The sequence below is a fragment of the Podarcis raffonei genome, chromosome 5, assembly GCF_027172205.1.
Source record: "Podarcis raffonei isolate rPodRaf1 chromosome 5, rPodRaf1.pri, whole genome shotgun sequence".
NCBI classification, from domain to species: domain Eukaryota; kingdom Metazoa; phylum Chordata; class Lepidosauria; order Squamata; family Lacertidae; genus Podarcis; species Podarcis raffonei.
In genome coordinates this window covers 50,730,870-51,561,535 of record NC_070606.1, presented here as the reverse complement: position 1 = coordinate 51,561,535, position 830,666 = coordinate 50,730,870, and the positions used below count along the sequence as shown (strand labels likewise).

At 40.3% G+C, this 830,666-nt stretch overlaps 2 protein-coding genes and 4 long non-coding RNA genes across 10 annotated transcripts; 2 read left to right on the top strand and 4 right to left on the bottom strand.

Moving 5' to 3' along the window:
* The first annotated feature begins 39,987 nt into the window (after window positions 1-39,987).
* Window positions 39,988-538,113, top strand: ATRNL1 (attractin like 1). 4 transcript variants are annotated; one of them, XM_053389093.1, is made up of 30 exons: window positions 39,991-41,713; window positions 103,072-103,155; window positions 105,435-105,548; window positions 106,353-106,481; window positions 108,993-109,201; window positions 118,696-118,870; window positions 119,543-119,630; window positions 126,177-126,432; window positions 139,315-139,498; window positions 140,112-140,266; window positions 150,643-150,727; window positions 152,352-152,560; window positions 157,565-157,683; window positions 165,385-165,517; window positions 166,564-166,745; window positions 170,714-170,927; window positions 173,555-173,743; window positions 187,653-187,871; window positions 191,585-191,722; window positions 204,265-204,358; window positions 229,648-229,700; window positions 251,379-251,473; window positions 253,918-253,996; window positions 256,804-256,961; window positions 293,693-293,754; window positions 308,548-308,626; window positions 402,916-403,023; window positions 470,314-470,428; window positions 531,619-531,669; window positions 535,190-538,113. In XM_053389093.1, the coding sequence occupies exons 1-30, from the start codon at window positions 41,409-41,411 to the stop codon at window positions 535,312-535,314; spliced, it is 4,206 nt and encodes a 1,401-aa protein (XP_053245068.1). In that variant the 5' UTR covers window positions 39,991-41,408; the 3' UTR covers window positions 535,315-538,113. The 4 variants fall into 4 exon arrangements, with proteins under 4 accessions (XP_053245071.1, XP_053245070.1, XP_053245068.1 ...); XM_053389095.1 differs by lacking the exon at window positions 103,072-103,155 and having other exon boundaries at window positions 39,990-41,713; XM_053389094.1 differs by lacking the exon at window positions 531,619-531,669 and having other exon boundaries at window positions 39,993-41,713.
* On the bottom strand, window positions 86,410-91,482 carry LOC128414212 (uncharacterized). Its single transcript, XR_008330611.1, has 3 exons — window positions 91,266-91,482; window positions 86,772-86,852; window positions 86,410-86,513 (listed from the first exon to the last, which is right to left on the bottom strand). It is a non-coding gene; the product is annotated as an uncharacterized LOC128414212 (long non-coding RNA).
* Window positions 511,536-549,884, bottom strand: LOC128414210 (uncharacterized). 2 transcript variants are annotated; one of them, XR_008330610.1, is made up of 5 exons: window positions 549,570-549,884; window positions 521,870-522,108; window positions 518,660-518,720; window positions 516,954-517,041; window positions 511,536-511,656 (listed from the first exon to the last, which is right to left on the bottom strand). It is a non-coding gene; the product is annotated as an uncharacterized LOC128414210 (long non-coding RNA). The 2 variants fall into 2 exon arrangements; XR_008330609.1 differs by lacking the exons at window positions 511,536-511,656; window positions 516,954-517,041 and having other exon boundaries at window positions 518,612-518,720; window positions 549,570-549,849.
* A 41,039-nt stretch (window positions 549,885-590,923) lies between these two features.
* Window positions 590,924-606,875, bottom strand: LOC128414213 (uncharacterized). The gene is made up of 3 exons (XR_008330612.1): window positions 606,799-606,875; window positions 599,804-599,962; window positions 590,924-591,016 (listed from the first exon to the last, which is right to left on the bottom strand). It is a non-coding gene; the product is annotated as an uncharacterized LOC128414213 (long non-coding RNA).
* Window positions 606,876-607,125: 250 nt separating this feature from the next.
* LOC128414214 (uncharacterized) lies at window positions 607,126-632,140 on the top strand. Its single transcript, XR_008330613.1, has 3 exons — window positions 607,126-607,230; window positions 609,391-609,472; window positions 630,823-632,140. It is a non-coding gene; the product is annotated as an uncharacterized LOC128414214 (long non-coding RNA).
* On the bottom strand, window positions 631,359-822,241 carry GFRA1 (GDNF family receptor alpha 1). The gene is made up of 9 exons (XM_053389100.1): window positions 821,164-822,241; window positions 819,642-819,944; window positions 817,974-818,057; window positions 703,151-703,490; window positions 677,969-678,078; window positions 665,612-665,746; window positions 662,209-662,387; window positions 635,064-635,117; window positions 631,359-632,674 (listed from the first exon to the last, which is right to left on the bottom strand). The coding sequence occupies exons 1-9, from the start codon at window positions 821,201-821,203 to the stop codon at window positions 632,504-632,506; spliced, it is 1,416 nt and encodes a 471-aa protein (XP_053245075.1). The 5' UTR covers window positions 821,204-822,241; the 3' UTR covers window positions 631,359-632,503.
* Window positions 822,242-830,666: the final 8,425 nt, after the last annotated feature.

Here is an 830,666-nt window from a genome sequence, read left to right as displayed (position 1 = left end):
CCGGCAGAAGCCCACAACTCCAGCTTTTATGCCAATGTCATGCTTACCAGGGACAAGCAGGGCTATGCTTCCTTGACTAACTGAAGAAAAACATGGCCTTAAATAAAGTTTGAGTTGTGCTGTAGGGTTGAGGAATGCTGTCATTGTCTTACTGTCATGGTAAATCCAGCACAATGTCATTAGTTTGAGTGGAGTTACTTACGTGACTGAACATACCTTTACTGCTCAGGGGTGTTCAGAATGTTTTGTTCTTTCCATTTTTATCCCACCCTTATTGCAAAGAGTTCATAGTTTCTTCCCCCTTTTATCCTCACAACAACTCTGGGAAGTAGGTTAGACTAAGGAAAGTGTAGCCAATGACATGCTTTCTGGATGTCATGTTACTACAACTCCCATCATCCCTGACCGTGGAATAGGTTGGCTGAGACACAGCTGGAATCTTCAGAACTGAGCATTTCTTAAGAGAACATTGTGTTTCACATTTGTATCGTAGCAAGTGAACCTGTGGAAGAAAAGTGGCATTCCTGCTGCAGTGTACATCAGATGTGCTTAACCTGTGGCCCTCCAGTCATCGTTGGACTACAAGTTCCTTCATCCCTGAGCACTGGCTATGCTATACAGGGCTGTTGGTAGTCCAATGACCTCTCGGGGGCCACAGGTTCTCCATCCTTGCTATATTTGGTAAATCAGACTCGACTGTCGGGGTGATAGCTCAGCAGCATGTTGCATTCTTTGCATGCATAAGGTTGTTCCACGACATCTCTTGTTAAAAGATTTCAAACAGCAGTGGCAGAAGAGACCTCTGCTAGAGGCCATGAAAAGCTGCCGCTGCCAATAGCAGCAGATGACAATTTGCTTTGTGAACCAATGACCTGACTATGCTCTCTATTCACTTGTAGTTAAGACTACAGTAAAAACTTCACATTTTGGAGGAGTGGAATGCTGTGGCTGGTTTGAGCTAGCATGGTATTTGCTGAGTAAGCACCACTTGGCATGCTGCATGCATGATGAGTGCTTTCTTGAACTTTGCCTGACATCCAAGCATCCTTATTTTGCACTTTATCATGGGGATATTAATAAAGGAGATGTTAGTAAAGTTTCTTGTTTTATAATTCATAGATGCCTTGAATGTGCCTGCATTTTAACTTATTAGGAGCCCTGCTGGATCAGACCAAAGGTTCTCATTCAGCATCCTGTCTCCTACAGTAGCCAATCTGATAACTTTTGGGAAGCCCGCAAACATGGCATGATGGTGTTAGACTATGTCTGTTGCCCACCATCCAACTGGTATTCAAAGACAAATTGCATCTGCATCTGCATGGTCTATGTAGCTATTAATGGCTAATAGCTGTTGATTGACCCAGTTGTTGATGGTTTCTCTTACGAGGTGGGGGTGCACGTAGCTTAGAAAAGCACCTGTTTTGCATAGAGAAATCCTATGTTCAATCCCCTGGCATCTTTTGAGTCATGCTATAGGAAATGGGGCCTTGTGCATGGACTTCTCTTGTGACCTTTCCTGGGTATGGTGCTGTGATCATTAAGCCAGCCCTGTTTTGCAGCTGTGTTAGCCCAACAACTTTTAAAAATTGAGTTGCTTAGAAGGTTACATTATAGTAGGAAAGTTCTAGCATCCATTGCTTAGAGACATGGAAAGTGGCTGCCCATCTAGTCCAGCATCTTGTTCTCAAAGTGGCCAACCACATGCCTGTGGGAAGAACACAATCAGGAGCTGAGCACAGCAGCATTCATCCTCCTTGCATTCCCAGCAACTGGTATTCAGAGGCATGCTTAAGAGGGGAGAGAGGGTGGGTTGGTGGTAGATATTGGCAAATACTTACAGAGCGTTGAGTTATCCTGACAGGTAGGAAATATTGTACTTCCGTACTCGGGGTGTAAAAAAAAAACAACTCCAGGGAAAAGAAGCTGTTAAGCAAGTGAGCTGAGATCACTGGCCTGGAATTACGTTTTGGCTATAAATACAATCCAGATAATTGTGAAATAGTCAATGGTGCCTGTGACGTTTTTATAGCCATGTTTCAGGGGTTTATCCGAAGGTGAGCTTGTGCTTGGTAAAAACTGCAAAGAGAAAGCAAAAATCCAAGATGTTTTGCAGTTATGAAATATGAGTGTGATTGGGAAGAATTGTGGAAGGAACCTCTTGTGATTTTCAAAGCTCTTGGTGAGGGGACTGTTTTCCTACTTTCATTATCACTTCATCTTTTTCCACTTAGGGGCATGGGATAGCAGAGAACTGTAAATGTTAAATAAATAGAATTGGGTATTATAAGCATACAGATGACACCCTGCTCCAAAACTTCTAATGTCTGCTCCCAATGACTTCATGTAGATGTTAAATAGCATTGCAGACAATATAGTGACTTGTGGCATCTTGTAGCTCAAGAGCCATGAGACTTAGAAGCAATTGTGCAACGCTATATTCAGAAATAGTTCCTGGAGATTAGATCAGAACTACTGCAGAAGACAGTCCCTGATACCCATCTCCTGTAGATGGTCCAGGAGAATTCCATGGTCAGTGGTGGCAAAAACCAGTGTGGGATCTAGTAAGAGCAACAGTAATAAATACTAATAATAATTTATTATTTATATACCGCCCATCTGCTGGGTTGCCCCAGCCGCTCTGGGCAGCTTTCAACAAATTAAAACACAATAAAACATCAAACATTAAAAACTTTCCTATACAGGGATGCCTTCAGATGTCTTCTAAAAGTCAGGTGTTTATTTCCTTGGCATCTGATGGGAGGGTGTTCCCCAGAGCGGGCGCCACTACTAAGAAGGTTCTCTGCCTGGTTCCCTGAAACCTCACTTCTCACAATGAGAGAACCTCCAGAAGGCCCCTGGAGCTGGATCTCGGTGTACAGGCTGAAAAATGGGTTCAGTGTTGCACCCTTCCTTAGCTCCAGAAGACACACAATGATTATAATAGAGAGAGTGTGTGCTTTCTGAAAGAAGAAAAAAAGACAAACAAAGAAATGTCAATTTGCAGTAAAAATTGGACCATAGTGTAGAGCTATGGTCAAATGGATTGAAGCTGTAGATGGATGCTGAATCCAAAGGAAAATGAGTAAAACCTGTTCCTAAGCCTAATTGATGGCACTTGGTTTCTCCTGATCAGCAAGGTTTGCAATGGGACCATCCATAAATCTTGTCACAAATTCAAATGCTTTTTAAATCACCTATGCCAGCTTCACAATTTGACCCTTTTTGACCAATGCCTAATTCTTCCTTGGTCACAACCCTCCCCATTTCTTGATCCACAGCATATTTTATGGACACAGTGCCACTCTCTCTCATGAAAAAATTCCCTGGGAAAAGGTTGCATAAGCTCTTTCAGTGGTTGATTTCAATTTTGAAGTACCACTCTGGTTAAATAATAAAATTTCTGTAGGCTGCCATAGTACAAAACATCCCAGCTATCCTACAACGCAGGCAGAGCCTCAACCCGTCTTCCTTATCTTCCTTCCCACCATTGCCTTGCTATGGCAGGATTCTGCCCTGTGGCTGTCAATCTGTTTGGGATTAACATTTCTGTTGTACAGAACCATAAATGATGCATTCTGAAAGGCTCACTCTTCCTGTGTTGTAGCAGAAATGGATCTCTCTCCCTCTCTTTCTGCCTTTTTAGGCCACTCTAGAGAGAGTGCAGTGTTTCTCAGCACTTTGTTTGAGTTAGAGATGTCAGCATCTGTTGCCAAGGAAATTGAATTCTAAAATTACACTAGTAACCACGGTTATCTTGCACTATATCACATTTTTCATGAAATGCTCCAGCAGTATAGAACTATAGGACAGCATAATTTGAAGTACATGGATGTGTGTGTGTGTGTGTGTGTGTGTGTGTGTGTGTGTTATTCTAACATGCAACTCTCTTCCTCCCATCATGTGAAATGTTACTGGCTAGGAAAAGCTGTATTATTTGTTAATTAAATAAACTTAGAATCATATTTTTTTAAAAAAAAGAGTTGGACCTTTGAGGTGAGTGAGTAGCCGCCAGCTGCTCATGTGAAAAATAGCAGCTGCACCACTTAAAAATGACCATGTTAAGCAGTATATACAGTATATTGTTGAAAAATAATAATAATAAAGAACACTGCAATATGGGACCAAATCTGCACTACGTAGCTATGGGTTCATACAGGGGCAACAGGTCATTTTATTTCTCCCCATTTCCAGGATCCCTACATTATATAAGCAAAACCTTCCCACTCATACACACCCCTACCTGTTACAACAGCCAACATTTTACTAGCCATGTGAAACAATTCATGAATTCAGTCAATAGTTGTTGTCTCACCTTCTCTTTCATACATTTATTGAATGTGTGGAGGATTTCCTCCCTTTGCCCTCTCATTGACCAGAAGCTGAGAATGGGGCTCCATGTGCGATCAGAAGCCCTGGTGTAAGTGGTCTTCTCGATTGTTGGGGTAGGCCATACAGGTCAGTCTTTTGGAGAGTGACAAATGAAGTGTGGGGGGAATTTTTTATTACGTGGGTATAGGGCGCTATACAAATTTAATTAATTAATAATAATAATAAGGTGTCCATTCCCACCTTGATAAAAGTGCTGTGGATGCCAGCACAAAATGGCTGCCTTGAGCAGCAAAAAAAAGAGGTGACTGTACTCAGTACTAGTGAGCACTATTGCTCCCCAAAAGCACCGTTACAGTTGCATTTTCACAGTGCCTTTTGGATCATAGAATCATAGAAATGTAGAGTTGGAAAAAGGGTCCTGGATCATGTAATATGCAGTTGTCCCATACAGGGATTGAACCTGCAGCCTTGTTGTTATCAGCACTACATTCTAACCAATTGAGCTGTCTAGTCTGATGAATGTAGGGATGTTGGGGCCAGGCACAGGCCAGGGGGTGCACTTCTGTGTGTGTGTTCAGAAATGGATGTAACAAAAAGTAAAAACTCTTTGGCTTCTAAAGTGATTCTGTGTGCTTTACAATGTAGGCTACTTGGGTTGGAAAGTACGTAGTCAGCCAAGTGCAGATATTGCTTACCTGCTTGTCTCTTTTGGTCATGTACAATACATGGCTGTTTGCTTTTGGTTGACGAGAGAATCGATTCAGATCCATGCCATGCACCGTATGGCATAAACAGGCAACTTTCTAGGTGAGCCATGTCAGGCAAGAATTCAAAGATTATGGATTTCAAAATGCACTTGGCTCCACTCATTGATTAGTTGAAGCTTGGGTCAGGTTATTTGCAGTTCTGTACAGCAAGCACACAAAAGAGTGCTGTGATGTATTGTGTGCATGTGGTAGGAGCCTTAAGATGAGCTGTTGCTTGAACATCTGCTGCTTAATCCTGAAAAGGGAAAAGGAGACTGCCAATGTATTGGTGTGTGCATGGGGGAGGGATATGTATTATAAAGTATATTGTTCAGATAGGATTTAGGATAATGAATGCTAGCCTGTATGTGTGGTTTTCCCCCCTCTGTGCTAAACGTTTCGTTTTCTTCTGATGAGCAGAGTCGGCAAAGCTGCTTAGGCCTCTGCCAACAGCTAATTGGGTAAGTGTGGACATTCAGGGTAAATCTGAAACTGCAGCTCTATTTGTTGTCTCATTAAGGCTTTTATTGTTTGTGTTCCTGGAGCCAGGGATTCTCCAGCTGGGACCAAAACATTGATAAATTGCCATTGCATACGCTAGCAGAGCTAACTTTTGAGTTTTGAAATGTACCAGATTGCATTTGGCATCTTTTAATTGCTGCTTGAAAAATTTATATAATGTTGCAGTTTTAAAAGGATACCAGCTTTCCTCTTAGCCCCATTAACGCAGCATCTTTCTTCCATGAGATGAAGGCTTTCAAAAGGTGTTCTTCCTTTGGGTTATAAATGCAGGAGCTGTAATGGTCTGCTGAATCTTTGTAGATGACCCACTTCTCTTTATATTTTTCCAAGCTACGTATAGGGCTGCAAATGGGTAACATGGCCACCTTAAACAGTAACAACAGTAACTGGGCATACAGAAATTGTATATTTAATGTCTGTCAAACACTGGTGTGGTACTGGATCTTCCTTCTTCCCAGTCAATGCAAACTCACTTGCCACCAACTGCCTTCACATTAGAGTCCAGCAGCAACCAGGCTACAGTGCCACCGGCTGAAGAGATGGACCAGGTTCCTAGTGCTGAGTCTGTAGCTGATAATCAAGGAACATAAGGAAGTGGCCTTATACTCTTGGTCCATCTAGCTCAATATTGTTTGCATTGATGGACAGTGACTCTGCAGGGTTTCAGACGGGGGTCTGATTATGGAGATTGAAATTAGGACCTTCTGCTTGTAAAGCAAATGCTTTCCCACTGAGTTATGACTCCTTCCTGGTAGGCAGGAGCCTATTGAAATGAATGCTATAGCATCAGGGTCTGTAGAACATTCCCCTGGGCCCAAGAAACTGAGTTCACTCTGCAGGAAGAACACCAGGCAGGATGCTAAAGAAAGGAAGGGGAGAACCATCTTCAGGCCAGAGGTGTTTTCTAACAAAAGGGGTAGAGCATTTGAGAGCTAGGCTGGGGGCAGAGGCTCAGTATGTATTAACTTAGCTGCAGCCCACTAAAGGTTCTTCTTGGTGCTGCAGCAGCCTTACCTGTGGCCTCCTTCTAAAAGCAGGACACCAACTACCTTATGTTTGCTTCCAGTTACTTTCTCTGAGCTTTGTGCCATGTTATCTTTGCCCGTCTCTCTCTCTCTTCGTTTGTGGCAGATCTTAAAGCCCAGGCAAGACAGGAGAGGCCCTCCTTCAGATGACTGGGTCTTGAGTCATTCAGCCCTTCATACATAAGCACTAAAGCCTTGAACTGACCCCAGTAGCTTATAAACAGTGCAAGCTCTTCACTTATATGAAGTGCTTATTGTTCCATCTGCTTTTCAAAAAAAGTCTCACTGACAGAGATCAAAATGAAGGAGTGGGGACCCTCAGGCCTAGGGACCAAGTGCCTTTCTCCAGAGCTCTCCATGCAACGCTCTCATGAACCCTGCTCTGTGCTCTCCCTTAGCCTTTTTTCCTCACTGGAATGTGTTCTGGAACTGTAATCCTGTATCTTGCTTGCCTGGATGTATGGTAGAGGTGTGTATATGTGTGCATGGTTTTTGCATGGTTGGAATGCAGGTTATTGTTCAAAGCTACCCATCGCACCCAGAGTCTCACTTGCTTTTGCCTCTTGCCTCACCCATCGCTGGCAAGCAGCCCTCAGAACATTCCCCGCAAGGGAATCACCAGGGTCATACACACCCTCACTTCAGGGCAACCAAAGCAGTTTAGCTCCAACTAAACTATGCCACACTTATATATGTTCCAAGACTGAGTATCCTTGGGTGAAAAATGTTCCCTATCCCAGCCTTAATGTATCCCCCCTTTCTCCTTTCATTTCCCTCACTAAAAAAATGCTTTAAACAGATTTTTAATATCGTACATAAAGCACCTTAAGCAATATGTGACAGGGACAGACAACAGGCTTGATTTTATTGCCCCCCCCACCAGTGGGCACAGAGCTTAGATATTCAAAATGATGAGTTGGACTCATAAACTTATACGAGAGGTGAACAAGATATGGAACCTGGAAATAGTCCCTGCAGAGTTCTCCTTATCTGCTAGCTCGTTTTTTTAGAATGGTGAACCCACTGCCATTATGTTTGTAGTATATGCAGCACAATGAGAGTTGAAATGTACTCCTTTCATAAAACTAAAAAATAATAATTAAAGCTCAAGCGCCTTGGGGGATTCTAACCAGAGCCTGTAGGCTAACATGTAGATGTCCCAAAGGTGGGAGGTGGGAATGTAAGGACGGCTGGTGATGTGGCCCACCCCTTCATTAAAGGAACTTGAAGGAGAAATTTCAAAGGTCAAATTGCTGCAGATGTATTCATGACTTTCTAGCCCTGGAGAAATGAATATGATAATGGCTTCTTTTTTCAGGAAGAATGAAGAGTTCCAATGGTGTCCGTTGCCACATTTATCTCTACAAAATATTTAACTTTCGTACAATTACACTGAAAGCTTGCACAAGGAAAGGACTGAAATTAACATCAAAATGTTTAGGCGTCTCACCCTCCCCCCCTTATCCCTTTTTAAGTGATTTGAAAAAATTGTCTCCCTTGTGCCCAGATTTGTTTGCATTGTGACAATCACACCACTTTTCCAAGCAGTGAGAAGTTCCAGGGGGTGTAGCATTGACCCAGGTTTGATTTCCTTTGGAAGGAAACCACAGGAGGCATATTGGAATTCTGTAATATTTGTGTTCCTTTGCAAATATGCAGGTAGTCGTATTTCTCAAACCAGGGGAAGGGAACCTGTGGCTCCCCAGTTACTGCTGGACTTAAACTCCCATCAGCCTCAACCAGCATGGCCAGTGGCCAGGAATCATGGAAGTTGTAGTTCTTCAGCATCTGGAGGGCCACAGGACTCCTATAACTGGGGTGGGGAACCTCCAGATGCTTCCTCTGTCCCCAACCGTGGGCCATACTGGATGGGGATGGTGGCAACTGGAGCCTAATAAACATTTCCCAATATTTGGCTTAAACACTGCAACAGACAGCCAAAGTCTACTGCTCCCACATCAGATCTCTGGGGAGGGAGGCAGCACCCTAAGATAGTGTACAGAGACCAAACTCTGCAATCTGCTGAGCAATCTTATTTTTATCATTCTCACTGTTCAGTTACTTCCTGAATTGAGGGCAGGGAGGGAGGCGAGAGATATTCCCCGATTAAGGTATTTCTCAGTGACTGAGAAGACCAATCATTAAGAGCCCTCAACCAATCTACCTAACAAAAATGAGTTATTTGGAAATTATGCAGGAGCTGGAGGCTGCCTTAATAGTTCTGTTAGCCATCTCCTCTCCAGATTTCAGATCTACAGCATGAGACATACCACCACTTGTTAAATCAGGGCTGGGGAACCTGTGGTGATCCATATGTCGTTGGACTACCACTCCCATCATCCCTGATCATTGGCCATGCTGGCAGGGACTCACTGATGGGAGCTGGAGTCCAACAACATCTGGAGGGCCACAGGTTACTCCGTCCTGTGTTATACGTTGAGGCTTGGAGCTATTTTACATACTAGCTTTTTAGCTGGAAGGGATCGGTGCTACTCAAAAATCCAGCGTTGGTTGCAGGTCAGGCCAGAATGGTGTTAACATCTGAGTTTCCATGATATTGGCATTTGTCCCCAGGTCAAACCTTCCTAGGTGATCTTTACTCTGGACTATGGGTTAAGCAATATAGTCAGCTGCTCTGTCTCTTCACTAGGCATCAGGCTCCTGTCATAGGTCCGTAGGTCCAATTTTTGTAAAAGCCACTAAGAGCCCTGATGACAATCTAAATCTCATTTTCTTTCTTACCAGTATTTAAGGATAGTGCCTGTTAAGTTGTCCTTTGAGCTATCAGAAGACAAGTGTATGGAACAAAGAGATGAGAACCATATGCAACCTCTCATTCAGATGTGCAGCTTATTGAGTGTGTCCTTGCAATTGTGCATGAATAATAATGTCCAATATAAATTGGCACTGAAACATAAGAAGCAGTCCTACTATAACTTCACTTTTTGAGTGACTGGATTACTCTGGAGTGATGTTCCTTTGAGCTAAGACATTTTCAGAAGGCCAAATATATATTCTAATTTCTAAGCTATGCATTAGCTCATATACATCTGATTTCCACACCCAGCAGCTAAAGAAACATAAAACAAACAAAAAATGCTAGGGACAACCAGTAGAACTCACTTTCTGCATTTAATTGGATGGATTTGTTTTATTGTTTGCAGGACAGCTGCACACTGAAGAATGGCACAATTTCCCTTTTGAAGCATTCTCAGGATCAGTACATTAGCAAAAGTGACTTATAAAAAATGGGATTTGGTCTGCACAACCGAGACACCTGACTAGTCACCCTCTCCAAATTCAAACACACCCCTATCTGGCATGTTTCTGGCGCACGTGTGATTCTCTCATTGTTTTGCACATTTTCCTGGCATCAATGTTGATATTTGGGTCAGAAAAAGGATATTCCCTTTTGAGATTTATTTAGTTTAACAGGTGCAAACTCCTGAGTTGGACATGCTTCATTTGCTTCAAGGCTGTAAACAGGCTCAGCATAATTCACTGGGATCTGCAGGAAAATCTTAAATGGCACGTGCACGCTCAATAGTGGTAAGACCAAGCGTTCCCCCCCCCCATTGTAAAATGTAGCCATAATGTGCCATCTGTTTGTTCCTTCCTTAGTCAGCAGAAACGCTCCATATGATAGAAGAAAGAAATGGTATCCTGAACAAAGTTTCAATTAGCTGCTGTTGTTGGGGTTTTATTTGCAGGGGGGAGGCATTAATTGTTATGTGTGTAAGAGGCGTAAACATTTCGACTGCAACAACAACCCATGGGTCGTTGGGCACAACAACATGCCCAGGTGCACATATGACCCTACAGTGCAGGAATCTCCGTCTGCTTGGTGGTCTGTAGGGCCAGATAAAGGAAGCAGGGCTAGATCTACTTCTTGCCTACCTTCAGCAGGTAATGGTTGCTGCTGAGCATGCAAACCATCTGTTTGGACTGTGCTTTTTAGAGTTGGCACCCCATATATCCACTCACTTATCCATATCATTGGGTGGGGCAAGGAGACACCCACTCAGGCAGCTGATGTTGTGAGTTCCATTAAAGAGCAGCACAATGCTAAGACTTCAATCCATTGTTTATAAAATGTTTTGTACTGATTATCCCTTGCCCCACCTGACGGCAACAATAGATGCTGAATTTTCTCCCCATGCACCAGTCATTTGTGCACATGGAACACATACACGCCATCCCAATCTCTGCCGAGTGGCTGAATGAGATTCCAGGGGCTTACTCAGGGTTGTGTTTCTGTTGGCACAGCGGAGACTAGTTTCTTTGAGAAATATGGTTTATTAACAAGACTTGGAAGTCTGCAATGGAGAGAGTGCAGAACATTATACCGAAGAGTGTCTGTCATTGCCCCTCTGATAACTTCAACAAGCTTGGGGCCAAAGCAGCAGTCAGTCATGTCTCCCAGCTCATGGAGGACTGCTTTTGTTCTCCTTCCTCACCCAAAAAAAACATACCTCCTGCAAAATGACACTTTTTCCTGTCACCTCAAACCACTCCCCATCACCTTGGCAATCCCAGTTTTGCACAGACCTGAGAACCTTCTTTGATGTGTAAATGCCTAGCTATTGTTTCATATTAATGGCTTGCATTCAACCAGCCTGGCCAGGCCGATTTGCATAAACCAGTCCAGGAATTCCTTGTCTGGCCCAGTTTAGCTTGCATGTTCGCTTCCTATCCCAAATATTACCTAGATTTTGAAAGTCATTAATTTATTGGGTTTCGAAGGGGAGGGGTCTCCTCCCACCCCAAACTTATAACAATGCTAAGGTGGTCCATGGACAGATCATACAAGCTAAACAGTGGTCTGCCTTTAAACACAATCACAGCTATAATTCCACTGTTTTCCAGAATTACTTGTGATCCATTTCTTTTTGTCAGGGGGGCAGGATTAAACACCTGCATTGTGAGATGCCTATTATATGCAAAAGAGATGATTTGCACAGCTGATGTTGGTCATATTGACAAAGTGCATATGTGAGCTGGGAGATGGTGGTAGCTTGCATTAAGAGCATGAATGATGATGCTGTTGCTGTGAGAATCCTGGGGCATGACTCTGAAGCAGGAAAATGTTGATGGGGTTTAATATAGACATTTGTTGTTGTTTCCTGGGGCTGGATAGGTGTTTTGATTTGGTATTACTGCAGAAGTAGCGCCTTGAAAAGATGAGAATTTAATATACCTCTGACACCAACATCTAAAAGCTATGCTCATGTAAATGGTGCAACAGCAGGAAGGTTAAATAAGGTTAATGCACTATTTGATTATTCTAGTTTGCAATTTGTCTTTTTTTTTATTCTGAGAAATCCACTTTTTTAACAGAATGTGAAAATTCTGGCTTCAACCTGTCAAAGCCATGCAAATGAAATATCAATATCGTGTCTACGGAAAACATTTTAAACCCATGACATGGTGATCTGCATTGACACAGAAGAGAAAAAGCCCACTTCCCCTCCCACTATAGATAGAGAATTAAAAATTGGACTTCCTAAAACAGTATTGATTTCCTTTAAGTGAATAAAGAGGAAATTCCCATCACAAAAAGGCTTCTGACAAAAACCCATCAATAATGGAGGAAGATTAGAAGACAGTGAGATAAAATAGAATTACATGTGCTTCTTTCTCAGATGTTTTCTTTGAACAATCTCTTTAAAAACATCTAGAAGGAAATGGGATCAGTAGAGAAAATGTCCTTTGTTGTCTTGCATTTCATTGTAGCTTCTTCTGCCATGGAACCAGAAAGATGTTGGAATGATTTTCTGGAAGGGGGCCAAATGGGATTTTAAAAACAAGGACCCATGAAAGTGGGGCTTAAAGGTCGTACTGAAGAAAGAAAACAGAATCTGTAATATGTAGCATTAAATATACAATTATTTCCCCAGAAATATGGAAAATGTGAGTGGTAGATGCAGGGTGTCAAAACATTTGGGGACATATGCCAGGGAACAGAGGTTGATTTATTGCAGCACAACTGCTTCCCCTGCAACAGGGCGCAGGGGTCAAGGGGGCGCCTTCCCACATCCTTCCCAAAGCCTAGCTCATGCTTGCCCAGCTTGGGATTGTGCCTTGTCTGCCTCCTTCCAGTAACTCCTACAGCCAAGGTGGTGCCAAATGTAGTGTGCTTGCACGCATATCTCTCACTATGCTGTGATTGATTGGGACTGTTAGCTCAGATAAGGTGGGATGTCACCTTATCTGGGCATCACCTTTCCCCCAATAAGTGGATAGTACAATGACAGCGGGTGGCGCTGTGGTCTAAACTGAGCCTAGGGCTTGCCAATCAGAAGGTTGGCAGTTTGAATCCCTGCAACGGGGTGAGCTCCCGTTGCTCAGTCCCTGCTCCTGCCAACCTAGCAGTTCGAAAGCACGTCAAAGTGCAAGTAGATAAATAGGTACCACTCTGGCAGGAAGGTAAGCGGCATCTCAGTGTGCAGCTCTGGTTTTGCCTGAAGCGGCTTAGTCATGCTGGCCACATGACCTGGAAAAACTGTCTGTGGACAAACGTTGGCTCCCTCGGCCAGTAAAGAGAGATGAGCACCGCAACCCCAGAGTCGTTCGCTACTGGACTTAACTGTCAGGGGTCCTTTACAATGACAGCTGACAACACCAGCAGCCCCCTTGGTGAAACATAGGGTGTGCAACATAGCTTGCAGGTGGAATAAAATTTGCCTCCCTCACCATTGTCCTTAACGCCTCATATAGTTTCACACCTCCTGTAGAGTGCTTTTCTTCTCACTGCAGTAATGAGGAGAAAAACTGGGCTTTTTGCTGAAGAGCAGAGATAGCTATTCCCCCCCACCCCTGTCATCTGGGAATGCAGCCCTCAGGCCAAAGAGGTTAGCTACCCTTGTCTTAGTGGAAGATGCTGTGCAAGTGGGAGTAAATCTACCCCCACTTGCTAGTGCCTGTTCTAGTGAAATACAAACGCTATGGTAGCCATTACTTAACAGAGGAACCCAGAACCCAGAATAGAAGCAGCATATCTCTTCAGGAGGATTTTAGGTAGATGCTGTGTAAGTATTAAAACTGGAGTCAGTCCACATTGTGCACGTGCCCATTATGTCCTAAAATAACCAGTTTGACCCAGTTCCCTTTCTAGGTCATGCAGCGGCTAATTTTTCTTCCACTATCCATGGTACATTTTATTGTATTTGCTTCTTCATAATCATGTGTCCTTCTGCTGCTTGTGCAGTTGCACAATGCAGACGCTGTATTCTGTAACAATGCAGCTTTCTTACCCTTCAGAGGACAAAGAGCCCATTATTCAGTGCTGTAGTAGGAAGAAGCGGAATTCTGTGGGGATGACTAAAAAACAGGAGTGGGAAGCAAAGTCAACTGAAGGAAAGCAACACAGGCATCCCTATCCTTCCTGCTATTTGCACATGACGGACAAATGACATTAATAATAGTACTGTGCTGGGTGTATATTGTCCTAATAGCTGCAGCCAGGATCTGAAGTAGTTCTGCATGCCCAGTGAATCTTTCATAATGTTTCTTGAATTAATTGTGAATGTCAGGTGTAGAAATCCATGGGATTTTCACAATTACTTTGTAATAGAGAGGGGGGAATTGAAATCCTATCTGCCCCCGGGACTCTGCCCAGTGGCCTTCCCCCCTGGCCATACTTCTCACTGGTCCTGAATTGTGTCCCCCCTCCAATGATTTTACCTGTCTGAGACATGCCCTTGAACTGTGTTGAAAAATGTCTTGTTTGCCTGTATGGAAGATGGAGAGTTGTGGATGTCTGGCTGCTACCCCCACTTTTGCCACCCCCACCATTGGTAAGTACTCCCTGCCCCTGAGAAGATTGCCCTAAGGGAATGCAGCATCTGGGCTGAAAAGATTTTCCCTCCCTACCCCAGAAGTTGAAGCTGAAATAGGTCTTCAGATCTCTGCCTGTGCGTAAAAGGTGCTTTGCACTCTGCTTCCCAAAGAAACAGGTACAAAACATTTAAGTGCAGGAAGGTCTGGGAAAAGTATACTGCAATGAAGTCTGCCATGTAAACTGTCCTGCTTCTACTGGCCTTGCCTTCTTCTGCGTTAGTCATGGAGACACTGGTCTAATGGTTTAGACTGGAGTCATAGGAGAAAATAGACTGCACCGTTTGTTTTGTCCAGTTCCCAGAAAAATTGGTGTGTGCATTTACCCCTGAGATGGAAGAAAAGGAAGAGCAAACAAATGATTAAAATCTATCCACTAGACATATATCTGAATATCTCAGCAAGCTGTCAACTACTGTTGTGGCAGCCTTTTGTCTCTAGAAAGAGGGATTGAAAGAAGGCCAGTGCGCTAACATGGCACCAATGACTGCTTTGATTGCAATTATCACTAACAAGGTTATACATGCAGATGAATAAATTGAGAGCAAGAAATTACTTAATAATAACCCTGCAGACACTCTATGCATCATGATGCTTAGACATTTGCTGGCATACACATTTTTCTTCTTAGACTTTGCATTACAATAACACAGCTGAACCTATATGCTCTGCAGTGCATTCTCATTATCTTGACATCCTCTCTTCGTGATGTGTAGAACTCCATGTTAGCTCTATAGAAAGAGATTTTCCTCACTGCTGTCTAAATGTTTTTTTGTTTCTGTATGCGGTGCCTATAACCCAAACCGTTTGGCTAAATGAAATTTCCACTCTGCAAATAACAAAAGAAGCACCAAGATTTCTAAAAACTCAGCACTCCTACTTCCACCAAGTTAGGCTCTTCATAGGCGCTACTAAATAAATATAAAGGACAATGGAGCATTTGCAGGGCTGTACTTACCCAAAAATGAATTGTGAGTCCACAAAATGGAATGACTTGCTAATATCCCCCCAGATTCCATTCATATTTGAAAATTTGATGGCAAGTGCATTTTCACTCTAGTTTTAATTTACAGTGGTTTGCAATTCTGAGTCACCACCATTCACATTTTATTATAAAGTCAGAGCAGAGTTCAGGGGGGTTGTCGAAATACTGCATTGCTTCTGACAGTAACACATGCAGAGAGATACAATGAAAGTGAGAAGGTTGTAATTCATAATTAAGAAGTAAACTCTCAGTTGGATTTATTCATCTCCCAAAGTTTATTGTGTTATCTATGGGTCATTACTGGCAATGAAGGGCAGAGATGGAAATAACAGTTGGATTTAAAGGATGAATTACATATACATGTGTGTGTTTGCTATGAAAATCAAAAGTATTACAGGTGAGGGCTGTTGGGAATGTGCAAAATCCAGATACAGTGGTACCTCGGGTTAAGAACTTAATTCGTTCTGGAGGTCTGTTCTTAACCTTAACCTGTTCTTAACCTGAAGCACCACTTTAGCTAATGGGGCCTCTCGTTGCTGCCGTGCCGCTGCCATACAATTTCTGTTCTCATCCTGAAGCAAAGTTCTTAACCCAAGGTACTATTTCTGGGTTAGCGGAGTCTGTAACCTGAAGCATATGTAACCTGAAGTGTATGTAACCCGAGGTACCACTGTACATTTTCCCTGTCCTTTTTATGAGCAAGACAGGCGGCCCAATCTAGCAAATGAGGTCTGCAAATGGAAATTCAGCTCCAGTTGTTGTTGTTGTTGTTGTTGTTGTTGTTGTTGTTTTGTAGGGCCTTGATTTGTGCCCTGTTCTGGCTAGTGACATTCTATAACCTGTGATTGTTTCTTGTGTTGGATTTGATCAGATTCAGTCAAATGCTGTGTGCTGTGCCTTCTTGCCTAGCTGGTTATTCATCCTGGCTTTTGACAACTTTCCATGTCAGAGTGGTGACCAGGAAGGAGAAAGTGCCTGTTGACATTGAAAGAGGGTGGTGGTGGTGTTTTTAAAAAAATCTCTTGGCTCTTTAGATTTTAAAAAATTATAGGCCAGTATCAAACCTCCCTTTTCTGGAGAAGCAAGGCAGCTTCAGGCTGTACTGGATTAAGTGGATTTTCTTGTTTCTTTTCATTCTGGAGGCACTGTTCCACTTGGGAACAGTGCATTCTTGGTGTGGCTTCTATTTCATGGAACTTTCAACAAAAATACGCCAGATGCACACAGACGAGCACTAAAACATTTTTTATTCCGCCTGAGCTTTAACACCATTGTGTTGCTGGTGGGTTGTTTTTTTAATTGTACTTATTTTATGCTCTCTGTTGTTGATATATTTTCAGTTGGCAGTATTCTTTAATTACAGTTTGGATCGAACACTGCTTTACAAAGTACAAAGTTGAAAAGTGGCCTATAAAGTGGGATAATCGGTTGCCATAATCTGTGATTGCATCCATGCCTTTAGAATTTCAATTTAGTTGAATGGGATAGCATGTGATCACACAAAGGGAAGTGACTCTGACACCACTGTAACTGAACGTTTGCCTTCTCACTATCACTTAAACTGATCAAATCCATCTTTAGGTTACATACATCTTCAACTAAGCCCCAGAAATTATTTTCAAAGCCAGGGTTCAGCCCTGGATTCTTGAGATACATACTTTCATTCTCAGCCCATGCCCATCCATCTGACATCTACTGTACTACTGCAGAGAGATTCTCAGCCTTTATGGTGGTAGAACCACACAGATCTACAATCTAGATTCCATGGATGGCAACGTCTTAACCATTGCAGGATTTAGAGTTAGACAGGAAAGGGTTAAGAGGCCGTAAGTGCTCTTTGGGACTGCCTTCATGTCTCTTTGGTTGTTAACTGCAGTAGACACTGATGGCGCTGCAGTAATAATCACCAGATTTCTCCAGTGAGTTTCAAAATCTTCTTGGTCAAGAGCCCAGAATCTAGTCTGCATCTGAAAAAAGACTGCAGCTCAGTGTCTGGCACTATAACGAATGCTATCCTAAAGCATAACAATTGAGCATCCTTGGAGCAGCAGCCTTACCTATTTTCAACCATTTTGGTCCCGTTTTTTACCACTGGATCCATTTTAAGGAACAAGCCCGAAAAAGGAATCTATGGAATCACTTCCAAACAAAAATAAGAAAATGATGAAATAAATATTTAGAAAATACTGGATAAAGTAATATTTTCCACAAGTCTTCATAAATTTTCAGCAACAGGAAAAAGAAGGGGGTGGGACACCCAGTATATGGATGCTGAAGAGAAGGACCATAACTTAGAAGTAAAGCACATGTTTTGTTTGCAAAAGATACCATATTCCAACTCTGGCAACTCCAGTTATCAGGTGATGTGAAAGACCTCTCTCTGAGACCTCAAGGAAGAGAGAGGTGCTGTCAATCAGAGTAGGAAATGCTGTGTCAGATGGACAAGCAGTCTGACCTGATTTGTTCCTGTAAATGCTGTTTAGCAAAGGAAATAAAGCAGGGGGAGGGGGATTGTTTTCTACTTCCCTTTTTATGAGTGGTGGAAGGTTATGTGATCAGTTTCCTCAGGGCCAGACCTGCCATAAGGCATAATAAGCAGGCCATCTCGACTGGCAGATAGTAAAGGACTGGAGAGAGGTGGTTGGATCCTGGAGGAAAGAAGTGTTTGTACCACACAGCCTGCCCTGATCATACTAATACTAGGACACACTAGTCTGTTGGTCTCAGTTGCTATCAAGGAACCTGTGTTTTGAAGTAGGTTGAATCAAGATTTAGCTGCCTGACCAGTTGGCTTCTACATGTGGAATTTACAGCAGGATGAGGCTGCCTCTGCCTTGCTTTTCACCTCAAGGAGCAAAAAGTCTTGGGTTGGCCATCCCCGAGTTTCCTGCTGACAGATTGATTGCTGGCGACCCTTTCTCAACATAAAGTTTCTAGGTCAGGTCTCAGGCATTTTGTCTGAACAACAGTCCATTTGGTTCTGTGTTAGTGGATGGAGCCTTGCTCTTCACTCTTTGCCCTTCATCTGTCTGAAGCTAACCCAGTGCTGTCCTACATTCCCTTATTCACATGTTCATAACCTAGTCAGCTTTGTCAATTCTAGGAACACAAACATACTTATGCTTGCTATTGGAGGATTAAAGAGCCCTGGGCTTAGAGGGGTGGCCTATGAAAAACTAAAACAGAACGTGGGTTGAGCATGGATTCAAAAGAGGAAACTGAGAGGAATTCTCCAGAGTTCTGTGTCTGAAAGGCTTGATTATTCACAGATGCAAGTTTGCAAAATAGGCTTTGATTGTTTGCATACTGCCTCATGGCTAATGCCAACCCTACCATAACTGTCTGGGACAAAACATGTCTAATAGGGAAATGCAGAAAATGTGAGAGCACCTTGTTTTTGAATGTGTTTAACCATCCAGGTGATACCTGGTCATGGTTACCATGTGTTGCCAAATGTATACAGCACTGAATTAATATGATGTGGAGCAAATTTACGGCTTAAGTTTAAGAGCACAACCCAGCAACCCAGGAGCAGCATTTCCATTGGGAATCCAGCCATTTAGGATCAGACCTATCGGTAGGAAAAGTGTGGCTTGATTTTGATATTTTATCTGATATAATATTTGTATACTGATTTTTCAACAGATGTTGAGCTCAAAGTGACTCACAATAATCACAACAGCATTAAAACAAACATACATTGCAATATTATAATATTAAATTCAATAGCATATAAATGAGGCAAAAAACCAACAAAATTATCAAAACAATTAATAGAATTCAATAAAGCAATCATAACTCATGGTATTGCCAAGATACTTCCTAATCACAATGAACCTTATTCCAGAACAACAACAACAACATGGATTAGCTGTGCCTTGTTGGTTATCAAACACATTGTTTTGCAACACTGCAATGGATAGAAGTCTCATTCACTGTATGTGAACTGCTGCCTTAAACAGGGGATGCTGGGAACAGGTAGTGGTGGTGAGGCACTAGAGTTTCAAATCAGTGGATGTAACAATGAAATGTGATGCTACACACAGTGTATTGTTATGGGCTTGGGCTCTAGGGATTCCTTCCCAACTCATTGGTATCCATATCATAATGGATAAGAACCCCACTTTTACACCTTTGCTCACTTCTTTCCCACAGCCCTCCTAAATGGCACCTATGACATTTTGCAAGATGAGATCCCATGACATTGATGGAGATCTATAGTACTATATATTCTAGCCTATATATGCTATTCAGTGCCACAGTCAGCCTATTTATAGACCCTGCTCTTTAGGTGGTTTTCCTTCCTGGCATAGAAAGTGTCATATGCGTTTTTAATGATGAAACGTTGAGCTCTATGTTGAGTGCTTGTTAAAATTACATTGCCACTTGCACTCGATGATTGCCACTGTGATTCAAAGCCTGCTTGATAGCTTTCCTTCAGTCAGCTAATGCATTCAGAGACCTATAACTAATTCCGGGAGTGATGAAAACATGTCATCTTTCTGACATGTGTTCGTAACGAAGAGGCTTTTACTTGTCTCCTACAAGTACAATAGACAGTCTGCAATATTTCCACCTCAGCTGTAAGATTCCTGGCCTAGACTGTGAAGCATTTTCTGTATCCTACAGAAAGCTAATGAACACAGGAAAACACGCTTGGCCCCACAGAAGCAAACTGACTCATGTGGACAAAAGGTCAGAGGCCTCCATATTGTGATTTAATCTAAAAATAAAAATAAATGAATAGTTTTTGGAATAAAGGGGGGGGACCCCACACAGTGTAGTTATGTAATTGTATACATAATGGTGATTTCACCATTTAGGAACATGATTCTGATACACTAAAGTTAAGAGGGTTGCCACTGACATTAAGGGATGTGATTTTCACCCAATAGTTATTGAAAATGGCACTTGTTTCCAAGAAATATTCTTTAGAATCTTTTCAGATACTTTAGGATGAAGATCCTAAGACTATGTGTAATATGCTTTATGTTAAAGACAATTCATTTCACTAAAGCTGCAAAAATCATTTTGCTGAAAACGTTAATGTGCATAATCTGTTCATAGAGCAATTAATTTTCAGAGTTAAATGTAAGGCACTTCTTTGAGAAGCTAAATGTAAGCCCACATCCAGTCAAAGCGAGCGTGGGGGGGCAGAATTGCAGGAGCAGCTAAAGTAAAATAAAAGCTTTTCATTGAGCAGTGTAACAATTAAGCTGCATTGTTATACAACATTCATTGTTTTCTATAATGAGTGCTGTTCCATGGCTTTATATGTCTGGTGGAGAAAATTCAAGGTGATTTCCACCTATACAGTGAAGCAGGCATTGCCTGGAGCTTTTCTTTGAAAGTGGGACCCAGGCTGTCACAGGTGGAAAGTGTTGCAGATGATAATCTGTCTCTAGTGCCTCTAGAAGGAGCACATATCCAATTATTTTAAGGAAGTGCTGGCTGTACAGTAAACACTTCTCTTTTAATAGTGACAGACCTGCTGGAAAAAAGGGGATCATCAACCTTCCTGTCTAAAGGGGGCCTGGCCAAGCCTACTGAGAAATGGAAATCACCCGGGTACGAGTGAAGTTTGCGTCCTACATTCAGGCGACAGCAAGAGAAAACTATGCTTTTCTTCTTCTTTTCCTTTAATGGATCAGCTCTTAAATAGCAGTGCTACTTCACCTTCACTGGGCCTTTTAACTGTTAAAACATACACATATATTAACTAATTCTTATATTTAGTGGAAAAGGAAGGCTTGGTGCTGCTGATATGGTCGTCAAGCAACCCACAAGTATAAAACCACTATTATTTTTCAATGCATTCACACTGCCTTTCCAAACAAGCATTGCTGAGGACATCTTATAACAACAACCCAGGCTGCAAACAATATGAACAAGCCTTTGCCTACCTTGGTTCCCCAGGTGTTTCCAGACTACAACTGCCATCAGGGATGATGGGAGATGTAATCCAACAACACCTAAAAGGCCAGAATTGGGAAAGACTGGGACGAATATAACCCAAGTAAAATGAGGCTGGTTCTTACCTCCAAATAGATTGTTAGGCCTGCCAGAACTGACAATGCTGGACTGCTGGTCATCGATTTGGCAGCACAACATTGTAGGACTGTACCCGTGTTACATGTATCAATGCATGTTTTGGGGAAAGTGAGATCACCTCTATTTGCCCCTTTCCGATACCTGTGTAAATTCAGCATAGTTAAGAAAGAGCTACGTGAAAACAAAACTTTATCTTTGTTAGTTATGGTCACACAACAACAAAAGCTGAGTAGCAGATCATTTGTACAGAGTCTTCCCTAGTAGGCTTGTTCTCAACATATTCTGAAAGCCAAGGGATGAGACCAGGGGTATGATCTTGCCCACCACTTCATACACATTGACTATATTCATATTTAATGATAGTATAATCCTGTGAATGCCTGATGCACAGAGTTATCCCCCCCCAAAGCCTGGACCATGCTTTTATAACCTAATAATTGGTTGTACATTATTTGCAGCCTTCTCAGCTGATGAAATGGATTTGTCAGCTTTAGTAATGTATCTGTCTGCTCAAAGAAATTGTTAATTTGGGGGGGCGGTTTGTGTATTCTTAGAAACCTGCACAGCTCACCTAAATGCAGAAATGTAGGTGAATTTTGCCTGTTTTGCCATAATGGCAAGTGTTTTGAATTAATTTAATACTGCAAAATGTTAGAAGGTCAGCAGTCAAGGCATCTTCTCCTTCTCTGTTCTCTTGTAAATTGCAGTGGCATGTTTTATAAATAGCAGACTATTAATTATCTGTAACAATGAATTATAAATAAGTATATAATTATATAATTATAAACAATATTGAATTATAAATAACTAGTAACTAATTATAAATATAAAATACAAATTAATTAGCTGTTGCTAAGTTTTCTATTAAGCCAACCATCAAAATGTGAAATGATGTATTATGGCTATGCTCCTAGCCATGCTGGCTGTGCTCTGCCTCCATGTTTCTGCATATCAGTTGCTGGAAGCCATCAAAAGGGAGAGGGCTCTTGTGTTCAGGTTCTGCTTGCGGGTGTCCCACAGGCATCTGGGTGGCCACTGTGAGAACAGGATGCTGAACTCAAAGGGCCATCCAGTAGCTTTTCTTATGTTCTTATGTATCTTATACAACAGATGAAACAATGGGAGGCCCATTGGTGAGTTCTCTGTGAATTTTGGAAACAAAGATCCTGAATTTCTAGTGATGTGTTTGATACTGTGTAGACAAGATCCGTTCACCATTAAAACCATTTCTCACTATATGTTCCAACTCACTGAGGGAGGCTGGCACACTTCACTTCCCCTCCCTCTCTCTGGGCTAGGGATGCTTAAGGAATTTGATATTTCTTTTATTAGCATAGCTGCATTGTGGGAGCACATCCTATGATATGCAAGCAATACCATGATGTAAAAAACAAACAAACACCACCCACTGGAGCCCTCAAATAACAGCAAAATTACCTTCTCTGCAAAGGAGCTACAAAGCTCAGGAGCCAAAAACTTCATTTCCCCCAAAGGAGCTCCTTGTTTCCTTGTCCAGATACAATCCTATTGACATGAGAAAGTTATTTCTAGCTATTTCTTAATGGAGAGTCTTCATCTAGGATGTTACCTTTCTCCGTTCTGCATGTGTGGTTTCACTGTGTAGATGCACGTATAAGGCATGCCTGCACCTGTGGGCAGGTGTGAGAGACAGGGGCAGCCTGGGTGACACCTGCTTTCCCTTTGGCATGGGCCCTTGAAGTGTTGGCCATCTTTGAACCAAAAAAGTTAACCATTCTTGGTCTACTATCTAATGGAAAAGCCTGTCTCTTGCCTGTAGTTTCAAAATGCCTTGACCTTTTAAACCCTTGATAAAAGAAGTGTTAGGGAGAAACAAAAATAGAACAAGAGAATATGAAACGAGTGTTACAAAAGCCTGAAGAGACAATGAACTAGCTAAATCTTTTGCTTCATAGATGGCATGACAGTATGACATGTGCTTTCCTATTAGGAGTTGGATGGAGACCAAGCAGGACAGATGTTTAACTAAGACTGAGGAATGAACCCTTTTTTTCATACCTCTCAGGTCCTTTTATGTGGAATCGCTGTCATTGATGCCCCTGGGAAAACATGAGTAGCGGCAGTAGTCAAGATTATAGCGTACGTGGAAACTATTTAAATTAAGAATCATGGAGAAATATAAACCAGTTGTACATTTACATAAATCTCCTTGCATCCTTGATTTTGCATATTAAATCTGTGCCGCAGCTTGAAGACATTTTGAAAGGTTCATGGAGCCACCACACATCTTCCCATTACCATGGCTACATATCTGATGAGATCCGGATGAATAAATTAGCTCATCAAAGGTCAGTTGTGTAACGGCATACATAGATACTTAATATGAGACTACGTTCACCTAGGGAAAATGGGACTGTTGTTTAGTCTCTTATAATGAGTAACATTTATTATGATTCAAGCCATCTTAGCGCCTGCAGCCATTACAGGAACAAAACAAAACATTGACTGGAGAGATAATTTTTTTTTTGTTCTAACTGTAGTAAGATCTTCCCTTGGAACGATGGAAATAAAAGTCATTATCTGCCTATGAACTTCTAAGCCAGAATTTAATTAAGTCACTATGTCATATTTAATGTTTGTTCCTTGTATTTTATTTGTTCCTTGTATTTTTATTTTTGTCCTTCTTTGAAGAAGCTAGTAGAGTGCATGGTTCTTCCTCCACCCATCCTATTCTCACAAAAATCCTGAAGGAGAGATTAGGGTTGAGAGAGAATGATTAGTCCAATCAGCTTTATGGCTGAGTGGGGATTTGAACCTGTGTATTCCCTGGTCTGACAATATCAAACACACAGACGTACATATATGTATGTGTGTGTTCTCTCTCTCACACACATGCACACATACACTTCTCTTTTCCTTATAAATCTTCTTGGTTTTCCAAGTGTAGGATTAATCTAAACTAGTGGTGGATAATTTGTGGACCTCTAGCACTTAGGTCCTGCTTGTGAGCCTCCCATAGGCCATTGGCTAGACACTATGAGAACAGGAAGCTCTCCTTAGTTGTTGTTCTTTTGGTCTGGTTTGACTTCAACTCCCAGCTGCCCTGGGCAACAGCCCCTGTCAGGGATGATTGAAATTGTACTCCAGCAACATCCGGATGACAACATATTTCACCACCCCTTTTCCATATTGATGTCCTGCCAGTATACTGTTACAGATTTGGAGTAACAGAGTTTCAGGGTGCAAGAGTTACTGCTAGAATAATGAATGTTAGAAATTGGTGAAAGGGTAGAATGTTAAAAAAATAGTAAAATGGTAGAATTTAGATAACATTTGGGATATTGAATGGAAAATACAGACTGCAGAAGTTCTCCTGAATTGTGCCAAACAAAGATTCCTGGGTTTAGCCTACACAAACTATCCTGCCTGGGCTAGGATTTTTATGTTTTATATTAAAGATTTTCTTGGGTAAAAATAGAATATACAGTGTTCCCATTTTCAAGTTATAGAATCATTCAAACAAATCAATCATAGTCCAAGTGAGACATGACTGTTATAGGCAATAGGGGGTTGAGGTAAAAGGAGTGGAAAGAGAGAGGGGTGGAAAGTGGGAGATAGTAAAATGTAATTCTTTTACATAGTATATGAGCAAAGCTTTCGTGTCAGCATCATGTAAACCGGTGGTATATTTTTGCTGGTGGTGCAAGAGTCCAGAGGGCCCAGGGAATCTTGCTACCGCTCAGCAGAGATTGGAGGTGGCATGCAGCCTCAAAGCAATACCTTACATCAGGCTTCTCCAACCTGGTGTTCTCCGGATATTCTGGGCTACAGATTCCCCCACCCTGGCTAGCATGGCAAATGATCTGGGCTGATGAGAGTTGTGGTACAAGCCATTTGGACAGTACCAGGTTGTGGACAGCTGCCTTACATTGAGTGAAAATGATGCCATGTATTATAATAATGTTTGAGAGTTGAGTGGGAAGTTGGCAATAGCTTAAGCACACATACCACCCTGACTATACCTTGAGATACATGTCAGAGAGCCTGCTTGAACGCCCCGCAGGAAAGACAATTAGGCTGACAAACACTTATAACAGGGTTTTCTCAGTGGTGGTGCTGGAATTCTGGAACTCAGTACCTTCTCAAATAAGGCAGACTCCATCCTTTATGTCCCTTAAATGAGCCTTTAGTGCCCATTTCTCTTTGTGGGTTTTAATTGCTAATATAAATTGTGGCTGCTGTGCTTGGATCTGGTTAGTTTTGTTGTCTATCCATGTGCTGGTTTTTAAGCATCATTATGAAATTGGTATTTCAATGGGTTTTTATATTGCATCGTAGTTAAATAAATAATGTTTGGAGGAACACAACTTCCCTTGCCCTGCTCTCACATGATCGATAGACGGTACCTCTGTCCCATCAATACTGAGATGAAGATTGTTGGCCAAAGCTACGAATGCAGTCTCAGTACACTAAATGCCAAAGTCAAGTTTAGAAAGCTGATAGTATCCACGCGCCTCTGAAGCTGGATATTGGCTGCTCACTAAATGAAACGTTGAAAGCGGTATGTCTGGCTGAGGAATCTGTATCCAGGTTTGTTTCTTTGAACAAAGTCCAAACAACTGTATCTTTTGGGCCATCTGGCCTCCTGCCTTCCTTAACGATGCATTAATAACCTCAGCCAGCAAAAGGCTCGGATTTTCTCAGCTGCCTTTCACTAGCCAGGATGGGCATAGGTCCAGCTCACAAGTGGTTGCCCGCCAAGCACAGCCTCTCCATCAACAAGTGAGATAGATTAAAGCCAGAGTGTTAAAATGGGAGAAGACCAGAACACCTGATAGATCAAACCGTGCCTCTTCTTCTAATGTAGGAAGCTGTAACTTTGTCCCAAAACTACAGAAAAGTCATCACAGTAGGCAGAAGAAAGCCTCATATCTGGACAAAGAAAATCCTGATTTGTTCTGCAGTGAAGAATGTGGTTCTTAGCTACCACCATGCATGCTTATTAAAAAGCTGAGCTGGATCAAAATCTAGACTCTGTTCTAGTGAATCAATTGCTGTTCCATCAGTCACAAGCAGAACTTCCACCTCAAGGCAGAGTGAACAGCCCACAAGTTGTTAGCATATCAACCCTCTTTTCACATTCCTGCATGTATAGGAGGGGACTGGGCAATATATCCTGTCCCCTGGCTTTGATGTGTTCATAGGCCTTTTTGTACTGTGCCTTTTGCCCAGTCCTTGACCTTGTGTATAAATCTATGATTGTATGTGTGTAGCCACATTCCAGACAGGCAAATGAGCAGGCATATCACAGGGGGCTGCTGCTTGCTGCTGTTACAATTTCATTCCCTGCTACACATATCGGGTAATGGGGAAATGGCTGCAGCGTCCATCAAGGCCAGTGGGAACTTTCCCAGAGAGCTCAGGAATTAGAATGGTGGCCCAGTCTTAGTAGACCAACAGGCAGAGTTCTTCTGTCTTGAGAAGGTAATGTAATGGTGTGGGTTGTTTTGGTTTTTACACCCCCAATTACTGAAGCATGTATTTCTAGGTCAGTGCAAAGCCCATTACTTTCAATTTGAAATTAATGAGGGTGAAGTAAGGTTAACAGTAGCTGAATGGCTTAGTCAAAGTGTTGGCAATGGAAGTTCAGGGTGGTAGTTTTATTTTGCAAGCAGTTCAGATAATGCTTGGCCACAATGGTATCATTGAAATGCATAAGGATGGGTAGTTCTGACAGCACTGTGTAAAGTGATGCTGCTCTCTGTGTTGGCGGATATGCTGTTGAATTAGTGAACTCAGAAATTGCTTGGGGATCTGACAGTATATCTATAGTACATTTGTGTACTGATGTACCTGTGAATCAGGGATGCTGCCACTTGCTGATATGTGAATGTGTGGGAAACTATACAAGTGAGAGATTTTAAATGATACACCTAAAACTTAACCCTTCCTTGTTGTATCACACTCAGAACCACCCGAATGACACCATAATCCGAATGATGGGGCACAATGTTTTCATTTCAAAGTTCTTATTGTTTTATTGCAATAATACAACCTTCATTAACCTGATGCCATTAAGATGATTTAGACTAAAGCTCTTATCATCCACAGTCACAAATCATGCTGGCTGGGGCTGATGGGAATTTCATTCCCAAACATTTGGAGAGCACCATTCGGGCAAAGGATTATTGAGGTGTTTCAAACCAGTTTTATAAATCCCACGTTGTGAACTTTGAGATCTGCGTGAAATACTCATTAATGGCTGTAAACAATATTAAAAATTGATTGCTAGGATATTTGTGCTGGGTATTGGGGAAAGTACGGTTGTGTGACTGTTGGGGAGAGTTCTTTCTGGGTCAGGGTTTAGACTCGAACTGGCAGGTCCATGTGTGTGCGTAAGGATGAACACACGCTTTTTAAACGTTGGGTTTGCCATGCCAGCTGCAGTGTTTGTTTTCAGCCCAATACATCTGTATAGATCAACATACCAGTGTGAGTATTAAGACAAAAATACTGCATGGGCATACTTCTCACTTTTTGCAAGGTAAACACCTTGTACACAAGTGTCAGCCTGTATGTAAAAAATCAACTGTATCAGGAGAGCATTGTAAGCCTTCAAGGCAATTCTTACATTCTCAAATAAAATGAAAAGAGGACACCCACTTCCCCATTCCTTTCTGTTATTCAAGGCATTTACTGCTTCAGAACTGTATGATATGGTATTGGTATTGGTATTAGTATTATTAGTATTAGTAGGCGAGTCTGCAAGAAGCCTGCTGGCTTTATCAAACAAACAAAAAAGACGATTACTGGAAAAGTGAGTCTTTTATTTCAGTCTGAATTGGATACTGCATGAAGGCTTTAAAATACCTCCCCCTCCACTTGTTTTCCTTTCAAATGAATAATTCTTCTAAGGAAGCAAATTTACCTTTAAAGAAAAGAAAGGCCTCTTGCACTTGTTTGGCACAATGCTGAGATTCTATTCAGAAAGTAGACCAGGAATAAAACAGCAGAGGGGATATTGCCAGTCAAGAAATTAGCTAAATTAGAATAGTTCTATGAATATTCTTATGAAATGTCTGATCACATAGACTTTGCCAGTATTTGTTGGCACCCGACAATTGCACAATGAATTGACTGAATCAGAGACACAGAACAAAATGATTTGTACCACATGCCTTTAAGCAATCTATGCACAGAAGCAATCTGGTCATACTGAACAAGAACTTCTAATGCATTTTTAAGTTGTTGCAACGTTTTGAAAGAGTACAGATTTTTTACATTTCACATATTTGGAGATATATTAATACTCATCTATTTGGTGTGATAATTCTTATGTTCTGTGTTCAAAACATCCTAGGCATTGTCCACAAAGAGGAAAACAGTCACAACCAAAAAGAAGGTCAAACAAGGACATGTCTTTGATATATGCATGCTGACTTATATATACAAATGCACATTTTGAAATAATTATAATAATCTTAATAGAAATACAATACATTTCAGCATACTATGACCAAGTGGCTTAAGTGTCTGTTTAGTTGGCTGGCCAGGTGCTATTGATGGATAATTTTCCTTCTTATGGGTCTTTATTTTTATGTTAAATTTGAACGAGACAGTCCTTCAGATAGAATACTATCCTGTCTGAGGCTCCCCTATGGTAATCCATAGTTTATCACCATGGCCAAATGAAGCCAATTTCTCTTATTAAAGACTTGGGTTTGATGTTAGAAAACAATGATCAACTGGGTATTTTTCTTTTGTATGCTCTCCAGAAACTTTGCAATAAATTTCACTTGCAGTCACTGTGTAAAAATAATAGCTACAAGAAAGGAGATTCCAACTAAACATCGAGAAGAACTTTCTGACAGTAAGAACTGTTCAACAGTGGAACAGAGTCCCTTGGAAGGTGGTGGACTCTCTTTTCTTAGATGTTTTTAAGCAGAGGTTGGATGGCCATCTGTAATTGATGTTTTAGTTGAAATTCCTGCATTGCAGTGGGTTGGACTAGATAACCCTTCGGGGTCCCTTCCATGTGGATTTTTGTTTACCTTTGGCAGATTCCATTTAGGATTTACTGGAAATCTGATAGGAAGAAAAATTATATATGTGATAAAATTAATCAAAAAATGATAATACTCATTAACTTTGTAAAATGCCATAAAGTTATTCAATCTGCCCAAGACCCACCAGAGTCATTACTGTGTATTTATTCCATAAGTATTTTCACTTAGTAGCTTTAGAACATCTCCCAATAATATACATATCACTCAGGGATATACACATGCAATTCTAAATTGACACTCTAATTACTGCAGCTAACATCCCAACACCCTTGAGGTATGTATACATTTCACTTCAACTCTGGGATCTACAAAGTAGAGTATTCCATGTTATCAAATATATGTGTCAGGGAACTGCCATCTGAGGAGCAGGAGGTGAAAGGGCTCACAGAGGGTGAGAGAGACCATTCAGCTGAGGAGGGAACCAGCAGGGGGAGAAGTGGAGTTCCAAGGGAAAGTGAGTCGGAGGGAGGGCTCAGAGACACTTCAAGCGAGAACAGTGGGGAGGTTTCAGGACCTCCCATAGGGACACCTACTCCTCGCCGGAAACTGTCACGCCGAGAGTCCAGAAGACGCGTTTCCGTTAAGGAGCTTTTATGCTGGAAGAAGTTCCGTAAACGCCCACTGTCCGATTCTACGAGCGACTGATGGAGCCATGCTTAAGGAGCTCCGTCACAGACAGAGGTTTGTGGACTTAGCCAAACTCTGAGGGACTAGGATTTTACGCACAAGCAGCTCACCATCCCATCACAATATGCCTCATATTTAGTGATTTATTTCTCATCTAATTTTCCTAGACATCACTTACCAGAAGCCCTCTTAATGGATAGGAGAGGTTGCCTATCCATTATGCTCTTCAAGAAGCTGAGACAGCACATTCTTTCAAATCCAGGATTTGTTTGGCTCCCATCCAATGCTCAATCAAGTCTTAATGTATTTTAAATACCCATCTTTAGCTTGGTAGATAAGAGTTCCTAAAACTCACAAATACATGCAAGTACACACATAATAGCGATAGGCAGAAGATTACCACATTTACATCTTTTTGCTAGGAAAATGACTACAGGTAGACAACCTGTCTCTAAACTCATAGTTGATATTCGGTGATCATGAAGATCTGTCTCTGAATCCCTGTTCAGCAATAAAGTTACTGGGTGATCTTGGGCCAGTCAATCTCTTAGCTTAATCTACCTCACATGGCTGTTGTGAGGATTATCCAAGCCCTATATATGTCATTCTGCAATGCAGGGAAGAAGAGCATGATACAAATCTGATTAATGCAATCAGCTAGCTATAAATACTCAGGTAAATACCACCCATCCATTTTAAACATTACAACTTTACATGTTGTACATCCTTATGCTGGCATATTAGAATCGACGTTTTCAAAGTCGAACTAATACATACCTGCAGTCAGTTTGGCAGAAAAGAAAGAATAATATTCATTACAGATGGCCATCCAACCTCTGCTTAAAAACATCCAAGAAATAATAATAATAATAATAATAATAATAATAATAATAATAATAATAATAATTTTTTATTTATACCCCGCCCTCCCCAGCCAAGACTGGGCTCACCACCTTCCAAGGGACTCTGTTCCACTATTGAACTGTCAGAAAGTTCTTCCTGATGTTTAATTGGAATCTCCTTTCTTGTAACTTGAAGCCATTGATCTGGGGACTGCAGCTGGTGCAAAAAGCAGCAGCCAAAGTGCTAACTGGCATGTCTGCATGGGACCATATAACATCAGTGTTGAAAGATCTGCGGTGGCTGCCAGGTCCAAACTGAGGTGTTAGTTTTGACATATAAAGCCCTCAATAGCATAGAACTCTGAAAGAGTACTTCTCCTCATATTGCCCTACCTGGATTTGGAGGTCATTTGGGATGCCCTTCTCCAACAGGAGCTGAGATCAAGTGATTTGGGACCCATCAGAGGACCTTCTCTACAATGGCATTCTCCCCAGCTGGCGCCTCCGATCTGTTTTCCAGTGTCAGCGAGCTGAAGTCGGACCCCTTTTCCTCCACTTTTTTTTATTTTACAGGCTTTCTGAATCTTTGGGAATGGATATGATAGATGGAGGTGTTGTTGATATGTTTCACTTGCATTTTATTGGTTTTTAAAATATTGTTTTGATTTGCCTTGGGGATCCCTTGTGATGAGGGTTGAAATATAAACATAAATAGAACATAATACTTTAGAGTTCTATGTGAAAGCAAACACATTGCAATTTTGTGTGGGGAAATTGATGAGGGAACTTTATAAATGTCCCTTTTCCTCTCAAGTCAAAACCCTGCACTTGGAAACATTCCAATTTCTGAGGCAAACCTTCAAGCATGTCAGAGTTTTCTGTGAATATGTGGTGAAATTAATGTCATGGCATTTCTCTGCTGAGACAGGATATTTCTCGATTTTAACCTACCTTTCTAGGTGGCTAGACACAGTACTGCCAATCTTGCTTCAGACCCATTTTATCACCTTTGCTTTACTGCTTACATCACATAATAAGAATATAATAACAACAGTAGCAAGAGTTGAATTTCATGTTGCTGTTCTTCAGACCCACAAGCAAGAAAGCCCACCCATGACATGGATCGCATGGAAATCTTATATTCATTTTTCTGGATAACTTTGGTGACAGTCCATTCTTTACTGCTACCAGCCTAATTATTTGGCTGCTTCCAGCTGTTGTGCAGCAGCTTACACCACAACAGGCATTCCCAAACAGTGATCCATGGACCACCAGTGGTCTGCAAGCTTCATTTAGGGGGTCTGCAGCATCCCCACATTAAATATTCATATTGGTTTGTAATTGTATTTTTATTGCTTTTGTTAGTTCTATATTGTATTAAAATCTGAAATTCAGTGAACTGCAAATTGCAATACAATAAAGTAAAACATAAGAAATATAAGAAGCAATAAAAATACAATTAAAAATCACCCAGCACCCAGCACAGTGCACTACAATTGCTACAACAGGCAGAAAGATCATTAAGTGGTCCATCGAAACTATTGAGAACTGCTGCTCTACAACCTTCTGAGCAAGACGAGGGAAGACCTGGACAACTTTACCTAGCTTGCCTCCAAAAGCAACAGGATGCCCTACCCCAGTAGCAGTGATCCTGCCCACTGATGGAGGATTTGGGGGAGAAACCTAAACTGCCACCCCCAGCCATTCACACCGCCCTGGGGGGGGGGGAGTTAGGATTGCTATGCAACAGCTTAATCCTAGTCACATCTACTCAAAAGTGAGGTTCCATTGAGTTCAATGTGTTTTACTCCCAAGTCACAACACAATCCTAACCATATTGAAGTCCTGTTGAATTCTGTTGTGCTTTCCCCCAGGTAATAAGGGTTGGGATAGCAGCCTATTTGTCTATATGTTTGCAGCCTAAATTGGGTCTATCCGTACCTTTTTTCATCTTCAAATAAGGAATGCATGTGCTCTTCTTGAGTGAATATTTTATACCTTTGTGCTTCTGAAAGCTGATCTGCAGCTATATCGTCTTATACTGGAAGCACAGCCTTGAAAGGGTTTTTATAATTTTGTTTTCTAATACCCCCCCCAAATACATATCAATGTTATCTAATTTGAAAAACGTCTCTCTCCTCAGTCCTGGATCCCTAAAAACATTTCTCTCTGAATAAAGCCATTCATGCTTAGTTTGGCTTCTGTAGAGAATTCTATTAGCGATGTAAAACATTTTGAGAAAGGCAAATGGTTGTTGTGTTGATATCTTGAGAAAGAAAGCATTCAGGATGTGAAATACCACATTCAAGGAGAAGGGGGATCACTTAAGAGTTCGACAAGTGAAGATAACAGACTGACAGATTTGCCTTCATTCAGACATGGCATACAACTTCAGCTGACAGTAAAGTTCATCATTAAATTAGCATACTTGAACCACATTGGCATTTACAAATCCCACACAACCTAGGATTCTGACATCCCTAATGATTTTATGTGACACAGAATAGTAAAAAGTTTCATGTTGCTTCATTTGCATTCATCAGTGTGCACTGCATGGATTTCAGTCTTGCTGTGCACATATTGTTGCACACCACCCCAATCTTCACGTGATGTGAGATTCCAGGGTTTCCAGGCACTTTACTCAGAGTTCATGTTTCCTTGTGGGAATGAGGCACATAAAGACTGTGGTGTCTTTATGATAAATGGTTTGTTTACACATATGGTTTATTTACACATACAACCTGGGCCTATGACAGAGGGGTTCACGGCGCCCGCAAAAGAGCCTTAAGGTAAAGGTAAAGGGACCCCTGACCATTAGGTCCAGTCGTGACTGACTCTTTATTGGCCGAAGGAGCCGGCGTACAGCTTCCAGGTCATGTGGCCAGAATGACTAAGCAGTTTCTGGCGAACCAGAGCAGCGCACGGAAATGCCGTTTACCTTCCCGCTGGAGCGGTACCTATTTATCTACTTGCACTTTGACGTGCTTTCAAACTGCTAGGTTGGCAGGAGCAGGGACCGAGCAACGGGAGCTCACCCCGTCGCGGGAATTCGAACCGCCGACCTACTTCCCACATAGTTGCAGCACTGAAGTCAAGCAGAAATCAAACACTGCTCTCTCTTTAGTGTGCTGCTTTCCTTCCTAGGTTGGATCCCTCACTCCTTTCAACTCTAAACTCTGGCTTTTGTCTTTCTCACTGTGAGTTGAGGGAGGGGCCCCACCTATTTGCCATCTCCCACAGGGCCCCTTTCTTTGTTTTCCTTCAGACTCACCAGGAGGCTAGTCTGACTGTTTCAAAAATTAGAAACCTTGGTTAGATTTTAACGCTTGCTGGGTCCAGGGATTAGAAGGGTGTGACATACAGTTTAACACCCCAACTCATAACAATATGCATGAAAAATGAAATTTAATAAGGATAATTAGAATTTCAATAAAATAGACTAGTTCATAGAATCATAGAATCATAGAGTTGGAAGAGACCACAAGGGCCATCGAGTCCAACCCCCTGCCAAGCAGGAAACACCATCAGAGCACTCCTGACATATGGTTGTCAAGCCTCTGCTTAAAGACCTCCAAAGGAGGAGACTCCACCACACTCCTTGGCAGCAAATTCCACTGTCGAACAGCTCTTACTGTCAGGAAGTTCTTCCTAATGTTTAGGTGGAATCTTCTTTCTTGTAGTTTGGATCCATTGCTCCGTGTCCGCTTCTCTGGAGCAGCAGAAAATAACCTTTCTCCCTCCTCTATGTGACATCCTTTTATATATTTGAACATGGCTATCATATCACCCCTTAGCCTCCTCTTCTCCAAGCTAAACATGCCCAGCTCCCTTAGCCGTTCCTCATAAGGCATCGTTTCCAGGCCTTTGACCATTTTGGTTGCCCTCCTCTGGACACGTTCCAGTTTGTCAGTGTCCTTCTTGAACTGTGGCGCCCAGAACTGGACACAGTACTCCAGGTGAGGTCTAACCAGAGCAGAATACAGTGGCACTATTACTTCCCTTGATCTAGATGCTATACTCCTATTGATGCAGCCCAGAATTGCATTGGCTTTTTTAGCTGCCGTGTCACACTGTTGGCTCATGTCAAGTTTGTGGTCAACCAAGACTCCTAGATCCTTTTCACATGTAGTGCTCTCAAGCCAGGTGTCACCCATCTTGTATTTGTGCCTCTCATTTTTTTTGCCCAAGTGCAATACTTTACATTTCTCCCTGTTAAAATTCATCTTGTTTGTTTTGGCCCAGTTCTCTAATCTGTCAAGGTCGTTTTGAAGTGTGATCCTGTCCTCTGGGGTGTTAGCCACCCCTCCCAGTTTGGTGTCATCTGCAAATTTGATCAGGATGCCCTTGAGTCCATCATCCAAGTCGTTGATAAAGATGTTGAATAAGACCGGGCCCAAGACAGAACCCTGTGGCACCCCACTAGTCACTCTTCTCCAGGATGAAGAGGAACCATTGATGAGCACCCTTTGGGTTCGGTCAGTCAGCCAGTTACAAATCCACTGAGTGGTAGCATAGTCAAGACCGCATTTTACCAGCTTCTTTACAAGAATGTCATGGGGCACCTTGTCAAATGTTATTTCAATATAATTACAATTACAGCTCTTTTCATTTATTGCATGGTGGTTATACAATATATATGCAAAGATGCAAATTGAATAAATAGCAGAAGTTACTGTTCCTTCATTTGCATTAGCATTCCATGATTGTACAACAACAAATCCTCTGTTTATATAGAAGTTCATTCGGCTTTCATTGAAACTCCTTATCATGATTAAAAACCTACTTAAACTGGTACATTTGCTCATATAAAAGCAGGAGATCTGAAAGAAAAATATATGGAAGATAAAATAAAAATTTAGAAGGATTTATGTTCTTGTTCTCCTACTGCTTATGCTTCTACTGCATTTGATCTCTCTCTAAATAGGTGTCACTACAAATCCTCTTCCCCAGTTTGATGCTAGGGTGAAATTCCCACAGACTAAGGCCACATCTAAGTTATACATTTAAAGCACTACCAAAAATTATGTGGCTTCCTGCAAAGAATCTTGGGAACAATAGTTTAAGTGTTCTGAGAGTTGTTAGGATACCCCTAGTCCCCTCACAGAGCTACAATTCCTAGAGTTACCTGAAAAGAAGTACCTGTATTGTACTAGAGCAGAAATTAAGCTGGCTGATTGCTTGGGTTAGTTGCCACCAATTCTTTTGAGCTAGGAGGCACATTTTGAATTTTTAAAAATTGGCTGCTATATGTGCGTGACATAACACAAAATGGTTGTTGTGCCAGAGCAAATTTATATAGTATTTTTGGACTTCCCTAACTTAAACAGCTTTGGGTATCTGTTGTGATGGAAATTAAAAACAAAAAATATCTAGGTAATGACCTGGGCTCAGTGCTAGCTGAAGATGTGGAAATGGTAACTTATTTCTTAATAGCAGCCCAACTGACTATCACTCAGAACTGGAAAAAGGTAATGCTGCTCTCCATAAATGACTCGTGTCTTAAAATTTGGGTAAGAGTGGAGTGGAGATGCTCAGCTGTCCTGACTAAACTAGCTTCCTGCCAGGAGTTAAATGTACAGGCAGCCAGGTCACTATCAGGCTCCTCCTCAGAGGCAGCCAGCAGAAAGCCTCAAAGCAGGGCATTGTGGAGGGGCTTGGGCTAAGCCAGTTGAGAGCCACTGGATCCCAAGCTGGTTTCACTGCTGTTGTGTGCTGACAAGAGACCTAAGCCATGTCTGAAAACTACATTAGCTTCAGGCTGCTGCAGCGTCTTACTGGCCCCCCATCTTCTACTTGTGAGCAGCTGTGAATGCCGTGGTTGCCCCACTGGTCCATAAAGTCCCATCAATGGGGTGGATGACACCCTAATATGAGAATTAGAGAAGGGAAACAGCAAAACAATGTATTTATTGAGAGCCTTTTTCATTCAATACTGAAGCAAAAATGCACAGGACGGCGTATAAACTGTTTCAGAATAGATTTAAAATACCATTTTCTTCCTTCACTTTTCCTTGCTTGGATATTTTGGTTCTTTCATTACTATTTCTTAGTTCTATACATAGTTTTGCATTGCTACATTAATGTAAAAATTATTAACAATTATTATGATAGCTGTTACTGTTGGACTGAATAAACAAAGAACCATGTATGCCATCTTGAGCTCTTTGGAAGAAAGGTGGGATACAAATGTAATAATAAAACTTTATTGACCCTGAAGTTTATTAAAAGGGGTGGATACATTTGCTTGATTTTTATATGTATATAAGGATTCTGAAAAGTAAGATGGTGTGATCCTTTGTCCTCACCCACTTATTTAGCACTTCTGAATCCTCTGTTTTTCTCATTTCACTGGCTCCCCCTCCCCGTCCTATAATTTGGTCCTTCATCAAAGAACCTGATGCACAGACACATTGATTGCTACAGCATTGCAGCACTGGCCCTTTGCAATGTTAAATAGAGCTCTCCACTGATAGAGGACTTATCTTTCCAAATTACCTTTACTTTGATTGGTAGTTTTAAAAGTTTGGCTGCCTTTTTCTAACTAGAAAAAAGAAGAAAAAGATGGATTTTAACCCTCTCCATAAAATAGATTTTTAAGAAGTGGTTTGAAACTTGCTTGTAGGCGTGAGCACAGATTGCTTAATGTGGTATGAAATGAAAAGCTCATTTGTTGAGCTCATTTGTAGTTCAATATATAATCTTAAATTAACAGAGTCACTGGTTTCACATCACTTTTTAACAGCAGATAGTTATTCAGTGGACTCAATCAGGTTTTATTTAGAACAATTAACAAACAGCACAGCAGTACAGGACTGAATAATTTTCCTCAGCCCCCAAAGCATAAGTCAAATGATAACAGTATTTTTCAAAGGTGTAAAATTATTACTAGGTCGACTGAATCTCCATGGCTATGTGCTGCAACATTTTTAGGTAAACTGTATGAAAATGGAATATTTACAGTGCAACCCAAAACATATCTTCGGAGAAGTCCCACTGAGTTAATGGAACTTACTCCCATGTAAGTGGAGATTCCACTGCAGCCTGAGGCACAATTACGTGGAAGTTAAGTCTCACTGGTGTTTAGGATTGCACTGTCAATCTATTAGACCCAAGGTTTAAAGCTCAATCTTGCATTAGTTAACCAAGAAGTAAGTCTGCATGCATTAACTTGGGTTGACTCTAGTAAATGTGTTTAGGATTGCAATCTTGCAGTGCAGTCTTATGCATGTCAACTCAAAAGTAAATCTGAGATCAATGAGATCTACCCCCAGGTAAGGGTGCATAGCATACAGGACAATTTTCTTTCTTTCAAGGGCTGCATTCTCTCAGAGAGAATTCTGCTGAGGGCCAGAAGTTGCTGGTGGAGCCAGAAACAAGTGTTCTCAATTAACTAATCTAGAATACAGTTCTGCTTCATTTTCACCATGGCTACCACAGATTAACATTTCCAGTCCTACGCAAGTCCACTCAGAGGTAAGTCTAACTGGGTTTGATGGGCAAGGGCTTGCCTCTTTCTGAGGTAATTTTTGAGGTAACATACTTCTGCATACCTTGAGGTTTCCCCAGTTTGCCAAAACTTCTTGTTTGTTGGTTGCCCCATTTTGACTCGAAATGAATTGGCATTCTGCAGCCATTTAACAACGATTCCTGATTAATAGCATGAGAAAGACACATACCCCCTCCCATCCATCTGAACCATTTCCCCCCTCAAACCAACAATCTGAATGCAGGCTATTCTGGTGCAAGTGGCTGATTACTCCTGACCAGAAATTCCACTCTTAAAATTGATATTTGCCCTTCTCACATCAAGACAGTTCACTCTTGGAAAGAGAAGCAGAGTTTGCAGTCTCCATTCATTTACATGCTACCTCTGCATTTTCTGAGCACACTTGTAAAAGGTCTTCTCCTTACTCAGTGTAGGGTGGGCAGGCACCCTAGCATGTGTACAGCGCTAAGAAGGTGCATTCTTGGGGTTTTTTTTAATCCAAGAGGACAGTTGTCAGTTATTTCATGAAAGATGATCACAGCCCAGGGAAACGCAAGCCAGTATTAATTTATAAACTTTTTACTCTTTAGCAATTTAAAATCACCTATAATGAATTCATTATCTGATTCAGGTCCCATTCTCAGGTAAGCATACACAAGATTTAATATGGATTACATTTGACCAGGAAATCCGTGCAAAATCTGCCTGCTGATATGCAGATTGTTGAAATGTCAAAAGAAGTCAGTAGAAAATAACACATTTTAGAACAGTATTTAAAAAGTGCTCAGTCAACAAATATCAAAATGCTTGACCTGTATATATAAATGCTTACATCCTTTGTTTAGAGTAAATGTTTGTAACTTCTGAGAGTGTAGTTTTAAAAGTGTGTGTAGCTCTTGAAAGTACTCTGGTGGTTTTCTTCAGAAAAAGAATGACAAGAGATCCTAGAACTGTCCTTTCGTGGAGTGGCTACTGTGCCTTCACGTAGCATCTTCACAGCAGGTAGACATTCAAAAGTTGAAGCCTACCCTGACATAAAGATATAGCAATGACGTGTGCAAACTCCACCCATTGAATGCAGCTGTTGAAGGCTCCCATTGGGAGCAGAACCGGGGGGGGGGGAGTAAATGCAAAGTACACTCAAGTCAACCAGGCTAATAATAATAATAATCATTCTTGTGCTGCTGTTTCTCATCCTGTTTTTGTTTTGATTTTATTACCCTGAGTCACTGCGCTGGCAAAATATTTCTGAGAAAGCTCCCAGCCTTGCCTTTCCCCACCCCCACCCCCTTTGTGTGCCTGCGTATGAGAAGTTCAGGAACTTGTTTTCTCCCTTGTTGGAAAAGATGACACGCTCTTCCGATCTTCCATGTGGAAAAGCGGCGGCGGCGGCGGCTCCCGCCCCCCTCCCGACCAAGTAGCGGTTTCTCTCTCTCTCTCTCTCTCTCTCTCTCTCTCTCTCTCTCTCGTGTCACGCTCCAAAGTGATGCAATGGAGCAATGCGCTGCGCCTTTAAGGGGGCTTCGCAGCTGCACATGCTCAGCTCTTCTTTGTGTGGTAGTTTCTCGGCACGACTCCCCTGCAAAGCTGTAGGGGAGGCTGAAGCAGCAGCGGCAGCAGGAGGGGAAACAGATACACACGGCGTTGCAATCCTTTCTGCTGCCTCCAAAAAGGCGGCGGGGTGACGCTCCTGCCCTTCCTGAGGCTTCCTTCTGGGGCGGCTGGGACAGGAACTTTCGGAGAGGGCGGGGGGGGGAGAGGGAGGGAACCTGCCGCCAGCAGAAGCCTCTGCGCCTCCTCTTTCCCTTCACTTCCAGCTGGGAGCGGGGCTCGGAGCCCCCCAAACCCTTTCTCGGCGCAGTTGCTTCAGCAACGAGTGGCCTGAGGCGGCGGGGACGGAGCCGCGGGGAATTCCTGCTTTCTCCCGCGCTGGCTGAGGAGGGGCCTGGCAGTCCAGAGAGAGAGGGACGGCTCTGCACAGACCCGGCGGAGCGGGAAGAGGGGGGGAAGGAAGAGGAGGGATTCAGCCCCAGCGAGCCGCCCGCCTCGGAAAAAAGCAGATTACCAATTAGCCTTTTAAAAATGGCTGCTTCCAAACTGTCAGCTGGGACAGGAGGAGAGGGCTTTTAACTAAGCAAGCGCGCGCCCCTCGCCCCATCTCGGCGGGGACGGACGGGCGGGCGAGGAACTCGGGGCCCACTTGGGGCGGGAGGCTCTGAGGGGATCCTGAGGGCGCTTCTCTCAGCCGCCCGCCCGTGGGAGGAAGAAGCATCCCTTCCACCGCCGTCCTTGCCCGGCTGTTGCTGCTTAAAGAGGGCGAGCTACAAAGGAGACTGAGAAAGGGGGTGCGGAGAGAGGGAGATATATATATATATTGGGGGGCGGCCGGCGGTGGAGGAGCAGCTGCAGCGTTACCCTGGGTGGGTTGAACGGGGGCATGTCGTGAGGGGAAGCGACAAGGTCAGGAAGGAGTCCATGGAAGACGGAGGCAATGAGCCCTGAGGACGACGAGGAAGAAGAGGCGGGAAGGCTGCTGCTGCTGCTGCTGCTGGTGGCGTCGTTTCACCTGAGGGATAAACGGGAGGTGTTGTGAGGAGCCTGTGGACAGACGGAGGGGGAAGCAGGGCTTGGCGGTCTCCCTTATTTCGCACTATAGACCGAATTAACCAGTTCTCTTCAGGACACATTTTCCCCATCGGTCTCTGGTTTTGTGCTGCTTCTTTTTTGAGGAGGGGGCGCGCAGTCTCTGCTCCTCCTCATCTCTGCGTTCAACTCGCTCTCTCCCTGACCTGGGTGATGTTCCTGGAGCGGCGGGGCTTGTTTTCCTCCTCGTCAGACCTGCACAAGGAACTGGGTTAATCTCGCTTCCCGGCCCGCCCGCCCCCCTCCGCGCACCGGGTCCCGGCTCTTGCGGATGTGCTCTGTGGCAAAGATGCTGGATCCTTTGGGGAAAGTCCTGCGCAGGATAGGAGGCCCTCCTGTGATCTCTGGTGCCTGGAGACCTTTTTCTTGCTCCTCCTGCTGCTTCGCCACCCTTCTGGATATGCACAATTGGCTGCTTTTCTATGGATTACTGTACCTGGTGCTGTATGCCCAAGTCTCCCAGTCCAAGCCTTGCGAGAGGACCTCCTGCTTCTCGGGCCGATGTCTGAATTCTACCTGCATCTGTGACCAAGGCTGGGTAGGAGACCAGTGCCAGCACTGCCAAGGCAGGTTCAAGTAAGTGTCACCATCTTCTGATCATACTCTTTCCCCCCACCCCCTTTTTCCTTTTCCTGCTATGTTTTATACCCAAAGTGTCTTTGCAGAAGTACAGAAACTAAAGCCGTCTTCCAAGAATCCCTAGATCATAGTGTGCTTGCTTTTAATGAGAAGACAAGGAGGAATCTGATAGGGACTTTCCCTTTGATATGATCATGAGAGCGATAATTTTATCTCCCTGAAAAAAGAGAGAAAAAGTTAATTCTTAAGGTCTTTCCTTCAAAGCAAATGTTTTTATTCCATTTAATGTTCCCCTCCCCCAATACTGTTCATCCAAGTTCTCTCACAAAGGTGTAATATATTAATCTACACCTAACCCTGTTTAAATGCGTTTCACTCATTATCAAACTAGCCAGCTTTCTCTGAAGGTTATAGTAATCCCCAGTAATTTAAGAAACCTCATCTGTTAAAGCTGAATGAGTGAGTCATAGACAGCAAAAGAGGATTGAAAATAGTGGTTTGGATGTGTGGTGCACACTAAGGACTGTGTGCTGTGGATATAAGTTGTAGTAGCTTGCTCATTTATATGAAACACGCTTAAAAAGAGGAACCTGTGCAGTTTTGTGGCTAGAGTTATGGAGTAAAGGTTAGTAATGCAAGGATTTCATCCCACTTCTGCTACTGATCTGAGCAGTTACCTTGTGCAGGTTCATTTGCTTCTGCATGCTTTCTTTTTGTGCAGTGTGTAAAAGTGGGAATCAATATTTACCTTTGTGCATTTAATTGAGATTTATAATCCAAGATAATTTTAACAGCTAGGTGTTAAAATAAGGCAACATGTGTGTATTTACACACACAATTTCTGGGCAGTTGGGAAAACCAGACATTAAAACAGCTCATCTGATAAGAGAGCTGGCTAGAATCCATATTTTACAGGAGTACAGTTTTTTGCTCATGCTCATTTTTATTGATGTACGTGGTGAGCTACTTGCTTGCTTGAGAAAGAAACATTCTGCAGAAAATGGGGGGGCATCAACTTTAATGGAGTATTTATAAGAGTGAAAGTGGTTACTTAAGCAAGTTCATATTTTGATGACCAAGTTCTTGTTTGTCTTGTAACAATCCACAAAATAAGTTTTTCTTACTATGTAGTTCCACTCAGAAAGTCTGCATTTAGGGATTAGAATGTGATTCCTTCAAAACAGTTAATTTTATCTGAGTGTCAACTGCATTCTATTTTATACCTTAGTCTAAGTCTCTCATAATTTAAGACAAGTAAAATTTCCAGATTATAATGTCTCCCTTAGCTAATGTCTACAAAAATCAGTACCTCCAGTAATGATACTATAATAGGGGGATTTTCTTGGTTGTTTAGTATTAGAGGATTTATTCTTTGTCATGCACAATATTTGCATGAGGAAAGTGAAACTAACAGAGGGAACATTACCTAGAGCTTGCTTGTAGAATATTGTAATGCTTTTTCCAAGTTAGTGTTGGGAATATTTAGCTGAATGTTCAAGGTATAATTCTCCATTAGCAGAAGAGTGTTTTAATGAGGAAAACTTGAGGACTTCTGGTAAAGTATAAAAATAAACTTACAAGTTTTTGTTTTATCTCTGTGTTGAATGACTTTGAACGTGTTATTGATGTCATCATTGTTCTATAAATGAAAAATAGGTTTGGGATTCTGTAAATGCTGTAAAGTTAATCTGAAAAAGAAGGGTTATAATGCACCTTTACTGTAGTATTGAAGTATTTTTTTGATATAAGATACATCTGTTTCTGTATCTGAAGCATAGCAGAACAAACCACATACCTGATAAAGTATCTCACAAGACTTGAAGTTCAATTTATTTAAAATATTTATCAATTGACTTTCCTCTAAAGGGGCTCAGGGCAATGTACAACAAACATATAAGCATAACTGCATAAACAGTAAAACCATAATCTTAAAAATAGATATTTACAACGCCTTAAAGCACTGTTATAAATGTAGTTGCTGAGGATTAAATACTCCATGGTTATTCTACAAAAATAAAAATGTTTCAGTTGATGTCTGCAGAGTGAGAGTGACAATTCCAGAGTTAGAGTTCCACCACAGAGAAGGCCCTTCAATGCAAATTGTCTCCTCAAAATCTGATTGGGACTGTGTAGGGGCGGGGGGGGGGATCTACTATGAAACTAATGAATCTTAAGCTTCAGGGCCCCTAATCCCAGGCGGACCCCAGAAGCAACTTTAGTCTGCATTGCTTAAAAATGTTGTGTCTGTTAGACCCAGTTTAAATCACATGACTGATTGATTTTTAAAAATGTATATATTTCAACAATTCCAGGTTTGTGAGTCAGTAGCTCAGTAGTTTGTAAAAGTGTGTGATCTGTCATGGAACAACCCCAGTGAAGAAGATAACAGACTTCGTTGCTGGTTGTGAAGAGGCCTCCATGACAGTTCAAGCTTCAGGCTCCCAAAAATGTAGGTCCACTACTGAGACTGTGGATAGAGCTCTCCCTTGCCAGTCTTAAACTTAGTTGACTGGTAATGGAGAAGGCACTCTTACATACTGTATATTTGGGTCCTGATCCATTGAGGGCTGTATAAACCAGGTGCAGTAGCACACAAGAATCCCAAACAGATATATTATAAACTATATAAGGCACAGTTCTTACACTCTAAACCATGGGTAGGCAAACTAAGGCCCGTGAGCCAGATCAGGCCCAATTGCGTTCTGGATCTGTCCCGCGGACAGTCCGGGAATTGCCACGTGGATTGCCAGCGCATGCGTTCTTTCCCTCTCCCTCCCTCACATGGTGGCGGCGGCGCCTCCTCCCTCCCTCCCGGCTTCTCCCTGCCCTGCCTAGAGGAGGAAGGGGGCAGGGCTTTGTTGTGGCCAGCTGCAGCAGCGCTTGAGCAGCCGCCATTTTAAGCAGCCCCTCTCCGGAGCCCTTTTGTGCACTGCTCATCGTCCCGCCGTCACCAGCCCCGGCCGCTTACAAGACAAGTAAGCAGCCACCAGGGCTCATGGTGCTTTTGCATCATTTCCCTCCGCCTCCAAATATAGTCTGGCTCCCACAAGGTCTGAGGGACAGTGGACTGGCCCTCTGCTGAAAAAGTTTGCTTACCCCTGCCCTAAACTCAGCTCCCATTGCCGGGGTTGGTTAATTTAAAATATGACAGAGAAAAAGCCAAATTTGAAACATGGTTTAATTTTTGTACTTCAGGTATTTCCCAGATTGGATCATATGGCTTGATATAAGTTGTTATAAATTAAGGCTTTTGCTTTTAATATATTAGCATTGCATTCAGTTTTCTTTCTAAAACATCCTTTGTGTGTGTTTAAAAGGCTTAATTGTATAATTTATATAAAAGAGCCCTAACTTAAATACATTGTTTTGAAGTGTTAATGTGTTAATTTTCAATGATGTTAAAAATATATAAATTTAATTTGTAAAGGTTTGTGTTTCTTGTATGATCTGTAAAAGAATTCAGTAAAATAAGACTCTTGTTCTTTCTTGATTCCTATCTTATATGACGTGAACCAAGAGGATATGCAGCAAGCTTAACTCATTGTGTAATGAGTGATTGGCATTAGCAAATGCTGCTGGTATTGACACCAGGGCAGTATCAGTTTAGGCAATTTGGGTGTTAATCTCATGTGAGATTTCCTCTCCATTCCTGAAAAACAATAACTTAGCAGGCAGACATCAGAAATGATTGATCAATCTTGGTAAGCATGTGTCAAAGTTAATTGACTGATTCCATGGTAACATAGCATTTCCTCTATAGGGAATTCGTTAAGATTGTAAGATTATTCTTTAAATGCTGTTCAGGGATGGATAAAGGATGAGGAAGAAACAACTAGGGGTCAACTTGATTTTTTACCATAAAAATAAGCATATCTCTATTAAACTATTAGGCTTCCAGCCTCTTGTTTTTTCACAGCCAAAGGTCAAATGAAATTAACCTTTCCAAAACAGAATTAGCATTAGCATAGCACACAAATTGCAGGGAGAGAACCCTCCATTGGGCAGTACCTTTATTGGCACAAACCAAGATGTCACAAAAGTATTACGTACAAGTTTTTGAATTCCCAAGAACTCTTTCTTAGGCAAAATGTGACGTAAAAAAGGAGTTTGTGGCATTTTGACTGGTTACAATAAAGATATTGCCCATCCGTGGATTATGAAGTTTACTCTTATGGACTAACACAGCTACGTGTGTGTGTGTGTGTGTGTGTGTGTGTGTGTGTGTGTGTTTGCATGATAAAAGAAAGGCTTTAAAGGGATTTTGAAGAACATAGACATAGCAAACATACTATATATACTATATGCAGGTGTCTTTACTGCGTCTGGTGAACTATCAAGATTTTCTGATATTAACTAAATAATATTGTTTTTCCCTACTTTTGCTGCTGTTGCTTAGATCAGTGGTTCTCAGTTTGTGAAGCAAGGAAAAGCAGAACAATATAAGCTGTGTTTAGGGTGGGTGGAATCTCTTCCACGATCTCTCCATGTGAAACTTGCTTAGAAATGGAAAGCAAAAGGTTCCCTTTCCCAACGGTTTAGTATAAGCTATTTTCTATCTGGCATGTTGAAATCTGGTGTCAGGCAGCAGCAATTTTTAGTTCATGTTTTCTCTAACATGCCTCAGGACCTCATTCTGCCTGCTATTATCAGCTTGCCCTGAGGCCACTGCAGTTCCAAGTTCTAGGAAATATACAAGAATAATGGGAGACAAGTTAAAATTACAAATTCTTGAAGAATACGCATTATAGCAACATAAAAACCAATGCAATAAAATGGTAACAGCCTACTTACCGGTATTAAAAGCATCAAGTGAAAAGGTGATAGAAACATGGATGCACATAGGTATAATGGAAACTAAAGCAAGCTGTTAGACTCAGTGAGTACCCCTGGCCACTGTCGCCCCATGATACCAGAGTCAATACAGGCCTGTAAATAAGTGCCTTGCCATTAATCAAGCACAATTTTTATCACCCAAGTTGGATAACTGTGAAGGATGCAACACCTGCTTAGAGTTAAAAAGCATGCCTGCGCCCATGGGCGTAGCCAAGATTTTTGTTGGGGGAGGGGCAGGCTTTTGTAGGGGGAGGGAGAACCTTACTGAAGTATTTTTATTGATTTATGGGGGCAGCTGCCCCCTGCCTCCATTTGGCTATGCCCATGTCTGTGCCTTACACCTTGGCACCAAACCCTAAGGTGCCCCACTTACCTTTCATGGTGTGAGAGCCACACAGAATTCCATTAGCTGCTCCACTGGAACTGGCCACTCCTGCAAGAACCCTTTGAGGATCTGAAAAACACTGAACTCCATACCTGTTCTGCAATAGTTTGTTCAAGTGGCAACTTTTATGACCCTGTCTGCCTCAGTCTTCCAAGATTTCATAGCCCTACTGGCATAAACTCCAGTTCCTTCCAGGCCATTAGGGTACACTCCTGAAAATGTGTCATCTGGTTCTGTGACAACACCATTGGCAGTGCCATGCTGAGTTCTGAAACATGGTGAGCAAGAAAAGATCAAACTGAAAAGGAGACAACAGAGCACAAAGCTCCCAACCATGGACATGACTCTAGAGTGCTTAGATGTAAGAGACTTATTGATGGTTTGTGGCCTGGTTGTCACATCAAAAGTGGGCAACTGGGTTAACCAAATCAGGAGGCCACTGCCAAATTGCCACTACAAAAGGGAAAACTTCAAAAAGTTAAACCCCTGCTTGAGCCTTTATCAACCCAGTTCTAGGACAATATAGCAGAACACCATTTGTCCTGGGAAATAACCTCAAAGCCAGCTGACCCAACTGCAACTGAGTTCCTTTTCCAGCAACAAATCTTGTTTCCAAAAGGAAATACTATTGTGCTCATACCTTTTTATTTTATTTTATCAGACAGCCAATTCCAGCCTCATGTCCCTGGAACCGTGGATTATCTTGTGAGGTTAACTGAGGTCCTCCATTGCATCACAAAATCTATGCAAGAGGGCTTGACCAAGAGCTATCACTTGACAGGCAGAGTTAAGGTAGCCACTGATTTCTGCAGGTTCTTAAGCATTAACTGATGTATCCTTCCCACAGAAATGGCCCCAAGCCTAAGCTTTGCCAGCAGGAAGACAGGTGGCAGTACTGGTGAAGGGAATCCAATTCAATACCTAGTAAGGTAATCACCAAGCAGGGACCTCTGTCTTTTCTTCTGCCATTGGCACTCCCAATTGAGCAGGCAGATAGCAAACTCCTGTATCAAAAGCCAGCACGAGCTTTATTACTTTTCCATTCCTATTTCCCTCTTCTTCCAGTTTTGAGCTGCCAGCAAATGTGTTATAATACTGTTTAGCAATATTAAACTGAGTGCACACTGTCAAGCTTACCTAAGAACAGAAGACTCTGTTGGTACTTTATCCCAGTAATTTGATTTATTCTGTTTACTACATTTCCCCAGTATTGCCAGTATCCCTGAGTTTCACCAGATACATCTGAAATCAGCTTGATTTCAAATGTACATCTCCAGCAATCCAGCCATAGGAAGTTGAAAACCTATATAGTTATCTATCCTTGACTTTTATTTGATTACATGGTGATTTCCTCTATAATTTATGGGGTCATATTAGAACATTGAAAATTATTGGCCTTTAAAAACCTTTTAAAGAAGTTGAAACTAGAAACTGGCATATGCCTCAGTGAAACCATGTAGAAATATTCTTTTAGCTATGTCCAAATATTTGTAGAAGAAGCTTTACTGATGGTTTTAAGGAAGATACTACTATCTTCCAGATCTTAGTGTGCTTTTACTTTAAAATGACTGCCCTTCCCCCTGAAGCTAATACAGTAGTCAACTGATCTGTCATGCTTATATGAAGATTCTTGTCATGTGTTATAATGGCTATAACGCTCAAGTGAGCTTAACATTGATAAAATATTAATGCCCAGGTACAGTTCTAGTCACATGTGATTATGCATGACTAGTTGCACAATGATGGGAATGCACATTCAGATGTGCATCTCAATGCACATGTGATTGAAAGTAATGCAGCATGCATGGGCAACCATCAGCTGCATGTGTATAGGCATCTTGATTTACACCTTCACTTCCAGCTTCAACAAGTAAGCAGAAGCCCATTTCCACATGTGGCTATTAGGATTGAATTCAGCTGAATTGGATGTATAATATGAAACAGAGGTGGTGATTAGTATTTTCAAATATTTATTAGCATTTGACAGAGCCATGCTTGCAGTTCTGAGTAAGATCCATTATCTCCTGAATTGACAAATTGGCTCTCAAATTTGAATTTCATGGCAAGGTCCTGAGCCACACCACCTTTCTTAGATAATGAAACACATGGACATCAATATTTTGGGTTAATGGGATAAATAAGGCCACAACTTTATTGGTTACAGATGTGAGTGGTATTGGCTTAGGCCAGGGATGTTCAACAGGTCGATCGGGATCGACTGGTCGATCCCTGGGAGGTTGCAGTCGATCGCTGTTGATCGCGGATTCATTTTCCTTTGCTTTTGCCTAAGAGCACCTGGCCCGGCCCCCTCTCTCCTGCCTGGATTTTCTCCTGATCTCTGTAACGGAAGACAGAGTTTTTGCTGTGTGGCAAAATGCTCCCACATCACTACTTTTTTTTTTTTGGCAACTAACCCCCTCCCCCTTAAAAGTACCCCCACAAAATGGACATAAAACGGGGTAGTTCCCACCCCTAAAAAAGCTCAACAACTTTGACCTGAATCCCCCAAAAGGGAGTAGATCACTGCCAGATTTTAATTCTGAAAGTAAATCTCAGTTCCTCTGGAGTTGGCCACCCCTGGCTTAGGCATCGGAAGTGAACCAACTATATCTGACTCCTGCCCGTCATGCAGGTAGTCTCACAAGGGTCAACCACCAGTAGGGGGAGCCCTGTTGATGTACATCAACTGTGAGCTCCCCCAGGGTCCCCAATGAGGTCATGGCATGGCCCTAGCCCATATCCTGGCTTTGGACAGGATCCACACCCCAGGATCCCTTTAACGGAAGGCTACAACCTCCCCTCCCATAAAACAGGTTTACCAATGCCTAACCGCCAAACCTTACAAAGTTGTGACGATTGCTACAAGGCAGGCGAAAACCACATGACTGGTGCCAGTTTGCCAAGTGGGAAAATTCCTACCTGGCCCCCTCAACAGGAGACCAACCATAGTCCATAGCAAGGCCAAGATGGCGAGCACATGAAAATAGAGCGGGAGGGTGGGAGATCCAATGCAGGAGGAGAAAGGAGACAGAGCCCTGGCTGCAGGAGGTTTAAATCAGGTAAGCCACGCCCCGTCACCCGATTGGTTGGCTGTGGGGCGTGACGAGGCCGGGGCTCTCAGTGATGTGGGAGGCATCGCCACGCCCCCCTGCTGTACACCGGGAGAGCTCGTGGCCAGCCTGCAACTCCGCCGCCCTGGGAAGTGGAGTGGTTTTGCTAAAGTAATTCTCTCAAATAGTTTGAGGACTATTAGAAACTTTCTATAGTGTGTGTGTGTGTGTGTGTGTGTGTCTGTCTGTCTGTCTGTCATGTCTCTTTACAATATGTGTCTGTGATAGAAACTCCCCACGTCTCTCTGGGTGTGATTCCATCCAAAGTTTAGTGGGGACTAGTTGAAACTTTAGTTTTACCCAAATAGCAAGTTCTAACTGCCATGTTGAGTTGTTGATCTGCTGTTTACAAATAAATACATCTATTGAAGTTTCCCTAACTCCTGTTGCTTCCTAGTATTCACGCAGACATATTGCAAGTTGCACCTTCATGGATCACTGCCTTGCCGTGGCGAAGGGGCTTGAATAACTCAGAGAAGCTATGAACTATGCCGAGCAGGGAACCCAAGATGAACAGGTCATAGTGGAGAGTTTTGACCAAACGTGATCCACCTGGAGGAGGAACCGGCAAGCCACTCCAGTATCCCTGCCAAGAAAACTCCATGGACAAAGACAACAGGCATATAAAAGTTATGATGCTGGAAGATGAGCCCCTCAGGTCGGAAGGTGTCCAACGTGCTACTGGGGAAGAGCGGAGGACAAGTACAAGTAGATCCAGAGCTGATAAAGCGGCTGGGCCAAAGCCGAAAGGACGCTCAGTTGCGGATATGCATGGAAGCGAAAGGAAAGTCCAATGCTGTAAAGAAAAATATTGCATAGGAACCTGGAATGTAAGAACCATGAACCTGGATAAGTTGGATGTGGTCAAAAATGAGATGGCAAGAATAAATATTGACATCCTGGGCATCAGTGAACTAAAATGGACGGGAATGGGCGAATTCAGTTTGGATGACTATCATATCTGCTACTGTGGGCAAGAAACCCGTAAAAGAAATGGAGTGGCCCTCCATTCCACTCAACAAAAGAGTAGCGAAAGCTGTACTGGGATGCAATCTCAAAAATGGTAGAATGATCTCGATACGAATCCAAGGCAGACCTTTTAACATCACAGTAATCCAAGTTTATGCACCAACTACTGGTGCTGAAGAAACTGAAATTGACCAATTCTATGAAGACTTACAACACCTCATAGAAGTGACACCAAAGAAGGATGTTCTTCTCATTATAGGGGATTGGAATGCTAAAGTAGGGAATCAAGAGATAAAAGGAACAACTTGCAAGTTTGGCCTTGGAGATCAAAACGAATCAGGGCAAAGGCTAATAGAGTTCTGTCAAGAGAACAAGCTGGTCATCACAAACACGCTTTTCCAACAGCACAAGTGACGACCCTACACATGGACATCACCAGATGGGCAACATCGAAATCAGATTGATTATATTCTCTGCAGCCAAAGATGGAGACGCTCTATACAGTCAGCAAAAACAAGACCTGGAGCTGACTGTGGCTCAGATCATCAGCTTCTTATAGCAAAATTCAAGCTTAAACTGAAGAAAGTAGGAAAAACCACTGGGCCGGTAAGATACAATCTAAACCAAATCCCTTATGAATACACAGTGGAAGTGAGGAACAGGTTTAAGGATTTAGATTTGCTGGACAGAGTGCCTGAAGAACTATGGGTGGAGGCTCGCAACATTATACAGGAGGCAGCAACTAAAACCATCCCAATGAAAAAGAAATGCAAGAAAGCAAAGTGGCTGTCCAACGAGGCCTTACAAATAGCGGGGGAGAGAAGGCAAGCAAAATGCGAGGGAGATAGTGAAAGATACAGGAAATTGAATGCAGATTTCCAAAGAATAGCAAGGAGAGACAAGAAGGCCTTCTTAAACGAGCAATGCAAAGAAATAGAGGAAAACAACAGAATGGGAAGAACCAGAGATCTGTTCAAGAAAATTGGAGATATGAAAGGAACATTTCGTACAAAGATTACCATAATAAAGGACAAAAGTGGTAAGGACCTAACAGAAGCAGAAGACATCAAGAAGAGGTGGCAAGAATACACAGAGGAATTATACCAGAAAGATATGGATGTCTCGTACACCCCAGGTAGTGTGGTTGCTGACCTTGAGCCAGACATCCTGGAGAGTGAAGTCAAATGGGCCTTAGAAAGCACTGCAAATAACAAGGCCAGTGGAAGTGATGGTATTCCAGCTGAACTATTTAAAATTGTAAAAGATGATGCTGTTAAGGTGCTACACTCAATATGCCAGCAAGTTTGGACAACTCAGCAGTGGCCAGAGGATTGGAGAAGATCAGTCTACATCCCAATCCCAAAGAAGGGCAGTGCCAAAGAATGTTCCAACTACCGCACAATTGCACTCATTTCACATGCTAGCAAGGTTATGCTTAAAATTCTACAAGGAAGGCTCAAGCAGTATGTGGACCAAGAACTCTCAGAAGTGCAAGCTGGATTTAGAAGAGGCAGAGGAACCAGAGACCAAATTGCAAACATGCGTTGGATTATGGAGAAAGCTAGAGAGTTCCAGAAAGACATCTACTTCTGCTTCATTGACTATGCAAAAGCCTTCAACTGTGTCAACCACAGCAAACTATGGCAAGTTCTTAAAGAAATGGGAGTGCCTGATCACCTCATCTGTCTCCTGAGAAATCTCTATGTGGGACAAGAAGCTACAGTTAGAACTGGATATGGAACAACTGATTGGTTCAAAATTGGGAAAGGAGTACGACAAGGCTGTATATTGTCTCCCTGCTTATTTAACTTATATGCAGAATTCATCATGCGAAAGGCTGGGCTGGATGACTCCGAAGCCGGAATTAAGATTGCCGGAAGAAATATCAACAACCTCAGATATGCAGATGACACAACCTTGATGGCAGAAAGTGAGGAGGAATTAAAGAACCTTTTATTGAGGGTGAAAGAGGAGAGCGCAAAATATGGTCTGAAGCTCAACATCAAAAAAACGAAGATCATGGCCACTGGTCCCATCACCTCCTGGCAAATAGAAGGGGAAGAAATGGAGGCAGTAAGAGATTTTACTTTCTTGGGCTCCATGATCACTGCAGATGGTGACAGCAGTCACGAAATTAAAAGACGCCTGCTTCTTGGGAGAAAAGCAATGACAAACCTAGACAGCATCTTAAAAAGTAGAGACATCAGCTTGCCAACAAAGGTTCGTATAGTAAAAGCTATGGTTTTCCCAGTAGTGATGTATGGAAGTGAGAGCTGGACCATAAAGAAGGCTGATCGCTGAAGAATTGATGCTTTTGAATTATGGTGCTGGAGGAGACTCTTGAGAGTCCCATGGACTGCAAGAACATCAAACGTATCCATTCTTAAGGAAATCAGCCCTGAGTGCTCACTGGAAGGACAGATCGTGAAGCTGGGGCTCCAATACTTTGGCCACCTCATGAGAAGAGAAGACTCCCTGGAAAAGACCCTGATGTTGGGAAAGATGGAGGGCACAAGGAGAAGGGGACGGCAGAGGATGGTTGGATGGTGTTCTTGAAGCTACCAGCATGAATTTGATCAAGCTGCGGGAGGCAGTGGAGGACAGAAGTGCCTGGCGTGCTCTGGTCCATGGGGTCACGAAGAGTCGGACACGACTAAACGACTAAACAACAACATTGCAAGTTGTCCTCACATAGTGATTACCCTTCCCAACCCACTGGAAGCTACAGTTTCCATTTTCTCTTTTTGCTGTCCTCAGGTGCTGCTATGTAGTTTCTTGGTCCTTAATACGATGCACAATGAAGATTCATTCATTCACTTATTCATTTCTTGTAAAAAATCAATCTCAAAGCAATTTTGGAAAAGGTAAAACAATAAAATCAATATTAAAGCAAATTAAAATTACCTCAATTTTCTAAGCATCTGGGTAGGCTTGTCTAAACAAAAATGTTCTTAGCAGGTGCCAAAAAGAGAACAGTGAAGGTGTCTGCTTGATATCAATAGGCAGGGAGTTCCAAACTGTAGGTGCTACTACACTAAACAATTGGGCCCTTAAAATGCAGAATGGGTATTGTGTGGGAGCTGTAGGAGTGCCAATTCTGCTGGATCGAAGTGGTTGAGTGCGCACATGTGGGGTAAGGCGATCTCTTAGATCTCTGAGCACGGGTTTCTTATGCTGACCAGGCTCACTCCTGGTTAGACCACAGTTGCTCATACATGTATGGTACAAGTATTTTAGTTGACCAATCCAATGCCTTCTATCTACAGTGTGCTCTGGTTGCAAGTGGTTTTAATAGAAATGCATACTATGTTAAATATCTGCAAAGGAAATAGCCCACCTTGCAGATGAGACTAACTGCACTTTATACTGCTATCTGGTGAGTGTTTTTTTCTTCTGGAAAGTGTGGAAAATTAATATTTCTGCACTCTCCTCCAAATCCCTGCCTGCCTGCAGAAAGGACTGCAGAGATATGTATATTTTAATGGTTTAATAAGATTGGTACTGCTTATGAAGGATGATAGTATTTACTATTTGCTAAGTTGTTCAATAATATTATCTCAGTGTGCAGTATTTATTTAGCTTTCAGTTTAACTTGCTAATAGCCTGTTAAATTTCTAAATGCAGATTTATTTGGGAGTTATACAATAAATTCTAATTTTACAAGTAAAATATAGAATACTGAGGAGACTAGGGAGAATGTTAAAACCTGCATCGCTTGTGAATGACTTGTTTAAATTTTGACCTAATTCTGAGGGAGCATGCACTGGCCTACTTCTTCTCTTACTGAAAACACCAGTAAAGAATATATCTAGTGTACTTCTGCAATATGCTGATTCTTTGTGACATGATAAACAAACCTAAAAGCAATTTAGGAAACATTAACATTTTAAAAGTTATACTATTTTTAAAATAAATTCTCCATGGGTCAGGAACATATAGACTTCATAACAGAAAACACAAATTATAAACCCAGTATCATGATATGGTCTTCAAACTGGATTTGGATTATATATTGATATATTGCCCAGTCTTAATAGGATGCTCCTGCATTTATAAATTTATAAACAATGGAAGCATTTTAGACCATTGCTTTCCTGAAGCTTTTAGTTTGTTTTAGCAGTGTAGCCCATGGCCTTATTGCTGTTTATCAATTCATCAATTGTTTATTAAATCTATATCAATCTGTGGCAATGCAATGGATTATTAAATTAGAATACCAGTGAGAGTCAGGCCACAGCAGTTGTAGTTCACAATGTATTAATAAAGCCTATAAACAATTATAATACACCATCAACACATTGGACAAAAGATTCCTGCATTGCAGGGCATTGGGCTAGATGACCCTCATGGTCCCTTCCAACTCTACAATTCTATGGCAAGTAGTTGGGGGGGGGGCAGAATTAAATTCAGTACTCATTTCAGGATGAACTTAACTAATTCACACTTTCTGAAACAATTTGAGAGCCAAAACTCAGTTATACTTTGAAATACATACCCAAATTTTGCAGTTTTCTAACCAATATGTGTGTGTGTGTGTGTGTGTGTGTGTGTGTGAGGAATGTGCATAAAAATGAATGTATTCATTTAAATAACATACAAAAAATCATTACCTTAGAGGAAATGGCTTGTAGAAATGTGTTCATTAGTCAGAATTGCATAGAAACATATGCTTATTAGAAGTTAGCACTGAAATGCTGACAAATTTTAAGGATTTTTTTTCCCATGGCAAATTGCTACAGAAGTGTGGAGAACTGAATTTTAGAATGGAAAAATAAGAAATTGGCACACCTGAAATTGAAAGACTCACTCATTCCTAATGGCAGGAAACAGGACCTGGATTACTTAGTTCAATGGAATATTGAAAGAGACAGAACCAAAAAACCTTAGTTTGCATAAAAAGAAAAGACACCGCTTGGCATTCACCCAGCATATTGGAAGTATACGAAGAACCTCCACCAGTTGCGGTGGGGACACACACACACACCTGTTTTTTTGGATCTGTGTGTATGGGTAGAGTGAATGATTTACTGAGCACTCAAATTCTAAGCATTTGTCTCATCCTTTGCAGAATGTATATGTTCCAGAAAGGCAGAATATGAAGGATCATTTGAGGCTCACAGATTGAACTGTATCCTGAACTGAACATTATGGTGTCATTAGCCCAAACATCACTTTTCTTGTTGAGACTTATGCCCTCAGCAGAGATAAGAAAATACATACTGGATGCTTGCCTGGAGCTTCTGGAGCTCCTTTGTGTCTTATTTACACTCAACTAAAACTGCATACAGCATTCCTAGCCTATGATGCCAAACTGAAATAGTTGAGGGGAGGAAAATAGGTCAGTTAACATTCCTCAAGTAACATTTCCAGTCATGCTTTGTTTCTAGCCATGTTTCTTCCAATGGAGAAATCAGGTGATATTTCATTCATGGTAGTATAATTTCTTTTTTTGTCCTAAATACCAATGACGGATGAAAAATCAATGACTTGAAGGCATGCAATATTAAGCAGTAATTGGCTTGCAGGAGCCCTTTATTTCATTCTGGGTATGTGGTGGATCTGTGATGATGGAGAGGCAAACTGAGTGGTTCAAGGTGTGGGACTGGATGGGATATTCCCTTCTGGCCCTTCCCAACTTTGTGGTTCTCGTTTTCACTTATTTTGTGTCTCCTCCTGTGTGGCTTGTATGACTATAAGCATATTGCTTCAAGTGCAGGATTTACAGAGGGCAGAAACAAAGTTTACAGACACATTACACATTTAGCATATTATTTTCCTTATATAACCGATCTTTAGACCCTAGCCTAGCCTATTTTTCTACAATGATAAGCCCACTGAGGATGGAACTTTGCTGTCTGAAGCTAGTCCACCTCTCCCTTAAGATCTTGAGGGGTGTACGGTTCAATTTTCATGGATGATTCATCAGGAACTAATACACAGCTGTGTAGTGATGTGGTGAGATGTAATATATAAGAGCACAATTTAATGCTGGTCAATGAAGCACTTCTTCCTACAAGCTAGGAGCATTGGGACTACATCTCAATTTTACTTCCTCCTGTTCCAGGAGTTTCAAGGTCTAAATGGAGGACAGCTGTACAAGTTTGTTGTTGTTTGATTTTTATGGCTGCCCATAAATAAATAAAAGGATTAAGCTCTTGGACAGCCTTATGCTGAACCTGCTTTTACTGGTTGGTTTGTATCTCTGGAGTTTTATATAAAACAAAGAAGACATACATATATAACAAGGAGCTGCAACAAAATGTTGCAGTCCGGAGTGCTGCTCCTGAGCATTCTTACTTTCTGCTTGCTGCTTCTGACTGACAGCTTCTGCAAAACACTACTAAACCTTAGGTTATAGGCTACAGACACAGCCAAAGGGTGCATAACTAAAAAAAAAGTATTGAAAATTTTATTTGATGTCATTTTATCCTGAAACACAGTCTGGAGAACAGTTTGAATGACAATGTTTTTTATTTGGGATAAGTTGTCTGTTTTTAGCAACTTATCAAATATTATCAATATTATCAAATTGGTCAAAGCCAATTTGGCAATATTGGCTGCTTTCATTAAAAAGTAAAGACTTGTTTATTATTATAGTACTTTCCTTGTTAAAGTGGGGTGTCCCCCAAAATAGGGGGCATCTTATATACAGAAAAATACGGTATATATTTGTCTCAGCATGTGGAGAATGCATTTAATGATGCTGTTTCAGTTAATATGTGTCAATACTAAAAAGTAACTTTTATAATTTCCCCACCCTGATTCTTAAAACACACACACAAACCAATTCCTTAAGGGTAACATTACTATCTGCTTCTAAGGCTGCTTCTAAGTATTCTTATGGACAATTGTATACAGTTCTTACGATGTATGTTCATAATTTAACTGCAATTATAGTATGGATAGAAGGCAGCGAGAATGTTTTTGTTTGTCAGGCTGTTTGCTGCAGCTTTTGTGTCCATTGAAAACATGATACACACACACACACGCACACACACTCTTCAAGTCGCTGGGATATAATACTTGAAAATATTTGTGTGCTGCAGTGGAAGCCTCCAAAGTGATTACAGAGTTAGTTAGTTGCCAAAGGGAGTGGTCGTGACATGTGTTTAGATCTGGAAAACAGCTTTCACATGAACAAATGTCAGAATTGGTTGCTGATTATGGACCCTCACTCTGAATTAGCCATTTGGGAAGCAAACATCTGTCTTGGACAAATTTTGTTGCAAAGGTATAGTTTGTGAGGTAAGAAACAGCAGTTGTGAAATATATTTTGTGTGTGTGTGTGTGTGTGTGTGTGTGTGTGTGTGTTAGAAGTGATTAGCAAATAATATTGTGTTTCATGTTTCATTCTTCTGGATGGTTCTCTCTCCATAGGGACATTCAAAGTAGTATACACATCTGATTCAGAAGAAATTCCTTTATTTTATTTTTCTTTGGTAGGTAGTTTTGCAAGGTAGTCTGAAACAGCAAATATTTGGGCATGGTGGTGGGATGTAGCTTTCTAGATTAATAATAATAATAAAAATAAATAATAATAATAATAATAATAATAACAACAACAACAATAATAATAATTTATTATTTATACCCCGCCCATCTGGCTGGGCTTCCCCAGCCACTCTGGGCGGCTTCCAAAAAAATATTAAAATACTGTAATACATCAAACAAATCTCCTGGGCCAGACGGTCTACCAATAGAATTATTCAAGACCTATATAGATTGGTGGGCAGAACCCTTAGCTCAATTGTTTACTCTCATAGATAAATATGGGATCATACCTGAGATATGGTTAAGATCAATAATTATCCCAATCTTTAAAAATGGCGACCCAAAAGAACCAAGGAATTATAGACCGATAAGCCTATTATCAGTGATAGGGAAAATCTACGCTAAGCACCTTTTATCTAAACTCCTTACCTGGATGAAAAATCTAAATTTACCAGGGAAAGAACAAATAGGTTTCTCCAAAGGTTGCTCTACATTAGACCACTGCCTTATACTTATGCACTTGGTTGAAAAATACAGATCTCAAAGGCAATCTAAGATATATGCTGCTTTTGTAGATTTTCGTGGTGCATTTGATTCAATTGACCGCCCAAAGCTGTGGAGGAAACTCACAGAATTAAAAATTGATCAGCGCTTATTGATCCTAATAAAAAATTTATACTCTTCCAATATCTGTCAAGTCAAACTTAACACCAAAGGTCACCTCTCACCAGACATCCCAAACTCGAAAGGGGTAAAACAAGGGTGTATTCTTGCCCCCTTCCTATTTAATTTATTTTTATCAGACTTGCCAGATCACCTTCAAAAAATAGAATCACATGCCCCTAAACTTAATCAGAAACCAGTTTCTCTGTTATTATACGCAGACGATGCTGTTCTACTATCATTAACGAGCTTGGGTCTGAAACGTCTTATATCTTCTCTGATCCTTTACTGCGAATGTAACAAGCTCTCTATAAATTATGAGAAGACAAAAATTTTGGTCTTCTCGAATGGTTGGAAATTAGAGAAATGGAAAATAAGAGGGCAGGAAATCCAACAAGTGAAAATCTATAGGTATCTGGGAATCTTATTCCAGAGCAATTTAGGGTGGGCAAATCATCGCACAAATGCCATAAAACAGGCAAAGTGCACCTCATCAGCTGTTGCCCGTTTTTATTATCAGAAAGGCAATCAATTTATTCCTGCGGCCAATCAGATATTCCAAACAAAAGTGCAATCCCAGATATTCTATGGAATCCCGCTATGGGTCCAAGCATATAATAGTGATCTAAAAAAGATTCACTCCAGCTTTCTGAGACGTATTCTTGGACTCCCAACTGTGATCAAATATGAAACAATGTGTGCAGAAATAGGCATACACACAATGGAATATTGGGCCTGGTCCACCTCAATAAAGTACTGGTTACGCTGCCATTTTCGCTGCCCTCCATCAAGTCTGCTCGCTGATTTGCTCAAAGACTCCTACAAATCAAGATGGTATCAGTACCTCGAAAAAAAGATTGAATCTTTAGGCATCGAGCTGGAGCCCCTGTACAATTCTAATGAGCAATACATTTTCCATAATATCCTAACTAGACTAAAGGATGTCGAGAGGCAAAATATTATGGCAGCTGTAAACAAAATTTGTTCGCCCATATTCTATGATTTAAATATCTTAGATAGCAGAGCCAATTACGTCACCAAATTAATAATTCCAGCCCAACGTAGGGCCTTTATGCTGGCCCGTTTGAATGTTTTTCCCTCAGCATTTGTCAGGGGAAGATATCAAAACATCCCCAGAAACAAGAGATTCTGCAGATGTTTTATGAATGTCCCGGACACGGTAGAGCACATTCTCTTTCAGTGCCCATTGTACAGTACGCTCCGTCAACGCGTGCTGTCCCCTCTTTTGGGTGGTCTGGAGCCCCAACAAGGTGAATGTGTGGGATTCTGCCTATCCGACGTTGACCAAAGGGTAACGGCGGGGGTAGCCGAGTTTTTGGTAGTAGCCCTCCAAGGAGCGGGTTAGCAAGGAAAACCACTGATTTTATATGTATATATATATATATGTATGTAGCCAACTGCTGCCTTTCTGTATATATCTCAAGGCTTTTATACGTTACTTTCTCTTTTATCGTTTTATTTGTATAATGCCTAATAAAGGTTTGAATAAGTAAGTAAGTAAGTAATACATCAAACATCAAAAGCTTCCCTAAACAGGGCTGCCTACAGATGGTAGTTGTTCTCTTTGACATCTGGTGGGAGGGCGAGAAGGCCCTCTGCCTGGTTCCCTGTGACTTGGCTTCTCGCAGTGTGGGAACCACCAGAAGGCCCTCAGTGCTGGACCTCAGTGTCCGGGTAGAACGATGGGGGTGGAGACCAATGCACGCTGCCACCAGATTTTATTCATAGTATTGTTTCAAGTCTGCAGTTGCCTACTATCTACTTTGTTATCTTGCTCACATAGATGAAATGTGGAAAAATTGTTGAAATAAAGACAGGAGATGTACTGCAGAGAGACGCCCATGCTCCTCCTATGTGGTTTTTAAAAAGAAGACTGTTAGATGTAGTTAGGCGCTGCTGTAGGAGAATAGTAGTGTATGGCTAAGGAGAAGGATGCCTATCCAATTGGCTAGTCCTAAGAATGACAATTCAGACTGAGAACTGATCCTGTTGAAATATCAGGTTGTTGCTATTTATACATTATACAATCAAAGCACATTGCTTCCAGAAAGAATCCTGGGAACTGTACTCCCAAGCTGCAATTATTATATTCCCAGCACACTTTACAATTAAAATTAAATAATCCATTAAGTACAGTTTCCAGGATTCTTCACATAAAGTAATGTGCTTTAAATGTATTGTGTGTACATAGCCATTGTCTCCCTTCTTGGTTTAAAAAATACCGTATTTTTCGCTATATAAGACTCACTTTTTCCCTCCTAAAAAGTAAGGGGAAATGTGTGTGCATCTTACGGTGCGAATGCAGGCTGCGCGGCTAAGCCAGAAGCCAGAACAGCGAGAAGGATCGCTGCGTAGCACTCCCTCCTGCTGTTCTAGCTTCTGGCTTCGCCGTGCGAAGCCTCTTCAGGGCACGGGGAGCCTTCATCCCACTGCCCTGAGGAGGCTTCGTGCGGCTATCCCTGGCTTTTGCGTGAGGTGGGGGAAGGGACAGGGACTGCCCTCTGTTCCTGCCCCCACCTCCTGGAAAAGCCCGCAAGAGCCGCACTCCCTTTAAAGAGCTGCGTGGAGCGTGTTTGCGGCTCTTGGGGGCTTTTCCCCGAGGAAGGAGAAGCCTGCAAGCACACACGCTCCCCGCAGCTCGTAAAAGGGGGCGCTGAGCAGAGCCTGGGATGCATACAGGCTCTGCTCAGCGCTCCCTTTAAAGAATCCCCCCCCCCTTGCATTCGCCCTCTAAAAACTAGGTGCGTCTTATGGTCAGATGTCTTATGGTATGGAGTGAAAAATACGGTAGATAGATGATGGCAGGAATCACTGTCCTAGGAACAGAAATATTGAAGGCTAGAATCTCAAGGGAGGTGGGGGAACTTCTCTGATCTCTGGGCTGTATGAACAAACTGTATGTACTGGCGTGTCAAGTCCCACCACAGCATGTGTGGGAAACCTCTAAGAGTTCATGTGCTTCTGCTTATCCCGATTCCATATTTGTCTGCCTATTTCCCCTTGATTCTTCTTTGAAAGGGAGTGATAGCTGTCATAACTTACCTACATGAATGCTCCTAATGTTGCTGTTTAGACAGTTCTTAACCTTAATTCAAATATACATTTAATTCCAGTATTTCTTCATAATTTATATTTTTTGTGATAGGTTTATATTCACTGTACTAGACAGCTTCTGTAAAAACCGAATAAATCTGCTGTGATAGGCAGTAGGGTAACATGTCAAATAAAAACAAACTCTTGGAACTGGCTGGATATATGTAGTAAAATAGAAATTGCTACAGGAAAACCATCACTTGTGTATGAGAAAGGTAGCTGTCAGACACTGAGAATGTTCTGCTTTGTATCACTTTAAGGTCTCCATCTTTGAGGAGGCTTTATGTGTACCTATATGATTGTGTGTTTTATCCAATAAGCTGATGGTATAGAGGCATCTGACCAAGGGACAGGGCTGAGGCTGGTCAACAGACTCTTGGGCTGTTATTGTTGGGTTGTTGTTGTTGTTAATATTATTATTATATCTTTATTTTTAGTTACTGTGGTTTACATGGAAATTGTTCAGTTTGGTTGTGTACTATATATGTGTGTGTGTGTGTGTGTGTGTGTGTGTGTGTGTGTGTGTGTGTCTACTTATGCTATATTTGTAGCATAAGCATTATAATCATATCATATCCCATGTATAATATCCCACATGAGACTCTTCATCTCAAGATCATGGGTTAAGCCCCATATTGGGCAAAAGATTCCTGCATTGCAGGGCGTTGGACCAGATGGGAGAGTATCATGGGAGAGTTCCAAACCAGCCTGCTCTGCTAGATTCCTGTTTGCAGTGAGGTTTTTTTTAAGTGCCAGCAAGAGCAAAAAGGCACAGTACACTGTACCTCCTTTAAAATGGCACAGTGCATTGTACCTCCTTATCCAGGTAGCCCAAAGTCTGCTGGCAGGAAATAGAAATGTAACCAGGAAAAGGTAATACAGTGACTAGCCACAGAGAAGAGAGCAAATACAGGAGCCAATAAGGCTTGAGCACAGGCTTTATCAGAGTCCAGTATAATAAATTTGTAATAGTGCCCCTCTCCCCTCCCCATGAAGGTCCCTGTGTGTGTGTTTTTTTAAAAAAGATGAATTTACCTTAGGTACATTAGATCCTCTTTTCAGCTTCCTGTCTTCCTGACTTGCATTTACAGCATAACCAGAGGCATGATAAAATGACATGTATTAACATAAGTGACAAGCGTTTCCAGCTGGTTGAAAAGGTCTCTACCTTAGGTGTGTGTTTTGTATCGTTTTTAAACATATTTGAAATTCCCTTTTCTACTGTTTGAGCTACTATACGACTTAGACTGTGTGTGTGTCCCAAAATAAGTTGTATGCTGGAGGACCATGATAGAAGTAGCATTATGAATGTCTCACAGGGAATAAGAAATACTTGTGTACAGTTCATGCAGATGCTAATGTTAAGAAAACAAGCAGATGTTTACCAGTTTCTAAACCTCTTACTAGGGCAAATCTTTGCAGCATTGCTTATCCCAATTAGCAGACCATGTCCAAAAGATCTAGCTAAGGGTTTTTCCGTAACAAAACATATCTCAAATATGATTTATTTGGAATGCTGCAAGCTAGCACCTTTTACAGTAGCTTGAACATTGTAAGCACAAGGTTTTTGTTATTAAGAAAAACATTTTCCATAATAGTCATCTTGTAATCTGTTTTCATTTTTGTGCAGCTTTTATTGCATTATAATGGTTGCAATCCGCTTTGATTTTTTTAAATGAATTGCAGTATACAGATATTTTTATAAATAAATGAAGCTTTCCTGAAAGGCTCTCTTCTGTGTGCTGTTGATATAAGCATATGTTCACATGCAAAATTGTAATATGTATTCAAGAGTTTATTTGAAAATAGATTTTTTATTGCCTTTGCCCCAGGTGTTCTTAATTTCCAACTGATATTTTTGCAACATATGAAGAATGCGGGTCAAATAGAAAAGAGAGATTAATCTGTGTTCTCGAAAGCCATTAGAGCAGGGGTCAGCAAACTTTTTCAGCAGGGGACCACTTCACTGTCCCTCAGACCTTGTGGGGGGCCGGACTATATTTTTTGGGGGGAAATGAACGAATTTCTATGCCCCACAAATAACCCAGAGATGCATTTTAAATAAAAGCACACATTCTACTCATGTAAAAACACCAGGCATGCAGGCCTCACAAATAATCCAGAGATGCATTTTAAATGAAAGGACACATTCTACTCATGTAAAAACATGCTGATTCCTGGACCGCCCGCAGGCCGGATTTAGAAGGCAATTGGGCCGGATCCAGCCCCTGGGCCTTAGTTTGCCTACCCATGCATTAGTGCTCTGTGGCTATCCCTCCCTTCCTCCCTCCCTCCCTCCCTTCCTTCCATTTGATGTTATGGCAGGATAATCTGATGTGCCTTATGACATGTACCGTTCCCTTTATGTCCCTAAGTGGGTTATTGAGATTGGAATCCATCTAAAACTAGAATTGAAATGCCATGCAAAGTGAGTATAATTTTGCTTGAGCTAGCCATACCACATGAATGGATTTGCCCTGCAGCTGGGAGCCACCTCTCAGTGAAGTTTAATGTAGTCACCATTCACCAGTTGACACATCTGTTTCATTTTTTTTAAAAAAAATATTTATTGAGATTTTACAAAAACATAAGTTTACAAAATAGAAAAAAGTCATATAGAAAGAAAAAGATAAAAAAAGAGAACATACAAAAATACATAAAAAAGAAAAAAGAGGAATGAAAATACAAAATACAAAAAACAAATAGATAAAAAACAGTTAAGAACAAATCCGTTTTTTGTAACTTTAAACTCATTAGCTTGTTTCCTTGGCCTCCTCACACCTCCCCTTTTTGTATTCCCATTTAAATAATCAAATCAGCAAATCCTTACCCTCTTTCGTTTATCTTGACTCTATATCTTAACATATTATAACTCTATATTTCCATCCATTATCAATTCATTTTTGCATATTCTTATTAACTTTGTTGCTAATGCCACTTATTTTCAATCCAACATCATTTTAACATTCATTAATTTTACAGTGTTTCTGCAGATAGTCTTTAAATTTCTTCCAGTCTTCTTCCACCAACTCTTCTCCCAGGTCTCGGATTCTGCCAGTCATTTCCGCCAATTCCATATAGTCCATCACCTTCATCTGCCACTCTTCCAGGGTGGGTAAATCTTGTGTCTTCCAATACTTTGCAATAAGTATTCTTGCTGCTGTTGTTGCATACATAAAGAAAGTTCTATCCTTCTTTGGCACCAATTGGCCGACTATGCCCAGGAGAAAGGCCTCTGGTTTCTTCAGAAAGATATATTTAAATACCTTTTTCATTTCATTATAAATTATCTCCCAGAAAGCCTTAATCTTTGGGCACGTCCACCAAAGGTGAAAGAATGTACCTTCATTTTCTTTACATTTCCAACATTTGTTATTGGGCAAATGATATATTTTTGCAAGCTTGACTGGTGTCATTTACCACCTGTATATCATTTTCATAATATTCTCTCTCAAGGCATTACATGCTGTAAATTTCATACCGGTGGTCCACAACTGTTCCCAGTCCGCAAACATAATGTTATGACCAATATCTTGTGCCCATTTAATCATAGCAAATTTAACCGTTTCATCCTGCGTATTCCATTTCAACAGCAAGTTATACATTCTTGAAAGTATCTTAGTTTTGGGATCTAACAATTCTGTTTCCAATTTTGATTTTTCCACCTGGAAGCCAATTTTTTTGTCCAAATTATAGGCCTCTCTTATTTGATAATAATGAAGCCAGTCTCGCACTTTATCTTTTAATTTATCAAAACTCTGCAATTTCAATTTGTCTCCTTCTTGTTCCAATATTTCCCAATATTTTGGCCATTTGGCCTCCATATTGAGCTTTTTCTGAGCCTTCGCTTCCATTGGTGACAGCCACCTTGGGGTTTTATTTTCCAGTAAATCTTTGTATCTTATCCAGACATTGAACAATGCTTTCCTGACAATATGGTTTTTAAATGCTTTATGTGCTTTAACCTTGTCGTACCACAAATATGCATGCCATCCAAAAACGTTGTTAAAACCTTCTAGGTCCAAAATGTCTGTGTTCTCAAGAAGCAGCCAGTCCTTCAACCAGCAGAATGCTGCTGATTCATAGTAAAGTTTAAGGTCTGGCAGGGCAAATCCACCTCTTTCCCTTGCGTCAGTTAATATTTTAAATTTTATTCTAGGCTTCTTGCCCTGCCAGACAAATCTGGAAATGTCTCTCTGCCACTTCTTGAAACAGTCTATCTTGTCCAAAATTTGCAATGATTGAAACAGAAATAACATTTTTGGCAATACATTCATCTTTATAGCTGCAATTCGACCCAACAAGGAAAGCTTCAAATTTGACCATATTTCCAAATCTTTTTTCACTTCTATCCAACATTTCTCATAGTTATCTTTAAATAAATTTAAATTCTTAGCAGTCATATTAACCCCCAAATATTTTCTTTCTTAACTAATGTTAAACCTGTCTCCTTCTGAAACCTCTCTTTCTCAATTGGTGTAAAATTTTTCTCAAGCACTTTAGTTTTTGACTTGTTCAGCTTAAATCCTGCCACATGACCAAATTCTTGAATCAATTCTAATACTCTTTTCGTACTAGATTCTGGCTCCTGTAACGTCAAAACTAGGTCATCTGCAAAGGCTTTCAATTTATATTGTTTGGCTCCGACCTGAATACCTTTAATCAGACGGTCCCTTCTAATCATATTCAGCAAAACCTCCAGAACCGAAATAAAAAGCAATGGGGAAATTGGGCGGCCTTGTCGTGTCCCTTTCTCTATCTTAAATTCCTCTGTCATCACATTATTGACTATTAACTTAGCCTTTTGTTCTGAGTAAATTGCACTTAAACCATTTTCAAACCCTTGGGCCACCCCCATTCCCTGAAGATTTTTCTTCATAAAATTCCAAGAAATGTTATCAAAAGCTTTTTCCGCATCTATAAAAATTAAAACTGCTTTGGTATTGATGTTCACTTGCAGCTTCTCCAAAATGTTAATTATATTCCTCGTATTGTCAGACAGATGTCTACCTGGGAGAAAGCCGGCTTGATCTTTATGTATCTCTTCAACTAATACCTTTTTTAATCTATTAGCCAAGATATCAGCAAAAATTTTGTAATCCACATTAAGCAGGGATATGGGGCTGACACATCTGTTTCATCCCATAGACACTTTATTTTAGAAAGCTTCCTTAAAATATCCGAGATCTTGGAAATAAAGAATTGCTGTTTCGGCTTTTTTATGATGCTACAATAGGGTTTTTTTCCCCTGACAGAGCTTTGTTGCTTGAATATATAATGAAGTTATGAACCTAGGTTTCGCATGTGTCGGTTGCTATGAAACCAATCATTATTTTACAAGTAGAACACTGATTCTCACAAATCTAGCTCCTCTTCCTATTACATTCTGAAGTAGCAAAAATTAAATAGCTTTTCTGGTTAGCTAATACCCAAAATGAAAAGAACAATAGAAAAAAAAAGAATTCTGTTCACTTTCAGCTTTTAACAGTTGATCTGTTGTTCAATCAATATATAATCTCTCTCATTCTATACAGATCAGATAATTTATTGATCAGATAATTTATTGGTTTTAGCATTTTCATGTTACCTATTTTCCATTTTTCGCCGCTCATGTAGAAAAAATGCTGGTTAGGCCCCACACTGTGTTTTAGGTTGGACTGTGGGCTTTGCAGCCTAGGGTTTGGAATCCTTTTGATATTTGCTCTTTTGTGTATACACATATTACATACGTATGGTGATAACATTGCCTTAGCATGTAACAGCCTATTTGGGTAGTTGTCACTATTGCTGGAATGATGTGTGGCTTAGTGATGAAGGTGCATGTTGTTGACCAGATATGCTTCCAAGTCTTTGTTCAGTGGTCTGAAATATTCAAATTATGGGGAGAAAGGTAGGGAGTCATTTGTGAATCTTGCCCTATGACTTCTGCCTTTAATCGATTCATGCCCCACTCCTGGTACCTTCTGTAAAAAACAAACAAACAAACAAACAAACAAACAAAAACTGCTAAGGGGGCCATCACAAAAAGTAAGGGGCCTGGGGCTCCTCTGGTCTCCATCTTGTAATTTGAGCTCCAGTTGTTCGCTTCCAACTTTTTTTTATTGACAAAATGGTACTTTCTGTTGCAATCTGCAATAATTTGACAAATTACTTTGTGCCCATTCTAACTAAAGTGAGTTCATGGCTAATGCCAGTGTTATCTATTTCTGGTTTCTAACATGTCACCTAGAAATTGTATGGGTCTGCTTCCATTTCTATAAAGAAAGAGTAAGAAAATATATTCGTTTTTGCATTGAATCATGTGATGTTTTGCTACCCCATTATGAGACTTAGCAGTAGAAGTTACAAATAGCGATTTAACATTGAATCTGAATGAAATAAGTCTAAACGTTGCTCTCCTATTTGTATGGTAATTTATAACTGTAATTTACATAGATCTATAATTTTGTGGTATCTCAATGAAAGCGTTTGATTCTGCAAGATTCTTGACTTCCTACTTAAGCAAAATAAATCAAAACCTGACTTTTATGGAGCAAGTACCTCCTGCTAAAATAGCAAGATTAAATTTGCAGTTAGTTCAAATGAATAGTTTTTGACTTTCAGGGTGAACTATATTATTCAGATCTAAGAACTCAGTAAAACAAAAACAGCCCCTACGCCTTCATTCAGTTCCTAGGCTGTGATCTATGTTGGATTGGATCAACACACACAAATATGGCTTAAAAGGTAAAGGTACCCCTGCCCGTACGGGCCAGTCGTGTCCGACTCTGGGGTTGCGCGCCCATCTCGCTTAAGAGGCCGGGGGCCAGCGCTGTCCCGAGACACGTCCGGGTCATGTGGCCAGCGTGACAAGCTGCATCTGGCGAGCCAGCGCAGCACACAGAAACGCCGTTTACCTTCCCGCTAGTAAGCAGTCCCTATTTATCTACTTGCACCCGGGGGTGCTTTCGAACTGCTAGGTTGGCAGGCGCTGGGACCGAGCAACAGGAGCGCACCCCGCCGCGGGGATTCGAACCGCCGACCTGATGATTGGCAAGTCCTAGGCGCTGAGGTTTTACCCACAGCGCCACCCGCGTCCCTAGATACGGCTTAAGGAGGGGCTATTCTGTAAATTGCCCTGATTATTCTGTAAACCACCCTGAGACCTGTGGGTATAGGGTGGTACAGTGGTGCCTCGCAAGACGAAATTAATCCGTTCCGCGAGTCTCTTCATCCTGTGGTTTTTTCGTCTTGCGAAGCACGGCTATTAGCGGCTTAGCGGCTATTAACGGCTTAGCGGCTATTAACGGCTTAGCAGCTTAGCGGCTTTAAGAAAAAGGAAACAAACTTGCAAGAACTCGCAAGACGTTTCGTCTTGCGAAGCAAGCCCATAGGGAAATTCGTCTTGCGGAACGACTCAAAAAACGGAAAACTCTTTCGTCTTGCGCGTTTTTCGTCTTGCGAGGTACCACTGTATATAAATTCTAATTCAAATTCAAATTCTAATAATAATAATGCTTAATAATAAAAAATTAAAAATACTGACTTTTTCAGTTTTGACAGCTCTGGCCACCTAGATAAGTAGTGTTTTCAAAGGTTATTGCACCACTTAACTTATTTGGTGAGTGTATGCATGTGCAGGGCTAATTTATTTTAAACTGTCAGTTGAATTTGCATCAATGAGTATATCATTAAAAATATAAGTTTGGATACAGAGTTCTGTGAATGTAATTTTTCTAAAGCAGTGGGGCTTTCTTAGCACCCCTTCCAGACTGTAGTTCCCTGTAAATCCTCTCAAGAATGCCAAGGGACCCTCCAGAATGGCGTGGCATGTGTCAGATGGAGCTGCATTCAAGGATGGGAATTGGTGAGAATTAGGCATCCTAACACATAGTATTCTTGTGAATCATGCACTATCAAATACTTCTGGGCAGCAGTCGTAAGCTTTGCAGTATTGTGGTCCCCTGGAGACTGGAACTACTGTACAACATTTGCCTGGTCATGTAAGATATATTATTTGGCTATGCAGTAACCAACTTGTTGGGTATATCTGCAGGGGTGTGGCTGCCTGTGCTGGTGCTAGCAGTGTGTGTGTGTGTGTGTGTGTGTGTGTGTGAGAGAGAGAGAGAGAGAGAGAGAGAGAGAGAGAAACTGAAGCATTGTTATGGTTTACAGAAATACTTCATAAATGTAAAAATTTAAAATTATCTCTCTCACACATATCCCTCCCTTAGTTCCTCCTATCCTTCTCCTAACAGCATTCCATATCTCCACCTCAACCTTTTGTCTATGAACTACCAAAAAAAGAATCTGGAGGCCATTAGTTTGTTGCATTCCAATCTCTGATATTTCCAAAGTATTTGAAAATTAAGTCCAGATACTTTCTCAGGTCTCTTTTGTATTTTTGTTAAAGAAATAGATTATTCTTATACAGACTGTACTGACATTTATATGAACAAGGAGCAACTTGCAGGCTTATGTTTTATCTTACATCTTGTTGATAAGCTACCAGTGCTACTCAAGAAGTAAACACCATATATTCTTTACATAGGAACCAAATTATTGACAAGCCCAATATTGGCTGTAGAAAAGAGAAATCATAAATTGTGACTAATTTATCGTATATCATTCAAGACACCACACCTCAATGGAGAATAATGTTACATTACCCACACAAGGTATTAAAATGGCAATGGGAGCCATGCCAATTAAGCCATGCTTTGATTCAGTTTTCCCACATTCTTTATTTTCTTACATTTCTATCCCCTCTTCCTTCCATCGTGAAAGCCAAGGCAGCGTACACGGTGGTCACCCATCCTGGCACTGACCAGGCCCAGATCAGTTTAGCTTCAGCAGAGTGGTAGTTTAGCATATATTCATTCAGACTAGCATATATTGTACAAAGGTTGGCACTTCAAGATGTATTCCATAATGTGGCCTAGGTCTTATGCTTCTAACATCTGGATTTTAACTGATAAATGTCTACTGGTATTTACAATTGAACTTTATAATTGTGGGGATTTTATGCTTGTTACCACATTGGGAGAAAGATCATTTGCACTTACTGTGGATAGGGTGTTCATGCCATTTCTTCAGCAAAAGTGTTCTGTAGTATAGTTGTTTAGGGTATTAAGTCAGCTGGGAGCCCTAGAGTAGTTCCCCAAAAGCGACTCCATGCCCCCAAGAAAGGCATGAAATTAGGCCACAAAATAAGTATTGTGGTATCTTAGAAATGAATTAAATTTATTATGGAATAAGCTTTTGTGGATTACAAAGAAATACTCAGAACATGTGCAGCTCCACAAACAAGCTCAGCAGAAAACAAGTTAAAGTACAAGCAGTGGGAATTTTAATGCTGCTGCTGTATGATGTTTGATGATTTTATGGCTTGTATTTGCTGGTTGGTTTTGTATTTTGAATTCTATAGTTTTGTTTTATGGTTTACCATGAAATAATATATAATATCCTTGTGAGCACCAGCAGGAAGCCTAATTTATTTCATGAATAATGTTTAACTCCAAGTAAAACATACCAAAAGCAGCGCACTTTAGAGGCAGCAGTCTTGCAGAGTGAATGAAATAATGTGGACACAGACAAAAGATGCACACACTTAGCAGTATTTAAGCAAACGTATCCTACTGTACATACAGTGCATGGACCAGCGTCTTCCACACACTTTCCTCTGCCTTCAGTGGCAGCTCTATGCTAGCAGCAGCAAGTTGCTCCTTTTTTTGCTACTGCTCTGGGAGGTCCACTTTCACGTGCCAGGTGGAGGTAGCCAGCTGGTTACCAGCATGGCAGTGAAGTCCACAATGACAGGCAGCTACAACAGTACACAAGACTGAGGCAGCAGTGAGAGCGAAAGCATAGCATTGGTGTGCTATGCTTTTTGAGCATGGCTGCTGCCTGCAGCCACTTCCTCCTGTATTTGCTTCTGCCCACTCTGCAACATCTTTCTGACTGTGTGGTGTGCATGTGTGTGTGTGCCCCATGTCTGCTGCCTTGTCCTTAATGATTATGAGAAGCAGCTGTAGGGTGTTTATGTGTGTGTGCTCTGACCTCATTGTTGTCATTGATGATGTTCTCAGTGCTGGTTCCCAACCAACCTAGTCATGTGTTGCTTCTGCCAGCAGGACAAAAGGGCCCTTTGCAGGTATGGCCCTGGTTCAGTTCCTCCAGTTGAGCCATTATAATTTGGCAATGAGCTGTAGTGGTTTTGCACTGTGCAAGGTGGAATAAAGAGAGGTGAAAACCATGGTTACAAAGATGTTTCTTTTAAAGAAAAATCTGCAAGCAAAGCGATGTCTAACACTTTTATCTAGGAGGTGATGTACATATTCATTATATCATTGAACAGGTAGCTTGAAGTGATGCTTCAGCATGTGTATCACAATGTAACCGTACCATATCTACTGCAGCAGCTTGTCCTAATAGCCCATCAACATTCAGGAACAAACCTCATTACAACTGAAAATGTGCCTAGTGTTCTGTTGCATTATGATTGTATTAGTATAGTATTCTTAAGAAGTCTGTAGTTTTTGAGAGATGCCACAGAACCAGTAATCTTTTTAAATCTTTGACATTTTCCTTTTGTAATAAATTTCAAGTTAAGGAGCATCCTGATAGTACTGAGTTGAGTAATTTCTGATGCACATTTTAAAATTGATTTTTAAAAGTCAATTATTGGAAGTACTGTGAGTTCACTATGAGGTAGCAGTTGCATTTCCTAGAGTTCATATTATTGCTTTTTTTGTTTTTATGTTATTGTTTCTTAGTGTTTTAACATCTTGCAAACTGCCCTGGGATCAATTGAGTAGGTTATGCTGTATATAAATTCCTAAAACAAAAAGTTTGCTTACATCTAGAAGCCATTGGCATTCACCTCAGATTCCTCTGTAAATAGTTGCTTCATACCATTCTCTAGAACACTGAAGCAGAATTAACAACAAGCCTTTATAATCTGTGATCCCATTCTGCAAGAGATGCTGAAGCAGCCGTGCCACACTTCTTTATTTTAAAATTATAGCTCAAAGTTATATATTGTTATATTATGCAGATGGAAAGTATTAACCTTCACGATCTTTGAGAGAATTTGAGTTTTTAATTCTTCCACAGAAATCACTGTTTGCTTCTAGAAAGTTTACAAGTGGCATCAGCAGCAAAATGCTGCTGTTATCATCATTCTCTAAGATGAGTGCTCCTATTCTGGTCTCCATTCAGCCTGCAACAGCAGCCTGGGGGAGTTCAGACCTTGGGAGAAGGGGAGTTAAGGAGGAGGGAAGAGAAAGGAACGTCTCCTCGCTCCCTAGCCTTCCCATGCTGTACCATATAGTGCTAGAAGATTCGGGTTTATGGCTGCTTGTGAGCTCTATACTGTATAATTTTATTGCTACCCAGGGGGGACTGGTGGATCTGAAGAGTGAGAAAGGGAAAAGGTCTCTTTTCTTATTGTGTCTTATATTTCTCTTAAAGTGCAGGGAGAAGAGGTTTGTGTGTGTTTTTAAAAAAAACACTCGATGCATATTGCCCAACCTATTTTGTTTCCAGTTTCAAAATGCTTCCTATTTCTACTGTTAGGGGATTTCCGAGCCCACTTGAAGAGTGACTGACGGTTATGGGGAAGAGGCAAATTCTCATCAAAAAGTACTTCGCTAGACTAGATTCTAGCACGTTTGGCATTAATTGCTTTGCATTGTCTTAAAGATGGTGTGGTCCTTTATATTATAATGGTTCTATGAAAGCCTTTCTCAACATGGCTCTGTCCAGATGTTGTTGCAACTTCCATCAGCCCCAGGCAACCTAGCCAATGGTAAAAGGAGTTACAGTCCAACAATATTAAGATAACACCAGGTTGAGGAAGGCTGAGATAGGCAAACTCTGGCCTCCAGATGTTTTGGGACTACAACTCCCATAATCCCTAGCTAACAGGACCAGTGGTCAGGGATGAGAGTTGTAGTCCGAAAACATCTGGAGGGCCAAGTTTGCCTATGCCTGCCTTAGACTCACTGAACCTGGTGAGTGTATTTTGAGTCAGACAGCATAGCTCTCAGTTGTCTTTTATAATAAGCCCAATATTTTATTTTTTCATTTGATGATTCTCAATTTTTGTTACCTTCTGTTGTTAGTTAGATCAGCACCATTCAAAGCATTATCTGTGATGAAGCAGAACAGTGATGTTTGATACAAAGTATCCTAAACATCAGCAAAACACATAAATTCTGCTAACACTGGGTTGTATTCAACTATAATTTACTTCAATAGCCATTACTAACTTTGGTCCATGAGTTTCAGTGGGTCTACTCTGAGTAAAAATTAGTTAACTACAACCCATTGTTCCTGAAACAATGTAGTTGCTGGAAGAGAGTTTGCTTTAACAACCATGGCAGTCAAGATTTTGTGGTTTGTTTGGTCATCTTAAATATCTCACTAAAGAACTTCACGTTTGAAATCTCAGGGGCCCATGGCTAGTTTGGAACATTTTGATCTAATTAGGAAGTATGCCATCTGTTTACTAGAGGAAAGGGCACAGCCCAGTTTTTCAAAGTCAAAATATTTCTTGGGAAATATTAAATTTTTTACTCTCTGCTTTTGTTTGACATAATCAGTCACATCTTGGTTGCCTTCTAGTGATGTTCTTGGTATCTTCCTTGTCTTATGTAACCTCAGCCTATTCTAGTAAGTTGCAAGAGAGGTTTCCTTGGCCACATATCAGTGTATCCTGAAGGAGACATGAAGAGTTGTGCATCTTATTTTCTATTGCTTTGGCATGCTATTCCTCATACCTTTACAGAAAGAATGTCCCTCGCCCAACAACTATGCGTGCAGAAGCACCTGTCTTTCCATTACAATTTAAGATTTTCCTGATGCTGTCTCCGGTCATTCCTATGAATGACAGAATGACTTAGAATTTCCCTAGGGCTTTTTTTGTGTTGCAATTTTATTACAAACAGAAGGAAGTTAGTTTGGGACAAATGGGTGAGAAGGAGGACAATCAAAGTAATAATTGTAAACAGGAGAACAGTAAGAATACATGATAGCATTTTGACTGCTGAAAATTTTCATTTCTAAACTACATCAAAACTAATTTTTGCCCTTTGAGCAAAAGGGTTGGAACAAAATGTTTTCAGCTTTGTGTAACAGACATGAATGAATCTGTTTTAACTGTGCTGCATGTTACCTTGGTCAGACAGCATAATCAAAGGTCTGTATTACCTTTTGTAATACACTGAGTCATATCCAGCACTGCAGTTCCACTGGTGCAAGGGACTTCCATGTGTGCAATAAAGATTCCTCTTCCTTTCCTGTTCCCAACACACATGACTGAAAGAGCTACTTTAAATAGGCCCCAAGTGTTGTATGTGCCCCATGGGACTTGTTCAAACACCAGACTTCATGCCATATCACAAATTGCTTTTAAACTTCCTATTTCAAAAGATGTTTGCCATGCAGTGCAGGCTGGGGAGGCTATTTTGAGCAACCTATGCCCAAATTTATTTAAGTATGCAAAATATTTGTATGATTCTTTGGATCCTAGTATGACACTCCAGAAAAAAACCTGAGTTGTGCCTAGCGTTTATCCTAAGATCTTAATGGACTCCATATGAAGAACATTATAACTTTATCTCCCAAACACTTACCCTGATAGGATCTTTGCTGAATGCAAATACTATTGCTCTTTTGGGGGCTTTGAAGATAACCATCATTTATGTATGGAGATGATTGTTATAGCAAAATGAACACTTAACACTCAGGTTTTTAGTGCTGTTGTCTTTGTAAATTACAGCCTTAATATTCATGCATTGCATATGGCCAGAGTTATACTTGAAGTAGACCCATTGAAATTGATGGACAAGTTAGTCATGAATAACTTAAGCCCACTGATTTTAGTGACTATGAGTATGACTTAGTTGGATACATCCCTGAATCATTGCTAGGCCCATGTAGTGGCAAGGAACAATGATGCTCTTCATTGTGCTTATGAAGGTGTTCCTGAATATATTGCTTTAAATACAGAGAATACCATCTTTTACACTCATGCTTTAAGAAGAACAAAATGTTAGTTCCAGTGCAAGAAAAAATTATGTTAATAAATGTGTCACAAAGTAGCGTATGGATTACTCAACAGCCATGAATAATATTATAACCTGATATGATACTGCAACTGTAATGACTTTCATAAAAACCTTGTGAATAAATTACTTGCAATTGCTGTTTGGCATATCATTAAGGTTATTCAGTACTGTAGAATTTTGTACTTCAGGGCAGTAGCAGAAATCCTTTCATTCTCAGCCTCTGTATTTAATAAATGTTTCCAGGAGTTGCCACTTCTGTACTAAACTCTAGCATCATAGAAACAAAACATACCTTGCTGTGTGTGTAACAGAATATTTTAGCAGCTGTGGTATATTAGTACATTCACCATTTTTAAATCTTTGAATGTTAATGGTTCATTTACAGCACAATATAAACTTAATGTCATAGCTAAGTGCCATGCAGCCTTCAACCAAAATGTCTATAGAAAAAAATGTTGTAAAATGTAGTCATTTTAATACTTCACTTAGTAATCTGTATAATTATGTGAATTTGCAACTAGACTATTCTTGTAGGCTAAAGCAAATTCTTACCAATGCAGTTCAAAAATAAAGCACAAAGAATTTCTTTTCCAGACAAAATAAGTGGATGCAGGTAGTATTGGTGGATGTTTCTGGATAGCTTTTAGTATACAGTCAGTTACTGTGGTTCATATTATGACGTTTGATGGTTTCTGGTTCTGGCATTTCTTAAAAACCTGTTGTACACTGACTTCTGCAGGAGAGTGTATATTTACTCTTTTTGAACTGTGCACCCAATAACAATAAAATATAAGAATGCAATAGAGTAAAGTGCACACACAGAATATGCTAAAAGAGCAGGTAAAAATTGCCAAACTAAAACTACAAGCCAACAGCAGGTCTAAACCTTGTCTAACGAACAAAGTGTTTTCCTCTTGGACAAAGGCTATAAGAAAAACAACTTGATGTTCCTCCCTAGGAAAGGAGTTCTCACGCTTGCGCAGAGCTACTGGGAAAGCTCTCTACCACATCCTTGTCAAATACACTTTCGATATTAGTGAGATGCAGAAACAATCCCTTCCCCCAATGGATCCAAGCCATTTAGGGCCTTTAAGGGCATAATCAGTACTTCAAACTGGGTATGAAAACTACTGGTAACTGGAAGCCAGTGCAATCACCATAATTGTGAGGTCACATGGTCTAATCTTGTTGGACTACTATTGAAAAGGTGTAATTTCCAAACACTTTTTGAAACCTGTCTCAGAGAAAGTATTTTTTCCTGCTTATTTTGCCAGGGTAGAGGTACAGCTTAGAAGAAATGTACATTGTGGAGAAATGAGGGAGCAGGAAGTTGCACTTACCTTTCTAATGGTATGAGGTTGTCAAGAGGTGTGGGTCTTTATTTTTGTTCTGCTACATATTCAAAAGCCCCCCCAGAAATATGGGACTCTTGACATACAGGTCTTCTTGCCTGCAGCACTATATAGAATGCACATTGATGTTGTGAGGTCCTACAGGCATTCTAGGAAACGCTGCAGGCAGGAGAGCCTGTGTATGAAGAGCCCTGTACTTTTGTGAGTGGTGGCCATTTTGAAGATGCTGTAGAATAAAACTAAGACCCCGTCCATAGAAATTTTTGTTGAAGTTCTTTTCCTTTTCAGTGGCCATTTCACCCCACCTGCTGAAAAACAGACAGCAAATTATTTGACACAGTGCTAGTATTAAGCTTCAATTTGTTTGCTCTCATCTAGTCAATTACCGATGCCAAGCATCAGTTCAGATACATGTGGTCTGTTCCTGCATGGTATTCTGTAATGGCAGCTGGCATACCCTGAGATAATACAATAATGATCAAGCCAAAAACCATCCCTATGTACTTCACTTCAAAAGAAGATATATATTTTCATCTCTATTCTGGCTCTATCTTCATGTGCTTGATCAACCCATTCTGTATATGTGATTGAACATCCCTTTCAAAAAAATCCAACTAAATTCTGCTCACTGTTCAGTAGGGGTGCCACCTTGAATAAAATATTGATCACATAATGCAGTGCACACATATCATTTGAATCGGAATGCCCATCAACTTTAAGGGGCACCAGCCCCTCAAATATTTTCTTGTGGGGGCGGAAGCCTCCACAGCTCCTAGGAATTGCCTCCTATGCTGATCAGAGTAGGCCCACTGGTATATATAACTATAATAATCTTTTGGAGCACTCTGAGAACCCTTTTCTCCTGCTGTAGTTCAGCCTCCTCACCCCTCCTGCTTCAGTTCAGGTGGGACGTGGGTGGCGCTGTGACCTAAACCGCCGAGCCTCTTGGGCTTGCCGATTAGAAGGTCGGTGGTTTGAATCCGTGCGACAGGGTGAGCTCCCACTGCTCTGTCCCAGCTTTTGCTAACCTAGCAGTTTGAAGGCACACCAGTACAAGTAGATAAATAGGTACTTCCGGAGGAAAGGTAAACAGTGTTTCTGTGTGCTCTGGCTTCCATCATGGTGTTCTGTTGCACCAGAAGCAGTTTAGTCATGCTAGCCACATGGCTCGGAAAGCTGTCTGTGGACAATATCCACAGTGTGGAATTCTTATATCAATCTTGTAGTGTTCCACATGAATATGCTTTTACAAGGAATTATCCTGGAATCCTTGTCTTATTTTCTGCATGTGCCATTCTTCCAAATTTTTTGTCTGATACCTGCATACAAGGAACACTAGAATTCTTAAAATTATCTTCACATGGAACACTACAAGATTGAAATAAGAATTCCAAACCGTGGATATTACCAATATAAGAACTGAATAGATTGTATTTCCTGATCAATCTGCTGGACTTCAATTTCTCAGATTATGTTTAGTTTATATGATGGTTTATAGAAGTTGGTTTATAGAACAGTATATTTTGACATGATATGTTGAATCACATTTAAAAAGAATTTATTTAGTTACATATAGCCTGTTATGTTGTTTGTGATGTTATCAGTTTTGTATTTACGTGACAAAGGGTTTTTTTTTTTTTTTTTTTTATAAATTTTTTTATTGCTTTTTTCCAGAATCTAAATCCATCATCAATAACACAACAAAAGCGGTTTTACAGAAAGAAAAAGAAATTAAACAAGAAAAAATTCATTTTTCGAAGTCTTTTTTTTTTTTTTCATCATCCACTGGACTTCCCCATCTCCTCCATCCCTGCATTCTTTATAATAAATATAAACAGCAAATTAATACCTTGTTTCCTGTGTTTTTGTATTTTCATCTAATTATTCACTCTGAAATTAAAACTTTTCTCAATCATTAACTTTGTTTCTATCAACTCCGAATTTCAATACTGAAGCATATTTACCTCAAACCTTAGCAAATTTTTAACATTCATATATCTTATAATGTTTTTGTAAATAGTCCTTAAATTTTTTCCAATCCTCTTCCGCAGCCTCTTCTCCCAGGTCTCGGATTCTGCCAGTCATTTCGGCTAGTTGCATATAGTCCATCAGTTGTGTGTGCCATTCTTCCAGTGTGGGTAGCTCCTGTGCCTTCCAGTATTTAGCTATGAGAATTCTTGCTGCAGTCGTTGCATATAGAAAGAAGGTTCTGTCTTTCTTAGGTATCCTCTGGCCCACAATGCCCAAGAGGAAGGCCTCTGGTTTCTTCTGAAAGGTATACTTAAATACCTTTTTCAACTCGTTATAAATCATTTCCCAGAAGGCCTTCACCCTCGGGCATGTCCACCAGAGGTGGTAAAAAGTTCCTTCAGCCTCCTTACATTTCCAACATTTATTATCAGACAAATGGTATATCTTTGCAAGTTTGACTGGGGTCATGTACCACCTGTACATCATTTTCATAATATTTTCCTTTAAGGCACTACATGCCGTAAATTTCATACCGGTGGTCCATAACCTTTCCCAGTCCTCAAACATAATGTTGTATCCAATATCTTGTGCCCATTTTATCATGGCTGATTTGACTGTCTCATCTTGAGTATTCCATTTAAGCAGCAAGTTGTACATTCTTGAAAGCACTTTCGTCTTAGGTTCAAGTAATTCTAGTTCTAATTTTGATTTTTCCACCTGGAAACCAATTTTTTTATCTTTTTTAAAGATCTCTAAAATTTGGGCATAGTGAAACCAGTCTCGCACCTTCCCTTTCAATTTTTCAAAGCTCTGCAACCTCCAAGTGTCACCCACTCTTTCTATTATTTCACAGTATTTTGCCCAGCCACCCCCCATATTAAGTATTTTTGTGGCTTTAGCCTCCATCGGTGATAACCACCTCGGAGTCTTGTTTTCAAATAAGTCCTTGTATTTAGTCCAGACAGAAAACAGAGATTTCCTTACAATATGGTTTTTAAACAACTTATGAGACTTTACCTTGTCGTACCACAAATATGCATGCCACCCAAAAGCATTGTTGAACCCTTCCAGATCTAGGACATCAGTGTTTTCTAGCAAAAACCAATCTTTCAGCCAGCAGAGGGATGCAGCTTCATAATACAACCTTAAGTCCGGCAGGGCAAAACCCCCTCTTTCCTTTGCATCTGTTAATATTTTAAATTTTATTCGGGGCTTTTTGCCCTGCCAGACAAACTTCATAATGTCCCTCTGCCACTTTCCAAAACATTCCACTCTGTCCACGATCTGTAGGGTCTGGAACAGAAACAGCATTTTTGGCAATACATTCATCTTTACTGCTACAATTCTTCCCAACAAGGAAAGGGTTTGGTAGTGTTTTGAATGTGGACAAACACCAGCTCCCTCAGCCTGGAAAGCGAGATGAGCGTCACAACCCCATAGACACCTTTGACTGGACTTAACTGCTCAGGGGTCCTTTACCTTGCCTTTTACCTTTCAGTTCAGGTCACAGAAAGAGAATTTCATGTCTTCTCCTCCTAGCAGCCTCATACCGTATTGTTCAGGAGGCCCCCACCCAAAAAATACTTCTCCAGGGAGGCTTTCTGATTATCACAGGTAGTAGTGGAGAGAAGAGGAAAACATTCTAAAGTTATTTTAATTTAGGATCCAAGTCTGTGTAATTGGAAAAATGAAAGTAGTTTTCCTTTGTCTTAAAAATTATTGGGAAAATGCACAAACTTTTAAAATATTTTAAAGGAATGAGTAATTCTTTCACACACTGGAATGTGTATTAGTCTTGTGAAATTGTTTGGCAGCATATATAAAGTATTGGCAGTATGTATAAAGTATGATTGTTTTTTTTTTGGCACAGCACATATTTAAATGTATTTATTGTCACAAAATTTGGTGATGGATTTTTATATAAGGTTGCATTTTATGGTGGATGGGTATGTTGGGGGGCTGATAGTGAGGATGACTGAAAATAGAATCTGCACAGTCCATACAGCCAATTTATTCTATGCTGGGATCAATGTATAGGGTAGTTGGCATCTCAAAGACCCCATCTGTGAACATTTAGGGGCATTTGCTGGCTGCCCTTGGAGACTGTGCTGGACTACATGAACATTTTCTCTGCTCTACCAAAATTATTTCCCTGTTTTTCTTGATTACATTCATCCGATGACTAACACACAACTATAGTTTTAATTTTGAAGTGGTAAATGACTATAGAATCATAGATTTGTAGAGTTGGAAGGGAACCTGAGGGTCATATAGTCCAGCCTCCTGCAATACAGGAATCTCATCTAGATCATATATGGCCACCCAACCTCTGCTTAAAAACTTCCAAGGAAAGTCCACCACCTCTCATGGGAGTCTGTTCCACTGTTGAACAGCACTTACTGTCAGAATGTTCTTGCTGATATTTAGTTGGAATCTTCTTTCCTGTAACTTGATCAATTGGTTTGGGTCCTAATCTCAAGCGCAGAAGAAAGAAAGCTTGCTACATCCTCCATGTGATATTTGATATTTGAATATGGCTGTCATATATCCTCTCGGTCTCCTTACCCAATTCCTTCAACAACCGGAGTTGTCATGATTAGGAATCTACCACCTCGTATTTAAATAAGGGAGTCTGCCGTCAGCACATCGCTGCATTAATTCTGCTTCCAAATCTTTGCTTGTAATTGGTTTTGCTTTTTATAATCTGCTGTCTTGCACTGAAAAGTAGCAAAATCACTTATTGTTGACACTTTCAAAGAGGATAAAGGCTTTACAACTGTTCCACAGCCTGGCTTCAAAGGTTCATTTCTAGGTTAATAAAATTAAAGTTGCCATCTCAGCTATAGTTTTCTCTGCTTAGCTGCATTTGATAACATCCCATTTCTCAATGCTAGGAATAGGTGCACACAGTCAAGGTAAGCACAAAGCACAGTAAGAATCCTGTGTGTGATACATGCGCCAAGTACTTTCACCAATCTTAACCGTTGCTAAAGGTCCAGGCTTGTGTGTTTCTAGTTCCTTAAACCTGGGAGCTAAGTGATATTGCCCCATGCCATGCATTTTATCATGAGCTGCATTTCAGGGGGTTAGACTAGATCAGTGTTTCCCAGCCAAAGGGCACAGGGCCCGTCGGCAGCATTGGCCCAGCTCTGCGCGGCATGGGGGAAATCCACCCTGGCGCCTAGCCGAGCGGGGTCGCCTGGTGCTGCTGACTAGCATCTAGTAAATAACTAAGTGTCTACTGAGAAGAAAGCCACACTGAGTTCAGTAGGCCTTACTTCCAGGTAAGGGTGTGTAGGGCTATAGTGTTTTATCTAGGGGCAGCCAGGGGTCCACCGGATGACAAAATCTTTCTGCACCAGGTCAGTGAGGATCACTTGCTTTTAAAAATTCACCCATATATACAGAACTCCCTGTGCGCCTTTTGGATTGCATCTGTATGTTTCCCCCTCTGTGTCAAATAACTTGGGTCAAATAAGTGTTGTTTACTTTTTATAATACAATGGTACCTCAGGTTAAGAACTTAATTCGTTCTGGAGGTCCGTTCTTAACCGGAAACTGTTCTTAACCTGAAGCACCATTTTAGCTAATGGGGCCTCCCGCTGCCACTGCGCCGCCAGAGCACGATTTCTGTTCTCATCCTGAAGCAAAGTTCTTAACCTGAGGTACTATTTCTGGGTTAGAGGAGTCTGTAACCTGAAGCATTTGTAACCTGAAGTGTCTGTAACCCGAGGTACCACTGTACATGAAAGATGGATCTCCTTCGAGAGGTTCTGGACTCTTCTTCCTTGGAGGTTTCTAATTAGAGGTTGGATGGCCATCTGTCATAGATGTTTTAGCTGAGTTTCCTATGTTGTAGGCGGTTGCGCTAGAAAGATGACCCTTGGGGTCCCTTCCAGCTCCATGATTATATGCTTTTCTGCTTCAACAATATTTCATTATGTTCCTATCATTTTGTGTAATTATATTTTGTATAGATTATAAAAATTATAAATAAAACATATTCAATTTGTAAACAAAACATTTAAATAGCTATCTTTCTACTGGTGGGGGGGGGTTAAGGGTATAGCCAGGATTTTTGCTGGGGGGTAGGTCTTTGTTAGGGGGGACAGAACCTCAGATTTGTATTGATTTGTATTTGATCTTTACTTATTAGGGTGGGCAGTTGCCCCCCTGCGCCCCCGGCTATGCCCATGAGGGGGCCACAGGAAGGAAACAAGGTCAGAAGGGGGCCATGGTTGGAAAAAAGGTGGGAAATTGGACTTGATGACCCCTGAGAACCCTTCCAACTCGACTGTTCTATGATTCTATGAAATCTTGTATGCTTCTGGTGATGTGCTCTGATTGGCTGCAGGGCTCTTATAAATCATCTTCTCTGATGTGGTGGGAAAGAAGAGGTGAACATGATGGTAAGGGGGTCCTTTTGGATTCTCTCTTGGCTTCAATGGGAATACATTAACTGGAGCCAGTTTCCTCTTGTAGCATTATTGGTGGGAGGATGGAGTGACTATGCCCTGGGCACCCACAAAAGTTCTGCTTTGTGTGCCTGGCCTCTAGCACCCTCTGCCCAGCACTGCCTTACCTCTGGTGCTCTGGTGACAACTGGGCTGGGGTCTGCGCCTCCACTGCAGGGCCTGTGTTCAGGCCTGCTGTGGTTGTGGACATGTGTCTAGGGTGGTTCCGCAGCTGCAGTGGGCCCCAAAAGACGCCCCATGGCGGAGGCGAGGTGCTGGCCCAGTCTCCAGAATGTGTGTTCACCCCGCATTGATGTGGCGTCATGATGTTGCGGTGCAACACGCGTGCACTGGGCGCCAGCAGTCTGGGGGCCAAGTTGGTGCCACTGGGTGGTGGAATTATTTTATATAATTATTCAGTGCTATTTTTCTAGAAAAAGTGGTGCTGGAACTCACTATGAACACCTCTTGTTCTCTTACAATGGCAATAGCACCCACCTGAGACATGCTGGAACTCTGGTAAGTTCTAGCTGAAAAAGAGCCCTGTATTTATTGCTGCTCATTGTGCACTGCCTTGGGATTTTTATTATTTTTTAGCTGATTGGTGACATTTAAAAATGTCAATATAAAATATTGTAGATGTGGTGCAGAGGCTGAAAAAAATAACTGTTTGCATCAGCAAAGATAGAAAAAATACAAACCAGAGACTTTGTCTCACCACTAATTCAGGGAATCATAGAACAGCTTCTTTGTATAATGTTCCCATTTAATTTAAAATACAGTGATTATCTGGATGGGATTAGATTGATATTTATTGAATCTGCAATTTTTTTAGTGACCTACGAAAATCATTTGATTGTACTGTGATCTAACTCATATGAGGTTGGAAGTGATTTGAAAAGGATAATGTTAATGAATAACAAATATTTTTCAGTGACTGATTTGAGACAAATTGATCATACGGAGCAGAAGCCAATAATGAGACAAGTGTGAGAAAATGCATTCAAAAATAAGTACCAGGATCAATAAACATACTCAGTGTGCAATTATAAAAAAATAGTATGAATTAGTATGAGTCAATCTGTGCTGCAAAAAAGTAACCTTTTCTCGAAGTAGGTCCAGGAGAATCAAAGCTGGTTCTGAACTTTATGTAGTGGTACCTCGGGTTACAGATGCTTCAGGTTACAGACTCCGCTAACCCAGAAATAGTACCTCAGGTTAAGAACTTTGCTTCAGGATGAGAACAGAAATCGTGCGGCGGCGCATTGGCAGCGGGAGTCCCCATTAGCTAAAGTGGGACCTCAGGTTAAGAACGGACCTCCAGAATGAATTAAGTTCTTAACCCTAGGTACCACTGTAATGGAAAGCAGAGGACTAATAGTGTTCACTGCTGTATAAGAAAATGAGCTTGGAAGTTAGTCTCAGTCTGTTTCTGAAATGGTACAAAGATTATATTCCTTCACTGCCTTGCAAGTAAACTAGGTTTTGCAGTAGGTCAGTTCATATTGCTTGTCCTACATAAGTGAGATGAAAGGTTCTTGTTGACGAGACATGACTGTGTTTGAAAACATCCTTGTTAGTGTAATGTAGCAGGTCTGGCTGAAAGGGGGAAAGAACATATAAAATTATGCAGCACAGAGGTCACTGAGGACACATGAAAGAGAGAAAGTTAAGATTTGAAATTCTCCTTAGTAGTAGATTAAAAACATTTATATAGCAAACTTTTTGAAAACTAAAAAAAATAAATCATACAATAAACGTGTCTGATTATTCCAAGAGTTTTGAATTTTTGAGGGTTGCTTCTGTGCACCAGATGTTTAACGTCCAGCATCAGTTTGTCCCAAGAGTAAAGGAAAACTGCTTCTTGCATTGATGGGAAGTCCTTGGTCTTTAATAGACCTTTACTGGTTTTCACAGGATTGAATAAATTATTTCAAGGAATTGGTCTGTGACTGATGCAGCTGCATTTATCTTTCTACAAAAAATTGATAAATTAAGCTCTTACATGCTAGAAAAAGGTAAAATAATAAATATGCAATGGAATCTCACACCTGTTTCCTTGGAAGTAAGTCCCATTGAGTTAATTGGAGCTCATGTCTAAGTAAACATCCATAGACTTATGCTCTTTTTTTACAGTGTGGTTTCCGGAATATGTATATGGTCCACAAATGCTTTCATGCTCTTTTTAACGCCATAACAGTTTTTATTTCATTTTCCCATTTGACTGCCACTTTATATTTCCTTTGCAACTTAGAAGATCAGCCAAACGCTTACTTCTATTTAATGTTCAGTCTCTTATGTTTGCCTTGGGCCTCCCATTCTGAATTCTCTGCAGAAATTAAATTTTTCACATGGAAAAGCATGTACCAATTTCTCCACTGGCCATCTGTGTTCCTATTAGTGGCTGGGGAAGAAAGAAATATATGATTATTTCAAATGAGTGGAGCACTGAAGTATATAACTGTAAAATTTGAACAAGCTAGAAACAAGAATTCAAATACAGAGATCCACAGGCCAAACTTTGACATACAGTTACCAGAATGGATGATGGCCATATTTAAAAAAATAAAACGAATTTAATGAAAACCTTTACTCAGAGTAACTTTTCATTGCTAGTTGTGACAACAGTGTTTAATTATATATGCAGTATTCATTTTATCACCTGTAATTTGTAGTGTACAGCTTCTTCTCCTGTTGCAACTCATGGTGCTTCCACAAATTATCTTGCAGTCTTAGGATGTCTCTGCATTTATAAAAAAAAAAGCCTTGTGAAAGCACTTTAGACCATTGTTGTCCATAAATTTGAGCTTGCTGCTCTAGCTATAGGGTTTGTTTTAGAAGTGTAACCCATGGTCTTATTGTTGTTTATCAGTTTATCAATTGTTTACTAAATCTATATCAGTATGTGGCAAGGCAATAGATTGTTAAACTGGAGTTACCAGTGAAAAGTCAGGCAACAACAGCTAGAGTACAGGATGTATTAAGAAAGCCTATAGACAATTATAGTACACTAACACATTGGGCAAAAAACCCCCTGCATTGCAGGGAGTTGAACTAGTTGACCCTCATGGTCCCTTCCAACGCTACATTTCTGTGAGTCTATGACTATAAGTTACTGGATGAATTTGCCAAGATGTACTATTGCCAGTGTCTAAAGATCTAACTACATGAGACTCTTAGAAGATCTGTATCTGAGACATGTGCCTATTGAGGAGGCTGAATAGCAACCCCTTATTTTAAGGGATTTCCATGTTTACTAGTTGTAGGAACGGTATCTTGTCTCGATAGTGGACTGAATGAGAGCAAACAAACTGAAACTCAATCCAGATAAGACTGAGAAACTGTTAGTGGGTGGTTTCTTTGACCAGATGACTGGGTTGCCTGTTCTAGATGGGGTTACATTTCCTCTGAAGGAGCAGGTTCATAGCTTGGGGGTACTCCTGGATCCTTTGCTGCCACGGCTCAAGTGGCCTCAGTGGCACAGAGTGCATTCCATCAGCTTCAGCTGGTGGCCTAGCTGTGCCCTTATCTGGACAAGGATAGCCCAACTAGCCTATGCTCTGGTAACTTCAAGGTTAGATTACTGCAATGCATTATACGTAGGGCTGCCTCTGAAGACTGTTCGGAAACTTCATATAGTACAGAATTCAGCAGCCAGGTTGCTCACCGGGGCAAGACAGTTTGAGCATACAATGGTGCCTCGCAAGACGAAATTAATTCGTTCTGCGAGTTTTTTCGTCTAGCGAATTTTTCGTCTTGCGAAGCACGAAATCCCATAGGAATGCATTGAAATTCAATTAATGCGTTCCTATGGTCAAAAAAAGTGCAAAGAAAGCCAAATTTGGTACAACAAGAGTTTATTAACTGCTTTTTAAAGTCACACATACTGTAAAGAGCAGTTCAAAAATTGAAGGAAAAATAAATTAAGTTTCAAAACATGACAGAAAAACATTTAAAAATCAACAAAGTGTACCATACATTTTCTAAGACTCTGGGGGACCGCTCGAAGAAGATTACTCTTCCACTCTTTGCTTCTTGCTGAAGAACCTGTCCATGGTCTGCTGCTTCATCCGCCTTTTCAGCACCTCCCTGAAAGGCGACATGACCCTCATATCATAAGTGTCCCCAAGGTCATGTGCCAGGTCCTTGTCAGGGTGGTGCCGCTGTGCAAAAGCCTGCACATCCTTCCACTTCTGGCAAATGTCCCTCAGTTCTTTGGAGGACAGCCGTTCCTCAGTTGCTTCCTCCTCTTCCAGCGAGGCCTGCTCCTGCGCAGCCTCTGCCTGTGGTTCGAGCAGCTCCTGGGTGGTCAGCTCGTGGTCGTGCTCCTCCACCAGCTCGCTGACATCCTCCTCTGTGACCTCCAGTCCCATGGTCCTCCCCAAGGCAACAATGTCATGCACCACTGTTGACTCTGGTGCATCAGAGTCACTTGGTGCCACACAGTCCGGCCACAGGCTGCGCCACGCGCAATTCAAATTTCTCTGGCTGATCCCGTTCCAGGCCGTGGTGATCATCTTCAAGCAGGTGACGATGTCGAAGTGGTCCTTCCAGAATTCCCGCAGGGTGATGGTGGTGCAGTCAGTCACCTCGAAGCATCGCCTGAAAAGCTCCTTGGTGTAGAGTTTTTTGAAATTGGCGATGACCTGCTGATCCATCAGCTGGAGCAGTGGCGTGGTGTTAGGCGGCTGGAACATGATGCTGATGAAGCTGAACTCCTCCAACAAGTCCTCCTCAAGGCCTTTAGGATGAGCAGGAGCATTGTCCATCAGAAGCAAAGCCTTCAGCGGCAGGTCGTTGTCCAGCAGGTACTGTTTGACAGCAGGGCCAAAAGCAAGATTGACCCAGTCCACAAACAGCACACGTGTGACCCAAGCCTTGCTGTTGGATTGCCACATGACACTCAGCTGCTCCTTGTCGACCTTGTGTTTCTTGAAGGCCCGTGGGTTCTCCGAGTGGTACACCAGCAGGGGCTTGATCTTCAGGTCGCCGCTTGCATTGGCACAGAAGAGCAGGGTCAGACGGTCCTTCATGGGCTTGTGGCCAGGCAACTTGGCTTCCTCCTGTGTGATGAAAGTCCTTTTGGGCATCCTCTTCCAAAACAGCCCGGTCTCGTCGCAGTTGAAGACCTGCTGTGGAACGTAGCCCTCCGTCTTCACAACCTCCAGGAACTCCGCTGCAAAGTCTTCAGCCGCAGGAACATCAGAACTGGCAGCCTCTCCATGCCTGACTACGCTGTGGATTCCAGATCTTGTCTTGAACCGGTCAAACCAACCTCTGCTTGCCTTGAAGACTTCTGGCTCGGCTGAGGTTCCTGGCTGTTCCCGGACGAGGTCTGCGTGCAAGGTCTTCTCGCAAATGACGGCCTCAGTCACTGTGTCCCCTGCACGCTGCTTCTCTTCTAACCAGATGAGCAGCAACTTCTCGACCTCCTCCAGAACAGCTGGGCGGTTCTTCATGATCCTGGTGACTCCCTTGGCTGCATCCGTCGCAAGGATCTTCTCCCTCATCTTCAGGATGGTCCCAATGGTCGATGGATTCCTGCCGTACTCCCTGGCGAGGTCTGTCACACGCATTCCACCGTCGTGCTTCCGGATGATCTCCTTCTTCATTTCCAGCGTCACCTTCTCCTTCTTCCTCTCGCCGGCCTCTGCAGCAGCAGTCTTCTTGGGTCCCATGGCAGCACCCAGCCACCCACCACACAGAAAATCAAACACAGAACCAAGTCCTAGAATTCCAAACACCCCAACCCAAAATCCAAAACCCCCCCAAAAAGTTTTAAAAGTCTAACTTACGAAATGGCTGCAAATCACCAAAGTCTTCAAAATCCTCAAATGGCTGCAAAAGAAGTTTTGGAAAAGCTTTAAAAATCACCAAAGTCTTCAAAAACCTCAACTGTTCCCCCAGCCACCCACCCACCACACAGAAATTGCAAACCCCTCCCCAACTGTTGCAAACCCCTCCCCAACTGTTCCCCCAGCCCCTCCCCAACTGTTGCAAACCCCTCCCCAACTGTTCCCCCAGCCACCCACCACACAGGAATTCAAATCCAGAAATTTTTTTTAAAAAACAACATGGCCCAATGGTCACAGAAAATCATAAAAATGCAGAAAAAACCCACACAAGCTCCCAGATTCCTGCAAACCTCTCCCCAACTGTTCCCCCAGCCACCCACCACACAGAAATTCAAACCCAGAAAAATTAAAAACAACAACAACATGGCCCAATGGTCACAGAAAATCATAAAAATGCAGAAAAAACCCACACAAGCTCCCAGATTCTTGCAAACCTCTCCCCAACTGTTCCCCCAGCCACCCACCACACAGAAATTCAAACCCAGAATTTTTTTTTTAAAAAACCACATGGCCCAATGGTCACAGAAAATCATAAAAATGCAGAAAAAAACCACACAAGCTCCCAGATTCTTGCAAACCTCTCCCCAACACCAAGTCCTTCAATTCCAAACACCCCAACCCAAAATCCAAAAAACCCCAAACAAGTTTTAAAAGTTTAACTTACCAAATGGATGCAAAAGAAGTTTTGGAAAAGCTTCAAAAAGTCCTCAAAAACCTCAAAAAAGGCTACCACACCGTGTGCCTTTTTGTGTTGCTCCTCGAAGTTCAAGTCGCAACTGCACCTCTTCAAGCAATGCACGCTGGGTATTAACGGTTTTACAAAAAAGGAAACAAACTTGCAAGACGTTTTCATCTTGCGAAGCAAGTCCTTAGGGAAATTCGTCTAGCGAAGCACATCGAAAACGAAAAACGCTTTTGTCTAGCGAGTTTTTCGTCTTACGAGGCATTCGTCTTGCGGGGCACCACTGTATTACACTTATCTAGGCCCAACTGCACTGGCTACCAATTAGTTTCCAGGCCCAATTCAAAGTGCTGGTTTAGACTAGGGTTACCAGACATCCCTGGTTCCTGGGGACAGTCCCTGGATTCACAGGGACAGTCCCCAGATTCACCAATCTGTCCCTGGACAAAATCTGCCCCCGGAATGTCCCCAGATTTTAATCAATGTCCCCGGATTTATGCCTGGGGACTTCCGGCAAGGCAACAGCCAGCCAATCTGCTGGCGGGGGGGGGGTGGCTATTTAAACCGAGGCGCGAGCCAGAGAGCTTCCTTCTGGCTCACTTCCTCGATCAATGCTCACCCTGAACTCACACAGAGCCGCCTGCAGCAGAAGAGCCCAAGTTGGGGTGAGTGAGGCACTGAGGTGGGGAAGAAGAGGAGAAGCATAGAAAAGAGCGGTGCCGCGTTGTGAGAGAGAGATGGAGCACGGTGGTGGCTTCTCACAGGGACAAAGAGGCGCAAAAGCAAAGGCTGAGGGAGAAACGGGGGGAGGAAGGCAGGCGGGTAGGCGGGCAGGCTCCTTTCTCTCCCTTCTCTCTCTCCAACGGCCACTGCAGAGATGGTGAGTTTAATGGGGGGGAGCAAGGAAGGCGCTGCGATGCCCCTTGTCCCTGGCAGTGCCACGCTGCCATCCTGCCAGGAGTGGGGCGCGGGGGTGGAGGTTGAAACGTTCTCAGGAGACGGAGCCTCCCTCCTCACCTCCTCCGGCACCAGCAGCCTCTCGTGTGACTCTCGTGCGAGTCTGCTGTTTGTCCACCTCTGGTAGCAAGACACCACCACCTCCAGTTAAATCTCCATAAAGACTACACTCGCCCTCCAGCGGTCTCCCGGTTATGGGAAGCCAGTACCTTGTGTGTGTGTTTTAATGCGTGTTTTCCCAAGACCAGTGAGCGCCTTTACTCAATCTCTCCCTCCCCCCAACCTCTCTTTTTTTTGGTGTTTGTGTGTTTGTAGATGGGCTTTTCCGCCTACCTTGTGTTGAGGTGCGCACCCGACAACTTTGGGGTCCCCCCTTAAAAACAGGTCAAGAACTCTGGGCAACCCTTTCCTAAAATAATAAAGCATGAAATTTAAAATAAAAATAAAAAGTGTCCCCGGATTCCTTGAAAAAAATCTGGTAACCATAGTTTAGACCTATAAAGCCTTAAATGGCTCAGGACTGCAATGCTTCAAGGACCACATCTTTCCATATGAACCTACCCAGACCATGAGATCATCTTCTGAGGCCCTTTTTTGTTTGCCCCCTCCATGAGAGGTCTGGAGGGTGGCAACATGAAAATGGACCTTTTCTGCAGTGGCTCCCCGTTTGTGGAATGCTCTTTCGAGGGAGGTTCACTTGGTGCATTCATTATACATCTTTAGGCACCAGGCAAAGGCATTCCTCTTTAACCAGGCCTTTGGCTGATTAACATCTAATGCCCTTTTGAAATGTGTTTGAGGGGAGGTTATTGGGTTGCTTTTGTTTTTATTTTGATTGTGTATTTCATGTTTTTATATTGTGATTTTATCTTGTGAACTGCCCTGAGACCTGTAGGTATAGGGTGTTATATAAATTTAATAAATAATAAATAATAATAACAGGATTGACCATGATGAATAAATCAGGCTGAAGAAAATGGCAGACTGATCATCTCTTGTTCATATTTGTTTTTAAAATTAAGAAGGCTGAACAAGACACAAGTTACTTGTTAATGCAAAGGCCTGTAATGTGATGGTTCATTTAGATAAGGGAAAATAGCTTCCAGTGGGAGCAATTAGAGAAGGGGGCACAAGACTTCACCTCTGCTCAATATTTACAGCATTACCTCCACAGGGTTTAAAATGCAAATTTAAAATGGGCTGTTAGATGATAGTTGTGTGCATTGCAACCTATAGTTTGGCCACAGAAAAATGCATTTTATGTTTGTTCCTACTTGCTTGTTGACCAGATATCCAGTAATTTTAATGTTTTATGTTCCTCTTTTCTCTTCTCTCCCACTTGCAAGGTAAAACATGGGGAAAGGGAAATACAGTTTCCTTTTATCTTATGAAATCCATAAATAGGAGTGGTTCAGACACTTTCTATACTAAGTCAAAGGCTATGGTGAAGTGCAATTAAAGCTGACAGCACACATGAATAATTTAAGTTAAAACACTAGGATGTATAAATTATAACATCTCTAATAACTACAACCTTGGCTCGAACTAAAGAAATTGTCCAGAAATTTTAAGTTACAGAAACAGGGTCAAGTGAAGAGATGAGAGGAGCCCTCAAAGGAAGGAGATTATTCCCAGAGAACGGGATGGCAGCGGGGGAGAATTTACAGTTAAGTCAGTAGACCATGAGACTCTTAACCTCACTTGTGGGTTTGAGCCCCATGTTGGGCAAAATAATCTCAGGGTATGCTGGACAAAAGATTCCTGCATTGCAGGGAGATGGACCAGATGACCCTTGTTGTTCCTTTCAAGTCTACATTTCTTTGATCTATGACCTGCTTGAGGATCTGATCATTTTTAAATAGTCAGCTTGGTATTAAAACATGGGGGAAATAGTGCCAAACTTTGTGGCATCACTCTTTCCCCACCTCTGTGATGGTAGTGGGGCTACTTCAGAATCTAGGCCAGATCGTGGAGTAGTGGGGGCTCATGAAGCAGTTGGTATTCAGACAATACTGCGTTTTGAGGATTCTTTTTCTCTGGAAGTTTCTAAACAGAAGTTGGATGGACATGTGCCATGGATTCTTTAACTGTGATTCTTATATTGTTGAAGGTTGGACTGTATGACCCTTTGTGTCCCTTTGAACACTACAATTCTGTGTTTTGTTCTATGATTATTACAAGTACAATGGGAGTAAAAAAAAATTGCTTGTAAAATTTTTGCGTTGCAAAAAAAATCTTTTCTGTCTTCTTAGCTCTTTTGATTGAGCCAAATTTCTAATCAAGCTGGGGTGGGGGCCTTCTTCCACTGATGGACTCTGTTGGTGATATGCTTAATGTTGTTTGCTAAAATAGAAGTAGAAAAAAGTTCCATACTCTTATTCTGCTAAAGAGCAAGACTTAAGGTGAAATACTAAATTATGAGTTCACAAACATGAAAGTATTTCTATATCCCATAAGGTAAAATGTACACTACAGACAAATATTAGGAATGCACTCCTATATTTACTTATAGGCCAAATGCCAATTAAAAGCAAGTGCTCCATAGATGAATTGGCCAAACCCTGTTTGTCGTCTTCAGTTGCCAAACATTTGTAATCCATAGGCTTCATAGCTGGACTAGCTATAAAACTTGTACAAATGCAATATATTTAAATCCCCTTTACAGACTTCCAAGAAAGGATGATAACTATTTTCAAAATAAATAAATAAATAAAGCAAATAAATAATACATGATATTGTGTTTAAAGATTGAGCCTTGGCATTTCTTAACAAATTCTGATACTGAGACTTGGTGTGACCAGGCTCAAACGAAGCCCTGGTGTGCAGATGTCTACCTCCATAGTTGGCATGAGGATGACTTTTAAACTTTCAGCAGTATGCTTTCCTTTCCCCAAAGCATCTTTAAAGTAGTATGCAGCTAATGACTTGCCCTGATATAATGTTTGCTAAAAGGGTGAGAATGCCAAGTAAACTGCTTCTGCTTCTTCTGTCAGAGGTTGCAGCTTAAATTATTTTTAGCAGGATGCAATTATTTTTGCTAAGCAGACCAGTGCCCCAGAAAGCACATTGCATGATAATCATCTATCTTGAGGCTCAGGATGTAGGTAGAAATCCTTTGTCCTCTTGGGGGTAATTGTTGATTAGAAGCTTGTCATAAATATATGTATGAGAAAGTGAGAAGTTAGAAGACACATGCAGCATTAGAAAGCTTTAGCTGGCTACCTCAGAAGGCTTAAGTTAAAACTCTGAACTAGGTTTTAGGTAACAATGACTTTAAAGACTGATGCACTATATAGTGGTACCTCGGTTTAAGTACTTAATTTGTTCCGGAGGTCCGTTCTTAACCTGAAACTGTTCTTAACCGGAAGCACCACTTTAACTAATGGGGCCTCTTGCTGCTGCCATGCCACCGGAGCACAATTTCTGTTCTCATCCTGAAGCAAAGTTCTTAACCTGAAGCACTATTTCTGGGTTAGTGGAGTCTGTAACCTGAACCTATGTAACCTGAAGCGTATGTAACCCGAGGTACCACTGTATTAAAGTGGTTCTACCTAACCATAAATTGCCAGTGTGTTTCCCTTCTCTTTATTCTGTTTACAGATTATGATAGGCTAGCTCTGTTTGTTCAACATATTCATGAATACGGGAGGAAGAAGCCCCGTTTGCCATGTTTATTTGAAATTGTTAACCAAGCCTATGTGTATGCAAGCACCCTGCATGGACAGGCTCTGTTTATATGTGATCAGGTACTTCTGCCGAATGAGGGTCCTGAACACACAGAAGCAGGCTATCTGTGTAGGCTTCATATGGAGTTTCAAATGAACATGTGGCTGTTTAATAGACAGAGTCAGCATATGAGATGAATAAGGCTTACATGGTGCTTAGTACAGTACTGTACAGTGTACAGATAAAGTGCCCAGATAAAGACTTTCTTTTGAGCATCTGTATTTGTGGCATAAGTCCTATTTTTATTGTGTCTTTTCCTACTGGGATTGTTGATTAGCCTGAATATAATATAAGTTTGCCTTGCTTCAGAGCACCAGCTGGATGTGTAAGAATGCTGCCTCTCTTTCCAAGTAGTATGGGTGACATAAAATATGCAAGATTTTCTCTGTGCAGGCTTATTTTCAGTTATGAAATCAGGAAAATGTTTGTATTTGCCTTTGAACCTCATGTCAGCCAAATCTTTTCTGCTTGCTTTTAGCTAGAAAAGTGCAGTTACTTGAAAGAGCAGTAACAATGATTACTTGATCAATGTAGGAAGATGCATTTTCCAAATTCCTAGAAAGACAACCAGCTTATGTTAGCTTTTGCTGTTTCTTCTCAATTCCCATCTTCCAGAAAGAGAATCAATATGGCTTCATAATGGGGATGCAGTTATTACTTTATTTAGAAGATGGATATTTCCCTTTTTTCATAGGGATTGAAAGTAGCTTCTGAGTTTTTAAAAATGTAATTATTAAATAAAAGGTAAAGGTAAAGGTACCCCTGCCCGTACGGGCCAGTCTTGACAGACTCTGGGGTTGTGCGCCCATCTCACTCAAGAGGCCGGGGGCCAGCGCTGTCCGGAGACACTTCCGGGTCACGTGGCCAGCGTGACAAGCTGCATCTGGCAAGCCAGCGCAGCACACGGAAACGCCGTTTACCTTCCCGCCAGTAAGCGGTCCCTATTTATCTACTTGCACCCGGGGGTGCTTTCGAACTGCTAGGTTGGCAGGCGCTGGGACCGAGCAGCGGGAGCGCACCCCGCCACGGGGATTCGAACCGCCGACCTTTCGATCGGCAAGCCCTAGGCGCTGAGGCTTTTACCCACAGCGCCACCCGCGTCCCTAATTATTAAATAGAATCACACTATTATTAATAAAACCGCTACTTTGATAATACAATAAGTGCCTTGTTATGCTTCATATATTTTGAGCTAGATTGCCATTTCTCAAGTTTTATCAAATCATCAAATCTTTCTGCACTATTAGATTTCTGTTCTTCCATCCATCCATCCATCCATCCATCCATCCATCCATCCTTCCTTCCTTCCTTCCTTCCCCAGGCTAGAGACCTGTTAGGGCATTTCTTCCAGTTCTTGTTCTCACTGTACTGTACGCTGCTTCTATACCCCGCCCCCCAGGAAAGCTGCTTCCTCCACTTTTAGTACCTTCATCCCCAGAATCACAGCGTCCCCTTGGCATCTCCTTGATACAGGGAAAGATCACGATAATCAGAGGTAACTGAATCTGCAGCAGTCAGGGATTCTGCTCATCTCTGTTCATGCATCCTTCACAATACAATATGACATCACCTCACTCTAATTTCACTCTGTTCAGATAGATAGACTTTCATTATGAAAATAAATAGCTGAAAATGAAAATTATGTGCTTTTGCGTTTGCTGTTAGTACAAGTCAGTCAGGCCTTGAACTTCATGATACGCTCACTGAGCCTGATTAGGCCTATTTAGGTGAGAGTGTGTGTCACAGCAACTGCTGCTTCAGAAAGAAAGGTTGACCTCATAGCAAGTACTCTGCAGCTTTTATGTGCCCAGCATCACCTATTCTTTTGAGGTTCAGATCTTGAGATTCAAGCAGGTAGAGAAGAATTTGGGAATTAAAAGGATGATACCTTGCAGATCATTGGGTGAATGCCAGTATATAAAGGGACAATATGTTTCAGTGTACTCATGGTGCGTGGCATGCACCAGCATTTTAGTGACAGAACACACACCTTGAGTGATTTAGAAGACTATTGCGGCCTCTGCATCATCAGCACTTTGGGAGCTTTTTACATATGGCAAAGGTAAAGGTAAAGGGACCCCTGACAGTTAAGTCTAGTCGCGAACGACTCTGGGGTTGCGGCGCTCATCTTGCTTTACAGGCCAAGAGAGCTGGCGTTTGTCCGCTCCGCAGACAGTTTTTCCGGGTCATGAGGCCAATATGGCTAAGCCACTTCTGGTGAAACGGAACACTGACACCAGAGCAGCGCACGGAAATGCCATTTACCTTCCGGACGGAGCGGTACCTATTAATCTACTTTTGCTGTGCTTTCGAACTGCTAGGTTGGCAGGAGCTGGGACCGAGCAACGGGAGCTCACCCCATCGCGGGGATTCAAACCACTGACCTTTTGATTGGCAAGCCCAAGGCTCAGTAGTTTAGACCACAGTGCCACCCACGTCCCATACATATGCCAAAGGATGGTTCAAATGTTACTTCCTCCACATGTATGTCACCACCCATATGGCCTTTCCCACAACCTATATAGGATCATTCTTTTACCAAATTTAAAGGATTTTTTTGTGGTGTTGGTTTTCTTTGCAAACTTGCTCGTGTACTGGTATGTCCTCAATTTCCATAGACTTTATGCAAGGTTATAATTCTATTTAATTGAGAGTGATGGCTGAGATAGCTGCTTATCTAATTCCCCCTAATTGTAATGTTTCTATAGCTGTCTAATAGAGTTTTTTATGACCATTGTTTCCTTGGTTCCAAGAATATTTGAAACATGCTTATCAATTTAAGTTGTCTTAGGAGAGAATCCTATCAGATACCTTCATATTTGTCATTTATAGGACATTGTTCGCTTACAACACATACAAAGCTGGGAGTACTGTAGTTTGAGCTGAGTTTCTACTGGCTTGTTTGAGATACAGCAGAATACTATTAGATTTTCATTGATTTCTGCTGGAGATAAATTATTTAAGGAATGGAGAAGTGTGCTTGGATACTGTCAGCACTTCATTTAGTCCATATATCAGGTGCTGAAACTTGACCTATTTTGTTATATGAACCTTCACTTGTGCAGTGCTGGGCTTTTTTGGTAATGTTTATAGTGGTTATATTCTGAGAACACTGGAATTTTTGTCCTTTCCATGTTTTTGAAAGCTCATGTTGTAGTGCACCTGCTACCTTGCTACTGCTTCAAGGAGATGTTTCTATTGCAAGTAATTTGTATATGAATCTAATAATACACATTATGCTTTTTGAAATTAATTGTTTTATATGTATGTTTGTCTATCTATACCTATATATATTTATACCTATATCTAACCTCAGCTAAAACCATATAGCTGAGTTCATACAGTTCATACAGTCAAATTCTCCTATACAGTGGTACCTCGAGCTACAAACCCCTCAGGTTGCCCCAGGATGAGAATGGAAATTGTGTGCCGGTGGCACAGCAGCAGCAAGAGGCCCCATTAGTGAAAGCATGCCTCTAGTTAAGAACAGTTCCAGGTTAAAAACGGACCTCCGGAACGAATTAAGTTCGTAACTAGAGGTACCACTGTATTTGAGTACCCCTGTGGTGGATGGGGAGTATTAATGTGAATCAGGCTTGGAAACCGCTGGTAGCCATTCCATTATAATCAAGTGTGCACAGGTTTTGTCTAGAGATATTGGTTATGCAATCAGTTGTAGTTGTCAGCACCCTATCAATATTTCTCGAGGAAAAGGGGGAAACATGCACTGTTGGGTGCTGCTGCTAGAAAGTGCTATGCACCTTGAGACAGTGATGCTGAAGCGATCCTTGCCTGACCTTTCCTGAAGCATTGAGTGCCACTGCCTGCAAGCGCTGTGAGTTTGTTCAGGCAGCTGTGTCCTATATTCACCCCTCCTTAGGAGCAGAAAATGCCTAGATGCCAGGAATAGGCTTGCTAGTTTGGCCTTCTTCGCTCAAGGTTCATTGGTCACCTTGGTCATACAGCTGTGCATTTCCCCTTTGGTGGTGGCTAGAGCATTTGCTGAAGCATATTGTGACTACAGTGTTTTCAGGTGCCATATTCACTGAAAAACCTACAGCCCAGTTTGTATTCCACGAAGGCACATGTGTGACCAAGGAGGAGCCTGGAATGCTTGTATGCAGAAGATACTTACTGTGTGAATTGGTTCTAAGTTTCATTGATTATATAAACTTGCAGCCATGTTTCTATTTTATGTAAGGAAATGCACATTCTGTATATTAACATAATACAGGAATGGGTTAAATGTTTTTGTCAATCTCTTACAGGCCTTCCATTATAATAATGGTCTTGTAACTAGAATATTTGATTTACACATGATGATAGAATTATTGTTGCATAAAATTTAAAGTAACCTTGTACATAATGGCGAGATAAAAAAAATTTAGAAAAAGTATTTGGTTATTTCAAATATCTAGCCTTTTTATCACATCCAATAGGGTATGTGTAATTTTATCAATGGTAATTATTTGCAGCTTGTACAGGGATGGCTTTGAAGATTGGCATGCATATTCCAGAAAGAACTAAGCCAAGCGCTTGAAACCAGTGAGGCAGAGTAGCAAGTGAAGAAAAACATGATTGTGTTGTGTTCTCTCTCTCTTTCTCTCTCTCTCTCTCTCTCTCTCTCTCTCTCTCTCGGGCAATAGCTATTGATTACAACTTTCTATTGCATTTGTCCCAACAGAGAACTAGCACTGCTATATTAATAACTGTTCCCACCATCTGTAAAATTGTACTGTCCAGACGTTTAAATATAAAAAACCACAGTGGTGTTTTATTTAAGAGAAGTAAAAAGAAAATATGTTTTAATTTATAGGGTTGCTATAGTTGTTGAGCGATTTTCGATTGACTTGCTTAAGATCCACATTCCGCCTTTGAAATACCAGTAATGTCTGGGAAAGTCCAGACGTATGGCAGCCCTAATTAACCTTACCTATTAAATCAGGGATGGGGAACCTGTGTCCCTCCAGATATTGTTAAGTTCCAACTCCTAACATCCTTTGCCATGGTCCAAACTGAATGAATGCCACAACTTTAGTAGTGTCCAGTGGAGTTACAACTTCTAACTCTTTAAAGCAGGTTAACCCTGCCAAGCTGCCCAGTTTGACAACCAAGGCCATTTCCCCCAGCTGGTGGGTGGTAGGACAGTGTTAAATCCTGCATTGGTTGTATAGCCAAGGCAACAGGTTTTAACACACACACACACACACACACACACACCCGGCATCAGCCAATAAGCAGGGGTTAAACTCTGCTCAGTTTGGCAGAATTCTATGCAGATGCCTGCTAAAACAAATATTGTTCCTTGTAGCAGGGAATTCTGATGCAAACTCATTCCTTTTGCATGATGAGGTTTGCATTGAAATCTTGATTAAGTGATGTGCTTTCAAACAAATGAAGGGCTTGCTAAAAAGAAAGATCCTGCCCACCTGTCCCGTCCAATGATCTAGCTGGCTTTTAATATATTCCTGTCTGTTTAACCATGGACACTGTAATGAATTTCTATAGTATTCCATATTTTCCAGAACCATTTTTATATTTTGCTTGCTGAGCTGCTTTGGTGTGTTGGTACCCACAATGAGCCCTCAGAGGCAGGTTGGAAATTCATTACAAGTTTTCTTAAAGGAGTAATTCTGTTTTGATACTTTGCAATAGTCTTCTGTTTAAGTGACTTTTTTTATTTCATTAGTCGTTCACCGGCAGTATTAAACTTCTGTCAAAAATAATTGCTTATCTGTCTTTATTCATCCTTTGCGACTGCAGCTGTCTCAATGCAGTACTGATTTGACAGTCAACTTATCTTTTTTCTTTGCACCAGCTTCATGAGAACAGTATCTTTCTATTGCCTATATGTAATTGTTTAATTTACCTTGGCTGGTAAAGTATCCTCAGGCAAATAAAAAGCAAAATATTACTCTATGGAAATATTTATGATTGACCAACCAGACCATCCCCCCCCCCCAGCTTGTAAAGTAAATATTTTGAAGAATTTTTCTTCTCACACAAAAACAAATATTTACCATTTGCAGGCCTTGGTCAGTATAGTATAGTATAAAAAAGTAATACTGTGCACTTCTCAAAGTATTCTATGCTAATGCTATACATGGTGAGTCTCTTCTAAGGGTGCTGCCTTGTTGATTTCACCCATAGGAGCAATTCCTTTTATATGGGGGAGGGGATGGGGAAATGAGACAGCATGTAGACAATATATGAGTTTATTTACTATAACTAAGGTTTCAAATAGGGTCACAAATGATACACTGGCGGTGTATTTTAATTTATGCATTGGTAATTATTTTGGATTGATTACTTCCACATGCTCTATTGCTCTTGAAAATGATATAGAAGCTTCATATGCCTCAAAATACTGCTACCTGTCTCAGGAGAGGAAATGGAACTTCAGCATTCTTTAATGCTTTACAATGGTATCTTGTCATATTTCAGATATTATGCAAAGTGTTGATTTTGATTTATAAATTGTTTGGGTCCAATGCATATTTGGGCTTACTGTCACTTCAGCTCCTCCACTTAATCAAAAATGTTTTTTTTTAAATTGTACCAGCTGCCACCAGACTAAATCTTGAATCTTAACACCATCATTCTTTACAGCTTTATTGTTCCTCTGCTACCATTTATTTCACACCTTTATTCGTTTTACACATAGCATATCAAGTATTGGCATGGAACAAAGAGAGGAAGGATTCATACTTAAAAGTTCAAGACAAATAACGTATTAAATATGATTTATAATATAATGTGTTTACTTATAGGTTGACCCCTTCACTCTTCATCAGTTGTCAGCCACTGCTGCCACCACATCTGTCTTCCTTCCATCTCTTCTTATCCATGCTCATCTTCTTCATAGTGTTCCTAATGCAATTCCAAATGCTCTTTGGCCATATAATTATGGACCAATTTGTTTGAAAGGGATGTGCACTAAATGACCACTGGTTGTATTTATATGCCACACTAAACATGGTTTTAACATGGCTTGCACAAGCAGGAATAAGTGGCACGCTTCCCTATCTCTTTCTCCTTGCATGTGACTGAGACAAGGGTTTGGAAGTCTCTGTGTTTGGTTACTCATGGTTTTTGTTGTTGCATGGACCAACAGTTATAATTTAACTGTGGTTAGTTTAAACCGAGCTGTCGTCAAACTTTGGTTTCTAATGGCTTGTTTAACTAATCATTGATAATATTAATTCTGAGTCTAAACCATAATTCTGAGTCTGGACAACATGGCAAGTAGGGGTTAACCAAAAGCAGAAGTGAGAGATTTTGAATGTCTCCCAGCCATATAGGAGGGTTTCTGTAACAGAGCCTAAGGCACACTGTGGTTGTTCCTGTTCATGCACATCACACTAAACCATATTTTAGCAGGACACATGATAATGGCCATTGAAGATAGGTCAATACTAAGACCACCCACCTTAGTTTATTCCACAATACACACTTTTTTTTAGGGGATTCGATGCATAATAGACCTGTTCAGATATTTTTCACCTTTTATTTTAATATTATTTTATTATATTTTTATTATTGCACTACAAGTCACTTTAGGGCAAGCAGATGAGAAATATTAACAAGAAGAATGTAGGAAATATTTTTATGTCAATTAAGTTTGTGTTTTTGAAACACATTTTTACTCAAGTTAAATATATATTTATATATAGGTATGTTCTTAAGGAGAGGAAAATACATGGGCTTATAAGGCTAATTATTCCTGGTTTATTCTTTTGTAGGTTAACTGAACCTTCTGGATATTTAACAGATGGACCAATAAATTATAAATACAAAACTAAATGTACATGGTTAATTGAAGGATAGTAAGTATATATTTTATATTAATATCTTCTGGCAAACCAAGTCTGGGGATTTGGTGGCCCTCCAAATGTTGTTGGACTCCCATAAGTACCAGCCTGCATAAGGGATGATGGGAATTGTAATTGAACAACATCTGGAGGACTGGTTCTCCAACACTGTAATAAACTAGGCTTTTAACTTCAGAGCATAGTTTTATGCAAAGAGTATTGTTCTGTGTAACATTTCCCCTTGATAAACAATTACTAATGTTTGCTCTAAAGTTTCACTATCTCCTGGTGAATTTCCAAATCAGGACACTTCCTATTCCAGCTTAATTTTGAAAACGGGAATAGGGAAGCTTTGCATTGAACGTTGAATCAGAAATGCATCATGGACCAGGAGGACTTAACACTAATGTTTGTTGCATGCCTGGGTCCAGCTTGAAGTATGGATGCCATGCCCGCCTCAGGCTTACCTTTCAGCAGAGGCTGGGTAGTCACCTGTCATGTTAAATTTCTTTCAGTTCCCCACAGTTTCTGAAATAGATGCTGTGTTGGGTGTTTTGGGCAATTTTAACATAGTGGACAGTTTCCTAGACCAGGCTGCCGCCACCATGCAATCCTGCAGTTAGAGAACAGGCGGTTGAGAGAGCAAAACAGGTGTCAGTACCAGTGTGCCAGGCCAAGGATGCCAGGTACTGGTGCCAGCTCCATGCATATCCTTAATCTGAAAATGGCTTTTATTGATTTAGCTGCTTCCAAACCACAGTTAATGGATGTGTTACACATGAAATTTACCATGCACTGAAATTAATATACTTAAAGATGAAAATTGCAATAACTGATTACTCATTTCTAATACTTTTGATTTCTGTTTTGCACGTGCATTTCTCTAGCTTGTTCCAGCAATCCTAGACCTGGTTCAGTATGCCATGGTTTTATGGGAACAAGCTTTTTGCCCCTACACTTCCTCTTCATTCTCTCCCCATACATTCTCTGCTTGAAATTTGAACCTGGTTACCTGAGAGTAAGCCCTACTGATATCTCTGAGACTTACATTTGAATCGTCATGTATACAATTTTATTATTAGTTTCTTAAATAATAGTTTCCCATAATGTCTGAACTGGGAAGCTATGGTTTTAGGTTTCTCCCTCAGCTATGGATTCATATCCACATTTGGAGGGGGTCTTTGAACCACAGCTAACCAGTTCATGGAAAACTGTGGTTTAAAAAACTAAAATAACTTTTCTGAAGCTAGGTGCAGAAAGTTGAGAAAAAGAGAAATGGGAAGACGGACATGCTGAGTTGCCCCCAACATGGGGCTGGGCTGGGCTGTTGCACATGCATGATGTCACATACATGCTGCTCCCCAACCTGGCCAGGCCAACTTGGCCGGACAGTTTCCCACCTCCTCCATCACCAGCCACCTTTTTTTTCATTCGCTGCCGCAAGGTCAAGGCCACCTCGGCAAGGTCGCCTCCTCCTCCTCCTTGAGGCCCGTCAAGATTGCCAGGCACCTTCCCCCAGGCAATTGTGAAAGGGACGTGCTAGTACAAAGACACTTTGCACTGGTGCATCCCTGGTGGAGATCACCAGAACGGTTTCCTGGTAGGCGCCCTGGAAATCCTGAAAGGGACAGGCCAGCGCGAAGACATTTCACACTGGTATGTCCCTGGCGGAGATTGACAGAGCACTTTCCTGGGAGGCACCCTGGCTTGTCAAAGGGATGCGCCAGTGCAAAGACGCTTTGCCCTGGCACATTCTTTTGAGTAGTGCTGTGGAATTGGGCGGTGGGCGGGCTCCTCCTTGATTATATGGGGGCTGGTCCCCTGGCCCCCCCAATGGTGCCCCTGTGGGAGGACGACATACAGCTGCATAGCTTGTACTCAGGTTGATAAACTCTGATTTACTTAAGATAGTGAACTAACAGCATTTTCTTATATACTTACAAGTAAGATAGGTGTTTACTGTTAATCAGTATGTAAATATAATAATTTGAGGTTTATTGATTTTTTTAATGTATTTTGTATTTTTATGTTCTGAATCACCCTAAGATTTATGGATGACGGACAGTATACAAATTTAATTAAAATAAAATAAATTAATAGTAACGCTACATACAAAACTGTTGCTTTCATGCATAATTATAAGTAAGAAGGCTTACAGTTGCATTTGAAAATAATACTTGCATTTTTCATACTACTTTATTGCATCCTTATATTTATTTACATTGTATTATAAGCTACGCTATTTCTGAACAGACTATTGCTAACGTTCTTGCTGTTTTTTTCTTTTCTTCTAGTCCTAATTCAGTTTTAAGACTAAGATTTAATCATTTTGCCACAGAATGTAGTTGGGACCATATGTATGTTTACGATGGAGATTCAATATATGCACCTTTAATAGCAGTATTTAGGTAAGTACTTTAGCTTAATAGCTTCTATTACAATTTTATGAAAATCTTTGTGTGAATGGAAATTTAGCATTACAGTTTAAATTTGCTGTAGGACAGGTGGGTGTGGCTTGACCAAAATGGCCTTGCCGGCCAAATGAGGAACACCGCTGGGCCCAGTTAGGCCCGGGGGCTAGTGGTTCTCCACCATGGATTGGCATGTTCAGTTTTTAATCAGTCCTTGAGTGAACCCATGTTCTTAAAAGTTTACCACACTTGACTTTTTTATGCATTCCATCCTGCACAGTTCTTCCAACCCTAAATATAATTATGAACATGGTTATTTTTATTGGTTTCAAGTCAGCTCAGTACATTTTGAAACAAACAGATTGAAACTAAAAGTTCCTTCACTGTTTTTCTATTCTTTCAACATGAACTTGGTTCCAAGCATTTCACACTTAATGTAGGAAAAAGTAAATATTGCTTTCGACATACTTTAATTTATCATGCAATCTTTTCACACCAATAGCTATTTTCATACAAACTAGTATTTTTTGAAATGTTTTGAAGAATTTTCCTAATATAGTATTTCAATTGCAGTGCATAGAAATCTGAGACAGGCTCTTTTAATTAAGAAAAAAGACACAGTCCCATTAAGAATGCATGAATTTCTGTATTTTTTACACTCTGTTTCAATCAGGGCAATGGAATGAAATTCTGGAATGTTTCCAAATTGTACTGAACACCCACTGAATTATTCACATTCTTATTTTTTTTATTTGCAATGTTACTCGTTACATTAACCTTCTCATGTTTAATCTTTTGCAGTGGTCTTATAGTTCCTGAAGTACGTGGAAATGAAACTGTACCTGAAGTTGTTACTACTTCAGGATATGCATTGCTACACTTTTTTAGTGATGCTGCTTATAATCTAACAGGATTTAATATTTTTTACTCGTAAGTATCATTTTGTTGTTTATTAATCAGCAGAGATATATTTCTCTTAGTAGATAAGTTTTGGGGCTTACGATATTTGAAGACGTCTTACGCAAATTGGGAGTTTGGCAAAGAATGGGTTAGAATTCATACAAATTCATATAAAGATGCTCATGAGAAGAAATGCAATCAGAAAGGTTCTTTCATGAACAACAATTAGTATAAATATTGTGTTCTTCCATGACTGAGTTGTTGATTTATGAGGCTGTGTGGTAATTTATTGTGGAACAAATTAAATCAGGTAGAACAAAAGGATTTTAATATGATATGAACAAATCAGGTCAAGACATTGTATATTAGTAATGTTTTTAGACCTTGAGTAGATAAGACAGCTTGGCTGGAATGGCTTTTGGAGTGGGTCCCTTGGCCTAGGGTTGTGAAGGTATGCTACACCCAGCACAGTGCTAGGAGGTTAATGTGAGTGCCCTCTTTACATCTGTCTGCAAGGAAAATACACTGCCAGGTGTAGCATCTTATCCGTGCCAGTCTCCCTAAGCATCCCATAGGAACACTGGTTAGAACTACTACACTGACCTTAGATGATGCTATTTACCAAGGGGGTTAATCAGGCATAGGCAAACTCGGCCCTCCAGATGTTTTGAGACTACAATTCCCATCATCCCTGACCACTGGTCCTATTAGCTAGGGGTGATGCGAGTTGTAGTCCCAAAACAGCTGGAGGGCCGAGTTTGCCTATGCCTGGGGTAAATTCTGCTATTCTATAGTATAGTGTGTGGGTAAATTCTTGGTAAACCAGTTATCTGCACCATCCTGTCAAGTTCTTAGGATAATTTTATCCATCTGTGGTAAAAATATTAAGTGCTTGGTAGTATCCTGCAATCAGCAAGTGTTACCACCTGGTAAAAATACATCAGTGAGGTCAGGCTCTAAGAAGTGGAGTTTTAGGACCCAGGGGAGTTGGCTGTCATCCCAAGTGGTCCAGAGACAAAAACATGATCCCAAACAGCCAGAAATTGGATTTCAGAGAAGGCAAACAAAGTTCTGAAGTGTCAGAAGCAACGTAGGGCTGCATCTGAAGATGGTTTGGAAATTTCAGCTGATGCAAAATTTGATGCCAGGTTGCTCACCAGGGTAAGACAGTTTGAGGGTATTATGCCTACTACATTGAATTTGGCCCAGAAAATAATTGGCAGCCAAAGTGCTGGTTTTAACCTATAAAGCCTTAAACGGCTCAGGATCAAAATACCTTAAGGACCGCCTCTCTCCATATGAACCTACCTGGACCCTGCAATCATCATCTGAGGCCCTTCTATATATGGCGCCTCCATGAGAGGTCTGGAGGGTAGCAAAACGAGGACAGGCCCTTTCTGCAGCAGCTTCCCATTTGTGGAATGCTCTGCCCAGGGAAGTTCATCAGGCGCCTTGACGCACCAGGCAAAAACATTTCTCTTTAACCAGGCCTTTGGCTGATTAACATCCTATACCCTTCTAAATGTGTTGCTGGAGGGATGGAGGGAGCAGAGTTATTGTTTTGTTCATGTATTTTGTGTTTTTATCTTGTGAACCACCCTGAGATCTATACATGAAGGGCAGTGTACCAATTCAGTAAATAAAATAAATAAGAAGCAGGTAGATAATTAAAGACAAACAGAAGTAAAACCTAGCTAAACTCCTGCATCCTAGAGAAAGGTTGGAGGGACTGAGGAGCAAGCTCTGGTCTTTACAGGGTATGTTGTACTGGGATTGGCCTTTGAGGTCTATTAATATAGGCTCAGGCTTGATAGTGTCCTTGAAGTCTATATGCATCCCTGGTCTTGGAATAGATTTGTTCTTTTTACCAAACTGAGGAGTAAGATTACTCATATTAGTAAGATATTAATACTTTGGCTCTTTGCACATAACATATACATTATTTTATTCCTTTCATTCCTTGATCAATAAATATAATCATAATATTTTGAGGGACAGTGTAAGGCTAGCATTAAAATGTTATGACATTAAGAACTCATTGAATATTATAAATTTCCTGCATGGAAACTATCAAAAGAAAAATACTGCAAATAATTGTTTCACTTGCAGTGAAGCTGAAATCCATGTCATGTTCGTTTTCAGCTGAAAGAAAAGTGTATTTTGCGTCCATTGTTTTCTTGGCTTGACACTTGCTTATTCCGATTTGCCCCTCTAGGTCTAACTTTATAACAGTATAATAAGATACTAGACTGGAAATATAAAAACATAACCTCTTGAATGACCTCTTGATATTTTGCTTATCATAGTATAATTTGTTTCTAATTCTGATTTTGCCGTTTGAATGGCTCATCAGATAGCTCCATTTGACTTCCGTGAGATAACACTGATGTAAGAAGTTTGAAGGTTACAGCTAGAAACCATTTTCTTATCTCTTTCATGAAATGATTTCCTCCCCAATTATATTAAAGTATAAATAAAGGCCTGAAAATCAGCGTGTCATTTCTCCATTTCCTTCCTTTCTTCTGATCTTCTTTATTACAGAATAAATTCATGTCCTAATAATTGCTCAGGGCATGGAAAGTGTACAACTAGTAGCTCCATTCCAAGCCAGGTGTATTGTGAATGTGACAAATACTGGAAGGGAGAATCCTGTGATATTCCTTACTGTAAAGCTAATTGTGGAAGTCCGGATCATGGCTACTGTGATTTGACTGGAGAGAAACTCTGTGTGTGCAATGACAGCTGGCAAGGTGAGTTGGAAAAATCTTTCCTGAAAGCTGCTGCCCTACTTGAAATGTCCAGAGCATCTATTATTTATTTCTTTTTCAAATTATTGCTACCTGCACTTAGGCGAGAACTCAGAATGACATCTTATTCATCCTCTGTCATTCAAATAAAGCAAGAGCCTCTGGATTAAGGACTTGTCCCTTAGCCTCAAGATGGATCAGGTTAAACATTTAAATAGATTTCCTACAGCTTGTTGCTTGAACTTACTTTAACCTGGGACATCTCCTATTTTATATGCAACTATTTTAATGGCACCTTTGGAATATATTTATATTTTATATATTTTCTGTTTTTTCTTCAAACTAATAAACACACCAGTGGCTTTTAACATGCACTCTCTCCCCACATAATTAGGGTCATTTACTCATTGAGCATGTTTATGCAAATTCCCTACCATAGAGTATCACTTAATTGACAGGTGTCCTTCAGCCATATTTTATTTACATGGATAATGCCTTAGCCATTCTCTCTTGGACTCTTTTATACTGTTTGAAGCCTGAGTTTATGTGTAACTATGAACAGTCAGGAAATGTCATGGTAAGCAGAAGCTCCCAGGCTGTGGAGCAGTAGCTGCATTTGACAGGTGAACCTACTTAACTCCAGTGTTAGGAGCTAATATTTTGATGTTGAAATGATATGAAGGTAGTGGTTGGGAAACCATTTCTTAAGATACTCTCACTTGATCTTGAAGGTTGAGTGTTAGTTGTTACAATCACAGATATTTCCTTTCTGTGTGCGGTGCTCAAGAGAGTGGCAGCTATCTAGGTGTGCTTGGATGAAATAGATTATCTAGACTGAATTCATTCTGGGTTTAGGTTGGTGTTTGGAAACCTTGATGTATAACTTTGGATGTTCTCAAGCATGATACCTTGTTAGGCCTGCCTTGCAGGTCTGGGTTGGAAGCCATGGTGATACAGTGGTTCCACTTGTTACCTGTAAGGATGGTTTCAAAAAGTAGTGTTGGGGGATTTCTGCTTCAGCCAGTAGACTTTGAGTTTTTGAGTTCCTGCAGTTCCATCTTATCCTTCAGGTTCTTTAACATCAATATGAAGTTGCTGGGTGATGTCATTGGGGCATTTGGAGATGGGTGTCGTTAGTCTCCTTGTCAGCTGTATAAGGTGAAGCTGTGAAAGTGCTGAACTGCTATCTGGGCTTGGTAATAAACCTTTTAGTACAGGGTATAAAGAGGATATTGGTACTATACTGTGTTTTTCTGAGCAATTGTGACATCTGGTGGATACTTTGGAATGAGCATCTAGTATAGTAAACAGAATTATGAAAGAAAATAAAATTAGTATTCAGGCACCTTCTAAAAAGTTTGTTTAAAAGCAAAAAAATATTTCTGATATGGTCGCTCAGTATTCACTATAATATTGTCCATTCAAGGTTTTTGTATAGGTATTTAGTAATCCCTAGCTTACTATATCTAACATGCATTAGAATAGCAATACTAAAGATGGGATATACAGAAAGAATAGAAAGAAATGTAGCTTTTTGCTTTTCAGCCATCCTCATGTCTTCCCCTATCTGTACTCAAAAAACAGCAAAAAGCTTGCTGATAAGAAATCCAAATACTTGCACCCAAGTATTTGTAGTGCTTTCCCTACTAATGTCTATGAATTCCATAGGAGCAACTCAGACATAAAATTATATCCACTTCATATAGTAGATTGACCATAATTAATACCACATATTGTCAATCTTTCTTTCTTTCTTTCTTTCTTTCTTTCTTTCTTTCTTTCTTTCTTTCACCCTTGGGTACATTTGGTATTCTGGGAGTATGCAATGGGACAATACTATCTATACCCCCCCTCTCTCAGATTTCTCCCCCTTCCTTCCAGCTGCTCCCATGTCAATTTTTATGTACATTTCAGATCTGAACTGCTGATCTGAACCTTGAAAAGCACACGGAGCTGAAAAAGGATGTGAGCAAGAGTGGTGTTTTTCCGATTCCTCCCTTCAGATCTATATATTTTCCAAGGGGAAGAAAAGTAACCATCCTCAAGACAAAGGGAGTAGTGGATGGTGGGGGTGGGAAGTGGAGCTCAGAGGCTTTGCAGATACCAGAGTGACATTATAAAAGCTTGCTGGACTAGGCCATTCTAGTCTAGAAGCCTTTTCTTCCTGTGGTCAACTGGATGCCTATGGGAAGTCTGAGCAGGAATGTCCTTAAGGGCACCACTACACCCATAGTAACCATAATGTCAACTTTGGAGCTAGGCAATTTACAAAGACTACAAGCTACAAGCTATTAGGTGTGTCATCTGTAGTTCCCTTCTTTTGTACTGAGTTTTGTGATGGGTGTACAGACTCCATCTGCTATTCTCTAGGCTCTAGGTTCAAGAACTGCTGTAGGGTCAAGTGCTAATGTTTCATTGGAATATTCAAATTTTATTGGATTGGGATTGTATAGGAAATGATGTTGTGATTGACTAGAAATCTGCATGTATTAAGAATTCTGCTTTTGTAGGCCCTGTGTTATCATAAAATAAAATAGTGGTCAGAAACCTCTGGCCTCAGAGACCAAAGTAGGCCATTTTCACCAAAGCACAACTACCTGCCTTACAGCTGATATCATACATAATTTCAGTTTTAGGGCTGGTAAACACAGGGGTCCTTAAAGTACTCTTCTGATTTTTCCTTGGTAAGCAGGGCTTGCTCACAGCACTAACTGCCTCCATTAAATCAGTCCATTTTCAGGCGTAGTTGGGATTCCGACTGCCTCTGCAATTGGACACTTTTCTTTTGCAAACAGTTTTGCTATGCAGCAGAGGGGGAAATGTCCATTTGCAGGTGTAGTTTGAATTCAAATCTCACCTACAAATAGCAAAAGCCAGGTTTGCTATCTGTATTTCTCAACTAATTTGTGTTGACAGTGTGCTGCTTTGAAGTAACCCATGGAGCCATTCTTTCTGGTTCTTGGAAGGAAAAATATTTCCCATCCCTGGCATGAAATCGTGACACAGCTGACGGGATCTCCTTTTACATTCTTCTCACCATTCTTTAGTTGGCCTGTGAAGATAAGGAGCTGTCCAAAGTACTGGAACGTGAAAATTACTTTTAACACAGACACATCAGAAGGACAAGCGGTATATAATTTATCACAACAGTTTACAGAAAACAAAACAAAACAATGGAATCAATAAATTATTAAACAAAACCAGAACAGCAGAACCGTCCCCCCCCACAAAGTCAAGACACTAAAAATTGTCAAAGATGATAGGTTCAGCTTAGCATATGGGTCAGGTTCATTATGGCTGTTTTGCCCTACTGCAGTGTTATTCTCAAGAGCATCACTCTCCCCCCCCCATTGACATGACTGGATTAGAGCATGTAGTGAACATGCTCTCTCATAATTTTGCCACTGGAACTAAATAGATCAGTGGCTATTTTGGTAGTTGACAAGGTTTACAATAAAAATAAAGTATGTTTTTGATATAATTTGGTATAATAAAGTTAATTTACAAACTTCATATTAGCAAAATACTACTGTGGTTTCAGTTTGTGTTTGAAAATCTATTACAAGATATATGCATTGCTTATATAGTCTCTGGTGTAAAGCAATTCTGTAGTATAAATCTCAAATATATTTTTGCCAGTATCATGATCCACAATGTTGACATCCTCCTCCTCCTCCTCCTCCTCCTCCTCCTCCTCCTCCTCCTCCTCCTCCTCACTACCCACCTTTCTTTCAAGGAGCCAAGATGGTATACATGATTCTCATCCTCATTTTAGCCTCACAACAACCCTGTTAAGTTGTATGTTAGGCTAAGAGATGGTGACTGGCCAAATGTCACACAGTGAGTTTCATGGCTGTGTGGGGATTTGTGGGGCTGTGTGGGGATTTAAACCCTGGTATGACATGTCCTAGTCTGACGCTCGATAACACAGTGGTTCCCAACTGGGGATCCGTGGACCCGAGGAGTCCACATAATGCACCAGGAGGTCCGTGGCACCATTCACATAATCATAAGAGATGTTAAAATTTTCAAAATTGGAGGGTCCATGGCGTGGCTTTTGAAAAACAGGGGGTTTACAGTACTTAGTTAATTGGGAACCACTGCTGTAACACACTACATCAGTACTGACTCCTCTGGTTTTTTCCCTTGCTATGGAAGAAAAAACTGCAAAAACTATAGCAGTTTATTGATACACCGTTTGTTGAAACTATGCTACAAAAGTATATATAAAAGTATGTTAATAGTGAGCTTAGATTTTATGTGGATAGCTTTCTGTTTCTGCAGAGGCATAGCTGAGATATCAAATGAAAGATTTCTCAAACACATAGTCTTTCCTCCCAAAGAAGTGTAGAACTAGGGGTCAAATGGCTAAATCCGTTTCTGGAAAACTTCATAAGACACCACATTTCTAGCATCTACAGGAAAGTGTGAAGTAACAAAAAGCCAGCTTGTAAAAGTCAGATTGCCTACAGCTCCCACTGTAGTCTTTACCTGTAGGTGAATTTCAAAGAAAGCAGATCTGTTGTTTGTTTCACCTTCAGCTATAAGTGGACATGGTGACATATTCAGTTCAAAGTGCTCACATTCTGAAGGTAAGTGACATTTAGTGGGAGAATGGAAGGAAATCATCTTTTCTCTTTTCCCTTTCATCCTTTAGTTCTTATTTGCCCTATTGTTCTATCTAAACTATATTTGTTGTCCTGTATTTGAACAAGAGTTATGCTTGCAACATTCAAAATTGCTTCATCAAGAACAGAAGTTATACATGTGCTAGGAAAACATCAGGTAAAATAATCCTGAAATAAATTTTAGCAGCCTCTTTTAGGCTTTTTTGTTGATGTAGGTTTTTGATGTAGGTTTTTGAATGGCTTCTAGGCATTTCCCATGAGGTGTCCAACTAATGTAACAATTCACTTAATACAAAAGCCTGCTCATTTCTGTAGTTTGGACCACCAGCTACACATGTAGAGAAACCAAGGATCCAAGCAAATTATTTAGGTGCACCCAGGGACTTTCTTGGGCACATAGAACTAGCTATATGATTGTTTTGATCCCAGCTAGGCATTTTCCAGCATGAGAACAATCAGCAGCATGGCAGAGCCTTTAAGGAGTTTATCCTTCTAACACATGACACACAGCAGAAATCTCTGGTGTTTTATCCTAATGATGCCAGCCACCAAGAAATACCTCTTGCTTAATCACCCTCCGGGACATAGAGGGCATGCCCTAAAACTCAAGAGAGAGCAGCAAGCACATGTAGATTAAAACTATTGCAGGTAAAGGTGCAATCAGCTGCATCACACAGATGTACAGGCTCCAGGAAATGAAAAGTCAAGCTGTTCATAAATGCCTGACACATATGTTAGTTAATAATACTGTTACTCTTGTATAGCCAATGGGTTTTCTGGCAGTACCAAATATATTGTTCTTTAAAATACAACACATAAATGATTTTTAAAAATGGACAACAATTGCTAAAGAGTTAGTTGATTATCTGGGGCCAAACTATACATTGGTGTCAGTAAAAAACATGGTGGAGCCAGCCAGATGCACAGTTTGCATCTGGGCAGTCTGTACAACTTAACTCTGCTCATTTTGCCTTTATGCTGTCCACTATGTGAGGCTGCAGACACTACAGGGGTTAGTGATATTGCAGCAGTGTAACAGTGGTGAATAGATTCCTAGTGCACCATGAACAACTCTTTTACAGAAAATACCTCTCATTCTAACCAATTACAATATCTATTTCCATTTAAGTTTTGGGATGCACACACTTTGTTGTTGTTGTTTAGTCGTTCAGTCGTGTCCAACTCTTCGTGACCCCATGGATCAGAGCATGCCAGGCACTCCTGTCTTCCACTGCCTCCCACAGTTTGGTCAAACTCATGCTGGTAGCTTCGAGAACACTGCCAACCATCTCGTCCTCTGTCGTCCCCTTCTCCTTGAGCCCTCAATCTTTCCCAACATCAGGGTCTTTTCCAGGGAGCAGTTTAAAGTGGATTCAGTGCACCCCATGGGTTCATGGGCTTTCCTTTTTTTGTGTCATCTCCATTCAAGTAATAATAATAATATTATAATAATATATTATTTATACCCCGACCATCTGGGTGGCTCCCAACAGAATAAAACAACAAACATTAAAAACTTCCCTAAACAGAGCTGCCTATTTCCTTGACATCTGATGGGAGGGCGTTCCACAGGGCAGGCGCCACCACCGAGAAGGCCCTCTGGCAGCCTACACTTTCCCCCCTTTAAATTTGTTTTTCTTGATTGGTGGAGTGTGGATGCATTAAATCACACTGTGTTTTGTTTTGTTACATATAGGCCAATGTTTTCATGGGTGCTATCTTTCACCACAACTCTCAGTTCTGCTTGCTCAATGCCTGAGCACAGCCTAGCTATTCTGTTTTCTTCCGCTCAAATGAAATAACATAGTGTCCAGTGCCCCTGGTTGTTGCTGGATGCAATTTCTCACCATTGTTAATTTTTTTAAAACAACTGTGCAGACCTGCTCTTGTCGAAAATTGCTGCATTAAAATAAAAATAGAACTAGCCCTCACAGCTAATAGTAGGCAGGAAAGGAAAAGGGGCAAGAAAAAGAAAAAACACTTTCTATAATCCCACCTGCAGTTGCTCTTCCCCACCGTGCCTTGGCCATGTATGGTTATTCTCCAACCAACACAATGACTTTTTACGTTGGGCGGGGGAAGAGTCAGGAGATCTGTTGTTCCTCTATCTACCTCACCATTCTTTGTCCTCGGCAAGGCATTTCTTGATGAGCTGCTGGCTCTCTACCTGGTGTGGTCAGGCATGGTGTATGTATGTTTCTGTGTGTAAATTTCATGTATTTCAGTTTTTGTTTTTATTTTTAAATCAGCCCTTTTGTCTACTATGAAACATAATCGAAAATTTAACTGTGGTGATAGTTCATAATTGTGCTATTCCATGGGCCTTAAAAAAAAAGTTTGCGTGCATAGGTAAACAAATCCTGTTTGCATACCCACAACAGACTTCAGGTTTCCTGAACTTCCAGAGGTCATGGAAATAGTAATAGTAATTGAGGGATGGGACTACATCACACAGTGTAAATGCATCTCATTAAGCACTGCCTGCTTGGATCTGTGAATGGGAAATACTGAGATAGATTTTAATTGAAAGAGCTCATGTGTGAATAAAAGTGAACAAAAACACACATGGAAAAACTGGATCTATGTAACCCATGCACATATTAACACCCTGTTGTGTACACAACCTTTTACTCTACTTCATATATTTTAATTCACACATATTTCAGTGAATTTTCCCCAAACAAAACATGATTTCGCTTTTTTCAGATAAATGGTAAAGTTCAATATTTTTCACAATTACTCTAAATGTTGTATGCCATGTCAAAGTATCAGACACTGGCACTATGTGTGTCTTGAATATTTTTCTGACTTGCTTATTAAAAATTTGTTACACAAAAAAGTAAAAACGTGTTTATTTAAAATTGGTATGTTTCAGTGCTTTGTATATATTTTACCACTTGGTGTCACTGTTTTTCCAAAAATACCCCTTCCATAAGTTAAAACTAATACACATTTGGTTTTAAACATATTTTAAAAAAGTAAGGGGACAACTTGCAATTTTAAAAACCAGGATATAATTTGTAAACAAAAGAATGTAATCGGTCTGTTAAGAATAATTGCTTACATGTTGATTCATGTAACTGTTGGTTGTGTGTATAGCTCAAGAACTTCTTTAAATAAATAAAATGCTTGTTGTTGCTGAAATATGACAGCTATAACTCATAGTAGTCTTAAATCTGATTGAAGAACTTAGATTGTGTTTAGGGTTCTGATGAGATGAAGATTTGATCTATTCACTATCCTTTATTAAAGTAGAAATATAGGTATGATCTAAGATTATGAACTGAATTGATTTCATACCTATGTCAAAGGCAGATCCATTAACTTGTAATGGTCTTAGGATAGTGTTTGGGTGGCAGAACCATTTTAATAGTGTGATGTCAGATTTCATCTATAAATATTATTATTATTATTATCTATTATTGTTAACCTAAATGAGGAGCAAATGTATTTGAAGTAATTTCAAATGTGTCGCCACAAGTTATACCGAAGTTTCTGTTCAATTCTTAGCAAGCTAATGAATTTTAGTTTATAGCCAAATCTTTTAAAGTTTGTTCAGATTTTCTTTTAGAACAAAGACTAATATGCCCAAAGACATTGAAAAAGAAGTATTTTGCTGGGGGGGAAACCCCCCTAAATAAATGGGACTGTTTCATTTTTGCTTGGCATCACACCTAACCTTTTTTTAAAGAAAGCATATAAACTTAACACTACTATATTCCTAAAAGTCTGGTCTTATGTAAACCTTTGTTTAAAAATCATACGGCTTTCTGCAATGACTGTCCACTTATCTTTATCTCTTTACATTATTTATCTCTCTTCCCTTTCTACCCAACTACTAAAACTATTTTACAATATTTTACTTTTGTATGGATGGTTCTTCAGTGAATCTAGAGTAGTTTCTACAATGAACATAGAATCATAGAATCATAGAGTTGGAAGAGACCACAAGGGCCATCGAGTCCAACCCCCTTCCAAGCAGGAAACACCATCAGAGCACTCCTGACATATGGTTGTCAAGCCTCTGCTTAAAGACCTCCAAAAAAGGAGACTCCACCACACTCCTTGGCAGCAAATTCCACTGTCGAACAGCTCTTACTGTCAGGAAGTTCTTCCTGATGTTTAGGTGGAATCTTCTTTCTTGTAGTTTGGATCCATTGCTCCGTGTCTGCTTCTCTGGAGCAGCAGAAAACAACCTTTCTCCCTCCTCTATGTGACATCCTTTTATATATTTGAACATGGCTATCATACCACCCCTTAACCTCCTCTTCTCCAGGCTAAACATGCCCAGCTCCCTTAGCCGTTCCTCATAAGACATTGTTTCAGGCCTTTGACCATTTTGGTTGCCCTCCTCTGGACACGTTCCAGTTTGTCAGTGTCCTTCTTGAACTGTGGTGCGCAGAACTGGACACAGTACTCCAGGTGAGGTCTGACCAGAGCAGAATACAGTGGCACTATTACTTCCCTTGATCTAGATGCTATACTCCTATTGATGCAGCCCAGAATTGCATTGGCTTTTTTAGCTGCCGCGTCACACTGTTGGCTCATGTCAAGTTTGTGGTCAACCAAGACTCCTAGATCCTTTTCACATGTACTGCTCTCAAGCCAGGTGTCGCCCATCTTGTATTTGTGCCTCTCATTTTTTTTGCCCAAGTGCAATACTTTACATTTCTCCCTGTTAAAATTCATCTTGTTTGTTTTGACCCAGTTTTCTAATCTGTCAAGGTCGTTTTGAAGTGTTTTGAACATTGGTTTTTTCAGCGTAGTTTTTCCATCTAACCTTCACATAATTTTAACACTTTTGCCTAGGAGGCTGTACAGCTCAGGTGTAACTATTTCTCCCCATTATTATTTTTTTTAAATACACAGGTCCTGATTGTTCTTTGAATGTTCCTTCAACGGAGTCATACTGGATTCTACCTAATGTGAAGCCATTTAGTCCATCTGTAAGCCGGGCTTCGCATAAAGCAGTTCTACATGGAAAGTTTATGTGGGTGATTGGGGGATATGCATTTAACTACAGCACATTCCAAATGATATTAAAGTAAGTAATTTCCTTGGCCTTTCATTACTGTTTTGTGTGAATTTATTGTTACTTAATAAATAGCATTTACCCTATACACCACCCACACCAGCGTAAATCATCCTAAACTTTAGGGTTGTCTTGTCCGAAGGATTCTAAATTTTGTAGCATTACTCCTGGACATTTTGCTGCTCAGGAAAATGAGGGAGTATGTTCTAGCATACATATTATGGTTTTCACACTGATAACTTTCAAATAGACTAGGAATCGAGATGAAGACATTGTCTGTTGAAAAGAAAACTGCTGTGAGAACATTTTCGCTACTTGTATTATCTGTTTTATACAAAGGGAATTAAGTTCCATTAACCCCAGCCTCTGGTTATTGTCCTCTTGAATTATAGTTCATTATATCACCTTAGTAATATTCTTAGAGTTAAATGAAGTGAAATATAGCCGATCAAGTGGCTCATAGAATTCAAAATACCATCTTACGATTAGAATACATCTGTATTTTTAATATTTTAAAATTAGTTTTCAACTATAACCCCAATAATAGCCCAACTATAACAATTAATTCCCAAATTATATAGTTATGATGACTAAACTGAAAATAATAATTTTGTTTCCAAAATTTATATACTTAGAATTCCCTTGGTTGACACATTTATTTATATTTATTTTTACCCTTTTTAGTTATAATTTGGAAAGCAGCATCTGGAATGTAGTACCGGTATCGAAAGGACCTCTTCAGAGATATGGACACACTATTGCTTTATATCAGGTTTGGCTCATCTAGGGTAATATTTAACTTTATAAATTTCTGAGCTTTTGAACACCTGTATTGAAGTTATTTCATAACCATGCTTTAAACTCCATTCTTTACGGACAATTAATCTTTTTGGTCTATGTGGTCTTGTCAGTTCATTCTTTGAATGTCCTATTCATTTTGGTAGTTTCCTACACACTTCAGAATTCTGAGTAAAGAATTATTTTATCCTATTTTGCAGTAAATCACCATATTGTAAAAACCAGACGAAACCAAACCTTAGGTTATGAATTAAGCTTTTATGTCCCAAACTGTTGCTGCCTGCCTTCAACTTGTGAGCTGAGCCCAAACCCAGTCTGCTGACCTTTAATTGAGAACATAAAACATAATTTCAGATAGCTGCAATTGTACTGTTTCCAGCACATCAGTTGGGGTAAGGGGATCATTCCCAACAGTGACTAGCCATGCATGGAAATACAGAACAATTTGGTTTTGAAGCTCCACTTGGACTATGACTTCAAAGTTGTATGTTTTGCATTTGTGATTTACACTGGTTGAGCCGAAGAGCTAGTTTCTAACATTTCTGCTTTCTTCTTGGCTGTGTAGTAGTTAAGGTTGTAAAGTGGGCATCTATTTGGTAGGTACAGATCTGAACTTGATCCTGTTTTTGAATATCAAACAAAAGCTTCCAGAAAATAGGAAGAATGATCACAAGGCTGTGGAAGGATAAATTAGATGATTATTTATAAAGCACTTTTCAAATTATTGTTCCATCCTGCAGATATTTAATTTCATTGCTGTAGTTTAGGTTGTAATGTTATGCAGGAATAACTGATCATCTTAAGTGACAGTTCGTTTAAAAACGTTTTAGACTGTGATCCTAAAACTACTGTCACAGCAAAAACAACATTTATTTCAATAAAACTTGCCTGTATGGTGCTTTGAGACTCAGGGTATTAATTTCATTCCTTTGCTATTCATCAGTACAAGGTCTACTGAGCACAGTGGAAGGAAGAGAAAATTATCTAATTGATAAGTTTGTCTCCCTGTATTAATTTGGTGTCTCTGTGCAGTTTCCACACAATGATTCTGAGAGTCGCTGACATTCTGCGAAACTCATCTCCCCATCCCCACCCCCACTCCCTGTCTTTTATTTTGTTTAAGGAAAGCAAGAGATGCAGAGGTAGGAATATTTATTAGATGGCTCCTGGTTTAATATCATTTTTGGAGTTTTAGGCCAGTCACTTCTCCCTCTCTCTCTCTCTCTCTCTCTCTCTCTCTCTCTCTCTCTGTGTGTGTGTGTATTCTGAAGTGCTCGTAATCCAGACATGATATTCATGTGGCAGTTGTGTCTATAATAAAAGGAAACTATTTAAATCTATACCTGATTATTGTGTCTATAACTGAAGTGGAAATGTTCTGCTCTGAGTTCTGCCCTTCACTCAAAGCAGGCAGCATACTTAAAAGCCAGGCTCCTGATGGAAACGTAGGTGAGAAAAGAAGTGGTTAATGAAACGGTGCCAGGATGGTCATGGAAAACTTTACAGGACAGAATAAGTTGAATGGGCTTGGCTTCAGTGAGAGGCAGGAGTAGACTCAGGCCTGCTTAGAGTCAGAATTGCTAAACAATGTGACAAGAGTAATAGGAAGGCTGAGAAACAGGGTAGCTGAGAAAACAGCAGGTGATGCAGGCACCATGAATTAAAAGAAGAGAGTGGCAAAGCAGAATATGGGCCTGTGGCCAGTAGAGGCTATATACATGGATTATAGGAAGGAAGTGGTCAGGCAAGGAATGGTGAAATACTGTAGGCAGTAAGTCAGGGAGCTCATAGGTTTGTACAGTCTTCATCACTGGAATCGCCTACATCTTTGATTTGCAGTGAAAGGCAAATTCTTCAAGGCATGCCTTTTTACTGTAATCCAGCATTTCGGCAAGGGAAACATAGCTGGTTAAATTATCATTTCTATCCATCTATTAGGAAGAGACAGATTTTTGATGGATCTGGCCCTGGAAATACATTCAGGGTTGGTAGACATGAATGACTGTGTGGAGATAGAAAAGTTTAATTTCAGACACTGACAGGAAGAGCCTAGGCTGAGTCACTTCATGCAGGTCTCTTCCTTGCTCTTTCAGATCCGTAGCTCATAAATGTGACATTGTTGTTCTGTAGTACAGTACCATTCTACAGTTTGCAGCTTTGGGAGGAAATGTAAAAGAGCAATTGATAATCACTTATTACCTCTCTTGGTAATTAAAGGAACAATTAAGTCATGCTGAGATTTGGTTATATGAATAGCAGTAATTAAAAGTTAATAACAATTGCTGCAATGGCCCAAGGTGATGTGGTTAATTCATCACTGCCCATCAATAATGGGCAAGTTCACCTCGAAATTGGCTTGTCTTTTTTGAGTTTGCACAATGGGTTCTTGTAGCACTCAGAAACATGGAGTGTTTCCAAGCCTTTTTCTAGAGGTCGTAAGGATGAGAACTGTGAGGAAGTGAAGACTTGGATTTAGCCAATGTCACCTCCAATTAAAAAAAAACTGTAATTCAGTTACATTAAATGGAATTGAATTTTATAAGACAGTGACTCAAGCAAATTCAAAAGTGACCATTTGTATTACACAATGAAAATCAGGAGAGTCCTGTTTCTCAACTTTGTACCAATTCATCTGATTGGGCTTGGTTAACTTTCAATTTAATTAGATACCTATGTCTGTGCTATGGAAAGTTTGGGACATTTTTGATTAAACACTGAACAAAATTAGGCCAACTTCAAGCATTTAAAAGGCACTGCATTTTTTCTGGAGACTTACAAATAAAAATGGTTTTGGACTGATAAGTAGCTCACCTACATGCACAGTAACTCTCCCCTCCAATGGACTGTGTGAAAATCCCCTTCCCCCATGTTCATCCCCTCCCCAATCACCATTAACACAATCTCTGTTAACCATTAACACAAACTTACTCTCTGGCTTTCTTATCCATCCTCTCAGTCTTTTTCCTTTCTACTTTCTCTTCCTGCTTGAGTGTATGTTCCCTGCACGAACTGTTTGTGGCAAAGCTTCACTGCCACAAGCACCATACAAGATTGGATCTCCTCCCCACAGTGCTTTTCTAGGCAAACTTTGATAGTTTTGCATTTACACACCAGCTGCAAACTTCTAGGGAAGAGGTGGGGTGGGAAATCTCCAGTTACAGGTTAGATACAGCCCACAGGGCCTCCTCATCCAAGCACACTGGCCTTTATCCAGGTCCTTTCCCATCTCACCCACTGCTCAGTCTCTCCTGCCCACCTGCTGATTGACAAGAATCAAAGAGCAATGAAGATAGGAGAATGAATCAAGTCTTTCAGAGACAGTACAGCTGTATACATTTTGTTTCAAGCATAGTCATTAGCTTGCCATGTAGAAAGGCTTCTCAGTATATTGAGCAACTTCTCCCACCCCCACCCCCCACAATCAGATAATAATGTAACACTCACTCATCTTTCCTTAGTAAGCAGCTGGAGGAGGAGTGATATGCAGAGGCCAGATGAAGATCTGTGAGTGGAGGGATGTCCTATCTGCCATCCTTAGGACCCTCCAGGAAACTTGCCAAACCAAACTTGCTTTAGTCTAGAACTGGGGTGTGTAGCATAGCTAACTGTCGAATGAGACATAGTTTGCAGCAGCCTAAGGAAACTCCATCCACCTTGCTGCCTGCTCATATAAACAAGCCTACAGTGAGAGACTAGGATGCTGTCAGGAGTTTCTAGGAACCTGGTAGTGAGATATTGTGGGGGAATTATGAGTTTGTTTGGGCTCTGGGTGAACTGGGAGGCTGAGAGGGGGAGCTGTGTCAGAATAAGTAGGAATTGATCTTGGTCTATATTTGTTAGCAATTTGTATCAATGTAATATTCTTTTTTAAATTTTTATTGAATTTATATACAGCCATATACCCACAGGTCTCATATATGTAACAATGTACATTTTTAATAATTTGTTGTTTAAGTTACTTATTATTGTTTTAGTTTTCTGTACACCCCCTAGAGATACTTTCATGTTTTAAGCAGTACAGTGGTACCTCGGGTTAAGTACTTAATTTGTTCTGGAGGTCTGTTCTTAACCTGAAGCACCACTTTAGCTAATGGGGCCTCCAGCTGCCGCCACGCCACTGGAGCATGAGTTCTCCTCTCATCCTGAAACAAAGTTCTTAACCGGAGGTACCATTTCTGCGTTAGCAGAGTCTGTAACCTGAAGCGTCTGTAACCTGAAGCGTATGTAGCCCGAGGTACCACTGTATGTTGTTGTTTAGTCGTTTAGTTGTGTCCGACTCTTCATGACCCCATGGACAAGAGCACGCTAGGCACTTCTGTCTTCCACTGCCTCCCACAGTTTTGTCAAACTCATGCTGGTAGCTCCGAGAACACTGTCCAACCATCTCGTCCTCTGTCGTTCCCTTCTCCTTGTGCCCTCAATCTTTCCCAGCATCAGGGTCTTTTCCAGGGAGTCTTCTCTTCTCATGAGGTGGCCAAAGTATTGGAGCCTCACCTTTAAGCAGTATAGAATGGTCTAAATAAACAAACAAACAGTATTGTCAAAGATGTAGGGCAAGTTGGGTTTTGATTAGGTGGCACTTGGGTCCCTTCCAACTCTACAGTTCTATGAAGTTAAGTTAAAAGAGCAAGGTGTCCTCACATTCCTTTATATATTTTTTCAAACTTCTACTCATAAATAGTTTCACTGAGTTCAGTGGAGCGTACTCCCAGGTAAGCAGGCATAGGATTGTAGCAGAGCTATATTCCTTTGTTTTGAAGACTGCTTTTCTACCTAAACTGTTATATCATAAGTGTACATTATTACATTATTATACCATTAGATAGTAAATACTTTTAATTTGGAAGAAGTGAGTTCAGTGTGACATATTCCCAAGTAAATGGCTATACGATTGCAACTTAAATGTGTGTTATATTGGAATGCAGTATAAATGAATTCTACATGTTTTTCTCTTAATGAGGAGATACGTAATCAAGTTCCCCTAGCAGCTGATGCAGGCAACACTGGTTGGGGACAATCTGCTTCTCAGATTCACCTACTGCTGCAAGCAAAACTCATTCCAACATTCAGTTGCTATTAACTAGGAGATGTCCTGAATGGGGTAACTGTGCCCCTGAAGGACCAGGTGCGCAGCCTGGGAGTCATTTTGGACTCACAGCTGTCCATGGAGGCACAGGTCAAATCTGTGTCCAGGGCAGCTGTTTACCAGCTCCATCTGGTACGTAGGCTGAGACCCTATCTGCCTGCGGACTGTCTCGCCAGAGTGGTGCATGCTCTGGTTATCTCCCGCTTGGATTACTGCAATGCGCTCTACGTGGGGCTACCTTTGAAGGTGACTCGGAAACTACAACTAATCCAGAATGCAGCAGCTAGACTGGTGACTGGGGGCGGCCGCCGAGACCATATAACACCGGTCTTGAAAGACCTACATTGGCTCCCAGTACGTTTCCGAGCACAATTCAAAGTGTTGGTGCTGACCTTTAAAGCCCTAAACGGCCTCGGTCCAGTATACCTGAAGGAGCGTCTCCACCCCCATCATTCTGCCCGGACGCTGAGGTCCAGCGCCAAGGGCCTTCTGGCGGTTCCCTCATTGCGAGAAGCAAAGCTACAGGGAACCAGGCAGAGGGCCTTCTCGGTAGTGGCGCCCGCCCTGTGGAACGCCCTTCCAGCTGATGTCAAAGAGATAAACAACTACCTGACATTCAGAAGACATCTTAAGGCAGCCCTGTTCAGGGAAGTTTTTAACGTGTGATATTTTACTGTATTTTTGGTTTTTATGGAAGCCGCCCAGAGTGGCTGGGGAGGCCCAGCCAGATGGGCGGGGTATAAATAATAAATTATTATTATTATTATTATTATTATTATTACTTAACCACAAGATTAATCTCAGCTTTGAAGCATTTTAACTTAGATATATTTCGAGGGAATTGTTTAGGAACAATATTTCATAAAGGACGGAAGCATATGGGAATAGGGAATAGATTGTGGCATGGGTATTGTGAACTGTTCCCAACAAACAACAAAATGTATGGGAAAAGACAATAGTTCAAAGGGCAAGAAGGTAACAGAGGAATGCCAATGTGGATAGAGATGAAGGCCTACCTCATGGTGGGGTTTGCAGCTGAAGCTTTATTCTGAGGCATCATGTTATTTTAGGGGGGCTGTTTTCTCACTGTGTATCTGTTGATGTACTGAGAGAGAATAGGGAGGGATAAGATGAGTGCAGTTTATTCTAAACTTGGAATAATAATAAAATGAATAATGAAACTAGAAACCAGTAGATACCCAGGGGTTCTGAAGGGTAAACACTGGACTATGTCCATTGTGTGTAAGAGCTGATTTACATGTATTATAAATTAAATTATTACATGTATTATAAATCAAGTGTAATTTAGAAGCCAGTGTCATTTCCATAGCATAACATTATCACAATTTTAGTGTTTTGCTGGTTTTTGCTTTGTACTTTTTGACATTTGTATTAATTTCATTTTGTTTTCTCTCCCCCCCCCCTTCCAAACAGGATGACATTTACATGTATGGAGGCAAAATTGAAACAAATACTGGTAATGTCACTGATGAATTATGGATTTTCAACATACCCAGTCAAACGTGGAGTACCAGAATTCCAGCAGTACTTGTTCATGGCCAGCAATATGCAGTCGAGGGTCATTCTGCACACATAGTGGAGCTGGATAGCAGGGATGTTGTCATGGTCGTGATTTTTGGTTACTCTGTCATATATGGTTACACAAGCAGCGTGCAAGAGTACTATATCAGTAAGTTTTTTTCCTTTTCAGTGTGTTCATATTAATAGATCCAAGGCATTCTGATGCAAATAGGGGACAACAGAGAGAGAGATTTTAAAATTACACGAATCCTTATTGAAATATGCATGAGCTGACCCTTTATCAGAAGTATGTTTTATCTGATGTGCTGATAGAGATACAAATCTTTTTTAAAAAAAACTGTGAAGAGGATGTAATTTTTTATTTGAAGTGAGGAAGATTCTCATACAGACGTTTTGTGGATCACCAAGAAATGGGGAAAGATAGTGAAAGCTGGAAAAAGTTAAATTTCTTGGGAAATGTCCAAAGAAGGAGCATTAGAAGGAAATAGCCCCGCTTGAACACTACCCTCCATTGTATCTGGCCAATGGGATCTAGTTTCTAATATTAGCTCACCTATCTTAAAAGTTCATTCCATTAAAGCAACCATTAATAGCCCCAAATTTACACCTTCTCTCTAAGTCATGTGCCCAGCACATCTGACATTTACTTCTCCTGAAGCAAAACCTGCTCTCAAACATTAAAAGACCTTAAAATTGGATTTTGGCAGCTGACTAAAGGGTCAGGTGCTGTTATTGACGTTTCCAGATCCATTGCAGAAAACATCAGGTTTGATAAGAGGGTAAGACTTGGTTCCTGCCTCACTTGTCTTCTGAAAACAATTTAGTTCAGTATTTACCATGTTTGATTTTAATGCTCTTGCATATTAGACTTTGGGGTTATTATCTGCACTACTTTAAAGAAATAAAAATTTATCTGTAATTTTTAACTGCAGTTTTACTAAAGTCCAGCAGGATGCACTCCTGCACCACCCTTTTCACTATTGAGTACCGTATAAAGAAAAATAATGTTCAACAGCTGAAAGTATCCTTTTGCACATTTTTTCTCCTACTTTGAATGTGTTAAAGGGCATTGTTTTGTAGTTGCAACATGAAAAAATAGCAATTAATTAATGATGTCACATTCACTAAACAGTAACTAGGATGTGAAGAAGTATACTTTTTAACGTTCAGATACATTAATCTTTTTTTTAAAAAAAACACTATGCTCTTTAATGATCTTTAATTGCTGGTTGCTACTATACTAGTTGGTTGCTACTTTATACTAGTGAGCCATAAGTGGTTCATTAAACTAAGTCAGGACTGTAGTAATATTTAAAAGTAACTATATAGTATTTCTAACATTCATAAACATTGTAGCATCTCAGGCATTTGACTATGGGTAGGGAGAAGGAATTGGCCTCAGAAACAGGCAATCACAAACTTTTTAGTCCATTAAGTATACAAGATTACTGTGAAGTATCAAATTCTCAATTGTAATTTGATTTATGTGATGTTTCAAAGTAATATTGGCTCAATTTAGCAATCAATTAATTTGCCCAATCCTACTTTAAAGCTGCCTAAACTGGGTCCATCATGACATAGTGGCCCAGATCACACAATCAAATTCTGGCTTAATAAACCAGGACATTTACCGCATTTTTCGCTCCATAAGACACACTTTTTCCCTCCTAAAAAGTAAGGGGAAATGTGTGTGCGTCTTATGGAGCGAATGCAGGCGGGAGGCTCTGCTCAGCGCTCAATTTAAAGAGCTGCGCGGAGCGTGTGTGCGGCTCTTCCTGGCTTTTCCCCGAGGAGGGAGAAGGGACTGACAGGCTGCTCTTCTCCCTCCTGGGGAAAAGCCAGCAAGAGCCGCACACACGCTCTGCATGGCTCTTTAAAGGGAGGGCTGAGCAGAGCCTGTATGCAACCCAGATGCGAATGCAGGCGGGAGGCTCTGCTGCTCTTGCTGGCTTTTCCCCGAGGAGGGAGAAGGGACTGGCGGGCTGCTCTCTGTCCCTCCCCCCACCTCCCAGAAAAGCCAGCAAGAGCCGCTGCCAGGCTCTGCTCAGTGCTCCCTTGTAAGGGCTCCCTTTCGTCCCTCATCGCGCTTTGCTAGGAAGCCAGCAGAAGAAGAGGCGCTGCACAGCTATCGCTCTTGCTCTTCTGGCTTCAGCGAGAGCTACGCAGCTTGCTCTGCTGGCTTCTCATTGAAGCGGGAGGAGGGATGGAAGGGTTTAAAGGAAGAAAAGCGAGAGCCGCTTACATGCTCTGCGCAGAATATTTTTTTTCTTGCTTTCCTCCTCTAAAAACTAGGTGTGTCTTATGGTCAGGTGCGTCTTATGGAGCGAAAAATACTGTGTTTTATTTATTTAATGAATGTGTACCCTGCCTTTTAAGGATAACTTATAAGGTGCTTGAAAAACAAATTTATAACAATATATAAAACAAAAAAGTTAAAACCACAACCATAATATGGTAACTAAATAAAAACTGCCAGCAAAAAGTATTAAAACAACACAGCCCATCCCATAAAATAACAAAATAGAATAATGCAATAACAGCAGTTCGATTAACATGATGGGAAGGCATCAGTAAATAGTAGGCTTTTAATGTCCAGTTAAAAGCTTGCAGGAGGTTGTCAGATCCCAACTGCCAAAAAAGCCCTCTCTCCCTTGTGCCCGCCAGCTAGCTAATAGCTTTCACCAGCAAGTAGGTCCTCAGAAGCAGATATTACAGCGCATGTGCATGCAACCCCTTAGCTGCTGCTTTGCTTCTGTGAAGTGGTATGATAAACTAGAAATGTGCAGTTTACTATAGCTTCCCATTTTATGTGACCTGGGTACCATGGTTAATGATTTCCAAACAATCCAGAGTTCAGAAATTGATTTCAAAATCTTGACTTGTGTGGAAGCCACAAACTGTAGTTTCTGGTACACATATAAGAGGAAGCCGTGGTAAGCCGTGGCTTCCGGCCTGTTTTTCTGCTCATGTAAAAGGTTAAAAATAAAGTGGCAGCAAATATTTTCTATAGGTATATGCAACTTTTGCATATCCTGGCTTATTCAGCTAGGATTTGATTGTGTGGATGCAGCCATTGCAGCAGTGAATTACAATATTTAGTTATTCATTTTGTGAAGAAGGGCTTTATTTTCTCTGTCGTGAATCTATTTTACCATTAATGTCATTGGGTGACTTTCTGCTACAGAGTTATAGGGGGGGAGGGAGAATAACTTTATGTCTACCTAAGCTAGGACTGGGGAGTCCAAAGAGACAGAGTAGATGGAAGGGTTCAGAAGTGATATAGATATAGAAATCACACACACACTCATATTCATATTCATATTCTCAGAGTAGACCCATTGAAATTACTGAACATGACTAAGTTAGGTCTATTAATTTCAATAGTTCTACTCTGATTAAGTTAGTTGAATACTACTCAAATAGTATATGGATTTATACTAGCCTCCTAGCTCTGCTGCACTGGCTTTGTTTAAAATGGAGCTGGAACATAGCTGTAGAGTTTCTCATGCTGTTAACATCAAATATTGTTTTCATGAGCATAGAGCTAACATTAGCTTCTTTTAATCTCTACTGAAATTCTGCACCTGAAGAAAGACTTGACAACTAATACTGGAGCCATCAATTCCCTACGGTCTCTACAAGCCAGACAGGAGTTGAGCTCTTATACAAAGTCAGAAACAAAAATATACTTTGTATAGTTTACTATGTAGACATTGTAATACACATGATGAAGCAAAATGAGAAACATGTCATAATAACTTCTTATTGTGACACTGCATTGCTCATTAATAGTCAGCATTGTGGAAATTTATATTTCTGAGTACTAAGTACTTGGAGGAATTCCAGACTCGAATGTATGTAAGATATATGGTTAGCTAGATTACAGAGAGGGCTTCTGCTTCACTTAGAAACTAAAATGAAAATTTCACTGTTCATTGAATATTTTATTGCTGGGGAAGGTGTTTAGGACTTGTTTCCATTTTATGACTTCCTTTAAAATGTTAAAAATATATTAGTAGAGGATTAGTAAAACAGATTCTACTCCAGAGCAGATTTTAATAAACTTTAGTTCATGGCTTTAAGCTTTGTGTGGTGGCAAAATGCATTTTGTACTGTTAGCTATTGTTATGATTCAGGATTAATCTCAAAATTCTGTGTTTCTATATAATGATAATAGATTGTCTACATCAAATATTAATGAGAAATTTATAATGGAGGGCACATTTTGCTGTTACAAGCATTGTAGCCAGGAATTATTTTATTACAAATGCCACTGGGTATTTATGTAAGCATGGATTCATTTTATAAAGCTTTAGTTTGTAGGATCTGGTCTATACTATGTAGTTCATTTTCTGAAGTTGATAATCCTCCTGTTTCATTTCACCTCCAAACCTTATTTCCACTAAAGCTGAATACATTTTGTAGTAAACTTTTGTGAATTCCCAGGCAGCATTTATCTACAGGGCTGCAGCTGTAGGATCATTTTTAAACTATAAAATTCCAGATGGTGACTCTTAACTCAATACAACCTGCTTTTTTTGGAACTTGGCAACACAGAAAACAGATCAGGAAAATCTGAATTCTGATAGATATAGTTACTGTAAAAGCACAGTTTGGTCCTGTTTAGAAAAATAAATCCTTGAAAGGAAATATGTTCATTTTTATCTCTGTTCCTACTTTATTTGTGTTACGTTCCTATGTCCAGTAAATTGAATCTGGGGCACAGCTGACAGGGACAATCCTGCCCCTTATCCCTTGGTATTACTGGATGTACCTCTTTACTTCTTCTGTAGGAGTGAATGGTTGCTCAGTGGTAGAGCAAGTTCAGTCCCTGGCATCTTCAGGCAGACCTGGGAAAGCCTTTCAGCCTGAAATGCTTAAGAACTGCTACCAGTTAGTGTAGACTATAGTGAGCTAGGTGAACCATTGGTCTGACTCTGAATAAGGTAGTTTCCTGTGTTCCTATGGCAAAGATAGACGCAGCGCACACATGTGGTGAGGTCAAAACCCATACTTCCCCACAGATAGAAATCCTACAGAGGCAGAATGCAAAGGTTCACTGAACATGTCTGCTGAGGTCCATAGGAAGTGGGTTAAAAAAAAAAAGTTCTGATACTTATAGTTTGATAAAAGTGCCATTGATGCCATGATGCCAGCACAAAGTGGCTCCCAAAGGCAGCAAGAAAAAGTGGGTGCCACTCTGTGCCAATGAGTATCATCACAAAGCAGTTAATGTGCCTAACAACCAGCTACTGTGCATATTCGCAGACTCCTGGAGAACATGCACATAATTGTTCCATTAAGAGGGAATTGTGCACATTTCCTGGTCCATATACATACTATATCTTGTTCACTTGAGAGAGTTCTTACATGAACTGTTACCTGAGACATTTTACACTTCTTAAACTATACCTCCATTTGTTGATAATTGCTAGACTTGATTCTGTGTGTAGCTACTATCTACTCATACCTCACATATGAGAAAATGGATTCCAGTAGTGAGGATTGCACAATGGTTCTTCACAGCTTAAAAAACATACTGGTGATCCTTCATTTTGAAATTGCCTATCCAAAAAGAGGGTTTTATAATAGAATTTTCACCTTGACTTGTTCTTTCCACTACTGTGTAAAATACATTGGGGGAGAGTGTTTGGAAGGAGAATGTTGCCAAAATGAACTTCAAAGTCTAATTATCATTACATTTCCCTTAGATATTTTCCCCTAGAGCATTTTGGCAAAATCTCAGTGGGAGGGCAGAAGCAGCATACATTACTCTCCTGCAAGAGGTGGGTGGTGAGGAGTATCTGCTTAGAGCCAAAAATGCTCTTAGGTTTTTTTGGATAGTTTTTTTAAAAGACGCTTCAATTGGCTCTGAATGCAGACGCCAGTCTGCTACAAATTCAAACAAGTCAGTCCAGTAGAGGCTTTATTCAGAATTTTTCCAAGATACAAAAGCACTGTCTTGCTTTAGCTAAAGCAAAGCAATAATATTATATTCTCCTTGAGACTCACATTGAGATTCTTAGAGAGTTTATGAGGTATTGCTAACCTAAAGCAAAATAAATTTCCCTGTGGACTAGCCCAGAAAAGCTTTATGGTTCAAGTTAGTAAAACCATCCACACAATTCCCCTCCTGAGATTTATAGATTCCCCACCAAAGCCATAATTCTCATAACAGAATGAAAGGGCAAAAGGAAGCTCCTTTGCTCTAGTATCAGACCCAGAGGTGATGATAACACCTCAAAAGCATAAACACAATTCTAGACTTCCAAGTAGCAGAAACTCCTGCTGAAACGTTTATCAACCTCTTCTCAATTTTTAATTTCTGTTTCAAATATAATAGCTTTTTAGCTTTTACCTGGTGAGGGCAGATGCAACTTGGAGGAAATTGAGATGCTTCCAATAGCTGTTTGTTAGTCTAAGTATATCAATAGAGAAGGGGATCCACACAATAAGAAAGAAATAAGTGTTTATATAGTCACCAATATCATTTATATATACTCTGAGACAATGTTTAAAGCACACATATAGTTGTATATGATACTCCTTTATGATGGGGATGGTGAATCGAAACCCACATTATCCCTAACCACTGACCATGCTGGATAGAGCAGATGAGTGGCATCTGAAGGGTCACAAGTTCCCTATCCCTGCTTATTGATCTACTCGGGATGCCTTAGTCTCAGTTCTTTCCCTTTATAAAGGGCATTCTCAGATCAGGGGCTTCTCTGTGGTTGTGTTGCAACTTTGGGAACACTTCACTAGGGAGACCTGTCAGGCCACATGGTTGCTAATATTTAGGTACAAAGCTGAAACCTTACTCTGATGATTCTCTTTTTAAATTATATTTTTAAATAAGGACTTGGGAAGGGGGAGAAACTGACAGGAAGGAAAAATAAACAGGTGACTGAATCCAGATTGATCAGTACTAATGCTTTCATTGGTGTTTGTCTACTGATCATGCCTGTTTAGTTGCTTCTGTTCTTATGGTGGCTTTTGGGAGTTCTTCTTGGCTATCCATAGGTTATATGTGCATATGACATTGGTATTACTTGGCTTTGACCTAAACTGGTCTACTTTCTAAGCAGGCTAAACTTTCTATCAAGAGCTTTGATGTTGCTGAACTATACTTCTGAAACATTTGCTCATTTTCTTGTCACACTAGACTAAGACTCAAAATGAGCCAAACGATGGTTATGAGTTAGTTTTAATAAATGTAAACATTTAACCACAGTTGAGACTAGTTTTAGTCTCATGGAAATGGCAGGGGAAATGCTGGATATGTAATGCCTGATGTTGTTTGACAGAGATGATTAGGAATGGGGCAGCACATGACCTTTTCTTTTGCACTTGACAAACCCAATTATCTTAACAATAATGCTTTAGTTAAGCACTTCCCAACAAAGTACTTCAGCTTTGTATAACTTTTGGAAAACTGTCCAAACCTTTAAATGTGCAGTATAATTTCTTTTAAAATATTTTAAGAAATGAAGTACATACTGAAAGGCACCATATCATGGTATAGATAAAATTCAAGTGGATATTCCCCCCCCCCGATATAAGAAACATAAACCATTACATCATTAGATTTCTTCTCCAAAGAACATTATAGTCATGCAATATAGTGTTCTTAAATAAAGAATATGAGAGCTTCTAATGGAATAGATATATAGTTTTGCCCACCTACTTTGACCATAAACTTAAATCTGGAAAAGAGTGAGTAACAAGGAAAAGCTCTTATTTCTATCAGTGTCCAAATTACATCCCTCTTCAGGGTTAGTAAAGGGCCCCATACATTTGAAGATACATACATACATAGATAGTTTTCTTCTCTTAAGCATACATATTCAGTTTATTTCATTATCTCTTATCTTTATGTAGCCATTCCTTCAGAAAGGGTGCAACATTGTACCTCCTACTTCTAGCAAACAAAATCCTCGTTGCAGTCAGTAAATTCTAAACCAGGTATCTCCAACCTTTGGCCCTCCAGATGTTTTGGACTACAATTCCCATCATCCCTGACCGCTGGTCCTGTTAGCTAGGGGTCATGGGAGTCGTAGGCCAAAACATCTGGAGGGCTGCAGGTTGGGGATGCCTGTTCTAAACCATTTCTTTAGGTCTAGAATCTACCTGCTTTCCTTTAAAACCAATCAATAGGATGTACGTAGAGAAATGTGGTGATATTGTTAGGATTCTTGCCCCATGCTTGCAGTCATGGGATTGTTTTATCACATGATGGTGTATGTTTTCATTCCATATAGTGCGAAGTGACGGAGACAGGATGTTTAGATTACTGTGTTCCATGATGTAGGACTATTATCCTTTGTTCTTTCTCTTTGCTGTCTGATGAGAAAGGAGGAGCTGAGTCAGAATGCTCCGAGTGTATTATATGTAAATAAAGTAGTTTAGCCAAAATGCTGTGCTGCTGAGTCTGTCACGCGAACTGCCAACACTCTGCAGGATCCTAAAGTGTGCTGATGCCTCTTGGTATCAGTTGCTGTGATGTCTGGGCTAGAGAAAGCTTTTGAAGCTCCCGAACGAACGACCAGGAGGGAGAGAACATGCCAGTCGGGCATGTGTCTCTATTGGGTTCCTACTCGCGTATAGGACGTTCCTGACAGTTATTAGCACTGCAAATAAAATTTTTCTCCTAGAGTTATTATAGGGCAGTTCCACCAAATATGCTTAAAATTAGATTTAGTTGGCAAGTACTGTAACTTACCTTTCTGTGATTCAGATGTTAGGATACTGCATTAAGGAAACTAATGCCAATTTTGTTGCTTCAGGAATCTATAATAAATACTTCATCTGAACATCACAGAGTGGTTCACAACATAAAAATACAAAACAACAACACAAAATACATAATTGGGAGCTTTTTTAAAAAAGTCAGATGATAATATTATCCTAAGCCACATAACAATTATATGGAGTTTGACAGCTGGTCAATGTAGATGGACACTTCATGCCCTTACTTCTGCAAAAATACTGATATTGATTCACAGGAATAAGTGGATAGAAGATATGACAACTCTTGCAACATATGAATAGATTGCTTTTAGACGCAAATTGTGCATGATATTTGGAATACATTTATAGAAACTATTGTGACTTCTTAATAATTATATATTAATTGGAATAGTAACACTACTTATATACATATCTTATATTGTATTACAGTTTTAACCACCTTTTTGTTTTTGTTCGTCCACTGAAATTTTTCCATAAAATAAAGTTTCCAAACCATCTTCAGAAGCAGCCACATATATAATTACATTGCAGTAATTACCAAAGCATAGACAACAGAAGTAAAGCTTTCCTGGTCCAGATAGGGATGTAGCTGGGTCACCAGTTGAAGCTCATGGAAGGTACTCCACACCAGCGATGCCACCTGAGCCAAAAGTGACATCAAGGGATCGAGAAGTACCTCTAAGCTGCGTACCTGCTCCTTCAGAGGAAGTGTAACCACATCAAGAGGAGGCAACCTCCCATCCATCCAGTCTAGGGAACTGCCCACTAACAATGCCTCAGTCTTACCGGGAATGAGCCTCAGTTTATTGGCTCTCATCCAGTCCATTACTGAGGCAAGATCATAGTCTGGCTCATCCACTGCCAAACCTGTAGATGTAAAGGAGGAGTAGAGCTGCATGTCATCAGCATATTGCTGACAACGTACTCCAAAACTCTGGATGACGCTACTTAGTGGTTTCATTATGTTAAACAGCACAGGGGATAAAATTGAGCCCTGAGAAACCCCACATTGAAGGCTACACAATTTAAAACATTTTAAAAATACTGGTCTGTTTCTATGTATCTCATTGTGTGTATTCCGGGTTTAGACAGGAGACCGAGTTAGAGCTATGCTGAGCTGGTTCTTGGGCTGGTTAGGTGTTCTGGCTTGTTTATCTGTGGAGACATCAGTGACTAATGTGATCAAGTAAAATACTAGGTGATGTCTCAAAATGAAAATTACTGAGAGAGATAAGCTATCTCACTGTGGTATAAATAGCAGGGATATGAGTTTTGTCTAAAAGAAGAGGAAAGCACTTAGGATATGAGGCGATGTCAAGTCCGTAGTTAAGAAATCTGAAGTGTGTAGACTAGATTCTTGTGCATTCTTATCCGAGCTGTATTTAACAGTTATAAGTACCTTTTTGAAAGAGAAAACAAGCATGTTCATAGAATAACAATCGGGAATTATTTCTAGGCCTCTTCCTAAGAAGTAGTTAATGTAAGTGTTTCTAATACCACTTATGTCTCTTTAGACCAGTGATGGCCAAACTTGGCCCTCCAGCTATTTTGGGACTACAACTCCCATCATTCCTAGCTAACAGGACCAGTGGTCAGGGATGATGGGAACTATAATCCTAAAACAGCTGGAGGGACAAGTTTGGCCATCACTGCTTTAGACTATGAACCTGACAGCAGGAACTGTCTAGTTTTTGTGTACTGCTAGCCTTTTTTTGACTAGAGGTTTAGCTATAAATTCAATTAATTAATTACATGAGGCTGCTTTATAGATGGTGAAGGAGACAAATTTGGAAGTTGTTGAGACAGTCACTGCCTCTCAAGCTATCCACCTGTTTCTAGTAGACTGAGAATCTACAGACTTTGAAGCCTTGCAGCATAAAATGTAAATAATCTTTGAATACTTCTTTTAAGTCATTCTGTAAAGTTGCTAAATCAGCTTTCAGATTTTAATGAAAATACTCTTTACATCTTACAATTTTGCTGAGTAAATTAATATTCAAGGTGCTACTTCACAGTATGACAGACAACACAACAACACATTTCCAGGCTAGCTTTTAGCTATGATTTCCAGTGCCAGAGTTCACATAGCTCAACAATATTGATGGGAATGGCAACAAACACAGAGACTTCTTAAGAAGTTTCTTTTATAGCTCTTTTCTCTATGTAGTTCATTTTACCCATAATCTTTTCTCCTGCTGCTATACTTAAGAAGAATTCACTAGCAAAAAGGCACATAAACCTTATAAAACTAGCTATATTACATGTTGCTGAAGTGAAAGAATGCAAAATGGAAAACAGTACAATGCTTCATATGCATATAGGCTTATTCATCTTGGTCATATGAAAATATTTGTCTCTACTTTAGAGATCCAAACTAGGCAAACTCCGTTTGGCTTGATTCAGACTCAGCTTGGTAATTATGAGCTTTTTTGGCATGTGTTCAGAAAACAAATGCTCTCTTTCCTGAGTGTTATCTTCCAACTTGCATTGTTGCTGTATGCGTACTCATGATACTGTGTTCCCACTGGTGTATTGATAAAAATTGAAGTGCAGGAGCTCATGATGACAGCCGCAATAGCCATCTCCCAAGGAAAATCCTTATCCATGTTGCAAGGAGAGTCCAAATATGTAGGCAGCTGTATTGATCTATTATTACACCCACCCACCCACCATCACGCTCACTTTATTAGGATCTCATGACTGTAACTGTATTGATAGTTACCTTGGAATAAGTAGTGTTTACTTCTGACAGCATCACTGCAGCTTATAAAACTCCCTATTAAAAGATTATCAGCCCGCTGATATGCACATTTTAGCTTTTGATTAGAAACGCAAACAATATGCAAAGATATGCTAATGCTAGTGTGAAGAAGGAACCCTATCAAAGAAAAGGAAAACATAACCAGCCTCGTTGCACCTGGAAGGTAGCACACCTCCCAGGACAATCTGTTACCTCTGTATACTATTGCCTCTGCCCCCTCAGTAGAGAGCCACCTGCTGCCAACACACTTCTCTTCCTCTTCTGGGGAGTGGCAGGAATTGTTCTGTACACTGTACCTTCAACAGCCACCTCAGTGTATTCTGAGATCTGCAACTGCTGTCCTTGTTCCTCTTGCCCAGAATCGGTGTCCGAGGTGAGGGCATATAATCAATTTTGCAGCTCTCGCGACACAGTATTAGTTGGATTGTGAAATGTGTTGAATTGCTCTTTTTATATTACTGTATAGGTTTTGTATGTTTTTGCTAGATGACTTCGAGCTTTCTTTTGGAGGAAAATGTGGGGATGCAAATATTAACACTGAAATGGAACCATTGTTTTCTTTAAATGCAACTCTTGTTCCCGTAAAGCTGGGAAGGCCAAGGAAATAATGGGGCCACCAAAAACACTGCTTCTGGAAATCAGTACAAAATTGTGAATATACTTACATTTGCTTTAAAATAGTGCAGAGAATGACGAATTCTTTACTTTTATATAACAGGACAATTTGGTCAATGTTTAAGTTAATATAATATATCATATAGAAAAAGAATCTAAGATACAATGGTACCTCGGGTTAAGAACTTAATTCGTTCCGGAGGTCTGTTCTTAACCTGAAACTGTTCTTAACCTGAAGCACCACATTAGCTAATGGGGCCTCCTGCTGCCACTGCGCCACCAGAGCACGATTTCTGTTCATATCCTGAAGCAAAGTTCTTAACCTGAGGTACTATTTCTGGGTTAGTGGAGTCTGTAACCTGAAGCGTATGTAACCTGAGGTACCACTGTATATCACTGTAAGTACTCACCTGTACAAAGCCCATATAAGCCAATGCATGTTTACAAAGGACAATTACAAAGGACAATTCAATTCTACAATTTTGTGATTCCTCTTCTGTTATTGCAGCCTAACGGAGAATCCTCTGCATTCTAGCTATTTATTCTAAACAGTACTAATGCCAAGGACCTAATAAGTTTTGTCCATCTTTCATATGTAGAGAACTCTCTTCTTACACATAGTAACTGGTGAAGACAGTACCTGGTAAAGGTAGATGTTGAGGAGGGCACATGCTGCTTTAATTGCTAAATAAATTTGATAGTTAATATGAATTAATGTTTTAAATGCATTAAGATGAATATATATCTGAAGTACTTGGATAAAGTAATGTAGACAGGGTTTGGCATCAAGTTTCATAATTATTCTAAATTAATTACTTGATGAAAGAACTCTATGGTGTGAGAGTAACATTGTATTTGATTTCTTTCCCTTTTTCTTTTGCTATATTTTTTTTTCTTTCCAAGGGTCAAATTCTTGGCTTGTTCCTGAAACAAAAGGTGCAATTGTACAAGGTGGATATGGCCATACCAGTGTCTATGATGAGACAACAAAGTCAGTTTATGTTCATGGTGGATACAAAGCTTTGCCTGGTAATAAATATGGATTGGTTGACGATCTTTACAGATACGAAGTAAACAGCAGGACGTGGTATGATTCTTTTTTTCAAGTTGAAAATGAATGTAACATTATTTGATTTTTCATGTTAGGAAATAGCAAAGGATAATTCCTGCTATAACCAAATTGAGAAAGGGACACCATGCCCCTCAGGGCTCTTACATGGCTTTTGGGCAAGGTGTTGATTCCTCTGCTCATACGTTGCTCACCCAGTGCTTTTTATTCTTCAGGAGGTACTCAAGGGTACGCAGTACCACTACCTCTTTATTGTTATTGTTTAAAATTGTGGCACTTATTGTAAGAATTTCCCTTACTGGCACCTATTTTTCTAGAAAAAAAAGCCCTGTGCTCACCCCCTAGGAATTGAGAGCTTCTCAGTCTCCCAACGTAGAAAACAGCTTTTTCAGAGCATCAGAGGTTAATCCTCTGTTCACTCTTATCTCCAGAGTGAATTTGCTAGCCAAGATTTATGCCTGGCTATCATTAATAACCACATAATTATCTCTGTTGGCAGCCTGCCAACAAAAGAGGTTCAGTCTGCCATGTTCCTTCTCTGGAAATGGACTAAATGAAACCATTGTAATTTTTTTCTTAAATCCATATATACATCCTTACATATATGTTCTCTCCTCCACCCGCACAATAGGACAATTCTGAAAGAGAGTGGTTTTGCAAGATATCTCCATTCAGCTGTCTTGATCAGTGGAGCTATGTTAATTTTTGGTGGAAACACCCATAATGATACTTCATTAAGTAATGGTGCAAAGTGCTTTTCTGCTGATTTCCTCGCCTATGACATAGGTAAGTATTATATGTAAGAGTCAGTGTTTGAAATGTAAGAATTCTAGGCTTAATGTGTAAAGCATTGTTAATATTATTTTACATTATCTCATTTTTAAAATGTGTTATGCTATGTTAAAATTAGTTTTAAGACATTTTTGCTACAATAGGACAGGCCACATTTTTATCACAACAGCATTGAGATAGATACAAATATGGAATGTTTGTGGAAGCAAAACCAATTTGTTGTTGCTTCAGGCTTATAACAACAGGAATTCAAGTCTCTCCTTTATTCAGTTATATAAATAGGATGCAACTGTTTACAACTGTTTAGTAATGTCTGCTCTTTGAACTATTGCTATTGTGCTGTTAAAGTGGAAATAACACCATCCACAAAAACCTGTGGATAACACCAAAAATTCAATACATTATAAAGTCCACACCTTCTCCAAATTCTGTTATTTCCACTTTGGGTTCCAGTCCTGGCAGGTCTTTTCCTTAAATATATCCCTTCTTTACCACTTACCAGTTCCATAAATAAAGGTATTTCTGTCAGCATTGACCAGTGGGTGTGTCTTTCTTGCATGCTGCATCATTCTAATGTGTCTGAAGTTGATTAGGCAAAGAGTTTTCTGTGTAATTGGTTCTCCCATAAATAGTTCCTGAAGTCTGAATGAAATACTCGTTAACTACTGTTATACCCAGATGTAACTGACCTGCATGTTAGAATGCATGTCCCAGGTATGGTCTGACTTATAACTCATACCACCTTGCTGAAGCTAAGCAGGTCTAGTTCTGGTGACTGCCTAGAAACCACATGAATGCCACTTGAGGTTCTATGACAGAAGACATGTGGAATATAAATGTATGAAAATAAATAAATAAAAATTTAATATCACAATGATGTTGAAAATATACAGTTTAATTATATGAAAGCATTAGAGTTTTCTCAGTAATATAGTAATTCTCAGTAATATAGTACTTTACATGCTATGTAGTTTTTTCTTGGACACAAAGAAAGATGTCATAATATGTGGTAATCTTAAAGACAAATAGCTAAAAGTAGATTTTTGAGGGGCCCCCCCGATTGAGGTGGATTTCAGGAATATGGGAATGTAACCACATGGATGAGATTAGTAACAAATGGGAGGAAAGGGAGGTTTCTGAAACGATATAGGCTATAGAAAATACCAGCTGAGAAGTTGAAAGGAATAGGAACAATATAGCAAATGTGTGCTCCAATCTAAAGAGATCCATCTATATAAGCAAGCTTCTGTGTTTCTGTTAACAGCTGGATCAGGGGCAACAGGTGCAAATTGGATATGCACCTCAAAATTCATGCTGGAATGAGCATCTGAGTGTGAATGCCATCTTATCAGATATGCATTGCTTTCAGTGAGATATACATTGCTATCAATATTCTGGGAAAAATTATTGTGCCTGAACACATTAAGTGCTGCTAGACCTATATCAGATCACTAGTCTCCACAAGCAGTTCTGGTTGTCTCCAGAATGCATGTTGTAGAGTGGAAAGGGTGGATAGAGTCAAAGGGTCAAAGAAGTGGATAGAGAGAAATTCCCCCCCCCCTAATAATACTGGAAGTTGGGGTCTTCCAATAACGTGAATGCTGGAAGATTCACAGTAGACTAAATAATGTAATTCATCACACAGAGCACATAGTTAAAGTGTAGAATTTACTCCCACAAGATGTAGTGATGGCTACCAACTTGGATGGCTTTAAATTTATGATGCTAGTAGCCACAATATTTATATGCTACCTCCACTATTGGGAGAGCACTGTTAGCCTCAGGTTCTGTTTGCGAGCTTCCCATAGGCATCTGGACTAGACGGACCTATGGCCTAATCCTGCAGTGCTCTTTGTATGTTCTTACAAAGAGCACTGCAGGATCTGGAAAACCTCCACGTTTGGCATTCTCACAATCCTATTGAATTTTCTTAGTAAAAGTTATTGTTTATATTGGGGAGTAGGAAAATGTGCCTACTGTTAGTGACCCAGTCTTTTCTAATAGTTCTTTGATATTTGAAATCAGCATATACCCAGATGTTTTTGAAAACACATAAAGTGGGTCCTGATATGAAGTTTCAGATTATATTATTAAACTTATTAGTACTTTTTTGCCACAGGCAACTCACAGTGACTTACAAAAATATATAGAATAGCTTTATTACATTTGGCACAGCCTCGTTAGCAGGACTTTATTAGACTGAGCTGAAGAAATATGACAGGAAGAAAGCCTTTCCTTAAATTGCTGTTTGCTTAAAAGTTTCCTGCTATGTACTTCAGTGTTGGTTTGTAGACTTGGTTTCTTTCTTTCTTTCTTTCTTTCTTTCTTTCTTTCTTTCTTTTTTTGTTGATTTACAAAAGTGTGTGCAATGTCTCTCTCTCGTATTCCCCCCCCCATGTAACATTTTTACAAATCCATTTCATTTGTTGAGACATTAGGAAGAAAAGGGGGAAAGAGGTGGAGGGGGGGAAGATGGGTGTTTCTATTTTACTTACTATATGTAGAGTTTGGTGTCAGCGTTGCTTGTGCAGGTTCTTTGCTGTTCACTTGTGTTCCTTTGGTGGTGAGAGAGGCTGGGGTTGGCCTAGGGCTTGGTTTCTGAAGTGAAAAGAACAGCAATGTAGACCAGTTCCCCTCAGCCAATTTTGCTTAAGCACACATCTTTACTCATGACATCCTATTTTGTTTCTTTCAACTGCCTGCATTATCGATATTTCAAATATGTTTGAATTTGATTACAACTTTAATACAGAGAGTTCTGTATTAATTTATTATGGGAAGAAGTATTGAATTGTTTAAAGGCTGTGTTTCTTCTTTATATCACTGAATTAAAATGTGTAGGCCCCATGAGTCACTTCAATTGATTACCTCTAATGGTTATATTTTCTTGTCACATAATATAGAAATGGAAATCAACTATGTGTGTACTGGGACAGTCATGAATGTAATGCTAGACACTTTGCATAATTTATCTTTATTTTTTTTACATAAAAATTAACAATCTGCTTTATTTTGAAGACTGTAATGTTACATTATTTCTGCTCCTAGATAATTAAAGCACTTAACATATATTATATATAATTTTTACCAGTCTCATTTTCCATGCATTATTAATCTGATAGAATACAAATGGAACAGATATAATTTCTTTTTTATTTTAAAATTCATGTAAAGATTAATTAGATGCAAGTTTAATCTTCCACGCCATTCCCTTGGCCAGATTAAAAACATGCTCCTATGTTTGTGAGTGAAAATTCTCACTTCTAAAAATAGCAATATGTGTACATCAGAGATAAGCAGTTTCACCCAAGTCCATTATGGGTTTGATTAAAAACAACCGTATTAATTCAGATGATACCCAAATTGCATTTTTAAAGCTGATAATTGCCCTGTAGTCCCTTTCCTTTGCCCAGGGCCTCACAGGTTAGTATAGATTTTAAACATAGGAAGTTGCCTTTATAGTAAGCCCGGCCATTGGTCCACTTAGCTTAGCATTGTCTACACTGACTGGCAGCAGCACTCTGGGAAAGAAGCCTTTCCCAGGCCTGCCTGGAGAAGCCAGAGGTTGTACCTGGGACAGTCAACTGAGTCTTCTGGGGGTGGGAAGTCACTCTAGAATCCTAAATGGAGTCTAGACCAACCTAGTGTAGAATTCAGCACCAGTACATGAATATAAGACTCAACAGTGGTTGGAAACTATTGATCACATACTTCTCTGCTTAAATGTTAGTTTCTACTTCAAATTCATGACAATTGTAGTTTAAATACACTAATTTAATGTAGCTACTGCTTTATTCTTCAGAGATACTCACTGTTACAGAGGGGCTGCTTGGCACCATCCTGCCCCTGCCTGGTCTGGATGTTTTTTGACCACATCAGTGTAATTTTTTGCCTGTTTGCCTGTTTGCTTTGTGTGCTTGAAGGTTAGAGTGAGGTGTTTGCTGATTGCTGAGGATTGTTATCTGATTACTATGTGCAGCTAATATGTGTGTGGGCCAAAACCTTTACTGAACTATAAAGCAGACCTAGCTGTGTACAGTGAGGTCAATGCCAAAGAGGCAATGCCAAAGGGATTTTCTTCTTTGGATCCTCACTTCAGGGATTCACAGGAGCATCCCCACAGGGATTCAAGGCCAGGTCCTGTAGGACAAGCAGGGCTGTTATCCCTGACCCAGCGTGAGAGGCTACATTGCCAGAGGCAGCAGGTGTCTGATTCTGGTGCAGTTTCCTTGAGCAGGAGGCAGGCAGACAAGTTTAGTTAATCTAATTACAGTCTTCTGCCTGGTACTGTAGGATGTGCTTGTTATTATTAGTCCTTAGCTTATCCTCTTTGGCCCTAACACCTGTCCTGTACAAAGTGTTATTGGATGGTGGTGCTAAGATGTGTCTGGGTCTGTATGTGTCAGAGAGTTACAGTGATACCTCAGTTTCAGTGGTTGTGGGCAGGGAGAGATATAGTTTGGGTGGAGGGCTGATTACCATTTTGGGTGGAGGCCTAGATGTTTTGTCTTTGTTCTCCTTCTCAGCCCCTACACTCATTCAGCAGTTCATGGTATCCTTCCATTGATTCAGGTGGTGCTATTACTTAATGCCAGGTTGGCCCGGATCAAGACTATGCTCATCCATGATTTGATTGTGGATGAAATGGCTGACTTGGACTTGGATGGATGAGCTGGGTGGCCCTGATCTAACTCAGCTGTGCCACCTGGGTACTTGGTATAGTGTGAGATCAGACTGAAAGGTTGAGAGGGTGGCTTCCCTGATTGAGCTGGTTGAAACAGTTTTCAGTGTGGTGTTGGATGACTCAAGGGTGATAATCCACACATAGACTTTTATTGGGCTAGCTTGAGACTTAATGGCTTCAGTGGCAACCATGAGGCTTCCTCAAAGAGTCTTCTCTCCAACATATCAAGCAGGGCATGCCCTTGATGTAGTCTTTCCCCCAAATAATAAGAAAGATGGACTGAAGGTATAGCATGCATTGCTCTCCCTTGTTATGACTGGACCATTGTTTGGTGAAGTTTGGGTTGCGAAAGTTGAATGCTTCCTTGGGAGCAAGCTGCATGAAGACTAGACAAATGGTGCAAGTCTCACTACAAAATCTATCAATCATAGGTCAGTGCTCATAATCCTGCCTACCTGGCAGTGTGGGCAACAAAGAGGGCTTACTCCGCAGCCTGCATTGCATCCTTGCAATGACAGGGAAAGGACCCCTGGAACCTTTGAAGGACATGCTGTGACTGACTGGCCTCACATTTTGATGACAAAGTTGCTCAACATCAGAGTGACCTTGACTCAGCCTGGGGCCCACACACCGAAGGAACTGTCCTTTTCATGTGTTCACAGTATATGACTTAAGGAAATCTGTGACACAGAACATGGCCTTTACCACATTTGGTTGCATTTGTGAAATGACCTGCGCAATGAGGTTCAGAGCTATTCTGCTTCTATGACTTTCTCCTCTAGTAAGCCTTTGGCTGGTGAGTAAACAGTGTTGCTTCTATGGATGATTTTTTTGGTTTTTTTTGCAATGCTTATTTTCTGAAAGTTGCTTTGACATTTGGAGAGATATGGTAAGAATGTTTTAAAATAAACCCAAGCTGCCAACATGTTGCTTTATGACTCTAAATACTAGAAACTTACCGTACATACTCGAGTATAAGCAGACTTTTTCAGCACATTTTTTATGCTGAAAAAGCCCCCCATGGCTTATACTTGAGTGAGGCGGGTGGAAGCGGCGGAGGGACGAGTGGCCCAAAAGGGAGCCCTTTCTTGCTGCTGGTCCCGCCACCGCCGCCCGCCTCTCGCAAAGGCAGGCATCTACTGGGATATACCGTATTTTTCGCTCTATAGGACGCATTTTTCCCCTCCAAAAATGAAGGCGAAATGTGTGTGCGTCCTATGGAGCGAATGCAGGCTCCTTGGCTTCGCCGCGACGTGCCTGACCTGGAAGCCGGAGGAGGAACAGAAGGGTCTCCTTCTGTCCCTTCTCCAGCTTCGCTGAAGGGCGCTGCGCCTTCTCCCTCTCTGCGCAGCGCCTCTCTTGTGAAGGAGAGGCGTTGCGCAGAGAGAGAGAAGGCGCAGCGCCCCTTGAGCAACGCGCCTGTCTTGCCTTCTGCCTTAGCCCTGCGCAGCCTCTTCGGGCAGGGGGAGCCTTCATCCCGCTGCCCTGAAGAGGCTTGGCACGGTTATCCCAGAAGCCAGAACAGCCACACGGTATCCCAGAAGCCAGATCCCTCTTTCTGTTCTGGCCTCTGGGATTCAGAATAATTTTTTCTTGTTTTCCTCCTCCCAAAACTAGGTGTGCCCTATGGTCTGGTGCACCCTATGGAGCGAAAAATACGGTAGTCTACCTGAAAACCCTTATGTATGCCACCCTGAGTTCCATCATGAGAGTGTAATGGAGAAATATTTTGGAGGGGGTCCAGGTTTCTGAGAAAAGCTTTTAGAATTTCATATTTTGCTTTATTAAGTACCGTATATACTCGAGTATAAGCCAACCCAAGTATAAGCCGAGGCTCCTAATTTTAGCACAAAAAACTGGGAAAACTTATTGACTCGAGTATAAGCCGGTTCACCACACCACAAACCTGGTGGTGGTGGCAGTAGAGGAAGAACAAGCAGCCCGAAAGGGCTGCTTCTGTGCTGCTCGTTCTTCCGCAACTGCCACCGACAGTGGCAAAGGAGGAGGCAGGAGCAGCCCGAAAGGGCTCCTTTTGGGCCGCTCGTTCCTCTGCCGCAGCCTCTGCCGCTCGCAAGAGCAGGCATAGGAGCCACAGTTGGGAGAGGCACAGCGCAGCGCAGTGCCTCTCCCAACCGCAGCTACTGTGCCTGCCCTTCTAAATTCTAAAAGCTTTTCTCAGAAACCTGGACCCCCTCCAAAATATTTCTCTATTACACTCTCATGATGGAACTCAGGGTGGCATACGTAAGGGTTTCCAGGTAGACTATATCCCGGTAGATGCCAAAGAATTTGATGCTAGTTCATAAGAGCATGATAAAGTGGCAAGGTGTTGGGGTTTTTGTGTATGTATAAACCATGGGTTTATAAACTTACATTAGGTTTACTGAAATGAATCTAATATAGTTTTTCCTATATGGAAGGAAGTTTCTGTACTGAAACTGGTGTTTTGTGAATTACTCTATTTTTGTTTGCGTTTAACTGTTTCCTTTCTTGGTATTAAAATAGATTTTTCACAGCTGAAATAGAGGTGCTCCATATCTTTTTAAAGCAACAATTAATATCAATATTGCCACAAACCCTTACTCATGTTGATAAGAAAAAATGGAGTGGGGGACGACCTACCTTTGTACAAAAAGATTGTAATTGAGTGAATTGTTGACCTGTTTTCTCCCAAAATGTAAAGTAGCAGTTGCAATTAATTACATTTTATGTATTTGTGAGTACTTAGAAGTCATAAATTTAGCTCTGGTGCAATCTGCAGCAGCAAATTGGCTTTAGTGCTCCAGCATTAGAAAAGCAACATCATACCCATATAGGACACTAATTGCTTCATTTAGTTGAGAAAACCAAGCTTCTTTGTTTTTTAAGGGTGTTTTGGGGGAGAATCTTTTGTTATATGTAGGCTGTAGTGTAGACTGTTATACCTGTAGTTAAAATTTATTGTATGCTATTTCAAACAGGCCTGGCTTTGTGTTTTGCTGAGAAAGGGCCCTTTTTTATGACACGAATAAAGACAGGGATTTATTTGACATGAAGTAAACTGGAAAAGAAGTTTCCTATACTTGTGCCAAACTTCAACGATATTTTATTTGTTGTCTTGCCATCCAGAGTCCTGAAGCACTAAGCCAAACAAACAGATATTTTAAGTCCACAATGACTGATGTTACCTCGTAGTCTCCGGCACAGACAAGCTGGAAGTAATTTTTTATTTTCAGTGAAACTCAATTATCTGAATGTAATGTGTGCACCTCCTATAATTCCATTCTAGTGCAATGCTTTATAAAATACCATTTATAATTAGTTGAATTTCTGAGGTCACTTTGATCAGAGAAGGTGTACACATACTAATAAATTTACCTTGGAAACATATGTATTTGGAATATATGTCTAAAGTGAACAGACTTGTATACATTTTACACTGTCTAAACGTTCACATGGTTTGCCTTAGGCAAGGACTGGTTGAAACCGGTTGCACAGAAGACAAATAATATTGTAGCCTGTGTTAAGTGTATATCTGCTTTGAAATGAATGCACTTGATGTGAGTGAATATGTGCTTCATAGAAAAGCTATACTTGGGATTTTTAAAGCTAAGCAAAACTATTTTTCTAGCATAGAGCTCTGTTCAATGTTCAGCAGTTATTGAGAAGGCTAGGGAAGATAAGAAGAAAGGCTATTTATATCATGTTTCTTTTTCTTTCTATACTCTATTGAAAAGACCTGCCAGTTTGACAAATAACACGAGCAAGCAAGGAATTATTATATCTGGAGGCTGCAAGGTTTCCTTATCTTAAACTTGGCTTTTAATAATTATATTTGTGTGTTTTTTTTGGTCAATGCTAAATCCCACCTTTTTACCCCCTAAGAAAAAGAATGCAAAGAAAGCCCTTGAGCTAGCCTGCCGCCTGATCAAATGAAAATGTATTGTGTGTGTGGCTTTTATTTGCAGGCTTCCCCCCCTCCCCGGTCACTATACACATAGATCTTCTTATGTGCTCCAGTAAGCTGTCTGAAACATCCACTGAAATATAGGAACTGGAAGACACTTGAATTTATAGCATAATTGAAGGATCTTGCTGGGAAGCTGTTGTGATAAAATATGTCTGCCTTGTATAGTTCTCATGAAAAAATGTTCCTGAAATAGAATTCATAATTGTTCATCACTTTTATTTTCCTATAAATAATATAACTATCTAAGGCTCATGCAATCTAAATAGTATAAGTGCATCTAGGGGTTTCATGCATTGGAATATGGGAAATACACAACCCATTCTTAATACCACCCAGGCCTTGTCCTGCACCCATTCATTGTTGCGCTATTATTGGTGGTGACATTCTTTTAATGCTCAGACATTCCTGATGCTACTTATTACTGCCTGTCCCACTAATAGGAAGATAGTGACATTATGAACCACAGTAATCTTGGCAGGTTCATGGTCTACTGAGGAGTCTAGGTGAAGGTTTTTAATTGACACATTCTAGTTTTTTATTTGCACAGGTGTTGAGCCATAAGGCAGACCGATAACTTGCTTTCTGCGAGCAAGAAAGGGTCTGAAAGGGTGTGTGTTGATGTTGAAGGATAGCATAGCTTCTGGTCAGAGGCCATAACTGCCTGATTTAATATGGAATCATTGAATGAAAGGACTAGCAAGGGCATGAGACCACGAAAGTGAGAATCTTGGACAAAAATGGAGATAATGTAGATTGGTTGCAGAGTTATGTTGTAGTGTAAATATTGATCTGGTTTGCTTAGGATAAGTGTTCTCAGGAAGTGAGAATTGAACCAATGCATCTGAGATAGCACAACAGCAACCAGACTATGGTTTAGGATGGGGAACTTGTGGTCCTTCATATGTTGTTGGTACTCCAGCTCCTCTCAGCCCCAGACAACCTGACCAATGATTAAGTATGATGGTCCTCCAGTTTTGGTTTAGGACCTCTGGTAGTATACTTCTGAGATTTTAATGCTATTTCATGTTAAGGATTTAAAAAACAAAACCACATTTAATGAGGATTTTATCACATTGCAAAATACGCTGCTGTTATAGTGGTGTGTGAACTAAAAAAAACCCTTCAAAATGAAAGGCTCCTTCATCTTAGCAGCACATCAGTATGGTTATTTGATTATCAGTATTTAATAAGGCATCACTTTGTGTCTATTTGAAAAATCGATGGCATCTTCAAACATGCCACTATACTCAGATCCCTTAGAGCAAGTCCAATCCTTTCACAACAAGGAATATGACACACAACAGCGGATGATTGAACAGTGCTATTCCTTCACACTTCCAGTTTGGTTTTATTTATGAATTTATTTAGAACAGGAATGAGCACCTTCTTCAGCTGGATCCTCCCCAACCAAGTAGCTGGGGGCTGGACAGCCCTGGCCATTATGTCACTGCTGAATCCCCACATCTTGGCTGGGTATCCTTTCAGTACTAAAAGTGAGAAAATGTTGGAGGCCTTTCTGGTTACACAGAAGCTTCTATGGGAAGCTTCCTTTAACCTATCATACATGTATGTGCCTTATGTCCTTATTTTGGGGAGGGTGCATATGAAATACTTGGGACAAGTGAAAGTAAATGCTAGTGGTTGTTGATTTCAAAATGTCAGTTATTTCTAATACTGAGCTATATCTTCTTGAACCTTAGTAAGAGGAAATCATATTATCTTACCTTGTCTTACTAGCTTGTGATGAATGGAAAATTCTTCCAAAACCTAATCTTCATCGTGATGTGAACAGATTTGGTCACTCTGCAGTTGTCAGCAATGGGTAAATACACTTTTCTAAAAATGAGTCAAAAGAAAATAAACATATTCTAACACATTATCTTAAATATACATTTTTAATGAACAACTGATGTTCTTTGTTATCTTATTAATGATGAGCTTACGAAAGCCAGAGTTGTGTACTCTACTTGAACTGGGAAGACCTGAAATAAAATCCTTATTTAGCTATGAAGTTTGCTGGGTATTTTCAGCCATTTACTTTTATTTTGGCCTAATATGGCCTTGCAACACCACTGTGAAGACAAAAGGTTCATGGGAACCTCTGTTTCATCGAACTGCCTCCCTTGGTTTGAGGGGGGGGGGACTGCCAATTTTGTTCACCTGTTTGAGAAGATAGAGAAAAGAGAGCTGAAATTGTTTGGATAGGATCTACAAATCTTATGCTATGTTATTTATTTCATTTAAGTAGTTACGGACAGTCTTTCTATGTAAAGCTCTCTCATTGTGATTTACATGATACAAATTTCCAAAATATAACAGTAATACAAAATATAAATAAAAAATAATTTCAAAAATAACTAATAATATAATGATTAAATTTGGAGTTTGATATTTCTTGGTATACCTTGGAACAAAAGTATGTTCAATTATAATTAGCTTCCTGACCTTGTTATTACACCGGGGTGGGATTAAAGCAGTGATAATGTACCGATATATAGTTAGCATACACAAGAATATTGGAAGCTGTTTGAAATCGATACCATTGATATACTGTATTCATCAGTGCTTGAGGGGCAGGAGAGGTGAGAGGAAGTGGAAGAGTTTCATTTCAAAGTATGCCAGAGTACAATTTGTTCTATGCGTCATTTAGCACCTTTATAAGAACTGTATAATCTATTGGATAACAAGCATGGATTGGTATACATACAATAAAATAATTGTAGTTGTTTATCACTACCATGATCCTGCTGGCCAATTTTTAGACAGTTCTACCCTACAGTTCCACATGATACAGATCTTACTGTTCAAGAGTGCTATCAAAGCTCTGGAAGAGTTTATTGGGTGCTACAGGGGACTCTTGGGGGAGGAGGGAAAGAAAAAGATTGGTTGTGCAGGCTGCCTACCACTCCCACAAGTGGATACAGCCTGCTATAAATGATGTCAAAACTCCTAATAAATGTGAACATACTTTCAAAAGAGTTTTCAGATATTCTTTGTAACTTGATGCACGGCAGAGGCAGACAGGCACTCAAACAGACAGTTTCAACTTTCTTCAAGACTCAGAGAGCTGCTTTTGAAAGTGCCTGCCTCACCTGGATCAAATGATTTTTTTTGAAATTTTTGTGTAAGCCTATTCCGTATAGCATTCTGGGAATACATTCATTGAAAAAGTGTGAGATTGTTCTAGGTTCACCAGAGAATGTGAGCTACAGAGTGTCAGGCTAGGCTTCTCTGCCCCCTGCATCACCCTATATATTTTATTTTATTTCTTTTTGATGCTAACCAAAACAGTGGGATCTTCCGAAAGGAGGTTAGCTACACACTTCTTAGGACTAGTAAGTGTGAATACTCTCTCACATAAAATGGAGATGGCAAATGAGGCAAGAGTCGTGGCCTTGGATGATTCATGTCCTAAAATCACAATATTACTTTCTATTACTTTATAGGTCCATGTATATATTTGGAGGTTTTTCAAGCGTTCTGTTAAATGACATCCTTGTGTACAAACCTCCCAACTGTGAAGCATTCAGAGATGAAGAGCTTTGTAAAACTGCTGGGCCAGGGTTAAGATGCTTATGGAACAAAAACCGCTGTGTGTCGTGGGAATCTGGTCATGCTAACAACATTCTTAGGGCAAAGTGTCCCAGAAAAACAGGTAAGTGAATTGTCCCTTGGTAATTATTATTTTAATCATAGCAATGATAGCAGTGCTATGATATCATAGCACTTTCTACAAGTTTAACGAAATGCAAGTATAGACGGATTGGGACTGCATGTGCTGGTGCTGCTCTGTAAATATATTCCGATTGTGAATTTAGAAACAGTTTGATAGTGTTATATAAATATTCTTAGTATATTATTAGCCTATGTGTTGCTTTATGTTTATCAGATTGTTCTGTTTTGCAACACAGGGGATTTTTGTTGTTGCATAACTCTGTAAATATATTCATCAGGAGGTGTCAAAGTTCCTACATGTGTACATGTGTACCACTGTATAGGTAAGATCCATGATTGCGCAGGCAGAATCTATACATGTAGCATTGGTATGCATGGGCTCTCTTGCATTTCTGATGAATGCACGTATGGGACGGGGCCAGCAGCCATAATCCCACTTCCCCTTTTCTATGCAGGTTCTGTATAAATTTGAAAGGTATTCCTAGAAATGTTTATTAGCATCTATAAAGGTGTTTAGTCCCAGATAAAAAAAGAATCAATGTAGATATATTATTTTAATAATATATTTATTTATACCCTGCCTTTTTCTCTGACAGGGATTCAGGGCATCTTACAGATAAAAATAAGCACAGCTAAATATATAATTCCTTTCGTAAACTGAATATGATTTACCTCTGCTGAGTGCCATATAAAGATATACATACATACATACATACATACATACATCCTTTTATTTGTATGCCACCTTTATATTGTTAAAACCATGCTCAAGGAGACTTACAACATGAAAGAAATTGCATAATTACAAATATAAAAAGTGTTAAGTTGTGGGTGAGCATATCAGACGACACAGCGATTCTTCAAACAGCTCTTGTTTATTCACAGAACAGAACTGAACTGAAGGGTTCAGCCAGCCTGCTTATATAGAGCTCCACTACAACGCAACTGTAACCATTTTCTGTAACCATCCAATCACTGAACGTCACTTTCAATCCCCTATTTGCATATGTGGACCTGAGTGAAAACTATCTACAGTATGCCCCTGCTGGCCCAGGGTGAGAACTTCAGTACATAACAAAAAGAAATAGTCAAACAATAAATAAAACACATCAAAAAATACACAACCAAATTGAATAATGTCCATATTAAATTAGTACAGTGGTATCTCAGTTTAAGAACAGCCCTGTTTACGAACTATTCGGTTTACAAACTCCATAAAACTGGAAGTAGTGTCCCGGTTTGTGAACTTTACCTCGCTCTAAGAATGAAAGTAGAACAGTGGAAGGGCACTGGCGGCGGGAGGCCTCATTAGGGAAAGCACACCTCGGTTTAAGAACGGTTTCGGTTTAAAAACGGACTTCTGGAACAGATTAAGTTCGTAATCCGAGGTACTACTGTACTTGAAGTTTGTATTTTATTTTATTTTTAGATATATTTATTGAAATTTTCAAAAAATAAAAAAGAAAGACAAAAAAGAGAAAAGAGAGGAAAAAAGAAGAAAAAGGAACAATTAAAAAAGTTTACATTGCTTACTTTCCATAACCAATTTCCTTGACTTCCCCACACCTGCCCTTCTTGTATTCCAGTTCCAATTTTTAGCTCAGCAAATTCTTGTCCCCACACTTTACCTTATTTTCTCTAATTCATTTTAATTAACCAATTTTAACTTATAAACCTCAATCTTTATATATCAATACTTATTCTTAAAAAACTTTTCCTAAATTCGCCCCGTCAATTTAATTAACCCATTTTAACTTAAAAACCTCAATCTTTATACGTCAACACTTATTCTTAACAATCTTTTTCTAAGGTCGGCCCCAATTCCCTTCCCCGAAATCCCCATTTTTATGTTAGTGGCAAAACCAACTTAATTAAAACAAAATATATTTATACACCCTTTGGATTCCCAAAGCCCCACCACCCCCTTTCCCGGATTCGAACCCCAACCAAAGTCCATCAGTCCATCTGCAGTCAGCCTGGCGACCTCACATCTGAGGCGCTCAACTCTCTCTCAGTTTCTCTCTGCCGGTTTTTTTGATAGTCCTTTATTTTAAATTCCGAATCTCGAAGAAGCTCTGTTCCAATAAGGTCCATATTTCTTCCAGCCAGACCTCCATATTTAACAATGGAGCCAAGATCTTGTTTCTTACTTCTCATAAGTCCAAATGTCCCAAAGGCTCCAATTTCCACATTAGCCAAGTTTGTATTCCATATGTCTTCAGATCTCCATATAAGGAGATCTCTCCAATTTCCATTCTTCAATTCAAACCAAATTTTCATCATCCTGTTCTTATTTTCCTTTGTATCCATCTTAACAGGCCTCTGGCTCTCCTTAATCATCTGCGACATCATAGCTCCTCCTTCTTTTTCCTTCAGATCATCATGTTCCTCTTTAATCACATTCTCAGATGTCTCAAATTTCTTTTCTTGTTTGGCTGTAAGGATTTTTAGATCAACAACAACGCTTCCCTGTTCATCTGCAGGAACTTGAATCATATCCCTTCCAGGCTCAGCAACTTTATTTACTGTTCCCTTCAGTATTGTGACGTTTATAGTCAAAACATCCGTCTGTTCCTGCAGTTTTCCCAGGAGAGAGAAGGTCTTGTAGTTTGTAGATTACCATCAATTTCCTTCAGTATTATTTTAGTAGTTCATTAGGAAATATACCAGTATTGAAAGAAAAAATAACAACCTCACAGTCTTTTATCCATAAATATGCAAGCGAAGGCCTGTGCGCAGGACTTCCTGGCCCATTCTGCCACTGTATAGCTCCTGTAGCCTTGCCCCACCAACTGTTCTTGAGGGAGCTGCTCTAGGAGAGAGGGGGTAGTGGAGATGCAGCAGGAAGGAGTAATTAGTAAAAGTTGGGGAGAGGGGGGTTTAGAATCAATAAGGATTAATTCTACTGTAGCGCATTAATATTACAAAGATACAGTTCATTTCTTTTAAAAAAACAGTTAGAAAAGGTAAAAAATATATATATTGCAAGGGAAACAGCTCAAAGCATGTAAAACCGGAAAATATTTGAGAAGTGGTATGAATTGGGGATGGTATATTGTAAGGGCTTTTTCAGGGCACAAGAAGATACTTCTTGAATAAGGACAAAACAGTTCTTTAGTTATTGAGAACCTCATAAATAAAAGGTAAAGAGATGAGACGTGAATACTGGACTGAAAGGTGAGGTAAAATGAAAGGTCTTTGAAAAGTGTAAGAGTAAGGATGAGATGCTTCAAAAGCATAAAGAAAGGCCATCATGGGCTTTGTGATAAGGACAAGAGTTAGAAATGAATGTGTCAAGGATCAGAATGTAATAAAGGATTTCAAATATAGGAGAGAGTGTGATGACATGATTGAAGCAGGAGGCTGCAGTTGAATTTTGACGTAAATTTGCTTCAGGCAGGTGGCTTTTTTCCTGAAGTAACCTCTTGATATTATTTCATGGTCTGCCTCTCATGGTTTTCCTTGGTGAAATGATTAAAATGATTGCTTCTCTTTGAGCTTGTATGACGCTTGTGATAAATTAAACTTTTCTATGAATACTTTAAGACAGATTTCATTTTATTTTGAATCAAGCAGGCCTCTTTTTGAACACTGATTTAAATCCTACACGTTGATCTCTCAATAGGTCCTTTTCTAACAGAACCTCTTTTTATTAGCCTTTTGTATGGTTAAGCCCATTCCTGTAGTGTAGCTGAAAACCAGTGAGACACGGTTATTTCTGATCCACAAGTTTACTTAATAGCATTTCACCTGCCAAGGTACTGGTAGAAAACGACCTTCTGAGAGCACACTAAACTGCAGTTCAGCATTCAAGTTGCATTCCCAGTATTCGCAGCATTCCCAGCCCTCACCCACCTTACATTTGGAGTCACTTAAATTGTAGCTACTCCATTTCTTCCAAGACTTCTGTGTTTATCTAGGACTATTTCCTGAAGAAAACCCACCCTCCAAATATATTGTTTCTCAGCAAACTTTTATCTCTTTACCTCTCCCTTTCTCCCTATTTTAGCATTATACATCATCATCATCATCATCAGTAGTAGTAGTAGTAATTTTTTTTTTTTATGTTGTGAACCACCCTGAGACCTGTGAGTATAGGGCAGTATACAAATTTAATAAATCATAATAGATAAATAAAATGTATGTCAATGGCAGCTATAACTGAAGCCCAGCATAGGTGTTACAAATTAAATGGCTATAGTCTGCATGCCAGTTATATGCTTCATGATGTCCACCTGAAACGTGATATATATTGTAAATAAATAAACATTTAGCTTTGCCTGGGAAGATCTGGGTTCAAATCCCCTTTTGGCCATGAAGCACAGTTGGTGTCCTTGGCCCAGCTGTGATTTCACAGCTTAACATTTTCATAGAGTTGCTGTGAGTGTAAAATGAGGCAAAGGGGCACAAAGTTCACAACTCTGAGCTTTTTTTCATATTTGGATATATGTCTTTGGCTCACCATAGGGTTACAAAATAAGTAGAAGATGTGGCCAACCACTATCTCAGGGGGTAGCTCGGTTCTGGTGATACACAAGTCAGCCACAGAAAGCATCCATTTTGGTTAGTTTCTCAGTCCAGGTAAATGCTTGTTTTGAATTGTGCAATAAAGTAAAATTAAATAGCCATCCCCATTTTGCTAAATAAATGAAGAAGACAGCACAAAAAATAGTTTCTAGCACATTTGTATACAGTATTTGGGCACATCTCATGCTTTGGATTTTGTTTCAAGAAGGATTTTTTTTTTATTGGCAGAAATCCTTCAAGAAAAGTGTTGCTGACAGATAATAGGGTATAAATAACATATAGTTAACATGTTTAGCTTCATGTTAAGAAACTTTATTCTCAGACTGAAGGTCATACTTACAATGAATAAATGCTGGATATTGTTTCCAGCAGCTGTTAAAAAATGCGTGAATTAAAAAGTGCAACATCCTTTGTCTCTCATCTTGATGCTTCACCATGTCTTTCGTTTGTATTATAGCCGCGGCAGATGACAGATGTTACAGATATGCAGACTGTGCCAGCTGTACTGCCAATACAAATGGCTGTCAATGGTGTGATGACAAGAAGTGCATTTCTGCAAACAGTAACTGCAGTGTGGTGAGTATTTATATGTGGCAGTTTCATTAATGACACTGCTTTGTAACCATTTATTTGCTCTTTTGGTGCCTTCAAAATGTAAATGTCACATTATAATCAGATGCTTGAAATACATACGAAATAAACTTCATCATAAATTAATTGCGAAGTCGTATAATATAATTGGAAAGAGAAATAATGAAAGTAATAGAACCACCTGCTTTACAGATTGGTTTGGCCAATCAAGCACATAGTTTAAGCCTTAGCTGACAATCCACATCATCTAGAGTTCTCTGAAATATTCTTACATGGCCATTTGGGAATTGTGGGGTTATCATCTAGGAAAAAGTACACCTGAGCTACCTCTTATTCATCATCATCTTCATCTTAAAAGCCTTGTCTAAACTACTGGATTTCCAGACATAGCAAAGTTTATGAATATTAAGTAGTTGTTCAATCTTTCTCAAAAGAAGAATATAATAAAAATCCTTAACTATTGTAGCTAATCTTAAAACTTTGTTCACTATGGATATATCCAAAAAGTTAAACAAATATGGCCTAAAGTGCAAGTGCACTTCCAGCATGACTGCTCTTGGATGCCTCCTTAATGAAAGATAGAGGGTTGTGATGCAAGACAGGGCATTCTTGGTGGTGGTCTCCTATTTATTGAACTGGTGGTTATATTTATACATCAATTGAAAATATTTTTGTTTTTCCAGGCTTTTGGTTCATAATTGGTTTTCTGTTAATAATTGGTGTGTGTGTGGTCCCTTTAGGTTTTACACTGATGTTCTGTTGTACTTTCATGTAATGTAATGATTTTATGGCTTTTTTAAATTTTAGACGGTAGTTTAATGATTTCTTATATGAAGCTGTGCTGTGCTCTGGATTGGAGGAAGTCCAGGGTATAAAGAGATCAGAATAAATAAATAACATTTACAGGATGAGTTTAAGATAGAGCCACTGAAGATATACATATTATATTAAGTTTATGTATCTTGAACTAAAATATTGTTCTTAAATAAGAACTAATATCAGTTTTTAAAGTGTGCCAATCTTCACTGTTCTTGCTGTTAAAATAGCTCTCTGGGATAGTTCAGTGTTGTCCACCCTGAGCTGGGATTAAAACAGATACATGGCCTCCAGTTTAATGCTATACTTGCTTACTCAGCTGTAATTCCCATTGAGTTCAATGGGAGCTTAACTCCCAGTAAATGTGTTTAGGATTTAAGCACAGATCACCTAGTGAATTTAGGGACATTGTCCTGTGTTTTTGTTTTTGGTCTGCTACCTTGAATGCATGTGGCAATATATGGTAAATGAGAATATTAATTTAATCATTTAATTTGTGAGATACAGCAATAGTGACACATTTAGGGATTTGCAATTCTCCACGTTTATAAACGGATATATATATATATATATATATATATATATATATATTCTCCCCACAGTTAACTTTAACATAACAATGTGAATACATTAATGTTTCCTCTTATTACTATTAAGTTGTGTTTTTAAAAAATGTTTTTCTGGCTTCACATGTTTTCTATAGTATATAAAACTGTTAGTAAGAAAATGAAGGGGGAAACATCTACCACTACTTTACTTTTTTAAGTTTTAAAAAAAGATTCCACCTTTGCACCTGCCCCTAACCACCCTGATACATGTTCCCTTGAGAAGAAACATGAAGATTATTATCAAAAGTGATTGACTTTACTTATGTGTTATCGGTGGCATACAGTAGTGCTTTTGACAGCAGAGTAAAATTACTTGCGATAAGGCAAACCCTCTGAAGCACATCAAAATGCTGTGGGTATTTTTCATGAGTTGATAAAAACATTTATAGCAATGATAAATATTTCTCTTTTAAAAGCAAACAAATATTAGAAAAAACTGCATGTAATGATTTTTGAAAAGAAAGTTCCAAATCTCTGGTTATGTGATATTTCATACATGGTGCTTAGAAATGCAAAGGTAAAAAAATCTAGATAGGAAATGAAAAAAAGAGAAGGACTAAAGCAAGAATATTACATTACAAGTATATATCATTTAAGGCCTGTTAGGCAAGGACAGCTGGATAATGAACAGAAATTATACTTTAGACTTTCCCCACATCATATATTATCTTTATTGAGAAAGCAATGAAGCTGAAATTCCAAATAGGTCAGGAATGCTAAACCGCAGAAAACATAGTTGAAATGTAAAGTGTGTTAAAGCTCATCTTGCTTAATCATTTGCTGTTGCCTGCAGCCCACTGTTTTACCTTCAAAAAACAGACCTGGTCCATTTTATACCCTATGGCAGTAGGTACACAGTGCCAGTGTAGCTCTCTGTGTGCACACGATGGGGGGTATATGTGTTCCCAATCTGGGTGTGTGATGGGATTCCTTTCCGCTTGTAGCTGTGTTCAATATACAGAAATGTGGTATAAAACTAGATTACCTCCCAAGCTTGTGAATAATGTGAATGATTTCTTGGCTATTGTAACGTCAGATAATTTGCTAGGGGTTTTTTTGGGTAACGTTAAACCATATCTTTGTATCCAAAAAGGGAAATTCTGGTTGCTTCTGGGATATACAAAGCTCATATATCTTCAGTATAATTCTTGACATTGTGATTGAAATTGTTGCTATTTAGCAAATAGTTTCTAGCAGGCCAGAGCAATCTAAACTATTTGGATTTATTCAGATATAAAAAGGCAACATTATATTAATATACTAGGCACATATTGCTAAATCTATACTAAATTTTAAGATACAGACATTTAATACATCTCCTGCAACTTACTCCCTACACCCAGTTTTTAACTGCAAATTTTGAGTGCAATGTTTCAGGAACTTTAGCTGAGTAGGCTTATTATACATGTTCACTCTATGGAAAACCCTTTCTAGGCAAAGACTGTAACATTGTAACTTGGTATGAATGAGAGGCCAAATACAAATCAGTTCATATAAATTGGGCAAACTAATGGCGTGGTTTGATTTTCCCTGCATTGAACAATGACACTTCCTTTTGTGTTCACATGAACATAGGCAAGCTTATAGGGATGACTCAGAAATATTTACCTGAGTGCCACATAATTTCTTAATGAAAAAAGGACCTTTAGTTGAGATGCTATTCCTTTCTTCACCTGTAATATGAGAAGTCTGGCTCCATGAGTGAAATTCAGCGTTGTGTTCTTCGAATGATTCTGTCTGTGCAAGCATTTCAGCTTGCCAGATGTAATGATTTCCCCTATCCTCACCCGCATTCTGTTTAAGTTATCCCAGCCCCCAAGCCAATTTTTTTTTGGGGGGGGCATGTGGGGTAGGAGAGAAGGGGGGAAAGTGCTATTGCATTAGCAGAAGTCATTGTGCAGGGCTTCCACTGATGTGACTAGTTAGGTGAATCCCATTCCATGACTCCCAGCACACCCTTCTACCTTAACACAAAAGTACATACTTTGGGTGTCGTACTCTACGCTTGCTTAATTCTTCTCCGAACTAAACTTTATTCACATACTTGTTTAGATAATCATTTCTTAGCTTTGAAAGCTGAGACACAAATAAGCCTTGTGTCCATCCAAACAACCCCTTCTCTCAGCCCACTGTGATTAAACCCACAAGTCTTCAATTAAACATATATTCCTGTTTCTATTTCATTCAGATTGGGAAACTATGATTACCTGGGTTAGAACAAGCCAGTACCTTAAACAGTGGTTTTGAAGTTGGTCTAAGGTTCTTCCAAACTTTTTGGCTAAAGGGTAGGTTATAAATGCCTTTAAATAAATATAAACATCAACATTAATAATTATGTCACTCTGAAAAGGAAGGAAGCAACGGGCTGTGTGTGCGTGTGTGGGGACAACGACAATATATCTTATGATCAGCCAAACAAAAAGTCTATAGCTGTATAAAAGATAACTCTTGTTTTGAGATCTAGCAAATCAGGACTCAAGGATGGAATGGAAAAACAAATATGAGGGGAAAGTCTTTCTAGACCTTCTGTAGATAAATGTTGCTGTTTAGATATCTTAGAATCATTGTGCAACTTTTAATAAGAAAACACAAGCATTCACAAAAACTTAGGCAGAAAATGAACTGTCATTTGTAGTGTTGATAAGGAACAAGGGAGTATTTAAAATAGCCAGAAACTGGCATAAACAAACCAAACCTTGAACTATTTCAATAAGTTGGGCAACTGTAGATGCTTCTTCAGATCTTAAGGGGATAAACTAATGAACATACTGAGCTGCTAGCAATTATTTTTGATAAGTCATGTAAAACATTGAAGGCATCAGATTTTTTTGTGGGAGGAGGTGGAACAAACAGTTTCAGTTTTATCAGGATGAAAATATAAGAGCAACTACTGTCATGTGAGTCTAACTGGGTTTTGAAGTGACATTGGGTCCAGGCAGCAGCTTTCTTTACGACTGATTTGAACTGTGGTGCTAACCCCCAATTATTCAGGTGTGGAGAGAAAGTCCTGGGAATAGATGCCAAAAAGTATAGTGCAGAACTTTCCAAACTGTGTGTCGCGACACGTTAGTGTGTCAGCTGCAGTTTGTAGGTTTGTTGCACAAATGCTCCCCACACACCTCTCAGGGCTGGAAAGGGGTTAGTTTAACCTCTGGTTTGCTAGGAAAATTGAAACAAAATTTTTTTTTTCTTCCAGTAGCAACAATTTTTTTTGTTTTGACTATGGCAGACCAACACGGCTACCTTTCTGTAATAGGAAAATTGAATTACTGTGTTGCAAAATGATGCATGTCTAAAAAGTGTGTCACCAACATGAAAAGTTTGGAAAGCTCTGGTGTAGTGGGTCTGTATCATAGATGCTTATGTAGATTCTGCTTTGTGCACATGCAAATTTACCATTCATGAAACAACATCCCACTCAGGAAGATAGTGGGACTTCCTGGAATATCTCTTCCCACTGTGTAAGAAAATATGACAGTTGGAAATTAGTCTGTTTATTCATACCCTTCTATTTATGTATTTTTACACTTACACCTATAATAAAACTTGTGTAACAGATGTTAGCTCCAACTAAGACCTTAGTGTTAACAAGAACCACCTATTGGATTTGCATTTACACTAGGTTACTGAGATTTGTCCAGAAATGAATGTGTAAATTGGATTTAAAGGAAATAAAGCTTGGCAGCAGGTGACTACGGAGAATACAGACAGTAGTTATTAGTAGTTCTTTTTAAAGTCAAACATTGTTAAATAGCCTTTGGTTATCTATAGTCAGAAAACCATACTGTGAAACCAGTAAGAATACTTCCCCCCCCCCAAGCTTTTCTTTTTTACCCTCAATGCTACTTACTACCATATGGGTTCATTTTCGAAAGCAGCCTGAACTTTTCAGGATTTTGATATTGCGATAATGACATGTTAACAAGGAATATTAGGTGAGGACAGTGTTAAGTGAGCAGATGGTGCTTACTTGCAATTTAAAATTCATTGTAATGTACCTCACAGGCAGCATTGTCAATAATGTATAATGGCTGAGCCAAACTAAATGCAAATAGGTATAAAAAGGTCTTCTGAAATTAATCTGTGCATTTTTTACAGGCTTACCTTCTGTCGCTTTGCATATTTTACTCTAGCTAATTGGTTATGCACCTAGCTCTGTAGAGTTCTTATAACAGAACATGGTTGTGTTTCTGTGTTTATATCTAAACACCTTGTAATACCTTTCTTCAATACCTTAAAAATAATTTGTGTTTCATGGTGTATTCCACATGGTTCAATATGATCTTGTCTACAACTGGTATTTTTAAAAATGAATGTAGTATTTAAAAAGGACAGCGTTCCTAATTCTCAATATTAGTACCAACACTGTACTACTGCTATACAGGCAATTGCTTTGTCCATTAAATAATTTTATTTAATAATCTATGTGCTTTTAATTGGCCAAAGAAAAAGATGGCACAGGTCACTTAATTCAAAATATTGCAACGTCAAGATTTCCTACACTTCATTTCTTCCTCCACAAACACTTATCTGTTCTCCCCCACAGAAGGAAACATCACTGTTTCCGTTGTACATATGTTACGGCAGCTGGGTTTTTTCCTTCAAAAACCCCTATCATGTTCCCCCCTTAATCTGTTTTTCTCTGTACACAGCATGCTTCATTCCTTTCAGCTTTTCCCCAGATGTCATACATTCTAAACTTTCCTCATTTTTTGTTGCTTTCTTCTTAAGGCTAACTCTCACTTTACATTTTATGTTCTAGCATGGATGCCTGAGCACAGAATAAACTAAGCTCTAATTAAGTGTGAAGGGAGCACCCAGGTAAAATTTGATGTGTGTCCATTACATTACTTGGAACTGGAGGCCTATGCTTTCTTTTGTTCTTCTATTCCATAACTTTATTTTTCATTTTCTGAAAATACATGTAGCAACAATCCCCATATGCCTCCATTGTTGTTGTTGTTGTCATCATCCATCTGTCTCAGGAAAAATGGAGGAATGTGCCTTTCAGGGTGAAGTCAAATAGTTGGAAGGTTACAATGCCTGCTGTGGCAGTAGAGACCGATATGGGAGAGGTATGTTTTGTTGCAGCTGGGTAGATGAAGTTGTCTGGTTGTGCAGATGCACTATGCCATTTCTTTTCTCTGCATCCTTCCCAATGGTCATTCCTCCTCTGGTCACCGCTATGGATGCAGCCCAGCTTAAGATGGTCAGTAGCTGACCAGTGAGACACGATGATCTCTCCCACTGCCGAAGGCAACCTGTAGCACTTGGACCTTACATCAATCAGACTAATCTTCTAACTTGTAACTACGGCCACCTACATCTGGGCCTGCCCAGATGGCAAGCCCCACCCCCACCCTTGCTGAGGTGGTCCAAAGGAAAGGAAAGCAATACATTTGGCACCAGCTGGGCTGCAGGAGTTCCTGGAAGGAGAGATACACGACATCATCAGACCGCCTTAGTGACTCCACTCCACTTTTGTATAGGGTTTACGTCTTCTGAAAATGCACATGTAGATCTTGACATTTTTTATACAGAAATTGAAAGAAAATAGCAGTTGTGTTATGTGCTAAAGCAGGACCAATATCATTATCTTTATCTCCACAAGCTGCATGAGCCAACGTTGGGGCTGTCCACCTGTCAGTCACCTGATGTCATAATGACATCAGGTGACAATGCCTCTGAAGTGTTTCCAAGCAGTTTAAGTAGAAATCAGATCATTAATCCACAGAAGTGGATGGTTCATAGTTATGCTGGTTTGATGGTAATACTTTAGACCACCAAATGAATTGTGACTATGTACGTCCTTCAACTCAGGCATTCCCAAAGCTAATTGAGCACTCTGTCCACATGACCCTAACCGTCGGGAAAAAAACAAGTTCACTAGCCCAAGAAACAGGTATCTAACATTTATTTATGAAGTAATTATTAGTCTGTGCTGTTTCTAAACAACTGAATGACAGTTGCCAGATTCTTAAAAGCAGTCTTTTAAAAGCTTGTTTTCATTAATATTAGACTTTATTGTTTAATTATTTTTCAGGATTATTTTTAAATGATGAATTTTAAAATTTAGAAAATGGTTGCAATGTATTATTTACCTTCTTTTCTTTAAAAAAAAATGGGTAAGTGCCATGACTTTAACTCTATTAACATTTACCTTCCTATTACTCGTATATTTAGGTCAGTCAGTTCCTTCAGAATTTTTAAGCTTTCTCCATTCTGAGAATTGACATGGTATGTATGTGTGCTTATATTCTAGTCTGTGAAAAACTACACCAAATGTCATGTAAGAAATGAACAGATCTGTAATAAGCTGACAAGCTGTAAAAGTTGTTCACTAAACCTCAACTGCCAGTGGGACCAACGACAGCAAGAATGCCAAGCGTTACCAGGTAAAGGGGAAATAATGTGTTTGAAAATAATTTTTAAAGCATTATTGGGTAAAAGGGGAAGAAATTTCAGATCCATGTTAGGAATGCAGACTTTTCAAAATTCAACACAGAGAACTATAGCCTTGACTACTGGGTGTAATCCATCCAAAATGACAAGGAATAGGCACAAGTTTAGCTGTGTTCTTCTAGATAATATGTTATTTCTGTATAGTTTTCTATGGTATCCACATGCCACCTTCATGTTGATGCAAAGCGTAGTATTGCAAATAATCTTGCACAAATCACAAACCTTATTTTCCTGAGATTTGGCAGTAACCCATTGTATATCACACTGTGCTCCTATTATTGTACTTTTACCTCACCAATTGAAAATGCTAGTTCTGTTGGCTATTCTAATGTAAAGCATTTGTTGCCATGACCTCCTGTTTTACTCTGGAGGAAGTGTATAGGGGAGGAGGTGCTTTTTGTTGAATCTTCCTCCCGCAGATCCCTGTGCTCAAGAAAGTTTTTTGGGGGGATCACCTGGGGGAGCGTGAGGAGTGATGCAGGAAGGGAGAATGGTAAAAAATCCCCTACCTTCCTCCTTGAGCAGGGAGCCTCTGCTGGATCTTGGTTGCTTCTGTGAACAGAAGGAGCCCTTCCATCCATGGAAGTCATACCCTGGTTCTAGCTCAGTGGTTCCCAACCTTTTTTTTGGTCATGCCCCACCAAGCATCTCTAAAATCCTGATTCCCCCCCCCCCCTGTGACATATTATTATTATTGTTATTATTATTATTATTCAAAAAGTGAACTCCTGTTCACATGGAGGAAGCCTAAAAGGCCATTAACTGTTAATAACTCATTCTCGAATTGCCCCCCTTAAAAATCAAATTGCCCCCCCTGTGGGGCTTGTGCCCCACGTTGGGAACCACGGTTCTAGCTGAATATGTAGGTGATGTGCCTTTTAGGTGAACTGTGTTCTGAAAAGATAATTCTGAAGCCTAGTTCTAAATGTGATGTTTTTTTCTTTCACAACTACTTTAAGCTTGTGTAACTCTTTACTAGCTCATCTGTGTGGAGAAGGATGGAATCATGTTGGAGATGCCTGCCTTCGTATAAACTCTAGTCGTGAAAACTATGACAACGCAAGACTTTACTGCTATGGCTTACATGGCATCCTTGCTTCATTAACAACCTCAAAAGAAGTTGAGTTCGTTTTGGATGAAATACAGAAATATACCCTCCAGGTAAGCCGAGTGTCTAATTCATAAGTTCATATATGCAAATGTTTTTGTAAATTTATTTATTTTTTACAATCAAGCGGCTATAAATGAAATGAATGAACGAATGAATGAATAAATAAATAAAAGTAGGTTAATGATTGGTTTTGTTAATTAAATTGATGAAATCCATATACTGTATTTTTCCGTGTATAACACGCCCCCAAGTCCACCCTATGCACTATCCATGTATAAGACGGCCCCAGTTTTTTTTTACATAATTTTAAAGTAAAAAAAACCTCGTCTTATACACGGAAAAAGACAGTACATTTTAAAAGCATTTGCTGTAGTGCACACGGTGGTAATTCTGCCTACAGGATCTCTTGGGATAGTAATTATTTCTAAATGTATAACTCTTCATATAAATGTGCATATCCAAATTTTATGCAAATAATTTGCTTTCGTTTTGAGTTTTTTGTGTTACACATTCCCTCTTTATTGGCAATGCACAAGTGCCCACTCTAAGGAAATGCCTGTTGATGGGACCAGTTAACAAGCTGGAACAAAGAAAACACAAGATCAAAGGGCTAACCTGCACACAGGTTTGCAAAGCAGTTCAGAAGTGAGGACCATAGAATAACCAATGCTTTAGGAAGACACCAGAGCTCAGATCGTGTTGCTTGAGCATGGCTTAGCTAGAATTGGAAACAAGCACCTTTCCTTTTCTCAGAAGGATCCAGTGTTTTAACACATGGGGGAGGTTCACACAGATCTGGCAGCTCCTAGCACTCTCCTTCTGATCCATTGTATCTTCTTCTGAAAGCAAGCAGAGTAGTTCCCGAAGTTCAACACCTAAGAATGCAGTGGCAAGATTTGTGGACAGTTTTGTTTTGACCTGCCTTAATGTAGGTTTGCACACACATATGCTCACACACATATATACAGACACACATCTCTAGATGAAATGGTAAAAGAAGCCTCATGAATCTGAGAATACCGCTGATGACAGCCTGTCGTTTTGACAAGTTTGGTAACTGGAGAAATGGTTGTTTTCATTTTCTGAAATTTCTCAAGGTGACACCGTACCAAACATACCTTTATTCAAATGAATTATGTGTTGAGACACCTAAGCTATATAAATTTGAGATAAGTCACTTGCAGTATACACTACAGGTAGACAAATCCATGCACTTTAAGGAGGTATTTTGGGTCAAATGATTATTTACTTATCAAAAACTTCTAATGAAATGTTACAGTGATTTATGCTTTATCTCGCTTCTGTTCCCCCCCCCAAAAAAGTAATTTCTCTTTCATTCCTATCTCTCTATCCGTCCCATTCCATTTATTGTGTGTAAGTCATTTTGAATGTGCTATCAGTTGCCAGAGAAGCTTGCTGAGATTTCCCTTGATTTCCCTTCATATGCCTGCTCTTTCAGGCTCGAATCATAATGATTTAGGACATACGATTTCATTTCAGATGACTTCTTTGTTACAGATAGTTTAGTAAGGTTCACAAATGTAGGCAGAACAGCTGAGAAATGTCTGCTAATCTGAAATATTTGTGCTTGTTTGAGTCTTAAAACCTTTTCATATTTAAAGCAATGATTTTTGTAAAATAAAAGTTTTTTTGATTAATATAAACTATTTGAAAATAAGAATATAAATGTATGTCTGACTGAATGATGTTTTTATTTAGGAAAGAATAAATGCTTGGATTATTATTATTTATAAAATTTATGTAACTGCACTGTGTCTTCTGCATACCCCTAATGTCATTCACTCAAGCAGCCTCTCATCCATAGAGTTGGAAACCACCTCTCAGCAAAGTAGTAATGTCAGATCTACAGGGCTGCATTAACCTTATATCACGTGTCCTTGTGTGTTTATTTCACATAGCGGGGGTCGGGCCCTCGATCCACAAAGTAGTAATGTCAGATCTACAGGGCTGACACCACTTACTTCATTTCCTCCCTCTTCTGCATGTGATAACCTTGGAGGTTACCATACTCAGGTTATCATGCTCATACTCCAGACTACCCCTCATTTTCTCCATCCTTCCAAAGTTGTGATCTAGGGACGCAGGTGGTGCTGTGGGTTAAACCACAGAGCCTAGGTTCGCTGCTCTGATTCGCCAGAAGCGGCTTAGTCATGCTGGCCACATGACCCGGAAGCTGTACACCAGCTCCCTCGGCCAATAAAGCAAGATGAGCGCCGCAACCTGAGTCGGCCACGACGGGACCTAATGGTCAGGGGTCCCTTTACCTTAAGGATGAATTTTGTATGTGTATTTAAAGGAGAGGCACTCCCTAGATTCAAAACAACAATAAAGACCGAGAAACTGATCCATGCCAGGATTTGACTGAAGACTGTTAGGGGCAGAGTAGGTTGAAGCAACATCAGTGCATTACAGCTGCTTATCCATTGAGTGCTAGTGTTTGTATGGCAAATACCAGTTGAGGGACTGGCCTTGCCTTTGTGAGTTCTGCATGTCTACCTGTAGAGAAGCAAGGTAATTATCTCATCTTCAGAATGAGTTTCAGCTAAATAGATAGTATATACAACAAAATGTTGGGACGCGGGTAGCACTGTGGGTTAAACCACAGAGCCTAGGACTTGCCAATCAGAAGGTCAGCGGTTCAAATCCCCACGACGGGGTGAGCTCCCGTTGCTTGGTCCCTGCTCCTGCCAACCTAGCAGTTCGAAAGCACGTCAAAGTGCAAGTAGATAAAAAGGTACCGCTCTGTCGGGAAAGTAAATGGTGTTTCTGTGCGCTGCTCTGGTTCGCCAGAAGCGGCTTAGTCATGCTGGCCACATGACCCGGAAGCTGTACACCGGCTCCCTCAGCCAATAAAGCGAGATGAGCACCGCAACCCTAGAGTCTGTCACGACTGGACCTAATGGTCAGGGGTCCCTTTACCTTTACAACAAAGTGTTGAATTAAAAGCCAATATAAAAGTTATATATGAAAAGCCTTGTGGAATGAAAATACTTTCAGGGGCTGCCTAAACAAGAAGTGGAGAACCTTTCAGCCCTCCTGATGTTGCTGAACTACAACTTATGTGAGTGCTATCAGGCATGGCCAGTGGCCAGGAATGATAATGAGTTCTAGTTCCGCAACATCTGGAGGGCGAAGGGTTTCCTACACCTAGTTCAGCCTAAAGACAAGGATCATGACTGAACAGTTCACAAGGCTCAACCTAGCTCCTCTCGTACACATTCTGAATATATGGTTATGTGATTCATGTCACCCTACATTCTTTACTAGAGAGTGTATACTGGAAGATAGGATTTTATCAAGAGACACTTATTTACAGTGGATCGTGTTGCATTGCAATATCTGTTCAGCTTCTTTAATCTTATTCTTATCCTCCAATTATGCCCCTTCAAAGAAGGATACAGCAGAGCAGATAATTTAGCCAACACAACACCAATGAACAAATGGTTCAACATCCAGGGCCTGGTGGCCTGTGCTCTCCTTTCTCTTCGGAACATTCTTACCAATGTGGAGGCAGTACTTGTTCCCCATGTTCTTGTGTGTACAATCTGGACCACTAATGTCCTGGTGTTCTGTGTAGCCATATTTGTTTTAGCAACTAGAAGTCATGGGACTGTGAGGTTTAGGCATTGGCCTTCCATCTTGCCTAGTGGAACCTTCCTTGCTTATCTAAGTGGAATGCTTTGTCCTTGTACTCGTTCTATGTAATCTTACAAATGGAAGGCACATATACTGTATATCTGAGACTTTGTGAAAGTGGAATGAAGAGTTTAATCTTGGGTTTAGAGCAGAGTTCACTTTAAGAGAATAGAAGCTTTATACACTGCAGCATTTTTTAGGAAGACCTAATACACAGGATAAAATATGTTCCACATATGCACAAATGTTGAAGAAACCACCACGAATGTATTTGAAACAATACAAAAGAATTGATGAGAGGGCTGAGGAGAGAAAGCAATGCTACTGATTCATGTGATATTCCCCTTTTCATCCTTCACAGAAAATATCACCCTGGGTTGGGCTACGGAAGATCAACATCTCCTATTGGGGATGGGATGATATGTCTCCCTTTACGAACACAACATTGCAGTGGCTTCCTGGAGAACCAAATGACTCTGGATTCTGTGCCTATCTTGAAAGGGCAGAGGTTGCTGGTCTGAAAGCAAATCCATGTACGGCTATGGCCGATGGCCTTGTATGTGAGAAACCTGTTGGTAAGAGAGCTTACCATATTGCAAATATTCTTTTTCGAACAATTTGCTCCAGCATGTTTTCTTTAGTACAGTATGTGCATAATGAATGTTGGAAGAAAGGTTGGTTCAGAGAGAACAGTCTCTTCCTAGTCTGAGATAGTCTTTGAATCCATAGCTTCTTCCTCTGAGAATGGGGAGTCTCTCAATCCAGAGAAACGTTTCATATAGATTTGAAAGCACTTTTCCATTTTTCAGTTTGCATAGCACATTCTAATTCCCTAATCCATACTTTCTGAGTTTCTGAACATGTGCTTTTCAAAGTTCCAATAAGCATTTAAAAACAGCAGTCATGAGTTTAGTTTTAGTGCACGCTAAAATGTATGCTTTATGGAATAAATTAATGTCTGGAAAATTTAATCCTCCTTCCAATACTGGCAGCTGAGTTTTATTAAGTGAGAAGTAAGGAGGAGGATTATCCCAAATAATTTCCAAAATACCTACTAATCTTTTGAAAATAGTTGGGGAATACATAAAATATGTCTTGTAACACATATATTATCCATAGCAGAATATTCATTTTAAGTTTATTAACCTTACCACAAATAAGTTTAAGTGAATTATGTTTCATCTTTTAACCAAAAAATAAATAAATAAATTTTTTTAAAAATGCAGTGGAAAGTCTTATAGTGAGATACCTTGGCAGTGTAAGTTGTTAGTTAACTCTAAAAATGTTTTTAATGGATAGATATGGCAGAAATAGGGCAGTTTTCCATATCACTTCACTTACACTACCTGCAAACATTGAACGTTCTTTCTCTTGAGGGATAAAATTCATCTCTTGAACACTTTTAGAACAGCTAATTTTACTGCAGCTGTTACACCAGCTCCATGAGTATATGAACAGAGTTTCATATAACTAGGGTTGCTATATTTAGATTTCTTTTGCAATATTGAAAAGTGGCTTTTGGATAAATCTATTGTAAAGATTTTTTTTGAAGCTTGGTAGAAAGGACTGAGCCTCTCTACTGTCATTAGATGGAGGTATGATGCTGTAGAATAGAGAAGATCAAACAGAAATAGATCAACTCTTCTGTTTTGGGAATGAGGAGCCACAGTTGTTTGGCATAAATATATCCTATAAAGGGAAACATCATAGGAACATGTTCTCTATACACTAGATTTGAATGTGATTGACATGTAAAACCATGATGGTAAACAGCCATATGTATTTTATGCTATCAAACCCTAAATTCAGCATGGTTACAGGTGATTGTGTGAGTCCATTAGGAATAGTTTGTTGTTAAATTAGTACTATAAAAAAATTGAAGTTTAAAGCAACACAATTGGATGATTTACATAATTTTCTTTCCTATGCTCTCACATATAAAGAAGGAGCTTGTCATGGAAACTACTAAATATCATAAATAAAACATGAATTCTACAAATTGTTTGCTTACTTATGCACACATTTGTACTATCGAAAATGATGAAGCTATCAAAGTTACTGCATTTTTTGTTTCATGATATTGATTCTCTGGATATAACTGTCTGCATTTTGGAACAATAGATGCATAGATGGTGTGATCTTGGTTTTTTTCCTATAAAAAGACAGGAACTACAATTTAAGTGTGGATGTTAGATGCTTTTTGAAGCATAGAACTCTTTGCAGTTGCCAATTTTTCTTCTATTGCAAATTTTATGCTCTTTTGAGAATCTTTGCTGCCTTTCTTAGTTTTATTATAAAGCAATTGCTAATAAACTCAAATTTCAAAACAGTGGAACAATTTGCAAGATCCTTTCTCTTTTTATTTTGGAATGTTGCCTTCCAGAAAACTGGAATAATGTTTGTCATGTATAAAACATTAGGTAATTCATCAGGTGGTTAAGGATATAGACTGCTGTGCATTAATAATAAAAGGTATGCTTCTGTGGGCAGTATGTAATTGGGAATTACTCTGTTCTCATACTTCAGTTGTTTGACAGCAAAGCATATATATATATATAGTACATTTCTACCTCTCTGTTTTATATAACTAGTTGATTCAGTTTCCTGAGCAATGCATGATTCCAAGCGAGACAGAATGCATCCTGTGCTGAAAAATATTCTCTTTTATGTTTAAAAAAATGTTTCTCTTGTTTTTGAATTTTTAGCGACTGCAAATATATACAGCAGGGGGCAGATGTTCACTTGACAAATCATACTTTTAGACAAAATGCACACTGTTTAAGGGAGAATGTATCACCAGTGAAGTAAATAGCTATTGCTTATGCACTATTTAACAAATGCAGTAGAACCAAAAGGTAATGCCTCACTGTACCTATTCAAGTATACACAGTCAAGGTTTACAATATGTGTATGGCTTACTATGTCACATATACTAATAACTGAAGAAAAGGATAATGGCTTGTATATTATATTTTTCCTTGAAAAAAATGCAGCCCAGATTGTAGAAGGAACAGTGTGAATTATTATAAATGCAGCCAAAAAACCCTAAACAAAACACAAAGAGCAAGACCCTACATGTAGCAAAGTGAAAGCATTCCTGACTAAAGCAAAGGAAAAATATTTGTGTAGTATCATATATACTCATATAACATGAGTTTGGGAAAAATACTGAAATTCTACTTTCACTTTCTTTCTCCTTCAGTTAGTCCAAATCAAAATGCAAGGCCCTGCAAAAAGCCGTGTTCCTTAAGGACGACGTGTTCAAACTGCACAAGCAGTGGCATGGAGTGCATGTGGTGTAGCAGCACAAAGCGATGTGTTGATTCAAATGCCTACATAATCTCCTTTCCATATGGGCAGTGTCTAGAGTGGCAGACTACCACCTGTTCTCGTAAGTACTTTTGTGAAATGAAGATTGCTAATTATGGTAATGAGTTGAAGTACAAAACTTATATAACAAGCGGGACCTGCTAGAAAACGTTGCATTGTGGATTGCTCCTGTTCCAGGTTCTAGTTAAGTCTTTTCATTCTCTTTACCAATGTTCATGTTGCGCCCCGCCCCCTGCCCCCAGGTTAGCAAGCATTCTGTTCCAACTAAGCATGTTCAATCCGCATGGAACTGTGTGCGCACTCTAAAGTTGCAAACTTTGGAATTCTTCCATGTCTGCTGATACCTCCCTCTTGTTTGTGGGTGATGCCCTTTTGCCCATAAAACAATGGAGTTTGTAGTTTCCTTTGGCTACTTACTGAGAAGAAGTGTTTGGATCTCATATCCCGCTTTGTCATTACCTGAAGGAGTCTCAAAGCGGCTAACATTCTCCTTTCCCTTCCTCCCCCACAACAAACACTCTGTGAGGTGAGTGGGGCTGAGAGACTTCAGAGAAGTGTGACTGGCCCAAGGTCACCCAGCAGCTGCATGTGGAGGAGCAGGGAATCGAACCCGGTTCACCAGATTACGAGTCCACCGCTCTTAACCACTACACCACACTGGCTCTGAGTCTGTAACTATGCTGAAATTTGAACTGATCATTCTTTTAGCCATACTCCTAGGTGAAAACTTATAAGTTTGTATGTGGGAGCTCCAAAATTCATTTCCCACATTTCTGTTTAGTAGGGTAACAGGCTTAGAATGACCTCTGCTTGAGATCTTGGGGAACCACTAGCAGTCAGGATGGCGATACTGTCTAGGTCAACCTTTCTCAACCTTGGGTCCCTAGATGTTGTTGGACTACAACTCCCATCATTCCTAGCCAGCATGGCCAGTTGTCAGGGATTATGGGAGCTGTTGTTCAAGAACATCTGAGGACCTAAGGTTGAGAAAGTCTGGTCTAGGCAGACCAATGGTCAATAGGAACTTTATTTTCTAACCATTAGCCACTCTGGAATGTTTCATCAATCATTTTTAGTGTTCTAGTAAAGCAAATGCATAGTTGTACTCTGTCTATGCTCTAGTAATCTTGTCCTTCTTTTTTCTCCATCGCAACTACCTGTAAATCAGGGATAGCTTTCGTAGCAAAGCAAAGTTAGACCACTCCTGGGGCCAATCACGTCAATCTGACATTCTTCAGTAAATGTGTTGGCGATTCTGTGGCCTGAACTGTGTTCTGAGACTACGGTATAAGCTATGGTATAAGCTAGGGAACTACTGTGGACTGTATAAGTTCTCAGGCGTCATACCTCACATCAGCTGAGGAAGGAAACAGAGCTGCAAAACATTGGCCTTTGGCAATGGGCAGACTGTACAGAGCTCATGGATTGGATAGGCTTAATATAATTACAAAGAAACTGGAGTTTTGTCCTTGCCTGGTCAATCCTTAACTAATGATACATCTAGTTTCTGAGTGGGAGAAGTGGGTTGGTTTTGCTTGACCTAAATGGAAATACAGAGGCATCTGCTTGTAACATGAATAATGTCATATGGCCTAGATGCCATTGGACCTATCCTACGTGGTTCACAAGGTACCTTTTGCTTCCTTTACCAACCCAATTTTCAGCTTCAACCATTAAAGTTAGGAGTCCTAAGCTAGAGAAGAGCCCCTTCTCTCTTGGTCTGTATTCTGGTATGCTTGGTCACGTGCCTGACTTGTACCTTACACAAGTTCACTCTTATCGAGCTGAGTAAGGAAGATCCCACCGCAGCTTCTACGTTTGTCAAAACTCTGCAGAGCTACCTGACAAACTTATATCTTTGTAGAAATCAAGTTGCACATGGCATATAAGCCTTGTTTTTGTGTCTTGGAGTTTTCTGGGATGTGTGTATGCTGTGTTAAGCTCTATATTTAAAAGACCTTTCTGTGTATTTAGTTGAAGGCCATCCAGCTTTCTTGCATGCAAGAAGAACAGCAAAAAACTATGTTTAATTTAGTTGTCATTTGAGGCAGGTCTATAAAATTTTATATTAAATAAACCTAATGGGATTTCTTGCATGTCAGTTCAATATCATATGTAAGAAGCTCTCTCTGAAATTGTATTTTCTATCCAGCCAATACAAAAAATTAAATTTCCATAAGACATTTTATCAGAACCTAGCTATTTAAAGTTTGAGAGCAAAGAAAACAAAAACAAAACTGTAAAATGCATTTTTCCTATGACTTGCATCTGAAACAAACATTTCGTAAATGAATTTTTTAAAGTCTTGCTCATTTGCACAGAAAATGTCTGTCTATCTAGTAAGAGTGGGGAGAACTTTGTGTCATTTTTCATAGCAGTATATTTGATTAAAGACTGCAGTAGGTATTTGATAACACCATAAATGTCAGTGTGTAAGAGCAAATTTTCCACATAAACTGTGTGAATGAGACTATTTATATATTTTCATAGCTGTGAATACATTTTCATATTCATTTTCACAGCTAAGAAGGAAAATAAAACATTTACTTATTGAAGGCAATTAAGTCACAATAAAAATGTGAAGCTTTGAGAACATCTATTCCTGGGGAATATACTTATGGCTGCCTTATAAATGCAGGAAAGGGTTCCTCAGTATTATGAAACATGCAAGGGTGGAGACTAATAAAGCAGGAAATCCCCGTTGGTATACTACTGCAAGAAAATCACCACAAGTCTTCCATATGAATTGACTCAGATCCAGCAATCATCATCTGAGGCCCTTCTTCATGTGCCTCTTCCATGAGCGGTCTGGAGGGTGGCAACACAAGAACAAGTGTTTCTGCTGTTTGTGGAACTCTCTCCCAAGGGAGGCTTGCCGGGGGCCTTCATTACATTTCTTTAGGCACCACGTGAAAATGTTTTTTCTTCAACCAGGCGTTTGGCCGATAAACATTCTATGGCGTGTGTGTGTGTGTGTGTGTGTGTATGTAGGGGTTATTGGTTTGTTTCTGCTTCATTATGTGTTTTGTTTTCTCATTTTGCATTTTTCAGTTGTGAACTACCCTGGGATCTTCAGATGAAGGGTGGTATACAAATAAAATAATGATAATACTACTAATTGCATCACTAAAGTCCTTAACCATTTTTGTTTTGGAACTCAAATACTGGCGGTGGGCTCTTTCAAAGCTAGATATGTGGCTATAACCATAGCTAAAAATTATGCTATTGTTAATGGTATCTTGGGGCACAGTGTGTAATATATTGATTACATATTATGCCAGTTAGGATACATTATATAAATAGTATTATGAAGTCCCTATGATGGAGGAGGTGCAATGAGAGGCACACTTTTTCCACATGTGGTGGCATTGTCCCTTATTAGCCGCCTTAAGTTATTATATTATCTAACATTGCCAAAAAAAGTTGTATAGCCTTGCCTGGCCTTAACTGTTTTATAAAACACAGAGAATTAAAAAAAACACAACTAATTGTGTTTTAATTAGCACTTGCAGAACAGGAACATGCTAAAAACTGGAAGTGAGCTTCAGGTGTTTTCATATCAACTGGGCTTAATAGAATATGGAATATAGCCCTGGCAGAAAATCACGAATCAAAACATGCTACACAAAGGTTTAATCAAGCAGGATTTATTAGTGGAAACTAATGTTTGTTGCATCTGCCACAGGGTGCAGCAGTCCATTCATTCTGACTGCTTCACAGGTAAAATTTTAGTGATATTCCTTTCAGTTAAACAGTTTTATTAGACCACACAGCAGACTACCTGACACGTGCATGATACACTTTGCCATGCATGGTGTTTTTTGTTTTTACTTTTGGAATACTTGCTGTAGTTCAGTTGTTTCCTTTTGCTTTTGTTTTAAGAAGAAAATAAAATAGATTAATATAAAAGCACAACCAAAACAAAATGCATCATGGGAGACGGTTAATTTCATTGTTTCCAGTATTGTTATTCCACAAATTTATAAGCACATACGTACTAGGGAAGGGCCATAGCTGGTGGAGTACCTGCTTTGCATGTAGAAGCTCCCAGGTTCAATATCCGACACCTACAGGTAGGACTCAGAGAGGTTTCAACCTGAAATCCTGGAGAGCCACTGCTGGTCAGTTTTGTCAATACTGAGCTAGATGGACCAATGGTCTGAGTTAGTATAATGTAGCTTCTTAACAAATATTGCATCACATATAACTGTTTATTCTTAACTGTAGTTTACTGGAACAAACTGTCTCCAAGTCATGGTTTATTTCAGTAAACTATAGTGAAGATTCTTGTACTTGTCCTCCGCTCTTCCTCAGTAGCATGTTGGACGCCTTCTGACCTGAGGGGCTCATCTTCCAGCGTCATAACTTTTATATGCCTGTTGTCTTTGTCCATGGAGTTTTCTTGGCAGGGATACTGGAGTGGCTTGCCGGTTCCTCCTCCAGGTGGATCACGTTTGGTCAAAACTCTCCACTATGACCTGTTCATTTTGGGTGCCCTGCTCGGCATAGTTCATAGCTTCTCTGAGTTATTCAAGCCCCTTCGCCATGGCAAGTCAGTGATCCATGAAGGGGAGAAGAATGTTCACAAGTAGATCCAGAACTGATGAAGCGGCTGGGCCAAAGCCGAAAGGACGCTCAGTTGCGGATATGCCTGGAAGCGAAAGGAAAGTCCAATGCTGTAAAGAAAAATATTGCATAGGAACCTGGAATGTAAGAACCATGAACCTGGGTAAGTTGGACGTGGTCAAAAATGAGATGGCAAGAATAAATATTGACATCCTGGGCATCAGTGAACTAAAATGGACGGGAATGGGCGAATTCAGTTCGGATGACCATCATATCTACTACTGTGGACAAGAAACCCACAAAAGAAATGGAGTGGCCCTCATAGTCAACAAAAGAGTGGCGAAAGCTGTACTGGGATACAATCTCAAAAATGATAGAATGATCTCGACACGAATCCAAGGCAGACCTTTTAACATCACAGTAATCCAAGTTTATGCACCAACTACTGGTGCTGAAGAAACTGAAATTGACCAATTCTATGAAGACTTACAACACCTTATAGAAGTGACACCAAAGAAGGTCTCATTATAGGGGATTGGGATGCTAAAGTAGGGAATCAAGAGATAAAAGGAACAACTGGCAAGTTTGGCCTTGGAGATCAAAACGAAGCAGAGCAAAGGCTAATAGAGTTCTGTCAAGAGAACAAGCTGGTCATCACAAACACGCTTTTCCAACAACACAAGAGACGACTCTACACATGGACATCACCAGATGGGCAGCATCGAAATCAGATTTGATTATATTCTCTGCAGCCAAAGATGGAGAAGGTCTAAACTGGAGCTGACTATGGCTCAGATCATCAGCTTCTTATAGCAAAATTCAAGCTTAAACTGAAGAAAGTAGGAAAAACCACTGGGCCGGTAAGATGCAATCTAAATCAAATCCCTTATGAATACACGGTGGAAGTGAGGAACAGGTTTAAGGATTTAGATTTGCTGGACAGAGTGCCTGAAGAACTATGGGTGGAGGCTCGCAACATTATACAGGAGGCAGCAACTAAAACCATCCCAATGAAAAGGAAATGCAAGAAAGCAAAGTAGCTATGTAACGAGGCCTTACAAATAGCGGAAGAGAGAAGGCAAGCAAAATGCGAGGGAGATAGTGAAAGATACAGGAAATTGAATGCAGATTTCCAAAAAATAGCAAGGAGAGACAAGAAGGCCTTCTTAAACGAGCAATGCAAAGAAATAGAGGAAAACAACAGAATGGGAAGAACCAGAGATCTGTTCAAGAAAATTGGAGATATGAAAGGAACATTTCGTACAAAGATTACCATAATAAAGGACAAAAGTGGTAAGGACCTAACAGAAGCAGAAGACATCAAGAAGAGGTGGCAAGAATACATAGAGGAATTATACCAGAAGGATATGGATGGCTCATACACCCCAGGTAGTGTGGTTGCTGACCTTGAGCCAGACATCCTAGAGAGTGAAGTCAAATGGGACTTAGAAAGCACTGCAAATAACAAGGCCAGTGGAAGTGATGGTATTCCAGCCGAACTATTTAAAAATTTAAAAGATGATGCTGTTAAGATGCTACACTCAATATGCCAGCAAGTTTGGAAAACGCAGCAGTGGCCAGAGGATTGGAGAAGATCAGTCTACATCCCAATCCCAAAGAAGGGCAGTGCCACAGAATGCTCCAACTACCGCACAATTGCACTCATTTCACACACTAGCAAGGTTATGCTTAAAATTCTACAAGGAAGGCTCAAGCAGTATGTGGATCGAGAACTCCCAGAAGTGCAAGCTGGATTTCGAAGAGTCAGAGGAACCAGAGACCAAATTGCAAACATGCGCTGGATTATGGAGAAAGCTAGAGAGTTCCAGAAAGACATCTACTTCTGCTTCATTGACTATGCAAAAGCCTTTGACTGTGTCAACCACAGCAAACTATGGCAAGTTCTTAAAGAAATGGGAGTGCCTGATCACCTCATCTGTCTCCTGAGAAATTTCTATGTGGGACAAGAAGCTACAGTTAGAACTGGATATGGAACAACTGATTGGTTCAAAATTTGGAAAGGAGTACGGCAAGGCTGTATATTGTCTCCCTGCTTATTTAACTTATATGCAGAATTCATCATGCGAAAGGCTAGGCTGGATGAATCCCTAGCCGGAATTAAGATTGCCAGAAGAAATATCAACAACCTCAGATACACAGATGACACAACCTTGATGGCAGAAAGTGAGGAGGAATTAAAGAACCTTTTATTGAGGGCGAAAGAGGAGAGTGCAAAATATGGTCTGAAGCTCAACATCAAAAAAACGAAGATCATGGCCACTGGTCCCATCACCTCCTGGCAAATAGAAGGGGAAGAAATGGAGGCAGTGAGAGATTTTACTTTCTTGGGCTCCATGATCACTGCAGATGGTGACAGCAGCCATGAAATTAAAAGACGCCTGCTTCTTGGGAGAAAAGCAATGACAAACCTAGACAGCATCTTAAAAAGTAGAGACATCACCTTGCCAACAAAGGTCCGTATAGTAAAAGCTATGGTTTTCCCAGTAGTGATGTATGGAAGTGAGAGCTGGACCATAAAGAAGGATGATCGCCGAAGAATTGATGCTTTTGAATTATGGTGCTGGAGGAGACTCTTGAGAGTCCCATGGACTGCAAGAAGATCAAACGCATCCATTCTTAAGAAAATCAGCCCTGAGTTCTCACTGGAAGGACAGATTGTGAAGCTGAGGCTCCAATACTTTGGCCACCTCATGAGAAGAAAAGACTCCCTGGAAAAGACCCTGATGTTGGGAAAGATGGAGGGAACAAGGAGAAGGGGACGACAGAGGATGAGATGGTTGGATAGTGTTCTCGAAGCTACCAGCATGAGTTTGACCAAACTGTGGGAGGCAGTGGAAGACAGAAGTGCCTGGCATGCTCTGGTCCATGGGGTCACGAAGAGTCGGACATGACTAAACGACTAAACAGCAACATAGTGAAGATTAATTTAGGTTTGGGGTATAACCCTAAACTTTGGTTTAGAACTGAAGAAAGAAGCGAGGCTTTCAATCTCCACACAGCTGTGCCAGAGGAAGGTGTGTGTGGAGGGAATATAGGAGCCTGAGGTTCATGCATGTAATGGTAAGCCAAAGTTGAGCAACTTAACACATACCTTTTCTTTGTGCTTTGTATTATTATTGTTTATTGTCACAGGACAGTTCACAGCATCAAAATACATAATGAGAACACAAAATACATAATAAAAGTAAGAACAAAAACAAATCAATAACCTCCCTTCGAAAGGACATTGAATGATAATCAGCCAAAGGCCTGGTTAAAGAGAAATGTTTTCGCTTGGTGCCTATGTAGTTTATATTATATCTGCTTATTATTTCATCCTATTTCTACAGTATCACATGAATGCTGTGGGAAAGCATTGACATACAAAGTATGAAAGGCTTGTGTTTGCTCCTTTTGTTCTGTATAGAAGTGCAATAGTAGCATGGCACCATTTACTATAGTGGTGATTAAGTAGTATGTTCATCAAGCTAAAGTCACCCTCTGCTGTTCTTTGGATTGGGAGAAGAGAGAAGAGGATTTTAAAGAGCCAGCTTTCAATCCCATTTCTCCTTTATATTTTTCACATGCAGATCCCTGCCCTCAATTGCTCATTCTTCAAATCCCAAAGGGACTGTGTATCTGTCGCATTCTGCATTTTGATCTCATGTTTACAAAAGTGGGGTAGTTATAGGCTTTTCCCCACAAATGTATAATTTTGTCTAAGAACAAAAAAAAAAAGGTTTGCCACAGACTAGACTCACTAGTTTATTATGCAAGGACTTCAATACAAGAATTTTCTACTTCATCAGATATATTAGCATTCCAAAGAGCACTGTGGTATTATGGGGAAAACAGTGGATGACTGCCAAGAAATATGTAGTTAGCTCCTTAGGTTTTCCTTCTAAAGGAGTGAATGCTGCTACAGCATCAGTAATTTTTGTTAATGCTTTCCTTTAATAGCAGGACAGGATGTTACCATTCTACTGTTTATTGTTTCTGCACTATGGTTTAGCATCCCTGCTGTTCTGGAGGGCATTGTGTTCTCTTAATGTCAATAATGGTAATATAAATCCAGGGTCAACAAGAGTGATGTGTTTTAATAGAAATATTTTCTATTAAAAATGTGCTATAATAAGAACGAAGAAACTTTCTTAAATCTGTATCTGCAAATGGCTCGTATGCTAGTACTATTATTATGAAATCATTTCTGATCTGAAAAATAACAGACTGATAGAAGGCAGTCCAGAGAGAACCTTTAATCATAAATGTAAGAAACTTAAGTAGAAGCAGAGGTTTATATAAATGCCACCATTTTGGCCCACATGTAGAATAGTTGGTTTGTTTATATACATTGTATTGCACTTTCCATAAAACCATTGTGCCCATAGTGCATCAAAAACTATGTTACAACAGTCTAAATACAAGAATAGCATGTATTATATGTAATACAAATTGTATTAACCATAATATCAGTTATACTAGCCATGTTACCTAATATAAAATTACATATGTTATTCATAGTATAAAATATGCATTGAAAACCCATTTACATAATCTAAAAATGGTAATATATAAAATACTGAGTTCATTAAGAATTCATAAGATCGTTAAAGGAGCTCCGCTGGATGAGACAGAAGACCTATCTAGTCTTGAAACTCTTCTTGTAAAATGCCCATGGGAAGCAGGGCATGATGGCTATAGCCCAGATTTATTTCAAACAGGTCAATTTTATGAAAAGTATAAAACAGGGTGTTATCTAGTTGGGGCATTCCGCTTGCACAGTGGATGTCCATTTGCACAAATGGGACTGCCATCTTCCCTTTCTTCCTTTTTCAGACCCCCCACATCCTCTTATCTGCTCTGAAGGGTGTATGATCCTCTAAAGTTCCAAGACGGTGAGGTTTATGATGGTGTTAGAGATAAAATACATAATGCTATCATATTTCTGAACAGGTTATGCTTTGGCATAAACTGCACCAGCCAGAACAAAAAATTTTTTTCCTTCCAGTAGCACCTTAAAGACCAACTAAGTTAGTTCTTGGTATGACCAACACGGCTACCTTTCTGTAACTGCACCAGCCAGGATTATTAACGTTAACAGTCTGCTTTAAGTTCCAAAAGGTTCTTCGTGACCAAGGTCTTCCAGTTGCTCTTCTCCTTTACATTGCCATTAGTAGAAGATTCTTTAACTTGCTTTTGTTTTAATTCTATGTATCCCCCTTCATCAAAGTTATAACTAAAGTCTGATATGTGGAAGCTCATATGGCTTTTTAATAAATTGGAAATTAATGTTCCACAGGTGATTGTTTTGTAGGCAAATTCTGTCTGAGCCTGCTTTCTTACTAGTATTGATTTAGAGCAGGCATGTCCAAAGTCCGGCCTGGGGGCCAGATCCGGCCCCCTGGTTGATTTAATCCGGACCCCCAAGCAATTCTGAGAAATGAATCTGTTGCCGCCCCCGAGCGCCTGCTGCTCGGCTTGTTCTGCCCAGGAGCCAATGCATCACTGGAGAGCTGCAGCTCACCAGCATCGACCCTTGGAACCTCCCACCAGCTGGCTCGCACATGTGCCCTGTTCTATTTTCTGGCCGCTGGCCGGCTCGTGTAGGCGCCCTGCGTGCGGCTCTCTATCGTGGCCGCTGGGTGCCCGGTTGTGGGAGTCATAAAGCCATAGCAGAGGCTTGTAATATTGCACGGTGCCCCCTGACCTCGTGACCAGCACTCCAAGCTTTACAATGTATTGGAATGTATTGACCTTAAATGGAGTTGTGTTTCCTCTGGGCAGTGATGACCCTATGTGGTGATGTGTGTAATAAAAGCCTTGACCGGATGAGGTAACGGGAGACATTGGCAAACGGCCATGCGGCTGGAGAGAACAAAGGAGAATAAATCGGAGGAGGGCAGAGAAAGGAGCTGCTCTTATCCATCATGAAAATATAGCTGGCTTTCTGTGTCATTTTTCTATGCTGTGCACCATTTAATGACGGCTGGACTCCGTCACCCGGTGTGCAGCTCGCTCTCCCGTGCGGCTCGCTCTCCCACCCTCCTGCCTGCGGGTTTCTTGCCTGCTTATTTAACCCTCAGTGAGCAACAACTTTCAGGGGGACATTCCCCCCAAAAAAGGAATAAGTTTGTCAACGATGACTTCAATCCTTAAGAAAGCTCAACAAATTTGGGGTAAAATCCTAAAAAAAGCTCAACATGTTCACTTCATCAAATCTGGCCCATTGAAAAGTTTGGACACCACTGACTTAGAACATTAACGGTGATCGTCAGAGAACCTAAATGTTCTTGGCAAGTGTGAAGCACAATACTGAAGTTCATACATGTGTCAACTAACGGAACCCATGCTAGACATGGAAGGATAGGCTTCCATTGATTAAAATGATTTACATTAATAAAGAAGAAAATCATCATGTTGCAACAGACAAATATGTGTAACTTAATGGGTATATTTCTCCTAGTTCAGTTAAAGTTGAAGTGTGGGGAGTGTCCACAGACACACATGTATCCTGCTGAGTATCTTCTAGTGGTCAGTGGGATATTTTTGCTCAAATCTATGTGACCCTTCAAATGACACTAAAAGCATAGGTCAGGTTCCTTCTCTTTCTTCCTTCTTTGCATCTTTTAGAATTGGCACTGAAAATAAACATCCTAATCAGCCTTTAGTGTGGTGCACATTACCCACAACATAGAAGCTTTAATTGCACTTTGATTCTTTTTTTTGGGGGGGGGGTGTTGTTTCACTGTATTGTCAGCTGCTATTAATTCATGCTCCATGTTTGATTTTTTACATGCCAATTTGTTCTGAGAACATTTCCCCTCTTTAGGATGTAATTTATTTCCTTCCCATTGATAGAATGCTTTTTGGCAAAAATTGTATACTGGTTTTTTCCCCTGATGAGTGTACCAAAAGTGATTGGGTCCTAATGTGGTACGATGGCTAGTGCCAACAGCCTTGGCCGGTCCCCACGGGTCCTAAAATATGTTTCTGAATCCTTTGCAGCATACTGGTGCTCTGTGGCAGACGCCGAGGGGCTCTGAAACATGCACATTGATCTAGAAAGTGTCCCCTGCGCACAAAAACAGCTACTATTCAAACTTACTCAATTTTTTTGTTTTTAAAAAATCAGTTTAAGTTTAACATCTTGTTGGTGACTAGTGGAGTGCTCGCTCCCTGCCTGTTTGGAATGCTATCCTCAAGGAAGCCTTCTTGGACTTTCTTCTCCATTTCATTTAGGCACTAGGCAAAACATATTTCTGTTTTATTTTGTTTAAAAAAATGTGTTTGTGTTGTACTTTTTATATCTTATTACTTTATTAGCTGCCCTGGGCACATGAATTTATGCTGAAGGTATGGGACGTAAATTACTGTATGTTATCAACTAAGTATCAGGTCTGCTGCCCATTGTGCAGGTCAGAGAAGCCTTGCAAAGCCAAATAGCCCATATACACTGACTAAACTGTTGCCCTAGCCCCTGGTTATGTCATGGCACACCATTTTAGGTGATTCCCTGCTTATCAAGAGCATCCTCTGTTTCCAGATATGGCTCATTAGATTTGTGTGTGGTCTGTTATTGCTGGCTTTCTGTTTGTCAGGAATTCTAGCTGGAGACAATAAAGCTTGCCTGAGCCTTTTCCTATGTATAGTAGGGAGAAAGGAGTTGTCATCTGTAAGTTTATAACAGAAGATTGTCTGTGGTTATTTAAATGATAAATGCATGACTTAAAATGTTGGGCATAGTTTGAAACAATATATGAAACAAAGATACTCACATATGTGTGAAGCTTCCCACAATGAAAAGGATTGTGAACACATTACAGTGATACCTTAGTTTTTGAAAGTAATCTGTTCCAGAAGTCCGTTCCGGAAGACTGTTCAACTTCTGAAACATTCCAAAACTGAGGCACAAAGGGTGGTTTGCAAATTCAATAGAGAAAATTGAAAAAAAACTCAGTGGAAGCCATTTGACGTCCGAGGCACGTTCAAAAACGGAAGCATTTACTTCCGGGTTTTTGGTGTTCGAGAACCAAAACATTCGACTTCCAAGATGGTCGGAAACCGAGGTACCACTGTACCTTTAACCCATAAAGACCAATAGCAAAAAGATTTTACTGAACAATATGTGCAATCCAGGATATTCTCTCAAAATTCATCTCTTGAAGACTGTAATTCTATGAACACAGCAAGACTGAACTTGGAGTAAACTTGTTTATGATTCTGCTGTACAAGCTTTAAAATGATGTCACTCCTTTACAGAACAAGCCTATGCAAGTTTGCTCAGAATTAAATCCTGTTGAGTTTAGAGTTGCAGCCTGAAATGGTGAAGTGTGTTTGAAAAACAAGGGACTTGACAGATTACCAACCTTATTTTTATTACTTGAACTCTGGAAAGTAGAAACTTTTGAGCACACAGTTGTTTCTGATATTGTTTTGTAAAATGAGAGCTCAAGATTCTAACAAGATCCCAAAGGGCACACATAAGTGCTTTGAGAGAGAGGACTTGGTCTAGTAAAAAGACATTGTGTTATCTCTGATATATCTCACGATTTGGAACTAAATTGGGAATCACTCTCAAACTACTAGGGAAAATATATAATCAGCCAAACAAATTCTTTAGAAGAAACAAAACTCTTCGAAACTCTTAAGGGGAAGGGATGAACCACAACAGCTACTGATTTGAGTAGCTTTTGGCTCTGCTTGTGGGGCAGGAAATATGTTGGCTGGAGAAAGGAGTGTGGGAGCCCAGGTTCCTGAAGATTCTTGGACACCCTGTCATACTCTGGTATGTTCCCAAACAACTCCATTTTGGGTCATGTAGGACAGTCATGGTAATGGAGAGCTGCACCACTGTCCAAGGAGGACCTTTGGTAGAAGACTTCCTCTCTACAGGCTATAGAAAGTCAAGTTCACACTATCTTGTGTCTTCCAAATCACCCCCATGGGTTGTAGGATTGTATCCTTAGGAACCACTATATATTTCCATGTTTTTAATACTATTGAATTTGGATGTGCTGGTTTTTATTGCTTATAAAACTGTTGATCTGCACTTGAAGTTTAGGTAAATTTAGATGTGGCGTTAGTTTGTTAAATGCCTTAATTATATATGTGCAGAAAGGTGGGGGTATATACCTCTTAAACAGGACATTGCATACCTTGTTGTGGACATCTGTTTCAGAGGGATGAAACAACTTTTGCTTATGATATTATATCTTCAGTATTTTATCACCTTTATAGCAATAGTAATGTATGCTTTTCTTCAGAATAATTGGCATGAAAGCAGTATAAAAGGCTGGCAGAAAAGTTGAATTACTTTCAGCCGTTTTCAGAACATTAACTGTACTAGAGACCTCTCACAGATACTCTGCTTTTAAAGACTGTTGATTATAACCTGTGTATTATAGCTCAAAACTGCTCTGGATTGAGAACGTGTGGACAATGTTTGGAACACCCAGGATGTGGATGGTGCAACGATCCCAGCAACACAGGCAAAGGCCATTGTGTGGAAGGGTCTTCAAGGGGGCCAATGAAGTTGAATGGGATACATTCTACTGAGATGGTTCTTGACAACAATCTTTGTCCCAAAGAGAAAAATTATGATTGGTCTTTTATCCAGTGCCCAGGTAGGATCTCCTACTTATTATTGTTACCTAGATGCAATTAAATTAAAGAACTGTTGTGCTGGGTAGGAGATATATATGCACACTCCTTCTGCCAGTTTCTGAATATTAAAATAAATGGAAGCAGAGGAAAGAAGCAAGTAGGTGGGAGAAGTAAAGTCAAGGGCAGAAGGGAAAAGTAGTTGAACTCTAGAGCAGATTTATGTGGAATCTTTGAACTTATTCAGCTATTCTAATTTGGTTCTAATCCATGATTAATAGATCACAGATACCTCAGCTAGATACAAAGGCAGTTTTTCATTACAGAATAAATAGAGGTTCTGGAACTTCACATCTTGATGCATTTACAGTCAACACCACTCCTGACTCAAGTGATTAAGCATCATGGGTTTGCAATTTCTTCTCATTTCACCAGTAAGTTTTAAAAACCAAATTTCAGTGCAGTTAAAATCCTGAAGAGATTTGCTGTTCTGCAGCAAGGAAGAAATGAGGACTCAATATAGGCTTTTATCCCTATCTTTAATTGTATTTTTTTTTATTTTTAGAATTTTATAAATCTAACTCCTTATTCAAGCATCCAGTGAGATATGCAGAACACAAAAACTCACAATAAAAATAAATCAAAACCACTATACTTTTATAATCAATTTTCAAAGGCTTATATGAACAAGTTGGGTTTAAGAATTTCCCTTGAACACAGTTACAGGTCACAACTGTCTGAATCTCAAGCTGCATGTTTGCCCTTCTCTGCATGCACTCTTACTAAGTTATCAAAGCAGAAAGACTATATTAATAACTGTTGGGACAATTAGGGCAGAGCTAAGATGGGGAGGCACTTTTCATGAACATTTTTGTCTTTTGTGAAAAATGTCCCCAGTGTTAGGCAACTTTAAGGGAACCATCTGCAAACCATAGTGCTCATAGAGTAACAGCCATGCTCTTCCCTGACACCCATTCAGAACACAGTGGCAATGCAATGTTTCTTGCTATTATGTTGACATCACAAGACAATTCAATTATCCAGCCCTAATAGACTCAATGGTGTTGCATGGTCATCGTATAATCTTGGCTATTGGGCATGATATAGGCAGCAAGTAGGGTTTTTTAAAAAAAGAATAGGAAGAAAGACACTAAAGCACCAATGCCAAGTGGAGCAGCAAAGAGACACAAAGGCATGCTTTTGTGGTTGGTGTCTAGGGAGGATCTTGGGCATCCTGGTGAAGACTCTCTTTTTCTTTTTTCTCTTTAGCCCAGGTACACTCTCATGAACATTCAGCACAGTCCTAGTAATACTATTCCAAATAATGAATTGATTGCTGATCAGTTGGTTTAATTTAGCACTGTGACATTTGTAACAGACCAGATAAATATCAAAGCTAATAAGTGACGTTAACTATTCCTAAATTTGAGACCATCATCAGGTTTATTAAATTACACAGCAATCTTTAGTTAATCAGTGTTACAAGAAATAATTCAATAACAGAGAAACAATGGATGGCGAATCAAAACAATTTAGCAGTGCTCCGTGAAGAAAAGAATGTAACATCTGCTCATAAAAAACGAATGAGACTAATCCCTTATTAACCTCTGATTATTGTACAAGCACTGAAGCATAATCTGTTTAATAGGTGAAACATGCAGTGTAGTGAAAAAGGCACTTAAGGCATTGGATTGTGGGAAGAAAACTTTTTCTGTTCACTCATTTAACACATAGCTGCTGTCTAGTGTGGCCAATGTAAAAACAGCAGGGAGAAACTGTTTTCATCACAGTTGTGCAGATGAGTACATTAGTACTTCAGTATATGGTTTCTGTAACTGAATGGAAAAATTAAGTATATAATATTCAAGTTTATCATTGAAGGTTCTAGGATCAGAGCCGTGCTTTCTCTCCTAGCATGACACTCTTGGATTAAGCAGTATGATGTTGGACACTTGATTAATGGTGCAGTAGAGAATGCTTTACAGTATATGGTAAAATGGAATAAAGATCCTAGACATGATAAAGGGGTTAAACTAAGACTAAAACTGAAGCAGTGGTCACTTGGGGTAGCAGTAGCACTGAAAACTATACAGCGGAGTGTGTTAATAACATTATAAATAGCCAAGCCTACACTCTATCCTTGCTTTCTGACATCAGACTGGACCAACTCCTGGAGTCTTGTGCTTCATTCTTCAGAGGGGTGCAGGAAAAACTACTTTCTTCTTTTATTCATTAACTGGTAATTTTATTCAATAAATGAACTGCAAGCAATGACATCACTTGCTTTATGACATCATTTTCTTTATAGTCCTCTGTTAGCTAGTTTCAAATTGTTAATTTCACTAAAACCTTCCATTACTTCTAAAGTACTAAGCACAATATTCTGTTATCATTTTTGTAAGGAATTATTATTATTTTGTTTAATTTGTATACTGTCCTTGATCTGTAGATCTCAGAGCAGTTTGCAACATAAAATTTCAATATTAAAAACAAAAAATGCAAAATAAAAGCAAGAACAAAAATCAATAATCCCCCCCAACACATTTAAAAGGGCATTGGCCAAAGGCCTTGTTGAAGAGGAATGTTTTCAGCTGGTGACTAAAGGTGTATAATGCAGGTGCCAGCCAAGCATCCCTGGGGAGAGCATTCCACAAATGGGAAGCCACTGCAGAAAAGGCCCGTTCTCATGTTGCTACCTTCCAGATCTCTGGTGGAGGAGGCACATGAAGAAGGGCCTCAGAGGATGATCTCAGGGTCTGGGTAAGTTCAAATGGAGAGAGACAGTCCTTAAGGTATTGCGGTCCTGAGCCATTTAAAGCTTTATAGGTCAAAACCAGCACTTTGTAATGGCCCCATAAACCAATTGGCAGCCAGTGCAGTCGGGCTCAAACCGTCTTGCCCTGGTGAGCAACTTGGCCAATGAATTCTGCACTAGTTGAAGTTTCTGAACTGTCTTCAGAGGCATCCCTATGTATAACACATTGCAATGATCTAATCTAGAGGTTACCAGAGCATAGTAGTTTTCTGTGCCTGTCCAGATAGCCATGTAGCTGGGCCACCGGCTAAAGCAGATGGAAGGTACTCCACACTACTGAGACCACCTGAGCCTCAAGTGACAGCAAGGGATCCAGAAGTACCCCCAATCTGTGTACCCACTTTTTCGGAGGAAGTGTAACTCTGTCAAGAGCAAGCAACTTCCCATCCATCCAGGGAGCCATCCACTAACAGTGCCTCAGTCTTATCTAGATTGAGCTTCAGTTTGTTGGCTCTCATCTAGTCCATTACCTAGCAAGACAATGGCCCAGCACATCCACTGCCTCACCTGTAGATGTAAAGGAGTAGATCTGTCCGTCATCAGCATATTGCCAACAACATACTGCAAACTGCTGGATAACAGCACTTAGCAGTTTCATGTAGATGCTAAACAATATGGGATATAAAATCAAACCCTGAGAAACTCAATATTGAAGGCTGCATGGGGCTGAAGAACACTCCCCAAGCAACACCGTCTGGAAACTTCATCCAAGTAGGACCGGAACTACCACAGAGCAGTGCCACCCACCCCTAACTCGGACAGCCGCTCCAGAAGGATACTATAGTTGATGGTAGCGAAAGCCACTGAGAGGTCAAGGAGAATTAACAGAGACACATTTATTCCCTCTCCTGATAGAATTAGTATTTTGCTCTTCTTTTTCATTCTCTGCTAAAAACTAGTTCTGTCTTTTTTTAATTGTAGCTTGCCAGTGCAATGGACATAGCACCTGTGTTAATGGTAATGTTTGTGATCAGTGCAAAAACCTAACTACAGGAAAACAGTGCGAAACGTGTATGCCAGGATATTATGGAGATCCAACAAACGGTGGGCAGTGTACAGGTAAGTACCTTTAAAACTGTTTCATAATTGAATATCAGGAAAAATATTTCATAGTTTGATGGATTACTTTTTAAAAAAAATACTAATCATTAAATTTGACATTTAGGGAGTAATCCATAAATGTGTTACTTTAGCTGCTATACTAATGAATTCCATTTATACCAGATTATAAAATATCTCCACTTTCGTACTGAATTTTCCATTTTGCTGCACTGCAGAAGTTAGTACAAAGTGAAAACAAACTCTGCTAATTGGCTAGGACATTTGATGGGACAGAGGTTCTACTTCTGATCAGCTGTCATGTTCTCTCACAAAGAACTTTTGGATTGTTGTTGTGTAAGCTTTTTTTGAATTGCAAAGATGTCCCCAGTTCCCTCCCCTCTCTGAGCTACAGTTTGCTGAACTATTTGGGATGGAGCTATTGCACTATTGTGTCGACAGGTTGGCTGAGTGAGTTAGCATGAAAATATGGAGAACATTTCTTAGGCATATTTAGATTTGATGATAAATAGAATCACAAGCTCCAGAGGCAGTGGGCACATGTTTAGCACAGTGTGGATGAGCCTCTATAAGCCAGAGGAAAGTGCTCAACTCCCATGCTACTTGCTCCCCTTCTCTTCTTTTGTGGCTGAGAGCAGGACTTCTGTTAATTTTACTTTCAGTTGCAAAGAATCTTAGCTTAATGTTATGCCTGAACCAGGAATCCTAGCGGCTAGGACCTAGCAGCTAGGTTAGTTTCTAAACAAACTAACTTCAAGTCATGGGTTATGAAACTGGCTTGTTTAATGGTCAACTCTGAATTACGGTGTAAAGATATACACAAGCTTCAGGTATATTCCAGGTACCGTTCTGATGTCCTTTTCAGTGGGATGAGCCAATTACTAGATCTTATCAAGGGGTGTTCCTTCTTCACTTGCTCAGTTTCAGATTACAGTGAAACATTCTTGTGTAACCTTGAAAACGAATGGAGTCTTCTCATCTGACCATTGTAAGAGGATGTGCGGAATCGCACCCACTTCTGCATTTATAATGGAAAGTTCAAAATACTCATGCAAGGATAGATTTTGAATCCATTGAAAAGGCACAGAATTTTAACTGACATATTTCGTGTGTGACAGTTAAGTCGATCTGTTAATTTACAGGACCCTTTAATCACTGAAGGTGTTAATTTGTTAATGGGCTTTCCTGGCCTTTTGGCAATTTAAAATGTAACACTGGTTATGTGGACGTGCACATTTGATAAGCTAAAGCTAAATACATTGTGAGAATATTCAAGTGAAAGATTTATGGCTACCCTTATTGACAGTTGCACATTTTCTTGGTGTTTTATGAAGCTTTAAATAATTCTTAATAGTTTTCTTATTTCCTGAAGTTGACAAAATGTTCTTTTGCTCTCACTAGTTGCTGAATGGCAAAGTGATATATTAAAGCAGCTTTTATTCTTCAGGGAAGCATTAGCTATCTAACTAAATAAGCATACTGTCACCTTTAGTGAATGATTAATGTAAAAATGACTAAAATCAATTTATGAGCCCTATGAAATTATAAATTTTACTACTACTTTCTGGAGTTCTAGCTACATGCTGAGAGTTCCCAGGACACATGAATTCTGAGCTGGCTACTTAATATAGTTAGAAATTACGGTTGGAAATAGAAATGATAGTTACATTATTAAAAAAATTACATAGCTTTGGACACTTGCATATTTTATATTTCTAGAATAAATACAATATTATTTCAGGGATTTATTAATCTTTCACAAAGCAGTTTAAAATATTTTAAAATCCAAATTCATAAAACCATTTAAAACACATAGGCCAGAGTACAAAATTAAAATGGGAAAAGAATAATTTATTAATATTGCCCACCAATTTTCTCATAACAGCTTAATCTATCACCTGTACAGTAATTTCAGGGTTTCAATATAATGTCTGCATATAGGTTTGAATATTGGTATCCCTCTCATAGTAAGTAAATGAATCAATATGAGTTTAAAAATAATGTGTAGGTTGAAATAAAGCCTGCTTTCATGGTGCCACACCCACTCTACTTGTTCATTGGTAAACAACATTTCTGTGTGCTCTGGCTTCATGGTGTCCCGTTGTGCAAGAAGCGGTTTAGTCATGTTGGCCACATGACCCGGAAAGCTGTCTGTGGACAAATGCCGGCTCCCTCGGCCTGAAGTAAGATGAGTGCCACATCCTATAGTTGCCTTTGACTGGACCAGGGGTACTTTACCTTTTTACCTTACCTTACTTGCTCATTGTACCCAGTTTTAATGTCTAAAAAGAGACTCAGTATGTTTGGATATTATGCAGAAGTTTATTTATGGCAAGACTGAGAAGAAAAATAGTTGCTGTTATAATAAGACTATTCCTTGCCTTTAACCCACCTTCCAAATAAAAGTTTTCAACACTCAGGTAACACATTCCAAAGACATTTTATTTATTCTTCTCTCATATTTCCCCATTTTCAAGGAAGTTCCTGCTCTTATTTTGGTTAAGATGTATGTGAATGTACACTATTTTTGAGCTAAATGTGTGAATTTTCATGCACAGGGAGATGAAAGAGTAGCATGACAATGCATAGCTAGTAAAGCATAGTAAGAGATGTGGGATGGAAAGAAAAGCAACATGTGGGAGAGTTTGATTGGTTTACTTAACATTATTCTCTTAACGTCTTCTTTAGGGAATACTGTATTTTGTACACCCATCTAAATGAAATAATTTCAAAATGAGAGAATCTCAAGAATGAAAGGTTTCTGTTTTCACCAATATTTTATTCACCATCAGTTTCTTTTTCTTTAATTCTGGTGTTCCCACTTGCAGTGATGTAGGACCAAAACAAATTAAACCCTTTTGTTTCTTAATTACAATTCTGACTAGCAACTTGTAACTAAAGCGTCTTGCTAACAACTTTGATTTTTAAGAGAATTGTAGCATCTAATGTGGATGCATGCCTTGTTAACAATTTCTGAAAATAAGTTTATTTGAGGTTCTCTGTAACAAAGACTTCCTTCCGTGGGAAAAATAAGACTTGTTAACACTTATATTGCACTATCTGAAACAGTTCTGGCTCAACTTCCTTTAAGTGGTGTGCATTTTGTGCTAACTCAGCAACTTATCCCAAGAACACGGTGAACTCAGAGGCCCTGTAATTGATGACTACTTATTACTTCGATTGGTACAGAAGAGATCCAGCAGCTTGATTTATGTATCATCCTTTTATCTTTTTCATGCTCATTTGATAGTTTCCAAAGGATTAATGGTAATCTTATAACAGGTTGCATTTGATGTTAGTGATCAAGCCTTCCTACAAACTACTGGGTATTCTTGGTTGTGGCAATGAAATATTATGTTTGCTTGGAATTTTCTGTTTATCTTTATCTATTTTTCTCTCTGGTACAAAATTTCTTGGCATAGCAGACTTTTTTTTAGAGTTGGTTTCTTGACTTGTTCTTTTTCAGTCAGAGGCATGCTTCCATGAGTGGAAGTCTTTTTTGCATGCAGGGATTTTGCTGACAGCACAAAATTATTGCATGACCAAAGAGAAATGAAATTCAGAGATATACACAGTCTCTTGCCAAGGTCATGCACAGTGGTTTCCACTAGTGGTTAATTAATGGAACAGCAACACTGCAGAATTTATTTCACTCATGTATCTCTAGATCCAACTAGACTTTATGTTCCTTATTATTTATATTTACATTGTAAATTTTTGTTATTGATTGTTTAGTATTTTGTATCCTGCTTTTCAAGTAAATATTTCACTCCTGCAAACTCCCTCTAACCAATTTCCCCCAATTCTCTCCCACTTCAGCCCTCTGTCCCATATTCAAGGTAGCTGTTACTCAAGGGAAGGGTTTCTGGAGGGTGGGGTGGATATAGCTGACTACAGTAGGGGACTGAGTGGGAATTCTATTTGCATGAGCACTCAGCTAACTTAGGTTTGCGGGAATTATAATGATTATAATGATGCAATTTCACCTTCCGATTACATGGCTTTAAAATGCTCCCACAAATAATTCTGATGGGGATGCCAAAGGTATGGCATTTAGCAAGGATCCTACCATTCCTTTGAGAATGCACAGAAAAATTATATATTACACTATGAAAACTTGATCAAGCATACTTGTCAGACACTACTTAAGCTACATCACCCAGCTGCCTACATTGCAGATCTATAATGGATATGACTCAATCTGCATCTTGTGCCCTTGTGGCTAATGTAGTAGCTAGACACACACAATGACTTAGACACTGGTATGCAGACTCCCCATCTCATGCCAACCTCTCCATTGCTCTTTACTAGTAAGCTCTTCAGGAGGAAGTTCCTTAAGGACATTCTGGCTGAATCCATAGGTAAGCACAATGTCATTGACACGCAAGAGAGAGGACAAGAAGCAAAATAGATGTTATTCACCTTATTTCTACAACCAATCCTTTACAATAGTAGGAAGTTTTATTTTTATTTTTAAATGATGGTTCAGAGTGCAGCAATACCCCCCCCCCCATATTCTCCCATCTCAGAGCCCTGCTTTAGCTAATGCTCTAGGGATGTTTGGAGGAATCAGTATTCTAAGAAAACTCGAAGGAAAGGGTATCTATGTGCTGGTAGCTTTATTGGTAACTTAGAAATAGATATAAAAATGTGATCTCTTATTAGACTAACCAGTGGTCTTAAAGAGGCTGCTAGCTTTTGAATTAAAATAACTCTTCACTAGGCACAATAAATATTCAGAACACTTGCTCACAGAGGGAGAAGGAATGCATGAGTATTTGAGCAAAGGAGTTTCTGCCAAATATATGCTCTGTACTGCCAGTTCTCATTGGGTTTAGCAGTGTGCAAGATCAAACTCCTTTTCATAGAATGCTGTGAAGGAGACTCATTAAATTGTATTGACTAGGGGTTTTCATAAGCCAAGACTGTGTCCCATATTAATTGTGCATTAAATGTCCTGGAACAATGTTTTCTCACCCCTCAGCCTCAAATTCCATTTTTCTATGTGTACAACACATTTTTCATACTGAATAATATAGATTGAACAAAGAATGTGATTTCAGAAAGAACTAAGCTTCTTCCAAAAGTTTAATTTGATTTTCTCAGTGTTAATATTCACCATATGGTACTGGGAGAGTACAGTAATTTTTGACGCATGAAGCATAAGCCATGAAAATTGTGAACTTATAGTGTCAAGAGTTCATTAATTTTCAGATGGTATGATCAGTCATGCATAGCAGTATATCTCTTCATTGAATGACATTTAGTTCAGTTTACCCTAAGAAAGATTTATCTTTTGATATGCTTTTAGATTAATTTTCAATATTACATTCCCTGTTTGTTTAAGATAATAATCTTCTCTATTTCTCTGTTTTAATACCGTTTTCTAATCTTGAAAGCTGACAAATGCACATGCAACATTAGCATGGCCCTAGGGCTGTCTGCGAGAGTATGCACAAATAACAATAAACTTCCTGGGGGCCAATAAACTTCCTAGGCATCATAATACTCAGTATTTTCCATTTGTAAAAAAACTGGAAGTATTCTTGAACTCCCTCGTGAGTGTTTTATTAGAGGTGTAACACCTCAAAAATTGTACTAATTCTAGCATAAACGCTTCTAACTTTTTTCATAAATGTTACAGAAACGTTTGCCTGCGCAAAACCCTATAAATCCATCTCCAATTTCACTTCAGTCAAAATTAAACATCAACAGAGTAATGTGCAAGATCTTGTGAGTAATGTAAGCGATATCTGCATTTTTAACACTTTCATTAGAATTCCTATAGATGTTTAATTTCAGCTGGGATTGTTCAAATTCCACTAGAATCTCACTTTACAGAGTTTGATGATTTAGTCTGTCATTTTCTTAATGACAGTGGGTGATTATCAGGATTGCAATATACTTTACGTATAAAGTGCTATTTGTTGACTTTGAAGGTAAATGGCTGCACTTTATTACAAGACTATCTACAATGTGCAATAGCTTGTTATACCTTTAATCTTTCCAGACATCCTTTTATCATGTTTCAGTAGTGCCCATGAACATTAGAATGTTCCAGTCTGCATTAGTTTGGTTCAGTATTGCCCTGAATGTTAATAAATCAGTGTAATATGCTGAGTTAATATAAATAGCATACATTTTATTAATGTTTCTTGAGAGAGACACATTGAAACTATGCATTTAAAAATTATTCATGTACACCCTTTTTTGTGTAATAATCCAAGGTGAACAAATAACCTGTGTAGTGAACTCATTTTGAAACGGAAATTCCTTTTCAGCAGTACTTGAAATAATGGCGAAAGCAACCACTGCATTTTAAATTAAATTGCTTAAAATGTGTACTTCATGAAAATGTTTGTGGTTATTCTGTTGTCAGCATAAGTAACTACATTTTTTTATGCTGAGCCAGCAAGCAAGAAACAATCACACCACAGCCTTATTATTAAATAAGTATTATATGGGTGGTAATTTTACTGCATGGATTTTCTTTAGTAAATTATATTGTCTTCAAAGAACCTTTATTTTCTTCTTACAATCTCCATATTGCATACAACAGTATGCACATATTTATTTTCCCTAAACAGCATTAAAATTTCTTGCTGCCTCAAAGACGTTTCTGTACTGTTTTCATGAATGAATGAATGAATGAATGAATGTGCTGGTACCTAAGTTGCTGCTTTTAAAGGATTATTTTGTGCAGTGACCAATATTTGTCTGAATTTTTTTATTGTTGTGATGAAAATTTGTGTGTATACACAAATGTTACTTTTACAGTGGGCTAGTAATAACATATTAAGCAGATGCATGTTCAGAAGGAGGAATAGAGTGGTCAAATGTGATGCAGAGCCAGTTCAGATATAACTGTCTCTTAATAACACATAGTTGATTGAACATATATATAAATTATTTCAGTGTTTCATAGATTTCATAAAGGTTTTCAAGTACAACATCTTCTTCCAATCCTCTGATTTACTTTCAAGAGCAATTTTGATGGAAACCTTTCATCTAACACGACACTCTGTTTTGAGCCTTACATGGAATATTATAATTTTGAAATGGTCATCTTGGTATGCTTTATGAAATTGGTAATGGCAGACCTAAGATCCACCTGCCATATCGGTCACATCAGTTATTGATTATCGTAATCTTAAGGCTGGGTGGTCTTTCTTCCCAAATTCTTGGCCAAATGTTATGTGACTCGGCAAAGTCCAGGTTAGAAGATGAGTACTGAAGCTTTGTGGTGCCTGACTGACGGCTATAATCCATGATAGTGCCCCCAAAACTTAATTGTATGTAAGTAGGTAGTCCATTTTGCCCAGCTTTCAGTGCAGGAATAGAAGACAATAATCACTACCCTTACAATGAAAATCATTCAGTATGTTTACTAGTTCAGTGTAATTGCAAATAGCTATTCTACAATTTGAGGTTCTCTAACTGTCTGACTGTCTTTTAATCATTTACTATAAAATCAAGCATTTAAGCTTTAGGTTGTGGTAAATTAAACAGTACACATTGCTTATATTAAAAGCTTGTAATTTCTTCTGCATTTGTCAAGGGCAGACAAGTGGAAAAAAAAGAAACACATACTTGCAAACATAATGAAGTGTAGTGTATGTTTCTTACTAAAAGTGCTATAAAAACATGCCATTGCTGCTCCTGCATTTTTACGTTAACAGGAATATTTATATTGATGGCGTCTGAAGAGGATTTTACACTATTTAGTGTTAGACTTACCCTGTAAATATGTGTCATTTTATTAGCAATTTAAACTATTCTGGAATCTGTTTGTTTATATAACTGGAAGCAATATAGCTGCCAGCTGCAGCTGTAACAAATATTTATTTTGCAATGTAGAGGGCGGCATTTAACTACCGTGTCCCATCAGTGCAAGGATTTCCATTTGCGCAATGGGACTTTCACCCCTCTCCTTGAAAAAGACCATAGCCCATTGGTAGAACATCTGCTTTGTATGCAGAAGATCCCAGATTCAATCCTTGGCATCTCCAGGTAGGACTAGGATGGTACCCCATTTGAAACCCTAGAGAGTTGTTGCCAGTCAGTATAGTCAATACTGAACTTCTAAGTTGTGACAAGTCATAGTTAGCAGCTTCATCCTAATGCAGCTAGGTATAAATTGTGTCAACCAGGATCACAGCTAGGTGCTGTTTCAGTTGCAAATTATGGGACAAAACGGCAAATTACGGTTTTGTCACAAATTGAAAACCAACTGTTTCTTATCTCTTGGAGGAGGAGGAGGGACCCTGCAAGCCTCAGGCTTGCTACAACTCATTTGTGATCATTGGAATTAAGCCTGTATCTCTTCTTTCACTTCAGTCATTATTTCCTCAGTTTTCACAAGCCCTGCAAATGTCCCTTTTCCTCCTCCCTCACCATCTGCCTCTCCCTCCTTAGTGCCAGCTTGTGTGCTGCAGCTGAAGAAACATTTTGTTCATTGGCCTTTTTAGATTCATTTAGCTGGAAGTACAAATCATTAGATAAATTAACGACCATCAGGAGAGGAGGGTAGGGGTTGGTTCTGGAGACCTGAGTGGAGGGCAGAGAGATAAGTGAGCAGAGTCCAGGAGTGCAAATTTTCTGCCTCCTGCTGCCATTCCTAATTTTGTGTCATGATAGAGCTGATTCTGAGGCACTATACCTGTAAATACCAGTCACAATGGAATGACAGGACTAGAGGGCTATTGCCATCATGTCTTGTATGTGGGCTACTAGAAGGCATTTGGTTGTCTACTGCGAGAAACAGGATACTTGTCTAGATAGACCTTTGGTCTGATCCAGGAGGCATCATTATATTTCTAAGTTATCTGATTAAAGGTTTTTTTTATAGCTTAAAGGTGCCCTGAATAAAGAGACAACAGTCATTTGGTTTTTACACAAATTAACTTCCTGGACCTTGTAAGAATTTTGTATGCCCATGGCTAGTACATTTAAGTAGCAAATATTGTGTGCACAGTTGTGATGGAAGCAGAGTTTGATGGTGCAATATAGGCAAAATTTCACCAGTGTCAGGGACTCGGCAGAGGAGGAATGGTGGAGACCACCTCCCCAGCCTGACAATTCCAGAGAAGTAGTTTGGAATTACAACAGGGGTTTGAGGGAGGTCACAGCTCAGAGGAAGATGAGGGGAATAGTAGGGAAATAATGGGAGAGGAGGAGGAAGAGACAGAGTTGGAGCTGCTGGCTGACACGTTATCACTAGATAGCATTCCAGACCCACCATCTCCAAGAACCAGGTGAGCTTTAAAAGTAGGAGAGCAAAGAGCTCGAAGACAGACGGCCCTAAGCAGCAACCGTAGAAGGGGTGGTGCTGTTGATGAATGAGGAAGTGGGAGATAAGGGGGTGGAGATTTACTCGGAGAGCCAGTGTGGTGTAGTGGTTAAGAGCGGTAGACTCGTAATCTGGGGAACCGGGTTCGCGTCTCCGCTCCTCCACCTGCAGCTGCTGGGTGACCTTGGGCCAGTCACACTTCTCTGAAGTCTCTCAGCCCCACTCACCTCACAGAGTGTTTGTTGTGGGGGAGGAAGGGAAAGGAGAATGTTAGCCGCTTTGAGACTCCTTAAAGGGAGTGAAAGGCGGGATATCAAATCCAAACTCTTCTTCTTCTTCTTCTCGGGACAACACCATCATTCGAAGAGGCTGCATTCCCAAGCCTCTCTCTGCCAATATTGAATAAAAAGCAGATGGTAGGGACTTTTCCTTGTCTTATCCATTCCTGGCAACTTGCCAGCCGTGGGGGATGGTTCCTCTGCTGCCTGACAACCAGAGAGATATAGCTCTCAGTATGCTGAGCTAGAGCTTCACTCTGATTGGCTGTAGGTACAGGTAGCCAGAAGTGGGTGGAGACAGCACTTTGAGAGGGAAAGGAAAAAATCAGTTCCTGGAATTCAGCTCAATAAACAGCATAACCTCTGAGCTGTGTAAAATCTGCCCTGAGGGAAAATTTTAGCCAGAGAAGGCAGTCTTTGAGCTGGGGGTTAGCTTAAAGGACAGTGGTTATTGTCTTTAAAGAGTAATACAGACATGCAACAACTGGGAAGCTGAATTTTGGGAGAGGAGAAGTGGAGTTGTGAGGGAACACTCTACTTAAATCCCATTTCAGAAGGAAGGGAAAATATCTTCAGGGAGAGAATAATCCCAAACCAGTTAGAAAGGGAGTGTGTGCTTGTCCCCTGGTGTGGTATACTACGTGAATCTAATAGAGGAGCCTCAAGGTTGGGAATCTCAAGAAAAATAGGCAGGTTAGTACTAGTGTGGCCTGGCAGAAAGTACTGGCCTGTTTCAGAACCCGCAAGTTGTTGAAACCTAAACTGTGACACCTGTGATAAGTTTAAATGACTGAAGTAAATCTAAGCTGTACACTTACCATTTTACCATCTTACTGAAAAGCCTGTGACTTCTACTAAATTCATAGAAAAATAGAATCATAGAATGGTAGAGTTGGAGGGGACCACAAGGGTAATCTAGTCCAACCCCCTACAATGCAGGAACCTTTCACCCAACATGGGGTTCGTACCTATGGCCCTCATGCTCTACCGACTGAGCTATCCAGCCTCAATATATATTGTATATATCATTTACTGATTCTTTAAAGACTTTCAACTCCTGACAGACCACTTTTTACAATTCTTGTTGTGAAATAAATCTTTTTCAAAGTGCCAGTTTTTTAAAAAGGGGGTTGGCTGTACAGTGGTATCTTGGGTTACATACGCTTCAGGTTACAGACTCTTCTAACCCAGAAATAGTACCTCGGGTTAAGAACTTTACCTCAGGATGAGAACAGAAATCGTGCAGCAGCAGCGCGGCAGCAGCAGCAGCAGGAGGCCCCATTAGCTAAAGTGGGACCTCAGGTTAAGAACAGTTTCAGGTTAAGAACGGACCTCCAGAACAAATTAAGTTCTTAACCCGAGGTACCAGTGTATTAAATAAAGGCTCACTGCATCTGTTCTGGGGCTGAGTTATGTAGCCAAGTGACAATATTTCTGGGAAGGTGGGACAATATTTTAAGCCAATCCTAAGAACTACACATCCTACCACAAGCATGTGTAGTTCTTAGGCTTGGTTTCCCAGTATTGACCTCAAATCAGGGGGAAAGGTGCAGGGTCTGCCTCAGCAGTCATAACTGTACGAGGAGTAATATGATATACTACTCTGGAAGGGTATGCATGGCTAATGAAAAAAAAAGTTCTATTTGGTCAGTCTTGCTTAGTATGTGTTTCTGCTCTATCTAATATAGAAATTCGGTGCATGCTTTGAAAGATGGCCTCATCATCATTCATCAAAAATCTCTTTTAGTTTATGATTGATATTTGAACTCAATATACAGATATGAGGAAGCATACCTTATTAGAGAGAAGCTCATGCTGCTGATGGATTTTCAGATCATGCATAATGCACTAGTATCTAGTAATAATACTAATATTGCATTACAAGGAGATGGTTCTTTTCATCTGATATATTCTCTGTCATTACCTGTTCTTGTCAAACCTTGCACACTTCCATACAAGCAGGCTCTGCCAGTGATTTAGCAACATATTCAACATTGACATAGGTCACAAATATCATTGCCGTGAGTTCCTTAATAAATTTGCATGGTGGAAAGTACCTCATAATTGGTGTTACACAGTTAATTGAAGTCAAAATTTAGATAAGTTCTGAAACCATAATTGCTCACAGTGATAAAAACTAGTCCTCAACATCAATTGAGGACATTTCCTTCCTCCTCATTGGCATATGTGCCACACCAATCCTTTGGTTAGTGCTTTGACTCCATTGGTTCTTCGTGATTTGGCTTTGTTTCTAGTGATATATATTTGGAATGATGCAAGTGTTGAAAAGAAATTATTTGTTTGGGAACCTTTGATATGTATTGTTTTCTTCAAATTCCACATGTGTTCTAGGATATTATTTGGTGGCTTACTTTTTATGAAATTACCAAATCGCACAGATTCTCTCTCCACTATGTACACATACAAAAAGAAAGAATGGAGCTGTATTCTGGAGCATCTTAAGAGGGAAATGTATGAGTACTATCTATCTACAGTACACCTGTTTTCATTGGCTCCCTCTTTCAATTTGGTGATTGTTAACAAGATTTATAATGTTATATGTTTGGGGAGAATGCTAGAGGGTTACTCAGAGTGCCACACTGTGGGGATATTTCCATATCTGGGGCTCAGATACAATCCACAATAGCCGATATCAATTTTTGTTTTTTTAAATGCCTATAATTCTGTGTACAGTTCATTCCATTGGTCAATAAGCACCGACAACAAGAAAATATTAAAACAGCATGACACAAAGCACAGTGCAAGATGACAAATACAGCAGTTCCAAATCTCTGTGAATTCCTTGCTAAGTTTCCGCTACTGAATTTATTCTAATTTTATCAAATGTATTACTAGTCAGAAAATTAGTCTTACCATTACCTCTAGCTAATAAATAATTGTCAAAGTATGTTAATCTGTATACAAAGCTACACTGGAATGAGAGACTTTAGCAGTTTCCTCTTTGTTTTTTATAGCTTGCACATGCAGTGGACATGCAAATATTTGTCACATGCAAACAGGAAAATGTTTCTGCACAACTAAAGGGATCAAAGGAGATCAATGTCAACTGTGAGTACAAGTAATCAAGCTCTCAGTCATTTAAATGTATAGTTAAACTCCACTTGTCAGCAATTTTTGGGTGGGATGTTGATCCATAAACAGATTTCATTATTTTTTCCAGCCCTTCCGATAACTGTTTTTCTTTTAGAGAAATAATGTTCCCTTTTTAAAAAGAACATTGCAAATAGTAATGAGCTATTTCAAGTATTAGATATATGTAAAATAATCCACTAGGAAAAGTTGGCTGTAGACTGCATTTTATTTGTATTTGGAATCCAAATCAATCGTTCCATTGTATAAATTATTCTCTATAAAACATTTAGATATTTTATTTTGGGAACAGGTTGGTAATTCTTCAGACCCCCCCCCCCCATAATAAGATGCTGAAATGAGTTTGCTGGTCTTTTGCCAGTAAATGAAATCAGTAAATGAAATCATTGTTACCAGGTGCATATATCTGAAGTGCTTTAATTCTTAATGCCATACTGTAAAAGCTCAAATAAATCCAATAATGCACAACACTTTGCACTGAATCTCATAATTTTGTTACTTCATTAAGCAAGAGAGATGTAACTAATGGTCTTTGAAACTTCCGTATTACATTGGGACTTCTTCAAAGACTTATTTAAATACATAATTCCTGTGTTCCTTATCAATAGAAAAAAGTTCTATCTGCTATTTATTAACAATTTAGGAGAAGCTAACTGTTGCTACAATTGGGATTTGTAATTGGGAACCCTATGGTTTTCTCAGCCCCTTTTCTTCATCAATGTTGTTTTGCAGCCTATACATGCTTAAGACTGCTTGCAACAGCTAGGACATGATGTGTGTGGGGAAATGTGCACAGAGCAACCCAGCTGAACTCCCCTGTTGCTCGTTGTCTGGTGGTGGTGATGTCTCATAATGCAATGGCTTCATTAGAATATTAAATGTTTTGGGGGTATCTAGAAATGTTACCTCTTTGTCATGACCGGAATGCATATGTAGCCAGTCTACATGAGGATAGTTGTAACCCTGGCTTGCTGTGTTAATTACTCAGTTTGTGGTGGTGGTACAAAATGCAGGGTTCACAGCACAAAATGAGCACCAAACTTTGGCATCATTTTGGAGGGGATCAAAAATTTTGGGGTTACACATTAATGCAGCTGGCTAATAGAACACTTCCAGTACTAAATTACTCTTGGGTCAAGGTGTTCCTTAGATGTACAGCAGCATCAAGAGACGAAGTAGTTTTATGAATCCTAACATTTTAGTAAGGTCATCAGGATTGATGCAAAACACATCTCCTGTAGGCTTTTGTGCCAGGAATGTTACAAGGGAAGTGCCAAATATCTAATGTGGACATATCAGTAAGAAGCTGCTTGGCAGAGGACAGCTGGTTGCAGGTCAAACCCAATAGAGAGGGGAGTTTGGCTCACCTTGTAATGGGCTTAGCCCTTCTGAACTTGAGTGCTAAAGTCCCAACAGTCCTGTTCTGCAGCTACAGCCATCGTGTCCAAGTTGGAAGAGCTCAGCCTACTTAATTTGTCGCATACAGCTGTTAGAAGCAAACTTTTCATCTGTGCAAGACACACTTGTATAAAATGAATCAGGAGAACTGCATTATTGTTCTCTGTTCAGAAAAATTGACTTAGTTGTAGTCTCTGGCTGCTATTAAAAAAACCATTTTTTAAAATTAGAATTTTAATTAACACTACTTAGGAAATACGGTGGTAAGGTTTAGTGTTTGTTACAGAGCTTGATCCTTTCTTTGTGCTGTTCCTCTCTTCCTCTCTCTTCCCCCCATACTGCCCCAATATCCATCTGTTCTATCACAGTCAAGAATGCTGCTCACACAAGCAAGTGCACATATGATTGCAACCTTAATTTGTTTAAAGCAGGGTAATCAGTAGATTAAACTATGTATGTAATGTGTTGATAATTCAAATGAGAATATTAATGTGTGTGTGTGTGTGTGTGTGTTTTTCTAAAGGCACATCACATACAAAATGATGTTCAAAATTATGAAGGCACTAACAGTCATTTTCAATATTAGTTAGTGTTATATTTGTTATGTTGTGCACTACTGCTGTTTGGACCATGAACTATATACAATACATACTCAAATACTGGTAAACTGTAGCTAAGAATATAAATTGTTTCCCAGTTGTTGGGCAGGACATTGTGCAATCTCAGCAGCAAGCCTATAAATCTGTGATTACTAAAGTAAGGATTTCCATGAAAATTTCAAACTTTAGCTGTTCACTGTGTAAGTTAGATTTATATTCCTGTCAAGAATTGTATTGATTACAAAGTCATAGCTGCAGGGCAGAACATTGCTCCTCCCACCCCTCCCTTTATAACTGTTCACAGTGTGCAGTGAATACTGTGCCCTATGAAGAGAGACTTTTTAAAAATCAGAGAGGCTGTATAAAACAAATTATTTTAAACTGGAAGAGGCTGCAGAGGGAGGGAGGGAGAAAAATATGCTTATCCCTTTTAAGGCATGAATGCATTCCTTTCAGAAGTGACTGGTTTTTCATTTCTAGTTTAAAAAAAAGAAATAAAATTAAGAGTTAAGAGTAATAATGTTAAATAATGTTTTTAATTACTGTACTGTGATTTGTCATATAAGGGCTTTCTAAATTAACAAGGCATATTGCTTAATCCTATTGGATTTCTGAGCTCAACTGCTAGTGCACAGTATCCTTTGACACCAATGACACAATTGCCTGAACATGACAAACGCCCTATGAATGATGCTGAACACTGCTTCTGCCTTGTGACACTCCAACTGTGTCTTATGCTAACCGTAGCTAAGAAGCCGTGCTGTGGTTTGAGCTCTGAGATATACAACAAGCAAACCTTGATTTATAGGTCTCGTCTACTTTTGTTTCCCATCTGCTCAGCATTCATGAGTTCATGCCTATCCCCACAGCACTCAGTGTGTGGGCTGTCAATGATCTGTCGAACTGTGGTTTCAGATCCTGGTTCTCATTGTCGGAAACAATTATCTTCTTTGGACAGGCTCAGGTTTAGACATTAAAACAAATCATGTTTAAGCAAAACGCAGCCTCCATGTGGGAGTTAAAACATTTCTGAACATTTTAACATGATTTGGGTTGATCATGTGAAGTCCCTAGCCCTATTCAAGCATGCTGCTCACTGGGGACCTAGAAGGAGCAGCAAAGGAGCTGCCAGCACAGCTCTTCTGCATTTGCTGCCTGAAGTTATCACCTCACTTGACCTAATAGTAGGGTAAGTGTTATTCTGCAAAAAAGGCAAGAGAGAGAGAAATGGGAAAGTGATTTGAAATAAAAGCAAGTGGCATATAGAGGGATTGAAGAATGGTAAAAGCAGGCCAAGTAGAGCAAGTGAGGTGTAGGACCATGCTAAATGTTTTACTGTGGATATTTGGTGCAAAAAGTAGCACATCTGAGGGCACAAAATGTCCCCAGAAGCTTACATCATTTTTATTTAAGGTGGTTCTCCGTGTCTTTCTCTGCTCCTATGCCCCATTTGTAATTGTCGTTTGCTATAGAGCATCTGTCAGCCAGGATTGTTACAGTTTCATTGTGGCTTACTATATAGTAAGGTATCCCCAGTTGCTTTAAGAAAGGGGAAATGTTCCTGTGCACACACACTGCAGAAAGCACAAACATTTTTGCAAATAAATTGCTGGAAATGGTTTGGTTTGGGAGTGTTTGCAAACCATGCTCAGTCAGAGTGGTCCCATGTTCTGGCTGAGTCCCAATGGATGTGCAAGAGATGGCAGGATCAGTGGGAAAGAGGGGGATTTGGATGAGTTAGAAAGTAAGTAGGAAACTGGGAAGATATGAAGTGCATTTTATGCAGAAGGAAGAGATTGGATATTTATTTATTTATCTTTATCTATATTCCACATTTCTCAACAGAGTACTCAGAGCTTAAGGTGACAGAAAGTGCTAATTTCTTATGTTGATTCTACATTGTCCTGTGACTTCCTTATCAAATTGTTTTTTATGCATTCTCATGGTACATCTTCACAGTTATATGGATCAGCACAAATCTCAAAAGTACAAGAAGTGGCAAAAAGAGGTTAGACTGTACTGTATAGTATTTCCTGAGTCATCCTTTGCATGGACTGCACACTCCCCCAGTCTGACCCCATGAATCCTATAGCTTGGCCTGCCATATAGTTATTGCAAGCTCTGTGATTTATTTAAGCTTCTGGGTGTCTATAATACATTGCTTCATCACATCAAAATGTTCATCCTATCCCAGGCTTCCTCAACCTTGGCCCTCCAGATGTTTTTGGCCTACAACTCCCATAATGCCTAGCTAGCAGGACCAGTGGTCAGGGATGATTGGAATTATAGTCTCAGAACATCTGAAGGGCCAAGTTTGAGGAAGCCTGCCCTATCCAAATGCAATACTGACAATACTGTCAGACACAAAACAATGTGAGCTGCTATTTGAGGGTTAGTGCTTTATTAAAGACTCAGAGTTAATGGACAAAACCATTTCCTGTTCTCAAATTACTTAACAATTTACTTCTTGTTCTTCTCCTATTGCTTGATTGTAGAGATGGGCTAAGATAAAACCGAAACTGACAAATGATGCCTTAAAAAATGTGGTCTATATGCACAGCTAGGAAATTTTTTACTCCAGTTAGATGAGGAAAAGAGAGAGCAATGCATGATCTAGAGACGTGCAGCCACACCTCTTTGAATTTACTGCTTTCTACTGTCATTCAGGCAAAAGTAAAGAGGATATGGCGCTTTCCTAGTCAGTGGAACACGCAACAGAAAAACAGTAACAGTTATGTCCAGAAGTTTCTGGGACTACAGATCTAATCATCCCTGATGATTGGCCTTGCTGGTGGGTGCTGATAGATGTTGGCATCAAGCAACATCTGGAGGGCAACATGTGGACTACCCTCGCTGTTCGCTGCTTAAATGGGCCGTAATTCTTTTGAGTGCTATGCATGAAGTGCTAGGGCAGCATGGTGTTTGTGTCTTTCCACAAGAGAGTTGTCAGATTATTGTTTAGGTCAGTCATTAAGGGATGATTCATATGTCCATGTACTTTACTTGACTTTCAGCTCTTGTTCATTCTGAATGTATTAACAGTTTCCATTACAATGTTTTCAGTTATTGTAGTGCTACGGCTTGTAAGCTCATACTGGGAGTCATTGCTGGGGAAGAGCCACAGTATTTTCCTGCTCCAACTTTCAATAAGCTTTGAATAAGAACATAAGATTAGCAAAGTTTCATTAAAATCACAACCATAAAAATTAGGAAACAGTTAAACACTTAATTGAATATGCTTCAGTATGAATAATGTAGTTCTTAACTTTGGAATTCTTCTCCCCACTGTCTCCCTCCCCCATTTTCAGACTGAACGTCAGCTGAGGGTTTATGTTTTGTTTGTACTGGTCTATGCATTAAATACATTGTAGGATGCTCAATATAACTACAACAAAAAAGAAGAAAACAATATGCACTTATTTATTTCAGAATTTATAAACTGTTCTACATTAAAACAATACCAAAGTAGTGTGCAAAAATAGAACATAAAATGCAATACAAATAAGAAAACAATGCTAAAATCATGAAACCAACAAGAATGAAAAACTACAAAATAAAATGAACTAATCCATGAATTAGAAAAAAGGAAGTTTTCAACTAATATCAAAAACAACAGTATTGGGACTTCCATGCAAATTGTATTATAAAATCCATAAACAATCAGAAATACTTTAAAACACAGACTATTTTGTATAAGTGCTGACATGGCTTAGCCATGGAAAACTGTAGGTTTCTTTTTCTATGCTGAATGTGGATGATGTAGATCGATAGGATCAGAGGTAAATGAAGCCTGTTATAAAGTTTTCACTGCTTGTGTGCTCCAGTGCATAGTGGTATGTAATTTATTTATTATTTTTTTGATTCCCAATGAAATAATGGCTCAACAACAAATTTCCTAATAGTTGTTTCTCTTTAAATAAAGACAGAAAACATACTCTCTTATTTTTTTAAAAAGAGTCTGCCATTTGGCTTGGTTTTGTTGTTTTTATCTGTTCCTGTGTAAAAATGTGATTCAGTGAATTGTAGACTGTATTTAAAACTTTTCTGACATTATAGTTACTCTGTTATTTCATAGTTAATCAATATGTTGTATAAATTGGTTTTCAGTAAAGCCATTTGTTGAGCTGGCAGATTGTTCTAAATTAAGGGGGGGGAGTCTTCTTAGAAAACTATTTTTCTAACAATTGGAAGTAGTTAGAAAAAATGAAATATTACTGAAAACATAATTTGATTGAATTGATCTATAGTGGTGATATGAAAAGTTAGACCTCTGCCAAGGGCCTATATAAACTGCAAATATACCTCCTGGGTTAATAGTCCCAGAAGGAAATTATAAAATTCTAGAGCAAAGCTTCCACTTGTTTGGGTATGAATAGGCAATGTACGGGGGGATGTGGATAGCGCTGTGGTCTAAACTACTGAGCCTAGGGCTTGCCGATTGGAAGGTTGGCAGTTCGAATTCCCACGACGGGGTGAGCTCCCGTTGCTCGATCCCAGCTCCTGCCAACCTAGCAGTTTGAAAGCACGTCAAAGTGCAAGTAGATAAATAGGTACCGCTCCGGCGGGAAGGTAAACAGCGTTTCTGTGCGCTGCTCTGGTTTCACCAGAAGCGGCTTAGTCATGCCGGCCACATCACTCAGAAAAACTGTCTGCGGACAAAGTCGGCTCCCTCGGCCAGTAAAGCGAGATGAGTGCTGCAACCCCAGAGTCGTTCGCAGCTGGACTTAACTGTCAGGGGTCTTTTACATTTACCTTTAGGCAATGTAAAGGGTCTGATGCAAATCTGTACCTGAAACTGTGGAGAGAGACAGTATTAGGCAAGATGGGCCCAGTGGTCTAACTTGGTATAAGGCAGGAATAGGAGGTCAAGAGTACAGGGCCTTGAACCCATATATGTGAATAAGGAAGTCTGGAGTGGTGCCCTGGGCAGATGCCCTAGACTCTGAGCTTTCTTTCTTTCTTTCTTTCTTTCTTTCTTTCTTTCTTTCTTTGGAACATAACTAAGTTTGATCCATTAATTTCTGTGGGTTTACTCTGAGTAAAGTTTAGTTGAATACCATCCTTTTTATTTTAAAATGCAGCTATACTAAGTCAGATATTAAAAAAATACAAACTAGAGGAATGTCTTTTATGTTGCTCTCTAATTCTTGGGAAGCAGGTAAATTGTCTTGCTTGTGATTTTAAACTTGCTTGGAAAACTGTGATTTTAATAATTGCTTGTATGTTCTGGCACATGCACACACACAAACAGAAGGACAGCTGGGAAGGGGTGAGGAAGCATTCCTTCTCTCAAGTCTGTTCTATCATTTTTCCTAGGCACCCCCAGCCAAGGGGTTAATTCTGTATTGACAAACACACAAACTCCCAGGATGGCCAAGATACATATGTACACACACTTCTAGCCTCTAGGCAGCTGTCCTCAGGTCTGTGCCCTGAGGAGCAGTTGCCTCCTAACCAACTTATGTACCATCATTTGACAGGGTGTGCGTGTGCAGCCTGAGGCTTCTCCTACATGGAAGCCATCACCCCTCCTGGTTCTAGGATTCAGTGGGGTAGGGAAGGGAAGGGAAGGGAAGGGAAGGGAAGGAAAGGAAAGGGAAGGGAAGGGAAGGGAAGGGAAGGGAAGGGAAGGGAAGGGATTCAACTGGTGTGTCCCTCACCTGTACAGCCTTTTCCTCTTGACACTTCCTGCACACTCATCTCTGACTCAGGTGGCTGTGACCATTACACACACACCCCGCCGCTTCTGCCTTATGGGTGGCACCAAACCATATAAATCATTGGCCTTCTCTTCTAGGTCAATCCCCTGGCCTCTTGCCTCTGTTAGACACTGGTCAGAGTCCTTCCAGTCCCTGACATTCGTATTCGGAAAGTGGAACAAAAGGAGCTAATAAAGAAACACTAAGTTGGATTGGTATTGGTGAAAGGATGTGTTTATTAGTAAGCTCTTGGAGTAGCAAAGAAATGCTTTCTTTTTATGGCCTCTAATGGATGCAGTGTGCATCAACCTACTGCTATTTTCATTACCCTTTCCCCCTCTCTTTTAGGCAGTAGTGTGAAGTGTGAATAAAGAATGTTTTAGCTATAGTGTTCATCTTTCTGCTTGAAGACAGAGAGTAGCCTTTCATGTTACGTTTCCATCTTGTTGCCTGCTATCATTAATACCACTTGCTCTGGTGCTCTTCAAATGTATAAGAAAGCCATTACATAACGGGCCTGTAGTAATTAGGCAGTGATAAGAAACTGGTTTCACTTTTTGACAAATACAAAATGGGCAAAAGCAAACCTTTCTTTGTTACGTTTTTCTGATTTCCTTTAGTTTTGCACTTGTGTGCTGATATTTATTTGAGAAATTCTTAATTGGTACTAAAATCCATTCATTCTGGCATAGATACTATTTGTTTTGACCTTACTGCCTTTTTTAATTGCCTACAAAGATGCCAGTTGCAGCCTACTCCTTCCATATATATCAAAATGATTAGGCTGACATTAATAAACTTAGCATAGTGTAAATTGGACTTCCACTATTCAGATGAGAGAAAAAGAAAAGACAGAACTTTAACCCCAGGATCATTAAGCAAGGTTATAGAGATATGAGAATAGAACTCAACTCTACACAATAAAAAATAATGGTATAAAATGACTTCATTTTAAGTACTATGCTCTGATGGTTGTTATTCTCAAGGTTTGATATAAAAATATATAAAATACCATTGGAATGAAACTCTTCTCAGTTACAAGCCTCCATGTTCAGGCATTGTCCCAGACACCATTTCCTTTGCATATAGGTGGGAGGAGGAACTGTCACTTGCAAGCACAAAAACTTGGATTTCAACTGGGTTTTCTCACTGAAAAGAGAAAATATATCCTGTGACTGAGAGGTACAAGAACTCTGGGTGCATGAATCTGATTGATTTTCTTTTTTGCCAACACAAGCATCTAACCACAATCAAAAACTTTCTTCTGTCTGGCATTGTCCTACCTGTAACCTTATCAACATTCATATGCATCTTTTAACATTAAGTTGTTCCACTTCTATACTGCATGTGGGATACTCAGGTATGGAATGGACTCCAGACGTGTTGCCCTGATTGGCAATTCTTGTGGGAAATATTTATTGTCCTATCACCAGTTGCTTAGCATTCAACTTTTTGTGTTGCAGTAGCCTCTTAGCCTGAAACAAATTACCTTGGAGGGCAGGTGTTCAACCCCTGCAAACCTCAGAGCTACCCCAAGTGTGCCGATAACTCCCTTATGTGTAAGGGTTGTGTGGTTTTGGCTACATGTTTAAGAGCAAGCAAAGACTTGAATTAGAAAGAGGGAATTATCATTAGGAACATTCTGTGACTGGTCTACTTGTGTGAGCAGCATTTCATCAGTGTTACCAACTCAGACAAGATCATGACACCATTTACATGTGGGGAAAACAGCTACAAATGCTTGTAGCTGTTCATTGAGAGGGTGGACTCAGGCAATGATAGCACATATGCTTTGTCTTCATGCTGTTCTATGTTCAATCCTTGTTATGTCTAGATGGGGCAGGGAAAGATTGCTGTATAAAATCATGGATACCCACTTCCAGTTATTGAAGACAATACTGAGCTAGCTAGAGTTGGTAGTATGACTCAAGTATAAGGTAGCTTCCTATTAATACCATGCGAGTAGGATGTTTTCCACAAGTTTAATATTAGTATTAATAATAATAATAATAATAATAATATGTCAATGTCAAAAGCAATTCTATAGAAATAAACAGATTAATTGGTGTTAGTTCCTCTGTTTCTAGGAAGCAGTGTCTGAGACTACATTCAATAAAATACACAGTATAAAGTATGGTGTATTTGGGTCTTCCCCCTGAGAACTCAGGGAATGTGATAGAAACTCTCCCAAGCTATTCAGCTCTCAGAATGGGAAAACATAAACAGCAGTATCCTGTTTGGTGTGGGTGTGCAGGAGATGAGGTTGATTGTACTGCTGCCAGTATGTTTTTGCTTTATTGTTGAAATGGTGTTCTTGGCTACACTCATTGCCCACATTATCTTGGGTGTTAGCTGTTTGTTTTTATGCAGAGGTAGATTTTGTGGTGATTGTATCTTCCTTATTGAAGGTTGAATGATTTATGCGAGTGTCTGAAAAAGGAAAGGTTGTGGGGTGTGTGTATTTTTATTTTTTAAAAAAATCTGTATATGTCTAAAATGTCTAACTATAACTTTATTTAACTAGATAACCTAGAAAATACCTGGAAACTGAAAGTTTGGATACTTTAATGGTCAGGTTCTGGTTTTATTTATATTTCCATGCTTATGTAGTTTGAAAATTGATCCATAAGGCAATCTGAATGCTTAATAAAACTAATTTTCTTGTCAGAATTATGTAGATGATACCCTAGGGGACCTAATGACCTTGTTGATATAGCCCATGACTAATGCTTCTCCAAGACTTAAGTCTAATCACAATCATAACAGTCTGAGTGAAATCTTTATCCACAGGGATCCAATCATTTGAACTTCGCCATTGCCCTCCTATAGCACATGGTAATTAGTCCTTCAAATAAGAAATTGGTTTAATCACAGTAGAACTTTCCTCTTTAATATATATTATTTCATATGTTTTAAAAGGGGGAAATAGCTAATAGCGCTATTATGGTTAGGAGATTTACTTGTCCCCTACAAGGTGAAAGCAGCTGCCCAGCACCACAAGTCAGACTGGGGTTGGAATGTTCAGGAACGAGTAGTTAGCCCTTTCCCCAGCTTCCTGATCTGGATTACCTGCCCTTATAGCTATTCGTTCTGCTTTATACCTACAATTTTTTCCTTGGGGAAAATAACAGATTGGGCAGCAATTAAGGAATCAGGGAAACAATTTGAGCAGCTTGTGGTTACGCTGACCTTTGTGGGTGGGGGAAACACAGGAAATCTTATCACAAGTTTCCTGATGTCACATATAGGTTGGCCCTTAGATTTGCATTTTTAGAGAAAGTAGCACTAAATATTGGAACAAATTCTGACTTTTTTTGGCCAAGATTTTCCCCAGTACATATGTTGAAAGTATTTCCATGCACACAATGGGGACTATTTTCTTAGAAACCATCATGTCTTCAAGGAGACACTTTGGAAAGATCTCAGGGGTATGTGAACCTACTGATGAAAGACCCTATTAACAGAATGCTGCCTTCAGAGCTTTAGCTCTTACACCTGTGTCATACGAACAACAATGAAAGGACTATTTTCTGCTTAGAAAACTATCTGTAGTCCCTGTGTAGATGATCCCTTCAACCTTTCCAATGTGTGTTCAGTGAAACTAATTGATTGCCAGTATTTATAGAATGGAAATAGGTGTTAAAACTTTTGCATAAATCAGATTAAGTTCATTTTATATATGCATGGTGTGTGTGCCACTGATGTAAATGAACACCCCCCCAAGTTTCTAATTGCAAGTTAGCCATCTTGTAATAATCAGAAGCATCCCATTTGTGCATTGTTATCCTCATAAATACTTCAATGGGTTGGGATGTAGAATGAGCTTTTGCACATGCTCAGAACATGATTTTAATTTAATTATTGTCCAAGTCAAGGACACTAATCATTGCTAGTACAGAGCTGATCATACATGCTCCTAAAAACTTATTTTTAAGATTCCAGGGATCTATAGGCAAGCATAAGAAAGCTTCTAACCCTTTCAACATGAGAGTTCTGCAATCCCTAGAGCTTATCTGGAACCAACCACAGGGAAGACTCTTGATTCATCTTAGTTAAATTATTTAATTTACACAGCCTTTGTGGAACAACGTGTTTCACCTCACCACCATAATCTAAAAAAGTCAAGGAATTAGGGATTTGTAATGGGCAGGAAAAGAGAGCAGGAAAAGATGTTCTGCCTAAGATTCAGCATAGTCAAATGGCTAAGCTTCATCTTGCTTGGTCAGACAACACGAGATAATGCACATTTCCAGGGCCCAGCAATTTCACTGGCTTTGCTCACTAGAGATTTTAAAGCCCACCCTGTGATGGCTACCAAATCTGTGATAATTATGCAGGGATTTTGGCAAAAGCAGATGGCGTTTTGAGGGATAATTGAAACCAGTAAGGCAGTATTATAAGATGTAGGAGCTAGGATTTCATAAAAGTTCAGGCAGGGGAGCTGACAGCCTATTCAAATTCTTATGAACTGCAGGGAAAGAATTAGAGCTCCAAGGGGCCACCACTTGCTACCTTGTACTGAACAGGAAGGTCAACTTCCCACTCCCTGGGATAGGATGCAATAGCAGACAATCATGGGAACTGAGATCTTAGAGCATTCAAGTGGAGCTCTTAAAGAGCTTAATTCCCTTTATTTGGGCAAGCAGTAATATCTAATGGCAACCATTTGAGCCTGGAGAGAACTCTTGGGGGGGAAATATGCGTACCACCCACGCTGAGGTCTCTGAATAACACTGTAATTTAAAGAGCTAGTTTCAAGCTGACCAGAGGAAAGTTTTCCCATCACCAATTTTGATGCATTTTAAAATGCCTTTTTCAAAGAGTCTCTGCAGTACAAATGTTAAAAATGGATGATGTGTAGATCAAACACAAAATATTCCATTATGCCTTCAGTTTATGATTTTGTCTGTTCTGTCACTTCAAGCAGGGGTTGGGCTTACTGTGAGAATGCAAATTAGAGTAAAATTCAACCAAGGACTCTGTTTTCATCCTCTTTTCTTATCCTGGTATCTTCAGGTAGAACTGAGCGGGACCCTCACTTGAAACTCTGGGGAGTCACTATCAGTCAGTGCAGACAATACTGAAGTAGATGGACTAATGGTACCTAGGTTCCTATGTACATTCTTTGGTGTAGCCATTAGATTAGTCCCCGTCCCCCCAACTCCCGTTGTCTTCCCCTGCTGTCTTTTCTTTTTTGGGGGGGGGAGTGAGAAAAAAAGTTGGAGAAGGGAACTGTGCATAAAGCTTTTTTTTTTTTGTAGCATAGTTTTGTATTTATATTCTTCTTTAAACTGTTTAACATGGAGAACTGTGCATATTTTGGCATGCTATCTAGCAGAGCCTGTTAGCCCATGAGGCAGACTGAGGCAACCGCCTCAAGTGGCAGAAGCCTACAAGTTAGTGCCGCTTGTAGGTGTCCCACCCAACCTGCCGCCTCTGCAGTTGTGGAGAAGTGGCATCAGCAGTGGTGGCAGTTTCCTGTGAGATTTCTGGTTTCCGCTGCGTAACCTAGATAAAGGAGGCTTCGTGGGGCTGGCAGAATTGTGACACCTTCACATTTTGCCTCAGGCAGCAAAATGGAACATACTGCCCCTGGAAACAAGTAATATTAAATTGTAAGCATGAAGAACATGTCCTTACATTAAAAATTAACTTGTGTTCAAAGCTGCTACATCCTTTAGCAGAATGAAGGAAAATGATTTTGCCCCTGAATGATATTGAGAATATATACATGAACACATTAATCTGACAGCTCTTAAAACAAAAGCTACTTGCTATGTAAACCAGACCAAAGAAGAGTTTGTTGTGTGGTTGTAGAATATTCTGCAAACATTAAATAATGATAGAGTGGATTCTCTGGAATGTTTTCATGCAGAACTTGCCAAGAGAGGTTTTCCTTTCCCAGAAGCAATTTCCCCTTCAGCTATTTCACTACTGATTTTATACAAAATATTTGTTTTCCTATATAGTAGTCCTCATCCATCACTGGAGACAGTGCTTGAGGTGGCATTAACTCAGAGTGCACTTTGTTACATTCCAAATATTATTATTATTATTATTATTGCATATCTTTGTTTTGAAGGTAGTTTTTGAAGCTAAAATCCTGAACCGGGAAGCTTTTAGATGCAAGAAGGCTTTTATGGGGGTGAAGTGGGGGTAGGGGGTTCCACTACAGTTCTTTTCACTGCCCATTTATCTGCTCCTGAAAGTTGGGGGGGGGGGCTTCCACAGCAGGATTGAGTGGGACGTGAAGGGCTGCATTTGCAAAGAAAAGTGCTTGTGAATAAAGCAAGTCCTTTTTAAAAGGCCAGTGCAATGCAACTGAGCTGAAAACAAGTAAAGCTGTTTTACAGCATTGCTGTACTTGTGTGACTTCAGAGCTAACAGTTTTATACTTTTTTTATTTAAAAAGGGGGAAAGAAAAAGTAAATGTCTAAATACAACTACTAAAAATAGATGTTAATATGTTTGGCTTAGGAAGAGCTTGTATTATTATGACATGGCACTAGTTTTGATTTTGGCATGCAGAACTAATTTAATTCAAATAAAGATAAAAGTCTTTAATTGTCCTTAGAGCCTGTTATTTATGATGTGTTTAGAAGTTTCAGGTGTTTCAACAATCATACAGTGAAGGCAAAAAGAAAGGGACTAGGTAGACTGATTGAGGCAGACACAAGCTCAGTTCAGAGTTGTGTGTAGAAGCTTGAGATGTTAACTGGACTGGAGGTGGTTGAGAGGCAGAGGAAAAGCAAATGTTTTGAGCCCTCAGTTGTTTCTATTGCAGACAGAAAAGAGTTCTTCACTGTGAAATCTACGCCATGGATACATGGTTCTTCTGGATGTCCTCTGTGCCGAAAAAGGTGTAGTTCTTCTCTCAGAGGCTGCCAGTCAAAGTGATTCTGGTCCTCTCTACAGTGGCAATGTCAATGTTAAGCGTTTTCAGCTCATGGCCAGTGATGGCCATCTTCTACACATGTAATGCCTAGGAGACCTGGCAGGCTGTAAGTCTATACCCTTCTTTAATAAAGCACTAGAATTGATCACTCTGGTGTTTGAGGCATCATTCTTCTGTATACCTGCACCTAACCACTCCCACAAGCCCTCTGTTGGGCCTACGGTTCAGAAAAGTTGTTGACCTGCCACAGGTTAGTGGACAAGCCAGGACACATGGTCCTGATGTTCCAGCTTGATAGGTGAAAGAAGATTGGTTTATTTTCTGTTTTGCTGGTGCAGTAGTTCAGTCCTCTTGTCAAGTGATACTCTGAGCTCCAAGCACCCACTGAAGCAGGTGGACAGTGGTGGGTCAACACTTTATTGACTGGCGGCTGCCAAGCTTAAGGCGGATTGTGCCCAGTACGTTTCTGGGCACAATTCAAAGTGTTGGTGCTGACCTTTAAAGCCCTAAACGGCCTCGGCCCAGTATACCTGAAGGAGCGTCTCCAACCCCATCGTTCTGCCTGGACACTGAGGTCCAGCGCCGAGGGACTTCTGGTGGTTTCCTCACTGCGAGAAGTGAAGTTGCAGGAAACCAGGCAGAGGGCCTTCTTAGTAGTCGCGCCTACCCTGTGGAACGCCATCCCATCAGATGTCACAGAAATAAACAACTATCAGACTTTTAAAAGACATCTGAAGGCAGCCCTGTTTAAGGAAGATTTTAATACTGGATGAATCATTGTATTTTAATATTCTGTTGGAAGCCACCCAGAGTGGCTGGGGAAACCCAGCCAGATGGGCGGGGTATAAATAAATTACTGTTATTATTATTAACCTCACCAGTGAGACACAATGATTTCTCCCACCAACAAAGACAACCCATAGCACTTGTACCGTATTCCATTCAAGTTGAGCTTATAACTCATAACTGCTGCCTCCTGCATTGATTTTGCTATGTTTGCAGCACCAAAGTGACCTCACCAGGGCAGTATGTATGGCGGTCCTGGGCCACCCAGACGACACCACCACACCCCCACACCCCCCGGCTTGGCCTTATTGATGTGGTCCAAAGGAAAAGAAAGAAATACATTTGGCACCAGCTTGACTGCAGGAGTTGCCAGAAGGAGGCAATACAAGACACTATCCACCTGCCTTAAGGACTCCACTCTGGATTTGTGTGTGGTTTACTGCCCAATGCAACAAAGTCTGCAAAATGTTTCTGTATTACTAGGGCCTTTTCCTTAGACAAACTTTGCCCACAATGACAAGCCTGTGAGTGAGTTGCCCCACACCAGATGCTTGCAGCTGTATGATCCATTGGAAATATTGTCTTTGTTGATGGATAAGATTTAGCTCGGTGTTGCCATTGATTGTCTGGGATCAAACAGTTGTGATGCTGGAGAACCACAATTGCCTTCTTTCTAGTTTATAACAATTGCAATAGGCTCCACTCTTTATTAGAACATTGGCAGTGTGGGAGATGGGTACCGTATTTTTCGTCCCATAGGACGCTCCGTCCCATAGGACGCACCTAGTTTTTTGGGGGGGAAATAAAGGAAAATTTTCCCCCTTTATTTCCCCCCCAAAAGCAGGTCGGGGAAACCGAACCAGGTCGAGGAACAGCGGGATGGCGGCGCTGCGCCTCCCTGCTGTCCCCCAAGCTTGTGGGGCTGGCCGATGTCTGCCCGGCACGAGGGGCGCTCTGCTTCAGGGCGCCCCGCCCGCCGGGCGGCAGGCTGCTATCCGCAGCGTGGGGAGCCCTGCGGGGAACTCCTGCAGGGCTCCCCATGCTGCAGATGTCTGTCCGGCACGCGGGGCGCTCTGCTTCAGGGCGCCCCGCCCGCCGGGCGGCAGGCTGCTATCCGCAGCGTGGGGAGCCCTGCAGGGAACTCCTTCAGGGCGCCCCGCCAGCCAGGCAGCAGGCTGCTATCCGCAGCGTGGGGAGCCCTGCGGGGACCTCCTGCAGGGCTGCCTAGGCTGCGGATGTGTTCCCGAAGCGCCGGGCGCTCTGCTTTCAGGGCGCCCGACGCTCCGGGAAGCAGGCTGCTATCCGCAGCCTAGACATCCCTGCGGGACCTCCCGCAGGGCTGCCTAGGCTGCAGATGTCTTCCTGAAGCCTGGAGAGCGAGAGGGGTCGGTGTGCACCGACCCCTCTCGCTCTCCAAGCTTCAGCGAAAGCCTGCATTCGCCCCATAGGACGCACCCAGATTTCCCCTTCATTTTTGGAGGGGAAAAAGTGCGTCCTATAGGGCGAAAAATACGGTAATTAAGCGCTTCCTCCTCACACCATTTCCCCAATCTATCACTTGCCAAAAAAGTAGAATGCTGCCCTTTATAGTATGTGTAGATATATTCCACTTTCAAGGAGGAACAGATCAAACTCCACTTCTCCCAATCAAAATTGGACCTTCCCTGTGCTTCTCCACCCAAAAAGTTGGGAGATCCAAGCAATGTCCTGCGGCATCACATCTTCTTTATTCTTCCGTCTAGTTTAAAGTAAATATAATATGACATAGAGGATTATAACAACAATAACAGAGGATGAAAACAATGGATGACAAGATTCGTACCTATTGAGAGGTGTACCCGCTAACCTGGGGACCTAGTTAGTTTATTCCTGCATAACCCATACGTAAATAAATGTAAAAAGAATATAGTATTACAATAAAATCTAAAAGTAGCAGATTTTTTAAAAAGCATCATAAAAACAGAATTAATTTTTCACATTTAAAATGCTTAGGAAAATGAAATGATCTTTGGCCTGCATTGAAATGCTATTAAGGTAGGCACCAAGGGGAGTCTTCCTAGCCACTCCACAAATGAGGTTCTACTCATGGGCACCAATGCTGAGAAGGCCCTCTCCCCACAATATCCACTGCAACTTGTGCATCTTCTGAGCTTAGAGGAATTCTGGGGAATCCTTGTTAAATATAAGCCATGTTCATATTTCTTGCTAATGAGGTAAGCCAGTGAGACAACACAAAATGGAGCCTACTGTTTTCTGTAGGCTACTGCTTACTTTATGTATCAATATCTGAAAGATTGATTTTTAGCACTTGCAAATTAGCTTCCCCAGCAGCCAGTTTAGGAATCTTTATATTGCAGCACTTAGATACTCTAATTTTCATTTGCTGTGATGAGGAAATTTCAACATCAAGGAGAAACATTATATAATAGTGATGCCAAAGTGCCTCATCATGAGCCATAGCTATTACGAAGTAGGCAGAGAGGAAGATGCACAGAATCAAATGAAAGACCATCTTGAACAATAATATGCTAAAAGATACTAGCTCTAGAGCAATACTTGAAAGTTTCCTGGTGATTTGTTTTTGAAATGCTTATTTAAAATGCATTGTCACAATTTACATAAATTGGGATAATAGTTGGATGTCATTTTAAACGTATTTATTATGTTTACTTCTTTGAAACCTCTTATAAATATTTCATTCCAAATCTGTGTTTTGTGTCTTGCTTGCTGTTTGGTTTAGTGTGTCTGGAAAAAGATACTCTGACTCATTTTGTATTACATTTTTAATCATATCATTTAGAAACTTGGTTGAAAACATTTTCTTCATAATGATTTGTCCAGTGATTGATCCTTCATCCTCTAGAAATACATTAACATACAATAATTCTTATTTTAACAATCTCTGTGTGTATCTGTGGGGCAAAATTAGCAAATATTTGTTGGACTTGTAGTATCTTGTATGAACTACTACAACAGAGGGATGTGAAAATCCATGACTTTTGTAATACTGAATTATTTACTAGAGAACATGGATTGTTCAGCCAGAAATACAGATTTTGCTACTGGACAGCTGTATACTTTAACATAATGGTTGAATTTGATTTTTGACATTGATTCGTATCTTTTATTCACTTCCTTGGGGTAAGAAACAGAAGGGGAAGGTAAAGGAAAGAAGGAAGCAGTGAGGATAGACATAGACTTGGAGAAAAGCTAATGATTGTGCTAAGTGAAGTGTTGAATTCTATACTCTCTTATCTAGAGATCACCTTTTCTTACATGTCTACATGTGTGGAAAACCAAGGAAAGTTTTGCTGTTGATTTATGCAAGGGATGGGAAACCTGTGGTCCTCTGGATGATTTCTATTTCCTGTCAGCCCTAACCAGCTTGGCCACTGATCATGCATGATGAGAGTTGTGGTCCAGTAACATCTGTAGGACAGCATGTTCCTCACATCTGATGCATTCATTCATAGAATCAAAGAATTGTAGAGTTGGAAGGGACCCAAAGGATAATCTAGTGAGCCTCTGCCATGCAGAAATGTCAGCTAAAGCAGCCATGACAGATGGCCATCCAACCTCTGGTTAAAAACCTCCAATGAAGGAGAGTACAAACCTCCTGAGGGAAACCATTCCACCGTTGAACAGTTCTTACTGTCAGAAAGTTCTTCCTGATGTTTAATCGGAATCTGCTTTCTTGTAACTTGAAGCCATTGGTTCAGGTCCTACCCTCCAGAGCAAGAGAAAACAAGTTTGTTCCCTCTTCCATGTGACAGCCCTTCAGATATTTGAAGAGGATTATCATATCACCTCTCAGTCTCCTCTTTTCCTGGCTAAACATACTCAGCCCCTTCAACCGTTCCTCATAAGGCTTGGTTTCCAGACCCTTGTTCATCTTGGTTGCCCTCCTCTGTGCATGTTCTAGCTTGTCAACATCTTTCTTAAATTGTGGTGCCCAGAATTGGACACAGGATTCCAGGTGTGTTATGAGCAAGGCAGAAAAGAATGGCACTATTACTTTCCTTGATCTGGACACTGTACTTCTGTTGATGCAGCCTATAATAGCATTAGCTTTTTTTGCTGTGTGCGTCACACTGTTGACTCACGTTAAGCTTGTGGTCCACCAAGACCCCTAGATTCTTTTCACATGTACAGCAGTAAGCCAGTGGTACCCCATCTTATACTGGTGCAGCTGGTTCTTCCTGTCTTAAGTGCAGAACCTTACACTTGCCCCTATTGAAATTTATTTTGTTGGTTTGGGCTCTGCTCTCCAATCTGTTACGGTCATTTTGAATCCGGATTCTGTCTGCAGCATTAGCTACCCCTCCCAGTTTAGTGTCATCTACAAATTTGATGAACATCCCCTCAATTCCTTCATCCAAATAATTTGCAAAGATGTTGAACAACAATGGGTCCAGGACAGAACCCTGTGCCACCCCACTTGTCCCATTTTTTCCAGGATGACAAGGAACCATTAATGAGTATTCTTTGGGTTCGGTCAGTTAATCAACTACAAAGCCCCGTAACAGTTACCTCATTCAGCTCACATTTTACCAGTGGTAAATTCCTCACAAGATATTCCTTGCAAGAATAGTATGGGGGGACTTTTGTCAAAAGCCTTACTGAAATCAAGAGACACCATGTCCACAGCATTCCCCTGATCCACCAAGCTTGTAACTCCATCAAAAAAAGAAATGAGAATCATCTCTCATAACTTGTTATTGAGAAACCTATGGTATGTCTTAGTAATCACAGCATCCTTTTCTAAGTGCTCAGAGACCGACTGCTGAATTATCTGTTTAAGGATCTTTCCTTGGTATCATATCAAGCTCACTTTTTTCACCTTTTGGAAGATGGGGACAACATTTGTCCACCTCCAGTTTGCAGGGACCTCACCTGTTCTCCAAGAAATCTCAAAGATTATAGACAAAGGCTCTGAGATTACATCTGCATACTGTTGATTAAAATTATGTGTGATGCTGTTGTCTGCTGCATATACCACATGGAAAGAATTATTAGCCCTTCCTTCTTCCTTTATTAGAAATTCCCAGCTAAAACTGTTAAACTTTATACCTTACACTTTTTAAGTACTGTATGCTTAAGGGAATTGAAAGGCCAAGGGGCACCTTGATTATTTAGAGTAGATGATATTAGTGTGACAAAGTAGCTTGGAATCTATCCAGGTTTCACATTAGGGCACATTTCTTTTTATATAGATTTATGAACTATTATAGATAAGAGAATAGATACTGCAGGATCACAAATAAGTTAGCATAATATTAAAATTCCTGCAACTTGTGCCTGAGAAATACAGATGCTGTGCTTGATTCTTTGGCTGTTGCATTCAGCTGGAGTTTATGGCAGTTGGTTTGAATAACCCCTGAATTGATCATATACTGCTCAACCATCCCGATTTAAGCAGGACACCCCGGAATTACAGAAGCCATTCTTGGCTTATGGTTGTACCCAGGAATCTCCTGGTTTTTGGTCCTATGCTCTGGTGCGAGTCAGCTGGCTGTCGTGAGAGCTCGGGACCAAAAAAACAAGCATCCTGATTTGGATCTCCTGTATGTTGGGAGCATATGGAATCATGGGGTTCTCAATAATCACTTAAGGGACAAAGCAATACCTTTTTCTCAGGAACTCATAAAATATTCAATACTATATATATACTGGATGTTTAAATAAGACTTTCAAGCATAACTTTTAAACTGACATTGTCCCTCTGAAAGCCAGCTTATTTTCATGGTTACATGTTACATTTCTGGAGACTGTTATCAATTTGTTTTTAAAATTGGTAAGTTATGATGTTAACCTTTTTGGGTTCATTCTGTAAAGGTGGGGTGTGAATGTTTAAAATAATAAAAATAATCTCTGCAACATAGATATAAAGATTTCCATTCTAAATTCTAAATTCTGTTGACACCCGTCAACAGAAGACATATATTCTGCCTATTTGTCAAATGACAACATTGTTATTTGACAAATCCCATCAATTTACACTGTTTAAATTCACAGTATCTCACTACTTGTTTTACCTTAGTTACTACAAGTAAATAATGTTACAATGCTAAATGCAAGTGAATAGTTAAAAGCCTCAGTCCTTTAACCAACCAAATGGAAAATATGTTGAAAATAAAACAGGGTGTTGGTATAGTGACCACCTTGTATGCATGAAACATGCATCAATTTGTTTTCTTCTGGCCTATATATTGACCTCCCAAGAAGGACTCAGAGAGATATTAAGGAATAACTATTAATAGCCAGTCAACAGAAGGGTAATGAGTTTGACAGACTGGGTATTATTGGAACAAACTAGAGATTTTGTTAATATTTTAAAAATGCTGTTGCATTTGTCCTTGGAAATGTACTTTTTGGTATCATGCCAAAGCAGTAGTAGTATTTCATTAGTGCCATTTAGGACAAATGATCACTGATCTATATGTTTAATTTTCTACCTATAACTAGTCACATTCAAGTTGTGAGCTCAAGGAAACTGGCAGCCCCCATAATGCCTTAAAGTACTAACTGGACAGGGAAGTGGTGATGGAGAGGAAGTGCTGCAGGTCAACAGCATAGTGTGGGAAATTGGTCTTTAAATTTCCTATCCACATGCTTATCCGCAGCCCTGAACCTGTACACTGTAAGTTAGTGGCCAAGGTCTAGGAGGTGAGTAAAGCTGCATAGCCAGTCCCCAACCTCAACAATACAGCAAGTCTGGCAGAGTTTAATTATTTCGCTCTGGAGCCAATTTCCTACCCATTTGAACAGAAGGGGCCTTCAGCAGAAAGGGGGCCTTCCTATCTTCGGAGGTATTTGATTAGTTTTAATTCTGCTACTGCTACAAATTTATGTTGAATTGGCTCCAGAAATGTGACTTTGGAAGAAATTCTGGCAGTGGTAGAGTTCTATGAAGTGTTGTTCAAGAGCTAGCTACACACACACACACACACACACACACACACCTTTCTTCTGTCACCTGCACAACCTGAAAATCTGCTCTTGGAGGCTGGTGGACCCTCTAGAACAGCATAGCATGTGGCAAGAGCTTTGCAGCAGAAAGGGGGAATTGCTGAAAATTGGGAACCCTCTTTGCACAAATGGAAATGACTTCTGTTCATGCAACTACACCTTTAGATCCAAGGTTTTGTCTTGTATTTGCAGCTTTTTATTGATGGTATTTTGACAAGAGTATTTTACTGTATTTTATATGCATTTTGTTAGCCTCTTTGAGGACTTTTACAGATTTCCTAAATAAACAAGACAACGTGTAAAAGAGCAGAAATAAATAGATCAATTAATTGCTTTTGAAAACTCAAAAAACCAGGACCAACTTGACATTTAAAGGATAATGATGATGATACCAGGTGAATATGCCTAGCATATGTACACAGTGAAAGAGTTGTATTCCTGCTCACTTGGGAATGAATGAATGGATGAATGTGATATTGAGAATATATTCTGTGCGCTATATTGTTACTAGCTACAAATTTTCAAAACCAATTCTTGTCTATCATGGAAGTTCCACAATATAAGCAAGGAAAAGTAGAGAGACTACTAGTTTGTGCTTGTATTCATCTTTTAACAGAGGTGAGGGAGGGTTATCTCTGCCAAAAAAAAAAAAAAAGGTTTGAGAGATGGTGGTAGATTCTACTATCAAAATATCTATGAAAACAAATATCTGTCATTCATTTTTGCAAACAAAATGTGAGGAATACATCATGTATTATTTGCAGTTGCTAAAGTATTGTAGCTGAAGATAGCAAAATAAAAAATTGGTGCAACTGAAGTTTATTGTTGCAGTGAAAAGTGAGCTATTACCAGCAAATTGATTTTGCTGTATAAAATATGTATACTCTAATCATAAGTGATGGCATTACGAAGTAAAGAAATGTAAAGGAGGATGTATAATGGCTTTAAAGTTCTTAGTCTAGTATAGCCCCACTAATGGGCTCATTTAGGGGTTTCTTGATTCTATAGAAGTCTTCACTTACTATTATGCTGCCTTTTCAAACCTTGAAGATAAACAAATGAGCTGTTTGAGACATATAGAAGACAAAATAGTTAAACATATAACAAAAACCCTGAATAAAGATTCAGGTTGTATTTTAAAAATGTCGCTGATTATATATTTTGTGCTATTACATAAAATCATTCTGTGCTAATCTTTCACAATTTTTTAGAATAAAATGAGTGTACTATGTATTTGATTGGGATGTACAGTATTAAGATGAACAACACAGAGGTACATAATGAAAATGGAGATAAATTTACCTTCCCACCTCTATGCATTTCCATATTCTTTGAGACCTAAGTGTGGGATGCTTCTAAAGCTTTGGGATAAGCCAAGGCACCCATACCTGCATCGGCCATGAGGTTGTGCATATGCAAGGCAAGCATGTTTTTGCTTAGCTCTTTCCTGCCGAAAGACACAAACAGATGGGCTTCAGCTTCAGTGGTAACTAAAGGCTCGTCGACACTTTTTCAGTTGCTTTCCATATTCTTACTCTCTGTTTTATGCTGTCAATTCCTGATCCACAAGAGGACCTTTCCTCTCATTCCATGACTGCTAAGCTGACTCAGGAGTCTTTAGTGAGGTGCCTTTTTAAAAGTCCATGTATGCTATGTCAGCTGGATCACCTGTATCTATATGCTTCAAAGAACTCTAATAGGATAGTGAGACAGGACTGGCTCTTGCAAAATCCACAATGGCTCTGCTTCAGCATGGCTTGTTCTTCAGTATGCTTAGTTATTTTATCTTCAACAATACTTTCCATCAGTTTTCCGAGGACAGATGCTAAGATGAAATGTTTTCTTCATTTTTACCTCCTCTTGTCAAAAGACAGTATTTGAGTACTGAAGGTGAATTAAACTGGAAAGTCAGCTTTGTATTAGGAAATACAGTAGTACCTCGGGTTAAGAACTTAATTCGTTCTGGAGGTCTGTTCTTAACTTGAAACTGTTCTTAACCTGAAGCACCACTTTAGCTAATGGGGCCTCCTGCTGCTGCTGCGCCGCTGCTGCACAATTTCTGTTCTCATCCTGAAGCAAAGTTCTTAACCCGAAGTAATATTTCTGGGTTAGCGGAGTCTGTAACCTGAAGTGTATGTAACCTTTAGCGTATGTAACCCGAGGTACCACTGTACAAGATATTAGATTCTTTCTTACATGAGAGGGATCTTTTAGCCTCTGGTTTTGTTATATACTGCCTGGATGACTATTGTAGTTCTTTATTGTATTTGCTTATATAGCTTTTAAATAATCATTATTAGATGAATGTTATGAGAACCAGTGTGCTGCAATAGTTAGTGGCAGGAGTCCTCATGTTCAAATCCCCATACAGTAACTGGGTGGGGAGTGGTTGCAGCATGGCACAGGGAGCAACATTAGCAGCACCAAAGTGACCTCCCCAAAGCACAAGCCTGGGCAGTGTGTATAGAGGTCCTGGAGCTGCCCAGATGACAAAATAAGACCTCCTCTTAGCCTTATTGATATGGTCCAAAGGAAAGCACAGCACTACTTTTGGCATCACCTTGTCTGTAGGAGTTGCTGGAAGGAGGCAGACAAGGCGCCATCCAATCATCTTAAGGATTCCACTCTAGATTTGTATAGGGTTTACTCTTTAGCCTTTTCTTCTTCTGAAGGTATCTCTCAAGAGTTTTTCTTCTGCTAGATGGACTACCTTGTCAGGTTGATGAGCCCCATCTGCCGCTATAGATGGAATAAATAATAACAAAAACACACTTTATTTTCTGGGGGAAATTAAATAAATTCTTATGTATGTTTAATTGCCAAAATATTGCATACATACAAAAAAGTTTAATTAGCTATGTTATTTGATAATGCTCAGATTATTTCTTTTCTCTTCTGCAGTTGTGACTCTGAAAACAGATACCTTGGTAATCCACTCAGGGGAACATGCTACTGTAAGTATTAGTATAATTCATTGCCCTTTGATGTTGCACATTAAATAATATGCATGTTAACTCCTGACTGAGGTCCATTAGTTATCATTTCATTTGTGATGTGTATTTCATCTAGTAATATATTAGTCAACGGCACCGTGGAGTAATGGATCTGGAAATTAAGTAGACCTGGGTTTAATTCTGTCTTGGGTATAGCTGAGGCTTGGACAAGTGAGTTTCCCTCAGCCTAATCATACTGCAAGATGATTTTGAGGGATAATCTCATGTACGCTATTCTGAATTCCTAGGGAAGGGCAAGAGACACTTGTGAAAAGCAGAATCTTTATCTTAGGGCTTTTCCATTCTTACTCTTACTCCATTCTTTCCAGGTACTATCTGTGTTTTAAAGCTCCGTGTCTGAACACTTGTGTGGGGGGGGGGCGCTCTGGAGCTTTCCCCATGAAAACACACTCCTTAAAGTTCAAATGGCAATCTGTAGAAAACCCAAATTGATGATTGCTCTGATTGAGCACTAAAGAATAGGTTTTCACAGGGAAAGCTCTGGGGCAAAAACAAAACAAAAAACCACACACACTCAAATGTGGAGCTTTTAAGTGTGGACCTATGCCTGGAAAGAGCAAGGCAAAAGGTAAGTATGGATAACTATGGATTTGTTATTGTGATTGCCCTGTGTGTGAAATTAGTATAATTCTCAATGTAAATAGAATAAAAGTGGGAAATAATAACTGGCTCACATCTACCAATGAGGCTAATGCTGACCTGGAGTTTATAAAGGTAGTAAGAGATAACTTTAAATTTCTAGATGTTCTGTATCTTGCTTTATTAAATGACAATAGTGCCAGATGTATGTAGCTTTTGTTAATTTTATTTAAGCTTGTTAGATAAAATTCAAAACTTGCACAAAGTTTTAAAAAGAAAACCAAGGCATCAGCCAGCTATTGTGTAAAGTATGCAAATTAAGCAGCGTTAAATAGTTTAGAGAATGTCAATAAGGTCTAAACAGTGATAGCCACAGAATCTGTTTTCTTTCTGTAGATATTCTGGTTTTCTGCAGATTTATTTTGCCCTCTAAAAATAAATGTAGACAAATTTAAGTGATGAACAAGATGTGACACCAACAGAACTGTGGGTTCTGGACACCTACAAGGACGGTCTTATTCATTATTGTTTTCTAGTAGCTCTGTTTCATAAATCTTCTTTGCCTGAGAAAAATTGTGCCATATCCAGATAGCCTTTCACCTCTAAATAACCAGAGCTATTTGTCTTCTATCAGGTTTTTAAATAATGTAAAGATTTGGTAGTGTTGCACTGATACCGTATGCCAGTTGTTAACCTTAACCCAATAGTGTGAATAAATTCCGAATTCTTGCATTAGTTTATATGCCCTCTTGATGCTTCATTAACCAGATCCTTTGTTCTCTTGGTGTTAGTACTCTGGCAGCAAGAAAAGGCATGTTGAGTTTCACTGGGGGGCGGGGGATACCTTAATGGTGGAACCCTTAGGATGGACCTCATTGATTTAATGGGGGCTCTTCGCTCTGTTTTAAAGTGCCTAAGGATGACAGGCTAATTGGTTTGTTTGTTTCTATATCAAGAGTGACTTTTCAATTCACAGTTAATGGTCCAGAATTTTCACTTAATGGTCCAGAATTTCTGCAGTGGAGCATTTAAAAAAGAGGAACCATGAATTTATATATAATTAAAATGAAGTTTATCAAGTGCATATGGTCATATATGTGCGTGCACACAATTTTTATTACATGAGGAAACATATTCTATCCAATTGTTCCATGTTGCTCCCTAATGCTAGACTTTGTGGGAAGCTGTTCACATTTGTAGAGATGCAGTCCCCGTCCTATAGAAATAAAAGGACATGCTCCCTTTGATCTTAATGGATTAGTATAGAAGTCATTAATGTGTCTTTGCTGTACATTCAGTGAGCACAGACACCCACAGTTTAGGCGGCAATTGCTGGAGAAAGAGCAAGTACCTAGAGCAGGGGTTGAGCACGCTGACCAACTGAAGCCACCGAGGAGTCTAGTTTGTCAACCATCAGTTGCCCGGAGTGAGGAAATGCATGATACCTTTCTATATAATATGCCGTGATTCAGAAATGACTCTCTAGAAACAGCTGATTTCTAGGACCAGGGGGATTTTAGTCTCTGGTGTTATTAACTCATCTTGAATTGCCTTCAACTCTTTTACTGATCAGTGGCTCTGATGGGTGGTGCAGGGAATTGAAAATTGGTGCCTAATCCATGTAGATACTGGTGTAAGTTCCATGGTGCATGGCAATCAATAAAAGTTACTTAGCATCAAGAAGAGTATGCTATTAACATCCACTTTAATGCAAAGTGAACATGATGTTAGCCTGCTCATTGAAATTATAGTAGCATCATGCTGGCAGTAAGACCCACACCCACACCCATGTGACTCATGTTGCAATTTAACACAAAATGGGAAATAGTAACATGTATTATAAACTCTCTGAAACCAAATGAAACCCTAAAAGCATTTGTATGAGTGTTTGAGTTAAGGAAGAAGGTTTTACCCCCTGTCTGCACCTATTTAAATTTAATCAAGCATTCCATACATTTCTAAAACTTCTTGTGAGATATTCTAGAGAAAAAAAGGAAATATTTCTTTGCAGCCACAAGTAATGGTGATGAATGCAAATGCAGACAGCTTTAAAATGTGATTAGTAAAATTCCAAAATTTAATCACCTTTCACTTTCACATTGATTTTAAAAAGTTGAAAGAAACAGAGCTTTGGTGAAAGGTTTTAAAACCGCAGTTTTATAATGAATTTCATGGAGGTCAATTGCATTTCATTGGATGGTCTCTGCCTATTCACGTTCACGTGGATTGCTTCTTTGTACAGCCAAATGTTCTGTACTTTCTGGAAAAGCAATCAGAACAAGTCGAACCAATGATCCATCCTTGCCAGCATCACTGACTAGCCATGACTGGATCCAGATATTTGCAAAAATTTATAACTGCACAAAGCAATAATAGCATGCTGTTGGAGACACTGTGTCCCCCTCCATCTGTTTCCTTCAGCTGAACTGTCCAGACATTGAAACAACCCTTTCTCAAAAAAGTCACTCAATGTTTCCTTTAAATTATATTTTGCTATGTCACAAAGATTTATGCTGATCACATGCTACAGTTCTGTCTTAAACTCATGAAAACAGAATTTTGATTTACTGATGAGTAACTGTTGGTCCTTGAAAAAACAAAAACATCCTCATCCCTTAAACAATCTTCTAAATTAAATTACAAATACCAATCAGCTGTTTAGGCGTGAATACTCAAGTGAAATCTTAGGTACATCCTGCTTGAATGCATAAAGCAGTTTTAGAAAGCAATGGAAATTTGTGGTATACATCATGTTGAGCAATTTTGCTTAACTTTTGCCAAATATCTCAGTAGCTTCTAGGACAACAGTTTCATGATCTTCCATATGTGTGAACATGCAGAAGCTTTTTTTGGAGGAACTTCTTCAAAATGTGGGTTATAAATTTTATAGAAAATAAAGCAGATCAATGATAAAATAAAGTAGGAGTTTATTTTGTGGTGTTTTGCACAGGTACCAGATTATTCAGGTTACAAATCCTCATGGGAATGGATGCAGTTTGAGGTGCTTATATAATTTAAAGGAAGAACGGATAGGAATGCATTTATTGAGAGTTGATTCTCAACTGTGCTAACAACTTCACATAATACTCATGGTTTGTGGAATATTTTTTGTTTGTTTGGATTTGGTAAATACTGATACCATAGCAAAGCTATACAACTCTGGAGGAGTTTTCTATTGTACTGATCTCCCAAGATCTTGAGTGTCTTTTTTTCTAAGTAAAGAGACTGGATTGCTCCTAATGACACATGAAAGGGAGAGAGAGAAATCTATACATGCACAAATGTGTAGATAGAATAGGTGGATAAGTAATTATTATGTGAAAACGTAAGATACTGCAGACATTAGAAGCAATAAATTATTCAGCATTGAAGAAAACTGTAAGTAATTGTTGTTGTTGTTTAGTCGTGTCCGACTCTTTGTGACCCCATGGACCAGAGCATGCCAGGCACTCCTGTCTTCCACTGCCTCCCGCAGTTTGGTCAAATTCATACTAGTAGCTTCGATAACACTGTCCAACCATCTCATCTTCTGTCGTCCCCTTCTCCTTGTGCCCTCAATCTTTCCTAACATCAGGGTCTTTTAGATAGAATCATAGAATCATAGAGTTGGAAGAGACCACAAGGGCCATCGAGTCCAACCCCCTGCCAAGCAGGAAACATCATCAGAGCACTCCTGACATATGGTTGTCAAGCCTCTGCTTAAAGACCTCCAAAAAAGGAGACTCCACCACACTCCTTGGCAGCAAATTCCACTGTCGAACAGCTCTTACTGTCAGGAAGTTCTTCCTAATGTTTAGGTGGAATCTTCTTTCTTGTAGTTTGGATCCATTGCTCCGTGTCCGCTTCTCTGGAGCAGCAGAAAACAACCTTTCTCCCTCCTCTATGTGACATCCTTTTATATATTTGAACATGGCTATCATATCACCCCTTAACCTCCTCTTCTCCAGGCTAAACATGCCCAGCTCCCTTAGCCGTTCCTCATAAGGCATCGTTTCCAGGCCTTTGACCATTTTGGTTGCCCTCCTCTGGACATGTTCCAGTTTGTCAGTGTCCTTCTTGAACTGTGGTGCACAGAACTGGACACAGTACTCCAGGTGAGGTCTGACCAGAGCAGAATACAGTGGCACTATTACTTCCCTTGATCTAGATGCTATACTCCTATTGATGCAGCCCAGAATTGCATTGGCTTTTTTAGCTGCCGCGTCACACTGTTGGCTCATGTCAAGTTTGTGGTCAACCAAGACTCCTAGATCCTTTTCCAGGGAGTCTTCTCTTCTCATGAGGTGGCCAAAGTATTGGAGCCTCAGCTTCAGGATCTGTCCTTCCAGGGAGCACTCAGGGCTGATTTCCTTAAGAATGGATAGGTTTGATTTTCTTGCAGTCGAAGGGGCTCTCAAGAGTCTCCTCCAGCACCATAATTAGCCTGACGTGTATAAGTAGCAGGTATTGATGTAATCAATGCTTTCCTTCTGGGAGTAATCAAGGGTATGCAGTACCAGCACATTTCCCCCCCACATGTTAAAAATGTGGCACTTACTGTGATGGTAATCATCACTAATATATTACTGCAACAAAATGTTACAGTGTGAAGTACTTCTATTCAGAATTCCAGCTAATCAGCCAGAAGATTTTGTTTTATTGCCTCCAGTTTTCTGGGTTTTCCTCCCACCTCAGACACTTATATGACTACTGAGCACAATTACTCCTCATTAGGCTATTTTTTGGATCCTCCTCTAGAGTGGTTTTCATAAAGTCTTTACTTCTGCAAACCTTGGGATTCCCTCAAACCTACTGATCCCACACTCATGTGCATGGATGGTGCTGTTTTGGTTGCATAAGAACTGAAACTTCCAGAAAGAATCTGCGATTAGTATATAGAATTATGGAATCTTTTACCAAATGATGTCATTGTCATGCCATGATTTCACAATTAAGAAAGGAAAATGACAAGCTATGAAAACTGAAGCTACTGTTTAAAAATCAGTTTTGGAAGATGTTTGAAGGATAAACTTGTGTAGCTCTCATAATAGTCCAACTACCCCACCAAGTGTGTCGCATTTCATGATACCAAGAATACTATTAAGAATATTATGATTTCTCATTCCTCAACTGGGCACCTGAAATGTAAAGCAGTGGTCGGCATATAAAAAGCAGTCGAGCAGTTGGTTTCAATGCATCTTGCTTGCTTAAATCATTCATATCATGACTGATAGTGTTTAACTGAAAAATTAATTGACCCTTTTTATCACAGTAAGTAGACATTTGTTGTGCGCTGGTTTTTATATACTCTAGTCTACTGAAATTAATTGTTTGCCAATATTAAAAACAAAATACAAAAATAAGTGATGTGATAATGATTTGGAATACAACATGTTTTTTCACCATTGATGTTTGAATTAAACTAATGTGAGTTATCTTGGGAGAAAAGCAATGACAAACCTAGACAGCATCCTAAAAAGCAGAGACATCACCTTGCCAACAAAGGCCCGTATAGTTAAAGCTATGGTTTTCCCAGTAGTGATATATGGAAGTGAGAGCTGGACCATAAAGAAGGCTGATTGCCGAAGAATTGATGCTTTTGAATTATGGTGTTGGAGGAGACTCTTGAGAGTCCCTTCGACTGCAAGAAGATCAAACCTATCCATTCTTAAGGAAATCAGCCCTGAGTGCTCCCTGGAAAGACAGATCCTGAAGCTGAGGCTCCAATACTTTGGCCACCTCATGAGAAGAGAAGACTCCCTGGAAAAGACCCTGATGTTGGGAAAGATTGAGGGCACAAGGAGAAGGGGACGACAGAAGATGAGATGGTTGGACAGTGATATCGAAGCTACTAGCATGAGTTTGACCAAACTGCGGGAGGCAGTGGAAGACAGGAGTGCCTGGCGTGCTCTGGTCCATGGGGTCACAAAGAGTCGGACACGACTAAACAACAACAACAACAACAATGGAAGTTAGGATTGTATTCTAGGCACTCATTGGACTAAACAACTCTATATAAAGCAAGGTCGAAATACTGGTAAATGTGTAGTAAGAAAATACAGATGGTACAAATTGCTGGATGTTTTGGTTTACTCTTTGATCTCTATATGTGCACACTAAATATCTGGTATTTGTATACATAAAATGTTTTATACATTCATATTACATATCCCAAGCCATTTTGATTTAGGCCAACATTATATTTAGTGACTAGTGAACAAATTGATTTGGCACATATGTGTGAATTCTGACTGGATGCAAATGATAGTTTTATGAGCCAAGACAGGCTGCAAATGCAGTATTTTGTCACAGTGTATTTATTCTTCTTTTGTTTTAGTAACTGCCAAAATTATAGATGTTGATGGATCCTAGATCATAAAAGAAGCATCCAAATTTTTGGATTAGTACTTCATATATCAGCATCTGCAATGCATGCGGTTTCAGAATCTGTGCTCCTGGGTATAAGTGAATAAGTTGTAGAAACAGATGGTTTTTAACTGATAGGCAAAATTGGTTGGCTCTGGTGCCACCATTGTGGTTTTAACAAATCATATTTAAGCTAAATGGTGAGAGCACAACATCATTAATAATTATATTTTTCAGAAAAAAAGATGTTTGAGTTAACAATTGTTTAGTGAGCCAAGTAAAAACTGGACCACTAGTGTTTGGGAAACAGAAAAGATGGGCTAATATTTTGTGAACTTGACTCGTGTAGAGGCTGAACACCTTTCTCTATAACTATGGAACATATAACCAAATTAAGAGATGGCAATTTCCAAGCAGTGTCGATAACATTCTCTTCAGATATATTTCTTGCCTTCCCTGAATGTGAGAGCTGTTGAGCTACAAAGAACGATGCTTTGTCACAGGAACTGACATTTTAGGTTTGAAGATATAGTCCTAGTCCAAACGTCGACCTGCGTTCAGTTCAGATTATGACCCCTTTATATATACCATTAAACCCCCTCCTATTCTTTCATATATTTTTATAGGCCTTGAACAAATTTAAATATTTCTCAGGAATAGCTGTTATCAGACAGTATCTTAGTTTCACTGATAATGGCCTTGTAACTCCACAAGGGCAAAGAGGTGGCAGGACCTTAGATGGCTTTGATGTGACCACTTGTTCCTAACAAAGCCTATAGCCCAGATAACCCTCAATATCCTGATGTGGTCTGGACTGACGAACTGCCCCTGACTCTGCCCATCTGGGATGGATAAAAATGTTTATAAAAGGCTTGTCTTGATGCCTGAAATCTTGCACTCAGTAACTGCTCAGCTTGACTAGCTGGGTGTGTTGTTTGTGCCAGGTTGGAGGTGAAGATTGGAAGGGCCTTGCAGAAGAGGGTAGTGGCTTCACAGGCGATTCTGGTCCAGGAGGTACCACCGAACGTGAACTGGATTGGAGGAAGAGCTCCATTCAGGGGCTCTGCATCTCTAGACCCTGTGGTGGTGTCAGAACTGTTCCTGGAGTCAGTGCCACCAAACCCTAGAGTTTTGGAGCTCCTCCCCTTTTGTATCTGTGCTTGAAACTATTGACAGTAATTCCAAATCTGGTCAAGTTGGAAAATTGCCAATACTGTGAGTGACAAAACTCCTCCTGATATTTCTGAGTGTGTGCATGACTCATTCTTGTGGGGAGAAGGCCTTGAACTGTATGTGTTTTGTGGTGTGGCCTCATGACTGCTTTTCATTCTCTTGTTATTGCTTTGTTTTACCACTTTTGGAGGACCTACTGGTATTTGGTATCCTTAAAATTAATCACTCCTGTTCACTAAGAAATTGTTTTATTCTGTTTCCCCACAATGTCAAGTGTTTACTTCTTCATCTTGGGAGCAATGGCTAAGAGGAATCTTGTCACAGAGTCATCTTCATGTAACAGCTCTCCAAAATAGTACAGTGGACGCTCGGGTTGCGAATGTGATCCATGCGGGCTGCACGTTCGCAACCCGCAGCGGCGCGTCTGCGCACACGTGGGTTGCGATTTGGTGCGTCTGTGCATGCGCAAAGCATGATTTAGTACTTCTGCACATGCGCGACTGCCAAAACCCAGAAGTAACCCGTTCCGGTACTTCCAGGTTTCGGCGGTCCGCAACCCGAAAAAGTGCAACCTGAAGCGTCTATAACCCGAGGTATGACTGTACTGGGTTTTCTTTTCTTTTTGTTTTTGGGCAAGTGATTCTGTGTTCAATGATATGCCACCACCCTAGAAATCTAGTGGCTGTAGAAGGCTGGTTATGTCTTGGAGCTATTTCCTAGTCACCAGATGAACAACAAGGTATCACATAGTGACTGCAGTGACTGCCTATATGAAAGGGCAGTGGAGGAGAGTGATTGGGATTAACAAATGAGAACTCTGATTCAAGTGTGGAAATATTCATGGGCACCCCCAAACCAAGCTGTGGAGAACAACACTCCTAATTATGTTACTAGATTATTTGTATGTATATATCTATATAGTAATTAAATTCGTTTTCCTCCACTGTGAAAGGTATTAAAATGAGTAAACCTTGTTGTACAAAGATACTTTTTATACTTAAGAGAATGCATTCTGCTCCTTTCAAATATACATTTACACACATATAATTTCTAAGTAATCACGTGTATTTAATGCCACATTTTTGAATGTAAAAAAGTATTTAATTTTTTACTTTAAACATTAGTTAGTAAAGAACAGTAGAAAGTGTTATCCAGCACTAGGTGGCAGCCTTACTATACTTAAATAGCTTGTTATATTCACAATGTTTTGTGGACATTAGTTTATATTCTAAAATAATATTAGTATGCATTAGCAGAAATTGATTATAATCAATGAAGTTGAAATTTCCAATCAAGATCTAAAAAAAATGGCAGGTTTCAGAGGCAAAAAAAACCCTACCACAAATAATTTGGGTGAAGTGTAAGATACGGCCTAGCAATTTGATTTTCTGCTACTGGCTTTTTATTGCTAGTTTTCTTTTGGGACACCATTTGTTTAAACTAAATACCTACTGTAATTGTAAAGCTGTCATGCTTGACTTGGAGTAATGAGCTTCAGCAATTATATCTGACACTAATTGACTTTGCAGATTGAGGCTATTTTTATTACTGTTAAATGTAGTAGTGATGATCACCACAAACTGTCATTGTACTTTCAATATTTGGTAATCTAGGAATAAAAGCTGTCTAAAAATCTCCATAGTATTTAAGGATGGCTAGTGGAACAAATTGCATCTTGAATTAGAGTAGCAATATAATATGTAGGAAATAATAGATTTAGCAGATGGTTTATCCACAATATGTGATATAACATAATGATGGTGTTAGACAAAAATAACCATAGCCTTATTTAGAAATTTTTGTTCTGCAGTTTTTTCTAGTTTGCAGTTTTTTACTTTGGGGTGTCCTTAGGCTGTCATCTTGCCAGGAATGATGTGTATAGTATCAGTTTCTCACTGGAGATTCTGATACATAGTCCCATTCCCTGCTGGGAAAAGATACTTCTCTGGGGCTCTGCTGCAGCTTTTGGGCCTTGAGGCAAGGGAGATCATAACAGAGACAGGTATTTTGTGAATATTCGGTTTGAACTCTCACAAAGGCTTTACGAGAAGCACTTTGATCTGACCCCAAAGAATGCTTCTTAAATTCTTCAGCAAAAACCAAACCCATTTATCATTTCTACACCCCTATTGTACAATTTTAACAACAACAACTACTACTACTACTACTACTGATCTATTTCCCTCCAAGGTACCCTTCAGAATTTATATTAATATATTTTCAAGATCTTCCCAGTGTAATTTCCCGCATTCTGAATATCAATTTGTCCTTCCATTCCCCACCACAAACCAAAGCAATTTCCCCATAAATATTCATTTCTACCATATTTCTTTCAAACCCAGTTTTCATGCTCTGTTCATGTTGCTTTGTTTCACACTTTTGCATACATGAATATAATTCAAGACCTATTACTATTTAAGGAATTTCAAATAGTAGAACTAAATTAGGGTTGTTGTTGTTAAATTTATTACCTGTCCTTCATCCTAAGGTCCCAGGTGGCTGACAACATTAAAACACAATATTTAAAACATCTTACAATTACAGAAATAAGGAAGATCCTAAGAATATACATCTGTGTCAAAAGCCAGGGCAAAGAGGTGTACCTTCAGCAATCACGGGAAGCTACAAATCATTTTCTACTGAGGCTATTCCTTATGGCTCTGTTGTTGTTGTTGATGTCGTCATTATTAATTTGTTTTATATACTGCCCTTCATCTGCAGATAGATCCCAGAGTGGTGTATATTAAAAACATAAAATTCAAAATTACTTTAGTCTGTTGTGAACAGAGGACAGGTGTATTGTAATAAATTAATTGCTGGAAGCTTGTCCAGCAATATTTTTTGTCCAACTCCCCCATTGTAAAATAAAACATGGTATTTTTTTAATGCAAAGAACTGTGGGGAAGAAGAAAAAATATGCTTTGTTAAGATGAAATATTTATGTGGGGCAATAGCAATTAGAGGGCCCTTCAGTAGGAAAGCCATATGAAAAATGTAATAGTTGAAAGGACAAGTGCACCAAAGATATGGCAATGAACTTCGGCAATGCTCTGTGATGTACCGCATCTACATTGTACAAATACTCATAACAGGTAAAAAAGGTTAAAAACAGGTATCAAGTTCTGTCCAGCATCAAGCCCAGCATGGAAGTCAGTGGGTAGAGTAGCTTTTATTTTACCCCAGATATTTTCCTGTAGCAGATATCCGTTGTAAAAAGTATTTGACCCTGATTTTGTGAACATTGTGTATGGTTCTAGGTACAGATTGGGAATCTTGCTGGTGTGCTATCCTTAGCTGATCCGGCAAGCATTATATCGGATATCGTCCTGGTTTGAACATAACAATAAGCCATGGTTGTTTTTGACTATGACTTGTTAAATAAGCCAAGATTTGGCTCACTGACGTTGAAACAAACTGTATCTCTTTGCATTGCCCAAGAAGTGACAAGGCATCACTGAATCAACAGTTCTCTTACTATTAGCTAGCTGCAGTAATGGGGCAAGAAACACAAATGATCTCCTCCTTGAAGATTTTCACCTGCATAAAACAACCCTAAAGCATATCTCCCCTCCTAGACTGTTTCAATCCTTTCCCACTGTGGCTGTTCTTTCAATAAAGACATTTTTTTCAGTGTTAAAACTTGAGCAAGCAAAGAACAGGTGTTAGCATTAACTTAGGTTATAAAAGGAAGTTGATAAATTGTTGCAGAAGCAAAGATTAATGGGAAGTGAGGGAGTAGTGGCAACTACTGGAGTATTTGGGGTTAAACTGTGTAATTGCATCTGTTGAACTGTTGGTATAACTTGCTAAGGGCAAACATGCTTTTAAAATACAAGCCTTTTGTATAAGGATAAAAGAATCCCTCTTACCCATACAAGGAACTGAGTTTGAGAGAGTGAGTTTGTCAGTGAGTAGGTGGGTGGGAAATGTGGATTGTTGCCAGGCAGAATAGCAGAAAGGGAGAGGACTGCAAAAACATAAGTGAAATCCTCTTAGTCATACCAGTGGTTTCATTTTCAGGCAACTCTAAAGCTAGAATTAAACCAGGAAGCAGGTCACCCTAATACAGTGGTACCTCAGGTTACAGATGCTTCAGGTTACAGACGCTTCAGGTTACAGACTCTGCTAACCCAGAAATAGTACCTTGGGGTAAGAACTTTGCTTCAGGATGAGAACAGAAATCATGCAGCGGCAGCGCAGCGGCATTAGGAGGCCCCGTTAGCTAAAGTGGTACCTCAGGTTAAGAACAGTTTCAGGTTAAGAACAGACCTCCAGAACAATACAAGTTCTTAACCTGAGTTAACCGCTGTAGTATAATTTTACCCTTTACACACTACTCTCACAGCCAAAGCTTGGAGAAGAAGACTTCACATGAAGAACAACTCAGTACATTTACTTTCTCCTGGTATGCCCCACAGAGGAACTCTCCTGGTATGCCCGACAGAGGAACTTACGGTCTTCAAATAAAAACATCTTGAAGGTCCCAGGCCACAGAGAGGTTAGGCTGGCCTCAACTAGAGCCAGGGCTTTTTCGGCTGTGGCTCCAACCTGGTGGAACGCTCTGTCACAAGAGACAAGGCCCTGCAGGACTTGACATCTTTCCGCAGGGCCTGCAAGACAGAGCTGTTCCACCAGGCCTTTGGTCAGGGCGCAGCCTGACTCCCTCCCTCGGCAATCTTTACAAAACTTTAGTTTATGGTTGCCATCAATTTTGATTTTAATTAATTTTTATAATGTTTTTATAATGTTGCACTATTTTAGTGTTGTTAGCCGCCCTGAGCCCGGCTTCGGCTGGGGAGGGCGGGATATAAATAAAATTTATTATTATTATTTATTATTACTTTAATATGCCTCCCCCAAAATTTTGGTGATTGGGGTGGTTTTGGAATATAATTCAGCGTGATTAAAAGCTAAACCTTTCAGTCAAAACACAAGGTCCTCCCACCTCTCCTTCCTCTTCTGTCTCAAGCTCTGGGCATATCCACAGTTGAATTGGTTTGTTTCACAGGAAAGAAAGGAGGGATGTGTCATGAATTTTATGTTTCTTTAAAAAAAAAAAAACACCCAAGACTACAAACAACTTGGAAGCTAAGGGGGATCCCTGATTTACCTTGAGACTTGATCCAGTTCAGGAATGTGAGATCATGATCTTCATCACCCCAATTTATCTTGTTATTCAGAGAGTATATGACCCTCTCTTGGTATTGTTATGTCCATTTACCAGTTGAAGTTTAGGTTTGCTGGCTCTCAATTTATTTTAATAGGGTATCATTGGAGATGACACTATGGCTTCTTAGAGTTTAGATTATAGTGTTAAACAGAATTCATGTGAATGAATTCCTCTGATGAACATCTATATGAAACGGCTGGTTAACACCATAGCTTTTGGAGTGAGTTACTATCAGTATTCTGATAACCAGCTTTCTATTTCAGTGTCTGCTGTAAATTAGTGTCTGAAAGTGGGGGTCAGATAGATGAGATCATTGGACTGAAGATGATCCCAACTAAATCAGAGGTGAAGCATTTGGAACCTACTCATATCATAGGGTGTGGAATGTTTGTGTGTGATGAATGGGGATTATTTCTCCAATGGAACAGGTGTGGACTCTGGGACTGCAGCTTCTTAGTCCTATATAGCGTAGACAGTGGGCAGGGATGATGGGAGTTGGAGTCCAGTAACATCTGCATACAAAATCAAGCAGTCTAACTACGAGAATCCCATATACCATGGATGACATTAAAATAGTTTATATCAGTTGTTCAAAACAACTTCACTTTTAGCCCACCCTGTTATAGACCTAAGCACTTAAGAAAAATAAGTTATGCCAATTTGAAACAGCTTTGGCAGCGGTATTATAATAAACAATTCTGGCATGTTTTGTCTGCAGATACATTCTGTATGGTTGCAAACAGCACTATCATGAAAGTCACACTTCTGGAAACATAAATGGATCTGACTAGTTTGTATTCAAATAACTTAGCAAAAATAAAAGACAACATCTGAACAGTGTACAGCTTGCAAAAGAAATAGATATATACAAAATAGTTTGATAATGACATGCATTGTTTAAAACTAGAAAGTCTCCTAAAAAGAATTTTAAAAATGGATGAAACACATGTTACTGTGTTGTTCTTATTAAACAAGTGAGCAAAAATAGCACAAATATATTTTGTAATACTGGACCTTTAGAAGCTTTCTTTTGGATGATGAATGCAATCTATACAATTCAAAATTGTATAGATTCAAAATTACCACTCCTGTCTTCTGTGACCTTGGGGCTGATGGAGGTTGGCATCCAGGAGCATGTGAGAGGGCTGCAGATTCCCTATCCCTGCTCTGAGTCTTAATTCTGTATGTTACTGTTCATAAATATTTTTAATGACAATGCAATTTGTTAAGGAAAGGGAAGCTCTTCACAAAACAGTTATTAAATGTGTGGATGTGTTGACCTTCTCTCCATATCGTGCATCAAGACTTTATGTGCCATTTAAACAACCTGCACCCTTATGCTGAAATTGCTTGTTCAGCGTGGTACTCGGTTCTTTGCAAAGTTGAGTACTGCTAACCACACTTTTGAAAAATGGTCACTTTCGATTTAAGCAACTGCTGTAGTGGCTCACTAAGCAGATGGAGGCTGGAGGCAGTGGTGTCCTCCCACTGGTGATCTGCTGCTTCTTGGAACAGGGATGGGGTGAGGTGGCAGCAATATCAGAGGAGCTCTGGCTTGGTAATAGTGAGTGAGTGGCACCTGGAGAGCTGCTGCCAACAGAGAGTTCCGCTGCCTTGCCCTTGCTTTGCCTTGTCCCTCCCCATCTCAGTTAAATGCAGTGCTGCTGACACCAGCAAAATGCCATTGCCCCCCCCCCAAACCAACCACTGATAGTATGCAGACTAATCATGCTTTATGGAAGCTGAGTCTCCTTAGCGCTGACAGGTAGTTCAGTAAAAAGTACAGTGCAGTTCCTACCTCTGACTGCCTTTAGTTCTAGACAGACAGCTTAGAAATAGGTCTTCTCAGCAAATACTGTATTTTTCGCATCATAGGACGCACCGGACAATAGGACGCACCTTGTTTTAGAGGAGGGAGAACAAGGGAAAAAAATTCTTCCGCTCTCTGCCCAGCGCCCCTTCAGTGAAGCGGCAGGAGGCGCTGCGCAGAGAGTGGGAGAATTTTCCCCCTCTTGTTTTCCCACTCTAAAACAAGGTGCCGTTTAAGGTGCGTTCAGGCGGCTACCTTGGAAGGTTCCTTTCGACCTACTCTTTGGGGCTGGCGGGGGGAAGCCCACCACCAGCCCCAAAGAGCAGGTCAGGGAGCAGCGGAAAGGCGCAGCGGAGAGGCTGCTGCCATAGTCACGCGTCACTTCTCCAGCTGGGAGAGGGTCGCGGGGCTATGGCTTCCTTAGCCCCGCACGCGCTCTCCCGGCTGGAGAGGTGACGCACGGCTATAGAGGCTCCTGCCATAGCCGTGCGTCACCTCTCCAGCCAGGAGAGAATAAGCCGGGCTTCTTTAGCCCCATGCGCGCTCTCCCGGCTGGAGAGGTGGCGCGCGGCTATGGAGGCTCCTGCCATAGCCGCGCGTTACCTCTCCAGCCGGGAGAGGGTCGCGGGGCTATGGTGTCTTCGCTCCATAGGACGCACACACATTTCCCCTTCATTTTTGAAGGGGGAAAAGTGCGTCCTATAGAGCGAAAAATACGGTAGTCTCCCTGCAGAAATTCAGCATAGATCAGTGCCTGCCTGCCAGCCAGCCACCCCACCCCAACTGCGTTACAAATACAGGGCTACTTATACTCTAATTTGTGCTGAGTCACTGGCAGCTCCTTCTGACTGATACCTCATATGAGCTCATCTAGGCACAGACAATAACCCTTAATTAGTCATGATCAGTGCTTGCGATACTCACTGGTTCACAGTACTGGCATCTCCCTGCCCAGAGATGCTCATCTGCATGGGGAGCCGCTGCATGAAAAAAGTCCCACCAGAGTCTGGCCACCACCTACTGGGACTGGCTGAAGCACACGAGTCCTGCTCCCCGAGGAGCATGAGAGTGGGAAGCGCAGTTTGTGACGAGCTTACCTCACCGTGCACTGTGCTCTGCTGCTGGCCCATGGCAGCCTGGTCACCACACTGGCAGCGCTCGTGATGGTTGGGGTAGAGCGGGCATAGAAGCAGCCAATGAGTACTGGCAACTTTTTTTTCTAGAAAAAAGGAACTGGCCATGACCTGCTTTTTCTTTGCAAGCAAGCATAAACTACCGTAATTTTCGCTCCATAACACGCAGTTTTTTCCTCCTAGAAAGTAAGGGGAAATGTTTGTGCGTGTTATGGAGCGAATGCCTACGGATGGCGGGGGAATCTGCTGGAGTCGTGAGCAGTCCGTGACTTCCTTTGAAACAGCAAAGCGGCTGTAAGCGGCTCCTGTCAGTGTGAGGCATCGTTCTCCTTCTCTTGCTTCCCGTTCACTCCCCCAGCGCCCCTGCGACTTCCAGTGCCCCTGCGACTTTAGGGCGACTTTAGCATGGATCCACATGGATCCTCAGGATTTTTGCATTGGGCTATCCCAAACTCACCGTCAGATCACATGTCTGTGGCCACAGCATGAACCACAAATATCATACATCCACTGTTTCGTTTAGAATATTTTTTTCTTGTTTTCCTCCTCTAAAAACTATGTGCGTGTTATGGTGTGGTGCGTGTTATAGAATGAAAAATACGGTAACATACTCCCCAGGACTTGGAGATACTAGCTCTGGTGCAAATGGACAGCTCAGGCTCAGCCCAGCTCACCCAAAGGAGTTCCCATTTGCTTGCCCATTCTAAAGAAACATCTTACTTGCCATGCTGAAGTCATTCCTTTCTCTCTTCTTTATAATAGTTGCCCAGGAGACATGTCACTTGTGGGATCAGTACCATAGCATGCGTAGTCATGCCTTGCACTTGCTGTGTCACTGATCCTTGCCTCGCTTCCGTACTATACAGATTTGAGCGTTAAAGTTCTTGGCAGAGAATATAGTCTGAGTCCTTCATCCAGATTGAGAGGCAGGACATTGAAGAGGTTAAAAAAATATGCACTGGTTGAATGCCTCCCACATCAAGTATACTGCTCCAATCAGGCTATTGTAGTTGATTAGAAGAGCCATATATACCAAATTCCACTTGTTGAATGGAAAAAGTGACTTTTGTGTGTTGGCAGTAGTTGGATTAATAGTTTACTGCATTAACATTGCCTCTCTGGAGGTTTAGGTTTTCCCTCAGTATGTTGTTTTCCTGAGCATTCATGGGCTACAGCCAAACATTTTAAGAGGCCAAATGTTAAGGCATATCTTATATGGATTTGACTAGAACAATGTCCGTATTCCCTACAGGATACAAAAACAAAATACTCGTTAACCTGGACTAGAGTCATTTACGCTCACTAGAAAGTGAATTGCTCCTTAATTGAGCAGCTTTACTGAAATTAAATGGTTGCTTACACGTTTTTCTTAGACTTTTATTTCCTTACTTAAATAGTGGTTTTTCTTTAGTTCTTGAGATATAGTTTTACAGTGCTCATTGCAGACATGTGGAGCTGATTCGGACAACTCTTGCTTATCCAGATGAATGCTCCAGTTTTGAAGTACTTCTGTGCATGTGTTAACTTTTCTTCAGAGAAATAACCACTAACGTCTCTTCTATTTGTAGCAAAATGTTCAAATTATTTATATGCACTGCTTGCTTGAGAATGGTCCTGACCTTTTGTAGACCTTAATGAGTCCATAGTGGGTGTAAAAAAATTCTGCTCTGACTTAGTGCAGTATTTATACTGAGTTTGAAGTCATGTAATTGACTATACAAGATGTGATAGAAAAGAAAATATGCATACACACACATGCTTTGCAAATGGTGTCGTAGACTGGCTGGAGGCAGAGGAGTGGTGGGAGGCACTAGCTGGGGAACTCCTAAGGGAAGAAGGCTCAGAGTCAGGGGATTGATGGTGGGATGACAATGAGTGATCAGAGGAAGATAAGGGGCACACACACATAAACATAATAATTCAGAAAAAAATATTTTTTTCAAAATTGATACCCGGTAAATTAGCAATTATTTAAAATATCACTAGAAATTAAAATATTAATACAATAAAAGTCAATGTATACTTCAACTTCTGCTCCTCATTAAACTTTGTCTCATACTTAAGAATGAAATCTGTGTTGAATGTGAGACATTTAACAGCTAGCTCTAAGAAAATCCATTATAATTATTATTATTATTATAATTAACACTGTGGGGTTTTGTTTTTTGTTTTTTTATTACTACTATTGAAAAACATACTGTGAATTACACATGTATAAGAACAAAAAGATTTGAAATCTGGATAATTTGACTCAAGTACTACATTAAGTATATATTTCAAGCTGCAGAACAATATAATACTTACAGATCTGTAGCCAAAAGAGAAGTGTCTTATCTACAATTTTTTCACCATGCACATTGGCACATTGGCATTATGAATTTTTTTGCGTTTACATATTATTACATTGTATAAACCATATGCTGTTCAAATATGGGAGGACCTCTGAAATGTTTGCATTTCAAGCACTTGAATACCCCAAGATCCGCCTGTCAATAAAACCATTGGTACTTCCCCTCCATTTCTTCCCTTCCCTCCCTGAGTCAAGATGTCATTCCACCACTAATGTGCTGTTCTATTCACAAGAACCCCTTTTATATTAATTGGGGTAAAGTGCTGATATATGTTATCTGTTGCCATGGTTGTGCTTTCTTTTTTATTCCCTTTATGTAATTAGGTTGACCACTTGGGGAACAAATAAATTAAGTCACAAAGCATGCTAGAAAATTAGCTGTATGTTGTTCTTTGCTGGAATTCTGTTGTCTTGACCACAGGTAATGTGGCTCAGGGCTCATCCACAATTTCACTTGTGCATACAGTGGTACCTTGGGTTACATATGCTTCAGGTTACATACGATTCAGGTTACAGACTCCACTAACCCAGAAATAGTACCTTGGGTTAAGAACTTTGCTTCAGGATGAGAACAGAAATTGCGTGGCGGCAACGGGAAGCCACATTAGCTAAAGTGGTACCTCAGGTTAAGAACAGTTTCAGGTTAAGAACGGACCTCCAGAACGAATTAAGTACGTAACCAGAGGTACCACTGTACTAACAAAGACTGAGTGGTTCCTGATAACAAATCCTATATTAGTTGCCCTGTGTTGTGGCCCTTTTACCTACTCCAGTGATGCACCCTTGATACTGTTGCTTAAGCTGTTTTAACATGGATGCCACTGAGATGATAGGAACATAATGTCTGGCTGCTTTAAAGTCATCAGCCTTTCCGCTCTCCTAATGCTAAACATCTCACTTTAATTTGGTCACAATCAATACAGACTTCTTTCCTAATTAAAGTAATTTGTTTTTGTGAATCCGTCTTATGTAAACTCAAACAGGCTCTTGAATAGTCTGTGTTTTGAATGCAAAGGTTATGGATATATAATCTGTACCTTTGATTAAATGTTTGTGATAGAATTAAAAGTCTTTGTGCAGGCATGTTTGCTAACAGAAGAATTTTGGTAATAAACCGAACCTTCTGTTAACATACCAAGGTAAACATGTGTTGTTACATGGATCTTGCTTATTTTGCATTAAAAAAATAGCAATGTGATATGCTGCTTGTTCAGGTTCAACATTTTACCACATCTTAATTTTTTAAAACATCACAGACACCTGTAATATGGAATATCATTGAAACATAACCTCTTGGGGAAGCTATCCCATACTGAAACTTAGGAGCAAAAATGATAAAACTGCAGATAACCTCATAAATGTTGTGGCTGGGTATGGAAATCTAAAATTTCACTCCCAGCTGAGCTGCTCTCTTTTCCTTTGGTATTTATGTTAAATTAATGTAGCACTCCTGTGGCTGACATTAGTAATTGGATATAGCTGAAGGAAATCTAACAGAGAAAATGGCACCCATTCTTCTTAAATTAAGGCATCAATTTTGCTAATACTGGTGACACATGCTCTGACTGATGCTGGTGGAAGAAGTTAGGATTGCTACTAAATTTCCTATGTCGGTGGATCTCCAAATTTCACCATTGGAGTAAAGGTATTTTGATGACATAATGGCGTAGCAATGACATTAATGACATAATGTTAAGTCAGTGTTAAGTGGAATTGGGGCATGACAGGAGTGCAGTTTAGTCAGAAGAATATGCTCACTGAGGGCTCAATTCCATGCTCAAGATCAGCATAACATTAGTTATGGGGGGGTGAAGAGTGGTGTATGTTTAAAGCACCAATAGAAATGTGATTTGTGGGTGTTCTCTGTCAAATCATTGACATTCAGATGTACTTTAACCTTTCTGTTAAGGGTTTCTACATGTATGCCTCCTGACTAGTGAGCTGTGGAATTGTGGTTGGGGAGACACTATGTGCTCTTGCATTTTATGTGGGATAGGTTCTGTGTTATCATCTTGATATTTCTGCTGTTGCTGTGGGTCGGTATTTCCTATGCATGGGTAATGGGGGAATGACTGATTTCTTCTCGCAGTTACAATAGTTTACTCTAAAGAACATTTTGTCAACATGGGATGATAGCTACTCAAGTGGTTTGTGGCAAGTCTTTTTCTCCTGATAATTGTCACTGTCCTAGAAGTTCAAGAACATGTTTTGTGGATAATGACATCAAAGACAAATTAGGACTCCTGCCAGGACTGTTATCCAAGAATGATAACAGTTGAAATGCAAAACTATATTAGAAAAGATATGACCATGATTAGAATTCATGGATCTTTGTGCTGTGTGTCTCATATATATTGCATAGTACAGCTTTACAGGAATATTTAAATTTTTCAAATAGAATTCATGGTAAAAATCTGGCAATATTTTACTCTGACCCATAGTACTGTGGCATTCCACTTGCTTCTTTCCATGCTGTGGCTTGAGATAGAAGGACTGAGCAGACCAATGCAATACCACAGAAAGGTGAAAAGATTTGTAGGTCAATTCCATGATATTCCAATCATACAGTATTAATTGAGCAGTGCTTCTCAAATTTTGTGGTTTCTTGAACCACTTAAAAATTGCAGGGGGACAGGTCTCAGTGGACCACTTAACAACACCCCCCCAGCACTCTCATCAATATAAAAAAAACCTCCAGCAACATTACAAATACCACTGGAAAGAACCCTTTTAACTGATAAACTTTTAGGGAAAAATTAGCAGACTGGTTCAGTGCCACATTATGAAAATCATGGGCTGTAGTCCAGGAACTTGTTGGTCTGTTGGAACATCTGTCTCTGGTCAAAATGGATTATTTCCATTATAAAAGCACAAACAAATCAAGTGAAGAACCATGTACAATATTCATGACTAAATAAACAAACAAATTGTCCAGTAGCACCTTAGAAACCAACTCAGTTTGTTCTGGTTATAAGCTTTCGTGTGCATTCACACTTCTTCAGATATATCTGAATATAAGACAATCTCATCTGCTAATTTCTAAATGTTTTGTCCACAGACAGCTTACTGATTGACTATCAGTTTACCTTCAGCTTATTACAAGAAGATGATCGCCATCACACTGCCATAAACTTCATTGCAAATCCTGAACAGGTGAGCTAATATGAGTAACTGCCTCTAATATGATTATTTAGTGATCATAGACTAGGTATCCATTATATCTGGTGGTTTTCTAAATCTGTTTGTAGGAACTAAAAGGTAGTAAGAAGGGATGATATAAACAACTTTCAGTTCAGGGAAAACAAGTGGTTTCTTCAGGTTTTGAATAATAACTGAACTCAGATTTTGAAGTAAAATATATATCCTCATCCATTAGGACTCAAATCAATTTCCATTCCACACATATGTAAATTAAGTTGTCTCACTCCTGCAGATGCCCAAATGTTTCTTAATGCTCTCATACTGGTTGCTGGCTAGCTTCAGTCTTTCTGCAGTGGAGCATATCACAGTGCCTCCTCACTTGTATGCGGATGAATAGCTGCTTATCACTGCAATTAATCCCTTGTTAAGGCTGCAGTCCTTGCCCCACCTATTTGGGAGTAAGCCCTATTGAATTCAGTAGGACTAATGTCTTAGTAGACTGGTTAGGATAGTACTGTAAGGTGTGAAACATATTTATTTTTTTCTTGGACAAGGCAGTGGATAGGGCAGGTGTTTATAGAAGTTAAATAAAGTGTGTGTGTGTGTGTGTGTTTGTGTTTTCATTCCATATTTAAAGTGTTGCTGTTTTAAAAGCCAGGATACCCATATATACTTCTCAAGACCTGAAGTTCATTTTCAGAGTTCCTTCTCCAGGTATCTCTACCAGTGAAGTGAGGTGGTAGCCATTAGGGAGAGGGCTTCTCACTGATGGAAATGCTAACCTGGTGCTTACACTGTAGACTTTTTGGGAGCTGGTGTAGACTATATGTCCCAGATTTTTCAGTTTTAGAAACAAGTTTTTTGCTTTTTAGACCTTGGAAACTACTGTTTTTACTATTGTTGGTTTTATCCTGCTTATATTATGATACTCATTTTTATGTTCAAGCTGTATTCTTATTTTGACTATTTTCTGTGTACTGCAGATAAATGTTTGTTAATGGGCAGTATAAAAATATTGTTAATAACTACATGATAAATTAAAAAACCTTTAACTATGCAATGACACTAACTCTATGCAGAGTTAATGTAAAATTATTCCTTATGCTTTAGCAGATCTGAGAAGTGCAATAATTCTGCTCTGAAAACACTCATCAGCAACACATTAACTTGAAACATATCTTGTGTGGCTGTGAGATGGGAACGCTGCAGTTCGTAGCATTTTTCCTAATAATATCACATACTTTACAAATATAGTAGCAATTTAGATGCCTTTTTGTAGAGCTATTGACATTGATGGCTGAGCTTTTATTTCTCAGGAGCATGCAATTTGAAGAGGTGCTCCACACCTTAATTCTGAATTAACCAAATTACTGTGCAATCCTATGCATATCTGCTTAGAAGTAAGCTCATTGACTTCAGTTGGACTTACTCCCAGGTAAGTGTGTATAGGATTGCAACCTTCTACGGTGTGAATCTGAAATCTTGCTTGAGAAAACAACTAATTTGGACTTTACTATAGCTAAAAAATATAGGAAAACATTTGGGTCTATGTTAATTTCATTGAATCTTATAAATAAAATTTCAAGTTGGATTTTATATTATCATGTGAAATGGATAGATTGTTAGTCTTATATTCTCTTGGATATATTCCTTTTCAGTTAAACATTCCTGAGTTTATTAGCTAATATCCTGATGTAATCAGCCATTTCCTACAACCCTACAGCTTCACTAGCAAGGGCAGGGAAGGTACTACTACTCCTTTCTTCTGTTATTGATGATAAGCAGCCTACTTTCTCTAGAACAGGCTTCCTCAAACTCGGCCCGCCATATGTTTTTGGCCTACAACTCCCTTGATCCCTAGCTAGCAGGACCAGTGGTCAGGGATGCTGGGAATTGTAGTCTCAAAACATCTGGAAGGCCGAGTTTGAGGAAGCCTGCTCTAGAAGAACAGCTTTTTTGGTGGCTGTGGGGAATTGTCCATTAGCAAATCAATGGGAAGCCCCTTGAAATCAGTAGTGATTGCACTCCAGAAACTACCGTATTTACTCAAATCTAATGCTCTATTTTTTTGGCCAAATTATGTTATGAATATTAAGATGCGCATTAGATTTGATAGAACATTTACATTCACCGGCAAATACATTTTTTTGGTTTCAAGGTTCCAAAAATTGAGGTGTGCATTAGATTTGATGGTGCATTAGACTCTAGTAAATACGGTAACATGCACAAAGAGCTTCGGTTATTAGCTATGGCAGTTTTGCAAGTTCATGGAGGCCTTCACTGTCATCAGCTGTAGAGGACGAAGGCCTTGTAGCATGTGAAAAACTACGTCAGTGGAGCATGCCTGGTGTTTAAGATCAGGGCATATGTTTGAACACCTGTAGTTGAAATAAGGTCATTGCTTGTTTAAGCAATAGTCTTATGTAATTTTCATATTTTCTTTTTAATTTTTTTAGTCAAACAAAAATTTGGACATATCAATTAATGCATCAAACAACTTCAACCTGAATATCACTTGGTCAATTGGCTCTACAGGTAAGAAAGCCCATAATGTATTTCTACTTCCATATTCCCTCAAGTACTTATCATCTAACTATATTTACATGATTGCCTTTTTGTTTCTTATTAGTAAAGCTTAATAAAATGTATTCTTTTTCCATTCTCATTATGCCATTATTAATGATATTACTTAAAACTCAGATAATTTGCAATCTGAATAAAGGTTCATTAACATGTTAACTTTCTTCCCTATTCAATTAAAATTACTTGGGTAGCAAAACCTTGTATGCTCTTTAAATTTTTAGAATGGCAGTGTTATGAACGCAGTGATTTTAATTAAGATAAATTACTTTCTTAACTACTGCAGAGACTGAGATTTTAATTTCTTTGTTTCAGTGTTCAAGCCTGGAATTTAATTATTAACCTTAACGTTGATATCAAACAATAAAATCCTTCTGTGTGTGCTGATAAAAGAACCTGCTTATCTTTTTTTTCAAACTTTTGAACCCAATTTCTCCATTGGCTTTAATAAAAAGCTTTGTTTAGAAAGTTTCTTTGAATTGGTTCTGTTGACTTTCTGAAAATATATCCAAGGAGAGCACCATTGATTGCATTTTTAATTAATTATGCAGAATGGTTAAGAACAGGAGGCGCTTCACACTTTATGTGACAGATCTGTTTCTCCAGGTGTCAATTATGGTTTTACCTGTGGAACACTGCAACATTTGAAAGGGAGATGCGCATTTGTGAACATATGGTGTACACACACTGATGAATTGCAGCCAGGTGTAGCTCCACATTGTGTATCCACTGTATATCTATCTCTGTATTTTGCAGACCTGCACTCCCTGTTCTTCTGAGATCTGTGCTAGCATTGCAGATTGTGTGTCATACCTAGGTGCACTACCACAAACTGCTGAATAGGAAGAACTTGATGTTAATAGTTCAAGGGGCTAATAGGGAGGCAAGGGATGGTGCCATGGGCAGTCAAACTGTACCGTTCCCTAAAGAAATTTTTATGATTTTCAGTAAAATGAGACAAAGTTTCATTACTGCATAAAACTAGCACTAAGAGACCTGTCATTGCATCCTTGTCCTTCAGTTAGTCCGTGTGTGTGTGTGTGTGTGTGTGTGTGTTTGTGTGTTTGTGTGTCTGTGTTTAAACATGTAAAAAATACAGTGACACAAATCCTCTTCAGGTATTCATCCTGCAAATGCAAGGGTGAAAATTTGCAGAAGGCTGGGGCACAGCTGTAGGTCCGACCTCTGTTACTAGTTATACCCCCTCAAGCCTGACTTTTGCATGTTTAGCATGAAGGTCCGAGAGCAGCTTTCAAGCACATTTACCTTATGTACTTAAGAAGCCTCCTCATAATCAGGCATTGTTCCTAACTGTAAGGAGGCTTGCAAATATGCTTACAAGACCCTTTCAGACCTTTGCACTAAATGAGGGCAGTTTTGGGGTTGCACTGCACATAGAGACATTGGGAGTTGTGCTGCAGCACATATTCACATCCCTCTACACACTGTTAAGTAAACTGATGGATGATTTACTATGCAAACATTTACTGGTGAAGCAGAATATGGGACTCCCACTCCAGATTTTAAAAGTGTACATTGTTGAATCTTAGTTCTGTTTAGTGTGGAACTAGATGCATGGTAAAAATGGAATTTTCATTCTCATGATTACTTCCAGCAATGAAAGTGAGTGTGGGTGGTCACTTGAAGGGAGAAGCAGCATGGGAATGGGAGCTTAATACATTCATTCACCCATTTCCCACTGAAATCCTTTGTTCCAGCTTCTTTCTCCCCAGTACTTTCCCCTCCACGAGTCTGGAGAATACTTACAGAAGCAAAATGACAAATGCCCCCCCCCCCCGCTGTTCTTCCTGCAGCCTCCACCCCACACTGTACTCTGCATATCAGAGGCAGTCTCTTGTTTGCTATCAAATGTGTGTTTCCCAATTAATAATACTTTCTTTGAGGTGCAGTTTCTTTTACTTTTACTTCATTGTTGCTTGAAATCCCCTACTTTGCGGGGGGGTAATCTTTTGTTTCTTTTTGCCAGCTCAGCAATTTACAGATCAAACAGAATTGCTGAAGATTCTCATGTCTTACAAATGGAATAAGTTGAATATGAGATGTCCTAAGAATAGTTGAGATACTAAAGTAATATTTCACAATCAAGACAAATACATTTTTTACACACTTGAATAACTTATTCAATTTTAGTGTAACTTGAGGAAACTGTATTAGCTGTGTGGTGAAATGGGATAAAGTTGATATAACGTTCAAATCCATTATATGTTTCATTAATCATTCATAATATCTGAACAACTATTCATAATCTTTGCTATTATATAAAGGATATATGTATAAATGTTTGTTTTATATTCCTCATGCCATTTTTGAAAATGTATAGAAGTCACTTATAGAGATGTTATACTTTAGAGATCTTTCCCCATAATATTCCATCATAATTTTAAAGATGAATCCAGTGTGCTGTCTTGATCATATGAACTGTGTGCTTGATTCAAGCAGCAAAGTATGCAGAAAGGAACTCTGTCCAGCACAATTCAGTGTTCTTTTCTCCTGAATATTCATCCAAGGCTGAATGTGCATTTTCTGAAACTGTTTCTCCTTCCTTGGACTGGGTGGAATTAAGCAGCTTTGAGGAATTTAAATTTGTTTCCGTCTACAGTTTTGTTATAGTAATGGATATCTAGATACCTGTTAGTTTTATTGTTGTGCCCCACCATGTGTGTCCTTGAGATGGAATGGACTACAAGCTAATTATTTTTTTTAATGGGCTTGCTTTTCATTATTTTTATGTACTCTCATAGCTGGAACGATATCAGGAGAAGAGATTCCTGTAGTTTCAAGGGCTAATATAAAGGAATACAGAGATAGTTTTTCCTGTGAAAAATTCAACTTTCGGAGCAACCCAAACATTACTTTCTATGTATATGTCAGCAACTTTTCATGGCCAATCAAAATACAGGTTAGTATAAATAACAACTATGATACTTCTGTTATATTAAATTAACATTTTCCTCTGATCTGACCTCCAGAAATGCAAAACTGTCTGTATTGTCTATGGAGGAAGGCCCTGTCATTGTGAATGCCTTGTGGTGTTTCCTTTAGTGTTAAATCTGTGTGGTTCATATTTTTTTAATGCATGGTTTATTTTTTTGATCATTTTAAAAAACAAGTAGTTCTCTGAAAACCTTGTGAATTAATGAGACCTGATTGCTGAAAGAAAAAAGTTTATACTTCTACAGAATGGAAACTTAGACCCAACTGCTTAGTCATATTGTTCCTAGCTGCTGCTGTGATACAAAACTCCTTACCTTTCACCTACCTATATATACATGTTGGGATATATACAAAGATTATGAAAATATATTATTTAGTACATGGACCCAAGTACTCCATAACAATAAAACAAAGTTGGAAGTATTTGCTTTAAGATGAACACAATGTTTAAATTTAGCTTCAGTGTCTCTTCTCTAATACTTCTTTTGCCATCTGACAGTATAAACATATACATGCCTACGCAGAGGTAAGTGTGATGGGGCTTACTTCTACGTAAGGTGGTATACGATTGAAGCCCAAAAGTTCAATCCTTAAAATATGTATTTAAGTCAATATTGCTTTGTTCTTGGGCTCAGGGATACTTAGAAATGTACAACAGACTCCACGAGACTGATGTGTCTGGCATTTATGACTGGATCCAAAATTAAAATTCTTAATTTTATTTTTTAAAAAAACACTGTTCCCATTATGTGTGCACAGGTAATTAGTATGTGGAGACCATGGGCAAAGACACCAGGTATTAACCCTGTTTCAGATATAATGCAAAACCATAGCTTGTTAACAAGCCATGACCATAAACCACAGTTTAATTTTGACTTGTTTGACCTCCCCAACCTGGTGCCCTTGATATGTTTTGGACTACAGCTCCCATAATCTCTGAGCATTTGATGTGCTACCTGGGGCACCAGCCTAGGAAAGGGTGTCTTAAACTAATTACATATTCCTGCAGGTTTGAGCACAACAATAGTTTAAATTCGGAAGTGGATGTTTCCAGCATCCTTCCCATCAATGCTAAGGGGAAATGGCCAACCCAAAGGCTTGCTTCTGCATGTTCACATAAAGCATATTTCAGTGTTACATCCAATGTAGGTCATTTGAAGCATAGCTTTGCAAACTCTTGGGACATTTGGACCTCCAGTGTACATGGGGCATTCAAAAAGTATGCAAAACTAATGAAAGGTATGGTATTTTATTACTACAAATCATTAACACCACACTGTCTCCTATGCTCTAACCTCCAAAATCCAAATGAAGTCAGCTGTACTTTTAATTCTTTCTGATCTGCTTATCAGAATATCTTATCTGCATGGTATAAATATTGTCCCATTTAGAAAGGTAGCATTTTATCCAGGTAATTAAACCTTTCACTCCCATTTCTGTTTTGACCTAATAATCTTGCTACTTTCTCCTTCCTCGTAACTACTGTTGAAAATATTTGTTTAACTTTATCTCCATGAGATCTCTGCTCTCATTCTTGAGTATCCATGGATATGTGAACATTATGAACATGAAAAACAGTACTGGAATAAAATACCCTTATACTGGCCTTTGCTTTTTTTATACTTTTAACACCTTCAGTCATATGGGATATGTCTGCAGTGGGGCATTCCAGTGGGAAAAATAAGCTATTCACAAGGAATAAGGTAATGAGCTGGTTTATAAATATTGCTACTAGGTTAGGCTATTTTTGAATCATCTTTGTATCACCTGTCTTCATATAGCATTAGCTTGCTATGGACTGAAAGACAGCGACAGAGAGTGATTGCTATGTTAATTCAAAACAAACAATCCAAAGGCTAAGAACTTGATTGCAGGAAATATATGTGTGCAAGGATGGTAAAAGATCACTAAAGAGTAACTGATTTTTGTTAGGTCATCTACTCAAACAGTGAATCATTTAATCAGTTAGCAGCTGGAATTTGTGTTCATTAAATGGCAGAATCATGGATGGAAGGTATTTCTTGCTTATATATTATATATATTTAGAATATGTTCTATATAATTACATGTATCTAGGTGAGTGAATAGATGCAGAAAACATACTGCCTTCCTCAAAAGCTCTTTACATGAATACCGAGGTTAAAATTTGACATTGGTATAAACTTTAAAAATACAAATGTACTAAAATGGGAGAGAAAAGTTAAATATGTTTTCTCCCCCACAGTTTCAAAGGCAATGTACTTCAGATGTGTAACAATATACAACACTGCAATAAAATTCAACATGTATTGGTCTTAATTCTTTCTGCACTGTTGAACACACAACATAAAAATGATTGTTTCGAACATTAGTGGTTCAGAGCTATTTCAGAATGCTTTCTTCAGCAAAAAGAACTTTCCAATGAAGTTTTTTCTTCTTCAGTTCAGTAGTGTCCTCTCTTGCTTACCCTGAGGTTTCAATATAATATTTTACAATGTGTAACATCTGCAGAAATCATGCAGAAATTATGTCATAATGATATGTGACTTTTTTGTTGAAAATAGTACAATAGGACAACATTATTTTTCTCCTCCTTTAAACAGTATGATTAAGTAACAGGTTTAAAATACAAAGCCCAGATAGCAATGGATTTTCATTTAGAACTTTTACAGTGAAAGGTTTTTCATCTGCTGTCTTCAAAGTAGACCATGCAAACCACACATCTAAGAAGTAAAATTGGGAGTTTTAACATGGTGCCAAAATGAAGGCAAGATTGCTGCCAGGTGGCTCTCAGTGGGGAGAAAATTCTATAAGTGAGGTGCCAGTACAGAAAAAGCCCTTTCCTCTGTAACCATATGTAACATTCAAATATGGGGTGCCCCTGAAAAGACCATTGCTTGGATAGGACAGTATTGAGAGAGGTGTTTCTTCAGTTATCAATTTTCCAAGTTGTTAAGGACTTCATAGCACCTTCAGTTCAGAACAGAACATTGTTATATGACTCTAACTCAGTGCACCATATAACAGTCTAACAGCCATGTTTCATACCAGTTGCAGTTTCCAAGGCATGTTTAAGGGCACCTCCACACAAAGCATGTGGTCACTATCACTATCCAGGAATTGATGTAGGATATGAAACAAGCAAAGTTGATATGCCCCATTTATTTAACAAGAGGTCTTCACTGATCTGGTTTGGGTGTTACCATTTATAACTTGCCGGGAGAGAGGGAGGCACAACAATGGTATGTGAGGCCAAAACCTGCTACCAGGCTTGGCACATATAGAAAAGTGTGTGTGTAGAATAAGTATTGTTTAAATTGGGCCTTCATGATTTGTGCTCTGGGTATGAATGTGTGCTGCATTTGGAATCGGTAACTGTTCTTTCGTGATGTTTTGAGACCTCTGTCAATGTGGCTTTGCTCAGTTGCTTGATTCATCAATATCTATTTGCACAGCTGTGAATGAAAGTGTATTTATTGGCTAACTACTTATGATATACCTAAAACTGGATTATGAATGTTAATCTGAGGAGCTGAAGGAAGGGGCTTAGTATATGGAAGGGTCTAACCTTGTGGTGGAAGGCTGATGCTGATGACTTTGGAATACTTGCTTTGGGTGAGACCCAATGCCCACCCACCTGCTTTTGCTAAGCTTTTATTTCCAAAACCTATAGCAGACAGTTTAACTTATAAACCTTTTTGCAACTTGTATTTTCTGCAATAATCCCCTCTCTGAATGGAAACTTGAACTTGATCACCTGTGGTCTGCGCCAGGCCTGTGACTCTGTGATAAACTGTCTTACAGATTTATTGGCTTGATTTCTGCAAATATATATTTTAAATGGTTAACAACAAATATACTTAGAACACTGATTTCACTGTCCATTAAGGCAGATTTTCGGTAGATTTGGAAACCCCTAACCAAAAAGCTTCTGAAGAACTGAACTTTTTTCATTCATTCATGTAACACAAGCAGATATTAGGTCAATTGCTGAAGAAGAACATGAGCCATTTCATATGCTAAGGCTTAAGGCTGTTTCTTATTTTCACATAGAAGGAATACATGCATACACACATACATGCTCAAGAGGCTGCAAATAGAGCCATTCACAGCAATGTAAGTAATGTAATAACAGTGATTTACTGTTCAAGGTTCAATTTTCTAAACACCTTAATGGCTTCCAGGGTGACTGTTAGTAATATGGCTGTATGCGAATATTATAAATCTTGAAATATTGATTGGGCATTGACAACATTGTGGCATGCCACATTAATTTTTTTAAAAACTATTCTGAATATATCATTTTAGTAAAGGTAAAATCTGTTGTGAAATAAGGGTATAAAATGAATTCTAATAAAAACAGGACATAAAGCCCTCATAATGGTTCTTTGGGCTTGATACTTCACATAAGACTTGAACATTCCTTTGATGTATGGGACAACCTTGAAGCCAATAGTTGTTGACTCTGTTCAGAAGTCTTCAAATCCTGTCATTTTAAATAAACTCAAATGGATTTAGGATACATTTACATTATTTTATGGAATATTATTTTTAGATAGCTTTGTAAAGTACCAAAATTAAGTACCAAAATTTATATTCTTTAAGCATCAAATTGAGAACTTTGGGGTTTTTTAAAATTTAAATTCTGGATATTTCACTGCATTTAACTTTGCTTTCATTTTAGCTTTGGATAGTTCTAAACAGAAAAAGTTTAAAGTAAAATTTAACTTAAAATATTTTCAAGATATTATTCACCATTACATAGTACAAAATGTTGCTTTAACATAAATTGTAACTAATGTTAGTTGGAAAACAGGAAATAAGTGCAGCTGGATATAAAGAGAAAATTCTGGTGGTAGTTGTTTGGAAATAGAGCAATTTGGTTGGGAAACTGTGAGGTCTTAAAAGGTTTGATACATCTGAATAAATTTGCTTGGGGGACGTTATAGTTTTCTTTCACAGTCCAAGAGTTTAACTAGGTGGCATTCAACACTGCTTCTTGCTGCATCATTCTCTATCTCTTGGGTGACTGTACAAAAATTAACATATTTAAAACAACAGTTTGTCAGGGAGTGGGAATACTGTTCATAGTTCAGTTGATGTTTTAAAAATAAAACACCTAATTGAGAAATAATTAGTCTCCAATCACACACTGTTTTAATTTGTATATCATTTGAATGCCTGAGATAAGATCTTTACAAAGTAATGTACTGATTGCTTTGGGTTCTCCCTCACCCAGACCAAGACATGATCCACTGCTGATTTCTAGAACATAATGGATATATATATGTACATACTCTATTTCATATGAAAGATATAGCTGTGATATTTCACAAGCGTATACTGAGATTTGCTTCTGCAATGTTTATTTCATTTATGCGATTAAGTAAAATGTAGCTATCACATTTAATGTTTATTAGCAAATCTAATCAATTATAGATTTTACTTTCATTCCAAAACAAAGGATGTGGCTGGTAACTCAGGCCATAGGGGTGTGCTGTGAGATCTTGGCTGTACCTTAAAGCATTAATAATTCATACTCATGATGTACTGGGCCATGGAAAACTAGGAAGGTCATGGTTGATAATTTTTGCTCATAATTCTTTTTGCAAATATATATATATGGTTTGGGCTGTCCAGTGAGCACCCCTTCTCAGCCCTTGGCCTTGTCAAGTACTTCAGGAGATGGTCACTCTAGCTATGAGAAGAGGACACCAGGGATCTGCTTCAAGGCAGTGTCCGTGCATTAAAATCCTCCTGGCTGTTTTAAAATAATACTTACATTGGTTAAGAGAATAAGACAGGATATTAAGCATTTCCTCGAGGAAATGTTTGTTTTCATACCACAGTCCTAAATATTTATAAGCATTCATTTCAAAGTGATGAAGAGGAAGGAATAAGGATAGAGTATATTCCTCTAGGATATTACTGGAGGATCCACAATAGCAAAATTGTCCATATCGATGACATATAAGAAATGGGAGTATTTGTTATAGTGTACTAATGATTTGAATGAAATTTTGGGTTTGTTCTCCCAGTGGTTCCTCTAAAGTTTCTATTGATGTTAATGTGACATTATTATTTTTGACTTCTTATTCAAAACACAGCAGTCATACTGCAAAGCTAGTGATGTTCAATAACACCCTAAGAATGGTTAGCTGCGGTTCTTGAGTGAAAATAGTCATGAATAGCTCTAGATGGTTGTTTCTCCGCCTGACCTTATACAAGCCATATATTAGGAAGTATTCAAGTGGTTAATCTCTTGTGCATCAATGGAAATAGATTTCCCCCCCTCAGCTCTTACTTTTCCCATAGCTATTACAAAAGGGGGAAATGCTGCTTAATGCATACTGTGCCTGTAATAACCTCCCTAAGCTGATTAAGCACTTTTTGTAAAATGATTACACTGATTTTTCTAACCTAATAGAGTTATTTTAAATTCATGTATATTCACTATAAAAAACCCTGCATTTGTTTAGAAAATACTTCTTAAAAATTGTGTTTGTCTGTGCCAGTGAGGTGGTATGGGGGGGAAATCAATTGCAGTGGTATTACTTGCAAAGCAATCAATTTGCTTCTATTGTAAGTGGAAGGCGTATCCTGAAGGGTTGAAAGAGAGATCCATGATTACTGCTCTTTTCTTTCTTTAAGTGAATGAGCCACATTTTCTTCTTCTGATTATTGTTCAGGGTATATATAAAGTTTACAAGAACAGTATTTAAATGTTTGTATAAATTTGGCTTATCCCCTGTTTTGAACTGCTCCTCTGACAAGTCTCTCAGTAAACAGTTCAGCTGCCAGCTTAGTATTTTCACCAGGGGTGCAGACATAAACCCATTAACCAGGGAGTCTGCTCTGTTGAGCCCAATGTGGCTTACTTTGAGTAGAAATGTGTAGGATTGCAGTATAAGTGTATGATGCCATGGGAAGACTCGCTGCTTTCATTGTCAGCTTTAATGTTCAGAAATTTTGCAGAGAATAAGTTGAAAAGACATTGTTTCCTGTTGTGCCACTGTTTCTAAGAACTGATAGCAACGTTTTATTTTCAAAACTAAGCTCACTTGGGTTTCACAGGTAGACCTTAAGTGCATATATTTTATTATAAGGAAGTAGTGCCTTTTCTATCTACTGTTTCTTGGGTTGCACCAACAATTCTGTTCAAGTAAATTCAAATTGTAGTGCAACTTCATACATAAGCTATGTAGTGCATGTGGAAGGAAAGATTTCATTGATTTTTTTCCCCAGAGGAGATGATGGGAGAAAATTTACAAGTGGGGAGTTACTGCGTCACACAGTGCCTCCTCCCTTTTATAAAGTTGTTTGGTTAATGCTGCAAGCAACAGTAGCCTTGCTATCAGCAGAACATAATGTTTTCCACAATGCCTCATTATAATACTTTATTCACTATAATTCACTTGTTAGTGGGCCACCCATCTTTCGACAAACAATTATTAATCAATCAATTAATTTAAGTTCTATGTCACACTTCATCCAAAGATCACAGGGTGGTTTGTAATATAAAAACACAAAAATACATACCATAATAATGAACACAAACAGTAACTCCCTCCCACACATTTTTTAAAGCCATAGATTTTTTAATAAGCCAAAGGCTCATAGAGGAAGAACATGGAGAAGAGGAATGTTTTTGCCTGGTGCCTAAAGATATGTAATGAAAGTGCCAGGTGAGCCTCCCTGGGAAGAGCATTTCACAAGTGGGGAGCCACCACAGAAAAGGTACACTTGTGTTTCCACGTTCAGGACATCTTATGGAGGGGGCACACAAAGAAGAGTATCAGATGATGATCATAGAGTCCAGGTCAATTCATATGGGGAGGGTGATCCTTGAGGTATTGCAGCCCTGAGCCGTTGAAGGCTCTGTAGGTTAAAACCAGCACTTTGAATTGGACCTGGAAACTAATTGCCAGTTTCTGAACCGTCTTCAGAAGCAGCCCCACATATAACGTTTTGCAGTAATCTAACCTAGAGGTTACCAGAAAATAGATGTTAGAAGTTAGGTTATCCCTGTCCAGATAGGGGTGCAGCTGTGACACCAGCCAAGGCAGATAAAAGGCATTCTGTAGTGTCAGTGACTGACTGGACGCTGAGGAGTGGTGACTAGATACGGATGAATGGGCACCGGGAGAAGGGGGTTGGCATCTGACTTGGAAGAAAGGATCAGTGATCTGGGAGAGCCTGTAACAGCCAGGAGACAAGAGTCAGAGGCAGGAAAAGCTGCAGGAATGGCAAGTGAAGAACAGGTGGATGGCTCGGTGAGGGCATGGTGCTGATAACGCCAAGGCTGCAGGTTCGATCCCCGTATGGGACAGCTGCATATTTGGGTTGGACTAGATGATCCTCAGGGTCCCTTCCAACTCCATGATTCTATGAAACTAGGTGCAGGAGGAGGGAGAGATAGGTCAGGCTGGTGTAGAGTCAAGAGCTTACACACCACCACCTCCTGCCCCCACCTCTCCTGCTTCACTGTCTCCCAGAAGCAGCAGAGGATTGAAGCAGGAGGAGCAGAAACAGGTTACACACAAGCATAGTCTCCACCTGCTTGTGCGCAGCTCAGGTGGGCGAGATACATAAGCTGAGGTCGGGAGTGGGCCCTCTCTGTTACTGCAATTGGTCTTAATTTTTTAAGGAGAGGTATGTTGGAGAACTAAAGTGATAACCCTGAAAATTTCAGGTAATTGTCTATATATAATATTGTCTGTTGAGCAGCTTTATAGATATGAGAATGCCTAGATTATGAATGCTTACTATGTAACATAAAACAGATGCTCAAACCCAGAGAAAGTTAGTTTTACTGAAGTCTCATTGAAAAGTATCCTGTTTATTTCAGTGGAACATATGAGCAACTAATTTTCTAAGTAAAGGCCACAATATTTGGAAAAATCTGTAAATGAAAGTATAAAATATAGCTATATATCCTTGCTCTTATATATATTTTTAAATGCATAGCCACTTTGGTTTTTTTTATGCTAGTCTAGAAAGCTCTTGGTCCAGAAAGCTCTTGAACTATAGAATGTTGCTGAAAGAGTTTGTGAGAGGATGTTTTATAACACTGTCTAACCTTTTGCAAAACTTTTTGTTGATTTAACCTTGTAGACTTTTAAAGCTTTGTAAAGATTGCTATATAGGGGACAGAAGAAGAGATCTAAATTAAATGCTAATGAATTTTCTTTTGCAAAACGTATTAACTTTTCTAGTTAACATTGATTACAAGACAAGGGAAGAAATCAGGCAATTAGAAACTAGTGCAGTATAAAAAGGTTGTAAGCAATGCTTCACAAATGTTAATTCCATTGAGTCTTCAAGTGACTTTCATTTAACTTTGCTATATATTTCCAAAGGGTAAGAGTCACATTATATGGATGGTACCATATAGTACTAAATTAGACTGGGCGTAATCCAGTCCACTAAGAGTCCTCCAACCATGTGTGGTTTGCAGGACATAGTAGAGAGCATTTGCACTTAGCTACAAACCCACATTACTTGAGAGAATTGTGGAGGGGAACAACTATATGGAAATGGGAAACAGGCTTCCCATTCCCCATAATGATATGATTTGGGGCATGCATGCATGCACAGACCATGCACAGGAAAGAGAAAGCAGAGGTTTATTAAACCTTATGGTGATCCTTCTATATACAACTGCTGTATCAACTGGTGGGTCAGGGCCTGCTAGTGGGTCGCAGCAAGAGCACTGCCACCATGCAAATATATAGTAAAATATTAAGAAATGGGTCCCCAAATACATGTTTGGGTTAAAAGAGGGCCCTGGGTGTGAAAAGTTTGAAGATACTTGGACTAGACTGAGTCCAATCAAGTCTGAAGTTCAGATGTCATCCATGAAATAGATGAAATCATAAATTTCTGAAGTTATGAAAGAGGTCTTAACAGCTCTGGGGCCCATTCTTTGAAAGAGACACAGATATGTGTTCCTCCATGATATTATCTCTCAAGGATAAATCGCAGAATCTTAGTCCTTGTTTGCACAAATAGAAGGGTATGTCCCTGGACTGGAAGCAGGAGGGGAAAACCATAATAATCAGGGATAATGAGAGGCTGTGCTGCTGACAAGTTAAAAGGCTCAGAACACATGTTGGCAAATTGATTGGACCTTTGATCACCAGAGTGCATAGAAGAACTGACACTAGAGACCACAATCAGAGAACAGTGTTTAAAGGGCATTTGTCACTCCTGTGTTATACTCCTGTATAATACATATGTTGCTAAATACAAATCAGTCAGTAAGAAACTAAGGAGTTTAAAAATAGTAACTAAGGTTGCAATACTGTTCACCAGGAATAGCAAAGGATGGTGCTTGACTATGGCTATATTAATGTGCACATGGGTAACACAGATAGAATTTTTCATGTGCAATTTTGTGTGCTTTTTCTTCATCCACACACAAGCACTTTCAACTGTCATGTTTCCATCTACACTAGTGGGCAGTGCTTGATGGGATGTATTCACACTGTGTGTTGTCCCCTCCCCTCAGTTAGTACTTCCCCACCCTTCCTGGCTTTCAGAAACTGAGGGCCATTGTGGGAACGAGTGTATACATCTGTTTACCAGATGCTTTTTTTTTTTAAGATAACAATTTTTCCGATGTAGCTCAAACAGTACATACACAAAACAGTGGGTTAAATAAAATAAAAAAATAAAATAAAAATGTGTGACAACTTAGGTTTGGAAACCTGAGGTCCATTGTGGGCATGCACTCTTGTATGAGATACATGCAAAATTTCATGAGATACAAGTTTTCTGACATACCAGGCTTCCACAAAACAGCTTTAAAATATCATGTGTGTGTTGCACCAAACCAACCAGCAAGAAGAACCTCACCAGTGGAAGTAGGGAGTGTGGTGATTGATGGCACCTAGCAAAACGTCAGCCCACATGTAAACTCACCTGACACCCATTACAATGTGCTTCAGTACATCCACAGTTAAGTAACATATAATTTTATGTTGGATGTATTTCCTTACTACATTATTAGCAAAGCAGAAAAATCCAACTAAAATGTGGGAGTGTGGGCTGCCACTTGGATGAGGACAGTGTTATGTATACAGTGTGAAAAACAAGCACAGATGAAATTCATTGAATCCACCTTAAACTGATGAGTGTACACAGCCAGCAACTACTGTCAGTCCTAGCATAGCTAATGGTCTCAGTGGGACGACCTTAGAAGCAGGCATTTATAGAACTGCACTATTTAAAAAACTACTCCAATTTTTACTGTTTTAAGTTGGTATTGATCCTAGGGAAATGATGCTAGAGCACTTCTCATTCAGGTTGGTAAGCAAGTGTTGAGGAAGCCAATGAGCTAAATTACCCCAAAAGGTAGAACAGAGAAATGAGTAACAGACGAGGAAAAAGGAAGAGAACTACAAGCAAACACAATTTGTTCAGGAAGAAAGAGCAGGGATAGATTTGAATAGGGATAAAAAGCAAAGTCTGAAACATCGCTAAATAAGTGGCAGGAAGTGTCTACAAGGTAGTTTGAATCAACAGTAAAGCTGGCAAGCTGCATTTCATATGTGATTCAAAGGGAGTGAACACAGAGTTTACTAGTGCATCGGTCCTTTATTATTTTATTCTATTCTTGATGTGCCTGACACAGGGAATTTAGACGACAGGTGCCAATAGAATTGGAGCTGGAACAGAGCTGTTTAAAAACATGAGGGGCACCCACAAAGTGTGGGGAACCCCAAAGTTTGCACAAGCACAAATATTTTGTTCTAAAACTGGGGGAACTATCCCAAAGAGGAATGAGCATGATTAGCAGTAGTGGAATTGTCAGGTTAGAGAATTTATTTTTTAAGACTGACTGGCCTTTTTCTGGCTTTATTTCAAACCCCCATTAATCAGTTAAATCTAAATGTGATCTGAAACGATCCGTCTATTGCTGCTGCAATTGTTATGATTATCATCACCATCTAATAACAATGGCATGTGCTGAGTGTCAACAGGATTGGAGTCAAAACAGGGCCATTGAGAATTAGGAGGGAGGTATCTGCATGCTTGGATTAATCTCCAGCTATATAAAATTACAAAATGTTTTAAAAGCTCAGAATCCCTTCCAAAAACATTCTAAAGGGAACTGAATATGTTAAGTATCAGTTGGAAAATAAAAGGAGAGGAGGGAGCAAAATAATTTGCCTGTTTGAGCCCCCTTTACACTTTAATTTATAGTTTAATGAAGGAGGCATAGTTGAAACCCTGAACAGGAGCTTTCATTATGGGTGCAGCGCTAGGTAAGTGCATTATCTTAAAGCCCTGTGTGTCCTTATGTTGTGCACCAAAAGTTCTTGACTTTCCCTCTCTACTCCAGTGCAAAAAGAAGTTCTGTATGCTAAGTGAATGGGCAAGTTAATGTGAGTGGGGGATTTTGTATGCATTCCCCATTTCCTTAAGGGCTTATGTACCTCTCCTATTGTGTATGTTGATTGCCTGTAAAATGTTCCAGTGGTTAAATCAATTTTGAGTCTCACTTTCTCATTCTGATTTAATCATAATGATATAAAATTGCACAGATATTGTGTAAATTGAATATTTAACGGACATCTTTCTAATTTGAACTGAAAACAAACATAATTAGATTGAACGACCTTCTAATTTCATTATGTACATATTAATACTGTTGTAGCAAGCTATTGAACAGCACACAGGGGCTTAATGCAATTTATTATCACACTGAAGTGAGCTAAAGCTTCAAAATCAGTATATCATGAAGTAAATCAAATAGCTCTTGCTTGTTTCCCCTCCTATTATATCATGCAGAGAAGAACGTGAATTTCTGGAATAATTTGGTTAAGTTTCTAATAAGGCTCCACTTGTACTATATCCTCTGCATCATTATGAAAGATAGATTTTTCTTAATCAGCTGTCAAGTTTTGCAGTTGGTAACATATCTATTGGCTGCAGTTTTCAAAGGGATTTGGATATTCTCTGTCCATTAACTTTAATAGGAACAGTGCTTCAAATTTCCTTAGGTGACATTGGAAATCTCAGCCCTATTTAATATGATCATAATGTGTTCAGAGTGAACAGAGGTTTTTGTTTTGAAATGATGGAAGTCTGTCTGCATAGCCAAGAGAGTAGTAAATCAATTTTTTTTAAAAAAGAAATAATAATTGTGGCCATATTACACAGAACATAGGACCTCTGGCAGCTCCTAGCTCTTCCAAAAAGGGAGGCTGACTAATGAAAGTGATTGAATGACCATCTGCAGATGAAGGGAAAGTTTAAAGTCTTGTGGCTGATTTGCCACATACATATAATGTAAAAGGGATGTGAAAGAGTTGTGTTAGTATGGAGAAATTGTTACGATTTGTAAAATGGCATGCTCCGGTGCTGGCAACCTGTCGGGCTCTTAAATCAAGTATCAAAAGATATCAATCTTCTACTTGGAAACAGAATCATATGCATTCATTCACCTCCCAACATACAATTTGGTAGTAAGCAGTTCCACAAATATATCTATATCAAGATAGATAGATGGATAGATTGCATTTAGACTTTCTCATGCTTCCAGTAGGCTCATTGAAATTAATGGGACTTAAGTTAGTCATAGCTACCAAGTATGGCTAAGTCTGGAATACACACACATGCTAGGTAAAAGCCTCAAGTTGCCTTCTGCCTTGATAGCTGTAAATGAACCAAACTTATAAATATAAGGGGCCTATGTGATGCACTATGCAACTATAATACCACAAGGACCACCGCTCCCCATATGAACTGATCCAGACCCTGCGATCAGGGTCCTTCCATGAGAAGTCTGGAGGGTGGCAATACAAGAATGGACCTTTACTGCAGTAGCTTCCCCAGAGAGGCTCTCCTGGTGCCTTCACTACATATCTTTAGGTGTCAGGTAACAAACATTCCACTTCACCCAGGCATTTGGCTTCTTAAACAATCTATGGTCTTTTAAATGTGTTGGGGGAGGGTATTTTGTATTTTGTGTTTTTATACTGTAAACCACCTTGTGATCTTTATATGAAGGAGGTATATAAATTAAAAAATAATGAGAATAAATAACTGCATGAAATTGTGCATTAGGCCATGACCTCAAGCACATTCAGTTAATGTACACAACCAGAATGCCCCCCCCCCCCCATGTGAGACATTGATTTGCTATCTGGAATTTTAGCACTGAAACATTAGAAATTCACACAACAATTGTATTAAATAATACCTTGCAGTTGTCTTCCACTGATTTGAATTCCAGAATAACTGGCTAACTATTAATTTTGTTTTGTATTAATTATCCTTTGTCCTAAATGCTTGTTTTCTTGGCCTGCTGAAGACAATGGGTTTCTCGTAATTTCTCTCTGGCTCTACCTCTTACTATTTTATATGAACGCTAGGAAAAGAAACAGTGTTCTTTTTAATTAAAACATGCTTTATATAAATGCTAAAATGAAATATACATTTGTTTAAAAGAGAGATGCTTTTAATGCTTGAGCCCAATATATTATTAAGTATTCAATCATATTGACAATCAAAAGCATGTCAAAGTCATGCTCATGAAATGTGTGGGCATAAATGGCAACAATTTAAATCGTACATAATTCATACGTTACTATTTCATAGTGGACCTCAAAAGTGCATATAATTATGATATTTTGTGAGTTCTTATTGGAATGTGGTATAGTACTTTTGTGACCTTTTAGCAAGATTCACTATACATTATATATTAGCTAGAGCATTCTCATTTTTATTTTTATTTTTAGCTTTTTAGAATTGCTGGACTGACCTTGCTTCCATTTTTATCAGATTGTAGGCTGTTTTGGAGGGTTAACTGCAAAACTTTCCCTGCTACTAGAGATAATATTTTATTAACCCCTGACCACAGATAAGTGGGGCAAATCAACTTTTTCCATCCATCTCTTTTATGTCTCTCCAACAAAGGTTTCAAGAACCTGGGATAGTGTTTGGTAAATACAGTTATTAATCTGATAAACTTTACCTTTATATAGTTTCCTGTCAATAAAATAAAATCACAACTCAAATACCAGAGGGCAAAATTAATTGCTATTGCAAGCAAGTGCAGTTATCTTAAATGGAATGTACTTGGCCACATTTATGGTGGATGAAACACTTGTGTTTCAAATGGTTTCCTTCCACATATGCTTCATTTTCCCTTTTCTAATGTTCTCATCTTATCCTTTGGCAAAAAATCTTCTAAACCTATGTGCATCTTTGCATAAATCCTATTTATAGTGCCTAGGTGCCCATTACCAAGGTCTGTGCTCCATGTTTGCTTGGTACAGAGACAAGGAATTATTGTTGAACCATGGATTAATGAATAGGAACCAAATTCTGTTGCCTTTCCCTTATATTTGTTAACGTATTTTGGATGCACGCTGAAAAGGTTCCTCATTCTAGAGAGAAAAATTGTTTTGTAGTTATGTCTGTTCTGCAGCTCTTTCCCTCCCCCCCCTTTTAAAACAAATATGTAATTATTGTAAAGTGCAACAAATACAGCACAAGCAAATGTCTTATTACCCCAAAGCAGAACATTTTGCCAGAAAGTGAGCAAAATATCTAAATAAATTGAATCCCTTAAGCAAGAAACATTTATAGTTATATTTAGAAACAATGTAAAATTTGAGAAAAATAGCAAATTATAAAACTCTGTGTTTATAGGTATTATACGTTCTTTGAGTTACCTAAAGGTAGCATTTCCCATAATGTAATCTAAGGCTTTCTGAGGCAATTGTTCACATTTAATGAATACTGTAAAATAAATAAAAAATCCTTTTAAAATCACTCATGGAAAGCTTTAACATTCACTGTGCATCAGCATCGTGCATATAGACATTACTTCCATAATTTTCTGTATGGAAAACACAGTGGCATATGTTAAAATTCATAGCTTAGTATTTAGTTTTAATTTCAACAGTATTGGAATGAAAGCAGTGGGTAGCCTGCTAGCATAAAAATATTTCAGTGTTTGTTTACTAATACTGTTCTTGACTCCAGAATGTCTTGTTACTCCCAATCTCCTGGGAGAAATTGCTTTAAGTGCACTTCTATACCACCTACAGAAAACATTAAGTAGGGAAACACTGTTCTTTGTTTCACCTATGAAAGAATTAATTTTAAAATATATATTGTATCATTTTTTATATGATCTGAATGTTTCTACTGTACCGGATGGAAATCAAATATATGTTTAAAAATCTGTTTTAGAAGCAATGCTGTTCAACTTATTTCTAAATCATCTAAAGTCATGTACAGTAAAGCAGACAGGGCTTGCTGAAGACAGCAAATTTGTCAGAATGAGTAAAGCCAGAACAAACTGTGAAGAGCCCCCAAAGGGCCTGTCCATACTGAGTGTCAGGGCAACAGTCTTACCATGCTTGCTAAGGTCACACTTCTCTGAACGCATTTTCAAACCACTTCTCCATGTCCAGGGCACAAACTTTTCTATAATATGAGTTATTCTTTCTTTTTATTTTTTATTTTTGGTGTGTGGAGGGCAGGGAAGGGGGTAGATTTAGCCCAAATGTGCTAGGGTAGGGGTGGATGACCTGCAATCCTCCAGATGTTGTTGGACTCCTAACAGCCATTAACCTAAATCAGCATTACTAATGAATAGGGATTATGGGAATTGTAGTCCAGCAACATCTGAAAAGCTACAGATTCCCCATGCCTGTGCTGGGGAAGCACTCACCATTGTAACCCCACCTCTGCCCCCACCCCAGGTAAGTCCAGGTATACCCTCCCAAGGAGCTGCTGTTTAACGGGGGGAGCGGCGGAGAAGTTGTGTATTTTACAGCGAGAGTTACGGTACTTCTAAGGGACAGTAAGGCTTTGATTAGATGAAAACTGCAGGAAGGTTGGGCATTTACAATCTCAGGGGGTCCCACTGGAGCTTAATAGTGGATGGAACTGCTCTCTTGTCCATGCCACTAGAGAATTTCAGTAGTCAATTCACAACTTAACTCTCACAACACTGGTTTACCCAAGCTTAGGAATCCTTGCCTGCCTCTTTCCTTTGCTGTGGTAGTTGTTAGGCATACAAATAAATTAGAATTTGGGAGGGGTGGTTGGAGTGGTGACTGATGCCACAGAGGAAGTGGAAAGCAGTGTTCCTTACCAGTGCAGTTCCCACTGCAATCTTCTCCAATCTGGTGCACTCCAGATGTTTTAGATGACAAAACCCACCATCCCTAACCATTAGCCATGCTGGTTGAGTCCAAGGGGAGTTGTAGTCCAAAACACCTGGAAGGCACCAAGTTGGGAAAGGCTGTTCTAAGTAAACATAGCCTTGAACTTCAGCGTGCCTGAATAGGTAATGCAGCTTATCTTAAACTTGGATCTTGCTGTGTTTGAGTTCAGCTTGTGGAAGTTTTAATGCTGGGTTTTCAGGCCAGGGCTGTTGACTGATTGGTTGTTCAAAGAAGTGATAAAAATTGCTTCCTGAGAGAATGGAAGCAGCCTTCTTGTCAAGCGCTCATACACTTAATTGGTATAGGTGTCTTAACTCCCTGCCTCAGCTCTGGCTCCTTGTGCATGCTCTGCAACATTTGTCAGATGAAATTAAATACAAATGTTTTACGTTAGGTGCAAGGATCATTCATCATAGAAGCTAATTTTGAAGCTTCTGGAGTTACTATATTCCTGCTTAAGAATTTTTGAAGCTCTTGTATTTCTTTACATCCTATGAATGCATATTTGTACTGTTAGATACATAATTTAATAGATGTTTCTAAGTTCAGCGTATCTTTGTTAGCTTCCTGTGAGAGTTCTGCCTTAGCCAGACATATATATTCTAATATTAGGTACTTCCATCACTACCACTCCACTCACTTGGATCCCTTTGCGCAGAGAACTCAATTTCTGGGCAGGACAAATAAGGTCCCAACCAGCCATTCTTGGAGTTATTGGTGTAAAAGGATTGAGGAGAGTTGTGCGGTTTATAGGATGGAAGTTTTTGAGATTTTTAGTTGTTACTGAGTATGAAGCTACTAGTTCAGCCAATCTATTTCCTCCACAGGCCCTTCTTTTAGCCAGTGTGATTGTAGTAAGGTGTGGCTATAACAGGGTTCTAGCTAAGCTTTAAGGTCAGGGAGCTTTGCCAAGCATAGTCAGATAAGGTCAAATACAATGGTACCACGGTTTTCTAACGTAATCCATTTCAGAAGACTGTTTGGCTTCTGAAACATTCAAAAACTGAGGTACAAAGGGCGGTCTGCAATTTCAGTTGAGAAAATTGAAAAAAAACTCAGCGGAAGCTGGTCGACTTCCGAGGCGTGTTCAAAAATGGAAGCATTTCCTTCTGGGTTTTCAGCATTTGAAAACCAAAATGTTCAGCTTCTGAGATGCTCAAACACTGAGGTACCACTGTATTGCACTTCTCCTTTGCAACCAAAGCTCAGGAGCTTCTTTGAACTGTGCTTGATACTAGTAGCTTAGAAACTACATATAGCCCAGGAGACTTTTAAAAACAGCCTTTGGAAGCTTTTTTTGTAGCTCTGTCAGCAGAGCCCAAAATGCCCAAAAGAAGACTCACGAGGCAGCATTGGAATAATATTTTATTTATTAAAATATGACAAGATGGTATGAGCTGCAAACCAACATTGACCCCATTAAGCAAATTAAAAGAAGTGGGGATTGAACGTATTCTGGTAGGGACACATCCACTCAGAACTCTGGGTATGTGATGCAGCCACAAGCTGTGGCTCCCCTGCTAAGAATGGGGAGGAAATAACTGCCACCTTGCTAGGAAAACCTTGAGTATGAAGTCAGCACGCTCACCTAGGCCCCACTGTTGAGTGTTCACCTAAAATGTGGATGCTGGCCACCCCTTCCAAGTCCCCCTAGGCAATCAGCACTGGCAGATCCCTGAAGGGTATGCTTTACCCAACTATGTTTCAGTTTCCCAACTGTTTCCTCACACACTTCCTTCTTGCCATACTCAAGGCCTACCAAGGGCTTCCAAACCACACCACTCCCAGAGTGCCAATGAAATTAGTCCTAGCAGTGTTAAGTAGGCAAAAAGCAGGGAGACCCTAAGTCCAATCAAGGAATCTCTCCCTCAAAAATTCCTGCTCAGCCCTTTCAACAGACAACTGGCCAAGCCCAACATATTTCAGATGTCAAAGAAATAAACAACTATCGGACTTTTAGAAGACATCTGAAGGCAGCCTTGTTTAGGGAAGCTTTTAATATTTGGTGAATCATTGTATTTTTATATTCTGCTGGAAGCCACCTAGAGTGGCTGGGGAAACCCAGCCAGGTCGGTGGGGTATAAATATTAAGTTGTTGTTGTTGTTATATGGGAGGGAAGACACTTCAAATTTTCAAAGAAGAACAATTGGGGGACGAGCAGGCTTATAAAACCAAGCTCCTCCCTATCTGCTGGAGGGCCTCACATGACTACCCTCCTCCCCTCTCTTCGGGAGCAACTAACTCCTCCTCCATCATTTTATTAAGAGGGAAGGTGAAGGCCAATATGCCCCCTCCTTAGATATGGGAAGCAGTGTGCAAGACATGAAATACAGATCAGATCTATAGATTAGCCTTCCCCAGCCTGATGCCATCTAGGAATTGAACTGCAGCGTGATTTTCCTACTGGTGTTCATATACCCTTTGTTGTAATATGAAACACTAGTACGTATTGTGGCATGTCAAAAGAAAGCACATTAACTCTGAGTAGTTGAAGCACTATTAACTTCAACAATTGAAAGACCACGCCGAGGTGCAGTACTTTGCATTCTTCAGCAGCAGAACTCATCAACATTTATACATCACAGTTTAAATTGAATTAAGTTTAATTTAATCTAAATTACATGGTTCTAAGTAAATTGGATTTGGTAATTCACTGTTAAGTTGATTGGCAACTGATGTCATAATTTAAATTTACTTTATATATGTGAATCATACTCAGAATCATTCACTTTACAAATTCAATTTCTGGGCTTAGAAAAGGAGAGATGTGTTTAGTAAGATGATCAGGCTTAAAGCTAATCATCCCCCCCCCCCAGATAAGCTCTAAAAATTAATAAGTGTCAATGTGTGTATTACTTGGCAGGTCTTGAATTGGTAAGACATTAATTAAAAATATTAATTAAAAATATTGAGTAAGAGTGACTGGGCAAGCAGCTGATGGCCTGGTTCAGTCATAATACTCAACCATGGTTCATTAAACTAGTTTATTAAAATATAGCTTAGCAGTCTGTGTGAACATATGAAGCTTGCTCAGCCACTCAACTGTGGTTTGCTTACTGTCCTTAAACCATGATTTGAAGCTATGGTTAGTTGTTTGCTTATGAACCTTGATTTGTTTTTAATTGTGACTGATGTTGTATGTGAACCCAGCATGCTTCCTTCACCATGGTTTGTTTGATCAGACCAGACCCAGTTAAACAAGCCATGACTTTTAACCCCCTCCCCTATATGGATTAGCATGATGTGTGAACCACACCAATGTGTCAGCAGAAGTTAATTCAGATGACAGCAGCACTTTTCTGTGAGAATTATTTGTGAATCTTTTCATGCAAGGTGTTGTTTTATGGTTTTATGTTTTATAAGTTCACCTGTAAAATATAGTCCATATCACTAGGAACTTATTTTTAGGGCTAAGGTATAGAACTTTTCCTATTACGTCAAATGTCACTACATAAAAAACCCAGTGTCTTGGTCCTTTAAATAGCTTTGCCCCAATCCCGATAGAGGCTGTATGCATATACCAATAAACTTTGTGGGCATTTTTCTCACTGTGAGAATCAAATGCACCATTAGGACTACATACATCTAGCCCTTAAACAATGCTTCACTTCCACTGTTTGGCTATTCAGAAGGGAGAGAGGGGAAGTGAATTCACTCCCCTCCCTCTTCCCAAACAATACCTAATCATTTTACCAGATGTTTGAGTGTAAGTAAGGATGTGCAATAAAGGGGACGCGGGTGGCGCTGTGGGTAAAACCTCAGCGCCTAGGACTTGCCGATCGCATGGTTGGCGGTTCGAATCCCCGCGGCGGGGTGCGCTCCTGTCGTTCGGTCCCAGCGCCTGACAACCTAGCAGTTCGAAAGCACCCCCGGGTGCAAGTAGATAAATAGGGACCGCTTACCAGCGGGAAGGTAAACGGCGTTCCATGTGCTGCGCTGGCTCGCCAGATGCAGCTTGTCACGCTGGCCACGTGACCCGGAAGTGTCTGCGGACAGCGCTGGGTCCCGGCCTATAGAGTGAGATGAGCGCACAACCCTAGAGTCTGTCAAGACTGGCCCATACGGGCAGGGGTACCTTTACCTTTACCTTTAAGGATGTGCAATATAAGGGTCCAAAGCACATTATTTTGGTGTCAACTCTTTCTTTATCCATAATACAGTATGTTACAACTAGAATTACGGTAATTCTTTTGTTTTTAGTACATACCTTGTTTTGGAAAGAAAGTATTGCTAAATACTAATGGATACTAATGTATTTCATATAACTAGTACATGCATCAACATACAGTGGTACCTCAGTTTAAGAACAGCCCTGTTTACAAAGGATTCGGTTTACAAACTCCACAAAACCAGAAGTAATGTCCTGGTTGGTCTAAGAACGGAATCCAAATGGTGGAAGAGCACCGGCAGTGGGAGGCCTCATTAGGGAACAGTTTCGGTTTAAAAACAGACTTCCGTAACGGATTAAGTTCATAAACCGAGGTACCACGGTATTCTAATCTTACTAGATATGCAAGATCTTCTCTAAGTCCACTATATAATATTGTAATCAAATGATTGACCTGCAAATGTACCTGAGTTCTGATGTCTTTGATTCATGTTGGGGTGTAAAAAATGCTCAAAGTAAAAAATGCTCAAAGTCTTTTCAGGGTTGTCTAACCATGTATAGGGGAGGAGTGATGCAAGAATATGAAATACACTGTAGGGGGGAAAACACTGAAGCCTTTCTCTGGGTCTTTTAGGTCATAAAAAGAAAGGGCATCTAAGGTTTTTTTTAATTGAATATATATGAATATGATTCATAGCCAACGTTCCATTTTCTTTTTTGACATTTGCGTATTTGCTCCCCTGCCCCCCCAAAACACAAAATGAGAAATGAGAAAAATGATCAATAATTATTGAATGTAAGCAGAAGTGAAAATAAATAGTTTTTCCTTTAGAAGATTCTGATGCTTTGGGAAATGTAAACAAATGTGCAGAAATAATTGGTGTGTTGATGTGTAGCACTGTGATATGTAAATAGTTTGCTTTTCATAGGATGCATTTTCCATTAAGGCTGTAGGTAGAAATAATTGATTTTCAAGGAAGTGCATGGCTTGTAGAGAAGTGTTTTGGTTTGTGGGATTTTAATATGGCAAGGAAGGAAAGTTACTACTGTTTATATATCATAGGGTTCTGGAAGGTTCAAATTACATAGGTCTCACAGGGAGAATACTTGTAATGAACAAGATGCTTTGGCAAAATGTAGGTCTTTCTTCTGAGAGTACAGACACTAAGAACTGAAAAGCTAATGCTAATGGTTTTCAACGGACTGTACAACCAGTAAATAATATAAGGCAACCCCCCACCCCATTTATATGTGTTCAGTATGTGCATGGCCACACATACACACATCACTCCAAACCAGAAAGTGACCCAAAAATGTCAAAAAATATCACAAAATGGTGAGGGTGGAGCAGCGTGTCTGCAGTCTTTTTCAATGGTGTTTCAAATACATGTGATTTCACTGATGCTCACGTTGCCTCAGAACATAACCCCCATGTAAATGGGAGGTTGCTTGTATTTAAAATGTAGAATTGTAGCCAACAAATTTGTCCTGTTACCACAAGGATTTCTATCTTTGCAATGGGACTTCCTCTTCCTCTACTCTTCTTACATGCCCCCTTGAACTACTCCAGAAGGTTGAGGGTGCCCACAAAACAGATTTGAGTGTTTGTTTGAAAGGGTGCACAGGAAGAAGAGAGGAAAAGGAAGCCGCATTGTACAGGCAGAAGACCTTGTGCTAATGGGATGACTTCACTGCATACAACTGTTAAACTTTTGAATTGAAAGAAAAATGCATTTTATTACGTTTATGGGAAAATGCAAAAATTGAAAACACCCTGTTCCTATATTTTCTGATTATGTATGTCACAAATTGGGCGTGAATGCATGGGTAGTCATTTGGCTTTGTGCTATAATGAAACATCATGATCCATGCTGCATCCTTCCTTACAGCTGTGAAGCAGACCTCATAGCTCTTGGAATGGAAGTCATGACCCCTCCCATTTTATGTTTCACTGTTTCACCCCATATTCCTATAGTACAGGCAGTTGACCCTAAATAAACCACAGGTATACTTGGGAGCAAGTGTCTGCAGTCACAGATCAATAAAGCGTGTTTCCCCATTCCTGACTGAGAGGTTTTGCAACTTGAAAGCCTGCAGTTCTTGGACACTGGAAGTACATCCTTTTCCCTCAACAAGATCCCATCATTCAGGCCATGGATTTTGCTGTGAAAATAGCAAATGGTTACCTTAATTAAAACAGCAGCTTGCAAACAGAATAAATCCATGTGTGGGGAAAAAATCATATCATGAAGGGACTATTAAGCATGAATATAAATCCCCCTTAGTTACAAAGAGAGAACTCCATATCTTGTAGAAGTACTGAAAATACACTTCTGGAATTTCAATGGGACTGTTATGAATATGTGTGAAGCGCGATGAAGTGCTATATTACAATTCCTTGAATTGCTGTGGTGATGTTCTGGCATCTTTCAATCAGAGGTTATGTTAAGAAGAGCATCTCAGGTTACCAGACTCTCAAGTTAATGTTTTTGACATTTCCCCTAAGGGGCTACATAAAATATTCCCACCTCTTTATGAATTAAGGAACATAAGAAAATGCCAGGGTTCTCAAATAAAAGGCAGTAACATTCAGGCATACATGTAAATAAATTTAAAGTACGGTACTTGTTCTAGCGTTCACCCTTATTTAAGTACAGTGTTTGTTTACCATGGGATTATAAGACTAGCAGAGGGAGCAGTTTGCCATGCTTTGCAAGAAAAGATGCAGGCAAGTAAACTAGAATTAAATTGTGAATGACTTTTCTTGAGTATGATAAGCTGAGGAGAATGCTCTCAACTATCCACACAGCGATCCTTTAAAGGAAGGACTGGTTTGGAGTACACAGCCAGATCATTATCCTGCTATCAGGCTGTTTTTTTCCATAAGCCTATTTCAAAGTAGTGAGAGAAAGGAGTAAAAGAAGATAGCATTTTAGGAACAGTCAGCAACCATTGCTGTTCACCATCTCCTAGGCTTTTCCTCTAGGATGCTAGCAACCCATGTAACCATCCCAAACTTTTGAGTGACCTATCGTTTCCCATCTCATAAGGAAATGCTGCTGTGGACGTTGCTTTTTTTACTATTCCTCACTTCATCCAGAGGAATAGAAGGTTACCTTTGTTCTCCTGAGTCTTCTCTCATGTTCTCTAGCTGTATGCCACACTTCTACTGTAAAATAAGACCCAATCTCTCACATAGATTAAGACTTGCTTTACAAAATTCCAGGTGACATGATAATATAACCTGCTTCCCCACACTCATTGTTTATCAAATGTATGGTGCTGTTGATGACAGCTGGATGCAGTGGTCTGTGCAAGATCCTGTATGACAGGTATAGATAGATAGATAATACTTTATTCGGCTATAAGCCCACAAGGTAAAACCAATCAATAAATAAAATAGCGTTTTACATTCTAAAATATCAACTAAAATATTTCAACGCATAATCTCCTTCACATTACATACAATCTCTAGATGTACCATATTGTGGCCTTGAATATAAAGATGGTGGATAGAGTTTACTAGATTTTTAATAGTCATGCAGCATTCCATGAAGTCTTTTATATGAAAGAACTGAATTCAGGAATCTGGCAACCTGCAATGTTCTATAAGAGTCAACGTGCTGGAGTAGATAGGCTAGATGTAATTCAGGTGGTTTAGCAACAGTTTCCAAAATGATTGAACTCAGAATCCTTGATCGGGGTACAATATATAAAGGACAATTAAACAAGATATGATAAAGGGATTCTATTGATTTGTTGTCACATTCGCATAAAACAGAGGTTTTACTGTTAGAAAATCTATTGCTCAGCACATTTGAGGGGAACACATTAAATCTGGCTCTAACAAAAGCGAATCTATGCGACGCAACCGATAAGGTAGACAGATATCGAGGTATCTGGGACATAAATGTAATGCCCTGATTTATCGGGGAACATGTACCTCCACCTGTAGTAAGATTTTGTTGCAAATCAACCTCCAATCTTTGTTTGATGACCTTTTTTGCTGTAATTAGATCTAAATTTAGTATATCGGAAGGAGAGATTCCATAAGACAACAGTTTGGAATGGATTTTTGTTGCCCATGGGCTGGTAAATTCATCCCTCCAAAGGCACTGAATAAGATGGTAATTGGGCAATTTATGCCAAAGGGACAGCCAGTAATTAAAGGCATGTCTCCACATCAGGATCTCTAAGGAGGGGGTCTTAAGTTCTAAGCGAATAGCCGAGTTGCTTACACAGGAGGGTAGTTTCAAAAGGCGTCTGAGAAAAAGATTTTGCAATGTCACCAGAGGCATGAGGTTTACAAAAGCGCCCCATAAAGGGACCGCATAGGCCATAGTTGCAACCACTTTTGCACTATAAACTTTTAAGGCAGAAGGAACATGCATAGCCCCCTCTGTAAAGAAAAAGCGTAATAGAGCGTAGATAAGGGCTTTGCCCTTATTTTGTAAGTATGTGATATGCGCTTTCCATCCCATATTATGCTGGAAGTAAATTCCTAGATATTGAAATTTGTAGACTTGTTCAATTGGCTTCCCCTCGAGTTCCCACCTATACAATTTACGACTCCTGGAAAAAATTAGAACTTTAGATTTGGAATGATTAATAGTAAGTAAATTTGTTTCATATGACAGGTATGAGGAAGCTATGGCCCTCCAGATGTTGTTGAACTCTTAACTCCTGCCCTGTTGTAACAGAAATTAGTATTGTTATTGGAAAACAGGTCACTTTGGATCCGAAATTACGTCTTTTATTCATTTTTGATGGTGCTAATGTCAATATTATTTGTCAGGAATTTTATATCTTCTGGTCGCCGCTCATTTGGTGATTTCTCAAGAATTGAAGGATGCAGCTTGTTACTCTTTGGACTTAGGGTTTTCAAAAGTTGTGTTTATTGCTGTCTCTGAATAACTGACCCATGAGATACATGTCGCCAGGGGCAGCATGGACCCCTCAGACATTGGATCTGTTTGGGGGCTGTTTGTGATTTATATGACCAAGCAATTTCATGGTTGTCACATTGCTACTAAATATTATTTTATCTGGTGAGGTTTATGAATAATTGATAAATTTTGTTTAAATATGAAACTTGTATCCCACTATAGAATATATTTTATGTTATTCATTTTTTAACTTTAAAAAAGCATGTACTTTTATTCTCCTTGCCTTTATGACTATTTTTATGGTGTATTTTACTTTGTTGTTTCATTTGCAAATATTATTTTTAATAATAATAAAAAGCTTCCCTTTCATGGCACCTTAAATTAACTGCCTGGCACAGTTGCCTCACTCTTCTTAATAGTAAGGCCAGCACTGAGCTGTACTAATGGAAACTTGTCTGTCCAGCATGAAGGTTTCCTTATCAAAATAGTTTCACTGGATTTACAAGATGAGTATGGTGGTCATAATGTTTATATAAAATAGACTTTTGGTTCTCATTTGATTGAAATATCCTGACTATGCCAACGAGAGAGACTGCGAGCATCTCTGTTTTTGATGGTATTATCAATGGCTGATCAAGACAAAGGCAGGTGCTACAAGAATGAGCCTGTATGATCTGCTGAGGGAAACTTGGTTTGGATGTTCAACAAAGTACAGATGAAATTGGTGCCACGCAAAGATCACAAAATGGGATTTCTACAGAGTAGCACTAGAAACATAAATGTTATGAAAGGCAGATACCTTTGGGATATGATAGGCCACAGACTTCCATGTAATCTATTACTCCCGCTGATAAAAACCTTTTGATTTGTGGGTTAAACCTTGAGGCTCTGCAAGTAACCTCATAAATATGCTAATCTGGTGAAATCAAGTAAAGCACAAGCACTATTGCAAAAACACAGTTTTTATTATTCCATAGCTTTCATAGTTTTATAGCACTAGCTTCATTCATAAAAATAACATTTGAAAGATTGCTGTCTTTATATTTTGGAAACTGCTTTACCCTTTTCTTGGCATCTCACCAATGTCATGCAGATTTTCCAAATGCATTAAGCCTGCAACTTACGAATATTTAACTTGTGTGCATTCAGTCTTATGTGCATAGCATTTTTTAAAAATAAAATAAAACAGGCAGGGTTCTGGGATGAAAGACACTGGCAATCCCATCTCCCATTTAATCCAATAGGTTTTGACTTTACACAATTTTGACTTTAGATGTGATCTGTGGAATGTAACCTCCGTAATTTGCAGGCTTAGTGTAGAATTATGAATGATTTCAATATTCAGGTAAAAAGCTCATTTTAACTTTCTACATTTCCCAACCAACCTTTTCCAAACTGCAAGAACGCTTTGACAATTTGATTATTAAAAGAGAGAGTTATATGTGTATTAAAAACCCCACATGTGATTGTTACCACTTTTATTAGGTCACTGCAGCAAACCATTTGTTTAATAAGCGTGCTGCTCTAGGATAGCCAGAAATTATATATACATGTGCACACAAACACACATATTTTTATATAGTGCCTGCAAGGGTAAACATTTTGAACTTTGTATGGGTCTTCCAGCACTGTATGTTATGGAATATTTTTAAACAAATATAAAACTCATCAGTTACTTTAAACTTTAAATGCAGTAGTAGGCTATAATAATGGAGGACTGTGTCTGTGGGTTCTGTTTTATAACTAAATTGTTTCTATGAAGAATAATGATTTCAGTTTGTAAGCATTCAGACACCAGTCTGGGATTGCAATCAGGCCCTGGTGTGCTAATATTCCTGTCAGCTTCAGAGCACCAGGGCCTAAGCACTTCTGGCATCATGAAAGAGAGGCCTTGGAGGGGGGGACCCACTTTGCACCTTACTTTTGGTCCTACTGAGAAATCTGATGTGGTATGTAGAGTGTCCTACTAAGATGGGGAAAACCAGGGTTCAAACCCTTTCATAATAGTTATGCTCACTAGGGGACCACTCAGTTGGTCACTAGAGCCCTTTTCAAATTAACTGTCTCCTCTTGTGCAGCAAACACATTGAAGGGGACTCTACCTTTAAAGGTAAAGGACCCCTGTATAGTTAAGTGCAGTCAAAGGCAACACTCATCTCACTGAGGCTGAGGGAGCCAGCGTTTGTCCGCAGACAGCTTTCCTGGTCATGTGGCCAGCATGACTTAGAATCATAGAATCATAGAGTTGGAATAGACCACAAGGGCCATCGAGTCCAACCCCCTGCCAAGCAGGAAACACCATCAGAGCACTCCTGACATATGGTTGTCAAGCCTCTGCTTAAAGACCTCCAAAGAAGGAGACTCCACCACATTCCTTGGCAGCAAATTCCACTGTCGAACAGCTCTTACTGTCAGGAAGTTCTTCCTAATGTTTAGGTGGAATCTTCTTTCTTGTAGTTTGGACCCATTGGTCCGTGTCCGCTTCTCTGGAGCAGCAGAAAACAACCTTTCTCCCTCCTCTATATGACATCCTTTTATATATTTGAACATGGCTATCATATCACCCCTTAACCTCCTCTTCTCCAGGCTAAACATGCCCAGCTCCCTTAGCCGTTCCTCATAAGGCATCGTTTCCAGGCCTTTGACCATTTTGGTTGCCCTCCTCTGGACACGTTCCAGTTTGTCAGTATCCTTCTTGAACTGTGGTGCCCAGAACTGGACACAGTACTCCAGGTGAGGTCTGACCAGAGCAGAATACAGTGGCACTATTACTTCCCTTGATCTAGATGCTATACTCCTATTGATGCAGCCCAGAATTGCATTGGCTTTTTTAGCTGCCGCGTCACACTGTTGGCTCATGTCAAGTTTGTGGTCAACCAAGACTCCTAGATCCTTTTCACATGTACTGCTCTCAAGCCAGGTGTCACCCATCTTGTATTTGTGCCTCTCATTTTTTTTGCCCAAGTGCAATACTTTACATTTCTCCCTGTTAAAGTTCATTTTGTTTGTTTTGGCCCAGTTCTCTAATCTGTCAAGGTCGTTTTGAAGTGTGATCCTGTCCTCTGGGGTGTTAGCCACCCCTCCCAGTTTGGTGTCATCTGCAAATTTGATCAGGATGCCCTTGAGTCCATCATCCAAGTCGTTGATAAAGATGTTGAATAAGACCGGGCCCAAGACAGAACCCTGTGGCACCCCACTAGTCACTCTTCTCCAGGATGAAGAGGAACCATTGATGAGCACCCTTTGGGTTCGGTCAGTCAGCCAGTTACAAATCCACTGAGTGGTAGCATAGTCAAGACCGCATTTTACCAGCTTCTTTACAAGAATATCACGGGGCACCTTGTCAAATGCCTTGCTGAAATCAAGGTAGGCTACATCCACTGCGTTCCCTTCATCTACCAGGCTTGTAATTCTGTCAAAAAACGAGATCAGGTTAGTCTGACATGACTTATTTTTCAGAAATCCATGCTGACTATTGGTGATCACAGCATTCCTTTCTAGGTGCTCACAGACTGTTTGCTTAATGATCTGCTCCAGAATCTTCCCTGGTATTGATGTCAGACTGACTGGGCGATAATTATTTGGGTCCTCTCTTTTCCCCTTTTTGAAAATAGGGACAACATTTGCCCTCCTCCAGTCTGCCGGGACTTCGCCTGTTCTCTAGGAATTCTCAAAGATGACTGCCAGTGGTTCTGAGATCACATCTGCCAGTTCTTTTAATACTCTTGGATGCAGTTCATCTGGCCCTGGAGACTTGAATACATCTAAACTAGCCAAGTATTCTTGTACTATCTCCTTAGTTATTCTGGGCTGTGTTTCCTCTGCTGAATCATTTGCTCCAAATTCTTCAGGTCGGGCATTGTTTTCTTTATCGGAGAAGACTGACGCAAAGAAGGCATTGAGGAGTTCAGCCCTTTCTGTGTCCCCTGTTTGCATTTCACCATCTTCTCTTCTGAGTGACCCCACTGTTTCTTTGTTCTTCCATTTGCTACGGACATACCCATAAAAGCCTTTTTTGTTGCTTTTAACCTCTCTAGCAAGCCTGAGTTCATTCTGTGCTTTAGCTTTTCTGACTTTGTGTCTACATGTGCTGGCTATTTGTTTGAATTCCTCTTTGGTGGTTTCCCCCCTTTTCCATTTTTTGTACACATCCTTTTTTAATCTTAACTCAGTTAAAAGTTCTTTAGATAGCCACCCTGGCTTCTTTAGGCACCTTCTATGTTTCCGTCTCATTGGTATTGCCTGAAGTTGTGCTTTTACTATCTCCCTCTTAACAAACTCCCAGCCATCATGAACTCCCTTTCCTTTTAGTATTACTGTCCATGGGATCTTACTTAAACTGCTTCTGGCACATGGAACACCATAACAAGTGCCAGAGGACACGAAAACATTGTTTACCTTCCTGTCACAGCAGTACCTATTTATCTGCATGCACTGGTATGCTTTCAAACTGCTAGGTTGGCAAAAGTTGGGACAGAGCAATGGGAACTCACTCCTTCACGCAGATTCGAACTGCCGATCCTCTGATCGGCAAGGTCGATATACCTTTACCTCTACCTTTAATCCCACATTGACTGTCATCCATGAGTTCCCCAATATCTATCTGATGGATGTGATATGTGAAAACAGAACCTGCCATAGGTTCTTCACCCAGATGGGAATCTTTGAATGTTCAGCATTTGTGATAATGTAGAGAGCATTTGTCTTTTTTTCAGACGTTGCTCCAAACATGTTGAGGTGGGTCAGTAGATGCTGTTTCACTTCCCCTCCTACACATTCTCCATACCTGTGGAAGGCATTTGCCAAAAAAGGGTTTATTTCAACCTCAAAAAATGGGACACAAGGGCAGTAGCACAGCTTAAAACAGTACTTTTTTATGACTGGCTTATGGAGCACCATAAGGTATTTTGTGTGGTCCCCCATCCACCCTGTTGCACCTGGTGGGAACTCTGCTCTACTCTGTTGAGAACAGATACCACAGAGATCACCCTCCCATTTACCACGTGTCTCAGATTTAATACAGAGCTGGTGGATGTGTCTATACATGTACACATATTTCAGCTGGAAATCAAGCACTGAGGAAGAAGAAGCTCCACAACCTGCAACATGGCAAGGCATTTTTAATACTAGCCCATATTAGTGTCATGTGTTCTAAAATGAGTTATTATTTGGATATTTCACATATAGTGCATTTTATTTTAGGTAAAACAAGGCAGGAAATTGTAATTTGTTCTTTTCCTGTTCCTCCAAATGAAAATGCCACATAACATTTTTTTCATTTGCCTCTTGTATCTAATTGTTGTCTCTTGTACTTCTAAAGTTGAAAGTTTGTCTTAGTCAGAAGGGGTGTTACTTGTTTTCCTTGGGAAAATATAGCAGACAATTGACACTAAAATGCGTTAATCTTAAGACTTTGTCAATACCAACTCCTTCTACGACAGAACATGCATTTTGGCTCTGTGGGAGTGCATAATAATTTTATCCAGGAAGAAATTCAATTACAATTTTTGATGATACTGTAAGAAGTAATAATTTTATAGAGTTTAAGTATCCATATCAGTACTCTCCAGGCAGTTTACTTTGCATTGTGCCCGACCGTATCATATTAAATATGTCATCAGGGCTCAGTGATTAGTAACCCCTCTGCTAAAGTTTTACTGTCTTTTTTTGTTTTTCCTATTTATAATTTCTTAATTTATTAACAATGAAAAATGAAAGAATGTAATTAATGAATGTGAAAAGATTTTTTTTTTGCTGTCATAACTGATGCTGGCAGAAACATGTATTTTAGTGTGGAGCAAATAAAATAAAAACCTAGTCATCGAGAAGTATTGGAAGGTTTAGAGCAAGCTTCCTCAACCTCGGCCCTCCAGATGTTTTTGGCCTAAAACTCCCATGATCCCTAGCTAGCAGGGCCAGTGGACAGGGATGCTGGGTCTCAAAACATCTGAAGGGCCGAGGTTGAGGAAGCCTGGTTTAGACTTTTTGTGGATTGGAGTCATTTATTGTAAATCTGAAGTTTCAAATCTGGTTTATCATGCTTAACTTTCCTAAACTTGATTTGTGATCATGCCTGTGAGCATGTCCTTCACATGTATTATGGCTTGAACTACCATAGTATAGGACTATGAGACTGTGGGCAGGAAGCTGAAGGGTTTTGGGGCACAAGTGGGTTTCTTCATCACTCCTTCCTGCTGAAGGTTGTGGACCAGGAAGATAGAGGTGAATACTGGAAGTAAATCACTGGCCGCACAGGTGTTGTTTTCATGAAAGTTTGGCTTCATAGAATCATAGAATTGTAGAGTTGAAAGGGACCACGAGGGTCATTTAGTCCACCCCCTGGAATGCAGGCACCCTTTTGCTCAATGTGGGGCTTGAACCCACAACCTTGAGATTGTCTCATGCCTTACTGACAAGGTCTCCACTTCCTTGAGGAAGGACTTCTGGTAAGAGATGGTGTGGCAGACAGCAGAGCCAGACCAGTGTCCAGTGATGCAGTCCCTCAGAAATTCCACCAGAGTGCTGGAGCCTCTCTCTGATTAAGCTACCAAGACAGCTAGCCAGAGCAGGGGGCAGGGGAGAGAATAAAATGAGCAGTTTCTGAGGGAGTTTCTTAAATTAGGGATAGAGAAAGAAAGAGCTGGAGTTTGACAGGGACAGAGATAGGACTTGATTTGAAATGTGAGGTAGGGATTAGGATAGGATTTGACTGAGGGAGAAATGGTTCTGATTTGAGATGTTCCACACCGAGGAGACTATCTATAGCACTATATGTAAAGGAAATTTATACTTGTGAAGAGGTCCATGGCCTGGGGCATGGAAGGCTGATTCAGAGTACATGAGTAAAAATTGTAGGGGAGGGAAACAGCAGTGACCTTACTGTGTGTTTCTGCTATACACTTCCAAGCCAGACTGAAAATTTGGGTGATGCCTTCCTAGAGGAGATTACAAAACATTAAAAAAGAGGGATTTGGTATTGACCGAGGCTCTGAGATTACATCCACAAGCTTCTTCAGTAATCTATACATCATTTATTCAGTAATAGTGTATTTGGTTGCCTTTTGATATGATGAAAATTCACATACACCTGCTTATGAAATAACTGAGGTTAAAATATTTTCATATGACTACCGTGGTATAATCAACTGGACTGTGATTATTGATTGCAGTAGTTTTCCTTGATAATATATTTGTGTATGTGTGTAATGAACAATTCAAATAATAATAATAATAATAAATAATAAATTTTATTTATATCCCGCCCTCCCCAGCCAAAGCCGGGCTCACGGCGGCTAACAACAATAAAACAATACAAAAGTACAACACAAACAACACTCTAAAATCATTCATTATAAAATTAATTAAATTCAAGCCACTGGCCACCATTGGGCCAGAGCTCCGCGAAGATTGCCGAGGGAGGGAGTCAGGCTGTGCCCTGGCCAAAGGCCTGGCGGAACAGCTCTGTCTTGCAGGCCCTGCGGAAAGATGTCAAGTCCCGCAGGGCCCTAGTCTCTTCTGACTTCTCTGTGGCCTGGGACCTTCAAGATGTTTTTATTTGAAGACCGTAAGTTTCTCTGTGGGGCATACCAGGAGAGGTGGTCCCGTAGGTACGAGGGTCCTAGGCCGTATAGGGCTTTAAAGGTTAAAACCAGCACCTTAAACCTGATCCATAATGCTGAATGCTGATACCATAAGTGAAAATTATTATCATCATGCAGAATGTAAAACCTCCTTCAACAAATGGCTTTTTAATAATATAACTATGATAGAACTCTGTTGGAAATTGTTTATATTTTATCTGTATTTTATCTTCCCATTTAAAACTAGTACTCTGAAGAAACCCTACAGACTGCAATATATGTCTTACATCATTGGTTTATGTAGCCCCAAATGGTCTCTCCTGTCTAATGACAGATCTCGAAAGCCTTAGGCAGAGGTCTTTTCTTGTTCTGCTGCCTGATATTGGCTTTTAACTGGGGAAAATTATTTCTGCAATTCACGTGCTTTTCTTTGGCTGTTTTCATGAAGCTGTAAGCCAGAACTTTCCAAACTGCGTGTCATGACTTGTTAGTGTGTCAGCTGCAGTGTGTAGGTGTGTTGCGGGAATGTTCCCCACACTCCTCCCAGGGCTTGAAAGGAGTTGGCTTAATCTCTAGTTTGCTAGTAAAACTAAATTACTGTGTCGTGAAATGATGCATGTCTAAAAAGTGTGTCACCGATATTAAAAGTTTGGAAAGCTCTGCTGTAAGCCATAAACCATAGCTTACCACGCACAAGCAAATCACTCACTTTTCATTCACGGCAAGAGGAAGAGAAGGAAGAGAAGGAGCCACCACTGGAGCTGAGCCGCACTCAGCTCCGTGCTTTGCCTCCATGTTTTTTGGGCATGGAGCTGGCGCCCTTGGTCCCAGGTAAGCCCCTGGGCTTAATGATTTCACCCATGATAAATTAGTCTCTGCCCGACACTGTGTTGCAACATCTAACATCCTGTGATACTATTATCTGTGGAAAGCGAAATTATGAAGAATTAAATGTATTCCGTACAATAATTTCCAGAGGTTTTTTCTATAGGGCACATGAGTTGGGAAACAGGAGAAAAGACTTAAAGCCCCATCCACTCACTTTCCCTCTCCCTCCCGTCCCCATCCATTCTTCTTTTCTGTTGTGTCATTCAGACTGCAAAACTGAGAACAGGTATTATTTTATTGTTACTCTGTGTAAAAAATAAACTGGGAGCCTTTTTTTGGCTGAAGAGTGGGAAATAATGCTTCAGTTAAATAAATAATCAAGCCACTTCCATTAGGAAAAGTTGAGGTGCAGAAGCCGATGCAGTATTTAATAATCCCCCCAAAATTGCTGTGCACAAAATGTGATGCTAAGAAGGTACGCAAGGAAATATGGTGGCAATGCAGGAAAAGGAACAGATTAGGATTAGAATATTTGGTTGTGGTGCAACAAGGAAGTAAATTATTCCATGACTATCACCTTTAAGTGGAAATATGCTCATGTAAGCAACTTGTGCAGTACTTTTTTGCAAAGTAATTGAAAACAGAATTACTGAAAGTTCTGCATATATACTACAAAACACTGAACCAGGTTGACTCTAGGGATATCATTAGCTGGTGCAGTTTTATTTTTGTTTTTTAAATGTTAAATATGTATTGAAAGTAGTTGTTTTTTTAAAAAACCCAACAACTAAGGATGTGTTGCAAAGAGAAGACTATTTTGAACCTTCCAAGAGACCTACATTCAACCATGGTTTGGAAATCTGTAATTGCCAACTGTCTGTTAAATCCAGTCTCCAGCAAGAAGAGTAGAGCACTATTTTTTGAAAATGGCTCTGTGCATGCAGATGAACCTGGGAGCAGAACTTGCCTGTATTGCCATTTGCATGCATGCCTATTGTTCCTCATCTAGCAAGAAAGCTATATGTAGAAGTCTCTTTTCATGTGTTGGATTGAAATATCTTACAAGCTTCTTGTATCCCATTTTTATTAAATGTAGTGATCAAAGACAAATGTTAGGTTCAAGATTTCAGTGTTCAATGATGTAAGCTGGGACGGGAGGAGATGGCCAGGGTAATGGGGTGTGTGATATCACAGAAGAAAAAAATGTGCCCTTTCACAAAATCAGAGGTTTTGAGGAAGTGGGGGCTTCATGCGGTGCTGGCTGGAAGAGACTACACTGAGAAACTGGGGAACATGAGTGGCTGCTGCTTGGTAACCAAGCTTGCTGAAGTTATGAGATGAGCAACAAGAAACACTCTTGGAATGTAATGTTCTGAACTTCCTGCATCAAAACCCAGGTTGTAAATATGTGTAAAATAAACCATATTTCTTAAAGACACTAGTCTCCAGTGTGTCTCATTCCAAAGGAACAAAAACCCTGGTTAAGTGCCAAGACCCCTGGCATTTTGCTATTGCTTGGCAGAATTAGGGTGGCGTGTAACAATATATTTGTTTTTTCTGAATTATTTTATTTGCTTTGTACTAATTTAACAATCTTAATTAACCAGCATAAAATACGTTTTGTGTTTTGTCACCAATATTCCCTCTTTCCCTGACATAAATATAAGCCCCTACCCCTGAATTATTTACCCAAATATCCCTCCAAATTCAGGCAAAAACAAAAGACTAGCTGTCATATTATTCCTAAGTTCTTATGTTCTTACCCAAGTCAAATACTGTATATTGAATTGGGCTTAGGTTCGTATATAATACATTCATGTTTCCAGTCTATCCAGCTCTTAATCTGGAGTTAAGATATTAGGCAGGACAAGGTTGTTTGTTTGATAAAATGTATGCACCACTTGATTGTAAAAAAAAACCCCTCTCAAAATGGTTAGACTTGATGGATTGGTAACATAATTTGCTTACATAATGTAGGCCTTAGAAAATGATGTATATGATCAATAACAGGTTGACTTCAGCCATTCTGTTTTCATTTAACCAACTAGACAGAACACCTCTGTCTAAAGCAGCCTCAGTAAAAAATGACCATGTTTCCCCCCCACTTTCTTTCTCTTTTCAGATCGCATTTTCACAACACAATACCATCATGGACCTGGTACAGTTTTTTGTTACCTTCTTCAGGTAAATTTTCCACTCTCAACAATTGATATATGCGAAGTTATGTGATGTTCAAACTTGGATATTTTACCCCTTTTGTATAATTCTTAAAAACATCATAGAGCACACAATCTGTATTATGCAGGTACTGAAGTACCACAGCTCCCCCCCTTTTTTTGGTGATTTGACTTGTGAATAGTCACACTCGCATTCTGACGGCTGTCTTCCCATATTTAAGGTTAAGTATTTTTTCTAACATGTGAAAATGGAATCATAACAAGTATATATTACATGGCTCACTTCTTGATTATCTCAGAGTTTTCTTTGCTTGTGCTCTTATTTGGGTTTGATTGCAAGCTTTTTTCCCCTGAATGGTGAGCCTCCTTTCAGGAAAGGAGCTTAAACTAGGGGTGAACAAAAACAGCCACTTCCAATCTCCCACCCTATTTGCAGATAGTAAATTTTGGCTGTTTCCAGTTTCATTTTGGGGAGCCAAACCACTTGAGGGAGGGAGCTTACAGTTGTGGCTGAGAGCTGCTTGGTTTGTCTTTCTCTTCTTCTCTTAATAGCTCTTAATAGCTTAATAGCTCACTTTGCTGGCAGCTTTTGCAGCAGAGTACCAAGAGGACTTGAACGGCTGTTACTCCCATTCTTCCTCTGCCCCCTCTGCAATTGTAACCTTCTTCCATTCCCCCAAATCATTTCTCCCTTTTTTCTGTTTTGATGAACCAGTGAGTAGTTACAAACCATTATTATGATTGGTGCTAACATATTTTAACCATGATGAAGTCATGTGGGGGGAATTAGTATGAGAGAGCAGGTAAGCACCTAGTGCAGCAGCTTACTCTAGACCTCTTAACCATAGATTGTGATCTGCACCAGTCCAATGAGCCCTTTTAATCTGCTTTGGTTCTGTTGTGTGTGTGTGTGTGTGTGTGTGTGTGTGTGTGTGTGTGTACACACACACACACACATACATATATATGTGTGTGTGTGTGTGTGTGTGTGTGTGTGTGTGTAAATCTTATTTCACAGTTCATTTTGGGAACAAAGAAGGGATTTCAGATAATGGATAATAATCAACTAAGACACACTTAAATTACTTGTCTATTGATTTAAATGTGTCCATTCTGAGTATGAGCAATATTGGATGTCACCATTTAGCTTCAAAGACTGTATGACAAGTATAAACCCTTGGCTATTAAGTTTTCACTAATAACTTTTTATTTTGCATGTCATGTATTTTCAAATAGAGTGAAAATACTACAATAACTCCAAAATGCATTTCAACTTGGTTTAAATGTTCATTTATGTTTTAGATTTTACATTACAAACAATTACACATGCCACTTGTCCAGAGTAAGTGGAATTTATAGCCTCAGTTGTGCAAATGTCCTTGACATTTTATTCCACACGGAAAGCCCTTTCATTAAACACTCCATCCCCCTTTGACTCACTGCTCTCCTATCCCAATCAATGAAATGGTGGAGCAAAAAAAGGGGTTCTGTAATTCTTTTTAGCTTGATTCTTGGCAATGGCTTAACAGATTTACATTGTACCATTTGTGAGTCTCTGGGACAGATATTTATTATTAATGCATCTCTGAGTCTGGTGGAAATAAGTGTTTTGACAGTTAATAAGTTGGCTTAATGTTAATAAGTTGGCTTAATGTAACTAATAAAGCTGTTTCCTTAAAACAAAACAGAAACACTTGTATATATTAGCTTTCTCATACATTTTTTTGAGAGTGGGGGCTTGATACTCAGAGCCTGAAATCCTGTTGTTTGCCATCCATTTTCTCATAGCAGTCTTACTTGGGAATGAGCAATTAACATTTCTTTGCTTGGAATGCCAAGATAGCTTGCCTCCCTCAGGTATCCCCTGGAGCTCCTTTAGAGGTGCATTTTCTCTGCAGCTGTGTAGGAATGGTTCCCTACCACCATCTTTTGTATACTGTGTTCTTTTATGACTTGCTACAGGGATCTTATATTGTTCTTCCTTACAGCTTTGAGGAAATAATGTTTAAATAAGTTATAGAATTTGAAGCTGCTTCTTCCTTTTGCTTAGGATAGGCCCAAGGCTGCCCAGTGTGAATTATGAGATTGTGCCCACCCCGCTTTATTCCATGTACAGAATCGAACTAGACTAGCAGTTGAATGTTACTTCAACTCTGCTAATACACTGCTTAGGGGACATGGGGCAGGCCATGGTGTGCGCACACAGCTCTGTCTTTCAACACCTCTCCTGCTCCTCACATCCCAGCAACTGTTGCCTGAGGCAGCCACCTCACTCTGCCTAATGGTTGGGCCAGCCCTGTACAGACTCTTCACTGTAGTTATTTGTTGCTTTTAATGTAATGCACCTATCTCCCATACTGATCTTCTTGGACCTGGGTGGCATTAGCACTGTCTAGGGATCCAAGACAGGAACTTTACTTTCTTTATAGAAATGCTTTGAATTATATTGGTCCAAGTGCTTGCTTGCCTTGTGTGCTGCCTGTAGCCTTATATTGGCTTCACTACTGTTCCCTTTCCCCATGGAGATAGAAACATCTAGGGGTCCTGGTCTGAGCCAGATGCTTTAAAACACTGGCTGAATTTGCCACATGGCTGAATTTACCACTTTTTTCCTTCCTGTGTTATTACTTTTGTCATTTTATTTTATTTCATGGTGTGTGCATTTTCTAATTAGCTAAATAATTAATTGTAGATTTCTAATTAATTAATTGCAGATAGATTACAAAATTAATTGTAGAATGATAAATACTTAATCCTAGATTGCCTACCTGATTAACCTGGGTTTGCTAATAGATTAACTCTCCTTGCTGCGCAACAATCAGTTGACCCCAGCCTTTATTTCTTATCTCCACAATCAGATGCAGCATTTAAATGACCTTTCCTTGCCTCCACCAATGTCAGTGGTTAGCCCCTAAGAAACTACAACCACAGGCTATAGTCCAGATCAGAGTAGAGGCAGTGGCAAGATATTTTAATGGCTACTTTCCCCCTGCCAATTCTCCAACTGCCAAATTAGACTCCATTAGTAGACACAGGGGACAACATCTGGTAGCCATTGGAGTGTGGCAGTCTAAAACACACAACACCTAGTTGTCATTTTGAGTGTATTGTTTACTTCTAGTGGCCATTTCTAAAAGAGAGGATTAATTAAATAAATTGAATTTTATTCAAAAAAATTAAAATGAAACAAAATAAATAAATTAGAAGAAATGAAATAATATTGGTACAGAACCCATAATCATAACATTTAATCACAGCAGAGAGTTCAGCCCCTGACACAAACTTTGCCATGGTGATTGCAGCTGCCCAGAGAACTACTGTTAACCCTTAAGGAAGCTTTGCAGGTGGACACCTCCAAGGCATAGCTGTCAACTTTTCCCTTTTCTTGCGAGGAATCCTATTCGGAATAAGGGAATTTCCCTTTAAAAAAGGGAAAAGTTGACAGCTATGCTCCAAGGAGATTCAAGCTTTGATTTCATCTGTAGTTCCAGCCCTGCAGTCTGCACCTCCTCAACAGCCACAGCTGCAATAGAACCATCCATCTGCTGAAGCGCAAATGGTTTCTAGGGCAGAGACCAGAAGGTGCATCAACCTAACAATAGTACAAATCTTATAGGCAATACCTCTTCTGGGGCAACAGACCACACCCAGACTATGAGTGATAACGAGGATGAGTGGAGCAAAGAGTCTGATGCAGAGGATTGCTCATTGCGCTGGCCATTCCAACAGCAGCACGACATGACATTGCCGTGCAAGGTCATGTCAGTGCTAGAATAAATCACCCAGCAGACATTTCTGTGCTACCTACCTCAAGGAGTGCTTTGGTGGTATGAGAAGTACACATGAAGTGAGAATCCATATCAGCCCACCCCATCTTTAGGAAAAGGTTCAAGGCCAAATGGCTATAAAATTGCAAAGCTGTGACATGCACGAACAATTACTACATCCTGAACCAAGCGATAATGGACAAGCTAAAGATGGCCCCATTGTGGCTCTTCTGCCTAAGACAATGAATCTCAAAGACTTGGATGTGCAACAGAGTGTAAGCTGGGTGTGGAGTTGAGAAGGTTACATTAAACAACAGGCTTGTTCCTTAAAACATCATGTCCTGCATCAACCTTTGCCCTCTTAACTCTCCTATGGCTAGATGACTTCTAGACGACCCTCAGCAGGATCCTGACAGACTACTAAAGTGTAACTCAAGACATGCTTTAAATGTATGTTGGAGATCATGAGCATGGCTTTTGGGCAAAGCCACACCCCAGCCCCTCTGAGTCAGAAATGACGCATATGACATAAATTATTGAATTCAAATGCTGTTTTTGAAGAAACAAACACAGTGATCACCAGCACCAACCAGATAAACAAATACATTAAAGCTTTTAATGTGTTGAGGAACAGTTACTCATGATTGCATGCAGTTTGTTTTTTAACAGTTCAGACTTTCAGTAACGAAAGTATTATTTCTGTAAAACTACAAGAATGGTTTGACAGCAGGCCATCAGAACATATTTCCGTACTGTGGCTTTTTCCTGGAAATATGAAATAATAACCTTTTACCATGTGTAGTGTAGCTTTCACCACTGACAAGTTACAACCAGTTTCCATATCCTGGATTAAGAATAACATCTGGCACTAATCCTTTGAATAATGATCCACATGATTGTCCACTTTAAAGCACCAGACATGGCAGCAAGGAGCAATCTCTCTCTCTCTCTCTCTCTCTCTCTCTCTCTCTCTCACACACACACACACACACACACAGCCTTTGGTGCAGATAGAGGGATGGTGCTAAGAGAGAAGGAGGTTACTTCAGACATGCACACAGAAAGTGGACATGCTGCAGACAGGAAAAATAGAGAAGTTACATAGAAAGGAGAAGAGTAAGATAGTTGACAAAGGGCCATAGGACCATAAAGACCTGCTGAGTTTCTGCCTGTTGCCATTACTGCCCAACCTATTATTATTAAAGCCATGGTTTTCCCAGTAGTGATGTATGGAAGTGAGAGCTGGACCATAAAGAAGGCTGATCGCCGAAGAATTGATGCTTTTGAATTATGGTGCTGGAGGAGACTCTTGAGAGTCCCATGGACTGCAAGAAGATCAAGCATATCCATTCTTAAGGAAATCAGCCCTGAGTGCTCACTGGAAGGACAGATCGTGAAGCTGAGGCTCCAATACTTTGGTCACCTCATGAGAAGAGAAGACTCCCTGGAAAAGACCCTGATGTTGGGAAAGATTGAGGGCACAAGAAGAAGGGGACGACAGAGGACGAGATGGTTGGACAGTGTTCTCGAAGCTACAAACATGAATCTGACCAAACTGCGGGAGGCAGTGGAAGACAGGAGTGCCTGGCGTGCTCTGGTCCATGGGGTCACGAAGAGTCGGACACGACTAAACAACTAAACAACAACATTATTATTTTCCTCCTTAGGTAGTAGCAGGTTAGGTGTTTGACTGGTGATGGGAGGAGCTTGAATTCCAACTCCTCTGTAGTTACTGGAAATCAGATGGCTTGGATCACAGGCAGAGAAGCTGTGAACAGGCAGGCCTGCAAGTGGCAGATTTGAGCCATGAGTATCATGGGAACAGGGCTTGTACATTCACTATAAAATAGACAATGGGGGAAGTTTGAAGAATACCTTTATTTTGAAGTGCTTTTATTATAAAATCAATTTGTTCATGTCATCCAATAAAAATACATTACACAGTGTGAAAATGTTGATTTTATAATAAAAGGGTTTGCATAAAATGGCAATACGAGCTGGTTAATATGTATGAATTGTAGCATAGAGAGGAAAAGCAGTAAAGCTCAAAATGTGTCAGGGCATTTTCTGGAATGAGAAGGCTACAGGATCTTGGAATTTCTTCGTCTTTTTTCATGAGCTAGTATGTAGCTTTTGAGTTTCTTGATTGAATTTAGGATCAGCCTTCTAATGTTCATGTCCATATAGAGGTCTAGTTTATAATGGCATGACTGCATAGCTTTCTGATTACATTTTATATTCATAAATCAATTTAAGTGAAAACAACCTACAATCAGACTCTAAAGGACAGTTTGGAAAGAACAACAGGTAATAAAATGCAGAAAGAACTCTAAGGCTGCAGTCCACATACTGTCTACTCATTTGCATTCATAATGTAGCCTCATAGATCTCGGTGGAAATACAGTGGAAATTTGCTGCGTAAAGTAGGCTGTGAGCTGTGACCAAATAGTCTGATTTAATTGGTAGCTGATATAAAATATGATAGCTGATACAGAATAACACTGGACAGTTGTGCCTACCATTGCATCCTGTTCCTGGAAGCAGAGATATCTAGAGGTGATACCCTTAAATACTCACCAGAGCCAAGGTAGTGAAAACAGCTGTGGAATGGTTGAAACCTGGGAGCTCAATTCTGTGGACTCCATTAGCAGGGTATGGGGCATAGGCTTGGGCACTAGCATAGCCAGGTGTCAAAATAGAAGATGAACAGCTTTCCCTCCCTTTTAAGCTTCTTGTAGGTTATTCAAGCGTAAATTATTGCATATACTTCTTCTGATACAGAAATTAATATCCATGTGTATTGTGGAAGACATACTAAATGTATCATGTGAAGGACAGGGGTGCATTTCTGTTTAACACCTTGTCCTTTGGGGAAGGAACACATTGCATACACTAGCTTCCTGAAGCATTTATGTGGAATAAAATAGACATTCATGCATCCAGTCACACATTATGTTTTAAATCAAATTCATTTCTTTGAAGAAATATAAAATATTTTATCTTTCAGCATAGGTGCAGAATGTAAAATATGAAAGTCTTTTCCAGGAGTAACAGAAACAGAATCACACTTAACGGGTCAGAAGTTTTATTTATCCTGTAAAGATCTATTTCCGTTTTTAAAAAATTAAACCACCCTGACTATAAATCTTTTTTATTTCTTCTTTGAAATAGATGAAAGGAGGTACTGCAGAGTTACTAGAGTTCAAATCTAGAACTTTATTAGGCCATATACTATAAGATGTTTACAGAGTATTTGCTTTCATTTGACAGCATGTTGTTAAATTGTGAGAGCTTTGTCACTGCATGTTAAGCACATGCTGTCAATTAAGCTTTTTCTGGCATATGAAGCATCCTTTATCTCACATGGGATTAAGTACCAAAATCTATTCAGATTATGCATGATTTTCATGTGTTTGACATGATAGAGAATTTGGTAACATAAATATGTCAAATCCAGTTGAATTTCTAAAGAGTAAAATCCATTGATTAGTCCTTCCAGTCATCTTTCTCTATGGTGCAACTACTCACCAAGAAGGTCATGGCTACCAGTTATTCTCTGTAGGGGGAATGTGCCTTAGGTAGTCTCATGGGTCATCCAAGTACCAAAATGGCTCCAGGTTTGAATATATGGAGCACAATCCGTGCCCACAAACTAAGGACCAGTGGCCTTTCTATGGTAGAATGGTAGATTTGTCCACCTTGCCATGTTTTGGGTGACATTTAGTTGGGTTGAAACAAGTTGGTTTATAGGATGAAGTTACCTGTAATAACTGTTTTTGAACGATATTACTAATCTTGTCAACTGTGGACATCCGTCCATTGTCAGCTCTTACTGTGTTATGGTGGAATGAATACAAACAAGTATAATTGCTAGGCACAATTTATAGGGAGTAAAGTGGCTAAGTGAGTGGCACTGTTCACAGAAGTATAAGCAATAGATATAAATAGACTTATATCTTCTATGCAAAACAGCACTGTTCTCTGTATGGTGTGTTTGAAATGAATTTGGGTTCTGCTACTTAATTTGAGAATTCCACTTCAGAAGCAAAACCACACATTATCATTTAAATGGCTTTTGATTGCACTTGCATTTTAATAGTTTATTTTATTTTATATAACCCATGTTTGAACTTTGCTTACATTTCTGGCTAAAAAGTGGTGTTTTAATTCCAGTAAAGAGGAAGGAGTTGCAAGTGAGCTAATTCTTTATAGATAGCCCACCTGACTATGGTTATATTAGCATAGTAATAATATGCTGAGATAGTAGCAGTTTCGTGAAGATACTAAATAGCATAGAGCACTGAGCTGCCTTACAAACCAGTCCCCCTGTATCCCCTTCTGAAATCAGTCCTCCAGGAAGAACTGGAGCCACATAACATTGTGCTGTTATGGCCCCAAACAGCCAAATTGTCAAGCATGCCATATTAATTTTTTTCAGTTAGTTCTTGATTTCTTGCTTTGGCATGAAGGTTTATAGATAGATATCCACTGACATCTCTTGAGCTCTGCTTAGATGAACAACTTCAGATGCCATGTCACTGTACCTTCTTTTCTTCACACTGTTGAATCGTACAAGTTGTGAAGAGGTGATTGCTCAGCTTCAACTGACATCCTGTTCTGTGATACTCATGCCTTGCAAATCATATTTTCAAAATAAGTGAAAGAATGCGGCATAGTTCATAGGAAATCAACCACTAATATAATTCTTGATGAGCAAAATATCAATCACACCTTATTATTCTAGTTGGCTCCACAAAGTGCAGGTATCCTGTTCACATGTATATCTGATTTGCTTCCCCAATTAAATATGTTGCTGAAGTCTGTAATTACTTGATTTGAATATGAATCTGTCTGCCTACAATGCTCACATATATTATGAGTTGAGTGCCATTTCCTCAAGGAGATAATCTCCAACCTGGAATAGTAAATGAAATTCTGCACATGTATAATTAACATTAAAACTGAACAAACTGCTTGGTAGGTGCATGAAAAAAACTTAAAATATTAACCTCTTAATCTAAAGGAAGCACTTTGTATACTGTTTTGAAGTATATGTGACCATAGAAACTAGTTAAGCAGTGTTTTGTTTGGCGAGTATCTTCTTTATTTAGGTTGATCAATTATTTTGATTATTTCTTATAAACTTTGAAAAAGTGGGCTGTTGTCTTTAATTCATCTCTTTCTAAGTAACTTTCCATCATGGCTTGTGCTGTAAAATGGGTGCCAGGGAGATGAAATCAAACTACTATTCCTGAGAGGCAAAATAATAATGCCTCTCAACATGCATGTGCAAACATCATAAGCTAGAGAGAACTCTCAGCAAACATTAATTTTTCACCCCAAGAGTCATCTGAAATTTTCATATATAAAAAGCCAATTCTAAATTGAAGAACGGAGAATTTGCCTTTCACTATTCCCAATGCCATTGTCTGTTGGAAAATTCAGGACAGACTATAAGAAGTAGTTCTTCACACAATGCATAAACTTTGGAATTTGCTACTGTAAGATATAGTTAATGTTTGTCAGTTTACCTTTTTCATTCTATCACAGAAAAAAACCTCTGCAGGTTGATTTGTTGATTTGCAACAGAGTTTACATATTTTCTAGTTGAAAATATTGACAGGCCTGTTTCCTGTTCTTGTGCTGTGCAAGATGCATACTGTTGAAATCTCTGTAGAATTTATTCACAAGATTGAATGAGATTTTAAAAAATGATTCAATTCCTCGATCAGAATTAAATTAAATGTTGTTTTCTTTAAGCAGAAAAGCAAATTTGAGAAATTCCAACATGCATCGAGGAAGAGCAACATATCCATGATGTCAGATTCCTCCATTTCAATCTTGCTGAGCTGTACCTTTATGTTATTTTTGGCAAATCATGGTCTCAACTACACTTTCATATATATGATTAAATGACAAGCAGTGATTTTTGTGTGTGACACCGCTGCCAATATGTTGGCTTTGCCATATTTAAAAGGCTGTATTGTTTGGAAACTGAACAACCACAATGACGTAATCTTGGTAGACCTAGGTCTGAGTTGAATCTACACATATGGCCAGATTTATTTGGATGTCAAAAGAGACAGTCTCAGAAATTGCAAGGCCTCCTCCTGCTGACTTCAAGGAAGGGAGATGGTGTAGTCTCCATGATTAACACAGTAACAAAGTCACAGTAACTATATATGTGCTACACATCACCATTCTGTTTGTCCTTGTCCTGAGCCACCTGGTGGCAAGTCCCCCTGGAGTGCACAATCCCACAGTAGATACTAGTGCACAGTCCAGCAGGGCAAAGTCCATGGTCCAATCAAGCCTGGTTCCTGTCTCTGCAGCTGATCCAGGGGTCAGGGCACCTGGAGGTCAGTCCCACACATGCATAGTCTCAAAGAGCTCCCTAGAACATCCAAGCCATGGTCCAACCAACCTGGGAAGTTGAGCAGACATTAGTTCTGCTTCCACTTTATACTTTGCATGCTGACTGCAACATCTGGGCTAGCTGAAGCATGCAACCCACACCTCTTCTGAGCCTACTCCACCTGATAAATCACACACCACCTTCCATAGCTAGCAATACCCCCACCCCCCGGTCAGCTAGTGAGCTGGGCTGTGGGCTCCTGCCTGCCTCAGCCTCTGCCTCCTAGAACATCCCTCCAGCTCCTCTCTATCCCTCAGAGCCCACCATGGGTCCTGCTGTTCTGTTTCCTGTGCACTAGCCCCCATCCCCTTGCCATCCTCCATCACCTCGTGAGTACTTCCTATACCAGCCTCTCCTTCCCAGTCCCAGTCCCAGCTACACCCTTCACCAGGATCATCTTCCTTCTCTTTCTTCTCCCTGTTGCCCTGCCAATTCATGACAGTCCTACTCATTCAGTTGTGAAATGTGATATCATGCTCAGGTAATCTATACTGTGGTTGCAGATTCTATTAGATCTTGTTGCTGATAATTCTGATTTGAGTTGGTCCTATAATTTAATTAAGCTGCATGGTCCACACAGCATTTCATTTTTATGAAGTAGGTGTTTCTGTACCTTAACAGCTCTGCTATGTTGAAAGGAGAGGTATTGACCAGCTGTTTGTATGCTCGTTCAACATTAAGACTTGAATGAGATGTTGAGTTTTGGAAAGCAGGTGCATGGAATCTGATCCACCAATAAGAGGAGGAGACCTTTTAAGCAGCTGAAAATTGTTTAAGAATTAGTTCATTCCCTTGGCTATTGTAGCAGAAGCATCTTTTCTCAGCCAGCAGTGAGATAACGATGTTACGTTCCTGGGATTTTGACTTCCAGTACTTTACACATCAGTCATGATATAATCTGCTTCCAAACTACTACCAGTAGCTGTGATTCACTCACCCTGCTTCTGTCATCAGCCAGTCCCTCCAAGATTCTTCACATTCCCAGCTCCGGAAAATTCAAGCATAAAATAAATGAGAATCAATTAAGATTGTTTGTGAGGTGAAATATCCTTTCTTATCCTTTCACATAGAATCCCTTTGCATGCATGCAAGTTACAAACAGTTTAGGAAGTTCAGATTGCAGCTGCTGCTGTTGTTTTCACAGCAAGGATAAGCTAGTTTATGATAATTATTTAATCATGTTAAAGCGCTTTTCATATATTAAGTATTTTTATAATACTGATCCAGGTTAGCATTCACAACAAAGTCAAAATGAGGCTGAACGAGTAACAAATCCAAGATCATCTAACAACTTTATTATCTCTAATACATTTTATAGCAATGCTTGTATACAGATATATTGAAAAAGTAGTATCTCTATCACTCAGTTTTACTGAAGTTTATACTAGCACCAAGCCTTCAACATAATGTCTTCTAAGTTGCAGTTGTTTTGATATTTCTATATAAATCAAATAGAATGGAATGTATAAAAAATTTCTTTGAAAATAAAGTTATACATTGATCAAACTAATACAAAAAGCCTTGGAAGCATGTGAAATATTTTATGCATGGAAAGATATGGAGCCATTTATGAATAAAAATATTTTCCAAATAAAAAGGCTTATAGGTTAATGTTAGGATTTGATTTTCTGCTAGTATTTTCTCTAACCTTTCTTGAATTTGTAATGTTCATTACTCAAGTATATTTATACAAATAATTGTTGTGAAGTGTGTCTGTGTCTGTACAGGCACATAAATATTTTAAATTGGCATAATTAAACATGAATACTAATTCAGTTACAATGGGCAAATGATCTATAACAGCTGGAATTCATTACAGCCTTGAGTAACAATACTGTATGTTGTCTGCTGAGGAAATATAGTGATAATGAATAGAGTTCTACCATATATCTTGTTTTTTTACCCCTCATTAGCATACCAGAGCAGAATATGCTGTCATGATAGTTATGAAATGCTTTGAAAGCACATATAGTAAACTAAAAAGGGAAACCAATGATTGAACACTTTTGCTTTTGATCAGGAAATGGCAGCACCAAATTTTTAACTAATGTGCTTATTATTAAGTATTCTGATGGTTTGCTGCAGTTTTGTGCATTGAATGATACATGTGCTATTCTGAATGTATTCTAATGAGAAACATAAAATATAATCAATGCGAGTTTCAGCATTTGTTTCAATGGATGATAGGTTGAAACTATCTTCATCACTTCTATTGCTTGCAAATAAAGCATCCTATCACTTCTTTATTTTATTTGTTTAAGGCATTTGTATACTGCTTAATGTCCAAGATTTCTAAGCTGTGTACATAAAATAATTTTAAAATACAGATAATATGAACAGTTAAAATTTATCATAAAACAGAAGATGGCTTCAAAATTTTTGCTGAAATAGGAAAGTCTTCATCTAGTGCTGGAACTTCAGCAGGGAGAGAGTCTGTCAATCTCAGAAGGTGCAAGGGAAACACAATAGTCTATGGCATTAATATTAAGATGGTGAATGATAGGCATGTGCATTTGGGAATCCCTCTGTGAAACCATCACCCACGTGGTTGCCAAAACACACTCTCCCCAAATGATCCTTAGGTCGAGTCGAGCCAAGCACTGTCCAGTGTGCATAGCTGAATCCTTCCAGGCTAGAAGTATGTAAGACATAGATTATAGAAAAAGAAAGTATTTATTGTAAGTGTGGTTTTAACAATAAAGCACAGCATGCAGATACAGATAAAAGGTTCATTCAAATAAGTTGTACTCTGAGTTTGCCTGTTGAAATTAATGGATCATGGACATATTTATTACTTTTATTTATTAAATTTCTATTCTGCCCTTCATCCAAGGATCACAGGGTGGTTAGCAATATAAAAATGCAAAAATGCATAACATAGTAACAAACAAAAGCATTCATTAACTCAAAACAGTTGTTAATTCAATGGGTCTACTCTGAGTAAAGCCTAGTGGACTACCACCTATAGGCTGGCTTTATAATGAATGATTTTAACAACAATAAGAAAAGTTTTTTTTCTCAGTCCCATCAAACACCCTATAGTTAAGTAATAAATTCCTGTGGTGTGTTGGTACCTCTATGCATGACCAGAAGTCACATACAATAGTATTAGGGAAACTGCTTTAATTGCAAGTTGGTGTGCAATTCCAAAATGTGAGCCATGGGATTTATATTTTCTAGCAGAGTTTTGCCATCCATATTTTAAGGAAATTACATTACTTGTGAATGTAATTCAGAGCCCCTCCAAGTGTCCCTATTTTCCAGGGACGGTCCCAGATTTACAGATGCTGTCCCAGTTTCTGATTTGATCCCAGAATGTCCCACTTTTCATTAGGACATTCCTGTTTTCATCAGAGAATGCTTATTATCACAAACTGGAGTCCACAAGGGAATACATCAGAGGAAAGACACTAAGTACCATGAACATAAACCTTTCTCCAATTGCTCCCATTTCCCAGGATATAAATTACAGATAACTGAAAAAAGGGGGAAACTCCCCAATAATTTTGAGGCATCTCAACTTGTACACTTTCTTTCCTCCTATCAGTAATTGCAGTTCTATGAAAACTGGTTTTGCTGAAGTGCTGTTCTCTACAGAAGTGTAACAGAACAATTTTATTTTAAATGCTGTTCACAGCATTTCACACAGTGCACTGAAAAAACTAGTATTGCTTGATTTACCAACCCAAGCAATCTAAGAAATTAATATCTTGACCATCTAAAACCCCTGAATACTGTGAAACTACAGGAACTCAAAAGCATGAAAGCATTGGGAGCCTAAGAACAAAACCCACTTTTTATATTAATGCAAACTTAATTTCACTATTGATATTTATCTACTGTACTTTTAAAAGTATTTTGGTGTTGGGGAATCCAATAATCAACCCCAAGTGAGACAGTAATAGGCTAAAAGTCTATGGCATATGAACATCTGACTCTTTTCTCTCTGTGAGAACTTTGTGATTCTCTGTAACAGCAGTTTTCTAAGAATCAGGCTTGAATTGCTGCTGGTGGGAAAGGTCCCTCCCCTTGAATTACCCCATTGCAGTTTCCCTTTATTTAGCTTTCTCTGAAAAACTGGTTTTGTTTTATTTACGTTGCAAACTGCCTTAGGATTTTTAGTTATAAAGGGTGGTGGCATATGAAATGCCATAAATAAATACAAAATGTCCTTGAATATTTCCCCAAAAGTTTCAGTGGGAATAAAAATTAGTTGTCAGGAGTGCATGGTAAGAAGGCACTTTCCCTCAACTTTGGTTTCAGTACAAAATGATTGTGATTTATTAGTGTTGTAAACTTCCTTGGTCATTTGTAGTGATGGAAAGCAATGCAGAAAATCTGCCAGTAAATAAATGCAAGTTTTTGCTGTGCTGTTGACCAAATATTTAACCAAATTACAGCTTCTGGATATGCATATTGGATAAGTGGCATTTGTTATCAGACACCAAGAGAACTAGGGGTTGGTGGACTATGTTTTTGTTTCGTTGCTAGTTCGCCTTTGTTAGAATATGCTCTCCAGTCTTATTGCCTTCATGCCATCAAATGTCAATGCTTTTCAGAAAGGGTTGTGCAAAAACACTCTAGTCTCTCATTCATTTTTCATGTTTTACTTTTGCAGCTGTTTCTTGTCGTTGTTGTTGGTCGCTGCCGTGGTCTGGAAAATCAAACAAACCTGCTGGGCTTCTCGACGAAGAGAGGTATCAGTAACACTGGAATTACTATGATGGTTTTTTGTCTCAGAGCTGCAGGTGAACATGCAACCTGCTTGTCACACTTGGGAAATTAAGCGAAATCTTTTCACACATAACATTTTTTTCTTGCCATATTCAGGCAGTACAGGATAATCTACTTTCTTTGCTTGGATAAACGTGGTTAGTTTACTACAAGTTTGACCTGTGAAAAAACTGTGCTGCTACTTTTTTACATCCCCTTTGTAAACAATAAATCAAAAATATCTGTTAAGGGTTAGCTGCAATTTTTCAAAGTTGGCCAAGGTCAAATTAGTTCGATATTTGCTCTGTTTTCATATATTTGGTGTACTCTGTCCACAACTGCTCTTTCTACATGTGCACCTGGATATTTTGCCCCTTTTTCTTGGCTTGTTTGGAGGGCAGGTAGGAGCGCCTAACTTTAAAAAGCAAACATAGCTTTTTTTGCCCCACCTCTCCCTCTTCCTGGTTTTGTATACATGAAGTGATGCTCAGTTCTGTTATGGTGCCTGCTGTATTAAACTTGAAAACAAGAATCTGAAGTACATTTAGATGACACTCTTGATTCTTTCTTTGCACTTACAGCCATAGCTTCAGTTCAAGCTGCTGCTGCAAAAGAGGACACTTTGTGGTCACAGCTTGATTAAAATAAAAAATAAAAAAATCATCATTTGCATCCACAGCTTAAATTGGGTCGGATCTTTTAAGACTCAATGAGCAATTGCATGACGGTATAATAGTATTGAATAAATTAGATGGTGATTTAAAACTGTTGCTCTGAGAAACTTCAAAATCACTGTGATAAGAATAAATGTTTTACCGGCTAAGCTGATCTTAGAAATACGTCACCCCTGTAGCCATCAAAGCTTCCATGTCAAACTTTCAGACATAATGACTTGGACACAAAGAAATACTTGTGCAGGTGTATCCATTTATTAGTAAAAGATATCGGGTTGGAATTGTGAGCACAACTCTGCTCATGAAATTATGCTTTCTTGACTCATCTCACCCACTGCAGCCACTTTGGCCTTGCAAAAGCCATTCCTGAGTCCCTCTCCAGAATAGCTTGATATATTTTGTAACCTTCCTGAATAGCTCATTATTGACTGTAGAATGATAATGATGTCATCTGACCATTATCTTAATTACTTTAATTACGTCAATTTATAACATTATTTTAATTGGGAGGTGGGAAAATGAATACTATTCCAGAGTCATAGGAAAAATATTTAATTGCAAAGAAATTGATTTAACTATGATGTAGCTGTTGAGACTTCCATTGTACTGTTGTTTGTTACACTTTCCACAAAACATAGCACACATGCACTCTGAAAAGATTAGGTATGAAACATGTTTTGAAAACTCTTTCATGTACACATTCCTTTTGTGCTTAAATGCAGAGCAGAATGATACAGACTTGCATGTGTCAACCTTTTGCGTAAAAAGGGCATCCTTTTATATCTACAAACTGAAGATTGTAGCCTATATGTTCTACACATGAGGAACACATGAAAGAGTGTAGAGCTGGACTGTGTCTTTTGCTCCTCCCTTGACATCACATTGCCTTCTTTCAACATCTATCCATTGCACACAGTTGTATGCAGAGAAAGTCCAACATGGGAGCTCCTACTCATGAGTAGAGGCTCTTCATAATCAAGTGCTCCTGCTCTGGACTTTCTTTGCATGTAACTGCATACAACATAAGTCACATAATACTATACTATGTGTGGGGAGAATGGTTTGAAATGCAAAAGCTAATTAAAACTAATTTAATCTTAAATTAAGGCACAGCAAAAAATACCAGAGCGAATACTCTGATTATTTGAACAAACCATTATTTTTATCCATGCTTATACACAAATCACTTATGAAGCATGACTTAATATATTTGGTTAGAATTAATATGACAGAGAACTAAAACACAACCTCTGTCAATTATTCCAATTTAAACAGTTTTTCTGCCAATAGAGAAATTGGATATATTTTTTTAAGTACCTGTAAACATTGTTAATATCATGTTGTGTTGCTATTTATGGTTAAATACATGTCAGAGATTTGAATAATGATTGTGTCCAAGTGTTTACTAATCCTGAATGGTTGGATTCAGTTCCTATTCTATTCAAAGGGACCCAAGTTTCACTGATTTTAAAATGGACTTAAGTTCAGCAAATTTACTTCATGTTTTTCTATGCATGTGTTCATGGAAGTTAGTTCCATTATGTTCAGAGGCACTTACTTCTTTGTAGGCCAAGTCCAGTGAAGCTGTAGGTGGGGGAGCATGCAACAGATAACAACATATAGCCAGGTGTTGGATTGAAATTAGGCCACAAATTTATTGATTACAGCAGAATAGATTTGGCGTAGGTGTTGGTCATATATCCATTAATCAACCAGCCCACTTACTGATACATTGTTCACTAAAAGATGGGGGTTGGCTGATGCTGGGGTTCCTCATGGCACAAACCATTTCTGGTAGGCCCATTCAGCCACTGGTAAGGGATGCTCTGGCCCTTCAGCCCCCAAGCTGGGCTTCTGGACAGAGAATGCTACCCTCCAGGGTCACTTAAGGGAATTCCCATACATATGGGATGGGTAGAGTGCCTCTTCCTCCTAAGGATCCAGCCAGTGTCTCTCCCCTCTTCATAAGTTGTGATGATTGTTATGAGGTAGGTGGAAACTCCCCATAATTAAAGCCAGCCCTAAAATGAGCAACAGTCCATAGCAGTGTCATTGGTCAACAGGCTCATTTCTGTAGAGGAGTCAGAGGTTTACAATAGAGGGTGAGTGGGAGGGAAAGTCTGCCAATACTGAGGTAGGGTGAGCATGCAAGACCCACCTTTAATGCCCAAGGAGTGGACCAGAGGGCAGTCTATTTTCTTCATTTGAAGGATGGGCTGTGCCTGTCTCAGGCACTGTGTGCAGATGTAAGGTCTCATGAGCCAAACTAGAAGCTATATTAAGCTTATCATTGGTGCCTGTCAATAGCAGGATGTTCACAGTTGGATATGTTTGAAAGCCTTCTCACAATCAGGGGCCCTCATTTGCATTTCATGTTAAGGCACAACGCCCCAAAAGCACTGTAATTGCTGCTGCATCCTGCTTCTGGTTGCTATATGCTCCAAGCCCATTTCCTTCATGTCTTTCTACAGTGCTGGGTAGGCTCTTAGGCTGAATGATGTAGAAGGCATTGTAAATCACTTGAGGAGGGAATGGAGCAAAACTGGTGAGAGCTGTGGCCTTGAAAGAGTCTTGAGGGCTGTATAGTGAGCCTAAAGTTCCTCACCCTGTTCACATAATTAAATATTTTTCGCAAGTAAATGTTATTTCCATTTTTATGAACAAAATATTTTGTATGTGGGAAGTGTCTGTGGAATTAATACTAGCATTGTTCCTGGTGTTCTGCTCTCCAGAACATAGCATTGTTCCTGGTGTTCTGCTCTCCAGAGGTACCATTGGGAGTTGGTCACCAAAATTATGTCTGCCTTCAAAGGTGAATAATCTCTAGTTTATGAATTATTTTTGTTAAGGGTCTGCATTAACTAATCCCCCTCATCAGTACTTGAAACAGAACTGCTTTGAAATGCAATGGCCCTGTGCTTCCTCATTAATGACAATTTTACATTCTGTTGGCATTGGGCATTTATACATCCATTGCAAAAGTTGAGGCAAGTAATTAGCCAGAGGTTCAGCAGCTTTTTAGTGAAGAGACTTTTAAGTGGTGTTATTATAAGTGAATGCTTTCTTCTTTATAGGTCTCTTATGCAAAAGTGCAGGCTTTGATGTTATTGACGTTGAATATTATAGTTGGAGTTCTTTTTTTAGTCATGTGGTTATTAGTAAGAAGCAAATACAGGTCAAAATGGAGATTCAGGTTTCACATTCAGTAGCTTTTTACATTTCCACTGACAGGAGCTGGGATCGAAACAACTGCTGACTCTTCTCTATTCCCAGGATGGCTTTGGGCTTGTGGATCCATAGGAACTGATTTTTACACCGAGACCTTTTTATGAGGTGGCTTAGTGAGCATTTACTTATCAAAGACAGGCAGAGGGGAAAGCAAACACTGGGTTCACCCAAGTCCTATCTAGACTAACTCTTTGGATCTTCTTTGCCCTTTTAAATAACCACTTTTTTTTTGTTTAAATAACCACTCTTCTTTGTATACAAAAACCACTCTTTTGTATTTTAATTCTTTGAGCAGCACAAAGTTGTTTCCAAATAATTTAAAATCATTATTTGATTTCAAATTGTGAGTAATTTTATTAGGTCTAATTAAATAATCATAGCTAACATAGTGAACATACATTGGTAGGAAGTAGCATCACAACAGCAAGCTATGCCCCTCCCCAGCCTATATGCAATCAGCCAGAGATGTCCCTGAGACCCCAAGTCCTGGCCTGGCTACCCTGCCAATTGACTCTAGGGACTCACTTAGCACTGAGCTGCCCCTACTGTATAATGATTCTTGCCTGGCAAGCTGTGCTGTGATCCAGCAAGAGATGCGAACTGAGCCCACTGATCTCATGAAATGCTGATGCAAGCCATCTGTGAAATAATCACATTTGAGTGTATAGAAAATGACTTATAAGTCTGGTAAATATTACAAACATAGGGTTTGCCAACACCATGTTTAACTGTGTGCTTGCAGCTGCCCCATTTAATTTGTGTAGTACACAAGACAATCCAATCTCAATGCTTTTCACATGTAAATTTGGGTTCACCTGATACAGGGATAATCCTGTAAATTAGAGGAAATTTCCAAACCACTCAAATTGGTCTTCACATACAATTTGTTTCAGTTTTTTTCAGTAGGTGGATCAGTTGTCATTTTTTACTACTTTCCTTTCCATTCGCCCTACTTCCTCACTGCTTTCATTTCATTTTCAGCTGTACTTATACAGTGGTACCTCGGGATAAGAACGTAATTTGTTTTGGAGGTCCGTTCTTAACCTGAAACTGTTCTTAACCTGAGGTACCACTTTAGCTAATGAGGCATCCTGCTGCCGCTGCACCACCGCTGCACGATTTCTGTACTCATCCTGAAGCAAAGTTCTTAATCCAAGGTACTATTTCTGGATTAGCGGAGTCTGTAACCTGAAGCGTCTGTAACCCGAGGTACCACTGTAATGATTTCTGGTGTGCTCCTGAACAGAGGAATACATTTTTCTTTTGATTCTCTCAGATTTGCACAAAACCAGAAAACTGTACAACCAAACTACATAAAAAAAATCTACACCAGATATATTGGACAGCAATCTGAAATTGTGTGCTGAGGATTTACAGTTGCTTTAATTTCTTTTGCAGTGGGATAGTAGGGGCATGTCAGGAGCTTAGCTTTTTATATACATTTTTCTTTTGATCACTCAGATTTGCCTGTGTGCTTTTGCACAATACTTGGGCAGGGATTTTTTTAAAAGGGGGGAAAGGGGGGACACTTTGAATGGGGGGGACTGTATTAACAGCTAAATGATGCTCAAATGTTGATGAGCCCACAGCATCCTATAGAATGTTATTTATCTTTGTCATGAACTAAAATCTTCACTGTAGACCATAATTTATTATAATGTCATTATTCTGAGCAGCTACTTATTTGCTTAACATGGATGCCAAGATAAATTAACCATACTTTTTTCCTATTTATAATTAATAATTTACATATAACCTTTGGCTTTTCTTTTATCTTCAAGTATTGATATAAGACATATAAAATCAGCCTGTGTGTGGAAAGAATGCTTTGAAATGCAAAATCTAATTAAAATGGATGCAGTGTTATTTTAGGACTGTTGAACGATACTATAGGGAATATCATGAATATTTGAACAGACCATTATTTTTTTATCTGTGCTATTCAATTTATGCACCAGTCAATTGTGAAAAATGAGCTGGTTCTTTTGGTTTGAGTATAGTGAACAAGAGAGGTAAATCAGCTGAAACACAAGTAATCAACACAATGAAACCATTTCTATACTTTTATTTGGGGATGTATACTTAGAATAAATTGTTAATTTGATCTGACATTACATGGGAAGTCATATAGATGCTTCATTTGCAATTGCTGGTGATGAATTCCATCCTATACATGAGATAGAGCTGGCAGGCTCTACTCCCTTTCCCAGTGGGTTATGGCTAGCACAAGTTTTCTTCCTACTATGGTCAAAGAGGCCTTCAAAGCTTGATTGGTGGCAGCTGTAGATAGCAAGGCTGATGGATTCCCACAGCACCTAGAGGAGAGAAGGGAACTGCTGCTTCCTCTCATAAGTGGAGAATAACTAAGGAAGTACAAGGAGGGCACTGCTCTAGCTCTCTGTAGGATGTATGCAAGTTGCTGCCAGCAGACTTAACTCAGTACCATGACTTACAGCTGCAGCAGTTCTGTGAGGACACAGGTAAGGAATGAAAGAGTTGAGATTGGGTGGGTACAGCCAGCTAGTGAAGAAATGCAAAGCAGAAGCTCATAAAGGAACTATATTTGAATATACTAAACTGTCAGGGGTGCGCAGGAAGTAGATAGAAGTCCCATAAATCCCAGCCACAGAACTCATTCCCAGAAGGCTGGTGAATCTCTCTCAAAAGAGTAAGGACACTTCCAGATGTTCCTGGTTTTCAAGTGGGATTCATTCACATACCAGTAAATTCAGGTTGTACTATTAAAGCTGATTTTGATCTCTTGTGTGACAAACCCACTTCCCTAAAAGATCAGGCTTCTTGTGATAAGGAAAGTTACGGGGAAACAAATTAGAATGAACCAGGCCATCTAAAAGTGCTCTAAGAGTGACAGCTACCAATAAGTTCTGCAAGACTCTTCCAGGATCTGCAGGCTCCTTCCTACCAAGGAGCCCTCAAGATCAGCCTTCCCTAGAATTTCTCCTGGCCCTAAGCCTAGCCCGAGTACTGTTAGGAGACCCTACAATGCTGTAACTTGGACTTGGACTCAAGGAAAGTTTTGAGTGTTTCCCTGGGGACATGACACCCTCACAATCCCTTCTCTATCTCTATTCCTAACCCCTAGAAGAGTGTACTCAGAATATAAATGAATATCCATTTTAGAAGGGAATGGGATCCTTCTAAAAGATCACTTTACACTTTCTTGGAGTGATGAATCCCTGTTTCTAGGAGCGGAGTATCTGTCCGGCTGGGGTCAGGGCACCATGTCCCTGAAGGTCTCATCTACATAGCTTCTCCAGTTCAGCTGTGTGAGCCAAAAAAGAACAGACTTGTAGAAAGCACAGGCCAACGAAGTCTGCCCTACAGGCTGATACTTTTACATGTGACACTCTGATTGATGCACTGCATAGTTTTCAAACCCTTCTGGCTTTCCAGCTTCATAATTGGCTCAGTCTTTAAGACAGCAACAATAGGGAGAAAGATGCTTGCTGTGGCCTTGATTGTGCCCTTGATGGAGGAACAGCTTTTCAGGCAGGAGAATTCATGGGGATTTGATTTTCACAAGGAGGTAGCTACTAAGGAGGGCCTATGTTCTCTGGGAAGCTACAATTGTGAGTAATACAAACCGTGTTATGGTTTGGGTTCAATGCTTAATTCCAAACAGTTCCAAATTGGAACTGCTCAGCCACATTCCTAGTTCAGATCTTTGGAAACCCTGAATTCTCCTGAAGAGTTTGTTTTAACACATTGTATTTATTTATTTATTTAAAGAAATATTTATTGAAGTTTTACAAAAACATAAATACAAGAATACATAATAAAAGAAAAAAGAAAAATAAAGATACAACATACAAAAGCAAAGAAAAAATAAGAAAAATTAAAAACAATTCCATTTTTCATAACTTAAAACTCATTTGCTTGTTTCTTTGACCTCCTCACACCTCCCCTTCTTGTATTCCCATTTAAATAATCAAATCAGCAAATCCTTACCCTCTTTCATTTATCTTAACTCTATATCTTAACATTTTATAACTCTATATTTTCATCCATTATCAATTCATTTTTGCATATTCTTATTAACTTTGTTGCTAGTACCACTTATTTCCAATCCAACATCATTTTAACATTCACTAATTTTACAATGTTTCTGCAGATAATCTTTAAATTTCTTCCAATCTTCTTCCACCAACTCTTCTCCCAGGTCTCGGATTCTGCCAGTCATTTCCGCCAATTCCATAAAGTCCATCACTTTCATCTGCCACTCTTCCAGGGTGGGTAGATCTTGTGTCTTCCAATACTTTGCAATAAGTATTCTTGCTGCTGTTGTTGCATACATAAAGAACGTTCTATCCTTCTTTGGCACCAATTGGCCGACTATGCCCAGGAGAAAGGCCTCTGGCTTCTTCAGAAAGGTATATTTAAATACCTTTTTCATTTCATTATAGATCATCTCCCAGAAAGCCTTAATCTTTGGGCACGTCCACCAAAGGTGAAAGAATGTACCTTCATTCTCTTTACATTTCCAACATTTATTATCGGGCAGATGATATATTTTTGCAAGCTTGACTGGTGTCATGTACCACCTATATATCATTTTCATAATATTCTCTCTCAAGGCATTACATGCCGTAAATTTCATACCGGTGGTCCACAGCTGTTCCCAGTCAGCAAACATAATGTTATGACCAATGTCTTGTGCCCATTTAATCATAGCAGATTTAACCGTTTCATCCTGCGTATTCCATTTTAACAGCAAGTTATACATTCTTGAAAGTATCTTAGTTTTGGGATCTAACAGTTCTGTTTCCAATTTTGATTTTTCCACCTGGAAGCCAATTTTTTTATCCAAGTTATAGGCCTCTCTTGTTTGATAATAATGCAGCCAATCTCGCACTTTATCTTTTAATTTCTCAAAACTGCAATTTCAATTTGTCTCCATCTTGTTCCAATATTTCCCAATATTTCGGCCATTTGGCCTCCATATTGAGCTTTTTCTGAGCCTTGGCTTCCATTGGTGACAACCACCTTGGGGTTTTATTTTCCAATAAGTCTTTGTATCTTATCCAGACATGAAACAATGCTTTCCTGACAATATGGTTGTTTTAACACATTGTAAACCAGACAGTAAGTTGAAGCTAGAGAAGGGAATCTTGAGGACAGTGCTCATGGAATCTCAGTTCCATATTCTGTTACCTTGTTGTCTTAAACACATCCAACTTCAGTCTGTTTCTCTCACTCACATTGTGCCATTTATGAGAAAATGGTATGGGGCATTTGTTGATGCATTTCTTAGCGTCTTCTGCTTGAACCCTGTTGGTGCTTGGGAAGGCAACAATTCAGGTTGCTGAATTAACCCTTGCATGGCTTGGGATACCAGTACCTGAAGGAACACCTCTTTCTTTCAGATTCTTAAACAATTTTTACATTTTTATTAGTATTCTTTAACATTATTTATGGAGTTTCTTTGGTCTGTCCTTGAGGAGGCAATTTTTTTGTTCGTTTGTTAAGGCTGGTTATGCCATGTTAATTTGAAAGGTTGTATTTGTTTATATTGAATATCTTTAATTATTTTATTGTAAGTTACCTAGAGGCTTTGGCATAGGTGGCTCATGAATTTAATAAATAACTTAACTTGCTGGAACAGAGGTATTCAATAGTTTATCAACAAAACAATGAACCACTTGCTCATAAATCATATTATATATTGTGTTTATTTATTAAACAAGTTAATTGCCAATACAATTTGCATGGTTGGAAGCTGCATTCTCCCAATATCTTCAGCCAGCTGGCAAAGGGTAGCAAAGCAGTTTTCTCCACATGCAAGGGGGTGGGGGAGTGTGACATTATGATATTTTAGATTGCAGTTCCCATACATGCTTTTACTCTTTTGATACCACTGGTCACTGCCCAAGGTTTTCCATTTAGTCTCATTTCCATTTGTTCTTTTGATACCACTGGTCACTTCCCAAGGTTTTCCATTTAGTCTCATTTCCATTTGCTCTGCTGAACATATTTAATATGCTCCATTATTGCAATTGCAGTTTTCTTTTCTAAGATAGATGTTTGTTAAATCTCAGCTGAAGGTGCCTTTGATGTTGAATGGCTGGCATTTATGATAACAATAAAATAACTTGTATAAATGCGGGTACACATAATCATGGCTGGCAGCAATTTATTGTTATATGTAGTGTGTGTCCTGCATATTTAATACAAGTTTCTGAGAAGATAATATGATTGTAGTTATGTGGGACTAATGGTAAGATAAGGAAATTGGTTGTTTTTCATACAACTTAGAGATTTGCAGTAATACTCAATTGCAAGCTAGGGAAAATCACAATTTAAATGAGAAAAATGCTTCAGGATTTCTTTGGCAAGGTTAATGCTTAGTTCTTCTGTGAAAGAAGGCTGTAAATATGCTGTTAGGAGTGTCACTGACTTTGTCTTTCTATTTCCTATAAAGATTTAATATTAAATAGTACATAGTAAGCTCTTTGGAATACACAAAGTACCCCAGAAAGAGCACTTCTCCTCCCTTAACACCCCACACTGTAAAGAGTGCTCACAAACATTTGTCATCATTTCACATTTATTATAATAAGCATATTTTTTGCAAGCAATTTCCCCCATATGTATTTTTGTACCTTATCTTCACACACTCATTATAAGCATTCTTGTACACATTTATATGGCTGTAGAACAGCATTGCAGAATTCAGAGAAGTGTAAATTTCAAAGGTTAGCTGTGTTTCGGGGTGCCTGTTCTTTCTGGAAGAGAGCATTAGAAGAGGACCAAAATTATGAATCTTAAATCATCAGAGAGTTGGGGACTTGTCTGTCCCCTGCAAGGGAAGGCAGGCTCCAGTGGATTGAGAGGACAAGACCAATAGTGGATCCAATGGTCAAGAAGGTGGTTTCTGCATATGCTGAGATGAGGGGCAGGGGAAGGTAGCCCATCTAGGAGAAAGAAAACTCTGATCTGAAACCTCCACTGCCTTGCGGTTACACTCATTCATGAGAAAGGCCTTGCGAGTAAACCCTATGAATAATTTATCTGTTGCCTTGCAAGACATTTTTTGGGCAGCCCAGGACCTCAATATTACACTGCCGAGGCTTATGCCCCAGAATAAAAGCAAATAAAATCGAGAAGAGCAATTAAAAGCGACAGGTAAAAGCTAAAAATCTAATGCAGCAACAATACTGTAATCGAAACAGAAAGCCTGAAAAAAAGAAACTAGTCTTAAAAATAGCTGGTGATTGTTACTGAAAGGGTCCTGTCCCATGTTACTGCCAACTGCAACTCTCATGGTAGACACAATGCAAAGCTCCTCTGATGACAACAGTAGGGAGCCTTAAGAGTGCTTTGCCTGTCCTCACTCAACAGCATGATGTTGCAATTGTGTTTTATCACACGTAAACCAAATTCCTAGAAATCAGGCTTGAAAAAACATAGGCTTATCAGAATGCAATGGACTAACAGCATCATATATGTGAGAGTGAACAAAGCATGGTGATTCCACAGAAAGTGGTTAGTGAGAAATCTGACATATTGATAGACTCATGATTTCATTTTACAATTTATACCTAGAAATCCATAACTGAAGGACAGATAGTACCATGAAACATTATCATTTGTCTGCACACTCACACTTTTTTTTAAATTCTCTGTGACAATTTAGTTTGCTGCAGTAGTATTCTGAACTAAGGGACAGCAAAAAAAAAAAAAAAAAGCATAGCTAATCAGATCTTGGGTTTGTTATTTATGTACAGCATTAATTTTACAATTTCTACAAGCCATGCTTTTATTAATGTTTTTAATTTAAGAAGCTGTTTCTGTCATTATTGGTATAGTTGCCATAATGGTGAAGCAGCGCAGAAATAGAAAAGGCATTCTGTAATATATGACTTAAATAAAGAAAACAAATGTAATGGATTAATAAGAATTTCAAGCAAAGCCAGCAAGCTGAAGTATTCTTCCTTCAAGCTGAGACATTTTGTGGGGAGTAAGAAATAAACTAGCTAACTCAGCCTTAGGACTAAATACAAATTATTATTATTATTGAATTTATATACCACCCTGTACCCGGAGGTTTCAGGGCGGTTCACAGAGTAAAATCAAACTACAAAGTACATAGTCAAAATAAAAACAGCAAGCCAATAACACCCCCCCACACACACACACATTTTAAAAGGGCATAGGATGTAAACCAGATCAACCAAAGGCCTGGTTAAAAAGGAACACTTTTTCCTGGTGCCTAAAGGTGTATAATGAAGGCGCCAGGCAAACTTCCCTGGGGAGAGCATTCCACAGATGGGGAGCCACTGCAGAAAAGGCCCGTTCTCATGTTGCCATCCTCCGGAAATCTCAAGGAGGAGGCACACGAAGAAGGGCCTCAGATGATGTAAACTGATCATTTTTTTCAACCGTTTCTTATACCTAAAATATAAACACTTTGGGTATTAAAAATACTGTATTATTTCCAGACATAGTCATGCTTAAAGTAGACCCATTGGAATGAATCGGATTTAAGTTAGTCACTAATGAAAGTTCTATTAATTTCAATGGATCCATTCTAAGCATGTTTGAGTCTGGATGCAGTGCATTAGATTTTACTACTTCCAGATTTTCCTAGGTGGAATAAAGGACTAAATAACAGATGAGAAACAACAGAAAAATTGTCCCTTGATGATGTGAAGTAAGTCATCATATGTATCAAATCAGCAAGTGCTGGACTTTGACCTCAAAAATCTAAGCTGTGAAGATTACTACTATATTCATTGAGCCATCCTTTGGGGGGAAAACCTCACAGTATTGTTGTGAATGTGAATCAGATATTACTTTCACAACCAAAAGGGGGAATTTGTTGTTTTATTAAAGGGTATAGCCAGTGACTTTATATAAAACAAGCCTGTTTTGAAAGTGGAAGATTGGAGTCAGGTCAGACTAAATGGTGAACAAGGTGAGCAAATGTTATCCCTTCTCCCCAGCCCAGCACCCACATTTTCCCTTTCAACCCCCATATTTATCAATTCCAACCTTACAGACTTTGTTACAGTGACTTGAGCTAAGTAAAACAATAATGAGTGTTTAGTTAAGCCTCTCTTAAAGACATGTTTGGTCCTTTTGCTCTTAACATAATTGACAAATGTTTTGTTGAGGATCCAGAGAACAAAGGCCCCTGATTATTTTTGAGTGTACGCAATTAAAAGGGAAACACGAAAAAGAAATTATTACCTCATTTGGTTCTTAATTTGGTGTTTAATTTTTAAAATAGGTATCCTCCTACAAGTCTTAGAATTACAGTAACAGAACTTTTGAGTTAATTTTGTACCTGGTTTTCCAGAGCTGGACATTTTTAAGGCCTTTCTCAGAAATGATACTTCATGATCAAGAGTAGCCACCAAAGATCTACATTCAAACTTTTGTTATGATAATAAAGATAAGAGGGTAACTACTGGATTCTTTCTCTGTACTTGTGTATTCCTCATCCTACCCACAAGAGCTACCTATCAGAAAATAAGAGTTTGGCAAGATCAGACCAATGGTCCACCTGGTCCAGCAGCCAGCAGCTCCCCAGCAGCCAGTGTTCAGGGGGATAGTACCTTTGAACCTGAAATTTATTTATTTATCTTTCCTAGACAGTAGCCACTGACTGACCTACAGACCTCAAAGTGTCCCTATTTTCCAAGGATGTCCCTGATTTAGAGAAGCTATACCGATTTCGGATTTGATCCTGGAATTTCCCACTTTTCCTTAGGATGTCCCTATTTTCATTGGAGGGTATGGACCTATCCTGGTCAGATTTGTTCAATTCCCTCTTTAAAGTCATCATCACATCTTGTGGCAGGGAATTTTATAAATGAATTATGTGTTGAGTGAAAAAAACCACTTCCTTTTGGTTTGGCTATCCTGAACCCATATCCAGGCAATTTTATTGAACAGCCAGAAGTTTGAGAATTATGGAGGAGCAAAGTTTTCTCTTCAGATTTTCCATACAATGCTCAACTTATAAACCTTTATCACACCTCTCCTCAATCATCTTTTTTCTTTAGCATCTGACAGGGAAAAGCTGTTCAAACTGCTTGACCATTTGAGGCCTTTTCTGTACCTTTTCCAGCTTTATTGCATTATTTTTGATGTGGGCTGAACAAATGTGGATGGTACATGTCAAAGTAGACATGACAGCATATCTTGCATGCAAACAGAAAAGTTAAAAGCAGCTGGCGAGAGGTTGGGGGACTTAGATTGGCTATGACTACACGGGGAGTGGGGTGGTCTTTTTTATGCACAGCTATTCCAATTAAAATTGACTCCCAGGTGCTATTTGCCCTTATCTGGTCATGCTGCTCATGTGGAACATATTGCAGTTTGTCTAAATTCTTTCCTCTGAAACATTGACTCTTTCAAAAGGTTTGAGAGGAAAACGTTGATCCTACCCCTACCCTAGCTTCCTGGTCTCAATTCAAATTATTCTCTCAATGGCCACTATTTTAAAATGCTTAAAATGTTAACAAAATGTGAGATCTTTTGTATTTGATTGCCTATATCATGTTTAATTGAATACAGTAATTCAAGGGACAAGACTTTTGATAACTCACAGAGTTCTTGTTTCAAGCTCTGTTGAATTCTACATTTGCATTGCTTTCTGCTGCTACTTCTTGTAGATTCTTTCTTTCTTTCTTTCTTTTATTCTGGCAAACACAGTGGTGAGGGAAATAAGGCTAGAAATGGATTGTGGTGGAAGAGAAGCTGGAGAAATAAGATGGAATTGTGAGCATTTATTATGCAGTCCTGTAGCATATTCTTAGATCTCCCGTATGTACCGGTAGTTTCCTAAATACAGTGTAAAACATGGTAATGCAATCATTTTAAAAACTATAATACTATTGCTTACAATATAAACTCAAAATCACAAGCAATATCTGCAAGACCCATTGCATAGTTAATACCATAGGTCTGTTGTCATTTTTTTATTGTAATGAATTGAAGCAGCATACTGCTCATATCAAATTCTGTTCTGCAGAGCATAGAGTTTTTTGTTAAGTTTTTAAAAAGCATGCAAAACTGCCTTTTTTAAAAAGGCAAAGAATTCCCAGTACTCTTCCTTAATTTAGTGCCATATTATTTCTGATTGACAGTATGCAGTATGATGCAAATATTCTAAAATACCGATATGTTGTCTAGTGAACCCTAGAGACCTTTTGTATCTTAACTCATTACACAGCAATTTGAAAGAGGACAAATTAAAAGTTACCTATGTTGTAGGGATTTCGCAGTGAATTAGGGTGATTTTTATAAACTGTAGGATTTATGTGCATTTGACATTTATGTATATACTAGTTTGAAACATTTTGTGACACAAAACACTGTACCTTCAGTTGTTAATGACATTTCCCTTTTCATTTGATGACAAGAAACACAGGATTAGCCCGTGCCGAAAAGCAATTTGGGGCTTATGTCATTTTAAACTTGAAATCTACTTGGTAGATAGTATAATTTTTTGTTTATTTGTAGAGTAGAGAACTTCTCAAGAGAAAACACTGGAACATATCTGATGATAGGCCCTCCAGGTTGGTCTATCAGAGTATAGATGCATCTGAAGATTCTTTGGAGAGTTTTGTTAGTGGCAGCTTGTCAGACCACATTATGCCAGTGCTTAAATGCCAATGCACACATAATGCCAAGGCTTCTGGGAATGATACAAGGTACTGCATTTGACCTATAAAGCACTAAATTACTTTAAACTTGCATACCTAGGGGAACTCCATATCTCATCACAATACCTGTGATGGACCAAGTGCAGCCAAGTAGTTCTTTCATCTATGCAACATTCACATGATATAGAGAGGTGCTCTCAGTGGTTTCCCAAAATTAATAAGCTTAATTTTATTTAAAAGCTTGCTAAGTCACCATGAGGAATTTTTAGTCTGTGGAGTGACCTCATTCCCTCCATAAACCTGGGCAAAGAAATGTGTTTTTAATTGAAATGAAAAGGTAAACAGTGTTGGCACTAGACACGTACTGTAGAGGAAAAGGAGACCACCATGGAAGAGGCCCTTCCCCTCAGAAAAAAATAGTTTCTCATCCAAACTCTATTGAAAACTCCTGTAACGTCTGAAAGGAAGAGGTTACTCAGACTCTCTAACTGGACCAACACCAATCTCTCCATTATATTGACACAAAAGCCCTTAACTCAGGAAGAAAGCACTGCAATAAAACAATGTGTTGTATGCCATTTTGGGGGAATGACACTAGAAATATTATCTAAATGTTTATTTGTACTTCAGCCTTGCCATTTTCTGTTATATAGAATTGTTAATGCCTCCAACAAGAGGTCAATGGAAAAAGAAGTCTTATAAGTAGATTCTCATAAAGTTTTTAAAGTTTATGAGAGATTTGTGCAAAAGGAACAATCTTACCCAGCAGATGAATTATAAAGAGCTCTAAGGGTATGCTTTTCTCTTCAACTTCCCCTTTTATTTTTGATGATGATAAAGTGAGGGGGGGGGAATCCATTTTATGCCCTTGCTACAAAGTTAACAAAGCATTATATCGCCACCTGGCCATCTGTTCGGCTAAAATGGCTGTTATTATCTGGGAAGGATGTTGCTTTGACTCTTTTTAGACTTGATATGCATGTTTATTCCATTATACAAAAACACCTTGCTTGGCGCTAGTTGAGCTGGAATTTCTGCTCAAGCGTGTTTTTACCTCACTAAATGTGCTTTTGTTCAATTCCTCACAAACAGTGGAAAAATAGAGAGCTTGAGCATGGAAGCAACTATTTGCAATGCAAATTTTTGCATGGTTAAGAGCCTTTGCCCATTAAACCTACCCCCACCCCATGCCAATACTGTATGAGCCAAGTTTTAAGTGGTTTTATTTTTCCATTAACCAGATTGTAGGAACTGGCAGTGAAGATCTCTTACGGATATTAACACTCCTTCTTTTCACCACATTGGCAAAGTGTTGTCTGATTGTTTGGCTAGCATTGAATCTTTCATGGTTGTTGCATGTAATCCCATAAACTTCATCACTATATAACCTTGATTTCATAAGAGCATAAACACTGTTCTCATTTAAATGTTTTAATTAATGCTGCAATAAAAATAAAGTGTTTTGTTTGTTTGTTGTGAACTTCAAGTGGATGTTTATGAGACAGACAGACTTAACATGGCATATTGTCACAGTATTTTTGAGCAGTAAAAAAAGTATTGCATGCCAAAATAAAACTGCCTCAAAAGATGAACCAAAATGAGTTCACAGTGTAAATTCCAATGACTTAAGATACTGGTGCAATTCTAGCATGCTTCTTTCTTTCTTTCTTTCTTTCTTCTATTTGACACATGCATACAAATCAAATTTGTCATAGAATCATCACGAGGATCATCTAGTCCAACCCCCTGTAATGCAGGGATCTCAACTAAAGCCTCCATGACAGATGGCCATCCAATCTCTGCTTTAAAAACTCCAATGGACAGTTCACCACCACCTTTCGAGGGAGTCTGTTCCATTGTTAATAATAATAATAATAATAATAATAATAATAATAATAATAATAAATTTATTTATTTCTACCCCACCCATCTGACTGGGTTTCACCAGCCACTATGGGCGGCTTTCAAGAGAACATTAAAAAGATAATAAAACTTCAAACATTAAAAACTTCCCTAAACAGGGCTGCCTTCAGATGTCTTCTAAAAGTCAGATAGTTGTTTATTTCTTTGACATCTGATGGGACGGCATTCCACAGGGTGGGTGCCACTACCAAGAAGGCCCTCTGCCTGGTCCCCTAACCTCACTTCTCACAGTGAGGGAACCGGCAGAAGGCCCTTGGCACTAGACCTCAGTGTCGGGGCTGAATGATGGCAATGGAGATGCTCCTTCAGGTATACTGGGCCGAGGTCGTATAGGGCAGCACCAACACTTTGAATGGTCAAACAGCTCTTACCATCAGAAAGCTATTCCTGATGTTTAGTCGGAATCTCCATTGTTCTAACTTGAAGCCATTGGTTCAGGTCCTACTCTCTGGAGCAGAAAAGAACAAGCTTGCTCCATCTTCAGTGTGACAGCCCTTTAGATATGTGAAGATGGCTATCATATTTCCTCTCGGTCACCTCTTATTCAGTGTAAACATACCCATATCCCTCAACTGTTCCTCATAAAGCTTGGTTTCCAGACCCTTGTATCATCTTGATTGCCAGTGCAAAAAACTGAGATATGAAAGCTAGGAGCTAAATGACACCTTAAACCTAGGATATGGGCACAACAGCGGAATGTCTAGGCATACTTTTTTATAACAAGAATACAAAGGTGAAAATGAAATAACTGCAGCTAAATATTATGTTCATTTTTCACATGGTCTAGTCCTTCCCCTGTCCACCCCCCTAATATTCTTAAGAGGGTCACTTCTCCAGTCTTCAGAGAATAGCTGGAAGTGGGGAGGCAGAAAGAGGTCGTCCTTTCCTTCCACTCTGCAGTTCTAATCTAAAATATTAGATGCAGTACTGCGCCCAGAACTCAGAAACTGTTTGCGCTAATGAAATTCCCTATCACAAAGTGCGCATAGAACAAAGGGAGTGTCAACAGAAAACTGTTGGTTACCCCCTTCTACACATGTTCCATCTTCTCTTCTTAAATTGGGGTGCCCAAAACTGGGTACAATGTCCTCCATCTTATATTTGTGCAACTGGTTCTTCCTGCCTGAGTGTAGAACCTTACATTTGTCCCTATTGAAATTCATTTTGTTAGTTTGGACCCAGTTCTCCCCCAATTACTTATATTTCACCCACATGAAGTGGTGTGTGTGTGTGTGTGTGTGTGTGTGTGTGTTTAATTAATTAATCTTCCAGAGTTCTAAAGATTCTAAAGTTATTAGTAATACAGTATTGCTGTTTTTAATACAGAAGCAAAATTGAGTCTTGTATAAGTAGGTGGACCTAATATAGATGACCAGCTTATCATATTGCATACTATCTCAGTGCATATTAACTATTTTGTGAGCACAAAACAGTATTTCAATAAACAAAGAAACAGGAAATGTTGACAAAAGGCTGTACTAACATATCGAAATATAGGTAGAAATAATTTCATTCAACAGAAAACATACAAGCCAGTATCTGGAGGCTGGGAACCATGTAGTGCTTCAAAACTAGTGACACATCTGTATTGCACTGCTTTATTATATGTATAAGAAATGAACAAACTTCCCCACATTTCCTACGTGATAAACTGCGTGCCAATATTCATACATTATCTGAAATCAGTCAGTATTTTGACAATTAAAACGAAAATGTGCACTGCTACAGCCGATGTAGCTAGTTGTTATAAAGTGGATTGTAATTTTTACAGAATAATGAAAATAGTACTTTTGTTTAAATGCTTCCATTTAAAATCTCTGTTCTCTGCCTTCTGGAGGGGGCACATCCTTGTGCTAGGGGTAAGGAAGGGGACAGGTTTTGAGCAATTCAGAGATGGTTGGGTCAAGTAGGCAGATGTAGTTGATACCTCTGGTTGACACCCGGGTAATAAATAGGGTTCTGATTGTACAGTCTAAAATCTTCAGCTTCACAGGACATCTAAGGGAGGGGCATAATTGATTGCAAGCAAATTTGAAAATTATCCCCATTCAGCAACAACTATTTACTGCACAGTACAGGATAAAATTCTGCAGCAGAAACACTTGATTTAATGATTCAGTGAAAGGGGTGTATGGGCTGCAGTTTTGCTCTGAGATTTTTTTATTATTATTTTTTGTAATTGACCAGATATGACAAGAAACGAGGTGTTGGGGATATTAAGGACAAGGGAGCAATTAAGATATCCTCTTCATATGATGCTAGATCCTGGTTTCATCCAAGTTTTCGGAAGTATTTTTAAATTGTATTTGCTTTTGAGTAACTCTGCCAATCTCCTTTCGTCTGCTGGCTCTTATCCAGCTCCCTCTGCTTTGCTAATTATTATTCCTCTGTTATATGCCTAGGGCTGATCTTGCAGACACTTGTGTCTTAATGCTTTTCGTTAAACCGTTAGAGGTGGTTGGGGTGGGTATGTCATCCAAGTACAAAATTTTGGCAAAGATTAAATGTATGCAAGTACATGCTGTTCAGCAGTAGAACAGCGATATCACATTTGTCCTCTTTCAAATTAAGGCCAGTTCATACCTGCATGTTTATCGGTCACTGACTATGTATGTATACATATTTGATGATATCCACATAATGGACTTCAGTCCATTTGTTTCCATGGGTCTGTTTTGAGTATAACTTTGTTAGCTATCACCCATTATAATGAACTTCTATAGGTTGTGATGGGTGGCTGATGGCACAAGTCCACTTCCCATCCATATATGTTCAGTGTACCAGAATGTACTTCTCAAGAGGGTTCAGGTGGTGACCAATATAGTGATGTCCATACATGTGTGAACCAGTCCTATGCATAATGTAAACCACAAGCTCATGCTCATATATTTTAGGCAACATTAGTATTCACATTCTACAGATGAATGACTGTAAAATTACAGAAACTGACAACAACCTGGAATGCTAGTAACTGAAAATCAGCAAGATGAATGGAGGTTTCACTGGACTGAAGTTGAATCAACTGCAAGCCAGAGAAAATTATAATTCATTTTGGTTATTGCAGAGTAGTTTCCACCTTGGAACACTGGTGCTTAAACCAAGTAGCTTACTAAGCTCCTCTGGTTTCCAATAAAATGGGGCGGGGGGCTTGTTTATTTTTAAAATACCTGCAATATTATATTTTGTAACTGCAAGGGATAGACTCCTATTCTATCAACAAGACTGCCATCCATTTTAATATGCGTTATAACTTATTTGTGGTAATTTGGGCTTATGCTACTAGATGCTTCTCCAGAGAATATATCAGATAATTGTACTTACAAGGGGGTTGGATAGGGATGTGTGAGTAGAAGGCTGCTTATTTGAAAATTGAATCCAGTCTCCTCAAGCAATCCACCAGAACCTCAGCAAACACAGTGGCACTGTTACGTTTACATAAGTCGGTAAAAGCAAACTTCCTCTCTTCACTGGCCAGTATAAATCATTGGGATGTGAATTAGCAGATTCAAGGGGCAGCCTGCTCAAGGTAGATTGCCCCCCCAATTCTGCTTATATAAATTGAGTTTATGCCATCAGTATTCTAAATGTGGTTGCACCATAAAAAGGTAAAGGGACCCCTGACCATTAGGTCCAATCGTGACCGACTCTGGGATTGCGGCACTCATCTCACTTTATTGGCCGAAGGAGTTGGTGTACAGCTTCCGGGTCATGTGGCCAGCATGACTAAGCCTCTTCTGGAGAACCAGAGCAGTGCATGGAAATGCCGTTTACCTTCCCGCCGGAGTGGTACCTATTTATCTACTTGCACTTTGATGTGCTTTTGAACTGCTAGGTTGAAAGGAGCAGGGTCAGAGCAATGGGAGCTCACCCCGTCGCGGGGATTCGAACCGCCAACCTTCCGATTGGCAAGTCTAGGCTCTGTGGTTTAACCCACAGCACCACCTGTGTCCCTTGGTTGCACCATAGATTTGTATAATGGCATTCTATTGGCAGTTTTATTTTCAATTCCTTTCTTAATGATCCCTAGCATGGGAATTTGGCTTTTTCACAGCTGCTGCTCATTAGGTCAACATTTTTAAAGCATTTATGAATATAGGACCAATTGATCTTGAGTTTCTTGAAAGTTGCGCTTGGGAAAATGTACCAGAAATAGTACAGTGAACAAGATGATCAAAGCCTTCATGGCTACAATAGGCAAGGTGTTAATGAGCTACTCAGCAATCATCCACAAACTACATTTGGAAATCTCATTTATATTAAAAGAGAAGTGGCAGGAAATCATGGGGGTGGGTCTGCTGAAGATACGGACATTCCAGTAGCATTAAACTAAGCAAGTTCCCTGAACTTTCTGGTACCTGTGACATTAAATTGAACATAAAGGCACAAGGGAGGTTAGGTCACCTATACATTTCCGAGAGGAATTCTGTAAGTGGTTTTGGAGGAATTGGGTACCCAAACATTCTTGTAGTTTGGGTGAGGCTAACAGTCCCCCTCCCCAAGGATAGCTAAAGGCAATAGTAATTAACTTTGCATAAATTTTTGATTTATGATGTTCTCTCCTCATGTGAGAAATGAATGGTTTAGAGGTGTCATTCAGTGTTTTCATTTCAGGTTTGAAAATATTTGAGGCCAGCACTGATGGGCTGGTGGAATTGTTTTCAGTGGTGTTACTTGAGGCACATAGGCTTTTAACAGAAATCCAAATTTAGTATTTGTCTTCAATAAGTTTTCTGTTTTAATGAATAGTCATGTAATAATTCTAGCTGCTTAGCAGTGATTACAAATGTGACCTAGATTAATATACTTATGCTCCTCAGTGGCTATTTTAAGCTTTCCTGAATTCTTCAAATGATGTTTGCTTACTCAGCTTCTTCTCCCTCTCCTTCTTTTTTACAGTTTCCTCCCTTGAATCTCTTGGGCCAAAGCATTTACAAAAGCACAGCAGCTGAGCTGCTATAGCTAACATATACAATCCACAGATGGTTGTATTTTAAGCTCTTTTGACATGCCCTGCTTTTGAAAAAGTGTGTTTATTTAACATGTGTAATTTGTACGGAAGCCTCTTGTAACAGATTCATTTGAAATGATCCCTGATGAAAGACAGGGCCTTGAACCACCAATAAGAAAGGTCAGGGAAACGTGGTCAATAACAGCACAATCATGCTGAGACTCGAGGCAGTCTGCCCTCTGTGTTGCCATTGTTCATCAGCCGGTGGTATGAGATGGATGGAATTCTAGATGACACAGTGGGTGTATTAGCACTCGGTCAGGAAGCTTTAGCCCAGAAACTTATTTCAATAATGCAAAATGCACAACGCAGAATGTGGCGAGTCGAAAGAAATGAGTTCAGTTTCACCATTGTTAAATTGGAGAGCTATTGGCTGTGGCAGCTCTTAGAAAACCAATCTGAATGGTAAAGAGTCTGATTGTTAAATGATTACAATCGTTTATTGCCATAGGCCATAAAAATTAAAAGGGTCTAAGTGCTGCTTTCTGACAGAGATGTACAGACTAATTTTACATAAATGCATATCCTAACAAGATTAGCTGGCTTATTCAGGCATGTGAATTGCACTTTTGTTCTTCCTGTTGAACAAGCTTGTATCCTCAGAATCATTGTATGATTATCATGATCTCAATCTGGTTCTCATGGATACAGTTTGTTCTCTTTCTGGGTCACTTCAAAAAAAGAAAGAAAGAAACCTCTTAACTTTGTCCATTGGTTATGTTTTTGGTTTTCTGGTGTTATATACTTCCTATCTAGGTTTTTCCTTGTTTGGTCCTACCCCCTCACCATATATGTGTAAGCTACTAAAGTCAAGTTCAAAGTCATTTTATGTAGCATTTTATTTTTCAGCTAATACCACCGTCACAACAGTTACTTTTCATTTCACAAAAAATGGATGTTTTGATATTACAACATTTCAATGATACCTTTTTACACTACATTCCTACTTGACCGCTATATGCTGCATACCAAACAATTTTTGTAATCTTTAGAAGAATTTCTGTTCAGAATTTTCAACAAATAATTCTTTATCAATCTTGAAATTAAAGATCAAGGCTCCTATAATAGCTACTCTATTGACAGTGAACACCAGAAAATGACTAGATTGTTCAATAGGTACAATAATAAATCCTTCTGACAGTTTCTTTTGTTCTGAGATAATAGTATTTTTGTTTGTTTGGATAAACAAATGTGACAAAGGAATTATAAGAACTAAGGCCTTTGTCATACTAGATGGTGGCAAATACTTTAATAGATGTTGCACCAAGAGAAGCTTTGGAAGGATTAGCAGAGTCTTCAGAAATGTTCATAAATCTAGGCAGTGGCTATGATCCAAATGAATGTGTGAATGTAAAGCTCTCTTTGGCTATGGCACACACTGCCCATTGATTATCTCTGTTTATATAGCCTGCAGCAGAGACACCCTGTTTGTGGTTTAAGTGCCATTTCTTAGTTGCAGTTACTGTCCCTGATCCAACTGTGCATGCAGATAGCCCTGTCAGAAAATATGCAGTCTTCATAATAACCATCATCATTATCATTACTTTTTACAAGGGTTACTCAAAACAACTTGCAACAACAAATAAATAATACATATATTAAAACCCATATAAAACAAAACAGAAGAACAGATTTTTATTCTTAAAAGGCAGGATTAAAAGGCACACACTTATAATTAAAAGTGAAAGGTCCGGCAAAAGAGAAATCTTTTTGCCTAGTGCCTAAAGCTATGCAATGATGTCACCAGACGAGCATCCCTGTGGAGAGCATTCTACAAGCAAGGAGTCAGCACAGAAAAGGCCCATTTTCATGTTGCCACTTTCCAGAACTCCCATGCAGAAGGACCTCAGATGATAATTGCAGGGTCTAGGTTGGTTCATTTGGGGAGATACAATCCTTAAGGTAATGGGTTTCTGGGCCTGGAAACTAATTGGTAAGCAAATTGGGCCATGATAGGTCTTATGTGCTCAGACCGTTTTGCCCTGGTGAGGTGCCTGGCCACTGAATTCAGAATGAGTTTCCAGGTATTGGCTTCAGAGGCATCCCCATGTATAATGCATTGCAATAATTTTATCCCAAGACAAATGCTAACCAATCTAACCTAGAGGTTACCAGAGCATAGACAGAATAAATTAGGCTATCCCTGTCCAGATTATTGGGGGGGGGGGAGCTGGGTCACAAGCCAAAGCTGATGATAGGTACTTTGCACCACTGAGCCAATTGAGCCTCAAGTGACAGTGATCAATCCAGAAGATCCCTGAGCTACATACCTGCTCCTTCAGAGGGAGTATAACCACATCAAAAACAAGCCACCCCCCACCCATCTGGTCTAGGGAACCACCTACTATTGTCTCAGTCTTGTCTGGATTGAGCATCAGATTATCAGTCCTCATCCAGTCCATTACTAAGGCAAGACATTGGTCCTGCACATCCACTGCCATACCTGCATTAAAAGGAGAAGTAGAGCTGACAATGTACTCCAAGACTGGGAATCCTGTTAAAACAGGGTCATCAGTTGAGTACAGCAGTCTACTAGTGTTCAAGGGTGCCCTAGTGAACAGAAACCCCATTTAGACTGCACAACACAGGGAAGGGCTGGGAGGTCAAGGAAGGTCAAGGGCTGGGAGGAACATGATGCTCAAGAAGATATATGGGGCAGGACTTAGATCCACACTTTTGAGGGTTCATCTGAACAAGTCTGGTGGCTGTGCTAATATGCCCAGCATATGGCTGTTCACTAATTTGAATCCCAGCATTCCCATCTCACATTCAGTAGAAGACAATGGCTCTGAAGTAAAAAGATAATGAATGTCACAAAAGTGGAGGAAATGTTTTCCAAAACTTCCAAGAACTTTATTGAAAAGCTGTCCAAAACACGTTATTTCACTTGAAGAGTAACACCATATCACACACACAATAGCTTAATTATAATGTAGAGTTACTTAATCTTACCTGATTACACCTGGTTGTATTTTTCAGAAATGCTATATATTATAGATGAAACTCACCATCTCCAATATTTAAATCATTTGTCATCATGTCTCCTTACATTATTCCTTCTTTGTATTAAGTTCAGGGTCCCCCCCCAACCTTGTTACTCAGATGAGCAATAATAATAAGGGTGAGATGAAAGCAAAGATGGCTAACCTGAATGTCCTCTGATCTTTTCGCTCATGGGTGAGAGCAAAGTAGTTTGAAAATAGGCAGAGAGAGAATTGTGCAACATAAGGGAAAAAAGTCAAATGGGGAACTAAAAATACAAATATTGTTTATAGTCAAATGCATAGCTGACACTATTTATTGTGGCACATTCTGTTTTTACTGTGTTTTTGGCATCATACTGCTTGTCCCCAATGGCTGTCAGACACAAAGCCCTAGGGATTGAATGAGACATCAGGTTGCTGAGTCTAGAAGTCAGAAGCAACCAAGGGACATTATCTGCTGCATTCCTGTTTCCCTTTTGAGATTCGGATGTCATAAAACTCCTAAGTGCACACACATTTTCTCCAGGCTTCACACCGTACCATCATGTAAGGACAGTGGATGGGTTTTTATGAAAAACAGTGATTTTAGTTGTGCTACTTTTGTAGTGTCAAAGTACAAAGTCTTTTCTACAGCATGATGCTTAGCCGGAAGATTTTGTTCAGTCTCAATAATGTCATGACACAATAAGTAACTACAAAAATGACAAAGGAGTTGTGGAAAGAAGTGGAAAAGCCCAGGGTGTTCATAAATTATAATTATGATGTTATTACCAACAGAGTTCGAAGGTTTATTTTTAAAATGTTCTTGTCTGTTATTTATGTTATAAAGTGTCCTACATAATGTGAAGCCATTAAATTGTCTGGGTGATGGGGACTCATTTTAATATACTGTAGCATTTCATCCAGAAGCTGGACAAAGGCATTGTTCAGGGCTGGAAATGGGAAAAGAAAACATGCCAGCATTTTAGGTAAATTAGTATTGTGTTTATCAGATTTTATTTTCCCCCAGGTAGCAGGGATTTGGGAATACAAGACCATCCTTTTAATTATTGTTGTTGTTGTTGTTGTTGTTGTTGTTGTTGTTGTTGTTATTTATTTCTGGAATTTATGTTGGATCTATTTATACCCCGCCCATCTGGCTGAATTTCCCCAGTTAATAATAATAATAATAATAATAATAATAATAATAATAATAGGATCCAACATAAATTCCAGAAATTACTTAAGTGGTTTCCTTTTTCTGAGTACTACAGTATCTGGAAATTTATTTATTTATATCATACCCTTCTTACACTGAGCTCCAAGAGGCATCTATAAATCATCTACTACTGCCACCATTTAAAACTCATAACAACTCTGTGAGGTAGGTTAGGCAGAGAGATTTCTGACTGTGTAGGGATTTGGTTCTCAGTATTTCAAATGTAGCGCCCGACAGCTACTTTGTCTGTTAGGCAGTAGTCAAATGTTAATACCGCAACAGTATATAAGGCAGAGGTAACCACGATAGTTGCCCTCCAGATGCTGTTGGACTCCATCAGCCCCAGCCATCATGACCAAAGTTGGGAGTTGTTGTCCAACAATATCCTGGAGTCAGCACATGGGCTACCCCTTACATAAACAAATGAGAGTCTGACTATGAAACAATAGTCTATTCCAAGCTGTCATCCTGGACCCAGGTGGGATTAGCTCATGTAGTTCACCAACTCCCACCCCACCCAAGACACCTTGCAAGCTCTCTGCATGCAAAAGAGACTCTTCTAAACATGTGGAGAACACCTTTCCCTCCCCCATCACACCAGGAATGATCTCATTAGTATATTCTGTTTTTCCTTGTCTCTTTCTACATTGCTGCATTGAAGATATTTATGAAACTCCTCCATGTACAAAAAAAGTTTCTTGATTGTGAGGTGCAGTTTCCCAAGCATTATGATGATATAACTTTTATATATTTTATTGGGGTTTCTCCTGGGGCACTTCTAAGTACTGTGTCTCTTTAAGGATGACACTTTGTACTCAGTTATTGAAATGATAGGGAAAGCAGATATTCAATGATCATCATATATAAAAAGTACTACTTGCATAGAGTTGGAGTTGTATCAGATTGAATAATTCAGATAAATAATTTTGGTTCCTTTGCACCAAGTTTGAGAAAAAAATTTCAGCCCAAGGGCTGAATTGCCTTGGTGTAAATAGATTTTTGCTAAATAGATTTTTTTTCTGTTGCGGACACTGGGGCCTCAATCTGCATTTGGATCCTAGCATTGGAGGAGAGGTAGAGGAACTATCCCCCAATACTGTAGTGTCCAGTGCCTGCATTTTGCTGCCCTCCCCATTCCTCATGCAGCCAACATGGAGCTCAAAGGAGGAGGAATAGGGTAAAACAGAAGATTCCCCCGGTTCCAGATGGGAACTTTCTGAGGACAGATAGATGGCTCCCCATCCCTGATTTACTCTTCTCCTTTGAGTAGTAATATGACTAATGGCTTAGGACAACAATCTTTTTTTCTTCTTTGTTTGAGGCTATTATGCCCTGCTATGCCTTATTAAGCTTTTGGTGTCTATTTTGTTCTCGTGCTATTGCAAGGACAGGCTCATTGAAAAATGAGACAATGACTTATCATGACTTCTAGCTTTGTGACTTTGGAATGTATATTTATTTCTTTGTGCTGTAAAGCAACCTAGTGATGCATTTAAGATTTTTCCAAATATGTCAGGTTCTTGAAAGAACAAAGTTATCTTTTTCCTTTCTGCAAAATGAGTCATGAAATTCCAATGCTAAGCAGGAACTTTCCAGACAACCATCAAAACATGATTCAGTGCCCCCCCCCCAATGTATTGTTTATGATTTACCTAGTTAATGCACTTATTCATTTTTAGAAATACTAATCAAACAATCTAGTGGTAATCTTCTAATTGATATAATGTGCGTTGAACATAGATAAGAAAGCTCATTGGTTTGCTTAGAGCTGTCTGAATAAACGAAGAATTGCCTTGGAAACTAAACACAGAAATTGAAAGCTCAGTAAAGACTTTAGTGAAAGTAGCACAATAGGCCGTTTCATTTTAGGAGGTGAAACTGGGCCTTCTTAATTTAGATCCTGGGTCATAATCTAGAGAAACATGGGGTCTAAATCTCATAAAAATGAATAGAATTTAGATTATGGGTTCTGCTCAGAAGGGTGATATACAAGTAATTTGATGACTGAATAATGTTTAGCTGCACACTAATGCCCCACCAATTTTCAGTGCAACTATTTGATGCCTTTTATTGGAAACCTGCTTGGATCTGACCAAAATGGATAGAATCCCTAATGTTATCTGCTCTGGCACCAGTGGCAGATCTTGGGGTCTCAAATTTCAGTGGTGCCCTATGCAATGCCAAAATGTAGCACCCCTCCACCTCTTGTGCTCCATTCTGAATCATAGTTGTGACGTTCCCTCTGATACCCCGAGGTGCCATGTCCAGTGCGACCAAACCGGTTGCGCTTGCTTAAACCCACTTCTGATGACACACATTCTTATACTTTCTACACAGAAAAGTAGTGGTTTCCTTGCAATTGATACAAATGTTTACAGCATCACAAAGGAACAATACAAATCCATAGCCCTTTAGTTGCAGGAATACAAAAATAAGTGGTAGTGCAAGTTAGATGTTTCTAGTAGCGCAGCTGCACACATTTTTTCTTTGATAAAAGCACACCTGGCTACTATTTCCAGCACTCTATAAGTGTCCCTGTTGAACTTAAATTACCCTCTTTGTAGATTGGAGAGAGTGACACTTGTCTGCCCTGGACGAGTTCTTGATTCACAACAAGACCCGTGAAGTGTATAGAATTAATAAGCTTATTCAGTGAAAGAAAAACTGACTGGGCTATCATAATAACATTCTTCAGCCCAATCCCCAGGGGCACAGTTGTTGCTGCTGCACTTCATTGATATTGGTCCTTGAGTTTTGTTTCTGTCATGTGAAAAGCTCAGAAAATATCAAAGCATGTACTTAAAGCCCTATTCACCAAATCTATACATTCTGTAGCCTGTGTCTGCTTCAATTCACTTACCGCTCAGTTCAGGTCAATGATTGTAAAACATTTCTCCAATAATAAATATATGTATTCAGATCTGGTTATTATTATTTGCTTATTAACCTCAATGTGTATAATGTTGCTTTAATAGTTTTTATAGTGGCTTTTTATTAGAAGCTTCTGATGACCAGTTGAAACTCCCTCCCCCGTTTAAGCTTAGAAAGCAGCTTCTCTTGTCATCCTACCAACCTTATTGACTAAACTACTAATCACTCATTCTTTACTTCTCCCAATGCTCTGTTCAAAATCAGCAAAGATAGAACGCAAAGTACAAGCAACATATTCCTGAATAGCAGGGATGCTGACAGAATTTTCTAGGCCCAGTAAAATAAAGGTAAAGGACCCCTGGACGGTTAAGTCCAGTCATAGGCAACTATGGGGTTGTGGTGCTCATCTCACTTTCAGGCCGAGGGACCCACCCTCTCCAATGGACTCTATTGCTGTACCAGAAAAACATCATGTCAAGCAGACACATGCGTGTCAGATTCCACCACCACCTCCACCAGGCCTTGAGATGGTAGACAAAGTGATCCAATCTGCAGAGGGGCTCTCCTTTTTGCAATCCCCCAAGAAAAACAATCACCTTGAATGTCAGCCTCACAGGGGGGCGGGGATTGCTCACTATAGAAATCTAAACACCCAAGGCCTCACGTCTCCCCCAGAGGCGTCACTAAGCATCAATTGGCTAGTGATTTGAGCAGCTTGCCCAGGAAATTCTCTTTTTCTTATCCTTACACCTGGTTTATCTCTTTGTTCTTCTCTTTCCAACCCCTGTCAGCGTGGTAGTGTCTCTCATTAGTCTTTCTATAAGTATTGTGATTTGCTGTTGGAAATCGTGGTGAAACACACACACACTATTTTACAGTGTTCCCGGCAGTAGTAGACTGATGCTGTGCCAGTTTAAGATGTTTTTTAAGGGAAAAAATGCAGATCAAGTGTGTGAAACAGAATCTGCATATTAGAATCAAATGGGTAAGTAGGCGCTGCCATTTCCATTAAATTAATTGCATAGCTGCCAAAACTAGTAATAGGAGGCGGTGACTTTAATTAGCATGTCTCAGAAAATTTACCCATATCCTGAATCTTTTGTCAAAAGTGTTCATTAACTAATTCTCTTATCCCTTTTTCATTTCCATGGCACAGTTCTAAAATGTTCTAAAAGAGCATTTAGTTCTTTTAAATAATAATGTTCAGATTTTTTATGGACATTTAGTGAGGGAAAATGTGATATGTGAGAATCTCTTGGAGAGCTGTTGTGATGTTCCAAGCTTCAGTCCTCACATGCAATTACTATGCAAATATTATTGCTACAGCAAATGGCCTTTGTCGTGATTTTTTTTTTAATAGAACAAGGCTACTAGATATAGGAGGGCAACACTATATAGAAACACATAGGTTTCTATGGCAGTGTTACACACAGAACCTTCAGATAAATTGTCCAAGTTCTGAAGAGCAGCAAATACCTGTTTCTTTTGATGTGACATTATGAAGAACTGAGATGTTTAACTGGTTGTTTTAAATATATGCCATTTTCCTACTACACTTTTCTCAGCAACATGTGGGGCATGGGCAAAACATCCTCTCCAAGTAAATGTGAGAATTGTGATAGTGTCTAGCTTTTCCTTTCCAGCTGTCAGAAGAAAAGTGTCACAATGTGTGGAGATGTACAGTATACCTGTCAGAATCTGTTACAGTTCACTGATGCACGGTGATGTGTGAGGGACACGCAGACTTCTTATACAACTAACAGTATAAATGCAGTAATGATACTCCACAATTGCTTCTTGTTCAAGGTCAGCATAAAAGACTTGGTCTGTGGTACTTACCAGTTCACTGGCTAATTGACATTCCCAAACTTTGATTTAAACTTCTAAAATAGGGGTAATGAGGGATGTATGCTGTGATTTACCATAACACCATGTCTTTGGTGTTTACTTGAAACAAATAAGCTCCGATCTAAACTGGTAAGACCAATGCATGCTTTAGTTTTTTAGCAACTGAAATTTAAAACAAGGTGGGAGACGGCTTGAATGCAGTTGGAGTGCCTAGTGGCATTGAAGGCAGTAAAGAAGGCATACTTTGCTGCCTCCATTGCACCCTCATTATGTTGTCCAGCAGAGCTTTTACGGATCCTTTTATAGGCTGACCCAAAGGAGGTGGTAGAACCAATGGTAGCTCGCTTTGACTTGTTTGCAAAGCATTTTGAGGATAAAATTGCTTGCATCCACCAAGACCTTGACTCTGCTGTTATAGCAGATGAATTCCATGGGGTGTCCAGAGCACAGTCTAGTCCTGTTGTGTTGGATGAGTTTCAGTTGGTAATGCTCAAAGATGTGGACAAGGTGCTTGAATCAGTCAGGGTGACCACTTGCGATCTGGACCCTTGTCCCTATTGGCTGATAAAATCCAGCAGGGAGGGAACAGCTGGCTGGGCCAGGGAGGTGATCAGTGCTGCTTTACGAGAGGGGATGGTCCCTGCCTGTTTGAAGGAGGCAGTGGTAAAACAACTCCTTAAGAAACCTCCTCTGGATTTGGAAAACCTAACTAACTACTAGCCAGTTGCTCATCTCCCTTTGCTGAGCAAGCTTTTGGAGTGAGTGCTTTTGAAATAAACTGATTTTCTGGATCTGTTTCAATTTAGGCCTGGGGGTTTTTTTGGGGGGGTTATTGGGTTGTTGTTATAATGTACTTTGTGGTTTTATATTTTGATTTTATTCTGTGTACTGTCCTGAGACCACTGGGTATTGGGTGAATGAATGAATGAATATTCAGACATCATACATCTGGAGGAACCAAAGGGTCAACTAGTATAGCACCTTGCTTTGAAACCAGTGGCAGAGAAGAGAGTATTATTATTATTATTAAATTTATATACTGCTAATGGTTGGATAGTGTTCTCGAAGCTACCAGCATGCGTTTGACCAAACTGCGGGAGGCAGTGGAAGACAGGAGTGCCTGGCGTGCTCTGGTCCATGGGGTCACAAAGAGTCAGACACAACTAAACGACTAAACAACAACAATATGCCAAAATGGCTTCTACATGACCTGAAACTATAAAAGCAGTGCATAATTAAAACACACAATAGCAAACCCACTTGAAATCACCTGGTTCAGTCCAGACTGCAGTGTGGTGGAAAAGTCTGAGAGCAGCTGCCCTTCATGAAGGTCCTAACACAGCAAACTGCTTAGGATACCTCAGGTCTAGCCGCACATTGCAAGCAAACAAACAAATTATGTAGCAGGGAGAGTTGGAAATTATTTATGACAAATTTCTTCTTCCATTGCAATAACAAACTTAGAGGCCAAAGGAAATGTGCTGGAAGCTGAAGGTACAAACTGGTACCTTTCTGTCTTGAATTTGGATCTGGCAGGTGTACTTTGGCACTGTAACTCATTCCTGGCTATATTGTTTTGTTTTGTTTTGTTTTTGTTCCGTAAGGTTTCTTATTCCAATAGCTATAACTGGGTCTGTTTTAGTGAATGACATTAGCGATAGCTACATTTTAGTTGTCAAACATCCACCTCACACTTCTCACCTCCATTGACCCACATAACAATTGGGTGAATGTTCTTCAATGCTTAGAGTTTGTCAAATGGCACATACCACGAGCAAATTTCTGGAGAGCGAATGATATCTTAGCGCCCAGGGATATTGTTTGTTTTTAGGGCAATACCAGTAAGAGCTGAAATGCAGGTACTGGCATATAATGCTTCTGGGTGTTCATTATAGCTTGTTCTTTTGAAACTGCTAACACGCCGAAATCGTTGTGGACATGTTGAAATTGGACTTTGCAATGAAATTCACATGTCATGAAAATGTCATAAGATATATAACAAAGCTTACGGATATTGTGTCAGTCTGTATACTGGTTTCCTCAGAAATACACAAATAAAATGCTCCTTAAAAGTCCAACTTCAGTAGTTTTCTATAGGTTACCATATTAGCCCAAATATAAGCAGCGCCTTTAAAATTGGAGGGGAGAAAAGAAAAAATACCCAAATATAAGCAGCTCCCTTCCTCGCTGCTCCTGGCTGCATACTGGGGTGGGATGGGGTGGCGGCGGCGCTGCGTTGCTGGCAGCCTTTCCCCTTCCTCGTTCTCTGCCTTCCCGGCCATGGGGGAGAGGATGGGGAACTATGCGCAGGACGGGCACCGCTTCACCACACTCCTGGCGCTGTTTGCCTCACGCTCCTGGCTGCATACCGGTACCTTAAGATTGCAAATATAAGCCACACTTTAACTTTTCACAGTCGGAATTTGGGGGGAAAGTGTTGCTTATATTTGGGCCAATACGGTATATCCGGCACTCCACTCACACAGTAGAACTTCCCCTTCCTCTCCAAGTATCTCCCAAATCTGCTACAGACACTCCTCCAATCCTCTGGAACAGGTTTTGAGAGTACACAGGGGACTGCAGGGGAGGAGGGAGAAGTTCTGTTATACAGATGAAATCTGTTGCAGCACTGGATAGAACCCTATGTATTTTGACAGACTGGATGGGGAGCTCACATGATTGAATGTTACCCTATATGGAAAACCAAACATTGGGAAGAAGGATTGTAGTCTTTCCTGTCTAAAGACTAGTTCTCCATGTACAAGAGTCTCTCTCTCTCTCTCTCTCTCTCTCTCTCTCTCTCTCTCTCTCTCTCTCTGTGTGTGTGTGTGTGTGTCTGAGAGAGAGAGAGAGAGAGAGAGAGAGAGAGAGAGAGATTATTATATCATTTGAGCTCCCATCTGAATGGTAAAGTTCAGAAACAGGTGTATCATCCCTGTCTTGTATTGTGCTGTACTGTACATTGTTATGTTGTCCTTGAGCTTTGCAGATAAAGAAATGTCATGATCCACATGTTTTACTAGCTCTCTACTATTTCTTGAAGCTGGCATTAATTTCTCCAAACTGAAGTTGACTTTGAGAAATTTTCCCCTTTCCCCCATTGAGTAAGTAAAACTATATCATAGATTTTTCTTAATAATCTAGAAATAACTTGCAACTTCAACTACTCAGGAACAATTTATTTTTCATGCTGCCGTTTAATGAAAGGAGCTTTTGCTTTAATGACTTTTGACACAATTGTAGCCATTAATTCACTTTAGTCTCCCTTATTACATCCTTTGAAAACTACTCAGATTTTAGATGTAGAAAATTTGTATAATCTGCAGATAATGAAGAAGTTATATAAAAATTAGTGACAGGTTGTATACATTTACTGTACCAGTGGCTGTTAGGATATGAGTCTAACTATTTCAGTTTCGCTGGTGGTCTGCCATAAAAGCCTGCCATGCAGTGAAAATTAAAGGGAGATATGTGTCACTAAAATATACTTCCTATTTTTAGCATTAGTAGCACCTTTAAGTACTTTCAGATTGCAGCTCAAATTGTAATAGATCTCTTAAAGATAATCAACACTTGCTAATCCTTTAAAGCATTATTGTTTCATAGACATCAATTAAAATGACCTTCCTTAAAGCTGCCCTCCCTGCTGAAAAGATTAATAGTCAGGAGATCTAAATGTTACTGTCAGATAAAGCTTGAAGCCAGTACATATACTGACACTGCAGTCTCTAGGGAAAGTTTAAGAAGAGACTGAACTCCCAAGTCAAAATTTTGCTAGTCATGGCCCTCTTGGTCAGAGAACAAAGACTGTAAAACTATAATGTTATTGAACAAAAGTTTATTATTACTGTACATTTAGATAGCCCCAATATGTCATAGGCGATTCATGATTATTACTGAAGCAATGCATTAATGTTGGCAGTCACTTTAAGAAATGATTTGTATATAATAGTTTCATTTACTATTACTTAAAGGTCTGTACTGCACTGTCAAAGCTATGTATTCTATTTGAAAACACTGGAATTATCCTGGAGACTTTTGGGGGTCACCAACCTTTTGTGCAAAACCTTTATGTGCCAGTTGTGACCAGACCCAGGTATCAAGAGGTGAGATACAAGTGATGGGTTGAACTACAGTCACGTTTTATTAATAACATCTTTGGGGAAATGAGAAGTGCGGGAAGGTAGCCTTAATTTCAACAAGGCATAGCCTCAAAGCCTGGGCCCCAACTCATGGTGTGTAAAGAGGCTTTCCTGCCCCACCCACTTCCAGGACCCTACAACCCATACAAGCTGGCCTCCGTAAATGCCCTTCATCTTCAAAGGTACCCAGAGTGCTCACCTATTACTTTATCGAACATTAACCTTTCCTGCACCTTCCTGCCAAACCATGTGACCAACTTCATCATGCATGCAATCAAACTAACCTATATTATTGCAACCATTCCCATATTCCTGCCACACCCCAGCATCCAGACAGAGTAGCCAAAAATACTTGCCCAGGCCAGCTAATTTGCAGGTAGGCATAAAAATCCTATTCAGCCCCAAACAACTGTAATTCCTGTACTGTAACAGAAAATAGACTGGGTGGGCACAAAAAGCAAGACAAAGAGGGGTATGGAGGACAACCAAGGTCTATAAAGGTAATAGGGTGCCCTCAGGATGCTCCCAGATGCAGTCATGGGCACCAGCTCATAGGGACTGAGATGTCTTTGCCCCCCCCAAGAAACATTTGGGGGGAGGGGCAGTTGATGGGCATTGCCCCTGTGAGAAAGCCCCAGGAACACGGTTGCTACCTGGCACTGGCTCTCGCTATTCAGGTCCCCTCCCTCTGTGACCCATCAACTTTGTTGAGGCTTGGGAGCGGAGACTGGGAGTGAGCCAAGGAGGGAAGGGAGCTGTGTGCGCCAGCTGGCTCTCACTTGTAGTCACAGCTCTTGTAATGGTCTGTGAATGTGCGCCATTTCTTCTCTCCAAGCCCTTAATAAGCTTTTCTCTTCCACAAATACTTTAACACGGTATGTGACTGCTGGTTACACACACACACACACACACAGGGTTTTATTGTGTGGCGTCACATGTGTGACAGCAGCCCCCTCAGTCTTCAGCGCAAGTTGGTGCTTCTGGGTGCAGTGTTGTAAGGCTGGAGGGAGGGAAATATTGCTACTAAAGGATCCCATCCATCTTCTTTCCTAGCAGTTATTGCACAATCCTTAGTGCTCTTGGTATTTGCATCATAATAAATTTGATCAAACTTGAAAGTATGTTTTGAGGTTATAGTGAATACTGAAGGTGACATTCAAGTTAACAAATGCTATCATTAAGGGGAAAAGAGAGGTGGAAAGGACTGTTTGGCTCATCTGAGTCAACTTTCTGCAACAGCAGCTGGATTTTCTGAAATTAAATAATATGTGATAGAAACTCATCTATTTTCTTTTAAATAAATCCAGAGAAGGAGCTTCTATTACTACTTATTTTGGTACTGTTTTTATACTTGACTGTTTTTCCTAGCATCAAATGATTTAATTCTATTTCTTGGCTAGTTTTCATAACCATACCTAACGTATTTGTTTATCATTCCCTCTAATAGCATACTCAGGTGGGTGACTGCCTATTAGTTTGGAAGTGAAATATCTCTACACAAAAATGAAGTAGTGATTCCGGCATGCTTGGGGTATACCTTGGGTATGCAGAAGTTATTACATTTGTAAATATATACTAAAAACTTATAAAGTCTCAAAATGGCCTGAAGGAGAAATTCAGGACTTACAGAAAGTTGATGGCAGTTGAGATTTAAGAAATCTAATAGCTCAGGGTCACAATAAATGGTAAAGATGGGAGCTCTTGTGATAGTTATTACCAGGAAAGGCATGATTTTTTATGAAAACAGTGTGAGCCTAAAGTATAGATATGCACTAAGTAATTTATTTTATTCTATGTGGGCAAAATACATAACATTAAAAATGTATGTAGACAAAAACAAAAGATAAGGTATACTCTAGTTGTAGCCATCTTTGGGATTAAAGATGTTTCATCCTAGTCAGTTGTAAAACTGACTTTACTTCGTGCTTGACAAAACCTGCTGTTTGTTTACAACAGAAACTCCAGTGACATTTTAAGACAAAACTCATGCCCAACAATCATGTTAGCCTGCATTCAGAGAGAGGGACAAAACCTCCAGTTAGAATCTTCACTAAAGAACAGTAATTTCCTCCCACTGTAAATGCCTGTGGAAGTGGCTTCAATTTTCCTTTCTGATATCTTCATAAATCCTGAAACCATTCACAGTAACAGCACAAACAACTACTCTGTCATGCTTGTAAGTTCTTTTTAGCCCTGAGCTATAATGGAGCTGGAATTTAAATATAAATAAATAAGTGTCATAACCTTGCATATTTATTTACTGCAGCGCTTAATGGAACCTACTACTCTGGTAGTTTCACTTCATCAGATATATTCAGAAAGGCAGCTACAAACCACAGGACTGTTTTACTATTGTATTGTACCGGATGCAACAAAACAATGAAAGAGGTTTAATAAAGTGGAACTGATTGGGTTGGACATTTGTATACCTCTGTGGGTATTGTTTAATTGTCCATGAGATTGAGTTGTTAAAAAAGCAGACTGATATGAACTGAGCAACATAAAAAGCAAAGTACTAAGAGACTGCAAAAAAGAGAGAAAAGAATGGTTTCCAGTGTTTGGCTCTTAATTACCATGTGCTTGGAAGCTTCCATTTCATTTATATTTTGCAGAAAGCCCAGTAAGTCTTGTTTACCAACACCAGCATTTCAGGGTTCTCCCTGTTACATTTAATTCATAGTCAGTTTCAAAAGAATAACATGTATAAATTGTGCAATATCTAAATAAAACACTCAATTAGTCAGGGTGTATTTGGCCAGTCAGGATTTTTAAATTATCTGTGTGCCCTGCAAACAAGTTTGTTCATACAAAAAATGTATATATCTTGCTTTTCTGCCTTGACCAGGGAGGTGCCCAAACAATTTACACAAAAGAACAAAGCAACAACAAATTAAACAAAAGCAGACAATCAAATAAATAAATAAATAAATAAATATGTGACCAATATTGTCTCAGTAGAGCCATTGCCTATCATGACTTGGAGACTATTTTACCTTGTTGGAGTAGCACTGGCCATGTCTGTGACCACACACTCCTCTTGTCCCCTCATAATCTCACCTTAATGGAACACTTAGATTATGATGTTGAAGAGAAGAGATATACAATACTATATCCAGTATGTGATTAAAGAAAGGTTCTTCTCATTAAATGCTATTCAAGAGGTAACAATCATCTCACAACGTGCAGGACTAGAAGACTAGATCCCTTTGGTGGTGGTTAAGCAACTTATGTAAAGCCTGGAATAGATTTCTACTGGTGTGTAGATTTAACACAGCTCTGGGGGTTAAGTCAGTATAGCATGGTTAGAGCCTTTTATCAATGGATACTTTGTGTTTCATTTTGTAACTGCCTGCTAATAATAAGCTGCGAGTCTGAAAATCTTTGTGGCTGTGAATGTGCAGCAAATCTTGAAAGCTGGCTTCCTTCATTTAATCTTTAGCGATTCTCAGGCACAATTTGCATGTCTTATTTTCATACAGTTAAGTCTTCATGCACTCCCCACACACCACCCTGGAACCATCATGAATTTGTCTAATTAGATTTCTCTTGGCTTTCTCATCCAGGAATGCTGCATCCAATTCTTCCAGCAATAAGGTCACTGTGGAATTGGTGTATATTGCTTAGCGAAGATACTCAAAATCACTGGCTTGCGTTGCTAGAAATTCATTGTGTTTTCATTATGAACTAGCAATGTGACTAGGAGACTGAGCTATGACTCTGAGAGTTCCCAGGTCAAATCTTGCTTCTGCCATAAATTCATGAAGTAGGCTAGCCACACTCTCTCAGCCTCAGCCCCTCCCACCCACCAACTCACTCCTTCAGCCTCAGCTTCAGACACTGTATCTCCCTCAATCTCTCTCACCCTGATCTGCACTGTGGGTGATTATAATAATAATAATACCTGACATCAGGTATGGGGCAGATGAACACATGGTTGTAAAGGAGCAATCAGGATCATCAAAGTGCATTCCTGATTTTTCTTTGGAAGCAGGGCTTTCATTGCCACATTTTAAATTTGGTGCCAGAGTGCATCTGATTCATACCAATCCAGCAGAACTTGAAATCATTATTTATCGGATGATCTGTGGTGTCTTCAAGCCCCACTGAGCTTCTTTGCTGGAGCTGTTTGAATCCAATCAGAAGTTTATGGAAAATCTTCTGGTGTAACCTTTGACTAGAACAATGATGAAACCAGTGAATACCTTAAAGGCTAATGTATTATTGTACATTAAGTTTGACAGGAAGCAGGTCTGTTCATAAGATTCATATAATAATCAGCCTTGGATAGATAAACACACAAGGAACACTCTAGAGGAAGGGAATGTTTTAGAAGAAGATAATTCTTCTGCCCCAACAGCAACAAAACACATCTCTCCTGTATCAGTCTCTACAGCAGGCACTGTAACTCTCCAAAAGTTTGACTTCACCCCCAAAGGCGCACTCCTCCATAGTCTCCCGAGATAGACAGATGCCGACAAATATAAGATAATCAAGAAGTAGTATAAATAATATCATACATGAAAAAACAGACTAAAGTCAACAAAATTCTATCACTTGGAGCTAATAAGCCCATGATGTAGATAAAATTATCCCATCAAACCAACTGGTAATTGACTTGTATAGTGTTTGTTTGTTTATTCTATTACATCATTTAATATCTCATACATTCAGCACATGTGCAGTCTGGAGTAGAGCACAGTTACAATAGGAACAATACACTCAAACGTAAGAATTGCCTAAAACAACATAAGACATAACAAAACAGAAGCAGCACACAACCAGGTCCAGATAAAACCATATATACCTCCCTCCTTAAAACCGGGAATTTTTTTTAAAAATGGCTTTCACCTTGCACGAAAAATTCAGCATGCTCAGCACCAGGTGAGTTTCCCTGGGGAAAGTATTTCAGAGTTGTGGCACCATGACTGAAAAGGCCCTGTCAGAGGATGCTGCCCACATTGCTTCAGCGAGTGGAGGGAACCAAAAAAGGGCCTCTCTGAGTGATCTTAAAATCACATAGCTACGGTTTGTAAACAATTAAAAAAAATATTCATAATGTCTGATCCAATGTTCAGACTGAGAGCTACAAGTCAGTTCTCTCCAGTTCAGCAGACCCATGTTCTATCTGTCCTCTTAACTCTCTTGCCATAGAACTCTCTGTGATATGGCCTACTGACATGGCTTTTTTTCTGAAATTTCTCTGCCTTTGTCTCTTATGATCTGTTCAGCCTGATGAACCTTTACCTTAGCCTTTTTACTTGCAGCCTTTTCAGCTTTAATCTTTCTTGACTGATTCACAAGTGAGTGAATGCCTTGCATTGCAACTCCTGTACAACCAGGCTGTTGAGTCAGTTGAATTTGGTTTGTCAGTAGATAACAATTATCATCACTGAGACAGTAAACAAAAGAGAAATTTAGCAGGATGCTTGAAATGACATGAACAATCTATGGTATTTCCTTTCTGTTTTAAGTGAGATGGAGCAGACCTCTATGAACAAATACATAGTTACTATATACAGTGGTACCTTGTTTTGAGTCCGGGATCTGTTCCAGAGCCCAGGACACTCGACAAAACGCCACTCTGCACGCGGAGTGGTTTGCGCTTCTGTGCATGAGTGAAGCGTGATTTAGTGCTTCTGCGCATGGGCGAGCGGCAAACCCGGAGGTAACCTATTCCGGTACTTCAGGGTTTGCCACGGATGTTTGCTGAAATGGACAGTCGGCGGGGTGGACGTTCACGGAGGTATTTCTGTATTATAGCCCATGCAGATTGTGCAAACTGTTTCTTACAAGCACACACTCAGCAGCCACATTTTATGCATCTGTTGCGAGACTGTACCACTTCAGGCTGTAAGATGTTTGAATGCTTCATTCAGTTAAAAAAGAAGCACTAACGTCAAGAAGAAGACTAGGCTATATCCTTCTCCTTGACATTATCATTTTACAAGGGCAATAAGTTACTGAACATGATAAAATATTAAGCTATACTATCTTTCACCTGCAGTCTTGAAGTGTTGTAGCCCAGTGTTCTTCAGCCTGTGGTCCCCATTTTTGAACATGCTCCCTTGTGGAGTGTTCCTTCAGCCTCCTTTCCTCCACCTTCTCCTTGGGAGTCCTCTGGGCAGCCACTGGTCTTTGAGCTGTCCCCACCCCACCCCAGGTGCGTCCTCCCACTGCCTCACAGGGCCTGGGAAGTTCCCTCTGGCCAGTCCCAGAGGCACCATTTATTTGCCTGGGGAGCTTGTAGCCTGGGCTGCTGCAACAAACAGCTGTGCAAGCCTTTGGGAGACAGAGACATAAGAGGGCATCAGAGGAGGGAGAGAAGGAAAGAGAGACAGAGGCCAGTGTTGCTCGCAGCACCCCTGACCATCATTCAAGGCACCCCAGGGTGTCATGGCACACTGTTGAAAACTACTGTCTTAGACCATGTGCAGAAAAGCTTTTCCCTCACTAATTAGTAACCACCTCACAGCTAGTCCCTATAGACTTCTAATGGACAGAGAGAGCATGACACCTTAGCAGGCTTAAGCCCAGGGCTCAATCACCTTGCATATTCTTATTTTTACATTCCTCCCCCCCCCAAAAAAAATCTTTAGAATGGAAGTAATTATAAGAATGCCCCCTTCTCACCAATTAACAAAACTGTACCACTTGGTGCACTTACTAAAACACACACACACACACACACACACACACACACCCTGGGACTTGGTCTTACTTCTTGGTAGAGAATGCAGGAAGGAAAATGAATTGCCGGATTTTTCGCTCTATAACACGCACCAGACCATAACACGCACGTAGTTTTTAGAGGAGGAAAACAAGAAAAAAAATATTCTAAATGAAATAGTGGATATATGATTTTTGTGGTTCATGCTGTGGCCACAGACATGTGATCTGACACTGAGTTTGGAGTAGCCCAATGCAAAAATCCTGAGGATCCATGTGGATCCATGCTTTGTAACCACAGAGGAGGGAAGGAAGGGGAACCATGGATCCTCTGCTCACGACTGCAGCAGATCCCCCCCGCCACCCGCAGGCATTCACTCCATAACACGCACAGACATTTCCCCTTACTTTCTAGGAGGAAAAAAGTGAGTGTTATGGTGCAAAAAATACGGTAGTTAATATGAGAAGAGAGTCTCCTTCTTTCTTTCATATGCTCAGTTCTGCATCTTTCCTACTAAGGGGAGTGAGAAATGGTATCAAGTCAGGGGGATCATATTTATCCTGCAGGTCTCTTTTGCTGATCCCTAAATTAGTACATATTTTAAAAGTGTGAAATTCCTGAGAGAAAATTGCCATTAGTTTTTGAGGCAACAGATACCAAAGCCAATTTCATTAAATATAGTACACTTCCTCCCTCAACTCACCCCCTCTTTATGCAAACGCTTTCGTGAACAGTAACCGTATGATATAATTTAAATTGTGATTAGCTTCATCTCATTTGAACTGCAGTAGGAGCTCACGGTCATATTGTTGCAGGGGGAGGGCAGGCAATAACTGACACAGAAATGCTGTATAAAATATTTATATCATTTTTAGTCCTTCACTGAATTGTGAATTGAGGCTGGCATAAAAAATAATTATCTTGTGACGAGGTAAAGCATGAGAATAAAAGGCATGCCCCCAGGGTCTCTGTCAAATAAATTTAAAAGACTACAAGTCCCTACATAACTGTGTTGATTAGATTTTTGATGCTAAACTGTTTTGTGGCAAATATGTAAGACATACATTTAAAGTAATAATGGAAGTTTGACATCTGACATTTCATGGGTTATGTTGTCTGTCACATAAAGGATGGCAACAATCCTGGTGAATTATGAACCGAATACCTGGCAGCTAGCAGATATCAAGAACGAACAACTGCTAAGTAAAATATACAAGATAATATTCCTTTCATAAGCTAAATATATACACATGCACATAGATATAATTTCAATGAAACATTAAAACAATATAAAATCAATCAGTATAACAACAACTTTCTACAAACCTCAGTGGCCTAATACATAAAAACCTCCGATCATCAAAAGGCCTGGCGAAAGGGACAGGTTTTTAGCTGGCACTGGAAAACAACCAGTGTCAGTGACAGCTGGATTTCTGCTACTGGGGCATCAGCTGGGCTCTTTCAGGAAGTGCCAAAAACTCAGCATTGTTGCTACCATCAAGTGGTGGATAATGAGCTCTGCTGGATAAATAACTAGCCAATACTGACAGTCAACCAGATGAAAATGGGGGAGATAGAATTGATAGGTTGAAGGTGTCTGGACAAATGATGAGGCATCTCATGACATGGATAAGCTGCATATTTACCTGAGAGAGACCCATGGTCCATGCATGAATCACTGTGATTTAATATTAAACTGTGTATGTTTCTACTCTTTTTCCTGAACCTTATACCACTTATATAGTAGATTCGTGGTTTTCCACTGTGCTACTGCTCCGTGCAGGGCCCATTCCATACAAGGCTATATGGTTGGAATCTCTGAAGAAAAGGGGGACTTATCATAGCTGGGGGCCTGCACTCTCTGGCCCTGTGATGTTTAGGAAGGTGAATATTTGCATCTGCCTTATATATGCTCAGACCATTGGTCCATCCAGCTTCCACCCTTCCCCTTGAAAACATCACTTTACAACACACCTTTGTGCCATGAAGGAAGGGAAACTGTGTTTGATGTCACCACAAGAGCCGTGGCGCATCACCACACACATATACATCATACACTCTAACCCCTAAGTACGCCTCTGCATCCAAGTGTGAAATCTCTTATATCTCTCTTATATCTAAATATCCTGGAACCTGAAACTTGGTCCTTTTGCATATCCCATAAGAGTATCAGAAAAGCACAGCCAACAAGGTTTCTTTCTCCAAGTATGTTGCTTTGTGGAGCCAGAGGCTAAAGTTTTGTTCCTGCTATTCAACCAAATTTATCTGACACTGTTTTGATATCTTGGATAGTAAGAAGTTCTGAAATCACTTTCCTGTTTTGGACATAATGGGCAGCTATGATTTAAAATGCCAGGTGTGCCAGGTAAAGGAAAAAGAAGAGAGAGAAGATGGGCACAAGTCCTGCTCCAATTAATCAGACTAGAATTGTTCATTCAACCAGTGAACCTGGTGAACCCTCTTCTCAAGCCATCCCATGATCTAAATATTGGAAGAGGCATTTTCCTCATGCCATGTTAGCAAGGTTATACATTAATTTGTTTATTATGCAGAAGTCAATGCATATGTTTTTAACACTACATATTTCTTTCTTTAATTCTTGCTTGCTTGCTGCTTTTCTTTTCCTTCTTTAAATTTTGCAATTTTTATATCTAGTTGAAGTTTTCCATTTTGTATCTGCTTGGCCTTTCATTTTTTGAAGAAGAAAAGGAGAGGTTTCAAGTGTCAATTTAATTTGTATCCTAGTAGGTATTGATTAACATTTCAAGGCTGATTTGGATGTTTCTGTTGCTACAAAAGCCTTTCCTATGTGACATTTCATGGAACAGGTAGCATTTAAATCTTTTCTATTGCGTATTTCACCAGTCACGTGCAAAATAGGCACTCAGCATCAGAATACAGCAGGCTGTTCTACAGAAACATTTCTTTGTAGATAATTGATATATCCCTTTTCATCATGGTATGATTTTGAAGTCTAAGGACAAAACAGCACAATGCAGCATGTCTAACTTGTACTCCAGCCAAGATGGCTTAAGTTCATTTGAAACATCAGCTGTCTGAGTAATTAGGATGCTTACAGCTAACAGGGTTCTGGACTAAACAGTTTTGTATTTGGACCGTATATGATTTAGGCATCTGTCCTTGAATTAAATTCCTTAGTTGTACAATATGTTCTGTCTTGTGTTTGGCATATTTTGTTTCCAGTCCACTTAGAAATAAAAATCAGTGCCATGCTATAATATTTTTTACCTTTGACTCAAAAATTAGATTTTTTTTTATTATATTTTTGCACCAGGGTTGAAACTGTATACAGATATTTTCTGTTCAAGAAGATTTTACAGTTTGCCATTAACTCATTTTGTTTCTGAATCCCATGAAGCATTAAGAATCTCTTGTGTCTGTTGATTTTTTTTGTCCACACATCCTTAATAATAATATTGGAAACAGCACCCTTTTAATTACAGTCAATGATCCTAAGAGTTGTTATATAATGATGGAAGATTTTAAATTGATCTCTTCTATTATTAAAAGTACAAGGGCATTTCTTTCTTTGCTTTTTTCTGTCATAATCACATTGCAGTGAGCAACTTCTGTTTCCTTTCCTTGATATTGTTTGCCAAATTCAGCATGAGAATATTCCATGATGATGTCAGTGTTCAGTCTTGCCCAGCCCTTCCCCTTGTCACACACAGGGCAGCGGAAGCAGAGGAGAAAGTGCAACAGGTAGGAACTTCTGGGCCTCATGGGAAAGATGCCTGGCTAGTTGCATCATGGAAGACTACCCAGGAGGAGAGGAAAGCATGTACAAACATCTGCCTAGATCTGAGAGCCAAGAAGGGACAGAGTCTCTTGCTCCTATATAATATCTCAGTCTGAGCCAAACAAATGCTGTAGCAGCATCTGCCTTATGGCTCCTATGGCCAGCCACCAATGTACCTGCAAACCTTTCCAGAACTGAGGAAACAATGGAGGAATCTAAGGAAATATCAATAATGTAGCACAATAATATCAGGTTATTGATATTGTCCAGGGGGGTTGTGTCTGGCAAAATGGATCCTGACATCCCGCCCCACTGGTGCCAGCTGCTGCCAGTGCTGCTTCTCTGCTTGTGGTGGAGCAGGCAGGTCACCCATAACAGTGCCACATCTTGGGCGGGCCAACCCTGATATTGGCAAATTCAACTCACTTGTGTAAAGCGTTTATAGCAGCACTTGCTCTTCGCTGGCTAACTTTGCTGAGTTTAGGGTTACATTTTCAGGAAAATTGTCAGAAGTCTGCTTCCTCCTCTCTCAATAAATCAAATACATGTCTAATTTTTAAAAAAATCGACCTAGTTCCACCTGAACTTCCTCAGTCTTCTTCCCCTTCTTATATTCTTCCCACTTTCTCCCACTTTCCCCCAGAAGATGGAGGAAGGTGCTGAGATAAGAGGTTGATGTTTGAGGTTGGTTACTGGTCCCCCTCCACAGTTTTTTCCCCTTGCGCCCTTCCTATTTCTCCTAGAAGGTGGGAGCTGGGCCAGGAAGGATAGCCACCATTAGAGCTAGACTGTTCTTTCTAATTGCTATTTGGGTGGCTCTTTTTTCTTCCTAAGCTTCCATGGTCTGCATCTGAGGCAGTTCTACCTGGGAGAGAGTCACTGAGTCCCCACCCAGCCATAGCACAATGAAGTTTCAGTGTGGGCTTCTGCTTTTTAAGTCCGTTGTCTTCCATGACATGTGGAGAGAGAAAGCAGCCCATATTCCTCACCAGCTGCAATTGAGGCAAAGAATTGTAGCAACTCTCTCCCAGCCAAACTCTGCCTGTATTTAAATTAAAGACAAAGGCGTTAACATTTCTGTTTATACAGTCGCATCGGTCCTGGTAGGTAGCATGTTCCTAGCCCATAGACCACACTTTGGCAGCCACAGGCACATGAAGTGATTTACCAAGAATGTGGTGCGCACCAATAGATAAATTTGGAATTGAGTAGACTTATTTTCTCCTGCAAATTGATTACTTCCTCTAATCTCTGCCTGTCTTAATACCATCTGTGCATGATAACCTTTGATCAGTAGGGCACTATCAAAGGAATGGTGGAGTGGGTGTCATTAAAAGACATTACACTATGGCAGTTCTATTGAAATAAATGAAACTATAATAATGTCATTGAAGCATGCTCCTTTAAAAAAAAGTAAGAGGGGAGGCATGAAGAAAAATATTTTGATAAAACCTCAACCTTCTTTTCTTCTGTATTATTTAATGTATTAAGCCGTATCAAATAAATCCATATTTCTGATATGCAGTATATCATAATTATCATGCACTTTTATTATCTTTGCCAATTTATGCTTGCTCTTCTCTGACTGACTTCAGCTAGACAGATTTTCCATTTCATGCTACACAAAAAAGCAATTCATTAGTGCTTCTAATGACACTTGAATTTGATCAACCATATTAAGTAGTGACCTATTTACAGTATGGTTCAGAAGATTTGCGATACCTATGTTTGGGCTGAGATGGACTTGTGCCATTCTGAAATCTACACTCAGTTTTATGGCAGCTAAAATTAAACTGGAACAATGAGTTTAATTGGGCACTGGTTAGTAAGCAAATAATATGCAGAAAATCCATATACTTAGGAGTCTATTAAGCCTAATGGAGCCACTTTCCACATACTCAGGAATCGTTAGCCATAACATATTTTAAATCTAGCTTTCATCCAGTGCTTTAGTAACTCATATTCACCTCATATTCAGATTAGAGTGAATATCTAATATAAAATGCTTATGCTAGCACTTTGCTAAAATGAATTTCTTTTGCTATTGCAAAAATAATAGTAATAGATGCTAGTTGTGTTTGTGTATGTGTGTTTATTTGTTTTAACTTGTATGTTATCTAGAGTCTTTTGTGCAGGCTAATCATGAATTCAATAAATAGTAACAAAATTTTCCAGCAGCATCTTTAAGAGAGGTCTTCTGTACAGGGTTTTCATAAAGATTGTTGCAATATTGTAGATTAAATGCTTTTGAGCATGTAGAGCATGGGAGGCTAACCTGTTGCCCTCCAGATGTTGCTGCACTGCAACTCCCACTTTCCCTGAACGTTGGCCATGCTGGCTGGGGCTGACTGCAGTTGGTGTCTAACAACATATGGAGGGCCACAGATTAGAGGAAAGTTTCCTTCACCCTCTTATGTCAGGGTTACCTCTGATTGTTACAAAGACAAAACTCTTCTTCATCCATTTTTTGAGAGCTTTAGTACTAGATTGCCTTCAACCACAAAAAGAAATAACAACAACAGCCATAATTACAAAGCCAAACCTGGCAGGAAGCATGCAGTATTTAGTGGGACTGTTCATGCATATCACCTGTCACGTGTAGGTGGATTTTGAAAGTTGTTAGTAACTGGTGTAAATGCAAAAATCTCTGTGCTCCCAGGTTCTAAGTTTGCAATTATAACTGCAATCCTGTGCATATTTGCTTTGGAGCAAGTCCCATTGAACTCAGGGAGATGTACTTTGAAGAAGACACGTTTAGGATTCTTCATGTAATACCTGTAAAAACCTTGCTGGGTTGAGACACAGCTGCATCAGCCCAAATTCTCCAAAGCTTCTGAATTTCCTTCTGCCTTCAACACAACAATCTCCTTTATCCCTAATTGGAAGATCTCTACAGATAGAGGGGAATCTGTATACAGAGCGGCTGGCTTTCAGATTCCCCAAGGAAGCTTTTTGACCCATGTGTCTGGTTTTCCAGATGGTGTCTGGGATGTTCAGGAGTTTGATCATGGTCTGGATATTGAATAAACGATGTTTTCTTGGCTTCATTCCAAAAGAAGTTTGCCCAGGTCATTTGAAATCCCACAGCCTAGGGATAAGGAGAAGGTGACAGTCACTTAATGAAGACCCATGGCTCATTGTCTGCATGGTATTAAATATTATAACAAGATACAGTAATTAAAGTTTGTTAATTAGCCCTTGGATGGAAGTTCCACCTTGAAATATTATATTCTTAGTGCTGTAAAAGGAATTGTGTGTGTGTGTGTGTGTAATAAAACATACAGTTTACACAAAATAAAAACATGAGGAAGATAATTAGTTATGGGGTAATTCTTATGATCTTCTTCCCTAGCCCACTTTATTTTCTAATGGAAGATTGTCCTTCTTTATAAAAACACAATAGTGTGAATATGAAAAGGATAGAAAATTTGTCAGAAGAGGAGAATTGAAGGCTCCTCCAGTTTGTGAAATACGTACCTTTCTAGAACAGAAAGTGGCCAAGAACCACTGATGATGTATTAATATAAGATATATTTTATTTTAGGTAATTTAAAATGCAACATGTAGGAAATACTTCTATGGATCCTAGAATATACTTTGCACAACAATTTTTGTTGTGGGGTTGGGAAATATCCATTGAAAGTTATATAACAGGCATAGGTATTAAGAGTACTTCATCTCTTCCACCCACCCCTGCATGCTTGTTTCATCTTAGTCATTGACCAGAACAGTAACAAACTTTACTTCAGTTCTCCGCTTAGTTAAGCATTCCTCAACCTAAATTCAACAGCACAAGCATAAGCACGTCTTAGCAGAAGTAAGTCCCATTGAGTTAAATGGGATTTAATCCTAGATTAGTAGGTGTACAATTACAACCTAAGGCCTTTTCCAGAGATGGGCTATGCACAGCCAGAGCATTTGGACTGGAGAATGTTGTAGTCAGCTGAAGTTTTGTGCTGCAGTAGTTCCTCTTACCAAGCAGACACAGCAGTGCTCATTTTTAAGTTGATTGTCTCATTGATTGTTGGGGCAGTTGTATTGTCAAAAATAACAAACATGACTCTGCATACATGTGTGTCTTTTGACTGTGCACTAAGTACCTAGGAAATGTAATCTTTGAAACACAATTCTGCAGTGCAGAAGCTGTGTGGTTGCTTTCCATGCTATTACCCCAACAAAAGTAAAGTAGTGGCACTAGTTTGGGAAGGAGCCATCCCTCTTGCCCCTCTAGTGGTACTCTACAAACATTAGCAAGACAGTGTAAGACTGGATCATGTCACACAGTAGCTCCTATACTACAATATAAGTTTTAATTGAACCTATGTTAGACTGACTAACGTATAAAATTTGTGGTGTAAAGTGTAAACAAGGGGTATAAAAGTATCTGCAGTGGTTTCAACATACAATCCTTAGACATGTCTACCTGTGCATATCTGTATTTCTGGGAGCTTACGGGGACATGCCCACATGTACTTAAGTGTAACATAAGTGGATGTTAGCCAGATATCCCATCTAATAGTTTAGTCTGCTCCATTTTTCTTCATACCTCATGTTACGTTAAGGCTGTAAAACTGATTATCCAAATTTCTCTGTTGGCTTTACATTTACAGCATTCCTTGGTGACACTGACATTAAAATCTGCACTAATTAAACAAAGTGCCAGTGGATTTGTTTGCCTTTAAAGTGGGAGGCACTTGTTAATGAGTCAGGTATTTCAAATTACATGTCTGTTTCTCGTTCTTTAAGATATTGAATAATTGAAGACTAGTGGTATTGATCTCAAGCCCCCAAAGCCTAAGGGAAGCAGGACTGCATCCAGTGGTTATTCCTCTGCCTGCTACTCTTAATAATCTACATGGCACCTTTAATCTAACAAATACATTATTTATAGCTTCCTCCCCCTCCCCTTAACAACCCTTCAAAGGAGGCCATGAGCATTCCCATTTTCCAGATACTGAATTGGAGTTGATGGCTGCTGACTTGCTCGAGGTACACAATGAGTCTGCCCTCATTGTTTCCTACCCCATTTCATTCACAAACTCAAGATGAGTAATCTGTGACAACTGAATTCCTAATCCATTGTTCCGGGCTCTAGTCCAGGGCCTTTAAAATCTAGTGAGGCTTTCCTGAACTTCAAACTGCCTAGTGACAGTAGAATCACATCAATTCTGTTTTACCTCAACTGGAATGGTAAGAATGTCAGGAATTGTTATGGTATTGATTCAGCTCAGCAATCTACATCTAAAAAGGTAAAGGTACCCCTGCCCATACGGGCCAGTCTTGCCAGACTCTAGGGTTGTGCGCTCATCTCACTCTATAGGCCGGGAGCCAGCGCTGTCCGCAGACACTTCCGGGTCACACAGCCAGCGTGACAAGCTGCATCTGGCGAGCCAGCGCAGCACATGGAACGCCGTTTACCTTCCCGCTGGAAAGCGGTCCCTATTTATCTACTTGCACCCGGGGGTGCTTTCGAACTGCTAGGTTGGCAGGCGCTGGGACCAAACGACGGGAGCGCACCCCACCGCGGGGATTCGAACCGCCGACCATGCGATCGGCAAGTCCTAGGCGCTGAGGTTTTACCCACAGCGCCACCCGCGTCCCGAGAATCTACATCTAGTGGTGGCTTAAAAAAAGTCAGTATAGGTTTTCTAAAGGCTGAGGACCTGAAAAGTACAGGAGTCAATCAGTGCTGGCTTCCTGGAATCTAGAAAAACATGCATCTTAAAAGCTGAGTAGACTCAGACCTGGGAAATGACCCCCTTTTCCTAAGGACAGTTGGATGAGGCCTCCACCTACAGGACAAAGGATGTTTTACTTGCATAATCTTGGAATAGTAAGGGGACATTCAGATGTGGCCATTATTGTACTAGCTATTCTGGTTATAGTGCTATCACATCTGTCCCAGTTTCTAATGTTCCTTTTACAATGCTTTACCTGTTGCATTGTGGAACTGTGGCGTTTTGATTGATATGCCACCATGTTGCACTAAATTTCATTCACACTAGTGGATGTGGTGTGACACAACAACAGAAATCATCAGACATGTCACCACACCACACCCTTTACGATTGTGAGCACTTCTGTTTCCCCATGAAAATTGTGGGAAACAACTGTATGCTGGGATACCACCCCAAAATTGATCCCTTTATTTTCTGGGTTTTCCAGGTTAGCAGGGCTGAAATCGGATTTTTTTCTGGAAGCAATGAACACAGAAATTAGCACTGAACCTCCACTAAATGCTTCTAAGTTTCTAGAAGTGGCTTTTATGTTGTGTGAAAGATCACATGAAACACCAAAAAAATCAAGTTAAGGAAACACTGAGAAAAAAGGAATAAAGCGCTGTGAATGCAACTTGAATGAGTGTGAAAACCAAAGGATCACATGCTTCTGCATCTTGTGTGGAGAGGGGAGGTTAAGAAATAGTATCATTAATAATGAGACACCTTTTAAAAGGAAAAGTTAATATTTTACTTCAGTAAGGAGTACAGTGAAATCAGCATGAAATGTTAGAAGTCCTTTGTAAATAGAAGCTTGTAAGGTCAACAGCTATCATGTACTTGTTGTCTCTACTACCTGAGACAACAGTACAGTGCAGCTGGTTCTGACATATAATTTATTTGTTGTCTATTTCACGGCTGTTGTTATACCAAAATAAAACAATTTGATCATTGGTTTGTGTCAATAACATGCAGTAGTAGGTTCAGAGTGTGAAATTATTTATTCATGCTTAGTTAAATTTAACTGCAACATGAAATAAGTGATTACCTGTTTTGGAGATAATTTCATAATCAGGCCTTTGAAGGTCGTTTGAAATACTGTGCTAATTAATGTTTTATTTCCAGCCTTCCTTAATTATTCTTGCCAGATGGTGCTTTATTTATGTTATTGCTTAGAGTTTCCAGCCGAGGCTGTTTGATTGTTGAAGAAAAATACATGATGGCACCATAAGATAACTGTAATTGAATTGTTAGGTATGTTAGAACATTTGAGCCTTCTGTCCCTGCTTTAGCCACATCTGGGAAATAAGTTTGTTAACAAAGTGCTTTGGCACCTCATCCAACATTTGCAGTGATACACAGAAACATGCAGGAGAAATTCACAGTAAGAAAGCAGATAACCTAGATGCTTATCATGTCTTCAAGAAAGAAAAATCTGAGAAGCGTAATACGTAAAACCTTTAAAAAAAGAAAAGAAAAAAGAAAACTATTACATATATATTTTTAGTACTTAATCATAATGTGGAAACAGATTTAACTGAACTTCACATTCTGTGTGTAAATGTTACTCCCTGCTACCAAAAGACGCCATGACGCCTAAAACTTAATTGAAACTAAATGTCTGAAAATGTTATTGAGGGTTTCCTCTCCCCCCCCATTTCTTTACCAAATTAACTATAACAACAATCACCAATCAGATCATGATTTTCAGAAACATATTAGTAATAGCTACCCTAGACAAATAAAGGTATATCACTTGTCAGGCTCACTAAGAAAAAATACCCATAAGTCATAGTCCATTGGTTGTTACTCCACGATCAGAGTTTACACAAGTACACAAAATTTTAAAACCATAATTCTTACTGGATGAGGTTGGTGTGTGCCTGTCCTAAGAAATGGTCAGCATGCTCAGTGTTGTTAGTATACACAAATAGTGGTGGGGTGGGGGATCTGAATCCAGATTACCCCTGCCTGCCTTTATCCTTTTATTTACCGAAGGATGCTTTGCACCAAAGTGTGGCAAATCGCAACAGAGAAGGAATTTCTTTATAGTGGGACAGTAAAAAAACAACAAAATAAACTCCACAACACTTCTTTATATGATTTAATTTGCCCCATTTAGCATAAAAATTATATTCTTTGTCACTCTTAGAAATTACACAATTGGATAATGAAAGCAGAAGGTCGGACACAGGCTAACCAGGTATACTTAATAATGGGTTCATACAGCACTGCACAACAACTCTGTACATAAATATGTTCAGAAAGATTACTGAATGTTTCTAGTTTGGGGGAGGGCCTGCCATCCTACATGTTTGTTCTACCCAATTACCGTATTTTTCGCTCTATAAGACGCACCAGACCACAAGACGCACCTAGTTTTTGGAGGAGGAAAACAAGAAAAAAAATATTCTGAATCTCAGAAGCCAGAACAAGAGGGATCGCTGCGCAGCGAAAGCAGCGATCCCTCTTGCTGTTCTGGCTTCTGGGATAGCTGCACAGCCTGCATTCACTCCATAAGGCGCGCACACACATTTCCCCTTACTTTTTAGGAGGGAAAAAGTGAGTCTTATAGAGCAAAAAATACAGTATGTCATCTGAAAGGGTTAATAGTTTACGGCTATCATATCTTTTCTCTCCTCTCATTTCCTCTTTACCAGGCTAAACATGCCATTCCACATAAAGCTTGGCTTCCAGACCCTTGATCATCCCAGTTGCCCTCCTCTCCAAATGTTCCAGTTTGTCAATACCCTTAAATTGTGAAGCACAGAACTAGACCCAGCACTCAATCAGGCAGAATATTACGGGACACTGTACTTCTGTAGATGCAGCCTAGAATAGCATCAGCTTTTTTTTGCTCATGTTAAGCTTGTGGTCTACTAAGGCCCCTAGATATTTTTTCACAGGACTTGCTGGCATCTGTTAATAACATGCCTCCAGTGTTTTAGCAAATTCAACAGTCTTACTTATTGAGCCATTAAGTAAATGAACATCATTGTCCAATAGTATATATTGCTCTAATATCATACCCATTTCTCCAATGAAAATAGAGACTTCCTAAGGAAAAGTAGGACATTCCAGGATCAAATCAGAAACCAGGACGGCTTCTCTAAATCAGGGACATCCCTGGAAAATAGGGACACTTGGAGAGTCTATAATAGCAACCTTTGCTACGTTCTGAAAATGTTTTCCCTTGGTAGTTGTACAGTTTTTGGAAAACCAGCTTTACAGCATAGACTTTCCCATGACCATCACAGATCTGATAGTGGAATCCTAAGATGTTGGCAACATGCAATTTCTCTTCAGCAATTTTGTTTTTGTTTTGTTTTTAAATTGTGAAACTCTAGCTGATGTACTCTCTTACTAAATCTGGTTTGATTGTCAAATTTAAATTTGTTTTACTTAGATGAGTTTGGTTTCCATCAAGAAATGTGTGTGTGTGTGTGTGTGAAAAAAGAAGGATGCTAAAAAATATTCCCTCTAAAGCAAACTGTCAGAAGAGATTCTATCCAGGTTTGTTTACTTTACAGTGCAGAAAATGTCCTCCAGGGATGACACTTCTTTCCACACAGTGTGCAGTGCACAATTGCAACAAGGATTTGTGTATGTTTTGCCACTTGAACTTGCCATTAATAGGAGATATTCCCCACAAATGTGCATGATGCCATAAAATGGTGCATATATCACATTTCATGGTGTCTCTTGTGCGATAATCTTTATAGTTAGAGCCAAGTGAGAACTTTTCACTTAATACTTGATCTTATTAATTCAATCTGTTGTGATTCAGTGTGTGTGTGTCTTTATATCACTCTGTATTAAAATACAATCAAGAGCCATTATCTAAATTTCTTTTGGCAAAATGGGCACACAATAGAAGTGGGGTCCTATACAATTGGTTCTTCACACCAGCTGCTAGATTTCTCCATTCATATTTAAATCCTTATGGTGAAAGAACAATTCAGGCAATAGGCCATGTTGATCCTAAATTTCCATCTTGTTTGCATCATTGAGCCACTGACTTGAATGCTATATGGGGAATGAGAGCAGCTAGGGGCACTGAACAAAAAGAGATAGGCTTCAAATTTGATGCCTTTTCACTTGTTATGCCTCTCGCTGCATGATCCCATTCCCCTTTCCTTATTGTGTTAAATTTTTTAAAGCACATTGCTAGGAGCAGGGGCTGCATACTTTTGAAGGATCCCTGCTTCCCCTCACCCTACTTCATTGTGAGCATGCTTTTCTGATGCAAAGAGAGAATAACATGGCAACCAATTATTCTCTTTTGTTCAATCTCTCATCTATGTCTGTTGTTGACTCATAGAATCCCTCTTGTTCCTTTTCACCCCTCCCTCACTGCCATGCCCATCACAGCCTCATTCCTTTTGCAGTATCTGTCAAGAGAATCTCCATCTGGCATTTGCTCCCTTTCAATGTATTGCAGAGAGCAGATGACCAGCTGCAAACAGGAGAAAGGCAATAAGGAAAATTAACTGACCTCTGACTTGAATATCCTATAAGAGTGGCAGATTGGTCTGGAGACAGGCTCTTGCCACAGCATGGCATCCAAGTGTGAAATGCCAGTGTGGAAGTGCTAATTTATCAGGCTGATTAAGTTAGGCATAAGCGTGCCCTCCAAGCTGATATATTGGTAAAGTCACTGTGGTAATGAGTCGCTGTGTACAAACATGGATATTACCCTTGCTAAGGTGACATTAATATATGTCAGAGTAATTTAGTTTCCTTCCGTGATTCAACTAGAAAGCCAGTCTAACATTTTATAGTAATTCTAGAAATTTTGGTCATAGAAGTCAGGGAATCTCCAAACAAAAGGTTAAGTGTTGTCGCTTTTAAAATCATACTCTTCAAATCCTGTAACTTATTTTGACATTATACGTCTCTTCCATGGCTTACAAAATCAGTGTTGGTAGGTTGTTAATGCTCACATTGGAAGATATATTACTCACATTCTGCATCTTACTGGCCAACCAGTAGCATCCACTGGGATTTTAAATGCTGTCAAGTTGTCTTTCTTTCTTTCTTTCTTTCTTTCTTTCCTTCCTTCCTTCCTTCCTTCTTTCCTTCTTTCCTTCTTTCATGCACATGTGCGTGCGTGCGCACACACACACAAATTATATTTATCCTAATTTTAGGGTGTGTGTTTTTTCTGTGCTGGGTCTCATTATGCATTTTCAAAGGGTCAGATCATTCATCATCTTCAATTACAGAGATATAATCCACTGCATTCAATGTGGACTAAAAACCAGATGCCTGGAAAATTCCTACACTGACCAATAATATTAGGTCCCACAACGCTTCTGTTTTTAATACAACAGTAACCTGTTTGTTTCCTATTGAATTATTTGCAGACAATACATAGCCAATCAAACTTAAGTTGGACAGGTGGTTTGCAGAATGGGATACAATCAGGGAGACACAAAGCAATATAAACACACCAAGCATTGTTTATTTAAAAGCCCATAACATTTCAGCATTTTTTTAAAAGCAACAACTCAATTTTATTAAAGGGCCATCACTGTTCTCGCCTGCTGTGCTGAACCAGGAAGCTATTCAGTTTGTTTTTTTGTGCTATAGATCAGTCCTACGCCTTAGATTGATCCAGTGCTATACTGCAGTTGCATTAAATTTTAAATATTACTTTTATGTAACATTTTAAGACATGCATTCATGCATGAACTGAATGCAGAAGTTCAGCATGCCACAGCTTTCTTACTGAATGAAAAGAATTAAAGAGTTCCTTTCCATGGTTCATGGACAGACTGATTTCTCACTCTGTGCATTGGATTTTATAATCCCAGATTTCCTCTTCCTTTCTCCTGCATAAAGTAGCTAGGCTTGATTGCCCCTGGCTTGACAAGTTCCATATGCTTTGAGTGTAAAGAGATTTAAACTTTTCCTCTCTGGTCTTCACATCCTGTCAGCAAGCAGAGAAAATAGGGAGGTTTTACATATGGCTCTTCTGGTGTGAGTCTGTTCCCTGGTGTCTAAAGTTCCTTCAAGATCTAAATCTTGAAATATGAGCTACTCTTTCTATTATAATACACAAACTCCACTTCATTTAGATGGAGTTTGGAACAGGACAGATCCTATTAAATGTTTTAGATAGAATGATTTGATTGCCATTTCAATTGTTTCTGAAAGTGCAGTGAAAACATCTTTTACATGCAACATCTTGAGAAGTGTATAACTTATCAAAATGCAAACAAAGTTTTAGAATGCATAAAATACTACGGACAATATTACATGGGAATGTAGGAACCCATCAATTATCAAGTCAGAATGATTCACCTAACTCACTTTCATCTACATTGACTCCTGGTGGCTTTCTAGGGTTTCAGACAGGAGTCTTACAATCCTGCCTGTAGATATTCAAATTCAAACTGGGCCCCTCAGCATATGAAGAATGTGCTCTGCCACTGAGCTGTAGTCCTTCTTGCCAAATCTAACAGAGTTTGGGGTTAACTGGAGATGAATGCCATGCTTCCTGTTTATTTTTTGAAAAAGGTATACCCCACTTTTCAATTTCAAATGCCCTAAGAAGGAAGGCTTACAAGATAAAAAACAAAACAAATACTACTAATAAAAGAACAATAAACCAAACTATAGGAAATTTTAAAAGAGCAGCCAAACAATTTTCTAATACATCATCAAATTCTCAAGAGAATAAAAAAGTACTCAGCTGTTATCCAAGGGAGAGAAGAGATGGTGCAAGCTAGACATATCCAGTAATGGTATTGCATAACCACCACAGAAAAAGCCCTAACCCAGGTCTCCGCGGTCCTGTCTCTGAAGGTAGGAACACCTTTGATGGGTCTCCACTGAATATCTCATTATATGAGTAGGTTCACAAAGTCCTTCAGTTACCCTGACTGCCCACATCTGCAGCTTTTTAAAATGTGAGTTATGTGAGTGAATTAGTTAGCACTTTGAATTGCACATGGAAACAGACTGGTGAAGATTTTACAACATTGGATAATATAGTCTAATGGCAAATTTACTCTACCACCCCGCGCAAGACATAGCTGTGGTGGAGGGGGAAAAGGAAGCTGTTTGTGTTGTGACTTCCTGTCTCCTGCCTCCCACCAGCCCGCTCTAGCAACATGCTTCAAGGATTTGTTGGCAAACTCAGTTGGCAACAGTGGAGGAGGAGGGCGTTGGGAAAGGCTGGGAACTTGGTGCTGGAGCACATGCTCTGTATGCTGAAAGTCCCAGCTTCAGTCCTTTGCATCTCCACTTAGGGTTTGGAAAGACTCCTGTCTGGAACCCTGGAGAGTGACTGCCAATCAGTGTAGGCAATGCTGAGCTAGATGGCCCAGTGGTCTGACTCTGTATAAAGCAGCTTCTTGTGTTCCTAACAAACAACTGTAAAAGAGCAACAGAGGCAGGGGACTGGACAGTAAGTTAATTAAGGAAAGGGCAAAGAGTTGGGTATGTTTAGACCAGAGGTAAGATGATTAAGAGGCTTTCATGATAGCCATCATCATCGTGCTTCATATATGGTGTAGCAAATTTGTTTTCTGTTGCTCCATAGTATAGGACCCAAACTGGTGGGTTTAAATTACAAGAAAAGAAGATTGCCTTATTATGGAAAGAAATTTATTAGGAGATATCCAAACTATTAAAAATCATTCAAATTTCTCTTCAGTTAACCCTACTGAATATGCAGACAGGTACTATGAAGACATGGGTGCTGGTAGCAGCCAGGATTTCTGTAGCACAAGAAATGGAAATTGTTGTTTGTTTGTTTTTTAAAAAAATGGCTTTATCCTTATAATATCAAAAATCTCTGGAGGTCAGTTATTGCAGAAGAAAAATAAGACATAAGTTACGGGTTTCTAAGGGACAGGAAGATTATGGTCATTTCTGCTCAGTATGGTGGGCTTCTATTTCATACACTGTAGTTTAGTTTCAGATTTACAGGTATCTCTCCCCAATGCTATCTAGAGGAACATGGATGTTATGCTCTTTTTAAATAGAGTGCTATTTAATTTGTTTAGGTTTTGTATGCCCTGCCTTTCATTGGATATATTATGAATTTTTCCTATTGTTCATTTGTCTTCATGTTTCTGCAATAATTTGAAAACTAATAAAAATAAATTTTGAAAAAGAAGATTTAGACTGAACATTAGGAAGAAAATGATGGTTTGAACAGTTCTGGAATGGATCAGCTTGGAAGGCAGCGGAAGGTACCTTTAAAGCAGAGGTTGGATTACCACCAACCATTGATGCTGTAGATTTCTTGCATCAGTAATGGGCTGGATTAGATCATTTTTGTGGTTGCTTCCCACTCTATGATGTAAAAATGCACTGCTCTCCCCACTCATAAACACACTGCTCTTTGCCCTTGGTGTGGCTCAATTTAAGCCCCATAAACAGCCTGAAGGAACTTTCAGTAGCAACAGATTTTTAAATTATCAATTGACCAAAGGAGTCTGGAAGGCTACAAAGCAACAAATAAAGGCAGGATGGAAGATTTTTGATCTTCAAGAGATACAGATAAATATATTAGCATATATAAAATAGCTGTAGCCCAAAATCATTTATCTCTTGCTGTAGCAAACCTGATTACAGGCTTCTTGGTAGTTACGCAAACAGCAAGAATAACTCAAAATCCAAGTTACTTTATTAAACAAAGCAATTCCTAGCATTCAGATCAGTACATTTTAAAACATACCTGCTGGGAAAGAAAAATAATGTTCTGGTGCTTTGGCTTAATGAATTGACTTTACAAAAAAACCAACAACCACCCACTTTGGGCTCTTTTGTATGCCAATCACATTTTGTTCTTTGAAAGGGTTCATAAATAGGTGAATTACAGAAGGTACACAAGAGAAATGTTGATTATCTGCAGTAACAACAAGCAGAGTAGGTATGCATTCTTTCACCTCTATTTCTTTACTAAACAAACTTTTCCAATTGACATTTGTAATCAACCAGTATCTGAAAATGCTTTTGCTTTTTAGAGGACATATTGGATATAACAAGATGTCAGAAGCTGATCTTTAATACATAGCCCATGAAATAAAATGCAGGCATTGAAGAAGGTGCTTTTTTTTTTTCAGAAGAAAGCACTTATTATGGAAATAATAGGTTTAGGATTTTTAAAACATCCAGGTACTTCCAGCAAATGAATTGGGAAAGTCACAGTAAAGCTAAATAAAAGGGATGAGAAGATTCATACCTTCCATTATTTTCTCATTTATTCTTAAATCTTTAGTTTTGTGCCAGTTGTTTTCATGGTATGAAAAAGTCATTTGGGTATGTTTTGCATGTCACACATTTTATCTTTTTTAAAAAATATTTACTTTCTTCTGAAGCATTCCAGCATGGAAAAATGAACACACACACACACAATTTACTCTTATTTTCTTCAAGAGTACACCAGTTAAAAATTAAAAATTAAGCTACCGCTTCTAGTGAAGAAAATAAATGTGCTTCCTGTATTTGTATTTTATTTTGCAGTGGCATTCCTGTGGAGTGTAAAGTATGTGGAGGGGGGAGAGATTGTGGCATTTCTAAAATAAGGATTTTAAAACTTCTTTTTCCTTTTTTATTTCTGCATGACCCCTTAACTTAGTTTAATAGAATGTCTTCCTTCCTCCCAGAGTCCATTCATCATTATGTACAGCACAAATTGTAGAAGTATGGTTTTGGAAATACAATTTTGGAAGAACTACAGAATTCAACATTATCAGTACTGGTCTGGTAAAAGGTTCTGATAATTTCACAACCTAAACTCAAGGAAGAAATTAATCAAGGAGGACTTTTGCAAGCATCTTTATTAACTAGTTGCTCCACTGTAAGTGCATTATCCCCAGTGTCCCCAGCCACGTGTTATTTTTGCTGCATTTGCAGCACCAAAGTGACCTCTCCATGGCGCAAGCCTGGGCAGTGTATAGGGAACTTCTGGACTACCCAGACGATAATACCTCCCTCTTGGGCTCGCTGATGTGGTCCAAAGGAAAGTGAAACAATACATTTGGCTTGTTGAGCATCCCCTCAATACCTTCATCCAAGTCATTTATAAAGATGTTAAGCAACAACAGGCCCAGGACAGACCCCTGGTGCACCCCACTTGACAAGGAACATTTAGTGAAAACTGTTTGGGTTCTGTCAGTCAACCAACTACAAATCCACCTCACAGTTACCTCGTCCAGTCCACATATTACCAGATTCTCATCAGGCCCTGGATATTTGAATTCATTTAAAGTAGCTAGGTTTTCCTATCTTGGGCTGTAGCTCCCTCCTTGCATTGTTTCTTCTGTTATCCCCAGGTTAGGCACTGCTTTCATTCTGGATGAACACAGAGGCAAAGTAGGTGTTGAGCAGTTCCACCTTCTCTGACACCCAATAGCATTTCTCTATCTTCTCCATGCAAGGGATCCACTGGTTGCTTGTTCTTCCTCTTGCTTCAGACATAGCCAAAGAAACATTCTTATTATTTTTAACTTTCCTTGTAAGTCTGAGTTCCCAAACTCACATACCCCAGTCCCTCAAAGTGGCCAGCCGTTCCTCCCTTCACATTACAACTCACTGTCACCCCCCACCAGATCTCTGGGGGGCATTTTGGTAGTGGGTGATGACAGTGCCACTTTTGAATGGGAGCCCAGCTTGACCCCCATCTTCAGTGATTACTTGTCATCTTAATTTACCCAAAATGCAATGTATATTGATATATTACAGATCTATGAAATATAGGTGGGGTCTGTGAGTGGCAGCACAGCTGGATTGGATTGGTTGAGGTTCCTTCTCAGTAGCTGTGGCCCTCAACCTGTGCCCAATCTGACCAATTGCTGACACAGTGTCTGGGAAAGAATTGTACAGTGGTACCTCGGGTTACAGATGCTTCAGGTTACAGACGTTTCAGGTTACAGACTCCGCTAACCCAGAAATAGTACCTCGGGTTAAGAACTTTGCTTCAGGGTGAGAACAGAAATCGTGCAGTGGCAGCAGAAGGCCCCATTTGCTAAAGTGGTACCTCATGTTAAGAACAGTTTCAGGTTAAGAACGGACCTCCAGAACTAATTAAGTTCTTAACCCAAGGTACCACTGTATTGGGGAAGGGGCCACCTAATTCCATGGCCTACATCTGATCTCTTACAAGATCAGAAGCATTACTGCCAAACCATCTAACAGGTAGGTGTTATTGAATACATGATAAGAACTGATATGGTACTGGGGGCAAGAGAATACCCCTAAAAACTGAACCTTACCATCCTACGTCTTCTTATGTTGCAAGACACTTTTCCCTAAAGGGGTTGGACGCATGCTCCACACATCATTTGATCATACGTTTCTTTCTTTTATCATCAAAGTCAGACAACTTCCTGCTGCTGAATTTGATTCTTAACAGAAAAAACAATAAAATCAAACTCCATGCGGAATTATTTCTTTTATTTGAGTGCTTATCTCAGTTTAAGAATGATGAATGGAATAGTCTCTTGGAACTCACAAAAGCTGTAGCCTTTACTTCATAATCAATTTTTATGAAAATATGATATCTTTATTTCTTAATCCATAGTGGGTGATATTTATTAGTCAGCAGGATATATATCAAGGCATGATGATTTAATTTGGGAATGTGAAGGATAGGGTTGCTAACATAATAGCTCTAAGTAACCTTTACTCTGATACAGCTACTAAAAATAGTATTTTAGTTCTAATAAACTCATTTGTATTCCTTGGAGTAACATGTATTTGCGTTTAAGTACAGATTAATTGATGAATGGAGAACTCTTTTTGTTCACAGTTATTTCTTGTTGTGTGTGTGTGTGTGTGTGTGTGTGTGTGGTATATAGGGATAAGTGGATTCTACTACGCACACGCCCCTCCATTATTATTATCATTACACGGTCTTCCTCTAACCCGCTTTCTGCTTCACCTTTTTGTTTCACTTGGAAACCTATAGAGTTGAATTCAGAATGAGAGGTACATATGCTGTTTGCCACTTTGTTATCAATTGGAACATGTGTAACTGTGTATGTAACAGGAAGGGCCGTAGCACAGTGGTAGAGTACGTTTAGAAGACATCTGAAGGCAGCCCTGTTTAGGGAAGTTTTTAATGACTGATGTTTTAATGTATTTTTAATCTTTTGTTGGAAGCCGCCCAGAGTGGCTGGGGAAACCCAGCCAGGTGGGCAGGGAGGAAACTATTATTATTATTATTATTATTATTATTATTATTATTATTTGCAGAAGGTCCCATATTCATTCCCCAACATCTCGCAGGTAGGGCTGGGAGAGAATCCTGTCTGAAACCCTTGAGAGCCACTGCCAATCAGTGTAGACAATAATGAGCTAAAGGGACGAATGGTTTGATTCCGTATAAGGCAGTTTCCTATGCTCAACAAAGACTGGAAATCAGAAATGGAAGAATGAGTGATTTGATTATGAGATCAGTATGTTACCAAACAAGATCCGGTAATTTTGAGCTCTAGAATCTAGGGAGAAATGAGTATGGAGAGAATTTTGTAAGCATCCTTACTATCCATATCTTCTTAAAGAATAGATGGACCACCATTTTTTTCAAGGCAGTGGGCATTGCACACCCCTCAATGAAGTCTTCACAACCCCCTCAATGCACTCAGTCTGTCCTTTCAGACCTGCTTTTATAAGCCAAGATGAGGAAGTCTCATGAGAAGACTGCAGTAAGTGAAAATGGTCCCAGCCCAAGTGACTAAACTGTGTCTGATATATTTACTCAAGATTTGCATCAACTGTGGTGTTAGCAGTGGGCATTTTTTTATTAGGGGGTACTCAAAGGTACGCAGTGTGTGTGTGTGTGTGTGTGTGAGAGAGAGAGAGAGAGAGAGAGAGAGAGAGAGAGAGAGAGAGAGAGAGAGACGCTTACAGTAACAACCTCATGGTGAGGCACCTATTTTTCTAGGGGGGAAAAAGCACCGAGTGTTAGGGTCAGTGCAGATACTCTGCTCCACTCTACTTAGGGATGGGGGAGAAATTTGATTCAGGTCACATTTACAGGTGGATCTACGTAATTCTGGAGCAATACATAAATTGAAACAGAACATTTCTTTGTAATTATTTGAATTTTGCAACGCTGTTCTCCAATCACCTAATGTTTTCAAAGATGTATATACTAGTACAAAGTGAATATATAAAGGCTTATATTTCTTGAAAACAACAGAGAAAAAAAATATTATAATAGGGGAATTTGCTTTAATATGTATATTAGGCAAATTTGTATACAAAAAATGGTATAAGGACAAATTTGCACTGAAATTTGTGATGCATTTTCATGAGGACTTTTTAAAGCTGCAAACTAAATTTAATATTGGGGGGAAATGAGAAATACAGAGAAACTGAAATTGACATATTCTCACATCCCTATGTCACACCATATTGTATGCTACCTGAACCTGGGACCTTCTACATGCCAAACATGTGCCTTACTTCTGATTTATGTTCTTGCTAAAAGGTACAGAAAAACGTGCACAAAATGACCAAGTGGGTGAATTACATCTATAAGGAGAGGCTAAAGCATTTTGTGTTTTTTAGCTTAGAAATAAAGAGATTAAGGAGTAAGTGGAGAAGGACGTAATGGAAATTTATAAAATGATGTATGGCATGGAGAACTTGGAAAGATAACTTTCTCTCAAATATAGTACCAGGAGTCAGGGCTAGCCATTGTTAGCCCACATCCATATACAGAGAAACTGAATTTCTGAATGCCAGTTGCTGGGGGATAAACAAGGGGGTGGTTTGTGGAGTCTGCCTAGTCACTGAGTTAGATGGATTCTTGGTATTTTTATAATCTTTAGAATTAGGAAAGAAAAAAATGTTTTCGGTTGCTGGGAACTATTTGTGAAATTGCTCTCCCCTTTGTCTTTCTGAGGAGTTTGTTTCCAAAGATGGCTGCATGTACAGTATCCCCCCCCAAAAAAAACCCCACCTAATTTGAGGAGCTCTTTCCCTGGCAGCCATGATTCAAATGTGCTTTGTGCATTTTTGAGTCATTGCAAATAATCAGAGGAGTTAATATTTAGATCACTTGCAGTGCTCCAATTCACACTCTTTTGCCTGAAGTCTCACATAGGAACAAACCATCTTTCTTGTTGGAGATATTAGAAATTTCTCCTTTCACCTAAGAGAGCATGCAAACATATTGAAATCTGATTGCCTGCATCACCGTGTAATTTATATCAGCAGAATTCTGTGTTAGTAGTAGCCCTTTGTGCTTTTAATTATTTTTTTTCTTGTCTTCTATTATAAACTAGCTTTTGCTGGATAACATAAACAATGAAGCTCAGAAGTTAATGAGTCTGGAGGAACATCTGTTAAAAGGACCTTGATTACCATATATTTGCAGGGAAATGAGAACATAAGGAAAGACAGAAGCTGATGAAGGGCCTGTTTGGCTTAAGCAAATAAATCATGCAATCCAGGCCCCAAGATGAGTTTTTCAATTGGAGACTAATAAGCACTGCTCTTTCCCCCCCAGTGGTTAACACCAAATGCTAATTTGATGCCATCTCCAATTGTTTTGTCATGTTTTCCTGCCAATGTAAATCATTAGTGCTGGCAGAATGTACCTTCTCCTTCATTCTTCTAAAGGAAACAACTTCATATGTATTTTTTTAATGCTTTGCTTCATTTACACAGAGGATGGTCAATGGGATACCCTCCAGATATTGTCACACTTCAGCTCCCATCCTGCCTTATGGGAGCCATCGTCCAACATTTAGAGGGCACCACACTAGGAACCTAATTTAAGTATAAGATGTTCCGAAAAGTTTACGTGGTTTCACAAATGGATAAATTTTGCCAAAAAATGCATGCTCTTTTCATTTAGTGAGCTGTATTTAGTGCAGAAAAGGCACTTTACTATGTCTGCATCCTGATTAGGCACTTTACTATGTCTGCATCCCAAATATTCTATACTATTGTACTGTTCATTTTTTTGCCATAACCTAGGCAGGGTGGCGCTGGGGACGCGGGTGGCGCTGTGGGTAAAACCTCAGCGCCTAGGACTTGCCGATCGCATGGTCGGCGGTTCAAATCCCTGCAGCGGGGTGAGCTCCTGTCGTTCGGTCCCAGCTCCTGCCCACCTAGCAGTTCAAAAGCACCCTTAAGTGCAAGTAGATAAATAGGTACCGCTTTATAGCGGGAAGGTAAACGGCGTTTCCGTGTGCTGCTCTGGTGCCGGTTCTCCAGAGCAGCTTCATCACGCTGGCCATGTGACCCGGAAGTGTCTGCGGACAGCGCTGGCTCCCGGCCTCTAGAGTGAGATGAGCGCACAACCCTAGAGTCTGTCAAGACTGGCCCATACGGGCAGGGGTACCTTTACCTTTTAGGCAGGGTTAGCTAGTGGCCCATCACATGTTGATAGATTAAAGATCCATTGATCATTGGAGTTGATGGCTGCTGGAATCCAACAACATTTGGAGGGTCACAGGTTCCAATTCCCTGTGTTAAAGTGAAGGAAATGGGTAGAGTGGGGGTGGGGAACCTCAAGGCTGAGGACCAAATGCAGCCCTCCAAGTTTCTCAGTCTGGCCCTTGGGAGTCCCCAGGACTTGCCCCTCTCTCCAGCCTCCTTGAGGATTTTTGCCTGATTAGAATTTGCCCTTGAACGTTGATAATGCCAGGATGAGCCATGCATAGATGCTGTGTGCAACTATGTGCACATACAGAAACCTCTTATTTTTTGTATACCTTCTCTTACAATGCAACAGTCACATGTTTATGCCCTGTCTAGTTGTCTCTTGCCCCACTCATTACCAGTATGTGGCACCTGGAAGGTTGCCTATGTGGTGCTTTTTTTCTTAAAAAGATGTTTAGGGGTACTCTCATTTTTCTACTCACATTGAAATACTGCTCCTCACTGAGACCCAACTTAGATTCACAAAATGTTTAGGGCATGCGTACCCCTGCGTCCCCCCAGAAGAAAAGCACTGCCTATAAGGAAATGCAGCCCTCATGTCAAAAAAGGTTCCCCACACCTTTTAACAAGATGTAACTTTCTGTATCAGCAATGACGAACTACTGTTAAATACCTTGTAGTATTACTTCTCAATGCTTTCAGTCTGTGTTTGTGAATGTCATATAATATAATTCAAGCACACTCATGTTTTTGTCCCCTTCCCCAAAGCACATTCCATTGCAATAAACATAATTGATCTGTGACCAATATTGGTTCCTAAAGTTTTAACCTTAACAAATGCCTCTCTTATGTTGTCAACATTTCTGGATGATAAAATAGTGTTGAAATGTCATGACATAGAGCTTCATGACTTTAGCAGAGTATGTTCCCAGGAAATCAGGAAATTATTGATATGCCGGTGTATTCTAAATGTCTTTAATATGGAGATGCAATTTACAGAAAACAGATAATAATGTAATGGTGAATAAATGTTTCTAAAGGTCATGGTATGATTTCCGATATTGACTTGTTGATGTCACCTAAGAAGTTCCGTGGTTCCATTGCTAATGAGAAGAAATAATGATTATAATTACTAAATTTTAATGAAATCCTTTAATTGATTGTTTCATTGCGTCTGTGCCAAAACCAGCACTGCCTACATGAGGTGTGTTGAATTAATGATTTTAATTGTCTTTAAAAATTACCTTTACAGTGGTACCTCAGGTTACAGATGCTTCAGGTTACAGACTCTGCTAACCCAGAAATAGTAGCTCAGGTTAAGAACTTTGCTTCAGGATGGCAACAGAAATCGTGCGGTGCCGACGCGGTGGCAGTGGGAGGCCCTATTAGCTAAGGTGGTACCTCAGGTTAAGAACAGTTTCAGGTTAAGAACAGACCTCCAGAACGAATTAAGTTCTTAACTTGAGGTACCACTGTATTGAGTGCAGGACAAGGGGAGTGCAACTGCTCTTTCTTCTCGAACTTTTTTGTGACTTTTGATACCATTGATCATGTCATCCTCCAAGATTGGCTCCATGGGAGCACTGTGTTACAATGATTCTGATCCCACCTAAGTGGCAGAGTCCAGAGAAATGTGTTGGTATTACTTTTCTGACCTCTGACAATTGTGCTGTGGGGTGCCACAGGGCTGTTTTCTGTGCTCAATGCTGTTTAACATCTGCATGAAACTGTTCAGAGTGGTCTTGGGGGATTTGGAGCAATGTGCCATCAATATGCTGATGACACTGCTCTATTTCTTCATAACATCTGAATGAGGTGAGGTGGTGCAGGTTCAGGACCAGTGCCTGGATGCAGTAGTAGACTGGATGAGGGCAAACAAGCTTAGCTTGGATCCTGGCAAGACAGAGGCTGTATGGGTGAGTGGTTCTCATGTCTGATATATTTTTCAATTTTTTGCTCTGGATGAGTTGCACTTCCTATGAAGGAACAGGTATGCAGCCTTGTGGTTCTCCTGGATTCACCTTTGTCACTGGAGGTCTAAGCAGCCTCATTGGCTAGGGGCACCTTACACAGACTTCAGTAAGGCAACTATTCTTGTACCAGACAGCTTGGCCATAGTGGTAACCAAGACTAGACTACTGCAATGGACTCTACATGTGCATGGTTCGGAAACGACAGTTAATGAAAAATGTGGCAGCTTGATGAGTGAGAGTCTGTAAGCATAGCACATTAAGGGATCACCTTACCCCACATATGCCAGTTCAGTCACTTCAGTCTTCAGAACTTGCACTTCTACAAGTGCCATGCAATGTCCCAGAGGGGAGAGGACAGGTGGTGGCTGCTGCTGCTGTTTATCTCAGTTTTGTCACCCACTGAAGCAGAAGCAGCAGTAAGTAGCAAAAAAGAGCATCCTCACGGTCACTTAATGACAGTCCCTGGTCCTTACTGTCACTGTTCTGCTGAGTTGGTGGGCAGCAGCAGCAGCAGCAGCAGCAAGGAATAGCAGTTGTCATCTTCTTGTCTGCCTGTCTTCTCTCTTTGGGTGCCAATAGGGATTGGGCTTGCTGAGTCCAGTCCCAGGATCTGCTGCTCTTTTCACTGGCAGCTGTTCCCCCTGAAGGCAGTCAGTAACATGGCTACTGGTATCTCCTTGCCTTTACACACCACTTTCTAACTTTCTAACCCATCTGCCCAGACAGGTGGATGAGCAGTTGTCAAGATCATGGCAAGGAGGCTCTAGGTTCACAGCCATCTCTTCCATGTGTTTCTGTTACAACACATTGTGTATTTCTATTACAACCAGTGGTTTTTTCTGGGGGGATGCATACCCCTAAACATTTTGTGAATCTAAGTTTGGCCTCATTGAGAGACAGTATTTCAATATGTGTAGGAAAATGAGAGTACCCCTAAACATTTTTTAAGGAAAAAAGCACTGATTACAACACTTCTAATACAACATATTCTCACATCGGTGTTTCTCAAACTTGGATCTCCAGCGGTTATTGGACTACAACTCCCATTATCCCTAGCTAACAGGAGTAGTGGTCAAGGATGATGGGTGTTGAAGTCCAACAAGTTGAGAAATACTGCATTGAATGGTTCCTCCCCTTACTGTTGTTTTCTAGCTTAGCCATAACCTACATCCAGATCCTTCCTCAGTTCCCATAAAAGCACTGCTTAACAAATATTAGGACAATAGGAATCTCTCTGGAAATTATCAGTGTATCAATCCTCTAAAATACTGAATGAAGCTGCATCCATTTTGTTTGAGGGAGCTCCTAGTAAGAATGGTTTTGAGGCATGTGTGTCATGGTATTAACTATTACTGTGACCATATAATTTTTGGTGGGGGAGGAAACAGTTTCTTCTTTGTACTTTGGTTTTCTTTTTTTTTATCTTTTTACAATCCTCAGAAGATGATTTCCACTTTTGTGGGAGTCATAGCCCTGTTAATAATGTGGGTTATTATGGAAAGGTAGATTCATCCAATGGGATTTCTTCCTATTAAGGATCTCATGGGATAAGAGAATACAGAATTATCAACAAGGAACATAGAAATAATCAAGCAATGGAATAGTCACTTTCTGACAAAATTGAGCCAGTTCCATCTGTGTTGTGCTGACTTGCCTCAGGTGCCACGAACCTAAAAAAATAGAGTAAAATTTTAACAAGCTTCTATTGGAGTCAAAAATCGAAGTGTTTTAATGTTTCAAATATTTTCCCCAATAAGTTCCATTGTACTATCAAAACTAGATTATAAACATGTTGCATGACTTTGTTTATGATGTGTCAATATAGATATATCTGGCAGGTTTTTTTTGTAATGCATTGCCATTATACTTGTGTCTGTTACTGGGAAACCCCAGGGAAAATACATTCTGCTTGATTGGTATATATTTTGTAGGAAGCAGCCATATGTTTCATGTCATTAACTGTAGAATTGCATCTCTTGATGACTCAATGCTTCAAACTTGGCCCCAGTTTCTCTTTCCTCTGTCACCTTTGGTTTTACCTTGAATGAGCTGATGTGATTGTATCCAGCCTTTCAGTTTATCCAGCCTTTCTGTTTAGAGAGAGGATGTTTAACAACTCTTCCTCAATATTTTTTTACTAAACCTCACACTTTTAGCTTCATCTAAGTAAGCACAGGACAAGTTTTTGTTTTCTCTGTATGAATAAATGCATATGTTTGTGTTAGGGAAGTATGGTAACTATAAAATCCAAGCCATCATGTCAATACTGTCAATGACAAAAGCACATTTCTTAACAGCAGGTGACAAATTATATCAATTACACTCTTTGCTTTCATTTCCCCTACAACAAAAGGGTATCTTTACCTTTCTTTGACTGGTTAAATACTAAAATTTGGCTTATGTAGGCTGTAAGGGATATGGTACCAGTATGTTTAGTTTCCATTGCTAGGTGCTGCAGGTGTCATCATTTCCAGTTGCTTGAATTGTCTGCTTGTAACATTAAAAGATGAGCATTGATAAATGGTTGAGAGCACTTTGCATTCAATGGAGGCTTTTGTGAATTTTCAGATATATTTTAATGCATCTCCTTGAACATTCATATAGTTATTGTAGCTTTCATCAAACAAAGAGAAGGTGAATTGTGAGTGTAAGTGATGTGAGTAACAGAGTAAATATAGTGTTTGCATATATTTATTTTCATTAAAATTAAGATATCTATCAATCATTGCGTTTAATTTATGGAAAGGCTTCAAGATGTTTCTTTGGCCTATGACCTAGAATTGCTGGCAAAATTGTGCCAAATTCAAAATATTAGGGGCCAGATTCCTGATTCTGTGGGAAAGACCCATAAATTGATGGGATCACACCATGTTCCATGCTTCCATTCTGCAGTACAGTGGTGCCTCGCAAGACGAAAAGAATCCGTTCTGCGAGTCTCTTCGTCTAGCGGTTTTTTCGTCTTGCGAAGCAAGCCCATTGACGGATTAGCGCTATTAGCGGCTTTTAGCGGCTTATCGGTTTAGCGGATAAGCGGCTTAGCGGTTTAGAAAAAGGGGGGAAAGGGGGGGAAACCGCAGGAACTCGCAAGACATTTTCGTCATACGCGAAGCAAGCTCATAGGAGATTTGTTTTGCGAAGCACCTCCAAAACGGAAAACTCTTTCGTCTAGCGAGTTTTCCGTCTTGCGAGGCATTCGTCTTGCGGGGCACCACTGTATGTGTACAGTGTCATACAGATGTGCACATATGCATGTACAAGGTTCCCAAGACTGCAAGATTCACAGAAAAAGAGTTCTATGGGAATTTCTTAAACCTGGGTAAGTGAGGTACAGAATGACAAATGAAGCTCAGCGCCAGTAAATAAGTGCTAGTCATGTATATTGGGGCAAAATATCCTGCATTTATGCATACACTAAAGTCATAGTGCCTAATCAGAAAAAAATACACTGGGGTTATGGTAAAAAGCTCAGTTGAAATCTTAGCTCAGAATATGGTGACAAAGAAAAAGGCAAATTATACATCAGTGTTGTTTGGTACCTGTCAAAAAGGATATTGTAAAACTAGAAAAAGATATAGAGATGGGCAGCCAAAACTTTCAAGGGGATGTAGCATCTTCCCTTTGAAGAAAGAAAGCAGTGTTTGAGACATTTTAATTTGGGGAAAAAGAGAATCAAGAAAGGTTTATAAAATTGTGTATCATCTGTGGAAATTTATATATATATTCCTTTATTCTCACATTTCTAGAAGTCAGGCTCTTCTGGTGAAACTGGTTAATAGTAATTCAGCACAGGTCCTCAACATAATACATCTTCACAAAAAATGCATGTTTCATGAGATTCACTTCTAGGAAACGTGTGATACAATGGCCACTGGCTTAGATGGTCTCAGAAGGGGATTAGATTAATAGACACAAAGGCCAAGGGGATAGGTCTGTCAACAGCACTTGCTTTTAAAAGGGACTAAACTATTTCAGAGAGAATAGAACAAGAACTGACTATTATTTACAATGGTTAAATGGAACCTGAGGTTCAAAGGCAGTATACCCCCCCTTCTCTCCCCTTCCCACTTTCTCCCCACCTCTCTTCTCCCCCAATCTTATACTGTATACAACATTGAAGTCTCACATCGAATATAACTGATCTATAAAAAGAACTTTATGATCTGAAAATAGAGGCAATGTATGTACTTCTGTAGCCCAAGAAAATATTTAATATTTTTTTTAAAAAAGAACAAATATCAGCAGATTGTTCCTTTCAATCATGGATGCAGGGCTTCACAGAGACATCAATATGGCCAGTGTTAGAAATGGTGCTATATGGACTTTTGGGGCTTATCCAGGAGGGTTCATCTTGTCTTTTTAGGCAGGATAAAACAGAACTGTCAGTCTGTGGGCCTAATCTGGCCCCTGTAGCCTCTTTGTTCAGAAGTCCTGCCCCACATCTTCCTGCTTTGCCAACCCACCCCCCCGTGGTGATCGACATGGGTCTGCATTGCCCTGTGTAATTTGCACAGCTCTATATGTGGTACTGCACCTTCAAGCATCTCAAGCCCTCAGGAGAAGCTTCAGAGGCACTTGAAAGTTACCTATGGGGAATGTGGCCCTCCAGTTGAAAAAGGTTTCCCATTCCAGTATATGGGATAAGTGTGTGCACTTCTGTCTGCACCCAAGTTCCAGTTTTGAAATACATGCTCATCATTTTTCAGGCCACCTCCATCCCCTTAATTATACACTCTAGTACAGGAAATGTAAGCCACTCCCAAGATGATAAGAGATGGCAGAATATACATGTCTTTGACAAGCACCTAGAGTGGAAGTTGGAGTCAGAGCAGGAGCTGAGCCAGAGAGTTCTGAGGCTCTATTTGCTGGACAATGAGCTCAGTAGGGAGGTGCTAACTGAGAAAGGGTCCAAAAGAGACCGAGAGACTTATATTGACACTGCCAACTCTTCCTATTTTGGGTTGTCTTCTGAATCATTGGTCACAGCTGAGTCTTCTCCCTCCTCCTCCTCCTCATTGGACCCTTGCTCCCAAGGAGACCCCGGGGCAATAGAGTCTTCTGACAGTCAAAAAAGCATTTCTATGCCAACTTCCTATGCCCGCTGGTCTGCTGCTGCCTTTGTTCTTGAGGCCTAGATGGTGATGGGGAGGGGTGGAATCTGGGATCAGACTATGGTTTGATGGGTTATCAGGGGCTCAGGTGAGATATCCATGAGCTGAGACAATTTAGGTTACATTGAGAGTTTTGTGGATTCTTCCAGGTCCTGAGTTGTACTTTAAAAATGCCTTAGCCCACATGGTAGTCATTAGAAGTAGCAAAAGGTGCATTTTTAAAAAAAGATTTAAACAGAAGCAAATATGTGCAAGCAATGCCCTGGCCTTGTTTTCGGCCCTTGCCCTCCTCCCTTTCCCCTTGAATATAAATATTATTTTTTCAGGGGAACCCTGGACTGCATGAATATTTACTACATTGTGCTGCAGGAGAAGCTGTCTAATATTATAAAATCATATCTGTAACCTCACAAGTTGTGTTAAGATACAGGGGAGTGATTTTTTTCCTTTTTAAAAAAGTTTTTTAAATCATTATCTTTAATTACATCTGTTGCTGGACCTTAATTATTGAAATAATTCAAATAAGTAAATGAAGCTTTATGTAATTTATGCTGTATCCTTCACAGATAAGCTTTGAGAGATATTCAGGACTTTTTCTCCCTGCTTGCTTCCCTGTTTGCAGAAACAATGGTTCTTTTCTGACATAAGGAGAAATTTGCATGAAAAATATTATATCAGAATGATAAAGCTACATAGATTCTACAAGGTAGATCAATGAGCATGCTTACTTGCTGCTACTTCCACAGTACCCACTCCTCTGTACCATTCATTCAGATTTTGGAACACAGTGGAGTGCAAGTTATGCACGTCATGCTCTGGAATTATACAATCACTTATCCTGAGATAACACTTTAATTCCAGTCTTGGATATACTTACCTCATTGAGAGGCAAATTTGAAGCTACAGAGGAATGAAAAAAGTGATGAACTGAACTTATTTTTTAATCTAAGGTCTTTTTGCAATAAATTATCTCCCATCCAACTTAACATGCACACGGTAAAGTTCCTGGTTTTCAATTAGCAACTAATCTATCAACACTGGCAGCAATGAATGTGTGAAGAAATAATTTGGAACTTGAGAATATAGCAGTCCAGCATTCTGGTACTCTGACCTGTGCTGGCTCGGATCATGAAGGTTGCATATGATTTACCGGTAGTTCTTAGTGGTTGATAGACCTATCCATCATGCATTTGTCTTGCCCTTATAGCAGTTATTCGATTCCTTCTACTGGGTACCAGTCTTTATGTGACACAAAAGCCATAATGTGCCACAGAAATAGATGGAGGGGGCAACACTGGTGGCATTAGGAAGGGTCCATAGCCCAGTGGTAGAGGCAGTGATATGAAAGTCTTCTGCCTAAGATTCTGTTGGTATGATACCAGTTGGATGGAAAAGTAGACTGATTCAGTATAAAACACCTTTCCGTGTTCCCAGTGTTTCACATGACATACAATGGGGTATTGGGGGTTATATATGCACTGTCTGGCAGGTCTGTTACCTGCAGCAGCAGAACCATATATCTGGATATGAGTGGCAGATGCAGCTGGTGGGGGGAAAAAAGAGAATCATAGAATTATAGAGTTGGAAGATACCACAAGGATCATCTAGGCCAATGCAGGAATCTTTTGCCAAACATGGGGCTTGAAGCCGCAAGCCTGACATCAAGAGTCTCATGCTCTACTGTCTGAGCTATAGAGGTTTTTATTCAACTGATTTCTATGCCACTTTTTAAAATATGAATACCTTTTCAAGGTGACATGCAAGGAATGTAAACATTTTTTGAGGGGGAAATAAAATTGAAGGATCAGTCAAAACTATATCACTCCGGGCCACCAACAGCATCCAAAAAGTTAGCACAGCAATTGAAAACAACAGACAATTGTTGTCTTGCACACAAGACAAAACATTTGTTTTGCACACAAGCCTGTTGCAGCTACTTTAGTTCAAGTTTTTCCATGTGCCATTACAACTAAGCATGTCTATAGGAGTAGAAAAAAACAACACAACAAAATACTCTTCCTTCAATCTGCTTTGGCCTGTTGGGACACAAGGTCTGGAAACATGGCAGAGCAAAGGGAAAGTATGTACAGAGATTCCCTATTATTTCCCCATCTTTTGTAACCATGTATTGTACCCTGATAAATAAAGCTCTGCTGTGTGCAAATGTATGTATACGTCTTCCAGAATGTTTAGAATATATTATTCAGTTTTGTACTCTCAAGTCCTGGGAGGAACAATTATGACAGAATATTATATTTTAACCTGGCACTGGGTAGGGGAACTATACAATGTTGCAATGGAGGGCGGGTACCATAACTTAGAACTGGTTCTTTTTGCTGGGATAAACTCCCCTCATATGTCAGTTTCTTAAAAGTTACTTTGAGATGTAACTGGTGTTCCTTTAAACCAAGGAACATATCAGAAATTGTTGTTGTTCACAACATAAGGATGATTGCATGTTATTTTTTTTACAAATCACATAAATATGCTTCGTAACAGCAACTATTACAGTTGTGCTGACTAAATCACAAGAACTGAAATGGGAATGACTCAAAATTATAATAAATTGTGTGGCTTGAAGAACACGGTTTATGGAATAATTAGCTTCTTTTTCCCCTTGGTTTTATTGCATTGTTTTAATACCACGTACCAACCATGTGGCTGATTGTATGCTGATGCACGTGTGAGTCTTTGCACAAATTCCAAGCAGCTGTGTCTGCAGCTTTCATATTTCCAGCAATATGAATTTCCCCACAGGAGCATTTGCCCAAACAGCATTTCAGAATATTTGTGGTGATACATTTTGAATTTATAATCATAAATTCAGAAATGCGGTAACCCAGGAATGAGTTTTTGTAATCTGTACAGATAATACTTGAAGAATTGAGCATGGCCAAGCATCTGGATGACCAAAGGTTACCCACTGCTGTCTTAAAGACGAATAATATAGTCATTACAGCATCACCCTCATGGACTGGAATCTACATAATTAGCCATATTATTCTGAGTTACAGGTATAGTTCAGGTCAGGACACTGTGTGATCAGAGAGAAATAAAATATATAGAGTTCAGATGGTGGTAGTTAAATTATTAGTTAGGCCAGTCCTTTCTGTATTTAATTTCCTTCTGGCTGCATTGTTTACACCAGACCCATGTGTTTATATATACACACAACCTTATGTATCAGAGGAAGTGGAATCTAGTCTTAAGAGACTTTATGCCATAATAAGTTAAAAAAATAATAATCATTAATCTGCCCATAGGAGCTAACCTCTAGGGGCCATGGGGGCTTCAACCTCACAATAAAATATTTGAGGGGGCTGAGCTTCACCAAGTAGATGGGCATTGCCATTCAAATGTTGTGCATGCACTGCATCATGTGATCAATTAGGTGGGGTGGGGTGGGGCTTACCTGCCTCCCCAATATTTTGTCCAAGTTGGCACCCCTGAATATGTCACAATGCACTTCATTGGTTTACCTGCAACAGACTAGCATAACCACCTCTCAGTAGGAATAAACCTGCATTCTTGACTTTGGAGTGAAAATTTAAATTCTAAACATTTCTATAAGAAGTTACTGATATAGAATGAAATTATGTACTAAGGTGTTTCTAAAAGAGGTAATCTACCATGATCAGTTTTCTTTAACAAGGTTTTGTAGTGACATGGATCAGTCCCTGAAAGTCTAAAGGTCAACTTTCTGTTCTGACACTTCAGAGGGCAATGACTTGCCATGGGACAAATCCAATCACTTCTCACGTAAGGGATAACAGAGTTGGGCCAACTTCTCCTTCTGCTATTATACTACACTCACATGGGCTTGCCGATCAGAAGGTCGGCGGTTTGAATCCCCACGACGGGCATTTGAAATTTGAAAGTACATCAAAGTGCAAGTAGATAAATCGGTACCACTCTGGTGGGAAGGTAAACAGTGTTTCCATGCGCTGCTCTGGTTCGCCAGAAGCGGCTTAGTCATGCTGGCCACATGACCTGGAAGCTCCCTCAGTCAATAAAGCGAGATGAATGCTGCAACCCCAGAGTCGTCCACGACTGGACCTAATGGTCAGGTGTCCTTTTACCTTTACCTTAGGACAATCCAAGCCCTTTGTCCGGTATCTTTCTAGCTGATATATGTTTGGTGCCTCTTCTTCCAACTAATTTACAGCCCAGTTCCAAATTAGCTGTTACCAAGAACAATTTACTCAAAAGAAGTTTGAATATAAATATGCTAAATGTTGGAGCGTACGTTTCATCAAATAGCATTGTGCTCACTGTATTTTATCAGAATATTGGCATACTCAGCTATTGGAGAAGTGCCTGGTTTCTAGCAAGCTCTTTTCCCCCTGGATTGTATCTATTGACCTTGATTCCACAGCATGATTTTTTTCAATACTCTCATTTTCTTCATTCAGGTCTCTCCTTAATTAATGCTGCCTGAATATTTTCCTTGAGCTGGAATCTCTCTCCCCACCCCCTCTCTTTCTTCTCTCTCTCTCTCTCTCTCTCTCTCTCTCCCTCACCCCATAACAACGCACTACTGCCATTTCATCTACCTAAGCTGTAAATTGCTTGAGTGGCGTATTCTGCATGATAAGATTGAGCCCTTGTGGGTAAGAGTGACAGAGACTATTGCTGTTACTCACACTGAGCCCTACATGTGTGCCATGTTCAATATGTGCTCATCCCTTAATATGAGACATTGAAGCTACTTGAAACCTCAGAGGTAGGAAGCAATCATTAACCAAACAATTGGGCATCACAGATTTATCCTTGGGTCTCCCACTGTTTTCATAAATGCAATTTTCCTGGAAGAAATCTATTTGAGCATATAGCTCCTCTGTATCCTGGATCATATATCACTATTTTCCTTCTCCACTTCCTTACAGAACACTGTCTTTTTTCTTGATAAATACATGTTAATTAATAAAATAGTTACCAGCTGTGAAAGTGTTTTACAGAGTCATATAAAATCAACACATAGCAGATTCTGTGCCATTACAAGGAAACAAATTCTTTTCTCCCTCTGAGTCTAAAGAGGCAGCAATTTTCTACATGGTAGAAGAATGAGAACTATAATTCATCTCCTGGACATTCGAGATATGTTTCCTGGATTACTGGGAATCGTGGGAACTCTTTGTTTAATCTAATTGTGTTTCGCTGTGGTGTAAACCACAGAGCCTAGGGCTTGCCGATCAGAAGGTCGACTGTTTGAATCCCCGCGACAGGGTGAGCGCCCGTTGCTCGGTCCCTGCTCCTGCCAACCTAGCAGTTCGAAAGCATGTCAAAGTATAAGTAGATAAATAGGTACTGCTCCGGCGGGAAGGTAAACGGTGTTTCCATGCACTGCTCTGGTTCACCAGAAGCGGCTTAGTCATGCTGGCCACATGACCCGGAAGCTGTACGCTGGCTCCCTTGGCCAATAAAGCGAGATGAGCACTGCAACCCCAGAATCGTCCACGACTGGACCGAACGGTCAGGGGTCCCTTTACCCTTTACCTTTAACGTTATCCAAGGTAGTTCATAAAGTTGCACAGAAAAAAACCAACTATTTAGCAACAAGAAAAAAGGTCGCTGACACTCCTAGGCAAACCATGGAGCCAGTCATTTAACGTTCTTGACTTGATGGAAATAATTTTGAAATTATGTAATCAAAAACATGTAACATCCCATGCCAGCCTTGGTTTAGTTTGGTTTGGTTTAGTTTTTGCTTTTGTCTCATGAAGTGCTATTTTGTTGCACTGACAAAAGTCAATAAAAATACTAACAAACAAACAAACAAACCAACATAAGTGCTTTGTCAATCAATAGATCTTCTAACTTTCTTTGGCCCCATCTTTGTATACATTTAAAGCAGTATCATACCACTTTAAGCAGTTTTCCTGGGAGCTGAAGTTCGTTTAGGGTGCTGAGAGTTGTTAGGAGATCCCCATTCCCCTCACAGAGCTACAGTTCCAGAGTGGTTTAACAGTGAATCCCTCTTCCCAGTTAATTCTGGGAATTGTAGCTCTGTAAGAGGAATAGAGTTCTCCTAACAGCTCTTGGCACCCTTAATACATCACAGTTTCTAGGATTCTTTGGGCAAAACCCATGATGGTTTTAAGTGGTACAGTATTGCTTTAAATGTATAGTGCAGATGGGGCCTTAGTTTTAAATACAAGGTAGTATGGTGAAAGCCTCTAAATCCACCAAGCATAACAAAGAAATTTTAGGGTGTTTTTTTAAGCACCCCATTTGTACAAAGACTCAGTATTAATTTGGTTTTTGCTGTGTTTCAGTTACAGGACTTTGTGTAGAGGTTGTTGAAATAACCTTTCACAAGGGAGTGGATTTTGCCAATTTAGACAATTGAATAATGATGAAATCTGCACATGGTTCAATATGTGATGTACCCTTTCACAATGATTTAAACAGTTGCTGTTGCAGTGTATTGAAATGCTCACAGTGAATACCAAATTATAAAAGTCAATTGAGTTACACTGATAGCATTTCATTATATATTGATAAGTAAACATAAGAGATGGTTTCTAGCAGAATAGATCACTTGTGGCATACAACTGCTGTGCCTGATAAGGGCTTCACTTTAAGGTCTTCAGCTGCAACAACAGGTTCCCTGTCTGATATAAGCTACATATAAAACATGACTTGTAGGAGGACAGAAACTACAGGATTGATAAAAAGATGTTTATCGTTCCAGTACCTTAAATGAGGATAGAAGCTATCTGATGAAGCTGGACTTAAGGAACTAATTATGGCTGGAGATTTTGATCCAAAAGGAAGCTGCTCTTGAAAAGGACCATCACTCTTGCTAAGTAAAGCCAAAGAGCTTCCCTTTGACTCTGTCATTGCTACTATTTTGTACTTGGCTGTCCTTTCTGTTGTAAATTAGAATAGATGAAAGCCGTCGAGCTGAGTCTATGATGGAGGCTAATTTGATGTGATATAATTGATGAACTCTAAATTGTTCCACTTTCCCCTCTTAAAACAGTCTGACTGAAGCTCAAAAAGCCAGTTTGATTTACACTGCCGCAATGATAGTGGCCATCCAAGAGAAGACAGGCATTTGTATTTTTTTTAAAAAGTGTTTTATCATCTGTGGCCTGTGTTTGCAGATTAAATACTGTGGCAGCCAGAAGAATAGCTCTTTGTTTCCAACTCATTAAACTCAATTGAGGCAATATTTGAACAAGCAAGGGCAATTTTTAAACCTTAGCCACTGAAGTGATAGAGGGTTCCTTTCCATACCCAGCCCTACTTCCCTGGATTGAATTTCATACTGCAGGACACCTTTGGAAGCACATGGCATGATTATGGTGGTGGGAATAGGATTGTGCCTGGTGATCCTGTCCCTGAGCTCTATGACATAGCTTATACGTGCCATGTAATTTTTTTGTGGAGTATGGTTCACATGGTCAGAGGCTATGCACCATTGAGGGTGGACCTTGCACACATTATCCTGATCCCCCCCCCAGCATGCATTCATCCTGTACAGACTGGTCTGCTGTGTGCAGGGCATGGGCAGCTCCTAAGAGGGTCTGCTGGTGAGTATGACACCAGACTTGGACTGTTAAAAAGCATTTCTGTATATGATGTTAGTAGTTCAGATTAGTCTGCTGCATTCTGAAATTATACAAACAAATATTTAAATATTTTCCTGTGTATATTATTGAACCTGGGTATAATACTAGAACATGCAGTGCAGCCAATATGTTTAGGCTGGATAATTTAGAGTTGTGTTCCCTTCCCCCTGCCTCACTTTTTCGCTACATATATGAGAATTTTGCAGTGTAAGTGTTTTTTACGGCCCTTCTATCCCATACAGAAAATAGCTTCACTAGCTAATAGCAAAATAATCAAATTTTGCTGAATAGATTTTTTTTCCTTTAATGCCCTTGATTAAGAAGAAAAGATAAGTGCAGGAGTCAGGTGGGGCTACTGGAAGATTTAAGTACCTCTTGAGAAACCTGTAACATGATTATCATAAGGCTACATAAATGCTCAACATGAACTCCTAGTCTGCTAAAGTGAAAAAGATAACCAGATTAGGTCTCATTTAGCACTACACTTAAGTGAGAAGAAGCCAGAACACTATGGCACTATACTGAATCCCGAGCTTTATATTGATCCCTGTTTCTTTCTTTAGGAGATGAATTCTTAAGGTGAAATAATATCACAAGTAGGAGTTGATATGTTATTTTTGTTCTAAATATCTGCCATTTCTTTCTGAATAACCTTTCACATTTAAAAGCTAACCATGTCCCTCAGGACAGCCACGATCAGTCTCGTCATATACAGCTGCTTTGGGAGTGGGAGACCCTGGATCAGGGCAGCACCATTTCTCCATCAGAAATTTCTTTCTCCTCCCACCTGCTGTCCAAAGCTTCTGCTAACCTTGTAGGTTTAAAATGCACACACAATATAGGTCAGGCATAGGCAAACTCGGCCCTCCAGCTGTTTTGAGACTACAATTCCCATCATCCCTGACCACTGGTCCTGTTAGCTAGGGATGATGGGAGGTGTAGTCCGAAAACAGCTGGAGGGCCGAGTTTGCCTATGCCTGATATAGGTACTACCCCGTTCATCCAACAGGACTAGCAGCAGTGTGTGGTGTGGTGGTCTAGATTATAGATGAGAAAATACTGCAAAGAAACGTTAATCCACTTTCTCTGCTCTGCTTCTGCGATCCACTTCAGGGCCCTTGCAGCTGTTTTTAAGGTACTGAGTTTTGTTTGGGGTTTAATACCAGGAAATCCAATTCAGACATTCTGAATAGGGCTTAACCAACCTATTGGAAGGGATAGCATTCTAGCCCTGCCCCTGCCCCCCATTGCCCACAACATATTGAAGAATGACTCTCTGCAACAAGGGAGCCATCTCCACTCGTTGTGACTCCCATGAATTTTAGAACCGTGGAAAATAAGGACTCCAAAATAAAGCCTTCATGAAGGCTTCCTTGCTGCAGAGAGCTGCCATTCAACATGCAGAAGGCAATGGGGAAAGGGAAGTGGGGGCAGGGCTAGTGCTTGTTCCTGTTTTCCCCTCCCCATGCATTGTGTTCAGAACACGCGAAGAGGGCTTCTGTCATATGTAGATTGCTTTCATTTTCAGGATCAATCTGAAAATATTTGGCAAACTTTTAAGGAGGTTTCTAATGTCCTCTGACTAATGTGCTCTTGGTTTCCTTGTTGGCAGCTATGGCATATGTGCGTTTCTGATGGAGCCTGGTCCTGACTGAAGCATGAGTGTTACATGGAATGTTGATATGCATGTGGTGTCCGTTAATACAAAACTGGCCTGCCTATTTTAGATATGGCAATATATGCCAGATGGTGGCCTCCATGATAATACTGAATTCCAAGATGCAGACCCTCCAAGTGTCCCTATTTTTCAGGGATGTCCCTGATTTAGAGAAGCTGTCCCGGTTTCTGATTTGATCCCGGAATGTCCCACTTTTCCTTAGGGAGTCTCTATTTTCATTGGAGAAATGTTTGAGGGTATGGACCCCCTGAGCCCTCTGAAAGCAATCCTTTATAGGGCAGTTTTTTAAATGTTTAATGTTTTATTATGTTTTTATATATGTTGGAAGCTGCCCAGAGTGGCTGGGGTAACCCAGTAAGATGTGTGGGGTATAAATAGTAAAATTATCATTATGGAATGGGACGTTCTATTTTCATCAGAAAAAGGTTGGAGGGTATGTAAGATGGTAGTGCTCATGCTTTCCTCCCTCTGTTTTGAGAGTACATGATGTAGGCTAAGAGAGAGACAAAAGAAGACTAGATGTATGATATCTGATGCAGAATTTCAAATTTGTACATTCAGATACTGTAATCTCTAGTTTTACTTTATAATTCTGGATCACTCATGTATGTGTCTTCAGCATACTTTTGCTTTGCATTATAATCACATAGAACACACTTCTGTATTTGGGGAAAGAAACTATATAGCTATAGTTTCCACCATGAATGGAATTATGGCTTTTTGCAATGGAGGGAGAATCACAATTTTATTCTGGAGCCTTCTGTTAGCACTAAGCAAGTGGCGGATTCACATTTTGTTCTTTGAGCAACAACATACAGTACGCTAAATGTTCCTTGGAACCAGCTACAAATTGACCTTTTCAGTGATCATCCTTTTTCTCTTTTTGATTTGTTCTGGGGAAATTACAAGCACCTGGTATTTGGCTTCCAAAAAGAATACACGTCGAATTGACCTTTTGGTACCATTTGGAGTGGGTTGGGGTGGAAATACAAAAGGGGGTGAAGGACAAGTTTACTCTTTATTTTAAGTGTATCTTAGCTGCTGCCTGTTGGATTATGCCTTGTTTAAATAATCCTTTATATCTTTTTGTCTAAAGTCAGGACACAAAGTACATGAAGCTCTTCACATGTCTCCCCTGTGGCAAACAGTAGCAGACTCCTCAGATAATGCTTGCTTCACTCCACCTCCTTCCTCAGATATTTTTTAAAGGCATAGAGAAATGGTCATTCTGTAGTCGGTATAGTCTCATATAAACTTTGAACAACTATATGGTACTTTTCCAAGTAAACTGGTAAAAGAATTACCTTGCTTTAAAACTTTCACCAGAGATAAATCATTTTTGTGTATGTGCTGGGATTTTTTTCAAGTCATTCTTCTGGAAGCTTCACCTTCAGACTTCATTTGGCTATAGTGGTAATGAGAATAAACTGCAGCAAGCCCTCAGCTAATATACTTCCTCATCCATTGGTGCAGACGTGAGGAGGAGTTCAGGAACTTTCACTTCAGTTTGGATTAACTGCAGCTTTCTGTGTCGTCCAAACCCAAACAAACCATTTTCACTCTTGAACTAGTTGAAATAAGCCAACTTTGGAAATAGCTCCAACTTCCCATTCCGAATACCTTCTTCTTTGATATTCCTTTCTCAAGGAGGCAACATTATTTTGGGGTGGAGGGAATAAAAACTTGATTTAAGTGTCCTGTGGGACAAAGTAGAATGACATTTACCTAAGGTTTGGGCGTAACCTCCATTTGAATTCATTAATGAGTCATGGAGTTTCATTAACTAAAATAAAATTGAATTATGACATTAAAAACTTTGGAAATTATAGTTATTTAATGGAAATAATATTTCCAAAATTCCATGTTGAACAAAATAAATAATAGGATGGTTTTGACTATAACCCTTACTAAGTTGCTCAGAGGTCCACAAAATTGCAACTTAGTCTCTTCAGATACTACTAAATATTTCACAGCAGCCCATAATGTTGTCATCTCTGTATAATACCAGTTGATGTTCAACCAAGGCAAGTTATCAGGCTGAATTATAAATGGTACCCCACTAGAGCTTAAGATAAGAAGCTCTTCAAGTTGCCTTTTTCAGTGATAAGAGGTTGGAACCTATTTCAAAGATGTTTGTGAAACTGTTATTTTGTGTTTTTTAGTCATAAAATGGAGACCAATTGTTTAAGATAACCTCTTTCTACCTGTAAAATAGGAAATAAAACTGGTGTGTAATTGAATAAGGTGTTCATAATTTCAGAAATGGTTTTTTGAAAGTGTTCTAAAAATCACATATCATAATTTCTGAACTATTAAGAACTTAACAGTACTTTTCTGATGCTGTCATAAATGGCTTACAGCAGACAATATTTAATTATACAATTTCAGAGATGTGCTATAACTGTAGTTATGTGTGTTAATTACTATCCAGCAGAGACAGGGTGTAGTTTCTTGAAAACAATGAAAATCTGTAATTAAGTATTCTTACCACTACACTGGGATTTACTGGGATTTACTGTGAAGGTTTGGTGTGAGTGTTAGTCATTAGTTGTTATAAAGGCAAATAACAGCCCATCATTATTTACCCAGATCAGAGCTCATCTGTATTTTTAAGGTAGTATTTAAGACTACGTTAAGTTTCTGGGTATATGAACTGAACTATATAATTGTTCCACTTGTGGTTGGATGATTTCCCCCATGCATGGATTTAGGCAATCCTGTGCTGTGACAAATTAGTTGTATGAATAATTTTTCAGAAGCACAGTCAGGGTTGATCTAATACATTTTGCTACCTAAGCAACTTGTATCACACAGTCTGAAAGAACTGACCAAAGATCCCAGCTTAACAGATCATCATAGTTGGTTGAGGCAGAACTCTCAGCTGGGATAGCCATGTACTTTGTGTTACAGTCTCCTGTCGGAAGGGCTGTCTGATCTAAGTTCTATTTAAAGATAAAGAACCAGAGGAAGGGAGAGTAGTGGCCTTGAAATTGTCAACAGTTAGCACCTAGGTCACCTGGTGAGAGTCTTACCCACTGTAGTAAGATGTATTGTATATTATCATTTCTTGTTGTGTGTGTACACATAAAAAGGAGTGCATTTCTGTACTTTCCCTTTCTTTTAAAGAAAAGATTCAGGACTGGCATAGGAGAATGAAGCTAAGAGACGGGAAGGAAATGCAACTGTTTTCAGCTGTTTTTATGGTGGTATTCCACATTCTGATAAGATGTGTGAGACATCTGTGCATTTCTGGATGGTCATCTTTCACTCTCTTTTCACATTTATTTCGGGGTTCCTAGAGATGGTTTTGTGACAAGTGGTACTGTTTCTATCATGAAAAAGTGGGACAGATTGTGAAAGTGTTTCCTCCTGACTTTTCTTAAGTAATAAACTACACCCCATCACACAATAGCCCCATATTTGCTAGGAGTACCTGCTCTCGCTGCATTTCAGTTGAATCTGTGAGTTTTAATTTTGGGCTGATTTTGTGTCTGCAATATTTTGTCTCTCCTGCTTGTTCTCCCACTCATTCTATGGTTCATTGATTTATAGACACATATATAAGGTGCCATGAGAAAATGTTTGAACTTGGTTTTTCACTTTCAACTTTGCCCTTTCCTAAATTCCTGAATTATTATTTTGTTTATTACTTTACTGTAAGCCCATTCATTAAAACACCCTGTGCAACTGGAGTTTTCTTTTGAAATACCTTATCCCACAAACCGTTACATTCAATTAGTAAGCATTTCCTCTCATACAAAGCTTATTACAAAACACTGAAGTCTCTTTTACTCTTTCTATGCTCTAAATCCCCCTCCTTTCTCCCCAGGCACAATTCTGAATAACAGACAAAAAGAACCAAGTACTTTTCTTCTGAGTGTGTGGTCAGTGGAGAGTTTGCTGGTGGTTGAATCTTTCTTTTTTATCGAGTTTCAGTTTTGTACACCTGCTATAAGTAGTGCATTGTGTCAGTGCACAAAGTTATTAAATGTAATGGAGAATCCAAGGTACAAAAGAACTGTGTAAATGAGAGACTTAATGTGATAGAATTTTCTGAACAGCTGATCAGAATTTCAGTGTGTGCAATACTTCTTCTTAAGTAAGACTTAATGCATGTCATCCATTGCAATTTATAATAATGAGCCCTTTTGAAACCTTGTTAGAATTTAAAAGTGGCCACACAGAAGTAGCTAAAATACCTTAAGCTTGCACACACACAAAACCACTTGAGAGAGAGACCAATCATTGTTTCTACTATATTTCACATGTAATCCAAACAGTAATAGTCATATACTAATTTGAAAATTATGATAGTTGATATTCTCTTATTTAAGTTTTTATGCATTTTATTATATAGCTGTATTATTAACTGCTGTGATGTTTTTATGATATAGCAGTATATAAATATGTTTATAAATAATAAGCAATGATAATAATAAGTAAGTAACTGTAAGCTAACAGATTTTAGCTTAGCGGTTATTTGCTATACACATTGAATATCATGGTATCTTTCTTCTGTAATGTTCAAAAATCTGGAGTGATCATTCACATTCTTAAATTACCTAGTTTCCAACTTGCCACATATTTTACTGCTTCATATTTAAGGAAAATCAGCTCCTGTGCTTCCTCATATAATTAACTTGAAGCTGAAGTGGGTTTGGAATAAAAACAGAATGAAAAACATTGGAAAAGACGTAGCCATCTACATTGAGAGATTCAAGATCTCTATACATTTAGAATAAGGAGACATTTCCAATAACTATCACCATCATTGTTAAGAGTTCTATTGTACAGAAATTAAAACTGTCTCCTTGAGACATGTAACTAGTATGCAAACACTTTTGACAAGTTTCCAAGCAAGGGTTCAGAAACTATTTATTATTTATTTAAGATAATACTATTCAACCTTTCTATCTTAAAAGAAGATTCCCAAAACAGGTTTCAGGTTAAAACAAAACACATAAATTGAAATTTTTAAAATCAAATGTGTTAAAAAGAAAGCAAATTTATAGAACAACAGAATAAACAGTCTGCAACTAGACTGAAATACCGGTAAACAGTAGCAGTACACAACAGAGCAGTAAGCTTCAAGAAAAGCAGCAAGAACAACTATTGTTATTCAATGAAACCATGAACAAAGATATGTGCTTCTATTTGGCACCTAAAATGTAGGGCCTGGTCAACATCTCTGAGGAGGTAATTCTATAACTAGGCAACACCCCCCCCCCTGATTTCAATCAAACTAACCCCTGAAGGCAGAAGTACCCAGTGAAGAGTATCTGCAGAGGAACTTTATGACTGAGCTGGTTCAAGGAATAGGTAGTTCTTCAAATTCCCAAATCCCAAGCCATAAATAGATGTAATGTTCAGAAAGGAGCACTTTGAATTATGGCCGGAATCACACAGAAAGCCAGTGAATATCTTTTTATAGGAGCCCAAATTTTTCCACACAGCTAGTGCCAGTCAATAATCTAGATGCCGTGTTTTTCACAAATTTAAATTTTTAAGTAGTCATCATCAAAAGCAGCTCCTCAAAGAGGAGAGCAAGAGCAATTCCTGAAAGATATGATGCTACAGCTACTGGTCCTGGAAGCTGCCTTGTTATACGTCAAACCATTGGTCCATCTATCTCAGTACTGTCTACACTCTACACTGACTGGTAATGCCTCTCCAGGAGGAATTTCATCTTTCAGACATGAGTCTTCCCCAGCTCTAGCTGGAGATGCATGGGACTGGACCTGTTACTTTTCTCATGAAAAGCAAGTTCCCCAGTAAACTACAGCACTTTTACTTTCCCTATCCTTCACCTGACCAAGGTTGTCCAAGACGTTCTCTGTTCTAAGTAAAAAAACTGCAGAAATGAATCTAGATAATCAAAGTCATCTGAGAGTGCTCAGAGCTTACCCCACTCCATGGGGGCAAACATACTCAGGTAAGGCTAAAGAAAGAAGTAAAATAAGTTTCAATCATCTAATAATAATATTTTATTGAATAATTGCTTTGAATTCTGGGGTGACAGGCCACGGTCTTCAAATTACTAAAATCACTAGGAATACTTGGGCAGGGTATAAGTATGCAAGAATTACATAATCAGATGTAGCTGTATAATTGTGCACCCATCTCTAAATGTGGGTTATTTGAGCTAATAATTCAGAGAAGGCAGAGTCTGACTGTTTTGCAGGAAATCATGCCATTTAATTTGAATAATTGTGAGTGCGTCTGCCCTTTATCATATTTGGGAATAAATGTAAAACATCTCCAGTAAAACTTTATTTTGAGTGATCTCTGATTTCAGTGACATTTTGAATGAGCTCATGCAACTGCTTTGAGTGCCTCTGGCAATGCAGTGGGTCATTGTTGTATGACAAGAACTTACCTTATTATGGTAAATTCATAACTTGCTTTCTTATTCTTCACTTCTCTGAAAGTAAATGTGGGCCACTGAGGATAATAAATAAAAATTGAACTATGTACCTGATTCACTAACCTTGAAAACAATAATGTTGTGCTTTCTACCTAACCTAAGTTAAAAATAAAATAAAATTCTTGGTACAGGGCCTAAGAATTTCCTGGAAATGGGTGGGCTTAAAAAAAAAAAATCTTGGCAGTATCCTTCTTGATCATTTATACTCTTAATCCAAACAAACATTCAGAAGAGTCCTGGAACTCATCTCCTAGCATACTTAAGTTGTGTGTGTGTGAAATTAGTGAAGCTGAACATTCAAAACCAATGAGCTATATATGATAGGGCTATGAAGCACAGAAAAAAAATACCTTAGGATTTTTTTAGCTGGTCTAGAGCTAAGTAACAAAATTCTAGGGGCCAAACTTGAACCATCAACGCTTTCCATCCAGATTATCTAGCTACCATTTGCTGGCTACTTGTTCTAGAGGAAATGCACTTTAAAGCTTCTTTAGGTGTAAAATATTGCATACAATTGATCCTGTGCAATTATTGCTCTCACAGGGCTCCTGCAACCTGTCCAAAGTAACATCAGTTTAAAGTCTCAGGCCAGGGCTGGCCCAATATATCATGTCACCTGTGGAAAAAGACACAATGCTTCTGTCCTTCCTCATTCCGTGTATAGGACTGGCCACTGCATCTTGTTTCTACACTGAGGATGGATAACATCATTCAGTGCATTTGAAGGAAGTGGGCTAGTTTAGGGAGTACGTGAGATACCAGTGGTGCACACATTTCTAATATCCAACAGAAGGTAATGGCCAGGGTGGTCTCAGAAGGAATGGCTGGGGGTGAGGGCCGCTGCTCCCAGCACCTACCATCTGATGCAATTGTCTCACTGCTTAATGGTAGTGTCAGCCTCTTCTTGGGTTAACAAAGGCTGTCTAATCTAATTTGCTTTTAGAGTTTACAGTGGAGTCTCTGTTGCTTTTGTAGAATTGTGACCCGCATATATCTAGCTCTTGTAACCAGATGGCAGTTACGTTTGAGTGGCACATCTAGCATTCTTTATTGGTTTAAACCAGGGGTCAGCAAACTTTTTCAGCAGGGGGCTGGTCCACTGTCCCTCAGACCTTGCGGGGGGCAGACTATATAACCCATAGATGCATTTTAAATAGAAGCACACATTTTACTCATGTAAAAACACCAGGCAGGCCCCACAAATAATCCAGAGATGCATTTTAAATAAAAGGACACATTCTAATGTAAAAACACACTGATTCCTGGGCCATCCATGGGCTGGATTTAGCAGATGATTGAGCCGGATCCAGCCCCCAGGCCTTAGTTTGCCTACCCATGTTTTAAACAGAGAACAAAGGGAAGGGTATGGTTGTCTCAGGGCTAGCCCAACAAAATGAAGCGTGTTTCTCCCCATGTCAGGGGAGAAGGGGTGACTGAAGATTTACTACAGGAACAAGGAGGGAATAAATATGTTGGGAACAGTAGGGTGTGTGAATCAAATGAACCTTACCCGATGGTTGAAGTGGGAATCACCCATGGGGAAGAAAGGGGCCTGCTCTGAATCATGGCAGGCAGGTGCATAACCACACAGTGCTCTTGAGCATCTTGCCCAGAAATGAGATATTCACAATTGAATTGTAGTTCTCAGGGATCTCAGGATCCAGGAAGAGCCTCTTAAGCAGGGGGTGCACCCTCACCTTCTTCAGGGCAGCCAGAACAACTCTCTCCTGCAGTGAACCCACTCAATCAATCCTGTCTGGTCAGATTTTATCAGCCATGATGGGCAAGGATCAAGAAGACACTTGGCTGCCCAGATACCCTCAAGCATCTTGTCCAAATCATCAGGCCCAAACAATTGAAACTGATCCCATGCAATCTGAGCAGCTGGTTGCTCTGGGCAGTTCTGATTTTTTTCCCTAACAAAGGTGTTGAGGTCAGTACAAAAGCTTTACAATCCCGGCAAAATCCTTTGAGGAACTTCTATAGAGTCAATGCTATATTAGGGCTCTGGAAGGATTGTGAGGGAATTCAAAGGGCAGGTGCCAGCCACAGCTACCTGAATTTCAGCAGGGAAGGGAGGGCCAGGCCCGGGTGGGAGTAGCTGGTATTTGGGGTCAGCAGCAGGGTAGGCAGTGGACCCTTTGGAGATGTCATGCAATCAACAACTTCCCAACAGTGCCTTCCTTAATGCCAAGTCTCCTACTTCCTCTTATATTCAAAGCATGTGTTTTTGGATACATGCTGAAAAGAACAGTCAAATAATATATTCTCCACCAGCATACTCCTGTTTTATTATTATTTTTTGTATTGTATTGTTATTTTCATGTAGTAGCATTTTCTCTGAAGGGGCAGGCAGAGTTTTGCTACCCTGCTTTCAGCCCTTAAATTACTCCTAAGAAGCTACCAGAGTATTGAACAGAGTATAGTGCATATGCTTCTCACAGAGCATCTAAGTGTCTAATGTGCCCAATTTCTGATTTACTTTTGGATAAAAGCATTGTTTTGCCAATGCAACTAGCAAATGGTATTCTACCTCTGCATATCTTGTATGTGTGGGCAAAGCCTGTGAATAAACATTGCACTAGCCGACGTGATCTATGATTATAGAAATCGGGTTTTGTTTTGAGTATCATTCCCCTTATATCATGATTGCATGTTTTTTTATATTTTCATTTTGGAGCCATGTTCTTTTATTCACCAAGGAAACCCCACATTTGAAATACAAATGTGAAAGTAAGATGATTGAAAAACGTTACCAGATGTACTTGCTGCATTGTCGTAGCCCTTAAATCAAAAGCCTTAAGTAATAAGGTGTCATGAGGAATTTGCTTGCATACCCTTTATTATCTCAAAGGGAATTTTATGTAGAGAATGTTAGAGTACTAGCTGAATTTACATTGAAGGGGCCTTCTGAAGCATTGATGAAAAATTCTAAGGAACTTACTGTGAAAACAATATTAAAAGAAATTGTATTACATGATTTTGTGTTAAGAGCCGAGTTGTAAGTAGCTATTGTGTTGGAGCAGGGAACCAGGAATGAGAAGTCAAGGCAAGAGTCAGAGCTGGGAAGGGCTACTGATGCCCAGAAACAGCCTAACCAGCAAATCTTTATAGCTCTTCTTGTTGAGGAGAGCCAGTGAACAGTCATTCCAGTGCTCGGAACCTGTTGCTGTCCATGCAGCTATATAAGCTTATGCCTCAGTGGCTCAATACACTGGAACCCAGAGGTTCCTGGTTCTAGTCCTGACAGCTCTTGACTTCTGTTCCTTCTAAGTACCATGAGATTTTTTTTCATGTAAAGAAGCAAGCAAGCAAGCAAGCAAGCAATGAAACTTACTTGATAATTAATTTGATTTAAATATTTAATGTTGCTTTTATTCATTTCATACATCCAGGGAAGAAAGATTTGTATTATTTAGTGCTGCTCACCATTTTTATTTGTTCAGGTTTAATTAGTATTATTGTTAGAGACTGAGGGGGGAAATATAAATTAGCTTATGAGAATGTGACTGTCGCTCACTGAACATTAGCATGACGTCAGTGGGCTTTCTATGCAACCTGAGCATAATGTAGGTCTTCAGGTTCCTCAGTTACATTGGCACCAGGTCTCTAATGCTCAGACATTATTCTTCATGTTTAAGTAATAAGGAAGGGACTGCATATAAACTGCAGACACTGTCACTAATAACTCCATCTGGTTTCAGTACAAGTGCATGGGGAATCTAAAGGCTGACAATGTTTGTTCTTGGCACAGGTTCATTGAGTTTGTCTCTTGATCAGACTTCAGATGAAAATTTCTTGCCACCATTTCTTCATGTTCCTTAAAGAAATCCTCTGTGTGTGTAACAAAGAGGGGGGGCTGGACTGGGCTTGACAGTTACTTGGAGTACTAAGGGAAAGCATAATTTATGTACCCTTGTTCCAACCTTTGTGAAAATATACAAATAGTCATCACAAGGTACATGTGTGGTATAGGGGTTCACTCTGAAACATTAACAAGTAGTAATTTTGAAGTCAGCTGACTTTATTGTACCAGCATTCAAGATTTGCAGTACAGGCAGACGCTGATAATACAGTTTTAGCAAAAGATAGCTGTAAGGGTGAAAGAAAGTGGCATCCTTTATCAAGGCTGACGATGAACTGAATTCAAGCAACCATTCACAATACTCACTAAAACCTGGTTTGGATTGCCATGGAAATTCCTTAGATTTGCAAAGTAAAGGAATTAGTGGGAATGGTATTGTTTGCACCATAATCCAGTTAGACCCTGGAAAAGCTGTGGTATGTTGCATGTCCAGTCATGTGACCATGTAAGAACATTCTTCCCTGGGCCTCTGGGACCTTTTCGCATGTCTGGAGACCACGAAACTCCACTTAAGATAACCCTGGTATATATTGTTCGGAAATGTCAGTTGTCATTACTGGATAAATGTTAAGTGAATTCAGCTACTGAGCATCATATTTTGAAGTTATTTCATTGAAACCTCTTTTTCCTTCCATCAGCAACTTATGCGGGAGCGGCAGCAGATGGCCAGCCGTCCCTTTGCTTCTGTGGACGTAGCACTTGAAGTAGGAGCTGAGCAAACAGACTTTCTACGAGGGCCATTAGAGGTAAGAACTGTGGTGCGGATGGGGGACCATTTCAATTTGCATACTGATAATGCTAGTCTCATCTGCATCTGCTTCTGAAACCAAGACGAGTGTGATTACCCGGAGCTGACAAGTCGTAGCTACATATGTTGTGCCGTTTTTGAGGCTCATCGTTTCAGTAGCATGACATGAGCAGTAACAAAAGCCACTGGAGAATCTATTAGCTGAGGTTGGAGTGACAATCTGCTCACCTGGCAGCCCTTTCTTGGTGGATAAGAGCTGAAAGAGTTTAAGATGCACATATTAAACAAGCCTCAAATGTAGTCCTCTGAGTACATAGTGCCCCCTAGTTAATGGTTCACATCTATCTTAATTAACTGAGATTGCTCTTTAAAATGAGTTTTGTGTTACATTTCATTATTCTACTTTTATTTGAGAGGCTTGGAGAGTACTGTCTACAGAGTATGTTGTCGTTTGTGACTAATGGCTACATTACAGCATTTTTATTGTAAAGGCAGTACTTCTGAAAGGGAAATTATAATATGCTAAGCAGTGGGATGCTGTATTGGAATAGTGTAATAATGCATGAAATAGATTCTGGAAGAGTCACCTAAAAATAAAAAAGAACTACAAATAGAGGATGATAATGACTAATCTAATTAGGACTCTCTTTTTATTCAGTCATATTCATATATTTCTATACCTTTATTTACAGTATTTTGTTTATGAACTGTATCTTTTCTAGAAGAAAAACAGCTCTAGAATTCTCCCAAATTATCAATTAGCTTTCACTATTTCCAGTTTTTCTTAAATCTAAGTTTTGTCTTGATTGTCTCAGTACCCTCTTTCCAGGGGGGGAAAACGGAACCCACTCCCAGATAATTATAAAAACCTCAGGGTACCATCCCATGCCCAGATAAATGGCCATAGAGCTCAATAAGCTATAAAGGAGTGGCGATAAATTTGTTCATATCCCTTTTCTTTTTCATTAAAAATAGCTTAGTTCAGTCTCTATTTTTAAACAAATAAATGTCACAAAGTGATGCAGGCATGGGTTGTGGAGGTGTTTGTTATCAGGACTGCAGTTCATGGGAAGAGGAGGTTTATCCTTCCCTCCCTTGAAGTCCTCAATATTGGTCTCTGCACAATTACAATGCTTAATAATAATAATAATCCTCATAGCTGTTTGGGGATTTGTTTTTCTTTGGGGAGGGGATCTCAGCTGGAGAAGGAAGCAATATATATATCCCCTTCCACGTGCTGTGTTGCCAATAACAGTTGCATGTTGTGATTGCAATTAAGAAAAAACAGAGATTTAACTGCATACTATGCATTGAATGTAGGGACGCGGGTGGCTCTGTGGTCTAAACCACTGAGCCTAGGGCTTGCTGATCAGAAGGTCAGCAGTTTGAATCCCCGGTACAGGGTGAGCTCCCATTGTGTGGTCCCAGCTCCTGCCCACCTAGCAGTTCAAAAGCATGTCAAAGTGCAAGTAGATAAATAGGTACCGCTCCAGCAGGAAGATAAATTGCAATTCTGTGCGCTGCTCTGGTTCACCAGAAGTGGCTTGGTCATGTTGGTGACATGACCTGGAAGCTGTACGCCGGCTCCCTCAGCCAATAAAGCGAGATGAACACCGCAACCCCAGAGTCGTCCATGACTGGACCTAAGGTCAGGTGTCCCTTTAACTTTTATGCATTGAATGTACCATTTAACCCTGCATTGAATGTACCATTTGACCCTAATATAGGATTATTATTACCTATTACAACTGTACAATTGCAACTGATGTGTTAGCAATGGAGTGGGGTTGCAAATGTTTTTTTGTTTCAGTACTGAAGAACTGTGAAGTCCAACATAGAGTGATACCTCTGTAAAGAAACTTAGATTTCCTGCAACCAGTTATTTCCAACAGCATATTCATTGCAATATAACAGGATTTCATAGAAATGCCTTTATAAGTACTTAGCTGAGATGCTGCTACTGTATACCAGGCTCATTGTAATCCCAAAGACTAGCTCTTGCTGAGTTTTCAGTCCTTCTAATAAACAGAAACTGATGACAATATTTATTGCTGCCATAATTTGAGTACTTTCAAAGCAGAGTGCATTAAAACAATCAGTCTTGCTAAATAAGCTGTGCTAGATTGTGACCAGGGAATGCAGCTGTCAACATCAACACCCCCATCTTCAGCTGTCTGGTGAATTTCCCTTTTGGAGAGAAACAAAGGGAGGCTCCGAGCTATTCAGGATGATGACTCAACAGCTGCATACAAAACTAAAGTTTATGTAATTAATCTAGAAAGCAATATTGTTATGCTCTATTTGGGTGGGAAGAGACAGCGTGGGTGGTGGGAGCACAGGCTTGTGGATTGTTTACTTACAGCTTATATAATTAAACTTTAGAAGTAAACATCAAAAGTTAATTGCTGCCATTTTCTATGACATGTTTTATTTAGAAACAACTGTGGAAGCTGAAATATTTTAATTATATTTTTGAGTTCTTATTAGGATTTCTTTCTCCTTTATTTCTACTATAACTGTACTCTGATGTTAGTACTCACTCCTTGGATATATTCAGCCTAGCCTTATTAACATATACACAGTCTGGATACTGTTCAGTTTTTCCCCACTAGAGGATTGCAAACTGCAGCAAAAGGGTGCATTGCCCTGAATATTAAAGTAATATGGTGCAATGTATTGATTGGTGTGTGGTATCTACTGCATAGAGTTCAATACAAAGGATGAGCCTTGTCTTATAAAATTAAATTACAGGTCTGTTTTGAACTTACAAAAGGAAAGTACAGTGGTACCTTGGGTTAAGTACTTAATTCATTCCGGAGGTCCATTCTTAACCTGAAACTGTTCTTAACCTGAAGCACCACTTTAGCTAATGGGGCCTCCCGCTGCCGCCACGCCGCCAGAGCACAATTTCTGTTCTCATCCTGAAGCAAAGTTCTTAACCTGAGGTACTATTTCTGGGTTAGCAGAGTTTGTAACCTGAAGCGTATGTAACCTGAAGTGTATGTAACCCGAGGTACCACTGTAATAAAAATTACATTTAATAGTCACAGTTCTCCTTAGCCCTATAGTTGCATTCTAGTTATTTTACTGAAGAGGGTACGATGAAGGTAGGCTATTTCCATGCTATCCCATTTTTAAATTTACTACAGTTACAGTGTGATTTATTGGAAACTATCTAACTCCATCCCTTTAATGAGATTTGCAAGGAAGAGGAGGTCATAGCATTATCCTAATTGTGTTTGTTTTAACAACCACTGCAATCTTGCATGTGTTTTGTATTTGTTAGGTGGCATCAGTTGACATAGCATTCCGAATGTTGACTATATTTTGAATCAACATGGAACTTTCATATGATTATCTTTCCCAAGAGACTGTAGAAGTATTTGCATGTAGGACTTGCATTGTTGAAATAAAACCTCCCACTTACAACATTAGTACAGTTGCAAGTTAAGTTCACTTCAACCTCTTTCTCCAACCTTATTTTGTCAAATTTGATTCAAGGATAATTTGGATCAGGTATAAAGTCGTGCCACTTTTTTGACATTGTAATAACTCTGTCGCTTCCAGTAATGTTATATTGACTGTGGGTTGTTTAGACAAAACAAAATGTCAGAGTAGCCATTACCCACAGTATTACACAGGTCTTCTACTTGGTTTGTTAGTGAAAATGTTGCACATTAATATTGCTTCTGACATATATAATGTTGTGAGTTTCCACACTGATGGATGTTTTATTTTCATTTAATGCTGATTGTCAGGTACTGTTCCTTTATTTCTGGTGTGATGATATACATTCAGTGTTCACTTTTTGGATATTACCTTAGAGTAGGAAGCCGGCATAATTTACACTGCCTGACATTAAACCAGCATAAAGTACTCAAGACACAAACCGTGTTCAGGAGCAAGGCCACTGCCAACTGATTCTGCCCAAGTCTGGCAGTGAGAAAAGAAGCCTTTAAATAGAGTTAAACTTGCACCACTCTTTTTGCCAGTTTAAGTTCTTGTTGGTTTACATGGACTCATGACTGAGCTGAAGGATTGTGAGGATTTTGTATAAGATTTAGCAGAGTGAGGATTTAGCATTTTCAACATGACTTATGCTGGCCTCAGCTGAACCAGCTTCAGGTGGAATGAGGGACTTCCACTGGCATATCTCTGGCTGAGCCATGGTTGGGGAGGCAACCAGATGACTAGCTGATTGACTGAATGATTGATTTTAGAACAGTATATTTTACCATGACCACCAACTAAAAGAAGAAATGCATCATTGAAAAAGAGGCCAAATATTTGCTTAACGTTTGTACTGTTCCTGCTAATACACATGTATAGGTGCATATTTATCAACAATCAGCCACCATGTATAAGATGGAGTTGAGGAACAGATGCTTGCTGGGTCCAGGACGGGACAGTGGCATCATCAAACTGTCAGGGGCAGCAGATGCAGGTCTGCAACTGCCACCATCCTGGTCCCAGCAAGTGACAGCACTGCCACAGTCACATGATTCTTTATATCTAAACTAGAATTGGTCCAGACAGCCCTTCTAATACAGGATGGTTTCACTGGACAGTGCTTCAAACAGAGTAGCATCTTCTGTAAAGCAGGACACATGATCACTGGCCTCTCCTGCCTCTCGTTTCATTTGCTAATTATGAGGTCAAAGCTCAGTCAGTTGAGTATGAGACTCTTAGTCATGGGTTTGAGCCCTACATTGGGCTAAAGATTCCTGCATTGCAGGGTGTTGGACTTGATGACACTTGTGGTCCCTTCCAACTCTACAATTCTATATGGTTTTTTTTCCAGGGAAGCCTTGCATATATGTAGTTGTGATCGGTTTAGAAATCTGTGGGCTTAAATAGCCTTCAGAAACTCAGACCTCAGATAGCCAGTGGCAGCGCTTCATGCTCCAGCACCGGGGGGCGGAGAACAGGCGGGGCGGGGCTGGCATGCATCCCAGAGCAGGGTGCGCCACCCACAGGGGCGGGGTGCACGTCCTGGGGCGGGGTGTGCCGCCTGTGGGGGCGTGGTGCCCAGCGCGGGCGGGGGGCAGCCGCGATGGCACCACACCGGGATCACGCTGCTGGGGGCGGTGCACTCCCCCTGCACTCCTCTTCCTCCGCCAGTGCAGACAGCTTGGGGGTTAAAATGGCAGTGTGCCCCTCAATTCGAGGATATGTCTCCAACTGGTGCTGGTACTATTATATTTGCCTGCTTTTGTTGTGCTATAGAAGTATTTATATTTTTCCCACTTTCAGTAGCTGTGCATTCCTACTCAGCACATTCCAAGACCTTACTTGTGTGGTATATTTCCTTGTATATATTTAAAATACACTTATTTGAATGATCTTGGTCCCAGTGAGATTTGAGGTTATTCTGCAAAGCTGTATAAATAAATCCACCACCCCCACCCCCCGTTAATAAAAGCAGTTATAACAATTTTTAGAAGTCTGTATTGTCAGGAAGCTTGAGCCCAAGCTTCAGTTCTGTCGGCTGCCATTGTGCCATTGGTGGCTGCTAAGAATTCAGGGTGATTTATTTAAAGTACAATACAATCCAGTGCTCGAGCTTTGTGCGTTCAGGTAATTGAAGTTTATACTAACAAGCGAGTTTTCTGTTTTCCCTTGCCAATAAAGTGGGAGGACTTTTTAACTTGCTTTGCAAACCAACATCATTTTTTTGCTGGGCTCATATTCCTGCTTAATTTAAATAATTTAATGAGCAATTTTAAAATCTGCAACCCAAGCATACTTGATTATTTTATACAAAATGAAACTGGTATGTGTGCTTCATCAGCAGTACACTTCTTTTACCCCTCTCTGATAGCAAAAGTTCTGCAGAAACTGGAAGTGCATTATTTCAACCTCTTCCTCACAGGTCATCTCATTGATCTGTTTCACAGACCCTTTTTACTTCCATTTCTCTCCTATGTAGAAGGCTACATTTGTTGCCAAATTGACTTCACAGAAAAGCATAGCATATTTTACTGTGAAGATACAATCATGTCACATGATCTTAATATTATAATGCCACATAAACTTGGAAGCATGCACATTTCTGGTCACTGTACCTCAAAAGGGTATTGTAGAGCTGACAAAGGTACAGAAAAAAGGGGCCAAATTAATAGTTGGAGCAACTCCCCTACAATGACAATTTACACCATTTAGGGCTTTTTAATTTGGAGTGAGTAAAGTGGTCGTGACAGAACTGCAGAAAATTATAAGTGGTGTGGAGAAAGTGGATAGAAAGGATTTCTAACACTAGAACTAAGTGTCATCAGAGAAGCTAAAAGCTGGGAGATTCTGGACAAACAAAGGGAGGTACTTCACGTAGCAGTTCTTATATTGTTCTAAAAACTGGGAGCTTTTGCTAGCAACTGATCTTCACTCTCATTTTGGGGGGACAGGAAGACTAAGAGCTCTGATTACTCCATTTCTGATTCTTTCTCTCTCTCTCTTTTTCCACACTGCCCCCTTACAGGGTGGTTTTTTTTCCAGAATTCTCGTGGCTCCACTTGTGTGATCAGCTTTTCAAATGTCACCTTCTAGTGAAGTGTCAGTTTTGTTGCTGATTTACAATGCTTCCCCAACAAAGCCCATCCTTTGATCATTCATGCTACCACCATCCATTAGTCTCTCCACTGTGGTGTGACATCAATAGGTGTGACACCAATTTTGTGGTGAAACTAATATTTTGCTGATTCCATCCCACAACTAAGTTTTCCCTGTCCTTATCCTCTCTTCCTTTCATTGTCTCTACCATAGTTTCTAACGTCCATACTAGCATTATATCTACTCTTCATTGTCTATCCAGTGAATGCTATTCTTTCTATTCTTGGATTATTTATTGGAGTTCTATTTATTCCTTCCTCAGTCTATACTAGAGTGACCATAAATGTGTAGCCTCATGCCATTCTTGCCCCAGGAAATGGAAGATTGTATCAGCCCATTTTCTTTCATTTTTCTAGCTTTCTTCTTTCTCCAAATCCAATTCCAAATTGCTTTTCTACCTTTCTGCATCTCCACTGATTTGCTCCACACTTTGACCTCAAAACATACAATATCAACCTCTTACTCACCCCACCCTACCCCATCTCTTCATCCAGTATGTTTTTCTCTAACTTGTCAGAACTCTGTGTAGCTAGAAATTGCCCTTCCACTCAGGCTGCCTCATTTATCTGGAAAACGTTTTGTCTCTCAGGCTATTGAATCTCTTCATTTGAGATATTGCCTCAAGACCTTTCTTTTTTCCTTAGCTAATGGCAGGTTCTTTCTGAAAAAACATTTTGTGATACCTCGATGAAGGATGTTATTTTCAGGAAAAGATATTCTGTCGTTTTTATATCAAGGCACAATACCTGCCTCAAAGGAAAACAGAATTTTGGTTTACTCTCAATAGTGCTTTCTTCTGTAGGAAAGAAAATCCTATAAATCTTGCTGCATGTTTATTTTCAGATTCATTGGTCTTGTAATATTTCTAATTCTGCAACTATTAAACACAAATCTATATTTTGACTCGAATCCCCCAATTATATAACTAAACATACACACATACAGGCTGAACTTGGACATGGTCTAGATACAGTACACATTTGTCATATATGTATATATATATATTAAAAGCTTTTCTGTTCTTTATCCAATAGGTAAATAGAATAAAAGACTTAGCATTGAGTTAAGGCAGAAATATTTCAGCTCAACCATGCTTTTGCTTCTTCAGCATACAGCATATCTTTGCCCAGGGAAGCTCGCCTGATGCCAGCATTGTATATTTTTATGCACCAGGCAAATGCTTTCTTTTATAACTAGGCCTTTAGCCCCTAATTGTCTGTGGCCTTATAAAAGTGGGTGGAATGTTTTTATTGTATATATTTTTTGCATTGGTTTTAATGTAATGGGTTGGTTGGTTTATTGGTTATAACTTGCTCTTGTTTGCTTGAGCAACAAATTCAACAACAACAACAATAATAATAATTGTCATGTCTAGGAAGAGTTGACTTTATACATACCGTATTTTTCGCTCTATAAGACGCACTCACTTTTCCCCTCCTAAAAAGTAAGGGGAAATGTGTCTGCATCTTATGGAGCGAATGCAGGCTGTGCAGCTATCGCTGAAGTCAGGAGAGCAAGAGGGATCAGTGTGCACCGATCCCTCTTGCTCTCCTGGCTTCAGGGATAGCCAGACAAAGCCTCTTGAGAGGGAAAGCTGCACACCTCCCCTTCAGCAAAGTGGGAGGAGAAACAGAGCCCCTTCCGTTTCTCCTTCCGCTTTGCTGGAGAGCCACTGCGCAGAGAGGGAGAGAATATTTTTTTCCCTTGTTCTCCTCCTCTAAAACTAGGTGCATCTTATGGTTGGGTGCGTCTTACAGAGCAAAAAATACAGTACCTTTGACTACCCACAACTCTTTCTCACGTAGGATAGTGCTGTTTTGTTTTGTTTTCACCCAGGTTGAGTAGTTTTTCATGTATTCTTGTGGTTTGGGCATATATGTCTCTTAGCTTTTCATTTTTTTCTATTATGCTAAGCCTATGGTTTTACTTTCGAAATGCTCAAATCGATATTTTTCTTTCCACAGTATTAACTAAGTATACAACACTAATCATACTCAGAGTAGACCCATTGACTCAAGTCTATTTAAATCCTATTAACATTGTACTGTGTATCACCCTAAGAATGAAATAAAATACAGTGGTACCTCGGGTTAAGTACTTAATTCGTTCCAGAGGTCCGTTCTTAACCTGAAACTGTTCTTAACCTGAAGCACCACTTTAGCTAATGGGGCCTCCGGCTGCTGCCGCGCCGCCGGAGCATGATTTCTGTTCTTATCCTGAAGCAAAGTTCTTAATCCAAGGTAATATTTCTGGGTTAGCAGAGTCTGTAACCTGAAGCGTATGTAACCTGAAGCCTTTGTAACCCGAGGTACCACTGTAGAGCAAAGACAAAATAATTGGGGTTTAAAGCCAAATCCAGAGTAAATAAAAAAAAGATTTAAGAACTATATTTATCTTTTAAACATGGCTTGTCCAGCATTTTGGAAACCATTTACTTAGAAGCAATTTTAAAGAGTTTGCTGAGAGCATATTCACACATTAATCCCTCACACATTCCCACCCCAGATTCTCTCTAGGAAGAGACTGAGAGTTGGCCTTGAGCTTATCCTGATTTATTTGTGCCCTTCCATGTTATCCTTGAAGGTAAATGTAGGAAGCCCCTCCGAATATATAAACACAGGACCTGAACCTAGGAGGTTGCACTCTGCGTGATGAGGTGCACAGTGAATATGCACATCATTACTCCCTGTGGGGAATCTGAATGGGAAAATTTAATGGGGGAAACCGCTAAGTCAGTAAACCAGTCAGTAAACCAGTAGAGGTAGCACTTTAAAAAACAAAAAAGCAAGATATCATCCCATGTTTTCAGTTTAAGGTATTAAAAAATCTGATTTAATATTTTTTATATTTAAGAAATGATGCCTTAAGCACACTCTGCTTAATCCAATTGCTATAAAAGTTACTGGAATGGAAATACAAGATTTCTAGCTGCACAATATTTCATGCTCCAGTAGCATGAACAAAATATAAAGTTTAACTGATTAAGTGTAGGTGTTTTGTCATATGTTGACATAGTAATAACATAATTTATTAATTAATATATTTAAGTGTGCCGTTTCTGAGATTAACAATATCAAAATACAGAAGTGTGGTGTTTTCAAGCATAATACAATTTCTGTACTGTGTATGCAAAGTTTACAAGAAAATAACACTGTAGATGACTCGATTCACTGGAATGAACACACGGATTGTTGCTTATTCCCTACTTTATTGTGTTCTAAATTTTACCTTTTTCTCAGGGCCATTGCTTCAAAAATGGTACTGTAAACCATGTTTATTGGAAGACTTGCTGAGAATCTTTTAAAATTTAGCAAATTAAGTTGTAGGAATGAATAACTATTTGTGCACAACAAAACACATATACAGAGATATTCCCAATAAATAATAAATAAATAACCAAATGGGGAAAAAATTGCTGGCTATTCAGTTATCTGCATTAAATTTGGGGTTATGATGGATTGCTGAGTGGTGAAGAATAGAAAATGTGGGACAGATGAGGTAAGGCCAAAGCTTTTAGGGCATGAAGCAAGCAAAACACCAAATTCTATTGATAGTTTTAATCTTGGGACCAAATGAATAAATTGTTGCCTGGTTTATACCATTATATATTAGATGAACTGCTTTCTTGTGTTCAGTATGTCAACTGATTAGCAATTAAGAGTCACAGTGGACTATATTTTTTTACCAACTGCAAAGAACAAATGATTTGGATCATGATATATTGTCCATTTCTCCATCACTTTTGATGGCATCTGCTGCTGCTGTTGTTGTTTGATGATTGCGTGGTATAATTACTGCTGTTATTTCAGAGTCCATCACCAATCCCAGGCCACTGTTGTGCTTCTCTTCTTCCTGTCATCAGGTGCGCATGCTGAGATTACAATGAAAAGAAGCAACTCTCATATTTCTCCTTGTTACGTTATGATTTTGATCCATGAAGTAATAAAATTGCCATTTTAAGCCTCCTTAATGGCTTCCAATCTGTGAGCAACAGTGTCAAATAAATGTCTAGGAATGGGCACAATGACTAAATGAAAAGATCATGTTGTTGCCATCCCTCTGTCTTGAGAAACAACGGAAGAGTGTGCTATTGAGGGTAAAGTCAAACCGTTGGAGAGTTGTAACATCTACTGTGGCTGTAGAGACCAGTATAGGGGAGACATGCTTTATTACAGCTGGAGCAGATGAAGGCCTCAAGTTTCATGGGCGCAAATACACCATGCCATTTCTTCTTTCTGCACTCCTGCCAGCAGTCATTTCTCCTCTGGCCACTGCTGTGGATGCATGACCTGTCTGTCTGTCACCAGGCATTATGGTCCTCTGCGAAGGATTCCCACATGGCAGGGTTAATATTGCCAGTTTTCATGTCACATTTGCAGACATCCTTATAACACAGAGTTGGTCTTCCAATAGGCCTGATGGCCGAGGCCAGCTCCCCGTAAAGCACATCCTTGGGAATCCTGCTGTCTTCCATTCTATGGACATGACCAAGCCAGCATAGACATCGCTGATACAGAAGTGCCTTGAGACACTGCCATGCCATGTGATGCCCAAAATATTCCTAATGCAGCACATATGTACTCAGAGCTCCAAGCGCTCATTGAAGCAGATGGACAGTGGCAGGTCAGCACCTGATTAACTGGGGTCTGCCCCGCTTAAGGCGGGCGGTAGTTGACCAGTGAGACACAATTATCTCCCCCACTGACAAAGGGAACCTGTAAGGCTCTCACATTACACCAATCAGGTTGAGCTTACAGCTTGCAACTTCTACCTCCTGCATTGTTTTTGCTGCATTAGTAGCACCAAAGTGACCTCTCTGTGGTGCAAGCTTGGGCAGTGTATATGGAAGCCGTGGGCTGCTCAGATGACAAGACCCACCTCTCAGCCTTGCTGATGTAATGCAAAGCAAAGCAAAATAATACATTTGTCACCAGCTTGGCTGCAGGAATTGCCGGAAAGATGCCATCCAGCCATTTTAGGGACTCCACAAATGGAAAGATCAACATATCATTATTACCCAAGGCAGGGCTTAACACAGTTGGCTTAGGCAATTGTGATACTGAAGTAGTATGGGTTGACAATGATGTCCCGGGAGCTGCCACCTTGGACAGGAAATAGGTTGGGGAAGGGGAGTATCTGCATGGCATCTTAAATGTTTTTTGGTTCCTGTGGAACCATGACTGTAAACCTCTATTGAGATATTAGGGAAGGTGCATCCACCTAATATGGCCTTATTTATGTTCCATAATTCAAACATCAGTATGTCAAGTTTCCATCAGAATGCACAGAAATCAAACCCCAAGTTGGCAATTAGGAGCCAATTTAGATCTCTCTTGGCATTGGGGGTGGGGAGAGTATTTTCTGAGCATTCTCTAATATTTGGAGACTTACCAGCTGCATTCTGAGAGAAGCTGGGGGCACGTTTAACCATACTTAACTGTAGCATTTTGATGGGAAGATTTTGCCTCAGCCTATACTGTTATTTTTAAAACTCTTCTTGCATTTATATCCCTACTTTCTTCCATCATGGGATGCAAGGCCTTTGTTCATATGTCAGACAGCCTTCTTGAATCCGTTGCATGCCAGCACTCCAGGGATTAATGGAATGGCTTAAGCCCCAAACCAAGGAGAGTCACGTCCAGATGCAAGGCAGATCAAGACACAGAGTAGTCAAGGGATGGGTAATTTGTGACCCTGCAAATATTGTTGGACTCCCAACCACCATCATTCCTGATCAGCATAGTCAACGGTCAAGGATGATGGAAGTTTTTGTCCAGCAACACCCGTAGCACCTTAAGTTCTTCATCCTTGGCTTAATTGTATTTTGTGAATTGTGTTGAATTTCATAATATTTGGGGTTGGTTTAGAAAAATTGATAGTAAAAAAATGTGATCTTCCCCACCCCCATCCCTCATAACTTTCCTTACCTTTAATTAGAAGCCATATGCAAAACCCTAGCTCTATTGTGTTGCTAAAACTGAGAAATGAACTTCAGAAATCTAGCAGAAAGCCCCTTGTCTTCATATATCTGTGCTTCTGTCAAGGCTCAAATCTAATTTTTAGGATTTTCTCTTTACATTATTGGTTTGCATTCCCTAGATCTAGTGACTAGGGCCAATAACCTCTTAACTTGCTTTAATACTATGCACTTGCTCACATGCCAAGTGAGGTTAAAATAAGGTTAAACAGAAGTGTAACTTCATTTTAAATATTAGTTCCCAAAGAACAACATTTAAGCAATTTAAGAAAAAATTAGTCTAGAGAATCTTTGAATAACTAAAAATTATGGGGGTAATTAGGTGAATAACCTTGACATATTTCAACTAAGGTACAGGTACAGGCATACATCCATTGCTGAGATAATTATAGCTCAATGCCAGTTTTTGTTAAACATGAATACATGAAAGCAGCCTAGATAATAAGACATAATATTGTTGTGTGGCTTATTTTTCTCTTATGCCCCTTATAAAGGCAAGTGTATCTTTCATTTTCCTGTACCTGTACTACCTTTGTTGTGTTTTCTGTGTCAACCATCAAAATGATCTTACTTCAAGAGTCTTCACAAATAGTATTTTTGAATGTTAATGTGTAAGGTACTGATTTACAGAAAATCTACAGTGTCTCTGATGTGTGAAAGAAATTGTTCTGCCCCAGAGCAATGTTTATCTTCCGTGATTTATTCCACACTTGCTGCAGAGACTGTTTATACCAGAGACAACCAACTTGAATCCTCTTTTTCCCTTGTGGCTTTCCTTAAGCTAGGAAGACAGGACCATCAGATCAGGAATTACAATTCTCCTGTGAATTGCTACAACAGAAAAAGGAATGCCTTTAACAGAAAAATAATGTCACAATGTGTTGATGTATTTCTGGCATAAAACATGCTTGACAGTGAGAGTATAATTTTGGATCTTCAGCTACTTATATGCATATTCTTTTACTATAATTTATTCTGCTATGAATTAGACACAGAAAGCGCTTTCTCACTCTTCTTGCCATACAAAAGGGGAAAGTGAAAGCATTTAGAATCACACCAAATAACTATGAAAATGGCATCACCATGCACACATGATTCCTACAGTGCACAGTGCGCACACACACTGATATCCTCATTCTATAAATGCCAACGCTTGCAAAAAGCTTTGCTGGACGGAGAAAAGTGGCTATAGTATTGGTATGCTATCCAACACTACCCCAGTGCTGTTCCAACGGAAGAGTGTGAGTTGGTGCAAATGTGCCAGCTGCAGCCACCATTGTCCAATGTAGCATACTAGCATAACAGAAAAATGTGTGGCATATGAATGGAGTGAGTACCAGTAACAGTTCAAAAGCCATTTCCCCCACCATTACAAACTGATAGAAAATTCAGTACTGTAATTCCGCACAACAGGATAGTTGATCCATTAGGGTAGAGCATTGCTGCTGCAGGTATGACCATGTAAGACATCCTCTGTGCTATTGCAACTGTACATATCTTTTCTGTTGGAGTATCTGCTATGTGCATAACACTCCTTAGAGGCTGCTTAGTGAAGTAAGAAAAAAATGCATTGAAACTACATCCAAATAAACATGTTTAATTTAATTAATCATCATATTCCTATCCAAATCAAGATTGGTCTGGTTTACGACTGGAAGCATGAAGATGCAACTTTCTGAAATAAGCTACACTGCACAAACAGTAAAAGAAAAAAAGAAAAAAAAATTATTTTTTTTACAAATAGAGAAAAAATGTTAATATTGGTGAAATCATATCTAATGCACATTTTAAAAATAGAGTCATTTAGTGTATTGTTAGAAGTGCAGGTTTAATGCAACTTTTCTCAAGAGTAAATACATACCAGTGAAGTACATAAACATTGTTAATTAATAGTCACAAGGAGAGATCATGACATATGCTGTTAGAAAACTCACTTTTGCTAACATAACAAAGACCTTATAAGCAATTTGAAACCTGAGAGACATGAAGAATGATACCCAATTGTTCGCTGCTGTCTAACAAACTGCAGTAATTGGGAAAGTAACCTTGACATATTTTGGCTGAGGTCTGAGTACCCACAGTTTATTATATTTCAGACAGTATCCATTAACAGAGATGTGGAGCCAAATTAACTCTAATGTTGCAATCTTCACAAGACATTCCATAGCTAGCAATAACGTTAAAATGACACTCTCAAAATAAGAATTTCAATTATGAGCCAGATGAAGCTGAAGGGGGGGGGAATTGACAGCTTTAATGAGCAGTAGGAGTTAGCATGTACTTTGATAAAGATCAGATTTAACATGGATACGAAGACACACCAAAAAGAGTAATATGAGCTGATTTCCCATTGTGCCATGTTGGCAACAGCAGAAGGAATAAACTTTCAAATTTATTTCCTCAGACTAGTCATCATTTCAAATTCCACCTATTATTTATTTATTTCTGGCATTTATATGCCACTTAATATCCAGAATTACTTATAGTTACATTGCTGTAACTATAATGTGCTGGATTTCTTTTTTGGAACATTCATGATGCCTATGGTGCGTTGTGTTACATAGGATAATAGTATTGTAGAGATGGAAGGGAACACAATGATTATTTAGTCCAACCCCCCTGTAATGCAGGCATCTCAACTAAATCCTTGATTATTTCAAAAGCCTACATTAGTTTAAGCTGTCTACAGTCAATTCTACAGATATCTACTTAGAAGAAGTAATACTGAAGTCACTGGGGCTTACTCCCAGTAAGTAGAACTGCATGTAGAATTGTAGCCTTAAAATATATTCCATATAGATAGAACAAATGAAATCAATTGACCTCTTGACGTGAAGATGTGTGAGCAATGGTATTCTGGAAAATGTCAACGAAAGAAAGAAATAAGCATGAATTAGAGTAAAAAATAAAGCAAAATATGTCTTGCTAATGTTGCACTAAAAGATTTAAACAGTATCTAGAGTCAAGATAAAATACAGCAGAATTTGAGGGTGAAAAATATGCTCCCTATGTGCATTATTTTCTGTCTTTCAGGCTGCAAATTGCCCTGAGGCAAGGAAAAAAGTAGTAATGATTTAGGGGTCTGATCTTTCCTGTAATTATATTTGCTAAATTAACGGTAAGATGCTGTCTTCATGATATTGAGAGTACAGAAATTGAGGTTACTTTCTATATCTGTTGCATAATACACAGCTCCTGGATAGCTCAAGAGAACAATTTATTTTATTTAAAAGAGCAACTATTTACATTTTCTTCCTCTATAGTCTATAGAATACAGCTGGGCCTCTATGGTTGACATGACATTTGCCCTACAGGCGTAATCTGATATTAAGTATCTTTCATGTGTACAGAAAGCAATTTCTACACTATTATCTTTATTCTACGCTGTCTTCAGAAATAATTTCAAACTTTAAAATTCAGTGATAAAACTAAAGCTTCCTAAATAAGCAAAGAAATAATAAAATCATTTGGGGTTTTTTCCCCCTCCTGAGATTCGTCAGCTCACATTGAAGATATGACTTTGTTAATGATACAAAAACAAGTAATAGAGTAACTATGTAAGGGGGAAATTGATCCCCCCAATCTGTATTTACATAAAGATAGTATATACACTCCCCCCCCGAATTAGTCCAACCTTGTACAAAGCAGCATGTGAAATTCTTATTGTGCTTTTGATTTAGTATACTGGTGCAATGCTGTTAAAAGTATCTGAAGGAAAGATACAGGTTGGTTGAAGCACAGTCTCTAGGTACTGGAATGCACTGCAGAATGGTATTTGATAGCAGTACAAAAAGAAAATCCAAATAAAATGTTAGGTCGCTGATTAAAACACAGATGTGAACAGAATCAATTTAATGGTTCTAATGATAGTTATTTATTTCTGAATAAATAATAATTTATTTCTGAATGCATTCAGAGAATACCTGAGCAGTTTACAGAAACAGAATATAAAATGTAATTCAGATCACAAAAGGGTATTAAAACATGGGGCTGTTTTCAACTAAAGAGGTCCACTGGTGCAAGGACTTTAAGCCATGCAATGCAATTTCCCCACCCTATCTTCTTCCCACATGCCCTGTAAACTCACTCCAGAGGATGGAGGGAACCCAGAAACAGATTTAGGGGTTGGGTGGGATGAGGAGAGAGCGAGAGAGTTGCATTCATCCTTAGATCTAAGTGATCATTTGGGATGTATGAGGGATAGGCAGCTTCTTAGATACCCTGGCCAAGAACTGCATAGGGCTTCTTCACCTGTAGTAAAATATTGCGTCAAGCTTGCTTGCATATTGACAGCCAATGCAACACTTTCAACCCATGTGGCACACATGTTGTTTATAGGTTTTCCCAGTGAGCAACTACAGTACAGCAGCGTTTTGCGCTAGCTGCAACTTCTGGACCTAATTCAGGGAGAGCCCCACCTAAGGTGCATATCAGTAATCAAGCCTAGAGATTACCAAGGGGTGGACCACTGTCACCAAGCTATCCCTATCCAGGAACAAACACTGAAGGCACTTGAGCCTCCATTTTCAAGTATCCCAAAGATCCTATATCCCAAAGCTACAAACCTGTTCTTTCGGAGGGAGGGAACCTCATCCAGAGCAGGCACCATTAAAGCATTTTGTTCTTTCCTATGAATAACCTTTCATTGCTTTGCACTATAAATTGCACTATCTTAATACAGTATACAGTAGTACCTCAGGTTAAGAACTTAATTCGTTCTGGAGGTCCGTTCTTAACCCGAAACTGTTCTTAACCTGAAGTCCCACTTTAGCTAATGGGGCCTCCCGCTGCTGCTGTGCCACCGGAGCACGATTTCTGTTCTCGTCCTGAAGCAAAGTTCTTAACCCGAGGTACTATTTCTGGATTAGCAGAATGTAACCCGAGGTACCACTGTACTCTTCATGTAGCTTCAGCAGTTATGGTAAATTTACAGTTCATTTGACTCACAACTTACAATAATTTATAACTAAGTGCGTTTATCTTGCATTATTTATTGACATTATACTAAAGGTCTATTAATATATAGTTAGTGATAATTATTTTCCTAATGTATGTTTGGTTCATATATGCTATTGCTCAGAAAACAGAGCTCTGAATTCTAATATCCATTTCTTTGTCAGACTGTGTGGATAAACAATGCTGTTGTATACTTTCCAATTAATGTGCATCTTGTATTGCTTTGCAACAAATCTAAGCAACACATCCTGTGGAATTCTATTAACAAGTAAATGAAGATCAGCAATTTGTACTCAGTTTAGCTTGATTGTTAAATGTAAGTATAAGGATCAAGAACATATTGAGTAGTAATTATTTTAAATGGGATCAAAATATGCGTAAAGCAGACAGGTTATACTCCAGGAAGTTGAAAGGAAAGGAATGAAATAAAATCCTTTGGAGGTCTACAATAAAATTGTCTATTTTTAAAGTAGATTGAGACTGGAACCCTATACCCACTTACTATATATATAAGTCCTATTCAACTGAATGGGACTTTTTTGTAGACATAGTATAGGATTGTATTGTAAGTGAAATTTTCATAAAAAAAGAATACGACAATTAAATAATAGCCATGACATTCCACCAGCATAATTTTACACTGCTGTTTGTTAGGACTGTTGTTCAATATCTGAACTAACTTTGCTGATGCTTCCCCACTGATAGCTCGGTTTGTGTGGATGAGGAGACTTTTAGTCAATGCTTTCTTTCTTTTTTGCAAAGAGAAATGATCCATGGGAACTCCCAAAAGGAGAGAAGGCATGAGAAAACACATCCAGACTTTCATGCTCTGTAGCAGCACCTAAGCAGTTAGAGGCTGACCTATTTTTGAGGTGGTATTTCAAAGACTTTGCAGTTCAAGCTTTTTCTAAAATCAATCTATTTCAAACCTTGCAAAGCCGTTCCTTAAACACCAATACTAGTAGACACGATGTCTCTGTAAGGAATTTAACCATGGTTCCGTGATGAACTGGCGTAGATTTTACTTGTATCTTAGGGCCAAGTTTTCGGAAATGAAATATCATGTTGATAATTTTGGTAAATGTATCTGTGTACAGCATGGCATGTGATTAAATTGCTTCCAATTCATGAAAGAGGCTAACAACGTAGATCAAAGAAACAAAGTAGGGAATCAACAGTATGAGCCTCAAAAAATGTGTGCTCAGAAGTCAGGGGGTTTCAAATTAATAAGTGGAGGGATATCTGTCAGGATGGGACTTAGTATGCTGATTTTTTGAGCTTGGGAGTTTACAGGTCTTTGCTCTTGGAAGCTAAAGAGAGTCCTACCACTTATGCAAGACACTTTATTTATTTAATCATAAGAATTTATAAACCACTTAATATTTTAAAATCTCAAAGTAATGTACACTAATACAAATTAAAAATGATAAATAGTATTATAAAAACATTGTTCAGAGATGAAACATAAACCAATAACAGAATATTATAAAAACAGAAATTTAGTAATCTTATGGGTCAAGGAAAACCTGTACTGTACAAAGGATATGTTATTTAGTTTATTAATTTAAAAGCATTGGACTTCATATTGACACCCTTTTGTATTGACAAGGATAGCCACATATGGCTTGGGATGTCTAGTAAAATATAAAGTAGAGAAATGAAAGGGACAGGCCATGTGAAATGTCAACATGCTAGTGCTTTACCACCTTTGGTCCCAGAAGCCCTCATGTAATGACATTCCAATAATTACACCTGCCATTCTCTCTGTGTCTGTCTGTCTGTCTGTCTGTCTGTCTGTCTCTCTCTCTCTCTCTCTCTCTCTCTCTCTCTCTCTCTCACACACACACACACACACACACACACACACACACACACAGTTATTTCAAACTTTACTGTAATATGTCAATAATGATGTTCAGGGAAACACATGAACTGAGCCTAGATGTTGACTTAGCACATTCTAGGGTTGTCATACGTCCAGGAATTCCCAGACATGTCCTCTTTTGGGGGTCCTACATGCCCATACAAGGGGAATTTTTCATTTTAAAGCCTTTTTTAAAAAAAAGTAATAACAATAATCATTGTGTGTGCAGGCAGCTCTGGTTCAGACTCTGGGGTAAACAGCTTGGGCTTGGCAACGCAACGGTGGAGGGGCTATCGGGCGATTCCCCAGAAAAGCTCAACAACCTTTTGTGTCCGGATTTTTATCTCTTGAAATATGGCAACCCTAACTTATTCTGCCACTTGGCTGGCTATATCCCCATCTGCTGAAACAAAGGGATTATCCTGCTATGGTGTGAAGCAGCTCCAATTTAGCTAAAAACCCATTTACATTAGTCCTTCCCTGAAAATCATTATTCACGACTTAGTTTCTCTGTGCACCCGAAACCTCTATATTTGATGCCTTTTAAGGTGGCTGTTTGATAACAATTTCTGTTGACATGCCTTCATTGCACATAATTTCTCAATAGAGACCAGGTAATCTGTAAAGTAATCACAATATAATTATACTTTTATTTTTGCATTCCAATATTGTGCAGAAAATTAACTATTAATATTGTTTCCACTTTTGTTTTCATTTGATGAATTACTGAATTATTGGGTATGGTTTAATTAAATAAATTCTAAGAGTTTCTGAATTATATGCAAAACTGAATGTTAAATTGTGCTAAATTATGGAATTTACAACAAATCCCATGCTTTCATTCATGGGAAAAGGGCGGCTCGAATGGAAATATATATTTGCCTATGCAAAAATATAAAAACTACTTCACCCACAACATGAGCATGGATATAGCTGGGCTACATGTTTAAAATACTCAGAGATCCATATTCGTCTGAGGTGGGGGCAAGCAGTGGTTGCCTAAAGGCGCAAATTAAGATTATGAGGGGAACTCTCCATTCCTGTTATTCTTTCTTAAGCATTTACTGTTACTATCATATCCATGACTCTCTGTTGCATCATGTTTCCCCTTTTCCCATTCAGCAGAGCAGATTTGCAACCAAGGGGGGAAGCAGAACTTGGGTAAATGAGTTCAGATAGCAGCTGCAGATAAGTGGCAAAGCATCTGCTTCGCATGCAGAGTCCCAGGTTGGCCGTCAGCATCTCCAGGTATGGCTGGGAAAGACCCCTGCAAAACTGAAGAGTTGCTGCCAGTCAGTGTAGACAATATTGCTTTTAACGAAAGGGCTGATGCCATGCTCTTTTATTGTAGCTATCTCTCTGTGTGTCTTTAGTCATTTTTTAATGATTTCCCCCTATGATTTTAGCTGTTCTTATTTTTATCCGTAAGCCACCTTGAGTCCCTGTCAGGAGAAAAGACTGTGTGTAAGTAAATAAATTTATTATAACAATAGAGAGTTGAAACTGGATCACAGAGTGTGTAGTGATCCAATAAATATTACTGTGGTGCTGGCTGCTGTTTGTTAAACCAAGTTTATTCCAAATAATTAAACTTTTAACTATTTTGAGGAGCTCTTAGTAATTAACTCAACTTCTCTTTAGATCAGTTGATGGGTTTTGATGCAGTCCTGAGGCTAACAAATTCCACAAACCCTGGAGAAATCCAAACTTTGCAAAATATCAGGGACAACTAGCAGTTTGTAGCTGATTATTTTTAAACAAACCAGCTTGTTATTCAGTACCTTCAGTAATAGCAATAAGGCATGATAACTTTTTTTAAGCTATTATTGTTTTTCAGTCTTACTTTTATAACCTGCCTGTCTGGTAATGGATGGGTTTGCTATTCCCATCTTACTGTGGCTTAGAAAAAGGAAACACTGTGTGTTCCCTTCCTGAAATAGCTTTGTATATCTTTCAAACTTGGCTCATGTAAAAATGCCAGTTTCCCTAATGGATTATGCGTTGGATCCAAATAACTGAATGAGAAGCAACTAACCACTAGTGCTTTTCCATAAATGCTTGCACACAAGCACCCACAAGAGTTCATACAGTGCTTTAATAAGTAGGTTCTATAGCAATTCTCTTTGGGGTTGTGTGAGCTTTTGTGTATGCAGAACATATTTTTGGAATTTAGTTTAACAACACTCTAGTGTGAGGTATGAAAGAACCCTTCAGTGACTAGGATATGCCGTCCACCCACAGAAGGACGCCTTTGGATACAACTCTTTATCATCAGCCAACATTGGTGGTATTTCAGCTCTTGTTAAACCTGCGCACTATACCTGTGCACTCAAGCATTTTCTGGTGTTTGTTGGTGGTGGTATCCATCATGTCAGGAATAATTAATGGTGCCCTTGGGTTATCAGCATACCCCTCAACTGCCCCAATTAAATCAGGACATCCCATTGTGGGGGGGATGTGCTCTCAAGAGCATGGCGTCACAGGTTTTTTGGCAGGCACAGCCTCAAAAGATGCTGGGTGCGATATTGCATGGGATCGTGACTCACGCAGGAATGTGTCCCAGAGGACACAAACCCCAATTTTCCATGTATGGGTTATCATTTGCATTTTATTATTCATCATTTTAACTTGACCATCATCTTGAGATGGATTGCCACAGGCAGTATAAAACTACTTAAAACGTAGTAGAAAAGGTGGGATGTGTGGAATACTTCAGAAAAATGACAGCTTAAGAACCAAGACAGTTGCATCGAAACTGCTTAACTATAGCTTACTGTGAATGAGTGTTAGGGTACTGCCTCCTCTGTTTCATCTGATATCTGAAAGAGGCCAGCACACAATAGTTGCAGTAGGCAATGTCAACAGTGCAGCTTTAGAGTGAGTGTGGATATATTTAATCACTATGTCTCAACCCTGTGCTTAAGAATGTATGAACTATTGGCCCTATCATTAATTTTTATCGTCTGCCATGGTCTTTCTTTTGTCCCTCTGTTGCAAAAAATGTTATGAGCAGCAGCATACATGCAGAAAAGATGTGAACACTTACAGGATAAAATGCATAATAAGGGGCAAACAGTAGGTCAGAATGCTTACTTAGAAATATACCTGTTCCACCCACTGACTGTGGTGATAGGAAAGGCAATCTATGATAAAATATTAACAGAATTTCTGACAGTGGTAGAGTCACAGAGAAAATTAAACAAGATCACTGATCATCAAATGCAACCTGTTGAATACTGCATGCTAAATATAATTGCTGTCAGATAAATAAATAAAATAATGTCAATTATTTAATTATTATTAAAATGTCAGTGTCTATCAATAATTAGAAGTCAAATATCCAGCAGTGACAGTTGTAAGATGTTCGTAACCTATGAAACGTCTGTTTTGAAACAGATGTAGAAATTAAGTATTTAATGGATATTCATTCTCAGAATTTGCAGCAGATAATTTTCAAGAGGATTTATGGAGAGCGTAAACTTGTTTTAAACTATAGTTCCTGGAATTAGCAAGTTTACATCTCTTCTGGGTGCATGCTGACAGGTGCACCAAAATAGTTTGCTTTTGGCCTCCTTGATTCCACTTCCCTTCCAGTCTGCACTCTCGTGCTGTATTACCACAACCATCACAAAGATCTGTGTTGAATAAAGTTGGGACTACATGGATGAAACTCTAGGTATATGCCAACTAATCAAACATCATGTCAATCTTAACTTGGCTTCATGTCTTAAAAGTGTTACAATGCTGAGATATTTTGAGACCAATCTGAAGCCTGATTTGGACCTTGTCATTGGGAGTGTGACTGGATCTGATTCTCTTCATCCTTCACCAGTAACTGGCAGCCCCTTACCCATCTCCCATTTGTCCCCTTCACTTAATATTTGTTTTTGCTTCAAAACACGGACAGCAATGGCAAAGCAAGGACCTCCCTCCCATCTTTGCTAGTTTGAAAGCTGGCACATGACTGTGGCTGTGTGCCAGATGCAAATATTACATTGTGTTATGTAGTTTTCCAAGCACTACAGACATCAGTAAGTGGCATTGGGAAAACTACATTACCTAGAATTTCTTGCTCATGTATTCATCTGAGTATCAATAATAACTCCCCCAAGTTTGCTAACAGTAGAGGAGAACCAAACAACCTCTCCCAAACCTTCACTCTCAAACCAGCCTAGAGCTGAGTGAGAGTATCCTGAAATGATAATGGGTGTATAATGCATTTTTTAAAGGAAGGTAGGCCCTATTATCACTATTATGCACTCATCATTGCTGCTGGCCTTATCTGTGTGCTGAATTATTTAGAATGCTTGGGATATTGCTGCTTGTTGCCTCTGCAAAATGGAAAGCATGATAATGAATAAGCTATTTTAAAATATATTTTTTATTAAAGTTTCATTTTCATCATTAGAGATCTGCAAACAGCAGAGATGTGGTGTTTTTTTAGGCCAGCTGCTCATTCATATAGATTCTGTTTAGCTGCAACAATGCAAACCGTGACTTGTGCTTTTGCAACTAAAGCGCAATTCAGTGTCGTAAGCATGGAAAATGGTGCATGCTCTACTTTTGTTTGTTTGGCAAATCCCTTATTAGTCACATACAAAACACAGGCTTGCATAATGAATCTTGGTGTGGACTGCTGCCTAATACCCTTTAGACATAGATGGCTCTGGGAGAGCACAAAGCAAAGCAAATGCCTCCTCATCTGCTCATAATTAGAATTAAATAGTTGTTTATGTTTAAAAAGATTTCAGTATAGGAGACAGAGCTTCTCCTGCCATGGTCTACCTTGCCCCTTCTTTGTCTTGTTACTACTTTTAATACTGTTGTTATTTTTTCAGAAGCAGTCTCTGCTGCGAAAATGGTACTGTGAAAGGGTTTATTGTTGGCTCTACCAACCCTATGTGTTATAGTGGCATAATCTGTATGTGTCAAAATGATCAGGCACCTACTTTATTTTAATACCTCTGTGCTAGCAGCTAAGGGTAAAGAATTCAGGTGACACAAAGAAATTCTGCTCCAGGACTGTAGGACTTCATAGGGGGCCCTGCCTTCAGTATTTCCTTCAACCCTTTCTCAGCCTATGAGAAGGAGTGAGCCTGCAACAAGATGATAATAAAAATAGCACTTGCTGCACAGTTCTCCCAACTTCTCCTGAATATGAAACCTCCCCACAAAACCATGAATGCTACAAATCAGCGCGTTGCAATATTTTATTGGAATGCTCAATTTTACTAGAATAGTGTGACCTAAAAGCTTTATCTGAAATGTCTATTCACCCTCAGTCTTTTTCTTCTGTTGCAAGATTGTTCATAACAAGTGCAATTTTTTTTTATAAATACAGTGATTTGGGGAGCTTAATAATCCTCCACCCATGGCACAAGCTAGCTAGCCATTGTCTGAAACAGGGGTCCTAGATGACTAAGCAGAAGTCTGGTTTAGGCTTACACAATGAGCAACTGAACGTGTCTTAAGTGTCAGTTTTACACATGGGAAGCTATTTTAGTCATTAGGTACAATTTGTGCTTCTGTTGCAGCTTGTAATATGTATAAAATGACTCTTGTGGGACACTACTCAGGTTAGTGTGCTTTGTTTTCTTGTGAATCCCTTCAACACAAACAAAGCCAATATTCTACTCAGCAATCAGTGACAGGTAAGTAACCTGTCTGGCTCCAGTGTGTTCCTACAGCTTGTGTCTGAAGCCATGTACACAAGATGTTAGCCACAATCCATATCCATAGTGTACTTTCTTGAGAAATACTGCTGCTTGATGCATTTTCCCTCAAACAAGTTTCCATCTGATTTGAAAACATAAGCTGCAGTCACTGTGCATTTAAGAAGAGGTGTCTACATTTGAAACAAAGATACAAAACCAAACTTAACAATTTCTACATAAATCACAACAAAATCTACAATAAAGAGCCAACAGCAACAACCCTGCCCCCCCAACCCAAACCAACCCCGGCCCAAGAATCTGTTCAGCAGCTTCAACTTTTGTAGCTGGTCAGTCAGGGCCCTACCCTCCCAGGCCAGGTGGGAAAAGGCCTGCAAGGCACGGAGCAGGACTCAGAGCCTAGATGGTGTGTCCTGGTCTCAATTCTAGTCTGAATACAACCAGTGCTTGTATAATTAAGGCCAAGTCTGCTTTCTCTGGATAGGGTTGCAGCTGGGAAAGCTGAGGCACAGGTTTACCACCTCAGTGAAAAGGTGTCCTCATCACACGCTATGGGCAGTCTCAGTACATTTTAGAAAGCCTTCCTTCATGTACTTCATGAATCTGGATCTACTATTTGTGAAATACATAAGCATTCCCCCAATCCTTAGACAATTCATGATGGGCATTTTGCTAATATTTAAATAAAACCTAGGCTTGGGCAGAGGGGAAACAGGAAAGTGTTTCTCTTCGTGTGGTGCACAAACACTTGTGCTTATCAACATTATTCTCCTTTGGACTTATCTTTTAAAATCCTCCCAGAGGGCACTTGTTTTGCCATCATGCCTCAACATCCACTTTGGTTGGTGTCTTTGTTACTGATTAACAAGCATCCTTCAGTCTATTTGGTGAGTCCTGACCTAACATGTTGAAGAGATCCTAAAACTCTAATCTTGCTTTGTTATACCAAAGAAAACAGCCCATGAGTCTGTGCTTTGGAACAATCGTTGGTGGGTGTTGCATCATAGGTCCACCCTTTCCTTTCACTTATGATTCAGTCTCACATTTTCACCTACTTTGTCTAGGATATAAAAATACCTTTCTGTGAGCCACAAAACTGTATTATTCCCTTCCCTTTCTTATTCATCGTAATCCCATCAGTCTGTAGAATGACTTTCTTTGTCTTCTTTTAAAGGTCTGTTTTCTGCCCTTTTGTTGACACATAGATATAATTAATGGAGGGTAATTAAATCCCACTGCTGACAAAATGTGACAGTGTATTGTTCTGTTATTATTCAGCACCAATTATCCTAAAATAAAGTCACTCTTCTGACTTTATAATTCTTCGAGTCATTTTCATGTACACAGTACAACACATAAATAAAGTCATTGTTTTGCCTGTCTGGTGCCCTTCTCCCACTGCTACACATCACAGTCTGCAAAGATGCAACAGTAATTTCTTTACCCCACCCCTCGTTGTATATTGGTCAGTCATCAGAGAAGACCATAAATCATTCCATTGAATGCCAGATACAAGAAAATGAGTTCTTTTTTATTGTTTTAATATGTCAAATTTTGTTTTGCAAATCGTTTTTCTACCAGGTCTGTATATTAGGATCACTTTTAAAATTAGAAAATGTATATAGTGCACTAGTAAAAATTGAAATAGTTTTGCAAGTTGATTTTGAACAATCCTATGTCTAGAAGGCAGTTTGTGGACCTTTTTTAAAAAAAGAAAACTCAGTACTTTTTTCCAAAGTAATTTTAACAGAAGACAATATCTGACCAAAATTGTGTTCATTTTCATGGTATAATTTAGTTGCAAAATGTGTCCTTTTCACGACAAGATTGTCCTGACTTTTTGAAACAGTATGCCCTATATCTGTAAAGAAAGCTTGAGTACAAGGAATGCCTAACTGCCTCATTTGGTGTTGTTAGATTAGCCTCCCTAGATGAGCAGTTTTGTTAAATGTCTCCTTTACACTTTCGACATCATTTCTCTCTTAAATTGTTCATATGTGCAAAGTTACAGAGCTGGAAAGAAAGGTGAGACAAGTTTAGTGGAAGAGCTTAAGAAACACAGCAGATGTTACAAGGAGTACTTCAAAGCAGGGGAAGATGTGCAGTAGTACATTTTGTTATTTGTTCAAAGCTGTTTGAACTCCATAGATAGTAGTGAAAACTCAACTGCAGAAACATTAGATGGTATTGGTGCAAATATTACATGGTGTAAGTATTGCAGGTATGCTAAATTTCAATCACCTACACATTACAGGTTTCTTGGAAATCTACCAGGATATAAGTTGTGAACACAACCAAGTTCCTACCTTAAAGATGAAGACAGTCAGTTCTGGAATTGGATGACATAATCTAGTGAATACAGGATTTATATGTATTTCAAATCAAACAAAGCAATGAAATTTGACTGCATCAAGAACTGCTGTCAAGAGGCTTTTTTACTGGGTGAGGGTGAACAAGCTTAAACTGAGTTCAGACAAGATGGGAATGCTTATAATTGAGAGGTAGTTTGTGTGTTTTGAATGATGTTTCAGGCCCCTTCCCACCCCAAGGACCCAAGTTCTCAGTTCAGGAACTTTCCTGCACCCATTGCTATATTTGGATCCACAGGTTGCCATTATTGGTCAGGAGTGCCTTTTCCAATTTCAAGTGGCTTGCCAACAATGACCTTAGTTGGAAAAGGTGGACCTAGCTTCGGTTACTCGTGCACAGGTTAAATCCAGGCCCGGCTACTGCAATATTCTCTACACAGAACTACTTTTAAAATGGGACATAGTACAGTGGTAGGTTTCATGCTCAATCCCCAGTATCTCCAGGTAGGACTAGGAAAGAGCGTGTCTGAAACCCTTTAGAGGTGCTGCTAAACATTGTATATAATGCCAACCTAGATGGACCAATGGCCTTACTCAGTATAAGGCAGCTTCCTATGTCCCTACGGTATGGAATCTACAATCTAGAATTCATCTGCCAGGATATTGAGAGGAACTAGGCGTATGTCTCATGTTACAAGAGCTTTACATCGTTAAACAGGTTACCGGTCTGTTTCTGAACTCTGTATAAACATCTTGTATTGACTTTTGAAGCCTAAGGAGTCTAGCACCAAGTTATTTGAAGATCCCTTTATGCCCATATAACTCAACCCAAACCCCAAGATGAGCTTCAGTTGCCCTGCTCTCTGGCTTAAGGTCAACTTGATGGATACTTGAGACAGGGCCTCTTTATTGGTAGCACCACAACTGTGGAAATCCCTCACCAGGCAAATTCGACAATACCTTTTTGTTTCACAAGACTTATTTGAGCACATTTTATTTTTTTCTCACGTGACTTTTAGATTCTGGTTTAAAATGTTTGCATTGGTGATTTGATTTTGTTTAACTGTCTTAGCTTTCAGTATGGTGAATAATTTTTAAAAAAGCAATCTTGGAAACGCTTTATCTTGAAAGGCAGAGTATAAATGAATAAATAATAAACTGTGCTGCTATTGCCACAATAGCAATGAAAATAATAAAAATTGTTAATGGGTAGCCTGCTGTTTTGATTAATGTACAATCTTTATATTGGTCAACATTCTTGCCCTTGGCAAGATAGTGCATGTAATTTTAATGTAAGGGTCCAACTGTAAAATATTTGACAGCTCCTTTGAAGGAACCACCATTCTTTAGCTGCACTTGAAAAATCAAGCTCTGACACTGTTAAATTGCTTGGCTCTGTAATCTTCGTGGCTTTTTCTCCCCTAGCAGTGCTCCTGAAAGTAGCTTGATATTGGAAACCATATTTCTTTTTCATTTTTCCTTTCTTTGTATTCATTTACTAGTATTTATGCTGAGATGGCAACCAAACTGAAAGGCATGAACAGGGAGAGCAGATTAGTGCCTGGGAGTTCACTAAAATGAGCTATGCAAATAATATGATTTTCCCTCTACGGTCTACTCTGTCTTGTGGAAAAAAGTAATTAAGGCTTATACCCACTGCAGCCTTTAAAGTGAACATGACAATAGGCAAATGTCCTTTTCTAACAGAAACTAAAGCAGGAGCCCCGGAATGGGTCAATTACTTCAATGATTTGGGGTCCATGGTGAATTAGAACACCATCAGCTTTCATGAAATATGCACAAGGCTGTCAATTGCTTGTGCAGGACTGATAATCCCTGACAAATATCGGGTCTCATCAGATATTGGCGGTAATAAAAATGCCCAGAACAGGTGGATAGCTTCAGTTATCTACAGTTCGTTGTTAAAACTACACCACATCTCTCCAGAGATCCAGAGGGTAAGCGGCTGTTTGATTAAGTATGGCATCACTGGCAAATATCACAAGGCAGCAAGTAATCACACTCGAGCTGGAGAGAGTGAGAGAACAAGAGGCAGAGAAGAACATAGAGCAGATGGATTGTTTCAATTATTCGGGCCCCTTGAATACAAACCACAACTGCCATCAGCGGATCTGATGGCAGACGAGTAATAACTGCATCGCTATGACATCATTTTAAAATCTCACAGGGCTTAAGTATTTCAACAGCTGTAATGCTTTGGTTTATCCAAGCACTGATTTTGACCCACAGTCACCTTTTAGCAATGAGAACAGCGTAGCAGGAGAACAGCTTTTGGTAGTATTTCAAGTCATTTGAACTGTGGCATTTCACAATGCATTCTCAACTACTACATAGAGAGCAGCTTCCTGAATCTCACAGTAACTGTAGTGCATATTACTGTTGCTTGGAGGTGGAGTTTGTGATCTTTGTTTAGACAAGGACTGATTACTAAGAAAGTACAGACAGTCGCACAGAAGAATGTGCAAAGGGCACATTGGGACTCATAAGTATTGCAGATAAACAGGAAGTACAGAACCCTGCCGTTAGTTTGCTTCCTTGCAGGTTGCAACTACTTGAAGTACCTTGTACTCACATAATGCTGTCCGTGTACATATATCTTGTAGCTAATCTGTAGTATTTGTTCATATTCATGTTCTTCTTTATTTTTATTGAAGCTCGTAAACACAGTACAAATAACACTATTAAAAATACTAAAGCCATAACCTACAATTTAAATGTTAAGATACTCCAAAAATCTGGCTGAAATTTGTATAGCAGTGTCATAAGATATTTAAGGAAAATTTTCTCTTTCTCTCACATAAACACCTTAATAGCTTTATTAATCCTTTTTTTTTTCAAAGCTAGTGGAAGTGGAAGACATGTGTCAGGAGCTAGTAAGTATGGACAATTCCAGAAAAATGAGTTTGAGAGAGCAAAGGGGTGGCAAAGATGGGGGCATAGATTTAAACCATGCAGTATATATATATATATATGGGATCCTAATATACTGTGGCTAAAACCAGGGTGAAATAATGGGAGTAAGAGAAATATTTGGAGAAGAATTGTGTCTGTACATGTTCCCTCATATCTCAGGTTCTAAAAATGTAGAAACTTTTAAAAAAGAAATCTCAGCATCTAGAGATTATATTTTATCCTGGAGGCATTGGAGGCCCAAATACAAAACTACCACTTCACATTCATTTTTCCATTTTGTAAATTTTGCCAAAGAAACTAAATATGTCTTCTCTCAAATATGCTATTTGTGAGTATGTGATAGAATGCAAAATAGAACACTTGATAAATCAAATGTTTATTCTGGGTCATTTGGTATTACCTTTTAATTTACAAGAGCAGGAAATATGAGAACTGTTTCAAGTGTCGGTTGTGAAAATAGCTGGAATTTTGCTCAAATAGTTGCTAGTACAATTGAACTTTGATCTTGTGTGGTTTTTCAGCAATCCTGTATAGTGCTAAATGGTTAGTCTCTTTTATTAAATGTATAAGAGAATAAAACATTAAATTTAAATTAGGTGTTATCATTTCAATAGATTCTGAAATATAAGTTTCTTTCTTTCTTTTCCAAAAAAAGAAGGGCTATAAGTCAGATGACCAGAATAGTAAAAGGAAAAACAGAACGTTTATGTGATGTCCACGTATAGAAACAGATTACCAGAATACCTATCTAATATGATATGTCTTTCCCCCCCTTACATATGGCTGATAGGGATATGGTTCAAATTGTAGTGGATTCTTATGGGATTTTCTCATACACTGTTTGCAGCTTAGCTCAAGCTATAACCCTCCAGGGCTGGTCCTACTATTAGGCAAAATGAAGATGCTGCCTCAGGCAGTTGATGCTGAGAAGTGTTAGTGTTGGCTGCAGCCAGGGATACCAACTTGAATAAAATATTAGGGGGGCCAGGTAAGCCCCACCCTGCATAACTGATCACATGATGTGGTGCATGCACACCAGCCTGTTCACAAACCAGTAAGATATACTCTACCTTATAACAAATATTTATATTGGGCCCCACCTCAGTTCTTCAGGGTTTGCAGGTCCATATTCACCTTTACTTACTGATGTGAAATAATAATAAAACTTTTAAAGTCCAGTTGTTTGTATGTCCACCTTCACTTGAGTGGAACCATTTGCTTCTCTGCCTCAGGCAGCACAGTGAATTGTGTTCAATTAAGTTTTACTTAGAGTAGACCCATTGAAATTAATGAACATGACTAACCTAAGTCCATTAATGCCTCTACTCTGAGTAAACCTCAGCTGAATATCACCCAATGTTTTGGGCTGGCCCTACAACCTGTAGTACTATAGGAAAGTTTCAGGTAAGCAATTTTCACAGAGCACCTTTGACTGCAATCTTGTACCCACTTACTTGGAACTCTGAACTTTACTTTTGCTGCATTGAACTCTGAACTTTACTTTTAAGAAGGGGTGTTTAGGGTTGTATTAGTCTGCTAACTCACCTGCAAGATTTCTTCAGTGACAACAAGTAACTATGATTCATGCCAGGCCAGCATTTGATTATGATTTAAAGTAGAACCTATGTCGGCACCTGAGAACAAGGTATGTTCATAGAGTGGGGAAAAGCTTTTTGAATGGTTTCTTACCTTTGATACTCTACAATTTTCAAATACAGTACGTTGTTTCTAGAATTGAGCTGTTCAGATGTTCATTTCTCACAGTAAAGGCAGCCTTCCTCTTTAATGTCCAGCAGAAAAGATGGAACAGTGCTCCAGAAAGAATAAATTTAGCCTATGACAACCAAGCAATAGACCTCCTGAGGCCTTTTTAGAAATTGGCAGTCGTTTATCCTTGAACAATGAATAATGCACATAAAAAAACCCTTTTACCCATCCTCTGAATTGCAAATCTGAAACGGATAAAAAAAACCTGGAGGTTCACAGCCAAACTTTTAAAGGGTGCAGAACCAGAATATCTAAAAATCAGCCTGAATACTTTTTCACTGTGCAGGGCTCTTTTTCTTCAGCTCTCCTTTCAGCCCAAGTCATACTGACTTTTTATTATCTTGAATTTCTTCCTTCACTATTGTAAAAATTTGAAATGGCAGTATTAGAAAATATTTTCAATTTAGAGCGGTGGAAAGGTTATGCATTGACATTCCCACATCTAGGATTTACTTTTGTGTATTTTAGATAAAGATAAGAATTTTGCTCAGGTAAATGCAAAACAATCTGCATTGCTTCTGGTTCACTGGCTTAATGCCATACCATTTCCTTTAGCAGAACAAGTAGTTCCAAGCTGGGCTTTTTGGGTCATATTTAATGACTTAGCCAACTTTAAAATGCCAAGAATTCATTAACAGACTCAGTGAATTGATATTAAAGTTATGGTCAGCCAATATGAATATTTGGGTGTTCACATAGATTTGTTGCTTTAACATACTGAATGACTGCTCAGTCAATATTAACCCTCTAACCAATTTTCTATAACCGTGTTTCTCATTTAACTTGCTTGGTTCTTGTGTATAAAATTATACCCCACTTCTTAAGATATATTTAATTGCACTGCCATTCTTAAACTCTAGCATTATTTATATCTCCACTTCAATTGTTAAAACTTGCTCACCTGAAAAATATAAAACCACATTTTCAGGAGATTTGTAGCACTGTTAGAGGCTAACTGTGCGGCAGCGGGAAGGGATTTCAGGAGTGGGAGTAGGGGGAAAAGAACACCTTTCTTCTCTTTCCCATCCCTCCTAAAGCTTTCTCCCTTTGTGCTATATATCATGAAAAAACTTGGGTTGGGACTCAACTGAATATGTCCTGTTTCGTTTCCTTCTTCTTGAAACCTTCCTATAGAGCATGGAGGAGAAAGATTTTTAAGCACATGGAACTAATTCTCCCAATCCTAATCCTTTCTTCCAAGATATTGTAAAATGATAGTGTTGGGGAGGGGAAAACCTTTGTTATGTCCCTCAGGGGTGTGCTGGGTCACGGTTGGCAGCAGGCTGGGCTCAAGTCAAAACTGAGTAGAATCAGAGCCAGCAGTGGGGTGGGTCCACCTCCATTTTCTCTATTTCTGGCAGTCCACTCCTCTTTCCACCACTTCATTAGTCTCTCTCTTTCTTCCTCGGCTGTCACTCTCCACCCCTCCCCAAGAAAAACGCTCCCATGCAGCATTTAGAAAAAAGCTCTCATTGGCATCAATAAGAGGTTTCCCCTGCACCAAGTTTAATAGCTGCATGGGTCGAAGAGCAAAGCTGCCTGTTGAGTCATTCCTGGTTGTGGACCTGCAGTTCCTGATCCTTCTGTAAGGGGACCACACAGGCCATTTTCCTCCACACCCTCCTTTTTCACACCCTCCAACATTTCCTTGATGAAAATAGGGATACCCTATTCAATAATAAAAATAATTTTGCTATTTATACCCTACCCATCTGACTATACCCCAGCCACTCTGGGCAGCTGCCAACATATATAAAGACACAATAAAACATTAAACGCTGCTTTTTTCCAGTGGATCTGCATACCATATAACTTAGTTGGGTATCACCCATAAACCGAGTGTAAAGTAGAATAAAAATACAGTGGTACCTCGGGTTAAGTACTTAATTCGTTCCAGAGGTCCGTTCTTAACCTGAAACTGTTCCCAACCTGAAGCACCACTTTAGCTAATGGGGCCTCCTGCTGCTGCCGCGCCGCCGGAGCACGATTTATGTTCTCATCCTGAAGCAAAGTTCTTAACCTGAAGCACTATTTCTGGGTTAGTGGAGTCTGTAACCTGAAGCGTATGTAACCTGAGGTACCACTGTATTACACTTCCTTGACTTGAGAAAGACTCCCAGGTCTTACTGAAATAGATAAGGAACCCCTTGCTTTTCCGGGAACTCTGTGAGTGCAGGAAAGCTCAGGGGAGATTTGCACTTGATTGAATAAGCAAGCAAGCAAGCAAGAAGGGCTTTCCACGAAACCGGACTGTTGTGCTTTCTAGGTTTGGCACTACTATTAAGGACAAATACAAGTGCTTTTACAGAGGGGATATGTTTTCACTATCTTGTATGTTGGAGATACTCCTTTGAGAAGACCCATTTGCATCTTCTCCTTTGCAAGCTGTTCTTCTCATTCTTCTCTTTCATTTTCTTTCTTTCCCTTATCACAAGTAGTATTGTCTCTGCAGAAGTATCCATGAGAAGAAGGCACAGAAGTGGTAGTCAAGTGAGAGGCTTAATTTTGTTCTAAGTCAAATAATTTTGCTTTCGGATAACGAGAAAATAAAATGCAATGTTCGCTGTCAAAAAGTTGACACTATAAATACCAGAAAGTATTAAAATCCATTGTCAATAAAAGTAAAAACCATGAATCACTTCACATCTTGACATATTTCAAAACTGCCACACACAGCACAAATTATAGTGTATTTGATTGCTCCAGAGATAATAGCACTTGAGAGTTCCTCTCTCAGCATCCAGAGTTACAACTAAAGGGGTTCAATTGTTTTGTCTTTATAAGATACAAATGTGTTCAAAAAACCTAAAAGTTCTATAAGATCATGTCTGTTAATAAAATAAAATAAAAATAGGTATAACAAAGGATAATGAAAGATTTAGTCAAAGAAAGAAAGCTACATTTATGATTTTCAAAAAAAATTAACCCTTTGTATGTGTGTGTAATTTATCATGTTGAATAGCAGGGGTCCCTAAACATTTTGGGCCTGGGGCACAAGTAGAAATGTAAGAAATGTCATGGGCACCACAAAACACACATTTCACAGAAGAAAAAGTGGTGGTGCTTAGAAATCCTTCCCCCACAAAAAAAAAACCCCAGCCAAAATACTCAGAGCCCTCCTAAACAAATCATAAAGGGAGGAAAAGGCTGACAGTCCCCCACAAAACAAACAACCCTCCCCAAAATTGCTCTAGATCAGAATGTGAAAGTGAGCCACAAAGTTGTATTTTCCAGAAACCATAGAGATTGTAGTGTAACTTTTTTATTGTAGCATAACTTCTATTTTATTTGGGAAATATTTCTTAAAAACCAATAAAAACTTCTGGGTTATTTGACGGATCTTAAGCTAAATAGTAGAGTAGTATGTAATTATATTTGGAAGGGCTGTTGTATAATAAATGATTCTGAAGGCATCTGTCTTCAAGCTGTGCTTTTTTTTACCCAACCTAGGTGTTTTAGGAATTAATAAAGATTAAGTTATGCATAGCTTTTGAGGATGTTAATTATGTGAAGTTATCTTTTACTCAGAAGTCTACAATAATCACTTTTCAGTCTCTGAATGATAACCGAGTTCCAGTAATCAGGAAAGCATCAATACATATTAGCTGTGTAGCATCTGCTTCCTGCATCATGAAAAGACACTGTTTAGACTCTTAGAAACATTACACCCATTAACATTATGTGGGAAAAGTTAAATGAAGTAGTAGGATTGTGTAGCTGATTTATATCATGAGGTCTTGGATTTCTTTTGTTTTTCTCTAGCTGCAAAATAATTCTAACAGCATTTGTACTAGTCATTGTGATCTCCAGCTCACCATATTTATGTGTGGATGCTTTCTAAATAGTTTGTGTCTGTAGAACACGAACAAAGGAAGAGGAGAGGGGTGATACCAGGCGGAAAAGAGGATGCAATTTAATTAATATTCAGACTTGATGTCTGGGATGTAGTGACTCCTTTTGCAGAATAGAAATTAAAAGGAAAATGGAAGACAGTGCAGGCTTATGGCTGCTCCATTATGTATAAGATTTTAGTTTAAAATCAATTTTGGACAACTCACATTGGTGGATCACGTCACATGAAATAATTTCAAGATTTCATAGAAGTGTGCATTATGCTTGTGTGATATCTATATATATCTATATCTATCTATATCTATCTATCTATCTATCTATCTATCTATCTATCTATTTGACCAAACTGCAGGAGGCAGTGGAAGACAGGAGTGCCTTGCATGCTCTGGTCCATGGGGTCACAAAGAGTTGGACACGACTAAACGACTAAACAACAACAACATATATATATATATATATATATATAATATAATAATAATAATAATTTTTACATTGTTTTTTCATATTTTACATGTTAATGGGATCTATAGTTAGCTATCATCTTTATATTTGCAGATTTATATGTTTTACAACTTGTAAATAAATAGCTTCTGATTTTTTTTTAAGGCAATTTAAGGAGACTTTGTTACAGAGCAGAGAACACACTTGATGTTAGCAAACTTCATTTACCACGGGCACTTATTTTTGAGAAGTCATTAAAAAGCTATGGTAATGCCAAAAAACTGGAGTCATTACTTCTTCTCTTTGCCAATACTAAGAAGTCTGACCCTAAGCATAATACAATTAAACAAAGGAAAACCAGATGCTAATTATCAGGGCAAAGTCTGACAGGCTATGCAATTTACTCCTAAGAAAATTCTAGCCGCTTGAAATGTGGACAATACAGAATATTCATACATGTACAATAGAAGGCAGTTCTTTACTTAGACTAGGAAGATGAAAAACCTGTAATTTTTTCACTTCAAAATATACTTTGAAAATCAAAAGCAAATTCTATATATTACTACATATTACAAGGTATTGCTTTTGTTGAGCTGAATCCTTTGATTCATTATGTTCATATAGCACAATTGATGTTAACAGGCTTAAGCATGTGTAATTGGATGTGAGATGGCAGCATTTAATGGGACAAATTTTGTTCATGAATGGGAAACCTGTAATCTTCCAGTAGTTGTTGAACTACAGTTTCCATCATCCATAACCATTGGTAGGCTGGCTGGGACTGATGGAAATTGGAGTCCAACAACATCTGGAGGTTCCCATCCCTTGTCTAGTCTGATGACTGCAGCCTAGGAGCTGTTGCCTTTTTAAATCCATGATACTTTTTGCCCAGTGCCCCCCCTTCATGCTGTGGTCAGATATCAAGTCTTATACTAGGGCCAAGTAGTGTAACCATCTTTCAGGAAGTGTAGTAGGCACCGCGTTTGATGTGTTGAAGAATAATTCTAGACTCAAACATAGGACCAAATTAGTTGTCTGGCAATAATCATCACTAGCTGATTTCAAACTACTGTCACTAGCTGAGGAAGCCCCTAAAGCAGAAAGTCAAAATTAGACTATCAGGAGTTGTGGTGCCAAGACTAGCATCACTTTGGATGTCATCTTCCCGCACTCTTCATACAAATTGTTTGTGCCTTTGCCTCGCCAATTAAGATGCTGCCATCATTGGCTTTAGAATCAGAAGACATACTACAGTCTCTACTATAGTAAGTGAAAACACACACACTAGCTATTCATATATCTTAAACTTTCATCTATGTCACTTCTTCCTCATTCTGTATGTGGGAGCAACCTGTTAGTGGAGTTCTGCTGAAGACAAGTCTGAATCCAGCCCATTCTTCAGAATCAAATCAAGAATGTGCTCACTACCATTTTTCTCCCATTGTCCTCCTGCTGCTGCTCATGCATCAACTGATGATGCCTTCACAGTTCTGGTAGCCTCACCTAGATGGCTTCTTAAATTCTCAAACACCTCCCAGAGGTTGCAGAACTCTATAAATGAGTAAATGCCATCAAAATGTGTATGAGTAAAAGTTCTTTGTTATATTTCATTTCAGTTGCACCCCCTCAAGTTTTAATTCCTGTATTTCATTTTAATGTTGCAATTATAATAACTGAATGAAAATTATGCTGTCACAAACTTAGCATTTCTGACGAAAATTGGGAAGGATGCTGGCAATGAGCAACTTATTTAAAACAAAATGCCTTCACTAATTAGACAAGAAATCATAAGGCTGTCAAATGAAAACTTATAATGAAAATAATTTTGGATATTTCTACACAATAAAAGTCTCTTTAAAAAAAATCCTCAAAAGACCAATTCAAACAACTCTGGGCTTATGCCAACATGCAGAATTTGTATTCTAGCTGATTTGCACACAAAAGTCAATGGTTGTTTGCTTGTTATTCAGTACACTCAGATGCAATTATTTCAGCCTATGGCCACAATACCCCAAGCAGCTATCAGAAACGTTTTCAGTAGCGTAGTAATATATGAGCATTCAATGAAAACCTGCAAGGTGGCTGTGTGGAGAAATTTCAGAAACCTCTTAACGGCAAGCAGCTTAGGTATAGTCAGCACAAAAGGCTGGTTGCTTTTTTAATTGATGTCCTGGAAATATATGTAACACGTATAAATGTTTAGGGGCTAAAAATTTCAATGGTGATTGATACCAGAAACTGCAAGTGTAGCTTGCAAACCTCACCCCTAACATTCGCACAGAGAGGATCCTCTTCAATCCTCTTCCCCTTCACACAAACTTCAGAATGAATATCTGAATACAGTTTCTAAGCACATTTAGTTGGATTCACTTAGAAGCTTCCCTGTGTTTGGGTTCTTGATGGTAGGAGGGCTTCTGTGTGTTTTTAACTGAATGCATCTATAAGGCCCTGTCAGACCTTTGTGCTGAACACATGAAGAAGTGCCTGCATATTGTGGAGATGTCGGGAATGAGGTTTGCATACGTGCCCTCTCCATTTTAAACCCTTGTGTGTTCAGGTGAAAGCCTCATTAACTCACCTCATTAGCTGAATGAAATAGATTGGAAAGAGCTTAAAATGTGATACTGGGCTTCTGCTGTTGCTTTGGCTTTGACATCTTCAGTATCCAGGCAGGACATTGTGTCTTGGCTTTGTGCCCTGGAGAGCCCTCAGGATGACTTCAGAAAATTTCTCTTCATCACGCTTTAGTAGATTGCACATGTCTAAATAATAGCCAGGTTAACTAGAAGTGGGTTGAAAAATAAGTCTTGTGTCTAAAAGGGTTTATATTCATTTGTAATGGAGCTACATCAAAAACTGGAGAGGACTTCTCACATGAAAACTCTTTAAAAGTCAGCCAATACCAGCCAAAAAAGCACAGCACTTGGCACATTAGTTTGTTAACTGACAGCGCCAAATCTTTCATCATTGAAAACTAATCTGCTTTCCCATGGCTCTGCAAGGAAAGAAAATAAAAAACCCTAGAGGTGGAAACATGTGTTTTTCTAAAATTGTCCTTTTCCACTGACATTTTCTCAGTTATGCCATCCCTAATTACTGTTCTCTATCCATCAAATTTAAGGCAGTTTCCTAAATATTGTGTAAATGGTCTATTTAGTGGATATATCAACAAGAACGTGCATAGAAGTGATCCAGGAGACAAGTGATCTAATCTGGTTGGAATGGCAAAGCATAGGGTGCACATCCTTAGTTACTGTAGCATTTTTCTTAGCCTTGGCAAACAGAGCTATATGGCTAGGTTCCTCTTAAGAGAAGACGTGCATGTCATATTGGGATCCACCAGGGCTAGAACCAGATATTAATGTATAAGGGTTTATTCATGCAGAGAAAAAGGATAAGAAAGGGTTAAGTTAGGTGTGCTGGTTAATTTTGGGTGTGCTTGTCCTGCACCTGCATCTAGTTAAGCATGAGTGAACAAGCATGTGATAGTGACTCAGCACAATCTAAAGTATAAATACACCTGTGTTTGAAGCAAGTTTGCTTTTGGCCCCCTGCCTTTGGCCAGTGCCTAGTTTGTGTTGGAATACTATAAGGAGACTGTATGCTGTGGGAAAGACTCTACTACAACTTTATGCTAAGCTGGGGAACTGCATTGTACTGACCCTACCCAAACTGTCTGGTATTAATACGTTCCACTGGCACATTCTGATGGTGTGCTGAATGGGCACTCTGCACACGCCCCAATACCAGGAGGCCTCTATTTTGGTTCAGCTGCTCTTCACGTGGTCAGCCAACAGGACTACAGTTCAGAATATCTTCCTGACATTAAAGGATTCCCAGGTACTGATGCTCTTTAACAAGGGCTATACATGACTTCCTGTTTAGGATAAGACTTTGGGTGGCAAATGTCTTGATCTGGTGAGTTGTGACTCCTAATGACCCTTAGTACTGACTCTTTGCATGACTCCTAGTTCCTAGCTTCTGATTCAGCTGCCTGTGCCTTAGGCCTGACTAGGCATAGGATTTTGCCAACTCTTCTTAGTCAAAAAGAACAGAGGGCTACTAGGATGTTGCAGAACTGTTAATGGCCTGTATCAGTGTGACACAACTGCTGAAGTGTGTCACTTAAATGTTGCAGTTGGGATGAAACACTATTATTTGCTGTTTTTCACTCAGCACAGTTAAACTATGGAACTTGCTCTGACAGGACACAGTGATGGCCACCAACTTGGATAGCTTTAAAATAGGTTTAGATAATTTCTTGGAAGATAGGGTATCAATGGCTACTAACCATGATGACTGTGCTTGGCCTCCATGGATGGCAGCAGCATTCTTCTGAATACCAGTTGCTAGAAACCTCAGTGCAGAGGCGGTGCTTTCGTGCTCAGGTCCACTTGCAGGTTTCCCAGCAGCATCTGACTGGCTATTGTGAGAACAGGATGTTGGACTAGATGGGCCATTAGCCTGATCCAGCAGGTTGTTCTTATGGCAAGAGTAACTGCTATGCCTCTCTGCACTAGTGCTGTGGTACATGTTATGGTTATGTGCTGGCATCAGGACATGGACAACTGTCATGACGTGCAGTACTAAGAAATGTGCTAATAGTCTGCTTGGAATTTCCAAATGCCTTGGATGAGTCCTTTGCACTAACAAAGATGCTTGAAAAATATTGAATAGCTGTGAACAAAATGATCATTTTGTGGGTGGGTTAGCAAATACCTGAAAAATAAGAAAGAAGGCAGGCATAAATAATCACCATGGAAAATTATGAGGATCCCAATTATTTGGGGCGGAAGCTTTGTTTATTCATATATATGTCATGAGTGGGAAAGCTCAGGCCCAGGTGCCAAATGCAGCCCTCCAGGCTTCTTGATGTCTTCCTGCATGTTCTCTTGCACAAGTCATCCCACTAGTTAAGGGACTTTAAATTGGCACTATGTTGAATTCTCCCCCTTGTATTTGAGGTAGTGGCAGGAAAATTAATAAGGATTTTGAGTGTGTTAGGACCTAAAGCAGTAAAAGTCAGTTTCAGTGTTCTTTTCCCCTCAGGATCCTTGTCAGGCATTAGACCAATCCTCAACAACAAAGATCTGGTGATATTTAATATTTGATCTAAGTATTAGAAGGAAAGCATACTCATTGATTCCTTTTAGACTGAAGAAGTATCTGCTTTCCACACCTATCATAGGAAAGGGATAGATGTGTGCAATTAAGACTTATTCCATCCTATCCATGTTAAACGAAGGTATAATGATTTAATCATTTGTTATTATTTTATTTGACTTTCAAATCTGGCTAAAGAGCTCCTATTGTTAAAAAAATTCAGATCAAGCAAACAGAGGACAAATGCTGTATCGTTATTCACAACAGGCTTGGACAGCAGTTCTGTGGACTTACTGGTGTAAACCCATTCTCTCCTTCCCTGGTTTCCTTCTTATTGTTATGAACTATGTTTCTGGAAGCTGACTGATTAATTCATGGTCAGGACTGTCAGCTGGAAAAGAAAAGAGAAACATGTGGGAGAGAAATTTGCACTGCAGGTTCTGCAAAGCATCTTACAGCTGTCTTGAAATCCCACAAAGAACTCTGTGGATTTCATAGTGTCCTACTGGTCTAACATCCAGCATATTTAACCGACAGCTCTGTACCAACCAACATAACTTTTTTGGAACCTTATTAACACAGAGAGAGACAAAGATCTAGGGGGAAACTTAAAATGATTTGTATGGTTAGATGAATTCCCCCATTTGCCTATTTTAATTTTATGTAAGGATATTCTAAAATCTGGCAAAACAAAATACCGGTAAATCATTTATAGTCCACATAAGTCTAGCAAAAGCAGAGACAAAATCAGCAAAAATATATTTAAGGCTACTCAGGCATTTTACACTTAGATGTATGTTTAATGTTGTAGTTCTAAAATTATGTCAAACAATCCAGCTCCCTAAGCTGTTAAGTATAATTGGTTTAATTCACGCTGGCTATAAGTAATGGTGAAATAGTTTAAAACTGGAAAATTCCACAGCAATATTCTAAGGAGCCTGAGCTTTAACTGAGTTGATAATCAACTATTGTTGTTTTCTGCTAGCTAACATGCTTAACCTTAGATCACATGAGAGGTATTGAATTTTAAATCTTGGAAGGGTGGTGGCTGGAGCTCTTTGTTCCCAGGCTTTGTGAGAATAAGGATGTAAATGAAGCTCTTGGTGTAAACAGGCTCAGGCAGAATGCAGGCTGGAATGCAGGTTGTGGGAAGACATGGACATCTGCTTCTAGGTCTGCTGGAATTATTTCATATTTTGTAAGGTGCTGTGTTTATGCCTTGGACTGGCATATGTCTTATGGAACTATTTGGATGTTTTTGTTTTGTTTTGAAGAAAGTTCTGCAAGTAAAGTTTTAAATTACTGGGCCTTGACAATGTTTCATTTCAAATGGAGTCAGTTTTCACTCCATTTCTAACTTCACAGTCACTTCTAACTGTGTAATATTAATATCTGCAATATAAGCAGATGCAAGACAGTTTATATCAGAACACCTGTCCAATGCTAGGCTGAGATGTTTCATTACCCCACTAGCACAGGTCCTGTGACATCGGAGCAGATAAACCAAAGAAATCTAGAGGCTGACCAAAGAGGGTCAGAGCAGAGCTCCACTGGGAAAGAGGTCTAATTGCAATCATTGTTCATGAGGCCAACAACAAACACTTTTATATTTAGTTGCCTTGGTATTACCGTATATACTCGAGTATAAGCCGACCTGATTATAAGCCAAGGCACCTAATTTTAGGACAGACAACTAGGAAAACTTATTGACTCGAGTATAAGCCGGTTCACCACACCACAAACCTGGTGGTGGTGGCAGTGGAGGAGGAAGAACAAGCAGCCCAAAAGGGCTGCTTTCGGGCTGCTCGCTCCTCTGCCACCACCGACAGGGGCAAAGGCGAAGGAGGAGGAAGGAGCAGCCCGAAAGGGCTCCTTTTGGGCTGCTTGTCCCTCCACTGCCACCTCTGCTGCTCGCAAGAGCAAGCATAGGAGCCCGGTTGGGAGAGGCACAGTGCAGCGCAGCACCTCTTCCAGCCGTGGCTCCTGTGCTTCCCTTGCGAGAGGCGGGCAGTGGCGGTGGCGGAGGGAAGAGCGGCGAGAAAGGGCTCCTTTCTCGCTGCTCGTTCCTCCACCGCCACCCACCTCACTCGGGTATAAGCCGAGGAAGGCTTTTTCAGCATAAAAAATATGCTGGAAAAGTCGCTTTATATTCCAGTATATACGGTAAATCATTGTATTGCAAAATGAATGCTTTGGAATTCCTTGAAATTATTTGAATTACTTTCCAGAAGTAAAATATTGATTTATCTAGTATGCTTAGTTAAATAAATGTAGATAGTACTGCTTTGGTTTTAATCCTCTTACTATGAAATGACTGTTAATAATTTTAAATTTGTATGATTTTATTTGGACAGATTGCAGAGTCATTAGTTTGAAGCCTGTAGTATAAATGAACAAAATAATCAAAGTATTAAAACATTAAAGGACTGTAGTCATCTAGCATAACCCACAGTAGCATAGCCCACAGTTTATGCCCAAGGCTGCTGAGAAGTGGGTACAGAGGATACTGATGGACTGGGCCCACAGCCAGCAGGGCCTCCAGACTCTGACCTTTTGCTTAAAACAATTAAGTATTGTTTAAAATGAAAATAGCCCCCTAGAAAGAAATTTATGAGGCAAAATATGCAGGTACCTTTCTAAGCAAAGTCTGCAAAATGAGACTGGCTCCTCCCGCCTTTCATTGTTTTAGCTGTGTGAAGTCAGAGCTGTGATTGATGAGTAAGTTGTTTGGACACCAGGCGCTAGAAATCCCATGGGTCCTAAAGAGCATTTGTTTTCCACTCCCCTTCATGTACTTTCCCTGCTTTTGTCTAATTTTCTAGTCCTTCGAATCTACACAGCTTGCTCTTCCTTTTTTCCAAGCAACTAGGATGTGTCTTCCCTGTCATCTGAGATTAAGTCCAAACAAGTTATTTTCTAAACACACATACACACACACACATACACAAATGCAAAGCACATGTTTCCTGCTGTGCAAGAGCTAAAGTCCAGGCACTCATTAAGAATTCTCCGTATAGTTAACTTAAATATGATATACATATCTGCTCAGAAGCAAGCCTCTTTGTGTTTAATGGGGCTAACTCTCAGGTAAGAATTGCAGCCTAGGCTTTGTTTTAGGGTTGGCATTAGAGCAGGTGGGAGGGGGGAGAGCCTTTGGCTCTCTAGGCATTGCTGAACTACAACTTTTGCCATCCCTGGCCATTGATCATGCTTGTTAGGGACTGATGTGCGCATTGCCAGTAGTAGGACTGACTTGGGATCCAACAGATCCTTGGTTGGCTCAGCTCTGCCCTCAAAATGTCCCAGTTGGTAGTACAAATGCATCTGCTGGTACATTGTGGCCTGATTGTACTTTGGTGGATTTTGGGACATTACAAGAATGGCTGAAGGAGGAAAAATTCAAGCTAAATTGGACAGAGTGTTTCTTCTCTTGGGAAAGTTACAAGGCCAAATTGATGTTTTGGCTACAAATGTTGCAACTCTGGACTTAACAGTAAACAAATTCATTGAATTTGATAAGGACTTGACTCATGAAGTCCATGCAGCTGGACAAGAAGAGAAACTTGAAAGATTTGAGAGTGTGGAGAAAGAGATATATGCTGTTTCTGAGGAAAAGGAAGGAGGAGATGTAATGTTGCAGATGACAAAGGAGAGCCAGAGGCCTGACATGATGGCTACAAAGGAAAATAAGTACTGGATGATGAAAATCTGTTTTGAATTGAAGATTGAAGAATGGAGAGATCTCCTTATGTGGAGATCTGAAGACCTATGGATTACAAATTTGATTAAGGTGAAAGTTGGAGCTTTTGGGACATTTGGACTTAAAAGGAGTAAGAAACAAGATTCGGGCTCCACTTTTAAGTATGGAGGTCTGGCTGGAAGAAATATGGACCCTATCGGGACAGAGCTTCTCCGAGATCTGGTGTTTAATATTAAGGACTACCAAAAAAAACGGCAGAGAGGAATTGAGAGAGAATTAAGAGCCTCGGACGTGAGGTCTCCAGGCTGATAGTAGACTAAGACTGATGGACATTTGTTGGGGATTGAAACCGGGAAAGGGTGGGGTGGGGTTTGGGAATCCAAAGGGTGCATAATTATAATCTGTTTTTTTTCTATTTTGTTTTGTTATTAGTATGAAAATTGGGGAATTCGTGGAAGGGAATTTGGGTCGACTTTAGAAAAAAGTTTTAAGAATGAGCACTGATGTTTAAATACTGATGTTTATAAGTTAAAATTGGTTTTTCTAAAATGAATTAAATATAAAAAGGTCAAAAATTGGGGACAAGAACTTGTTGAATTAACAATTTGAATTGGAATATAAGAAGGGGAGGTGTGGGGAAGTCAGGGAAATATGTTATTGAAAATAAGGATTGTAAACTTTATGTGTTTTTAACTTTTTTCTTTTTTCTTTTTTTGATTTTTTAATGTATAAAGGTGGAAAAACTCAATAAATATATTTTAAAAAAAAACAAACAAAAGTAAATAGTGTTAACTCAGCTCTAGGTAGCATTGCATTAATTCACCCCTCCTCCTCTTGCAAGCTCCCTGGTGGCCATGAGTCCTGCATTACAGTGCCGCCTGGCCTGTCTCCAGTTTAAAGATAAAGAAGCCTAAGAAGGGAAAGCAAGAGAGGTCCTGAAGTTGCCTCTCAACAGTTGGCTCCTGAGTTGCATACTGAGCAGGCACACAGGTACCCTGGTCACAGTTTTGCCCACAACCATGAGATAAGACACATTATACTTCTATTTAAATAATATCAATTATTTATTAAATTTGCATCTCTATATATGAATGAACATTTGCAAATTTGATACAAACTTCTTTTGTCGTCTTTTTTTGGAGATGCATTTCTTTTGCTGCACGTGTGTGTAAGTGTTTAATTGGCCACACTGCTTGAAGCAGAATCCACATAGTCAGATGACGTCAGCCTGTGATAGCACACCATAGCAAGTTTCATTTACCAACCAGCTGACCTTCAGCATCTATCTCCCCCTGTTCCTACTGTGACAGATGTATTCTGTTTGGAACTGCAAAAGAAAGCTTAATAGAAATAATGGCTTACTTAAAGCAAACCTGAATGAATGGTGATCAGCTAGTGAAAAGTGGCTTTCTCTCTGCCTTTCTTGAAACCTAGTGAAATGTAGAGCCCATCTGTTTTGCTTTTAAAGTGAAGCACATTTCAGGCAGCTGTTCCTATCTCTTAATTTATCTAAACTAGATGTGTGTTGTTCCAGAGTACTCATCTGACAAATGCTTTTGTTGTTCTATTTGTCTGCAGCTTGTATCAGCAGCACCTAAAGATGCCAACCTCTGTTGATATTTCCTTAACATGCATAACATCTTCTGTCTTCTCAGGACCCAAAGCTTTAACAATTGCATTTTTCACTGTTCTTCAGAATGTACAGATACATCTGACCGATTTGTCTGTATCTTTTGTTGAAGCTGATTCAAATAGTCCGTGTAATGATAACCTGTTACATTTCAGGAAAATGGTTTGGGGTGGGGTGAGGGGAGAGGGAGTGAGACAGAAAGAAACAGAACTGCCAGAACCTGGGATTATATACAATTCCTCAGCATGTTGTCCACTTCCTTAACATTTTATGCCAGCTACAAGTGCAATTAGCCCATACAGTTTATGGCTATCAGATACATTCAAAAGTTTTGTCCATTAGTTTTCTAAGCTTATTATATGTGATTAATGGAACAGTTCATTTCTTGCTTTGTTGATTACAAAACAACATTCCTTTCTCAACAGAATAATATATTTCTAGAGATTCAAGTTGATGCCTGTAGGTTTCTAATATATTGTGCCCACTTTATCTAGAAATGGACATTTTGCATCTTTATTCTAAAAAGCTCCTTTCCTTTAAAAAAAAAAGATATACATTCTAATACATCTTTTTTTAAAAAAATAAAATGTCTATTGAAGTTGAAACTTCATTTCAAGAAGCACTGCACTTTGTTTAACTCTATTTTTTTTTTAGTATCCAGAGTTACTGAACCAGACTTTGCTTAATTAATAACTATAGGATGTGAGGCAGTTCCAGTGCTGCTTTTTCTATTAACTTGCAATTTCCTTTAGGAAATGAGTAAACTGAGAGGAATGGTTGCTGCAAATAAATGCAGTACAACTGTAAATTGCCAAAATGCATTTAAATAAACTGAGAAACATGGCTAAATAGAGTCTGAGCTCTGATATCCTCACTTGTCTAAGATGTTCTTTAAAATGATGGTAGAGGAGTGGGAGAGTATGAAGAATTTATTGTTTACCTGCTCTGATTCTTGTTGCTCCAAAATGTAAGTGCTAAAGATAAGCAACACAAACACCAGTTCCAGCCCAACACCACACATTATGATGTTACAGTGATTACAGGGCTTCATAGCATCTCTCTCTCTCTCTCTCTCTCTCTCTCTCTCTCTCTCTCTCTCTCTCTCCCCACACACACACACACACACACACACACACACACACACAGAAATGATCCAAATATGAAGGTTCAGGGAATAAGAGACCAAAGACAAACAATGGTGTAAATTCCAAACTATATTTGAATGTGTGATAATGTTGTAGTGACTTGCTGTATTAAAGGTGTATCTGTGTAAGTTGTTGTTTTGTGTCAGCCAGTTGTGCCAAACTATTTAACACAGGAGCCAAACTATATAATACTGTGTTAGTAACTATGGAAGGTTGGGGACATAACATGCCAACACACACACACACACACACACACTTTTCTAGTGAAAACTGTATGTGAAACTTATATTTGCTCTTCATAATTCAACAATCTCAGGGCAGGTCACAACAATAAAGTACATTTTAAAAAGCGAAAAGATTTAAAACCAAAAGCCACTCTGTTCTACCCCATTTTATAGGCCAAACTACTAGGTTAAAAAAAAAGAAAAGTCTAAAAGACTGAAGGAAAAACATTTTTGTGTCAGCCAGATTTCCACTACTGTGGATTTTCAGAGATTCTGGGCCTTAAAAAAAACCAAACCTGGAGTCTGTCCATTGCTTCTGTTAATCACAACTTATGAATACAGTGGTACCTCGGGTTACCGATGCTTCAGGTTACAGACTCCGCTAACCCAGAAATAGTACCTCTGGTTAAGAACTTTGTTTCAGGATGTAAACAGAAGCAGTGGGAGGCCCCATTAGCTAAAGTGGTGCTTCAGGTTAAGAACAGTTTCAGGTTAAGAACGGACCTCTGGAACGAATTAAGTTCTTAACCCGAGGTACCACTGTAGTATTGAATAGCTCTGTTAATTTACCCAATGTCTGTCTGTCTTTGTTTTCATAAGTGGGAATGAATCATTATGATTTATTCTCATTCTATTTATTTTTTGTCTTTCATATCAAAGTATAGTTACTTCACTAATTCAGATGAAAAGGGAAAATATGAAAGGAAAGTGATAATTAAAGCTGCACTGCATAGAAACTGATATCGGGGTAATTCAAGGGGCAGTTCAGAGGCTTCTCATAATTAATGATAAAGGCATCATCAACAGGAAGCAATAAAAATCAGCAGGACTTGGAAACAGGAAACTTTTCAGCTAAGCTTACTAAACCCACATCCCAAAAATTGCATGGTTCCCAGTTAAGCTTGCTTGTTATATAATAAATGGCCATGATTAAATCAACACTGCCTTAAAAAAGATAATTAGAGTCTTGTAATTTATGGTTGTGTGTATGTGCGCCTTAATATCGGGGTTTTATCATTTATCTGAGCAGCCATGTAAAATGTATTTGTATTTTGCTGAATTTTAGCAGTATGTAAGCACCTAATTGTTTATGTACCTGAAATTACTTCTTGTTCTTGATTAATATGTGGTAGTGAGTTCATCTGAGTGTGTCTGGTTATTAAGGTTGCTTTATTAAAGTCACGTTTTAATTTCCTGAGTTAATTAAAGGTTTTTGTTGTTTTACAATCTCCCAGTTTCTGTGATGGTAGACATTGTACCTTTTTATTCATTCAGTTTCTTGTAATTTATCACAGCTGTCAATAGACGTGTTGAACTATTTACTTTGCATTTGGGTTGTAGTGATGTATAAGTGAAACATGCAGTGTTATAGTGACAAATTGCATTTGTAAATGGGATAAAATGCTTATCTTTAGTTCATATTTTAAATAAGTTTTGCAACTTAGACATTTTAAAAAGTCATTCTAAGGCCAGCTGTGTCCCTCCAGATGTTGCTGAACTGCAACTTACATCACCCCTACATCACCCCTAACCATTGGTCATGCTGGCTTGAGCTAATGGGAGTTGGAGTCTGACAACTTCTGGATGGCTAGTTTCCTCACTTTGTTCACCCACCATTGATTTCCATACTAATTTGTTGCTATTCATAAAAATTCTACTTGTTTTCTTATTTATTTCCCTCCCATTTATTTTGTTATTCCCATTCATGTTCGTTCTCTTTTTCTTTTAGCAAACTTTAAAAAAGCAGAAAATAGGGACCTGATTATGATATCAAGATTATGGTATCAAGAACAGAAAGTTAAGAAATTCCTTACTTCATAAGGGGGGGGGGAGCAAAATAACAAGTTGGTGAAAAGATGAAGTCAATTCATAATGCGCTAGGATATCACGGAGCAATATGAAATAGCCGAGTGATCTCAAGTTCATTGTAGTAGACACAGTAAGCATCTTTTAAAGTTAAAATTAGCCATTTTTCTTTTCTCAGGCTTTGGTATCTGATTATTTGGTCAGATGTGAACCAGCTGAATTTCTCACAAGCTTTTTGATTTTAAGACTGCTTTTAACTCTTTAGAAATAATCCCATAAAAGCTGTTCAATGCAAATCGTTTGAAGAAACCTTGGCTAGAGGCAGCTTATAGGATTTTATAATAACAGACAATATATTAGCAGAGTTGAGTAATGTGACAAATAACCTGTCTAAATGAATAAATCAATTTTATACGTTGGCTATCTTTCACAGAAAAAAGGCATACAGAAAAATCTGAAGACACTCCCAAGGAGTTCTGATCCTAGATTGCATGGATTGGTTAGCAAGAGGAAGAATAGCCTTAGAGCCAGTTCTGGCAATATTTGAGTGGCACTTGGTTGCAAACTGTTGCTTGCATCGGGTGCCTGCCTCAGACTGGGTTGGCTGTTTTATTATAGCAGCCTGTTTATGCAAAGCAATCCTATGCTTATTTGTAAGTTGTACTGCTTTGATAGGTAGGAGTGTGTACCCACTTTGGATGAAACCTGAATCCCGAACCACAGCAGGCTGCTTCAGAGTGATTTGGGCTTTGATGGAGGTGAAGCAGGGTTTCAAGAAAGTAGCTCAAAGTGCTGCTCCTGAAGTCTCATTTGGAAGACCCAGGCAATGTCAGACTATTAAAAAAGATTACATTCCCCCTCTAAGCTCTCCATATAAGGAAAATAACTGGAGGGCAGATGGACAAGTAGAGGTGTAGTTTTCCGACTTGAAAGCTCTAGCTTACAACTAGAATTTTTCCGTCCCAAGACTTTTTCCTTCCAATCATAGTGCTCTCAGGAGAGATAATAGAAGGAACAGAAAACATCCCAACTGAAACCCCCCTGAAGCTGCCTTTCATTCAACAAGGTCCTTAGCTCCTGAAATTTTATGCACACTATTTTCATAAAAATTTCCCTCAAATATAAATTTACCTGTTACTTACCTTAACAACTTTCTTTCTCAACCCCTCTGCCCCCTGCAGCCATCTTTCAATTTTTTTTCAGGTTAAACCTAAGGGCATGTCTATGATGTTTGTCATTTTCAGATAATGCCCCCCCAAAAAAGAAAGAATAAATAATTTTCCCCAAACTTTAAATACTCACCTTGTGCAAAACCTCCTGTACCTATCTCTGTGAAATTTGGCAAACTTCATTCACTATGCCTGCAAATTTTATCCAATTCTGTCAAAAAAGTAAAAATGTTATAGCCATTTATTAATTTCCTCATGTAAGTCAATGGGGAGACATATGAAGTCTCAGATTTTCTTCAGAACTGATATGAAGTGTGCCATGCCTGAATGTTGTCCAAGTCAATCAACTTGTTTTCTGAACCAGTTTGCAAACTGACCCTTGTCTTCTGTGTATCTTGTCTCTAGCATTTATGCCCATTAGTCACTCTCACCATTATTTGTTTTCCATCCAGATTAAAAAGTGTTACTTTGCATGCAAGTCTAAACAGAGATAATGAACTGGATTGATTTCTTCATATAAAAATATTGGGTGGTATTCAAGTATGGGTAAACCCATTGAAATTAATTAACATGGCTAAGTTGTTCTTTAATTTCAGGGGATTATTTTGAGAAAAGCTGAGTTTAATATCACCCGTTTTATATAACATATGTGCATGTTTTTCTTAAATGTAAGTTGTTTGGAGAGCTTCAGATGACAAGTGAATAATAAGATAAATAAATAAATGAATAAATGAAATGTAAAATCAGCTTTGCAGTGATAGATATTGTTTCACAACAGAGCAGTAACTACATGATTAAACGTGATATAGTAACACTGCCTCAAACCTTTCTTGGTCCGTACCTATTGTTTCTTCTTTTATCTTAGCTTATATTGACCATCAGAGATATAAACAATAAAGGTTGTGATATTACGGGAAAGCATATGCTGGGCATATGGCTCAATCAGACAGGGCTGCTCAAGTGATAGCCAAAAAATAAGGGTGAACTTAAAGGGTACCTTTTTTGGAGCATTGCTGGATTTAATGTGGCCATCCATTTGGCCTTCTGGTTCTGCATGAAGTTTTTCATGTGGCCTATGTCCTATGACAGGCAGAAACATGTTTCCAATGTCTTGTAGGTAACAGGATATCTCAGGTAAAGCATCTTCCCAAATGTCCACATTGGAATCATAGTAAATAAAACCAGGCATTGTGTAAAACATCCTTTTACAAGTTGATAAGCACCATTAACTCTGATTTGGGCTTCTTAATCAGTGCTGCTCTCCTAGTGCTGTTGGACTCCAACTCCAAATGCTCATAAATGAGGGAAGCTGGAGCCTAGCTATATCTGAAGAGCCACAGGTTCTCCATCCCTGACCTAGAAGAAAGATTCCAGATAGTAAATATTGAAATAGCCATTAGCCGTCCTTAAATGGGAGAGTATATGAAGGTTAATCAGCAAATTGTTGCTCAGTCTACACTCTAAGCTTTAATGTATCAAGGGATAACACAGCATCTTATGGAAAGAGAGGTTGTAACATTCTTACTGTTAGAAATGTGTGTGTGTGTGTGCGCGCGTTATACACCTAAGCAACTATGTTCTTTTAATAGCAGGTTAATAGCTGGTAAGATAAGAGGAGGAAAACATACCTCAATGTAATGATAAGGAGTTAGCACAAACAAGGAGAATTGCCAAGGACAATTTTGGGAGGGAAAGGTAACAAAATATGCAAGCCAAAACCTGCTGAAAAGGAATGATTGAGGATAACACCTTAATATGATAATGAGAGTTTCTAAGTGGAAAACAACTCCAAATATGGTGTGTCCAATTGGAAGGCCAGGTAGAGTGTCCACAAGCTGTTCACACATAGCTTTAGCTAATAATATTGCATAAATGATACGGGCACAAGGATTGCATGTATTTACCTAATAGAAGAAGAGTGTATAAGAAGAGCCTAAGGGCATGTACTGTTCTCAGACCATTCTTGTGGCAATAGCCTCGTGGCTAACCATTCAGATGTATCTTAATGTTTAATAAATCTCTGTTGAGCCTACCTTGTGCACCTGACTCCTCTTTCCTTAGAGGCTTTTGGCTGTCTACTCCAAGGAAGGAACCCTAGGAATTTTCCTAAGATTACCTATTGACTTCTGGGTAAAGGATCCATATACATTACAGGTTTAGATCTCAGGAAAGTGGTCTTCAAATCAGATAGACAGAGAAAGACATAGAGAAGACAATTAGATTTAATTAACAGGGAGTGTCTACAACCTGTCTGTTGTGTCTTGGTAGAAAGCAGAAAGAGATGTCTTTACATCAGCAACAAGAAGTGGGCCATTGCAGTCTTTGTCTAAAAATATCATATAAATTTGTCTAAAAATGTAATATTTCACAGCTGTGAATCTTCTATTACTTAGATAAATGAGAAATACAGGTATTTTTATAGTAATTTCAGCTGGGTTACAATTGTGTAGTTTTTTTTAGCAGAAGTCAGGAAACAAAAACAGACTTGTACTGTTCAATCTATGATCATGAGCAGGTTGTGCTGAATAGACAGACATCTGTCAAGATTGTAGCAGGCATTTTATTTGTTCCTCTTTTAGCTTGGTTTAGAATGTTTGTTTTCCTTTCATAGCTGTCTTTCTGACTTTGTTGACTAAGACTGCATTCTTTGCACCTTACTCCTTAATTATGGTATGATGTGGGACTAATTAGGTGTAATACGGTGCTAGCCAGGAATTGGCGTAGCAATTACATCATTATAATCACTGTAGTGCATCCATTTAAGCTTTTAATATCTTTACATACAGTGATACCTGCCAAGTTTACACAGGTCTTCTTTCTTCACGGACACAAAGCATATTCCACAAATATGAGATACTTGCATACTCTCACCCTTCTTTCACAAAGGGCAGCTGGACTTTAGTATCCTGTAACATTTTAATAGCTGATGTCACTACTGGCAAAGGGAACCTACTATTGAGAAATAGTCCTTGTTTTGAAACTGGGTACATCTGAAGGGAGTAGCTGCATACAAAAATGCCTATATAGGCAGATGTATAACAAGACTGAGTGGGGTGGAGGGGTTTTACTAGCTTGTATGAAGGCTTACCAAAGTTGGTATTCCTGTAATATATATCTTGTATTTGTTGCAAGTTGCTAACAGTCACCATTAATTTCTTTATATTAGTACAATAAGTAACCCATTTTAACCCCCCAGAAAAGAAATTTAAAAGTATGAATGGTTGTACTAATCATAGTAAAGGCAAGTCATCCTCAAGGACTCCATTTTGGAATTAGAGCAACTCTTAATTTTTGAAAATAAAAGCAGTCACAGAGATCACACAGGTGGGGAGCGTGCAGATCAGGCGTGGGGATGAGGGAAGGAGCAGCTGCAGAGATAGGATGGGGGGGAGGAGGAGGTGGATTCACCTCCACTGCATGGTTTGGATGGGAGGGGATGGGGTGCATCATGCTTCCATCAGTGGGGCAGCCGGTGGTGGCAGCCGCCAGTAAAGATGCACAACTACTGTGGCTGCTGCAGCTTTCCTGCTGACTGAGAAAATCTGTTCCACCTTAGTGCCAGAGGAAGGTAGTGCCACGGTGCCTTGAAGTGAGGGCAATCAGCTGTCCTGTTCTATGTCAGCATGAGGGGAAAGCAGCACCTGGCAGAAATGACGAGCAGAATCCGAAACCAGGGAAGAGAAGCAGCGGAAGAAGAATGGAAAAAATTTAAGGACTATTTAAAGAAATATTATAAAATTAATGAAAACTAGAATGATGTTGGACTAGAAAGTAAACGGTTACTATTAGTAACGGTTAAGACAAGGAGAATAAGGAAGATTAAATTAAATTAAAATAAGGGAAGATTTGCTGAATAATTGATTAGAATCTGGAATACAGAAAAGGGTGGCATGAGGAAGTCGGAGAAGAAAGGTATAAGAAATTAAGATATGAAATTGTACTTGTTTCTTTTGTTTTTGTTTTTGTTTGTTTATGTATTTGTTGTGCTTATTGTATTGTTATGTTATGTTTGTGTGGTTATAAAAAATTCTCTAATAAAAATATTATAAAAAAAAAAGAGGGGAAAGCAGCACCTTGCAGCTGGCTGTGCTGTTTTCCCTCAGCGTGAGCACAGCTCAGATCAGCAGCGTTATCGGCTGAGATAATCATGTGGTCGGCAGTGTCTTGAAATTGGCCGCCCTGCTCACCCTTGCACAAGGAGTGATAAATCGCTGGGTATTGCCAGGTCAAAATCGTTATTGTGGTGTGGTTTCAAAACCGATTTTGACCAATATATTGAAAAATCCCACAGCGCTAAAACAGGCCGTAAAAATTGTGATACAGTATTGCCTTGCAAAAACGACAGAAGTTTAGTTGGGGGGAGGCAAGGGATGGGGCTGCAGGCCCCTTGGGTGTGTTCTGCAGACCCCTAATTGGGAACCACGGGTAAGAGTTCCCTTCAGTAGTGCTGCTTCACTTTCAGGATTTGGCTGAGAGAGTTACTGGGTACAAGACTGGTAGAGAGATTGAAGTCAGGGGTAAGGTAGAGAGTGGAAGAACTTGGCCAAAGTTTAAAAAGGGAGGGGAGAACGAGATTTCTTAGAGAGCAGACCCCATTTTCTGGCCATACATCTGGAGTAGTGGTACAAGTCTCTTATATACATTCTACAATTTTAGATCATCCATGGAATATGGGCAGTACTTATAGAAAGCCGTTGACTGTACCTGTATTGTTCCACTGTTCTTGAAGAAATACAACATACAACAGGGCTCTTTTATCTAATAAAAAAGGCATTCTTTTATCTGAGACTCCTTTGACCAAGTTCTAAAATGACTGCCTACAACAAACCGTAATAAAATTAAGGTATGTTTCCCTTGAAAAGGGAACATTTCTAGCATATTTTATTACTTTCCATTATTGAAATGCATTACTATCATCACTTATAATAGTTATGGAATGCATCACAGTCTGTGTTAAGTGCTTAGAATCAGGAAGTGCCAAAATGTTTTAGAACCATGATGTTCTCCCTTAACAAAAATCCCTTTGAATTAATTAAAAAGGATATTAATTCCTAGTTTGACTGTGGGATTCTTTCATTCTCAGATTAATTTCTGCATTGCAGTGAAAGTGGTATATCCCCAGAAGTACAGTACAACAACATATTGCCATTAGTAAGCCACTGGTGAAACCATATTATGCAACCATTCTGTTTACAGCTGCTTAATTAGAGAACTAGCTGAATCTTATTTTTAAAGGGAAAAAGATAGGTGCAAATTGGCTATCACCTATAGTATCTACAGGAGTATTCATTAATAAGATGAATTGCAAAGCAATTTCGTAATGTGATATATAACTGTTAACATCTCATGCTTGTTCAGCACTTCATTGGACGAGGTACAGCAGATTAAGGAACCCTCAAAGGATTGAATTTATAAAAAAGAATGTAAACATTATTCTTTTACCAAAAGCCATTTCTTATCTTGTCCTTATCTTTATTTATTTGTTTAAAACCTTTTCTCATTTTCCAGGAAATTAAGGCAGGTAGCAAAGGTAAAAGTAAAATACAGATTTTAAAAAATCACCCCCTTTAAAAGCAAACTCAACTGGTGAGAATGTAAGCAAAACAGTCACTGAGAAACAAGAGGGGGTATCAGCATGCTCTACAGAACCCCAAGGTTTGCAGGATATTTAGGTGAGGAAATCTAATGGGGCACTTCACCCCACACCTTGTCACAAAAAAGGCGCAAAATATGGACTGTGTTCAGTGGTCCAAAAATGCTGAATGTCTGTGAAACAGTAAGGAATGGAAAAACAGCAGGGAAGGCTAATTGAATATATCTGGAAAAGGGGCATACCTGGTTTTCTGGAAGCCCAAACAGGAGCATTCCAGACCATAGGAGCCAATTCCAGGGGGCCATGGGTGCATGGGCACCCACAAAGTCAATGAGAAAAGCTGGCAGGCAGCAGCAGTGCTGCCTCTGAAAGAGAAACAGTTCATCTCTGCCCTCCGTAGTCATCTCTCTGCCTCTGAGTCTGAACACCTCCCCGTGGAAAAGGGCGCCTCGCTGCCGGCAGAGAGGAGGAAGAGGAGCCTGATGGTGGCAGTCGCAACGAGGACATGCAACATCACTCACACACACCTACACGTAGTACATGTGACATCACACACACTACATGTAGGCATTGTGTGTGACATCGCACGTCCATGTTGCGGCAGCGGGCACCCACAATCCTGAGGGCGAGATGGCACCCCTGTTCCACACTACAACACTTTTACCACATTAGAAACAAGTTCAAGAAATAACTAAAATAGTGACAGAATTTCAGCTAGACACTCAGTTGAAAGAGTTAAAAAGGGTCAAATGATAGCATCAAGTTTCAGGTTAGTTCTGAGAACACCCAACCAAAATGTTTTCTGGAACAAGAAAGTATTCAGATTGCGACAAGACCAAAGAGGCTTCCTGGATGTGTGAATTCGGGATACAATGCTATAGCCAAGCAGATTCTGTCCTGTATGTTCCATCAAACAATGAGGGAACACAGATCTAGGCTTTATCCAAAGTCCAGAGATAGAGAGAGAGAGAGAATTAGAAGGTAGGTTGCTACTGAAGTAAGGTGGAACTCCTATGAAAGAATAACTTTGCCTGCCATGATCCTGCTATTTATCCTCTACTTGCAATGAACAGTGGTTAGGTAAGTGGTTGGGTGGTTTGGAGGATGGGGGAAGATATAATTGGGTAATTGTCCAAGCTTAGATTGTGTCAGAAAGCAGAATATTTGTAGTTATTACACTGATTTATTTGATAACCCTGATACCAACCATCTTCTTGGTCTAATGGCAGCCATCTTAGCTTGAGCATAGGACTCGGCTGATTTACGTAACAACAACATACAATGTGCAGCACAGGTCTCAAAAAGTGAAGTGAAAAGAGAACAGGGATCAGATAGGAAATAAAGCCACATTATTTAACAAATTAGTACAATATTTCCTGTTGCCACATTTGCCAGTGTGGCAGGCATAAAGCCATAGGCAGAGACTGAAGTACAGGTCATTTTGTATGGGCATGGTTTCTCTGAAGTTCCCATGTGACCATCCCTACCTGTCCAAAGCTGGTGCTGAGAGGGCCTTTCTCCTGCCCAATCCAATGCAGAGAGCTTTTTAAGTCCCCCACCTTGCTTACTGGACTCTCGGTAGGTCATGCAAGAGCTTCCATGAGATCTCAGACAGCCCTTTTTGAGGGGGGCAGTTCCTACAATCCTGCCCCTTTAAAAACAAAAAACAAATCTGCAATCTTCATAAAGCTGTGTATGTAAAGTCAGCATAAGATGAGCTCTACCTGTACGTAATATGACAGGATGAAGTTGCATGGTTCTCTTCAAGGAGGTACCATTGTGCAGTTAGGCTTCAGAGATAATGGGAATTTTACTATAACATTGGCAACCTTTTGCTCCTCTGTATGAGAGAAATGTCTCATTGATTTCCTTTCTCTCATCTACGGTTGAATAGTAATAGCTTTTCTATAATACCCAAATGTATTTTTCTTATAATCCACTATGGATAAAGAGTAAGGTCTCTCAATACTAATGATACTCTTAGGAACAAAATGTTATAAAGGATAAGACATCAACCTTGGGTCTGCCTGTGGATGGTTGAAGAGCAGGAGAAATGAAATCTCATTTATGCCTTCATCACTTTTGCACATGTTTTTCCAACATTCAGTTGCCTGCAAAGAGTATAGTATTTATAGCACAGAGTAATTTGTTACACTGCTGAATTTTTCTCTTGCCAAAACATATTGCCAAGTTTGCATTTTATAGTCCTTTACTAATTTTTTTTAAGGAGAGTAATTCACTTTGTTCTCCATTTTTTAATAGGTATATGTGTGTATTTGTTGATCTTAGTACTTGCCAGGCATGCACCTCAGCGTCAGGTACATTTGATTGCAATCATCCATTCAGACTCCTCTCTCCTTTGCCTATTCCCATTATTCATGTAGTCTCCCTTTTCCACTCTTTCTTTCCACAACCAATGTCCTCCCTAAATCCCCAGCTCTCCCTTCCAGCAGTCTCCTCTTCCCTATTTCTTAGGACCAGATCTCCTAATGCACTGGGAACAAATTAATATCTGGAACTATGGCCTCACAGTAAAGTGATTTAAAAAGCTGCTGTTCTTGATCAACAGCTTTGGGATCAAGATCTGTGTTGCCTGCTGAACAATCATATTCATTTTCTTTGTCATAAATTGGATAGCTGGAAATTCCATCTATTTGGGCTAGAGTATGACTTTTATAACCTTGCTGGAGTGAGACCTGTGTAAGCGATTAGAAGTCATCTTTCTATGGTTAGTATCTGCAGTGTAGTTTGTAGAGGGAAATGTCCAGACTACCTTTATCACTGTTCTGTGTTGTTCTTTTCCCTAATGTTTCAGTGAATTCTGGAAATGGAACATAATGTACTTATTTGATATAACTGTACGAACCCTGAGGATAAATATGCCTTTGACAAGAGTGAGTTAGCTGTGGCAAAAGGGAAATTGGCCAGAGAAAGGGAAATTAGCTCAATTCTCCTTTCAGTTTGGTGGCAGAATTTTAAGAAGCCAAGGGAGAGAGGCCTCTCAGTAGATCACTGTTTCTGAATAGATAATAATGCTAACCTACCACATAGGGGGGTTGGAGTTTAATTAATTAAAGTTGTAAATCACTGAGAGAGTCTCAGCTGGTAAACATTGCAGTAAAGAAATGCAAAAACATTGACAATGTTCAAGTTCATTCTTGAGAGTAAGCTGAAAATAAAATGTTCTATTGTACTAGGAATGACTTTAAAGGCAAGAACATTTAGTGAGAAAGCAAAGTGAAAATAAATAAATCTGATAGCCAACAGAGATCCCTTATCCAGTTTATGAACAAATGTGCAATTGCAATATTTTCTGAAGAATATTCCCCCTGAACCATAGATTTTCCTCCAGTCAAAGCATTTGTGTAATAATTTCATTAATGCTTAAATTATTCATTGAGTATTTTTTTCTTTCAGTAAAATAATTGAGCCAACAAAAATGGTATTGAATAGTTAACAATTACTGTAAAGCTAATAATTTTGGGCAGGAATTCCAATTGTAAAGAGCCCTGAAAGGTGGACACTGGGGGGGGGGGGACTGCAGTTGTCTAGCTATCTTGCAGCTCCCCCAAACTGCTTAACAGACAGTAACAATGAGAAATCAATAGTCTTTTGTTTATCCTTGCTTGGATATTTGAAAACACAACAGAGTATGGTAGGATTCCAAGCCCAAATTTGGCGAACTCTTGGAAGGATGCTGAACTTCCCAAAAGAGCTTTAAATTTCTTTGATGAAACATTCCAACAGCTCTCCAGTGCAATGTCATCATTGCACCCATGTTATAGTGGGAGCAAAAGCCAGGTAAACTAGCAGAAGAAAAATAGAATTGCACAGTTAATATTTCTTGCATTGCAGGTATTAGGACCACTTATTTTCCTGTTCATTCTTTTCCTGTGAAGTTTGATTCTTTTGGCGGTGGGGGGTGGGGAACAGACCTCTTAGAGTTGCCACAAACCATAGAACGTAGCTGTGAGGATTTGAGTTTGCCCATGTTAATTGCATCAAATCAACTCACTTGATTGCTTACGTACAAAGCAATCATGTTTACTCTAGTTGGTGTTCACCAGATAAATACAGTGTTAATAATGTGATTAAGAATTAATTTTTACATTAGTGTAAATTATCATTATCTGCAAAGGGGTAATTTATTCAGGCTGCTCAGGGACTCACTTTTATTTATAGACAAATTGTGATAAGAATAGCTTTCTGATGTTTTTGTCTGGCGACACGGAAGTGATTAATGCGTAGTTGTTTGCATTCTAAGTACTTTGTGGATCAGATCTGTATTTGTGCACTGTGTCAAATTTTATTCTGCTCATGTCAAAATACTTATTACTGCTGACAGGTGTAACATACCCACATTAATTCCTTTATCCAATTTTCTAATTGCTTTTTTGGCAAGAGATGGCAGCCATTTAGTCTTTCGTGATCTATTTGTCTTTATGGCATAATAATGCACTTTTAAAAATTAGATGCACCTAGCTTTCAAATGACTGCCCAGAAAATAGATGACCAAGTACTTAAATAAAATGGGTGTTCTTTTTCTTGGAATATAAATGAGTAGAGAACATTTCACACATTTAGCTCATTTCACTTTGTGATTATAGTGAATATTTTTAAAGGATTTTATTAATCCTTTTTCATCTTTACCGGAATCTAGTTGCATACTGCTGCAAAAAAGGAGCAGAAATTCATTTGTCTAAATGAAACCTAGCCTTACCCAAAAGAACTGATCGCTATCACTGATTTTTTTGAGCAGAGCTATGCAAGCACAACCTAAGTTTCTACATTGCTAGGAACAGTACAGCATCCATCTCAGCATATGCTTCCTTTTCCTCCTAGAGAGGCATGCATGTTGCCCCTAGCTGGATCAGGACAATTTTTTTGAACTCAATAAAAATGATCTTATATTATTAAAGTCCACATTCTAGTAATACCTTAGGACCAATGAAAAGTCAAGAAAAATGTGACAAGCTTTTGAGTTTTCCCGCACTCATCATCAGGTGTGTGGGGTGAATTGTGGGGGGGCACAAACAAACAAAAGTAGAAAAAAAATTGGTTTGATGTTGTAGCCAGAAGGTTTTGCTCGTGGACTAAGTTCCAAGAAGGTGATTGCAAGCACAGTAAGTCTCTGCCAGGCGTTATCATGTAGAAAGCATGTATCACTTTTCCCCACCTAGGAATCTGACCGGTTGCAAACCCCAGGGCAAAAGTGGAGAAATTGTGATCCTCCACATGTTTCTGGGCTAAAACTTATTCCAGCCCCAGCTGGCATGGCCAGTGGTTAGGGACTGTTGTTATTTTGATTTAAATACAGCATATAAATATTTGGCAAACTGCAGATACCCCTAATACACAAAAATTAAATAAGATTAAATACAATATTAAAACCAACAACGAAAACTCAAATCAAATACAAATTAGGATAACTGTTGGGTTCATAAATTGTTTGCTGTGGCTTATATGGGTTTTAAAGGATGGGAAATGTTTTCATGTTCATAATGCCACAGACACCATGATTTAAGAAATAATTGACAGTGCAAGAAAATTAGATATATGCTTAACTGTCACTTACTGAAATCAGTGGCACTCAGGTGTGCTTAACCTTTACTGGACTGTATCTTATGTATTTATCTCCCCCCCACCCCCAACTTTTTATAAGCTTTATTCATTCAGGCCAACAAAGGAAAACAGGGAGGACACCCACCCACACCCAGTTTATTTTTAAGAAGACATCTGTTTCCTCCATATATTATCCACTCCAAATGGTTTATTAACTGTCTCACTGTCTTCGGCTTCCCCCCCTTTCTTTTTTGGCACACCATTAACAGCTACTTCTTCTTACTATCCAAAATGTGACAATTCCAGCAAATAAATCACAGTTCTTAAGTGCTTTGGGTAAACAAGCATGTGCCTTATCTCTTCCCCCCAAAAGCTGTGGAAAGTGTATGATAAACTGTACATTTCAAAGAATGTGTCTTGTCCCACTGAAATAACTTTGATTTATGGTTATGTATTTATCTTTAAACAACTGACAAACCTAAGGGTATCTGAATTATTATCATTTGCTCTATGCTGCCTGGGTCTCTTCCTACAAACTTGAAATGATATACACTAAGATTGCACTTCTGCTTTCCCAGCCTTAACGTGCTATAAAACATTTTCTCAGGCAAAACCAGAAACTGCTAGATGTACTTGATTCTGATGAAGTTCAGCTGAAAATTGTTAATGGTAATACCATTTGATTCAGGATATGTTATCTGAATTTTATTGACACAAAATTAAAATAGCAAAAGTCTCTTAAGATTCTGTAAGTTTTAGCAGTTGAAAATATTTTATTGATGTGAATTTCAAAAATCAAGAGCTGTCTCTCACATATCTATATAGCCATTTTTAAATGACCCCTGACAGTTAAGTCCAGTCGCGAACGACTCTGGGGTTGCGGCGCTCATCTTGCTTTACAGGCCAAGGGAGCCGGCGTTTATCTGCTCTGCAGGCAGTTTTTCCAGGTCATGTGGCCAGCATGACTAAGCTGCTTCTGGCGCAACGGAACACTGACACAACAGCATCACACCAATCCACTTTTGTCTTACGGGCGGGGGATATGCCAAAAATGGAAACCAGTGGCTCCTGATCCATAATCATAAGGGCCAAACTACCCAGGCATATGAGAGCTATAATAAGATCTCATAAAGTCTTTTAATTTTGGTATTTTACAAAACAGGGACTTGTAAGTTTCCTCCGCAGCCAGTAACCAGGTGGTAGTGGGTAAATTGCATCCGGGAATCAACAGAGACTAAATGGATTAAGGCAACATCTCAACCACGCAGCGCTGATTTAAATAATACCCCTCCCCAAAGCTGCTCCAAGCTGAGGTAGGGGAAATATTAGGATAGCTGAATGGTAAAATTTGATTCCTAAACAAGTTATGACTGATTCATACAAATGTCTGCAGTGCCCAAATTTACTTTCATGTTGTGAGGGTTCTATACGACTAGGTATGTAATCAGCTATACCACTGGCTATAGAATCTTTAAATCAGCTGACCAGGTAGGTTGGCCGGGCTGGAAGTTCCAATGCATGCAGTTTTAGCAACGGTATGATTTCTGATGGCCAGTATATATGTTTGCCACAATTTCTCGTTTGCTGCTCCTTTTTCTGCTCCTTAACTTTATCACAAGAAACTCTAGCACAAATTGCTATAAACACCTTTAAGTTCTGACCTCTACATTAAAATAAATTATGGGGAGTTTACTCACAAGCAGACTTGTGCAGGGAAATGTTGATAAGTATAATATATCTCATCTCAGTTTTTCTGCATGTTTGCTCACTAAATGTATCCCGGTTCTAGAGTAATAAAGGTTACTTTCTGTTAATTAAATAGAAATTGTTAATTGTTTATGCAGTGGAAAATAATACTATTTTCTTCTCTTACTGCAGAATTGCATGTCAGCATATTTAACATTGCTAAACTGTCACTTGTTTTTATATCCTTAAATCAGTTGACATTTACATGTAGTTTTGTATTTTGCATGTAAATGGAAAAGTTTAATGGCTTTGAACTGCAAATCAAAACCCATTGACAGAGCTTCCCCTCGGATATTTTTCTTTTTTGTCTTAAGAACATGACAGCATTGCTTTCTAAATATTTACACATAAGAGGGTAAAATGACTGTTTTTGACCGCAAAGGTTTTAGAAATATCTTCAATACATAATTAAACATGTAAGCTCTGAAATGAGAAATTCATATGATTTATCAAATGCAAATTATGGAAACATGACTAATTATAAATCATTTTCAAGTGCTAAGAATTTTGTGGATTTGCATTCTGTACTGTGTATTTGCTACTTCTTGATTCTTAGACACTCAAGAAATTTTGTGTTGCTGTGACTTATATTGGCGTGCTCATATATGAATGCCAGGGAGTCCTCTTAAAAAGAAAATAGTTATCCATCTGTATTCAGTCCAAGTGAAAGATCCATGAGATGCCCCATAAAGTCCAAGAAAGGGAATAGATCTGTGTGCACAAGGAAATGTGCATATATATTTGCTTCAATAAAATGAATAGGAATAAGTCTTTTGTGGAGGATAGCTCTTTGTGCCCCTTTCCTCTCATGCGAACAGGACTGGATTTCACCCCAAAGAATGGTCACACAAGTGTAGCCAGAACTGAAATTCCACAATCAGATATTATTTTAAGATAAAAAGGCACTAAACTATTCCAAGGTGAGTTCTGTCTGCCAGAGTAGCAACTGCAGTTCAGAGTGGAGGGCAGGGGGAGACACACTTGGACATGTTCAGTTCAGAATTGAAGTCTCTTCAAAATAAAATTGCAGAATAGCTTGGTTAATTCTGGGCCTAGTTTGGACCTAATCATACTTTTGATGACATTAGAAATGGAACAGAATTGGAATCCCTTTACCCAACCTCCTGTGATCTCCAGCCAGGGAAGACCTATTGGGGTGATAGCTTGGATCTGAGTTCGAGATGCTGTTTCTGAGCATTGCCAATGTGCAGGTTGGTCTCTGTATGCTTACCAGGTGGTAAAGAGCAGAGAACACTTCTACTTTTCCTTGCTTTCCACTTTTCCCCAGTCCAGACAAACAATTAAAGAGGTCTGACTAACAGTGACTTTCCTGCCCCAATCTGCTTTCAAATCTCCTTAAAAACCCTTTTTTGAAGTTTGGGGAATGCTTCTGAATGGGGTAGACAGTTGTACAGGTTGCTGAGGGAGAAATAGGGATAAAGCAGCACAAACCCACACACAAACAGTGACCCAAGCACATATTACACCTCTAGAGTGGACACAGCTATAGATAGACCAATGGTCTGGCTGAGAATAAGACAGCTTCCTTTGTTCTTAATTATTAGATCTTATTCTTCCCTATGTTCTGCATTGCCTCTTTTAGCTTTGCTTCAAAGACAGGTTGCTACCTGTCCCCTGTTGCAAAGCTTTGCTTTCCCTCTCTGTGTTGAACCAAAGGCGAGACTGTTCCAGAAGGCCTGCAAACACTATATTGGTAGTCAAGATAACCTTGGGACTAGTTGGCAGTTGTTGCAAGGATGAGCTCATGGATGCTTATAAATGCCCTTGCTTTGATATATGCTAACTGCCTTGCTTTGATGCTGTGTTTACTTGTGGGCCCTGGGATGGTGGCCTCTTGGCCTAGAAAGGGAGTCTTGGAATTGATAGTTGCCACCTATGCCCTCATAGGTCAGGTGGGTTGATGAGAGATTCTGGCCCTATGGACATATGCTGTCTTTTGTATGTTATGCTTAACATATTAGTGTTTTGCGGACAAGTCATCATGGCCTCTCACTGCCGCAATGTCTGAACCATATCTGCAGTGGCAGTGGACCTTCAGAGGCTGTGTTGCAAGTTTACATCTCCCTGTAAGAAAGCACTAGAACTGGCCATTCTGGTGTTTCTTTGGTATCCCTGCATCAAACCACTCACACAGGCCATCTGGGTTCAGAACACCCTCCCTTTCTGTGTTCTTTGACAATGCAGCAGCATGTTTCTGGTTACCTACTGGAGGATAATATATATTGTATACCACATTAAAGGTAAAGGGACCCCTGACCATTAGGTCCTGTCATAGCCAACTCGGGGGTTGCGGTGCTCATCTCACTTTATTGGCCAAGGGAGCTGGCATACAGCTTCCGGGTCATGTGGCCAGCATGACTAAGCCGCTTCTGGCGAACCAGAGCAGCGCACGGAAATGCCGTTTACCTTCCCGCCGGAGCGGTACCTATTTATCTACTTGCACTTTGACGTGCTTTCAAACTGCTAGGTGGGCAGGAGCAGGGACTGAACAATGGGAGCTCACCCCGTTGTGGGGATTTGAACCACCGACCTTCTGATCGGCAAGTCCTAGGTTCTGTGGTTTAACCCACAGCGCCACCCGCGTCCCATATACCACATTAGATCAGTCCAATTTGTTATCATTTTGATTTTAACAGAAATATGTTCTTCATGTATATGTGATTTAATTTAAAATGCGAGGGAAGAAATCTTCACCTTTTATCTTTAGCAATATATTTCCTTTTTCCTTCTCTCTCTCTCTGTGTGTGGTGGGAGTGGGGGAACTACTGCAAGCACAGCTGTTTTTGAAAACGTAAAACAGTATTTTTGAAAATGTAACACAGTATTCTTCCCACTGTGCTTTCTGTATAAGTTGTTGAGTGATACTAATCCTATGAGAAACTGTAGTGCTAAAACATATTGCTGATCTGAATGTTTCAGTAATTAACATATGTTACTAAATTTGCTGAAATGAAAAACATTATCTTTTAGGTCATTTCTTTCTTTCTTTTGCCACTTTAATTGAATAATGCAAGTTATTCATGAAAACCTGTATTTAAGTCAATGAAATGAAAGGTTCATTTAAAACAACAATCAACGAGGATTATTCACAGGGAAACATTGAGGCTCCTATTTTATTGTGGATAGTTGTAAATGTTTTGTGTGAAGAATCCAATATGTAGCAGTATAAAATAACCTAGATCACGTAATACAATTTCTTCTCCATTTTCAGGGTTCTCCAAAGCCAATTGCCATTGAGCCTTGCTCAGGAAACAAAGCAGCAGTACTTACGGTGTTTTTATGCCTGCCAAGAGGTTCATCAGGAGTCCCACCACCTGGTCAGTCAGGTAAGAATTCTCCTAAATAGCAGCTATGGCTCTGATTCATTTGTTGTTATCCTAAGTGTATACTGATTGGATATTTACATTAAAAAAAGAATTATAGAAGAATCAGCCTCCATTATAGTTGTCCAACCATACAAGTTGCTTTTCAGAATAAGGACCAGTTGCAATTTGTCAACTTGTTATAACTTACCTTCTCCCATATATACCTGCCCATTCATTCATTGAGCTCCTCATTGGAGGCCTTCACCAGGTCCCCCTATCTAGTGAATTGGGTTGTTACTAGGGAGAGGGCTTTTTTGGTGGTGGCGCCATGCTCATGGGAATGCTTTCCCCAAAGAGGATAGCCTGGCACCCACGCTATAGTCTTTTATAGACAAATTAAAACCTTTATTTTGTTCTGCAAGGCCTTTTAATGGGTATAGTTATCTGGTGCTTTTAGATAGCTGTACCATGTTATTCTGCTTCTGGTTGTTTTTTTCCTCTGATATAAAATTGTTCCTAGATGCTATGCCTTTGTTGGGTTTTAGATGTGTTGGGTCCCCCCTATGTTTACATTATTTATAAATGGTTTTGCTGTTTTTATGGCTTGAATTTAGTTTGTTGTACTTTTAATGGGTTTGTTTTAATAGTTTGTTTTTGCCTGCCTTTCCACCTAATATGGGAACTCAAGACTGCCTCCAGTAAACTATCCAGAGAGCTATGATTTGTTGGCAGTATATACATTTAATAAATAAACAAAATGACATGGTATATTATTCAATCACTTCTGTTTTCTTTTGAAGTCTAGTTCTTTCTTTCTTTCTTTCTTTCTTTCTTTCTTTCTTTCCTTTTTGCCTTGCCTAGTGAGCTAATAAGCATTTTTTTGCTCCACCACTGAAAAGGCTGGCTTCCTTTGAGTTGTTGCTTTGTGCCAGGAAAATTAGAACAAAGCTGACAAGGCATGGTTTGTTGCGCTTCCTTTATGTTTACCGTTCAAACTGTTAACCCCTTTCCAGCTTCTTCACACTTCTCAGAAGACCAGTCAAATAAAGACTAGTATCACACCTGTGTATACATATGTACATTTTTATAAGGAACTATTCATTATAAAGACGCCACATTTGAAACTGTTTGCAAAGTACTGTGCCCAGATGATCCTGTCTAGTTTGTTTTTGCCTGCCTTTCCACCTAATATGGGAACTCAAGACTGCCTCCAGTAAAATATTAAAAAGGGATTCTTTTAGGTTTGCCAGGATGGGCTTAGAAAAAGGATGGGCATTAGGATTAAAACATAGCAGTATGTGTTTTAAACCAGCACGCCAACTGTAATTGTTAGAGTCTCTCTGAGATGGAAGTGAACGTTGGTCTTTAAGGTGCTACTGGAAGGGAAAAAATTTTTTTTTTTGTTTTGACTATGGCAGACCAACACGGCTACCTATCTGTAACTGGTTCTACTCAAAGTGGGACGTGGGGAAATAACCCCATTTTGCTTCTAAACCATTTCTCTAAATGATGTTACATAGCATCATCCCGAAGGGACTTCAGGATGGCCACCCAAAGAAGTGCTGGCACTGACTATTCAGCAAAGGCTTACCTCCTCCCTATTGCTAAAATCTACCCTCTCTGATTTGCAACCCACAAAGGGATAGCAAAATTGGAAGGAGATCTTTTGGCTTGGCATTAGCAATTTAGTTGAAAAGATTTAGTACATCATATTTACTCTAGCAGAAGGAAAGGTCCATAGAAAAATTATTAGGCAACAACTTTGCATGTAGATGGTCCTGGGTTCAATCCTCAGCGCCTCTAGGCAAGTCTGGGAATGTCTGTTATTTGAAACCCTGAAGAGCTGCTGTCAGCCAGTGTAGACAATACTGAACAAAGGCAACTGGACAAAGGCAACTTCCTATGTTCCTTGTTGACTACTATGTTTCTTGGAGAGTTTCCTGATGGTGTTTGCTCTGCTTCATCACCGAATGTACAGCTGTTATTTCTTCCCTATTTTGCCCTCAACTTTTGCTCTTCCTCTCCCCAGTGCCTAAAATGTTTGTGTCAGGTAAGAAGGCAAGGGAAGCAAACCTAAATTTGCTGTTGGCAGCTGAAGCCTTGCCCTTCAGAGGGTCAGATTTGTTCGAGAGCTGCCACTTCCCAGCCCCTATATTATTGACTAGTATGCCACAGTGGGGCTAATTATAGTGGATAATTATATGTGATGGAAATGCAGTTTGGAACATTTCAATAAACAGCCTGGGGAATACTATGTAGCCACACAATATAAATATAGATGCTCTGGAAATTCTGCAATTCAAATAGCCAGAAAGGAAACTCTGAAACTGGAATAAATATTCCCAATTTAATATAGGACATAGGCTAGAGATTGTTGCTGTTATTTCATCATCTGCTTCTTCTCATGAGAAGTACACCATTAAAACCAAAGTGAAAGCACAGTACAAAGTACAGCAAACTTTGGGTACCAAGTAGTTATGTCCTGCCTTCTAACCCCTAATATCTCAAACCAAGACTTTTCTATTTATATGGATAGAAAATGGAGTGTTGGTTCATCTCCCTCAAAGTTGGGGGGGATCAAATCCTCATCCATTACTATTTACCCATTAATGGAGGTGTGTCTATGCCTATAGTCCTGATATACCCAGTACTGAATTATATGTATTTATATTTGTAATATCAACTAATGGAGTCATCTGAGGTGAAGATACATATGCCCCAAAGGCCCCAATTATACCCACTGAAAGCTCTGCATGGAACAGGGATAGTATGGAGATGGCCTAGGATCTGGTGGGTCCAAGGGCCCTTCGTTCATGGAAGAAGCCCCAGAATCAGCCTTCCTTTGCCAGTCTCAATGTGATGTAACTAATTTCCCTCCATTGGAGCCAATAAGGAAATACTAAAAAAAGCAAAGATCCATGTGGGAAAAATTCAGAACATCTGCCCTCCCTTTTCCTCCCTGGCCAGCACAAGCCAGTAGGACTTTTCAGTGCACATGGACAACCCCTCCACACACACTTCATGCACACCCCTATTGTCACTTCAGGTTGTCCTGCAAGGTAGTGTCCTTTAAGGTAGTGTTTTTAAAATCTGTAAATTTCCTCAGTTTATTTTATTTAACAGCAGTATAAGAAAATAAAGAAATCAAGGGTAATGATACCTTAGGAATTATTGAGGCTTGAGAGGAATATATGTCTGGATAGGAAACCTAGTACAGAACAATAGTTTTAAACATTATACATATGGAATTTATGGGAAGTTGGAGAGTACTTTTGTATCAGTATTTCCAGATTTGTCATAAAATATGTATGGGACACGGGTGGCGCTGTGGTCTAAACCACTGAGCCTAGGGCTTGCCGATTGGAAGGTCAGTGGTTCGAATCCCTGCGATGGGGTGAGCTCCCATTGCTCGGTCCCAGCTCATGCCTACCTAGCAGTTCGAAAGCATGTCAAAGTGCAAGTAGATAAATAGGAACCGCTCCAGCGGGAAGGTAAACGGCATTTCCGTGCGCTACTCTGGTTTCGCCAGAAGCGGCTTAGCCATGCTGGCCACATGACCCGGGAAAGCTGTCTCTGGATAAACGCTGGCTCCCTCGGCCAGTAAAGCGAGATGAGCGCAGCAACCCCAGAGTCGTTTGCAACTGGACTTAACTGTCAGGGGTCCTTTACCTTTTTTTATGTATACTGGTAATGTCTATTGAGGAATAAGACAGATTTGAAGTATTAATCTGTAGTAGTAATTCAAAAGGTCTTGTATAAAATGATGATAAAATTAGAAATAAGACCTACTCTCTGCTAAGGGGATTGGGAAAGGAACTTAGGTACTATTATGTTGAATGAGACTTGGACCTTGTGATGGTACCTTGGATAAAAATTAACTTTGTGTACAAAGTTTAAAAAAAATAAATTACCCCATCTAGGGAACATGTGTACACAGCCAAAGAAAGCCTGTGAAATGTAGGAGGGGGAGAAAGGAGGAGAAATATGTGCTTTGCCAGCCCTCTGATGAATCCTTCCCCAAGTGCTGAGCATAGGACTGGCAGCGCCCTTTGCGCTGCAGTTCCCAAGCACCCACTTGACAGCTGGCTGGCGAGAGTTTGGAAACCCTACAAAAGGCATTAGGACAGGGTCAGAGAAGGTAGGTAGATGGACAGTATTTTTTTGTTAGAAAAAGAGTAATATTCCTAATGCTTTGAGATGACAAGATACACAATAATGTGTACCCACTTAAATTGTTACAACTTTTTTCTCAATACCTGTTTTTATGGCTTGGGTTTGAAAGTTTTAATGCAAATGTATTGTTTCCCTCTTTAAACAATACAATAAAAAGAGAGAAAAATCAATTTCTAATTAGATCTGAAATTTCTTAAGTGAATTCACTAACATATCTTGCATTCAGGCCTTAACTAAAAGTAGCAATGAGTTATCTGTTCCTTAGTGCTAATAGCTAGGGCTTAATTGCAAATAGCAGGACAAGTCAATAGATTTCCCATATGCAAGCTGAAAATATAGAAACTAACCTACAGTGCTTTACTGTAAATAGTAAACCATCTCAAGCCTGCCTCTCTATAGCACCATTCGTGATGATCTTTGCTGAATCAGTCAGAAGGTCTGGCATTTGTTCTCTCACAGGACTGGCACAAGCCTAGAGGATGCGGCTGGTTTCTCTTCTCTTATCTTGCAAACAGCACCTCAAAATGTGTTGTCTTCTTCTTCTTCTACTCAATCTGATATTGTTGGATCTTCTACAATATTGCTATGGGGCTTTTAATACTGAGATTGGTTTGCAGCTCTGGGTATTTCCTTTGCCTTGAACTCCACAACTTACTAGATCAAGCAGTAAAACTATTGCTTTACCATACCATTCCATATTTCACACGTGGATCTCATGACTGATATTTTTTGCCTATGAACCTCTCTCTCTCAAAGAAAAACCTTCTTACACAAAATCTCATACTCATTCTTCTCTCTGATATGTGTGTGTGTGTGTGTGTGTGTGTGTGTGTGTTTAATGTGGAGGGGATTGTTGTTGTACTCAGTTGGGCATTGAATCTTGCAATTCTACCTGCCTAAAAATAAATAAATGAGTGAAGTAGTGAGGTCCAGGAATATTTTTATCACACAATCTTCTGGGTTTTGTGGACCAGGTCTTAGCTTAACACACGCTGTTCATAGTCTGCTACTGCTCTTGTGTTGGCAAACAAGAGAGCCTTTATTGTGGCTGCTCTATATTACAGAATCCCCCCCCCAAGAGAGGTTAGATTGGCTCCCTTCTTGTTATCTTTCCTTGGCAATCTAAGACCTTCCTATTCAGAGATGCCTTTGAAAACTAGATGCAGACGATATTGGGCTGCTGTCAGGGCAGTTGATATTTTGATGCTGGTTCTCAATGTTCTTTATTGTACTTATTGTTTTTAACTAATTTGTTTTCATTACTTTAGATTTTATAATAACATTTTTAAAATGTTGTAAGCTGCCTTGAATCCCAACTTGGGGGACAGGTGGGATGTAAATACATTAAATAAATAAATAAATAAATAAATAAATAATAAAATAGATTCATTTTCCGAGGCAAATGCAACAAGAAAATTAAACAAGAAGAACACACTTTGAAAGCAATGACTGATCAGAATCAGGTTTTCACCTTGTCCTGTGGAATGTTCCATGTCTTGTTACCTTTTGGCTTTTTGGATTTGCTTTAGTAAACCTCTTTCATGACCTACTAAATACCCCTAGCATGATATGTTTTGCTCCTCAGGATCACTATTTGTGATAAACCATAATTAATATAACAGGGACTGATGCCTGAATGTGAAGTCTCTGTACCAACTTGGACTAACTGACCTTTTAATTCCATTGAACCCTACAGTTCTACAAATTTATCCTAAGCATGTTTACTCAAAGTGAGCCTCACTGATATCAGTGTGATTTATTTCCAAGTAAGTGTAAATTTAGTTATTGCTTACTTGGCTGAAGCAGATATAAATTTGTCTACTTCACTGCTATCTTTGTTTAGTATACATTAAATTATATGTTTGGGTGAAATATTTTGTAAGATTCTTATTTTTCTTCATATTTTTCCTTACTCTGAACTAGCCCACAAAGATTTGAAACCAAGATTTATAATCTTTGTATCTACCCCTATCCCTAAAGTTTGGTTTCCAGGTTTTTTTTTTATTGTTTGCAATGACATGTTCTCAGCTCTTCATTCCTGAGAATTTATTTTGCTCCTAGATTGTTCTCTCCATGTGGTTCAATATTTCATCCAAACTACATAGCCAGACCTTGAGTTCGTTATTTCCTTCACTTGCTGCCGCACCATTGGCACTTGGCTCTTTCCAGATAATTTATTCATTACCTTATTGCCCTTTATATTCCTGTTGTCTGGTTTATTTTGTTTACTGCCCAAAGTCTTGGAGAGCTATAATTTAGTCCTTCCTAGAACCTTGGATACAGCTGCTCTTAGACAGAAGCTGGTCTACCACTCAATCTCCCAGCAAACTTGTTGTGCAATGAGGAGCTTAAGCTACTAAAAATACACAGTCAGAGCTGTCAAGGCAGAGGACTGTTCTGCTATAAGAATTTCATATCTCTGTGATGCTGGTCACTGCAACACATACATATGGCATTTCTTACCACATCATTACATTTTGGCACGTTTAGGACACAGTGGAAAAGTCTAGCAACAGTTATTTTACAAAAAAAATCTGAAGTTTCTAAAGGAAAGCTTTATCAAGATTAAATGCTACTTTTACTTGCCCATATTTTGCAGGCTAGCATATGGAACAATCCATTAACTAGATTGGATACCTTGGAAGCTACCAGCTTGTTTCTAGAAATTACTAGGGAACTGCCCACAAAATTTCACAGGTGTCATGCTATTAGTATAGGACACTTCTAGGCCTTCCTCAGATTTGTCCTCATTCATTGCCCCTTTTGCCTCCCAAATTTGGCTGATATCACACACCTACAACTATCTCAGCTCCCATCCTCTTCTCTTCCACCTCTATTTGCTCTGCTGGCACACACACCCTTTTTCTCCCAAGTCAGACAGATGCCAACAACAACTCATGCGCTTGAGTTTCCTCTTCTCCTTCACTCTCTCCTCCCTCCTATCATCCCTATGGCTACCTTTTTTCTTTTTCTTTTTTTACTACCACTACTTTTCTCCCTAGGTGAGGTGAATCAGTGCAGTAAAAATGGGGCCATTACACCAGGTTTCTGTTATGCCCACTATGTCTGTGCTGCCATCTAAGACTCTAGCTTACCCATCTTGGCTTGGAGGTTAAGCATATAAACACTTCTTTTCAGATGTCTTTGACACTTGCATTTTAGCCAACGGTACTTTAGCCTCTCTGAATTGCTGGCATGTGCCCCAACATTCTCAATGCCTAGCTCTACCCCTCCCTCTCTTGAATGGCCATATAGTGGTACCTTGGTTGTCGAACGTAATCTGTTCTGGAAGACTGTTCGGCTTCTGAAATCTTCGAAAACCGAGGCGCAGATTCCCATTAGTTGCAAGAGCTTCTTGCACTCAGCAGAAGTCGCGTCTCATGTTCGAGTTCCGAAAAACATTTCAGAAACATTTCAGAAGCATTTACTTCTGAGTTTTCAGCGTTTGAGAACCGAAACATTCGACAACGGAGGCGTTCAGGAACTGAGGTACCACTGTACTCACTTCCCACTTCATCCCTGAGAGATGACTTGTTCCAAACCAGACACTGCTCAGCTCCTGTCATCTTCCCCCTGCTAGTCAACTGAATAGACTTCAGCCCTTTGTGCTCAACACACTATAGTCAGGGATGGAGTGGGCAATAAGAGAGACACTAGGAGGGCACTCCTGCACCCCCTTCCCATGCAGTTCCCTCTTCAGACACAATGCCTTAAGTGGGATACTGCCAATCTAAATGCATCTGAAATCACACTTAGGGGGGTTGGCTGACTTAATACCATGCATATTGGTGCAGCAATAACCAAAAATTATACCACTGTTTTCTTCATGAAAAATACTCCCTTAAGCTCCCAAACAGTACTTTTTATTATTTATTGCAGTTGTTCTGAATACAGGATCTTGCAAGCAAAGACTTGATATTTTAGCCTAAGACAGGTAAGAAAGGGAGATTGCCACATAGTATATGTATATTGGCAGCACAAAGATCCTGCATAATTTCAGAGAAGTTGGCACAGTAGTTGGGAGTCTGGCCACAGGAAGCCTAGGGATGAAACAGCAGGCAGTGCTGTGAGACAGGAAATAAGTGAATTAGCAGGAGTGCAGGTATGCCAAGAAGGACCTGCAGCAGTTTTTGCTTATGCAAGGCATAGCCACACACAATGAAAGCAGTCAACAAAAATCACCATTCAGTACAGTTATGAAAGGAAGATTAGAGCAATGGAACCCAATGGATGAATCAACACAGCTGCAAGCACCAGGAATTATTGCTTGCTTTTGACCTGCATATAAAATGAAAGCTGCCGTAGAGATTTAACACTGCACATAAATGTTATGTGTGACAAAAGACCCTAGTGATATTTTTGTTTTCCCACCCCTTGATGTTGTAATGCAAACTACTTTGGATTAATTAAGAAAATCAATCAGTCAAAATAAATAAAAAGCAACATTGGGTCCGGATGTCGCTGTTTGTTCCCATTCCTATTTGCCTGCATCATTTTGCTTTCCCTTTCAGCTACAAAGGAAGAAGAGGCTTTGTTTATGGAATCAATATTGAAAAAAGACACACATTTGTAAATGGCAGATGTAGGAGACGGTTGCTTTATAAGATATGCCAATATGTCACGACCTAAGTTATAAAATCTTTGAATAGATTGCACACCCTATAATTGTTAAAATAGCTTTAAATATATTGATTTTGTTTCCTATTATTGAGGTAGATTTGGGGCAATCACATAAATCCTTTTCAAAATGTCTTCTCTCCTTTTACATTCTTTTCCCCGCTGATACATTTGCCTCAAAGTGTAATCACTTTCATGTGAAGGGAGGCACTTAACTAGGAAATGTAGATTAGCTTCCTGTAAAGCTATGTAGAAGTAACAAAAACTGGCAAAGGGTGGCTGTTACTGTATGTTAATAGTTAAAGCACAATTGACTGACTGTTGTTATTACGGTTTTAATAATACTAGAGGTATGGTCTCCTGATCTTTCAAATAAATAATGAAGGCTGATTTCCCCCCTTCCTAACTTTAGTTAGAGTTAGATTAAGTTAAATGTGTTTGAGACTAAAGCCAGAAAGGGGAGCAAGGAGAGAATCTCACAATTAATTACAAAATTCAGTTTCTATACTTCTGTAATGTGTTTTGCACCTTATTTATTGGGTATTTTACTTCCTAATGCCTGCATTGTAGTAAATAGTAACCAATGAGTCGTGTGTGTGTGTACACAAATGGACCTATACTTAGACAATGGTACTTCTTCTTTCCTCACTACTAGCCCCACAAATCATGGGGGTCAGCTCCATTGCACAAGCAGAAGTCTATTGCACATTGGATATAACCCTTGGTGATCATATCCAAGTGCAATGGTCTATATCATACAGATTTAGGAAACATTTAGCAGAGCTAAAACTGTGGCTTCTGTCCCTGCACTTCTGGTGCACCAGTGCCTCCTCCGGGGCAAACAGTAATTTATGCTAGGACAAAATGATTGACTAAGGTGCATATATGTACAAATGATTGTGTGTAAGGAAATATTGCCCATTTGATGTGCCTGAATTTTGCCTGGTATATTCATCACTCTGTTCATGCCTACCCACATAGAAGCTACTCTGCATATGGCAGTTATGAAAGGCTTGCACCTAAATTTGTAAGTGCTGAAGTTTGGGGGCTACTAGAGGGCAACATTTATTTAGATATTTGGGAAGAGGGTTACCTTTGGCATGCAGTAGCACCGTTTAAATACATATGTATTTAGTATCATTACAAAACAGTCTAGCAATTGGCTATTGGAGGTCTCTAGTGGGGAACCACCATAATTATTTTGGCAATAGCCATTTTTTCCCCACCAGAATGCTCAGGAACGAGACTATAGGGGAAAGAAAATAACAGCCTCTCACAACCTTGCTTTGCTTCTCACAACCTTGGCAGAACAAAAATAATTAATTTAAAATGACCGATTGCCACCCACCAACGATAAGTCCCCCTAAATTTCTTTTAATCTCTCCCAATTTACTCCTTGACCCCTGCCTGTTTTTCAGCTGTTTTGAGCTGAAAAACATCTCTTGCTGTTTTTCAGCTCAGCTATAATGCAATGTGCATAAGGCCTAGTCAAACATTATGCTCACTAATAAGTGTCTAGTGGGACAGGTCTGTAAGACAAGCCTGGAAGGTGAGATCTTGCTTCCCCTCCCTACTTTGTATGTATAGGAGAGACAGTGAGGCACATTATCATCTGAACTGTTTCCTTTTTCTTGTCTTTTCAAACATGTTAGATAAATAGAAGAAACATTTCATAGATTTTTCTAAGATTAGATGTGTTTTTGCAGCATCTATTAAAGTGCCAATCTTTTGGCATGTGCCTTTTTATCCATGTGGTTTTATTCTTTAAGTCTGTGCCAAGATATCACTTAAAAAACAGTCATTGTAAATGCTACTATAAGAAGAGGCTTTACCCAAACTACTTGCTTTGTGAAGCAGACCCCACTTGGCAGTATTTCAAGCAGCCAACCTTCCTGCATGTGTGGATTAGCAAAAAGCTAAAGCATATGAAGACAACATACTATGTGTGCTTCTACCTGGGCAGGAAGGAGCTGTGCATTCTCTTTATGCTATTCAGCTACTGAAATAGAGTGTGAAGTATGATGGCACTGTGTTGTTGTTTTTTGTCAAAACTTACTAGTCACTGTCTCCCTGTGCAGACTACATGACAGGTGGAGGGGGAGCCTAGTCTTCAGGGGTGTTCTCCTCCAATTTGTTGGAACAATGGCGGGCAGTACTAATTCAAGCAACAGCTGACAGCTGACTTAGGCTCAGCAATAGAGGACGCACTGCAGCACGCTTTATGTAGGGCCCCCCTCAAAATCTGTCTACATAATTAATACTGTGCAAAAATGCAAGCCATGAGTTTTATGAAATGGAGCCCGTGACCATACAACCTTTATGCCCAAGGGCACCTTTCATAAGTTCCAATGAATGTGTGGCGCTCAGGGTTTGGGTCTTCAGATGCAGTCCCCATACCAGCCTCCATGTGATCACATGCTACATCATCTGTATAAGATGTGTGTGTTTGTCTATGTAACCTCATATCACTGTACCCATAAGTGAATGAGTCAAAGTCTGATATATCCCCCCCCCCCCTTTTAAACAATCTTGAGACCATTTTGATGCACGTATAGATTTATTTATGCATTCAAATGTGGGTGTTTTTGGTTTTTTTACCGGGACCTTGCTGTTCCTCAGAAAATATTTTTGCATTATGCAAAACACATCAAACTTTTTGGGGGGGTACTTTAAAATATTTATATATCTCTACACTTTTCCCGAACTACCAAGGTGACATATTTGTCTAGTCTAGTGTCTCAGATAGTGTCTGAGGTAGAACACTATCTTAAACGAAATTGATACAAAATTGTAAAGAAAACCAATTCATGAATGGGGGAAAATGTTGTTTCAAGTAGAACCGGTTTCCTCAGGCAGGCCCTTAAGCAATTTACAGGGATAAGCTTTCTTTAGTTCCATGAATTCTTGGTTTGCTTTTCCTTCTTTTGATATGAACATCCCAGTGCCATCAAAGGAAAAGCAAAAAGTTTTCAAGATAGATAACAAACACATGAAGTTACCATTTAGGGACTTCTTTGAAAAACTGGCTGAACTCCAGAACCATGTCATTTTTGTGCAAACTTTTGAAGTAAACTGTTTGCGGTGCAGGGTGAAAAGGTGGCTTCTGATTTTGGTAATGAGCAATTTACATCACATAAGTCAAAATGCTAATATATTGTATGCTTCCAGGATGTGCAGCTTCAGGCTATGCAGAATAGTGATGATACACAGGAGTCCCGTATATTTTACAGATACTGTGTGCTTGATTGTTACCGTATTTTTCGCCCTATAGGACGCACTTTTCCCCCTCCAAAAATGAAGGGGAAATGTGTGTGCGTCCTATGGGGCGAATGCAGGCTTTCGCTGAAGCCTGGAGAGCGAGAGGGGTTGGTGCACACCGACCCCTTTCGCTCTCCAGGCTTCGCGGACCTCTCCGCAAGCAGCGGGAGCTGCTTGCAGAGAGTTGCCTGCATGCTGAAGCCTGCGTGCACTGAGATCAGCGCACCCAGGCTTCACGGACCTCTCCGCAAGCAGAGGGAGCGCTCCCGCTGCTTGTGGAGAGTTGCCTGCATGCCGAAGCCTGCGCGCGCTGAGATCAGCGAGCCCAGGCTTCGCGGACCTCTCAGCAAGCAGCGGGAGCCAGCGCTGGGCTCCCACGGCTTGCAGAGAGCTGCCTGTTTGGGGGCTGGGGTCGGGGGAAGCTTGGGCTTCCCCCACCCCAACCCCGCACCTGGGTGGGAAATAATTTTTTTCCCTTTATTTCCCCCAAAAAACTAGGTGCGCCTTATGGGACGGTGCGTCCTATAGGGCGAAAAATACGGTAACTGAAAGACCCAGAAAGTATTTTATGCAGCTACCAAACAGATGCTAAAACTGCAGCCAGTGAAGACTATTAATTGTTGACATGTTCTGATGTTTTTCATGTCATATAACCTAAAAAATGGCCACATTCAGATGTCACATATGGTTTAGCAAGATATGAACAACCCCTGAGCTCTCCCCTCCCTTTCTTCTGCATAGCTGGGAGAAGGAGTTCAGAAACTTTTATTTCCATTATTAAAGCTTCAAATGAAATCTAGACTGATAAACTGTTGGTGGTGGCAGCATCTGTCGGTCTCAAGAGACAATGGAGTGCACTCCAGGGGGTGAAGTCAAACTGCTGCATTGGCAGCACTGAAGTAACCTCCCAGGGCACAAGCCTGGGAAGTGAGTTTGGAAGTTGTGAACTGCCAAGACAACAAGATGTCCCTCTTGACCTTACTGATGTGATCCAAAGGAAAGCAGAGCAATAGTTCTGGCACCAGCTTGGCTGCAGGAGTTGCCAAAAGGAGGAGTACAAGGCACCATCCAGCCTTCTTAGGGGCTTCACTCCAGATTTGTGTAGTTTACTCAGTACATAACACTTTTCTTCTCCCAAAGGTATTCCACAAGGCAGCAGAGGTATAGAATCAAAGTTTCCTTCTGCTAGATGAGCTACCTACCTTCCCAGGTTGATGAGCTCCATCTGCCCCACTTCCCTCTACAGAACATGCAGTAACCACCACATTGACCATTGGACCCACTATTAATCTCATCCACTCAATCCACCAGAGCTTGTCTTCAAATGTAAGGTAAATCCCTAACTCACCGAGGGTTTGAGACCCATCTGCTACTGTCACCTGATTTAGTCAGCTAGTTGAAGCTGTCCCTGGGGTGTGCCCTATCGCATACTGACAGCTTCTAGGAGTCATAGGTGAAAGCTGAGTGCATGGTGGGGGACCAAAGGAAGACAAATTACCCCAGAAGGAGCAAGAAGTGCTCTCCCCCAGAGGTACTACATTAAATATGGTGTATTCAAAACAAGTCACCTTCAAACAATAGTTTCTGAAGCTGGCTGGTTAAACCAACTGTGGTTATTATTAACCACATCTGTTTCTTGAGAGAGACGAGAGCAGAGTAGCAAACAAAACCTTTTTCTTGCCCCAAGAGAAGAATTTGACCTCAGCTCTTGATTTTTTAAATACTTTTACCTGTTGTATAATGCATGGATATGCAGCCTGGGGCTCTCCAAGTGTTGTTAGACACCAATTTCCATCTTCCTAAGCCAGCGGAGCCTATGGTCAGAGGTGATTTGTGGTCCAACAACTACTGTTGTTGAGGGTCGCTGTTTCGAAATCCCTTGTATTTACATCCCTTATTTACATCTCTTAACATCAGCTACTTGTTTTGTCTTGTTCTGTAACAACGCTATATGAGTTGTTATATGCAGAAAGTACACATTATGATTAAAAGGACTCTCTTGACCTAGTTGTACAACTATTCTGTTCTGTGGAACAGATGGATTGATGTAATATCACTTACAGTACAATGGTATACATATCTGATTCAGAATTAAGTATTTGTGTTTGACGGGGCTTACTCCCAGTAAGCGGGTACCTGATGGCAATTTAGGCTTTGATTTAAGATTGGAATCGGAGCAAACAGCTGTATCTCTACAATCGGGACCAGCAGAATATAGCTGACTTTCCATGGTAAACATTAGGTTGTGCGGGGGGAGCAGAAATGACTGCACTCCCTGTAATTTGTGTTATGCCATGCCCACCACAAGCCATTTTTGTGACTTTCACCCACAGCACTCTCTCAAAATTCAAAATGTGTCCCTGGTCCTCAGAGGGGTGCTAGCAGGTTTCTAAGGTTCCAGGGAGAAATCTTCCCCAGCCTGAGTTCCTTTTAAACTGGAGAATTGGTGCTGAACCAGGAACTACTGTGTGCAGCTCAAAGATTGTAATCTACTATTGAGAAATGGCCCTCCCCATATACTTTAGAGCCTTTTAAGAAAATTTCTAATGCATGAGCAATTTGAGATTCAGGAAAATGTTGTCGGAAGGATGTCAAGGCTTTATATATTATTAGTGTTTCTGAAAGCATGATGGGGACAGTTCTGGCTTAAAAGTAGCACTTAAAACTTTGCAGCTGTCCAATTTCAAGAATCTTTTCATCTCACACCTTTCAGTGCTGGAAGAAGAAATGGTTTCATATGTGACTGCAGAGATATTATTACTATAATATGTGCTGTAGTTGTCAAGTCAGAAATTAAAATGGAAACAGAACAGGAAGCTAACCTCCCTCATCGTTGTATGTTATAAAGACATCAGCTATAGAGACCAGATGTTTCAAACTTAGGCACCTCATAAATGATATGTAAATCTAGAGTTCATATATTCAAACAAAAAACCACAGTTCTCAGGGATGTTGAACATTTCATTTATCTGGCCAGATAGTTGGGGGGAGCTGGAAAAATGGCTAGTCAGGATGTTTCATTGCATCATTGTGTCTGGTATTCAATACAATTGAGGTATCACTTTAATATAGAAGGTGTCTTCATGATACTATAAGAATGATAACTTCTCTGGGACTTCCTGCTGAAGATTGTTGAAATGCACTAACTTAAGATAATTAATTACCAGACTGGAAAGTATTAATTAGTTCATCATTAGTGAATGAATATGTGGATTTTAAAAATCACCTTATAAGCAGTGAAATCCTTAATAAAAGGGTGCTCAGTGCTGATGAATGCCTTTGTGTTTAACACCATCTATTTACAGCCCAAGGTTCAAACAGTCTATTTAAAATTATCCCACCCCCCACCCCAGTATACTTGGATTAATTGGCTGGGTTGTAATATAATAATTGGACAAAGGGGGTTCTCTACTACAAAGAGAGGAGGGGCTCAGTATTCCCTGGTTCTGTTGTTACCCTTTGTCTCTAACTAGGAAGTGTGAAGTATAGCTTGCCATCCCAGCCCATTAAGCTACAGGCAGAGCAATGACACAAGGCTCGCCAGTGCCATGGAGGGATGGACAAGTTTGTTGCAAATATGTGGAGAAGAAACAATGCAAATAGGCCAGATGGGGTGGATAGAATAATGCATCAATGTAACAGGCACAGAGAGAGGGGGCTAGACTAGAACTAAGAAAGCAGGAACATGTCAGGGTCTAGCAGGAACAGTTAGTGGGACTCTGCTATAGGGCTCCATCAAATTATGTACTGTTGATTTATAGCAGGGGTGGGAAGAAGATGGATAGAAATTTTCTGATAGATCCTTCCACTACCACCACCACCACTGGGGGGGGGGGGAGGAATCAGGAGAAAAAACAGGAGTGGGGTGAAAGGAGTGAAAGGACTTGTGAACTTGGTTCTGGTACTGCTCACAAATGCGCTCAGAGGCACACCCTTCCTTAAATCTTAGCATATGTCTGCCTGCTTGAGCCACAGTTTTGCCCCTAACTCTCGTTGATGGACCACAGGATGCCAATAAAAAGCAAAAGACAGAGTATATTCCACAGGGCTGATATGTCATTCTCTGATTTACAGTATGCTTATTTCACATTTTTCTGTCCTTTTCATCCTAATTTGTCTCTCACACTATCTCATAAGTCTTCAGATTTTAAAAAACCCATCACTCTAAACAAGAAAGAGATGAACTCTCTCACAGTTAGAGTAATAGTAGTATACAGCGTAAAAAAGAAAAGCACAGCAACCTTCAGTTCTTCAAAGTGAAATATTCACCACAATTAACTTGTATACTATAGATTGCAGCCAACGCCTCACCAGAGGCAGTTTGAGGGTGGAATGGCCAGTATGCCATGCTGCAGGGAGTGCCACAACAATGCTGTAGAACAGAGTGTGAGAGGCAGGTGTGTGTGTGAATTTTAGCATCACACAGGGCACCACTGAAATCTGAGAGCCCAAAGTCTCCACTGTTTCCACCCAGTTCCTACCAACATCTTTTCACTCAGTTTATTCCCTTTCCCTCAAACACCAAAAATCTTAATGTGGGCATAGTGAGTGATCTGTGTTTCATGAAATGAAAGTGCTGATTAATAATAACTCTAGTAACTTCATTGGAGTTATGCCAGCAACTTTTGTTCCCCTGTTTCCCACCTCCCGTATGTACTTTGTGGGATTTTCAGAAATATGACCAGTCATTGTGCAAGTTCTAAGCATTGTCATTATTTATTATGCTACATATATAAAGCAGCAATTAATTTGGAGGCAAGTATGAGAAAGTTCAAAACATCTCTGTTAGTTAAACATAGATTGTGCATTTGGCTTGTCCACATCAACATATATCCTTCACATATCTAACTGATATATATCATGAAATAATTAATTTTTATGATTGATAAATGCATCCTTGGTAACTCAGTTTTGCATAGAATATAATTATCAGGGCTATAAAATTGACCACTGAGATTTTGTATCTCTAATGGAATATATCAAGCTTGATTGATGGGAATCCAGTTATCTTGCCAAGCTAACCACTTCTCAAAGCCCCAGAAGCCTTGTACTAAGAACAATATAAATATGTCAGATTCAAGCACAACTGCAGTGCCTAAACAATAGATTTATTGTGATTCAAGTAAGCAGGTTGGCTTTGCAAGTTTTATACTTTCTTTGTCCAGTTCAGACACCACTTTGGCATATCCAAACTCCAGAAAATGGTTCACAGACATACTGGAAAGGATAACACTTATAGTAAAAGCTTGACAGATAAAAAAGTTGCTATTAGTGAAAAAGGCTATAGAACATGTCAATCACACATACTATGAACACACCCTGTGGGAGCTGGAGTGCATTAACAAGGCCAGTCGCCCAATCTGCCCAAGACTTTCTGGTTGCATGTGCAGATCATGTGGTTGACCGAGCGAGGCTGGATGAATTAAATCTCTACAGATCACAATGATCCTACCTGCCTAGCCTTGGAACACACACTGATGATGCCCCAAGAAACTGGGTGGACAAAGCTGAGTGAAATCTGCTTCTCCAATTTACTCAGCCAGCACTTGGTGATTCAGGACAGGTAAACCTCCTTATCCAGGATTGAGTCCTGGATACGTAGGTGTTTCATTATGGATCAACCTGGCATTAACAGCAGAACCACAAGGTTTCATGGCAAGTTGATAGGGCAACTCAGGTAATCTCAGCTGGGGGTAGGACTGCAAAGGGCAGCAACTTTCACATGCCTTGGCCCCTCACTTTCCTTTTAAGTAGCTGTTAACTCAGTCCCACTAAAACCAGTTCAGCTATCCCAGTCAAACTCACAGAAATGCAGTTCATCCTTCGTCATGCATTACGTGCAACAAAGTTTGATAGTTTCCTCACAACTTCCTAGAGCATCCAAGAAATGTGTTTATGCACTACCATTCTTGCAATCAACTGTATAAAGGATTTCTTCAGCCATTTCAAACAGTCTGCCTTTGCACAGAAAGCCAAAAGTATATTTCCACCTCTTCTGCTATTTGTGCTTCTGGTAGTTGAATCGGATTTTGTGGGCTGGCTGCAGGCTCATTTGCTAAACCATGATTTTCCAAGGTGTCACTTTTTAAAAAATCTGGAATCTTAACTGTCATGCAAGACACTTTTGGGTGAGTGGATGAAAGCTTCATATATATCATTTTTTCTTCCCACCCCCAACACACAAACAATACTCAAATGCACAGATGTATGCAAACATCTGCCTAGATTGGAAAGGCATCAATATACTGCTGTTTCCATAGTTTTTCCATTCAGTATATTATGCCAAAAGACTTACCTTTCTCTTTGCATTTTTTAAAATAGCTCTTTATAATTTTTCAAACAACCAAATGATCCATTCAGAATTCCAGCGTTAAATTGTCTGGGTCCAGTAGCATTGGTGTACTATTATGTGATTCAAAAACCATGCCTTGCTCTATGCTTTCTCCTTTTGGACAGGTATGTTAATAACAAACTTTGATGACTGGATATAGATTTCCCCTCTTTTTGGGTATGTGTGTTACATTTATACATTGTTTCCTTATGTTTCTTTCACTGCATTTTACGACTCTTCTGTAATTTTATGGATATTTTTTCTTTGTTTGACAATACTGTATAGTTTTCAATATTACAGTTGTCTTGTTTAGAAACATTCATTATTTCTTTTTCCACATAACGTTATGTGAACCTGTTTTGGACTATTATTCTTGTTTTTTGAGTTAAATTAAATTGAAATTTCCCCCTCCCTTTTCACTACTTTTGCGTTGTATATTCCTGCCTTTTAGTTAAAGGTAATGTGAGCATGCTCTTACATTTTTTGAGAGTAAATAGTGAATTCTATTAACTTTATAAATTCCTTCCAGTTCCATTTCTTCAACTTAAGCACTGCTGTCAAGAGATATTTTCTCTCTCACAGGGATTTCTTCTTTATCATTTACATTCATATCTTTCACTTCTTCTTGCTTAAGTTCTTCCTATTTCAAACTGTTACTAATGGGCTATGCTAATTTGCTCATGATAACTTCCATTGCCTTATTTTCTTCCTTTTTATTTTGCTGAGATACACATTTCCCCCTCTTTATCCCTTTTCTTATTTTCCTTCTATACCCTTTCTTGGCTTGCATGGTCTTTCATCCTGTCTCAAGGACTATTTGTCTATCTTATATCAATCTGCCTCCACCCGTCTCAAAAATTGCTGTGGTTCAATCTGTAGCTGTCCTTTCTCTCACAAAGTTATGAATGATTAGCTGCAGTTTTTCAAATTTATACACTTGTCAAAGCAACTGTCACTTTTCCAGCGTAAACCCCTAAGTTGCAATTGCTTGCATTCCAAATCCTCCAATGGTGTATGTGCATCCTAACAACTTTTCCTTTCTTTGTTGTATGTTTCAAGGGGTCTTTCGTCCCCACCCCGTTATTTCTCTAAATTAGGAGTAGTCAACATGATGCCTTCAAGGTACTGAACTACAGATCCCATCACTCCAGCCATTGATGTCCTGACTGGATTTGATGGGAATTATAGTCCAACAACATCTGGAGGGCAGCACATTGGCTCAACCCTCCCTAGGCCAATTTTGGCACCCAGAAATCCATAAATAGCCATTATACTAATTTGGGGAGCAATGTGCTATGAATGTTTGGCTTTCTGTTTTATTGCATAAATTTTGATTGCAATTTATCAAGGAATGTCTTATAAATTCCTGAAATACTAATATTAAAATAATAAGACAATGTAGTTGAGCTAAAAATGAAAATGTGAAAGAATAGACCTAACCAGATAAATAACGCCATTCATAACAACAGAATAGTTGAGCAAAGTATAGCTTTAGAACAGGCCTGAAGGTCACTGCACACAAGGAGGGTCCCATCTACCATTCCCATTCTAGAAATTCCACACTCATTAGTTCCAAATAGCTAAAATGTTGTATTTTGACATTCTTTGCTGTTGACTTTCATGTAGGCAATTATTCCCCAGCACCGTCTTGTGCTTTAATTAGCATTTTGATATTTGTAAGCAAACCTTTCTGATATTTAAAAGCAAACAAGCTATTTTGATATTTATATGCAAACTATTTCTGTAGGATGGAAAAATTCTTAAGCAATACTTGCACCTCAGTAGTAGCTTCAGAAAAACTACAGAGTCGACAGGGTTTTGAAAACAGCTTGATGTCTTTGAATCCAGCAGCTTTCTTATGGAGCTAATATCACCATTAGCTCTACTATTATTACTGTTAATTAAGTCCTGTTGGTTTTGGTATTCCCTTATCACTGGTAATCATGGAAAAACTCTTAGCATATACAGTTTGTTATCTCTGCTATTAAATGATTTAGTACTTGGGCACCATTCCTTGCTGGTATTCAGTGCCCTTCAAATGCATGCAGGAGCTAAATTGACATACTACAGGGGCATATGTATTCATTGAATTGGCAATCTGGATACTCACCGAACCAGCAGTAGGTGAGTGTTTGATGAGCAAGTTAAGAATACCTTCTACCAATGACATACTAATGGTATTGGACCCACAATGCATTCTGAGAAATAAGTTATAAATTTTCATAATTTCATAAATGATGGGAGTCTTAATATGTGTGGTGTATTGAGGTAGTGGAGAGAGAAAGGTCAAGACAAATGGCAATTTTAGGACTTTTCTGGGACATGGAAGGCATTCTTATTTAACCTCCCTCAACCTTCACACTATAGTTATTAAAACCAAATCAATGATTGCACAGAGATATCTTAATAGAAGCCCTCTGTATTCCAGACAAAATGAGTTTAATAGCATCCAATTAAGATAGTTTTCCTAAGGATGTATTCGCAAAACATGTTAAAGACAAAGTACTGTCATAACAGCAAGAAGCCAGGAGTTAATTGCTGAATACATGAAGCCAGCAAGCCTCCAAAGAGAATGCAAGCTATTACAGGAAAATAAAAACAAAATGCCAGAGCTAGTTTTAAGGATGTAATTGAGAAAATCACTGTCTGAAAAACAAGCTAATAATAGCCACAGTTTCTGCAACACTGGCTAGATTGGCTGATATTTAGGTTATAGGAGAATGAAGACATTGTGTTGTTTTTTTACAAAAGCAGATGATAAGCCCAGAGAGTTTGAAGTGGTGAGAAGATAAGACATGGAGGAGACAGAAGACTTCACCCTAAATTGATTATAAGACCTTGATTATAAGAAATGCAGTTGAAAGCCATAGCCAATTCTGAAGCATTTCAGTAACAAATCATATTTTTCCTCCATAATGCTCTCAGTCCATTCACATAGTGATAAAGACCCTGATTATCCAAACTTGGATGAATTTAAAGTGAAACTTGACTATTTTTGCCTCCTAAATCAAAATGGTGAGAAATAAGCTAGCAATCTTGTCAGCACCCTAAATCTGTCATTTATAATAAATTTGTCTGAAATACTGAAAATGATTCATGGAGATACGATGTATTTGTGGGAAACTAAGCTGGGGAATGCAATGGTTAAAGTCCCACATGCACACAGACACACACTGTCATAATTACAGAGAATCTAGAATGTTATTTATGCCTTGACTGTAGTAATTCACTCAAGACAAATGGATTCTTACAGCTCTCTAACTGAAGTAAACAAGACTTGTACTGGCAGAGCAGTTTCAAGACTGAAGCCATGAAGTGCATATATTTGCTTCTAAAACCTCTTGAGCACTTTTATGGGATGCTAAATGACTTCGCTCTCACTCAGGACTAAAGCGCAGTCTCTGTTCCAGCATGCTCGCCTTACAGTTAGAGGAAGAGCCATCTCCTTGTGTAATGTACTATAATTGATCTTCTTCAGTGTTTTAAGCAGAGCCGAGCTGAAACAGATTAACTTTGTAGGTCTCTTGGCAGTCAATGAAAAAAAAGAGGGCTTGATTGTTTGGGGAGGGCTGTGAACAGAGAAGTATTTCCCATCTTACCCATAGTAATTCAAGTGCAGGATGTTGGGGGAGTGTCTCCATTGTTTGCAGTGTGTGTGTATGTGTGTGTGTGTGTTGGCAGCCGCCTAGGAGGATGTAGCAAAGTAGTCACAATAGCAGCTACATTTGTCTTCCTACAGCTTTGTCTGGGGAGGTGGGTGACCACCCTGGTGACAGTGGCCCCCACTGTTGTTGTTGTTTAGTCATTTAGTCGTGTCCGACTCTTCGTGACCCCATGGACCAGAGCACGCCAGGCACTTCTGTCCTCCACTGCCTCCCGCAGTTTGGTCAAACTCATGTAGTAGCTTCGAGAACACCATCCAACCATCTCGTTCCGTCGTCCCCTTCTCCTTGTGCCCTCCATCTTTCCCAACATCAGGGTCTTTTCCAGGGAGTGGCTGCCACTACAGCAGTCATATTCTCCTTTCTTGCACACTTGATATGCATCCAGGGCAAGCATGGTCTCATTCTTTCTACCTGCCATCCTTACTTGCAGAGTGATGGTAAGGTGATGTGAAAATATTGTCCTCCCTCTAACCTGGCAACATTTGCCCTCAGTGACATTGTCACAGTGCCACTTCTGAATTGCTATTTGACATTGTGAAATCATCACATTCACAATGCCAGATCTCACACAACTGGCTGTAATAAGTCTGCATGGGAGAAGCCCCCCTGGTGGTGGTGGAGAAGGCATTAATGGAGCTGCCTGGAGCAGTAAGTTAACAGCAGAGTAGCAGACATTCGGGGATGGAAAAGGAATGTTTTTGAGATGTTCCCATCCCACCCCACAAACCCCTTTTTTGCACCAATAATGTCCACCTGAGAACATTTATTTTGGCTCTCATTACGATTCTGCCACATATTTTGTGTAATTTTCACTTAAATTTCTTTGTGCTTCATTCAGATATTGAGGACATGGAAATAAAGTATCCATATAGGAATGGCTGTGAAGCAAACCTCAAGTCATTTATAATTTAGGAACATTATATTAAAGCTGTGTGGGAATAAAAAAGAGGATAAAATCATCTGTAACACAGCTTTGTGCACCATGTTATTTGTTACATATACAGGTGCCTGCCTAGCCTAGGTACAAAGGTGTGAGTTGAGGGGGAAAGAAAATAATTCTTTTTTATTGTTTATTGTTGATGAATTTTTGGATCAATATCACAAAGTCCAAGATACTCTGATTGGTTTTTGTTAAAAGAACTGCAGGCAAATCCATTATCCTTTCTCTAGACAAATGATTCCCATCAAATATCCTCATCTTTTTGCCTACAATGAAGAAAGTGCAGATTAGTCGTCATATGAGAAAATGATGAAAAAGAAGTGTGAATAACAGATTGTGTCTGGGACTTTGAAGAGAATCCTAATGCAGTTTGTTAGAACTGCAATATCCAGAAGAAGACAAAAGGAGGCTGGCTGAGACAATAGTTTTATATTTGTGTGAGTGTTCCCAGCTGTTCCCAGGTGTGCACTCAGGCAAGTAAATGTGTCATGTGAGAAGAAAGATCACAGTTATTGAATGCCTGGGGATGACTCGGTAGCGGCTGCGTGATTTTCATCTGAGCGGCCCTTGGAGAGGAATGTTGTAATTGATGTATTCGGTGTTTCTCATGGTGATGGGGCAGGTGCTGCAAGAAATGCCACACCTTGCAAAGGATATTACAGAGCTGCTTGGGGGGGGGGGAGATAACTGGTATATATATAATGCCTGATGTGGAGAAACCAGAGGGGGAAAGTTTTCTCTCTCATAAAATTTTTTGAACTCGGGCTCCATCCTATGAAATTGATTGGCAGGAGATTCATGTCTCCCGCCTTTCAGGAAGTCCCAGCTTCTTACATCAGCAAGACGATTTGTTTCTTCTACCTGGTGCATCTTCTCCTTTGAGTTCCTCTGCTGAGCTTGAGGTACGCACATACAGTACTGGAAGTGCCTAAAGCTCAGCACAGAAACAAAGGAGGATTAATCGGAGACAATGAGAGACAAATTGAAATGAAAGCAAAAGAAACCGACCTGAATCGGAACTAATGCAGACATACTTTAAAGGTAATGGAAAAACAAAGCACACCAGGATTGCCAGAGCTCAAACATATCATGGATACATTGTACAACTGACTGCCTCACAATTTACCGTTTTTGTTAGGATAGTGACCTCACATGAATACAATCAAATTTTAAAATAAATTCTGGCTTTACATCGTCTCACTCCCAATTGCCCTTTGACATTTTCTGTGTTAAGTTGGAAAGCTTGACTAGTATGAACTGAGGTAAAAATGCTCTCCCGCCGGTTTTTATACATTTCTATTTGCAATGCTCAATTTTTGCCCATATGTTCTCTTACACCATTCTCTCTACAAGGCGTTAATGGTCACTTCAACTGATGATACATCTTGTTGTGAAATGCCAGTTCACATAGTAATATTCTCTGTGTTGACAAACATTCTGATCTTCCAAGTCCAAGGTAGAAGACCAACAAAGGAAACAAAGTTTGCTCTGCTCTTTACATGCTGTGAACACCCTTTACTTCTGCACTAACCATTGTCTATATGAGGTTCACGTTGCCACCTCCTCTCACTGGCAGAAATTAGCCTTCATGCTGCTAGGTTCTTTTTCTAAGTGCTCTGTTGCAGGGTATTTTGCTTACTATGCTTCAGGTTACTTAGTTTCCTACAGGGAAAGCAGGAGCTGGAAGCAGCAGGAAGTGCAAAGAGGGAGTTTGCAGGTAGGGCAACATATTTTGGATGGGACGCGGGTGGCGCTGTGGGTTAAACCACAGAGCCTAGGACTTATCAATTAGAAGGTCGGCAGTTCAAATCCCCACGACGGGGTGAGCTCCCGTTGCTCAGTCCCTGCTCCTGCCAACCTAGCAGTTCAAAAGGACAAGTAGATAAATAGGAAGGTAAACGGCGTTTCCATACGCTGCTCTGGTTTGACAGAAGCAGCTTAGTCATGCTGGCCACATGACCCGGAAGCTGTACGCTGGCTCCCTCGGCCAATAAAGCGAGATGAGCACCGCAACCCCAGAGTTGGCCACAACTGAACCTAATGGTCAGGGGTCCCTTTACCTTTACCTTTAGCATATTTTGGAGGGAGTGCTTCATTTCAGCCCTGAATTTAATTCCACTTCCAGCTGATTGCAAAAGAGCAACACAAAAAGGGCTGTTCTGTGGAAGCAACCTTGAGATGAAGATGCAAAGAGTGCTAGCTCTTTGTGGCATGTATAATTCAAAGCACAGCTGGTGCATATAGTTTGAGACACCTAGATATGTTAATGGAGGGGCAGTGACTGAAGTGCTATTGCTAAAGCCACCTTGAAATAGCGGCATAAAGTTTAGTTATTGAGCTCTTTTTCATATATATATTTATGGAAGCCATTTGAAATATGCCTTTGGCAAAACCCTGTCAGAATTTGCTTCCTTCTTAGAGGTTGGTTGTTTTTGCCATATCCTTTATCCTACATTTAGACAAATATCCTCAAGTTTTTGCCCACAATAAAGGTTACCAAAATCTATTTTCAAACTTTTATTCATTTATTACTGATGCCCAATACTACGTCAGCCTAGGTTTTAGCAGCAGCTTATGAATGGAAGAAGAAAATTAAAAGGTAATCATTTAGAGGGGTGGGGGTGGGAAATCAGCAGTCATAAAACATTTTAAAAACCACTCAAAAACAAATCGACCACAGTCTTTTAAAACCTACTCAAACTCAGTGATTGAATCCTTTTCCATATTTTAAAAATGAGCTGAACTCTTATGGTGCATTGCTTCCAATAATCAGCCCTCATAGGATACAATTGCCAATAGCTGTGAATGCTACTCAGAATCCAAGAGAATCACTGCCCTTTATCAAAGCAGGAAGACTGCTAGGCAGTGAGGTGGGCAGTAAACCAGCAGAATCCATCATCTGTCCTGATTACCCAGTGCCAGAAGCAAACATTCCTGACCCCCATTCAGCTCAACAGAGAGCCCAAAAAGATGGAATCTCTACAGCCTCAAGTCTGCTCTAATGCTGTACTGAGTCCCCAGTGGACATAGCTGGGTGAGACCAGCTCTGTCCTGCTCACTCATCCACATCTCAGTGAAATACAGACCAGAGGGATCTCCTCCTTCACAGTCAGACCGTGGTTGTGGGAGGTGGTATTCAAAGCCAATCTGTCATTCAACAACAGACCCAAGGGCTGGCTGACAGGATAACCACAATTCCCAAAGTTGGAGGAGGGGCTGGTGCACTAACTGTGCTGTGTGCCCCTTTCCCAGCCTGCCTCACCCCCACACCATACCAAGCTTTATCCAGAACCACCGTGATTGGGGTCTCCCCTGCTCTTCTCTTCCCAGGCATATCTTACCTCCAATAATTAAAACAAAAACCCAAACTATAAAACACACGTTAAAAAGCAATTTAAACAATTTAAAACAATTAGGGCAGGGCCATCCCCAGAGAAACTTTTTGATGAGAACAGAGATGTAAACATTTCTTTTTGTAGCAATTATATGTAAGGCAAAGGACTTTTGTTATATCACTTCCTAGTATAACATTCTACACAGGTCTTTATATTTAGTCCCATTTATCATGAAAGCTGCTGATGAGCAGGATGGGGTCAACAGATTCTAGCCTATTGCATTGAGTTGGACATGGTCCATCAGTGTCTCTGATCCTCTTTAATAAGTTGGTTCTATGCAAGAGCCCTATCAAATTGCAAAATAAATCAATTGTTCAAAAAATGTCATACAAAGGAAAGAACTTTTACCATTATAAGTTAGCAAAGAGAGTAAGCAGTGCATAACACCCTGGGATATACAACAGGTATTTTGCTTTTGAGGATTAAATGGTAGAATGCATTCGCTAAAGGGAGTTTGTAAATTATTCAGATAATCTGTACCTGTGGGATAAATGCTGTTCTTTAAAACTAGGATACAGCTATATAATCAGATAACTTAGGTCCATCAATACTGAGCTAAGAAATTCTGTAATTTCCCACCCCCTGCATTTATTAAAAATCTGGAGTTTTATTCAAATACTATCTCCTTGACGTTATGCTTCAGTGAAGTATTTGGTTATCTCTGATTTTTCCACTGATCAGGAAAAAAGAAAAAGAGAGAAAGGCCTAGTGATATGTGAAGAAATTGCAATAAAAGACACAGTATCATGCATCTTCTTACCATAAATAATTAATTTTTCATGATGGTGAATGGTTTCCTAATAATGAAAATTCTCATTAAGTTTTCCCATTTTCAAATTTTATATAAAAGCTTGCATTAAATCATAAATCCCCCCTGCTCTGTCAGTTCAAGTGAACAATCTGCAAATCTTGTCAAGCATAAGCATGCACATTATTAGGCCCTGCATTTTGTATTTGGATTAACAGATCTGGATATTTAGATGGTTCAATACTTTTAGCACTTTAGTTTCTGTGCAGGGTGGAATTTTGATCATACTGGTGTTCTATTAGAAATTTACTGAATATTAGCTCTGCTTCATATATTTAAATCTCTGCCAGTGGATCATCTCTGTCATGAAGGAAGTAATGTGTGGCCTGCAACATCCCAATCTCAGTTGTACTTTTTGAGGGAGAAAAATGGTGGGTGCAGGGCTTCCATAAGATCAGTCATTGACTTGGACATCCCGGCTCATCAGCTTCTACATGTACTTGTGGCAACTGCAAGACTGTGTAGTGGATGATTTTCAAAATACGGATATTCCAAAACTCCATAATTATATCAGAGAAAGTTTGCATGCATAACAAAACAGCCATTTTATTTGTTGTTTCACATTTTGAAGTCACTGTTCTAACACATTGCAATAATAGAAAATGACACACATGACAATTAAACAGCTCTTACTCCTCTGGTTGATGGATGGAGGCAGCGTGCAGTTCCCTTTAACCAATGCTGTTGGATCTGAGTGGTCTTTCCAGCAGGGTGTGGGAGAACCACCCTACAGCCGCTCCTTCTCATACTGATGGTTAGAGCCAGGCAGGAGTTCCATTTTGAAGTGGATCATATACAACATAAACTAGAAAGAGATCAGGGTTGCTTTTGTACTGAGTTTAGTTTGGTAATTCCATCTGTTGTCCATCTATTTATTTGTAGAGAAAATTTACCAATTTCTGACCTATTGCATACCAGTTTTTCCTCTGCTGTCCAATTCTCTTTTATCACACAATGTGTTTGTTAAAATGGCAAAGTGTTCTTAAGTCTTTTCTGGGCTACAGTGCCTTTAATTAGAAGTTTCTTACTTGTATCTTCTGACCCTGGTTTTCTATCCAGCACAACTAATGAACTATCCATTAATTGCCCCATAATAGATTGATTCCTGGTCCCTCAAGAATTAATTAATGGTTTCCTTTCATTCTTTTATTGTGAAACAGTGCTACTTTGTAATAAAAAGATTAAATCATGATAGAAATCTAATTAAAGATCAGGAAATGACTAGTTAAGCAAAATTAAACCACAGTTCATCAGTGATGTACTGCTGTATTAACCAAGGAACAATAAGAAATAATATAATTAAAACTGTAGGGGTTCTTTGATCCTTTGGACTTCTGAGTAAATATAGAACTGTATTGACCATGGGACAGACTTCACTGGATAATACAGTACTATATTAGGTAACATCTGGCACCCCTATTTTAACATCTGCTTTCAAACAATTATAGACAATCAAATGAAGATTTGGAAACCCAAATCTTCTAGAGATGCCATAGTAATGTCCACTGTATTGTACTTTCACAGATGATACAATTATTACAGTCCCATTTTATTCAATTTACTTTCTCTTATAGGGATGGGGTATTATTTGTTCATTTATAAGCTTTTTATACCATCCTTTATTCTATTTAGAATTTCAGGTCACTGCACAGTTCATTACATCACAACATAAAACACAAACTACAGATAAAACAGTACCATATTTTTTGCTCTATAAGGTGCACCCGACCATAAGACACACCTAGTTTTAGAGGAAGAGAAAAAGAAAAAGAAATTCTCCCTCTGCGCAGCGCCCTTCAGCTTCGCAGAGAGGGAAAGCTACGCAGTGCCTCTCCAGCAAAGTGAAGCCAGGAGAGCAAGAGGGGTCGGTGCGCACCGACCCCTCTTGCTCTCCTGGCTTCAGGCTTAGCCTCCCAAAGCCTCTGGAGCGCAGCGGGAGTGCTCTCTTCTATTAGATTCACCAGTGGCGTAGTGTGGGTTGTCAGCGCCCGGGGCAAGGCAAGTAATTTGCGCCCCCTAACCCGTGGATTTGCGCACCCCGCTGCGCTCCGGAGGCTTCGCATTGCTTTCCCTGAAGCCATGGAGCCTGCATTCACTCCATAAGACGCACACACATTTCCCCTTACTTTTTTGGAGGGGAAAAGTGTGTCTTATAGGGCGAAAAATACGGTAATTAAAATGTGCACAAGTTAAAATGCCTAGGTGAACAAAAACATTTTGCTGGGCAAATCTCCACTGGAAAGGCATTCTATAGCTGGGGAGCTATGATGAGAAAGTCATTTACTTTGCTTTTACCTACCATACCTGAAGAAGGTACCATTTTCAAGTTGCAATCAAACTTCCCATTCTAAAGATCAGGAATGAAAAGGGGACTCATCGATTCCACTTGGTTTTTCTAACCATTCCTGAGAACCAGAAAATCATGGGTTGCCGAATGAATCATCAAGTAATCAGACCCCCAATAAAAAAAGTCTTAGAAGATTTTCTTTTACAATAGACTTTGCTAACAGTGCATCCTAATCTATCTGGATGGTACTTCAAATGCATACACCTGTTGTGCTTTAACTGTAGAGCTGATCTGTCAGATGTTGAGAGGGGGAAGAGGGGAGAGAGACATTTTCCTGTTAGGAATACTGCCAGAATCTCTGTACTGTTAAAAAAGAAAGAAAGAAAGCATCCGATCATGTATCTGGATCCCAGTTTAAAGCACATTAGCTTTGGTGATCCAAAATATGAACGCCACACTTTATTCTTGACCTGACCTGTTACAAATTAAAGAGTTGGTTTGTGATTTTCTCCACAGTTGTGTGCCTTTGTTATAAACCCTGATTATGTTTTAAAGCTTCCCTGCTGCTCACAGACCAGTGAGGCTGAAATGGAGAAAAATGCATCTGATTGAAGCTACTGTACTACTTCTCGTTTCTTTTGTTCGGCACACAATTGGGACCAATTTTGTTTGCTATTAGTTTTGAACAGAAAGGTCATTTATTCTTAAAGTAGCCTCCATGAAGAAAAATACTGCAAACGTTATTTTCCTGCATGTGTCTCTGAGAAAAGTATGTGGGATTCTTTACAATGCCACCTCAGTATCTTATTGTATCAGCTGAAATGCTTAGCTAAGACTTAGAACTTGTGAAAAGGACTCAAATAATATTTATCTTTGAAGAAAAAGAGCATTTAAGAAATTCAGTCATGTGACACAATTTCTATAATTATTCGGTGCCGGAATGCAAAGTACTCACATCATTAACAAATTCTATCTTCCAACATATTAAATAATTGTATTCAAGAAATGCAGCAAATTATGGCCTATTTCCTGGGGGAAATAACAGAAAATTGCTAGTTTTTCTGGGAATAGCCAGGCCTCAAGAAATTTCCATTACTATAAGAAAATTAATATTTTATAAAGCTTTATGTACTTTTTATCCCTTTTCAGAGGAAAGTACTGGAATCTGCAGATGTAATTCACTGTTAAGGAAATATACTTTGAGTAAAACTACCATATGCATTTTTTTCTTAATGCATATATTTTCTTGCTTATGTATAGGGCTATATAGTGTAGATTTATTGGGAGGTTTATGTTCCAAATAAAAAATGAATTAGGCAAATAATGCTTTCACAACTGCTAGTAGCATATGTCTCAAGCCATTTTTTTGTATAACATAATATTATCATTAAAAATAGATTGTGTTTGCATGAAGTATAATTATTTTGCATCCATGCTGAATGTATATTGGAACGCCTCACGTCTCCCAGTAGCTGGTGGAATTTTTTAGACAATTCAGTTACGGCGAAGTATCTTTGCTATACTATTGGGCCAAACTTCTGGCAGTTCCAAACTTCAGCCAGAATTTGGTGGGTGAGGGTGAAAGAAGGGGCAAAATTGATTCCCTTCTTTTTTATTTTCAGGAGGAATCTGGAAGGGTGAGACTTACTGGAGCTAAGCTCCAATTTGCTGAAGGCCACTATGCTTTCTCGAAATGCTTCATTCCAAAGGGTATTCTGAGAACAAAATGGCAGCTCCTGTTCACTTCTGCCCCCCATCCCTTCAGAATGGAACATTCTGGGGAGGAACATAGCAGCTTATAGACCAGGGTTTCCCAAACTTGGGTCTCTAGCTGTTGTTAGACTACAAGTCCCATCATCCCTAACTAGCAGGACCAGTGGTTAGGGATGATGGGAACTGTAGTCCAAAAACATTTGGAGACCCAAGTTTGGGAAACAGTTCATCTAGATAATCAAACTTCAGTGGTCCAGTAATACACTCCCTAAAATTTGCATATCCTTATCTCTCAAAAGTACCAAAGGCTGCCCCAGTTACACAGCCTACAAAATGGGGGGATTCTGGCTTATCTATTGGGAACTTTATGAAATTATTTAAAGTCCTCGGGAGGAGGGAATATACAGGGTGAGTCCTGTAAAAGAGGCCCCATGGATGCAGAGTGCACATGTTCCACGGGGCCTCTTTTAAAAGACTCACACTGTATAACTGGATGTCATTCACATGCTTCTAAAGCAATACTAATGAAATTATCCCTACCCAAAGTTCCCCCCTGATTCTGGGGTTCCAAATGATCTCATCTGGTTTCGGGAGTGACACTGATGTGTTAGTGTTGCTCTGGCTGTAAAATCGAATGATTAAAATTATTTTAACAAAGGCGCCAACCCCTAGGCATGTTTACGTATAAATGTGAGACTTTCTTGCGTTTTAAGTTTGTCATATTAGACTGCAGTCCTAGCTCCACATATCTATTGAATTCCACAGGATTTATTTCTTAGTAGGCATGGTTAGGATTGAGCTGTTACATGTTGTCTCAGAATGATATAGGCACATGCCCAAAATGGATGTCTTCCTTATACATGCCCCTCTCCAGCCATCCTCCCCACACCAGTACAGTCTTATCACTTTTAATATGTGCCACTCTCTCTATTAAATTAAAGCATATATGTAAAGCAGGGAGTGTGTTTGCAGTAGATGGGCAGTGTCACCACAATGTCCTGAGCTTCACTATGGCTTACAATCTGTAGATGAAGTAAGCCACAACTGAGTAACCATGGAAAACTGTGTGTGTACGTGGAAGCTAAGTTATAGGTGAATATATGTTCGTAAGTGAATTTGCAGCCACCATAATCCTTTTAAACAGCAGGTTTTTATTATTCTGGAATGTGTACTAGGGATAGGTGGATAAAAGCAAATGTGCATATAAATATTTCACAAAAGATTTTTGTTTTTGTTGAACAGTCACTTGTCAAGAGCCTCAGAGTCATGCTACAGGGACAAATGATACTTCCTAGGAAGGCAGATGTATAATCTGAGGCACTCGGTGAAAGCAGAGCGGCGATGTCATAGCGATGATTATTCTTTTGGTGAAAGATGGTTGCTAATCAAGCATCCTCCTTAGCTTAAATCTATGGAAATAAGCTGGTGAGAATAATGCTTTTTCAGGAGCTTGGGGTGCGTTTTTATGCAGGTAGTTGGTGAGTGACAGAGTAAAAAAAATCTATGAGACAAAAAGTTGTGAAGTTGGAGATATGTTTTTGATGACAGGTACTACAGCAGCAAGAGCAAAAATAGTAGAGAGAAGCAGTAAAAATATTGTTAAGGAAATTGTTCCTCAGATATCATATACATTCAGCTGCATGAGAAATATGCACCATGGGGGAAAATTCCCTGATGTTGCTTCTTAATCTATATTCTATTTCTGATCTGCCTCCCTCACCCTACTGCCATTATCAAGTTTTTGATTCTTGTGTTGTCTGAAATATCAGATTTCTCAAACTTGGAGGGGCAGGCAATGACTGCATGGAGAAAATTGGCTTAACACTTAATAGGTTCCTTAAAACTGTATTTTCACCAGATGGACTGTGTGCAATCCATAGAGGGGAAAGGTTGCAAGAGGAAATGCCCCTTCTTTCATTCAAATGAGAACTTTCTCTTGAATTTTGTGTGTTGGGATTAATTTGGGCTCTTAAATATTCCAAATCCAAAGCATAGTATTTCTGATTTTAGCTCCTGCTTGTATGTGTGTGTGTATGTTGTATTTATTGGTATTTTCTGTTAAATGTCAACCTAGAGCAGTAAGCGCATGCTGATTTGCAGTTTCCTCTGTGTGTGCAATCCACCAAGGGTTGCCAGCTCTGCTTGTAAGGGCATACCTGCATGTTGCATGTACATTCCTAAGAGGCCACAATGCCATCATTTGGTCTTGTAAGGGTCTATTCCTGTACATACTTACCTGAGACTTAAGTTCCATTGAACCCAATGGACTTAATTTTTAGTAGAAATATATAGGATTGTACTGTAAGCATTCTGTGAGCTTTCATGTTAGGGGAATATGTCTTTATTGTGCTTGACATTCTTCAGATATTTCCTTAAAAGCAAAGTAATAGAATATATTCCTAGTGTAGGCTGATACTCTCTTTTTTTTTTTTGAAGAAACTTTTGTTTTCCTGGTACGTGCTGAAATTTGAATACAATCATATAGTAAATACATAGGATTTTCTTACACAGCACAGTAACATGCATCCACACATTAATTACATGCTTCTGTAGATTACTTGATAATTACATTTAAGAGGCTTAAAGAATGAGAAAGGCGAAATTACTAGGTATTTACCCTATTATTACTTTTGTTTATATATTCACATTAAAATTCCCTTGAATTATTGCAGTCTTAAACTTTCCTGAGATAAAGGAGTTGAGTACACTCAACTCATCCTGTTGCAGTTTCCAAGGTTTCCGATGTGACACAGTGAATACAATTTATTTGACACCCATGCACAATACTATATAGAGCAGCGAAATTATCTGGAACAGTGAAGCTATCTGAATTGGGTGGAATCTAAAGGTCCCCTTCTGCATGCATAACCTGTCTTGCAACTCATGGAAATTCTGTTTAAAACCTTCCAATAGACACACGTAGTAGCATGAGAAAAGTGAATCTAAGTTTGAAGATGTTCTTGCGCTTGTGCAACTTCTTGAGCAACCAGAAACACGGTAACTGCTATCAAACCTGTTTGATAATGCAAGAACTTGTACAAGCTTTTGTAGTACTGTGGACACACATATAAGGTCCTCAAGTAGCCCCTGAAGGGGAGAGGCATCTCCTCTTGTCATTCACACAGGGAATTTTTTTCTGATTATGTTAATATAATATCACCTTAAATGTTGCTCAAATGGCTGTCAAAGCTGTGAATATTAAATATGTAAAACTGCATGAGATGCTGTCCTACTGGACTGAAATATTATATATATTGTCTACACAGATGATAATCCAATCCAATTCATGGGACTTACTCCTGGCTAATTGGGAGTTTGGTGGTGTTGGCTGCTTGTTTTGGTGTTGCCAGCAAACTGTAACACAATTGTTGCTGGGAATGTGCCCACATTGCTACAAGCAGGTGCCCTTTAATATATGGCAGTCGTAGAGTGGAATTTTAATCCTCTTTCACACAAATACTAAGCACGGTGGGAGCCACTTGCTCACAGAGTTATCACATGACCACGAGCCATGATGGCCATGTTAACCTCCATTGTCAAAGGCAGTATGCCTCTGAATACCAGTTACTAGGAAACACAAGCCGTTTTACTCAGGTCCTGCAAATGAGCTTCCTACAGGCATCTGGTAGCCATTGCAAGAACAGGATGATAGATTAGATAGGTTCTTATGTAACTCTGCAGATACTAGACCAGGCTTCCTCAACCTCAACCCTCCAGATGCCTTGAAACTACAGTTCCCATCATCCCTGACCACTGGTCCTGCTAGCTAGAGATCATGGGAGTTGTAGGCCAAAAACCTCTGCAGGGCAGAGGTTAAGGAAGCCTGTACTAGACCGTGTACTAATTTCCAGAAGGGTAGATGTGTTGGTCTGCTGCAACAAATCTAACCAAGAATAATACATTTAATGTGGCATAGGCTTAGAGAGCCACCAATGAAGTGGATTCTAGCTAGCAAAAGCTTACAACTTAATAATTCTATATGGTTGCACATGACTCTGCTGCTTTTGCTACAAGATAGAAACGTATGAAGCTAACTTACATGGAGACAAACTATTGGTCCATCCACCTGAGTTTTGTCTACCCTGACTGGCAGCAGCTTTCCAGGGTTTCAGGCAGGGGGCATTCTGTGCCCTACCTGGAGATGCCAGGGATTGAACTTGGGACCTTCTGCATGCAAGGCAGATACTTTACCACTGAGCTCTGGCCCTTGCATTTGGGTAGTCTGCAAACCTCGGTTGGTCTTATGAGACCAGCATTCTACAATTGTGGCTGGCCCTGCCCATCAATACACATACCTGACACATGTGATAGACAGGGTAGCCAATATAGTGCCCTCCAGGTGTGGTTGGACCATTGGCCATAGGAAAAGCAGTCCAATAATATTGGGAGGCAGCATGTTGTCTATGCCTGGGATAATCTCATAGGAAGCAATTCCCATGTGGCTCACTGTGTACAGAGGGAGCCTTAGAGGAGGCACAGAGAGTGAACAATAACAGAATTGTGTATTCAAACAGCAAAACAATCCAAGATTTGTCTCACAATGGAACAGTTTTAAAAAAACATTAAGGGCAATCTTGGTTGGAAAACAACACTATATAGAAACTGTCTTGTCTGTTTTTATTTTGTCTCTGAATTTTTATTTATTTATTATCACACCCATATCACTCTGCTAGGCACTATATCATTCATAGCAGGTGAACATGGGAACAATTATTATCACATAAACATGCGATCTGTTGTCAGAACTATTTACCAATCTCAGAAGCCTTTGACTGAATGTCAAGGCCATGATTCTGTCCTAGCTACTCCCATTTGTCACAAATTTTATACCTTTTTCTTTGTTGAAAGTGGAGGCAACTCCATTTTCTGAAGGACTTTTACAGAGCTCCTATTACCTGTAAAAGCAGTTTTTCATAAGTCGTATTTTTTAAGTGCTCCTTCGAGTGGTTTGACACTTTTTCAAAAGTATGATAAAAGTTTATATGCTTGGAAATGATCTGTCTAAGAGGTAAGCTCTTTATATTTTATTCATTTTTGATAGTTTGCTCAATAATGCATGGGCCCCTCCCCAAATGATACTGTCAGTTTCTGAAATGTAGCCCATAAAACTTCAGTTGGAGGGGGAATTGTTATGTAATGATATGTTTGGCTGTATGTGGAAGGATTGCAACCATCTAATCACATAGTTAAATTATGCTTAGCAATGTGGTAGCAAATGGCTTCTTTGGCTGCTTCCATATTGCTCCTTAGAATGTGTATACATCATCTGCCCACAAAATGGTAGACTGCCATGGTGACAGCAAAAAACTTACCACTCGTGATAGCATGTAAACTAGCCCTTTGTTTGAGTGACCCTCCTAACACAGGCTTGTACTTCAGGAATTAGGTTGCAGAGTGTTGTTGATAGGGCTTTCTCCATACTTGATATGCCATCATAGAATCACAACTAAGGAAGGCAGTAGGAAGGTGCATTATATAGAGTCTGACCATTGGTCAGTCTAGTTCAATTTGGTTCAGTATGGTTTACACTGACTGGCAGCAACCCTCCGGGATTTCAGTCAAGACATCTTGCTCAGCACAACCTGGAGATGTCAGGGATTGAACCTGGGTGCTTTTCTGTGCAAAGTATGTGCTGTAACACCGAGTTACAGCCATTATGGATATAGCTCTCTTTCCCCCTCCCTCAAGGAAGGCTTGAACTGGCAGTGGCACAAGGAACAGTGGACCCTCTCATCAGCTGGCTCCACTGGGGACTATTTTGTGGTATCTTGTGCTCAACTGAGTTAACGCTTTTCCCCTTTTCTTTTTTACTGAGTGGCATGTGAAAGAACCAGCTTCACTTATCTAGTCAAAAGATTTGATAACTATTTAAAAGGCGGGGCGGGTAGGAACTGTAGATAAAGAATGGACGGTTATGAAATGCTTTAAATTTCTATAGTGCTAGAATTGCATACTACACTAACATATTCCTAAATTAGGCCTTTCAGCAACCCGGTGAGCTGAGTTAAGTAGTCTTTGTCCCATTTTATAGTGTGGGAAATTGGGTGAATGAGGTCAGAATTTTCAATTTTGGATGCCTAAAGCTAGACATTTAAATCCATGCAAGGGCATCTTATTTAAAGTTTCACTTGCACATGTTCAGGGGATTTTGAAGCAAACAGATAAGCAAATCAGAGATAAGTCACTGCTGTCTTGAGAAAAATTAAATACATAATAGCTGTACTATTGGACCAGGTGTCCATGTAACTAATCTATGTGGAGGACAACATGGTAGATAAAGAAAGTGCTGTCTTCCGGAATTAGTAGCAATGCCAGATATTGCACACCAGTAATCAACTGAGATTAGTAAAAATCTTAATAAATAATAGTTAATAGAAAAACATAATAGACAAAGTAATCAATCATAACTCTTTATAGAAAAGAAAACAACTATTTGCAGGGGGTTATTCATTAACATGCTTGCTGGATTAGAAACTCCTGGAATACAGAGCAACCGAAGACTCTTGGATTGAGCAAGGGGTAGGTTAGAAAGAACCTCACCCCTTACTAGATCGTTTTTAGGATTTTTTAAATGAGAAGCAGGGCTAGCACACCCTGTATAGCACAATTATACCAATCTCTTTATACTGCTGCGTTTTACAATCCTGAGAGGTTGAGGTTTAAAACATTTTTTATTGCATTAGTTATACAAGAATGAGGGAAGGTTGTCTAGCACACCCTCCTCAGCTGTCGTGGCCCCTGGATATCTCTGCTAAATGTGCTGTGTGGAACAGTGTTGTAACAAAGTGTTGTTTTGTCTTTAAGAATCACTTGGGGCTAGCAGTGAGCTTTGGCTTGCTTCACTGTTTTGTTCATTATTTGTCCTTTTGGTCTCCAGTCAAAGTTAGTTGCTGTCATTGATGTAAAACATATATTAGACAAATAACCAGTTAGTCTTGGCCCTGGGAACCATGATGTTAATTCCTGGGAGGAAAAGTTCATTTTGCACCACGTTAGCTTTGCTGGGCTAGATCAGACAATACCTGTAGATCTGGACCATTATGAGGTGATGAGGGCAAGCATACCCAGCCTTCTTAGCACCCTGGCTTTATCTCCAAAGGCATGCACAGCACATTTCATCAAGATGTGCACCCAGGGAATATTTTTTAAAGGTGAACACTTGAATACATACACATACTCATAAAGGACATTATTTTTATTCACAAATAACTAAAGGAATAAAACTTAACTAAACTTATTTTTTAATTAACAACTAAACTTTAAAAATACAAGCTTAAAATATGAGACACAAATTCCAAATTTATGCTGTAATGATAACCAGGCATATACAAAAATAGTCAATTTTCATGATCCTTATCCTTAACCAAATAATGAGCTGACCAAAACAAGCTTTCTACTAATCTGAAACAGGAATGAAATGGGACTTTACTCCCTGTTCTTTTTAAGGTAATCTGTTTGAATTAATCTGTTATGGTTGAAGTTCTCTCGACCTCTCACTCAAAAAGCTTTTTATTTGCCAACAACATCCTTGTTTTGATTCTAATGGCATTCATACACTTTTATAGATATTGGGTGGAATTCAACTAAGTTATAGTCACAGTTACACTTAAAGTAAGCCTATTTAAATGAATAAACCTAATTTATTCATGTTCACGAATTTCATTGGGTCTGCTGTAAAACTTAGTTGAAGGCCACCCATAAGGACAGAATGAAGCACTTCTAGATTGCAATCCTATCTATATACACTTACCTGGGGGCAAGTCTCATTAAATTCAGTGAGAATTGCTTTTCAGTAGATATGTATAGGATTCCTCTGTTAAGCTTCCCATAGGTCTACATAAAGTATCTCTGTAGACTATGGGGCATTTCCCTAGCAGCAAATACAATCAGAAAATCTATTATACACAGGCTGAAATAGTTTGGTTGATTTTTATATTTTTTTTCCCAGAGGATGGCTGCATAGTGTTGGCCAACGCACATTGTGTTTTCTGTGCATAGGCCATTTTCAAAAGCTTCAAAAACAGGGATTGCAAGCACTTGGTAGGCAGGGAAGACAAGAACACTTATGCTCCCTTCTATGTGATGGGCTGGGCCAGGGGGAAATATAATCTGATCAGGTCCAAATTTATTTATTTATAGCCTGCCATTCACTGTGATGTCCTAGGATATAGTCAATACAAATAAACCATGCAATATATAAACATTCAACATTTACTCATAAACATTTATTCATCAGTCAAGTAGGAATATTAATGACCTCCTTTGTGAATTTAAGATGGTCAGTGAAATAAGAACTGCAGCATATTAAAAGGAAGATATATATTATAAATGATACAATTTTAAAATGTTAATTAATTTCAAGGCCACATACTAGAGGATTATTGTGGTAGTTTGCTTATCATGCAAAACTGTCCTTTACATTGACCCCAGTGCAGTGGCACTGATGAAGACAGATATATGTCTGCTGGATTTGCCTTACCATCTTCTATGATGGGAAGTACATTGTGAACATAGGGCGGCCCCTGTTGATGTGCAACTCTCTCTGTACACGGAAAACCTTGTGGGGTTTTGGATTGTGGCCATTATATTTTAACTTCATAGGAGTATCCCTGCAAGTTAATCTTGGATTTGAAAAGGTAACCTGGGCTGGATGAATATGCTTAGGAACATTACAAGGACCCACAGGAGTTTGTGGCAATCAAGAGGAAGTACCTTTGCTAATTTGTCTAGTTCTGTAACACAAGACTGTAATATAGGAAGTGAACCTTACTGGCATTCTTACAGACTATCCCCTACAATAGCTCTTGTAGACTTTTTTTGATTGAATAGTGTTATGTAAATACTGCTCTTTCAACTTAACATTTAGAAAAGTTCCTGACCTGACACATGCAACCCCCCTGAAAATGATGCAACTGGTCATAAAGCAGGCAGCTGTACAAATATATAGGTATCCATGAAATTTGGTGTCGTGGGAACAGCCATGTTGCTGGTATAGTGCACCATGTAAATTGAGCTTAAATTCTATTTGCTTCAATTGAACTTAAATCAGTTTGAGTCAACATATTTTGATTGAACCAGTTTGTGGATGGTCCTTGTGGGCATTCTGGAGTGCCTGTTTTTCTAAAATAAAACAAGCAGAACAAGTGTACATGAAAATCCATCTTAATGATAAACGCTGAAGTGTTTACAAATGGTGAACCTAAGTGCGCTGTATAATTAAAATAATTATTTCATCAAAAAGCTTCTAATTTTAATTGCCTAGTATTCAATTAGTGACTTTTTAAATAATTCCATTTTACATTCATTTAATTTCTGTTTTGATTCTCTCCAAAGGACATTTTATCATAAAAAGCAAAACAATTTAACATCTATAATTATGCTTTAAACAATTAGAGCTTTGCATGATAGGATTAAATGTCCTTAGTAAACAATAGCAGACTGTAAGCAAAGCACTAGAGAATATACAGGAATAAGCAGTTCTGAAGTGGCAGGGGAATGAACTAGGTAAACAGATAATCCACCCCCCTCCCAGCTTCAATACTGTTATACAATCAAATATCTCCAGAGAAATTACAAAATAATTTTGAGCAAACAGCACTATGCTTCTCGCAGGACTTTAAAATGGATGCCAAAATGTTTTACAGGCTAGACTGCCTGATGCTTTGATCCAGGTGTGTGTTCTGGGGAGCGAGATGAAACCTTTTCTCCTTGCCCTCATTCGATATCCACATATGGAGACAGAATGGGATTCAACTAAGTTTTAAAGTAGAACATAAAATTAATGAACACAATGAGGTCCATTAATTTCAATGGGTCTACTAGGAGTAAAACTTAGCTGAATGCCACTCATCGTGTGAAAAAGGTAAATGCACATGGTGTCAAGAGCACTTCCCAGCCAAAGAATGCAGAGGGCCTTCTCGGTATCGGTGCCCTCCCAGCAGTATGAGAGTTTTGACAGGTGTGTCAAGTGGGTGGGAGAAAGGTGTGCCCTTGCACACGTGAGGGAGCAATCCAGGAAAGAGTATCATCTAGTCAACTGACTGTAGTATCTCTCTAGTCCTCCTGTAGAAAAAAAAAGGGCCCAGTAACAATATTTATATATCATTTCTTAATCAGTAAAAATAAACTATGGCTTTCCATACCCAAATGATATTAACTAAGAAAATGTTAGATTTCTCAATTGATTCTTTTCATCTGTTAGAAGAACGATGAAAGTTCATTTCCATGTATTTTTCATAGTCAGATACATGGATTTCATGCACTTGGGGTTAACACTTCCAGTTGTTGTCTAGTGTCCAATCTATTAATTCAAATGATGCTAAATATATCAAATTGGCATATGCAGATTAGGTATGGCCTTCAAGTTCATTACTCCCAAGACAGAAATCATCCATTCACTTCACACAAGTGAAAAGCTGCATAAAATACAAAAGCAAATGTATGAACATGGAAAATATCGTAAACTGAAATGCAGTAAGGAGATCCCCATATAAGAGTGCTAAAATCTTAATTCTAATAAACCAATTATATTTGGAATCCTCCACAGCCATAAATTTCAAACACTGAAGAATATGAAGCTTTCACTTTGCCAAGAGTACACATACAATTGATGTTTCAAAGATTCAGTTACTGAAAGAGTAATAGATAGTACAAAAATATTATTTTAGCTGACTGTACGGTGGGAATTTATACAGATGTCCAACCAATACATTTATAACTACAGTATGCATTAGCTGAAATGTCTTATTTTGCATTCAGACCCCAAGCGACTGAATACAGAATTGGAATAGTCAGACAACTGCGTAACAATTTATCCTCAATTCAATGTACCTTTAAAGTAGCATTAATTATGAATGAATGCTTGGGGAGGGCACAGTGTACTCATCTAGGGTAGACAGAAGCCTTTAATTATATTTGGCTTTAGTTTTAATTAAGACAAATAAGGGGTTTTTTTAGATTGATTCAGCTTTACCTGGAAGTGGAACAGTTCTGAGGAAATATTTTTGGGATCAGGGTATTTGGAATTGTGTGCTCAGATTAGTACATATTGATATTTATGTGATGCAGTTGTGTGGTGTCTACAGTGTTCGTTCTCTCTCTCTCTCTCTCTCTCTCTCTCTCTCTCTCTCTCTCTCTCTCTCTCTGTTTAGCATTCCACTTTCTTCCTGCACAGATGCTTTTTTATCTAAAGATCACTGTGATGTGCACTGGAGGACTTTGCACACATGTTGTAAGATCTCATGTATCCTTGGACATCACTAGGCTGATTTATATGGCACTTTCTGGTTTAGACAATCAAAGTGCCTTGGGCTGAAGATACAACAGAGCAAAACTAAGAGTGATAAACCAATTTGCTTTATTTGAGGTTTGACGGGAATGGATTCTCTCGGAAGGTAGTGGGCTTTCCATCACTGGAGGCTTTTCAACAGAGGTTGGTTGGCTGGCCACCTGTCAGGGATTCTTTAGCTGTGATTCCTGCATTGCAGGAGGTTGGACTAGATGACCCATGGGTCCCTTTCCTACTCTACAATTCTATGAGGGACCACCACTAATCACCACCTGGGTCCTGCCAGCTATCCTCTCCCTGCTAGATTTAATCAGCAAAGAAGAGCAAGGGTGCAGAGTGGTCGCCCTGACCAATCCCAAGCACCTTGTTCACATCCTCGAGCCTTTGAACTGCTCCAACCAGCACAGAGAATGATGGAAAATCTTCCTTTCATTTTTACATTCAGCCCCTCTTAACTCCATGCCCCATCAAGACAGGTATGTCCCAAACACTAACCCAGTGCAGCATGGGCAGCATTAGAGGGGGAGCAGTGCTGGAGGGGGGCAGATGCCTCCTCCTAAACAAGGAGCTTGTCCCTCACTTGCACACATGCACACCCCCATTGCTGGATACCTGTCATTAAAATGTACTGGTATTTTCTTTATGAGATCTTAGCATGTGGGACATAACTCCACCTAGAAATAGACTTCTGTGCCCATTTTTTTTTCCTGATGCCACCATTTTAGTGCAGGAAAGCAGGACTGAAGCCTGAAACTTGAGAAATATATGGCTATTACTATAGGATGGAATGGGAGAGCCCGTTTCCAATGCTGCCACTGAGGTCTGAAGAGCCCTAAGTTTTGCTTCTCTGAATCTCAGTGCTCCAACCTTCATTTACCTCCAGATTGGTCAGCTCATGCTTTGGCTCATCTCAACTTCCCTTTTTTCAGTCTGCTTCAGCCATGCAGTTAATTAAAGTTTATCCCCTCTTCCATCAACGTCTCACATCAGTTGATGCTTTGGACCTTCACAGGAGAACTTTATCCTACCTTTTCAGGGCTGACTAGAAAATGCAATATTCTCTGAAAAAGTATCTATGGCTCATTTTTCTGGCCATTCTTATTTTATTTTTGGTCCCTTTTCCTCTCTTCCAAGAACTTGTTCTCACAGTGCACTCTTGAAGAGTTAATGTCACTCCTCCTGCTTCCTCTGGCCATATTATTTATTCTGTCTTGTTTGCTTCTTTGTTCTCTGTCTCATGTAGGTGTAGAAAGTTGGTTGGTGGTATTGTGGCGATTGCCATTATTGTATTAAAAATAAGTTCCAGTATTTTAATTCCACTAATATTTCGTTTACAGCATAACCTTATGCATGTCTTCTCTGAAATGAGTTAAGTTTTCAAATGAAACCTTCAAATCCGCAACAGTCCAACTGCTCTATAGTGAGGTTTTAAAGTCAAAGCAATGTGCTATAACTTAAAAGTAAATGGCTTCTTTTTTTATAACACACATAGTTATATGGATTGTGCAGAGTTTTCAACTGTGACAACTACGATAGAAGGCAGAGACTTTTTCAGGAAGCTTTTAATCTCTAGAACTTCCTTTCTTATTCTTCTTTGCATCAGTGAATTTCATTGTTAATTGCTTTCTTGTCCTCCAATATATTGTTTGCCTTATCCAAGCAAAGGATTCTCATCCCCCGTTCCAGTTTAGAGAATGTATATCTCATGATATACCGTATTTTTCGCTCTATAACACGCTCCCAACCATAACACGCACATAGTTTTTAGAGGAGGAAAACAAGAAAAAAAATATTCTAAACGAAACAGTGGATGTATGATTTTTGTGGTTCATGCTGTGGCCACAGACATGTGATCTGACGGTGAGTTTGGGGTAGCCCAATGCAAAAATCCTGAGGATCCACGTGGATCCGTACTTTGTAACCACGTTTTTGCACCACTGCGGCCCCAGGCAACAGTGGGTGCGTGATTTTTTTGGTGCATGCTGTAGCCATGGACATGCTATGTGATCTGATGGTGAATTTGGGGTGACCCAGTGCAAAAATCCTGAGGATCCATGTGGATCCGTGTTTTGTAACCACGTGAATGAAGGAACTGTCAGTAATGTATGATATCTCCAATACAGTGATGAAGGAAGGGGGGGGAGCTCACACTTGTCCTAGGCAAAGCAGCTAACTCCTATAGGCCTAGGTGCCTTCACCCCCCCCATTAAATATTTGAGGGAGTCATCATCCCCCCATGCTGATGGGCATTGCCATTCATATAAGGTACCAGTGTGCATGCACTTTGTCTTGAGATCATTGCAGTCTGTGAGATGGGGCTTACCTGTACCTGCCCCCCCCAATATTTTATTGAAGTTGGAAGAAGGAGGGAGGGAGGGAGGGAGGGAAGAGAGATGGAGAGCTCACATTTGTCCTAGGCAAAGCAGCCAACTCCTATGGGCCTAGGTGCCTTCACTCCCCCATTAAATATTTGAGGGAGTCATCCCCCATCCCCCATTGTGGTATGTGAGTGGGGCTTACCTGGCTGTCCCCCCAATATTTTTTGAAGTTGGAAGAGGGAGGGAGGGAGGGAAGGAAGAGAGAGGGGGAACTCACATTTGTGGAGCTGCCTTGCCTCGAACCGGAGCAAAAAGAGGAGGAGGAGACTCAGGGACACGAGCCTTGTAAGCCGCTTTGTTTGAATTTACCGGTGAGGTGCTGGGGGAGGGACGGAAGGGGATGCCCTCTTTGTCCCTCCTTCCGGCTCATTGTAAAGAAAGCAGAGTAAGAGCCGCTTACATTTGTGTAAGGGAGAGCCATAGAGCAGGCAGACACTGAGAAAGAGAGGCTGTCTCCCTTTCCCCACCTTGGCTTTTACACGCTTCGCGCAGCTCTTGCCAGCTTCCGAGCGCCCACCTCGCCAAAAAGCCATAGAGGAGGCAGACAGGAGAAAGAGAGGCTGTCTCCCTTTCCCCACCTTGGCTTTTACACACTGCGTGCAGCTCTTGCTGGCTTCCGAGCTGCCTCCCTTCTCCCACCTCGCCAAAAAGCCATAGAGCAGGCAGACAGGAGGAAGAGAGGCTGTCTCCCGACACTCAGCTGTTGCTCAGCTGTTGCTGGCTTCTCAGCCAGCCAAGCGGAAGAAGAGAGGCTGCCGAACAGCCAGCAAGAGCGGTTCCTCCTGCCTGCATTCGCTCCATAACACGCACACACATTTCCCTTTACCTTTTAGGCGAAAAAAACTGAGTGTAATGGTGCGAAAAGTACGGTACATACATACATACATATATATATTTACTATCAACCTAAAAATTATTCTATCCTAAATCCAATGACATTCTTTTATGTTTTCCCACTCCTTAATACCTGGGGCTGAGCCAGGAATCTACACAGATTCACATCTAAAAGAAAGGAGAAATTTCAGCTACTTTCTGGCCTTCTTAGTGCCTCACTGCGTAAAACATATTCTTACTGACTTTGAGCACTAATTAAAAACTTGGAGCCATTCACTGTTCTCTTGATGTGTATTGAGTAATGCCCATCAATACTAACTGTGGAAGTGTATGTTCAGCAGATCCGATCCCATTTTTAAAAACTCTTCAACATTACACATCCTAAGAACACATTATCACTCTTTTGAAAAATAGCAGAGGATCAGAACCTGAGCCAGAAATGAAATTCTTCCCCATTTGATAAAGAGTTATAGATTAAAAAGGGAAATAACTTGAAGTAGCTTTCTTGCTTTTAGAAATGATCAGATGAGAAGTTGTTATTTTAACACAGCTGTCCTCTGGGACATACAGGAGTTATTCAGTAATGAAAGGCAATTGGGAGATTTGACAGGTCTGTTCTTGAAACGGAGTCCTATGAGACCAGCCTTTGGAGGCAGAGGTGAAAGAAGAAATTGGTTTACCCAAAGATCTCTGGATATAGGATCTACATTCTCAAGGAGGCTGACTGTCAGTGTCAGGGTAAACTTAAGACACCTGTAGGCTGAAGTCTAACCAAATAAAAAACCCTCTTCCTGATATTTCACAGTATTTTCTAATTACCTAGAAGAACACTTTGTATACTTAGTGAAAGTACTTATTACTTCTTCTTGTTGTAACCCTCGTCGTCTTCAACATTGGGGTATCCCTCCAAAGGGATTGCAGGCCAGCAGTTGGGGTTTAGTGTGGGAGCTTTAGGATAAAATCAGAGGCATTAGCCGATTGCTTGGCAACAGTGCCAGATGGTTAGCATCCAACAAGAATGGCTTTTCTCAACAGCTGGCTTTTTAGTGCAGCTTACCAGGATAATACCCAACCATCCCAGCTAGATGACACTATTTCCTCACCTGGAATCTTCCAGCAACACATTTATTTTAAAACTTCTAAAGTGGCTGATAACAATGTAATAAAAGCAAGAAACATATTACCAACAAATAGATAAAGCAGCAGAGAACAGTTGCTAAAAACAACCATGCAATTCTGCATATTAGCTTAATAAAGCTGTCAGAACTGAATCCTGTTCTGCGCAATTGTGCCTCCACACATGCTGTTCCATCCATCCTTTCTCAACAGAGCCTTTATCTGCCTCCACAGCATCCAAGGTGCAGCAGGTGATTACTGGAGAGACAGCTTTTAGTGGGGTGCCCTGGCTTCAGAAGGAGCTTACTTGGAATCCACTCTTCCCAGGGCTGGTCCTTTTTTAGCTTTCTAAAAAAAAAAAAAAGTTTTTATTTTGATGCTGTATTTATAATTGTTCTTACTTTTAAGATTATTAATGCACTAGCTATTTTGTGGTGTTTTTCAGATTTCCTTATAAAGCTGCTCTGATGATATATTTGAAGGGTTAGTTATAATTCTATTATTTTTTTTATAATCTTTTTATTGAAATCTTGAAAACAACATCAAAAAATACAAAAATATTAAAAAAACAAAGTTAATAAATGCCAAAAATAATATCAGTTTAAATAATATCAGAGAAGAAAAACTTAGTTATAATTCTAAATAGTTAATAAACTGTGACACACAACACTCAACCAGTTACTCTGAGTTGCGATGAATCAAAAGCTCTTCTGTTCCTTATATAATAGTCACAATAGAGAATATGTTAACTGTTATGTTTACACCAGAATGCTTCTTGTTAACTTGTGAAAACAGGCAACTTAAGTATCAACCATTGGTGCTGGGAATTGTGAATTCATTCAGCAGAAATTAGAAGGTGATAAGAAATGGAGAATTAACACATAGTGAAAGGGAACAAATGGATTCTGTCACAAGAGCATATTATTTTTAAAATAATGTGGGCATCTCTACTAAAATCCATATAAAACTGTTTGACTGATTTCACGTGTGTACTGACTTATTTCAGTACTGGGACTGGTACCATTTACCTACTTTTTTGCACCAAATTCCTCAATGAAACCACTCTTGTAAGGGCTCACTCAAGTGTACAGGCAACTCACACAGTTGCTTGAAGCACCAATATAGTTGGTACACCAGCAAATCCATGTGCAGTTCGATAAATGAACTGCAGGATTCTTTCAGTGTCACAGAAGATGCCTATCTTGGATCATATATGTGTATTTGAAAAACAGCATTTCCCATAACCAGGCAACCTGGGTTCACACATCTGTAGAGGAGGCCTTGCTATTATAGCACCCTTGGCTCTCCCAGCAGTGACATCCCTGTACAGATTTTGCAGTTTTGCACATTCAGGTGATAGCTTCAGATCTATTTGTTATGCAGGCCTTTGAATCGTAGCTGGAGTGACCCCACAAATCAGCACCACTGGTTGCTGTATGCTATTGATTACTGTACTGCAGAGGTTCACAAACGGTGTTCTGAATGCTTCATTCAGGCAGTCTGCAGCATGTCTGTAAAATACCATTAAAAACCATACAGCTGTATTACAATTGCTATGTAACAGGCAAAAAAGTTATTGAGTGGTCTGCCAAGACCCTCAGCAATTTTCAAGTGGTCCAGTTGGGATGGGGGGATGTTTGGGAACCACTGCTGTAGATTCTGGTTTTAACTTTGTTTTTAATGTTGTATTTTATGGATGCTGCTAGCTGCCATGGGTTCTGATGGTGAGGGAGGTTGCAGTACAAGAAACGTTATAATAATAGTAATGATACAGGATTCAGAGGCTTTGATCCCAGCAACTTCTGCAGCACTAAAATAGGCTCCTTGGGGACATTCTTGCATACCCAACCCTCTCAACCCCAGAACCACTAAGAATTAGAACTAAGATACTCGAACAATTACATTTTTTAAGGATTTTAATAAAAAGCATTTGATATATCGACCCAGTGGATGACATAGATTTAAAGAAACATCACTGGTAAGAGAACATGCCATGAATATACAGAAGGAACTGTTAGCTTGAAAGCATTTCTCTCCCTAATAAAGAAATACATTTATCATTCTGGGACAAGAACATAATACCAATTCACAAATAAAAACTTCTTGCTTTAGTTTCCTTGGTTTGTCCCCTGTGATTCAAGTATGATAAATATTTCAGCTTTTCATGTCAAGTTCCAAGACACTTTCATAGTTAGAATAAAAAGCTCATTCATTATACTCAGCCTGCGCACACAATAACCCATCTGTAGCCCAAACATGTAGTTTTTCTCATTATGGAATCATTCATGCTCGTATTCAACATGCTACTTTCAATCTAGATTGATTCTAGATCCTACGATCCACAAGAGTGGGTATGGTTACTTGATATAAGTTTGAAAACCCTCCCCTTCATTAGGTTATCCATGCCTTTTCCTTCCTGCATATGCCTCAGGTGAAGGAAGGAAGTGCTCACTGCAATCTTAGCATACACACACCCACAATATCATTGGGCAGGTGTGGATACACTCCAATGGAGGCTGGGGAAACTTAAGACCTAGTGGGCCACTTAGGTCATGTGACCTAGGTCACATGGGCAGCTCCTAGGACAGGGCGGTCAAACACATGGCCCAAGGGAGTGCATGTGGCCCTCGAGGCTCTTTTTGGCAGCCCTTGGCAACATGTAGAGACTACTTGTAGTCTCCATTGAGTCTAGAAAAAAATGTCATATGTACACAGCCTCTGAGTGGTTTTTAGGCCTATTTACCTAATTGTTTAAGGGCTGATATTCACTTAAGATTTTGTATTTGGACACAAACGCTTCATGACAAGTACTGCGTGAAAGGTGCATACATGTAAAATGAATACATTTGTCCTGATTTTCAATCTGTGTACAGATAAACGTGTAGAATGGATTATGTTTGTACCTGCTGGTCTCTCCCCCTAAACTGTCAACTCATGTAAACTCTCTGAATTCAATGCATACAGCCCCATTTTGTCAAGATACAGTTTGCATACTCAAAGCATATGTACGTTTGGGTGTATAAGTGTAGATGTCTGTGGTGATGGACCATTGAACATGCAGACATCAGGGCTAGGCCAGCAAATATACTCCTGGCCACCACCATACATTCATCTATGCATAGCATTATATGTTTGCAGAGGGCTTCAGCCTAAAGTTATTGGGAAATAAGTATTATTTACTAATTATACAAATAATGGATGAGCATCACTTGAGGATTCATAAAATTTTATGCAGGTACAACATGTGAATTAAGCATATATATTTTTGAACCATAATGACCAGCAAGTACCATTATATTTGAGCTGGGACAAGAGAAAATAAATCAGTTTTATTTTCATTCAACATTTGAATATGTGAGGTTATATGCTAACCTACAGTATTTATTATCATCACCATCAAGCACATCTTCTCTCCTTTGTATACTTGGACTAATAAGGGATTGAAAGACTGCAGTAGTGCAAATGAGAAGTCTAAAAAAAGAAGCATTACAGTTGAAATCTCATTTAAATTAGGACACTATTTGAAATGCTAAGCAGAGAATGATTTTTCGCCTTCCCAAGAGCACAGAGATGTGGTTGTGTAATATATTGTCAAATCAATATCTCCTGAAAATAATTCTTAAAGCAAACATTCCATCACCAATGCAAACTGCTCTTAAACACTGAATTGTTCACACCCAATTATTTTCAGATTTGTATGCTTTATTGCTGCCTAGAAAAGCATATGGACTAGAATGGACAATGTGAGGGGTATGAATAGAGGACCCTTTGAAAAAAAATGGATTGTTGCAATCTCAAGCAATGGACCAGCTCATAAAATGCTTTCTATCTTTTTCCTCACTACTGCCAGTGATCAATTCATTAGCTAAGATCAAATACTCCTAGCAAATGAATCTTTAAGATTGTGAAAATTGCTGTAGCAGAGAGGAGCCATGAGCTGTTGGCTCAGAAGTTGTTAGTTCATCACGTTTGCAAGTCACTCTTACATGTGAGGAAAGCAGCTAGAACAGGGGTCAGCAAACTTTTTCAGCAGGAGGCCAGTCCACTGTCCCTCAGACGTGGGGGACGGACGGACGGACGGACTACATTTTGAAGGAAAAAATGAATGAATTCCTATGCCCCACAAATAACCCAGAGATGCATTTTAAATAAAAGGACACATTCTACTCATGTAAAAACATGCTGATTCCCGGACCATCCGCGGGCCAGATTTAGGAGACGATTGGGCCAGATTCGGCCCCTGGGCCTTAGTTTGCCAACCCATGAGCTAGAAAGACCAAAAATATTATCTTAAATCACATTGCTAGTGATTATATAAGTGTCTTCCTGGTCAATATAAAGGTACTACAGATCATCCATTAGATATCGGACTACTAAGTAATGGTAACAAAAAACCAGGCTGTGCAACAGGAAGTCCCTTATTAATGAAATGGTCTTTGCAGGTTAGAGCTTTCATTAGCTATTTTAACAATCACTGAGTTGGATCCAGAGTTGAACTTAGTAGCAACAGAAATTGGTGGGACTTAAATTATGTCATGACTAAGTTGTCCCATTGATTTCAGAGGAAGGTTACTTCAACTAAACTTAGTCCACATCCAACCTGTTATAAGAATCATCTCCCTGAATCTGTCGCCTGCAAATGATTCAACATTTCACTCACCATAGATCCGTTAGTAGGGCAACATTTGGAGGGCTACAGATTTCGTACCGCTGGCTTCTTCAGCAGCCTGCCTCATCTGTGCCTCTTGGCCCCTCTCGTCAGCCTCTGCTTCCTCCTCTGATTTTGGACTGCTCTCTACCACAGCCTCTTCTTTCTCGCTAAATCCTCTTCAACTTCCAACACCTGCTGCTCCCAGTCTGCTTCCTCTTCTCCCTCTGACACAGCCAGTGGCAGGAAATCTGAATGGTGAAATCAAGGAAAAGGGTGACAGGGAAGCTACAGTATGCAATCATTAGCTGCAAACTTTTCAGATTGCAAATTTGAAATGTTGTTCATAAAATCCAGACCATCTCCAGGAGTTAAATAAAAGTTTGTTTGGATTAAGATTAATGAAAGAAGGAAAATGAAGGAGAAAACAGAGAAACCCTCCCAAATGTGAGCAGTTGTTTACATATCTTTTATTGCAAGCAAGGAAAGCGGTTTTTTTCTTTTCTTTTCTGGGAGGGGAAAGCTTACTCAGTGATTAAATTGAAAAATTGACAAACAACATAAATATTTAAACCTTTTCAGGTATTCAAGGTTGCCCTAAAATCTGCTTGTAATAATACTGAATTTCAAAATAAAGAATGAGGCCAGGAATGAGAAGTATTAGCAAGCAGTTGTCATGGTCTCCCTTTGGACTAGAAGCATGGCTATAGTAATAAAACTCTCTGTGTTAGCATCTCTGTAGACAAGTGGCCTTGAGATCTTTGTGCTGAAATAATGCATAAGGGAAAGGCAAGCTGAAAGAACGAAGGGGAGGAGAAAGAGAAGAGGACCAATTTACTCAGATAAATGCATCCATGTTTTGTTTTGTTTTTGCTGGTTTCATCTTTTTAAAAATCAAACTGGAATGAGATAGAATTAAAACTTGGGCTGCTTCTTACTAAGAAAACAATAAACCTATCCCAGCCTTTGAAATGTGGTGCACATGCATTCACCAAGGGACACAAAAAGCTCTGAGCAATGATGAAGAATGCTCCACAGGCAAGTGGCTACACACACAGTGGGCTGGTTCACACATAAGCCTCAGTAAGCCTGAGCAAAGCATCAGGACTGCACACGCCCCTTGCCACGTTGCTGGGAGGAAGACTTCTACCAAAATTACTTTAAGTTTCGAAGATACCTTAGCTTAGGGCTAGGTATGAATCAGGGATCCTTGTTTACAACAAATAGTGGTTAGTCGCTAAACAGGGCATCTTCAAACTATGGATACTGAAACCAGATGGTTTAATTGTTGTTCTAAACCAGGATTCCTGGTTCTCACATGGTGTTAAGTTGCAAACGCTTGAAATTCAACTAACTCATCAGCAGTCCTCCTCCTCTTAGCCTTGCAGGAGGAAGAGAGGAAGGAGATGCACAAGCCAGGTTTCCTCAGGCTCACTGAGGCTTGTCCATGTAGTCACTGTATGTGCATACCTGCCTCTATATGTATGCATGCACTGACCATGCTGATGCCCACTGCTGGCATGTGGTCTTCAGAGGGTTAGCCAACAGCAAAAACAGTAATTAAAAAATAGCCACCCCTGATGTGATGCTAAACTGTACTTTTGTATTATGTGCAAGCCAGCACAAATGACTGCCCCATCCCCTTTTTGCCCTGAGCTCAGTACACAGATCAGAATCAGGTCATTCTCTCCCTCCTTCACCTTTCTGCTAGTGATCTAGTGTAGTCAACACTATGTGTGGTCGGGCTACGGGAAGTTACTGTAAAAAGGGAAATGGAGCGAACAGGTATTTCCACCAATCAACAAAATATTCCTTTTGCTTCCTGACAAGGGTTATAGCATTTTCCATGCTGGGTCAAAGCAGATGTCATAGTGGTAAATAAGAGGGGAAAGTTCTCCTGTGCTATAGAAGCACTAATCTGTGCTCAGACTTACAACTTTATACAAACAAGACAGTAATGCAACTAATGGGGGGCAGAGAGAGAACTTTAGAAAGAAAAAAATTTGGACATGAAGGTATGGTTGATGTAAATGGGCCAGAGGTATTTTATAACTTGAAGTTACAAATAAAACTAGACACCAGTTATATATATAGAAGAAAAATTCAGTTTTGAAAAAAATGCACATCATTTGTCAAAAGGATAGCAGCCTTCATAATTTGTCGATGTATGGCTCCAACTTTTCCCATTATTTATGAGTCTGCAACATTTTTTGTAACAGTTCCTTCACCACATTAGCTTGCTCAATGGAAAACATTCCTGTGACTCAAACCTATGAGCAAAGTCCTAGTCATTTCTGCTGGACTGAGTTAAATCAATATGCTGAATGAGATTGGGCCAGCTTTGGTAATGGAGCTAGCCAAAATTGAGAGGAAGATATTTACTATTTTGCTTTTCTCGCTTTCTTTTTTTTTCTGATGTGTCTGATGTTTATGGGTGTACTGCAGATAATCTGACTAGCCATGCATGACAAATGTTTGAAGGCCTGGAGGTCTCACACAGTAATCTGCTTTCCAAATTCTAAGAACTGGTTGACTTAATCCTGAATTAAATACCAAAGATTATTTATTTGTCATTATGACTGCTAGCAATGGAATCTGAGATGCACTGAATATTTAATGGCAGAATTCAGCTGGATACTGAATAACTGGAAAATTTTAATTTTGCTTAACAAACATTTTTTTCATAAAAAACCCCCCAAGCTTAAAGGAAAAAAGTCGACAATATATTAAAGCAGAATGTTAGCCACTGCCTCCCCCCAAAACGCTTCTGATCCTGGTAGTTACTCAGCCTTACCGAATGGAATGTATAAGAGAGAACACATTATGGGTGCAGATAGAATAGAAGACATTATAGGTGAAGATAGCATCTACTTTTGATTAAAGTGGTGTACCAGAATTTTTGTTCACCATAATAATTTGTCTAAGAAGATATTCATCACCAAGTAAAGTTTGTGAGTTGTGAAGGAAAATATAGTTCTACAATACAAAATACAGTACAAGACCTTCAACCTCTGTCGTCGTGTAACATCTTTGCCAACTGCAGCACTTTCAGTCCATCTGAAGATATCTAGGTACACAAATCTAATTCAGAGTTTAGAGGCACCCCAGAAATGAATATATTGAGAGTATGTGTAGCAAGATAGAAGTGGGTCAACTAGTTGTTCCAGTTTTGAAAGGAAATTTTAGAAAAGCAACTTGTTCTTCAGACATTGCTGTTGAGGACAAAACTAAAACTAAAATAGATGCTGTTACATGCCCAGGCAATTGGTAACTAGGCTCTGTCTGCTGCTCTTTTGCATAAAAGCTGGAACTGACTGTCCCAATTAGATTACAATTACCCCTGCTCAGAGGTCTTGGATAACACAGGCTTTTTAGATGCAAAAGAGTCATTCTTCAAAAGGCCAAGGGATTTCTCCTTGTAAGGCAGAAAACAAGCAAGGCAAATATAAATGATTCATAACTGTAACCCTGACCATTCTCCCTCCAAATTCATTTCCCTCAGCCTCACACTGTCTTTCTGTTCCTGCATTTTACCTTTATTTATCCTTCAGGCGTCTTTCCGTATATTACATCCTATTTCCCAAGTCTGTCTACGAGAGTGGGCTGATGTTAGGGCTGCAAAACTGATAGAAAGGTACCAACTCGGCCAATTAGGGGCTTTCTGGGCCCCGTATTGCCAGTCAAAGGATGCAAATGTTGATTTCCCATTATTATTTTAAAGTTGTGTATTTTTATTTTTATTTTGCACATATATGCTTTGTGCAAGTATGCATACTGGGGCAGGTGAGTCCCACAGATGTAGACTCTCTATTTCTACCCAGAATTGAGATTGAGGACTTCATTCGGGAACCATACCGTGAGTGGGAAATGAAACACTGAGCATCTTTTTGCCAGCAGGAAACCTAAGAGTTTTAGCTGAATTCTAATCTCCATTGGGAAAGATTAGCCACCCATCTTTGAGAGGGCCTATCACTGCCTCCCCCTTCTCTTTCCCCTAGGTAAGAGTTTCTTGTCTAGAAGTATGGAGAAGGCATCAGAAGGGGACACTGAGGAGCCTCTTAAGACTGATTGACTGGAACCCTCAAAAAGCCCTAAGACTGGGTAATCTGCTTTGTGCGGATTGAGTTCTTTCTATGGGCTTGCTTGATTTGAAGCTTGTAGTTTGGTCCACTTGTTTGAGCTATATACTTTGGGTTCTCTGCTATGGATTCATAGAATAAGCTGTCTATAAACTAGATACTCTCTGTGTTTCCCATCTGTAAAATGGATACACATTTTTAGAATATTTTCCAGGTGTTTAATTTCTTAATACTATTTATGTGAGTGACAGACATGGTCTTAAATTAGTTTTGCACTTTTAGTTCTTCCTGTGTGAGACATTTGTAGCCTATGTCATATCAACTGTGTTGGCCTGCATCATTTATAGAAGGGTTGCTTGGCAGTAGAAGACTTGGAAGAGGGCTATAGCTCAGTGGCAGAGCATCAGTTTTGCATGTAGATAGTCCCAAATTCAATCCCCAGCGTCTCCAGGCAACACTGGGAGAGACTCCCTGTATGAAACCCTGGAGAGTTGCTCCTAGTCAGTGCTCACAATACTAAGCTAGATGGATTTGACTTGCGGCATGGAAGCTTCCTATGTACATGTAATGTAATAACAGACTTATGTCTCTGGTAGTTTCCTATGGACTCTGCTCCTTTTGCACTGGGCTCCAGCCCAGACCTTGCCCGACTAGGTACCCAAATTTTGTTGTCTTGGAGTGGAAAACTATTGTTGCAGTAAACATCTGAAATGACAACTATGGCTTGCACTATGAAAATCACCTCTTCCTGTTCACCCTTCTTTATCACTGGATAGTGGCAACCAGTACATTTGTTTTATAGGGAAGATAAAACAAATCCGAAAGTGATTAAACTTTAAAGCACATAGCTTTCTCTCCTTCGGCTACTGCTTGGGGATAGGGACTTGGAAGAATAGCATGCTTTCCACATGGGCCACAGCTAATGTCCACCAAGCAGTTGGATTTGCCATGGAGGAGGTGGCAAAATGTGGAGTATGGGGAAGCTTTGAAGTAGTCTGACAAGGATAGATTTTAACAAGGAACCAAGAAGAAATGAGTATCTGAGACAAAAGCAAATGGGACACTTTATGCTTCTAATGTTTTTCTTTCTCCTTTGCTAAGCTCCTATCAGGAGACTGTCAAACCTAACCACAATATCAACAGCAAAGATAGTGATGCTTTGATCATTACTCAGATCGAGCAGGTTTTCCCTATTATATGGCATCTATTTGAAGTGAAAATGAAGCACTGTGAATCTCTTTGGAAATGGCAGGATTTTGTAAGGGATAGCATCAAATATCAGTTTTGTAGAATATTATCATTAATTTCAGTACAAAAGAAGAAAAGAATGAAAAGAAAGAAATTGTTACAAGCCACTGACATTTCCGATAAAACTGAAGATTCTGTTGCTTTCCCAATTTAGTATTATTGATCATTTCCATATTACTTTAAGTATGCAGTGTGCTTTATAGTGTGCTTTTCCTTATCTCACAGATCCTCACAGATCAGATGGTGAACTGAGGCTAAGAAAGATTTCTCCCCCACAGATTTTAAACCAGGATTCCCAAAACCCCAATACTCTTATTCAACAGATTATATTTTTTGCAAGGCTTTGGGCTTTCACTGGAACAGGTAAAATAGAAAACAAAAGCGAAAAAGTCTGGGTAAAATGAAGACATACATTTTGTGTTTCAAGGACTATCATTTATTTGATATGTGTGACATTTCTCTGTCAACAGCTCATTCTGATTGGCATGTGGGATAACAGCAGAATGAGATTTCCAGGGTAAATACATGGATTAAAGGAGATTATACTAGTAACTGTAAATGGATGATAAATGCTTTAGTTTTCTGTATTTCTGGGAGGAAAAAACAAAGTCTGTTCCAAAGCATGGTCATAAGGGATGTATAAAATTAGATGGTCCTTATCACACTACAGGGTCTCCTATTTGCATTTACCCCCTTTTAAAAAAGTTTACTTCCCTAAAATGAAGCAAAACATGGAAACAAGCAGTTCTGCTTGAATTATGAATTAGAACATGCATATGCATATGTATATGCACTGATCATTTTGCATAATTTATTCCAGTCATAAGATTTGAGGTTACTGACTGTAGAATTGGAGTGGGGAAAATTTTTAACTTCCTAGTTACAGCTTTCCATCCTTTAAGTTCCAATCACCTAGCTCTTGCTGATCTGTTTTGACACTGATTTAATAGCAGAAAACAGAATCAGCTGAAAAATGCAAACTACAAACTGTAAGTCGCTAATGTTGCAGAGTCTTCACTGTTTACAATAAGGTAAGGTGGAGTTTTCTCTTCTACCTTGGAGATCACACTCGATTCAGGTGTGGTTAACATACTACACTATATTCTTGTGAAGTTACAAATCAGTGAATAAGGATTTCCTTGAAATCAAATTAGAAGAACAAACAGCATTGTGAGAGCAGAGGTATGTCTTCTTATGATTAACTGATTCACTATTAATGAGCAGACACACTTTAAAAGTAGAAACTGATTATTTGGGTGGAAAGGATCTATCATGCATCAAATATCTATGCTAAGTAATCTGTGTAATTGGATTTTTAAGAAGTTAGGTGCAGTGTTAGGGAGCTGCTGAACGCAGATCTGTTTAGCTTCCAAAATTTGCTTCCAAAGGTTATTTCAAGGCACTTTAGTTTATAAATCTGCCAACATAATTGCCTCTCAGAGAATGTTTATTTTGCTACATATTTAGGGATGACAGTTGTGGTGACAGCTGCTTCCATGTGGTGAGTCCAAGACAAAGTACTACTGAATGGGATTTTGTTCCATAAAAGAAAATAGCACTGATCTGCCTACAATACAAATATTTGATTTAATGGAGTTGTAGTTCATATCATTACTTAAATGGACATACTTTTCCACATCCTAACCAAAAACTGGCAGTGAAAAAGAAGAGGGTACTTTAGGTAAGGAGGTAGAAGTGAGCCAAAAATGAGGGAGAGAGGAAGCAGAAGTCTAAAGGTGACATGAAGGACATCAGGGTCTTAGAGAGGGGGAGCCTGGAGGAAGGGAACAGAGATGGTAAACTGGGGACTGAAGAAAGAGGAATAGGGGAAGAAAGGTGACTGCCTGAGAACTACATGTATGCCATCTTTCGTTCCATGATGGAACAAAACAAAAGAAGATGGGAAATGAGAGCACCTTGATTCATTTTAATAGGGTTTGGCTACAGATAAACCCAGCTGAAATGAATAGGGGCTGAAATGCAGCCTTGCTTTGTGAGCTGAGTCCAACACAGCATCTTTGAACACAGAGGTGGGAGATGAGGAAAGGATGGCTAAGGGACCTGATTTGTACCTTTCAGTTCTTCCTCGGTTCAGTAAATGTACTTTCTCTGAATAATGGGTGCAAGTGAAGTTAATGTTTATAAATAAGGCTAGCAAGAGTAGAAACCCTGGCATAACATTAAGATAGTGCTCACAGCATTATAAATGAGTTGATGAACCAGGATATTTTCATATGTGCTTGCAGAGTGCTTTAGTGCACTGAAACGATCATAATAAATGACAGACCCTAGTAAAAATGCCCAGTGTGTAATTATAAATAGTATTGATGAAATAAAAATGAAGATGTACTTGTTGAGCTCCATGGTGATCTATGTTAACCACTGATTAGCCATTCTAATTCCCATTATTTTCTCAGTAGGGTTGAAATTTCACTAGAGCCATTTGCATTAACTTTCATAGGTACAGGGATCTCTGATATTATTAATATACTAAGTAATGAGTTCATTGCACTAATGCAGCTGCATTTAGTCCTCAGTTACTGGGCTTTTACAGGAGCTTTTTTGGGGGGGGGAACTAACCAAGGAAATTGCAGCAATGCTGAAATGTGAAGCTTTTGGTTTCAAACGGCATTAGAGGACCATCTTTTCTGTTTTTAACTTGCCTGCATGACAACTCTTGCCTAATCTGGTTGTTGTTCTAAATTTCTTTGTGACATTATGGTTAACTTCTTTAATTTTCATTTAGAGTATTAAAGATTCTACACTGATGGGTCTTTACTGTAATTATCATAGTGTGTTCCGTATTGTGAATGTTCAGATTCTGCATAACAATGTGAAAATGCCAGTAATTTAATCTAATAAAGTTATCTATCCAGAATGGTATCTTACAATAATATGTATTTAAAAGGCGGATGTATTCCAATTATCCGCCTAACCAAAACTAGCAGGTCATCTTTAACACCCTTCACTATAACAAAGGAGAAAGCGTTAGCATGATAAATTTTTAATTAAAATGAACAATAGAGGAATGGGGAAACTTGCATTTCTCAGCCAGCAAATAAAACTAAAGTATAAAATGTTGGTTTCTTATTCTGGAAGGTAATATGGTCTTCCATCAGTTAGTATGTAGCTGTATACAACAAAATGGGGGGGGGGGGAGAGAGATTCAAACATCCCAGCCTGGGTATTTCTATTTAAATCTGATTACAGTGAAATAAAACTGTAGCTATTAAAGGTTTAAAAGAACTACAAATACAAGCAGTAAAAGAAGACAGTTAGTAAATGAGGTAGTAAAACATTTCAGCAGGGCAAACAGTTTATAGCTCACTGCCTTCTGTAGCAGGCGGCTCTATTCACCAAAGCCTCACGTGTGGTTCCCTGAATTGCACTTAAGCCTGCAATTAACCTTTCACGCCTAATGAAGCTGTTTTGCTGGAAAATTAAAATGTATAGTACTGCCTGCTCTTGCAAAAGTTGTGGGGAGCGAAGAAAGCTATCTCAGAATGAATCCATTTTCAAAGCCTATTGTTCAAATGTAAAATTCAAGTGTTGCACTTACATCTTAAATTGCACACCACAGTTTGCAAGGCAATCTGCTTTATTGTGGTACATTTTATTTCTGTACTTATTAATTGTTCTGCATAATTGTTAAAAATAAAAAACCCGCACACCAGTAATTTTATAGTTAGGCATTTAGTGCTTGAGGATCAACTATTACCACTAAATTGCCATTAGGGAAGACTATAGTTGTTCTATGTACAACCAAGATAATATTGTTTTTTCTTGTTTCTGGTGTTGTCTTTTAAAAATAATAATGTCATTTTCTCTGGCATATTGGATTGGCCGCTCCTTTTAATGGTGTCTCTAGCATTCACTAAAGGAAACTATAGATTGTTTCCTAACCAAAGGTTATGAAAATAGTCATCCCCATTTCTGTAAAGCTAAAACTGATTTGATAAATCCTATTCCAAGATGGACTTGGAATTTCCTGACCTCGAGATCACAGAGAAGCTTCTGACCTGTACATGTGACTCATTAATTCTGCTTCTGTGATTTGATACTGAACCATGCTGATTCTACAGTACTACTGCTACAGAACTGAAGAAACAGAGGCTCTCAGCTCAGGAGGGAGTATTTTTAAAGGGGGAATGCATGAAGTAAATTATAACAAGCCATGAAACTAGGGGTGACAAATGGGAGATATCATAGGATTTACATTTCCAGCCAATAATATGAACTCTAACTGTTTGGAAACACAACCCTATTAAATAAAGGTAAAGCATATAATAAATATTTAAGCCCCAGCATTTTTATTGACTCTTTGGTTGCATTTTGATGTAAATTCTACTTGCCAGCAGCGTCTGTGCATCATTTTGACTTGGTAAATGAAATTCTTTTAGACCGCCAGTCTGAAGTAATGAATTGTTCCCCTAGTTAATTGTACTGCTTTGATAACAAGGAACTGTGTTGGGCCTAGAGAACATGGTAAGTGAATTCCATCGGATGATTTGTGTGACGTTTTGAAAAATGATCTTCTAGAGTGACTTGCTATTAATGGAACTCTAACAGCATGCAAGCATGTCCCAGTATGCAGTTTTAGATTGAAAAGAAGCAGTTCCTTCTGAATAGTGGAGTAAGAGGAACAGCAACCAATAAAGCATATTTCAAGAAAATGAAAACTTGGGAAAAGCATGTTAGGTTCAGCTCTTTTGTGAGTTCAGGGTGTCCGGTAAAAAGTGCCTTGATGTGTTTTATTGGGGAGCACATTCAATCCCTAGCCTGATCCTAGATCAGTTCACTAACTGTAACAGGAAAGCGGTAACATTTGAAGATTTAACTAAAGACAGTTGCTGACAAGCAAGTATCAATCTGGTGCTTGTTTGTTTGCTTGTTTGCTTACTACTAAATCAATTCACTAGTATGACCTGGTCTGTGGAGACCGAATGACACTTAAAAATGCTGCACAACAATGCCTCAGTGTGCCAGAGAAGTGGATGCACTGGCAATGGAAATGAGGACAGGTCATATTCTGGTGCAAGGGCATCAGACTTGGCCTTGCACTGGAGCCAGAGCACTGGTCGTATGTGCTAGAAAGGCATCAATGAAAGTGAAAACTTGAGGCTAATATCAACTGGAACTAGTCTAAGGCTAGAGCCGTGCATATGGATTTTTTTTAATTGTTCTCAGAGCAAAGAGAAAGACAGAAACAAGAGGTTTCTCAACTACAAGCAGGAGTGGACAGTACAGAAACACACACACACACACATGAAAACATACCGTATTTGGTATTTATCAGAGCATGACCTGAAAAGAGAAATAAAGATGTAAAAGGTCCTTGGACAGCTATGGTAAGCTGACTTGGGCTCTCTACCAACCTCCAGGATACACATTTCTTCCTGACTTACTCACAAATTCAAGAGTTCTTCAGTAGCCTGAACATTGGGTTTAGAGTCCTGTGGATGTTTGATGTCTTTCTGCACCTTGAAACCACATTAATGATGCAATCCTGTGCATGTTTCTTTCTAACCCATACTCTCAGGTAAATGTGTTTGGATTGCAACATATGTTATATTTTTAAGACTGGTGGGCACCAATTAATTTGGATCTTTCTTTCATCCTGAGGGCTCATAGCAAGTCCTGGTTTTCTGTCCAACTAAGCTTTCTTCAGAAAGGGCCCACTGAAATTAATGAACGTAAGGTAGTCATTTCTACTAACTTCAATGGGTCTACTCCAACTACCGTTGGCTACAACCCCTAGCACTTCTTCTTATGAAGGACACTTTCATGCTGAACACTGCTATTCCAGCCACCAATGCCATAGTGCTACTGAATGATGCAGAATCGGAGAATGGCAAATAGGATGTGGGAAATGATTTCATGGCCCATGCTTGTGTATGTTAATTTGTATGGATCCATTAAAGGATATGAATTAGGGCCAAACTACATCACACAATGTGGCAAGGCATGCTTGATTATGTAATTTAAATAGCATTCACATGTGCAAAAGGAATAAGGAGTGTGGTGCAGTTTCTCATGTTGCAGTTCCAATAAACATCTATACATATATGCATACATACACATACAGATACAGATGACACAGACACAGACACAGACACACACACACACACTGCTATTTGTCATAGAAAAGAAGTTCCCAATGGTGGTAGTGCCAGCTTCCTTTCTGTGGTAAACAGACATTCCAGGCAAGGAGGGTTTTCTTTGGGACTACTACAAAAGGTATTTATCACATGCACCACAGTTCTGATCCCCCCTCCATGTTACCTGAAGCATAATAAACAAGCATCAGCAAACTACGAGTTTAGTGCAATGTGAGGAAGTGATCCTGAGCAGGGAGGAAGATTAAAGGAAGCATCTTTGTAGGAGCTTCACAGCTCCGCTTAACAAGCGTCAGGCTGTGGGACAACAAAGCCAGTGAAAAGAATATTCTGACTCATGAGGAGAAAGATGGCCCTGCCCTGAGATGCTGCCATAATTAGTATCATGGGGAAGCATCTGACAGCATCCAGAATGATGTGGGGAGAGATAAACTAGCCTCCTTCTCTGTGAACAGCAGGGAAGAGTTTTTCAACAAGTTGATCTACTCTTGTGGAACCTGGAAAAGCATATAGTGAATCCAAAAGGCTACTTCTACATTTTAACTTTGCCCCTGAGAAATAACTGTCCCTTTTGAACCCCGTTGGGTCTTCTGACAAGCCATGAAACATTCTTTGCACATGTTGGATTTTGCCCTTTGTATCTGTGCTTTTGCAACATGGAAATGATTTTGATTCAGTAAAAAGTATGAGAGGGAATATTTTAAAGATACATCTAATTTTTGCATACTGACATGTTGACAAGCTATATATCCACTCAGTGAACTGAAGAACAGTGTATGGTGGCACAATTAGATATCAAAGTCAAGAATCTTCAAATATTGTATGATATTTAAGTATTAGCATTCTCATCGCTGTTCTTAATTGACAAAACATGCAGAGTTGTAGTTAGTAAGGCAATTCACTGGTGCCTCCTTTCCCCTGACTTCCTGGCCTTGCACACATGCTGATGTCCTCAGTGCCAGCTTAAGTCTTTTATTTTCTTCCAGGCCTTTTAAGATCTGGTTTTAAGAATGTAGCATGGTTGGGGATTTTAATGTGCTTTTCGTGATTCTGCTCAATGGTACAAAGAACTATAACGTCTTTTTTTTGCAGCCCACGGCAGCCATTTTATGCTGGTACCCACAGCACTTTTATCAAGATATGATCTGGCACCTCCCTTTTTTTCTTTACCCAAAAAACCCAGTGCTTTTTGTAGACAGTATTTTATAGTACTGGTTTTGTTGTTTGGGTTTTTGTGCTGCTTGTCTCATAAATACACACACCCCTAATTCTAGCCCACCCACCACAATTCACTTGATGGGAAGCAGTATTTAGATAAAATAGCTCAAATCTGTGTCTCCCAAGCCTTAATTAATACACCCTAAGCAACAAGTTGGATGTCTATCTGTTTTTAAAAATAAAGAGCCAGCAGGGAAGGAGTGGGATTGGGACTGTGGCAGAGGGACAGGGGACTATAACTCTTTGCTTTCACTGGCTTCTGGTAATGCTTTGTTGTTGTTGTTTATATGAAAACCCAGCTACAGTGTGTGACAAGTGTCTTATTTACTTCTGTCATACCCTCCAACATTCCTTAGATGAAAATAGGGGTATTCTACTATATCAGTATCGCTGCTAGCTAGTGGTATTATTACTTGGGGGTTTTATTTTTCCATCAGGCTCTCCTAAAGGCAATACATAAATACAACGATTTCTGTGCTTAAAATACTTCAGTTTTGTATGTTTTCTCTCATAACTTTTGTACTAGACCAGGAGGAAATGCTCAAGCAATCATATGGCAAGTCTGATTCCATTGCTCGTGAGCTAGATTCTAGTGAAATTAGAAGCTCCTCTCAGTGAAAAAAAGTATTCTCATAGCAGAATGTTAATTCCTCTTTTCCTTTTCCTTCCAGGACTGGCAATTGCAAGTGCACTGATAGACATTTCACAACAGAAGCCCTCAGAGTGTAAAGATAAGAGTTCGGCAGTCAGAAATCGAAAACACCACCTTTCAACACGTCAAGGAACTTGTGTCTGAGATTAAAATAACACATTTGTATATTCTGTAATGTTTTTCTTTCTTTTTTTTCTTTTTTAAAGAGCTTCCATTGTAAGCTAAAATACAGCCTCAGGTTTTATGGAGGCAACCTCTGGATGGTGGTAAGAATGGTGGTAAGAACCTCCAGGCTCAGATAGATTAGCACCTTCTTTCCGCTGTGCCCGAAAGCAGGGCATCTGGAATGACAAAGGTGAATATACTGGAGGACCTTATGAAAAGATTCTGACATCAGTAATGATATGAAAAATACTTCTCTACACTTCTTGTTATTCATATCAGGAAATAAAGAAAAATGTCTGGGAAAAGATAGTACATTGTTTTATAATGTGGAAGGAAATATATCATGGAAAATTAAAGTAAGTCTAAAGGACTTGTTATATAGCTAGAAGTGTTGAGTTATTCAGTTTCTCAGCTTGATTAGCGCTGAGATACACACACTTAAGAAAGCAGAAACTGACATTATTAGGGATATAAATAATATTATCATTACCCTGATATGAAGGCATAATTTGAACTTTGTGATAGGCAGATATAGCAAAAACCATGTATTTCAATGAGCCAGATGTAACAAAAAAAAATTCTGAAAGGATTTATGCATATCAAGATTTCTGCCTTCCAAAGGACCCTGCCACAGTCTAAGGTCTGAAGCAGGATAAAGACTGGACTTTTCTACTATGTAAGAATTCAGAATGGTGAATACCGCAAAGAGTACATGCTTGTCTTCCATGCCAACCAACTAACTCATTATCAGATCTGACTGAGTTTGGGAAAGCGTGTCCAGCAGCCAAGATCCCTTTTCCCCCAATAGCCATCTCCAAAATTGCAAGACCCAGGAGAAGAAAAATTGCAAGACTCTCTGCAGAAGAATATCTGATGCTTTTTTAACTAACATAATTGTGAAGGCTGAAGTCAAATGTAGCTTTAAGCATGCTGACGTCTATTGATTACAATAGTCTCAAGCATACTCAAGTTTGTGGCAAATGGTAGCCTCAATGTCCAGTGTTAAAATTAATGCCATATCCGCTTATTTGCAGAATAATGTTGCCCTGGCCACACTTACCCCTTTATCACAGTTATTAAAAGTCCTCCCTCTCAGAGCAACAGATCCAAGCTCTTCGTATTCATTGCATTTAAGTAATTCCACTGTACCCTAAAATAAAGTCCCCAATGGCTTGTAGGAAGTTTTGTCACTTGGAACTCTTGGAATGACTTTTCTGTATGTGAGATCACCTTATCAACAAATGCTAAAGGGATTATTTTGGCTATTTTAAAGAAAATATCAAGCAGCGTCCTTGTTTTATTTTCATTATGCAGTTCAGCCCTTCCATTCACAGAAGGAACAATGATCCAGCAGAGGTAACTACTCACAGGGGGGGGGGCATTTTTTGGCCATTTCCCCTTCAGCTGCCACACCACCTCCCATGTTGTTTTGGAAATTCCCCCAACTCTCTGATCATAAGTGGAATGTCACTCAATAGGTGAATGATAAGGTGGTACCCAACTAAGTCATACTCAGAGTAGACCCACTGAAAATCAGTGGGCGGGGTATAAATAATAAATTATTGTTATAAATTATTATTATTATCAAATCCATTTGTTTCAGTAGGTCTATTCCAGTTATAACTAATGTTGGAGCCCAACCAAAATATTTAATGTAAAAGTTGTTTGCGGAAGGTGGCAGCAGATGAAGCACGTTTATATTTAGGCTTAATGTCTCAAATTCAGGGAACGTTAAATGCATTCAAGATCAATTAAATTTACGTATTTAGTTCTTCAACTTAAGCATCACTGAAATGAAGAAGACTAAATCTACAATTTTCTTTGGAGCTGAGCTGCACTCTGAACTGGTCACGGCAGGTTCCCCACCCAGTCGTCTTGCAAGAACTTCCTCATAAGGGCAGAGTAGCAGTCCTTAGTTTGACAGCTGCCTGTATGGGAGTTATCTATCAGCAGAGGTATAAACTCTTACTTAAAGTGGAGTTGTGCTAATTATGAAAGCTATAGAAATATAACTGATGTTTATAATTATACCTGCATTTTTTAATTAAAAAATCATTTTATTTCCGGAAGGGGGAGACATTTCACTGTTTACACTTTGACTACATAGTTACTTGCATGCCAAGATGGTGCAGTAGCAGTAATAACGCCCTGTTTGTGAGTTGGTAGGTGTTTTTCTTTTGTATTATCATTTGACTACTTAATTTGGATGAGAACTGAATGTATAAAAAAAGAAAAGAATTTAAATACATCAAAAGGAACTGTTGTACAGTATGTAGTTCCCTCTCATCCGAGGTCATTAGGTTACATTTTATCATGACTGCTATGCTGTTTTAATTAGTTGCACATTGATAAATTATGCTGGCATGATTGTTGAAATAGTTTCACATTTCAAAAGGAGACCTGATTCTTATGCTGAAGTTATGTTGTCACAGTGTGATGATTTTTGTTGACTGTTCTTACCTCACTTTGTTGTTATTCTAAACAAAGGACCCAGTTCTGCAAGCACTTATATGCCAATATGTTCTATTCATATGATCCTATTTACATATAATTTTTTCCAGAATTAGGGCAAAATTGATTTCTGTCAGAAATTATCAAAAAAAGAAATATTGTAACTCCAATAAGAGTCTGGTTTTTTTTCTTAAAAAAGAAAACCCTTCTGTCATTGTAATGTTGATTTGCTTAAAGAAAACAAATCATTAGAATTGGCATGTATGATGAGTAAGATGATTATTTGAAGAAAGACAAAAGAGAAATAAAAGACTTGGCTATAAATTTCCTAATTTTCCCCAACATGATTTAGTTACCGAAAGTTTGTGTATTTTGTGAGTCTACCTACATTTATTGGACAGGTATTCTATGAAATAGTTACCCTGGCGAAGCATGAACCCTACCAAACTAGGGTTTTTTGAAAGTATATTCTGCAACATAGCAGTGAAGCAGTAATTGTGCATGACACACTGGATTTACGGTATACTGGACCATCCACACATCATTCAGCTTTATTAGTTCTGCAGTGCTTCCCAAACAATACCACATTATTGCTATCCAGGGCAATAATAGGGGCACTATTGTACTACGGTACCAAAAAAAACAGAACAAAAAAGCATACCCAGAATATTTGTGGAATGAAAACGTTTGGATAGCAAGCAGCTATTGGACACACACTGTCCAAAAAACAAAATAAAACCGTACGTATGCCAAAACTGTTGCAGGTGGAAACACTATTGGAAGTGGGATCAGGTATAATGCCCCATCAATGAATGCAGAATATAAAAGACGATAGCAGGGCCTCGTGTTTAATTTTAAAAGAATGATAGTGTTGCTATCAACACTTCAAGATAGTGAGCAATTTTTATATAGTTGACAATTAAAATCAGCAATAAATGGTGGGACTTCCTATGTTGGTCTCATAATTGGTTTGACATGCATTTACATCTGAACCTTTTTTTTTTATTAAATTGTGGACAGAATTACTCATGAAAGGCTCTCTTCTACCAATACACTAGATTGATTTGCAGATAATGATATCTTATTTATTCATTTTCCTACATTTATATCCTACCTTCCCTCAAAGGAACCCAAAGCATACATGGTTCTCTAGGAGGACTAACAACCTGTAAACTAGGTTAAGCCAATGGAGTTTGGATTACGTGAGGATTTTAACCTGTTTTCTCCAGTCCAACACGCTAACCATGTTTGCAAGGATTTCATCCAGGGTATTTCCCCCTGTACTTTGATCTTCCTGCAGCGGATTATCTTGCAGAGAAAAGTATTGCAGCTCCACAGACTGTATAACACCAAATAACTTTCTCCTCTCAGCTGCTGCCTGCTGAGCAGGAAGGGAACTGAAAAGCCCAGGTGAAATTCAGCTGTGAACTATTTCCAGAAGTACTCCACCCTTGGTTTAAGGATGGGCATATCTGTCAACTTTGGTTTCTTGTAGTTTCTCATTTTCCCACCCTTAAGCTCTCCACATTTTCACATCAGTATTCTTATTGACATTCTATTGTATGATCTTCACTCATTCAGTAAGGCTTTTGATAAAGTCCCCCATGATATTCTTGTGGAGAAGCTGGTAAATTGTTCTGGATTGGGTAACTGTTAGGTGGATTTGGTGTTGGTCGACTGACCCAACCCAAAGAGTACTCATTAATGGTCCTCGTCATCCTAGGGGAAAGTGACAAGTTAGCTTCCACAGAGTTGTGTCCTAGGTCCTTTGTTGTTCAACATCTTTATAAACGATGAGGACGAAAGAATTGAGGGGATTGCTCATAAAATTTGCAGATGACAGCAAACTTAGTGGGGTAGCTAGTGCTAGAATCAGATTCAAGATGACCTTAGCAGATCGGACAACCAAGACAAAATTAACGAATGAATGAATGAATAGGGACAAATGTAAGGTTCTACACTTAGGCAGGAAGAACCAACTGCACAAATATTAAGATGGGGAGACACCTGGATTGCCAGTAGTAGATGTGAAAAGAATCTAGGGGTCTTAGTATACCACAAGTTTAACATGAGTCAACAGTGTGATGCAGCAGCAAAAAAAGCTAATGCCAAATTCTAGGCTGCATCAACAGAAGTATAGTGTCCAGATCAAGGGAAGACATTGTACTGCTCTATTCTGCCTTAGTCAGATCGCACCTGGAGTACTGTGTCCAGTTCTGGGTGCTACAGTCTAAAAAGGATATTGACAAGCTGAAACATATGCCGAGGAGGACAACCAAAGTGATCAAGAGTCTGGAAACCAAGCCTTATTAGGAACAGTTGAGGGGGTTGGGCATATTTAGTCTGGAAAAGAGGAGACTGAGAGATATGATAGCCATCTTCAAATATCTGAAGGGCTGCCACATGGAAGATGGAGAAAGGTTGTTTTCTCCTGCTCTGGAGGGTAGGACTTGAAACTATCGATTCAGGTTATAAGAAAAGAGATTCTGACTAAATATCAGGAAGAACTTTCTGACAGCAAGAGCTGTTCGATAGCGGAACAGACTCCCTCAGGAGGTGGTGGTCTCTCCATCATTGAAGGTTTTTAAGCAGAGGTTGGATAGGCCCCTGTCATGGATACTTTAGGCATCTGGTTGGCCATTATGAGAACAAAATGCCTTCCTAGATGAGCCACTGGCCTGATACATTAGGTTTTCTTATGTTCTTATGCTGACAGTGAAGTGTTTGCTACAAAGCATGAGTAAATGTGGGTTGGACTTCAAACTTTACTTGTTTCTCATTGACAGACAGTCTCCACTTTACACAGCTAATTAAAAATAGCTGATGGCAAATCAAAGTTTTGATATAATGGCTTTCTTGCTGCATCAGCCCATCTTCTCTAATGGCTGACAGAAACTGCTTTGTTTTAGGACACCATCCAAATGTGTTACAGCAATCTCCAAATTTAGTTTATTTTCATTAGTATGCTGAATGGCCTTCTCATCCATCTCAGCTAATCAGTCAGTCAGTTTCTGGCCTATATTCTACACTATCCTTCTGTAAAATGCTAGCACCTATTTACAGTAGCTGCTCTTTGAATTGGGGGTGGGGGGGAGAGACTATTTTAGTCTGTTCTAACTTTGCTAGCTTTCTGTATAAAATGAACCATCCCTTTGTGTTTATATGATGCATATCTCACCCACTGAAATCAACAAGAAATATGCCACAGCATCAGATCTGATGAAGGTTTTGGCTAGGATTTATGACAGAGAGAGGAATGGCTCCAACTTTTCTATAGCAGCATCAATGTACTGACCACTGCCCTTGACATTAGTTTTATCTCAAAATACATACTACACTTTATTCCTACAAAGGACTCAAACCCGTTAAACATATATTTGAAACATTAGTGCCACTCATTTGAGTTTGATTTGCAGCCCCATCTTAAGACTTCTTGTACTGGTTGATACCAGCTGTGTTGTGATTTATCAGCAGACATTCCAGTAGATCTTCGCAACATATTAACACTGTCCTGGCAATACTGAACAGCCAGATAAGCAGTGAAGGCCGGTAAGGCAATTGAATGCCAGCATTTGCCACCCACCACTGTTCAACTACCACAGTGCTGGGGAAGGAAAAGCATATTGTTATGCACAAACTCAATCTTGGAGTGGGTCCCTGTCTATCCCTTGGAAATGACTTCATTGAAATTATGGTCACCAGAGAATGATGAAGCTTCTATGACATAAGGTTTATTTACACAGGCTGAACATAATGCTATGTGCTGGGGTGCCAGAGCTTTGTGGGTGCAAGGCATCCATAAATCCTAGAATTAGTAAAAGTTAGAATTAATCAAGGTTTGGTTTGATTTGATTAAACTGTGTCAAACACAGAAATTATTGGGTTTAGCTTATGCTAACAAGCCAGGCATATCTGACAGGGCTAGCTGAGAGTAAGTCATTTAGGAACAAAGCAGAATAATGGCTCATCAAGGAAACCAGCAAGAGAGCGAAGATCAGGAGGGAGGGGCCCCTCCTCCAGCTGTGTGATGGTGGACAGAGACCAAAGGTGGTAGAGAAAGTGGGGGTAGAATACAAAGTTGGCTGGCTGTGGCAGTCTGGAAAAAAGGAAACACAGCTTTTTGCTGTTCTTTGAATCCAATGCTGCGCCTAAGGAGAAGGCCAGACCCGTTCAGGCTGTGAATCCCCTCAATCCCTTCATCTAGGTTCAGGTTGTATATATATGTGTAAATAAACCATATATCACAAAAACACCACAGTCTCTGCTATGCCTCACTGTCCCAAAAGGGAACACAGAACCTTGTAAGCTTATCTGATACCCCTGGAATCTCACATCACTGGACAGAGATTGGGGTGCAGTGTTAGAAACTCAGATATATAAGCTAATCACCAATGGTACCTTAAACCTAGGTTGCAGTCGTCACAACAGAAAGTCTAGGCACCCCGCCCGAGTTGTTTTTTTTAATAATAATAATTATTTATTATTATTATTATTATTATTATTATTATTATTATTATTATTATTATTTCATTTCTATACTGCTTTATATTTTAAATAAAAAATCTCAAAGCAGTTTACAACACATTAAAACATCAAATAAAACAATCCAGAATAAAGCAAATTCAAGCTTCAAGGAATGTATTTCAGATCCTTCTCTAAGTGACAGTATACCGGAAAAAGCGTCTCCACCCCCATTGTTCAGCCCAGACACCGAGGTCCAGCTCCAAGGGCTTTTTGGTAGTTCCCTCACTACAAGAAGTGAGGTTATAGGGAACCAGGCAGAGGGCCTTCTTGGTAGTGGCACCCACGCTGTGGAACGCCCTCCCATCAGATGTCAAGGAAATTAAAAACTATCTGACTTTTAGAAGACATCTGAAGGCAGTCCTGTTTAGAGAAGTTTTTAATGTTTGACGTTTTATCGTGTTTTTAATATTCTGTTGGGAGCTGCTCGGAGTAGCTGGGGAAACCCAGCCAGATGAGTGGGGTATAAATATTAAATTTATTATTAAAATTATTATTAAAAATTATTATTATTATAACATGTTTCCCCATATTTATTTACCTACTTAATTTATATAGCTTCCCCATAGCAGAAGTACTCTAGGAAGCCAGTGTGGTATAGTGGTTAGAGCGTTTGACTAGGACCTATGGGATCAGGGTTCAAATTGCCACTCAGTCATGAATTTCACTGTGTGACTTTGGGCCAGTCAAAGCCTCTTAACTTACCTCACAGAGTCATTATAGGATTAATTGAGGAAGGGGTGAACCAGCTACTCCTTGGAGAAAAAGGTGAATATAAATGCAATAAATAGGCTCTTCTGCTTTGCTGCTTAAAAAAGCTGGAGGGGCACTTATTTAGCCCATGTGGCTCTTTACATAAAGTTCTGATAGACTTAATCAACAGATGCAAGCACTGCCTTCATAGCTACTTGTGTTAGAGAACAAAAACCAGCATTTGGATTGTAGGCTTTCCACATCTCCACAATCCAAGCCCCCAGCAGCACAGAACAATCACAAGACTTTCACAGGCTGAAATTCTAAATCTCACCCAACAAAGACATACATAGGATTTCATTGAGAACCCCTCAGTTTGCACCACAAACATTTCCCACCTCCATTCAGAGAAAACCACTTTAAGAGTCACAACCCAAGACTTCAGTGTCCCTCAATGACCCCACTCCAAAATTTGTTTAGATTTTAAGCACCACTGTGATAATTAGAACGTAACCAAAACATTGGGTTTAGAAGGGGGAGGGTGTTCTGGAATGCATAAGCCCAGATTCTGGTCACTCCTCATAGAAGCAAGTTTCACAGTTGCTCCCCTCCCACAATCCCCAAGTACCTTTCCTTCTCAGGAGGAACTATCTGATATTGCTTCAACTTCTCTACTCATCAGTCATCCTAACTCTGGGATGTTACTGCCAAATACAGTCTGCCTCTCCTTGTAGACGCATGCACAGATCACAGGCCACCTAACCCCCAAGTCCATTCCTAACTTTTGCTTCTGCCAAAAGGCCTTTAGGGTAAACTCTTACCTCCTCACCACCCCAATAGCACTCCCAACATCCATCAGGCCCACCCATACACAGGTCCCCTTATCCTCCCCAACCCACCCTTAAACCCTGACATGTCAATATATCCCTTCCAGGGAGTTACTTCACATGTATCCCCACCATGCGCGCGCTCTCTCTCTCTCTCTCTCTCTCTCTCTCACACACACACACACACACACCCCAAGGCAAGGCTTGACACGATCCCTTCACATGTCTTGAAACCCTGCTGTCTCCACATGTTGATACTCTTCAATGCTCTCCCTCACACTCCTTCTGTGTTTTGTATCTCCATGGCACTTTTAATAATTGCCAGCTTTAAAAGCCCCCACCCACGCACCTTCCCACCCAAATTTACCTAGAACAGAGGTGTCCCAAGGGAACACAGACTGGGTGGCCACAGCCAGGTCGGGTCCCTGCAAGAGCCGTAGAGCCAGGGGAGGAAGGCCCAACAGTGCTGCCAAGGCAGCCGGAGGGGGGGGGGGAGAGGAAACCCACTACGGCCAGCCATTGGGAGCCAAGCTGGGTGAAGAAGTGGATGGGGGCAATGGCCATCAGATGCTCTAAGCGCACCCCAGAGAAAAAGGGAAGCAGCACTGGCTGGCTGGCTGGCAAATGAAGCAGGGCACCTCAGAACAAGCTTCCTGGCTCCTCCCTCAGGACCGCCTGGCCCTGCAATGGAGGCGAGGGGAGGGAGTGGGAGAGGGAGAAGCACATCTCAGGGTGGACTGGCCAGCCCAGTGTGGCTGCTCCAAGGCTTGATCGTTTAAGCAGTCCTCTTTTCTAGAGAAGCCCAACTAACAGCAATACAAATCATGAGATTGGAATAGGACCCCCCCCCAAGTTTGTTTAACCCTAAACTCAATTATAGTATCCTTACGAGTAATTTGATTTATTATATTTCTATGCCACTTGTTATTCAAATGAATCCCAAAGAAGCTTACAAACAATAAATAACAATGATATGATAGAGCATAATAGAACATTACAAATAAAAAAATTAATCATACAGAATAACAAATCATCAGTGAGTTACAATCTATAAAACACTGTTAACAAAGCAACAACTAAAAAAAAACCCAAAGAACAAAATTAAAACAAGTCATATTATACGATTAACAAATCGGTACAGAATTTATAATCTATAGAAGCATATTAACGTTAAGAAAATAGCAACGGAAATATAAACTAAGCACTGTTAAGATCATACACACACGACCACTGACTTACAGGGTGAACCCTATAAGAGAACCACCTCACCAGCTGCCTCTACAGGCAGATCAGTACAATAATTTATTATCAGGACATATTGAATTAGTGTCATGTACTTGCCTGAACAGGGTAAAAACTTGATGAAGAGAATTTCATCATTAGTACAAAACTGACTATGGTAGCACAAGAAATGGGGAAGGAAACAACTGTCAATCTATTTTTAAAACTGAAATAAAATTATAAGATACATGAATACTCCTATACACTAGCCCCTCCTATATTGAAATTTGAAATTTATACTTTTGTGAAATTACATTAGCATGAAACATATAACAGATTTTAAAAAAAGAATTCTCAAAGTATTTGACTTGAATTTATATTCTACCTTTTGTTTTCACCAGAAAAATCACACATAAAAATGGCTTTTTAAAAAAATATAAGGTTCCAAAGCATCAATGCAGGCCAAAGGAATAAATAAATAAATAAATAAATAAGAAAACACTTAATTGTGATACCAAAAACACACACACAAAAAAACAGCATAAAATACAGTATAAAAGCGTGAATAATAAAAAATTCAAAAATCAATTAGGGGGAAATCCATCCAATAAACATTAGATGATCACCAGGGCTAGCTGGCTAAATTAGTCCTATTTGGGCCAGCGAGGAGGCCAGGGGAGAATTAGCTGTGGGATCCCAGAGTGGGTAATCTTCATAAAAAGGGGAGGGGGAGGGAAGGAAGAGGAATAAAACATCAGGCTAAATTCAAATTGAAAGCCAGGCAGAATAGCTCTGTCTTACAGGCCCCACAGAAGGAGGTTAAATCCTGCAGGGCCCTAGTCTCATGGGAGAGAGCATTCCACCAGGTCAGAGCCATCACTGAGAAGGCCCTGGCGGAGGATAATCTGACTTCCTTAGGGCCCTGGACCTCTAAACTATGATCATTCATGGATCTTAAGGTCCTCTGCGGGGCATACCAGGAGAGGTGGTTCCATAAATACGAGGGCCCTAAGCCACAAACGGCTTTAAAAGTCAAAGCCAGCACCTTAAACCTGACCCTATACTCCACTGGGAGCCAGTGCAACTGGTAAAGCACTGGGTGAATATGATCCCATGGGAGGGACCCCGTGAGGAGCCTCGCTGAAGCATTCTGCACCCGCTGGAGTTTCTGGGACAGTTTCAAGGGTAGAGTGAATTACAGTAGTCAAGCCTGGAGGTGACCGTCACATGGATCACTGTGGCCAGATCAGGGCGGGAAAGGTAAGGGACCAACTGCTTAATGCAGCAGAGGTGGAAGCACTTTCACTTTCCCTCTCTCTGCTGCAGAGTGAATATACCGTATTTGTCCGTCTATAAGACGACCCCATGTATAAGACGCCCCCTAATTTTTGACATTATTTTTCAGGGGAAAACCCTAGTCTTATACACAGAAAAATATGGTATTTACTGTGGATATATTCCTTTACATTTACAAATACTAAGAATTTACATTTAATTTCTTTACATTTACAAATACTAAGAATTATACAGTGGTACCTCCGGTTGTGGACGGGATCTGTTCTGGAGCTCCGGTCAGATCCCGAGGTTTCCGCAACCGGAGGGACTGCTTCTGCGCATGAGTGCACGGCAGTAGAGCGCTTCTGCGCATGGCGTGGTAGAGCACTTTTGCGCATGTGCACACGGCGAAACCCGGAAAAATACTTCTGGGTTTGCCGCATATATATCCCGAAGGATATGTAACCAGAGGTGAACATAAGTAGAGGTACCACTGTATAATTTATTATTGATTGTATGATTTATTTTTATGCAGCTATTGTGGGATTTATGTGTGAGTCATGAGCACACGTTGTTGCATTTGCCTCAACAAAGCTTCTTTAAAGGGGAAAGCATTTGCAATCTTAAGTGATTGTGATATTTATGTTGTTATAAAAAACATTTATAGTAAAATATTTACAGATTTCCAGATAATCTGCAAAGCAGCATTTCCATTTACCCGATTCTTATTTAGTGCCTCGTAAGGTGAATATTTATTCTTTACTTTAGTCCTGATTTTATCTTTATTCCATATTTTTCTTTAACATTTCTGTACGATCTACAATATTATTACTATAATTGGCACCTTAAACCACCATTATTTCTCCCATTACTGCTAAACCCCAGCAACAGCAGTAGGATGTCCCACAAAAGGGATGATGGAGAATGGCTTTGTTGATTCACTACATATCACTGCTGTTTTTGTTTCTGAATCATAGAAGGGTGAACATGTAAAGTAAAACTTTAAAATCTGGAAGTTCACAAAACAGCAGGGAATTACTCAATAGCAGTTGGTCCGCCGCCACCCCTCCCGGGCATAGTATGACAGCAGGCAGGGCAGTGTGAAAGTAGGTGGAGCCACATTTCTCTACTGATCCCATCCCTGTACTTTTAAAAGCAGTCTGAAATGCAGGAATTATGCCTGCAAAGCTATTCATGGCGTAACTATGTCAAGGGGGGACGGGACATTGTGATAAAGGGGCTTTATTCTTTATAGCATAACACTGCAGTGCTTATCAGCTCCTTTTTTTTTCTTATCAGGCCCATAGCATCATGGACACTACTATAAAAATAGTGTATGGGAGTATAGACACCACCTTATTCTGTAAACCAACTGACCAACAAACATATCTACAGTACATGCTTCTAGCTACCATCCCAAACATCCGAAACAATCCATTGTATATAGCTAGGCCCTACATTACAGCCGCATCTGTTCCAACTCTACAGAGACTCTCTCCTAAGAGATGTACTGCAAAACTTTTTAGAACTAAAATATCCACCTGATGAAGTTAAACAACAGATCAACAGAGCCAGACTGATACCCAGAGAGAACTTGCTGCAAGACAGACCCAAAAAAGAAAATAACAGAACACCACTAGTAATCACATACAGCTCCCAAGTTAAAACAGTTCAATGCATCATCAGAGATCTACAACCTCTCCTAGACAATGACAGTTCTCTTTCTCAAGCTCTGGGAGGAAGACCTTTCATTGCCTACAGACAGCCACCCAGTCTTAAACAACTCCTCACCCACAATAATACAACAACCAAACTTAACATGGACACTGGTACCAGAGCCTGCAATAAACCCAGATGCCAACTTTGCTGCCACATACACCCAGACAACACCATCACTGGCCCCAACAACATCAAACATACCATCTCAGGACTTATTTAATTGTTCATCTTTTAACACTGTGTACGCCATCAAAAGCCAACAGTGCCCTTCAGCTCTCTATATTGGACAAACAGGCCAAATCCTACGCCAAAGGATTAATGGACATAAATCTGACATCAGGAATCACAAGACAGAGAAACCAGTAGGAGAACACTTCAGTCTCCCAGGGCATTCTATACAAGATCTCAAAGTAGCTGTCATATTATAAAAGAATTTCAGAAATAGACTGGAAAGAGAAGTTACTGAATTGCAACTTATTACCAAACTTAAAACCATGGTCTGAATAGAGACATTGGATTCTTATCTCATTATACATGATAAAGCTATTTTTAGCCCTCTCACCCCTTGCTTTTTCCTGTAAGACCAATTGCAGTCTAACAGTCCTCAACAGGTTTACCACACCTATCAGCCAATCACCCATTCCCACCACCCTTCTGAGTAATACCCCTCCCCACCTTCTCACTATACATAAGGGTCTGGTGACTTCTGTTTCAGTGTATCTGAAGAAGTGTGCATGCACATGAAAGCTCATACCAATAACAAACTTAGTTGGTCTCTAAGGTGCTACTACTAGAAGGATTTTTTAAATTTTGTTTCAACTACAGCAGACCAACACAGCTACCCAACTGTAACTTAACAATCCTATACGCACATGTTTTATACCCAAGTACAAAATTAACTCTTGAGAAGTGATCCTGAGATTCCTGTTAGTTTGTCCCCAAACAGAAGGACGCTGCAAATGATAAAGGTTCTACTTTATTTCCTCCCTGGAAAGTTGTGTAGAAATTTAGGAAATTCTGCAGCTAGTTCTATATGATTCCTTTTACAATGTTCTGATCAGTGTACTGAGACCAGCACAGAGCTCAATTGCCTTCCTAGAAGTTACTGGTGAATAGTGACAAAGGGTATACTCAGAATATTATGCTGAGGGACAGCTGGTCAAGTGCAGTGGTGGGAACCTCAGTTGGGGTGTGTGTGGCCCCCAAGGCCACTCTAATCTGGCCCTCATAAATTTCCCCAGGCCACCTGCTCCCTCAGGCCACACTTCCCACTGGCCCTCCTTTGCCCCCTGAGTGTTTCTGCCTGGCTGAAATGTGCCCTTGAACTCAAATAATGCCTCTTGGTGCTGTTGTGTAACCAGCCAATAAAGGCTTATCAAGGGGAAAGCAAGTTTTTTTGTTTTTTTTTAATGCCTGGGCATATTAGTCATGCTAAGTCATGCACACCCCCACACCCCCACACACAGTTAGCTCCCTTTCCACTTTTGTAGCTTTGTTTGAGGGAAAATAAATAAATAAATAACTCACCCACTGAGGTGATTTTCTCCCCTGATGCTGGGCTCCACTTCACTCCAGTTTCTCCAGGTGCCTTCTATTTTTCTCACACATATGCAAACAAATATTCTGCCAGCAAGGCCATAACATACATATATTTGCAGTCGGCTCCCACCCAGAGACATGCAACCTCCTCTCTAGAAAATGGCCGCTCTAACCCTAACAAAAGTCGAAGAAAAGTACTGCAGCTGGGTTGATTGGGGGAGTTAATTAGAACCGCCCTCTTAGAAAATGCTGCAATTCAATTGGCTGGAGACACTGATGAGGCTGGCCCTTTCTGTGTGCTACACGGCTGTGTTCTGAAGACCTCCAGACACGCTAATGGGGTGCAGTTGTACAATCTAGATCTAGATACATGTTCAGTCCAAACAGTACAGTAGGTAGAATTTCTCTGTGACGAAACGTAGCTTTTCTCAAATTTTGTTCAGAGTTCTGCTAAGGGGCATTCCCCAAAGAAAGAAAGAAATGTAATGGTATATGGTAGGCAAGCATGCACAATGTATGATTTCCATTGAGCTGCGCTCATGGGAATTAAATGCAGTATTCAAGCGGCGGTCCTGGGTCTCCCTCCCGCTACTTTGCCTAGCTTCCCAACACCGCGTGTTGCTACAGGTTACCAAGACGGGAAAGGGCACGGGAGTGGGCAGCTTAGTGCAATGCAGACACAGCAGCTCCTCGCTGCCTCGCCCATCCCCCTTCTCGTTCACTAGTAGAGATGTGAGTCGTGTGAAGCTAGATAAGCAGCGGCACCGCGCGGCACTGCTAGTGGGCTAAGTACTTGTCATGGGAATCCCTCTTTTGCCCCTTAGCACCTTCTTTTGAGCTGCAGCCTGTCAGCAAGAGTTAAATATGCTGCTCCTTTAATGCTGATGGAGAGATAAGAACTCTCTCTGATAAGAGCCAAAGCCTTAAGGATGACAAACAAAGGCTTCTCCCGTCAGAGGAGATCAGGAGATCAGCAGCAAAGTTTTTCAAAGTCTCAAAGTTGCTGCTTTTAAAAGTTTCTGCTCTGGCTGGCTCTCCCTTGCTTCCTCTACCAATAATCAATCTCTCTCCCTTTAAAAAAAATGTTTAAAAATAATTTGCTGCATGGATTCCAGCAAAGCTTTGTTTAAAGTGTAGGGTTCTGCTACTGCAAACAAGTTTTTAAACTAGGGAGGTAAGGAATTGTTGAAGTGTGGCTGTGATTATTCTCCTCCTGACACAGGGGCAGGACCTAGCAAGACAGTGATTGTTCATTGGGTGCATATGAGGGTGCCCACTTCCATCTAAGCCATCCAAGAGACTGAAAATGGACTGATTGTCTCCTGCTATGAAGGGTAGGACTCAAACCAATGGCTTCAGGCTACAAGAAAGGAGATTCCAACTAAACATCAGAAAGAACTTTCTGATAGTAAGAGCAGTTCAACAGTGGAACAGTGGTCGTGGACTCTCCATCACTGGAGGTTATTAAGCAGAGATTGGATGGTCATCTGTCATGGATGCTTTAGCTGAGATTCCTGCATTGCAGGGGGTTAGACTAGATGACTCTTGGGGTCCCTCCCAACACTATGATTCTATGACTCCCAAGAGACACTGAGTGATTTGATGAAGGGGGACAGAGATAGCTGGGAGCTGGCAGGTAAGGCAGCTTCGTTGTAATGAAAGCACCAGGTGAGCCTCCCTGAGAAAGGCATTCCACAAATGGGGAGCCACCACAGAAAAGGCCTGTTCTTCTGGCTTTTAAGATTTTGGAGTTCCAGGATTTTTTTGAGAACTAAATTCAATTGTTGTAGAAAGAGATGAGCTGGTGTTTGCCACTTTTCTACTTCGAAAGACAGCAGTGGGGAAGGACTGTGTAAGGTACTGCTGCGTAGGGTACTGCAGTGTACAATTTTATAAAATAAGTGAATGAGTGAATGAATGAATGAATGAATGAATGAATACATCATCTACAGAAAGGGGCACAGTCTCTACCATTTCCAGGGAGATACGGGGGAAGACTCAGGCAGGGGGAGTGGAAAATCTCTGCCAGTCAGTGCAGCTAAAGAGTGTGACCTGTGACCTTCCAGATGTTGTTGGACTATAACTCTCATCAGGCTAATGGGAGTTGAAAACCAACAATATCTGGAGGGTTACGGGTCCCTCATTCCTGGTGTAGAGACAATACTGAGCTAAATGGACCAATGGTCTGACTCAATATAAGGCAGCTTCCCGTGTTCCTATGAATGAAGAGGCATTAGAGTTCTTCTGCACAGTAGACATAATATAAATTAAATAATGCAAAATTAACTAAAAACTTTATAAAACTGCAAATAATTGCAAGAGCATGGGTCAAGTTCTGCAATCCTACTCACAGATACCTGAGCATATGTCCCATTGGACTCAGTGGCATTTACTGCTGAGTTGCACTATCTGTGGCTCATTAACTAATGTCAAAGGCACAACCACTATCACAAACAAAAGCCTATAGCTTCCAACACTTAACAACAAACACAACTGAGGCTTATTTTATCAGTGTGATATACTGTGATTTGAATGCCAGGAAAATGCAGCATCCCTGAATTCTCATTTGAATACAAGCAGCAAGCTGTACACTGCTCTACAAAAAAGTATGCAAAACCCTCCTATTACACAGGATAGGGACATACATTCAGGATCTTTTAATGTGGATTAGTTAACAATTTCACCATCCTGTTTTACAAGATTGGGGTGGTTGAACAAGGTAAAAGGCTGGATTGATTCCTATCCTTCCAGTGCATGCTCTTGGGGTTCTAATTCATTCTAGTAATTGTAACTAATGAGGATGTAGGAATTTTATCCAGATTCATTACAGTGAAGTAAAATGATATGATGATGTGTAGGTCGCATTGGTCTCTTCTCTATCCCATAATATGGCAATGTTGTGTTTTAAATCCAGCGACTCTCAAATTACCAGATATATTTTATTCAGTATTCTTGAGTCTGTCCAATTAAGCTAGACTCCGGTGGGCCTGGGATTTATGTCATTCTCCTTCTGGTTTTATCCAGAGCATCCATCAGCCTGCAGACCCACCACATATGTTATATCATGCAAGGCCATGGCACAGCGGAGTACACTGAGGCATTCAGGTGATCTTTAATAAAAACTGCTGAGCAGCTCAGCTAATTGAAATCGTCAGGCAATTGCTGTTGTCCATTCAGCTGCAAACAGAACAAGAGGAAGTATTATGCCTGTAAGTTACTGGCCAGAATTCAAGTTATTGTCTGATGGATTTTCCATTTGCAACTAAGAATGTGTTTGTTGTTTCATTTAATGAAACACGTTGCGTTACAATAGGCAGCATTTGTGAAGGTTGTGTTCTAAGCATTTTCTGTTATTGTAGTCTATAGGCCTGCCCATTCCTTCCTCCTAATTGTGACTGAACACCCTAAAAATGGCATACAAACCTGGAAGATTCACTTAGAAACAGGTCCAGAGCCAAAAAAATCAGGGATACTGGTGTGTGTGTGTGTGTGTGTGTGTGTGTGTGTGTGTGTGTGTGTAGAGCTCCTGGCAGTCAGGGTGTTGCATACTTTACAGTTTGTGTAATCCTGTTCAGGCTGGTCCATTAAGGCAAATGTGGTGTTGCCTCCCAACCTCAATCTACCTTCAGCCAGCCGCAACCTGCCTACCTTCCTACTTACAACCATTCCAGAGGGTGGCACTCGCTGTCAGCTTCATCCTCTTTAGTCTGAGTCCTGCCCTTGTAGAAATTAGCAGGGAAGAGGATGGAGGCAAAACTAGAATGTGTTGGCTCTGCCTTTATTGACTCTGGCTTCACCTACTGTTTGGGCTCATTGGTCTTCTGCCTCACCAGTTCCCATGGCCACCAACCACCACACAGCACTGGCACTTTACTGCTGCTCTCCATGTTCTGTGGCCACACAAGGCGCTATGTCCAAAATAGTGAGAAATACAGGAAATATACCCACTTTCCTAGGAGGTGTGAGTGTCTGTGGGCACACAAATGAGGTATATAAGCTATTTGAGGAAGAGTTGTTACCCAAATTTTGTTGGGGAACTGTAGCTATGAATACTTTGAAAAAAGAAGAAATTATAATCAACAATATCCTTGGATTGTTGCATTTTTGTCTGGCTCTTTTTGTTGTGCCCAGTTAGTCAATACAGAGCAGCTGCATTCTGTCTCCCTCCCTATTTCTTTCTCCAAAAAAAGAGACACTTGTTTGATTGTTCTTCACATCTGACTGCACACGTACCATCCAGCTGCTCCTCAGGCATGGCAGGAGGAATCCAAATGGAATTGGCCATACCTCCCACCTGCCTCCATCTTATCAAACTTCTCTTGAGAAAGGGTATGTGTTGTGTGTGAGAATTCAAGGGATGGGAGGGAGCTGGAAGTCTGAGGTCAAGATTTGCCATTCTGTCTTAGTTGATGCTTATTGATATCCCTGTCCATGAGCTCTCTGTGTGCAACAGTGAAACGTTAGCAATCTACCTTGCTGGACTGTTGTAGAATGAGTGAGAAGAAAATAATTGTCATCTACACTGAGCCTTGGCTACAAGTCCAGCAATCAATCTACTTACATAAATGTTCATGTCTCCCTCAGCTACAATGGCTAATAAATACTCCATTCTGACAACTGTATTGAAGATGAGGGTTCCCCCCCCTCTCCTGGGAAATAATAAACTACTGCATCCTGACTGCCATGCAGCCGTCTTGACCTCATTTATTAGACTACCCATTGACCTTTCACTATAGCTTAGCCAGACCTATCAAAGGAGCACACACATTCAGGAAAATGGGCAAAATTAATTCTTTGTGCAAATCCCCTGGAAATACTCTTCTGATAATGTCGCTATTTTATTAGGCAATTGAACGTTACTTTTAAACTCTTTTTTTAGTCACTCAGCAGAGTGTTTTTAGAAGGGCCTCTCATTTTTGGCACTGCAGTTTTGGGTCACCTTGTTTGTGAAATCCAAAAGACGCAAAGCACAATTTATACGCACATGGTAAGAGCGCTTTCACACACAGTGGAAATCATTTTCCGGGGCATGGTTGAGTGCTTGTCTCATCAAGTGTGTAGCTCACTCAAAAGCTGCTGTTGTCCAAAAATTGTGGCTCAAAGTTACTGCAAAATTACCTTATGGTTACTTTTCCATTTGGCAATTATCACATGAATCACAATACTGTAAATGAGCAGGAATCAACAAGGCAAGTACAAGCCCATTTTCGGAAGTGTTTTTTGCATCTAATAAAAAAGGCAATTGAACGTTCTTTCATCTTAGGTAATCTTGGGTTTGTTTGAAATGTGAACATGTTATACAGAGGTCTTACTGGTTTATGCAGGCAAAGCATTTTGCTCAAGATTGGTTAGCACCACTAGAGCTGTGGGGAGAATATTGGACAGGACTCACCAAGGATCCCCTTCAGCAGAAGCCTTGAACAAGGACTTCTGCTTTTGCTATGGGGAACCCCCACCTCTACAAGCCCTGAATTTGGCTCTGGGCAGATCTGAAGAACTCCCAAAACAGCACATGGTGGGGAAAGAGGGGGGATTGTTCCATCTGGCAAGCTGAAATGCTTGCACAGACAACAAGTTCATAATAGAGTGGCATTGAATTCCACCCATTCATTATGTTTATTTTGCATGTGTTTGCATGAGTATACGGTATAGGCAAACATCAGCAATTCTCATCCTCTAGGGAGACCTGCTTGAGCGATTTACCATCAACAGCTATTTAAGTTGAAGTCGGGCACCCATTATCTTTAAAATATTTATATTTCAGCAGAAACAAACAGCTTTACTGTAAAGGCAATGTGAGCCCATCAAGGTATTAAACTTACAACTCCAAAATGAACAGAAGGAAAATTGCTTTGCCATCCCATACCTAGAAATTTTGCTTTTATGAGAAGAGTGTCATTTATATTTTTCATTCAAGGAGGACACATAATGTAAAGAAATAACATATTGGGCTGTGATAATGTGAAGTTCTCATACCAGGAAGAGCAAGATCTGCCATATTCTGCAAAGCTAACCAGAATCTGGAAGCTGCAATTACTGAAATGTGAAATGATAGAGGGTTAAGCGCAGTTATCTGCTTGTACCAAGTGGACAAACACAAATTCAGATGGTTGCTACTGAAAGTGACCCGGAAATTACAACTAATCCAGAATGCAGCAGCTAGACTGGTGACTGGGGGCGGCCGCCGAGATCACATAACACTGGTCTTGAAAGACCTACATTGGCTCCCAGTACGTTTCCAAGCACAATTCAAAGTGTTGGTGTTGACCTTTAAAACCCTAAATGGCCTCGGCCCAATATACCTGAAGGAGCTTCTCCACCCCCATCATTCTGCCCGGACGCTGAGGTCCAGCACTGAGGGCCTTCTGGCAGTTCCCTCATTGCGAGAAGCAAAGCTACAGGGAACCAGGCAGAGGGCCTTCTCGGTAGTGGCACCCGCCTTGTGGAACGCTCTCCCATCAGATGTCAAAGAGATAAACAACTACCGTATTTTTCGCCCTATAGGACGCACTTTTTCCCCTCCAAAAATGAAGGGGAAATGTGTGTGCATCCTATGGGGCGAATGCAGGCTTTCGCTGAAGCCTGGAGAGCAAGAGGGGTCGGTGCACAACGACCCCTCTCGCTCTCCAGGCTTCGCGGACCTCTCTGCAAGCAGCGGGAGCGCTCCCGCTGCTTGCGGAGAGTTGCCTGCAAGCCGAAGCCTGCGGGCGCTGAGATCAGCGCGCCCAGGCTTCGCAGACCTCTCTGCAAGCAGCGGGAGCGCTCCCGCTGCTTGCGGAGAGTTGCCTGCAAGCCGAAGCCTGCGGGCGCTGAGATCAGCGCGCCCAGGCTTCGCGGACCTCTCAGCAAGCAGCGGGAGCCAGCGCTGGGCTCCCACGGCTTGCAGAGAGCTGCCTGTTTGGGGTCGGGGGAAGCTCGGGCCTCCCCCGCCGCAGCCCTGCGCCTGGGGGGAAAATAATTTTTCCCCCTTTATTTCCGCCCAAAAAAACTAGGTGCACCTTATGGGACGGTGCGTCCTATAGGGGGAAAAATACGGTACCTGACATTCAGAAGACATCTTAAGGCAGCCCTGTTCAGGGAACTTTTTAATGTGTGACATTTTAGTGTATTTTTGGTCTTTGTGGAAGCCGCCCAGAGTGGCTGGGGAAACCCAGCCAGATGGGCAGGGTACAAATAATAAATTATTATTATTATTAATATTATTATTATTATTAAGACTTATATTTTGCATCTGATCACCCTATTCTCCACAGATCTCTCCCTAACATTTTGTCATCTTCCTTCTATAGCTAAACTTAATGTAAATAGAACATTATATTAGATTTTATTAAAGTTTTAAAATTACAATAGTAGCGTGTATCTTGCCAATATAGTATGACAAATATCAGAAAACTGGGTTGTGACCCATTCTTTCATGGGCACTCCTATATTTAAGGAAAGAGTTCAGTGAGCTTTTTCTCTTCTAAAAGTTAAATAAGCTAGCTTTCTCTGTCCTCGCCCAGCTTGGCACATGTGGATCACAACATGCTGGCCATGTAGAAAGAGAGACTGGTGTAGTGCTCAAATTACAGAGAATGGTGCATCCTATTCTATTCTTTGCCACTCCCTGCTGTTTCTAGAAGACTGAAGTGGGCCATAAAGTTGGGTGCAGTCAGGAAGTGGGGTGTGTACATTTCCATAAGGGCCTATAAGAAACTGCTGGATTTGTATGTGACTGTCCCTTGGGGTGATTCACAGTACTTCAGCCAACAGCCTTTTCACATATGAACCTTTTGGATTGACTCTGCTCACCCAGGTTGACTGTTGGGTCCTTCTAGGCAGGAAGATGTACAGTATGTTCCAGCTGAGGCTTGCTCTAGCAACAAGGTCTTTCCAAGCTCTGGCAAGGTTCTGTATTCTTGGTTATTGTTCAATTCTGCCTTCTGATTAGTCATACTGTCCTGACTTAGTATCTCTTAACATCTCACCAGTAAATGCTAACATTTGCCATATTTCTGACATTTCTATATTATTTCCAGAATAAGATCACTAATACACACTTGATTTCTTAACTAATGTTGGCCCTTGTAAAACAAATGAACAGCTATTATCATTCTAATTTAGGGTTGCTATATTTTGAAGAGCAAAAAAAGAGGACACATTTGCTGACTTCTACTTTTAACTATGGATCTCTATGATGACTCTCATTATGGAAAAAGAGGACGTGTCCGGAAAAAGAGGACATATGGCAACCCTATTAATTATCTGAGACATCTATTACAGCTACTCACCTAATAGTATGCTATCCCCCCTATACACACACACTTTAGAAAAAACAACAATTTACAATGTGTTTACTGAGGCTTGTAGAGATATTCCCCCAAAGTATTTGAAAATAGAGTTTCCTTCCAGCAAACACTGAGAATGAGGCCACAATGCATGATGCACGCCTGTCCCTTAGAAACCCAAGATTATTTGTTCTCCAACTGTTCTAAAGGTAATTAAGGAACATTGCATGTTCCTCAATTAATGATTCCTCATTCAGTGGGGGGATCTTTGATAATAATTTGTTTTAATCAGGGTAGAGACTGTGAAACGGGGGGTGGAATCCTCTAAACAATTCAGTGAAGAGGAACAAGGAATTTTTAATCAAGCAGAAAAGCTCTAAAAGGTTTGAGGGACACATCCATCATAAATTAAGCTTCCTGTTTGTTTCTTTATTCAGATCCCATAAAACAGCATGATAATAATCTTCAAAGGCCATTTTATCAACTGGAGGTAAAGTTTGTGGAAGGTGTGAATGATAAAAAACCAGAAGTGGAGTTCAATAAATGATACACATTCTTAAAACCTCCTTTTTCAGTGTATCCCAGTTCAGTCCTATGAGCCATCTCTGAATGCTATTCTGTGTAGAGAATGGAGAGCCTAATCCTTAAAGTTTACATGTTTGATTTCTTAGCAGTTTCATCCTTTCGTTCCACTGTAGGATGTAGATAAGAGAAAGGTGAGGCACTGTTAAGGTTCAACACACTACATGTGTTTGGCAAGTGCAGACCAGAGACTGAGCCTTTTCTGTCATGGTACCCAATTTACAGAACACACTCCTCAGTAGCAGTTGCATGACACCACCATTATTATCTTTTTAGTGTTATGTTAGCTATAGAACAAGGTCAGGGGAGTCTTTGGCCTTCCAGATACTGTTCAACTACAATTCCCATCTTTAATAATTGGACATGCTGGCTAGGGTTGATGGGAGTTGTAGTTCAGTAATATCTGGAGAGGCAAAGTTTCCCCAGCTGTGCTCTAAAACAAGCCCTAGAACATCACCTCTAGGCTTCCATGGCAGACAAATTGATGTGGAAATTACTTGCTGAAAGTAAAAAAGGTTGAACCGCTTTAAATTTAAATTGTGTGACTTTGCCACACAAATGGCAAGCCCTAGAAGGACACAATTGGATAGGAGAGGTCCATGAAGTTTTTAGAGCAACTGTAACTCATGAAGGCTTAAAGGTAATCTAGGAGTGAAAAGTGGGAAATAATATGAATCAATCTTAACCCCTTTCTGCCTGTGGAAGCTTTAGTTGAGATTCCTGCATTGCAGGGGGTTGGACTACATGGCCATTGGGGTCCCTTCCAACTCTACAATTCTATGATTCTATATGCCTTTTACCCTGAGGTACTCTGGCGCTTCCCACACTCCCCTGAACTACCTTTCCATTTTATTCAAGCTGTGTGTTGGGTCTTTATTGGGAATTTCACTCAATGCCCCCTTTATCTCCACTGCCACCAAAGATAACCCTTATTGGAACACTTCATCCCTAAAGTAGCCAAGGATGAGGTATGTGGTGTAATACAACTGATTTATTAAAAATAAACACAGTTTTCAACATAACTCTATACATAAGCATATGGTTTCAAAGGTTCCGGTTTCTTATTTATTACCTTATTGCAGTCATAACAGTGGCTACCATACGGCTGTTCCTATAATACTAATCAACCCTGCTTCCCTTCCACTATTGTCACACTCCACTCTCCACACTCCACTCTATCTTCTGAACTCCTGACTCAGGCTGACCCTCAACTCTCTCACTACTCACCTTCAAACTCTCAGGCATTCATTACCTACCTCTCATGCTCTCCGCATCTCACATTACCATAATTCTGCTATTATACTTGCCATAATAATAGTATACCTTAACTACTTTAGTATATGTGTATATATAATATTATATACAAACACCAGAACATCATAGGGTTCTCTATAAAGATCTGTATTTTTAAAATGCTGCAATATTTTTTTGTTTGTTGAGAAAAATTGTACCACTACATGACTTGGCATTTATTCAAGGGTCACCATTTTCTGTCCTTGGGGAATATATGCTCTGATCTTACAGGGCACTTATCCATCCAGCTCAGAGCAATTTAAGAATTGGGGAGGGGGGGAGACATTCCAACCACTCTGTTCTTTCTCTGTCTTGTTATTGCACAAAACAGCACGTTTTTATTTGCTGCAGTCTCAGAGAAAGGAGAACATCACAGCTAGTATTAGGACCAGACACTTCCTTTAATCGTGATTTTTCTGATGTGCTGTTGCATTTTCCTGAATGCTGTATTGTGCTACTCTGGCACAAAATGCATGACAATGCTTTGTGACAGAAGCAAGGCTAATGAAAGGTTTCAGTTTCCTTTTTGTACTTCACTTTTTTACCTGTTCTGCCTCATCTCCTCAAATCTTACAATTCTGACAGGCGCTAATACCTGCCAGTTATTAATCATGTTGCATGACCTCCTGGCCTCTTAGTGTAATTAGATGTGTGACCTATTGCTCTGCCATCTCAGAATAAGTACTAGCATTGTAGGTTGCTTTTCATAAATTTCATTTGTTTGGACCCTTCTGTAGCCAAAGTTGTTGTTCTTTTATTTTTATTTTTTTGTCAAAAAAGATTATGTTCTTTCTACCTCCTGTAAATATTTGTAAACAGTTTCTCACATTCCCTTAATCAATATTTTAACATGTTAACTCCAGAGGGCAATATGAGCTGACATGTATCCTCAGCTATTTCCACGAGGGAAAATGTCAGTTCCTGCAGATCTGGAGACTTGACTAGGAGCTGACAACTTTTCAGCCAGCCCTTAGCAGCTGTGCCTTTAACACCAGCTTGATTTACAGCAATTTGGAATCTTGTGCACAGTTCTGGTTTCCACATCTCAAAAAAAGGACATCAAAGACCTGGAAAAGAGGTGTAAAAAAGCGGGTGGGTGGGGGAACCAAAATGATCAAGAGGTTTGGTCTCTTTCCATACAATGAAAGACTACAGTGGGGGCTTTTTAGTTTAGATGATTTAAAGGAAGACATGGCTGAGGTTTATAACAGTATGCACAGTGTGGAGAAAATGGATAGAGAAAAATGTTTCATCCTCTCTCATAATACAGGAAATTTGAGTTGCTCATAAAATAAGCAGTAGATTCAACACATGCCACATCAAAAAGTATGTCTTCACACAAAGCATATTTAATCTGTGAACTTCATAGACAAAAAATGTGTGGTGACTTAAAAGGGGATTAGACAGATTCATGGTGGATATGTCTTTCAATGTATTAAGCTATGAAAGATACCCTCCACTTTCGTAGGCCAGATACCTCTGAGTACCAGTTCCTGAAGACATAGAAGGGGGGGGGGGGAGAGAGTTAGTCATCATTTCTTGTGTATGGGATTTCCAGAGGTGTCTGGGTAGATACTATTGGAAACAAGATGGGCCCTTTTTCTGATCCAGCAGGGCTCTCCATGGGCTATTAATTAGCAAAATATCATGTTTAGCTTCATGTGAAACACCTCACCTATTGATTTATGCATACAAAACAGTTGTATTATATACAGCTGCAGGGCATCTGAGTTCTGCTTCCAGTCTGCCAACTTTTTTTTTACAGGGCTTTTATGCTTTTAACTGTTGTTTGACAAAGAGATGCAGGCAATGGGGACACGGGTCATCTGCAAAATATTTTGATTGTCACATCACAGTTAAAGGTACACCAGCCTTTCATAGCTCTCTTATAAGAGCTTGCATCAACTCTTCTTCAGGTCAGAACTGATCCTGAGCTTAAAGCTGAAACTAGGCTTGATTTACAGCTGTCATAAAACTGTCATTAAAAATTTGCATGTAGATGAAAAGTACATGTTGAGCAAATGAGAAAACATCTTGGGGGGAAATATGCGTAGATGTTGTTAAGCAACAAGTCTGGATTTAAATTATAGCATTTGAACTGGTGCCATCAATTTTCAAAATAGGTTGGCAGCAAATTAATTAAATAACTGCGGTCTGTCTATAATTCTGCATGAAACTGTGACGAGATGGAGCTTTGTACAGACAATTCTCCAAATGGAGGAGTGGGACATTTGCTGCACATTTTAGATTTGCCAAAACTTTACAGAAATCTTAATATTTAGGTTTAGTCATGGAATCCCATACAACAGTTTGTGTTTAATGGTAAAAGTAGGATCCAACACTTGAAAAACAGGACAGGTGCTTCTTTTGCCACCTGACTGCGAGAACTGGGGAATGTAAAATTGAACATGAGTTCAATACTCCAGTAGGCAGCTTGCTTATTTAAGTAGAACAGTATGCTGTCTCCCTTCTTCAGAGCTGTCTAACTGCACTATGCTGTAGTGACAATCACTACAAAAAGTGCCAATTCTTGCAGAATCCTTTAAGTTGGATATTTCAACCATCAGTTTTATAGCTAAAGGCATGAAGTCAAAAGGGTTCAGAGTGATCACCCATACACATACTAGTGCTTCAGAAAGAGGTCTTTTCCTGCTCTTTGAGCACTGGCTTTCAAACAACTGCACCACTATTCTGTTCTCCTAGGAGAACATATCAGATGAGGAAGGAGTCCCACACAGCAAAACACGTAACATCTGGAGAGAGCCCGCTTTGACAAATAGCACATTTAAGAGCTGCAGAAATACTGCATGTATGAACAACCCTGGAAAGCAGGAAACAGAAAATGATATAGCAGAGACAATCACACTGTTTGGTTTAAATAATAAGAGCATGTTATTATTATTTTTCCTTTGTTTATTACATTTATATCTCACCTTTATTCCAAGGAGCTCAGGGTGGCATACATGGTTCTCCCCCTTCCCTCCCCATTTTATCCTCGCAACAACCCTAGGCTGAGTGAGGGTGACCCTTGTCTCCCAGATCCCAATCCAACACTCTAACCACTGCACAACACTGGCTCTAAAAAGCCCTCTCAAAATAAAAGTAACAAATCCTTATAGTGCTGAGAATTAGCTTTCAGTTCTGCCCAAGGAAGACTTCTTGGTGACTGCAAAGCTTTCACCAGTGAAAGTTGTTCTAATAAAATATATAACCACTTTACATATTTTCGGGTTGGTTTTTTTTTGGCAACTACTGTCTTACTTGCACATCAACCAGTGGCAAGTTCCTATTAATTCATGAAGCCAAGGTCTCGATTAAATCCATTGTTATTTCTTCTAGAACCAGTCATGAATTTCTGTTCTCCATTTAATTATCTTCATGTCAGCAATATTTATAAGGTGCATAAAAAGGACTCTTGGATAAGCATATATTAATACCTGTTTTCCGTATGGTATTAGTGTTCTACCAAATGTAGCACTAAATAAAATTTCCTCCTTGACTGGTACTTCCTTGCAACAGACAATAGAGCTAGTGCTAGAAATACAGTAGTATACTCTCATCGCTGTCACTTATTAAAATAATGATCTAAACCTCACCAACTCTTTAGGATGAGCTCCTCTGCCCTTTTCCAGCATGGAAAAGGATATTCAGGAGTTCATATGCGCACTTATAAATCCTTCCAAACTGCTTACTTACAAAGGAGAAGTCTTAGATGGACAGGATTGTGGATGATGTTTACTTCACAGAGAATAAGCCTTTGTGTGACCTAGAAGAATGGAAATGGTAACTCTTCTGGACAAGAAAGCTGGTTGTTTTAGGTGGTATTAAATTTAAATAATTTACACTCACACAATGGGACTGACCTCCTCTTCCCCATACGTGCCATCCATAAATCTGCTCTAGTGGGGTGTGGGAACCCCTAGAACAGATTTGGGGGGGGGCAGAGGGAGAAGAGAAGAACTTTCCATTTTACAAGGAGAAATCCTTGCATTGACAGAATGTTGACCTGAGCACGACCTTGGATTCCATCCCATGTATAGGGTGGCTATCTAAAGAACTAGGGTGGCTATCTAAAGAACTTTTAACTGAGTTAAGATTAAAAAAGGATGTGTACAAAAAATGGAAAAGGGGGGAAACCACCAAAGAGGAATTCAAACAAATAGCCAGCACGTGTAGACACAAAGTCAGAAAAGCTAAAGCACAGAATGAACTCAGGCTTGCTAGAGAGGTTAAAAGCAACAAAAAAGGCTTTTATGGGTATGTTCGTAGCAAAAGGAAGAACAAAGAAACAGTGGGGTCACTCAGAGGAGAAGATGGTGAAATGCAAACAGGGGACACAGAAAGGGCTGAACTCCTCAATGCCTTCTTTGCCTCAGTCTTCTCCGATAAAGAAAACAATGCCCGACCTGAAGAATTTGGAGCAAATGATTCAGCAGAGGAAACACAGCCCAGAATAACTAAGGAGATAGTACAAGAATACTTGGCTAGTCTAGATGTATTCAAGTCTCCAGGGCCAGATGAACTGCATCCAAGAGTATTAAAAGAACTGGCAGATGTGATTTCAGAACCACTGGCAGTCATCTTTGAGAATTCCTGGAGAACAGGCGAAGTCCCGGCAGACTGGAGGAGGGCAAATGTTGTCCCTATTTTCAAAAAGGGGAAAAGAGAGGACCCAAATAATTACCGCCCAGTCAGTCTGACATCAATACCAGGGAAGATTCTGGAGCAGATCATTAAGCAAACAGTCTGTGAGCACCTAGAAAGGAATGCTGTGATCACCAATAGTCAGCATGGATTTCTGAAAAATAAGTCATGTCAGACTAACCTGATCTCGTTTTTTGACAGAATTACAAGCCTGGTAGATGAAGGGAACGCAGTGGATGTAGCCTACCTTGATTTCAGCAAGGCATTTGACAAGGTGCCCCATGATATTCTTGTAAAGAAGCTGGTAAAATGCGGTCTTGACTATGCTACCACTCAGTGGATTTGTAACTGGCTGACTGACCGAACCCAAAGGGTACTCATCAATGGTTCCCCTTCATCCTGGAGAAGAGTGACTAGTGGGGTGCCACAGGGTTCTGTCTTGGGCCCGGTCTTATTCAACATCTTTATCAACGACGTGGATGATGGACTCAAGGGCATCCTGATCAAATTTGCAGATGACACCAAACTGGGAGGGGTGGCTAACACCCCAGAGGACAGGATCACACTTCAAAACGACCTTGACAGATTAGAGAACTGGGCCAAAACAAACAAGATGAATTTTAACAGGGAGAAATGTAAAGTATTGCACTTGGGCAAAAAAAATGAGAGGCACAAATACAAGATGGGTGACACCTGGCTTGAGAGCACTACATGTGAAAAGGATCTAGGAGTCTTGGTTGACCACAAACTTGACATGAGCCAACAGTGTGACGCGGCAGCTAAAAAAGCCAATGCAATTCTGGGCTGCATCAATAGGAGTATAGCATCTAGATCAAGGGAAGTAATAGTTCCACTGTATTCTGCTCTGGTCAGACCTCACCTGGAGTACTGTGTCCAGTTCTGGGCACCACAGTTCAAGAAGGACATTGACAAACTGGAACGTGTCCAGAGGAGGGCAACCAAAATGGTCAAAGGCCTGGAAACGATGCCTTATGAGGAACGGCTAAGGGAGCTGGGCATGTTTAGCCTGGAGAAGAGGAGGTTAAGGGGTGATATGATAGCCATGTTCAAATATATAAAAGGATGTCACATAGAGGAGGGAGAAAGGTTGTTTTCTGCTGCTCCAGAGAAGCGGACACGGAGCAATGGATCCAAACTACAAGAAAGAAGATTCCACCTAAACATTAGGAAGAACTTCCTGACAGTAAGAGCTGTTCGACAGTGGAATTTGCTGCCAAGGAGTGTGGTGGAGTCTCCTTCTTTGGAGGTCTTTAAGCAGAGGCTTGACAACCATATGGCAGGAGTGCTCTGATGGTGTTTCCTGCTTGGCAGGGGGTTGGACTCGATGGCCCTTGTGGTCTCTTCCAACTCTATGATTCTATGATTCTATGATTCTATGATTTGGGAACACTGGTATTAGACATCATACCAAATATTGGGGCAAAAGACCGGGCTCCCTCCACACTCTTACCTGGCACTTTCAGGCCCATATGGGGCTAGGATGCATGTATGGCACTTGTCCTATGCATGTGTTAACCTTATGCCTGAAGAAGGAGTGGGATTGAACCTCTTGCACAACTTGCCCCCAAAGCTGCATGTCTTGCCAGTCCCACTGTCTATTTATTGAGACTGGGTGTCTGCAAAGGGCAAACCTACACATGTAGGTCTCTATACAATTGGTAACTCTGATAGCATGGCTTTCCCATCAAGTGGACATATATGCTCATACACCCTTATGTGCACAGATTTCCCCTTTGCAGATGTCCATGCTCAATGCATGTATATTGAGGGCAGGGCTGGCAGCTGTGAAATGCTGGAAATGAGGCTGAATGGTGTGATCCAGCTCTCCCTGTACAAGTTAGCAATTCACACACTTGTGTTAACATGTACTCAAGGCATCTGTATTGACAGTACCTGCTTGCCCCTTCAGAACCTATTTCTCTCTCCTTCTCTTTGCTATTGTCTTCCTTCTGTGCTGATCTTGGACTTTTTCCAAGCAAGAAATCCAGCTGATGATTGCTCATTCTGACATAGCATTGGAGCAGGAACATTATAAGTGGATGCCCATAATATGGACAGAATTTATTATTACCCAATACGGAGGAATGGTGGTGGGAATTAATGGAGGTAAAATTAAGCACCAATAATAACAACAACAACTTGGGAATCCCTCTTGGACTTTTAATGGGAAAAAGAAATGAATGATTCTCAGACACTTTGACTTAAAAGAAATATTGTGTAATAGAAAATGGAGAAGATGGATATTAACATGCACTGAATGTCTTAAATAATCTTTTTTAAATGTAACTGGCAGACAGATAATCAGAAGCCCCTTTTCTCTATCCCTAATGTTTCCCCCCCCTTTGTCCTTTTTTGTTTTTTCTTATTTGTTCTCTTTCTCTTTCCTTTTTCCTCCTTGTTCCTTTTTTCTTTGGAGTCCTATGTTTGGGGGCTTTGTTAAGCTCCAGAGGTTAAGTATTCATGGAGGTGATAGATAGTTCTTAGAGATGGGAGGCAGGGAAATGTTCTTCTCCCAGGTTGAGAGGCTGGGAGGAAAAAGGAGGGATCCCAGGTGAGAGCGGGGATGGATTGATACCCTATAGATGGTGGGGGCTAAGAATTGCCTCTGGGAGAGGACTCTGTATTCTACTTGTTTTGTTTGTAGTCCTTGCAGCTGTTATTTATTGTAATGCGAAAAATTTTAATTAAAAATATATTAAAAAAAGGAAATGGATGCCCATATTGGCAGTGAGTCCTGGAAGATCTGCTCCTTGCAGTGCAGGCCTTTTCTGCTTGGCCAGGGTGGGTGAGGTGGGCTGACTGACTTCAGCTACAAAAGCTGAGGCTGATGAAGAAGTTGGAGGCCATATTGGTTGTGATTCCTGGAAGACCTGCTCCCTGCCTTGCTGGACTTTTCCACAAGAATGGGCCTTTTCTGCGGTGGCTCCCCGTTTGTGGAATGCTACCCCAAGAGAGGCTCACCTGGCACATCTGTTGAGTATATTTAGGCAGCAGATGAAAACATTTTTCTGTAACCAGGGCTTGGGCTGATTAACATTCTATGACCTTTGAAATGTGCTTGTGAGAAATTTTATTGGTTTGTTTTTGTTTTATTATGTATTTGGTATTCTCATTTTCTATTTTTATGTTGTGAACCTCCCTGTGATCTTCTGATGTAGAGCTGTATACAAATCTAATTAATAATAATAATGCCCAGAACAATTACTTCCTGTTATTTAATGGTGAGACAGGATCTGGTTTTCTTTCCCTTGATAGCCACTGCTCTTAGGAGAAGCAAGGCTGGTTTTGGAGAGGAAGCATTGCTCATTTTCTTATGCATGTTGCCACTCCCGGAAGCCTCAAATTGCAAGAGGCAGGGGGCGGGTGTATACTTTTGCTGTTTGTAACCTCCTGATATCTGTCCTAGATAAATCACTACAAATTAACTTTAAAGCTTAGCACTGGGACTGACTAATCTTTGGACAAATAATATTTCTCTAATAATGAATGCAAGCTGAGAATGCATTGTATTGTAAGGAAAGTGACAGGTCTGCCAAACCTCTACAGAACTTGCAAGATTCAGGCTCATGAGAGATTATTGTATACTGTGCTGACTAAGAAAAAGAAAAGACAGAATTGGGTTACTGTGCTGCAGCCATATAAATGTGCATGTAAAAGAACCATGTGGAACTAAGACAAGCACACCTTTCATGCCACCAGAACCTCCTACTGCTTGAAGTGGTGCTTCTGAGAATATGAAAAGAGCCACTTCTGCTGAAAGCTATTAAGTATGGCTTGTTCATGAACAGATGGGCTCCCTTTTATTATTTGTCTTAGATATTTAAAGCTATTAAGCCTGCAAGCCTATACACAGTGGGGCTTACTCCTGTACTGACTAGACATGTACAGGATTACAATCTGCATCTTGGATGACTCGGCTCTTGGAATAACATTTTAAAGCTGGTGGTTTTTCAAAGGGTTATATATACTCAGTTGTTGACAACACAATTCTCATCCTGACATGCCTTCCTTGTTCCTAGAGGAGGCAATTCTAAGGTGAGCCAGGAGGTGAGAACCAGCAGTTCATCTTCCTCATTTTGGACCAAAGTGAAGTTGTAGGAACATGGTTGTGCTCCCCCTTCATTTTCACTGTGTATATTACTTTCATTTTTAAGGGGGGGGGAGAATAAGTTCTGGGGCTAGAAATGGTATTGTTTATTCCCTGGTTTTGGAGGGCTAGGTAGTGGAAGGCTGAGAAGGTGATGGGTCCTTCAGATCCATGGCTTCCTCTGGTTCACCCCGAAGTCCATTTTTATCCCTACTGACATCAAAGGTCCATCATCAGTAGGACAAAGGGTTCAGAACTTTCCACAGCATTGGAGAGGTGGAATCCAACATGGGATATCCCTCTCTGAGGCTGGACTTCTTTCTCTGCCCTTGGAGGGGGAGATCTGTTGCTTCCTTTGGGCCTTGGGAAGTCCTCCCACAGATCATAGGATGGAAAGGCCAATGCTACTATCAATCAACCCTCCAGGTACGGATCTATGTTAATATAGATTTATCTACTCCTCAGCCAAAAAAATAGTTTGAGAATCCGTGGTCCTTTAGGATGCTTTCCTAACTTGATACCATGTGGCAAGCATTAAAAATGAAGTTTCCTTGTGGAGACCTACATTCAAATTTCTGATAGGCAATGGATGTCGGAGTTTTATGGTGAAGTTACTTAACCATTTTGGATGGGGAAACTGTCAGGATCATGCCAATATCTAACTCAAACGTTCACCTCAGAGGAGGAGGCTCCTGACTGCTACTGCAGAGCAGCTTCTGACTATTGGAAGCTATAAAGGAATCATCCATGCAATGGATGGTGTGTGGGGAGAGTGGTTATGACAATGTTCTGCAGAAGAAGGCACTACTCCACTACCGTGCTCAAAATTACCTTCTCAGTCTCTCCAGAAGGCAAGCAGACCAAAGGTGAGGCCTGATGGCATGTAAAAGCCAGCAGATGGTACTTCAAGGTACCTTACAGAGTATTGCCTATGCCCCTGACAAGGTTTCATTTCTCTAGTCTGTTCTCTAGAGCTGCATTCCTACAAGACCACCAGCATCTCTCTTGTTTTAGACCTGAGCCCTTGGCCCACCATCAACTTAGTGCACAGGTAGCCAATGAGGTGCATTCCAGAAGGTGGAGGATTCCAACCCCCATCTACTTCAGCCAGCGTGCCAGTAGTCAGAAATGATGGGAATTTTATTGCCACACATCTGGAGGGCACCACGTTGGCTTACCCCTGGTCCAGTGCTCAGACTTTTGACAAAAATGTTGCCACAAGGTGAGCTTTAGAAAACATATTTGTATAATCATATCAATCTGTAAATCAATCTTGAGTCATTTTTTCATCTAAAACATTGAAAGTAAATGCTGTGGAAAGTCTCCATGTTGTGACTTTTCTGTGTTGACGGTTATTGTATAGTCTCAACTGAACAGTATAAAACAAAAGGAGCAAGAGAGTGGCATTATAATCTTCCTCTACACTTATCTGGCCCCATACCAAAGAGAATGTTTCCAGCATGCTTGTGACCAAACTAGAAGCAAAGCTAAATGCATCCATTTCAGTGCTGTTTCTCTATTGACAAATAGAGGGACCCATTTCTTTGTTGTTTATTTTGTTCTGAGTTACCTCTTTGGGCTTCCACCATGGTTCTGACAACCTGCTATTTGTTGGGGAATGGAAATTTCCATTGATGCCAAAGGAGCATAGGAGCCAACTCCTAGAGGCCATGGGGTCTTGCCCTCTCAATAAAATATTTGAGGAGCCAGCCCCCCACCCTGCCAGTTGATGGGCATTGCCATTCAAATGGTGTGTGTAAACTGTGTTATGTGACTGACTATGCAGGGTGGGGCTTACCTGGGGCCCCCCAATATTTTATTCAAGATAGCACCCCTGCAATGGAGTGTCCACCCCACCTGCTTATTCCACCTTTCTCTGTCCTCTCGATTCCTATCACCCACAGCAGCAGAATATTAGAAAGAGTGGGATTAGTGAACTTTTAAAAGCCCTCACAAGCTGCACTGGCATAAAGTGTCAAACAGAACATATGAACAGAAGGAAGTGTTGCTTTTTCTGTTTTAATCAAGGGGGGTGGGGGAGAGAGAATAAGCATGTTAAGTGGTAAGACAGGGAAGAAGAATGCTTATTTACAGTATGGTTTGCCTCATGCCCTCTGCATCTCGGTTACTCTTTCCTGCTCCTCAAATTCTGGCTTGCGAAAAGTGTTTAGCCTTCAGAACAAGAGACGGTGAAAAGGAAGGGGGTGGTCACACAGTGACATTTTGCTAAAGAGCAGAGCAACCTGCTCTGTAATGGTGAGGCCTGTCAGGTTGAAGAATTGAAGGGGAAAATTAGTAAGGCATTAAAATGCTTGATTCTGTCCAGAGATGCTCTCTTAAGTAAGCCATGCAAACTAATGGCTTTGCCTGTTCGAGGAACACAAAGACGATAGTAAAATGGTAACGACGCTAAGAGGAGGGGGTGGGGTGGGTCAAAGGGGTAAAAGTGATGAGAGCAGACGTGTCATGTGGGTGAATAAGAGATGGTCATTAATAGCAGTTCAGGAGACAAAAGGTAACTTCACATAAGATTTAGTGATCTAGGCGGTAGCTGTTTTACAGAAGGCAGTGGTACAAGCACACAGACAGCAGGGGGAATGGAGCTGCAGAGAAGAGGGAAGAAGTAGAAAAGAAATATTTTCTGTCTGTAGGCAGTGGTTATTCTTTTTTACAAGGCAACACCTTACTCCCTGCCACAGTAAAAGCTTGCAGAGATATAGAAGAGGAAAGATGCGAGTTCAAAGACAGAATACTTTGTCTGGTAGAGACAGCTGTTTGTTTGTTTGTTTGTTTGTTTGTTCCCTCAAGTGGTCATGTGAAAACCCTGCTTCCAAGCAAACAATGGGAAAAGAGAAAGGGGAGGGATTTATGATGGAAGGAAAATCTCTTATCTGTTTGTAGATGAGAGTGTGGTTAAATGGAGAAACTCCACAAAAAAATTATTTCCAAGCCTTGAGGAACAGAGCAACTAGAAGAAGGGGGAAAAAAGAAGAGCTTCAGTTCATAGATCAGGTTTTGCCCGTAGAACAGGCATAGGCAAACTCGGCCCTCCAGATGTTTTGGCACTACAACTCCCATCATCCCTGACCATTGGTCTTGTTAACTAGGGATGATAATAAACTACTAATAAACTGCTAATAAACTACAGCTACCAACTCTGCAATGGTAACAATTGTGAGAAAAGCATAGCTAAGAAACTCAGTCGCTTATTACTGATGCAGAAAAATGACAGATGGGGGTGGGGATCTTATGATGCTGGAGTAGGACTACTACCTTTGGTTAGGCAAAATACAGGACAGGTCGGGGGGGGGAGGTTGGGGGCACAAACTCTCTCATAACGACAAATCCTCGCCATTTTGTGGAGGGGAGTTCATCGCATTCTGCCTCTTGCCTCCCTCACCACCCTGCCCCTGCTCTTTCCCTCGAATCACATAGGTGGGCAGGGGCCAGGAGTAGATGGCCAGCTCCCACAGTCACAGCTCCAGGTTCTTGCCAATGCTGGTGGCAGAAGAGGCTCAAGCGCAGAGGAGGGAGGAGGAGGAGAGGACAGGTTGGGGCGGCAGAGGGGGCCAAGTGGTGGCAGACCTGCACCATGGTAAACTGGCAGCGGCAGCTGAGGAGGAGCACTAGCGAGAGGAAAGGAAGGAGGGTGCAAGGGAGGGAGAGGAGGTCACACCTTCTCTCTTCTCTTTGTTGTCACTCATACTGGGCCAGGCTCCTTGTCAGCTGCACAAACAGTGACACAGCCACCATTTGGGCTGGCTGCCTCCTTCTCACACCCAACGGTGTCAAGGAAGGGAGGCGCTGCTCCTGGGGTTGGGGTCTATAATACAGTAGTGGCAACAACAGTGACAGGGAGTAAGGGAAGGGAGGTGGGTGGGCGATGCCAACCAATGAACTGCACCCACGCTCTGCCCTGCCCATGCACTCTCTCTCTCTCTCTCTCTCTCTCTCTCTCCCCTCCCTCCTCACTGGACATATCCTCTGTCTGCACAGTTTTAAGGAGGAGGAGAACAAAGATGAGCTTGAACATGGGGGAAAAGGTGTCCCTTTTGAAATCCAAATGGGACAGGGGACACTTTTGTCCAAAAAAAGGGACAATCCCATTTTTCTAGGACAGGTGGCAAACCTATGCTGGAATACCAGCCGAATGTTAGCACCCAGCATACCAAGGCATTTCCTGGGGCCTACACTGGCAAGTCCCACCAGGATTAATGTCAGAGCTGATGCTTTCCTTAGGGCCCTCAGCAGTGCTGCAGGGCTCCTTCTTCCTTTTGTGGGCTGGTGGCTGCAGTGCTATAATGTACTATGAGCTGAGGAACTCCTCAGCTCCTGGCCTATAACAGCTCTGTCACCACCACTGGGGGAGCCAGTAAATGATTGAACACAAGAAGAAAGGCAAGAGCATTATAGAACCATAGTTGTCAGGTAATCCCACAACTGAATGTGACCAACACAAGAGGCTAATGGTTGCAGGGACCCTGGGACCCTGGTCAGTGTTGAGACCCACATGAGCCAGCTGTCCCACCTCCTGCCAAATCTGGAGCTGGGCCTACTCAAGTTCTTAAAAAATACTGTTTGCTATTGTGCCACTACAATTTAGTAACTGGGGTGTAATGAAGGAAGATAAGAGCCTTCTTTGGTCCTCTGTGCTGTATGATTTATTTACAGAGAACCCTAGAGGAAAGCAAAAGGAACAAAGGCTGCTATCCTCTGCCTGCTTGTGTGGGAGAAAGTCCTATTGACCTCTTGTGCTCCAGGTTGACCCAGGAGCCTATCCTCAGAGGCTCACCTTCTTTCACTCTGATTGGGTCTAATCAGCACAAAGGGTGAGGAGACTCCTCAGTGGCTTAAAAGCCCCCTTTTGGGCTGATTGAGCAGTTCTAAGGTTCTGGAGACTTGGACCCTGCTGCAAAAATACTAACAAGTCTTCAACCCTGCTGTCCTGCAACCCTGGACTGCTAAACCTCTGCATGTGTGAGAGATCCACACTGCAGTCCCTCCCTAGGTCATTGTCAGATCTGGAAACGGGGGTTATGGTGTGACAAAGAGGGGGGAAAACATGAGCTGCTTTCATGCCCCAATGTTTCTCACAAAACCACAATGATATGGGAAAATGCTTTGGTGCAGTACTGCAGTGTAAGAACCATTAGAGTAGCAGAGTCATCTGTTCAGTGTTTTGCTGAATTTTCTTCTACCACTGGTGGCATCTTCCACATCAGTGATGCAATAGCTCATGGTATGTATGGCTTTTTGATCATGTTTCCTGCTGCTTCTGTGTTTTAAAATGCCAGGCAAAAGCTGACATTTCCTTGAACTATAATCCTCTTGCTCTATAGTTAACATAATGACATTAGTAGGACACCTATGGCATAAGTGCTTTGAGAAATGAAATTTAAGGCACCTGTTAAGAATTTTAGACTGAACACTACCTGGTATATGTCAAGATAGCATTGCTAAATGGTAATTAAGAGCACCCTCTAATGAGATCCCCGAAGAAAACCTCTCACAATATTCTTACCAGCTGCTTTGAGACAGAAAAAGAAGTTATAGTACTTTTAATTAAACAACCCCTCAACTGTAACAAAGGCATGGTCACATGGAGACATCAAATAGCTAAACTGCAGGATAACAGACATTTTTAATGGTTGGAACAGTATGTAATTCTTGATTAGCAAACATATTGGGTCAAAGTAGAGAGGGCAATACCCCAACTCAAGAGTTTACCAGAATATCCATTTCCCAATTTTGGCATAGTCCCATCAACCCAAGCCTTGGCCGAGAAGACCCATTGCATTCCTTGGCAAATTGCATTCACATGCATTTTTTCCAAAGTTTTTTATTTTTTATTTCTTGCAACATTGTTTATTTTTTCTTATTTTTCTTATTTTCAGTGCTTTTTTCTTTAAAAATGTTTAGGGGTACTCTCATTTTGACTCAAGAAAATCACCATTTTGTAGTTCAAATTTATAGTTTAAATTGGGAAAAATAAATACAGTAAATGGACAAAAGTACAAAGATTCACAAAAATGTTTAGGGGTATGCATTCCCCTTCATCCCCCCAGAAAAAGCACTGCTTATTTCTTACATTTTTGCATAACTTTGACAGTACTCACAATTCTTACTGAGCTGGCACATTAAATGAATTTGCAATGAACTCCAAATGGAAAACATGGCTGTGATTTCATTCAGATTATTTTGGTTCAGATTAGACTAGATCACCGGCGCATGTTTTTATCATAGATTGCAAAGAGATTCCATATAGCAAAAAAAAAAAAAGTCTTTTGAGGACCCAAGCTCCTCCTCCATGTGGATTGCTTCTGTGTGAACCTTTTGCATGAATCACATGAAGGCCTGGTTTGTGTGGACTTTTCTAATTTGTGGGTTAGAGGATTCAGTTCATACTGGAGGCTATGCATGGAAGACGACTTGTGTCACTCCTCCCCCATGATATTTTAATATAACACTGTTGGGATTTTTGCCTATGTGCTATCTGATGCAGCGTCCCACAGAAGCAATTAAGGAGTTAGCCGAAGAGATATGGGACCTTGGATACAACTCTGCTATTGGTTGAGGTCACCCACATAGGCATGATGACTCATGACCTTCCTGTGGTTGGCTGGCTGGTTGGTCAGTAGTTGTTCTGAGAGTTAGTTGGAGTTTGTTCAGAGAGAGTTAAGATCCATGTCTGTATCCTGTATATAGTAACTTGTGAATGTGTTGTAAATAATAAACCTATAAGTAACCAAGTTACTAGTAGCAGCGTCTTGTTCCTGCTTCATCCTGCCAACTTGCAACTGACTGCTTCTGGACAGTCTGCGTATGCTCTGCAATACTCAACAGGTTATGGTTGAGATCCTTCAACAAACACTTTGCTGAATATATGGATCAGGGTTTTATTTGTGTTTATTACTCATATTCTCATGGCCATAAGTTGTCATGCTTTCATTAAACTAGCGATAGTTGAGATAATCCTGGGATCATACCCTTCAGCAAAGGGAAAATAGGGACATCCCATTCCATAATGATTATTTTACTATTTATATTCCACACATCTTACTGGGTTGCCCCAGCCATTCTGGGCAGCTTCCAACATATAAAAAATCATAATAAAACATTTTTTTAAAAAATCTCTATACAGGATTGCCTTCAGGTGGGTTGGGGATCAGGTAACTCCAAACCCTCCAACATTTCTCCAAGGAAAATAGGGACATTCTAAGGAAAAGTGAGACATTCCAGAATCAAATCAGAAACTGGGACAGCTTCACTAAAATCAGGGATGTCCCTGGAAAATAGGGACACTTTGGGGGGGTCTGTGGGATGCACGTTGGCTGAGATATTGGGAATTTGCATTGCTACATTTCCCAAAGGCATCATGGGAGACAAGAATGTATATATTTAGGGCAGATCCTTCCAGCCTTTGACAAATAACTTAACATGCAGCAACCAATCCGCGACTGAGAATGAAGAGAACAGAGAACTAAATTTAAAAATAAAATTAATTTTGAGGTGGAAACTGCTAAGGCCTGCAGTTTCCCATATTTTTGTAGTACAGTAAGTTTGTTCTCTTATTAAATATGTATAAGTAGGTTATAGCTAAAGATGCAATGGAAGACTTTCGATTTTCTTTATGTTGCCATCAGGGAATTGCTAATGGGAAAAGAAGATTTCTGAAGGCAATTATGATAGATTTTAGCTTCCATGCACCACAGGTGGATGAACCTGGAGAAAACTAGCAATTTCCTGAGTAGAGTTGTGGAGAGAAGAGGTAGATGCATGTGAGCCTTGAGCAGTATCCCTAGGCCTTTGCGATTCTGCAAATATTTTGTATCAAGTGCTGTTTTGCCTCATCACACATTTCTTAGGGTTAGCCTTACACAATTACACTCTCTCAGAAGTGGTGCCTGATAAAACTAGTTGTCCCTGAGAAAAGAGGGTTTATACCTGATATGCACTGGGCTAATTTCAATAACTGTTTCCTTACACCTGTTGAAAAGGCTCCTCCTATCTGAGAAGGTGGTGGGTAGGTTCTGCCCTCCCCCATTTTCCCTTGTGGCCTTGGGAAAGTCACTATTTCTTAGGTTCAGTTCCCCACCTGTGTAAAAAAACATAAAAGTAGTCTCCTCATGAGCCAGATGTGAAGATTAACCATAAAGATTAAAAGCACTCTGCAAATTTCAATGGAAATAAAGATGACAAATGACAGACTAGTAACTCTAAGTGCTGGCAAGAAGAGCCAGTTGCTTGGCCAGGTTGAACTTCTTAGGATGACTTCATCTCTCCTTCATAAATGGATTCTTTTCAGTAACAAAAAAAGAAAAAGGGAAAGGGAATAATTTGGAGACTGATAGAAACTATTAAGCAACACTACTGCAAAGGGGAAAGCAGTTATCTAATACAAGGAAGGGGGACCTGTGGCACTTCAGGTGTTGTTGGACACCCATCATGTCTGGTATAAAAACATAAGAAGAACCCAGCTGGTTCACACCAAAGACCCATCCAGTCCAGCTTCCTGTTGTCCAATGGCCAACCAGATGCCTATGGAAAGCCCATGAGAAGGACATGGGTGCAACAGTGCTCCTCACTTGTGACTTCCAGCAACTGGTTTTTAGCATAGAGGTAGGGGTGTGTGTGTGTGTGTGTGTGTGTGTGTGTGTGTGTGTGTGTACTAGTCTGCTGTACAAAGGCTTAAATTCTCATTCATTGCTCCACTCACTTTTGCGTCTGGGCTCACCTACCACTGGCACATAACCCACCCACCACCCCAAATATTGCCTACAAGAAAATGTAGCACTTAGGTTGAAAAAGGTTCCTCACCTCTATGGGATAATAATCAGCCAAAGTTCGTTCTCTCTCTCTCTCTCTCTCTCTCTCTCTCTCTCTCTCTCTCTCCATCCTGCCTAAGTACATGGAGTATTCCTAATCTCATCTTTCCATTTTACAAAGATGGCGGTACAAAGTGGCATTCTAGAAAGATCTGAGCTACCATTCATCTTCCTGGTACGTATCCTACATGCTGTTTTCAGAAGATCCATAATTCTGCTTCAGACACCATGGTAAATCTGGACAGGACAGGGCAACAATAGCCCAGCGTTGCTTTCAATCTACTCTTCTAATGCACATTTGCTTGTTTTGTGGTCTTGGAAGCACTGGGGGCGGCATACATTGACTAGGCTGTCAAATTGCAATGATGGGGTGCCTTTACAAACACAGATGACCTGACACTCAAAATGTCTTTGAATTAAAAGCCAGGGAAGGATTAAAAGCCAGTGCTGATGGCATTTGCTGTGTTTGAAGGAAGATTTTGAAAGTGCATATTTTCCCTGTGAAGCTTATGAGTGGCAGTCAGCCAAAGTCAGTAGCACTGCCATTATATTAAAGTCTATATATCCAACGCTGGCCTGTGTTAAATGTACCATCTAGTCACCTGCTGCATTCTGTCTGATGTTCTGTATGGCTTGTCAGTATTAATTGCAAGGTTCCTGGGTCAGGGATCACCCATCCTGCATACTGTCAATACATACTGCAGCCAGCACAAAGTGCTAAATCCGAAGATGACAGCTGGCAGAAAACATGAGCAAATTAAAAAGCTGCTTTGCCAGTCCTGCAAGTTCCAAAGAAAAGGAGCAGCCCCCTTAACAAGGGTCAGCACTAGCTGTTCTGTTGTTTTTGCCTCTCAAAACACCAGGGCTTGGCGGGTTTATTCTTTGCTATTTCCTTTGCTCTGCAACAAGCTGGGGTATGGGTGGGTGGGTGAGCAAAGAAGCACAGTGATGAACAGGTGCCCTGTGGGTGAAGTGGAAGGAAATGAATCATTTGGCATTTTCTTCTGATCATATTAGCACATTTAATTGAGCCATTGGAATCCAAAGTGTGTCTAGAAAAATTGGTCAACCAACCCAGACATCGGAAAAAGACAGATGGAAAATGGGTAGCCTGATAGCATCACAAACTGTGTCTGCTCGAAACTATCTTTACTGTGTTAGCTGAACCTACAAATAATGATATGACATGATTTCATTCTCCCCTTTCCCCAATACTATGTGCCACTGTACCTGTATCTTTCAGAAACAGACCTTTTGGAGACAGTGTTAGCAAAACATCACGTTGAGATTATGTTTTTTGCAGATGACACAGCCTTGACTCTGCCGTCTGAGGAAGCTCTACAGAGACTCACCAACCATTTTGCACAAGCCTGCAGGGAGTTCGGCCTTACCATCAGCTTGACAAAAAACCAACATCCTGGGGCAGAATGTCATCAGCACTCCACACACCAGCATTAGTGATCACATGCTTGAGGTGGTAGATAATTTTATTCTGCTTGGGCTGCACCATAACCAGCAACCTTTCCATCAATGCTGAGCTGGACAAGTGTATTGTCAAGGCAGCTACATCAATAGCTCACCTCTTCAAAAAGATATAGGAGAATGTGGTGCTAATGACCAATACCAAGATGAAGGTCTACCAGGCTTGCATGTTGAGCATGCTGTTTTATGGAAGTGAGTCATGGATAAGTAATACCTGCCAGGAGCAACATCTCAATGCTTTCCATATGTATTGCATCAGGAAGATTTTGGGCATCACATGGCAGGACAAAGTCACAAACAAAGATGTGCTCTCGCAAGTCCACATTCCCAGCATGCTTGTACTTCTCTCTCAGCAACATCTACACTGACTTGGTCATGTACACAGAATGGAAGATAGAAGGATCACCAAGGAAGTGCTCTCTGGCTGCAGTCATCAAGCCATTTGGCAAACCAACTCTGTATTACAAAGAGGTCAGCAAATGTGATTATGAAAGCTGGAAACGTGGAAATCCCTTGCAGACAACCTCAGCATCTGGAGGAAATCAGTCAGCAGTGACCAGAGGCGGAATGATCACTGGGATGAGCACAGAAAGAAGAAACATCATAGAACACCTGCATCAGCACAACTGGATGCCTTCATCTGCCCCTCATGCAACAAAATATGTCTCTCCTGTATTGCTCTCTACAGCCACAGAAGCTGTAACTCTCCAATGGTTTGATTTCACCCCCAAAGGTTCACTCCTCCATTGTTTCCCAAGACAGATGGCTGCCAACAATGTTGTGATCTGAATGTTCTGAGGGTCACATCAAATGAATTTATTTAGTATTTCTTCTCACATGTTACACTGAACACTGACTCTACACATCTACAAATGTGTATAAAAGAATGTACACTTACTGATTGGTACAGCCCAGCTATTGAATACAGGTACAAAAGTCTGTATACCTATTGAATGTTACATGTGAAAAACTGCACATGTGCACAACTCAACTATTTGTGTGTGCTTATTGAAGTGTGTCAGAACACCTCTTATAAGACAAATGCTTCAGCAAAAACAGAATAGAAAACCAAAATAGAAAAGCATAAGGCAAAAAGGCTTGTACAAGGATGTTTAGTACAATTCAACATGAGAACTGAGTGGACTTTGTTCGGCACACAATAATGATACTAGTCAAACATATTGGGCCAAGAGTTTCATCATTCTGAACCACAGAGAGAGCCTGTAGAGCTTATTTTGGTAACTGCCATTTTGTTTTCCTCAGAATGCCTCAATGTGCTCCAGGTTTGCTTCCACAAGACGTAAGTATCAGGCAGTGGCCTCCTAAAAAACTTTGCTAGTCGTGACACAAATGATGTAGTTTAACACTAGACTGCAAACTACATCATTTGTGTTGGTCATGCCATCTTTCCAAGGCCTTGATATCTTCCTTAGTAAGTAGACGTCTTCAGTTCTTTTCTGGATCTGCATAGTAGAGCACATTTACAGGCTTCTGTAGTTTGCAGAGCAATATATCATGAACGCTGAATAGTTTTTCTCACCACTACCCTACATATCAATACTCCTGTTCATACTGCATAAAGCACTGAGTCAGTTGGAGAAGGTATTCTGTGCAATTCTCTTTGAAATTAATACAAAAGGTGCCAGGTCCCATCTGCATGCCATTCTCATTCAGTTCAATGAGATTTGTGCAGGAAAAATTCCCAGTAGATCATATCCCAAATCACCAGGGAGACCTCTTCATTTAATAGCCATGTTCTTAGTGCCTCCCTCAGAAGGACAAGAGAGACAAGCCAGCAGGAGTTGTCTTATTAAACATTATTGCCAAAGGGAATTCTTCATAGTATAAGCAAACAAGATGTATTCACCAATCTGCAATAGCCCATAGTGCCAGGGGTACTGCAATGGCACAAAGCCATGTCACATTTATCCAGTATGCTCCAGTGAACCTTGCTCTTGGCCATCATGCTGATTCCAATTTCCTAAATGGATGAAGGCTCCAAGAGGCTCCATTTCAACTACTTGGGCTGCCTTTTCAGTCTCATAACAGTAAGTGTAGAGGTAGATGCCAGGACCACTGAGATTTGCGTATTTAAACCTCCCCTCTTGAAAGCTTCTGTGACCTTGACAGCAAAATACCAGCTACACAAGTTGTCTTGCTCAGTCAAGGAAGCTCCATCATGAAGCTTTTGATCTGCGAAAAAAGTCAACCTCTAGGGGCAGGAAACTTCAGAGTCTTTTCTATTTTTTCCATGTTGTGCTGACTCTTGTTCTGAGATACCTGTCTGGGGTGGCCAAAGACTTTTTTTGGACTTGTGGTGGGAAATACAGATGGTGCTGGAGAAAAAGTTTAATACATAAGCAAGAGTAGAGACATCAGTCTATGTTGTGGAAGACCTAACACAGGGATGAGGAACCTAAGGCCCTCCAGATTTTGCTAGATTACAACTTCCATTGTCCCTGACCACTGGCCGTGTTGGTTGGAGCTGATGGGCACTGGTGTCCAGCAACATCTGAAAGGCCACAGCTTCCCCACTCCTGATTTACAGAAACAACAAGCTTAATGACAGGCCTGGCAATGCAATCTGTTCAGTCTATCCAAAATATCAGCTTTAATGGATGTGGAAAATATGAGGGTCAAACAGGCTGGATATCCACATGCAGCAGAACCTGTGGTAGAATGGACTGTACCACTTCAGACAGCAGGTGAGGGAATCACAGCTTCTCTGTTTAAAAATAATTCATGCAAGTAGAAAACAAGCAGAGCAAGAAGAAAGCTCACCTAAAACTTTTCTTTCAGAAGTTTTTCCTCCCTACCTGTAGCAAGTGGAGCATTTGAGTCTGAAAAGTAAGGGCAGAGCTGGCCAGCCCATGAGGCCGGGTGAGGTGGCTGCCTCAGTCAGCACACCCAAAGGGCAGCACACCCATTTCGCCACCCAGCTTTGCTGCTGGACGGGGGGGACGGGGCATTTCCCCCTGCCACCTGGCACTGTAGCAGGGCTTTGAATTGGCTTTTCCAGAAGGAAAGAACCAATGAAAAACCCCACTGGTGGGTGGGTGAGGGAGATTCAGAAAGTATGCTCTTCCCACCCAGCAAGGGAGAGGCCTTACGGAGTTTGTGCTGCCCTCACAGGGGTGACAGCAGGGCATTTCGCCTCAGGTGCCAAAATGCCTCATGCTGCCCCTTAGGATTGTACCCATCATACATGTGTAGCTACTGCCTGAAAGTCCTTTGCCATTTGAACCCAGTAAGCTCATCAAATAGCTTTCACCTCACCCTGCAAACTGAGATGCCTTGTATCTTAGTGTTTTTGCACCACTGGGCTAGGTGGTCGTTCATCCTTGGTGGGAAACACAAGTGCAAGGCATCAGTTGCACAAGTACAGATGCCCTACACATTGCAAGGATGCTGAAATAAAGCTATATTGTATTTCTTGGCAATTGCCCATCCTTTAATCAATACTACCGAGCCTCAGCTCTCCCCACTCCCACCTTGCCTTATCTGCCAGATTTCCCTTTAGCTAGTTATAACTGATCTAGCATTTTTTTAAATTTTCTCTGTGCTATGCTCTTTCTCTGATTTTTAAGTTCCCCATTGGCCTTAATCAAGCTTATGTTGAGCCTGGCAGTCTTGGCAAGTTTGCTCAGCTTTAATGAAAGGTGAATTTTCTCCCCAGGCAGGTTTGCCTGTGTTCTTCCTAGCTCAAATTCAGACTTTTCACTATTGCAATATTGAAAGAACATATACACAGACTTTCCATCTTGGTCCAATAGCAAGGACAACATATTGCCCTCTTTTAGCTCTCAGTTCAGTCTGTTTAATTATACCAAAGCCTCGCTGTATCATTTTTTACAATCTCCTATACAAGGCCAAATGAGCCACTGCAAGCTGCAACCAGGATTTCCAAAGTGCTTGCCTCATATGATGACACCTATGGAGGCAAATCTCCACCAGAAACGTAATTTTCAGGATGATTTTCATTACTGCTCCAAGCTTAGTGGATTCTAGTAGTTATGACAGAAGAAGCACTCCCATTACAGGGACCCTAGAGATGAAAATCCATTGTACTCAGCAAGGAATCAGAGAATAAATGCCAGGCATACTTTAAACTAGTGACTAGAGTAAGTTTGTTTTTAAATAGATTTAGACATAATTGTAGTGGATAAATCTATCAATGATTTCAGCTATCATAATGTTACAGAGGTTGCACGCTACCCCCAGTCTCTGCTGAGCGATAGCAAGATTCCAGGGGGTTCTAGAAGATCACCAAGGGTTATGTTTCCATTGGGAAATCAAGGCACAGTGGAGACTACTGTCTTTAAGAAATATGGTCCATTGTACACATATTTACATCTGGGTCTACTTTGGAGAGAGTTCACAGCATTATATCTCAAGAGGAGCTTCTTCCCTCAGCAGTGCAGCACTGGATTACCAAGGCATCCTGACTGTCATCTCTGGGCCTCTGCACCCCAGCCTGCCAATGTGGTTTTGGCCGTCACAGCAGCTCATGGAGTCCTGCCCACTTCCTTTCTTTTCCCCAAGAACCCCTGCTCCCAGCAACTCCTCCCCATCTGTCTGCTTGCTCCCCGCTTTACCCAAACCTCTGATTTTCAAATGAATACGTTTTTCCTGTGTGACATCATGCCTCCTGCAGTGGCAGATCTTGGCAATATGACGCCCTGTATGAGGCCAAAATTTGATGACTTCCCCCCAGCTCAAAGTCGGGTAAGGGAGGTGCTAGGCTTTGGTATGAGGCTCTGGCAGGATCCCAGAGCCCTCCTGGCTCCTTCCCAAAGCTGGGCAAGCACTTACTAGGCTTTGGGAAGCAGGCAGGACAGCACACCCTTGGCTCCTGTGCCCTGTGTGGGAGAACTAGTCATGCTATCCTATATCTGCCTCTGCCTCCTGTAACCTCCCAACTCTGTTAATTACTCAGAGCTCAAACAAGAGAGTCAATGACTGTCCATTGTCTTGTAATTACACCTTCGTGGCCCTTCTCCCCAAGCGATTTCCTGGTTTAGCCTGCATTTTTAATTTAATGTCTGGCATCTTTCCTTCAACACTACAAATATTGTATAAATTCTACCATTTATTAATTTCTAACATTCACTGACTCTCGCAGTTATGGGTACCCTTGTACCCCCAAACTCTGTAACAATAACTAAGAATGGAACATCCCTGTTTCAGAAGCAGTATTTTAACTTTAAATTTGTTTAACAGTGCAGTTGTTTTACACAACAATTGCACAAAACAAAATGCCCCATAATGAGGAAAAGGCACAATTACATGTAATACCTAGAAACATACTAAAAATAACAAAAGGGCTATAAAATGAGAAATAACTAGTTACGTATTAAAAGATTAAGTATAATTATTATGGATTTTGGTATGTCATTAACGATAAAGGAAGATGAGTCTATATCAGTTTCTGAATAACAGATCAAACAAGAGATGGTTATGCTTATGTGTTCACAGGGGAATATGGCTGTATTCTAGAGAAAGTTTTGGACTTAGATGGTTTGTCGCAATGATGCAGAAGACAATTAAAAACTCTACATACATCCTCTCAGTTGCTGTGAATCATTCTCCCTTGATTATTAATTGGCAGCAGAAAGAAGAACTTAATAACAACTTATCCCCCATTTTTCCTTCCCTGTGTACAAACAGTTGTTGTCATCTTCCTTATCTTTTGCTTGCTACTCCAGCTCTCCTTAATCTGGTGCTCTCCAGGTATTTTTAGACTACGAATCCCATCATCCCTGACCACAATGGCCATGCAGGTTGGGGCTGATGGAAGTTGGAGTTCAAAACATCTGGAGAGCACCAGCTTGGCAAAGGCTGTGCTACTCTGACCTGCTGCTCAGTTGACACACAGAAATTTACCTCCCATTCCACTTCTTCCCATTATTTGCTCCCCTTTTTCTTCAGCTACCCTCCTCCTTATCTGACTGAAAACAGAAGACTGGATTTTTAATAAATCTGCAGAGGCCGAAGACCATAGCAACGAGGACATAATTACATTATTAGAAGCCTCCTTTCTCCGTGATACTTTTATATCCTCAAGGATATCTGTTTTTCTGAACTATGAGATTTAGTGCAAAATTTAATGACAATTCTTCTGCTTCATTTCTGTTATTTATTGTTATTGTTATAGATAATGAAATCTGGTAAGAAACTAGCAGCCATTCTAATTCTGAGAAAGAGAGCTAGCTTTAGCTTTAAGCTACCCAAATAGATTGGGAGTTGATGCTTTTCTACACACACACACACACACAGAGAGAGAGAGAGAGAGAGAGAGAGAGAGAGAGAGAGAGAGCGCTTCATTCTCTGGCATCAATACTTCATGTGGCCATGGATCCTGGGCCAGTTCTCTAATATAGCACCACCTTGTAGACCATCTTTTCCCCTGCCCCCAAAGACACCACAGCTGGTGACACTTCTCAGCTGAACACGCACACACAGGAGAAGTTTTGGACAGCTGTTGCATCCTTTAGATTGCACCAGAATCCATCATCCAACATGTCATCATCCAATGTGGTGTCTTTACTCTGTTCCACTTTGAATAGCTGCCAACTTTTCCAAGAATTGGTTCCCTATAGTTATAGGCCTGTGTATGGTGAAAGGCAAGATCTAAAAAGCAATGGTGAGAAAGAAAACTTTGCAAATTAAGAGTGAAGATTAAATGTTAAGATCAAGATAAGTTTTACACCATAGGTGCTAAATCAGTGTTCTCCACCCCATATCAATAGCTGCAGTTTTAAGATAATAAACTGAAGGGAAAGAAGCCACAGGTATTAATAAATGCTAATAAGGTGAAGCAGAAAGAGATTCATGTTGTTTGTAATCACATCATACGGTGGAGATGGCTTTCAAAGGTCATATACAGGCCACAGAAAAACAAGTCCCTCCATTCTATTATTTCTAATTACCCAAATTGGGAAGTGATGGCAATAGTTTCCATTAGGATTTGATATGCATGCAACCAATTATATAAGCCCTATGAGTGTATCAGCATAAACAGATTTCTTAGAGTCACGTCATAAAATTGTAACACTTGTAGAAAAACACAACATTCACTGAGCTAGCAAAGCATCCCACTGAACTTAAACAGAGATGGAGTCTTGGGGCTTACATAATGCCCTGCATGTGTGTCCTGGTTGCCTGGTTATTCAAACTGGTGGAATTACTAGGAATGGATTTGCTTTGTACAGTTAACACAAAAGCTGTAAATCAGTAGCATTGGAGGAAATGCATAACGGTGAAGCACCCACCCACCAGTCCTCCACAGAGCTTTCTGTGCCATCCAGGTGACAATGCACTATGAGCAGAGAGCAGGTGCACAGCAGAAGAGTTTTCGCTGGGCAAGTATATTGGAATCATTGGTGCAAAACAAAACTCACATGGGCCAGTGATGAAATGAGTTCTTAGCATCTTTCCCAAGTATCTGTTTTATAGATTCACTGGGGAAGTCACACCAGTGAATCTATAAACAGCTCTCAAAGGAGGGTTATATTTGTAGTGTGAACCGCCCTGAGACCCCTGGGTATAGGGCAGTTAATTAATTAATTAATTGATTAATTAAATAATTAATTAATGTATGTAGATGTTCTGTTATGTTACCAATACATGCTGATGAGCATGCTGCTGCAAGGGAGCAGGTGGCACTGTGGTCTAAACCCAACTTCTTGGGTTTACCTAAATTATCATCCCTACTGCCATTCTTTGGCTCTGGTTGATTGTTTCTGAATTTTTTATTGGAAGAGATAGCAGAGATGCTTCTCATCTTAGCAGGGATGACTTTGACTAGGTGACCTGTTTGTCTTCTCGGTCTGCTGCACAGATGATGGACAACTTTAAGGCCCCTGCTCTCCCCCCAGGTCTTCAACTATTATATCATCTGAATGGAAAAGAAGAGAAGGCTAGCAAGTATAACTGTTTTATAGGGACTTTCCTATTTACCCTGAACATATCCTTGGAAATCGACATTACCTTCATGTTTTCGTTGGTGTTTCTCCCTCCTGCCATCTTCCTCCAGATCAGGATGGCAGGAGGTCTGCAGAGCTTACAGGGAAACAAAGAACCACATGGGATATGTTTATTTTCTGAACCTTCAAATAGGCCTCAGACAGTTACAGAGAGACCTTTCCTAAGAATCCTTAGGGATTAATATTATTCTGAAAGCAACCTCTATATGCTGAAGGGGCTTACCTTTTGTGTCTTCTCAAAGAGGGGTGTGGAGGGGGAGGTTGTGGGCGAGGGGGACGTCTCTGGGAGAGGAGAAATCTTAGTTTTTCTCCCCCGACGGGAAAAGACTTTTCTCAGTCTGGAAAGCCTAGAAAAGAAAGAGAAATGGGGCTCACAGTTAGTATTCCCTAACTCCTCTATGCTCAATATGAATTCTCTATCATCGCAGAATTCATATGCTGAGAGAAATCCTACTTACATGTCCATCTCCTTTCTTTCACACTGACAAAATGATCCCACCATAGGAGATCACTAGGCCTTTTAGCACTCTGGTAACCAATAAGCCAGCAGAGGGAGGTGTCACAATGAACCCGATGACCCAGCAACCCTTGACCCTGAGAAAATGAGAAGCCACAAGCACTGCTCCTCTTAAGTGATGCTACTAAGTTTTCTCATACGGCTTTTCTTCCATGTTCCACTTTTTATAAATATGCGAAATTTTTCCTTCATCTACTGAGCACTAGCTATGTCCTATACCTGTCTAATACCCTCCAACATTTCTCCCATGAACATAGGAATTTCTTATTCCATTATGATGATGATGATTTTCGGCCATTTCCAACTTATACAAAAACATCATTAAACATTACCAAAAAACCTCCCTTCCCAATGAAAAAAAGGATTGTCCTAAGGAAAAGCAGGTCATTCCGGGGTCAAATCAGAAACTGGGATGGCTTCTGTAAATCTGGAACTGTCCCTTGAAAATTGGGACACTTGGCGGGTCTGCTGAGGTGACCAGATGGGAGACCACCAGGGAACCCATGATATGGTGCTTAGAATTATACAGACAAAAAGAACTATGTAAATAAACACACACACACACACGAAAGAAAGAAAGAAAGAAAGAAAGAAAGAAAGAAAGAAAGTTGGTGGTTCAAATCTACGTGATAGGATGAGCTTCTGTTGCTCTGTCCCAGCTTCTGCCAACCTAGCAGTTCGAAAGCATACCAGTGCAAGTAGATAAATAGGTACCACTGTGGTGGGAAGGTAAACGGCATTTCCATGCGCTCTGGCACTTGTTATGGTGTTCCGTGCACCAGAAGCAGTTTAATCATGCTGGCCACATGACCCGGAAAGTTGTCTGAGGACAAACACCAGCTCCCTTAGCCTTAAGTGAGATGAGCGCCTAACCCCAAGGTCAGTCCAGGGGTCCTTTACCTTTTTAACTTACATGCTGATGAATAACAGCAAAAAGAAAAACAGAAAAGAAGGAAGGCTTCAGACATCATGAAGGCTGATATTAAGTACTTCAGGGCAACAGCCACTGATTCAATTGGATTAGAAGTCTGCCTGCAATCAGCAATGCCAGGCTTTGTGCTTAAATCCCTTACTGTAATTGCTTCATGCTCTTTCCCAGTCATTTTTCAAATGAACATACATACAGAATCTGACGGACACAAAAAGACAGAGTCATCTTATCCACTTTTGTGCAGGTGCAAGAACAGGCCCCAGTTTCCATGTATCATATTTATATTCAAAGTTTATGGCTGCAGGAGAATCTTAAAGCTGAAGAGAAATATGTTATCTCTGTTCCAAGTGGCAGAGAAACAATTAAAGTATTTAAAAATGCTATACAGTCTGTCAACTGTGCTCCGTTTTGTAGAAAGCCATAAGAATTAAATTAGGACCAGTTTAATAAAGATAAGAAATTAATTGAACTTTTTAGAAGATGGTGGGGGGATTTCCCCCACTAGATGAAAGCATCCTTTTTATCATGGACAATAACAGGGTATAGCTGAGAAGGAATTACAGTACCGTAAGAAGAAAGAACTTCACATCTCTGTAAAGGAAAGTATATTTCTTTCAGGACCAAGTAGTTAAAAAATTGGCTTGGACTCTTTCAATATAATCCTATGCATGTCCACTCAAAATTAGCCTCACCCCTGAGTTCTATAGGCTAACTCTCAGGTGTGTACAGGATGCCTTAACCTGAGAGACTCAAGAAGTAATTTATAGAGGGGTAGAGGGGCTTGGCTGCAGATAAGGGGTTGGAAACTTTTTCTGACCCAGGAGGCTAGTACCTTATCTCCTCACCCCTGATAGGCTCAGTTAGACAGATGGATGAACTGCCCACCTGTCAATCACCTGACATCATAGTGACATCAGGTGATATTGTGCTCTGAAATCCCAACTAATGGGACCTCAAAGTGCAGCGCAGCACAGGGCAGTTTGCAATTGCGCTTTCAAGCAGCTTATGCTGCTAAAGACCACCTCTGGAGTGTTTAAAAGCAGAACAATTCTTTCATTAGAGTAGTTTATAAGAATTAAATATTTTGTACTTTTCTATATTCCACAAGAAATACTACGTGAGGGAACAAGTAATGTGTTTGACAAAACAGGTGGCTGTATGAATAAGTGAGCTGGAAGGGCTAAGGGCTGGGGACGCAGCTCCAGATCTGATCTCCATAGCCCAAAAAATATCTCAGTAGCCCTGTGGTAAGATACTTTGACACAAATCACCAGCTCCTGGTTTGAGCCACTCCTCCGCCATCCTTCTCTTCCAAGAGATAGGTGACTCATTATTTGTATATCTGGGTGTTCATAACACTGGTTCACAATTACCAATATGCAGTGAAAAATACAACCTAGATCAGCTCCATGGCATTACACAATGGCCACAAGATTCTGCCATCAAGCGTTTAATAAAGAATGAACTTTACAAGCAGATCTAAATAGATTTTAGGGAGGCAAGATCAAAGTCCTACCAAGATGTTATCAGAGGATTTCTGGAACATTACAAAAAATGTCCTAATAACAAGGTACTTGAGATATACCCCGAAAGAGGTTTTTTTAAAAAATAAAAACTGATGATCTTCATGCCTCCAATTCTAACTCAGGAAGGTTTCCTCGTTTCGATGATCATTGTGATAAACAGGCAAATAGCTTTTCTTTTCCATCAGAGGATAAAATGATGGAATAGCCACGGAGCACTGATAATTTATTTCCTATTTCAGAGAGAAGCTGTACTTCTCAAGGGGATATGCACACCATTTTTCAAGCTTTGAGTCAATCTTCTAAAGAAGTTGTCTGTAGATCATGATCAGATTTGTCTAGGGAGTGTATCTATCATGGCGCAATGAAAATCATTCATTTTTCAGACCTGTCAGGCAGGGTAGACACCTGTCCTTTACAGAAATGGGAAAAGTGATAGAATCCATATAGCATATGGAAGGGATGAGACTCCATTATTAACAACCTGAAAGTGTGAAAAGGGTTGGATCACAAAGGCAGAGAGGTCCAGAAAAAGAATTAGTTATGTGTATGTCTCTGTATTTAACCTGTGCTAAAACTAGTTCTCAATCTAGTGTGCCAAAGGAAATGCAAATGGCAATAGAAAGACATCTAACATATGGCATCTCTGCACTTTTGCTTGACTTGTACATTCCCTTGGGACAACATGATGGGATGTTCTGTGCAATGGAATATTCAGTCTATATCCCATTGAAATCAAAGGCAAAACTTCCAGTGACTGAATGGATTAGGCTCACATCCAAAGCCTTTTATCACAGATGTGTAAAGGAACTTGAAAAGGAATTCATCTAAAACATATCTCTGTATGTGCTGCAATAAATAGGCAGCAGCTTGGCTAGCATGCATACTGAGTTCATATAACTGTAAATCCTTAATTAGTTAACTAAAACCAGTGGCAGGTTTTCAACCATAGCATAATTAGGCAAAATGTAATGCAAATTGTGAAGGAGCTGTACACAATAATGAATAAATGTAGGCAAGGTGTGTGTGTGTGTGTGTGTGTGTGTGTGTGTGAGAGAGAGAGAGAGAGAGAGAGAGAGAGAGAGAGAGAGAGAAACACCATCAGATGAACAGTAGCTATAGCCAAGGCTTTCCCCCACCCCACCCCACCCCATTGACAAAACTGCTTTGGTGTTACATGCTTCAGCTCTGGTTGGATACAACCAATGTTTTGTCTTTCCTGGGTCATGGTCATAAGCCTCTAGTCTGGAACAAGGCTCTCATCTTATAAAAGTTGTACTAAAAGAGAAAAAGAATGACCAGTGTCAGAACTATTATTATTAAATGAAGCTGATGTAAAAGGTGGACTTCGAGACCTACCCAAAATACAGTCCATTTATACTATTTAAAATACACCACTTTCACTTTTATGTTTATTTATTCCAATGATTGTCAGAACTGCAGTATACCAAGGTCAGGCCACTGGTCCATCAGACTCAATACAGTGGTACCTCGGGTTACATACGCTTCAGGTTACAGACTCCGCTAACCCAGAAATAGTACCTCTGGGTTAAGAACTTTGCTTCAAGATGAGAACAGAAATTGTGCTCTGGCGGCACAGCAGCAGCAGGAGGCCCCATTAGCTAAAGTGGTGCTTCAGGTTAAGAACAGTTTCAGGTTAAGAACGGACCTCCAGAACGAATTAAGTACTTAACCCGAGGTACCACTGTACTGCCTTAAACCAGGGATAGCCATCATGGCACCCTCAGATGTTGTGGACATCAGCTCCCATCATCCCTGACCAATGCTGGCTAGGAATGATGGGCGTTGGAGTTCAAAATGTTTGGAGGGCTCCACATTCAGACAAAGGTGCACAGAACTGAATATGGGGCCTTCTGTGTGCATCTCTGTCACTCTTGTTCTGTTCTTTTTCATTTCTTAAAACTGTAAACAAAGTGAACAGTAGTGCATGCTACTATTTTGAATGCTCTACTCTACAGAACCTAAGAGTAACTTATAGTTCATCCAACCAATCAAATAAACCTGTCCATATACATGTTTTAAGCATTTCTCTCAGAAAAAGCCAGATAGTTATGTGTTTGAGTACTTTCACTCGTACAGCTGGTTAGTAAATCTAATTGTCTGTACCAGTGACAACTTCAACACATGGGTGTGCTCATCAGAATCTTGCCCTTGCCTGTACTGCTGTTGGGTAGTGTATCTGCATTATAAACTCACCCTGGCTGATGTCTGCAGGATGGAGAAAGTGCAAATTAGTTTGACCTAAGATCTCATAATATTCATTTTTAATCACTGCTCTCAGAAGGCTGGCACATCAGTCATGACAAGTGTTCTTCCTGGACACATGTCTTCCCAGAAATCGTAGGCACAACTACCACCCCCTTCACATTCCCATCAGGCATTGAAGCAACTTCTGACAACTTAGGAACTCTCAGCCTTGGCAACTGAAACTGATGAGTTTAATAAAAGAGCCATGTTGCTTTCCAAAGGGAAGTGTAACTTTGTACGTCAACATCTTGGCACAAAAGAATTGTCTCTGATTGATGGAGATGTTAAGCCCAAACTTACCTTAGGGGAGAAAGAAGGGGGAGTGGGAGTAGAAGAGAAGCATTTGCTTTGAGCAGCTGGACCTGGTAAACAATATAAATTAGGACCTTTCTGGCTTTTGAGTTTGTAAATGGCGCTCAGTTATTTCCATCTGGCCCAATAACAGCACAGATGATAATGTCAGCTTAGAGATGCATTCAGGAGATGTCACATGTTCATCTCCCAACACATTTTTGGGGAGTGTGAGAAAAATTTATTCCTTTTACTTTGCTCAGCTTTCCAAAGCCATCGGTAGGGCCATGTGAACTCTACAGCTCTGTGCATAAATGAAGAAAATCATGTCAATTACAGTGGAACCTCGGGTTACAGGCGCTTCAGGTTACATACGCTTCAGGTTACAGACTCCACTAACCCAGAAATAGTACCTCGGGTTAAGAACTTTGCTTCAGGATGAGAACAGAAATTGTGTGGTGGTGGTGCAGCGGCAGGAGGCGGCCCCATTAGCTAAAGTGGTGCTTCAGGTTAAGAACAGTTTCAGGTTAAGAACAGACCTCCAGAACAAATTAAGTTCCTAACCCGAGGTACCACTGTAGTTATATTGCTCTGATTACATAATTTAGCTTACTACATTGTGGTCTTGGTCAAGTGTTTTGGAAGAATGAAGTTGATGATGAATGGTGTAGAAATCTAAGGCAAAGGTGAGGAGCAACAGAAATACCATTATTAATTATGTCAACTGCATAACAAGTCCACAAGTTCCACTGATTCCTGTGGGAACATTTCTAATCTGGGGTTTTTATGATTTTTCACACCCCCTTTTACAATGACTGGGGCAACCCAGTCAGATGGATGGGGTTTAAGTATTATTATTATTATTATTGCTTCCTGAAATGGCTGTAGCCAACCAGCAAAAGAGAGACAAGGGAAAAAAGAAAGTGGGTAAATTCCAGCTCTTTGAATATCTGAATCTGCAGACTGCATAGTGAGGTTTGGACATAATTCTTTACATTTGGCTAAGCGAATTTTCATTTAATGAGCGGGCAGAAAGCAGGACCTGTATGTTAAACATTGTTTTGACATTTCCGTTATATTGAAATGTGTGTAAGGTACGCAGGTTAATAAACTAGTTATATAACTTGTGTAAATTACGTAAATTATGTTAAAGAGCAGACAGCAAGAGGAATAATGCAGTATTTGTCAGAAACCAAACTGCCGTAGAACAAAAATAACACTTTCTCTGTGCACTCCTTGAGTGCTTCTGTCTGGAATGTGTCCTTGAACTGTGATGTTTCCTACTTGCGTAGATGGTGGATGGTGGAGTGTAGATGCCTTTGACATTTATATATATATATATATATATATATATATATATATATATATATAGTTATTTATATCCCGCCCTCCCCGGCCAAAGCCTGACTGAAATGTGGCCTATTGTTCAAGGGTAAGAGACAAATCCATTGCTTCACTTACTTTTTGCCTCTGGTCTTACCCACTTTCCCCTCTGATCCTGCCTACCACTGACACACAGTTCCCAGGAGATTACCAATAAGTGAATGAACCCTGTGGCTGGGAAGGGTACTCTGCCCTATGCATAGATGGTAGGGCTTGGGCCAGCATGGCAGCAAGAGCTGGGTTGGGGTCACTGGGTACACCTCTGCCCTGCCGCTCATACAGTTCAGGGGAGGAATACTCAAGCAAGGCTATACTCTTCTCACCATTTGGTTCAACGTTCTGGTCCTGTCTGACAACAAAAATATTGAGGTATAGGAGTTTGTAAAATGCTTGGAGAAGATAAATAGCTGCTGTGGATAGGGAGCTTTCTGTCACATATGGCTGGTAACGTTAATGCCTCTGGTGTTTTCTCATTGACTTTGACTTACAAAAAATTTAAAAGCTCTCTGCTGCTTTTATTAGTGGGCTGTGGTGGGTCTCCCTTCGTGACTGAGGAGGAAGTTGTGTGGCTGTGTGAACACTAGTTAAGTACACATTGGTGGCTAGGATGTGAATGATTTCGCTGTGGTTGTGCACCAAGCAGCTTCTCTGCTGTAAGCATTAGTGATGCAATTTCTTAACGATCCATTCAGACAGTGTGCAAGAGCCTGAAAGAAACAGCTTGAGACAGATATTTCCCTCTGGGAAATGCCATCCGAGAATATGTTAATCTGACAAATACACAAAAGACCGTCCTCTGTTGGTGAAGCATGAAGAATCCCTCTGTATTTTGGTATTTGATCCGTCTCCCTCTTGAAAACTAGGGGGGGGGGGCGATGATTGTTACCCACTAATCATAACAGATCGTAGGGAAGTTGAGAGACATCAGGGCCGCCTCATGCTGCAAATTTGATGTTGTCTGCACCATCTTTGACAATGCACTTGAAATTAATCAGAGGAGAAATGTCTCATTGGATTACATTTAACCATGAACACTGATCAGTTGCATGCAATTTTAACTCCGCTGTTGAATGTCCAGGACACTTTATTTAAAACATAGACGATAACATATTACCCAATATGTAGGAGATGATTTGGCATTTTGTGAAGTCAAAGGAAACACAGCTGGATAATTGATGGCAGTATTGTAGAGCTGATATTTCCTATGGCATGTGCATACACATATAGATACATATAGATACATATAGATATAAAATATGGATAATGTGAACTGAGGGACTAATGTGCAGAGCAAGTGCACCCTGTGCACATTCATCCTAATGAAGAACATACACATGCATTGTCCATGAGGAAATTGTGTACATTTCCCAGTCAATAAACAGACTCTCAATAAACAGACTCTCCCACAGGCCATGAAGAATGCACATAACTTGACATTTTGTACGCTCTCCAGACATCATGCATAATTTCCAACAAGTTTGAGGGAATAAGCCTGTCTCAGCTGAATTTTACACATTCTCTGGACAATATGCCCACTTTCCAAGTAGCATACCCTTTGTTAATATCACTAGTTCAGAGGTGGGCAACCCATCCCTCTCCCTGCAATAGTGATTAAAATTCTCCTTTCACTCTAGTGGCCGCAGGCTCCTCCCGCTCACTACTCAACTTTTCCCTGCATTTATGCTAGGAGTAGTTTGAACTGGGTGCATAACAACCAGCCATTATGTACATTCTCCATGAGGCATGGTGAATGTGCACAATGGCTGCTTGTTATGCACTCAAAACTACTCCTAGCATAAACACTTTCCCCCTCTGACCTACCATGGAATCTCTGATGTAACCTGCTTGGATATTTTCATCGTACTTCATGCACTCCAGGGAAAGAGCCAAAAGCAGCTCCTTGCAGTACCACCAGCACTGCTGTAAGCAATATATGTGTCTCCATTACATGTCACAGGCACCTAGTAGATTGTTCCTGTGACATTACTGGTAATGAGCAACACATAAACACGTGTATCAGAACAATTTAAAAGGCTCCTTTCTGAGTACATGGTGAATGATGTGAGTGTCAGTGATCCCCCTGGGCATTCATGTTAAACCTTTTAACGGGGTTAATGTTTCCATTTTGCATCTTCTTGTTTGTTTTGTTAAAAATTAGTGTTTGTTTCCCTTACCCATTATTCTTCACATATGAAATTGACCAAGGATATTGCTACTATATACTTATGCATGCTGTATACTGAGGTTTTATTCACACTGCGGGTGGTGCTGTAGTATAATCTAGTCTAATGAGCTGAGAGGGCTTCTGTGGAGAGTTTGCTTAGCCTGCTCTTAGCCTGCCAACAAATCGTCGTCAGGAGTCTATGGTGAATGATTTCATGCACATAGCTGTAAAAAGCTGAGCTCAACTTTCTGCCTTATACAAGAAACACAGTGGAAGAGCATCTGTCTTGCATGTAGAAGGTCCCAGGTTCAACTCCCAGCATCTCCAGAAAGGACTGAGAGTATCTCTTGTCTTAAACCTGGAGAGCTGCTGCTAGCCAGTGTGGACAGTAGTGGGCTAGATAGACAAACGGCCTGATTGTGCAAAGGCAGCTTCCTGCGGGATATCAAGTAAGCAACTAAGCATTTGCGAATGGGGATAGATGGTGTTTTGCTGACAAATAAAGAAGCAAATGAAGGGGTCTCAACCCATAGCAGTAGACTTCCTTGCTGTGGACTGGCAGGGGAAAGTCTGTGGTTTGGCACTTATCCACACAGGCCAATGATTGAAAACCACTGGAACAGAGGCGTCTGGATATGTGAAGTTCATATCACTGTGGCTTGGATCTACTATGGAATTAACATTCCAATCTGGACTGTGTTTGAACAGCTAGGATGGTTAAAATAGGTTTGGCACGTTAGGGGGATAAAGGAAGAAAGGATAGCAACAAAGACAAATTTATTTCAAAAAATGTTTCCAGGCTAATGATAATGTCTGAAATGATCTATCTTTCAAAAAGGCAATACCAGAGTATGAAACTGCCTGCCAGAGAATACTTTTAGATCTCTTCTTCCTTTGTTGTGCTAGAGGTAAAGTATTTGTGATTTGGTGAATTTTTGCCATGAAAGATACAAAATGAATTAGTTTCTTTTTGCATTGAAGTGCATGGATACATCCTTTGCTCCTAAGAAGAGCTAATGACCTCTCGCTCTCTCTAAGCGTACACACACACACACACACACACACACACACACACACACAGAGTTCCAAATGCTCCTATCCAATTAAAATCCTCTGCAGGTCTGTAAAGCTATTGACAACTTGTTCCATGTCACTAAACTTGGTTGGCTGCCCTGACTCCAGAAATAAAAATGCAGTGCTTCATAAATGATCTCAGCATTAATAAGAGCCAGGAGGGTTGCCTTTTAGAGGTAACCAGGGGTTTTTTTTACTAGGGATGTTTCATGCCATTGTTTTTCTTCTCTGCTAAATTGTCCTTTCTGCATCAGGCTTGAGAAGAGAGATCAATGCATGATGATGAAGAAGAAAAAGAAGAATCAATGTTATTATTTCTGATTTACGCTGCTGTATATTGCAGCAGAAATTGCCCACGGAAGAAATTGTAGATTTCTAAAGTAAAGGTGGTCAGAAATTGGTAGTTTTAATCTTATTTTACTAATTTGTGCATTAGCATTTTTACTCCCTGTGTAGAACCACAATCTTGGTTGAAAGTAATAGGTGGTTTTTTAAAAAGTGCTCATTAAAGTCAATGCCAGTCTTTTTGGTTGACCGCTCAGAAAGCACCTGCCATTTGACTAATGGCTTTAGTGCTGAAATGTGAAGGTCATATGCTGTACGAAGTCACTGGGAAATCTTGCTGGGGAGAGAGGGTAGGGAATTCCAAGGTGGGTTTTGAATATTAGATACACTTTCAAACCCCAAGCCAAATATTGCCTGCTATTGTTTGCAAAGGAACTCAGCTCATAAATGGGGCTGCAACCTGAAGCCTCACCCTTCCAGCATAACTGCTCCATTTAAAAGTTCAGGACAGAACGAAGGGCATCCTTTCCAAACCATTTGCTTTGCTCCTTGCAAGGGGCACTGGATATCTTGGTTATAATTAATTCATTAGTGCATTTGCACTGGCCTCCTAACAAATCTGCAGAGAACTAGGAGGAAGTCAGTGGATAAATAAGGAGGCACTTGGGCAAACACTCAAAATTCAGTCATTTATTTTCCCCACTAGCAGCTTTTAGAGAGAGAAGGTTATGAAGGGTTTTCTCTCTCTCTGTGTGTGTGTGTATGTGTGTGTTTTAAAGCCTAATCCGTTCAGTCAGCGGTGTCGAGAGTAAAAGCTTCTTCTTCAGCTTGGTGTCGATGCTTGGTTGAGTCTTAAAGCTTCATGGTTTTTTGACACTGCATTGAATCTGAAGCTTTGATGTCTGAGGCTGCTGCCTTCACAGAGTAAATCACATTTTAAAGTTTATCAGTACAGTGGAGTACTGTCTTCTCTCTCGCATACACATATACAGCCTCACCTTCCCATTGCTTTTTCTTTTTGTGAGAGCACCCAGAGATATTTTCTTGGTATTAAATGTTTCTTCCACTTACATCTTTTTCAGTGACAGGTTGGCACTTTCCTTCCCAAAAAGTGGGATGATTTTTCTATCCTGGGTTTGAGAGGGCACAAGAGGAGGTGGAAAAAAGGCAGGAGTGGGACAGAGAAGGTCTGGATAAAGCAGAGTGCTTGTGTTTCCACTTGGGCCTGTCACCCTACTGTTTCCCTCTGTCTATGGCAAGGGACACAGGGCTCCTGTGATTTGCGCATTATATCCTTGTGGGATTCAGCATTTGAATAGACACTGCTGGTGGTCACAGATGGCCACTTTCAGCTGGAAAGATCTTCACAGGGGAATGTAATGATCCCCTGAATACCTCCTTGTCATGGCTTCCATGGAGTAGCTATCCTGTGTGGTCATGTTTCCTAAATGCCTTGTGTTTGTAGAGTCTCTCAGTGTGAATACTCCTGTGTTATGCATATCCAATCTTCTAACAGAAAAAGTTCTTATGTAGATGACAGCACCATTGCAATTCCAAACTCCTCATTATTTGGCATTACTATCTTTCCTCTCTTCCATCCCTGATCACCAGCTCCTACTACCGGTATTTACTCCCTTTTACCAGTCCCCATGGATGGTTAAATCTGTCCATTTTGGCTCCTCTCTATTTCTCATTTCTCCAGCCAATTTATAACATTTTCACATCAGTTTCCACTTTAAAAAAAGGTCCTAATGAAAATTCATCAGCATCTTAATGTGAATTTCTCTTAATATACAAATGTTTGCAAAGCGATTTCCTATAATATAATGCATTTTTATGTTATTTTCATGAGTATATGCATTTTTATGCACAACCTGGCCCAGTATAGGCATTGTTATACATATTACTTGGCTGGAGGACTGCATTGCACACTTCAGAAGAGTACGAACTATAGCTGGGTTTCCATTAACACATTGTTTCAGAAAGTGTGAATTAGAACATAAGATGTGAACACAGGGACATAAGAAGAGCCTGTTGGATGAGGCTCATCTTTTCCATCATCCTGTTCTCACAGTGGTCAACCAGATGCCTGTGGGAAGCCTTAGGTAGGTTTGCATTTAAATTTGAACTTAATCAAATTTCCCCCACATCCCTACCAGCCCAACTTACCCCCACTGGTAGCATCAACACTGTTTGGATGCTTCCATTTTTTTCAATTGGCATTATGATTTCTGTCTGGAAAACATTCCTGATTAGAGGAGCATTTCCCCCAATGATTGGGTCAAGAGAACAGGTGTCACTTTGTTTCATTGGTGTCCTTTGTCACAAATCCATTAAAAGTTTTTTGATTTTTTTAAACAATCTTTCCCCTTTGGCCTTTGAATAAATGGAACCTTTCCACTCAAGCTATCATGTTCCCTTTCAGGAAGCATACATGAATGAGTCCCTGGGTGGCAGGAACTGTATGGTGTCATGTCTTTCCCCTCATTTCCTTTTTAACAGAGCTCGTTCTTTATCAGTCAGTCTTTACAGCTGTAGGATATTCAGTCAACCCCTGCCACCTGCCATAGTTACTTCCATAAAGAATCTATTTCCCTTACCTTCAGCACCCTCTTGTTACAGCTTGGCATAGTGCAGAACTCATACAAATGGGCAGGAGGAGGAACTCTTCCCCTCTTATTGCAGCATCCTCTCTCCAGATTTTGATATTCCAAGGGAGATTAGGAACGTCCCATCCCTGCAATATTTATTCTCTGCAGCTTAAAAAAAAAAGGTTTTAAAAGGGCTACTCCTGTAAAGTTATTTTATTTTTATTACAGTGTGTTCAGGGCTGTATTGTTTTAAGGGTGAGGACTATTTTATAATGTCTTTGGCAGTTTTTCCAAGTTTTAAATTATGTGGTGTTTAAACACTGTTGCAGGCTTAACTCATATATTTGCCATATGATGAGAAATGTTTTCTGAAAGGTGTAATTAAAAATGTTAAATAAATAAATATGAGAATGTTTTGCTAATCACAGAGAACTCCTTTTAGCCACCCCCCAAAAAAGTTTCAGTTGTTTCATCTAAGGAACAGGAACCCTCAAATTTAGATCCTATGTAATATCCACCATGTGAAAGTCTCTAGAAGTATTCCTGAATGGCAGTGGCTCCATAGAGGAGGCATAATAACTGAAAGCTCTAGGCAGGGATGTTGCCCTCCAAATGTTGTTTGACTCCAGATCCCAGCAGGACCAGCCAGAATTGCCAATTGCCAATGGGTCAGTATTGATGGGAGACGTAGTCCAACAATATTGGGGGCGAGGGCAAAAGTTCCTCCCATCTGCTTTATGGAAATATTGCCACAGATTCCTAGTACTTCAGTGCTAGTGCTAGTGTGGAGATTCTCCTCAGAGCTGGTATGATCTCTGCGGCAAACTGCTCTCAAATATTAGACATTCTGTAGCAAACCACTATCACAAGAAAAATGTGTCTCCAGATGGCAGCTATGAGATAGCATATTGAGGAAAAACACTAACCGTTCATATTCACGAGCAGGGAACTTCATTAGCAAGGACCATTTGTGGTGTGAAACTGATAACGGAATTGACAGGAACTGTTTTACTGGACAAGACCTATAATTAGGGTATTAGATTGTCTTGGTGTTTAAAAACTGTTTATTATCATGGGCTGGCAATGTACTTGGCTGACATAAAACCTGACCTAACCTTCACAGATAGTGTTCTATACAACTCATGGAATGAACTATCATCTTGCTCACTATTTTTTATGGGAGCAGTCATCATACATTCTGAAAAATGATGTGCATCCTCCAATAAATCATATTTTCCTTGATGACATATGTCACTTTAGAGTGACAAAGGAAAGGGGGCATTTGGAACAGATAAGGGAGACACAACATGGGGATAATGGATGGCTCCCTATCTCTTAATTTTTGGTGCTTAGCACACATTGACAATGATCTCTAATGTTCAGATAATGGCATGCATTTCTCTATTGGAATTAAGGCCTAATTTGCTGTGTCTGAAAAAGCACAGCCTCAAAAGTTGCCATTCCAGGGCTGTTAAATATAGAAAAGACAAGAACGGCACCAGGTTGGCTTTGGCAACTGTCTTTTTGGAGCCAACATTATCGTTACATGGGATTAGTTCTCCAATGTGTCTCACTTTGCACTTATCCACATTGAATTTCATTCGCGGTTTTGTTAAGTTGCTCCCTTCATTTCAATTATCTTTATATAGCACTTTGCAGCCTGCTTTCGACTTACAAGCTTTGAATGACCCTGATCTACTGATCAGTTAAAGTCACCCTGCTCATCTGATTCAGTTCATTTAGCATATGGTTTTAGTTCATCTGGCTGCAATCTTTTCTGATCACTCTAATATTAGCTTTGCATCAATTCCTTGGAGAAAGAAAGAAACAAAAAACCCACTCCTTTTCATAACCTTAAAGCCACCAGAGGACTTGGACTACTGCATGCAGAGTTGCATGGACAGCTGCAACACTGAGGAGTTAAAAGTAAGCCATGTGAGGAGGACTGTTCATAGCCCTGACCCTGGGCCCTCCCATCAACATCAGCAGTGCAGTAAAAATGTTCCTATGAAGAATCAGATTTAGCGGGTGCGCAGAGAGAGGAGGGGATAGAATATTCTGTTGCACTACATTCACCTTATAATTAATTATAATTAATTAAAACAGCAGAACTACATGTTTAAAATCAGGACAACCCACTTAGCAGAGAACAGGAGAATAAAACATGCCAGCGCTAAATATTTAAAACTGGTGCAAAGCTGAAAATTTTCACAAAGCTAAAACAATGCGAGGCGCAGCATAATAAAGATTAAAAAGGCCTGAGACCATATATTGGCCTGATATATAAGTTTTAAAGTAAGCAACAAGTGGGCCCTTCTGGGGGCAGCATCCCACAACTCAGGGACCACTATTGAAAAGGACCTTTCTCTATCATTCACCATATTTCATTTGGGTACTTGGAAGGAAGTGTCAGACAAGGATATCAAGGAACAGTAGGCAATGTGAGAACAGGGAATTCTTCTGATAGTGAAGTACAATGGTGTCGTGGTAAACTTTGAAGTATAGGAACTCATCATGACAGCCTCCATAGCTATACCCTAACAAGAGTCCAAAACTAAAGGCAAATATGTTGATCCATTATTATACTCAAACACATACATATCAAAGAGTAGCATTACATAAGACAAGATCCAATTTATTAGAATCTGCATGACTGCAGTCCTAAAAATTGTTTCCCAGCTTGAAGTAAACATCGTTGAAATCAATATCCTTTCTACTGACTGCATAGGTTCAGCTTGAGAAACCCACTGAGCTTCAACAAAAGATCTTCAACCAGCTGAAATGCAACCTTAAGCTTTCAGTCAGAAATGCAAAACACACAAATAGGTGTTGCAGTTAAAATGCAGGCCTGAAGTAGGAGCCCAATAAAAGAAAAGGAAAGAGCATCCAGCCTCTGACTTCTTCTATGTTAATTGGTCACATCCAAATTTGAATTCACTCATTCACTTGCTGGAGCAAAGAGGGTCTGTCAGTTACCATGGTTCTCAGGCAAATCACTTGTCATTGCTACTGCTCTGAAAAAAGGTCTTGGAGCTATATTTCTCTGCAACCCTCCCACCATAATACTGCTGAAGTCACAAACTGCAAAGGGCTTTAAAGGTCAAAACTAGCACTTCGAATTAGGTCTGGAGAAGGACTGGGTACCAGTGAAAAGGATAAGACAAAATGTTTGTAACACTTGATGCCCGTTAATATATTTGCAGATATTCTGAGGTATCATTTCCACCTCAGGAACAAGCAGTGTGGAGTTCTAATTGCATCAGCCTGTGGCAAGGTGGTTGACCTGCAAAATTTACATGCTACATTCAGCCTAAGTTGCAGCAAGTGCCTACCTAGTGTCTACATTTTGAGGTGAAATGTCTAAAGTTGATCAAGCCTGCATTCAGTGTACGACACTGGCCCTGCTCACTCTCCCTGGGTTTACTTGCTTGACACATAACATAGGCTTACTTATTTCCACAGCCAACACACATTGAGGGAATAGTGAGAATGGGCCCTCATTATATTGGTTCAACAGAAGGGAAGTTGCTATTTCAGCAACACCAGCATTGGAGTTTTCATGTCACACCAGCAGCACAAGCCCTGGTACTGCAGTGTCCTAGCATGGGAACACTTATCATTAACCACATGACCTCCAGCAGCAGGAACTAACTGATGACTGGGATATTATGCATCAGGTTGCTGTCCTTCCATTATTTCCACCACATAAAAGGCCATTAAGGGATACTGAAAAGTGCCATTACCACCCCATCCCACTTCTCATTTCTCTTCATTTAAAAATTGACCTTTATGACTGCTTCCTATCGCCTATCTTTTGATCAGTTGCAGATCTAGGGTTAGGGAACTATGCTTTTCAGGCATAGTTCCATGCTTAGTGTAGTGCTTGAAACATCCTTTGATGATTCACCTTATTAATGGACCTGTTATTAATTGTTCTCTAAATCTTGGCGGTAAATTGTTTTATGTAAAGAAGGTTTAGAGATTTGGGGGGGTGGGGGGGAGGTTTGACTGCCTTTACTTCTTTTGTTTATTTGTTCATTAAAATTATAGATTGTATTTTTAACATTTTTTTGTTGTAAACTGTTCAGGTAATATTTATGGCCAGCTGTATAATAATAATAAGTAGTAGTAGTATATACAACTTTTATTGATGCTATGCTACCTACTATTTCTCTGCCTAAGAAAGCAGTCTTAGTGTAAATTTACATGCTGAAGCCATGTGAACTGCAATGTGGCAACAACATCAATTTTTTATGTATACAGTGAAACCTTGGGTTGCGGACGTAATCTGTGACGGAGGCACGTCTGCAACCCACAGCGTTTGCATCCTGAAGCACCGCATCTGCGCAGGCACGACTTGGCGCTTCTGCGCATGCGCGACCGGCGAAACCCGGAAGTAACCCATTCCGGTACTTCCAGGTTTTTCACGGTCTGCAACCTGAAAACATGTAACCTGAAGCGTCCATAACATGAGGTATGACTGTATAGGAAAAAATTATCTGCTACCAAGCATTTATAAAATTCAAGAAAATATTCCAGGGAATCATCCATCAAGGCACCCAAGGCATGATCTCATAGAAGCTTCATGGAGAAGTTTCAGGTGACCAGTCAATAGACAAAACTGTTATGCTTAGAGAAAAATGACTGTTTAAGATCCTGAAAGATAAAAGCTAGGAAGAAATCTTAATACAAGCTATCTCAATGTGTTGTTGAGTCAGGCCAGAATGACCAGTAATAGGTTTTGGTAACCTAATCTCTCTCCCACCCCCACCCCCACCTCTGTTTTTTGCAGAAAAGCTCTTTGGTAATATGAATGCTGCTTCATCATACAGCTTCATTACTGAGGACAATCAACTTCTGTGTTGTATTTACTGTACAATTTTTGATTTATGGATTGTATGGGGACACTGCATTTGCTATTGAGTAATGGCTTCTTCCACCCGTAATGCCCCATCCTCTTGCCTTAGGGGCCTTCTAAGGGGCCTACTGACAGAAGAATTCCGAGGGAGGTTCTGAACCTCTGAGTCTTGGTATAAAAGCAGAGTTGGGGATGTTGCTAGGTATCAACACGATCAGCTTTGGGGCTACTTAGGGATGTGAAAGTGTATGAAAAAGTAAATAAATAGCTAGACTATGACTATATCAGTGCAGTTGGTCATCACTCCATATGCTCCATCACTCCACATTGACACCATGGCTGTCTTCAAGTAAGTTACTCCAGGGTTTTGAAGTGGTCCCACTGATTTTGATGTAGCTATTCAAAAATTACTTGTTTGGATCTTATTGATATATGTTGTAAAGCAGTCTGAGTTGTAATAGTGATGGAAGTGCTTATGCATTATGTGAATGCCATAACTGACTTGCTTCACATGTTTGGTGAATCTACCAGATTGCTTATAAAAGCACCTCTGCAGCCAACAAGCATGTGGTCTGGTTGGAATCACATTGAAGCAATGTTCATAAAAACCAGACTACTGCATAGGATTTGGTTCAGTCCTAGCTCATATGGTGGATTCATATGGTCATCTGGGGCAGGCGCCAATGGTTGTTGACAAGCTCCTAGCTGCTCAGAATGACATGGAGCCATCTTTTGGGGGGTGGGGGGTGGAATTAAACCTCCATGATGAGGACCTGTATTCAGACCTAGTGTCCTGAAATACTTTACATTTGTGCAAGGTGATTGGTGGGGACAGTGAAAACATCCCAACACTTTCCCTCTTCTGGTTGCTAGTGTACATAGCAATGTCTTCTTCCCCTACTCCTTTGAAGAGCTTTTTGTTGGTAGCTCCATGTCTGCGGAATGACCTCCCTACGAAACAGCAGCTCACCCCAAGGATCCTTATTTTATAGGTTGATTATTTTATTGTTTCTGTTAATTCCATAGTATGCTTTTATATTCTCTTATTTTTTCCCACCACCCTGCAGCCTTTTGTGGTGAAGGACAATATACGAATAAACAAATAAAGCTTGATACCTTGTACCACTGAAAATAGATAATCTGACCTGCTATTTTCACAGTTTTAAGATATGGAACTCTGGAGTATATTTACTTCGTATTCTTCCTGGCCCAAAATATTTCCGCCTCTAGAATGGCTTGGATCCTTAGATGTCTCATGCAATAGAACTATTGCTAAATGGGGGAGGGGAAAAAAGGCCAGAGCCTAATGTACAGGCACAGGAAGAGCCTAATACATTTTCTGGCAATCGTTGGCGGAGCTGAAAATTCAAGCATCTTTGTAGACTTAACTCTCACAATAAGGAATCAATTACAAACAATTTTGGTCACTAGGCTAAGTGCTCTCAAGTTTTTATGGGTTTTTATTAATGGTAAACTAGTATTTTAGCCTTTTGCTCTGTTTAGCTTTTTTAAATGTCTTTGTGGGCTGGTGTTTTCAATAATTGAAGCGATATCCAAATACTCAGAGGAGACCCATCGAAATCAATGGATTTATGTTACTAAGTCTATTGATTCAACAGGTCTACTTTGAATGCAGCTCATGTTAGATATAACCCTTGGGCTTTATGATAGGGGTGGGGAAGGTCTTGCCCACAAGTCAAATGCAGCCCATACTCCTCACCAACTGTATGCCACACCCTGAAGTGATTTTGCCTGGTTGAAATGTTCCCTTGAACTTAGTTAATGCTTCTTGCTTTAAGTGGATTGAAAGGTGGGGACGGGGGGCACAGAAACCTCTGGGTTTTTCATAGCTGGGATATAGCCTATCGTGCAACTGTAAGAGTTACATTGGCTGGAGCACTCCCCTCTGCCTCTGACCCCCATTCACCACTAGGATGCAACCCTGGGGTGGTGGGGCTCCCTACAGAGGAATGCAGCCCCTGTGCAGAAAAAGGTCCCCTACAACTGTTTATGGCATGTCCCTCCTTGGTATCAGTACAGATTAAGGTTGGTCCATGGGGTCACGAAGAGTCGGACATGACTAAACGACCGAACAACAACAATAACGAACAAACATACAAATGAATCCCTGCTGAGGTGCACTCACCATTCTGAAGCCTAAGGAGACTATGCTGATGCATCTCCAGCTGTTGCCGTTGACTATGGACAACAAAGTACATGGCAGCTGAGTGGATATAAAGGTGAGCCATTTCCTCTTCCCCAGCAGAACACAGCTGAGACATTCAGCAGTCTTTTCCATCAGTTGTTGGGAGGCAAATTGGTAGTTTGCTGGAGGTGATCATCTAGCTGTGGGATACTGTGGCAGGATAATAAAGCAAGTTCACTTCCTGAAAGGGATTATGGCTTGAAGGCAGTTGAAAGCTGGCTGGTGGGAGGTTTTGAATATGCGTATGTATGTGTGTGAAGATGATCTGTGAAAGGAAACTGGTGGATATTCATGAATAGATGAACCCATGCAAGATGGCAGGCTGAAGATAGCGGATGAAGTTGCCAAACAGAAGCTGGTGGAGCAATCTGGGTAAGAGCTTATTTTCTCTGTGCTCTTTTCTCCTGTGGATGTGTGAAGCCAGTCCAGTGAGAAGCTTTCTTAAAACCACACATGAAAGCAATGCAGAGGACCACAGGGCCATAAGCTGGTGAGGCTTTGTTAAGACGCCACCCCCCCCCCCCATTCTCCTGTGAAAGCAATGAAGAGCGCTGCAGGGCCTAAGTGCAAGCCACCTTATCTTTCTAAATAAATATCCCTGTCACTCACAAATGTCCATTCCATCTTTTTCTTCAAAGACAGATAACCTATGGTCAAAAGCCTGAGTTTAGTATGGGCTATAAATATTTTTAATAATGATCAAATCTTTGCTGAGGTGCCACCACAGTTGTCAGGCCTAGCTAGCTAGGGAGGTTGTGCTGATGCCTCCTCAGCTGTTGCCGTTAGCTACAGGCGGCCTATGATGTCACAAAAAGGACATGACGGCTGAGGGGAAAATGGCAGTTACTAGTGGGAGGAGGGGAGGAGGGAGGGACCAGCACCAGGAGAAGCAGGCTGAGGGGAAGTTGTGGCAGCGGAGGCTTGGCTCCTTCCTTTCAGCTTGAGTTGCCAACATTTTGTGCTCTGAGGGCTCTTGAACCCGTCATACCTGTAAAACAAATGAACACACTGCTTTTGTCACTGTGTGGTCTCCATCCCAAATAAACTTAGGATTCCCTATGGTTTGAGTAGTTCTCTTTTAGTTAAAATATGTCTGCCGGGCCTAGTAAGGTGCTTGCCTCAGGATCAATAAATGTGAACATGTATTTTATTTAAAATCATTTATAAACTGCTTAATTTTTTAAAAAAACCAAAACACACACAGCACACATTGTAAAAGCAATACAACTTAAACAAGAATACAGCACAAAATTGGTAAAACAGTAGTATAAATGCATGCTGAAAACCAATGAAAACAGGATTTCAGGGAATTAAGACAAATAAAAACAGGGTCCTATCTTTCTTTTTTACTTTATTTTTAATAAATTTTATTGAATACGAAAAAGAATATCAAATAAGAAATACAGAACAAATTTCATACATATACACATAAACATAATTTATACATCTATAAAGCAATATTCAGAAAGAAAGAGGGGGAGGGGGAAAAGAATAAACGAAGAAAGAAAAAAGGAGTAAAAGAATAAAGAAGAAAGATTTAAAATAGAAATTTAGAAAATAGAAAAGTGTTCGCCATAAACAACAGGTGTATCTTATGGATCAGGGAGAGCCTGGGCAAGAAGTCGTCTTTACAAGAAGACTCCTGGTGCAATGCTGGCACTCAACTTGTGAGCCATGATAAGCCACAAAGACCTGGGTTTGAATTTCACTTCTGCCCCCAAACTCAAGATAATGCTTTAGAGGAGGAGTTGTTGTTATGTCTTCAGTATCCCTCCTTTCTCCCTGCCCCACGTATTTACAAATCTTTTCAGTTGCCAGTACTATGCCGAGGATTAAACCTGCGGCCTTGTGCCAGCAATGCAGGACTCCCCATCAGGCAGTTAGGCTACCTAGTTTAATATTACCTACATCTGGCCTTACCAACATGGTGCCTGCAGGTGCTATGGTGCCCACCATTTCCTGCCAAAGAGACAAGCTCCCCAGCTCCCCGCCACACTGCATTTCAGGATTCAAAGTCTACACTTGAGGAAGCAGCCCCTGGTCTCTTTCCTAGGGTTGCCAGACCCCCAGGGAAAATCTGAATTCTTCAAGTTTGCCTGTGACCACAGCCCCCCAAGTAGCAGGGGCTTGGATCTCCAGGTGGGGAAGAGCACCTTTAAGTTTTTATTACTATTAAGATCAAGACTGTGCATGCAGTTTGCAGGCTTCAGCACAGCAGGAGCTGGTTGCAAATAATTGCATAACCTCTCAGGGCAGATGCCCTCCTCCTCCCATTTAACCTCTTGCCTCCAGGGTTCAGAGGTGAGAGGGATGGTACAAGAAGAGAGAAAAAATGGACTGGGCTAAATAGGAGAAGGGTTATGAGCAGAGGCAGATTTAGGGGAGTTCAATCAGTTATGAGTGCACATATGAGCCTGGCATGGGGGGGCACAAAAGGTAACAAAGCATATGAAGAAGAGCAGCAGCAGGAACCAAATCTGTTGCCTCTTCTCCCTTCCACAATTACTGGATGACTACTTCTTCTGGATCCAGCTCTGAGGAGGCAAGGATAAACATCGACCCAAGGAGACAGGAGTGCTGGGAGACTGAGTGGAGACTGGAGAGCCTGGAAAAGGTATTTTATTTATTTATCTTCATTTAGAGTGAAGTGGAGCCTAGAAAATCATTTCAGGGGTAAATGGGTGATGTGGGAGTTTCCTTTGAGGCAGAAGAAAATAAAAGGCTGAATTGGGAAGTTCCCAATCCCAGTCCAGCAAGGTTTTTTCCCTTCCAGCACCAGGACTGTTTCAAATAAAATCTAGATTGAAAGGGGCCTTCTGCTAGCCCAGTGGTATTTTTGGCTCCTCCAACTGTGTCTTAAACACAGAACTTGGGGAATAAATTGCGTCTGTGCATGAAATAGAAGTTTTGAAAGGTGAAGAGTATCTTTGACATCTTTACTTAAGTGGACTGGAACACCCATCACATACTGTGCCTTAAACACAGGGCTTGGGAAATAAATTGTGATTTCAGAAAGAGGTTCAGAATATTAATTTCCTTTGTGATAGTGACACCACGCCCCCCCCCATCACTCCTCACTTCTTCCAGATTGATTTATATGCCAGAAAGGTAGACCTGCACTGCAGGTGATTTCATGCGCTGTTATTAAAGTTACATGTTCCAATGTATATTCTTTATTTTATTCTGAACAAGCAAGAATGTAGTGGGGCACCTTAAAGAGTAGTCAATTGTATAATGATAAAAGTATTGGCGAAGGGTGTGTGTGGGTAAATAGTGAGGTGAGAAGGAAATTAAATGCTTAAAGTACTAACTGGCAATTTCATTATTAACATCTGCTGTTCATAAGAACCATTCACAAACTTAAGTTTCGGGGTTAATGTTTCATGCTTAATGATACCACCAGGGCCCTCCTTGTGACATCACTAGGGTTACTCCTAAATATCAGATTTGGGCCTTGAAATTTCAGGGTCTTTGATCTCCTGACCTCGCAACCCTAGGCCTCAATCCTTTGTGAAATGGGGAAAGGGAAGGAGAACACACATACAGATCTTCTAGAATTATCCCATTCAAACAAAGCGCTGTGATGTATGTTGCCCTCTCTCATTTGATTATTTATTATCAGTTCATGGCTACATTACATTTTAATAGAAATTTTAGAAATTTATTACAGAGGGAGATGAATAAGCACACCTTTGAACTGCCCTATATGAACTGCTCTACATGGACAATTGGAGAACTTTTCTTTTGCAAGGAAGCATTGTTTGACTGTCCCTCTGATGCCTGTTTTGTTTTGTTTTGTTGCTCCTTTATTCCTTTCCAACACCCTTTTACATTTGTATGCTTATAGTTTGGTGTGATCATTCTTTCATTTAGGGAAGTATCAACAGAAAATAGAGCATTTTGGAATGAAATAACAAGAATTTATCCACTCTAATTGTTCATACTTAAACTAAATGAAATCCTATGGGTTTTTTTCTCCTTCTACACTCCCTAATCCCCACACAAGCACTGGAATTTAATTTTTTACCTTTAAGAAGGTGATTTAGACTGCTTGCTGCTAAAGATATTGAGGAGCAGGACCTAGGGCTGCATCTACACCACACATTGAAACCCCCCCCAATACTCTTGGGAACTGTCATTTAAATATGCTTTAAATGTATGGTATGAATTTAGCCTGTATTAGCTCCTCAGATATTATACTGTACATCTTCTACAAGTTTGATCCCCCTGAAAAAAACCTATGTTTTTCCCCCTTTCCCACTTGATTATTTATTATCAATTCATGGCTACATTATCATCCTGGAGAATGTGATTCTGTGAAGAACTGTATTCTACAAGACTAGTGAATAGGGGATTGATAACAAAGGCAGAACTAATTTTTTTTCCTTCCAGTAGCACCTTAAAGACCAACTAAGTTAGTTCTTGGTATGAGCTTTCGTGTGCATGCACATGCATGCACACGAAAGCTCATACCAAGAACTAACTTAGTTGGTCTTTAAGGTGCTACTGGAAGGAAAAATTTTTTTGTTTTGACTATGGCAGACCAACACGGCTACCTATCTGTAAAAGGCAGAACTGTATTTTACCTCAGTCTCTCTCCATAAATTATACTCTCTAATCTGCTAATTTGATGGATCCCCTTCACCCAAACAAATTCCTTGCTTCTGCCAAATAGCCAGTGTCCAGGCCATATTTACATAACATCCCCTCCTCCAGTCAGCATATGATGCAGATTATTGATTTATGGCATATTTCACTGTGCCTGTTCAAATGAAGCTTTGATTGCTATAGTTGGAATGAACATTAAAAGGTTTCCTTAAATGTTTCCCTCCTTAGTTTCCTGCAAAAAGGTGATATTTGCCTCATAATAAATATTTTTAAATGGATCTGTTCCTGTGGTTTCTTGTAACATCACCATCCTAGGGCATTTTGACCACAAACATTGAGCTTACAAATGTTCAACATATACACAGTTTAAATCATCAGAGCATTCAGCCTTCTGTTACTTTGGCATGGAGATAATCCACACATAAATCACGAGGGGACCAATTTCCTATGAAAAGACGGTGATTTCCCATGTAATAAACACCCTCTGTCACTTATAAAAACCCCAGCAATGCCTGGCGTTCTGTAGGGACAGGGCATTGTGCAAAAGGTTTCTGTCCTCTGCTAGAGGTTTGACAGAAGTTGGCGGAGATATTTTGTGAAGAGGCTTTGCAGATTGTAAAATAGTCACTAGTTTTATAAGTGGGAGATTTAAATAAACACAAGGAGAGACTCATGTCACTTTTCATTCTCAAGCCTGTTTCTGTTTTTTCTCTTCAGGTGCACTTAAATTCATATTCACAGCTAAGGTCCTCCCAGGGGATTTTATATACCTCATTTTGTCCCTCATTTTGAAGAGTGCTCTGCTTAAGGGCAATTGTTTTCAATGCATTAGTGTACTTCAGCATGTTGTCAGATGGTGTTTTCAACATGTACATAATTACAGCTGGTCACTCAGGCATGGCCCATCAAGGCTCCATATCAGCTGGTTGTCAAGCTTAGATTGTCACTAGTAGTCAGAGTAACAACAGCCCTTCTCCATTATGGGGAAGTCAAAAAGCCAACTTTAGTGAATGTGGTGGAAATGGAAAACATCAGGAGCAGGCTTTACTAGGATAGTGTTGAAAATCTGGTGGTTCAATGATGAACAGGACAGAAGCTTACTAAAACAGAAATCCATTTGGTATCTAAGGATCAAAGTTCAAGAATCCTGATTCTGTCTTCTACAGCATTAGCTAGCCCTCCCAGTTTGGTGTAATCTGCAAATTTGATTGGCATCCCCTCAATTCCTTAATCCAAGTGGTTTATGAAGATGTTGGAATCTTCACATGCCCTTTCCCACTGGTGGATGGCACTAAGATAGGAAAAACACTTCATAAAATAAAAAGGGAAGCTGTTGTAGCTATTGCAATGGTGTTGTGGAGTCACTTTTCTTGCTTGGCCAGCCATCTCACTCATTAACACAGGGAGTTAATTCAGGAAGCCCTGTTGTGTCCTAGGTTACCATATCATGTCTTATAACTTATATGGACATTGTAACCTTTGAGCACCACTTAAGCACTGAATAGCTTGCAAGCATAGATGCAACTGTAACTGGCCCAGAAAACAAACTAGAAGAGATTTTTCTTGTGAGGGATTTTATAGAGGGTGCTATCTTGTCTGGAAAAGCCCATTGTAATTTGGCATTCACTGGTGGAGGTAGATGGGGATCTCTGGAATGGAAAGCTGCTGCAGTGCGCTAGTATTCAAGCTGGGGTGAATCCACCAGCCCACATTTCTCACTTTTTGGAAGCTGCTCATAAACATAAACTGACCTTGGATATTTAAATAAAGCCATTATGAGTATTCTCTATTTGTTAGCTGGTCATCAATTTTAGGTGCAATTAAACTGAAATTACCTCTGATAGACACATGGTTATGAACTTTCAGCCATAACTCCCTTGGTATTGCATTATTGTTTCAAATTAAAATGGTGTTTCTCTTTGCTTAAAACCTCACATTATTTTTTTAAAAGCCAAGGTGTACCTAGAGAGTGATGAAATGCAAAACGCACAGCCTTGCAGGGCCTTGTAAAAAGCACACAAAGACACTTGTTCAGCACAGTAAAGATAAGAATTATGAATTTATGATTTCACAATATTGCTTACAGCAAAGTAGTGGAAGCTGGGACATAGGCTTTTCTAGAAAGGATAATTGGAAACAATCAATAGTCACAGGACAATATTGGCCTAATCAGTTAATCATCCCTACCCAAAGTGATAAAAATGATCATTATTAATGCTTTTTTGGCATAAAGATTACTTTGGATAGAATGGCATCCTGCTTATCCACTGTTAATGTTCAGCTATTGCTTAAATAACTGTGTACTATTAAACTGAAAGGCTTAAATGTAGTCGGGTTCATACTTTTGGAAATCCCCATGTAATCACTTTGGAAGATGTGGGGATGTCAGTGGGCAACACTCTGATGGAAATGACATTTATGATAACTGGTGCATCCAAGTGGAGGGATGTACTATACTGTAATATAGCTTGCTATTTGCCTGCCTTCTGCCAGGTGTTTTTGAATCCAATCCTATCTTACTTGTGCCCTGGTGCCATTTTGCTTGGTGCATACAGAAAACTAAACTGGCATAGAGAAAATACTACATTAGAACCTTTCTTCTTTTCTATTGGTAGGGAGTTTGACATGGGACAGTGTGCAAGCATGCTGCCTGTATTCTAATCACAGAGATGGAAAGGATCCCAAAGGTCAGCAACCCCTGTTGATGCAGGCAATCTACTGCTATAGCATCCCAGATAGGTGGCAATCAGATAGGTGGCAAGTTAAGAAGCATCCATCATCTCTTAAAGCAGCCCGATCTACTATTGTGCAGCTTGTGTCATCAGGAAGTTCTTCCTTATAAATCCTCCATTTGCACCTGTTAGTTCAAATCTTAACCTCTGGAAGCACAGGGAACAAATTTGCTCCATCAATTATGTGACAGTATCATCTCTTCTCGCCCCCTGGCTAAGCATACCCAAACTCCTCAATTCTTTCCTCTTCTGAATTGGCCTCCAGACCCCTCACCTCCTTTGATCCCCTCTCAGAAATCAGTTATGTTGAATCTTTGAGAAAATCCGCAAAACATACTTAGAGCAAAGAACCTTGCTCAAAGAATCCTGGGAACTAAGTTTTGTTAAGGATGCTGGGAAATTGGAGCTCTTTGAGGGGGAAACTAAAATTCCCAGGATTCTTTGGGGGATGTCATCTGCTTTAAATGTGCATTGGATGTGCTAAATGTATGCCCTTCCTTAGTTGCCAAAGAAGTTTTTGACTGAAAGTGTTAATATTGTTTCATACTGAACTCTGCCAACATGAGACAGTCTGTAGAATGATAATAAACTTTATAGATTTTTCCTACTTCTTCCAAGAGCTTCTGAATCGCCTATATAGCTGGGATAATGAGACTAGCAGTATTTGGCTTTTGCTATCCCAGGCACAAAGGAAATACATCCAAAATCTCTGAACTATGACACTTGGCATCCTTTAAAGGAAGGAATGCAGGCAGCATACAGATTCTCAGTTCTATGCAGCATCTCTCTGTATCAGAACTATATATAGGAATAAGTTTTAAGGACCTGCCAATGGTGTAGTAGGTGAATACCATCTGACTTCCAGGGCCAAATTACCCAACCCATTTTGCCTGATGAAATATGGAGTGGGCTCCATCCACATTGCATTTTAACCCATGGTTGCGGTCACATGAATTGGGTCAAAAGATGATTTTCCCTTCTACAACTAATTAGGCATCACCAGCAACCCCTTCTTCAGTGTGACTTGCTTTACTTTGCTTAGATCACAGCCAGCAGTTTCTCAGACCTTTGAAAACAAGCTGAGTTGAGATTCCAGACAGCAAAAGTGCTTTTCAGAGGACCAGTGAATGTGTAGGGCAGCGGTCAGGTTCATGTCAGTGGTTCCTGCTTCCCACTTGGTTCTCTGAACAGAGCCCATGTATATAGAACTTGTGCACATGTAGGTTCATTCTCTCTCTCTCTCTCTCTCTCTCTCTCTCTGTGTGTGTGTGTATTCTGCATTTTCAGGGCACCAAGTTGCATGGGGAGAAGAGCCTTCATGCATGCATGTTCCACATGATGAATGCAGATGAATGCATGAAAGCCAGGAGTGGGTCATGATCCCAAGAACCTCAATCCCTCCACATATTCACTGGTCCTCTGAAAGAGATTATGACAACTGATAGTATAAATAATTCTTGCCAATGGCCAATATCATATGAGACAAGTTATACATTTGACTCTGAAAGAGAAGTTTTCAAAGTAGTGATTCTGTGGATGTGAGACCTTTCCAGAGATAAGAAAAGCTAAGTTTGGGTTAATCAAAAGACACAATTTGAGGTCAGACATTAGAAATACAGCTTCTATCAGACTGTTCTAGCAGACTGTCAAAATGCAAATTCTCCAGCAGTCACAGTACTCATAATGTCTTCAAAGATACTAGTGAATCCATCTGGACACAATTATAGCCCTTTCTACCATTTGTTCCGTCCAGATCATTTGGCTCCTATGCATCAATAAATGCCTGCGTAATGGTCCTAATAAAATGTGGACTGCTAATGAGACACAGTACCAATATTGGTATAAATATAAGCTGGAGTAAAGCTACAAACAGCACAAATTAGGTTTTTCTAATGCACCTTTCACATTGTTTCATGGTCCAGGTTAGCTTCTTTTTATATCACATTTATATATCCTATGGTTAAATGGGTGCAAGGGTGGCAGTTGTGTGTTAAACAGTCAATTAAACACAGAAGAACCAGCCAAGACAGAGCTATGCATGTGGCGTTGGTTGCCTCATGATATTTTTCTTTTGGGCGGGGGGTGGAATCTAAGCCATATATGCAAACATGACTTTTATGGCATGACTACTGCTATGCTGTTTTGGTATTAGAACGGAAAGGTGAAGATTAATCTTGTTGCCCACCTACAGTTGCAAAAGAAATAAAAGTCCAAGAAGAGTTAGGCTGTAATTAGGCAGGCAGCCTTCTTGCAAAACTTCGGGAATAGGTCAAAGATTTTCTTATTCCAGCAGGCATTTTAAGGTAGTGTTTGGCTTTATGATGACTTTTTAGTGTTTTATTCTCTGTGTGGTTTATTATTATGTCCATCATTTAGAAATCCTAATGATTAAGCAGTATATAAATGTCCTAAATGTATAAAACACCAGATTCTATACACATCTGGGAATAAACCCCAGTGAAAACAATGGGACATACTTCTAAGTACGTATGCATGGGATTTTGCTATTACATATTTTAATTGTGGGGTTTGTAATCAGCCTCTTTGGCTTGGAATCATTTTATGTAAACCACACACAACGAGAACATTTATTCATAAAGATTCATAAAGATTCATATATACAACAGATCTACCAATAATGAAAGAATAGATATGTGTTAGATTTTTTTAAAATTGCCTGTAAAAATGGTAGAGATGGACACCTCAAAACCACAAGTTGTTTTCTGGTTTTCTTTTATCAACATAAGGCAAAAATTTACATTGAGGAGGAAACCATCCATACCTTGTGTGTCATAATTACTGTTTAGCAATCTCGCACTAAGAAAAATTTATTAAAACTTCATGACTCATTAATAGTAAGTGATCACAATCACTTAATAGAAGAGGAAAGTGAGCTAATGATAGAAACTCTGATTAATGATTTTAACCTTAAGACACGAAGTCAAGTGAAATTAATAGCTCTGGATAGTGAATGTAAGGTTAATGTCTCATGCAGAATGCCTCTGAGTGGAGGCAACTGAGAAACACAGACAAGGACTGGGTTGCACAGACAGATTTTTTCATGTGTACTAGGCAGCATCTTTTACTACCAGCCTTTTTCTAAACCAAGTTGGAAGGTTTTGTGCAAGCACAATAGCTAATCAGAGGGGAGGGGCAGGGGAATACATAATTAAAATGCTACAATATCAGTATGCAAACCTTCAAACTTTTGAAATATTTTCAGAGCGAGGCGTATTAGGGACATAAAAAAGCTGTTTTCTACTAAATCAGACTACTGAGCCATCCAGCTCAATATTACCTACACTGACAGGCAGCAGCTCTCCAGGGTTCCAGGAAGAAGCCTTTCTCCGCCTTGCTTGGAGATGTCAGGGATTGAACCTGGGACCTTTTGCACATAAAGCGTGTGCTCTGGCCAGCAGCGGATGGGAAAGTGGGGCTGAGTCTGGCTGAGTCACTGCAGCATACTGGGACAGAAGGAGGGAGGGGCATGCCAAAGTCAGCGCAATGTTAATGTGCTGGCTGCCTCTACCGGCGTGTTTGTACCATACTGACCTCACTGCTGCTGTGCCCCTCCCCTTCTTCATCCTAATATGCTGCAGCAAGCAACTGGATAGAGGTCAAGTGTGGAACACAGGCCTTGCATGACATCCACTGTTGACTCTCCTACCTTGGTGCACCCTGCACTGTTAGAGAGGAACACTGTGTGTGGATCATTATGGGATGAGATAGTTGCCTTTGATAGAGGATAGTCCTAGCATTCAAGTGAGCAGGCAACCTTTCCATAGCCTGGTCCCATGTCACATACAGTAGCAGCTCCATGAACTGACAGGACAACTGTTTCAGATGCTGTGTGCATACCTCAAAGGGCATCACTTACAGTTTAACATCTGGATATGGCTAATGCATTGGGGCTGTACCAACTGGTGGTATTTAAAACTCAGGACAAAGATAAAGTCAGAAGATTTAACCCTGCATTTAAAGAAAAGAGCTTACACATAAAACCTGGTATATCATGTGGCACTGGGCCAGAACTCTTTTTCCATTGTTTGGACAAGAACTTTTTGTAAATGCAGGAAACGGCTTTATTTCAGGCCATACTACAAGGTCATCCAACTCCATATTATTTGCTTCAGAGAGGAGGAACCTCAGGGCCAGGGTTCAAATATAGCCCAGGCTTCTCTATTTCATCAGTTCTGCTTTACAACATGAGGTTATTTTGCCTGACTGAACTGTGTCCTTGAACTCTGATAATGCCTCTTGCTTGCCTGGGTGGAAGATAGAGGGATGTGTGTGCAGAAAATACCCTGCTGTATAAAGGTAGCATTTGCATTTGTTGCTCTGCCCACTTTTGCTTCTGCCCCCCCAATGGGCATGTGGCCCTAGGAAAGTTGCCTAGAATGGAATGTGGCCCTTGCCTGGAAAATGTTCCCCACCTTAGGTTTACTCTAACTAACAGCCGCTGTCCAGGGTCTCAAGCAGAGATCTTTCCTGTGACCTTATCTCTAATCGTTTTAAACTAGAGACACCAGGCCTTGAACATAGGATCTTCTGGAGGCAAAGCAGGTGTTCTGTCACAGAGCTGTTGTTGCTCCCCCTCCCTCCCTTTAGAAATAAGCATTCAACATTGGAATCTTCACCTGTAGTATGTGCTTTCCCTGACCCAGAATGTAAGAATCCTGCAGCATAAGAGTTACCATAATTGGTAAAGGAGGATATAAGGAATTTAGGCTTTATTGCTAGCTCATGTCAGCTTCAACATTCCACTTATCCCTTTGCTAGCTTTATTCTATACAAACTATTAAAGTATCATATTAAGAGTCTAGACTGTGAATAGGATATGCTTTCCCTCCTGTTTAAGTCAAAAGTGTAATAATGTCTAATCTCACTAAATAAACAAATAAAGTGAAATTTGAATCTATAAATAGTTCATTTTAATGTTCAAATTCAAGTGGTCGTGCTTTGTTAGACTATTGTGGGAAAACAGCAAAGAATCTCACAGCATTGTTAGAGTATCTGTTCTTTTATTTAAACTTTTATCAGTTAATTATTATTTTGAAAACTTATAAACTGAAAATTTAAACATCGTCTGTCAACCAGTACTAGACAGCTTCTGCTCTCTGTTTTTATGGGTTATGCTGCATGTCAGAGGAGTCCAAATGTTCAGTTCAAGCTTTTAAAATATGGTCATACTGTGATGGGATATGTCTTCTTGTATCAGTCCTGTTCATGAAGTAAATAGTGCTTTGCCTTGTTTCAAAGTGATTGACCTCAAATAACATGCTGATGCTGTGTAAGATTTTCCATTGGAGGCAGAGCAGAGAGTCAATGGACATGCAGCATTCATATTTCCAGCATTGTGTTCCAACAGGCCTAGTTGCCACAATCATGAGCAAAACCAGTATCTTACATAAAGTTCTCTTATTCTCATCCATGACTATAGATAACAGGCACAGCCCATGGCCTCTCTCTCTCTCTCTCTCTCTCTCTCTCTCCTGATGATCTCCATTTCTCAAAGTACTCTCTTCCCAAAAGTCTTCACTTTCACACATTCCCACCAAAGATGTACGTAGTACCTCTAGCTGGACACCCTCTTCAGCATCAATGAGACCCTTGCCCACCAGGTGCACTGTTGCAATAATTGAAGGAAATTTTCTCTGACTTGTGCAGAGACAGACCTGAAAGGTTTCCAATTGTAGATTCTATTCCACACTGCATTGGCATTCTCTACACCCACATCTTTCTCCCAGACACTTTAAAGACCCTTAGTAGTACTGATGGAGGTACTAAGGAGGCTATCACACAACTTGTGATATGATAACCAAACAAATGTCCTGTACTCTCTGAACCAATGTCTCATGTGCTGTCAAGGGCAGAGTAACTTACATCTTAATAGTGAGCTTGGAACCATCCTACTCCTTCTCCATGTTTTCTCAGAAAGGTGCTCTTCAAAAGCATCATGGATGTTTATGATCCGCTTTCCAACAAAAGCGTGCACACTATTATTTTATTTACCGATTCCTCAATCAGGGCCAAGAATCCAGTTGTAAATTATTCATTGAGCAAATTTCACAGAACTTTGACTTTTGCCATACATAGCAAATGTTCAGTTCACTGAGTTCCACAGGGCTTGCTCTGAAGTAAGTGTGCATAGTACCAGGCTGATTCAAGTTTCAATTTCACAGAAATTGTGGCTCCTGTTTTTGCTGAGCTCCTGGGTCATGCAGTTCACTGCAGGATGCTATAATTTAATGGTACGGGCAGGCAGCTTCATTAAAAATTAAGCAAAATCCTTATTGTTGTGAAGCAACTCCAATGAAACCAATGAGATGTTTAGCAAAATTCTAATGCATTTTTACTGCATTCAGTGGGGCTTACTCCCCAGTAAGTATACAGCAAAATCCTACTTGTGTCTACTCAAAAGTGCATCCCATTGAGATTCACTCCCAGGTAAAAGTGTGTATAGGATTGCTGTGCTAGTCCCAACTTTCATTGGATAGCTCCTTAAAGCAGTGTTAAAGTGCCCGTTTTTTTTTTTCAGCATAAAAGGCTGGAACTTCTTAAAAGTCTGGAGTCTCGAAGGGCCATCTCCTTCTATATCCCACTGTTTCCGTAGCTTTGTGTTGAAAAATTGCATCACCTCTTGTTTCTGTCCTGTGGATTTTGATAGCAAGAAAGAAACTATGAGCAGATGGCTAGTGTGCCATTCTGTTCACATAACCATTTCCATCTGACAGCCATTGCTCATTCTCTATATGAGGGACGCCCTATCCAGTTGCACAGTGCCAGTTGCCGTGTGTGCTGCTTTAAAGGGCCACCCGTCTATTGCTTGGTCTGCCAGGCCACAATCAGAAATTGGATGCAATGTTCCTTAACTGCCTCTTCCCAGCCTCTTTCCAGACAGTCAAAGCATTTGCAATTATCCTGTAATGGAATTGTTGACCCCCCACAAAAAGATGACATTTACTTATTTCTTTTTAATTTAAAAAGAACTAAAGTTTATTTGGTATTCCACCCCACTCTCCTTTTCAGCTATGTATATTTTTGCGCATAGTGTGAGAGCATTATACCAACAGATAAAGAAAAACAAAATTGCTTCCAAAGTCACGAGTTCAAAGAATGGACTCCAAGTCTAAATCAGCGTCAAGGGGAAACAGTGGATAGTAGTGTTTGTTCCTTAACAGCAATGTACCTGACAGAATGATTGAGGAGGCCTGACCCACTGTACACTTCAGGAAGGGTTGAGGAGGAGGATACAGAAATCTCTAGGACAATGTACTTATCATTTATAAAAGCCAGCGAAATGAATATTTGCTACGAGGATAGCCTTCAAATAGAAACTAAGGTGGGCAATTTGTCATTCAAATCAGAGTTGAGTGGAAGATCTTTTTTTATAGAGCCCACTCACAGTGTATATTAATATTCTGGCTATCAAATGCTATAATTTATTTGATCTCTCCCTACCCCATATAATCCCTGTAATATTCTAATAGACTATAAAATTATTTAATCCAAACTTTGCATTCTATTTCCTGTCTGTTGCAGTTCTTAACTACTTACGTTATACAAAAATAACACAAACTCCAACAAATTCATGGGTGACAGGGGCATTCAGACAGCTTTTCCCAGCATGAGCAGGATTAATCACAGTTAATCATTTTCAATACTGCACAATGAGAGATACAGCTTCATAGAAATCACTTTAAGCAAAACCAGGGCACCCTCAAGTCTTCAAGTGAATCTCTGTAGCCATTTTGGCCTTGTGACTGGATTTACAGGCTTTCTTCTTACCTAAAAGCAATGCAGTACATGTGGTAAAGAGAAGACCTTATAGGACAAAGGTCACTAAAGTACCAGCACCAGTTCCCGAAACCCATTCAAGTTCCTTGCTTCACAGAAATTCTGCCCATCAGTGTGAAATGATTTAGGGAATTTAGGGAACAGATTAGAGCTTCATGCCATTTAGAAAAATGGTAACATTCCTATAAATTCTTATCACAATAAGTAGCTTACTAGCTTCTGTCCAGCCCTCAAACACCAAAAAAAAAAAAAAAAAGAACTTCAATGGAAAGCAACAAAGTTAGTTGACTGAGAAATGGGGCATCATTATCTTTTATTAGCCTGTATATGACTCTAGAAGAAGTACAACATTTTTGCAATTAGCTTTGATACGAGGGTAATATTAAAACCATAGAAACTCAATGATTTTTCTTTTATTTTCATACCTGGAAGTTTTACTTCATTGGTGGGAATAAATCTGCTTTTAAATATTGCAGTAGTTCACATGGATGAATTAGGGATGCGGTGTAGGGGAAAACACTAGTTCAAACAATCCGTTGGTGTAACAACCTGCAGCTTCATGCCCACAGAATGGGGTGGTCTGGAGTACACTGGACTATCATACTGCTTTAAACAGTCATGGCTTCCCCAAAAGAATCCTGGGAACTGTAGTTTGTTGAGGGTACTGAGAGTTGTTAGGAGACCACTATTCCCTTCACAGAGCTACAATTCCCAGAATTCCTTGGGAAGGATTGGTGGTTAAACCACTCTGGAAATTGTAGCTCACACTTGGAAGGAAATGCAACCTTAGAAGGGAAATGGCTTCTGAATCTACCAGATCAGCTCTGCTATCTGTTCTGGAAGTCCATCTCCCCTCAAGGCAAAATAAAAGTTTGGCTATGCGGGCTGTTTTGTTTCCTCTGCTTTTCTACCAGTATTTGTAGGTGCTGAAGACACTCAGGATATTATGATTATAAGGGAGATCTTGCCCATCATAAAGAAGGTTGATTAGACTGATACTCTGGTGATTATAAGAAATCCAATCATACTTAAATACACAATACCAATTCTCACCAAGTCATAGAAAATCCCAACTATGAGATTAGGATACATCAACAGAGGGAGCGAATATGCAGGAATGTGAAAGTATTAAAGAAAGGCAAGACGGGGTAAAAAAAATAAAATCTCATTCTGACTGGCCTCAAACTTGGCTGCTATATCCAGTCAGTAATTAACTCCTAGTGGCTGCATGACAAAATTCTGCTGTTGGCACCTGATGGAGGAAAAGAGACAGAAGTTGCAGCTGCTGTAGTCAAATGGTCAGAGAAACCTTTAGGGAGGAAAACCTTGGTGGAACAGGAGCAGTGCTTAGAACAGGCAGAACTGAATAAGAAGGATAAAAGAGGCGGCTTTTAATAAAGTCCAGATGCTCAAGGCCTATCCCAAGAGAAACAAATGAAACAAAGTGGAGAAATGCGGATTTTATTTATTGCTAAGCCTCAAGATTCCTAAATAATAAAGCAGGGGCATGAATTAAATATTTGATTGCCTAAAAGCCACTTTTGCTTGTAAGTATGAACTAGCCAAAGAGTAAAAAAGTGAGTTGTAAAAGTATAGGATTGTATCTGAGTCCTACTTAGAGTAGACCCATTGAATATAATATGCTTAAGTTAATCATGTCCATTAGCTTCAGTAGGTTAACTCTGAATAGGTGTAGCATTTGATACAACTCATAAAATTCTAAGTTACTGCATCAGGTCCCTTTCTACCTAAAAATACTCATTCACAGTGAAGACCCACAAACGGATGACTCTTCTGTTCAACCAATTGCTGACAACCACTGAAAATATCTGAGAGTGGATTCTGCAGATGATGTCTTGATGTGACTTAATGTGATTTAGAAAATATATTTGAAAGCTATAAGATTACTCTCTCCACCCAGCATCCATTTTGATCTCATTTGACCTACCACATTTACTGCCTTTACCCCATTATCTTATTTTTATATGTTAACAATGCACATGCTACTCATCCCATATCTAAGTTACTTAGAAGCAAAGTATAGGACAAGGTAAGCCTTGTTTGATTCCTATCAAAAGCCAACACACCCACCCACCCACCCAAATACTATTATAGGTCAATGAATGAAAATATATAGAAGACTTATGAGTACAGGGTGTTGGTGTTGGTGTTGGTGGAGAGGAAAATGGAAAGGAACGGAGTATACTATACAAACAACTTCAGAAGTACAGGTTAAATGTTTAATGAACAGAGGTGAATATAATTCACAGATAGTCAATGTGATGCCCTCCAGATGTTGTGGACAATTACCACCATCCCTGACCACTGGCCATGCTAGCTGGGGATGATGGCAGCTGTGGTCCAAAACACCAGAAGGGCACTACGTTGGCTACCCCTCACTACTAATTACTAAAGTGGCAGAAAGGGCAGATTCCAGTTCAGATTGTTTTGAAGACCATTACTATAAAATATGAATGAAAGTCTATTGTAAGTGATAAAGGAAAGCTGAAAATGACTAGCTGTCTTATTTTGAGGCAAACAAAGCAAATCACTTTTACACAAGCCCATACAGAACTTGTCTGAGGCCCAGGGCAGGAGTCTTGTCCATGAAATGCGCCGTCATGGTGGCACCTAATCTGATCTGACGTTACATGCTAGTACACAGTAATTCAGGTCCAGATTTTACTGTTGAAGCCTTGCAGTGCATACAGACAGGCATGATTATCTTGCCCATGGCTATTTTGCCCATTAAGCCCCCAGTTGGCTGGGAGACACGGGGCATTCTTGGCATGACACCATAAGTTTGGTAGGCCCTTGGCAGGGCCCCCTGGCCAGCTTAGCCCTCCAAGGCCCATGGGAAGTGTACCCAGCTGCCTCCCCCTCTTTGCAGCCATGTTTTCACAGGCTTTTGATCAGAGAGCCTTTAAATTAAGATGTTGATGGACTTGATCAAATTTCCGTTCCATAAAAAGAATAAAATGTGGAGAAAGGGAGAGGGAATGCCAAGCTAACTTTTGAGAGGGAAAATGCAACAAGAAGGAACAAGAGTAAAATGACCTTCCAAAGTCAGAGAGACTCTGAATGGCCGCTAATTGAAATGTCATAGGAGGAAGTGAGCTGGTAAGCGAAAGCAAATATTTAAAAGATGAGAAATCCTTCACAGTCAACTGGATTAATTTTCTGCCAAGTTCATCACAAGCAAATCTATTTGAGGTGATGTTGTGGAAAGTGGTGGGTTAGCATACATTGTCTGGAATCTGAGGAATGCATAATGCAGGAGGGCAGATAATGACTGCTGGGATCTCTTGGCCCCCAGGTATATGAAGAGCTGGCTAGTTAAAGGTTGTTTGCCATAATATTTTATTCAGAGCATTTAGAAGTAAATAAGTAAGAGCTGGAAAGACAGAGCAATTTTCAGGAGAAAAATGAGCATGTTGAATTTTCCAGCAAACCTGAACTGTTTCATTCAGTCAGCAATTAGAGGGAAATGCCAAGCCATAATATTGGAGCCATTTAAGTAAGAATTAGTAAGGTGCTCTGATCCAGGTATCTGATGCTGGAGCTCCAACATCCATTGTAGCAGAGGGAGCCAATCCCCATGTGCACCGCTTTGCACAGATGGATCAATTGCCTCCTTTGACATAACTGGCGATCTCCCTCTACGTATGTGCAAGCATGCCTGGTACTCTAAACTGGTGCAAAGAGGGACAGTTTTACTGACTCACTCTTGACTATTAATTTTAAGAGGAAATGTATCCCAGAGTATCAGGTTTGTTAGCAATGTTTTTGGGGTGCAGGGTGGGTGTGGGTACAGACCCACCTGCTCATCTTCTAACTAGCTAACCAAGCTATTCATACTCCTCCATTATGACTCTTATTTCCCTCACAAAACCTCTCACCACACACTAGTTGAGGATGGACACTGATGCTATTCTGACTTTTTGCTCACCCACCAACAAATCTTCTTACAAAATCAATTTTCTTTATTATGTTCCATTCATCTTTCCTTTCTCAAATCCTTACCCTGAATTGTTGTTGTTGAATTCAATATTCAACAGTTTGGGAAAATAGCTTCTCATAGGATTCAAATTGTTCCCAAGCATCCTCCTGGCCTCATTTGAGAAACATTAATTAGGGGAAAGAAAATCACAATTTGCAAGGCACAAGATGGAATGCATTTGTAAAAAGGATGCTGGTTCTCCTTTTCTTCCCGCAGTTTGAGTAGTTTTCTATACATTTCTCTAATACAGTGGAACCTTGGGTTGCAAACGTGATCCGTGCGGGAGGCACGTTCGCAACTCGCAGCACCGGGTCTGCGCACACGCGGGTCGCAATTCAGCGCATGTGCAAAGTGTGATTTAGCGCTTCTGCGCATGCACTGAAACCTGGAAGTAACCCGTTCTGGTACTTCTGGGTTTGGCGAGGTGCGCAACCCGAAATCGCGTAACCTGAAGCGTCTGTAACCCAAGGTTCCACTGTACTTCATGATCTTGGAGCAGGTTCATGGAGCATGCCTTAAATTGTTAAATTGTTTCCCAAAACGATGGCCCTCATAAACCTTAATGTTTTACAGAACTTAAAGGTAAAGGTACCCCTGCCCGTACGGGCCAGTCTTGCCAGACTCTAGGGTTGTGCGCTCATCTCACTCTATAGGCCGGGAGCCAGCGCTGTCCGCAGACACTTCCGGGTCACGTGGCCAGTGTGACAAGCTGCATCTGGCGAGCCAGCGCAGCACACGGAACGCCGTTTACCTTCCCGCTGGTAAGCGGTCCCTATTTATCTACTTGCACCCAAAGGTGCTTTCGAACTGCTAGGTTGGCAGGCGCTGGGACCGAACGACGGGAGCGCACCCCGCCGCGGGGATTCGAACCGCCGACCTTTCAATCGGCAAGTCCTAGGCACTGAGGCTTTAACCCACAGCGCCACCCGCGCCCCTTTACAGAACTTATGCAATTATAAATATCTGCTTGGAGCTGCAGCCCCCAGAAAGCATCACAAAGTGCATGGTTTTTATCCAATTATGCATCTGTACTTCTTATTTCCCTTACTTGTATAGAATGTCTGAAGCTTATTTCCCTTACTTGTATAGAATGTCTGAAGCACCTCTTGCAGCTAAATATATGAATTATGGTGCAATCCTGCCTGCTTTTGTGTACTCAGAAGTAAGTCCCGTTGAGTTCAATGATGATGTCCCTAGCCTTATTGGAGCAAGCGGTGCATTTGCAAATCTGAGAAACTATCATGCAGAAATGCTGATGGGGATACTGAGGCTGCATACATACCATACATTTAAAGCCCCAGTCCTGGAAACTGTAATTTATGCCTCACAGAGCTACAATTCCCAGGACCCTTAACAAACTACACTTCCTATCATTCATTGGGAGAAGAGGAAATGTGCTTTAAATGTACAGTGTGTATGCAGTTTGAAATGACAGTACTTTCTTACAATGAAAGTTAAAAGAAAGCATTAAAAATGGTTTTGGCTTCCCTGTCCTTAATATCAGCTTAGACCAATACAGGTCGTCATCACCATGCAAAGGTGCTTGCATTCTTAACTTCTATGTGCAGCATGCATTTTCTGTAGCTAACAGACATGCACAGTGAGAACACAAAATCAAATGTTATTTTGTTTGCTGGGCACTCAATACGTGCAATTAGAGTAGATGGAAGCAGGCAAAAAAGAAAAAAGGACCAATTTGCTTACTTCAGTGCTAGATAATGACTATGTTGACAAGGTCACCTTGCTATATTGACATTGTCCATGCTGTAGTCAACTAATAATAATAATGAAAATAAAAAATCTCTGCATTTATCCAGAGATGTTGTGGGTAAATAAATTTCAGTCAATGTCCAGGCCATTTATTTAGAATAAGTAATTCACTATATTGGAGTTAACAATAATTGGTGTGGATATTGGCCCTGATCCAGAATTCAGGAGAGTTTAGGAACAGGATACACATATCCTACCTTTATTCAAGGATCTTCCTTGCCAAAAGTATGATCAGCACTGTCATCTTTGATAAAACCAACAACATGTCTCGTGGAAAGAGGGGCTAGTGGCTGCCTGAATTCACACACAAATGGTAGACTTTGCTGAACACAATAGCATCCGTCAGCATATACCCCTATCCACTTGTGGTGGTTGCTTCCGACACAGCAGTCTTGTGTGTCTGTAGACTATTCTCCTGAATCTTCTCTGTGTTCAAGTCTTGTTCCACATGTAGATCAGTATCGCTGCATGCATGGAGGGGAAATGCCAAGTTTCTGCTACTTAAAGTAAAAAAAGTTGCGTGTATAAATAACTCATTAAAACCATTACAAGGAATTACAGTTGTGGATATTAAGCAATCTGATGTTGTCACTACCTCCTCCCCAGGCAATTTTTTGATTAGTTTCTACATGGAAAAATACACTAAAGTTGACTGGTAATAGTATCCTCCATGGGTTATTTCACACATTACACAGCACAAAGCCAGGTTTTTCAAATATACTCTTGACAGGGTGCCACAGCCAATCCTGGCTTTCAAACAATTGTACCCATGTGATACATTTATCTTCAAACTGTTGTTGATGCACTTGGAACTAACATTTTCTGCCCCTGAAAACAAGTAATGTCAATGTGTACAACAGCCCTAATTTTTTTTTGCAAAAATAAGTTTTAAACATTATTGAAAAGCCATTTGTAGTATCTCATCACTTTAAAAGAAGTAAGGTTGTATATTCTATGATGTTTAGTGGGCCTGAAATTATTCCAGTATACTTACAGGATTATTATTATTATTATTCCCCACCCATCTGATATAGAATTGTCTTGTAAAAATATTTAATACATCTGGAAATTCAAGCACAGCTTGATATGCCATGCAGTTTTTGGAAACATGACAAACTAAATGGAAAATAATGAATTCATTTGTCTTGTGTAGCTGTCTCCCACTTTTAATAACATCAAAAGCTAATCATTGTTGATAATGTAGCCACTACTCCTTTACTTTAAGTGCCACCAAGCCACCAGATTCAGAATAAAGACAGTCCTTAGGACAAGTGCTGCCTATCTGATGATATCTGAAGGCTTCAGGAATCCCTTTTAGACACTAAACAACATCCTCCTGATCTTTCATAGAGAGTCAGTCTCAATGAATGAAAATCAAAATGACTTGAATCATGCACAAGGGCAATATAGCAAATAAAATCCTTTAAACCATGCAAGGCTCTGATCTTTCAAACCTTTCATGGCAGCAGTCCCATGAGCTGGAAGCAAATGACTACTGTTGGGTTTTTGTTTTTGTTTTTGAAAAGAAACTTGATACTTTGCCTGCAACTCTTAGTGCTTTACAATTCAAACTATGGTATCATTCTGCAGTAAACTCTCTTGGGTCTACTGAAATCATCTTAATCCTAAATGTGTTAATGTGACAATGTCACATATTGGCTTCTGTTGTCACAGATTAACAGTGTAATCCTATACATATCTATGCAGAAGTAAATCCCATTGTGTTCAGTGGGGATTAATCCTATGTAAGTAGATATAGGATTGCTGCCTTAGTCACTTTGTGCAAGGCAAATAGAAGCAGAACTCTCCGCCAATCAGTTACACATGACAATTATTGGTCATTGTAAATAGCTAACATTTATCTGCCTCACTGGGTTGCACTAAAATAGCTGTCTCTGTCATAGCAGAATCCCACTAATAATAATAATAATAATAATAAATTTATACCCCGCTCATCTGGCTGGGTTTCCCCAGCCACCCTGGGCGGCTTCCAATATAACACTAAAATACAATAACCTATTAAACATTAAAAGCTTAGACGACAGCCTTCAGATTGACATCTGATGGGAGGGCGTTCCACAGGGCGGGTGCCACTACCAAGAAGGCCCTCTGCCTGGTTCCCTGTAACTTGGCTTCTCGCAGTGAGGGAACCGCCAGAAGGCCCTCGGCGCTGGACCTCAGTGTCCCGGCAGAACGATGAAGGTGGAGATCCTCCTTCAGGTATACTGAACCGAGGCCGTTTAGGGCTTTAAAGGTCAGCACCAACACTTTGAATTGTGCTCGGAAACGTACTGGGAGCCAGTGTAGGTCTTTCAAGACCAGTGTTATATGGTCTCGGCGGCTGCTGCCAGTCACCAGTCTAGCTGCCGCATTCTGGATTGGTTGTAGTTTCTGGGTCACCTTCAAAGGTAGCCCAACATATAGAGCGCATTGCAGTCCAAGTGAGAAATAACTAGAGCATGCACTACTCTGGCGAGACAGTCCGCGGGCAGGTAGGGTCTCAGCCTGCGTACCAGATGGAGCTGGTAAACAGCTGCCCTGGACACAGAATTGACTGCCTCCATGGACAGCTGTGAGTCCAGAATGACTCCCAGGCTGCGCACCTGGTCCTTCAGGGGCACAGTTACCCCATTCAGGACCAGGGAGTCCTCCACATGGTAGTAAGATGAGTCATCTCAGTTCTGTCACTAATTCATACTCACTGTGGCCCCTTTCTACTGATTTCTGGATCATGTTATAGTTTTTCCACTACACATTTGAAGAAAATGGATGCTGCCTCCTCACTAACACCAATTTACCCTCGTTGCAGTAGAACAGAGATGGATTGCTCCTCAGATGTTGCACTCCCTCCCATCAGTCCCAGCCATCATGGTCAATGATCAGGGTTGAGGGGAATTGTAGTCCAGCAATATCAGGTGAGACACAGGTTCCCCATAGCTACACTAGATCTAGTTCAGATGTCCTAACACAGTCCATATGGAACATTACCACTGGGTGCCAAATTAACACACTTAGTATATCCAATCAGCTGGTTGGAAACTCCCATTATGTCTGCAGGAATACCTCAGCTCAAAGATTGTACTAGTTACTACATCAGATATACTGAGCATGTGAAATAATCAGCTATTTGGAAGCTCCATATTCTGCAATCCAGCACGGCACGTAGAAGGTCAAGCAACACCCATACCTTTGTTTGTGTGGAAGAAAATGGAGCAATACCTTCTAGCCATCTGCTGTGCTTGTTGTTTCCTGTATTTGGGCAAGGAACTGAAAATGGCCAAAGTTTTATATTGTACCTCTTTCCCCAGAAGCAAATATAGGCAGATAATGGTGTTTCTTTAGAATAATTAAGATTCATGTCATTTTTATTCAATCAACAGTAAAATAACTAAACTGTATAATTACAATAAAGAAGACCAACAGTTGTATAGCTGAACTTTTCTGTCTTTTTTAAAATATATCCTCAGAAAGATAAAAGAATTTTAGGTTACTGAAATATTCACAATGGTTGTTTCTTGTTAATATAGGATATGTTTTTCTTTTCTTTTTTACTTTTTGTCATGGCTAAATGATCATAATCAGAAAAATAAAAGCAGTGTTAGAAAGTTTAATATCGCTCTCTATTTCTTCAGAAATTTTGAAGAAAACGTGTATTACATTGGTATATGACTTACAATGGTTTCACAGCGAGGACTGCAAAACCACTTACATATATAAACATGGAAGAGAATGCTAAAACATTAAAACATTGGTAGCCATCTATAAACACGAAGAAGTTTCATAAAATTCACACTCCAGGAAGACATTCATCATATGTCAACAGCCTGATCCTTTTTTAATATATATACTTCAAAATATGTTTAATTTGACAATAATAACAATTAAAAACAGTCGAGGCCAAAATCCACCAGGAAATTCTTTATGCAAGGCCTCCCTTGTCTTCTTAGAGGTCTCTGGTCTGCCAAGGGAGCAGGTGACAAGACTGCTGCCTCCTCAGTATGCAGGAGACTTCCCAGGCAGCCACGTCTTTGTGAGGTCCACATAGCAAATATTTATGGAAAGGGCCCAAAACCTGTCAGAAAAGTCAAGGGTATCCTGGATCCCCTTTGAAAGCATCTCCACTCCAATTGGAAGCCATGACTTTGGCTTTGGAACCGATTTCAGCTAAGGTGTGTCTTTGCTCTCATCTTACACTGAAATAATTGGAAACTGCACAAAAGCACTCAAATGCTCTGGCTGAGATCCCCTTTATTACAATGGGTCTTGCACAGGAGAACTTCCTGGCTAATTGTGCTGCAAATGAGAGAAGCAGGATTCTAAGCTACATGGCCTCTTTTTTATTGGGCTGATTTTTATTTTTTTTTAAAGGCGAGGACAAGGAAAACAAGAAAGAAAGGAAAGGATGAAATCTGGATGATTTACATGCAAATTGACATTCCATCTCTTTTAAAACATTGCATGTCCCAAAGCCTTCTGGGTTTGGAATGTAATACTGCATCAAGTATTTCACAAGGCTCCTAAGTAACACAAGAAGCGTCCTTTAAAAATTAGGAAATTATAATATAATATGATATAATATAATGAAGACGGGGATGACAATCCAGAACTTTTTTTTTTTTTTTTTTAGCAAAGTGCTTCAACTTAGCTCCTAGAACTTTTATATCAGAACAATTAACAGAGGAGGACATGGAACAAATCAACTTCATTTTATTTCCTTTTCTTTGTACAAGTCCTTTTGTTAAAGCAGATATGAGGTTTCTGATGAACGTGGGCACAAGCAAGATGAGAGTGCAATTGCCACCAGCATGAGAAGTGTGCTTGGCTGGATGCTTATACGAAGAGGAGATGAACTGTCAGAGGACATGTGACTAGTGGAGCCGCCTGCCACGCTTCCTTTCCCAAGAGCATTCTGCAAAACAGAATCATTTCCTTTGGTCACCAAATTTTCACCTGCATATCTTTGCATCTTTTCAATGCTCTTCAATGATCCCTACTTTGCTGCGCCTGCAAGCTACTTAGGCAGCTTCACTAGAATGAAGTGATCCAGAAAGTCTTGGCGTGGGGCGGAAACTTCTAGTAATACTCTTGTTACCTTCAGTGTGATCCGATAATCAACTTTTTTATTGCAAGTTTTCAACACAGAATACAATAAAAGCTAAACTAATCTAAATAAAAATAAGAGAGAAAAGATTAAAAAAGAGAACAAAGGGGAGAGGGAGAGGAGGAGGAAGAAAATAATAATAATACAAAGCCTTCTATCAAGGTTGTATCTTAACCCTTATTCTATACAAAGGAGGTTGAGACTTCCAAGTGTGATTTGAGATGGTAAGCAAAGCTTTTTCATAAAAACAATTTTTTAAAAAGATGGTATTTTAAAGAGACTCATTAGTTTGCTGTGCAGGTACTGATGTAGGATACTGAGGCCACATTGGTAAGGCCACCGAGAAAGACTCAATGTCAAGGTAGACCTCGCCTTGCAGGAGAATGACATAACCCATACAGGATAGAGGAGAGGAACCTTTTTCAGCCCAGGGGCTGATTACCTTCTGGACAACCTTGGAGGCTCATGTCAGTGAGGAGTGGGGCAGCTAATGTAAGCTTTACCTTTGTACAGTAGGCTAATTGTCTACACACACTCACACACCTCTCTATAGTCACCATCCAGACAAGCAAGAGGTATTATCAGTTCTTAAGTAAACAGTTCAGCCAGGCAAAAAGGCTCACAGAGCTTGCAAAGCGGAGCCAGTGACAATTGTAGCCTGGGGAAACTCCTGTGGGGCATATCGAAAGGCACAGCTGGCTGGGCCTGCGTTTCACCACCCCTGATTTAGCGCATAGTAAGAGAGTCAGAGACTGGAATTTATGTCCCAGTGATGCCCACAGGATTAATGTCCATAAAATAGAGGTGCCAGACTCTTACCCATTCCTGCTTTTATTCAGGAAAGGCTATGCTTCAATAAAGGAAAGCCCAGTTGTTTGTTGGTTTTCTGTATGTGAGCCGGCACTTTCAAGTAAACTAGCTCCTGTCAAAACTGAAGTGGCCTTGACAGGAGTGCTTCACCACCTAGGGTTATATCTATATCTTTTAATACTGCAAAGCTCTGACCCATTCATAGCTATATTGTGGTTTCCAAAGAATTAGCGAATTGATCTAACTCTTAAAAGATCAATTCCCCTCACCAAATGGGGACACATGTTTTGACGGGTATGTACATTCAGCTAGTGTCAGGTGGTAGAATAACCTAAGGGTGAAGGCCAAAAGTTACAGGAGAGAGCATTAGTGGTAGGCAATGGCCAATCCTGTTCCTGGCATGGTTTAAGCAACTGTCATTTCATTTATTCAAGATCAGTATTCTGTCAGCCATAAAATCTGATCGACTATGCTTAAGGGTCTTGCTAAGAGCCATGTTCCTGCAGATTATCAGTTCATTACGTTTCATAGATAAAGGGTAATTATCATGTGACCTGAAAATTACATACTTCCTAAGAATTAAAAATGCAATTACCTTTCTGCTACATGGCTGAAGGTGAATGGCAATTCTGGACATGGATCTGAGCCTCCTAACCAATACTACTACTACTACTACTACTACTACTACTACTAATAATAATAATAATGTTGTTGTTGTTGAAGATAATAATGTTGTTTGTTGTTGCTATTTCCATCTACATTCCACCCTTCCTCCAAAAGGAGCCCAGGGAGGTAAACACATCAACATCATCAAAACATTCTAAAAGAAATCACATTCTCACAGCCAGTGATTTCAGTGTTGCCAGGATTAGTAGCTTTCAGCTATCAAATGCCTAGGTAAACAGGAATGTTTAAACATTCCTCTGAAATGTCAGTAATGAGGGAGACAGACACACCTCACCAAGAAGGGTATTTGTCAAAGGGAGAACCACCATGTCATGGGTTAACACCAACTGGGCATACTATGCTACTGTATAATAATATACAATTACTGAAAATTCTGATGAATTTATTAAAGGCAATAATTGTTTTGGACGACTAAGGTCAGGAGGACTTGGGGGTCTTATAAGCTATACTTTGCTGCTGCATCTGCTTCCCAGCATTGTCTATTTTGGCAGGACTTGCAGATTAACCAGTAAGAGGGACTGAACTCGAGGCTGTCATTGCTATCAGAACTAACTACAACAATATGGGATGGGGCAGGATTTGCCTCCTCAATCTCTGTAGGGTGTAACCTCTAGCGTTCTTAGGAGAAAGGCTTCAAAAACTTTATTCAAAGGAATATTTTTGCTAGTAGCAATTGCCACAACAAGGTGAAAAATCTTACCCCAGTCACACACAGTTCCGTAGCTACAGATTCATTGAAACTCTGCTTTGGTACCTGTAGAAAGACAAAAAGGTGACTATATAAGTATACTTGGCCAATAATATTGGAGGTGGCATTGCTGATTATTCTAAGAGAATGAAAAAGCAGTGTACCCCCAAATCACTAACCTGAATGGAATAGTTATTCTCATAATAAAAACTGGATTACTCAAGAGCAAATGGTCTATTCACATAGCCCAAATGGTCACCCAGTTGTCTATTGGGTATAAATGTATCAAATCAAATGGTGGATAGTTTTGTCGTTGTCATTAAACCAGCCATCCTTCGTTTAACTAAGCACATTAGGTGCAACCTGTATACAGCAAAAACAGATAATTTCATCAGGAACAAAGCTACACAGCAAAACCGTCTTCAGTTACTTTTCAGCTTAGGAGATAAAATGGATCATAATAACAACATCAGCAAAAAATAGTAAACTGTTTTTTCCTGTAAAGTATAGCTTCTGTAGTTAGAGGAAATAAAGATACATGCCCACTTGTTTTACTTCTGTAAAGCAAAAAAATTCAGGGTGGGGTGGGGGGTGGGGAGTTAGCTTCCAGACTGAGATGTAACATGCCAAGTTTCAAATTGGAAGAGTACATTTTACTGCTGAGTTATAAACCTGTAAAAAGGGGTTATAATGGAAAAGCTGGCATAGACTGTTGTACTATAAAGTAGCAGTGTATCACTAAATCACAGGCAATGGAAAGAATATATATAAAATTCTGTGCAGAGCGCATGATACCCAGTAATTATATCCTGAGGGACAAATCCTTTCTTTTTTTGCCCCAATCTTACAGGACAAAGAGAAACTGGTGTAATTCTAGTGCAAGAAAAATTAATGTCTCTAATAATGGCTTGCACACTAAGCTAGTGTACTGTGCTGATGAGAAAATCAAGAGATAATGTTGCATTAATTCAAAGCAGGATTTCAAGAGCAAGGAACTGTATATAGGGTGAATTACTATATCTTCCCAGTTAAAAACAGAACTTTTAACTTCTACATTTATATTTTGATTTCTAATTTTGATGTTCAAGTTTGAAATTTAGCAAAATTGAATGTAATTTGGGCAACGTTTTGCAAAGTATCTTCCAATTGGAATACAGATGTCAATGATAACATTAATATGGTTATTATGAAAGATTCAGAAATGTAATTATTGAATAAGCACTGGTGAAACTGATAGGGATTTCCAGTGCACCACTACTTTGCCTCGAAGCCATACATTACTACAGAATTCAGAGAGAGAATGTGTAATTACTTTTTTATATATCCAGTTGTCTTTCTGAACTTTTCACCACAACCCTTAACAGTGTGGCATGCAGATTCCAACAAAACTAATGACTCCATTGCTTTGATTGAATCTCCTAGTGTGGAATTCAGTTACAACCCCCCCCCCAAGTCTTTTTGTGGGGGTGGTTACATTAAAAAGCAAAACCTGACTTCTGAATTTTTTGATAATTTGTCAAGTATGATCAAACAACATCAAACAACTGAAACTAAATTTGATTAAAACCCTACTTCTTATACATTCGAAACAAAATCGTAACTTTGTGGGCGGAATCCACAGTCCCCGCCCCCCAAGTCATGCTTCCTCTCCCCAGGACACACTCTCCACGAGTACCTTAAGAACTGTGAGGATGCCTCTTGCTTGTCTTATGGTGGGTGGAGAGAAATGGGCGTGCATAGAATCCTCTGACTTTTGTGTGGTTGAAATGCAGCCCCCCATTCAAGGGTTAGAATTACATCCCTTGCTCCACCGACTTTGCCTCTTTACCTGGCCCACCACTGGAACGGGGCCTCCAGAAGGATGTCCAATTCTGTTTTAGCCAATGGTCATCCAAAGAATTTATTTGGAGGGGGTAAATTCTTCTTGGTAGTGTCCCTAGATAGTAGGACTTCCAGTTGACTCGGGTGGGGTGTGTGTGTCCAGCATGGTAGGCTTTTGTGCCTTTAACAGTGTCCTTCTGTATAGAAATCAGCAGATGTTTGCAGTATGGGGATAAAAACCTCAAGCTGTGCTTAAAAGTCACAGCTACAGTGGCTGAGTAGTAAGTTGACAACCCTGTTAGGAAGCCTTGCAACAAAAGGCTGGAGGAAAGTATCTTCCTTTCCCCAACTATTCTCCAGCCAACCATCTCCTTGAAATATTCATAACAAACACCACTGCATAATCCTTTGTTCTCTTGATTACAGAGATTTACTATTCATCCAACCTGTTTTCTTAACAGTAGGACACAAACTATAAAGCGCAAAATGCACTTGACTGTAAAAATGCAATCAGTTTAACTCTTTTGCTCTTCCTAAACACAAGCTGCATCTATCAGACTTGTCAATAGTGTTTTCTTATTAGCCCAGCGATCCAACAATATGCTGCAATATAAATTACTTTCAACTGGGAAAACAAGCAAAGTGCATATCAGAAGCAGAGCCTGCTAAAATAAGGATTCAATTCAGCATAAAACAATTCTAGTCCACAAAGCTGAGGTGCTGTGCTATTTAAGCTGTGGAGGCAATCAGCCTTGCACTCTTGCACTACAAAGAAGCCTGACCTTTACTTGGGTGCTGAATCAGCTGTAAGGAAAATCCACGGTTAGAGCATGGATATTATCTGTGGTCAAATTGCTTAAGAATGTAATAATCTACAGGTTTACTTGGGAGTAAGTCCTGTTTGCACTAGCTAGGTGGCAGTTGCTTTCAAGTAAGGATTGGGCAATATGATTGCTTCATAATTACATACTAGTCTGAAAAATATTCTGCCCAATTCAGATCATATTTTCTCAGTTATCTTAATGAAGTTATCTTTCAATTGGCAGCATCATGGCGCCAGACTTGCTTAACAGTCAACCTGTTGGGGCTTTGATGCACCTCCTCTTCGTTTTCAGGACATCAAAGAAAAGCAGACTACATTTTTAAAGGATGTATGACAAAATACTGGAAAACGGAACTGTTTTTTGTTTGCTTGTTAACAATAAAGTGAAAAATAAAATGACTGTTTTACCTTTACATTTTTACCTATAAGAGTGTCCTTTTAAACACAAAATGCCCTGAATATTCTCTCTGTATTAAAAGTAGCCGAAAAAAGGAAAAGCTACTACAAACAGATAAAACAAATAACAAAATCTCCCCCATACAAACCCTGGATATTGTAGAGCTGTTGCTTTTAGCTAGACGTGCACCTTAGTACAGCTGTATAAAGAAATCCTCTAACTTTCCCCCCCAGTCCATTAAAATATGAGTGCAGTTTCTGATATACATTCAAAGCTACATTTTCAAGAATCCCTGAGTATCCAACCAAGAGATACAGAACATATGGCCCATACGACTATTTTTTTATCCATTAACTCATGTTGAAATAGTAAGACCTTCAGATTTCTATTTAAGAGAGGGAGGATTTGGGGTCCTTATGGTTGCAGTGATAAGCCTGAGAGTGAGGCTGTAAAAGAAGTGCCCTATGACTCACGGGCAGGAAAGTAAATAAAAAACTGCAATATGAAGGGGAAATGTTTCAAACCAACATTATTAGGCAATACACTTCCTTTAAAAATTTATTTCTTAAAATAACAATTCTTAAATTTCTGGTTTGACAGCAGGAATGGTGAATCTTTTTTCTATGAAGGGCTAGCTCACAGAAAAATTCAACTGGAGACAGAGCCAATAGTAGGAAAATCCCCCAAGTTTCCCTCTCCTTTTCTGCCACTCTGTGATATATTTGTTAAATGGCAAACTGGGCAGTTGCTGGGGTGTCTGAGAGGTCTGTTTCTAGGATTCAAAGGGAAACAGTGATGGGGGTGGGGAATCCACTCTGATCAGACCTGGAAACTGCCAGATAAAAGAGCAAGTTGCTGCCTTTCCCTGCCGATCATTCCTACTGGCTGGAAGTGCTTTGTAGGGCAGCTGGTGAGATCTGCAACTGCCAGGGAAGAAGCTGGGGGCAGGCAGTATTGGTGGCTTCAGGATCAAGGTGAGATCAAAGCAAGGGCCCCCTCTCAGCCTAGCAAAAGGGGACACCATCCAGGCAGGGGCTGGCCCCAGTGATCACACCCATCCTTCTGGCTACCACTCCAAAATGCCACTCTCTTCCCTAACATTGCTAGTTGTTGTGCAAGGGCACTCCTGGGGAGGCCTCACCCCCTCTATGCTTTGGCACACACATGCTCACACCACACACATGCTTGACCCTACTGAATTCAAACCTATTTCACCCTTCCTTTCCTTGTGTAGAAGTTATTGTTGAAGCAGAGGCAAAGGAAGAACAGAGTACAAAAGAGCCCATGGTGGAAGCTCAGTGATGTCAGAAGTGTCATCTTCTATTCTGCCTTTCAACAGCATCCAGACACAGCCTGCTCCCACCCTTACATTGTGTGCTGGCCAAAGCTCTCTATTAGATGCTCGGGGGAGGTCAGGGAAACAGAAATGGAGAATGACATGAGAGGGCCTGGTCTGGTACTACAGCTGCCAAGGAGGTAAATGAGGTGGAAGCAGCTGTCAAGAGAGACTTGGGCCCCATCTGAACTATACATTCAAAGCAGCATCATACCACTTTCAACAGCCATGGATTCCCCTAAAGAATCCTGGGAACAGAGTTGTCAGGGTGCTGCGAGTTGTCAGGACACCCTTATTCCTCTCACTGAATGACAATTCCCAGAGTCCCTTGGAAAGAGGGACCACTCTGGGAATTGTAGCTCTGTGAGGCAGATAGGGGTTTTTATACTATTCCTGCTAATCAACCTTGACTCTCTCCCTCTGTGCAGGGTCAGCAAATAACTTTCTAACCGTGGCATGCCTTTTCCCACAACTACCATCTTTCCCCCCATGTCACATAAATTTTCTGTGCTACTTCTCTGGCTAACAAATTCCTGCTCTGTAATCTTCTAGTCTTGGTTGCCATTTGCTTCTCACCCCAACACACTACTGTTGTCCTTTTTTTCATTTGATGGACTTTCATATTGTAATTAATCTTTTCCGCTGTCTTTTGCAAACTTCTGTTCTATCTGGCAAGTTCTGCTTTTCTAAAAGCACCTTCGAAAGTAGGGCATAGTTCAAAACTGACAAGCTAGACACACAAACCCATTCTTTTGATCAATTCCAATGCTTAAACCTTTGCTAAGGTGCAGATATTTGGGTCAGGGAGCCTTGGATAGGGTATGTGTGTCAAATCAGCCAAAGCTGATTCCTCTCTCCTCTTTGCGTAGCTGTGAATGTTTCCAAAGACAGCAGACTGATTCAAAGTGTGAATTCCATGTCATTCATGGTTCTATCTACAACATCTTGTGGCCAATGCTAAGATGCCACCTGCTCTCCTCTCTCTGGCAGCAGCTTAACATTGGAGAGCAGAACTCATCAGATATTGATTTATCAATTTAAAATATGTGTCCTGGTAACAGCCTTTCAGTGTGATGTACTCACCAGCTAAGGATGAGCTTCCTTTTTCAGTCACTCATTTGTTTGATTCAAATAAACTCTTAGAGCTTTACGCCTCCTATTTTTAGTGGATATTATGCCATTCTCATAATGTGACCTTAAAAAAATTGATTTGCCTCCAGCTAGCACTATTTTTCTGCATAAAGAAGGGCAAAGAAGAAAACAGAACGGTAAAAGCATTTGTGGAATCCCTTTTTGCTAGCTTAATAACTCAGCAGCTTAGGCTGACTGGTTTTATTATTATTTCATATAAAAAACTGAACAGTCACTTTGCAATAATGCCAGTTGCTTTGGATTTTAGTATTGTGGCTCCTTCCACCATCAAGGCGTGACGATGACTAGAAACACCTTCAGGCTTGGAGTTGTTTGTGAGTAGGGCATTTCTGCAGAGCTATATTTGCCTGTGGACCAAAAGTTTTGGATATGTAGGTGCAAACTAGGCATGAGTACAGCCCTCTGCACTACCACCAACGCCCCAAAGTAGATTCTTCCTGCATAACTTCCAGAGTTTGTAGTACTTCCCATCTAAGGTAATTCCCCTGCCACCTCTGTTCTTAAGGCCAAACTATGTGTGATGTTAAATGCAACACAGATGCATTTTCAAATTTGCAGATAGCAACCACTGGTGGCGGTGGGATGATAATTATACAAATCCTCCTCTGCACTGGGTCCTGCTGAAAATCACACTTAAAAGCCTATCAAATTCCCACTCCCTTCCTGCTGCGATCTTGCTAATTATCAGCCCCCATCAGTTGCTTTTTAAAAAAGAGTACATTAAATGCAAATATACTTTTCATGTCGCTCCAAGCCTGGCCCTCAAAGTTCTAAAAATTATATTCCCTCACTACTCTTCTGCCTTTTCCCAACTTCACAGCACCTTCACATTTTCACTTGTTTTTCATTAGTTATTGTTGTCCACTAATCTCCATTTTCTTATGCCTCTTTTCAATCTTATCACATCAGTTCTTGTCAAAAAGTCAAGGTCTACTCTATAATCAGAAACACCCAAGTTTGTACTTGGAATAAATTTACTTAATTTTCCTTGCAATGTGCATATAGAATGTGGGTTTCCTACTGACGAGCATGAATTCTTTTTTGGCACTGACTATACACAGCCCTAATTATAATCTACCCATAATAACATTATTAAAACTTGCCAGTATTCAGTCAAGCTATCACCCCCAGTGTCATAATTTGGACAGCTATAAAGTAATGTTTAGTGAGCTCTATAATTTTAATTTAATGAATCTGAATATCAACCATTGAAATGGTATCAATGATATATATTCAAACCTTTTTTTAAAAAAATGAAAAGTGTTCTGTAAATCAAAGCACTGAAGTAATTGTCCTTTTGGTACAACAGCATGGTACAATACAACTTGATGGGTCCATTGCTGTTGGCGTTTATCCAATTTCTTCCATGTCAACTGGAGAATAATTAGATGTGTTCTGTTTCACAGCCAAGACATGAGTCTGGAAGAAAGCTGGTGGTTTCACAGAACATATGTTGGTGCTGAGAGCCATACTTCTAAGCAACATGCTTAAATTGTGTTAAGCCTAGTCTCACATTAAGACATACAACTAGGAGTGTCTGTCACTAGCTCTTATGTTTGCTTCACTTTTGGTTTCAAGTCTCAGTTATCTCAAGGAATTTACAGGGCAGTGAAGGAACTACAAAGAAGTCAGAGATGAAGGTGAAGGGAATAGCCATAGCTCTGCGGTAGAACTTTTGCATGCAGAAAGTCTCGGGCTGAATCCTTGGCATATTCAGGTAGGACTGGAAGAGACCCCTAGAGACCCTCTGCCAGTCAGTGGAGACAATACTGAGCTATATGGACCAATGCTCTAACATGGTATAAGGTAGCTTCCTAAGAGAGCTCCTACCACTGACTTCTTACTATGGTTGCGTTCTCACACAATGCTAAGCCAGACATCGTTTTGTGCAAACATCCTGGCTCCTAAGGAAGAGGTTGCAGCTGCTTTGCTCTTCCATATGCTTTTTAGGTCAGTGCAACATCTAAGCTACTTACAGTATCATCTGTGGTTAAGGAGCAGGTCTGTCCTCCTTAACTGCAACCTGTAGCCAAGGTTTTTCTTATATGGTTAAGGTGGAGAGACCTTAACCATGATCCTGTGTTCAGATTACATGCTCATCCAAACCTTGGCTTTGCTGCTGTCCTGCATTGATTTAAACAGTGCAGGGAGGTCTCCAATCCAGGGGTGTGTTGATCCCAATCTAGCTACAGTTTGAGAAACAGGTTACTCTCAGTCCATTATTCTGCAGAATGGTTGTAACAGAGTAGTTTTTATAACTGAGCCAGTACCGCGCTAATGTGAGATAGCACTGTATGCAATGCTGAATTTACTTAATTCTCCTTCTATAGTCAAGGTGGCTGGGACATTGACAGAATTGTTGCAGAACAGGGTGTAAAAGCAATTCTACGAAGAGATCATAATTATTCAGAAATTAGCACCAGTAATGTCAGTGGGCCTGAAGATCTGATTACTAGGCTCTAAGTATTGCCATTTCCCTTGTATAACTTCCTAATATCTTCCGGTGAATTAAAAACTATAATGCAACATATTTCCCCCCCACAATTGAAATCTCACTTAACAAAAAACCAATTATAACATCTCTCTGATAATTATGCAGTACATTTCACAAAAGTATGAAGCCCCGGTTATCAGATTATATTCTAATTATCAGATTATGCAAAATTATGTTCACAGGAAATAAATGTGTTATGTTTTGGCTACATAAATGAGTGAAATTATAGAAAGCTGCCAAGAAGAGAATATTCAGCATAAACCACGTATGTCCAGTCATAATTTTATGAGACAAGATTTAACTGCTAAAATGTGTAGGAAAAAAACTATATTGTGCTTCATTTGCTGTGTTTTTGTGGAATTGCATTAACAATGCAATCTTATGTGTGTATTTGAAAGAAACCCTCAGTGTATTTCTAGTACAGTTTTCACCAGCTCCCATCAGTCCCAATCAAAATTCCAGAGAACTGAGTAACATTCAACAAAGATCACTATATACAAATACTCTTATACTAGGGTACTAACTATACATTACATTACTTGCATATCTTGCAGCAACCAGAATAACTTTTAAGAAATAATAATCCTAGATGTCGGGGGAGGTGATCTTCACTGAGACTGCACAGTGCAGGGGGGGAATATTTATGCCTTAGCTTGCCAGCCACTATCCCAACAAACATCCCTGTTATACTATGGGATATGTTCCCACAATATGTAGTGCTAGCCACCAACTTGGATGGCTTTTGAAAGGATTAGACAAATTCATGAATGATAGGGCTATCAATGGCTACTAGCCATGTCCGCAATCAGAAGCAGTATACCACTGAATGCCTATTCTTGGGAATCACATGTGTGGAGAGCACTGTAGGACTCATCTGTTTGTGGGCTTCACTGTGAGAACAGAATGTTGTATTAAACGACCAGCTGGCTTAATCTACCAGGGATCTTATGATGTTGTCATACTACAGTTACCCTTTGTGTCCCATTGGTGTCAGTGGCTCTATTTTCCTAAGGCTAACTGCATCATGGGAGGATTCTCTTGCCAGGATTATGGGCAAGGAAGGAAGGGTTAAACTGAATGAAGGTTGTGCATGTTCAGAATTTCATTCCAAGCCTGATACCTAGTATGGCAATTACAGCCCAACAAATTAGTTTGGGGAGAAGTTGCCTCAAACACAGATGACCCCAAATGCCATGTTGAGGAACACAGCCTTTGCACAATGCTGAAGGCAACTATAAAGGGTTGGAATGTATCTCCCCACGAGGAAGTCCCAGGGCTTCACTGCCACTGAAGGGATGGCCTTTACGCAGGTAACATTCCCCACAACTGTAATTTAAATAACAAGGAGACCCAGTGGCAGGTCCCCAAGGAAGATCAAAGCATGTACTCTACCACTCAACTCTCACTTTTAGATACCACACAACCACTCTAAGAAGATTACCTGCAAGGAATAAAACTACAATAGGAATATCGTATTAATCATTTATACATTACGACGTCCTCCGAAACACAGCACTGCATTCAGACACCCCAATTTAAGAACCTGGTACAAAATGGTGTAATAATTGGCACTGGTGAAGATAGGAGTGAAGGCCAATCTATTTGCAGTCCTCACTAAAGCCCCAGGAGGCTGGGATGGTTTGAGCCAATTCAGCTATTACTGCACCAGCTGAAATATACAGAATCTCATTGTGTAAAGGAGGAATAAACAGCATTCCAAGTTCTCATTGATTTTGAAGTCAAGATACTAAAATGGGTGACAGTTCATTGTGTTCCAGAAACCAAATAATAGATTGGGAAGCAGGGGAGGGGAGGGGATGTGTGGAGAACAGTCTAAAGGTAATGCAGAGATCTATTATTCAGGTGAGGCAACTGATTAGAACACCTAGGAATAAAAAGTCAGTGGGGAATGAAATAAATGTGATTTATTTCCAGTCTTTGATTATAAATGCACGCTGAATATTATAGGCAAAGTGAGAAGACAGGTTAAAAGCAGAATAAAAATATATTTATGTTCAGAACTTTAGCACTGCTAATGCCTTTTATTAAGAGCATATGTTAAACACTTCAGTTAAATGGCTGCGTTTGACTTATTTTCTTACGAACAAGATTTGACTGCTGTAAAGGTTCAGGCATATTGTTGAGGAAGTGGCAAGATACAGCTCCTCTATATGTGCTGTCCTTGCAGGTTGTGATGAAGTAATTCCAACATATGGTGTGAAATGAATGCTTCTGAGTTTTTCATTATTATATTTGAAACACTCGCAGGCTCCTTCACATCTTTATCATTTATTATTGTGGAAATAAAACTATGCCCATGTTACTCTTCTTCCCCCTCTTTTCTTTTTTTAATGAAAGACATTTAATTTCATACCTAGTACTTAAGGCTTTTGACATTTTTTAAAAAAAACCAAAACATATCAAAGGTATTATTCTAAGGAAAATTTTATTTTTATGCACATGGCCTGGAGCATGAGATAACTAGGCAAGAAGAAACCATTCATTTTAAAGCAGTTGTATGGAACACTATTGTGCTACTCCAGAGAATGAAGGAGAAAAATTCAGGAAGAATATGGGTGGGTTTTTAATTTTTAATTTCCTCACAGAAGCTTCTTTATTGCGCAGACAAATGCAAGGAATTCTCACCAGTTGTTCCTTATCCCTGCCCTGGTATAACGGAAAGCAGTTCTTCATCCAAGGTGATGAAGTTCTGCATGTATAATTCTCTATTGGCAGTGTCAGGCTGAGTATGGCTTCAGACTCTCATACAGTGGTGCCCCGCAAGACGAAATTAATTCGTTCCACGAGTTTTTTCTTCTTGCGAGTTTTTTGTCTTGCGAAGCACGGTTTCCCATAGGAATGCACTGAAAATCAATTAATGCGTTCCTATGGAGACTGCCTTCAGACCAGGTCCGGGGGAGAACGGCAAGCTCCGGGTACAGAGGTGAAGGGGCAGCGCTCCTTCACCTCTTTCCTCGAACCTCTTCTGTAGGCAGGCGGGGGGAGAACGGCTTTTCTTCCCACCGCCAGCCTTCAGAAGGCTGTTCTGAAGGCTGGCGGTAGGAAGAAAAGCGCTTCTCCCCCCACCAGACTTCAAAAGAGCTGCGGGAAGTCGGGCGGGGGTCCAAGGGATTCCCTTACCGCCGCCCACGTTTAAAAGGACTCTGGGGAAAGCAGCGAAGCGCTGTGCTTTCCCCGGGTGCTTTTAAACGCGGGCGGCTGGGAGGGAATCCCTTGGACCCCGCCGGACTTCAAAAGAGCATCGGGAAGTCTGGCGGGGGTCCAAGGGATTCCCTCCCAGCCCGCCCCGCTCCGCTGAAGTTTAGAGGGAGCCTGTGGGGAAAAACTCAAAAAAAATTTCATTTTGTGAGAAAGGCCCATAGGAAAATTTGTCTTGTGAAGCGGCTAAAAAATCAGAAAACCCTTTCATCTTGTGCGTTTTTCGTTTAGCGAGGCATTCGTCTTGCGGGGTAGCATTGTATTTGCTGGGAAAGTGTCTCCTTCATTTCTACTTGCTTGCAACGGGGGACTCAGAGGTACAGAGGGAGGTGCATGTGTTCTATTTTAGATGTTACATTGTGTGAGGATTAGACATAATACTGGGGCAGCATTGATAACCCATATGCTACCATAAGTGCACTTTGTCCACACACTCATCACTATTCTTGAGGCTCTCTTCTGTAGTCCAGAATGATCTGAGGACTTTGCATTATAGTTTTGTGAATTACAGAAGCTTTCCATGTCTGGCAAGTAGACCATAACCAGTGGGTCCTGCACCAAAAATATTGGCAGTCTGGAGTCTTTCTTGAGTATTCCATCCCATCAGCCAGGCCTTCTTCCATTTCACCTCTCATTCCCAACAGTCAGCAGTCCAAGACCACCGAACATGCTCAGTTCTCATTGTCTTGCTTTGGAGGTTTTGCCCATTTAGGTTTCCCCCCACCCCAAGGCTTTTTGGAATTTTGTACGTAAATCTTGGGCTTATCCCAAGCATGCTTGTTTGTGGGTGGTGCCATTTTGGCTGCATAAGTAATGGCCTTTGGAGATCAGTGTTTCCCATTAATTGGTATACACAAGTGGGGCCAGCAGCAAAATGTTGCAGTGTGATGTGCTGCCATTCAGGATTCTAGCCTTTCTATTCCATTCTCCTCTTTTACCTGTCCCCTCTAACAGTCAGCCAGTGTTCTGTGGCCAATGCTCAGGCCTCATTGGGCTGCTTTAAAGTTGCCCCACCCTTAAGCCTTCTTTTTTACTTCCTCAAGTCTCCTATCTTTCTCTTGGGCATATATGATATCATTCTGGCTACATAAAGACTGCTACATGGATAACTTGAGTTCACTATTAGCTTATGTGATTGTTACCTGGCTCTGCCCCTGATCTTACTTTTGGGGAGAGATCTCTTCAGATCATGCAGCTACCGTATTTTTTGCTCTATAAGACTCACTTTTTCCCTCCTAAAAAGTAAGGGGAAATGTGTGTGTGTCTTATGGAGTGAATGTAGGCTGCACAGCTATCCCAGAAGCCAGAACAGCAAGAGGGATTGCTGCTTTCGCTGCACAGCGATCCCTCTTGTTGTTCTGGCTTCTGAGATTCAGAATATTTTTTTTCTTGTTTTCCTCCTCCAAAAACTAGGTGCGTCTTCTAGAGTGAAAAATACGGTAAATCCTAGGCAGACTTGGAAGCAAGTCCCACTGAGTTCAAAAGTGCTTACTCCCAAGGAAGCGTACACAGGATTGCAGTGGAGCCTTTGTTCCCAGCATTTAAGAAGGCTGATGAACACACAACCCCTATGTTAAAAACACAGAAAAACAAATATACTTTGTTCATTGCTGCATGCAGGTAAAGCACCACACCTTTTATTGAAACAACATCAAGCTCCCAAGGGAAGTGTTAAAAATAAGGGGGAGGGAATAGAAAAATGTATATGGAAAATGGTGAAGAGATTAGAACAGAGACTGGTGGTTAAGCAGAAGTGCAGCCTGTCTAAATGAGGCATGATTTAGGTATCCCTAGAAGGAGAGATTAATGGGCTAAGAAATGATCTCTCGTAGAGAGGAGAGCAAAATTCACACAAGTTATTGTGTATAATTTTCCCCATGACAAGTGTTGAAGAAAATGAAAGCAGGCAAAATCTTCAGTAAGGAAGCCTTTTCCCAGAACGTAAGAAAGTTTTAAGAGCTGGAGAACCAGATGTCTTGCTAGTGGAGAATGTTCTCTCTGGGTTGAATTGTGTATTCTCAGGGATAGGGACTCTGCAGTTAACAGGAGACATTCCTGTCTTTTACATAACGCTCCCAAGTGTCGTGCGGAAATCAGGGCCATTTCACATGATATGAGGAAACAGCACTGCTGGGTATTACACAAAAGGGGGAACACCTGCACCTAGAAAGGGGAAACTTGTGCATTCTTTACTGCTAGTTCCTTGGATCATCCAAAGTGTCTCTCAAATCTCTCAGTAGTTCTGTCTATACATACTGAAACCCAGAAGTATTTCTGATCAGTTTACTACATTTTTACTGCAACATTAATGTGATGATGTCTTGTATCACTCATTCCTGCTCTCATAAAATATTTGAACATGGCAAACTTAAACCAGTTAAGTATCCCATGCTGCCACACTTTACCTGGCAACAAATCACTCCATGAGGGTGGAGCATCTGTAGACAACCACAATGGCCGGATGTTTACTTAGCAGCAGTAATGAGTCAGATGCTGCATTAAATACAAATATGCAAAGGGCACCAGTCTTACAAGCTGTGTCATCCAATGTGAGTGGTTTGGTATTAGGGGAAAACATTATGTAAGGGTTCCAGGGCAGTGACGTTTTACTTCACACATTTGAGACTGGGGGTGGAATCCTACTGGCGTGCTTGTGCTCATGGAAGAGCTTTTAATCCAGCAGACACTTCCTCTAATGGAAGAGGAAGACAAGTCATTTTTGTAAACTTGCTCTTCCCCTGCAGTCCAGAAACAGCGGGGTGGGGATGTGGCCTGGGGGGAACAGCTACAGCAGGCAGGAGAAGGAACTGGTAAAAATCCCCTCCCGTCTTCTTCCATGGGCAGACACGGTCTCTGGATCAAAAGTCCTTCTGTGAGCACAAGGGCACCAATGGGATTCCAAATCTCCATTCTGGCATAACAAATATCTTATGGATTTCAGCCTCAGTAAGTTTGGGCAAAGCGTGTTCTCCTTCATGGAGAGCACGTGTTGCGGTGGGGTCTAACAAGACATCCCACTGTTGCTGGGCGGGTAAAGATAGTTGGCCACCATTGCGATTGGGCTCCTCTTGTCATCGGGGAGAATTTGATGTTGCCATTTTGTGACTGACAGCCATATATTCCCTGCGCGCAGTGTTTAGCTTCCTCTTTTCACTGCACGCATCGGATCACCCGCCCACCCTCCCTATATTTAGGGTTGTTCGCTTGACCTTGCTATGCCTGTCATGGGGTCGTCTGCCGTTGGGGTAGGGGCCTGGTAGGAATTGTGTCCATTTGGCTGATGCCATTTGGTTTTTGCCTACTGCGTAGCAAATCGTCACAACTTGTAAGGTTGCGGTTAGGCATTGGTTTTAAGAATTGGTTGGTGGAGGGGCATGAATTGGCTGTGTCTGCCCCTCCAATGCTGCTGCTGCAAGGGTATTCTGTTAAAGGAATCCAGGGGCTCACCATGCTTTGTTCCGAACCCCTGTCAAGGGGCTAGGGCCACGCAAGAGCCCCTGGGAGCATTTGGGGAGAGGTGAGGGCATGGTACCCAGCTCCATTTTTCTCCCCAAAATGTTTTCCCTTTCTGACTTTCATGGGCGTGTGAATGTCAGTCTGTCCCCATGCGCGGTCAGATAGTCGCAACCAATGCCTAAGTAACCACTCACATTTTTTGTATTTTAATAAAGTTGTGGCCAAAATTATACCAAAAACCTGAAACAAAAATTCTGTGTGAATTGTGTTTTATTGGGGTGACTTGGGAACGTCGACACACAAATGAGTAATCGAAGAAGGCATTCTCACAGAAGTCCACAGAATGAATGGAATCTAAGAAGATGGGACCGTAGCTGTAAAAAAGATGAGGGAAATTTTTTCTTTTAAGAATGGTGAAATCTAAGGGTGCTTGTCAGCACTAAGGAAGAGGAAAGAGAAAATTAAGAGACAGGAAAAGAATGAAACAACTGCAAGGACTGGATTAAAGAACAACCCTGAGATCTATGGATAAAGAGTGGTAAACAAATTTAATAAATAATAATAATAATGAAGTGCAGCAAGTTATTTGTGAATGACCTCCACGTGTACTGGCACGATACATTCCTCCAAATTTACCCCTCATTGAAAAGAATGCAGCAATGAGGTAATGATTATTTAAACAAAAAGAGTTAGAACCCACTGCAGGGAAATTGCATAAAGTATGGCAATACAGTGTGGCTGTACTGCCAATAAATTTAGCTAACTGGATAACAGGCACTTTGAAAATGGAATAGTGGTATTGGAAGCGAACATACTGTGGACTTTCTAACTCTGTGCCTTTGTGTACATCATACTATGGCCTTCCTTGTATTATTGCAAACTCAGCTCTATGCAATCTTCGTGACCTCCAGTTCCTGGAAGCCAATTTTAGTGAACCAAGATCTAGGTAGATAAAGGCATATATCCAATGGTGCATGAGACTTGGACACTTAAGACCTAATTGAAACAGGATGACAGAGGAAAACCAGAGGATGAGTGTTTGATTCTTTATATTAAAGGAATACATCATTCCCAAGAAAAGTTTCACATTTTATTTTTCTATGAAAGCCACTTCTGTCAGTTCTGGAGTAATTATCATCATATATCTCAAAGATAGACATTTCAACCTGATAATATTCTCAATACCAGTTTTAAAGAATCATTAGGTCTATTTCATCCAGAGAAGAAAACAATGCAAATATCTCATCAGTTGGCTACATATAGCCCATGTCTTGTACCTCTATATTGAATACATTATATGAAGGTCAGTGCTACTGAAATTAAGGATGAGTGGATTTCACCTATTCTTTTCCTTTCAGTGTTCCCTGGGCTCACTCTGTCTTGTAAATCATTAAAAAAAAAAAAAAAGGTTCACTACCTAGAAACAAAGCCATGTATTTCAGAACTTCAAACTCCATGGAGAAATTTGGCTGAAGAGAATTTTGGAAACAGCCCTAATTGAAATGAAGGGGGAAATATCTTGAATAGAATTAAAGAGTTAGGAAAAGTAGAGGTACTGTGAGTTACATGTCAGAGAAGCTGTACATTTAGGTCTGTGTAAGCAAGAGGCCATATCTAGCCTCTTTGGGAAGTATGGTCAACAATGTCCTTGCACGTTAGCCTGGCCAGCTCAGTCTTTGTCTTTTTCATCTGGACAAGTTCAACCATTCTATGATTATCAGACCTGATGTGGTGACAAACTAAGAAATGCTGGACTGCAGAGTAGTGACCCTTGCATCAGCACAATGTCACAAAACATGATGTTACAGCAGAGGCATTTATTTATTCATCTGTAAGCTCTTTATGCAGCCACACTGGTGTCTTTAGATGCCTCCCACTTTTCTTTCTTGTTGGGATACTCTGCATATTTCACCTTTAAGAAACTCCCATCCATCTTGGACTCCCTTCTCTCTGAGTATGGGATTTCACTCAGTTAATTCCTTCAGCTTTTCAAAAACCAGAGCTGATGTCCGCCTACATTAAGCTTTCCCTTGCCTGCATATAAGGAAACCCAAGAGGTCATGATAACTTCCTCCCAAGGTATCCAGTAATTCCACTATCAGTTCCTCCCTGTTGATGAGGTCCAGGTCCAAGAAAGATGACCTCCTTGTTACTACTTCTACCTTCTGGGAAATGAAACTGTTGGCGAGGCAGTTGAGGAATTTCTTAGACCCTACATTCTTAGCAGAATTTAAGTTTCAACAGATAACGGGATATTTTTCTCTTTTTTTGACTTTGAAAATGGGTTATTAAAATCCTCTAGAAATCTCATTTGCAAAAATCCAAAAGGTTCTAGTAAAATTAAATTTGGTCTGAACAGGACTGTTATAAATGTGAATGTTTTTCATGCACTTATTTCCCTGGAGCCATTTCCTTCGCTTGGTTTTTTTTCTTTAAAAAAAAAAGTACTTTATGTTTGTGAGGAACTCTTATGAACTCAGTTTCCTGTACCAAATTATACTCATTATTTACATTGCTCAAAGTATGCTAGAGGGCTTGCAATTAAGAAGAGAGAGGAAAGAATCCAGTTTTGTCCCCATTAAAATATAGACAAGCATGTTCCCATCTGAATTAATGTGTCATATTTCCTTATTCCAATGGACTCGCTCCTGATGTACGCTAATGGAAGATTAAAGAGGGGGAGTAGATAACTTTCGAAACTTCACTGCATGTCTTTTGAAAGACTTAACAGTATCTTAGATGATAAGGAGCAGTAATTTTATTTCTCCCAGTTATATCGTAAAATTAAATTCTGACATTGGACTGGATGGTAATCCTATGGTTCCCTTCTTCCAGACCCACTGTATTCCCACCTTGTGGCTGCTTTTCGTAAGCTTACTGCATGCTTAGTTTTAGGAATGGGCTAAGTTTATTGTGGTAATGGTATCCAGGTCCAGCCTTTCTCACATGCAGTGTCTCACTGTGCTGAAAACTGCACCTGAGCAGAGGCTTCTCCGCTACCAGGGGAGACAGATATGCATTCCAGTGCTGGCAGAATGACATTCCTGTCACTGGTTTGTGTCTGGGAGGAGGGGGGGGGAGAGGTGTGGCAGCAGCCAATCTGCATGGTGACATAATGTGCATAGCTGCCGCTCTGCAGAAAGGAACAGCCACATAGCTACAAATTCATTCCTCTTCCCATGTGGTAGCTGTTTTATGTGTAGTAGTAGGACCCAGAAGCAAGGAGTAAAGGAGGGTGCCATTAAGAGTACTCTTAACTTGACAAAAGGCCTTATAAAGCTGTGGCACTTGTCTCTGTATAGAACCTGGTATGAACTAATATGACCTAATGTTGCCATATAATATTATTCCCATGCTTAGCTATTCTTCATTATTCCCACAGGAGGAGATCTTGTAGTAAAATAGTGAAGGCAAACTGAGGTTTAATGGCAAATCCTGCTTCTCCTTTGTGTAGGAATGATATGCAAAGTACTCCCTGAGAATAGCAACTATAACAGTAAAATATCCATGCTCTTTAGAAGTGCTCAGTAGCTTTTGGCAAAATGCTATTTTTATAAGTCATTACATTAGTTTCTAGGAAGTTCACATTCGTTTTCAAATGAACAATTATTAAACTATAAAACAAAACGGCATGATTCTTAAAGGCGTAATCTCAGGTTTTACAGTTAACTATAAAATGGTGTATTATAATACAAGAAAGATGCTCAGGCTACTAGAATCTTTCTTTTTTAAAGAATGGTAAAATCTTTATTATTGATGAAATAATTCTACTGTTTTGTAATCCAATAATACACATATACACACTGTATTTGGACAAATGAACAGGACACTCAAAAGATCCAAAATGTAGATATATACTTGATATATGCAAAAGAGGGGAACTAGATTTATAGTATGACTGAAGTGCTAAGTTACAATTCATTGAGATTATAATTGTTTCCTTGGGTTTATAGTAAAAGTAAAATATAGAAAATGTCTCCATAAGGCATTCTAAACTGCTGATGAGTGTGCTACCATTGTGCATTTGGTTTAGACCCAATGAAGTAATAGCAATATATAAAATAAGGTATATATTTTAAAAAACTAGTAATGAATTTGTTGGCCTCACAAAGCCAGATTTGTCCCTGATGACCATATGATAATGGGTTTTTCTAAAAGTAGCTCAAAAGAATGACTCAAAGACAATTTACGCTTTGGGATAAAAGTTCCATTAAATTCCATGTGTTGCCTTGGCTTAGATTTTCACAGAATTGCCCTCTGGCATATTGTTTGGGGATCTCTGTATCACAAAAAAAGCTGCTGTAACAATTAATATAACTAGGTTTCAAAAGCACTAGACTAAGGAATAAGGAGTGGCTATATAGTTTTGGCTGAATAGGGTGAAGTTAAGGGATGTTTTGCAGGGTCAAAGAGAAGAGAACTATAGGGACTTTTGGCTTCTCTGGAATAGGATAGGATAGGTTGACAGAGTATAATGCATGCACACAGAAATTCTAGTCCCAGTATATCAGTTCCGTTCTCATTTCCCCAACCAGTACAGACTCAAAACTGTTTCCTCCAGTTGTGTATTTGAAAACCTCCAGGCTAGACCAGTGATTTCAGTCCCTATCACTGACATATGGAACATAGGTCAGTGCCTTTTACCAGTCCAGATTATTTGTCAATCTAATTCATTACTGCCTAGTTTGACTGGCATTGGCTTCCTTAGGCAGAGGTCATTTCACCACCCTCCCCCTGGTCCCTTTAAATTGGGATCTCCTGGATAGTTTGAAACAAAGAGGTTTAGGTTCTGAATTTAATGAACCTGAACTGCTTCCATTTGATCACCGGGTGACAACCCACCATGTACTCCAAGAGATGCTGCAGAGTTGATGGAGGAGCGCCACAAGCAGCAAATGGAGCAGGCAGAGAAGCAACCAAAGACTGGAGCAGCTTCTGCAATCACACCAATCGCTGAGACAGCTGTTCAATAGATAAACCAACCAAAATCAGAGTGGGTAAGCAGTAAGAAGCCTCTTTGGAAAACAAAGTGAGAGTCCACGTGGAAGTAACCTAGAAGCCTAGCTGCCAGGCATCCAGATGGGGAGAGCAGTCAAAGAGCTGAGGGGCTGCTGATTGATTTTTCTATTCCTGGGGAACCTGTCATGGGAAGAAAGGTGTAGGAGGAGAAGGGCTGGCTGGCAAAGCTGCTTCAGTTTGGTTCCCCCACTTCCTGGGAGCCTGCTGTACAGAAGGAGAAAATGGAGGTACCTGAGAGTGTGCAATAAGTGTTACTCATTATATATGAGCTTTCTGCCCCTTGGAAGCCTACTGGGGAAAAGAGGGGGAAGGAGGAACCAAAATCAGAAAAGGGGGAGCAGACAGCTCCAGCTGAAGTGGAAACTGTTAAGCAAGATAGTTTAGGCATATGGACTCAGGCAAAAAAACTTAACTGTGTTATTTAGCAGGGAATGGAAACCTCTGTTGTCGCTCTGTGTCTATATATATATACACTCTTTCCCCCTGCATTTGATACTTGCCCCATTCACCAAGAGACAGACCACTGCTAGGATCCAGAAAACTGTAGAATGTAACCTGCTTACAGAGAGTAAATTCATACAGAACTTTTTGCCAAATATCTGCATATAACAGAAATATAAAAAATGCATATTTACAATATATCATGAGACCCATTTTTTACTCCCAGAAATAGTGCCACAATAAACCGGGGTGGGGTGGTACTGGTAATACTTCCATTCGTATCTGAAAGTGAGATTGCAGGATAGTAGAAAATATTGACCATTCTTTGTGACTCCCTGGCAAAATCTCTGAATACACCCTGCTTATCTCTCACCAAGACAATGACACTATTCTCTTCTCTGATGTCCTGCTGCCAGTCAGAATTGTTTCAGAACAGCAGTGCCAGAGTAGTGTGCATTTAAGCTCCTTTCTAAAATGCTCTAGAGCAGAGTACAGTGGTACCTCTGGATACGAACAGGATCTGTTCCGGAGCCCCGTTCGCATCCAGAAGCAAACGTAACTAGCGACGGCATGTCTGCGCGCGCACACATCACTTTTTGCCGCTTCTGTGCATGCACGTGACGTCATTTTGAGCGCATGCGCAAGCGCCGAAACCCGGAAGTAACGTGTTCCTGAAGCTTAACCTGAAGCGCATTCAACCTGAGGTATGACTGTAGTGGATTACAAGACCAGGCAACACAGCACCCATCCAATGTCTGTGCAGATGTTCTGGTGTGCATGCATTTCACATACAAATCATTCCTTAGAAAAGTGCTTGGAAGATATATTATTCTTCTATAATAAAATGATGGTAAGTATTTGATTGATTTGTATAAAATGTCATAGAAATTGCCAAGTACTAACCTCCTGAGGTAGTAAAGTACAGAGCATTAGGTAGCCTGCCAAACTGCCATGTCAGAATTAATTGCACATCATATTATCAGCAAGAATGATACAGGCTAAGCCACTGTTGATGCATTCTTTTTCAGGCTTATTGTAAGTGGTCTTAAAAATGCCCCAGAGCAATAAAAGATTTCACTAATTTCCATGATCCCTGCTCTTCTATGTGGAAAAGCTACAGATAGTTAAACATAATGTGGCCTTGTGCAGACAGGATATTTAACTTTGGTTAGTGATTAACAGGTTTGTTACTTAACCCTGGTTAAGAACCACCCCCCTCTCCCAAGCAAGTCTACAGTAAAACCATGGTTTAACCTAGGAGACATCAGCAAGGAATGCTTATCACCTTGCACCCATTATGGTTTTATCAGGGCAGATTGAATACTTAACTAACCAAAACTTGAAAATTTGCTTCAAACCATGGAATCAAACTTTGCTTTGTAGCCAAACCAAGGTGTTTGGACGTAATACTTAAGAAACCATTGTTAAGTGTTGTGGGCTGGATCCAGGTTAAGTTAGCTGCACTTAGGTTCCACTGAAATCAATGGGACAAGGTAGTCATTACTTAACTTAAATACCACTGATTTCAATGGGAACTCAATTCAACTAACTCTCTGGATACAACTCATGGTCTTCATAGGGCTTACATGGCACATTCAGTATCTTTGAAGTCATTATTCAGATGCTTGTTAGAAATGTTAGGCCTTGAAATCAATTGTTGCTTCACTAATGTCATTTCCAAATGAGATTTCATTTAATAGTAGTATTCTGTTACATAGTGGAATACTCTACTCTTCTCGTAATGTTTTTAAAATCTCTTTGCAATTTGAAATAATGAAATGTTGAATTGAACTGGAAGCTTTATAAACTTATTTAGGCTGTGGCTCTGTCAGCAACAGAGAGACCTTCCAGTAGGGCCTTTATTAGCGCCTCAGTGCTGCATTGGCACTGTCCAAGCTGCAACAATCCATGGGAAATGTAGTTCTCATGGATTCTGCTATCCATTTCACATTGATCCATATGCCTAAGATGCTGCTGCAGGATCAAAGGGAAGCCTCTTGCAAGAGTTCCCATTATAAGACCTTGCTGCCGCCAAGGTTGAGGGAACCAGCAGACTTGCATCCATAGATTTGAGGGTGTAAACACAACATTCCCCATGAAGGGGCCAGGCACCCACATTTTTGTGTGCTGGGGCCATGCATGCTGTGGGGGTGTGCGAGTGTGATGTCAGCATGCATGTTGACATGCGTGTGTGATGTCAGCATGTCGTGGGGCATGCTGACATCAGGCGCACGAGCACCCACAGCGTGCACAGCCCCAGGCACCCACGGTCCTGGGACTAAGCAGTTTTCTGCTTGTCTCATGCTTTGTAGGAATGGATTCGGGATGTTTTCTGTTTGCTCCACATCTTTCCCCAGGAAAAGCTTCTCTTTAGCACCGAATCGGAGCAAACATCCATCTGCAGAAAACCCAATTGACGTTTGCTCCAATCCAGCGCTAAAGAACGAGTTTTCCTGAGGGAATGCACTAGGACAAACGGAAGTCTAGATGAGCCCTCAGGCTCAGTGGCCTTGTCTGCCTGGAAAGTGTTCTGGCAGCCACAACATGCAGGAGAAATGCAGGGAAAAGTTCCGCTGAGGTTGCATTCATGGGTTTTTGCAGTCACAATCCGTGTGAGACGCAGCAGCTGAATCCTTCCTATAGACTCCTTTTCTCTACCACAGCACACACGGTACAAATCTGAACGGATAAAACCTTTGCCTGAGAGTATTCTAACTGCAGTTCTATGATACTGCAGAACGCTACTGGGAAACATACAATGCATTAATTGTATATTGCAATTAACGAATGTATGCACAATACCTATGTGCTCTCAGGCTTGAGGACCTGGCACGGCTGTTCAGTGCAGAGTGCAAATAAGTGTGGATCATCTTTTACTTCCTTAGAAGAACAGGCTCTAAAAGGGGAGTGCAGGGGAAGGATTAGTCTTCAAGACAAGGGCTTAAGCACCATTCACAGCACGCAGGGAAGCACTTAGCTCTGGGTTCCCTTCATGAGCCTCAGTGAAAATTGCAGGTGTTCAGCACCATGCCTAGTGTTTGGAGATCATAAGCAGCTATATTAAAGCTGAGTGTTTATTAGTATTGTTATTAGCAAGCGGCATGCAGGATTTAGTCAGAAGTTGGGCTTAAAAGCTTCAATGCGGCACTCAGAGGTTCAGGCCACAGCAGGCATGGAAGCTTCATAGATTTGTAATTGGTTAGTGGGTGAACATAAATAGGAAACGCAGCAAGGGATGTAGGTGTTTTGTTGAAGAGAGAACACGGGGACAAATCTTCTAAAGGCTGCAAGAAAAAGCAGCGTGATTTGTATCCACTGGCGGTGCTGTACTTGCTAAGATCAAGGGAGAACAGAGTAGCTGAAAAGAGTTGCCTGTAACTGGTCCCTGTCACTGTCTGTGTGGGCTTCAATGCTGATAGTGTGTGGGCCGGAAATAGGGAGGAGAGGTAAGGGATTACAATCACTTAAAAGCCCCTAGAGCACAGGTGAATAACCTGTGGACTCCCATCATTCCTAACCATTCTGTCTGGGGCTGAGGCGAGTTGGAGTGCAGGTCACAGGCTCCCCATGTCTATACTGTCTTGGCCTCTGAGGGCAGGCAGAAGGGCAAGGTGGTGACATTGGGATTGCGCAGACACATCTGTGGGTCTGCAGATTGACTGCCAGTGCATCTGCACAGCCCCAAAGTTGCTCCTCCCACAACTTCCTAGTGATGCTGCTGCTGGGAGGCTATTGTTGTGGCCTCTCACGGTTATTTCCCTGTTTCCCCTTGTTTCATGGTGTACCAGTATTCTTTTAATTTAGCCTTCTAACTTTGAGGCCTTTTTAAACAATACCCTACCTGCATGGCATCTCCTGATAAGCTGGGGTAATGTTTAAATGATCCAGCTATAAAGGGAAAGGATGGTTCTGTGGAAAGGAGCAACCTTAGGCCCCTACCCACATCACTGATAATTTATTTTTCAGCTTTTGTTCTCTAGATGCTCACAAGTAAGTAGCTTTGGAACAGCTAGGGTGCTGTTTAAAGGGGACTTTGGTACCCTGCAAAAATGGCCTGTAAGAGGAACAAAGTTTTCCAGTTCCTCAGGAAAATCCTTTGTTTTCATGGCTTATTCCTGACCAAGAGTGGCTCTGGAAAGAGTGTACCTACCATATACTATGAGGGAGAAAGGGGCACACAGCCTTATACTGGGCCAGACAATTGGTTCATCCAGCTCAGCTCTCCAGGTTTTCATACAGGGGACATTTCCATCCCTACCTGAATATGGCAGGGATTGAACCCAGGACATTCTGAATGCAAAGATGCTCCGCCAGTGAGCTTTGGCCCTTCCCCAAAGGGGGAGGGCAAGGTGGTGACATTGGGATTGCGCAGACACATCTGTGGGTCTGCAGATTGACTGCCAGTGCATCTGCACAGCCCCAAAGTTGCTCCTCCTACAACTTCCTAGCGATGCTGCTGCTGGGAGGCTATTGTTGTGGCTCTGCCAGAGCAGGCAAGCTGCTGCTCCTCCTGATGTTGCTACCATTCTGAAAGGGTTTGTCTCTTTGCAGGAAAAGATGCACCATGAATGCAGAACGGAGATTGCCATTTTATAATAAATTATATTTAAAACATTTAGAAAATTGGCTAAATGCTTATTACTAGAGAAGATTTACACTTATCCCCTGAATTTCCAGCATTATCTGACATAATGCGGTCAACAGGCTGACACTTGCTCATTACAGAAATCTTGTTGCTGCTCTCCCCTTAAAAATGTAAGGCTTTTTTTAAAAAAACATGGCAGCAGGCCCATTTCACGTACAGAAGTCTCCTCCTCACAAACATTCCATATTCAGGATGAATTCTCATAGTAATAAAAATTAACCATCTTTTACATTGTCATCGTTTGTGGTCTAGGGTAGACTTGATGACACTGGTGCTTCCAAGGGCAGCCTGACCAGATATATCCATGGCAGAGGAAATCTTTATTTACTGTATTTTTCAGTGTATAAGACAAGGTTTTTTTCTTTAAAAAAATAGTAAAAAATTGGGGGTCGTCTTGTACACGGAACATGGACAACTGGGGAAATTTTTAAAATATTTAAGCATATGTCCAATATTTTGGCTTGGCTGGGCTGAAGCGGTCCCTCCTGCTGCCATCGCCCCTTTCCCCCCCCCGCCCCCGGGCTGTATGCTGGTGACTGGCTCACCTCCTGAAGCCCCCGCTGGCTCAACCACCAGATCGAGAGCAGCTGCCACCGCCGCTGCTGAGAGCTGCCTCAGCTACCTCTCCTTGCCCTTCTTTTGTCTTCCCCTCTCAAACTCCCACCCTGCCCCCGGCCTGCTCACCACCTTCCTCAGCTCAGTTTGCTCAACTGCATGGCCCGATGCAGAGCAGCTGCGGCCTTCCCCCAGCTCTTCCTTGGCATCCTGCTTGGGAGCCTGCTTCTCCACAGCAGCAGCTGCCACCGAGGGGAGCATGTGGTGCCCCAGTTGCTGCCTTTGCTTTTGCACCACAGTGCACTGCATGCTGGAAACTTTGAGGGTGATTGCCCCCAAAAAGATCAACAATTTGCCGCCGCCAATCACCCAGATTTTCACTTCTATTTTAGGGTTTCATTTTCTTAATTTTGGGTTAAAAAAATAGGGGTCGTCTTATACATTCGGGCGTCTTATACATGGAAAAATACGGTATATATTTGTACATTATAGTACAGATGGTATGTAGGGTGCAAGAGGATAGGTCTTTGCCCCCAAGGAGCTTACAATCTAAAATATGGCACAAGTAAGTTTTAAAGAGGCAGCTGCAAGGTAAGATATGTAACATCACGCAGGTGTTATTGAGTGCAGTTCCAATGATACAGAGAAAAGGCAGAGTTGTTTGAGAGAGCAGGAGACCTTTCACCAGAGGTGGCGGAGGAGCTGAAGGTCATGGACAGGGATGCAGAGAGATATAAGAGCAGAGAGATAAGAGAGGCCAGGCCAAGGCGGACTTAGGAGGCTAAAGCACAAAAAGCTGATGCTGTATCCCGGAGTAGCAGGAAGTCAGTACAGGAGTTTAAGAGAATTTCACATGTTTAGAAAGAAGGGGCAGCTGTGGCGGTGGAGTATTTCAACTGTGCTGGTGAGATTATGAGAGTAGGCAGAACTTCAGTGCTTGTGCTCGGTTTGTAATGAGTCTGGAATGGTTTTTATGTTAAATATTTGCATATAGTGTGTAGTTAGGCCCACAGAATTTTAAACATTTTATTCAGGGGCGGCCTGACTTCAGTACTGCACAATCTACTCTCCCTATTATTATTTTTTACTAGACTTGTCATGGTTCACTGAAGAAGCTGCCATATACCCAGTTAAACCCTCGGTCCATCTAGCTATAGTATCCACACTGACTGGCAGCAGCTCTCCAAGGTTTCAGGCAGGGAACATTCCCAGCTCTACCTGTTGATTGAACCATGGACCTTCCGTATGTCAAGAAGATGCCCATCCACTGAACTGTGGCACTTCCACTTGAGCTATGGCCCTCCCCAATAATTAATCTGTTTCAAGTAATCTTGCACATACACACTTGCTTAAAAACACAAAACGTCTAGTTGGACCAGGTCAAGGCCCACCTCTCTTAGCAAGAATCTGGTCAACCAGAAGTCACCAGCCATTTACCAATGACCCATTAAGACAACCTACTTTCTTCCCATACCTGGTTTTTATACAGGCAGGGAACACTGATAAAATAAAAAAACCATCCAAACCTGTTGCAGTTCAAGGAAGAGTACCACATTCTGATCCTCTGTTTTTATATCAGTTCAGCCTATGATTGATTCAAGGGTTTTTGAAATTATGAGTGACTGGTTTAATACAATATGTGCCGATATCACACCAACAGTATTTTGGAGGTAGCAGGGGACGGATAAGACTGTCGGATTACTCTGCATGTGCATCAAAGTATCCTTCCTTTGACACACCATTCTTTATTCCTTCTTTGCACTTCACCCAAAGACTTCTTTGCCTGAGGAGTTCCTTACCTTAAGATTGGCACATGCTGGTAAGTCATTGTTGGTGGGTATTTCATTGTTGGTGTTCTCGGGTCCCATTATCTTAGATCTGTAAGATGTTGTAGTTAAAGCTGTGGTTGTCTGGACAGGTAGTAAGGGCTGCCACACATTCACGTCTGTACCATTGCCAAAGGCCTGAATTGCATTTTCTGCAGAAAAAAATCACAGAGCCAATTCTGTTTATGAAGAAATAGTTTAAAATGGACAACACTACCCCAACAACTTCCTGAAGGGAAACACCCCTACAACGTTAAGTTTGTGGGTCACTGATTTATTTTCATCTGACAAAGGAATGCAATGCTTTTACTAATAATAGAATGGTTTAAACTCAGACTTACAGGCTGCCTTTTTAACATGCCAGCACAGAGCCACATCAGCAGTGGGATTGCTTAGGGCACAAAGGCACCGAGTGTGGAATTTACACAAAATATTTGTACATCTGTAGGCAGTTGAAAACCCAATTTATCCTACAATCCTCAGAGTTCCCAGGAAACACTGGTTGTTAAACCACTATAGGAATTGTAGTTCTGTGAGGGAAATATAAGGCTCAGCACTCTTAACAAAATACAGCTCCCAGAATTCTGTGGTGGAAGCCATGACTGCTTAAAGTGGTAAGATGCTGCTTTAAATATACAGGGTAGATGAGGCCTAAGGAAAATCTAGAGAACCCACATTTAGGTAGTCTATAAATAATTGAGCTCACCATTCCTGGATATGTAATATGTTTGATAAGCCAAATGGTAATAGCAAGGAACTGACTGGTTTATTTATAATAATGGCTTTTTTATACAACAAAAAATACGAGGTATTTTAAAGATTTTTCTTTTCTTTCCCCCTTTTTAGTCTTCAAACAAAATATACATAAATAGGTGGGAGAAGCACACTCACACTAGAAGTTGAAAATGGAAAAGCTGAAAGGCTTATTGTAGGTTTTCATGGGATTAAATACTCTGTTTATGGTAAGAGTAAATTGGCTGGGTTTTTTAAAAAAACAAACAAACAAACAAACAAACATACAAATGAATAGAAAAACAGCTTTTAATCAGGTCTTTGGGGACTCAGCATGGATTTAGGGATTTCTTATTTCAAACACATTGTATAAGAAATAAATCATTTCACTGGGGACGTGAGCAAGAAGTTATTAATACATTCCTTCAATAGCATCCACAACTTACTATAAATTATTTCACTTTTACTTCTTATCTTAGAAAGATGCATTTAATTCTAACTTTAAAAAAAAACTTCTAATAAATGTGGGAAATGATTTATAGACTTCAGAAATGCGCAGGCTGATGTGACGAGAAGTGAGGAAAATCTGTATGGATTTTCATGCCTTGCAGCACATTATAGAAAACTAAAAAATGATCCCAGAGAACTGACAGATAGTTACCCTGAATGAAATAAACCAACATATCATTGTTAAAAACACCATCACCCACATTCATGGAGCTAAAGACTATTATGTGCAAACCGTTTAGTGCACATTTAGAAGATCCAGTGGTACAGTCCTCTTGGGGCTGAAACTCTTCTGAATAAAGACAGGGGGAAATGCAGGTTTTAATGAACCCCTGAATAAAATGAGACTATCTGCACACAGAAAAGTAGCATGTATATGTGCACATAGAAAGCTAGCGTGCATGTCAATGAGAGCGTTAACCTACAATCATTCTTGGCAGTAGCTTTTGACAGGGAGGGTATTTTCTTCATTCAATCATGATGTCCCCTCACCTACATTTTGAAGTGCTATATTCATGGGAAGATTGTACCACATGATTTTCCTGCACCAGTAATTTGCATTTAAGCCGGCTGAGAAACCTTTAATGATTGCGATAAAACAATGACACACAGCCCTATCCTTTGAGCCACTGTGGTAGCCAAGAAGGGTGAAAGATTAGAGGCAAGGGCTACTGCCCCAACAGAATGTGACAGTCTGTTATACAGATATTTAAAACACATGCAGATTAACAGCCTGACACTTAATAATACACTGTGCATCGTTAGTATTTTTTTTATTTAAAATAAAGGTTTACAAAAGTCAGCCCATTAACAAAAAAAAAAGGATAATGGAACATTTATCCCCCTTCTGTGAAATGCTATTAAAACAGGGACACCTTTAATTTCTTCATGAAGAAAAGGTCTCTCTGCCAGGGTGAGTATAATTTTTCCTCACAGTGTCCTCTAATGTCATTGCTTTATCTTCATTAACATTTTTATTCCGACAGCAAGAGAGAGGACAATGGAACTGGGGTGTTTCTTTTAAAACAGAGCATGTATTGGTGCAGCAATGCTTCCAATTTCCAAATTGGCAAATTATTCAAACAATTAAGTATGTTTATACATAAGTGCTGAGTGTGACCTGTTGATGCTTAACTAGCTAGGCATCCAGACGTCTACATTGTTACTTCTTTTTAAGAAACTTGAGTTTAAACTCAATTTATGTGGACTGTTCCTGAAGCACGTTTCTAATTTGGAAAACAGGTCTGACAGCCTAGTTAAGCACTTCACATTTAACCAAGATCTAAAGCTGCACAACACAAGGCCATTTCCCAGTTCCCATACGACATTTTTCCTATGTGGAGATAATGGCTAGGTTCAGATGGAACACTAAATTATGGTTTAGCACTACAGGTACGAGCCTCAGGCTCAGCACTCTCCCCTCCCAATTCCTCCTCTAGCGTGACTGCAAGGAGATCGGACGCTTTCCCTTCTGTTTTCAGCTCTCTGTAGTTTGCCATTATGTGCAAACATGGTACTAGGGTTAGTCTTAACTACAGTTTAGGGAAACAGCCAGGATCAAAACCATGGTTTTAAGTTACTTGCTCCCTAAACCTGAGATGGGAAAACTCAGGCACAGGCACCCTATATGGCCTCCCAGGCCTCTCTATCTGGCCTTTCACCAGACCATGCCTCCTCCCTAGGCCACACCCCTCACTAGCCCTGCTCTATGTTTTTGCCTGTCTGGAATGTGTCCTCAAGCTGTGATAATGCCTCTTGCTTGCCTGGATGGAGGATGGAGAAATGTACATGTGAGTATGGTTGTAAAAGCCTCTGGATTTTGCATGGCCAGAATGCAGCCTTCTGTACAGAGGTAGCATAAACAAAGATCTAAGCTGTACCAGGCTAGTTCATGCTGATGGGTGGAGTTGAGAGCATCCATCGAGAAATACAGCAATTGATGAATCACTTAGCATAGATAGTGAGGTCATGTTGTGGAAGAAACACCCCAGAATTTGTGCTCATTTATACAGGACTCCCCCCCCCCCCGGTTAATTCTTGATTATGTAAACGAGCCCCTACATTGTAGGTTGCTGCATATATTATTCTATAAACACATCACTGAAGATATTTTATAGAATATAAATATGGTACTCACTAAGACAAGTGTTATCCTGGAAGAAATTCAGAAATTTCAGACATTCTTCTAGGTCATTCCCGCTATTGCTGCAATCACACCATGGAGCGACGCTGAGACTGTTGTAATTTAAATAATTTGGAGTCATAACTGTGCCTATTAACAAAAAGAAACAACAAAACAAAACATGTGATTATTTATTTTTCAATAACCCACCATCCTCCCAGAAACCCAATCAAGAAATGACTATCATCTTGTAAATGAGGGAAGGAGAACAGGATTGAAATGTTAAAATACACAAGTAAGCTTGGAGTACATATGAGATGAGAATATTTTTTGGGGGGTGGGAGTAGGTAAATATGGCCTGATGAATTCTGAGGAAGAGTATGAGGGCAGAACACATAAACTGTCACTGATGTAATGATGTTGTCCTGAGCCTGCAAACAGGTGGTTCCTCAAATATTAACCAAAGGTTAGATTAACATTTTAAAGACAACAATTTAAATTAAAATGATCACCACTTATTTTGAATAACATTGCAACTACACTTATTTTGTGATACCGAGGAACAACCATTGTGTTTGGATAGTCTGAAGTAGGAATGACAATGCTATAGAAAGCACCAAATGCATGTTGAGGACTATGACTATTTTTACATGCCTGAAATCCGTAAATATGCCCACAGCTGATCCAGTACAAGAAATCTATTTATTGATTTAGAACTGGGGGTAATTTGTACAAGGTAATATACAGAGAAGGTATTAACATTTTCAGAAAATAATCATCAGCAAGCTCTGATTTGTATCTGTCAGGTGTGGGGCTGGTGGGTGTGACTTGGGGGAAACGGCCTTGAGGGCAAAACTGTGACCCGTGCTGGGCCTAATAAGGCCACAGGCCAGAGGTTCCTCACACCTGTTTTATTAGAACACAACAGGAATGAAACATGGTAGATCTCCAGCACTATTCAAAGTTAAAATTTGTTTTTCATTATTTGCTTCTCATTAAATATTAGGGTCTGATTTTGCTGTTCCAGGGATCCTTGTGGGGGTTTTTTAAATGGGTTTCTGTGGTTGCTTACAAATGGATTGTATTTGTATTCTGGTCTCCTTTATAGTATTTGTCTCTGAATTTATGTCTGCAATAATAAATCCATCAATATCAGACACAATTCAAATTAAAGTTGTTTGCACGTAATAGGGTTAAACATTGTTGGTGTAATTTTGTCTCATTAAAATCTATGGGAGTGTTGCCACAGATACTCCACCATACATGTTTAATAACTGTAAGGTTGAGTATTTAAAGTGGAGTGGTAGAGTGTATATGATGATAATGATGATGATGTGCTTTGGGGGGTGCAGAGTGCAGGGGGCAATCAAGAAAGATCCTCCTCAGTGTAGCAATGGGAAACTAACTACGCGAAAACAGGTTAAGAGCTCTGGGTACTTTCTGAATGGCACCGAAGATGGCCAGAACAGAACAGGAAATAAATGCATCAAACCATTTAGGGTCTGAAATGATAAAATGCAATTATGGAAATGCTGTCAAGGCATGGCTAGTATCACCAGGGATAGGAAAGGCAAGTATATGTTTATTTAGTGCTCCCTATTAGAAAGACATTGGAAAAAATAACATAAATATGGAATATGAACCTGAGGACAGATGTGAAATCAAGCACATAGATTATTTCTCCTGCCTTTGACTTGTTCTTCTAGCCAACATCTTGGACTTGAGTCCCCGCCCCCTCCCCCATTTTCTTTTGGTCTCTCTCGCATGGATAATTACATGATTTTCAGAAGTGGTAGACAACGTGAACCTATTTGAAGATGCTCTCTGGTCATGTGTACTAATGCTAATCTCAGATAACACAGTGATGATGGCTATATAGCCAAAATGGAACTACTGAGGAGCAACAGGGAGGAATTGGCATGCTTACAGAAACCCCAAGGTTTGTTCATATCTCTACCTACCTACCTATCTGTTATCTATAGATGAGGGGGAATGAAATGGTGTATTCTGTAAGATAGCATGGTTGGCTGGCTCCCTGAACAGGAGCACTCCATGCAGCATTCTGTCCCTCTGGCGTTTTCAATCACATACCACTAAGTGTTTACAATTTGTATTAATGCAAAACCAAAACCAAACCACTATTTTTCTTCAACAGAAAAAAGTAATATATTATGACTGATCTATCTGGTCACCATTAACACATCCAATTAGGACATAGCATTTGTTCCCTGTGCATCAGAGAGTATCATATTAATTTCCACGACCACTTTAATGTGGCAGATGTGTGCTGGAATGATTGATATCCATCATTTCCATGTCATAAGGCATTTTTGCAGTGGACTCCTATTTGATAGATACCTCAAGTTACTTTTACATTCCCTTAAAAAGTCACCATTCTGTGGCAATCACCTTATCATCTAAAAAGTGAGAGGTACATGTTTTCTATCACTTAAAAACCACTTCTCAGGCTCACTATACATCTGCAATCTATATTCTCAAACTTGACTTTAATATTATGGCTCCCACATGGAGATAACTGGCAGGACCCTACATACTGTATCTTGACCAGAACATCTGAAAGCCACTTGCTATGCACACTAGCACATTTACATGGAGAGTATCCATATAAGCAGTGCTAATTTGTGGAGGTAGATGCTGCCAGCATGCAGAATCTCCATGCAGCTGGGCTAGGGAACATAGCATGTGGTTTTGAAAGGTTATACTCATAATGTGGACAACCTCCACATATTGGATATAATTAGCTCTCAATATGGGTAGGAAAAAACATGGCAAAAGAGTTGAGAAAGGAATCCTGGACAGGTAGTCATACAACCACAGAATGCACATATATGCCCTTGGAGTCTAGATTAATACTAGGCTGACAAGAGCTCTTGGTATCCCAAAGAAAATGAAAGGCTGGTTTTGGAAGCCTGTGAGTTTTTCAAAGTAACAGCAGCAAGCAAGGCATGAACTCTTGTTACACTAGTCAGTTTCCATCCTCTTGACTGTGTCTTGGGGCTGCTAGCAAGGAAGAAGAATGTGCATTTCCCCTCCAAAGTCAGATCTCCACTTGATTTCGCTTCCTTAGAGACCCATTCCCTTGATCTTGATGCCAGAGAGTGTTTTTGCAGTCTTTCTTCAAGCATTTGTGCAGTATCTTTGCCCATGGAAACAGAAAAGTACCTCTCTGCTGGAACTGGGTTATCCTTAAGGTTAAATTGCATAATGGCTCCAATAAAATCCTCAGCAAAAGTCCCTGTGTCTGGGAACTACTTGCCAGCAGCTGTTATTCTGAGTTATCCATTAGTACCAAAGTTATTTCTTGCCAGCAGCTAGCATCCATACATCACTTGATTGGATCTGATGTCTAAGATACACGAGTTCTTTGTCCAGGAGTCAGCTTCTTTTGTCTGCAGCTAGTTAAGTCATCCTTTTGCCTTTGCTTCAATAAAAAAAAATTCCCAAGATTTTTGAAAGCTACCATGCTTCCCCAGTCATCATACTTATTTATGATTAGCAAACTTGGCCAATAAGTATCAAGAAGTGTTGCCATTTTGGCCCAAGAAAATAAAACAGGGTAGTTGTATTTCCTTGATCACTATTTGTCAGTGAAAATGTATGCAGTTATTTGAATAACATAGAACTGTTTTTCAGAAAAACAGAAAACTACAAATTAACTTGTACATATCTACATACAAAGAGAGAGATCCCTGAAATTTCATGGTGTACAGCTATTTGGAGAACTAAGTATTTCACACACACACACACACACACACACACACACACACAAGCTAACCTAGTAATATATCTTAACACACAGTCTTTCTGAGTGAGAGCATTCTGTTTTGCTCATGCTTCCCCCAGGTGGTATCTCATCAGAAAAGATGTTTTTAACAACTATAGGAGTTGAGCTGTGGTTTTCACACCTACCATAAACAGCTAGAAAAGTTTTGTGACAGCTGTAGACTCTGAGCTTGAAACAAATCTAATATGTAAGTCTTCATGCCATTTCCTTCTCATGTTTCACTCACACATAAATACTTAGGCTGTGTACATATTACCATTCACTCTAGCTCAAGCATACTCCCATCGTTGTTGATTCAACTCGTATACACATGATGTTAGCCACAATCCATACCTATCCTGTAGTTTCTTGAGAAATATTGCTGTTTGATGTCTTTCCCCTCAAATCAATTTCCATTTGATTTGAAAAGGTATGCCACATTCACTTTACAGTTAAGCTGAGGTGTGTCTCGAAACACACACAGATGGCAGCTTCATGAATAGGAGTTTGCGGGAGGGGGGGGGGTTGCACGTGCAGGGAAATCAAATATGTAATGCTTATCAGGTGTACATATCCACACCCCTCTGATGTGTACAGCAACATGCAAATACTGCTTGAAATGCAGTGGGGTGGGGAAATACCCTCGCTGCATTTTAAGCTGCTAAGGTGTACATAGCCTTATCTAGTCTGCCATCTGACTATTACATTCTGGACGTTCACTGCCTTAAGATGAGCGCTTTCACTAAGAAACCAGCATAATACCAAAATGGAGTGTGCCTCCACTGTCAGAGTCATTATGTTTGAGAATCCCAGATGCTGGAAAGTGCAGGAGTGGGGCGTGTTCTTGTATTCAGGGTTTCCCACAGGCATCGGATTAGCCACTGTATGAACCGAATGGTAGACTAGATGGGGCATTGGCCTAATCCAGTAGGCTTTTCTTATGTTCCTAAAGAACAGTTTAACATGGTGAGTACAAATCACAGCAAGTCATGGGCCCAACAGTCCATCCAGGGTGTCCCTCTGGGGTGAGGTTGAGAATGGAACAATTGCTTCTCATTTCACTTAAGCATACTTAAGTGTTATGTCCAAATCCTTCCCCACAGAGTTAATTTAGCATGAGCATACGGGTCAAAATGTAATTGATGATACATTATATGCCACACCACTCTAGCTGCTGAAACTGCAGGTGGAAATAGTCCTTTCCTTTTTATACACATAGACCCTATTTCCATCCATCCATAAAGGGGTGCCAAGTATATCATCTTTATGATTACCTGTCCAGGGCTGTTTGCAGGGGGGAGGGGGGCGAAGCTTGCCAATCATTTGTTTGAGCTAAAAGATATATATGCCTTATGGTACAGTCTAAGATCTGGAAAATTAAATCTTTCTTCCAATATTGACAACTGCAGTTTTTAAAATAAAAGGGGAGGCAAAGTCCCACAAAGAAACTTCTGAATTGCCATATTATGTTTTTGAAAATGACTTCAGGAAAAACAAAGGAATACTACAAAGCATCAAAAATTATCCATGGCAAGATATTCATCTTATGTGTATTATTCCACCCCAAATACTACATCTGAGTAATACCCATCTTTCCAAATCAAGAGATATCTCTGTCATCAGTCTGTTAAGCTAGCTTTCTGATCCATCATTTAATGCTTACTTACTGTCTTTCAAACAGTCAACACTTCATTGGGTTCAGCTGACACCACTAGCTCTTGTTAATCTAAACCAGAAGTGAAAACTTCCAAACCCCTCCTTGAGGCTGCTGTGGGATAATGTGAGCCAAAAGCTCATTGCGGTTCATTCTTATAATGCAGGGATGTCCACTGTGGGCAAATGTCTTGCTCTGAAGTGAAGCCAGTGGTACTTGACAGTCACTCAAGCAGTAGTAGCAATGATAAATCCAAATGTTAATTACGATAACGATCTGAAGGGATAGTTTTGCCTTCACTGGGAATGACAGGTACCTCAGAAACCATTTAATAAGGACACAGGGGGTCATTCACAAACAGACTTCTTGGAAACAAATTAGAAGATAATTGGTTTCATTCATCAAGGAAACTATCCTTTCCCTAGAAAGGAGAAGTCGTTTTCATAGCAAAGTAAATTTCACCCAAGTTACTTGTGGGATATTCAAAAGCTTGCTCTAAACAATAGTTCAGATAAACATAAAGACTAACTGTGCATGCAATGACCCCCCCCCCAATCTACTGTTGGGATACTGCCAGGGAGATAAAGTCCATCTTGGCCCCCAAGCTCGGTGCCGGACGATCCATCGACCTCCCGTAGTCAGGCAATATCAGCAATTCAGCGACACCAAGCCTCAGGCTTAGTGCACACTATATCAGCAGAATTCACACAGCAGGAAGTTGCACAAGCAGAGAGCAGAACATGCATATTTACAGTTTATTAGGCATTGGTCAGAACAAAGAAATCATGACCGTCTCCTCCGACTGCTCAGGCAAAACAGCCAAAAACGAAACGAACTTACAACATAAACATCCTGTGAGACAGGAACTTACGCAGGCTGTTATACAAACATCCTGCTCCCTTTTAAGGTGGAACGGAAATATCCTAACATCCTCCCCCTTTCCGTGTAACCTGTAGTACCTGTGGTTCAACCCAATTGCAACTTTTGTGCGTAAACCTTCAGTTGTTCTCTGTTAACAACCTTAGACAACAGATCAGCAGGAATTTCATTTCCTGGCATGTAGGACACCTGAATGAGTCCTTTCTGAATACACTCTCTTGCACGATGTAGTTTAATCTGCAAGTACTTGGTCCTTTGCTTGCAACTCTCCGAGTTCAGCAAAGCCAAACAAGATCTATTGTCTTGATACACTTGTATAGGACATTTCACAGAAACCCCAATGTCCTTAAACAGTTGCATCAACCATTCACAATCCATGAGTGAAAATGACAGAGCATTGAGTTCTGCTTCACAGGAACTTAGGCTAACTGTTGTCTGCTTTTTGCACAACCAGTCAAACAGGCAGTGGTTGTACATGTAGCATACTCCAGAAGTGCTTGTACCATCCGTGGTGTCACTTCCAAAACTTGCATCTGCAAAGATTTCAAGACCTCCAGTCTTCTGACTGGTGAACCTCAGCCTGTAGTGCATAGTCCCTTTCAAATAGCGGGCTATGCGCTTCAGAGCTTTCCAATCCTGAACAGTAGGATTGTTAGCATGTCTGCTAAGCAGGTTAGTGCTTACAGCAATGTCAGGTCTCGAACATCTAGCAATGAAATTCAACTTGCCTAGAATGCATCTGTACAGCGTTGTGTCAGAAAACGCTTCAGCAGTACTGTCTACCTGGTAACCTGTCACCATCGGTGTGTCTGCTGGGTTTGCATCAACCAAATTCAACCTGGTTAATACATCAGTAATTTTCTGTGTTTGGTGTACCAGAAAATTACCTGCTTGGTCCCTCTCCACCTGCAGAGAAAGATAGTTGGATACCTCACCAAGATCCTTCATGTCAAAGTGCTCCTTCAGCTGAGCTAGGGTGCTTTGGTAAAAAGCCTGATTCTTCCAAAACATCAGAAGATCATCAACAAAACATAAACAATACAGTTTGTTTTGCCCCTCCTCCTTGACAAACACACATGGATCAGCTTTGCCCTGGTGAAAACCTAGAGAAAGCAACGTTTCAGTGAGTTTTGTGTTCCAACACCTGGCACTCTGCTTGAGACCATACAAGGATTTCCGCAGTTTACAGACCATTCCCTTTTGTATCTGCATCCCGTCAGGTGGAAGCATGTACAGCTGCTCGTTCAAAATTCCGTACAAAAAAACTGTATTTATGTCATGATGGGAAACATGCAGTTTCTCCTCCGCAGCGATCTTGAGCATCAGCCGAATGCTCTCATATTTGACCGTGGGTGAGTAGGTCTCGTGGTAATCCTGCCCTGGTACCTGTGAAAAACCTCTGGCAACCAATCTGGCTTTGTGTCTGACAACCTTGCCATTCTGGTCTGTCTTGGCCTTGAAGACCCATTTGCTGCCAACCAGTCTCATCCCTGGGACTACCGGTACCAGTTCCCAAGTTTGATTCCTGTTCAAGGAATCAACTTCAGCCTTCATGGCATTAAGCCAAGGCTCAGCATCTTTAGAGGTTAACTCCTGGACCTCTTTGAAGCTTGAAGGTTCCCACACCTTCTCTGAGCTACTAAGAACAGCAGTTGCCATCTTAGCAAACTCATCAGCAAATCTCTTTGGAGGTTTGCCTTTGGTCGCCCTTTCAGACCTGCGAACCAGACGCAAGTCTTCTGGACTCATCTCCTCCTTCTTAGGAGAATAGTGACCAATGGTGAACAGTGGTTCTTCCAGTTCATTGTCAGACTCATCAGATGGTCTGACTGAGGCCTTTGCGCTCTTGTAGTCTGCTGTGTCATCACTGTCACTGACAGCAGCAGCAGCGCCGCCCACTGAACTAGAATCCGAACTCTGATCATCATCATCATCATCATCATCATCATCATCATCCTCAGTTTCCTCAGCTTTCTCAGCATGATCTGCTTTCTTCACATCACCTTCATCCTCCTCTGGGTAACTCTGGAAAATTCCCACATTTTCCCCCCACTTAGGATTGTACTCAACACTCCTTGTGAACTTTATGGATTTAGAGTTAGTCATCCATACCCTGTATGCACCTTTTTCGTACCCCATGAACAAACCATGTGCCCCACGCTTCCCAAGCTTGTTGCTTTGTGGGGTGTGCACCCACATGTCAGAACCAAAGATTCTCAAGTGCTTGACATTAGGTTTCTTACCAAACATCTTCTCATAGGGAGTGCAGCCAATAGGTGATGACAGTCTCCTGTTAAAAGAATAAACAAAATTCGCCAGAGCCTCCCCCCAAAACTTCTCAGGGAGATTGGCATCATGCAACAAGGTTTTTATCCCTTGCAGCAACGTTTGATTTGCTCTCTCCGCAAGCCCATTCATCCATGGCGATCTAGGCGTTGACAAGTCATGCTGGATTCCCTTCTCAGTCAGGAAAGCTTCAAACTGCTGAGAAGTGAATTCCCCGCCTCGATCAGTAAACAGACAACCAATCCGTTTACCGTGAGCATTCTCCAACCAAGCACAGAATGCCTTGAACCTAGGAAATGCTTGCGATTTCTGCTCGAGCATAAACACATGAATGTACCTGGAAAAAGAATCAATTAGAACCATGAAGTACCTTGCTCTACCCAAAGAGGGTGCTAGAGGACCTACCAGGTCTGCGTGAACTAGCTGGTAGGGTTTAGAAGCCTGCCTGCTAGACTCCTTGCCTTTTGGAGCAACCTTCACCTTGTTCTCTGCACAAGATACACATTTCATGTGAAATTTGCAAGGTTTGATGTCCAAACCTTCAACCAACCCAGGCATCTTGGCTAGCGCTTGCCAAGAGAGGTGACAAAACCTTCGATGTGCATCATGAATGCAACCTGCATGAAGAACCTTGTTAGTTTGTGCAACACAACAAGTATCAGCATTAGACATAGCAACACCATTGTCATCATAAGTTAGACAGAACAAACCATCCATCAACTTTGCATGCCACATGTCCTCTTTGCCTTTTCTGATGACACAGATAGTCTTCTTGAAGGATACCTCAAAACCACGCCCAGTCAGCTGTGGTACACTTATCAAATTGTCCACAGCTCCTGGAACAAAAAGAACATTACTAATCGTAGTATGCAGACTTTCAAGTTTCACAGTCCCAACTCCTGTAGCTTGCAAAGTCCTTCCATCAGCCAGCTGGACCTCTCCATCTTGAGGTGTGAAGGAGATGAACAGATGGCGGTCTTTGGTGAGATGGCGCGTGGCCGCAGAGTCAACAATAAACCTGGCCTTCCCCTTCGAAGCAGATTTGCTGGCAAACAAAACCTTGTTTTCCACCAGCGTGGGCTTTTGCAGCTTGCCTTTAGCCTTTGGTGAAGCTGTGCCAGCAAACATAGCCGTGTTTTCCACTGGCGAGGGCTTTTGCAACTTGCCCCCCTGCTCCTGGCCATCAGACGTGCCTTTAGCCTTTGGTGGAGCTGTGCCAGCTAACATAGCCTTGTTTTCCACTGGCGTGGGCTGTTGCAACTTGCCCCCCCGCTCCTGGCCACCTGCAAGCATCTTGCTCTGTTTACATCTGGTCTTCCGGCCTCTGCAAAGGCTCTGACCTTGGTTCTCACGAGAAACAGAGCTCTCAGCTGCCGACTCCTTGGCTCCCTCTGGAGGCTGGAATGCTGCCTGGGATGACATCACAGTCAGCTCCCCCTGCAGCTTGCAACCGGTGCCCTCGGCATCTCTGCATTCACTCGCATTCTGGGAAACAGCCAGGACCTCCGATGCAGTCAAACTCTGGGCTGGGATGACTGGCAGATGGGCTATCTTCAAAGCATTCCACATCTGACGTGCAGTCGTGTTGCCAGCTAGCGTAGCAATTTCCTCCAGAGAGACGGACAAGACTATTACGTCTATGGCTCTCGAATTCTGAGCCTGCCATCTCCCTGTCAGGGGAACTGGAGGGGCCTCAAATACAGTATGCCAGACTCCAAACTGACGCAGCAAACTCTCACACCATCTTGCCCAGGTCTCATAATTGTCCCGATTTAATTTTGGGCACTCAGCAGCTTCAGAGGCTTGGAAAAACTCCATTCCACCTCTTAGCTTCAGCCGTGAGCCTTTTAAGACTTCTTATCTCGGCAGCCCATAAATCACGATGCCTCTGGCTCGGCTCCCAGGCCAATTAGTTGTGCCGGACATCAAAGACGTCTTCCGCGGCAAACAGAAAAGCCTCTGCTTTCGCTTTTCCAACATACCTTTCAGCAGTCTGTCGCTGTCTTACTCTTCTGCAAGTGCCGTGAATCTGGGCCCGAAACCTGTTGTTGGGATACTGCCAGGGAGATAAAGTCCATCTTGGCCCCCAAGCTCGGTGCCGGACGATCCATCGACCTCCCGTAGTCAGGCAATATCAGCAATTCAGCGACACCAAGCCTCAGGCTTAGTGCACACTATATCAGCAGAATTCACACAGCAGGAAGTTGCACAAGCAGAGAGCAGAACATGCATATTTACAGTTTATTAGGCATTGGTCAGAACAAAGAAATCATGACCGTCTCCTCCGACTGCTCAGGCAAAACAGCCAAAAACGAAACGAACTTACAACATAAACATCCTGTGAGACAGGAACTTACGCAGGCTGTTATACAAACATCCTGCTCCCTTTTAAGGTGGAACGGAAATATCCTAACATCTACATGGTGAAAAAGAAAGTGAACTGTAACAGAAAGTCAGAACATGTTATAGCTTCCCTATGGTAAACAGTCTCTGTCTCAGTAGTAACACCTGCATGTCCACACCACGGTAATTATCTTATTACATTATTCCACACCCACAAGTAGATACCAGGAATGCAGAGTGGGGGCACAGAGACTGACAAATAATATAGTGATTAGCTGCATACTTGATTATTCTGGGGGTCCTAAATCTTACCAGTCAGGTGATCTAATACAGCAAAGGAGATCCATTTGTGGAAGCAGTTTTCCATGCATATACCTGGTATGGCTGCATTGAGTGGCTGGATATGATGTTTGAGGGACATTCCCTAACAAAGCTACCAGTTACTAGTATGTGAGTAGTAGTCCCCAACTAGAGGTAATTCAGAATCTATTCTTTAAGAGTACTTCACATGTGGGCTCTTTCATTCAAAATATTCTTCCCTGGTACACCTTTTTGCCCATTTGCTTTCATTTCTATGAACTTTAGGCTTAGGCTTACTGCCTTGGAAATTTCATTAATTTTAACTCAAAGGTAAATAGAAAAGAACTTTAAGAGCTGAGCTATGCATGGATTGTGTCCTGGTATTGTTCTTATACATGGCTGATGGCATTTGGGCCATGAGCATTTCTTTTATCTCTGCTTTTCAACAAAATCTTCAAGATGCCTGAGATGTTGTTGGGGTTTGGCACAGCAGAGTTTCAAAGAAAGATGTGCTCTTCCAAGCCCACACTCCCAGAATGCTTGCACTCCTGTTCCAGCACCATCTACGCTGATTTGGTCATGTCCACAGAATGGAAGAGGGCAGGATCCCCAAGAACACACTCTATGGGGAGCTGCCTTCAGGCACAAGGACTGTTGGCAGCACAACTCTGTGTTACAAAAGTGTCTGCATCCATGACATGAAGGCTGGCAACACCAACCCTGCCATGTGGGAATCCCTTGCAGATGACCACAGTCTGGAAACAGACAGTCAGATTGTGTATCGATAACAGTGACCAGAGCAGAAATGACCACTGGGAGGAACGCAGGGAAAATAAATGCCATGGTGCATCTGCACCAGCGAAACCAGATGCGCTCATCTGCCCCAGTTGCAACAAAACATGTCTCTAGCGCTACAGCAGTTTCCAACAGTTTATCTTCACCCCCAAAGGCACACTCTTCCATGTTCTCCCAAGAGAGATGGATGCTGACAACAACAACTTCTTGGAGTTCCCCTTGCCTTTTGTTTCATTTTCATACCACACACCAAAAAAAAGCCTCACTTCTCACCCACCTATCCACCCCCCCCCCAAAAAAAGCAAACCCAAGGGAGGGGGGAAAGCCTTACCAATAAGCCCGGAGTAAGCAAGGAGGCAGTCAGCATAGTTTTCCTTCAGACAGCTACTAATAGATCGTGACTCAGGCTGGCAGTTTGTGAAAAAATCTGCAAGGCGAGATCTGCAATGTGGTAAGAAGAAGAAAAAAAATACATATCTTTAAAAACCAAACCTCCAGGCTGTCTTACCTTTTGCACTCTTCTCTCTTTTTGTCAATATTTAATTCTCCTTTACACACATACACTGTACACATTCAAACTGTTAAGAGTACCATCTTTAAACACAGCATTTATCTCAATGGTGCATAGCAAAGAAGTGTTAAGGTATAAACGGGCAAAAATAAGATAAAATCCTACAGCCAGTGCTCTGGAAAATGCACATTTTATACATGACAGAGCACTCAGAACACTCCTGCTAAGTAGAGACAACAGCTAAATCCATCAATGAAGTGTTCGCTTGGTGAGATTCTTTCATCAGCATTTGAAATATGTAAGGAGACCATGGCAGGGATTCACCTAACAAGCCCCTTCAGCAGAAGCCCTGTGCAAGGATTTCCGCTTGTGCAGTGGGGCTTTCCCCACTACTCTCCCTGTGTGCCCCCTGCAAGGGGCCAGGGGAGGGGTGTTGGAAAAATTCCAAAAGCACGTGTTTTTGGGGAGGCAGGAGGGAAGAATGTTATGCCTGGCAAGCTGAAATTCTTGGATTGATGGAATGACTGGAGGAATATTATGTTGAATTCTTCCATCTATAGATCTATCCAGGCAGGTGGGCTAATTGATCATGTAGCAAATGCCTGGGAGCCTCATCGTCAAGTGGTTTACACTGGAAAAATACCTACAGTGGCATCCTTCAAATTGCCACACATCACTTCTTTGCTTGTCATTTGAAACCCAAAGTACTGTCACTTACAAAAAGAAGAAAGGTGCAGAATAGTTTTAAGGTGGGTGCTGGATGGCTTGCTCAATGCCACATAAAATGGCTGTTGCACTCCCAAGCCCCCCTTAGACCTCCCTCAGCTCATAATTTAAGTGCATGAGAAAAGCTTCAGCACTAACAACTACCACTGCTTGAGGCAGAGGAAGGGATCCTTAAAACTGTGCAATGTATAAACTGTGATGACGTGCTTGTTGTGTCCATGCACAGTGGGTTCTGAATTTAGGGTTCTAATGCAGCAATTGTGGGTGTAGTACATGAAAGTGACTATGGGACTGCTGAAAAATTGACATTCACATTATTGGATTGGTTAGTATCAGTTTATTTATTTTTAAAATGAATAGCCCACTCTGTCTTTCAAATGACCTCAGAGCAGCTAACAGCAAAAAAGTTAAAACAATAGACAAAAAGCAATTAACAAAAAGAACAACAATACCTCGTAACAGAAATAATCAGAGGCATAACCCCCAGAAAATTAACACAGTAGGATTAATCAATTTAAATGGAAAACAATCCCCAACACAGTAGCAAGAAAACAGGGACTAAGAAAACCAGCCAGTTCCAAAGGCTTTTCCTTTTTTAAAGCCATTTTTTTAAACCAGGCATACAATGACACAATGCTGGAGCCAGGAGGGAATCCCTGCAGAAGGAGTTCAATGAAGTTGGTGCCATTAATGAAAAGGCCCTGCCCATTCTGGACATTGACCACACTCTAGCTGGTGGGGGACACACTACAGGCAGAACTAGGCTGCAGGGATATGACATTTAATTTTAATTTATAAATATAGTTCCACACTTTCTATGGTCACAAATATAAGTTTAAAGGTGTGTGAGTAGTACCTAGTGAAATATCAAGAGGTTTGCTGACTAAGGTCACGTCCGCACTATACATTTAAAGCACACTAATATCACTTGAAACAGTTGTTGCTTCCTTCCAAGAATCCTGTGAACTGTAGTTTATTAAGGGTGCTGGGAAGTATAGCTCTGTGACAAACTACAGTCCTTAGGATTCTTTGGACTAGGCCGCAACCATTAAAGTAGTACACGAGTGCTTTTAATGTATGGTGCGGATGTGACCTAAGAGTTCCAGTGATGGGTGGGCTAAGCTTCTGAACCTTTTCTCACTCACTCCTTCCCTCCCTGTGGTTAGTGCAAACAGAATTAAATGAAAGGAAATGGGGCAAAGATGCTTGATTGGCACAAAGCATGCAGATTAAAGAACAAAACTTTATTGGCAGAGAATTCAGTTCCCCTCAGCACAGAATTTAGTTTTGTTGTTTGGCAGAGCAAATACAGTTGTGCTTACCCGCAATCCTATGACATGCTGCGCTCACATGATTAGGCCCATTAATGAAATGAATGGCTGACAGTGTAATAAACTGAAGATGAATGCTGTGCTAGGCAGAACTGTAGAAGCTTAATGTTTTGCAGGAAAAGAGGAGCTTCCCCACCCCCAGTCCAGCTACAGGTACATCTCAGAGATAGCCCAAGGTAAAGGTAAAGAGACCCCTGACCATTAGGTCCAGTCGTGACCGACTCTGGGGTTGCGGCACTCATCTCACTTTATTGGCCGAGGGAGCCGGCGTTTGTCCGCAGACAGCTTCCGGGTCATGTGGCCAGCATGACTAAGCCGCTTCTGGCGAACCAGAGCAGCACACGGAAACGCCGTTTACCTTCCCGCTGGAGCGGTACCTATTTATCTACTTGCACTTTGACGTGCTTTCGAACTGCTAGGTTGGCAGGAGCTGGGACAGAACAACTGGAGCTCACCCCATTGCGGGGATTTGAACCGCCAACCTTCTGATCAGCAAGTCCTAGGCTCTGTGGTTTAACCTTCAGAGATAGCCTATCTATGTGTAAAACTAAGAAACCAAAGTCCTACAAGCAGCTCTCTCAATGAAGGCACATGGCTGTCATCACAGCTTAATGATTATAGTTGCACCTTATAAGAAACCCATTCCTGATGAACTTTGCATAGTATTTTAAGACGAGTACGGTAAGCAAAACAAACAAAAACAAAACAATTGCTGTGTGTGCTTAGAGGACTTAGCAAAGAATAATTTCATAGAATCATAGAGTTGGAAGGGATCCAAGGGTCATCTAGTCCAACCCCCTGCAATGCAGGAATGTCAAGTAAAGCATCCATGACAGATGGCCATCCAGCCATCACCCAACACCATGAAGTGATAGCATAAACTCATTCTTTTCTTACCTAGAACCAGTGCTTTTCTTTTCAAGGGGTACTCAAGGGTACGTGGTACTGACACCTCTTTTTGTTGTTGTTAAAAAGTGCGACACTTACTGTAACAACTTTATGGTTAGTACCGGCACCTATTTTTCTAGAAAAAAAGCACCGCCCAGAACCGATACAACCCCAAAGGGATGTGGCCAGAGGAAGAATGAAAGGGATGGGGCCAGTGGATGTGATTCTGTTTTCTTATTACACAGTCTCTGAGCAAGAGATGCCTGAATACTCCCTTGACTGGCATCAGCTCTCCTGCGTCTCAGGCAGAAAGAGAGAGAGAACTTTCTCAGTGGAGAAAGTTTTTAATAGGAGATTATAGGGACTATAAACAGACATAACATGTGCTCTACCAGTCAGCTATGCTCCCCCCACCCATTTGATCAATAACTCCACATCAGCCTCAAACACATTACGATCTCTTTCATATTGACACTCTCTGAAGATGTAGGAAAATCATGAACTTGCTACTCTACTGTGAACCATTCTGTTTCCACCTTGGCCCTTTTATTGTTATTATTACCTTAATTATTTAGATTTCCTACCCAAGGGCAAGCCTGCAGTTATTGCTACTTCTTGTCCACAAAAAATAAAATTTAAAAACCTGCACAAGTGATTGTAAAGAAGTAAAGGTTCCTGAGAACCTGAATATTTCAGTTGTCAGCTGTCACTTTATGCAGTTATCCTTTGTATACATTTTACCATTGGAAAGCAAAAAACCAACAACAAATCTGTAAATTCTTGCAACTTTTTAAAAGGAAAAGTCTCTGGAGACTAATTAATTTTGTTTGCTATTATCATTTGATCTATTCTTGTAAAGAGAGCTAATGTGCTTTATTGAGTGGATTGAAAGTAGAGATGGATGGGTAAGCTTGCAAAAGTTCAAAGGCTTTTCTAATCTTAAATGCACATAGAGTTATACTACTCTTCTAGGAGTAGGAACCTATTCAACCAGAAATCTCCAGTGTTCACAGTTCATATCAGGGCAGAGCAGGCCAACTAGACAGAACAATATATACTTGATTAATTTTTATAATTTAGTGTTGACCTTGGGACTGTAGGATGCAAAACACCAAGGAAGGAAGCAGGCTAGGATTAATTCAGAGATGAATAATAAAACTGTTTGGATAACTTTTGAACTTTATTCTGATGGCTTTTATGTGAATCACTGGAGTCAAGAAGAGATGCATATAATATTGTCCCCATGCAAATAACCCCCAGAAGTCAAATTCCCTGGCCTTGTTTGCAGATTATCACTGAGTGTGAGGATTCTATAACACCTCTGCTTTGGATATTATTTAGGTGCAGTAAGCTGAAGCTGCCACTCCCTTTTGTTCATATTCTTCCTCAACCATATCTGTAACGTGCACCAGTGCACAGTGCAAAAACAAATCTTAATGTGATGGTGACCGTGACTGCATCAATATTTCTGTTTTGTGCTGTGCTGAATAAATGTGCAGACGCATTTGTGCATATCAGTAACTTGAATGGAAAAAGAAAAAAATATGCAGTTAAGTAGAAGAAATGGAAAACTGTGTCAAATTGCACATGCACCTATCTGTAGGGGGCAGCATGGTGGGACTGTGCTGCTCACATGTCCTCCATCTGACTGAGTTGTTGCTGCAAAGTGGAATGGAGAGGGTGAGGTGGTGGCAAGGTTGGCCCAATGTAAATGCACCACCAGGGCCACTAGATTGGTTCTGCTGGCATGTTTGCCCTGTGACAACCTTGACCCTTGTCTTCTCTGTCCCTGCATGCAGCAGGCAGAGGGAGGTCAGGTGAGTCATAGAGCCCAACCACAGCACCCACTACTAACAATACTGGGATTAATTTTAGAACTTCTCCATGTTAGACTGGAAGGAATGCAAAGCAGAATGTGGAGTAGAGCAAAAACACAGAATAACAACGGAAAGGCCAGGGAAAATCCATGAACTCACAAAAGAAAATTATACTTATTACATTTCCGTACACATTTCAGTATGTATTGAAATGTGATGACATTGTAATCAAAATAGTTGAGACCTTTAAAACCTTTCTTTATTCCAAATTCTTGAAAAGCTCATTGATGTTTGGCAATTGTCTGAAGCAATTATCACTTTGGCCTTTTATGGTTGCTCAACTGAACTGTGACAAACCCTGTGTATGCTATTTGTAAAGTGTGTATTATCCATTTGAAAAAAACTGAGGCCTCTGTGTTCAGAAAACTGTGCCAAATTTCTACAAATGTATTCTCCTTTTGATACTTATTTATTGACCTAGACCCTGGCTGATCTACTGGTGATTAGTAACAGAACTGATTTTGAACTCACTTGCAACACAGTTTGTGTAGTGAGGTAAAATTCACTTAAGAACATCAAGAACCTCATTAACCAAAACTGCAATCTGAGTGAATGGATGAATCTGTCTCTGTGTATGGCTTGCACATGGTACAATGTAAAAAAAAAAAAAAAGGCTCTTGGAATCCAGTCAGAATCTGGTACTCTTTTGAAGATGGCAGAAGACAGAATCGGCTGATCCACTAAGCCAGGACTGGATCCAAGGTTGATTTCAGAAGGTGGTGGGCAGTCAAGGAGGAGAACAAAAGACTGGTGACTATGGATCCTGTTTGTCTAGCACACAGTAGCGCCTGGTGCCTGTTTGGACTGAAAGGGCAGAAGACAAGGAGCCCAAACAGTAGGTTGAGCTAGAACCAATGACAGGTAGAGTTAGCTAATTCTAGTTTTGTCCCCATCTTCCTACCTGTTGGATTCTACAAGGACAACACAGAAGCTAAGAATGATTCAGCTGACAGACAGTGCTACCCCCTGCACTGCTTAGAAGGCACATAGGTTGCGGCTGCCTGAGAGAATACTGTGGTTGATGGGACAGTGTCCCATTCGCCCTAATGGATTAACTTCCACTGTGAACACATCTTCCAGTAGAAAAGGCAGATTGTGATAGCTAAGTAAGAAAAAGCAGAACAAAAGATCTTAAAGCTTCCATTTAGGATTTATGAGATGCACTTGCTATTCTCTCCCATTCCTGAGGACAAAGGCATGGGGTGACTAATAATTAGCCAACTCTGTTCAAGTGTCTAGACACCATTTGGCAGGCATACCCCCTTTACGTAAGGGGAATGTTACATCAAAATTTACAATAAAGCACCACTGAAGTTTTCAGGAAGGACAATTTCAGACAGGAGCATCCATAAAAGCCATTTAATCAGAAAAATCAATCTGAAAAGAAGCATGAAAATATGAGGAAGCACAGAACCAAGGCACAGAAGCTTTCAAGAAAAGCCCTACTAGATCAGACCAAAGGACAAGAGGCACCCTTTTGTTAAACCGCCTTCTCCAACTTGCTGTCCCTCAGATGTTTTGGACTACAACTCCCATCAGCCATCCTGGCTGGGTCTCATGGGAACTGTGTTCCAAAACAATGAGACAAGACCAAGTTGGCAAAGGCCAATCTACTTTAAACTAACAGTACGAAGAGAGGGTTCCCCCTACCTTAATATGCTTACTAGAAAAAACCATATCAACCACATGGTTGTATGCTCAAAGGAAAAAGAGGTGCTCAAATGACAAGTGAGCATAAATTGTATAAAGGGCCACCTTTCAGCTGAAGGAAGCAATGTGTTCCAATCTAATGTGGCATATATATATATACTCCAGAGCTTGCGTGCAACTCAGATGCAATATATAGTTGATTGTGTTTTATCTTGTTTATCTTGTTATGTAATCCACTGTGAATTGAAAGGCATGATAGAAATGCTAAGTAAATAACTGTACCCTCCCATTTCTCTGCTGCTCTGTTGATGCTGCCCTCAGATAGAAAGTGTTGTGTAGAAGTTAAAACAGCCAAAGAATATTTTCTCTTCACCACTTTCTGCATATAACATGGTTATCTGTCTGACATATTTAGACAAAAGAATCTGCCAAAGATGTAATCCAATGACGGTTGAGCATTAAAATCCTTAGTACTACAAGATCGAGTCTGCAATGAGATCTGCAACGGGATCAAAGGGGAAATTGTCGGCCTCGGAAGCAAGTCCAAATGAAAATTATTTATAGTCAACAGAAAAGTATTTTTATAACATTGGCCTTAATGTGAAACAAACAATTTGAAAAATATGGTGCAAATCATGAACCCAGGGTAATTTAATAAAGTGCGAGAATGACAATTTTCTGACACTGTGACAAAAAACAGGACTTTATTTATCGCCTTTGAAAAAAATGACCTCAGACTATATTTTCTAGAAGGTGGTGTGAGAAAACATCTGGAAGGCATTCCACAGGAAATAATCCTATATTAAACATGTTTTGTGAGGTTTTGCTTCCTTTCATTGACTTTAAACATTTATAATGTGATTCTGCCTTCCCAGATGAAAACAATGGGCTAAGAAGCCTCTGTTCTTATTGGTGTCTTATTTTTAATCTTGTAATGTGCTCTACTCTGAGAGCACAGCTATAGAGTAGCCAGATATTTAACAAAATATCTCTCTCTTTCTCAGCTTTCTATGTTATTATTTATTATTAAATTATCCCACCCTTTCTCCTAAAGGAGCCATGGACAGCAAACAACAGGTGATAAAACATCCTAAAAACAATTCCAATACAGATGCAGACTGGAAAAGATGTTAATTTAAAAGACTTGTTGAAAAGTGGAAGTAGAGGAGAGACAGAGAGACGCATAGCCAAAATACCCTAATTTGAGAGAAAGCTCCTACTAATATTCAACTGAAGGAAATAGGTGACATCACTGAAGTTGTGATTCCTACATTGTATGGAAAGGAACAGACCTCCTGATAGTATCTGCAGGAGGCCCTCACCTGCAGAGTGTAGTGATTGATTGGGTATTTAAGAGATGAGATGGTCTTTGGGGTATCTATCAGAATAAAAATACACTGCTAGGGTTGTGAATATTTACTCAACTTCTCTTAAAGATAGGAAGCTATCTTCTACTGTGCCAGGCTAGCTTTCTAGAAGGAACTCTCTAGGGTCTCCAGCTGAGGTCTTTCCCATCACTTGCTACCTGAGCCATTTAAATGAAGAGACCAGGGACTGAACATGGAGCCTTGTAAGTTCCAAACATGCATTTAACCTCTGAGACATAGTTCCTGGGTGGGATTCAACTAAGTTGTTACATGTGCAGAACAGTGTCCACTCATGAAACAGGACTTTCCACCCCTCTCCCCTCCCCACATGCCCCCTAAATCTGCTCTGGAGGGTTGGGGGAACTTCCTGAAATAGATTTGGGTGCGTGTTGAAGAAAAATATGGTGGGGAGTGAGTCCTGTTGTTCCCTGTGTGCACACCCCATTTAGTGCCACACTGATTTTCCCCCTCTCTCTGCTTGGAACATTTATTTAAAATCAAAAGGAGCCAGAGTTAAGGATGCCTAGAAGTCATGGTGTCTGTGTCATAATCCCACACCTTAAACTGAAGGTTTTGTTTATGTCATGCTTGTTGGTCAGAATCAAAAGGACACTTTATTATTATTTTGCATATGGTCCTCAGGTTGAGCTTTGGTTTTTAAAAACGAGTTAACATAAGAATATTCATTGTAAGAGCCCTGCTGAATCAAACAAAGGTCCCATCTGGCCCAGCATCCTGTTCTCACAGTGGTCAACCAAATGACTATGGGAAATCCAAATGAAGGACAAGGGCACCAAACACTCTTCAAACTTGTGTTTCCACACGGTGTTGAGAGGCATGCCACTTGATACTGAAGGTATCATGCCATTGTGAGGAGTAGCCACCAGCCACCTCATCCTCCTTGCATTTGTCTAAACCCAAGTTAATCTCCATCACTATATCTTGTGGCAGTGAATTCCACAGTTCGTGTGCTGTCTCAGTAAGTACATCCTTTTGTCTGTCCTGAATCACCCAATGCTCAGTTTCACTGGACAAGCCAGGGTTCTATTAGAGGGAGAAAAACTTCCCTCTTTCCCCTTTCTCCAAACAATGCATAATTTTAAATGCCTCTATCATGTCCCCGCCCCCAATCTCCCCTTTTTCCCCCAACAAAAAAAAACTCTAGGCTATTCTCTGGAGATCTCTGCTCAAACTAAGCTTTGGTTTTACCTGGCCTCATTAAGTTCTCCTACATTCTAATTCCATGTAATGGTTATGACTTTAACATTCCTAGCCTATCTCCACAATAATAACAGCACTACAATAGTGTGCTCAGGGGACCAACCGCAGAATATTTTAGGATTCTTATTTGGGTCCATCCCCTTCCTGTTCAGCCAGTGGCGTCAGACATTGCAGCATCTACTGCCATTTGTATCTTAAGCTTCCTTTGAAAATAAGTGTGCTCCTGCTGCTCCTGTCCCAAGGTGAACTTGAATGTGAATCCAGAGCTTGAAAAGCTTTCCCGTGCAAATTCCTGTTTGCACTTTACAGCAGCAGTGCATCAACGAGAAGAGTTGGGGCACCTGCCTATCCAAGCTGGATGCAGGTGCTTTGATATCTGAAACTTGATGTTAGCCTTTTGCCATACTGTGTACAGGGTTTCCAGAACACACCATCGGAACCCTATGAATCTATTCATGAATCTCAGCTCATTCACTGGTAAATCCAGCCTTAGCTTTAGTCTGTGTATGAAATCCTATCTCCATTAAAATAAATGAAAAAATTCTATTTTACTTTAGTCATCAGGATAAGATTTCAGCTTAGAGCTCGAAGGCGGCTTTTACTGCATTACTGCATAACATCATCAGTGTCACCAGACCCTTGAAATATTTTAGGAAGACTTTTAAGGGGGAGTGTTGATGTATAGCTATGGAAGGCTTGACAAATTCTCATAATATGGAAGGCCATCTGTTTTCTAGTCTATTATAAATATATATACTTTTGAGTTGTCTACATTTTCAAATGACCAACTCTGAAAAAATCTGTGCCAGTTTCAGACTTTTTAGGGCAACCTGGCAATACAGTGAATGGGCCTGGCAACCACAGAACTGTAGCTGTCATAGCCATAGTGTTTCTAGTCATCTGTACTTTGAAATGGAGACTGACATTTCATTATGAGTGATTAAAAATGGTAGGATGATGAATGGGATAGGTTGAATCCTAGACAGCTCTTGAACATGAAGAAACATTGAATAATGTCTAGCTGATATCACTGAGCAGAGGTGCAATTCTTGTGATTTATAAGAATGTGTGAATCTGAAGGGTTTACAGTCTGCACTTGAATAAATATAGCCTACACAGATATATTTGAACATAAGATCATCTCTTAATGGTCCGAGCCAGCCAATTTAGGAAATCTAGACTAAATATGCACCATGAAACTTTTTTATGTCACTCACTTCCAAGTCTTGGGAACTCAAAGCTTAGCTTTGCAATGCTTATTACTGACCTTCTGTTTCAAATCTGGGAGAGTGAACTTGCCTTTTTTAGTTGGCACAGAAATATGGTAGCATTTAAAACTGAATGCAAAATGAATATTAAGATATTTAACATTCCTGTTTATGCAAGCACATAAACTGCTGAGAAGCATAACATCATATTCTATTTTTAGTTTCACTTAGATTTTCACTGAGCTGTTATGATATATAAACTGCCAAAAGAAATATTCTCATTCTATGTTCTAATGCATACTGATATACATAACCTTTAGAAAACCCAGCACAGTGTAATGGTGGAATTAGCTGACATTTTTTTCCCTTAACACTGCCTGCAGATGGGCAATACAATACACAAGAAGCCAAATCTATCCTGATGTCAATTTATGGAAGTTCGCAGGGTGAGTTCCACTAGAGGCTCACTTGTATCCCCATTAACTTACAGAAATGGGGAACAAGGTCTTCCTAGAGTTGTATAAACCTTCTGCAGTTAACTCCTTGAAAATTTTAACCCTGCTGTACAGTGGCATTGAACGTTTGGAACACTTACTCAACCAAATGGGTATGCAATTCTTCATAAGGGGAGAAATTTCCTAATGGCTAGTTCACATGTTATTTTGGATCCTGTTTCAGCAATGGGGCACTCTCCAGATGTTGTTGCACTTCGACTCACATGAATCCCAGCCTTTATGGCCAGCAGTCAAGAATGACTGAAATTCAATAACATCTGGAGGTCCAGAGGTTCCTTATCTGCTAGTTTATGCTCAGTAGCTGACTTGCTCCTGATCTCCTTACATGGTGCCGGATTATACGCTCATCACCATGCCCCATTCAAATAATTTACCAGCTTACTCTTTCACAGCCACCTATACTTGAAGCAGCAAGCAGCAGTAGCAATAGTACTATCAGTTGTAGCAGTAGATGTTCTATTAAAATGAATGTTAGGTCAGGCAAAACAGAGTGATCAACATATGACTTACCCAACATTTAAGGAAGCATCCAATATTTATTATTTTAGTTGAGGAGCTGCCAATTAAAAATACCAAGAAATCAAAGCCAATGAATCTTAATTGCCATCTTAAAAAAACAACAGTAGCCCACCATGCATTTGGGCATGCAGAAAAACTTGCAGAAGCAAAGTCTGAATAGCTAAGAAATTAAAGCTAAACTGTCTTAGGATGCATTATAGGTTTACATCTTAGTGCTCCAACCTTTATTTCATACTTTAGGGGAGCAATTTCAAGGTTTTGTCCTTCTGAGTTTAACAATCAGAAGAGCTATTGAGTCACCTTATCTTATGACAAGGAGGAACTGCTGAGATTGGGCCTGATGTGCTTTGCAATATGTAATTAAGCATTTTGTAAAAGTTGAAAAGCTACACAAATCAAAGAGTTAAAGATCCACAGATCTTGTGTGCAACATGTCTACCAGACAGAGTTTTGTATCTAATTTCATGCAAATTGCTCGCAGATTATGCATAGAAAGGGCATGGAAATGAGCACCAGCCTTCCAAGTCAATAACTATTTTCCAGGTCACCTCCTGTGGTAAACAACAACATGTTTGCCTGAATACGGATTTATGCAGTTGCTTTCTGAAGATGATTCAGAGTCGCTATCCTATCCAACTACAACAAAAGACAGGATTAGATAATCACTGTGCAATCACTGTTTTTAAAAAAGTCATTTGGCATTAAGAGGCAGTTATATAGTGGAAGAGATCATACGTAGTTCTGTGGAAGAGTAAGTTTGCCTGCAGAGAGTTCCAGGTTCAATTAATGGTATCTCTTGTTTAAGAAAGGAGATAATGCACAAAACCTCTGCCTAAGATGCTAGAGCAGGGATAGCAAAATGTTTTGGGGGGTCATGGGCACATTTGCAAACTGGAGAAATTGTTGTGGGCACAGTGCAACATGTCACAGTGCAACTATTCAACTGGCTGCAGGTGATGCTTCTTTCAAGAGTAATTTCAGTGCTGGAAGGGGGCAGGGACGAGTTCATCCAGTTTTATCCTCCTTTACATGGGTATGGAAATCCCAGTAAGATAAAGCCAGACACCTTTACTCTCGATATCATAGGCTGCTCTTGAGTTACTATCTAAGAAAACTCTAGGTCACTTTGTGCTGGCAGTAAATTCTGAACTCCACTCAGCTCTGTTAGTGATAATGATCAAAGTACTATTCATATGGACACTTACTCTACAATGGAAGAGAAGCGTCTAATTAACCAGGGTCTCTTTATCTTGCTTTCAGCTTGCTTCTGTGGCCTTGGTTTAATCACTTGATCATGTAAACAAATTAGAGTCTGAAATTAGCTAAACTGTTGATCTCAAGATAAAACCCCTGATGGTGACCGCTGGCATGAAGGATATTGCTCTCTAGATCCTCACAATTCTCAGAAAAGGGGAAACGGCAGTGAGCCAAGAATGCCACTAAACAAATGCTTTTGTACAAATGTTTCTCCTGCAAAATATTTCAGTAGCCATTTGACTTAACCAAAGCAAAATTGCCATTGCCCACATAGTGGTTTCAACAGGGCTTAATGGGCCTCACTCACCAGCACCATAAACTTAAAATACTTTTATACTGCTTTAAACAGTCTTGGCTTCCCCCAAAGAATTCTGGGAAGTGTAATTTGTTAAGGCTGTCATTAGGAGACCCATATTCCTCCCACAGAGCTACAAATTCCAGAGTGATTTGAATATCAATTCATTTTCCTAGGGCACTCTGCAAATTGTAGCTCTATGAAGAGAACAGGGATCTCCTAACAACTCTCAACACCCTTAGCAAACTACACTTAGGGGGTGGGGGTGGGGAGGGGGAAGCCATGAATGTTTCAACTGGTATCATAGTATTTTAAATTTATAGTGCAGATGGTGTCAAAGATGACTTGATTGGTTCAGGATAGCAAATCAAGGAGTTCTATAATAAAAGCCAGAACCTAACTTAACAAGGCCAAATATTAATGTGAACACTGCATTTTTAGTCATTTACTTACAAAGCAGCATTCATTCATTTTGGATAATTTTGGTTTTGAGAAGCTTCTATATTTCTGAGCAAAATACTGCTGTGCAATTTTCAGAACTGCTTTACAAAAGACCTATTGTCTGATTCCTAAAGCTTGAAGCTGAGCTGTGTGAGGAACTATTAAAAGGAAAAGAGCAATGTGCAACTATTGGTGATTACATTTTTTGGCCCCCTTGCTTGCCATTTCCCTTTCTTTTGAAAAGGCTCCATCACCCCCATCTTGCCAGGCTTTTCATCTTCATGACCTTCCCCAGCAGAACGTTAGCAAAGTTAAGCAACTGCACAAACTGTGAAGGAGGAAGTGTGAAATGTTGTTTTCCATTTAAACTCCAAAGCATCTCTCTTTTCCTTCTTAGACCCAGCTCTCATATGAATCCTTGCTGCTTGGCTCATTATAAACAAAAAGTAAGGAACTTCTGGGTTCATTTTAAAGGGTGGGCACTGGGAATGAAAGCAGCAAGCTTTTTCTTAAAACCAATTTTCATGAAGGCTGTGGAGTCTGTTAATAAATGGTCATCCTTTAAAAACAACGCAAAGTGAAGATAACTGTGCATGATTACAATAATTGTTAGTTTGGATTGGCCACACTTTAAAATACCCACCGCACTGCAGAGGAGGGTGACCAAGACGATCAAGGGTCTGGAAACCAAGCCTTATGAAGAACAGTTAGTTGAGGTAGTTGGGTGAGGAGCGCTTGAAGGAGTTGGATATGTTTAGCCTGGATAAGAGGAGACTGAGAGGAGATACGATAGCCATCTTCAAGTATCTGAAGGGTTGCCGCATGAAAGAAGGAGCAAGCTTGTTTTCTTCTGCTCTGCAGGGTAGGACTTGAACCAATGGCTTCAAGTTACAAGAAAGATGATTCTGACTAAACATCAGGAAGAACTTTCTGATAGTAAGAGCTGTTTGACAGTACTATGGACTCTTCTTCCTTGAAGATTTTTAAGCAGAAGTTGGATGGTCATCTGTCCTGGATGCTTTAGCTGAGATTCCTACATTCCTTCCAACTCTACAATTCTATGATTCTAGGGTCCCAGAATCTTAGTTTTCTTTTCTTTTTTTTTTTAAAAAGGAATTCAATCAGAAATTTCTGAACAAAGTTAGAACACAAAACACAGAGGCAGCTCTAATGCTTTGGCAGTCAACAGGCAGCGCCATTGCTAAGGACACTTGATCACTGTTGATAAGCAATCAAAAGAAGAACACTCCCCAAGTATTCTGCCATTACAGGATGAAACACAACTGGGTGGTTTTGGTATGTTTTACTCAGAAGTAATGCCCTTGAAATAAATGAGATTTCCTTCCTACTGAGAAAATATATATGATACTGCAGTCCCACCCTCTAATCTTCAATCTCTCTGCGGCCTTTGACACCATTGACCATAACATCCTTCTGGACCGTCTTGAGGGGCTGGGAGCTGTGGGCACTGTTATACAGTGGTTCCACTCCTTTCTCCTGGGCCGTGTCCAGAAAGTGGTGGTGGGGGATGAGTGTTCAGACCCCTGGGCTCTCACTTGTGGGGTGCCTCAGGGTTCTGTCATCTCCCCCAAACTTTTTAATATGTATATGAAGCCGCTGGAAGATATCACCAGGGGGTTTGGGCTGGGTGTTCATCAGTATTCAGATGACACCCAGCTCTACCTCTCTTTTAAATCAGAACCAGTGAAGGCGGTGAATGTCTTGTGTGAGTGTCTGGAGGCGGTCGGAGGATAGATGGCGGTTAACAGATTGAAGTTGAATCCTGACAAGACAGAAGTACTGTTTTTGGGGGACAGGGGGTGGGCGGGGGTGGGGGACTCCCTGGTCCTGAATGGGGTAACTGTGCCCCTGAAGGACCAGGTGCGCAGCCTGGGAGTCATTTTGGACTCACAGCTGTCCATGGAGGCGCAGGTTAATTCTGTGTCCAGGGCGGCTGTCTACCAGCTCCATCTGGTATGCAGGCTGAGACCCTATCTGCCCGTGGACTGTCTCGCCAGAGTGGTGCATGCTCGAGTTATCTCACGCTTGGACCACTGCAATGCGCTCTACGTGGGGCTGCCTTTAAAGGTGACCCAGAAACTGTAATTAATCCAGAATGCAGCCGCTAGACTGGTGACTGGGAGTGGCCCCCAGGACCATATAACACCGGTCCTGAGAGATCTGCATTGGCTCCCGAGCACAATTCAAGGTGTTGGTGCTGACCTTTAAAACCCTAAATGGCCTTGGTCCTGTATACCTGCAGGAGCATCTCCACTCCCATCGTTCACCCCAGACACTGAGGTCCAGCGCCGAGGGCCTTCTGGAGGTTCCCTCATTGCGAGAAGTGAGGTTACACGGAACCAGAAAGAGGACCTTCTCGGTAGTGGTGCCTGCCCTATGGAACGCCCTCTCATCAGATGTCAAGGAAATAAGCAGCTATCCTATTTTTAAAAGACATCTGAAGGCGGCCCTGTTCAGGGAAGTTTTTAATATTTAATGCTGTATTGTTTTTAACATTTGATTGGGAGCTGCCCAGAGTGGCTGGGGAAACTCAGTCAGATGAGCGAGGTATAAATAACAGTTACTCCTGTAACTGTGATTTGTTTTACCTGTTTTTAACACCAAATTTTGAATTGTTGCAACTCCTGCTGGTGAAAGCTAGGCAATAAAAGTAGGAGTAGGAGTAGGAGTAGAGTGTGTGTGTGTGTGTGTGTGTGTGTGTGTACACACCAAAGCAAATACAACCATAAGATAATTATTTGCCTTAAAGCTACAACATATTAAAACTCCTATAGGCAGTATTTTAAACACAAGGACATTTTTAAATCAAGGTTGCCAAAATGTTTTCTGTATGTATTTTGCTGGGAGTTGTGAAACTGCACATATTTGTTGCTTGTTATATATTTTTCTTTCTTGCTTTCCTCCAGGAGCTCAAGACTGTGTACACTGTCTTTCCCTTCCCCCCATTTTTCACAACTGCCCTGTGAGGTAGGCTAGGCTCTGAGCTGGTAGCTCAGACACTAAAGTTGTGAAATTGTACATGCTGTACACAAAATATTTATTCTTTGCTTGTTATTTATCAAGGTTGGAAATATAGCAACAAGGCTTAAATGAATTGTACCAATAACCCAATGACCTCTGGCTGTGGAAACTGTTTTAACTTTATCCCCTAAATTAGAACTGTACCCACGAGATACTTCTGTGCAAATCTCATTGAATGGCTGTGTGAGAGCAGCCTTGATTGACTACTCACATGAACAACCTTGTGGCTTCAGTCAAATCACTTTCTTTTGGCACCTCCCAAAACTTGTCATTGTCCATATAACAAATGCTCACTAAAAACCTCCTCTATTTCCTCTTGCAAGCCTAACTTTTAGTTCTACTGTTTGTTCAGCAGTTGAATAAAATAAGCAGTCACTAAATGTCTGCCCCTATACCCTATGCATTAAAAACCAGTGTACATAACAAATCACTAAGATCAAATGCAGGTAACATAAAAGAGAATGTTCTACAGGAAAACCTCTTGGCCTGGCCTTGCATTCTTTGCACACTGTAAATGCTCCAATAACTTGAAAATGTGAGGAACTGAAATATAGGTAATGAAAGAGTTTCACACATGAAAGCTCACACTTTCAATAAGGAACCTGCAGTACACATTTGTAGATTTATTCATAAATTGTGGCATAAAATGTAATAGGCTCTGTACTGAATAAATAATGTATGTTTTTAAAATGTTTCAAAATATACATGAACATTATAGTTGGCGTAAGTCATATCATGCTTCAATAATCTCTTCTTTGATATATACTATTAATCATTTATATAGCAGTTATAATGTTCAAAGTGCTTTAAAGTCTTTATACTGCTTGTCCTTGCATGTTATGTGGTAGGTCACTATAATTCCCATTTTGGTTATCAGGAACAGAGCTTAAAATCAGATCAATGAGAGACTTGGATGTGAACCCAACTTCAAACCAGCATTCGATCTACCAGCCAGACTGACTCAATATGTGATTCCTATGCGATTCCCAATAGGTTCCTTTGCTTGTAGAAGCACAGTGCAGGTTATGCTTTTATGCATGGAAAGAAATGTTTTCAGTATGCACTGAAGATTCACCAGTATTGGTGTATTACCTTATTTCAGCTAAGAGTGTGCGCCCCAGAGAAGGCCCTTTCCCTAGATATCTCCATATGGATGAATGAAGGCTGTGGAACAACCAGGAGGGCCTTTCTTGGTGATCTTGGTGACCAGGCAGGGAGAAGGTAGCCTGGTTCAAAGTTGTTTAGAGACTTATACTAAACCCTTCAACTTGCTCGGGTGTCATATCAGCAATTAGTGCAATGCCTTTAATGACAGTGTTATAGGTCTATCTCAAAAACCTAGCTGCTATATTCCACACTAATTGTTGCTTCTGGAACAGTATTAGGGGGTAGCCCCCCAAATGTGGTGACCACTGCAAGTACACCAGAACTTTAAATGTTACTGGCTGTGAAATGAATCTCAGTCATGGGGGAGGGGGGGTGTTTTTTGTTTCGTCTTCCTTCAACTATGAGACAATGCTGTGCGGTTTGCTAGATAATGCCTTGTAAGCATATGAACCACGGTGCATAAACAAGCTTATGCATTTGCATAATGGATAGGAATCTCTTTGTGTACAGAGTTCTCTACAGCACTGCAAAAACTCCCTTGCATGGAAGCTCTGGGAACAGATCACATCCATAGGGCTCCTGACTGGGACACATAATACGCTCTGCATAGCTAGCCAATCCTATAGTTACAGAGGATGCTACGTGATATATTTTGCAGACCGCTGTCTACTGGAAATGCTTGTGCATTTTCAAAACATGAAGGAACTGGTATTAAAATCAATGTTTACTATTTCATATCGCATACATATGGGAGCAAACTGTCTCCTGTTCACTTCGGATATAGCTCTCCTTTGTGCTTTTCAGAGAAGATTTTCACATGCAGATTGTGCACCTGTTTGCTCTTTGTGTCTAAAGGAGACCCACGCCAATGAATATACAAAGAGAATTTGCATAAGATCCTTGAAATAGCTCCACAAAACACAGTGAATATATATATATTTTAAAATGCTATTTAAATTCTGTGCTCTGAAAGTTGCTTCGTTGTATTAAATTTTGGTGGGTATTCAGTAGGGGTGCGTGGAGCTGGCATATGTGACATAAAACGTCCTTAATGGTGCTACCTGCAGAGACTCCTATTTAAGAACTATGTTTTATTTATTTAAGTACAAAAACACATCTGGATTCTGAAGCAAGCCAAGAAAGAAATATCTTTTTTTGGCTACTTCTACCCCAACAGCAGCCAAGCTGTTTCCTTTGACCATTATCTATACAGCAGCTGCAAAGGACAAGATGTGAATATGCTTTAATTACATTTTTATTTTAAGAGATATTGAGTTGTTCTGCTCTGCTGTATTCCCTATTCTCCCCAAATCTTTATTACATTGTATGAATGGATTAATACTGAACCCCCTAGCCTTGCCTGGCTTCTTTAAAAACAATTAGGTATACATTCCATTTGTAATTTTATTTAAACACATCAATAATTTAGGAGGGTGTATAAAGTAAGACTAATATATAGAAACTAAGCAAGCAAGTAGCAAAACTTTTCCCCCAGTGAATCCAAACTCAAGCCTCAAGACACCAAGGGCTGCAACTGGAAGATAAGTTTGGCACATTTATTTCCATCTTCATCAAAATATAAAGATATACGATAAAACCAATTCGTGCTAGGCTTGCTGGCTGGAATTCTGTGGAATAACTCATTCCTAGAAACCCTAAGGCTAGGTTTAAGGGTACTTTGCTAGGGTGCCAGAGATATGTGAGAACAAAGGAGACCCAGCAGGGCAGATTAAGCAACAGCAAGAGGGCAGGCAAGGAGACCATTCCTCCTGTCTCCCAATACAGTAAACTTAAAAACAAACTACACTTGATCTCATAACTTTTTAAAAGAATGAATGCAGCTTTTGGATTAAAGACAAAGTGGTAATGAGGCTAGGAAACCACCAGGGTTAGGGGGGGTTATTCAGTGAATATGCACTTTGAATTATTATTACTTTTGTTATTAAACACTTATAAAATACCTAACATTTCCTAAGCACTGCATAGAGATTAAAATATAAGATTGTACCTGTCCGAAGACTCACAACCTACAGGATATGAAAGGAAACAGGATTGTGGAAGGAAGAGGAACGTATCACTATGTGCCTGTTCTAGGCAGGTGTGTGTGTTTGTGTGTTAGCAGTATAATGAATTCCTGGCTCTTAGGGAACATGTATTTCCCATTGAGTCCAAGGTAGGTAACCTGAAAAGCTAATAGAGGTATGTACACAAAATGTACATCGTAGAGGAGTTCCACTCCTATGCTGTCAGCTCTCCATGCTGTCCTGGAGAAGGAAGATTTTTGTGTGTTGATGAAGAGCCAATGGTTTATTAGAAGAAACCCATATACTCTTGCATCCAATATATACCGTATTTGAAAGGGTTTTGGTAGTGAGAGAGTTGGTCATTATGCTTATTGAGAGATGGGTTTGGATCAGACATCGTGAGTACTTGCCTGGCTTAGAGACTGCAGACATTGTGCACCAAGTAAAACAGGGGTACAGAACCCTTTTGGCCCAGCCGGCCAGATCACTATCTTTCCCCACCTCAACAGGCCAACTTTGACAGGTGGGTGGGACAACCCACCTGTCAATCACTAGCATCATTATGACAGTCAGATGCTTGACAGGTGCACTGTGTTGTCCACATGTCAGAGTCTCTTGCACAACACTTTCAATCCAACAACTGGTGATGGGTGGTGAGTTCAAGCCTGCTTTCTGTAGAGATGAGCTGCAAGATTGGGTTCCCCATCAGGAACTTGGGATTGCAGCTGATTCAGCCACATCTCTATTTTTTTAGATAATAAAAGTACACTTATGAATGAAAGTGAGATGCCCTACAAAGCCAGTTGTGCTTCCATAGTACTTGTAGTACTGAAAGTACTTCCACTGGGTGGTATTTAACTATGTGTTACTCATGGTTAAACCTACTGTATTCAATGGACCTAACTTAGTCATGTTCATTAATTTAAATGAGTCTACTCTGAGTAATACTACACTTTATAACCACTCTTTGTAAAATACATTAGGAACGTCTATCTATCTATACACAAACACACCTAAGGAAGGAGTGTCAGTCGACAGCTAAAGAAGAGAAAGATAGTAGACAGTCTGCATGTCAGCATTTGCAAGTCCATTTTGCCTTAATGGACACTGAGAGTACATGGAAAGCCTCAGTAAGTACTCCAAGACCTTAGAAATGGACTTCTATATATCCCAGGTGCAAACTGCTCTGTTTATTGTTTTAATATGTGTGATGTAAATGGATAATGATCTTCCCAAAAGACCAGGGATCCTGGTAGCTACCAGACATGTTTTTAAGTGTTGTTCAGTTGATTTATTCCTTCCAATTTGAAAACAAAATTAAACAAAACTCTCACTGTTCAAAAGAAGTGTCTAGAGGGCACTGCATATAATTGTGCTTGTTTAGCCTGCAACTGCTAAACAAACAGTATGACAATACTGGGACATGGGGACATGGAAAGGTTCACTTCAGCTTTCTTGCAGAGAGTGGGAAACATCAGCAAATGTATCTGATGAAACCTGATATGGCTATGAGAACCACAATGAAAAGGGATAAAGAAGAATATTCAGAGGACCAATGGCTTCTTTAATCAAAACATATTCCTACTGATGAGGGTGGGACTGATGTTCCAAAAACACCAGCCTTTTGTTCATGGCCACTCTGATCTTCTTGTAACATTTAGGCAAACTTACTGGGCATTTCTCTGTCCTCACTGCACATTATTAGGGGCTGGTTAAAAGAAGGTTGTAAGGGAAAGTTATGAGCAGTTTTTAACCAACCTGGTGTCCTCCAGAGATTTTGGACTATGAGTCTCATCATCAGCTGCATTGGCTGAGGGTGATGGGAGGTGCAGTTCAAAATGTCTGGAAGACACCAGGCTGGCAAAGGCTGGCCAAGAGCATCAGGTCTCTTCAGGAGTTTTGGAGGTTATTGCAAATCACAATACTAGAAGGTCAGAGAGAATATATATACCCTTTCTCCCAAATCATTGTTTACTCCTGGCAGGGGAAGTAAAGTGAATGTGCCTAAAATTTAAGAGAGAGCAGCTCCATGTTGGGTACAACATCTAGTTTCACGCTCAGGCATGCTGCCTTCTTTGGTGTAAATAAATCAAATGCACTTCCATGCAAGTTGCATTGATATGAAGAGCATCCATGCAGAAGCTACACTTGCTGGATTATGTACCTTAATTTGATTTTCAATCCAGTAATAGTCTGGATCCCACAAGCCATTCACAGGACTGGGCCCTGTTGGGTTCTAACAGTTGGGTCCCATCTTCTCCGAAAGAGCACTAGTGGTAAAAAGGTAACGGTAAAGGGAACGACTCTGGGGTTGTGGCGCTCATCTCGCTTTATTGGCCTAGAGAGCCGGCGTACAGCTTCCAGGTCATGTGGCCAGCATGACTAAGCCGCTTCTGGCGAACCAGAGCAGTGCACAGAAATGCCGTTTACCTTCCCGCCGGAGCGGTACCTATTTATCTACTTGTACTTTGACGTGCTTTCGAACTGCAAGGTTGGCAGGTTAAGGCCTAGGCTAGGCCATTACATAAAAGGCCTCTAGTGCTGCAGATCTTGTCCCTTTCCATGCTATGCAACTAGGATTTTCCAGCTGTCCAAAGGAAACTTCCCCTGACAGGGCCAGAAAAAACAACAGAGTATACAGTTATGCACTTTTGACTCCCAGGTGCTCCTGTGGCACATTTACCCATGTGCTGTAAGTTGCAAGTATTTCTAGGCTGTTGCAGAAAACAGAAAAGAAAGATGAGAAACGGTTCTGTTGGAGCAGTGGGAGCATGTGTCAAGCCCCTAAAGGTGGGCTGTGCATCCTTTTGTCTCTCAAAGGTCCATATGCCGGCAGGAGCCACATACTAGCAGTGGGCAGATCAGAGCCAGAAATGGGTACTAGAGTCAAAAGTGGGTTTAGCCACCTTTTCTCTATCTGATCATATCCTACCATTCATATTATACCACTTTAACAGTCATGGCTTCTCCCCAAAGGAATTCTGGGAACTATAGTTATGAGTGCTGAGGGCCATTGGGAAACCCTTCTTCAGCTCACAGAGCTACAATTCCCAGAATTCCCTGGGGAAAGGGATTGATCATTAAACCCCTCCAGAAATTTTAGCTCTGTGAGAGGTTCCCTAAGAACTCTCTGCACTCTTAACAAACCACAGTTTCCAGGATTCTTTGCTGGAAGCCATAAATGTTAGTGGTATAATAGTGTTTTAAAGGTATGGAGTGGATGTAGCTTCTCTCCCTGATATCTTCTCTCTGCTGCCCCCTGCTTAATTTTCTCCCTCCTTTCCATGAAATGATATTAAGGGTAACTTTAAATTATGCCAAGGGCCTCACCTCTGTTTTAAAGAGATAGACAGAATGTCAAAATTAGCACTAGGGATGGAGAACACTGGAAATGGAAGACAAGCTCTCTCAGTTCAGAAACTCCCAAGCCATTATGAGTGAGTCTACCTGCCCATTCTTAAATTAGCCTCATAGAAAAATGTGGCGCTATTGATCAATACTAAAATTACATTGGTGGTATTAAACCTAAGATGGCTCATTCACACATGCAAGCCATCACTTAGCACTACAGCAATCAAGTGGGTGAATTGCCAGTGTGAACTAGCTCTCAGACAATTACCCCAAATAGATAGGCTCTCAGAGGTAAAACCCACTGAACAGCATTTTTGAATGGAAAGAGAACTGCATTCGGTAATCTGTGAAGAAATCCATTTTCATACTCCTGTCGCTTTCAAAAATAGTAATAACATTTTTCTGACCAGGAAGCCGGGTTGTGCAATGATGGAGAACGAAAGGCGTAAAGTCAGGAAAGATGAGTGAAAAGTGAGAAAATGAAATAGCATTAAGCAACTTGGACGCTGAAATGAATGAAGACAGCGCAAGAAGTAATGATGGCACTTAAAGGAAATATTCATGCTGCACATTCAAACATGAGGACAATTTTCGTTAACCATTCCCTTTCCAATTTCCCACAAGCATGGAACAATGCAACAGATATCGGAGTGAAAATGCTACCATTCAGATAGGAAAAAGGAGCAAAAGAGAAGGAACAGAAGGCCTATAAGTTGAAGCTGTATTTTATTCCAGGACTGTGGAATTTAGCAGAAATATACATAGGGAAGTGCAGGCCTTTCATGTGATCTACATATCAAGGGAATGCTATCTAGTGCTAAGGACGGATTATGGAAAAAGTTGTTGGGAAGGTCACAGGAGGCAATTCGCAAAACATTGTACTTCAAGCATAAACTAGCCTGTTCTCTCCGGGCAGATTCAACTAATGAGTCCTGCCAGCAGAGCTAGTAATAAATGCATGAGACAGATGAGGGCTCTACTGCAACTTGAGTATAGATACTTTAACATAGGGGTGGAGAGGTGTTGCATAGCACAGAGACTGCAGAAAGAAAAGGCTGGTAGTAATAGAAATAGGAATCTTGGAGCTTAGGGGTTTCTCATGAGCTCATCTACTGCAACAACATGATTTCCTAGACCAGAGGTTTTCAACTTTTTTGAGTCCACGGTTCCCTTAACCAACTACATTCTTTCTGCAGCACCCCTGTGGGGCTCAGGAGCCCAGTTATGTTTCTATTTGCCTGCAGAGCTGGCAGCCTCTTACCCTTTTTCGAACATCCTCCCTTGTGGAGTGTTCCCTCAGACTCCTCTCTCCAGGCAGCTGCTGCTGCTGTCTCTGGTCTCTGAGCTGCCTCCTTCCCGCCCTAAGAGAGGTGTCTCCCAGAGGCACCATTCACCTATGGAGCTTATAGCCAGCGCTGCTGCAATAAACAGCTGTGCAAGCCTTTGGGAGGCAGACACACAAGAGGATATCAGAGGAGGGAGGGAAGAGTGACAGAGGCCAATGCTGCCCATGACACCCCTGACCATCATTCAAGGCACCTCAGGGTGCACAACACACTGGTTGAAAACCACTGTCCTAGACAGATTTCAACTCCCATTTGCCCCAGCCTGCATGGCTTCCCATCACGGATGATGGGAGGTTTAGTTCAGCAATACAGATTTCCCACATCTGTTGTAAAATAGCTCAAACTGATGCTTAGTAAGTCATTTCCATAATGTCGTTGAAAGGAATCTCTTTCCCCTTTCAACCTGCTAAATACCCTTCCTCCTTGGCCCTGTTATCAGGGCTGTGAGCAAGTCAGAGTCCAAACAGAGGGGTTAGTCCACAAGAAACTGCAAATTGTTCCAGAAACTATTCACAATTCTATCAAATTATTCTTTCAACCTTTCAAATATGTTTTAATTAAGTGTTCACTCATGATTATTTGCCAAGAAAATATTACCTGCAGAACTCTGCCTAGAAAAAGTTCGTACATTTCCTAGGTTTCTCCAAGGGAAACCAGGTATTTTTAAAATGTGTAGACTTAACGAGATGTTATTATTCTGTTAAAGATGTCAGGTTTTCCATCCTGATTGTCCTGTTCCCTGGCGAAAATACTACTTGCCAGCCTTTGCAATTTCAGCATCACCAAAGGTTCCTTCTGCTACCTCATTAATCACTCTACTGCCATGTGCTATCTTACCTGCAGATGTAATTCGTCTTGCAAGTATCTTGTAAATTCAGGCAGTTCGGTTTCTCCCTGTCCTCATATGAGCACGCAGGGACAATAGTCTGCCGTCTCCTCTCTGTACATGCAACGTCTCGGCAGGAGCAGAAGAGCATCCCATAACTGTGCTTCGGGGGGACTTTGTCGAAAAATTGCCTCAGGGCCTTATGACACTTCCGCTTATTGCAGATTTCATTAGACACACTGCTGGTACAGGGGGTTATATAAGCTGATCGGTATTTCTTGCAGGTATCGTTGAGGTTACAAGCTTTTGCTGCATCCAAACAGTTGTTCCCCTTTGATATGGCAGGCTCCACTATACATATAAAAAGAAGGGAGGGAGGAGAGAAACAGGATTATAGAGTTGCTTCAAGATTTGTATTATTGAGATATCAAGGACATTTGTCAGCTCAAGAAACTTCTGGCACCAGAGCTGATCATAAACAAATAAAATAAAAGATAGGCAGTAGGATTTCAGAGTTACATGCAAGTTCATAGCTGTGATCCTCAAGCCACCAAGGTGAGCTAACAAATGGAGATGAGGGTAGGTGATATATGCAGCAATGTGCAGCCCTAAGCTCACATGCAGCTGCCCAATGTACTTCAATGAAAACTAGGATCTACATAAATCCCTACTTAGGTGTATCCCCTTGAACGATGCTTCCAGCTCCACCCCCCCCCAAAAAAGAGAGAGAGCGGGATGATTTTGTGAACATGGACCATGTGGGTGGGTTACTCATATATGTCCTGGTTCACATTTCATGTTCTAGATGCATGATCACCTCTACCACTAGGCCATGTACTGCTACTTCTAGTCGCTGGCAGTGTGACCACAGGACTTTGAGGATGGCAGTCCCCATGCCATAGTAAAAACCTGTAACTGGCAAAATATAGCTACAACATTCTACAGGATTTCAACATTACTGCAGTTATAATTATATATTAAACCTCAAGTTTATTTTGTCTACAACACAGTATGCAGAAATGCATACTAAATCCAAGTATAATTTCCATGTAATTTGCAGGGCATATAATTATGCAATATAGGCATAGTAGACACTAATTACTATGTGATTACAGAGTAATTACATGCCTATTTGTTTCTGGAAGGCAAATGCTATGCAGGATGCCTTAAACTAGGCTGCCTTCAATAAGCAGTTACCAAGAATCTACTGGATAATGGGTTCTGAGTTGTCACATATCAAAACAGAGATTACATTCTTAAACTACCATCAGCTCAGGGCCCACCATAGTAGACTGCAGAAAAGAATGAAATAGAGAGGGGAGGTGACACCTAGACTGGGTCTCAGTTACTCATCACCTTGCTAGTCTTCCTCAGCGGCACTGAGACCTGAGCGTCTCCAAAGGATTAGAGGAGACAAAGACATACACATTGTTGTTACCCATCACACCAGTCTCTTGTGTCCCACAAAGACAGCCTAGTTAGTGTAACCCAGAGTCAAGTTTTATGTTGCCCTTTCTTTTTAATATATATTTACGTAAAGTTGCAAAGTTCAAAAATAACAACAACAAACAAAATGAGAGATTACTGGGTGCAAATAATATCTCACACTTTTCATGGGTTTTTAAAAAAATCCTAAAGCAGGGAAGCCAACCTGTGACCCTCCAGCTCTTGCTGGGCAACAGATTATAACTTCAGAACCTCTGTCAAGGCAAAAATAACGACGATTACATCTCCCCCCCCCCCCAATATGCTGGCAAAACAGTTCTGGGGTTCCCCCAACCCTCCAGAGCAGATTTAAGGGGAGACATGGAGCACACAAGCAGAGGAATGGGAAGTTCGTTGTGTAAATGGGATACTGGATACAACCCACAATATATAAATATCTCCTTATTCTACCCACAAACCACAGATTAGAAAAGCATTACTGCACGTATTGAGATCCCTTTAGAGTGCCTATGTTTTGCGACATGCAAATTTATGATTAGCAGCAACTGGAATTATATAAAACATGAAAGTATTTAACGTTCAGAACAGTCACACCCCTTAATTTTTAAAGCAGTTTGCAGATGCAAGTCGCATTAACTTCAACTTGGAACATGCCTGCAGAATACTTTGAGGACATTCTTGACGGTTATTAGGTGATTTATATCCTATTTTCTTCATAAATGAGATGAATTTTTCACAGAAGCAGATGTTCAGGCTCAATGTTTATGAAAATCTATGCATCTTCCCCAGTTACACCTGTTATTCTGACTTCAGATACAACCTTATGAGGATTCACAGAGAGGGCTGTTAATTTGTTAAAGAGTTAGCACATTTATGATCAGCACAAAACTATTTCCTTCGAATCTGGCTGATCTTAATATTGGTAGGACAAGAACATCTTATATCTAATTAAGTGGGTACAATCCAGGCAAAGTCAAGCACTTTGAAATCTCATCAATTTCAAAGGGAATGTGAAGAAATTTATTTCACCTTCCCCTAAAAATCAATGGGACTTCAAAGTACTTCGCCCTTGCTGGATTGTGGTTTGTGTAATTTTGGGTCATAAATGTTAAGTCTGCAATCCTAAACACACTTACTAGGGAATGGGATCATCCCTCTGAACACAGTGGGAGTTGTTTCCCAGAAATATGTATCGGCTTGTTTTATAAACCACAATGATATGTTTAACACAGAATTAAGATGGAGTACAAAGCCTAACTATGGATATCCAACTATTTATATGTTTAGATTTCTTTTATAGCTAGGCTTAGGATTTCTTGCATTTGTACACATGAACAAATTGTACATTTGAACAAATGCACATAGGGGCAAACCATGTAAATGACGTAATGTGTAGTTTGACTCTGACATCCTAGAGATCACTGCTTGTTGTTGTAGATCAGCCTTCCCCAAAGGCTACAACTCCCATCATACGTAACCACTGGCCATGCTGGCTGAGGTTGATGGGAGCTTGTAGAAACTTGTAGAGGGTACCTTGTTGGGGAAGGCCCTTCTAGATCATATGGAAGTATCCTAATAATACTGGTATCCCAATAAGTGAAGCAGCCTGAAGCAGCCTTTCAGATTCTATCTCCAAAATAAACCATTATGAATATTTCAGAGATTGCAACTATGGCTTGTATCCAAGTTTCATTTTTAAAAATGAAACTCCTTTCTCCCCCATGTCCCATATTCTACATCCTGATCGCACAGAAGGAAAGATGAGCACACAAGTCCACCTTTCCAGCCCCACTGGGAGGAGTTATCTCCAGTGTCCAAGCTAGTACAAAGGAGCTGATGAGTTGTTGTTTTCCCTGCTATGTAGCCACAGGGTGTGATGCTTCTGCTTGTGGAAATGTACTAGAGAACTCCCTTTCCATTTCTCAGAAAGGAAGTGTAAGAAACTCACGGGAGAGGTGGTGTTGCAAAGCTGTAATAGCAAAACTGCTTAGCAAAACCACACAAAGACAACTGATACAGGCTTGGGCAGCTATCTCTTATGTTACTACACTATATGATTTCAACACTAAACCAGAGGGAATTATGTATCAGAATAACTTTCTTTATGCATCCGGCAGAGAAATCCACTCTCAATCCACAAGCTATGTGGAACCAGGCAGTGGTGAGGATTTATGGGTGATTTAGCAAGAAAAACAAGAAAAACAAGACTTTGACTAAACCTCATTAATTAATTTAATTTAGAAAATACAGTGTGGCCACTTGTTCTGGCAAACGTCTCCCAGTTCTACCATTGACTTAGCACATAACCAAGCCAACTACTATGCTTAAAGTCTCTCTCCCAAGCACATTTATGAAGGAATAATTGCCACTGTCGCCACAGGGACTTCAGGGGCTGATTTGCGGAGGATGCAGTATATAAGCAAACACCTCATCAAAACATTATTATTTATTTATATATCACACCCAGAGTACATGGTGCTTTACAGGGTACTAAAACGACAGGTCCTTGACCTGAATTAGCTTACTATCTAAAATCTGACACACAGAGGAAATGACAGTGGGAGGGGAGGGGTAAGCAGGGGAGCAACTTGTGGCTGTTTCTGTTTTACATACATGATGCACATCCCATCATTTATAACTACATTTACTACAGCCACTGGATCATCAGCATGCAATGTTCATTAGTGCAGCCCTCACCAACCGAGTGCCCTCCAGCCATTTTGGACTACAACCGCCATCAGCCACAACCAGCACATGCTTGCTGAAGGCTGATGTGTCCAAAACATCCAGAGGGCACCTGGTTGGCAAAGGTTGCATTAGCACACGTGCAGAGTACTCAAGTACTCAAGTCTATTGATTGTGGGCATGCTAATATTACATGAGCACAATTTAGGCAATCCATTCCCCCAGGCTATAAGGGAGAGCAGGTATGAGCATGGCAGCTCTCTCCTTTATCACTGTCACCTTCAGCTACCTGAAAGATTAACTTCTGAAGTGAGGAGGGGGCTCTCCAAGGTTCTACATCATACAAGGAACCTAGCCAAGTAGAGCAAGGTTCCAGACTGCAGACATTTGCTTATAACATATGGAAAGCAATTGGGAGGGCAATGGAGGGGATGGAGCTAATGCCATTGTCCCTACTGTCCCTCACACAGTGATAATCCCATGGGTGACTAAAACACTCAAATGGGACTCTACAAATAAGTGCATTTAAACACAAAGGGGAAAGCACAGAACAGTAAGCGCTTTAGCTGTGTGCTGTTTAAGTCACATCTTGCTTCAAAGCAGGGTTGTAAAAAGACATTGCCTTCTGTACCACTGTGTATTAGTCACATCCAGAACTGTTTCTATTCCACTGCAGTTTTTCTTCCACCCAAACCTATGTTATTCCTCTTGCTGCCCACTGTGGCACAATTGTGTAACTTACGTATACTACATAATTACATAAATTACATTGTCATTATGTTATTCCTTCCAATTCACTTCCATGTAAAGGAAGCACCATGCAAATGGTGTGGGAGGGGCACAACTACACATCGTTTCCAGACTGAAAGCAACCACAACAGCAAATACCAATCATAATCACTGGATTTACCGGTATATTCGTTCTTGATATGAGACAAATAAGCAAGCACCAGCAATTTCCACTTCCATTTTCATTTTTGTCAGAGTTCGCTGACATCCCTACTTCCAAGTAAAACGAGGGGGGGGGATGAGGGCTGATGTGAATAGAGTTAAGATAGGACAAAGGCATGTCGACACACACACACACACACACAGAGAGAGAGAGAGAGAGAGAGAGAGAGATTTCTACACATTCAGATCCTAATACACAGATTTTGGTGAACAGGCTGTTCCATGGCCTAACACAGCAGTTGAGGAAGCAAGTTCCTATTGGTATAGCAAGACAGATGGCAACAAGCACCCCCATGATGCTGGTGATTTCAGTTGACGATGTACATGAGGATGTATACCAAGAGATGCAAAGACACATCTGTGTATCCGACCTGTTTGTGTGGTCCCCGGTGCGGTAAGGGAATCCATATGCAAGAGCAGGCTTTTGCCTGCAGAAATCTCTTGCTGGATTAGGGTGTCAAAGTGAGAGCTGATTTAGTGCATGCAAAATCCCCAAAACACAGTGAGGGACTGTTTACCAGCCCCTTGCCAATTTACAGAGTATCATTCAGTATTCCTTTTTATTATTGCAGAAGTCAATTCGCAACTTGTTTCCTCTTTCCTTCCAACTTGATTAATTACCATGTTAACATAACTACTGTTCTCTTTCTTATAAATGGCCTCTCTCTAAAGTGCTGCTACTGCAAAATAAAGCAGGAAAAAGCTTCTAGTTCCTTGCTTTAGTACTGCAGCCCCACTTAATTATCCTTATTTTTCAAATTTATGTTCTTTTCCAATAAAACTTGCATGAATATTATAGAAAATCAGATAATATAAAGGGGGTGCTTCTTGTAACTGATCCTTCGAGGTCCTGCTGTTGCTGTTCTCCCTCTGCCACTTGGCAAATGTTACATTTAAATGCACTTGTTGATCAACAAATTGAGTTCTCAAGTGTCATGTAGACTGTTTCAAAGAGATTGCATTACTTACTGATTAATTTCTACTCCCTGGATGTTCCCCCACCCCGTGTCCAAAACCACATTAAGCATTAATCTGAAAGGAAGCCTCCCCTTGAGCAACATTTTAAGTTTATAATAACTAAGCGGCGAAAACCATTCTGTATACTCAAAGCTGCCATTCATTTCATGGAGACTTCAGCTGAAGGCAAAGTGGGCACTTCTGGATCCTAGGCTAAATTCTTGCTTACTTCTTTTTTCAATGCACACAATAAATAAATCGCTAAAGCAAAATAAATAGGATAAATAAGATTTATAAATGCTCACTCAGTTATGGAAGTACTTTAGAAAGTGCAATATAGACATAGAGGAAAGAATCCTGTATGGACAAACAGTACAAACAGCAGTACAAATGGTCAGAAATTATGGGAGTTGTAGTTCAAATAATCTGGATGGCACCCAGTTGGAGAAGGCTGTTGTACAACAACAAGCTGTGGTCTCAGAACCAGCCTGCACATTAGTCAATTACATGAGGCAGGATTCAGCTAACTCATTCCTCTAGCAGAGGCCAGAACAAGGACTTCCACTGTTGCAATGGAGCTTTCCTCCATTTTCACCCATTAACTCCGAAACTGGCTCTTGGGCATTGGGAAAATCCCTGAAACACCATGCAGGGAGTGAAAGAGGTTTGTTTCTTCTGGTAAGCTTGTGTTGGAGGAACTACTGTCATAGCACTACATTGACTTCCTCCCATGATAAGCTCTAGTCAATTTACCCTTGACTGCAATATATTTTTTTGCCCCTTGCTGTGGTCCTAATCCAGACTGGGCCCTTGCAACTGCTGCCTGCATTGGAGCAGGGAGTGGGGGACTCTTATTAGGTTCCCTGTGTGGCTCTTTGTGAAAGTAGACTGTTACGCTCAAGGGCACACAATACGATCAAAGCAATATGTAATTTACATCTCAGGCTGAGGTTTCTTTCCAGCTCAGCCTATTTGAGAACTTTAACTGGAGATGCCAGGACTGAACTTGAGATATTTTGCATGCAGAAGATGTGCTTAAGCACAGAGCCATGACCCCTGGACTGTGACTTTGTGAGCGCAAGGATGATTTAGCTATGAATTGGCCATGAATAAATTTAGGGTGGAAATCCAAAGTAAGTCTTTGACTATCAGAGGGTCAAAATTCAGGAATGACCTTCTGCACAGAATTTACAAGAAGTCCTTTTCAAGGCAGGGTGGGAATGATATGTTTCAGCTGCAATCTTAACCATGTCTGCTCAGACATAAGCCCCACTGAACTCAAGGAGGCTTACTCCCATGTAAGTGGAGTTTAGGAAGGCTCTTTTTCCAGGTTTATTCTGCTACTTCTGCTGAAGCCTACTGTGGGTGAGAAACATTGCTTCACTTTAGAGAATCAGAATGGTGGGTGGAGTGGATTTATTTAAAGCTGTTTTTAGCCACTCTTCAGCAAAAGCTCTCAGAGCAGCTTACAAAATCAAATCAACAATGTATAATTTAAAGAATCACAGAAAGAAGGGTATCATAGCAGAGCAGAATAAAATACCAGTATTAAACAACACCTACGGATCAAAGCACCAGTGGCCTGGCTAACTAACCAGGACAAGGCAGTTTGAGCACATAATGCCAATCCTGGCCTGACTGTGCTGGCTGCCAATTAGTTTTGGGGTCCAATTCAAAGTGCTGGTTTTGACCTATAAAGCTTTAAATGGCTCAGGACCTCAATACCTCAAGGACCACTGCTTCTTACATGGACCGACCCAAACCCTGCAATCACCATCTGAGGACCTTCTTTGTGTGCCCCCTTCCAGAGAGACTCAACTGGTGCCTTTGTTATATATTTTTAGGTGCCAGGCAAAAACATTCCACTTCAACTAGTCCTTTGGCTGTTAGACAATCTATGGCCTTTTAAATGTGCTAGGCTGGTGTATTATTATTATTTATTATGTTGTGTATTTTGTGTTTCTATTTGTAAACGTCCCTGTGATCTTTGGAGCATAGAAAATTAATACAACAACAACAACAACAAACAACAACAAAGCATCTGAAAGGTCTGGACAAATAAGAAGGGTTTCACCTGCTTCTGAAAAGAAAACAAAGTTGAAACCAAGAGGCAGGGCACCATGACTGTCACTATCAAACCTGTTTCAGAAGTAAGAAGGGCCACAGCAAATGATCCATATGCCTGGCAGATTCATGGTAGAAAATGTAATCTCACTAGTCTCAAGCTATTTAGGACTTTCTAGGTCAGTGCCACTTGGTATTGTGCTCAATAACAGATCAGAAGCCAGTGTAACATTTACAATACATTAGCATTCTATTTTGAAGAGAATAGAGGCAGAAGTTTCCACTTTATGCTTAGGAATAAGGAACTGTCTGTTTGGGACTGGCCAAGAGTTCTCCCCTCATGTCAGCAAAGTGAAGGAAGGAGAGGGGAGGCCAAGCAGACATTGAATTCCTCCCTATATTTAGGAAAGATAAGAAGATACGTTTGACACAATTTGTCTTTCTTTTGGGATTACATGCAGGTCCCACTATCCAACTGCTTCCTTTGTGAAAATTCATTTATCCAAACACAAAGAATTATACCCAAACCTCACTACATACACGGCTTATTGAGATACCCTAACAACTGGAGTTTTTCTGCTTCCTTACTTGTTTGTGCTTTGCTGGTGGACAGCAGCCATTTTCAGGCACAAACCATGGAAAAGGTGATAAGGGAGAGAGACTAGACAAATAAGAGGGCAGGAGAGATTGGACAAAACATTTCCCCCCTTGCCTCTTTTTAGCTGGTGGGCTGCAGCCATTTTAGGAAGAAACCATGGCAGGATGGGGAGGGGGCATGTGGAGGGAGGAGAAGGAAGAGAGATCCATTGCACAAGTGGAAGTCCTTGCACTCACAGGATGACTTCATTGGCTAAAAACCTATACCAGACTTTCAGAAGGAAGTAAATACTTTAGTATGTGCGGGTCCCACTTACCAACACAATGTGTTCTTAGGAAATCATTTGTTAGGAGAATGTTTGCATAACAAGCTGATGATTTCCATTATCTCCTATGGGAACATTTCTATTTGTGGTGCAAATATTTTATAATACAATGCTGTAAAATCCAATTCTTCAATCACTTCCAATATCTCTCTTTCTGTTACTGGTTTATCTAGGTTCTATTGCTCTCCCCCTTTGTTAAACATGGCACTATTTTATCTGCTAAATACTGTTCTATGTCCCCTTTTCCTGGGTCTTGTTTGTTTAAGTTGGAATAATTTTCTAAGAATTCCACTACAATTTCCTCATTTGTCATGGCCTGTCAACGTTTCTTTTTATTGGGAAGACATGACTGTTTTGCTGATTCTGCCTTATTTAGTACACCAATAGTTTCCTTGCTTTATTCCTTCATTCAAATGTTCTCTGTTTCAAAAACAGAGAACTCTGTTTGGTATGTTTTTGTATGTGTTTAATAATTCAAGTTACTTTTTGTGTATGTTCAGCTGCCTCAGAGTTTATTACAAGGCTGTGAATGCATAGCAAAGTGTCAAGTGCACAAGGGTTTGCTTTGGGGGCATGTGGTTGTGGGTTTCTATCAATTAATTGTCACATACTGCATTGCTCATGTTACATTGGTCACAGGTCATTTGCCAGAACACCCTCAGTATCCAATAAACATTACCATAAAAATAATTAGTTATGTATATTGTAACAGATGAGTTTTAAAATTCATACTTTTAGAGAAAGCAATAATCCAAGTTACAGGTAAATTTTCAGGTTGCAAAGCAGTTACTTTTTCCATATCTTTTCAAGCACAATAAAGAGAATGCATTTAAAATACATGTGGCATGGCTACTTTTGTAGGGAAGATCAAGCCAGTTACCACACAAGCTAATAAAATATTAGCTAAAACACAAAATATTATGTAAAGAAGTTTACAAATGCTATGTTGGTCACTACAGAATAACTTGGGAGACAGTTACTTAGTTACTTCCCAATTAGTCCCTGGGCGATATAAACCAAAACAGTTAGCTAATGTTAGTTTTCCTTTTTAGCCCCGTGAAAAAAAATAAAAATAAAGGAGAAAGTGTTTCAGCTTCAAATTTTCCTCCACCCCCCCATCTGATTGAGTAGGTTAGTAATGGAGGTGTTAGTCACCACACCTTTACTACAATGAGTCTTCTAAGACTCTTTTTCCTGTGATCTTGGATATGTTATTTTCAAGACTAATTCTTGGGTCAGTTAATTAGATGAAGTTGATAAGTTATTCTTAGTACACTGAAGTAAGACAGAGTGAGTTTGTAAGGTGAAAAAGGTTAGTTGCTTAAGCTTATGATAGTAAAACCAGTAGAAGTTTAGAAAATACCAGATCTTGTTGTTTTCTTTTGCACATTACGCTTTTGGAGCATGCATTAATCCTCAACAGTACACTGTTCTACAACTGAATGAGTCTGTGGTAGAAATTGATGAACCTGATGAACATATCACCACTTCTCTGCCCTCTAATTTCACATTCGTCCTCACTAAGTTATTCACGAACAGCTCTTCATGAGCACTTTCTCTTTGCGCTTTCTCAGAGTGCACATTCAGCAAACGCATTCTGGGTGGCTGCCAAGACTCTGCGCTTCGTGCGCCCTCAGAGTTTTAAAGAGGACATCCCCTATCAGGACCCTCCCCTCTGCCAGCCACATCCAGTCTCCTCTGGAGCTAGGCCATCCCTGCAGGAGGATAGTGGACCTGTATCTAACACAACAACTGTTCTTGCAGCAATGCCCACACCCCACACAGAATTCACCGAGTGTTTTAAAATATACTACAAAGAAACTGGCAGAGAATGGTTGATCCCCATCTTTCAGCCCCCAAGGCCAGAGCAATAAGAAACAATCTCTGTTGTGTATTCAGTTCCTGGGTTTTTGTAGTTCATTTTGGCTTAAGGTCCTGAGAGGCAGAAGGGGATGCAACATTCCTACAAAATCTCTCTCAAGCTTCCTCAGCCTTGGCCCTCCAGATGTTTTTGGTCTACAACTCCCATGATCCCTAGCTAGCAGGACCAGTGGTCAGGGATGATGGGACTTGTAGTCTCAAAACATCTGGAGGGCTGAGGTTGAGGAAGCCTGATCTATCTGATGGTGCAAAAGGCTGCAAGTGATCTGTAGATCAATGGCTCGTTCATCAGCAACATCTGTGACATGATTTGTGGGACTGCTGCAATCTATGCCAAACTGGCGGAAACTAGACTTCCTTGTTGCAAAACTCAGATGGGACATGCGTCCAGGTTGTTTCCTTTAATACTTGAAGTGAACAAGTGTTCTTGAGTATACAAAATGTTCCACCATTAGAAATGAAATGCTTGAACATAATCAATGGTTTGCAAGTCATATGATCACTGATGTAAAGTGATTAATAGTGCTGTCTCAGCAAATGCAATCATTACATTTTTAATTAACCTCTTCAACCTCCTTCACCTTCTACTTTAGTTATACATTAGCTCTTTGCAGTTTTGCAGTTGTTTGCGTTTGATTAGGTTAAAACAATCAAATGAAAAATTATCCCTCCAATTTGTAAAATAACCCTTGCTACTTACAAATTAGAAGGTATTGTACATGTTTCTGAAGAAAGTACTGTTATAAATCAGATCTAGGACACATATTTTGAACTCTGTGGCTTTGTTCCCACCTAATTTTTGTTTTGGCAGCTTACTGCTAGTTAATGGCTCTGGCTACCAGGAAGCTGGCTTTTCAAAAATTTCTCTCTCAACCTAATTATAATTACACCATATAAATCATACAATGATCAATTATACAAATCTGAGGTTCATGCATTATTTAACCTAGCATTTGAATCTACCCAGCAGGACAGGAAATTCCAAAGCTTCTCAGCTTGCAAGGGCTTCATGGACATGGCAGTAGTGCCAAGGATGAAAATACTGAGGGCCAAGCTTGACCTGAATAAGGACAGGAAAAACTGAAATGACTCCATAAAAACTGAACACGGTCCACAACATTTCATCATCCACATAATGTGCTTAGTAGGTAAAGCATTTTGATTCTGCTTTCACGACCTGTGATTATTCAGTAATACTCTGCAGTACTACAAGAAAAAGTTGACTTGGGTTATTCCGAAAAGGGGTTGTATGAAGAAGCGAACCAGCATCTAGGTATTTGATATAGATTTTCCTGCAATCATTGACATACTCAGAAAAACATTCATTTCAAAGATAATCTAAAAACAGAGCACACTACAGGAAAAGGTTGACAAGAGAGCTATGTACAAATGGCCTCTTGGAATTTTTCAGCCTAATCAAGGGAGAGAAGCTGAGGGGACCATTTCAGCAAATTCTCAAGAGGGAGAAGAAATTCTTCAAACAGTTCCTCAGAGGTGGGCCTCACCATTAGCACTGGCACTAGGGAAACTTCTTCATTTTTGCCTCAAGGGCAGTGTTGTTTTTATTTTTCTACCCTGGACACAGGGATGGGAGAATCTAATGAAAATTCACCCTACTTGTTCCTTGCCTTGTCAAAGTGATCTGGCATCAAGAATAAGGAGGAGCAGAAGCAGACTCAAGGGGTTTGGGGAATTGGCAGTGGGCCTTTCCAATGTAGTGGGATGTGGGACTTGGCAGATGCCCAACAATGCTGAACCCTGACAATGACACCAAGAAGCACATTAACAGCCCCTGAGCATATCCCCCAAGGTGTCTACAGTGCGACTAGCGACTCCTGCATATTACATAGGAGGGTCAAGCCCTGCTTGCTGTGTTTGCACAAGGAGACTGAGCCACCCCTAGTCAACACAGTGACACAAAGTCTGTATAAGATTTAAAAATGATCTGTCCCAAGCATCATCAAGACAGATGCTGCACTGATGGCAACAGGCACAGAGGTAGGGTGATGTCTGACATGACTAGAGCTGTCAAAGTGAAACAAGCACGGGACAGAAATAGCAGAAGTTACTACCAGCAGCTGTTGAAGGAACCAGATCCTTCATTTCCCTCCTGATAACTGAAAGATAACTGTTTTTGGGGGTGGGAGTAGGCAGAGAGAAGTTTATTTCCTGCAATATAAGTTGCAAACAGCAACTGGCTGTTCTGTACTCAAGCTGGTGTGCACTACTGCAAATCTACTACATCTTATTAAAGCAACATATGCAAATATGTGTGTTATATATCTTTTTGTTGTAAGAATCATAGTGATACATTCCATTTTATCTGATTGTGTTAACAATGGAATTTACTTTTGATGTTGCTTGTGGCATGTCTTTATCCACTTCAAGCATTTCCACTGGAAAGAAAGTATAAATCAGGGGTGGAAAACCTCTAGCCTGTGGCCAAAATCTGGCCCAGCATGGGCTCCAATCTGGCCTGTGAGACCATTTCCCCCAAACCACACCCACATGCCCCACACTTGAAGTCATGCGTGACGTCAGGTGTGAGGCAGGTAGAGCTGTGACTGTGGGACTAAGTTCCCCACGGGAAACTTAGTTGTGCAGGCAATACTTGCAGAAGTAGGAAGTCATGCTTCCTGGATCAGCTGCACAGCCATGTTCCCTGTGGAGATCTCAATTGCACAGCTGATCCCTGCAGAAAGCAGCATTGCCAGCCCTGCACTCAGTGCCTGGGAAAATAAGTAGGTAAAGTAGTGTGATCACTCCACTCAGACCAGCATCAGCAGCTGGAATTGCCCTCCCATCCATTTCTCTTCCTCAGCTTCCTCAGCAGATGCTTATTTTTACCCTATTTGAATGTATTAATGTGTTTTGTAAATTGGTTTCTCTTCAGCTCGCTGTTCCCCACCCAATGCTTTGTATTTTGTTAAAAGGTGGACTTTTGCTATAAGCTGCTTTGGGCACAGCTCATTTTGGGAAGTCAGCATATAAATAAACTAAAATCAATCCAACACCAACTTTCTACCCCATCAAAATCATTAACTCCATAAATTAATTACTTCTCCCCTTTAAAAAAAAGTAATAATAGTGAGGCATGGATAGGTGCAAACCTATTATCATTTAAAAAGAAGGTAGCCACAGCTCTGTAAATGAGTCACTTGAGTCATGTACCAGTGAAACACAATCTTAAAAATAATGAAAAACAGAAACAGAAAACAGCATCCTTAATATCTGGCAAGCTCATCAACAATACCACTGGAGACATTCTTTTAAAAAAGCAGCAGTTTTAATCCTAAGGTAAGTTCATGCAAGTAAAGTTTCTCACCCACTCTCTCTCCTGCAGCCTCAGAAAGCTTTTTCAAGTCTGCTCCTGAACAACATTTCAATTAAGAACACATCTTTCCACTTAATGTCTGGTATCAAATTTGTATATGGTTCTTATTTTATGGTTTTATGTTCTATTGTTCTGTAAATAAACATAGGATGTGTCACATGGGACTGCTGGGGGCCATAGAGATGAGAAGCTTCCTTCTGTGAACATCCTTGCCATAAGATTCAAGATTTTGGGTGCCCTTTGCTGGTAACCTTCCAATCCCCATTCCCCATTGCTGAGGGGCCACAACCATCCCAAGAGCGGCAGGAAAGATGAAGAAATGATAATGTTTTTCTTCTGTGTACTTCTGTGAGTAAAGCTCTTATAACCCAAGCCATCCTTGTTACCATGGGGCAATTTTTCAACTTAAGACTCTGCCCCGTAGTAATATTTCATTCAGGTAGAATACATATTATTGAAGTGCCAGAAGTCATTTTCTTTTGTTGCATTCCTGTCTAAACTATATAGCCAAAACAAGTGTGTGCTCCTTTCACGTTGTGACATTTTTTCTTTACTGATTCAAGAAGCACAGTTGGCACATGAGGAGCATTCCCATTGTTCTTTCCTTAAAATGTACAAGCTTTTTTGATAGGCCACAAATTATCAACAGGTGCTCAGTTTGTGGGAACCAATAAAACTGCAGCACAACATGTCATAGACTGAGAAGACAGGAGTGTTTGTGCTTAGACCAGAGATGCTGAAATCTGTCTATTCTAAGCGTGACAGGCTGAGCAATAGTGAAGTGTGAGGGGTGTAGCTCTAAGGGAGAACATCTGCTTTGCATGCAGAAGGCACTATGGTAAATCCCTGACATCTCCTGCTAGGGCTGGGTGAGACTCCCTGCCAGGAAGCTGGTGAGCTGCTGTCAATCAGTGTAGACAAGACTGAGCTAGATGGAACAATGGTCTGACTTGGGAAAATGGCAGCTTCCTATGTTCCTGTGCAGTATAGCCACTGCTACTTCTGCAGCCCTTTGCTCATGCCAGCTGGGGCAGGGGACAGGCAAAATTCTGTCCAGGATATACCCAAGTGATCGGGCCCAGATCAGGCCTGATACTATGCGGGGGGTCAAATTTGACCAGGGGGTCCGGCGCGCTTCCTCCGCGCAGCTCTGCTCTTCCCCCTTGGAACCTTTGACTCCAGCAGAGTAAACACAGCAGAAGCAGAAGCCGGAACGTTCTGTCGTGTGGTGGCAATAACTCAGGCTGTCACGCAGCTCTCCTTATCTTAAAGTCTTTATTGCTGTACAGATCAACACATCGTAAATCTTCCCGGTGAGACGCAGCTCATGTTGCTCCTTTCTCAATGGAGCCTAACACGCAGAGTGAAAGCACACGGAGAAATCCACGCCCCTTCCGTGTTCTCTGCCCGCCCTCAGAATGTGAGGCGTCATCACTCAGAACTCTTAACCCTGTAAGTTCTGAGCCCCCTCAACACCCCCTCTCGAATCACGTTCTGAGGGGACTTCTGAGTGTTCAACACCTTCCCCATTGCCTTCCGCCCCTTCCTGGCATCGTTGTTAGGCACCTGTTGAACCCCACAAACCTCAGGTTCGCACTGTGCGAAACCAACCCACGCATTTGTGACCTGAAACCTTTCAGGTGGAATTCCCTTTGTTGCCCTTGAAGACCGCCTGGGCACAAACTGGGGTGCTCCTCCTGACCCACTGGGGCCAGCATGTGCGTCTTCCTCATCAGAAGACTCCCCCTCTGACTTGACACGTCTGTGAGCTTTCTCCATTATGCGAACAGGAGATGAGGGCTCACTCTTGGACACTCCCTTAACAACCTGTGGAGACGCCCTACTCTGTTCAGGGACCTGGTCTCCACCAGCAGGTTCAGGCTCTGGCTCTCTTTCCTCCTCAGAGTCAGACAGACAATCTGAGTGAACGTCAGAGCGCGCTTTGCGCCTTGCCCAACCAGCCTGCTCAAAGAACTCAGCCTGTTTACTGACCAGAAGCTTGGTCTGATCACCTTCTGGGTATGCGAATCTCCACCCCTTGGTCGCGGGTTCATACCCACAGAAGATCATTTCCTGGTACCTTGGACCACCTTCTTGCTGCAACCACTTTGGTACAGGCACCATGGCCCTGCAACCAAAAGTGCGGAAGAAATGCACAAGCGGCTTCTGCCGATGAAGCAGGAAATACGGGGTGTCACCTACCTCTGCATTGTAGCACCTGTTCATCGTGAAATTGGCCGTTTTTACCGCCTCCCCCCAAAAACTGTGAGGCAAACCAGAGTCATCCAGTAGGATTTCGGATGCTCGGACCAGAGCTTTACTCCTCAGCTCTGCCACGCCATTCTTCTGAGGAGAAGTCACCTTGTGACGTATCCCCCTCTGGCGAAAGAAACCCTTTAGAGCAGACCCAGTGACCTCAGAACCACGGTCAAACTGGAAACCTTGCACCTTGGTGCAGAACCTCTGTTCCACCTCTGCAACCCAATCTTTGATCAGTTGCGCTGCTTCCTCCTTAGCTTTCAGCGTGAAAGCCCATGCGTTCCTGCTAAAATCATCTGTCAGCACCATCAGCCACTTGGCCTTGCCCAGACTTGGCTGTGGCATACCTACAAGGTCTGCATGCATAAGCTCAAAAGGCCTAGTGGTGACCCTCTCCACCCTGGGATCAGTAAACCCCTTGTTTCTGGCTTTCCTGCAAGCCTTGCACTTCAAAGGTTTACCACATTCTTTTACCTTGCAACCTTTGGTGCACTCTGATAACATCTGGACGTCCTCACAGGACCCATGTGACATCCTCTTGTGCCACACGCAAGCACACGACACATGAGTGTGGTCAGTGGCTTTCCCCTCACCCTCGAGAGGTGATTCCAGAACAAAGAGGTTGTTCTGATTTCTTTCAACACGTACCAGTTGCTCTCCACCTCTGGAAATTGTACAAACATCATTTTCAAAACTCACAGAATATCCCTCCTGTAAAAGAGAAGGTACAGACAGCAAGCAATGCTTTATCTCAGGGAGAACATAAACCTTCAATTCAGCCTGTAAAAAAGAGACAAACAAGTTAGCAACATGGGTTACATGGCCCTGTGCACCTGTAGCAAAACTAACAGTTTTCTCAGTTGAAACAGCTTTGCAGTTCCACATTTGTCCATCAGGTGGCGCTGTTACCAAATGGGCATTCGCAGCTGAGTCAACAACCCAACGTAGGACCCTCCCCCCACTGGAGTTGTCCTTCTTTGTTGCCTTAGCAACTGACTTGACCTTGGAGCTCTCGCTGCAGGTGGTGTTGTCCAAAACTGCCATCGAAGCAGACAGTTGAAAAACGCTGTCCGCCCCTTCCGGCCGACCCTGGGACTTTCCACGCTGGCCTCTTCTCCCGGGCTGGTTCCCATGGGAAACGACCTTGGGCGCATCCTGCCTTGGCTCTTTCGCTCTCTGTGGGCAGTTGCGTCGCAGGTGTTCAGCCGAGGCACAAACAAAACATCTCCGAGTGGAAAACTTTTCAAACTTGCCTTTGGACGTCAGCGCCCCCCCAACCTTTCCAGCAGCTCTCCTTGAGGCTTTTCTGCCGTTGGGAAAATGGCTTTTGGCTTCTGCTGTGGTTTCTCTGCAAACCCCTCTCAGCTCCTGCCAAACAGCCTGGGCACTCTCAAGACTCTTGGACTGGCCTTCCTGGCCTGCACCCCCAAACTTGGGTGCAAAGCCTCCAGAGGAACAGCTTGCCTCTGCTTTCCTCTTCCCAGCTTCCAGCAGCTTTCCAGCACACGGCTGCCTGTCTCTCTGGCGTGTCAAAGCATCGCAGCAGCTTTTGGACACGGCTCCAGCCCACTTTGGGCTTCTAGGGCGTCCCACAGCCCCTGTGCAGCTCTTGGCCCCCTCTGGGCCTCTCTCAGGCTGGCGTCTAGCCCCCTCTGGTGTGGCTCCCACTCTCTTCAGTGCCTGCCAACCTCTCCAGGGCTCCATCCCGTCTGCCTCTTCAAAAGGGACTGCACGCGATTCATGGCTGTCTGCCATCTCTCCCCGGGGGCCCAGCTTACTTACAGGTACCTCCCGGTCCGGCAGATCCTTCCCAGCGAGCTCCCTTCGGCTGGCTCCAGCTACTCCTTAGCTGGCCTTCTCATCGGCTGGCCTCCGGCTGCCGCCTCCTCACACGCACGAACGTTGCTTATCTTTATTGCTGGTCTCCCATAACCTATGCGGGGGGTCAAATTTGACCAGGGGGTCCGGCGCGCTTCCTCCGCGCAGCTCTGCTCTTCCCCCTTGGAACCTTTGACTCCAGCAGAGTAAACACAGCAGAAGCAGAAGCCGGAACGTTCTGTCGTGTGGTGGCAATAACTCAGGCTGTCACGCAGCTCTCCTTATCTTAAAGTCTTTATTGCTGTACAGATCAACACATCGTAAATCTTCCCGGTGAGACGCAGCTCATGTTGCTCCTTTCTCAATGGAGCCTAACACGCAGAGTGAAAGCACACGGAGAAATCCACGCCCCTTCCGTGTTCTCTGCCCGCCCTCAGAATGTGAGGCGTCATCACTCAGAACTCTTAACCCTGTAAGTTCTGAGCCCCCTCAACAGATACTGTCAAGTGACAACAATGGGGCTGTCTTAGGATCCAGTTGATCTCAGGCTAACTGAACAGTTCCCTATCCCTGAAACGTCTAGTCTGGGAGTCTTCCATGGGTTACCACTGGCAGGAAGCCCACTAATGGCCAGAGTAGGAAGCTGGTGGAGTTGTTCTGGGCAGAGAGAGACCTTCACCCCATCCACCCTCACCTCAGATCAGGGGTTTGGACTGCACCCTGAGCCTGGATTCAACCCCTCATATTTGAAAAGATAACCAGAAACTACCATGTCTGCTAGAACATCAGGCCTGCATTTGCCTTTCCCCCTCTCCATTCACACAATATATCAGGAGCATTTTAATAAGCAATATTAATACTATAGAAGACTGACATGTCATTGACCTAGGGCCAGCAGGATATGAGGAAAAGAGAAGTGAGCAGTTATTTCTCCCCTCCAAAGATTTCTTCCTGGTTGTTTTTTTTAGCAGTAAGATTAATAGCACATGAGATGTACGTTTTCCTATTAACAGAATGCTTTTGACAGTAAAGGGCCATTGTTAAAATGATGTTTTTCAAATGCATCATGTCAGAGTCTCTACACATTGCCTTTTGAAACTCGGCTGCCTTTGTATTTGTTTGCTCAGAATGCAACAGTAGACAGGGTTTTGGCAACATATGTTCTGTTCACATTTGCAGCTGGGAAGGAAAGAGTACAAAAACCACTTTTCCACAGGGGGACTCCAATTATACTGCAATCTACGTTGCTCAAAAAATATTCCCCTCTTCCCACTTTGACACTGCAGTGCTAAACCAGATGTATGCGCAATGTCCCTGAAATAGCCAGAAATGCTCAAGGTTGTCACACACCACACCACCTGCATAGGACCACCACCACCCCTGCCGAGTTACTCCTGCCTGTAGTGTACACTGGTGAGGCTCTCAACTGCACGCTGAAGACCCATTGGGCAAGACTGGTTGGGGTTGGATGTGCATCTGAAGCCTATGAAAACCTCTATGCAAACCCATCTTGTGCGAAAGAAATACAGTATCAAAGATGCAGTTGCCTGTAGTCCATTTGTACAAAGGCCCTCAAAAGACAAGGCATGATTAAGAATACTATTAAATGCAGCAGAGACTTTAAACAATATGAATAATGATTACCTACTAAAGCAAAACACAGTGAAGAGAAAAGGTATCCAGAGTAGATTAGTGGGTCAGTAAATATATAGAGCATAGAAGTCCCACATATTTGACATTTGGAGAACCAAGTGATCCATCAATGTCCCAGGAACTGATCGATCAAACAGAATACTGCTACTGAAACCTAATAGTATGATAGTAATAATGTAGCCATAAAGCCTCTAGTCTATAATTGACTGCTTCCACTTCAAGCTAGCATGTCTAAAACAGTGACTAATGTTCACCTAAATATTTCACTTGCAGTGGACAACGATCAGTTACACCTCGCACTATTCTCAGCAGATTGCTTGTATATGATAATGGACTGTGTGGACAGAAGACAGAGGGCGGAAAATCTATTTAAACACGGAAGCTCAAGCGGAGCACAGTATAGAACTCGAGAATGTATTGGATGGGGGGTGGGAGAGGGGGAGAGAAAGAGAAAGCGTGTAGCCTGACTGTAAATTATAACCAAAAATGAGGTATCACAAAATGGATATCCTAATATGATTACATCAACCTTTAAGAGCTTTGTAAAAAGCTTAAGAGCGTAGTCAAAAGAGAGAACAGCCCAAATTTATTTTTCTGACTGGACACAGGAATAAAGGCACAAGACAAATGAAATGAAATGGGTTTTACTAGGGCCACATTTTATTAACAACATCAGCAGTGAAAATTAGAAGTGCAGGACCAAACCTAAACATCAGCCTTTGTAAGAATAAATGCCTACCAATAACAATGAGGCTGACAGGTTGAAAAGCACTGATAAAGAGGATGGGGAAGCAGTGTTTGGGGTGTGGCTGTGGTGTATTTGTGTGATTGGCATCTGCCTGTCTCAAGAGACAATGGGAAGCTTCTCCAAGAGTAAAGTCAAACTGCTGCATTAGCAGCACCAAAGTGACCTCTGCAGGGTGCAAGCCAGGGCAGTGTTCATACATATGTACATGTATATACACAATTACCACGGCTCCATTAGAGACTTTACAGCAGGAATGGGAAATGTCTTGCTTGGGGGCCAAATATGGCCCTCCAGGCCTCACCGTCTGACCCTTAGGATTTGCCCCAGCCATATGCCGTCCCCAGTCATACCCTTCTTCCCAGGACATGCCCCTCAACAGACTTGCTTCACACCCTTGCGTGTTTGTACCTTGAATTCTGATCTTGCTTCTTGTTTGCCTTGATGGAAGGGAGAGGAGGATGTGTGAATGTGTGTAAATATAGCCTACCGTTGGAAGCGCAAAAGTTGAATTCTTTTCTTTGTCCACTTTTGCCTCTTGGCCATGCCCTTCACTGGCATGTAACATACACACACCCCGGATGATTGTCCATAATGGAATGCAGCCTTTGGGCTGCAAAAAGCTTTCCCGTCCCTGCTGTGCAAGATTCAAAGAGTGGCCAGGGCAAGAGTATGAGACCATCCCTCCAAATCTTATGGAGGCATTGTCCTCATATTGCTGGTGAATGTAATCAGCAGCATGCTAGTGTGCGCCCAGAGGCTGCCCTGAACTCACACTTCACTTTAGTCTGGATAAGGGTAGCGGTTCTCAGAGTAGAGGTTCTCCCTGGTATCATGCTTAGTTTTGGGACTTCAAAGACTGCAAGACCTCTTGCTGCTGTCCAGGACTTATTCCTGCTCTCCAAGTAACCCCCCAAAGCAAAGCATGGCATCAGGGGGAGCCCCTGCCCTTCTCCAAGCTTACACGTTACAGTGAAATTTCATCAAAGAGAATTGTGTACCCCATAGCAGGATGGTGACTGCATTTGTGGATCCTTCCTGAGGCTCTAATAAAATTAACACCCTAGAATTCAGTATCTGGGAAGCCAAAACCAGATTATAAATAAGATGAGCCTTTGAAGACCAGCCGGATTTGTACTAGGATAGAAAAGCTCACTTTGACTTTGACAATTATTGGAGCAACTCTGGAGCCTTTTCTGCTCCTGAAGATGATGTTTCAGCTTACTCTGAGACCTGGTCTCTCCCCAGCTGTTTGGTACTGGCTTTCCCACACATGTCCAAATGCTGGACTGCACTGCTGGTGGTATTTTAACTTTATTCGCTCTCAAAAGAGGATCTTGTCTTAACCTACCATACCTTAAGTGTTCAAAACAGAAAGGGAAAATTGCCTGCTGGCGACCTCTAAGGGATGAATTTGACCAAGGTTTAAAATCTGATGTGTGTTGCTTTTCTGCCCTTCTCACAAGACTTGCCATTTTAGGTTTCAAAAACAGGAAAGTCGTCATTGCCATTTAAATGCATTGCCAGGGTCAACCATATTATTAGGCAGAGTATGCCGAATTATCACATATACAGGCAGAGGGGGGCAGCACTGGCAGCACCCTCAGTTATTCCTCCAAGCCAATCCTCTAAGTTGGGAATCAGAGATGTAGGTGTAACCACTTAGCCTGTTGCCCTCAGTTGAAGTGGGGAATGCTTCCCCACTGCCAACTGTTGAAAAAATATTCAACTACCAGTCCAGTCAGCATCTGAATATGGAATAGGAGGAAATGGCATCTTGTCTTTTCCCTTGGGCAGCGAAATGTATTGTGCCAACCCTGTGCATTGCATTTCTACTGGGCTGTGCGTGTGTATTGCTATTATGGGGAAGGCTCGGTAAATGGTGTATAAAGACAAAACCGGGATATAGGATATAAGATTGGGTTGTAAAGTGCATGTCTCGTAACCATAGTTTTGTCACCTGCTCTGCTCGTACAATGTTCTATATATAGAGGCCCACCTATTACTCTCCCCTTTTGTGCCCAGTAATCACTGCTTCTTCCTAACGCCTGCTCTTTCTGGGCAATCACAATATCATTTCCATCAATACCATATATGAATAGAGGCCTGCCAAATAACAACCAAATGTACTCTTAACTTCTGTAACTTAAAAGCTGCAATCCACACACCACTTACTCCAGAGTAAGCTATTAAAGTAACCGAGATTGCTTCAAAATAAGTGGTTTGTCGATTGCAGCCAAATACCTGTCAAAATTAAGGAAGCCTTTGTACATACAAGATAGCCCACATTCTGTCTTGCTATAGTGGTGTGAATATAGAATAACTCTTCTGAAACTATTGGGAGTCAATTATAGGGCCATGAAAGCAAAGCATCTCTGTAAGCTTCAGCGGAGCTATTCTAGCTTTATTGCTTGGGTCTGGCCCTTTATCTCTATAATCTAAATGTGTATATCCTTTATTCAGGAAAATGAGACAGGGGTGATCATGTGGCTAAATGGTTTTCAGAACTGGGTCTTGGTTTGAGAGGCAACCAGGCTTGCAAATTCTTCATGCCCAAAGAAGGAATTTTAAATTGCTTTGTTAGGCTCATTGCAGCTTTTAAAAAAATTATAATTAAAATGCCTGATATTCTCTAATGGACCATGAGTGTACATCAAATTGCTCTGTGGCCTTTGATATGTACTTAAAGGCAATTGGCTAGTCTTACTGATGTATTTTTAAAGAGCTACTTATTGATTAATAACGTTTCCGTATTAATATAACCACTTTGTGGGGAACTGAGAAACATCAATAGTAGAAACCCATATTTATCCACAAATTAACTGTATATAGATCTGCTGCTTTAAGCCAAATGGGGTGCATCCATTCATCCCTTTACAAGAGAACGACAACTAATAGTAAAGCAGATGAAAGCAAAACTTGGACTTATTTGTCAATTGCATAAAATGACTGGCTGCAATTCATGTCTTCTTGCCTAGTGGAGCCGAAGAACAAATGACATAAAACATACACTCCGACTTGCTTATACTTTTGACATGCTAATAACTGTAATGCTTTACCTGATGACAGCATTTCATATCTTTTTAGAGCCATAGTGGCTGCAGAAGCTGATGAAAATGAAATAAAATTGCTCTTAAATATGGGAAAGAAGTGTTGGATGTGCAAGAATTAATGAATACTGGAAGCCAGAGCATTGCCACCAATCTCATCCATGATAAACACACATTTTCACAGCTAAGTTGTAATGAAATGAACATTAAAGGTCTGATTGTGCAAGCCTTCCCTTAGCAACTGCAGTAGAGAGTCCAAGGCACAAAGTAGCTTGCAAAAACAAGGTAGATCTCTTGCTGGGAATTTCTGAAACATATTTCACAATAAGAATAGTGATTTATCTGTATCAGGAATGGGAAACCTGTAGACCTTCATATGATGTGAGATTCTAACTCCTATTACGCCAGTCAGGAGTTGTAGTCCAACAGCATGTGGAGGGCCACATGTTCCCTATTCCTATACCCTAGTGCACCACCATGTGGATAGGGAGCAAAACCTGAACCATTCCACTTTGCTTTAGAGAATGGTATTATTATTTTAAAAAATTGGGAAAGTTCTCTATCCAAAGAAAAGAAATGATTTAGCAATTTTAGACCCTAGCACTGCCAATGCAAACAATTTGCTCTTTCCTTCATACCAGATCTGAAGGCAAATCAAATAAAAGTTCAGAACAGGCCCATGTCTGACCTAAACATGGGAGTACCAGGGTTGAATTATGCTGAAATATAGACAGATCTGGCCTGACACAATCCTCCATTCTCCCCGTTGTATCTCTCTGCAAGCTTCACACTGGGAGCCAGTTTGTACATAACTGCCTATTGAGGAAGAATGTATAGGCTGTAGTGAGGTCCTTGAACTCTGGAGGTCACCTGGGGAACCAAGGGCAATTCCATGTCACATTTCTCTGCCCCGCTAACTCATGAAACATCACACAGGGCTCGCAGAAATGCTATGATTGGGTCACTTTGACCTTCCAGACATTCTGTCTTTAATAGGTGACATATAATGATTTTATGTCTCCTATCTATTACATAGGTGAAAAAAGTGCACTAAAGCACTGCATTATTCTATAGGCACTTGGGAAAATGTTCCATACAATGCACCCTGGCTGTCCCTAATGACACATTCACATGGAAAAGGGCAACATGTGGGCTAAGCCCTCCAAAACTATACAAGTAACTTTCTCAGTGGTGGCTCCTTAAATTGTGGCAGTATGTTTTTAGGAGATGAGAGAAATCACTGCTGGGGGGCTGTAGCTGGACCCTCAGAGGGTTTGCTTCACATGCTACATCACAAATCTTTGTACTAGCAGAAGTAGTTCATTGAAAATTGCCCACTGACCAGGGCAATTTTAAATCTGTATACACACATGGCACATACAAATGAACAATGACCATTTTCTTTTTCTCTCAGGGAAGGTGGTGACAAAGAACATTATTTCCATATTAGGAGCCCATACTCAAACCTTTGGGTGCTTTCAAATAAAAGGGCATTACAAAAGGGCACAGCGAGAACTATTTGTTTGGAAGGAATGGACATTCAGTGCTGTCCTAGTGAAGAATAGCTACCAAAATGACCAGATTAATTAGGCTGTTAAACTAGGTTTTATTTTGTAATGTTAATGTGCGTGGCAGCTGGAGCCATGTGATTAATCTAGATCGGTCTTTAATGGGCACCACAGGTTTCTAAGTCTTATTCTTATCTCCGGTGACCCATTGCACCCTCATGTCCTTGACGTGAACTCAGATCAAGGTAACAGGGTGGCCTTTTAAAACATGGACATTTTTAGTGGTCACGAATCATCACCTTTGACAAAACTGCTATGCTGTACAGAAGTACAATAATACTATTGTTGCCACACAGTGAGGTCTGCCTGTAAATAAGCAGCCTTCTCTATTTCTCCTAAAGTATTCAGGGAATTGTCATGGTACTGACACTCTGCGTTGCCACACTTCTCCCACTCGAATGCCTCTGGAAGAAGCCACATGCAGCCCAAAGGCTGCACATGGGCCTGGAGGCATTTTTGGTTTCCTGTCATGATTCTGAAAGTATCTGCCTTTAGTAAGAAGGAAAAGTGTGAGAAAGACGTTTCAAGACTTTGTAGGTGCGAAGATAACCTTCAAAGCATGGGAGCAGTCAGCTTGGAAGGATCGGTTAAAATTGAAGTGCAATACATTTCCACATCTCAGGCTGGCTATGCAACTTAAGACCTCCCCACTTTTTAGTGCACTTTGTGGGAGAATGTAACATGGAATGGTGTTATAAACAAGGGAGATACAGCATTGTATCCCACACATTATAATCACAAGAGGTGTGTTTGCCAAACAACAACAAGAAGTACAGCAATGCCTTCAGAAATCAAAGGGGCTTCAAAGTGGATTGGACCAAGATTTACTTTATGTATGTTTGCTCTGGAAAGTAAGCTGCTGTTCACTACAGAAGCAGAAGCCTGTACATCCCAGAACTGAAGCCAATCAAGACCCATTGTAATAGTCCAAATATAAATACCAATGCAATACAGATTTTGGTTTTAGTCATTCCATGAGAGATGAAGCAAGCATAAGGATGTGTGTTATTGGATCACACTCTGTTCAGAAGGTTTCCTGTTACCCTACTTTTCTCTTATTCTCTGGGATCAAGGCAGCAATGATACCATATGTGAATATATCCTTCCCCATTTTTGCAGAAAAGCCCTGACAATTAATCATTCAAGGTATAGTTCTTGTGTAAAGCATTTGTCAACACCCCAGCAGTCATTAAAGGTCGAAAGGAGGTTTCCTTCGAAGCCAAACCTCACTTTGGGGTGCAATAAACGTGTGTGTGCAGAGTACACCCTAAAAAAGCATCAATACTAAAGGCAAGAGACCTTAGGCTTACCACACTGCTCTACAAGCTCTGTGATTCTTTTCCATAAAACCCTAAGTCAGGATGATCCACATCAAGTCTCAATGGCTTAAGTGAATGCACAGTTTTTATCAAAAACAAAAAAAGATTGGAAAATAATCTGTAAAGATAAGGGAAGAAACATTAAGCATGCAGAGAAAGCTTTTACTGACCAGAGAGGTAGGTAGAGTTACAGCAGTCATGGTGAGTAATACAAGAATGTCAAGAGCAGCTTAATGGCCTTAACTGCATCAGTATATTTAAAAAGCTCAATCTCCCACTGATTCCCCCAGACAGAGAAAGGGAGTCGACTCCAACTAAAAGCTGCTATATATGAGCTGGACAAAGACGAAGCTGTTGCACAGCACTTATATTCCTCAAAGCTTAAGTTTATGGGAAAGCACACACACAACCATCACCTTAAAAAAAAATCATATTAACATGGTAGAGAGAAGTGTGTGTTCTACTTGTCCCATTATCAATTTATTAATCACATTTCAGAAAACTACTCCATCTTACTTATGGCAAGATGCAGCTTTTGTATAACAATGAGGTTCATTTCTCTTTTAATATCCATGTGTTCTGTGAAAGCAAGAAGTAGAAGCATAATAAAAACTTTTCATAACACTTGATTAGTAAATACAGCCTGCAGAAAGTCTAGCTCTCGTTGCACTTTGCACATTAAAAATCCAAATGCACTGGGAGAGCTGGGATTTTAACCCCCCATAGCTTTAACACAAAGAAACACATTAATAAGATACAATTTAGATTTGCATTTTTTAATAAGCAAGGGGATCAAAGAACTGGAACGCTGAAGGGGTGCAACACTGCGCTGCAAATTCAGACTTCATGGCATAGTAAGGATTGAGACATGCAATTGTACTAAAACAAGACTGGCATTATTGGAGAGCTTGCTATTTATGTGTTGATACCGAGGCTCAAATTAGCACACTCCAATCACACAGAAAGTATGTATGTGGTTGAGAAGCGTGGACCTCTCTCCCCGCCCCTCCCCGCCCTGAACCTCCCGCCAGCCTTTTCCCCCCAGGCACTTTTTTCTCAGTCATGCTCAATTCCAGTTTAAGAATCCAACTGAGGGGATCACAAGATCAGGAGATGAGGTGCAAGGAGGGAGAAAGTTCAGCAACCTCCACCCCACTCTTTTCCTCCCACCATCTCCCTAAATTGGAGTCCTGGCCCAGGACACGGGCTCCCTGATATTAAAGGAGTTGGATGACATAGAGGATAAGAAAGACAAGGGGGCAGGAACAGCCCCCTGAGAGTGCCTCAAATGTTTGCCAGAGATTCCCATGGTAGGAGAATCTCAAGAGTCAGGGCTGCATTCATCTGTTATGCATGGGGACGTCATTCTGAACCCCTTTCTCTAATTCTGAGGATTCCTCATCAGAACTCTTGGAAGTACAGTGGGGAATGCCTTGCTGAAAACTGCTCCCCAGGAATGCTGAAGCCAACAGTCAAGGAAGAGGACACCACCCCTTCAAGTCCCAAAAGCCTTTCTAAGAATGGAGGGATCTCCAGACACCAATACTATATTTTTTATATTTGCTGTAAGTCACCCAATGTGGCTGGGGAAACCCAGCCAGATAGGTGGCGTATAATTAATAAATAAATAAATAAATAAATAAATAGTAATCATCATAATAATTTATATGCCGCCCCAGCCACTCTGAGAGGCTTCCAACAATTTATAAAAGCACAGGAAAACAACGAAGATAAAAAACTTCCCTATACAAGGCTGCCTTCAGATGTCTTCTAAAAGTCCGATAAATGTCTACTTCCTTGACATCTGATGGGAGGGTGTTCCACAAAAACTCCCAGATGACTCCAAGCCGTCTGGAGATGCATTCCTATTCTTGTTGGTGTTGGTCTTGGATGTCTTTTCCTGCCAACTTCATGGTGAGCTGACCATGGTCCTGACCTTGTGTGCATAGCCTGGGCTAGTGCCAAACTTAGCCAGCACCCATGCAAGCCTAAGTTTAGAACAGGAAAGTGGGGTCAATCTGAGCTTTAACTCACAGTTCTCCTGCTGGTGGTAGTTGTTTCAACCTGTCTGACATGGGGTAAGGGAAGTGTAACTCAAGGAAACAGGAAAGCCAGTCTCTCTGTTGCATCAGATTTGTTGGTGAGAATGGTCACTTGCGGGAGGGTTAAAAGAATGCTGAATTCTCCCTGAAGATAACATTTGTTAAATACAGTGGTAGCTCGGGTTACATACACTTCAGGTTACATACGCTTCAGGTTACAGACTCCGCTAACCCAGAAATAGTACCTCAGGTTAAGAACTTTGCTTCAGGAAGAGAACAGAAGTTGTGCGGCAGCTGCACGGCAGCAGCGGGAGGCCCATTAGCTAAAGTGGTGCTTCAGGTTAAGAACAGACCTCCGGAACAAATTAAGTACTTAACCCGAGGTACCACTGTATGTACATTATTTTGTGTGTGTGTGTGTGTGTGTGTGTGTGTGTGTAGGTGTGGGTGTTAGTTTGTTTAGTAAGGAGCAGCTGTTTGTTTAGGAAGAGATAGAGTTAGTTTAGTCAGAGATTTTCATTACCAGTCCCAAACCTCTTCATCTCTGACTTGTACATCCACCATGGAGTGTAAACTCTTTGGACAGGAGCTACACCACTTTCATGCTCAGTACTATTCAACATGTATTCCTGACATTAAATATATGTAGCAGCAATAGCCCTGCTGTCCTGACCCCTTTTAGTTTGCATCTGTAATTTGTGCAGACAAGCAAGACAATAACACGCTGAATTATTCCAAACAGTATATTTGGCACAGGAATTGACATAATTTATATGCACTTACAGTTTTACCCATGTTCTCTGTGATTAAGGACAACCCTCTCAAAAGATGTGGAGAATGGCCGGGAAGCAGCTCAAGGGTTACACATATTAATCTTTTGAAGATTAATTTGGAACTGCTAGTATAGTAACCGCTGTCCACGCTTGCTGCAAACTAAACTTTTACACTGACTTGGGTGGAAGAGGGGATGCTTTTTAAAATCTATATGAAACTGTTGGGAGAGATCATCAGGGGGTCTGAGCCGAGTGTTCATAAGCATGTACTCAGTGCTCGCGCTCTCTCTCTCGTTTAAATCAGAACCAGTGATGGTGGTGCATGTCCTGTGTAAGTGTCTGGAGGCGGCTGGAGGGTGCATGTTGGTTGATGGATTGAAACTGAATCCCAACAAGACAGAAGTACCATTTCTGGGGGACAGGAGGCAGGTGGGTGTGGAGGATTCCCTGATCCTGAATGGGATAACTCTGTCCCTAAATGACCAGATGCGCAGTCTGGGGGTGATTTGGGACTCACAGTTTGCCATGGGGACACAGGGCAACTTTGTTCCCAGGGCAACTGTTTCCCTACTCCATCTGGTACACCAGTTGAGATCCTACCTTCCTAGTGACATCTTGCCAGAGTGATACATGCTCTGGTTATCTTCTGATCAGACTACTGCAATGGCACTACGTGAGGCTATCTTTGAAGGTGAAATTGGAAACTAAAATTCGTCCAGAATGCAGCTGCTAGACTGGTGACTGGGAGCAGCTGCTGGGACCACATCACACCGGTCCTTGAATATCTACATTGGCTCCCAATACTTTTCTGAGCACAATTCAAAGTGTTGGTGTTGACCTTTAAAGCCCTAAACAGCTTTGGCCCAGTATACCTGAAGGAGCATCTCCAATCCCACTATTCAGCCAGGACACTGAGTCTGGCTCTGAGGGCCTTCTGGTGGTTCCCTCACTGCAAGAAGTGAAACTACAGGGAACCAGGCAGAAGGCCTTTTTGGTAGTTCCACCCACCCTATGGAACACAGGCTGCAAAATATTACAGACTCCAATGTAAGGTGGTACCTCAGGTTAAGTACTTAATTCGTTCTGGAGGTCCGTTCTTAACCTAAAACTATTCTTAACCTGAAGCACCACTTTAGCTAATGAGGCCTCCCGCTGCTGCCGCACCGCCGAAGCACAATTTCTGTTATCATCCTGAAGCAAAGTTCTTAACCTGAGGTACTATTTCTGGGTTAGCGGAGTCTGTAACCTGAAGCGTATGTAACCCGAGGTACCACTGTACTCCTTTCCTGCATGGTGTTAGTACCATTTGTTGGCCTGGAAAATTGGTACATTAATATTATTTTTATTAATCAATTAAATTTGTCAGTTGTTTTATCTTGGCCTGGGCAACTCAAAGCAACTTACAAGAATAACAACACACACATACAATAATCCCCACAGAGATGCATTAAAACCAAGAGGGAAGATAAATACACTAAAACCACAAGACAAGGGTAAGTTTCCAGTTTCGTGTTTATACGATCAGAACCTATACATTGCACCATATGAGATGGGAAGGGGAGAAAACATGCCACCTTGAGCTTCTTAGAGGAAAGGTTGTGGGGAAATGCAACAATAAGTAAAATAAAACAAAGCGTCCTTAATTCTGTGGTTGCCCATCTTCTGCTTCAGAAGCCAATGTTTTCAATTTGCCTGCTACTGTCCTCTACCCAACCTTCACTTTACAGTGAAGGCTGTTGAATACAGTAGTTGCCTAGCCTTTACAGCTTTTACCCTGGACAGTTGTCATCTTAAAGTCTCGCCTACATATGTTATTAAAACTGCAGTTCTGGCTATGTTTGATGGACTATGCCTGTGGATTGACAAGTGAATTATGTCCTATAGGTCATACTGCACCTTTTAATAAACTTCTGTAATAGTGCCCATGAGGTGTTTGTTGATGGCTTCACACTGGGACATGGCAAGTGTTGTGGAGCTATTCTTGAGTGCCTCTGCTTGTTCCTGGCAAGGAAGTAACAGACGTTAACCTTGGGTGACTGCACATCATCACATCTGACAATTTTTATTTTCCAAAAAAAAGAAAAAAAGAAAGATATTTTAAGGTATTTGTATACCACACTTCATACAGATACATCCCGGGCAATTCACAAAGAGAGAAATCCTGCAAAGTCCTATAAGGTCTCCTCTTGTTTATTTTTTTCTTTATGGAAGGCCACTACACTTTCTGTTACAAGTTACACTAGCTATGTTTCATCATCACACACCTCATTCCTCCCATCTAAATTAGATTACCATTTCCTTGGGCAGGCACCATGTCACTTCTGCACTCTCTCCATCAACCACCACATTGTTGGCATTAAATACCAGGTAAAATAGCAGTAATAAGTCTTATATATTGTAGGAGCACCTCACAGTCTAAAAACCAGAGCAGGCGGAGGCAGTCAAATGAGTAAGAATGACAAGTATTTCTCTCTGTACAAATATTTTAAAAATATCGTGAGGAATTGGGTTCAGAAGCTAATTCTACCTCCAGGCATAACCAGCACTTACTCATCAGATCACTGCAGGCCTCACTGACCTTGGCAGTCTTACAAGGATCTTATTTTCACACGGATGAGCTGTTCAAGAATGATTTTCCCAAATAAGATATCTATCAACATCAGCTATGCTCGTCTTCTCATCCCACACACATTTTTCTTGATTAAACATATTTGCTTTTCTATTTAACAACTACAGTAAACTTTCCAGTAATGTGGGAACTATTTCAATCTCTTCTCTCTCGGTAGAACAGAAGTAGAAAATAATGTTTAATTTAGTATTATTAGAAATGCCACTGTATATAACAACATTAATGATGGAAATATGTTCTCAATACTTGTACAGCCATTCCAAATACTTAGTGCCGAAGTCTCTTACTAACAGCAGCTCTCCTGAGTTTTACTATGAACTCTTTCCTAGGCTTTTAGAGGTGCCTGATTAATTTGATGGTTTCAAGCGGGCTCACCTGATCTGCACCTCCCGGACCAATGTGCAGACTGCCTGGAGTATAGTTCCATGAATTGGTCTGATGGCTGCCTTAAAAAAAGTTTTCATAAACAGATAATAGCCACTTGAAGCAGCTAGCCTAGTCTTTCCCAATCCAGAACTCTCCAGATGCTGCTGGATACAACTCCCATCATCCCTGGCCATCAACTATACTGGATGATGTTGATGAGAGCTAGAGTTCAGAAACATCTGGATGGCACGTACTTTGAACTGAACATATGAAAGCAACATGGACTGAATCTCAACTTCATGCAACCAGAGATCCTTTAACCTGGGATGCCAAAAACTGAACACAGAACCAAGAAAGCACATTCTACAGGGTGAGAAAGAAGGAGGCTTAACTTTGGGAGAGGGGCCATAGCTCAGTGCTGCAGTACACACCTTGTACGCCAAGGGCCCCAGGCTCAACACCTTCATGTAGGGATGGGAAAGATTCCTCACCAAAATCCTTAAGAGCTGCTGCCAGTCAGTGTAGCCAACAGTAAGTTAGATGGCCCAGTGGTGTAATCTGAGATCCGGCAACTTTCATCAGTTTTGCTCAAATTACTGCAAGCGTAATTCAGCTGAGCTTAGCCCACCTCAAGTAGCCATCCACCCTCTATTTTAATAACACCCCCCAAAATCTCCACTGCCCACAGTCCTGTCCCCCTGTCCACAGGGAAGGAAACCAGGATAGCAGTAGGCAAAGAGTTCTAAAGATGAGGAATCTCCTTCAGGTAAGTGATGTGAACTGCATCTTTTACCACCAGGGATCATGGAGTTTGTACTTCCATCCCTTGGTTTCTGGAGGCACAAGGCAATGTCAGAGTCGCTTGACTGAAGGAAAAGAGCCTCACTGGACTTCTCTTTCACCACAGATATTCTCTCTTCCAAACTGATTCGCCTCCAGCCAGTTGCCTATTCCAGTGTGCTACTGTTCAATGACATACTGTACAACATAGTACAGATCTACTCAGCTGACAGTACTATATGTTGTTTATATAAGGATGTAACCTAAAGTTCAGTTTTCCTAAAGGAAATCAGTTTTGGAAAAGTCGATTTTGAGGGAAGAAATGACAAAGGAAAGGGGTGCTTGTTTCTCCACCTGTTATTTCTTGCTCCAAATTGATCCTTCCAAATGGCTCCCACCCCCCACCGCCGCCCATGAGTTTCAAAATACTTATTTGGTTGAAAAAATGCACAGCTGAATCCATATATAGGGAAAGCAGCTGGAGGGGGCTGGGTTGACTTGAATTAGCGCAGGGATGCGGAACCTGTGCCTTTCCCAATGCTGCTGTATTCCAGATCCCGTCAGACCCAGCCAGCATGGCCAATGACCAGGAATGATGGGAGTTGTAGTACAGCAGCATCTGAAGGGCCACAGGTCCTTACTCCTGAATGATAGAAATGATAGGAAAGGATCTAATATCGCCTCCCCACACCATTTCCCCTCTCCTTAAACTGCTTTTCCCTAGAATTTTTGCTAGAATTTTTTTCTGTCACATGCAAACACAGCTCATCTGCACTGGTCACAAAGCTTGACTAAAAGTCTCTTGAAACGTCAGCACATGAAAGATGTTTCACTAAGTTGTTCATGACAAGAATGATTGGGACCAAGCAAGCAAAAGTTACAGAAAGATCACAGATGTTCCAAAATGGTCACCAAGGCACAGATGCAGATGTGGAAGAGAGAGGTGAAAAGAAAAGGAGCAAAAAGGAACCATATGATCAAAGGAGAATGGCTGCAACTGGAGGAAATATTAGCAGGAATGAGAGAAGCAACGATATCCCCCCTAAACCTTGAGCACAAGAAGATCCAAGATAGATAGCCTTTGCTTTCCTTTCTCAGTGGAAGTCAATGTTTTTTTGAGTTGAGAAAGCAGGAGAACCACTGATGAGAGCCACACTGTGCTCATATTAATGTTGCAAATTATGCCAGTGAGTGGGCCAGCTCTACTGATGTGATAGCATAGAGCCAAGCACTGCAGAGGCAAAATGTTCCCCTAGCACCGGACGAAATTCCCCAGTCATCCACTGCCCAGAGCAAGTGTGGTAACAATGCTGAAACAAATACTATGGAAGCATTGTAATAGGTTAAAAGAACTTGCATAATTTAACAATAGTAATCCAGTGAGCTATAGGATTCACGTTTCATGAATCAAAACGAAAAACTATATGAACATTAAGCCCGACCCCAAGGAAACTGACTAATCTTTGGTTAGTCTCCCAGATATAGTGCCCTAATGATTTCTACAAGAATGTTGCTTTGGTCATAAATGAAAAATGCAGGACCATTTTTAGACAACAAACTCCACAGACTATATGTGATTTAAATCTTTGGATACAACAGCACTCCTTCTAATGCCTTGTAAAATATTTAAAGCTTAGCTGCCTGATAAAATGGCACTGCTAACATGCAACAACATAATCATCATCTGGAAACAGAGTTCAGTTGTGTTCTGGGCCAGATCTATCGAGCTTTATCGACTTGGTAAAAACAATTGGTCATAAAGATTGGCTTTCGGTTATGATTTGGCCCACACAAACAAATCCACCATTTCCACCCACATCTCCTTCCAGTTTTACAGCTGTAAAACCATCATGAGAAAAGAAAGCAAATGGATCCAACTAGTTCCTGTTCAATAAAACAAGACATATTAGGTTACAGCTTATCTTTTTCTTGTGTACATTCTGTTTGGTTGTTGATGCAAATTCTATTTAAAGCCTTATTCTTGGTTTGTCCTAACTAAACTGCGTTAGCTATAAGGCACCATCACTGGTAAGGATTGTCTGGATATGAAAATGCTAAATGTAACATAAATGTAATATATCACAACTATGCCAAATTGATTAATGCAACAGAAGCACATTTCAGGGAGAAAAAAAGTAAATTACAAGTCATTAACAGTAAATTCAAATTGTGTTATGGATTTGAATGATTTCCTTCCTTTTCTAAAGGATTAGTTATTTTGTTTCATATTTTTTTCCTAATCTTTCACTTTACAATTCAAAGCATTCTTCTTGCTTCAGAGTTGAATAATGTTTTAGCTGACATAAACAAAGCATGTTCCGTCAGTCTTTAAACCTCTGATAAGAAAGAAAATGTGAACTTGTATAAAGGCAACTGTAATTGCTATTGCTTTCATCATTTTAATAATAATAATAATAATAATAATAATAATAATAATCATTCAGAAGGAATTGTTTAGCTCTTCAAGTTTTCTCAACATTAGGAATACGCAATCCATGCATCAAATAAATCGTTACACAAAAACAAATGCATGGCATGTCACTACAAATTCAGACTAGAAAAGCCTAACGGATTATTCAAAGACAAAGGAAGGAAGGTTTGCTGGGGGGGGCGGGGTAGGGGAATTGGGTTTTAAGGAAAAGCCGGAAGAAAAGAGGACATCTGGCTGAAGCCAAGGCAGCTATTCCAGACACGGAAAAAGACAAACAGGAAGACTAGCAGAATGAAACAAAATAAGCAACAGAACAAAATGGTTGGGGAGAACAAAGAAAACACAAAATGGCACAGATAAATAGTTGGGCACATTTATGGAAGGTGCTGCAGAATGAATGTGAATGAGGACCATTTCCACTGCATTCTTTTCTCCACATGTTTTGAAAAGGAAAGGATGGAAGGAGACAGATAAGGGCATCCTTGTTTGTTTGTTTGTTTGTTTGTTTAAACCATTTATAACCTGCTCTTCATTGTTCACACAATATGAGAGTGAGAAACATTAAGTTTTGTAAAGTGCTTTGTGAACCACTTTGTGCTTTTTTTAAAAAAAAAAGGTATATAAATACTTGAAATAAATGAATGACAATAAAATAATATTTCATTTAAATGCAACTTAAAACATACAATATACCAATATGGGGTGGTAGTGATGTCTGACATGGGATTGTAAAAGTCCTACTCAGGACAGACCCACTGAAATCCTGAGTTAGCCATGTCCATTTATTTCAATGGGTCTATTCTGAGCAGAACTGACACTGAATGCCACCCATAGTGCCCTTTGGATGTTGCTGGACTCTAGCTCTAATCAGCCCAAGCCAGCGTGAACAATGGAGGGGATGATGGGAGTTGTAGTCCGACAATACCAGAGGTTACCACATAGGCTACCCCTGTACTAACAATGAAAGCCACCACTTTCATAAAATTCTTACAATGTATTTTTTTTTTTAAAGATTTTTATTGAAGTTTTACAAAAAGGAAAAATAGAAATTCACAGAATAAAAAACCCTAGATTACAAAAAAAAGAAAGAAACACGAAAAATACAGAAAGAAAGCACAACTAATTAAGAAAAATTAAATTTAAACAAAGAAGAGGTAAAACCAATCCATTTTTCCAATAACCTCAATTTCATATGCTTATGTTCTTGACCTCCTCGCACCTCCCCCCTTTTGTATTCCCATTCAGATATTTAATTCAGCAAATTCTTACCCTTTTTCAAATGTTTAAACTTTATACCATAACATATACTGTATCCATATTGTCAAGCATATCAATACCTTTTTTTGCATAATCTTATTAACTTTTATCACTAATTACCACTTATTACCAATCCAAGCACAGTTTTAGCATTCATTAATTTTATAGTATTTCTGAAGATAGTCTTTGAATTTCTTCCAGTCTTCTTCCACCAACTCTTCTCCCAGGTCTCGGATTCTGCCAGTCATTTCCGCCAGTTCCATATACTCTATCAGCTTCATCTGCCACTCTTCCAGGGTGGGTAGCTCTTGTGTCTTCCAATACTTTGCGATGAGAATTCTTGCTGCTGTTGTTGCGTACATAAAGAAATTCCTGTCTTTCTTTGGCACCAATTGGCCCACCATGCCCAAGAGAAAGGCCTCTGGCTTCTTAAGGAATGTATATTTAAATATTTTTTTCATTTCATTATATATCATCTCCCAGAAAGCCTTAATCTTTGGGCATGTCCACCAAAGGTGAAAGAATGTTCCTTCACTTTCTTTACACTTCCAACATTTATTGTCAGGCAAGTGGTAGATTTTTGCAAGCTTGACTGGTGTCATGTACCACCTGTATATCATTTTCATAATATTCTCTCTTAGGGCATTACATGCCGTAAATTTCATACCTGTGGTCCACAACCATTCCCAGTCAGCAAACATGATGTTATGACCAACATCTTGTGCCCATTTAATCATAGCAGATTTAACTGTTTCATCCTGCGTATTCCATTTTAGCAGCAAGTTATACATTCTTGAAAGTGTTTTAGTTTTGGATTCTAACAACTCAGTTTCCAATTTAGATTTTTCCACCTGGAAGCCTATTTTTTTATCCAAGTTATAGGCTTCTCTTATTTGAAAATAGTGCAACCAATCTCGCACCTTATCTTTTAATTTCTCAAAACTCTGCAGTTTCAGTTTATCTCCTTCTTGTTCCAATATTTCCCAATATTTCGGCCATTTGGCCTCCATATTGGAGATAAAATTCTTACAATGTAGAGTCGCATTCTTTACTTTGTGTTAAAGAATCCATCAGCATTGCTGCTGCTCACACCTGAGAGGGGAAGACATTCCAGAGTCAGAGCAGCACCAATGAGAAAACCTTCGGAAGAGCCATCACATAGCATATCTCAAAGCACTGTGGTGGTATGAGAAGGGCACCCTCTGATGCCCTCAAAGTCCAGGCAGGTATATAAGGGAGCAGGAAGTCTTTCTGCTATCTAAGTCCTGAGCAGTCTAGGGCTCTAAACAAACACTTTAAATCTGGCTTAGTAATGTATTGGTAGCCAATGCAGAGATTTCAACACCAATGATATATAATGATGGTAAGGTGATGCTGGATGCAGTCTTGCTACAGCAGTTTGCAATAACTTTGTATTTCCAAACAGGTTCAAGGGCCATGAAATCACCATCACATTAACTATGTTAACCAAGGAGGCTGCACTCCCCTGGAAGGAACATGTTCACAGTTTGGGGGTGCTCCTGGGTTCAACACTGTCACTGGAGGCTCAGGTGGCCTCAGTGACTAGGATCTGGTTCACCAGTTATGACCCCTTTGGACAGAGATGACTTGGCCACTATACTCCATGCTCTGGTAACTTTCAGATTGGATTACTGCAATCCAATCTGCATGGGGCTCAATCCCCATCCCAAAACGGGACATTCGCAGCTGGGCGATTAAGATCGTCCAGGTCCAGGGAGGGCCTTTTAGAGGCAGGCACACCACTGTCTCCTTCAAGGGAGTGGGAAGCCACCCCTCATGCAGCGGTGAACTGACTAGTCCTTGGACCCACCCAGTCTGTCCCATCTGGCTAGATTTTTGTGCCATGACAAACAGGGATCAAGAAGGCATGCAGTTGGCTTCACCATTCCAAGCATCTTGTCCACATTGTCAAGCCTCAAAAGCTGACACCAAAGAATCTGACCAGTCAATGCACTGGATGTTTCAGCTAGATATTCTAAAATATGGGCAATTCCCTGTTTATACGGGGCCCATATGTCAAAGGTCAAGTGCAAGTTTCACTGGTGTGAGTAGCAATTAAGCCTTTCTAAGATTTGCCAGATGCATGTCAAAAGCCACTCTTAATACAGAAACTTAAAAATGTTTTTCTTTCACACAGGTCTGTATGTTCAAATGCCAATATACCAAACTTGTAAGAAACACTGGCCCCTAGCATTAGAAGAAGCACATCCATAAGAAGAGAGTCCAAACGTTAAGCTGAGCATCTATAGGATTGCAGCTGCTCCACACAACTATTATCAGTCACTATTACCACAAGTATGGCCTACTGAAGCATTCTCCAATCTGGTACTCACCAAAACTGTGGAACCCCACCATCTCTTACCATTGGTTCTACTGTCTGGGGCTGGTAGGAGTTGTAGCATCTGGAGAGCACCAGGTTGGTTAGATCATTCATACTAAACAGCCACACTGGGGTGGATTTTTGTTCCAGTTTTAAACTGACTATGTTATGAAGCCTATCAACCACAAACACAACTTGAAAACAAAATCATTTTTGGTGTCACCTGTGAAAGCTATTTCCAATTGACACCTGCACTTGGAACAGGAGATAGATGCAGCCCTTCTTGTGGCTGCTTTCCTACAATAATACTGGCCAAACGGCACTTCAGTGAATTCAACCACATTACATACATTCTCTGTGAAACAGACCTATAAGGTAGAACATTATTATCTTCAAACCCAGATTGATTGGTATATTAATCAAACTGTGCTCTATGGGGAGCTGGCTTCAGGCACAAGGCCCATTGACCGACCAACTCTGCATTACAAAGATGTCTGCAAATGTGATATGAAGGCTGGCAACACCAACCCCGTTTGGGAATCCCTTACAGACCAATGCAGTGCCTGACGACAGTCAGATTGTGTATCCAGAGCGGCGACCAGAGGAGGAGCTAGGAGGAGCATAGAGAGAAGAAATGCCATGGTACACCTGCATCAGCACAACCGGACCCCTTCGTCTGGCCCAGCTGCAACAAAACAGGCCTCTCCTGTATCAGCCTCTTTCCATGGAACTCTTGGAATAGTAGTTCAGTGAGGGGACTAGGGGCTTCATAACAATTATCAGCACCCTTAACAAACAACAGCTCCCAAGAGTCTTTGGGGGGAAGCCACAGATTAAAATAGTATGACACTGCTTTTAACGTATAATGCAGATAGTGTCTAAGGCAGGTGTGGCTAAGCTTTTCTGATCCAAGGACCATATTCACCTTTGCACAACCTCTAGGATGTATGACACCTACACTCAAACGCATACTCCTGCATACACGCACACACATAGGCACATGGCTCACGGCCCCCTCAACTGACTCAGTTATCACTTCTCCTCACTCATCAAATCCAATGACCAGGAAGTGGGCGATCTGCATCGCTATCAGGGCCCAGGGTTTGGCAGAGAGGTTTAAAAGTAGTGGTGGTGTCTTGCAGGACAGAAAAAGTGATTAGGGGCCTGAATTTCTGGAGTTACCCCCCTCTGGTGAGCTGACAGTTGGTTCAAATATTACCTCAAAGATATCCAGATGTATTTTCTCAGCTTCAGCTCCCCAGCTGCAATATAGGAATACTAATACTAGCCTATTCAGGCATATTTTAAAAAGATTATTTAGATTATATATGTGAAGTGCTGTGAATACTTAGGAAAGTGATCTATAAATGCTAAGTAGTAGTGCATGTATGCAAATGCCCAGAGCACTAAATCTCATTCTATCAATGGCTATCAGCAATTTCATATTGAACAAACTGTCAGAAAGGGTACACAACTCTGACCATTTTAATTAATGGAAGAGCTTTTTCTTCCAAGAACATTCAGTGGATTCTTTTTTAACCAAGTTATTTGTTGCCCATTACTTCACTTATAGAACATTTCCTTTTGTGTGCTCAAACTTGTTTGCTAAGGTTGTTTTGCACATTGCACAACAGAAAATCAAGGTTTGCCACAAAGCGAACACTGTGCAGGATGCTATAGTTGAGTATCATTTACTGATCAGTGATACGTGTGTGTCATTTTATTAAGCACACTCAAATTCTTTGGTCCCATCTGCACTGCACTTTTAAAGCAGTATCATAGCACTTTAGACAGTCATGGTTTCCCTCCAAAGAATCCTGGGAACTGTTGTTTGTTAAGGGCACTAAGAGTTGTTATACAACCAATCCCTCTGGCAATCGTAGCTTTTCTGGGGAGAATGGGATCTCCTAATAACTCTCAGCACCCCTAACAAACTAAAGTTCCCAGGGTTCTTTGGTGTGATGTACTCTGTAACAATTCTATCTTTTTGTACTGTGTTGTATTTAACTTTTGGAGACATCATATTGGCTGGTACTCAATGCCAACCTGATTTCTCTCACTTGAGAAAAGTTTTATGTTTTGGGCCAGTGAATATCCTCAAATCCTTTAAAAATATATTTCTACAGAAAGGCAAAACTGTGACACGTGTGTGTGTACACACACACACGCACACACACACACACGCACACACACACACACACACACAGAGAAAGAGGGCACTTTAAGGGCTTGTCGCCTGTATAATGTTGCTCTTCCCATTACTTCATTAGGCTATGAATATGATCTGGTAATGGTTGCTAGGAATGAGCAATGTACAGAGGGGAAAAGAGAAATAAATTAATGGGGAAGGCAAAAGGCTGTTCTAATAAAGCGTCCTGGGCAAATGAAACTACTAGCAAAGTCCCATGGGAAGAGTCTTCGAAACTGTCACATCTGGAACTCATGTTCAAATATCATTAAGGGGGTTTGTTTTCAAAGAGAGGATATAAACTGAAGTACTCTGAAATCACAAGAAGATTGTTTACACAGTAGAGAGGTAGAAGAGTGGGGGTTTTTTTATCTTTGAAAGAAAATCTGGTATGCAGATAAACTGCATATTGGATGGCTTGGAGGATCCCTTGCCTCAGACAGAAGGGATGTTCACAAGAACAAAGCTGCCTTACATCAGGCAGTGCACATGAAAGATTCAGTACCCCGTTCCAGAGCTGTCAGTAAAACAATTGCCAAAGAGTTGCTTGTTAACATTTCAAAGTATTCCTTTCACAGTCTCCTTCTCTCGCTAACCATGCCCTACTGTAGTGGCGAGTGGTGAATCTTGCCCCTGGAATGCATCTCCAAAGGGGAGTGAATAGAAAGAAATAATATGATGAGTGAAAAACATTTAGCCAGCAAAAGGCCGCCTTTATGTGTAAATTATTTACTGTAACATAGAACTCCAAGACTTAGAGCTCCCCCCCCCACGCCCCCAGAAAGACTGAAACTACCCAAGCATTTAGGTGATTTGCCTCAACTGGCAGCAAAAATTATACTTCTGTATGTGCATGCAGAATGGCATGTTTTTAATACAATACACGCAAATGGGATTTAGCCCATTCCTAGGCAGCGTATACAGCAAGTTTATATAAGCTACCAATTTCCAGCCTGTAAGAAGCGGAAGGAGATCTCGAAGGCTTGCTGGAAAAACAAATGTAAATGTAACTGCTTTGGCTAATCTCTTCCCATTTCAATTTCACTTGACATGGTTAGGCCATATTTCTTTTAAAGAAAGAAAAATTAAATTCTCTATTTATCTATAGTCGCAGAATTGTCCTTCTTTAAGCACACGGCTGAACTATTCAAGTGAAGCAAAGATTGAAATGCTAATTGAATTTATGTCCAAGCATAGCATTGCTTAGATCTTTGACAATGACAAAAAAGCTAGTTAGTGAAAATATATGCAAGAAGAGTTCTGTTCTAGCCTGCTAGAGGGGGTTAATTAAAAATATGAAAGGGTTTTGGGTTTTTTTACTTGTGTGTGAAAGGAAAGCAGTTCCTAGTGTCATATTTGAACAGGTGGGTAAGAAAGACAAAGCAAAGAAATAGGTAAGTAAATAGCAATGTAAAAAGAAAAAGATAGCAGGCATCATACTCATGCTTTTGTATATTTAAGCAGGTTTTGCCAAAATGGGCAAATGATTCTCTACACATAGGATAAAAGGAGTTCTCACTAGCATTTGTGGTCGCCACCAAGCCCTCCCTCTCCCCGAGTCCTTGGCATGTGCCAGAAGAGAACAGTCTGGGTCTCATTCCATTTCACATGGGGCTTTTGCACGGTTTCTGCTATCTGCAAAAAGTGCTGCCAGCTCCAGGAAATCAATGGGGCTACAATGGAGGACATAGGCCTGGTGGGAAGGGGGGAATTAACTTCACAGTGCATATTTTGGTCAGAGCGTGACAGCTTAGCATGAATAGATCCTGGCAAGGTATACTGAGCTCAGTTTATGCTAGTATTATTTCTGTCACTCAAGAAACAAAACAAAACAGGAAGAAGATCCTCCAAGCGATCAGGCATTGGTATGGAGCACCAAATGGTACATCATATGCTGGGGAAGAGGGCATGCACGCTCATCACTATAACGAGAGAGCAGCTTGATTTATATGGGCCGGGACAATGCATCTGCAGTCTATCCCATTTTATCTGTTTTGAGAATCTGACAACCAATGCAAATTACCACATGGAAGAGGGCAATTGTGGCGGAAAGCCCATGTATCTAGCTGCATCCCCCAAAGTTGTGCAGCTCCTCCTGCCATTGGCTGCATGGAGCTTCTCGATGCAATTTTGAACCCTGTTCTAAATCAGACAGAGAGACACTGTGTAGAGCAGTCTCCCTTCTTCAGACATTATAGTTCCAACTTATCAGGAAGCGGGACGAGCCATACAACTTTGAGGGTTCGGCTAAATAGGGGTTGGCCCTGCTGCTGCCTCCCCCTGCCATACTTGCACCTTTCACACTAGGAATGCCCAAATCTGTCCACTTCAAGTCTCAAGTTTCTCATTTTTCCAGTCTTAAAACTTGAGCTCTCCATATTTCTGCAGCAATTTTAAAAAAGAATCCTCATGAATATTTGCCAGCATTTTAATGCAAATTTATCGGCAGTTGCTCTCTTCTAGCCTAGCCTACCTCACTGGGTTGCGGTCAGGATAAGACTGAGGGGAAGAGGGGAACAATGTATGCTGTCTGAGCTCCTTGGAGGCAGAAATGTAACAACTAAATATGTAAATTGCCCATGAAGTCCTGGTTAATTAGCTAAGTTTTATAAACTTTTTTTTAAAAAAGAGCATAGTAATCTGTCACATAAAATGTTCGCCAGCTTCTCTGGAGCCTTAAATTAAAGTAAAAACAAAAGCATGTGCTGCTTGTTCCACACAGAAGGCCTTACTTTTCAAGCATAAATTGTATGTGACTTTAACAGTATGAATTCTATCAAGTGGCCCACAGTATACATTTGCACGCAGTTCAACACAACATGAGCACATTAAATAGGATTTGGCATTAAAAGACCCTACACTGAATGGGAATCGAAAATAAATGCCCACATTCTCCCCAGAAGACTATTCACCCTGAGGCCTAAGGCATTAATTTAACTGAATGAGGAAGCCACTAGGGCAGCTGTCGCTAGCTTATTTGATTTGTGAATAAACAATAGCTTCATTTTAAAGGCTATTCACTTTTACTCCATTCCGAGGTAGAGTCAAAAAACCACAAAAGGAAATAATAATTCAAAACATGGAACACACACACATGCTAATTTTTAAACGGAGTTTTAAAATGTAAAAGTTTTTCTTTTTTTTAATCATTGTCGTGACGGGAAACATGTAACAAAAACAACTTGCAGTCACACTATTAATTGTTAACTGCTTCTAATGGCAAGAAGCCCTGAGGCTATATCTTACACTTAATTGATATTGTGCATTCGTCTGTATATTAATGAGGAGTTAGGGTTTCGAGGGTCATTCCAATAAAATCTTTGTACTTGTCAGCTTGAATTATGTATCTTTACTTGTTGCAGAAAACAGTGACAAATACGATAATTACAGTCATTGATACACGTTGCTGCGGTTTGCTCAAACAATCAGGTACATCATGTCCAAAATGAGATGCCAATCTAGCACAACACTAATGATCCATCCGTGTGGTAAACATGAACAGTTTCTACTCAAAGGGAAAATACAATTTCACAAGACTGAATTTTCATGCGCAAACAGACCCACGCTTCTCTGATCATATTCAGTGCTATTGATGTTATATCTGCCCAGTAGTAAAGCATCATTCTAGTTTTCTGAACACCTGTCTTACAGTTATGTCAAATATTGTAAAGTTTGTACTCCAAAACCCCAGTTTCTGCAATCAGAAAAATATATGCATTTACTGCAGATTTCAGCTTACTGGTATCTATCTTTTCCCCTAGTTAATTTCATATACAGAACTTCTGAGTGACTGGGGAGAGTGGAAAAACATTTTATATGGACTTGTAAAACTGGAACATATCCATGAAGCAAACAGGTGGTCGATGGATGTTTTCGTTACTAAAGTTCAACCCTTGCACACCTGGACAGCTATTTATTAATTTCCAGTATTGGCAGACTATGTGGTGAGAAATCCATTTCCAACACAATTAATAAAGTAACAAATTTAAAACAATGCAACGTAAGTAAAATATCAAGCAGAGAGTGCATATTCACATTCCACCCTGTTCCCCTTCCACCTCCCCTTCTGCCCTCTTCCAGGTCCAAACGTATGCGTGCGTCAGAGGTCATGGGTCAACTGGACGCACGCAAAACGGTCTCCGCCTGTATAACTGCACAGAGAAGTACTACCTAGCTACAGCATTCTGCACTAGCTAGTTTCCAAACTGTATATTCAAGGGTTACTCTACATAGGACGGATTGTCTATTTCTGGATGGTGCATTTCCAGGCACAGTTCAAGCTGCCATCTGAAAAAAGGAGTGTTGTGACTGGAGACAGGGCCTTTTCAGTTGTGGCACACTGTCCCTAGAGCAAAGACAGTCTGGCACAAACTCTCAAGCAATCTTTCCCAAGAGTGCAATACTGCAGATGGGATTTATTTCGTCATCGGTATTTATTTATCCTCTCCAGTCTTGGAGATGTTTATGAGACTGCTTCCAAGATTCCGTTTTCCTCTCAGATGGATCTTTGGCTACCTGAGAGGCCTAGGGAGGTGGCAGCAGTGTTACTCACATGCTTTTCCCTTGAGTGGGCACACAAGGGCTTAAAGTTCCTGTAGGTTTATTTCCAACTGAGTAACTTAGGCCACAGGTGGCATGGTTCCTGTCACAACCTTTAAAATCATTTGTGCTATGGCTTATCACAACATGTTTCAACAGATTCCATGCATAGGCTAATATCTGAACATGGTCCCTGTGCTATAACAATATAGAACAGATGGACTTTGGCTGCTACTTCCAAGTAACTATGTATTTCTTTATGTTAGAGTTTGATCTGGGTAATTACAGAAGTTCAGGTGTAAAGAGAAAGGAGAGGGATATAAGAGGAAGTGAAAAACAGACATGAAGGGTAAAAGAAGTTGTTTCTTGGCTAGTTATGTCATATATAACAGAAATGAGCACAAAGGAGACCTTCTAAAGCAGAAGATTTCTCTCATATGTCACTAAGATTGATTTCCTCATATTGCCACATAGACCCTTTGACCCTAACCCAAAAAGAGCCAAGAACTGCGAAGAATCAAGTGTCTACCAAACATTGCTGTAGACACCAGATGAGCATCACTAAAAAGATGGATAAAATAATATATATCCATTTAAAAATATCAATTATACAAAGATCCAGGCTTAGTCATGTTTAGAGTAAGACCTACTAAGAGTGTTAAGCTACTAATAACTAACTTAATTCACATTAATTTCAAATGATTTGCTCTAAGCATTACTAAATCTAGAGCCAGGTCCAGTGTTTCTTTTTAAAGCACAATCTGGTTTTTAAAAGAATTCTGAATACCATACAAACATGATAAAATGCATTTATATAATCTCATAAAACTCAGTCATGAACATCTATCAAACCTAGTGAATATAGGGCTGAGTTTCTTTTTGTTTTTTGTTTTAATGTAGAAGAGCACAGATAAATGGGGAAGTCAATTATTACTGAATTATACTTATTTTGGTATGCTCCTAGTGGCTCCAGGGACTAGAGATGTTGTAAGGTTGAGATACCTGGGGCATCCATTTGACTCCCCACTTGGATGATCTGTACAGCTCCACATACAGTTACTAAAATATAATCATCATCATCATCATCATCCAAGTCCAATAAGTTATAACCAGCCTACTAAAACATTTTATAGGTTCTGTAGGACTCATTTGGGCCACAGCTGGGTAAATGTATGCTTGTCTCCAGTGCATCAGAATATGTAATCACTACTGGAGGATATTAACATAGAAGAATGGCACTGAGGGAGCATATGCCATAATGTATTAAAAGCACAGGAAAGCAAAAGCTGAACCACTTCAGGAAAATAGTAAGATTAGCTAATTTAACTTTTTCTAATCATCATATTGCTTAATATTTAATTTCTCCACGCTCAGTGGTTAAATTGAGCTACTTAATCTCTCACTTCAATTCCCCAAATCCTGTTTTGTGTGCATCAAGCATTTTGTTCCTTTGCATTTTGTTTTGCTGGGGAACCACGATCACATCCCATATGCAAAGCCACATTAGAGTGGTGGACTACTATTACTTATCAGAAATTAATATTTTCCCATGCAACATAAAATTGTTATTACTTAATAATTAGAAATATATAAAAAAATCCATGGGGGGGATACTTATGTTTATAGAGCTATTTGAATGACCCCTTCCATTGCAGAGCTGCAATCTTAAAGATTAGTGGAAAGAGACTCACTGAAGACAAATGTAGAGCCACTGAGTATCTTTAGAATCACAGTACTATATGCATTTTGTCTTTCGCTCACAAACTGTTCACTGGAGCTACTCTGCTTCCCACACTGTTGTGTATATTGCATTTTGCAATAGTGAGAAAAGGAAGGTTAAGGATATGTCGTGTATATCACCAAAATGCATTCAGGAAAATCACGGTATTTACAAATGGAAGCTTGATATTCATAAAAACAGTATGGCTGAAACCTAAACATAAGAAGTAAGAGCCATTGAACACAGTAGGATTTACTCCTTAGTAGAGATGGGGCCCTGAATATGTCCATTTTAGTCACCCTCAGCTTCTCATTTTTTCATTCTTAAGTTCAGTTCTCCACATTTTCACATCACTTTGTGAATTGTTGTTAAAAGGTTCTCATGTTCAGGATTTTATTATGAATTCTTCCAAATATATACATTTTTGTATGCAGTTTTGCCTTATACATATTTTTGCAAAGCAATACTCCCTAATATAATGCATTTTGTGTATTATTTAACTAATATAGTCATTTTCATGCCTGCTTTACCTAGTACATGCATTTTTGTATGCATTACTTGACCGAATAACTGGACTGCAAAATTTGGAGACGTGTGAATTTCAAAAGAAGGTTGTGTTTCAACTCATTTATCATTCCAGAAAGAACGAATTTGGTCAGTTCACCCATAACTGAATCAAAATTCTCCTCCATCCATGCTTCTGAGTAAACATGCACAGAGCTGTGATGTACAGCTACCAACTTTTTCTTGAAAGACTCCTAAACCGTTAAATGGTACCAAAGGGAATCCATTATTCCCTCACCTCCCACCCTCTCTTCTTCCCCCAGTTCTGTGGATCAAATAGAAGTGCTTCTTTCTTCAGAGGTGGGAGCAGATGGTGGCTGAAGGGTTACAGGAAGGAAAAGTCATGGTGCATCCTTTTTCATTACAGCTGAAAACTGAGCTCCTTTCCTATAACTGTTGTAGGAAAGCACATATGCGGACCACAAATGGGACCCTCTAGAAAGCTGTGTAAGTTTATTCATGCTCACTCATGTTCAGCAACATTCCACGCATGGCATGATAGCCAATGCCTTCCCAAAGAGTTCTTTTCTGACCACACAGAAAGCACCAGGTGAACAGACCTTTTCCCCTAGAGAGTCTTGTGTTGTCTAACTTTATTTTCTCTCAGTATTTTCCCTTCTTTTAAAGATCCTTCGTATTTGCTACCTCCATTCTTGTTCACATTACAGCAAAAAGCCCTTCCTAAGAAATGTTGTCACTGTGAAAATAAGAGCCCCAAGTCATAAATCCATGAGTCTTGTCTAGCAATGCTCAAGGACTTTGTCCCACCTGTATCTTTAAGTGAACCAACTTGATTCGTTCTTCCTGGAATAATATGAGGAGATTCTGTTAGTTACTTGTGATGTCTAAATCAGCCAATTCAAATTCCTCAAAATCCAGGTCCCTGCCTGCTAAATATAAGCCCTTGGCTTGTGACTTGATGGTGTTGGAATCTTCTAAATCCCAGGATTCCAACCCTCCCCTGGTTGCCTGAGTTCCATGGTCCCATTGACTAACTGACCAAAGTTGAAGCATGATGCTACTTTGCAGATCCTGTCCTCTCACAGCATACAGCTGATGAGTCTCTTTAACAGCAGGATTTGGAGCATCCCACTTCACTACAGTCTACAACCTTTTTAGGTCACCATCGCCCAACCTTTCACAACAACATAAGGCTAATATTGAATTTACTGGGAAGATGCATTTGCATGATCTTAAGCCTACTACAGTCTTCAGTGATGAATCTGTACCCCTTGATTTTACTTATTTTACACAGGACCCCATATGTGGGACTGCACGGAACTCGTGAAGAAGAACTGCCAAGATAAACACAGCATCTCCAGGATGCAACTAGCAACTTGAGAGACTACAGGTGCAATGATGGAGAAAGCTTCAGTCTGAACATCTTTTTGCCAAAAAGAACATTACATTCCTCTAAATATCTGCGTTGGGGACACAGTTGTGCTTTGGATATTTGTAGCTGCTTCCATTCATACGTGTTCCTAGTCTTCATTCTTAAAATGTAACCTAGCACGGAATCCCCATTTCACTCACTTTGCCCAGTGGGACTTTAGTGTATCTTCTCTGTAAGAAGTATTTAGCAAACTTTGTTTTCTTACTAGACCCACATTTCAAGGATGTGCATCTTGATCCATTTTGCCAGTCCAGTTCATTGATTTTGAAATACGAGCACGGAGAGGTAGCATATGAGGCAGCTTTTAGACTAACTGTACCAAAATATAGTCACTGAAGTTAATTGATGAAACATGAGCAGAGAAATGAAAAACAGCAGGCCGCAGCACTGCATTAAATGATTTCAGTAAGAGGTAGGAGGGGGGCAATTTTAAGCCATTAACCAATTTATCACCATGTTCATGCATCACTCATATTCTCTCAAATTCCTTCTAATGATCAAATGGCTTGCAACTGACACCACAATGTTTGAAGAAATTTGATAATGACTGGCTCACTTTTCAGTATGTAAATGCCTGCTGAGTTAAAATCCAGGTCAGTCACCTGCCATGTTTAATTTCCAAAGTTAGAAGTCCTAGAGTGTCCATTAACTCATCATTGTGTTATACAGCCATCGCTGCCGCCGCCGCCATCATCATTAAACTATCCGCCTTTCACCAGGGTTAAAACTATTTCGAATTCAGAATGAAAAACAGTTAAAACAGAGTGCAGGTGCAAGAATAGGGTAGGCCCTGAAAAACACATTTTAGGTGTCAGAGGCCAGGGTTAAGAAGTACAGTGGTACCTCGGGTTACATACGCTTCAGGTTACATACGCTTCAGGTTACAGACTCTGCTAACCCAGAAATAGTGCTTCAGGTTAAGAACTTTGCTTCAGGATAAGAACAGAAATTGTGTTCTGGCGGCGCGGCAGCAGTGGGAGGCCCCATTAGCTAAAGTGGTGCTTCAGGTTAAGAACAGTTTCAGGTTAAGTACGGACCTCCGGAACGAATTAAGTACTTAACCTGAGGTACCACTGTACATCTTCAGCATTTGCTGAAAGCTGTATATAAAATACACACCTCTGCGAGTAGGGAAATTCACAGCGTTGGGGCTGCCCCAGAGAATGCCCTCTTCTGCGCCACCTCCTTAGAGGAAATATGAATCCAAGTTAGAGGAGATGTGTATGCAATGCCCTTGTAGAAAGGGACACACACTTTCTGATTTATCTTCCAAATGCTGGTATGTCACAAACAATACAGCAAAGTTTCATTCAACAATCTTACTATTCCCTGGAGGGAAGAGCACATTTTATCTTGTTCCCTCAAGAACCCTAAAGCCATCTTTCTACAATATTTATATTCTAATCTTTCTATGTTCACTTGTAAAAGCTGATAATTAGGAAAGCCTCTTTGATGGTCAGAAGCTGTGCACTATTTCTGTATGCATGGTAACCAGATGAATCACTGGCGGCACTAATCCTGTAAGAGTGTTAAAGGTCCCCTGAGACGGTTACTGAGAATGCTAAACCTGCCCTGTATTATGCTCTTTCCTGCTAATCCCAAGAAAATGAATGTTAATTTCTCATGAAAAGGGGTTAATTATACATTTATTTCTGATTCAGCCATATTAGCCTACTTTTTTGTGGGGGGAACACCCAGCTGAATTTATTTCTTCAAAGAATATGTTAAAGGTTGCACCTTAAGCATTTGATCAAACAATATTTACGAAGAAATAACAGCTCTTGGGGGAAAGAGACAGCATAATGAGAAGTAACAATGATTATCTTAATTTAACTTAACTTACGGTACAATTTAAACATCTTTTGCTTTTTCTCCCCCCTGCCTTTTCTCTTTTTGCTGTAAACCTTGAAGTAACTATTTTTCTTCCACTTTCTCAAACAATAGTTTCAATATTTGTGCAGCTGCCAAGCCTGATCCAAGATATTGGCTTTTCTTTGGTTCCTTATTATTAAAGTAATAACTTGCACAATAAAACATTGTTCTTTTCTTAAATATGTTACAGAAATTAAATTAAAAGATCTAGCTGTCTTAAAGGGAAATGGCACACAGCTCACGCTTTGAATGATTTGCAAAAATTAGCAGATGACAAATGGTTGCAATTTTACTGAGTATCATGAATTGTTTTGCATTGCTGTTTTGTTTTGCAAAAACCATTATTGAACATTTATTGCAAAGTGAGGCATAGTTTAACAGCCTGACCCTAAACCATTTCTACTGCCAAAGCAGGGCAACAAAAGCAGCATCTTATCCTGGCAACTGGGGCAGAACCTAATTGAGGCTACCACTCTGTACCACAGAACAGAGGGTAGGTGTCCTGACTTTAGTGGAAAGGCATTCTGTGAACATAACGTATATCTATGAAGTACATATTTACGTCCTATTATGTTCATTTCTTCACTTACATGGATAAGCAATTAAGCTCACAAGTAAGGTTGAATTTTAAACACAAAAAATCTCAGACCCCTTGCACTTGACCCGGAAACTGCTGTTAGCGTAGAAAGTTGTAGCACAGTTGCGACAGCATATAGCACCGATGTCCCAGAGAGCTGTACTAGTTGCCCATTCATTACTAGACCAAGTTCAAGACGTTACTATTGGTTTATGAGGCATTTAATTGTTTGGGACCAGCTTACTTGCAGGATTGTCATATATGCGCACTCAGCCACTGATACAAGTGCCACATAATACCCATTTCACATTTTTAAGAAATCAATATTTTAGAGTGGTTAGACCTGCATTTTGAAACTCCCTGCCTATTGCCATCAGGCGCATGCCTTCTCCATACCCTTCTCAGCGCCTGCTTAAAATGTTTTTGTTTAGGCAAGCCCATCCAGACACATGGATGTTGATGCGTTTTTACCTATCCTACTGTTTAAAACAATTAAAAACAGTTAAGATTGATTGTTTTGTATTGATAATTTTAATATTTCTTGTAAATGGCTTAGCCATTTATATAAATTTTGTTAAATAATTATATATATATATATATATATATATATATATATATATATATATATATATAACAATTTATATAAATAAATTTTGTTTATATAAATTTTGTTAAATATAAATCCAAAAGAGATGAGGACCTAAAGCTGTTAGTTCTGTGCGAGAAAAGGAGGATAGGTTAGCCCTATTATGCATCATGTGTATAGCTGTGCTCCTGCTCTACCCTATCTTTGCGCTATGCAACAGCTTTGAACATGGCTACAGTACTGCTTCCAGCAATGTAATTGGAAGTGCCGATACAATTTTCTGAATCTCCTTGTTTCATCAGGACAGCACCATAGGCTGCAATGTTACAATGGTATGGAAGTAATTTTCCAGCAACAACCACCTGTGTGCTTGCTCAACAAACCATAAAACCAGATATTTAGACTGTACGCTCTTTTAGAGCAAGACTGGCTCTTCGCTCTGTAAAGAGTCTTGTACATCAAGGGTACTGCATACTGGAGGAAATGAATAGAAGTATAGTGCTTCAACATCAAACCACTGGTTTTTAATAGTTTACAAAGATTGGATAGGATCCTAAAGCAGCTTACATAATGAAATGAGAGGAGTAAATGATTTTTGAAGAAAGATTTACAATAAAGATTTATGATAAAGATTTGCTTTATCAATTTGGACTACAGAGTTTGGGAAAGCTTATTACTGCCATCATAGTCCAAATGGAAAGTGGACAATAATAATAGGGGAATAATATCAAAATTCGACCTAACATGCAATTGACACATAAATTGACGTAAAAAAGATTATTGCCAGGATCTAGTGAATAACTGGTAAGTCTAGCTGGACTCTAAATTTTGATGTATTATGTCTCCTGGACGAAAGAGTGGTTCCTGAGAACTTTAAGGGAGCGCTGGCATTGATCAATTACTGGCGGGGAGTTTGTTGTACTGTCACCATAGCTGTCAACTTTTCCCTTTTCTTGAGAGGAATCCTATTTGGAATAAGGGGATTTCCCTTTTTAAAAAGGGAAACGTTGACAGCTATGACCGTCACTTCTGCCCCCATGCTACAGGAAACCTCTGTATGAAGCCATGTGGATGCTTGGGCTAAAACACCAGCAGCAAGTTGATAGCATGCAGCTCTACCTTTCTTTTCCATCTTCAGATATCAAATAGGCTACTGAATCTGGGAAGCAGTGCTGGAGGCACTGAATTGGACAAGGACAAACAACCTGAGGTTAAATCAAGGGAAGATGGAGGTCCTGTGAGTAAGGAGAGTGCCAGTTCTGGAACGAGGACTACAACTGGTTTAAGATAGGGTAGTACGTCCCCTAAAAGATCTAAGCTGAAGTTTGGAAGCGACTAAGAAGCCTAGATAACATTGGTAGTCAAGGGTTTTATCCATTTTGGCTGATACACCAACCACACCCCTCTCAAGAGGGGCAGACCCAGCCACAGTGATCTTTACAAAACTAGACTATTGTAAAGCACTCCATGTAGTGTGCAGCAGTCAGCTTCAACAATATCTGTATTATACCAGCCATACCGGTTGCCAGAACATTTCCAGCCCCAATTTAAAGTGCCGGTTTTAACCATTAAAGCCTTAAACTGTTTTGGCTAGAGCTACTCTCATGCCATCCTGCCTGAACACTGAGAACTCAATTGGAGGTCCTCTGGTGTCTCCACCTCCTGGGTCTGTGATGTAGGCAGGGGTGCCAACTTGAATAAAATATTTGGGGGCCCTGGTAAGCCCTGCCTTGCACAAAGAATCACAAGACATGGCACACACACACCACTTCAATGGCAATGCCCATCAACTGGGGGGGCAGTCCCCTCAAATATTTTATTGGAGGGCCTGAAGAGACCTTGGCTTCTATGGATGTAGGCGACCACAACAGAAGGCTTTTTCTATGGTGGCTCCACACTTTTAGACCTCCCTCCCAGCAGAACTGCAGTGTGTGAGTACCATTCAGGTTTTTTAGAAGGCTAATTTTTGTGTCTAAATTCATAGAATCATAGAATCATAGAGTTGGAAGAGACCACAAGGGCCATCGAGTCCAACCCCCTGCCAAGCAGGAAACACCATCAGAGCACTCCTGACATATGGTTGTCAAGCCTCTGCTTAAAGACCTCCAAAGAAGGAGACTCCACCACACTCCTTGGCAGCAAATTCCACTGTCAAACACCTCTTACTGTCAGGAAGTTCTTCCTAATGTTTAGGTAGAATCTTCTTTCTTGAAGTTTGGATCCATTGCTCCGTGTCCGCTTCTCTGGAGCAGCAGAAAACAACCTTTCTCCCTCCTCTATGTGACATCCTTTTATATATTTGAACATGGCTATCATATCACCCCTTAGCCTCCTCTTCTCCAGGCTAAACATGCCCAGCTCCCTTAGCCGTTCCTCATAAGGCATCGTTTCCAGGCCTTTGACCATTTTGGTTGCCCTCCTCTGGACACGTTCCAGTTTGTCAGTGTTCTTCTTGAACTGTGGTGCCCAGAACTGGACACAGTACTCCAGGTGAGGTCTGACCAGAGCAGAATACAGTGGCACTATTACTTCCCTTGATCTAGATGCTATACTCCTATTGATGCAGCCCAGAATTGCATTGGCTTTTTTAGCTGCCGCGTCACACTGTTGGCTCATGTCAAGTTTGTGGTCAACCAAGACTCCTAGATCCTTTTCACATGTAGTGCTCTCAAGCCAGGTGTCACCCATCTTGTATTTGTGCCTCTCATTTTTTTTGCCCAAGTGCAATACTTTACATTTCTCCCTGTTAAAATTCATCTTGTTTGTTTTGGCCCAGTTCTCTAATCTGTCAAGGTCGTTTTGAAGTGTGATCCTGTCCTCTGGGGTGTTAGCCACCCCTCCCAGTTTGGTGTCATCTGCAAATTTGATCAGGATGCCCTTGAGTCCATCATACAAGTCGTTGATAAAGATGTTGAATAAGACCGGGCCCAAGACAGAACCCTGTGGCACCCCACTAGTCACTCTTCTCCAGGATGAAGAGGAACCATTGATGAGCACCCTTTGGGTTCGGTCAGTCAGCCAGTTACAAATCCACTGAGTGGTAGCATAGTCAAGATCGCATTTTACCAGCTTCTTTACAAGAATATCATGGGGCACCTTGTCAAATGCCTTGTAGGCTACATCCACTGCGTTCCCTTCATCTACCAGGCTTGTAATTCTGTCAAAAAACGAGATCAGGTTAGTCTGACATGACTTATTTTTCAGAAATCCATGCTGACTATTGGTGATCACAGCATTCCTTTCTAGGTGCTCACAGACTGTTTGCTTAATTATCTGCTCCAGAATCTTCCCTGGTATTGATGTCAGACTGACTGGGCGGTAATTATTTGGGTCCTCTCTTTTCCCCTTTTTGAAAATAGGGACAACATTTGCCCTCCTCCAGTCTGCCGGGACTTCGCCTGTTCTCCAGGAATTCTCAAAGATGACTGCCAGTGGTTCTGAAATCACAACTGCCAGTTCTTTTAATACTCTTGGATGCAGTTCATCTGGCCCTGGAGACTTGAATACATCTAGACTAGCCAAGTATTCTTGTACTATCTCCTTAGTTATTCTGGGCTGTGTTTCCTCTGCTGAATCATTTGCTCCAAATTCTTCAGGTCGGGCATTGTTTTCTTTATCAGAGAAGACTGAGGCAAAGAAGGCATTGAGGAGTTCAGCCCTTTCTGTGTCCCCTGTTTGCATTTCACCATCTTCTCCTCTGAGTGACCCCACTGCTTCTTTGTTCTTCCTTTTGCTACGAACATACCCATAAAAGCCTTTTTTGTTGCTTTTAACCTCTCTAGCAAGCCTGAGTTCATTCTGTGCTTTAGCTTTTCTGACTTTGTGTCTACACGTGCTGGCTATTTGTTTGAATTCCTCTTTGGTGGTTTCCCCCCTTTTCCATTTTTTGTACACATCCTTTTTTAATCTTAACTCAGTTAAAAGTTCTTTAGATAGCCACCCTGGCTTCTTTAGGCACCTTCCATGTTTCCGTCTCAATGGTATTGCCTGAAGTTGTGCTTTTACTATCTCCCTCTTAACAAACTCCCAGCCATCATGAACTCCCTTTCCTTTTAGTATTACTGTCCATGGGATCTCACCCAGCACTTCCCTAAGTTTTATGAAGTCGGCTTTCTTAAAGTCGAGAAATTGAGTCGTAGTATGCTTGGCTGCTCCTTTCCGCTGTATAGTAAACTTCAGAAGAGCATGATCATTCACGCCTAATGATCCTTCCACTTCTACCCCACTAACCAGGTCATCAACATTGGTTAGGACCAGATCTAAAATGGCTGTTCCTCTTGTTGCTTCTCCCACTTTCTGGACAATGAAGTTGTCTGCAAGGCCAGTGAGGAATCTGTTTGACCTTGTGCTCTTGGCTGAGTTTGACATCCAACAAATATCCGGGTAATTGAAGTCCCCCATTACTACTATCTCCCTTCCTTTTGCATGCTTGGCCATCTGTTCCAGGAAGGCATAATCTATGTCCTCCGTTTGGCTTGGGGATCTATAGTAAACTCCCACAATGAGGTCACTGTTATTCTTCTCTCCCTTAATTTTGACCCAAATGCTCTCACTTTGGCTTTGAGGTTCTAAATCTTGGATCTCTTCACAGGTATACACATCCCTGACATATAACACCACTCCTCCTCCTTTCTTGTCTGGTCTGTTTCTCTGAAATAGATTGTATCCCTCCATTATTACATTCCAATCGTGGGATGGAGGCTGGAGTATTATTATGCTGCCATGCTACAGAGTGTGTTTTATTTTTTTGAAGCTGTTTTATTCTTGGTTTTGGTAATAACTTCTCTTTCTTATTGTTGTAAGCAGCTTTGAATGGACTTCACCCCCCCCCCAAAAAAACAGACACTTAATATTTTAAAATAAATAAAAACAAATAAATAGGACACTCTTGATTTCCCCCACATTTGATAAGCTAAACCCAGTTCCTTTCAACAGAACCACTGTTAATTCCACAGCTTTTCTAAATGCAATATCCAATTTACTAAAAGGCAAGAGCAAATTAATTCCTTGCATCCAACCAACCTTTTCAAAACATTCTTCAGCTTAATATACTATGCATTTTAATTTTTTGAGAAACATTTTTCAGTGTCTTACTCTTGGGTCTGCAATATATTATGCTCCATTTTCTTCTTTTAAAAGACTCCAAAATGAGTCAAAACAGATTTAGTTTTAGCATTCAGGAATCAAACTAATAGGTTTTAATTGAAAGGAATGTCTGTGGCTGAGGATAGGCAAACAAATGGATTCAGTTCCCCACCCCAACTTCTATTACTTGACCAATGATCTCTCAGTAGAATGCCAACATAATATACTATGATAGATTATCAAAACTGACTACTCAGAGCTGTAAATTATTCATTTGAAAGGTTATGCACCAGTGATAACATAAATTATAGTTGAAAAATATTCATGTTACATTTTAATAAGCTTTAAAAAATGATTTATCTGCAAATATTTAAAAATAAAAATAATGTTAAGAATTGGAAGAGTTGTGAGTTTATCTCACTTTTTGAAAATCTCCAGGCAGGTTGATTTTAGAATTCAGGAAAAAACCTAATCATTGGCATATTGACTTAAGATTTAATTATTCTGTCAATCAAACAAAAATAATGCATATATGACTGTATCGGCATCATTACTATAGATGTAATATCAGCCATCATTCTTGCATACTCAATGAATACATAAAATTTATTGGACAGCCTATATATTTCCCCCTTTGTAATTCAGAAGGTCACACACAACCAGTGTAGGATGTAGTTCACTCAGTCAACTACTTTGATGTATATCACTAAACTTATTATTTTAATGCATTTGATGGTTGCTATTAATTTAATTCAATGTGTGATCGACTAATAAGACATCTCCCTATATGGGTGTATCCTTTTCTCTCATTCTGCTTCTATTTCTAAACTAAGACTGAGGATCAGGGATCCCCAAACCATGGCTTGGCCACTAACTCTCACTGCCCCAGTCAGTCACATGCAGTTGGTCTGGGGAAATGCAGGAATTTCTCATTTTTGACTCCTGATGTTTTGTATCTTCCCCACACCTCAGCACAACTGAAAGGAAACTCCTTGCCACCAACTGCTTCCACTGTTTTCCAACTCCTTGCCACCAACTGCTTCCACTGACAAAGTACTTTAGGATGTGCTAAAGGTTTAAACAAGTAGCAGCATTTCTCTCGTTTTTCCTTCAATTTTGAAAATCTTAGAATCAATCATCAGCTCCTGTCTTCTTCATTTTTTACACACCTCCAATTTTCATCACAACTGAAAATATCCCTCTGCCAGACAACAACAAGACCAGGAGAAAGACAGGATTTCATTTCACCTGCACTGAAGTTTGATATAATAAGGAACAGGAGGAGACACAATTGCTGCTTCTCATTTTCTTCGGACCAAAGCACAAATGAGAGCCTGTGGGGAGCTACTGGGTGCCTTTCAGGGACAGTTGTGCTCAGCAAGTGGGTTTCTGGATTCCTGCTAATGATAGCAGGTTTTCCAGTTCGTGTTCCTGATGGACATGTCACATCCATGACTGAATACGAAGAAATTTAGTCCCAATGTTATCCTCCAGCCACAATTTACTTTTTCTCCCCCATCGCATTTCCACAACTGCTGACACCAAATGCCTAAGGGGAAAATGGGGCAGAAGGTGACCACTTAATCTCTTATAAACTATTAGTTGTTATGATGGTGCATTCAGAGCTTCCTTGTGTTGGATGGGAGGAAATGCATGCTCATTTATTGTAATCCATTTTGTCTACTCGGTAATTCTTTCTAATCAAACATCTAATCTAGTCAGACAACAGCATCCTGACCCAAAGCCTTTCCAGCTGAGAGAGGGGTGTGAGAATTCAGGAAAGGCCACAGCATTTACTAAAGGAAAGGCTTACCATTCATGTTACTTCTTTTGTAATCAGACACATTTCACCATAAATTTGGTGCATATGACAAGAAAGCAATTTGTGAAACAAAAGGCAAGGAAATAAATACTGCTCATACATTTCTACTGACCTTCTATAGTCTGCATTCACCCCCCACCTCCAAAAGATATTCATGTATTCCTAGGTACAACCTCAGAAGTTCCAGTATTAAGTGTTTTGGTCCAAAGACTTTGTTACAAGTCAACAGCCCTTCCTTTTAAGCACTGAAGTAGAATAATAGCCTTTAAAAAAAGAAAAAAGAAACCGCACAACGAATAGATTGTGCTAGTTATGCACCATGACCTTTAGTATCATTGTTCCCTTAGTTCCATGGAGCCAGCAGATTCTCTCTGTGCATTCTGAATTATTAGGCCACATCAATGCATATTTAGAAACACATAATGGCTAGAATTCAGAGTTTTAGATTTTTATATGTAGGGTTTGCAGTAGTGAAAAGGATTTATACTGTTAGAAGCTGCTGATGAGAAATGGCTAGATAGAAGGCTCTTTGTGATGCTGTATTTCATAGGAAAGTCAATTCCTGCGCTAAGGTGAATTTTTATTTTAAAAAACCTCCGACGGAATTGCTTTAAACTGAGTCAGACCACTTGCCTGTCTGACCCAACAAAGTATGTTTGGGATTGACTGTGAATAAGATGCTGTGGGGGTTCAACGTAGGGCCTGCATGAACCAACCTGGTGCTCTGCATCAGTCACAATGCTGGCAGACCGAGCTCGGTGCTTCAAACTGCAGTACCAACCCTGTCACCTGGTTGAAAACTCACCAAGCTTACCTGCAATTGCCAACCCCTGTCCACTAACTTCTATTAAAGTCCCAGCCTCAGAACGTACTCCTTAGTCTGAACTATTCATTCCACTGGAGAAGGTGCCACCCATGAGGAATCTATGTAATTGTAATTTATTATTTGTACCCTGCCCATCTATGGGTTTCTATGGTTATGTTTTCCTTTATTGCTGGCTTTTGGAACCCATCTGCCTGCCTGCCTTTCCCCCCCTCGAGGGTCAGATCAGGCCCTTGGGGGCTAGCCATTCATGCTTTAAACATTTCAACATTTCCCACTGTGCTGAACTAGTTGTCCTAGTCTGTGACACCATATTACTGAAGCAGCATGCTCTTTTCATTGTCAGTAGTTCGTATGCAAGTTAATTTACATAAAGCACACATATAATAAATATTTTAGTGTTCATGTCTAACTGTCTGCAAATTGTACAGTCTCCAGGCATCTCATTCTAGATGTGACAAGCAGTAATGCTCCAGGTGGAAAGCAAACTTCCATAGTGGGATGATGGCAACATCTTGAACGGCACAAGAAATGAGCCAGAAAAACCATGAATTCCTTGGAGAATTGGTATAATATACTTCCTGAACAAGCTGGCAGCTACACTACCTTTTCCGACTACATGTAGCTTCAAAGTGCCATTTAAGGATCACCCTATGTAAAAAATGGACTGCCAAAAATACAGTCACACTGGTAAGAACAATTCACATCAAAAGAGTTCCAGCCACAATGTTACAGGAAAGGAAACAAATGGAAGCTTTGGACAACTGTTGCCTTTTAAGACCCCACACAATCATGATTCTTAAAATCCTCTTTCAATTACCTGCATGTCTTTCAATCACCATGAAGAATTTTGATGCATTTGTATAGACTCTGTAACATCTCTCCAGTAAGCAGCAATCCCCTCTGCCAACTATACCAATAACGTATTTAGCATTCATGCTCTGATGTTGTCCAGACAAGCCAGAGAACATATTTGATTTTGATGATGTATACTAGAGCACTATGTCACCTGAAAATAAAAAATTAACCGAATGTCACATGTCACATGAAATGGCTGTTGGCATCCGTCTGTCTCGAGAGACAATGGAGTGCGTCTCCAGGGGTGAAGTCAAACTGCTGTGTTAGCAGCACCAAAGTGACCTTCCTGAGGCGCAAGGCTGGGCAATGTATATGAAGGTCCTGGGCTACACAGACCTCACTGATGTGGTCCAAAGGAAAGGAAAGCAATACGTTTGGCACCAGCTTGGCTGCAGGAGTTGCTGGAAGGAGGCGTACAAGGTGCCATCCAACTGCCTTAGGGACTCCTCTCCAGATTTCTGTAGAGTTTACTCCTTAGCCTTTTCTTCTCCCAAAGATGTCCTGCAAGGCTGCAGAGGTTTAAGATCAAAGCTTTCCCTCTTCTAGAAGGGCTGCATTCCCAGCATTCTCTCTACAGCATGTGCAGAAACCGTCTTCTTGACTGTTGGAACCACTTTTGGTCTTGTCAGCTCAATTCACCAGAGCCTGCCTTTGCATGCAGGGGAAGTTCCTAACTCACTGAGGGTTTGAGTCTCATTGGCTCCCCTCACCTGGCTTAGCCAGCCAGCCAAAGTCATTTTCCATGCTGTGGCCACTATTGCATGCTAACAGCTTCTAGGAGCCACAACTGATGAATACAGAGTGGGGACCAAAGTGGACAAGGTAAAGGTAAAGGTAAAGGTAAAGGTACGGGCCAGTCTTGACAGACTCTGGGGTTGTGCGCCCATCTCACTCAAGAGGCTGGGGGCCAGCGCTGTCCGCAGACACTTCCGGGTCACGTGGCCAGTGTGACAAGCTGCATCTGGCGAGCCAGCGCAGCACACGGAACGCCGTTTACCTTCCCACTGGTAGGCGGTCCCTATTTATCTACTTGCACCCGGGGGTGCTTTCGAACTGCTAGGTTGGCAGGTGCTGGGACCGAGCAGCGGGAGCGCACCCCGCCGCGGGGATTCGAACCGCGGACCTTTCGATCGGCAAGCCCTAGGCGCTGAGGCTTTTACCCACAGACGTGTCCCCCACCAGAGGTACTACCCCTCCCTTAATACCCTATGCACATGAGATGGTAATAAAATGATTATTTTCATGAGGAGGAGGAGGAGGAAGAGGGAGGGAGGGAGGGAGGGAGGGAGGAGAATGGCTCACCTGGAGGGCATACATCCTCAAAGAGTGCCCTTAGTTCCTTCTTTGTTTCTATGCACAGAGACCCAGTGCAAGCTGTTGACTCTTCCTGATCTCTTAGCTGTTTCCTCCTCCTTGTGTAAATTTCCCCTACCCTTCCCCTTTCACTTCTCCTTTCATCTTAAGTTTGCAACCAGATTGAAATCCTGATTTCAGACTCTGGTTTAAAGTTAACCACAGTTAGAACTGGCATCAGTGCAAAAAAACCACACACAAAAAACTGGCTTTACCATTAGTCAGAATGCAGCATGTGCCTCAGGGAGCTGGTTTGAGTATCATGAAAGGTTAGTAACACCATTTATTATTCTTGCATTTTTACTGCCAAGGAGTGAGAGAGACACTTGTGGGATTTAAGAGATAAAAAAAATTTAGATCTGCACCCAGCCATAGAAAGCCACCCAAAACTCTCCCATTTTGCTTACCCACGTGCCAAGCTTGTATAATTGAGAGTGTTGCGATTAGATGGCAGTCTAAAGTCTTATCTGACCAAATCCTGGTCAAAAAGCCAGTCACTTGTAAGATAGTTTATATGGCTACCAACACTTACAGGTATTACTCTTGTCCCTGGATAAAATTTGGTTGTTGTTTTACAATCATGTTACCTTTCCTACAAGAATACGTGTTTTCCACCTGGTGGAAGGTTGAATGGCTCAGGAAATGGTGGAAATGGCTGTGTACTGAGTGCCTTCAGCACATACAAAGCAAACAAACTGGATAAAGCAGAGAAATTGTTTTGCCTTAGATCACTTTCAATTATAGTTATCTTAGGTGTTAGAAGTAGCATTAGTAACACATTTTCAGGCAGAAGTGTGATCCTCCCCCTTCCCCCTTTGATGGTGTCACTTAAAGCTGCTCACTTTTGGTTCTGACAAAACGGGTTATTTCAGGAACAGCACCTCCAAACAACAGCAAAGAATGGTTGGTACAATATTTTTTAAGGTTACAATGAGAACGTGACCTGATGCTTTGATTTTTGTTGTTGTTAAAAAAATAACAATGGAATAAATTTGTAGTCTCAACATGTTATTAAACTAATAAATGTGGCTTTTATCACTTCTATAATCAGTGATGCACTGGGCTTGAGCCCAGTGTTTTGTTTCTGAATTCCACAGATTATTCAGATCATTGTAGTGAAATGCAGGTTAATTGATACTGGTAGCATAGCTGATAGAGCAGAATCTCTACAATTTTTTTTGTAAAAAGCAGACTTTTCAATGATATGAAACAGCAAAAATAAATAAATACTTTGTATAGTTGTATTTTGGGATATCATATACACCTATTCAGGCCTGGGGCTATCTGTGTTAAAGTAAACCTTAGTAGGGGTGATGTGGTAGTACACATGTCACCTGCCCCCAAACATCCCTGTCACTCACCTTCACTTCCCACCTTTGGATTAACAGCGTCCCCAATTGTGGGGAAGGTTTCGAAAGCCCCCTTTGGGCTTTCATAAGATTGGAAATGGTTCAGACAGGGATACTGGAGTGGGGACAATGTGTGTATCCTTGTGTCCCCTACATGAGTTGATTTTAACCCAGGTAGTGTCTGGGAGGAACGCAAAGAGAAGAAACGCCATGGTGCACCTGTAGCAGCACAACTAGACGTCTTCATCTGCCCCACCTGCAATATAACATTGTCTTTCCCATATCAGTGTCTACAGTCACAGCAGGCACTGTAACTCTCCAACAGTTAGACTTTACCCCCAAAGGTACACTCTTCCATTCTCTCCCAAGACAGGCAGATGCCAATAAGTGGATGAATAGGGCTTATTTCTTAAATCTATTATACAGCCATCTAAATAATAATAATAATAATAATAATAATAATAATAATAATAATTTATTATTTGTACCCCGCCCATCTGGCTGGGTTTCCCCAGCCACTCTGAGCGGTTTCCAACAAAGATGAAAGATACACTAAAATGTCACATATTAAAAACTTCCCTGAACAGGGCTGCCTTCAGATGTCTTCTGAATGTTAGGTAGATGTTTATCGCTTTGACATCTGATGGGAGGGCGTTCCACAGGGCGGGCGCCACTACCGATAAGGCCCTCTGCCTGGTTCCCTGTAACTTGGCCTCTTGCAGTGAGGGAACCGCCAGAAGGCCCTCGGAGCTGGACCTCAGTGTCCGGGCAGAACGATGGGGGAGGAGACGCTCCTTCAGATATACTGGACCGAGGCCGTTTAGGGCTTTAAAGGTCAGCACCAACACTTTGAATTGTGCTCGGAAACGTACTGGGAGCCAATGTAGGTCTTTCAAGACCAGTGTTATATGGTCTCGGCGGCCGCTCCCAGTCACCAGTCTAGCTGCCGCATTCTGGATTAGTTGTAGTTTCCGGGTCACCTTCAAAGGTAGCCCCACGTAGAGCGCATTGCAGTAGTCCAAGCGGGAGATAATACCAATAAAACAAAATATGGTCAAACACCCTGCACTCCACAGAATTAGAGCTTCACATGATTTCGTCTCATCATGTGATGACACAGATGTAACAGGAAACAATGTTTTTCCAGTATGGTAACTGAGCTAGGTTGTGCCTCCTGGGCATGCACTCCTTGTTCTTACTAGCTGTAATTTAAACAAACCATAGTTCCATGAGTTCAGGTGTCACAGGGTACACTATGTTTGTTTAAAAAACAAAAGTGAGGGGAGGGGGCACATGAGATCAAGGCTCACCACAGGCCACTTATGCATGTTTTTTGTTTTTCATTTTGGTTCAGCTGGGTCAGTGTGAACTTTTTCTGTTGAGAACCAAACTAGATGTTTAATGGCACACTAGAGTTCAAAATGAACCATCATTAAATAGTTGAAAAATACCAAAAGACAGTATGGTTTGGAGGAGAATAGTGACTGTAGCAGAGGAGAAGGTGCTCAGTCATTGTCCAGACTGCCACAGTGGAGGGGCAGCATGAAGGTGAAGCACCTTGCCCCTTTTCTGTTGCTTCCATACACCAAACTGCACCCTTGCCATGCCATTTTTTCAGCAGTTTGACAGTAACTAGGTTGATCAGACCTGGATTTTCTGCCAAACAATTAATTTAACCTTGAAATACAGAACAATGTGAGCCAATGTGAAAGTTAAATCTGCCATGGCTTATTTGCACATGTAATTCGCCAATTAATGCTGCAGTGCTCATGTGACAAGCATGTGTATATGAACCAGATGTGGGGATTGATTTGCATGTTATACTCATCACAGGTGTGCCATCACTTGACCAAATTAAGGCTTTCTAGATCGTCACTAAAGGGTACTGGCATAGAGACCTGCACCACAATCACAGTTATCTGGGTCTCTTTTTGCTAGATCAACAGTAGAAAAAGTCTGTCCATCAGGCAAGACTTGCTAAAAACATTGGCAAACAGTGGTACCTCCGGTTGCAGACAGGATACGTTCCAGAGGTCCGGTTGGATCCCAAGATTTCCACAACCTGAGGACTGCTTCTGTGCATGCGGCAAAACCTGGTTTGCCACACGCGCATCCCAAAATTTATGTAACCAGAGGGTTACGTAAACGGAGGTACGACTGTATAGGCATATAGCTGCTTATAATATACTGTATTTAAGAGGCTTCTTAAATGTCCATTTATATCTGCTTTACTTACACACCGCAAACTGCAAACTATTAAGCTACACACATACTCACATGCATGCACACAGGAAATTAGGAAAACAACCTGTCCTCTTTGCCTGCTTCATAACAAATTTTATTAGCTTGACTTTTTTAATTACATTTCTAAAAATGCCACAGAATTAAAAGTAGTCCAGAGTTATATTAATATGTGAAAATATGTTTGTATAGATAAAATGTGATATACACGTTTTATTAATAAGGGACAAAACAGCAAAGGGAGAAAAAGTGTTATTTCATATATAGACTGTGACAGTTTCTAATTATTGATGCATCACTAAGCAAAGCTTTGCTAACAGCCAAATGAGTTATTGCACTTACAAAATGAGGGCATGTGGCATATCTGATTAGCTTTACTTGTATGTTATGATATTATATAATTCTAGGAGACTGATGTCTCTTTATCTCTGGGAGGGGGCATGTGCCACTTTAGAAAAAAAATGGCATTAAAAGCCATACTGTTTCCCTTCCAATTATCTTCTGAATTCTCCATGCAAATGAAAAGATGCTGAATGCTCATATTAAGGTGCTATATATCATGATCATCATTAATTGTAAGCACAGCTCCCGTAGCACTTCAGTGCCACACAAACCATACAGGAAGTAACATGTTTTTAACAAAGGAAGAGCACTATAAGAAACATGTTTTCTTGCAAACTAAATCAAATAAGCACAGTACCACAAGCACCTGCAACCAGCAGCAACAGAGCTTCAGACAATTTGGTTTTGCTTATATTACTGAGTTCTAAGCTGATGTTTCTGAAGCTGTGCCTTTATTTATTACTAGGACTTATTAAATACACTTATTAACTAAAGGATTCAGAACACAGTACAGCATTAAAACACAAGTAACAATAAAGTTTAAATACACGAGAATGAAATAACATACTCATAAAAACCATATAAAAACAACATAACCCTCCCACGCACACACAAAAGCAGCGTTCACATGTGGCATGAAGCCATAGTCTGGGCTGACCGACACCATGGTTTAGACTTCCAGGTGTAAAAAAGTGAAATTCAGGTATTGTGCTACTTGTCTTCTTTTGTTTCCCATCTGCTCAGGGCTCAGCTTCAAAGGTTTACTCCCATCCCCATGATACAGCAAGCAGGCTGTTGAGGCACATCAATTCCTATGGTTCAACACTATCTTGAGGCAGAGCTAGCAATAACTCTGATCTACAAACCAGCTTTAGACTCTTGTTCAGACATTAAAACAAACCATGTGTGAGCATTATGCCTGAACTCTCTTTGCAAAAGAACAGGCAGCATAATAGACCCATTATGGAGAACGAGAAATCCCCATTATGTCTTCCCCCTTCTAACTGGCCAAGTTTTTTGAGTTTGACAAATCTGCTTGAGAGGACACCTGCATGGGAATATGGATGGTATGCAGATGGCTCCTATTGCCTGCAATGGCCCACTGCTCTTCTATCTGACTGAAAGATGGTGCAAATAGAAAGGCCTCTCAAGCAAGTTTTTTGGGGTGGGGAGTCCAAAAATGTTCAAAAACCAAGGCACGGCTTCTGATTGGCTGCAAGAGCTTCCTGCACTCAATCAGAAGCCACGTTGGATGTTCAGCTTCCAAAAAACGTTCACAAACCGAAACACTTCCGGGTTTGTGGTGTTCGGGAGCCAAAATGTACGAGAACCAAGGTATGACTGTATATACCTCCAGGACTGTCTGTTATGCTTACCTGAGCAACCTGGGGTCAAGGGAAAGCACAAGAATGTCATGGCAACCTGCCGGTTCAAAATCTGACATAGATATTCCCCCCCCCCATCAGTGTGGACAAATATCTTGAAGTTTCTTGATGGCCAAATCTATCCAATTTACTTTCTGCCATGGAAGGCTGGGAGGCAGGATATCAAGTAAGAAGCTGAGCACACATTTCAATATGCATTGGAATGTGCATCCAAATGTGCATTTCCATATTTAAGTTCAGCATATGTGATGACAGCTAGAGAAATATGGGCAAAACCCAATGCACAACATAAACAGGAGAAAACATTTTTGACCCTACAGGTGGCACTTTCTAGTATGGTCTGAATGCACATGGCTGCACATACTCCTTTGCTCTTCTCAGACTGTCTTGGTGCATGCGCACATGCACAAAGTAGCAAGGTGTGATGGAAACTGTGGCACAGTCAGCAAGATTTGCATGCTTTTGTGAATGCTAAATCTAAACATGTACCTAACCACTTGTGTAAGTGCTATTTTCAGGGGGAACCTCCTGGAAACCACAGGAAAAACAAGCACACAGTGGTACCTCAGGTTAAGTACTTAATTGGTTCCGGAGGTCCATACTTAACCTGAAACTGTTCTTAACCTAAAGCACCACTTTAGTGAATGGGGCCTCCTGCTGCTGCTGCGCCGCCGGAGCACGATTTCTATTCTCATCCTGAAGCAAAGTTCTTAACCCGAGGTAATATTTCTGGGTTAGCGGGGTCTGTAACCTGAAGCGTATGTAACCTGAAGCGTATGTAACCTGAGGTACCACTGTATCTGAAATGTTCTGTTAATTTTCTGGAAGTCTCAGGGAGCAAGAGGAGGCAACACAGAAAACTGCATGGAACTAAATGAATATAGTTTGCACATCCCCAGAAAGCACTTCATAGCTCCTCTACACCTGTCAGACAATCTTCACCCACCTTCAATTGGCTGGCATCTATGCCTGTGTACCTGCCTGGCTTATTCTGCCTTGACCTACCTTGCCTTGCATTCTAATAAGACCATTTTGATATCTCCCCTGACCATAGCCTTCATAACAGCTTGCCCCCATCTACCTCAGTCCTCTATAATTGCTGAAGTCTGCTCCTGTCAAGGCCCAGAGACACAGCACCTGACAGAAAGATTGAAATCTGTTATATTAAAGGGTGCGTTTTGGCCCGTCTTCAGTGACTTGAAATGGCACAGGTATTCATGACCTGTAAAAGCCCAGCAACAGCTCAAGTAGCTTCTTCTTTTTTTTTAATGGAGATTGGCTATAAACCTCCAGGTCTGACAGTCTACTTATTCATGAGCTCAATTGTTCTTCCCGCAAGTGAAAGAGGGTTGGGAGCATTTGGCTTTGTGAGACTCCAATAAATATATTAATGGAATCTGGCTGACATCTTTATACTGTGGATTATGTCTGGCTGGTGGACAAGAATCCCACAGCATGAAAGAAAAGCAGGGACACCCACACCCACATTCACAGGTTAGAATCTTGCAAGTACCATTATTACCAAACCATAATTATGTATTTATTATAAACATTTTATACTGCTTAATAAATAAAAAAGCTAAGCTATTTACATGAAAACAAATGCAACAAAAATCAACAAGGTAAAAACAAAACACAACTGTGTATCACAATCAAAACTGAGCCATGTACAAAAACAAAAATAAATTAATAGTCAAAACTTCAGTAAGCATTTAGATCTTAAACAGTACTTGAAGATCATTAGTGCCTTTGCCTCACAAATTACCAAAGGGCTGGTGCTATCATTGAGTCAGATACAAGGAAAACTTGGGCAAACATATCAAAGGCATATAAAGGCCACTGCTGTCTCCACCTCACAAGCTATTTCAGAGGGTGGAGGACAATCACTGAGAAGGCCCAGTTCTGTGTTGTCGCCAAATGGCAATTCACCAGTCACAGAATGACCAACAGAGTCTCCTTGAGAGATCTTAAAGATTGGCTTGGTCAGTAGCAAGGGAAGAAGTCCATTAGCTATCCTGGTCCCAAAGTTGTTTGGGGCTTTACTTTTTTAAAAAAGTAAGATTTTTAATTAAAGTTTTTCACAATACAATAAGATAACAGCTACAAAAATACAACAGAAACAGTAAAATGTGCAGCCCTCTCCTAATGGCAATTCTCAGTCCCCACCACCCACAGAAAGTAGCAGCCCTTCCCATCTCTCACCTGGGATCCTTCCTTTTTCCTCCCAGCTGCACATTACCCCATCTCCCACCCAGGGTCCTCCACCAACTATCTACCACCCTCATGAGTACACAATCATTTGGGGCTTTACATATCAATGACAAGAGCTTCACTTGGTAGCTAATGTCAGGGACCAGCAGTCTGAGTCCTCCTCAGAAGATGAAGCAGAAGACTCCAAAACAGAAGAGGAAAGGCATGCAGGCCATTCTCCATAAGCATTGACACCTGATGATCCTGGAGGGCCAGCGGGCACACCCTCCACCCCGGCCAGAAGACATGACACTGCCATCTTCAGACTCAGATGACTCCATAATGGACTCAGTGTGACCATAGGACTGCCCCTCCCCATCACAGTAACTGACTAATGGAAAGGGCTGGTGGGTGGGGAAGCACTCACTATCACTTATTGCAGGAGATAAGTGCTACACTCTTATGCAATGCTTCTCAAGTTTGCCTGAAAGCACGTCAGTACTATCATGTGAGGAAACCTTACTGAAGAACTCTGCAAGCCAAGCTCCCAAGGAGTTTAGGAGAGAAGCCAACTGGGAACAGCTGCACTGAGAGGAGGCAGTGAAGAGGAGAGATGACTGTCTGCTGAGCTATAGAGAGAAAGAGAGGATATTTCCAAGGAGAACATCCAAGCCTATGCAGCCTGTTTACAGGAGGAAATGCAATACCAACTGGGACCAATCGGGAGAAGGTTATGTGTTTCCTGAGATAAACAGCATAGAGTGAAAGTTGAAGGCACTGAGGTTTTCCTGTGAAGAACAATAAGCCCAAAGCTGGCAAAAGAATGGCAAAGTACAGCAATGCAGAGTACCATGGCTGGCTTTGTAGCATTCTGCAGCTGTTACTGCTCCACCCTACATTGCTGACTTCTTCTGTTGCTACGGAAGGGATGGAGAGCCTGTTATCCTACAGACCAGGGTTTCCCAGATATGGGTCTACAGCTGTTTTTGGACTACAACTCCCATCACCCCTCGCTAGCAGAACCGGTGGTCAGGGGTGATGTGAATTGTAGTCCAAAAATAGCTGGAGACCCAAGTTTGGGAACCACTGCTCCAGACATCACATCAACTTGTGTTTCCTGCTTGGCAGGGGGTTGGACTCGATGGCCTTGTGGTCTCTTCCAACTCTATGATTCTATGATTCTAACTAAAGCAGGAATGGCAAATAATCAAGGGTGAGGGACAGGAGTAGGCAGCGGGGAGGGTTCATAATTACAGACCTGGCCTCCCAGCACCAACATCACTGCTACTTCCTGTGACTGTGCTGGGGCAGGACTCCTGCGCCCCGTCCTCATAGCTACCCTGCTCTGCCCCAGAATGCTGCAGCGATGTCAGTGTCCTCTCAGCCAGCAATTTTGATGCTGGGATCTGTTGTCCAAAAATGTATCTGGAAGATTCCTGGTTTCCCATCACTGTGCTATGGAATGAAGACCTATCCCTTCATGCATTGCTGCAGTGGCTTTTATGTTGTTCTTTCCCTTATGCTGGTTACTCTTTTACACTTATTGTTCAGGCTAAGCTTAGTCAAACTGGTGCAAACCACCCCCACCCCCCACAACAGAAATCAATAAAACATGTTCCTCTCCCTTTCAACAATTTTCTCTTAGGATCCCCCCCCCCGCTTTCTAACTGAATATAGTGCTTCTATGAAAACTGTGAAACACCAAAATAACATGAATCACACATACACACCCTAACACACCCCAGTCCACTCATGGAAGCACATTTCGGACAGTTTGTTTAAAAGAAAGAAACACCCTTAAACACATTACAGTAATTTGACAATTTAAATTTACATTGAGGATCGTTTACTTTTCTGGGCTAGAGCAAGATCCCACCTGTAGCACTCAAGCTTCTTTCAGAAAGAAAGTGAAGTTTCTTTCAGTTTCTGCCTCGTGTATTCCAACAATAAACAATTTTCTTAGGCTGCAAGAATGTATTTTATTTATATATTAAAAGGTGTTTCTGTCAAAACACATGAGAAGTTAGTATTTTCAATTCCTCGCAAATACTGCAAATCTTTCAGTCTTTCAACATACATAACTGACAGCTGGAAAAGCAATCTTAAGATATGAAAACTACAGAGAAAAAATAGAGAAGGCATGCTGTTCTTTAAAATACAACTTTAGCCATTATAGCTTGCAACCTTCCCCAAAATGGTGCTCTCCAGAGAAATTGAACTATAACTCCCATCAACCCTGATCACTGGTCATGCTGGCACAGGATGATGGAAGTTTGGAGTCTGGAGAGCAGTAGGTCTTTTGGGGGTATACCGTTCCCCACTCAATATCCGCTGCCACAGATTAAATATACAGACTAGAGATTGCCAAGTGGTTAATATATAAGGAAGTTTATCACCTGATAAGGTCCCCAACTTTTACCACTGTTTAGAACCAGATTAGGACAACTCTTGGACTCCAGCTCTAATCATCCCTAGCTACTAGCAACAATTTCCCTGGTTTGAGAAATTGGAGTTCAACAAAAAATATTGAGGGCACCATATTAGCCACTGCTGTGCTGGAATGCATTGCAAGGAAACAAAAATCTCACGCCGTTTTCAATCATGCATATGACCAAGCAAACTTGTGGCATAAATTCTGACCACTTGGCACACTGGTCGCTTCCACTGCTCTCTTATACAGTGAGAAAACAGCCAACAAATCTTTGAAGACTAGATTTTCAAAGAGGCTGTTTTAGAATCAATCATCCAGAAAATGCAAAGGGTGCTGGGGGCGAAATGGGCTTTGAAAGTCCACTACTGTTTTACCCAAGGTCACTACACAGGAGAGTGTCAGAGCTGGAACAGAACCTAAAAATGTCTTAATCCCAATTTAGAAAGCTGTCTAGTGGACACTTCTGCTTCCTAAGAAATAGACCGTACACACTTCCTGATAGCTTGACCCTAAAACATAGCTTAGATACATAAACCGGATCCAAAGCTTGTCTCCTTGTATCATTTCAACTAAATAGCTTCAGAAGTTCCATACCCTCCAGTGATATAATGCTTTAATGAATATTAACTGAATATATTCATAAACATATAGTAACAAATAAAAAGGTTTACAAGTACAGAAGTCACTGCAGCGCTATTTGAATTACCCACACTACAATTTAAGCCAAGGCTTTTAAACCAATTAAATCAATTACAACGAACAACATTCAAGCTGAATATTATCAAGCAGAGCTTATTCTTTGTTAGCAAAACCCTAACTCTATCAAAGAAATTAAATTCATATGAGCCACCCTTAGAACGAGCATTATGTTGGCTCCCTACGTTCTAGCAAGCATGGAGCAAAAAAAGAGGTTGAAAGATGTTCTTATCACATAAAACACAAGAGGTGCAGGGAGAGATAAACTTAAAAATTCATTTGTTCCCATACAGCCCAAAGGGCACAAGGCTGGTGCAAAGCGCTTTGGTATCAATGTAATAATTTCTGGATAGCTGCCAGCGCGAAGGTTAAAAAGCAATATTACAAGGCTTCTGTGATGACAGCCTACTGGGAGACATTTGTTGAAAACTGCTTTGCCTATCATTTAGTCAGCATAAAAGCACACAGTACTAGTTATGTTCGAGCCGTGTTGAGTGTGCATCTATAAATGATTCAGATCACAAGCTTCTAAAGCCCCCATACAGGTGCAATCATCATAAAAGCCTCATTTTCTTGTTCTTATTCTTAACTCTGATAAGCTTTATACATTTTCACCATATGTTGCTCAAATGAGTACATATAATTATAACGGAAGTACACGCCTAAGATTTAAATTCTGGTTTCAAAAATTAAATTTAAATGACATTTGTTGACAACAGGTAATAAAGTTTTCAGCCATTACAATGTGAATGAGGAGAGGCCTCATATATCCAGCAGCATCAACTAAACTGGCACAGTTCTAACTATGCCCTTTAACTCTGTAGGAAATGGCAACATGCATTACAAGTGCTAAATTGCAGCATTTTAACTGCATTATACATACACCTGTCCCTTAAATTAATGGAAACATTTTGAAGCAATTGGTAAGGACCCACCATTCATTCTTCAATGCTGTCTTCGGACTCAGCTAGACTGGTAAAGAAAAAGCGATTTATATGCGTTGTATATACAGTATAACATTGTGCTACCAGATGGCGATGTGGAGTCCCGTTTTTCTGTACCTGTTTTCCCTGTTTAAATTTACAACGCTTTAAACTGAAACGCTTCTTTGATGTGTCTAGATCCAGCCTTTGTGGATTTTTCCTTGTGACATCCATTCAAAGTCCTGAAGGTCACTTGCTCAATTCCTGGTAACTGGCTAAGGGATGTGTAACAACACCAACTGATTCGCTCTATTATAATAAGCAGGCCCAATGGATGTCTCATTATTCCAAACATTTTGACATATTTTTCATTATTGCTACATGTGAATATGTCCACATAATATAAGGATCATGACCTGATACAGGAAAAGTTATACTATTCTCTTTATTACACAGCACTATGGTGCTACTCTGCACTCTCCTTGTGATCCTCCTATTTATCATCTGATCTTAAAAGTCTTTAAAAACTCAAATGCCCATTTAAGAGGGTCCATCCAGGTGAATTCTATTAAGTAATACAAAATATAAAGGAAACAGGATTTATTTTCGTTTTAACAGCACTTCTAGATTTTAATTCTTGCAAAATTAACCTTTCCATCTATTCATATTCACCACCCTCCCCCAGGGTCTTCCTAGTTTTCAAAGAATGGCAGGATAAACCGGGTCATGGTTGAATTCTATATGAAGTCAATAATGGAATTGTGGTAATAATAGCGCCTTAAATTCTAGCAATTTTATTTTTTCTTTCCACAACGGGATGGAGGCCCATCTAAAAAGTCAAATGAAAGGAGCATTGTTCCCTAAACTGTTCAAATGGTGAAATTATCCATCACCCACTTAGCTACCTTTGTGCTTTGCTCTAAATCAGGGGTCGGCAATTTTTTGTGTGGCTTGGGCCGGTTCACGGTCCTGCAGACGCCACGGTGGGCTGGAGTGCACATTGCGCGAGCGCATGCACAAACGCCATTTCTGGTGCCCCTTCTGGAATGGTGGTGTGTGCAGTGTCCCATTGGCTGCAGGAAACAGCCAGCCAGCATCGCGGAAGGCAGTCCCCGCTCTGCTCCACAGCGCACTGGAGCCGATCGAGCGGGTGGCGGGGGTCCCCGACCGGGTGGGGGGGTCCATGGGCCGGTTAAACGACCCCCCATGGGCTGCTCAGGGCTAGATCCAGAGGGGCCCTTGAGAAGATAAGAAGAGCCTGCTGGATAAGGCCAATGATCCATCTAGTCCAGCCTCCTGTTCTCACAATAGCCAACCAGATGGCTGTGGGGAAACCCTCCACTGACTGAAGGAGCTGTGGTCCTGGGGAGGCATTCCTCCGTCCCACTTTAGCCTTCCATGTCACCTCACACACTTAGGAGAGCCCTCCAGTCCTCCGGAGCAGACTGTGGTGGCACTAGTGGCTGCAGGAGGGGTGGGATCACAGGCCATGATGACAAGAAGCATTGTAATTGCACGTAAAAGTTCCTGGGAGGTCCTATGGACCACATAGTAATTCCCTCAGAAAGAAGCATTCATAGCCCTGTGGAAGGCAGCATGCGAGATGCAGCAGTGATGGTACAAAAGCTGAAATAGTGCTTACATTCCCTGTCAAACAAAGTATACTTGTCAATAAAACCTCTAGATGCATCCCCCTTTTATTGGTTTGGAGGGAACATTAAATAGACTCAGAAAAATCAATCTCTTGAGTGACATGCATTTTATATGTTGTTGACTGTTGCGGCTTGTACAATTAAAGGATTTAAGCTTACATATAACAGAGAGCAAATGTGTGCCCTTTTAGAACTCAGATTGAAGTATTTATATCTGGAAATGCTGATTGTGAGCTCTCACTGTAATAGCATAATAGAAGAAAATAAAGAGGAAAACCCATGTTTAACTGTATACACTGGAGTTTTTTTGTTTTTTTTAAGGGCTGAAATTAAATATTAGGAAGGACTCACTGACTATTCAGTACTGGAACAGTCATCCTATAGAGATGGCAGCATTTACTTTCTTGAGAGTTTTCAAAGTTATCTCTCGCTTGGACTACTGCAATGTGCTCTATGTGGGGCTACCTTTGGAGGTGACCCGGAAACTACAACTAATCCAGAATGCGGCAGCTAGACTGGTGACTGGGAGCGGCCGCCGAGACCACATAACACCCGTCTTGAAAGACCTACGTTTGCTCCCAGTATGATTCCGAGCACAATTCAAAGTGTTGGTGCTGACCTTTAAAGCCCTAAACGGCCTCGGTCCAGTATACCTGTAGGAGCGTCTCCACCCCCATCATTCTGCCCGGACACTGAGGTCCAGTGCCGAGGGCCTTCTGGTGGTTCCCTCGCTGAGAGAAGCCAACTTACAGGAAACCAGGCAGAGGGCCTTCTCGGTAGTGGCACCCGCCCTGTGGAACGCCCTCCCACCAGATGTCAAAGAGAAAAACAACTACCAGACTTTTAGAAGACACCTGAAGGCAGCTCTGTTTAGGGAAGCTTTTAATGTCTGACAGACTATTGTATTTTAATATTTTGTTGGAAGGCACCCAGAGTGGCTGGGGAAACCCAGCCAGATGGGCAGGTATAAATAATAATAAATTATTATTATTATTATTATTCAAAGGAAGTCTGAAAGACCAACTGTTGGGGATGCATGCAGATTGATGGTACCATGTCTTATAGAAGGGCACCTAGTTCTGGACCAGATGACATATAGGTTTTCTTCAAACTCTATGGCCCTAATCTAGAAAGTAATAATTCACATCAAATTTCCATTATTAACTAACTGTATCTGAGTGGATAGAGAGGTGGAGACATTAAACGATCTGACTGGTACTATCTGATGGAAAAGGATGTCCCATGCAAAATCCACTCTTCTTTTAAAAGCATGACTACACTTCTGAAGCACATGCTCCCTTCATCCCCTGTACCGAACTGGGCAGCCTCTTAATTACAAAAGAAGCTCCAAGAAGTTTGTGGCTCTTTGATATACATCTGCTTCCTTTTCTGAGCTGGGAGTACAGCCCATACATTCTAGAGGACGTGTGCAACTCTCTGGAAAGGGGACAGAGCAAAGAAATCTGTGGTGCTACCTCCCTGCATGAATGCTGCTCCTGTCACTGGGGTGGGGGTGGGGAGGCTTAAAATCCATCAAACCACAGGCTTTGCACATAAGCACAAAAATCTACTTGGAGTTTTACATGAAGTGGCAAAACAATATTGCACGGTGTTGTGCTTTTCTAAACAAACTGATACCCAATAGTACTCAAGCCAATACCGCTGTGCCACCATAAAATCCAGCCCAGTGGAATTTCTTGAGCCCACTGCCACACACCAAAGATCAGATAGAAGAATTTGGGCCAATGGGTAGCAGGTGGCATGTGCCTGGTAACCAGGGAACAGAAGTGAATATGCCAAACATCTCTGTATTTGTGCCCTATCTCTTGGCTGAGTAACTGACAGATACTGCTAGCAGCTACAGAAGCTGAACATTACGCACACTGGCCAGGAGGTGAAAACTGTGCTGGCAGCAGCAGCTGGGAAAGGGGTGGTGTGTAGGAAATAAAAAGCACATAGGAAGGCTTTCCCCAGCCAAAACAGATAAACACACTCACACTTACATAACGTCAAGAATAATCACTGCAGAATAATCCATCAAAAACAGCATTGAATGTTTCCTGGAGTATTGCATCTTGTTCCCAGAAGCCAATAATCTAGCTACAGCAAAGCTAGTGTGGAAAAAGTATTTAACCACCAGTGACAAAACACCAACACACAAAATAGTTATTTAGACTCGCAGAGACAAGAGCAATTAGAAAATGTTGAGGCATGCAGTCGCAAAGCCATAATTTATGCACCATTTTGAAATATTAGTGGCCATGTTGATTCCAAGCAGCCTTCTCAATGACATGTTCTTCACCTGGCAAAAACTTGGCACACACAATATATTTAATTCTCCCCTCCAAATCCCTTGCAGTCATTTCTTAGTGATCATGAAGCTTAAGCAATGCATCTCAACATTTGTTTTGCTTTGCCCCTTTACTGTATTTTCTAATTTTATTGTGTGGCTTATTAGAGACATGGGTTCAAACATTGTTCATCATATATTAGGCAAATTCTGAATAAGAATGGCATTTCTTGTATAAAAATGATTTAAAGAACTGATTAAATCTCTTTGCCTTCAAGTTGCCACATGACTTTTGGCCATTTTTGCTGCAAGAGAGTAACAGGACCACCCCTGCAAAATGTATTGGGATGTTTCCACACATGATGTGCAAAATTTGCACACATGAGATGCATGCTTCATAATCACATATATCTGGAGGCAAGTGTTTTCAAAGCAGATTGCTCTTTGAATCACAGTACTGAGGTTGAATCAATCATCACTGTTCTGTCTTGGTGCTCCTTTTGTGTTCCAAGTTAACTCATTCCACACACACACACACACACACACACACACACAAGTTATCTATTTGTGATAAAACACGGCATTCCTCCTGATCTTGTGAATGCAATTCCAGTTGCTATGACACAGCTTTCCCTTATAAACAGAAGCTTATTGGGGTAAACAGTAGGTTTATCTAGAGTAGGTGGTCATATTTGGCTCTCAGTATTGCTGATTCCTTCAGCAATATAAAGCAGCAACTAGAGGCTTGGAAGTGAAAGGGTAGATACAGGTGAAGTCCTATACAGTGCTAGGGGTAATTCTGTGATGGAATATAGAGTAACACATTGCAATACTGTGGCTGAAATAGTCAAAGCCAATTTAAGCACCAGAGAGCATGTCAATGTCAGATACCGGGGAGTGTGCTAGAGTGGGTGTTCATTACACACTAATGATGTGTGATGCATTTTCTGCACTGAACACCATGCCAAATCCAAAATGGTCACTGGAAGAACAGACTGAGGCTGAACAAAAAGATGTGGCACTATGATGGAAGTATGTGGAGGAAGGCTTTAAAAAATATTGGTTTACTTTTCTTTCTGCATTTCAAGTTTCTTCAAGCTCTGATGTCTTCTCTGCTGGTTGGCCATATTATCTTCTCATTGATGGATCACACACAAACAAGACAGAAAGTCTTTGTGTAAGTCTGTCAGTTGAGAGCGGAGCCTCGCCAGGTGATTTAAACCTTGGCAAATGCCATTTTCTGCTGATGGTTATAGAACATCAACATTTTCCCTCTTGCATTGGAAGGAAGGAAAGGGGAAGAGAGAGAAATTACAACAATCAAAGAATAACACATGCCTGTCTAGCTTAACGTTTTAAAGGGGAGCAGAACTTATGGACATCATCCAGCCAAAGCTAAGCAGTTGAAAGTCCTATGAATTTTAAGGGAGCAAAATAAAGACATACTTAAAACTCCCACTAAAGGTTGTCAACTGGATTGTGCCCTGTATTTTCAGTTTAAGGAACATTTTAGGGAAATTACTCTAGTTCAGCATAACATTTCTTGTATTCATACTGGTCTCCCATGAAGGAGTAAGCAATTTTTTCAAGTGACATTTCGTCTCCAGTTAGGATGCAAACAGAACCCATGTAATACACAAGATGCAGATGATGCTACATGAAAAAGAGAGTTTTGCACACATAAGTGGTACATTTTCATTTACCATATTAACATTTTGTCAGTTTTACTAGGCGTATGATTAGATTTCATGTTCATCCACAGGCTGCCAGAAATATTTACTGGATATGGGGACAGTGGGGTGCACATTTGTCATTTAGCAAAGGTTAAGCTACGATGTTAACACACACACACACAAGCTTTACATGTCACTATGAAGTCACAGCCGTAAAATGAACTGTCTGCTGAATAGCACAAAAACATATGAAGACTTTTTAAGTAGTAAGTTAAGATTACTTACATCAGCAGTGGCCAGGATTATTACAACTGGAACAATTTTGTTTTTGAGATCAAAATGAGTTTCCACTTTTGCTCAAGTGGGGTAGAAATTAATCAGGATTCTGTGTTTTATATAATTGCAGCAAGCACTGTGTAGTGGGGGGTATTTCTAACTGGTTCCCCATGAGAAAGAACAGGAACCCAATCCTATTGACACGGGCAAATGACATTTTGCTGACAATGGCTGTCAATCACTGAGGCGCCCCTTAGGCACCGTCAACTCTTCTTGGAAATAACTTGCAGAGATTCAGCACCATTAGAGAAAGTGGCGTTGAGGTTGATGACAGGTCTAAACTACTTTTGACTCTTCCACAGCATCTCGGAAAATAAAGTTACCATGTGGTGAAGGGCTGAGATACTGTCTAAAAATGGCAGCATAAGATATGTTCCCATTTATCACATGTGCTGTACTTTTTTTTTTTTAAATGCATCCAGTCTTTGGAATGATAATGCAATCAAACGCACTCACCAGTCAAGGTTGTTGTTGCTTTTAATCTGAAAGCTTTCTTTTTCTTTAACAGGCAGTACTATGGATGGGAAAGAAATGTGATTGTTTGCATTTAAAGGCAAACCTACTTAATTCACTTTTTCTTTTTGATGGGCGGGGCGTCTCAGAAACCAAAACAGCCATCCTTGCAAATTCACACTTCTCCAAATTTTGCAAAACACTTCTTCAGCCAAGTAATGTGCACCAAAATCCATACATAAGGATAAAGGATGTGTATAGATGCAATAACATACAAAAATGCTCTGCAGAATGCGTATATTAGAAAAAATTCACACTAAAATACTGACAAATGTTCAAGAGAATTTAAGAATTGCAAACTAATGTGGAAATGTGAAGAACTGAAAATTGGAAAAATGAGAAAATGAGAGAAATCTAAACTGAAATATTCACTCACTCCTAGTCAGCACCACTTTTGTACAATGCTTTGAGGGTTTTGTTTTGTTTTACAACCAAGCAGTATATAAAGTTTATGTAATAAAACAAAATAAAAATAAAGGTATCTCAGGGCATATGAAGACCTACAGTTCACTGATGCAAGTACTATACCCTCCTCTGTGGACGGGTCTTTCCTTTTGTTCTCCTTCCTGTGACCTTAGAATTTCTATTCTTTTCTTTCTCCTGTGAGCTCACAAGTTTAGCCATCATGTTTGAGGAAAGAAAGTTCAAAAGGTCAGTGCCCACGACAGACTTGCAACCTCAAAGAGAACATTAAGCAGAGTGAAAGGTAGATATAGGCCTTCTGAATAATACACCAATACAGAGACATTCCTCTTGTCTGATACTCTCACAAATACAGTTGTACCTCAGGTTAAGTACTTAATTCGTTCTGGAGGTCTGTATTTAACCTGAAACTGTTCTTAACCTGAAGCACCACTTTAGCTAATGGGGCCTCCTGCTGCTGCCACGCCACTGGAGCACGATTTCTGTTCTCATCCTGACGCAAAGTTCTTAACCTGAAGCACTATTTCTGGGTTAGCGAAGTCTGTAACCTGATGCGTCTGTAACCTGAAGCGTATGTAACCTGAGGTACCACTGTAGTACTATGTTTGGTCTCAACTACAATGTCAACAACGTAGCCCCTTCTGCTTACTTGTCTTGCCACCCAGCATTCAAAACTAATAGAAAACCATGTGCTAGGCATCTACTCCAAATCTTCGAACCACTTGCTAGTAAGAAAGCCACCAATTTCCATCTATGTATCTGGAAGCTCTCAGAGGAAATACGGAAAAGGGGAGATGCTGTTTTTTAGATGTGAGCAACAACTGCTAGTATATTTTTCCCCTGTCAACTTCTTGCCATCTCAAGAGTGATTTCTAGGACAAGAACAGGCAGTTGCAAAATTATATCCACTTCTGGAGCAGTTTGATCAAACAATGCTCACTTCACTGTTACTGCCAATGATCCTCTCTTTGGTACTATATCTCACTCCAAATTTGATCCAAAAATATTTAAATGTTGATTACTTCAAGACATTGCTCACCTTTCTACACACTATTTCTAAATGATTCTGAACATAAGTGTCAATGCAAAATTAAGATGTGGGAAATGTGGAATGAAATTACTAACTCGTCCAAAAGCTAAATAAATGAAATAAGCACTTTATTAATATTGTTCAATTCATATTTAAAATTTACTTTATAATCCACAACAGAAAACATAATTCTGCTATGCTTAATTCAGTCAGTTAATTTTGAAATAATTGATCCAGATGAGTTATTTTAGTTTAGAAATCAACCCTACATCTTGTGCCGTGCTCCTTTTTAATCACACATGGATTATAAAACAAACGGTCAGCAGAAAATTCTTGGATCAGTTACTCGCCTGTATGCAAACTTTAGATTACTGAATAACTGCAGTAGTGGGGGCTGTTTCATCCATATTCGTTGGCCCCATGTGCACAGAATGTTGAAATTGCTTTTACTGCAGGAATGTGCTGCATTCATTCTTTAGAGGAAAGTGTATGGGGTTGATTTCTATTTTTCCCCATTCTGACCTAGTAATCAAATGAAGTAAACATTTGTTAACCTGTGTGGTTGCTGAGAGGCAATCCTGCGCACATGAGATGCTAAAATTAAACTATTGATTTCTTGTTGAATGGTAGGTTATTTTGCAGAGAATAAATAGGTTTGGCATTTTTTTAAGGTTGTTGTTTTTTTTTTACCCACTAATATAGTTGTGAGGTAGGTGGTCAGATGTTGAACTTCTGATGTGTAGATTTCACAAGCTACTTCTAAGCTAGAGGATGCATAACTTTAGACTTGCATTTTACAAGTGTGTCTGAGGTCAACGTATGGCCAACTTCTCATTACAGTGATGAATCCACCAGACAATTACTCTCTCCTTAAAGCTGACATTGGTTCTGTGGCAGTCGGAGGATCCTTTAAATTGTTTCAAAGGGACTTCTTCATTGAGGACTGACTGACGTACTTTGAAGACTTTTTTATATACATATATGATTCACGTGCTGGAAGAGACTCTTGAGAGTCCCATGGACTGCAAGAAGATCAAACGTATCCATTCTTAAGGAAATCAGCCCTGAGTGCTCACTGGAAGGACAGATCGTGAAGCTGAGGCTCCAATACTTTGGCCACCTCATGAGAAGAGAAGACTCCCTGGAAAAGACCCTGATGTTGGGAAAGATGGAGGGCACAAGGAGAAGGGGACGACAGAGGATGAGATGGTTGGATGGTGTTCTTGAAGCTACCAGCATGAGTTTGATCAAACTGCGGGAGGCAGCAGAGGACAGAAGTGCCTGGCGTGCTCTGGTCCATGGGGTCACGAAGAGTCGGACACGACTAAACGACTAAACAACAACAACATGATTCACATAGCTTTGGCCCAATTAAGACTGCCGGTTTTAATATTTCCTGGTACCACCACCTTGGTCACAATATTGTCAATCTCATATAACTTCTCACAAAGAGTGTCCCCAAGTGCTAAAGTGATTTCTATGGCCTTTGAAACACAGGTGAACCCTCTAATGTTTACACTTTGGACCTGTGGATTCATGGTGGCTTTTTACATGTTGGCAGGCCTTGTATACCACCAACCTGTGCATATTCTTAAAAAGTTTTAAGAGTTCTGGCACTACAAGAAGGAAAAAGCTATCAATGGATGGAATTCTTGCAAACAGCAAGTTTACAGAATCTGATTGTTCTGAATGTTCTCTGAAACATTTACTGTTTTATTAATGGTCAGTTTTCATTATATCTGACAGGAGCAGCCACAAATAAAAACTGATTGTTTCCAAATAACGATGCATGGGGAAAGCCTAGCTAGCCCTCCCGCAAGTGTGTTTGCGCTGCACTGACCTTGCTGCCACCTCAAGCCCCCTTCTCACCCTTCCAGTTACGCCACAGCATTAGCAGTGATGGGATTCAGGTAAACAGAGCGATCCTGCCCTGCCAACGGCTACTAGGAGCTACATTTTAACAAAACTGGTCTAGACTGCAGTAGACAGTAACTTCCAAAACTACTGAAAACTGGGAAATACATTTAATAAAGAATACATAAATAAAAACCTGAAAACATATGAAACAAAGAAAACTAATTTCTGTTGCAAACATAAATGGGAGCTAGCCTGCTTAAATGAGAGTTCCTGAAGCTAATTGGGAGGGAAATGACTTCGAATAAGAACAATGGACAATTAATTGTCATGCATGCATGCTATCCAAACTCAATTGGTACAGACATAAAAAAAGAAACTGTTAGAATCCTGTGAGATTTTTTCTAAAACTACCTAGAATAAATTGTGTAAGTGCTATACATTTTAATTCACTTACAACCTTGGTTTGTTGCAGAATTGACAACTTTTTAAAACAAAATTTGGAAACTTTTGCCTCGGTTTTCAGACAGGTGTTGGGGAAAAACAGAGACAAGAGCAAAGGAAATGAAGATACAGGCTTGCACTAGGAGAGAAAGAAACTACAAGGACAAAGAGACACAGAGAAGAATGAGAATTGACTTCTAAATGTGTGAACCAGTCAAATTGTTTTATAGCATTTTTCTCAATGCCAATGTTCCATGTTTTTCAAGGTAATTGTTTTCCTGAAGACAACCTTCCGAAACTTGGTGACACTGAAGACTGTGGACAGAAAAGAACAGCTTTTTTAGATCCTCATGTCTATTCTTTGCAAGTCTTATAGATAAATTATGACAGTATTGTTCCACTTTTGCTCAAAATCCCTTTGTGAAACGTGTTTTGAACTGTTTTGCTATTTCTTTAGTTGTTGGCCTCCTTTCCTTTATTAGTATTAGGCAAGTCTTGACTTGCCATTCTCCTCCAGTATTTATTTCTGCCTTTGAGAAGGATATGAAATTGCAGATGTTTCCTGCACCCAAATCTGATACTATTGTTCCGAGTGATTTTACAGCTCTCTTCACATCATATCTATCCATTTCAAATAGTCAGCCTTAATCATCATTTTTGGAATGATGCAAAATGGACAGCAAATCTACTAAATATCAGTGATTTTCTCCTTCAAGTGCTTTCTGAAGTGCAATGTTCCCCTAACAGCAGAGTTAAAAGAAATGTTGGGAAAACAACAAATGAACACAAGAGAAAAATGCAAAATGAATGATGCAAATCTGTATGGAAGGGATAAGTCTAGATGGTCCCGCCCCCCCCCCCCGGCCTTCACCAGGTCAGATTAGGAGAGACTTATGCAACTTGACCAATTAGGTATTAACTATTAAAGAGTTCAATCCATAAACTTGGATTTATGGGACTCAACTGGCTTAAACCCAAGTACTCTAGTTCAGTGGTATGCTGATCAGGCAGACAGTGCACTCCAGTACATCCATGTGTATTTAAAGTGCACATCCTTAAATAATGCCACTTATCACAGTTACCTGGAACAGATCAGTTCTAAATTGTAGCCCAACACTCTAATCCTGTGATCACCTGCACCCATAGTATTAGTGGAACTGCTGCAAGAACAACACAATTCTTTATCGGGCTCTACTCATCTTCCTAGAATACCTCTAACTTCCCCAAGCCCCCCAACTGCCTTACTCCAACACTACCTATGCAGCCAGGCTTCTACTCTCGCATAGCTGGCTCCCCCATATGATGGGTAATGCCCCAAAGTGCCCATCATCATGGTATCCTGGCATAGACAGATACCTTTTATGTTAGATGGGGAGGAATGCGGAGGAATTCAAATCACACAAATCATGTGAAACTTCAGGTCTGCAATGTAGGAGCCTAACACAGCCAGCGACCACATCACGAAAGTTAACCTGAACTGGGCCCAAGCAGAAGCATTGTTGCTGCAACTTACCTAGGTGGGGCTGGAGCAGGATGGCAGAGCCAATCCAGGGTTCTTGCTGTTGCAGCCTTCAGCCCCAACCTCGTTGCTGCTCTGCCCCAGCTACATCCTGTAAAGCTGCAGTACCGCCTGCAATGCGAAGGCAATTCCACAGCTCTTCTCCAAAACATAAGCCAGTACTGGGCTCAACTTACAGTTAACCCAGCTTTGTGCTTGGCTCTGCATATTCTACGGGCCCATAAGAGGTTGTCCTATTCCTTTCCCCATCCCAGTCACAGTACCAGACCATCCACGAGGACCAGAAAGAGTTTTTAGGAGGTAATTTAATTATCGTTTGATTTTATACTAATGTTATATATTTGATGTTAGCCGCCCTGAGCCCGGCTTCAGCCGGGGAGCGCGTGATATAAACAAAAGTTTATTATTTATTTATTTATATTATTATTATTATTATTATTATTATTATTATTATTATTATTATTATCACCACACATGGTCCTTGGCAGAAGACAGCAAGATCTAGGAGGCTGCTGAATCATTAGGGAGATCACAGGACTGGGATGCTGGGCATCCCTTAAGTACATGAGCACTGCTATCAAAACAAAAACCTTTTTCAACGTTATGGAAGCAAAGCCACACTCAGTTAATTTCTTTTCTTTTTATCATTTTTTTAGGTTATAATTAACGAGTCTATATATTTTTATCCTAAGTTTATAGAAGCATTCCCTCCTCTCCTTTGTATAAGCAGATGTGTCTCAAACTGCTTTTAAAGTCATGTCTCCTACTTTGCAAATCAATATTTTCAGACTTCTCTAGATAAATGCTCTTTGAGTTGTATTTATGAGTCCACTGGCTAATTTAATCATAAACATACATACTCCCCATGGAGAGCTCATAGGGTATATGACAGGTCTTATTGAATGCTAACAGCTAGTAAACTCAAATGCAAACATCTGCTGAACCTGACTGTATAAGATATAACTCTCCGGTAAGGCTTTTATTTCAACTTGCAAATTTTAAAATAATATATAAAGGGATGTCAATAGCCATTACACAGAGAGCTTGGTTCCAAAGCATTGTCTAGCCAGAGAGCCTCTGCGTGTCTGCAGTAATTAAAGCTTATGCTCGGAGACAGGGTTTTTTGGGTCCATATTGCTGACTGGACTGATTCCTAACAAATTCTTTTGAGCATTCCTAAGTGTCTTAAAAACTTGTATTAAAAAAAAAAAGATGAACCACAATTTATGGTTTCAAGTATACACTTTATACAAGGTGACTTCTTCCACCCAAAATCCTTTAGCAAAAGCAATCTATTATTGCCATTTTACAATTACACTTCACTCAAGTGCAAGTCCTGTTGCTGTGAACCGCAGCAACTCAGGTGGGAGGAATGAAGCAGTGATGTTACATTACAAGTTTAGGAAAGGAAGCGAAGAATACCCAAAGCTATTAAAATTAAAAAGAAAACCTTTGAAGCACAGGAGTAAATAAACAAAATTGGATTTTTGCCAGAGCATCAAGATTAGCTGCCTGGAGAAAGATGCCGTAATAATGTTAGTGAATGCCTTGCCTGACTGGCAGGAAGGACATAGAAAGTGAGAGAAACGTCTGCTGTTTCTTTCTGTTGCCACTTTCCCCCTTTGTTTCTTTTTTCAAAGGGAACTCTGAATCAATGCAAGCACTTACTTATTTATGTATAAAAATTATATGTATCCTGCCTCTCAGACCTCAAAAGGGCCCTGAGACAGCTTGCAACATTAAAATCATGCTACTCAGAACAGATAATATTTAAACAGAGAAAAGAAATACCGTATTTTTCACTCCATAAGACGCACTTAGTTTTTGGAGGAGGAAAACAAGAAAAAAAATATTCTGAATCTCAGAAGCCAGAACAGCAAGAGGGATCGCTGCGCAGTGAAAGGAGCGATTCCTCTTGCTGTTCTGGCTTCTGGGATAGCTGCGCAGCCTGCATTCACTCCATAAGACACACACACATTTCCCCTTACTTTTTAGGAGGGAAAAAGTGAGTCTTATAGAGCAAAAAATACGGTAAATATCCATTTAGCAGGTTAAAAGACTAATTTATTTATTTTATTTTTTAAAAAAAGTTTTGAGAGCCCTCCCCCCAAAAATAATCACTGAGTGAGCCAATCAGACTTCTCTAGGGAGAGAATTCCTGAGACAGGGTACCACAACAAAAAAGGCCCTGTTGTGCCACCCAGTCAAATGCAGTTTTTCCAGTAGCAACAGTTGGATGAAGGCTTCTGATGGAGAATGCAGCAAGTGGGCAGGTTCATAGGAAAACTGCCAACCTCGTGTGACAATCAGAAAAATTAAGGATGAGCTGCATGAAGACATTGTGAGAGGACTCATCTCTCCTAATGTGTAACAACTATTAACATCCGTAAGTCTATAGTTATCTGTTTGGCTTACAAGACTAGACTCTATCCATCCTCACTACCAAATCCATCCCCACCTCTGGGATGTGCAGAAGGCTTCTGGAACAGCCAATTCTCTAATTTGTGTTGTAGTACAGAGAAGCTAAGAAAAAGCAATTTATTCTCTGCTATTGTTTTTTTTTTTTAAAAAAAAACTTCAACTGTGTAACTTATGCCACAACTCTGCTTCTCGTTCAAGCCTGTCAGAAAGCAGAGAGGGCTTTAGAAAGTGGCAGAGTCTGATCTGACTTGCACAGAAAAATAGTTAAGATCAGGATAAGAAATGCTTTTTGGTTTTTTCCTTATTCAAACCGCAGTTCAAGTGAGAAGAATCTCCAAGTCAACAGGCGTTCAAAACCATTAGAAGTAGGCAAATAGATTAGTCATTTTCCAGCTGTCCTGCAAGTCAAGTGGCATTACTTTAAGCTACAAAATAACAAAACAACCTGCTAAATAATAATAATTATTATTATTATTATTATTATTATTATTATTATTATTATTATTACCCACCCTTCATCACAGGTCAGAATAATATAAAATACAACATTAAAAGCTCTTTAAAACAAATTACAGTCACGACTATAGTAGGTGCTTAAAAATATACCTCAGTGTCAAGTATAAAGAGGCACAGAGTGAACTGTTACGGTCCAAAGAAGTATGCAAGAAGAGAAAAGAGCAAAATAATTTAAGAATTGACTTGATATGGCCAAGGGTGAACCCAATTGTATTTCCAATGGGAGCCAGCTAGATACCTCAGACTCTCAAAAGAAGGGCAGCAAATTGACAGCCTTCCAATGTGTATCCATATGAACACATTGCACTTCAGTCTGGGTCTACACATGCAATAGAATGAGGTGGTGAAATGCTGAGGTGGAAGAGTAGACTGAACCACTTCAGACTGTATCTGATGCTACCAATTCACTTGTGCAATGGATCTTCCCTCTGGAGCAGACTTTTGGGGCACACAAAAAAAGGAAGGGAAGTCCCGTTGTGTGTGTGGAACACTTCTCGTGCAGCATTAGATACATAATATACAGTTCTACACATATGAGAGAAGCGGTGGAAAGGAATTGGTAGCATGCTAAAAGGGATGCAAGGATTGGCTATGGGTTATGGGTGGGTTTTCCAGTTTTGACGGCTTTCCTCATTAAAAATAAAGAAATAAATAAATCCTTACAAATGGCAACTGAGCCCATGAGGGAGCAATCCAAGCCCTTTGCTAGCTGTTCCCATGCTTTACTTTTAGAGCATTTGTTATGTAGGGGAGCATTCAAAACAGGGCTTTTACAGCCTGGCACCCCACCTGCACTATGCACTTAAAGCAGGCATAGGCAAACTGGACCCTCCAGATGTTTTGGGACTACAACTCCCATCATCCCTGACCACTGGTCCTGTTAGCTAGGGATGATGGGAGTTGTAGTCCCAAAACATCTGGAGCGCCCGGTTTGCCTATGCCTGACTTAAAGCAGTATCACACAACAGTTCTGGCTCCCCCAAAGGATTCTGGAAACCGTAGTTTGTTATGGGTTCTGAGAGTTGTTAGGAGAATGCTATTCCCCTCGCAGACATGCTTAACAGACAATCACTCTACCCAAGGGGAATTTCCTTCTGTCAAATGATATTTAAGCTCAACATATACACAGTTAACATACACACAATTATACACACCTCTATAATTAATTTTAGGAAACTGATACCTATCTCCATACAGAAGAAAAAATTCCCTGATGCAAGCATTGCAATTTACACAACTGAATATTCATTTTTCTTGAGAACGTTATATAGTCAATTGTCACCTGTTAAGGAGCTACGGTTTTAAAAATGCTCTGTACACTACCTTTAGTCTAATTTAATGACTTCAAAGGATAAGAAACATGATGTATTGGTTGACCTAAAAATTAAGTCAACCATTTGAAAATGGGGCGAGGAAGTGTGGTCTTTCCCAAGTAAAAGCTATAAGAACAACCCCACTCCCATGAAAGAAACAAAATACTTTTGAAGTTCATACTCACACACACAAAAAACAGGAAAAAAGACAGAAAGCAGCTCATCATTTCCTAACTGGGTCAATATTTTCATTTCTCTAACATATATTTGGGAACATAAAAGAAAAGGGGGAACTAAATGAGAAAACTGAAAATCTGACTCAAATCAGAAGGCACTCCATGTACATGAATACAAAATAAGACATAGAGCATCCTCCAGGAATTTGGGTTTTATCCTACAGTAATAGAAACACAGCCAACCTTTGTTAGTCCAATGACTGTTTGTCAGTGGCATTTCTATACCGCACATCAACCAAATCCTCTGAGTAGTATACAAACATACAAGTGAATAAAATACAATAAAATGCAACAACATATCAAAAACTAACCAAGTGCAGTGTTTTGTCAGCAAAGGTGCTGAAGGTATTGTACACTACAATCTCTGAATATGGGGGTGTATAATCTTCTATAGAGCTAGACCAAGACATTTGCACCAAACCAGCAATTCTTTGTATGCATTCTGATGTGAACAAAGCACTCCCACAAAGTATTTCCTACTGACTTCAATGGAGGGGCAGCTCCATATGCAAAATAGCAGCTGGTATGATGGAGCTACGATCCCAACACTGTGGCACAGCAGCTTACCTGGATGGTGCTGGTGCAGAGCAGTGGTAAGGTGAAGCCTGGACAGGTGCATTGCTGGAGCCAATCTGGCACTCCCGCTGGTACATCCACACAGTCTCAGCTTAACCACCAGCCTGCCCTAGGCTTTGTTGTGATGCCCAAATTGACAAATCAAGGTTCATGATCAACTGACAGGCCAAAATCACAAAACATAGTAGGAAGTGGCTTTGCAAACCATGATTTGTGCTAAGTATTTAGCTTGGCACGAGGGCTGAACTAACACACCATAGTTACGGCCATCACAATGCCTCCAGGTGCTGCAGCTCCATAGGTATAAACGAACTTTTGAGTGAGAGCTGAGTAGATGTAAATAAGAAGAAGAAAGCAGTTCTAAACCGTGATTTGCTATGATGTTTTTGTACAGACCATGGTTTATTATGATGTCTGAATTGAGGCAATTTTCTGTTAGATAACTTAGCTGCTATCAGCCTCAATAAATCATAATCATCATTCTCAGGGGGGGAAATATCACCGCAATCCTGAAGCTATGTGTAGCTACGATAGCACAAAGGATGGTTGACAGCAGAGCTACGAAGCCATTCCCTAAGTGCCATTCCCTAAGATATCTACTCTCTGATTCCTGTGAATTGCAATCTTAACTAAATTGCAAGGTGCAAAAGATGGCATCAATTCTAATGTCTCTACGATGGGCAAAATGTCTTAAAGATGTGGCATAGGCAAGTTACCCTCGCTGTCGTGCAATGCTTATTTTACATCATTTGGAATAAACTTTTCTACCTATGAGTCAAAGATGGCTACCTAGTCTTATTTCAGTTCTATGTTGATAAACAACAAAAGAGAAGGCTGTCAATCACTAGAATCTCTTTCATTTCCCTCTTTACTAGGGAGAATTATCTTGTATAGACTTAAAATGTTAATTATCTTAGAAGTACACTCAGCAGTTATAAAATTCATGCTGCTCTGAATAAAGAGGTTCAAAAGGTCCCTTGTTTCCAGTATTACGTTTATTAATTCCTGTGGTTAGGGATGCCAATTCTCTGCACAAATTTTCCCAAATGACACATGGCCTTGCACGGGGTATTTAGAAGGCACACATTTTTCCAGATCAGCTTGGTTCAGAAAGCATACTGAACTACATAATTTGAAACAAATATTTGGAAAATGAACAATTTTTACTACAATTATATTTAAACAATGATTAAACGTATAAAATCTAGAACACTAAATTGTCCTATTCAAACCTTTAATAGTTTAGGGCATTGTTTAAACCTAAGAGATATGTCTGCTAGCAAAGTAATGCTACCTTGGGTCTTTCTGCGCTTACTATTTATAGTAGTAGAGTTGTTGTTTTTCCCCCTTTTTTTGGCATGCTGCCAACACAGCATCCTTGTTATTCTTGTACTGGAGGGGGGAAAACCTGACTTTTGTGAAATATTCAAAACAGATCCTCAGTATTTTCATTGTGTAGCAGGTGTACAAGCACTGTCTGTTTCTGTGTCAAGAGGACTGAGGTTGATGGGTGTGGCTTGGGAGACATCTGTTTTGAGCCTATGCTCTCTTACTGGTCAGTCTGCAGGCTCAGCCTCAGAGGAGAGATAGCATAGGCACCAGCTCTAAGGGGTGTCTATTTGCTGTCTGTCTGGGAGACTTAAACCACAAGTTCAGGTACTGCCACAATCTAAGGCAAACTATCACTTCACTCAGTACCACGCAGCAGCAAAATGAACATGGCAAAATAAAATAAGTGGCGGCAATCTCCCGTTCCGGAGTCTGTGTTTCTGCGCTAAGCTTTAGTTTGGATAACATGATGTGCAGAGCAAGCCAGAGAGAGTAATAGCCTCAACCTCACGAAGGGAACAAAGAATCTATAGCTTGTGACTAAACGTGTGAAATGCCAGCACTAAAAAGCATTGTGCTTGATGAAATAATAAAATTCTACCTGTGGTGTTTGCCCGTGAAACATATGCAAGGTATCACTGGATACTGCAGGGCTTAGGTAATGAACATACATGGATGAGCAGGACACATTTAAAAAAAAATGCCGGTTGTTAATTTTACTTGCACAAAGGGGATTTTGGTTTACAACATTCTTAAGAAACACACAAATCCCATGTACGTTGTCTCTGAAATAGCTTCCATATTCTCTATGTATCAATAGATTTAAATCATTTACTTAGCTCTGAATCAATTCTGTTTTTTCATCATTTGGAAAACATAATTAATAGTTCAATGCGAAGTTATACAAACTTAACAGTTATATATCACTGATTAATAGTTTAGCCACAATTAAATACATTTATGAGAAAAGCTATGTCCCACTTGCTTTAGAGTAAGACTCAAATGCTGCACCTTCTTCTCATAGAAAAGAAATCTTGCCAAACTGTATAGCACAGTATTAAATGCTATGGTTTTTTTTAAAAAATATATGATGCAGGGAATAACAACCGGGGCAAAGCTTTTTCTTTCCCAGCATCAAAAAAAGTTATTTATGTAAACTATAAAATGTCACCTTCTTCTATTCTGTCACCCACCCATCCAAAACATAAAAATGACACCTTTCATATTTACTTGGATTGATCTCCACATTTTCTAATCTCCAGTCAAGGAAAAAATGCTGAAAATATGCTTGTTTAAATTTTAACTATAGTATAAAATGTAATGAAGCATGACAGACATCCTAGGATACATTTCAGAACTGCAATGAGAGATAGTACTCTTTGAATAAAATGTCTCTTGGAAGATTTAAGTAAAGGTTGCTGACGGAGATAACTTTGGTTCATTGAATGGCAGAATTCTGCTGAGCCATGTTCTTTGGAGCAATTGATAATTAGGAGTGGTTTGCTGTGGACTGTGATGATGATGCCAGTATTTCAGTGATGACTTGAACTGACTTTGTAACACTTTCTAGAATACTTGGGGCTTCCTGATCAACAGCCACCAAAAGAATGAAACAGAGCACTCCTGGCCTAGGAATCCTATCTACTTCCCATAAGCATTTCAAAAGCCAGGAACACATATGACATCACCAAAGGACAATGGAACAAAGCACCAGCAGGCTCACGTATCTTTTTGAGATATAATGTACAATGAAACAGCAAAAAGATGACTATGGCTATATTCTACTGTTGCTGTTGGAGGCAATGTGCCTCCATATATCAGTCGCTGGCAATAACAAGTGGGGAGAATGCTGCTGCACACATATTCTGCTTGTGGCCTTTCCATAGGCATCTGGTTGGCCACTGTAAGAAAAGAATCCTTGCCCAGATGGACCTCTGGCTAACAGGGCTCCTCTTACATGGGAAATTTCTTAACATTCTGATGGAGGAGCCAAGTATTGACTACCAACATTCAAGTTCAAAAGCATTTAACTTTTCCCAAACTGCAAGCAGTCATCCAGAAATATGTAACACAAAATAGTTAACTGAGCTAGCTTCATAGAGTCCTCACATTTCTGTGCCTGGATCAGTAGCACTTAGGACAGCGAGGGTAGAATGGTCTTGATCACCTGGCTTTTCAATACAGTGAGTCATTTCAAGTTACCAAAAGGGGGAGTGTGAATGCAACAGCAAAGCCAACCAGCTGTGTGCCCACCCCCATGCAGCTCCCTGCCACCTTGCCCCTCCTCCACTTTGTAACTGATGGCGATGTACAGCTTTAGGAAGCCAAGTGAGCAATGACACCCCACCCATGCCAGGCCTGGAAGTCTCATTACAATGCTTAGCACCTCTAACTAGCTATGGTTCCCAGGGTTCTTTAGGGGAAGTCATAACTATTTAAATTGATTCGGTACTGCTTCCCCCCCCCTTTGGTACTGCTTTTAATGTTGAGTGCAGTTGGGTCCTTATTGTCTTAGCAGTGGCACTACATTACGTCTCTTGATAAAAATGCATTAAATAAAAATTATACATGATTGTATCAGGGCAGGGAGCAGAGTTCTCATCAGTGCATGAATACTGTCAGTGCAAGGTTTCCCCAAGGCACACATCTTTCCTGTTTGGAGAATGGTTTCAAAGTGAAAGCAAGAGAGTATGTGCAGTCCACCAGTGTGAACGTTCTCATAACAGAATACTCTCTTTGCTGAACGCAAGCTAATATTGCTTTATAACTAAAACATGCCTAACATAAAAGCACAAAAAGTAACACCTCTAACATGCTGCTACGGTTTTATAAGCACGCACCTGGGAGTCACAGCTAGAAGGCAGCCCACTGAATGCTTAAATCACAGGCACTTTTTTTGAAAAGCAAAACCCTTACCACCAACACCTCCAAATCAAATCCTTCTATATGCTGTTGATAGACGGGATATTTTATTTATAGAGGTGGCCTTCCTCTACCCTTTCAACATTTATTTTGGAAATGAGGAGATAAAACATTTAGCCCCAATGAGTTTCTCCACGATGACAAAAGACACCGAGCAGTAGAAAAGAACAGAATAGGTCAGAAGGAACAACGTGTCTTCCACTATTAGAAATTTGGGTAAAAACCGCTAGAAGTGTTTTCTGAAATAAGGAGAAATCTTTGCCCTTAAGAAAAAGTCAGGTTACAAATGAATTTACAACCTTCTCCCCGCCCGTGAAATGGTCCCATCTTGCTTGCCTTGACCATCAGCCAACAGTATTACATCTAAAAGCACTAATATCATAGCTCCAAACAATAAAGTCAAAAATGCAATTGACAGAGCTACCTTGGCAGCTTTCACTGAATGCTGGTGAACTAGAAGCTACCTCTTTTGACTTGACTTCAACACGCAACAGTTGTTACCTGACAGCTTGTCTAGTAACTTGTTCCAGCTGAATTTTTCAGCCCCTTGCTACTTGACAAGCAAGGCTTCTGCTAGGAAGCAGAGGTTGCACACAATCAAAAAATGAAGAATGGCTGAATGTTTCTGGGTAGAAACTACGAGCATGACTTTTTCTTCCTAAATGATGTTGGGGTGCGGCTTCCTTTTCCATGGGAACGAGTTCATGCAGGAGCAGTGCACAGAAGTCTTGTTTGTCAACACATACACTACTATTTCCATATACTATTTTATTATCCTGTATATGCAGACAACTTTGTTACAGTCAAATGTCTAAACCCTCCAAATTTTCAAATTAAGGCTGTAGTCCTTTACGCACTTGTCTGAGAGTAAATCTCATTAAGTTCAATGAGACTGACTTCTGAGGAGACATGCATGGGACTGCACTATAAATGATACTATACTGTTTTTGTAAAGGGTATGTGCATCCCAATTGCAGTCAAGCCTCTTACATCCCCATGCAATAATTGGTCAATACAAAGCTGACAGCTCAAATCTTTATTTGTTCTAAGTTTCTATTTGGTCTTTGTTCCTGGAACAACTTAAATGGGATTTAACAATTGCATTTTAAAAATCAAACATGGGCCCATGCCCAATTTTGTCACATACACATTTTTTAAAAAAAGTGATTACGATCAGGTTGTAGGCAGATGGCACAACTGCGTGCAAAAAAATGATTTGCTTACCACCTGTTCTGCATCTCTGCATATGTTTACAAAATTTACATTTTGAAAATAAGCCCCTGGCCTTTCTGTCTTAAATATTCTAGAAGTAGGCATGCTTCATCGGTTGTACTCAGGCTTGCATTGCCCTGAAAAGCTTGCATCCTAACCACAGACAGTATTTTCTGAACCCAAGCAGGTGAATAGACACTCCAGTAGCCATTTCATGGTAAGCTTTCAAAAAGCTTCCTTACCAGAGACTCTTGAGTCATGTCCTCTTATGAATCAGTTATTGGTTACAGATTAGGGAGCAGAAAATAGGAATAAACATAGTTCTCAAAATATAGATATATAAGAAGTTGGGCTCTCCAAGACTATGTGCTTTTTTTAACTTGTTCATAAATAGTTAGGAATGAGCAGCAAAGTTTGTTCATGGTGGTAAAACGAACAGGGACTGTAAGCAGCTTCAAAAGGGTCCCTCCAAATTATGTGAACAGGCATTAAAATATCAAATGCAATTCAATGTAAGCAAGCATAAAGTGATACACACTGGAAGAAAAACAAACAAACAAACCCTAAATCTAGTAATGGGGTCTGAACTGGTGATTGGCCAGAAAAAATGATATTGGAGTCATGATCAAAAACTTGATAAAAATATCAGTGTGTGGCAGCTGTGGGGGGAAATGATTTCTATGCTAAGGGTAATTAGGCAAGGTATTGAAAATAATACTGCCAATGTCATAATGCCTTCATACAAATTTATGGTGCAATCGTAACTGGAATACATGTGCAGTTCTGGTCATCTCCTATCAAAAAGGGTATTATCGAACTGGAAAAAGGGCAACCAGGTGACCAACGATTTGGAAGAACTCCCCAATGAGAAAAGATTTGGGGATTTTTAGTTTAGAAAGGAAAAAAGGTGAGCTGGGGAGAGGAGAGGATAAAGGTATATAAAATTATGCATGGTGTGCAGAAAGTGGATAAGGAGAGGGTGTCCTTCCCTCCCCCTGCCCCCACTCTTATAATACTAAAACCTGAGATCAACCAAGTGGGAGATTTAAGAGATAAAAGCAACACATAGTTTAACTTGGAATTCACTGTCACAAGACGATAATAGCCAACTTCGGCAGCTGTAAAATTCATGGACGGTCATCATGGACTAATCAATGGCTCCTACTCATGATGGTGATATATTACCTCCAGTATCAGAGGCAGCATGTCACTGAATACTAGTATCTGGGGATTGTGAGCAGGAAAGAGTTATTTCAAACATATCCTGGTTGTGGACTTCCCATAGGTATCACATGGCTATTTGGAGAGCAAAATGCTGAACTACATGGGCCTTTGGTCCAATCCAGCATGGCTCATGTTCTTTAGAGGCCAGTTTGCATGTAACACTAAGCCAAACTATGGTGAAGTATGAACTACAGGCATATTTCTCTTTTGCTCCTTCCTCAGTCTTACCCCAATTCTGGGTGGACAACAGTTGGGGCCTGGCGTAGCTTTCCCAGGGCACAAAAACATTCTCCCCTTGCAGCTGGCCATTGGAATTCTCCTTGGCTGGCTGTGAGGGCTTGCCCACCAAAATCTTCATTTGAATTGGCCAATCATGGCCTGAGCGGGGGGGGGGGTGGAGCTTGAGCAGCAGATCAGGGTGAAGTCTTCACTCCAGTCCACTGTGGAAACATTTGAACCAGTGCAGCTGGCAGAATGGCAACCCTCCCGCCCACCCTATATACTGCTCTTTTGGTTCTATGGTTCCAAGACCTAGCTGTTGTTCTAAATGGTCACCATATTCAGGGCTGGGAAGGAATTTGCCTCCACTCAAACTGGGCCCACTTGAGGGTTTTGCCTTCCTCATAGCAATCATCACAACTTTCAGTGGATAAGGCATTAGATGGAGTCTAATACTGGATGTGGGGCTGATTTGGTGCATCACCCCAACCCTATGCAGGTGCTAAACCACAGTGTAGCCCGGTAAAAGGGTCTATAGTAAAGGACAGAAGTTTCTGTCCTGAAGCCAAGCAGAGGGCAGATGAATCATAGAAATTCCAACTGCAGCTTGGGGAGTGTCAGCTTAGTCGACCTGCAACTTGAGATGGTCCTTAACCCAGGCATGACCTTGACCAAAATCTCTGCTTTCAATCTTAAGGCAAATTCAGGATACATACTCAAAGCCTACTGACATCTGTAATTAATAAAGTTTTGGCCAATTTTTAATCCCATAAAGTTGTAGTGTCAGTTTGTTATCCTGTCAATACATCCATCTTTTATCCATGGGAGAAACACTGTGCCCAGGTCCGCAGTAAGATGGAAATGTGGCTTACTGGAGCAGAGCTGTGGCCTCTCTGGCCACCATGAATTCACATAGCACCAAACCGTCCTGCAGTTATCTCCCGGATTCTGTTGTCACTCTGATTTCAGAGTAAACCAAGTGCCCAGAAACACTTTACTTCAATATTAATTCCCACAACGAAATCCCAAGCTATTAAATTAGTGCACTTTACTGTTTGAAGGAGTGGGGGAAAACATTTGTCCTCTTTGGTCTGTGGAAAATAATTTCAGCAACTTGTAAATCAAAGCCTTCTTTTAAATGACAGCATCTTAATTTCCTTCTGTTTACAGTACTTTGGCCAAGACACTGATTATAGCCTGCATTACAGTCTTTTGCAATTGTTTTCTAAAAATCCCACTGAGTTTAGCTTGAGAGGAAAAATTGCTATTTACCAAATCAATTTCTTTTGCCTCAAGTCACTGTCCTGGGTATAGTTACTTATTGATTAGCTTCTTGATATGCCTTTTGTTTAGTTTTCTTTCATCTATGGGATTACATGCACATATTTAAATCTCTTGCTCATTTAAAGCAATGAATAGTAATCTCTTGTTTGTGCTGGGGTTCTGCAGATTTGCACCCTGATCCCAAGCATATTAATTGGAAGGCTCTTTGATGCCAGTGGGACTTGGAAGTAAGTAAATATGCTTGGGACTGCAGTCTTAATTTTGGAATAAGGCAAAATGGAACAATAGTGTATTACTGTTTTGTAGGCTTTGAAAAGGGATTGATTTATAAAAGTAGTTCCACAGCCCATTACTTTTAGAGTTTTCTATAAATGAAATAAAAAGCAATCTACTCTCCTATTGATACCATGAAGAATTTACAAGCTTAAGCTCCATTAGCATTAATGAAAGTTACCTACATACTGTGAAGCTGTGACAGAGGCACTGAAGGACATAAACCGAAGTTAGCCAGCCAACTGTGACCATTCCTGGCCTGCTATAAATTAACTCTGAAATGCCTAATTAAAACTCTTTAAAGGGAACACACACAATTACCAGTGTAACTTAACTGATCATTTTTTTAAAAAACGAAAGAAGAAACCTGACATTTTGCAGAAATGTAAGCATATTTAAATTATGCATCAGTTAACTATGGAAAGGATAATTATAGTGTTATTAAAAAGGCTAATAACAAATAAAAAACCCTGCTGTGCAGGGTTTTGTCTGCCGTCCAGAAACACCAAAGCTCCCAAAAGTCAATGTAGTACCTTCCAATTTTCATCAGTGTGCTCCAGAGTAAATGTTTCTGTCACAGTCTTATTGTGCCAACAACACTGTGTGGATGTACTGTACATATTGGAGAAGATGTTCAGGCTCTTTAAATGTGCATTTCACTGATAATTATACAAAATTAACATAAGTTTATTGGGGCACAATGAAAACAAATTCACAGTAAATGAATTTGTTTGAGACGACTGAATCTATTCCCACCCAGCCGCATCTCCTCTGCCTGGTAGTCTTCCACCTTCCTTGTAAGCCCGAGGTTTTTTACATTCAAGGGGTATATATAAATTGTATGAAATGTATCAATAAAAAGGATGAGAAACAGCACTTTAAAATGGACCATATATAGTCTGTGCAAAACTTACCAAGTGACTATTGCCCTTGAGGAAAGCTCAAGGGATGTCAAGATCATTTGGAATAAACATCTTAAACTGGACCATGTCTGGTCTATATCCATACAAGAAGACAGAAGGGAAACATAATGAAATACCAGTGCCACCAGTATAAGACAATTTCCTCTTCTTGGAAGGATGTGCCATATACCATGAAGAACTCAGTCTGCAATCAAGGTATCATCTAAGTTAGATTACGGCAACATGTTATACGTGGGGCTGCCTCTGAAGACAGTTCAGAAATTTCAGCTGGTGTCGAATTCAGCAGCCAGGTTGCTCAATGGCTTTTTCTTAAATGAAGAACCAATGTAATGAATTATTCTATTTAATTTTTCTCTTTTTAAAAATAGTTTTACTCAGGCTTGCAGCTGTTGGAATGGAAACGTTACGATTTTTGCTTGAAAGGGAACCTAAAACTGCATGAACTAAAATAAAAACTATAAAACTTCCACTTAGTCACAGCAAACATTATGAAATCATTGCTTTCTTTCCCACATCTCCCCTAGAGCACAACTATAGATCAACTCAAGTCTTCCCCCTGCCCCTCTGACAGTAGGCACTACAAAGCTGTCAAATAAACCCCACTTCTCCAAACTGCCAACGATTTCAACACCAAAATTACAGATAACATTAAAGCCATAGTCATCTTCCTCATAGTATCCTCTTTAATTTTCTTCTGTGAAGGTGGGGCATTAACAACAGGAAGAGACATCTTGCACATCGTCTGCCTTGGGGAATGCTTGCTTAGAAACACATAAAATTTGACCTCTCCAAGCATCAAAGCCATTTACTTCATCAGCTATCTGAACATTTCATGTTTTGCAGTCTCCATTTCACTTTTAAGAAAACTAAAATTAAGTGAGATGGCTGTCAGCCAAATAAAATAATGCCACATTTTCTCTGTCTCCTTCAATTAATATGAGAGCACACATCATTTTCATGACTTTCTATAAGAGGAAATACCTTTGCTGTCCCTTAAAATCTTTTTATTAATTTGCAAGGGGAAAGATGTCAGCTTTGACCCCCTCACTTTGACTACATGACAATGTTGGGATGCAAGTCTTTATTGAAACGTTTATTATAAGCTGGGGATACAGGAAACGGCTTTATACCAAGTCAGACCACAGATCCGTTGGTATCTACGCCTGGGGTGGGAAGCACCCGGCTCCTGCGCCAAATCTGGCCCACAGCTAAATGTCATCTAGTACCCCAAGACAGCCTGTTCTGGTGGTTCTCCTCCTTCCACTGGAGAAGACGGAAGGTTTTCCTCCTTCCACCATGAGGTGGCTGCAGTGCTTGCTGTCCTCATCCCCATCATGAAGAGGTTACACAAGAGACTTGATAGGCCAGCCCCACCCCTCCAAAATCTAGCTCCTGCAGTGATTCTTCTGTACCTCTTGGCTGCATCTGCACTACTCTCTCTTATTTTTCTGATTGAGGGGAAACAAGGGAGAGCAATCAGCAGATGGCAAGGATCTGTCCAGGGAGAAGTGCATGCAACAGAGCTCTCAGATTGGCAATGTTCTTGGGCACTTTATGTTCCTACCAAACGAAGCCTTTACAAAGTGCCTATCCCCCATGCCTAGCCTGCTGGAGAATGAGATGGGCATAAGTATAGCATCAGCATCTGTATCAATATCTTCTTGGCTGGGCCAGGGGATCGATGGATTCCATTGTGTGCAGCACTGCACCCATCAGCATGCCCAAGAAACCTTCTGCACTGTGCACCCTGGTTGCATACCTGATTGTGTGTGTGTGCCATGCATGCACGCACACATGAGAGATGGGGGGAAGAGAGAAAGGCTGCAGTAAGAGGAAACGAGGCAAAAAGATCCTTTTTTCTAAATGAAGCTTGTCATAAGCAGGAGCACATCTAGGATTCATATCTGAATGTTGTTATAAATCACAAAAACAGAAGACCATTTTATATTTGTCTTCTAGGTAGCTGCTTCTTAGATCCCATTCCTGGCTGCACCCAAATTTTGGCTCTGGCAGCTCATTTTCCTGTGGGTATACAGTCCTTTATAGGAAAAAAATTATTCCCAGTCAGGTTTACCCTGACTGGCAGTGGCCCTTCAGGGTCTGTAACAGCCCTGCTAAAAGATAGAACTGTTTGATTTCTGCATGCAAAGCATGGGCTCTGCCACTGAGCTACAACTATTCCGCTCTAAGGGTTCTCTCTTTACTCCAAACACACCCTTTCACACAATCTTGCACAGCATCTGTGGTGCATTCATGGAGAGTTTGCAAACGCGCCATCTTTTATGTACCCATCAATGACAATTAACAAGGATTCCACAGACCCAAATGGGTCCACATCCAGTTATGCACATGAAAGTTAACACCACCCGTTCAATGTGAATAAGCATGTAGGATTGCTTTCCTGATCAGAACTTCACTCCGAAAGCTTTAAAAGGTGAAAAATTGAATAGCTTTTCTTCTGCTTAATCAAGCAGCATCCATAATTATTAATAATTATCAATGGGCTTGATTAGCATTTCTGCAGAAATCTTGAGATTATTTTAATCTGCCACTTTAGGTATCACTAATGTAAATCTGCTAAGTGTTCATCTCTGTTAAACTCTACATATTTATATATCTATGCAATAATATTTTTAATTTTGCTAGCCAATGGGCAGGTAGCACCTTTTGTGGCTTTGGCGTTGAAAAGCATTACTTCTCCCATAACAACACTCCAAATGTCTTGTCTCCTCCCAAAAATTAGATCAGTTCCCTACTGATCTAAAAAAAAGGGTCAGTGTTTTATCATAAAATATCCATACTTAAATTACTGATATCTGAATAGCTTTAATGTTGTTAGGGCACAACAGAAATTTTAGTTGGAATATGTTTATTTAGTAACATCTAAACACGAAGTAAACAATGCAGATCTGCAAATTATCTTGCTCTGAGCATTGATACAAGAGACAGCAAGCAAGAGACTACCCAAGTTTAATCTCTTTACTGAGGCCCACCAATCACAAAATTGTGGTGAAGGCTAAACCAGTCATAAAATGGTGGGCAGATGGAGGTAGAGCTTGGCACAATCAGCTGCAAATACTGACATCAGTTTCTATGACTATCTTAATCCATATTTGGAAATTCCTATATTCTTTGCCGTAGCATTTCTCTTGTGCCCAGGAGTTCCATAGCTCATATAATTAATGAGTGGCAGAGTGCTGCATTAACTGGAATAGGAAATGGAGGAGATTTGATTTATGCATCCTCAAAGAGTTCCCAGGCCAATATATAAGAGGCTGGGGAACTCTCTTTTCCATTGTGTTGGAAAAGCCAGTGTGGTGTAGTGGTTAAGAGCAGTAGTCTTGTAATCTGGGGAACTGGGTTCGCATCTCCGCTCCTCCACATGCAGCTGCTGGGTGACCTTGGGCCAGTCACACTTCTTTGAAGTCTCTCAGCCCTACTCACCTCATAGAGTGTTTGTTGTGGGGGAGGAAGGGAAAGGAGAATGTTAGCCGCTTTGAGACTCCTTAAAGGGAGTGAAAGGCGGGATATCAAATCCAAACTCTTCTTCTTCTTCTTCTTCTTCATTTCAGTAAACAGCCTTCCCCAACTTGTCTAGATGTTTTGGACTACATCTCTCATCATCCTTGCCCACTGGCCCTGTTGGCTGGAGCTGATGGAGAGCTGAGAGTCCAACTCTGAAGGGAACCAGTTTGGGAAAGGCAGCAACAGAGAGTGTCAGTACTGCAAAGGCATTCTAGCCTAATTTCTTAGAACTTGCCAGTTAATCACTGCAGGCAAAATGGAAGCCCAAGAGATGATAGCAGACAAACTCAAAATGGAAGAGGGCCAAAATGGAGAGCTCTATCTGTGGCAGCTACAATCAATGACAATACATAACCAAAGGCACAAGGAACTATGGATCTGGAGTAATTAGATAGAGATAATTCCCAAAGAACTGATGGGAGTTCACTAAGCCTGGATTTAAAAGAGTAAGGAATGAACAGCAGAAGGGGGAAAATAATGTCAAGTGAAATCAATGGAATTATCCATTAGGGCAATGAAGATGGACACTTGATTAAGAAAGCATGGAGAATTCTATGCTGACATAACCCAAGCCTGAGCACTAGGCATTACAGACAAGGTTTTTTTTAAAAAAAAAGTAATCAGAAACATCTTCTGCACCTCAGTAGCTGGTGTCAAAACTTTAATGGAAAAATGTAATTTTTGGATACTAGAGAGTAATAGGATTCATGTAGATTTTGAGGGCAAGGATGCATCTCTGCTGCTCAAATTGTCTGATATCATCAGCTCTTTTAAAAAACCTGTCACTTCTACACATTTCTAAAGCCAAAATGGGCTATTTTTCTGCCATTACATTTTTTTGTGTTGTGCTGCATATCTCTTACATTGCATTTGTAGCGGGAGAGCAGTCTACATAGGACAATAACTTGACATTTGCAAAAATTGCCTTTCATTCTCTCGACTCTGCCATTTAAGTGCTTCTGAGCAAGTAAATAACTGAAATTGTGTTAATGACTTATTTCAATAGCAATGATTCCAAGTAATTGCATGAGTTTTAGCTACAGAAAACTGCCATGTTGCTCATTTTACAATGTTAGCAAAATGCTAATATGAAAACACACACACACACACACAAACAATTGTCAAGTTTACTGTGGAAAAACTGCTCTGCAGCAAAGCAAAAACTGTTCATGAAATCATGCTTCTAAAATTTATATACTAGAAAAATATTCTTTCCCAAAGCTTAAGCAAGATTAATCCCAGAATAGCCTGTTTACACTGCCTCTTAAAATACAAGAAATCTTATTTGTTTTTCTTAAAACACACACACTTTGTGTTTGTGTTCCTAACAAACCATCAACAGTTGATGTATGCTGCAAACTCTTTAACTGATGCCAGAGTAATTCAAGGCAGTAAATTGTAAATAGTATAATAAAAAAGACAGGGGGAAACCAGATATTTGAGTATCAGGAAAAGCCAAACTCTATAAAGTGTAAACACATCGCAATCTACAAGTCACGATTTACAAAGTTTTAACAACAGAGAAGTGACCTTTTTTCTGGATTGTCTTACTGTCTTCCTTCACCCACTCTCTTTCCGAAGCGATATTCTGTTCTGCAAAATTCAATGAATACACAACCAAGCAGCCAGGGGTAACCCATCCAAAAGTCTCCCACACCTCATAATCTGGAGGTCATTCAGCTGGGGAATTTAGGCTTGACATGTCATTGACACAACAGCATCCCTTTCCTCATGGGGAGAGGCAACTGCGTTAGCAGAAAAGGAAGACTGGACACTGGAAATGTTCCATGAGTAACTGCATTTTTTTTAAAAGGCCAAGAAACTCACAACATTACATAAAATATTCAGATAAGAACCAAGAAACTTATGTAAACCCAAAGTATGCAAACAGCAAGTTGCTGGAGCGGTCAAGCAACAAGATTTCCTTCTCTGCAAGGATCAATCTGATTATACACACACACACACACACACAAAATACACACACACAAAAAGGCATCAGCTACTAGCATCCATGCACAACGCTGATAATTGCTGTCTGCCTGGAAGCAAAGTTGGCTGCCTCTGCTACCAGAATCTACAGTCAGAAATGTCAGTGGGCACAAACACTTCCACATATTCATATCAGCTTCTTATGTAAAACTACTTGAAAATGGACGCCTGACTTGTATGACAAAAAGGTGCCATCAAGGTCAAAAGCATATTCTGGTTGTTGTTACTACAACACAGACAGGACTGTTCTAAACAATGCAGCTACGATACCAACACCATTTCCAATATTATAGCTGCATTCAGACCAGCAGAACTTCTGCTATTAATAGTGACACAAGAGTCCTATTCATACATGCTACGCACAAGCAAGATAAACACATAAAAAGGGATCAGTCACACTGAGCAGCCCCACCATCAACACTGTGTGTGGGAAGCATTGGAAGCTCTTCTATTAGGGCAGAGCTTTCCAAACTTTCCACGTTAGTGACACACTTTTTAGACATGCATCATTTTGCGACACAGTAATTCAGTTTTACTAGCAAACCAGAGGTTAAACTAGCCCCTTTCCAGCCCCAGGAAGAGCACTGGGAGCGTTCACACAACACACCTACACACCACAGCTGACCCAATAACATATCGCAACACAGTTTTGACAGCTCTGTATTAGGGTTACCAGAGCACAGCTCTCCCATAAGAATGCCAAGATAAAAAACAACACCCCACCCAAATCTCAAAGCCGCACACACCTGCCTGTCCCACACACATTATTTACCTCGGGGAATTCACAGAGGCTTGCAGAGACATTTCTGTCAATCTCCTGCTCTCTAGTCAATCAGGTGTCTGCACCATTCTGTCAATCCGAATCCAAACACACACCTATTGCAAAAATGCTCCCCCCATGTGTCACTGAGTAGAAAAACAATGTGACTGACATTTCAGTATTAGGACTTACCACTTTTCAGCCCCCATTGTGAAGGTTCCCCAACCCACATAGGGGAGCAGAGAAAGTCGTAGGGTATGTGGTGAGCCAGGCTGGGCTGTTCCAGTCCCTGACCATGTTCATTGCAGCCTGTTTCACCATCAGCCTGACAGTCTGAATATCCTAGTTGTACCCAAGATTCTTTTTTAGGCTGAGCTTTTTTCTAGATTCCAAATCTTATTTATCAGTATTACATGACCCCTTTCCTCTAAGGAGCTCAAAGTGGCATTCATGGGTCTCCTTTCCCCCACGTTATCCTCACAACAACCTTTTGAGGTAGGTTAAGCTGAGAAACAGTACTTGCCCAAGGTCAAACAGTGAGTTTCATTGCTGATTTTAACCCTGGTCTTCCAGGTCCTAGTCTACTTAATGCCCCTACATTTTGTTCCATATTCTGGTAAAAAGAAGCGGAAGTCAATAAGCTGGGGGAGGGGAATAATCATTTCCCACATCATCCCGATTCTGTAGTTACACAGAGCAGGACCTTTTGCATACTGGAACGCACTTTGGAATATTTTCTCTGCTGACACAAGACATGAACCAATGCCCTTTTGTTTACAAAAGCCTTCCTAGAGTAAGGACATGTGCCCTGTATTTTACTTATTGTGGCCCTGTAAAACTGTATTTTATCCTATCCCTGTTGGGTGTTTACATTGTATTTTTTAAATTCTTGTGCACTGCTTTGGAGTTGTTCTCTTTTCAATGTTATGAGTTTTATAACAACTCATAAATATATAAAAAGTGAAAGCAGTATAAAACTTCCCCTTTTCTGATCCAGACAGAGAAATGTCCTATGCTGTTGCCCTTCTCAGTCATTGCCCACAACATATTTATTATCGAAGATTTCTCCTTTCTCAAAATTGCACCACTGAGCTGATTCATCACAGACACCTTCTAGTTTTGTCCTCTATTAGCCCCTTCCACTTCCCCATAATGAAGAACTCCCAGGGAAGCTCTGCAGGTAAAGGATTCCCCCACTCACTCTGCCTACCTTAGATTTGAAGTATGCGACAAGTGAGATTGAAGCAACTGTGAGAAATCACCAGGCATAAGGAGTTCTAATCGTGTCATCCCATGAGAATTCCCTTCTTAAATATCAATCCCCTGCAAATCTCCCATTTCTCCAACTGCCATAGACCCATAGCACAACACTTATCACTGGAGATGGAGAACTGGAGGGTAAACAAATATGACAAGAGCCAGATGAAGGTGAAAGGTATAGTAAGGTGTTCAGCATCAAATTACGGATGTGAGTTATTTTATGATGAGCTTGTTTGGTATCTGGCAACGGTAGCACTAGACAGGACGGAAGGCTGGTTGAAATGATAACCCAAATATTGGTGGCTGAAGGATGGTCCAAAAGAGGCCAGCGCCCCCAAGTCTCTCCTTACTAGGTTTGCCCATCCTCAGTGCCACAACATAGCTCATATCCACTCTCATCCTTCAAGGTAAGTCAAAAATACAAATGCTTTGGCTGAAAAGTACCAACACAATATGAAAATGCTTCTGAAAAGGTATAAACTTAAAAAAATAACGGTTCACACAGATACACTTTGCAGAAAAGTAGTAACATATTGAACACATGCTAATATTCTCAAAAAGTGGACTCACTTTCAGATTTTTGCATACTGGAAGCAGGAGGCTTCTATGTTTGGCTGAATGTGTTTCAGAGCCCTGAAGGGATAGGGAAACCTGCTTCAACACAATTCATGACAGCACAGTGGCTCCTAAGCACCTTCACACTGAACACATGAAATTATGAGAGGAACCAGTGTGTGAAGGGGACACTGGGGTGGGGCTTGTGTGCATGGCTCCACCACTCTACCGACTTTTAACCCTTGCATATTCAGGCAAGTGAAATTTATACATCAATTTACTCTCTAGTACGCATATCTAACGTATTTGAATTTCACACATCTTTAATTATCTGTTGCTTCCTAATACAGTGGTACCTCAGGTTACATACGCTTCAGGTTACAGACTCCACTAACCCAGAAATAGTGCTTCAGGTTAAGAACTTTGCTTCGGGATGAGAACAGAAATCGTGCTCCGGCGGCATGGCAGCAGCGGGAGGCCCCATTAGCTAAAGTGGTGCTTCAGGTTAAGAACAGTTTCAGGTTAAGAACAGACCTCTGGAACGAATTAAGTACTTAACCCAAGGTACCACTGTACGTTAGGTATCAAGATCTGCCACCACCAGCGAGTAACCAGTTTCTCATTCGTAATGATAATCAAAAATGTAAACTTTATATGCTTTGCTACTGAAAAGACTTTGGTAAGAATTCTTATGTTCTGTACATCTTGAGTTGTATTTATTTTTAGAAAGGCATATAATGGCACAATAATGCTACTATTAAAAGCTATGTTTTGCCTGTGTGCCAACGCAGTAGCATTGTAAGAGCAAGCTCCCCACCATATCAAGTTTCCAGAATAATTTTTTGACAATGAAAATACATATGCACAGCCCCCTTCCAGCTCTGACTCCTGCATTCTAAACCACCCACCCCCAACTGTTATCACACAATATCCCAGCTCAATTGTATAAAAGCAATACGAAAGTAGATGAATATATCTTCATTTTTAATTCACAGCACAATCTACAACCCACCTCTGTATTTCTGATTATTTGATTTCACACTTGTATCAGAAGTTGATCCACTGGATGCTGCCTCTGATTTAGAAATGTGTACAGGTGTGTGCACCCACTCAGTGGGCCTGTTCAATTTCATGCTGCATCAGCCACTGCAAACGACACTAAAAAGACTCTGGTCACCATGCATAAAAATTCCTTCCCAAATGAGTCTTGCAGCTGCCATCCAACATTCAGTAGGATAGAAAAACCCAAACTTATACCTAATTGCCATTATTTTCCTCACTAGAGTTAAATAGTCAGGGACCACCACAGTAAGCAATTATTTTTTTTTTTATAAAATTTTTATTAGTTTTTTAACATATAATATAAGACAATACAAGCAACAAACACTAACAAACAAACATATAAACATGTATAATTTCATAAAATTTTTTCATAAACCCAATTTCAACGACTTCCCCATGCCTCCCTTTTCTGCATTCTTATTTTAAATTTTTTCAGCAACCCCTGGTCTTAGTTACTTATTAATTCCTTTCTTTAACCCTTTTCTTTCCTCATATCCAATCCTTTATCGCTGCAAATCTGCTATGCTTTACCCAAGACATTTTAACACACAGTAAGCAATTATTACCAATAAAGAAGGGTTGCTGCCTTGCAGGCACTAATCTGTCGCCTTCAAGATGAAGTTTGATGTCCAAGTTTGACCAATGGTAACAGATGATGGGAGTTGTAGTCCTACAACATCCTGCTATAAAGGTTCAGAGTGACAGTTCATTCATGCGGCAAAAGTTCTGGTAGACCAGCGGGCACAAGTCATGTGCATTTCTGCCTATGTTTTTGCCACGCCTGTCAACTGGGTCCAAGCAAAACTGGTCAGGATGCCAAGCAGCCATTGCCAAATTTACATGCAAGTACAGTTTGAGCTGACCAAGCTATCTAAGAAGCCCATACTTAAATGGAAGTCTACCTGGATATCCCTTGCTGACATTACTTATTGGTTTGTTTTCATTAATAGACGTCTTCAGCAGGACTGCCAGATTGTTGGCAGTAAGTATTGAAATTAATGCATCAGAATAAAATGGGGTGAATTTAAAAGCCCTCTCCTCTCACATCCAAATCAGCATGAAGCCACTTGGCGCTATTTTTTGCCACTCGGGATTGTATGTGTAGAAAGTCTTTACATGAATGGGATAGATCACACGGCTTTTTCCCCACACAGTTATCCCTTCTGGCCTAGTGGTGATCAGGTGGGAAAGACCAACACATAAGACCTGCAGGTATAGGGTGGTATAGAAATTTAATAAATAATCATAATAATAATTTGCAACACTCATGTGCCTTCTCCAGTCACAGAAGTATCATGACCACACCAAAGGAAACAGACCTACTGCAGCTACTGAGAACTGCCCTGAGACCTCCGGGTATAGGGCAGTATATAAATTCAATAAATAATAAGTAATAATAAAGGACATTCAGTGTGTGGTTTTCTTGGTAAAAAGGAGAAATATTCTAATTTGAAGTATACTTGGAAGATAACTCCTGGTACTTTACTGCCGCATATCCAAATTCTGAAGACAAGAATTAAGAAGTTGGGGTCTAGTTCTGCACAGCTTGAAAATCCTTAATTCAGAGGACATGTGGTCCGTAGACAGGATAATGGAAAGGATGCCAGACAAGTCTTGTTTCAAGCATTGGCCTTGTATTTCAGGTAGATGCAGAATAAAAGTTATGAGAGGACATATTAAAGGAGGCCATTTCTCCACAACACCTAGCTATACCCCACTTCCTTCCACAACATGTCCATTCAAACACAAAATTCTAGAATTCTATATTTGAAAGACTGTTCAGGTTTAAAAACAACAACTTTACCACACATTTGTAGGACTTGACTCTAAAGTCTCAGAACTAATTCAAAGTCCCTCCAGATGTTGTTTGCTACAATCCCCATCAGCCCTAGCCAGCACAACAAATGGTCAAGGATGACAGAAGCTGCAGTCCACAAATACCTCAACACCCCTACTTTACACAACCTTCCCCATTCTAGATGTTTCCACAGCCTAGATGATTTGGATCCATGGTCAGGGATTATGGAAGTTGTAGTTCCAAACATCTGGAGGGAACTAGGTTGGGGAGGGCTGGTGTAAATGCTGCTGTCCCCTTCCACATTAATATAAAAGCAGTCTGCACAGTCCAGCCTCCTTCACTCTTACCAACTATATCCCTCCACATGGAAAAGTAAAAAATTTCTAAAATCAAAAGCTGCATAACTGTGCCCTATTTGCTTAGCACAATGTGCCTTTCAACTGCAGCAGCATACACTTATGACTACAGCTAAAGCAACCACGCAGTCAGTAAAAAACAATACACACACACACACACACACACACAAACACACACACACAAGTATGAGAACTGCTAAGCTCATCATATATCTGACACCGGAAAATCATAACTTGCATTTATTAAAGAAGCATGCACTAAGTAAGAAGAGTGAACAATTCATTTTCATCAGTCTACTGTTCACTCCACAATTGTTCCAAAAGACAGTTATAGATAGTTCCCAAATTGCATCAAATAAATTATTAAGAAGCTTGTTCTGAGAACAGTAAGGAAAAGCTACACAGAAGGCACACAAAATTGTTGTCTTATAAAAGGGCCAACATCTGACCTCAGTTATACTTATATATAACCCAAACAAGAGAAAGCATTGTCTGAAGTATGCTTAATATGTAAACACTGACCAGGTTTGGCAGAAGAGCAGATATAAGCCCTGCCTTAAGCAAGTTTGCTAATCAGATCAGCAAAAATCAAAATCAGAGAATACAGCACAAAAATTCTGGTACCCTGGTTAAATAGGCAGTGAAGTGGAAAGAGTACAGTACATGCAAGGGTTTGATAATTTAACCTTAGCTGCACAGTAAAGTATAATTAAGAGGTATCTACTGCTGTTCAATACTACCAATCTGTTAGAATAGCTTTATAACCAGGTTATAGTTAGAAGTATAAAAAGACACTTATCTTCATATGTTGCGGTCAAGTGAATTAGCACAGAAATTCTGGAAAATTATTGTTATAAAAAGTGAAAAAATAACAGATATTAAACTTCATTTAGCTCCTTTGGTGCTTTTATTGACCTTCAACAAAAACTGTGCCTTTGGCAAACCAAGAGTTAATATGAAATATCATGGCTAGAGCAAAGATATGGTGCACCAGATACTGTGAAGTAGAAAATACACTGCATGAACTAATTATATATGTGTACAAGAAAGGAAGCAGACTTACAATAATTTTTTATTCCAAACTGATAAATACATATTTATTACTGGAAAAATCAACCACATTCTTCAAGCAATATTATTTATGCCTTTGATTTTGAGAAAATGAACACACCTCTCTCTCTCTCTCTCTCTCTCACACACACACACACACACACACACAAAACATGACACACACATATACATACACATTCATCAAAAAGCTTAAGCTAATGAAACTTCTTCGTGATTCTTTCCAAAACTAATCCTGCACATCTCTAACTTCTACTGAATGTGTGGAAATACCAGACTGAGGAATACTGAACAGATCCAATTTGCCTAAGTAGATCATACTTATCAGTTATAATCACTGTTGCACCAAGTTCCAGGAATCTAACACCTAAATAAAACACCTCTAACCCACTCCTTCCCATTTTGCTAAAAAAGAAAAAGAAATCAGAACTAAGGCAGAAAAGAAGCTTATGTTCTGATCAAATTAATTTTAAAAGGCAGATAAACATTGATCTTAAATTGATTTAAAGGAACATTAAGAGCTCACTTTGCAAAGTTTGCATTGGCCTATTCAGATGAAATTGTCATATATTACTTATTTGGAAAGCCTTCAAGAAACCATTTCCTCTCTACACCATTTATCCTGGAACTCTGCTACTCTAATATTTTAGGTCTCTCCTCCCTCCCCACCATTTCACAGTCTAGCCAACACAGTTCCTGTCTTCACCAAGGAACTGAGCCGTGAGTTTAAGTGCAAACATGCAAATGTTATATTGGCTGGTATCTCAGGTACTGTATTACCAGTTTTCAACAGAAATGTCCTATTTTGTGGATAAAGTGAATTCTGTAGTTGAATGTAACAGACTGCAAGATTGTGGCAATGCCTAAAATATATGGTGGCAGTAAATATTTCTTATCCACAAGAAATGTAATTTAAATTTGGAAGCACAAATGCATCCAGTCCCATTCCATAAAGGAGAAAGTACTAGACTTGCTAAGGATCATCATACAAGGAGAGACTTTTGAAAGCAAAACTGCTGAAAGAACAACGAGAAAACGAATCATTTATGCAAGCAGTTTTAAAAAATCATTATAAAGGAGACACTCATTTCTTCCTCTCCCAGATATGATAGGGAATTATTTCATTTGCCTTAAGTGCTTAAGTGTCAAACGAGGTAATCTACACAGGCCATGTTAACCACCTGGTGTTGCACTGTAAATTCTGGAGGCAGAGAATTAGATTGCCACCTGCAGGTGTACTTAGCCTCCCCCCCCCCCACACACACTTCTTTTCCCCAAATAACACAATATAAGAAGTAAAAAATGCAAGGTTACAAGAAGTATTGATCATTTATACACTGCATGCAGCAGTCTAACAATAGCTACCTATGCCGAACAAAAAGTAAAACATAATTTCCAATAAATACCAGTGACACATATCTTATTCATACACAATGTGTTCATCACTGGATGTCTTAGTACTTGGTGATTCACAAATTAATGTATGGACTGTATTTGAGTTGATGTCAGCTGATCTGAATGCTCTGTATGTGGTATTTGGTCTGGGATGACTGTTTCACAAACTGATGTGATCACTTGATGCTACAGTCATCCAGAGATGATATAGGCATATGCAATCTCTCCCAGTCTGTCTATTAAAGAGTCAGGCATTTATAATGGACAAACAGTGATTGAGGTCACATCAATACATTTGCAATCCTATACATTTCTACTTGGACATAAGTCCCAATGCTTTCAGTGGGGCTCACACACAACTAAATGCATTTAGGATTGGAATCTTGGGCTACAATCCTAAACACACTTACTAGCAATCAACCCCCATTATACACAATCAAGTTGAACATCCAATGAAACCTGTGTAGGACTGTACCATGCGTGAAAGTAGAATTTGTGGTGCAGTATGCCCATATGGTTTTTCCATAGGTACCCAGACTATAACTTACATTTACTACAGAACCAGTTGTGCTCATTTTGAAATGGAAGGAAATACATTATTAAACAACCTCACAAGCAATTTTGAAAGTTAGCTAGTAGCCCACAGTTCAGAAAAAGGAACATAAATCCATTTACCTGATACAATTGGTGCTAGCCTGAATATGTCTGATAATCTGCTGTTAACTGGTTCATAAGGCGACTCTTCAAGCAAGTCATTTCCTAAGGACAATGAAAAAAAAATGCTTTGTTTTTCTCCCATGTTTATTACCTTCTGAAACCTCAATACAACCAGAAGTTCCAGCCTATAAAGCTCAACATACAAATCCAACCAGCCATTACTTATTTGCCCCAACTGGGTCACCACTTCCTCCCCAGGCCCTTTCTCCAAAACCTAGGCCTGCCCCATCTTCTTGTACCCTTTGCTGTAGAGTTAGTGATTCTACCATAGAAATATAGCTTCCGCAGAACTATCGCCTCCCTCCTGTGGCTGTAGTGAAGACAAATGCTAAATAGCATCATGCTCCATCACCCCAGCATATAGTCTAAAATAATGAGGGAAGGTCTTTTTTCATTCCCATCCTATATCACTTATTCTTAAGAAGCTAGTGTTAAAATCTGGTTTCTTTTACATTACAGAAGCTTCAGGAGAGAAGTATTTTGCCAATAGCTCCTCTTCCTCCTCCACCATGACATGGAATGATTATGGAACAGGTGGTTACCTGAAATAATCCTGATTTCAAGAGATACAAGGGGAGGGAAGTTTTGTGGTGTGGTGTAGTTATAAGACTATTAAGTAAATTCCCATATATCCAGAGTTGTGACTTACTTTGCATTTAGATATTATCTTCCCTTACTTGGGACAAGGGGAACCAATGAAACTGAATCAAATGCTACAATCTTACACATAATTACCTGGGAGTAAGCCCCACTGAACTCACTGGGACTTACTTCAGTACAGATGTGCCCAGTAAAAGCAGCCACTCTCTTTTAAAAGTGAGAGGATGTAATATCCAGTAGAGACTAGCCAGTAATAGGTATAATTTAGTGTGAAAGCTAAAACCAATAAATCCAAAGCCATTAAATTATTCAGTGTTGTCATTGACTAAAATATTGATTTCAATTAGGTGCCACAGGTGTGGAAGCTTTAGAAGAGATATTATAAAACATATCAAGGACAACAGAACTGGGTCTTAAATTCCCAAATCAACAGAGTCAGATTCCAATACTGTATTGTCTTGCTGCATCAGGAATCAATGGACATTTTGTCAAGTTCAATACTCTAAACAGTGAACAATTAGTAGGTTCTCTTCATCTGGACCCTTTTCCCTAAAGTATCTACAATCCTACAAGCCACATGCTTATGTAAGTACACAAGTGGAAAGGAGGCCGCTTTTAAAATGAAGACCCTGTGTAACTTTTCGGGTCAGTTAGGAAACAATTAATTACAGTTTGACACAGTGGGTGAGGAGTGACCCCTCAACCCTGTGAAGTTTGATCTCATTAACAAGTGCTGAGGAACCTTTGGGGTAGAGAAGTAAAGTACCTAATGCCCTAATCTTTTGACTTCAGTTTACAAAGGTCAGCTGAGTCCCCCTGGAGGAAATCTTTTATCCTGCATTTCCCAACAACAGGCGACTGCAGCAGCAACAGCTGCTCTGCCTGGGTGGCTGGAAAAGGTCCTTAGAACACAACGAGAATTACAAGGTCAGCTCATGGTAGATCAGAGGGGCAGAGGTGGGGAACCCCATGCTAATCAGAAAGTGAGGGGGAGAGTGTGGAATGGTTCATTGTTTTGTAACGTACCCTGTAAGCTTTGGTACATGCTCCAGTAAATACGTAGGCAATTTTTCTCCTTCTTCATGCCTCTCTTGCAGCGGCAATTGTAGAGAGATTTCTGCTTGAGAGCCTCCATGGCGCTCTTGCACTCGTCCTTTGCCTCCAGGCCTGTCGCCCGACTGAAGTTGCTCTCTTTGCCTGCCACGCACTGCCTCAGTGTCCTGTATTTCGTGCTGCAGCTCTGCTCCCTGAGGCACTGGTCGCTGGCTTTCACACAATCCAGGCGTTCCCCTCCAAGCAGCCCGCTCACTTCTGCAGACAAGAGGACTTCTACATTCAAAGAGAAGGAGGAGAAGAAAACACATTTGAGGCTGTGTGCAGACAAGAGATGCCAACTTCGGAGGGACTCTAAAAGGACATAAATAATTGTACTGGGGAAAGCAAGGGAGTGAATGCTTTACTCGAGCTCCCTTTCCTCCCCCATCAAGCATAGTAGAGGAGGAGGGAAACAGCTTCCCAACAGAAAATCCAGTTTCCTTCCGTACCCCCCCCCTACAAATCAAGTACTTAAAACTGCATCCCTACAAAACGAATGCCCCAATAGAACATACAGAGAGGTTCTCCCTCCCTATTACACAGCCAGTTTCTCCAGCATCAAAAGAGTTTGGGAACGTAACTGAATTTTTGCTACACCTGGATCCTGGACTTTACATTACTGTATTCCCAGAAAAGTGTTCATTTAATTTTATTGGATTAACTACAGCCAGACCAGGAATTCCCTGATTACTTCAGTTTACAAGACAAACCACAGGGGTTCACTTGTGGAGTAAAAGATCTACTCCCTCTCTCAATTCAATGCTCTTCTCCTTCATGCGCTGCTGAGAGCAGCAACAGTGGGTTAAGTGCTTGCTCTCAGTTTTCACAAAGGGTTTGCTGTGATTTTAATGACAGTCGTGAACAGCTAGGCGAGAGAGATCTCTTTAAAAGGCTGTGATTACTATACTTTCTACAGGAAAGGTACAAATTGACAAGGGTTTTGTTCTGGTATTGCTCTCCATCCAGGACTTTTCACGGAAGCGGTCAAAGCAGACCGTAGCCACCCCAGTTCCTTCCTTACCGCATTTCTTTTCTCGCTTATGGAAACACAGGCATGCACACATACATTTGTACATCATGCCTATTGTCAAAACAGAGCAGATTTGTGGCATAAACCATTTTCCCCAACAGAAGATGCAACCATCTCATGCATAAACGTCCCCACTTCCCTTCTCAGCAAGTTGATAAGGTTGAGATGGTTTGAAAGTTTCCCTTCCAACTTGCTAACAGATAGTTGAGATCTCCTCTGATCTTCTGATGAGCACTCTGTCCCTGTCAAAGGATGTTTGCCAAAGCCGTGATTTAAAAACTACAGAAAACTTCAGGGATCCCTCTTTAAAGAGCAGGCTGGCTGACGGCGGTCCACACATATCTCAGATCCCTACAAAAGCAAAGCCTTGGACTTTACAGAACCCCCCCCGGCCGCCCGAGCCTGAAAACACCAGAGACTTACCCATTAAGGGCAAAACGAAGTATAAGGTGGCCAGAGACATCTTGCTCTTTTGCCGGTCGTCCTCCCCAAGTGCGCTCGTTTTCTGCCACTCCAAGAGGCGATCAGCACGTCGATATTCCAAACCAGCGCGGTTCCAAAGCCCCCAAGTTCATATCCACGGAATTCCCGAGAAAAATCCCCCACCCCGCCCGCCTCTGTCCTCTCCGTCCAACAGCACCAGTACCAGCAAGAGCGGCTGCTCTGCAAGAAGAAAAAGAGGAAAGGGAGAAGAAAAAGACGAAGGCTCTCCTCTCAGATCTTATATCCCAGCATCTTGGAAAACAGGAGTGTGTTTTTCTCAATGAGGGGAAAGAGCAAAAGGGAGGGAGGGAGGGGGAGAAAGGGGGACTCACGCCGGGGGAGCGCGCGAGTGCGACACACAAGAGCAGCTTTCGCCTTGCCTCTTAGGGAGGGGAGGCACTTTTTCGCCCCCGGGGAGCGACTCCAAGAAAGAGGCACACACAAAAAAACCAGGAGAGGGGGGGTTAAAAAGGAATCAATATCCAGCCGCTTGTCCCCAGTCCCGCGGCCACACACGATCACTCCGCCAAATCCGCTTTTCCTTCTCCTTTACAGGCGACTCCAACTCATCATGGTGTCTGTGCGGCTCCGGGCTGGCCCGATTGCGCCTCCTCCTCTCCTCCTCCACCACCACCCCTTCCCGTCTCTTTCCTGACGGAGTTTACACCTCCTCGAGTCCGCAGGCGCTTTTAGAAATGTTTCTAGTTTGCTTTGCCCATCACCTCGTTGAGCGGCGGCGTGGAGGGGGGAGACACAGAAGAGCGGGAGAGACTGCGCCTAGTAAACCCTCCGAGACGCCTTTTGTATCGCTGCCGGGGTTTTCTTCTGAGCTCACGTTGCCCCCTCTGTTGGAGAACGAGGCGCACGCAGCGAGCAGACGGAGCTATTGATCCCGCGGAAGGGGACGGCGGAGGAGGCTCTTCCAGCAGGTGCAGCCGCGCGCCCGGGTGTCGCCGTTCGCCCAGCTTAAGGCAGCGCTGCAGTCCTGGCGTCGCTCACCTGCGTGGAAACCCAATGAGTTCAATGGGACTTGCTTCTCTGGAGACGCGGCGGGCAACTTCACCCAACCTGCCTTCTCCTCTCCCCCAAAGTTTTTTCCCTCTCTCTCGCCCTCACAGCAAGCTCCCAAATCTGGGTTCAACGACGCATTTGGCGCTCTTTATGGCCAAAGGAAAGCGCCAAAATGCACGCTTTTCTTCGCACGTGGAAGTGGGCGGGATTTTTTATTTTTTTTAAAAAAACGACCCAACTAGGGTAGCTCTTTAGCAATGTCGTCTCGGAATGAGCGGGAACTGTTCCGCAAGCAAAACCTGAAGGAATCTTTCGTAACAAACCAAGGTGATGGGTGTCCATTTTGGAAAGGTGACTTAAGTTTCGCCGGGCGGCCTGCAGTTTTCAAAGTACTGCCCAGCAGCAGCTCCTGCCTCTTCGCTTCCTTTCCCCAACTTGCCTCGGATAGAAACTTTTAGGCCGCCTCGCCTTTCGAGGGTCCTCGTGCTTGGGGGAACGCGCTCAGGCGCACAGAAACACGCCGCCTTTCCGGTTCGCGCCGGGGAAGGAGCAGCGGTCTGGATCGACGCCGCATGAGGGAGGGCCGTCTCTCAACTGCTCGCGCGCCTCAGAAGCCTCGATCATTGTTACTGATAGGAAGACTTCAAAGAAGTGGCAATTCCTCTCAGCCCTGGGCTATGAGGAAATCACGCAGGGGATTCGCCAAAAAGAAATGCTCTAGTGAAGGTTTTGTAACATTACCTTTCCCTCCTTTCAAGGATAAAACTCCCACTAGCTTCAATTTACTGCGGCTGTTGATACCAAATGTTTGGTTAATGCCACACAGTTAAAGCTACCCGTTAAACAGCAAAGCACTAACACGTTTTTTATTATCGAAGATTTTATCATATTAAAACCACTAGGGGTTTTTAAAATCTAGTTATAGCACCCAGTGCAAGCGATTATAGAAAGCAAGCAAATGTCATTTATAAAGGCATGATCAGTGCCGGATTTATGCATAGGCTAAGTAGGCTGAAGCCTAGGGCCTCCAAATCTAGGGGGCCTCACCAGCCCACCCACCCACTCCCCAGTGGGCAGTCTCCCCTCTCCCAAAATTGCAAACCCAAGGCTTTGTGCAAAGGCAAGGCAATTTAGCCTCTAAGTCTAGGGGGCCTCACCAGCCTGCCTGCTCGCCAGGGCCGCAGTCTCACCTCTACCAAAATTGTAAACCCAAGACTTCATGCAAGGGCAGGGAAACTCAGGCCCAGCAACTATGAGACTCGGGGCTTGCCAGTGGGGTGTAATTTGAAGCAGTGAGGAGCAATTTCATTATTTTTTTTAATAGTGCCCCAGTTCACAGCCAAAGTCTGCAGAATCTTATAAATAAAATCCATCTAGATTGCCCGGGTGTAGGGACGCCCTTGGGAGTGGCCCACAGGGCCCAATTTGACCCAATTGCTCCAATTGCCTTAAGGTCAGCCCTGATGAGACTGTGCAGGGGTTGGACTGACAAGCCCTGCACCTTCTAGGTCCCTGGTGTCACCATTCAGAGTACAGACTCAAGGACTTGTTATGGAAATAAAGGGGGGGCACTTATTGGAAATCAGTTTTGTCATCTCTTCCCCCCAAATCCCGAGACAATGAGTCCAGCCAGCTTTTATTCACAGTCGCATAAGCACTACACTACAGCATGGCCATAAACTTGTACATTCAACTGATAAGACTTGTCAACCAGTTCTTCCAAAGTTTTCCTAAATTATAAAGCTCCAAAATACAGGTCAAAAGAGAGCAGGTCTGGGAAGAGCGATGCATACAATGGGCGCCACCAGTTAAAAGGCCCTGCTCCATGTAGCTCCTGCCCTGTCATTTGATAGGGTGCCCACTTGCCCTCCTTCTTGACATGGAATGCTCTCTATTGGAGTATCCAGGTCCAGTACAAAGACCATAAGAGAGAGCAGGGACCTTGAAGTTCCCAACAGCTGTTAATCAAGCAAGCAAGCCAAGCACACAGGTCACCTTTGTCACCGTCAGGACACCTATGTCCTGGCCAGGCCTGCACCCAATCTTGTTTTTGTATAATCTTGTTTTTCCTCAGTAACCAAAATTATATTTTCAACATATACAAGCAGAAAAGTTGTTTTCCTTCATTTGCAAGGAATCTTACATAACAAAGTGGCACTAATAAAGAAAAGTTCCAGGGTGGCAACAGAAAGCAAACTAAAAATGCTTTTGCAGTTCATCAAAACTATCCAGCAATATCAAGTTATAGGAAAACTGCTGCTATTAACAGCAATCCTTCTAGTTGGTTAATTGCAAGTGTGTTGCACGTAGAAATACTGTTTGTAATGAAGTGAGAGCAGTAGTTTACTTGCTCGAATTAACAAATAAGAAAGTTTTGAGAATTTAAATTCTAGATTAAAATTGATTACTTGAGAAGGGGATTGTAACAAAAACCCCGGGGCCTAATTTGAATAGTAGAGTGCCTGGTATCTGGTGGGCAATCTCATCCTTTATTTCCACACTGTGGCTGCAGACCAAAGCACTCGTCAGGAGAGCTATGAGATTCTGGTGAGGGTCAGATGCCTTGTCAATCCCAGCAGGTATATAACAGGAAGTCCCGGCCTGCCTAGGCCTGCAGCCTGCCCAAAGTTCAGTTATTGCAAAAGTTTTTCAGTGTTAATTTTATGCATTTTTAAAAATCACCATGGTATTTAACAATAATATCTTATGTCCTTGAGAGGAGAAATTGTGAATTGCAGAATTTTAAATACCCGTCATCATCCTTGTCTTCACTCTTCCATTTTCTTCCAATTGTGAGGGTGGGAGGTGGGGAGGGGCCTCCCAAGTGAAGTAGCCTAGGGCCTCTCATCATCTAAATCTGGCCGTGGACATGTTAGAGAACACACATAACCCTTTTAGAGGAAAAGTGACTATTCAGAAGAGCTTTGTTATTACCTACTAAGGCAGCAATTCTGTAACCACTTATCTGAGAGTAAAGGTAAAGGGACCCCTGACCATTAGGTCCAGTCACGGATGACTCTGGGGTTACGGCGCTCATCTCGCTTTATTGGCCAAGTGAGCTGGCGTACAATTTCTGGGTCATGTGGCCAGCATGACTAAGCCGCTTCTGGCAAACCAGAGCAGTGCACGGAAACGCCGTTTACCTTCCTGCCGGAGTGGTACCTATTTATCTACTTGCACTTTGACGTGCTTTCGAACTGCTAGGTTGGCAGGAGCAGGGACCGAACAATGAGGGCTCACCCCGTCGTGGGGATTTGAACCGCCGACCTTCTGATCGGCAAGCCCTAGCCTCTGTGGTTTAACCCACAGCTCCACCCACGTCCCTATCTGAGAGTAGGCACACTGAATTCAATGGGACCTCTTACTAGACATTCACTGTAAGGTGCCCCACAATAAATATTTGAGGCCCCCCACCCCAGTTGATGGGCACTGCTATTTAAATGGTGTGCATACTCCATGTCTTGTGATTATGTGGGGCAGGGCTTTCCTACCCCCCCCCCAATATTTTATTCAAGTTGGCACCCTTGCTAATCACCATTCCTAGGGACTGAACCCCACTGAATACAGTGAAACTTCTTTTTGAGTGAACATGCATAAGATTTGACTGTCAAATCAAGACAAAGTCAGCTAACATGGTGCACTCCAAGTGTTGCTGCACTACAGCTCCCATCATCCTTGGTCATTGATCATGCTGGTTGGGGCTGATAGAAGTTGTGGTCCACAACCTATCAAGGGCTCCACAATAGCCAGCCTGGCCTGAAGAGTACAAGGAGCCCAGAGAACAGTACTGCAAGCTATTGTGTACATTTGGCTTATATGCAGCACTACACATAAAATATGCTGAATTTTCCATGAATGACAGATCTCTTGCAAATTTCATGAGGCTTAGAGATGTATGCGCAAGCATGCAGTTATGATATATATTCAGATATGCAATAATTTGAGCCAAATACTAGTTCAGTGTATCAATTTTCACTTGGCTGCTGAATAGACAAAGCTAACATATGTCACAACTTCATGACAGATGGTTCAAGCAGAGAGCTGTTCGTTGTTTTCACACAATTGCTACTTATATAGAGATCCCCAAAAAGTCTAACAAAAAGGCAAATTAGGCTAAGATTCCAGATTTTGTCCCCTTTGCACTTATAGCAAAACTCAAGTCAGCTTAATATTTACAGATGTTGTGGCATTTGGAAAGAAGCAGGAAGAAAGAGTCAAAAGTTTCACAAAGATCCTGGGCAGTAGAACAAAAACTGTCTCTCATTTACTTAAAGAACGGAGTTCATATCATGGTGAATACTGTTTATTCATATACCTAAAGGAACCAGTACAACCCTAAACTGTATAGGTTTACTCATAAGTTAAGTCAATCCAATGGGACTTAATCCCAGGAAACTGTGCCTGGGACTGCAGCCTAAACTGATCAGTGGGACTAAATGGTAAAGGAGAGAACCTTTGACTTATTTTTAAAAACTCACAAATGCAAGCCACAAATTATTTCTTAATAGACTTTTGAATGGAACAAGATGACCATATCATTAGCCACATGTTGTCAACTGAAGTCTTAACAGTGACTTCAGTGGAGCTTAACTGTAAAAAGTAACCTTACTTTGTCCTACAGGATAGGATCACAATATTGCTGGGCTGTACTGGTGCAACCTCTTCCAGCAGCGGTGCAGATAGTTGAATGCCACCCCACCCCATATATGCTGTAAGGGTACTAGATGGCCCATACACAGTTTATGATGCAGCTTGTGACTGGTCTTTGCTATTGCAACAGGTCTCAGCTGAGAACAGGGCAACTTTGGGGTAGCAGCTGTTATGACTGTTCCTAATAGCCTTAGAGATTATTGCGCAAGTGGTAAAGTCATGTGGTATCAAGACCCCAGATTTCTGTGGGGTTTCTCGGGCTGGAAGGCCTGGGGGGGTTTCAATGTAGCTTAGGACACAGCACAGGAGGAAAGGCAATGTTCAGTGTTAGAACACATGCTTTGATTGTAGAACGTTTGATCCCTGGCATCTCCAAGTTAGGCTGAAAAAGACACCCAGTTGAAACTGTAAGCCACTTTCTTATGTTTACCCTTAGCGGCACAGCAGGTTTATGGATCATATCCAGCATTCTTACAAGTTGTTAATATGTTAAGTGTGGGAAACGCATCATGTTCAGAGGAAGAATGCATGCAATGCTATTCACACACTGCAGGGAATGTAATTAGGTGTTATGGAGGGCTCTGAAAGTGAACTGAAATGATTGCTGGTCTGCTTTGCCACATGCTAAATGATTGGTCAGCTCATGACGAATCTGCCCTAGGAAAAAAAGATCATGAACCACTGCACTGTTTATATGAGGATCCATATAGAAAATCCTATTAAACTAAATGTCTTTGGAACATTGAAACCTATGGGTAGCTAAGCATTCTGATAAGCGAAAGAACCAAACCAAGGAGATGTTATACAGTACATACGCTGGTGGCTCAAAATAGCTGATGAGCTAATACAAATGCCAAATTGTTATAGTAGTTAATTATACTTTCAGAGCCCTTAGAACTGATGAGCCTCCCCAAGCCTGGGTCCTTCGGATATTTTAGATTACAGCTTCCATCACCCTTGACCATGGGCTGTACTCGCTACGGCTGATGGGAGATGGAGTCCAACATCATCTGAAGGGCACTGTGTTGTGGGAAGCCGGAAGTATGCACAACAATTTACTGATCATACTGCATCCCATTCTTCCATCATCATTCTCACAACAAAGCCCATGACATTACATCAGGTGAGGGTTTGTGATCTGATCAAAGCTGCTTCTGAGATTCATGGCTAATCAGAGATTGCTGTACTCCCTGTTCCAAATCCAGCACTCAGCCTATTATATTACACTGCCTTAGGGTGCAATGGGACCTTAACAGCCATCCCATGCATGTCTACTCTGATGTAAGACCCACTGAGTTCAATGAAATGTAATCCCAGGTAAGGGTGTATTGGATTCCTTCATTTCTCTGGATTGTGACCATAGGCGGCATCTAGTAATTATTTTGCCATTAAACTAAATGACTTTGGAACATTTGTGGTTAAGCTCACAATCTAGAGTGGGACTTGCACTTCAATTTTAAATATCTTATGTAAATAGAACTTAATTCCTTGTAATATCAATACAAGGGTGTTACATGCTGCATAACTTGAGCTATTTTAAGTAGTTTTCCAAGCAGATAAGTGTGATCATGTCTTCTGAAATGCTAATTAAATATAGCCACAAATTGACCTTGCAGATGTCTTCAAGTACAATCTGGATGATGTGATCCGGCTATCTTATTTTTTGAAAATATAATATAATAGGTTTCATAGACACGGTATAAATAGCCATTCCTATCACTACTATAAATCAGCAATAACTCCTCTGAGGTATGGCAGCTGTGTATGAGGAATTACCATTTGCAAAAACATCAACAGAAATGTTAAATAACATAACAATATAAAGCATATGCTAAGAAGGCTTGAAAACTGACACACAGCTCCATATTAATGGCAAAATAAACAACTAATATCCAAACAGACCTGACAAGCCAACAGTGTTTTTTATTTTTATTTGGACTAAAACCAAGTCAGGACACAGGCTAAGAATTAGAAGCTTCATTACATATATAATTAATATAATCTACACTCACAGATGAGCAGAACATTAAATCTAAACAGTTTCCTGCAAAGATCAAGAAATTTGCGTTATCCTTAGTATATTGGTTGATGTGCATAACTTGAATTTTGTCTGTTGACTCAAGTCTCAAGATGTTTTTGTATATGTCTACGTATTTTCCACCTCATGTTTCAATCAACTTTATAGAACAATCCAGTCCTCAAGTTATATAGGATCATTCTTAACATAAACACCTGAACACCAGAGGAACACAATAACTTGAGCAAGAAGCATATACACATGTATAGTAATACTGCTGTACTGGCAGAAGGATACCACTGCTCAAAGTCATACATCAGAGGAGCAGATCCAGCAGAAAGGGCAAAAAGTGAACAGAGCTGAGATACAGTGGAAGGGAATCATAAGATCCACCTGGATCAGGCTAAAGGCTCATCTAGTCCAGCATACTATTCTCACAGTGGTCAACCATATGCCCAAGCAGTAACTGATTGCAATACCAACCTCCAGTGCCCAGTAATTGGTATTCAGAGGTGTATTGCCTCTGACAGTGGAAGCAGAATATATAGTAGCCATCGATAGCCTTATCCTCCATGTCCAAGACTTCGGCCACATCCACACTATACCACAACTATGATAACAGTTGTGGCTTTCTGCAAAGGATCTTGCGAACTGTACAGTGGTACCTCGGGTTACATACGCTTCAGGTTACACACTCCGCTAACCCAGAAATAGTGCTTCAGGTTAAGAACTTTGCTTCAGGATGAGAACAGAAATTGTGCAGCGGTGGCACAGCAGCAGCAGGAGGCCCCATTAGCTAAAGTGGTGCTTCAGGTTAAGAACAGTTTCAGGTTAAGAACGGACCTCCGGAACGAATTAAGTACTTAACCCAAGGTACCACTATAGTTTGTTAAGGGTCCCCCTCAGAGAGCTACAATTTCTGTAGTAGTAGTTTTAAGAATCAATCTCTCTTTACAGGCAGCTCTAGTAATTGTAGTGAGAACAGCGTAAACCTGAACACTCACAGAGAAACCAGTGCCAGAACTGGGATCACCACATCCTTATTTCTGCTTTGTTGACTGTTGCTTTTGATAACGTGTGTGTGTTTATCCTCGGTAAAACACATCTGAATTATGACTCACCAGCTATAATATGGAATCTTTGTAAACCATATCAATAAATTAGCAGAATTGGCCTATTGTATGTACTGCTTCTCATCCACCCCACTGAGAAGACTTCTGTGCATTGCTTGCATTCTACCACTGATCTTGTTCAATAAACCTGGTTTCTGCTGTGCCTCTGCTCTTTGTGATGGTGAGCAGAAAGGATACTCTCACTTGTTACTCACCTCAGCTGTCCTTTAATGGGGCACACACTGGGGTTGGAAGCAGTGAGTGTTACGAGTTGTTCAGCGGAATCGCTGATCTGAACCTTGTATAGAAACAAATCTCTACCACAAGAATGCTCTCCAAAGCTTTACTGCAGAACAGTCTTAAATACTAGTGACTATAAGGTAACTGATACAAAATAAAAAAGTAACACATTGCAAACAAGCAATGAGGTTCAGTCCTTTATGTAGTTCAGCAAACTTTCCTCTCTCTGGTCCCAGAGGGAGATATGAAGCTTGTTCATCACTGCAGAACTTACGCACAACCATTGCTGCTGCTGCTATTAGCCATCTCCAACAAACACACACACAAGCTTCTCAAGTTTCAGCTTCCTGCTGTGAGAGCTCTGCAGCTCTTGTTTTCGGAGATGCATCATCAGATAGCTTATCTCACGCTAA

What these genes read in the sequence shown, in the direction of transcription:
- ATRNL1 (XM_053389093.1), top strand. Translation starts at nt 41,409, where the DNA reads ATGTGCTCTGTGGCAAAGATGCTGGATCCTTTGGGGAAAGTCCTGCGC. An exon ending in GGATTTAATATTTTTTACTC is followed by an intron (nt 106,482 to 108,992) that starts GTAAGTATCATT and finishes TCTTTATTACAG; the next exon opens with AATAAATTCATGTCCTAATA. An exon ending in AGAATGCCAAGCGTTACCAG is followed by an intron (nt 165,518 to 166,563) that starts GTAAAGGGGAAA and finishes ACTCTTTACTAG; the next exon opens with CTCATCTGTGTGGAGAAGGA.
- GFRA1 (XM_053389100.1), bottom strand. Translation starts at nt 821,203, where the DNA reads ATGTCTCTGGCCACCTTATACTTCGTTTTGCCCTTAATGG. An exon ending in GCTAGCACCAATTGTATCAG is followed by an intron (nt 703,491 to 817,973) that starts GTAAATGGATTT and finishes TTATATGTATAG; the next exon opens with TGGAGCCTGCCATATCAAAG. An exon ending in CAGCATGTGCCAATCTTAAG is followed by an intron (nt 635,118 to 662,208) that starts GTAAGGAACTCC and finishes GTCTTTCTACAG; the next exon opens with GTACCAAAGCAGAGTTTCAA.